Below are 1,050,991 nucleotides of genomic sequence, written 5' to 3'. Positions count from 1 at the left end.
CAGGCCCAGATAAAAAAGTTGCAAAAAGTTATCTTTACTTTTTTCTTCGCAATTCCGATCAATTGTATTTTTTTCAAAAAATTCTTACGCGTCATCTGGCAAGCTTGATCTTCTAATTTTTCAAAAAGACCGTTTGGCCCAATTTTAAAAAAGTTATTCCGTTTTTGAGAAATGCGTCCGAAGGTATATTAATGCGGGCCACTATATTCACTTTCACTTTTCTAGGAGAAAATTCCATCGCATAAGTTTTTATAACTATTTAACTAAATTATACGACTCTCATTATTACGTTCGATTTAAAAGCACTAAAACAAATTTAAGAACATTCGTTTTTCACAACGTGTCTATTTAATTAAACGTTGGTGATCATATGGATACTCGACCTACTCCCAGTAGTTTAATTTTTTGCCACTAGTTCGCATATTGAAATTCTCAGTTTATCAATACGAGTGGCTGTCAAGTGGCTGCAAACGAACGCGTTCGGCACACTACGATACTTCAGGCGACTATTTTTGGAAATCAGCGCAGAATTAAATACCAAGATAATAAATCGTTACAATCTCAAAACTTCAATCCTTCTTTTCTTTTTACACGATATTTTTCTTCGCGGTCAACGAAGAACATTAAGATCTGCTAACCTTGTCGCCAGATAACCTCGCGCTCGCCAACTTGTTCGCGAAGGCACGATTAGAAGGGCGATTAATGGCACAGAAAAAAGAATAGTCAGAGGCGACAAAAAGCCAGCCGTAATCTGGCCTGGAACGTTCGCGTAAAATTAAAATTGAAATTCTTCGAAGAAAGTTCGGAATGCCATTTCGATTACATATAGCCAATTAATCGACGCATTCCTGTAGTCGGGATTGTACCGTGGCTGCAATTATTAGGACCATTAATGGCGAGTATATAGATGTTGGTTCGCTTCGCGCTCCGGAGGACGCGTGTTTTTGCTCGAACATCGTGAACGCTGTGGCTTTTGATGGTAATTTTATAGTTAAATGCAAATTAAGCTTATACGCGCGAGCGTTGCCACTTTGATGCATTTCCAAACGATATTTCACTAATACGATCGACAAGACATATTAGATAGTAATATTAGGTTGTTAGATTTCTATCTTAATTAGTTGGGAAATTAATTTTTATCTCGTTCAATATTGAAAATTAATATAATAATCATTTCAACCTTTGTACCACGAATATCTTACATTAAAATACATCTTCTATTCTTCGTGTTATAATTTTCACGTATCTTCTGTTAACGTAAGCTGGCGCTAACGTTATATAGATTTCTTCGATAATTGTTTTAAGAATATTATTTATACGGTAGTGTAACACCATGAACACGATTTTCTTACAATAATTGCCTGCGGCTTCCTGCACGTATAATGGCCCTTTTGTTTCGATCGATTCAACCGAACATGTGAATTACTTGAGCTTGAGCATGGAACCTGTAGTTTGTTATGACGTGACAATCGATATTTCATAGGAAGCTGCACTAGTGGTCTTGTTTTGTGACTGTAGGGATGTTCCTACGCTACTTGCTCGAAGGCATAGAAAAAAAACTAAAAATATACAAAACGATCATAAAACCAATTTGGACGTACGGAATACCACTTTGGGGAACAACAGCAATGAGCCATATAAGCAAAATAGAGACAATCCAAGCTAAAATTCTTTGATCAATTATAAACGCCCCATGGTACGTTAGAAACGAGGACATACGGAAAGATCTTGGAATACCAACGGTCAAGGAAGAGATTAGCAGATTCGCAAGAAGGTACAGAGAAAGAATAGCAACGCACCCGAACCGGCTGGCAGCGGAAACGTTCAACACAACCATAGAAAGAAGACTAAAAAGGAAACACCCAGCAGATCTCACAAAGGATACAAAGGATACAAGTACAAAGGATATATCTTAACAAACACGAAGATGGTACCCCATTGGGGGTAGCCACCCACATAATAATCAAACAGATAACAAATTCTACCAAATGTCCAAATTGGACAAATTGTGAACGTGAAATTTTAAATAAAAAAGAAAGAAAAAAAAACTTGCTCGAAGAAGTTTGTGCTTCTTAACAGGCGTAATGCCATGAATTGTAAACGGATGCTTTGAACGAAGTATCGCGGAACATATGCACCTGTTATTGTATCTTCGTTTTATGATAAGGAAAATATTATCGAAAGAGACGAGGAATTTTCTTCTTTATAAAATATGGTCAATTTGCAAGAAAGAAACAAACGATCTAATTTTAATATTAATTCTTTGGTTCCTGAAACATATATCTATGTGTTAACTTTTATACATTTTTATGGATAGAAATATCTTCCTTTGTGTTACGACCGTTCGCGGAGAGACGCGGTCGCTACGAAAACGCATCAGCGAGAGGCGTAAATTCTCGCTACGATTCTGTTAATCGACGCCGCGAAATAGTCGTTCCCCTGTTTCGGTTAAGATAACAGAGGTGATTTAATGAATGTAACACTGTATTAACAGGTTAACATAAAATAATATATTTCACAATAATATGATGAATATATTACAGAAAGTTGACTCGACTTTACGATATCTCTAGATGAATTCGTTAGACTATTTGATTTTGCTCGTCAGACCTCTCGATGTGTAACGTTTGACTCGTCAGAAGGAACTGATTGCCTTTCGATCATTTCTTTGTCTTGTTTGGAAGACGACCCCCACTATGCTCGGGTCACGCCACCGCTCGCGCCTATGATCACGTATGCCCCTTCTTGTGTGGGAAACGTAACGGACAAAAATCGACGTTTCTAGAGCTCGCTGCTTGGCGACAACTATGCGCTCGTCGATACATTGTATATGATCCGGCGGGCAGATAAGACGATCTGCCTGCGACACTGTAGGACCGTGAGCGACGGTTAGAAAATACAGCCTGTGGTAAGCCTCGTGGCGTAACACTTTGTCTCTTTCTATAAAACATATGAAACTTCGGTAGAGGAAAATATAGATTTGTCAACTTTTGCGTAACTAATTTTCTTTCCTCTGTAGTCATATGCTTCTGCTGAATATTTTAACATCCAGAGTAAATTAAAATTGCCAGTTAGAAACGAAAGTTTGTCAATTATCTTACAGCGCGAATACCAGAAGCTTCGTATCGCGTGTAATTGTTTGCTCCTTCTTATTTCCTGCTCGCATTAAAGTTTCAACGACGTAAACAGATAACCAAGAGCGATTAGCCGCGTGATCGATTGGAAATCTTTCGACTCCAATCTTCATACTCCGCTTCGACAAACGTGAAATAGCTCACAGAGAAGGTCGTACAGCGCAGTTATCGACCATACATAAATACAAAACGATAAAGTATACGCGATGCGCGCTGGTCGTTTCCAATCTTCATCAGTTACAGAGAAAATTATATGCACCTCGTAGTCGCTTCTCAGGACAGCACGCGTTCAACGTAACTTCGCGATATAAATTTTGAATGACGAGTATATCCGGCCGAGACAATTAACCTTGCTACTATATATCAAGCTAGCACAGCTTCATCTTAGCATATTTCTTTCTAGAGCCATTTGTGACGATCGAATGAGAATGACAGAAAGAATACCTGGAATAGATATCAATAAACAGTATTACAGTACATTTGTACAAAGGCTATAGACAATTTTTTTATAACACACGATCGTCGTCTTTTAATTATCTTCGTCTCGCATACTGTCCTTGTCTCCTCTGTTCAAGTTTCTTCTACTATTTTTGTGCCAAGAATTATACAGTATGTACAACGTAAATGTACGTATGTACAATGTAAACTGGGACAATGCTGTGATATTAAAAGTACCAATTTGTAATTTGTAGTTAAATTCAGATTAGTGACGATATTCTAATTAAACCATTTTCCTATTAATTGTAAATAGAAGAGGTGTACATTCGCTGTTATATCCATACTCGTTTAATAAAGATCGTATCACTCGTTCTTCAATCCCATTCCTGCAAACTATCATGCATTAATGTAATGATATGTATTGCGAATGTCACAAATATATTGTTGTTGATATTACGATAAATTCATTCTGATTAATTTAATAATTGGTACTTCTTAATATTACTCTAACTAATTTGTCAGGTACTAAAGTACGATAATTTAGACTTACAAGATCACTTTCCACGTATCATTGGAACGAATAAATTCTACTTTGTTGCTTTTTTTCATAAAAAGCGTTATTCTAGTGGAGAAACTTTACAACTTACAACGACACATTTCCCTTTTTCTCACTCATAATTCCTGCAAACAAAACCACAAATGAACACATTCTAACTATCCGCATCAATGATCACAATCACATACGTATATCGATATATTCGCGGCAAAGCGACCGGAAACCGAAAATGCCGAAGAAACGAATGCTAAAAGAGATCGATGGAGATGAAATGCGACGAATCGTAAGATGAAACGAAGTTAATTCCTGGAGATGTCAAGGATGCTCTAAGATCTTGGAATATTTTCTTTCCGCGGAACGTAACCCATCTTGGTTCGGGACAGAGGAAAACAAAATTAAAAGTGATCGCAATAGAAACCAGGCCCTCAGCCTCTATTGTAAATCCACCCCTCGAACGGAACAGAGACAGAGGTCAGGTTCTTGGTAAGTCTTTCGATGCCCCTCAGCTAAAATCGAAGGCTGTCTGCATCGTGGCCAAGTGATTTCGTCTTGTCTCGGGGGCACTAACGTCTTGGAACATTATTCAAATGTTTCGAGTTCCTTGCAAATTGCAAGCGACAAAATAAATGGATAGACGAAACGTTCAGAGGAGGGGTGAAAAATTTCCTTTATTCGTATCTGGATGTATCGATTTGCATACGAACCAGTCATGTTCGCCGGTCAGTTTCGCAACATTTCATCTTCGCGTTAAAGCTAGCCATATCAAGCTATTCCTATAAACCATTCTATCGCTTTTCTTCCTCGCAGTTGATGAGAGAACAAACAAAAAGTTCCGTGGCTTGGCTACGAAATCGATGCTCGTGCTCGGTGCATGGATCGACAGAGCGGAAAAACGGGGACTCGATAAAAAATTCAGCGAGCTGTTGCGACGGCCAGTTTGAGTCGATCCTTAAGCCAGAGGAGCAGTGCGGATATTAAGCCACGAAGGATTTTTCGAGCGGCTTTTCAGATCGAATTGAAGGTTGCAACCTTCCTTCCTTTCTTCCTTAGAGTTTCTTGTCTTCTTCTTTGAAATGCCACGTGTTCGACGACATCGTCTCGGTTTTCAAGATGCCGTCTTTCCACGAGACGTTATTCGAATACTCCGGTGAAATATTAGCTACTTATTCCGTGACGGCAGCAAGGGCGAGCTTCCGACTTTCCATCGACCCCACCCCTATCGATCCTGGTTCCGTGTGTTTCAGCCGTTTCCCGCCTACGTGCAACCCCTTTGCCAATATATCGGTTCTCAGGGATCCCGTGGGATCTTTCTCCCCGAGGCCAAGGTTACCCCCTTAATCGTCTTCCTTTGAAGCCAGTCGACACCTCGTCGCGATCCTGTTAAGCGTTCCGTAATTCGATTCGTTTCGATCCGATCGACCGGTTAAAACTCATTTCCTCCGAAGCATCGAGACGGAAATCGCGACGAGCGGTAAACCACGTGTCCGATGAAGAGACACCGAGACGTCTTGCGGTCAAACTTTCCATTGATATCTGAAGCGTGAGAGTGAGAATTCGCTTATACCGAAACATTAGTAACAACTGATGAGAAATTCAAAGAATGTTAAAGTAATCTGGTATGTGTGATATCGCGTGGAAATTTGATTCTTCAAGAAGAATGTACCGATGGATACGAGGTCTTCGAGAGTGCCATATGATTCGAAAATGAAATAATTTTGTGTGATTGATCCACGAATTATTATCGTTATTTCATTTTTATTTAATATTGAAATAATATTGAAACGTTATTTATTTTATCTCTCGCATTTCTATATGTATAGGGGAATGTAGGGTAACATGGAACACAAATCTTTTCCTTAGATAAGATTTGACTATTGTGTGATATAATATATCTTACAAAAGAAATCATGTTCTCTTTCGTATAACAAATTCCTTATAATTTTCATGATTCGCTATGGATCCTACGTACTCTCTATAATAAAATAATTCGTCCAAAACAACTCTACGCGTATACAAAAAATCTATGATTGATCGACATTTGTAAAAGGATATGCCAATTCCAACAATAGTCAGAATGCCAAATCTAAATCGCAAATGCAATCCTATGGAGCCAGAGAATATAGCAATCAACGCCACGAGGCGTTGTCCATCGCATAGAAGCGTTCTCACATCGATACTTGCTTCTGTGGAACATACCTGATACGCTCGAAACACGCATCCGATGCATCAGCTATGATGAGATTCGAGCTTATTGTCCGATCACGTTAATGCTGTGCTTGAACCAATATCGAAGGAGCAAGGTTTCGATTGGTATTGAACACGACTATGATCAACGACGCGTGGTGTTAATCCTTGATGCCTTGTGCATACCATTTTGCATTCGTTTAATTAAAATTAAATCCACTAACTAAGTCTAACGAAGAGAGAATATTGAAATCTGATCGTTCGTTCGAAGAGAATATATTTTATTTCGTTCGATTAACGCGGAGGTCAATGTTGATCCGATCAATGTAACGTAATATACTGATTATAATTATAATTTATACGTGTAATATAATTTACCAATGCGTAAATTACTTCAATCGTCAATTGTGAAAATTTGCGCGAATATCGCGTGAGAGCGCTGTATCTTTTTTTTAAAACGTTTGTTTCACCAGTTTGACTATGGTCACAGTGACACAGGAACTTTACGTAAAACCAAACATTTTGGTAGAAATTTTCACGATTAATAGAAGAAATGCTTAGAAATATATTACTCTTACGTCGAAGTATTCTTTAACGATTGATACAGGATGAGGCAAGAAACGATTAATCTTTATGTCAGTTTGAAACTTTATTTCCTAGTTTTTTAACCCTGGAAGGTTTGATCGCGTTCAATAAATCAAGCTACCGACAAATTTCTACGCAATTTTCACTCGAGCCGCAATATTCCACTCAGAAAGCACCGCGAGCTCTTCGTCCTCGCGTCCTTCGGGAATGATTTACGATCCGAAACAGGGTAATCCCAAAGGGGCCAGCTTTTTCCGGCTGACTGCAAACTCGTCTCGTGACTTTTCACTTGCTCGCAACTATCCCTTTGCTTTTTGCACGTGTTTTTTTCGTCTCCGGCGCCGGGTTAACGTATAGGGATGATTTGGTTAAAGGAACGCCGAAGGAACGCGTCTCCATACGATTAAAGGTAACATTTGAACTTTCTTGACATATATTGCTCTTCCAGTCCATGATTTATGCAGTCCGCATCTCTTTTACTTTCTGAAATACTATTTATTCCGTGTTATAGGTTACGTAGATATGATTTTACTTCTTACGAAAATCTGGCCGAGGAAGTGTTAATATATTAGTTTTACAAGCACACCTGCCTCTAAAATCTCATCCTTGCCAATTACACTCACGATCCTCCAACAAATACCCACACAGTCTTTCCTAATTACCGAAAGAAAAAGAAAAGAACTTCCTAAGTACGATCGTTTATCACTGCAACAACTGCGAGTATCCACTCTCTGTTTTTGAAACTCTCTGCACGAACGTACAACCCCATTCTTCTCGCCAACTGTATCCAACCTAACCTGTGTACGTAATTTATTTTCCAAAAATATTGTTATTCAAATAATATTACTTGCTATTATGTTTCTCGTGTTATAAAGCAACACAGCAAATAATAAATAAAACGAAAGTTTTATTTGAATTATTATCCGCATAAAAGTTTATTTCGATAACATTCATTGCGCTTTAAGTAAGCCACGAGTAATACGTCGAGGGTCGGTCGGTCGAATCCCGAAGAAGTTAAGTAAGAGAAAGGGTAAAATAAGTAGAAAAGACTCTACGATGGTACTGCTGAAAGTACGGGTCCTTCAAGTGCTAATTCCTAGAAAGGCTCTAACAAGAGATCGAGTAAATCATCCGCAAATGAGATAGGACTAGTTCTAATTGTTCCATCCACGCGTCGAGCCGAATCAAAGGATGTCAAGGACGATTGTCACGTGAACCGAAGGACAGCACGACCACATTGTGTAAAACAAGTGTTTCGTGCTTTCTATTACACCCGATAGGTAATCGTCGCAATTTCCATATAAGTCGCGATAATCAGAATTTGGGAATTTGCTATCACGCGTGAGCACAATTTGCTTTGGTAACAAGGAAAATTGATTTCAATGCCACGACTCACGAGTGGTTTCGCGATAGTTTGCCATTCTTTCAACTCGATCAATTTCCAAATATTCAAATATTCTATAAATCTGCCGAATCTAAGAATCTTATATCTATTAAGAATATTTATTTTGATCGAAACAAATATCTATCCATAGTTCTTCCAGATTCGTTCTCTTACGAAATCCACATCTGCTGCACACAATAGCAAAATAGTTCGTAAAAGCTGATCGGTTTTCGCGATTGCTCGTAAAAAGTTATAATATAATAGACGTTGGTAGGATAGCGAACGATTTCGTGAAAGACTTTTCTTTCTTCTCGTTACCGATTCGCCTTCATCCGTAGTACGACTGTAGAATTCGCGAAGCTCTCTCAATGCCAGTGTCGCAAAGTCTATACCTCCTTTGCATCCTTCGCGTTCGGAAGGAGACCTAGAACGCGGCTGCAAATGAGCCGCGTTGCGATGGACTCAAGGCCCATTGAACAGCGATATATCGATGACACCGAACACCAGGAATCTACGCGTTCGACTCATTTGCCCGTAATTAAAACACCCACGCTGCTTTGATCTCGCGGTCTAAGAGATTCCTGAGGTGCCAAAGTCCTATCCTATCGCTGATTACGCTCTACCACCGTGAAGGTCACTTTCTTTGGTACGTACGTAAGAACGTGTGACAAGATCGTCACGATGAAAATTCCGCCTGGCCGGTGTGAAATTAATCCTGAGATTTTAGCGTTTTTAAGATTAACGACGTGTCCGAAGATTGGACCGCACATATCGATGCAAAATTTGTGCAAGAAAAATCCAGAGAAAAGGAATCTCGGCAGAGATTTGTTTCGTTCGATAAATGTTATAATTGGATATATTTTTGCGTGTTACGAACATTATTTGCATCGTTGCACCTTTACGCTTCCCATAAATACATACACATTCTTAGCCTAGCGATAACTATAGCCGGTACCATTACTTAGAACCTATTTCTAGACTGCGTCTAAAGTCGGCATTGAGAACGAAAGGGTTAACAAATGACATTTAAAGATATCGAGGGCTGTTCCGCAGTTCAGTTTGGAAGGAGGGGAGAGGACAGGACTGAATGAAAGAAAAATCGACTGGAAAATGGATGTTAGGCCAAAATAATGGTATAAGAACCAAAGGTGAAGGTAAAGGTATGCTTTTTGTCACGAGTCATGCCTAGATAAGGCTATCTAGTACAGCCTTGTCCGAAAACCGGAGATATTAGATATTAGATGGATGGACTTTGACGAACGATACCGCTAAATAACTGAATAACATACCTGTTAGTTACGTTCGCTTACTTACTGCTTAAGCAGTACTTCTCTAAAAAATATAGGCTTGTATTTTTCTTTTTACGATTGCATACGGCATAATGTAATCGAGATAAGAACGATCGATGTACCGATCTTAATCTTAACCATAACTTCACTGCGATTTGTAGTTTCATAAATATTCCAAAACTTGCTTGCCGTGTACTTGACCGTACTACTAATAAGCGAATCGCTTAAAAACCGTACTGGTCGATTCCGTAAATTAAAAAACAATGGACGTGATCGTTAAGATCAACAAGATTAACAAGATTAAGAATTTTAGAAAAAGCTGGGCGCAAATATCAATTTCTAGTACAATTCCAATTATAAAAAAGGATTCTGTTTCTAAAAAATCCAAGTGTAAATTATCGAAGAAAACGAAACGTCTTCTTGTCGATCAATGATAAACAGTAGACAAATGATAACTGTAAAAAGCAGGTTTCTCTCGCAACACGAGAGGCTATCGATTCTATATAAAATCCGTATTTCCGATCGGATAATCGGCCAAAGTAAAAAAACTATAATTTGTGGCGGAAAACATTTCCGACGAAAGAAGATCGAAGTTCGAACATCGTTTTAATGTAATTGCCTTTATTAACGATTTATAACAGAGTTATTTTCCCTAACTTGGGCCGCGATATAAATTATACATTATTATTACATACATACATATGTTACATCTTCTTACAATCACGTTAACTATGGGGAATGCACTTGATGATAGTAACTAACGGACGTTGGAAAGTTCGCGTATTCACAAGGCACAGCTACGTCAAAATGAGAAGCTGATTATTTACTTGAAAAACGGAGAAACACTATGTACATATAAGAACAATTTAATTTTTCATTGGAAATTCGGGATTTGTCAGACCTAAGGAAGATTAAAGCTAACCATAGAAATTTAGTATAAATTTCCTATTAAACGAAATTTTTTGATTATCTAATAATATTTATATCGAAAATCTGTTTTTCTCATTTTGCTTACGAATCTATATGTACAAAATAGAAAGTTTCTTTATATACATAACTAATAATAATTTTTTAAATCACCACACTTTCTTCGACTGAAATATTTTCCATGTGTTTCTGAAATAAATATTCCGCCATAAGATGATCATGACAAAATACAATTACACACACAATCTCTTTCTAACAAGAAAGACAAACTATACAAGTTTTTGATACACGATATTCGCATTTCCAACGTAAAACATATAGCGTACTGTACATAAAAGATTTACATATAAAAAGAACACGATAAATAGCAGGAAGAACGTAGAAAAAATAGAAGCAAGAAACGATAATAACGATAATAAAGTAATAAAGGATCTCAAAGTACCGACAGAGCTTCTAGCGTATTTACATAAATGAACGATTTTCGAATCAACGACGAGTACTTTGGTAACGAGATGACACAATTTCACGCGCAAGAGAAAAGTAGCTCGCTAATTGGAAATGCTTTTTTCCTATCTAGGCGTTTCGTTAATTGGTAACTTCTTGAAGATACAACTCTTCTCAGTCGTACGAAATCCCTGTTCCGAAATAACTGCAACGCGGTAGTGACAGTTAAAGGGAATTAATCTTATTGCTCGTTAAACCGGAGACACCTAACAAAACCGTGGACCAGTCACGAACAACGGTATGGACAGTAAGAAAAACTCATGGCCAGGAAGGCTACAATCTTGCTCCTCGTTGGAAGTCCTCCCTTCGTAAAGTCTCGTTTGTCGTTAATACAACATGTGGGTAGATCTTGACAGGCCTGTGAATAAACGTGACGAATTTTAAAATTTTATTTTATCCTCTTTTATCGTATAGAATCGCTAATTACGAGATAGCCTATGTAATGTATTATTATTATTATGTAATTATGTATGTAATATATTATAATGTATTATGTAAACTCGTTTCGAAATAGTAAAACTTAATTCCCTTCTACGTTTCTCAGAAATCTGTCACTTAGGGAAAAAACGCTAACGACTGTTTTATAATCGCTGTTAAAATATATAATGTTACTAATAGTCTATAATAATAATAATTTTTAAATTACCACTTTCCAAAATTTCAAAAGACGAAATAGGTCTGTTGAAGGCCATCGAAAGGAACTTACCACCGTGAAGGGTGGACGTATTTTGCAAAGAGCTAGACAGCGAGATCTCGGTTCCGGGATGTTCGTGTATCACCGTCTCGGTGATATTGTTTTCCGCCTCGGAATGTGCACGCCGATGTTCGCGAGTCATCCCGTCGTTCTTTCGCCTCTTCTCCGTTCCGACGCAGCAACGCTGCTCTCTCTGCAACGTCATCTCCTGCGAGTAAACGGATTCCCCGTTCGAGAACGAGTTGAACCGTTGCCGTCTCTTCGAGGTGGCTTGATTCCCACGTCTTCCAATCACGTTCGAGATCTCGTGATTACTACGGGACATGTCGTTGCCCCTTTCGCGACGCTGCAGAGATTTCAGAGAGTCCTCGTACCCGCTGTGAAGAGGAAACATCCGGGAATGCAAGTGGAAAAAATTAATTAAAGTACCGATGTTGCGTTTCTTTGTTTCTTTAAGCGTTCAGATCACAAATGAACCGATCATAGCCATCGAGAGTTAAAATATACGTTGTTATTTTCTTCCTTCGCGTTTTATTAACCGATCAAGCATGAAATTGAAACCACCACGAAAAAATAATAGAAAGCTGATCTTGCGATACTTATTATGTATTAATACTTACAACGTATTATTGAATTTATCCGTAGAAGATGAAATGGTGTGTGTGGGTGTATGTTTGATGGGATGTTAGAATTTATATGAACAGGGTTTTAGAAGCGAGAATCGTGGGATCGACAAGGATCGCTGCATCAGGTTAACCGTTTCGTTCCTAGTTGGCTTTAAGAAGTTTTATAAAGCTGAATAGATTTGATAGATAAATAATAGACAGAACATAAGAGAAACGATCCTAAACGCTGTTAGAATTATTAGAACTACGATATTAATATTTGCATATGTTACACGCATGGAATTAACTATTATATTTAACAGAAGCTTCGCAAGATTACAAGCGTAAGGAGAAAATTATAAGTATAAAGGGATTTGAATTTCTTCTTTTCTAATAGCAGGATAAAAGTTTGAAAAATCAGTTTTAGAATATTAGGATGATCGATGAAATTAGTAAGATACATTGAGCGATGAAATTATTTACACTCGCCTAAGCAAATATACGATGTGAATCACCTAAACCTAAATAAATAACGAATACAAAATGCCTGTTAAAATCCTTTTTAGTCATTTTAATTTAGATCTGTTCGCGTAACAACAGTTTCGAACTAGAAATATCGTGCAACTTTTACAAATTTTAACCATTTGCTTGCACGTCCTTTTAGTCGCAAGAACTTCGCAAAAACCCAAAAGAACAGATTTCACGGATAAAAGATTTGCCTGTAGCTCGACGCTCCTACTACACCACGAAATCGAAAGGAACAGTAAACAGCCTTCTCATCTCATCGAAAATTTTGCGCAGCAGCCCACCTCCGGTGATCATTTATTTCACTTCGATAAGAATAGCGACCAAACGGTTGAATCGATCCGTTCGAAACCTCTTTTCGATTTAGATAGCACAAATAGCCCCGTAAGTAATTCGACTTACTTGCTGCTCTCGCCGCTGGAGGGGCTCGACGAGTGACTGCAGTGGCAGGAGGCGCGCGCCACGATCCCAGAATCCTGACCACTGGAATGCAAGGACGTCGCGGATGCCTCGAGTCCTTTCGGGGTCCCTGTCGTCCTTCCGGCGTGCTTACTACAACCGCCCATCCTGCAACCACCCCCTTGCCTCTCTAGCATCGACATCGCGAAACATATGGGAATTCCCTGATACAGTATTCCCTATATTCGCTGACCAACCTTGCCGACCAGCTTTTCAGGCTGGAATTTCGTTTTCATAATAAATGCATACCTTTCTGTCGCGGCTTTGTTCGATTCCACGGCGAGCCGTGTGTTGTTCGCGTTCACTGAAATTTCAGGCCACGTTCAAATGGATGCGAGGTTAAGGATCGAACCTGTGGTTGTCGCTACTTGATTGAAAACGGCGTTGCGAGGAAATCGCTGATTGGTTTTGGTGTTTAATTTGGGATCATGGTTCTTCTGATTGGATCGTTTGTTAGTTGCGAACGATAGGGCAGGTATCGGGTTAGTTGGTAAGGTTTGAAAGATAATTGCGAGTACTGGGGATAGCGTGTCGTGATCGAAACGTGTTGCGGTATTTGTTTGTGCTTGTTGAATTTTGATCCTGTCGCGTAGAAAGGATTTTGTTAGTTAGATTTTATAGAAAGATTTTAATATCTTGATACGCGTAGCAAATGGAACTTTTTGACTTTTTCCTTTTTTCCTTCTTTTTTCGTTTCGTTTTATACGATAGTTGCGTAAAGATGGAATTGAAATTACTTCGGAAACTTATCTTTTGCTCTCTGCGTTTTATAAAAACTACTTATACGTTTAATGCACTGTCGCGCAAGTTTCACACCTTTATAAAACATGCTTCAAGGAATTTGATCGGTAAATATGGCAGGCAGCACTGTATGATACTTTAATTGCATATTTAAATCGCTTGAGCGCCACGTTTATAGTTTAAAATGAAATATACGTTGAAAGCTAATATTATTTTCTTTTCAATAATTTAGTAACTAATATAGCAACTATAGCATCCTTTATTGCGCGGTATCGATCCATACGGACATATGTTTATAGCACGCTTGTAGTTAACCGAGCGATCAGAAGCGGTCTGGCCATAAACGGGCTATACTACATGCTACGACTACTGTCGCATAAAGTCAATACTACGCTTATTTTTTTACGCCTTCTGCACCAAATTTCACATTTATTCGTGTCAACGATTCTTTCGTTATACCCTTTTCCATCCAGATTCTATTTAAAAAATCAAAAGAATTGAATTGTCTCTGTTTAAAAAGTATTTTGTTGCTATTTTTTCTACGTGTCCTCCCGATTCATTTCTTCAATTCGATACAACGCAACGAGGATGCACTAACATAAATTGAGAGTAAAAAGCTCGCAGGCGTGAAATACGAGGCAGCATGGCGTATCCAGCTTCGACGAAGAATCGCAAGGTCTGGACGAGTCGTCCAGAAACGCGACGCGATTCTGCTCAGCCGCGCTCAAACGATTTAATACGGTTGGCGATAAAGTATCGCGGAGTCCCTCGCGACGAGAAACGGTTTACGTCGATTAATAGACTTACGCGTGGAAGCGGGCACAATTGGCTCCGTGCTCACAGATGCTCTGTCGCCTCGGCATGTCAGTGCAGAACGGTTCAGGGTCGTAATGAAGGCCATCGACGAAGGTCGGGAACAAAGGCGGCTTCTGTAGCGTGGCGGCCGGATCTGCCAAAGCGAATCCAATCGGACTGGTGGTCGAGAACATCGCTTTCTCCCGACGTCTGCGACTAACCAATGAATTTCGGATAACTACGTTTCCAGGATTGACTGCTACTCGATTGCCCGGTATTCGGGTAGCGGATGTAGCAAGTTAAGATCGATAAACATGTTTTTCTAGGAAATTCGGTGTAACAATCAACGATAAAACTATCAAATTTATAAAAATGACGCGTTTCAGACCTTTTGTTTTAGTAGTCGTCAAACGTATACACAGATACTCCTGGCAAGACTGATATAGATTTGTAAAATGGATCCGTTTAAAAAATGAGTAATATTTCTCTTAAATTTGAATTCTCTACTCTAGCTTGCCCTGACGGTAATAAATAATATATCGTTTCACGTTAAAAGTATCGAAACGTTATCGCACGCGTGTCAATAATTCACCGCCCCTGTCTCTTTTGCATACAGTTCCCATTTCTGTTCTGTGTATCGCTGTGCTAAATCATGTTTTAAAACTAAAATCGCTGGTCTTTAATGAAAACAATTCCTCGATGCTATTTTTACGAAATATACTTTAACGCCTAAACCGGAGTTAAATTTTGTACGCCGTACCGTTTATTTCTGCGAACGCATGTAACGCAGAGTGCAGTAACAAGGGCACCGACAAAGACGACACAGCCAAGCACTACCGCACCCACTTCCAGGGTAGATAGAAGGTAACGATGATTACCCCGACGCGGAGAGCTTCCGGCAATGTCCAGGACGCCGTACTCGTCCAACTCGCGCTTGATCTCCGTTTTCTTCGTGTTGAACACGCTGAAAGAACATGTCCGTGCGCGGCATGTAATTAATTAACAACAAAATCACCGCTTGACAGTTTCCTTGGGAATTGTGCTTTCGCGCACATCTCACGTATTTCCATTATTCGTTTACGAATCTATATACTTCTTTAGATATCTTTACGTTATCATGGTAGCAAAACACGATATAATTTTGTTTCGTAATTATCTTTGTTACCATGATTTTGGTTTTATCAATGGTAAAACGATTCGTTAAAATTTAAGGTTTACTTACTCGTGCAGTGTATCCATATCTATCATGACATTTAAATGAGGATCGATCGCATAAAGGTAAACATCGGTGCTACAAATAAAAAATATAGATTAATACATAGAGCGAAGTTTCACGTTTAATTTTAAGATTGAATAATGTTCGAATCGCTTACGACGTAGCATCGATCAGATTCCTTTCGATGTGTGGCTCTAGCTTCCTCACTCGAACGTCCAAACCAGTCACATTTTGTAGTATTCTAAATTAAATTAAAGATAGCCTAACGTTGTATCGGTATCGAAGAAACATACTTTGTATGAAAAATTTACAAATATAATCGGTGTAACACTCGCTTAAATTCCAATACAATCGTCTCGCTTAAATTTTAGCGATCTACCGAAACTAACTTCTCGCTATTCAGTTTCTTGAGCGTAACGTAAATTCATCGACAAAGACGGTAACATACAACATCTTTCCTACTTGCTCTCCTTAAATCTGTTCCTTTTCTCCGAGTTTCTTTATCAAATTCCTGGAATACGATTACTGCGTGTTTCATGATCAATTACAATCGGTATCCTGATTTATTAGAATTTAAGCAAACGTTACTGCAGCAGTGGCCATTCCTCCTACTCTTCTCGGGACACCCTCGTTTTCGGAAATACGATAAATCACAAGAAAATCGTTATCCGATAACAAACGCTTCAACTCTCTTACAGTAAATACATGTATAAATACTCACGAGGTGATGTTCTCCAATTGCGGCTCGATATCAATGGGTCTCCGACCAACAACCATCACGACTTGTTTCTGATCATCCAACACGTACACCTTGGAACAAACCATACGGTTAGATAACGCGACAAGAGACAGACGAGTTTTGAACAATTCGAGACAGGGAAACCCCGTCTTCTTCACGGGGAAATTAACTTTTGCTGTACCTCGAATTCCAACGACGGATAATTAAGAGAGTCGGATGGAACGCAATGCCAAAGCACAAGAGAGAGAGAAAGAGCAAGACTTACAAAGACATTGGCGATACTGCTGCGACCATTTTCGGCGCCCCTTCTGTCGGTGGCCTTCACGTCGAAGCCGAAAACGCGTCCAGTGTCACGGCCAAAGCTCGCCACGGATCGTACTTGACCGCTCAGTGGGTCAATGGCAAATCGTGGCGCGTCCTCCCGTCCGAGAATTTGATACCGGATCTCGGCGTTTGCTCCCTCGTCCGGGTCTTCTGCCTGGCCGAGTGATTAATCGGTTTATTCGACTTTTCTTATGCATCTGTTATTCGAATGTTCCTGATGGCGTGAGAGCTTACGGAGGGAGGAATAGAAGGACACTGTCGTTCCGAAAATGATATTATTTTGTAAAGCATCGCAAAAAGGATCGGACATATGTAGTCGAATTAATTTGGAACATCAGAATGTCGTCGATCGTTGGAAAAAAGATGTATATCGACATTGTCAAATGCACTATCTAAATTCGGGAACTTTCTTATCACCGAGACCCTCTTCTGTGTTCAATGCCTTACAAAATGATCTTTCAAAAGAAGCATAAATAAGAAGAGAAAAATTAACGAAACGACCTGAGAACAAAAGAAAGCGTGATACGCTAAAGGACAAGAAAGCGGCGTCTTCCGCGACGTGTATGAAAAGCAAAGTAGAGAGAGAAGCGAAATGAAGTCAAAAGCGACGGAGGCTCACAGCGGAACCACACACAATGGGACACAACACACGTGTAGACGTACCTCCACTTTGACAACCTCATACCCATAATGGGCAGTGGTAGGTATCGCGGCGAGGATGGGTCGACCCTTTGATTTGAATCTGGGCGCATTGTCGTTAACATCCTTCACCCTGACAACGACCCTGGCCTCGTTAGGTGCTAGACCATTCAGTCTTTCGCCAACAACCGGGTAAATCATCACGGACATCCCGCGACCTATCTTCACCCTGTCGACCCTGACCTTCGCCTCGTATCGATCGTTCACCTCTCTGTCCACGTCTGTCATCAGGTACAACGAGCCGTTCTTTGGGTCGATCGAGAAGTGTTCTCGCGCCTTCGTGTCATCTGCGACGATGCTGTATCTGTTGGAAATTTTAATAATCGGCTGTAATGGAATACTACGTGGTCGAATCGCTCGACCTAGCACGTGATTTTGAAGCTTTAGGGTAGATAGGGGTCTGTTCCTTACAGCCTTCTCGCTGGAAGGTAGCCTTGCATTATTCACTTCGCGAGTACCTGACGCTTAAAAATACGCTGTTGTGTTCTACTAGCATACCTTATATGTTCACTTTGCTGACCATCGGCTAGATCCAATTGTGCGACCAAAATCGGCACCGGAACGTTCTCCTCGACTTCTACTTCGTAATACCGATGTCTAAAAGAGGGTGTTTTCTGCACCTCGTTCTCCGCATCTTCCTCGTCGTCGTCCACATTCAACACGGTAACGATCACGACTGCGGTGGATGTCAGACTGACCGGAGACCCTAAATCACTAGCAGTGACCAGTAATCTATGACTCTTCCTAGTCTCGTAATCCAGATTAGCAATCGTCGTGATGACACCTTCTTTACTATCGATAGCAAAATACTGCTTCTCAGGCTGTCCTTGATGACTCAAGTCGAAGAGGATCAACCCATTTCCATTTCCAGCAAAATCCGAATCATTAGCGTATACCTTGATCACTTGACTGCCAATAGGACTGTTTTCAAAGATCGATGCGTGGTAGACCGGTACGAGATCTCCATTCTCATTCTTCTCGATTTCGTGATAATTGTAGAACATAGGTGGATTGTCATTGACATCCAACACGTTCACTTCTACCTCCACGGTAGAACTTAATCTTGGAGAGCCATTATCACGAGCCATGACCACGAAACGATGAGTAGCTGCAGTCTCCCTGTCCAAAACTCCAGTGACTCTAATTATTCCTTCGTAAGGAGCAACGTTAAAGATCCTAGACACGTTCGCAGGATCCTCCAGGTTCTCATTACCGGAGACAGCTTCGTAACTGACGTTTGCATTGACTCCAAAGTCTGCATCAATGGCTCGAACAGCGCCCAAATTGTAGCCAGTGTAACTTCCTTCTGGCACGTCAAAAGTATACCAAGACTTGTCAAAGATCGGCGCATGATCGTTCACGTCTACCACGTGGATCCTTATGGTGATATTGTCAGATAGTTGTCCAGAATCTTTCGCTAGGACGAACAAACGAATGCTCTTCTCAGCTGGAAGTCCTCTGGCTACTGATATTTCAGCCGACCTTAGATCCAAATGAAAGTATCTACGGTTGGTGGTGTCGAATCGTCGTGACTTTACGTCGTCTCCGGAAGTCGTCTCGTTCCCCAGGCTGTACGTTATCGCGGCGTTTGTTCCCTCGTCCTTGTCCTCCGCGAGCAGGCGTATTATCGGCGCGCCGATGGTCGCATTCTCTGGCACGAGAAGAAGAGGCGAACGACGGCTGTTCGGTGGCTGACTTCCGGCACCGGGCTCGCTCGTATCAAGCACGTCGTTCCCCTCGAACGATGCCTCGGTATCGGGTTCGCTCGACACGCGAACACCTTGATCGGGGAGCACGATCATTCGGATAAAACTCGGAGGATTGTCGTTCACGTCGGTTACTATTATCTTCAGCTGCGCTTCGGATGTTAAACCGCCTGCAAAAATCAAATGAATAGGCAGGAAGAATGGAATATTATTCTCACGATCTTTTTTGAATGTTCGATAAGTATTATTTCTGCATGAAAGTTTCAGAGAAATTCGCTATTCTTTTCGTTTGTTAATTACGTGATCTTCATAAAGTTTGAAAAATGTTTGTAAGTGAAAGTTCTTTTACTTTTTGCGAATTTTGACGACCGACGATACTGACGTCTTCGATTATGCGAAGATTGTAGGATCGAATGTAAATTTCTGTGGAACACGGTTTGCCAATTTTAGTCTAAAACTTTAACTAAATACCATACACGTTCCTAAAAGAAGTTTCTAAAACTATTATTAGATTTCTACGATTTACAATCTTAAAAGTTCGAGTAGCGCAAGAATTTCCTTCTACGTTAAAAACATATTTAGAATTCTCGTTTGTATCTCTTTGAATTTTCCTAAGCTCTAAGTTCTGCGTTCACTATTAGCAGAAAAGAAAACTTACCACTGTCTTTAGCAACGATCGTGAAACTATAGTTTGCTTTCACTTCCCTGTCTAGCGTGCGGTCATCGATTCCTTCGAAGTACACTAAACCCGTAGTTGGATGGATTCTAAACAGTTCGCTTCCCTCGCCGTGAAGGCTAAAGACAAAGTTCCGATTGACGCCTTCGTCTTTGTCAGTAGCCGCGATAGGTATCGATAAGTTCACTTTTGTTCCGGCTGGACTGTTCTCCAGAATTCGACCCTCGTACAGTGGCATTGTGAATTCTGGCGCATGATCGTTCTCGTCGAGGACGATCACGCTGACCTGCAGTAAAATTCGCTATGTTAAACATTTCCATATAACAAATTTCTTCGAAAGATATTCTTCTTCTTACATTTTTCAAAGAATTATAAAGTTCCACGAATTCGCACAAAGTTCGCTTGTAAAAGTCACAAAGAGATTAATAACACATTGTTAATAGCCTTGCTACTACCTTACTTGCGAATATTAAATAATCTAAGAATACGATTGAATCGATTTATCAAGATTAATCGGAAACTGCAAATAATTCTGTTTCAGCCGTATTTGATATTTCCTACGATTTCACATCAGCAAAATTAGAAACTCCGCATTTACGGAATTCTTGTTGAAAATGTACAAACCGTAATTTATATGTTCGACAAACAGGCGTTATAAACGTTATCCTTGGAAGCGATTTTAATTTATGTGTCAGAAACACGGGACAATAGCGAAGCAAGTAGTACTTTGAATTTAAATACTCGTACAGCATGCGTCGCGCTAACTGAATAAATGTTAATATTCGTACTAAACATAAAAGAGGTCGCGCAAATAAGTGCTTAAATTTTATTTGTCTCCCGTTGCGTTAAATATTTGGAAGGTCCTCGATGGTGTATGAAACGAAACACCAAATATATCTGCAACAAAATGATCCTTGGACCAAGCGCATAAACGCGACCTTCGTTCGAATTTTTAAATTAAAAATTGTTGAACATCATCTCCACGTCCTTGGAACTTCTATTAACTTTCACGAGCGAATATTCCAAAAGTTGAATCCGCAAACATATTACGGTTCGAGGGTGACATTCTGAGCACCTGCCGGAGAGTAGACGAGAATCGATTTTATAGCCTCGCCAGGTATGGAACGAGGTAAGGATAAACCCCTGCAAATTCGTTTTTTCACCCTCCTAAATATCGTAATATGTATTTTACTTTTGACATTTTAAATATTTTTTGATGTTATACATTCTATGCGCTCTTCGTACGTTTCAATTTCCCATAAATGCATAAAAATCTATAATATTCTATGCTGTTTGAGACTAAACTCTATAAAAATTGCTATGTTACTATCATAACTGTAAAGAATGTCTACTTGCCAAAAATTCCTCGCTAAAACACCCAAAAAACTCGCTGACCCTATAGAAATGTTCAGCCAAACCAATCATCCTACGCAAACATTTCTAACTAAACTACCAAAGACACTTTCTTCCCTTTCACATTCTCTATCCACAAGAAATCTCGCTAAGTGCCATTTGCCGACAACCACGCGCCACTGCCATACAATCTCACTTCTACGCCATATTAAACATCCACGGAACTTGGAACGTAAAATTAATTACTAAGAGGGAACTTACTTGGAAGACGCCGACGCCGCGTGGACTCTCTGCAATCACAGTGATGCTGTAATTCTGCCTCGTCTCGCGATCGAGACCCTTGGGCGCGTACAGGGCGCCATCCTCCGTGATCGAGATGTCGGGTACATCCTGCTGATTGACGATAAAGAACCGAGTGCCAGCAGTGGCCGCGCCGGTTCCATTCTGGGGAAGCACTTGCCCGATGTACGCACCAGCTACGTTCTCCTTCGCGTGGAACACCAAAGGAGCGGTGGTCGTTCCCCTGCAATCAACGGTCGACGACTTTTCGACAAGCAAACAGAAATCCACGGAGCCAACGACTTTTGCCCTTTTAAACTTGGAAATGGAACGAGTAAAATCGAAAGACGACACTTTTTTCGTCTATCGGTTGAAATTCGTTGATGATTTTTAAAGGGGTGCACCATTCTGATACGTATAAATGCTTGAGAATTTTGTTTTTAATAATTAGAAGATAGAAAATTTAGATTCTTTAGGGTGATAGTGATTTTAACTTTATTTTGGAATTTTTGTGAAGGCAAATGTTGCGAAACGGCAAAGTTGGAATATCGATAGTTTGCCACTGTTCCTGGCGAGGACAGGAACGTTTAAAATGAAAAATTCTTTCGTTTCGTAATGTCCTAGTATCCAAAACATAGCGTAGAAGTTCCCAATAAATTTGAACGATTCAGTTTAAATCGTAGGACTAGCGCGAGACAGATGTCTGGTCGTGAATGCAGACAAGACTGGAGTTAAAAGCTAAATAAATCTAATTAATTTTTCTAAATCCACAGCTTTCAAGTATCGGAATTACGTTTTATATTTCTATTGAGACTCTTCGCTTCCGATACTTTACCGTACTGACTGCTCGGTTCTAAAAAACTGTCTGCCAATAGGTTACGAACAACGAATGCAAGTTTGTACGTATATCCGCTATCAACACTGCAAATCTCCGTTCCTCCTCGTGGAAACAAAACCAAATTCCAACCTACATTTCGTTCGAGGCTCGTTAAAAAGTCGTCCGTATATACCAGAAGAATTTTACTTACTTCGTAAAGATGCCTCGTTCGTCGTTAGGGTCTACCACGTGGATGGACACGTTAGTAATCAACATGAGGTCTCTCTCGTCCGTGACGATCGCTTCGAAGTCGTAGGTCAATCTATCGAATCGTTCGATCTCCTCGACCACGGTGATCGTTCCCGAACGCTCCTCCACGGCAAACGGGACTAAAATTCCATGAATGTATGCGCTATGTGTCACGTATTAGGCTGAGAGGAACAGTCCTCTTTCGTTTCGTGTTAGGCGAAGCTTATTGGATCGTTAGGCGTTAGGCGAGATCAAAGTTATCGGCTTTAACTCTTCGTAACGCGAATTTTATACCGCCTCTGGATATTCTAGAAGGAAGTTTGCAGATACTCTCGGTATATTGGAAATATTCGGGGGAAGGTATTGATTCGAGATGGGCTATTAAGTGCTGGTTGATGTCGAATGCAAAAGCGGAGAATTAATGGACACAGAGCGGTGGCTAAGTGGTTAGTAATGTATTTTTGGTTGAATCGATGTATCGATATTCCTACTGATATTTCATTATTTTTGTTGAAAGGATTATATCGTAATGGGAAGAAGATCTTTTTCGGATACGAACTGAAAAAACGTATATAAATAATATCGAAATTCAATTATTTCTCGTCATTTAATTTTAACACTTTAAAAGCCAAAAAATGTATCCGTTTAACAGAGTAAAAAGAAGGATAAGGACAAGAGTGAAAATCTAATTTTACAAATATAAAATGCGAGAGAACCATCGAATAACGCACCTGTTGATTAATTAATTTCTTCGAAATACGTACCACCCTCCTCGTAGCTGTGTAAAAGATCGTAGATCAGGTCGTTGGTCTTTACGGCGTCGTTCAAACGTATCTGACCGACGCTAGTACCGACTGCCACATTGGCACCGACCCAAAATTCATAAGGAGCCCCCACGAAGTCCGGCTCGAGCGATTCCGGCCCTAAGACGAAGAAGAAACGTGTAAGAGGACTTTGTATTTTTTGACAAAACGCGCTGAAAACGTGCAACGATCGGCGGGACGCGTGTTTGCGCTGGAAATTGACGCCAATCGTTTCGGCCGCGATAAAAGTTTCCTGAAACCTTGGAAGCATAGCGTGGAACGGTCCGCACGAAAATATTTCGTGATTTCCTTTGTCACGCGTGGCAAAAGTATGATCGATTGTGACGTATGGGAAATATTTGTGTGATATTTGGAGAATATTCTTCTAATACGAAGCGTAGCTTTTCTACGATCGATGAAGCGCGTTTCTTGAAATATTGGTAGATTTTCGTGATTTGGATAAAAAGTAAAAGATCTAAAATAAAGTCCAAGTGTGTATACGGTTAGTTGCGAGAATCAGTTTAATTTGTTCGATTAGGAGCGTTCGTTTAAGGAAATACGTTAAAATTTTGATTAATAATTTCATTTAGCTCCTAGTCTCGTTTCGATTAGTCGATACTCGCCCAGTCGATGATGCCCAAGTTTGCTACACGTTACGAACAAATAAAGCTCACCATTCGATCTGAAAACATCCACAGTAACCACAGCTAGGGAGAATCTCCTCTCGCTCGGATTCGCCGGTTGATCCGCCGCCTCGACGAAGATCGCGTGCCTTCCCTCGAGGATCGGACTCTCGGCGACCGTAATCATACCGGTGATTTCATCCACCATAAACGGTGGTGTGCGAGTCGTCGAGTTCCCCGGTTTCTGCAATCTGTATCTTACCATGCCATTGGGACCCAGGTCGTCATCGACCGCGTACACCTGGCCAAGCACCGTGCCCACTTTATAGTCCGTTTTAGCAACCAGCTCGTAGAGATTGCCAGGCACGAAGATCGGATTGTTGTCATTGGCGTCGAGCAATGTCACCTCGACGTCCACGGAAGAACCATCCATTTTCCGCGACCCGTTGCGTAAAACGACGCTAGGTTTTCTCTCGATCGCCACGACCTTCATTCGTAGATGATCGCGCTTCTCTCGATCGAGAACCGACTGGTCCTTCACCGTTAACCAACCGGATTTAGCGTCGACTGAGAACGCACCGGATGGATCTCGAAGTTCGTAATCGAACTGTCCATTCTCGTCTTGGTCCTTGTCACGCGCAATCACTTGCAACACACTGAAGCCATTCGGCAGATTCTCTACGATGCTGATATTATACAGGTCCACCTCGAATTCGGGAAGATTGTCGTTTAGGTCTAGAACTTCCACCTCGACGCGAGCACCCGCTGTCTTCAGGGGGTTGTCCACTTGGGAAGCATGAATTTGTAGAACGAAAGTGTTGGATGGTAGATTTCGTTCGGCGTCCAGATCGATCGGACGTTTGAGGTACAAGGTAGCGTTCTTTGGATCCAAGTGAAAGAAACCGCGTTCGTTGCCAGATATTATGTCATACCGTACAGACATGTTTATGTTCCTGTCGCAGTCGGTAGCTTGGATCGGTGTGGAGAAGTTGATCTGTTTGAAGATCGGGTATTCCTAGAAATATATAGACTATTGAAGAATGAAAGACTTTGCGCGTAAAACAATTATTTAGCAAATTCATCGTTTTGCAGAAAAATACCAAGACAGCCTGTATGTGACTTCGCCCATCCAAAAATTCACGTTAGAAATTCTCGGAAGTAAGCTCGATAACTTATTGTATAAACCTTCTCAGCCCGCGATTAACCTTTAGCCACTTGTCTACCAGCTTCTTCGTATACCGATCGTCGTACGTGCATCGATCATACGCGTAGAGAATTATTATTAGAAACTTCCGAGAAGCTACGTAATATAGAGACGAGTTTGACCAACTAACTCGAAACGCGTCGATGTAATATATATGCATAAATCGGGAAGGAAAGGTAATATACCGATCGAACGCGCTTTCGCGAGTCTGATACTCTACGTCATCAAGCCTGAGAGTTGAAATCGCGCCGAATGAATCTCGGCAAACGACTCGCAGCAGCGCGCATTGCTCGAAAGTCGAACAAGTCGCGATAAATATCGCGGCGTACGTTGCTGCACGATCGTGTTTCCCTTCGCAACGAAATTTATACCTCAAGGTTCCCCGTGCAGAAAACTGTTAACCTCTGACATTCCCGCAATGTGGCACAGCCTAGATTGCGAGCGTCGCGTGTAACACAAACGATAAACGGGTCCATTCGTCGCGACGAACAGCGTCGTTAAACACCCGCCATATCGATAGCCAACGATATTTCTAAACAAAGGTTTTCCGAACGAATTGCCATCACAATCACATCTGTTGTACGCTGTCTGCTGGCGAAGGAATTGATTTTTAAGAGTTCGCTGCAGGTTTCGGTAGGCATGGATGCAGGTTGCGATATAATAACACTTTCTGAGAGATTTTCTTTCAAACCGGTATTTACAATCCGCATTTCGAATAAAATCTGCTCGATTCAAGAGAGTAGTAAATACTGCTTGGAATTATTAACTTGTTATTAATCCGTACACTTTGATAAAAAGTGGAAGCGACTTGATTTTTATGAACAGTGGTATAAACACACAGTAACGCCATTTTACGATTGCGTAACAAAATAATTCCCGTCACTGGTTAATTATGATTGGTTTTATATAGTTACACCGTGATGCTTTCTACCGCGAAATTACACACTGTTCCATACAATTACGCCATACCGGCGCAATCAGCTGATTACCGTTTTTCAATACTTTTACGAATTTTCGATTTCGTGACGCGTTAGATAACTCGCTTGGATACTGGACAAGAGTTGTTTTAAGAACGTTAGATTCTTTAGGTGAAAGAAACTGATTAACTCTTGGACGACGAAGAGATTTCACGATTTTAGATGACTATCAGTGATTGTGAGAGTGTAATAATTAGATGTTATATATAGAGTGTAGAGAGTGTAATAGTTATATGTTCTTTGTATCGTGCAGTTACATACATTTGAAACATTTCTTATCCTATAGCAATTACTCTAATAAGTAGAATGATTTACACATGTAATTCGCAGAACATATATTAACGTCTTCCACGAATATAGAGAATCGTAGGCATATGTATTAATTGAATATTTTGCTGTTTGAGAAATCTAATTATTATTATCGTATAATTTAAAGATTTATAACTGTCACATGACCAATGTCAATGCCTTCATACTTTCGTCGATGGTTATAATATAATATACGTCGAAATATTAGTCTCGTTACGTTTGACTACAGTCTACTTTATTCATAGAGGATTGAAAATTTATAAGCGAATTCTTTATCTTATATGTCATTTTTTACGCTTACTTCGTATTCGAATAAGAAAAACGCTCGTACCACACGCCCTTTGTAATAACAATAAATCCACAAAATACTTACGGGCATCGGATAGAACTCGTAAATCTTTGCTTTGTACACGTCCCTGGTGAACTTAGGATCCAGATCATCGTTGTCCAATATCGTGATTTTGACGGTCGTGTTGGTACTCCTAGCTGGCACTCCTCGATCCTGAAACAAACGGGGCAGACGAGCCGGCAATGAGACTGGTAATTATCTCAGTAATATCAACGTCGGACGACTTTCACCACGAACACAACATTCACGCGCTAACGTGTTTAGTCTATGGACGGGATATATTCGCTGCATATGATATCGCGCACCGTACTCACCGTAGCCGCGATAACCAACGTGAACTCGCGGTCACCGTTGTCGTAGTCTACCGGTTTACGGAGTATGAGAGCGGTTCTGTGGCCGGATTCTAGTGAAAATTTGCCCTGCTCGTTGCCTTTCACTATCGCGTAGTGCACGTCGCTGTTCGGCGTGTTCGGCTTGTCCCCGTCGACTGCGTGAATCCCACGAAATATCGTCACGCCTGTAATTAAACGACAGAAATTTCGTTCGTTAAAATAATCTGACGACTAAACTACCAATTTCTATGCATTCGTGCGAAATTTAAAGGCGCAAAAACGCATAGAATATGGATCATACGTAAAAATACACGGAATATTCGATATTCGTTATAATATATATCGGGTGACATAAATGTCTGTTTAGCTTCCATTTCTTTGACCGTGTTCGTGAAGATATAATCCGTATAAAAATCTGCGGTCTACTGACGATGCTTCGCGAGTTTTGACAAAACACCGTGAAAGTTGTTGATTAATAACGATTTTGTAATTATGTTTTTTTCGCGTGAAACGTTTAGAAATTTGTATTAAGATTTCAGGAAAGTTTCCCATTGAAATACACTTTTTTGGTTACTTCTTTTACTCGGTGAGATTTTGATATGAAAGTTTAATAACGAGTTTACACAAAAGTGACAGTCTCCAAAAGTACGAGTGTTTTAGAAAGGACATTTTACTTTCCCCGTAGTATTACACCGCGTTTACGACTATTACGGTATAAATTACATAGTATCGTAGCTGCGTGAAATTTATCTAAATCTAGGTCTTTAAAATATTTCAAGTAACTCTTACAAACAAACAAGGTGTACCAATTCTATGCTATATATTATAAAAAAACGCTCTAAAAGATCCTTTCTCTTTCTTACGGTAACTAAGACTAAGAGGTTTAAATTTGGATTAAAAAGGGAAACGATATTTTCATAAAACAGAAAAGCTCCGAATTTTTTTCGGAACTCATTTTCTTACAAAATTGAATTTCCATGCGACAGTCTTCGTGCAGCAATTTCTTATATGCTAGTTCGTATACGATATATCTCACCAACTGGAGTAAGCTCGTCCACGGTTACGTGATAAGGCGCATCGACAAATTGTGGAGCATGATCGTTTATGTCTTCCACGTAGACCGTCACTGACAGGTGCGACGTCACCTACAAGCACAAACGTTAAATGTATCGATGTTATTTGCCGGGTACAGGTTGTGCCGGGAAAACGTTATATCTTGAAAGAGGATCCGGTAAGGTAAGGAATTTCTTTCAATTTTAACTTTTCATATTCCGTTGTTCCTGTTGGTACGTGTAATATTCTCGAACTAATTGAGACAGGAATGAATTAATTAGCGAACGTTGGGTGCGAAAATAACATTGTATGTGCAAACGTATTGGTATCCTTAATTGATATCGTTGCATCCTGTGTAATTACCATTTATATCAGGATATTTAATTTCACTTTATATTCTAAATTTTCTTAGACTTGTACGATAAAACGTAAAATTTATAATTCTATCGCGGAGTGGAATAGATTTTACTGGATTAAATATCTTAATATCCATAGGTATACGTATACATCCAGATTCAATGTTAAAACAAGCGCTTTAAAAAATTAGTTTAAAATTATTTTTACAGATTTTGTCAATCTTCGTAATTTTGCTTCAAACGATTCGCAAAATAATTATTAAATACATAGTGCATATCGCATAGCGTTGTATCGATTGGGCACTGCGTCTGAATACAGACTGTCTGATTCTCCTTACACTCGCTTTCTTACAAACTTCTCGCTCAAATATTTGTACGCCAATGTCGCTCTACCTTTTTTATTATATTTAATAATATACATTTCATTTCGACTGAGTTCTGTTTCTCGTATTTCCGTCATATTGCCCGAATCGAAGAGAATAGAAAAAGAGTAAAAAAACAGGCTTGGAAAACCATACAAATGGAAGAAGTTATCAAGTAGATATATCATTCCTTACAAAATGGAAGAAACGTAAGAGATGAATAACAGATAGATAGTTAGGAGATAGGAGAAAAACTGTTCTCGACTTTATGGTATCCTTTAGTGCTGTACGTTGGATCGATTTTCATATTCCCCTTTCTGTTCTCTCTGGCACTCGCTTCCCTTTTCCTGTCCGATTCTCTTCGATATTTAATATCACCAACCAGGAGGAGACATATTTCCCGAAATTGCATTAACGCATGAAAACGTCCCATCTGATCGTTGGCGAATAACGAAAAAGAAAAAGAAGATCGTTCAATTTTGCATAACAACGGTACAATATTCCGATGTGCGTACTTCCAGTTTTATTGCATACTCGAAAACGGCGAACTCGCGAAGTACAAAGACCGTTTTCAAAATTAGCGGATCAATTTCGAGGGGAAACGCTGCGCGACCGTGTTACCTCGATGAAACACGTTTACGTGTAATCACCGACGGGCAAACGCAAAGTTTCGAAGTTGGTTAAAAGTCTAGTTGGAGATTCGCGACACAGGCGAAGATGGCAAACGAAACTCGCATCTAAGGATTAAGAAGAGCAGCAAAATGTTTCCCTTTCCTCTATCTTTAACTTTAACAGTACGCGAAGTTCTTCATTAATAAGGAATAATTATCACTTTTCTAGTGTTGTACCTTCGTACCAAACGTGACTATAATTTTCTGATCTTATCTTTATCTAAAAAGATCTAATCTAAAGAATTCTAAAGACGTTACGTTTCCACGCCTCGTTGACAGCAGTAATAATAATCTACTACTCTAAATTATAAAGCTAAAGGCATAGGATTCTTCCTTATACATACGTAGATATTTCGACGAATTTCATACAACTACGTTATTGAAATTAAGGAAAACAAACAGCGGAATTTTGTTAAAAAGAAGCGACCGTGAAGGTTCTGTTTTGCGGAACGATCGCGAAACAAACGCTAACAGTATACACCTCGAGAATAATTAAATTTCGCGGCTCGGTAAAAATCGTAATCAATATCGTAACGGTTTCTCCGATTGGCGGTATTTCGACGAAATAGTTACATAAACGCTTATTAGCACGTGACAGAACTACAAAACCGGTAGCAAGGGTCCGTCCGTCGTATCGAGACCGGTACCTGCACGCTCTAGTTACTCTTGCATGCACCGCGCGTTAGGCGAAAGAACTAGATCCGTAGAGAAAAAGTAGAATATGTCTAGGGACTTTTGAATTAGTTAAGAGAACCAGAAGCCACTTGTATTTTTCAGTGATTTATTATTAACCCAGAACCGGTACCGTTAGTTCACAGATAATGACAGTAGTTAGATTAGACTCTAATTATTACGTCACTTTATTTTAGGATACTTAATTTAAATTTGCATTTTGTATTTTATACGGTAAAGCTTGTTTTGGTAATATTTATTACGTAGAATATATAGTAAAAAATGAAATTGAATAGAAAAGAATGTATAGGTGATGATTACAGGGAAAAAATTGTTGCAATAATCTTAATTTTTTCTCTTTTCGATACATAGAAAATTATGTTTCCTTCTTGGTAAAAAATACGAGATGCATAAAACCCATCTTTCGAAACTCAAACTCTCTTATATCACCTGCGATCAAACGATACCGATCAAGGATTAATACGCGGCTCGTCCGATGATTTCATTACAGTCTAATTACATTCGTGAAGAAAACGAACCGTGAAACGGTAATAAAGATGTTTCCATAATATTCTAAGAGCAGCTAAATTAATCGGACGTTCGTAGAATACTTTCCACAATTTACCAAGGAATCGCCGCCATCGGAGTAATCGCAGACGACGCGGAACTTGAGCAGATTTCTAGGCATCTCCGCGTCCACCAGGTCTTCCAAAGACTGGGCCAGCACTAGAGAGACGTGCGTCCTATTGGTCTCCCTGTGCGTGAAGAAACGAGCGTCTTCGTCCTGTAACAGTTACGACTCATATTACGCGATAGCACATGCTCGTCCAACGGTAAACACAGCATTTGGGTATAATTATTCCATTCGTGGTTCATTTAGCAGCGATGTTCAACGGTAAACGCGACACTGAAGCATCATCGCTTCCTTCGTTACTGAAACTATACCTTACGATCGTTCTTCGCACTTTTACGTTTCTAAACGCAGGCGGAAGTTTTCGTCTTAGACATTGACAAAGTGGTACATAATTCGAAAAAGTGTACATGTCAATATCTGTATTTTTAAGGAATTATTCCCGAAGTAACTGTTTAAACAAAATACGCAGTATCGAATCAAGAAACGAAGTTAGAATATAGCGTATATTATGTCGTAAGTAGTTTACTTCTTCAGAAATAGTGTCACACCAATGTGCCACGATTACGAAGACAATTACAATTATACGACATATTATACAATCAAGAAGTTGATACGATCGATGAATTAAACAAAAGGTAAAAATGAAATGCTTACTTTATCGACTGGCATTATTGAAATATGATTTCTCGGATGAGCTTCTAGCGATAGAATTTCCGTGCCTTTAGCCAGATTTTCCGGTACTCTGACAAACTTCAGATACTCTCCTATTGGGTAAAACTGGCACCCTGTAAACATACGTAACAGGCAATGAATAAATTATTGATAATTCGATTTGAAATAAATGATTTTCATGATTCTTTCAATGAAGTTTTATTGGAAATCATTAGGATTTCAGATTTTTCTATTTACTTGTAGCTATAAATACGATTATGCTTCGCTAATATGCGGAGTGTAATAAAATTATTAACACTGATGTCGATTGAATTTCAATTGCAAGTAGAAAGCAACGGTAATTTTAAAAATAAATAAGAGACAGAACAGGAAATTTTATAGATACAATATTTAACAGAATTTTACGTAAATTGTAATATTTTGATACACATTATATACATACATATTATAACAATTTTTGATGTTCATTTACCACGATAGATGTTATCTTCTATAGTTTACTATTGGACGATAATTTAGTGAAACCATCAACAGTCTTGCCGAGATTAGGAAATATTTTATAAACCACGAATATCTTAACCCAATTCGCGACAATGTGTAGAGTAATATTTAAGTATCCGTTTTCACGGTTTAAAATAGGAACCCAGAACTAATCAAATACTTTCTAACAGTAATTCCCAATCGTACTTTCCCATTTCCTGCGACTGATTCCTATAAATGTTTTACTTTTTCCTTGCCTATCCGTTACGATTCTTTTTACTTCCAATAAACCAAATGTTCACGTCGAAAATGTTAATCGCCGAACACGAAATGACGCCGTTTGTACCTATCTATATTAGTAATAGTAACACGTTTCGTACGAAAACTCTGGAAAATATAAAGTCCATTTGAGCAAGTGAAAGGACGTCGACGGAATTTGCATGTTGATACGGTTAATTTGGCTATCGATCATTATCATGATTAAAGCTCATGGACCGTGGCGGACAGGTTTGACGCGTTACACCTTACAACTTGATCTAATTTTTCCATTTTTTAGAAGTACATACGCTGCTGGAAAAGGGACTTTCGTATACCCAAGGTAATTCTAATTTTATCACTTCTAAGACGTTCATTACAAATTTTATAGGTTTACGTATAAGTAACTTTATATATTAACGAACAAACTGAAATAAATGAACGGTTTGAAAAATAATTATCGTTCTTTAGTTGATAATTGCTATTAATTTGTTATAAGATCGAAATGTCGAGCTTTGAAAATTATGTTACGCTATAAGAAACCGAAGTAACAAGTTTCACGTTGCATATGCTTTACAGTATTTGCTTATTTATACATAATGCTTGATTATATAATGCTTCATTAAGAACTAGAAACACGTGATGCATAGTAAATGCAGCGAGAAAGTAATTAAATAGAGCTTGCTCGTTAATGTAAAACTCGTGCATAAATATGTTTACGTGCTAATAAGTTTACTCGTCGAAACAATAAAACAATCTGTACAGAAATCGTGTCTGAGGCTTAATATGAATTTGAAAACTTGGTGTTTCAGTTACTAGGATTCTAAAGGTTTATCAAAGATTATGAATAAACCAAATTCGTTGAGTTTCTAATATTTATCCTAGCGTTTATATTCGCATGTTAAATATAAATGAAATTTCCTCGCGTTAATACTTTCGCAACCTGATTTCTCGAAAACGAAACCTAATCTGAGAATATTTGATTCCATAAATATTGAATTCTTTAGAAATACATTATCCATTCCCAGTTTCTCCTCCAATATATTCTAAGTTTCATCCCGTAAGCCTGCCTTTGTTTGCGTGTTTTTCGTATTTTCATTTTCATATCAATCCATAAATCAATAAATAGATAAATTATTATACAACGATCCAACACAGTTGTAAAAAAGATATTACGCGGTTCAGAGGGTTCGTACTCTGAATACAAATTTACGTTCTAAAACAAGTTAGATTGCCCATTGGTATCATTTACATATCTCGAAACGACATTTATTATGCAACAATTTAACACAGTAACCGCAAGAACAAATCATCCTAAAAAAACGAACAAACCAAAATTACAAAAAATACGAAGAATCCAAATTCAAAGTTACCCTGGAACAGCTCTACTTTTACGATACTATCAACGTTACGAAACTCGCCACCAACGCATGTTACAAGCGTTGCGCAGTTGCAATTAAATGGCACGCGTTTCCTTCAAATCGGCGCCTGCATTTTGTTGCAAATGTCGGCGACTGTCGAGCACGAGCGAGAACAAGTCCACGACATTTTTCCATCGAGGAAAAAAATCGCGCCTTGTTCGATAACGTGGTTTTTGCCGCCTTTCTCGACAAAATCGAATGTGCTACGGCCGTCATTTCTCGAGGATAGGTTCAATGTACCATAACGCGAGGCAACGTAATCAAGTTTTCTTGCCGTCCAGGAAGCGTCCGAAAGGTCGTCGGTTATCCGTGTAGATTCTAAACTGTAGACTCTAGAAACTCATCCAGTCTTTCGTCTTCGTAGAATGTCTCGAGAAGATCATTGAAGTTTTTCTTACGAGGGTAAAAGGTAATGACACGCTTCTTGCCCGATGTTTGACAGAGAATTGATAACTTAATCCTGTGTAACTGGATTTTTCTTCTCTTCCTCCTTCCATCCTTTTTTCTTTTTTTCTATGAAACAAATATCGAATCTAGTCGAAAATAGCGAATCTAGTCGAGTTAATCTATCAATTAGTTAATATAACAATTTTTTATTTTGATGAACATTCTATCCTTGCCAAGAATTAAGGATATTAACGTGAAATGCACTGTGTGTTATGATTTCGATCACACAGGTATCTCTTTATTTCCTTGAAGAAGGAATTCTTTATATTTAAAATATAGATTTATTTAAATTTTATGCTTTAATCGCGTGTTATATTACGCCTCAATTCCATTCTTTGAAACGCAAGAAAGAAAACGTGGAACACTTTACGATCTATTCAATACTTATCGTGAATAAAATATTCTTATATCTAATCTTATATTGAAAAGTTAAATGTGGTAATTACTTGCAACCGTATTAATTATGTTAATAGGCTCTTCTATCTTTCTTACATGCCTCGTTGTTTATGCTCTAGCGTTCAACGGTGACTATAGTTATTCAATAATAATTGTGTAAGTCGTTATCTCATCGATTGAGTGCAAATCAATTACATACGAAGTGTGAAACTTGTACGAACGTGGCACAAGGTGAAAAGAAAAGGAGTAAAAAATGTATGCTCGTCAGTCTTGGAAAGAGGGTCAAGTTCTTTTCTACAAGAAACTAAGTCTCGTGCAAATCTGCGTACAAAAATTGGTTACAAATTTTTCTCCAAACGAGAAGATTAGTTTTTGGACAAATGGCGAGGAGCCGAATTTTTCTTTAATTTATTACGAATATACTTATACACGTATCGTTAGCAATATTTTCAGAGCTACTCATGGTCGAAAGATAAATATCAATTTATTATTAAATAAACTTCTTTTATTAAGTAAGCTGCATTTCTATGTAACTAATTGATGAAGTAGAATGATTGAAATTTTTCAACAAAATTATGTTTAAAAGAATAAAAAGTAGAGTATCAAAACAGAAGCATTAAATATGCCACGCTTTACAAGTGAATATCTAGGCTCCCTAATTGGATATTATTTACATTAATACAACTTAAAAACCATAATATACGGATTAATTTCTATCGTTCGTTTTCTCCGATTACAAACTGCAGAAATGTTTAACTGCGTGAAACCCTGGCGGCGGTATCGCGCTTTCGTTCACGTGGACGTACAAAGCGCGGTATTTATATTTCAAGTGGATGCGTTGAATCCAGTTCGCCAGCAAGCCGACTAATTAGCTCGCTCCAGACTGGACGCCAGCGTAAAACATTGTTTCCGACTGCGAAAGGGGAAAGATCGGAGGGACGATACACTGGCAAGCAGGAGGAAGTTCGCGTCCCACCGTGCCAGATTTTATCTTAATTTATTCGGGGCTGCGATCATCGCGTCAATCTAGCCATCTTACACGATATTGTCCGGTGTCTTCCGCAGTTTTTTCAGTCAGTCCCGGATAATATCAACCTGAGAACTCGGAATTATATTTCTTTGGAAATAAATAATGAAAATGCGACGAAAATGTGAAACGATCTGACAGAACTGGAAATGAAAATTATAACCGAAAAGTCACTTTTTTTATTTTCAGCGCAAATAAACGAGCCAGGTTCGACCATTATTATTTGCATGTTTCTCGAGCTAAAGGTTCGTTATTCGCGTTGTCGGCGTTTCTATATCTTCGCAGGTGTTCCCCGAGAATATATGTATTGCAAAGTACTTTCACCCGATCACATGCTCCATTCGAAGCTAATACTCGCATTCGGACACGCATCGCGGTACACGGTCGATCAATTCTTTTCAGGTTTTTCCAGTCACGATTATCGATCGTACGTCACAAACGTCTTGTACTGTTATTGCGTTATTGTACAGGTACGTTTGATTCGATTGAAAATTCCAGTCGAAACAAATTACCAATATAATATAAATGAATTTCTTTTAGATCAGAAAATCGAATTAAAAAGTACTCCAATCACAAATTTGAAAATACTCCTTCGGTCAGATTGGGGATTCGTTCCCAGAAACGAAAGCCAGAAGCGATCGAACTGACGAAAACGCGCGGCTAAGCTCGGCGAAAGCCGAATTAGGTTCGTTAGTGGAAGCAATCGTTACTCGATTCTTTTCATCGATCATCCGGAAAAAGTTTCGAACCGTGCATAATCCGCAAAATTCCGCCCGTAGGAACCGTCAAATCACTTGGAAGCGCGCTCTTTAAGGACCTCAAATAGACAGAGGAACTATCTTTCTGTTCCAAAGGTTCTCTCTACTTCTATCTTGTTCAACCGTCGTCCGTTTTCCTTCCACTCTTTTCCTGTTTTCTTCCTTTCCTTGTTCTCGCGATCTCTTTCTTTCCGCGTTTGTCTCTTCCCTTCTCTTTCTTCTCTTTCTAGAACCACGCTTTTGTCTTCCTGCCACGAGTCGATTCGGGCAGAATTACTTTTCAGAGGCGGCAAGATGGAACGTCGGAGGCGCGTTCTCCACTGGATACCGCAATATATGCACAGCCATATCGTGTATTTATATATTTTCATGTATATGATACGCTTGTATAGAGTGGTTCAAACGTTTAGATTGTAACTTTGAGTACTTTTAGGAAGACAGAAAAATGTTACGATATTATTACTATTCAGAGATCTGAAATTACGTATGTACTTATACGAACTACTCGGAAGTTACATTTGTCAACTGCAAAATTGGGAGGTAAAGAAAAGGAGCAATGTTATCAACATTACTTTTTAAAGTCTATCTTGGAATTATAAATTATATTTCATTAATTATGTTATTTCTTTGTGGTAAATGAACTTGTAAAATTAAATCATTCGTCTTTTTTTAAATTGATCGTTAATCGTGTACTTAAGTATTATAGTACTGTTTATAAAAATCCGGACATTTTAAATTGACTCGATGCAATAAACTATGTTAAAGTTACAAAAATATTTCACGATATTTGTGTATTGATGTAAGTGCTGTAAAATTCATAGCAAAATATGTACTCTATGACATACATATATACTTAGATATATTTAAATCACGCATTATTAAAAGCATATTGAAGTTTGAAAATTCGATTCCATTTTTAGGAAACTGTTTAATTAATCAGAAGATCGGATATGTAAAATTTCGCATAAATATTCCTAAGTGCTTAAGATATTTCCTTTCTCGGTAACTTCTTTTCGTACATCCTAATTTTGCTTCAACATAGATCGAGATAAGTAGTTGACGTATCGTTTTTAAATATTTATTTGTGCCAGCTAAATTTATATTTTCTTCATACCTGAGAAAATGTCCAGGCTAATAATACAATTATTACCTAGAATTATCTTCTTGGTAAGTTCATAGAAAAGTGAATAGGATAAAAGATTAAATATATTCTAATTTGTTGATATAAAATTAAAGATTTATAGAGTCATTATTTTTCCATTATCAGCGTCATTATTATTTCCACCATTATATTTATATAATGATACTCAGGCTTCAGATATTCTATAGATAGATGTGTCCCCATTAAAAGAAATGTTGCTCCAATTCTCTATAAGAATGAACTTTGAATCACGTACCATCGAAATGTCAGTTCTTCGTAAAGTAGAATTTTCGTCTGAAGACTTGTCTATTATTAGTGATCGGATTACTTATCAATTAATTTTATTATTATATAATAAATAATTGATTTTATTATTATATACTTTTTGATACGATCCAAAGAATCTGAAGAGTTCAAACAGATATTTCATATAGAATTTAACGTTTCAAAAATCCCATCCGACGTTTTTTAAAGTAAACCAAAATCCATTAGAAGATCTAAAAAGACACCTCCTTTAAAAACATCTGCGAAAGAGGAGAATCTGTGTATGAGAATTAAAATCCAAAATCGTGTCTCTAGCGTCAATTAAGTTGCACGTAACAGGGAACAGATTGTCCCTTACCGGTGGTAACATCGAAACACTTCAACTACAAACGGCGACAATTCTGAAACGGCCGGTACACATAACGAAACGATTACATAACGAAATGACTCGGTTGTGCGCTACCGGCCGCGGCTGGTGCATATGTTGTGTAGCATTTACACAAGTAAGCTCGTTCCCTAAAGCTTCCCAGGAAGTGGGACAAGGTCGGCCAGCTTTTTGCACGTTTCCGCACTTCCATCGCTTCGACGTCGCGGACACCAGCGAATATCGCTGGACATGCTCATTGCTCATACATCACCGTCCATATGTCCCAGAAGTTCTTCATCGTCGTCGTTATGTTTTAGGGTGCTCCTGCCCGAGCTAAACTCTACTAAAAATTCGCTCTACTAAACTCTGCTTAAAAATTCGCCATCTCGATTATCCTTCTATACGAACGCTCGGACCATAAAATAATGTACTGGAGAATGTGTGTTGGCGGATTACGTTTGCTTGTTTCCAGAATAAATTGATTTCGTTTGGCTCGCTGGGAAGAAGATTAGGTCGAGAATCTTCTTTGTGGACGATAAAGATCTTTAATGATTGGCGTTTGATCGTTTGGAAAAATGAAATATATTTATTTTTGCGAAATATGTATTCAAAATCTCTTTATGGATTGTATTTGAAGCGAAGTGAAGATTTTAAAAACGAAATGATAATCGAAGGCAGTGATATAACGTGAAATCAGAAATTCGTCCAAACTCGGGAAGGAAAGTCTATGTAAAGGTAAATAGCGAATAAATATTTGAAGTCGATTATCGTATGATTATTTAAAGGAACGAATATCTGTTTCATATCTATTTCAGTGAAATATGTCGGGTAATTATTTTTGTAAAATTATCGATTTAATATTTATTCTTCTAGCTTCTTGAAGTGCGACTGAATCGAAAGTAATATTTCAGGTGTATATTATTATTAATTTTCCTTCATCTGTTGTATATAAACGGGTACTGAGAAATCATATTTCACTTCATCATTCGTACCTTTCTATAAAATGAAAAGTGTGTTAAGTAATACCTCGATCTTCGCGATGCGTGTAACCCGTCGTTTTATAGTCTGTCATAGCAAATGCATAGTTTGAGGAGGTCAAGGAACGATGAAGAAAATGTAATTACTTCGAAAATTAATGATCGGGTTAAATACCAGATACTACATACTAGAAGACCAAATACTAGATAACGATCTTTTTAATCATAGTCAAGTTTATTTTAACGATACGATGTTTTATATTAAAAATAAAACCTAACCATTAAACGAAACATTTGACGAGAAAGTTTCTTAACACACTAATACGCTTCTATGGAAAAAGTTATTACATTAATATTTTCGTCATCGCAAAGTTTCATCCGCTTGTTTTAATTAAAAATGTGTTTTGCCTAATTGCCTTAAGTGCTGTATAAAACAGCCATTGAAGAAAATGCATGGATATAAACTGTAGGGTTCCGCCCACGCTGTAATACTTTCTGTTGGACTAATAAAGCTGGTTGCATAGAATCGTGTTATTGTAATTTAAAAGCTACTATTTTGACAAAGCGAGAAGAAATACAAAGTTTAATATACCTGCTTATAATATACCTCTACGTATGTACATAAAAAATCATAGAATTTGACAATTTCTTGTTTAACGAGGAACGATTAGATACAATCCAAAAATTGATAGAAACTAAGAAAATGAAAATGTAGAATTATTCCCTTCTGGAAGAGACACAGTAGTAAACTAGTGTAATATACGGTACATAGTATTTCAGAATATTTGACCTAGCAAACAACTAACGAGAGACGTTATCCAAGTGTCTAGAATCGATTTTGGATTTCCTTGAACTACACTGCCAAGCACTAAAATCCAATGGATAGATATTTTCAGATTTCTATTCGATCAGTGTTCCTGTATCCTCGCCATACTTCTTTGATTACGAAAATTTATATACGTGTAATATACATACATATTTAGGTACACACACACATTGCAGAACTATAGTTGTTCCATTTACAAAAATCATTAGGGTAGTCAAACTTTCTCGAGAATTTTGTTTCTAAATGGACGCAGTATAAAACTTAAAGTCACAACGAGAAAACGGTCCGTCTCGAATTTTCCGAAAGCTGATCTCAAAGTTGCGCCAGTGTACGTATATTTAAATAGATCCGTCAGTTTATGCAACAGTATATTGTCAGTTGAATTCCAGCCCTTCCCGACTCCTTCCCTTCGAGAATGTCCCCGTTAATCCGAGGATGAAAAAGGACAGCTCGAAATTCCGGAGCCGAAGGCGGAACTAAACACTCGTTACGCTCGCGACTGAAGATCCGTTGCGGCCTCGATCATCTACATTTAAAATACGACATCTAAGAGGATTTGCGGATAATTTTCTCGGGGTAAATGTTTTTAAAAGAAGAATCAATCGATCGATGTAACTTTTATCTGGTTATTTTATAACGAATGCTTGTCCTAACTTAATCCTGAAACGTTAAAATTTTATCTTAATCTGTAAATCTTGAATCCCATAAAAACTTTGTTTTCTAATAGATAAGACATGATCCGACGTAATTCTGATTTGGGAAATTATTGATATAAATTCGTATAATACTTTTCGTTAAATTAACGTATAAATTCATGATACAAAAAAGTACAATTTTATTTCTCGCGTTATTGGGGAAAAAGAATTTTTATCAAAATACTTTTCGTTCCCGCGCTCTTACAAATATCTTGTAAACATCTCTATAAAACCTTGAATTTTTTCCGACACTGTATATATGAGTAGGCATGACCTCAGCATTCGTATGTATGTACGAATACATGAATACGCCGTGAAAATAATTAAAAGCGCCGAGGTGAAGAGCATGAACACACGAACACTAAGAAAGTAGGAAACTTTTACTTTTGGAGTGCTGTCAAAGAGATTATTTCTATAGAGCGCAGGAAGGAATAATATATCAAACAAAAATACGTCTCACTGAACCAAAACTTGGAACAGAATGACATTGAAAAAGACACGTTATTAAAAAAAAATTTACAAAGAGAAAATATAGCAACATTACAAGACAAAAAGAAGTGAAATCCCAGAAAACTAATCTGTAGTGTAATTTACCTAAATAATCGAAACGAATAATTGGAATAGACGGCGCAAAATGGCAACGATATCTAGCAACTAGCTAAATACCCAACAATTCACTTTTCTTCCGTATTTTTCATTTTCGATCCTAAAATCGACTAGGCTAATATGCCAAATCCAACCAAGCACCGATTTAATTAATTCATTTGCACACTATCAAAGCATAGGTAAAGGTTCATTAACGAGCATCAAATTGCAGTTTCAATACGAACGAGACCTCGATCTCACGATCTGAAATGGTAACGATGAGAATCAACGATCCATTTTAGCGAAGGAACAGCGTTTCTCAAAGTGTCGCGGGCGATAGTAGGTCAGGAATAGATTTATCTAGGTGCATTCGCCTTGCACTTTACGCGTGAAAAAAATCATACACCGCACAGAATATTTTTATTATTTTCTCTTCCTCTCTCTCTCTCTCTCTCTCTCTCTCTCTCTTCCTCCTCATGTTATGCGTGAACAAGGAATCGACGTTACGAACAGTTGTTATTTTTCGTTTTCTTTATTGGAGAGCAAGAACGGTTGCCAAGTTACGAACTGTTCTTTCCGCTTTAATAACTCGGTTGGTTGGAGAGAGTCTCAGATGAATGAAAAGTTGCGATATGTTTGATCAAGTCTGCTTCGTTTTGGTTTAAATTCCAGCGCCTCTCGAAGGCCAAGTTCAAAGCGTAACAAAATTTGGTTATTTCATATGTGAGAACACTATTTATTCAAAACTACTTTGCACGATAAAAAGTTCGGTATGTTAAAAAGAAACGTGCAATCTTGCTATAAACTTATTCTTCTATTAGCAAATTTTGTATTCAGCTATTTTATAAATCTTCGGATAATTATTTAAACAGTAACGACGCGTTAAATTTTCATTAGTAATAGATATTTATTTAAAAACGAATATTTCTTAAAAGTGCATAATAATTCAATAATATGAAATATCATCGACCAGTTAAATCGTATTAAAGAGCAACATCGGCGTCCATCGATACTATAATATATCGTAGAAATAATATTACATTCGAGAGAAATAACGGGGTTGTTTGTTATCCGCAGTGACAGAATATTACGTGATAAAAGCTTGCACGTAGATTTCTACAGAAACTTGGTCGTACAGCGTTCAAGAGTACAGATAAAATCCCATCCCCGAGAACTAAATTATATCGGTCAGAATGGTGCGGCGAATCTGTTGAATTAAATATCGTGTGCCGAATACAATATGACTTTTATTTGGCGATTCTACGCTGTCTTATCGTTGCACCGATATTCTCAAGTTTCGGAACATTTCAAGCACAAATGACTATTGTAATTTTATATCTGGTTTAATAGGATACTTCTGGATAATTTCGAGAAAGTTCGATTTTGTTAAATATTAGTCTATTAAATCTTTGTAACACTTTGAATTATTATACAATCCTACACTACTATAATTCTCAACATTGTGGCGTGACACAACATACTGTTTGAGAACCACCGTTCTAAAACACACGCAGCCATGAAATATTGTTTAACATACCTGTCGCAAGATCAAGACGGTCGACGACCACCAGGAACGTCGCTAAGGTAAACCAGCGGAGTACCGACGAAATCGAAGGAAGCTTTTCCCCTGATCGCATCATGTTTGGTCCTCTTCTTCTTCAGCTTGGTCACAGCTTACCCTCGTGCATGTCTGCAAATTATTCACGATGATTCGTCACCTGGCACACACTGTCGAGCTCTATGACGTTGCATCTTCGCCGATCACACTAAAGATGCAACGTTCGCTCGATGTACACGATCACGATTGCTCGCTTGGAAAAGACGGCTGCACCTGAATTATCTTGGCGTCTTTTGTTGCGACCGGGGGAATCGGACGTTCCGTAGAGCAATTAGGCTTGTGATCGCTGGTGGAAGGGAGTCTTCTTCGCATTTATAACGAAAGGTGTAGCCTTTTCAACGATGCAGCGGGGAAATAAGGAAAAGAGAATGATCAGTATCGTGGCATTTATCTTTTATATATCGCTTATATCGCTTATATATTGCTGTGTATTTTGGGCGGTTATGCGTTGCGAATGACTGCGTTTCAAGTGCTATAGATGTGTGGATAGGGCGAATGTTAGGAATGCTTGAATGGGTCAAGTTTTAGAGACACGTGGCGAGATATCGTTGGATGGACTATGCTGGTCAGATAGCTAGAAAACGATGTAACCTAGACTAGGAGCGTATCAACGTCGAGAGGGAAGCGACCAGGTTCTCGGTGTTCACCGTGCAATTAAGTTCAAGTTAAAGAGAAAGCACCGGCGTAATACATTCGCGCGGTAGGATCGTGTAATTGTTCCTGCGGTGAAATTGTGTAAATTGGACACGGACTACGGTGTGAAACGCACGATGTCGGGGAAAATTCGATGGAACGAGTGAGAATGAAATCGAGAATGATGACAAATTGACGTAACGGGAGGGTGACACTGGTGCAAGGTTCATTTGGATTTCAATCGATTGGGAAGAAGATACGATTATTTGGTTGAGGAAGAATTCGAATATCGAAATGTTTCTCCCACGTACCTACGATGCATCGTTTCGAGTTACTTGCAAAGTTAAATCATGGTTGAACACAATTAATCCGAAAAATATTAATTACCGAGCTCGTTTGACAGTTTTCCAACGATTACTGTGAATTGCATTATATGCAAAGAAGAAAATGCTTCGAGTAACGAATGAATCGGTAAATAATTCAATTAGAACGTTTAAACGATAAACATACAAATTTGAATTTATATATCATAATGTATTAAATAAGTCAGACAGACAGGTTTCGACTGGTAAGGTTACAATGACAATGACATAGGAAGAATGTTAAGAAGTCGACGACAAATTATCACGAAGATCTGTGTCGGCGTTTTTGCACGCCACGATTTCACTTTCGACGATGTTAGTGACCGTAACTCGAACAAATTGGCATTACGCGAATCGAGGCTGTCAATCAACTCGACATACTCCGGGGGATCTTAGGATGAATAGAGTAGTTCGCGACGATCGTTACCGCTTTGAAAAAGAAATCTGATTTCTTTTTTCATCGTTGCTTTTATCAGATTGTAATCCGACAGTTCAATTTTACTATTTTACTTCGTGCAAACGGTAAGCTCTTTTTCTTTTACTAAAATAATTAAGAGAATGATTTATAAAATATTTACATAACAAAATACGTGCATGTATCATATGTATATAGAGAGAACTATACCTCTGTCATAATTTCATATACGAAGGAAAGAATCTGGAAGTGTATTTCCTACAACGAGTAATCACAATAATTAAACTTGTTACTTTGATATTAGGAAACGCTCTTATAATTATAACGTCTGTCGTCTGGACATACCAGCAATTTGAGAATCACTAAACGATATATTACTGTGTACTTAGCTACTTCCTTCCACGATAAAAGTAACTAAAATAAAGTTTCTCTTGGATAAGTCATATTCATATGGGATCTAAAATCACATATACGTAAATAATTATTATGTACGTAATGTAATAAACTTCTTAATCCTTTCATAACTAAAACAACTCTGCCAAATTTCACAAGTTTCTCAGATCTCAAACTGATAACTCTACTCTTCGTAAATATTCAATTTTATCGACTACGAACGTGCTTAGAGTCGACTTTTAAAGAAGAAATTAATTTATTTCCATAAGATTATTCGTCGTAAATAAATATCAATTCCAAGTAATTTGTAGTTTTCAAAAGAAAAGGATATTTCTCGCGCCTTTTGCTACGAAAAAAAAAATTGTTGCGTCGCTATATTTTCCTACTTTCCTGACCGACTCGCTAACGGAATCAGCATACTACGTCTATGCCGAAGAAAGGAACGGTATACCCATAAACAGCCTGCGTGTTGCCTTACCGATGCACAAACTAACTGCACAGCTATGCAAATGCGTATACACTCACGGATCACGAAGTTCGACCTTGATGAAGCGTAAGTCTAGAAGAATTCGTGGAAGAGCGAAACGCTAAGACAGTGCTCGAGAGGAACGGAAGCACGAGCCGAGAGTTAAACTCGAGCACAAGTGAAACAGTGAACCTACTTTAAAGTAGCGAACGGATGAAAGCCGTATAAATTTCCAGGCGTTCCAAGTGCAAGGACGCAGCGCACCGTTTTCTCGTAGAAGGACGATCCGATTAGAGGGATCGTGGAAGTGGCCGGGCGATCGGATGCACCGTTTTAACCGAATTCTCGGCATTATTATCCCTGCTATCGCTGTTTGTTCCGGGATAGAAACGATAAAAGTTTTAACGTGATCCCGGAGACATTTATCTTACACCGACCGTTTCGAACATTTTAAATATACTAAATAATATATATAAATAATTCTACGAGTCGTATTCAGATTCTGTCCTTTTAATGGTTTCTCCGGTAATGTACAAAGAATTAATTATAACATTTCCTACGAGATCAACAGCAATTTAAGAAATTAACGTGTCCGTAATTATAATGCTTCAGTTTATCAGCGAAAGATCAAAAGTTCTAACTCGCCCGACCATACTTGTCTCTTTCTACTTAACGTCGCATGGCTGAAAAATCCTCGCTGATACGTAGAAGCGACCGATCTCGATCAGTCGCAAACTTCCGTCATTTCGACAACAGCCTCGAACTTGGTCGAGCAACATGCAAATGATCCGTGGTTCCCTGTGACCCGACGCGCCGCAGTAACTCGACGATCCGAAGAAAACCACGGCGCAGACAAAGAAGCGCTTAATAAGAAGCTCGTAAACGGCGTAATGATACTTCCGGTCCGTGTACCCCACAACCGCGCAGCAAAACTTTCGCTCAATTACGTGTTTCGTGTTGCGCGAGTGAACGGTATCTGTCTTAATGGTGCAAGCACGCACCTTCAGCGTTATCATCCAGAACCGGACCGCGTTCTACTCTGCAATCTTATCAGAAATAAATCGTCTATTGAGGTACGAAGGTATTTAGGTTAGGGTGGTGGTCGTTTCGTCTGAAAAATTTATCGATTAGTGATTGAGATTTTGCAACGTGGATCTTTAACCTTTCCAGAGATGTAAATGCATCCATGAGTTCAGAAACATCGATCTATTAAATATATACTGTCAACTACGTACTGCGTATTTGAAATGCTATAAAAATCGACTTTCATCGCTTCCGTAATTCTATTCGCCCCGCTTATTCTCTAATTCGTTATCTGAATTACATATATTTACGTTAGAGCTGGTACGAGTAAATTCCCGAGCAATTACTCAAATGAAGTTCTCCTCCAATGAATCACTCGAAACTTTTTACTCGCTACGACCGCGTAGAAAATGTATGAAAACAACAGTGGTTTATTTTCCCTGACATCGTTTTCCACTCTGTTTCTATTTATTAAAGCGTAGAAGAATTTATCGAAATTGAACGAAGATCGAGCTCTTTTTCGTAGGATCTTAATTTCGAAGAAATACCTTGAGCGAGAAATAACACAATTTTGCTCGACTAATTAGGTTTCACTTGGTAAAAATATAAAAACAGAAGTTCTGAAACATCTTCCATTCGATCTTCTACCATCCCGATTCATATTTCCGGAATATTCATATTTCAAAATCTCATACGCAACCTTAAGTCCTGTTGCATTTATAGTTACCAACGCTAGATCGCCTAACTATGTAATCGCACGATATCGTTTAATCAAACATACCATTACTGGAAGAAACAAAACGAGTCTTCGGTTACTAAGCGTATCCTGCATCTTAAACCGAGTAATTCGACTGAAAACTAGCGTCTTAAATCTGGTTCAGAATTATGCGAGGTGATCAACCTGACCGTACGAACTGCATCCACAACCATTCAACATGCCATCAAACTTATCACTCATCGCTCGCATCTTGCTTCATCGATACCCGACACTACCAAACAATCCCATCAGTTGTCTGGTATACCAACCTTCCTTCGACCACGACTGCACTTCCTCTTCCACGATCAAAGTACTCTAAACAAATAACAGAGTACTGTAACCGAACAAGGTATGCGAACACAACAGGTGCGAGGACAGCACGCGACACTCGTTACCCGAATGAACTGTCCGGATGGTGTGGACGAGCTCTAATAAAGAATCGGTACGAATTCGCGACAAATCGTGGTCTCCCTCCTCGACCAGCGATCAGGACAAAACTTTCGCCCAGTTTCGCGTTTCACGTTTCACTGGTGACTGGCATTGGCCGCGGTCGGACGGCGGCCGTGCGTCCACCACTTTCGGTCCACGAGGTTCCCCACGAGTAATACTTTCGACTTTGCCTACGAGTCGGATACGCGCGACTAGTCGGATCGCTCGTGTCCTGTTCGCTCGCGCTACCGACTTCGTTCACGTTGTCCCGGCCAAGGAACGGGCAAGTGGTTCGCGCGCGTACACCGCCGTTCGTATATCCAGCATTCACCCCTCTTTTACGCGCGAACCACGCTCGTCCTTTCGCTTTCAGCGGCCACTGACCATCGCAGCGACCATCGCGCACTACGCTGACAAGCAAATGCCTCACCTGTGCTCCGTTACTCGTCTTTGATAAGATTAATCCTGGGTCTTGGGTTGAAATGAAACATGATCGTAAAAATGAGAAATGGTCCAAGTTTTCCAGCGATGGATGAATACAGAATGACGGAAACGTACTGACAGACAAAAAGTTTGGAAGTAGAACGAGGGTCGAAAGGCACTCTATGCCAGAGATGAAAACAATAGATATCTTTGGTGCTAACGATAAATGATAATTTTATAAACTTGCGTATGGTGAAATATATTATTCGTTTATGTTAACTATAGCCAACGTTGAAGGATCGTTTTATAGATACCAACGATAGCAAATTTTGAAAGTAAAATGGTTGAAAGCGATCATCGATATCGATCGCGTGTATTATACGTTTTACTAAAATATAATTTAACAAGAAGTACTCCACTTATTCGTACATTTAGACAAAAGGCGGAAGCCATAATGTACAATAAGACGCAGTTCCTTATTGGTTATCAACTTTCAAGTGAAACTGTAATATCATTGGACTCCTTTCATTCATCTTCGGTTGAAAGGCTTGTTTCAAGAAAGTTTTTGTGTAATAGCGTTCATTACGTCTAATCGTGATAACGATCACACCGTTCCTCGTAAAACGCTGTTCCTGCATCTCTTTAATATTCAGTTTCTGGAAGTTAAATGCTTAAAACGTTTCAAACTCGTGAGATTTCATAAAAAATTACTCGCAATTGCAAAGATCATGCAACAAAAATTATGTTAGTAAACCTCGTGCTTGCTGTAAAGATCGCTTTCCTTTCTATTTGCTATGCCACACACGTTCGTTTCAAGCTTTGCTCTCAGAATTTTCCATTCTTTACTTTTCTTCGTTGAAAGTAAGTATGTACGTTCGTTTCAATCGAGGTTTCTATCGTTTACAATCAAAAATATTCTCTAACTATCGCAAGGACACGCGTGCAGGCTCACAGCGATGGCGTTACGCGAGGAAAATTTCAAGCCCGCGCTGTAATCCTATGCGACGAATAAGATTTCTCAGACTTTCAGGGCCAAGGTTGTTACGGTTGATACTACGCTCGGTTCCTAACAGATCCTTGTCGAAATCTATTCCGAGATCTCCACAGTATTCCAGCTAACGTTATTAAAACTCGCAGGATGCATCGACGCGCATTAATGCAATTAAGATTCGTGCGGAGTTTGGCTTCTTAATGGAATTACACGCAATACTGACGAAACACCAGAACTCTGAATCGCGTTTCAACGCATCGGTACTTTACTTGAAATATTCGATTCGTTTAACATATTGTTACGATAAAAAGATTTTTTTACACTTTCGATAGCGAATGCTTTCTATAGAAAATATTTCATTGAATTAATCGTAAATACTTTTTTAACGCTAATCGAAATCTTACATCTAATCTTGATCTCTATATTTTACAGACTTACCACACTTTCGTTCGTCATCGTATATAGCTCTTCTCAGTTTGTACCACGTTTGGTGAATGTATCCTATTAATACGAACCGCGTGATTACTATATCGATTTTCGATAAATATAGTTAGGCGAATTGCGTCGATCCGGAAGAATTTCAGACAGAACGATAGTTGGGATTGCAATCTATACATCAGTTTGTCGGTAAGCAAGAACCTTCCAAGGTAATTGGTCAAATTAAGCGAGGAAAAGTGAATGTACCACGGACAGAATCATGCAAATAAGCGAAGAACAGCAAGGCGCGATTGTTTTTGTGGCAAGCAATAAAGCCACGTTAACAAAGAGAAAATGTGTGTTTCCACAATCGACGTAAAAACAACTTATTGACCGCAACATTGAAGAAAAACAGGTGTTACCCTATCAAATTAGCGTCGAAAGCGCTGATTATTGTTGAGCAATAGCATAAGATCGATTTCTTCGTACTTTTGTTCTTTCAGTTTCACGATACTCGGCCGTTTTATGCTGATTTGAGACATTGATGAGCTATTTTTTTAGTTGGAAGATGGAAAGTTTAATCCGATAGTTATATTATAGTTGCTTGATTGTTCTCTGAAAAATGTAAAAAGAAATTGTTTCCTGCGATAATGTAAGAAATTAGGCTTCTTTCGATAGTCTGTTGTAATTTTTCAAATTTTCAAATTAAGATAGTATCGTGGAAGATCTTTAACGCATTCCATAAATCCTGCGATAAATCAACATTCCAAATTCATTCATCTTCACCGCAGAGCAAATACGTGGGAACGATTTCGTATTTAAAATTTATTGTTTACACGAAGCACACACATCTCCTTCGAGCCGACTTCGTTTTGATTTATCCGAGGAGCACTATGTGCATTTCTCCCCTTTCTCCAGCGTTTCGATTACTTGAAAGCATATTTCGAACATTCCTCTTATACGAGAAAGGCAATTTTTCAAACTGTTACTTCTTTAACAACTTCTTCCGAAGATTTAAGAGGTCAAAGTTAAGAGGTTCGTTCCAAAGAAATTAATTAGTGATATAGTTAATCTTCCCGATAATGGTGTCTTTGGTGCCTGAACAAAGATTATTCAGGAAGTTTCTTAAAATATTGAACAATGTGTCATAATCTGATCGAATAATCGTAATTGAATACGGGTTTCATCGAACTGTCGTGGAATTTATTCATCGGCGGAGCGAGCTTTTCGCGATTGATGCAAAGCAGTTTCATCATTAACATTTACGCGGCATTAGATATTCCGCCTGGAGATAACGAATGATTTATAGCGTCCTCGTTTACTTTTCAATCGTAATTCGTTCTTAACGAACCTTCGAGTGAAAAATTCCTCACAAAATTAATCGTTTCTCGAACAATTTTTCGTAGACCAGATACATTAAATAATTGCTATTCTTTTTAATATTTAACAGCGCTTTAAAACATTAAAATTTTGTTTTTTCGTATTTGGGCTTCGTTCGTGTGTGTTGAGGACTCAAGAAACTCGCAAAGATTTTAATTAATTGGTGCACGCTGGTCAATAACTCGAGCGAAATCAATTTGGTTCAAGGCCCACTCGAATCTCTGTTCATGTTACAACCTGATCAATGATACTCATTCTTTGAAGCGTCTTATATTTCGCATGCTTATCAAGTATTCCGTCAAATATTCCGAAAGACTCCATGAACGTTATTACGAACGATAAAGGGCCATCACGCGGCGAAGGAATAGCTACGATCGGTGCCATCTTGTCTAAAGACAAGCGCGTCTTCCTTTTTATTCACGACCTCCATGCAATGAAATCGTAAAGAGACTGGAATCGTAGGGACGTACTGATAAACAATGTTTTTAACACGACGCGTGTCTATCTACGAATATACGAATATACGAATAATATATTGGAAATGGCAAAAGGAAAGGACACACGCAGAGAAAGAGGTTCGACGCTAAATAGAAAAGCGAATAGAAAAGAAACAGTTCGAACGAGAATTAAAACACTGGGAAATAGCGTTAATGGGTTAAACGAACTGTGTACGTTGGAATTTGTAACATTTACTTCATTGTTTTACTTAATGACGCAGCTTTGTGTAATTTCTCGCGTAATTGTGACAGGAAGTTTTTATGTAATAAACGTAAGATTTAGTTTCTACGTTTGTTTTTATTACTATGGAAAGAAAGTGAGATTCTTGAGATTCATTAAGAAATTATTCTTACGAAATTATTACTGCAAGGATAAATGTTATGAATATTATCTTTCTATTCTTTTCCTTAGACTTTCGTCTTTGATGAAATACATACCAATTTTTTTGCAATGAAAATTCCATGAATCGAACCTTGACCACTTTTAATTGTGATGCAGAAATTATATAGCAAAAAACGGGAAACTGTCGATTTCATAATCGTAATTAAAGTGTAGCTTCAGCTAAGAAATATAGGGTAGATAGGAGTAAGTCATGGTTGAATAGATCAAAATGTAATGTATCGACTACTACTAACTTGTTTGTACGTACTTGTTTGTACGTACAGTAATTGCATAAATTTGTAGCACGTCGTAGGATTATTTGAACAATAATTGCAAAAGCACGATATTGAGCAGGATACGTAAATTCCGTGGAATAAATATTTTTACGTGTTTGACAAGTCCCGTGGGAATTTTATTATTACGTTATATCTTTAATACTGTAAGTTCAAGGAAACGTGTACACGATTACAAAGAACTCGTATCAAGAAAATAAAACAGACTCCTTATAGAATACAAGTCGAATATACATCTATGCAAATATATTTTATATATCGACTGCGGAATGATTTTAATCAATCCCAGGTACCAAACAACATCACTTCGACCACCCAACACAAAAGCACCCTCGCGAAAACCTGTTTCCTCGGCGACGTTCCGCAGCTTGAAGAAAAACAATCGGCGCATCGTATCCCTGGTGGTTCGCCTCCTTCTTCGGCCCGTTTCGAAATGAAAATTTCCATTGTGTTCGCATCAGTCGTGTCGCGTTATCAAAGGGGTTGCTCGAGCTCGGTGTATTCCTCGTCGACGTAGCGCGTGCAGACAGGCGCGGTACTCGCGAAGAAATGCACAGGAACTCGTTAAAAGCATCTGTCCTTTCGTGTCTGCCGATTATTACGTGGAAACGTAAAGCGTGAAGTACGACACTGCCACGGTGGAAGGAGGTCAAGAATCTTTTACATCCTCGTTACGGTTCCTCGCGTCTGTGTTTCGGCTTTCAATATTAGATTCCCCTGCCGACGACGACCTCGGTTCGACACACCTGCCACGATGGACGTTGAGGAACGAGTCGATAAAGGAAACAGAGCCCCACGCCTCGAATCGAAATAAAACACGTTAATTAAAAAGAAAAATACTGACCCTAAGCAGGAAGTTTGGCGAAAATTTAACGTATTATTACGTTTTAACACTTTATTGAGTAGTAGAGTATTAATTTCTTTCTCTAGGAAGCTGTCATAGTAGCGTAATCGCGTACTTTACGTACTTACAACTTGCTGTCCTGCTTGATTTCAACATTTTTATCAAGCTACGCGTGTAAACGATAACGATTCTTCGAATTACAAAAAAAGACACGGACGATGAAAACAATAGCGCATTCATATCTGTAGCCAACGACCATCAAAGATGGAAATTACTTTTACCCAAGCTCACCCTGCCGGAATAACTTCCCGTTTTGCGGTCACTTTTTCCGACCCATTAAATTCTCCGTGCGTCCTCTACGAGATGAGCATACATTTTGCACTCGGCCACTATTTTGCATTCGATACGCGCGAAGCGTGTTTACTCTCACGATCAAGAGATCCTTTTCGATTTTGATCGAGCATGGAAATCGTTACTATTCTCGTGGACGTTCCTTCGAACGGAACTACAAAGGAAAATTATTCCTTTAAGTCTATAAGCGTCAAGAAATAAAATTTTGAACCTTTTGCACATGACTCTTGTCATTTGGCTTCGAATTTGTACTTGTACCGTTCTATGTTGAACAGAAGATGTCTTTGCGAATATAACGGCGAATTTATTCGAGAAACGGAAGGTACAGGACATGAGATCGATGGCACGGTATCAACTAGATCGCTGGATAAAAAGGGAAAAGCCAAAGAATAAACATCGATTTCGATACACTTTCCATGGAATCTTCGCCACGGGAATACTTATGAACCACTTTTTCCTTCGCTATTTCTCTTTCTTAGTTTTTCATGTTGTATTATGTACATAAGACACGCGCTTCGTGTGTTCCAATGCAACGACCGACATTTTCATCGTTGAAAGTTGTTCGGTTTCATATACATATGTACATAAATGAAACATGTTTGGTTTCTTTCTTCTTTTTCGTACGATGGTGAGAGTTTGAAATTGATTTGTAAAATAGTGTCTGTTCTTTCCAGGAATTTTCCTTACTAGCGAAATTCATTTCTCTATTTAATGAGAAAAACATCTCCGAAAATATCATCGTATTAAACAATGTTCTTTCACAGAGAATATCTTCGAAGAATCACAATCGTCGGTGAATATCCTCAAAGAGTCAGCATCCTCAAAGAATTGCTATTCTAAAAGAATATCCATAGAATATACCCGAAGAGCCGTCCCTAAAGAATTACCATCCTCAAAGAATCACCATCCCTCGCATTCTACAGTCCAGGCTCGCACACTCGTAGGAGCATCGTGTATCACAAATAACCAGCAGATGAATTTTAGCATTTCTAGTCTATTGTATCGAACACACGGACCGCGAAGCTTTAATGTTAATAATAGACTCTAACGGTACATCAGCATAGAAAACCGTATGGTCGTCCGTGTTGCACTCGCCTCAGCTAACCGATAAATCGCTTCAGATTGCGAAGAGGCGCGTAATAACATCGGTTACAGCGAAACTTCCGCCCCGTGTCGCGTGCGCGTTCTGTAACTTTCGTTCTCGCGCGCGCCAGCGTGTGCAGTCGAGAATTATCGCTTATTAAGGTCGACGCGGATTGCGTTAATCGCGGGCTACGCGCTGCAAACGCCGGGGAAATATCGCCCTAGCGATGTTTCGTTCGAGGAAAAATCCACCGGAAGAATAAACCGCGGTCCTTCTTCACACGATTTGTATTTCTTCGTAAGATTTGATAAATCTTTCTGCTCCGCGTACGATATAGTATAGATATACACGTATAGAATATAAATCCTAATTAAACAACTTAATCCAGATCTGTCTTAAGTTATTCTGATAATCTGCGATCAACTAATCGGAGATTAACCTGACAAGCTAGATTTATAGCTATGTGTAACGATTATCATCGCGTGTTATTTAGAAGCTTGAAAAATAGAGAGAATTTTAGTTATCCGAGGAGAAGATAAATACCCTGATTAAATACAGAGTCTAATTTTTAAATTAAAAGATTGAAAATCAATCTAAATGGTATTCATTAAGGACAAAAGTCGAAAAATTGGAGAGTATTCCGTTTTATGGGGGAAAGAAGCGCGCTAAGTATGTACATCGAATCGCTTTTCGGATGATAAGCGCTGGAAACTGGCCGTGTTCGAGTGGAAAAGTGAAAAACCGGCTGGAATTAGCGGTCGGTCGCTCTCTTCGCAGATTCCGATAGATTTTAAAGTGCATGAAGCGTCACATCGCCAGGGAAAAAGCAGATGGCCGACTTCACCGGATACGCAGACCGCTCACGACCTCCGCTAAATCGCCGCTGAGGAAAGTGCTTTGCCCTCTGGTTTCTTTCGCGTTTCCGCGGGCTTCCGTCCTGCATAGCAACTAGAGACGTCGCTTGACACAGAATACAGCGAATGTAATGTACAGTTTCAAATTCGAAGAAATGAAAGTGCAGGAAGAGGCCTTTGGCTTTAAGCTGATAAAAGAAGCAAAGTTTATGGACTGGCAAGGAATGTTTATAAAATATTTGTCGACATTGGAAACTCTGATTAGTAGATAATAGAATAATAAATAGATATATGATACAATGGATACCATTGCGAAACGCTATATCGAATAATATCAGTAAAATCTACTTATCTATTTTCAATGACGAAATAATTAGAAAAAGCATCATTTCAGATCGATTTATTTCTTCGAACAGTTCCATTTCCTTGACCTATGAACGAACAGTCCCTCGGCTAGGCTCGTAGGTAGAAAGAGCCTTTTCCTCGATCGTGCCTCTCCGTTGTCGTCTCCTTATACTTTAATCCGGCATTATCCAAGATTCATCTCAGTTTACCCCCTCGAAAACGGAACTAAAACGGCAACTGGCCGGAAACTCTTGGTAATTACGAATTTACTTTTCTCCTTTACGTCCGCTGTTCCTTGCTTTCCGAGCAGCATAGCCGCGTCTAAGTGGACATTATACGTATTATAACGGCGTCCAACACGGAACGAGTGTACGAACCTTGTATTGTGCAAGCTAAAGCCTCGTCGAGTTGGGAATCGCAAAGAAGGGCAAGGTCGACACGCGAAAGAGCATCGTGCATCGACGACATGCTCGTTGCTGGACGATCGAACTACTAGGATAATTCGGAAGACGACGCAGTGAAAAATTAACCTTGCCCCGCGAAATTGAACAGCTTTTGTCGCTTTCGTGGATTTACGCACGATCGAAGCGATGCAATTGTAACGTATCTTATGCTGGCACAGTTACGAATCGCTGTTAATTTATAATTAAGATCGCTTTGAAAAGTACGCTTTCATCTAAATCACGCTGCATTCTTTCCATCGAATAAATTAAAGTTTCACGCGCAAAGTCTCTAAATCACTCAGAATATTCTTCGATGTGAATTTACGAGCTAGAAAACGAAAATCAACCAATCGACGCAACCGTCGAGCAATTACTTGTTGTTGAACGTCGCCTGGTTGGCATCTGTCCCTGTCGCAAAGCTGTCTACACCACTCACCGTCCAAGTAATAAATCGTATGGTGCTCGTGCTCGCGTTTGTATCACGTTCATATTCGTCCAATAAAGAAGAATATTCGTCTGGAAAACACCGTGAAGCGGATATCGAACCTTCTCGGGATCGAGCAATCGATGATAGTTCGAGCGTTGCGCAAACGTAGCACGGTCGAGCGACGATCGTCGAGCAGATCATCGCTCCGGTAATCATTGTTTTGTCAGCCGTAGCAGGACGTCGCATCGCGTCTCGTGCCGTACCTGGTAAAACGAATCTGACGATCGTATTCGATAATCGAACATTCGATTCAGATACCTCGAAAAATAAATTTATTCCGAAATAACGCGTATCTGTGGAATATTTGTGGCAAAACGTTAAAGCTCGTAGTAATTTCTAATTCTAGGGAATGAATATTGAAAAAAGCGAAATAGTTAAACAAATTACGTTAAGAATTATTCAGTTCACGTGCATTTAATTCGAAGTAAAGATATATATGAAACCGACGATAAACAGGTATATTTGATCATTGTAATACTGTAGTATTGTGATATATTAAAATAATTTAAATGTATAATCTGTTAACTTCCTCAAAAGACGATAATATTATTTTCGGTCATTAATTTGTCGTTAATTTACGTAGTTTAGTACCACTGTACCAGAAATAGGCCAAAGTATCTGGACATTTAATAATTAATGTACGTCATTAAATATTTCGCAAGAAATAGAACACATAATTATTTTCTTCGCCACAAAAAAACATAAGAAATTTCTTAAATTCCACGCAACGAAAATCCATCAAGTTTTCCTCATACCTAGCACAATCGACTAACATGCTGAACGCATCAACCCCTTCTCAAATAAAAACCAATAACTACATAACAGTAACCAATCCACTGACCATAAAATCTCCAACTTACACACGATTATCTTCCACCGTGCTACATATTAACCGTCTTACTCATAACCAAGTTCTTGCTCAAACTCATAAAAGAACAAGGCAATCTGGTAATTTTCCGAAACGATTTATGGTCCACCTTATAGACACCTTTCTTGCAACATTTCAATGGCCAACGTTTAAACGGAAACTCTGCAATCGATTCGATCGCTTATCGTGTTTTCTCAGCCTTCTCGTCGTGGTCTCGTTGTTCTCGATGTAACAGAATCGATCAGGCCGCCGAGAAATCGTATTAATCCATTCGTTGAGGATCACCGAATTTCGTAATTTTACATGATCGTTATTAGTTTCATAATTTCGCGGACACGATCGTTTAATCGTCGTTGATAGACGCAGTTTCGTGGAATATTAGAGAAAGTTGCTCCGATAGGCCAGCCTAAAGTGTATAAATCGTGTTAACTATATTCGTTTCACCGCCATAAAATCAACCGTATCGATCAACGTTTATGGGCTTTATGGTGTACGATCAGAGCGTCGATCTATGGCAGAGGAGGATCGTCGACCGAGAAATCTTCGAATATTCGAGGTTTGACCGAATGACACGGAATCGTATCAATGTTGCCGGGAATGGTCAAGAGAATTCAAAGTAAGTAGGTCCTGGGATCTGTTCGTTCATGAAAACTGTTCCCCTTTTCTTTCTACGGAGTTTTATTGCATGAAATACTCGCAAATATGGCTACAATGCCGGAATGCTCGCTATTGAAATCTGCTCCTAGGGACGTAAAAACAAAATTATTGTGATACGAATGCACGACAACTGTTTCCTGCTGTAGTAGAAGGTATGACACGGTTGAAAGATCGTACATAGTTGAAACAGAGTCTTTCGATCTAAAATTGATCGTAACAAATTTAATAAAAATAAGTATAATTGTACATTTATAAACATAAATGTTATTAAATATACATATTGGATTCTATGTATTTTTTTTCTTTTTTCAACTATACAAAATTCTCACGATAAAAAATAAAAGAAGCATTAGGAACGAGAAAAGTGTTAATCGGTATTAATTTGAAATTCGTAATTAGAAAAGAAAAATTCATGTTTTTTAATGTGGCAAGATACGCCGTTAATGCAATAATAAAAATATTTTACGCTTAATGTCGCGCCATTATCAAAAGAAACACGATAGATACGAGTGCCTCAAGTTCTATAAAATTGAAGGACTCGAAGCACAAGTGGGTCAAGTCCAAAATTTAATGCCGGCAAACGACATACTCCGTCAGGAATTAAGACCATAGACAACATTATGCGCAAGGTGATTTCTGAAAGTGTGTCACACCCTAAATTAATTCATTTTAAATATCAACGTATTCCCTCGTGTTCTCATCCCCCACTTGTTGAAACTTTTTATCCTGAAAATGACGTTTATTACATTTCTTACAAATACTACTAACGTATATTAATATCTTAGAATATAATTATACAGCATGCGATCTCCAAGAAGATTTTACAGAAATTGAAGTTTATCAAAAAAATCTTTCTTCGATCGTTGAATAATCTTATACATGTACATGTATACGCTAACTTGGAAATAGAAAAAAGAAATTTTAGAAATATGGAACGATTAATATTTTACCATATTTTTCAAGCTTTCTGCAAACTAATGCATCAATCGTAATATACTTTAAAACGTAATTAATAGCACCTTGGATGAAAAAGTCTCGTTAGTTCATCTTGCTTCGGATCTTTAATTTCCAGTTTATAAACCCGAAGAGGTATTATAATTTCCTAATACATGTATACCACATTTTTCTATCGCGATAAAACGAGCGAATCTCGATTACTCGTCTAAAAAAATGTTCGCACGAATATATCTCGAGCAGTTTTATTCAACGATTTTTACTACGCTACAAACGTGCAACGCTCCTTTAGTATTCAGGATATGATCCATACGAGCCAAACGAAACGTTCTGGCAAAAGTTCCAAACTATTTCGTGTTTCCGTTCTGCGAGTCAAGCGCCAAACGAAGAGAGAGTTTTTTCACTTATCCGTTGTTCAACTTGCGAGTCGCTAATTATGAGTAGGATCCATTTTATTGTACTCGGTGCGTATACATTGCTATTTGTATTTTTTATTATTACTATTATTTATTATTGTACTATTTATTCTAAAGTCCGCTATAGAAAACGCCTGTCAGCTGTTGCAGTTATCCTTTATTTCCCCGTGATCATCATCTTTGTCTAAGATACAATGATACAAATAATACAGTGTATATTTCTACGATACAATTTCCATTTACATGTAATTTACATGAAACCGTGTTCCCGCGTAACATGGTTTCACGATGTACGACATTAAGCAGGAACCGAGCTACAAACGTAACACGTTATGCGATGGTTACCAGTACGCTAACACCATTCGTTTAACCGCCACCAGTCTCAGATCCCATGACTGAAAAAATGCAGCGCGCACACGTGGCCTTTCGCGAGGAATGCGTCTGTTAAAGCGGTTCTTAACGCACCGCAGAACTGGTTACGCGTTGCAATTAATTCTCAGGCTAGTTCCGCCAGTTATTCGAGCGTTGCTCGACTCCGGAACGGTCATAACGCTGTTAACAAGTTCGACAATGCGTTTAATCAAAACAACGAAAGACCTGTTGAATATTAAAAATTAAAAAAACCTTCTTTAATCTCGGTTTAAATTTATATCTTTAAAAATACTAACAACCAAGTCGTTAGATACATTTATTCGTCCGAAGAATATGAAACTTGTAAAAACTTCCGGTGCGCGTTAAGTGTAGAATGTCGAAGATCAACTGCGCGTGATGAATACCAGAGTCCTTATTCCACTGTGACTTCATATTCTACTGTACGCGCCTAATCCAACTGTGAATTTGTATTCTACCGTAAGGCTTTGCTGATATTTTTTTACAAACAATCTATACGATATTTTGCAACCATTTTCCTGTTAATACATTCGTCTATGTACGCAATAACGCACATGTTTCGATAAGCAAGGTATTTTGATGATCTTTTAATTGCATAACGAACTTCTATCTACACATAGCTGTAGATTTCATTTTTTTATTTACTAACCTAGCTGTCAGAGACGGGCAATACTCTACAGTGATAGCGAATGTAATCGAACCGAAGCAAAGTGGAGGTGGAGAGCAAAGTAGCAAGTTGCTGTGAGCGATTGTTCACGGCCGATGGTACTTTTTCACGAATGATTCGCTGTGTTTCCCCTTTACGTAACGATGCCTTGCAATCGAGTACAAAATTACGTAATTTTCGATGGTCGCAGCTGATTTTGCGGGAAACGGGAGTCTGAAATTGAGAACAGGAGACCGTTTCATGTGTGACAGCATGATTAATGAGAAACTGCTCCTATCGTAAATGTAAATGACACTTGTGACTGATCGTGGGATGTTCACACAACTCGAACGTTAGGGACTTTTGCTTTTGACGTCTTGTACATTCGACGGAGTCATTGTCTGATCGTTCAGTACTAATTTAACTGTTTCAAACACGACTTTACGCCTCTTTATGTCCATGTACGTGTACTTTTGCAATTGCCTTTTATTTTTTTCCATTATATTCTGTTAACGGTGCATTCTGTTAATAACAAACGGTCATTTTGTAGTAATTATCACTAAATTATCATATTTCAGACTAAAATATCGCATTGCTGATTGAATTCCATTATGCACGTTACCTTCCGACGTATACTCGTACAATTTACGTGCAAAATCTGTTTTTAATTATATACCCGCTTACTCTCACCAGATGCTGATTTCCATTTCTTGTTCCAATAATCCTGCATTTTCAATTTTATCGCAATATTTCTTACCCATTGGAGCAATACAACGCCAGAATAATATGTTTTCGAAACCGAGTTCATCAATCAAATTTCGCGCGTCCTTGCTCGCGTACAACCGAGAGCCTCTAATTGTCCACATATTTCAATCTCTCATAATCAATATTAATCCTACGTCTGGCCAGAGTTACTCGCAATCGTTGCTCGCATAAATTTCTCGATTCACATGCATACGCGTGTAAGTAATTACTCGATGCGTTCCGTGACATTATGCCCCTTTAAACATGTAGCCGATGCAGCATGAACTAGCTAGCACGCCGAATAAACAGATTAAACGGTACTACTAGTGCCATCGCTGACCCCTTGCACCACGCTTCAGTCATAGGGAGACGATGCAATACTTGTTACCCGGTACGATTATTTCGTATCCGCCAGAAACACCGGAATTCGAGGCGATTATCCGCTTGCGGATCGACTACGAACGTTACGAAAATTGCGTGTAACTCGTGCGCGCGTTACGCGCTCGCCCGTCTGCTGAAAAGCCGAGATTTCACTGGAGATTCCCACGAGCGTCCCTTTTTATTCTTTTTTCATATTTCTTAAGGATAGTTTTGCGGATGATATTTTCTCTAAAGACAAGAGATAAAATACTTTTCCGAGGAAAGGTCAGATCGCGATTTCAAGGATCGCGATAGAAGGCAAAAAGTTGATAAAAAATCATTTCATTGGAAGATACGGGCATGTGCAAATATTTCTTATAGCCACTGTATATTTGTGTGTGAACAGCATCTCTACTAAAATTCTTCGTCCTTTTACATTCGATACTTTGTATTTAAAGTACAAATTAATGAAACAAATATTCTAATAATTAAGACGTGAGAGTTAGAGTTCAAAGTTATCACAGATCCTGAGAAGATCGTACAACGTAAAGCTGAAAGAAAGATACGCATATATACATATATGCACGGATGTCTACTATAAGCGATATTAATACATCCAAGGATGACTGTGATTTTTCGCAAGTGAGATTCTGATTGTACGGTTTCATGAAAAGCAACGCATCGGTTACTTCCTGTGGCGTGAAACGTACTTGAGATATTTCGCAATGTACATCGCCTACCATTAAAACAGCTCGAGAATTGCACACAAGAAAACTCGTAATCTCTCTAAACATATTAACTCGATCCGCGCTCGACGCCGTGCGTTATAATTATAAACATCCGCTTAAACAAACATTCTCAACCGTGTCTGATTGATACTCTACGAAATCTTTTAAACGCTTAATCGTCTTACGATAACGAGATTTATTTGCGTAATCCAGGTGAGCATACCGGGGAAAAAAGCAGCCTATTTTTGCGCGAATAATTAGAGCGAAATGAGGCGCGATTACGTTCTGTTAATCGACGCCGAAAGAAGCGAGTCGATCGAATAGATCGTGTCGATCGGCCACGAGTTCGCAGCCACCTCCGATCAGCTTTCGTTCCTTTCGCAATGCTACGGAAGCGTTCTCACGATCCTAAGGTGATTTGCGTTTCACGAATGCCATTTCGAGGCAACGATTCAGCCTACATGGAAAATTCTTTTCACTGAGAACCTAACTACGTTCCACCCACTCGACGTAAAGCCTAAACTGATCGAACCACGTTTTCGCGCAGCGTGATTTCGTGGAAACAGCAGGTTGGATTTTTAAAGAACCATAACGCGAATTTCATCAAACCCTAACAAACTCCTCTTCTACTTCACCGATCGATTCAACCTAAAAATTAGCAAATCCTGTTTGAACGATCGTCAAAACAGCCATCGTCCTTTCCAACAACAAGACGTCGGCTCACGAGCGAATCTCGATTTGAAATTCAAGCGGCGTTTGCACGCTCGATCGCTCGCGGAATAAATATCCCCGTGGCCGTTCCTTTACCCGTCTTTTCGCCGATGATCGTGCTTCGTAAACTATCGATAACCTGGTAACCCGCTTTCCGAGTCTGTCGAATAATTTCGATCGTCGCCTCGACGGTCCTTCCACCGTTCGCGTAAAATAAACTATTTCGCGGGCCGACGAGGATCGTCCGATCTCTGCCGAGTGGAACAGCAGGAAGACGACTTAAGAAGGATCGTATGGGTGCACGTACCGACAGGAAGCGTCCTCCGGCAGGATCGTCCCGGTCACATGGCTACGATAATGGCTTCCCCACGGGTAGATCTCGCGGTGTCAAGGCCGACCGGCGTGGATCACGCGCGATCCACGGGTTGAACGCACTCGATCCTTCTTCCCCGTCTGCCGAAGCACCAACTACCTACCGAGTCGACGGCCAGCCGTGCACTGGACCGGGTGTATTTACCTGTGCTCACCTGACCAGCGTAAATCCACCGCACAAGACAGATGAGATGACCTGTTCCTTCCGGGTTCTTCGCGATCGACGCGGCTCTTCTTCCTTCAACCACGCTCTGTCCTTTCGCGTATCGCTTTTTCCTTTGCGTCGAGTCGCTGTGAAATTCCGTTCCTCTATGGAGTTTCGGTTCGACAGGCCAGTGTTACGCCTTATATTCTCTTTGTTTTTTTTTTTTTTACCTCGCGTCCATAAAAATAAGAGCGAAATTTCATTTTTCGAATAGCAAGATAATTTTGAACGAATGAGTTGTTTCAAAATAAACGAATACTCTGAATCGCGGATTAACAATCTATAGAAATTTACTTATAATCCGAGGAAAATTTCATTGACGATACCATATGAAATATTTGTCTGTTTTATGCTCATTTTTCGAAACAATCGGCTCTTAGAATTTATACGACAAGTAGAAGAAATTATCACGGTATCGTAGTTTCGTAACATTCTATAGATTACATGGATACCTGCTACACCAGATCTCGTGACAAATCGAGTTCTTTCGCTCATTGATTGACGACATTCGAGATAACTTTATGTTATTTTTCTCGTCTCGCGAGATTCCTAGCACGCTATAATCCGTTACACCGATGTTTTTCTGCAAAACTAGCTTGACGTGGAAGGATTGATGATAATTAAATTACGTTAGCCTTTAAACTCGGTACGATTCAGTCACGTACTAATAATATCGTTGTTTAGCTGCCATAAAATATACATCAATTGCCTGTGTGAGAATCATCGTTATTCGAAAAATATATTTCAAAACTTTCGTTAAACTACGTATCACGATATCCTTAAACGTACTTCTTAGATCTCTATCGTACAATAATTGGCGTGTACAAAATGCGTGTACAGAAATTAACGACTCCCTAACTGAACGATAATTATTATTTCTATAGCATGAAAGTGTTCCAACCAATTAAAATCGTTTGTATTCCTGTAAAATAACTTGAAGGATTGCTACGTATAACGAAACATTACGAGCACGATATGTATAATATTATTTCGTAAGGACGAAAGCAACATTTGAATCTACAATGTGTACGTTTTCATAATCCTATCGCATAACGCGTTAAATAGACGCTTTGATTAATCGTCGAGAAGACGATCGTTTTCCCTAAAAATCGTATGCTGTTTTCCATCGTTTCCGGTTCGCGGAAGCTTTAACGCGCCGCTTTACGCGCTTTTTAAACCGCCTGTAGTTCAAATATTAACACGATTACTTAAATTCCTTTTCGTACGCGAGAAAATCCACTTCTTTTCCCATAACTAGTCGGTGGATACAATTAGCGAAGCGAATCTTTTCCTCAACACCGATTAATAGCGTAATAGATGCATTTTGCTTAAATATGGCAATCAACGACGCTTTAATCGCCGAGAACCGGAGGATAATGGATTAATCGACCGACTGGATCATACGTAACTATTCTGGGTCGTTACACGCGTCGTAACGAACGCTTTTGGAAAGTGTTTATATCGTTTCTTTTCTCTTTTTCCTTCTTTTTTACGTTCACCGGCGACCTATGAGAAAAGTTATTCCCGATCGATACGTATCGTAGGAATTACACGTGACGAAGTAATTTACTCTGCTGAAAAATGAACAAATTAAAATGTTTCTTGTTAGTCGACGCAACACGGTGGCTGCGTATAAAGCGGATAAGTGAAAGCAAAACGTGTCCTGCCCGTTGCTTATCATTTTTTTAACCGGAAGAGCGGAAAGTGTAGGAAAAAGTATGGAAAAGCATTACTGGCCCGTAGACTATGAAGAAATGGTTCCAGTAAATGTAGATAAAATGATCTTATCGTGCAAATTAATTAATGTCGGTTAGGAGGGAATGGAGTACAATCTCCGGTCAGTCAAATATCCGATATATGGCTTTGTCTTATACCGGTTGTTTTTTGCGCTGCTCTCTAATTTCAATCGAATTAAGTAACCCGTGCCGATTCGTAGTTCTCTGGTGAAACGTTTAACGAAGATACGTGAGTGAAAATTTTGCGCGTTTCCCTGATGATTCTACCTTTTGCTGAAATTTCTATGAAACGGATGCTGTTGAAAAAAGATTTAATATTGTGCTTTACGTTCCTTTACGAACGATTCAAATGATCGTCTTAATTATATCGTTCGTTTCGGTTTAATTAGGCAGAAAGAGATCGCAAGAACTTTAATGCACGTTAATGTATTCTTGAAATAATTGCCACGATTATATTTAACATTTCGCAGGTCGGGTTCTACCGGACCGGATATGCTACAACCTGAAATCTTGCAATCCCCTTTAATCTGCAGCGCAACCGCGCAACTAAATGAAATTCAGAGATAACAAGCAACTAGTCACCCAGTTGCTTTCTAAGACAGCGATCTGAGAAGCAGGAACTTTCAAAAACTGAAAAGGGAAAGGATAAAGACAGTGGAAATGTTCAGGATAACATGGGAAGAAACTTTTGGCACGACAAAGACATACTCGCGGAGACTTGACATCGACTTGGTCCTTCTTTTTTTCAAAACGATAAATTCGGGCCACCGGCTTCTGCCTCTCCGAATGTATTCCGGAATATTGTGATTTATCGGCGTCGCAAAGGAGACGACGCGCACCGAATGGATTAACGTTTCGGATGTTATAGCTCGTTCTATCCGGCATCGGCCTATACGCGGCATAACAATGCGAGTTTTACGTGGAAACGAGGTTAAAGAAAGGAGAATGCAAGTCGAATACCGAAGGGAATAAGCAATTTCTCTTAAAAATCTTGTTAGTTACGAAAAAAGAAAATTAAATTGTATTTATTCTTAGTTGGTAAAACATTAAACTTGTACAAATTAATGTAAATTACCGTGTAAAGGTAATTCAACTATTTGATCATTTACCTTGAAAGAAGCGTGCAGACAGTCGATATCACTGTCAATATTTAAGCTTCTCAACGTTGTATTGACAATATTATGTTGATCGTCTAGAGGATCTCTTACGTGCCATAATGTCGAGAACTTTTAATATTGACAATAATATTGATCGGCCGAACGCTCCTTAACTCTTCCCCCTCCAATTTTTCTTCCTAGTCATTTGTGAACTTTGAAAAATTACATCGGAAATATAGATAGATTTTGAAGACCAAAACAAACAGGCGGAAGAACGAAAAATCAATCGAAAATTTTTCTTTGTTTACATTCCGAATATAAATAAAATATTAGTGAACAAATTAAACTGTAAATTGTATGTGAACGAGTGTCGGACGAGTCACGTACTGCCATCTATTAAAGATGTAAGGAACAGCAACTTAGAGTATGCGAGGATAGATGGCAGTACATGGCTTATCCGAAATGTATAGAGTGTCGATATTCATAGCATACCACGCATGCACAGAAAGAAAAACTTTCTACCTTCCATGTTGATTTTTCATGACTCAATTTTTTGTACGGTTGCTTCTATGCTTTCGATAGGGAGGAAATTTTCTCTCTGTTTTCGGTGCAGAAGTGTCGAGAAACGAGACTAGTTTGTTTTATTAGGATACCATTATGTATCTAATATCGCGAGTGTTACAATGGTTTCATGAATTAGTTCTTACCAATTATTCATTTACATAGATATCTAAAAGTTATACTTTTTGAAACTGTCAACTGTTTTACTAACATTTTTAGACTCGTTAGCCCAGTTATATTACAGTAATTTGTATTTCATAGTGTTACAAGAGAAGGAAAAATAAACAGAGATTTTTTGTAAAATGAATATTTTATTCCAATGAAAATTCATACACAGCTTTTCATTCCGTTTAAGAATAAATTTCACAAATGTTTACCACAAAATAAGTGTAAGCGCGTTTAAACTGATTATGTACGATAAATACAAATAATTGAAAACGAATCTCTTTACGTTAAAACCAGTTTCTCCTCATTTTTCTTTTTTTTTAAAATATATTACAGCGGAGATTTCCCATGATGATAAAAAAATGTTCCTCGGATGACTAACATTTTCTGGAATTGTTAATTTCAATCTTATACTAGTTTCTTTGCTTCGAAGAAACTCTTCAAATGTCTGATTTGCCATGCACCCATGATCAATAAAATAACAGATTGCGCGAGGGACCACCAGAATACCCGATGGTGTGTACTTTCAGATGTTTGTCTGAAACGTTCTTCACGATACTGCAAATACATAATATAAGGACATAGTTCAAATCCTAAGCAAAGCAATTCGGAGCTAAACGTAAGATAAATACCCTTTGGTAATTTTGTTCTTTTGTTATTTGTTCCACTTGATCGAGAAGCTGACGTATCTTCAACTGCAACTCGCTGAACTTTTCCTTCTGAGCTGTATTGGCATAATCGATAGTATGTTCTCCAACTTGAATGTCCAAGTGTACTCTCTATATAATAAAATGAATTTAGTTACGTCAAACGCTATAAACAATTATTATTTTGTTTACAATTAAATATGTTACCAGTTGAGCACCACTGAACCAAGAACTGCTATTAGAGTACAAACAAATCACATGTTCACCAGGCGTATGAGAAGTAAATGAAATTCTTCCCTCTGAACTATACACTCTGGAGAGAATCATTTTATCATCTGGATCCCTAACTTCCACGTGCATTCCCATCCCGACACTGCTCGGAGCAAATCCACCAGTTCTCGGATCATACAACTCAACTTTGTAATGTACTATAGGAAAAAAAATGAAAAGTTTCAATGAGAGTCACAGAGAAATCGAATTATTAACTGTAAAAATAATTCACTTTATTAACATACATTTCACGTACCTAAAACGGTCGTTTCATCTGGAATTTCCTCGATGAAACACTTTCTTTCAGTCTCGGCGATGTGAAAATAAAGTCCAGTACCATATTCGAAAACGCATAAGAATATAAAGAATATACCACTGTGTCTTAACATGATTTTTGATATGCAGTGCTTTTAGTAGCACGACGGAGCTTAAATTACGAATAAAATTCTACGTAATACAGAATGAAGCACACGTCACCTTCGAAAACAACAGTGAAGTTCACGTACGTGGCGCTAGTGAGCATTATCGATATCTACTTTCTCGATAATCGGAAACTAAACTCACCTAGGAAAATAACAGAAACAAAAAATGGACGTTACGTTGTTAGCTTCTTTCGCTGTTTTAATTATTGCATTGATTATCGGCATTACGGTATTTTCCAGTAAAAAATCAGGTATGTTTCTATGCAAAATATTTTTTGTGTTATTATTAGAGTATCTTCTGTAAGATAACCAAATACATCCCTAACCTATTTGTTTGTTTGTTTTGAAACAGATGTTTTGACAATTTTCATGAACATTGAATTAATCTTTCCTTGCGTTTGATAGAAACTGGTACTTAAATCAGTCACTTAGATCCCTTGAATGTTTGAAATTTCGAAAAACCGTCGAATGTTTGTTTTACGAATGTTATAGCAAAGAAAAAACAAGCAAATGTAGCCGAAAGAATTGCACAAGGTAGACCAATAAGGCGAGCAGCGGGTCAAAGAATTGCTAGACGTCGTATGCAAGCGACTGCCAGTCAGCAAATTGAGGAAGATGACGATGGATCTGGAAATGAAGCTAACGACGAAGCAGATGAGAAGCCAGCCACGCCTGATTTCAAAATGGGTGCAAAGAAAAGGGCCAAGTTGGCAGCTAAATCAGAGAAAAGGGCACAAAGAGAAGTTATTGAAAGAGAAAGAGAAGAACGTAAGAAAAGAGAACAACTTCTTCAAGAAGAAAGAGATAAACAATCTGAAAAAGAGAAGGCAGAAGAATTAAGACAAGAGGAGGCAGAAAGGAAAGCCAGGGAGGAGAAAGAAAAGAGAGAATACGAAGAATATTTAAAAATGAAACAAGCATTTAGCGTAGAAGAGGAGGGCTATGATCAGGATGACAAAGAAGACGAAGAAAATTTATTAGAAGAATTTGTTCTATACATTAAGCAAAACAAAGTAGTAATTCTAGAAGATTTGGCAGCACGCTTTGGTTTAAAAACATCAAGCGTAGTAGAAAGAATTCAGGATCTGCAGGCGCATGAAAATTTGACTGGAGTTATCGACGATAGAGGGAAATTTATTTACATATCTCAGGAGGAGCTGGAAGCTGTGGCAAAATTTGTCAGACAACGCGGTAGAGTCAGCATTACCGAACTAGTAGAAAATTCAAATCGTTTGATTAATTTGAATCCAGGAAAACAACCTAGCGTAGTGGAAGCTAGATAGATTATGTAAAATAAGAATAATTTTAATTTTAACAAAATTTATACATTGTTCACATTCAGAAAATAGGATTATTATATATAGAGTAAAAAATATCCTACTTATGTCGTATAAATTGTATATTTGCTGTAAATAACACATCTATATATAAAATGGAATTTTTATTGCCGTTAAGATGTACTTGATAAATTAATTTAACATTATTAAATCAGAACGTGATCAGAAAATAGGTTTGATACTTTGTCGATTTCAGACACGCGTTAACGATTCCTTCCCTAAGATCTGTTAGAAAGATATTTATTAATCACAGCTCGTATTTACATATTATTAAAAATCTACTCAAAGCGAAAACACCCGGAATTTCCAAGCTTTTTCTCGTTGATATTTGCTTTTGAAAAGTTTCGGTGGTTTCGAATCAACAATATGATGACACCAAGGATCGATGTTGCATCAGATTCTAGTTTTTATGTAGATGCAAATTGTTTGCGTTATTTTTTATTTTTCCCTGAATGTATAATTTATGTCGTCGAAATGCGTGTTGACGATGATTCTATTTCTAAATTGCACAGCGGTAGTTAATCATTAACTGGAAGAATTAGAAGAATTTTCCGTAATTAAATTTATTCTTTGAGAACACCTTCATCGAAGAATTAACTTTGGCCTGAAAAAGATCGATGCGCTGATCAATACGTTGATTTACGAGAAAACGACTAGCGGCACTTTACAATCAGTAACGTATCCCGTTCTTCAGCCTAAAGTTAGTTCAGCAGCTACGAGGCCTCGTCCATCGAATCTTTTTAGCTCCAAGAGCAACGTGCGATTTGTTTTAAGACGAATGATAATAGTTCCATATTTATAATAATACGAATAATAATACTTCTACGATCAAAAAGAATTATCACCTTAAAACTGTATGCTTCAAACGTACTTTCTTGAATTTGTCCTACATTATGCGATAAAATATCATTTTCATAAAATTTAGGTACTTTTTCTTACAAAATAATGACGTCATCTAAAAGTTAAAGATATCATACGTCTGATTCACGGTCGCGTATAACTCAGGAAATTTTTCACAGTTTTTCCTGTATGAATAGTAATTTGATCTCCATTAATTCATGCACATTATCAACAAGCTTACTGGTAATGTAAAATGCCGATCTATTAAAAATTCTGTCATTGATGGTTCGAAGGAATCAAGATCAATCCCCACTCGATATCAAAGCTGAATATGCGAAGAAGGGGACACTCGCAGGCTATGTAAGAGGCGACAGAATCGCCAGAGAACCTGCAGTCTTTCTAGCGACCTCGAGTTTACGTCCATTTAAAAATTCCTTGCTCATTCAGCTCATTAGAGAAAGAACAAAAAGAGCGAATAATTATCGGTCCGAGTGGATGCGAGGAAAGTTGGAATCAACGGGAATCACAATAGTATTTCGTGGCAATCGAGAAGACCTATGTGTCGATGAGGTGCAAAGTCTTGGACTGTCAAGGCAACTCCCCAACGTTCTTACCCAGTGTTAGGTAAGTGCAGAAATACGAAAACAGGTTTTCTACTTGCACTTCGATCCTAGTGTGCCATTTTGATACCAAAAACCGCGTCAAATAAATTTATTGTGTACAGTAAAACCTTGTTACTGTATGTTAGCTTCTAATACTAGAACTACCAGTGTATAAAACTTGTATCAAGAGAAAAGTGTAGGAAAAGATACATAATACGAGGGAAATCCCTTTATTTATATACTTTATCAAAGACTTAATGGAAAAATGTTGAAAACTACAGTACAATTGATCGTTCTATCAATCGATGTTTCGATAATCGTAGTTCTACGATAATTTAGCGATGTATGATACAAAACTACTAATGTAAGATGGACGGGAAAAATTTCGAAAATATTTGCATTTCCTTCACACGACCATAAATAACTTTCTAGACCTGTATTTTAAAATATTAAATAATAGTTTGAAGGTTAAACCAACAATAGTGTAAAAGGAAGATTATAAAGGGTTTTGTAGCTATGAATTGTTATTATATTTTTATATATTATATATATTTATGCAGGCTCGCTAAAAATCTTCGAACTCGCAAGGGGAGTCGACGTGCTAATGTTGGAAATCGTTTAGAACTGCTAGTTCTGGTTCATTTGCATCACGTGCCATAAAGTAAGTATCCTCTATAACTAAAAAGCTGAAAAAAGATAAGAAAACTTAAATCAGACCCAATTATTACGAATTAATTATTGTTTTCGTAAGTAGAAAAAGAAGAAAATACTCTACTATTGGCGGTGAGAACGTTATCTGATAGATCTGGAAAATCGATCGACATATTGGTTTTGATTGGGTTAAACCGATAGAAAGAGGCGGAAGAAAAGAGTATAATTATATTCGAGGAGAGGCAAAAGGATTAAAATGGTGTACGCTAATATCAATGATACTACCATCAAAGGACCTTTCGAGGGTGTTAAGTATGTTTGCAATTTACATTTTTTAGTCTTTTAATATTATATTATTATATTATTATATTTTATGAATACTATTCATATCTAAACAGCTAATAACTTTTCATTTTTTCTTTTAACTTTGCACATCTAGGAAAGATAAAAATGCATCGTCAGAGCATCAGCAACAGTCGGCGAACAAGAACGACAAGTACGGTTCCTGGGGACCGGTATACAAAAACAAACAGAATTTCATTGACATGCATATTTGCTAAATATAATTCTTCAAAATGATCTCGAAAACGTACTTTCAAGAAGTTACACTGAAAATCACAACTTTTCTATAATTAATCGTATCATTTTTTTAGCAGCAATGAAACAAATAAAGGAATAATTCTACTCAAACATTTTGTTCTTCGTTACACTGACGTAATAGCAAAAGAAAAAATAATAATTAAAAGACTCAAAATGTGTTCTTTTGTCGTTTCGGAACGATTTTCCTTTGAAGAGAAAAGAGTAGTAATCCAAGGCTCAACGACAGATGAAACTGAAAAAAGTACACCGCTAGTTCCGGCGGATATGCAAAACACGAGGAGACAAAGACAAAGAACTCGAAAAATACAGCTGGCGGTATTCGTCGGCCAAGCTGAAGGTCTGAACATATATTACATCAAACTGCCTCATCTTTTTTAGACGCTAATAGCTGATCAAATTTCGAATTGATCCGTATTTTCACAAAACATACCTCTGTACCTTTCTCTGTCCGTACCTCTCGAAGCGTTTAAGTGAATTCTTCCGTTATGGGCAGACTTATCGCTCATTGCCAGTACGATCTTCCTCTACTTCATCTCAATTCCCTGCAATTTCACAAAGAAAAAGAATTCCATACCGTGAAATTAAGAATGAGGAGACTTTGAAAAGTTTATCTCGGTTACTATATTATTCATCTAAATTAAATACAAATTAAATTGGACTGGAAATTAGGTAAATGTTCAAAAATTTGAAATATACGGGGAAATCAATTAGAGATTGGATGAATGACGTTCGAAAAGGTCACGAAGAGCGCTATCGAAATACCCTCCGTCAGCTTCCACCCTGGAGCAAGGAAATAGTAGGGGAAAGACGCGAAGCGACTGGTGGGGAAAGCGAAGAAGAAAAAAGCTTCTGGACAAATGAGAGCTTTGCCGTGACTCGGGGAGAACGAGGGCAACGTGGTGCAGTCGTCGAAAACGCGTCGGCTGGTTCGGTGTTCCTCTGAATGGAGGATCGGGGGCGGAACAGGGTTCACGTCGACGCTCGAATTGACGTTCTACCTACCTTGTAATTTATTTATAATATTTATTTGAATCCTCAAACACATATCGTGCATATAGGACCTCTTAACTAATCGAAAAGAAAATTGAATAAGTATATTTATATTTGAATTAACACGCGAGAAAAAGATTCTTCGCAAGGATCGTTTCGCGAGGATCGAGTGAAAGCTTGAGGAGAAGACGAAGAAGAAGAGCAGAAAGAAGGAAAAGTGTCGTTGCTCCGTGGAACGCGAGATAGCTGAGAGTCGACGTCCCGACGCTGCTATTTCGAGGCTGAAACACATCGGTAAGCTTTTGTTCGATAGTCTCACCGCCGACTAGTTTCTTTTCCCGAATTTACAGTGCATAACTGGCGGGTTTCCGGCCGTTTGATCGACAGTTCGCACGAAAAAAGGGAGATGCGTTTGAGAGTCCCTTTCGCGAGATTCCAAGCTCGACCGCGTTCTCAGCATCTTTACGAAGGAGACGTTTATCTCTATTCTCTAAAATTGCACCTTCTATAGAAAAAGCGAAAACTTAGTCATCTTACACATTCAATCTTTTTATATCAGAATGAAATGATGCCACGAAATCTATTGCTCTTCCTGTTATGCGTTGACTCGTTGTTAAACATCAAAGACACATGTACGATCGTTCGTTAGTTTGTTTTCATTGAAGGCATGACTCGACCGATCGTTATTCCCAAAATGTATCATTCTCAAGGAAGTCTCGATCAGCTTCCACTTTCGATCAGCTGACCGCTCGACCGATGTTGATTTATTATAGCTATCGCGTATTTTTATTATAGCTCCATGGAAAATCCCGGGAAATTCACGGTTACGAGTTTTTGTTTATTAAGAGTTTCCCACTGTGTTTACTAGAAAAGTAGACAAATTCTTGCAGACGTTTTATCGACGACACGCGAACGTGAAGATATCGTAGAGCTATCGTAGAACGATCACAGTGCCACCGGGGCATCGAATGCAGACCGGAAATAGAGCTTCCTCTACGAGGCGCGATGATCCCTCGTTCGAACGTGGAACAACGTCCCTTTTGCGTGCCGAAGGGCAACCGTCACGTCTAAATCCCGGCATCTCCCTTCTTCCCTCACGCTGTCGATGGTAATGCTCGTTGCATCCGTAGGTACAACGGCATCGGGGCGCTATTTTTGTCGGCGCCCAACAGTTACTAGTAGGCACCCTCTTGCGAGCAGCCGGAGGCTGGCGACTCGCGTCTCGATACCCTCGATTCTTCTTGCGGGCGCGTGCCTGGGCTCGCTCCAGTCATTAGACCTGCCTGTTCTCAAGAAAAAATGACGAACGGCTCGATAAGAATACCCGTGAACGCGACGAAAAGTCAACGGGTAAGAATTACGACACGAAATGTGGGACGACTACTCGGAATGCTTTTCTTCTGGGTCAAAAACCTAATGGTATTGCAGGTGTAATTTCTTTTATTATCGTGCAATAATACGTAGGCTTATTGAGTTCTTTGACGATAGAAGCGGTAGATATGTTATGAAACGTTCGCTTCTTGACATCTATAACACATTCGTCTATATTTCGTCCTTTTGCGACGTTCATATATGACGTATATATATATATATATAAAATAGTATTCTGAACGTCGCAAAAGGACGAAATATAGACGAATGTGTTATGGATGTCAAGACGCGAACGTTATATATATCGGAGCCTTCTTTTTATTCAGAAATAGAATATAAAATATAGTTAATTTGGATCTTGGATTGGTTAATTGAACAGTAGTGATATTGTCGCTAACGAGTCACAAGATTATTAAAATTACGTAAGTTATTTTATACTTTTGACAATACAAACGAAGGATGCGTTATAGAAATTTCGTGTGTTTGTTCCATAACATAGCTACATACGTTTCATTTTTATACAACCTTCGAACTCGTATTAATCACGCCAACAAGTATCAAACGGCTGCCCGATGTTGTCCGACGCAAGTAGGTTTGACAATTCATACACAGACGCGCACGTGTCCGTCGTCTCGCAGGCGCGCGTGCCCCACATTAACGTGTACCATAGGGAAGTCTTGAAAATAAGGAGAAGCAACCATTTTAGGGAATGCATTAAGTAAAAAAGAGTAGATGAGACGATTGGGAGGAACTGCTGAAAATAGGGGATACCTGAACATTCGGTCTATATTTATTCTCTGTTCGAAATTCGGGCGGTTGGTCGATCAAAATGCATCGATCAATTACGACTCGTAAACACCCTAATTCGGTGTTTCTTGTTGCAACTTTAATTATTTAACATTAATTTTAGGTAAATTAATACATACGTATCAGGTGAAGAAGCCACGTTAAAAATCGGTATTTGAGAATATAATTCCGATTTTTGTATTAATTAAAAATATTACACATCTTTACTGCAGCACTACGATCTTAGTAGTGACCGCCCATAAACTCTGAACTTGAGTTCTAATTGAACCATTCCAGCCAGTTTATCGCGGATTCTTCGTGGGGTCGTCCCCATAAGAAATTCGATCTTGGAGTTAGGAGAGCCTAAATATAACCAGGAAGTAATGTCGGTAGGCAATTTACGTATGTTCTCGTCACCTTCTAGGCTCAGCACGCGCATAAACCACGTGGTAGCAAGGCTAAGCCCCTGACAGAAAGTTCCGACCGCGTTATTGCATTAGCCTGCAGGCACGTGCGTGCGTGGGTGCAAAGGGCAGAGAATTAGTAAGTGGCGTCTGAGGCGTCAAGGGTGTCGTTGAAGTCCGTGCACAGGCTGCGCAAGTTCGTTCAACTCGAGAGAGTCGAGAGCTGCAGAGAGATGCTCCGCTGTTGAAAAGCTTTGAGATCTATTGGACTTTATATATCAGACCATGGACTTTACGAATCCAGTATTCTTCAGATTCCAAATGATATATGAGCATTTCGACTAAAAGGAAATATTATATTGGAAATCATCGTTAATGTACGACAATAAACAATACAATTTCCAAGAGGAATAAAACGAACACATTTCGTGAGAACTCATTGACAGGATCTAGAGTGAAACGAATGCAAACGGACGCATCCTGTCGTTAGCATGGTTGCACATCAATTACAACAATCGCGTGCGATCGCACGAATTAGTTCGTTTCCACACCGACTGAATTATTCCACCGTCTCGTGTTTACACTGTGTATCAGATAATTGTCGCGTCTCTTTCAAGAATGGATGACGTTAGCCAGGCATTGTCTCGTCAATTTAATTTTAGCAGCAAATCTCACGCTAAAATTGTTTTCCTCTGAAAAGTGTATGTCTGCGATTTATCGTAATTTCTTCGATCGCTTGCAGCGCGATTTCATTTTACCCGAGGGTCCGTCGTCTAGTTAATGCAACTGTAGCAAAGAAAGAAACTTAAAAGGAGATAGAGCAAAGAAGAAAGATAAAATCGATGATTTCCTTTGGCCTCGGCATGAAACGGAAGAAGAAGAAAGAGCGTAGTTTCGAGTGGGGAGAATATCTCCTAAGAATAGAAAAATTCTTTTTCCTCGCCTTGTCCTTCCCTCGTGCAATTATCGAGGGAGTTTCTATGTCTTTAAGTATACACCTGAGGAAAACAATTCGCGGAAACTGATCCATAATTCTGACTGCGTCGAAACTTCCATGTTACTTTTGAACCAGACGCTTCAGTGACGTCGAGGTCACAGACGGTCCTAAATGCAACGGTTTAAAAATATCAATTCCTGGAACGGTTCGCAGAAATCGAGCAGCGAGATATTTAGTCCTCTCTTCCTTTTCTTTGTTCCATGTATACCGCGGCAGCCAGACCCCCCGCGAACCTAAAGGCGTGGTTACAACCACCGATCTGTGTTCGTGTATACACGTGCATCCGCTGTTCCGCCATACAAAGAAGGAAAGAGAAATTATGCGCTTAAATTAACCATCAAAAGGAAATACGGTAGAACTTTGTCCGAGTTACGTCCATTGGAGCGATATTTTAGTTGACTCTCGCCTAATTCAATTTTTAGCTATCGAATTAATTTGTTTGAGCGCGAATTCCTATTATTTAACGGGATAACGAGAAGAGTCAACGACTCATTATGTTACAATATGAGCAAAGAATCAAAATTATAAATCGTAGGACGAATTAGAATTACCAGTGGAGTACTTCCGGTTTTTAAATTGCATAGCAAAGGGATATGATGTATCTTTTGTAATTTATGTAGATAATATGCAGAACCTTGACGAGTTATGATATTTGCATTTCACAGCGGCGCAAAGTTGTTTGAACTTGTTTGCAATGAAGTCATGTACCGACAGCTGGTACATTCTTAGACATAACGACGGCGTTCGTTGGTACGTGGTGATCGCATCTCGGAAGAATGACGTCTACTGGTGCGTCGAGACGACGGCGGTCGTCTTACCCGAAATAGATCCCGTATACGAAGACGACTCGTGAACACAACCACGAGGAAACCGGTTGCTAGGGGAAAAACGAATCGCTCGTTTCGATAGGTTTATTAATGAAGAAAATTCCAAGCCGGTCGAACTCGACGCATTTTACGGTGTAACGTGAAACATACAAGCGAAAGGATCCAGAAACGCATCTAGAAAGAAATATTAATCTTCCAATTCCTATAGCTCAGAGATTCAGTTGCGTACTAGTGCAGTATTGGAGATTTTTCTAAATTCCGTCTTTACCGATCGACAAAACTACTGAAAGATTTCATACCATATTTCGTTTTTAATAACCGTTGACAATGTTTATTAGAAAAATTGCAATAAATTGATAACTTTTCAAGGACGATTCAGTTGGCCAACGCATCCCTGATAATGATAACGAAATGTTTTCCCGAAAACTATTTTAAATACACAAAATGTGAAACAGAAGTCGGGTTATTTGACTTCTATCGAGGAGGGGTTGCCATTTTTGGTACAAGGACGCACATGTCGGTCGAAGGAGTGCACGAGTAACATATGGGACAACGCACGATGTTTGCACGGCCATCGAAGGGGCTAACAGATAAATAAACCAGACCATTATTACCTGAAGAAACTTCCTAGTAACCTCTGAATTATTCTTCCGGTTTCTTTAAATTCACCCCTAAACATGCGTAAAAAATATCGAATTGGTTACGGTCGACGAGTGAAAAACATAATTTTAATTCCAAGAATGTCATCGGACGTGCAAATGGCGAACGGTTACATGCTCCAAGAGGTTTCTCGCGGATAAAATATCGCTACGCGCGTTCGAATTTTTTCTGTTTTGATAACGCAATGCTTACACGCACTCGTAATGCATCGAGTAACGGTATTAACGAGTTCCTGCCGTGTTATTTATAATTTCCATAAAACGGATAGTAGGTTTATGGTTGACGGGAGTTATGTTCGATTTCAATTTCACCGTGCTTTGCTTACTCGCTATCGATACAGCTATGCAATGGAAATTGTTGCCTTCTAACAGAAATGTTAGAAATTGTGAAATTTGTCAATTTTGTAGCTAATAGTATGTTCTGGTTGTCAGAAACCAGCTACGTGGTGAAATCAGTGTTACGAAAAATAATCTACGGTCTGACCTGAGATCGTTCGTCGTTTTTATACGTCATGATTATTTAATAAAATAGTAAGTACTATCTAATAAGAACAATATCACGTTTTCAACAATATTCGATAACAATTCGAAATATAACTTTAATAGTAAACGCTAAATGTAAGGTATTTAGCGATCCAATATGGCGACCAGAATCACTCTAACAAGAGCAACTTTTACTGATTGCAATTTGTCAGTTTTTGTTAATTTAATTGGCTGAATGGAATAAGTTTGAAGAGTAGGAATTTATTTTCGTCAAAAATGTAAAGAAATTCGAACAAACACTATATTTGGGATTCTGAGTCACTGCGTAGTTGCGCAGCCGCCTGGCAAGCTTTGAATTCTACCGCGTAAGTCAGTGTATCGTTATTTCTTCTTTTACTTCGTCAAATTCTTTGAACTTTTGCATCTTTTTTCTTTATCTATCTCGTGCATCTTTTACACACCTAGAAAGTAAGCTTTAAAATAACTAAAACAAACCTCTGACACGCCCATGTAGCACACTAAGCATTCAGCTTTATTTCCTTAAAATTTGTTTGATTTTTGTTTCAGCTCGTTCGCGAATGTATCATAAAGAAGAAGCATCGTTTATTTAAAATTGAACACGATGAGAGCGCGAGACTCGATCGTGTACACTCCAGTGTCTCTCGGACCGGATACAGATGACGAGGAAACGCTGGTTAACGCGGAAGTCTACAACAATGGTGAGTTTTTATCAAAATGTTTCATACGTGTCTGCTTTCTTTAGTTAAGATAATCTTATCTTACATTCTTTTTAGTTTTCAATATACGTGAATATACTCGAAGTTCTTCGTATCTTTTAAGCAGAGTTATATTTAGATTGCGGATGTTTATGCATTTCTGAAGTTACAAAAATGTACATGGCAAAGTATACATAGTATTATAAATATAATATTTTATGGGTGAATGAAATCTACGGCTAAATCTAATTCCTTTCCTTTAATTTATGAAAACATGAGTTTGTATAAACATCCAGCATAATTACCTATATCATAGACTGTATAAAGTCTGTTACGAAATAATCACTGAATATTTTAAGTTGCACAAAGAAAAATATGATAGCAGAAAAATAATAAAACTAAAAATGACAGATACGAGTTTTTAATTAAGCAGGAGCTTATATTTCGTAAAACGTTTATGAAATACACCGGTAGAATAATCGATATTTTTACCAACGATCGGTAAGCGAAATCCTCGAATATCTCGGTAGAGTTCTTTATGATATAACGAGGGGAGGTTAGTGGCCTCCTCGAACATGCTTATGCAGCGAATCTCATTAACACAGACAAAAGAATCCTCTTATCTAGACTGCGATGTTTAACGTTGCCTGATGGTGTTTAGTAGCGTTTTACGACAAATTTTTATGCGTTCCGGTTCATCTCGCATCATGAATCAATCGGTAACATTGAATGCCGTGTATCTCCGTAAACAATTCAAGTTTGTCATACTCGATGATTACTTGTATCAAATGAAAAATGGAATAAAAATTGAACATTCGTCTCATCAACACCGATAAAACGATTCTCTTATTCAATTTCCGATGTTTCGTATTGTCTGATGATGTTTAAAAGCGTTTTACGACGAACTTTTACGCGTTTCGGTTCATCTCGCGTCATGAATCAATCGGTAACATTGAATCGCGCGTATCTACGATTCGAGTTTACCATAGTCAACTTTATTTACGTCAAATGGAAAGTCGAATAAAAACTAAAGATTCATTACGTTGTGAATTAATCTCCATAATGTTTTTTTATTTAATTCTAAGTTAAACGACAACCATTCCACCGAACGTGTTTTCCACTGATTGTGAATTTTTCCTTATCGTGTGCTTCCATGTAATCTTCATACGCGAAAATCAAAACGACAATGATAAAGAAAGAACGATTAAACCGATTAGAAAAAGGAGATTCGATACGTTTCAAGGTGTCGTTTCGTGTCACTCGGAACCACCACCATATAAAATGTAAGGCACATTCCACGGCGTACCAGAATGCCGCTAACTAGATGGGACATTTTTCCTTATTAAAATTCCACGCTAACCGAACACGGATATTCCTGACCAAGTCAAGCCGGATGCGATTGGAAAACGAAGCGAGAGCGAAGACTCAACCGCTCTGAGTCAGAGCACACCTACACGACTTCCGAATTCGAACTTCGCGGTTATAATGCACGTAGGATAGACGGGGGCGTACCGCATGTACGCAATATACCGGAGAGTCAGACGCGTCAGCCTCCGTTTTTGGCAATTATAACACGTTCACCTGAAACAATATCGTTTAATCGTCGATTCTTATCTTCTTCGAAACTCAAGAAATTAACACGAGCGCCAAACTCGAGTATCGAATAATCTGCCTCTTTCTCTGAAAACAAATTTCTTTGAATAGATAGAAATTGTTGGAGAAGGGATGACTCGATATTATATACCTAATATTATATACCTATATATATATGTACAGGGTGGTTGGTAACTGGTGATATAAGCGGAAAGGAGGTGATTCTACGCGAAAAAAGAAGTCGAAAATATAGAATAAAAATTTTTCGTTTGAGGTTTTGTTTTCGAGAAAATCGACTTTGAATTTTCTCTCGGTACGCGTGCACTTTATCGCGTCTCGTTATAACGGAAAATGGAAAAATTAAAAAAAAAAAAAGAAAAAATTAAAAAAAAGAAAAATTTTTATTCTATATTTTCGACTTCTTTTTTCGCGTAGAATCACCCCCTTTCGCTTGTACCACCAGTTACCAACCACCCTGTATATATATGACTATATAATAATAGCAAATCTATATGTCTAGCAATGTGTGTGTTAATTAACGTTATCGAGAATGTATATCTCTCCGATATTATTTCAAGGATCTAAGATACCCGTTTCTATTTCTTAGACGACGTCGCGATTTTATCGCAATCGATGACACAGTGCTGTATTTACAGTAAATTAGTATCAATAGGCGTCGAAAGAGTATCTCTGGAATTATATACGTTTATTGTTGCCGCAGGAATATGTATCGTTTTGCGCTGATAATCGGTATTTGTCCGACGAGTTTGATAAGAGGCGTTAACGGAGTTATAGGTATAGACACCAGAAGCTGGTGCACACCCTAAGGAAAGATCGTCCGCGACTATTCAATACTCGTCGATAACCATTATCTGAAACTGGCGCCGTCTAGCGATCTTATTAATTTCACAATTTTATTATTGCCTTTTAGTAGAAAAGTAAGAAATGAAACGTTATAGCAAGAGGTAAAGAATCAAAGATACAGTAGCATTTTTCTATCATAGTTGCGTATCAACCTTTTGATCGAATTACGCTAATTGCAAGTATTCAAATGCTTATGGACGGTAGTGTACATACGCGAGAAGGAAGCATAAATTGGCTCTGTTAGATGAGTGCAAAAGGCCGAGTTTTACGATCGATTTCCTGCACGATGGAGAAAGTAACCGCACCAAGGCGCGAGGAAACGTCGGTTTAGTTTAATTACGATCCCACTGGCAGTTACAGCCGTGCTTTCTCTGTAGCGTCTTCCTCCCTCTTCGCGAGTACGAGTATATCTCGGCTCGTGCGTCACAATGTTCTTTTCACTGGTTATTGAGTAAAAGATTTCTTCTTCGTCTCTGGGTAATCCGAATCTGCACGGCATCCGGATGCAGATAAGAAGTTTAATAAACTTACTTCCTGACTCCTAAATGATCGTAATTTACCCATGCGATGGAGAGAATCCATCTGTTATCGTCAGGACAAAACATTTTTCGTGTTTTAATTTGAATAGTTGCGTGCAATTATTTGTACCGTCGATTGTTAAACTGATTGATCGTTAATGCGATGTTTCATTATTCTGAACAGTAGAACAAGAACTGTTTAATATCTCATATATCGCCATATCGTAAACTATCGCTTTAACAAATAACATGCAAAATTCGTCTCCCACTTAAGGGTTTAACCCACGATTTTCTCGCTCGACGCTTCCAGTTTTCTCTCCTCGTGCTATCATTCTACTAGATTCAGCCTCCATTGAATTAACTCGGAGATCGAGAACAGAAATGCATCATCGTCCTCTCGAACAATACGTATTCATACATACGTACATACATACTGTCTCCACGGTCGCACGACGTAATTCCCCAACGGACGCTTTCCACATCGTGGATCGTAACCGGTGGTTGCGTAAGCGATATAAATCGTATCGTGGCAGAAACGCGTGAAACAGGGCCGTGTTACTCAATGAACGAGATCTCAAAGAGCCGAAAACGAGACAAGCGGCTCGTGTATACGCCAAAGGCTCGTACAGACAGGTCCAGTTCAGTCAAGTGACGAGTATCCGTACTAATAAACCCTAGCCGAACGGTAAAATCTGATGAAACGGAACTAAACTACTCGACTGGATTTCAGTATCCACGCGGTAACATACTGAGTTATTTGCCACTCGACTAAATTACTAGCCGTGTCTGAGCGAAGCTTTAAGGGCGCGCGACAGTGGCGAACAATTTCGCGAGCAACGTTCGCGATTTGCGACAAGAATATCTTACCAATCGCGTATTATCTCGACCGATTTCATGCTGGACACGTAGCGGACGCATGCCACGTACGTATTGTGGCGGCATAAAACTCCGTGGGGCCGTGGCTTTCAGCGCCCTCGTCAGGTCCACGATCTCGAGCACGTAGAATCCCCTCGGCGAAAAAACGCCTAGGAGCGGCTTAGTGCGTGTAGAGCGATCGACTTTGAACGTGTACGAGTTGGAGAGATGGTAATCGCGTAGAATGATGGTCGTTCGTGACGTTGGTCGTCGTGGTGCACCGACGACCGCCGATCGTAACGAGCCGATCCCAGGGGTTTTTCTTTTTTCGTGGGAATCTACAGCGATACGCCTAGCATTTCGAGCTTACTGCATTTCTGTGGTAAACTGAGAACTCGTCGCGGAATAGGCAGGTTAAAGTTTTGATTTCGTGGTAAGCACGCAAAAATTTAAATCTAATCGTCGAATATAGGTGTGTTTAAATATACGCTGTAAATTTGTGGTAAAGATGGATTTTCATCTTATTTCGAGCTACGAAATTGAGCTTTGATTTCAATTGTACCAGGAATTTAGGACCACGGAATAGAACCAATATCGGAATTGTAGCCGGATTTGATATCGGCCAGAACCTTTTTAACTGTTTCACTGGCTCTTCGTAACTGTTTCACTCAGAAGCATTATATAGCAGTTATTAACAATTAGTTCTGGAACCTTCCCGACCCCCTGAGTTTAATGGTGGTTTTCGGTAGAAAAGTAATTTTGGAAGTTGATATAGTTGATATATGAAGTGGCTCGTGGGGTTAATCGGAAAGATTTCTCTTCTTCGTTAATTAGGTCGCCGCGAGCGCGACGAAAATCGTGAAAGTAACTTCATACTGTTTCAAGGCGAACGATATTTCGTCTCTTTCAAGCCAGAAGATCGCGCCTGGGTAAAATGGACTGTACGTATTGTACGTACGTAATGTATCGTAAACAGTTTCGAGCACTTCTTCCTTTAGATCATAAAAGTCTGTAAAACCTTCAAACGTTAATTCTGAAATTCAAATATTTAATAGGGATGAAATGTCGCAATATCGAAGAAAGTTGTACCATCTAACAAGAATAACGTTGTAACATAAAATAAAGTCGTAATCTTTCGTCGAATAGTAAGCAATGGAATAGTAAGAATGGATGAACGATATCTTACTAGCTATCCTCGAAGCCTAAAGCGAACCGACAATATGTAAGTACATATATAATAAAGTCGCACTTAGAAAAGCAAACATATATAGTATAGTGGGCCCGATACACCTGGCACAATATTCGAGCAAGTTCATATAATTTAAAAGTTTCCCCATTAATTTGACATCGTTGAGTTGTGTTCCTTCGAGCAATATATAGTATAGTACTTAAAAAACGCAGAACTACTTACGATCAATAACAATTATTTCGAAATCCTCGAAGAGTGTACCCATGCCTCGTCATCTACTCTTAGCGAACATTCTTGGACGTCAGTGCCCTATGTTGCTGCGAGGTCGAGCGATTGTAAAATTTAATTAACGAGCAAGTGGACTATGACGAGTGTTCCGTAATGGATAGCCGCGGGGCCACTAATTATCTGAAAATTATATATCATTTGCACGGTTAATTCGCGTCAATAGCGTTAACGTCTCGCCTCGATCCTCTCTTCGACTCTCGCTTTTCTACTTGTTACTCTTCGCGAACAGTTGCACCAATCTCGCCCCAGGCCGATCCAGCAGTGTATTGCCCAACCTGTGTTGTCGGTGCATTTATCGGTCGGTCCCTGTGTCTGTACCGACACCTCGTCGCGCGATAAAGCCACCATACACGTGTTGTAAAACGTAATCGAAACCGTTATTGTTATAGATCTTTCAACCGATACGAAACAGCGATCAATTTGCTCGGCAGCTTGTGCGTGACACGCTTCTGAATTTTTTACGCGCGCTGTACTGGCCCGATTTTTCTCTCCTCTGGTATTGCCCTCGTGACGCGTGTAACTCGCTGCAATTTCATTTTTATTCGCAATTCTCTAATTAAAATACATCGTGTCAGAAGTAAACAGCGAGTTCGGATACTGCTGAACGGTAGCATAAGCGCCTACGTGCGTGTAGAATGCATGTAGATCTAAAGTTACGATTAAAGATCAATTGGTGACCCTACTTAACTTTGCGTTATATTGCAAGCTCGCAGTATCGATTCCATCAAGTAGTATACTCGCGACCGATTGAGAGAACGAACCGTTCGGCACAGCCGTAAGCTGGTACGTGCCGTACGTACCTAGATGTTATCGTTGGCAAAAAATCCGCAATTACGTCGAACGGTTTCTCGTTTAAACGAACAAGCAAACAGCAAAGGAAGGAACGCGTAATCCTGATAATCGTCGAACGAAAACTAGATCACTGGACTAAGCGTATGGACGAAACGTAATTGGCAGGAATTTCTTGGAAATTTCATGTTCCGCGCGGTGTTAATTAATTACACGGCAACTATTACTATCACCCCTCTTAATTGCATGGTAATTACCCGAGCTAATTTATACGAAAGGAATTCCTTTCGTAAGAACTGCCGTGAACCGAGCGGTGTAACACAACGCTTCCGAGGTTCGTTCGTTCTTTATCACGACATAGTTCAATAAACCTAGCAATAACTTATTATCGTGGGAGTGATAGTTTCGCGTGGAACAATGATCGCGGACGAGTGAATATTTATGGAAAAGTATCGATAGCGAGCGATGAACGGTGAAGAGAATTTTTATGGAGGTTTGACATTCTTGGTGTCTCGCGGAGATTTGGACGCACGTGGCAGGAACGTGTTTTGTGCGTTTGAAATCTGTTATTATCTATCTCTATCTACCTCCATGAAATCTATTATCGAGAATTTACTAATAGTTATCAGTACGTCGATGTTATCGTGATGATTTTAATGTATTTTATTTTAGATATAAATTTGTATCTAAATAAATAAACTAATTGAATGTTATTTCTAAATTCATGTTCAATCCGTGTGTCATTTTCTTCGATGCCGCTTCTAATATTCTTCCGAGAATGGTACCTGTACAAGGTATAAATATTGCCCACGATTTTATACAGAGAAACTAGCTGAAAGACGAAAATGAATAGATGCAAAAAATGTTCAATTAAAAATCACCTCGACATATGCTAGAAAAAGTACTTCGCAACATCTTTGAGGATCAAAACTTTAGACAAATTCGCGCAACCGTACGAACAAGTACTGGTTCGCTACTTCGCTAGTACTCGCGTCTACTGGCTCACTCTTCCACGAGTGCACGTGCACACACGTGCCTATCCACATCCACGAACCGCCTGCTGAATGTGGCGCGATCGAAGTATATCGGGCCTTGAATGAAAGAAGGATTCGAACGACTGAATGAACCGAGGCATACAGCCGAGTGTATCGGACCAGCGTGCGTGGAAAGAGCGTCGTTGCGGCGTGTAGGAGCTGGCGTGGGCGAACGCACGCGTATCTGCGAGCGGTTTTTGCGTACGTTGCACGAATACACCGCAAGTTCGAGTATCTGCACGCTACACTGCCACGTCCTCTGGCTTTTCGTTACTCCGAGCAGTAAACTCGTCGAATAATTTACGCTTTTGGTGGTCTGTGGATACATTTTTTTAAGATCTTTCAACGCTGTAATTAATTCGAAATCGAGGCTGTTAAGTCGATATCTAATGGGAGATACAAAAAGTATACGCGTGTATGTCATACAAGCGACTGGAGTCAATCTGTCTCCGATCCGGAAGACAATAGGCGTATATCTGTGTTCTAAAACTGTATCGGTCGATTAAAATTCATTTGGTCATTGGAAATTGGTAACGTTTGGTGTATGAAGACAATATCGAGATCTTGGAAATGACACGGATTTCTATGCAGGAAGTTTACAGTTTACATATATATATCAGTTGTTTATATATGACATATGATATAAAAATATACATCAATTTCATTTTCCAAGTAGATAAGAGTAGATCCTTATCATCTTCGACGACCCATCTTATCGCTATAGAACAAATACTCGACAGTCCTGTAAACATCCAGCTTCCACTCGATTTAAGACATCGTGTGCTATCTGGATTCCTTGTCTCTTATAACCAAAAACTGTTCTCTGAAGTCGCCAAAAGTTAAACAGGGATCTGATGTCGATTGTAGATGCTTGACGCGCGTATCGCAGTCAGGGCCATTGAAAAGCGGGCACGCACTTCCTCGTGTATTGTGTTTCGGATGAGACTTGTCGGTAGAGCAGCCGTGAAAGTCTCATTTTCAAGGACCGATCAACGAACAAGTTTTCACGGGTTCGTGCACGAGGAACCAAAGTAAACTCGAAGAAACGAAGGCCAATTATTCTCCTGGTTACATCGTTTCGGTGCGTGTAAAATATTTTTACAAATTGATATTTATTGCATACCATCTGCAACATACAGCAACAATATGCAACAAAATGTCGCTTGTTGTTGCTTCAGTGAGAATCTTACGAGCAGTTCATGAGCGTTGTTGCGTGAAACTGGATCCGAGCGAGGGCATCTTCCACGAGTCTCTTCTCCTTAATTCGTTGCGACCGACGTGTATCGACGTTTACGCGATTGCACCCACGTGAAAGGTGCCATGCAGTGTAAATCGCGAGCAGACATGTTGGTCTCATGTAGTCGTAGCAGCATGCTTACGCTCGGGGACAAGCTTAATTCGTGTTCGCGTGTGCACGGCCGTTCGTTCATTCGACTTCATGAATGCAGCCCGCTGGAAAACCGGTGTCTCGTTTCCTTCTTCGTTCCTGCCCCTCCTCGCCGCTTTCTTGATTTCAACCGTGGACCACGATTACACGGACGCGCGAAATTACGCTCATACTCGTTCCATCGAATTCTATGTGTTCGAGTACGTCTGCGTTTGCGTTTGGCCTGTAGAAGTGGACACGTGGGCGGACTAGGTATCCGCGATATTGGTCTGCCGATTCGACGGTATGTATTTCACGAGGTCCTCGCGATAAGTAACCGTGTTCGATGCTGGTAGCCGCATTCGACGAGACTTTTTCATCTACGAATGTAGAAAACTATAGAAAACTACAGAAAAATATACAAGATATGTCAGGCATAACGAGATCAACCGACAATAAAGTTATTGCCTCTTTCACGATCGTAAAGAAACAGGGCTTCCCGACGTGATACGAGGATACTTTTATCGATCGTAACCTCGCATCGGAGGAGAGTTTAACGATCGTAGCCCGCGAGGGCCTAAATAAATTTGGCGCATCGTGTCACGTCGGTCGAACATGTTTTCTTCTCTCTTCGAAACAAGCTCTTCGTAGGACTTGTTCTGGTTCAATCGGTTCCAACGAACCATCCTCCTAGCATGCACAACGCCAGAGGTATAATTCAAGCCGCGCGAACAGAGCGTATCCGTTCGCGCGGCTGACGTTAAGAACGATGAGGTGTTATTTCTTAGCGAAAGACGCGCGCACGAGCGTATAATGATCGAGTCGAACTCGCGTTTAGTCTCGTGCCTTAGGCCTCGCGTTTGGCAATCGTAATTAGTATTTAACAGCCGAAGGGATATATTAATGCGACACACGTAGAAACGATACGTTCCGCTGGAGATTACCGCTGCCAGTTGCCTCGTATTTTCGACTGGCTTTTCACGCCTTTTACGCTCCACAAAAAGTACGCTTATCTACACAGAGTGCTTCAATGAAAATAAATTGAAAATGTAGAATAAAGCTTTTTCACGCGGCGCTTCGTTTCCTTCGCGTTAAAACTTTTTGTTCTTTACTTTCTTTCTATTTTTGCTTCGACCGTACGTCGTGGTTCCTTAAGTGGTTCCTTGTTAAGAAAGACCGTTGTGTGTATCTTTTGATCTCACATCCTGGGACGGTTTCGTAATTTCGTATTTAGAGAAGAATTGCGAAAATTTGCCAATACGTTTGGCAGGTCAGAAAAGAGTCAGATCGATGCGAAATTCACGAAGGCTGTTTCCAGGCTTGATTGTTTTTTATATTAGCGCGTTAATATCTTAGTCCGACAGGTTGGAAATTTGATTTATTCGAAACATTCTTCAAAGTATTAAATCTGGATTTTAACAGTATTCATGGATATCTATATATTCAAATAAATAGGTCGAAATTAAATAATGCGAATCGATTAAAAAGAAACTCCAAGTGAAACGTTGCGTTAACGGAACGTTGGTGCTTAACGGGTTAAACGAAAAGTCGCGTGAACGTGGCACAACACGTGAATACATATGTTGAACGAGCACGGTACGATGCCGAGCGTGTTTCCTCGGTGGTGTTACAGTACCGAGAACGGAGATAATATTTCGGGGCACGAAATTTACAGAAATTTACGACCGGTTCTTTTCTCTCTCCCGACCTCAGCTCTATCTTCCGAAATGAATCTTCGCAGCGTGGCGGGTTGCAACGGTCCGCTGACCTTAAGCTCTCTCATGAAACCGATTCGATGAATTCTGGTGGGGAGAAAACGCCAGAGTAAAGGAGTCTCTATGCTCCTACAGAAAAGATTCCTCGGCGTCTACGATCTTCCCAGGGCAACTACCTGTCGAATGACGTGGCTGAGCCGCATTTTTTCGTTCCCCTTTTCTCGTCATTAACCCCCTCGCACGACGGAATCGACCCCTCCGTCGAGCGAATTCCTTCGAGGAATCCGCACCATTCTACGCAGCCACTGAAATTCCACGACGAGTGGAATCTTTGTCTTTCTTGCTCGCGAGACTTCGCTGCTCGAAAATGGTCCACTGGTTCTCGAGCCGCAGCGTTCGACTTTCACGTATATTAACAGCTTCAAGACGATAAAAAGAAAAAAATAAGGTAAGTAAGTACCTACGCAAGGAGAAATCTTTGGACTGGAGATCCTCTAAGACGTTTATTAGTAGACGGCGGATTTTTTTTTTATATATTGCATTTTTATTAGCGGTCAGCTAAAATAGCGTATTTTATAGGCTAATATGGTATTTTAAAGAACTGCTATTCCTAAATCCAATAACAAGACCTCTTTATCTTCTCTTCGAGTCTGCTGGCAAATTTCTTTCGAGTCTTTTATCGTTTTGTAATATTTTGCGTAATATATTTCATGGATACAAGTAATAATACTTAAGTAGAGGCATGCTTTATCCATTAGAAATTCTGACGAACAGTCTACTTTCACATTCTACATTCTGTACGTTACTGCATCTTCAAATTTTCCATAAATTCGTAAAAATCCGCGACGTAACGATCGGCGATAAAGATGCATGAAAAGTAGTTTAAGTTGAAACGAGGCACACTTTCCACTACCATTTAATCGCGGCCATTGAGAGATTCTGGTACCTAGACCCGAATAAAGTACACCGCAACGGTGCCGCAGGAAATTCGTACGTGGGCGAACAATCTCGTCGCATCGTCTCCTATCGTAACGAACGATTTAACGTTTAACATTGCCCACGCACCCAATTGTACCTAATGCGTCGGTAGAGCTTGAAGTAACGCGAATAATTTCCTCTCATCGGCCCTTCGGCATGCCGTTCGACATCGTGCCAACCATGCTATAAATAGTTTTGACACTTTTGCGTTCGATGTGTAATTACACCTTGTTTTCACTCGAACCTCTTGCTACCGTTACTTTGATTACAATTGACAATTTAACACTTTAATTATTTTAAGTATTAAATAAACTGCATTGAATCATATTCCCAAATGACTATATCGCTAAATATATAATCCATTTCTAATTACGTACATCAAACATCAGGAAACAATATCGCAATTTTAATTAATTAATTGTAAAACTCTAAGTTTTGCCTGTACGAGTGACGAATAGAGGAGATCCCTACAAAAGCAATAGCAGTCTTCAAAAAGATCGATGGTTCTTGAATATTCTTTATAAAATTTTGTACATCCGTGCAATTTTCGTATTTTTCCACAAAAAAATTTACATACGAGTGGTTGACGAAAAAACGCGAAACTAAAGAGCGGATCGATGGACGACGGCTCGGTTATGTACTACGTACGAGCATAAAGGTGTGTATATCGCACCTTTCCACGTAGGCCAGTGTGGCGGATGCGGGTGGGCGGACCGGGATCTGACTTGTGGCGGTGCAACGAAGCCGGAGAGCCCACGCTGAAACGAGCATCGGTAATTAAACGAGCACTTCGCCACGAACCCGTCGTTTTTAACGGAGAATCGGTCTGCCCGACACGACGCGCGACGATTTGTTCCCTGATGGCAGAAGTTGCGCCATTTTTGCGCGGTTGGTGCATTCAGAATCGACATCCTCGATACTTTATCGCGTCCCATCGAACGCACAACTATAATTAACCGGCTGCAACCACTTACCGTTGCTCTCCTCTCTCTCTCTCTCTCCTTCGCACTATTTACCTGTTGTTATTAAGAAGTTACTTTAAATTACCTACATTCTCAGTTGTATCTACATACATATCATATATAGGATCTTTAACTAATTCTATTATTAATTCGAGATTCTTAGATTTGCTGGAACACGTGGTAATTCCAAACTTTTCAATTACGAATACGTTTTGTAAAAATTACCTATTACATTTTTAACTTAAAACTCCGTAACTCGAGATTCAGTTTAGAAGTTTTATTATACATCTGCGAGACGATGAGAATATTCAATCGCCCATGGATTTTCGACGAAAACGCACGATGTACGGTATCATGCGTATTCGACGGGCCACCGAAACCATGCTACAGAGTGTGCCACGTCGCAGAGGGTTCTTTTTGCTCGAGGGAGAGCGTACCTCGTGTCGAGACCCGTATAAGGACCGACTTGCACGGTACAACACACCGGGTTCTCGGCCTCCTGCCTTCCAGTACACAGGATCCGCTATACTCCGGTATCGATACCAGCTATCTCATCGCAGGATCATGCGTAGTTAATTTGTCGTAGCTCCCTCTTCGACTACCGGCCTTTTTTCCTTCGATAATGCCTGCTAAGAAGTACCTAAATCAGAGGTAGTTATGGTCAATTATATACCTCACTCTTTTTAAACCTTGGTCTTTTATCGACTTGGCTTCGTCAACGTCAGTTATGTGCGCAGCGTTGCCCTTATATTACGGTAAGAATATATACGGTATAGTAATAAGTTATGGTAACGATAGGAAGTAAGTCTTAAGTTAAGTGGGTTTTTATTCGTTAAGGGCAGTTTCATGAATAGCCTCGGTAAAGTATCGAAAGAGCGTAGAAATATTTTCGCACGTGGATCGTGAAATTGGTATATACATGATGCTTTATTCTTCTGGTTATATGTTTTCGCCGAAAAAAAGAATAACCTGAAATATCTAAAATATACAACGTGCTTTATAAGTTCACGTGATTCACAACGAAAGGGTGGTTCACGCAATCAACATGTATGTCCTAATCCTCACCCTATATTTTTTCTACAAAATCCAACCTCTTTTCCCCTTATATGTCATTTGGGTTTAAAGTCTGATCATGTATACAGTGGCTTCTCTCCCATTTTTCCCCGGGAGGGATCGACCATTGCGTGCGACTGGAACCTGTTACATGCGCGCACACGGGAGTCGTAAGACCCGCAAAGCGACACGTAATAATACGGCTGGTAGGCTGAGTGGTGGGCTGCTCGTACTTACGTACGCAATATACGACACATACACGCTCCACGTACGTGGAGGAGCTACTTTAACCTGTTCGTCGTGGCGCACGAGAGATCGGGTCACCCTGGGAGAGGGGCATCGCTCGAAGGAACGAACGCGGCGCGGCGGCGGCGAGAAAGGATCGACGAAGGCTCTCTCGTGATCGCCGACTAGAGCAAGGATAAAGAAGAATTCTGAATGCAACCAAGACGACGATTCGTTTCCTGGAACACCTTTTTATCCTCTTCTCCGCGGCGTCGGCAGGATCACTCTTCGAAACCTCCTCGATTCGACATCAAACGTGTACTATGCAGATATTGTGCATATCGAACAGACGAGAAAGTAGAAAGTGGCGTGGTAGAGGGAGGACGACGATGTAAGATTGAATCCTAGACCAGCTTCACCTGCTTCGTAAATCGAGCTGCGGCGTGTCTGCTTTAAGATTCGTTCTGATTAATCAACTCGCTTGAATTCAAGCTTGGGTTCGTACAAGATACTCGAATCGAGCAACTTGCATTTAAATGAACTGACGTCGTGAAATAGATAAGTACTTAAAATGACGTCAAAGGAGATTGTATATATTTACATGATCGTATATAAGTATAAAATTCGGTCTAACAGAAATTCACGCTTAAATCCGTGTAATTTGAGTTCATGCTGTTTGGTTAAGGTTTAAGGAAATAACTGAAAGAACTTCGAAATTAGTATGTTCGCGATCGGATCCTTGATTTTATTTGAGCTTCAGATTTGTTTGAGTTCTGATCCTCGAGTTGTTTTGAATTTTGACCAGGCTGTTACATGACGTGGTGGTGGGCGTACGAGCATTGAACGCGTGGAGAACGCGAGTACGCGTCCTTTCAACGCTACTTCCGTTAAACGTCGCGCAGTTAGCACCTTCTGGTGGGCGAACGAGAGTATCCGCGGTTGCGTGATCACATATCATCCTTCTCCTTGGACTAGAGTTTCTACTGCTACTACAACCTTTTTTAATAATTTATTTATGTATTTATTTATAAGCATTTATGTATATTCCTGTTTATAAGTCATTGGGTAGTTGCCGATAGTAATTTTGTACGTAATGAGAGTATTTTTTGGCGTTATATTTTAGCGTTTTGCTATTTATTTCCATTCGTGTGTGTGTTTAACTCGTATTATTCCTTCGTGTTTTGCATCTAGTAAACTAACACAGAAACGGCACAAATATTGTAGTAATATATTTCTTAAAACAGTTAGAAGATTGTTTCTCGCACTACACCGATTTTTCTGTATCTAATTTTTATGTATATACCTACAATTTCTTTTTTATGATTGTCTTAAGGACTATCTACGAAATATAAGAAAATCAATATTCCACTAGTTTGTATGTTCGTTCGGGAACAAGTTATATAGGTTCGTTTAGAACCAATCAGACCTAAGTAAGTCTCCTTTAGCTGAGGAATAGTTGGACCAAAAATGGATCAAATAACAGCAACTGTCTCGTAATTGTCCGATGTGCATAGACTACTGATCTTTAGGTGTCCTGGTTTTCGATGCGTACCGTGCAAGGACTTCGAGGGACTTTGCAATCTTTGCATACACGTGCTAGATCTGAATGCGTTCACGCCTGCTGGATAAACGAGCGGCCGCGGCCGTGTCAACTTCTCGGCATTGGACGGTTGAACAACAGTAGCATTCCCTGCAGCGTGCTATTACCACTCGATACTAGCCGTAACTTTGTTTTATTAAATAAACCAGTGGTTGCGCAATCGTCTTGCGTGCGCGCTTTCTGCGCCGTGAATTCGAGCCGAGTGATCGAGCTTCGGGAAAAGAACGGCAGCAACGCAATTTTCTTGCCGTGTTAGATGTTTAATGATACAAAGTGTGAGGTATGAACTCGTTTTGAATCAGTTTGTAGAGTTGCACCATCGAATTTTAAGGAAGGAAACGCACAAACTTTCTTCTCGTTCAACAAGAAGCAATATAAAGAACGAAGTACATCTTTTTCCTTTTAAGAAAATACTTTTGATCGATCTTGGAGAATTGAATTTGCTTTGAGCCAATCTGCATTGCATAATTAACACTTTCTATATTCGATGGCTATGTTACTTCAGTCGGATGATTCAGCTTCAGGAAAAGAACTGCTGAAACATAGTTTGTCTGCCGTGTTCGATGTTTGATGGTATAAAGTATGAAATAGCTCTGTTAAATCTCCGGGATTCAATCTCTGTATGTACAATTAACATTCGCTCGAGTGGTTATAACATAATATTTAAATTACGTGAGCAAGTTTCATGAATACGACGGAATGGAGTATCTTTGTCGGACTTTTAGAGATAAAATTTATTTTCCATTAATTTGTATTGTATCGCGCAATTAAGAATCTAGATATTAAGAAGTGTGATTTTTGGAATGTATACTTGGATATGGAAATTTCTCTTACAACGAAAAGACTCCGAAAGACAGCGAAAAAAAATATAAACAGCAAAATTCTGAACAGTCCTAAAGAAACATCGTCTTATGCAATGACAGGAAGAGGCACGATCTTGTCCTTGACCAGGCCGAGCCTCGAAACCATTCTCATCTCCCGCAGACTCCGATATCCCTATTTGAATCGACCTATATGTTCAGTGGCACAATTAAAATTCCCTCCAAAGTAAAAAAGGAGCAGACCCAAAAGAAAAACGTAGACCAAGAAGAAAAAGATCGTGTGGAGCTACGGGAGCGCAGGCTGGCCTGCTTGAAGAAGCAGAAGACTCGATAGAATTGAAGGAAACGCGCATGCGCGCACGCTAAGACCAGACATCGGAGCAGCTCGATGGAAGAACGACCGTGAGGATCGGGACAAGTCGTCGGGTATAACCAGCGTCTATCCAGTCAAGCCAGTCGACCGGTCGACCAATCAGCCAATCAGGCGTCATGCGAGTCGACCGGCGCTCGAGGTGGAGTGCTCGTGTCTACCAGTCGGTGCTCGACCAGCGTTCTCGGAGCATGTACTCGCGTTAATAACGTTTGTCCTCGAGCGTTTTCCAGTACGTTTGTTGCTTTGGCGTGGTCGCGCGGGAACTGTTTCAGTTACAGTGCGTTGATCGATCGTATTAAATAAGAAATAAAATGAGAAATTCGTGTCAAGGAAAAGAACATCCTTGTGATCCGTCGTTTCTCTCGATTGAGGAATCTTCAAAGAATTGCTGAAGGAATAGCCAGTCGTGTATAATTGTTAGCGTTAATATTTCGAGAATTCTCGTTCTAGTGTCGAGGAACGAACCGAGTGACTGTGTTTGTGACTTTACGATGAAAGAAACGAGTTTACCAGTGGATTAAGGCGCCTCATAAACCCGCTCGAAGCAACGCCATGGCGCCCCCAGACAGGCACAGATCCCCGAGACCAGGCTCGGGGCTCAGCCTCTCCGTGCTCGGTGAGTTTACACCCGAGATTCTTCAGTTTCTCTATTCTTCGTTGATTCGGTCCGTGGTTCTTTGGAAGCTATTGGTAGCAACCTTTCACAAAGGCGTCGGCCCTGGTTCCCAGGACTTTTCAAGCGAGACCTGGAATCGATGGGAGAAACGATTCGTCCGTGGAATAAGTATCTAAAGACGTTTCACGAGAGATCGGCCGTAGATGAAGCTGTGTTCAACAAAGTGTCGCTGATTTGATCTAGAAACGGTCTCGGGTTTACCGCTAACTGCAAACAAGGGATTACAGTTTCCCGAAGTTAACGGGAAATAGGATAAACTTGTTACGCTCTGTTCGAGATAATTTTGTAACCCTTGACCAGTAAAATCCAATAAGTTTTTAAGTAAGCTTTACACTTTGAAGCTTTCATATATAAAATGTTTTCATTAACGAATTTTCTAGTAAAATGCTGTGATTATTCGATAAGTATACAAATAGTTTTCTTTTGTTTTATTATAAATTTCGATGTAAAAATACCAATACTCAATGTGATTTTATAATATCTTCGACGGAAAATAGTTACGTACAAAAGTGTATAAATAAAAGGAAGAATAATCATGTATAATTAAAAGAAATATAAAAATAAGATTGCATATACTTAAGTTAAGAAACATACATTATACATACATAGATGTATCTTCTTCGCTTAAATTTCTATATTCAAGCTAAAAATAAGGGTTTGCAAACCAACGGCAGACCCGTATAAGGAATTAACGTGCGATTACAAGGCAAGAAGCCGAGCTGGCGTTAACGATTAGAGCAGGTGTAGGACTTTTTATTTTACCAACGTACACGCACCCTTATCTTCTATACGATCGTCTGCAAACGACGTGAAATTAACCATCGAGCGAGTCGCGACGCCACAAAGCGAGCTTTACGTGCGTCCTTGATTTCTCGATGTTAGACTAAGTGCTTCGCGACACGAAAACTTCGTTAACGCGCGGGATGGTTTTAATTAGAGTGGAATGCAACCAGATTCGTGGGATTCGCGAAGAATGCCGACACTGACGAGCTCGAATGGCGCTTAGATTGCGCGCCGTCTCTTATCATCGACGACACGATTGCGGTCTCCGTGAGTTTCTTTAAATCACCCGTTACAAGGTCGCCAATAGCGTGTCTCGCGTTCCTGATAATCCTCCTTGGAGTGTTTTCAGCTAATCTCACGACTTTTTTATGTTCTCTCTTTGATTCGTGCCTTTTCTCCTTTTGTTTCTCTTTCGAGCAAGTTTAGAACGGACGAAGATTCTGAATTTGCGAGCGTATAACACGAAATGAAGGAGAGTCTACGTCGCTCGTAATGAAGGGTTGCCAGGAACAGCTCGACTTCCAGCGAGATCACTGTAATTTTTTCGTCCGAAGGCTCGAAACCGACGCGATACAATTTTTTTCTCAGACGCCTTGATGTTTTTGAATTCGTTGAATCTTCCGTATGACTAAAGGGAAAACTACGTATCTACAGAATCAAAGACATGCAGATTTATTTTTTCCAATGACTGAAATTTCGCTTAGAAGGTTTTCCCTCGAAATTCCTCTTGGAAAACCTTGACAATTTTCGCTATTTTCTGCATCAATAATAGAACTTTTTCTTTTCTCTAAATCGATGATTGCTATTCATCGATCACGGTGCATCCTCGTTACGTCATAATGTACACCGCCTCAGGGACGTTATCGTTGGTGCATCGCGATAAATGACTCATTGGTCGCATCAGTCGCCGAGAAGATGTTAACATTGCCCCTGGACGGTCACCGTCTTCTGCGAACGGAAAACTGGTCGTGTAGACGAGCGATGGAGTAGTCGCGCTTCTGCAACGGAGTGGAACCGGCCACTTCCGTTTTCGGTACGCGCGTCCGACTGGTTCCCAGGAAACTTATTATTTCGAAAAAGGGGCAACCGACCGACGTTGCTTGCCATCAGCTCGGTCAACAGCCACCTGTTGCACCCAATTAAATGGCGTAATTGACGCTTGCTTTTTGGAGCGTGACAGAACGCTTACGTTTCTACGGACAGTCTGTTATTATTTTCATTTACCGATTCACTTTTCGCTTTTCTTTCTTTACTCCTCGCACCTCCGTTTTGATTTTTCTACCTTTCCTTTTCACTTTTATTCTTGATTCTTTGTACTTGGCTCATTCTACCTCTAAATTTATATAAAAATACAACAGTTGAATTTCGATATTTGAAAAAGAACGCCTAATGATAAGATAAAAAGAATTTAATTTCCTGAACTCAGATATGCCTATTATTTTCGTAGAAAAATAATTGGAAGATGATTTCTCTCACTATTCTGCCATTTTTAGTGACATCGTTCATATTTCCTTTTATTCTTATATTTACATAGGTGGAATAATATAGATGTATGATCAACAGTAGAATTTAATTAACGTGTCCAACTATTGAAATTTTACATATGAATGACACCATTTTGAAAAGCGTAAAAGAAAATTCTAGATTAATTTAAGTTGATTGAAAATTCTGCTTAATTTCCTACGACGGTAAGCTATCTCGAAGCTATCACCTCGAAGATTTACTTTCTTCCTAACATATTTGTACAGTGTATTTTATCTCTAAGATTCAATTTCGTTCGCTTTTATTTATCTTATACTTTCTCGTCCCACAAAAAGCAAACATACGCTATCGTCAATTTTCTGCTAAGTGAAACGATTTTCCAGCCCTTGCTGTTTTGTACTTCCTCGTTGCTCAACTGGACTGAAAATCGTAATGGTGTAAGCGAACATTTTAAGAATTTCAAATCATTTATTTCCCTTCATCGTTCCTTTAGTTTCATAATTAAGCTGTAACTTTATTCCCTGCCACGATACATTTTCACACGGCTTCCAGAAATATAATCAACTCTTTCTAATGATAAACGGTAAATAATGTGTTGAAAATTGAAATGAAAATTGGCAGTGGACTGACTTAGATCGCTACGATTTTTAACTTTATAATTCTCTTTAATTCTATGTTGTTTCACGTGGTAATTAACAATGTAGTCTGTTTATGTAGACAAGAACGTGAAGAAAATTGTAAAGAGAGAAAGAATTACGTCTTCGATATCGATCCCTTGGACAGGCGTTGAGTCGTCGACTGACAATTGACCTCATACGGCGTTGTATTTGCAATGGACGCGTTCGTGGTTGCACGTCATCGACAGGAACTACCAGCTTCATTGAAAATACACACCGTACAGTACTGGTCGGTCCGGTGCCAGTCGATGAATCAGACTTCACGCGACACCGATCGTCACGCGTCTCTTTCGATCGAAAAAGAATTCCATCGCGTGTGTGAAATTCACGCGCGCCGTCTTGTGTAACAATAAACTTTGAACGAGACGCGACGAACCTTCTCCATCTTTATTTCAAACGTCTTTACGCCATTCCACCTCATTTGCATAACCAAGATCCATTTCGTTAAGTCAAAATTTTCTATTCTTTTTTACGTTAGGTATTTACCTTTTTCTGGAAATGAATCGTTATAAATTGATATTTTGATAATGAACACAAGAATAGAAAGTGGGACTAAGGCTCATCTAAAAGTGTCTTGATGTGTATGAAGTACTTCAGTTTGTATAATTTGAATGTTTACCATTGATTGAATATTGCTTCCTATATCAAGTACTTGATTCCAGATATGTTATACAGGGTGGTTGGTAACTGGTGGTACAAGCGGAAAGGAGGCGATTCTGCGCGAAAAAAGAAGTCGAAAATATAGAATAAGGATTTTTCGTTTGAGGCTTTGTTTTCGAGAAAATCGACTTTGAATTTTTGCTCGGTACGCGTGCGGTACGTTATAACGGATCTCACTGTAGATCGTTGTCTCGATGGAAAAGTTAAAAAAAAAAAAATAAAAAAAATTTATTCTATATTTTCGACTTCTTTTTTCGCGTAGAATCACCCCCTTTCCGCTTGTACCATCAGTTACCAACCTCCCTGTATATTTTTGTATCGTTACATTTCTCATAAATGATCAAACACATATAGTCTAACAATAATTATAGTTGACACGAAAACGACCACTAATCGACGTGAATAAGCAGACAAATGTCAAAAGCCTTAGGATTCATTCAGATAAATCGTTATCCAACATAGAAAACCTGTCGTTTCAGCTAAAACGCTTTTCGCCCCGAGATTTATGTTGCAATCGATGAAACGAGACAGCGTGCGACAGATTGCAAACCGGGTAAAGCCGGCATGCACAAATTAAATCATTCGCTTGATTCTTTCTCCAGTCAGCTTGTCCTGTCCTTTACCCCTCGCCATTTGTAGCGGCCATTCTTTCGCTCGAGGCTGCTTAACCGCGAACAAGATCCAGTTTCCGCGACTTCCTGTTCCACGTATTCGTATATTCTCTTCCCTCTTTCGTTTTTCCAACGACCGCGACCGTCGTCGTTTAATTGGCCGCGTAGATTATGAATGAATCCTACTATACGGAAACGTTGATCGTATTTCGTAAGGTGTTCTCTTTTTTCTGTTTCTACGTTTCTCTTTCTAAAGTTTCATCGATTGACAAGTTGAAACACGTTCGACGTGTTTCACAAAGATTACGCAACCGTCACGGGCATTTGGAAGTTCGATTCCGGCCAATGATCACAGGTCCCACGCGATTTCAACCGCGATACCGACACTTCGCGCCCGTTATTATAGGTCACCGTTATCTTTCTATGAATCTCGATAAGTTACGACCGATAAACCCAGCCGGTTACAGAGAACGAGTCGCGCGAATCGCCTTCAAACGATAATTGCACCCCCGCTTTCCTCTCTTTCGATGAAATCCTACTCTACTCGACGTTATCCAATTTTTTCCTGGAATTTGTAGAAAAATGTTGATGTCTGATAAAGACTTCAAGATTCTCGGAGAATTTAGAAATTTGCAAAACTCGACAAAGATCTAGAGGTTCTTAGAGAATTGTAGAAAGCTTTAGAATCCTAGATCTTTCGTAGCAAGACAAGTTTCTGCCTTTTTTCTCACTGCAACTTTAAAACACAAAAAATGAGGCCCATGGGAAAAAGATGAAATCGGAAGATAAACAAGTAAAAATTATCTTCCTTCCATTCCAATCTCGAAAGATAAAAATAGGGCACTTTTGAAGTGATATAAAAACTTTAAATGTCCATGCCGATGAAACTGGTTTAATTTTAAACCTGTGGCTCAGACGAGGATCCAATGATCGCGGATTAGTGAGGTCGCGGCGATTCATCGCGTTGCCAGACGTCGAGAGGCCAACGGACTTCCTACTCGGCTACATCGGCTATTAACTTGGCAGGTTTCTGAGAATGGACGTCCCAGACGCGACTGGTAGGACTGGTGTGTCCGCTCTCGACCCTTCGCCTCTATTCTTGCCCCATCACCGACCAGACGGAGACCCATGAGCTCGCATATACACACGTTTGGTATCCTATGCCTCCGAACAGGTCAGGGAAAGGCTGTAAAGCACGGCAGAGTATGACACTTTCCAGCAGCGGCTGCTATTGTTAGCGGATATATTTTCTGGACGACGCGACGGGGAATGCACCGACTGCGCGGACAACGGGTCTCGAAGGACGTGTTCGTTCGTCTGAATCGACTAAAGGCAAATAAAATCGTTGTCGAAGAGAAAGAAGATTTCTGCGACGCAGATGGTGGAAGATCTTTGGAATATTAAGGTCTGCCGGGAAAATCAATGGAATGTCGAGGAAATTGGGGAAAGTGATAAAAGTTCATTGAAGTGAAAAATTCAGTGGAGTAAAGAATTAAATAAAGAGAGAAACGAAGGAAGAGATAGAAATATATTGTAAAGATTAGGGTGGTGGAGAGGAATTTATGACATGGAGGATGGAATTCGATTGGGGATAGAATTTAATGGAAAAAGATAATTTCTTTTGCGCGAGGAGAAATAAAATATTCGAAAAGTGTTATCGGGTTTTAATTATCGGAATTTTTCTAGTTATTGCTGTGTATTAATTTAGGGACAGATATTTGGATTGGGATAATTAACCTAATCAAAATATCTAGCTGAACGTTGTCCTAAATATTACACTGCGAACTTTTTTTTTCTTTTTTTTATTTATTAAAATTTACAATCCATTCTCGCATTGAGAATTTTCAGTAATTAACACTGCGAACTTAATGCGCAAACTGATATTTCTTTAACTCAGTTTGAGTCACCGACCCAGTCATATTTTTCTATGGTTAACAAATTTCTTAAACTCGAACAATGACTATGAAATCCTGAACAAAAGATCATAAGACAGAAGCGATTCAAGAATAATCGTGCTTATTTTCGGGATCGTTAAATTTTCCAAATTTATTTGACTAAGAATCCTCAAATTTCCTCAGTGAAACGAAGCATTAAGAGTTTCATTCTCAAGTAACTTTCATATTCAGAAATCATTCCCAGACGGCATACAACCAAGATCCCGAGCCAGTCAATATATTCGAAATCGGTAACAACCGAACGACAGGGACTAACAATCACGCAGAAAGATCGTGAAAGGAAAAAACCAATTTCCCGTACGTCACCGCCGTACCTCTTTTCTTTTCTGGTTCACGAAACACGCGTGGGATTGCGATGGAATAAAATTCTCATTAACTCGGAGCGAGAACGAACAGGAGTTTTCGGATGCACGAGAAAGTGAGTCACAGCTGACGGTTCTGAGATCAGCGCTGTTTCGAGGTCAGGATACGCGTGTTTAAAATGCATCGTGCGCCTTACTCCATCCTTTCTTCCCGCAATCGTTTCTTTCTGCTTTCGTTCGTACGTAAGAAGGAGAGGATGAAAAAAAAGGGTTTGACGAGTCCTCTCGCGTGTCCGTTCTTCTTTGATCGTGTTGCTTCGAAGAAGACGGGTTCACGGCGCTACCCTCGACGCTTTTGTGCGATGCGAGCCTCCTCCTCGAAGTGCAGGATACGAACGCTTACGGTCACGCAGCGGGATACACACAGGTGCGTGTGTTTCGCAAGCATCCACTCGTAAAGCCCAAGACTCGTAAAGATATCGACAAACTAAACTAAGTTACGATAAGCAAAGCTAAGTTTGAAAACATTTGCTTCGATGCATCTATACTGAAACGTTCCCATCGCTCCTGATTAAAAATACGCGATGCTTTGCTTAGTATAGCTTAATTTGACTTGCTGATGGATCTCCGGCTTAATCCACCCAAAATTCAAGCTTTTACGATTCCATCGAAACGAGTGGATTTTCGAAACATGGAGTCAGCCATGAATACAAAAGATAGGTAGCTCGAACAAGTAAATTGTTTTGAGATTTTTCGTTAGAGTTAAGGTGAAAGGGTATAAGATATCTTTAATTATTGATAGATTATTTCAATAAAAATACAAATTCAAGAATGAAATTTTGTTTGCAACTTACCTAAGGATTAATTTATATTTTTCTTTGCCAAACATCGACATTTAACGTTACATAATTTTGGTATCATTCTATGTAGCTGGTCTAACTGTATAATTAATTTACTATACAGTTACCTGCAGCAAAGTAAAAATAGATCATTTCGGAGCGAACAGATAAAGCGTGACTAGTAAACGAGGGAGATTGAATAATCTAACAAGTTCAATGCGAGTCGATACCCTCGTCTGCAAAGATCGAACGGTGAAACAGAGTGTTCTAACGAACGATTGCTTCTTTATTACTTCTTTTCTGAAAGATAGATCGGTTAATTCCAAAGGGGACAGGAGGTGACCAGACGAAATCGAAAGAAGTTCCGTGGCGACGAGTCTTTTCTTAGCTCGTCCCCATAGTTAATTCCATCCGCTGATAGACGTACCTTCTTATCAGTATCTTTGACCGACGACTGGCGGGTCTGTGCGGTCCAGCTAATCGACTAAATACCACAAACAGGCTACATCAGGGAAATTAGAACCTCCCATTCATATACTGCATGGGAACTTAAATTTAACACTTCCGGAGTTGCTGATGTAATATTACGTTTTCTTTTTCAGATATGATTAGTTATGGTTGTGTTGTTCATGTTCGTAAAAATGCGTCATAGAGACCGTAAAGAAAGTCATAAAAGTCTCTGCGTCTATTCAGTATCATAGTTTTCAGTTGAGATAATATACGTTGAACTAGGTTGATACGTATCGATAAACGTACGTGCCGTTTTCAGTTTCAACAGCAACAATTTTTTTAAAATTCTGCCGAATAACTTTTTGATAAACTCCCTTCACATTTTCTGCGATTCTTTCTTCGATTTATGTTTCAATGTGTTTCACATGTGTTCTGCAAGATTTAGGCCAGGACTCCATTTATCGCAGTACTATTCAGCGAATTAATGTCCGAAGAATTAGATCCCATTCTATGTAACAACATCTAGAAGCAGTCTGCACGTTCATATCGAATTGACGTTACAGGATCAATAACGTACTTGATCTAACACTTTTGCCCAACGAATATATTCAATCTTGCTCGATTTTATCTCGCAACTAGCTCTAAATTATCAAAAAGAAAGAAAAAGAAATTCGAGCAATGAAACTATTAGAAGAATTAAACGATAGATCGAAGTGTGCCGAGAACAATGAATCCCATAGCGTTCGATCACTGTCATCCTCCTCGTGTCCGGGGATGAAATTACGATGATCGTCGATGAATAGTCGCGAGCAATAAAACCAACGAAACGTTCAGTTACGCGCGATTGAATCGAGAGCTCTCTCTTGCGGCTTCCACGCATCGAACCTCTTTAACCGTAGAATGTACATATGTATAAACACAAGCGGTTTCCATGTACGCGACCGACTAAAAAGAAATCGACATCCAAGTAGACTTTTAATCGCGATCGCGATTAAACTCTGAACAATCTCTTGCAACGGTTCTGTTAGGCGCTCGTTTAATTAGACGCGCACTATTTCTGTAGCATAATCGACGCTATGAATTCCAAAACTACGCAAGTTCACTAATCGATATTTCGCAAAAATCAGTTCTTATTTATCTTCTTTAATTCGTTGTTATACTGCGGACATTTATGGAAATTCATATTTTTACGAATTTCATTAGAAATATGGAATCTCTTTTATCTAGTAAATATTATGATAGATGTTATACTTTATATACGTTCAATTATGTATTTTTGTATTTTATGTAATTTTCCCATAAATGCGACAAAATTTGAAGTTTATTCATTATTAATCTTGTTTATTTTTTCTTATGACGAAATTTCAATTTCTTCTTGTAAATAATTTTTATGACACTCTTCGAAACGCATATACCAGTGAGAGAGAAACGATCGAACTTTATTACTTGACACAATAGATTATTTAAAAATACAAACGGGAAAAAGCGAGAAGAGCACGGTCAAGGGATGAGATTTCTGTATTATTTTAAACGTTATTAGATAGTTAAATAGCGTAAGCAAACTGAAAACAATTATATCGGTCGTAATCTAGCGTCAAAAATGGAATCGTGCTGTTTTAGAATTCGTGGCTTCAATTTTCTGTACGAGTCCGGGTTGGAGAAATGTTTCTCGAAGCGGACATGAACTCGGCCGGTTTTTAGATTTTAATCCGGGAAACGGTCCACCACGATAAACGACAGATAACCCATGGCGGTAGAAAAGTTTTCCCCGCTCGTCTACGATTTAATCTGGCGAGGTAGAGCAGCGCTTATCTATCGGCCGTTATCGCGCGGCCCAGAGCCTGAACCTTATCTCGTGGAAACGGACAGGTAAACCTATGCTCCACACAGCGTTGCCCGTGAGAGAGCGACGATTAGAAACCGGAGTCAAGAAACTTGGCTGAGAGGCACGAGAATTGTCTGACTTGATTTTGAGTACGGTATTAGGTTATGACTAGATTAGATATTTATGCGTTGAGATATGCAACATTTGAAAGTGTGCGAATGGCCAGAATGCACGTAATGCGCGATAATATACGTAGTATTTAAAGGAAAGGCCTTGCCTTACTATAATATTTGGTGAATGAAATAAATTTCTATTTAGGTTCGACTTTTTTTACAAACTTATAAAGTTTCTATTAAAAATGTATAAATTGTTCAGTTTGATTACTCTGGTAGTTGTTACGGTATTGAAATGGAGCTACATGTGTATAAGCTTGAATTCTCATCGAGCAATGCAGTATATGAAATATTACATGTAAATATTCAATAGTGCTTGTCACGCGAACGTGAGATAAATTCATCATAGTGTTATAAACGGTATTAAAGACGTCAAAACAAGCCTCGATCATTTGCTTACCAACGAATCGTCCAAGCAATTAAAGGATGATCGAGCAATTAAAGTTAGAAAAGAACTAGTCGTAACCACACGCTTTCCACACAATGTAAACTGCGATTAACATATCTAATAGAATCGCGGTTTCGACACTCATCGGCCACGGAGCAACGACACTTTGGATTATTAATCGCACTCGCGTCGTTTGGAACACGTTGCATGCTCGTCACAGGAGAATTATCGAGGCCTCTTCACTACTATTCTATATACCAGAGTGAACTTTTCATGGAGAACGGTGCAACGATGGGATTCTATTGGAAGGATGCAGTTGAAAATGTCTCGTTTCTCTTAGTGGAACAGAGATACACGAGAGTAAAACCAAAGATGATCTCGAAATTTAAATCGGTGGACAAATAATATAAGCGTATTTTTGTTGGAAGAAAATATCTCGTGCCACTTTTCTACAGATTTCCACGGTCGCAAATATTACAGTATAGTATCTGTAATAGCACCGAATTTAGATTTACATTTTCTATCTTCAAAAGAAAGATGCAAATTACACGGTACATCAGTCTCCATGGCTAATTGATTTCCAGATAAATTACAGTGTTCGAATCCGTGTCGATTCTTCTTCTTTCAGTTAGGTTCGTGTTAATCGAGCAAACCCTACTTTCCCGGTTTTCCAATTAGCCCGTTTCAGTGGTGGTTCTTTTTACTCTACATTCCCTGACGAAGAAGTCGAGCGATCGATATTCCAGGAATTCCTTTTGGCATCCAATCTGAATCTCGTGAAAGTCGCTTGTTTTTAATCGTTTCGACGTCTTTCCTCGTCTCGACCGATTTTATCCCGATTTGTTCTTCTTTTTCTGCTCGTACCACGAACGAGAGGCATGATCGAGGCGTCACACGGTGCACCGTTTGTCATTTCGTAGCCTCCCGGTATAGCGGAAGGCGTCGCGTCGCGTCGCGTCGATGTAAATACTGCAGCCGTAGGCGAGACTCGGTAGGGTAACTTTCTCTCATTCTTCAGGGTACAAAATAACGATTATTGCGCGTGACTCGTCGAAACCAAAACGGTCACATGTACTCTCTCTGCGTTATCTTTTTCCCTTTTTTCCTCGGCCTCTTCTTTCGCTACTCGTTCTTGCGAGACCAGACTCTACACGCGGCCGTTCCTTTTCATCGATCGCGACAACCTTAAGATTCATTTAACTTTAATTAAAGCGTGTTATGAAACATTTTATAAGAAAATATTGCGTAACGCTTAAAAAAAAGAAATTCTTCCCATAAATATAATTCTACGGCAATTTTGTTTTCACGATTAAATGTATCTTCGATATTATCAAAATATCGATGGTAAACCTGTCGTACGAAGGAACTTGGTGTCAGAACGAGAACGAAAGCGGCGTAAATGAAAAACGGTGTTTCCCCGGCCAGTATCTCGATTCGGGTCAGCCAGTCGGCGACGGGGTACCAATTTACGAGGACGCAGCATGGCCCAGGAGCAAGAGAGCGCAACGGAGAACGGAAACAGCGACTGGGGAGACCAGGACAGGTGGCCCCTGGTGCGGACGTCGCGTCGTTCTGCTCCGTTCCCTCGGCTCGTGAGCGGGCTTTAATCGCGCTCGTTCTCGCTCTGTTGCTCGGCTACGTCGTATTTTATCGCCGTCCCGTTGATACTGTTCGAACACCAACGTACCAACGAAGCCAGAAAGAGAGGAAGAGCTTGGTTCGTAAGCAGAGGGGAAGGTAGAACGGGGACAGGCTGGATTTAACGATTTGCGATGGTTCCAGTGGAAGAATCAATCGAGAATGAATTTAAATATCACGGAGATATTCTATATTTATTCGTTTGTGCAGAATTTTTCTCTTCTTTTCCCTTCTTAACGATGAACGGTTCTATCGAATTGCTTTGAGCCACGAAGCTTTTTCAGTCAAAATTGTCAAAGTCCAAAAAGAATTGTTCGATATACTTTAATATATTATTCGATAATGTTGCAGAAAGACGAATGGCAAGAAATCATCATTCTCAATTACTTATTTATTAAAATAAGAATTAGTATTCTTAGATCGTAAGTCATTTGATCATTTAACTTGGAAAAGACAGGGACGCAATCGATTAGAACCTCTATGACGAAACAGCGCCGACGTGCCGATACTTGACAGATAGTTTGAGAAATACCTGCTTTACCTCTAACCGTGTTACCCTGTATCTATAACACCACGAGTCGTTCTTTCGATTCTATTTGCCGCTATAAAATCAAAACGCAAAAGTACGACGCTGCGACTGGTTCGGCACTGCAGAGTTCGCCAAAGGGTGAGGAATGCGGAACCGTTTGCCGATATCGACACGCGTCAATGGCTGCATGCGTAACCACACTGTAACTAAACGATTAAAATTGGATTGAAAAGAATCGTAAGGAATAAAACGACGTTAGACTTCCATGATCAAAGTGTATGTACGGTTTCCTGGTTGCTGTCGATAAGAAATCAGGTCATTTTCCACGAAAGCGTCGACGATGCGGCATCGTAATTCTCGCGGTTTGCGGAATAATTGGAGAAAGTTGAAAAGCGGCTGGAGGCCTGCCCTATGATCCTGCAAGAGAAAAATTCGAATACTAGAAAAAGGAAAAAAAAAAAAAAACAAGAAGCATTCACAAAGCTCCGAGAGAACTCCTACTCGATCGAGCCTTTTGATGTTTCGAAGAACCGTCACGGTCTAGGAAACGTGGGAATAATAGATGCCGGATTTATACGGGTCGCGGCGCACCGAGTTCTCTCCTATGTTCAACCACGATGCTCGTTCTCACCTTGTTAGATCGAGCGGGTGCAGGGGCGAGTAAAAAATCGACGAGCCGAAGAAGACCATTAAATTACAATACAAAATGTCAGCAAGTAAAACGTGTCTAGATCGTGACTATCGTCGCTAAACGGAAAAAACGTGGACTTAATATACCCGAGAGCGCCTCCGTCGATCGAGTTTCTTCTTCGAGCACCGACAAAAACTGCTGTTCTCGCTTAATCTGCGATAGCAGAAGCGAATGAAAAAAAAGGATCACGGAACGAATCTGTGTCGTTCGTCTCGTAAACGTCCAGGAAAAACGTGTTTAGTCGTCCTTGTTCGACTAATCGACGTGTCTTCGTTGGAGAAAAAAGTCGCTAGGATGTTTTATTTATCGAGTTGTTTTCGATCGGTGCACAAAAGCGTTGGGAGATATACTGTTCGTAAAGAAGAAACGACAGATTTCAAATCAGTTTATTTGTCAAAACAACATGATATGGAATAGTAGTAAATTTTAACGTAAATAAAAAATTAGCGTTTGTAATCCGCAGTTTATATATAAATTTCAAATAACGTAACGTGGTATATTATTGAGAAAGTGTATTGAATCATCTGCAAATTATCGATTAAATATATAATATTTCAAATAAACCAAGTGGTGTTAAAACGAAGTTTAATATGCGCCAATCTAATGGGTATAACTTGTACGCCAAGACAGCCAGCGCAATTAACGAGACACTAGATCACCATTAATTAAATATACATAGCCAGAAACGGAGAAGAAATCGCCAGACGGAAGAAAGGAAAAAGTGTACATCTTATGGACGTTTCCTCGACCTTCGACTTCTCCTCGGCTCTCGGAACTCCTCTCTTTCTGTCTATAAATCTCGCGAGAACTGCCGATGCGGAGAGGATGGAAACTGGATATACACGCGGCGGAAACGCGTGAGTCAGTGATGCCTCCGGAGAAAACGACATCGTTGTACGAGTTTACCGTGGAAGCGACTGTGCGATCCTCTCTCTCTCTTTCTCTTTCTCTCTCTCTCTTTCTGCGTCTCTGCTGGGTGCGTTGACCCAGCTTACGGTAACCCAGGCGGTGTGTTGCACCTGCCTCGACGTGGACTTACCGGGATAAAGGGTCGTGCGACCCGAATTACTTCCTTCTTTCAACGTTCGCCGCGTCATTCCATCTGTGTAACCCGCGAAATCACGCTTCGACTCGAGCTACTCGGTCAACTGCCAGAGGTTGCCTTTAGATTGGCAAGAGGTTGTCCTGGATTACGGTATATGTGAATGAACCGTCGTACCACCAACATGACTGGGGAAACGTCGTTTATAGGTTTGGTTCTCTTGGGAGAGACTTTAACGGGCGCTGGAATCTATAGACAGCCATCAGTTGCTGTTTCTCCATAATATGTTCTTTTAATATTGGTACCGTGACATTTTCAATACTTCTCAAAAGAACTCTATTAACTCTTTCCAAGTAACAAGTAGGTTCTTGTAATATGTAGCGAGCGTAGTTCGCTCAGGCGCTAAAAGGTCATAGGACGAGAGGTTAAGCAAAAAATCTTCATGTTTCTCGGAACATAGACCATTGTGCCATTTAATGGACCTAGATTCGCTGCATTCTCGCCCCTAACTGTTCAATTACACAGAGTGATCGCAACAGTACCGCCCACGTATTAACTGCCTCAACTGCTCACCATGATCGTATTAATCTACAATTTGCATAGCTTGACCCGTTCAACGCATCCTGAGTTTTCTACCTCTTCTTCGTGAACGTCGAATCGCCACTAAAATCCTTATGGTCCTCTTGGTACTCCTGATAGTAAGTATATAATAAGATTGTGAATCAAAGGATTAGGAAGACACGCCGATTGATTTACGGTAGCTGTAAAAAGTAGCAAAAATTTTGTTTCAATATACATACTAGGAAGAGACATACATACCAAGAAAGAGACAATTTTAAATTAACGCTGTACAGTCTCCCGAATCAGATCGAATTCTTATATTCCGAATTACTGTTTCAATTCTTAAAGTACAAAAACATTAACGCTCGATCAATCTTACAATCTCGCTATAACTCTTGCACTAAGAGTACCAACGAGCCGATCGAGAAGAACAAACTTCGATACGAACATAAACATAATTTTGCCTGTCGTGGAAAGGATCCATCGGAACCATTAACCTGGCGCTGCCATAAATTTCATGGTATATGACGTACGGTACAAGGTACGGCACACGAGCCAATGCTACATGGAATCGATCGAGGATCAGGAATAGAAGCGCCAGCAGGTTCCGCGTGTGCTTCGTGTACACACGCAGCAAGAATGAAAAAGACGAAGGAGAGGGCACGCGAGGAGGTCTTCTTCTCTTGACCTCACTTTCTAGAATCCTTTAAGTATATGGCGCCTTCCCGGCCACGGCTCGTTTATCCATTATCGATGAACGAACCGCACCGCTTCCCTGACACACGACGTGTCTCTACTAACCGAGATACCGGTATGCCCTGTGCAGATTCTTCGTGACAGATGGTCTCTCTGGCTGTCAAACTCGCGAACTCGTTGTTAAGTGGAACATCGATCTGCGTCTCACAAGGAAGTCGCGGCCTCTTCGACGTACCGTTTTTTTCCGTTTCGCTTCCCCTTCCTCCTATTCTCGAACCACGCACGAAAATGGTTAACAAGCGTTTTTACTGTTATTACAGTTCTTCTTAGGGAACGTCTGCGTCTTCTTGGGGGAAACGTTTCACTCCCAGGATCATATCGTAGACGATAACGTGAGAATTTAGATTTGATGGAGATAGGATACAGTTTGCATTCCGGTTACACGATTTGTTGCTGATTTTAGAGTTCTAGATTCCACCTAGCGTTAAAGCAATAGTAACGCATGATTGTTTCGATATTATTTATACTATGATAAAATTTCATCCCTTATAAAATTGATTCGATCTCTTTGGATATGTATAGTAATACACATGTAACATATTTAGTAGTAATGTACGCGTTGTACCAAATGAGTAAATTTTCTTACAGATCTGGCCCAGATTCGAGCACTGGTGGAGTCCACGGGTATGTTAGGTGGATCAACCTGTCCATCCTGCGAGATGCCATTCGACAAAGGGAAGAAACGTCGATTGATCGATTCTTGCGGTCACGAACGTTGCTATTCCTGCTTGTTTCGCAGCGAAGCTTGTCCACTTTGCCTTCGAGCCGACTTCAACGACGACGACGAGGGACCCTTCAGGGAGGGGTTTACCGACTTCTCGGGGCCCATGTCCATCCTCGCGCCCACGGATGGCTGGATCGATGAGTCATCAACGGTGAACTCTCTCTGTGGTAGCCCCAGACCTCGTACGAAAGTCACCACGAGAGCCAATCTTCCTTCAAGAATCATGCACGTAAGCATATTGTCATCGTCCCCTTGGAATCGAGTCGAGTAACACTTTCTTACGCGGATGCTCGATTCCTTGAAACATACCTCTCTACCATTGGAATGTCTAGGTCATTTGCTCGCTATTGTTCGATGTTGTTCCCTCTGGTTGATTGCATTCGAGTAAATTCTAGAAAGAAACGACGTCGATTAGAATGTTGTTTAGAAACTATCTTCTTCCAATACGCAACGTTTTCAGACAAGTTTTTAACGAATGGATCGTTCGTTTCATAGTTGTAGAAAACTTTATGTATAGTCACAAAATGTAAAGCGTTCGGTATTCAGAAAAAATTGGAATTAGAACTCTAGTTTTGGATTGGTCGAAGAAAAAGTGAAGATTAATTAGTGGTCCTTTCGTTTGGTTCGTTTTGTTCAGCAAGAAGAGAGGGATGAAAGTGTCTCTTCTATGGCGATGGCTAAGGGTTTGAAGAACAAGCCGCCGGCACTTCCGGAGTCTTCGTCGCAAGGTCGACAGAAGCTTCAGATGATGACGCAGAGTATGTAGATCAATATATTTTGAATTAATATTAATGCATATTAAAATATATTACGTTCTGATTTCTTCGATTTCTTTCAAGGAACAAAACCAACAGAATTTTTCAATTCAGTCGGTCTAATAAATCGATAAACACAAGATATAATGAAAGATCTTCATTACAGGTTGTCCAACCCCACCGAATCAAAGAAAGAGGTTCTTTCTAAACCCAAAGGTCCTCAGGAGCTCGTTCGTTCCCCAAAGATCATCCAGACGAGGAACATCGTCGCCAGAACCAGTCGCAAACGACAATCCTTCCGCCTTGTCAGGTAACATTCGACTTTAAATCATACTTAACAACTACTAATAAAATGGATAACCGTGTAACACAATAGGGAGGAAGCTTCCTTTATTATTAATGATAAACCAACATGGGTGTAGCTTGGATGGCCTCTTCTTGGGAGGGGAAGTCTCGATGGCCGGGTGTAGTGCTGGGGAAAATCAAATCGTTGTGGAGCAACAGTCAAGGGACGGCAAACGATGGGCTGAACCAGCTCATCGACCCGAGGATCAAAGTCACAGGCAGGGAGAACGCTTTAGAAACCGAGTGTGCATCTTCTCGCGCGTTTAGAATCGATGAAACGTATATGCACAGGCTGCTCGATTGACACTCGTTTCACTATCCAGTAATTTCTTGGTACCCACTGGCACTTTCCTATCCTCCCTCACACTTCCGGTAGAACACTAGCAGAGTTTGAAGCATGCACGAAACGTCGATTTAGTTCGACAACATCGCGTGGTGTGTTTGTAGCACGAATTGCTCCCCTTTCAGATTGGACACGTTTAGTGCGACAAAAACAGAAAAAAAGTAAACAAATCTTCGCAGAGGAGTGGTCGAGATTTTTTATGGGTGTGACGTAGATTAAATTATCGATACATATAATTAGACATAATTAAGCTATTTAAAGAACTTATTATTTATTTTTATTATTTACCATCGCCAATTTGATTCTGCGTCACACTAATTGAGAATTAACTGCGATAAAATTCAATACGGAGATGAAACCAGTATCTAGTGGATTCTGCATCTTGAAAACACGTGTTCCCATGTGGTTTTTATTTATGCATCGTTCTTCCTACTCAACCATCATTCACTCCATCTAACAACCAAATGTTTCTTTCTTTCCTCAGACGATGAAGGAGGTTGCGTGAAACCGTTGTCCTCCAAGACGAGAAAGTCATCCCAATCGGACCTCCACATGAGGCTAGGTCTCCTTCTTGGCTCAAATCACACTCGAGCAAGCAGCAGTGTAGACACAACAGATCTACCTGGTGTTTCCAATCGTTCCAGTACAGGTGCATGCCAATCCAGGATCCCTATTCAGGGTCATGATAGTTCAGCAGCTTCGTTTAGCAGTCTGACCAGCTTCGAAACTCAAACTCTAGCCTCTACGAATACGAGTCCAGTCTCTACTTTGACTGGAACGTCCAGCGAAGCTGAAGCTGCTGCAGCCTTGAGGTGTCCAATTAAGCCTAAGACAAAGGTCAAAGGGAAGAGCAAGTCCAGAGACTGTGACAGTGCTGGAAGCTTGGCTTCCATTTCTACGTCGATTTCTGCATCTACGTCTATGTCGATGTCCATGTCTGTCTCCGTTTCGGGCTTGTCAAATGGCAGCTCAAGCCCCCTTACCCCTAGAAGACATTCCGTGAACGCCTCGCAACCTGGCCAGAGTGATGAACTTGGCCAATTTAAGAATAGACGTTCCTGCGCCAGGAGATCGGCCAGGGCTGGGAACATTAAGGGCGCCGTCGACACGAAACGTAAGTTTTGGAAGCACGAATTGGAACTTTGAAGCAGAGATAAGAATAAATTCTTTGAACGAGCCTCGAATAAAACTTGGGAATAAAACAAAGTTATTTCTTTTTTAGTACGCTTCATACAACACCACGCAACGCAATTGACGCTGAAGCCCTTATTCTTCGAAGTACCTCTATTAGAAGCTGATCCACTGTTCACCGGTCGCCAATGGCTACTGCAAGAACTAGAATCGGTGGTGAACGGGTCCAGTCCTGGAGTTTTGATTTCTGGATCCCCTGGAACGGGAAAGACTGCGCTAGTTTTACAATTGGTGGAACATAGTTGCTTTGGAAGGAGACGCGAGCAGCCTCTTCCCTCGGAGATCAGCGAAGAAGCCGATGAAAAAGAGAGAATTGGATGTACCTCAACTTTACACGCTAGTATTCGTTATACTAATGAGAAGGTACATGAAAATTTGTAATTTCCTTTCTTTTTATGGATAGCAAACAAACAATTGGTAGAACTCGATAAATAATTGGTAAAAATTCTGTTCTTCAGGTTCGAGAATTAGCGTCACACGTAGTAGCGTATCATTTCTGTCAAGCGGATAATAACAGTACCTGTTTGGTACCAGACCTGATCCATTCTTTGGCTGCACAATTATGCCAAGCTCCCCAACTCATATCCTATAGGGAGTATTTGCTCTCCGAACCCCATATACAGGGGTCTTTGTCACAAAGGGAGTGCACTGTCGATCCAGATCTCGCGCTGTCAAGGGGTATTATCGAACCTTTGTTGACGTTGAAGAAAACTAATAGACTGCCTGACACCAATATGGTAAGCAAAAGACTTTTTTTATGAGGCTAGTTGTAGAACAGTTTTAATCGCAAAGCGATGTATGTTTTCTTTGATGAAAAAGAAGATAGTATTTTTAACATGTAAAAGGTATAACGTTGTGTTATCAGGTGATATTAATCGACGCCGTGTGCGAAGCAGAATACCACAGACCAGACCGAGGCGACACAATAGCGTCTTTTCTAACGAGGCACGCTCCCAATTTTCCTAGCTGGTTAAAAATCGTCTGCACAGTAAGAACGCAACTACTTGAATGCGCCAAACAGCTACCTTACACCAGAGTGTCCCTAGACAGAGGTGCCAATGATAACACCGGAAGCAACGTAACCAGGGATCTATCCGACTATATTGGATACAGATTAGCTCAAAGTCCTGCGATCCAGACGAACGTCACAGCATCGGTGAATGGAAAGGCAGAATCGTCGTGCAGCGCGAATCAAACGAGATTTGCCTCGCATCTGCTCGCGTTAGCCAGAGGCAGCTTTCTCTTCGCAAAACTGACGCTTGATCTTATCGAGAGTGGTCACTTGGTGGCAAAGTCTGCCAGCTACAAGGTGAATAAAATCTTATCTGCCGATGTATCTCAATTTTATCTTCTTCTTTTTTTCTTTTTTTTATTGATCAAGAACAACATTGGAACATAAGTTTGGAATTTGTGTTTCAGGTACTGCCAGTTTCTTTAGCGCAGATTTTCCAACTACACTTCAACCTCAGGTTCCCTACAGCGACATCTTTTGACAAGGTTCAACCTCTATTAGGCGTCTGTTTGGCTGCTTTATATCCTCTGACTTTACCAGAAATCTTCTACTCGGTGAACTCTCTGAACACGAACCACTTCGTTTCATGGGAGGATTTTCTGCAGAGATTCAAAGTAAGTTTCTCTTATAAACGAGATAAATTTTGTAACAACCGGAAAACGAATTCTATAATAAAATTATTCGTCATTTGCTGTTGCTGCCTTTGAGTGGACCACGTAAGTCTCTTCTTCGTCATAACGAGACAAATCTCTTATAATATACTCTTTGTATACTTGTGCAATTACTTTTTGCTGTGTCGCAAAGGATATATTATACGAGTTAAATACCTTTTCAAATAATCAACTGAGCAACTTTCAACCAGAGTACCTTAATATTTTTTTGTAAAAAATGGAAAGATATGTAAGTAAAATAATCATATCGAACATTGATCGTCACTCTTTTGTAAGAATTACTTAATTGTACGGGAGAATGTTTATTCTCTACAACGATCCAATGCTCTCTTACTGAATCACAACCCGCCCATTCGTTATACGACAACCTCTCCATCTCTTGCTATCAGATGCTCTCTGGATTCCTCGTGAAACGTCTGGATAACACCTACATGTTCTTCCATCCGTCGTTCAGAGAATGGTTGATGAGAAGAGATGAGGGCGAATCGACCAAGTTCCTCTGCGATCTGAGGCTCGGCCATGCAGCCATTGCATACAGGTTGTCCCGCCTTCAGGCACCGCTAGACGGTGATAAAGCCCTCGAATTAGGTCATCACATACTCAAGGCGCACGTTTACAGAGGCGTTGCTCCGTGTTGGCCTTCGCGCGATCTACAGGTAACCACCTGTTCTCACATTTGCATTTGTTACAACGATCCGTTACGATAGAATCGATTAAGAAATCTGCCACTTTTGTACCTTTGATTAGGCCATCTGGTTAGCATCGTCCACGGAATGCGTCTCTTCGGCGTTGTGTACGCTGAGGAATATTTACAGCCCGAACGTTAAGGTGTCGAGGTTGCTTTTGCTGGCAGGAGCATCTCCGAATCATGTCACCGAATACCTGGGCAACGCTCCAGCCCTTTGTATGTACGCCCATGAGGGTTCAGTGGAAATGGTTTCTTTGCTGTTGGAGTTTGGAGCTGATGTTGAATTAACAAACAGCCAGGGCTGCACGGCACTCTCGTTGGCCGCTGCTCGTGGTCATTGCGATGTTGTCAGAAGGTAAGCTAAGTGCGAATAATTTAGTATGATTTTCGATCACGTATAGGATGGTACGAATGTAATAATAGTTATACAAAAATTCATACTAAAGATCCGTACAGAGAGTACAATAAAAGATCCAAACCCTGATTTAGGTTAGCCGCTGCTGGAGCTTCGCTAGGCCACACGGACATGGCAGGACAGTGTCCTTTGGTTCACGCGGCGAGATACGGAAGATTATCAGTGGTTGGTTATCTCTTAGCCTGCGATTGGGTAATTCCAACCAACGTAAGCGAAATCGAAGGTTCGCAAGAAATAGGCAGAGAGGAAGCTGCTCAACAAGCTGTGGTTGCTGCAGCGGCTCAAGGCCACGAGTCCATTGTCGAATATTTATTAGACATGGCCGAAGTGATCGTGGATCGGCCTGACACTTTGATAGGAGAGACTGCTTTAACTATTGCTGCTGCAAATGGTTCTACCATTACTGTATCGGCGTTACTGGCTCGAGGAGCAAGTCCAACTGCTGTGAACGCGAAGGGATTGTCACCTCTGATGCTGGCTGCGAGAGAAGGACACTGGGGTACAGCTGAAAGACTTCTGCAAGGTTAATATCAAAAATTATTCTTAATTCTGTTACGTTTTTCTTCAGCCATATTCGACTCGATTGAATGTTTGTAACATCGAAGGATATAATAACGCGCGGAAGTTTCTGGCCAGATAGATTTTTCACTCGAAGGAAATAATTTTGATGATACGATTACAGGGACGCTCTCAAGTAGCACCGATGCCATTCTGGATGATGCGGCATCTCTTCTGGACCAACGGGATCCAGCTGGTCGCACCGCGTTAATGTTAGCTGCCTCGGAAGGTCACACAAATTTAATCGAATTATTTTTGGACAAGGGTTCCGTGTTGGAAAGCAGAGATAAGGAAGGTCTGACTGCTCTCTGCTGGGCTTGCGTAAGAGGAAGACTAGCTGCTGTACAGAATCTGATTGATCATGGCGCTGATGTGAACACTAATGATAATACTGGGAGAACTCCTCTGGACTTGGCTGCTTTCCAGGTAAGATTATTTCACATTTATCTGTTATCTACGTTTATACATTTGTGGGAATGGTATTTCAAAGTGTACAGATATTGCAACGTCGCGCGGATAATATCTAATATATGTAAAATATCGAATGCAAAGAATCCGAAGAAAAATGGAATATCGAAAAAAAGACGTAAAATTTGTTAAACTGCCGATCTATTAGCTACATTGCGATTTATTATTATCGGATAGGGATTTGAAAACTCACAATTCCGTAATGTCGCGATCAATATTTTCCCAGGGCAATCCAAAGCTCGTGCAATTGTTGCTCGAGAAAGGAGCAGCGGTCGAGCACGTCGATCTGCACGGAATGCGACCTTTGGACCGAGCGATCGGATGTCGAAACATACCGGTGGTGCAGTGTTTCCTCCGCCGCGGGGCAAAATTGGGCCCCGCCACTTGGGCAATGGCCGCTGGAAAACCCGACGTCCTATTAATTTTATTGAACAAACTTCTCGAGGATGGAAACGTGCTGTATCGAAAGAATAGATTGAAAGAAGCATCGCACAGATACGCGTACGCTCTTCGAAAGTTCCCAGCATCGCCGGAAGAGGACTGCCAGGGGCAGGAGCAGGGTCACATGATGCTGCAACTGCAGACGTTTGCGCAACTTCGGCTGAATTTCTTGCTCAACCTCAGTCGATGCAAGCGCAAGATGAATGTGAGTAGTTGCGTATATTGAACGAACTAGGTTTCCTAATACTTTCATTCATAGTACAGCTGAGCTATTTATAGATATACGTATAATGTTACGCAACTTTGTTTCCCTTTTTTTCCTATCGTAACAAAGCAGCTTTTGAATGGAGTTGTTCCAAGATTATGATATATGTAGAGTAGAATCTTTAGAGAATTTAGAGAATGGAATTAAGTAATTTATGATCAAATTGTTTTCGTCTTTTATCCAAACAGGAATATGCGGAAGCAATCGAGCTCGCTGACGAAGCTCTGAAAGTTCGCCCAGTATCATACGAAGCATTCTACGCGAGAGCAAAGGCACGAGTCGATTCAGACCTCTTGGAAGACGCATTATCGGACGTTCAAGAGGCACTACAGATTGCACCGCCACAAAATCGACAGGATAGACGCGTCCTTGTGGCTCTGAGAGAAGAAATAGTCTCCAGACTAGACGGGGTAGGGACCAGCAAAGGATCGATTGATTCCGCCAACAGATCTCGTCTTCGAGCTTCGGTCGACACACTCACAGAGTTGTAATATTACTGTTTCTGTCGTAAAAGACTTCCGGTTTGTTAAAAAGAATGCTCCTTTAGTGAGGAGAATGACTATAGTGCAAATTCAAGAAGCTTTGCATGCGTATTTAAGTTACGAACTGATCTTTCCTCAACTGAACTCGCGATTCCTCGAAGATTTTTTAAACGAAAGATATACGATGACCATTGTGGTTTAAGATTTGTTCTTGAAATGTTCGAAAGCAATTCGAAGTAAGTAAAAAGTATTTAAAGTATTTAAGTTATGAGTTGATATTTTCTCAAGTAAACTCACGATTCCTGCAAGATTTTTTTAACGAAAGATATATACGATGACTGTCGTAACTTAAGATTTGCTTTCGAAATGTTTGCAAGCAATTCGAAATAAATAAAGTATCTCGTTTTCTTTCCTTTTTTTTTTTTTTAATTTATACGACTCGTTGCGTACGTTATACGTATTCGAAGAAATATTCCTCCACCTTGCGTTTTCTTGGTTAATCTCGAAAATCTGCAAGGATTTACAAGCTCTTCGTCTTTATTCTCTGTGCAATTGTATTGCATGACCGTGTTAGGGTTTTTATACGATGTTCAATTCGATGTTGAATCGAATACAGAGTTTAATATATATATTATATATACACATTTTTCTATATATATAGTAAATATATATATAAATATTTGTATTATATTACGCATATGAGAAATTGGTTTTTAGTGTCGTTGTAATTTAAATCAAAGTTATTTAATTATTTCCTCCTCTCTGTTTCTTTCAGTATTTTCTTTTTAATATACTATATCAGAAAGTATACGTAAACGGAAAAAAAAGAAATGCGCCCATGAAAGAGAATTCTGATATTCCAGCGTTTTAAATATGTTACACAGCCATTAAATTCAAAATGGCTATTTTTTTCCACGCGTACGAAACGCAACGATCTCGCTGACGTATTTATAATGCACTCGCTTGCCAAGCATTTAATTTACACCTATTCCTCTGTAACCGGTTATAATCCAAACGAAAGATCGATAGTGTCCGAATTTATATTAGACGAAGTCTGCGACAATGTTACACGGACTCAAAACTACGATATTATTCGTCTCCGCCTTGGAGCACAGAGGTTCGAAATAAATCAACTTTTTATTGAAAGACACTCGTTCGTTATTTCGTCCCCCTCGTACGTCGATAAGACAGCAGCGTTGTTTGAGTCAACCAAACTTCGACATCTTAACATTCAAACTCGAATCGCAAGACAAATTTCACAGCTTGACTCGAACGTTCTATCGACTTAAATAATCCTACTTTATTCTAAGAATATTAGGAAAGAGTGGCTAACAGCATGAAAAATTCCTTCAACTTGCCTTTATTATATCGAATGATCAGAAGTCTTCTAAAATTAGAAGAGCATCCATCGAGGTACGTTGTCCCTTAAATGGCTTAAATAAGTGTACAGTGTACATTCATCGATTAAAGAGAACTCGTAAAGTGCTTTACAGATACGACGATGGCACTCTTGTGAAAGCGAGATGATTTTCTAAATTGAAAACAAAATTGCAAAGAATTTTTCAAGATAAATTTCATATAAAGAATACAAAGAACAAATATATTACAGTATTAAATCAACGATAATCTTTTCAGTATTTTTCTGAGGATGTAACATAGAATAAATAATATTTTTGTTCCAATATTCTTTAAATACCCGTTAATAAAAAAAAGTACCTTTTCGCTTCCACAGTCGTACCTCCAAATTGAAAACGGTGACTTTCATTTAAATATCTCGGAGAATTAGTACCAAGAGAGAGTTACGGATTTTGGTCTTACCGCCATTGCGCGCCAGGCGGTCATCTTTTAAGTACACTTTAATTCGATTAATGTGTATGTAACCATAAATATCTCGAAATTCGCATAATCACATTAATGCAATCACGATTCCATCGTATACTCCAACCTTTCGTGTCGACCATATACACGTTGTACATATGCGGTTTCACAATCTGACACACTTGAACCAATGTTATTAGTCAAATTATACAAATTACTCTGCCATATTACACGAATTGCGAATTTCTATACAAATTTCTGTTCGTCTGAACACATTTAAAGAAATAGAATTTATATAGGGATTTGTTTCGCCTATTACAAATTGTAACAAGTGCTCTACTTAATAAAAAATCGCAGTCTAATAAATATCATTGCAAGTATAATATTAATAAATTTGCTGATAAAAGAAACGAAAGCTTTTATAGGTGAATTTTTTATCTTATTTGACGTTTGAAAAATTATGAAGCTGTAGAAAAGGAAATTTATGGCGTATAACTTGAAACTTGTAACTAGTCGATTTACGAATATTATTATTTAGTAAATTATTATGTAAGAGGGCCCTAAAAAAGTAGCTTTGCACCAAAAACCCGCGCGATGACCCTCGAAAAGGATAGCAGAGAGTATACATGCGCACGTACGAGTACTTAAGCGTTGAGTTTGGTAATAAGTTCGTTCGCCTCTGCCTAGCGTATGCATTTTAGAACGTTTCGGAGAATATCACAAAAATGTTCGCAGAATGTAAAGATACGCGTATTTGAATTCTTTTTATGAAAGATATATATCTTTATATAGAGAAACAGGATAAAAAAGTTATTCCTTGATTGTAGATAAATGTTATACGAATGTAGTAACGCTCAACGTAAGCTCATTACTCAACCTAATAGAAGAAATTAGAATTGTTTGCTCTGCAACTTCGATTTCGTCGTTCCAGTAATTTTCGTAAATTCTCGATAAACTTCGACTAATTCTGACTAGCATTAGCGTAAATCTACACTGTTATAGTTTCCATGCTGTGTCATATACTATCTACGATCGAGAACAGCGTAGAAAAGAAATTTCGAAGTTTGAGTATCTGCCAACTAATGCCTTGACGAGTAGCTTTTCAACTTTCGATCGAACACGCGCTTGATAAACGAAGGAAAACCGAGCGATAGTATTTGTACTTGCGACCCTGTCGAACTGTTGTACAATATGTACAAGAAAAAAGAAACGCGAGTCAGGTATATTAAATCGGAACCATGCGAAACGTAACTACGATAGTATGAAAATAGGATAGAATTTATATCGTTCTCATATCGTCCCAACTGGATGATCGATTTAAACGAACCTATTGCGATAAAATCGCACGCTCTTTGGATTCACTGAGAATCGTACAGAGAAGCAATGATAGAAACGCGACGATTAGTCGCATTGAAATTGCATCACGACCGGGCGATAAATGGTCCTGTGAAAAGCGAAAAAGCTCCGACCGACGAGCCGGCTGACGTGAAATAAAGTACAAAGCAAATGAGGCACATAACGTTAAACTATGTTCACAGCGTAGCATCAAAAATTCGAACAGTACGATCTATGAATATCCTAATATCTTCGGAATTGCATTCAGAAGATTAGCAACGAAAAAGTATGTTCGTTAAAATAGCTCAACTCGCAGATGTTTCATAAACTATCCTGCAAAATTGCATTATCATCTATGATAACATAATCGTCCAAATAAACCATCACCAGCTTCCCGAGTCGCTGTTCGTCGCGAAGGAAATCGATCTTGAGCGAAATTCTTGAAATTCCTCGTTGGGTCGCCCGAAAGGTATCATCGAGGAAAGCTCTCAACGCGTTTGCCGATCATCGTCGTTCCTTATGTCGATTGTCTGCGTGTCAACAGGTTGCAACGGAAGATCCTTGTGCCAGTCGAGGAACGTGAAGAGGCAAGAACGCGACATGTAGCGTTTCGTATGAAGTGCGTGGACGGGACAACAGAGTGTCAAAGACATCGCAGAAGCGCGCGAATCTGAAGCTAGTGGGCTTTGTAGGTGTCTTTATTCTGGTAGCCCTGCACATAGCCGGACTGATCGGGCAGGTCCTTCCGACCAGCGATTCCTTTGCCTTTACCACTCTCGTCGAAACGTTGTTTATGAGAGCCTGTGTATTTACTGACGTCTGTGAGTCTGTCCACTGTAGAAGCCGCTTTGCCCGCCTGAAAAATGGTTAGTTATATAGATAGTGTAAAAATAAAGCAACATAAAGCAATATGATAAAGCAACATATGGTACATATATCGCAAACCTATTTTTACTGTCTCTGATATGGAAATTTCACTTTTATAACTGCAACTACGTGGTATCGAAGGATATAACAAGTCGTTAAATTACTTACGTATTCATCTACGTTACTCAATTTGAGAATAAAAACTTGGAATGAAAAATCTAGCTCTAACAAAATCGCTATATGGATTTTTCCAGCATATTCTCGAGACGTTTAACACAGATGGACCTAATTAAGAAGAAGGTTACTCGACGATTATATGATACGTAGGCGAGAATTTAAGACACATCGCTGACAAATTATATTCAGAGGTCAGGTGTAGCAATATCGTAAATCTTCAATGTCGATATCGTGACGAACAAGGTCGCGATAAGTAAATGGACAAACTACCGCTGCTTTAGATTCATTTATGAAACCATCGAAGAAACTTGTTCTCATCGATTAAATTATAAACTATGAACCTGACCGTGTTCGATGTTAGTCGTTTCTCTAGAAGTAGACTATAGAATGAAGAAATTTCTGAAGCGTATTTATGTACGAGACTTACTACAGCACCACCGGTAACTCCGGGTGGCCCACAGTTGGCCATTTTCTTCTTCATCTCTGCTAAGTCAACCTTCTTATTTTTAGCCAGTTCTTCCAAAAACGCTTTGTACTGTTCAATACCCAATTTCATTGATCTAAAAGCAGAATCAATTCCTCGTCAACATTTCGGACACTGATCCGTTTATTATTTTGTTGAAATCTACGATACCATTGAAGAAGATGAATATCTTTTCGTAATTATCTTTTCAAATAATCATTTAGACGATTGCTTCGTAAGATAAATTACTTTAAAACATCATACATACGTATGTAAAACCTAAATGTACATTAACGTACACATACTGGAAGACTAATATTTCTGAATAACAAATATATAATACATATAGAAAATACATAAAATATATAAAATAAGAATAGCAAATTCTTCCTCAGAAATCTGACTTTTAATCTGAAAAAATGCTTCGAAAGGTAAATAATCGATGAATTATTATTATTCCCATCATCGGTATTCTCGTACTTGTGTTTCTTAAAGTAAATGCCCGTATCAGTGGTAGTGATCTTCTTTCCATCGATCACCTTCGCTTGTTTCATCCATTTGTCGCTCTGACTCAACGTGATCAGTTTCCCGTCGCTTTTTGGGTCACCGAATTTCGAAAACGCCTTAAAGCTTGCCAAAAAGCTTGCAGGCTGCGTGGCACTGGGACTGCTAGGCGCCGAACTTCCACTTTCGTCTTCGATCTTCAAATTTGCTGCCTTGTTAGTCACTGCTTCTTCGGCTGACTTCTTACTCGCATCGTTCGTCTCCGCTTTCGTTTCAACTTCAGCGTCGCTTTTCTCCGCCTGAGCATCGTTCTGCTCTATCTTCGTGTCGTTTTTCTCAGTTTCATTGTCCGTCTTCTCGGCTTGCATATTTGCGCCTAAAATATCATGAAGAAATTAGGGGATGCATGATTTGAAACAGTTGACGCTAGAACGAAGATCCACCGATTTGGTAGACTCAGCGTGAGAAATGCATCGTGTAATGGAAAGCGAGCGAATCAGGGTCAAGTTTGAGCAAAAAACAGCGGCTCTAAATGTATCTACACGCTATTAACATCTAGGTAGACATATCGGCGACGTTTTGAGGTCAAGTAACGCGAGCTATCGGTTTAACATAATTCTCGTAGGCGGCTCGGTGAAATTGACACTTATGAGCTAATCAGCGATCAAACAGCGTTCCTTAATCCACGCAAATTACGCACGATTACATAAACTTCTTTCTGAAATCTGTTCTATTAATTTCGTTATTTAATATCTATCCAATACAATTTCGTTGATAGAATCGATACCAGTTGCGCCTCTTGGAATAATCCATTAGCCGATCTTATCGACGTGTTGCAAACAATGATTCTCGATTGAGTTAATCAATACAGAATTTCTGTGACGAAACAGGTTTTTGAGACTCGATCGGCTATCGGGAATAGTTGTACTCTTCCATATTGGTTTGCTTTACGTAGACAGTATTGTGTCTCGAGGCATTGTTGCGAATAAAGGAGGCAAAACTACAATAGAACGACTGCAGCTCTTATTTGACTTTCTATATTCCGAGGGAAGCAGCATTCTCTGATAAATCATTCGGTTTTATCGTCATTTCAGTTAAGACACCTCGTTGTGTAAATGACAGGAATGAAACACTTTGTCTTTTGGAAAATGATATCTTGGTAGCCCATTTCTTTGATTACCGATCAAACTTTTCCTATACACCTCGTATACAGTGGTATAAATAGGGAAACATTTCTAAATATAAAACATTATGGACATTTTTATCTGTATCTTTTTCTAAATATAACAAGATCTAGAAGATATACTTTGAGGCTCCATAAATATAGAGTAACTTTAAATGGTGTAGCTAGACAAAATGATCGGAGCTGTCCTTAAGTTGAATTTATTTAACGATGAATCGTCGATCGATCAATAACTTATCGATAGAAAATTTCTTACGTAAAAATTTTGAAAAGTTTCTGATACATTGTACACCTTTTATTACACGATGTTCCTTTCTATGGAAATATCGAGTTAATAAAAACCTTCACGTGCTTCTCTCAAACCGTAAAGTATCGAAAAACGAAGCTAATATTAGCGAGGCTAATAGAATCGTAATTTATCTGAAGCTATCCGCAAACATTCTCGCGTTCATAACAGTTTGTTAACGGTTTATTATTAACAACTACACACACCGTGCAATTCAGGAAACAACCTTACCCGTACGTTAATCTAATTGAATCCATCGTTCATTTTCCATTTGTTCAAAGGCGACGAATTATTTCGCTGATTTCATGCTCGTCGATATCGTCGACAGTTTATTTACAATGAAACTTCGTTTATATTTCAGCGAAATGTTAATTACTGCTTGGTTAATGGTCAGGTAAATTCGTCTTTGCCCGCATGGGAACGGTACAAACGGCAGAAGGTCAACAACAAGCTGGAGAAACGTTGTTATTTCACGACTATAAATAGAGATTACGACGACATTCGTGTTAGCGCAATTAGCAAGGAACAGGAAGCGGGGAGCGATTGAGTAATACCGATCAGGTGTCGAATGAGCGCATTTTGTGTACTAAGGTGAGGAACAGACACGAATCTCTATGACACTGGCCTTTGTTCTCGTCGATTTTTCTGCCAAATAAACAATTTTTAACGATTAGACTGCTTAAACTGTAATAAAAGTACGAGAACGTACAAAATGTCTATGATACGCAAACGTACAGAAAATATTCAAAATACAAGATCCAAAGAAAAATCTAATGTCCAAAGTAAGCGATCCTAAATAAAATATATCCAATCCAAGTCCATGATCCAAAGAAAAATCGAATATTCAAAGTAAACTCGTATTAATATTTAGAAATTTATCGCATATGAAATAAATCGCTATTTAAAATCCATTTCTTTACCTATAATTATAAAAACACGATTTACTATAAAAATCCAGTCTATCAAGAACTACGAAGACATTCTACGATAAAAGATAGATAATAATATTAATATTGCATTATGAACTCACCGTATCAATTAGTACCCGAAGTAGAAGTCGAAGGAGCGAACCTAATTACGCGCAATGGCACCGGACGAAGAAGAACAAAAATGTAATCACTGCTGCATCATTCTGCAGACTAAACGAATTGTCACGATTAATGAAAATGATCGATCTATACGACTGATAAGACGTTGATTTGCTCGAAAGGATTTATCGCGAGAGAGGAACGAGCCGACTGGCGACGGAAGGGAACAGAGAATACAGAACACTGGAGCCGCGGTTTGTGTACAAGCTGAAATGCTGTTGAACGCAGGTTTCAGCTAGGAATCTGTGCCGTAGGGCGCATGTGTTATATCGATCTCCTCGTTCAACGGAGCACGCAGTCACCCTTCTCGATATATCTTTGAAACTGCGTTTCACCCTTGGCTGCAGCCGAAATGAGACCCGCGGGGGTCCCATTCTAACAAAACGCCTCGTCGAACGATCAGACTATTAAAATCCTCGTGAGTGATATTTTCAGCCTGTCTAAAGTTTAGCGATAAACTCGATGTCTGATAAAATTGAGAAATAGATGGGAAATTTCACGAAGCTGGTAATAATAATTATTGACTCGTTAACGTTGACGAAAGTCGACCATTATAACAGCCTTCTAAATTGTTTCGTTATTTGGTAATTCAGTATTTGTTAAATAAAATTGCCAAAGAATTTTATAAGAATAAAAGCATAGATAGGAAATCGCTTCTTTCGCTAGGAGTTCCCTAAATTGTTTCTTTATTATTCATTTTCTATATACAGTAATTGTATATTTTGTTAATAAATAGAAACTAGTTGCAACTTGGACGAGACTCTTGGCAAGCGAATTTCCTATGTGACTGCATCGTTATATTTGATAACAGACTAAACACGCGATTCCGACATATACAACGAAACGAACTCGTTTCTCTTTATCTGTAGCCAGTAAACGTTCGTCGATGTCGTTCTCGTTCGTATTCTGGAAAAGCTGTGCGATGCTCGTTATCTCTGCTCGGGATGCCTTATTCGCTTTTATATTTGGTCATTACGTCAACGATATTACGACAAGCATCGAAATAGCCGAGTCGCCGCTCGACTAAGGGAAGCAAACCGAACGAATGAAATTCGTGTCGATATTATTTAAAAGGGCCTGAGTGGTTTAGAGAAAAATTGGTCGAGACACACTTTGATATTTTATCTATCCTCATTACCAATGTACAATCGAACCATTTGGCGTTAAAAATGCTAATAATTACAACGTTGTGCTGTTGTACGTCGCTAAATATATGAATAAAATGATTATAATTGGAATAACTGATTATAAATTGAATTCCGTTTCTTTACTTGATGATGATAATGCGTTAGGGCGATTAGTAGAAGTGGTCACCTTTTCAGCTAATTTATTGCCACACACCACCGTGCAACCCCTTCAGAGTATTCACGCACTGTATTGATTCTTGAACTTCGTCGGGTTGAACACCGGATTTCTAGTGTATTTTAGTCGCGTTCATCGCCGCAATTCCAGCCTGGATGAGACTGAAAACGAAACTGAACTTCCTCCACTACTGCCGCCAACATCATCCCCACCTACACCAGTAACACCTTCAACTATACTCGCCACTTCTATCACCTACTTTCTTCTTCTACGCATAAAAATCTTTATTATTCATTGTCCATTAATCATTCATTTTATACAATATATTACTTGTTTCTCTGTTTGCAATGGCAAATTATCGCGATATAATCTATAACCTCGAGTGTTTGCTTAATGTACGCGATGTATGTACTCATTCAGCGATATGATTAGCGATATTCAGCGATAATATCGAAGAAATATACAAATAATAGATAATATTAACGTCTATCTGTATAGGTTTCTACAAATGTTGGAACTTTTATTATGCAACATGAAGCAATACGGATGTAGTGTAGGCATAGTAGGCTTAACCATTCGTCGGTTTTATTCCATCAATCTATTCCACGATTACAAACCCAAAGTTTAATATTAAGGTTCCATCAATCACAGCGGATAAATGCTTCCGTCTAAAAACTCCTGTGTATACACGAAATCGACTTCTGGCAATATCCTTGACCTGTTCCCATGGGTCCCAGAGAAGTCTGAAGTTGACTTTTGTACATTCAAGTAGTATGACTCAATGACGCGGTCATACGACTTGCTGTGGCTATCCCCACCATCCATAGGATTCTACGAAACATACAGGTATAGAAAACGTACGCATAAATGTTTGATCGCGAAATGACAGATCGTTAACTAGTTACGCGTTATGACCCTCGAGTCGCTATGAAAATTATGGATTACCCCTCTCTATATCGAAGCGTGCACTTACATATAGTTGTCGATAAATAAGTAGCTGCGCTAGGGGCTCTAGAAGCGGATTTTTCCAGTCAGCGACCACTTATCTGTTAGCTAATGATTTACACACTTCGCCAGTTGTTCATTTACTCGATTCCTCGTTGCATCCATGTAGAAGATGATTCTCTAATTTTGATTTTCTTAATCATCGAGTAAAAAAATAAATGAGAAGTTATAATGCAAAACCATATGCATTTCGCTTGTCAACTTACTAAACGACAGACTGCGCTGGGTACGCGTGTGTGAGAAGCGCGCGTGAGCGAAGGGCGTTCCTATCGGTTACTTATCTGGCGGCTACTTAACTGTACTAACGACTATACTGACTTACAGCTATACAACATCAATTGGGCATAGGTTAAGCGTCGGTAAAGTGGGTGAATTATTAATTATGATAATTTACTATCATTATACGATTTATGAAACGAATTTTCATTATTACCTCGTGTCAAATGTCACGGGAGAATCTTGAAATAAATATGTATAGCACTTGAAATGCATGTCGTAATAAGATTCTTTGCGGAGTGAAATTCGTGACAATGTGACAATTCTAAATTTGATCGAAGGTCTTGTTGCACGATGCATATAAACGATGTCGCTTGTTGCTTCATTGTAGGCAGATTACAAACGAAACAAACTTGTTCGATTTACGGATGAATTACGTAAGTACGTAAGATGGAGAAAATAGGCATAATCGATAATAGAATAGATTTTTTTAGGGAATGACAGATCGAGCACTTTTTTTTATTGTGTTAATAATTCTTTAATTTTTTTATCTTTAAATACAAGTTGCATCACAGTCGAGATATTCGTTTGTGGTTGCATTACGCTAAAATTCTAAAAGTTCCAATACCGTATATATTTTCGAGGTGGACAATTTCTCTTAAACTTTGAATTTACAAGTTATTTTCAACTTCAAAAAATTAAAACTGTTTTCAATTTGAGATTGATCGAAAAATACTTACACTGACGAAGTATGGAATGAACGTGACATTGACTGGGACTTTGCGTCTCAAGTTCTGAAATACCGACCTGGAAAAAGATCAGAGTGTTTCTTACGGCCTCTGCGATTTGCTACGGCAAACATAGGAGCTACATTGAATTCAATCTTCACGGATAATAAAGTTAGTTGCTACAAGAAGATCTTCATTTGTTAATAAATACCTTATCAAGTTAGGCAGATAGGAAAATCCTTCTCTGATAGAGAACGTTAAAATCAGTGTTAAATTTCTAAGCCGGTATGCCAGCCACGAAATAACCTCGCCGTGACAAAATGCTATACCGACAATAGGTATAGCACAATACTGTCATCCCCTGGTGAAATGCGAAATTACAGTGTACATCTAATAACAATTTGTTATTGCAAAAATATAACCTATTTATGCACATTATCTAATTTAATGATTATAAAATATATGATAATTATACTTAACAGTATCATATTGACACCACTTGATATTTTAAAACATATTAAATTTGTATGTTTATACTACAGAGAATGCTACATATTAGTCCACGTAACGTTTCACAGATTATAGTAAACATAACCAAAAAATCGCCTCGTTTAGTATATTGTTTAATGTTTAGACACACATGTTAAAAGAATATTTTATAATAAATTAATATATTCGTAGGTAAAATTTTAGTAACCATATTAAGATATTAGATAGAAAATACAACTATTTTTATACTTTCAATTATATGAAATTCTTAATTCAATATTTTTGAGGTCTAAGAATTGTGTATTTTTATAACATGGAACAGTGCGTAAAAAAACCAAAATTAGATACAAGTATAAAGGAAGGAGAGGCAGAAATTTTAGTTGACAATACAAACGTATTTTATAATCCTGTTCAAGAATTTAACAGGGATCTTAGCGTAGCTGTGTTAACAACTTACATAAAAGGCATAAAGAAGCAACCAACAGAGACAGGCACGGAAAAACAAGACGGAATTGTCATATTGGAAGCTTTATCTGCTACTGGTTTACGTAGCATTCGGTATGCCAAAGAAGTGAAAGGCATAAAACAAATCGTAGCCAATGATATTTCTGCCAAGGCAGTTGAAAGCATTAAAAATAATATACAACACAATGGAGTCGAAAATCTTATAAAACCGAGTCACGAAGATGCAACATTGCTCATGTATCAAAGTAGAAAGGATAAGTTTGACGTAATAGATTTAGACCCATATGGTTGTCCTACAACGTTTCTAGATGGTGCGGTACAATGTGTATCAGACGATGGATTGCTTATGATCACAGCTACAGATATGGCAGTATTAGCTGGTAACTCTCCTGAAACTTGTTATCTTAAATATGGAGCTATCTCTTTAAAATCTAAAGCATGCCATGAAATGGCACTAAGAATATTATTGCAAAGTATTGCTTCACATGCAGGGCGATATGGTAGATACATAGTACCAGTACTTTCTATAAGTGCTGATTTTTATATAAGAGTATTTGTTAAAGTATTTTCCAGTCAAATTAAATGTAAAGAGAATGCAACTAAAATTGGAATGGTGTACCAATGCACAGGTTGCGAAAGCATCAACACTCAACCATTATGTTATAAGAAGCCTAGTGGAGGCTACAAATTAGCATCTTTACCTTATGTGGATCAACTTTGTAAAATCTGTCAGCATAGGCAACATGAAGGGGGACCGATATGGTTAGGTCCTTTGCATGACCAACATTTTGTATCTAATCTTCTATGTAATTTAGACGAAATGAAGTTGGCAACATTAAAAAGAATAGAAGGAGTTTTAAATGTTATTCGCGAAGAATTAGACGTTCCATTATATTATACTCTTAGTCGTTTAATGTCTACAATCAAATGTATTACACCGTCGATGTTAACATTTCGATCAGCATTATTAAACGCAGGATATTGTGTATCGTATTCACATGCCTGCAAAACATCTGTAAAGACGGATGCTCCAAATGAAGTTATATGGGATATTGTACGTGCATGGGAAAAAAATAATTCCGTGAAAAGAGATAAACTATCAAATGATAGCCCCGCGATAAGAATATTAAAGACACCAACGACAACAAACGTTTCGTTTGATATACATCCTCTGGCCAATCCATTATCTAGGCAAAACAAGCTAACGCGATTTCAACAAAATCCTACGATCAACTGGGGCCCTGGTACGCGTGCAAGAACAAGAATAGACTTAGAAAATGGAGTAGAAAATTCGAAAAAGATAAGAAATCAAAATAAAAATTCCAGAAAAGAAAAACCACGATCAACAAACGACATTGAGAAAATAAAGCCTTTATAAAGATGTTCATATCTATTCTTGTACCTATACCGTAAATTTTCATGAAAAATACAAGTGTATATAAACGAATACTCAGTCATTAAATTTTTTCATTCATAAAACATACATTGTACGTGTTTTGTAACACATAAAATTGTATATAGGGATATATTGATAATTTGGAATTCAATATTGTTTTTCTCTTCACATTCTGTAATGAAAGTGTTTCAGTGTTTACATTTGAAATCTTTAACGAAGTAAAATATGAAATTAACAGCAATGCTAATGGAAAAACACTTACATGTTTGTAAAGCAAAATTAAAATTCTAAAGACTGAAGTAATGATTAACAATCTAATGCTAAAGTATACTTACAAATTAAGTAACTTTCTTAATAGAACTACAAAGCATCAACTACAAACACTACAAGTAAACAAAGTCTATCGAAAGAAAACAGAATCCGTATACATTAATCTCAAAACTTTCAAAAATGGAAATTGTAAAAATATTTGGGAAACTTACGAGAAAATGTTTTTCAATATATGTAAAATAGTAAGAGAAAACCATTAATAAGACAAACAAAAGAAAGAAATTACATTTTGCAAAAGAATATTATTAATAAAAATGGTATATTGTTATATTTCTGAATGATAGCAGAAACATCTTTAGTTTGGATGGACATACTTAATTATATCTGTACTAAAGTGAAAAACAAAACTTACGTCCATCAGTAAAATACTATCGTTTAAGATAAATAAATATGTTTATACTCGTGATATATATTTTTAAAGAATCTAAAATAAGTCACAAAAAGTTTAACTTTGAAGACGTAAATTTTATCGAATATTTATAAGCGAGAATTAATAGAAGATCAAATAATTATAATAATGATTAATGAAATTGATAATGCTATGACAAACTATATTTCTTCTATTGACATAAAGAAATAAATTAACTCATATTTATTTATTGTGAAATTAACTTGATTTGACTATTGATGATTGATTATTTTAAATTGTGTGTGTATGTAAAGACATACTAATGTTAATACAAGGTACATAGGATACACCATATCGGGCAAAAAAGCCATAGTGAACATACTATGTAAGATACATGTATGTAAACATTTTTTTATGTAGCATCATGATAAATAATATTAGATCATTACTACATTTCATTATAAGGATGGATTCTCATGAAAAGAGTGTCATTAGGGTATTGTACATGCATGCATGGGCATGCATTCATTACAGAAATGCAACGACACTAATGGTTTTGTGCAAAAACCACAGGAAACTTGAAAACGACCACCATATTGGTGAACTTGCCGAAAAGCTCGATTTCGATGATTTTGAAATATGTTCTGAACATTCTCTATGAGGTATATATAAAATAACATATAAAATATATGCATGTGTCCGTATTTTATATACTGTTGAATTATTTTCTAGCTTTGCCAATATTCCTAATTCTTCGTTTACAACCTTATTTTTGCTAATGTCGTTTGCATACTGAATCATTTAAGTTTATGCATAACCTTTTTACGTTTCTGTGTATATCTTATCTTAAACTGTTTAAACAAAACGAAATTGAAACAAAGATATAGACAAAATGAAAAGCCTGAAATTACTGGTTGGGAACGACCCAGTATGCCGATTAATACTGTATTATCTTACAATTAATACCTTTGTTATATAATATCATATGATATTCATTTGCAATAATTTTTATAAAATCAATTTGCATATTCATAAAGGAAGATACATTATACATTATATACCAAATCAACCAACAGTATAATTTTAATTATATAATAATTTGCTTCATATCAGAAGACTAACATACATATGATATGTAAGTTGTTAAGTGGGGGGAACTTATCTTAACATTTATAAATTCAGTTCATTCTAATATGTGAATTTTAGAGTGATTGATATAGCATGTTGCAGTAACAACTGTTAAAGGATGGCTGTACCTATGCATACTTTAAGTAATGGACAAAAAATCCCTGTCTTAGGACTTGGTACTTGGCAAGCTGGAGTGAGTATTTTGTTTAAAACTAATATATGATAATGCACAGATGTACGAAAGTATCGGCCAAATCTTTTACTTTATATTCTAAAAGAGACGTTTGACAGATTTCTAGTTAATATAAAGTATAATAATAGATAGATATAAAGTATATAAAGTATAGATAGATATAAAGATAAAGTATAATAAGATATTTGAAATAAAAGAAAACAATGTAAAAAATAGTTATTATTTGTCATTTACTGACAAATTTACTTACAAAATTATTAAACTGGTATGTTTGAAAGTTCTTTATCGTATTGTAAATTATTACATATCACTATATTATAGTCAGGTTCTCTCCATTAATAATGGAGAATGATGAAAATGGAGAAAAACACAATAACATTATATGACACGACAAAATAGTGGTTTTAAAGCTTTGAATTATTCATAGATCTCACGATTTCAGCAATTAAAGTATTTCTTTTAACAGGAAGGACCTTACAAAATTTTCTTCACAAATCTCAAATGTAAATTTTTTAAGATCGGACAGAGTATGATAATATATATACCACTGAATGATAATTTTTTCATGTAAATTTTTTAAGGACAATCCAGGTGTTGTTGAACAAGCAGTGCGAGACGCGGTGGATGCCGGTTACAGGCATTTTGATTGTGCTTATATCTACTGCAATGAAAAGGAAATTGGCAAAGCTCTACGCGATAAAATTGCCGAGGGTGTGGTAAAACGAGAAGATTTATTTATCACGACAAAGGTAATTTTCTGCCTAATGACAAAGTTTCTAGGCATTAATTTTGCTACTAACTGTTGAAGTAATTACTTCAAGAAAAACTCTACACCTATTCTTTTACCACTGTTACGAAGAGAATAGAATTTAGTGATACAAAAAATTTGATCTATATTATTGTGCCCTTGTATATAAATTATGTTTTGGATTACAAGATCTAGAAACAAAAGAGCTATATGTAGATTTCTATTGTTGTTTCTTGTAGCCTTCAGCTAGAGCTACAAGGTTAACTTTTTGGTAATATACTTTGCTATAAATATATGAAAGTGCTCCCTATCATAGCTGCTTCTATCGTATTATAACACTGTAAGAGTGAGGATCTGGATCAGCATACACTATACTTATACTTATACCTCTATTTATTTCAATATATTTTTCTATTACAAATTCATCCACTCGTTATTCTATCAATCAACCTCAACACTAACTTTTTTGTACTTTCAGTTATGGAATTCGATGCACAGGAAAGAATTGGTAGTACCAGCGTGCAAAAAATCACTTGAAAATTTCGGATTTGATTATGTTGATCTTTATCTTGTTCATTGGCCCATGGGATTTGATGTAAGATTTCATAACTTGACTATGCATTCCAAATCTGTTGACCGGATTGTCTCTTAATCAGAGCTTTTTACTATTAGGAAATTAAGACCAATCAATTTCAGTTAGAACATTCTTTATTCCAAGCTGTAAATACGATATAATTTAATTTTAGTTTTAAAATGTGATATAACAAAAATAAAACTGTATATAAGAATCTGTATATAGATCTGTAAAAAGAATTATCATCCGAATGACTTTATTAATTCGTTTTTCCGTTCAACAAGTTGGTATCGACATAATAAGCTTGAAAAATAATTGAAAGAAATGATTGCATTATTTATGTAGAAACATTATAATCCTAGGAAAATTCTGAAGGTCTGTGGCCAGTCGATGAGAAAGGTAATCCCATGTATGGAGACGTGGATTATCTTGATACGTGGCGAGCTATGGAAGAATGTGTAAAGCTGGGATTAACTAAAAGTATAGGTCTTAGCAACTTTAACTCCCAACAGATCGATCGTGTTTTATCGATCGCCCAAATCAAACCTGTCATGTGTCAAGTGGAGTGCCATCCAAACTTAAATCAGAAAAAACTACGTGATTTCTGCACGCAACGTAACATATCTATCACGGCTTACAGCCCATTCGGTTCTCCTAAGCGTACTTGGGCGAAACCTGGCGATCCAGAAGTTACCATTGAAGCAGCAGAAATAATCGCGATTAGCGAAAAGTATGGGAAGACTCCGGCGCAAGTTGTTTTACGATACTTGGTAATGTGTAAATATATAAAAAGATGTTTATGAAACGAGCATTTTTTTAAAAGTAATTAATGCGCTGCAATGGACTTCAAACGTTTAATTGAAATAATTATTCTATCAATAGATCGACATTGGTACCATTCCTATACCTAAGTCTAGTTCGAAGGAACGTATTAAGGAAAACATCAATATCTTCGACTTTAAGTTAACATCACAGGAAATTGCAACCATCAATACACTTGACCGTGGAATTCGTATTTGTCCTGCTGCAGAGTAAGTAATATGCGGATATAGCGATTAAACGTGCATATTTCTTGTTTTTACATTTTAATTACAACAAAGTTTTACATTTAGGTTTAAGGGACACAAGGACTATCCGTTCACTATAGAATTCTAAAAGAGAAAATAGATTCACTATTTTACATAACTGTCTTATTCTATGAAATATTTCGTTAAGCATTTTGTTTTATTAAACGTATATTATATATATAAGAATATATATTCTATGTAATTTTCGTTCATGCTTGTAATTACTTCTATTTTTAATAAATCATTGTTATAAAAAGAACTACTGCTTAAAAAAATATATATATCTACCACCTTTCTTCAATATTCATAAACTAAGAATTCGAAATATATATCGTCATATTTCGTATATCGGCATAGGGTAACAAGTTATATACATAAGATTTATATTATTATTATCAAAATAAATGCTGTCTTCTTCGTTAACGAAAACAAAAAATAACCATTTGATAACATTTTGAAATATCATAATAATATTGAGCAATTATCTAATCTTGGCTAGAATTGTTTCGCGTCATCTTTATCGTTATATAATGATTTACTTAGAGTAGAATAGTATGAATAGAAGATTCAACGATACAGTTCAATCAGTTAGTTTCTAGAATATTGTGCACTTTACATCTGATTACAAGTGGCAGCGGAATTTTCTGACAAAAATTCACCAACGAGATCTACTGTTTTGACGACTTACTTAAAATCTATAATTAGTAATGGCTGAAATACCGTCTCTTGCGCTTTCCAATGGATATAAAATGCCTGCTTTTGGTCTTGGTACGTATCAGGTACGTATTTATACATATCTAAAGATAAGACGCAATAATCGAAGCAGATATCGATCGTACATTATGATTACATCTACGTGAAAAGTTTCAACAAATTCTTTTGAAAGCACCACTTGACCACGTTGCGTCGTTTATTCAAAATACTCGCACCTTAATTCTGACTCATTTTCGACGCAGTCGCATTGTACTATCGTTAAAAAGTTCCTTAAATTTGAGAAAAATATGATGGAATTGTTATTGATAAACTAAGAATGTCTACACGTTTATAGAAAATGTTAAGGCATAAAAATACATATAATGCATATAATGTATAAAGTAATATAATTGATTTATTTATATATATATATATATACACTATACTATACTATACTATATATATATACTATATACTTAACCTGAATATAATATATATATATATATATATACATAATTTTATATATATATTATATATATATATATAATATATTATATATATATATATAATAATATATATATATATAATAATTGCTTTATATAAATAAAGCATAATAGCAAAATATTCGTTATAACATTTAGCGAAGTAAAGTAATAATTTAAGTAAATCTCTAATGAAATTTCATGCTTTTAATTATAATTATATTAACAAAATGCAAATTTGCATAAATATCCGCAGCTCGGGTATTGATATATGTGATTTATACTTTTGATTCTATTCATAAAGATGTTCTAAACACGTTGTAACGGTTTACTTTTTAGATGTTCACTTAAAATGAGAGTGAGATATAAAATTTCGAGAGTAATAGCAGTAATAAAGTGGATTAAATTTTGTACCTTTCCAGTCCCGTGCTGGAGAGGTGGAAGCAGCTGTAATAGAGGCAATAAACCTAGGATACCGTCACATAGACACAGCGTTCTTCTATCAAAATGAGAAAGAAATTGGTCAGGCAATTCAAGCGAAGATCAAGGATGGAACTGTGAAAAGGGAAGATCTTTTCGTTACAACTAAAGTAATTAAATTTATTTAAAACTTTTAAATTTTATTTTTTATCAGAGATGAAGACATTTCATATAACATTTCTTACAGCTCTGGAATAACTTCCACAAAGAGTCAAGCGTAGTTCCAACATGTAAGAAATCTTTGGAAAATCTTGGATTAACTTATGTAGATCTTTATCTGGTTCATTGGCCATTTGCCTTCAAGGTTCGTTCTAATTCAATACGTTTTAATTACCTGTTTAATGGGCATTTTAAAAAATGTACTAAGTATTTTTTAGGAAGGAGACGATTTAATGCCCAGAGACGCAAATGGGGCACTTTTGATGTCGGATACTGACTACCTCGAAACATGGAAAGGGATGGAAGAGTGCGTGCGATTAGGATTAACTCGTAGTATCGGAATTAGTAATTTCAATCAGGAACAGATCACTCGTTTACTTGCTGTAGCCAAGATACTGCCTGTAAATAACCAGGTACAAATTGTTCTCTGCACTACTTGTGTAATTAATTCGCAATTAATTTAAAATTTATTACTTCCATTAGGTCGAAGTGAACATAAATATGGATCAAAAACCATTGATACAGTTCTGCCAAAAACATAATATCACGATAACCGGATATTCACCGCTAGGACAACCAGGTAATAGAGCGGGAATACCAACTTTCTTGGACAATCCAGTGTTAGTAGAGCTTTCTAAAAAGTATAACAAGACGACAGCACAAATTGCTCTAAGATATGTCGTAAGTAAATAATATCTAGTTATAATATTTTTTATCATTTTAGAGATAACTATCTTATTTAAATACTGTGTGGAGAGTACTATTTCATGTTCTGCGGTTATAGCTACTTTTGTATATATTTCGATATTTCGTTTAACGATAATGCAACCTACCATTCGGGCCATTTCCACCAGTAAAGATAAGTTTAGTAATAGACATACACATACGATTACACATATGAATACATTATACGATTACATACGTATGTATATGTGAATCGATCCTTTGCTCGTTAACACAGGCTATATCGCTAAAATGGAATTTACTAAAACATCGATCCGTTTATCTACAGACATAAAATTTAATTTTTTTCCATCGAAATATTCCAGTTGCAACAAGGAATCGCTATCATTCCGAAAACAGTAACACCGAGTCGATTGAAAGAAAATATGAATATATTTGATTTTTCCTTAACGGATGAGGAAATGGCCTCTATAGCAAAACTTGGCACGCATCAACGTGTTGCACGATTTGGAGAGTAAGCATCCCAATGGTCCATTAAATTGTAAATTAATTATTCTTGTTATTCTGCAAAGAGATAGTAATGTTATTTCTACTCCTTTTTACAGTGCAAAGGGGCATAAGTACTACCCGTTCGAATAATAAAAGTTTCATTGCAAACAAGTAAAATGACAGGAAATAGCTCATCAGATTCAGTATAAATTAATAGTAAGGTATATCCCCTTTGAACTTACATAATCCCACGGTGTAATTCGGTACTTGTTTGACCCTTATTTAGTCAATTAGATTTATTGAATGCCATGGAAAATTTCGATGCTCCGGACGACATGACATCATACGCTGTAATAATGTGGACACTGTCACGGACAAGACTAATCGCATTCAGCCAATGTTAACCTTCATTAAAGAGTGTATATACTGCGAGTAAATAAAATTGCATCAAAAGAAGAAATTGTCAAGCAGAAAGTATTTCATTCTCTTTTTTCCTTGTAGAATCGTTACAAAATGCGAATCGCTAATAACTTATTTAAATGGTTAGGACAACATTGAATAACAGAAATAAAAAAATAAGGTAGTTTCTGACTCTCGCAACGCAAATACATTTTTGCACTGCAGCGAAGCACGTACAATCAATATGAGAACAATTCTCGAAACTATAAAAGGAAACTCCTGTTTCAAGGATAGATGACGCAGTGATGATTATTGTTTCTGTAATCGTTCAAAATACTGTAAGCGGAAATACAATCAACGGGCTAGAACGAAGTTGAAGGTTGTTTGGAAAGATGTATTTTGAATGAAAATAGTATCTAACGAAATGAGAATGCAAATCCTATAGTATTATACATTTCATTTTCATAGTACCAACTTTTTATAGTCATATGAAAGTACTACTAATTGCTATGAAATCTAATATGCTTAGAACTCTAACATAGCTAATTAATTATAATATGTAAATTAATTCATATGCATAATAAATACAATCGTGTATACTTTCTGTAAGCACTGTAAATATACCTTTTTTTGTTCTCCATTGATTGCTTCGCATCTTTAAATAAGAGAACTTCGTAATATAGACTATAGAATTCTACAGTAGTGCTAGCCTAGATTAACAAAGATTCCATTCAAAAAAAAGACCATGTCTTATACTCATTAGGAATTCCGGAGCAGATTTCTTCAAGGCCAATAAACAACAGAGGCTCTTGTGGACGAGAGCCCTTTTTCAGCATAATTCACTTCACCAATAAGCAAAATTGCTTATTCTATATCTGCTCAACGCATCACATAAACAGAGTCTTTTACGCGCAAACATAATATTACCCAATAATTTTGCGCTGACATTTTGTCCACTATCGGTTCGCTAATCGGTTTCAACGATTTTTCGTTTCAAAAAATTTGAAAAATTTACCTGACAAGATATACCACATACGTAGGTACATGCTCTAACTCGAATTTCGTATCGCAATGTTTGGTAAATTCAAGCACGACCTTCGAGCGATCATTGTTACGGTAAAAGCGACACCTCGAAATTATTTGTTATTAGCCCATTGCCGGTCACGTATTCATTATATTGCCATTAAATGAACGAAGAAATTACACCATGAATCATATCGCCCAAGCGTAAGTTTCATAAACTACCGTGTTTGAAATGTTGTCTTTTTTCTTTGCAATACCAGTTTTCTCGGTGAAATAAACGCTACGAACATTGAACGCGATCATTAAATGGCTTTTATAGGTGGAACGCGAAATTTTCCAACAAAAGCAGTTCGCCAACTTGCAATAGATTGCTATCGTCATCAAACATCGCGTCATCCACGATGGTTCAGTGCGGTTCCTGGAGATCTAGAATGCTCGATAAGGTGAAAGAATGCCGCGATGCGATTAAGAACATGGTAGCCTTCGATAAGTCGCCAAACAGCATTAAAACTACGCGAACAGCCGGCAAACGCCCAAGCAATTCCTCCTTCCACACGAGAGCAACGACTTCTCTGTCCTCGATACCGGATGTCATTACGTTCAGCAGCATCGCGTTGAAGCATAAAGAATACGAAGACGTGCCGATTCTAATGAGAGACTCCATATTCAATTCGGATGAATCAGAGAAAGTGAACACGTCCGTGGAACCGATCGACCAAACTAACAATGCAAACGATTCGTTTAACCGCTTCGTTTCGATGGATAACATGATCAGTAATTCGTTGAAATCGTTCCTGGCGCTCGAGGAGCAGGTAAAAGAGGAATTTTTGGAACAGCACGTTTCCTCGATCAAAAAGAAAATTTCAGCGGAACCGTTTCTTTCTTATGCGGAAGGCAACGCAGAATTCATTTGGACAGATGACACAACGGAGGAGAGTTTTTTTGGTAAGGCATGGAATTCTCTAGAACACTTGGACACGGTCGATATCGGAAATCCACGTAGGAACTCTACATTTTATGAAGATCTTTGCCTGCACAATAATCGTACTTCTTCCCCGATTCGAAGTCATCCGTTTCAAGATTCTGGCTTTGAAAATAATTTCTCCATATAAGTTCTCACTTATGATTATTTATTGAATATTTCTTTTTTTTTATGTTTTTTATGTATTGAACCTTTTGTAAGTTTAGTTCGTATTTAGATCAATAAAGTTTATTACAATGAATATGATCACTTATATCAGTCTGATATACTCACATATACTGTGTCCATTCCTAACATTCCACTGACTGAACGTAAACAAAAATATCGTCAGAGTAATAACACCATTACTTGTTGATGACATTTTGGAATCGCGCACAATCAACGATACTTTCATTTAAATTATCCTTTAAGTAATTCTTTTGAACGTGAATTGTGAATCGATTACGTAACCAACCGTCGATTAATATTCATATGGGAAAAAAGTGTTAAAAATAACTTGAACGAGCGGAATTACAGTTTGAAACAAAAGCAGAATAATAATATCGAAATTTTTGAAATTATCGATTTCGTGAACGACCATGATGCTGGAATATACGAACGAATACAACGGTTCGTTTCTATCCTACGGGAAGCTTAAAGAAATATCAACCGTCTTAAAAGAAGGACAAACTATTCAAAGCAGGGTAATGAATTTTATTCTGACGATAATCAGCTATATAGTCCTAAAAATCAACGATCGAAGTCACCTCCATGAATTTACGGACATATTCGACGACAAATGTTTGCAAATCTTAAAAAACGACCTAGAAAACCTTATGCATTTCAAGACCAAATTTTTCAACTTGTTAATCTTGGAATTGTTATTGGAAACTGTCAAGAAAGAGAACAATTATCGAAACAGACGTCTTAAACTGAATGCGGTCGTGGATACGACAAATAAAGGATATAGCAAAGTGGTTCTTCAGAAAAAAATCAAGGTTATTGTAAAATTCTTAATTTTCCGAAAGGTAAAGACGTCTTCTTATCTCTACGATGAAAACAATACGTTCAATTGGTTTTCATACAAACAAAAAATTAACGTTGTACTTAACAACGAGATCAACCCAAAAGACAATTTTTTAATGATTAAAAATAATTTAAAGGATTATTGTAAAAAAGATATTATGAATTGTATTCTTTATAAAAGAAAAAATGAATGTACAAATAATGTGACGAATTTGACAAACTATACAAGTAAGGAACCTAAGTTTTACGAAACGTCTGTGTACTATACTTGTATCAGCGATCTCTGTACCAAATTCTATTGGTTGCTCTGGTATGGATGGCTGGCGATTTGTATGTATTATTGCTGTAAGCATTTTTTACCTGACGTTCTTAGATGTCGTACATCAATTAATCAGTAGAAAATAACACTGTGATAGTTTTATTTGCATATATTTATAAGTTAAGCGCGAATTCTGTATTATTCTGTTCAAATTGTTATCTACTTTTCCACATACATGCATGAATGCCACATACATGATATTAATCTAATCGATACATTTATCAATTATAAGATCGGTAAATCTATTTAACTTGGCCGATTATTTGATAGAAAAATGTATTCCGTAATGCGTTGCAATAATATAATCTATATGTTGCGTGATTTATTTAACAGAAGCATTTTATTCTATTTATTTCTACTTATAAATTTTTATTTCTATTTATAAAATGTGAAATATTTATCGAAGCAATAACGTAGCTGAATTCAGCTGGCACTGTTTTCAATACTGTGATATCAAATGTTCTGTATTTTTTATTTCTGCGATAGACCCAGAAAAACTATGTATAATCGAGCTTGAGCGCTCTCTCAGTTTAGTAATTATGTACGTCTCCTAAATATAAGCACGTATGTTTAATTATAGTAGTATATATATAGAATATAAGATATTTCTATTAATAAATTTTTCAATGCTAGATATGAGTTTAAACGTGTTCAACTGAGAAGTGTTCCTGCTGAAGTATTTGAACACTTATTGTTCATTCATATGCTCTCATAATAAGCTTATTCACGTGAGCTCATGCGTATTGTTCAACAAAACAGAAAATATCGATAATGTTTTTGTTTGTACCATTACTGCACATTTGAATAAGAATGAAAAACAAGTGTAAAAGGACCACGATGATCGATTTTAAATTAAATTAAATGTTATGAACACCTGAAGTATTTCAGTGTTCACATACTGAAAAAATATATATTCATACGTAAGTAAATATACAACATGCTATTCTTTCCTATTTATTGGTCCAGTCTTTGAATATAAACATTTTAAAAATACAATCATTGATCGTGATTAGATATATGTACTTGGAAATTATAAAAGTTTTAGAAAGTTGTCCACTTACCGACAAGTGCAATGATATTTTAAATTTTATTTAATATTCGAGAACGATCCATTTCTGTTATAAGAGTAACTCATTCATTCATCCTTAGTGATCAAGGGATTGTGAACTGTCCCTTGCTGCTCATAACGGACTCTGTAATTTTCCATAAGGCCCGTTTCTCGTAACGAATTTACCGGAGTCGCAACACTACGCTTCAAATTACAAATACATAGAAAACTTCCTCTATACAACACATAAGTTTTATTATGCAAGGTCGCGCACATATCAGAGGCTGCGAAACGCATGCGCAGAAAAATCTCGTAGAACAGGACAGTACACTTTTAGGGGTCCACAAGATAAAATTCTTCTTTGTATTTATATTTATGTATTTCTAGCTATAAAATTTATAACCTTTGCGTGAATTGCGTGAATTGCGTGAATACCTCAAATGCAACAAAATATTAGCATCTGAAAAATAGAATGCAGATTAAGATACATTAATTTCATACATATTTACACACATATTTTAAAATTCAGGTGTAAACATTCGCAGTCAAAGTATACATTTACAAATCAAATACAGCATAGAAGGATGAGATATTTTATTAATATTAGAAGAAAAAATTTTATGCTGGCTATTAGCTAGTAACGTGTAAGTTGTAACAAGAAATATATGATATTAAGAAAAGTATATTCTGTTTTCAACAGGGGTTTTCTAATCATTTAACCACGATCTATTTTTAAAATATATAAAACAAAACATAAACAAAACAGTAAATTACGCTTCATCCTCCGATATACGAGTATACGGGTCTGCCTCCGGTGAAGGGGACAGGGTACAAGGGTTAATGTAGGATATTTATAAAAGGAGCTGAGCGAATTTACCGGCATTGTGCTGCCGGCGCTACTTTGCGACAGTGTATCGAATATCAAAATATAATACCAGTGTTAAATACGTACCCTGTGTTTCAAGTAAGAAAGTTCGTATAAAACGTAAAAAATAATCAAAATGGTTCTAAACGTACCGATGACAAAATTCTACAACGGCAACGAAGTGCCGTCATTTGGACTTGGTACATGGAAGGTCAGTACTATTATCGATATAGTAATTAAACATCAAAGAATTAATCCTTTATTTTCAAGAAGAATATAGATAAAGTTGTTTACGATATATATGACGAATTTCTTCTTGCGCAACTGATTAATGAATTTCATTCGCAATGTTTTTATAATTTTCTATTTGAAATCTGCAGTATAAGATATCTGCAACATTGACATATCAATAAGATGTAATATGTTTCTATGATGTTCTCGAATTTTCCAAATGGATGAACGGTTTGCCCTTGTATCTAGAATGTAGTGGTTCTCTTAGTTGTTTTTATGACAACAGCATTATAACGTTTTCTATGTCTACATCTTCTGACATTTAATGAATTAAAATTTCAAATATGAGAATAGCAAACAAAATATTCTGAAAAACCAATCTTTCATCACATTAATATTTATAGAACTATTAGATCTTTCTATATTTTTTTATATTTGTGTTAACTAGATTTTATATGCTACCTTCATTATCTTTATACTTTGTACTTTCAACTTCATATGTATTTGTATCGATTATTTCCAATCAATAGAAGTGCACATTTAAACACATTTTAAGATAAGTTTATCAAAAATAATACACATAAATGATATCATATCAATTAAGACTTTAAGTGGAAAATAAGATTATATAACATGATTTTTATTTTTACTACAAATATATTTCTACTTTGTATATCTATTGCACAAGTTGTTGTAATTTATCTTTTTCAATTAAATAATAACTTATACATTTTTTAGTCCAAACCTGGAGAAGTTACTCAGGCTGTTAAGGATGCAATTGATATCGGATATAGACATATCGATTGTGCCCATGTTTATGGCAATGAAAAAGAAGTAGGTACTGCTATTAAAGCAAAGCTGACCGAGGGTATTGTGAAAAGGCAGGACCTTTTTATCACCAGCAAATTATGGAATACTTTCCATAGACCAGACTTAGTTGAACCTGCTATTAAAAAAACTTTATCAGATTTGGGTCTTGAATATTTGGATCTTTACTTAATTCATTGGCCAATGGCATACAAAGAGGGAGATGATCTTTTCCCAAAGAATGCTGATGATAGTCCTGCTCTTAGCAATGTAGACTATGTAGATACGTGGAAAGCTATGGAAGCTTTGGTATCTAAAGGACTTGCTAAAAATATTGGTGTTAGCAACTTTAATTCTGAACAAATAGACAGGCTACTTAAAAACTGCAGCATCAAACCAGTTACAAACCAAGTAAATATAAGTTTCATTCAATTTATAGTGATGTATAATGAATGCATTTTTATATTGAATAGTACATTTATAATGTATATAATTGTACATTTATAGATTGAATGCCACCCATATCTTACTCAAAAAAAACTTTCTGATTTCTGCAAACAAAAGGATATTCTTATTACTGCCTACAGTCCCCTTGGATCACCTGATAGACCATGGGCTAAGCCAGATGATCCAAAATTGTTAGATGATAAAAAATTAGGTGAACTTGCGAAGAAATATAATAAAACACCTGCTCAAGTTCTTATTAGATACCAGGTATATGCTAATATTTCATTCATGAACTATATTCACAGGTAAACATTATAATACAATTTTTATTTTTCTTTCAGTTGGATCGTGGTCACATAGTTATCCCTAAATCAGTTACAAAATCAAGAATTGCTCAAAATAGTGAAGTCTTCGACTTTAAACTTTCCGCAGAAGACATTGCATACATTGATACCTTTGACTGCAATGGCAGGATCTGTCCAATGTTTGGGTAAATATTTTTATATTTTTTACTCATGAATGTAATTCTTATAAAATTTGCTTTTGATATTGTCATTTGTATTTTTTTCAGCACGGAGCCCAGCCCTTACTATCCCTTCCACATTCCATTCTAAGCAATCGAATTAAGTTAAAAACCAATATGTACAAACTACTTTCATTGTAATCTTTACAATACTTTTTTCTTCTGTACATTTTCTAAGTGAAATTCGTATAAAATAAACTATACTCTAATAAATATATGTATACATTTATTTCCCATGCATCATATACTCAAAATTTTTTCCCATAAGGGAAAGGTGGAAAAGGGTATAACAGCTTGAAGTAATGGTATATATGACGAAGCAACTTCAAATTGTCAGAATCATTCTGATAAACTGATAAAGCCAGATAAAGAATTACACCACAGAGCTGAGAAATTGCCTAAAAAGACAGCACAGGGGAAAGGGAAGTATCGCTCACCGTCATGCATTGTTACACGGTCTTAGTTGTATATATGCAACACTCTTAGTCATATCCATATCTTTTACCATTTTATTGTAAGTGTGGAAAATAATAAATGTGTGGTACCATATAAAATAAATAGGAGCTTCGATTAACGCTGCGCGTCAATTCATTAATGTATTATTTCGAATGCACATGTGACGATGGCACAACAAATCGTGAAATTTAATAATGGCAATACTTGTCCCATTCTTGGTTTGGGTACTTGGCAGGTACGTTACAATTTAAAAAGACAATATTTTTTATAACATAATACTTGCTTAAGTTTTACTAAATATGTTTTTGGATTTGTCAGTATAACTTTAATAATGTTAAATCAAGATTATTTAAAAAATTCGAAATTTGAACCATTTTTTAATTACGTTCATCTGTAGTAATTTATTTCACACTTTTATGTCAAATAGTCCAAGCCGAATGAAGTGATTCAAGCAGTAAAAGATGCCATTGACATCGGCTACAGGCATCTAGATTGTGCCCCCGTTTATGGAAACGAACCAGAGGTCGGTACAGCAGTTGCCGCAAAAATTAAAGAAGGCGTTATTAAACGGGAAGATATTTTTATCACGAGTAAATTGTGGAACACGAACCATCAACCTGATCTAGTCGAACCTGCATTAAAGAAAACTTTGAATAATCTTGGGCTTGAATATCTCGATCTTTACCTGATGCATACACCAATGGGGTTCAAGCGTAAGTTTTAATCTTTGCTTTTGCTTAATTAATAAATAAAATATATTTCTTTTTACAGCTGGTGATGATCCATTCCCTAAAGATGCTGATGGTAAATCTATAAATGATGATACCGATTATGTCGATACTTGGCATGCAATGGAGAATCTTGTAAAGAAAGGTCTTGTAAAGAACATTGGAGTAAGCAACTTCAATTATCAACAAATGGAACGAATACTTTCTAACTGTACAATAAAACCAGTGACAAATCAGATTGAATGCCATCCATATTTAATTGAGAAGAAAGTGTGTGACTTTTGCAATTCTAAAGGAGTCCTTATTACTGCTTACTGTCCTTTTGCTAAGCCAGGTCTTAGTGTTGATGAGCCTGTACTGTTAGAAGACTCAACAATTACAGCGCTAGCTACCAAATGCAAAAAAACTCCTGCTCAAGTAGTACTGCGATATCAAGTATGTATTTTAATGACAAAATTCTCTTTAATCACATTCATAAGTCAAATTAAAAAAGAAGAAATTTATTAAATAGATACAGCGTGGACACATAGTGATTCCTAAATCAGTAACAAAATCGAGAATACAAGAAAACTTTAATATCTTTGATTTTGAATTAAGTTCAGAGGATATGGATACAATAAATAGTATGAATTGTAATAAAAGAGTTGGCTTAAGACCTGAAAAGTATGTATTAAAAAATTGCTTAATATAAAAAATAATGTTTGAAACTTCCTCATTTCATAATTATTTGTTTGACTTAGTTTCAGATTTAGTCACCACAAATACTTCCCCTACAACACAGAATTTTAATATTATTCTATAAACCAACACTAATAAACAGAATTTTAATATTATATTATAAACCATGAATAATGAAATATATTTCTTTTTAAATTATTAAGCTTTTTTTCATGAAATCCCTTTAGTCTAACTTTACGTCATAACAAATGGAACACTAAATAACTCTTACGGTTAGGTGCACTGGCACAATGATTCATCACTGTCTTCACAACCGCATGAGCAACATTCGCAAAATTCATCCTCACTGTCCTCTTCAGCCAACTGTTTTGAATCAATTGGTTGATACTCCCCGGAAGGACCTAGCGGATCATCGCTACAGTTACATGCTGCGTTGGATAACCCACGGGCACATTTGCCCCTGCAATTACACCTGCAGCTTCCAACTAGACGTGGACAGGGCGTCGATGGACAAATTTCACAAGGATCTCTAATATCGCAGGGATTTCTGAGATCACAAGGTAGTACGTATGGTTTGCACCCTGTTCGAATACCTGTATTTTATTTTCATATTAGTTTCTGTCCTTCTCATTAAAGAACTTACTACATTGTACATACACATACCATGATCTGCCATTGTATAACGTGGTAGCTCGTAGAAAGGTTTCCTTGAAGATGTAGCATAACTTCTGATAGGTTTGTTACAAGGGATTTTGCAAGGAGGAATATGTTTTCCTACACAAGTTTTTTTCAAAACATATTCAAGATCCTGAGGAGTAAAACAAGGGCGATGACACTGCGCTGACTTTGAGTTGGGCTTTGACAATTTGATTTGCTCATCATCGCTTGTTTTCTCACCGTTCGATTTTTTTTGGGTAGTGGGCGACTGAATTCTGGGTTTAACTGTAGCAGTAGTTAATTTTTCAGTTAGTACCTATAAAATATCAAAAAATGAATGATAGTGAAGAATTTGTTATAACGATGAAATAAATTTTTGTACATTATTCGCAACAAACGATGTGCGAGTATCTGCACTTCTCATTTGAGATGCAACTTCCGATTTTTCGTTATTTGACCACCAATTCGATATCCAGGAAGACATTTTCCCGATCTCTCCCTTAGGCTGTTCAGGCTCAGTTTCTTGATCCAATTTTTCAATATTCTGCTTCGATGTAGAAATTATTGCGTCACTTTGTGGCTGTAAGAATATGGAAATAAAAAATATATCAATTCATCACATTATTCTACTTTAAATATATAATTTTCACTAACGATGACAGCTTTCCCTTCCTGTTTTTTCTTTGATTCATTTTGTTTATGCAATAAACATTTTTTTGGCACGTAACACATTCCTTTCCCGCTACCATTTAAATCTGGAATGCAGCTAACGACTTTCTTTCGAGTGCAAACATTTTGATACTCCTTAGACGTTAATAATCGATCCATATGTTCCTTGAAAAGCGTCTCCTTCTTTTCCAATTGTTTAATACAATTCTTCAGATTTAATTCTTCCTCAGCCAGTTGACGAATCTTCGTTAAGCAAAGTAAATCCTCGGAATGTATCGAGTGAAGACTCGGACTAGTGTGACACCGTACTTCTTTCTCCAAATCTTTCAACTTGTTGTTCATCTCCTTATTTATAAGCTCCAAAGATTCTAATTCCATTTCTGTCTCTTCCAATTTAACATCCGCTTGAATGATCTTCTCCTGGGATTAAATTGACTTTTATTATTATACGTTTAAAATAAGAAGATATAATGCAAAAGAGCAGGTACATTTAGGAAACGACAAATTTTTTAGCGATAATTCAAGCACGCTGGTAAGATTTACCCGAATTAAACGCTGAATTTCAATCGTTCCGTACATGCAACTCCTCGGTCTCATTGTTCAGATCCTTCACAGTATTCTTCAGACTTTCGAGAAGTTTTTCAGTTTGGTCCGGATAAGGAGCGAACATCTTCATAATCTTGCGAATTTTACAGTACGGCGCGTCGTCGCAATTTTTCGACATCCACATATTGTACGCTATTAACGCAGGAATCGATCGTTCCATCGTCGTAATCTTTTCTTTTAAATATTTCTGTCTACCGAGAAGATCGCAACGTCGCTCCTTTATCTTCATTGTGATATCTTCTAAATAGGGTGAGGAATGTTCGCTCGCCTTCGTGTCTGATTTCGGACCTAGAAATAAAAAAAAAGAAAGTCGAACGACGCTTTATCAAACGTATATTTTGTCTGCATAATTTATGAAGTAATTATTTTAAGTATCACCTACATTTACATCGGGACGTCATGATTCTTAAGGCGTAGTTTCTGTCCAAAATAAAATTTTTCATTCAAGGCCAAAATTGAATGACAATATGTACATTAGATCCGTAGTCACAAGTAAAATATTATCATTTTTTATGCAAAACTTTTTAAACGTTTCTGACGTTATTTGTATGCTACGTAGCGTTTAAACTAATAAATTACAACGACGTATCTTTGATGATATTATCTTTGAAATTTTGATATTACATGTGAACATTAATTTGTTATATATTTGTTATTGACAGTTTCAAGTTGAATAACATATTTCCGTATTAATTACCATTCTCGCCGATAACACATAGATTGAAATTAGCAATGATAGTATTTTTTAAAAAAACTATCGAACAAGGACGTATGTTTTCTCTGATATCTTCAATCATTTTTGACAATCTTACGCGCAACGAAAATCAACATGCATTAACGTAACGTCCCTGCGTATTGTACAAAATGTATTAGATCTGTTTAATTTACTTATTGGGGAAAAGATATAAAATATATTGCGCTGTTTGAAATCTGGAGCAAATCGAAGTGGATAGCAATGTTGCTTCTCGACTTAATCAAGAGTTAATAAAATTAAGAAATTAAACTAAATTTAATTTATGGTAAATTTGATAGTTAGCTTGCAAATGAATTTTTATTTAATAGAAGAACGGAGGATTTGACTAGTCGTGACACGGATGACGATAAATATTCTTTGTTGACTGGAACCAGCACATCTCTTCAGGATAGCACCGGAAGTACAATTACAGGCTCTATTAGAGCCAACTACGAACGCAATTTCGAAGATCGTATCTTGTATGGACAAAGTGGTGCTCGCAGATTTAGTTATAAAAAAAGAAAGACTTGCAGCGGAAATGGAATATTTAGTGCTCCTCCCGGCGTCAGTCCCCATCATGTTAAATCATCTATTATCCGTCGCAACACAAGTAGAGCTTCTGAACTCCATGCATATTCTACCACACATATCTATTATTTTCTAAATCCACTAGTACACAAAGTTATATAAAACTAAATACACGAATTATATAATTGTATAAATTATATAAAAATTCAAACTTTTTCTTCTTTTTGTGATAGATGGATCTCGATTAATTTTTGTGTGGCCACAAAAACCGCCAAGAAGTAGATTGTTAAGAATATTAGCTCCTCTTATGCATGGAATCCTCATTGGATTTCTGTTCATGGATGCCGTTCATCTTTGGCCAGGAGAATTTTTACCTACGTCGTTGCCTTCCATGATACCCGTCCCTTTACCACCCGTGAAATGTAATGTAATTGAACCACGATGGTTCGACAATAGTTAAATATCATGATCTTTCCTTTGATACTAAAGTCGCGTAGGTTAAATTCGCTTTCGACGGAAACATTTAAAAATTTATGAGAAATTTGAATAAATGTAGAAAAAACATATTAAAACACAAAATGAAAAATAGTCTTATTTTAATATACATATATAACACTAGAAGTTTCTCAATTTGTTTCCTAAAAGATTAGCCTGTAGGTAAGTATGTCTGTATATGTGTATGTATGTATATGTTTATCGAAACACGATACTGTGTGGAATCAGTGAAGGTGAAGAGTACTTTCATCTGCAAATATGTCAAATAAACATTTATTTCAAAAATTTGGATTTTTGCGTGCACCTTTTGGCATTGGTGTCGGACGTTATGTGTGTCAGTTACAAAGAATAACTATAAAATTTTGTAAAAGTCACGGTGGTAGTCGTGGAATGAGGTAAGAGAATTCCTTCTCCAACTTCTTCGTTAAAATTAAATTTTTATATTACATATGTATCGAGGCAATGGCAGGCGAAAATTCTGAATTTGTCTCTTTTGAGTCATAATTGTTGCATTAATACACATTGTTTATATCTTTTTTTTTGGAACATAACCTGCAATATCCCATGCCGGTTGTATGTACATAGATATGTACCTACATAAAAATATTTATTACATTTTTATCATATGCAGAAGTTTTTTGGAACATGATTTAATTGATTATGCAAAACACAATCCTGGAGTCGTAGTATATGTTAAACCAAGAAGGCACAGAAATCCAGTTATAAAAGCAGAATATTGTAAGTTTATTTATTACTTATTGTATTAAGAAAAACTTTAAATGGTAAAAGATAATATTAAAATATTTATGTAAATTATAGTGAATGGAGAAACACATTGGATATGTGTTGCTGATTATAGTAGGCAGGATATTATACAATGGATGGAATTATTGAAGACTCAATATCATAATGGCCCAGATTACAGATTACTTAAATTATGGCATACAGATTTTCCTTCTATTCAAGGACCTTGGACACCATTCACTTTTAAAGATCCATCTTTGAATCAAGTCAAATTTCCAGATGTAAATATGAAAGCTTCTCCCACTTATATGTTTTGTTATTATACATATATGTATATTTTATTCATTTTTAGAAAAAGATTGGTGAAGCTATTAAATTGAAACCAACAGCAACAGAAAAATTAATTAAATTATTTGAAGAACAGCAAGAAGCTGAAAAGCTTAGCGAAGAAATTCCAGTTCAAAAAAGTGTTAATTAAATGATAGTTTCAGCCATTTTTAGTCATTACAAATTTTTAATCAAATATACTGGACATTAAATCAATATTGCCATAACTTTTTAAAATGACATTTGGTTTGTTCATATTTATGTGATAGTACAAGAAATCTAATAAACATATTTGTTTAATATCTAAATAGAAACCTTTATGTACATATGTCAAATGATCATGCAAATCATTTAATCGTTGTAAGATTATGGCTATTGTAAAATAAATATATATAGCTTACAAATATACTTGTGTTATTTACTGGTATATATAAACTTTGCATGCATATGGTATCATATTTTGCATGAAACTAACGTACTTATTTAAATTATCAAATATACATTCTCTATATATAATTCAGATTGCACGATGACATAACAATTTCATTTGTGCTTTATATTCGTTTGATGGAAGTATATTATTGACTAGCATATATATACATATACATATATATACACAATACTTTTGATATGTGATAGGAGGAGAGTTATAATAAAGCATTCATACTGTTGTTGACTATGTTTATGTTACTGTCAAAATTACAGTGACAGCCACATATTCCTTTTGTTGTTTTGTTTATGTATATCCCTTTATATATTCATTACTACATAAAAATATATCTTAACATTTTTTGTATAAAAATTGAATAGTGATATTATACATAGCGCCATAACTTGTTGAGTAGATGAATCTATAAACTCATATCCAATTTAAGTGACCCCTTTACCTTGCACGTGTGACCAATAGTTTTACATTCTAAATAAGTTATGTTATTATTGTTACAATATTTAATTTCTACAACAACCTAAGAATGTAGTTCGTTTTTTAGAGCAATTAATTGCGTTCTTATTAACACGTGCAAACTTTGTATATCAAACATAAAAATATATTCTATACATTCTATGAGACATACAATTATCAATTATTTTAATTAATCTTTACTATTTGAATTAAAAAATATTAAATACAAGACATTAAATTATTATTGTATTAAACATATACAAAATATTAAAATGTTATTAGAATATAACTTCTAATTTAATTAAAATCCAAACGTCAATTAGAATATGAATAAAATATTCTCAATATTTTGAGAACAGTAGATAAAGATTATAACTTTTCTTCATAAAAATACAATAAGCATGTATTTTTTTTTAATTGTATAGTAATTTACGAACGTTTTTTCAAAATTTTGATGATATTATTTACAAAAATAGGAAATATTTCAATTATGCTCAATTATGCTATGTAATGAATGTCATTTCAAATAATTTTCAGGGGATGGGTACAGTAGCATAACCCTGATATATGCTAATTTCTTTCTATGAGAAATATGAATAAATACTTTATTTTTTACACTACAATAAAGAGTAATATTTTTCCCTATCATTTTTACAAAAAAAAAAAAAAGAAAGAAAAGAATTTGTAACTTCTCCTGTATAATATCAGATGGGCTTAGATATCCATAACCATGTATCAAATTAATGAGATAATGAGGTGAAGTACATTTCTAAAAATGTAACAATATAAATAGGATGAGTTTGATGCTACATTCAATCATACGCACAAAAAGTCACACACCATCGGCCATTCCATATTAAACACTTCATTATGTATAAATAATAAATTTGTAATGCCTCGTTATATAATATTGGTATTAAAAATTGACAAATGTGGTACCTGCGATATTTCATATTTAAATTCAATCATAATATTAAGATAAATTGTTTATACTAATCGTCTTGTAATGAATTTAAATGTTACTATAGAAATTTATCAATTTTTCATTGCATAAAAGTAATCTAACATAACGCAATGTATCACATTTGTAAAATTAAACAAATTAAATCATGCATACGCTCTATCATCCCCTTTTAGCACAGATAAATGTCCACGAAGAAGATAAAACAGCACATCAGGTAAAATATTCTCGTTTAAGCAAAATATCACACATTATATCGATCGTGAAAGAGGGACTAGAGACGATTCATATTCGACTTTATTCGTCTTTAAGTCGTTTACTAAGTTCTTCTTGTTGCTTCTCTCGCAATTCCTTTTTTGGCTTTATTCGTTTAAGCTGACCATCCCTAAAAATGTAATTAAAAAAACTTAATTGTTTCTCTTTATATATAATGATGAATAATATCTTTTTTTATCTAAAAAATTTTACCATTGTAAATCGACCAAGCCACCCTGTCTTGCTATCACAGACTTTACTCTATTCGCAAAATCAATGGCGCTCTCTCCCTCGTTTCTATACATCGGAGGAAGATACCAAACATCACATACTATGGCCCAACTTGACATAGTCATATATAAGTATTGTATCATTGAATATCGACTACTATTCCAAAATGCATCCCCAAATCTTGGATCATACTATAAGAAAAAGAATAAAATTGGTTACCTAAGGTAATCAATACCATTTTACATGAATACGTACACAATTACCTTTATTGCAACAGGATAAATTACTCCACCAACTTCAAAGCTTCCTTTCTTAAATTGCATAACTGATGTATTATTTATACAAGTGCCTTCAGGAAAGATAAGTATCGGTGGATTTGTAGGATCAGACACGTGTTTTTTTAATCTATAAAGTATGTAAGAACATTTTAATGTTATAAAGAAGCTATGCTAACAGCACAGCGATTAACATTTACCGTCTTGTAACTGCTTCTCTATCTTTAACTTCACACCGTTCAAACCAAATATGTGGTGAAGCACGTGCTAAAGCTCTTTGTAGAATACCTAAAAATCCACCATGTCTCTGACCTATCTAAAATATAAAATTTGAATAATATAAATCATCTATCACATAATATTAAAGTAATACATTTTTATGCAATGCAAACAAAAATAACATCACAATAATAATAATAACTAGAAAAAAATAAATATATAGCAAATTTCAAGCAACATTCATTTAAAGCAAATTTCACCTAAAATAATATTTTCTATGGAATAATATTAATCGCGTTGCACATGATACTAAAATAAAGCAAATTTTAAGCAAAATTCGTTTAAAGCAAACTTTATTTAGAATAATATTTCCTATTGAATATTTTAAATCGCTTTTTGCATAATATTAGAGTAATATATTTTCATGCACACATCCCAGAACTGCAATATCACAATAACAGAATAAGATCAATATAAAGCAAATTTCAAAAAAACCCAAAAAAGCTGACAAAGGATGAATTATCATATCGATAAATATATAATGCTGGAACTATTAGCTTACTAGACGAAGAACGACAAAAACGTACCAAGGAATAGCAATTATCGCACATGAGTATCAGAACATCTATAGGTGAAGTATGATTTGCCACACAAATACCCCTAACAGGACGATTCTCCGGATTATGATACGTAATTACTGATGATAGAGCACTCGACAACACACCGAAGCACATTATGGAGACTTTGTAATTCAGCCATCGCTTGAAACTACCCTCTGGAACATAGCCGACTACCGCTGTACATGCAGTCAGCCACATCACCTGTAAATCACAAGCTTTATATCTAAGAAAGGATCTTTCTTTTAGTATCAATGCTGACTAGCTTTACTTGCAAAGCAAAGTTACGGGATACCGTTTTACCTGTAACATTTAACAATGTACTTTAATTCTGTCAGTGGGCAGTTATAAATCATATTAATGTAGGGGATTAATACATCAGAATTTCCGAATTTATTTTAACGATATTGTCATATTATGCAGAGATTAGTTAGTTACAAACAACAAGACATCATCACAAATTCCCAACAGCAAATTTTGAAAACAAAAAATTGATATCTTCGTAATGCCTCATTACCAAGGAGAATGTTGTCTGTGTGGATAAGATAGGCACATCGATTGCGGAAGTGTGATTTGCCACACACATTCCTCCTGGTTTTGGTTTGTTCTCTGGATTATGAATTGTAATTGTCGCTGATAAAGATTGTGACATTATCCTGAATGCTATGAGACTAGCCTTGTTGTATGTCCATTTCTTAATAAAACCATTTGGTAGGAAGCCAATAAGAAATGTTGCAATTACAATGTACAGTACCTAGGAACCTTTGATATTAGTCGAGTTGCAAATACTAAATTTATATTTGGTATTGAAACAGACAATTTCAAAACAGATTCGTGACAAACATATAACAGAATCTTAAAATAAAAATAAATGTGGAAATAAGAAATTAATCGAGTGTATATGCATCCTACCAATTTGTTTCAACTTTTTTAAATACTATTAATTTATTATTAAAAGAGAATCAATGAACTTACCCCTATAAAACAAATGAATATCCTCAAGGGAAGAAGGAAACAATATCGCATAACAAATCCACATATCCATATCACTGTTAACTTCCAGGAGATGAACTCGTAATGTCTATTTGTTCTAGTTAACAAATTCCAATTCTGGAAAAAATATATCATTATACTATATAACAATTCATATATATCTATAGGTCTAGAGAAATAGAAATTACCTTCAATTCTTCTGCTTCAAAACGAGATGTCACCTCATCTTCTATAATAGCTTCTACACCAGCTTTAATGTAATCCAAACAGATTGCAGGTTTGAACTCCCTTTTCAGGGTTTCAAATGAATCTCTACGTATGAGTGTCTGCAACAAAAATATATTCTCAATCCATTGTACAATTAATCATAGATATGTATATATATTTTCTTGATATATATTAAACACATAGAATTAAAATTACCTCGCTTTTGCTCGCACTTGTTGCAGGTGTCTGTGAATTCTCCGTTTTCGTTTCCTCCAAATGATTTTTATGATTCTGCATTTCTGGCTCGGGTACCAAAATCAAATCCGTCGATCTGGCTATAACGGTGCTGCTCACTCCATTCTGCATACTCTCCGTTTTCCAATTTTGCACATTCTGCTTTTCGACGTGCCTCGATTCGTACTCCTCATCTGTGTCTTCGTCATTTTGCTTCCAAGTACCATTCTTCTTTTTCACGTTTTCTATGTTTTGTCTGCCATACTGAAGTATAAAAACAATACATACGCTATAATTATTTAAGTTTAAACATCCCTAAGGAATGCGTTTCTTATTATGAAGCACTTTGTTGTAAAGTGGTCTTTATACAACACAAGAAAGACAATCGGATTAGTCAATCTGATTATAATTTGCAAGAAACAAGTACTTAAAACGCTAAGTACTATAGGCTAAAATACGGATATTTTTAATAACAATAATTTTACTCCGGTCTTGATCCTTTAATAGTTATCGGTGATAAGAATAAAGATAAACAATGCTTCTTTTCTTTATTTATGAAATTTATGTAAAGTTGAATACTTTGTTATGCTTGTTCCTTTTTTAAAATTGTTTTACAATTGGAAAAGATTGTTACAATAAGTTATAAAATATAAAAAAATGTTCGTAGTTTGGAATTAAATATTTTTTTCTAACAGAAATTTTCGGACAGAATTTTTTCTAAAAAATTCATATTATAGCGTGGAGACGTAATTAAAATATTTAGTGCTCAATCTATATACAAAGTGTTTGAAATATACTATATGATTATACTACTATGCTATATAATATAGCTATATAATATAACATATATAATATATGTATCATGTAAAAAAATTATGTAAACAGGCAGGCTAATGTCCTTCTAGTTGATAAAACCGAATAATTTCATCAATTTTTTGAAGATTAAACTTACCAAGTTTATCAATCAAATTTATAATAAATCATAAACATTAAGTTCAATGAAACTAATTCAATACAGCTACTGATCATTCACAAGTTCGAACGAAAACGACAGGTTTCATCAAATATGTAACATAATTATTAATTACACGCTTCGTATATCTTTGTCGGCATAGACGCAAATAAACAAGTGTTGTAAGAAATTTATTCAAATATCAACGAGAAGAGAATTTATTTGATATTTGCATAAAAAGGGAACTTTTAAGATACGACGAAAGCATTTATCGTTTGTTTCAAGTCATCCGAATTATTTATTAGATAACATTACTAATTACTTCCACACGAGTAATAGTTTTTTTATATAAAAAAAAAGCACTGTCGTCTGACGATATCTGTACACTTTGTACTTAACTAATCCATCTTTCTTCTTTTGGTAAAAGATAGGCATATATCGTAAATGGAAAGTTCATCAAGGACAAGATACATTTTCCATTGAGCTAAACTTGTAGTATCTCTGATAAAGGTACCTCTCTACCAATATTATCGCGTTAATCATATCTGAAAACGAAATTTTGGTGCTATATCTGTAGTAAAATGTAGAGTTTCGAAAGAAATGGATATCTCGATAAATCGTATTTGCTTCTTGCACTAACACGTGCTTTCTTGAAATTCATGTGGTTAATTGCAGGATTACGATATTCGATAACGTTGATGAGAAAAGAATCGATAAGGAATATGTTTCAACAAAAGACAAATTTCTTGAACTTTGTACCTGATGTCGATGATTTTAAACAGTATAGAAAAGAGATTTTTATGCGTATTTTACACAGCATTCCGCATAATAATGTAATGTACTTATCAAGTTATTTGATTATTCGTGAAGATAAAATACTCTTTTATCATAACACACATACAAAATGTTTGAACAATCGCTTTTTAATACGTTCTCTTGGTCTTTTTATACGATAATTTTATTATAATTACGCTGGAATATGCGTCGCATATAGGCTCGAGATCGTAGATGTTTCATCTTGTTCGTGTAAAGTTTTTTTCAAATTGATTATAATTCAATTCTTATTGAACGTAGTTTTTCCATAACCGCAAACTACTCAATAAAATATACCTACGATATAAAACTTTTATGTACGTATATATGCACATATGTACTGTATGTGTTATATAAAACATTCTAAATTTTCATCAGCACAGTAAAGAAACATGACTGATCATATTGGAAAACTGAAACAAATCTAAAAATGTATGTAGAAATTATAAGTTATTTATTGCAAACACATATTTAGTAAAACATTTATATTATCTTAAGCGTATATTAAGTGTTAAAGATAATTCCATATTTTATGATTTCTATATACCTTTCTAAATTTGTATCAAGCTTTTCCAATATGGCTATGACAGTCAAATCTCATTACTATGCTAATAAGATTTTGAACTGTTGCTCGTACCATACATAACATATTCATGACAGATATCTACGAGTATTCAAATATTTTCATATGCCGTCTTCTTTTCATGCGTCTTTAAGCTTTAGACGAAATTCTTCCGATAAAATGATGGAGCGTCATTCTTCAATCTTTGCACCATATTCAAGGAACTACAAACATATCATTGTCGCAATTCACGATCTTTGTCTTGTAATCATGTTAAAAATATGCGATCAAAGAAACGTTGACGAGTTTGTACGCATCTTGCACAACCTTTCAATTAGGACGTCGCGTCTTCAGTCTATCGCCTGTAATTACATAATCATCGTTATCATTATATTGGGATCTATTCCATTAATTAATTCGCGATCAAGATTGAGAAGATCGTGAATAATGAAAATTAATATGCATACACATCACACCTATATATAAAGAAATAAGGTGAAACGTCATCGTTCTCATTAATGCATTAATAATGCATATTCCAGCATATATAATCACAGTAAGATTATTGTAAAAGAAACTAAAAGAACATCTTGGAAAGCATTCATCGCACATTTTATAAATAGTATACGTATTGCGATAAATTTTTATCTTTGCGAGTATTCAAATAGTGTAGGGAATGCATAAGATTATCCATTGAGATGTTTCGTAAAATGCCTCTATATTTTATTATTTATAGCTTGATCTGACGATTATATAACACATAAAGAATGTTTGTTTTTCGTTTGCTAATGATATGTACTTCATTTAATACAACAGTTTAACCACTTTTATTAGCAAACTTGTTATCAAATACTTTTGTATGGGATATTGCTTAATATTCACTTTTAAAAATATTTTGGTAACGTCATTCGAGCCATGTCAAAAAATCTAGACGATGTGACCGACAATTGAATAGTATTTCATGTTATTCATTCGGTGTGTTCGTTATGCGAAACTGTAGAGCCACCGATTTGTCTGTTCTCCAAACAAAGGAGATCCACGTATTATCGTGACATGCGTACGGTGAACGGCCTCCGATAGGCTAGGATGATTAGTTTTCTAAAGAAGGAAAATTTCAATGAAGAATAATTACACATGTTTATGCAAAAATCTTTGCCTTACTAACGAAATAAACTATATAATATAAATAAATAACATAATAAAATATAAAAATGCATTTCTATATAACACTGTATGGAAATATTTTCTAAAAAATATGATTTTCCTTATAAAATCATAAATCATTAAGATTTTTGCACAATACATCGTTTCTAATTAAATAAGATATTGACATACAGAATATAGATAATCTACGTTATCAATCGGCATATCCATATGATCTTCACTTCGATTGATTATTTTATTCCTAACACATGTTAGTACGAGTTTCGTGTTATATTGAACATATCTCCTCGAACAGGCTATTAACTGCAAATAGAATAGTTTGATATCTAGCGCGCAGTGGAACAAAATGCTCATTTTTGTGTCAAGATCGTGGAAATTCCTATTCGAATGAGGTAGAGTGATGAGTTTTGTTTCAGATTAAAGCTAAGAGTAAATAAGAGAACGAGAAAATAGAATAAGAGACAAATATAGAGAAAACATCGTTAACAAGTTTTGACCTTGAAAACTTACGTTCAAGTTGACATTTTATAAAAACAATTGGAATTTATCCATTACTATCTATGTATGATTGAATATTTCCCTGAACTTGTTATGCATTATTCCCTGTAGATTTTAACACTGTATTCAAATCCGGTCACAGAACTTGTCTAAACTAGACCTTCAGGACACTGAGAAAAATGCGATTAAAGTGAGAAAATATAATTATGGTTTTGCTAGTTTACATTTTTTGATAGCACACAAATTTCAATTTCACACATTGTATTTGTTCAAATAAAGTACGTAGAAATAATAAATACTCGAATACGTTGAATTATACGTTGAATCGTATTCAACACGATTAATATTCAAATGGCATCGAAGAAAAATTGAGAAAATCGACTTTTTTAACTTCGAAGCTACCAGAATAACGATCACGTATTTCTGACTAGCGAGACAAATATTTGAACGTACGTCGCAAAATTCCTCCTTTCAAAAATCTAATATGCACAAGTATACTAAAAAGCAAACTTGGAAATGCTGGATTTTATTCTTCAGTCGCACAAATCGTTTCAACATTAGGATTTCGCTATTTGACGGTTTTAAATCGATACAAATTCGTTACGTACGATATAACATCGTAAGAGATTCGCCAAAGCACGCTTCGATTAATTTTAATTGAATACCTTAATAATATATATATATTAAATGTAAATATTATAATTATATATAATATATCTAATATGTATATTAAATTATATATAACATAATTAATCAATATAATATATATAATTTATATGAAATATGAATAAAAGAATCATGTTAACATGTAAATTTAAAAGTGATTCAGAAATAAAATATTCTTTGAATTGCACTGATGTTCTACCAGTCGATAATTTGGGAGCTTGACTAATAATTTATACAAACCGAAATAAAAACATATTTTATTTACTAAAGATAAAAATTAGAAATTAAAATACACGATTTGAAAATATATTATATATATGATAAAGAATATTTATGTAGTAACAATATATTTAATTAGAGTTTTGCATATTTTATTAATATATTTTATTTGCGTTTTTTATTGATTATGGAATTAAATTTTAGAAATTTATGATCGATCGAATAAACTTGATACCATAGTTTTTATAATTAAGTATAATTACCTTGCGTAACTTACGTTTACTTTAACTGTCAAAAAAACGTGGTAGCTCGGAATACAATTCTAACTACCAAATTTTATATATCTTATGAAATCGGAGTTTTCATTGTATCGAAAATAAATTAGGGAAAAACTAAAAAATGAAATTAAATATTGAATTGCTGCTACTTGTTGATTGTTAGGTAAACAATGCATGAAACACACTTGGTTTAATAGTAGTCACATATTTCATTGACCATCACTTTGAAACGATACATAAACCTTTAAGTATTTTATCTGTAAATTAGTGCAAATTTTAACAATCAAACTAAATCGGGTATTTATGAATGAATAAAATTCAAAATGTCTACCTCAAAGTTAATTGCAATTTTTCATATTTACAAAACAATTTTGTTACGTTTAATACGTATTTCGTTCTAGAAATTTCATTGTGAATTTGATATCAAAAGATCATGTAATCTTTCGTACCTTTTCTATAAAAAAAAAAAGGAGGAAAAAAAATCATAAAATGTTTATCATGTTTTCAATTTATAGGATCATGATGTGTCTCTAACCGGAGAAGTATTGTAAATTGAATTCACTCATTCGCTTACCTCAAATAGTGTTAGCAGCAATTTTATATATAATCTTCTAACGCCGAGTGACTTTCCGATAGATGCCAAAAAGATTATGGCAAGCAAAAACATAAGAAAAGGTGTTAAAAGTAAAGAAACCGCTAACGACATAACCATCCATAGCGGCGCCATTTTGCTTACTGCCAAGGAATATCCGAGAAGGCGAAACGGTTAAACGATCCCTTCCACAAACAGTTTAAAACCACCGTGCTTGAAACCTATATATACAAATACTATAGAGAGAAACATATTAAAGTGTAACGATCTGCGTTATCGACACTAGTCAAGAAGTTGTCGGCAGATGCGTTTCGATGAAATTGCAGTCACACAGTCACATTTCTTATCGTCCGCAAGAAGGCGAAATGATCGACCAATAGAAGACGAGTGAAAAAAGGTATTTCAACCAATCAAATACGAGATGAATTTAGATTAAAATTTTTAATTTCTATCATGTTTCTATAGGTCTTTATAACGATAAGAAACATTAGAGCGCGTTCTTTTCAATGCTAGTTTATTAATTCAAACATAAATTGTTATTTTTTTGTTCCATTAATTATTTTGGTTATTTGCTGCTATAAAGATTCCCTCAGTTATTCCTGTGAATTGTTTAAAAAGAAACGAAGAAGAACAGAGAACGTGAGAAATTATAATACATATAAAATTAAAAACGATGAAATAGCAAATTATAGTACATAGCAAAATAAAATAAAATTTAAAACTATTAATAAATATATAAAGTATAATATAATGTAATGATTGATATAAGGCTAAACTTCATTATGATCAAATTCGCGACGATAAGAATATTCTAATTTAATCTTCATCAAATTGCTACATTTGTATCCTTCAATTTCTAATCCAAAGCATGTGAAAGATAAAAAAATATGTAGAAAGTATCATAACAAAGCTTTTTCAAATCTATATTATATTTGTAATATTATATTATTCTTCAGAATAATGGTAACTCTCATGTTCATATTCAAAAATATACAGGAATGTTTTAAACGTCCGCTCAAATAGTGATGTTATCTGGAGTTTCATAGCATTAGCAATCCAGTGACAAAATGTCGTCTGCCGAAGTAGCACCCCGACCACTGCAGGTGTCCCCTTTAATTAAAGTGAGTACAATTTGCTACAATGAATTTTTTTGAAACAATCTACATTCAACTATTGTATTGCAAATTACTGTTTATTTAACAAATGCCTTATTAAGATTTCTTATTGTTATAAAAATGAATATGCTTCGGAACAAATGTTTTAAAATTGATTATATTATATAATTTTTGTGTAACTTCAAGTAATGCTTTCTTTTTTTTTTTTAAGTTTTAAAGAAATATAGAACAGTTATATATATCATTTATTCTACATTAGAATGAAATTTAAAAATATATTAGCTCTTAATTTGTATTTTATTTTCTAACCTTCTTAATAGATATAATAAGCATTAGTCAAGTAATATATTCTGCATGAATTAAATAATAATATAAATTAGATATCTCTTTCTCTTTTTAAAGCATTAATAATATATATATTTATATATATGCATTTAAACATAAATTTAAAAATACTTTGTAAAACTTTAATATTGGATTTTGTGTAGTTTTCCCGATGGACTCTTCTGTTAACTGGGATAGTTTACGGTGCTTACCATCAAAGAAGACTGAGTAAAAAAGAAAATGCCCGCCGTGAACAAGAACTTAGGGAAAAACCCATGAAAGATGCAAAATTAGCAGCAGAGAAAAAGAAGCTTGCTGAAGGTAAAAAATGATAAATTTGACTATGGGCAAGCTGTAGGTTCTTTTAATGATATAATATTGACTTGTAATTTCCATTTTTCTGTTTCAGCTGAAATACAAATGCTGAATGAGTTGTTCATACCATCATCAAAATAAAAAATATCACTTATAGTAGTATACATAAGTATTTCTGTTAAGTTAATATTAAATTACCCTTTAAAAAATGTCCATTATGTCAATTTCTGTTCAGGTTTACAATAGATATAAACTTCTTATTGTGTATATTAAATAAAATGATTTATAATATACTAAATTATGATTTTATCCAGTAGGATCCCATTTACCTGAACTCCGTTTATCCGAACTGATGTCATCACAATGTCCAATTTACGATTTTAATACTGAATATGTTTCTAAATTCTTATAATTCAATTCTAGGCCACATGACGCATGGCTTATAGGAATAAAAGTTTTTGCCCTAGTATTTACAAATTTCAGTTTAGTAAAATCCAGTTATATAAAAATTAATTCCGACTATATGAATGATTAAGAATGGAAGAAGGAAGAAGTAGTAGAGTGCTAATATCTGATACGTCTTGTCCTCTGACCCTGACGGATAAAAGAAGTTTTATTATATCTTTCACGGCATATTTAGAATTTTCCAATATTCATTAGTACATGCAAAATTAGATATCGAATTGTTCCTAAGTAGAAAAAAATATTCGCCCGAACAGGGACTCGAACCCTGGACCCTCAGATTAAAAGTCTGATGCTCTACCGACTGAGCTATCCGGGCAACTGAAGTAACATTTTTCAAAATATATAGTTACTGTTATAAAGAATATTAAATTATATAAATGTCAATTATATTTAAATGAAGTCGATAACACTTAATACAGCTTAATAAACACTTTTATAAAATCATTGTTTTAACTTTTTGCGTATATAATTTATTGGGCATATATGTCACAATCTTGAACAATAGAAGTTCTATTACGCATAGTACACACAACATTCTAATAAAAACTAAAATTATGCTGTATATTGTATTTTATTTTTTCCAATTTGTAATATCAGAGATTATTAACAAACAGTACTTTTGTTTATACTTTCATATTTACTTTTAGTTTAAGAGATAAACTGCTAAAGGATAACACAATTATAATATTTCAGAATATAAAATATATAACATTTATATAAAAATAAATATTGAAAACGTTATAAAATATGTTACAATATATTTGCAAATAATTTCACTTAATTATATAATTTTATTGTTGTAATATTATTTAAATGGAATGAATTTATGTTGCTATATGAACTTATAGCTCTCGCGTTTAAAGGTACAGAGAAAAATATTTTTACATATATACAAATATATCTTCATATTCCTTTTTCAAATGCATTAAGATGGAACAATATTAATTGATTGGGGACACCATTTGATATAAAGTATTTATAATGGGTATACATATGTGTATATATTGTCATGGGAGCACCATAAATGCTTTCGATTCAAAAAACTCTTTTCCTCTTAAGCTGTAATTAATTCTGTTTTATTATCATTGGTAATCAATTGTAGGAGACTTCCATTAGCTGGACGTTCTTGATTTTGCGACCATTTCCAGAAGAGGCTATAAAATAAAATGTTATTAGTAAGAAATCAAATATAAAAACATGAAATAAGGAAAAAAGAAAGATTTTATTTACTCTGCAACAAATTCAAGTGGAGTCCATTTAGTTGTATCAGCATTTGGCATCCATTTTCTATTCATAGGTGTATCTAAAGTAACAGGCAAGATAGAAACAACCAAAGAATTCTTTGGAAGACCACTATCTTTAGCTGCTAAAGATTTAGTAAGTTGATGAACAGCAGCTTTAGCCATTCCATATCCAATCATTCCTGGTGTTTCTGCTAAAGCTGCTTTAGCACCAGTTAATGATAAAAATCCTCCTTCTTTCAAATGATGGGCAGCAATACTAGCAGCAATACTTGAACTGTACACACTCTGCTTCCACATAAGTTCACTGTTTTTAATAAAATCTTTATTGGCTGCATTTCCACCAGCCCATCCACCAGCCACACAAATAATTGCATCTAGTTTATTCCCATTTAAAATATTTCCAATTTGTTGCATAATATCAACTTCCTAATAAACAGATAAAAATGATTAGTTTTATAAAAAGATATATATATTATTATAATATATATTTAATATTATATATATAATATATATATATATATATAAACATATGTATATACTTGTTTATAAAACATATATATATATATATATACATATTCTTATTTAGTTGAATATAACAACTTAAAAAATTACCTGCTCTTGCCAATTGCTGTTTGGTTTTACAATCACATTTGCATCAGCTTGGTCATTTGCCTTCATATCAATACAGCCAACCCACTATGATTATGAAGTTAATGTAGTTTTATAAAAATATATTATTTTTTTTAAATATAATAATTTGTTTAGTAATTTCCCTATAAGCTATATATGTAATGTGTAGAATAATAAATATTTTAGTATCATAAAATTGATATAATTGCAAATTTCTTAAGGTTATTTAACAAAGATATTATAGAGGTATATGTATTATGTGAAAGGTTCTGATTCATTAACTATGGCCTTGATGTATTTTTCCTCTATACTTGAGATTGCTAAATAGAATTATATCTGTAAATCTATATCCTTTTTGTTGAAATCATATCTTTATAGGGAAAGTGCCTTATTAAATTTATATAAAATTTATTTTATATGTTTGCATTTAATAATGTAAATGATTCATGTTATTTATTTTATTTTTCGACCTAACGACCTCGTAGAAGGAATTTGGTTGTTTTAGCTTATAGAATACTAAAACTAAAACTGAAACTAAACTTAAACTAAAATTAGTAAATGATTAATATTTAATTACATTAAAAAATATATTTATATATTAATAAGGGCTATAAAAAATATATTTATACGCATATATACACATAGATAATAATTATTATAGATACATAAATAAAATACTATACTTCGTAGCATTCAAAACAGTGCGCGAATAATTACTTCGCCGTTTGAATATGTACACCGGTCACGAATTCTATGAAATTCATTATGTATAAAAAAAACATTATATAAATTTTGTATTAAATTTCTAGAAGGACGTACATGAAATAATTCTCGAATATTACCTTTTTAATTAATTATTTTTAAATATAAATGATTTCATCGTTCAGAAATTTCTGCCTAACAGTTGTTTAGAATTAATTTTTAATCAATGTCCAGATCGAATAAGTTATCGATGTATAATTGACCGATAATTTGTTTTTTTTTTTAATGAAACTAATTAATAACATTTACAAATGTATTACTCTTGGAAACAACAATAAAAAGTTGTAACTTCTGTGGGAAAATAAGTCAGTCCCATTGATAACAAAATCAACATCTACATTTTTATTATATATTGTTGACATTTATTGTTACTATTATTACTCACCCACTTTTTCGACTTGAATTTTGAAACGCAAGTAGAACCTAAAGCACCTTTGCCACCATATATAAAAACCCGTCCGATTATTGCCTCCATTGTTCAATAAAAGAAACAACTTCTTCGTGAAATATGTTTCGGGAGTCGCGATTATATACGGAAGAGTACGAAGTCATACGAAAATCTTTCGGAAAAGTTCGTAAAAGGAGTGCTAGATTGCCAGATTTTCGGCACAAAGTATAAAGACAGATTGTCAACTGAGTAATTGATATTATTTCGATGGAAGTATTTCGAGTGACTTTAAATAGAATATGCGTATAAATCTTTAATTTCTACATAATGATTAGTATTTAGTGAATTAAAACAACTAATAATTCAATATAGCATCATATAGATCATTTATATATGATCTACCTGACATCAATAATATTCTATTGCTAATGAAAGAACCTTGAAATGTTTAATCAACTTTTTTATTGTATATATACCTTGTTAATACTATGTCATGTATTCCAGAATGTTTTCTGCGCGTATAATTAAATGAAATCGATTTAGTTTGTACAAAATGAAGTGATCAGATTTGTCATATTTGAATTTCCCACGCATGTTTATTGGAAATGTGGCAATGCCGCAATGACGGAGACCCTGCCCGCAACGTTCTCCGGGAGCGTAGGTCTAGTGTGACGTCACGGTAGTCTAGTTGGGTTAGGTTTTACGCTGGAAATTCTAACGAAAAATTTTTTGTTTGACGATTAATGTTTTCCTCATTGTATCTGCTGCATTGAGGGACGTGAAGAGTTAACGCAGTGGCGAGCAGCAATCATATTTCGTAAACCGTTCGATCGCGAGACTTCGCGCTATCGGCGTATATGAGATTTTAAACGGAAAATGAATCGACATGACGGTACGTACGTGTGCGCTGTTTCTGTCTAGCAAGTCAGCCTTTACTTCACATGCTAAATTTGTTTTATATTGATGACAAAATTTTTTAATCATGGGGTATTCGGGGATATGCATAAAAAGTTTGTGTAGACTCATCGTCGAGGTTACGAAATCGAGAATGTATGAGATTTTTCCTAAGACATTTCTTGTAAGCTCTGTACCAAAGGGTCTAATGTCAGAGGCCAGATGGCAGCACTTATAAAAAATTTACTCCAATTTCTTTGGGTTTATAATGCTCTTTGATGATTGTGCTCAACTTTTTTGCCATGTCATCATTTTTTCTTATTTTAATTATATAAAATGAATAAAATTCACGGGGAAATTTAACGACCCATTGTCAAGATGAGCTTTGCCAAATGGTTTCTTTGATATTGCTTTTCTTGTACAATCCCTTTCTCTTTCTTACAATGTTAAATCTCTAAAACATATTGAAACATATTTTTCTTATCTGATATCTTTGAATTAGTTTTTTTTCTCACTTTTTTCAACTTTCAAGTTTGTATTTTCTAAATAATACGTTGTTTATTACATTCTAATGGTATAATTTTAACATCACAGAAATGCAATTATATTGGATTTTTAAGTTAATGTGTCATAATGAAATTAGCAGAGTAAAGAGTAGTTATTGTTTGCATAAATAAAGTTAGTACATATATTCTTTCTTATTTGTTTAACATCTATGCATGTTACATAATTGAAATTAGAAATATTGTGTTGAAGTTCAAAAATGTTATTGCTGACTATTAATACACATATATGTAGGTCTTAACTTTTATGATACTATTACAATAAAAGTGACATCATACTTAGATTATTGTACTTTTTAAGATATGTATATGTATATATGTATATAATTTGTAAAAATTAAGAGGTAACTGGGAAAACACATGAAATTAAAAACTCATCGTGTATCTGTTATTACAGTTATAAAGATTGTTTTATTAAACAAGAAACTAAATTTTTAAATGCATTTAATTATAAGAAAATTACATGTGTAGTGTCTCTATATAATGCACATTGTCTCAATGTTATTTTGTTATTTTACTTATTTACAGTTATGCTGAAGTTACTTTATTGTTGTATTCAATAAATTATTAAATTGTAGTTGTTTGTTTTAATAAGAATATACAGCTGAACTTTTTATGTCAAAAACTATATATATTTGAAACAGACTTAAATAATCTATCTGTAATAGATCTAGTTCAAGGTTATTGTATGTATATGTAGATATGAAAGATATATAAATATCTTTTGTAGAGACAATAGTACTTTTTATTAAAGTTCTTTATGTAAATGTACTTTACTTACATACATGTAATATCCTTTACTTATATCCTATGTATCTAATACTAATAATAAATTTAATTTGATTTTATTACTATAAAATGCTAATCCTTATATGTACAAATATATAGTAATTATTTATTTTAGGGGTAAGTTGTGACGCCTGCTTAAAGGGGAACTTTCGGGGTCGCAGATATAAGTGCCTCATATGCTACGATTATGATTTGTGTGCCAACTGTTACGAAGGAGGTGCCAGTACTACGCGTCACCACAGTGATCATCCTATGCAGTGTATACTTACTAGATCTGAGTTTGGTAAGTTAATTATTAAATTCTATGTATATAATAATTGTCTTTTAAGTATAGCCTAATCATACAAACTAATTTTGATTTATTATCTTGTAGAATTATATTATGGTGGAGAGGCAGTAAGTGTAGAACAGCCGCAATCTTTAACTTGTCCTTACTGTACAAGAATGGGTTTCACTGAGGCTACACTGCAAGAACATGTTGCTGCAGATCACTCAGACACTTCTTTTGAAGTTGTATGTATAGTATAATATATATAAGTGTTTATCATACATTACCTTTTTTATTAGAGAGAGATTTCTAGGTTTCCAATTTTATTATAGGTTTGCCCAGTATGTGCATCTGTCCCAGGGGGAGATCCTAATAATGTGACTGATGATTTTGGTGGTCATTTAAGTTTGGAGCATCGTAGTGGACCAAGAGATTTGATCTCTTTTCTAGACGAACCAGCTTCAAGTAGATATACTGGTAGACGGATAACACATTCATCTAGAGTTGTTGGTGGACCACGGCCTCGCAGGTATGTATATTTGATATACGCGCTATATTAAATGATTATGAAAAGGTATTATAATATTTGTTATAAATATTTTAAGTATTATATTCAAGAAAATGTGGAAACAATTATCTCCCACTAAAAGTAAATATCAAATGTGTTTGAGTGCTAGTTTATTAATCTATTTTTAAAAAATTCTATCGACACTGATTATGAATTACAGTAGTGTACAAATTCTGTGATGTTTGACTGCATGTATTTTGTTAAGTATCATTTTTTGCTTGTTCTATAACATTAACATTATAATTTATCAGTCATTACCATCATCTTTTTAGTGAAACATAGTTCAATAATCATGATAGTATATTGTAAGATAAAAGATGCATTCTCTTTTTGAAATGCCTAAAAAGAACGCTAAACCGGATTTCAGCTTCAGTTTATCATCATCTCATCTTAGATAATGTTCATTGGCGTGTCATTGGACCTTCAGGTCCAATATGCATTTCAGTTCGTCCGGAGGATTGAGTCCGAGTAGTCGAGAAGGTATAGATCCAATTACAGAATTACTTTCTCAATTATCCGGTGTTCGTAGAAGTGGTGGAGGAACTGGTCAAAGTTCGTCAGCACCATCGCAATTACAACAATTGCAAATGCAGCTACAATTGGAACGACAACAAGTTAGAGTATGTATGATTTAATAACAAAAAAGATTTTAGTAAGAGGATTAAGTTATAATAAAAATAAATTAATCAAGTGCTGAATTCCTAAAATACGAATATAAAAGTTATTGAATTAAAAATACACGATACAATAGAAACATCTTTTCAGGCTGCTAGACAACAATTGGAGCGATTACCTAGGAGGCAAACTCAGGTCCTTGGCTCTGCAAGTTGTGGAGGGATTATTAGTGGAAGTGGTCATTCTACTACTATGACTAGCGTGGTAGTAAATAGTACGACTAGTAACAATAATACAACTAATGTGGCGAACCCGTCCGGCGTATCATCTACTAGTTCACAGAACTATATGTTTTTATTGCCAAAGTATGTGTTATGTGTAAATATTGGAATATACACATCTAAAAGTATCTAAAATATGGTCAAAATACTAATTTTTATGCGCTAGTATTTGAGTATTTTTATAAATATATTTTCGACACACACGTGCATGCATGCAGTCTTTTGTCTGAAACATGCAAAACTGCATGTCATGATCAGTGCGTAAGATGCCAAAAGTTATATTTTAAGATGATTCCATGAAACGGACATATGCCTTTTTTTAGTTCCCAGAGGACCAGTAACCTTGTGTTTATACATAGATGTTCTTAATTGCTATATTTATTTTAATTAATATTACATGTGTGCTCTTCTCCGTTTATAGATGTATTACCAGTTCTCTCTCCGACTCACAGTTGCAAAATATTGAACGTGAAAGTGCAAATAGAAGTCTCTTTACGTGCGAACTTATTCTTGGAACACTTTCTCAAACATTGCCGGAGTTAACACAGGAACAATCTGTAGCGCAAACACCAGTATCAAGTGCAACTACTGCTACAAGCAGTCCCGATACACCAAATGCTAACTCTTCCTCAGTTTCTACAAAGAAATTAAATATAACTCAAGAAGCGAAAAGGGAACAAACAATGAGTAAACATGTAACGCAAACGTCTATGCAACAGTCACATACTGTTCAAACTACTACTGCTGGGAGTGTGGGGACTGGTCTTCAGAATCAAGGATTGCCACCAAATTCTAATAACCTCGCGATACAAAATTCACCTATGGTTCAAACACTGATGCACAGTGTATTGCCTGAGTCATTGGTAAGTGTATATGAAAATTTAAGTTCGCAATTTCGAAAATTTAAACTTTATGTTAAAGAATCGTGACAAAAATAATTTAGTATTTGTAACTTCGTTATACAGGTATTGCAGGAATCACTGTCGCTACCATATAGTAGAACTATCAGAGAACCGATAGTAACCCCAGCACCAGCGTACCTTAGAGGTGGGGTCGGTCCAGTTGGCGTAACAGGTCCTTCACGTAGGAAGCCAGTTAGGGCTGTAGATGGCAGAAACCAATCTACGGAACCTCCGCCCCCACACTAACCCTTCCTTACCCCGTACCCACCCACCCTGATTCCTCACAGGACCCTCTAGCACTAGTCCTAGCACTGTTTAGAACACCTCATCATTATTGTTATTATTATAATATTATATATTAATAATTATTCAAATGCCCTCCTCCTCACCCTCCCTATCTTATCACTTTTCAAAACTCTAATGTCGCCATCTTTTGTCGTTACGTGACATGGAACAAGGGCAAGGGCTGATTCGCCGACACATGCAAATAATGTAAATAACTCACTTCTTGCAGTCATATACACTCCTCGTACACGCTCCTCAGCGAGTCTTGCCACGTTCTACATCGATATTATTATATCCATTTACAATAACTTGATCGAGGATAGAGACGGGCAGGTAAAAATAATAACAATATAATTATATCTTTTAGCGTTTCATGTTTGGTGGCTGTATGGGTTTGTTAGAACAGAGTTAGATTGATAAAATACTCAGTTTTATTTAACACATAAAATCTTGGAAATGTAGAAACTCTAACAATTCACAAGACGCACTGCCCGTCATACGCACCAGTTTAGTTGTGCTTAATTTAAACTGGTTAAATTTTTTTGGTCATCGTATGTTTGATATATATATTTTTTAAAATTAGTTTAATGTCATGTGTATCATTGAATTACAAATATGTTTTATGGGGAAAAGTTTATAAATCTGCTTGGGTTGGTCCGTTTGTATTTGAAAAATCTTAATCATCGGACAAATATTTTAAAGCGAGCAACTAACGATTTTTAATCTACATGCTTTATGAAATCATCAAAGTGCATGTGCATTAACGTTTTGTTAGATGAACATAAGTTTTAAATAGTCATACGAGGTTTGAATCATTTCAGAAAGATAATCCAGAACCACTGATTCTAAATATTAAGTTGGCGGGCCATCCCTTAATGTTATATATTATTCAGGAATCAGTACTTTAAAATGGAGGGATTAAGTTGGGTTTTACATGCCAAACAAACAGAAATCTGAATCATTTTCTCTTTCAAAATTAATCGTATTTATTTAAAATATTTGTTGGAAAGTTTATTTTCGCTGTTGTTTTGAATTTTTGCGTATATTGCGCCAGTACTACGTTTTAAAAATATCACGTGGTCCCTTTTCTTTTTTTTAATCATTCATTTATGAATTTATAATCGCTCCATTTTACAATGTGAAATGAAATAATATTTGTATGTGTGTTCGTTTTTTTTCTCAATAACAGAGGCTTTACTGATTTGATATATGTAAAAATTATACGCGATATGTCAAAGTAAAACTGGGAATTTCTGTGTTCCATTTCTTTGAAATTAGTTGAATTGAAGCTTACGATATAATTAATGTTTATTTTATGCAGAAAGCGTCGGAAACAAGTACGTGCGTATGGCGCACGCAAATGCATTCGAAACTTGTGAAGGTTCTACTGAGAGTAGAATTTGAAGGTGCTCGTAGAAACGAGCAATAATTATTTTTCAATTGTCTTTAACTCCTACTCAATTTTCTTTGATTTTTGCCTAGACTTCCTTGTTAATCACTTTATGTATATTGCATATTGTAATTAATTTTCCCTTGTATTACATTCAGATCCTATGTTAATTGATTTGTGGGTGTATCTGCAAGATGTGGATGAAAATGAAGTAAAATTATACATATACATATATACATATAAACTTGTAAAAAGTTATACAAAATATGTAGCGCGTGATTTCATTTTTTTTTTTGACTTATGTTCTCGCGTGTTCTGGCATTCTCGGTCGAAATCGGATTACTTATAACATTACAAAATAACCAAAGGTGTTGAAAAAATCATACATTTCGTTCTTTTTTATTTTCCTGGATCTTTCAGTGTTGATAGTAATTTAATATCTTCTTTTAAATGCACTATTTGCTTTATGCACCTATTTTTCGAACACTTCTAATAATTTCTCGTATTCCACTGTGATGTGTGAATTGGAAACAAGATATATAAAGTAGTGAAGCAACGATGTAAAGAAAGAAAATGAAAAGTGTACTAATTGCCTTAACGCGAAATGCCTGAAAGGGAAAAAGTTCAGCCTTTTGTGGAATGCGTGGTTAATCAAAAGAATCCTTTACACGTGATATACTTCATACAAAAGTGATGCTGTATACTTATCTAAACTAAATAAATATGTGCATATCCCAAAAAAAAAGAAAAGAAAAAAAAACTATAAGATGCAGATATTGAGAGAGAAATAATGAACTTCGCATATATTAATGTGCACATCTCGATGACTGATAAGCTAGTTATTTTTCAAATTTTACACGAATTCATAAGCGTATAATCTCAGAACGAAGCAAGACTCCAACAAGCACGTTTAATACAAAAACCAATTACATTAATTAAAAGGAAGGAAAGGAAGAAATAAATAACATGATTTGCTATGTACTAAAATAACTTCGTATAAAGTCGAAAATTACAACTGGGTGTTTTTTTTTCTTCTATTCTTGATACTTGCGAACTTATGTTCCCCTTGTTTCCACGTCACTTCGGGATTATAAAATTTTTGGATTTTTACACTTCTATTTTACTATTAATATTATTTTATTACATTTATTGTCATTATGTACTATACGATGTAGCAGGAAAAATAATTTCTATACATTTCCTTGTCAGAAGAAAGATTTCGAGGGATAGTGTAACGCCTTTTCCAACAGTTGAACGCTGTATCAATATCGTTATATTTTTATTGTTAGGATTTTTGTCATGGTTCATTTTGAAATTTCAGTATAATCTTAACAAACAGCTTTTTACATTATATATAAATATAATATATAAATATATATATATTTATTTATTTATATATATATATATATATATATATATATAATATACATTTATTCATAAGGACGAAAAGGTGCCTCGGAGTATCGTCGTAATTCTCACGTTTCTTCTATTTTCTTTTTTCTTTTATGTGATTAACATCTACGTAATTAAATACTTCTCCTTTTCTTCATTCATACATATATAGAAAAAAAGGAAAAAAACTTAGGTAATTCGAGGATCTCGGTCTATATAGTAGAAAGTTTTGAGATTGGGCGTCTTTGAAAGAAAGTTTCGATGCTTTGTAAAGATATCGACGATTCTCCCGGATATCCTTTGTAGGAGAAAAACAAAATAACATGATTAAAGAATTATTCTTGTGAACGGAGTAACGAACAGAAAAAAAATATTCTTGGGTGGATTAAACGGTTGTTTTTATCACGTCCTTCATCCGTATGTTATTTCGAGTGTCAGGAAAGAGGAATTTTCTGTGAATTTTCGAATTTTAATCGAAACCATTACGCCCGACGAATTAACAAAAAAGAAAAGAAAGAAAGGGGATGAGAAGACTTCGCTAGAACAGGTCTTTTGTCAGTCCGAACGTAGCCATTGTCTACAACGAATTTCATGAAAATCAGAAATGAATGATGGAATTGAAATTCAAAAATAAGAAAAAAAAAACAAAAAAAGAAAGAAATATGATGGAAAAACTGTGAAACGCGTACGACATTTTCCCCTTTTCTATTCGACGAAGAGATTCTCCTTCTAACGAATTGAAATTTCGATTTATATTTATCTATATTTTACGTATTATTGCCTACTGTATGCATATAAATAAATAATATATATTATACATGCTTATATATAAATATATATATACATGTGTGTATACACACAAATATACATTTACGTAAATGTGTGTATACACTTACGCACATGTACAACAGCGACTAGTTGCGTTTGTGCGTAGATCTGTATTGTTTTAATTGTAATCAATCGTGCGTGTGCGAAGAAAAAGTTATGTAGACGAAGAAATTGCTGTAAGCCGGGGACAAAAGTGATTGGGAACGCGAACATACGCAACTTATCGTAGCGAAGAAAAATAAAAAAGTTTTAAATTTAATTAAAAATCTCGATAATTTATCGTATTACGCTCTCATTGCGATACCGTTTCTTATCGTTATAATCGATTATTAGCGACTAATAATAATAATAGGGCTTCTATGTAGATAATGGCCCAATAACGCAGGAGGAGTCTGACTGTGTGTATATATATATATATATTATTAATATGATAATTTTAATGAAGGGGATGTGTCGTTGAGATTAATAATGCTGTATTATTAACGACGCGTGAATCAATTAAAAATCACTCTCAGAAAACTGTACTTTATCGCTAAAAAGCTATCTGATAAAAAAAGGAAAAAAATTACAAAAAAAAAAGAAATAATGATAAACGTGAGAAAGGAACTTTCTTTTCTTTTTTATTAAAAATATTTATTATGCTATATTTTCCACAGTATTTTTGTACTGTGATATAATACGGATATGCACGATCAAGAACAGTCGCAACGTTGCCTTCCTCACGTTAGAGTTTTCGTTCCCTTGAAAAAATGTCGCATTAACTATCAGTCAGCGAAAAGAATATGATATGAGTAGAAAGGAAACAAAAGATATATATATATGTCTTTAATATTGAATAAAGTCAAACCAGAACTAGTTACAAGGTAACTTTGAAATACTAGTTTCAATATTAACAATATTTTCAATATTAATTCAATATTAAAAATATCAATTCATCTGCTATACGCAAATACGACTAACGTCATCAGTAAGTGCGAGTAAAATCTTTAATTCATCACTAATTTGATTAAAAAGGAAAAAAAGAATCATGTCGTGTTCAAGACTCCCGTCTTGATCCAAAGATAAGTAAAAGAAATTTGAGCGCATTATTTTCTTCGAAGCATATTACGATATCGTAAGATTAATCGGTACATATTTTTCACGAAACTCTGACGAGTTTTGATTGTAATCCTAGCCAAAGGAAGAAGTGAGTGGTGTACGGAGGAGAGCACGATAGAAAAAAATTTGTAGGAGTTAGCAAAGCGCATATATATGTATGTAACACTAGAAAGAAAAGTGGGTTAAAACACAATGTAGCGGCTTCTGTGGCCCATCTAAAGATCTAAACAATTTTTCTTTCTGCATTATTTTGTTTTACGTGATCGAGGGTGGTGTACGGGATAGGAGGGTAGAATCAAAACAGAAAGTTGATGTCATGAAGCCTCCCACACAAAGTCCTTTCTAGTTCGTCGGGCAAACAGAAACAGTATAAGAATGAACGAGAGAAAAAGCTGTATGTATACATACGCGTGTATGTGTGTGCCTGTACATGAAGAACAGAAGGAGAAAATACGTTTTAACTTTTTCTTCCTTTCTTTATTTTTCTTTTTTTATTTCCTTGAATGTAATTTTCACTTTACGAATTTCTCGGTTGAAGAAAAAATAGACGCCGATTTTATCGTTTTAGAAATAGACACCCACAGCCAGGCTGAAGCGAAATAGAAGAAGAAAGAGAGAAATAGAAAGTACATCTTCGAACACACAGACACTGACCTGCGTTGCAATTAGTATTATTGCAAACTTACTGGAGTTATGAACTTATTGGCACGGCCGCATTAACCGTGATCCACTGCCTGAGCTAAAGAAATTAAAAAATAAATCATAATAAGCATTCAGCGGCTTTATGTATGTAAGCTTCGAAATAATGTTCACTCTTCGTTGCGAAAAAAGAAACAGACTTTCGTGTGTAAATCTTGGAAGGACAAGATTGTGGTAGATGTCCTAGTTGTATCATGCAAGGCTGATTTCTTTGCGATCGGTATAGTATTAGGTATCACACAGTCGTTGTGCATTTCACAAGATTACCTTAATTCGGCCTTGCTCGTCGGTACATGCAGTCAAGCAGCAGCTATTTTGTCGAGGAAATCTAGAGCTTTTGATTCTCTTATTTTCGACAAAGTTGCTACTAAAGGCATCGTGTATCAACGTACTTGAATTTTTGCTAAACGATCTTTTCCTAAGCCTGCTCGAATACATACATAATAAAATTACAGCGCGAAAGATTGTTCGCGGATTTTTACCTGATTTTTAAAAAAAGATAAAGAAATCGACCGATACACATAAAAATGTACGGACGTAATGAACGAAAGTGAGAAAGAAAAGAGAGAAAGAACGAGAGCACGAACGAAAGAAATTACGATGATAAAACAGAAATATTGTGCGTGACATGTTGAAGTGGAATGTGTTGACGAATATTACTACTGAAGTAATAATAGAGAATTAAAGTGAAATCTTATACATAATAATTATTGAAATGTAAATTGTGTTTGGTTGTATTTTGTGTTATTCGCCTCTGATGCTAAATATAATGGAAATTCGATTAAATTGCATCGTTTATGTTTATTCTATATAACGAAAAATTATAATTTTTACATTCCCGATTGTTGGAATTTTGAATTTTGAATTTTGAATCATTTGAATTTTGCGCCGGACCTGCGTACAAGTGCACTTTTGTGATTCGCTGACCTAACGATTGTAACGATAGTGTAGAACCATTTTGAAATGCACAATTTATTCAGTAATACACAGTATGCACGCATAGTACTTAACGAAGGTTTACAACTTTGCTCGTTAGCAAATATTTTCAGTTTTTCAAGAATCTTGCCAAAAATGGGACCGTTGGAGTGTGCTAAGAAAATTGCTGCTTACAAAGCAGTTGATGAATATGTGAAGGTAATTTCTATTTTAAATAAATTGAATTAAATAAATAAATAAATAAATACTAATTTAAATAACTCACTGGTGTTTCATCGTTTGAATTTTGCGCACAATTATTTTGCAGAATAATAGCGTTATTGGAATTGGTAGTGGATCTACTATAATATATGCTGTTCACAGGATTGGTAAGAACAGTATTTTTTACTTAATTATAATCGTTCATAACCAAATTTCCTGTACTATTGCTACAGTTTATATCTAATTAATTTTGTTATAAAATCGTCATAGTGCACCTTTGACCCCATCAGGAGATAAGATTGTACTTGATTCAAATGTAATTGCAACAAGAATATTTTAATTCACAGACAGGAAATTTTATCAAGCTAAATAATTAAATATTGTAATCTTGAATATATATGTGAATGATGGAGAAAACTGTGTTTTTCAGTTGAACGTGTAAAGGAAGAGAATCTTAATGTCGTTTGTGTTCCAACTTCGTTCCAAGCTCGTCAGTTAATATTGAATAACCACCTTCGCCTAGGTGATTTGGAGAGTTATCCTCAAGTAATGAACAATTTTTTATCTATATTATTTACAAAAATATTTTCTATATTATTGCTCGAATATTAACAGTTGGATTGTGCAATTGACGGAGCAGATGAAGTTGACTCTGATATGAATATCATCAAAGGTGGAGGAGGTTGTTTACTTCAAGAAAAGATCGTTGCATCCTGTGCTAGTCAATTTGTTATAATAGCTGATTATACGTAAGTGTTGTATTTTTGTAGACAAAATATGTGTATTTTTACTTATAATACTTAATGATTTTAGGAAAAATTCTCAGAAACTTGGTGAAAACTATAAGAAAGGTATTCCTATTGAAGTAGTTCCAATGGCATACACTGTCATTAAAAAAAGAATAGAAGATAATTATGGAGGATTTGTAAAAGTTAGGATGGCTTTGGCTAAAGCTGTAAATATTTTTCTTAATAAATTATTTTCTATGTTTATGAATATTACATGAATTACGTTATTTATCTTTTTTTAGGGTCCAGTTATAACAGACAATGGTAATTTCATTCTTGATTGGCATTTCCCACAACATTTGAGTAATTGGAATAAAATTAACATAGATATCTCGATGATGCCTGGAGTTGTGGAAACAGGACTTTTTATAAAAATGGCGGAAAAAGTGTTCTTTGGAATGCCTGATGGTAGTGTTAAAGAACAGTTTTGAAATGTAGTTTAAATGTTAGGTATATTTTTCATGATATTAGTACTATTGACTAAGACTTAATTTAAATTTTGACGAAAGGGTTTGGAGGTTTTTTCCTAGAGTGATAATGCATTATCATACTCATTCATGACTCGCATTTCCATTACATTCATGTATTTTTACGTTACTCTCTTTATAAGTGAATCTTAAAAGAGATTGTGTTCTATAGACTGAACTTTTATCTATTTATATTGTAATTTATCAAAAAACAGAACACTTGGGATAATATCGAGTTTTCTGTTTTTGTGATGATTTTTATTCTATGTGTTCTGTAAATGATATTGAAACTATCTTACACATTATTTGTGTACAGTCATCTAATGTAAAATGAAAAGTTAAAGAGATATAAAAATGGAAATTTTTATACTATATGGTGTTTCGTTTCTGCCCTGAAAGTTACTGCATATTCCCACATTAAAATTTCAGAAACAATTGTTGTGTTAAAGTGCAATATATATTTATTCTTTTGTTTTCGAAGTGTTTCAACAAACTGCTGATATATTTTATGTATCATTGGTATCGCTATATAGTATCATTATAGATAAAATAAAAAATTGCAAAAAGCTATAACGCCCGAACAGGGACTCGAACCCTGGACCCTCAGATTAAAAGTCTGATGCTCTACCGACTGAGCTATCCAGGCATCTGTGAATTGCGTCTTTATAATATTTTAAGCATTGTATCTATATTAAAAATCATTCATATATTTAATTAATTATTCCCATTATTTAAATAATATATCATATATATGTCGGAGATGAAAGGATACCGGAGCCTTCCCCTGGAACTTCGGGAAAATCCGTAAAATCGTAACTAAAGTTTACAGTTGTAATTAAACAATTTGCCGTCATTCTGCTCAATTGTACTTGTTTGCGATTTGTGATAATAAACTTGGGCTCAAGGCGACCATCAGTCGCCGAACGTAGCCGTGGTCAACGGGACGGACGTTCCGTCTAACAAAGGTGCGGAGTTATGACCCTCATTAAAGGAAATACCCATAGAGTTACCTGACAATAAAACATGCCAACGGTTCCTTCGGACAATGAATACCTGATGTTGAGGCACGTACACAGCATAAGTAAAGTTAGACCGAGGACCCGCTATAAAACCTGGGTTTTTCGGCAATTAAGATTTGTGCAAACGGACAGGCAGCTTTTGTCCCAAATCGACCAATCGACAGCGACGTCGATCCGAGGATCTTGTGTACTTAGACACCCCATCATAGTTTGGCCTCGGTAGCGTCATTGGGACGAAAATTCATTCTTTCTTGAGATCTCATCGACGAAGGGAGTAGCGCCTTACGATGAGTGAGTAGTACACGTTTGAGTTAGAGCAAATATAGCTATCCTCCCATTGACCGTGGATTCGTTATGGAACCTAAGACCACTATCACTAGTGTCGCAAGTGCCTAATCGCCGCTGTTGATTGTCGAATCGGTAGTGTTCATACTCGTAGTATCAGGCCGTATCTTCGTTATAACACAACGATGGCCAACTCCAAGGGAGGTCTATCAAACGCCCACAACCCTGTTCCTGACTCTTCTCCGACATATATAAGAAAATTATTTCACTTATTTTATTGTATTTTAATAAAGAATATCTTGCATAGCTTTAATAATTCCTTTTTATTAACATTTATTTATTTTTATTGAATGTTGATAGATTTATTTTCATATAGACATTTTTAACGAAGAGAATATAACGCGCACACAAGTAATATTCACTCGTTTTATACACGAAGAGAGTCATATATCAAGAGTAATATAGTTCTGTACGCATCTCTTATTCATAAGCTGCGAACCCGTCGTGATTTACAATATTAAGACGATTATGATCAACATATATTTGACACATTATTAAAATGTTGAAAAAAGATAAAGAGAGGACAACAAGGCTAACATACGTGATAGTTTAGAAAGGACCAAGTATCAAGAACGTAAAAACTGTACAAATTTAACATCAGATTTTATTTATAGATACTTTTGCATGTCATAATAAAATATACTCAAATCAGAGAGAAAATTAAGAATTCACTAGCACAGCGCGTGTATTTTATGTCACATATTTCATTTCTTAAAAGTGTTTTGATTCCAAGAATACTATTTTACAAAACGAAATATTATGTTCTTAATCCTTACATCTCCTGACATTCAGTATTAATTTATGTTCGATATACAACAGACTAAACAATGAAAAAAAAAGGATGTTAAAAATTTGAATGGACGGAGGCGGACAAGGGGCAGTTGCCAAGGGTTGAACAACTTTAATGTAACTCAGCGGGTACTGATGCGCGAACGTTGTTAGTACTTAGCCCCGGCTGCTTTCCTTTGATTTACACGGAATTTCTTGTCGATCAGTCTTCCATAAGCTGCTTCTTGCCTTGATCGTTCTACTATGTTTCGATCTTTTGTTGTCAGCCTTTGCATATTTATCAAATATAGTTTGCTACTTCTCTCGATGGACATAAGTGGGATAACGTCGCAGGGGGTACAGAATCATTTAAACGGCTGAGAACTTACATTTGATGATACTCTTTCCGGGAAAATATTACTTAAGATTAAAATTATATAGAAAAAATCTGCTGTTTCTTTACTCGCTCCTTAGAACTTCATTATGTTTTGCAAAATATATGAATGAAATTATTAATATAACTTTTGAATTGTTTTGATATATCTAAGAAGTTTCTGTTTTAACATATTGCACATTTAATAGCATAGCTATTGTGTATTATATATGTATCGTATATACAGTGTCTTGTGAAAGTATTTGAGCACTTGTAGAAATTTCGAAATGTTTCGTATAACTCATATGTTTGATAAAAATTTTCTACGCTGAGTATTTGAATACTTTGGTGTACCACGGTGTATATAGTTTTTGAGTACATTATATTGTGTATTATGTAAGCAAACTTTAATTTTTAACGCATCGGTAGTTACAACAAACGAAGTGCATGATACGAATAAGACACGAACAAATGCATAATTTCTGTGTTTCTTGCACCATTCAGACTGCGAAATATACGTAAGACTAACCACATTCTGTGTAAAGAACGTTAAATGTACCGTTCCATGAGCCATTATGAACGGTCATGCGTTCCTCTGGCGCATGTATTTACGCCCTCGAATGCTACTAAAGGAGGGGGTGGTATTTGAAGAGCTGAGGCGCGACTTCATCCCTCATACGCAGACTTGACTCTTTCCGCGAGTAACCTTTTATCCTTTTATCAAAAGACGTAGCCGAACCAAAGGAAGAAAGTTCAACCAAGACAGTGTTTCTTCGTGCGCCTCTAAGGATAATCCTTTGTATTGCCGATCTTCAAGCTATAAAGATTCGACATGAAGGTAACTGTTGCGAATTCTCGACTAAAGACCAACCGGTCAGGTCAAACCGATCGGTCGATATCGCGTACCTCGAATGACTTAACGCTCAAGGTGGAGAAAGTTAAATAGATCGAGTGTTAGATTAATCTAAAACTGTATTTGCACTTGTATAAAAGTAACGTGTGATGTTATGAACATGGCGGTGGTAGGATCTTGTTGGGAGTGAAGTATTTTACCGGCACGATATCTTTACGGTTACGATATCTGATGATGAACTTTCCTCCTACGTTGCTGATTCTCCCTACTAGTCGTTGAGTTTCGTCTGCCCATTCTGCCCTTCCGGTTGGTCTTTCCCGGGGATTTTTACCTGACTTCGTAGTCATTAGATTTACAGCTCGGGGAGGACATGTAATTTGGAATTTCCTAAAGAAGGGAATGGGCCTGTCCGTGCCATAAACGGACGGTCACTCAAAATTCCGAACAATAACTCTTGTAACATATTTTTGTCATTCAGCCATTTGAATTTTCAAATTCGGAAAAAATACTTTTTTATTAAAATATAGTGTTGCGTAGAATAATTTTTAACTGTATCGCTATATACACTTACATTGATAAAATCCACTGTACGTAAGAAGACTTTTACGTGTATTATATTCTATGCATACCTTGAACAATATTCTCTTACGTGTTATGATTTACTATTATGTCTTAACCATTATGAATTACGTACACGTTAATTTCCTGACGCCTTATAATATAAATTTCTAGTTACTAGTTGACAGCCTCTGAAGAGGTCGCGTTACTATTTTCCAATTTCCCTTCCTGATCAAAAATGTAATTACATTCGATATTGCCTATTACGATTTTCAATAGAGAAACTTTGAAAAAGGTATTAAAAGTAACGAGGAGCATTAACCTAGAAGCGATTATTAAAATATAATGAAACTTGTAATTTACTTGTAATTACATTATTGAACTGTTGCAGTCCACTTGGTCGGCATATTACGTTATACGCGAAGTTAAAAAGCTTTTATTTGCATGGATGACGAACGTATTGCTCGAAGGAACGATCGACCGGCTAGTATCGTTTGACATTAATTAACCGCAGTACAAACCTGATTAAAGTCATAAGCAGATTACAACAGTTAACATGTTTGAAAGGTTCACGTGCGATAGTTATATAATCGATATGATTATTAGAAATTACGCGTAGCCTCAGTAATTATTGAGATCTTGTTCTGGGTTTTAATCGGTTCATTAACGAATACAACGTTATACGGTTTAACCAATAACGAGGACAACTTTCATTTTATTGGAAATATTCAAAATTTTTTTCAATATTCCCTGCAACTTAACATTTTTCGATCACCTCTAGGCAATCAACCACGTTTGCTGTATTTTCATATTCGTATGCTTAGTGAACCTGACACAGTCTGAGAACCCGCAGGATAAGGTAAATTATTATCTTAACAAGCAAACCATGTTCATAATTATAGCGATAATTAATTGATCAAATCAACTGTTAGATCGAGCAACAATTGTTAGACGCCTTCTTAACAGACGAATCGCTGAAGATGAAGAGACCTTTCTGCAATGCGTTCACCGGTAAGAAAAACCTAATTTCCAGTCCGCAATCAGATACAATTGAAGGGCTCGTAACAAAAATCACCCTTGTGCATGTTTATCTTCTTTCAAGAAAAACGGAAGAATGTTCTTGTATTCTTTCTTTATATTCCTAGTCTAGGTCTAGTTTTTTAATTTCTGTTTCAATTCTTTTTAACAAAATGTTCATCGTAATATAAGTATATCTAAGATTATATCATAAAATACCTGTGTTTAATTAAATCACGCGGTTGTCGAACCTAGGTAAATGTTTTTATAGAAGCATTTAATTTTCATTCGACGATAAATTAGAACATAATCATTTTTTAGAATTCCACCATGTCATGAGTCCTGCTTTTGACTATTAGAATGCCATATTATCTAAAAGATTGAAAAAAATTGGCAAAGATCATTTTTTTTATGAAACCCTTTATCATTCTAAAATAATCGATTGGTTCCAGGATGCGGAAGAAAGAGGAATTTTCATGAAAATTCAATAGAATCTCAGGGCATGGAAACAAATGGCAGTATTCGACTCCCGATTTCTGTTTACAAGGCATTGCTGAGGGCAGCAACTCAAAATACTCGAAATACAATTCAACGTAATACAAATGATTATCAATTATCAGGAATTCCACAGGTTTATTTATCCGGTAGAATGCCTCTTCATAAGAGGTTCGATATTTCATCAACATCCCTGAATTAACTCAGTCGTTTAAATCTACAAATGACGCGAATTATTCGCGAAGAAGAATATTAAAAAATATGTCACTTTATTATTCATTCTTCATTCTCGTTCCTTTCTATTTGCATATGGAATTTATTTAAACGATAGAAGATACAGTTTAATCCATTGACAATTAAATTTTACTTTTATAAATTTTTCTTTTATACAATTACTTGTACGTTTAATGAAACTCGAATAAAGTTAATTACAGAATATTATAATCTAGTAGAATTACTACGTACACTACTATGCATAATGTATAAATTTTAGTATAAAAGTTATTTAAAGATAAACAGTCAACTTGATCGTGATACTTCCATTCCAAAGATATTTAGTGCTTCTCGACGGACGATCGATCGAAACGGGCAACTTGACAAAAAAAATCTGTCGTGGGACGCTCAGTCCAACGCATTCTGCATTATCTGGTTCTCCAGTTAATTTTGGACGGCCCCAAAAATATTCCGAGCAAAGTGTGGACGGATCCCAAATCCGTGATCTTCGATCTTGTCGCGATTGCTCCGATGAATGATCTAAAATCTGAAAACACGATCATTTTAAAGCTCCAACGGGATTAAGAGTAAAAATGTTGATTTTACCTCGAGGCGGATCTTATGGGGAAATGGCCACTTCAGAATAGAATCATGACGACCACGGGTCAATCCGACGCCTATGAAAACTGTACCGTCCGGAAAATATCGCGGTGTTACTTTGATGAACATGGCATACCCATTCTGGCCCACGTAAAATGTCGAACTGCGTAGGCAACGAGCAGTTTTCCAATTGGTAAGCTTCTCGTCAAAATGCTTTATCTGCCAGTAGTAAAAGAAGAGGTTCGCGGGCCCTGGGACATATTCAGATACCGTATTAACTCTATATTTTATTTGTAATTCTATTTAGTCCAATATTCGACTATAATTCAGCGATTTAATCAATTCCCAAGTCTCAGTCAAACCTCTTAATAATGTTACAACATAATGGTACAAACCATTTAATAATGAAGTTCTTTGGATCGTATTGTTAAAGTTATCGATTTCAGACTGTCTTGGAGAGAGTGTATCGCCTTTGCCTTCGTGATAATCGTCGTATAATTTCGCCAGTTTTGGTACTTCCTTTTTCCCCTCCAAAACAGTGTTTAGCAATGCCTTGATTTCTTCCAGTTCTTTGATCAGGCCTTTTTCTAAAGCTCGCAACTTTTCATCGATCATTTCTGGATATTTAAGAATAAAATTAGATAATAGAAAATAACGTGAACAATTGAAAAAAGATTAGAAGTTATTTCCTACTAGTATTACAAACTCCAGTAAGTATTCTCGTGACACTGGTACGTGCGCTTGCAACCAATTCTTCTGTAGCGATTTTACAACTTGCATGTTGCGTTTCCGTGACACCTTCGTCACTCGTTAAATTCGTGTCTGTAACAGCTGAAATTTTTTTTCTTTTTTCATAAAACTTTTCTACATTTTTTAATCTTTTATTCGTCGATACATAAATAATTTTATAACATCATATAGAAACCTTTATCCATTAATACTTACATAGTTGCAAGTCGTTTGCATCGCTTGCATCACAGCGAGTTAAGTGGAGCGTATTCAGATACAAGAACAGCAAAACCATCGATGACATCTTGGGGAGTAACTCGTTCTAAGATCATTCGAATTTATACTCACTTAAATAAGAATGTCGCAATTTCCGGAAACTTGTAAAAATAGATTTAACAGCATTCTCAGATGATCATATTAGAGCTCTTCGAAACTTCTTCAATCGTGAGATAGTGTTTCGTTTGAAATAATTTACGTTTCGGTAGGTAAGATATACATCTAGTTCACAACCTGATCACTGCGTAACTGTCCTCTGTATCTCCCGTGAATTATAAAATATAGGTAAATCCCTACCCTTCCTGTAATCAACTTAGATATAAAAATTATAGAAATACTTTTTTTCAAATAAACGATGTAATTTATACATATGTAAGAATTATTTAACACTTGTCACTAATTTTCCTTTTTAAATAATTTTAATTTTTAAATTCTAAGAATTTTTATATATACACACACATTCAAACTGCTTATAAATTAAGCAAGTACCCAATGTTTTTAAATGATGAAATTTTTAATAAAAGTAAAACGACCGTTTTTAATTGTGTAAAATAAATAAAACAATTAAAATTATTAAAACAATTTTTTCTGTATATTTATTACATAAGGGAATAAAATATAATAGTAGGCAGATTTCGTTTCAAAAGTTTTGTTTAACATATTTGGCGGTCTTTTTCACAGTCGCGTGGAAACGCGCGTGCATGTAAACGGAGGTCCTAGTTTTTGTCATTTCTACTCTAAATTAGATCGTATTTCGTAGCAAAATGAGCGAAAATGTACAAGGAACATTTGTATCGGAAAAAATTTCTAAAATCAGATGGAAACACGCAGATTTTGAAGATGCTACTAATTTTATAACCGGTAGTTGGGATGATCCGGTAGGGTTATCTTCAGTAAACTTAACCTAATGCATTCTCATGTACATATGAATTATTTACGATTATTGTATTAAATAATGTTAATCATTTGTAATATTGTAATTTTCTATCATGTAATAGGTAAATAAAGTAACACATTGGACATTTCAAATGAATGACGATGGTGAATCCTATCCGGCAGTCGTATCATCTTATGCAATTCTCGGAGACGTAACTGAAATAAAGGTTTTTACTTTATAATATATAAAAAATATCATGGATAATTTTTTCATCAACGTTTTATTATTTTTACAGTTTATTTCAAAAGATTTCTTCGTGGTGTCAACATCTATAGGTACTGTTAGGTTGTTACAGATTCATGAAAATCCATACTCTCAATTTAAAGAGCACATGTCATGGGAATTTATACACAAATTTGAGTAAGTTTCATTTATAGATTAATATTATAAATTAATTATATATTAATTAAGATTTATTTCTTTTTAAACACAGTTTATGCTTCATTAATCTTTTTTTAATAGTAATACAAGCGATTATGCATCTTGTACTGGACTTTCTACGTTTGAACAAGACATAGTTTCAGTGGGTGAAGATGGGAGAATTAATCTTTTAACAGCTGGGCAGAAGCAGCCAATTAGATCTATTAGTACTATAAAATTTTATTTTGTACATAAAATATTTATTTTATATGTTGATTTTACACATAAATAGCTGAATTTATGTTTTAGATGATGCGGATAGTTGCTCTATATATTGTATTGATTTCTTAAGACATAATGAGATACTTACAGGAAATTTAAGGGGACATATGAAAGTGTGGGATTTAAGAAATGATCAAGATCTTCCTGCTACAACATTCATGCTTTCTGATCAATCAAAAGTACAATCTCTTTAATATTATCTCTAGGAAATTATTTATATACCTCCAAGTAAAGAGAAACTTTTGCAGACAGAAGCTACGAGTATTGCTCATCATCCTACTCAGAGACATATTGTCGTGGCTGGTGGTGGAGATGGCAGCTTAACAGTTTGGGACTTGAGACATAATACATACCCAATGTCTCAACTCAATGCCCATGCCAAGGCTGTTAGCGAAATACTTTTTCACCCTGATAGACCAGAAAATCTATTTACGTGTTCAACAAGTGGTGAATTGTGGCATTGGAATAATGCCCAACATTCGAAACTAAGTTTAGGTAAGTTTTGTAATAAACAAATCTCACTGTATATTAGTAAATTATTCCTTTTTTAGACCCTACAAATACACATTGGTTAAACACGATTGGTACAAACGGTAAAGTTAATGTAACATCGCTTTGTAGTGCTATGCATAAGCCAATAAACAGTATTGACATCGATAGATCAACATTACTTTTTGGATGTGATAATGAAGCAATGTATATTGTTAGGAATATAACTGTTTAATAACTATCCTAATTATATATTTTTCTAATTGTAACATACGGAGAAATAAATATCTTTTTTATCTTATGTCTGTTTATTTCAAGATAATGCACAAATTTGTTCATCTGTACATAAATTTAAAATTGACCGCTTTCGAAATGAATTACTTGTTTCGTAGTTATTTTACGGTACTTGTAGCTCCATCTATCGTTGCTTTTTGTGGCACTTGTAGCTCCATCTATCGTTGCTTTTTCTGGTATTTGTAGCTCCATCTATCGTTGCTTTTTGTGATTACGTTTACAGGAAGCTTTGGCCTGTTAGTTTGCCATTTTGTGACGCCTTGTGTGGAAGTTCGTAAACAGATTTTGCTTTGCTTGCCTGCGGAGGGACAAGAATTATGTCCAAACGAAGGATCGAGGTTGTGGATCCGTATATTAAACGGAAAGCGTGAGTGTTTTAAAGCATTTTTAATTGTAAAAATTAAAGAGTTCGATGAGATATTTTGCCATGTGCATCGTTACAAGTTTTTGTGATCCTATCGCGCATCTCATTGAACGAACCCCGCTTCCTGAAAATAATCTATGTAAAATATGATTAATCCGTTGAACAATAATGTAATAAAATGATCTAACATTTTAAATTCATAGAACAATTCTTTTCTATTGCTGTTGACTGACTTGATCAACTCAACTATAAAGGTTCTCAACTAAATTTCTTTCTTCAATAGTATGTTGTATATTAATATATATGGGAAATTAATGCATAATTTTACAATACGCTGAAAACATACGCGTTATAGATAATTATAGATACACGAGAGAAATTTCGGATGAACTTAAATATCATTTGTTTTCCGTCTGATTAGTTTTCATAACAATGAAGTGTTCTCAACTTTCATTACTTTATGTCATTGTCACTCATGTATTATTTCGTTGTTATGTGATTAAAATAATTTTCAAATAATAAATTGGACCAGCTTCATATACTCTATAGTTTATCTGTTGTTTTATAGAGATGGCTCGGCTACATCCAATAGCACAACTATACCTTCGACAGCACCAAAAAATCAAGTTCAGCTAAATCCTTATACTAGTCTACCTTTTACACCAAGATATCATGAACTTTATAAAAAGAGAATCACTTTACCAGTATTTGAATACCGTACTGATTTTATGAGATTATTGGCACAACATCAATGTATTGTACTCGTTGGAGAAACAGGTTCTGGAAAAACTACACAAATACCACAATGGTGTGTAGAATATTCAAGGCGTATTGACAACAAGGGTGTTGCTTGCACTCAGCCAAGAAGAGTAGCAGCTATGTCTGTTGCACAAAGAGTTTCAGAAGAAATGGATGTTCCATTAGGTATGTATTATGTCCTTTTAACTCTGAAGACGTTTTTATATTTCTGAACTAAAAACTGAGGTATATTTATATAATGTCTTCACAACAATTTTTAAAACAGGTGTGGAAGTAGGATACAGTATTCGTTTTGAAGATTGTAGTTCTCCGAAAACTATATTGAAGTATATGACTGATGGTATGCTGTTACGTGAAGGAATGTCAGATCCCATGCTTGATGCTTACCAAGTGATATTATTAGATGAAGCTCATGAAAGAACTTTAGCTACAGATTTGCTTATGGGTGTGTTAAAAGAAGTGATTAAACAAAGACCGGATTTGAAACTTGTGATTATGAGTGCAACTTTAGATGCTGGAAAATTTCAGCAGTATTTTGATAATGCACCCTTAATGAACGTACCTGGCCGAACTCACCCTGTTGAAATTTTTTATACACCTGAGCCTGAAAGGGATTACTTAGAGGCTGCTATCAGGACAGTTATTCAAATTCATATGTGTGAAGAAGTAGCAGGAGATTTGCTCCTCTTTTTAACTGGTCAAGAGGAAATTGAAGAAGCTTGTAAAAGAATCAAAAGGGAGATGGATAATTTAGGTCCAGAAGTAGGTGAACTTAAATGTATACCACTCTATTCTACACTGCCTCCAAACCTTCAACAAAGAATCTTTGAACCAGCACCACCTACAAAGCCTAACGGTGCTATTGGTAGAAAAGTAGTAGTTTCTACGAATATTGCGGAAACGTCGTTAACTATCGACGGTGTCGTCTTTGTGATAGATCCTGGATTTGCAAAGCAGAAGGTACTGTGAAGGTTGTCTTAGTGAACAGACTATAGATCATTATTATTTTTTATTCTTGTACTGCATTAAATCAGTTTTTTAAATTCCCGTTACATTATTTAACAGGTATACAATCCCAGAATTCGTGTAGAATCTCTCCTTGTATCACCCATTAGTAAAGCATCTGCGCAGCAAAGAGCTGGTAGAGCTGGACGCACAAGGCCCGGAAAATGTTTCAGATTGTATACTGAGAAGGCATATAAAAACGAGATGCAAGATAATACTTATCCTGAAATTTTAAGATCTAATCTTGGCAGTGTCGTATTGCAACTGAAAAAGCTTGGCATTGACGACTTGGTATATTGCATTTCTCATGAATATAATTTATTTCCAATTGAATATGTTATTAAATAATTATTTCCATAAACTGTTTTTACTGTAGGTTCATTTCGATTTTATGGACCCTCCTGCACCAGAAACTCTTATGAGGGCTTTAGAACTTCTTAATTATTTGGCTGCTTTAGACGATGATGGAAATCTCACAGATTTGGGTGCTGTGATGGCAGAATTTCCATTAGATCCTCAATTGGCAAAAATGCTCATTGCATCTTGTAATCATAACTGCAGTAATGAGATATTGAGCATTACTGCTATGTTGTCAGGTACAGTATTATTAAGAACATCTTTTCTATCACATCATTAGGTTCATACTTCTCTTGCGAATAAAGTAATTTTAATACGATAAAAGCAAAAGTCTAAGTCAGGATCATGGTAAGGTAACGTGGTTTTAAATTGATGATTGATGTTGTATTAGTCCCGCAGTGTTTTGTGAGGCCAAATGAATCAAAAAAAGCTGCGGATGATGCTAAAATGCGATTTGCACATATCGACGGAGATCATTTAACGTTACTGAATGTTTACCACGCCTTTAAACAAAGTAAGTACCTGCAACTTTTTTAAGACTGCGTTTGTGACATTACAAATTTTAATTCATGTCTTTTTATAGATTTCGAAGATCCACAATGGTGTTACGATAATTTTGTCAATTATCGATCTTTAAAAAGTGGGGATAATGTTAGACAACAACTAAGTAGAATAATGGATAGATTTTGTTTAAAACGTACCTCTACAGACTTCACATCAAAAGATTATTATATCAACATTAGAAAAGCCCTTGTGAACGGTTTCTTTATGCAGGTAGATGTAACTAAAAATAAGTTTTATAACAAAAAAATGTTTCTTGTATACGTAATACTACCTCTTTTTTATGTATATTAGGTTGCTCATTTAGAAAGGACTGGTCATTATTTGACTATTAAAGATAATCAAATTGTACAACTTCATCCAAGCAGTTGTTTGGATCATAAACCCGAATGGGTAATTTATAACGAGTTCGTGCTTACGACCAAAAATTATATCAGAACAGTCACAGATATTAAGCGTAAGTTACATTTTTATTAAATAATATGAGAGAAACTCATCTCTATAAACATATGTTATAAATATTATATTTTTTATAGCTGATTGGTTGCTTAAAATAGCACCACAATATTATGATTTACAAAACTTCCCACAATGTGAAGCAAAGAGACAATTGGAAGTGATCCAAGCGAAGTTAGATTCCAAACAGTATCAGGAAGGATTCTAACCTCTATATATTTTAGTTATCTTTAAAAATGGTGTCACATACACATACACACACAAAATCATTGATAATGTGTGGTTGATCTGTTTTCGGCATTGCGTCGAACACACAGTTTTTCCAAACATAAAGAAAAAAAAAATATATTAAATATCGTGAGGCGCGGCCGAAAGGATAGTTGTCTGCTCTGTATTTTCACTTAAAAAATATGTAAAGAAAAAGACAAATTTTAATGACATTTATAATTTTGTACAAGCTTTAGCGAAACTTGTACGTTTTTTAGGCTGATGTACCGTCAAAAATTTGAATGTTTGTAGATTTTGTTCTGTCCTAATATGAAATTTGACCTTTAATCTGTTAGAAGGCATGTGGAAAGCATAGTTTATTGATAAATGGTTTATTTATGTACATTAAAGAAAAATTTAGTAACTAAGTAATTTTACCAATAGAATTTGTTGATCGACGTTTGCACATTCGGAATGTACTACTAGATAAAAAATAGATTAATTTTTGTATTAAATGTTGAACAAGTATGTCAGATAAGATGTATACAATGCTTGCTATCGATAAGAGCACTTTACATAATCTTCAGCATAAATTATATGTTTGCTGTTTTTTCTTAAGATCAAGTAGTACCGTTTTATGTGTTATATATTTCACTTTTTCCAAGTACACACAGCTGAAAATATTACATATTTATTATAATTTTATTATGACTGAAATGTGCATATAACTTATGCAAAGTTTTTCCTGTTTATAATCAACACAGAACTGCATTGTAACAATTTTACACAAAGATAAATGAAAAAAGCAATCATAAAGAATTGGAAATACGACCGTAAATTATAGTATGAAAAATCTTTCTAAGAATCTATGTGATACATTTAAAAAGAATCAAATTATTCTTATTTATGAATGCTAGCATAATATAAATTGCAACCCTTTTTCGCGGTGAAGAATTAACTTACAATGTTACAAGCTATCTCAACAAGGCGAAAAACAAATTAAACTTAATTATTATTCAAATAATAAATCTTCAATGCTGTCTGAAATAGGCTGTATGCAGACGAGCGATTTTTATCCATGCGATATTGTTATGGTCATATGTTATTTTTTTTTGTTTTTCCTGTTTGAAACAGCGGAAACAGACATATGGTCACAGCGATATCATGCGGACAAAACTCGCTCGTCTGCATCGGGTCTTAGGATAATCGTATACGTTAAGAATCGTGAAATGTTTTCGCTTGTTTTAGAATTGAAAATTTTTAAATAGCTCGAGATATTATTATACTACAAAATACTTTTTTCTAAATAAGATATAATGTCACCAGATCTAAAAACGTTTTGCGTGTTTAACATGTTCAATAATAGTTTGTTTTTGTAAATAAAAGATACGCAGGTATTAAAAGAACATAGAATCACGAAAGATGATCGCGAACAGTTTTCATTGTATTGTACCACTTCATTCCAATAAAATATTAAAAATATGATTCAATCGTAATAATTGTTATAACGAACGAATTTAATTTCTAATCTTAAAAACTGTGTGAACTTATTGAGCATTTATAATTGGAATTTTGATACATAGTACATTACGTTTTACGTAATACACTAAAATATTTGATGGTTACAGTTTATAGTTCCTTATCGCGATTCTTATATATTGCAAGAAATGTTTGAGAACCACTGAGAAAGCACGAGGATCGTTGTATTTCATCATTTACCAATTTTCGTGAAATTGAGAATTATGGCATCGTTCATGGTACCGGTTGCAGCGAGATTTACTCGTGTCACGATTGATAGTTTGCACAATTTAAATAAAAACATTTTACTTAGGTAAGATTCCGAATATTATAGTTCGTTATGTTAAAATATGCGACTCATTGAACTTATATTTCAACGTACATATAGAGGTTAGATTGCTACATAGTGTTTATCCATTACTTTATTATTATACAATTTTTTTAAAGTAAAATTGTAATATATTTAATAAAGATGATCATATATTTTTTAAAGCTGTTATATATTTAAATGAAACCTTACGTAGTTAATTGGTTATGTTACTAGTAAGAGATTTGAATAATTCTTTATAATAAAGAATATGTTAATAAATAAGTGTTATAAGTATTAATAATACCTTATGCTAAGTTATTCTTTTTGAAGAAGAAAGTATTGATGTCTTAAAGATTTTGTTCATGATTTGAAGGTTAACTCAACCATCACAAGTTTCTTGGCAAAGGCAAGAGTATAGTACTATTACAGAAGAGCAACAATCAGAAAGGGGAGAACCACAATCTTCACAATTGGAACTTACAGAAACTGAAAAGAAATTGAAAGCAGATATTGATCTCATTAATAAGGAATTATTGGATCTTAAAGCTCATAAAAATGAATTAGAAGATAAATACAAACGAGCGCTTGCTGATGGAGAAAATCTTAGAACTAGACTAACTAGACAAATTGAAGATGCAAAAATATTTGGCATCCAAGGATTTTGTAAGGATCTCTTAGAAGTAGCTGATATTTTAGGCAAGGCTACAGAAAGTGTACCAAAGGATGAACTTACAGAAAAAAATCCACATTTAAAAACATTATATGAAGGTTTAAAGATGACAGAGGCACAGTTACATAAAGTAAATAAGAAAATATAATTCAACTACATTTTCATATACTAAATAATGCACTAAATTATTCCTTTGAAATGTATTTGTATAGGTATTTAAAAAACATGGTTTAATATCACTAAATCCACTGAATGAAAAGTTTGATCCTAATCAACATGAAGCACTATTTCAACAGGTAAAATTTTTTTGTTTTATTTATATAGATTATTGTGTATTAAATTAATAAGGATTATATTTTTTTCACATAGGAAGTTGAAGGCAAAGAACCAGGAACAATAGTAGTTGTATCTAAATTGGGCTATAAATTACATGAACGAGTAGTAAGACCAGCATTAGTTGGTGTTGCCAAAGGATAATTCATGATTGTTAATTAAATGGAAATTAGATATAATCTCATAAGAGCGATCCGTGAATAAAGTGTTGGCACGTATATATTGTAATTAAAATTAAAATGTAACACATCAAAACATGAATGTCATACAACTGATATAAAAAAAAACTGGAACTAATTTTATGAAAAATAAACTTGTTCTTATTCTGTTAGATTTAAGAGAGAGTGTAATATGAATCTAAATTTTTATGTTTTTTGATTGCCAAATAGATAAACGTATTTAAATATCATTTCTTTTATTATACTATATTGCATTCTATTATAGCATAGAAGAATAATATTTAATTTAGTGGGAAATTTATTATAAAATCTATAAAAATAAATAGAGCATTGTAGTATAAATATAAAAAATATTACAATATTGAATTTTTAATGAAATAAAAGACCTTTACTTTTTATAATACTTCAGTTTTATCCTGAACATCTAACATCTTTCAAAAACTTTATACAAGTCAGGCAAATTGGCTATTTGTAATATTGTTGAATCATGTGCAAAATGTTTAGGAGGAAGAAAACTCTCCTTAATTGCACCATATAGAACATGTTCTGTAATGTACTTCCATTCATGAGTATCATGTATAGGACTCATTTGACTATAATATTTTGCTGTTTCCCTACAAATGGTTCGAAAGCATGGTTGTTCCGACGACCACTCTACTTCAGTAGCTAAACGTAATATATAGAGAGGAAGACCACTCACAGATGGAAAATATTTTTCTGAAAAGAAAACAAAAGATAATCTTGTATTGGATTCTAAAGGTAGTTTATTAAAATGTATTTACCTAATAATACTGGTAAAGATTTTAAATTCCCCTTTTTATCTATAACAATAGAATAATACTCTTTTAACATATCAGCTTTCTCCAATAACAATTCTTTAACACTTGTAGCTAATTCCTCTTTTGGTCCATCTTCCTCTGACCATCCAGCTTCTTTAGTCTCTAATCCTAACATAGCTATATCATATAAAGGAAGTGCCTCCTGCAAATAAGTGTAACTTGCAATATAATAATAATGTTCTTTGTCGATGTACATACCGAAAATTTGATGACTCCGTAATTTGCAAAATCATAGAGCATAATTTCATAAAATAGTTCCTCCCTAGATGTAACAAAAATGTTCTTAATCAAGCTTGATTTTTTATATATATTATGAATGTTTTATGGACACTTACGCTAATTTTTGCGTATTGCAAAGATACAAATTGACTCCACTTTGAACTAAAGCGGAAGACTGATCGATACAACCAACAAAAGTTAATTCTGATAAAATATGTTTCAAACCATCGTGACATGCGTCTTCTACTTCTTTACGTAATTTCAATACACTCGTTAATTTTACTTCTCTTCTAAAATTGTTTATTGAATAGGATTTAAATTCATATGAACTTTCTTTGTCACCATTCTTATTGTCATCGGTTTCTTTTAGTATTTGTTCAGTAATAATTTTCGTCTCGTTGGGTTTATTGCACTCTTCAGGTTCGTCGTTTCTTATTTCTTTATCTATACTATTTTTATCTGTCTTTTGTTCTTCTAATTTGATACTTTTATTTCCAAAGTATTTATACACTTGTTTACGTGCTTTATCTGCAATAACGTCGATACATTTTTCTTTCGTAGAGTCATCTGCTATATTTTGATCAATTTCTTCATTTGTCATTTCTAAAATATCTTGCACGCCATTTGATCCATACTGTTCTTTGTTAATATTTGCAGTAGATGAATCTAAATTAGATTCATCAAATACTGCAGAATCTGACGCAAGTGGACTTGTATCATCTATGATATTACTCCACGGAGTATCCGATTTTTCTGTTGCTTTTGGTATAACATGCGTGGAGATATCCTTTTCTTTAGTATCATTTACATCTGATATCGGGCGCTGTATTTTATTTACATCTTTCTCGTCATTACTATTAGTATCTTCAACTTTAGTATCTTTGAAATCAATATCATCATTGTTTCTAGCATATTCCATTGCGGTATGAATGGTAAAATTGAATTTGTCCAATTTTTGATCAGATGCATCAGTTCTGATCATTTCTTGAGGACGAATTTTTTTTGTTCTATCATCTTTATCTTTCTCATATTCTGGCAAAATCTCTTTCAAAACTTCTTTTGTGATATCTGTTTTTGGCAACCGCGCTTGTACATAAAATGTTTTAGAAGCACTATTCCCAGACAGTTTCTCATCTAAAGCGAGTTTCATTCTTTCAATAATAGAATTTTCATGGAGAAATTTAACTTCATGTTTTGTTGGATGTACATTAACATCAACATTTTGCGGATCAATTTCTAAAGATATATAACACCATGGGTGGGTCTTTTTTGGAATATAAAATGTATAGATTTCTTCTAACATTTTTCGAATAGCTGAAATAAGGTAATTGTAAAATATCATTTTTATGTATAAAATCTTCTTGCTCTAATACTTTAAAACTTACAGGATGATTCTACTAATCTGTTATTAATGAATAAAAGAAATATCATCCTCTTGCTTGTGTAATTTGGATTTGTTACCAAAGCATGCATTTTAAATCTATAAGTATCATCTGTAAGTTCCACTTCTAATAATTCACGAAAAACAGGATTGCCATAAAGTATTCTTATATTGTTCATCTTACTTGAATTATGTGGTGTTCGAATCTAAATGTTAGAAACATGTTTATATATTTATAAATAATAGCTTCAATTGTGTGACTATTTTTACATAGTAAAATACCTGAGGTGTGACTTCACCATGTTTCTTTAATGTGAACCCTACAGTAGGATTATGTATTGCATATTTTGTAACTACATCTGAAATTTTATTGAATTCTTCGTTTGGATTAGAAAAAGCCTTTCTTCTTGTTGAAACATTATAAAACAAATTCTCAATTAATATTGTAGTACCTTGGTTTCCAGCGCATAATTTAGGTGGTGCTTTTAGCTTACTATCAACATATGATGCTCTAATATGAAAATGATATTGTTAAAAATATTTGCTCAGATTTCATAACACTTTATATAATTAAACATACTTATAAGCACATTTCTCATCTGCAGTTTTTGTTGTAATTGTTAAAAGTGATATATGACTAATGCTCGCCAAAGCTTCACCACGAAATCCAAAAGTCGATATTCCCTGAAGATCTTCAAATGCTTGTAATTTACTTGTTGTAAATCTTTCACAAACAATTTCCATGTCTTCTTTTCTAATACCTGTTCCATTGTCTTGAATCTGTGATTAATAATGAATATTTAGTTGTAATAATAACTTTCCTACTTGAATAGTTGGAGAAAATACCTGTAATAATTTTAATCCGCCTTCTTTAGCAATAATTTGTATATTAGTTGCTTTTGCATCAAGACTGAAACATTTGTAATATAAAGTGTGCAGTGTAAAAGACATACATACAACAATTGTGATTCAAATATCTAACCTGTTTTCCATTAATTCTTTTAATGCATTTGCTGGTCTTTGTATTACTTCACCAGCTGCGATTCTATTCACTACAGTTTTGTCTAATTTCTTTATCTTTCCCGCTCCATCCATTTTTAATCACGCTGTTTTTAGATTTGTATCAAAACCTCGAGAAACAGGAGTCAAGTATTACTCTAATTTACACCATAGTATATGCATAATAATTATGTTATGTATTATACAATATAACTATATTTCTAATAATAAGAAATGAAAATACAAGTCTAGTCTCAGAAAGCATGTATTTTTTACTTATAATAAGAATGTATTGTACATATTACACGATTTGTGTAAGTCGGTCTTCGTGCCGAACTTTTGAATTTAAATTAGCAAGTATATCAGTACTTTCTCCCGCTACTTTATGCCTCGTTTTGATATATTTATAGGTGTTTTGGATGCGTACAGAATTCGGAGCCAATGGATGTGCGCAATTGATCATCTATGGAAACTTATTGAAACGCGAGATTGAGTGTATTAAAAGTCCGCTATGCATGCTGAGCTGTTTAGCAAGCGAACAGTGAATATTGCGCTCAGTGCAAATGATCATACAACTATGATTTATTGTTATATACACGAAATGAATGACACGAAAGGTAAGTGTCTGAATACATGGTGACAGTGTGTTTATTTATTTAGTGTTTGTCTAGTGAATTTTTCGTAACAATCAATCGCGTAAATTTATGTTCGAAACATGTTGAAAATGGCTAACGACAGAAACATCACGTTGAAGTTTCACCATGTCTATGAAGTATCGATATATCTCAAAATTCCTTGGATTGTTTTTTTTGCGAATATAACCCTAAAAACTAAAACTTTATTCAAATACAACAAAATTTTTTGTCAAGATCCAAGAAAACATATTTAGTTTTGCTATGTTTATTTATGACATATTTTATATTCTTGCAGGGTATGATAGTATCTTTCGAAGCAGTCGCCTATATGCAAGGCCAGTTTAGCTGAATAAGTAGTACAGTAGTATCTTGATTCTTTTATTCCATCTTTAATTTTCTGGTTGGAACATTCCAGAAGTTCATGAAGTATTCTCGGGATAATGTCACGAAAATCTCCAACTAATTGATTTAGCAAGCGACGTTCGTATTGCAAATGCGTTATTTTGTTTTTATTCTGTTTCTCCTAGTTTGCGTTATATTAATAAGTAAGAATTTATGGTTGATATTCTCAAGCCCAAAAAAAATAATTTTTGCAATCATTTCTAGGACTTTCGCATAAAATAGTATGTTTGTCTGCTTTGGTCTGCTTTGCCGACCCCGTCCAAATATTCATTGATGTCATTCATCATCATTACTATCATGTAATCATCACTACGAACATGTCCTCTCTGGATCTTTTAGGCATCGTGTATAAGGTGTTTATATAAAATGTAGGACTTTCGGTTTGTTTCGGGGCAAGGGTAACACGCGGACCCTGTGGAAAAAGGGAAATGTGAAGGAACGAAGAAGGGAAAATAAAGGGTGAGCATACGAGGAGAAAGTGAAAGAAAAGCGAAAAGAAGTCAGGAACGAGAGAGAGATACAAATTAGAAAAACTAGAGGAGAAGAGGTTAGGAAGTCAAAAGCGCGGCAAATAAAGTAAGGTAGGGAAACGACAGATGGCGTCAAACAGAGGAAGACCAAGGAATGCGGGTAATGCGGGAGATAAGGCAGATTTCAAAAACACATTGGATAAATACAGCTTCTCAGAAAAAGAGACATCAACCAGGTAGAGAGAAATGGAAGTAATGATGAAAAAAATAGAGAAAATGGAAAGAGGATTTGAGGCAATGATAAAGGAAATAAAACGGATATTCGAAAAACAAGTGGAGGAGATGAAGAGGGAAATGAAAGAGGAAAGGGGAAGAAGTGAGAGAGAGAGAGAGAGAGAGAGAGAGAGAGAGAAGAGCGGGAAAGGGAAAAGAAGGACCTATTGGGCAGAATTAGAAGAATCGAGGAGGAGAGGGACAGAGCAGAGGGAGAGAAACGAAGAAGGAACATAGTAATCAAAGGAGTAAACTGGAACGAAGAAATCAATGAAGGGACAGTAAAGGAGTTCATAAGGGAAAAAATGAAAATAGGGGCAGAAGTAGAAAGAACACATATGATAAGGGTGGGGGACAAAAACACAATAATAGTAGCGATGATGAAATCAATGGAGGAAAAAATAAGGGTAATGAAGGAGAAAAGCAAATTGGAAAAGGGAATATACATAGATGACGACCTGACAAGAAAAGGAAGGGAGATACAGCAACAAATAAGAAGAATAGCCAGAGTAAGAAGGGAAAAGGGCGAATATGTAAGGATTGGATATAAGAAGCTAAAGATAGAAAACAGATGGTACAGGTGGAATGAAAATGAAGAGAGGCTGGAGGAAGAAAGAAAGAGAGGGGAAGAAAAATGAAAAAAGTGGAAAAAGGGGGGAGACTACAAAGGCGATGAAAATGTGCTTCTGGAATGTAGCAAGGTTAATAAGTAAGGACAAGGAGGTGAGGGAATATTTGAAGACATTCGACATGATTGGATTCACGGAAACATGGATAGAGGATGACAATTGGGAAAAACTAAAATATAGACTACCCAAAGAATTCAACTGGAAATGCAGAGCAGCAATGAGAGTAAGGAAAAAAGGAAGATTAAAGGGGAGAATAATAACGGGTATAAATAAGGAACTGAGAGAAATAGAATACAAAGAAATAAGTGATAGTATAGTGGAAAGAAAAATAGTATACAATGATAAGATATATAGGGTAATAGTAGTTTATAATCAAGACACAAAAGGGACAAGGAAAGAAATAGAAGAAAGAGTAGAAGGAAGAGAAGAGGAAGTGATGATCATCAGCGGAGACTGGAATGCAAGAACGGGAGAAGGGGGAGGGCTGATAAACGAGGATTTGAGGAAAGAAAAAAACAAGCGATCAAAGGACAAGACAATACACATGGAAGGAAGAACTCTGCTAAAGTACCTGGAAGAAAGAGGCTGGATGATAGTCAATGGAAGAGATAAAGAAGGAAAGGAGTGGACATATAGGAAAAGAGGAAACTCTGTGATAGATTATGTGATTGACAACCAGGAGGCGACAGAAGAGATAATTGGCATGATGAATTGGCAGAGTCAGACCACATGCTGTTAGAAATAGAAATAGGGGGGCCGGAACTACAAGCAAATGAGGAAAAAGAAGAAGAAGAGAAGGAGAAAAGGGAATGGACAAACGAAAGTGTGGAAAAATACTTGGAGGAATGTAAAGACTGGACATGCAATGGAAGAACAGTAGAGGAAATGTAGTCAGAAATCAAAAAGAAGATAAACGAAGCAGTGCCAAAGAAGAAAGTGAAGATAAGGAAATGGGGCATGGGAGAGAAAGCATGGTGCGACAAGGAGTGGAAAGAAAGGAAAAGAGAGATGAGAAGGAAGATGACAAAGTTTATGAAAGGAAAATGCAGCAGAGAAGCGCTCATAGAGGAAAAAAAGGCATTCAAACAGCGGAGCAAACAAAGAAAGGAAAGACACGAAGAAGAAGAAATGGAGAAAATAAAGAAGATAAAAACAGAACAAGAAGCGTGGAAATACATAAATAGATACAGAAGAAGTAGAGAAGGTATAGATGAGGAAATAAGCGAAGAAGAGTAGAGAAATCACTTTATGGAAATTTTAGAAGGGACAGAGCACAAAGAGGGCAGAAAAACGGGGGGGGGGGGGGCAGGGGGGGGAAGAGAAAATAATGGAGGAGAGAGAAGATAATATAGAGAAGGAAGAGGCGATATACCAGCTAAGAAATTTGAAGAAAAAGAAAGCAATGGGGGAAAACGGGTTAGAAAATGAAGCATGCACCGAAGGAAATGGGGGAGGCGTTATGGGAGTTATTAAGGAAAATATGCAATGGGGAGGGGATGCCAGAAGATTGGAAAAAGGAAGTAATATGTCCGATATATAAGAATGGGGACAAGAGAGTAGCGAAGAGCTACAGAAGAGTAACGCTAATGGATACAGCTGAGGCGTATAATAGGTGATGGCCGTGATACTTGTAGCTGCTGGCTGTAGATGTCACTGATGGGGGTACTGCTGTTTTTCTTCCATTTTTGATGCGTAGAAGAAAAATCGGACTCCGGTTGCCGGGATTCGAACCCGGGCCCCGAACGTTCGTAACCTAAGGCGCTAATCACTGCGCGCTGTCGTCCGACACTAGTTAGTGTCGAATGGTGGTATTTACTGTTGAGTGCCGCCACAGTACCCCCTTACCAGTGATAACGTTTCTTCTTTGCGTGGCAAAGCGTCAGCCGATTGCTGTCAAGCCCGTGTAGATGTTGCGCGTTGTTCTCGATGTGGCGGTGGATACCTGTTGGTACGATGCGGAGCATTCCGCGTACGGTCGTAGGCCTCTGTTCCTCTTTTTAGTATGACGTGCTGGTGGTGATGCCCATGAACTTTGCAATGGCTACATCACTCCTGACTTGGTCATCGTCTCGTATCTAGTCATCTGCTTGTGTGGGTCGGCGGTGAGGCGTCGAGTTTTGCTGAAGAGGAGAGCCGTTCCGTGTGCGTCGTAGCGGTAGATCCAGATTGCCACAGTCTTAGATTCGCGATGATCGAAGTCTCGGGTAGCGCTATCACGGTCACACACACCTCTTTTTCGCTGTCGATCACGTCGGGGTCACCAATTTGAGGTGTAAGTGTTGTCCGTGATAATTGTAGGATGCTGGCCATAGATGTCGCTGCTGATGGGGTACTACTAATTTTCTTACGTTTTTGATGCGTAGAAGAAAAATCGGACTCCGGTCGCCGGGATTTGAACCGGGTCCCGAACGTTCGTAACCTAAGGCGCTAACCACTGCGCTGCCTACTAGTTAGTGTCGAATGGTGGTATTTGCTGTTGAGTGCCGCCACAAATATATACGTGGCAGGACTGGAAGAAAAACTGATAGGAGAAAGAAAGGTATGGTCACTAACATATGCAGACGATATTGTGCTGATGGCGGATAGGGAAGAGGAGCTAAAAAAAATGTTAAAGAAGTTCAAACAATTTTTAAAGGAAGTCGAATTAGAACTGAGCACGGAAAAGATCAAAATAGTAGTCTTTGAAAAAAGAAGGAACAAAAGGAGACAAAGAAAGTGGAAATGGGGAGAACAAGAATTAGAAGAAGTGGACGAGATAAGATACCTAGGGTACATACTACAGAAAAACGGCAGTGATGAGAAGCACATACAAGACAGGAAAAAGAGAGCAGCAATAGCAATGAAGAAAACATGGAGTGTGGGAGAAAGAATATTCAAACAGGACTACAAAAGGAGAATGAAGATGTTTGGAGCACTGGTAGAGAGCATGGCGCTGTTTGGAGCAGAGGTATGGGGTTGGAACATGGAAGAAAGACTGGATAGAGTACAAAGAAGATATGTGAAATGGATATTAGGCTTAGATATGTCAACACCAAATTATATATTGTTAGAGGAATGCAAGATAATAGAAATAAAGGAAAAAGCATTAAAAAGAGCAGTAAGGTATGAAGAGAAAGTCCTAGAATCAAAAAAGGAATTAGTAAGGGAGTGTATAAAGGAAAAAGAGAGAAACTGGGGAAATGGTCATGAAGGGAAAAGGGCAAGAAAGAGAAAGAAGGGATTGGAAGAGGTGAGAAAGGGAAGGACACAGATAGAAGCAGAAGAGGAACAAGAAAGGATGACGGCAGATCAAATTATAGAAGAAAGAAGAAAGAAAGACGCAGAAGAGAGGGGGAAAATGATAAGGGAATCCAAGTATAATATACACTACAGAAATATAGTCAAAGAAAAATTACCAAAATACTTGGAAGGAAGGATGAAGTGGAAGAACAGAAGAATACTGGCAAGATTCAGATGTGGAAACGAGACCAAAGCAAGGGAATACTGGAAAAAAGAGGGAGAAAAAAGATGCAGTCTATGTAGAAGGAAAGAAGACCTGAGACATGTAATAGAAGAATGTGAAATAACGGGAGGACCAAAGGACATAGGAAAACGCTAAATGAGACTGGAGAAGGTTTAACAGAACTGAAAGCAATAATAGAGAAGAGAAGGGCAAACGACAGGAAGGATGTACAGCAAGGAGGCTAAAGACCAAAGTTGCAATAGTTTTTAATCATTAGTTGCTAATTTGTAGTTTCTAGTTTTAGTTTTTAGAGATAGAATAAGTAAGGTAGTGCAATAGAATAGAGTGGAAAAGAGGGGAGGTAGACATATAAGAAGAGAAATAGACATAAGAGACGTAAAACCGAAAGTTCGCCCAAAGCCGAAAGGCACGGACTAAGCAATAATAAATAAATAATAATAATATATAAAATGTATAAAATATATAAAAGACTATTCATCTGATAGTGCCATTGAGAGACTGAAATTCGTTCTGATTCTGCCATCATCACAGATCGTGAGTTACATTAAACGGAAGATAAGACTTCATCGCTAAGATCTCTAATTTTCTTTTCACAAGAAACGTAATACTGTTTAGTTTAGTATACCTTTGCATAGATACGCGTATTATGTGTAAATACGCATAAGATTATCGCTTAGAAAAATAGACTTGCGCGAGCCACTTTATAAGTGAATTTATTCTACTTATATTATACTTATACTACTATTTATACTACTGTGAATAGGCCGGGTAGCTATTTGCCGACACTCGTACCCAAAGGGATAATCTAGTTTTTAAATTTTATTTTTTGCAGTGATAAAATATGTCGGAAGTTCCCGCAATTGGAATTGACTTGGGCACCACATATTCCTGCGTCAGTGTCTTCCAACATGGAGAAGTCAAGATCATTCCAAATGATCAGGGAAATCGAACGACACCGAGTTGTGTCGCCTTTACAAACGAAAAAATACTGATCGGCGAAGCAGCCGAAGATCAGATCGAGACGAACCCGTTTAGCACTATCTTTGGTAAATAAAACCAATCCAGAATTTACTACATCAATTTCTTCTAATCCTCGTCTCTTAATTGTGTAGTTTTCATTTTTGAATTCTCATATGTATTTTTTCATTTAATCATAATAATTGTCGAGTTTCAATGGCAAACGACGTAAGTGTCAAAAAAGAAGGAATGACCTTTTAAATGAAAGAAGATACAAATTTCACACTTGATATCATGGTGGATGTAAATGCTAGAAAAATTTAGTTTATGTTTTTAGAGTTATCGTAGGATGGGATGAAAGACATAATTTTGTTTTTCCTTGCCTATTTGTATTGAGAGCTATGAATAATTTCCGGAATTTGCATTATTTCCTATTTTAACTCTTTGATCTGTATTACCGTATTATAGGATTATTTATTCAGAAATATTAGAAATTAGGATTTCAAATGATTTCTATCCTATATGATAAGTTTATTGATAGATGGATCTATTTACAATGGATTAAACAGGAAACGATGGTTATTTAGCGTGAAATAAATACAGTAATGTGATATAACTAATACAACTAAATTGATAATTCACAACTTACAACAACTCGGAAACTCTCTCTTGACTCAACTCTCTCGACACAACTTTTGACTCGCAACTAACTAACTTTTCACAACTCGACTCTCAGTTAACGACTGCCTATTAATTCGTCTTTCTCCCTTAACCTCTTAGGTACGATGCGCCACTATAGTGGCCTTCGCGGATGTCATCTTACATTACGACGCGTCACTATTGTGGTTCACTCTACTGACTCATTCGCTCACTGTTTGAACTAAATGATCTTTTTCATTTGTCTTGCTTCATACTTCTTTTGCCCTTACAACGTCTTATAACAGCGTTAACAATATACAGACAGAATATCTTTGTTTCTGTAGTTCTTGTTTTTGATACGCCAGTGTCAGATATTAATTGTTGTTTTTCGTTAATATAAATATATCATTATTAGGTGCACTACATTCATTACTTTTTCATCATTAGACGTACTACATTCATTCATATCTGTATTTGTTTTCTTTTTACCATACGAAATGTAATACCAAATACCTTTGCGCACTGCACTATCGCGTGACTGAAACTACATTACTACTTTATGCTTTTATTTTACATATATCTGAAATATTATTTCTTTTTTGTGTTCATAAAATATTTCGTGAGTGTTGATTCTGTTTAATGGGAATGATCATCACGAAGAAGTATAGATACTAACAGAAATAACATGTAATTATATACCTTATTATTTCTATAAATTGTTCACATTCCTTACCTTTATTAACATATCATTTAAACATTTCTATAATCCATCTTTATTTGTAATATATTATTAAGTTGTAATATGTTCTATTAAACAGACACGAAGAGACTGATCGGCCGTGGCTACTATGATAAGACGGTACAGACAGACAGCAGATACTGGCCCTTTGTGGTGGTAAGTGATAAAGGTAAAGCAAAGATTAGGGCTTTATACAAGGGTACAATAAAGACATTCTTCCCTGAAGAAATATCTTCGATGGTGCTTAAGAAGATGAAGCAGACAGCAGAAGCGTACTTAGGGAAGACTGTTACCGACGCTGTTGTTACTGTTCCAGCAAACTTCAGTATTTCTCAGAGACAAGCCACCAAAGATGCAGCAGTAATTGCAGGTCTAAACGTTTTGAGACTAATGAACGAATCAACAGCGGTGGCGATAGCTCATGGTTTATACAGACAGGACACAGAAAAGAGGTTCGCGTTGATCATTGACTTAGGAGGTAGCACCTTCGATGCTTCCGTTGTTACCATTATGAATGGTAATTTCCAAGTCATAAATACAGTAGGCGATAGTCATCTCGGCGGAGAAGACTTCAATGACAGAATGGTGAATTATTTCGTTAAAACTATCAGGATGAACTACAGGAGAGACTTAAGAATAAGGACAGACGAGAATATCAAGGTTCTTAATCGATTAAGAATCGCGTGTGAGAAGGCGAAGAGAATTTTGAGTTCATCAACGGAAGCCAGGATCGAAATAGATTCTCTCTTCGAGGGCATTGATTTCTACGTAGACATCACCAGAGAGCAATTCGAAGAACTTTGCGAGGATCTATTCACAAGGATATTGAATATAGCTACGTTAGCTGTGAAGAATCTATACCATCTCGACCAGTTTGTTCTAGTCGGCGGATCTAGCAGAATACCAAAGATTCAGAAATTACTTCAAGATCACATATGTTGTGATTACACAGAAATCAACAAATCGATCAATCCTGACGAAGCTGTTGCTTATGGCGCAGCTGTACAGGCTGCTATTTTGCTCGGCGATAAGTCGGAAGTACTTCAACGTTTATCGCTAGTGGATATCATTAACCTACCTTTGGGTATAGAAGGAGCTTGTGGTGTCATGATACCCGTGATCGAGAAGTACAAGAGGATACCAATAAAAGAAACGAAAACCTACACAACGTATTCCGATAATCAACCTGATGTCCTGATCCATGTATGCGATGGAGACAGAGCTATGACTATAGATAATAATAGTGTCGGCAAGTTTGAGCTTACTGGCATTCCACTTGCACCTAGGGGCGTACCCCAGATTCAAATAATATTTGACATCGATGCAAGTGGTATTCTGACCATCTCTGCCATTGAGAAATCAACTGGAAAGGAGCACAAAATTGCCGTCAGGAAACAAGAACGATCGGAGGACGCCATCAACAGTATGGTGGAGAAAATGGAAATGTACTGTAAGGTAGATCGAGATCAATAGGATTGCTGCCAAGAATTCCTTGACGTTCTACTGTTTGAACATGAAGAGTACAATAATGGAGGATAAGAAGATCAAAGATAAGAGCGATTCGTCTAACAAGCAGGAGGTTATCAATAAATGGAACGAAGTAATTTTATGGTTGTATGCGAATCAATCGGCAAAGGAAAAATTCGCCGATAAACAAAAAGAATTGGAAGCCATCTGCAATTCTATTGTTATATTACTTAGTAGTTAATTCTTTTTATAGTTACTTATAGTTAATTGCATTAAGGTGGGGCCGCACCTGATGGATGGGTTCCCTAGCGCGGGTGCTCGAGAACCAGCCATCGAAAAAGTTGACTAAATGCAACACACTGTCTACTGAACTGAACATCTTTCTATGTTTCATCTTATTTATTTCAATATCGCTTTGTACATCGATTCTCATATTTATTTATCATAGAAATATTTATGTTTTGAAATCAGAGACTATATTTTGTTGTAAGAAAAGTATTGAAAACTCGTAATGTATTTCGTTGTGTGTACTTATTTGTATCACATCACATCTTACCTATTTGCTTGCTTTTCTCCCTCTCCCCATTTCTCTCCCTCTCTCTCTCTCTCTTTCTCTCTCTCTCTCTCTCTTTACTTACACACATTTACTTTACTTATCTCTGTGAGTATCTAGAGGATTTATTTCGACAGATTTATCAATGTTTTTCATTCTTGATATTCAGAAACCTTCTGGCTTATAGAACTGTACCAGAATGATCAAGTACGTGGTGATAACGCTGATAAACTGAAAGTAAATATACACGAATATAATTAACAACATCATATAAATATCAAATATTATGGTACTCACTCTTGTTAGCAAAGAATTATTCATTTCAAAGAAATCACACGCAGTAAACGTAATTCTATATTGTTTCAGTTGCAATGAGAAATCATTGATTTCGTTTCGAACACAGTCTTGTTCGAAAGTTGATCGCAGAAGACTTTCCATTCCGAATCCATTCAGGTTCAAGGCGACATTACCACGGCATTCATTATTGAAGATTCCTAACTGCTCCGGCTCTTTGTTACCGAAGCAAGACAATTTGTTAAATTTCGTCGAGTGTTGTGTGTTCAGTATAAATTTACTGATATATAGCCCAATTTTATCTATCTCTCGGTGGGTCAATGTACACAGCCAACACATCAAAATAAATTGAAACACATAAATTATCCAGATCACGTTGTTCAGAAATATGAAACCACTTTTCTGTTCCGCGGCGCTCATGTAGATTCTAAACAGTTTCGCGACCACCATTATAAAAGCGTTCGTAGAACACAATAGCAGATCAATGCCATAAATTTCGTTCACTGTCATTATTATGGAACATATCTCTGCAAGAAATCGATTGATTACAAAGATGAAGTGCACAGAATTATGAGAAAATTGTTTTATAGTGGTATAGTGGTGAGGGACGAGGAAGAAAAGTCGTATGTTTTAATTCGAAGAGAGAAGATAAATTTTGCCCTTGATTTTAAACTATGCCCTTCGGAGATTTTTGCCTTCAAACAGAAAAATTCTGTTCCACTTACGTCACTCACTCTGAATTTATACGCTTAGAAACAAGCCACCATTCTCTACGTACCATTATGCAGTCTTCTAATTCTTCTGATCTTCAAGGCGATCCAATAGGATGTTAGTTTTTCATCTAACTGTTTGATCATCTCGTTGATGGCTCTAAATTTGTGGCAGATCATGTATACGATGACATCGAACACGAAGCTGTTTACTAAAGTTTGCGCGATCGTGTAATAGAGAAACAGATCGGAAACAAAGATCTGATCAGGTGCAATGAAATAATAATAAAGGATATGAACAGCTAGCGACACTGGACCACATAATAACGCTATTATAATGGCCAAGATTTGGCTGATTTTCACGCATTCATCATTGATCGACAACCCTTTGCTAATATTTTGATTCAACGATTCCAACATCTTCATCAATTCAGGCCATTTATCGTAATGTCTTATTATATGACAAACGTAGTAATAGGCTGCGAGATGGCACACAGTTTCGTTCATGCAGTACATAATTTCGAATAACTTGCTGGTGAATTGTTTGCCAAAATTTGCAAAGTCCATTGCACTGAACGCGATGATCACCGAGCACACGCTGAAATGGATCACTCGCAGGATGACGGTGATCCATTTTGGACAATTCTTCGGCCTAGCCACTCCGACTCCTAACAACCAAGAAATATACATTATTGGACGTAATGTATTTTCTGGTTTCGTCGGATTACTCTCCACTCGGAAGTTTATCTCTTCCTCCATGGCGGTTAATTCTTTTTACTAATATTTCTAAAAGTCTCCTACTAAAAGTTTCTACTTTACGAGAGAAATATCAAAGAACGAGGTTTCCTCGAAACGATACGTTTTCTTAGGGACAACACGGAATATTGAGCTTTCAATTCGAGAATTCGTGGCTCGCGCAGTTTGCTAATTGATCTGATAATATGGGGGTTCATACATGATTTAATGTTTCAGCGTGACTTATGCGTGACACTGTAAAGCACTTTCATTCGATAGAAGCAGGATTGGCATGAAATTAAAAGCAAGGAGAAAAAATAAAACAAACTTTTATGGATGGGGGGCGAAAGGTGCAACACTGGTTCCGTGACATGTGTGTATATGTATATCGAAAAACGAGCTTTATTCGCCCAACGACTATATTACAATTTTATTATACAGTAAACATTTAAAATAGAATAAAACGATAACGTTGAACATCGACCGTTTTTTGAATCTCTCTGTTCGTTTCTTCGGTTTTTAGAAATCAGGCAGCGGGTCGAATCGAATCATCTCGTAATAATAATAATCATAATAATCACGATAATAATAATGATAATAATATGCGGGGTTGTGGCGATATAATTCATTAGAATTTAAATCCCTTCGGTGTGTTTTAATAGAGACTGGCAATCGTTCGAATACGATCGATTTCGATAAATTGGGTGTGCAATCGTCGCCATACCGCGCGCCTTTATATGCTCTGTTTTTTTTATCCTTTTTTTTATCGTATCTTTTGTTTGCTGGGGAGGATCATGTATGTGTGTTTTGTTTTTTTTTGTGTGTGCGCGTGTGTATGTGTGTAACAATGATTCAATGACTTCGTTCACGCAAACACTTACAACGTAGAATCGCGTAGTCGCAAGAACGTTCTTAAGACTCTTGTTTCTACGTCTTTTTTCTTCTTCTTCTTCTTCTTCTTCTCTCTCTCTCTCTCTCTGTATTTTTGTTACTGTGTTTCTTTTCCTATTCTTCTTTTAGATTTATTTAGTTATTATTTGATCGGGAAAGGCAGCGTAATTATTCGAACACGAGATGTTGATACACGTTTTTTCATATTTTTCTCTTTTGTTTAATTGTTCTCTCGTTCTATATAGACAAGGGATGTTGCTCTCTCTCTCTCTCTTTCTTTTTATGGTTATCAGTTTCGCTTTTGGTGAAATTCCACACAGCCCCTCGTGCATGTTTGCTTTCTTACGTATATACATGTATATATAGAATATGTATATATAGAATATATATAATTTGCTTTTAACGATTGTTTTTATCTCTACAATTTACATTGGCGAGTCGAGCGACTCGAGAAAATCGTATGCACCGATGCAACGAGACGGTTTACATTGGCATTTAAACAAACAATTACAAAGAAAAAAGAAAGAAAGAAAAAAGACTCAACGACGGTTAATTTAACAAACGGGAACAGAAACGTACTCAAATTATGTCGTTCATTTTTCATTCGTTTCTTCGCCGCAGAAATTACTCTTTCGTAATATTTCGTGATCGTATGCCATAAAGCAGCGGTTCGTCACGGATCGTCAAACGGGAACGAGAAATATTTAATCGTCTAATTTGCACAATGTACCTAGAACGAGTTGTTCGATAAATAATTTCGTATCTCTGAGGGAGAAACGCACGACGAAACGAGTTTTCTTTCATTCTGATTTTCGTAACGCGTGTGTTCAAATTGGATTTTTGGTCAAAGTGCGTTCACCGGAGAAAAAGCGAGGGAAAAGAGAGAAACCGCTCGTGCTTCACGCAGTTTCGGTCGCAGAGAAGCGAGATTACGAGATCGCAATAGTGGTAGCACAATTTTTTGCATATTTTCTTATTTTTTGTAGCTTTTTTTTTGCACGATTCTTGCTGGTGCCACATCGTTGTGTGCGTCCAAGCACCAGCCCGATATCTTTCACGTTTTTCTATTTAGTTGTCACAGAGTAATTTACCTAAGATTAGAGGTATATTTAGCCTCGACCCACTCGAGAATGCCCTGCCAATTGTTTTTTCTTATCGCAGCTAAGTCGGTTCGAGCAAACGAAACGATCGAACGTATCGGTATATCAATATCGTTTTACACAAAACGAAATATGTATATGGACATAGCATGTTCCTTTCTTTGTGCTTTCTAAATACATGATAATACAAAGTTTGAGTTAATTTTCAGGCAAAACATTTATGGCAATTATCGTTCTCTTCTACCGAATATAACCATGTGATTTGGCGTATTGCCGTAAATAGTTATAGAAATAATATGATAATTATTTTTCCATCTTTCTCTCTAGTATCTCGAACAATTCGTTTAAAACTGGCATCATTTTCTTCCATTGTTGATATGTGATTAAATGCATAGTAAGAAGTTATTGGTAAGGTACAAAGAAACAACGAGTAAGAACTATGTAGTTTAACGTTGCGCTTCTTAAATCGGTAAAATCTTCGTTTGTAACCTAATCTCGTTCCTACTTGGAAAAACGATTAGACTGATACGTAAGTAAATCGTAGTAAACAGAGTATCGTGGTACCGAAGAGTTAATACACAAAGCATCGAACTGTTGACTCGAAGCTCGATTTTTTTTCTGTGTTAGATCACCCGCTTTTGCTCGTAATAATCGTTCGAATCATTGTAAAAAATTCTATCGTCGAACCAATGATCCGTAAATGCTTAAAAAATTTAAGCCGTAAAAAATCATCTGGAATACCAACTCCACTCTTCCTCTTGTCCGTAAAGGGACAAAAATTCGAAACGAGTTACAGCTATTATAAAACCTCGTGCCTTGCTGTTTTAATATCGTTTTACAAAAAAGGATAAAGAAACAGTTGAAAAAGTTTTAAAAGATTACAAGTTTCGCAAAAGTTTCGTAATTAGGAAATTCTATTTAGAAGTAGCATTCGATCGAAGAATTTCTCGTCGTTTAGAAATTATACTCTCGGGATTTATAACGCACGTAAATTATCCGAAAGATGTCATCTGAATTTTGTAACCATTACGGACAAAGAACCCTCCGCTACCGGGTCAGAATTCTGCTGAAAATTTCTGAACCCTTAAATACACGGCACGTACCACCTCTGTATTCAGGTACAACTTCGTATTCCCCCGCACCTACGTCCAGGATTCACATATACTCCCGAATCTTACGTATTTTAGCACTGAACGATTTTAACTTCGATTCGATCTCGCGTTTTTATACTCATTTTTTAAATACTCAGAGCTGGCTTAACGTCCAGGTACATATCATTTTGCACCTAGCTTTAATAAAAACGTATCATTTTAGAGTAAATTCTAGGCCTTCGCGCGTGGCACAAGCAAAACTTCAACTTTAACAACTTAGCGACCTTCTTTGTACCTTTTGTCTACAATTTCTTCTCATTCGAGCACCGCGTCCGTGACAGAGCATCTTACACGTGCACTTCCCTTTGTTTTAGCCGTTTATCTCTTAGGCGCGTGACGTTTTCAGCCATGTTATTTATTTATTTATTTTCTCTTTGTTCTTAAACTCGGGACATTATCTTCTTGTTTTTGTTATATACGATTCGGAACTGTGCTGCTACGTGTTCATGTATTGAATTTACTAACGTCTCTTCACTGGCTTGTAACCATTCGATTCGAGTCACGTGTGAGTTACGAGTTCGTCGATATTTCTAGTCCTTAACTACACTTGAAAGATGTCACCGGTGGCACGGGGTGCGATGTTCGTTTCGAAGATGGACGTTGTCGAGGTCGTGACGGGAGTCATTTCACCGAATCTGGTCGCGTTCACGTTGGTTGTCGTAATGGCTGTCGTTTTCGCTGGTGTTTCTTCGGTCATGTCCGTTGCGGTCGGCACCTGCTAGTGTACCCCAACGTTTCAATGCGGGACTGAGAATTATTTGGGATTTAAGTAGCTTTAGGGTAGCTTTAAAATTCAGATCGCTAAATACAGGGGGATAAATCGCGGAAGAAGAATTATAATTGTCAGACGTCTAAATTAATTTAGCTTCAGCTTGAAACACTTTTTTCAATACCGAATAGCTTGGCAGGCAATTGCGTTATAATCGGTAAATTATAAATTCTTACGTTATAAGTTGTAATGTAAGTTAGCGTCGAAAGGATCAACTAGGTACTGAACGAATCGACGCACCTAATGTTCCTATAAAATACCTCGTTATAAAACACTTCCTTTCCTTCCTCCACGGATGGCAACAGCTCGTCCATAGAGTGCGGAGTTCTAGGACTAGGCGTAGGGGCGATCTGTTGCTGTTGTTGCTGCTGTTGTTCCCGCTGTTTGGCCAGCCTGAGTTCCTGCAACGCCTGTCGTTGCTCCTTCTCGTTTCTCTCCTTTTCGAGTCGTCGAGCGCTATAACTACGGGCCGAGGACGTCGAACTGTGAACCGACGTTAAGCTAGGGCGACGAGAACCTATCGAGGAAACAATGGGTAAAATTTTATTCTAGAAGTCGGGACAGAGAATTATATTTCCAATCCCAACCCGCCCCCTGCCGTCACCCGGCTGTTCCCTTCCGCTACGCTAAGAGTCAATTAGCTAGGCTTAGAGATCAATCAGAAATACGAAATCTAATTGCGACTGCTCGGCTAATACCAGCGTGACTCTCGGCCTCTGTAAAACGTTTCTATCAATATTCGGCTATACATATAGGAGCAGTACGTAGTTACTGGTGCTGGTCGTCGAATCAACGAGATCCCTCGGTCGCTAGCTAATTATTCGTACATGGGAGTATGCAAGCTCGATGGTCGCATCAGCTGATTTCTTTAATTTTACAGGTTCGTCGAACGTAGAAGCTTTTGACGCTCTGTGCTGTGATTATTTTCGGGGAAGCCGATAGGGAAAAGAGACTCGAAATTAGGATTCCGCGCGAGACAGGCGAATTTCAAAGAGAGTTGCGAACAGGAATTAAGTTTGTAGAAAGTGGATAAGGATCAGAAGGAAAACGAACGGATGCGAAATGTTTTTTGCCTGTTGATCGAAGAACTTTGGGATTTTGACTTTTCGGTGTTCGAGTGACTGTGCAAATTGTCATCGTGTAGATATTGTCCATCGACAGCGAGCATTGCATGGTGTTATGTAACGTAAGAGGAATAACAAGCGGCCTTTTTCAGCATGAAGCAAGCACGTACGAAAGCGAACGCTCACAATCTTTCCTCCACGTTTGCGTTTTTGAATTGCTAACACGGTGAACATTTTCTGCACTGTACGATGTTTTGATCGTGTAGTTTCGTGTAGTTTCGTGTAGTTTCGTGTAATTTCGAGTGGATGTCGAAGCAAACAAAATATACGCAGCGCGTTATTAATAATTCCAAACAAATTCTTGATCCTCGTTAGGAATTTAATTTCGCGAAATTATTACGTGAACGTAAGAGCCGTATGTACGTGTACGTGTACACAGGGATGCGAATATGCTTGTGAGCTGTTTAAGTGTTTTTAATTCACGGAGCTTGTTAGCGGTTCTTATTGATTGACGACGCGTACAAAAGGCGACAGAAAATGCAGCCAGACAGAGAAAGAGTAACAGTTATACGCGTGCATCCTGTTGCATATAGAGAAGCTTCGTTCGAGATGTGTACGTCTGTCCTTCGATTTCTAGCAAGCGCATTCAGCATTTATAAAATCCGTGCACAATTATTTCCACTTTTTTTTCAAAACACATAGATCATTCTTTTAATGTAATCGATCCTTTATCGAAGCAACTTTTGATCGTCGTCGAAACTTGTAAAATCGATCTTTAAAAACACACATAGAAGCGAGAAAGCAACGAACAGGCAAATAGAAGACGAATATACTATATATTTTTTTCATTTTATTCCTTAGCGTTCGTTCTCGTTACAGCTGTTGACAAAAAAAGAAAAGAAAAATAAGCGGCGACTTTTTTAAAGCTCAGCAAATAAAATGAAGCAGCGGAAAAACGTAGCAGCGGAAGAACGTAGCAGCGGTAAAACGTAGCAGATGAAAAACGTAGCAGGCTTAATTAGAAAATTTAATCTTTTCCCGTTTCCCCACCACTCGATTGTGCGTAGTGAAAAAAAAGTAGATGCGTTCGTTAAAAATTCGGCGCGTTTAAGTCAAAATTGGTAGAAGAAGCTGACCCCTCGCATGCGAACCGGTACTGTACTTCTTTTTTTATTTTGCGTGCGTGTGCGGCGAGCTAGCTAGTGCGTAAAGATTTCGTGTCTCTCTATGTCTTACCAGAGAACGTTCGTTCGTTAACGAGCAACGAAATCGGCCGCTGCCATCTTGCTATCTCGTAACACACTCGTGCAGCGCTTTATATTATATTGGATACACATTAGAATCACATTTCACGTGACAATGTAGCATTTGTGTTTGATTCACGATATAAATATGCCACACGTATGTGTACGTGGTTTTTCTTATCGGTAAATTATTCTTTTTTATCTATTCGGGATGAGTGTGTAAGATACGACTTAGGAGGAGTGATACATATACGCAAATATTGTTCTTTTGTTTTTTTTTTTTGCTTTTGTAATTTTGGGATTATCCGGATCGGTTGTACTGTCACGGCCATTGTTTGGCGAACAGAACGCAATTCGAATAAAAATTCCAACATTCTAACCGTGGGAAAACAACAGAGAAAGAAGGGTGAGTTGTTCGTGTCCAGGAGGATAAAACGTGATCGGAGTTCGCGTTTCCCTCGTTCCTTTAAGCCTCGTCGTAATATCGATTTCGCTTCGGTGTAATCAAAGATCGTTACATAAGAGTCAATATAGGACAACGAGACGAATAATGGAACGCAGTGAACGCGAGAGGGAAGCTGGATAATCAGGGTGCTAAATATCAATAACAACGACTACGACACAACAGCGACAACGGTATGGCACGACTCAAAGCACCACCACCATCTTCTTCTTCGTCATCGTTGTCGCCCGCTTGAGAGGCGACTCGTGCAGAATAGAATGCGAAAAAATGGTGAGAGAAGGACAAGAAATAAAATGACGATAGATTCGTGTAGAAAACAGACAAAAGAAATTAGAATTAAGAAGGTGATCGTTATAGAATTAGGAAAGATATTCGTGATTACACGTGGTCAATCGCTTTAGCTTCTTTCCAAAGCTAAATTTTTTATGTCTACGTCAAAATTCGCGAAACACTCTACGATCAACACTTTGAGGTCGTATCGAGCTCAGACGTGGGTGTCTTGTAATCGGAATTAATTTTCATCGAAGAAATATTAATAATATAATCAAACGGAATGTCCAAATAATCAAAATAAAATTCAACCATACTACTATTTGGTACACTGACTCGTATCAATAATTGAATATTACGATGCATTAGACATTGTCGTTGGATATATTCGTTCTTAAAAGTTAAACGCTCGAGTGTTCTTTACTAACGTACTTGGCAGAGATGTACATCTTATTTACCTATATAACGCGCATATTTTTTCTAGATAAGAAATAATACACTATAATGCGCGAACAAAATGTTCGTTAGTTCAATATGATATAAAATCAGAAATGTTCTTTAGTGTCTGAGAATTGTCGTATGATTGAAACGATAAAAGAGCAGACATACAACCGCAAAGGGTTAAACCTTAAACGAATGACGAAAGAAAGAGGACGGGGCGATTCGAACGAGTCGAAGAAGAAGAAGAAGAAGTAGAAGAAGAAAAAGAAAAAGAAGAAGAAGAAGAAGAGGAAGAGGAAGAAAAATACGTAGAAATAGAAGACACACAGATGGTGTAGAGAATGTGAGAGACGCGGACAGATAAAAGTGAGAATAGAAGACAGAAAAGGATAGTTAGAAAGAGATCGTTGATCGTCTACCGAGGCCGTCGGACGATCCCTCAGCTACGTCGCTAAGGGTACGTCGATGCTTGTTTCCGCCTTTGGTCGCCTGCAGGTGACACGATATAAGCAAGATGGCGGCGGCACGTGCCGCACCTGCTCTCGACGCTGGTACCAGTGGACCACGGCTACCACCACTACTTGGCCTCCTCGAGAACGCGTAGGTCAAAGGTCCCCCTGTGCTGCTCCTCTGACTGGAGCGCGAGGATGGTCGGCCACCGTGAAGCGTCAGTGGGATACCTGTTGGGTCGTTTTCGTTAAGAATAATATTTCCTATGGGAATTTGGACTCTTCTGTCGTTCTGAATTTGAATCTTAATCGCCTAACTCCTTTGATATACAATTTTTTTCGGCCTAATGAAAATTGTTTCGCTATGGAGTAAAGAGCCCGTATGTTCGACATTATGATACTATACAGAATACAACTACATGTTTTCGTAGGTATTCAAATATTTTATTTGAGCGAGTGACTGTTTGTATCTTGATCGTCGATCCTCTAAACGAGTACTCACCTGTGTCGCTAGAAAACAACATGGGCGGCGCGTGATTGGCGTTGGCATAGTGCCGTGGCCTTGAGTATCTCGCACGACTGAATAACTTGAGCACGAAGCATATCATCGCTGTGAATACCGCTATTCCCGATGCTATGCAGAGCAGGGTAGGAATATCGGTCGTTATCAGCACAAGATCTGCCAACAGATTACAACGCTATGTTTCAATTCTGAACTTGGGTTCTTTAGAAGTGTGTGCACGCTTACAAAAACCATTCTACGCGACGTTGATTCGTATCTCGGCTGTATCAGTGCATACAACGATTGGTCACCGAATTAGAACTAAGTGCATGCAGAAAATTCACTTTTCGAACTACGATGCTATAATTTGTCATAAATAGCAAATTGTCCTTGATAGCATATAAATCGTTACCGTTTAAATTGTAATACGAATATGAAAGAGAACAGGAAACTAGAATCTATGTCGTATATGTATGTAATGAAGATTCTTTTCCTCGTAATAAGATATTTCACGCATGAAAATCGGGTCCGGTTCACTTTGGCAATGATGTAATCAGTGTGACAATAAGTTGGCACGGTGTACCTTCGGCGCAGAACACTTTCTTGTTAGGCCTGGATAGGGCGACCCTATGGTAACCTTGTTCGCAGTCGCACACAGCATTGTGCTGCACCTGGGTGCAGGTCGAGTGTTGATCCGCAAAAGTGCAAGTCGCGCGATAGAAACATTGCTCCCCGAGTCTTTTAGCTGGAAAACCGGTTACTTGTTACTTGTTTCGTCGTTGTTTTTATGAAAACGCGATACGTTTTCGATCTTCCACGTGCGATGATAATACCAATATGTCGAAATTATTCCACGCGATACAGTGTTCTTAGATAAAAACAAAATCAAATATGCTATTTAACGAACGAGAAAGAAGTACACGAATAAATGGTCAACGATTGATTTTCTTTAAATTCGAAGAAATAAGTATCGAAGCGACGAGTTTAGAATTAACCGCACTATTCAAAAATAGAAGGAAAATTACACAAGAAAAATAGGCATCCAATTGATTGTCATCAAACTTAAAGAAACGCGTCGAAGCAACGAATCGAGTTGTCGAATAATCGTCGCGAGATGAAGACGAGAACCACGTAAAATATTGTCGTTCGGATTAGACAGAATAATCCACGTTTATTTTCTCCACTTTAGCGGCCTGCGTTACCGCGGTAATTCTCGCTATCGGAACGATCTACTTGAAGGAGAAAATAACATGGAATCGGGTGTGAAACGAGCTACGTACGTTTGGCACATCCTTTGGTAGGCCCAAGACGAACTGGATAGAATTTTTCGCACTCGCAGAAACCAGTGACTGTGTCGCAGAACACGTGCTGCAGTTCCGGATTGCACGAGACATCGCACGGCGAGCCCAGGTACTGCCCCTTCGCTGAAAACAGACGAAATCGATAGCATACCGGATTATCTACGACGTTTCTCAATAGTAGATGAAATATGTAGGTTGTTTCCTTAAATAGCGTGCGCTATTGTTCCAGACGACTATCGCATCGTGCTTTTCTCCGTCCAAACTTCAGAATCCCATTGATCGCACGGTAGAATTCAGTTTTATTCAATTTCAATCATCTTGCGACCAAGTCGTGTTTTCCTATCGCCACAAAATTTGTTTGATTCGAAAAGGATGTGAAACGATCGTCGTTACTTGTAAAAGATCGCCTTCTTTTTCTCTTTACTTGAAACTAGCGCGAGATCGACACATAGAACATTCAATTGTCACAAAAATTGAGACACGCGACTTTGCAGCAGGGATAACAATCATTTTTCACAGATAGCTACGTGCCACGGCTACCTTAGTGGTAACATTTTTGCAGAAGAAGGTCCATTCATTCCGAAGAGTGCTCTCAGTTATTTTCGTTATTGTCACTGTTGCTTCGGTCTCCAATGGAGGTATCGTTCTTCTTTCAACTATTATTCCCGGTTTCGATACGCGTCTTTGTTCTGCTTTTGACGTGCAGCCTAAGCGTGTTGTCACAGGCGTCTGTTTGTCGAGCCACGAATGCGCATACATTCTGAACGATTAACGAAGCAAAGAAGCCATTGTTACACACTCTATCCAGGCCACTTTCTCGCATCAAAAGATGTTTGATATCTGGTGCGCTTTTGTAAACGATGTCGGGACTGCGTCGATTTTCCAATGATTCTATATATCGTGGTTCTAAATTCGTGGCGCAAGAAAAGTCAAGGAGATTTTGTGGCTCGAAATATGACGAGAATCAAGAACGACGAAATCGCGTCGAAGGCCTCATTTTTTAAAATTGTGTTTCAAACTTGTGAATTTAGGGTCATCACGGTGTGTAATTCTAACACGAAACGGTGAAATATTCGGCTATAAATTCACGATAATTTTATGCATGGATGAATTATATTATTCTATTAGCCGTTAACCGAATGATTAATAAAACTTGTTTTCATGCAAGAAAAACTGACGGGGAAAATTAGCAGGGCATATTTCCTTGGGATAATTGCGCCGTTTGTGTCAGGTTACCAGGCGCGGGCACTGAGCCAGACAAGTATCGATTTCCCCTTAATTATCGCGTTATATCATTATTAAATGTATCATGGCATGGGTCAGGTTTAAGGAGGAAACATAACGATGATCAGCTACGTTGGCAAACGTTCAGAAACACACGCTAAACCGCGGGATATCGTGTCACGTTCTCGCGTGTACCCTAATTAACTTTCCATCGAGGGCGCACGGGATGGTGCAACGGAGAACATCTTACGTACGAGTTTTCGCCTAGAAATAGGTTTCTTCGTTCCTAGTCCAGAGCTCGCGTTTGCCCTGATCGATCGATCGTTCGAACTGCAGATGAATGGGAGGAGGTCGAGCCCGGCTGTGTCGCGTAAATAACGGAGCACGCAGAATTATGCTTTTTGACCTGATTCAGGAAGTTCACGACGCGCGATCATTAGGCTAGGATTCGCCAATGTGTGTGTGAGTGTTTTTACCGCTCATCGAGCTCTACTCCAGAGCGGAGATTTCCTGCGAATGTCGTCGAGGAAACAAGAGCGAGTGACGCACCATACTTCTCCTTCTTTAACGTCTTTCCCCTTCTGTCGTTCCTCCTTCTCTGCGTTACGTGTCACGGGCTGAAGGGAGCGGAGAAGAAGGAGAAACAGAGATCTTTTTGAAATCTCACGCAGCTGCAGGCAGTGTGCAAACTCCCACATGCAGACATTGAGAGAGCTTGCAGCATCCATTAAAATCAATACCGGCAGAGTGGTTGGCGCGAAAATCAAGAGGGACTAGTTTCTTCTTGCCCTTGCATCTATGCGCAGGCGCACTCGCGAATTTCCACGCGAAATATTTTGTTTTCCTTTATTTTTATTACTCTCTTCGACTTTGATGCTTTCCCACGATTATCAATGCGATTTCTACGAGATGCGTCACAACTTGGGATTCGATGAATACGAGAAAACATTGACACGATCTTACGATCAGTTAGAATATCGTCTGTCGTATCAGAAGATTTGTACACGATCGCAAGTTCGGTGATTGGATTCGGAGAAGAACGAGGAAAGTATCGCTGAACTTAGCAGTTTGTAACACTTACCATCTGCCTTCTCGTTAGATTTAACGAGGTAGAATTTAGAGGTAGACAAGGGTTACTTATCGTCTGACAAAGGCAAAACGTCTAGATGACGATAACAATGACAGTAACAAGTGTTTGCACCCTGGCTGAAGATTCTGGAGCAAAGTGTTTGCACGCTCGTACAGAGCATGCGCGAAGAAGGCGAGGCAAGAATCCCGTGGCACACGCGTTTCTTCGATCGTCCTTGTTTCATGAGAAAAGTAACGTAACGATCCTTCAATGAGAACCATCATATCGATCCGAAGAAGGACTAAATATCGAAACACATACCGATCGATTTGAGACGAAACGTAACAGGATCGGTGGGAATCATTTTCTAAGTAGTATATGATTATCTAATAGTAACTTTTGTACCGATCAACGATCGATGCATCGAATCGTGAGACTGTTCGCGTTATTAAGTCTCTCGCTAATTCCTGTTGCTCGTCCTCTCTCCCGTTCCACTACACCACTTGTCGTCAAAGACTCGTTACGAACATCGTCCTCCATATCGCCTATCAACGTATCAAACTGCAAAATCCAAGCAGAAGTCCCTAACTCGATATCTCGTAATATCACCAGTCTCAGAGAACTCGACGTTCTCACCAGTCTTACCAGTTTCGTTAGAATCGTAACACCGTGCCGCGTCGAATTAACGATATCGAGCATTCACGGTTTCTGGTCCACGGGTGGAACACTCACCCGCAGTGATGTTGTGCTCGAAGTAGTCCTGGTCGTCGTCATACACGTCGTCGTCGTCGTCGTCGTCGTCGTAGCTGGATCCGCGCACGTCATCACCTGCCAGTAATCTGCGGGTCAGGCGATCCGGGCGCGTGTCGCAGCTGCAGCCGGATACCAGGAAAACGAAGCAGATGAGAAGCAGGAGCCAGGAACGGCAGCAGGTCAGTCTCAGGGCGGAGGGAAGTGCGCTCATCGCCCCCGCGGCGCGAGTCAACCCCCGAAACCGACCACCGGCGGCGCATCGACATCCTTCCCCGTCGCCTGCCCTCCCCCTCCCCCCTCCCACCCTCCTGCACGCCCTCTCGCCCTCGACGCCTCTGACAAGCGCCTTATATCGCGTCGAACCGTCTGTAAAACACCTTGGTCACGACAACACCAGCGGCTCACCTCGACTCCGACACACGTACTATTCGAACACGCGTCGTTTTTCTCGTTATCTTTGCCTCTGTCTTCGGCAGCGGTAACTCGTAGGCAGCAGCAGCACGACCGACGACGGCGACTGTCTGACTGTCGGCAGAGTACCACCGCGGTTTTCGGTTCCGTGCTCCCCCGTTCACTGACGCCTTCCTTCCGCTAGCCGGTCGACCACCGCGACTGCAGCTGCGCGATGCCACCCGTTGACCCCTTCCTTTCTCCTCCCTTTGTGCCGCGTCGATCGAGATCAGGGCTGCTCCGTCCTCTCGTCGTCGCCCAACCTCCAGCTATCAGGGGGTGAAGGATTATTGGTTTGTTACCTTTCCAGCCGGCTACCTTGAAACCAACGCGATTTGAATTATACGTATGCGATCGTGCGCGCCGATACTTCGGTTAGTCCACTGCCGTCCGGCTACCTAGTTCTCAGCATTGTGCATCGTATTGGTTTTGGAGGGTGGTCGCTCTTTGCAGGTCAGGATCTGAAAGAATGTCGATCTCGATTGCTTCGATTATGTACAGTGTGTATGTACGTTTCGCGATCGTTTTCGTTCGACGATGTTTTCCACGTTGACGTTGACGGTATATCTACATGATCATATGGAAGGCGTAATGGAGGATCGTGGATCGTATTGGGAATCATTTGGCTTCGTTCGACGTCGCTGTAGGATATTGGTATGGTTAATCGAGTACAGCTTTCTTCTTTTCTTTTGTAGAACGTTTTCGTATATTTAATACAAAAGGTAGCGTTTCAAGTATTAATACTATCGTCATAGGTGTTCCGTTTTTCACGCGATGATATCGTACACCTCCTGAAGATTGTACATCGCCTGTATATCTTCTTATCCTCCGAGAACTTACTAGGAGAAAATTCTCGTTCAAATACCGATTCGTACTTTGTTCGTTCTAATTTATCCCAGTGTCGTTCACGATTGCATCGTGACTTTCATCTTCCGAAATGAGACATTCGTTTGCTTCGTGTGTGATAGTTTCTTGATACAAATCATTTTGCACGATGGCTGAAGAAAACAGAAACAAAAAGATTAAACAAAGAAATCACGTTGCTTATCGCGTTATTACTTTATTATTAATTCTTATCGTAATACCTGCGCGCGTCTTCATTTTCCGTTGTCTACGAATGAAGAAATACGCTGCCGTTGTTGCGATCGCTATTATTACGATCGTAATTGCTGTTAATGTTCCAACCATCCTGGACACTGTGTTAGTGCTGCTGTGATACATAGATAGGTAGCACGGCGATTCTTGAAATAGAACATACAACTATGCAATAGAGAATTTTCGATATAAAATTAGAGTTTCCTACGAAAGTGTTTGAATCTCTATAGAAACTTCGTATGAATTACGTGTATCATATAAGTTTGTATATTTGTTTCTGTGTTTCACGTTATATAATTTGTATAGTCTTTGTGTTATATAAAATATTTCCAAGTACGATCAGTATTGCTATAAGACGCAATTATCGTGATTATATTAGCAAAATATGAAACAAATCTCGAATTAGATTATTCGACGCAAGTTACAGCGTGTGACAGTGGACAGTGGATTCACGTAATTGTGAAAGATATAAAGCTTTTCTACTATAGGGGAACAGTCATATTTTGGCAATAGCGAATATATTAAGAAAATACCTCTTTCGACAAAGCAACCAATCGTCGATGGACCATGGTCGGAGGTTATAGTAAAGCAGAAACTTTTGTTGCCCTCTGTGTCGTTGCATTGGTAGCAATACGGTGCGTAATGTCTGGCATCCATTTGCGTGCTATTCGTCTCATTGTGGACCGTGAGTCTATGAACATTTTTCTTTTAAAAGTTCATTAAATCTGTACTTCAATGCAAAACAAATTCGTATTACCATTATACTCACCGATTGACGGTCTTATCGTCGAAATCCATTACTAAAATGCACACAGTGGGTTGGTCACAATCCCACCCTGTCCATCCGTAAGAACATTCACACGGTTCCTCGTCCTTCACGCATACTCCATGACCTTTGCAAACGCGTGTACACGGCTTAACGCAGGTACCATTCGCACTCAATTCAAAGCCAACATCGCATCGACACTCGTTTGGCGCCACGCATTTTCCGTTCTCGCAGCTATTTTCGCAAAATGCTACGCACGAGCCTTCGGATTCCTTGACGAAACCTTCTAAACACTGGCATACATGTGGCGCAACGCAGATACCGTTTTCACAGGAGGAACAGATTGGCATGCACCGATTATCCGACGATCGTGTGTAGTTGTCATTGCAAGTGCAGAAATTCGGCGCCGTGCATTTACCATGTTTGCAACTTGGTTCGCAGATAGGTTCACAGGCTGATATATAACCATCTGTGATTTTGTCTAGGACCTATATATATAGAAAGGATATGACAAAACAGTGAAAAACTTTTATGCGCACAAATGTCGGATAAGTCTTATTTTCCAAGCTAGGAACAATTTAATTTCGCACTAGAGATGCCTGTACACACGCAACCCACTGTACATCAGCGTATGCATTTGAGCAACCGGCAGGGACCAAAATCTGGATTCTAAAGCTCCTAGTTAAAAAGACACGAATCGAAAGATTACAGTTGTACTCACTTCGTTTTCCTTCACGTTCGTATCGATCGTTCGATATCCATCGAAGCAACTGCAAGTGTCCGGTGCCACGCATGTTCCGCCAGGTTCACAAGGAATCTTGCAAAACGGTACGCACGTTCGTTCCTCTTCCTCGAACCAGTAACCCTCCGTGCAGTTGCAAACTCCTGGCGCGGTGCACGTTCCGTTTCCGCAAGGTTTCTCGCAAATTGGCTCGCACACGTGCTTCATCGTGTCATCTCCGCTAACTTGATAGCCGTCGTGGCAAGAACAGGTGTCAGGTGCTGTGCAGGTTCCATTTACGCAAGCCTTTTCGCACATGGGCTCGCAAACATACTTGGAATCGTTCAATAATCCGTAACCTGGGTCGCAGCTGCAGACTTCCGGGGCGATACAAGTTCCATTCACGCAGGATTCGCTACAGATTGGTTCACAGTCCTTGGCCTCGTTCTGTTGGTATCCTGGGTTGCATGTACAATTGTTTGGTGCCGTGCAATTGCCGTATTTACAAGGTTGCTCGCACTTGGGCGTGCAGGTGAACATATCCATAAGTTCGTAACCATCGTTGCAAGTGCAAACGTCCGGCGCTGTGCACTTGCCATTTTCACATGGCATTTTACAAATCGGCTTGCACAGTAAATCGGATAGCTCGTAGCCTGGATTGCAGACGCAATGGTTCGGCCCCACGCAACGAGCATTTAGCTGTTCGCAATTTTGCTGGCAAATTGGTTGACAGTGCAAATTGTCAGCGGACAATTCGTAGCCAGTGTTGCACATGCATTTATTAGGAGATTGGCAAACGCCGTTCTTGCAGTTCCCCTCGCATACTGGCTCGCACGCGAACGATACATACTGCTGTCTAAATCCTTCTTCGCATTCGCACGTATTTGGTTTTACGCATTTTGCGTTGATGCAAGGAACCGAGCATACTGGCACGCAGACGTTGTCGTTTTTCACGTAGCCGTTGCAGCACGTTTTCTCAGTCACCCAAGTGGTTCTGTACTGAAAACCAGAAGAGATTGATGCTAAGCTGTAATAGCGATTCTCATCGATAGACTGTGCATATTTATGCATTTGTGACATGTAGATAATATCTTTATTGCTTCGCTTACGGATTACAAGGCATTGTGCGTCTTTGGTTTGTTTCGGTCTCAATTACTATCTAATACTTGGTTATTACTATATTACATATCGCACATCCGCTTCCTATTAGCGATTTAATAGGAAACAGCCATCTTCTATTATCCACATTACAACACATCCTTAATAGGCATTAATATATATATATATATATATAAAAGTAAAGTGCATATTATTATATTTGAAGACAACAGGAAAACAACATGATCGCAGCTTCTACTTTTTACAAGTAGTTTTGAGATTCATCGTGCTATCGATCAATCTTATATTACCAAAATTTTTCGTACAATTGGTTTTAGAGCTAAGCATATTTTCCCCTTATTAGGAGTAATTGTTTCATCCCCTCAAAATTTTGATTGACTGGCAAATTAGGAATTAAAAGAATTAAAGATACAGAGTGTATCACAGGTAAGGAAACAGTCACTGGACGTTCGTGACTTTGAACCTTCCCTGTTCCATACCTCGCTCCTGTAGTTTGTTCGAGTCTTAATCACATAAAAAAGTCCCCATTTCCGAGCCTTGTACGTTTCCGTATACGGCACGAATCGTTCTTCCCTCCGACTGAAACAAAAAAGTTCCTTTGCCATTCGTTTGCAATCTTGTACGATCTTCTTGTACGGCAGATCTCCATTCATCTGAATTTCATTTATTGGAATGAAATCTTGGTTAATGCCCGATCAATTGAACTTTTGCCACTTAAAATCAATCATTTCTATCGTGTGAACGAAAAATGATAGATAGGTTATATGAATTGCAATTATACAAACTGTTTGTCCAATAAGTTTCAATAAACGCAGTTCAACCGTACACCGAAGAATATGGTAGTTTCTATGTTACCTGAATCTCACGATGCACTCATGGTCCGAATCATCCAACTCGTTTTTAGGTTGCCTGGTCGACCACGACGACATCATTACACCTGTTATAAGGATAGAGTTTATAAAGATTATACCACCAATGTATCTCATATTTCTCGTCTTTTCGTTCATACGAGCAATTTGCTACTGAAACTGATGCTAAATGCTGCAATTGATGGGCTCGACTTCTTTTATCTGTTTCGCGTTATCGACAGGATGCTCGATATCGCGGAGGTTCAGACAATTTTGTCGTCAGAGTTGATCGAGTTACACAGAGGATCCTTCGTCACAAATGTTAACCAACCGTGGGCAACCTGGCTTGTTTATGTCTGAAGTGAAATTTCATTTTTAAATATCTTGGAAAAAGGGGGAGGGTGGGAAGGAGATCCAGGTTCCATTGCCTAAAGAAGTAGGCACTAATTCTTCGAATCAACGAGAATTTGGTTCAAGTAAGTTTGTTCTAGAACAGCAAGCAATAAAAATTTCTCTTGTGCTGTAAACAACTCAGGTTGCCTACGAAAGGTGCAAAAGATATGCTTTCCCACGGAAGGTTAATAGAATTTTTGCTTTATCTCTTCGTTGATATGTATAAACATGGGGGAAAGTAATAATACACATATGTATCTTATAGATTTGCGGAATTACCACTTCTTAGCTGACTATATCTTTGTATAAAAATAATAAGCATATATATTTCTGCTCGTTTACTTTATCGGTAGTTACAACGATAATATCAGGTCGTTAAACGAAAAATAAATTTAGTATATAAAGGCGATTAAACGCATTCTGCATTCCGTTTAACACTAGAACTACCACACCAGCCAAATTGACTGGTTTTACAATTTTATTTTAAAATTCCTACTTCGTGTTATATTTTTTTCCGCAATGATGTAATGACTTTCGCAACGATAACTAAAAGAATAATACAATGAATTTTATTTTGCTTTTATGTATTAAAATTGAAAATAATTTTGTATCAAGGCTATTTATACCAAAACCAGTCAAAATGACTGGTACGTGTCGAAGTGTAAAAGGGTCCTGCAGTCTGTTTATCGAACCCCAATTAACTCGTCTCGTACAATTTCCCACACGTTTTTAAAATTTTTACTGCGTATCATTCAATATGACGACATCAGTTATCAGGAAAATTCCGGATCGATCGCTAGATCGCTAGATGCTAACATTAGAAATACCACACCAGTCAAAACGACTGGTTCTACAATTTTATAAATATGTCAACTCTCGTTTAGGGATCATGGTCTCAGCTGGATTAATAATACCAAAAATATACTACATAACATGGAATTCCTTCTGTAAGAACGTAATAAATCGAAAAATATAAAATATTCTATTATTACGTATTTTTTAAAGACATGTCATTTTGACTGGTTGTGATAGAAATAGCGTCGTGTTAACTATCGGTAGTTCTAGTGTTAGAAAACTTTTTAATGCACGAATTTTCTCAAAAGAGGTTACGAATGAAGTTTCTAAATTCTAGATCTGGTAGCCTTTATAAATTTTAAGCAACGAAACAAATTATTATTTCGAAAAGTGAGAGGGATTGAGTTAGGTTGAAACTTAGCCTAATGGAATGTGACAAACGTTTTATTTATAAAATATATTTTAGATGCATCGATGTAGTAGCTTAACAAAGAGGTGAAACGATGAATACAGTTCGTCTTCCAGTTACAGGCTGCTATTCTCTTCAGGAATTAAAGATGTTTGTCCCCGGGACGACGTTGCTGGCGTATTATCTGCGTTTGCAAACGACAATTCAAAAGTTGCGTTTTTAGAGACTCTTATTTGGAAACTTTGATGACGTAGCGATACATTAATTACCAGAAGAAATTTTCTTTTTCAAGCTCGTTCGTATCAACGCGTAGATTATAGCGGCGCTACCAGTAATCACCGTAGCACCCACGATTCCAGATATCGATGCGTAACTTAGGCCTTTTGTGCGTGTTGCGTACACTCGATAACAGCTGGAATCTACAATGTAGTGTCCCAATTAAAAAAATGTAAGAGATAGAATTGGCACGAAAGATTCGTGTAAAGCGATAACGAATCGACAAAGAAGATTATTTAATTGATTAATTCGTAACAAAGTTAATTATCATTACTGATATTCGTAACGAAATTTGTAATCTCTGAAAAGTAATTAGAAGCTTGTTCTGTAGAAGCTTGTAATTAGAAGCTTGTGTGTAGAAGAAAGTTGTTCATTTATAGTTGTACCGATCAGACAGGAGATCGTATCATCCTCTGTGTTGTTCTCGTACTTTCCAAAGCACAAAGTCTTGTTATTGATTTTGTCTAAACAATCGTGGTGACACATTGGACTATTTTCAACTACGTAAGCGATCGTGTTGTTTACATCGTACTCGATGTTCGATCTGCAATGAAAAGAACATAAAAATATACAAAATGCACATAATGTACAAAAATATTATGTAAAAGTTTTCAATACTTACGCGTTTAAGCGTTCGCTTGTGTGGTTCATCGTCGCGATACAAAATCGTGTTTCCCCACAGTCTATCCCATCCCATCCGTAATAACAGTGGCAGTTTCTGTTATTGACATCGCAAACTCCATGGTCGTTGCAATTATTCTTACACGCGCTGACACAGTCGTTACCATCGTTTGAATTATCAGTATCTGTTTTCACAAAACCAGCGTTGCATCGACAATCACCGGGTGCTACGCATACTCCATTGAAACAACTCTTGCAGTACGGTTCGCAGACGCTCCGATTTTCTCTTTCCATTAAAACGAAACCTTCGTCACATTCGCAGACTTCAGGCTGCACGCAGGTTCCATTGTTGCAAAATTCGCAGAATGGCTGACAGTGACCTTCTGCGTCTTCCGCGTAACCCGCGTAGCAAGTGCACTCGTTCGGAGATGCGCAGGTACCGTTCCCGCAGTCAAAGTCGCAAACAGGTTCACAGGTAAACGCAGTCTCGTTACCCATCGATTCATAACCTTCTTTGCATTTGCAGCTATCTGGTGCAACGCAGATCCCATTAACACCGCACGATACCGTGCATACAGGTTCGCAAACGTTCGGAACGTCCCACGATAGACTGTAACCTTCTTTGCAATTGCATTTCTCTGGTGCGCTGCAGAACCCATTCTCACAAGGTTGTGTACAAACAGGTTCGCAAACATTTGAATTATTCTTCGAGGGTCGATAGCCTGGTTCGCACGTGCACTCGTTTGGACGAGTACAATATCCGTTGACACAGTCTTCCTTGCAGATCGGTCCACAAGCATTGAAGTTATTTTCCAGTTGCTGGTACCCTACTAGACACTTGCATTTGTTGGGTTCGCTGCAGAATCCATTGAAGCACAAGCGGTCGCAAACAGGTTCGCAGATGGTACTAGAATTGTGTGAGAATTTGTAACCAGAATTGCAGGCGCATATCCCAGGAGCACCGCAGTACCCGTTGATACACGGCTCTGTACACACAGGCTCGCACACGGTCCGGTTTTTTTTCGAGTATCCATCGTTGCAAGCGCATTCGTTAGGTCTAACGCAAGTTCCAAAGTGACATTCTTCTTCGCACGTCGGTTCACAGACGAAGGGGTCGTCTGCGGTTAGATGGTAGCCGTCTACGCAAGCACATATGTTGTGGCCGATACAGTGTCCGTATTGGCAAGGCTTTTCGCAGATAGGTACACAATGATTCGCTGTGTGAGGTTTATAGCCTGGGTTACATTTGCATGTATCTGGATAACTGCAGTACCCATTCACGCAACCTCCTTCGCAGACAGGCTCACAAACGTTCCCCTTAGTTTTTGATTTTGCGTAACCAGGATGACAGTTACATTCATTTGGCGCACTGCAGTATCCGTTTACGCAGGTCTGCTCGCAGATAGGTATACAGGCCGATTTATTGGCGAAGAATTCCGTATGCTAAAAACAGAAGCACTTCTTCTGTCGTATTTCTTCACACTTTGAATATTTTCGTTTGATTTATTTCATTAAAATATTTGTTCCTTTTTACCGATATTGAATAAATTTCAAAAATCAACATTCTACTGTAATTATCAACGTAGATTCAGAATTTTCTTCGAACTTTCACGTAACAATTCAAGAATTTATTTTACACTTACCATTATGTAACTCCTATTATCAAATCGATAGCCCTCGAGGCAAGTGCAGATGTTAGGAGCGGTGCACTCTCCGTACGGTGCGCAAGGAATTTCGCAAAATGGCACGCACAGGTGTTTCGAGTTCTCGTCTGTTTGTACGTAGCCATCGTGACAAGTGCAGGTATTAGGACCCGTACACTTGCCGTTCACGCAAATTTTCTCGCAGACTGGCTCGCAGGTGTAGGTCGAATTATCCAGTAACTTGTAACCTTTGTTACAAGTGCAACGTTCCGGTGCTCCACAAAAGCCATTTACGCACGGCTTACTGCAGATCGGCTGGCAGTCCTTAATACCCTGGTGTTGGTATCCCGGATTGCACTCGCACTTGTACGGAGTCATGCATTTTCCATTTTCACAGTCAGGACAAAATGGTTCGCAAACATGTTTGTTTGCTGTAGACAAAACGTAGTCCGTGTAACACTGACAAAAGTGATTGTTACCGTACGCATCCTCGACGCAATAGCCATTCGTGCATTCAGGAGAGCAGATAGGGTAGCATTCGTCGAGTTTCATTTCATACGTAGGGCAGCACATTTTCTCAATACGATAGTCGGTGTAATACTAGAAATATTTTTTAAGCGTGTACATTTTTGTCTTATCAGTTTGTAATACGTACATAGATGGGGCGTTTTTATGCAGGTAGAATCTTACGATCATGATCATCTCTTATGAGAGAATTTAAAGATGTAGAAATACACAGAGCGTTCCAAATTGTTTCATTAACGAGGTATTGGCTATGAGATATAAATATTCCAAGCACATACTATACTCGTTATAATCTATATACTACGTGAAATAAATCTTTGCTTACTCGTATACACAAAAATATGAATTCGCATAAATATCGCCAGTCTACTAATTTCGACGAAAATGGAAATTCTTCGCGTAGAATCAAATGGTTTACCTCTTTTCTGTATTTCCATCGGTATTTTGTTTCGTAAAAAATTGCCCATTTATTGACTCGATAACTCTCTCTGTATGAGACGTTCCGTGTCGCTCTGAAACTAAGAAGTACAATGACGATTAAATCGATTTGTTCGTTATTTCAAAGACAAGGCGAATATACCTGACTAATTTGTCACAACGTGAATGGCTTCTACTGTATAGATCCGGCTCGACTTCGCTTACTTGGAGAAAAATAGCGAGAAGTATGACGTAAAGAAATGTCATTTTCAGATTTGTCTCGTTCTGACGCGTTCTGTATTAATGAATGAACGATACTAAAGCATTCGTTCTCTGCAGTGTTTCATATCCTATACAATATGAAACGAAACAGGATGTTCAGAGATATCTCTCTCTCTAACTAATCACCAAGAATTCGCAAAGCTATATGTCACTCCGTTTCCGTATATATCTGTTTTATTCACAAATAATCGTACAAAGATTAAAAGACACTGTACAATCGAAGGCTAGTGCCGAGGACATTCTCGAATCGCTGCTTCGTATCAACTACGACACATGCATACATTTGCAATCATACAGTTCGGTATACAGTAAGATTTACTACGCGTTTGTTATCGAGGTAGATACTCTATAAGCGAGCAAATGGTCGACTGTTATTTCGCTCGAGTCCGCTTATTTCTTAGATACCTCAAAGATACGAGTGAGAAACATTGAGTGTGAGCGAAATGGTCTCGCCTAATGACCATCTTCTAATCGCCCATCATCCGTGTAACTCGGATTTATTCAAATATGGTCATATTTGGTATGACCTTCGTTGGAAAAGTCTTCGATGGTTGCTACAATAATTCCACTATTATAATATAAATTAAACAATTAGAAAATTTTATTTCTCATAGCTTGATAATTGGTATAGAAAATCTGCGCGAATGAAAAAACGCTTCTATTAACCGAGGATCGTACATACTTTACTCGGATATATCTGTGACTATACGGCACACAACGAAGAAATAGAACGAAGAAACAAATTAAACGGGGACGCATCTCTGCCTGCCCTTGACGCCAGCTTCTTTTCTGTAACCAGGATTGCAGATGCACATGTTTGGCGCCGTACAAACGCCATTATGGCATCCACCCATGCATACTGGTACGCATCTTGTTCGAGTGACGTCGGAAGGACTCAAGGTGTAGCCACGTCTGCACGTGCACTGATTAATGCCGGTGCAATCTCCGTTCAGGCACGGCAGTTCGCACATAGCCTCTCCCGTGGTGCCCCTTTGGGGAATGCATCTTCCAGTGTCGGGATCGACTATGTATCCAAAGTTGCAGACGCAACGATTGGGACCAACGCAACTACCGTTTGGCCCACAGTCGGGTTGGCACTGTGACTGGGTTGGCTGTAAGTCAGGACACCTTCCGGTGACAGGATCGACGGGCATTCCGTAGTTGCAGATGCACATGTCAGGACCGGCGCAAAAGCCGTTGATGCCACAACCGTTTCTGCATTCGAAGGAATTGGACAACGGAATGCATCTCCTGGTATCTGGGTCCAAGCGGTATCCTAGGTTACACGAGCATCTGTTGCGACCTACGCACCTGGCGTTTGGACCGCAATCGAACTGACAATCAGAGACTTTCGACTCGGACTGCGTGTTGACGCATCTGCCATTGGAATCGTGGGAATAGCCAAGGTTACACTTGCAAACGCCTGGTGTAACGCATACGCCATTCGCACAGTCTTGTGGACAATCCGGGACACAGTTCCTATTGCTATCTAGTACGTAACCTGGACTACAATTACAGATTCCAGGGGCTACACATTCGCCATTGATGCAACCTTGAACACACTCCGGAACGCATTTGTTGGTTGAGTCGAGGGTAAAGCCTGGTATACATTTACAGACACCTGGAGATACGCATTCGCCGTTGGTGCAACCCTGAGGACACTCCGGAACGCATTTGTTGGTTAAGTCGAGGGTAAAGCCTTGTATACATTTACAGACACCTGGAGATACGCATTCGCCATTGGTGCAACCCTGAGGACAGTCTGGAACGCATCTGTTGGTGGAATCGAGGGTAAAGCCTGGTTTACATCTACAGACACTGGGTGCGATGCATTCTCCGTTGATGCAGCCTTGAGGACACTCTGGAACGCATCTGTTGGTCGAATCGAGCGTAAAGCCTGGTTTACATTTACAGACATTGGGCGCGATGCATTCGCCATTGGAGCAACCAGAAGGACAGCTGGGCACACAGGACTCCGTATCACCCGAAGGATTAATGTACCTGTAAAGAAACAATTCGCTGGTTTACGAGTCTCGCACACGCTAGCCTTGGCAATACGTTTGCTAATAACATTCAACCATTTGAAATCTTCAAGTTTGTTAATTTACCCTTCGTGACAAGTGCACACTCCAGGAGCAGTGCATTCTCCGTTGCGACAACCATTTTCGCAAACGGGTACGCACTCTTTGCCCTCGATCCCAGTGAAACCTTCGGGCGAGGGTTGAATCACGTATCCTTCTCTACATCTGCATACTCGAGGTGCCACACACTCGCCATTTTTACAGCCACCGGGACAGATAGGCTTGCAGTTGCCGTTTTCTTCTTCGTAGCCCAATTTACAAGTGCACACGTTCGGCGAGAAGCAATAAGCGTCCTTTTGGCATGGTTGTTCGCAAGAGGGCACGCAGACGCCCTTCTGTGCAATCCAGCCTGGAGAACAGGTGCATACGTTTGGTCCGGTGCATTCTCCACCTAAACATCCATCGATGCAGCTAGGATTGCAATCGCCGGAAGTGGAGCTACGTTCGTAGCCGTCGCAACAATCCAGAATCGTGATCCATCCACCTTTCTAATGGTAAAAAGGAAAGGAATATACAATGAGAGTATTTGAACGCTTATCATAGAAGATTTTTATATCCATATTGTGTGTGTGTGTGTGTGTGTGTGTGTGTGCGTGTGTGTGAATCGAAAACTCATTGAGGAATATACTATGATATAGTTTACTCTAACGTTAAGAAATATCTCAAGTTCGAACAAAATATCAAAAAATTGTTACTGGTACGCACGATCTTTTATCTCGATTTTATACTACGCGTATTTCAAAATATTACAAATCTTTTTTATCTGGTAAAATACGAAGGGTCGCAGCAGGATTAAGTATTTTTGGAATATTTCTATTGCCTACAGAGATATAAACTATGAGATATAATAAGAGACGTTCGAAAGATCAAAGTTCTACCGTGCTATGGCTGAAGATGAAAGGATAGAATTTCATAAAAAAGAAAAAAAAAAGAAACGTGTCACTGGGAAATATGGATATGTGTTAAACTTTTGGAGCTACTGTGAGGTATATTTACCGTGCCTTCTTGCGGCGTCGAAGGAAGTGTGTTGTGAGGGAACTGACCCGTGGCGTTCAATGCTAACGCATCCGCGTAGCTGAAAAGAAGCAAAGAAAATGAACGAATTCAGTGGGCGTCGTGGCGATAACCAGGGTTAAACGTCGCGTCGTGCTTGTTGCATATTTGCATCGTTGCGATTCAACGCGGAAAAGCATCCGTCGTTTTCGTTATCGAATTTTCTCGTTCCACTCACCGTATCCTCTTGTAGCAAAGTCCAGCCTGCACGGTGCTGTTCAAGACAGAATTCGGTCGATCGTGGTGAACGTGACGGCCCTTGACACCTTCGATCGCCAAGGTGTCAGATACCAACAATGTCCAAAGAACCGAACTGACGAACAACGTTTTGTACATGTTGAATGCGCGAGCACCAATGGATTACTGGTTTCTTATTTTCTCGATGCGCAGGATTACATCTCTTCTGATAACGTTTCGGGGTCACCGCGGTGCCACGGCGTCTCTTTCGATTGCGTAGCTGTTCGTAGAAGTGTTTATGAACTGACAGCATTCGTGTGTCGAAATTCAGCGAATTATACGCCCCTCCTCCCGCTCATCGAGATTTTTAAAAATCATCGAAGGTAGTGGAAAGCCAGCTATACAAAGTGTAAAAATAGGTGTGTATTTATAAGCGAACTGCGGATATTTACGCGTCTATAGAAAATTTAAAGATGCAAGAATGCACAGAATACACGTAACATCAAAAACATACATGAGATGATCAAAGTAGAATAGTCGCTGCAATATTTAGCGGGTGAAATAAATCTTTGTATACTCGTGTTCGTAAAAATACGGATCTGCATAAATATTTGCAGTTTATTTAAAAGAAAGTTACAAGTTAGAAATAATCCAAGTTCACCCTAACGATACGCTGACATAGGCCAGTGAGTTAACTGACGAACCTTTTTCTTTGTTTCGCCCGCATTTCCAGTTTTTCACTCTGAGGAAGCAAACGATAATAGAATTTCGATCGTTATATTTAATTTTCCACTAGAGTGAGAATAATGAAATGTGAGTAAAATAGAGAAAAAGATTCGTCAGCTGATTCATTGGTACACGCAGATATATTTTTTAGCGTGTAAAACTAAATGACTTAGAACTTGAGAAATAGACCAGGAAGTTTCTTCACTGTCTTGATATCTAAAATAATGTTTCATAAATATCGTTCACTCGCTCTTTTTGTGCACCCTGTATATCGTTCCGATTTATCATAATTATTTCCATTTTTTTATCGCATTTAAAAAAACATTTCCGGACTCTAATTAAAAATTCATTCGTAGAAATTGGTAACCGTTTCCTTTAATTATTATTATGAATAACGAGATTCGTTTCTATCGATTAAAAAGGTCAATAGTAGAACGGAGTGAAAAAATCGGAAACACGTGAGAGTGAAAACCAGATTCGTTTGGATTTCCGTATACGGATTCTCCGAATTATACATATTTTTGAAACTCGCTTTTTAAAATCACATAGCCCAGCCTCGTTATAATGTTAATCAAATTTTCAAGTTGTACGCTTTTTATTATCATTATGTTTTTCGTATAACAAGCATAATATATTCATAAAAGGTGTCTATAAGTACTTGATTACTTTCGTCAGCCACTGTATACGAACAACGCGCGAAGCTTGTATATTGCCAGTTTATATAATCCATCGATACTGTTGCTTCAAAGAGGATGCAGTGCACGAACGAGATAAAACGAGTAAGCGGGAGAGACGGTATGATGCTGTCCTATTTAAAGTACGATAAAATGGATGTTATGACTCGTGTTGTGATAATTCGTAAACGATCCACCGTAATTGACCAGGAGCAAGGATAGTAATTATATAAAAAAGAGCACACTTTATTAATCCGATATCAATTATCCATGCAGCAGAATTTTTATTTCGTCTGCGATAGTTTCGTCATAGCCTTACAATTGAATTTTTCGGTATTACGTAATCTAAACTCGATGCAAACCTAAAAAATATTTTTGTGTACATGTTTATACTAAAATCGAAACAAAAGATGCGCGATGACTATATGTACAAACGAAGTTAATGAGAAAGTTGACCTTGACAACATATGTCAAGGTCAATAAAACCATAAAACTCCCGGGAATTTAATGAGAAATCGGCCAGATTACGACGAATGCAAAGATTACGAGAATATTGTTTTATCGTGGTAACGCGTGGTTGAAGAATTGGACACGCTGATACAAATACGATTACGCAAGCTCTACCCTAATTACGACTTATCTGTTTCGATATTTTCTCTTTTTACCGAACGTCACTACGACGTTCGTTAAACGCATGACACGGATTTGAAATGAATCTATTATTATCGATGATGTCAGTGCATAAACGAAGATATAAATGTAATCGAGATGTTGCTAGACAAATCTTAAACGCAAACTTTGGATTACGTTTAAAGCAAGCTCTTTGGTTGAATCTCGAAATCTTTGGATTTACACTTGGCCTTAACACTTACAAAACACCTATCTACATATACGATAATGTTCGTTTCGTCTAAGTCGATAACATATCCTTGAGAAACGCGGGTTAAATTACTTCGTACATTTTGAAGCCTCCAATGGCAAAAGTTGAATCAGTTCTGACACGCGCAGATATTTTACGTTTTCTTATTTTCTAAGTTACATTTACGCGGCATAGATATATGCACATCTTATATACGTTGCAATATAGATTTCTTCTGCTTTTCTATTTATTGTACGAAATAAGAAAACGAGAAAATTTCATATAATAAATATACTTAATCGTTCGTATAATAAATATAAAAACTTTGCAATCCGCACGATATGTTACATGTTATGTTACAAGATATATCGTTTCGCTTAAAAATTATTTAAAAGCAAATTATTTAACGTTTCGATTAATTGAATTGCATGCAAGTGCGTTCGTGGCCGACGTAAACGCGTCCAAAGGGTTTTAGATGGTCGCCGATTGACGCGAACGAGTTTGAGGAAAAGTCTCCTTGTGGGTACACGCCCCGTAGCGAATAGTTTAATCGATGCCACGAACGGTTTTCTGCCTGATCGAGAACCGATTGCAATCACGTTCAGCCTTGCTCACGTTCAGACGAGGCTGCGTAAGGTCGGAAACCAGTCCAGTTGGATTTTTCTTCGTCCCGTAGACGCGCTGACTAGCTCACATCCGCCTCCGGAATCGCACGTGAGCGTGACTCTTAAACAACTGCACATAAACGTCCCTGACACTTTATTCACTTTCTTTCCGTTTTCGTTCCTCAAATATTTAAGAATTTTTCTAACTAAATGCGACACTAGTCGAACTACTGGTTGTTCATAGATTTCTTCTTTGATATTCGGAATAATAGAGAAATTCTTAACCAGACGTTTGGGATTTTCTATTCAGAGTGCGGCCTATTGTTAGTTCTACTTTGGGTCGCGCGTTCATCACACTTAATTCGCTTTCTTCCGTCTTGTTTCTACGAATAGAGATCTTTTTGATTAAACGTGTCACTAATTGGGCTATTCGATCCCCCGTAAATTTCTCCTTTACTCTTTCACGCATCAGAGTGATTTCTAATTACAGTTTTCTATCCAAAGCGTTGTTTTTTTCTAATTCGACGTTATTTTCCAATCACGTGTTTTTACGGAAATTCAAGGGACTCGATTGCAAAGGAATTTCGTCGTAAACGTGCTCCGTGTTCGAGTCGAAATCGCTTTGGAGGTGAATCCGCGTCGCTGATGGTCGATCGTAATGATCCTCTTGCAGAAGAGCTAGAACATGTAAAATAAAAACAAAGAATTATAAAATAAAGGAAATAGTAATATAGCGAATAGTAATAGGATGAATAGTAGATTCTGGAGAAGGAATGGCGAATAAATCTTCGTAGAAGGAAACGTATATATGCTCACCATGCAAATTGCCAGATATACGAAGACCGATCGTGGCAGCTCCATTGGCATAATTGTTCGTGAGATCGTTGTTAGTCATCGATGGAATCGCTATAGACTCTGGAGTAAACAGTGGCACCAGGCGAATTGGGGTTTCTACGATAGAATCATACATAAAATATCTATGGTTAAATAGTTTTTAATTTAAGTAGAAGCTTGTTTATCGAGTAAATTTGTTTTCTAGAAGACGAATGAAAAAAGAAGCTAAAGCTTTCGAAGTGTTTACTCGATTACTTGGTGTTACGTCGCGTAACACTCTACCGAGCCGAGACCACACACCGCGGGCAAGATGGCAACCAGATATCTTCGGATACTCACTGCGTACCCTCAATAGCCTCAAGTACCTTCCATAAATCTCATAGATTTCCTAGTAAAGGTCCTTCAAACCAAACAAACGTCTATTTCCGAAGAATTTCTAAAGACTATTGTCTACCACGGCGGGACAAGGGAAAGTTAGTTTTTCTCACGTACGCTGCAACTTTCCTCCCACTAACCACTTTCTCTCGAGGGCGGTTAAGACCCTTCGTTTAACTAATTAACAACGAAGCCTATTTCCCTCACTCTCTTAACTAACATCGGCACCAACAAATCCGATGGTCCCGTGCGCTAGACACACCCATCCTTAGCTTCCCTCCGACACAGCATCGTCTCCCAAGACAGTACTGATTTTACATCCTTCGAACGGTCAACATCCTTTAACCGGGTATACACACCCGCAGACACTCATTCATCTCGTACATACGCACCAGCGTAATTGCCTTCGTTATAAGTTGTTGGAATAAACGGTGAAATATAACTTACTCTACTGTGTCATATTCATTTAACCACCTCTGTTATCTTAACCGAAACAGGGGAACGACTACTTCGCGGCGTCGATTCACCGAATGGTAGCGAGAATTTACGCCTCTCGCTGACGCGTTTTCCTCGCGACCGCGTCTCTCCGCGAACGGTCGTAACACTTGGTTCACCCTTTAGTCTTACGGTATTTCCTTTTATAAAATTGCCCTTTTATAAAATTTGATTTTTCCGACCATCGAAGTAACAGCGTGTGTTACACCACCATGGGCGAGGAATCGAATGCAGTAGCCTTGGAGAAAAAGGGAAAACGCGTTACCGGATACCGTTTTAATTCTCCTCGAATAATCCACGCTCGAAGAGTGTTTCAAGATGGTCATCGAAGTAAAATTACGTGGACGAAATCGAGGTCAAGCACACGTAGACTTCACTCAGATATGAAAAAGTAGGATTTTTCGAAACGTATAGCACTCACGGGGAAGAGTACCGGTGACTATCGATGAGATTTTCGTTGTGCTCGAATTTTCTTGGTTCTTCGTCTTCCCTTCTTCGTAGATCGAGATTCTTGTTGCTTCCAATAGCTTCGAACGCATGTGGAGAACCATCACCACTGTTACCGAGGTCAGACCCAGTGATACGATCGACGCTATCACGATTAGGGCGATGTCCATGGAAATTGGGGCCGGTTGAACGTCTGTTCGAAGTTATTATTCCTATTAGACTGCGGATGTCTGCGTAAATTTATATTTTTCACAATGACGATTAATAAAAGACAGTGATCGCGAGCTTAGATACCAGATGAAACTCTTGAGAATTATATAATCGCAATTGTGGTTAGCATTTAATATTCAAAATTAAAATATATCCCACACTAAGGAGTGTTTGACATAAATTATTCGATATGTTCTCATACAGAATGGCGGGCTGCATCGACTAATTTAGTGAAAAATATGAGATTCCACTTAAAATCTGTATGTATATTACCTTTATGTATATTTTTAACGTAATCGATTTTAGGCGGACCGATATCTTGCAGATTGATGTTATCATCGACGTGTCTCGCAAACGAGTTTTTCATCGCGAATTTCCCTCGATCCCTGTCCAGGTTGCCCCTCCGTTCCGGTACGGAAACCCAAACGATGACAGGCTTGGCGGTGCTCGAGTTTCCGTCCTCGCGAGCTTGTGCCCTAATTTTCTTCTCATCCGTAGTCGAGACGTTGGTAGTTTCCGGGCTCGTTGTTTTACTAGGATTATCCGTCGTGGCTAGTATTTCGTGCATATCGTCAAACAATTCGTCAAATGGAACAACGATTATTATATTAATTACATAAATCTATTTGCCATCAATCTCCTCTTATTTAAAGTCAAGATATTTGCTCGACGTGCTGTGTATTTAGGATCGCGACTTTCGACTAACGGTTGCATCACGTAAATAAATATCTAACACGTCGTCTTATTTACTACTACACTGCGAAACTTTTTGGTAAATTTCGAGGTACAAAAATGCACGGAAAACACGTATACAATATTCGAAAGATATTAAAATATTTAGTAAGTAGAACGATTTCCTGACTAAATATCATCTTTAAATATTCTTATAATTAATTCTTATACAATTAACTGTATATTATTCTTACAATATTTTTATGTTTATAAAAACATGAATTTGCATAAATATTCGCAATCTATTTACTACTATACCACGAATGTTTCTGTAAACAGTAGTATACTTTTAGTTTGAATGTAATATACAGGGTGGTTGGTAACTGATGGTACAAGCGGAAAGGAGGTGATTCTACGCGAAAAAAAAAGTCTAAAATATAGAATAAAAATTTTTCGTTTGAGGCTTTGTTTTCGAGAAAATCGACTTTGAATTTTCGCTCGGTACGCGTGCACTTTATCACGTCTCGTTATAACGGATCTCACTGTAGATCGTTGTCTCGATGGAAAAATTAAAAAAAAATAAAAAAAAGGATTTTTATTCTATATTTTCGACTTGTTTTTTCGCGTAGAATCACCCCCTTTCCGCTTGTAGCACCAGTTACCAACCACCCTGTATATATATATATATATATCTGTGTATATGTGTTTTGTGCTTTCTTGCAGGTATAACATTTCCATAAACGCATAAACTGTCATTTATTACCTTCCGTGGTAGTTTCAGCCGTTTCCCAAATTCGCGAAGTTTCTCTATCAAGTTGAACGATCGTGAAATTCACGGTAATGCTGTTTTCCTCGTCCGTGTTTCGGGAATAGCTGCTGTTCTCCACGGAGACCGTGTTATCCAGATCATCGTGAATGCATCGACCTGTTTCTGGATGACATTCGCCGGTCGAATCCTTGCAGTCGCATAGAAACGCGCATCCAGGTCCCCAGCGACCGCTTGGACACGGCTCATTGCACCTGGAGGTGAAAACCGCAATTACGTATGCCACGCGAAGCAAGCGTGTGTCACGGTATGCATTATTGGAGCACTTATTAGGCTGTGTTTCAATCAACAGGTTGTACAGCGTGTTCGTGTAATTCTACGATAAACACGACGCGTAGAAACCGATAGAACTTGTTGAGTCAACCTAGTCACCATGAATCATAATCTTTTTTCTTCTTCGCTTTTTAACGTCGCTATTCTTTGAAGAATCTATTTTAGTTCTTATTAATCGCGCGATTGTTACACGAAGCGTGCAGTAACTGTAGCAACGCCAATTATCGAGAGGAATCTAACTAAGCAACGTTGTTCCTTTAACCCAGATTACATTCCACTGTCAGTCTGTGCTCTTTCTTTGATCACGTATTTCACACGGACAAATTTTTCTGTCGTTTGTTTGCTAAAAGAGTGACACAATTACCAAAAATACATTTTCGTATGGATCGAGCGAAGGGATCGACCAGGATGTACCTCCTCACGTCGAAAATTTATGCAGTTTAGTGGGCAAAAGAACGTACGGTTCTTAGATATTAAAACAAACTGAGAATCTCGTCGATCTCTATTTGAAGAAATAAAAAATCATGGGAAAGTTCCATTGTTCGAAAATTTCTGCCTCTCTATTTGGATATGACAGATTCTAGCGTAATTCACAATCAACGACTTTCGAATGCTGTCACTGTTCTAGCAAAGCGATGACGTATGTATATTTATAGATGATCTTACATTTCAGCACGTAATCCTGGCGGGCAAATACAGTGTCCATTTACGGGATTGCAAGGTACACTCTCGGTACAGTTGCATTTCTCTTTGCACTCCAAGCCCCACGTGCCCGGAGGACATACTGCGAATAAAACAGAGCGGATTTTCTCGCGGATCGTGATGTAATTATCGATTAAATTGTGAAGTTTGCGCATTTTTTCTTACATTTTCTCCCGATAGCTCCAACTAATGGTACAACGAATGAATCAACCACCTGGTCGTTACTTTTCCGTTTTCTCGAGTAACCGATACCTGGACGCGTGTACGACGTGAAAGAGAGCGGGGAGAACACGGCCGAGTATCGAATCACCGATTTCAGAATCGTAACAACGGCTAGGTGAAAATTATTTGCTGCTCGCACGCGTTCTTACGACTACGGAAGGTCGGCCTGTTTCATCGAGCGTGAAATATATCCGCCCTATTGCGGACTTTCGTAGTTTGCTCATTTCGAGTTCCGCGAAGCGACCGCTTGTCCGTGTTAACAAGAAATAGTCTTTTTTTCCACGGAAGCAAAGGAATATTTTAATATCTTTAAATTCTTTAATATCTTAATACACGATATACCAAATATGTAGATTTGAAATAACAGAGCAACAAAATAGATTCACCGGTATTGCAGTTGTCATCCTCATAGCCGGGAATACAGTGACATTGATTTGGCGAGGTGCAAATCCCCGACGGGCATTTTTCACAAACAGGCACGCATTTGATGCCTGAAGGCGATGTCTCCTCGTTATTGGATGAGATCGTTTTGTAGCCTTCACAGCATTCCTTTATAATCCTGGTCTTTGACTCAGTCTGCGAACAAAATCTTTGTTAACCATCTATAATGCTACATGACTTAAACAACGACATATTTTGTGTTTATTTTATTATTGCGCTATTATTCCATCGCTGAGTAATTCGTTTATAACAGTTATTAGCTATCCATGGTTTTTCCATTAGAATGGCGAAGCGTGAGTGATAAGAACTCTTTTTCTCGCACGCAAAGAGAAATCAGGTTATAAACAGTTCGTTAATCTTAATACTTATTAGAACATACGCGATACATCGTTATACAAATATAGTGGCATGTAGTCATCGGCCAAAGTCTTTTAATAAAGTTGAAAGCAGTACAAACTTTACGAATACGTAGTTTCTTTAATTCAGATACTTTAACTCATCGTGACATTATCGGTAACCCTTGGGAGCATCTGCTTCGGTTTTCCTAATTACTACTGCAGATAAACATGCGATTTATTCAAATGGAGTAATAGAATAGTAGATTCAATAAACGTCTAGCTCCGAATGATATTGTAGTTGGAAAAACGATAAAAGAACGAAAACCAGGCCGCCTAAGCCATCGAACGAAGCTGTTCTGGCAACGTGGCTACTGGATCTTTGGAAAAGATCCCATTTTTCCCAGCCAGTCCCTGAAACGAGATCCCAATCGTCGATAAGGAAAGCAGAGCAATTGCAGAACAAAGGCAAGAGGAAAATGTTGGACGCGTGCAAGCGTGTATAGGTTTCGTTCGTAATACATTGTAAGTGGATACGCGCGAGAAAACCAAAGTCCACGTCTGTAAATTACACGCTTCTCTTTCTCTTTACCTTTCCTTCTTACTTTGCCATACCGACGAATGAAAGTAATAGCTCCGAGCATGAAACTAATTTCCACGAATACTTCATTTGGAGACTTCATTACGCGGTGAGGAATGATCGGTCTATTTTTGTTAAATTTCTGACTTCTGAAATAATTGAAGGGACTAACCTGGTAGCATGGTATATCTTCTATATAGATTTTCCGATTGGTTTCAAATTTGACCAATCTACTCACGATAGTCGTGTCACATTGCAGTGTTAATGTGTCAGAATGTTTAATTTAACGTATACAATTAATTTATTTATTTTTATTAATTTAACGTATAAAAGTTTTCTATGGTAAATGTATGCAAATACTTTCGCGAGCCAATCTCTAGATATAATTACAGAGACACATAGTTTGTCTAAGAAAGATGGAAATGTATCAAACCTTAGTTATATTTTTCAATTAACAATTATTTAATTTAATCATGGAACTAGAGAAAGTCAAACATGGTTTAAGATCGTTTTTGTTACATGTCCGTCAATTTTAATAGCCAAATTTCCTTTCTTCGTTAAGTGCTCACGATTTATATACGACTGGTCAGACTGGTGGATCGACCAGTTTCAAATGTCAGTGTATTTTTTAATCGGGATGTTCATTTGCAAACGAAGAAAACATCGCTTCTTGTCCAAGCTCCGATGAAGCAACGAAGCGGTAGATTGCTCGTTTGATATTTTTGCATGTCAGACGTTATCGTTCGAAGTCAATTTATGCTTATTACATTTCTTCCGGGAGGGAATTCACGCGATTCGCATTCAATGAAACCATCGATGGTTTTGCAGATCGTTGTGAAAGATAAAGTCGTTTAATGTCCATAAATGACGCCATCGATTCGATACAATGTTGTAATTAGTATCTGTTTGTTCAAACTCGAGATTCGTTACGCAAAAGAACGTTTTACAGCTTCTTAACATCGGTTATTGCGCGTTAATAAGTTGAGGAAAACTCGATAATGTTTACCGTTCATGTTGCATCGAATCTACATATTTTATGAAATATCGTTTCCTAATATGTTTCGAAACATGTCATTTCTTGTTACGTTAACCACAACGTATAAAGATTGCAAATTTTAGGATAGTTTTACTATTACGAAGCGTAGCGTATGGATTTAAAAAATATACAAAATTTTTAAATCGTATAATATTCATCGAATGAAACGAGTCCCTGTTTAAGTTTCATTTCTTTTAGTCGTATTAATAAAAACCTGAATCTGCATAATCGTCCGTAACCTGATTATTATAGCATTCTGCACATCCGAAACGAGTTTCGTTTCGACGAGACTAGATAGAGTCGGAAAGATTGGATTAAGTATTAGTCGTAAGAAGTGACCAGAAGTCATCCTCGATCGAATAATAAATAACTAATGATAGCGCCAGAAAGATATACTGGACGTTAATGAAGTCACGCTATTACGGTAAAATGTGTAATTTGAAATTCTACCAGGAAACAGCTCTTAATGTGTCAATTAACGACGTCATTTTACGATTCCGATGAGTCTTTCGACATCGATCAAAGTTCGTTACACGTAAATACTCCGTCCAGACCGTGGCTCGGCGTTTTAACGTTCGGAATAGATTTAATCCGGCAATTCCACGAATCGATAAATAATCAGTCGGTTTTCATAGACTGACATAGATCATTCGTACGAGTCGATCTCATGCATAAAGTCAATGCACGTAATCCTCGTTGCGCGATTTCCGTCTTTCTTGAAAGTTTTACGTACTTACTAAGATATCGCGTGTTTCGTTCCTTCTAATTCGTGTCTTTTCACGAAGCTAGTTGCAAAAACCATAAACAGGCGTTCTAGGCCTCTTAAGTTTCTCTGTACAGAGATTTATAAAAGTATTTGATTCGATGCTTGCATTAAACTTGGATCTGAAGTCTATAATTATATATAATTACTTAAATAAATATATTTACTTGCCTTATTTTTCTGTCATTTGATAGCTATCAATTAATGGCTCCAAAAGTATTTATACGTTAGCTATAGAATGATTTTACGAATACGCGTATCATATATTGTGGAACTAAAGTTTTTGACGCGACTTATTTCATTCTCTGCATTTAAAGTCTCTAAATCGCATATTTTAGAAACTGAATGTGAAATATTTAGTCGACAGAATACTTTTGTCACTGACTGTATTTCCTTTAATATCACTTAAAGTATATCCTGCGCACATAATTCAAATCCTGAGAAATTCTATTAACGTTTTACTGTATTCCATTATGTAAGACATATATTATTAAATTATACCGTGTGGATTAGTTAATTGAGGGTTTTGGGTATGTTCTCTTCTTTACAGCGGACAACCCGCAGAAAACGTTTTGCTTAATTGTGTTGCGCAACAAGTTGACAGGTTCGATCGATGGAAAGAATTAATTACGACAAGATAGGATTAGCGTGATTAATAATCACGACACGGTAATTGTGACAATATTTACGATGTGGTAGTTGTAACAGAAAGTAGCACGGATGGATCTGTTTACGTAACACCTGCCTCTTCTTCTTTATAATCCTACCAAATAATTGCTTTCGACTATTTTCTACGATCTTACATGTTTTCCATTGTCATTGTTACGTTAAACATTCCGAATTTTTGTTATCGGCATTTTGTAAATCGGATAATGCATTTAATATGACGATGAACGCACAGGTGGTTTAATTAAACTCTAGATATTTTCACTGGTATTCAAGTTGAGCGAATTGTCTGGCTGTGAAATAATCGACGATAATTGATATAAATAAATGAAATAATTGCTATATATACCCGATTGTTTACATATCTCGTTTAATAATATAGAAAATATATTTTTCTCTTTCCTTCTATAACAAATCATACTTTTGTCTTTCACTATATGATATGTCGTAGTTAGAAAAGTGAATTTTCCAACTACGATAGACGTGATTCTAATTCGATGCCTAGCAATTGTAGACGCACCGTAAGAAGTAGATTTAAATTCCAACTAACAAACGTTCCATGTAATGGTTTAAAAATTGTGTAATTAACGGGATCGTTGTTTTTCTTTTTCTTGCTTTGCTGTTCGTCAAAAAACATCGAACGACCTCGAGATGTCGAACGTGAGCTCCGTGTCCGTTTTCTTTACACCAATCCTATCTCGCGTTTCTCCCCTTCCTTTTGAACCTCGTTTTCACATCCGATCCTTTATATCGCTCCATTTTTCTAGGACATCCTAGTCACTTTCGAAAAATGCTACTGAAGTTTCTTGTTATATATTTACACGTCACTCGTATCATAGTACACCGTTTACGAACGTCCAGATCTACTTTGAAACGCGTTCAAGGCCTACCCGCATTGTCTTACCAATGCTTCCCATTACTACTATCTCCGAGGTTACCTAACTGCTATCATTCTGATTAATATCCGCGTGTTTCAATGCTAAACTCGGCGCTCTTTCTCCTTGCTTTATTTCTTCCTATCGTTATTGTTAAATATTATTATTAACTTGATACGTGTCAAATATTTCTTCCGCAATAAAATTTTAATCATCGTATATTCAATCAAATGAATTTGATCAATTGCACTTGATACGATCGAATATACTTTCACAAGATTTTTAATTTCTCTCGTTATCTTAGATTTACAAGGATTATCAAATCTAGAAACGAACAATTTTTGAAATGAATTACTCGCAGCTGAAATACTTACAGAATGAAATACTCACAGCTGTCTCGCTTACAACCTCTTTTAACATATGTATTTAATAGCTTCTTCCTAAACAGATTTCCAAAAATACGCCTACCACGTATTTATATATACTGCTTGATCGGATTACATTTCATCGCATTTATTTAGCAAAATGTGAACGAGCCTACGACTCGACCTAATAATTCTACGAGCCGCTGTATCTTTCTCTACGCTTCTGTTATGCAACCGTTCGTGTAGTACGGAGTAAAACGCTGCTCGATGTTCCTACGTAATAAATATTAAACGCTACTCTAACCGTGAGAGACTTGGGTAACGTGCTATATATACCGAACGTTCGATGCTTCATCCTTTTCTCATGGGGATACGCTCTCATTGTTGGCATCGCACCGCGACTGCGTGTCTCTCGTCTACGCTACTATACACGTTTCGCGTTTCTGTGGACGTTCTATAAAAATGATATCTTTTCTTCCGTTTTCGATACAAGTTCCATAAAGTCGTTATTTGTCCGTAGTTTCTACGGAACTTCTACGAACTGTCATTTTTTCTTGGTTTTGTATCGGTTTCAGAACGACGCCGTAGTCGATTTTCATTTTGATTTGACAAGAATATTCTTAAGCGTTTCGACCCTTCTCCTCTGTCATTTTACTTAAAACAACTCAACTACGAAGATTTCTCCGGAGCTGCGTTTAGATTCGAATTGAGTAACATCAACGACAAATATAGAACAACGATTTGGAAGAGTGGGTTGGATATCAAGGCGTCGCAGCGATCTGTTTATCGGACAAAAAAGTTGAACAACTACGTACACCTACGCATGAAATCCGCCGTACGAAAGTGTTCTCGTGGGCGCGTGTTCTTCACGATTTTCCATTCCAGAGCAGCTGTTCTTGAGTTTAATGCGCTTGGTCGATTGCGAAACCGAGGAATTTAGACGAGGCCCCTTTTCTCTTCCGGAAATTTGTTATCTCGATCATCGGCTAACTGCGTGTACACGCACGAGCTGAGCTCGAAACAGTTGCTCGGTTCTCGATCGATCGAGAAGTTACCCCTTATTCGTGTCTTTCGATTCTCTTTGGAGAAAGTTTCGGACGTAAGTTAGAAGGGTACCGTGTGTCCAAGTTTATTCGACATCGATAGGAAACAATCGGAACACCGACGTTTCCTTGCGAAAGAGTTACGCTGTCGGATCATTTTGTTGTAGGTACTGTTGGTAGAAGAGATATTGTGAGATCGTACAATTGGTCATGGTCGAAAAAATAATTTCACTTCGATAGATTTGTAGCGATAGCACACTGATATAACAAATTAAAGACGAATTAATAATTAGCAATAAATAAATCGATGAAACGAATTATGTATTGAGAAACTTGACAATAGTATACGTCTTCTCTTTTGACAATCATATTGATGTACCGCCCTATTTTAAATACGATTTCTTTTGCTCTTGTCTTTACAAGTAAAAAGGCTTATAACGTTTCGAGAAAAATTTTCTTTAGCATAAAATTGAAACAAAAATTCCTTCATGTTTTCCTTAAACTGAAGAATCTTTTTAACAAAAAAGAAAAGAAAAAGAGCACTGGATCGAGAAGAAAATGGCAAGAAGAATGCAGCAGAGTTCATTTATGTTCTCAGAGTGTCTCTTTCAGCAAATATACATCTCCGATTGATGCAGAGAAACAGAGAAGTGCTTTTTTTCTATGGTTCGACCACATTTGCATTAACCACCGCGCTCACTTTCTTCCGGCAGCAGTTGCTCCACATGTGGACGCAAATTGTTGCGTAAGATCGTGTAACGGGTTTCGATCGAGGATATTAGCTGGCTACCGAAATCATTGTCGGAATCTTGATCCATTGAGAGATAAGTAGGAAACACCGCGTGGATCACAGTTTAATTGATTAATCGTGGCTCGATGGTAATTAGTTTGCTGGTATATGGTAATTATCGACCGGAGTATGGCGAGTATGGTATAAAATGGCCAGGAATGGCACTTCATCCGCAAGAAATTGTACGAGTAATCACGACCGGTGTCTTTTTGTTCGGATCCCAACGTGGACACGTGTCGCGTGTTGCAAAATCCATCGAATCGTTCCACTTAACGTAACGCTGATATACTTTCTACTCAATTCCTTTAATAATGTTAAATCCATCGCTCAGAAGCCATAATGATCAATGTGAATTGAAAAGGATAAAATAATGATAACTAGAATGCGGATATTTATGTAAATTCATATTTTTATAAATGCAAGTAAAAGGGTAAGACATAAATTGTTTCACTCTCTAAGTCAATTTTAGTGATTCGTACAAATACATCGGTACCTATGGCAAGATTGAATAGCGAGACCCGAGGATAAAAAGATGCAGTTGATAATTTATCTTCCAAGACTCGTACACTGCCATAAAATGTTATTTAATTAAGAAAGGCGAAAAGAGATTTAAGGAAGCAAAGGAAACAATTTAAATAAACGAGAGAAGGAAGGAAGGAATAAACTGCACGGTAGAACACGAGGTGTGAATGTAAAATAGCGCGAAGACATAACACGATGTTAATTACGCCAGAAAAATACCTGATTCTTCAACAATCGCTACGTCCCAGAGAGAAATAAGGAAAGCGATATCATTTTCACAAGATCGAAGTTAGATATCACTAATTTTAGAAACTTTTTACTTTAACGATAATTAACGTCTTGCATTGTAAGAGATAAGCGTGAAACTGTTTGATTGGTTGTGCAACTGCGCGTTCTTTCTTGTAACTCTTCGCGTATAAAAATCCTACGATGTATTTTAATAAATCGCACGCAACACTACACGTTCGTTAACGATTTCTAATTTCCACGTTAGCTCGTCGGTGTACGTTTCAATCGTTAAACAGGAAACGGTTAAACGACTTGGTTAAATGAACGCTATTTCTACGTAACGACGCTCGAAACAATATATTTCACGTTCTAAGCGCTACTTGGAAAAACGAACGTCGGTGAACGTTTCTTAGAGAACACCTTACAGGAAATCTTCGTCGTGCTTTGGTCAATCGTGTGAAGACGCATCGGAAGAACGTTCCTTGCATTTCGCTGTGATTCGTTATTGCGCCAATATGTAAATTCTTTCTTATTTTCGTCTGCAATGGCAAGTTCCTCTTTTCACGCAACTCGAACGACACATCTTTCGATTTTTGTGCTCACAATGCCATCACGAGACACTCGCTTTCCCTGTAATTAACTCGCACGGTCTTATCCACCGTGAGAGCAAGAGAGGAATCGAAACGAGAGAGGCGAAAGACTTGCCACTGTGCTTTTATTGCTCCGTGTAACGGGCAACGTTACATACTCATTGGTGGATTTATTGCAAATTTCTCGGGTCATTCTGGTCTTTCCTCTCCTCGTTCTCGAATGGAGGAGGAATGCTTTTTCGTAAGAGTTTCCGGTGAGATACGAGCTGACGAAACTTGCAATCTCTTTGCTAAAAAGGTGCTACTGATATTAGCAGACTACGGATGTTTCTCATTAAGTGGCACGCGCTTAATTAAAATCTTTTATAAAATTAGCAATTTTATCGTAGTTAATTATTTTCTATCTAACTCAAGTACTCGAAATCATTTTATGGTGTTAAACGGGCGAATAAATCAATAAACGTACAATAAAACACTCTAAGTCTGACAAGTTAGAAGAAGTACAGCGGTTATCGAGAAATCCGAACGAAACAAAAATTAAGGAAAAAAATCTGCTTACCTTCACGCGGTATCGTTGCCTCATCTCTGTTCGTGTCTTCGGACATCTGGGTGGAATCTGCAGACACCAAGTGAACGTGTTCACGACAACCGGTTCCGTGTACGTTTCCATCGAAGTGATCGTATAGCTGCAATGTTTGATCAATTAAGTATCCGTCTATCGCGTGATTTCCTTATCGGGAGAACACTGGTAGCGTGTCACGGGACCGAGTGACCGCGTGTTAAATTACGAACTCTGGGTTACTGTCAAGGCTCGTCTACGAAGGTGCTTAACCTCCGCATTCAGAATATTTCGTTTATCGAATATTTCGATTATTATATATCAGAGAATTAGAAAATACTTACTTTTCCATCCTCGAACACACGTTGTCCGCTGAGAATACCCTCGAAGAAGATACAATCAGGAACAGGACCAACTGCCAGACCCTGGAACCGCTCATTTCAACTGCTAACAAATTCCCCTCCACTACAATTCTCAGCCGTTATTCTTTCGCTAAATGTTGCTCGATTTTGCATTACATTTCATTGCATATTCTTGGCGTATAAAATCAATTGTTTTCAATAAAAATTTGATTCAATAGAAAATAAAATTTTGTTGTAACAAAAATCTAGATCTTGAATATATATCTTTATAATTATAAGCAAATCACGAATGGCCTTCGAATGTAATCAAAGTATTAGCAAAAGTAAAATACAACGAGTATGCACTAACCGTGATAAAACGTTCAATGTATGTAACTCGGAACGCAAAGAGTTAACATTCCAAATTTTGGCAGTTTACCGTACTCACTTTTGTCGAAGATTGTCTGCAGTGAAAGCCTGGATACCAAGGTGAACGTTCAATTAGCCATTTCAGAAAGATTCGTCGGTATATGATGTGGCTGGACGTCGGCGTAAATCGAACGAACATAGCGTATTCATCGTCTTGCGTGTCATTCCTTCGCCGGAAATGGATCGACGTATCGAGTGGTGTAAATGGCTGGTCTTTAAACGCAAAAGTGTCTCGTTACTATCGGTAACAAGAGACGTTACGTGCGTCGATGTCTCTGACGATCTGAGAAAACCGTTTTGCGACACTCCTTGCGCTTGTTTGCAATTTCTATCGATCCAATTACATATATCCATCGAGACGCTCAATGAGTGTCCATAAATAATTCCCAATTATGGTTTCCATTTTGTGCAAAATGCAAATTATACAAGGAGTTGCGAAAAACGTGTAAAATATTTTAAGAATTAATTCAGCATTCATAAATAACGAAAAAAGGTCACCGGATTCAAGTTCTTGTCATTGGACATCCTATATTTTTGCGTAATAAATTGGTTTCTTATATAGAGAGATCGAGAATGGGAAATGGAAGATTGGCTAGTGGAAAGAAACAGACGGCGTGGCGCGGCGTTGCGTTCAGACGTTGCTAGCGGAAATTGCGTCGCCCATATTTGACGTAAGAGGGACGAACGATCTCTTTCAAAGGACGTTCTTCTCGACAGGAAATGTTAAGTTGCTCCAATTGGCCGATTTACTGGGCGGTAATCAACCGAGTAACGTATTCGATAAACATATGCCTCTACGTAAATAATGAGACTCTGACGAAATATTTAAGCCATTTAGGGTCAAACGAAATAACGCGTAAAAGTTTCACAAACACTGATAGGAAATTTAAATAACTAACATATCGTGTACACGGTATAACATCCGCAGAAAACAAGAAACAACGGAATTAATTTTACTCAATTACACTTTCGACGTCGAGGACTGGTAATGAAAAATAGATTCAGATTTCATTCATAGACTCGTCCACACTAGGGTTAGTATCGGTACAACGTCAATGGAATATAAAGACTTAATTTTGCTTAATTAATTATAGTTTTAAAGACAAGAATTTGGCAATAAAGAGTAGATTTAAAATTCGTTCACAGAATCTTCCATACCAAGGCTAATATTCTCGCAAATTGTACGTATGTTTTCTGTTACGAGCACACCGTGAAATCAATAATGGTGGCCATAGACCGCAACAAGCGACGAGCTTACACTTTCGACCGCGTCTAATGTCACCGACTGACGCTCTATCGTTCTTGGTTGGGTGGCTTCGAAACGTGGCGGTCGCCACATGTGGTTTATAATTCAATCTCTTGTCATTTTTTCCACGCTCGAGTGCTGGAACATCAGATAGGAAGATCGCAGGAGAAATATTTTCGATGCTAGTTCTGCTGTCATCGCCGTGAAAAATTCCTCGCTGATACTTTGCCCAACGCCGCTCTTGATGTATCATCGCGTCGAAAGAGAAGGCGATTGCATCGCTGAATGAATCAAGTAGGCTTACAATTCAGCCGAAAACGAGATATCATCTCGCTTGTAAAGAATTTACCTAGATTTCAGATCAGTGTGGAGGATTACCGTGAAAGATCTTAATTATCCGATGATTATCTCCGTTACATTCTCAACCTTGGCTTTAAAGAAGAAACTCAAACTACTCAAAGCCAATTAGTCCGTTTCGTCCAAATGGAAATGAGATCTCGCACGGTGAAATCTTACGATTTTGTTCGTTTACGAAGATGTCATAATCGACCAAATTCTATTTTTAACTCACCACCACCGATATCTTTTTGAACTCTCTCTTTCTGCTTGCTAATATATATTTTACCAAATATATAGTACGTTTGCAGTAAATATCTTATAACAATGGTATATATTTTCAGATTAGTTTCAAATTTTATTAATACAATTATGGCAGTCGCGTTTTTCTATAGAGCTAATGATATTTCAAAATATTTTATATAACACACGTACTATATGCATAAGTTTTGTGCCAGAAAGGAAACGTCATTTCATATGCATCAATCTTACGCATATTGCAATCGCCATCAACAACCGCACGATTAACTTCAACGACTTTCCATTTCTCCGTCTCGTCGTCAATAAAAATCATAGAAAGTGGATCGTCGTTACAACAGAGAACACGGGTACAACGCGGTTCGTTGTACCGTGGAATGTAAATTCCAAAGCGGTTGTCCTTATCCCGCTGCATACGCGGCAAATTGCCCCAACGACGTGGAATAACTTTATTCCGATGTTTCGTTTGGATTCGTCGCGAAGGTACAGAGGCACGCGTTACGTGATCGACGATTTCGTTGGCGAAACGTATCGAAGGCGTGGCGAATCACTGCCCGAAACAGTCGTGCAAACTAAACTCTGTGCTCCCAAATCAATTCGTTTTCTTCGTGCGGAATAATTTCATGTTGCGATCGAAAGAGAGAATGCGTCACACGATCCACGACAACCGCTGCACGGTGCGATTTTATGGTGTTACGTCTGTGGATTCGAGTTGTAAAACGCCGTTTTTATAAAGGTCAGATTCGCCCACCTAGACGTATATTTTGTCGTTAGTAGAGGCGATACGGTGAGATTGTAAAATTGGTCAGTGATTGAAATTTACGCTTTCCAACGACCATAATTAATATTAGATTAATATTAGAGATATATCGAGGGTCTTGTACAGAGTAGGATATAAATTCGTAAAGTTCATTACAAAAATCAGTGCATTTTTTAAGATTACGCTATTGACGCATCTGCTTGATGGAAATCGTTCTCACGGCTTTCCGTATACGGTCGATGGGAAAACAACGATTCCTCGCTCTACACCATGCACAGTCGCGTTAATTTTCATCAAAGAATTCACAATTATGCCGCCTTGGGAGTTCTCCCTTCTTCACGCTCCAGTACGTAATTTCGAACGAGATCCAAAGAATTCCAAAGAGGTCTTACACAATCTAACATCACACGGTTTCCCATGGGAAATCCCACCCCATCAGCAGGGCACAGGACACGCGAACATCCATTGAATCAATCGCACGTGGGACTCGACAGTGTGACGAAAAATCGGTTAATGATGTAATCGTTGCTCGTCTTTCATCGTGCAGGAGTTTTTATCAAGCGCTCACCGGCGTTAATTAAAATCTCACACAGTCGAGGCGGTGCTAGAGCGAACGAATTAATTGGAAAAGCTCTCACAAGTTTTCAGGTTGAGTCGAGAAACTTGCTTTCCATCTAATAGTTTCCGCCATGAATCTACATCCGTGGAACGAGAATCAAACGTTAACGCGATTTATCAAGCACAAAGGAACGATTCCACGAAGGCACTTCAATTCGGAACTCCAATCAACAACAAACTACACGGGCAACTATATATTGTTAATCAAAAGTTTAGTATCGGTAAATGTTCCATAGAAACTAAAAATTTAAGAAAAGCCAGAATACATAGAATATCCAAGGTAAGCCTTTTATACCTAAATATTTAAACCAATGTTTACTATATTTATATCTTCTTGCAATATCTAACGGGTAAAATGTATCTCTACTTATACAGTGTTCGTAAAACTATGAATTTGCATAAACATCCGGAGTTTAATTCGTACTAAAAGCACCCCACCGATGAAGCATTGATACAAAACTCGTCGTAAAATTCGACATAGCTCCGGTGGAAAGAGCGATTCTAAATTTTTGATACGTGAAAAACATACGTAAAGACAGTCTGATCCTTTGTCACATCACAACTCGTGCACTATCTTCCTTGTCGTATGATAAACTGATTAAGAATCGAAATGTAGCGTGCAGTGTAAGAACGAGGAAGGACGCACCAGGTTGAATCCTGGAGACTTTGTAAAGAGGTCGAAGGCGTTGGGAGACGTCAGTGGCTCTTTCACAGACCGATTCACAACTGGCTACGTAACGAGCAATTGGCGTCGCTGGCACTCGGAATGTACTTGTGGCACAATGAACTCCGACCCTAGCGACCGACAACGACAACTATACAACCGGTCAGAAGGTGGGGTCAGAAGATCCCAGAGGGGGCGGTGTTCGTGTTCTGGATCCTTTTTCCTCGTGGAAGACAGAGAACGAGCGATGGCCGGCCACTCGAGTCTTTGAAGCACCGAGGATATCCTGTCCGGAGACATTGACACTGTCCCGGGAAACTTTCATCGAAGCGTAACGAAGTTCACGACCTACGTTCGTGTCTCTGCTATTAGCGTTCCCTTCGAAAGGGTGTCGACGTTTAACGAAAAGAATGAAGGAGGATTCGCTGGATGGAGGTACACCATCGTTCATAAGTATCTGAATACTGCGGTTGAATCGAAGCAAGAATATCAGGATTTGACCAAAGTGCGTAAATCAACGACGAGTTAATAATTAGTAAATCACGACTTTAAATTGTCTGCTAAGGGACATAGAAATAACGTATTACGAGATGTCCGGTCACTTTTGAACAATACTATAATTCTATGTGAGAGGTTCGTTTGCACAAAGGTCTGGATTTAACGAGGCATTTTTCGTGTCGAAGATAACGACTGTCATTACGGAGAAGGTTGCGTGAGTAAGACCACGAAAACTTTCTGATTGCTTGTCAAGAGCGCGTGAGATATTTGGTCAAAGAAATGAGATAGTTTTTGCGTGAAATATCATTATTATTATTACATATTACATATTATTATACATTTTGTAAATAATACTGTGTTACCATATATGATAAGCCAGTTTTTAAAATTATAGAATTTAAGTCTTAAAAAGTAGACCAAGATCTAAATAAACTATGGTAAGATACTTTGGACACGAACTTTGTCGAAAGTCATCGAAGAATTCGTAAAGTGTCTCGGCGATCTAGCAATTGACGACACTGGCCAGAAGGCCTGCGATTAATACGCGAGCAATTGGAGCTCTCAATATCAGAAAGAGAATTTAAGATCTCGACTGCATTGTTTTCGATCATTCGCCTGCCACGATTATACGGAACTATTTCTAAGTTAGCCGCATTTCTTGAATTCGCGAAATTCTCGCTCGTTCGTAGCAGGGGCCGACGGCAGATTGCAAGTTTTAGTGAAATTCTCGTAAATGAAACGGAGGATGGGTTCTTGGACTGGTTCGATGCGACTAGAACTAAGCAGACCCCGCGTAATGAGATGATTGGAAGAGCAATTCATCGCGCTCCCTTTTACTCTCCCGACACACAGTGGAGTCAGACTTCGTTAGCTCGAACATTGGCCGTTTAATTTCGCGACGGACAACATCCGATGAAATGGAATAATTAACAGTCGTTAAGGAAAAATCGGGTTGCAGTACCAGTACTAGAATTTAATCGAAATGCAGGAACTAGCGATAAAATAATAATTAAAAACAGTGCTTCTTATTTATCCATAAAAGCAAATTGTAAATTGAAATTCTGGTAGAACCTCGATTTTCTCAACACTTGTCCCAATAGATCTTATTCAAATGCTCCTTTTTCCGAAGAATATCGGGTAAACTAAAGAAAACAGAATATTCTACGTATACACAATTACAATATATAATAATCCCGTGTATGTAACGCTGCCCAATCAGATTATCATTCACAAATCGTCGTTAGATGTGTATGCGAAGTTTGTGGCACCCTGTACACATGTACTGGTGACTTTAAAGTGATTCGTGAAAAAGTCAAGTTAAAACGTAGGATAAAATATTCGTTTGCGTTCGAGGCGCGAGTAAACGACCTTTCGGATGCACCGAAACGACTAGAGACTGCGTGTCTAAAGATAGTTCTCATGAAATATCCTGTTACTAGCGGCAACGTAATAGGATAATTAATGCAAATGCTTTTAACGATCGCACGGTACCAGTGTCGCGGCACGACACTGGTCAAGCCACAGCGATTAAAGCGCGTCATGGTTTCGCATGGAATCGCGCACGAGACAGGTAACTCGGATTGCAGAGAAATTCAACACAGAAATTCTGGTATTTCCAGTTTAAATTAACTCGCTATGAGCATAATGATATCGCTAATAATTATAATTACATACGTAGATTCGCTGTTGCCTTTTACACGGTCGACATTTATGACATTTCATGCTTGCGTCTCGATTACAAAATAATCTGAGTCAAGAAATATTAAATGTTTCACGAAAAAATTAAATGTTACGAGTTTAACTAATTTACGCTATACATCATTAAAATTCAATGGGATAAAATGATAAACCGATATAATTTCACATCGCTATTTATAAACATCGGAACATCTTCTGATTTCATATTCCATGCGATAATTAATTTAAATTATCAAAAAGATTGTTAACTGATTATAATTTTCTATTGACGCAATTGTGTTGAAACTATTTATAAGAGAACAGATTTATTAGAAAGGGGACGATTCATCGGTCTGAATTTCAGATGAAAAGTTCTAAACTTCGCGTCAGATTTTAATTATTTCTAAGATTCTAATTATTTCTAATTATTTCTAAGATTCGTCTTAGTCTCCGTATGTATCGTGATATTTTTGAGTCAGGACCAATATTTCAAAATATTTTCCCTGATTGGTGCTTCTTCGAATATTGATCTGAAGGTCTATCAACTGGTTATTGATACAGTCGATGAACAAGAGCCTCGTTTCGAAGATAGCCTAATTGCCACGATTTGTCGGCATCCAAAGTAACTGGGACAAGAGGCGAGTACCATACGAACCTCGTGATTTCGCTGTCCCCCGCAAGATTCAACGGTGACAAACAATCTACTTTGCTCATCGTGTCCTTGTTTCAGCTTTCTGGCTAGTTTCTTTCGATAGACTCGTTTTATGGAGATAAAGTCGATCGCTTCGATGTTCTAGTCAACTGTAGAGTCGGCAACTTTTTAAATTGACCCACGTCGATCTCTCGTCAGATTTATCGATCGAGCAAAAGTTGCAATGGCTCGTGAAAATTTTCAATTATCGCCTTCGATTTTCAATAACCAATAAATTCTTTGCAAGATCGAATTTGGTCTCTTTGGAAAATTCAATACCGTGCATAAGATCTTACATTTTCTAAACTTCCTTAGTGTTACGATATGGATATTATCTTTTGATCCTTATCGTTTTAAAGTTTCACCTGTCGGCCAGCCAGCCGATTTATTTACCCACGAAACAATTTCCCACCGATTTGTTCGCCTATTCCACGACAGCAAACAGGATAGGGAAATGCATGGTAATGTTGTCCGACGTTATTAACTTCTGTAAGCAACGGTCACTTATACGAGTACACGGTCTATTGTTCTCGACCGGTAGAGAGCTTGGTTATGCCTGCTAAGCGTTAATCGATACCACAGTCGATGCTTGTACACGTTTTACAAAAGGAAATGCCTGAACCGGGGTGAAAAAGTGTCTGGAAATATCTGTATGAGAGTGAGAATTCACGAGAATAATAGATTTCGTGATACTTATGACCAGTAGCGTATAACGTTGCAAATGGTGACTGGACTTCTGGAAAGAGGAACGCAAAAATGATGGAGATGACGAATACGCGCGATCAGGCTTATTAGTATGCCAGACCCGTCGATGTTTGTGCTTCCACGGTGACAGAAACTGCCCTAAATAGCTACACGCAACCAACGCATCGTTGAAACCGGCTCCATACCATCTGATCGGGGAGACCCGCGTTCTTTCATAAATTTTCCGCGACAAGAGGACAAACACGCGTGAAAGTTTCCGCGTATCGTTTCTATCTGATTTCCTGTATTTTTCTTTCGATACAGAAAAATTCTCGTATAAGGAAACTCGAGAAGCTTTCTGGAGAAAGGATTCGTAAGATATAGTGGTAAAATCGAGCAAGTTGTGTCGGAAATTGTAATCCTAGTTCTGTAACATTAGTCACGTTCGGGTTGATAATTATAATAGCTCTTAAAGAACTATATATTTTTAATATATAAGATACGAATAAAAATATCATGATACTTTTGAACGTATGTTAAGAAAAGTAGAATTCCATTTCTCGGAACGAATCAACTGATACTAGCTATTCAAACTTCCGTTGTACGAACGAAATATCATAAGTACGGTAGAACTTGGAATACTTTCGTGAGGTGAACTCACTGTAGGTGAACTCTCGTTCTTTTTTTTTCTCAAAATGACGTAAGATCCTTGTAATTCTTGCTGTCGGATCGTACGATTATCAGCCACGAATCAACGGAACGTGGAAGTACCAGGGACATTGCATAACGATTGCGTTAATATACGTCGCCGTTGTTTACTGTCCCCATGAACATCAGTCCGGGAAACGTTCAATTAACATCCCCGTTCTGTCACGGGGACGTACGATTTGTACATAGTGGATAGAAAGTGAATAGATTGCATAAATTCGACACATTTTTTTTCTGTTATATCGTCGTGTCTAACTCTGAAGAATTTTGTTGGAATCTCACGGGAATTTTTATTAACTTTTTGCTCTGTAGACGCAGGATTATGGTCTAAGGTATCGCGATAAGAAGTTGCGTTAGCAAGCAAGTTTGGTTCCGCTTTAATACGGACTTTGATCGATAAAATTGACGAATACATGCCGTACCGATCTTGTGAATGGCTAATTCTCACGAAATTGTTTTTTACAAAACTGTTTAGTATCTTGTTAGTACAAGTTTGTTAATTCCGATTTGCAACGACTTACAAAGGTATTTGAACGCTTGCTATATGTATATACTACATATATATATGTATATTTCGCACCTGTCCGTTAGTCAGCCGATTTATTTATCTAAGAAACAATTTCTCACTGATTCTTCGCCATTTTTCGCGCCAGCAAGCACGATAGAGAAATGTAACAAATTTCAAACAACATATATATGTCGGGTTATCGTTAGAATTTAGGGCGCGTAACAATTCTTCGTTTCAATTAGCCATCGTTTTGTACAACAGAGATTATATTTACAGGTACAAAAAAATAACTTTTACAAAGTTTAACGAACAACCGTGGTGTTTACGCACGCGCAAGATGCAATTGACAATGTTCTTGAGTTAGATAACGAATCCACGGTTAACGGGATAACTTTTTACTAAGCGTAAAGTACTTTTTAAGCACAAAATACCATTGCTGGGACGCTCGGTATAAACTGCTCGATGTGTAACTTCCCAAGGCGATCGCACGAATAACAGACTGATGAAAATTTTCCTTGCTTTAAAATTGCGTTCGTTTGTTAAATACTCGTTAGAAGCATCGAGAAAGTTCCAATCGCCGTTGCTAGGTAGTTTCTGCCTGGAGTTTGATTATTAATACAACGTGTGTCCCATTATATTGGCACCTCCGAGGTAAAATCACACGTGGCTAGGCCCGTTCTTGAAGCCGTATGCCGCCACAACCACATTTCTAGGGAGAACCATACAATCAATCCACACCTCAGTCAGGCAAAACGTTCATCCCGTGACCGTGACTACGTTCGGTGTCCAGTTGTGTCACCTCGAGCCCAATCTCACTATTACAAATCTCGAACAATTACAATCAGATGGAATGACAACAATTGCTTAATTACGGCTATGATAGAATCTAGGCTAAAGTATTAGAGGATTTTCCCAAAATTTCAAAGGGAAGGCTCTGGTTTCCTTTCATCTCCGACATATACATATTTATATATAATATAATATAACACAATTTTTGATATTGTATACGTATACGTATACGTATGTGTGTGTTGTTTCAAATTTGTCCAATATAATCATGATATATAAACGTGTCTTATTATAATGTTGACGAAGCTGTGAAATGTTTATAAATGTTTCTTATAATACATCTAATATATAAAAAACTTTTATATTGAGTGTTTAAACACTTTAGCGATTCTCTGTACAATAGTTAGAAAAATTCGTGGAAAAATAGATAGAAGAACTGGCACAGAATTCCAAGCTTGCGAAACTCTACTGTAAAACGAGATTCCTTTTTCTCAAGATCTTCTTGTTTTTCGTCGAAAAACAGTCATCGCGATTAGTTTTTTTATCATAGACTAGACGAACTAGCTCAAGGAAATTTCTATCGAGGTTTACGACGTTAAACGTGAGATAGCAAAGACGAATTTTTCTACGCCGGGGAAGCGGAACTTTCATGCGCCCTCTTCTTCCGACCGCGGAATTCCGCGTTTCCGGTTCATAAATCAACGCGTGTTTTCCGAATATATAATTTCCCTTGCTTTCTTTCCTTTTTCCCCTTCCGTATAGTACATGTCCTCGTTTTTTTAATCCGCAACAAGCTACGATCAATTGACACAAGGAAATTTGCTAAAAGTAGAAAATATTATTGAAAAAGTCTGAGTAAAAAATAAAACATGATTTTTTTTTAGTGAGAAAGAATGGAATGTAGATTCTTTGTGGTGTGCTGTATGATGAAAAATATTATATATATTATTGTAAAATGGAATCGTCATTATATGTGCCAATTGGACCGTGAATGAAAAAGCGAAGATATTAAGTCATCCAATAAGATTGTACCATTAATTGTCATTAATTTAATAAAGTGCCATTTATTTAAACACTTGAGATATCTGTTTAAGCGTTAAAAAGATACAATCGCTTATTATATATTTTATTTTTCAATGTTTCTTAGAAAATTGGTATTATCAAATGTTTTGTTCAATAATAAGTAACGTGCGCCTAAAAAAACACCGATGAAAGTTGCACGTTATAGCCTATAGTTTTAATTGTGCAATACGTTTGTTTCTCTTTTTTGAAATTTTCTGTAGTCGTAGAAAAACGATCTTCAATTTACCATCTTACGTAAGTTCATGGTGCTCTCATTCATGAGATCCAATCCGATGGATACCTGGTTCTTTGCTACTTTCGAATGGAATTCATTAGTCTGAAGCAAATTGAATAGCAATGATTTCTTCTTCTAAACACACCGAATGCTTCATTCAGAAGATTGACGGAAATTAATCGAATAAAGAGCAGTGGATTGCAGGTTTAAGATAGTTGCACAAGCTAGTGACATTGTGCTCCGTTTCACCTTCTGAATTGCGCAAGAGAGGCATTGTTCTCCGTTAATAGTAATTACGCTCATTACGATCTAACCAGATATTAGTCTCGAGTATCGTTGACCACCCGTCTCATTTTCTCTGGCGCCATTCGTTCTGCGATCTCATGATAAACATTATACAAAGTTCTCTGCCAAATTATTCTAGATAGTATTAGTATTAAATTTCGTTTCACGGCTAATCATCGATTATATTAAAGAATACATTTGCTATAAGTAACGTATAACATGTTCGATTTTAAAAATATCAAAAATTTTTTTCTTCATCATTATGAACAATCACATAGGTATGCAAGTTTTGATGTGGAACTTGCTGGAAACAAATTTATTATTTGGAGAAAACCACCTAGAAAGAATCTTTTAACGTATAAATTATTTCACAAGAAACTGTAATGGTCCCATTTCAAGAATTATTAAATTATTAAATTTTAATTTTAGACTTATTAAATTATTAACATATACATTTTAATTTTCTAGTCTATTCATAAAACTAGAACAATAAAGTTAATTAATCTCTGAGAAAATGCATTGAATCGCATATACGAAAATCTTATGTAAAAGGTGCCATTACATAAGTAACAAGCTACTAAGTGAATCGTGTCCTTGAAACCTGAAAATCAGTGACCTTGAAAAAAATGTCTCCATCTGGATTATCCATTCTTCGAGCTTTTTCGACTACGACCTTCCGCCGTAATCCTCCTTACATCATAAAAAAAACCATACCACAAACGTATGTTCCTGTCAACGAATCGAGGTCGTGGAATTTTCACGGTGTTTTCTCGAACGAATTTCAAAGGCGTGTGTATTGGAGGTCGTGCGTGCGTGGACGACGCGACGGTGAAAGTGGACGAGAGGCATTCGCCGAGTCATTGTGCAGACATTTCGCGGAAAGATAAGACTTCCCGGTCTTCAGATTACGCAACCGGACGGACAAGTTTTTGGTCAGCAGACACACAAGCAACGGATGAAGTCGAAAGCGAAAGGGGCGGCCGATCGGATCGGTTCTCGGATCACTGGCTGTCCTGCGGCTCGATCGGAGAAAAACGACCTCTTAACCCTGTGTGTCATGGCCCGAGGCCACGAAATCCGTGCTTGAATCGAGATTGACGACCGGGGCGTGACTTCTCCTCTCGTATCTCATTCTCTGTCCCAATTTTTCTTTTCCTTTTTTATCTCCAAGTCTACCGGCGCTGAGAAACGCTCCAGGCTTTGAACGGTCTGGATAAATTCGCTTCTGATCATCGTCGATCCGAGCAAATTTACACTGGCGATTTATAATGATACGAAGATACGATGGTTGGTCGATCGATCGCTGCTAATCAATGATTCAATATAAAAATTCCACAGGATTAGTGTCACGTTGTTAGAAAGTTTATATGCATTATACAGTGTTCTACCTATTCTGTCTATTATGTTCGTATAAATACGAATTTGCATAAATATCTGCAGTTCAAAAGGAACGCTAACTTGTTACGAATCGTAAACTTTTGATTTACTATTCTTCTTTTAGGATGATTATTTTATGTGATTTTCTCTATTGCGTATAAGCAAGTTAGGGGAGAAATCTAACGAATTTCTGCGAATCGCCCGATCGTAAATAATTTATAGAAATAATTTATAGAAATGTGTGAGGAAATATCGTTTCCATTTCGATTTCGCTTTCTCGTTAGGTGTAATAACAACGGTTTGCCACCGTCACAGGACAGATTGATCGAAACGTTATCACCTACCGTAGGTATAATTGTACTTGAACGTTAAGACGGTGTCGATCGTAGTAACATTCGAGACGCATCGAAAGGTGTAGATGATAAGATCTAGACACGTTCAAGACGAGTGGAATAAAAGCATCGGGGCACGTTTGATGCCGCAATCGAGCGTCGGCTCTTTCGAACTCGGTTTCCGCATCTTCGCGTTACGCAAGTGGGTGAACCAGTTTCTGGACAAACCACCTTTGTGTAATTATGTCTGAACAGCTGTCCCTGTAAGAACAATAACGTCTCCTATTGCGGTTCTCGTGAAAGCTGTCGGTCCTGCACGTATCAAGCAAAGATCCAGGAAGAGACCGGTATCTTTGTTAAATTTCACAAATCATTGGATTACCTGTTAGAGGCCGACGTTCTTGATTAAAATTATACACGATTTATGTTGCAATATTCAATCTAAGAGTTGAAATCATAGACGAGAGAAATGAAAAGATTGTCAAAGCAGATTAAGAGAATATACAAGTGTGTACAATAGCGATTTTGAGATCTACTCGGAGACTGAAACAAAGGGATTCGTTAAACAAAGACGTGCCCCATGGAATTACAATTTTTATGGGTTTCGTAATAACGCGATTATCCGCGATACAGCGAATGGATATGCGATCCTTTAATTACGTAACCCGAGAAACCAATTTCGGTTCTTCGCCGTCAAACGGTTTTTATTCGATGGTCGAGGCTCGTTTCTACTCCTGTGAGAGCCACGAAAGTCGGGAATAATGGGTTGCGGACAGCAGGCTCCCTTTGTGGGCTGGTGAACAATAAAAAAAGTATCTTCTTTGTGATTTGAAATCTTAAATTTCAAACGCGGCACTGCCATTATCACGTTATTACTATCATCGTTACTAGACTGCTATTAATTAATTAATTAATTTCTATTTATTAATACATATCAATAATCGTTTATACGTGTTCAAATTATCTATTAAAGATTTTTGCATGTTTAAATCACCCATAAAGGTGTAAAGTCTGCAGCTTAATTATCGCTATAGACCTGGAAATACTTAGCGCTAAAAATTTATTTCAATCTTTGTTCATTTCGATTTCCGTGTTTACACGTTCCAGTTTCTCCTACGAGAATATATTATGGTAAAAATAATTCGCTCTAACGGTACGGTTGACGTTTAATGGTACAAAATGCATATACCAATAATACTACGGAATATTGATTTTCTCCTCATGAAAATTGCAAAGATACCGAGCGAACGATATAATTCGTACGATCGTTACGGGCCGAGCTCGTTCCCATTTGCGATCGAAATATCTTCCAATTACGATACACGATTGTGGAATTGTCTGAGACGTGGCTTACGAACCGTGTCGCGAAGGCAATTACGAAACAAGCTTATTTTTTCGTTAATTCTGTTTCTCACGATATTCCACGATCTACAGAGCTGTGAACGATTTATATACGTAGGTACATATATTTACAACTAGGTATAGTCGAGTTAATATTAGAATTACCGATAACTGGGGCGTAAAATATGCATCGAAAAAGCCAAAATGAAAAGTATGGTAGAATTTTGATTATCTATACCAAAATGATCTTTGAGTAAAGTCCAAGCGTTCGTTTTTAAATTTTCTACTAAACGATAATTTCATTGATCGACGTTTTGTTAAAGTTTCCAGCGAATATGAAAAAAGATATCCAATACAGAGGAAAAAGCAAGTTCGTACTTTCTAAGAGATTGTAAGAAATTGCCAAGAATGTATCGTTGCGAGTTTATAAAATTTCAAACGATATTTTACGAATTGATCGTGGCCACTATCGTGGTGGGTCTACGACTAAGCTGAAGTTCTAGAGAAGAAAAGCACGACTCGTGTCTGTCTGGAAAGCGCGCTGGCACCGTTTAACGATGGAGGACGTAAATCTCTTTGTCTTTATTAAACGTCGGGACCGAGACGTTTCAAGGTACGCGACACGAGAGTGGCCCTCGACATGCTGAAACGATTTATGCGCTCACACGAGTGCTGCTCGCACGCGAGCTTAATTGCACGCGCGTACCATTGCCACGTTGCGGATCGCTGTTAAATTAGTAGTGAATACTTACAACAATAACAATAATTACTGGGTACACGCGACGTTTCCAATTCGACGCGTCTTATTTTATGTAAAAAACGCTCGTTCACGATCGAGCATATACTTTATACTACCATACGAAAACAATTATCTAGAAACATTTTGGTCATTTGTTTGGTTTTCGATTGCTTGACAGATCGAGAAGCATTGATCGTCTCTGCTAAAAAATATCCTAAAGAATGCTTGAACATCTGGCTCGCTGTTCCACTAAATTTCTTCTTTATTAACGAAGTATCGAAACTGTTAAGAGAATCGCTGGTAAAATTGTCGTCACACGCGTTCTTGTGGCTTCGTTGTAGAATCCGCTTCCGTAGACCTGCAGACCAGCAGTCTCGATGCTGCGCTTGCAGTAATCTCCGTCTGCAATTGTAGTAATCCATGGTTAGGCTATCGTGAAATGTACAGTGGTATTACTATTTCAATACGATTTACGATACGGTTACTGTTATTACGGTCGATGAATGACTTTACGGTGATAGCTATCTGTTTCGTGGGAGGAATTACTGGTCGATGTGATTTGGTGTAAATAGCAGGGATCGGGAAATAAGGTAATAAAAGGATCGGAAGAGATAGGTAGAAGCAATGGAAGTTGCTTGAATTGAGAACTCGTAACGAAAACGACCTTCGTTCGATTTTTTAATTTTCGATATAGGCAATGTACTTTATCGCGATACTATAAAAATCTTCTACAATTTGATCGATAATTTGAACTGTCGAATGAAAATTGTCTTTCGAGCAATAATATAACTTTGCACTAACCCCAATGTATTAATTTAATTCCGAGATCATCTGATTCGATCAAAATTATCCGCACGACCAATTGTTTCTTTGTTCTGGGCAACAAGAAATAATCGCAACAGTTGATCATATCACGAACCTTTCAAAATCTAACGACTGTGTATATATATGTAGATGATAGAAAAAAATATATCATTTGGTTCTTTACGAATCGTGAAGCTCGTAAAGCGTAAGGAGAATGTGTCTCAAAAAGATCGACAGATCGTTTACGACTGCAGGGCTCTGTAAACGTACCGTTCTAAAATTCCATAATCAAGATCAATAGTAGCAAAAAGGCCATCTTGTCGATCGAGCAACTAGAACAGGAATCGTTTTCCCTTTCGACCGGTGACGTGTCTCGTCGCCATAAAACACCTTTTTCAAGCTGCAAGTCATCGGTACTTGAAATTACGCGATCATCACGCCACGATCTCTCTTTACGCGTATCGACGCGTAACTTGTATACCAGCTTAACCACTTAGCCAATTAGCTAGCCTAGCTTTATATCGCGATAACTCGTTTGTTTTTGCAAAAATCCTAAATTTAATATTCCATTACTTGCGTCTAAATAGTCAATTACCGCGACTACGATCATCGAGAAAAAGAAGGGGGGCGGCGAAAAAGCACGACGCGAAATGCTTTCTCCATCGAGACGTCGTAAAAGCAGCGTACGGTATCGAAAGGGTGATTAAAGGCGCCCGTTTTTAAAGGAAATCGTGAGGCAGAGAGTAAAAGAAGGAAAGAGGAACGGTAACGGCGGTATAGCGATCGACAGAGAAATTATACAACCGGCGTTCTTTCTCCTCGTAACGCACGAGTCACGTACATCTGCGCTTTCCATCGCGATCGCTTCTCAGAAGCGGCTCATTTTTCCTTCTGTGTGTCGCCGAACCTGCCACAATCTTCCTTCTTTTTATTCGGCTTGTATTATTTAGCACGGAACAATTGATCAAACGTCATAATCTTTTTCTATCGTACGATGTACGGAATTGATCAACGTGATTCCTGAATGGCTTGTGTATCGATTTGTTAATTGCGACGTCAGTTGGTGGTTGAGGCAGTTGGACTAATTTTTGGGTTGCAAGATATAAATCTCCTGAATATGTCGAAAGAGTGAACGGGCTGCGAAATACGTATTCGACTGATTGATAGTTCGTCGAATTTTCAAATTACTTATGTTCTTTCCTTTTCGTCTTCGTTAATATTGTTGTAATAGTGGTGGCCATTTACGATTATGTCGTAATCGTTGTAACGATCTTATTACTTTGGTAAGACGATATGAAAGTTACAATATTTACATTTTTCGATCATACGTTTTCTCAATTTTTACGCGCCATTTCACAGCTTCGATCTTAATGGCCTAAGAAACCGTGTTACACGCGTGTTCGCGAGGTAAATCGACGGGTTACGATGTGCAACGTGCAATGGAAACGAGAGTAGAATCGTCGAACGTCTCTCGCGATTCAACTCTTTCTCCTCCAATGGCATAAGCTATTTTCTTACGGTCCATGCTCGCGTTCTTTCCTCGTTCTACTCCGATTTCGCAATCCACCAGTCCCACGGAGAGAGAGAACTTGGCGATCCGTGGTCTGATCGGACCCTGCTCTACGTTTAACGTGAAAACAATTGTGACGTTTCCTGTATGCAAATTTCACGGACGACGTCTTTACGACGGCCCATCAAAGATCTAATACAGTTCCGTATGAAAGTAAAACATTTTTGTATAGTACATCGATCAATATTATGGACGTTGAAGCAATTAAAATAAGGAAACGACAGAGGAATAAATAGCGTTTCAGATGCTTTCACGGTTTAATGGTCGCTATGATCAGCCAGAAGAACGACCGTCGGTCAGCGTGTTACGATCCTCGTTAGATAATCATCCAGATAATTAATTACCATCCATTATCGAAAGTATCTCAGCTAGCTTTTCCTTTCCTTTTTCTGTTATTTCTCTATGCTCGAGCATAGGAGCGATTACACGTGCGCTACGTAACGTAACTTGTGAATTTGGCAAGAGCTCCAGCTCGGGAAGATGTAACGTGGCAATCCTAATAATTTCGCCGCGCGCTGTATCGTAATTCAGTCGAATGTCGTCACACGATGAATATTTGTAGCGCTCCCCGATGGTAACTGGCACGTGGGAACTGCAACCTTCAATCTGTTACGGTAGGAAATTGCATAATTTGTAACAAGTTACGATGAAAGGCGCGCTAGCGTACGCTGTGTCGATCGTGTCTCGTCGCGTGAATCGGATCCTTGTTTCTGACCTGTTCACGTTGGGCCAGGATGCAAGAATAAAATTCACGTACGGAGCAAATACAGCGAAACTCTGATTACCTGAACTATAATTGCTTACGAATTTAATCGATAATATCTAGATTCGAGATGTAATAAAATCAAAGCGCGTAATTCGATATTGCTTCTGCTTAATTATTTTTATCGCTTGGTTCGCTAATTAACGTCTAAATTGATTTAGCCTCGTTTCGTTTACCAAATATCGGCTCTGTCTAATCTATTTCTACTTCTGATTTTATTACGTAACGCGTAACTATTTCCTGCATTGAAATCCAATCGTTCGATCATCCAATGGGTTCTGCAATTAGTTTATACGATTCGACGCTGCGAAGTATGACGGTTATGATGCGCGAATGGTGGATCGAAATAAATTGGTGAAAGGGTTGGTTGGTGTAGTAGCCGAGGAAAAATGAAGGCATCTCACGGAATTCGAATCGTGGTAAGTGGATTGGCCGTGTCACGTGAATGACCGTGAGTCAAAATTGGGATTTCAAAGATAAGTGTTAGGTATCAGGTTGGTTCGTGTAAAGCCAAGTTGTTCGATTTGTCGAACTTAAAACAATCAATTAACGATAGAACAAATGTATCGCTTACGAACAATCTATACCGTGGATATAGCGCAGGGCAACGACAGGTGAGTTTCTTACCGTAAGACCAGCCGACGATGTCCCCGGTTCTCAGGTTTTCCGTTCTCAGCCAGTCTTCGAGAGGCCTGAAGTACTCTCTGAGCGCAGACGCGTCCAATTTGTCGTCCCCTATAGCTTCTCGAAGCGTCTCTTGCCACGGTACCGACGAGCCTCTTTCCATAATTTTCCTGCAACAACAGAACGAGACAAAGGTTGCAGTTTTCCGTGGAGCGGAACGCGGGAAAATCGTGGACGAAGGATCGCAACGCAACGCGCAGGCAGAAAGCATCGGCCATTGAAATTACCGCGAGCGAAGCTCGTAATTCGTGCGTTGTTAGGCTTTAACGAGATCACCGGCGGCGCTTTCTCGACGAAACGATTGCGACAACGCGCGGAACGGCGCAACAATGAAAAACCCTTCGGCGAGGAAAATTCACGGGGAGAATTGGAACGAGAGAAAAATAAAGACGCGTAACGAGCCTTTTCTTCCAACGTTCCGCGCCACTAATTAGCCTATCTTTGGCAACTTGGCGTGCTTGAAACACGTTCGAGCGTGTTCGAACGACGCTCGTAATTTACGGCGGGTGTGTCACAACATTCAGCCACATGCATGAGTTACGAGGTGAAATTAATTCTGCTCCGTAAGAGCTTGCAGGGCAGTGGAGAGAAACCTTCGCGAGTCGACAAAATCGAATGTCAGTAGCTACGTAAGATGCGTTTTATGGCGTTCAGAAATTCTTTCCCTTTACGTGCTTGCTTGACGCGTAATCCATCATAGACGCTTATAACCAGTTGTCCTTTCCAGCGCTAATTTGCACGTTGATTGAGCTCGTGATTTTAACGAAATCGATCGTGACGTGACCGTAATAGTTTCGAGAAATAGTGCCGTTCCCTTCGACGATAATGCATGGTTGATCTCAGCTAAGTAGCTACTCCTACCTCAACACGGTGGTTTCTGGTCATTGGTATAATCATCGTCTTCGTCATCGTAGGAGCTTTATGTCATTTTCAACGTATTAAACGTTTGAACACTTCGCGTGTTAAGTATTCTGTCAGAGACTTGAATTCCAGATTCGTAACAGTTCCATTCCAATCAGGTTCCATAATTATTCTGCTTCAAGACTAAGGAACCTTTATTTATACAAATTTTCCTTGGTTATATTTTTAAGCACTACAGCGATTTTCAAACAACGACGATCTTCTTTCGCTGCTCGTATCATTTCTGGTAAATAGTTTTCTTCCTAGGGAATTTTTTCTTCAATCTAGATACAATTTCAATTTTAACCGCTTTCATTGAAATTTGTGAACGATATATAATCGCGGAAGAAACTATCCTTCGCATTGAATCGATCGCGAGTGAACGTCGCTGAGAGGTCGTCGACACGATATCCGATCGAGAACGATCATTATGAATCGAAAAAGACAATCCTACGAGACACGGTGTGTCAGTGAGACGGTCATTTAAATACAATGACCTGGAAGTAGCGTAACGAAGAAATTCGTTACGAGGTATCGATCGATGAAATCATTCGTTCCTTTCTCGCGACGTTGGTCATAAACCAGCGAAAAGTTGCAGCTTAAATATTTCGTTGTAAATGGCACCGTAAGAAAAATCAGTCAATCAGCCTCGTTACGCGATTTGAAGAGAGTTTCTTTGTTATTCGAGCTTCTTTTACATCTTATATACATCTCTACGCAATCGTGATTGCGTCGCGTTGCGTTCTTTCCTCCTGTTTTCCTGTTTCCTTTTGTCGATCATCGATTTCGCGACAAACGATACTTGGAGTCGCGCGTAATCCTGGTTATTCCGATACGACAGCGCATTACGTAAAGAGAACTCAATCCCCCATGGGAATATGTTCTTTTATGACGGTGAAGTTTCTACGAAGAATCGTCGATATGAGACATTTTGACGAGCAACATTCGCGAATCTTGCGTAACAGGGTGTCCGAGTATCGAGGATTCTCGTGGACGAAGGGCGGTAACCAGTGGCCATAGACTTTTGAAAATTTGTTTACACGTTACCAGCTTCGAGTTTCAGGTGCCTGCACCGCAGACCAATGTTGTTAAGAAAGTATAATTAACACGGAAAACTAGATACAGTGGATTTTAATTTAAATGTAAATTGAAATCTTGATAAAGGTAATTTAACCAGCTTGTAAATTTTGGCTGTTATTAGTATTTCTATTATTTCATTTTCTTTATAGTTCCGGTCGTTCGCTCGATCTTTTATATCGCGAAACCGATTAGGTACTTTAAAAACATTCCTGCTTTCTAAATTGATTTCGTTAAATCAATTTAGTAAAGTAGAGAAATTCTTCGTTGCTGTTGCATCTTGATGGATAAACACGTCATTCTGCGTATTAAACAAACAAAGACACGAGCCATTTCGTCGAAGTGAACGTCGGAGAAGCATAAGAAAGCAGAGGGTCGATTTCACGAAAGTGAAAAGTGTTCGTAGTCGACATCGAGCGGCATGATATAACGACTTTTTGAAAAGTCATTTGGATGCAGGCCACGGTGCAGCCCGCTTCCGGTTCCTTCGAGAACGGGCCACGCCTCTCGTGGGAATCGACCGGACGAGCAAAAATATTTCGGTATGCCCTCGTTGCAATTTATATCGGTCTCACAATTTCCGGTGTCAGCGAAATCGCCACTTTCCTGCACCAGCCGATGATATTTCACAACGCGGGATGCTGGTTGCTCGATTCCGCGTATTTAACATCTTGTCCTACTCCCACCGATCACATGCACGTCATACTCCTCTGAGAAAATTTATGCGCAAATAAAGCGTAAACAACAAATTACGGTAGGACTTGGAAGAAAAGAGGAACTTTGCAAAATTTTGCTAAACTTGGAAGTCTTTCCGCGTCAAGAATCTTCGCAGCTATGTTACCATAGAGATCCTTCGAATCCTTCATTTTTCTTTTAAATCTCGATCAAGCTACGCTTCTCCGTTTTTCTCCAATTTAACATCGGACTCTCGGTAGCTCCATTATCTTGCGAGTTATCGCGGATTCGTGCGGTTCCACACGCAAACCGTGTCGAATAATTTCCAGTCTCTTTTGCACGGTAGAATCGAGTCACGAGTGTACTACCGTGGTTCTGCGTTTTAAGGTGATCTTTGACACCGGTGTGGGAAACGCGTGTCATTTGACTAAAGAGGTTATCGGTTTTGCACGATAGGCGACCGCTGTTATTTGCTCGTTGCCTGATAGAGACCTTGACAGGCCCACAATGGGGTATCGAGTGCGCCAACACTTGACCGAGTGCGGTCGAAACAGTTCGTGGCAATTGTTTCCATTATTATCGGAAAATGCCGCGATTTTTTTCGTGAACACTAAGATCGATTGCTTAATACTTTCATACGTACGACTGACCGTTTTTTCAACGTAAAGGTGATCAGAACCATCGATGTTTCAATTATTTGTCAGATTAACCTCTTTATTTGCAAGAGAAGCTAATATTCTTAATTTTATTACTCCTTAATTTCTATATCGAATATCTCTGATTCGATCTACTAAGTATGAGATTATTATTTAGTATAAATTATTATGTTCGTTTAACAGAGGAGAAGGTTAGTTATTTAAAAGCGTATTAAAAGCGTATTTTAAGAGCAAAATTACTGTTAAGAAATTTGTGCCACGAGTGTGACTCGATTCCTCAAAACAAAGGATTGATCCGACGCAGGTTGCTTTTGAAACGCGAAAATTAGTCGATGCACCGGCCCCAAGGCCGGGCTATCCATTTCCATGAATTTTAATCGATTTCTACTCAATCAGATTCATAAACTGTACATCGAGTATACCACAGGCTTATGCAACTTGGACGAATTGGTCAATCGTACAAAGTGCAGTAGAGATCGTATCGTCTGTAATCCTTGAATTTCAATAATCGAAAATGTAATTGCGATTTCGAGGCACGTTTTATAACACATTCTCCATTACACGTGTTTACGTATAAATTATCCGCGATTTTCAAATTGTGCGGTTACTGTTTTCCGTTCGCTTATACAGACTACAATTTTTTATCCGTTGATCAGTAATTATAGCTGTCGCGATCGTTTTTAAGTGCTTGTAATCACAGAGTAAGAATCAATGTCCCATTAAGTGCATCCTATGTAACGGCAAGATGGTTATTTCGATGAGATCGTTTAAAGTTCAAAATACCTGTCCCACTAAAATTCATCTTGCATGAATAACAAAGACCAATTTCCTCGTTCTGTACGATTCGGTTGTCGTAGTCTGTGAAAAACTGGTGTTCTCCCAATCGACTACTCGAGCGATGCTCAAAAATAGAGGAAAATGAGAAACAACATTTCTATAAGTATACTCCGTGGAAAATAGAAATTAATACGCTCTCTCTCAAACATATTTCGACAAGCAACAAAATGCACTATTTGCTCATGTTTGTCGGGAAAAGCAACTTATTCGATAAATTAATACCTGTTATGCTAATTATGCTACCGATACTTCTCATATAGCACATCTTCTCACAGTGTCGCTATTAATTCTCTGGATAATGCGACATTAAACTAGAAAAAAAAATATAAAAATGGAAAAGGAGAGAAATATTTGCCAATGGTGAAGAATAACTTTCAGGAAGTGACGGTTACATCGAGAAATCTTTTCCCTGAAATATATCGCTTCCTTCTTCTTACTTCTCCTGCTTTTCCTTCCTGCGTCTTTCATTTTGGTTCTCTCTCGGTCGAGAGTAATGTTACACGGCTTGTAAAACGGAAGTGCAACGCGTAACAAGCCGAGTTTCTTCATGTAACTGCGTGTACGCGACACACGCGCGTTTTTACGCGGCGCAATCGGTTTCGTAACAGCGTCTACAGACGCGAGAGCCGGAGATCGTCCTTCGATTACAGGAAGTCGGGCCTTTGGACGGTTACTCGGCTGTTTTTGATCTATCGATCGCCCGGACGCGGCGCCAGCGTCCGTTTTGCGAAAGATAACTGTTTTTCCGCTCGTGAAACGTTCTATTATCAGACGTTTTCCTTTCGATAAAAAAAAATTAATTATCGGTTGCACGAATTAAACAGAGAAAATGACTGTAATATCGGCAACGTGTGTAGCGAGAGAAAATTTGCCAGTACGGGTCGTTTGACACCAAATTGAGCAATCGTCGCGTGAATAATTTAATGAATTTCGTTGACTGATTCACCAGCTGCGACGAACGAAATTAAATTTCGAAAATAATTTACGAATGCAACGGTAGAGTATTCATGAATCTAGACGAAACGATCGTCGCTAGAAACGGAAAAGTATCTTAGCTGTCTACTTGCGCAATTGAACGTTACAATGGCCGGTGAACGCGCATTACGCTCCTCCTAAACAGATAATTTCACTGCAGCAGAAAATCAGTTGCAGATCCTCCCAAGCGATAGAAACGATTTATTACCGCGAGCTGCACGTTCCGACCGCTGTATCGCTTTTAATTGCTCGTTTCTCGAGATTTCTTCATTCGCTACTTAGGGAGAAACGAAAGCAGCTACGCATCGCCGCGTGCCATCGTTTAACCCTTTGTAACCACAGGTTCATTTGATCAGAAAGTAAAACTATACAATTAATCCAGACGTTTCATTTCATCTTTCTTTGCTTCTTCTTCATGTACGATCTCTTTACATATTTTCTTCCCAAATTTTGAAATACTTTGCTCGTGAATGTTCCAAGTAAGTAAATTTTCAAACATGACGTCTGTAATTCCCATTTTCTCCGCGTTCTTCCTTCTTTCCAAGTGACTGAATCGTCCAATATTTTCTGATCGAATCGCGAATTTTTGTTAAATCGATGGTCGCACGTGTCGAGCTAAATTCGCTAACGCGGAATTCAGAATCAAGATACAAATACCAAATTGGCAACCGAAGTTGCGCAGCTGAACAAAGGTTCCTCTCTCGTTGACCCAGATCACGCAGCCTACCAGAGATTGTCAAGGGACGCGATCGGATCGCTACGAGATCGATATAGTAGATCTCTTCCGATATGTTCCATCTCTATGTACGCCCACGTGCATTATATTCTGCTCGCTTATACAATATATACGTCAAGGGGTAACTCTATCCGAAGACCTTTCCAAGATTGTCCATTACGTCTCTTCGGCGGACCTTGAAAGTATCGTTCGTTCCTTTCAATCTCAGCCAATAATCCGGGGTTTCCTCATGTTCCTACTCTTATTAGGAATCTCAATCTGTCCGAGATAGCAGACACGGATAACGCCAAGTTCGGTGATCATCCGCGACGAGATGCAAATAAAAGATTTTCGATGAGGATTCCTCGCGTTGGAAAATAAAAGAAATATAATACAATAAAATAAAACAAACTCGACGATACGATAAATTATTACAGTCAGAGCACCATAACTCGAAACTCTGTAAGTCGAAAATCTCTACAAGATCACAGCTTTGCTCATTTCCTTTTGCCCTGCCGCGAAGACGTCTGGAAATCGAAATAAAACCGACATTAACTCGAATTATTTGTCACGCGTTCGGATGCATTATGTTACCTCTGTAACTGGAATTTACAATAGCCAGATCTCTGACAAGTGGAACTTGTATCGCAACTGGACATAACATAACATAAGACGACACAAGTCGTATCTCTACTTCATCGCACTTCGACCACGTGCATATCTTTAACTTATGCATTTATATATATCAAATAATAACATCTTCCGAGAAGGTGAAAGTAATTGTACCTTCGTACAAAGCTTCTTTATGTCGAATACTTTTCGAGTAAAAATTCCACATACAATCGAAGCTTCTAGAACTTGAAAATTTTGATTCTTCCATTAAGGTTCGAGTTAGCGAGCTTCGTCTGTGTACAATATCCTTCCATAATTGCCGATTTTGTAATTTGTTTTCTATCGTTAAACGCTTAGGAGTTTATGTATCATGGGTTTCTTCTAAATCCTAGACAATTTATGGTCAATTAACTCTGACTGTTTATGTGTTCTTTTTTAATGTTACTCATCATAATCTCTGCGATAGCTCAAGAAATTAGTTGCCATTTGATAAATGTTCCGCGTTTGAAAGTGTTTGAACGCATAATTGATCAGCGATTACAAACTAGAAAAAGAAGTGCGTATTTTGTTATTATTTTCTTTCCATCTTGTTTATTATTAATTATTACATCGTGCAATTTTTATCGTACATTATATTATTTCTTTATTCAATTTCGTTTTCTTATAGATAATCGAACATTCGTGTATCTGGATAATGAAAGTGAGAAATTTATAAAGATGGAATTGATCAGTTTAATGGAAGCAGAAGACATCACTCGTTATTAGCGAAGCGACAGAATCAAATAATTTAAACGTGCAAACATGTTATTTCAATTTTATACGTGTTTCATGCAGATACTTTTCGATATAAAAAGAGAAGAACAACGTTCCTATAGGTCAGACTAAATATCAAAATGTTTTATTTGATTACACCGACGACAGCATCGAAGGAAGAAGCCGTTGATTTGCTGAAATAAAATTTCGCAAATTCTCAAGTTCCTCGAATCCAAGGTGAATAATTTTCATTCTGTGACAAAGTATCGCAAGGAACATCTCAAACTAGCATATATTAAGTCAAGGTCTAGCAGATCGTCCAAATACCAATTATCTCTGTCATTTTTTTACGAAGCCAAAAAATTTTTATTTCTCTAATTTAGATTCTCTGACGTCTTTTTACGATCATCTTAAACTCATAAGGAAACTTGATTATTTTCAAGGAGCAAAAACTCGAAGATAGAATCCTTGAGAGATTCGATGATTTCAGTTTACAGCTTATTAGGTGTCTGTTAATTTTTCTTGCATTAGAACGATATTTTATTTGCAACCTTTTTTACAATCGATCTACTATATTTACTGGCGTCTTTGTAACGTATCTGTTACGTTTTTCTATATTTCTATACGTTGTTTTCTACATGTCTGCGTCATTCCTCTCTGTCACAAAAGTAACGATAGAACTTTCTTGTTTACGTAATACTTAACTTTACTTTCTCGATAATGTGGAATTCACGCAACTCTTACATGTTATTTCGTCGTTTGTCTTTTAATCAATTAAGTAAACTAGTCGTTCAAGTTAGTCGACATTTTATTCAGGGTTAATGCGTCGTTCACAGCTTACGACACAAAGAATTCGAGCATCGTTTCTGTACAAGCGTAATCTTGCTGCAATGCACGAGAAATTGGAGAACTAACTAACGTTACAGTGGACTACTTGATTTTTCGACTCTGATATATGGTTTTTTGCAATCGTTCGTCACGTAACCGATCGATGACACGGTTTTGTAAAAGTATAGCGTGTACTTTCGATCGTCGCATAAGACGCTGTTCTATCCGCTCATCAACGCTATTAACGTTAGCCTCGACTAAATGATATAATATGTATTCATCAAGCGAGGACTTATTACAAAAGGAACACCAGATATCTTTTTTTCTGTACAATCTAACACGCGTGTTTCGTTATCGTTAAATAATCTCAGGGAATGGAAGTATTTTGTAATGTTTATTAAATATATATGTCATGAATGAAAGACTGCAGTTATTTCGAGGAACACGTCTGAACTATTATTAAAGCGATATCGTAGAAGGAACAGGCCAGTCGAGTATCCATGCAAATATGTAAGTAGGAAACTCGGCGTTAGCCTTGAATTTTAATCAGGTCAAAAAATCGGAACCCTTACGGCAAAAAATTTTTCGGATGTCCCAAACCAATCCACGTGTTCGCCGTCTGGCTTAACCGATAAAATTGAAATTCCTGTTTTCGTAGTCCGTTGACATTTATGAAAAATTATGGAAATCAAATTAGTTTTGGATGTCGATAACCAGCACGTTTTATTTAAAAGCGAGGAACACATTCCTTACGCCTGTGGTATCTTGGAATATGTTAATCGCAAAATCTTACACAGAGTCCCATCTTTTTATCGATTTCATTTCATTCTTATTCATCGTTCGAGAGATTCCTTCTTTTCGCGATCTTTCGTTAGAGATATCCAAGAAGGTGAACTAAGTGCTTCCAATTTTTTTAAATATTCCTCTTACTTTCTCGAGAAGCGTGAATTTTTAACCGGACTCGTTATTAAATCGGCGTATAAATATTCGAAAGTGCCCTCTTTCGAAATTCTGCCGAGAGAAAAATCCATGTTCCTACAGCTGTAAAATACGAAAATCTATGTTCTATCAGGTGGAACAAAGTTCAGACGCGTTTCAAGTTGCTACCGGGTTAGAGAAATATGTAATTTCGTATTGGACGACGAAGGAAGTTGAGGAACGCAGACGATGTCTTTGTATCATCACGAGATAGATGGTAATGCGTAAAAACCTTAGACCACCTACGCTGATTTTATGCTAGGTCACGAGTATTGGAACACCTACTCGTTGCACGCTTGTTGGAAAGAAATAATAATATAATTAAAATACTGCATTACTTCGAATCATATCTTTATGTGCAAAAGTTAAAAGATAAAAACTTTGTATAAAGAAGAAAATTTCCATTTCCGCAATAGAACGATATATAGAATGAATTTTAAAAACGAAAGATAACGATAATTGTTAAAAAAAAAAAGATGGATATAGAAAAGAATCAGAAACTTCGCATATCGTAGTCTAATAACACGAAGTAACATGTACAACAACGTTTCTAAAAGTAGAACATTTCTATGATAAATGATCGACAATTTTTGCACGATGTTGCGAATGTAGTGAAAACGACTTGCTATATATCTTCTGCATTCTCGAGCATTCCTTCCGTAAAATGATCCAACGATGATGGCCAGGGCATATGGCAGATGAAAAGGGAAAGTATGCTGTGTTTCGTAAAGCGGAACTTTTTCTATCGGTTAGTTAATCGTTATACTTCGACCTTATGGACTTTCTATGAACGAGGCAGTGTTAAAACTAATACGATTAGTCGGATCCTCACGAAATCGTTCAAACATCTTCTGTGCTGTGTTCCTTTGTCAATCTTGTTAGCCCGAGTTACGTTACGCGTTCACGCTTCATGACGGTTTAACGCGGCCTTTGGCTGCCAAAGCGGCGCTCCTGCGCTCCGTTTCGCTTTTTTTCTTTCCCACCTGCTCCCTTTTTTTCTGTCTTTTCCGCGCGGCCGTTCAATCAGACGTAAAACTGTTTCGCTAACAGCAGACTACGCTACTCGCGAGCAGGCACAAGAAGAAACGGACAGCGGTTACGTTCAATCTATTTATCATGTCGTTGAGAAAGTCGTTCGCTTTGTTGAGAATATTTCTGGCAAACGGTGACGTTAAGTTCGCCTTTTACGACAGGCTATCGTTGTTTTTTTCTCGTTACCTAATACTCGCGCAACTGGTGCCGAATGTCTCAATATTGAATTTTGGTTCAACCCTTTATGGACTTGCGGTGCTTCGCAGTACCACCTGCGCTAAGATACTTCCATGAACCAAACGTGCTTACAGATAGATTACAATTTACAAGTACTGTTCGACGGCATGCGCTATCCGTTATACTACTTGGTTTTACTTAAAAAAAAATCGTCGTTTAGCTTAAAACGACACACGTAATTAATATTAATATTATATTCGACGTTCTTGTCTCATAAACTCATGGTTAATATTGCATCAAAATACTCACCCCAAGATCCTACCAGCTTCCGGGCTTCTGTAGAAGTCGCATCTGTGCAGAGGTCTCCTGGGATCGTCTACGTTCCTCTGTCCAGCCGCTTCGCACAACGCGCGATAGAGTTGAAATTGAAGGACTCCTGCCACAAAGTTCCTGCGAAACATGGGAGAAAGCGAACTTAACGAGCGTCGTGCAATCTCCTTGTGATAAATTTCATATTTAAACTCGCATCGGCGTATCGATACCGATCGACCGAGAAAAATCCCTCAGAGAACTCCCGCCAACAATAAATCCACGGTACGGCGGAGACGAATCAAAAATTATCAAGCAGATATTCAGAACTAGGTAAGAATTGGGAGGTGATCGTGGGCTGATTAATTGGCGAAGCGTTTAACGACCTCAACCGAGGCGACTTTTTGCGAACCACGAAGAAACCGCGACGTCTCCTTCAAGGTCAGTGTCAACGAGGTCGATCCGCCGCTTAGGATTCCTTTCAACTATTCCACGGAAGGTCGTGCTTGTTCTTTCTCGGATGGCTCTTCTCTCGGAGAAGTAACGCGATGAAAGTGAAAAAGAAGGAAGATGGAAAGAAGACAGAGGGAGAGAGAGAGAGAGAAAAAGAGAGAGACTCGTCTCACAGAGATTCTTCATCGACGACGACCTTTACGTAATAAACGCGAGGACTATCCTTCGCGGATCGTTGTTACGCTCTTGTTCGTTTACTTTCCATCGAAAAGAGGCTGCGTCGTGGCCACTCGGAGGAAATTATTACGACCGCGATCGCGAAAGTAAGGAATGTCTCCAGGCCGATCCTCGACTGGAGCGTCGATAGTTTCATAACGACCCGTAATTACGCCGTGGCTGTTTGATGACCGAGATTTTTGGTTTCACTTTCGCGCGACGAATTCTTACTTTCGTCAGTGCGCACGTTAAATGCTTTTTTCGCCGATAACCTACTTGTTTTTTTTTTTTGTAGAAACAAGGTTTTGTAGAAATGAGTCGGAAGCGAGCGCGTCGCAAGTTAAACTGCTCAAAACCTGTACGCTTTTTGTTTTTATTCAAGCACATAGTTAACGTTGGAATTTTCAAAGAACATTTCATAAGAAAATGTATTTCTCACCGATGTAATCACGCGACATATTCTAACGGTTTAAATCACTGTCCGCCTTCGTTCGTCTCTCGTGATTATACATGCGAGCGGCAGTATCAATCTGAATAATCAGGTAACAAGGATAACAGGGAGTCGATGGCAAAGGATGATGCTAATCTTGAATTCTACATGGTATAGCGAGCGAGATATCGATTTTCCAGCGAATCACGAAGGTTAGGCCATATCTTCGAAGTCCAAGGTTTCTCCGAAAGTTTCTTTCGCCTAAATTTCATTTTTGATCGTCGATTCGTTAGTGAAAGAGGCAAAAAAAAAAAAAAAAAAAGAAATCCAAGGTGGCTATTACGATTGATACCATCGAACGTAACCAAGAGAGGTGAAATTGAACGGGATAAAAAAGTCTGTCAGACGATTACGCAGCAGCGAAAATACGCGTATTCTGGCGAATTTTTATCCGTTAACATTTGAGTTCCTGCCCACGTGCTTGGTTCAAGATAGAAATCGACGATAGGCCGTAAGGATCGAAGCTTCCATCTCGAGGCGAGGAAAACGACGGTAATTGAATTCAAGGAGAAGCCGTCGTTGTGAATGGCAGGGCTTGTGATTTATAAGCGACAGTTCGTTTCCATCGTTTTAGTCAAATCGATCCAAAGTTTTTCAGATATTCCAAATCCATCCAATAACCGCTGGGAACGTCGATCTCTGATATTTCCATCTAACGGTAGATAATAATTCGAATGCCGTCAAATGGATTCGACTTTCAAATCCTGCTTTTCGTAGATTCGTCTCAAGGTTTTATTCTTCTAATGGTCGAACGGCCAAATGAAATCTCGCGTTAACTCATATTCTTCATATTGAAACACCTCGATTTAACGCACGTGATTTATTATAAACGTATCCTTTATAAATAAAGCCAGTTCTCCATCGTTTCATATACTGCCCACATTTCGACCATCAATTTCCCTTCGATCGAATGTAAATCGTGCGCACGGTAATCGCGAGCATCTCGCCGTGTACAGTCGTTACGTAACGTTCTTACGATCTCGCGAGTGGTCAGCATAAACATTGTATATTATACATTCCTACGACCATCGTGCGAGTAGGCGTTGTGTGTGTATGTGTACGTTACAAAACATTTGGTGAGAAGAGAACTTGCAAATTTTAATGGCAACGTGAGACGTTTTATAAGGTATAACACGTGTATATTCGTAATTTAGGGATTAAAACGTTTCAAGGATTCGATTTCTTGTTTTCGTGTCCGATCTTACGTAAAAATGTATTCCTATCGATCGATCGTATGTATATAAAATTGCCAATACTATGGAGAGTTAATTATCTCATGAAATATCGTATCAAGTACCTTACAGTGTATCAAGGTATACAGCTTTTAATTGAGAAATCCTACGTAGAACTTCTATTTTCTCAAGACGTACACTTTCGATACGCAACTGAACGTTTGCATGGAAATTGTCGGTGAATTTCAGCTATCCGAACGTCGCCCGTCGGCTCCTATTATCGCAATTAATAAGAGCAGCTGATAGGAATAAAGCTGACGAACTTCTATTATCGGAACTTCTCTATCTATAAGACTGTTCGGGGCATATGAATTAAAGAAGGAAACAAAAATGAAACATCGTTAATTACGAGAATAAAAGTGAAAAATGAATCACGTTATTTCTTACTTTCTTCTTCCTCTAATGAGAAAACGCTAGGAACGGTTTCAGATTTTTAATCGGTAGCGGCAGAAAACGGAACCGGGGACAAACTAGGAAAAGAGAGGGAAATCGTGACGTAGAACCGCGTGTCTCATGAAAGAGAGCAATGGTTGCACCCACGAGATTGGCAGCGGATAAATCCTTACGGGTGAGCACCTACGGCTTGGTGCACACGTAACCGTCGAGGTTGCCGTCGAGAGAGGAAGGACGAAAACGGAACGGTAAAACAGGGAGAAAGGGAAGAGGAGTTGGAACGTGTTGCACCGATTCGATTATCGTCTACCGGCGACGATCATGTCCGGTTGGAGAAAAGAGGATAATATTCGTCGAATTGGGCCAGTTGCGCAAATTTCATGTACCGCAATAGTATCGAGTTCTATGTAGCGACTTAAAAAATAGTATTGAAACGTCGATCGAAATGGAAAGAACCCTTTGTGTTCGATACTTCGTCGATTCATTGCGTTCTATGGAGATTACAAATGAGGTTGAGGTTTAGAATAAGAGAAGAAATACATAGGAGATGCGACTATTAAAGAGAGATATTTTCGACGCGTCAACAGTTTGGTATGCGAATTATGCACAGTCGGAAGTTGGGGCGAAACTACGGAGAAAGGAACGAGTGCGGATGCAACGTGACAGAGAGATTTTTGTATACGAGACATTTGACACGTTACGTCAGATGCACGAGTATTACGTTTAAAATTTTCTCCTTATGTTTCTCTTTCGAATATAAACGTCGCTAATGAAGCAATTAGGATTTCACAGGCAAGGCGAAACGTATAAATCGGGAACTAATTTTCTTTCTTTGTGCAAAATATTATTGCGACTAAGATATTGTTACGAGAGAAGGTTGAACGGAGGAAGAATTTAGCACAAGAATTTCGATTCATCGAGGATACCACGATGACCCAATGGAGACAGAATAGAAATAATATGTATAAAGTAATCAAGATATTACTACCTTTGAAAACTATAACACAGAATTGTAGGCAAAGAATCAATTCTGTTAATCCAAATATGTATTCCGGTGATCGAGAATCGTATTAAAAACGAAAGTAGAAAAAATTAGCTTTTCGTTCTAAAGCAGCGTGATGTCAGGATCGATATCAGAAATCCACCGATCTACTTCTGTTCAAACTCACCAAGAATAAAGTAATTACGATATCGGAGAAATTCAGCTGTCACGTAATTCACATATAATAGATCGGCCTTAAAGCGCTTAAACAGCAGCCTGTCCCAACCTGTCCAACCAACAATTCAAACTCACCGGGAATTCCGCGAGACTCCATCTCAGAAAAAAAGTCTAAAATAAACGTCACAGCTACGTCAGGTGTCTAGCACTGGAAACGACTCATACGCATATCGGGGTACCGATGTCGGGTATCCGCATAACAGTGGAATCCACGGTGGTCAACAGTGGGGATGACTTGGACGACGAAGAAAACGAAACTGTTGCCTAAGGAGAGGGACGTTTCGGAGTGGCGTGGGGAGGTGAGTCGTGTGTCTCCCAAAGGGGAGTGGTAGCCGATCGTGGTCGTTCTACGCGAACAAAGAGGTGTAACGAGGGGGGTACGGTGTGTTGGGCCCGGGTGGCGAAGGCGAAAGTATGCCGCGTATATAAGGCGACGAACCAACGGCAATCAGCATCCAGTTCACTTCTGGACGCACCTGGAATATCTCGAGAGCAAAAATGAGAATCCTGGTACGTGAGTGACACGACGAAGGGGAACGACTGTCGGCCCCTGTCCGAGAAACCGGCGACCGGAACAACGGGGTCGAGTAGTGACCAGAAAGATACGTTTACGCGTTCACGTCGCGCAGTGAATGATTTCTATTTCGAGCTGGTTCTGTAGTTTCTGTATCGGGACGTTGCTTTCCAGCAAATCGATCGTAACTTATTTGTACTTCCAAGAACCGTAACGTCGATTCGTAGATTCGCGCACAGTGATCTCGTCGCGATAGAATCCGATCCAGCTTTTGGGGATTCCCTGAAAATCCCAGTAATCGCGACTCAGCCGGTGTCTTTTGGTCTAGAAACTCGAAATCGTCCGTACGATCCGTCTACAACCGGTCTCTCGAATCGCTTTCGTTTTCATAGCCGGTCTAGTCGACTATGTGATCCGGTCTTCGACCAAATACTAACGTTCAGATGTGGTTTTCTAGGTTTACACGACAGCGATCGCCCTGTTGGTTTCGTCCACGTGGGCCGAGGAGAAGACGTCTGAGAAAGCAGAAGCTTCGGTGGAAGACAATTCCACGAAAAAACAAGAGAAACGCGGCCTGTTGGGTCTCGGTTACGGTTACAGCTACGACGGTGGTTATGACATCGGATCTGGTGGACACGGTGGTCTGGAATTAAGCGGCAGCGGCTATGGCGGTGGCTATGGTAGCTATGGTGGCTACGACGGTGGACACGAACACGTCAAGACCGTGACCGTTGTTAAGAACGTAGCTGTTCCATATCCCGTGGAGAAACACGTGCCTTACCCCGTGGAGAAACCCTACCCAGTCCCTGTGAAGGTTCCAGTACCGCAACCGTACCCAGTGGAAAAGCCTTATCCAGTCAAGGTCCTCGTCAAGGTTCCAGTACACGTACCCCAACCGTACCCCGTGGAGAAGAAGGTTCCATATCCGGTTCACGTACCCGTCGATCGCCCATACCCCGTCAAAGTTTTGGTTCCACAGCCTTACCCCGTGGAGAAACACGTACCATATCCGGTAAAGGTACCAGTGCCACAACCGTATCCAGTCGAGAAACCAGTCCCAGTGCCGGTCAAAGTTCCGGTCCATGTACCAGCCCCCTATCCAGTGGAAAGATTGGTTCCGGTGAAGGTTCCTGTTGATCGTCCGATCCACGTGCCAGTACTCAAACCCTACCCCGTGCACATCGACAGGCCAGTACCCTATCCAGTGGAAAAACCAGTGCCAGTCGCAGTCAAAGTACCAGTCGACAGACCGTATCCAGTTCCGGTGGAGAAGCCAGTCGCTGTCCCGGTAAAGGTGCCGGTACCACAGCCGTATCCGGTCGAGAAGCCAGTACCTTACCCCGTGGAAAGGCCAGTGCCGGTGGAAGTTAAGGTTCCAGTAGACAGACCGTATCCAGTTCACATCGAGAAACCGGTGCCCTACCCGGTCGAGAAACCTGTTCCGTACCCAGTTAAAGTACCAGTAGCAGTTCCGGTACATGACGCTGGTTACAGCAGCGAGTGGGCGGGTGGCCACGGTTATCATTAACTTCGTTCCAGTCGCGTTTGTTCCGGTTTGATTACCATTCGAGCGATCTTTCGGATGGTAATCACGTGCCGGCGACATCGAGCAATCGACGAGCAGCTTTAGGAAAACAGAGGAGAGAAAAGAAGAAACGAAATTGACGAGAGTCGGAAGGGGACGGTACTCGATGGCACGCGTCTATTCACGTATTTCTTCTTGTACCTGGATCGTGACAGGGGTGAGCCGCGAGTCTAACGAACACATCGCGCTGCTCCAGAGACCGGTTCTTCCGAGATCGATCGTAATGAACCCCGCAAACATGGCGACGCGAGTCATGGATACGAAGAAATCGAGAGATTCGTAGTTGGAGCCCGTCTTTAGCGATCTTCGCCCAACAGCTCGCTTATCTCACCTTCTCTTTTTTTTCTACCGAAATAGCAGAATACATGTATTTTTGTACGAATTATAAACATTAATAACCTAAAGAATATCGAACGGTGTATTGTTTCACGCTCGATACGACCTTCCCTCGGATTCCTTCGACCGACGCGACGTCACGACTAGTTTAACAATTTCCACTTTCGTTTTCCGCGTGCTCGACTCACCGACGTCCCTCGGCCGTTCCTATTCATTAACTATTCTACAACGATATTTATCATCGACGATCTCAGAAACAATTTCACGTTCTCTGTCGATCGACAGTCCTCGAATCGTCGATATTATTACAAGGCTGTGGGAGAATCCGTGTCACGATCGGATGCTCGCTTTCCACGTGCTTCGATCGAAGGGACAGAGTTCGCGAATTCGCGAGTTTCACTTTCTACTTGAAACTTTCTTCCAATAGTCCGACCGACCATGCGTGCAGGTGCACGGAAGATTCGCGTGCTCTATCGACGACACGCTAAACCGGATGGCAGAACCACGACCCAATTCTCTCGCTGCCAACACGGGCTTGCCAAATCGATGCTCTTGATCGCCCCTTACCGTCAACGTGTCCTCGTAATTTGCACCGATATACAGCTCGTTGTTCTTTGACCCATATCCACTTTCCACGGAATTACCGGAATACTCGGGAAAAGATTCGTGAAAACGCGATCTTATCGATTTTCACCTTTCTTTCGTCTTATATCGAACGTATTATTTTTCCCTCTTTTTATTAGTAATTCCCAGTGGCTCTGAATTTTCGAGCGAGTCTGACGATTTCTGCGCGTATGCCAGTCTCGAACAATACCGCCAAAGGGAAAGCGATTATCGACAAGGCGTACAAGTTCGATGGAAGCACCGGAAACTTTAGCAACGATTCAACAGCAACCTTCAATTATCTTCGTTGCGCGTTCGTTAAGCAACCCCGATGGATTCTTCGGCTATATACGATTTCAATGTACGCGTGCCTTGTGCGAACTCCTCGAAAAAGCAGCAGCTTTATTTTAATTAAAGAGACTCGCGCACGTGGCTCTCTGTTCGTTGGAATCGTTAATTGACGTCGCGTCGTTGGCTCGGGCTTGAAGTAGCCGAGTATGCCGACGGATCACGCCCACGACTTATTTCATTCTCCCACGTTGACGTTTGCAATTTAGTAGCAAGCAGAAAAATAAAAAAGCAAGAGAGAAAATTTAAACGAACAAACCGAAAGTGGAAATGAACAAAAAAAAGAAAAACGTATCGAGAATGTAAATAAAGAAATATTTTCTCCTTGCAAGGTCACGGTAAACGAAAGTCGAATTTCCTTGTTCAATTTTTGCGTGTAACGATATTCATGATATACAATGAGTTTGACTTTTGCGCTTCGACCCACTTCGACCGTGCCCAAGCACAGTCACTTGACTCACGAATCACACGCTTCGTGCTCGTCCGTCGAACAAGCCGGCAACTCTTATGCAATCGAACCGCACGCGACTTCCACCGAGGCTGAAAGTGAGAGAGGCCTCCCCTTCGTACGAAAGATAGTCATGGGAGAGAAACTCGCCGATTCGTGTCCGACCGGAACGGTCCTAATTCCCCTTCGCGACTTTTGACTGGGCGAGGAGCGTTTCTACTTGCATCTAGGTCTTTGTACCTTGGTTCCTGTGGTGTTCTCTTTCATTTCTTTTTTTAATTAGTGAAATTTTGGACAACTGGCATGTGCGTAACTTTTTCATTTTATTTCTTCCTTTATTTTATTTTATTATCGTAAGTATATATCGATATAAATTTATACGTTAATTTTTCTTGATATTTCTAATTATTGATTTCTAATTACGAACTGAATTTTCATTCCTGCAACACTACTTGCGCGTAACTCGGTAGTTTATTCAACTTTTACTCGTAGCGAGCGTCGGTAAAGAAGCCGTACGAATTTTACAATGATCGGTATATTCACTTTTGCGTGTTGGGAACCTGAGTAGTTAAAGAAAAAAGTTAAATTCGAGACTGAATCGCTAAATGAAAATAATATCGTGTTTTAAGTTCGCAGAGACGATTGAATCGTTATATAAGAAAATTAAAATTAAGCAACTGTGGGAAACGATATCGACTGCAGTTACAGCAGTTCATTCGAAATGAGACTACCAGCGACAGGATCGAATAAATCGATAAATCGTATAATGACTAGATTTCAATTCGAGATAAATGGCGCTGTGACCGGAAATTTAAATTGAAATCTTTCTAAATCGCTGATCGTAATAGAACTTTAAAAGAGTGGAACATCCGATAAATCATTTCTAACGCGCGACATACAATTGCTATAAATAATAGTTCGTTAGCATACACCGTGCACGCATCGAAAGCGAAAACGGCCAATTATGCTAATGACGCGCTCTATGTAACGAAGCTGGATTCTTTTAATTAATCGAGATGGTTTTTCTCCATCAAGAGGTCTCGTTTGTAATCGGTCGCGTGACTCCACCTCGTTATTCAATGGCTTATCTATTAAATAATCGTAATTAATACAATAAGGCTGATTTTACATATCGTTAGAGGGACTTCAATTTAATTATAGACATCGCAATGATTTCAATAATTAATCAATTACAGGATACCTAAATTCGCAAATGCGCTGCATGAATGGAGTTTTCTCACGCTTAATAATTTTGATGGTAATGACCACATCATTAACGATAAAAAGAAAGTTATTTGCATATTGACTCCAGAATTTAGTTCTAGTAGTGTGCGCTTTAAAAATTCAAATATCTGAAAGAGAAATTTTTATTTCTTAATTTCGAACGATTTCTTAATGACTTTTTCTTACAATTTTAACCTGTAATGGCTCATGAGAGTATTCGAATATTTTGACCTTTTTCACGAATATGTTATGCGTGTACGCAAAGAAGTGACGTAACGATGCAAAAATACGAATAAAAATTTCCTGGACACTAAAAAGTAATATAAAAATAAAAAATTACGAAACGAACAATTTCGAAACATTCTGATAACGATTTGCAGATTTCTCGAAATATTTTAAAACACGGTTCCTCCATAATTCACATATATGTCTAAAAATTCTCTGAAACGTGTTTCGTGTCCGCACGAAAGAAGAAAACTATACTCTCTGCTGAGCGATACCAGTTGTTAGTAACAATGTGCATGGAAAAAATTTGCATGGTGTATTGAGCATGACAGAAACGCTACCAAAAAGCAGAAAAGGATCAGAATTCGTTCACGGTCCTGTGATCATCGCGTGTCCGCCGTGAAACCCCCTTAAAACGGTCCCAGTTAACGCGATTCCATATTTTCTCCTTTTCCCCTTCTTCGATTACGTGTATCTTTGCGAAGGACTGTCCACCGTTTGCTCGATTATGGCTACAACCGCGGCACAGTTTCCATCGACATAGTCCATGACCGTGAATGTCTTGCACGATTTGTCGCTTACATCTTTCCGGTTGGTATCCGGAAGGCCATAAACGTTAGAACTTGATTCGTTTAATTTCTCTGCTTACATATGCTGGATCTAACATTTGTTAGCAGTCAGTGTCTTCTATTAGCGTTACAGAATAATAAGACATTTGGAAAATTTTAGCACCGCGTGTAAAACAAATTTCAATCTGTTTAGATTATTCGAGATAAAGTTGTGTATATGTAATCTCTGCAATTTTATTATTTGTATTATTTAGAATTATTGTTTCTTGAAATTACGATCTCAGTTTCAATTTTCCACTCTTTATTATCTTTAACTCGATATCTTCTGCTAGAAGCGAAGAACCTAAAAGAAATATGCTAAATTTATTAAGCACCGGTTTCGACTAGAAATCCCAAGCATATCACCCGAAGACTGCGAGAGTCAGGCGATCTTTCGCTTTCGTTCCATGCGTGACTCGCATCGAGATCGCTTGCGGCCAGCATTCTCGATGGAATGCATTTCAAGGTCGCCGCAACAGGGAAAAACGTTGTCGCAAAAGGCGTGAAAACACCGACTGAACTTGACTGAAACTCATTCACCAACATTCAGTGTCGCTCCATTTCTAGATGTTTGATTCTGTTCGTTCCAATTGAACAAGAGTTAGGTTCTTCGAATCGATAGCTTCTGACCGGGACGTTATCTGGATGAGTTTCACTCTCGACAAAAGACGCGAAAGCGAAGACGCGTCCCCTCTTGGTGAATCCATCAACTTGTGCACAGGCTCTGGATGGAGGAACGACTATATAAAAGATAGTAAATCGACAGAACTGATTTACTTCTGTCCAGTTTGGAACGTGCATCGCAAATTTTTCAAAATCTAGTAGAATCACGTAATTTACCTAGTAATTGTCTAGTTTGTAATTTTTTAGTTAGAATTTTCAATCCTACAGACACCAGGATCTTAATCTATACGATGGATTACATGGTACGTTCTGAAACAAGAGAGGAACGAGAAGAATGTCCAAATTTGCATTCGAGTGTCTGAATATCGTGTGATTATGTTCAAAGTGAATTTCGAGAATGTTACAATTTTTGTAAAAAAATTCATCTGTTCCACTTGTAGAGAAATACGGCAATCTTGTTGATATTCGCCGTGGCAACATCGTCTGGTCATCGTATTAATCGGAAACAAATCGGAAATTTTCCTGTTACTGAAGAGAAAACGAGCGGTGCTTTGCAGAAGACAGATCGGGGAGCAAGATCTACAAAGTTGGTAGATGAAACGTGTACGTAAATTTATCAGTTATAATATCTTCTTATAGTAAGCGCTTTGTAAAAAGTCCATTTTCATTAAAATAAAAACCTATAGCCGTGAGACTGCAAATTTCTCTTTTCCTCGTCTAGTATTTTTGCAGAACACATTTTTTTTCATATAATATAGCGATCGTTATACTATTTATATTTACAACAACGGTACATAAATATTAATTAAACGAGATCGTTACAGACGACTCCTACAATGAGCCCTTGGACGACCAGCAAGCAGAAGCGGAAAATCTCAAAGAAATGGCAGTCAACAGCAATGATTTCGGCATCCCAGAATCCAACGATATACCAGCCGGAGTACCCCGAGAGGGTCAAGTTCTAGGCCGCCACGTGCACGAGGACGTGCACAAGATGGTAACCGTGATAAAAAAAGTTGCAATGCCCTATCCAGTCGAAAAAACGATACGATATCCCATCGTCAAGAACATACCGTACCCCGTCAAAGTACCTGTACCACAACCTTACCCAGTCGTAAAGAAAATACCATACCCGGTAGAAGTCTTCGTCAAAGTTCCACTGAAGATACCTAAACCGGTACCAGTGATCAAGGAAGTACCTTATCCGGTCCAAGTACCGGTCAATCGTCCGGTACCTTTCAAGGTTTACATACCTGACCCCTTTCCAGTAGAGAAGAAAGTTCAGTATGAAGTTAAGGTACCAATACCCGAACCAATCCCTATCGAACGAAAAATTCCAGTAGCAATAAAAGTACCGGTACACGTGCCTCAACCGTATCCTGTCGAAAAAGTGGTACATTATCCTGTAAAAATCGAGGTGGAACAACCGATACCGATACCGGTACCTAAACCATATCCTGTGCTAGTTTCCAAGCCTGTCCCTTATCCCGTTGATAAACCAGTACCTGTACCTGTGACAGTTAAGGTACCAAGACCTGTACCTGTAACTGTTGATAAACCTATCCCTGTGAAAGTGAAGATTCCGGTACCAGCACCATATCCTGTGGAAAAGGAGGTACCTTATACCGTGGAAAAACCGGTGCCTGTGCTGGTGAAGGTACCAATTCATAGACCTATACCTGTCCACGTGACGAAACCTGTGCCTTACTCTGTTGAGAAGCCTGTTCCCTATGCTGTTAAAGTACCCGTTTCTGTACCAGTAGAAGAGGAAAAGGACGTGGACGAGGTTAAATATCACGATTGAAAGCGACGAATGTGAATAGCGAACGTTAGAGTAATTTTGTTTTGTCTGGGCGTCTCTTAATGCGAAATTTGGAATCAATGTTAATTGTTGAGTGGCTCTCTCCGTTTATTTTTGTGCGTACAAATACCGTAAGTGGAATCGAAGGCGTTTCGCTGTTTAGAGTTATTAGAGTTATTTAGGAGTTAGATTGTGGATTTGTACTCATTTGTAGGAAATGTAAACGTATATTATATGTAAAAATATATAAAATATCTAAAGTGTAGGCTCCTAAAGTGAGAGAAGGAGGGTCAGAAGGAAATTAATTTCTGTTTAGGTTCTCTATCTTCTATTTGTAGCCACAAGGATATGAAATTGTAGAAATATTCGCAGTTTAACCAGTATTAGCAATTTCAGAGGAATTTCAGGAGAATTGGTTTTATTAAAAAGAATTCAAAGGTAGCGAATTTCAAAATTTCTATGTCATCGATTATTAAACTTGAACTGCAACCTACATTCCGTGGAATGCATTTTCTGGTTCTGCATTGGCGTATCGACAGAATAGTTTCTACCGTAGTACATGCGCATCGATGCCATTAGTAATTATCGTTCTTTAAATAATTTCTATTTATGTAACGGAAATATCGATATTACGATTCTTAGTTAATTTATTTCTATAAGTTTCCAATAAGATAACGTTCGAATATAAATTTGCAAACATGTATAAGGGCCGAAAACAACATTCGAATAATTTAGATAAAAGATACGATGTATTTTTTACATAAATGCAACGAAATCCAAGATATCGATTTCCTTCCGGTCACGTTTGCCTTCGTTCCGATTAACTGCATTGATGTTCCTTGTTGATTCGTATGGAACTTCCACGACATAACTTCCGACCATGATCGACACTTTCCTCGTAACTAATAATAACGTCAATAATAATCGACAGAAAATTACACGATTCTAACATGATTAAAATAAACGTAATAATCGACCAAAGAATAATCGTAATCTCTTCTATTTGCTCGCAAAATGTTTTTCAAATTTTATTCCTAGAAAGAAGCTTCGAAATTATGTGATTTTTATTTAAGAAAATTTAATATCGCTATACGTACCATAACATGATAATTGTAATCGTAGTACGCTCGTCTCAATTTCAGTAATTCAATTCGGGGACAACAGAATCAAGTTTCGTGACTTTCGTCCAAACTTTCTACGTTTCCTGTTTAGCTAAGAATCTGTTTGATTGGAAAATTTTTCAACGTAAGACACGCAAAGTTGCGAACCAGAGAATATATTTAATCTGATTGTCGAGCTAGAGGAAGAAAGCGGCGCGATTTAAAATGGCAAGATCGCCACGAAGAACTTTTATACCGGTTTTCGTTTCACTTGTTCCAGACACGAGAAACTCAATGGCTCGTGTGATCGATGAAGATCTACGGTAAGAAGGAAACTTAAGGATGCGAGGAGGCTGACTGAGCGTACAAATGGAATATTACGAAAGGGACGACTAATAACAAATGATAGATTACTATAGTTGCAATTTTTGTTTGTAGCGAGTTCCGCGGTAGAAATTCTGGAACGTTCGCTCCAGAGAATAGAAAAACGTGGCTTCGTAGTAGTTCAGGGTTCGCGTAGTTTTACGATTGCTTATAGAAAGTGGTCATTCGCTTTCATCCGACGAAAGCAAATAGCGTTGCCTTCCTGGCGAGCTTTTCATCAGATTAATGAACTAGAACCTTTGCGTTGGTGCATCGTAAATAGATTTTCATGGTTTTTGAAGTTGTGTAAATTTGCTATTTTCTTCCCACTTTAAAATTTTTTAAATTTAGGATCAGGTGTCGGAAAGTTTAAATCGTTTTAGATAACGCCGTTGAATAATTTACTGACATGGGAAATAACTATTTCTGATACGTTACTCAAAGAAATATATCGAATGATTGAAAGATTCCTGGTATTTTTGAAACCGATCAAATGTCCAATTTTTAACGATTTATAGCTGCTGCAATGAATTCTAAAGAAATATATGTTTTATATACGCGTATATATTGAAAAATCATATCGTATATGTAAAAGAAAATTCTCATCTTCAACGTGATATGCAATGATACATCGACAAAGATGAAAATATTTATTAGAAAAAATTTTAGAAAATCGATGCAGCAGATTTATATGTTACGTTCTGAAAATATGAATATTTTCTAATGCTAGTTCGAATTCTAGTTGACATCACAAATTTTTACGTTTAATTATACAATTAAAAATTAAAAGATAGAAATTTCACGCTTATTCGATTACAATTTAAGTATCTGTGAGTAATTAAAAAGGTATTCAAGCGATTGGTTATAGAAAATTCTTCCCTTCGATCGTAATTGCTTCCGTGAAAATAATATCCGGCAAAACTGTTCTAAAATTATTTCTCGGAGAATAAAACAGTTTTACGAGTCGAATAATAAATGCCTGTACGTTTCCGCTGGACCATTCCCATGAAAAACAGTGACCGTTTAACAGGGGATAATTGTCACAAGCTGGATATCGCGAAGTCTATAAAGATTTAGCTGGTCGAACAGGCGAAAGTTGTCCACCGTGTATAAATAATACTGGAGCAGCATTCGTTTGGATTCAGTGCACCTTGATCTATCTCCGCGGCTAGGAAAAATCATGGGACGACTGGTTGGTATTTCGAATTTTCAACCTTTGAGTTTCACTAAGTAGATTCTTCCTTTTCCTCCTTTCGCGAATATTGTAACGGATCAAAGGTGAACTATATCATTTTATTTCTTTTTTGAAATTTTAATCGACATTTCAATTGCAAGTAGTACTAGAAAATACTAAATTCCAATTATTTTGATACTTTTTTCATGGAAATCGATGTATCCATCGAATCTCCTACTCATCTTGTATAAAACAATGATACACCTTGATTCGACAACATTTTCCAAAAATACGTTTTAAAAATGTTTTAAAAATGTTTTACTCTTTCTCGTATTCCATAAAAATTCAACGTTTTCAACTAATAATTATGGAATTTCTACACAGCAGCAAAGCATCGTCGCGTTATTATGCTTCTCTATCATCCTAACTTGTTCCGCCACCCGAAAAGAGGATCTTGAAAGGGCAGCGGAGCTCGCGGTAGAAAAGGCTGCGGAAAGGGCAGCCGAAAGAGCAGTGGAAAAAGCGTTGGAAAGCGGAAATGTCACCACTGAATCAAAGAAAATTCGGGAATCTTACTCCAACACGCGAAAAGTTCCTTATCGCGAGGAGTTCACTTACGAGAGTCATTCCTCGTCTTTAGAAGACGAAGGAGAACCAGAGGACGACACGGAGGACTGGGTGTACTCCAGAGGATTCAGATCAAAGTCGTTTAAAGAATGGCCAAGTAGAATCAGAAACGAAGGTTGGAAAAGATTTCCAAGGAGCGATTTGTCTCTGCAAGAGGTTTCAGCTTGGGAAAGGCCAAAAGTGCTAACAGTTGAGAAGAAGATTCCAGTACCTGTAACTGTAGAGAAAAAAGTACCATATTCTGTGTATAAACATATACCTTACGAGGTGAAGGTGCCGGTACCACACCCTTACACAATTGAGAAAAAGGTACCATACCCTGTCAAAGTGTTCGTAAATGTACCTGTCGAGGTACCGGAGCCGTACACAGTGGAGAAAAAGGTACCATACGGAGTGAAGGTGGATCGGCCGGTACCGTACAAAGTGGAAATTCCAGTTCCCCAGCCGTACACCGTCGAGAAAAAGATACCGGTGGAGGTAAAGGTGCCGGTACCACAGCCGTACACCGTCGATAAGACAGTGCCCTACGAGGTCAAAGTACCAGTTAAGATACCACAACCCTACGAAGTGGAGAAGAAGGTACCAGTACCAGTCAAGGTCGTCGTAAATCGACCTTATCCAGTCCCAATACCGAAACCGTACCCTGTGGAGGTCGCTAAACCGTATCCAGTGCCTGTGGCCAAACCGTATCCTGTTGAGGTTAAGGTACCAGTCGATGCACCTTTCCCTGTATCTGTGGAAAGACCGGTACTGATACCGATAAAGGTACCAGTGCCAAAACCGTATACTGTGGAGAGACCAATTAAAGTGGAGGTAAAGAAACCTTATCCAGTAGCGATCAAAGTACCGGTGGACAGACCGTACAAAGTGTATGTGACAAAGCCGGTACCAGTACCAGTAGAGAAACCATTCCCTTATTGGGTTCAAGTGCCAGTACCAGTGAATCTTGATTGGGACCAAGGTAGTTCTCATGGACGGAAGGACCGAGGAGAAGATGAGAAGAATATAGAAGCTAATGATGGACGTAAGAAGAGAAATATTCGATCGAGACAGTAGAAGATCGAATTGTAGATCGGGTGTATTGGATTTGTGATGAGTGATAAGTTAGGGATGACAAGGATCGTATGTATTATTATATATTGTTTAAAACAAATAGAGGATCGTTTTTCGTGTCACTTTGATTTTTCTATTTATTAAGGTAACGTTTTACACTGTATAAAGATTATCCTCTTTGATAATCACTTGAATTGAATTGATAATCACTGAAATTGAATCGCTTTTTGAGGAAATATTTAATTTATCAAATTTTACTAACATTACTTAAAGAATTCAAATGTATACCATGCAAGGAAAAATGTACATATTTTAATGCTGTTTAATTCAATAAAACTGTTCATAGTAACGATCTTCTAGTTGTTTCGTGTAATGTAAAATGTATATTTTGACTGATTTCCAGCATCGTTGATTCTCCAAAAGCAAAGATGTTCAGGATTCTTATTTTTAGAAATAATTCTCATTTATAAGTTGATTTTCTGTTTAATGTAAATAAATTTGCTTCTAATACTATACACTCTGGAGACCTTGTTTTCTTATCGGTCTTCGCGTGTTTCTCTTCCATTAGATTAATTTCTCGCGAATAATTAAACGCATGACTGCAATTACGTGAGTTTCTCACGGAAAACTCGTTAACGCTTCAATCGATATGCATATTTCTCGAACTGTTCTGTTCCTCAAGAGTAGATTTTTTTGGGGGAAGTACTCATAAAATTTCAATTACAAAGGATTAAAAATCATTCTTTTCTGAATTCATATTTTTATGTATTAAATTAAAGTTTAGATCAATCTTCTGAACTTGTAAAATTACTATCTAAACTGCCACTTCGCGAAAAGTAATGATTATCACGAAGAAATTACCTAATGATCGAGTAATATAAGATCGTGTTTAACTCTTCTCTTAAATCCAGTAATTTAACTTCCGGCTGTAGTAAAATATTCCTAGACGTCAATAACGATGTATAATTCATATATCTTTAATTGATGATGGTAATTTAGAAACTCACGATACTTTCACGCATCAAAAATCAGCAAATGTTTCATCTGATCTATCAATGATATCACCGTATTTATTCCTTGGTATTTATTACTTCTCCCTCATGCTATTTTACTTTTAAGGCCGCACAATTACTATGTAAACTGGCGATTAAAAAGCAACGGCGCGTATAGTTTTCCATCTAAATATTCCAATCATTACCTTTCCAGTTTTAGGATTAACAGTCTAGCATACAGCAAATACAAAATGTGTGGTTTGACTTCCTCCATTTCGTAACCGTACAGCGTATACATTTTCAATTTACGTTTACCAAATGACCAACGAATTATATGCGAGAACGTATAATATTATATTATAACATACGAAATGTTCGGTAGTATACGTTACGGAAACGAATAGAATTCGGTAAGACTCTCTCGTCTTACTCTCTCCAAGCGTAACGTGATTATCGTTTATCGAGGCGATCGCGTTGCAGCGAGCTCAGGATCTACACGATCGATCTCTCGAGTCGGACGTAGCTTTATCCGCTACCGACACGAACCGTAGGTATATCTGTGGATCCCACCCGTCATACGTTCCGTATGTTCGGTGCTCCCTCCACCATCGCTTTTCATTTTTTTGTTAATTCTCCCACCGCGAGCCTTCTTCCTTCCTCACGCTCTCTTCGTTCGACGAAAGAGGATTTCGCCGCAGACCAGAGGATCTACAACAGGTGATGGAAATGTCGCGCGTCCTCTTACGGGGACCGGAAACAGAGGGGGCAATCGCCTTGGCGAGAAACTTTGAAGTATGACAGAGAGAAGGAGAAAGAGAGGAGCATTGGACTAAATATGAATTCGCCAGTCCACTGGCGTAAAATAACAAGATCTTTTAGAATAGGCGAGCTTTTAGAATTACGTGGTTAATACAATTATTACAGCAAAGGTTGTCAACAATAAGTGGCGTTGTATATCTTCCAAAACACGATTTACATCCTAAAGCTCCAATTTTCCTCAAATATCTAATTTCTAGATTTAACTGTGAAATTCTCAGGTACCAGCATTCGGGTCAAAACTAACGATAAGTAAGTATACTTGACAATCGTTGAAATTTTCCGTAAAAAGAGAAGCTGAATTACTTGCTGCGGGTTCGTCTTAATGGAAATCAATCGATGATGAAAACCAAGGAAAAACAAGGAAATCTAACAGAACTGTTAGGCAAACTGCATTTAGGATTCTGATCAGTCTACCGTGAACATTCTCTTTGTACGATAAAATTCAGCAAATATGTCAGTTAGTTATCGTATTCCTCCCTAATGTGTCGTCGATCGTCTCTATAATCTCTACCATATTTGCACCACTGGTTTCACGTATTTTCCTACTGTTGATTCTCTGTGATAGTCTGTGTAAGATGCAAATACAGTTGCAATCTACGTTAAACTCGGTATCGTTTCGATGTAATCGATCGATTTAGAGATAGAGGCGCGAATCGAGGCAGGAGGGGAACTTGATAAACACTCGTACGTCTTCCGCGCAGTGAGCGTTTCCTTTCACCCTGGAAGAGAATCCGTGGTCGTAGCTACGCCAGTGCAACGGGTTATGGAAGCAAAGTTGCGGCCGGTTGAGATTTGAAAAAATGCTATAACGTCGCGCGCGTCGAACAAGCGGCCGGTCGCTCGCTCGCGCGCCACACGCGTGTGTTTCACTTTTCCGCGAACGTAGCGCGAACAGGGGGGCTCGCGATCGATCCATGGTCGGGGGAAAGCGGACTATAAAGTCGGTGGCATCTTGGGGGGAAGTATCCAGTAAAGTCTGGACTTCGCCCAGATATCGGAGTGCCTGTAAGACATGAAATTTTTGGTGAGTACCGACAATCAACTATCCTTGAGAACCAGAGAATCAACGTTGAACAGAATTATAACATAGAGTCCTTTAAAAGCGAAGCAACATCGAATAAAATACTTGAATAGAATCCTTTAAAGGCGGATAACTTTGAAATTTTTTAATTCTTCTAGACGATTCTATTTATACGATATGATAAAGTTTCGAACTGTTTCGAACACAAAATTTATGAAAGAGATAGGATAGGAGTAACTATTTTATTTCAGATTCCTACGATATTGTTTGGCCTACTGGCCACAGCGGTGTGCGAGAAGGAAACCACGAAGAACGTGGCAGCTCAAGAATCTAACGTAGAAAAGAAGCAAGAGAAACGAGGACTCAGTCATCTCGAGGGAGGCATCGAAGGCGGTGACTACGGTGGAGGTCATGAGATCGCTCTGTCGGGAGGCCATGGCGGTGGATACGAAGGAGGTGACTATGGTGGTGGCTACGGCGGTGGTTCTGGTGGAGGCTATGGTGGTGGCTACGACGAAGGTGGCAAAGTAAAGGAAGTCACGATCGTAAAGAGCGTGAAGGTACCCTATCCGGTCGAGAAGAAGGTCCACTATCCAGTAGAGAAAGAAATACCATACCCAGTCAAGGTCCCCGTGCCACAACCGTACCCAGTGGAAAAGAAGATTCCGGTACCAGTAAAGGTTCTGGTCAAAGTACCAGTCCATATTCCACAACCCTATCCCGTGGAGAAGAAGATACCGTATCCTGTCCAAATACCCGTAGAAAGACCAGTACCGTACAAAGTTTACGTGCCACAACCGTATCCAGTGGAGAAGAATGTACCTTACCCCGTGAAGGTACCTGTACCACAGCCGTACCCCGTCGAGAAGCCTGTACCATACCCCGTGAAAGTCGTGGAACACGTTCCCCAGCCATTCCCTGTTGACAAACCTGTACCGTACCCTGTGAATATACCTATTGACCGACCTTATCCCGTTCACATCTCGAAACCGTACCCAGTTCCGGTTGAGAAGCCGGTACCAGTGCCTGTCGAGAAGGCTGTACCTTATCCAGTCAAGGTACCCGTAGAGAGACCAGTCGGAGTTCCCGTAGAAAAGCCAGTACCTGTCGAAGTTAAGGTACCCATACCAGCGCCATACCCAGTGGAGAAACATGTGCCGGTTCCTGTTGAAAAGCCTGTACCCTACGCGGTTAAAGTACCAGTCGAACGACCAGTAGCAGTTCAAGTTACGAAGCCAGTACCAGTGCCTGTCGCCAAACCTGTGCCCTATCCAGTTAAGGTACCTGTACCTGTGTCAGTGCACAGCCACGGAGGAGGTTATGAGTCTGGAGGTTACGAATCTGGAGGTTACGAATCTGGAGGTTATGAATCTGGTGGTGGCTATGAGTCTAGTTATGGAGGGCATTAGAAGAATTAAGATCGAAAGGTCGCCATTGATACCTGGTAATATCGGCTCGACCGCCAAAATTGTCGCGTCGCCTTGATTTCCCCCTTTTGGAAATTCCTTAGAATTCATTTTCGACGCGACGAGGGGATATTTATTTTAATTATTTCTCAAAAAATAATGATTTTCGCTGGGTTGAAGAACGATTTATAGAAAGAATGAGTTGCGAAGTGGACGCTAGTTTTTGGGAGAAAGCGTTCTTCAGCCAGTGATTCATTCTATTTAGATCCTAGTGTTTTGATATCCTTTGATACCTGAGTACCTAAGAATACACAAATTGTACATGTACGATGTATTGTATAAAGATTCACGCGGCGTCCGTCGGCAGAGTGACTGATTTGAGCTCAGCTCGTCGGACGCCCATATACCATGTCTTTCGCTTCTTTCTAATAAAACCAAAGAACAAAAATTGAATTTCTTTCTATTGGTTGCTTCGTCTCCTAACCAAATCTCCAAAATACCATAAAAGTTAAACAAATTCTATGAGAATCCGTTTCAAAATTTCTCAAACATTCGCCAAAAAGTAATTCTGAATTGAATCAAGGCCGTTAATTACATTTTTATTCGGCGGTTTCGTAACTGCCTTTTCCTTCTTAAGGAGAGCGTCCAACTCGGAAAATGCGATAGCATCACCGAATCGACTTTCGCGATGCGCGGTAACGCAACGTTACGTCCGTAACAAATGGTTCCTGGAAAAGTTGGAAAGTAACCGGTCGGTGGGCAAGAACGATTGCTCGCGAATGCGTTAACACGGAAGCGATCTGATGATTAACGCAACAAAAAACTGGCCAACAATTAAGCTGGCCGTGGTCGAAGTAAGAGAAACTTTCATCGAACATGCATACGTAACGATGCCGATGGACGAGCCGAAAAGTTTCAATAACTGTTTAAACAAAACCACGTGCTCCTTTGCAGAGGATCGTTAACACGGAGAAAGCCTCTTTCTCCCAATGTATCGATGATACTACGAGACGAAACGCAGTTGGCAATGAATTAAGAATGATCAGAAGTGAAATCGCTCCTTATGGTTTTCATAAAAGGAGAAATCTAATTGGCGTCGATGTACTTGCGCGTTTCGTTGATAAAATATTATTACGTTTGAGATATTTGACTCTTATTGTAGTATGAGGTATGGATCATGGAGTTCGGTGATTAGATTTATCGGGAGCCACCAGAAGAGATCACTGATACTCTGATAATATTATCGATATATCTGTATATTTCGTTGATTTCGAATAAAATTTGATAAAATTCCACGATATTCGTATTTCTCTCCAACAATAAAAAACTTCCAATGGAGAAACTAAAAGGAATTAATATTATATTATTAGATACCTTGTCAATGCACGGTGTGCGTTGTCGCTTTAAACTTGGCGGGACTCCAGTAACTCGATCTTAGAAACTCAAAAATTAAAAACTTACCGAATGTAAGGGATGTTCGCAGGAATGTGATATTTGGCGCCAGGATCGAAGTCATCCTCAGTTCTCAAAACAGGCGGCTTGATTCCAGCGTACTGTTCCATCAATCGATGCCAATGACAATTGTAGTCTTCCTTAGTGATGTAACCGCGGAAGATGTCCCACCGCCATCTCTCCATCGCAATGCTGAATGGCAATATCACCAATTTGTCCATCGCCAAAGAGAACAGGTAATTAATATCCGCTGTAGGTTCATCGATAAACTTGGTACCCAAACCGAGGGTTTGTAGATGACGAGGAGTGGCGACACTGAGGGCAACGGCTTCACCCACTGTTTCGTGGAATCCTGTATAAACAAGCACGTTTTGCTTCTAGCGATAACCATGAGGGAAAGCGACAGGTGCATTAGACAGACAAATTGTCAACCAGTAAGTATCTTCCAGTCTCTTTCACTCCTCAACGATGAACGACGAGAGATTGTTCTTATTGAATCGTAACTTTCTTACAGCTCAATAACAATTTTATCCTGTGAGCAGGATTTTATCTGGCTTTCCAGTCGATCATTAGTAATTTTCTCATTAAACTACAGAGATAGGATTATTTGAGTCATCTAAGCTTCAAATTACAACTGAAAGTATTAATATTGAACAAAGTTATTTCCTTTTTATCAGTACAAGTTATCATATCCTCATAGAAAATGATGGTTATCGAGTTGTCAATGTAAGTATACGATACGTTTTACTATTCATCACGCTGCTACTAACAAGTCAAATAATCTCAAATGTAGATTGATTAAGAATGTTTCATAACCAAGTTTGATAAATTACAAGATTACTGAAAAATTTCTTTGACTCGACTCAAATATCTGACCGACTCGAAATAGCCTATTTTACTCTATCCTAAATCTATTTCAGGAATTGCCCGTGACCGTCAAATTTTCCATAATATCTATCCACTTAACATAGTCCGGTTATTCCAACCGACTTTCCAGGCCCCATAAAGCGACTCCGCAAGGTCACAGGCATCGTTCAAGATTTATTTTCATAGTATCTAGTCGGCGGTTAGGCGAACGACCGACTGGCGGAACGGTGAAAGCGCGATTATACCATAATAAAAATATTTTAACGATCTGGCGTACGGATTAGAGAGTACTCGCACATCCATTCGGACACACCGGGCCGGTACTCGCGCGAATCCGCCTCGACCGTATCGTTCTCGCTCTCGCTTTCGCGCTATTAGCCGTAAAAGTTCCGAGTGGACCGCCTACCGGAAGTCGAGGAGCGGACCAGACTTATGTAACGACAGCGACTTATGTCCATCGTGCTATCGCGTGTTGTTCCATCGTTTCTCGTTCATGAACCTACCGTCCGTTTTTATAGGCTTCACTATCGTGTGTATTCCTCGTTTGTTCCATTTTCAGAACATCGAAACGCTTGTATTTCATTTAATGACGCACGATTTCCGGGTGGTCGATATTCGATCGTTTGAAAGATCTTTGCGAAAGGAAGGAAAGTAAGTCTGTACGTTTGATTACCTTCTTTCAGTAGTTCGCGATGGACTTTTTAAAAATGTTGATTTTACTTCGCAACATAAAAAATAACTGATTTGCAAGTTTAAAAGGAAACATCTACGTTACCTGGATTGGCGCCGTCTCTGAATTCTCGAGCCAATCCGCTGTAACGTAAGAAGTATTGAATGTGAGCCATTTCGTGATGTACTGTGATTAGATCTTTCATGGTAACCTTAGTACACATCTTGATTCTGAAAAAAATGAAATTAATTAGCTAATCTGTTTTTTATAATTAGATTGCGGATATTTATTTTATAACAAGCGTAAACACGCAAATATATACAGTGATGTGTATAAATGATTGAAATAGAATTCTCTAAATAACGTGCATATTATTGCAATTGAAAAATAAAATATTCTTTCATTTAAGTTTTAATATTTTAGTCGTTTTTAAACATAACTAATCTAATTGTTGATTTATTTAATTTATCTAATTGTTGATTATCTGCAAAATATAAATGTTCACATATATAAACATTCGTAGTCTTTTTATAAGCATAAAACTCGATGAAGTTACCTGTAATCTAAACGATTGCAAAAGTCCCAAGCAGAAGCCTGGCAAATTAAAGGTCGATTTCCAGGGTCCGCGATTATGCTACCAGCCCAGAATTCAGGAGGCATGGCGCTCAGGTTGAGGGACAGATAAAATTCCTCCGCAATCCTGAACATCTCGATAGGCGTGTAACCCTAAATCAATTGCCAAAACAATTTCAATTTCAATTCCGACTAACCAAAACATGATACGAGAGCTAATTACAACTAATTAGTTTCAATGAATGTGTTCCTACGGAACCTTATCTCACATAAAACATAAATTCATGTAAACACGCAGTGTGAAAGTCTTTCGGCATAATTGAAAATGGATAAACGCAAGAAATAGTAAGAACGATTGTAATCGGATATTCGAAGCATAAACAAGACTCAGTCGTGAAATTTAAAACATTGAATCCTGTGGTATTATTTGTAAGAGGGCGAATTCAATATTTTTCGTGCGTAATCAATGACTGAAGGTTTCAAAGTTTCATGTATTACGTAACGAACAATGAAGACAACAGAGAAAAAGGAACAGAGAATTCCAATGGAAATAGGTGAGCGAAACATTGCATTTCTCGAATCTTCACTTACTTCACCGTCGCTTTCGAATCGTAACAGGTTACTTTCGATTCTACTAGGAAACAATGGTCGGTCTGGACTGAATTCATTAGCTTGTCCAACTTAATTCTTCTGATAAGAATTACGTAATGTGTAACTTTTACCTGGGCCTGCATTTCCTGCGTCACGTCCAGATAATTTTTCCCTGGATACGGTACCGTGATATCGATGATGTTGGTCCACGATTGTGCCCAAATATTACCTGTTAATTTTCGTTATATTTTAAAATACCTGCACACCTTACGCGGGGTTTTATAATAGCATTAATTCATTCAAGATATCAATAATTCAAACGTTGGTAGATATTTGTATTGTTAATAGTTATCGCTTACAAACGGATGTTTTTTCAACGAAAGAAATCAGTTTAGTTTGAAAAATTAATTATACAAAAATATTATTGATTTAAGAATTCGATAAAAAGAGAATATTTCACGACCAGGGCCGTGAATTTGTCAAGGTGTAAGTCATAACTACAAAAGCTAACCTAATTAGGAACAACGTTGTCAAAATACATTGATATTGAATGTATTAAAAACCATGTTAGTACCAAGAATATGAGCTGGAAGAGGAGCATGAGTGCCGATCTTTTCAGGTCCATACAGGTCCCTCAATTTTCTTCGAACGTACGCGTGTAATTCTTCGTAAAGAGGACGTATCATTTCCCATACTTCATCGATGTCTTGTTGTAGGTTTGGAGATTCATAGGGGAACATCCAATATTCGGCTGCATCAGTGAAATCTGCGCAGCGATACATTCTTTTATAGTTACCGATTATTTCTGCCGGATATCTTTAATTCTTCGCGTTCAGCTTCTAAATTTTAGTGCAAAACCTATCCGAAAAAATGTATTCTACTACGCTTAAAAAAAGAAAAACAATTTTCCTTACAAGCTAGGAAATTCAACTTTAAAAAAGTTAAAAGTAGCGTTTATTTTCGAACATACTATTCAATCTAGCAGCTTCATTGTTTAACGTGACGAGTTGTTGATAGAGGTCCTTGATCCTCATCCCACTTCGTCTTCTCCATTCTGCCCAGACATACTGCAACTCGTCCCAATTGCGGCTTTTCGCCATGATCTGCGATATATCTGCGAAACAACATTATTTCAGAATAAACGGCCAAGCATCTTTATCCGACGATGAATAAGTAAACCGTCTATTTATAGAAGCGTCTCTCTGTTCGATTACGATTTTCACCTCGAGTAGCTTTCACGATGATCGTGTGACAGATTCGATTCTGATGGTTTGTTGCAACACATGTGATCTAAGCTCCATGCAAAGCTGATTACCGCAATGGTTAAAGAAATGTAAGATGGAGTTGATCTGCATAATTTTAATGCAAATGACGAACGAGATCCAGCTTCGCGGTCTTATTCATAAGCTTGCAGTTATCTTTTAATAGGATCGTGTTACGTATTCGTCATTAAACAGCAATTTTACACGAGCAACGATTTTCTAAAACTATGGGGAAGTTCTATAAAACGATTGGCTGAACGACAGAGCGCTTGCCGATGAAATCGTTGGAGACTTAAGAACTATTACGCATTTTTCTCTTTCCGCGTGTTACGCGCACGCTCGTTGTTACAGACTGAATCCTGATCGAGTAAATGAACCGCGAAGCAAGTAGAATCGCAAGGAGGATCGTAAACTTCCGTGTTTCTAAATACATTGCTCTTTGGGCGTTGATTGCCTCGTGCGGTTTACGAGGCGTCATTTAGTATAACTAGACGCTTGAAAAACATATTTCTTAATCATGTAACGCGAGAAGAAATCGTTTCTACAAGATCCCAGATATAAATTAATTTATTAATCCTTTGAGAGACCTTTCAAACATCATTGGCACATTCTATAGGAAATTGCACTTTCCGTCGATACGAAAGCTGCATGAAAATGGCTTCCGCTAGAAAAAGAGAAAATTTAAAGGAAGGACGTAAGTAATTCAACAAGAAAAAAAAATTAAAGTGCATCACTGTATGAAGATCTATAGAATATATGTAGATTCTGTGGGAGATCTCTGATATGAATTAATTTATTAATCCTTTAAGGAGAGAAACGATTTGCCAGACAATATAAACATTTTCTATAAAAAAATTACTTGCTGAAAAGGAAAATTTCTAGAAAAGCTTCACATGAATAATTCAACCAAGAAGAACAAAGAAAATTAAAGAAGAGTATCGTGCAGAGAAAAAATTGCAAATTAAATCGCGATGAATTTTCATGAAACCCTCTGCGAATCTCTTTGTGATGCCGCCTCGATGTAGTATGTTGAAATATTCATCGTTTAGCCGTTTTACGATTAGAGAGGCACTTTCTTGCGCGTAACAGTGGCCGCTTACGCATACCGTGGAAATTTCGCTGGCTGCAAGCCGTGAAAATCGTATCGCCATCTATTTTCCCCCGATTCGGACGACTCTCGAGTTCTCAGATGTTATTCATTACCTGGATATAGCCGCAGCCCGCACCGGAAGGGATCGTTGTAAGCGCAAATGCTAGCATCGTTATACACTGCCAGCATATCGTTGATCACGCTATTGTACTGAAAAAAAAGGGAACAATAGGCATGAGAAGAGCTCCATGTGGAAGCTTAACTATCGCGAATTATGAGCAAAAGATTTTAATATATAATAAAAAAAATACGTTTCGGTTTATTCGATCTTTTGTTTAAAATACAAGAAAGACTAAGCTTTGATTTATTCTATTGATTAAAAATGATAATCGGAAAATGTACTGATGAATGAAGCTATTTCGATTCATCAGAAGTAACAGAGAATTCTTCAAAATTCTCGATACGAAATGGAGGAAACAAGAAGGTTGTAATTCACTAAAAAGAAGAGAGGAATAAAAGAAGAGAGAAAAGTAATAGAGAGAAAACTTTAGAGAGGAAAGCGAGAGAAAAAAAATTGAGGAGACGTTATTTCCTGTGTCTCGATGGATAGAACGTCCTGTAGCTTATTTTTCGTTCCGTCTTGTTTCCGTAATCATTTATTTTTAGAAAATGTAATCTATTATGGACAGATACTTCCTATTTCTTTGACCGAGCCTGTTATGCGACGAAAGGAAGTGCGTGATAGAATAGATTTGCTTGTTTTTCGTTTATTGCTTTGGGTTTCCTTTCTTGCACGATAGTTGAACGCCTTCCTTTAGCGTGAATTGAATCGATTACGAGGGAGCAACTGTTTTATTTTTTGTTTGCGTATTATTAATGTTTCTTGTATGGGAAACTAGTTAGTAAAATGAAGTTACGTCGAGTAACACAATCTGGTTAATTCTTTCACGCGTGATATCGCGTATATGAAACGTTATATTTTAATGTGTTATTGTACAAATAGGTTTGTAAGTTGTGCAATTTTAACGCAAACTATATAAATGATAAGTATAATTTGTTTACGGTGAAACTAGCCTCAAACTTTTGTGTATTATATCTTCTTTACAAAACAAATTTTTCAAATTACAAAACCATACGCTAAACAATTATTACGCTAAACAAAAATTGGGCCTTGATGGGATTAGCAGTACATATTAAGTAGTTATTTACTCTGTCCAATTGATCCGGTGGTAACGCCGATGGTCCAACCACAGATAAATATCTGAGACGTCTTCTGACTACGGGATCTCTAATGTTATCCTTATCGATCTTCGAAATCAAGAACCAGGCTCGATTTTGAAAGTCTGCGTATATTCTCTGAGCTTCCAGCTGCGAAGAAATATTTCTATTTTAATAAACATTGTTAAAATAAATATCTTAATATCATTAATCTTTTAATGTATTTATTCATTCGATCACAGGCGTAATTTGTGTTAGAATATCCAAGTCTTGTGTCGAAGAACAAGGTAGTAATCGGTACGAAGGTGATCGTCCGAGCGAAACTGGTTCGATGTGCAAATCAACCAACGCCAGGTTTACCGTTAGAGATAAACGTTGCTATCTTTACTCTTCCTGGGATCAGAGATAGACGAAGGCGCTGGAGGAAAGGAAAATGCTCGAGAAAGTGTATACGAGTTTCTTTATGGGTCACTGGGAGTCGTTCAGATAGTGTAAAGCGTAGAGGAACTCTAAATAAAAGTAAAAGTAGAAGAGTGCTACGTTTCCTTTTCACTTTAGATGTATCGATAACGAACGGCAGAAACGAAGAAAATTCTTAAACGAGTTTTTCTAGAATGTTCAATTAACATTTATGCTTTATGCCAAATAAAATTGATACTTATTTTTGAACTAAATATTTTTTACCGCGTTGGTAACAGTCACCTGTTCTCACCGAACATAGGATAATTCTATTTCGAAAATTAATTACGTAATATAAAATTATGGTGTGACAAAATTATGCTAGTTTTAGAATATATAAATATCCAAAGGACAATGCACATTGTAATGCTTGATAGATGAAACAAATCACTGCTATAGTTGCAGTTTTTTAGTTATGTTCGTAAGAATTTAATTTGCATATATTTATTATACGATATACGGCCTAATTATAACGGAAGCGTCACTTCGGATATTTTGTAAATTCATTCACATTATACGCGCTCTGTGCATCTTTGAACGCTTAAATTTCATACAAATACATTAAAATTCCCAGTCTCATGAGAGGCATATCAGTATTAAGCAACGTCGAAGAATCCCATGCACGTGTTTCACAGTAGGTCGCATACTGACGATACACGGGTTTCCCTAAGCTTCCAAGAATAACAAAAAATAATATGAAGAAACGAGGCAAGGATAGCCGACGATTATCATTAGCATCACGCGAATGTCTAGCGGATTTCGCGTTGAAGGCTGAAGATTTCCGTTCTAAGTTCGTTTGGACTGATGTTCCGTTGCGAAATCATTCAGGACACACCGATCGCACAATGGCAACGACTGGGAACGTTTCCCGCGGAGGTGTTCGGCCCCTCAGCGGACAATAAAGGCCGGCTACCGTCGAGGAAATCCCCGCGTACACGCGAAATCGCGATTCTCCGCGTCCTGACAGCCACGATGACGTTCCACGGTCTCACGAGCCAAATCATAGAGCAGGTCGAGGTCTCAGTGCCATCGAGTAACGTCGAACGGTTGTCTAGTGTAGAATATCACATAACCAGGATTATGAAAGCATCTGTTTTAGCGTCTTTTTATCTTAAGTAAAGGACAAGTATTGCATAAAAAATAGAAAAATTATTGCACTATTCCAAATAGATATTCTGTAGAATCTATTTCTTGAAGTAAATAGAAAATGAGTGGACCGAGAGCTATAGTGTACCTCGCTTATTTCTTTTTTACTCTAAATGTCTTATGGAAGATAAAAATAAAGAAACTCGGTTTTCTCCTAGGACATTTTGTTCATCTATACACTATTAGGCTTGGATTAATCTCGGAGTAGCATATTAGTCATGGAACGTGTAAACTTGAAGTCCTAAAGTTAGTTGGCTTGTTTGATTTGAACGTTACTTTAATTAAGCCGCAGGCTCGTGGGGAGACTGGTCATTAGTCCGGTTGAAATTAATCAAGGTCGGTTGCATTAACTCGAACAGAATTCATGGCCGTAGGTTGGTGACATTAACGAAGAATGAAAAGGTTGAACAATAAGGTGAAACTAACTCTTTTGAACGATACTTTCACGAGGTCCAAAAGTTTTTATCGTATGCGGGTATTTTGACCACGAATTCATAGAAATTGTTATTTAAATTATACATGCTGGTGGATAATTTGTATTTACCGCCTGCAGCTGCGTGTACTCGCTCACGTCGGTTTCGTAGGCCCACTGCGCCGCCACATTGGCGTTACATCTTTCGGTACCAAGGAAATCTAATCTGGCTAAAATATCTTGTAGCTGTGCTTCGGTAGGTGGAATACCTCTCCCGAGATTGTTTCGAGAGTCGTCGTTCAGAGAGGGTAGATCTAGCTGGCCAGAGACCAGGGAGAGTAAACCAAAAAGAATCCAAGCGCACATTATCTGGAAGAAAATTGTAATAATTGAATGAAAATGACAAGAAGGGTTTAAAGTGCATTTAGCACATTTTGGGGAAAAAGCGGTTTTTAAGCGGTTTATACTGTCTCATAAGTTACAAACACCTAACGTGTTAAATATCTAATAATAAACGACGAAATATCTTCAATCTGTGTGTACTAAAACGACCGATGAGAACTGTAGAACCATACTTCGCGGTTAATTTAACTGTTACCACAATGTGCTATAGATCCTTGTTCGAGGTTTCCATTTGATTAATAAGATACAACTAAAAACATTATAATATGATAGTTAATAAGAAACTGCTTATAATGTACTGCTATCAATCACTATTGCGCCGATAGTAGATACTTATGGCATCGACTGAAACTATATTGCTATTAATAAATAGAATCGATAAAAGAGATGAAGAATTCCTTTCTATGTCGTACATCTGTTCGTTCTCTTTTGGGTCAAATATTGAGAATAGCGAACTTTAGAGGAACCTTGGTGAATTTTGGAGAAATTCCGTGAAATTTCGTGAAATTCAATTGCTACCTAGTTCTATGCTAAATTCGAATAATTAATGTTGGAAAAATTTCTTTATCTTCTTCTGGAAAATTGTTTCAAATTACACGAATGACGACAGAGAATGTAAATGAAACCTATTGTTAGCATGATTTGAGATAACGACTACGTTGATTAATTTAATGAGAGCCATTGACTCGTGGTAGATAGTACATTGTTTTCGTAAATCATACCGCGAGCTGTATTACAACTAGGACGTTTACGTGTAATTCATTTCTTGACTTCACGGTCACGTGTTATGTCTTCGCGTTACCTACTTCCTTTAGCATGAAAGGGTATTCATGCAGAGTAGTGGGTCATCTACGATCGCATGCCGATCCTGCCACCTTGGACGTTCGATATTCGAGCACGATCACGCGGCGCTATTAACCGACACGTGAGATACTTGCTATATCTAAGTCACGGATTGGATTTTTTATACAGCATCCTCCATCTCATTCATTTAGTACCTAATATTTATGCACTACTGTTACTGTAAAAATAGAAGCTCTTGGAAATTTCCATTATCCTCTTGAAACGAGAAATATTCTTCCAATATCTTGCATAAGAAGTATTCTTGGATCAAACCTTTTAAATATGTACCTGCGCATTCCAAGATTCACACACTTCTATCACCAAATTAAAAAAAAGCTCGAGGGCTTTATCGATCTAAATTAAAGGAACTTCAATTTAGCAATTCTTGCGATCCGATCGATCAAACTTTCGAACCATTATTTTTAATTCCGCGCACTTTTTCGACAACAATGAACTCGTGAAACTCTCTAATTAACAGATTCGCCGATTTATACATTGATCCTTCTAAATTTTTATCCCATTCACGTTGTACACTTTCACCCTTTTTCCTTCTTCATCGTCTGAACATTCTGCAGTCCCTTCTCTTGCGAGTGAATCGCCAAGCGAAGTCGTAGCGCACCTCAAAGAGGGAGAGACTTACGAGTCCTTTCATCCCCCGATGATGGAGCGTCGCTCCTCCGTTGAGACGCTGTTCGATCTTTGATCGAGCAGCAGGCATATGAATCTCGCGGTCTTGGAAGATGCACGATGAGACGCGACGACGATTGTTGACGAGCGGCCGTTTCGTTCTGGCGTCGCTAAAAGCTTCGTAGCCGACGCCAAGTGTACATTTATCCCTGCGAAGCAGTTCGAACGCGACCATAGGGAGGTCATCCGTAGCGAGAAGTGGGGATCCGCATGTACACCATGGTGTCGTCGTCGCATCGACAACGTCTCGAATCGTGAATAAGCGTGGGAGGATCCGAGGGAGGAAGGGACATGCTAAGAAGATGAAAGAAAAAGACTTAAAGACTTACCTCTGAGAAATTGATGATGTGTGATGTCGTTTTTATTAAAAAATAAAAAAGACTGTCTGTATAGTCTTTGCTATAATCTGGCTTTAACGCTATATGAGTATTCAAGGTACTATATAAATATGGCTGGATATTTTATGTAACTTTGTGTTTATGGTAAATCCTATTTCTACTTGAAACGACTAAGTGACTTTTTGTGGTACTAGATTATTGATCACTGTAATCTCAACGTCAAACAATCCAGTTTTTACTGTGTTTTTTGCTCTATATGATACGGCGGTTCTGTGAAAACATTTTTACCTCATCCACAAAATTACTATTACTTTCAATTCATATCAACATCCATTTATGGTATCATGTTTTTCAAGTAATCGCGATATCATGAGAAAAAGTTATTGTTTCTATTGAAATAGGTAAGAATCACATTAATCGTAATTAAATGAGGACATTCGAAGGAGATAAAGGTATGTTCGCGGACGAAAACAGGTCAGAGAGAAGGTTATAGAATCGAGGGCCAACCTGTGCTGGTCGATTACGAAAGTTCGAAGCTCTCACGTTGACACTCGTCGACCTCTTTCAATGAGCCTCATTGTCTTCGAATTGAGTACGCGTCTCTTTTGCATCTCGCAACTGTTTTCCATTTATTCTTCAATTCTATCAAACCAATATTTCAATTACCTACTTATGTTAGTTTCAAAGGACAATTTTGAATTCAAGAAACTTCACCAATTTGTCGATTTCTCCAAAGAATGAAGGTCCTCCAAAGTTTCTGGAAATCTGCTAATGTTTGTAGATGATCCATTTGTGACGAAAGGGCTCAACTACGTGGTTCAGCGGTAATCGATCAAAATTGAGATGGATGGAAGACAGATGGAGACTTTGTGGAGGATTGATTACGGTAGGATATCAGACGACATTTAGCAGAGCGAGAAGAATTATGTATTATGTGGCCCTTTCAAGAACCATTCAACATAGAATTCTCAAAAGTCCTTCTTTAGCCTAATACGGTTCATCGTCTGAACCTACATTAAAGAATATTCGAAACTGAGTATTAAACGAATGTTTTACGACGTTCGAAAGAATAATACGATTTACATATGAAACATCGACGAATTCCTCGAAAATATAAAAAATGACTCGATCGGACAAGATGATTCATCGCAGTTAATGTGTCTAATTATGTAATTATCTCTGAATCTCATCGATGCCGTTTCCTGCTTCGACTACCTGTGCTTCCTCCTGAGAATTCTTAAGCGTCATTGTGTCACCACTGCATCAACCTTTAATTGAAACTGTGATTCATAATTTTGCAAGTTTTAATAACACTATGCGGCCGTGGGAAGACAGTGGGGTTTAAATTGCACGTTTAATACGCATTGTTCGACAGTCGGTTTTCGACTCGCGACTAATCGCGATTTTCCATCATTTCTGCCTTTTCATCGAAGCGTCGAAACGCAGCTATGAATTAAAATTAACACTAAAGATTGTAGTTCCTTATATGTTTAACAATAATCCAGTACACAATTGTATAATTGCTACCTCAGTCTTATAACAGACATCATTAAGAATTGAGTTAGCATTATACATTAGTAACTTGCGAAGATTTATCCAAATTTGCTATATATCATAAGAAGAGTTCTTTCCTGGATACGCTATACATGTATATGGACAAACCAATGAAACACATGAGCAAAATATGATAACTCAATTTCGTTTTAATCGATATTTTTATTTGCGTAAGAATGGATAAAGATCCACAGTCTAGTAACTAACAACCACTCTCTATCTCACTCCAGTTAACTGTCTTCCAATTCCAATTGCGATTTGCAATTTTGCAAGCAGAGTGATAAGATTGCGAACCGTGGGAAAGAATGAGGAGAAAATGGGTGATTAGTATTCATTACGTACGCTGTTCAAGGCGATCGTTATGCATTTGTTTTCATTGATCAAGGAAAAAGCGTCCACCTGCGTGACGCATCGACCTGACGGCGACTAAACTCATCGATCGACAAGAAAACGTCGAACAGCCGCACCCTGCCGCGGATCACGAGGATAGTCTCACGATGATGGTGGAACTGTATATACGGTATTTCAGTCATCGTGTTACAATCAACAAGGATGTAATATTAAATGGAAAAATAAATTGAAATAAATTGAAGTCGTGTGTAAATGCACTGCTGGATCATTTTATATAGATATCATGACACGTAATATTTAAAAAAAATTTTTAGAAATAGATTCTATGACTCTAAATGAGTACATTAATCCTTTGTTTTAGGGGAAAGACTATACTTCGAAAACTGCTATTACCTCTCTTAGAATTCAAGATTACGTATTACGCGCACGTAGTTAATTACCGGGGTCTTCACGGTCGAAATTGAATTAACGCGCAGAAGGGCACGCACGGAACGCGAATTCAGGTTTCAATGCCATGAGCTAGCTCACGTCACAGGCAATAACGTGTAGCATAGCGCGCAGGTGGTTTTTACTTTAAAAGCGCGCCTCGTGTTCTTCCAGCGAGCAACTTTGACAATGCTAATCCTGTCGAGAGATAATGGGTGCACCAATCCCACGTACTGACCGCAATTCTAGGTTCAAGTACGCAAAGCGCAGCCGTGCGTTTCTTCAGCCTTTTTGTTGGTAGCTGATAGGTCTTTACGCTCATTATCTCTCTCCCAAGTCAAAGAAGATACTGTATGTTTTACGAATGCTTACAGTGACACACGAAAATATTCGAATGCTCGTAAGAACCTTTTATAAATATAATATGCAGGGTCAGGCCAGGTAATATGTAAAAGCGGAATAACATTTTTTCATTTTCGGCTTAGTCTTCGAGAAAATCGAGTTTGGAAATGTATCGAGTATACTTGAACATGGCTAATTCCGGACTGGTACGTCTAAATGATCGCTTTTACATGTTATTCAGCCGGATCTTGTATATTATGCGTGATATAGAAAAAGATCTTCAATTATTTCTGATGTAATGAAACTTCTTTTATCACTTTTTTTCACAATCACTTTTTTACTACTGCATGTTTACTTCTTCATTTGTTAATCGTGGAAGTTGTATGACATAAGATGATAAAACACGTTTATTTGCAAAGCAAATGGAGGGTAATTTAATGCAACAAGAGGAGATCCCGAGATTAATTGACATCTTAAGGTTCCTAATTTAAATACAATAACAAAGTAAACATGTGATTTGACGCCGAGAAGAAAGATTGAAATAATTGTCGAATTGAATAATATATAATGCTATCTACGCTTCTCGACTAATGCAATAAGTGTGATTTGATACGTCAAGGAAACATACGAGCGATTAAGTAAGAGAAACTCCTTTAGAGTGGAATTGCATAAGCAATTTGGCGAAGAAAGTAAATCTGTAAGATATTTCCTCACATCCACGTTACGTTTCGGTACACTTTCACTAAATCTATATCTAAACTTAATTCATCATGTTCACATTTTCTAACATACGCAGGGATGCAAAACTTTGTCCATCTTCCGCGCAAACTGACAATTCCATTGTAGCTATATAACACAAAACGGCAATTGTCAGCGTTATTACAAGGTAACCGATGAAACGTGGGAAAACAGTGATACGTGTTACCGGTATTACGCGAGCACGCTCAAGAATTATTCAAAATGCAACGCTACGACGATGGCAAGGTCGATCGGCTAAATGATTGAATTCTTTTCATCGATCGGTCCGTCAGACTCCTGGGTGAAGGTTAACGACGCGTTTCGCGAGAAAAGACAAGCGAAAAATAGCAAATCAGGTGTAAAAATCGTCGCAAAGAATCTAAAACGTGACATCGATACGCTTGTTGCATTGGAGACAAATTGGACTATTTTCATAGGTGAGAAGCTAATCCTAAAAAAGAAGTTATTTCATCGATTCATCAATCTTGTTACATAAAGTCCCGTTCATAGGTATTAGAATATGTCCTGGTTTCAAACAAGACGATTGAGATCTATATATTATAGTAAGTGAATATATTATTAAGATATATTTTCAAACGATAAATAATAATTTATGAAGTTAGTCTCGCTTTTTATAAGTATCCTATAAAAGAAAGTGTATGTATAAAAATTCATTGAATCGTAATACGAGGTTGACGTAAAATTTAACGACTCAATTCTCGTTGATGTCTCGTTAATGAAAAATATCGAAAGATATCTCTGTTCTTTTATTTTACCTTATTCCACCTTTGGAATCGTAGAGTGAATTTTATAAATAAAGAAGATCGTTACACGACGTCGACTTTTTTTGTGTCAACTTCGTTACGAAGAGCATTAACAGCGTGAACCGGAAATGGAGGACACGCGACACATCTTCGCAATTCTATTACGCAGTCATTAACGTGATTGCGTATTGTCGTTCACACATAGACATGTACTGGAAATTCCCGCCCGACCTATGACGATTAGGCAACGTCAAATGTTATAAATATACGATTGAAAAAGCCTAAATGACCCAAATAATAGAAATTTTTATTTCTTGTGTAAATATAAAAGATATAATGTTCATTAAGAGCTATTACAATTACCAGTTCAAATTTAACTAGTATCAAAAAATTAAAACTGAATCTTTCGGCGCAATTTACTCAATTCACCATTTTGTTTTATGCATCCTCTTCCCTGAACAAATTTTTCAATCACATTAACAGGTTTCAATGAATTTTAACACACATTTAGAAAAATGAAATTACAATGTAAGTCATGAATAGCACCATAATTATTGTTATCGTTGATCTAAGGCCGATGATACGAAGATAGTACATGCAATTAGAGTAATTATTTATCGTCGATAGAATCGACAAGAGAGGAAGCAGCGTCATTTACGATTTCTGTGCGAAATCGTGAATGTGAAACATTGCATAAGAAACTGACTCACAAAGCGATTTTAATAAAAAATAAAAAAGCGGAAGACGCAAGAAGTCGCTGAAATTTCATTGAAAACTCTTGAATCAACTACTGCCCCCTTTTCTTATCGTGTCATTGTTTGCACGTTGCTTAAAAAAATCATTGTCGCCGAAGACTGAAACAGCTGTGTTTTTTCAATTCAATTCAATGTAGGTTTACATCAGGCAATCTATTTATAATACATTCTATAGAACTTCTTCCTGTCCATATATCTTTCTTTCTTCATTCGAGATTGTTTTCGATGTAGGTTGTACAACTTCTGACGTACAAATCACAATAGAATAGCGTGTTTCTGAATGTGGATTATTCAAGCCATCTGCTACAAGGATACCGATTCCTTGACTTTTGATTACGCGGTAATTAGAAATTCTTCCGTTGATGATATGGAAACAGTTTTCCCGGAGCAAACGTGCGTGTGTGCAATTATTTCATTACCGTATGCATAACAAATGAATCGCTACCAAGAACACGAACATAATACTAAAAATATAAGAATGATCAAATTATTATAATTATACGCTTATAATCAATTTATTTGCATTACGATATCCATTAATTTGATTCACTATGAAATAATCGTACGACAATTGGTGTCGTCACTTTTTCCCGCGCATGGAACTAAATGCGTAACTATAGCGCCATTGTGAGCGTGAAGGACGCTGGTGGAATAATTTTCGTCCTGTGATCGTTCCAGAATTAACGAGGCCATAACTCGTAAGCTTGGTATTGCAACAGGAAACGAAAGTACGCCTCGCAGAATCTTGAATCTAGTGGTTTTACGTTATTGTTTGTACGCTTGTACTTTTGAAAATCCCTAGAATTTAGAGCCATGACAGTTCTCTAATATTCCACGAAAAATCACCGGCTACCATCAGAAAATAACTTTGTCAAATTTGGAGAAACTGTAAAATATGTGTTCCTTCGTTTATCGATCACAGTTTGGGTATTATTCGTTACATGAGATCATGCTGTTGCACAAAGAAGTTTGATTTGGAGCTGCACGTGACACCGGAGAAGGAAAATTATTGAATTAAAGATTATTAAAAAATTAAATTAAATTAAAAGAAACTTAAAAGAGGTAAATTATTAAATTTAGTATTCTTACAATTAAAATAATGAAAAATATAACAAGTTTCTATTATTAATGTAACGAATATTATAGAGAGTGTTCGGCTACAGATGTCAGAAAATTTAAGGAGTGATTCTTGAAGCCAAAATAAGACGAGAATCAAAAATAAAAAAATTGCATTTGCGGCTTTGTTTTTTAGATATTGGCAATTAAAAATCGGCCACAATATTCCTGCATGCGAGTAAATCTCTTTACATGAACGAAAAGAAGTCAGCCTAATTAGTGGAGCACACAGTAATCCTCAAATCGAACGACACATAGGTGGCAGCTTACTTCGTAAAGAAGAAGATGATATTCGGAGACGTAAACCACCCCGCTTTATGTTTTGCAAAAGAAATGGTAGATTGAACATTAAACCTGTTTACTCATGGAAATCCATAAGAGTATATCGAAAACCACCTTATGAAATTTCCGAGTAGGGAGGATTAATGTTTCCTCTAACCTTTACCTTTATAATTCATAAATAAAAAAGCGTGTTGTTAATATTCATAAAAGACTTACATAGGCATCGTGATTGTCCCGATCGTAGGTGTCCACAACAAAATCACACACGCACTGCGATTGTCCCTGCCGCGAATGTCCACAAAAATCGGTTTTCTTGTAAAGACAGCCTGTGTCGTTATAGGCCTATGTGCTAGATTCACGGCTGGATTACCAGTGGATCACTGAGATGCATCATCGGTGGTGCCATCGACCGTGATTTGTGTAAATTTCGAATGGCGAAACAGGAATCGAGTGACGGTCAATTCTTGGGCTTTCCACTGAACCTTACGGTTATTTCGTGCACGGCGATTTTTCAGGCTTCTTGCTTTCCCATTAAGCTTGCTCGTGAAGCTTCTTGCGGTCACGTTAGAGTTTATAACTTTTCGATATCTTCAAAAGTTTAGTGTCGCGAAAATAGAATGCTAAACAGTTTAGTACAGCCACTCATATGTCCCTTTTGCAAGACATGAAATTGTATATACAGCGTCAGCAGCTTCATTTTCTTTCTCGCGGTCCGAGTTAGACAGACGTGTCTTTGATACTGAACGCTGCCAGTAAGTATACGAATTATTGTACGATGTTTGTAAAGATCGATGTAATCATTGTGTAGATATATGTAAATATAGCGTAATGTGTGCTTCGTTTGAAATTTGGAAAGGTTTGTGTAGCGCTACGTAGAAGATGAATGTTTTTGTAGATGTATACATTTATTTTGTTTACAATCGTTCAACTGCGTACCTGCCACCGGTTCGTGGGTCCCCCCCTGCCCCCACCACTTTGGTAGTTGCTCTGCGAAACTAAGGCGTCATTTAGACGTCTCTTCTCGTATCGATAACGTGGATCGTATTGCGTCAGGTTTGCAACGCATTTTAACCTATTGGTGGGGTCGCTTCCTCATTACTATTCATTATTATACCTTTTATTATCGTATACATATCGTTATTATTATCGTTTAATTAATACACATTTATTTAACAATTCATTGAACATTAAGATAATGAAATTAAGTGATTTTCTGAAATCTTTTGTTTTAATTTTTCTTCGGTCGTCTATTTATTAAATGTTACTGTTATCGGTAGCTTTTATCGTAAGCTTTCGTTATAAAATTGAGTTTGATTGTTTTCATTTAATTATTTTATACATTTGTTTTAACTTGTAGTTATTTTTTGTGCAGGTTACTGATCGATGGCAGGGATAATATAGAAGTAACTGGAATATTGATATATGGACGCAACGACGATTAATGATCAATCCGATGAATTTTCATGGAAATTTGGTAATGTTTAATTTATTTTGACTACATAAGATAGTTGTGTATGAACAATTCTATTCTTGTTATTCGAGCATAGGTAACGTTTGATATACAATTTATATTTACTTTAAAATATATTTGATACATATTTCATAATAGATAATTTCGTAATTATTTGGAATACTAAGACGAAAGTAAATAAGATTAAATAAATCATTGTTCTTGATCGAATATACCAAATCATTCTCGTTTCAAACGAATTTCTAACAAATTATTTTACTTTTTCAATGTGATTTGAGATATAGAATTCTTGATAATTTAACGATAGCTTCGTATAGACGCTTTTGAAACATAGAAATCTTAATAAAAATAGTTTTAACTTATTTCGATAGGCATGGTTATATTCACATATCGAATTCAAATTATTTTGCTATATTATGTGAATTTGCTTACAGTTAACGTCATATACTTGCAAATTCGTAGCTTATATCTTTTTAATAGAGGTGGCGCGCTAGTAGGCTCAAATGCTTCACAGCAAGGTTTCGCGCGCGTTTCTGTAGTATTCTTTTTTTGGATTCTTGCAAATATTTTGAAATATTTATAACACGCGATTATAGTGTATTAGTGGAGTGTATATTTCATATTCTAGTAACGAACATTCACAGTATAATTCTTGCAAACGATTGCACTGCATTCACGGTATTCGTAAACATTTGTTCGATATCGAGAAATATCTCATAATTTTTAACTATTTTTCATACTTGTTCCAATCTTTTAATAATAATTTTTTTAATGTAAAGAAGATAGCAGTATTTTCTAAATAAACGTTCGATAGAGAAAAGAAGAAAAATATCGAAACGATATTTCGATTCTTTTACACCAGTCCGCCATTACACAACTCTATTTTCAGAGAATATTTGGGACTGCGCGCAATGGGGTTTGTATAGTCAGTGTTTGCTACGCAAAAGTATTTTTCAATATTTTCAAACGATAGTTTTTATTAAATTCAATCGCATAATCATACGCGAAAGTAATAAAGTTTTTGTTCGCCGGTTGTAATTTAAGCGGTCGCGGTAATGTAGTCTTTTATTTTTCTTTTTATATATATATATTTTTTTGAACATTCGTTTCGATATTAGAGTCTCAAGAGGATAAAGCCTCCCCGGGAGCTCAAAAACGTAAATACTTTTACGCATTGTATTTCAATTTGTTCAATTTTCTATATTTTGTTTGAATTATTGCTAATTAGAAAATAAAAACGATTGGTAATTTAAAAAGCTATAAATGCTCCAAAAGTTCCAAGTTTGTTATTACTCATTAACGATGTTAACTGTATTTTATGTTTTGTTACAGATACACCTTCAACTTGTTCATCTTCTTTGGGACCGATTGAACGGTGGCTCAAAAGCCAAGAATGTAAGTATCTTCACATATCGTATTTCGATTGTCTATTCTGTATATTTTGCTTTGAATACTATCGATTAAGAAGAAAATTTGGAAGGTTAGGGTCTTCTCAGGTTGTTCTTTCATTAAGATTAAAAGATTGTTAATGTTTCAGCATGGCATTATAAAACAAACGTCTAACATATTTTAGAAATCATTAAATTCTTAATGTGTAGATTTGAAAATTTTGTATTAGAGTTTTAGTTTATATATTTATCGAATTTTATTAGAATTTCAATCTTTATTATTACTAAAGTTACGAATTTAATAAACTTCCATTTTTCTTTATCTTCAACTTTTCAAATAATCAGCAATCACTCATCGTGTTTTGTTTTGTAACAGGCTTTTCAGAACCTCTATTTCCACCGTTGGATTTTCAACGGTTCCTGCATGATATTAGTTTCCCTGATAATATCCGCTGGGATAGCGGAGCATCCATGGTAACGTCCTCTGGTTCTTCGCTTCGAACGGCGAGTCGCATGCATTTCTGTTCCTCCGGTCACTCAATCATGTCGTAGGATGAAAGGTCCGAATCGGCACACATGACTGGTTGTATTACGTAGAATTTTTTGCGAGCATAGTGATCGCGGGTATTTTTTATACCCGTGAGTAGTAACATTCTTTTTTTAAATTTATTAGGATAGGTCTTCTTGCACATCGCGATTATAATAATTAGTTTTTTAATAGTTGATTTAAGCATACACATTTGAAAATAAATTCATGGTACTTATAAATATGTATATTAGTATTGAGTGAGAATATTTGAAAAGGCAAATATCTACACGAATATGTCTGTATGACACAAGTATAGTCGATCTTAAGCAGTGAATTTTAGTATAAACAAGAGATATCGAAGTGATCTCGTTTGAGCATTTTGTAGTGGAGAAATCGGTTACCCTCCGATTTCGTTGCTATGAAAGCTGCAATTGTCACTCAAGGATAATGACGATACAGGCAATACACGATACAATAAATAATGTTGAATTTAATTTTCTCTTTCGTGACAATATTAAGTCACATTCGTTTATTTGACTTCAGATAGAGTTTAAAATATGAGTTAAAATTCATTTTTTTCGTGCAAGAATGTGTAAAGTTTTATGTGCAAGAAGAAACTTCACGTTAGGCAGATTTTTGACTCGAAGCAATAATTTTGAACGCTACTTCTGTATTTTTGAAAAAGTGCTTTGAGGAAGAGATCGCCTGAGATTATTTCTATCTTAGTAATACATTTAGATTTAACCATTTTAACAATTATTCCATTTTATCGAGTCTTGGTCTTTTTTCAATTAATGCTACTTTTTTTGTAATATTAAAATTTCAGTGATTTATTAAATTAACAAAGTAGGATTATTATAATCTGAAACAAAGTAATAAAATATAAAAGCAGAGAGTATTAGTCCGTTAAATATAAATTAGACAAACTAATCATATTTTTAGATCAGGATTTTCAGATTTAACTCTTTTTGTGCCCATTGTCAGGATCTTATTCACGTGCCCAGGTGCTACTTGAATGGGAGAAAGACATTGGGCACGATGACCATAATTAATGTAAAAATTTCTCAGCGACTGACGATATGTTACTGTATCGAGCACGACGTATATTCCACATTGTGTGTGTACGTGTGCGTGATTAGGCTGTGGAATTGCGTCGTTTTTTTCATTCGCTACAACAATCAATAAAATCACAATTTGTGATAATATCACGTACACGACTAAGTATAATCACTGTGTTAATATTTCTGTCAATTACAATCATAATTCCAAGTCTACTTACATTTATTTTAACGATATAATTTCTTTAGACGTATCTTATCACGTTTTGCGCAATGGTCACTAGCCTTCGTCAGTCGATTTCAGGCAAATGGTACGTAAATTAGAGTGTGCATGTTGTATGTCAAGCTCTGGTGTCGGAGGCGTTCTGGGACGTTCTCTCTAGTGTAGGCTCTTGCGCCTGGATGTTATGTGTGAGAAGCGTGGAGCGAGTGTGTTGATGTGCTTGTTTTACCATTTTTTAAATATAGGGCTGGGTGGGATAGGTAGTATACTGTCTGGTGTGTCCGCTAATTATAAGTAGGTAGGGCCGGACGGGTTGGCACAGTCTCTGGTCGGGTAGGCGCGTTTTCGTGTGACCAACCTGTTTTTGGAGACCTAATTTGAAAATTCGACGATGAAACTGGTACGAATAGAGCATGCTCTCGTCTCTGATTTTGTCTATTGATTTTTCGCGGACACGGACGCGAGTAAGCTCGAAGCGGACGTTTATATTGCTCGAGCACGCACATGCTCAACAACAACAAGTGATCGTTGGTCAGTCCATGTGCACTTAAATCAGCTTCCTCGGTTTATATTTTTAGTTTACCATTATAAGTCTTATTTTTGTTTGCGATTATAAAGACGAGCTTAGATTTAAGTTTCAGCGGGCATTGCACCCAAAGAATGAAGAGGCTATAAGCCGAAGAGGCCCGGCAAACTGCCATAGAAGAGGGCAACTACCAATGACTCCCCATCCTCTGGATCATCCACAGCATGGAAGTCATTCTTGTTACTACTTTGTCACTATGCTCGCTTTTAGTATTTGTAGTAGTAGTAGTAGTATTTTTTTTCTTTGGCCGATGTATATACCGTCTCATCATCCCATTGGACAAATCGCGATATTTTTTATTAGTGTCGCGAGAGAATGATTACGGTTTGAATTAGAGTTGCGATAAAATGATAATCGTGCTTGCTTTAGAGTTGCGAATTATGATATCGCGATTGTCTTTTGCAATTTTTATTATGAATTCTTAGATCTTCTTTGAGAATTATACGTATAAGAATTTATCCAGCTTTATATTGTTTAAAATTAGATTATAAAAATGTTAGTTCTTAATTAATTATATAGTATTATAAGTTGGAATATCATAATATTTGAAGTAGTTTTTTTATATAATAAATGGTAATTTCCATAGAATTCAGTTTAAGAATTAGCGTTGCGACAATGAATGATCGCGTTTTATTAAGTAATAGAGTTGCGCTTGCAAAATGCCCAAAATCCTTCTGGTTTTACTTAACGATTTTTTGAATTTCGCGGTCGTGGTCGCGGTCGCGAATGGGCTCGGAACGAACGTTTATTACTCGAGCACGCACGTGCGAATGGGCAACGGTCACTGCTGTTTGAGTAACGAATGGACTGACTGTCCATGTGCACTTCAAATTAATTAATTAATTAACAGTAAGTACTTTTGGTACTTAGTAAAGTATGAATAAGAATGGACTATTCTAGAACTAAATAACTTCATCCAAACTTCTATATTTTCGACTTCTTTTTTCGCGTAGAATCACATCCTTTCCGCTTGTACCACCAGTTACCAACCACCCTGTATATGATACAATTATGAATCGGGTAAGAAATAATAAGAGCTGATTGATTGCAATCGCGATTATAGTTTTGTTGATTAGTTAGTGTTAATTTATTAGGTCGCTTGCCGTAGAAAATGACAGAGGGCGTAAGAAACACTGATTTTTTCCATGTCGGTACTCCAGAATCTGTGTCACAAATCAAGCGAAGGATCGATGAGATACAGAATTTCTGTATATATCTACATATTTAGTCAATGCCTGTAGTTAATCGATGGCCTAAGTCTGTAGCCTAAGTTTACGATTAGTCCTAACCTTTGTTAGCGTTGAAATCTTATTCTCTGCCGAATCAGTAACGTTGGAAATGAATTATAGTTCTTCTTTACCTTCAAAACATAAAGAAATATTCAAGTTAAGAGAGGCATCTGCTTTACCAGCGCTTACTAACTAAATACCAGCATTCGTGTTGCTACTTTCAAAGCATCTACATTGCCATTTTGAAAGTACTCGGAATTCAACTTCGCGCCGTTTATGTAAATTTCTATTACAATTGCATCCATACCGCAAATCGATTAAACGAAGCCGTGAAGTCGTTGGTTCTGACAGGGTATTCATTAGACGAAGGCGAAATTGCAGATAATCGCTCGTAGGCTTTTATTGCAACGATCTGCGTGTGCATTTCGCAATGGTTCAATCAAAGTTAGAACACATACCTAATGGAATTTGCGGTTACGCAAATTTTTGACGACTGCGTTAGTCTCTCAATTTTCTCGAGCAGATTATTTCATCGACCGGAACGACTCGACGTGTAAAAGTTTCTGCAATACGAAGCGTCAGCGTGTAACGCTTTGGCCGTTTTTGTTATTGCAATATTCTATTTTCGTTTTCAGTTGTGGGCTATTACTAGTTCTTTAATAACGTTCTGGCGAAAGTTTTATTTCATATTTATTACGAAAACAATTAAAAAATGTCAAAATACAGTAAATCGTAAAATATTGTAATCAAAGAAAACGAAATAATATAAAGGCAACATATTCGTAATTGATGAAAATTTCCTACACTATGCATGCAAGTTTGTAATATATTATATGTGGGAATTAAAAGGCTCGTACGATAAATCAAATAAACTCAACGAGATAGCTCCCTTTCCAAAGTGGACTTTGATTTAATGCTTATAGTAAATTAAGCCGCGTCATTTTTCACCGTCCTTTACGGCTTGTTCCGCAATTTGTATGCCATAAACCTTCCTCGTCTGATGAAAATTTGCGAACTATTTTTCATTGATATGTTCTATAGACCTCGGGAAGATCATGTTTGTTCAACAGAACACCCATGGATTCTTCGTTTGATTTACGGATAAAGATCGAGGATCTGGTTGCTTAGAAAGTCAATGGGTTACTGTGGATGCACGTGTTTCGTACGGTATGAAAACACGGTCGTATAACAGCTGAGAATCAGGTTAACTCAATTTAGATTGTAGCTAACTCGACCTACCCGTGGGCTCATAGTCGATGTTATTATTTAAAAGTAATATTCTTCAGTAGTAAACTGTGAGTGTTAATGTATTTAAAGAAATCTAAGAAATGCGTTTAATGTGTAGCAATGTACAAAATATTTAAAGTAAAGTATTTACGTAGTTATAATATTCAGAGTCTTTCAGAGGGTGGAACAGATCTTTATTTTTTTACTTTACTTTATTTTTTTACTTTACTTTACTTTATTTTTTTACTTTACTTTAGTTTTTGTTCCTTTAGTTGTATTCGGAAGATCTGAATATGTGCCATTTACATTCTGTTTATCTTAGGTGCCTAAAAATTTCTATTTTCTATTCAATATCTAGTATCGTTGCTCCTGGATACGAAGTAGTTTTTTCTCGATGTCGTTCCGAGCGACTAACGAGTAGGAAATTAGTTTGTTACACTGGAACGACGTCCTTGCGCCAGGACCAGCTCCCTCGTGTTCCAACTCTCCGAGTAATAAAATTCCATCATGTATAATATCTAAGCTTGCAGAATAATTTAAATATAACCGGTAAATCCAGTATCGAATTGTATTGATCCTTCGTTTTTTCACCTTTGGTGAATTATTATTTTTTTGATAATTTCATGTAAGGCTTTTTCTTTTCGAAAGAAGGCAGCAGTCGGTATTCCTACAAGGCTTCTTATTGCAATAAAATTATTGTAGCGAACGAAAAGTCGAGCTTCAGTCCAGGATAATCTAAATATAACTATAGGTATACTAAATCTAATATCCAATTTTCTCGATCTCTCACTTTTCCATCTTCCATTCTTCTTCAAATGTATGTTATTTTCTGTTAATCTTTCCTGCACGAAGTCTGCTAGTCTTGAAAGGAGGAAGCAATGAATATTCCAATGAGATCTGTTGTCGCAGTAAAATCATTATAGTAGATGAAAAAAGTCAGCGTTGAAGGTTAAGGAGACCGAAAGCTTCCCTGGAAGAGGCACGAAGGAAAAGGAAAAATGGACTAACGAGCCCGTCGCGCGAAGGCAACGCGGCGACCTCATAAAAGGTGCATTCGTATTGCTAATTGCGTCTTCGGTGGGTTGCACCGCCTTCCGAGTAACAGACCGGTAATTTATTCGCTGCGTCACGCGCATCGAATGTCCATGAGCTGAATTCGTCTGCAACGGATGCCCACGAAACGGTCACTTCCGGTTACTATACGAGAAGTCGGTGAATTTCGCGAACTTAATGTCGCGTCTTGATCCGTTAAGATAAGAGAGATCTGTGCGAAACTGTCTGTACACCTACATACTTAAGATTCCAAGGATCTATAACAATTTAGTTTCTGCAATAAATTGCGTAACCAACGTAAACTAACGAAAATAGAATGCAACAGTTCAAAGACGACGCTAAGATTATTTTTTTATGGTCCGAGCACTATACGCTTCAGCATTTTATTACATTCAGTAGGTAAAATTGGAAATTTGTTCATAATTTGGTTATGGTTATAGATGTAAATGGATATTATCTCTGTAAATATGTTCCTTTATGTAATTTATCTGCTGATTAACAAGAACATTATAGTACGTCTACGTACACTATGGTACATTATGGAAAGAAGGACGTTTCAAGCTAAATTCGATAATTCGGTGAAGCGTAATGTGTCTTGTAATTAATCTTTATTGACAGGCACTTCAAGAGGGTAATAATAGTCATCCAATTTTTTGAACTAGTTATGAAAGTAAGTATAACCTGATCGTACATTCGAAATTCTACGAAATACTTTATTTTTTCTGCATTTCCTGACGCAAATACGAAGGTGTTGCCGTTTCTGATTCATCGTACTATTCGTAACTGGTACAGAAGGTTTATTCATGTACAAGTACTGGACGTGACGCGTCACGGTTCCGGAACACGAGCGAACGTTTCTATAAATTACAACGAGACGAATTTGACGGATCAAGGACCAGCAGAGCCAGTACAGTTCATGGCCGGTAGAGGTTCAGTTGTATTTTCGATCTTAAATCCATTCCACATCACTTTCTTTCGATTCGAACATTCGTACAGTGAATGGACCTCCGCAAGTTGGTTTAATTCGAAATCAAAGTTGAAAATTTGATTCGATTTTTGCATCGGTGAAAGACGAACGAGTGTTTAAGGAGAACCTACGAGAATATTATTCCGAGCGATCTCCAATTCTCGACTAATTAGATCGTTTGAAATCCGAAGTTTGCATTTAAAGTCGAGACATATAGAGTACCTTGCTGTCGTATGAAATTAGAGTACAAGGTGTCCCTGCTCGCCTTCTGCATGGCCTGGAAATTTCAAGTCACTCTTCCGCGTGACTATCAGACGCAAATGATGTTTGCTTCGTGGAGGTCTTGATCCAATTAATTGTAATTACACGATTAATCGATCCTCGTTTCTGTACCTTCGATCGATGATGATTTAATGCCGTGGAAAAAACATTTGGTCAATGATAGCGTGTTTTAAGTGAATCAGTCTATCGACGATGTCACCGCGAGGACGACTGCACGGTTAAAACTCCACTGCTATGAATATTATTCTGTACTGTGGATAATTGCTTCAATTTGACACGACAACTTAAGGCTGTACGTAAATAGAAAGGTTAGATACACGAGATCGGCTAAATTACTTGAGTTAGCCGAGCTAATTAATCTTTCGTTGCTGTTTTTTTTTATTAATTAATGTTTCTTTCTATGCTAAAACAACAGCGAGATTAAGAAATAAAAATTCAAGGACTGCAGATAAGCAGTGGCATAAGTTAATAAAATAAAAGAGAAGTTTCCTTTCCTCACACTAATCGTGAAATCTGGTAAATTAAAGACTTGCGACAACAAAATCAGAAAAGAGAAAGGAAACGTGGTTTCTCGAAACATTAAAAATATTCAACTGCGTATCCATCAGCATAATTAAGTACAATGTAAATGATGTCGCGTGGCGCTGACGAGTCGATTAGATTGAGCATCAGCAGGGCATTAATTAAGGCCACGGGATCATTGTCGTAACATCGCGCTGTCGGCGGTTGGTTTTCCTCGTTCGTCCAATGACTAAACGTTCGTTAGACTTTCATAAGGATCCTTAGCGACAGTCTATACAATTAGTTTTCCAATTTTACGACGATACGTTTCACATTAATTGCACAGTCCATCGCCGGCCTTTGTTCTTTTATTTTTTCCTCCTTTTTTCCTTCCTCCTTGCTCGATTTCTCTCTCCTTCTATTTCTGTCTCTTCCGCTCGATTAAATAAGCCAGTTTAATAACTGGGAAACGAAACGAGATCGAATATCGAAATGCAACGAAGGACAGCGGGCTATTTAGGGTCCATCAAGGTCCGCTGCCTCTGAATCGAGCGCTTACAACGCTTCGTTAACGATATTGACCATCGAAAATAACACAATCATGCTGATTACACGCTATACTATTCAATGACTCGTGTAATATACTTTTGATTATACCTTTACCAATATGTGGCACGTGTTTCATAGAAAAAGTCGGGAACTTGAAGCGCTCGCGTGCAATTTCTCCCACAATCGACTTTCAATTCTGGCTTGATATTACATGGTGTAACACGTAATCGATATAACTCGATCAATTTGGGTCGTGTAGCCGGTAATTGCACTCAAGAAGGCATACTCTTTCGGTGCAGTAGTTTCAACATTGGCAAAAAGATAGAGATAAGATTGATTAAATATAATGAAAAGGTTCGGTAGGCTATTTATTTTGGATTATTATCAATTGCTCATAAATTCTCGTTTTATGGTCGTTGAAGTACGTTGTGCAATTTATTGAGATTTTGAGAGTAATCGAATTTGATAATAACGGAAAAGTTTGGCTACTTAACTGTTGTAAGTGAAAACAAGTTTGCGAGCTGAAATGGTACAGGTAATGGGGAGTGTGCGTGGTGAAAAGAGTGAACGGTATGCGTGCAATTACCGGGAAACAGGTTCGAGAGACTAAATTACTCACGTGATCCTACTGATCCCTCGGTTGATCTAAATTCCTGTTGAATGTAATAACAAACCGTTTCCTTCGATGTTACAAGATTCCATCGTAGCCTCGTAGAAATACACGTCGTATTCGCGCTGCAAAATAAATCACACAAAAAAGAGAATCTTTACCCTTTTTATCGTTTTCTGGAAGATTAATCGCCTTGAATGGCAAACTTTCCCCCAATACGTTTTGTTGCAAAACTGCTCTGCTGTAGAACAAAAAATGTCTACCTCGATCGAGAATTTTTGAAGATCAATGACCGTGAAAAACGTTGGAACAAACGTGAGAAAATACACTGAACGACACGTTTCATGGTGTGGTATTTTTTGACCTCGAGAGGTGAACCAATTTTAGGAGATTCTGGCTGGTTAATCTCAAGGACTAACCTTCCTCCAGTGCCCATGGTATTGGAAAGCACTGACCGTTTCCTTGCTTTGTGTCTCGGCTCAAAGCCCACTAATTATCGGGTTAAGGTTAACGGTTCCATTTTTGACGAAGGTTAAGAAACCATCCACGCGACCAGTTGCACGTAGCACGATTATTAACCCTTCCTGGTGAAACTTTAGTCAAAATTGTGTTAAGTCTTGATAAACCAAGAAATTACTGTTATATGGTTTCTGCAAGATCAAGTTAGTAATTTCGAGGTAAAATAGAAAAGACATAACTCCTCTGTTGGATAATATCTAATAGAAAAATATCGATACAAATTCAAGCGTTATTTTGAGATACCAAGTCCGAGATAATCCTGCGCTGTCAAGGATAATTATAGTTAATACCCAGCAGTTGCCAGGATAATGATACAACCCTACCTTGATCACATGATTACGGTCCACTATCTTTCTTCGACATGTTCCTTAGTAAATCAGTACAGTTGAAAAACCTTGCCCCACTTTACATATGTTCCTTATTTTACGAAGAAACATTTCTTCTCGTGGTAAAACTCGAATACTTTCAAAAGTAACCTCATCGTACCAAAAGGGAAATGATTCCCTTGAATCGACGCGACGATTGAATTTTCACATAGAGACACGCACGCAGATGCTCGGCCTTGCTTCGAAGCGCGTTGTTACGCGCGGGAAAGAAGCGAAATAGCTTCTTGCGGAATCCTCGAGCATCTTTGATAATCGCCCGCGGATGACACCGATTTATTCCCCGCCCGAGATTCATCGCCGGAAATTATGCGAACTTCTGGGAACTTTGCGGACTCCTTTCGACCAGATTGTCGAGGCTAATTATCTTCTTTGCGTTATTCGTTTGTTTGATAAAAACTGAGGTCATCGAGGATGTTGGGGAATGATCTTGTATAAGAAAATGACAGACGATTTATCTAAATACATTTTCGGTCATGAATAATCGGAGATTTGCTTAATTTTGGCAGAATGAAATTAAATCACAAAATGAGGGACAAAAGATCTACAATGGGCTTATTCTTTAGTTTCGTTTCAATTTATTATTTTATTCTAATCATTATATTGGATATCCTGAAACATTTTAAGTAATATTTGTTTTATAAATCTATCAAATCAATCTACTGTGAGAATAAACAATGTGTTTTAACGAGCAGTAGGATGTAAATATACAAAGTGGTATCGGCAAATAACGATACTTCCAAGAAACATGAAATTCAAATAATCCATATAGTTTTTGTTTCTATCGTTTACCTCACTCGTATAGAATGTATAAAACAATTGCTAAGAAAAAGAAACGGCAAACGCATGCATACGAGGAAACTTCCTCTTTACGTAATTAAATATGATGTCTTTGACTGCTGACACCATTTTATAGTACTTCAAAGAATTAGAAAAAAACTAATAATTATATGTCTTGGTCGGGTTCTAAGTATATTATCATAAGTGGAACTACAGAATGTCAAGACATAAGGGTTAAAAACATATTTGTTTCAGATTATTGAATTTTTTAACTGTGAGTTAGATAAAGAAGATTCTTCTAAAGTGACACGAAAAAAGAAACATAAGTTTTTTAATAAACAATTTAAATGTAACTTTATATCGATAATAATAAGTAATTGTTAATTTATTATTAATTTGCAAAGGAAGGTGTTAAAAAATGGCCATTTTTTAACCTCCTTGCTGATGAAACATTCTTGTATTAAAATCATATATATGTATAATTCGGGTACACGCGTTATTCATTTTTTAATCACTTATTTAACAAAAGATCGTCTGAAACGTTCTGTATAATATAATGGGACGATTTTTCGAAATGAGTCGAAAAAAGATTTCTCTTAGAATACTCTGCCAGATCCCAGACGCGATCGGGGGAAGAAAAAAAAGGACACGTTCCCCATTGAAGAGGCCTCTATTCTTCACTTTTATCACGCGGATTGTCGCGTCAGCACGAATCTCGGAGGTTTTTTTTCAACGGCTGTGACGAACCACATTGAAGAAGAGCGACATCGTGATAAATCGGTCCGTCTAGACCGAGAAAACGCCATCGTGAATGCAAGCATAATTTTTGCCGCGATTCCATGCTACTTTCGGCTGGAACAACGTCGATTGCGATTAAAATCTCGTTGCAGACAAGACCATGCGGCTCTTGCAACGACGCGTGACGTCATTAAGCGGGTGCACGGATCCGGATTCCGATCACGACGCTGTAATCGTATAGAATCGTCATCGGGATATGTCGCGGATGACGCTTTAATTGAGATCGCGTAGGTAATCGACGGTAATTTTGCAACGGCAGTCGTCTGCCCTCGAGGCTCGAAGACGTTACAGGCAGCTTTTTTTGTGCTGGATGCTTGACGGCACGTGGAATTCATTAGGCGGATGAATGCGCGACAATGGAGATTTATTTGATAATTGGAAGGTATCAGAGGAATTGCAAAGGATGTAGTATCGATCTAGCAGAAGAATGAATAACTGCGTTGTTCTTTTTAGAATGATTCACAAGTTTTAACACCTTCAGGAATCCTGTATAAAGTGGTGCTTCTATAATACCACCAAAAAATAATTACCGCCCTTGTATAACGCGATTAATTCGGTGACCCACAACATTTTATGATTTCGAAGATTTCTTTAAGTTAACAAAATGTTCAACATAAAATCGAGTCTAGCTAGATCGTGCTTAAGAAATTGTTTTATATTTTGTCGAGGAGTAGGGAAGAACTATATAATCGAATTATCTGATCATACATGACCGAAAGAACGTGGCACAGTTAAAACTTTATACACATGTATAGCTATGTAAAGAGATTTCTAAAATTGTTGCAAAACAGTTTGAAACTGAATAACTTTTTTAATATCGAAGCAAGCGAATGACCGGAATCGCGAAGAAAAAAGCAAAGGTCGCACTTTTCGACCTTTTTTTCTTGGTTTGTAATGAAAATTAGCACAACGCATTTTAAATCTATACCATTGCGTTAAACGTACTACAATAGTTCTAAAACTGAAAACGATCGATGCCCAAGACTCTACGAGTAACCGTTGCCAAAGATAAAGCAAGAAGCACGCGCAAGATGTAGAATCGATGAGGAGTCGCGCGTCGCGTCGTTTCCCCCCAAGCGATTGCGAGCGGTGGAGCTTGGCGATCGGTCACGTAGTGTCCCCCGAGGCAGGGGTCACCTTGACCATCGTCAAGGGTCCGTTTAGAGGGGCTCGGACCCAAGGGGGGCAGGGATTAAAGAGGCACGGTGGCCTCCAGCGGCGACATATAAGTCCCAGGAACAGCCCCCACTTCGTGTCAAACGTTCCCGGTACGGCAAGCGCGCGGTATACACCTACGATCCACCTTTTATCGGCACCGTTTCCTCTGCTCAGGCTCGCGAGTCTAGCTTTATCGAGCTTCCAACAAGGTAGGAAGGCTCTGGAACAAGCGTACTGTTCTCTTCCAGCTATCGAGCAACGAACGTGCCCTGCAGTGGAAGCTGGTGAATATCAGCGTGCCTGTAGAATCGACGAGTCAACGCAAGCTTGAGACTACAGTTGCTTTCTGGCTCGTCCAGCGTGTAGTCCATTTAGCGACAACCCAGTCGCCACGTGACCGCTCCGAGCAGACCTATTCTTCTACACAAAATCGAAGGATTGTGAACAAAATCGAAGAACCATGAGGATCGTAAGTAATATTCGCGCTCGTGGGCGTAAGCTTAAGGAGTGGAAGAGAGTCGTGTACAGTGTACACGCGCACGGAAGAGATTCGTGGCAATGGGAAAGGGAAGTTTTCCTCAGAGTTGGCCCGTGTGCCGCGATTAATTGGAGGGGGCGGTAGTACCGGTGGGAGAGACTTTCGCGGGACTAGATCGCGCGCTTTTATAGTGAACTAACTCGCGCTCCCTGTGCTCGTTCGTTCGTTCGATCGATCATTGTTACTCTCGCGATCGGACAGAAAAGCTTTCGTGATTGTGTCCAGTTTGGCACATGACTCGTTTGATTGGTTAACGCGAACGTGATTCAGTCCTCTTTCCGGTTCCTGGGGAAATGAGGTGTTTGGCTGGGTACCATCGAGCACGGTAGTCGGACGGATTGAGGATCGACGAGGGGTTCACGCAGGATGACGGTGTTGCAAGTGAGAACAGATATTTACGATCAGACTCTTCTTTCAATAATAGTATGAATTTTATCGTGGAATATCGATCGGTTTATGTTAAAGCAGAATTTTGGTAGGCCATCAATCTCGCCTGTACGATATTGATATGGTTTTTGCGCGGCGTTTTCAAACTTTTCGTAAATATTGTCTTACCAGAAGTGGCTCAGCATCTTGGCGAACCTTTCACGTACAAACTTTCTACGGTTGTTTAGTGATTTGAAATCATTGACCGTGCAGAAATCGTATTTCTGCGTCGAAGGATCAATTTAAAATTCAAGTAGGTCAACTATTGCCTCGAATATCCAGCTCGTGATAAGATAAGATCCGCTATTAGAAAGGCGAGAGAGCGAGAAGACACCCTGATCGTCTTCGTCGTAACCGCGTGTAAAGATGCACACCACGAGATTCGCTTGTTGTGGCCGAACTTTCTACATCCTCTTTTTCTGGAACTGCGACTCGTCTCGCGAACTACTGCTTAGAATCCTCGTAAACCTGATTATCAGCATGCTTATTTATCGTCTCTATATAATTAGAACATGTAGAAGAAATCGCGGTAGCATTAACAGCACATCCTAATTGAGGTCAGCTGAATCACTTTTATGACACTTATAATGACTTATAGTAGTTGCAAGGAATTTACTGCAATCGCGAGCCCTCGTTGCCTTGGATGATCCCATTGGAGTCACATATCGTGAAAGTAGGTTGTACATTTATTCAAATACTTTGCACACGTTCTTCTTCACCGCGTTATTATCGCTTTCGTCACTCTGCTCTTCGAAGAGAAAGTAATCATCCGTCTCATACGAGTGGATTATGCTTGGTTAATTAGCGCCTCCCAGTTTGGAACCGAATAGACGTTTTATTCGTCGAGACAAGAGTGAATAGGAAGAAGTTGAACGAACATGGAGACGCGAGTAAAGGAAATCCGTAAACCCGACTTGGGTTCATTCACGAGATCGTAGCCGTCGGCGAGACAGGTCCACGTCCTTGCCCCGGGCTGATGTAACGTTTGCCTCAACTAACGTCTGCTTCTTGCCGGGTTGCTCTGTCATTGCGTAACGAATCACCAGTCTGTGTGTCAGGAGTACGATTAACATCCGATCGATCCAATCGTACGATTACTATCCGAAAGATATTTGATAGAAATTTGATAGAAATTCTAATAATCGTTTTAAAACTATAATTTATGGGCAAAGTCTTAGACTTCATCGATTGTTGCGTAACGTAATGAATAATATCGATCGAAGAAACTAAGAGAAAACTTTTAAGATCAGACCAGAACAATAAGAGTAATTCGTTTCAGCCGCGGAAATCGCTTAAGTGCGCTCGAAAATTCAAACAAGCATTGTAAAATAACACTGCAAACGACATCGCTTAATTTCTCTTTTATGCACTTTTTGCATAAGAGCCCTGTCCAATGCAGTCACGCACGAAAAACGTCATTAACCCTTGTCTGAAATGAAAACGGTTACTGATCCTAGTCACGCGATCGGAATTAGATAGCGACTTGCGAAATCATTGGTGGGGATATTAATCCTTACTTGGCGAACAACTAACAAGAAATTATCGCGACACTTGACTCTCTAGATGTTTTCGATTTCGTATAAATATCTCGCTATCACGAGACTCTGATTTCTAAAGAACTTATTACACGTTAATTGCCCTAAGACGAGAAGTACTGGTTATGCAAAACGCATTAGTGAACGTATATTACGTTTAGCAACGTGAAAATGGGAGGTTCTTAGTGGCATTAACTGATCTCCAGCTATATTTCAACTAACAACTGGAGTTTGAATTCATTGGATAACTAGTGAACGCGATTAACGATTCGAAATCAGTTTCCCTGATCGCGGTGAATCGGTTGCCCTCTTAACACCGGTCATAGGTGTGCGTTCTCGCTTTCTAATCTAACCGTCAAGTAATCGACAGCGACATTGACGTTTCCACGAGCGTTCGGCTCGAGTATCGAATAAGAATTGCAACGAATGCAAAAGGTTTTCTCAGGGTATATTTTTTTTTCTTATGTACGTATGTCGAAAGTAGTTGGTGAGAGTAACGCAGCTAGTCGGATACGGAGATATTTTTGATCAATTTCGGGGGATCTAGTGCGTGAACAAGAAACGATTCGTACAATTATGGTATCTTAAATTGATTTTAGACGTGTTGCGATAGAAAATGTTTTTACATACACATTCCGCGGTTTGCGTTCCTCAGAGACATGGTTTTTCTTTTTTTGATATTCGATCGTGATAATATTTCCATATTATCAAGGAATATTACTTATGCGTGAATTGATTGCTCGAGGAAGTAGAAACGTTGGAAAATCAACGTTACGTCGTGTCGTTACGAGGTGTGACGAAAAAGCTCTATAAATCATTTTCGAGCCGCCAGAAGAAATATTGGTCACGTCGACGTATGAGATTAATGTGAAACAGGTTGCACGAATGTGCTATTTCCGAGCAGCCTCTTTGACGCAAAGAGTTTTGAAATCCTTTCTCGTCCTAAACGATGTCATTTCTCCTATTTTTCTGATTTCCAATACCGTTTAAAAACAGCAACAAATAAATCGACGGCCATTAATATTCGAAAAAAAAAAAAAAAAACGGAATCCATCGATTGCACGTAAACGATTCATGGGTCGAAATAAATCGCGCTCGGTATATCGTGGTCGATTAGTCATACGGCTGAAAGGTCGATTTCATCGTTTTATTGTATTAGGCTTTTGTTTTTCCTCGTCGCCAAGCGGTAACTGCGATCGTGGCCGCTTGTAAATCACTAAATTCGATTCAGGAACTGCGTACATAGCTTTCGATATCGTGAGTAGGATTGTTTCCCGATTTTGTACGCTTTTTGTATAGTATCCATGGCAAAATACAAAAAAGAAAAACGCTATTTCTGCGTAAACGATTAAAAAATGTAAAATCTCCTTGATCTTTAGTTTCTCGAGCATTTGATATTTAATTATATCGGAAGAATAAATAACTTTTATAGATATTAAATTCTTAGATTACGTTCAGGAATATTATTACATAGATTTCGATTTCGATTTCATAAAATTGATTCCTGATTTCTACACTTCTCTCATAATATCTATAACATAATACAAACAAAACACTACTTCCTGCACGAATGACTGAAAACATGAAACTTTTCCGATACTCAATTTTTCAATAATTTGATAATTAGTTGCACAGAAAGAATAAATAACTTTCAAGTCAGAAACATTTAGCTCGTTATATATTTCCTGCAGGGCGAAAGTGGTCCGGGGAACGGATTGGAAAGGAGAGAAGAGCTATCATTTCGCTGGTGGTCTTTTATTTTTTAAAAACCCCCTGGTGAATGGTGGCGATTTTTCCGCCTTGGAAAGGTGCGGAACCGATGGAGAAACGTTTCTTCGTGCTTTTCACCGGTAACTGTCGAACCGTAACCGCGTACGCGGTCGGAAGTATCCCTTCCTTTCTTGTTCTCTGCGAACTAGTTCACCCTTTTCACGCGCTGCCTCCGTTGCTACTGACGTAATATTATCATGTAACCGAACTCTAAACGAAAATCGAAATTGCCAGTAGCCAGCAAATCTTCTCGCGTTATACGAGATGAAGGTAAATAGATGTTGCCGGATGCTAGACTGCCCTACAATGGAGCGGCTCGACCAGTCACGATAAGATAACATCGATATGAAAGGGAAAGTGTACGTTGGAATATATAGTAAGATATTTGAGTAACTAAGCTACTCGAGTCTCTCACTCGGCTAAGTCAACTAAGTTTCAACATCTTAACGTTTGACTTTGAATTTTGCGCAGAATTACGAAAATTGTTGCGTATACGAGACTGTTAACGTTTAATACAATAGCAGCGATCGAATTTAGCAAATTACAAAGCAAATTGCTTAGCCTTATCCTATTAACTGAAATAACGTTATCTTAGTCTATATCGACCAACTATTGGAGGATTTGGGAGCACAGAGATAGAAATTCAATAGGTAGGACGAGGCAATCGTTCCACTTTCTAATTACGAAGACGTTCGTTGTCCAACAGCTTTGGCCCTCATTTCGCGCAATAATTGGCCCGGCGCCAAGGACGAAGTCCAACACGAGGATTGCACGAGCGACACACGCAGGATGAAAACGCAATCGGGGATGTTCGCTTTCACTCGATCGCACAATTCTATAAGAGCCTCTGAATCAGAACGATGCCTCTGTCGTAATATTGGCACACGAAAGATTTGAACACTTAGCGTATATGCAACATACTAGTAGTACAATAGTGGCTACATTACAATAGCTCCTATATCCATATTTAACGTGTTAAATAAAACATTTTGAAGTTTTATTAATGGTGATACAAGTCACTACCATTAGCCATCGAGGGAACGTTTCCGTTACCTATATTTTGTTCCGTTAGAAATACACGTTGCAACAGTTGCACGAGCAACGAATAAATAATTTACCGTGAATCTGAGAGAATATCGTTCGAGGTCAAGAATATCATCTTAAATCTGATCCTCGCAATAATTATTCCCTGTTATCAAGAGGCGATCTGCAGATTTCTGCCAAGATGTTTGCGTGCCGAACAATGCTTCGAGACATCGCAATAGTCTTTTCTCTTGCAGCACGTGCATATTTTTCTGATACTCTCTGAAATCGTAACACGTGCATTATACAGTTTTCTCCGGGTACACGAATCAAATTTATATTACTCTCAGTTGTTCTCTCTTCTTCGTTGGCCACGAACAACAACGAATTCCGTAACGCCGATAGAAGGTTTCTCCTCGTTCCGGTGCACGCGGTGGCGTCGTTTCGCTCTCAGAGAACGCATTCCGTCGAATTTTCTGAACAGTCGACCTCGATTATCGCGCTACACGTTTCACAATTGCACCGTCGCCACCTTTCTGAAAGGACTCCCGGTTCACGTTCCACAAGTCGACACGATGTTTCCTATTTCTTTCGTCTTTTCGCTTCACAAAACCAGGCTGATGAATTTTCTATTGTAATAAACCGGTCGCGTGTATTACCAATAGCGTTCCTAGAAGCAATTTACACTGACTGCAAGAAGTATGTATATACCATTGTTCTTATTACAGCGCAATACATACCAAATAATCAGGACTGAGTATATTAAATTTCATTTAGTAGTACTTTCACACGATTGAAAACGTCTGATATTACGACGAACAGTACAAGTATCTTTTATAGCCACTGTACTTTTCACGGTTTGTGTAAGATTAGCATATAAGCTAAAAGGAATTTTCTATCAAAATTTCAACGATGTAGATTTCGATGCCATAGAAGAATGTCGAACGTTGAATTTTAGGCGAATGGATGTTGTGTAAGCAGTAGTAGCTACATTGCAATGAACGCATTGCGTTCCCGAGTGTGCATCATATCTTCGCCGATGTCGAAATTAGGCGCCTGCGGCGTTTGCAACACGCGAACCGAAAACTCACAGAAACATAACCTGTTTGCACAAATCTGTTCACTTGGGTTCGTGTTAATTGAATTTCATTGCGTTGCACACGCTATTAGTAAAAACTCTTAACCCATCGACTTAGTTTGTTGCAATTTTTCCTTCCGTATATCTTGCGAAGGATTCAATTTTCTATCGGAAAATTAGAAAATGTGTAACATAGCCTTTCAAAATCCTTTCTAAATATGCGATACAATAGAAGCTTTGTTTTCATTGCCAATTAAGAAACGCTTGCAGGGAAATTTCTCTGCATCGTGTAATTACCGTTGCTCGCTTCAATTTTCTAATTGTCTGGAGGCACTAACGCGGAGAGAAAAAATAGTTTTACGAGAAAACGACGGGTTTACGGTGGTACTAATACACGAGTAGCACATGACAGAAAAGTAAAAGCGAGAAGATAATATTTTGCATGGGCACGATGTGGGCGTGTTGTAACAATAGCTATCTGAAGTGCAGTCGTGTGTACATGTAAGATAGGAGCATTCCACTGTACGGTGACAAAAATACTCGTGTAAATTAACCGTTTGACTCCCGTGCTTTATTACGAGCGTACAAACTTCGGTTTACTTTATGGTGGCATAAAAAATTAGATTTGCAACCTATAGATATAGTTAAGAACAACTTACGAGAACAAGATCATTGGAGCGTAAATGCACACATGGAAGTACACAGAAATAATACTTCTAACTAATATCGAAGATGTTGTTATTTGCAACTAGTATTATAAGATTCGAACAAATATTTATTTCTTAGCAATATTTTAATGTCAGTGATACCTTGAAGTGTCTTCGCAACGTAAGAAATTAAGAAAGTGAAAAGACGAGGAAGAGACAAGGAAGAGACAAGGAAGAGAAATTTCATTGCTGTTATCTACATGAGCGTCGCTAATGCCAGAAATGCTAGACAATTCCGCGACACGCCTAATTTACCTAACGTGTAACTAGTCAATTTTGCGTGAATATTTCCCGAAACGATAATTCCAACGATCCTCTGTATTAGAACCGTCTACCAAACGAGCTGAAACGAGTAATTGCCTGAGAAGAGCGTTCTCCATTGGCGAAACGACGGAAAACTCCACGTACTTTCGTTCGTAGACGTATGTTTCTTCACGTTATGCAACGAACGCATCCGGCTTCCACAGATGCGACCGAATAGCATCGTCATTAATGATGTAAACGTTGGAAAAAAGCGACTGCAGAGGAACAAATCGTTTCTCTGAATATTAAACGCGGAAGCACTCGTCGGAACACTCGAGCGTACGCTTTAAGCGTTTCGCTACGCGATCTCTGCTAATGGATCCAAAACGCTATGCACTCGAGATACATCTCGTATGCTCACTTGACGCACGGAGAAACTCGAGACGCGGTCTGTTTGTGTTTGTGACAATCGAGAGATCATTGTTTTGACAAGAGACTGGTTTTCACTCGAAGCATCGTCCCTTTCGCCTCGTGTTCAATTCGATATCGATTGCGATCGAATGATCGTGAAATTTGTTGGTAGATAATGTTACGGAATGAATTAAGGAGCTTTCTGAAAAATGGCTTATAAAATCTATCGTAAATACTCTTCGGGTCTAGTCAGTTTGGATAAAATACAGCTATTTTGTCAGTCAAAGTCGTTTGATCCGACACGTAACATCGTATCAAAACGGTAGATATCAGGGAAAGTAACCATTACATTGATTTAATGATACGCTCAGTTAGATCTACATCGATGCTTATCGATCAGGCAACGCGAGAACAAATCGTGTTCGACATTTTGTGATGAATCGCGCTCTGTACGAAGGATGTCGTAAGGTGTGAGATATCGGAGAACGAGCAAAACTCGCAGACCGCGGGCGAATTAGAGAGAAAATAATGAAACGGGTCGACCCGGTCTTTTATTGATCATCGAGGAGAAAGGAAACTGTTATTCTTCCTGGAAATAGTCGCAGGTTGATAAATCTATTGCTTCAAGAGTTGGAGAGAAGTCGTGTAAGTGTACATTGGTACATTGTGTAGTAAAGCACTAGTATTTCACAAACTTTCAAATTGCGTATAAAAAATGTCAAACTAATTACAAGATTAGGTGAATTACACCCACGAAAATATTTGTAGAGTCAGTGGAATAATTTCCCTGAAAGGCTAGTACTATCACCCATAAGTCATACATTTTTCATTCCAGGATACGTATTTAAAGCTTTGTGCTTGACGCGTGAACCGAATTCTGTTTAACAACGAAACAGCTAACTCAATTCTACGGTTAAATTTCCACCACTTTGCGAAAATGATTTCAGATTATCGTACTGTAAATAGATGCAGCGCAAAATTAAGTCTTCGATTTAGGCCGCTTATACAATCAGCGGCACGAATGTTGATTAATTCACGCGTGGAAAACTCGACGCAGATTTTCTGATTACCTCCGATTCCTGGTTTTCCTCTGCATTTCGTGCGCCGCTTCACCCCGACAAATATGCAATATGTTTACGATTATTTCGCAACGAATGCAAAGCATAAATTACATCGCCCCGCGCTCGTTCGAGTAGCCACCGTGCGCTACGTGCAGTTCTCGTGATCATCGACGCGCGTTGCCTTAGATATCACAGCGGCGTGATCTATCGTCACGGTGTACGAACATGTGTGCCGTGGTTTGTGGGCGACCTCGTGCCTCTGTACCTACGATAGAACGCGCGTGACTTTTCCAGCAGAATTCCTTTAAAATCGCTCTCTTCCATGTTTAAGGTGCCTCTTCAATGTCGTTTCTCTCGCCTGAAGAACAAATTGGGTTAACTTGTCTGTCTAAGAGTTGCAAAAGTTAGATTATATAAAAGTATTTTAGTTCAAAGAGAACCAGGAAAATCTCTTGAGTCATAAATTTTTGTTTCCATCTTACACTGCAATTTGTCTTAATATATTACAAGATATTTTGTTTGTTGAAACAAGAGTGAGATTCGGAAATAAAAGTTCGAGGATCGTAGCAGGCTTAAAGTATGTAGGCGTTCTGTATTCTTCGTCGTTTAATTGCACTTCCAAGGTGTTACGTTTGAATAAAATCATATTTTGAAACATTCTGTAGTAGCCACTCGATAATCAGATACGTGTAGGTATTCGCGTTCGCCGTGTTACCTCGACCTTGCTTTTCTATTCCTCTCGTTCTTCTGAACGAACATACATAACGATCTTCATACACCTTGAGATTTTCATACCTTCATCGACATATGAAGCATTTTATGTGATTTCTCGTTTTAAAATGGGATTTTTTCACTTTTTGACAGAAGAAGATGGGCTTGAAGAAAACTGGAGGTAGTATCGGTATTTGAGAAACGACTTGTCGCATTTTTCTCACCGTTCGGTTTCAGCAGCGTAATTATGGCGGATTTATTCATGCAGGCAGCTATGGCTAATTAGAACCGATGCCAATCAACTCGACTTCTGGCAGTTTGCGAGACTATATCATTAAACTGTCTTTCTCTTTTCTCGTTTCAATCAACCCCGTTGAAAGTTGTGACAAGAAAACCCAGCGTGGCGTAACACTATCCTCGTCATAGAGTATCTCGTTGGTAAATCAACGTAACGTCTCACCAGATTATGTTAGATCGAGCGATTCCATCTAAGCGACATTTTGCAATCGCTGGTTTTAGGATTTGAAGTATCGGATTAGTAGGAAAATGATAACACAAAATAAAATACGAGCCATTCGAGGCTTTTCTTACTACGATCAAACACCGACGTTATTTTCTCACCAGTCTAATACATTGGGAATTCTCAGTTGGAAACTATTTACTGTGATGTATCGTAGACCGGAGTTCTCATAACGGAGCAACAATTAATCGCCTTGACATTGTGCTAGACGTTAAGAAAGAAATCGCGAGGCAATGACGTGTCACGCTGCTCACCTTGCTTTCGATACAGAAAGTCGATAGAAGAATGAGCGTGCTCACGTTCATTTAAACTTTAAATAATCAGCCATGATCGAGTGAGCAATTGTTCGATAGCATTAACCGACGTTCCCAAGCCCGTAACGTCGATGGAATCCTCATCGAGCGAACTGTAAAATCGCGTAATGATTTCGTCAGATTTTACGTAAGACTCGATGAAAAGCGAGAAGATCGTCATTTGTCAGATGATACAAAACAGCTTCCTCCACGCTTGTTTTCAAGAGAGAAGGTGTTTCTTCTATTTCCGAATCGGCGATTCACAGAGAGTTTACGTCACTTTCACGACTCTGTGTATTTCCTTTTTAAGACTTCTTTCGGGCACACGATTCCTCGTTAAGTGATAACACCTTGGGAATATTTATGGCTTTTTGCGAGAACCACGATCGAGAAGCAGAAACCTGTTGCGAGATTGAAATGTTCTGTCGAAAGAGTAATTAACATCTCACTTGTGTTACATAGTCGATGGAAACGGAAGTGCTATTGCTGCTGTTTTTTAAGGGAGTACTGTAGTCTAGAACGTCGTTTTAACCGTTTCGATAACCTATACTCTCATAAAGTGCCAACAGAAATCGATTTTTTGCAAATTCCATGCTAGAACAATACCTTAATTGAGATAGGAGTCTAAATTTACGATGTTCCATAAGTCTCGAACATAATCTATTTCTGGAATCCTTTCCACTCTAAATGCCATAAATACCTACGAGCACGTAACAGAAATAGTTATCTACGAGGCAAACAAATCAATTAAAAATAAAACCATTGCAATTCATCAGAGTCGAATGGAACAGTTTGCGGTAAAGTGGCACCGTATTGCCATTTGCCCTCAACATTCTCCATAATTTGTCCTAGTTAATTTATCAAGTAACACTTTAGTCATACCTTATCGTTTAATGGCGAATGCTAAGGAAGTCGGGTGACTTTAGATCGGATGGAAACGTTGAATAGGCAACCTGTATACAATCTGTCAGGATGGTGATTTTATTCCGCGGCTATTGTCCCATAAATTCTGCTGCATTGTTAACGCTCGTAAAAATTGTCATGTGCTTTCAACTCTATATAAGACTTTTCTCGATCGTAAATCATCCGAACGAGGTTACCATTCTGCGGTTAGGCGCGTTTTCAGATCGTTTAACGAAACTTTCGAGTCTCGTTGACCGTTCTCCGTTGTATAGTAGAATTCGCGACGTTAATAGCGACGCAGCTTCCGATATTGGAACCAGCTTAGAGCCAATATTCTCGTCGAATCGTTGCAATCGCCTCTAGAGACTTGATTAAAACTGATTGCGAGAATTTCCATTTTTATTTATGGCGTATTTTTTTTCGTGAGACTTTCAACTTTTTACACGAAGATTGAGAAACGGTGAAAGCAGATTCAAGAATGTAATAATTTGTCCGCGATGCTGGATACGTTAGTTAGTTTGTCGAACGTTTTATAAGCATAAAAAGGATAGCTAAGAACAGAGGGACATACGTGTTGATCTACTGGCAGTGAAAAAATTCAAATAAAAAATAAAGCACGTATTGAATCAATCTGTTTATTTCAGACAATTCTGGTGACCTTGGTTTTAATGAGCCTGGCAGTGGCTTCGTCCCAGGACTACAGTCAGCTGTTCGCAGGATTCGGGCCTTACCTGAGGCAATCAGCGGTAATGCGAGATCCACGATCGAACAGAGGTAAGTATGTTAATTCTTTATCCTCGGAACCCTTCTCATGTTCTCGATATACTACCTTTCAATCAATTCGATCAATTCGACGCGGGTCTTGATTCCAATTCCAACTCGAACCCTGTCGATCATAATTTTCGCCACGAGTACGAAGCATCGATTCGTGAATTCGCGGTTAATTCCATATCCGCTGTCCATGTTCCCGACGAAGCGTGACGCTGCTACTAAACGAGATTATCTTTGCATTCCGAAGGTTCGAAAGCAAGCACAGAAATTACGATCAATAGCGGAAGAGGGAACTAATCGCAATAGTCTGATCGATATCGAGCGCGTTGCGTTTACCAGTTCAGGTTTATGGACGTTCAGTTAAACTATCAATGGCTCGTGATTAGAATAATTCGTTTCGGGTAAAAGGAAAGTGGTCGTATATGTTCCAGTCAGTTTCTCGATCGATTTCTACAAGCTGTCGTGAATCATCGTGTTATTTCAAACTTGGTCAATCAATTTTAGAAACTTTATGGTATCTCACGTCCATCAGCGTGAAATCTTGCAATTTACGATTGACGGATAGAGCGTCGTTCGTCGCGATAATGAGGCCTCTCGTCGCCTATTCGTATTCTAAGGTCAACATTGCAGCTGTGACATTTGCCTACGCCATGTGTGTGAGCCCAATGCACGCTTAACCAGGATACGCGATCCTTGCAATCGAATGGAACGCGGCGCGTTTACGCACGGAATGGGTGCCAAGTTCAGTCTCGCCAAAGTGTTGCTAACAGTGCGCTGAATCGTATTGAAACTGGTCGTTTTATAGCGACCGAGTATTAGATAACAATTTTTTCTTCCTTCCAGAATTCTTCAAACACAAGTCTACGTTATTGTGCATGGAGACTGGAACTAACTAGATTATGAGAAAAAGTAAGCCGACTGCGTAAAGAGCTCGGCTCATTAGCGAAGCATAGATAGAAGTATGGCGAGTACATAGTAGCTTTGATCAGTTCGTTAGCCTCTCTTAATTAACCGGAACAATTGATCAGGTGTTTGCCACTGAGCGTCGCAATTTCGTAACAGTTTCTCGCGGCGCGATAAGCATCGCAGAGTTTGTTGCACGCTATTTCCACGCTGTACATTAGCAGAAACCATTATCTCGTATTGGCATCGATTAATAATCATTCACGCAAATTACTTCCTCATTCAGGCAGATTTCCACTGGCTTTCCTTGATAACTTGTTACCGAGAAAATAACGAAGTTTATAGATGACAATATACATACTGTATACTATAATTTAAATTCCCGTGATGCCATCATTCATCAAAAAGGTCGCGGAGAATTATTGTACATGAACATTGTGAAACGTGATTCATATTTCTGCTTCTGATCGTGATCGAACAATCGATTTAAACTAGACCAAATGCCGTCAAAGAAACGAAATATCATAGCGATACAAGAGAAAGACTTACAGAAGCCGTGAAGGCCGGATCACAAATTACGCAAAGAATTCCGTAGTCTCGAAACGATTCCTTAAGTGGTTTTCGACTTGTTTATTCTCAATAAATACAGCCATTTCTGTATTTTATAATTGAATTTGTAGTTCTTCTAATTTCTAACTGTGAACTTCGGCAGTCATCTTAAAAATTTTAAATGTGAGATAAAAACCTACATGTAGACGATTACAGATAAAAAATATATAGATCAAATATCTTTCAGAATATATTCTAAAAGTTTCACCAAAATCAGAGATTGATAGTTCAAAAATTTCATTGAAAATATACAGCTGTGTAATTTCATTGACTGGTAGCTCGAATAATCGCGAGTCACGGTTTGACAGGCATCTAACGAGCTCACTTAAAGCGTGTTTATGATTTTTCATAATCGCTGCATTCGTGGGAATGGAATTGAAACTAAGATATCGTATCTCATTGAAATTCCTGTGGATTCGAGCCGACGGACATGGAAACGGCGAGCGTCGAAATGATTGAACGTACAGTTTGATGAGTGACGGCCTCAGGCTTCGCGCAGTAGTCAGTTTTGCATACTGTGAAACGTGCAAGAGGTAGATTAATAATCAGTCGAGGATAATTGAAAAGCTGTAGAAATTGACACTGCGTTGGAGATAAGACACGTTAGTGGATCGGACAGTTCTTGTAGAAGTTATAGTTTACTGTAATGTAATAATTTGTTGCCAACTTTCCTCTTAACAGTGTTACGTTCTTTGGATAATTTCCGATCGTATCGTATTTTTCTATCGTTGGAAAATGTTTTGAATTTGAGGAAAATATACAAGAATTAATGCGCGATTTTTTGTTGCAATTGTATGGCAATAACTTTCTAAAAACGTTAGAAATTTCTTTCGCGATTGAAACTAACGCGAGTTTGAGATAGAACACGTTCGAAAACCGGATCAGGGTTAAATAATTGAGAGTTTGCAACTACTTTCAACATTTTTAACAAGGATGATTTTTCGTTCAGGTCCAGTGCTGTTCCCTCCGGGTCCCCCGCCAAATAGCGCGGACACAAGCGGAGTGATAGTAGGCGCGAGCGGATACGGATTCGTGCCACCCAACCAAGGTAAATCGTCGATTGGATTCTGAAGGGAAAATGAAACCGCTTTCGTGACGCAGAAGCAGAGAATGGCAACGAATCTGCTCTTAAAATTCAGACCTTCACCAAAGACCCCCCTCGCGGCGAGCAGTAACTTTTGGGGGTGAAACTAACCCCGAGCACTTGTCGCCGTCCTTGTGCACCTAACTTGTGAATAAAACACTATTTATTTGTTGTCACACACGTCGGATAACCCAGCCTTTTCCTTCGTTTACTTCAACATGTCCTCATGCTGCATGAAGATCTCTTTCATTGAGTATGAATGATCGATTACATCATGTAATTAGGGTGTGACTGAAGGGACACACGATGATGCTTGTGTTCATTGACACGTGCCGACTGTGTCAATTCATTGGAATCGTTTCATCATGCTGTTCATTAAACGACTCACATTCATTACGGTAACAATACTGTAATCTCTAGATTGCGGTTGTTTATTCTAGTTCACATTTCTTTTGAGCGCCACTAAAGAAATTGAACTTGGACGGAGTACTGTTTTCTCGGTTCTTACTTATTTCTGCTGCGATCGTCGAGTTTTTATATTGTACACTTGCGCTTACTTTGCCAAACAAAAAAGTTTGTAACATTTTAAGAACACGTTCGATGTAATATTAAAACAAGAATTTTCTCATATTTTGTTCAAACTTGTCATATAACGTTGGACAAAAAAAAATGGATTGAAAATGGCAGAAAGTATGTAGCAGGGTTAAATTTTTGATAAGTGCAGAAACATCCGCAATCTAGTAATCTTCGTAACACTTACCTACTCTACTTCGTCACTTTTAAATAACCTACGTGATGTTGAAGAGTTCGAAAGTTACACCGAATATCATTGAATATTCTCAATTCAACATATAGAGGATACGTTTGCAATCCTTGGCCGCTTCCGTGAAAGGCGTTCCATCTCGTTCGTGATCGTGAACTACTCAAAGGTCGACGTCCCTCCTCCCTGACCTTTCTTAAATGTTAAACACTGCGTTAAAATGCGGAAGATGGTAATATATAAACGAACATCTAACCTTCGAAGCATCAATTCCAATATTATGCAAATTTCTCGAGTCACACGAAACTTGTAAATATAGAAACACAAGACTCTTCTTCCTGCACTAACCCAAGAGTTTCTCATGCAGTCATATATTACTAATACAATAGATATTGTTTGTGCTAGTTGGTACTAATTAGTACACCCGACACTTGTCCAATTTGAAAGTGCGTCTTAACGTACGAAATTCTACTAACATTTTGTAAATAAGACATAGAAGTTGGCACGTAGAATGGTGACGTACAGGTAAGCTTAGTCTAGCATTAATTTTAGAATCTGAAGATAGATAGAGTTTGAGAATTGTTTTAGGTAAGTATTGGGTTGTAACGTAAATCCGTGTCCCGTTTTTGTATTTACTATAGCAACTGAGAAAACGGTACGAACGTATGTTACGGTCTGATAATTACGGAATGATAAATCCAGATCTTTTTCAGATAATATTCATGTAACATTTTGTTTCACTTTCGATCGTCTTAAAGGAAAAGTGTTACAAAACGAAAAAGTTATTTCCTATATTCAGAAGATCGATTATTAGGTTATTTAATAGGCCGCGTCGATAAAATATTTTACGCACTTGGAATTTAAAAAGAATTAATAAATATAAAAACTCGGTATTTTGAACTTGTCAGGGTTTTGCACCCTCTTAAGGAAAGGAAAAAAATCTTCCTCTTTATGAATCGAACCTGGGAAACAAACAAGCCACCCCTAAAATCCCCGAGGCTGACGGCGATATTTTCGCAGAAAATACCGATTCGGTTCTCGCATAAATCACATCACGGAGTAATCCACGCGCAAATGGAAGCACCGAGGGCTGCCTCTTCCGGGATTAAGTCGCCGGGATTCCTCCCCGTCCCCCTCTCTCTCTCTCTCTCTCTCTCTCGCTGTTTCTCTGGTTGATTCTCCCGGCAGAAGTTACGTGAACGAATAAAAATCTCCTCTCGTCCTTCATTATCGAAATCGTGCCGCGCCCGCCATTGGCGATCTTCGTCGTTGGGCAGAGAACAAGAGAAAGAGTAAGAGAGAGAGAGAGGAAGAGGAAGAGAATACCGGTTTCCTCGAAGAGGAGTCAGGCCTTGGGATTCACTTAAAGAACAGCGTGACGGGGAGTCAGTGAAAGTGGTTTCGTTGGCCTCGTGACTTAAACTCGTTTACGCGTAACCTCGGCTGAGGTACTTCGCGAGGCGTAACAGGTGTTACGAGGTCAGCCGGGTCAACGACAAGGTCGTCGCTTTTAGTGTCACGCTGGAAATTGTACCTCCACTCGGATCAATGTTCCTCGACTTCCCGATTCTTCGTCTCACGGTCAAGTTCGCGGTTTTAAGCTTTCTTTTCTTAACACTACGACGGCTATAAAGTTTCAAACGTAGCTGTCTTTAGCGGCTGCCGTATTTTCATCAAGAATTGATAAATTACGGTTTCGCTTTCATGCGATAGATTGTAAAATATTTTTCCGCATCTGTAAATTTAACAACCGTGTCGATGAATTTAACAGTAGAATTGAAACGTTCTTCGGGGATTTCAAAGATCAGAAAGTTTCTCCTGTAACAATGGAAATCGTATAACTTGGGTTGTTAAAAAAAAAGCCAATTTAGAAAAAAGCAAATTGTTTTGATTATATGAGAGAATAGCATCGTTCTTCGGAATAGAAAATCGATTTGCATTTTTCAGTGGTCGAACGCAACCCTGAAAGTGTTAACCAGTCGCGTAACGAAGGCAATTTTGAATTTTATAATCGTAAACAGGCGCAATTGGTCGTTGCTAGGCTTTCGCCGTTTTCTTTATCGCGACTCAACGCTGCGAACGAAGATGATATTTAATTCGTTCATTAAAGTAGACTCGTAATACGATTTCAAGTAATCGTAACGAGTTGTTATTTAATCCGTTATGAATGTGTAATGGGTACAATTTTACGAGCATGCAGTCTACTCGCGAGACAGGTTCGATCGGTGTGCAAACAGTTTCACGAATCGTTGCGCGACTTTCATACGCTGTCATTATGAGCAATAACAGTTAATCGAATTACCGAACGGACCACTTAAAGAACTATGCGCACTTTTGCCTGCAATATAATCGCAAATATTTACTCGGTTAATGAAAGTTTATTGAAAAGTGTGGTAGTGTAAACTACCTACCTTACATAATTGCAGATATATAAAATATACTCGTACTTCTCTCTAATGGAACTCCAGAATTTAATTACCGATCTTATCTCAGACAGCAATACGCAGTTAGTATTAGAACATTTAACGAGTTCGTGCCGTCCGTTTAGACGCTTTCAGCTTTGGTTTCATTCTCCTATTTATTTAATACCGAAGGGTAATTGATTTTGTACATTCAAGGTTTCAGACACCTGTTGTACCAATAGACTTTCGATTTCATCCAACAAACCACGAATTCTGTCCGCGGCTACGTAAGATTGTCACAAAGAAAGTGGTTGATTTACAAGATTAGAACTTTTTTTCGAAACCTATCAAATTATCTTCTACGATGCCAAAACGTCTGTTCTGAAGCTGGCGACGATTACCGTCGTGGCGCTTTAATGTCAAGAAAACGTGTTAAAAGTTTCGAACCATGATTGCCTGGAGATTCGTCGTGCGGCATCGAGATAACTCGAAAGATTCGCTAGCAGTGAGATAAGTAGGGCAAAGCATAATTTAATTCAGCCGCGCGAAACAGCCAGGCCAGGCCTCGTTTTCGTTAATGCTTAGCGACGAAGGTGGGTCGTTAATATGGAGATCGTCCATTCCGATGTTGTCTGCGCGTTATTCTGCAAAGTTCTAACGATGCTACCGTCTCTCGTCGAGCTTTTAACGGGCCGCGATATCGGCCTGGTCCGCCTTTTCGCGCGGAATAATCGTGCGGAAAGGAGGTAATTACGGGGTGGAAATCGGGGACAAATTCCTGGGACACAGGGAGCTACTTGAGTCGAGCGCGATTTAGGTGTTAATGATATAGTTTCGCGAACGACCGGCTGCCAGTGAAAGTTCGATCGACTTCCCTCTGCCCTCTGAACGTCTGTGATCGAGAATTGATGGTGTCGTCGTGTCGGAAAGAGAAAGGGAAACGAGACTCTTCGGTGCACGTGTTGCCCCGTAACTCGAATCGATCGTTAAACTTGAACCGCAGACACGACTTCTACGATTTCTCCACTATTCTCCAGACGCAATGCATCAAGCACCACTGCGAAGTTAAAATCTTTTCAAAATTCAATCAATGCGAACCGGAAAAAGACCGCATCGTCGAAAAGCAACCCTTGCTTGGTACGAGTACTCTTCTCTAGTCTGTTCCACTCTGAGGGGGCCTAAATTTACGCGTAGCATGACGCCCCTTCGACTGCCTAATGGATCCCACTGCCGTCTCCCTCTTGGTTAACTTTATTGTCAGCGCCGCGGTCGGCCCAGTACTGGAGCCAACGGACAGAAAAGCGAGCACTTAACAGTCAAAGGGAGAGAGAATATCGGATGTGGATGAGGTAGGGTGACTTGGGTGACGAGGGTCTTGTAATTAGCAGCTTTGAAGTGGTCCCGGGCCTGACTTCTCATTACCGGTGGTCAGGTGTCCCAGCGATTACTCGCGGAAACGAGGCTCTGCCGATTAGCCGCGCGATCCTTCGTGAAAATCGCAGCATCTCGAACTTTACCGCCTCGACGATAAGCACCCTGTTTCGCAGGAATTGCAGGAATATGCAGGATTGAACGACTGTTGAAAGAGCGATGTTGAACTAGAAAACCAAGAACGTAACACCTTTGCTACATAATGAGATTTGTCTCGTGATGCCTATTCATAACTGGTAGCATGCATTGTTTAAAGCAATGAAATATCGTCTCAATGTCTATCTATGGAAAGAAAGTTTACAAATATGTAGAACGAATATTTAGTGAAGCATGAAGTTAAATTTGAGAAAAGAGAAAGCGAAGAATTTTGTCCGGAAAGATCGAGTCTGATATGGTGAATTTAATTTGAAAGGAGAGAAAATGAATTTGAAAATTTCACGGGGTTTAAAAACGTATGTTTGAAAGGATAATGTATGGTTATGGTGATTGGTAGCGGTTCAGTATTTCCAGAAGCTGAGTAAGATTATTTTTTATATTTTGTTGCAGCTTTCTACAGGTACTTTTACTATTAACGATGGATAAAGGAGGTAATGGAGGTAAAAATATCGAGAGATTCGTGATTACTGTGTCATCATCAACGAGGAAGTGGTATGGCAAGGAGTTCTCAAGAAATTGACGAATCCGTGGCAAGGAATAATTTAGGAACAAATAATCCTGCGTCCAATTTTGTATTATATTGTATGCTTTAATTATTTTTATACTGCCTGAAGAGTTTCTAAACGTGTTTCCAACGACACTCAGGAGTATCCTTAGCAGTATTTGTACAAAGAAGTACATATCTTAAACTAATGTATCGTTATACAAACAGCGTCACTGTAGCAATTCACAACAGTGGAATCTCAATTATTTAATTCAAAATTTTGCTTTGTGTTAAAAGCTCATAGAGTATTAACTGCGGTCAAATTTATATATTGTCAGAACAGAATTCATTGCTAGAAGGGTGACATAAAAGTAAAGTATTTAATAGAATAGGAATATTACAATAATTCGATGAAATTACGTTTAAAGTAAATTTACTTTAACCTCCTTCTTAATATGTAATGGAGATTCCCCGGTTGTTAATATAACAAAAGTATAATATCTAGAATCGTTCGCTAAAAGTCGCGTATCTTTATCGATGTAGAAACGCAGTTTACGCTTCAAACATTTATCGTTCGTCGTCGTCGAGATTGCAGCCCCTACTCAATTTCCTGTACATAAACAAAGCAGATAGAAATCGAGAAGGCAAACATCAATCATTCCACGAGCGCATGCAAAGTAGCCCCTTAAAAGACGCGTGAAATTAGCGTCGTAAATATACGTAACTTCCTTGTAAAGCTGTTCCGTATCGATTTTAATACACGATACACAACGCGATCGAGTTGTTTCCAGGATTTGGCCTACGCGATTTCTCAAACGTGCTGTCGCGGTGCACGCATGCCTGCCTCGCTTTATTACGTCACATCTCGATCGATCGACCGATTGTCGGCCGTACAGCTCGGCTTAGTCATAGGCTGCACTTGAAATCGAAATGCGCGAGGCATGTAACCGGCACGCGATGCATGGGCGGGAAAATTGCGGATTGTTCCGTCGACTCGGAATACCGTTCATCGATCACAGGCCAATCTGGTTCGACCACCAGTCACGGTTAATAAGCATAATCTTATGTACATAGAACTGTACATAATTCTTGGTCCAATAAAATTATTTTGTTGTTAACAAGAACGTATCCTGGTGAATATTATGCCGTAACAATGAGAATATACAGTGGTTTGCGAAAGTATTTGAACGCTTCTGATAGAAAATTTCGATGTCAATATCATGTGTGTTGTATAAAACGCTTTGAAATCTTATTAACATTAGCTTAACTTTGAGAGCGACTACTTATCCCAGTAGAATAGTAAGCGAGTACTACTTATCTGTATACAACGTGTATAAAAATTAAGAAAAGTTATAATAAGAAGTAGGCTGAGAAGACGGTCGACACTCATAACACGGTTCCCGGTCGATTCGCGGTGAAACGGCATCTGACGATAACGAGACACGTGCAACGAGAATTCCTTTACCACGGAGTAATTAGCTCTGATTATCGAGTCCGATTCGCAAAGATGGTCTCGTTAACGTAATTACGCGCAACACGGCCACTATCTTCGTAGCTCGGCGCAGCGATGGATGAAGCATGCATGGGAAATTAAGCCGCGAAATCGTGCGATCTCGTACCGCTTCAGCGCCTGTTCGTATACCGACGTGATGAAAAGTTTGTTACGAGATCGTAGGAGTGCACTATAAACACGATACTATGCGTGTAATTGACTCTTATAACGGTGATACGGAAGATTTCAAGAAATCGACAAAGTTTATATAAAACTGCAGAGAAGCTCGCGCTTCGACATGTCGGTGGTTTCCTGCTTAATTTATGATCTGGTAACATCGACGACACCCGCTCGATGAAATCGTAAAACAAGATTGATTCTCGACGAGTATATCCAAGTTTGTCGACAAGGTGAGCATCTAGTCAAGAATTAGACGGCTTAGCAGGATATGCAAAAGCGTGCGGAGAACGTTAATGCGTCGTTCCATCCCGCGGGGAACGAAGAATCAACGGCATTCTGCACGCCTCCCAGGAAGCTAATGGCTGAGTCAGCGCAGTTAATCTCCCCTTTTCCTTCTTTTTCCCCCATGAATGATTAACGAGGCGTCCATTAGATCATTAAGATTTGCCGTGGTTCCAATTTACTTGCCTAGACACGCCACAGTCTTAATTACGAATGTCTTCTCTCTCTCGGAGAAACACGCGGAATTTTCCTGTCTGACCAACGCTGTCCTTATCTACTTACCGACTAAGAGCGACTGGATGGAACTTGCACGATAAAGATCGCAGTTTCTACCGACGTATAACATTATATCGATGAAAGTAGAGAAGAAATTTACATTGTACACGAATCATGGTTACCTAAGTTTCTTTCATCGAATATCCGTCTATATCCGTTTCTGTTGTTCGATTCTACCGTAACGATTTTTACGATTGTATTTCTTCATTGAACATTCTCTACATATTCTTACGTCACAATGAGCATGCACGTAATGATCGATGCGAAGGCAATCACACGGAAGAAAGCGTGTGTAGTAAACCGGAAGCAAAATCGATACAATTACATGGAATTAAAGCAATTGCATTAGGTAGCGGTGAGCACGAGGATACGAAGGAAAAGAGAAGGTAATAATAGAAGATACGTGCGCGGACCATGAGGGAAAGCAACAATTCCCAATCACAGTCGGCGATTCGTGTCTCGACTATAAACCCACATAATTCGACGAGCTGTTGGAGCTGTTCGAACACGAAACATAGGCGGCCTAGACTTTCCATGGATCGCAGTCACGTTATGTCACCAAAGAACTACTTTTGCCCTGTTCGTCAATCGGTATCGCGAGCTTCCAGCCCGTCGAGCAAACAGCCTATCGATTATCGTGGCCAGCCTGCATTTCACTGGTTTCCCATGAAACGAATTTATCGGAAGCCCAGCGAATAAGTAAACTGTAAACCGGCTGTTTGGCCCGGCTGAAACTTCGATGATCGGATTATTCGCCGGTTCTCGGGACATCACGCCGCGGTTCGCCACACGAAATTACGTTTAGAGTTTGGGTCGACTTGCTCCGTCACATCTACCTCGCAAAGCCACGGGAGCATAAAGTTATTTCCAACTAACATACAAGGTACAATAGCTCTTTGAACATTTATCGAAACATTTTACGAGTGTACTATACAAAACATTTTGAAATTTCATTAGCATTACGGTAAGATACGACTATACGATTGTATTCGCCAAGATCCTATCGACAAAGTTTCGAACGAATTTGAAAGCGTCTGCGAACGAACAAGCAGAAAAGTTTTCTACAGCGTGTATAGTAAGAGTTCAAGTAACACTTTGTGTGCCATTAGTAAGGTGAAAACGAGAGACATAATTTTTTTCACGGTATACTACTCTAGTTTTTGCGCTAGTTTTGCTGTTTACGCCTCCATAAGAAGGAAATCTAGCGTCAAGGAAAGAAAAAGTAAACATTCTATTACGTAAAGGATTATGAATATTTATTCAACTGACTATTAACTAGATTTTACTCACGCTGTTGCGCCATACTTCCCTGCCTATGTAAACTGGTTTCCTTGTAAAATAAACAAGCGAAACTTTCTTCCCGACCTGGTAGCGATTCTTAAGGAAAAATGTGCTCATATTGCGAGATATATATGTATGCCGGGGAAGGAGAAGCTGGTTCGACCACTTTTAAGATATCAGCGAACGAGACCACTTTCGGGACACCCTCGTGAGGAATGGTCACGGATTATCGCGTCCAACTCGTTGACTGATTAATAACTTGTCTGTTATTACATAACGAAGTTGCACGTGGCTCGGCGAATCGATATCGCATACAGTTAGCAGACCGTGGAAAGCGTCGCGCCGCGGGAAATATCATGCGGCTAAGGAAATTATTGATGTACCACTACGATGGAATGCCTCTGTGACAATGTTCTCGCGATTTTTTGGCAGACTTCTGCTAATGTTTCTCTTTTTAGCGAAACCTGCAGATTTTCCATTATCCTCCAGATCAAAATAGAATTTTCTTCGTTATGACTTTGTGTTTTTTGAAGAGTTAAGTGGATTATTATTTGCGAAAGAATATCGTTTGAGAGACAATAGGTAATTGATCGAAGGATTAGTGAAGTGTGACGAGGCAGATCGTGAAAATAGGCTCTGGCGATTTGGAAATAATGTACCCATTCCATTGATTTTTTTTTTATCGATGAATCTAATTGTTAAGTAACATGAAAGACAATGTAGTATGGAGACAAAGACAATGTTAAATACGATCAATAGCTTAGAACTTAAATACTACGATATACAGTGTAGAACGGAGTTGAATGTAACGTGAGATACAATGTAAAATGGAATTAGCTGAAACGAAGAGTTTCAAGTTTGAATAGCATAAAATATAGAATAGAATCGTGTTAACTGATGGTTAGATCTTGCAAATCTAAGTAATACGAAATACGGACCAGAAGCTAGCTTCAAACTTACATAATTTGAAATACTGTACAGAATGGAATTAGCTGAGACTAGAACCAAGAGGCACCTACCTTTCTCTTACCATCGAGGTGCAGTATCGATCCAACCGATCTCGAGGAACACTGTAGTATTCGCTAACAGGTGCCGCTTCAAGTATAAACTGGCGAAAGTATGTAGCTTCGCGAAACACTTTTGGCGGCAAGAGATCGAGACAAATTATATTAACTGAATATTATCAAACAGATCCCCGTTCGATAGATCCCCGATAGAATATTCGTGTAATTACATTGGCGTCTGAAAATTAGAGAAATTGGATCTAATAGGTAGTTCTCGCGCAAATGATTAGTCTGAATCGAAGTAAAGTCCGCTCACCAGTTCGGAAGACCGTCAGTTAGCAGGTATCGTCAGGTCGACGACATGAAATCACGTTAGCGAAACGACGAAGCCTATCAGTCAGTTCTGGGGTTCGTAGCGCGGTTCTAGGGTCAGCCTTTTAAGCCCTTGACGCGATTACGTCCATTTTAGGAAAGCATTAGGCGTCTCCCTATGCTTCTCGTCATTTTTTTTACCTCGTTGATTCGTGCAAGCTACGAATTCAATATATCATATGTATAGTATGTATAAATCACAATTTCACAAATCGCGAAGTATAAATTTCAAGATACCTTGAGAATTCTCAAAATTCGACGTAGACGAATCTTCGATCGTTCAAACTCAAAGTCTCTGTTCGAGTATGCTTCATCGATTCCATTGGAATCGCAAGAGTAACCAATCCTTTTTTACGCCCTCGTGTTCAAAGGCTACAGAAGGAAGGGGAAATGTTGAAGCGGTTGGGAGAAAATCCGCGAGGCAGAAGGGCCGAATTCATTATTAAAAAGCCGAAGCGAAGGCTGTGCCGCCCCTTTCATCTTCCCTTCGGAAGCCAGTGCATCAATATTCAAGCAGCGATGCGCCTCTTCGTATCGCGACAATGTCAGGTAGTTTACTTTATATTTCACAACACCCCGCCATCAATCCAGCCCCCCCTTCTGCATGGTTATAAGATCCTTATCGCGTCTATTCAAAGGCCGAGCCGCGCGAGCCTGCGAAAATAGAGATTCGGTTCACCTTCCCTTCCGCCTTTTCTCCCTCTTTTTCGTTTTTTCTTCTCTCATTGCCCGCTCTCGAACAGATTCTGACGGGGATCGTTTGAAAGGGACGCCCTTCCGGTCCCCGCTGGTCCGCGGTCTCCGCTCGATCTCGCGTCTTGAATAGAAAGATCGAACTACTCTAATCAGAAGATTACGAATAGCCGAGCAGATTTAGATTTTTGCGACCATAAATGAAAAAATGCAACTTAAATACCAAAGATATCTTTCGCCCACTAAATATTACAACGAATAGCGTACTTTGCATATTTCATATATGTATGTAAACTCTCTAAGAGTTCAAATGCGGATAAACAAGGGATCTTTCTCTGTTTTAAGGACAGCACGACTTCTTTTGTTTCACGGACAGAGCGGCTTTCTTTGTTTTACGGAGAGCCATTTTGAGAGACACGCATTTCCCAAACGGACGGACAGAGATTAACATCGGAGATAGACAAGATCACAGAAGAAAGAGTAATTGTTTAAAACATGCTAAAACGGAGAAAGATCGGTAGCTCAGGACGTTGAAAATCGATTCTCGATTTTCAGGTAGACATTACACAGAACTTGCTATTTATTGTTTACTGTTATTAATTGGTTGTTGTTTATTTAATTATTACTGTTATTAATTGTTGTTAATTATTAATTGCTGTTTACTCCTGTATTTTATTTAAGGATTTTCACAATAAACTCGATTTTCAGAATCGATCCCTGAATTATCCTAGAATTGAATCTTTATATGTATGTTTGCATTTTATATACTTTTATGCGCTTATACACACAGTTTACGAATAAGACACGAATAAATTTTCCGATCCTAACACGTTTTGTAAAATGGTTTAATTTTCATTGGACTGTAATGCAGAACATACGGTGGCCCGTTCTTCCTTCCTGTCATCATGTTACTACTTTTTCAATTCAGCAATTATTCGCACCGAGAGCTGTGGGTGTATTAATTATTCGACCGATTAAACTTTGATCCGCGACAGCGAACGATGGCGAAACTCAAAGCGAGAATATTTTATAGGCACTTGTCGGATACAGAGTGTAAAGCCGAGAGTATAAGAGAAGCACTCGGATGATTGAACGTCAAAACGTCGTGCCGACAGTGACGACGACGACGCGGAATCCGCTTTGCGATCTAACCTAATTGAATGTTCGTAAAGCGGAATACTTAAAAGGGAACTGGAGGATGAATAATCGGGATTATTCGTGAAAGGTAGCATGCTGATTTACGTCATATTTACGCGGCCTTTCTTTCTTTTCGTTGAATTATGCTCAACAGGCGAAACTACGATTTCTTTATAAGATCTCTGTGAAAATTTTAAGATACGGTTTCCATAAGTTAGACGAAAGAATCGATCCGCAAATCCTCGAAGGAGCACTTTGGTAAATTTGCCAGAGAGTCTCAGAACCATTGGGAGGAGTCGCATTGCCTCGTGAATCGAGCGGAGAAACGATCGTTTCGGGGCCTATTTGAAAGCCGAAACGAGGCAATGTAATGTCAAAGGAATTAAGCATTGAGAAGGTGGAATATTCTCGAGTATACTTGAAGCAGAACCGAAAATTGTAAAAATTTCAGTACATTCTCATCTTTATGTGGTAACATTGTTGAAATTGTCTAAAGTCTGCAGATAATAACGAATATATACTTAGAAGCAGTACTTCGTACCATTTCATGGAGAGTTAGATGATATATTGGAATTATTTATTAAAAGAGAGCAGTAACTTGTATTAACGTCGGAAGTTCTTCGACCAGTTTAACATTCTTCTTTATCTTCTTCGCCTGCGGTCGACAATTATCAAAACTGAAATTATTGGAGTATAATTTATCCGTAATTTCGTAATTAAAATACTGTTGGTTTAAAATAAGCAAGTATTTGAATACTTTTGAACAGAAACGTATTTGTCGTTGGTTCAATCAAACTAAAGCGTCTGAAAGAATCCGATTTTTACAAAGCTTGGGCTTTGAGACACGATCTTCGTATCAAAAGCTCTTCCCGTCGATCGAAGAAAAAGAAATTTACGATGGCAATTAGCGCGGCAACGTCCCGCGAGCGTTTAGTTGAATTTTAGTAGCCATTATCGTAGTTCCCGCGACGTGAGCCTCGTCCTCTCCCTCGACGAATTTTTACTGCGAGCCGCGGCCCGCGTATTACTTTCCTTCCCCTCCTTGGGTTTTTACGAGGACTTGTATGGACTAGGCGAACACGAGGGGAGGGAAAAAGGAAGAACCCCAACGAAGAAAACCACGGAGAGCAATTAGTCGTAAATGTCCCTTTGCTGCGCGCCATTGCCGCGACTGCACCGTTGATTGCTCTGGCGTTCGGTGATCGAACATGAAACTGAGAAACGCCTACGTTTCCTGCAAATGAAAATTCCTGCTTTTATACTTTGTGGGGCGGAGACGAATTCTTTAGGCGTTGCACCGATTTGTCCGATAACTCGCTGAAACAATTTCATCGCGAATAGAATTAAATCTCGGCGTATCTTTATTATTTTAGCCGTGCTTCGAAGAACCAGCGATTACGATTAAACTAAGACGGTTACCCCTTGACTCTCCCTAAACGAAACCAAGGAACACCGATCACCCCATTATTAGAATCTTAGAACGTGGTAACTCGCACGAAACTGGCACCCTCCTGCACGCGAGTGCTCGTTGGTCCTGGGTATCGCGTCGTTTAACGATATTCTGAGAACGAGGCATGGAACGCAACCCTTTTCCGGTGGCAGTGGCGCGCGGTTAGTCGCGACAGGCTGCCTCGAACAATAAACTCGTTTATTATTGGCTGAACAGCGTAGCCAAAGCTGTGGAACGCGATATTACGGCATTATGGTGGTACGATTGACTAAATCGTCGCTGGGTCCTCGTAACTCGGGATTAGGGCGAACGGCCGGGCTTAAATCGGTTATTACGTCGCGTTGCCTAACCGTAAATCGTGTCTAACGTTATTCCACAAGCACGAAAACTAGAGAAGAAAGAAGGATGAAGAGGGCCGAATACCGTTTTCTGGTCTCTTCTTTTCTCTCGTCGTGGACGTCTTTCTCTCGATGTAGATCGTTGCCGGAGCCACCCCAAACTCTCAGCCGCTTTCTCCCTCCGCGAGAGTAAGCAAACAATAATAACATCGTCGCCGAACGTGGCCGGGGAAAAAGCGAAAGAAAATACACCCCTCCGGGGACAATTTATTAATATCACTGGAAGTGATTAGAGCTGAGTACACTGGGCTGCGCCACGATAAGGGTGCCGTTCTATCTCGTTTGTTCTGGATATACTTATTGAAGACCTGACACAGACGTTTTTATTACACTCGTTTCCCGAGATCTAGATAAATGCTATATACCGGTAAAAAATCTTCATGTAATATACATAAATTGATATTTTTTAACGGTATTTTTTAACGTTCGCGTTACATAATTCACTTTCATTATTCCTCAGGAACTTGAGTTTTATAAGAAAAGTTCTTTAACGCTGGAATTAGTGGCGATTAAAATATGGAACTTGCACCAGAACACCATAATGAACAAATATGCAAGAAATACAATGTCGTTTACACGTTTAGCTGGCAACAAATTTTTTCTATAAATAACGCAGAACCGCGACTCCTCCGACCGTGTATTCCTACATGAAGTAGATTCAGAAGTTCGTAGTCCGGCCACCGACCACTGCCATAACGCTGAAAATTGTCCCGGGCGGTCCGTGGCTAAATATAAGCGACGGCGCGCCGGGGAACGGTTATTGCACGCGGCCAAGTAAATATTATTAAAATATTCATGACAAGTGCAAGATGAAAACCGCGGGACTGGATTCTAAACAGAGGCGGGATACTCAGACGAAAGCGAGCACCGTCCGGTCTGGCCGGCTGGAATTCTACTTCTGGCCATTTCCCCTTTTGTTTCCCCACGTCCCTCCGCTTATTCCGTCTTCTTTCTGCTTCCGTTTTCCTTCCAGCACGTCGATGTTCCTTGTATCATGCAACCAACTTCTTTATATCCCGTGCAGCGTATCCTGTACGCAGCGCTTTATACAGCTGGTGCAACTACGTTTTATCTGCACCACTTTTACGGCCGGCTTTACGATACTTCTTTGTTTCGCTGAGCGTTTTCCCCCAGAGCTATGCAATAAAAAAAGAAAAGAGACGAAAAAGCAAACGAAGTAAGACAATGAGCATCGAGGTGGAAAAAGCGTGGCAGATAAAAATTGGGCACTTCGACCAGGAATCACGAGGTATCTCGTGCCGCCTCTGCACGATTTCCGCCCGATGCGTTAGGCGATGATCGATGTGTTAATGGGTTAACGACCACGGGAACACCGTCTGGAGAGAAATTATTTTCTCATTTCGCGGCCTCTGCTCCCTTGCTTTTTGTCCGTGTCCCGTGAACTCGGGTTTCGACAGCTCCAGACGCGTGATGGAGAATTAATGGCTAACTTTTGAACTATCAACGGTATACTTGAATGATCTTGCGCGATCTATGTGTTTTATAATTGTTTATTTACAACTATTCCTTATACAGTCCGTAGTATAAGGGTTTAAAATTTGTACGTTCCAGAATCGTCCGACTGTTTTCTCACATTCGATCAATATCCGGGATATCCACGTATAACGATCGCGTTCATAATTTTCTACCGCGGGATTCGTTTCCATTGTCATTCCACATTGCAGTTATTTGCAACACTGATCACGCATAGAATTAGCTGACTTCCTTCTGAACACCTACCCTTCGTTCGATAAACGGGGAGGAGTAGCAGAGGAATAGAAGAAAAGGATGAAGCGTCGTTTCATTTTGTTACGCCAGGAGATTAATGATACGGCAAGATAATTCGTTCGACTAAGCTGGCGTAAAAAAAAAAGAAACGAAGAAAACGACCGATATCAATTTCTCTGCTTTCAACCCCACTTTCCTCTTTCTGTCTGCCTCTGTCGAAGCAACGGGGGCGGAGCAGACGGCATCGTTGAATATGGGCGAAAAAAGAGAGTAAACTTAATTCACGAGACAAATGGCGTGCCCCGGATTTGCCAGAGAAATTGTCTCGGGATCCCTGGAGATGCGCGGGAATAAGCGGACGATCTTGGATCGAAAGCCGATTGTTGGCGAAGCGCGCGGCGCGGCTTCCTGGCAGGTGCAACAGGGAACGTTCTTTCCCCCTAAGGTGGATTCGGTCGATGAACGTTCAACGAACGCTATAATTAAGCACTAACGAAGATCGAAACGAACGAGCTGCGTTCACGGAAAACCGTTCCAGAGAGGAGAACAGCCGGTACGAGCTTATTTATGCAAATTGGATCCACGGGAAATTTTGTAAAGGCCACCCCCTTAGCCATCCCTGCCTTGATATACAACGGTCCAATGGAAGTGGGATGATATTGAGTTTCACCAAGATTTATTAATCGTCGATGGAGAGAAGACTTACTCTCGTGTGGAAGACGATGGAGGAATGCGTTATTTAAGGGTTTGGAGTTTTTCGAGCGTCTACGGAAGAAAAAATATACTACGCTAGAGAAAAATTACATTCGTTAAGAAAATGTTGAATGTGTTAAGCGGAAAGTTAAGTCCAAAATGTAAATCTAAATCTGATCTGTCGAATCATTTACGGTATTCGTGGAAGCAAACACTATCAAATACATTCAGCCGATCGATGATGTCATCCAAATCGGTTCATCTAGATGTTGAATTGGTATGTATTATAATATGGTATTATGCATGATAATTCTTCACGCGAAAGTGAGATGATATTGAGTTTCTCGAGAATCATCGAAAGAGTGAAAATTCATTTTACTGTGCACGATGAGGAGGAAATGGAGACAAGGACTATGAGTTCTTTGAGAATGTTGTTCAGGGAAAAAAGAAGTTCCATTGAAACTATTTTTACGTGGTCGAGCATCTGCAGAATCGAAAAGATCCAAGAAAGACGGGAAAAGTAATCAATTTGGACGAGCGAGCCGTTCAGAGTCAAGATAGAGTCTACTTTGCGCGAGGAAGAAGTTCGAAAAGAGAGCGATCCACCCGGAATCGTAACAATATGTGTCTCGCGATTTCGACCGATTCGAGAAAGAAGGACGAAAAAAAACCAAGGCAATTCTACCCGTCGTAATGGTATGTATTATTCACATCGATAGACCAAATCGAACTTCCTGCAGGTTCGCGATGCCGCCATTCCTTTCCACCCCAGTAGCTCGATCCATCCCCCTTCCTCCCCCATAAAGAAGTCGAGTGCTCTCTGCTGGCAATGGCGAAACTTTGATCGTATCGTTCTCTATATTCTCGCGTATCTCGCAACGCGATACTCTGCGTGGGAAGGTACTAGTTACACAGCATCCCCTGGTGACTCCTCGTGTTCATCCATCACCAGGAACGTTCCATAATTTATAATTATGTCCGACCCATTCCCGCTGCTCGTTCATATACGGGAAAATCAAAATATTGCCACACGAGCATTTGCGATCGATACGACATTTTGAGGTGGAAAAACCGCGACGAATCGTAGAAAGTAACTCGCTATCGCTATACATCTCTGCTTAAACTGTCTGGGAACAGTTATTACACGTATACTTCGACGTTAAAAGATGATCGATCACAATTAAAAGATACGAAGACACGTGGCTTAACTTGACACTTCGTATGACACGGAAATTGACGAATATGCGACGAAATTAGTTATTTTTATCAAATAATGCGTGTAATTTGAAGTTCATTTCAAGTACAAATCTGCATTATATATTAAATATAAATGTTTTGTTCAATACTTTTGAACAAAAATATAGCTTTTTTGCCAACGTTGGCGACAGCAAACAAGGAAACACCGCTAGAGAATTCGAGTAAAGAGAGCAGACTGTTACTGCACGGTGTACAAAGTGTAGAAAGTGTACAAAACACATCGCGCAAGGGGGTTATCCCGAGAGGTGAAGAGAAACTTGTAGAGAAAGAGAGGAGGTACACATAGGCGAGACTTTGTTCGCGACGGTGACAAACGCCTGGCAAACAGAGCAGCGCGAAGGCGTACGAGGTCGCTGCCACTTGGCTGCGCCGGGTTAAACAGCGGCTACGGAGTCGGGGTGAAAGAGAAACTCCGCGAGGTAGGTGAGCGGGGGAGAAACGGCGAGGTAAGAAACGAGAGCGAAAGGAAGGTCGAGACTGAAGAGAAATCGACGGGAGGAAAGCCCGGAGGAGAGAGAAAGCGATCGGTTGAAGGGTTGAGGCACGAGGTTAGAGACCTAAACGAAGGAAAGCAGGCAAAACTGCGAAGAAAAATGATCCTCGAGCAATAATCCAATGGGCTGTTACAGACGGCCTGAGAAAGAAGAAACGCGAGATATTTCGATGGCAAGATGATCGTAAGTAACGATACAAGCGTGGACGTTGATTACGCGGATGAAAATATTACCGTACATTTTCATACGAGCTGACAATGTATCGCGTAACCCAGACTCGATTCATTGGAAACGTGAAAAGAATAATCCTCTCGAAGGTTGAACGAGAACAAACATCCTCGTCGGGGTATTCCTAAACCCCTAAACCAACCTGCCGTCTACCGAAAACACCTAGCCGAAAATTACCCACCTCGGTGTGCATCGTCTAATACTACATTCCAGCGTGCTATTATTCCACGGAGCCAGCACAAACACAGACGCATTAATTTTTTTCCAGCTGGCCGGCGGGACGTGGGGAAACAAAAGGCCATGGAACCGCGCCCGAAAGGTAGACGGAACGCGCTCCGGTACGGGAGCGAGCGAGAGACGCTTGTGAGCAGGGGGTGAGTGGGTGGCTGGAGGTGAGGGTTGGGCGCCGTCCGACGGCCACGGCCACGACCGCGGGGGCTACGGCCGGCCCGGGCGAGACATTGAACTCGTTGCAAGGGAGGACGGGCAACGAGCATCGATTCGTCTGCTCCAGAAACGAACGCTCTCTCTGCCCACCCCGCCACACGCTCTACCGCCCCCTGTGCTACCCCCTGCACCACCGCCGCGTGGCGCCCCCACGAGTCTACCTAGCCGCGCGCTTTCACCGTTACCGGGCGAACCGAGGGAAACCGAGAGCTCAGAGAGAGAGAGAAAGGATGAGAAAGAGCTGGCTGAGGGGGGTGGCTGGGTGGCTGGCTCGACGGGGCTGCAGCCTCGTGACACGACCGGGCAACGTGACACGCTCGTTTATTCGATCAGCCCCTCTCGCGTGCACACCCGGTTCCCGAGGGCGATAATTCGCGCGGCTACGCGATAACGATCGATATCGCGACACGAGGTGTGTCTTTCTGCTGTTTCCCCGTGCTTCTTCGCGAAGCCACTACCTCCTGTACAGAGCAGCAGTGCGAGGCTTTGTGTGTCAGTAACTCTTGCATGGTTGGCGAAGTTGCCGGCAGAGTTGGTCGAAAGTTGTTAACGAAAGAGGATCGCGTACGTAGATGCGCGCGTAGTTAAATCTCGCCGTGGTGTTTATGCATGTTTTGCACGGTGGTTTTAGCGAAATTCGTGGGAAACACGCGAACCGCTCTACTTTGGGAGATTCGGGTAAAGGTAGTTTCGCCTTTCCCAGTTTCCTTTTCTCCCTTCCTTGTTCGACTTAAGTAATTTTAACTACGTATCCCCGGAACTTTTTCATATCTCGATATGGCGTTTCAGTTCGACCGGAGGGGTAGGAGAAAGGAGCGGTGATGGCCAAGCAAAGAGGAAAACATGGAAGATAATCTGGATCGAATTTCCTGTAGAGAGTCTCGGGGATACAGCCGGGTAATAGATATTCGACGTTTCGACCGGGATAAACGAGACTCCGTCTCCGTTTGCAAGGGACGGGCGGGGGAGGCGTAACAAGTGGGCCAGCTTTATCCAGTCCATCTTATCGAATGGTCGATTTAGTTATGGTTATGTTAAGGGGATGTATCTGCATAAACGCCGCGGAGTCGGCCCCGTATCCCCGCGTAAACAATAAATAAACTCCACCCTCGTAAGCAACCCCCTGCTGAACTTGCCAGGCGGCATCGTCGACGTCTCCGCGGCGCGGCGTCGCCGTTCTTTAGAAAGTTCTCGGCCACGTTTTCTCGTTACCGCGTGGCCCCGTATCTCTCGTGTCCCTTTTGCGGCAGCTACAGCGGCTACATAAACGTTATGGTCTTAAGGGACTGACACAACCCCTCCTTGAAGCCGCGCAGAATTCCCGAAACGTGCCGTCTTTCACGCGATAAGGGCTGCTATGCGATAAGATTTTTTTTATGGCCACGCTTTTGTCGGTCCGATCGTATATATTCACGGCTCCGGAACAAATCAGCCCTCGATCGTGGCGCCGTGTAACCACATGCGGGCCGAAAGGTGGGGATTTAATTGCGTTACCATCGAACGTTTCTTTTTCACGACCCTCCGTAATGAATCCTTTAATGGGAATACCCGAATTCAGTCGATACCAGGAAAGAAACTACCGTTGATCTTCTTCGTTCCATTCACGTAACCTCCCACCCGTATAACAATTTCGTCAATCCGAAGGGAGGAACGAACAAGAAATTTCCCTTCTACGCCACGTTCCACCCGAGTCGAACTAAACGATTACAAGAAGGGGTCCTCTCAGCGTCATCAAAACTTAAAAGCGATAACGAGCAAGTCAGAAGGGGGCGAAAAGGAGCACGTAACAGGGGTTGGGCCGATTCAATTTCCCCGAGTCGATTTCTATTGAAACAAGCAGCCTGCGAGAAGCCTACGACACGTTTTATCGCAGAGAGATGACCGTAGCCCAGTGATCTCGCGCTTTCGATCCTATTAAATATAAATTTACCGGACGTCGCGAAGTGGCAGCCTGTTTTCCAGCCCTGAGAAGGGATAAAGATATTGCGGTTGTGTCCCTCCATCTGCGTCACGTACCTCTAGGGGGTCAACGCGGTGATATAAAGAGACGGTCGGAGGATCACCGAGTCGGACGGGGTATCCTCTGCGTCCGTTACAACGTCTTCTTGGTCTCTCTGCCGGGGTTCACCCATGGGAGATGACCGGGAGACTCTGCCACGCACCATCGAACCAACGTTACGTCGACATATCCAGTCATGCGGGAATTATGGGCCGATGGTCATTTGTACCGTGCTGGGAGTGGAACGAACGAAAAGGAAACGCCAGGATAATCGTGCTACCATTCCAACTTGATCGTTTGCGAGTAATTTATTGGTCGCTTCTTTATAGACCGCAGTGATCGGCTGCCACCCTGACCGAACAACTTCTCTCCTTGCGGATCATATTGTTTCCGTAATAGGATGCTTGGACTTTTCCACGAACGATAACGAGAAATGGTCAAGAATTTGATCAAATGGTTTTAAACGATTCAAATGGAAAGAGGGATTTCCTATACGTGTCTGTCGTCTCACATTCGATCAACCCTCTTTAACGTTTTGTTCCAGTTACCACGTTATCGAGCTTCCTATACCGACTCGAATTGTTTCAATAATTCTACCGATATTTTCATTAATTCTTTGTCTTACAATTTATTTTGTGGCTATGTCTGTTAAAGTTAGCTCTTTGCTTCTAAAGCATCGGTCAAAATCATCGAAGTATTGCATATAATTTAATATAACTGTACGTATTGATTTTCAATTTCAAGAATCGAAAAGTAATTTAAAACTAAATATTAATTTTTGGGAACTCTTGGACATCGTTGTAATTACTTGTCGACTTTTGACAATTAGTTCGCCCAAAGAGCGATTGATAACGAAACCAATTAGAAGCATATCGTTTCCGAAGTGAAAAATTCAAATATTAGGAACAGTGAAAATGTTACACAAAATCTGCATAATCTTCCTTTCGATAAGGCGTAAAACTACCGTTACGCTATTCCAGTGACTCGATAAGCCGTCGGGGCTAATTGCAAGTTCCCACGTCGGGCTCGCTTCGGCCGCTTAATAATCCCAGCAACAATGGTTTCAGATTAAAATTCAATGGAATCCGTATATTACATACGTAACCCAGCTATCGGCAAATAAAACGCGTCGAACGGACGAGTTCATTCGCGGAGTGTTAATAATCGCCTTAACCGCGTCGATCCACGCGTTCCATTCACGGATTTACGATTTTGATGTCGTCCGAGCGCATCGATTGCAGGCTGATCATAAACGATCACCTGGAGGGGTGAGGCAACGGGAACAGACCGGTTTATTAATGCAAACTCTTGTTACCCTCGTGTAAAGTCGTAAAGTGTACGGCTTCTGCAGCTACGCAGGCTACGACGCCCTGTTGTAACGATCAATACCTCCTCGGCTTTACAATCGCGCGAATCCTGCTCTGTTCAACAGCCTCTACTCTTTCCTTGCCCACCGTGTCATTGTGTAACGCACTGTCACACGATATTTCCTTAATTCTCTTATTTACGAGCAACCTCAAGATCGAGACACTCGACCGTTTCCAATAATCGACCCAGCCACGTCCCAAAGATTCTTTACGGCTGTTTGGACTCGTTCTTCCTCGTTTCGTTTCTCTGCTCAACCCTACTGTGTTCTTTCGCTCGAACAGGATCGTATCTTCCTATCGTTCGAGAATCTCCTAAATTGGAGAAAATGCCTAATTTCAATCAACCCTGTTGTATTCTTTGCTATCTTGGGCCGAACATTTTTGGCGGTAGAAAATTTCTAAAATTCCAGAAGAATTATGAAATACACTAAAAAATTATACAATAATTCGTTATAATATTTTGGGGTTGAAACGAGTTTCCATTTAGATTCCGTTTCTTTCGGTACGTTCATAAAAATATGAATTTGCATAACGTCCGGAGCGTAACAACGAAAATGGAATCTCTAACGAATGCGTCGAGCTACCAGTTTTGTTTCCACTTTCCCTCTCCAGGATTTCGCTCGTTTACGAATGGCAATCAAAAGGCGAAGATTTTTACGATCGTTTAATCTCGTCGACCAAGTCTATTGCATGCAACGAGCAACGAGTACGAGGAAAATAAATCGCGAGGCAAGAGCCCGAGAGAATGACGTTAAGGTAATGGGTTAAACAGATTTAAAAAGGCTGAATGGGGACCCGTTTCGGATCCCCGCGGGAACCTCCGCGACGGTTGATAAGAAGGAGCATAATAGACGTCGAAACGAACCTTTGCCGGATTTTCCACGGGGCGTTCTCGTTCTCCTCGACCACCCTCGGTGGGCCAGAACTACGGGGAAGCTCTTGGACCCTAAATCCTGGCGGAACCCCCGCCGAGATCTCGACGACGTTCGTACTCCGACCTTCCATCCGGCTCTTCCGGTGGCTGGCTTCGCCGGATGTTTCGTCGAACGGTTATCGATCATTCTGGAAACAGGAATGGGGCCATGCACTCGAGCTTGCGAATTTTGTGTTATCGTCGAAGCTATACTTCTATTTCCCTCTGATTTTTTGTCACCATGCTATCGATCATCCCTTCGTATCGCGATTTTATCCAATAAAAGGCAGCAAACCGTTCACGGAGGAAGAAGAAAGAAGAACAGTGAATTTGACACTAAAGTAGTCTTCTTTAATTTGAATTCCTGCGTCGAAGGAAAAAAATGAAGACGAGCTGGCAAGTAGCAATCAACCGGCTGGAATTTCGCCGAAGGAGCCCAGCCGACGATTTTCCAGTTTCTAGGGGTCGGTTTTACGTCCCCGCTGGTGGGGTAAGGATGGAGGAGAGGAGGATCGCGTTACACAAAGTGTATAAAATTCCACGGAGAACGGAGCCGGGACCGGCAGAACGTTAAAACGGCGAGGAGCGGCTCGCTTCATTCTTTTTTTTTCTTCATCTTCTTGGTTGATCGTAAAGAAACGAAGTGGCAAGCGTCTGGTCGTATAGGAGGATTTTCTTCGCGCGAGTAGAATCTCTCTCCTCGATAAAACGTGTAACATTAATGGGGCTGTAAAAATAAATCCAACGCTATCGTCGGCTCGACCACGCCAGTTGCTCCGGACTCTAGGCTAACCGTCTTGCACCACCGCCCAAAAATATCCGAATACTCGCTTACTTTTTCCAAAATATCCTATTTAAATTATGAATCGGGTGGAGAAAAATCGCCTAAAATAATAGAGAAACGAATGTAAAGTGAGAAAGAAACTGGCGAGATAGAAAAGTAAGAACAAGGGAAAGAATAAAGAGTGTGTGTAACGAATCTCGAATTTTTTCCCTGGCAACTATAACGATGGATCTGTATCGCACCTGTCGCTTGGTTTTCCATTCTCGAATGATAATAGAGAAACGTCTGACATTGATACAAGCAGTAATACTTAAATAGTCGATATATGTAGCAGCATATATAGTAAATAATCAGGTATGTTTTTTGTATTTCGTAATGAATTTGAATTTGGTTTTCTGATTCCATGAAAAGGTAATAAGTTGCTCTTAAGTACAGATTCATCGTTAATTTTTCTCGCATTTTACTAAAATCCACACGCTGTTATTGTTAAATGGATCGAAGTGTCCAAGTATTTATGGACAGTAGCCTGCTTCGTCAACCAATAATGGCGATTTGGCGATCTCCCTTCGATCGCCGAAACTGCGAACCCTCGCGGGGGTGAGAAACATTTAAAACTCACGCAGAGACCGTCGTTAAACTGGATAATTCAATTTCCCGTCGGCCTAGAAAGTCCGCGGCGCGCCGAGTATCGGGAATAAAATCAACCTTGAAAGCTTTTCCCGATGAATCGAAGGAATCGGGAACAGCCTCTGATAGCCGAACGACTACTTTCGTTTCTCAATTACCGCTGATTGGATTTGTCTTTTCGTTCGTTCGCGAAAAATCCACGCCACCCCCGCGTCCACGTATTTATTTATCGGCTCAATCGAGAAACGCTCTACCCCGAAGAGAGAAACGAATACTTCAGCAGGAGAATCGGCGAAAGCTTAATTGGAGAGGCAGCGCAGAGACCAATGGGCGTCATTAATGAAAGGTTTGAATCGTCTGAGAAGAACTGGAAACCAAGGTTTAAGATTAACGTCGCTTTCAGATAATAGTTACCTACGAATTAAAATCTGCGATTCAGTGGCAACTGGCGAAAAGGCAATTTTGTGAAAATGGCAATTTCAAGCAAATTCGAGAAACGTACGCTATCGTGCGTAAGTATTTGGATGATTAATTTTCTTATTACATCTTCAACGATCGAACAGAATTTAAAACGTTTCATTCGAGAAGTGTTCTTTACAGGTTAGAATCAGGTGGGTAGTAAAGTTGGCAGAAAGCGTTGGAACAGCTGCAAACCGAGATAATTATTTGCGAAAAATTAAAGCCGAAAGCGTTCGAAGGAACGTAAGGTGGAATTCTAAAGAGCTTCGCTCCTCGGAATGATAATTTAAACGAGGTGGCAGGAAAGGAGCAGTAGGACGAGAGGGAACAAAAGGAAATAAAGGAAACGAAGAGTGCAACGCGACGCGCGTAAACGCCGTCCTTAAACAAAAGGGCCCTTCTCCCTTTGCCTTTTTGCGCCCGTTCCTTCGGGAACGGGGCGTCCTCGAGCAAGGTCATAGGATTATATTAGCTTCATCTTCGTTACCGACGGATTCGCGTCGAGTCAGTGTCGGTCGAACGAAATCTTAATTAAGCGTCGGAGAATTTTGTGCAGGCGCGCGGTTCTGACGAGCAACTTTATTCAAATAAATTTCGCGGTTGTCCTAACGAAATGGGGAAAGTTGGCTAAAAAATAACTAAGGGATAAAATGAGTAGAGACTGGAAGTTTTAAGAGCTTTAGGAAACGTACAAGTTTCCACAATAACGATGATAGATTCGTCAGGTTGAGTTTTTAACTCGTCGCGTCACGAATCGTGTCAGAGGACTCGATGGTGACGCAGATTATCCTTTCGATCCAGTCTGTTGATCTATTAACCCACTGACTCCTGGTTCCATCGAATCCATTAATTTTCCAACCCCGGTCAAGGTTCTCTGTCTTAATACGGTTCGACGTTCTAATAACCCCGTCGCTTCGTAGTTCTGCGATTCGACGAATTCGCCATCTGTGAATCTTCGGATATGATGCGAAGAGCCGTTGAGAAAACTCGAAATGGCTGGAGGGCTGCTACGAGAACTGGTACGAGAACTCATAAGCGATGAATCACAGCCGCGAAGGCGAAAATAATACACGCAAGGCAAAAGGAGTGTGTGCAAAGTTGCAACGATGGGTAACGTATCATCAGACTGATGTGTCGGAGATTGCGGATCATTCGAGTGGCATACATCATCGTTGTCTCTCATAGAAATCTTGGCGTGTAAGGAGCTACAGTTTCATGTACGCGCAATTTCCTCGTCGATGAAATCATCCTCGTGTAACAAGATGCAAGGGAATGTCGCATCGAGATTTTTAATCTACGTTGTTTCGTTAATTGATTTCAACTTACTCCGAGAAGAAGCGAGAAGAAGGAGGATGAGAATTTATCAAGGAACTTTTGTCAAAAATGTTTTGGATATTTTCTTTTGTCCTCTTTTTTCGTATCAACAAGGTTGCACAGAAGGATGAATGATACGTTCTTTACACGTGTGTTACTCGAATCCTCATACCTTGAGTGATAAAAATTGAAACTGCAAATGTGCAAAGTGTTAAATCCAATTCAGATTTGGCACGCGGCGTGAATCTGAATTCCGGCTGATGGAAAGTTATTTCGCTGCCGAGACTCTAGAGTTATTTAATACCGTACAAACGTACGCGTTCACGTTGTATCGACGATATAACAAAATTATAAAATGTGTTCTTTGATTAAATGTAACTACCCTCTATAATAATGAATAATTCAAGAGTTATTTTTAATTAAAAGTTCATCTTTGGGAACTGACATTCCTAAATATTTTATAACGTTGAGAAGTTAATTTTAAAGATGCTATACATATGCATTTACATATTATATGCGATCTGCATATTTTTATGCATTTAAATATCCTATAAATGTATACAAATCTACGGTCTACTCGTAACAATAGCACGAACACTTTTGTATAGGAAATTTGTACAAGCTTCGCCGATTTCGAATCTTTTAACGAACGAACGCAATGTCGAGTTTCTTAAAACGTTTTCCACTCATAGATTCTTTCGAACACTGTTTCCAAGAACGAAGAAGAAAGGAAGATTTCCAGGTAACAAAGGAATCGGTGATTTCACGAGATCGCTCGATTCGATGCAAATCTAATTCGATTCCACTCCGATCCTTTTTTCCTGTGGAAACGCAACGGAAGCAATTTTGGCGTAATTTCCGCGGCTGAATAATTCATGGCCACGGGAAACTAGTAGACTCGGACATTTTCATGTAAATTGTTCAACGACCTCGAGAATCAGTCGGCTCTTTTATATATTTTTTAACGAGAGCGTCGAAAACTCTCTTGGATACGAGGTTTCACTGTGTCTATCTCTCTTTTCCTTTCCACGTTCGATCCTGCTGATTCGAATAATTAAATTCGCTCACGCGAACCGCGGTGAACCGTCGTGCAAATTTGACGAAACTATTTTCGTTGGACCGTCAACGGTTAACACGTTTAGTCGTCGTGATGCAGCGAGTTTGCATAACGTTGCTGTCTTTGAACAATCGATGCAACGTGTTCGTTCTGTGATACGGATGAAAAATGGATCAATAATTCGGAATTATAGCTTTTTACGTAATGTTAGAATACTTGAAATATCGACGAATTTTGTCATTTGGGGCATTCAAAAATATGTCAAATGTGCCTCGAAAATATGTCAAATATCGAAAGTGAAATACATCTTACTTACATTTAGAGTGTATTTTTAAACATACTTTCGTTCGAGGTTCGATTCTTTACCTTGAAAATACAAATTTGCACAAATATACACGACCTATTTACATATCAACGACTACGAAAATAGCATAGCATCTGGAATTCCCATCGGAAAGCAGCAGCTTCGACTCACAAGCAACATGGTAACTAATTCGAAGATACCTTGGAAAACGCTCGAAGGCAAATTACAAGGAGAAACAGTGACTGTTTCTCGAATAATCTCGACCGTCTGAGTCGTTATGACAGTCGAAAGATCCTCGCGAGTAGATTGGTGTTCCGACGGAACCTGCTCGCGGATGAGTCAAGGTATGCTCGGCTAATCATGGATTCCGTTGTTTCGGCGACATGAGGTAATTAGCAGGCGCAATTAATTGTAGAGCGGTTAGGGATTGGCCGTGGAGCTATCCGAAGGGGGCGAGAATGCGGTTGCGCGCCGCGTCTACAGTTGCACTGCTATCCGTGTTTAACCACCCCTTGGGCGCTCTGATTGTCTGAACCGACCCTCGATTCAGCTGTTCGCTTCTTACCTGTCCGCCTTGCTCACCCTGTCGCTTAATTACCACGCCAGAGATGGATCGTTCTACCCTTTCGCCGGTGATGCTTCCAATGGAGTGCAATTTCACTTCTGGAAGAGAAGACGTTAGGGTAAAGGTGTGAATATACAACAGCTGACGAAAATATACTCGTAGAAACTTTGGACGAATATGTTATAGTCCTAAATACGCGACATACGCAAAATCAGGAAAATCATGCTTTGACAGCTTCATTTTTTAGCAATTTGACTAATTCTCGATTAAACAGAAGATTATTCAATGCGTGAAAATAAGTCGAAAATGCAGGATAAAATTTTGTCAATTTCGCAAAATAACATACGGTGTGAGTGTTATGTACGTACTTTATACGAAACATTTTGAAATTTAATTGCACTATAACAGCGTTATAACGAAACACGACTGTCGTGATCATGTTACGAACGGGCTTGGTCTTTAATGGATTAAACAAAATCTAATCGATCCGTCAATCTCCCACATAATTACTTACGAGTCGCGTACTCAACGTCTATTTTACCGACACAGCTTGCCGATTTCACTATAATGAAGTCATAATTGTAATCTCGAGGTACAATAAAGGGTTGGCGAGCGAAACGAAGCCAGCACACTTGTTCCATGGAAGGGAGGAAAAATCGAGAGATAGAGAGAGAAAGTTGGCGGAAAACAGGCGCTTTGTTCCTGGCTAATAATTCGTCTGCTCCTTGCTGGAAGTTCGCCTCGTCTGGGCAAATATGGCTGAATTATCGTAGAGCAAACACGGGTAAGAGAACTGCCAGGTTAAACCTGCCTTATGATCCGGCTCGGCTCGACGACATTCTTCGAGCAAACAGCGGCAAAAAAGAGCGAAAATCCGGCAGACTGTTAGACCGCCGCGAACTCTCGTATAATCAGCCGAAATCCTGAAATCGATGAACTCAACGGATAGCAGAAGAGCGTGCCAAATCGAGCGCCGCCATTTATACGATAACTTTCATCCCCCAGACAGAGTTAAAGGGTACTCGTCGATATTTTTAAATAAAACATTCCCATTCCTTATCACTGGTTCGCTTTTTCCTCCATTTCTGTCTGTCTGTTTGTCGGTCTCTCTCTCTCTCTCTCTCTCTCTCTCCCCCTCCCTCTCTCTCTCTCCTTCTTTTCTTTTCGTTGACTTTGACTGAAAGCAAGGACTCATTTTTGTCTGGCAAGAAGGATACTCCAACTTTCACGAGTTCCTTCGAAGCAATTTTCTTTTTAATCTGACGACGGTGATCGATGGCGCGGCGATTAAATGGTTTTTGCGCGTTTACCTCACCCAGACGTCGCTGATAACGCGCTGCCTTGATCTTCGCTGACTGCCTTATTCTCCCGTCCCCTCGATTCTTTCGCTTACTCGTTCGCGCGGCTCGTTGAATTTTCGTTGCTATTTCGGAGAACAGAAATGGAGATGTTGTGGAATTTTTATGAATTAAATTGCAGTTGATTTTAGCGAAAACTTTAAAATTATCGATATCGTATAGTATATCCGTTACACGTACAATATAAAAACAACACGAGTAAGACAGCGAGTAGAATTATTCAGGACGATGGTCTTTAAAAATTGCAACAGATCACGGAGCTTGAACAATACTAGAATCGATAGAATTGAGCGAATTTTTTTCCGGGGGATGCAATCAATTACGAACGCGCCGGATGCATGAGATCAATCGTCATTTGTAAAATATTCTCGAGCGGGCACGCGCGTCGAACGCCACGTAAATTTCATTCCGGCCAAGCGAGCCGTAAATCGCGATTCCTTTTGTATAACGTCGAATCGACGCGCGACGGATCGTATGATTTATAAATTGATTTACGTGCACTCTATGCATCTCGTAAATTCGGTCGAAAACGACGGACGCGTTAAGAAAAGCGTCCTCCGTGAATTTTACGATATTAATATTAAACATCCTATTCATCGATCACCTGTTTTCACTGAAACGAGCATCCAATTTACTAAAAAAAAAAAAAAAAAGCAGAAAAGAGCAGACAAGATGCAAGTAACAGATAGCCTCGAAGTATCGATCCCTTCAAAAATTTCACCAACTCGCCTTTCCACTCCATACCTGTCGTATCCTCTGCTTCCGTTCCGATAAAACCACACCGATCACGTTTCCGCCAGAAAGCAAACTTTCCAACCTCTTCTAGTTTCTACTCGTCGAAACGCAAAAACGAAAGGGTAAAAGAGGAAAGAAAGTAATGGGAAGGGTGTTGCTTGGACATTTTGGTAACGCGAACATACCTTTTCTACTATCGATGCGTCTCATTCTGCGGTGCAAACAGCATCGTCCGTGTCTATTTTTTGTCGGCGAGCCAGACTGAATGTCGGGCACCCGTTCTTTCGAATCCATCGCGTGTACGGCCCTGGGCTTCTCTTCTGTATCGATCACGGGGTCGGTCCTTTGCTGTATGCTAACTATACAGAATGCGTCTAGACTATTTTTTATGCTTATCCCAATTTATAGGAAATAAGGGGAAATAAAGGATAGCCACCAACGCATCGATGTCCTCGACCCCGACCGGCGCATTTTAGAGTCAACCGGGTTCGCTTCTCCTTTCGATTCTTCTCCTTTTTCGTTACCATGAGCCAACTAATACCGTCTGCCTCCGTTTTGCTTCCTCTGCTTATCAATGAAGCAATCCCAAGCGGGTGTTTACTACTTTCCTGTAAATTCAGGGATACCGATGAGCAAAAGACTTCATTTTCGGGGAGTACTTCGGTTTTCTCATTATTTCTGTAGCGTCGCGTAGCTTATAGATGATTAACTTGTCCTATAATTTTGTTTGGTGATCTTAGCCTGTTCTTAGCCATCTTATGTCGAAATACAAGGTGTTTCTTTCGATCGATACTGGATCTTCTTCTGATAGTCAACTAATAGCAGTATATCGTAAAAGTACATACATCGCTATGAAATTTTTAAATAATCCAATACGATATCCCCTCGATAAGATCGTAGTCATTCAAGAAAGGTAATCTACACGTCACGTGTGACTCGATGTTCTAAAGCAAGACGTCGAAGAGCACGAAATTTCAAGCTGAAAAAGAATCGAGGAATCGACTGGAAGGTCACCGCGTTAAACGGGAATTAACTTTCGCTAGGAAAGGGCCGACAGCTTGACGAATGAAAGTAATTCTGGTCGCTGTGTACGTAACCCTGGCCATTCCACAACAGATAACAAACCCTTCCCCCGTGCTCCATCGCCCCTGCGTTTCATTTCTGCCCTGCCGAGGTTCGAATGAATTCGAACGTATTCAAAGCGCAGAGGGTTGCCCGTGATCGATATGTAAAATTCACTCTTGCGACCCGGACGTCGATAAATCCCGACAGCGGCCAACCGTTTGGGGGTGAAAGCGGGTCGCGGCTATACCGCGGTCAAGATTTATGCTAGATCTCACCTCCTCCGAGCTGATTTACGCGAGATTTTCGGCGCGATCTTGGGACCGCGACGCGCTAAGGCGCGTGTGAGACAAGAGGGTGACTTTTCTCGTCTATCCACCAAGCACCGCCATTATTTCTGCCAGATCGAAGTGTTTTCTCGAGCCTTCGAACGCTACCACCAATGTATTTTCTTTGTGTGAAGACACGCTATCGTGAATCGTTTTTAGAGTATTTTTTGTGTATAGAGAAGGATTTATGAGATTGTTCTCGATGCCGTCATAGTTTTGAGTTATTTAAAATTCAACACCGAAACTGATGCCGATATATGATGTGTTATAATAAATATACAACACGTAGAGAATCGTAACGAGAATTAACTAAAAATCAACTAGAACTCCCCATAGAAGTCAACGTTAATCGTGCCAAAGATACAACAAAATTTGGAATTCACCATCCTGGCGAGTTTGGTAATTCTAGTGCTAGTCTTTTCACTACCAAACTGCTCAAAGACGCCTCAAAAAATTTTTTAATTTTGTGTTTAAGTAGTGAAAACGATGGAAATGATAGTATGGAAGCGAGAACGTGGAAGATCAATTGAGATCAGACAAAGGTGATTCAAAGTCGTAGGAAGATCTTCAAAAAACATTAAAAGATCCTCAATATCGTCGTCTTAAGATTGCTTCTAAGATATACGTCGCAACTTTGTCGTTCTTGGCCAAAGTGCCATAGTATTCTTGCGTATGTACGATCCGAAGTGCAGCAAAGTTGGAGAATGGCTGGGACATTTCAGGTACAATTTTAATTAAGTTTTTAATTAAAAGCAACTCGGTGTCTTTTAAAGGCCATTTTCCGTATCCACGGTGCATTGCTTCTTTCTCCTCGAGAATCGAGACGAAATCTTTTCCTTCCTCTTTCCTCCAGCTTTTTCCTCTTGGCCAAAAAAAACACACCCCTTCCCGCCAGTATCACCCTACTAGTTCGCGATTCGCTCGTAAAACCGACTGTCTCGATGGTCGACGAAAGCTCAGAGACCGTTCTTCTGGACCTTTGTTCGCCTTTTCGACCCAGTGCCAGCGGCATCCACGCAAGAACCACCCCCGGGGCTCTTCTAATTATTTACCCCGGTCGCTCCTGAATCACGCCGACTGTCGGCCGCACGCAACTGATAAATTCTCCTGTCACGATACACTTAGCTTTGTCTCGACCTCGTGTTTTCCACGGACCAGTCAGCTTTCTCCCTTTATCGTTGCAACTCTAGAAACGCCATCCTTTTAATCCTTGTGTTAAGGACACATTGTATAGTCCACGATGACGTTATGATAGCGCGATGCTATGTATATACAGTGACTACAACAAGTATTTGTACATACCCTTATTTTCCAATGAAGCGCGTTTTATTAGATTGTACGTTTCATTTCCACAGCATAAAATTTTTGTAAATTTTGTAAAAAACCGTAATAATCGTGATATTCGAGTGCCATACTTGCGATAAGTATCATGTAATTTTTACATATAAATGTACATACAAAATGTTACATACAGCATACACGATATGTTTCCAAGGGTGTTCACGATTGTTCGATCATTTTTGTGATCCTGTGTAATATCTGTTTTACGAGTTATCGTGAACGTTGTTCCGTGAAAAGATTCTATTTAGCCAGGTAGTTTTACCTGTCGCTGACGATTGACACAATCATCGGCTCGCTTGATGCCTGTGTTTATTCCCAGCGGCGATCCAGCAGGGTTTAATTGCTGTTTAAGCTTGAAGCAGGATAGACGTTGAACGGTCGCCGAGATTTCTGGGCGGAGCTCGTTCAATTAAACTTGGAGCATCCTCTCTCGCGCGCCATGGCTGTTCGTAATTATAATTAAAGGGAAGAAAATATCTCATTGACCTCGTGTCACCAGCACCCACGAAAGAACCGTTCGCCCCCTCGAGGGACTTCCTTAATTACTTGGCCTGTCAACCCCGAAATCGCGCAAACTGTCGGCCGCACGCGACTAATAAATTTCGTTTCCGCGAAACGTTTAGTCTTCTAATTCCCCGTTGATATCGCGATAACAAAACTGCTTTTCTACTCGTGCACGATTATTCTCGCATTTTTAACGCTGGCAAAACCATCCTTCTACGAGGCAACAATTCCTTTAAATTTGTACATTATGCTAATTATGCTCAAGCTTTATTCCTTCGAAACATCATTGGCATATCAATTGAAGAGCGTAACTCTACAGAATTACTCGCCATCGGATGACGTCGTTGCCACCTTCGGGTATATTTCCAACATAATCGACAAATACTTCGATCGCGCTATTCCCATATATTTCGAAAAACCTTTTCCAATTCCCTCCGCTCTATGAGTGTCGTCTGAAACTTCTTCGGAGAGCATCCGAGGGCGGAAGTCGGAAAGAAAGTGCGTGTCAGTCTAACGAGAAACCGTTGTCACGAGACCGTATATCTTCGCGGGGATGGAGAGGCGAACAGAAGTTGAAAGATACGCCGGAGAGCATCCAGTTGCCTGGCAGCGGCCCGTGAAAGTGGGTGACGCCACTTTCACCGGCTAGATATCCACGGATATCCGCGTGGGAAAGGGCCGGCACCCTCTCGTGATTTCCGGCCGACCTCTTTCGCGGAAAGTCGTAATGCGACGTTGACTACACGACAAGCCGATTGGACAGACCCTCCACCCTCGCCGAATTTATTGCCACGGGAAAACTCTTAGCGCTGTGCCCGGCTTAAACATCACCGATACACCGGCGATATATCTCCAGACGTGGATCACCGCGGGGTTATTATATTTTTCGGGGTAACGGTGATTTTATTGGGATACCTAACCGTGAGGTCTTCCTCTTGGTTATTTATTAGGCAACCTTCCTTCGTTTTATCAGGAACCCTTGGTTTTCGCAGAAATAAAGGAAAAAGGGGAGAATAAAACGTAACACGCGATATTAATACCGTGGAATCAGTCACGAGATTGATTACTGAGCGGATTTCTTGGGCGTCCAGGAACGCCGACACGGCGATGAAATTCCTGGTCGTTGTATCTTCTCTGTTGCGTCAGTAGATATTCCATGGAGATTCTTCGGAAATGACGACCGGTCTGCTCATCCTTTCGATTCTTACAAATTGTCATTTGTATTCTTGTATCGATCGTAGGGATAAATAGGCTATGTTACGAGTCTCTGTCTGGCGGAAGTCCTTCGAATTGCAGTGTGTGCACAGAGTAGCAATGTTTGCTGAAATGTTTCCACTCGCTGAATATAAAATAAAATAAGGATTTTTGTTACAACGTAGCTGCATAAGCTCTACCCACCCATCGATATCAGCTACCCACTCTATTCGAGAATTAAAAATTCCGACGTGGCATACACGTTTCTACTTCCCTTCTTCCTTTCAGTCTCTCTATAGATTTAATATCAAAGAGATCCTTTAACAATCACCCCTCGCTGAAAACTTGCCAAGTAGAACGCCCCATCGTCGGGACACTTTCTTCCAATTAACAAAAAAGTTTCAGGCTCGTCCGTAACTCGATGGACCGGTGAAAAAGAGGGTAGTACACGGTGGTGCCAGGGAATGGACACATTTTTATCAGTTCCGGGCCATTTCACCGATTCGCCCTTGATTTTTCCTTAATCGTGTATCGATCCAGATGCTCGATGCTGTTAACCGAAATTACAAACAGAAACAAAGATCGTATCTTTCTCCGCGAAATCCACGATACACGAAACAATTCACCACAAATATCGTGTTTTACGAGAAGAAGAATCGTCGATTGCTAACTTGCACGCGCATATTCTTTAACACAGTAGACATTAATGACTCTTGTGTGCTCGTTACTGCATTTAAATAATATTCATAGATGAGTAGCATTCGGATTAAAAATCTCGAAGAAAAGCAAGAATTGAGAATAAAATTGAAAATTACGATCTCTTCACAGACAGCCGTTTTTAAACACTGTGCGTCACAGCGCTGGGCATCACGCGTTATTCCGGTCCAAGGGCGGACTAAGACGGAGGTACCCAGCGGTTCTCGAGTTACGTCTTTGAATTTACGAAGCTATAATTCAAACTGGCACCCCAACGACTCTCCAACCGGGTCGAGACGAGCGTATCTCGATTCTGTCTCGCTTCGAGGGATTCGCCCGATGTTCTCGAAGGAGATCGGTCGGAACAAAGAGGCGGTTGCGCGCATTTACCCTCGTTTCTGGCAACGAACGACACGCAGGAATTGATCCCGCGGCCACGACGCGCGCGTACGCCTCGCTGATCCCCGGAGATTGAATTCCTCTCTCCCTCATCTTTCTCGTTCTTTCTCTCGGTTTTTTAATTTTCACTGTCGGAAACGTCAGCCCCGAGAATTACCCCCGAGGTTAGATTTTCGACAGGAAGAATAAGATCGTGTTACCACCATTCCTTTCTTCGTTGGCTCCTTCTCTGCCTCGTTCGTCGGGGCAGAGAAAGTCGCAGCTGGCGAATTTAAGCTTCGATATTATCTCGAGAGTCTAAACAAACGTAGCTTGGATCGCGTGAAGCGGTCGGAAGCGGCTGTTTGGTTTCCTAACCTAGAGCAAGCAACAGAGATACTCGAGGCTATAAATTAGATTCTTCTCTGTATCGTTTCGGTAAGGTGAGACTCACGGCTTTGCAATCACGATTCACACAATAGACGTTAGCTATATCCGAATTTTTAATATAAAATTTTCATTTTCAAGGCATTATTGTAATAAGGAATGGACCAAATATGGGATGAACGTATATCGCACAACGCTTACTTAACTATTTTAAACACGTAACTACATTCACGGTCGACGGTAGATAGTGGACTTTATAGAATTCTCGAGGCAGACGAATACCTAAAAGAAGTAAAACACATCGATTTGAAAGACCTTAGAGACTATGATACAAATTCACGTTATACCGAAAAACTTTCGCAGTATAATTTTAACGATGGTTATTTCGCCTCGAGAACGTAAGACGTAAGTGAAATGAACGACACGGTTCGTTAAAGTAGTGACAGATCGATGAAGAGAATGGAGACTCGCGTTCGCCGAAAATTGGCACCGTTCGTTCGTTTCGGCCGAGACAATGGAGGACTCGTAAAAACGTCGTGGGCAAACCACCGAGGGCGCGAGAGCAAAGACAATCTCCTGCTCTTTTACGGCGCCATAAATTAATGCGGAGAGGCGAAAGGGGGCCACCGAATGTTCTCTGCTCGTAACCCGAGGCGACCTCCTAGGCGGCGGGAAGTTGTACAGAACCGGGAACAAAGGGACTCTGATCACGGGGCTGGAATGTGCTGATTTCGATAAGTCGACCGAGCGCGGCTAACGTCGGCTACGACGATTAAACGTTCGTATAAATTTACCATTACTCGGTGATGTACGACATGCCTCGACGGAAGTATCACTTTCTTACACTTAGTCTTTTTTTCTCTTCTATGAACGGAGATAAAATCAGAAGAAAGAGAGATTACTCGGATAAATAATCCTCTCGGAAGCCGAAATTCATATTTTATGAATTTTTCAACTTTACGACCAAGGCACACAATTAACGGATTTATGGTTCCTAGGCTTTTGTGATGTTTCTAAGGATGAGAAAGCCACGGGATGCATACAACACGCATACACCTTAAGATATTTAGTATACAATGAACAAAACGATATAAGCGGGTAGACTATCGAGTTTCGAGTTACGTATCATTCGTTCTCTAGAGCTTCCTGCGTGATTCTTCCTTTCTAGAGAACCACTACGTCTCAAAATCCTCGTACGACTTCTACGCAAAAGAGACGCCAAAGTCTCTGTTTCTCTGAATGCACTTGGAACGTTCTAAATCCTCTTGTCTCCAAACACGAATCTTCGTATAGCCGAGGTCGGTGCATCCGAAAATCCTAGGAAAAAATACTCGAAAAAATCAGCTCTTCCGGGAAACGGTAAGATTCAAAGAAAACTGGAATAAAAGCTGAATCCTCGAGAGTAAAGGCCAGAAACGACTCACCTTTCCGAATCCCTTTGTACACAAGCTGGATGAAAGGACGCGGTGGACCGGTGGCCGAGGAGAAAACGGATCTCGGGGCTGCCCCAAAAAGGAATTGAATCGACGCGGGCGCCGTGCCCCGCATAAACACCCGCGGTGGAAAGAAAGAAACGCGCGCGATGGCTACAGGGTGCGCCGATTCAAAGACGAACAGACGACAGATAAAACGGTATTGACCCAGTGAGCAAGGGGATTGGACGTAAGAAAGCAAAGGGAAGAAGAGGGCAAAGGGAACATGCACGCGGCGTTTCGTTTACTTTGACTCTGTCGCGGTATCGAAGGACAGAGTCCCTTCGAAGTTTCCTCTTCCGCGGTGAATTTACTTCCGTGCCGCGTCTCTTATTCGGTTGTATCGCTCAACTCAAAGGGATGTCGATAACAGGGACTCCCATTCCCATTCTTCCACATCGCTGCCAACCTTGGTAAAACTGTTTCTGCGATAAGTAGGACCTCTGGGATGGTACCACGTAGTAGGAAACGAGTTTAGAGAAAGTTCGCTTCTCCCTTTTTGGCGTTTTCAATTTGAACAAGAAGACGAATGTTGCCAAACTTCTAATCTTTCGTAGTAGCGCTTGATACATAAACCGCGATTAAGAATAAATAAGACGACTCTTATGTACATACATATAAATACACCCGATATGGATCGCATAAATTTGCGTAGTTTCGAGAATAAATTGGAATATTGTTTGCGTTTCGACAAATATTTGCAGCCATGCTTTATGAATATAACGTTCCAACTCGCGAATCGTTCGCTGCTCCCCTAGTTTCGGGTTAGGTTTAGCGTGCTCGACATCAAACGAAGACCTTTGGTAGACCTTCGAAGGTCGAGGGTCCGGGGAACCTGCTAGCTCCTTCGCAACACGCTCATCTCGTATGTCCGTCACGCGCGCGTTACGAGGCTTCCGTCTTGTTTACGCTGTCATTCGGCCAACGACGACCGATTTAAATTCGCACGGCAAATCGTGCAGCTTCTCCACGAGAAGTTGTTTCCTCCTTCCCTCTTCGAGAATAGTCGGGACGAAATTGCCTGGGGAGAAGAAAACGGGACGCCTTTAATTCCGGTTGTTTCATTCGACTTGCGAAACGAACCTCTCCAAATTAATTCGATCCCGTACGAAACCTATTGGATTCCGTTTCATTCGAAATTCTGGCCAGCTGGTGCCGCTAGGATAATAGCGCATGATCGGCAAATGGATGACAACGTGTACATTTGTATTAAATCGATAGTAGTTGTTCGAGATGGAAAAGAATTGTTTTTTAAACGGACGAAATATAATTCGTTGAGGGAACGTGGTTCCCCTCGCAAATCGTCGTAGCTGGCGATGGTCCAACCACTCCTTAGTATGCCCAAATTCACCAGAGATCTCCATTCTTCCGTGTTCGAGTTCCGACTGCCTGTCACTCTGGCCGGCTAACTCGGAAAATCAACTTCCGCCCTTTGAAACGAGGCCGCTTCTGAATTCAATTTTACGAGCCAGAGGGTGGACGTCGCGTCGTCGTGGGAACGACGAGGACAGTCTAAAACTTTATCGTATTATAATCGTTTCCTCTTTTCCTATTTTAAACGTAGACTCGAGTCCCTCTGCACACACGCGGTGCTTTGGCTGGAGAATTTGTATCGAGCAATTGGGACGGTCTGAAATTAAATTTCTTACGGTACCTTTGAGAGATGGAATTTTATTCGGCAGGGAAGTACATTTTTCAACGCTGTTTTGAATACTTGGAGACTTATTCATAAAAAAAAAAAAAGAAAAAATAAACTTGCACGCATCCTTTTCAAAATATTCTTCGCGAAATTTCATCGCTGATACATCGGATTCTGCTACTGGATGAACAAAATTCGGACAGCAACCTCGAGACAAACGTCAAGTAGCTTCTAAAAATCTCAGAATCGTGCATTATAGTACTGCAATTTAATTTACAATATAATAAGCAACTTGTAAAAGACCGCAAGAAACGTTTTTAGCTCGACGTTTTGTCGATATGGGTTGAAATCGAATGGGATGAAATCGCGAGCCAGATTAAACAACGAAACGACGAGCAGGTTCGTAAACGGCGTTTATATAAGCGGCTCACTTTTGTTTCGCAAATGACTCGCTCCCCCGATCTCGTAACTGCCCCCATATCCGGCCTCTAACGTCGACCTTCCTCCCCCTGGAATTGATTTCATTTTACGAGGCTGCCCACCCCACGCTGCGGGGTGGCCTTTACCTCGCAACGAGTTCACGAGTGCCGCAGACTTCACTCGACTTCACTTGGGGATAGATACGTTCTCGGTCATAAAGTCGTTGCCGAGGATCGCACGAACGCTGCCAAATTTACTGTTAACACTCCTAACTTTGTAAAAGTGGACGAGCCAGAGGGGATGGTTTATCTACGACTTTTGCACGAACGAGTTGTAGCTACTTCCCTTTTGTTCCATTTTACAAAGCACGGTACGCTCCTGTTCATGTAAGTGGCAGGGTACTGTGGAAATTCACTTACGGAAAATCGAATAAGTCTAAGAAATTGTCGACACACTTAGAAATTGTTACCTCTTGGATCACTATGTGTTGGGCGAGATGTTATATATTTTTAGATTGTGTGAGCCCAAGGATCACGATTATCAGAAATCGTTAGGTATTTGTAGATAGATATTTATAAAATAAGGAATATTTTCTCGAATCTTTTATCGACGATATTAACAATCTCCAAGGGCTATTTTATGGTGATATAGAAACGTGTATATTTATTTTTTTGTAAAGGGACTCTGAGATACTTCGATGAATTTAAGTTTCATTTTATAGCTTACCATACGAAAGCTCGATGTAATCGTAGATTAACGATACGCTGCGTCTTATGAAGTGTCTCTGATAATACTAATTTCATCGTACAAGATACGTGGGCGTATTCTAAGAATACATCTACATATTTTCTAGAGTTTTATGAGATTCCATTTGTTATTTTCAAATGCTTATTGATGGAAACAGCGAAACAGAATTTTCAATGTTACCCTCGTCGTGCTGAGAGAGGTATTGTTTCGATATATCGGGTTTCGAGTTCATTATATCCCTTTCCGACGCGAGACTCCGTTCGAATCCGATCGTTAACGATGCGCGTCGTTACCGCCACGCAGCCACGCAGCCACGCAGCCACGCAGCTTCTTCTCGGTTCGATGGCACTCGAACTCTCTGCTTGGGACTCGCTAACGAACAGCAACTTTTCTCGTTTAACGATGACGAGAGAAAGAGAGAGAGAAAGAGAAGGAAAAAGAGATTACTGTAATCTCATCCTCAAACCGATCCAGCCCTTGACTCGCGGATAATTAAGCTTTCGGCTTTGCTCGATGCGTCTTTAATTGTAACGCCGCAGCGTCATGAATATGCAAGCTATCCTTTTTAAATACTGTCTCCCTATCTCGTGCTCCAACTTGGCCAACGGAAACGCCATCGTCACAGGAAGTCGTTGCGCGAACCGGCCGGGGATCCCTCGGAAGATAACGCATTCCGTTATCCATTCATCTCCGTAATCTCTTTTTATGGTTTTTTAAAGGAACGCCAGGTATTTCGGAGCGTCTGAAACTTTCGTACTTTGTACGGAGGAAAAAGAATTATTAACCCTCGACTGCTACTGACCGAGGTATCTCGATGAAATGCTTAAAGCTGAAGGTGTAGGGTGTTGTTAGAAAGTTTGAAGCAATAGAAGGTTATTGAGATTCGACGGAGAAGTTCGGACGAAGATACTTGTAACGTCCAGAATAATTGAGAATTTTAGAGGATCAGTTGAAGGAATTTTTATCGTAACGTCTCCGGAACGGCACATAGTGGTTTCGCCACCGCCAAATATCGATTTGTCGCTAATTGACTTTCCGACAGAAACGACCACTTTCTTTCTGCAGAGTCGCGCACTATAGTGCATTACCATACAGTAATTCCTCCATTTCTGAGAACCTATGCTCGCTGTGTTCGTATACGCGTTTCTCTGAGAAAGTCGGGCTAATCCTCAGAAAAGAGAGAACCGGAAGGGAAATCCAAATTCGACAGCTCTCTCTCGTTGCCTTCCTCGCTCAAGTCGAGAATGTTTCCCGGTGGCACTTGGAGGGGTCTTCATTTTGCTATTCGCTCGAATACCGCCTAATGAATCCAGTCAGAGACGATGAACAGCCTCTTCTAGAGCAGCCGCCGGCATTGTGCGTCGGGACAATTTCATTACGGGCCTCGTAGCCAGCTTTTTCCGTGACGCTGTCGCTGCTGATTAATTCAGACCCATAGCCAAAGCGCTGTAAACGCAGTCGAGTTCCTTCTTCGACGAACAGTCGAGGAATTCGTCCACGACCGACCTTGGTGACCCAGGGGCTAGATGACGAACCGGAATACCATCCGCCGTTTCCTCTTTCGGAATAGATCATGACGTCGTCGCTAAGGATTTCGCGGAATGCGCGCGTATTGGATTCAGAGAGCAAGATGGAAGTTTCTTCGCGAGGGTGGCGATCGCAGGAAAACATTCCACCGGGGTAAGACGAATCGGGAGTGTTTTTAAAGAAACTCGGAATTGATAAGTAGACTGCGGATTTTTTGCGTTTATAGGAAATTTGAAACTGTAAACTTACACGGAATGCACGTAATATAAAAAGTTATGTAAAATATGGAAAGTATAGTGCTTTTTGTAATACTCGATAAGTAAAACAATTTTTGCACCGAGCTTTTATTTTTTCAATTTCATTCTCACAAATACCAATATGCATAAAAATCCGGCTTCTACGGATAAGCTAACGGGTGTATAGTATTCTTATGGACAGTGATTTCTTGTTAAAGTTTGAACATTGACACGCCTTTATTCATGATTCATCGGGAAGATTTAAAAAATAACGAAACACGTACAAATTTCTCCCCTCGTTCCTAAATTTTTGTTTAATTTTAGAAATTTGGGGTTGAACCCTGTTAATAATCGTTACTCCACAAGGGTTGGTTGGGGTGGATTAAGGAGACTGGTCCGACAGTACGTTCGTTAGAAATTTTCTTAAGTCTTTCTATTTACTTTTCAACCCTCGACAAGACGAATCTCACACGTTACCGCGCGAAGAGGCCGATTAATTAATCCAAGAGGATCTCGTGCCCTACGGAGAAGCAGTTGACAAATACGAGGGCGAGACAGTTACGCCCTAGTATGATTTGTCTCGTACTTTCCACAATTTTGCCGAATTAATGGCCACACCTGTAGAAGCGACTCCTTGGCTGGCACTTCTCTCGGAGGATCGCCTCGAGAGGGGTCAAAAGGAGCCCCGTGCCTCTTCCAAAATAAATCACCGCCGGTTCTCACCCTCTGTTTCTTCCCCTCTTCTTCTTCCTTACGGTTTTCTTTTCGTCTGCGTTCCCTTTTGTCCCCGGCGAAACGCGGCACGAGTAAATATTCAGTGCGTCTGCGTGTAACATTTATGATAAAGCTCGGCCGACGTTTTATTTATTATTCATGGACGGGAGGATAAAGAGAAAGAGAGAAAGAGAGAGAGAGAGAGTCTGCCAGTTTTTCGGGGGCCACTCACGCGGCGGTCGAGTTAAAAAAGTTTCCCTTTAATTAATACCGTTGTCAGTTTCGAGTCCATTTGGGACTTTCCACGCGAGAGAAGGGTCAATCGATAGCGAAATTTCCTTCCTTCCGGTTTACTAATTTTTCAAGGAATCTCCCTTTCAATTAGATCGATCGAATCGATTAGAATCACTACCGGGATATCGATCATTGAATAGACAGGTTGGTTCGAGAAGGATCATCGATTGACTCGTCTGTAATTGAATTCTTTGATGGAAGCATGCGCCATTGATTTTCTTTTAAAAGTTCGAGGAGATCTCCTTTTTAATTTTCGTTTTTTAACGGTGATGGAGATTCACGATCATTTTTAGACAACGTTGAAACGTTAAATACGAAATGGAATTAAATATCCGCGTTGATAGAAGCATCGCTTAGCGCAAAAATCAAGGCTAACAAAGACCGAGATGCGTCGGACGGTGTCATAAACATGCAATAACGCTTACCTCGGCCCTCGAGGACTTTCATAAAAACTAATTCTCTCGTTTAATTTCGCCGCTTTATATCACGACGTCGCCGCCTTTTATTACGACGCATATCAGCTTCCGACTCTCTTTTATTTCTATCTGCCTCGGAAATATTATATATCATAGAATCGGCTGCAACAATCAACAAGAAATTAACTTGCTAGATAAAATCGCATATTCGCTGATTAAACATCTGAAATATTTAGAATTATTCTATTCGTCTTTTAATCCTTTCAGCGTTAAATAGTTTGCTTCTCTAATTTTGTACAAGATGAGAAAATACGTATCATCGTACCGAATACTGAAACCGTTCCCCTGTAAATGACAGGAAATGTGACTTATATTCTTCCCCCTATACTCTTGCGAATGGAATCCTGCTTCCACTTTCTTGTAATAGTCCTCTTACGAAATAGAAACTCATTTCTCAAAGAATTTCACAATTTCACGCTTTCCCATCTGTTTTCTTAGCCCCGACACCGGTGTTTGTCACTTGGTTTATCGCTCGTGTCCCTCCTCAGCAGACGCTCGCCATATGAGTTACTTCGGACCGTAGAAAAACTTAATAAAAATAACGGTATTACGGAGGAGAAGAGCGAGGTTTAGGTCTGGTCGCGCTCAGTCTCGGCAATTACCTTCATCCCCGGTGGCAGTCTGGTAAATATAATGGCCGGTCAGGCCGCGAAGAGACAGCCACGGCCCATGGCCAGATATATCGTGGTAGATATTGTGCCAGCACGCTTCCGGAACCTCTCCAGATCCGCGTCCCGTGCTTGTTACGGGATATATTCTCGAACGAGACGATTCTTGTAAGCGGTGTCTCGCTGACAGAGGGGACCGATCGTTCGACCATGGAATTATGCGGCAAATTTACTTCGCTTCCTGCCACCCTTCGGAGAATTCCAGGAATATCGGCACCGTTAATTAAAGGATTACGTCATGAGTCTCGTTACACCAACGAATATTCCAAATACTTTGCCGGGTAGTTCGCTTTTTTTCTTTTTTTTTTGTTTTTTTTTTTTTTTTTAGGACTTCACGGAACCCCACATTCTGCCAGAACTGCATTCCATGAAAATACGGTGGGTCGATCACGATGGTTACGCATCGGTAATCTCTTATTAAATAATAAATAATGGCTAAATCAATTTCGTTTTTATTTTATCTTTAACTGGCCTTGAATTGCAGTAGATGAACGGTGCCGGTATCCTGCTCGATCTTTAAATAGACTTGAAAAGCTATAACCACTTTAAGTACCTTTAGGTGATGTTATATGGTCCTATCCCAATATTTCAGAATGTTTTCTACGTGTTTCTTTTTGGGTGATTTCCATTGGGAGAAATACTCGCGAGGGCTGACCTCCGGGAAAGCTTTCTTGTTCTCTTAAAACGAGAACCCGCAAGAATTTTCAATGTGACCTAGTTTACTTTTTAAAATGCTATCATTCCGCACAATTTCCTTACAATCGTAGGAACTGAACTTGTCGCGACCGAAACTAATTTATTCTAACTAATCTTTTTTACTTTGTAGTCACGGATGTTTATAGTAATTAAATCGGTTAACAGGTCGATTATTTTCTGAATCCATGGCTCTGAATCCTTCGTCGTTTTATTACACCGTCAAGGAGTTAGATGTTATCAGCGTAGAAGATTTAAGAATATCGGCAGTAACGTTGTCTCGAACTGGAAATAACGAGAGGAAAAAAGGGAAAGTAGAGTACGATCTTCCCATCGATATCGTGGCTCTGTGGAAAGATAATCGAATCGGTTCCCTGGAGGGCCAGTTAAACCGACTGTCGGACCATGCATCCCCATCGCGGACGAGACCGGAAGCGAGGATAATCACCGGTGTTCGCGACCAGTAATTTTCGGCGGAGGAATTTACGGTAGCGATAAATCGAGCAATTATCGCGATAAAACGCCGCGGGGAACGAACTGGCGCGAACTACCACGGGAAAAAAGAGCACGAGACCGAATATACGACCAACGAAAGGGAACTACGAAATTAGAGGGTACAACGGAATGAACAAAATGGTATTATCACGCGAGATAAAAGGAAAAATGGACCATATTGTCGCTAATTATCAGGAAGTCGGTCAACGGTCGGGCATGGCTATTTAGATAGACATCTGCACTGTGTGTATCTAGCGTGGTTAGTTGGAAAAACGACAAATATCCTTTTTTGTGGAAACTCGGACCAGTTACAGTGTGGGCCTCGGGTAAAGTACTTACAAGTGACCGTATTTTAGAATCACGGCTGCGAGGATCGTTGACAAATATTTGCTGTCCTTTCGGGTCGGAACAAAGGTGACGTTGTCGCGTGTAATTCTCGGATTTATGGGGGATGGCCAAAGAGAAGGAAAGGGTGTGACACGATACGCGCCTGGAGGTTCTTTCGAACGGACCAAAAGTAGTTTTGAAAGTATCTAGAAAAATGCGAGTCCGCTGAGTCGGTTAAATTCTAAGAACATAAATTTTTATGTGACACGTTGCGTGATCCATTTTTAAGAAGAAGTAAAGCAACAGGAATTACGAAGGAAGCAGAAGGAAGGGCGAGGAAACGAGAAAGGATATACAGGGTGGTTGGTAACTGGTGGTACAAGCGGAAAGGGGGTGATTCTACGCGAAAAAAGAAGTCGAAAATATAGAATAAAAATTTTTCGTTCGAGGCTTTGTTTTCGAGAAAATCGACTTTGAATTTTCGCTCGGTACGCGTGCACTTTATCATGTCTCGTTATAACGGATCTCACTGTAGATGTCTTGTCTCGATAGAAAAATTAAAAAAAAAAAGAATTTTTATTCTATATTTTCGACTTCTTTTTTCGCGTAGCATCACCCTCTTTCCGTTTATACCACCAGTTACCAACCACCCTGTATAATATTAAGTCCAGTCGGAATATTTTGCTTCTTATAATTTGCAGATGAATGAACAAAATAGAATTTTTAATTCACAATCGATGCTACTCTTTCAGAAAATGCTCGTACAACGATGAAACATATCTCATCGGATATTGGTAACAGCGATGTGCTGCACCCTATTACGAATAAAAATCATATCCGTGGAACGAATTCATTCGCTGCCGCGATTCATCAAACGTCGATTAATATCCGGCGCGATTTTCATTAGCAAGCAAAGAATTTTTCGAATCGACCACGGTATTGTGATTTGATTGATCCGGAAGTCGGCTTCGTTTTATCGAAAAAACGTAGATTAATTTCAACCAAATGCCGGACGACTAAATGTACGAAGCTCGCGTTGTTTTTCCACTCGTATTGCGCAGTTCCAATTTTGGGTGGACAGGAATTTCGCGGTCTCAAGCGTTCTCCCTTTCCCAAGGCGAGGTCTAAAATCACTCGCGGCTGCCTCCACCAGATAAAGAATTGTATTTTTAACTGTTACTCGCTGCTACACCTTTAGATCTTTCTGTGCAAAATTTTGCTCGTCGGGAGGAAACATTTGAGAGAAATACGAAACGATTTAAATTTCCATCTCTTTTTAACGGATAGACAAACGTTTAATGGAAATAGTATCGATTAATAACTAACATTGGCGTCCTGAACGTCGTTGATCGAATCAAGGAATTAAGATTTGCTCGAAATTTCCCCTTGAAAACTTCATTCTTGTAAGTTTTACTCCTCGCAAATATTTTCGACGATTCCAATAGAAATTGCTTTAACTTTTGCAATTTTATTTTGCCAAAGTCGATAAGTAATAAGAGGAAGAGGAGAAAGGAAGCAGATAATGCTGAATCCATGATTTATTTGGAGCATGCGAGAGAAGAGCGCTCGACGAATCAGCGCCATGGCCACGGCCACAAATCAGTCGAGAAACAACGAAACTTTCAACCAGAAATTGCTCGCTAAGAGCCATCGTAAATTCATTTCGAGCGCGCCACGTAATTTTGCCTCTTGGCTCTACCCTCGGTCGTACTCCAAAATATTTTTCCGGCTCTCTGCACCCTAAAGTCGGCAATTTAAACCTCTAGCACACGGCTGGTTACGCCAACGCTAATTGTCAAGCTCGATGATCCGCGATCCTGCCCGTGGCCGATAATCGAATTTCGCGATTACGCCTCCGATGCGTGTCTCTCTACGTTGTCGTTCGAATCGTACGACGATTCGTTTTCCACTGAATTATGCCTCCGTGTTCGCTATCAAATGGAAACGAAATGCTGTCGCATCGGCATCGTCGTTATTCCAATGAGACGAACATGAAACAGTTTAACCCTTCTGTGGCCAGACAAAATATTTACGGTTGATGTTTCGATGCGTTAAATGCCCGACGATAATTTGATTTTCGTAAGTTCCCTAAATTTTCAATTTTCTCTTGTAGCGTAACAAATACGGTTTTAAACGATTTCAGCGAAAGGACTGCTTCGAATTATGCGTACGTACAATACCGTGTCAGATCGAATTCTTAATAAAACCTTTAACACTTCTGCCTTTCTCGCAAATAATATTCATGAAATCGTGATTTAAATTTCAATACATTTTAAGTACTATAAAGTGAAGTTGTAATGATTACAATGGATATTTTTAGTCGATTATCGTCGATAACTTTTTTATCCATTTTAGAAGCTTATTCCTAAATTTAACGTTATCTTTGCGCATTTTTACTAGGAATCGTAAAAGAACAATTCCTAAAGAAATTTAGAAATGAAATTGCACACACAAAGGCTAGTCCGCGAAATTCTAGTTGGAAATCATATTACAGGACAGTGGGAGCAGCTGTTATGGAGAGCTCAAGTTACTTTGAAATAAGCATCAAAGAAGCGACTAACGAAGGGAAGTTTCTTCGGAAGACACAGAAAACTTTGTCTCTCGGTGAAAATAGGCTATGTGAAACTCGGCTGGTGAGAGGAGAAGAATCAAAGATCGAGCTACAAAGGACCATTCTCTGGAAGGGCGTGGAATAAAACTATGCGTTTGAGTGTAACACAATCGTCTAAAACTGGACTGAAGAGGGAGCAAGTTTCGCGGCAAAGAGTAGCCAGAAGAAGGAAAAAGTTTCTTTGCTTCGATTTCGATCGAGAAGCTTGAAACTCGTGGTGAGTTTGCGCGGGGCAACAATTAAACCTGTGCAGAAAGTTGGCGGGGCTTCACGACCAACTATTTGTACGGTGTCACCAACGATCAGTTTGCAAATTTCCAACTTTTCGCAGAATTCGAGCAAGTCTCGCCTCGACTGTAAATAACGCGACGACGACGCAGCGAAATTTATCTGCGGGTTTCTCCAAGTCGACGATATCCTTTTCACAAAGAAGACTACTATTTTTCAAAGTTCAGCGACACGCTGGAAGCTCATGCCAACGTCGAACACTTTGGATATGTTGCTCGATGTCAGTGGCGCATTCGTGTCGGCGCCACTTCGTCTTCGCGTGAATCATCTTCACTTTTCGGTTTCCGTTTCTTCCAATTCTCCTCTTCCCTTGCGCCGTTCTGAGATAGAAAATATCGAATATTTCAAGTTAAATAGATACCATGATTAAGAGGTTTGTAAGTAAATGTCAGTAGCTAATACTGGGACCATTTAACACGTTATAATGGCAAATTATATCAATTATGTTAAGATAAACAGGTATAAAATTCTAACTACTTTATTACTTCATTATTCGAATCAATTATTCATCCACGAGATCATCGTTTGGCCTAGTATATATAAAAGAAACTATAGGCAAATATCTTCATGCCTAGAAATATTTATTTCTCTATAATACTTCTGTATAGTCTTATCAAGAACAACTTGAAAATTCGGATGTCTCAATACCTATGAAACAGAGTGTACGTGCAAATCTTAACTTGCACAAATATGTAATATCCCGCAGAATATCTCTGTCTGACCAACAACGATTCAATCTACTTCCACTCGCAATTGCGCTTTTTCGTTTCAATTCGATTTTCATCGAATTCTCCCCAATTCCAGAATTTTACTTCTCTCTATGGACAACGACGTGATTTCACTGCAAAATCCCTCTCGTGACGGTTCCTGCAAGTGAAGCACGAGGGACGAATTGGTCGAGTGACCCTTCGCGTTGTGCACGCTGCGCCCGCAGATCTGCGTTTCCTCGGAATCGGAAGGCCAAGGGGACGCACGAAGATGTCGGGGACTTGGTCTCGTCGATCTACGACGACCCTCGACGAAAGGGAGGCAAATTGGGTTATCCTGGCAGAAACGTCGTGCTGGCAACTGAGTTTCGAGCGACACACGCGTCTGTCGGATAGTCCCTTCACGTTGTCACCGGGACAAAACTAACCTCTGGTCAATTATGTAACACGTTGGCTAAAGGGAACCGGACAGCCTTCTCGACAACGTTGATTCACCAACGAGTTTCAATTTTATTTCGGCTAATGCAGAGTTGATCGTTAAATCAGAAATGCGTAGTCAGTTGTCAAAATCCAATCACAAAATTATTACATGGAAAATATCTATTCAAAAATGTTTTCAAGAATATTTCGAAATGATCGATTCGTATAGACATTTTAGACGTCATATTCAAAAGGAAATAAGACGTCGAATATATGAAAACAACAAGGACTTAAAGAATCAGCGGCTATGTTGACTTTTTCAATAAGAAATTCATGAAATATCGATATTAACGAGTGAAGTTACACAAAGCTTGGGATTAACTTTGACGATATACATCAAATCGAATGAAATAGATGAGGTGTGTGCCCTTTTCTATATATGTAACTACCAGACCGCCTATCGGATGATTTATACCTTTCATTTCTGGACAGCAGCTGGAAATCTCCGCATCGTCGAACGTCCTCGGCGGTCCTCGAGAAATCCCCACGAAGTTACGGGAGTGAGAGACGGTCGGCGACCTTTCCGCGTTCTCGGGGATGCAGAAGCAAAAAAGGCCGACCAGTGGCCAAGGGCGAGCTGACAAATGGATAGGATTTAAGCGGCGCAACCACCAGGGAGAACGCGTTTTTCATCGGCCGAGGCAGAGGGTGGCATTCCTCTGCTTTAAGTAATTGCATCGCAGAGACACCGGTCGGAAAGGGGGGCAAGGAGAATCCGAAAGCATCGTGAGCGCAAACGTCCTCGACTTCGACATGGACTGTGGAAATCTTTATCGATGACTTTCATCGATGTATAAACTCGCCCCTGCCCGAGGTTCGATGTCGGCCAAGCATGCAGAGAGGGGATGAGACACGAGAAACATGCTGAAGGAAGTTGTGCTCGGTCAGGTCGCCAGAGTCGTAGAAAAAGACACGTAAGGCAAAATGTTTTTGGTGAACGAAGGGTGGTGACCTTTCTTACCCACAGGATGCGGCGCACCCCTCCGCTGAGACCATTAGAAAGACACGAGGAAAATAATGATGGGACAGCCTGTTCTTTTTCTATAGGCTTTCTCGACATCGTCTTAGATTTCGCGTTTAACGAGGGCATTCCGCGAGATAAGCACACAGATTTTAATGATACTTGTTCCTGCTGAGTGAAAATTTCGTAAAGGAAACGTTAATGCGTTGCACCCGATCTCTGCTGACGAGAGGTTCTGACTTGCAATGCTAAGCGTGAAATGATCGAAACAACGTATCGTTAAACACGGAAGATAGTTGTATCCATATGCAACGCTTTCTATGCTTCTGCTAATCAACAACGAATAACATCAGTGTCCCTCTAACTGGAATTCCAACTAATCGACGAAACTGCTTCGGCGCAACATCATCGGAAATAAGTGATTCTCCGCCACAGAGCTGTAAGGTCCTGTTAGCGAAAGAGCGGACGTAGTCGACCACGAATAATCCCTAATAATTCCGCGTGATTTACCTTCGATGGTATCCGTGGCAGGCTCGATTCACCGCGAAATTGTTATCTCACGGTGCATGTCTGTCCGCGTCACAGGGACGACTCGAGAAAAGGACAAAGAACATCCGGAAGACAAAACGTTTCGGCCACGGCCGTGACTGACCCTTCGCCATGCTGGATCCATTAGGGACCAACGAGACACGACACGGGGAAAATAACGACAGACCGATCTCATCGGTTTCCATAGCCGCAAAGCTCAGTGGGAAAGTTCTTAACGACCCTGCCGTTCGAATCACGAGGAGGAAAGGTCGGCGAATAAGGACAGAGAGAGAGAGAGAGAAAGAGGGAGAGAGGAAAGGAAACGGAGAACAGCTTAAACGCAAGGTAATGCGAATTTCGTAAGGAGCATTAACTTCGGCAATAAACGCCGCGAAGAAATTAACGGCAAATCGCGGGAAACTTCTTGCGGAAGTACTACTAAACAAACGGGAATATCGGTGTTCGCGCGATATAGCCATCCGTTTCCAAGAAACGAAACCCTGTGACCCTTGCTACCTTCGACGATTATTCTAGTGGCTTTATTCATGGTATGACTGTTTCGCGGAAAGAAGACACAAGGGACTATTCTACCGTTTCAACGACATAGTCTCAGTTGGTTTTATCTTTCCGCGGTTATTCTTTCCGTTACACTCGTAAAACACTTCGTTGCATAGTGTATCGCTCGATTTACCATACTTAATACCACTGAAATAATTTAATTTCGATGTTCGGTAATTAAAAACAATCCTATTTCGTCGTTTAAAAGACAGTTCGGAGAGCGACGATACAATACGAAGAACCGGTTAAATCTTCGAAAAGCCAGTATTTTCGTTACAAGCGCACAAAACCCCGTATTTCAAAGTCCAACTTTCGGTCTGGTAGACTTTTAACAACAGTTTCCGACGAACAGACTAAAGGACAATCCAGTGCCTGAAATCCCGCGATAATTATTTAAGCGCGGGTACTCGTCGTTTCGACGAAGTGCAAGCGGATCGTCGAAAAAGCTAGACCGAATTACGACGTCGGGGCTTGCAGGGGTTGGACCGCGGACATACGTCAAAAACGAGCAGCGTTGCCGACCGAACCACGAAAATTAGCAACTTTCATTACTGGTCGCGTATAGCCACACGCGTTCTTTCACGCGAACATGTTTCCAACCCGCGAACGAGCGGTCAGCTTGTCTCTGGCATACCGAAGAGATGAAAGAAACGTGTTTAAACCGCGTTTCACTGTCAGCTTCCTCCCCCCGATGTTCCCTCGTTTTTCCTTTCAGCGGTGCTCGCCGGCTGTCTAATTAATTAAATGTAAACCCAACTCGCCGTTTCTCCTCTTCCACCCAGCGGTAGTCGCGTCTGCTAGCCTCTTTAGCCTCGTCTTCTTCCTTCTGACGTCGTTCGCCTCTCCGCTTCGTCAAATGCCTTCATCTCGGATTCGAGACGAGTCGAGCTTCGGAAATTCCTCGAGTCACTTATTTGCGTTTACCCCAGGATCGTGTCTTCGCCAACGCAGACGGTTAATTGGCCTGCGTTGCATCCCTTATCCTTCTTCCTTTTCTACGGATTACACCACTAACGGCTATTCCGTTCGATATTCCGCAGTTCTGCTCGCCAGTTAGCTAACATTTTACTATGCCTGGCGCTCTTCTAAGATTCGGTTCTATCGTGCAGATATTCTTTTCAGCAAATCCATATTCGTCGTATTCGCAGATCGTAAGTGTTACAATTTAATCTTGGAATTAGGATTAATATTCTGTGGAAGACACAATGTTTATGTTGAAATAATACAATGTGATATCTATTAAACAATTATTTCGAGAGTTATAAATGTGCGTTCTGGAATGTAGACAGTTGGCTAGTTATTCACAGACTGGCTTAGTGACCCATGGCCCTTGAAAAGGTTTAGAGCCCCACTCTCTATGCAGTAATGAGTGTGACCTGTGTGGGTGTCTGTGTGGCGTCACATGTGCCACAGAACCTTCTAGTAGCTTCTCGACGTGCTCGTCTAGAATGTTCCATCCATATCCTCACGCTTCTTCCGGCGTCCTTTTGAAAAAGCATGCACGTGCTAACTGCCGTGGTGCATCTCACGAACGCACGCTGGTGGGGATGGCGCTGGGCAACGAATGGAAGAATCTGTACGATCAAACACTCTATCCGCATGCGACTGATGTCGTTGTATTTCAACAGTAAGAGATAATCAGTTCAGTTTACGGTCTCGGTATATCGTAACCACAACTGCGCCGACTACACCCTTAAATTTATATCTTCGTAGTGTAAGTACTGTGCGTTTGCTGAAGAGGAGACTAGCGCGATGGCATACGGGCAGAAGTGCTGTTGCTTTGTATTGTTCGCCGCCACACGTTGCTGTATTGTATATTCGACATATTCGGTCAATACGCGTGCTTATCCCTACGATTATATCGAGTCTACACGAAACAGCCAATCTGACTCGCATTTTCCACGCTAGCCTTCTTTTCATCCCCTGAGTGTTGAGAAGTATTTTGGGCGGATTCTTTTTTATTCTCTAAACTGCGTGTTTGGACGCTACCTTGGACTCTCGCAGACGACTGACTCCCCAAGCCAACTTGTGATATTTTCTAAAAACTAAGGAAAGTTGACCGAATAATTTTTTTCGACTTCTTCTCTAACACGTTGTTTTAGATACGATGCCTATGTCTCCTAGAGAGAACAATTTGTCCCATGTAAGTTTTCCACTGCGTCCTCGACATTTTCCAGACTCGGAAAATTGGATTTGTACCTCGCTATTGTTCTCCTTTGGCCCAGACGGTTGGCGCCAATAGTACTTGACTCGAGAAACAAACGTTTTCGTCTACCAACGGAATTACAACCATACATCATTCAACAAGACGTAACAAACTCGCTAAAACTAAGCTCGTATCCAGTAACCTGAACCAGGCCTCGAACCGAAAAATTACATATTCAGACTGCACACCGCTTGACCGTTTTATCTCTGTCCGCAGCAGGCAATTACTTACTTTGGAGCGCCTGCAGACTTTGTCCCCGCCTCATAAAGCGAGAGCATCAGTGGCATCTCTTAATCCCATAAAGGGGTTGAATCGCGAGTTATAGTCGGGCAAGCCCAGGCCGCGCCTCGGGCCTGCGTTTTAAGCCAGCCAACGACAAAATGCGAAACCGTCCGCTCATTATCATAAACGTTGCTCGCCGACTGCTATTAGCCGGTTCTTCAGATTTTGCAACGGGGTCAGTGTGAAGGGAAAGACAGTACTATACGAACTCCTGTAACATCGCAGAATACAGATTCCGTTATAGTATTGTGTTGTACGGGACTCAGAACGCTAAAAGCGTTTAAAATTTGGACTAAGTTAGCTAATTCTGAAGTCTTCTATTTTTATTGATATATTTTTTATATTTACGCGATAGAAATTATTTATAAGATTTATCGTGCAAAGATTAAACAACGAAAGATCTAGAACGCTTCTCAAAAATAGCAATCGGTGTCGTAAACCCAATCAGTCGAAGCAAGATCGAACATCTACTGTACTTTGAAACGTCAGCCATGGTCAGCCATAAGATAGATAAGATGGAAGTGGTAATGAGATGCGCGTTGTTGCGTCACCTTGCTCGCAGGAAGTCGAGAACGAAGAACAGGGAAAGGGAACAGGCAGTCGTTTAGATCACCACGAAGGATCCGGACTTTTCGGATCTCTTTCGGGGTGAATTTGAAACGATGGATCAACAAGATTGGGGGTGGAATCTTCGTATATCTTTTTTTCATACGGTCTGGTGAATTGATGTCTCGTCTGTGGGTCAGTTTCAAGGGGGCGAGCCAGCATTGGAAACGAATATTGTCGAAATTTACCTTCCCAGGTAGGTGGTTACTTTTCTGCAGAAATATAATTTTTGGAATACGTTCAATATTTGAAAGTATCGTTAAATACAATTTTAATACAGAGGCGCATTCGTGTTAAGAAACTTCCGTTCTGAAGTAATATCGCACGAATTTCCGGTCGCATCGGGGATCAACGACTTTTTCTCGAGGCAATCTCCGCCATTAAAGCGTAACTCGGTCATTAAACGAAGCTCGTTCAGCTGATCGCTACGCTACGAACTTGACGCATTCTCCCTCTCTCTTTCTTTCTTCCTGCCTTAAACGCGCCATCAAAGCATCCTCGATCACGAAAGCGATCTTCCATGACGCTCCTCTCTCGATTCCTTCCTCCACCGATCGTTGACCTTAATTGACCTATTCCACGAAGAGGTCGACGTGACGCGAGCCCTCATCGAACTTGATTCTTTCACGAAATCTCTGGCTTCCAGGGCTACGCATAATTGAATGCTTAATACGAAGTTTTTAAGCTTCGAGTCTTTAATACTAGGGCATAATGCGAGGGATATCGAAGTTACTAATTAACTAGTTAAATTTTCACACTGTTTAACGAACTTTGTCCGTTTAGTTATTTTAATATGAATACCTCTTTATTTTTTAACATCCACTCTTTATTAATTGGCTCGCTCGGTCTTCGTCAATTTTTTCGTAAGGAGCTCGACGTCGACATATCTTGTTGCTATGACACTGTTTTGAAAACCGTGGAACCGTAGGATTGAAATCTTTGAAAACGCGAGAAACCTAATAAGTCACCGTGATATTAATACGTGTGATACAATAGAGTTCTATCGACAAACACTTTGATATAGCGAAAAGCAATTACCAGACGAACGCCGTTCTTCGTTAAATAATTTACGGAGACAAGCATGATGTACGGTTTCGTACCGGTTTCTCCGATATCGAAATTCATTTCAATTTTTGCGGTCACGAAAGGCATCGTTTTTAGTTAAGAGATTGACTCCCAATATCATCTTCGATCTTTTGTCGAACAAGTTCGAGCCCATCGCGTGTCTCGTTGCTTGGTTCGTGTCCCGGCACGACCGCTAAGATTTCCCCTTGTATCGCAAAGGAAACGTCTACCGTCTGACTAAATACCTCTGAGGACGAAATTTTCCGTAATTAGAGAGAAAGCGGCCCCTTTGATCTCCCCTCCGTTACAGAGGAGTACCGCGAACGAGCAAAGAGATTGCCCTCGCAACGATCGATCGAAATAATTGCGCGGCCCGAAATTTCCATAACGCGATGGAACGGCTGTCTGTTGGTTTTCCTGTCGGCTCGTAATTTGCCACAATTTAAGCACCGACCCGACCCCACGTGTAACGAGTATCTCTCCGATAAATGCTTGATATTAACGATTAAGTTTCGTTGGATAGCTTCTTAGCATATAAACTCGATTATTTTGTTGAATTATTGTATGAATAAGGGGAAATTCGACTTTGCTTCCTCGAGATATCGAAGTTTACTCTTTGAACGCAAACGTTCGTAATTTTTACCATTGACTGAGCTTTCAGTTGTTTATTTACTTATTTATTTACGGGATAGAATCGCTGTCATATAAAAGATAGCGTGTAAGTGAAAGAGATACGTCATCGTGCATGAATAAGTTAAGGACGAATTATTCTGGATTTTTCCCTATTTTGCTGAGAAGAAGAGAGAGAGTGTGAGAGAAGCTGTGCGATATTCGAAGCTAATAATCCGCGAAAATTTCATTAAGTCCAACTTGAACCGCGCACTGCGAGAATATTGAGAAATATAAATAGCAATATTCCTCCAGGAAAATATCAGTCGAAACCCCATCCACCTGTTCAAAGTCTGAAAACTCCCGGAAAATTTCCACTTCTGGTAGAGTTTGACTTCTCCGAGACGACATGGTTGGCCGACGAATAGATTTCTGAAAGTTCCAGTTTGCACCTCTCTGTTTCTTCGTTTCCGGGAGCTGTAATTAGGGAAATGAAAGGGGCTTGGAGTTCGATTTCTCCCTTGAAACCACTTCGTCTTCAACAATGGCCAAAGTAACGGCGAAAAGAAGTAAACTTTTAATTTATTTAAAATCCCCGTGATGTTGGGGGCGAAGCGGGGAAGATTACGTCCTATAATGAATTCTTATTCGATCCCGAAATTAAAGAGGTCGCGAGTAGGGTGCTGAAAATCCAGGGAAGGTAACATCATGAAAAACTCGTGGGTAAACTCGAAGGAAAGAAGATGAAGGAGGCACGCAGGATATCCTGTATTAGAAGTTACGTTTATCACGCGAAATGCGCAGTTTTCGAGGCTGTACATTCACCCTTGTACACCTTCCTTCGCCACTCCCCGCCCTCCCTGTTTCTTTCGCACGCCTCTTTACGATTGTTTCCGTCGTCGTGTCGATCGATCCGCGATGCCCTTACCGCAACATTTCCGAACAATCTTTCCATCTTTCGGGTTTCGACGTGGATTAACTTTCGGAAACGGAAGCCTCCTTCCGGAAATTGCGATCACGCGACAAGAGCCGAAACAATGCAGTCGAATCCAATTATACGTGGAAGAATCGAACTCTCTCTCTTAAAGACTAGAATGATTAACGATGCTTTCACCGTATTTGCACCGAAGCTTATACATTCTGGTTAAAATATATTTTATTTTAATCGTTATAGACGAAAACAAAGATTTAATAATCCACTGTATATCCGTCACCAGAAATTATGCCGAACGAACGATACAATTAAAATTAGATATTAAATCTTATCGTATCTTATATAAGATAAAAGATATATTTTAATTCAATGGAATCGACTGTTTCATTGAAGACCAAAAAACGATCAATGATTCCACCCGATAAACTATCGGTATAAATTATCGTGTCGCGTCGTAATTTATTTTGCCCCAAGAAAATAACCATGATTATACAGAAACCATGCAACCGATCGAACGAAAACATACCCTATTCGCATTCCGCGGTTCATTCCATCGAGATCCTATTACATCGACATTTCTATCCCGTAATTGGCTCGATTCGTACATCCATCAACTTTCTGCCCCGCGCCGTCGAGCATGGATAAATATTTTCTTCTAATATCTCAAGACGAACGTTCCTTTGAGGAGCGTGAAATTCAGTAGAAACGGCCGGGAATCGTCAGACGCGGCGAGATATCGTTCAACGCTGCCATCGGCAATACCACTGATACCTTTCGTTATCGTTCTCCCTGAAGCTTCGTATTAAATAGCCAGGAGCTTTTTACGTGTCTACCACGTCGAAGCTTTTCGTTCCACATCAAAGCAAATGGATACACCAGCCAGATGTGTATTTTTCTGCTGATCCCTTCGTTTTCGTTTTCCAAGCTAACCTTTGCCCGTTAACGCGAGCCAACCGCCAAAAAGTCATACACCGTGACTCGCCTGGCTCGTCTAAGTGATCAAACCGTGGAATTCCGAAGGTTCCTACTTTACCAGAGTTGGAAACGTGACATTTCGATCGATACGGGTTTCCATAAATGGAAACGAGAGATTCGATCATTGAGAAATGAAATTGCCACTTATCTGTTAGTCGTTTATTACTTCGTCTGCAAATAGTGATCTCACTCCGAGCAATCTGCGGATCTTTACGCGTAGTATATGGCGAATGTAAAAATGCAAATATTTCTTAAACGTATATGACACACAGGATTATGTAAAATGTTCTAATTGAAATACTCGATATAATGTTTACTGAGTGAAACAAATTTTCATGTAGGTTCTGTTTTTTTGATCAGATTGATATAAACGTGAAATTGCATAAACATTTGCAGCCTCGTTATGAGATAATACACAAAACTTGATCTCGTCGAAACTATAGTAGTGTCCACTTAGCTTGGGCTTCGTCGTATTCCTATCAGTCGTTAAATTATAGGATTTAATCATACTTGTGATGATATGTTCAGTAAGCTGTTTCTGTATTTTGGGCTTGGTGTTACTCAGTTTAATGTATTTTCTCTGGTAACTTAAGCGATAAAATATTGAACTTACCGCAGTTAAGAGGACGCTACTGTAGTATTTCGAAATGAACAAAGCAACCATCTTTTTCATATCAAATATGAAACAGTACTGACAGTAGAACCGAGGGTAGCAACGTTGTGGTCACTACCTGTTCCGAGCCAGAATTATTTTTTTTACGTGAATATTGCGAGGTTGGGTTTGTGTCTAAATGCGAGGCGATCCAAAGTCTGTAGAAGTAGACGTCCGTGTAGACACCAGGCGTACGTGGCCGTGCACAACCATCTCCACCGGAAACCACACCCGTTAGAAATCCATTGCAGATCATACCGCCTCCAGAATCGCCCTATGAAACATTTAAGAAAATCAAAAGAACTACTTTCAACTCTTTTTAACGTTTTACGATTAAATGTTTCGCTCTGAAGCCTGTACGAGGTACGAACAAGTCGAAAATTATAAATTGTTAAGATTTATGATTGCGACGACAATACACGAGTCGTTATGTATTTCCCATCTTAAAATCTACCATACAGGAACTATACGATAAGCAATAGTTAAATAATTACATCCAAACCTCACGTGAAACGATCGTTTCTTAAATGTGCAATACAATATAGTTATTGTAATACATCACCATTTTCATCACAGTGAAAGAGTTAATTTATCTCTAAGTACATAATCGAGAATAACGAACCTAACTTTACTATAGTCAGCGTTGCTCGAATTCTTTTTCGTTAAGAGTTGCTTGACGTTTTAATAGAATGTGTGCTTTACCTGGCAAGCATCCCTTTGGCCCTCCATGTATCCAGCACAAAGCATCCCAGCTGGGAAATCAGTTATGTTCTCCAAAAGTTTCTTGCACGTGGTATGGCTCAACAGTGGCAAATCTATGTACATGAGGTTCTCGCTGGTAATTGGATAATCCTAAACGAAAGAATATCCGATATAAATTTAGATCTGTCTAAATAGATATATATATGATAGCAGATGCAAACCGACAGACTTACTTCCGCTGGATAACCCCATCCTGCTACCTGACAAATCGTTTCTGGAACAGCGGTATGAGTCGCGAGAGGGGCAACGTTAACTTCCGGCGTTAATGTAAATGGCACTTTGAGCTGAAAACGTAAATATTCGAATGAAAAAATTTGTGAAAATTGACGATACTTGTTAAAGCTACGAAAAATAATATCGTACAGCGAGAAGAGCTACGTCATTCTCCAAGGTTTCCATATTGAACTTGGGATGAACATAAATCTTGTCTACGCCCCTTCTTTGACCAGTCTGGCTTTGTTGACTGAGTTTAATGTCTCCGGCAACTACTATGATTGTCCAAGGCTGTATCTGCGAGTCATATCTATGAAAGTGACACCATGTTGAAAATGATTACTCGGAAATAGACTATGCGTGTTTATGTGTTACGAGAAATTTAAATATACATGCAAGTATATACAGAATATAACGCAATGTTCAAAACCGTATAAATTATTCAAATTGAGGTCGTAGTAATATTTGATAAGTGAAACTGTCCCAGTTGCGTCTCCTCTGTCACGCTTATAGATAGATGAAATTGCATCGTTGTCTGCAATTTACTCGTAACTGACATTTACGCGCTTATGGCGAGTTTAAATAAGTAGAAACGCACGAAATGCACATTTTGAATCACTCACTCCTCAAACATGCAATGCGCTGCTGTGAGCACATATTGTTCGTCTATCAGTGATCCTCCGCAGAAGTGTGCATTGCTGTAACTTTCTCTTAAAGATACCTGCGAAAAACATTTTCTAGGAAATAATTAACTTACTCTTCAAATCACATTATCGCGATACATAGAATCGACTGATATATAGAGCAACTAAACATTCGCGACACGAAAATATCTTATAAAAATACGACGCATACCTGATAAGGAAATTGCCTTAGTGCAGCTTTTGTCCCGTTAACTATACGTCCGTGCAAGTTATGCGTCCATTCTACCTGCGAATTGGGATTTACGGTAGTCTCGGTTGTTTCAGTAGTAGTCGACTGTGGAAGCAGGCCTCCTATAACATTTGTTTAAATAAGTTCACGCGTCACGCTTATGCTCTCCATTTTTTCACAACTTAATACAAAAGAATTATATTGACACGATGAATTGCGCCATAATTAATAGATAAAGGTTGAAGAAATAGGAAATTCCTAGTCAATTGCTTATCTTTGTACTCGTACTTAATAAATGTAAGTACTGTGCACTTACATTTCTATTACATACAAATTTTGTTATTATACTTAATTAAGTATTTAATAAATACTTTAAGCGTGTATGTAGTGTTTTCTGGAACTCCGTGAATTAAAGCAACTACATCGACGTAAAATAAACGAACATAGGAAGAGCAGAAAATTTCATTGAACTATATGTATATTATTGCACAATCGTAAACCAATGTACACTGTTATACTAGATACAATGATGCTTATCAAAAGGTATTCATTTATTGTTCACTTACCATCGACGAAGCTATTCACGATGAACGCTACTGCCAAAACGAGACGTATTATCCGCATTTTCATTGCGCTGTTAATTATTTCTTTATTTATCCACCTCTATTGTATTATATTTTATTTCTATGTCAGTGTTGAATTCTGCTTCTCCTTCGCCACTCACCGCCAGCGACTGATCACGATACGATGAAAATGGATAAAGAATCTCGTTATCGCGGTAGAATGGATTTATCTTCAAACGATATCTATCAGTTATCACATACGTCAATTAGAATTGGAATAATTGGTAATGTTCATCTTCAAAAAAGATAATATTGAGTCTCGCGTTTCTCAAAGGTATTAGTTCTAGAAAATTTTTGAGGAAAACTTTTATTTGACCATTACGTTATCTATTACGAAAATAATAATCATATCTGGTACGAGCCATTCGCTATTAATCATGTAAATTCCCTTGACGTTCTTAATGATCGAAGTGGTGGATATATCTGACTGTTTGATCCACTTTGACGATGCTATCGACCTAGCTTCAATGACTTGCGGACTCTCACGTACATCGATTTACCAGAACACCGAGATAACGAGCAGTATCGACAGTAGCTTGATCTAAGTAAGATTTGTTGCACACAATTACCAATTTAATTCGTTATCATCGTTGTTGAGAAATTGAGGTTTCAGTGAGGACCAGATATATCTTTCTGATAAACGAATAATAGCATCGGTTATTTCCATGCCTGTTATTATTAGCTTCTTATCGTTGCACATGAAACGGCCAATTTCATAAAAGCGTTGTTAAATAATGCCAATTAGGTCACGTTGCTCGAACTCGATTTCTTATTCATTCGGGTAGCTATCTAGTGGCATATGATATCTACAGAGTCACACGTATATGAAATGTTAATTACGATGATAATTATATTTATATGGCATTTACGTTTATAATTATACTTATCAACACGATGCAAATATCCTACATAAACGAAAATTCGTAAAGGTACGAATACCTGAGTGAATCACAGTGATCGATCTTCCTAATCAAAATTTCTAACATGTTCGAACTTGTGATTTCGTGAACGTGTCGAGGAACGAACAGCGATTCTCTTAGGGATTCAAAGGTCTTCTCTGTTTGTACAAAGAAAAACAGTCTAACCGGATTATAATTTCCTCTGGCATCGGAAGGCTCCCTTTCGAGCCAGTTTCATCCAAGACCTTCATCCCTAGGGTTTGTCGGCGTGCGTTCGCGAATCGATAAACAAAACACGCGAAGCGTAAACAACCCCCCGCGTAATATTTCCTCGGTACCCAGTTACGTTCCCTGACGCAAACATCAATCCCGACGAGTAAATTCTCTTCGACGGGTCCTCAAACATTCCGCGGCAGGCTCGTCGTGGAATCTGGTCTTCGTGCAATGAAACCTTCCAAGGAGACGGTACGAAGGGCGAGAAAAGAATGAAATTGATATCTTTCAGATTAGTTTGTTCGCGTTTACAGATAGCCGAAAGAAAATAAAATCACCGAGGAAAGTAGCATATTATGTAATCGTACATTTGTTAAGAAACTTTGACAAATTTATTTTATATACCAGTGGTTCGCGAAAGTATATGAACGCTTATAGAAAGTTATATTAATCATATCGATAGATTTCGATAATCGGCAATGCCACTTTTAACATTTTTTATCTGTTTAAGATTATCTATACTGTATACGTTTATAGCGTATACTGTATACGTGTCGGAATTTCTCTGTACATTTCCGGATTTTCAGATTTGATCGATATAATCGCGATAAAAGTTTGAAATGTTTTAACATATACATGCAAGTTTTTTATGGCAAGCCTTGAAATACCTTTTCTCAGCCAGTGTACAAGTTAGATCACTTTGTACGAAGTTCAAGATCGAGTTTTAAGATCTTGTAGCGCAATTAACTCGAACAACCTTATCTCACGCTGTCTCTTGAAACGTCGTCGTGGCAAAAGTTTCAATGAAGTAGATCGCCAAACGATATGTATGTGATAATGCAATTCTAATGAAATCCTTGAACAGAATGGCGTGAAGTCGACTGGTTCGATCAGGTCGAACAGTTAATTAGCATCTGGCGGAAGCTTTGGAAGGGTAGTCCGATCGAACGCGACCGGTACGCTAGACAACGAATGGCCCGGAGCTCTCGACCGGCCTGTTGGCCACGCGGAGATTGTATACAGGGGTTGTACGGGCTTGTACACGGGGTTGCTTGAATACGGGGATGGGTAATGGTGGCTCCTATCAGCTCTGTACACTCTCTCTTGCGCGACGCCTCTCACTCGCGCCCTCGAAAAGCCCGTCACGAGCAACGATATTCCGGTGAGTTACGCCGATGGTACCTGAAACGCGCGCTCACCGACCGACCACTTTGCATATTGGATACTCGTTCTACTAGCTGTTCAATGGCGTCTTCGGTGGACGTGTTGAAAAATCCTTGCGAATCTTCGCGTCAGAATTCATAGAAATTTTCTTCTCTTCGATTACGGTGAAGCGTGCTGGAATCAAAGGCAAAAACTAAATTTTTTACGAAAGAATGCAAGCGAGAAAAAGTTAATTTTCGTAAGTATCGTCGTTAGAAATATTCGGAGAAAATAGAAACGTGTATCCACAGCTATATATAACGCATATACTAAGAGAAATCAATGTTTTGTTAAATGAAATTTTATCACGAAGATCTCGTTAGGTAATCGATAATAGTTGCAAAGATTACGATCAATAAATTCATAATGTGATAACGAATAGCGTAGATGGAGTATAAAATATCGAATGGAAAATTTCTATTCGAACAGCGAAATTTCAAGTCTGGTTTGTTTTCTTCTACTGGAACCGTTTACGGCCACCTTCCAAGTCTCTCTCTTCGTCTTCTTTCCTCCAGAGTTCCTCCTTCGACGTACCTCTTCGTCCTTCCCACAGGTCGGTTACGTGCTACCTCCGCTCGATTCCTTGTACCCGGGTCGAGGAATCATTCTCGATGGAACCGAGGATAATGTTTATGGGACGTAATGATAAGGAATGCTGTCTCGGGTCGATCTACCCTTGAACCAGCTCGCTGTATATGTTGAACGTTATTTGGTTACATTCGTTGTCAGACACGGAGCTATACGATTCGTGCGTAGATACATCACACAACATCCAGTCATCGATTACGCTTTCTCGTCACTTTGCGTTCGTGTCTGGATCTTCTTGTAATTCCGCATGGACATTTTTTCTCTTCTTCGATACGCGGTTTATAGAAATAGAAATATAATGATCGCTTTCGAGACAGAACAACGACGTTAATAATATATCACTACATAATGTAACTATACACGTGGTAAAATCAAAGTCTTCGTAAGTCCTTTTCACTGTCCACTTCAATCTGAAACTCTATAGAAAGGCAATTATCATTTAATAACGTCCTTTTACCTTCGTGGCAACTTCCATGTCCTTTCAATCAACCGAAACCAAAAAATCACCCGACTAAAAGGCTTCGAGTATGATTTTTATCGGTCTATGAAATACATTACGTCGCTGACTGGCTACGACCTTGACAAAGTGGCGAACTCACGACCCTATTCATCCGGTCCCTTGCGCCGCGGGCGCAACAGCGGCGTGGAAAGAGGAAGAAGGCAACCTTGACTGGAGTGCAACCAGTTAAAGGGCCGTTCAAGGTCTACCAGACGGTTCCCAGTCCATCGTCTGGCCGACTGGCTGGCTGACTGGCTGGCTGGCTGGCTGGTTGGTTGGTTGGCTGGCTGGCTTGGTTGGTCGTTACGCTTCGCCAAGTGGACGACGGATGGAAACAGCCAGAACGGAACCTCTTCCGTTCCCCATGCAAACACCGTTTTACTTCGGGAACTGCAATAACGAGCAGTGTGTTTCTTTTCTCCCTTCGATTCCACTGATTGGTCGTTCCATCGAGGCCAGAGTTAATTATCGGAACCTTTCGGAAATCGATTTCCATTCACCGGTTACGTTTCATAGCGTTTCGTAGTTGAATAAATTTAAAAACGACTATTATTATCGTTATGTTAACTATTTATTATATTATACGAACATAGTTCGGCGTACAACAGCGAAATAGAGATGATCTTTGGACGAGTAGCAGACGACGAGCAGAATGAAAGCGCAGCAGAGGAAAGAAAATAGAAAATGAAAAAGCGTGAAGACAGAATCCGTGAAAAAATCGATAATCAAAGACGAGCCAAAGATTTAACGATCGACGTTGTCGCATTTATTCGAAATTTCGAAGCAACGAAATTTTCTATACACCTAAAACTAATATTAACGAATATGAAATTAATTTGATGTATATGAAATTTATTTTGCAGGAGAAATTAAGGTAGAGGATGGTCGGTGAAATGGTTGAATTTCAAAGTTAAAACTCCGATGATGGAGAAGGTTTCGCGAAGGTTGAATATTGTATGGGTTTCGTCACACTTTCATCTAGATGGGACGGGCTGTCGTCGCTCGACGAGCTTTCCCCCCCGCAGCTTTTCCCTCTCGGTGGAAGTGTTCGTGACGGCTGCCAGTATGTGGCAATCGAAGCTCTTTCCTCCGCGGTGAAATTGGGTTGCGCCTCTTTCCATTTGCCACCGCTGATGGCTGCCGTTAACACGCGATTCTTTATCCTCTTTGACTTATGACGTGCCTTAAAATCGAACGTTCTGCAACAATCGATTTGGAAAGTAAAGAAAACAAACATGTGCAAAGGATACGATAAATTAAACGAGACTCTTGGAGAGGCGAGAAAGACGTACAACGTGCCAATTATAATATTTTAAAGATTTAAGAATCCCCGTTGCAAAGCCTGTATTCTGCGAGAGAAAACATTGATAGCGTGCAAATTTAACGACGCATAATGTCGAAAATAAGAGGGAAAAGTGTCGTCCGCTTTCGAATTCCGCCTCTACTCGCTCGTAAATAACGCTTCGATTTTAACCAACAACCCCAGCTCGCTCGTAACATCCGACATTTACATAATTCTCGATATTACGGGGAAATGCGTTAACGCGACGGTTGCTTATTCTGACGTGGTCGTCCATTTTCTCTAGATTTTTGTTCGTAACACGTAGGATTAAATCGATATTAGGAGTCTCGATGGATTTAATCTTTCCTCATGCTCGTACGTTTCACTAATGATTTTCCGATGAACGTCCAACGATCGAGGATGCTTCTTAGTCTTTGCTCAGATGAAATTTGCTCGAACCAGACGAAATTAAACGTTTACTTGCTACGTTATTAATCACCAAATACCGTGTTGCGTTTGCCGATGTAGCACATCGATCAATAGCTTGTTACCAGGAATTCAAAAAGTCGCACGATGCAAATGACATCGAGATTGCATCTCTACTCCCTGCTGAATTAATCACAGTTATCTGAAGGTCCATGCCTGCGACAGAGGCAACTCCGATAATTTTCAGATGCCCGATCAATGTCTCGAAACTGTAATTTCAATTACGGACGCGAGTAAACGCCAAATTTCACGACTTCCATTTCCAACTAACTGTAATAATCATGAATCGAACAATACGAAGATATGCTATGACTGTTATCACGAATAATTACCAAACAATTGGTAATATTTATTTATAATTCCATATATCGGAATCTTTTTCAAGGCCAATCCTGAATGTACCATTTGCACGAACTTCCACCGTCCTGTTGTAATTCATCCGAACAAACGAGCAAATCAAAGAAGACACGAATCGTTTGCTTCCCCACAGAGTCGCACAATTTTTTCACTGGTTTTGGGGAACCTCGTGTGCCAAGTCGCAAGCAATCGTTGTCTGCTTGACGCGGTCCTAAGGGAATGAGATCGGGATACACCCTCCGCGTGTTCTCCTTGACGAACAGGAGGGCTGGGACGGAAATACTAGAAGACCCCGTTCGACTTCTCGTGCCATTAGGCGGTGCAGGAAGTTTTTCAAAGCCTCGCTTCACCTCCGGGGCCATTTCCCTCCGAGACGTTGAATTTTCCCGCCGAAGTGATTCGCTGGTAATATCTTACATCCTCCATTCCGATGAAATATTTAATCGTTAACCTCTTAACCCATTCACATACACAGTAAAATGAGCGAAATACACGAGCAACATTTTGTTACACTATCCATGACATCCAATAGCAAACGAAAGTTGTGGTATTTAAGCTGTTAAACTCTGAACTGGAACGATACATTTCGTCGAGGCGTTGTAAACCATTCGAGAACTATCGCTATTCCTTTTCTGAATTTTGGGACATTACGATAACCAACCTTTTTCCTCTCAACAAATTATCTTCGTGCATCAATATTTGTGGGTAAGAATTTGCAAGCGAATTAATAAAAGCTATTATTTCGTGAGAACATTGCGTCTGCTCGTTGTATCGCGGACGTTGTTCCCGTGTGAGGCGACGACCCGTGATGCAACGGACGTTCACGGTGCTATAAATCGTGGATTGGAAAAGATGAATTTTGCGACCATGATGAAGCGTTATGGCGTCGGGATACGGTGAAAGCGTTACAGGTGCGTCGAGAAATCGCACGTAGATGGTATCGGGCGCGTAGATTCGATCGGGACGAGTAACAAAGAGGAGAAAGTTCGTTTCAGGGGTGAACGAACCGGGCGTCGTGGTGTTTTTCGAACGTTTTCGGGGCCCTCGATTATGCACGCAACCATACAGTCGCGTGCAATAACGCGGCGTGCTTCCTACCGCCTCCTCGCCGATATTCCCCTTTCCACGCTTCTTTCATTCCACCCTGGTACATTCGTTCTTGTTTTTCGCTTCTTTTTTTCACTTTGCTTCCTTTTCGGGTTCGCGGCTGGTACGCTTCAGGGGAATCAGAGTGTGACGGACGCGCGGAACTTCATCCGGTGCCGGTTGAGGAACGAGCGTGGTACGAATTAATGGCGAACACCCATAAGAAAGTCATCGTTAACTATCGCTCTCTGTCACTCGCTTCTTCGGACCCTCTTCCAGAAAGAAGAAACTTTAAAAACAGAACTCGTGATCTATCGAAGGAAATAAAAAAAGTTTATCGTCTCCGGGTGTGTCTGAAGTTCCGAATATTCCAAAATCAACGGCCCGTTTCAAGGAAATAAAAACGATAATGAAAATGGGACCTCCTAGATGGTAGAAATAAACAGGAAAGCTGCGCAAACTCACGAACTCATTGAACTTTTGTTCATAGTGATTTCTTGTTCCATTTCGTAATAACGATTGACAATTAATGACGATGATCAAGAACGGAATAGAGCTCGTATACCGCATTTGTAAGTCGACAAAATTCGAAGGAGTAGTTAAAAATGATTCACGCGGAATCAAAACTGTTTTTCGCCTAATCTCAACACTGTCTAAAAGCAACAAAAATTGACAACTCAAAGAGATAGCTCGAACGATTATCAAACATGGGCAAACGACTGAAAGAAGTGCAGAGTAGGCAGGGACATCCAGTTGAGACGCATTCGAACGCAGACACGTGGATGACCGGTGTTTTAAAAAGGAGAAAGACTTTTAAACCTGTCCACGATTGTTCTTTTCTCACCTTGATGGGCCAGCTGCATCCGGCAGAAGGTGTTCGCATACACGATATACGAGGACGAGCGACGACGAGTCGGTGCGGTCAGCTACAATGTGAACCGCGGCTTGGAATCGCAACGGTGTGCAGGTGCAGCCGCAATGCAGGCTGGTCGCGTTTACAGGCGGACCGTAGCACATGCCATTAACGTCCAGACCACATCCATGGTGATCCCTTTCCCCTTGGTAAACGACAATGCAGCCCGTTCGTCGGCCCCTGCACAATAACGCGAAATACCGGACGCTCACGGCCGTCTTCTATATAATGCAACCAGCCGGAGGACCGTTTATTAGGGGAGAGCATTGCGGCTGGCTTGCGTAATCGACCGGGATTATGAAATTACGACGATCTTTTAACAAGACTCGGGTTATGCACCTACAGTGATTCACAGAAGCACTTTGTACGCTCACGATAGGAAACTTTTACGAATATAGCTGAGTCACGAGAAAGTGGACGCCTAAATCTGGAAGCACCTCGCTGCAACAGAAACGAGCAACTTCCGCAATTATTTAGAATTAAATAGATCAAACTGTCTTCTCTTTATTATAATGATTCACGATAGTCAAGCTTCGACATTCTGTCGTCTTTTGATATATTTTTAAACGCTTGTTCTAGTTAGTCGAGACGTCGATTTAATTCGTTTTCATGCGCATAGTATTTGGAAAATATAATGTCAGAAAACAGCAGATGTATAATACACTATTCAACGATAAGTACCATTGATTTTCGACGGTTGCATAGATCAGTACGACGTTACTTATGAAACGATTTAATATTTCGAGTTTCCTCGTTTCAAGAAAATAAACGACATGGTATAAAACGTGTTTTAACCGCATCCTTTCGTTTCAATACGCATAGACGATCGAATGGGAACAAATCTGTAGGAATTGCATCGTCGACTATCGGCCCATTTTCCGTAGAGAATTTATCGAGAAAATCGGTAGCAACGTGCAGGTAACCATATCGGAAGGATTCGTCTTAATTCGCGCGGAGAAGGCCGATCCTCGTTGAGCTTCGGGACCAGCTTTAGCCTCGGCAATGGGATTACCCCGTGTGGAAAAGCTTCGGCGAATTTATCGTCGAAGACTTCGTTAGCGGGTCGGTGCAAATGAAAACTTATGCCAACGTTGGGAATCCACAGCCAGTCGCTATTGCCAGGGTTACGATGATCGGACTCTGTACCGGTTTAAATTGCTTTTCGCGCTGATTTATCGGCGCCGCCGATGCCATCCAGGATACCACCAGCTCTAAATCAATTTCGCCGGTCCGTGGACCGTTATCAACCGGTGTCTTAGCGGTGTGCGAACGGTAATTGTATTGAATTCTACGCATATTCCTCCTTCTTCGTGTTGTATCGTATCTTCGTAGAGAGATTTATGTAATTGTAAGGCATCTATCCTGACACACGTAGTTAAGCCTAACGTTTCCAATAATTTTACTTTCACATATGCTTTTATATACATGTAAAATCCTTGCCGACCTAACTGCCGAAAGTTATTAACGAAAAAATAAAAGCAAAAGCGATGATCAAACGAATGGACGAAAGTCGAGAAGATAAGAAAAATCGGTATCGAATTACCACGGAATTTCCATCGTCCTATAGAAGTAGAATAAGTAGGGATTCCATGGATACGGAATCCTAACAAGTGTCTCCCCCAAAATAATAATATATCCCTGGAGCACGAGGGGTAAATATAATTTCGCTCAGACTACTGCCTATCTTCTCCCCGGTGAAAGTTTTCTGATTTACCAGCTCTATTTCTTCTCGATGGTATTCATATTCCGCGAATTACGCTCGTTCCAATGACATTCTGCCTTCCGAGCTATTTTATCGCCAATTCTGGATAACTCGCCGTTCTTTCGATAATCTGCCGATGGATCTCGTCGATAGATCTCGCCGATTAAAACAACTCTTATGTTATAAGAAGACGCTGCGCGCTATAGGAATTTAAACCTTTCCAGATGGATTTTTCCTTCCTCGAGTATACGATAAAACCTTTCCTGCGATTACAATTCGGGATAGTTATGCTTTAACATTCTGAAGCTCCTTCTCGTACGTAGCGATTAACACCATGTCCCATGAAAACCCGTGATGGAGTGCAATTTGTCTGTGAAGACATTTAACAGGTTATTGTAGCCGTTGGCATTTGTAGCAAGGAATGCAGGGTGTCTTCGAAATCACTTCGAAATGTTGAAGTGGTCACCACTTCTAAGAAAACTCTACATCCGGTCTTTTTAGTTTTCTCAAGCACCGAAGCCATCGACAGCGTGTAGACAAAAGACTGCGACGAAGACAGACCATAAACATTAGACAGGCGACGTTGGCTTCGGGGTTTTCAGTTATTGGATAACACAGCTAGCGTGCGGATCTGGATCAGCTCAAATTGTATTCTTACTTATAATTACGCTTCTATTTAAATATATTTTCTACCTTACAATTTATCCACGAGTTTCTCTGTTTACACATCGAATAACCTCAACACGAAATAACACTTTTTCGAAAGGAAACGAGCTTGAATATGCGTCAGGTGCACGTGTACTATTTGTAAATTTCGAGTCGTCCCACTTGTCTTTCTGCTGTAGAATCATCATCCGACCGCTTGTACCGTCATTTCGAAGATAACCTGTATATTTGTACACATTGTCACACATTGTCGGTATGTACCAATCATATATGTTGAAATTAGGTCAAGTGCGTGTTTCCTCTTTAATCTTTCAGCGATGTGGATCCGCTGTTAGCTGATTTGGATGCATTGCGACTCTATCATCGTATCTTTCGTATAAGTAATGATACACGCGGTTACGATTTTATTTGAGAAAAGAACGATTCAGACGGAGCAATTTCATATTAATCTTCTTCGACGAAAGTTTTGGCCAAGAGTGTACCGCCCTCGGCCTTGGTGGCCGCGTTAATTACTGGCCTCAGCCTCGCTATTGAGATTAATGACATCGGTTCGTATTTTATGCGAGGATGGGTTTATTGGTAGCGCGAGCTGCCCGTTAGGTGTGCTCGTGAGCGCGGTCGGTGTTAATTGGTACAGACGATCTGGGGAACGTTGCTGTGCGAGGCCATTCGGTTAACCAGGATCGAGAGCGGAGATTGAGCACCGTGTTCGGTGCAGTCGTTCTCTCTCCGACGTTCAGAGAAGGAAGATCGCTGCCCTCGAACCATCCTACTCAGACGATTGAACTATCCATGCGGTCTTTACCCGTCGATAGGTGGTTCCTTCCTTCAATCTAGAGCTTATTAGCGTGTAATCGATATCTGAATGATGCGTTTAGAAAAATGATATTATCATACTGATAATGGTACAAGTATATGGATAATATTAATACGATGGAATCGTCTGGCTATGGTTCCAAGAATCAACGTGTATATACGCTATACATCATCCGGACGTAATGACAAACAAAATAAAAACGTAATGGCAAACAGGGAAAGAGAGTTTCAGAGTATAACGTCACTCCGTTATAAGCACTCTTCCAATCAGGATTACGTTACACGTTTTTATCGGTTTATATCGAATGACCACGTCGCGAAAATTGCACGCCTCGTATGTACTTGCCGTAACCAATTTCGTTTCGTGTTACTTACGTGTCCGATTCCCGCCATCAAGTGTTTTGGCAAAGCTTATCACGATAATCGATTAGACGCGCAAACTATAACAGCTGTACTCGAAAACAGTGCTCGCGAAAACGTAACGCGTAAATAAAATACTCGTCATCTATGAGCTGTTGCTAGAAGTATAATTAGGCGAAAATACAGAGCAGTTTTAGTTGTCGTCGAAAGACTTTAAATTTGCCTTCGCGATAAAGAAAAGACGATCGCTGAGAAAGCGATTTCACGTACCTCTATGCTCCTTTCTCAGCTTCGAAGCAAACAAGGGCACCAGGTTCTGTACCCACGTATAACTTGAAATATTCTATAGCGTTAGAAATGTACAATTAGTTAAGAAAATACAAGACTGAAAATATCTGTTATTTTTTTTTGTAAATATTTGTAATTTATTTGTTGTCTATCGAGACATCCAAACCAAGTTATAAAGAAAGTAGTCGCGTTACTTTTTGATAAGATCACGTATGTACGTCGAAGAGAGAGATTCGAGGAAATCGAATTGCTTCTACCAAAAGCTTCTCACCGGGAATAACGTCGAAAATAACGTATTCGTGCCTCTCGGGAATAGCCATCGCAAACAATGACTTTGTAACTCGTCGAGGATAGCGACGGACACGAGGCCCATCCCTGCTCACGGTTGCCAATACCTCCGGGGCGAAGTTAGCCGCGCGACCCTCGCCTCTGCCCGGATGGACAATGGATCCCCCTAGTCATTATGAAGCGAACTCACCTCCGTCCTCCACCGATGGTTAAATCTAATCCGACGCTCGTGCCAAAAGGGTCCACGGCCACGAAGGGTTAGACCAGGTTAGAACTATCGCCAAGGGACACCGAAGGTGGATCTCGATGCGTTCGCGTGAAATTTCCAACTGGTTGCTTTGGGAAACGGTGACCAGTGCTATTTGGAATTGGTTAATTTACACGTGGAAGTATTTGCCTCTGATGAAATGAAATTGTAATGGAACGAGGGTTTCAAACACGTTACTTGGTATTTAATTGAAAAATAGATACCGATTGGACAGGGTGTTAAGAAACACATAGATGTATCGAACGATACGTGTAGAATATATTCTAGACACGAAGATAACAAAAAAAAAAGGGTTCACATACGAAAATGTTTTTTTTGAGGATTATTTTACGAAATGGAATTCTCGCGGACTCGAAAGTTGTAGAAATGGAAGCCATCGTCAGGCTTTGATTAAAAATTCGCTACAAGCCCACTTGACGAAGTTGCTGGAACGAGGCAACGCGATTATCGAGGTCCAAAACAATGCGGAAACAAACCGAAAGACGCAATTAAAGCGTCCCATTTTCGCTTTGACGCAGCCTCTGTCGCTACTCGAGCCACGGTTGGCTCCTTTCGAACCTCTCTGCCTCTCTTCGTTGACAGCAGAATTAATTCCTCGGTAAATTGACTCCGTATGCCGAGAGGAAAGCCTCTCTTGCGAGCGTCGCGACATCGATTCGTCGCGGAACACCCGAGCCGACGAGACAATAGACCGAAACGACTACGGGAGCAGGGAAAAATATGTTTCGTCCCGTTGGATGGTGCGGTTTCAGGTAATTCGAACGATAACCGGCCAGTCCGTGGCCGAGCCTTGTCAAACAAGGGAACTCGAGACAATGAGAAAGTTTCACGAGCGACGTGAAACTTTTTCCTGTCAATGATAGACAGAGAGGGAGTAAGAGACGAAGTAGTAGCTGGCCTGCTATAGAGAGAGAAAAAAAAGGAATTGACGGGGACAGAATCGAAACTTCAGCGTGAGTCGTCGGTCCATTGTCGGGGCGTACAATCGTCGGAACGAAAACGCGACGTCCACGAGACCGGGGAATAAGTGTACGTCGCGGGAATAATGAAGAAAAAAAGAGACTACGCCGCTCTCTTCCCGCGAACGACGATCCACAGGAGCGTGTATCCTTTCGTTCCTTTTCTTTCTTTTTTTTTTTTTGTTTCCCTCCTGCTATCTACTCTCGTCGGTCTGGGTCTGTCGACACCGGGGGGTGAAGTAATAAAGCAGGAAATTCCGCGCGACGCCACCGTCGAAAATTTGCATTTTCTGCTTCTGCAGTTTTTGTCGTGCCACTCCGATTTGTGAAAATCGCGGTTGCCCTTGCGGTTCCGGGAATGGCAAATTTTTTACGATTTCACGGCGTCAGTGGCACGAAAACAGCTACGAAACACGCTGGAAAGTACCAGACCGGCGTCGACTCTGTCGTGATTACAAAATTCACCCTACACGAAGTCACGAATCTACGCTCGTATCTCCATGTGCATTTTTAAGAATGCTACTCAAAGTTGCGACGTCGTATCACGAGTTTTTAATATAGATCAATATATTTATTAGTATTGTTCGTCGCTCGGTATTTGAGGCAGCATAGGGACAAAAGTATTCCACTCGTTCGCACACCATCACGTGATATGGATATTCGACGATTTGTGATACAGCCGACCAAGGAATTATTTCCTCATAAAAAGAAATCAGTCGAAAATGTAGAATAAAGTTCTGCATAGGAGCCTTCGTTTCCGGAAAAACGATTTTGAAAAACTGCTCGAAATACGTATACCAATTCTAAGTTTCGTCCCAGTGAACTTGTGTGTATAAAGTTTTATTAAACAAAAGGCACGTTTTAATGATGACAGGAACAGATAAAAGCAATCAGAAGTTATGATTGTATTGGATTTATCGAAAATAACAACTCAGAACCTTCCAAGTATACACGACGAACAATTCTTTTCTGATAGATAAGAGTAATAGATAAAAACGCGTAATGGAAACTAATAGATAAGACTACTTAAGGTTTTTAAGGAATAATAATAAATAATATTATATATAATTGATAATATAAGAAATATTAATAAATAATAATGATAATAATAAATAAATGCACGATAAATGATTGTTAAAGCTGTAGATCACATAACAACTGTGTTTGCTACCTGTTCTTTTTCCAACTTTATAAATCCTTTGAAACAGCATCGAGATACGTAACATCAGTACACTTAGAAATCCAAGAGATGTGACATTAATTTAAAAATATTTTAATAGATACTACTTTCACTGTCGATTTCTTTAATCTCGTTTAAACGCTTTATATCCATCCTGGTCTTCGTCACTTCATTCCATAATTTCTAAGAAAACACTTTTTAATTTTTATCACTTTTAACATTTTCAACTGGTCTTTATCCAGCAAGAATAGATACATTTTCAAAACGCAAACAATATAGTTACCGTATCTCGCAATGCGCTCGAACAGATACTTGTTCTATCTCGTAAAGAATTTATTTTGCTTGTACGATAAGTTTTGAAAAAAAAAAATGATATCAATACGATACCCATTGGTTAAGATAACAGCATATCGACTGAAACACCGAAAATCCAATTGCAACATATCAAGATAGTAATTAGCACTGAAAATAGTAGCCAACATACGACCTACTTTTATTTAAATCAGCCTTCAAGATCTTCTTTCTAACGACTAGGCTGCAGAGTTTAACGTATTTATAGGGGAAAGAATTGAAAAGAATTTTATAGAATTTGGAGGTTTTGGAAATAACATTGAATAATTCGCAAAAGTGTATGAAATATTCAGAACATAGTATTTGTTATGATATTTACAAACTTCTGCCCAAGTTCCATTTCTTAAATTATACTCGTAAGTATACTTGCGTAAATACGTTTATTAAGATTTTTACTTATTTTCATAAATGTTGCAGAGGTTTGACACCAATTTTCTGAAACGCTTTATGTAACGATCTTGCTCTATAGCGATCGGACCCTCAGAGGAAGCTTCATAGTCAAACAGAGGCGTCGACCTACCGGTCAAAGCGTATTGATCGCAATGTAGGCGGTCATACGGCGAATCTGCAAATAGATTTGAGAATGTACATCCGACCGATTATGCCAACGATAGGCTAAACGTCGAGAAGGCACTTCAATTCGCTTAATCTCGGCAAGCTCTACCTGAAATGCACGCTATTATCGTGACGTGCAAAAGGCAACCATCTACTAGTCGATCAAACACGCTCTCTATCATACGGATCGATATTGAAACCGGTGGATGCAGCACCCCCTGTCGGCCGAGGTTTGGCAAACATCGTTCACCTGGGAGGAATTCGCTTTCCATCGCGAGGAAAGTGGGAAAAGAGCCCATTACCCACGCTCCGTTGAAACTTGGCACGCAAAGTAGCGAGAGGAGTTGAACACGAAAAGGAAACGTTCGTCTTTAGGTCCCCCGAGTATCTGCTCCTCCAACCCCTTAACTCGTCGTGGGAATATTACCAGCTAGACTGGCTCGTTACCGAAACTTCGACGCCGATTACTTCGGGAGACTTGTATCGATGGTTAATCGAAGAGGGTGACCGAGGCAGGAGCGAAATGGTTCATTGGAAAAGACATTAGCTACTTTTTCTCGGAATAGAGCTCTGATTGCTAGCGATTTCAACGCCGTGAATATAAAAACACGAACTGGAGATAATTTATGGCATACTACGACGATTTCATCGGATGTTGGGGGAACGTTACAAAGTAACGACGCAGCGGTGCTTTGAAAGCTCGTTGCAACGTTAATTTTAGAAATACCGTTTTTACGAAAAAGGATTGTTTCACGTACATCGTATACGTCGTATTGCACTGAGAAATTTTGCGTGAGATGAATTGCAAAATTATAGAGAAGGGAGATAGAGCTTCGTTAAAGGGCAAGAATATTAGGATTGAGTGGGACCCGTGGAGAGATAGTACCAGACGCGGCTCGTATTTGTTAATCTATCGCGGAAGAGCAAGGTCTTGACGAGCGGCAGGCAACAAAGGCGCGTCTGGAGCCGCCTGATTAATTTCGCAATGCGGAGAGGCCGACTGTTGGAATACTGGAAGATAAATTAGATCGTTCCAAGACAATCGCGCATCAAGCTGATTGCGGGACACGCAACGGCCTTGTTCAGAAGTCCGCCTAAATTTCTATCAATACACGCGAACGAACGACAGCCAACCGAGGGTGGATATGATACGGCTCCTATAAATCGTTGGATAACGTGCATGCATCTAGGCCGAAGAAAATGTTTCATAAATTAAGACGCGAACGATAAAGCTTACGGGATGAATCACTGTCTTCGTTCTGCGAAGATTACGATAAATTTAGTACGACAGGAAAGCGCAAAAGTTTGATCCTTTTTGCAGGGGAAATAATATTAACTATTCAACAGTGACTCTTATCTATCACCTTCGTATCTTCTTCGGACCGCAACTATTTTTTATTCAATAAAAACACCAGTTACTAGATCCAGTATGATTCATTGACCCAAATTAGGAACAGAGCTTCGCGCTCGTACAATATAGCGGCTAGAGTCTTAAAAATTATGTAACAAGTGCGAATCTTTCTGTCGATATGTACTACTGAAACGATCGTCGGTTCTTCGATTTCTCCATTCTCGAGCAATACATCTAGCCACCATGGCCAGCCATTAACCGTCACGATAAGAATCCATTTTGCAAGCCATCCAATTTTACACCCTCCAGCTGACTGCCGGGACGAAGGAAAAACAAATTCGCCAGCATTCCCGTCACGTTTCAGGAGGACGAGTTCGTACGCGAAATTGCCGACGGATTCCCATTAACCATGGTCCTCCCCCTGTTGTCTCCCGATCTAAAGACCGATTCGTCCGGTCGACTCGCGAGCGTAATTCCGCACTGGACCACGAGCACAATGCAGGCTCCACGTCGCAGACGAAGTAACGGATCGCGCTTCGTCCGGTGAATACGGATGGGGCTCGGTAACCGAACGGTTCAGCCATTGTCCATGGTAAATTACCCCTGTGAACGCGAGAAACTCGTTTCAGTCTGATCGAGCTCTGTTCGCTTGTTTACTTACGATACCGTGACATTCTCCACGGGATTTGTAAATGGGGGCGATAAATGTGGTAATGATAATAACGAGGGCACGTGGGAGAAAACGCGTGAGGTGGAAAATCGTTCGTTGCTACGTGGATGACGCAGTTCTTCTTTATCTTCCTGGTTTTGTAACAATTCAGAACTCAAAGATACAGAAACGAGGAGAATACGGATAACACGAAAGGATATGTAAAATATCCTAAAGGGAATTTTCACGAGAAAACGTATTATTCCATCGTGTTAATAATTTTTAATTATCCAAGATATTAAAATGACGTTTGTTTCAATAGTCGTTACTTTTGATTTTTAACTTATATGCTAACTATACTATATCGTTTATTCTTCGATCGCGAAATGACATTAAATTCTGAAAAACATATAAATCGACGGGTAAACATATAAATCGGGTACTGTTTCTTCTCTAGCAGACCCGACCGATGACTCTCGATGCAAAGCTGAACTAAGACCGTTTCAGAGTCTCGGGTCCAGGATAATTGCACGCATGGGGGTGAAGTAATCGGCCAGGTCGGTCGGTTAAAGGGACCAGGGTTAATATTCATAGAAGACGGCGCTGATCTCTCTGAAGTTCGGATCGTAAAACTACTGTTAACGGGAATCCGGAACTTGTACTCCCAGAGGCGCCCATCCCCTTTATAGAACTCACCTCCTTCATGGCGTCCTGCGATACGAGTCGACCGCAAGGGCGGCGGAATATCTTGCGGCGGCAACGGACAAGCGGAGAACAGAGAAATTGGGTACAAGCAGCCGTAATACGTCCGGAATGCCGAACGTGTAGACGGAAACACCTGGAAAATGTCCATGATTTTTGCGAGCTCAAACAGGTGCAGCTTGTTGGTTTCCAGATGACGCACCCTTCAGGGAAATCAAACGTAAACCAAAAGTTACGACGTTTCTATCGTAAAAAAAGGAATAGTTCGTAAGCATTTGCAAGCATTTCCCGAATTTTCAACAAATTTTCCGATAACATTTTTATTTTGTCATGAAAATAATACACGAAAATTATCTGTCGATAGGTCTGGAATATAAGATGAATATTCCTATTTTATCTTACACGATAAAATTTGCCAACAATCTGATATCCAAAGGCTCTATGTTTAACACACCGTAGCACTATACACATACTCCTACAACAAAATTGACACAATTTGTACTCTAGACTAGCTTCAGTGTCAAACATGAGAGAAACGTCTTGATTTTTGTCCAAAAATCCTGGGTACTTAAAATTCTACTGAAAAATATATTCAAAGGAGAATAACTCCTACTTTGTAAGCCAGATATCGTAAGAGTGGCACGTAGTTCATTTCATACTTGAAGTGGCTCACGCACCACGGCTGGCGAAACTTATGGCAACTACGACATCCTCGACGAAGCAAGAAATAAGCCGACGAAAAAGGTCGAAAGAGCGAAGAAGGGTGGAGTCAAAGCGGCTTTCTCCATCGGACTGTCTGCGAATTATTAAACATAACGGTGAAATATCGCAGCGGCCAATACCAGCCAGGAGAAGGGAACAACGTGAGCTGCTTTCGCAACGGCCTTTTCGCTTTGTATATTCGGCCGGAACGGAAAGGCGCGAAAGAAGAGCGGCGTAGCTGCATCGATGCATTGGCCACCGCGCCGCGCCGCTACGCCACGATTATTCGATCCTCGAAAGAGCGTTTGATCGATGCGACCGACGTTGCGTGCCTGAAACCGACGAGCCCGCCTCCTTTCGAATACACCAGCAACGCTAATGCGTTTGTGAATTTGTTGGAAGGAAGGTTCGAGGTGACTTCTCGCTTGAAATTCTCCTTCCTCTTCTGCATCTTGGAAATTGAGTAGTTTTTCGCAATTATATCGTTCGCCATTGAATCGGTGAGAAAGAGAAAGATGAAATTAACTGGTGAAACTACCTGCATAAACGATCTAAGAAATCAGGAACGCGATATAATTGCTTGCCTTTAAATGTTTAAACTGTTACATAGGCAAAGTGTATTTACGCTCCTGTAATACATGGTTAAAAAATTGTGAACGGTACATTATAGAAATAATTGCACGCAAAAATATTCAATTTTAGAGAAATGTTTCTATAATATGAACGACTTCAAACTCCAAGGATCTTATTGCATACGCAGTATAAGTTAGATTCTTGACAGGAACAAGATAGAGATATTAACACCCGTCGACTTTTCTTTCTCGGCTGATTTCCAGCGAGAGTAGCTCGTTTAACACGGAAACTCCCCATGGAACGGAAGCGTCGTTTCCGCGGAAGGCAACTGCAGTTACGATTATGGGAGTTGCGTTCCCCCGTTGACGGTCCTACTTACGGCATATTAGCGACTCCTGAGACGGCCATTAGTCGAGCTCTTACAAGATAGACCGTAACATTAGTTGACGCGACAATTGCCGACCTCCGACTCGCCTCTTTCCTTCTCTCTTCTCGAGAAAAGGCTTCTCGCGCCACGATAATAGCTACGCTTACACATCACTCGTTTAGATAGCGTTCAATCCTCGAATGGATGAATTGCATTGCGTATCTCCAGGAGACGACGCCGTTTAATTGTTATTAATCAGCCCCCTCGTTCTTGGCTCTATTCTCGTGTTCTCCGACGATCAACTAATTGTGGAAATGTCGATCGAGAAACATGACTCTAATGGAGTTCATCGTGCTGTGTGATATTAATTGTTAACTGTTGCAGTCTGATCACTACGGGATTTTATTTATAGACGAGCAAAGACTGTCCGCGTAATACTACATTGCATGAACGACGTCGGCTTAGTATCGATTTATTTACGTTATTATATGTATATATATTGACGGTAGTACTACACTGCACTAACTGTAAGTAGTATACTTGCTGTTTCGTATCGTCTCGATAATATGAGTACATTGCAAAGCTTAACGAGGTGTCGTAGAAATACGATTCTTCTTCACTGACTCGATTTATTAACAAGTAACCCATCGGCTTTGAGCGACAGGTCTGACTGGTCAAATTTTGCGAGTTTCCTAGACACAGGTGTTGACTAGGAGTTATGAGCTATTTAATTGCCATAGTTTCCTGGTTTCAACGTTTAACTGCGCTGCCTAACGAATTGTTATTTTATTATCCTGCTGTTGAATTGGACATATCAATGTCGTTGATACGTTGCTGGACGAGCAAGGACCTAAAACCTTGGTCGAAGCAGCATTCCAAATACGATTCGGTCAAACCGTCAACCCCCGTATTCTATTTTCTTTGCGAAAGAGGATCTTTACTCCTGGACTACCTGAAAGGGGATTGCTATGTCTCGGTGGGACTGCACGCTCTACGTGGGTCATATCGAAAGCTCATAAAAATTAATGTTCCACGATAACGTGGACGCGTCTCGGGCTACACGCTAGCAATCCGATTACGGTCCACGATGTCCAGGGATCCAGAGCAACCCGAGGGTTTACGCGAGTATTATCCGTTTCGATATCCTCCGTGTGTTAGCCTCGTTACAGGGATTGGCCAAAATCCAGCGGCGCTAATGGCATTTAATTGACCCTCGTCCATCGGACGTACTATCCACGCGGAACTTGTTTCTTCTTGGTTTCGTCGTCGATATCTGTTCGCGATTGATGCTAACCTCTTCCACGCAGTAGATTTCTACCAAATATCAACTTTTATTTGATATAAAAATTGGAGAAGATACCTAGTTAATTGCCAAGCACGTGTTATTTGTTACAATTCGTTGATCTATTTCTGATGGTTTCAAGAATGATACAAGTATTTTCCTTGAAGATTTTGTATATTCCTACGTGTTATGCGTATTCCGTACATTTCTACACGTTTGATCAACTCCGCTTTTGGCAAATATCAGTCTCATCGGATATCGTAATTATGCAATTAATTTCTAACAAATAAGTGTCTCGATTCGACGATCAAAATTTACTTATTCGAACAACGTAACATAAATAGTATTAGACAAATTAGAAAAGTTATTGTTAATTAGTAGAGTTAATCGATATGACTTCTGAACGATTCAATTATTAATCGATCACCGCTTCGGAGAATGAAATTCTTGTTATTCTTAGCCCTTCTTCCTGTTCTTAATCCTTTCCCCTATACTCCACTCTGAACGTTGGAGACAAAGATCGTGTCGATCTATCGAACCCAGATAGAGTTAATTGATCAACGGTACGTTCGAGCGATCCCAAAATAAACGAGACCAAGGATGGGGTCTAACGTCCGATCTTGCAGATATTAGAGTGTTTATCCGGGCTTTACGAATCCACTCGACGCATTGTCTGTTTGTCTGAGAACACGCCACGACTCCCGTAGGACCAGCTAACAACATTAGCTCGGGATTTGTCTTTAGGGCTGGATCTGGCTATGTTGGGCGACCGGAAGGGGCGGGAATGAGTATACCCTATTAATATTGCGGCTGTATCACAGTTTCACCAGACTTCGCGTCGTTAAGGGAGATATACGCGGAGATAGGCAAACAGCCGGTCGCCAGGACAGATGAGGGAGAATGTTGCGCCGCATCCTTTGCGTTCTCCAACTTTATTACGCTCGACTCTAATGTAAAACGATGATTTAGTCTCGCGACAGAAACAGAGCATTTGATCGCCACGGATATTCATCCGATGGATTTCCTTGTTTTACTTACGATTTGCACTCGGGCGATCTTAGAAGCCCTAAAAAATATCATTAATTTAAATGTAAACTGAAAAAGTATGAAACCACTAGTTATCTTCGAATCGTAGTTTCCTATCATTGGAAACTCTCTAAAATCGTTGCAAAGTTTAAACATTAAAAATCTTTTTCTCGACTTCTGCTCTGATCGCAGCAGAGTTATCCAGCGTGAATACCCGATACGGTATCTCTTTGCATCGCAATCGCGAGTCTCAACGAAACTGTGGTGATACGTATTTAACATAAACGAACGTTGTCGCGTTTGATTCTATGTATATAAAATAAAAAAAAATTTCTCGTGCAAGTTATTGATCGCAGTCGGTAGGACTCGAACCTACGCTCCCAGAGGGAATCTGATTTCTAGTCAGACGCCTTAACCACTCGGCCACGACTGCTCGGTTGCACATTCACCGACAAGATTCAGATGTTTATTCTGATTTTTGCGAACATTTTATTCCAAGCAACGATGGCAGTGAACGTATTAATAAAAAAGACATCTGTCTAAAATGCAACTTCTTCCAATTATAATATCGAAAATCATCGAATAGAATGTCATTGATTGTCAAAGACGCGCAAGATTAGAATTCGAAGAATCGAACGAAACTATAATATCATTTATTCGCGAAATCTCTGGAATAATCATTAACGCACAAATAAAACAAGCCGATCCGAGACGACGAGCTCGATCAGTTTACCTAGTCAACCAGAGACTTGTATCTCTGGAGAACGAAACGTAATTGTATAAACAGTGACGTCAGTCTGCACCGTAATAACGATGGAAACGGCAAGACCTTTCTCCCCCTGGGAACGACCCATATAAGGGTTGCTTCATTAAATACTCGGATCCCGACGAGGGCTCACCCTCCTCCACGAAATTGGTGCAGAGAAAAGCCAACGATTGTAATAATAATTACGCGATATTAATAATCGTCGAAGTTATGCGCGTAACGACGCTTCTGCACGATTTTGACGTGCCTCCATCGCCGAGATAGTTCCCAATTATAGTCGTAAAGACTATATAGGGTTACCAGACAACGAAGAATTAAAATGTCCTCTTAGCGGGGAATTTTCAATGGTCAGAATCAGAGATGCGTGAAAGATTGCAGAAAGATCACAGAACTTTCTGATATTCGGATGAACGAACGAATCGTAAGAAGAATGACGAGAGAGACGAATCGAAGAGAAAAAAGGAGACAAAGGAGTACGATCACGATTGATCTTCTTCCGCGTTTCCAGCAATCTTTAGGGACCAAGCTTCATCGGCAACAAGTTTGGTCGGTTGGAATCGAAGCCAATCACGACTTTGACTTTGCTTCGATTCTCGAATCCACTCCCCCGTTTAAGATCTCACGGAAAGAGCGAATGAAAATCAAACGGCGACGGATTAAAAGTCTTCAAAAGTCGATGGAGTCGAAGGTAGGTTTCAGATCGGGCGTCTCTCGCGAGAGGGAAGCGTTATTAATGACAAGAGGGTGGCAGCAGCACCGTTCTACGGCTGACACCGCATTCAGTCGACCCGGGACGCCTAATGACGATTAATTCAATGTCTTGGTGGCACGGGACTGCCAGCAAACTGTCTCACAGCGCGACAGCTCTCAGGACTTCCGTTCGCTACCATGTTCCGTCCTCTTGCCCTTTCTCTCTCTGCTTGCTCTGAATCCGCTTCAGCTGTTTCGAGCGAGAGGCGTCGCCCATTAATCAACGCAAACGAACACGAATAATAATCGATCTTGAACCCTCGAACTGGCCACTGGCCCTTGGCTACGTCGCCCAGTTACGACCCTCTTCAGAGCTATTAGGACGCTCGCGAAAGCTTGAATAAATGCGAATAATTACGGCGAATTTATCGAAAGCTTCAAAGATTATGAAAAATATCCATCGTCTCGTATAACGCGTGTAATATGCTTGTAAATGGTATCTACGAGCGTTAACGCTCACCTCGATCCTTAATCTGGTTTTACAAATGTTGCAACAATCGAAAATCCGTGTCACCCGCGGCAATTAACGAGACTCGTGCGGCCTCCCCGTAATAGCGTGAAAATATGCATAGTCTATTAATCACAGCGAAGTTCGAACCGATATCCCCCGAATAATAACCGATTTCAGAATGGATTTTTGCCCTGAAGGCGAATCGCCACCCCCTGGTGCTTGCCTCTCGAAGGGCAGTAACGACACCCTTACAGCCGCCGGCTGCATAATCACAGAATTTGAAATTCCACTCTTCCACCGTGCTGTCTCATGCAACTTTTATAAAACGAGAAACGATTGCGTGGCGGTCGTAAAAAATCCTTTGAATCTAACTCGGGCTTCCGGAACGGAATTCCAAATTTTTTGCTTTCTTTTCAGCAAACCAGAATCTTCTAGAAACAACTGATAGAAACCTTCGAGACGTGGATTCCATCGAGCCATCTCTTTGGCCAGTCACCGTGGTCGTTGCGTGTATTTCAAGCAGCCGTTATTCACCCGCTCGCCCTTTGGCGATGTTACATATTTTACTCTGCATTATTCATCCTTTGACCCTGGAGCAACCCTATATTACACGTCAAGGAGAGCTTCTTCCTCTAACCGCTCGCGCTGCAACACGGCATTCCCTTTAAGAAGCGGACGTACACTGACCGATGAAATTAACGCGTTCAACTTAGTTAACTTTATCTGTGGAAAAGTAAAAATGCAGAAGGAACCGGAAATATTTTTGTAAAATAATGTCGCAGTGACAACTCTGGGGAAGATAAGAAACGGCGGAGGGTTTGTAAAAGGAAAAGGCATTGACAAACCGAAAATGGACCATCTACCTCCTTTTTATTTTTCTGCGATCGTTAACTAGGATCGTTAAACGGCAACCCTCGATAGGTTATACCTTTTTCGAAGTGGAAGGCTCGAGTTTTCGTTCGTCAAAGTCACGACGACGTTACGCGCGATAAACCATCCCGAGATTTCGCTGATCCCGCACGAAGAACAAAGAAACGATGGGAATATCAATGGGAGAGCGTGGATTTCAAGGGGTCCATTCCCGGAGACGAATCGCGGCCCATTCGACTCTTTCTGATCTTCTCAGAACAGTCTCTGCTTTATGGAACGCGATAAAACTTGCTCGAGAATCTTCTTCTTCTTCTTTGTATTTTAGTAATCTATCCTTAGCGCGAATCTGTTTGAAAGACAGAGATAAAAGTTTCCGTTGCATCTGCAACTAAGCTGCAAGTTCGAAGAAACTTGAATTATTCCACAGTGGCGATGCATCGTGTGTCGATAAAATTTACGGATAGATAAAAGGTACATTTCAAGGAATTCGACTTGAGTGCATTCGTTAAAAGATACGATTTACTGTACTCAAAATTAACAGTGCAGAGACAGTCTAGCAGATGACGTGGCACGTGCATCATCGTGAAGAAGTTTATGTTATTGTGCTAAAAAAGAATACTTAAAAAATAATCAGTTTCAAAATAAAAAGATTAATATTCCAGTTGTTAGGTATCGATGGCACTCAGTGGATCAGTAACGTATCGTCGATACTTTTTGATATTAAAGATATCATCGATCTTCCACGGATCCTTCAAATTCCTCGATGGAAGTTAGCAACAACGAGCAAGTTTACGAGCGAACGAACACGTTCGTTGTTTAACGATCAAAAACAATCGAGCGTCCGCGCGAGCGGAACGATATCGCGTGCAAGGGAGTCGACATAAAAATTTGTAGCCCATCCCTGCCGGAAGCAAAGAGCCAGTGATGGGCTCCAGACGCTTCGAATCACGTTCAGAATGTACGGAAACTTTCCAATTCGCGTAACGCTCGAAATTATAGCTGTTGGAAAACTTTAAAGATCTGAAATGGTCCGACAGGACTCGAACAATCTTAAGTGTTCGAGTGGGTGATAAAAGTGGAACGATCAGTGTTCTGATACGTTTCTACGATTTTTTAACATCTTCTTTGCTTCGTAACTCATTCGTAACGACAAATCTACGCCGAGATACCGGATAGATAATATATCAGAGAATGTAACGAATTTAAACACACGATCGGTCGAGTACCTATAGTTCAAAGCACATACATTTTGGCAGGAATTCAACGCCGTTTGTCTGTCATGATCGATGTATTCACTGCAACTAAGAAATGCGAACATTATTAGCGAATTCTCAACATACTGTTAGGGAAAAATAAACGAAAGGGAATGGTTATTTTAAACAACGAAGGAAACAGACCGTTTACTTGGAAGAATAAGGGGAGAATGGAAAGGAAGAAGGGGCGAGTGAAATATCTCTAAAGAGCTGTCGTAAAACTAGCCGCCATGAAACTCGTATCTTTGCACCCCCTTACAGGGGGTGGTTATGCAGGAAAAGGGCACAGTGTGTCGCGAAACGACGCGTCGTCAAACGAAATCGTCTATACACGACGTTCGTCATAAGTATTTACATGTTTCCGTTGGAATCGGGTCGTGGGTGGGGCATGTCGTAAAAATCCGCACTGAAACGAGGAGCGGGGCGAGACCGAGGAGAGAATAAAACGTTGCGAAATTTATAAGGGTGGATCATTCTCGCAGAAGGAACGACGCCTTCGGGAACACGGGGCAAACGCGGGAAATTTGTTAAGACCCTTTCAAACTGTGTTACGCGGATCGCTGCGACCAGCAAAATATGTTGCGGTTGTGTTTTTTTAATATTTCATCAGCGTTTCTTCTGAAAAAAGAAGAGTTTCTCTTTTAAAGCGTCTGGGCGCGACTCCAGAAAATTCCACGAAATACGCTGCCGTTTATACGACTCCGCTTTCTAAATTCTTACGACGTAACAGTGACTAGCGAAAGTATTTGAACATTTATAGAAACTTTACTATGTTTGATCTTCTCGATATTAATGGTAGTCAACCATCGTCGAGCGCTTCCTGTACACTGACGTTGACTTTAGTCAACAATATGAACATCGGTGAAACAATAATGTTTCAAAAGAATGGAACAAACATTGCGTTCGCATCACCTTACAGAGTTACAGAGTTACAGAGTTACAGAAAGAAGAGAAAAGACAGACGTTGCGGAGGATAGTAATAATTAAATAAGCAAGAATAATTATGTTGGAGGAAGAATATTCGTATAGATTTTCTATGATAATTGTCCAAAGGGACAAGTTCAAATTACTTTCACCAATCATACTGCTCGTGCATTTCGATATTCGGATTTCGTTTGTCAGACCAACGATCCGTGAGAAAACACACTGTAATCACGTCCTTACATGTGCTCCACTTGCGTGCGTCGAGCACGGTCAATTCGCGACAAAAAGAAGATGTCGGTGGATCCTCGACGGTAATACGTGACATCTCGGTGTCCCTCGCGGGGAACGGGAACAAATAAAGTGGCCGTGTCAACGAGATGCTAGCAGAGAGACAGCCGTAACGCTTTATCGGTGGTCCATCGATCATCCTCGCGTTTATTCTCCGAGCTGAATATGTTATCGGCATAATCCCGCTATAACGAGCCAGTTAGATCGGGAAGAAAGCGTACAAGTTGAATGGCGAAGAGGGCTGTGTGAATAGAGAGAGCGAGAAGGAAGAGGAGATGGGCGTGGAACGAGGCTAAAGGGATTCTAAATCGCATTTACATGTTTCGATAGGTGCCGTCCGATCGTAAAAGCAGCACTCGACTCGGGGTAAGGAAGAAAGATCAAATAGACGAACATTGAAAGAGGGGGACACACGGTCAGCAACGGGAAGGCCAACGGGGCTCTGTTCTGTCTTTGATGCTGTAGACCGAGAAAGGGACAAGGGGCGCGTCTATCCAAACCAACGGCGACGTTCAATCGAATTTTCGGTTTGCTGCTACAAAAGAGACGTCCCACGGGAACGGGCCGATCGCCGATGGACCAGCTTTTTTAATCAATTTCCAACACGTGGCATTGGCTTCCGGCAGGCTCGCCCTTTTTTGCCAAACCGTGTCGGTTCTTAATTCTTCCCTCTGTTCTTTCCCTTTTTGCTTCGCTGAGAAAGGGGCAGTGTGTAATCTTGACGTATTCGGAGCGATATGGTTACTCGCTATCGGAGTTAATTTTCTTACACACGTAAGTAATACAGAGGTCTTCGTATATTTTATAAAAGAAGAGGATCTTTTTATTAAAATCAAGCGTTGGTAAGTTTCGCTGTAAATATAATTTTACTTTTGCGCTAACATGGATAAAGACGATCTTATTATCCCTTTATGTGCTAGAAATATACGTCTCCTTCTTTACATTCGTCGGTAGTATACATAATTGTACATCATACAAATGCTTCGTATCGTATCTCTTCTATTCTATTACTATAATAGATACATCAGGAAATTAAACTTCTATCGATATCCTTTCAACGAATTTTAGTCTTTCGAATCACGCACTTTGAAGTTAAGTGCACGCGAGTTATCTGAAAGAACGGAAAGAACGAAAGCCGGATGAGGGATGAAATGGACGAGAGTAGCCAGGGATACGTCGTGGGATCGAACCCGAGGAAGAAGATAGAAGGCAAAATGGATTGCTTGGACAAACTACAATTACCAGTTACACAATGCGCTTCCACCCAGCGAAGGTTGTTCAAGGTGAGAGACGAGCTCTCGCCCGAAACGATGAAATTCGAACCGCTTTGAAGATGTTTCTGCGCGCGTTAGGGTTGCCCCGAACGAAACGCTGCCGCCTCGTGCCAAATCTAATTTCGACCTCTACTCTCCAACCTCTCCCTTCTTCCTCCACCCTGCAGTCTAAAGCCACTTTCCAAGAGAAACTCTCCCTTTCGTTGTCGAAACTTCGCACTTCATCGACGGGTGGCTTGGATTTAAATCGCTTAGAAAATCGTTCCACGATTAAACTAACTATTCAACCTTCGACGATTAATAGACAATTTCGTCAAAAGAAACATCGCGCTTCCTTCCGTGAATTCAAAACACCAAAAAGTATACAGTGGTTTAGAAAAAGGTATGAGATCCTCTAAAAATGTTGCGCTATTTTGCGTTGTACGAAACGTTTTGAGACTTCACATACGGATACAGAAAACCCTCGATTTAAGGTGCAAGCGTAGACCAAGCAATCCCTCCGACGACTCTATCCACCTTGTCGAGCCTTGACAAACACGATTCAACAAACATTCCTGTCACCCCTTAGCGAAATGGAGGGGAGAAGAGGCCTCGTTGAATCATTGAATCGGGCCACGATTCCAGGAATCGTTCGCGGAGACTCACTTTTCCTCGATAAATAATACAGTCGCTCCCTTGGCTCATAAGCCAGCGATGCCTTCGATGGTTCCCTTTTCAAACGAAAGTAACAAGGAGGACGGGTGCACTGAAAGAAACGCCGAGAGGAAAGGCTCGAGGTAAAATCGAACCAGGCATTGCATTGTCCGAGCTTCGAGTGGGAGCTCGCGTGTTCCAGCCTTGTGGCACTCGACTGACAACAACCTCCATGGCACGGGGGTTGCCTCGAGTGTTCGATGGAAAACGTCGAGCGAAAACTCGATACACGCGGCTAACGAGAGGAGGAAGTAATGGGGCTAGAGGGGAGAGCCAGTGGCAACCAAGGGGAAAGTGCAAGTGGAATTAAAGTCGAAGAGAGTCACGGGAAATTCTATTTCCCGGTGGAAGGTCTTTCGAAAATTCAGGCCGTTTCTTAGATTTGTCTAACGATTTGGAAAGACGACGACGTAAAAGACGAAGGAAACAGGATGATACGTTCAAAAAAATGGGAATATTCAATGCGACGGGGAAAGATTAGCAAAATTGAGACAACGAAAACATTCGTAACGCGTAACAACCTAATATTTGGATTTTCCTGAGATATAATATTTCCGTAAGAAACGAACAGAAGTCCGGGCATCGTGTTCCCAAGAACTGCGGAAGTTTTATCCCGAAACTTTTCGCGAGTTAACGGATTTCACCCAGAAGGGAAATGCGAGTTTTCCAACGGGCTGGTTCTTCCAGACGGCAGTTCTCCCACGTTGACAGTCTGTAAAACTGTAATTGATAGCCAGAAGTAACATCCAACTCGTCCAGTGAACCATCTTCTATAGCGAAACGGTTCAACTTCTCTCAACTTCAACTTCTATTCGACACTTTCCTCTGGAACGCGCGCGACCCACAGTTACAAGTCCTCCTTTTCATCATCCCACGTAAATTAGTTTCCAGCTGTAATTATTGGAATAGGAACGAAGTCGACAGGATCGATGAAATTGCCCTGATCCTAGAAAAAGTCAAATAATAAGAGAGCGGCGTTCGAAGGTATTCGTTGCGGTGACTGCCAGAACGAATTCGAAAAGAGACGATTGTAGCCCACGGGAAGTCTAGCTGTGCCAGGGTCGATAAGCAATTAGCGATCCTCGAGACAAGGGTCGGAATAGCGCGTAAACAGCGCGGACGAGGTAGCTAGGGCAACGAGTTTCCAGGCCAGCGTGACGACCATCTTAAATTTTCCAACCCCTCTGTGTCTCTCGCTACAGTTTAATCCGTCTAGTTCCCTTGGCAGATTAACGAGTGCATTTCCCGGGGAAACGAGGTCCGATCGGCACAAGGATCGATCGTGTTCGGCTTATTAGTCGTCGTGTACGATTCTTCGGTGAGTTAATAAAAAGTTGCTCGAGTATCCCGTTGAAAGGAACGAACACAAAGGTGGCACTCGATGGAACCTCGAATCTCGTTACGATATTAATTTGAAATGCAGAAGCAAAGCAGTTCTTTACGATTAATTGATCGCTAATAAATCTATATGCAATGTTTATGATCCGTTGAATTTTAAAAAAACGTACGTATGTATACAACGATTAAAATTATGTATAAAATCGTGTCATATATAGGAAGTAAATACTTTGTCACCGCGTCATATGTGCAAAGAAATTCGTATTATCGACATCGATCAGATAGATAAAACGCTATTGATTTCAAGCGTTAGGTTAGGCGATAAACATTAAAAAAAATTCCGATAACGGCTGTACACCTGTTGTACTTATTTATTATTTATCGTTGACTGATTCACAGTTAACGGTACCGCGTATGGATCGTACAATCGGCGATACGATGTCCCTCTCCAAATGATCGATCGACTGCACGACCTTGAAGGGAAATCGTAGCGGAATAAAGGGAGGAGACTCGTTAAAAAACTTGACTGTGTCTCGGGGATGGATCGAAGAAGCGCGGAATATTTCACGTGAACGCGGCGAAAAGGAGAGCTGACGCACGACGTACGTCACGCACACGCGAACCTCGGCTCAGCCTTGCATGGCCGATGGACCGAACGAGGGATGCATATCAAGCAGGCTTTTTGCCCGCTGGCAAATTTGTCAATGGACCCTGGGGCGCCGCCGAGGAGAATCCACCCTCCCTGGCATGTCTCTTCCCTTATATTCTCCGCGACCCGTCGATCATCCTTCGCGCCTAGACGCGCTTCACCGTTTCCAAGTGCCAAGGCGCGAGCTGTCGACGTGAAAAAATCACCAGGGAGACATTTCGCTCGATCGACTTTCAGTAGGAAGATCTTAATAGAGGGAGCAGAATAGCCGTAGAGTAGAATTATTCGAAGTGAGAATCTATTCGGTTGCTTATTAACGGGAAAGATCCATCGACAGAAAAATGGAAGAAAGAAAATTATACATGCACGAGGTACAAGGTAATGTACGAAATAGCACGGTAAGGTGGAAATACCAGCTCGTAAATGTTTAAAATAAGTAGAGTAACCGACGAGTGTTGATCGTTTTAAATGAGAATTGGCGTGAAACTACGTTGACTGGCGACAAAACACCAAGTGATACTTTTGAAGGCAACGTCGTATCACGTAGACGTCGAGTAAATTTAAAACATATATTTAATGGTAAACTACCCCACGATAATCAAGTACGTCCTTGATGAAATTCAATTTTGCAAAATTACGACCGTCGTCCGACTAAACTAGGCTCCATTGACGAAAGTTCGAGGACAGAAAAGTGACCACAGTGAATGTAGAACAGCACCCTAACCCAGATACATTTGTGACACCCCATTCGACTTAAATTTAGGGGACAGCCGTCCGGATGGCTGCGGTCCAAGCAGAGTTTGACCTTGCGCTGCCATAAATATTCAAGAAGGCCAGGAAATCGGGTGAAATCGCTTGCCACCTGCGACCGATAACCTAAGGAGAGCATTCCTGACACATTTACCGCTGACTGTGGCGCGAGTATTGGTAACGAGGGTAGTCAACAGAGGATCCAATAACGTCCTCGTGCTACCCTTAGAACGATCTTTTGGTGCCATTAAAAAAAAAAAAAAAAACCCCTCGGACCGTTCGAACAACCATCCGGAGACGATAAATCCTAAAAGTGCTGAAGTTTCTGAATACCCGGTGAATCTCGAAGGTGGAACGATTTAAAAGTATTATCCATCGAGATTGTTCGGTGGTTTAGGGGTGTCTTCTTGGCTAAAAATCGCAGTTCCTAACAAAGTTTCCGGCCCGTTAACGACATGGAGGAAAACAGGGATGAAGGAAAAAGGGCAAAAACTGGGAACGATCTGAAACGACGAGACAGGACCAAGCCAGACCCAGACGAGACGAGACGAGAGACGGCGAGGTCCAGGAAATGGATGGATGGTCGTTCGCAATTTGGCCCCCCAATAACCGCGGCACAAAGTAGCCAATTTATAATCCCCTGCCCCTCTTCCCAACGCTGGATACTTTTATCAACGTACCTGCCCCCTCTGCCTTCTCGATGCAAGCCGTTCGTGTATCCTTTCCTCTGGCGCGTTTCGACCCAACGAACAGACGGCAGTGCGCGCCGATAACGGCCACGACTCGCGAGCAATGGCCCGAGAAATTAAACTTGTCCATTAACTTTTGATCGAACCGCGATCAAGCTCTTCCGCTACTTTCACTGGTTTCTTCGATTTCTACTTCGGAAGTCGATGCAGTTTGCAACTTTCCTTTGGTATAATTATGAAAAACGTTGCGAAAAGATGGAAATATAGGTAAGGGAGAAAATTACAGGATCGTTAAATTTGTATGGAAAGTTTGTCAATGTTTGAATTGTTGTAAATTCTCGAAAAGTGGTTGTACAATAAAGTAAATTTGGGCTTGCAATAGTCGTAAAGTTAAAAAGTATTGAAACATTGAATATTTAAATTTTCCAATCTTGGTTAACACGAACGAATAAAATGTACGTGCTTTTCTTCTATCTTGCGGCCAAAATTCACCGATTCTCCATGAATGGCAATTTCGAAGATTACGTGAAACCCAGAAAGGTTTTCCATCTTCCTACGAAGAATGCTCCGAAATTAATTGGACCGCTGTAAGCACCACGAGGGTTCGTACATGGAGGAAGAAAGACTCGCTCGATCGACACGAGGCCTAAGAAAGCCCATGCATCAAGGATCGATCGAAGCAGTCATTCACGAGCGAACGTTTTACGAGCGTAATAGTCCACCCTTAATGGACGATGGATCAAAAAATTTATCGCGCGCGAAAGCTCGGTAACCGACTGGCAATTAGCGACCGGTCGTTCCGGTGAAATACAAGCGAGTCGTTCATGGGAATGTCCAGGGTGGCAACACCCGAGAATCTTCTCTCGCAACAAAGTAACATTATAGGTATTAATGTTACTTTGTAATTAAAGAGAAATATTTGGATGTAAAATAGAATGAATCTATTAGATTCAAAGATACAGATATAATCGATCAAGTTAACTTAACAAGTTAATAATCAAGTAAAATAATATCTTAACCTGTTAATTAATATATTTCAACCAGAAGGTCCTACTTCGTTTCGCAGAAGTAAAACTGGATAAAAATAAGGCAATTTCAAGGTTAGATCAATTTTTATTTCTGTATGAAAGAAAAGCAATTCGTTTTCTTTTAAATCGTCATGCACATTAAAGAAATATCCAAAGATACCGATCGAAACTAGATTCAATTTCACTTGGACGTTTTTCAAGAGTTTGTCATCTCCTCTGGGAAAAAAGTCGACACCTAAAAAGGATCCAAAGTTTGCGTCCCTCCGCGACGCACAGAGCTCTGATGCCCATCAAGGATTAGAACGAACTGCGAAATTCCCAAGGGTGGGAAGGGGAGATGGGTTCTACGAAGCATTCTACGAAGTTTCTACGTCAACCATCGACGGATGGATCTCCGATTACGACACGCGGCGTACTGTATAATTGAGCAGGTGTTGTGAACAGACCAGACATGGGTAACGAGAAGCGCACCCCTTGTGCTTGGCTCTCGGGAGATGATCGACAAGCAGTTTTTCCTTGCTTTCCTGTGAAAGCGGACGCTTCTGTTGACTTAGGTCCGTTGCACACGAGCATCATTTTTGCAGTCACGTCAATTTGACGCCGTGCTTTTCCCTTCAATTATTTTTGCATGTTACAAAAACTACGAACGTCAATTTATAGTTCAGGATTCGGTACACAGTCTTTTTATTATCTACACGACTTTTTATTACCTGCTATAAACTGAACGAGGAAGAAAACATTGCGTTCATTCATAATGGTGTTAGGTGCTTTCTTAAAAGAACGTTCAGTACATTTAAGAGAGGACGAATTCGTAAATATCTATCGGTATAATTCAACGAACTGTAACAAAGATAGGGATGATATAAAAATTTGCAACGGTATGATAAAATTAGTTGTATCATGGCTTGATATATTCACAGCTTATTTTTGTCTCGTTAGTAACGAATTGCTGCATAAAGATTATACTCGTATCAGAAATCTGCACGCCTGATAAAAAGATTACTTCGTCTTAATTGATTTTGGACGAAGCAATGTATTTTATAAGCTTACGAAAAAGTTATTTATGCAACAGACTTTGACAACTAATGATCGAATATAATTTTCGGAATTTTCCGTTCTTAAGCTTTTACGTTCTCTTCTGACACAGCACTGAATTATTTCGAGTTACGATATTTTTAACATACTTGTACGATACCGTAGCAGAACGCAACTTAATACGATTTCATAAGCAGCGATCCTTAAAATAGCTAAATCACCCTCTCGTAGCTTTCTATCGCGTTCAATTTTCTTTTATATATTGGTCCTTAATACTTCACGAATCATTATTTGATCGACTCTACTTGGGTTACCCAGTTTCCTTGCAATTTCCTTTCAGAACCAGTCGCCTCGAGATAAATGTATAATCTCTCCTAATCCAATTTACCCTATCTCCACATCCGTCCTCTCTTCCAGCTTGTCTCTCTATCTGCCAAGCGAAAACTCTCCGCCCTCTAGAGCAGTCTCTGCGACGTCATTCTGGACCGTTTAATTATTATCAACCCCCGTTGGCTGGCAGGCCGAGTGACGGATGGATTTTCGTTTATATGACGCGCGACGTGGCGTGTAATTAACTGGCGGCCAATTATAGACACCGGGCACCGCGGTTTTTAACGTGATCTCGTGACGGCCGTCGGTTGCTTGTCGCGATATTCCTCCATCCCTCCTTCTGTCTCGCTCCACTGCTGCTGCTGCTGCTGCTGCTGCTGCTGCTGCTGCTGCTGCTGCTACTGCCGTTGCTAAGGTTAGACGAGCCAGTTGAGAAGAGTACAAGGTGGATCGAATTCACGCCCGTCGAAAATGTCGATAACATGTTGGCTTAAGATTCAAAGACAGAGAAATAGACCTTCAGGATCGAAATTAACGCGTAAGATGACACGTTCGGATTCGCGAAGAGAGGATTGGAAATATCGGAGATTGGAATTAAAGTGGATGTGATGGAACAGAGAAATAATGCAACACGAGAAATTTCAATGAATTTTTTTTCTTTTTTTTTTCATTTCGCTTCATTTCACCATTATCTTTAGGATAATGGCATTAAAAAATGTTTATTAATATAATATGTATACTTTCCTTAAAATCATTCATACTCGTATTCTCATAGCGTAATAATCATAATAATATATATAATCATTATAATAATATATATATATCTATATTTATTTATATATATATATTATGTATATGTATTTCGCATATAGAGAATAGTCAATTACATAGTAAGTTTCCGTAGGTTCTTTTCCTGTTGTATTACCATTATCATTATCATTATTATTATTTTTTTTGTTCATTTACTCTTTAATGTAAGGTATTTCATTACTAAACATATAAAAGCGGTATAAAGCTCGATCCACACACGCTAATTAATATTTCTTCTTTTCTCCGTCGTTTTTTTTTTCTCATCTTCTTCCTTTGTTTGTCCGTTCTCACCCAAATTCTGATTAATAATTACAAATTGTCGCGTCTCACCACCAGTGTGTTTCTTTTTTATTTTATTTTATGTGTGCTTCTGCCTTCTCCTTTTCTTTCTAAAACACTTTGTTTCTTTTTCTAATAAATTGCCGTTTTGCGATAATTTCCGTTTATTCTGTTCTCTTCGCGTCTCGCATAACCCATAATCTCATCGCTTAAATATTTCTCGCTTCTCTCCTCTCGCGCATCCCTCATAATACTCTCTCACTCTCACGTTTCTTATTCTTCCGACATTTTGCTTTCCGTTTATTTATTTCCATTAAACCTAGGCGCGCGCGCGACGTAATTCCGCGATGCGTTTTGTCTTAATGCTTACGAACGCACTCGTTTAGAGCGTACTTCGTCGACATCCCTCTCGCTGGTTTCCACCACTTCGCGACTCGTCGATCGAAAATACAATGTACGGATACGTTAGAAGGAGAGAAATAATAATAATAATACAAGGACAGACAGGAGAGGGGAGAAGAAAAGAATACGAAAAGGTTGGAAGGGAAAGAAGAAAGGAAAAGCAATATCCCAATGCTCGATCGAACCACGAAGGGGATGAAACGCGAGACGGACAACGCGTAAGCCCGAAAATAAAATTGCCAGGACCATATTGACCGTGTCCTCCGCTCTGTTTAAGAGCATCGATTAATTAACGCGAACTCGTATTTAGCGCGACGATGACGACGGTATTAAAAAGTAAAGGAGGTTCCTTTCCTCTCTCTCTCTCTCTCTTTCTCTCACTCTCTCTCGCGTTCTCTCTCTCTCTCTCTCTCTCTCTCTCTCTGGTGATCGTGACCCTCGATCTGTCCCTGAAAATTCGGGTCAATGGCCAGTCTAACCGTCGGCAACGTCCTCGAGTAAAATATTAAAAGACTAAAGGCGAGTCGTTTCTTCGAGAAACCTCTCTCTCGCCGTTACTACACGTTCCAACCATTCAACGCATCCAATAGGCCTTCGCTTATATTTTATTTTGTACGTCCCCGATACGCTTAAGTTTCCACGACACTTTTTATTCTCGAATTTGTAATCTCCTCCTCCGCTCCCCCCTCCCTCACATTCTCACGTTACTTCTCTTCTTTTATTCTATTTTGTATATTTTTGTCACTTTAAACGATTCTCTCCCGGTTTACTCTTCCTCTCTTTCTCGAAGAAACGACCCTAACACGTGTTAAGCACTACCTCTCGATCGACACAGTTTATCGATAATATATCTTTTTCAACCGTAAATCATCCTTCGTTACTTTCCGCTTCTTCGTGCGTCTATCTTCCCCCTCGAAATCGCTGGCGGGCGCACCGGTTTGATTCGCTACCTTTTTTCTTTTTTCATACAATCTTTTCTCTTTTCTTTTCATTCTCACTCGACGACCCACGATATTCAACCGCCGTGGATCAACCCGTTCGCCCTCTTCCTGTTGGAGAGAACGTATCCTCGACGGTTTCCAGTAATGTGAATCGTGTTCGACCGTGGCTGCTGCTTTCTTAATCCCTCGGTTTTACACGACCCTTTCCCGTTTCTTTAATCGCGAGCGAATTCTTCGCGAACGATCCCAACGCCCAGCGTCGAGAATGCACTATCGACGAAGCAATTCCTCTCGAGAACCCTTTTTTCGCGTCGCGTCGAGAGCACGTTCGTCCCCTTTACAAGTTTCCAGCTACGATTCGATACTCGTCATCGATATTTCACACCATATTCCGTTACGCCAGCTGAGCTTTACACGCTTCATAGACGAAGATCTTAGTCGTCCCTGATACGACGATTGGTCTCGCGATATTTGTTAATTACACAAGGTTAGTTGAACATAATTTCTCTGTAAATGTAAAATTTCTTTATTTAAAGTTTAATCTTTTTGCATCCGAAATAACAAATTTTTTTGGTTAACGTAACCGATGCATACAATTATTAAGCATGAATTTTGTATTCGAACATATTTCTGTATGTTCTATTCTTCGAAAGAAATCAAACGTTGTACAACCAAGCAAACAAATATGCAGTGCGGCTCGAAGGATTTCTCGTAATTTTGCTTGTTCAAGTAATCACTTGAACGATTCTTTCTGAGAAGATATCACACTTGAAAATATTATAAAGTATAAGTATATATTAATACACTGATATAAATGTACATACGTAGATGATAGAAACTACTATTTCTTGAGCATAATTTCCCTTATGCAAAGTGTTTATTTCCACCCTAAAAGTAACATAGAAATCATTGTTTTTGTTCGAATTAAAATTTAAATCAAATAAGCTGCGAGTTTCTTTACAAAATTTACAAAAGAAGCTGGAAATTTTTTTAAAATACAAGTAACGCAGAAATCGTTGTCTGTTGTTGTTTCGCGAGATCGAAAATCATCGTTCTTCTTCCGAAGATAGTAAAAGTTCGAAATATCTAGTAACCGGTCATCGACCGCCCGCCAGCTAAAGGTACAGCGTAGTATCTAATAACACCCGAGTTAGACTCTCGCCCTCAAGCCAACCAAACAAATATAGTTCGCATACAATTATTACAATACGAATTCTTAAATATCAACTCTTATACTCTAACGATAGAATGATAATAATAGGGTTGTGTCTCGGCTGAGAGAGACGGCCGAGGCTCTCGAAGCGCCCCGGAAACCGTCGCCGGCTATGCATGTGTGTACGTTTTTCACTGTGTACGCTACATAATAGTTTTCTTTCTTTCTAACATATACCGCTTTGTTTTGCTCTCCTTTTACTTCACGCTTTTCTTTGCTATTTCTTTTTTCTCGTCTTCAGCGCTATCGACGGATGTTCATCGCTGTGAAAACGAAAGTACGTGTTTCACAGGCAGGATAACGATCACTGTTATCCGGATGTTGTGCGATAACCGTCGAATATTCGCGGTGAATGAGAACAGAGCATTCTCACAATTGTCGATAGTGATTTGATCGAAACATTGACAGACTATGACCGTTTGCAACTACTATGAAGCTGTCGAGATCGGTAAAGATGATTTTACGACACCGTCCGGTGTGTTTTAATTGCTAATTATTTAGTGAAACATTTCGTTAATCGAGTCATTCAGAAGCTATACTGATCGACCAACATGATAAAAGTTCGTGGACTTTTACGTCGCAAATACTTTTTAAAAATTATTTTAGAATTTACTCTGTTCTATCAAGTAAAATGATGAAAGATAGCACGGTGTTGCTCTTTTATCTCTCTTTTCTTCCTTTTAAAGTGGCACTTGATAAAGTTGACGAATTTGTTAAAGGTGTAGTCAATCAGTTTATCTTCTGAGAAATTCAATTCCGAATAAGTTGAAATTACGATGCGATTAATATCAGTATGAAAGAATGTTGTGGTAAAATCGTTTGTTATAAATTCCTCTGTATCGAGGTAAAGGGGGTAATTGGACTGTGATAAGGATAAATATTGCTGAATGTAGATAAATAGGATTCGTTGCAAATTCCATTATTAGTGGAAGTTGTCTATCTTAAGTGTTTATCTAGAAAATATGTATCTGAATAGGATTCAAAGCGGAAGTTCCATTAGCGCTGCTACCTGAACTCTCAATAAGATCGATTCCAGGAGCAGACAAAAGAAAAGACACTTTGAAAATTTTTCCAAGATCTCGAGCCTAAAGAAGTTTTCTATCTGCTGGTTTTAGCGTTGTGTACCGATGCTTTTCCGAAAAATGGCCAACGTGGATACCACGTGTAGTAAAGTTAATACCTGAATATTCCCTTTATCGAAAGCTCAGTCGACTTTTTAGACAGAATATATATCGAACTGGATTTACACGAAGTGATCGTCGATCAAGAACGCTGCGCGCAAAATGTTCCAATCGAAGTTCCAATTTCTTTGTATAGAAAATTTTACAAATTTCCCTCTTCGGGATATTATGCTCGACAGACGACGCGATTCCTAACGCTAATTACATCTATTTCTGCCATATTTTCTACCACTACGCTTCTACTTCTACCGTTCCTATCTTCTACCATCGAAATTCTCCTTTGTTATTCTATTCTTTTCTCCTCAATCCTTTTTTTTTTTTTGGTTGTTTTTTGGAGCACTTTTGAATAGATTTTTATCAAAAATATATTTCGTATACGAGTGTATACGTAGTCTCTTTACACGCGACGTCGATCGTCCACCCGACTCTCGAGTAAATTCTTACGGATATTCGAACTATCAAGGAATTCTTGAACGTTCGGATATGGAGTGGTCGGGCCAACGTTGTTCGCCGCAATTCGTCAATTTTCTTCGTCGTAATTTTGTTTCTCTTTAATTAATAAATACATCGTCGGTCGAGCAAGCATATTTTCCGCGTATTATTAGAATTCTGTAATTTGACTTCCACACGATTCTTGATCCAAACGACCTGCCCTTCGACATATTTTTCTACGATTATTTAGCTCATCTACTAAAGATCAGTCTGATAAATCGGAGATATAAAAAGGCGTCGAAAAAACGCGGCGAAATGCGTCATAAAAATCGAAGGCTGGAACAATTATGTTTCTCGAGTCTTATTGGTCGGCAGTTGGGCGCGTGGACCACCGCAAGCTGTCCCTCGAGTCTTCGTGCCCGCTCACGAGGTTAGAGTTTATTCGCCACATTGTGATCAAAGCATCCTCCTTCGTGTTTCTCATTTTATTTGACCAAGAGCCGCGATTTCGTCGAAATAAAATGCAGCAAGAGTACACATTCACATCGTCGACTATCTTGCTGCTCCAACGAAAACAATTATACGAAAAATTTTGCGTTTTCGGAGTTTGATCAGGCCAGACAGCTTAATCGCTCTGCTTCCTCGATACAGCGAGAATTTGCTCGAAAGACAAACTACATGTCCACGTTTGTTTCTTTTGCTTCCATTCGTTTTATTGCTAAATTGGTAGAAAATACGACCGAGCAAGTCGCACGGGATTACTCGTGATTCTGCAACTGTATCGGTGTGAAAAGGGAATCGCAATTGGTTAAAAATTGTCGGTCAGTAAAGTAGACGTTGACTGATGCGTATATGAACAACTGGTGCATGAATTTACGTGTACGTGTGTTGTTTGCTTGTTGATTAATCGTATATCGTTAAAGTTCGTACGATTACGTGTGTAGTTAAGAACTATTTACAGACTCTCGTGAGAATAATATGCCCCGAGCAGGCGAAAAGGAGACACACCTATAGAAAAACGCTCACCTATAGAGAACAGAGCGTTCTTCTCCGAATAGATAGAGCAAGATTAAAAATCGGAAACGTTCGTGTTTTTATATCCCTACGGAGCGGAGCTGCATGCAAATAGACACACCGAATTCTAGCTACGATTATCGAGTTCGTCATCCTCGAAGCTTGCTTTCCCTATACACACGACTATAGACCATCCTGTCGTTTCGATGCACACTGTCCTTCCTTCTATCCGCGGCGACATTACCGTGTACCAATCTCACTTAAGACACAAGCCTGGTAGATCGTTCCGAGAGAATTTCGCGAAACCGGCTACCATCGTATCTCTTCCCCCGTGGTTGTGTTGCCTGTTTTTTCTTTTTTTCTTTCTTTCTATCTTCCTTTTTTTCGTTTCCCAAACCGTGGGGGACGAAGACGTTCGAAACTTGCTTCGTACGTCACAGGGATTGAGAATTACGTTGGCCCTGGAAACCTTCGAGTTGGGTTCAAGTTTTCGATATTTCCAGCCGCTTGACCTCTCTCCTCGCTTTCTCGAGAGCGTCGTCGCTAGACTTTTTACTTCGTCTCGGGACATCGTCGTGGGATTCTTTTTCAAGTTTGAATTGTGACGAGGGAAATCCCAATTTCTCGGTATTCTAATGTCCTCGCGGTCTGATACATCGGTTTCGATAAAACGTTATAGATCGAACAATTTCTGATATTTTGGATCATTTTGCAGTCTTTGGTTTCGGATAGATCGCCGTATGCAAGTTGGAAGAAACTCGGTTCCCATGGCGCGCGTAACGAGCAATCCCTGGGACGCCATACCTGAGAGAATTCGGGCTAAATCGAGATAAATCGGGCGAAGCCGCGCCTTAAGTGCTAATGGCAGTCTAGATCGTTAACGTACAGGTATGCGTATGCTCGTTAAGTGTATACAATAATATATGATATACGTATCATATCTCGTTTAATACGTAACACGTTTGAAATAAGACCTAACTCTAGATAAGTATACGGTACATACACCATATAATATAATAGATCATTTGTTAATTTTAGATCGTCGTAATATACTCATACCACCAGGGGAAAACATCGTTAAACGTTTACTCTCTTCCTCTTAATATTACCTTTTCCTTTTCTCGTTACGCATTCTCACATTTCTTTCGCTCTCTCACGCCGTATTATTTTTCACTCGACCAAGCATACCGATTTCCTCCGCCCTTTCTCGTAAACTCACACACGCAAATTCTCATTTACACTAATCTACGATCGATCTGACGGTCACTCGTTTCTCTTCTGTCTCGCGTCGTCTTCCTTGTTGCTGCTTCCTTGCGTCAATATTCCATTCGTCGCTCGAATATAATTACTTTTGTTAGAAAAATTTGTACTCTCATAGGGGAGGTATAGAGAAGACCTCGGACTCTGTCTCTCGCCGAATCGAATTCCGAGCAATTTTCACTGTGAATCCTCTCATCGATAAACGATTATCGATCGACGCGGTAGCTCTGCCAGATTTTTCAACTCGTCGATATCCACTTCAAACCGCTCGAATATCGGTAAATTAGCTCCGAATTCATTGAGCGGGAGACAGCCAGGTCGACCAAACGAAACGCTCCTCCGTTGCCACGGCCGACCACGAAGAACGAGGACCATCATTGCAAGAACGTGGCGTTCAATTAAAGCTCACAATCGCGGACCAGCATATTCTTTTATTCATTGTCCTGCCGTATAAACGGACGAATCCCTTTTTTCGCTTCTCCGTTTCCGTTCTTCGCGATAAAAAGGAAAACAGCTAGTCTTTGTTCCCTGTGCTCGCGAGTCCAGGCTTTTCCTTTTCTCTTTTATTTCTTTTTTTTTTTTTTCTTTTTTCCTCCATTTGCACAGCACTCGAGACGTCTGCCAATTAAATTAAATAGTGTCGAGGAAGGATGGACGAATGCTCCTCGAAGCAACGATTCAAAATAAAAGTATATGTCCCTTCTGTTTTCCGGCTCACAGCTTCCGTCCTTGCGACTCGTGTCTCTTTCTCCGGCGTTCTTCATTTGTAATGCAATGATCGTCACTCTTGAACCAGAGGGAGCGTTTTACACAAAGTGGCTCGAGTCGATGTTTCTCCTCGTGGTCGGCGACCAACGGGCATCAGATTTCGTTTCCCTTCACTCTTTCGCTCGCCATCGTCTCTATATCTTTTCTTTCTCCTCTCTTTCTCCCTCTTTGTTCTCCCGTGTCGAAAAAAAGGTGTAGAACGCGGTGGAACGGAAAGGAAAGCTATAGCGTTGGTCTGTTGGCCAACGAGAATTCGTTCGGACAAGGGCTTCCGGAATACGATTTCGTCAACGGAGCTTTCTATACATATACACAGGTACACGAAAGAATTCGAATACTAATTTTCCACGAAACGTACGTTTGTAATAAATATCTCGTAATTTCTATATACATTGTTCAAATTGGTCTCCAACTTTGCCAATATCGTCGCAGCAATAGCAATGATATTTTAAAATGTCGTGTACAACACACGCGATATAGACGTAAAAAGTTTTGCGGTGAATGATCAAAGACTTTCGTGGGCCAGTGTATACCATTTTTCTCCTTTGTATTTTATTCTTGGCGGGCTGCAAATTCACCGATGGGTTAAGATCCTTTCGTTTTTCACACTCATTCGCCACTCATTCGAGATCGCTGATCACCGCGACGGCGCATTCAAGTCGTTCTCGTCTTTCACTGCTCCTTTCAAGAATAAAATCTTTTCGCTCGATTAAATCGCTTCGACTCGTTCTTTAATTCCAAGCAACGATCGATCGGCCGATTTACAGGATCTTTCTTTCTCTTTTCATCGCTGATTGATTTATCGCGACGTGAACGCGCCGACGTTTTTCAGCTATTCGCAAGCTACACGAAGAAATGGGGGATAGCTTCGATCGAGTATTTAATTACTACGAGCAAAGGGTAACCTACGAGTTATGTATACACGAGTCTCGCCGCTTAAAAGCGCCAGGGCTTTTCTCTTCCTCTTCGAGAAAGGATTATCATCTTCGCGAAGGTTGCGCGTGCGATACAGGGAGGTGGGATATCTCGTCTAACCTCTACGATCGAAACAGCAAATAGCGATTATAGTTACGTACGTCTTAATACAATTAACTGCGTGTATATATTGCATTATATATCGAACGCGCGTTAGTTCGAAGGATAATCGATCGAAACGTCGTTACGATTGCTTCTTCCTTCGTCGAAGATTTCCTTGGGAAAGTCTCGCGTAAATTTCATCTTTCTTTCTTATATATCCGATCATTTATCGTGTTTAAACCAACGAGATTCGATCAAATTTCTCGTTTACGAATACTAGAAACTGTTTATTCCATTTTTCTCCTTAACGAGAAACTAAAAGAAAGAAACGAACCGCGATTAATCCTTTCGGCACTGTTTCATCGTTTATCACCGTCTTAAGCACATTATAAATAAAAGGCGATCTGTTCTAAAGAGTCTGACGATTGAATGTAACAAACAAAATTAAAAATGACAAACGTTTAAAAGACACGACGATAACGACGAATACCAGAAAGACCTTGATACGCGAGACATCATAATCTCTGGAGGTAGAAGTTTCGTACGACGCATGACCGCGCTCTTCCTTATACATTTCACGTACATCGATACAGAAATATTCCCGTCAACGAGACAGCGAGCTTACCCTGACAGACAAACGCACTGAGTCCGATAGAAGAATTTCGTACAAGCCTTAAACGTTAAGAATGGTGTATCGCTTTCGAATACCACGTAGCCAATCATGGATCTCCGAAGCGTCTTTTTCTCTCGAGTCACTTCACCCCGTTTAAAAATCGAAATCTCTACTCGATACTTGAATATGTCGATAGTATAAAAAAGTTTAGCGACGAAAGAAAGAGGACAGTAGAGGCAACAGGACTAAATTGAAACGACTCGTTAGAATATTTTCGTGAAAATCGCTCGAGAGAAACACACGCTTCGTGGAAAAATGTTTTCTTTTTTTAACCACTACGAACGAGTCTTCTAGACGTTGATTTCCGATGGAGCGGCAATTTTACGAATCTCGTATCTCTCTTTCTTTCCCTCCTCTTCTCAATTTCCTCAATTTTCCATGCCTCGACAAGTCTTCGTCCCATTTTATCCCTTTTCTCCTTCACTTTCTTTCCTCTTCGTTATCCTTGCTTTGAAGCACCCTCTGTCAGTTGTCCCGTTTGGTCCGCACTACCAGCATTGATTATTTTGTTGCTTTCGCAATGCACAAGAATGCTTGTGTTTTACTATGATTTCTTATTACTCGTTTTTTTTTAAACATTTTTTCCTCCTTCGCCATACTTCCTTTTTCCTGATTTTAGATCCGTCTTTCCATTCCTTTCTATATGCCCTCCGATCGGTCACTCCCCTCCTTCCGGCCTTCACGTTACTTTACAATCGACATTAATTAACGAATTAATTAGTACAAGCTAAACACGCGTTAGAAGAATTATACAACTAGAAGAAAACGCGGGCTTCGCGATTGGTACTCGTTTTTCCACAGAATTCGTTCAACTTCATTCTTCTTTCTCCCTCACTCTCTCTCTCTCTCTTTTTCTCGCCACGAAATACGCATTGTGCTTGTTTTCGTATTATCCTTCGTTCAATTTCAGAATGAATTCGGTGAGTTATTCGACTCGAGGAGCATAAGCGTGTTAACTGTTTCTAATTTCTTGAAGAAATACGCGAATTCGATGGTCGTTTCTCCTCTTCGCCACCCTTTTCCGTTTCAAAGGGAACCTCCTCCTCCTCATCACGCGGACGAATTGAAAAGTTCGATCGCACGTGTGAAAGGGCTAAACAGAGGCGAACACCTCGATCAAAGTTTTTCTCAAAAGATCTCGAAAGCATCTTTCTCGTCTTCTTCTTCTTCTTTCCTGTGGCGTGTCTTTTAACTTCTTTTTAAGAAGATGTTTATCTTTTTTCCTCCCTCCTTGTCAAGTTTCCAACCTTCTTTTTCATTCGTATCTTTTCCTTTCTCCTCTTGTCAACAGCTACTAATTTATGTTACGCGACGCGGTTATACGCTTAAACTAAACTTAACACGAGCTATAAATCCTAGCGCGTTTTAAAAAACGTACGACCCTTTTTGCCCGATCTCGTTTCCTGATCGCCTCGGCGATCGCTTAAAAAAATAGGGTACAAAAATTATTCATCTAAATTTCGAAAGCCTTATCCGAATACTACGCGAAGTTTTTTCGTTTCTTTTTTTTTTTTCTTTTTTACTTTTCTCTCAGAATTTCCTTTTCTTAACCCCCCGCCTAATAAACACAGCCGAATAAAAATGCCCCGACTTCGAATTACGATTCACTGTAACCAAAAATCGTTACGAGATCCTCGATCACACGCGATGACATTTATCGATTATTCGATTTGACGAATCTTGTTTCTTTTCGAAATACGTATAAAAAAGACTACCCTAAACACGACACGTAGATTATGGTAATTATTACAATTTTTTCTCACCGATATAAAAAAAGGAGATTGCTTATCGTTTTCACGCGGAAGACTCTCCGCCCTCTCGCTACTCTCTTTTTTTCTGTCCATCGTCGTATTCTTTTAAATGACTTTCCTCAATGACCGATAGAAAAACGCCGAGTATCCTATGAAACGAGCTCGCTCTTCGGATCCACGCGACTATCCGCGCGCGTAAAAACGGAACGACTGAAAGGAAACAAAAAATACACGTCGCTGAATTGGTGTCGATATTCCACGGTGATATTTCCGCACTGTCGCCTCTCTTTCTCTCTCTTCTTCTTACAACCGAGTGCAAAATGTATGTCGCAGTCTTACACACGCAAGGTGTCGTGACGTATACGCTGGAAAAACCGTATTACAAATACACACGTGCAAGCTTACGCTTGGTGTTTCGTGTCACTCTGAAAATTTCACTCGTGTCAGCTTCACGCTTAAAATCTTCAATTGCCGATTTGAAGAAAAAGCGATGTTCTCTTCGATATTTATTCTCTCCGCCTCGACTCTGCTACTTTATTGCGATTCTACGGCTCTACGATTAAGAACAAATTACGAATTATCATCGAAAACATCGATCACGATCGAGGAGAGAATTTTCAGAGTATTTCTCTACGTTGGTGCGAAGAACTCTGCCGAGAGGACTATACTTAGAGACACGGCAGAAGAAAGTACTACTAACAAGGGAATTGGTTAGCGATACACACGATTACATACATGTATATACGTAAGACTATATGTATACACACACAGAGTAAAACGCGATTAAATGTACGTAGGGGAAGGGAGTAGTAGGTGATTATAGCACATCCACACGCCATTCAGACACATTGGTTTACCCCTTGAGGAAATTGCCTGTAAACGGGTTTCGATACTTCGGGGCGGCCTACCAACTAACGATTAATTACGCGTCTCCACTGTGAAAGCTTAATTACGATCGTTGCACGCGCGTATCCATTATCTTGCTTCATCCAAATATCTCTTCACCTTTCTTGCTCGTGCTTTTCCGCACCTTCGTCTCGTTCCTCGAGTGTCCATTGGAGAAAAGCAAACATTCAAAAAAAAAAAGCGAGAATATCCTTGCGTCGTTGTATCCGTGTAATAGAATACAAGAACCGTTGTAGTTAGAGTCTTGGAGTCGTGGATTTCAAAGAAATCTCATTCTCGATGCAAGAGTTTGTATTCGAAGATTTTCTCCCTTTTTAAATACACCCAGCTTCCAGAAGACACTCGAGGGGGACATTAGCGCGGAATGGTGGCACGAGGGTAAAAATTGAACGCCAGTCACTAGTCCTGAATCGAGAGGATCTAGATGAAGACGCCATAACGCAAAGAATGGAAAACGAAAACGAAGCGAAAATTGAACCGTCGTTCGCGACGAGTAATAGAAGCCGTGTACGAGTTTATGTATCTGTACGTGTATATGTATTTTCTGTGTTCTTTCGTTCTCTCTTCTCTATGGAATTTTTCGTTGCTTTCATTCCCACCATAACGAGACTCATTCACTCTCTTGCTCTCTCTTTGCGATCGATTGGATCACGGCTCGTAAAAACCGGGCCATCCGCGCGCGGTGGCTGAAACAAAACGAAAACACCGGTGAAAGGGAATAAATGGAAACTGGGAGGACCAACGACGATTCGAACGAACGAACGAACGAACGGAACGAAGGTGAAACGCGAAGAGCCGTGAACCAATTGTCTACGCAGCTACACGTCGATTAACTCATCGATCCTCCATCCGCGATATCGATTTGCATATCCACCTTTCTCTCTCTCTCTCTTTCTGTCTCTCTTTTTTCTGTTTTGCGTTTTCATTCGTTTGCTCCATCTCGTTCTTAGAAGAAACCGCGAAATGTCGAAACCTCTGTCCTCTGAATTTTTAAGCTTTTTAATTATTTCCTTTATTTTTATTTTATTTCGTTCTCTTCGTGTAAAAGGTATATTGTACAATATGTCGATACCTTTGATCATTTTTTTCAAAGTTATAGCTTATATGATCTCTTTCATTCCTTTTTCTTTTCCTTTTTTTTTTTTTAATTTTAAAACAAGAGGAAGCAAACGAGAAGCAGGTGTTATAGGTTAAATAACAACATTATGTTCCTATGTACATTTGTACCTTAGCCAACCTATCTCCAATCGACTCGATAATGGCCGGGCTCCCAGGATTAGTGAACTTTCAGGTCTTTCCGAGCTCCTTCCGAGATTCGTCTACAGAGGGGAAACACCAGCTTCTTGAGAAATTACCTTCACGATATACATATATATTCGTTACAGGGCCAAAGAAGAGAATGCTCGATATACGTTTTTCCTTTTTGTGGTTGAGCAAATTTGGACTGTAGGTTCAAGAAGTTGTTCGCAAAAGCTTTGAAAAGTGATATTTCCAACAGCAACCCGTTCAACGTGATTTGGCACCCGATATACACGCTTCCACCATCGTATGACATATTCCGTCGGTTCACCGTGAAAAATCGTAGATCCCGCTCGATTCGCTGGGAGCCCGGTTCTTTCTTAGAGTGTGAAAGACAGCCGGTGTGTGTATTATTTGCGTGGTCGGCGATCGTCGGCCTTGCCTCCCGATCAACCTCTCGATATAAAAATCTTTCTCTAAAAAACGCGCCAAAGAATTCTTTTCACTGGGACACGTCCGTGACTGGACGAAAGAGGGGGTGTGTGGGTTGTTTCAAATAGGTACGTCGTGTAATCTCTCGAGAAGTAAAAAAACCTTCCTCTTTTCATCTTTCGATCTCTCCTCTCTGTCTTCCCACATTCTTTTTTTAATCCTCTCTTCTTTCTACTTTTCCTAAGCCCTCGATATTTCGATAATAAACTTTCTTTCTCTCTCGCTTTTTTTCTCTTTTTTTCTTTTTCTTTTTTCTTTTTTTTTTTTTTTTTTTGTAAGGATCAACGGTAGGATTATTATAATCGCGTCGAGAGACAAGGCGCGAAGAACAGGGTCAACGTAAACGCCGTCCGCGAGAAAAAACAAAATCGCTCTCCAGTAGCGCACTCGATAAAATTTCTTCGTCGTCCGTAACACGTTTCAGTATTATAACAACACCATATTTTTGGGCAATGTACATTTTAAATTACACGCATCAATTACAGGAGATCTCCATGGCATAATCAATCTTTTTTTATCTTCTTCATTTTCCCTAATACGCGCTCTCTCTTCCTCTCTCTCTCTCTCTCTCTCGCTCAATCGCTCTCTCTCTCTCTCTTTCTCTTTCTTTCACTCTCGCTCATCGTTCTCTTCTCATCATCGTGTTGGGCGTGGAAAAAACAGTGGCCTCTGAATCAGCGTTTGCAAAAAGGGAGGGAGTGAGATTTATAATCTGTCAAACTTAATCGGGGCTCGACACACGCGAAACCGAAAGGATTTTTTCCACAGGGGGAGGATTATGTATAACCAATCGCGTCTTCCTTGCTTGTCTTTCTCATCTCGATTCGGTTTCCCCGGATCATGGAACGACGCCCTTCCGGTTCCACGTTCGCGTTAATATTATCTTTTTTTCCTCTCTATCTTTCTCACTTTGTACGTCTTTCGATAAGGTCGCGTTCTGTCGATAGACAAGTGGCGCGATTCGGTTAAATGCTTCTTTTTCTTCTCCTCTTTCCAGTTTTCTTTTTTTTTTTTTTTATTTTCTTTATCTCTCCATTTAATGTTCAACCCTCTCTCACACTGCATTCTCGTCGTGCATCGAATCGCTCAACGTCTTTCGCTCTCGTTCGTTCTGCTCTCATTCATACCTTCGCTCTTTCCACGTTTCTGCGCCTGAAAATAACCGGGTTGGAAAACGAGAAAAACGCTCGACCCCGCGGGCACGTCGATCAAACTTTGACCAACATCTTTTACAACCCGATGGACGATACACAACGCGCCTTCTAATAATTTAATTAATAACTTGAGGTAATTAAGGTATCCGCAGTTTTTCATCAATCTCGCCGCCTTACTTCGATCAATTTCGAAGAAAAACCTTCAGAGACGTACCCGCGACTCTCGCGACTAAAACTAGACGCCAGACGAATGTTCATAGTCGATGGAACCTAATTTAGAAACACGTGTTAAATGGTACCTAAATGTCGAACAATCACGATCGAGCCGTGGCGCGTTCGGCTCAATGGACAACAGGATCGCCAAACGAAAATCAAAGAGAAAAAATAAGATAGAAAGGAGAATCGTATTATTCTCTGCACAATGGACTCATCGATCTGTCGTTCGCGAACGGAGCGGCAAAGTAAAGAAAAATCAATCACCGTACAGATTCGAGATGCTGAACGACCTTGAAATTCTCGCGACAGCTGCCGCGTCGTTCGTTCGTCGCTATGATTGGAAACTAATTAAAAATATCTCTAAGAAACCTACGATGCGATAGCGATAAATCGTACTCGACTACGAGCGATCATCGACGCCGGGGAAACGGACGTCGTCGTACGATGAGTCGAGGAATAAATCAAAGGAGTAGTACATCTCGTTGTAGACCTACATATTATTCTATGCAGAAGCGAAAATTAAATGAAATCTGCTCGGAAGAAAACTAAAGCGATACGGCTACGATCTTTAAACGATTGGAAAAAAGTGTTCAAAGATGTGTCGATGGATCGTCGTTCACTGTTTTATTCCAATCGTTCGGTACAATAAATCAAGCGTTCTATTTAATCGCGACTCGACGCTGGAGGGCGTCGATTTCTTGTATCGATCACAAAAAAGTATCACCATTTCGCGTGCACCCCTTTCTACCCCGTGTGTCTTCCGTACGACTTCGCACAATATTCCTTCCTAACTTAAAAGCAACTCGTACCCATCGGTGGTAAAAAAATAAAATTGTTAATTTAAAAGGACTTTCGCGAGGACCACTGAATCGGGCAACTAACAGTTGCAACGAAACGTCAATTAATTGGTTGCCCGTTTAAACGAAGAACGGGAGTGTGAAACGTAGGGATTTCAAGGAATCGAAAATATCTCGACGGATTAAAAAAAAAAAAGGGGTGGTCGCACGGAAGGACTCTCGACGTCGCGTCGGCAGAAAGGGGAATGAAATTAAAAATGGACTAACGAGCGAGCCGGTGTGCTCGATGAAACGTTAACGAGGAGGCGCTGTAAGAAAAGCTCGAACGCGTTTCTGATCACGATCCACGCGGCTCGGCGATTTATAATTGCGACTACTGAAAGAACATCACCTGTGTACATTTGTATAAATGTGTATGTACGTGTACTTATGCGTTGGTATATCTGCTGTCCTTGTATATATATTAGGTGTGTCGTATTGGTTCGCGCGGCGCGCGTGTTTGTCTAGTGTATCGGTATACCTATGTATGCACGTGTGTGCGTGTATGTGTGAGTGGGTGCGTGTATGTCACAGACGTAAAAAAAACCGACTACAGTGAAAGATCGTGTGACGATTTTCTCCTATCAAACACGCACGTTGTTCCCCTATGTGATTCTCTTTAATTTCGATTAAATATCGCGACGTTTCATCTTTCTCAGAACTTTCAATTGTTTCCGTTTCTCTCATCTACTTCTTAGTTTATTATTTCATGTTTTAGAATTTGTATATTATTTCTTTTTCTTTTCTTATTAATTCTCCTTCAGCCGAACCATGGACGATTACAGAGGTACTCTTATTGTCTCTCGTACTTCGTATTCTTCCTGTCGTCTCGTTTGAAAGTACACCGAGAAGATTAAAAAACAGAAAAAGGAAGAGAAAAACGAAGGATCATCGTGCGTATTTGGTAAATCGCCACTCGATCGTTTCACACGTCCACCTCTCGTTTCCATATGAAACGTTGTACGTATTTTAATCACTAAATAGATATACAAGATGTGTTTTTTTTTCCTTTATATTCCTAAGGAGAGCCGTACGAGCGCCTCGTACGAGCGATTCCCGCACGCAGACCTCGTACCGTGTTTATTCTGCGTCTTTATACATTTAATATGCGTGAATTCTGTTACCGTAGTGTAATGTCGTTTATGTATATATAATATATCGTCGTTTATGTATACCTATAGTTGTCTAGCACAGCTGTAAAGAGAACCTTACACACTAAGAGACAAAAAACCGATCCTTAAACGTAGAATTCATATATAATATTTCATATTTATTTTCATATATAATATATATATATATATACTTCATCTTCTTATTAGATTATTTTAAATCGCGTGAATGTCCGCGTGAAAAAGAACGTCTCGAAGAACAACCGATATATAAATTGCAGGATAAAATTCTTTTTTCTTCTCGTTTCTTTCTCACCACCATTCTTTCTTCTATTCCTCTGTCGAGCTTCCACAAATACGACACAGTAGCCTATCACTAGAACGATTCTCGATCGCTCGACAATACGATTTCTCTTCGCCTTCCGTTTCTTTCGCGTTTCTCTTCTTTTCCTTTTCGCGGAAAATTCGTTCTTCTTCGGTTTCTCTGTTCGATAGAAGACGATACAACGATCTTCTTAATTCCGCTGTTAGAAACGATCGAGAAGAAGAATTCGCGGCATCGAGCGTCGAGCGATAACCGAGTTAGAGCCGAGTCTCTAAAATATTCAACGAAATTCAAGAATATCTCTTTGGGCGTCGACCGGCTGGCCAGCCGACGGGCGAAACGAAGAAAGTTCTCTTAACTAGAATCTGAAAACCGTCGTTTTCCAATAAACTTACATATTTATCGATGATTTCAAAACCTCTCCTTCTTTGTTACATCACCTCTTACCCTTCATAATGACTATATGCTAAACTCTATTCATAGTTCAACCATTCATAACCTCTCTCCTTTAATTCCCATCCTCGAGACCTTCGCAAAAAGAATTTCTTTTCTCGCGTTTGCTTCATTGTTAGCCCCCCCTCCCCCCTTTGTTGTGTATAATTCCCCAACCACATACAACCCTTAATCCCATCCCCTCAACGTGCCATATAGATGTGCTATTCGATTAATTATCATTAGAAGAATCCACGGACACGATTACGACAATCGACAAGACTCAGAGAAACCCGTGAACACGAGCGAAAAACGTTTCTTCTTTCTTCACACTTTGAGACACCTTTGCGGATGGTCTTTCGTTTCGAATAGTCTCGACCGTGTTCACGGACACGTTTCTCTGTTTCACTCGTCGTACTCTTTCTATAAAAACACCGACATAGAAAATCGTTCGCTCGATGGACGTCGCTGTACGAACGGATCGCGGGGGAAGATTCGAATCGTCGCGGCGAAGAACGCTTCATCAGCAGGCAACCGGATTTTCTTTCCTCGATCTTCCAACGATTATTGCATCGGCTAGCCGCGAGAGAAAGAAACAAGTTCCCGGCACGACCAAAGAATTCTCTGCTCCCGGGGTCGCGTGGATCGAGGTAGATTCGTCAACGGGAGAAAAATTGCGTGTAGTTTCGTGTAGTCGAGGAGAAGGCGATCGTCGCGAACGTGCGTCGTTTCCTCCCTACCTGAAACCGCCCTCCGTTCGTCGACGAGCGTCACCGAGCATCGTGCGAAAGTAGAAGATCGTTACAGCGACTTTTACTTGGGGAATAAAAAAGGTTTAGCCTAGCTTTAATGTTTAGCCTTAAGCAACTACAGAGCGAGTGCGTCATTATGCGTCGACGCACCATAGAGAAACTAATCGCGCTCTTACTACCGTCCGTTCCTTTTCTCTATTTATCGTTCTTCCTCCTGTTGCAAGTTGCAGAATATTTTCTCCAAGTTGCTTGCTACGATTCCTCGATGCAGTTTCTTCCCTTAAACATTCTAGATATAGGTACGTCGACGCGTCGAAACTGACGAAATCTTTTTTACAAATCGAATCAGGTGCCTCGAACGGCGCGGTCCTTTCCACGATCGATCGATGCCGACTTTCTTTCAGAGATCGCGTGTAGTTGAACGAGATAGATCGCGAATCGAGTCACATTATTTCGAACGTGGGTTCGTAGCGTTTGTTTCTTCCAATAATTCGTACGAATCGTATAAACGCGGTAGAATTTGTTTCTTTTAAATTAGTTCCACGTGATAACATATCGTAGCCAATTAGTTGTGCCGACTACTACTTTTATCATTAGATAGCGAGTTACTCAGTTTGTTGAATATCGAGGTTAGTTTACTTTAATTACGTTCTTCGCCTATGGATCTGCGTATCTAAAGTTGAGAATCATAATGCTGTATCACTGCATTTGCTAGTTGTCATAAAACAACGTTCTGCGTTTATCGTTGTAAAAAGTTCATTATATGTTTCTCGAGTCATGAAACTACACCGTCGCAAGGATGTAAAATTTCGATCGAATTAATTACGAAACTAAAGGAATGACACGTTTAAAAATTGTAACACAAATAATTTTCGACAAACTTACACGTTTCAGCATTTTGTTTTCAATACCCGTACATAGGTACTGAGTGTATTACCTCGTCAAATAATTGAATTACTATGGAACTTTTTATTCGTTTCGTAAGTATAAAAAGAAACAAAAGCATAGCGTGGAATCTTAACCTACGCTACTATGATTCTCGGTTCGACATTTTAAAAAATTCATCACGAACCAAGAGAAAAGAGATCTCGGTTGATCTTGCGATCTCGATGAAATCTCGAAGACGACGATCGATCGAAGGGACACGCGTTGCGATCGGCTTCTCGCGAAGAGGAATTCCACCACTGTTTCCTTCGTTCCTCCGTCGATCGAGTCGCGATAGGAACTAAAAGTGAGCCGATGAATCTCCCGGTATACGTATCGCAGGGCACCTATGGTGTTCAACGACGCGAACCACGTAGCGAAAATTGAAAACGGTAGGGAGTACAAAAAGTAGGCGCGCTCGCGCGCTTCGTGGCGCGAAGAGAAGTTTCATATTTCTTTCGTTTCGCGCTTTCTACGCTCGAAAGACGTGCGCGGAAAACACGCAGGAACAGAAGGTTCCTAGAACGTGTGCGCGCAGGATCGTCGCACACGCGAGCATGACGCGAGCTTCTCGCGTTTGAACCGAAACGAGGAACGAATCGCACACACGTGTAGCATTTTATTATTTAGTTATACGTCTAGAATCACTGGGTATAAACAAAGAAGTAATAAAAACGAATATATCAACCACCACAGCTCCGAGATTATTTCTAATTGCTAAAATCGAGCACGAAATTTCTATGTGTGTTTGGGCTATGCTTCGATGTAGCTTTTACGACCATACATGCGTATATCGGTACTTATAAGTCACGGAATATTTGATATATTCGTAGAATACGCGATGAAATCACACAATAAACGCGAATGAACGAAGAACTTTCGGGCAAAATATTTACGAAAAATATTTTGTTTTTTACAAACGAATGTATCAAGAAGATACTTGAACTTGCTATCTAAAATTCGTTCTTATTCGTCTAGGATTTATTAAGAAAGAAACATCGATTGATTTGAAATCATTCGGAGTATTTTCAAATCAAATTACTAAATTACGAAATTTTAGTTAGTTTCGAATAATGCAAAAAAGAAATTCTTCTTTAGGAACCGTTATAATTACCGATCCAAACGTGACTACCATTTAAAAAATTGGAACTAAAGCTTCCAAAACATAGTTCGCCACGTTTACCTGCGGCTCGTTTCTAAAAAAAAATTCCTCGATTACAAGGTGAAGTTGATGCGTTATCGATGTGTGTAATCCGTGTGTTTTACACGGAAAGCTATAAATTATACTATTTTTTTGAAGATTTTACATCGAATTTACTTTATCAGAATTGTTTAAAATTAACAAATATCCTGCGACTTATAAACGAAAGTGTACCCTTGATAACCAGATGAAAAGCGAGGAAGCTAAGAAAATCGGGTTTCGAACAACCGAAAAACATCTATAGGAAAGATTCACAGACTCGCAGTTACTTGTTTTCCTGTTTCCCTTCCATTCTCTCACAATCTTTCTTCCCGCTATTTGGCACTCTGAGAAAAACGTAACGAGAGACGATCCTCCAACAACTCCATCTTCTGCTCTGTTCGTTCCCGTCTGTGTGTGTTTGTCTGTGTCTCTCGACTGCTTAGACGCAAAGAGGCTTGCTCGCGACACGACAAAAGCGAACGATAAAAAGGAAACGAAGAAAACTGAACGAGAAACGCGGTTTCGTTGCGTGGCAAAATCGGACGACGTTGATGATAACGCACTCTTCGGCTCGTCGTATTCGGCTACCCAAAAAAGAAGTGTTCCACGCGGACATAATGTACTTCTTTTCATCCCTGAATACACGTGTGCATTCAGAGAATTAGCGCGTCCTCTTGTACAAATATTCTTATTCCATTCTTCTCTTTTTTTTTCCTTTTTTTCTTTTTTTACTTTTTCCCCTTTTAATCCCTCTACGTCTCTCGTTCTTTCTCGCCCCTTCCACTCGTACACAGAAAACGTTTTCAGCAATTTGTGCACCCCTTTCTCTCCCCCTTCTGGTTCGTTCGCTCTGATCCCACGTCTTACTCTCACTCGCTGATATTCTCATAGATTAAATCGTCGTATAGTGTGTGCTCGGTTAAATGAAGCCCGCCACCGTAACAGCCTCGAACATTTCTCGAACGAACGAAGAAAAGTGAAAGAAAAGCACGTAAAAGACGAAACAACCTTCTTCTCCTTCTTTTTCTCCTTCTTCGTATATATTCTCGCGCTATTAGACGAAGAGAAAAGAATCTCGTGGCGAGATCGAGCAACGAAGACGAGAAAATGGTTCGTGAAAGGCGTCAGGCAACGGGGTTCACGGGGTCCTCGCTAAAAACCTGTACGGGACAATATAGAAATCTCCTAAATATACTTCCCGGCGTACGAATGGATTAAGTATACTTTTAAATCGAAATAACGTAAAGAAGGTACACGATCGACTATACTACCTTGGGAAAACGGTGGGCGGTCTTCTGTTTGTGGGACGGCCGCTATTGATGGACAGCAACGACCAGCATCGCCAGAAAAACGAAGATTTTATTTCTTCTTCTTTTTTTTTCTTCGCTCCCTTCTTTCACGCTGTCATCCATTCTCGTATTCTCTCTCTCTCTCTCGCTCTCTTACAAACGCTTCGTCCTTTCTCGCTTACGTTCTGTACCATTCTTTCACAGGCTTTCACGAACGAACCTGCATATGGCTCGCTCTTCTCTTTTTTCTCTCTCCCTCTCGTTCTCTCCCACTTAATTACGTATTTACACTGGCTACTTCGGGCGCCCATGGCTTTCGACCACCCTTCGGGAGTATTTCCAACGTTGTAAAATTGAAACAAAAGAGGGAGGGAAAAGTATTAGGGGATCGAGGAGAGTAAACGAGGCTGTGTTTTCATCTGTGGTAAACCAGTCGTATGTTTCGAGTTATCGAAAAAGGGAGCGAAATATATAAGGATGAAGTTAAAGGATCGAAATTTAGGGAGAGAGAATTAGGGGTCTCGAGGGCGGAAGATCGCTGGGCGCCCGGCCGTTCAACGTGAAAACCCATCGAATGAGTCGTAGATCCTTAAACAAAATCAACATGGCCGCCATAAACGTATAAACTAATAAAATGTAAAAAAAACAACGTTCTCGATTATCTAAGTAACAAACGATAGTTCATTATCTCTTCCCCCTTTTCGTTTCGAAGTGACCATTTTCTTCTTTTTTCTTTTTTTCTTATTTTTTTTCTTTTTTATGTTTGTTTCTTATACATACCTACGTAATATACAGGAAAGTTAGACCATTTTTTTTTCTTTTTCTTTTTAGCGTTCTGCGTATCTCGATCTATACTTATCTGCAATTCGTAATTTTTGTTTCTTCATTTTCTTCTTCTATCCCTCCAGTTAACGCAATTCAACTATGGGACGCGAGGGACGAATCTTATAAAAAAATCGCTGCTCGATTCGAAACGCGTCAACTGACGATAATCGACGACGTATCGATCTCGTTCGACATTTTTAAACCTAATTGTTCGACTTCCCTAAAGCTAACAAGATTTCCTCGAACGGCTAATTTCCTTTATACACACGCCTATTCTATTCGCTATGATATTTGACTCGCATTTAAATTCGACTAATCGTATCTCTGCCAATAGAACACGAAGAATCATGTAAAGACACGTAAAGACGAACGAAAGAAAAGGAAAATGAAGGAACTTCCCGCGCGTTTTACTAAACGTTGTTTCCTACGCAAACTTTTGCTAACTTAAAGATCAATTCCACCAGAAACGTACTCCAGTTCTGGGATTTGTTGATTAATCTTACCAATAATACTGACGATAATCCTTGGCTCGAATTCTCGCCAAGAGTTGAAGCTCCGCCGAATCGATCGATACGCCGTCGAGATGCGTTGGTTCCCATGTCGATCGATGGGATGAACTCGTCGTTGTGGCCCAAGTACACGGATTCCCTCGTCCCTCGCATTGAATTAACATAGATAAACCCTACTATATCGACATTGAGAAAGAAAAAAACCTTAAACGTTATCGCTGCTACGGGAACTCGCCGGTAATGACCTTACACGTCCGCTTTATACTCTCGATCTCAGGTTAATCGACATTTCGGCAAGATCCTGACACGTTCGTACGCAACATAAGAGAAAATCATTTTCTTGACTCGCTCGATTGATAACTGGAAACATATTGGCAATGTTCCAGAAAATCGGAACGCTCGAATGAAAAACTAAAAATTGATCGTTTCTTGTAAAAACAGAAAAGAAAACTCGTTCTTGCCGAGAAAAAATGAATAAAAGAGCGTAGAAAAAGCGAAGTGCCGAGCCTGAGATTTTTCACGCTCTTGTTGCTTTCTTCTCGCATTTTTCGTCTTCTTCTCCTTCTTCTTCTTCTTTTCTTCTTCGTCGTCGTTATCTTCTTCAGGTGGATGATAATCGTTTACAGGAAAGAATTAAAACGATCTGACGAGCGTGGGGGATGATCTAGAGCAAGGTCGCCCGGAGCAGGGAGATCAGTGGATCGAAGAAGAGGGGACACGGGTCAGTCGCGATGCTTCGACGCCGGTTAGCTAAGTTCCCTAATGGTTACGGCCACTGGCTATAAAGCTGAAACTGCTCGCGGGTGAAGCAGATCGAGAGCGGTTTTACGAAGTGGGCGTCCACGGCTCGGCAATGCGGACACGCGAATACGCGGCTGTAGTCCGAGTAGAAATTGAGCCGCTGGTGCGGATAGATCAGTGGCTTCTGGCAGCTGTTGCACTGTAACAGACATTAGTATTTTTCCAACGTTTACTTGTGTAGATATATCCAAGTACCTACGTTAAAAGATCGTGAATACTTTTGTGCGCCGAAGTGTTTATCGGTTGAGTACCTGTTCACTGGCAGATTGAGTACCGGTGAGAGAAACTCGAGAGTCAGATAACATATTTAAAGATACGATATTTAACACGATGGTGTCCCGAGTACTTGTTCGTTGGAGAATCGAATATCGGCACTCGTAAGAAGATGAATTTCAGCTTTTCACGACAGCTACAGATAAAATAATTAATATTTTCACTTCTTCGATAGCAGCGTCCACCGTAGTCGATGCACGCGAAATACGTAAGTCGTCATCTGCTTATCTTTTCCAGAACGTCGTTGATTTTAAGAACACATCGTTGCGAATAACAAAGACGCCGAACGAACAACTTACCTTGAGTCGCTCGGTGCAACAAGGCATGGCAGCGAAAATATCGTAGCTGTACATTGTACCAAGGACTAAGCTAGATCCGTCCCACGGCTGAGTACAGCAACGACAACGTACGGGTTGGCCACCGCTGCCTTCCAGGCAGCTCATACACACAGCGGACAAAAATTGCGTGCGACCTTCGACCTTAACCTGAAACAGGAATCACGTCATGGTCATAGGTTCACATTCCAGCTAACTGTAGAATATGAAAAATATGCAAAATGTGAAAGAATTGTTTCAATTCGATGTTAAACGCTTTATTAAAACGTTTAGAGTGCTTTGATTTATCGAGATAAGAGCAAGATTAAGAACATAAGAATCGGAAGATCGTAGACGCAGTGAATTCGACGCGACTGAAGATTATTTAAAATCGTGCGGACTACACGAACATCGATTGAAACTTCGAATTACCTCCGCGCAGGCGGACGAATGTTGCCTGGGTGACAAGAAGAAGGTACCATCCACCAAGGGATACCTGTCGAAGACTAGCATGGGTGCTCGACAAAGGACGCAGGAAACTCTGGACCATTGTAGCGCGGCCAGCGTCGACAAAATGAAGCATCTGGTATCATCGTTGCCATGATTGCCCTCGTCTTCCATCTGTAACAAGAGAAAAATAAATCGTGAGCGAGTTTCGACAACATACTCGAAAGAAGCACCGTAAAGGAGAGTACAGTCGATTAAATCCGTTCGTCGTAAAGGAAAAAAAGGGGATGAAGGCATAAAACGCGAAGGCTCTCTCGATAAACTAAATAAAAAGCATTTTCGTGCGCAATCTCGTTCACAGTTCGCTCAACAGCGACATATCGTACGGGATCGATAATTTAAACGCGGAATTATCCATTTCGCGAGTCGTGCGAACGCTGCGATAACGTTGGAATAGCGAAACAAAGAGCAAATATTCGTTTGGATTCGAGTTAAAGCGGAATTACGATCGAGAAGACTGCACAGGTGATTGGGAGAGAGAGAGAGAGAGAGAGAGAGAAAGAGAGAGAGAGAGAAAGGGAGAGGATCGGATATGGGCGAAAATATGGTAAGGGGCGTTTTGAACGGAAGAGAGGTGTTCGATAAGAAAAGGATGAGTTAAGAACGAGCAAAATGTCACGTCCTTAATGACGAAAGAAGGAGGAGGAAAAAGAGAAAAAAAAGAACCACGGTCTACGCAGACAGGAAATGAGAAGAAAGGGATTGGTAAGGTGTTGTAGCGCACCGGTGACTGAATAAACGAGAAGGTTAGTGGGCAGAGAAGTTTAAGATCCAGATAGAAAGAGGATTTTCTGCCTGTGACAGGATAACGCTTTTGACGAGTATTCATACATTTTCGACGCTTTAAAACCGTATGATAAATATAGCTCGCGTTTCGAAAAATATCTTGTTTAACATGCTTTGAATGTATCAGGGGTTTGATCTAAAATTTATAAATTTTCAAATAGTCCTCGTTTAAAATGACGCTGTCTTTAACTTTCTTCTTGTAACTATCACGTAACCTAAATAATTTGTAAATTCCATTTTCACCACAAGTAAACGATTATTACGTTGCTTAAGCAATTTAATGTTAATACAAATTATACAATTACAATGCGAATATGTGACGAAGAAAAGTTCTCGTTTAATTAAATTCCTCAGATACTCGCATATTCGAAAACTATTAAAGGGGTTAATATTTCAAGGTACAAGGATGAAACGATTCGAAATTATCGGGGAGATAAGCTCGCGCCAGTGTTCTATTCCTAGATTATTCCCAAATTGAGATCGAACCAGATAGCTCGAAGAATCCCGTCTACGAAGTTCGCTATTAGATCCTTTAGATCCTCCGCTCGATACCCGTAGAAGCTAACCCGACGAAGGATGGTTAGGATCACCACGTCCTTCGTCCGATCCCTTATTATACTCCCGTGATCCTTATCTCCGAAAACTTGATTCCCAGGAGCCCCTATTATAGCTCCTTAGAAATTCCTGCAAAGTAGAGCTTAGCTTCGCGCCGCCGCCCTCACGATCAGCCCCCGATTAAAAATCTATTTGCACGCTCGCGAACCTCGCGTGTTCTATGTGTCTTTTATCGTCTTTCGAGCCAACTGAATTGCTTCGAAGGATAAAGGCTTTTAACTTTGCTCCATCGATTCAACACGGTTTATCGATACGATCGAAGCAAGACAAAGTGTTATCGACTATTTGCTACTGACACTCAATGATGCATTCGTAATATCCCTTAGCCCTTAACTGCTACCGTGGTATTATAGAATACTCGAGTCACAATTTTACTCCGACATTGCATTGTTATAATATCATTATATTAATTATATACACATAATTAAGCTATTGCAATTATAATTATATACAGGGTGGTTGGTAACTGGTGGTACAAGCGGAAAGGGGATGATTCTACGCGAAAAAAGAAGTCGAAAATATAGAATAAAAATGTTTCGTTTGAGGCTTTGTTTTCGAGAAAATCGACTTTGAATTTTCGCTCGGTACGCGAGCACTTTATCACGTTGTCTCGTAGACAACGTAGATCGTTGTCTCGATGGAAAAATTATTAAAAAAAAAATTTTATTCTATATTTTCGACTTCTTTTTTCGCATAGAATCACCCCCTTTCCGCTTGTACCACTAGTTACCAACCACCCTGTATATATAAATATACTTACAATCATAACCTATAAGTTAAGGTCAAGATCCTTCTTGACGTGTTTTAGAATCCCTTCGGAAAATTAATATATTTCATGTCCTTCCAAATATATGTCGAAGAAGTCGTCGACAGCAGTATGTTCACGAACTAATATATTATTTCGAGCAGACTGTTGAAGAAAGATCATTCAGGAAAGTGGAATATCCATTCTAGAACAAAGAGAACGAGCAGAAATAATCTAACGAATCGCGAAGAAGCAGCTGAAAAAAAAACGATCGTTCACGAACTTTGCGCTGCTCGACAACGAGAAGAAGGAAGATCCTCCTTTTCTATCCTGACCATCCGGGCTGAATAGAACGAGTCACACTAACGTCGTACATTCATCCGTCCATCCACCCATCCATCCATCCATTCAGCTAACCATGGAGAACCATGGAAAAAGAGAGCGGGTCGAATAAATAAATTGGCTTGGTCTGGTAACTTTACCAGTCGGTGCAACTGGAAACCGATCGCGCGTGGGTCGATCTGTGAGAGAAGTGCTTCAACTTTTTACGAGTTCGATTAGAGGCTTGAGAACCAAGAGAGAGAGAGAGAGAGAGAGAGAATGGTAAAAGTGGTATTGTGCCTTCGTCGGCGCGATTCTTTTTTACTACCCTCCGACGGGAAACGTTCGGTTGTTTGCCGAGAGACAATTTCCTGAGATACGTAATTAATGTCCCTGAACCGGATTTTAATCGAGCCACCTCAGCATTCTATGATTGCAAAGAAAAAGGGATGGTTCCTCGCAAAGGACTGAAATTGCAGTAAAGGTAAAAGCCTCCGACGTGTTTAGCCGTAATCTCTGTCGAGTTCTTCACAGTAACACACAAGAGAAAATAGTGGATATGCCCCGTAAAAGTATCCCAACTAGGTAAACATCTTTTACGATTATATTATGCGTGTTTTCATCTTCCGTGCAATCGTCGACATGATCGCTACGCTGTCTAATTCGAAGTCAAATATTCAGAGTGTTTGGCAAAACGACGAGAACGTAAAATATCAACGTCACAACAGCGTTACGAGACTACAACACTTCAGTAATTGATAAATAAGCGTTGTTATTAAGTTTCGACTTTACCATAATACTGAAAAATACTACGAATGTTGAATGACCCTATCTAATTCGATAGCCAGCAAGTGTAGGAGAAAGAAAGAGCAACTGCTTTGGGAGTATCGTTAAATAAACGCCCGACACGAGTGGAAAAAGCTGACGATTGGAAGCGATTTCTCACCCCCAAATTGGAGGTCGGCGACTATTCCGGAAGAGCAAAGTCGAAGGTCGCCGCCCCTGCGGATAATTTTGTCGCCGCAGCTAAAAGGCTAAGGGTGAAAAGAAAGTGAAAAAAAAGAGCAGAGGAAGAGCGAGAAGAGAGGCGTGGAGGAGGCATAAATCGCGGCGTATCGTCTGTGGGGTGGACCGTCACCGGGGGAGGATTACGATGTCGGCGTAGCAGATTATCGGAATTCAATAATACCGGTCGGTACAAATAAATATAAAAATCAGCCGAAGGCACACGCGCGAGCGCGCGACCCAAAATAATAAAGTCGAGGAGAAACGAGCGGCTAGAAAGAAAGTCAACGAACTCGTAAACGACCCAAAAGGCTTCCGAGCTTTTCTGTAAATTTTACAACGCAATAAAGCGAGAACAGCGTTCGATAAATATGGTATTCCCTTCGTGGTCTTCTAATCTTCTTTCTCTGAAGACGTTCCACGATGGTAGAAATATTCCAGATCGTAAGAGAACTCGATCCGAATCCGGAGGACAGCGTGTCGATCTTTCACGACAATTCGTACGCTTTTGGATAAAATTCCTTTTTCGTTCAACTTCATTTTCATACCCATCGAATTTCTGGTCCATTTTTTCACAATACGGATAAACTTCGTACCTGATTAAACAAGTACCTGCGTACGATATACAGTCATATCGTAGTTGAGTATATTTGCTAATACAGCGAATACGTATCTCTCTTTTCACTTCCGTAATAAACCAACCATACGGAAACCCTCGTCTCTCGCTGTACATTATAAGAAAGATCAGATATCCCGTGCGTCACACAACGAAGTTGAGCCCTTTTTTCATTTCGCCATGGAAGATGGTGACGAAGGACGTTATTGAAAATACCGAAAGTGGGTTTTTTACGCCCGTGATCGACCGAGGCAATTTCGAAACGTAGAAGAAACGAAGCGGAAAGGGACGAGCGTAAAAGGGAAAGGGAGGAAGGAGATCCGGGGAGAAACGATGGAAAGTAAAACGTACTACCCAGGGATTTGTCAAGACTCTTCTGCAAGGACGTTCTTATTTAGACCTTAACGGCGCAGTCGAGCGGCCATAGGTCCCGCGACGATAAAGCTCGGTTATATAGACGAGCATAAAATTCGTTACGATCGGCCTCGGTTTGCTTCCGCTTTTGTCCCTCCAGCGAGAATGCAACTATAACCGTCGAAGGGCGCGTGGTAGAAGAAGAAAATCGACCCTATTAATCTTTCGTTTCCTGTCCGACTCTTTCGAGCATCACGACGTGTACTTGGTATTGTAAATTGTTTGAGTTTAACTTCTCGCTACAAAACTAGAACGTTCAATGGACGGGAATGTAGAATGGGCGAAGCATACAAGTTCACTGGAGCAAAACTGCCAGCCAGAAACCTTACGTTTATCGGTTCACTGGTACAAGCTATCCAGCTCTATGGGATTTTCGAGGATTCCACGACCCTAATCCTCTTTCATAATGGTTCGTGGATTTATTTTGCCGATCGTAATACGTTTGGTTCACCGAAGAAGCAATTCGTTGCGTTTTCTTTACGCGAAACTTTCAAAGTGATATCGCGTTATGGATCGTTGCGCATGAACAGCATACGTCAAATACGTTTATCACAATTTATTAATAACCTATCGAAGTATCGCGAAAGTCGAACTGTTGCAAGATCTCGGTGTTTCTCAATTTCCCTCTCCAAGCAATCGCCGCGAAAACTACCTCTTCCATCGTAGAAGTTTCTTTACAGATCTTCAGAACGACCCGCCGGTTCACCAACAGTCATCAAACTTTCACGCGACACCAGTCGATAATTCTTCCCTGTGACGACACAAAGACAGCCCCGAGTAACTCGCAAACGTTTCGTGCAGCTACAAAACACTACATAGTACGGTACAAAGAAAGATTATTAAGAAAGCTTGCCCTCTCTTGCAGCATTTCGTCGACGAAAGTCTTGCTCTGTCTCGAGAACTTCATCCCGCCGGCAACACTCCGCTCGCATCCTCGTAAATACAGAAACGAACGAGTGGGTGGATCGTTGCGCCAACAGTGAACGCGTGTGCCAAGGGTTCGCGAGAGTCTTCGAGCGACTAGCTTCGTTCGAGGGATTTACGAGCGCCGCGACGAAGGATGCAAACACCCAACATCGCTGGCGCGTGTCTTCTCGGCTGGAAGAAGGAGCAGGAAGATCCGAACCGAAGACGCGATAACCAACTTCCCTCGTTTTTACTGATTTTCTATCCTCCTTCTGTGCTTCGTTCTATCCCCCCCCCCCCTTCGAAAGCTTTCTCGTTTTTCCCTCGTCGGAGGGAGAATCCGTCTGCTTCTGTTGGCGGGCTGAGTATCAGTCTGACTGACCTACTGTCGAGCTTCGAAGGAAGAAAGCTCTTTTCACTCCCTGTCGTGTTCGTTCGCGCGCGAAAATAATCGATGCCGATTCTCTACGACCAGAAGCTAAAGACGTCCCTCTTTCCGACAGAGCTTAACGCGCCCGTTCACGACTCAGTGGAGACCCGCCTTCGCTTTCTAGACGACAGATTGTAGCTTTAGCTTTTCAATGGACGACCAGTTGTCGCGTATATTTGGTCACGAACGATTTGCGGGGCAAACTGGTCCACTGTGGATCGAAAATGTCAATTTTTGCATTTGACCGAATCCAATGTCGTCGAAGGAACTATCGTTTTTAAGCTATTTGCGGACTGACAGATATAATTGTCCGCAATCGTTTCTATTTCGTAGTTTCCACGCGATCTAATACGACGTTTGATAAGAATTGTTTGGGTGTCTCGAAAGTACGATTAAACAAATGCTAAACTAGATTAAAAATTAAAGACTATCGACAGGCATCGTAGGTGGATTGTTGTCTACAGACAATACCTATCGATTCGAACGCGTTTTATACGCACCCCTAAGTTCAACTATATTTCATTGGAACAAAGGCAGCCAAGTTCTTTCGATCTTCTAGGCCAAAGTATTAATTAATACCGTATTATGCCCGATATTTTCCCCCTCTCGAACGCAAACAATAAGACGTTCCTTTAGAAGGAAGGTAAGGGGAGGTCTTCTTTCCCTATGACGACGTTCCCCTGTTCGCCTGGGGAATCCAGACGACGTACTCCGTCGATGCAAGTGACCCACTGTCTGCTCAACGGCGACGAATCGAACAAAGAAACCCTCTTTACGGTGCTCCTCCTCGCGTGAAAATAATCGATGCCGCTCCTCTTCCATGGAACTTCTTCTCTTCCTGCTTGCCAAGTTCCACCCTCCGTATTTCATTCCCTTGGCGTATTCGAATGCAGATGGACAGTAGGGTAGAAGGAAAGAATCGAAATTATACGATTTTCATTTTCCAGCAGCGAACAAACTTTTTCTACGTCGATTTTTCCAAAAATTCACCTTATCCGTCCTGGCTAAGTATGCCTGGAAAATTTGTTTTTTATCGAGTGAATTCTCGAGGTGCTGCGAGGATCTCTTCTAAAACGAAGAAATAGATTCATCTAAAAATTTGTCGATCAGAACCGATTTTGTCAACTTAAACGTCGCTATAGAGAGGGCAACTTTTCTTCGCTATTGGAAGTCATGAATAGCACAACAAAATTCCCCTCCCCCATATTTCTTTTCACCCTAATACACAGCATCGTTGGCAGTATAGGGAGAACAGAAAAGAGGGAACGAACGGATATCGGACGAACAACGCCTGACGGGACTTCTCCGAAGTGAAATTGCGATCCCTAATATTACTGACAAGCGATAGAAAAGACAACGCGGTATCGTTGGCTGCTGGAATTTTATCGAGGGTGCCCCGGAAAAACTATTCTGCCCGAGCGATAACGCGAGATGCGCCCAATTCACGGAGAAATTTTAAACGGGGCGAATGAGAGTTCTTTGTCGTTCGATTGAACTCAATTTGAACGAGGTAGTTCGATCGACGCGCACATTCCCTTTCGCAAGTATCAGAACATGTGCTGTTTTGGCGACAGTTGGATGACGTGTTTGTGGGTTTTCGAATTTCGAATGTGTCGTTGTTGATTCAATCTTTTTATTAATCTCTCTACTAATCCACCAAGATTCTACTTTTTCGTATAAATTTGTATAAAAGTGCGCAGTTTAGTTGGAAGGAAGAGCAGATAAAAATTCGATTCGTTCCTGTTTCTCTGGCATATAATTTAGCCGTGTATTTCGGGGATACGTAGCGACTCGACGTATTTGGTCCTCGAAGAAGTCCGATAAATCAACAGGACAAAGAGACCAACCGCCGGAGCACGGGGAAATTAAAATCCACCCCCGAGCTCTCTAAAGAAGGCGACTTTTTCGAGGTTTATCGCGCGTCAAATGCATTCCACGCCGGGGGAACAAAGGAGAGAAAGGTGAATTAAAAGCGGGAAGAAAGAAACCAGGTAGTCATTCGCAGACTAGAGAGGGTGGCGTTCCGACGCTTTACAAGATTTTCCCCTGTAATCCCCCAGCTAAGCGGCTTACTCTCGATTCCCGCGTCGAAAGACTATATCTAATCGCGATTGGAAAAAGAAAAATTAAAATTTAGTTGCGTTCGACTTCGAAGAGCCGCCTTCTCTAATTTTGAAATACGCGTGGTGCACGGTATTTTTTTCTACGTAATATGACAACGACTCGCGTTATGACAACGAAGAAATGTAACGATAGGATAGAACAAGAAAGACGAACAAGCCTCTCAATCACCGTCAGAAGGATGTTACAATTATTTTCTATAATTGACAATTTTTCAAAATACGATATTGCGTCTGGGAAAATCACGCAACGACAGCCATCTTTTTTAAATCGTTTTCAAATATTCTCGAGTCATCTGAATCTGCTCGTTGATTTGGTTACGCGAGATGACTATTTCCTATAAAATATGAACATGAAGAAGCGTTCGAAATTTGAAAGTCAAATCTGCAAGTTACCGTACATGAACTTTCTCGTTATTTAAATTATAATTTTACAAAGTGTATTCGTTATAATTTTAGAAGAACACTCGGTATAAAGCGAAAGGCGTCGCTGGAATTAATTACGAGCGTTTCTAGCGATGCGACACGTGAACGCCAGATAAAGGAATGCATTTTTCATGCACGCGAAAGGGTGGCCTCGCGTATCGCGGGACGATCGCGAAACACGCGACGAAGAGGAGGCGAAGGGAATTCCTGGCAACAGCCTCGTCGGCAACCCTCCGCGATTCGAGCCAGGATAACCGCGCGTGTGACTGTCGTCATTGAAACAGTCCCCTAGATATGTACGCGTCGAGGATCACTGGAGCCAAGAAAGGAAGTACCGCCCATCTGAAAGATTGCTTCCCTATTTTATGCATCTTATTGACTCACAGTGACTCACGAACGTACTCGAACATTTGTAGATACCTTTCATGATACCTTTTACGTGCGCGAATCGGGCGAAACAGCGACGGCGAGTGTAAGTCAACCATGTGGAACGAACAAAAGCTACATGTAATAATAGTTCACTGAAGTATTTGAACGCTTACGTGTGTGATACAGATGAAACATTTTCAAATTTCACTAGCATCGTCATGATTTTATATCGGTAAAATCTGAAAACAGTGTAAAAATACATGTAGACATTACGAGATATTTGATAAAAGAATTAGAAGCTATACGAAAAATGCGAAAGTAGCGATATGACGTGTAACGTTAAACGTTGCAATTTTACATCGAACGAACGTTTCAAGGGGTGAAAATTGTATGGATTCGACGAGCAGACAACCAGACGAAGCAGTAGATCAAAATTAGAGTTAAGCACGGCTCATTTTCGATTTTATTATCTCGATTGCCGGTTCACTGGTCCGCATGAACGGCAGAGAGGGTAGATTTCGTTCGACGACAAAGAGAGGCTCGATTTCGGTCGACGATAAAAGAGAGACTCGCTTCGAAAAGCTATCGCACGCTGTGTATTAATCGAAGAATCGAAATTAGTTTGGCGTTCGAGCCAACTCAACGTATCGCGGCTCTTCGGTCAGGAAGAGAACCTGGAACACGCGGAACTCTGTTCGAAGACGTCGAGTTTCTTTCTTATGGATCCTCGAACTTCCCTAAAAGGGAAAGAAGTTAAACGAGGAAAAGAGCAAGAGCGATCGAGGGGTAAAAATGAATGTTCTCTATCGGAACGCAGATGTTCGCGGCCGGGATATCGCGATCGATCCATCAAACGATGAAAATCATTTGTCGCAACCAGCAGGGGAACGCGTCGCTATAAATTGCAACAAAAACGCGCGAGACGGCCACTTGGAGAGTCGCGTTTCGAACGAGCGGCTCGACAGCGTTGATTGATACATAACATCGGGTCGGTGAAAGCGTCGTAGAAATTAAAAACCGGCTTCTGGCGCTATTTTCCGACAGGGGTGTGACTTTCTATCCCGTACTGCGACTCTCGGAGCGTTCAAAGAACAATCACGAGGTGCGTTTCGCTACCGTGTAAGATTATTCGTGAAATATTTCCGAGTTAGGTATAAAAAGTACCCAGTATGTCAAGGTGAACAGAAGAATAACGAGATTTCACCAATATAAGAGATTTTGCACGATAGAACTATAAGGTACTATTGCGAAGCGAGTAAAATTTTACAAGTTGCAAGATAGTTAGAATTGGTATTAATAAATTTCCTTATGCAGCAACGAGAAGCGTGGTAATTGAGTAAAACAAATTTTATACGTTGATAAGGAGACAATACAAATTCAAGTATTTCGATGACAAAAAGAAATAATTTTTGAGGAACCAAAATATAGATCTAGAGAACAAAAAAGAAAGAAAAGATTGGTGTCCCAAAGAAATATCAGCAGCGAGAAACAAGGGAAAAAGTAAGAATAAAGAATAATACAAAAAGTTCAGAAAACGGAACCACAGACAGGCCGTACTTTATTCTGTGGTTTCAGATCTTCTCAGGTTTCGACAGACACCTGGAACACGTAAACCCGGATGTTTGACCGATTTTACAACCACGTTTTGTCGTGGATACTACTACATCGTGTACGAATAACAGAGCTGGGTGTAACTTTCGTGCACTCGGTGTTGCTCGGACAACCTGATCTGCCTTGTAAAAATATTCACTGGAGAATTACGCATAATTCTGCCCCTCTGTAGACGTATAGCAGTTTCTATTAGGGATACAAAGCGTTTCTAGCCCGTTCTCCGCTTTATCGCTATAAAATAAGACATTCAACGTGACAATGATCCACCCTTCCTAAGCGAGGGTTAAATTTCCCATAAACGCACAAACATCCATAGTCTACCTCTAATCCCAAAGTACATGTAAACCACGTTCTACCAAGTGCCAGCGATTAATAACCTTCGGTATCCCGAAACATCGTTTAACAGTTTCGAGTCAGTTGAACAAAAGCCACCGACGTTACCTGTGCGCTTGCTCCGCTACCCTTACCGCTAAACCCTCCAGAATTACGCAACGTTGCCTCGAAGGGAAAGCAGGATTTACGGGAAGAACACTTTGGACACCGAGTGTACACGCGTACGGCTGGCTTTCGCCATCGGAGTCCTTTCCCGTTGAGTACGCGGGAGGAAGAGCCAAGGGTTAGGGGCCTCCTCTTGTCCTTATAAATCAGCCACGCGTCGCCGAAGAGGTTAAGGATGGCCTCTCGCTCCGGGTGCGTTTGCAAAAGGTCGAATACACGGAATGCCGGATCGGTGGGATGCGTACCGCCTCCTACTTACACACGCACGCACAAGCGCACACACATGTACATAAGCTTATCCTTGACGAAGGGTTGCTCGTGGAAAGTAGGCCCCCTCGTTAAATTTATCGCGCCACGTCGTCGACGGAGTTATGTGCAGCTTCTCGCGGCGGGGAGTCCGCTTTCTTGCACAGAATACGCCACCCTCGTGGCACTACCCCCGAGTGGATGAGCTGCTCTCTTCGGGATCTAGTAGACTATCGTCACGATTCCTTGTGGAATATTTGGGGTTTCATATACAGTTTGTCGAAACGATACAGCGATCTCGTTATATCCCTTCTTGCAGACAGAATATTCTTCGATCATCGTTTCTTCAAGAGATAGATAGATAACGCACTGTATTCGGAGAATTTCAGAGGTCTTGGATCCAAAAGAAACGACAGATCGATCGACAACAAACGTCTTCCACCGTAAAGAAAGCTGTGTGCGAAGAGAACCACGCGTTAGGACGTGACGCACTCGCTCTAATTGCCGGACCGCACACCTCGAGTACGAAGTTAATCATTGCCGACATGCATACGCCGAGCGACCAACAGAAATCGGAAGAGAAATTGCCTGCTCTCTCCGCCGCTAATTTCTCCTGCTGTCGCTTGGAACGAAGTCTCGAGTCCTGCTGGGACTAATTTCTCGAAAAATATCGCTAACAAGATACGTAATTTTACGACTCCTCCAACGTGAAAAAAGGTTGCAAGATGAGTTATAACTTTATACTCGATACTTTCACGCAACGATGGAGCTGATCTCTTAATTATCACGTTACACGCTATCTTTGATTCCACGGTTGGACTTTTTGTTAATCTCGGCGACCGTCCCCTTTTAGCAAACAAATGGACACCAACCGACCCCTCGATTAGAGGCTGGAATTAGAAGGCGGTCAACGTTCGACGAGACAAATTACCATTCGGCAGGTTTGATTAACGCGTGGACGTATCACACATCACGCGATAAAGAAGAAAATTATATCTAAGTAAAGCTGCGTTTTCACTGAACCAACAACGAGAAACTTTTTATTGATGTTACGTGTTTCTCGAAGAATTTGCTGATGCATTAACTATTTTCAGTAACGTACCAATTACTATAGCGTGAATCTGAAAGCGATAGAGGATTAATCCACTAGGGAGCAAACGATAATTTATCGAAGTGTCATAAGTGCTTCGATTTTTCCGCATTTCGTGAAATTTACTCGCAAAACACAGCGACGAAAGATAATAAGAAAATATTTGGAGCAACAAAAAGCTGCTCGTCGTTGCTTCAGTGAGAACGCAGCTTAAAGAATCGCGTGCCTCTCGATAATGCAAGGAGGCGTGGAAACGCTATATTTATGCTCTAGTGTGTCCCACGCGCCGCGAGAGAGCCACGAGGCCGTCTAATTAGCCGTTTAAGATAAGATTTTCATCGGACCTTTACCAGTTGTGATTAACGGCGCGCTTAAACGACCAGCCATCGCCTCTAAAAGAATCGATCTCGCTATTCACTCGGACAAGCCTGAAATATTCCTTACCCCTGAGAAAATTCCGCGTTTAAATCGAAGTAAAACCCCTCGGGAAAATTAATTTTCATGGGAGTCGCGATCTGAAAACTCGCTGGCGTTACAGGATCTCCGGTTTCATGACAAATTTTCTAATTTCGAGGCAATTAATTATCAGAGATCTGAGAAACGAGGTGGAAGCTAGGCGTGAACGAGGAGTAATCGCGGCCGATAGAAGGGGGGAAAAAGAGGAAATCAACCCCCGCGCGCGAACGTTCCGAACCCTCGGACGAACAGCGATAAATCCAAATTCAAGATTATTAATAATGCACGCCGACGAATTGTCGGTGGCCCGGTTTTCCGGCGTAAACCAGTTATTGCTCTCTGGTCGTTTATTTCCTACGGGAGAGCCAGAAGGGAGAGAAACAAATCCGCGGCGTACCAGGGGTTGTTACCTTCCTGTCTGTCAAAAATCGCGAACGAGCCCCGGCGGCTGAATAAATAAATTAACGCCGAGACGCGCTGCCTTCCTTACCTGTCAGGGATCCTTCCCTTTTACCCATGAAATTCCCATACTTTCATGTATAAAGTATCAAGCTTCGAAAGTAACAAACCTCCCTTTGCAAATTATCAAATATATCTGAAAATGCGGCAAAGTATGTACATACACGCTTTTGCACCGTTCTAGTATATACTATTCTATCCTCGTTCTTATAATATTCTTATTTCCAATTTATACGCCATAAACTTTCACCAATAGTAAAAACACCCCTGCTACGAGTATCACGTTACACGTCCAATATGTCCAACACGGGAGACGAAGTACAGTTGGGAATTGCAGGGGAGCCATAGGAAACCAGCGTCGTGTAACAGCGGGCGATTAAACCACGCACGTGGCCAACAACGCGAGCAACACTCGCGCGAGTGCATACTTAACCTAACCGCGTTCGTAATCTGACGCGAATCTCCCGAAAACCGCGAAAGCCATCCGGAGCGGATTAGAATCGGGAGCGGACCAAGCAGAAACGAATTTACGCTTCTTTAAAGGGGCAGAGAGAATGCATCGGCTAGCTACGCGATAGATCTGCTTAAGAAGGCGCATTACAGTCGCGAGTTCATCTTCTTAAAGCCAGGTCCGGAATTATTCTGTAGATGGAATGGATGATGGTCGGGGAAGGGGGTGGCTTTGCACGATCGCAGCCACCCTGAAAATCCGGTAATGACGCGAGAACGGCCGGATTTGCGCGAAAACGCTGCCTTCGAAATGAGTTTAAGAGAGTCACTCCTGCGTAAGAGGCTTTGCCAGCACTTCCACCCGATATTTTATTAATTACGTTTCGTCCAAGACCGCCTCCACTTCCGCTTCGAACGATATTTCTCGTAGCAAGGTTATACCGATATTCCTGTCGTTCAAAAAAACATACGACTATGATATAAGTAGTTACGAAACCATTTGCGTATTTTCTTGTTCTCCGGCGAAGCACTTTTTTCTTTATCAGAATCAAGTTCCTGTAGCTTCTATAATTTTTTTCAGATGAACGAACCGTTAGACGATTCGAATTTTTAATCTCACTATACTAATTCCGTGACGAATACTTTTTCTCGAGAAACTGGTGAACCAGCTGAAAAAAGGAGAACGTAATTTTTACATTTCTCGTGAAATATCGGTCTGTAGGCACCGATTAAACGGCAAGGCGAAACGGTTGCCCTTGATGGAGATGTAAATTCCATCGGGTCCAAAAGACGGTAGGGCGCAGCTGCCCGAGCCGGGGAAAGTTTTACCGAACAAGGGAACTTAATCTCGACTTGTCTTACCAGAAAACAAGAGAACCCGACAGCGGATATGTTTTAATACTTAATAAGACTCTCGGGTATCCGCGAGCGACTTTGTACCCGTTTCAAACCTCCGATGTATGCGAGGATGAAATTTTCTATAATTACCTTCCGATGCCTCTATCCTCTATTCCCTAGATACGATTTTTTCATCCCCAAACCGGAACAGGTACAAAAAAAAAAAAAAAAAGAAAAAGGGAAAAGAACAGAAAATTTTTTCAGGAAGAATACTTCTGTTATAGTAAAAGTTCCCTTTCGATTCAAACTTCAAACATCCTTTCAAAGTTCCTCCTTCAGATGCACAATAATATAAACCAGCACGTATGGTGAGCACAATTATACGTATTATATCCAATCAGTTCTTTACAACAAAGTCGTACTCGAACACGTCGAAAGGCTTCTTCCTTTTATACGATACGGGTTTCAGAAAATTCGTTTCGAATACACTGTGCATTTTCAAACGAGGGTAAAACGTAATACGTACAAGTCTTCTGAAAAGAGAGGGTAAGCAGTCCCTTTTCATGATCTGGGAAGAGAATTCCAATGGAAGGTCCAACCCCTTTTACCCCTATTATATACAAGGGAATGTAGGGTAACGAGATTCGCGTTCAGGTGGCCCAGACACAATAATTTCCTCGAGAGATCGGTTTCTGATTGCTGGGCGTGTCTCACGAATCCGCGGAACGACCCTTCATCGTGTTCCACGATTTTGCATTCAGTCGATACTACGACCGAGAAATATCGTAATCGCAGCCGGAGCTTCTCGTTTCTTCGTTTCTCACGTCGAATACGTTTGCCTCGGGCGAGAAAATGAGAAAGTAACACGCATCCACGCTCTATACGTATTGTAGTTTGTAAAAGATTTCGGTATCGATGAACCATACCATCTTCTCGATAATTGAACTTTGAACTACATGATTAGACCTGATAATTTAATCGTCGTAATATAAGCAATAAAAGACCGATCACTTTAGACATGAGAAGGATAAGTTAACAACGAGGCAGGTTGCGACGAAAGTATTTGAGTTTCTCGCGTGTACGAAGCACAAAGAGCGAGATTTCTCGTTCACGAGCTGTTAAATCAACAGAGTCGCGGAGATCAGAATCTACGTTGACATTTAAGCGCCGTCTCCATTGTCGCGAATCCTGAACTATGCTTCTCTGTCACAACGTCGATGCTGCGACCTGGTCGTACACCGATAATGCGCAATTATCTCCTTCAGTGTAGTTCGAGCGGCGCGAATCGATTCTTCTACGATCGATTAGAAACGGCTCGATTCCCGTTACGCAACTTTCACCTCTCTTTCGCTCGAAGAAACCGATACTACGAACAAAATTCCGTCGCTGAATATCAGCACTATCGGAAACTTTATTCCTTCGTTCTTCGAATCTTCTCTTCTCACACACTACCAACATTTTAACACAAACGTTCGATCATTTTTCTATTCCTTATCGTTAGGCTACAGATATTTATGCAAAACTAATACTTTAACAAACACTATTAAGAAAATGGGACATATTGAACATAAGAATACTCTCTATTCTGAGTGTCATATAAATATATTAGCTTTCTATGTGTATTTCGTTGAAATTTTTCACAAATGCATAAAAATCTGCGGTCTACTTGTCATCCATGTAAATTCTCTCCTATATGATTCCAATCTTAAAAGACGTATGGATCTCGAAATCTAGAAAGATCTTGCGCAATAAACTCTATAACGTAATTAGAAAATTCCAAAGATACCAGGTCGTATAGATCGAGTTTGAAAAACGAGATCTAGACGTTCAACCGATTCAATAGAAATCTTAACGAGGTAAAAATTCCCAAAGATATTTGCACCGATTATCAGCCTCGATAAGTGGCGGAGGGGGTGTGCAAAGCGCAAGAACGCGCGACGCGGTTATAAATATAGCCGGTAGTGGCGGTGCGTGTACGCAAAACAGAGCGAAAGATATCTCCATCGGAGTCGCGGCGAGGCTAATGCACTCTAATCTAGCCTCTATAGATAGAGACTTCTCAATGCCATTCACTGCACGTACGCATGCAACGGGCTGCACACAGAGCGCCAAGAAGCGATCCTCGCACGATCGTAGACATTCGTCGCGACGAACCAACAAGTTATTCGTTCGAGACGTGGTCGAGCATTTGCGAAAATCCTTTGTACTTCCTGTTCCGTAAGGTAAGAGAAACGAGCGAACGAGACAGGATGGAAGAGGAGATGCTACGATTTTATCACAGAACGTTAGCTCGTTAATAGATGAGAATTCAAGGACTGTTACTTATTAATTTCGCGCTCGATACTGCATATAGGCTCCTTTCTTTACGAAATCATTTCATATGGAACATCTAGAGAAGCAAACACTTATTTCCATGAATTTTTAAATCACTATCAGTGCGTCCTTCGGTATTCGTTTAAATGTATCAGAGACGACGGTGGAAAGTATAAAAAGAAAAAGAAAAGATTCGTCAGCTGTTTCAACCGTGTGGTATATCTGTATTTATCTAAGAGATATTTCTAAAGTCACGTTTATTTGTTTGTTTTTACGTTTATTCATTTGATTTTTTAGTTTACATTTGTCTTATTACTCTGTCAAGCTATATAAACAATTTTATTCCTTGAGTAAATTTCATTATCGTATAGCTGTTCGCTTTATCGGTATAAGACAAAGCCAAGCCCCCACGAGACGCGCGTTAAACATCCAGGGGATCTCAAACGATCCTTTATATCCCATTAATCAAAATAATAATAAAATAACTCTAAAGAAAAGGATAAAAATTTGAATGACTCATTATCCGAGATAACGTTGATCACAGTCAGACATGACACCAACCAGACACACTCGTTTCATCGATGTTCTTTATCGTTAATAATTCTCCGGCTATCGACGAAGCAAGAAACGTATCATTTTTGAAAAGTAACACTGTCTTACGAAATCGAATGCGACAAAATCGAAGGATTTTCAATGAATGCGAAACTAACCAAGAGTACCAACTAGGAGGAAGTGCGAGGCATGGCGCAGATGTCGTCTACGGATTACCATTAAGAAACATCCTCCTCGCGTTGTTCCCCGGCTTATTTATTCGCGCTTACGCCGTCCTCCTTACGGATAAGTAAGAATTAAATATTCATTCGAACAGACAAGCACGGCGAAGTGCTAGAGAGAAGGAGAGACGTACTAAACAGAAGAGATTAAGAGGGTGAACACGCGAGTGAAAGAGGTGGAAGGAGAAGAAGCACGTCGAAAAAGGGAAGAAAAATGAGATAAAACAGATGGAGATCAGAGAAGAAGGGAAGAAAGGGAAAGAAGAAAGTCCACGGGGAAAAACCGAATGAAAGACGACAGAAGGCAAAGGGAGAAAGGACAGAAAGATTTGTCGCACTCAACCGGATTAAACGAAAGGTACTCCACGAGGGAAAGGAGAAGGGATCCCTCTCGCTTTTTATACACCCTGCACCACCCCTTCCCTCCTTTTTCGACGCTGTTGCCGTCTGTTTTCCTCTCGCGTCATTCGGCAAATAAGACGCGAAGCAGTTTCTCGCAGCGGTGTGTCGTCGTGCATTATTCACGGCTAATCTGCACAAAGCCACGAGAACTTCTGACGTCTTTTTCTTTTCCACAAAAGTCCTGTCAACGTTAAGAAACACCCTCAAACGTAACAAATTTCCGAACCTTAACCTCCAGTTTCAGGTTTGGTAGGTGAAAACGGCTAGACGAAATCGTTCCAGGATTTTTATTCCTTCTTTTGCATTAGCAAACTTCTTGCTCTAAAAAAAACCAATCTCCAAAATCCATCGCATGTTTCCTGCAGGAAATGTTTATACCGCTGTAAAAATAGCGCAAAACTACTCTAGGTGCACATCCTTTGAACGTTTTTACGTCGATATTACGCTCTGAAAATAAAACTTGCGAAAAATATATTTAATTTTTCATACTTTAATAGCGTAGTTTAAAAAATTTCACGTATAAAAGCAAGCAAAAAGAAGTAGCGGATACATACATAGCAAATAACCAGCGAGCTATATGAACTAAACCAGCTGAATTCTTCAAGAGACTCGCGCAAACTGGTGTACGTACATACTAGGTATATAAAAAGTTGCTGTAAGTTTCAGGAAATACTGACGAGCCCGTTACGAGTAACGTTCGCGAAAAAATCATATCAAGCGAGCATAAAATGTTTATAAACGCCTTCAAAGTACTAATCACGAGCAGTTGAGATAGACTGAGAATTATGCGTAACATTATCATCGATCGACGAAACTCGACACGAGCAACGGTATGTCCAGGCGAAAAACAAACGACCTAAATAATTCGGCGTTGCGTAATGGCGCAATGCGCCGTATCCTTTCATCGAGCAAAAGAAAAGGAAAAAATAAAAACGGTGTCGGACTAGGACGATAAAGCGCACGGAACGAGCTGCAGAATCCTCAGCTTCCTCTCGTTCCACCGTTCTTTCCACTTTTCTCCTCGCAAAATTGAGAAAAATAACGATCTTCGAAGGGATGAGAAAACGCTCGCGTTTCCTGCAACACGGTCCTGACAGCCGGTGCTCTCGCATTATTGCGCGCATAAAAGCCAATGTCGTACGTTTCCTTGCGAAATGGCGCTCCTTCGTCGTTTGTACCTTCTTTATCATCCCTGTACTAGCTCCGGCACGCGATCACCACCATACCCCTTGCCTTGTTCGTGTTTTTGCAGATGCTCACACTTTCTTCTTCTTTGAGAGAAAAGAGAGAGAGAGAGAGAGAGAAGGAGGGAGAATGAATTATGAAAATTTTTTATAGTAATTTTTTTAGAAGATTTTTCTCGGGTCGCATCTTGCCGCTTCTCGAGAAAACAAAGACAGAGAAAGAGGAGGAGGGAGGAAAAAGAAAGTGTAAAAAACATGAGGCGAGAAAACACGACTCGGGAAAAATACTTGAGTTGAAATTCGAATGCCAACGACTAGACACGCTGTCTACGCCTGTCGTTCGCAGACATCGTGGGATTACAACGGAGACAAGAAATCTCAATGAGAAATCGTATCTCCGTCAGTTTTATCGCCCTGTCTGCTTACAAAATTGTGTGAGAGCGGAAAGAAGTTTCGTCGATTGGTAAATTCTTAGGAATTTTTAGGAACTTGTCGTAGGAAAAATAGAAATATTTCTAAATATTTTCGATACTAAATGGTACGAATTACATTTTGTTGAATTTTTCGTTTGAAATGTAGCGTCAAGTCGAAAACGACGAATAGTTAACACCGACCTACAGATACGTAAATCCTCTGTAATTTAAAAATAGACTCCTCGACTGAATCTCCAAAACGCATTAAGCGCATCAAATAACCGTTTACCCTAAGAACAACCTTCCTCTGTCGAATTAACGTTCTTTCTTGTACTTGTAATATAAATCTCGTCTCTAACAATTTAACGTCATCAATCAACCGCGAACCAATGCTTCTTCCCCCTTTCATGACTCATAGAGAAGTTCCCTTTTCTCTTGCTGGAAGGTTCTGTAACCACGGCGCGAGGCGACGCACATAAATATCGCGGTAGAAACACAGGAGGTTCCTTCGGGCATATTACCATAATGGCTGCTCGTTCCCCTAGCTCTAGTCGAAGGATAATAGATCCCGTGGCGTCCGTATCCAAGCGCTAGCGCGCGTCATGGTGCCGCGAACTCGAACGCGAATCCACAATTTTTCCAAGGCACGTATTGCTCCGAGATAGGAAAATGGAGCGCTAGGCGAAGGAATGCCGGTCCGATTGGTTATTTCTGATCGACCTACTACAATCGTACAGAGAAGCAGGCGTGTTGGCGGAAAATGTCACCTATATGCATAAATAAGACCGTATGGCGACGTATGACGGCGACCGATAGTTATACACACGTGTGCGTTTCTTCACGCTCGATAGGCTTTTCCTCCGGAGCGATATTACGCGTTCTCCGTGTTGTCTGCGGACGATGCATGGCTGACTGGATTTAGCTTCAACGATAACCCTGACCAGTCAAAATCTGAGTAACGACGAACCGCTAGTAATAGCGGTAATTTTCTTGCCGCTTGTCGCTAAAACTCGCTGAGTTATCGCTTTCCCGGATCGTGTTTTCAATTCCACCCCGCGTTGCTGGTATTAATCACGAAGAACGTGTATCGAACGTATGATCTCTTCCACGCAACGGTTACGGTCCTCTTTTTACACAAATAACAGGATCCGAGTTAAATTACGCTCGAAGAGATTCGTTTCGACACGAGACGTTCGGATATTTATTTAAAAAAAAGTTAAAATTACGCGCATTGGCATAGAAACTCCACAAAGGCTTGGTCGTAATCTTATTTCAGGTGGATTTTTCACAGCGTCGTACGTGTGTGCACTTAAGAGCGCTATTTAGAACGAGCCACGGGGTAAAAGTCATACGGGTTCAACCTTGCCGGCCGCATTTCCTCCCTGGGGGAGAGCCTTCGGAGATCCTTGAGAATATTTTTACGGCGAGTCGTTCTAAAGATAGGCAGCTCCGCCTCGCCGCTCTTGTTCTTCGTGGGTTGCGGTTACACGGCGATCTCTCCCGGCGAGTCGACTCCGTCCTCTCGGTGCGAACAACACCCCTCATCTTTTAGATAAGTTACACAAAGCTCGATCTACGTCGACTCCATCATTCAGACATCCCTCGGAACCCGTGAAACGACACTTTTAAACAATTTTCCTTATGGTTCGGATCGCTGGAGCGTTCTATTTTTCTCTGTCTTCGCTTTCGATTTTATTGACGATATTTTACAAAATGCTATAACCAGACTATGAATGTGCATTGGATGTGACGAAACTAAAGAAACGAAATTAAGCAGAGATTCGTTGCATGCACCGAATATCGAGTAGTCTACTTTGGATATTTTAAGACGTCCGATAATAAATTACCAAAACCACGGACGATAAACGATTCGTTTTTCAAGCGTCAATATTCGTCTCCTCGTTTCTAAATCATAAATTTGCAGATGAATAGTGGAGAAGGTGGAAGTGAAAGGTTAAAATATAACCGAGAAAGAGCACAACGTTCGACTACGACAAGTAGTAGTAATGTACTTGAATACCAAAAATCGTGTCACGGAAATTCACGAATTTAAACCACGTTCGAAGATCGTTTGCGGTTTACGATGCACCTCCACGGCTGATGATTGTTTATAACGCTCCTAAATCGAGGACCGCGAACTGCGTCCTCCCGATATACGACGTATAAATACGTATACGGCGTATAAATTCGCCGAACAGGAAGACAAGCGGCTGTTTTTTATCGTTATCGAAGTCGACGCTGCTCGACCGAGGTTTATTGGAAGCTGTACCGAACCATAGTTATCGCCGAAGGGAAATTTACGATCAAGACGGATTACTTTTCATACAGAAGCAATTGCACCGATTGTTAAGAGCAGCTATGTCGACTGGAAACTGAAACTTACGTACGATTTTACCGATAATAATATAGCGAGATTTCGCAGAAAAAGAATACTAAATTTAAGTGAGTGAAATGTAAGATACATAATAATCCTCGGTCTACTTGTAATAAAGCGGGAATGTTTCGAAATAAACACACTGGCTCGAGACTCGAGTCAATTTTCCAGAGGTGTGCATACACCGGAAGCAGAGGCGAGCAACGCGCGAACTCGGAATTCCTTTGAAATTGCTCGCAACACTCGGCTGCTACTGTAATATAGCGGAGCACGCGGGTCTGCAATCCACCTTTCGCTTCTCCCAATGCAGTCGGGAACTTTGGTATTAATTAAAACTTGACGGAAGCCGAGAGAGAAGTTTCGATTGTTTCACTGAAAACGGCGAGCAAGATCGTTCATCGAACCAGTGTCGAGTGTTTCCGCGCGAAAGTCCAACAGACAACCTCATCTTCTTTTCCTGTCTTTCAACAGCCCCGACGATCCTCGCGCCAGGCCTCGATCGCTATTTAAAGTTTCCCTCCATGGCGCCTGGCCACATTCCGCCTATCTGCTTTCCCTCGATCCGAAGAACACGAAGAGATACCACCACAATCAGAGAAGGAACGTGATTTCACCGGTTCCTCTCTGCTAATGAAACCTTCCTCGATAGGATCTTTTCGAGTTGAACGAATAGAAATCGCTGTCCATCAATTTGATAAATTTTCCTCGATGTGTAGGGACCAGCGGTATTGTACTAAAAATGGACATTTTGAAAAATTGAATCCTCGTTCAGGATTTATAAGAGAAGATCATTTCGAGGATAAGTATCGTTTATAAAATATCTTGCGTCGCTATTTTCATCGAAATATGAAAATTCTCAAATTCAACCCTGCATATAAAATAAAATAAGAAAGCAGTAAAAACAATAATAACGATTCCTTTACTATTTTGAAGAACGAAAAAGTACAGTTCCAAAGGAACTTCTTCCTTTCTTTTTGGATAACGTCAAGAGTTTTTACGGATGTAGTTCATTTTCCCTACTCTTTCGTACGGGTTTCAGAAGTCACGACTCGTTTTCGTCAGAGGCTTGATACGAGTTCCTCGAAGTCATCACGAGAAACGTCGACCAGAGGCGGGTACAAAGGTGTCGACAAACGTCGCAGGGTTGCCGGTTATTTTTAAACCGACACGGAGGAAAGATCCGATGCAACAGCATGCTACGCCCCCGGTGCGCTTAAAGGAATCATCGTCCATTAAAAATTTCACGGAACCGTTACGCTCGCTTTTGATCCCTCTTCTAATGACCGACTGCTCCGCCGAATGCAATTGAAGTTGTTACGATGTCGGAACGAACAACCAGACTTTTGCCCTTTGAAACTCCGTCTTTGAATGTTTTTAATTTTCTGCGCTCGTCGATTCTCCTATTTTTGGTCTTTAATTCCGGACAAAGATTTTCATCAATTTCAATTTACGTAGATGTTCGACTAGATTCGTATCTTTGGGATGTGAAATTGCATAGACGTTAATGAAATAAAACATAACCTAAGTAGAAAGCAATCATAGCTGTTAGATATTATAAGAAATATTATACTTTGAACGTCATACATATTTTCGCATATTACGCGCATTCTGTGCACTGTTGGAACTTCAGATTTCCCGTAAGTGGATAAAATCCGCGCTCTAGAAAAAATTACGCCAAGGCAAGGAATAAAATCCTTCGTACACTGTTATTCCGAATTAGAAATATTTTCAATTTACCAAGATTTTCAGCGCCAAACGCAAAATTCGCTATGAAGCATAATTTTATCCATCGAAAGCCAAGTTGCGATGTTCGAGGCGCGTTGTCGTGTCGCGTAGGCGGCGTGATTCACTGTCCACGCGACACGTCCCGGCACGCATCGCGACTTTTCCTTTTTTAAACGCGAAGGAAATTCGCGACAGCCACCGGTTGTCAATTATCCTTCCGCGCGCATTTACCATGCAAACGAGGGGACGTGGCGACTGGATGAAAGCCGAACGAAGCGGATATAACGCGGCGGAACACCGCTCTCGACAACGAACCACAACGTACGTCGTACGCAACGATGTACAACACGGAGACTATACCACGAAGACGAAGCTCCTCTCGGTGTGCCGTAATAGCCAAACGGCAGAAAAACCCATTGTTCTCGCAATAATTGGCCCCCGGTGAGTTATGACGCGGGAAAGTCGTAAAGTCTGTGGCGACCAGCCGCGCTCCTTTAACGATTGTCCGCCTTTATGTATCGCATCCCTCGAAATATCGCTGCTGGTTCGCCAACCCGCTTATACACTGCCCACCGCCCGGCGACAAGGTCCCTGTCGTAGCCACAGCTAATACTAGTTACAGTGAGTATGCACCTTAGAAAAATAAAGTTCCTGTAATATTGACTTACCTACGGACTCGCAGTGGAACTCTATTTGAGTTCCGAATCGAAGAACGAGTCACTTATGTAATTGAAGTTCGTATTAATAGAAGCTCGTCAATTTTTCATCGATCGTTTTTCGTTCACGCGATAAAAGCTCATGTTCAGACGAGCGAATTCAAAGCAGCAGAAATTCAGTGATTCGGGCATCAACCAAAATTTCGTTCCGATGAATGGAATTTAGGTAAATAGAGTTATGCTTTTTTGCTATTAACTCGTACTCCCACGCACTTTATATCTTTTCAAGCGATTTTTAACTAAGGCGACATACGTGCAATAATTTGTTAATAAAGTCGGCCGATTTTTTTAACACAGGACAATCTTTTATAACGTTACAGCCACGCGTAATTTCAGCTTTATACGAGTAAAACGTTTAGTATGTTGACTCCACTTTAAAAATTCCAAATTTATATTTAGTCAAAGTCATATTTCTCTCCCTTGAGTGTCTTTTTTCCTCATCCATCAAAAAACGGACAGGGAACTTTTTCCTTCGTCGAAGTACTAGTCTTGCAGCACCCTAGGCGAACAGTTGGAGCGACATCGTTGAAAAAACTGGTCGTAGACCGAAGCCAATCTCTTCTATCGCGTTCGATCGTACTTCCGCATAGAAACGTCACCTTTTCCACGCTCCTCAGACGCATTCGGTTTATCGGGCAGCTGCGCGAAGATTGCACCTCCACTTCCGCCCGCAGATGCCGGTCACGAATAATCGTTTCGAGCGGTTTTACACGTGACCGCTTCTTGTCTGTCTCAGGTTGTCGCGATTACGTCTTCGTACGATGTCATAATTTTCCCGAAAAATACGTTGTTGCGTGCTTTCACGATTTACACGCCGCGAACCAACGGCTCGCGCTTATCCCTGTCACTCCTACGCATTTCTATCGCTAGCAACGGATTCGTGCCTTGTTACAGGATAAATCGGCTGAAACTTTTCCTTCAGGGATCTATTATAAAAGAACAATCGTTGAATTCAATACGCTGTCGATCAATTCCACGTCAAAACTTACTTACAGAAAATTAAAAACTTGCAGAAAGTTGGAAGAACGTATTCCAAAATACATATATAGCGATCGTTAGTACTCTTATACGACTATAAAAATCGAATAATATGAACATAAAATGTCGAGCCTGCTAAAAAGATCGCTCGGTTGAATAATAAGGGTATGTACAAATATACTTTTTACAGCCACTGTATCTTTGTATCCGAGAACTAAGACTCTTTTCCGCGTATCTCGACATATCCGACAATCCTCGTTTCTCCTTTAAACCATTTTAAAGCACGTTACCGATGCTCTACAATCTCCTATATCACCGTGAGTGAACGATCGATCGCGACAAAACGAAGTCGAACACGACACGACACACGGCGCGGCGAGGCGGTGCTCGTAAAAAGTAGTCGTTGTTGGAAGTCGGCTACGGAGGTGGATAGAAATGCCGGGCGCTTTTCCGCGAGCCACGCCGGGCATTCCATTAGCCGAGAGATCGGGTCCGGATAATAAATTAAAACGGGCCTACGTGGTCGCAGAAAACCGGTACTCATCGCCAATGTCTCCCTTTCTCTCTTGTAACCGTGTCTCTTTTCCCGTAGGTGGTTCAATTAAACGAGCGAGCAAGCGTGCAAACGATCTGGAAATCAATGCCGATCGAGACTCTGCGCCACGTTCGTTCTGCAACGTGTTCTCTGACGAAGAAACAAGCGTCCGGTGTCGTGTTCGCTTCCGTTGGAAAAAGGAAAAACACGCGGCGGTCCTTCGAGGTACATTCAGCTCCCTTTCAGCTTCTCTGAAACGTATATCGCTATCGTGATAGAAGATGATGCTTGTAAACGCGTCGAGAGCGTGATAAAGTCGAGATAAGCACCGTGTATCGCTTATATTTTATTTAGACAGTTGGCTGGAAGATGTCACGGCACCAAACGCGGCGGTAAACTACCCCAAGGAAAATATACAGAATGGAGGATTCATCGTTAAGTTTCGAGAGTAATGGGACAACCCGAGGTAAGATAAGTTTTCTTAAGATTACCGAGTCGTTGCGAATATCTTTGATGTTACTGATATTGGAGCACTTTACATGCCCGTTCGCACATGTTGCGTCAAAATATGGTGGTAATTGATCAGATAATAAAGAAAAAGTAATTATCGATATCTCATCCGCTTCGCAGATTTCGATGGTTTTTAAATATATCGTAGAAATCGTTTCTTAATTTTTAAATATATCATAGAATTCCTTTTAAACAACTTTCTTGCTATACATGTAACCACCGGTAAAAAGTAATTAATTGATTAAAAATCAATCTTAATCTATTGAAAGAAAATGTCGTAAGGCTGAAACTTTTCTATAAGCGTTCTAATATTTATGAACGGACGCTCGTGGTTAAAAGAAGGCGGACTTGGATCGGTTTCAGTACTAGTGCGTATTGAAATTCATCGCGAATTCAATTTGGAATTCAATTTTCGTAGACGCGAATGTTTTCGTATGCGGCAGTCGTACTCTCCGTGTCGCGCGAAATTTTCTACATCCTCCACGGTACACGCGCGTCTTCCCAGCGGAAAACCGATATCGATCACTGGATTGACAGCGTTTTCCGCTGGTAAGGGACGATTACGAAACAAAATCAACATTTTTTAACACCTGTTTTTCAGATTGGACACAGGGCGATTGTTTGGTGAACGTTCTTTCCAAATTCTCACCTTTATATTTTCGTGACCTATCGAGTGCTGTTTCATATAATTCAAACTTTAACTAAATTGCTAACAAAATACCAAGCTATCGTAAGTTACGTGAATTGAATCGTATTAAAATTCTTAAAAGAAAAGTAGGAATGCTTCGCTAACGTAAGAAGGTTAGAAACGAGTCTGTACGAGCAACGGGTTCGTGACGTTGGACGGAAAAAAGGAAACGCGACCGGTCAGCTTTTTCGTCCGACATCGTCCCCCGGAGAGCTAGAAACCTGAAGAACCGGCGAAAAGCTGGGATCGGAAATCGAGATCGTCGCGACGCGAAGGGAGAGACTGCGTGGCTGCGTCTGACCAGACTAGTCTTCTCTCTCCTCTTCATTCCTCTTCGCTGGTCTTCGCCATCTCTTTTTTCTCGCGGAGATCCATCACGGAACCAGATCGCGATCCAGTTCGCGCGACCATCTCTCGTTACCTGGTTCGAGATCGGGAAAAATTGGTTGGCCTCGTAGAAGAGGTTATTAGCAGTAGGAGAACGTTTTCTTTGCTAATCAGTAAGATAATCTTACGCTGAAAGTATTCGTGCATTCCTGCTGGTACGTAATGTGTAATTTATATTTTTATTATTATTATTTTATAATAAAAGCTTGTACGAACGTTCAAATACTGTCACCAGCTTTCTGCATGGAAGATTCAAACGGCGATATACAAGGATTGGAAAGCTACAATTATTGAATTATCAATAAAGTACACGCTTGAATGGAGATCTCTCGGTCGCGTGGGCATTGTGCAACTTCGCAATTTCCATTTCCTGTTTGATACGCGTCCCTGACGATAGTACAAATGCGTAACGTATGTTCGATAGGAATGTACTCCACCCAATTAATAGAAACGCATAGATGTACCATAACCCCGTTCGCCTTACTGTATCTATTTCAAATCTGTGACTGTACAATGCGTGGAATGAAATTGGCAACTCTCCTGGTCGTATCGATTAATTGGAATGCATAATTCTACCTTATACATAGGTTTACTTGGCGATATCACGTTTCGTTCTTGTACTGGACAACGTGTATAAGAAAAGCCAACGTTCTTGCTCCTAATTATATACCAGTTGTCATATAAATCTTATAAATGTGTGCACTTTCCAAAAAAATTACGATACTAGATAACGAGTTTGCGCGTATTGTCAAAAATATTTTTCTAATTTCTTTCCGAAGATATTCTTACGTGATCGATTCAAATAAATACTGCTACATACGTATGTAGCAACTTTCTTGCGCCCGACCATCGATGCAAAGCTATAGTATTTCAATTGCAAGCGATATATCGGTAGCTTGTAGAAAATTGGCAGATCGTTGTAACCACGTACGAGCCACGGCTACCGGCAAATAGAATATCGACTAATTTGGCGGTAGTTACGTAGATCTGCGATCTGCGGCGCGTGCTGCAAGTGTTCCGAAGCTGGCGGAGAACTCTTGCTACAGATTTATCTGACAATCCTCTGCAAAGGCTCGGCGTAGCCCGTAAATTATACTCAGACTTAAACCATGCTCAGGCTGAGATTTAGATACTCCGCAGGATCGCGTGACGAAGAAATCTCGCGGCCAAGGATAATAAATACAATTGTGCACTAAGATTCGAATTCGAGATCCTTTTCGACTACCCAATTTGAATATCGTGAAAGCGTCGCAAATTGTAGAGCAAATAGAGTATCTTTGTAGAATTTTTATTACGACGTAAAGAAACGATTTGTATATAAGAACGATGACGAGATACACTCTGTGTATGTGTGTAGAACATGACAGAAATGATCCTTTCCTGAACGAGAATCAATTTAACGCGAAAACACCATAGTCAATGGTCATTTACATATCTGTCGATACAGGTACTGATCAAATTATCGAAGATATTGTGCAACCCTTATCGCAGCTGACCGAGTACATTTTCAAAAGCGGTGTTAGCAGGCTCAATATATCGACAGTCTACGTTCGCTACGACTTTCCATGGGTAGATTGCCAACCAACTGCTACAAGCGATCGTAAAGCTGTAACGAGCGATCGTCGTTAACTTCGCGAATTAGCGCGCTGACGTTTATTAGCTGTATCCTCTGCAACATTTACAGCGACGACCCTCTTAAATGAAGCGATTTTCGCCATGCTCACTGTAATTCTACATCCCATTTTACATCCGATACTATGGGTCTCGGATGCTAACATAACACTTATTGTTAGATGATCTAGTCCTTTGTATCCTCGATTTCTCTTTCTCCAATTTCTAAGCTTTCCAATCTCCAACATCCTGAATTCGCAATTCTACTCTCAAAACCCTTGAGATCTCACGAAATCTTCGGGTCCGTCTAATGGTTCATCCCTCAAGTTCCTGACACATTCCGCTCCCTATGGAACCTTCCTTAATTCCGAAGAATTCGAAATAACCTCCCCCCTTCAAACTTGTTCAACCCTTGGCGAACACACAACCTAGCGATATAATCATTTCACCGTTGAAACGTTAGTCACCGGTTATGAATGATCACCTACGAGGTAATATATTGAATATCACGTTTGATCTCTTGATTCTGTTTCGATTACTTTAGGTCCATTGCGAAGGCATTTGATAAATACAACTCTGATTATGCAACTTGTTTCATAAAATAAAACGTTATAGACCTATAACATTAAGTATACGGTTTTATACGAGTTTTCCATAGAATTGTAGGAAAAAGACAGAGGGAGAAGCAATGTCAAAGGACATAGGAAAGACAGAGAGGGCATGAAGAGAAACAGGCCAGCAAGAGCACAGAGAAAGAGGAGAGAAGGCGAGACGCGGTTTGAAGTGGCACTCCCTGTCTGTCGACCCACGCCAGCTATCTTGCGGCCTGTCACACGATATTATTATGTGCACATGCCCATGTATCACGGACTACCTGACAGATCGGACTCGTATCTATACGAGGCGGCTCTGCTCGGCTAGGTGTGGTTACTCGGTACTCGCGGCTGCTCGTCTGCGTCTCGTTGTATTGCCTCCCTCTTGCTCACCTGACCGATCCGCCCCCTCCTTCAGGTACAAGGTGTCATAGAAGAAGGCTTACTACTTTCTTTTCTAAAAAAAAATAAAAAAAAAAGCTCCGCTCCCCAGCGGCTTAAACCCAAAAATTGTATTATACAACGAAAAATGTAAAGCGCCGACACATAATACAGCATGGCTACGTCGTACCGCCGCGTATCGGTACCTTGCCTAACATATAATTACAAAAATTAACCGTTTATTGTGAATATGTACCTAAAACTGTATTCTTGGGCTCAATAAACAATTTTAAATCGCTAAAAAAAAACTACTTTCTTTTCTAAATAATTAAAAAAAAAAGTTGAAAAACCAAAATATTCTACAGAACTACTATACGTAAAATATTTTGTAACGGTAAGAAACAATTCATTGTTAAAATCGCGAAAGAAGAAACGAACTCTTATTTATTTTTACTAGAAGAGCGTTCTAAAAATGGTACGAAACGGAGATAAGCTGCCAGTAAGCTCCTAATCCACCTAATTCTCTGAATGACGACAAAGCAAAAAGATAACGTTCCTTTTATTACACACTGTATAAGCGACGCGGCTGCTCACCGGAGTAACTTTTAAGGTCACAGACCTCCGCGAGAGCCGTGTTCCTCCCGTGCAAGCGAAACGAGGGCGAGACCTCGACAGAGTCCACCGAGTAAACCTTCCCTTGCGTCTCAGCCTCTCCTCGTTTGGTTCGTCTCTCTCGCCTTTCTTCTCTGCAAAGCGATCGGTGTTCCCGATGCGTATCTCGAATTACAGTTGGTTACCGATCCTCTGCATCGAGGCGGTGCCCTTCTTTCCGCGACGTGGCTGTGGATCCACGAAACCGCGAAGAGTTTTGGCGGTACGGTCAAGGAAATTCGGTGAAGTAAGTTTGGCAGATTTCGTGGAGAAAGTGGGTTAGGTTTGGAAAGGAAGAGCAGGTAAGAGGGAGATTCGAGGGGTCTCGGAATAGAAGTAGGACAACAGGGATAAGAAAGAAACGAGAGGATACACAGTCTCGATATTCTATGAGAGGTTAACGACCCGATGACGAGGGTCGTGGACTGATTAGTCACGTAGTCGGCGCCCACGTTGACTAGAAACGAGATACGCGACGCGTTGAAGACCTGCCAGAAGAGAGGAACATAGACATTGGAATTACGTTCTCTATCGGGGATTTAGTATTCTCGATTACGGCTATGATGTAAGGAAAAATGACAGAGTAATTGAACGTTTCGGGTTGGATCGCGGTAGAACAATTCTTTTTCTTGTTCTAACGTCGCTTAGAAAGTCGCCGATTAATATGACACGATTAAGAAACGAAAAGAAGCAGTTAGTAAGCCTTTTGAAAATGGCTGACAGAGTTTTGTAGAAAGTCAAATAACTGTTAAGAGGCAACATCTTCGATATCGTAACACCCAATGTTTCTGTAATTATAAACAGGATTGAAAAATATACGTTTTAAAATCGATGACGCGTATCGCCATTTTGCGTACAGGATTCGCGTCGTAGAAAAATTTATTCCCTTTGGTGGAAAAATAAAAGGATGAAGAAGCGGGAACTCGAAAGGATGGACCCAAGTCTCCTTGGACTCCCTTCCTCGTGACTGATTGCAGGTGCGTGCAGCTACAAGCCTGGTTCGGCGAGTGTGACGTAACGATAATTGCATAAATCCTAGGCCGAAGTTGGGTCGCAGCTGCGCGAAATCGCCGGGCAATCATCGTAGCGAATCTCGCGACGCGACTCGTAAATCACCGGTCGATTAAGAGGAGATCGTCTTGCAACACCCACTGTTGGAACGCGATATGCGGAGGCGCGCCCCCGCCTTCAACTCCTCTAGGGACACAATGTCGTTCGCCCTTGCACGAAAATCTATTTTTCTTGCTTTACCACTCCCTCGTAATTCCTACCGAGACTTTTGAATCTACATTTACTTGAGTCGCTCCGGCTGCGACCGAGAATTTCCTATAGATTTGCGAAACGAATTAATACGTTTAATAAAAACATCCACGTGGAATTAAAGTACAGATTCTATAAAAACGTAACAATTTTACGAATATACAGGCTGATCCAGGAGAAATTTTTAATCATACGACTTTTCGCATCCTACGTTTAATATTTCCATACAATCGATGTACGAAGAATATAATTAAAGGTAAAAGGAGTTTCGAGTATTCCCCTCTCCAGGGTGTCACGCCTTAATCACGTCCACAAAGGCCATGAGAAACATTCGGAGTGGTAATATGGTACAAGGACGACAACCACCCCCTGGGACTTAACCGGACCGCATTCGTCTCTGTTCTTTTTCTCCAGTGAACCTTTTCTCCCACCAAGCGAACTTCTCTGCAGCTCTCGACGTTCATATTGCACAACCAGTAACCGGTCCTCGGTGCGGATTTCGATGCGAACGCGTCTCTGTCGAAACTCGCACGCGCGTCAGGAGATCACCGAAATATCCACTGTCTCGTTAAGTCTCTTGAAATATAATATTCCGTTAATATATGCGCGATTTCATATTTCTTGCTCCTACATATTTCTATTTCCATATCTGAGTCGCATTAATTCTCCGCTTCGTATTACCAACTCAAAATCTACGACAAACTTTCCAATCTAGCGACTCGTTTAGTGACACAAATGAAAGAAACTCTATCCGTCTTATCACCGCCGAATCTACTTATCCAAATCCGAGACATCCTCGTGGCGTTATTATCCTAAGAATTACCCAAACAATATTCGATCCAGCAACGCGTACCGTGTCCCCTAATCGGATAAGCAACGAGGAGAAGCGCACGTGGGTTCGTCGAAGCGTTTCTGACAGCACAAAGGGACTCTGGAAGCATCCGTGGATGATTTACTTGCAACGATGCGACACGCGCTGATACCCGTGAAGCAACTGCGCGCTAATAAAAGCTGGCATATCCCGATTCAGCGACCCTGGACGACGGACCGAATGCAATACGGTTCTCGTTTCGCGGCGACAACCGCGGCGATGATCCACGAGGACCTACGATCTTCTCTCTCTTCGTTTGGCTGAGAACAGGGCGCGCGCATCAAATCGCGCATTCGCGTGTCGCCTCCAACAACACGGTCATATTTCCAAGGGTTTACTGCTAGGTATAAATTCCTTGGCCCGAGGGCGAAATTACGATTATAGGCTAATCCGTAAAGGCACGGCCGCTTTCGCCGCGAGAATCTATTGGACGACAGGCGGTTCTTCCGCTCGATAAATTTAAGATGCTCGGAAGAGCTCGCGTTAAGCGCGTGATGGAATAAATTTTTAGTTGTTAGTAAGAAGAATCGTGTGTTTTAGGAATTGTATAAATTTTCGGGTAACGGGGAAAGTATGGCTTGATCGAGAAAGTAATATATCGTTGTTAGTATATAACGAGATTCTTTTACCCATAAAGTTTATCCTGACGAGTTATCTGTTTTACGTATTCCTCGAGAATCACAGCTTACCTGAAACAAAAATAACGACAAACGTAAGAATACCTCCGATGTATTTCGACGTTTAATTTTAAATAATTTACTTTCGATGTTACGTAAGAGGCAATGTATGAAAGTAGAAAAATAAAAGTATCGGCCAAGTAATATTCCAGCAATCTCTGAAACAATAAAATCAAATCCATTACCGCCTCGATCCGACCCAAGAACACGAAACTTGCCTTATCAAACCCACCCTCTAGGCTACAACGAAACGGTCGAATAGTCCAAAATAATACACTCTCGGGCTACCATTCGAAATTTCCTTTGTTCCCAATGGACTACCCCTTTCGAGGAATCGAAATAGCCAGGGCAACTGCTAAGACATTTGCGCGTTCGAGCGTAAGGGAAATATATCTTGGGTTAGCGACGTTCCCGAGCCATGTTTGCCCACGCGCTTTCATCCCGAGAGAAACTGGTGAAGGGGTGGTGCGTAATGAAAATGGTCCCTCTGTCCGTGTCTCCCGTAATTCGACGCAACCCCTGACCGCAAGCGAGCGAGAGAGCTTCGCCTTATCTAAAAATGGCTCCGATGCCTGTTCGTTCGTCCACCCTCTCATTATAGCTCGGTAATAACCGTCGTACCTCATGCCACCCCCGGAGAGCACGATACATCCCACACGATCGTCATGTGCGCTTTATCAGATGGATATCCCTTTGTCCATGCCCGGGGAAACCGGTCCGTTTATTGCGCGACGCTGGATTATTGGCCTGTTTGCTCAGAGACACTGTACCCTGTCTAGGTTTCTACCAGAGTCGCGAATAATTCTGACCATTTCGATGGTATTCTCCGTTGGTTATCTTCGGGAATTCCTGTCGGTCCACGCGGGACCAAGATGATGGATATTCCCTTTATCTTTACGATAATAAGAGGAATTCCTTTGTGAAAGCGGGATAAGACGCGGGGAGATTGTAAATTAGATTATTGCGGGGATTCTAAGGAGAGTATTATCTGCTTGCGCTTTTGTTTCCTCGATGCTTTATCGCTGGTCAAGAATAGCCGAACTCTCTTTATATAAATAATATAATGGACGATGAGCGTTTCTTAATCCGTTCCTTCCGATAAACGGAATTCTATTGTTTTAAATAGCGGAATAATTTTATGCCCAAATACTTCTGTCCTAACGAGACATTCTTTTTCTTTTTTTTTTTTTAAAGTAATTTCGAAGGCAACAGTATCGGCGATAGCGATGATTTTGATTTCTCTTTATCACGGAAGAACCGTATTCCACGTGAAAAGAATTCTAGAGATTTGAATTAGCTTTCAATCGATAATAATCGAAAATGAGAAACCAAGTGCGAAATCTTAATGTATCTAAATTACATAACTCGTCTTCATCGTAGTGAATACTAAGTAAATGCAGCACGAACGAATTAACGCAGTGTGACGTAAGATATAACTACATTATATCCAGGAATAATTTGGATGGCGGGACTGGAACCTTTCATTACGGCCTGGTAATAACCAGCGTCGCATCCATGCTTCGACCGGCAGGCCGCGAACACGCGTGTACGTGTCCAGAAGATCCTACCAGCAGATAGGATGCCTCCTCTCTTCGACGGGTCGTGCGGAGAAACGTGCGCGAACCAAGAAAAGGAGGGGTGAAAAGGAGGAAAGAAACACACGAGGGACCAACAACGGCAGCATATACGTCCGTCGTTTCTCGTGTCGTTTATCACGAATCTCGTCCCATGGCCAGGGCCACAGAAACAATGGTTGGATACACGCCTTCTTTGCCTCCTCCTGGTACACGACGTCGTACACGATACCATCGTACAGGAATTGAAGAGTCCACGCGCGGCTGTGCAATGACTAGCAACTCTGTTTTAGCCACCGTATGCGACTTGACGAATTGGACTATTTGATAGAAATCGAGTACAATCGAAGACTACGGGTGAACAGAACTGTACGACTCTTTGAACACGCCGATAGAACTCTCGAGGAAAAATTTGTTTAATCTTTAAACAAACTCCATAGAATTCGTCCTATCTAATAGTTACGCAATAATCAGTAATCGCATAATTTTTTATGATTGAAAGATACAGATGCAGAAAGACACGGAACGAGTGATATATAAAAATGCGTGAAATATACCACGTAGAATATTCGTTATATCTTTTCACAGCTAGGAAAGAACGAATCTCTGTTTAAGTTCTATTTCTTTAGTTACAATAAAGATTGCGTAAAACAATAAATTTCCACAAAAGTCCGCAGTCTAATGATCAAAGTTGCGTCGATTCGATACACGATCAATTCCGATCGAAGCATTCGCGTCACGTAAAGAGAGAGCTGAATGTGTAAAGCCGGACTACGTAACAGGCAACGCAACCAAGTCCATAAAGCCTCGAGAAACAGCGCAATCCGGGCAAATCCTTGGTCCTTTATCACCAGCAGCGAGTGATCCACAGCCTGCAGCGTGGACCAGGACTCGCCTCGCGTCGGATTCATTGCTACTGGAATGAATAGACTCCATTTCCTGAATGTTCCTCACCCGAACGTAGCTTTGTCTCGTATCGCTAATCCTAGCCAGCTCCCTAATTTTCCTTTACGACCGTTAACCACCTCGTCTCCCGTCCTTGCATCGTTCTTATCCCGCCGCGTGAATCACGTGCCAGAGAAAGGTCGACACGTCGGAAGCGAACGCGTGGATGTCTCGTCTGCCTATTTGACGATGGAGCTTAATTCCGGACTCTTATCAGTCGCAACCTCCGACCTCGAGGGTGAAGAACACGCTATTCCCTGGACGAACACTGCTTTAGCCAGATGAGAGAGCATTCTGTTATCTCTGTACGCTGAACTACGGAGGAACGAAGGAGGCAACGTGATATTTCCGCGAGTATTAGCACCTACTTCAGAGTATCTGCGTAAAGCGTGATACGCCAGCTCTGATGTAGCGAAATTCAATTCTTCCAGAAGTGTTAGCGTGCGTTTAAAATAGTCGTCGCATATTCAAGACCGATGTATTTTGCGCGAACGTTGACGATAGGGTAGCCAGCTTCGTTGACCTTAACCTTGGCGGATGTGTCAAGGACACTCTGCCGAGTAACCTTCGGAAGGTTTTAACCGCCGCTCGTTACTCTTTACAATGTTATTAACAAAAGAAAGATTTGTAAAGTGCAAGCTATGGTAAAGAAACACCGCACGCGTTGCTCGCTGGCTTCGCTCGCTCGTAAAAACTTGGTCCGACGCGATAATACCAATCCTACGCGTGAGCGAAGCGCGCAAGCGAGGAATGTTTAGGCAAAAAGCTTTTGCTGAAAATCGCACCTCCCTGGCTAGCGCTATAGCGACGTGGAATCGGTATCGAGTCGAAATAAATTTTTACGAACGAATGGAGCCAGCGAGCAACGTTGTTGTAAAAATTGTTCGTTAAGATTGCTCTCGGTAACTGATGTTTCTCCTGTTACAATTTGCATTTTAAGATCGACCTACTTTATGCTTCAGATAGAACGCCTTTTTTTACTGTAATCAATTATCCGATGATAATTGATCAATGACGTAAGCACACGTTGTTGGTAGTAGAGATTCGCGTTAATCGTGTACTTATGTAACGAAGTTAAGAAACTAATAAGATTCGGCTTGTAGGATGTAGCCAATCTAAATTTCTGCGTTAGATTCATTAGTCTTTCGCAAGATTCTCGCGAACCTTTTCGTAATTCGTTCCAGCAGCGGAACATCGTCCCAACAACTTGGACGAACGACGTCGAAGAGGTGCAAACGAAGCCAAAAGCTTCTGCTCCCCTCCGTCGGAAAGGAAAGGGTTCGAACGACGGATACGGAAGATGGAAGAGAATCAAGGAAGGAATTAGAGGGGGCACCGAGGAACCGTGTAATCCCGTCGCTACCAGTAATTAGCGATATTTGCATATCTCCGGCAGCGAAAGCCGTGGCGGCGATGGAAAAAGCGATTTACATGCGAATGGGCTCGCTTCGAGTCTCGCGAAACTGACGGTTCCCGTAAATAAAAACTGTTTATGGACGATGCAGATGCCTGAAGGGAGAAAAAGGAGGATGGATCGTGAGGAGGTTACAAAGTAGTAGCAGCTGATCGAAGAATAATTTTTGCATATTTTTAACGAGTTTAAGGTAGAAGGGAGGAAACACGCGTAATGCGTTCTCCATCTTTTATAAAGTTCAGAATCAGTAATACCGGATTATTCTGAAGTTTCTCCGGCTTTTATATAACGTGCGTAATTACAAATTAGTAATTTAAACGATAAGATAAAACGTTAAAGTTGCGTATCAAATTTGCATATTACGTTTATACGTACGTTCGATCTCAAAGCTATTACATTCTTACAATATGAGATTACGAGACCAATCGTTATAACTAGACAGATAAGACAAATTCTCGATCGACGAACGTTTCGGCGATAGACGTGTCCCGTTCTAGTATTTTGCATAATCGAGGCATAATTCGCCGGGTTTATCGTTCGTTCGTGTCCCTAATGTCTCGGAAAGTTTCGCGGCCCCGTTCATGGAGGAAGGGAGTCGACAATGCTTCGTTAGTCGTTAATGGTCCCGTGAAAGAACTAGGATTAAGAGTTGTAAACCACCTTGCAAATTACTCGCCTCCCTACCTTTTCTTCCTCTCTCTCTCTCTCTCTCTCTCTCTTTCTTTTCGTCCAATTCCGAACAGAGCTCGTAATACCAGAACGGTACCTTGCGAAAAAGCAAAGATCCTATCGAGAGGACGATTTTCTGACGAACAACTTTTTCGATCGACTCGTTCCACGAGCCTTTCACCCTCCTATTTACTTGCCACGAAATTTACACGATAATCGTATGGTACGGAATTGAGCGTAAAGGATAAATATTGGCAAATTATCGGAGTTCGATGGAACGTGTTTTATAGGGTGGAGAACGACGAGGCTCGGTTAATTTTGAGAGAGCAAGAGAAGGGATATTACAGAGTCTGTAAAGTTTCCTCGAGCGACAGGGGGTGGCGAGCGAGGCCACTAAAATTTTACTGCCAAACGCCCGTCCAATGAATTTGCATGGAAATTCGCAGTCGACTCGAGACGTACACGTCGTGAGAATTAACTCGGTTACGTCTAATGAGCAGCGAAGGCTGAAGCGAGCAGTTGCGCCTTCAAAAAGACGACTCGTAACATCGATCCGTGCTACTCTCCGTGGGAGCGTTATGAAAGATGCGATTCTCCGAATTCCCGTTGCCAAATGTCCGATCGTTGCATCTTTGATTTTGTTGTACTTCGTTACGTCTTGTTCTCGTAGTCTTCTAATTTTATTCTAATGTCGAAATTGCTCGATAGCCTACTTTTTCCATCCTTTCAACGATGTGTACGACAAATAAAACACCACGATACGACAACCGAAACGAAGAACGAGAATGTGACTTATTAAAGCGAAGAACTGCGGTGAGCATGTCACGTTGCACGTCGACGGACGGAACAAAAATACATCGGCAGCTGCATTTACATAACAAGCTCGCAACACCACCCTCGTACTTTTGCAAAGAATCCTGCGTATTCTCTGCGCGAATATTTCGAACAAAATGATTCTGCGTTTGAAAGGTTCTTGGCGAAAGAAAGGGAAAACAAGGTGAGTGGAGATTAAAAAGAAGAACGAATAAGAGGCGGAAAAGGAGAAAGAACGCTTTCGTCTGCGGCCGAGTAACGTCGGTAGAGGGAGAGCTCGTTTAAATTATGAAATTACCAAGTCCGTGTAAAAGCCTCGTCCTGTAAGCTTCTTATAGGAGTTAACTAACCTCGTAAAATTAGCAGGTAGGTGTAAACTTCCTTCTCCCCATGAAGAACGCCCGCCCTTAGCGTCCTAACCCTCTCCTTCCGTTTCCACCCCTTCTGTTACCTCCTCGACCCAGTATGTCTCTCTTGTTTCCCTTTCCATGTTTCGTCCTCTCGTCAGTTTCCGTCACCTCGTAAAACCCAGCCGAGACAATGCCGAAACCCGGCTTGGGCCCGATGGAGCCTCCCTCCAAGTACTCTCAACCCCTTTTGCAGGCAACATCCAACCGAGTGTCTGGTATAAAGCCTCGAACTGCGGTTTACCTTCGTTCCGAGACGTCATGGGCGTCCAGGAGGAACGAGCTTCCTGATGAAATTTCGTGAAACGCCGCCACCGTAGTACGCTCCTCCCTTGTATACCTGATCCGTCGCGTCGTTTAGATAAGTTACGTACAACCATGGATACTCGGCGTGATGCTTGGTAATCGAGGACGAGATCTAGCAGAGAAAGCTACTCGCACAGGAGAAATTCGACGTGTTGGTTTGCTTTGGAAATGATTTATAAATGGAGCTGCGCTTACGGCAGTTTCTGGATATCCATCGGAGAATATTCCAAGTGAATCTTTCGTACAGGAAGCAGCTGCATCAGGCAAATGACGCAAAGAGAAAAAATTGAGTATAATTTTCGGATCGCTGTTCGTTCTTTAAAAATATTTTGAAGTAGAAATTTACTCGATTCTACGTCGCTCTTCGTCCACGTATACGAAACACGAAATATACGAAATTATGTTGAACAGAGTGCCACCCCTTGTTAGACTGTTAGACCGACGAACGAACAAGGTATGAAAAACACGATTATCGCGGTACACTGTCGCGATATCGATTTCCATTCAAAGAGAAGAGAGAAAGAGAGGAGAGTAGACACCCCTTGTGTCGGGAATTGGCTGCTCGAATACGTGACTCAATTTTACACGAGGACCGGGGCTGATTTTCACCCTCGGATCGCGAAACATGCATATTTAGAACAAACAGAGCCTGGACAACGAGCAGGCCTAGTGCTCTCCCTTCTGGCGCCTCTCCTCTCCTTTCTTATTCGCGAGTCTCGCTTTGCATTTAAACACGTAGTTTGCTTAATTTATGCGAGCCAGCGACGGTGGATACAGAGGGTGAAAGGGTGGTCACGGTAGAAAGGGCCATTCAACCAGGTCGAGGTATGAATAGCGCCAGCAACCGCCGAAACTTTGTACATTGAGAGGAAGAGAAACGTCTTGCGAGCCAGCTTTCTTCCCGAGAAACCGGAAATTCAACAAGGACGCAACGGTAATTAGGAATTCAACGTACCTCGCGGCCTTTGTCGATGGATTGGAAAACTTCTCTTTGTTGCTCGTTAACCGGTTACCCTATTCTACTCGAGACTTCGGGACTCGCAAATTATTCTACTCCGTTACGATTGCCACCTGCCAGTTGTATTATACGATAAGGAGAATATACGGGGTGGTGCTGTTTAAAAAATTCTTCGTTTAGCGGTCGAAGCAAGAGAGAATTTCAACGCGAAATTGACTCGTCTGCGTGTCACGTTCGAACGAAACCGAGCTACGTGTTTACTCTTCCGAGTTCCCCTTTCAGAATGGCGGAAAGGGTGCACTTGAGTTGCTGGATCGGGGATAATGAAATTAATTGGGACGTAGGCCGAGACGCTGGTGTGCTTCTTAAACGAGGGGCCCATCTGCATTTTAAATTTTGCGCGAAGGAAACGTTCGTGCCGCGTTACGAATATAAATATCGAAAGAGGGAGAAGAAAGGGTTGGAATGGATGTTTGGAGAGATTTCGCGTTCGAGGAACGGGTGAATAAAATTTCAGCATGCACGGCTTACGGACGATGGAGATTTGCTGGGAAATTAAGTGCGTAGGATATAAAATTAAGGGGAAGGCCAACCCCTATCGGAAACAAGCTTACCGAATAATAAAAAAGAAACGGGTAAGAGAGAGATAACTCTCGACGAATCTCGGTCTTCGTAATTATTTTCGATCAATTAATCCGTTCCGGTTGGCACGCGTAACGAGATAGAAGCGCGGATGCGCGAAAGCGGGAAACAGAACTCGAAACAATCGCATCTGGTTGGTTGAAAACGAGGCAGCCGCGAATTAATTGCGACATTAATATATTCAGCATCAACAGCAGGACGCGACAACGTTCGCGCGTCGAAGGTTCGTTAGGCAGAGCCGTGGAAAAGCTAGAGGAGAGAGAAGAGGAAATTGCTGACCGCAAATGCGGTTACGTTGCGTCGAATTCGAAGCGCGACGTGGAATGCGCGTCAGTAGAATGGGAAAGAAGGTGGTCAGACGTGCTTGGTCGGAAGAATCGACAAAAATTTCGCCCGCCAAATCGAAAGAGGGAGGGAAACAGTGGGGGAGAGGGAGAACCAAAGAGAGCGCACGATGCAACGCCACACCCCGCTATTGTTAACGAGAGCACAATGTCACGTATAATGCACAATGAGCTGTTCCGAGTCGACGCATTAATGCGACGTACAATGATGCGTGCGCGAGCCCCGGAACATCCAGCAAAAGGTGGGTGGTGACAGCGAGAAAGCAGCCTGTTTCCTCTCTCTTCCAACCTTTTTTTCACCTACTACAATTAGAACACGATTATCATATCAGGCAGGTATCGATTATTTGGCGTTAAAGTTTCTGTTAGATCGACCAAATATAATGGTTATTTTTAACACTTTTAGGGAAAAATGTATTCTTGCTTAAATGAGAGACACCGATCGTTGAATCCGAAGAATTTCCGAAACATCAATTTTTACGTGTTCTCGTCTTGTGCTATAGAGACAAAAATAGATATGATACTTCTCACGGTATAATTAGATGAATTTACAAGAAAACGTTTTGAAATTGAATAGTAGAGATATACGGTTGATGTAAAGAAAGAATTTCTGCTACAATAAAAAAGACAAATAAGTGAGAATGCATTTTGCGAGCGCTTTGAGTGTTCGTTAAAAAATACGTCGGAATTGTCAGATTGCCAATGTCAGAAAGAACGGAACGGTTCGTTGCTCGTTAGCAGAGACGAGCGCGATAAAACGACGAGATGCAAGTTCGCAAATAATCGAACAATTTCATCGGGAAAACACGCGAACTGGCAGTTAGGATGAAAAAAGGGGCGAGAAAACGACGAGAGGAGAAAGAGACGAGACGAACGAGATTGACGCGTTTATCCGTCGCGCGGACCCGTCACAGTGTCGACGTCTCGTTACAATTTTATCGAAACAAAGCTGTCGCCGGTTGATATTCAATTTCCTGACCGCGGAACCAAGTTCCCCGCGTTGGTTCCGCCGCGGGAACAATTCCGACTGTGCTTGGACAGGCCAGACGGAGAAAGAGAGAAGAGAAAAAGAGAGAGAAAACGGAACCACTGCGTCGAATCGAAACGAGAACCGTTGGCCGTCGCCAACGTCAACGACTGAACGTGACAGTATCTCCAGACGTCGACGCCGGTCGCCGTTTCCTTGGCGAGTACGCGCGCGAGACACTAAACTCGCGTATTGTAAACGCGCGACATTCTCGCCGAGACCCGATACGAGACGACGTCGCGTCGTCGTCGTCTCGCACAACTTTCTCTGACACGGCCGATAACGCGAGGCATGAGCAAAATGGGAGAAAGAATGAACTTGAGTTCCCTCTGGATCGAGGGTTCTTCCCTCGCTCATTTCGCTGGCTGATACTTAGGACGAGCTGGGATTGGAGGAAGATGAGCATTGCGGTAGTAAGATGATGATATAAAATAGAAGGAATGAGAACGGAATAGAGTAGAACCTTGATTATCCGAACTAATCGTGACACACGTTCATCGAATAATCGACGTCGATATCGTTCGTTACGCATTGAATGGAAACCGTCGATCCACGTACATATACGTAAGACATCCGCGAAATAAGAAACAGCATACGAGTCGACGTACTCGAAAGCAAAAATGTGGCCGGACGTGTGTTTCCTGTCGGACTTGACAGTGAAATCTTTGCCGCGCCGGAGGGAACCGCAAAAGGAGGAATATCTCGCGTCACGGTCGTCGTTCCTTGCGAGCAATGCGGTTTTGGGCCCAGACACCGTGACGCCGAAAACGCATTGCAATTCGTGGGTTCCCCCCGTCTTCTCGAGCTTCTTTTCGTTTCTATCAACATCGACGAGTCGCCTCGAGGGTTCGAAACTTTGTTGCAGTTTCAGGACTGCGAACAAAAGGGCCCTCGATTTAATGGCGAAGACGAGCGTGCGCGGATGTGCGTGTTACCAGCTTTCGTTCGTACAATAGTTTCTGTTCCCTGCCTTTTGTTTGGACAACGAATGCTCCTCGCATCGCGAGCATCCGTCACGAAAGCAGAAGAATCGGTTACAGTCGTTGAAGACTGCTTTATATTCACAAACTTTGGAGATATCATCCTACGCGATAAGGCGAAGAAATATCTTCCTTTTACTGAAAACGATACAATTTAGATATGAAAGAATGACGAGAGAAAAATTAAACTTTAAAGTTAGGTTCGTTCAGGTTGCACGATGGCGAAAGCACGTTAAAGGGCGAAGAAAGGAAAAATCTGAAATGGGTAGTTTGCAAGATTTATCGCGATATTCTTGAAGAGAACGCGTATCCTTTATCGAGCTACATAAAGCTACATTCGTAAACGGTAGCTTCTGGAAAGCTCTCCAGCCGTGGCTTAATTAAAGCAGTTTTCGAGCAACCGCTTCTAAAGGGTTTCCTCTCCACTCGTGACGAGAATCGTTTCTTTGATGCCCGATTGTTTTTAACGAGATCCACTTTCATCAAAATATACGAAACCAAATTTCGTCGAAAGTGACTCGCTGGAAAATATCTATCTCTTCTTACAACACCGCGATTCACGATTCGTAATTTGAATTTTAAATACACCCAAATCCAACTGCCAATGAGAAAAAGATTATTCACCGTTAAAACATTATGATTGCCAATCTTAATTTTAGATACAACTCCCAGTAGAAAAACAGAAATGAAAAGTAAAAGAACAATGCAACACATGCTAGAGTATCAGGTATTAAATGTCAACGTTTTATTCGGCCAATAAAATCCACCCTCTGCGGAAACCTCCGAAGCAAGACAGAAAAAAGACATAAAAAAGGGCTGAGCACGCAGAGAAAGAGAGGGGGTGGAATGGAGGGAGGAAGAGAGAGTGAGAATCTGTGGCCTGAGCGCGTCACGCGAAGAAAGGGAAAGGGAAAAAGGCAAAAGAGAATCCAGACGCGTAAAAAAATGGCGATTGTTAATTAAATCCGCTAAGCCGGAGGGGGACGACCGAAACCACTCGCCATTATCCACTATTCTATTCTCGTATTTGTCTTGCGGCTCTTCCTCGCGAGATATTTATTCACGCGGCCACCATCACCGCATAACGTCGTTCCTTCCATCCTCCTCTACGATCCAATTAATCGACTATCTCCAGCCGCAACCCTTTAAATGAATTGATCTCCAATTTTTTTACCATCCAAATTCTCAATCGTGAAAATAGGACGATCTGCGTCGGACTATAGAAAGATGTCAATTTCGAGGTACAGTGGCTCACAAAATTATTGGAACCTCCTACGAAGTGTGTCGCGGTACAAACACAATGAAATAATAGATTTATAATAAAATAACTAGGAAATGGAACTTCTAGGGAATAACATGAATATATAATGAGGTGTACGTGCTGTCTGTGATAATTGTAGCTGCTGGCTGTACTGCTGTATTTTCTTCTCATTTAAGAATCGTGGAAGGAAAATCGGACTCCGGTCGCCGGGATTTGAACCAGGGGGTCCCGAACGTTTGTAACCCAAGGCGCTAACCACCGCGCTACCGTCGTCCGACGCTAGTTAGTGTCGGGTGGTGCTATTTGCTGTCCAGTGCCGCCACAATAACTTAACCTAACTAAATGTTTCTCGTTAGATTTTCAGCTTTCTTCCCTCGTAAATTATTCGACGCCGATTTTAACGTCGTAGCTACAATTCGGAGTCCTGGAGCTATTATCGAAAATACGCTTATCTTTGACGCTCGCGTTGCAAACATTATAGCCACTTCATCCAGAACGCAGTTTGAAAGGCAGCTGCAGTGAATTCAAAGACCAGAGAATCGTAATCCTTCTTTACAAGTCCGCTCGTCCTTCCTCATATGGAATGTTCCTCGCTAATCTGGCAACCTCGGTTAGTCAAATATTATTGTAGCCGGCTTGACAAGAATCCGGTATCAGTTTCTACGGTATAAAACTGGTCAACCATTAGATGTTAAAGATCACGACCATAAACCAGTTACGACTAAATTTCACTTCCAACCACTCACAATCGGAAGATCTCTCGCAGATGTAATTTTTCTGTAGAGAATTTTAAATAGTCGTATTAATCGCATTGAGCTCATGAATCTCGTCAACTTCCATATAATGCTGTCTTTTTTTTTTTTTTTTTTTTTGCATATCATCAAAGTTTTCTCACGTAAACACTCTTAATTCCAGTTTCGACCACATCAATAACGTAAATAGAATTTGCGAAGTAGACAATAGTTTGGTAGTTTAAACTAATAAGTTTTTTCCAAGCTATGTATTCACATATGTTTTTGCACAATCTCAATATTAAAGCAACTTCTCCGTTTATGTTGGCAAATTAAATTGAATTAAATTAAAAACAATGAGAATTTTTTTACCAAATATCAATAGGTATCCCAATAATCATGGTCGACCAAGCATATATGGTTTCCAATTCAAATACTTGAACCACTATAGATCACCGAATAACGGGTGCAAATCCTCGAAAAGCTACCTATCTGAAAATTTCCATGCCTGTAGAGCCAGTATTCAAAGGGTCAACGAAAGATCCGCGTTTGGAGGATTCGGCAAGCGTCCATCCCTGGCCTGGACTGGACTGGATTGCGATTAGCCGCGTATCTCGCGGCGAGAGCCGAGCAAAGCCGTCGAAAATGGGACGAAGAAGAGAGAGACGAGGATTCGAGGCATCCCCATAGTCCATCGGATTGAATTACCCTTATGTATCCCTCTTGCGTTGCTCGGTCCATTCGAGTGGCTCGGAAACCGTGGAAGAACCAGGAGAAGAGCTACGTTAATTGGACGGATGATACCGTCAAATCCTGAGAACCTTGAAAACCGAGGGAAGCATCCGGCGTCGCTTTGTCAGAAATTAGAGGGAAAATGGCCCTGATGCCACGCGTTTCGAACTAAGGAAAAACCTCGAGAGTCCCCTAGGCGGAATGAAGATGTTAGAGTATAGGATGAAAGTCGTCGATCGACCCTCTGAAGAGACTCGAAGAAGAAAGAATCGCGCCGATGCTCGTTAATCCTGGGCGTGGTTGTTCGTGGATAGAATTTTCACGATATATCCGTGCTGTCTCTCCGCTAGGTTTACGTTTAAGAAAATTATTATTTTGATAAAAATTAATGTTCTGATTATGACGCGGCGGCTAAAAGCTAATTCAGTGTACGTCGTTTCTGGCAAGTTTCTTCCTTAATACGATTGCGCGATAATAATTGACCGAATAAAACGTAATAGGTTATATTCGTTTCTCAAATTCAAACTTTGTATAAGCGATATTTTATATTCACTAACCCAGTAGGACAGAAAACTCAAAGAAAATTTAAGGCGTTTCCTGAGGATCTTGGCATACGAGAAGACAGTCAACGTAGAGAACACAGGGTATGGGAAATGAGACCTTTTTAGTTCGTAACCAACCGATCGAGCATTTACTTTGACACTCGAAGCGATAACCCTCTGACACTTGCCAAACGGTCGAACAATAAACATTTTGTCGTAACGTTAATCGGACGATAAGAGAGGGGGGGCAATAAAGTTCCCCAACTGGTGTGCTCGTAAAACGCTCAGCAATGACCTGGTCCACCTTCGTGGATCTCCATCTACGGTAGCTTCTTTGGTGTCCCCTTTTTCTACACGCGAGTCACGGAACGTTTTTCTTCTTTCCTAGATAAGAGCATCTGGAGCACCTCGCGAGGAGAATTAAAGCGATTCCATAAGTATAATCTATATCGACGATACACACCTCCGTTCAAAACTCGCGACAGCTATATTACGTTAACTTCGAAATTGGAAAAACATCGAAGGCGAAGCCTCGATGATAAGAAGAGCATATGGTAAGTCGCAAGTATAAAGCTCCGATGTTATCCATTTTTCCAAAGAAGATATTCATTAAACAACGTGTGTTTCTTAAGTACGGATTGCCACCTTAGGCACCGTATCAGGTTATCTACCTTGCGAATATTTGTATTTAAGTCCTGGACGCGTATATCTCATACGCGTATCTAATACACGTATCTGCACGTGTACCGAGCCTTAATTCTTCAAACAAAGAATTACGCGATAAAGCAGCGCACGTTTCTCGACGAGCGCCAAAAGAAGAAGCTTCCTCGGTGATCCGGACCCTCGTACGTGGACCACACGCGTCGTTCACGCTCGGGAGTGTTAAGGCGCCGGTTTCCCGCGGAATTCGAGCGTTTCCTCGCCGCTGGAAGACGTTCGAGCGGGAAACAGCATCGCGACCGGTGAAACTAAGAGAGAAAGAGAGAGTGTGTCTCTACCCTGACAGGGGTTCGGCGAGGAAAAGGGAGGAACGGATCTGACTAAGTGCCAAGCGGGCAAAAATAGCCATGGTACCAAGCCACGATGCTAAATTCACTAGGCAATAACGGGCAACGAGGGGATCCAGCTCGTTGCTTGTCTCTCTGTTCGCCTCTCTCGACTACGACACAAACGTGAGAAGCTTGTCCCTCTCGCGCCATCTCCTCTCCTCTCCTCTCTCCTTCTCTCCCGCTGAATGGCCGTAATCAGCGACACGAGCGCTGGCTGCGCGAATTTTCGACCGACAGAAACGCGCCTTTAGCCGTGATGCGTCCGCCGCGAATGAAATTAGCTCCACTGCGCGAGATTAACCGTTCCTTTCTACCAGGCTCTCTTTCTCTCTCTCTTTTTGCGTTTCAGACAAAGATAATGCCTCGCAAGAGAAAGAAATTGGATTTTCCGATTAAATGAAAAGCAAATTAAAAGTACCTGTTAAGAGGCACCGTTGGATTAATATAATATTTCATTTGCAGTTTTTTTCAAACAAAGTTCCAGGCTCACGACCGATTTCTACAATTTTTCGAAATTTAAAAGAACTAGAACATTTGTAAAGTTACTACTAATTGTTACCTCGTCCGTAATAGGATAAGGGCTTTGGGGTTTGCTTCATTCTTCACGATGATCGATATTATATCGACGAGTGGTACACAGACAGCAGTATCGAAAAAGAGAACACGCGACGTTTTGTCGTTTATTTAACCATTCCTGGCATTCCGGTTGACGGGAATTTTAATTGGTCGAGATTGCAGGTTACAACGCGTCAAATTCCACGCTTCATCGACCGAGATGCTCGCGTGATCTCAGGGTCTATTTCAGCTTCCCTTGTCGCGCGATACTTGGCTATCTTCTAACATCCTTTTTCCCAAAGAAATTGAAAGATAATATTATCCAAAAGGATTTGAACTCTTCGTTCTGCAATTACTTCAGCAACAACAAGAAAAAGATGTCGCGACTTTATTTATTTTTTAAATACGTACCTCGAAACATTACATCTCCTTAGATTTTTACAACGATCTTTTATCTCTCGTTGCGTTACTTTCGTATTATCCTGCGCGTTCTCCAAACAGTGCCGCGCAAATAAATCGAAGAGCCGTACTCGAGAAGACCTTACGCTACGGCCTGAAGACCGCGACTGACGCGGTATTTTCTGGAAGGAAAGCTACCCGACTAGGTGAGAAGCGGCAGGTTTAACGATCGATGCTTCGAGACTCGCCATGGACAGCCGGCCGACGGAATATGCACTTCACGCGTCTCGTCGAGTACACACTCGAGAGCCTCGTCCGTTTTCTCCCTGCCCTTTCCTCTCTAAGCTAAACCGAAAGACAAGGAAAGAAAGAAAGAGGGAACAGCTCGTGCAAAGACTGAAACGTGTTGGTCTAGCTGTGCAAACACACCGGCGTGCAAATGCCCGTTCGTAGTCGATCGAATCGTGCCTATCGAACGCAAGCCAACCATCCATGACCAACTCGCAATTACGCCGGATGAATGAAGGCTTCTAGGCATAAATTAAAACCGCGAGCCTCGAGTGTTACGCTTCGCGTTTCATCGAGAATTGCTCAGCGCCTGCCTTCCAAGTCCTTTCTCTTCGATCGCTTGAACGAGACCATCGTCGGCTATTTCCAGGCTGTGTGTCCAAGGTTTTTACCAGGAATATATGCATATTCGAAGACGATGAGTAGACGCGCAGGGTCAAGTGTTCGACGAAGGACGATTTTTTAGAGTTCTTGAGTGACGCGTGTTGATTTAGTTAATGCGAGGGGAATCAGACCGACGGTCAGACAAAAAAGTGGTCCTTTCGGTAAATAGTTGTAATAACGGTGATTCGTTAATTGGTCACGGATTGGGTCCTTACCTGCATAATTATCTGATCAAAAATTGGAATCGCTATTATTAATTACCTTCTCGTTATAGTCAAATTTATTTAAGTTTTCGTGACTGTCCTAGTACTTATGAATGGGACTGTACATAGGGTATATCAATTTCTAACGGTATCCTGCGTTTCGATACATCTCGATATCGGAAAAATTCTACCCAGAAAATTGACTCGGCAATCTGCTGGTAAAAGTTGCCTTGGTCTACCATTTTCTCATTACTCTGGCAAAGGTTTAATCGTGGAAGGAAGAAAAGCTGTAGGAACGTTTTAGGCTTGTAAAAGCGTACATCGAACAACTGGAGAGACTGATATTTTTTCTCCGCTCAAAGGTCGTCTCGAGGCGAGTCGACGCAGCGAATTAACGCGATCGTCGTGCGCGCAATTGCGGGGGTGTTTCGAGCAGTTGACTCGGTTCATTGCCGCAACGAGAGAGTCAGCCTAGCTGGCGGACGAGGCGGCGGCGGCGACGACGACGAGGTCGAGGAGGAGAGAAAGAGGAACGAGGGACACGAGGAACGCGAGTCGCGATTATTGCAAGATTTATTGCTCTCCTTCGTTTCGTCCGCTTGGTGGAAAAGAAACCAGAGAAGAGAGAAAAGACGCGACGCGACGGTGCGTGGTCCTTCGAGAACTCGACTGAAACGTTTTGCGTGTATTTTCTTCCTTTCCTGTCTTCGCTCTTTTTCGCGTTATCGTTTCAACTTTCTCTTTCTCGAATCGCTCGTCTCTACGTTCGCTGATACTCTCGTCTAGACGATTCTTCGTCGCCTTCTCGTCTCGTGGAATCGTTAACGATTCGTAGAAAAGACAACGCTCGTCGTCGATCAACCGACCAAGAAGCATACTGTATAATGTATGGGAAAAAGATTGGCAACTTTTTGTTTCTCTTCGTTTTTACGATTCAGAGATGGTGATTCTTCGCCAGAGACGTTGGAAGTATAAATGATGGCACAGGGGTGGATACCGGTGGCAACGATAATGGTTCTCTAAAGTAGATCTTGGTGATTCATCGAATCATGGAGTTGAAAATAGCGAAAAATATCTCGGACGTCAGACGACGGCATCGACGTAATTTCGGAGAAACACGCTACTTGTATTTTGCTATTTTCTACCTGTCCTCTCTATCAATTTCTTTGTTCCTGGGGATCTGGAGACCGGCGACCGATAAAACGAAATCTTCTCTCAGAAAATACTATTTCCAATCTTTCTTAGAAATCTCAAAATATAAATTCGGCCTTGAAAAGATCGAAGACTTCCTGTCGATCGTTAAAACTTGGAGCAGCTACGCTTTCTAAAACAATTTTTTAACGAATTTTCTAAAAAAAAAACGAAGCAGATCGAAGAATTCACGTGGCAGACGAAACGTTCGCCTCGATTCTTTAACGATCGGCGGGGGTCTACGTTGCTATGCTTCCAGTGACGCGTGTTGCGGCTTCGTGGCGCTATCACAAGGCTGTCTTGTTTGCTCGCTGGGCGCACAATGAAACCCATTGTGCACCTCGTTTCTCCGGGCAAACGAGTCGTCGAGCGCGTACTCTCCCGCGCGACTTGTTCCCGTTATCACGCGGCTCCGCTCCGACTATCGTCGCTCGCTCGAGCGTACGTCTCCGACGACCCTCGCCTAACGTGCCACGGAAGCGTCCACGCTGTTTTCGCGTCTTCCTCGAAATATCTTGTTTACCTTCGAAAACTCGTTCGATGAACGCGATGTCGGAAAAGGGGTTAGAGAAAAAACGGTCGTAGAACGATAATGCGTTTATGGGATGACGTGGAAAACGAGAAGGGGTTCTGACGTCCTCGTGGATTAAGAATGGAATTGGAGGGTCGGTTTTATGAAATCCGATTAACAACTGCGATCTCTACGAATCGATGTTTGTCAAGAGTAAAGCGAGATTGGCACGTAAAAATTCCAAGGCAGTAGAAATAACAGGATTAAGTAGACTCCTACATAAAATTCTACTTTTCTCGACAAGGACTATGTCTACTAATCGTAAATAATTATGCAAGGCGCGCTATTTGCAATTATAATTAGTTGGTTTTCTCAAACGTACCTCGAGTTCATAAACGTTAAAATACTTGGTCATTGCCGTACCTTGGAAACCGCTATACGATATCTGAGATACGGATGATTTGTTAAACTCGGTCCAGGGGACACGTTTCTAGCACAAATCTCTCATCGACTTAGAATGGGTCGAACTTTTCGACGAAAGTGCAATGTGTGCGCACACACCACCCTCTCCATTCGGTCATCGCGATTACATATTAGGTATGCATCGCACGACCGGGCCAAAGAGCGACCGAGCGTGTACAGGCGAGAAAAAAAGAGAAAGAGAGAGAGAGAGAGGAGAAGAACACGATCGAAGGAACGCGATACAGCAGTAATGACCCAGACGAGTTGCATCCTTGTGCCACATAAAGCGTTACGCACGTTCGCGTGTTTACGCGCGGCATCGACGATCACGCTCGTCACGGACTCTTTATCACCGACTCTGACCCTCTCTCTTCCTTCTTCAGCGTGTTCTCTGCAAGCTAGAAAGGAACGAACGACGATTTATGGCTGCGTTTTCGGTGATACGCAGGATAAGTTTTAAATTTGGAAGCGGACTCTTCGATTTAGTCTTTTTCGGATTGACTATAACTAACCACTATCTTTTATTGCCGTCAGAATTTTGCAGCACTTCGAGGTCCGAATATCAGAATATTCGTCAGGTTTAGCTCTGAAATAAATATATATCAAAAAATTGGATCGAATAAATCACGATGATCGAAAATAAGCAAAAAGAATTCCACGATCGAACGGCAAAAAGAATTTCAACATGGACGATGGTTATTAGTGAAATTAACAAAAAGAAACGTTGGTCATTTATTATGGTTATTATCGAGAAAAATCGTTTAAAGCAAGATACGAATTTACATACATCCCGTAACCTCTTTAATTTGTGTTATAACTACGTATGTATTTACTTGCTATCTCTCCGCATACGGTACATTTCCATTAATCAGACTAATGTCAAGCGACGAGACGTTACGACTCCTACGAAGATGTTTCCATCTGCAACGAAATGGAATCTCGCGGAGGAGCAAAAGACTATTCGCTCGACCGAGCAAGGAGAAGTATCATGCCACTTTTATCCGGCGTTTCTTTCATTTTCTTCTTCCCGCGAAAATCCGGGGACGTATCTATGGGACCGTGAGTCCCGAAGGAAGTCAGCTGAGCGCGAAACGCTAGTCGCCGATTAGACATTTGCCGGGCGAGGAAGACGCACGTCTTTCCCTCGGGCGTGCGATTCGACGAGGGGAGCCAAGAAAGCGGAGACGACACGCGGCGAAGAAAGGCAAAAACGAGCGGACGGTGGAGCGAGGGTCTGTCGTTCCATATCCATAAAGGCAGAAAGGCATAAATAACGCGCGTCTCCGTTTCTTTCCACGAGTCGAACAGCTTTTGACACAACCCTCTACGGGGTGTCTCCAACTTTGTTAATCTCGAAATATTTTCCCTGCGAATCTCGACAAGCTCGCGCAAAAATATTAGACGCTTTTTAGAAATTTTAACGCGCAAGGATTCCAAATTCCGGAATAATTACAGAATACGAAATATATAAAAGTCTTCGTATGGAAACTGGTGGTTGTTTACCGTGATTGGTGAACAGTCGTTTAAAAATATATAAAATACGCGTAACTTAGCGCTCCTTCCAATATCCAAAGCACGAAACGAATCTCTTCTCCGATTATATCCATAATACACATAGAAAGTGTAGCGCAATACCAGGAAAGGTCCTAGAAATATAAGCCGAGTTCGTTTATACGCCCACCGTTGCACCGATCTCGTGCGAAACATTTCAAAGACACGGTATATAAATACCGTTGAAATAAAAGGGAAGAAACATTCTACGGTCGAGCTGGCTGGTTTCTTTGGTCTCCGTTCGGCGCGCTCGAATTGCACGAGCGCGACGATAAATCAATCGCGAGATGGCTAAACGCTCTCGCGTGTAACCCTCTTTTTCTTCCACTTCTCCCTTGGCAGCTCGTTTCCACGCAGCACCGAGATTAACTTCTTCGTTCGTCGTGGCGGAAGAATTGAAGCTCGCGTAGAAGAATTGCACCCTCGTGTCCCTGAATATCGCCGCATCTCGACATTATACAAATAATTATTCCGTCGACACCGGTATTCTTTCAGCGGTCTGAGGAACAAATATTTGTTCCACTTGCCATCCCCGCCGCTCCATATCCCGTCGATGAAACACGATGTTTTGTTCGGTATCTGATATCCCCGCGAATGCGAAGAATTTACATTTTAATTGCAACGAACGCACGAGAGCTGGAGAGATAGCAGGGAAGGGAACCACCATGCCTGTTATTCTTCACCCTTCAAAAAATCAGGGGTGCAAATGCTCCCTCTCTCTCGTTTACTCGTCAATACGAAATATCATATCTTTGGTTCCTCGTCGAGATAATTATTCTAAAAGACGATAAGAGTATGCTAAAGAACGAGTGTACTCGCGGTGTTTTAATCGCTCGTCAAAGTTTAATAGAATCGTGGGAAAACAAAGTTTCGTGAAGATCTTCTCAGAGGATTGCTAGAGGGTTGTACTCTCAAGATACGATTCGAACAAGAACTCGTCTGCCTATTCTTTTCTACGGATACGCTCCTCTACTTTAAGGAGAATGTATAATTTCTAAATAATAAATTATGAAACACGCTCTCTCATCCAACAGACAACATTACCAAAGAAAGGGAGAAAATGGTTGTCTAGGGACATACAAAGTGAATCGCGTCAGACGGATAATGCGTGTGTTTCATGGAATGATAATGCGATAACTTACGAATTCTATTTTCAGCGTTCTAATCGCGACAAAGACTCGTTAGGGATTTCAAGGTCTTATCTATATTCTCAAACTAATCTATAAAAATCATTCTTCTTATCGTAAAGCTCTTGTTCGCGTTTAACATATATTTTTTATACCTCGATGGAACAACACGCAACTTACTTCGCGTTTCGAAATAACGTTGCGTTTGTGCAACTTCTGCTTGTTCAGTGTTTTTTCTGCTTGGTTCATAATAAATTAAGAAAAGAACGATTGGTCTCAGTGTTCCCCTTCTTCCGAAGGCTCGAGAAAGTTGGTCCCCTTTGCATCGATCAAGCGGTGGTCCTCTTTTTACAAATCGCGGCTCGTTATTATTTTCCTCGGGCAGCTACACGCCGCGCAACGCGGCGCCGCGAGATTTACGAGCGCGTAAATTAGCCGAAACGAAGTTTCCGCGTGGCCCCGCTGCTTCGTCCCTCTTCTACAGGACCCGCGAGATTTCTACCCTTCCGCGGGCCGACGAGCGAGAGACGAGAAGGAAAAGAGAGACCGACCGAGGTTAAACTTTCTCCCCTCTCTTTTCGCTTCTCTCTTTTTCGCGTCGCTGGTATCGCGCGTCCACGTCGGTGAGAAACCAGGCAATTTGTCCTTCGACAAATTAATTTCTTAAAATATGTTGCCTGCCCGTTGTTGCAGGCAGCTTTATTGCACGGATGCTTTATGATCCTGTATTTTTTTCTGTCTTCCCCTCGGCTGACAGCGGCTTTACGGTAGACTCTCGTTTTCCCTCCATTCGCGAAGAACACCGCGTAATTAAAAGTTGCCTGGGCCCTTCGACGCCGCGAAAATATGTCGATAACGATCTCCGGAATAAATTTCCCTGAATACGGGTATTTTCATAATCGTTGTTAATACCCGATCAATTCGCTTGAAACTTCTCAGGGAAATCCGCAAATTAGAAATTTCATACATTTTCGTTGTTTCTTCGCTTTATGTTCATTCGCAATCATCGATGTTCGTATCCTCTCCAAACCTGATTCAACGCTGATGCTTCGAATCGCGTAGTTTGGACCTCTCCGAAAGACAATTTTCGCTTGTTATTTTGAACATATTCGTCGATCTTTTATTCGCGCTGATTAATTATTCTCTTCGTCGAATTCTTGTTAGCTAAAATTATTCTTTTAAAATTAATGTTGCATTACCTAATACGAATTCAATTCAAAAACGTTACTTGGAAGAGAACTATATTTTGTATATTTCCAATGATTTCATATATTTCAAAAATATACTCGCCAACGATAGTATATCTTTTACAAGCGTTGACAGTTCTGGTATTAATCGCATACAACAGAGTTACCGTTTCCAGTCGTAAGTCAATTATTTTCCAAACAGCTAAGTAAGAACCGTCACGCGAGCTTCCAATCCAGGCCAGAGCACAACGGAGGATTCCGAATGCCATCGATACTGCCAGCGATGCGCCATTAATCGTGTCTTTTTGTTGCGCACTATCGGCTTAGAAAACCGGTCCCCGTTAGCAAAGAGAGGCAAACCTGTCTGTAAAACGTCCGAGCAATTTAAAACGCGTCCCAGTCGTGGGTCACTGTTAATGATCGTCTCGTTATCGGGACAAAAATGCCTTAATTTCGAGGCTGCTCTCCGATCCATCGAACCGGCAGAGATAAGGCACGTTGAAAAGACTCGAACAAGGCGCACAGACCGTTCGTTTTAATCAAGAAACGAACTGCTCGCATGAAGAAGAAACGGAGAAAGCTTGATACGTGTCGCGACGACAACGGTACCCGCGCGTGATGAAACTAGCGATGGAGCTGATACAATACGTACCGATTACGTTCGAACAATTTGATACTTAACCCTTTTGATACGAATTAAGCGTGTATTTAGTTTACATTGATATACATTTCTATCGTTTAATTTACGTTGGCTATATATTTATGCAAGTACGCGACTAAGAATATATTTTCATGAATTATTTCCTTCAAACGTAGTTGTCTGTTAACAAGCGTACCTCCACGCGCAAATACAAAGACTTTTATCGTTTTAAAATACCGCTTATCTTTTAGTGATGTAATAAAGAGCATATTTGGTTTCTCGAGCTCTCTCGATCGATTCCTCGTTTCAAAAATGGAATATTAAAAAAGGAACAAAAATAGAGTGGAGTAGTGGAAATTGTGAGAATTGACGTGGATAATTACAATATGATATAGGATCGGGAAATTCGTATGTTGATATCGACAAGCATCGATGCTGTATCAGTCCCAACGCTAGTCTACAGCCTACGACCGGTTGCTGCTGCATTCGCTATGCAACTGGGTCGCTCGGAAATATACGCACCGTAACGTTAGCCGATCTCTTTTAACGATCCACGATTGACCGGGAACACCTCGAGAAACGAGGCGATTTCACGCCTCGTCCTTCGCGTCGCGCTGCATTTGGATACGCTGCTGATTACACCTTGGATTAAGGATGATCGCTGACACGGATTAACACGCGTAATACATCGACAGTTGAGCAAGAGAATCGTAATTTTCGAATTCCTTGAATCGCATGAGAGTAATTTTCGCGAACGCGGGAGACCTAGAAAACAGAACAAAGAAGATTAAAAAAGCAAAACGCTTGTTTACTTTGCTGTGTATTACCGTCCAATATTGAAATTGCTATATTATGTTGGAAAACAGGAAACGCGTAGTTATTGCGACATATTGCAGTGGGGAACAGGAAACACGTAGTTATACGATATTTACATAGCAGAAAAACAGTAAACGTAAAATTAGCATCAGCGACTTGAAATCGGAGTACACGCATGAAAATGACGGCAAGTGTCAAACCGAATTCATTGATTTTTATTATACTGTTGTAATATCGTGGAAATTAAGATTAAATTTTTCCCCGATTACTTACAATTTATTAATATTGAATTAAATATACAAATATAAATTGGACAGAAAACGATGTTTGTTTAACTGAAATTAAATGCGATACTCGTTATCTATATCAAACAACTTTACAGTTATTTGGCAACTCTCGTCACAACGAATCTAACACTCTCTCTCTCTCTCTCTCTCTCTCTCTCTCTCTCTCTCTCTCTCTCTAGACTCGATCAATTCTCTCAAATCTACTCTTCGGTGCCTCGATCAACTCTGACTCTCTCAACACACACACACTTTTTGACTCGCACACTCTGACCTCTCGGTCGTCCCTCCTTGAAACACGAAACCGTCCTTCTGTTCTAACGTTATTTGTTGTTTTTCTCATATCTATATAAGAACTAGGCGACTTTACTCACATAGGCGCTCTTAAATAAGAATGGTAAACGAACCACAGAAAGACGACGTACATGGTTTTTTCTAATTTCAACCGACCTCCAACTTAAATTACTTTACGATATTACACTGTATAAAGAATCTTACATTTCATTTTTTATTTATGTTTTATCGCCTGTGGCAGACGGAAGTTAATCCTTCGATAATTTCTAAACGTTCTAATTTTCACATTGGAAGAAAATCCCAGATTTTTTTAAAAATTACTACTTACGAATAAAAAGAGAATGGATTCCTTATGATCTAGTAAAAATACAGGAGGAAAGCGACGAAGAAAAAGCAAGAGGCTGATATTACTATCGCTGATAAAACGGTACGCTGGAACGCGACCATTGACGCACGTGCACAGTAGTTTCTTTCAGGGCGGGCACGCGGACTGGTGATAAAAGGATTCCGTGTAGAACATTCGAAACAGCGATCTCCATTGACGTCGATCCTCCTACGAATTCAGCCCTCTCCCGCGTGTACCGAGAAAGAGCCAGCGGCAGTAAGTAGATAGTGGACAGACTGACGATACTAGTCAGACGCGGCAAAGATAGAGATACAGGCGAGAGAGAAGCTTGAGCGCGTGTACAAGCTAATGCATAATCGAGAGACGAGCGAGACTGGCCCGATACCGCGTTTATTTCTGCGTTCGCGTTATTTATGGTAGGCCGATAGCGCGCACAGGAAACGAGAATCTCGCGATTCGGACAGACCAAGATCGGAGCAGATAGAAATTAATTAATCGCCTACGGGGCACCCTGCTTCCTCGTTTTCGCTAAATTTGGAGGCTCGAGGGTCTAGGCAGAGTTTCGACTCCATTAGCGGCGGCTTCATTCCTGGGACACCGTTACAAGGTACGTGATGGAAGATTGATTAACGGTGAAACTACGGAGCAATTAATCGGCGCGCTTGCTCGTTGGAGAATCGTGAAAGCTTTGCAATAGGACAGAATATTTGTATTTTCCTTGGAGATGTATGATTCCTGGAAATTCATATAATTCGACGAATTCGAGGAATTCCATGCAAGATATTTTAGAAGACACGCGTAAGCAGTGCTATGCGAGTGGACATGATATTTGTGTATTTTGACAGGGAGAACCGTGAAAATTCACGTGTCCGTATAAATTGTAGTAATCTAATGAAATATTTTGTAGCAGAGAAGCAATGCTACGCATAATGCTAGAGTTTCTCACGTAGAACCTCACGTATTTGAGTAATTTTATAAAAAGTCTCGCAAAGAGTAGAATCGTCAAATAACACACGGAGAACCTTAAAGTCTCGTAAAGGACACGATACTTGTATTTTTTACACGGAGTCGGCAAAGATCATGCAGCATCGGAAATTCGAGCAAAAGTCCGTTAGAAATTCTACGTTCTTCGAATAATTGTCGCGCCGCTAATACGAAATGCAGCAAGAAATAAAACTGGTCCCAAGATGGCTTGAACGTGGTAGCTGCACGAAAGAAGCAACTCTTATCTCTTCGGTATTCGTGCGAAAGCCACAATTCCAACCGATCGTACGAACATGCACTTAGGAAAAATCGGCTCGCGACACGGTGACCCGTCCTCGTTTCGCGCGTGACGCAGGCGAGCATGCCGTGCGGAGTCAATACGAGGTACGAGCATGGCCTCGCGATAAATCGCGGAGGAGAGAGGTGCAGAAAAAAGCGCGCTCTCGCAGCACGGTGCTTTTCGGCTTCGAGCTGTGTGTCGCCGAGAAACGAGCGAGCACGCGTGACGATACCGAGCGGAGAGAGGCCAATGGCCCCGCGGTGCAATGGTGCAGTGTGCAATCGACGCGGAGCAAACGGGAGAAGAAGAGAGTAAAAGAGGGGACGACACACGTGTGTGCGCGCGCGCGTTCGCACCGTCTGCCAAGTGATCCGCGAGCGAAACCTTGAAGCGCGGATCGTGTGTGGGTCGACTCAGCCAGCTGAAGAGGAGACAGGTAAACAGGCTTGGAGAACGATAGGGTGACATCAAGAGAGGCAAATGGAATCTATCTGATGAGAAGAGAGGCAAAGGGTGAAAGTCGGGTCGCTGCGAACCCCTTTGTGCTGGAAACCGTGGCATACGAAAACCGCGACTTTTCGATATCGATTTTTGTCGTGAAAACCGAAACTTGAAACAGTAATTATACGGTAATTTAATTTGTATAATTATTCGGGTGAGCAGACGTCGTTTGGAGATGAACTTTCATTACGGAATATAGAAAAGTTGCTAACAAAATTCTTTAAAAGAAATTAAAAAAAAAACGATGCTGAGGCGAAGGGAAGGATAAAAGGTTGCAAAGGTAGCAGAAGGTTTGTAGCGTTCGTAAACACGAGATGCGGCGTAATCATCCCTATCGCGTGGCGTAAAGCTTATGTGAAAAAACGCAATTTTCCGCAGACGCGAGCGTTACGTATAATAAAACGGTGCGACGATGGCATCGTGCGTGGTTCGTACCACGTCAGCGACGCGCTCCAGTTTGTCCTTCTCTCCCGATACACCGACGAGGATGGAAACTCACCGTTCATGAAATATACAACAGACTGCCTCGAACCAACGACTTCGAACTGGCTCTCTTGGCGTATCGGTCCAGCGTTCGGAGAGAAACCGGAGAAAGAGTCGGGTTTTGTCGGTGAACATGTTCTTCGATCATCCTTTAACCCTTTCACGCTGGATCTTGCGACATTGTTGTTTTACACTTTTGTACTTAAATGTAGAGATATATTTCTGCTTTCATAATTGGATAAAGTAGATACAAATTCCGCGTACTTTGATAAAAAGAAAAGTCTATAGACACGTACGAGATGTATTCGATGCTATTTTTCTGTATTTTTTGACTGGAAAATGAATCTAGCGAAAACCAACTCGCCAGAAGGGAAGTAGAAACGGACGAGAGAGTCTGGCAAACATTCTATAACACCGAGCCATTTTTCCACCAGTCGCTTCCAGAAGTCAGCTTCTTCCCACGAAGAAAGAACCTACGAGCGATTCTTGGCGGAACGCGCGAAAAACTCGTCTGGTCTCTCCTGACCTCCCGTCGGGGCTGTTTCTTGCATGAGAGCGTGCCTTTCTCCTCCAATACTTTCGGTTTCGCCGGCAAATTTATTCGGCGACGAAGGGATCCAACACTGTTGTAGAATGGTCACTCGCCTCTACTTGATCAGCAGCTCGTGGCTTCCGTTCGCCTAGCGTGTCAACGCTCACGGCGATCGCCACGAATAACGATTAACTCTTAGAGTATCGTAGGAACATATAATTTCCTATAAAAGAATTGCGAATTTAGACCACTTTGGTAGTCCTAGCGTTAACCTAGAACGTCGACCAACAGGTCAAATTCGCCTAATTCCTAATCTTTCCTCGTTCCGTAAATTTTGTTCCTCTGTTATAAACAACAAATTAAATTCACTTAACGAATATCAAGGATTAATCATATGATCCGATTTCCACGTAAAGATCATTTTATTCGATTCGAAACGAACGATGTCGGTTCGATCGTTGCGTGGATCTCCTAGACATCCTCCTGCTCGAGAACGTTTCTCTCCTTTCCTTCTGTCCCTCGAGGAATCGAGGCGCGCGTAAACATCCGGCCACGTGGGGAAACAGCGTTTGTTGGACGGTCCGCCGATGGAGGATCCGCAAAACGCACGACAACATGGAGGGAAAAATCTGCGAAGCTGAGACAACGCGTGGCTCGATACAGAGAGTAGGCAGCGTACGTCGACATGCAACGGCCGACCCTGACGAGAGGTTTATAGCAGCATCCATTATTAGAACGCTGATACGAGAAGCTACTACGCTTCATAAATATAAATTCGAATGCATAATCGATGAAAGCGAACGCCTACCGAGCGATGGCAACTGCATGACAAATGCATCGAACAGCAGAAAGGGAAGGGTAGGGAGAGCAGATATTTCATCTTCGACATTCCCGTATTTATTAAGACGAATACTAGAAACGTTTGATCTCCGATCGAATAGTTCCTCGGCAAACGTTTATTTCGGAAACGTTAAATTGTTCGTTGATCTCATACTTTAAGATTGTTCCACGAACAAAACAATCTAACAGATGGAATTGAACGGAGTGAGGGGCTCATGATCGGAGAAGTAAAAGACAGTTGTTCTTTAAATTTCTACGCATAGTTATTAAAAAACAGTTAGTTGCTAATTTTTTTTCTTTTTTAGTAAGAGAGAGCAAATGTTAAATTTCACGCACAAAATCGAATTAAGTTTCTGTATAGCAGTGTTAAAATATAATTATGAATATACCATGTTCTCGGCGTTTCCTATTAAAGAAATGCGAATAAAGAGAGGTAGGTGGTGTTTGCTATCGACGAGCAATTACCAATCAGGCTCTCATTGCTCGGTGATCGATCGATGCTCCCCGATTAACCCGTTAGGTCAACGTCCATGAAAGAACGCGTTCAGGCTTTTTCGTTCAAACGGGGCCAACCTTCTCTCGTAATATAAATAACTCTCATCACACACTAATCTCAACGATTTTTCATTTTACATGGGCGGAGCCAACCACAGGCGCATCATTGTTGACTCGAGAATCGCACCAAGGGCAGGCAAGCTGCAACGCAGCTACGCATTGTACGTGCCTCTGCATATGTGCGTGCACGAACCGTATAGTCCTCGAGAGTTCAAGTTTAGCTTGCATCTCCTTCCTTCGTCGGAAAAGAATTTTGTCCGCTTGGAAAATGAGACTCTCTGAGTATTTCTCTTGGTAGGAAATTTATAATTTTAAATCCAGCGTTATACCGCGTGAGAGTTAAGGAATTAATTATTAATTATTCGATGTTTCTACATACGTGCATATTCGTTCAAGTCGAGCTACATTTATTTTGCAGAATTTACTTACAAAGCTTCTACGATCCACGCACCGGCATTTCACATTCATCTCGCCGTTATCGTACGATGACAAATTTATACTGCTATCGGTGCCCTCAGCGATAGATCCGCAGAAATATCTGTCTATGTATTTCTCGTGATCGAATGCTATCATCGTTCGTTGACGTCGTAGGTGCCGAACTCCCTTTGAATGTCGGCAAAAGTCTTCCCCTTGGTCTCGACCATGCAGAATGTCACGAAAACCACGCTCAATAGGCAGATCATTGCGAAGAAAAAGAACACAGCTGCGTTCCCAACAGCATCGACCACGGAGGAAAACGATACGGTCACGATGAACGCCAGCATCCAGTTCAAACACGCCGCGCTGGAGGAAGCTGTCCCCTTTAGTTTCGCTGGGAAGATTTCGCCCATGTAGGCCCATGGTATGGGACCTGGTTTTTCGGAAAAGCAGTTTAAAACGCGATTGTGCGGCAAAAGAGTGTCATGTGAAATTGAAAAATGACTTTCGAGAGTTTACAGACGAAAACGAGTCTTTATCCACATCCAGTACCATCGAGATTTCAAATTCTCTCATTGATTTCTCGAATTCCCAAACGGTTCCGAATGGGTTAAGTAGAGATGGATTTGCGTTAAAAGCGAGGCGATGATGCTACTTTGTTACTAACCGGCACCCAGGCAGAAAGCCAGGATATATAGGCAAGCAGAAACGAGCGGTAACCAAAATAGACGGTCGGCTTGGTCGGGATTGTTGGTCCTCAAAACGAAGAAGATGCCTAGAGCCATCAGACAGAGACACATCACGCCGCAGGATATCATCATGAGGATCTTTCGACCCAGCTATAACAATTTTCCAAACGTTGCTACGCTTTTTGTCCTTTGTGAGTTGGAGATTCGAAGAACGAACGCTGCATTCGGTACGTCGATAAATTTGTGTACTTTGCAAGAAACATTCTCAACCCTTTCACGCTCGATGTCGCGTATAAATAATCGATAGGAAAGATATTTTTATCAAAAATATTTCGATTTTAAAAGGGTTAAAAGCCTGTCAGAAATTCTTCAACGACGAAACGCAGCGTCCGCTCGTCGCAATTGCGAAAGATACGAGCGACAACCTGATCGATCAACGAGGCCGATATAGCGCAGGCGATCACCTGGACGACTGCGAAGATCAACATCTGGAGCAGGGGATCCATGTCAACGCCAGTTTGCCTGAAGATCGTCTCGCAGTAGAAAATAATAGCGTTGATGCCGCTGAATTGTTGCGCGAACATCAACCCATATGCCACTCCCATGGTCTTCAACACTGGTTTCTTCAAGAACGCAGAGAACGTCACCTTCTCGCGCCTGCTTTTGTCTATTTGGTCCTATTTTCAAGTACCAAAAGCTGCTTCAAAACGCGATACTCAGTTCATACTTGCCTTAAAATAAACCTTTGATGTACAGTAGAGTTCCATTTATTTCCATTTGTCATCGGATGGAAAGCAGATCATAAACCAGAGGTCCAGATAAATGGATTCAAGCGACAGAAATTCATTTAACCCCTCGGTAGCCTCGAAAAGTCAAATCCATCTAAAAATACCTCTAACTGTTCTTTCTTATCATAAATTGACTCGATGTCTAAGATACGTGGTCGTAATCGTCACGGATCGATAACTAAAGTTTGTAACAACTAAAATTTTGTTCCAACAAATGGAGTTCTACCGTACTGTTTCTCGATTAAAAAGTATTTCTTCCTGGCTGGATATTTCGCTGCTCGCAAGTGTTCACACTGCCAGCGAACATAATTCGCGAATTGCTTGCGAGCAACGTAAGAATCTCGCAAATACTTCGGTATTTGTAGCAAGTGTAACACTGACTTTAAACGCGCTGATCTCAGGGTCGATATCGTACTCCGATCCACGGAAGAATCGCATCGACTTCTTGGCGGCTTCTTCGTTGTCTTTCGCCATGTAAAACAGCGGACTCTCCGGCATGAAGGTCATGATGCTGGCGAATAAGAGAGGAGCGATACCACATAGAATCGATATCACAACGATGTTCCTAGCGTAGCCGCAGCAGTAAGCATACAGAATCCCGATCACGAGTAACAATTGGAAGAAGACTCCCAAGGTACCTAATCATACAATAGAGTCAAGCTTTTTATTAAATCGTACTATAGTATTTAGAGTAATGCCTACTGAAGAGGATGGTACAACGTTTGAAAGCTTACGAATAGGAAGGTTTTCGTTACCATAATTTACATCGTTGATTATAGATCTGCTGTGTTAAAGATCGGTTATCGATTGCCGTTATTATTGCCTGGCATTGCTTCTTCTTCGGAGCATCTTTTTGCCAGCAACTCTAAATATTCGCGATCCTATCATAAACTTTCTAACGTACCTCGTTCCCAGTAGACACTGATATAAATACTATGGCGCAAGAATCTTAATATTCTTTGAAACCGATCGAAAACAACTATATTTTTCCTTCGGTAAAGCGCAGTCCTGCTGCAGTTTCCTTTTTCTCTCGTACCTCTGATCTCTTTTTCGGAAATCTCGGCCGAGTACATCGGCGCGACGACGCAGAACATTCCGCCACAGGCGCCGGTTATCAATCTGCCCATGACTAAAAGCACGAACGTAGTCACCCCAATTGTGATGAACATCCAACCGAGAAGGAACGCGGGTACCAGCGACATCATCGTCCACTTTCGACCGATCTTGTCGACCAGGAAAGGCACCACTGGCATCCCAAGTGCTGCACCCAGCGGAAAAACCGAAGCGATCACGTTCGTCGAGAATGTATCATACTCGTGCTTCTCTTTCAGCACTTCCACGCACGGCGCGCTCCAACCAATTCCGCAGCCCAAAGAGAATCCGCCCATGCATGCTACAAAATTTACGCCATGTATCTACAGTCGATCGTTTCTCTTACCGATTTCACACCAGTGAATCATTAAAACACGTTCACAGTCCAAGGCAAGAGCATACATATTACGACATCGTACGTCCAAAGAACCGATATATCGCGAATTAAAATCTCGTATAATTACGTGTACTAACACGTTGATCGCTACAATGGTTATCGGCGACTGTTAAATTTTTTACGATGCTTAAAACAAGGCAAATTTCACGGACTATTTCACGGAATTTTCAAGGATACGAACGAGCCTGAGTCTTTTCAAGCTAGTCCGAGTCCGTAATCTCGGATACCCGCATACGTCTAATCTACGCGACTATAGACCAATCACACCATAGGGGTTAGGGAACTGTGAACGTGTCAAAAAGATTGCAATTATCAGGCGAATAGGTTAAATCGTTTACATCGAACGAAATAATATTGAAAAACCGTCTATAGGAAGAAATTTCGGGAAGTAAGAAAAGAACCTGCGCAAGCAGCGATGTACTGTGGAAGCCTTCTCCGGAAGAGATTTTTGTAGTCCTCCTTGCCTCTATCCGCCATTTTTTGCTAGATACTGTTACCCGATCTCGATTTGCGATTATATTCGCTCGTTTTCCCTCTATGAAAATTGAATGTTTCTCGCCGTCACGTATAGGTACAGTCTGTGTGTTCTCTCATCGATGCTCGAGTACGATGATCATCCTTTTTTATGTGGCTATACGTCTTGAACAAAAGAGCACGTGGAAAATGGGGAGAACGTAGGAAAACGACGAGATGAAACGTTCGAAAGGAGGAAAGAAAACGATCCTCGGACCCGACACGTTTCCCTGTTCCAATAAACTCGTCGACCAGACTATGGTTCTCAAGGACGATACCTGCGGCGGCCGTATTCCCCGTCGACTGCGGGGACGACGCGGTGGTAATAGGGATAAGGTCCCTTCCTCACGCCCGGTTACTTCGGCTAACGACATTCAAATTCCATTAGGACAGCGCGCGATGTGCGGCTGACAACTTTCAGATTACAGATCGGCTCGTTCTCCTCGGTTTTGGCGAGAGAAGAACTCTTGTCGGAATAATGGCGGGGAGAGAAAGGGGAAGAACGGCAAGGAAAAGAGCTCGAAGAAACGGGAACGATTAAATCGCGAATACGGACCGGGTATTTAAATGAGTGCATCTACATTTTAAATATCTTCTTCGGTGCCACTGTGACTCCGGGTTGACTCGAATTCTTACGAATCCATTCATAACTTTATAGTATAAAGTCTTTTTAATATAAAATCTATATATACATGTATATAATAACGATATATTTAGCAATATATATATTTTTTCACGAGAATCGATGTACATTCTTTTTTTCCTTTTTCTTTTTGTTACAGTTAGTTTGGTCCAAAAATAGTAAAGCGAGTCTTGGAAATATTTTTGTTTGGATTTCTAGGAATCGAAGGTACCTCCTTTCTTAAGAAGCTTTGAAGATTCTAGATACTTTCGAATATTATACCTATGCGTTCTGTGCATTTATGCATCTTGAAATTTTGTATACAAATTCTCGGTTTACTTGCCAACCAAACCAAGTATTTTGACTTTCATAATTTTCTATACCTACAAAACTTCGCGTCCGACACCGAGTAAGATCGCAAGCTGAAATCGCCTCGATGAGTTCTCGCTGATTTGCAGGGTGAACGACCTATGAACGAAGCTTTCCTCTACAACAGTGCATTGACGGGAGGAAGGAAATCGGAGGAAAGATAAAGAACGCGGCTGTTCTAGCTTCTATCTACATATACACCACGAGGCTGCTTCCGACGAGGAACGTCCGCGGAGGGAATTCTAGATAACCGATAACGATACGTACTCGACTGGTGATCGAGCTCTGAGAAACGCCGTGTCGTTGTACGATCGTAAGAGAGGATGCACTGTTCTTCCAGCAAAATCCGCCGCCCTTGGGGCCACGATAAGAAAAATAACGCACGAATCAACCGCCTCGTTATCCGTTTGCTAAAATTTGAGACGTCGAAGATGACTTTACTTCAGGCAAACGTCGGTCCAAAGGCTGAAAAGAACTCTTTTGCAAATCGAAGCGCTCGAACGAAAGTTTCCACAGTGCCGTGAACAGACACTGTCCTCCTAAGTTTAACCGCCTCATCTAGCGTTTCTTCGGTTTTCAGAATATACCTCTTGATCGAACGTCCGACTATCCGAATAATATCGAACTGTAACAGGAACCAAATACGCGAAATATACTCAGCTATGTCATACTCTCTATATATTCGATTAGGTTAGCGATCTCGTTAGAAGTCCATCGTTATACACGTGTGCAATGAAGAAATTACTGAACGAATTAAGGAGAAATTTAGTAGCAATAGAAGCAAGCAACAGATGACGTGAAAATGTGTAATTTGTCAGTTGCGAAGGATTTGAAAAACAAATTAGAAGAGCGAGAGAAAAATAATCGTTCGCGACAAATTGTACCGCTTTTCATATAAACCGCGTTGACGAGTTTAGTCGTTCGATTGTTTAAAAAATTCGTGCGTTCAGTCCTTCTGTAACCAATTAATTCGAATAATCGAGGTCCTACTGCGTAAATTCGCCAAAGATAATTGCAAAGCCGCACAAGACGTAATTGCAACGTATCACGAACTCATTGCCTTTTTCTCGCCTTTCAAGCACACCGTTTCCATTCGCGTCGTGTCTCGGCTCTCCAGGTCCGCCGGGAGCACCCCGCATTTACATATAAATATAAGTAAAAAGCGTATTTGCATTCAAATGTCTGGCGGCAGGGTCGAGGTACAAAAGTTCGACGGCATTCTCGATCGAAAGTTCGCGGGAAGACTAACCGCGAGTGGAGCAGGTAAATGAAAGACACGTCGATGACGGAGAATTCGAGGGGTCGAACGGAAGATCGATCGAGCCACAAGTTCGACTGCCGATAATAATTCGGAAAATTTGTCCGATCAAACGTATCTTGGGAAATTACATTCCAATGGATATTATTAAAATCCATGTAGATAACATTTAAGTATTTGACTTTAGTACGCGATATATACATGTTTGCTACTTTTTATTATTTCACACTTTTCAGGAATAAAATATTCCAGATATCGGCAAGATGTTAAAAGAAACCGAAATCTTAAGAATATGCGAGAATAGTTGGACATTTGGCAATAAAATTAAAAAACAAATTATCGAGCTTTCAATCGAATCGCATTAGGTGTTCCGATACTTATGGACGATAGTAGTGTAGGTGGGCTGTGCATTGCTGCCACCTTAGCTTTCGAATTCAATTCGTCACGGAAGTTGCTGCAACGCAAAACGATAGAGTCCGGTTTGGATGTCGATGGACATTAGCGGACTTGTTTTCCAACGACTAGACTAGTTATCGAAACATTGTGATTTCCGTGAAAAATTCGCTAACACATTGGCTATCGATCGTGGGATTAAAGTTGGTTACGGGCATCGAGGTAATGGAGCTGGATAATTGATCAAAATCCGAGTATTATATCTACCGTTCTATCTCTCGCGAGTTAATAGAATGTTATATCGAGTTCCATTCATCGAGGCTCATTCAAGAATAGGAATGAACTACGATTGCTCGTCATGGCTCGACGGCTTCCCCCTTACCAGATGAATATTCCATCTATCCAACGGTTATTTATCGTAGCGACGCTTAATCGTGCAACACTCGCGTCATTTGCCAGCAGTGAAACGCTTTGTCGTCGCTTAATTTACACCGAACCCTCGGAGTTCATCGATTCCGACTCAACGACTGTCTGTTGGCCGTTAATCAAAGATACGAGTTGGTTGTACTTAGGGTCCAAAGATGTACGAACTTGGTCGTTTAATCTTCAGAGACCGGAGAAGAAGATACGCGGTTAATTATCGCAACAGTGTCAGAGATCGCGACGACTCGAGTGCAGCATTCAACGGTAAAAATTTCCTCGTTTTCCACGTCTCTTGGAAACTTGCCTCGTTCGATATCCAACGTTGGCCATCGATATACGAAAAACGCTACAATAGTCGGTAGTCGTCTAAACTCGATCCTCTCCCGCGTCGTCCGCGAGCGCATAGAACGCAAGCAGACCTCCAAACGGCTTACATAAGCCGTCGACTGGCTTTGCTACCTTGAAGTCGGTCGTTGCCGCTGTCTCTTGCAATCGCTGCATGCCGGCGTATGCATCGAACGTTCTTTACAACCGACTGGCAATCAAGACTCACAACGACGCGTGCACGGGAACACACGGTGAAACGAGAGAGGAGAATGCACGCGGCAACGAATAGATTTCAATTTCAACGTGGGAATGCGCCTCTATGCCGGTGCTGGTATTGATCCTCGCGGGACGGATAATAAATTGTCGATTCGAGACCGTGCGTCCGGAGGAGACGTCGTTAAGAAGACGATACACGTCGCCTCTCTCTTCCCTCTAGTCCAACCAAACAATCTAACCCCCTTCGTACGTATTATTATTCCCGTGGCGGATTCCGGAGCTGAACGCGCCACTAACGAGCCAATCTCTGCGCGATGGAACGTTTAATGATCACGGTGTGTGATCTTTGTACCAATCGTCGGGGCAGACCTCGTCGATACCCTCTCGAACATCGGACGTGATATCAGGATGCGATCTCGAAAATTTTCCAGAGCTGGGAATCGCGAAACGAAGGGGCAATTGTTCATCGCGAATGGTCGAGAAGGTGGCTGGCAAAAGCGAGAGATGTATAGAAGCAATAATTATCGAGCGACAAGTGACGGGGAATTAATATCGTATCATTTTAATGAGAGATTGTAAATAGAATATTAATTTGTAAGTAACTTTTGCAATCCAAGCTGTAGATCACCTCTACAAAAAATGGAAAGTACGTATTTTTTGTACATGATGTCAATGATATAAGAAAATCTAAATGGTCTAATCTATATTCTTCGTTATTTTGTTACGCTATCGGAAGGCTCGTTTGCATCGTTTCTAGCACCTACGTGTACTCTGTTCGTTTCTCCTCGGATCTCGATATAGATCGTGAGAAATTCGTAGATACGACCATCTCGGCTATCGAAGAAAATGCTGTGTTTCGCGTCTAAGATCGTGTCAAAGAAGGACGATCCTATTACGAATATATGTCCAGCTGAATTTCCTGCAAAATTTCACAGTTCGAAACTGTCGAAAATATACGTGACGCGCGAAGCTGTACAAAATTTGCAAAATAAAACGTGCGTGACGATGTTTCATAGAGAATGAGTTTTTCTACGTTCAAAAGAGACATAAAAGTTAGAAAACAATCTAAACCTGTATCTATGCCACTAGCCACCTTTCTCAACCACGGAACGGTACTTCACCGAACGCCTGTTTTGTCGCAGAACTTGCAGGAAACTTGCACGTAACTCACGGGGAAGCGACAAATTCGTTGGAACAAGTTTGCGACAACTTACAACGCGACGGACCAATTGTTTCGAGAAATCAGATCGAAACGTCGAGACGACCTAATTCCGAGGGGACATGGCCAGGGGATGAGAGAAAGAGAGTCGCCCACCCTCGCGCAATCGATTCTAACGAGAGAGGCTTAGGATGGCCGATCAAGCTCGTATAAATCACGGCTCCTTCCCCACAGGGTGTTAAGGCGGACGGGAATGGTGTTCCCGATAAAAGTCACCGGACCACAGGAAATTCCTTTCCCGTCGCTACGAATCGAACTTCGGGACATTGGTTTCTCGCTTAGCGGATTACGTACCACGTCGAGCGAGAGTGTATTTCGCTGCGAACTAAGAATACATAGGGGATCGGCCAGTGGATTTACCTGGAACAGAAAAAGGTAAAAGCGAACCATTAGATACGTGTAAATGCCAAATTCCATCGGGGTAAATGCGTAAGAGTTGAATAACGCGTCGAATACATCACGCGCCGACTGCGAGAAAACTTATAAGAGCTAGAACGTCGGTTCGATGTATAACTAATGGAAATAATAACAACACAATGGCCTCGTACAGAGAACGTGCTCGCGTTGATTTACTTTTCACGGTCTGCTACACCGTTATGGAACACCCACGCGTGTGTGTGCGTGTTCAAATACTCGTGCGAGTCTGAATAGCCGTGTGTGTCGTGGAATACGTGCGCGATCAAATCAGACACCAAAATTAACATTCTTTCTAAAATTTTTACGAAAAAAAGTTTATTTCCGATTATACGGAAGATAATGATGGCTCTAAAATTCGAAAGGAATTCTTTGAAAAATTAAACGATTAAAAAATAATGGTCGCGATGATTACCGGTAACGAAAGAAATTTTCCTCGTCTGCAATGATTTTTCTTTATTAAAATCGTTTAAATCGAGATAATTACTAATTCTTATACCGCAACTCTTTTGATGTCGATTAGAACCGTCACGATGTCGATGGCGCGTGAACGATATATCGCGACTCGATCCTAGAGAATCGGGGATCGGAGAGAACACACACGATTGCGCGACAAAAACCGCTCGCGCGACCGTTCGTAAATTATCGCGATCGCGCTTCACGCTCGATTTCAGAGAACCTCGTGTTGGCTTTATCGAAGCCGACGTCGACGAAAACGCTAGGGGATAATTGGTAATTTCGATCCATTTGTCAAACGGAACGCGGCAGCCTCGTTGGAACGTGTCACCACGAGCTACTTTTGCAAACGAGCCACCATACCGTCCACCCACCCATAAATCTTGGCGAATGCCGGCCGTTAATTTTTTGTCCCGCTCAGACTGACCTACAATGTAAGCTCGAAGCACCGGGATCGAAATAACTCGAGTATTCTCATTTTCAAGTTTGGCCTTTCGTCGTTTCAGCGTTGAAACTTAGCAACGGTATTAATATTTTCTTCTTGCCCAGTTGACAGACAATCGTACGAGATACAGTTACTTGCATTAATATTCGCACACGGTACTATCTGCGTACCTGTTGCTTTATATAAAAAGGGGTTGATTTAAATATCACGTTGCTTATTTCTCGAGAATACAAACCAATTCATCTTCGAAATGAGGTGTAAAAGTGTTGTCCGTGATAATTGTGACTGCAGGCTGTAGATGTCGCTGCTAGGATACTGCTGTATTTTCTTCTCATTTAAGAATCGTGGAAGGAAAATCGGACTCCGGTCGCCAGGATTTGAACCAGGGGGTCCCGAACGTTCGTAACCTAAGGCGCTGTCGTCGTCCGACATTAGTTAGTGTCGAGTGGTGGTATTTGTGCTATCGAGTGCCTCCACAGAAATATCGTGTCGATCTGCTTCTCCCTTTTATCGAAGGAAAAACCGAACCTCGATCGTTCGATAAGTTTGTCGTGATTTTTTAGTAAAACGTTCATAAGCCTAGATCTTTCGAACAAAAACTAGAACACATTCTGCACTCGGATTCTTTAGAATTTAGAATTGTTTCTCTTTTGACGTGTTTGTTTCAAAGATCGAAAACTTGTCGGTCGTGGTGCATTGCATCACATCCAATTACAAGTACGAACCAATACCGGCAAATCGAAGGCTCGAAAAGCAAATGCAAAAATAGCTGCCGCATTCCGACGCTTTACGAGCCGATAAGATACAAGTATTGTTTCTAAACTAGTTCTACGATGGAAAACCAAGTTTTGCGTATCAGGCTTCGAAACGTGTTATTACTCGATAAGATAGGAAAACTGGTCGGTGCTTCATTGTTGTCCTGTCCTAATCGGCATATCGTTCGAGCAACTCGCTTTTCAAACTCGCACTGGCACTGCCTCGGTGATTCATTGAACAACTTTAACACGATATACGTAAAGTAGAACGCAACGACGTTTTAAGAATCGATAGCTACCAAACCACGAGTTTCGTTAAATACTCGTTCCGGTTTGAAACATATAGTTGGAATAAACTTATCGCATAGTAAACTTATCTACGTATCAGCAGTTGGAATAAACAGAAAATAACGTTTGGAGAGTTATAAAGGAATCAACTTTGTTTGATTTATCTCGAGGCGATATGACGCTGACGCGATAGATCAGTGATTCCCAAGTTCAAAATCAGAATTCAACAAGATCTTTCTTCTTTTCTTTTTCCTTTCTTCCTTTTTGTAATCGCGTGGCTGCATCTGCTGTTGTAAATTTTAGAATTTGAATACAAAGTGTGCGTAAACACTTGTACATTTTCTAACGTGCGCTGTGACTACAAAGAGTTTGGGAACCACTGCTGCAGATGTATAGAGTGTCGCAACTCAAAATAATGCGGTTTTGTATTCCATTACTCGCCTGAAGAATCGCAAGTGTGTCAGCTAATGGTCGTGAAAATTTCAAGTTTCGAATTAGTCGATAATTTTAGAAATTTTAACAATATTCTGATCGTTTCTGTGAGCGTCCTAACATTTCTGACTGTTGGTGCACATTAGAGAGTTATTAAACCGTCGTTGCACGCTTGCACGTTTTATTTCCATACAAATGCGTAGATGATTCTTTGCAACAGGAAGATGAGACAAAGAGCTTTAATCGAATTCATCAACAATCAGGCAAGAATTTCTAGTTTTCTATTTGCAACTTATTTCTCAAAGTTTGGGCGTCCGTTTGTGCCACGCAATTTGATTTCGCGTTTCCTTTGGCGGTTTACGCGCAGCTGGCCGAAACAAATCGATCGATTGTTCGTTGCAGGGCTGCGGGTTGAATTCCACAAAACGACTAAGAAAAATAACCAGAGAGAGAGAGAGAAAGAGAGAGAGAGAGAGAGAGAGAGGGAGAGGAGGAGAAGGAGGGAAAGAAAATGTGTTTTCCCATCTTGCGCGCTCCTGTTCTCTTCTCCCCGCCGTTATTTCTCGGCGATTCACCGTTATTGACGACGCGGTCGCGTTAGAAAACTCGTACGAATTTAATGTACCATAACAGAAATATTGCGAGCTCTTTTGTGACGGTGGTAGAGCCGACTCCGCGGGAAACTTCTTTCTTTTTCGCGCGTGCTACTCTTTTACCTTTCCAGCCCGTTAACCACAATTCGCGCCAACGGTGTACACCCTTCCTTGCCTTTTAGGTACCGCAAAAGTACAAGCGATCTAAATAACAATTTAATATTCGATATATAGGAATATGTCGCCAGACACCGATTCTTCTTTTATAGTATTAGATCGTTTCGAAGCTTGGGGTATTTGAATTGTATATTTTGAAAAAAATATGGGTTTGGGATACACAGTGGGTCACGAAAGTATTCGTCGATACTGGTAGATTCAGACTGCTTTTATGAACGTATCGTGCGCGTTATGCGAGATATGTGTATTTTGAAATTTCATTGCCATTCTACAGGATCGCGACTCTACATACTGAATATGTCCTGAAACGTTTGCGGCGAAATTGTACGTAGAGATTCGAAATGAATCGAACAGTTCAAAATCGAAACTCTTGGAGAGATTTTTTGTTCGACTCGCGAGCCAAGATAATTTCCGAAGCAAAGGCGGTGAAAGCTGGATTTCCTCTCTTAACGATTGCGAGAGAAACGCTGAGGAAGCAACAGCAGCCTGGGCTAAATCTACATTCTGCTGCATCCGAATCTCTTTCTTTTTCGCACAGACACGCAGAAGAGGGTGAAAATGTCCCCGGGAGGCTTCTCTCCCGCGAGTTGCGCAAAAAAACGTCCGCCTCTAGCCGCGCGAAGCACCATCGTCCAAAGTGTCCTCGTCTTCTTTCAGATTTATCATATTGCTCGCGTGTGGTGCGTGCATGAGAACCGGCGTAGGTTTTTCACGAACCGTGAAACCTGCTTGAAACGCGTTTTCCAGTTCCAACTGGAACTTTTTCCACTAGCCGACTCGTCCCAGCTTTCCTTCGCTCTTTCGATTTTCTTTTCCGACGATTAATCGACTCCGGATGGGGTTTCGTTCGGTCGAAACTCCAAGGGGATTCCTTGGTAGCTCGCAAACATCCCAGACAAAATCGACGGGACGAAAACCAAATGGATCCAAAGACCTTTTCTTCAAAGTTTAGCAGCTTCTTTCGCGAGAAAGCGGGATTTTCATTGGGACGAGACGACGATGGTCGGGGATCCTCGGCGTGTGAATCCGGCCAGTGGCCCTTGTATGCTCGTTTTTTGCGTGGAAAAGGAAACGAGGAAGCAAAGAAGGAAGAGGCGAGTCGCTGGAAAAAAGAACTAAGGGGGGCCGGCCCTCTTAATGCCTCGCGGCAAAATTCGCTAAACGCTCGAAAGCAGCTGCTCCTGGCGTTACCAGTCATTTCCTCCTTTCTCTCTTTTTCTCGCTTCCCTTCAAAGTTTTTCTCCCTCTGAACCACGGTGTTTGTCATCTCTTCCACCTTGCTCCCATTACCACCCTATTTCCGCGCCTTCAAGATCCGCACTCTGAACTTCCGGCGTCCTGGCCTCGTGTCTACGCCTTCGGAATTATTCCACGACAAAGGAGGCGAAGCGCTCGAAAAATAAATACGCGCAAGACCGAAAGACAACTGCCACGGAACGTGGCTGAGTCATTGCCGTGTTTCGATCAGCGATTATTTTCCCGCAACCCTCGTTGCTCTTGTTCGGTTCTCGTTGATAGAACGGTCGGAATGTTGGAGAAATAAATGAGAAAAAACGAGTTGTACCTATTGTATTAGAAATGTTTGTGTCGTTATAAAATTACAAATTTTACAATGGGAACATAGTCGCCAAGTCCTATCGATGACTCCTTCCCACGTGTTCTAATTCATCGAGCAAATGTAAAATCATCGACTCTTTTATTCTTAATGATAAAATGCTTATTACAAATTCCAGTCGGTTGATTTCACGTAAATAAATTTATTTCAAACTTTTTCATCCATTTGAAAGTCTTTGCTTTGACAATACACTTCAAGATTTGCCATCGATCTAAAAAGATAATGTTCAAATGGCCCGATACAAAATACATTGAAAAAGTATCCGTGTCGAATTTATTTGCCCAACTGGAGCTGGTCTTTGATCGTTTTTCCACTTTCACGCCGTAAGGTACATTAGCGAACCTTCGATCGTTCTTGGAACGAGCTCGTCGCGCTTTTCCAATTTCGCAAGCGAAGGTAAGAAGGGAGAGGGCAGGCGACGGCAGACTAGTTTCCCAAGTCCCAGCAGGGAAGCTCGACTCGAATTACCTTTAAGCAAGGGAGGCAAAAAACCGAACAGCTCGAGGGTCTCGGACAACGCAGCGTTCAAAATCGAACGCGCCCTTTCCTCCGTACAATTTGCATACCTTTCCTCCGAGAACTGAAATGACCCTGTGAAACGAGCATAAGGGTCCTTTCTGCGACGTCTAATGGTCTACGTCCCGTCGCATCTGCTCCAAATGGCACGGTACTAGCGTGGTTACGTAATTTTGTAACCGAGAATGGTTCTCCTCCCGCCCTTACCTGGCAAGAGAAACAACGATGACCGAAAATTGGGACTTTTCCGTGCCTCAAATATTCCTTAAAGCTTCGTAATATCGTTGCAAAGTAATTTATAGTCGTATATTATTATATGAGTCATATCGACGTAATGACTTAGATTTGTCATAGTAGGATTAAGAAAATGATCGATGTTTAGCGGTTAATTCTACATCGGTAATCGTCGATGTTATTATCTGGCCATAGGCAACCCAAAAAGTTTGTATCTCGAGCAAAATTTATCTCGTCAATTTCTTCGAAGCAAGTTTTTATCTTTCAAGGGTCTCTGAACGTTTCACTTAAAAAGTGAAAATATCCCCAAAATGTTGTCTAAGTTTAAAACAGTAAGAGAAAAAATTACAGTACAAAACTATGCTTGCCCACGAAGAGCTAAAAATTAGATAAGGCAACGTGTTCCTCTTCCGATATCGCTTTCTAAATCGTGGCCGAAGGTCACAACCATCCACGGAACTTTCCATCTATCTTCACTAGCGCGTAACACTATCACAGCGGGGAATTATCAACGAGTCTGGGAATGCGGACAATTTTCCTCGTTGCTTGGTCGAAACGTGACAAAACGAGAGAATAGTGGAGAGAGAGATAGAGGCGTCAAAGGGAGAGCCGGGGACACGATACTTCGCCGGGCGTTAATAATGAGCCAGCCATTCCAGCGGCATCGGTGTCACGTCGCTTTGTTCCTCCGCGTATTATTCGGTCGCGCGCGTATCTGGAATAATCAGTCGCGTTTTACCGAAATAGCGACGCGCATTGTCCCGCAGGGTCTAGACGACGTCGGACGAAACGCGTTGGAATCGCAATGGAGAACAAAGACCGCGTCGAGGACGAGAGAAAGGATTGTCAGAAAAGTTTCACCAGTTTCTAGACAACTAAAGGGAGCCAAGGAAAGTTCCTTTTCTAGATCGTGTCTGCGCATTCGCTTTCCATCGAGTTCATTTTGCTCTTCTTCTTCTTCTTTTTCTTCTTCGTCTTTTATCGACCTTCTTTTTCACGGACTAGTTCGAATTCTAGAGAAAACTTTCCTATTAATCGAACGGTTCCTTCGCGTCCTCCACGTTCTGCAGTAACATGGCGAACTAGTCGGCGGAAATACGATTTTAATCGCTTCTATGAAGTTTAGAAAACTTTCTCCGCGATAGTAACCTATATCTGGTGAAACCTACTAGAGAAAAACACCATATTCTATTACTTTTCACCTCGATACATGGTAGCAATACACGGCGAGCCTAAATTCGTAGCGCAACCAAAGTCAGCAAGATTCTATGGCTGGAAATAGGAGAAAGATGAAAATTCCGCTTCTCGGGAAACCAAGTTTCGACGCTTGTCACGAGACAAAAGAGTAACAGATTCCGATATGACACATTCACGCGTGTCCAAAGCACTTCCGAGACAATGATGCAGGAAAACAGCGGGAAAAAAGGTGCAGAGGGAAAAGAAACGTCAACAAGAGAGACAAAAGGAATCGATATTAGCCGCACCAATTCCATTCGAGCGATACAAAGCGTGAAGAAGGTTTGGGGCGCATTATGATCGATGAAATACCGTATTAAGGGTCCCCATCCTAGAAACAGACGCACCTGCCACTCGTTTGTCCTCGATCCAGTACCTTTTCCGACCCCCCGGAAAGGCGCAAGCCTACAATGAGATTGTTTTGCCCCGTGTTCTCTCTCTCTCTCTCTCTCTCTTCTCGCGGACGCCTTTGGTCAGGAGTTTCGTCTCTCCGGAGAATAGACAAGCGTATCCGATAGCCGTGCTTATTGGATCCAACGTTGGAGACGCATCTTTCCCTTTCCACCGGCAGCGCAAGGGACGATTCTTCGTTAAGAAGATTACTCGATCCGGGGACCCCGAGATATCGAGATCTAACGTTACCTGACCGGCGATTATTATTTCACGAACACGAAGAGAATTTCGTTTGGGGCTTGCGCGACCCCACGACCGAAGTAATAAATCGTGCACCGGCCTCCTGGTCCCGTGACAGCAGAATCGAAGCGTTTTAGATTAGATAAGGCAACGTTTCCTACGAGGAATGTATTAACGAAGGACTCTTGTAAATTAGAAGTCGATAGCCACTACTCTTCCTCGTAAGTTACGAGGTACGTGAGTTTTCTAGCGAATGCGTATAAGTAGGAAGTTTTACGGGGATTAAAGCAACGTTGGATATCGATGATGGCAATGTGAAAGCCAGGTAGTTTCGATATCGTAAAGAAGGAATATTTTCTGCGTCGCAGTTGACCTATCAACAGAAAATGCATGTTACTTCTAAACGTAATAAAACACGGTTTAGATGTCAGTTTGTGTGACATGATATTATAGGAAAGTAATTAGGAAAACGTTAGTCTCGATTTTCTGTATTTTTTAATGTAGAAAGTATTTCGATAGAAATTTTTAAAAGAAGTTAATTGGCAGATGCGCGGAAATTAACTGCTTGGCGTATAAATTGATTTCAAGACAATTGCTGAAAATATATATACAATGGTTACAAAAACGATTTGCATATGCCTATCATTTCCAACGAAACGCTTTTTTATCAGGTTTTATACGTATCCCATTTTCCTAACATCAAATGTTTCTAATCATATGTAAATATACACCTGCTACTAGATGATACGAAATTTAATATACCTAAATCTAATTGATTAGGTTTACCGGTATATAAATGCTATCACACAATGACGTGCGAATACTTGTTGAGGCGACTGCATATATACGAGACACGAGTAATAAGCATGAAATTCAAAATGACACGAAGAATGATGTACGTAATTGTTTCGAGCAGTCTACTTGATTTAATAGCCTCTTTCAATCCTCTGTTAATTAAAAATATCTCCTACGTCATGCCAGGCTTTGAAACAACTTACACATTTTGACACGATGCGTGTATCACTTCACGTTGAAGTAATAAATGTTATCTCTACGTTGAAGAAACGAGGAAATTGGCATAACTGAGTAGCAGATACATGTTATCTGCAAAGAACACACGTTTGTGCGAGTACGTGTTTCTCCAGGAAAACTAAAATATAAAAATCAAGACGTCGATTGCTTCGAATTGTAAAGGAAAACAAGTCCGAAAGATGAAAAATCATATGAACATTCTCGATAAAAGCCATCGGTACCTTTTATACTTTTTCCTTATAAACTGAGAGAAACTGATTGCTCATACGGAAACGGTAATCCCGCGCTGGGAATGTCCCCGACGTTTTTAATTCTTTCCTGTTAAAATAAACAGCGAACGCTGAAAAGATCCAACGAATAGTCAATGTATAATATTTTAATATAAAATAGAAAAGACTCATCGAACGAACGTATCGTTTTCTCGTGGCTGTCACGATCTTGCACAAAAATGACGTGTCGCTATACACTATATATCAACGATTATATTAGAATTTCGAGATCTCGAGTTTGTACACACGTTCCGTAGAAACCGCGAATTTCAAAAACAATATCAGTTTAACGTTCTACTAGCTTAGAAAATTCTTTGGCGAAAGATCGTATCGTTTAATGAAAATCGACTTAGAATTCCGCTATCTTGGAAAATTCTTTGGCAAAAGTTTCGACGAACTAAAAAATGGGAAACTTCAATTTCGAATTCACGATAGAATTAACAGATGATCCGATTTAATTACAAATAGAAGAATGATTCGAAATTTTTGCTCGCCAATTGACAAACCTCGTGAACCAACAAAGATAAATTCATATCCAGCGGTTAATACTTATTAAACGATGAATAACACAGCCGAAAAGAAACTTCTTAACCACTCACCTGTAAAATCTCATCGCAAAGAAATCACTTATTCTTGTACTTTTATCGACAGTGACAGACTCGTAGCAGAAGTGGAACAATTTTTTCTGGACGCTTCGAGTCCCAAGCAACGATAGGATTCGACTGTTCGGGACGAGTTACCGCGACTAAATATGTTCCAGCGTCCCCTGCTTACGTAAGCCGTTACTTTTTCCTCCTATCGCCTACCACTAACCAATCTGGCCCGAGCATTCGCTTGATTAATACCGACACGTGAGGTGACGCCTGGAAGAACCCGTGTGTGGGCCCACCTTCGGTCGAACGTCACGTAGAATCAACCGCGAATCCAATCGGTATTGTTTCGCTTCCACGGGTAGCTGTAACAGGTGCCGTTTTATGGTCTTGCGGCCGTGTGACTTTATCGATGATATTCGAGTAGCAACGTAATCGAATAAACTGATTTTGTCGACAGAACTGCGCGAGAACTTTATCTGTAATCATCGTATAACAGACAAGGGGCTGATTTTAGGCGCAAAAGTGAATGGAAAATGTAAAACAAAATTTGTTTATACGACAATTTTTACAAATCGTCCACACAGAGAAAAAATTTATACCAATCGTTTGCGTATGAGTTTAGAAAATTTAATCTCTTCGTAGAGTTTAATGTCTTGACGGAGGAAAGGTGGGAAAAGGCAGTGTACGATCAAAGAAACAATTTGTTCGGCAAAAAAGAGAGATTTCAAGGGTCGGTGGGAATACAACGAGGGGGGAGAGATTCGCGAAAAAATCCCTCTTTTCCGAATAGAATCACGCCGAAGAAGGAACAGGTATACGGAAGCGTTGTCCGGTCGCGTATCCTCAAAAGCTCTCGTTCCTATCATATTTATGAGATGCCTCGAACCAACTGACTGCGACACCACATATATTTTATATACATATACATATACATACATATATATATATATATATATATATATATATATATATATATATATATATATATATATATATATAGGGACGGGGTAAATCAGCGTGGTCAAAAAGTGGCTCTCTGTCCGTGTGGAAATCTATGTATTCGGTCGCGCAATAAGACGTGACCTGCACGGGTGGGAAATTGGCTGAAAGCTCACGTCGCACGGTCTTCAAACGAGAAAAATCCGGAGCCCTCCCTTTGAACCTGTCGATTCTGCGAAGGGGAAAAGGAAAAAAGGCGTTTTCCGCGATTCTATTGCCCCCTTCTCCGCTCCCGGTTTCTCTTTTGCTTCGTTCGTTTTATCCTCCCTTGTAGAGATCGACAGAATTTCGATCCGTCGGCACCCTTCGATCCATCCGAAAAGTCGCAGCACATTGGCACGCAATCAAGCGGTAGTTTGAGCCGACCGACGCCTTCCGAAATGGTGGCGCGTACAACTCACCCCCATTCTTCTAACCCAATCGAATTCATCGCGCCGCATTAGCAGCTGTCGAAGCCGATCAAGGTCGTTATTCGATGCGAGCTGAAATCTGGCCACGGAAACGGCAGCGAAACGCGGCAAGAGCCTGCACGATCTCGTCCGCCTTTTCCTTTGTCCGACGACAATGCGACGAAATAGCAGGGCCATCGGCCTGCTATTTCTCTTCCCGGTCCCCTGGATCAATGGGACAAATTGGCACGAAATAACGATTAGCAGGGGCATCCAATGGCGAACCCTTCAAAAAAAAAAAAAAAAAGATAAAAAGAAAAACGCGAAACCTGCATCCGCTGACAGTTTTTGATCGGAATACGGACATGGCAAGGGATCGATTGAAAACCAAATCCTCTATTGTTGGCTGAATCTGTAGAAGCCGTGACAGCAGCTTGGGAACGTTTCGAGCTGTCGCAGGGTGTCGTGACAATGACGTCGTGAAGACGGAAGGCAACCTTTGATCTCTTTGGTGCCTGATCACGTTGCAGTCTCGATCGGTCTATCTCTATTGAAATCTCGGTTGTTGGATACATTTACAGAGTTTCCGACAGTAACTGGAGATTGCTCGGATTTGTCGCAAGACAACGGAACAGAGATGATACTATGTATCTACGAATGAAACAATTTTCGATACTTCTAGTTCCGATTACTCTAATTATATCGCAATCTCGAACAGCAACTCGGGACCACTTCGAGTTATCGTAAGACGGCGCAACAAAGACACCGTTTTGACGAATGGAAGAAAGCCTTTGATCGTCTTTGGCGTGTGATCATTGTGTTCTAATTCTACTGCAATCTCAAACATTCAATGGATTACAGAACGTCCGACAATAGCTTGAGATCACGTGAAATTGTCATAAAACGATATAACAAAGACGCCATTTCGACGTGCGAAACTTCGATGTGTTTGGTCGTCGCGTTCTGATTCTACTATAATTTTGACTATTCTAATTCCATCGCTGTTGGATCATCGCGTACGAATTCTGCTCGAATCTCATTACTCAGGAGCGCCCGAACTTCTACGCCATTCGAAGTGCAACCACGATCGACACCGTCTTCTCCGTTACGTAACTCCGTCGCGTATACACGGCAGGTTCCATGACGGAAAAAACGACCGAGGTAAGAATGCCAATGCGATTTTCCGAAACGTGTCCAGCTGCACGATGTAACGTTACAAGATCGTGGAAGTTTCTTGACGAATTTCCCCGCGGCCGACACGTAGGTAGAGGAATCGCGGAGAAGTCATCGGATCGCGTCAGACTGCTGATTGTTACGCAACACGCTCGCGCGCGAAGCCGGTTACAGATCCGCACACGCTGTGTTCCTCGATTCCGCGCGTATTCTCTCTTTCTCTCTCTCTCTCTCTCTCTCTCTCTCCTCTCGTTCTCTGGCTCACAGCAAACAACTTATATAATACCGTATATTTATCCACAGGCACGAGTTTACTGCACTACCGACACCGTTCCCTCTTGTCTGCGGTTCCGCCATACGCGCTAGAGAAAAGCGTAAGCTTGGCCGAGCGATACCTGTTCATTACGTAGCCCCGGGGCGGTCTATCCGAGAGAACACGTGACGCGTCGCTGTCTCATTAAGAAACGACGCTGGTTCCTTTCGGACCGGCGAGTTATTGTCGCGACAGGCGGTGATTACTTATCGACGTGTGTCGCCGTGGAAACACAGGCCTTTTCTAATTATCGCGCGAATAACATCCTTCGTGAATCCAGCGTATTTCGCTGTACGCGTAATCGAAGAATCAACAAAAGTTTATGTAATCTGCTAACTATTGGTAAATATTTTTTTTTCAAAAATGCACGGAAGAGAAATATGATTGATTTATCGTGAGACTTTCGTTTGTAAATCTATCGTGTATCTTTCTTCGCGTATTGACTCTTGGAACATAATTGTACACGTTAATACGTTCTCGACTACTTTTCTAAGATAAAGTACCGATAGCGATCGAAGAAAATTAGATCAATGAAAAACCACGAATCGCACACGTATTTGAAACGAAGCATTTACACCTCGCATTCAACATCGTATCGTCGGTTACATATTCAAAAACATTTATCAACGAGGTTAAAGATCTCTAAAAATCATCGCTAAAAGGGACGTATGTTCCTGTACGTAGAAAAATCCCGATCGAAGTAGCGTTAAACGCGTCCCAACTAGTTTCTCGTCCACGATACGCAGCGACTACTCTGTTATTCCGAGCACGCGGAGGAACGATGTTCGTTTGGAACGGAGTGAAATTCCAGTCGCGGATATCCAGTGGATCTCAAGTCTCGCCTATTCGCTGATTCTTCCTCGTCGAACAGATGAAATACGTAGCAGCTGAATGCGTGTACGAAGGAAAAGATAAATGCTCGTCGAGTTGGAGAGACATCCGGGGACGCAAGAGTTACGCTATCGGTTGGTGTGAGCTTGCACGCGCTTCGAGCGCGCACGAGAGTCGGAGACACGCGCGCACAGGTAACTGTGACTGTTTGAAGAACACGAGAATAGACACGAGACGGTAAACAGCGTCGATCCCAGACGATAGCGCGTAACCTAGCCCAAGAAAAACCTGATTGCCGAGCAGCTATAACATTCCGATACGTAAACATACGATCCGAGTGTTTGCCTATTGCGTCGCGAATGTTTCCAATCTCGTACGTGCGCGAGTCGCGCGAAAGAGAACCGGCAGGTGCGAGTGAGATGCGTGGAAGGAAGAGAAGCTACGGTGTGGCTATAAAAGGGTATTTGCACGCGCCTTTATTTTTCAATGAAACCTTTTTTTATCAGCTTCTACATTTCATTCTCGTAATATTCAATCTTTATCCTCGCATGGTAATATCATCAAACGGTGAGAAATTTAACACGCTTGGTGTCAGGTATTACGCGCACAAATGCGATAACGAATAGAGTACCGTGCAATTACTTTTCGTAGCCACTGCAGGTATAGTCACGGATAGTATCGCAACACTTATCATGGGAAATTTGTATACTGTGCGTTTTATATATTTTGAAATTTTATTAGACACGATCGCGTGTTTGGACATACTCGTTGAAAACTTCACTTTTGCTCGGTGAAGCAGTACGAAGTCGAATTGATTTGTCTTCCACAGGAGGCGATGTGGCACTCCGGTACGAAGCGGCCAATTATTCTACGCGAAAGACTCGTTATCCAATTTGGCTAACAAGGAGAACGATTGAACCGTCCGCCTCCGATTTTAACGAGCTTCTGGATGTTCGCGCTACGAATACCATGTTATCTTTAACCCCCTTCGACGTATGCGACACTCTCAATCTTCCACGTTATTCGTAATTGCGCTAAAACTCGCGGTCTAACTATAATAATCGTGATTACAGGAAAGTGCAGCTCCCGGCTATCGAGTCAGGCCCGTGCGCAGAAATTTCACTTTTCTACGCGGAATATATAATTTTACCGAAAAAGGTGAAAAAGGTTGGAAATTTCTAATGGTCTTGATTCGACGCGTATCCTCCAATTCATCCTCAAAGATTCACTTTATATTCGATTTTAAACGGTTGCGAATCGAAAATAACGCCATACGTAGTACTCTGAATATAATTTATAAGACTTGGATTTAATTTTACGAAGCGGATACAAAGATATATTTAACTGCAGCGTGGGTGATACGACGCGCAATACACGGTATACATAGTCTTGATAACTGACTACTGTTTTATCACACTACTCTCGTTATCGCAATTCGAAATAAGTCCTTGTCTTTAATGCGTTTCAACGATTCCGATTCTAACCGCGCATTCGATCATTTTTGTGGTTCATCGCTATTTAACGTCCACTTGGACCAGCGTAATCGTTGCGTGTCACGGCGCAGTAGGTCCTTAGGTAGCTTCGTGATTCACGAGAGGAGAACAGAAAGAACGTAGAAGGTAAGCACACGGTCCATCACGTAGAAGCGCATGGCCACGTAGCCAGTTTATTGCGCGCGAGCGTGCAAGTTCATAAGAACGTGACGTAACAGATAACGTGACACGACGCCCATCTCTCGACTGGATCGCGAGGCAATTTCTGCTGACAAGCTCGCTGGAATAATGCAACCTCGCCGAAGGGAATTACGCTAACCTGCTGTGTAGAAAAAACAGATTCTTTGATCGGCCTCGGCGCGCTGAGAGAAGGCGAACAAACGTGTTCAACGAGAACGCATTCTAACGACATAATTACGTCTGTTTTTTTTACGAAACAGCACGCTTCTTGGCTACGTTGAACCGTGAACTTTACTCTGCGAGATTACGACTCGTTTGACGACTATATAGATATAGTTATCTGAATGTTCGTTGGCCATCGAACTGTCGTTATGGAAAAATGGTTCTCAATTCCAAATTTCACTCTTTTCTATCGTATAGATACCGTAGTAGTCTAATACCTCGATCGTCGTCCAACTCGCAGATGCCTCAACGCAACGGTGTTACGCGTTGAAGCTTCGAGCCTTAATACGTTGAGGTTCTAAAAGGTTTCCCAAGCGAGGATCTAGCCATACCGATTCCTTTTGGCGAAGTACGGTGAAGATCCGTTTTATTTCGTCCTACGTTTCGGATTGCCGTGGTTAAGATGGCTGGCTGATCTCTTCTACACTATTTTTGAAAGCTAGAAATTGGACCCGCCAGCCAATTAAGGTTTGACCAGCCAACGAAGTGTAGCTATAGCAGGTATACAGGTAAATTTACAGCGTATAAACCACGTGCTTGGCAAAAACGTACAAGTACAGCACGATGCCAAAATAAAAATAGATACAGAATTAGTTATTAACCCTATAACGTAGAATACTTTTCGAGCTACCCGAATAGAAACGTACAGTTTTGTTTTCAGCAGAATTGTTTCCTGGAACTGGAACTACTTCCCTCTAACATATAGCCACATATATCACGCACAAATTCGTCTATCTAATCAAGGTAAAAAGGAAAAAAAAAGAGAGAAAGTACACGTAATCGTGTTTTTATCTGCATAAAAGTAGGTTATTATCCAATATTACCTAAAGCATTCGCATGTTTTTAGTAATCTAAAGAGTTATACGCGCGATACCAGCCGTATTTACCGGTTTGGTAGTTCCAGAGCCAACTTGTTATTAGATTATTTGTATCACGAAGCGCAACACACGCCGACGCTCGTATTGACGAGGTCGGGGTCGACATTGAAATCCGTCGACGAATCGGGATCTACGCTAACCTAACTCGAGCCGACAACGATAGCTCGTGTGCGATAACTGCTTTTATCAGAGTCGTTCGCTAAGCTGTGGCACACGCACACGCTTCTAGAAACTTAGAGAAGAGAGGGAAACGGATCCTCGCGTGTATGTGTCGGTGAGCAGACGCGTGCTGGTTGGCTGGTGCGTAAGAATAGAGCTAGTAAATAGCTCCGGCTGCTCGACGATATTACTAACCTAGCCCAACGCGTTACGACACCGAGTTGTGCCGAGTCGACCCTGACGCAAAAGTAGCAGCGTGCACGCGCGCACCGGCCTAGCCTAGCTTAGCGCTTAGCGGTCGTTGACTGAATTTTATGCACTCGATGCAAGTGCGCCGTGCTGACTCTCTCTTTCTTTCTCTCTGTCTCTCCCTCTCTCTCTCTCTTTCTCTTTCTCTCTCTCCCTCCTCTCTGTTGCCACCAACTCGAGTCGATTCGTGGTGCACAGTGTTTCGAAACGAGCGCCTGTGACTACGAAAAAGTCACTAACCTCGCACTATTGAATTACGATAATTACCATTTCCTTCCAACGAGTAGAAATTACATAGAAAACTGTAGCGTAGCTGTCTAACTGTAATGTAAATACAATATCTTCGCTTTACCAACGTAACAAAATGTCAATTCTACACGTTTTTTTTTTTTCTACAAAAGTATCCTCTGTCACCCAGTTCTCTCGCAAATATTCTTCCCATGAAATCCAATTACGGACTATCGCATTTTCCATGCAATATCCCACGATTGGCAACAATGCTCTTAAAAAACCATCGTCCTGTTTCAGAGAGGCTGGTCTGTCGGTCATCGTTCGACCCAGTGTGCTCGCGTTTGAAAAAAGATTACCAGTCGGAAAAGAGAAGTTCCGTAATCCTATTGTTTGCCGCGTTTCACCACGGAGGAAAGGGGAACAATAGAGGCATTAGCCGCGTGTTCGGTTGGTCGGTCGATCGTAGCCGCGACTAAAAACCATGTGCCTTTATAAACACAGCAGCAGATAACGAAGCTGACGGCGTTGGCTCATCGAACAACAGATATCTAACTTGCTCGTAAACAGCGCATAGTGTTCGAGAACGAGCATCTGTCCGAGAAAAGTCGTAATTTTGATCATTTTCTATTATCTAAATCGTGTTTCTTTTTGTACGGTTTCTATACGTATAATATATACAATATATGTAATTAGCACATAGATGTCTTTTATCTCTATCGTCTTATAACGAAGGAAATTTTAATCGATACAATTATTTCCACGCGATAATCGAAGAAGAAGAGTCTCGTTTGAAGAGAGAAGATAGCCGACGAATTCCTGTGTTTGCGTTCCTCTAGAATAAATTAGCAAGCGCCACGGCTTCCTGGCGTGCGGCTGCCGAACGTTAAACGCCGATCTCGAATTAGAGTTCCCGTTTCGGTGCCAGCCAAAAAGGTGTTCGTGGGCGGTGATGCGCTCGCCTTACCGCTCGTCGAATCTGACGTTTCTTCATCCTCTTTGCCAATACCAAACTAACCGACAAACACAGTCGAACAGCCAAATAGAAGAACGCATTGTTACGCGAGCTTGGGAATTTTTCCATTGGGTAGATCGTTCGTACACACGCGGTGATTCGCCGAAGTATTCAAACGTTCGCAGAAACCTTTCATCAGATTGTTATAGAATTCTGTAACAAATTCTCTCCCAAGAGACTACGACCGATAGTACGAAATTCATAGAAATTTCTTTTTCCGATCCCCAAATGAGAACGCATAATATCAACGTGAATTTCATCTCGTATAACGCACAACGTCCATTTATACCAATCTCAAATATACCGAGTGTCCCATGATTTATGGACAAGTATAACTTTTATATTTCGGTCGTCGGTAATTCGGATATTAAATACGAAAGTTCGATCGCCGAGGATCGTAACTTTCGGTTCGAAGTTCACGTACGTAAAGGACGAAGGGGAGGGCACGGGTCGCTGAAAAGTAGCGAGTTTCGTAAGAAATATGCGCGGATCAAACGGGAGATGGCGCCATAAAACGGTTACAGCGTCTCTGGTGGCCGGATGCACGTGGCTAGGTTGAAATAAATTCCAGCCTAAGTACGCGAAAAGTTTTAATGGGGCCGCGGTATTTACGCCGGGACAGCCCTTCTTTATTCCGTGGAATTTATGGCGCGGCCATGTTCCGCATTAACGGAGTGTCCCTCTCTGTTTTCGCAAGAATACGCAAAGTCCGACGTCATAGCCTCGAAACGCGGTATGCAAATGCGAACCGGAGTTCTTAATGGTCACCTTAAAATTCGGAACGACCTCGGGGAGCAGGTAGGAGAAATATTGAAGCTTCGACTCGTAATGCGAAGCGCTTTGTCCTCCAATGTTCGAAGAAATAACGAAACAATGTGACTTCGAAGATTTCCTCTGGCATAAGAAACGTGCGGAGAATCTTCTACCGATAGAAGAATGAATCCAACGGACGTAATCGAGCGGCCACGAGGCACGCAGTTGAGTAACGTCTCGTGCATCGCGATTATCCCGAGCAACGTGTCCGAAATTCAACAGGACATTCGGGGCTAATCCTGTAAATAAGAAACACCGGATTCGTTCTACCGCCTCGTACACGTTTATTCGAGCCGTAAAAAGCTTTCAACCCTTTGCGGTTGGATTATTCTCATTATAAACGGCCACTCGCTTAATTCGCCCCTACGGTGAATTACCGGAGACCAAGCAAAAGAACAATTTTTCGGCCGATCGTGCCACGGATCTTAACGGATTAATTGTATCGGTAGATCGTGGATTTTTGCGCACTTGTGGGAAATTAATATAGAAAAATACGAAGAATATCCGTCCTAAGTAGAGTGGCTGGTGAGAAAAATAAGCACTTGTTAAATTTCGTCATTTTTTAAGTACTTCTACTTTGCTTGATTTGCATGGCGTCATTCGTTAACGCGCAAGATGCGCGCTATTATTTTATTTCAAGCTGTGCACGACCTCGTGGTCCGTACGATACCGAGGTAGGCACTAGGCGGATATTACACGGATAGGTACTCATACACGGCACGTTCTCACGCATTTACAAGTATATTTTGAAATCGCGTGTCCGATGCGGAAACATTGTCGCAGGTCAGTTGAACGTGACGCGAATCACGCTGTCGCGCCGCTTGCCAAGAAATTCCTCGCAAGCACCGGACTCGTTTAGTAGCCAAGCTTCCTCGATATTGAATGGACCAGAGTTGTTTTCCTGCTCGTTTGAAACGTCTCATTTACTATTTTTCTCCTGCCATCTCGTTTCCTCGGTTCGATTTGACAGGTTTAGTCGTTACGTGTTTCTTAAACGCAAAGAGGATACACGAACGCCGCCAATTTTTTCAACGAAACAGCGAAGCGACTTTGTAAAAAGTCTGGGTCGTTCGAAGAAATTCTCTGCGCGAGATCGAGCTTTGTTTTTCTGTCGTGAAACCTTGGTAAGAACTCTGCAAATATTTTGTATCGAATAATAATCTCGTTTCGTGAGCGCGTCGTCGTTCGCTCGAGCTAGGTTCGGTGGCGAATACACGCGAGGCCCGCGAGCATTCTTCTCTTGCTTTGGAATCGTTTCACGAAAAACGCGACACATTGCAGAAACAGAAAACACGGTTTGCCTTTGGTACGAACCACCCACGTTTAGCTCGCGGCATTGCGGTAAACCCTTCGTTTTACTTGTCAAACGTAATTCACAAGAATATATCGCTGAGATTTTATACGTAAAAACGTGAATCGATCAAAACGTAGCTTAGAAAGTGTTAAAACATGGTAACATATAACTGTAGCTTTGAATGTAACTAACGTTGGAACATCAGTGTGTCTCGGAATTAATCCAATCTCCGCAGCCCAAGGATTAAAACGTACATAAATGGAGAAATAAATGGTTAGCACGATAAAACTCTAGTGCTTGTTTTTCCATCTCCTTGCCAGGTCTCCCGCAACCCTTTTCTTTGTGTAAAGGTGACAAAACGCCACGATTAAGAACAGCCAGTCCAGCGAGGGTCCAACCGGATGGCTGATGACACGCCCGAGACCTCTTTCGAATTAACCAGCGGAGCAGAGGGTCGTTTTTCAGCTTGACCGTACACGCATCGTGTAACGTATCCCGCTTTTTTTCGCGTTTTCTCTTTGACGGGTGTCACATTCGGCGCCTCTTTCGGAATTTCTTTCACCCACGGCCGAAGAAGCCGTGTTTCGTGTTCGTTTGCCACCCCTTTCGTGTCACACCAACGTCATTAAAGCACACTAAATGACGGTGGCACTCGCGTAACGACGATTCTACGTGCGTTAGAAACGCGCAGTCTGTAGAAAAGAAGAAAGGGAAGACTTGTACCAACCTCAGATGAGCGAACTATCAAATTTTTGCTAAATCTATCTTTTATCCAGCTTGCGAGATCGAATAAACAATCGAACAAATTCGCGAAAGAAACGTGTCGCTGTAGTACGTAAATTCAGTTAAGAATTAAACGCTAAGAAAATGGACGAAACGTCTGACAACGTTAATTCGGTAGATCCATAGCGATCTTAAGCTGAATCTCGCTCTTGATTCCATGCGCGATAACCGTGTCTAATGAAAAGCTAACAACCAGATTCGTAATCCACTGAAAACCACGAAAATCACATGCTCGAGTCGGCGACCCCATAACTTCGAGTGATTCGATCCCCGAGAGAAAATAGAGGAAGACAGGATTATCCGAGTCACCTAAGTTTCAAATTCTATCTCGAAACTCGATCGTTGTTGTAATACCGTACCGTATTATTATCTCGAACCAAGTTTTGGTAATTTCCTAATTTTCAGTAGAACGTTCTTCCGACTCGAATAACCCTATCTCACCCTATACTTTTATTCTTTGCGCGAGCTTTCAAGACCACGTTACACCGGTGATTTCTCTGATCGTGATAACCCATATCCGGGATCACTCGCGGCAATTACGAAACGCCTTAAGACCGTCGAGACTCGCCTCGTTCCTGCAATTTGCATGTAAAGCAGCCGTAACAGCCCTCCTCGCTCCGTTACCCCGTAAGATGGCCAACAACCAGAGTTTAGAATCTCTCTGTTACGTGTCAGGACATCCCCCTTTCGACTTACCGTGAGAGAGCTCGATTAAAAGCGACTTAAAGCGCGACTTACGCTCGCAGGCGCGCCGATGTACGCGGCGGATTATCTTCGAGCTGATAGCGAACGCGTTGGCGCGCGTCCCGCCGGGACAAAGCGGCGCGATCGCTATCTCGATCGACCACCAACAGGCAGGCAACGTCACGAAACGCGGCGCTCGCTCGATACACGCTAGAGCTCTGCCTCCGATATCGATCGCGATCTAACGCGGATTCGCGCCACAGTTCCACCAACGAGACACGGCCAGTGTGTGTTTTATTTGCAAAGCCGATATACGCGCCGCTTCGAAGCCGGATTTCTTTCTGCTGGTACAGCATCTCTCTCGTTCGTTGCAGATTACGCGGCTCGCTGGTTTTTAATCGAATTTTCCGTCGAATCGATTACCGCGCCGATAATCCTGTCTCGAGCGCGACATCAGCGCGACACTGAATCACAAAAGTATTTCAACGTTTACAGAAACTCGACGAATTTGTCGCTAAATGTACTACTATTGCTACTACTACTGGCTATATCGGCATCAGTTTGGAACATCCTCTTTAATGCTTCTTACGATTCACAAATTAGAGAATTTAAAGAAGAGAAGAGAGTTTGTTACGAAAGAGACTGGCGCTATGAGCCGGTTTTGTTGTCGCGTATTGGCTTATTTGCTTACAGTTTTGGCTTACTGTGTACTATTTTAAAGATGCATAGATTTTTGGAGTCGGTACGGCATAAAAAAAATGGAGGCAACTTGACAAAGTCGGTGGATGCTACGAACGAAGAGAGGTCGGATAAGCTGCGAGCCATCCGATAGTGGAAATTTATGTCGGTCGTGAGCGAAAGGCAGAGGAAAGAGAGGGAAGGTGAAATTCAATGGCGAGATAGATCTAATCGTCGAGGAACACGGCTCCCGCGACTCGCGTTTCACCGCTCGAACCGACAATAAAGCTCGTGTCGCGAGACACCCTCGTAAATTTCTGGTTTTCTTTTAGAACTCGCTTTTTCGCCGAGATCGAGATCCGCTACTACGACTACACGTTTAGACGTGAAAATCTACGATCGACCGTAATACATCTGTAACCGTAGAAACGCGAAGAAAATATAAGATCCTGCGGCGGAAACCAGTCAAAGACCTTCATAACCCATTTTATCGGTGAAAGCTCGCATTCTTCCATGGTTGGCAATAACAGCGAGCTACGGGCGGACGACGCGCTCGTTTCGCAACCTTCCGGAGGGTTATCGAGACTCGAGGAGAGGCCCAGGTGAAAGAGAGCAGAGGCCCGTATCCTCTCGAAAGACTCCAAGACGAGCATTTTAATATGACAGAATCCTCTTACCGCCGGTCCCCTCCCACTCTTTCTCTTTATAAAAAGTTTAATATACCGGTGTTGTCCTGCAGCCCCTATCCCCCGTTTCGCATCCCTCCTCTCTCTCTCTTTATCCCCTAAGAATGTTCACTGTCCTCGAAGTGGAGAGGAAAGGGAAAAGAAGAAGACGCGGGTGCTTAAACCTGGAAAACTTGCCGGAGGACGGCAATAAGCCATCTCTCGATGATCCCATCCCCGTTTTAGGCAAGCTCCCTATAAATCTTCATTATAGTATGCCACGGAATCGCGATAGCGTCGTGGAGCCGCGCAGAAAGATCGGATAAAGTCGACCGTGTGGAGAGAGCTTCCTCTTGCCTGGCAATGCCGATGATAGATCGAGAGCACGAAGAGATTTCGAGGAGAAGGGAAAAGGAGGTGGGAAACAGGGTCGTCGATGTACCGAGAGTCTGCGATGAAACGCGGCAAGCTGGATCGAAACGTCGAGACGAAGAGCGAAGCAACGTCTCGCGACTTCGACACAAAGCCGAAATCCAGTCGAGGATGAGATTTCGTCGAGAGGCCGAGAAAGGCCGCAAAAACGCACCCTTCTTGCGCTGTTTCTCCTCTCCTCTCTCTCGGTCGTTCTCCGTCTCTTCCACCTCGTCTGCACACCTTTTCTTCTTCCTATGTAGCGACCGTGCCAAGTTGGCATCCGAAGTTCGCGTTACGCAATCCCGGAGCGAAATCCCGAGACTAGCTGTTCTTTGCTCCAAGAAAAGCCAACGATCTCCTCTCGGCCGAAGCAATATCTCTTCTCTTCTTGGACGACCGGATGATATATACGCGTCAGTTGAATCACGTTGCACCGTGTACTTTATTCGTGGAGTACCCCCTCTTCCACGTTTGCCATGTTCTTCCTTAGCCTCGTCGTGTTTTTCTCAGCTGCTCTCTCTTTTCTAAGATCGTTACTTGGCATACGAACGTACGCGTGATATCGTTCGAAGACTATGAAGCGATCGATCTTAGAACGAACTTGAAACGTTACGGTGGTTAGGCAGAAGAGTGGTGGCATCGCGTCCAGCGTTGGACTTGCAATCTCCCACGATATGGTTGGGTTAGGTACACGTAGTTGTTTGTTCTTATTTCTTAAGGAATAACGATAAATTATAGTAAAATTCTTGTAACTAAAAGACTAACTGGAAGGTTACAAACTTCACAGTGTGATCCTTACAACGATATATCAAGAACAGTGTGTGTATCACGCGCTGTTTGCAAAACTACCTAAGCCGCAGTCGTACCTTGGCACTCGTCTCTCGCCTCGGGAACACGATACAGCCTCTCTTCCAGCTGAAATAGCGCACAATACCGCGCGTTACAGCGCCACATGGAGAATTCGAAAGGAGGACGCAGCGGCCAAGGTCGCTTTATCCCCGTTCAACTTTACGACCGACAGAAATTCGATTTCTCGTGTTCGCTACCCACCATTCCACGTGTCCTTTATACCTCTACAAGCCTCTGAAAACACCTTCCTGTCATAGATACAAAAGCTCGAAAAGCTTCAAAGAAGCCTGATATCTTCCGAAGAAAATAGATTCGACCCAAGAAAAAACAGACTACGACGGATTTCACGCGATCCCGATGTACGTGCACGGACAAAGATCGCGAGGGAACGTGGAAACGGTGAGAATCGTCATTTGCAGCAGGCTCGCTCCTGGACGCGTCAAAGGGCCGCCGGCTAATCAGCTCCCCAAACAGAGACCGAGGCTAATCTTCCTCGTCTCATCAGGGTTGGACGACGTCAGGGGAAAGCACGGAGAAGGCGGAGGATGAAACACCCCTTGATGTACTAGCATGTTTGACGCGGCAGACTATCGGAGAATATTGTAAATCGCTCGATAATCAGCCCCGATCTTCTTCCAATATTTCCACCAATTACCGTAAAACCTCTACTGCCTTGTCTTCGAATCCGTTTGGAAAAATCTCTTCGACTGTGTGTTAAATTCGCACGACGAGCAACATTGCCACAAAAGTTGAACTATTTCTCGCCGTAACCTTTGGTCAGTTCGGCTTCAAAGAGTCTCAGTTAAGGATTCGAGATTCGTTTTACTTTATTACGCTGCGCGAACGTCGATATGTTCGAATGCATAAAAGTATGTACGCAGAAATATAAACGGTTCGACGTGAAAAAGTTACAGATCTGGAAATCCGAAGGTCCCAGTTTAAAGACTACGCGCAACTCGCTCATCCTCGACGTCTATGCGAGACACGATCAGCCGGACGAAAGAGAAGTTGTTTCGGTGTGCGTGCGTAGGAAAAGGACATTAGCCCTGCGGGGGTGTGGTACTCGAAGAAGGAGCGGCGCGAGAAGTTGCTGCAGGTTCTCCCCCGATGATGGCCGAAGCCCGTAAACGGGAGCCATCGGGCAGACAGCGTCGTGGGTCTGGAGGAGCTCGTACATCAACTTAATGCGCGGTTGACATCCCGCAGGCGTGCGCCGCAACGCTCCCTTCGGTGCACGACGACGACGACAAACCTGAGAGACAGAGTCGGAGAGCGAGCTCGGTTGGCCGTCATACACAATGGCTTCCGGTTCTCTGGAGAGAAAGCAGAGGAGAGCCGCCGCGTGACGTTAGGGTATGCTGGTGTGCGGTGGAGCGGCGTGTCCTTTTGTGGCCGCGTGCACGAGCGAGCTGATGCGCCGAGCGAAGAGAAACATAGAAAGAGATATAGCCCGGTAGCAATCGTGAAACGAAGGGCGAAGGGAGAGGAGAGAGAAAGGGGGCAGAGAGAGAGAGAGAGAGAGAGAGAGAGAGAGCGCATTGTGCCCTAATCACGCTATTGTCTGGCCGCTGATAGTTGACAGTCCGCCGGCAGGCCGCGTCGAGGATGACGGAAACGACGAAACCCATCGTTAAGCTGCCTAGACGGGGGAGGAAACGGAGGAAAGGAACGCGTGGACGAGGAGGAACCAAGAACGAGGGGACAGGAAGGGGTTGTCGCTTGATTTTCGACCGGACTCGGCCGTTTACCAACAAAGGGGTAAAATTGCTTCGGAGGGCTGCGTCTCTGATTACGACGATGTTCGTGGAAGGGAGGATAAGACGGCCACGGAGACGAACAACAGGGCGAAAAGGAAATTTGAAACTCGCTCGTGGAAAACGAGCACCGTTCCGAGAGAGATCCGATCGATGATACTTCGTTAGCGTCGGCGTAGCTGACGATTCGTTTCAACGGTCTCTTTAACACGGAGAGAAGAAAGGAAAGCAGGAAACGAGGAGCGGCATAAAAAACCATCCCCCTGAAACGACGAAGGCGTTCCGCCGAAAAAATCCAGTCGGATAAAAAGCCGAGGAAAATCGAGTCGTTAGATCCTGTTGCTTCCGACAAGGCGTAAAAAGAGCAACGATACCGTCGCGCCTCGGTGGGCAATGTCGCGCGAAACGCGATAGCTATGCTTCGGCACCGAAGGCATACAGGGGGTGGAGTTTCTCCTTCGCCCGTGAAAGTCATTACTTAAGATACGACCACGCGGAAAAAAAGATCCGCCGCAAAACACACCTTGGCTCGCAGCTCTAGCGTGCCACACCCCTCGATTACGGTAGTTGCGTGGGTTGAGAATGTCGGGTGCGCGGCCAACAGCCACGAAGAGCATACAACGTCGGGCGAACTGCCGCTGAAACCACCTAGGGAAACAGGGATCTTAAAGTCGGCCGTCCATATCCGAGTAGGCTTTAAACTTTCTCTGGTAGATTTCTGCTGATCCCTCGTCGCGGAAGTAAACACTTCGGACAGACTACGGTGGTGGTGTCCGAATAAATGAACAGCCCTGGGGAGGGATCACGATCGTACATCCGGACAGATATGTTTCGACGAATTAGTCGTCGTTGCTAGTAGATCGCGGATCATTACGTATCTAAAGGTACGGAAATGTACGAAGTGTACGTAATATGCGAAAAAGTATATATATAATATCGTTATGATATTTAATAAACGAAGCAAATGTCCACTTAGCTTCGATCTCTCCAAAGACGTATTTCATCTTTAATCCCATTTGCTTTTTTTTTAGTCAGAAATTTACGATCTCTCGATACAATTTTCTATCCACTCCAAATATCAACCTCTATGATGGAAAGCTGGCTGTTTCGATTAAGTCGCGTCGAAAACAGGCGAATAAAGCGATTTGTTACGTAGAACGCGCAGGGTGGTACACGGAGTCAGCAGTCGATAAACTCTTTTGCCAGCCGGAGGGAAGGCGAGGCTTACCGGCTCTAAGTACCCGACGTAATATTAATACCCGAGGGATGCATGCATAATGCAGCACGCGAGGATAGGCAACGCGTGGCGTACAACGTATACGGAGAGAAGGCGTGTCGGTATCGGGCTGATCGGACACACACCGGTTAAGATCTCGGCTGTTACGAGAGAACTTCTCTTATAAGGCTGTTCCGTGGTGTGACTCAATTCCAGCGAATATGGTAATCGACGTGTTTCTTCTGCGCGCCTACCATACACGCCAAGAACCGGTATACGAGACGTAGAACGCATCGTGTCGCTCGCATTCGAGTCAATAACGTCGCGTACGACCGATAATCGTGGTTAAAGACGACGTTCTGGTAAACGGCGCTCGAAGCAAAGACAAGACAGGATAGACGATCTTTCTTTCATTTTCGAAATTACCATCCCCAGGCATCGGCGTAAACGTTGGAGACGATCGCTCGATCGACCGACTTCCGAACGCCATTCCCCGTGCTTCTTTCAACTTTCTCTCTTTCTGTGTGAAATGGGTTATGAGGGCCGAGCAATCCCATGGTACGAGGGCGTCGACGCTGCATTCTCGGCCAGCGAGGAAAGAATTCGGGGGAGAAGAGACACGCAGAAGAGACGCATCACGGGGTTAGCACGGCAATACGGAAGGGTGGGAGTAGCAGGGTGGCGGCTTAGATCCGCTCGCGTCGCCTGGGTGTCTGCCGCGCCGGCTGGATCATCGGGGAAAGTTGGCGACGTCAGCGGAGTCAAGGCCGCGAAGCGTTGCAGCGCCGTCGCAGCCGGTGCTCCAGAGCCTCTCACCCCTTCCAGCCCTTCTTTTCTTCCTAGCTTTCCACCACGCACACGCGCGCATACACACATACACACACAGAGTCGTCCGTACGATGGCCGTATCTTCGAGAAACAAGCCACTCTCGGCCCTCTTCGTCCCTCTACCACTCTGCTAGGGATCAGCCTGTCCCGGAGGGGATGGAAGGGGTAGGCCGTGTCTGTGCTGCAGTGACGGTCGATAGAATTGTCTGCGCACATGCGCAGCCAAACGCTCGTCAGCTGCGCCATTGATTCCCGCCTCCACCCCCTCGAGCCACCCTCTAACCCGTCACTGTGTAGACTTAAAGGGGAGAGGGCGGAATAAAGGTAGCTAATTTGTATAACGTCAGCTCGGAAACACCTCGTGGATGTGTCAGCGAACTCGCTACCAGATTTTCCAAACGATCCGAGAACGTACGCGAGACCCTTCTGCCACTTCTGCCGTTTCATTCTCCGCGCGAAATCTTTCCTGCCGAGGGTGACCTCCTTCGCGCCGATGTCTCGTCCTGTCCCGTTAAGAGGGATGACGCTAGGGTACTCTGACGATAGGACCCTTTCGTCCAGGAGGATCATAGTCCGGAGAAAGGAAACGTTTCCTGGAGAACGACCATGAAAACGAAGTCTAGCCGTGACGCTCTTTGTTGAAACTTCGCGAGATACGGTGTGTACTGCATGGCAACGCTAGTCTGACGAGAATCGATTCGATGCAGTCTCGCGCGATCGCGTGACGTCTAGCGCAAGTAACGAGATTCATATACATGCGCTATCCGTATGCTATACCGATATCCGGAAAATTACAATATATGCTATCGTTGTACGAAACGCGACGATCGATCTAGATCGATCGAGGAATATAACTGATTTGGCCTTGGAAAAATGGTAACGAAAAAACTAGCGATACGAATCGGTTGAAAAGGTTGTCGTAAGATTTGGCGAACGCGGACGACGAAAAATTAACTTTTTGCGCTTAATCCGGAAGAATTTAGCTATAAGAATATAGTCACGTAATTTTAATTTTTTCATTCCGCTTTAACGTACGTGGACCACTCGCTCTTCTCCACTGCCAATTCTCTCTCGTTGTTTCACTAGGAGAACGTTGGCGATTTAACGGTGTTCGCGAAAGAATGGGAAAGAGCCCGTACACATCTGGACGAATGGAACGGACAGGCGATAAAGACGGACACCGAAAAATGGAGGCGGAAAGAAAACGGTGGCAGCCGAGTACGAGGAAACAGGATATTCCCCGGGTACTCCAGGGAAATTGAGATTGGATCCTGGAGGAGAGAAACCGAGCGAATCTACTGGCAACGCGAACTACGTGAAACGAGGGAGAAGCCTCTTGCGGATAGTCTGGCACGTGTCGAATCGAAATCGGGCGAAGAGAGGGAATGTCGTAGACAAGGGACAGATTTTCCGATCGTTGTATTATCGATCTCCGTTCCAGAGATCCGGCAACATCTGTGGTTCCTCCTCTTTCGTGTTCGCTCGAATTTCGACTTCTTCATGCACCACTCTTTCCATACTTTCGTTATCCAGTTCTACGCCGGTCGTACAAAAGAGAAACTTTCTGGATCCTGTCGCAACGACGAGGTCAGAAATAAGTAGAATCTGCAACGAGAATCGAGACAAGGGGCGTGTTAACGTTCCTCCAACTGAAACGAAGCTTCTACCTGCTAGTCAGTCACTTTGTTCGACGTTACGCCTTCATTGGCTTCCGAAGTACGTCGTCAGGTAACAATGGCGCCGAAGAACCATTTCCTACCCTGTGAAACTCTAAAAGTTCGCCAACGAGGTCCTCGCCCATAAGACGATGGCGGTGAAGATCAAACTCTCGGTGGTGCGCCAGCAGGAACGTACGAGAAACAATACGTCGAAGATTTCTGGTTAATAATATTCTTCTTATGGCGGGCCATGTCCCTGTTCGCGACCAATTGATAGTTTAACTATATTACTATTCGTAGACAAGTCGAGATGCATGCGATGGTACGTCTAGGACGATATAAACGAGTAAAACTCTAGTTATAATATTTGAAAGCTATTCGTGATCAGAATTTCCATAACTACTCGTCCCACTCGTAAATTATTTCAAAGCTCTACCGTAAATACGATGCCTCTTCCATCCTCCAACAATTTTGGCTAATGCGGATGCAAAATTATAGACTCCCTAATCCATCGTTAATTCCAAAGATCTACGATTCGAGTACCGTTCATCCATACGAAACACCCTTTAGCGACAATCCTAAACCAAGCTTATACTTGATATTCCGCGCGAATCCGCTCGATCAATTAGAATCTTCGACGATCTCTGGTGCAGGCAGCAATAACAAAGCTCAGATATATCCTATTCCACTCGTCATCCCCGATAGAGCCACGGTTTTGGCATTCCAACGCCGTTCTCGCCCATCAACTTGCCAGGGGTTGCGGCTAATGTCGTTGATATTCAAGACTCAAAGTGCCAAGGGTTGCGTTAATGTCACCAGGGGTTCGGTGTCCGAAGCGACGCTGTTATCCGTCCGTGTAGCCGATGTCGTGGTCCACCAAGGGAGAGAGAAGCCTGGGACAGAGGCCAGAGAGGATCGTCGTGCCATCGTCCCAACCCTCGATCCGCGCGGATAACCAAAAGGGTTAGTCCGTACAGCCGTTCCAGAGATCCTTACGACGAGTCCAACTATTCTGGACATTCTCACCGCGACGAAAAACGTCCTGCCGACCCGAAACCCTTCTTTTGGGGCCGGCCGATATCTCGTTGATAAACGAGTCGGAAGACTCGCCGAGAGATTCGCTCGCAACTTTTCACCCCGATATCGTATCACTATTTTGGGGAAAAAATACCATCGTTCGAGGGTTAACAAAAAGTAATACCAAAGGATGGCTTGCTCGGAGCTTATCGATGATTCTAAATACGCGATACACGATGGTACGTAATTTAGTAGCGGAAATTTAATAGCAGCTCGATGGTTTGAGAAACGAGACTCGAAATTTGAGAAGATGCCGGGGTGTGTATTCCCTCGTAAGTTCTTCTCACTTATTTTCCAAAGGGTTTCCATAGTTTAATACTTCCGAAAATATTTCTGAAAATCGATCCAACCTAGTACCGTAACATCTATCGGTTCTTCGAAAATGATACACATTTAGCCGAATTCTAGATATTTACCATCCATAGACAGCCACCGCTCTCTTAGCAGCTATTACAACTCCCCACTATTCATCGCGGCGGCGCCACCCTTTGCCCTTGACATTCATCGACCGATAACGAGCCCGAACTTTCCTCCGCAACCTTGCACGGTCATCGCCCAAACCGATATCCATTACCACCTTCGACGAGTGACAAACAATTAACAAAATTGCGCGGAGCCCAACGGCACTACGTATATTTACTTGGAAACTTAACCGAATATGTCGTTACTGCGAGATAACGATATTTTCGTGAGAATGATCGATCGAGACAAGCTGTTGCATCAATTCCTTCCCTTTCCTTTACACTGATCGTGAAATTAAAAACTTATCGATGATTCTGGCTAATAAAATCTACAAATTTGCAAGTTGAATAGAGGATTTTCTATTCGAGGCTCGTTGTAATTTAACGGTTAGAATCTAATTTTGCGAGTGACGGTAATTTAAGACCCGTTGGTCTTTCGGAAGGGACGAATATCGGCTTCCGAGAATACGAGTAAAGCCCGAGACTGAGAAACGGTACCTGAGACGACGCATCGAGACTATCTCAGGCACTCGGTGAGGGTGGAGAGAATGGGCCATCTTCATCTTGGGGAAGACTTTAATAGGATGCCATTCCCCACTTCCGGACAATGCATTCAGTACAAACGGAACTTCTAAGCTCGCTATTGCCGTTCACAAACAGCCCCTGGTTCGTGAAAATAGCGAAAATTCGTGGCTCCGTCGTGCATCCGTTTTCATCTTTCTTTTCTAGCAATCGCATACCTTGGAAAACTCGAAATTGCGCGGTCGTCCACTCGCGTGTTATCCTCGAATTCACTACCCGGTCGAGAATTTAACTCGTGAGTTCCCGAATTTGCTCGTTAGATGTAATTTTCTTTTTTGCTTGCAATCTAAAAATTAGAATTTGCCCACGAGTCAAATGTGGCTTTTCAAAAATAGTATGTTACACGATGCGAATGGAAGTGCGAGGGTCTTAAAGTGAAATTAGGTACCGTGCGATCATCCTTGAGGAATAATTATAGGAAAATTTAGACTCTACCGATCGATACCTATCGAATACCTATCGAACCATCAATTTTCGCTAAGATGTTTCAATTAACCTGCGTAAAAAATAAGCTCTGTAATTGAGGATAAGTAAATCTCACAACGATAGATCATGCGAGCGAAGACAGATCGAAAAGGCCAGAGCCTTTAGCCACTTTCTCGCCGCTTCAAGCCATTTATTTATGAATTTACACGTGCATGCGTCGAAATGTTAACTCAATAGAGAGGGAACATCGAAAAAACACAGTCGACCGGTAAAACAACGTGACCGTTCTCTCCAACGGCTATCTCTCTTTTGTCGATTTAACGCGAGGATCGAAAGGTCGTCGTTCCGACGCGTATGGGGTTCGCAGAAGTTCAGAGACGCGGTCTGTCTGGCTGCCATCGTGGGAACGTTTATCAAAAGGCGCTTTTCTCTCGCTGACAGTGTATCCAGGAGGGAAAACCAGGGTGTTTCTTCTCTCGCTGCGTCGACCGGGAACGTTATATCGACCTCCCGCAGGCAAATTTCGGCGTTCGTAGCCATAAACGTTCCTTACCAGCCGCCTATCGGCCGAAATAATAGCGTAATAAATCTAGTAACTTTTCGCGAGCCACCGTCCCGAAACGGTCCGAATGGAGAGCACGGGGCGTCTCGCTTCACCGAATCCCTCCGATGGGAACACGGTATCTCCACGCTATCAAACAATCAATCTATTCCTGCTGCCGTGGGCGATTACGTTTGCAGTTAATAATTCAGGCCGGTGTTAATGAAACCTCGAAAAACGGGGGTTGAAAGTAGTCGGGATGCTTATGAAAGGATCCCAGACAGCCATAAGAAAATATAGCCATTTCTGAACAGGTTAGGAAGCATTCGAGATTATGTCACAAAAATATTTATATATTTATAATAGGAATTTGCAGAAATTTCCGCAAACTAGTCAATACCATTGTCGTCCTATGAATTCTTTGACGAGTTAGACAACTACTTTATTTATCGTATGTAAAGATCGTAAGCGTTAAAGTCAATGACAGATTGACAGCGCATAAAAAATATTGCCTGCAGGTAGCACCGAGAGTCGATCAGCTCGTAAATCTCGTTTCAAATTTATTTAAAGTGGAAATACCGATCACTGATTTACAGCGTATATTCGTTATAGCGATGTACGTAATATGTTTAAAGGTGATGTTCGAACCTACAAACAGCGTAAAAAGAATATGGCAAATCGATGGCAACGCTGAGCTGTGTTATACGGTATTTCTTATTGGCACGTGGCATGAATCGAGGCAAACGATGGCGCAAAAACTCGAGACAAATCGATCGATCGAGAGGAAAGAAGCAAATCACCGCGTAACGTCTCGTATTCCAACTATTTCTCTATCGAGACTCTTTCCCTCGGAGTTCCTGGGGGACGAGAGAGCCAGACGATGGTAAGGAAAAAGCCGACGGGTACAGACGACGAGTCTGGACAAAGACGGCGGGACAAAAGCGGAGAGAAGATGAAGGGAAGAAAAGGAGGGAGAAGAAAGGGAAAGTAATAGGACCGACTGGGAAACGTGTGTCTCGTGATAATACGTTTCTGCTCGCTCTTCGTTCCTCGATAATTACTCGGAATACCAACAGCGGGTGGGGAAACTCGAAACGCTACAGCGTACAGACACTACCACAGAGGATATCTTCCCTTGGTCCACACCAATTACGATCTTTCGTGGTGTAGCTTTCCACGGGAAAGACCAAACACGGGATATTCCGGATCGAAACGAAATCCAATAGAATCTATTTGTCAACGAATAAAACTTCACCGTTTAATTTGGGAGAGAAAAAAACGCGTCGTTATATCGGCGGTAACTGAACCTTGTTACGATAGCAGAAATTCTAGAGAGTCGTTTCCCTTGTTGGGAAGATACTTATACGCGTGGTACGCACTGCACACATTTTACTTTGCTTCGTTTCTTCCATAGAAGCTAAACAAGGTGGACGACGCTTGAGACTTTCTAGTGTATTTATTATAATACATAATATGTACCAAATTGGTAGAATTGTGTTCGTACGTATCTATTAATACACTGGCCGCTACAAACGAGTCCCGACTTAACCAACTTGATTTTATCGGACTAAACGCGCAATAATCCTGTTAGCTAACCGAATAGCTCTCCGAATCCTGTTATCTAATCAAATACGCTGTTACTGGTCGAAAAAAGAAGCGAGATTCGACGTACTGGAGAAACGATCAACATCATTGAGAGCAATCGTACCGCAGAAAAGGGTATCGTAACGGGCATCGAGCAAGCCAATGTCTTGGCAGTTGCCATTTCCATAACGGGATTTTATTTCCATTTTCTCGCTGGCAGCAGGCTGAGGTCGGAACCGCGCAGGAAAATAGAGACGAAGAGACGACGTGAGGTGGCACGCGAAAAAAAATGGAGAATTTATGCGTCGCCAGGAATCGAAAGAGGTGGAGAAGTTGGTCGCCGGATCCCCGGGATATGCAGGCGACCGGAAGGTACCTTCCGCTGAATATCCGCGCAACTTTCAACGGGAAAGCTGACATAATGCGATCGAACGCTTTCTCCTTCTGACGCAAGAAACCCGCGAGGCGAGCGCCGGAAAATTGAAAACTCGTAATTGAAAATAATCGCGATTTTACGACTCTCATACCGATCAAGCAGCGTACGATCTGTGCTGTGTCTTCGAGACTGTGTAGAAAAGAAGAAGCGTGCCATAATTTGTTGTTTCGCTCTTATTATTATCGACATTATTCGGTATCTATTTCATCGAATTGATTATATTTAACGAGTAAAAACCTGTGTACGAACCAATGGTTTTATATTTGAGATAGAAGGGCGACTTCCTGTTCCGCGAATCTGATTATATTCTAGTAATATCCTGATCATATCCTTGTGAAACGATGTAGCTGTTTCGATCGAGGTGTTTCTCTCGACACTCGATACATTGTTCGGTCACACAATCTACCTGTTCTCGAGGCACACCGGATATTGAAACTCGCGAAACATATCGCCACATATCGAGCGGTTTCGCTTAATGGCTTCTTGGATTGCAGGAAGAAAACTGCCCTATTTTTCCAGAAAGCTGACGCGGAATCGATATATTATTCGTTGGTGGTCTGCTTTCGCGTAATGGATCTCGACAGGATTTATCGCGGATTTCGTCCAACTATATCTTTCGTCTTTCGCTGAAACTTGCTTGCAATCGATGACAAGCGAGTCCTCGTCTTCGATTTAGACAAGAAACGAACCGTGTGAACGCGAACTCGACCAAAGCGTTGCTAAATCGCGTTACAAAATCGCGTTCAGGCGCGCCAACGCTGCAGCATATATCACCGCCCAAGAGTACACGCACTTCCTTTCTTTTTTAGTACGTACGATAATTTAATTAGAAAATCGCAAACAAAAATTATCCATCGACACGCATACAGGATGATTATATACTGCGTATCATTTTCGATTGTATCTTTCTAAGTGTCTTTTTAACGTTAAAAGATATCTCAAGTTCGAGCAAGCTATGGAAACGTTATCCTCGGTATGCATGATGTCGCGTTTCAACTTTACGCTAAATTTCTTCCGAACACGTCCCGAATCTTATTTGTTTTACGAAAAGCAGAAGATTAAGATATAAAAATTGGAGGATCGAAACTTTCTACTCTTCCTTTTACGAAACGCAATGGTTTATAAACCAAGCGATTAAAATCCAACATTGATCGTTATCTCTGTCGCACGAAAAAAGAATTAGCTTTCTTCGTTACATCCTACGCACCAAACAGTGGGAGCAGCAATCGTCGAAAGAAATAATTAACAGAGTGGGTGGTTGTTCCGTGGCCCAGTGCCATAGAAACGATTCATCGAAAGGGGCCAGAGAAAAATTTAATGAAAAGAACCAGCGGAGGCTGGCTAAGTGGTACGTGGATCTCGACTCTTCGTAGGAGCGAGAGAAAGGGCAGCTTTTCCGTTTAAGGAGAGAAGAAAGCCGGCCGAGCAAGAAGGGAAGCCCGTAAAAGGCGGTCCGAGACGTCGGCAACCGATATAATGCGAGTCCGCGAAAACGGAAGCGAGCGTCCACGGCCAACCGCGTCCGTTACTTTCGTCCAGAGCCACCACCAACTCCCCTTTTCTTTTTCGTTCGCACTGGCCCGCCTCGATTCCACTCCCCGACGTTCGTCGAGTTTCTCTTTGCTGCTCGGCCAGCCCTGGGCCGAACGATGGCTGCGGAAAGAGCGACATTTGTCTCGCCGATTATGACGTGGCTCCTACAGCTCCTTCTCTTTCAGTTTTCATCGTCTCCGCGTTGTTTCTTTTCGTCGCCTTCTGCTCGTTTATCGTTTCTGCCGCTGGAAGAGCCCGCGTGCCGTTTTGTCGGTCGTTAAAACCATTTGTCAGGATTCACGAGGAAATGGAATTCGGGAAACGACGATCTCGGTGCAGGATGATTCGTGGTATCGATCTTTGTAGCGATGCATGAGAGATTTGGCGACTCTTGGGCAATTCTTGGACGAAAATCGAGGGAAATTCGAAGCAAGGATACAAAGGACGCGATAAAAGTTCGTTTACGTGAACTTTTATCCGAATGAAATGGTAGTTAGGTTGTTCCGTAACCGGGATACCTTGAGGGATTTCAAACGCGACGAATATATCAGAAACAGGAGCACGATAAATTTCAAACGTAGTAGAAAATCGTAAAAGGAGGAAAGAATAGAGGAACTCCTACCGTACAAATTTCAGTAATCAGGCAAAAATGACTTGACGCCCAACAGCTTCTGCAAACGCATCTCTTCTACGCTAAAAGGAAGCCAAAGAGTCTGAGAGACCGATTCCACGCGCGATATCTTTGCGATTTCGTTTCATTCGTAGATTAATGACCGCACGAAGGAAGGAGAAAATCGTTTCAAATTATCGTTCATAATTCCGAGGGAGGATGAAAGGTCACATGGACGCTGTAACGATGATGACGACGACGACGAGGAGAAAGTACGCATCTGTCGTTCATCACTCCCCCTGCGATTATTGGCCCAACCAGTATCGTCACAAAGGACCCACATTATCTTCGGCGACATTAAAGCATCGCGTGGGTCAAGAATGATTCGTGCCATTTCCGAACGAAACAAATTACGTTACGAAAATAAGCGTGTACCCTCGGACCAAGTTTGACTTCTGTTGGAGCAGGAAGGATCAAAATGAAACGATGGTCGTGGCTTGTTCCCTAAGCGGCCACGAAAAGGAACGACCACGCTGCGGGTTTACGTATATCAAGTTCAGGGCCAAAAATAGTTGTGTGCGTGACGTGGGACGAGAAAAGCACGGGGCTATCTTGCATCGATCCGGTTGAGGTAGGTCTCGGTCTCAAGGGAGCCACGAGACTTATCCCAGTTCAGGGAGAAATTTCAAGGATATTCCAGCTCACGCGCGGGTTCCTCGCTTGGAACCAGATTTCTCACGTCATTACCATAAAATTCTCATTAGGAATCGCCCTCGTAAATCGATCATCCGTTAAACCAACGTCGATCCTCAAGCATCAGATTGTACCATAAGGTAGCGTGTGTTTTGTACCACGTTAACCATAAATCGTAACGTTCGTCTATAAGTTACATTTTGTACATCGTTTTATAGCATTTGTTCGTTTCTTTCGCGCGTATCTATTTTAAGGCGTAGAATTATATTCTGACGTTTAGAAAAGTATATAATGCGAGGGGAGAAATAAAATATGTATCCACGTGTCTTTCAAAATACGCAGTATCGTATTCTCCTTGTTTCAATTTCGAGGAAAGCGACTCGAAGCGCCGAGCGAAGAACCTGGTAAAATGAGAGGCAAGGCGGAAATAAAGGGGAAACTGAACGAGTAACGAGAATGCGTTCGTGGAAAAAAGGGTAGTCGAACGAAAAAATCGGCACAATTATTTCTCTCTGAAATACGCTCGCTCGCGAGCAACGAGTCGGTGAATTGCGCGGGTTGCGCAACAGGAAGGCGAACGTTTAAGCTAATGACCTTTAATGCAAAGCTCTATTGTGTGCGTCGCGAGACGAGCTTGGAACGAGGGTTAACGCACAAAATGTACCCATCGGAAAACAAAAAAGGAAAAAAGGAATAAAGCCGGAGGGACGAGGGGAAAAGAGAGAGGGGCTAAAAGAAAACGAGAGGAACAGGCCGCACTCTCGAATAATAACCAGCGATTCTCGTTTCAATCTGCGACTGTTCCCAATTCGAATATACGCGGTCTGATCTAAAACTAACGGAACTACTTTTATAAGCATTTTTGTAAAAAAAAGAAAAGAAAAAAATAGTTCCCTTGGGAAGCGATACGTCGATGGTGATGTTTTTTTCCTATTCGTTGAAGCAATAGGAAAGTTTAACCCACAGATGGGGTGAAGGCTCGATCGAGTTTGACTCTCGCAAATATCCAAGTTGTAACACGGAAAAGCAAAGAAAGTGGTCCCATCGTTTCTGAGCCCGACAACGTATGCAACTGTGCGACAATACGTTAAATATACAAAAAACAATAACGTTCGGTTCTCTAACAACTAAGAAGCGCAAAAGGAAAACCTAATAATAAAACAAAAAACTAGAAATTGGTGGTATAAAATTCCTATGTCTGCGTGATATATGAAAAACATAACTTTGTCCATTCTTCTCCCCGCGATCTGAAATTTACTTTAACTTCGATTCAAACGAGCGACCGACGATCTCGCGAGGAAACAAGTTCGTGAAAAATTCCAGAATCTGATAAAAGTTGGACCGTTGCGTATGAAACGGTTTGAGAAGTATGGGTATACACACTGCGGGGGTAGTTTCTCCGTTTCGACATAACGAAATTAGGAAAGCCAGATCCCTGGAACTGCTGGCGGAAAACTCAACCGACCGAACTTCTGCGTCCATCGTTTCCTGCTACCTCTGAATTTAATCAGCGCCGACAAGCAAGGGGCTAGACGCGCGCCTCGAGATTATATTACTTAGAAACTATCTTAGGAATAACACGGTTCTTGCAACGTCCATGGAGAAATTCGCCGGCTTAAAGAGCCACCCTCTCCTTGCGTTCGATGCGGCGCCAGACCAATGTGGTTTAATCCTCGAGGATCGCAAGAGCCACTTCCGGTACCAACGACGCGACGCGTCGACTGTTATCAATTCTCTTAACTACATTCGTTCGTGGAATTGCATCGTTAACTTCGCTATCGGCTATAGTATGCCAGGTGAAACGATGAGGTAAACGCGAAGCGGTAAATCAAAAGGAAGAATGCAAATTTTAAGCACGAAACAAATTATACGACGCTTCGAGATGGAATTAATTATCAGCGTTATACGAAACATTGACAATTTCCTAAAGTATCTTCGAATCGACTGAATCTTTGTATCATGAACGACGGTGTATATAATATTTGTCGTCCTACCGCCTACTCTATCGTCTATCATTTTACATTTCCTCTTCTATTTATTCATCGCTTTATGGCTTCTTGTATTCGTATGAAACGAACGAATAAAAAAACAAAATATATAGTTCTCCATATCTCTGATGTTCTCCATATAAAAAGAAAGGAAACACGTTCAAAGATATCCTAAAATTCCCAAGCGATGTTCCATCGTGCAAAGTTACCCGAGGAGCCGTTCGAAACCCTATAAAACTCGAAACAGCAATTAGCCTGGCACGGAATCGATTTCCTTTACGACGTTTGCAAAAAAGAAGTCGATATACGGTCGATCTCTCGATATCTCTCCTTACTTGCCGCCGAGAGTCTCTGTTTGGCCGACGACATGGACAAGGAACAAGACGAGCAGGAATCGGTGACATCGATATCTACCGGTACACACACGGTGCACGATAAATTCCGGCTGGCGTTTCCTATTAGCTCCAACCGGTTAAGCCCGCTGTCGTACATCAGCGTCAGTTCATCGGGAATCAATGTCCATCGAATCGACGGAACGAGAAATCACAGACAGACAGACAGACAGACAGAGAAAGAGTTAAACTCGGAATAGGGATAGAGATTCTCGAGTACTGGAAGAAGCGACTGAACCGCAGGCAAAAGGTTTTCAACGTCGTGCTTTTAATTAATCTCTGCTCCCCCGGTCGCGAGTGCCATTCAGAGAGAACTCTCGCAGTCGCTACTCTTCGCAAAGCGAAGGAGGCTCATGCCTTCGTAACCGCCAACAAAATATCGCGCCTGGTATACACACACACCGTCCAAAGAGTTTTGGCCAAGGCACTTACCCAAATTTTCCCGTCTTCGTTTTCCGACCGTACTTCGTTGGACGAGTCTCTTTCTCTTTCGAGTATACCGCATAATATCGGGATAAAATCGAACGTCACGCTTATCTGCGAAACTAGTTTTTAAAAAAAATGGCGGTTTGTAGCAACTTGTTACAAAATTTCGTCATCCTATTGGGTATTTTTAAAAAGAAATCGCCTTTCATCCCAACAAATTCTTTTCGCTTTCGGCAATGTATTTAAAATTCATCCTACTGAAACGTGAAATCGTTTTTAAATCTTCGAACACGGTTTACGTTCGAGCGAGGTTTAATCTGAGCAGAGATTACGACTCTTCCCAACGCGCTACGCGATTGCTTTGCAATCCAAACATTTGCATTTCGCAGATAGAAGGGTTGTAGACGAGTTTTAACGATGCATCGAAGAGAGAGTATAGAGAGAAACGCGTGCGAAACAAGGATCCGAATTACTGGCTCGTCAACGTTCGATGAATCTGTGTGCTGATAGAATACCGATGATGGCAGAGTGCAGAGATCTAAAAGTACATAGTAACCTAGCCACACCCTAATTTAAAAGTACACCGGATAACAAAGTAATTGCACCGTAACACGCTACCTTTACGTTTTCATCGCTCTGTTTACTATCTGCTCTAACCGCGTCTTGTATCGGGTATAAACGAGTATATCTTTTAGATAAACGGAATTTTTATGGTATATTTGAATGGATCGATAATATAGGGAACTCAAATTATCTAGAAGCTCTGTAGGAGTGTGGGGGTTAAAACCTGGACACGGTTCGTTATAATACAAGAGGGAGGAACAGGAGAAATACACACAGAAACGGTCCTGTCGTGATTTCCAATTCGCGCCAGCAATCCCTGGTTTTAAAAGCGACGTGACCGCGGGGCAAAGGGTGCGCCAGTGCCGTCTCCATATTGGTATTCAACGCTCAAAAGGCAAACCTTGCATTCTGCAGTTCGACAGCAAAGGGTTGTGTTCTGATCAACCCCCGATACTGACGAATATACTAGGGTTGATTCCACGGATCGCGGCTATCAAGCGTGGCTGAAAATATTTCGAATCGTTGGGAAAATTTGATTTTTTTACAGTAGATTCGCTGCAAGTATGACACGGTGTTTGGAAATATTTCGCTGCTACTTGTTATCCCTGTCGGCTTTCTTACAAGTGGCTTTATACCGTAGTTCCGAATCAACGATGAAGCATCTTCGGCTATTACAAAATTGTGGTTGCTTAGTTACAACATCTTTGACGCCATATACCGACGTATTACCCGTTTACAAGAATCGAAATTATTCTACGTGTTAGCTTCGAAATACACTTAGCTACACAGTAATAGTATAGCGTTAATAACGGCCCTGGTTGTTACGGCTACGTGTGGACGTGCTCTGTTGTGCAACGAACCAATTCATCTCAAACATGCGACGTTAAATATTTCGATCGAATTGCACGAAGACTATCCCTAAGCGTGCGTTGTTAGGTGATGCGTTGCCATGGGAGGACCTCAAACAGAGGGTGAGTCGTGCAGTTTGGAGGGTCGGTTCCTCTTCGATCCACCTAGAATTACTGCATATGCAAAGCCGTGTATCCGCTACAAAACATCGATCGTTCCTCGCCTATTCGAATCTCTGTCCAACGATCAACGAAGCGAACATCGAAAGAGAGAAAAGCGAGCGATAGCGCTCGAAAGCAACCGACAAAAGGGGCCTATTGCGCAATAGGTCGCGGAACGATGGGAGAGCTCTCGGCAAGATAACGCCGCACACGCTAGAAACTGGCTCGCTTTTATTTCCCGCGAACCTTAAAGCACGGAAACGCGCGACTTTTTCGCGCGGACGTTGGAGAATCCCTCGCGTGATTCGTCTCGCGCGGCTCGAACGAAAGGAATTCGCGCCGTAAACTCGCGTTACGCCATGTTGCATTCATTGTTGCTTCTAATAAAGCATGCGCCTTTTCTGCGTTTGCAAAAGGAATAAATAACGCCCGGAGCACCGTGGACGAAGGAAAGGCGAACAGGCAGGTCCCTTTTATGGCCTATCTTCCTGGAGAGCTGAAACGCAGCTTCGCGATGAAAGGTTATACGAGAGAGCCAGACGTGAAAAGAGCACACGCTGCCTTCCCCATTCTGTTATGCCCGTGCGTATTTCACAAAACGCGAGCGTAGTCCGCGAGCTAACGATATCGTAGAATTTGCGCTCAGGATACTAACGACCGGCTATGTAAGTCGCAAATTAACCCTCGCCGATGTTTTTCGGCGGTAACCCTCGTGGACCAACCGTGCATTGGTCCTGGCAATGAAAATGCGAGAGGGTGGCTACTTCTGTACGCGTACAGTGGCTCGCAAAAGTATTCGAACGCTTACGACGAATTGCTAACTGAAAGTAATATCTTCTGACCTCTTTGTCGAATCATCAGAATATAAATCTAAGTTACTCATTAAGAGTAGTAATAATATTTTAATATCTACTATAAATTTTCTATGGCGATTGTTTACAGTTCGCGTAGATAATTTTGTGAGCCACTGTATACTTCGTTATGGTTGCTCGTTTCGGAACGTTTCACCGCCGTTTAGCGGAGTTCAGAGGGGAAGACACGCCGGCTATTTTACTAGTTATTCTCTTTTTTCAACTCGTGCCAGTCGGCGCTCGAAATGGTGGGTAATTTGAAAGTCGAAACGAAGGTGCAACAACACGCTTTCAAACTGGCTATTACATACGGGGCTATTACACGGACACGTATAATACAGGGTGGTCCGACGAGAGTAAAGTATCTTTGGATCGAGCTGTTTTTCTGCTACATAAATCACGTGCTCGACGATTACTAAATTGACTTTCCTCGTACATATTAATTTCATTCGCCCAGCCCTATCGATCCGTCGGTGTATAATCGCTTGTTACCGGGCGAATTTATACCACTGTGTAACCATGTCGTTTAATCAATTTGTAATCCATCGATTCATCGCCACCGCGTGCGTTGCAAATGCGCAAACGGAAATACGAACTACGAACCACCGGTGTGACGCCACTGAAATCATTGTGGAAATGAAAGCATATTGTTCCCTTTCGTTGCACCTTTAAATTTCCCATGCACGTAAACACTCGCGCTTTAGTTACAAATCATCGGAATTTAAAAGTATCGTTTCCACCTTTTTTCGAGAATCAACGAACCGTCGAATTAATCGCATTACAATCGTTCTACGACCTTAAATTTCTAACGAAAGATTTCGAATTTAAGAGCAGATACGCGTATTTCACGCACTAAACGAATAAAACGAATCCCATGCTTTAGATAATTTACACAGCCCCGAATATCACGCATATTCGATACATTTTTCCTTTAAATTTTCCAAAAATGCGCAAACACGAGCAGCATCGCTATAGATCGTCAGAATTTAAAATACGATCTTTAAAAATGCAACGCATAATTTTGGATATCCCGTGCATTCTCATCAAATTTTTCACAAACCCATAAATATCCACCATCTACTCCGAAAATCGTCAAAAAATTCTCTGCACGATCGCGTGAAACGTACGATGCCGTATCAAACAGGCCCGTATCTTCTTCATCGATCGACCTACCGCAACGCGTACGCGTCTCGTCGCCAGAGGGACGATTAAACGCCAGACCAAGAGCTTCGACAGGCTCTCCCTCTGAAATATATATCTATAATATTCGCGTGTGTGCATACACGGCTGAATGCGATGGAATCGAGATTCCGGTGTAATAACGAGTCACGTGAACGTGCATCACACACGAACAGGGGGTGTAAGTGCACGAACCACCGCGTGGGAAATGGTATTGATTTTGCCTCGTATTTGGGGTAGGACGACAGTGTTACGGCGTAGTCCGGCAAGCCAAAGGATTCGTTACAGGGTGAACGCAGACGAAAAGCGAAGCGGACTTCGCGTGAGAGATTATTTCGACGAGATCTCAGGGTGGAGAATTCATACGCGACGCGCATGGCGTTCTCAAGAGCTACGTTTAAGGATTGTGAGTTCCAGCGCGATACGTTTCTTGAATAATTTGTTAACAAATTCTGAGCCACGGATGGACAAAACTGAACGTAGAATAGCTCTTTTTCTTTACAATAACGAAACGAACGTACGACGCAGAATTGAGGAAGTTGAAATTTCAGCGATCAATTACCAAATTATCGGAATTATCAGGGTTGAGATAACTGCCTGAATAATATACACATACTACGTGTTAAATGGAAACGAAAGGATACGATAGCATCAAGTTCTCGTAATTTATGTACTATGCATGTATGTACTAAAAGATACGACAAATTTCGCGTACTTGCAGTTAATTGATATACAAACGCGTACAATAAATACAATGGCGTACGAATGCTTCTTGTATCTACTGTATAAGAGTAAAAGGGAGAAGAATGGAAGCGGAGAATTTCTTAGACGGACTTAAAGCAAGAGGATCTGCCGGCAGTCACCGTGACCTTGCTCTATCGCGTACCTTCCGCTTTAAGGAATCCCGTATAGCTCCTCTTCGCTTTTCCCGCAGCTCTAGCGAGGTTACTATTTCAAACTTTCCCCAGTCGTGGTTAACGTGTACAGCGTGAGATCGAGTCTCGAACACGATCCGACAAAGTGTACGATACACGAGATATTAATTTAAATAACGCAATGCAAGATTAGTTGTTCTTTTACCTTAATGTGATAGGAGTTGAGTTTAGTGCGTGGCAGGCTGTTGAAAGCGCTGAAATCCAGTCGACGGGAGAAGATTCCATTCGCACCGCAACTTTGCCTGCAACGGAACATAGAAATATATATTGTACTTTATACTTTCTCTTTAACGATTATATATTAGTTCTAACAATTACAACGACTATAAATTGCATAAATATTACGATGGTACCTAATACACTTTTCCTATACGCTATATTGTTCGACGAAATTTTTGGGGTTAAAAAAATACAGCAGAAAAAATCGGGGATCCTGCGTTTCATGATACGTAATAATTCCGTTCCTCCCTTCGCTTGATAACCCTCGACGTGTCGCATAACGGGAGGGTCGCTTTTTGAACTCGTACGTTTATCCTCGCAAGCCGATGAAAACGAGCTCGCTGAAGATACGTAGCCTGCGTTCTACCACTCGTCATTGAGTTTCGCGTGCGTGCCAGCCAGGGAATACGCGTGGATACGCGTGTGCCTACCTTCCCCGGCTCATATGCCAGAAAGAAAAAGAGTCGCGGAATATAAACCCAGCCGAATGGAAGAATTTGCAGCCGGACGAACGCGAAGCGTACCTCCGCCCTCGATCGACGCGTAAAACTTTGAAATCTCGCAGAAGGGAAACTGAATTCTCGAAATTGCTCTCGGCTAGATAATGTCTACAACGTCGGAAGGGACGTGGAACTCGACGGTGGTAGACGAGGATTCGGTTCGAGGCGACGCGAGGAACGCGCATCGTTGGAACACGGGAGAGCACGTATCTGCGTTTCACACTCGGCTGACCCTGATGTCTGATTCTGCAAGCGCCTGCGACTGACGTCTATCCCAACGACAAGTAACTTCTGTCGACTAGATTCCACGACGAAACGAGTACGCTCCCTGGTAGAGCATGTTTTGTTACTTCGAAGAGGAAATCGATGCTGAGGAAACTCTGCAAAGTTCCTGGACGAGAATATCGTTGTAGCGATATGCGTGTACCGTTCTATCTACCTCCGGTTCGTTTACGTTCTACGTTGTTGGATCTCCATGCATATCGCGGTCAGAGATACGTTAATATGAATATTTTTATTGTGATTCGCGACGTCTAAACTTGACACACGCGATTCCCGGAAGTCGGCCGGATTAACTTCGCTCTTTGCAAATTTTGTCGATTTTGTTTGTCTCGATACAATGTTTAGAACTGCGAACGATAAACCGGAAGAATTTTCGTCCAACTTGATGTTCGTAAAATCGAGGTGCTACTCTGACTTAAGCTTTTGTGACATTTATTTATTAAGACATCGAAAAAACGAGAACTCTTACGAGAAATTCATAAAGAATAATTGTGAAATCATTACAAAATCGACTGGCTCAACTTTTCAACGATTCGCACGTGACACACGCTCCGATGGAAAAATACAGATCGTATTTTTTCAGGCTCGTAGAGCGGATGCGAAAAAATCGTGGCGATGACCGTGGAGATCGCGCCTGTGGACGGAAGTTACGTCAGAACAACAGCAGGAAGACACGAGCAAACGAAACAGGCGCGCAACAGAAAGGTAGGCAGAGAGTCAGCAGGCAAGAGAGCCGGATGAACGACTGGCATTGTGTACGGTGGGGGCCGACCTTAACCTTGGCCTCCACTCCAACGAATCCATCCTCTATCGTCGCCCGTATTCGTAACTTTCGGCAATGTCAACTCGGGGTCACGAAAATATTGCGCGCTATCGTCGCATGCATCATGCATACCGCAGATGCGTAGAAAAAAAAACATCGCACACAACTGTATTATGCAACGCGACAGTCGGTGCATTCTTTTTAGCTTCTTCGAGCGTTGTTGTTCGTGCATTGACCGAATTCGCGAACCGTGGAAGAACGCAGAGGAAGAAATATATTCTCCTTGGAATAGCGAAGATACTCGATCGACGGATAGTTGAGATCGTCCGATCGTTCTCGCGATTAATTCAGAAAAGGGGGAGCGGAATTATAAGAGGAATTTTCGTTACGCTCGGATATATTGTTGCAATTAAATAAAGTTGTGACCTTGGAAACAAATGATTTATTACATCGTTGCACACGAAGGTCACGGCAGAAACCACAACGTAAGTACGTTTTTGCTGATTTTCCTCGATAGACGTTTATTTCGCATACTAAATATCATAACGTATACTTTCAATATTTCATATATTTTATCGCGAACTTTAAATTTAGAGTGTCGTTAATCGAACGAAGTAATCGGAACGTTTGAAACGTCGAGAGAACGAGGCTCGTCGAATTCGTCGCTCCAAAAAAGGATCGTACTCGGTGCTGGTTGCATTTGCATGCAAGCAGAGCGTAACGAAGCCGCGTAATCATTGCTCGAAAATCGATATTTACGTTCGATCGCGAAAGACCGAGCTTGCACCGGCGTCGTACAAATATAGGGGGCCGTGATATCTCTGTGTGTCGTTAATTTATATGATGCTAGAACCGACCAAAGCGACCGGTTATTTTCAATCACTGCCACTTACACGTTACTCGTCTCGCCGCCGATCGTGTGTGTTCGCCATTCGATGACTAACGCACAGCATGGGTTACGCAACCTCCACGAGAAAGGAGAATCGATAAAGTCGTTATTTCGTCGGGACACGAATACCGTCGTCGCGTGACGATTTCTCATGAAATCGCATTAACGCGATTACCGACGGTACATGGGTTCGAAACTGGGCAACGAGAGTCGAGCATTAAGCCGGTGAGAGATGGAAGAACGCGGAGTTTCTGTCTTCGAAAGCGTCAGCATTCTGTATTTATGGCGCGCGAAAGTATTTGAACGCGTGTAGCAAGAGAGAATTTGGGAAACTTTTTCAAATATATTACGCGCGTTGCACAAAAGTTTTTACGATGTCATTAAAATTTGGAAGCAATTTGAAAATTTATAAAGAAGAATAGCGAAATAGACACGTGTACGTATGGTATTAGTCGTATGTATTAGTACGTATGGTTTAAAAGTCCAGTTCGATTTATTTTAAATTACTCTTCGTAGATTCGCTGGAATTAGTGTAAGATGGAATCACCTCCTTATATTTTTATCTTCCTAAATCATGAGCGCGGTGTATCTAGAATCCCAAAGATCCATTAGCATAGACCGCCATTTCAGCGATTGCAACAAAATCGCGATGTCCGTACTCGTCGACAGTCTCTCCGTTACTTTCTCTTTAATTGCCATCGGTGAAACATAATCCACGTAAAAAGAGAATCAGCCTCCTCTCTATTCTAACCGGGAGAATTCTTAAAAAAAAAACTATACTTACTAGCCATTAAAAGACCACGATGCAGTGGCGTGCGTACGTGACGATCGCTAAAAAAAAAAAAAAGGGTTGTCCCGCGGTTCAATTTATTCCACTAAAGAAACCGGTTTTCAAAGCTAGGTCGTGCGTATTATCGTGAAAACGGCTGGGACAGAAGCGACACCGTGTTTCTCTTGATCAGAAAAAAATTATTATCTAACCTTGACGCCGTCAGTAGGCCGCGCATGTCACTTCCGAATTGATGGGCGACCTGGAAAGGAAACTGGCTTATCGCGAATTCCTTTGGATTGTGCACGCCTGTGTGTTTCGTCAAACGTTCACGCATTGTTCTTCGAACGTGAAAAACCGCTCCGTCGTTGTCGATATGCGTCGACGTATCTCGGCTTTTAAAACAACACTAGTTTCTTTAAATAGCCGCCTCTAGCGGATAGGAAAATCGAGCCGAAGAGATATCTATTTATAGACAAGTCGTCGGTACGATTAAACACGGCCATTTGAAATTGTAATCGACCAATTAGCAATCCTTGTCGCCACGAATATGCAGATTCTATGGTCGCGGTATGATTAGGAAAAGTTCCATGACGTTGCACGTTACTTACGTCACATTCTTCAACATTGTGGAAATTTGGAACGTCCGTTGCACGATTGGAAACTTTTATCTTCTCCGGGATTTAACTGGAATCGAACAACCCTGTCTTGTATCCATATACATGTTTATCGTGTATACGTAATAAAACGAAGTAGAAAAAAGAAAATCTGTACGATCCGTTTAATTTGTAATCGTAGATCTCGAACCAGATTCACGACCACCTGCAATCCATTAGAAATAGCGGAGAATTTTTGAACGACAAGCTCGAGATTCGTTAAAAAATGCAAATACGTGTAACTAAAATAACGTGGTTGGATACGTTTCATTGGGTCAACCGTAGTGCAAAACGATCTATGCGGGTTTCTTTCGTTGACCTGGTATGTGGGAAGTCTAGAGTGGACAACCCTTCTCCATTGACACCATCTCCTCGACGATCTCGTAACACGAGCCACGGTTACGGGAGTATTTGCGAGTGAATCAGTTTTTGCAATTCGACACCATACGATAATACGTCCGTCACGAACGCACGGATCAGTCCATCGTAATCGAGGTTTGTATTTCTAGGAAGTGTTTCGCAATCGATGATTCGTTCGAAAGCCGGCGTATGAATGACGCCCGGCGTCGAGACGACGTCTTACAAACTTACACGACGAGCATCGAACTCTGGCATTGCGTGCACAGACGGATCGTGGGGCTTATCCGTTTATCAAACCGAATATTTTCTCGTAATTTATCGCGTGGACGACGATTAGTCGGTTAATTACACGCCGGTTCTTCGAAACGTGCCGAGCATTCCTCGGAAAAAGTTCGATAAAATATCGTATTTCCTAGGCGTTCATCCCCTTCTTCCCGATTCTACGCGCTATATACAATTTTTGAAATTTTAATTTATGCCATTAACTTATCGTATTTCAGCTACATTTATCTTTCATTTCTTTAAATAAATTACGCGGTGTATTAAAAATCGCAATTACATCGCTTTAGCTTTCGACGTCTGACAACGTATAAAAGTTCACATGCACCGTGTCACTGAATATTACGTTCCTCACGAGTCAAACGACAATCTTGAAATGAGCATCTCGAGGAACGCGTATCTAGGAACTCTCAGAGTAGCGAAGCAATCTTCGATAACAGGCGTGAAGTTGGACGAAGAAAATGTTTTCTCACGAAGATGGGGGGATCTGAAATTCAACGTGACCAGGTGGCACGGTACGAGTGGTGGGACGAACCAAGGACGCGTACGCGTCTTGCAAAATGATTTGCGAACTCGGTGCGGCCATTGCAAGGTCGTGAGCGTTACGCGCATCCGGGCCGCAGCTTGTTAAGCTTTTGAAGGCCAAGCGAGCACATCCTTGGAATTTTAATCAATCTATTTGCCTATCGCGTCGCTTTCGGCATCGGCAATTCTCGTCCGAAATTCGACCCACTGTTGCGTTTAGCACAGAAGGACGTCACAGTGTGCCACTGTATGCCAGCGTATGCAAATTGCCAGGACGAAAAGTGTCAAACCACCACAACTTTTAATTAAGTTTCTCGAAATAGTGGTAGTTTAGCAGAATAAATGGAATCATAAAAAATGTGGTATATCAGGTAGAGACTACGTGGCACGGTTCTAAAGTCAATAAGGAGCTGGTTTTCGAAGAAATCGACACGAGAACGAAGGAATTCAAAAGCAGCAGGGAGCCAGGAAGCGTCGACTCGAAATTGTTTTTTTCTGTTTCTTCTATAAGATATAGGGGACCGACAGTAGGAAAAAAAATTTGAAAGTGAAATATCTGTAAATATACGCAGATAACTTTCACATGCCAAAATTATACGCGCTCGTACAAAACACGTCTAAGCGCGGCAACATCAATGGGTATCGCTTCGTAATACCTTAAATTTACGACCAAGCTATATCATAGCGTTCCTATTTAGCGAACGAAGAATCAGCCACCGTCATTTTCGCGCTGAAGAAACACGCGACAGCTTGCTACTCCTGGTTGGGGCACGCGTGACCCACGAGACACCTGCGTACACATGTCCAACTCGTTCGTATTTATAGTCGATAAACGACTTGTTTACACAGGTATAGTTTCATACGCAGACTCGGTTTTACAAAAAGGGGTCGGATGAAGATGGTGGCGGAGAAAGAAGAAAAAAAAGGTGTAGAAGTGTTCGTGTTGTTGCGAAGAAGAGAACGAGAGCTGACTATGCTGACCGAAGTATTAACGATGTTTTTCACTTGGAGCATTTTTGCGCAGTTAAACACAAGCGATAAGAAGTTCCCTGACTCAGATGTCGTTCCGTTCCTATTCTCCATGACAGTATCTCGTTCCTCCGTTCTTTTTCGTTCTTTCTTCTCGTCGTTCTTCATCGAGTCGCGTATTTAACTGTTAAGTGTTAACATCGGTACATTGCTCAAGCGACGACAGAACATCGTGAGGGCAATTTGAGATGCTTACGACGATTAGTTTACTTATTGTAGATATAAATAAGATAACATATTCCAATACATTGACTCACGAAAATATTTCACCGCTTATCTTATCGTATGTTTATCCCATATCGTACATGTTATGTAAAACATATTGAAATTTTATAAACAGTTCGATCGTCTTCGAAGAAGACTACGAGTTTTGATAATTTTAGCGAGCACTCGCAGGGTTGATATTACGTAGAATGATACGAAACTGACGTCGATGACGGCGGATAATGATGGTTGGTGTTCGCGCGTGAGACGACCCTCGACACGCGTATCTCTGACGCAACACGCGCGATGGGTAAAAGAGGAATCACGCTGAAACGCGCATCACGACAATGTCACGAGTTCGCATTAGGTACCGAGCTGTGTACTGTCAGATAGCGGCACCGATTATCGGCCTCTACAGCCTGATAATACTTCTACGTCAATAAGGTCGAGGCAATGTATTTTCACAGACAGAATAGCGTCAGAACAAATTTCTATCGACGAATCTGTTAAACTTAAAACAAGTATATCTATAGTATACAAGTGAAAGTTCGAAAGATAAGTAGAATAAGAAACAACGTCATTTTTAATACCAAAGTATCAAAGTATTTCACGTATTATCTCGTCTGTCGTTCGCATAACGACTTTGTCGTTCTTCAAATAACCGTGAAAATTATTATTCCGAAAGTTTCTGTCTTTCTGCAGTGGTCGACCAAAGCGATCAACAGACTAAACGAAAATGCGTATAAGCTGCAACGTATTGTTTCGATCGACAAGTTGTCACAAAGTTGCAAAGCGAATAATCCTGAAGAGTTCTGCAGTCACAACGTCCTCGCTAGCTAGCTAGGAGGATGAGACTGGCGGGATTCGCTTCACGAATTACTTACGAAGGACGTGAGGATCTTACTAAGGAGGCTGTGGAGCAGCTGCCAGCTACAATTTCCTCCGAGCACCGCACTCACTCTCTTTAGACAGTTAAGATGGGTAGAGGTGAGTAACCAACGGCTTCGAATTCTTCCAAAGCAACTCGCAGGTGTGCGCTAATGAGTCGAACGACGATAATGGAAAGTCCATTCTCAAGAAGGAACTCTGACACAATGAACCATCGTCCTGATTGTCCTGAGGTGCTTTTACAAGCTTTTCATAACAGATCCGTATACAGAAAACTCTTTCGCTCCTGTACCGTGTGAACGGTGGAAAGTGTTGGTTGCCCCACGTGGCCAGAAAACATCGATCGATAATTTCCACTAGACTGGAAACGAGACCCTGACCCTTTGGTCTGTATATCACACCAAACTATCGATGTTCGTAACGGTTTCCTACGCGTAATCGAATCTTTTTCAATTTCAACTTTTTTTACAGTGTACAACACTTTGATACAACGAGAAATAATTTTCAAATTACGAAGTGGCTGGAAAAGTACACGTTTGTCCCTAAGATCGATTAAAGGGACAATTCTGATATAACTGTTGCGCTGTAAAAAACGAAACACACGAGTTGTATTCTCGATTTAATAACGTAGTCAGGATTCACGAACCTCGTCTATGAGAAAGATCGTCGACGGAAGAACAAGCAAGATTCCCTATTTACGCAAGACCAGAAAGAGATGCGTTTAGCTACTTCTTTACAGGCCATTTTCGCCACATCAGTTTCATACGCTGAAAGGCAATCAGATGGCCCGCCGATTAGGTCAAGCTTTCGCGTTCAAACGGAAAACTATGCGTATTAATCTGTGTATACGCGCACTGAATAGTCGCATAACACGTTCGAAGAGTGGACGAGAATGGAGCATTCGGAGGAGTCGCTACAAGAATGGATAAGATATACGGAGGAATCGCGAAGACCGGTTCTTCCGGTCGGTTTGAGGCTTCCTATTAATAGGAAGACATACATATGTAAGTATGCGGAATGGAGAGGCGCGAGCAAAGAAAAAAACTAACTTTCACGACTGTCAATGCGAGAGAGAAGAATCGTGGGCCGACACCGGTCACTGATACGTGCACCGAATCGACAATCCTGATCTTCTCGAGTCCGCTTCACCACGTGAGTTGTACGACGGCTATAAAAAGTATTTGCACGCTATTGTATTTGAAGACTACAGGGGAAGAACGATCAGTTACATACCAAGATGGTCGCAATTATCGCGTCTCGTCGTAGTATTAATGAAATTTCAGAGTCCTTTGTATAATACACGTACAAATTTTCTATGCGTGCACGGAGATACTTTCGTGAATCACTGTAGCTATCTTCGATTCGGAGTGTACACAGTGTACATATTTACAGACACGCGTTTCTCCCTCGATATACAAACGGTCACTCTTCCCGAGAAATATCCTTCGGCTTTTCCACTGGACACGGATACTTGGTCCGATAGAGGGGGAAGGGTTCGCCATGGAACCTGAATACACGAATGATACTAAGCTGGGGACAATTCTTTCACAGAAGAAAACATGGGATAATAATTTGGACGTTAGGAAGAGTCAGAGTAGTTTTGTCGTAGGGTAAACTAAAAGTTGGACGCCTCCGATGGAGTTTTCCTAGTTGTTTAGGATCATTCGCACTTGATCGCTTCCTTAAGTTGTAGCTGTGGTATAATCTGGTCGGTTCGTGGAAGGACAAACTCTTGTTTGGAAATAGAATTATCCTTCGATTTTTCGGAAGCTTCGGGAAAATCTGGTTGATCCGAGATGAATATTTTAACAAGATATCGCCGGCAGCGTCTATTTTGTAATTATTATTAGTTGCCATCGTCGATCTTTTGCATTTAAACGTTCGAGAAGAAGATTTCGTTGGAAATCGCGAAAGAAATTTTTATGAAAGGTCGTATGGAACGTAAAAAATCGTAACTTGCATACCGAGTGCAAAGGATTACCGTAGCAAAATTCCGCTAACCACTTAACGCCATAATACTGCTGTATTCTGCTGTGATTTAATCGCGTAGCTTGTAGAAAGCCATCTATCGTTCCCTCGGATTTAAAATAGAACCGCGAGAGCGTGTCGCGTTTAAAAGCCAGCGTGTTTGATTCAGCCGATCGAAATTTGTTTGCTCGGCTAATATTATGCCAGATCCTTATCATTTATAGCGGTGAGTTGTTTTCGCGGCTTGTCGTCGTTTTATGAAATCGTTCGCACAATCGAACAACCTTTTCTTTCTCTCACTCTCTCCACCTTTGCAGTTCGTTTACCTTTATTTTCTTTTTCTGCCTTGGCCTTTAATTAGTAGTTCGACGCTTCGATCGAAATTACCATACAATTAGTCATGGGATCCGAAACGCTTCGAGTCCTTTCGAATCCGTATAGCTGACGAAAGATTCGAATCGCTTGAAACATGGCTCGAAGCGTAGAAAACTTTTGGCCTTTGTATTACGTTACGGACGTTTGCTTATCGTGAAAGTTTTGATAAATTTAGAAGTCGAAAGTTTCCATAGGTTTTGGAAGCTCGACGAACGTTCACAAGTATCTTACAAGAATTTTCAATATCTGTATATTTTTGTATTCGTTTCGGGGTTTACCGACGTACTCGCGATTGTCGTTTGTCATTAAAGTACCGATAGAATTACAAAATCGTCCATATAGCGCACGTAATATACCCGTCAAAATTTTCGACGGCGAGTGTCCGATTACTTTCGCGAGCCGACGTAGAAAGGGACAAAAAGGTCTTCCTCGGCGAGCATTTCGTCAAGTCCTGTCCACGCTGCGCACCCTTTGTCGCGAGCTGCCTTTGACACTATGTCGCTACCGACATGAAGCAACGGGGCCGTGTAGCTTGAAAGCGTGCGATTTTACGTGTCAGATTCAGGAGTCGCCCTCTCGGAAGCAGAGCAGAGAAGAGCAGAGCAGAGCGGAGCAAAAGGGGGACAACAACACAGGCATCGCGTCGTCCAAATCGTTACACGCTTTGTGCAACTCGAGTGACTTGTCACCGATGCCAGGAACCGGCCAAATCGAGAGGGTAAAGCAAAGTAAACCGAGCCACCATGCGCGTTCCTGGGAGAATCAGTCGATAATCGCAATAGAACGTTTATTTGCCTCCAGAGACTGCAATGACGACGAGGTTTTTGCGTCGATACACCCGTCAGGGCAAACACGCCTCGGGAGAGGAAAGCACTGTGGGGAAAACACAAGTATTTCGGGGAATATAATGGCGAGTTTACAAATAATTATCCCGAAGGAGACGTACCTCTGTTTGCTCGATTCCTCCCTTTAGTATATACCCTACGTCTTCTCGATACGCTTCCCAAAATGTTTATATCCGTCTGTACAAACCTCTCGTCCTTTGATATTAAAACCGAGCTAGCAAACAGATACAGAAATATATAGGAAAGATATTATTTCATTGTCTCTGTTGTACATTACGAATACTACGAGTCCTATTAATATAATTATACAGAAAGTATAAAATACACGAATAAAACGTGTAAAGAGACGAAGCACGTACAAGAAGTATGCAGTTTGTAGCAACAATGTCTAGCGCCAAAGAACAATCTAGTTTTCATATTCGTATTTCCCAATCCAAATTTTCACATCTGTCAACTTGTAAGAATCTCGATGATTGTAACTTTCAGGTAAGATCCTTTGTTGCGTAGCGAGAAGAAAATTCATACGTCAAAGTTCTCATCGTAGTTTGTCATCGGCAGAAAAGAGAAAAGGCAAGCGCCTTGATTACCAGAAATTAAGCGATCCGCGAGCGTTTCTTCCAACCTCTCGCGATAACGATCCGTGGTTTACGCACGCGAGTGGGTCCCAAGCGACCAAAGGAGACGTTACTGTGTTCGAGAAACGATGAAACTGGTTTCTAAAACTCGGTCCACGGTCACGTTCGACCGAAAGAGAAACTGGGAAGCGACGCAGGTACAACACGAGCACGCAGAGAACGCCACGGACGAGGTTGACACGGATCCCAACGTCCAATAAACCGAAATGGAGTCCGGTCGTGTGTCACGGAAGAACCGTAAGGACCAGGTATAAGGCGCTCCTTGTACAGGGACTTATCCCCGTTGTGATAACGGGTCGAACGAATCTAAGGGTCGAAGAGAGCGAGAGGATTACGCGAATACTCGTCCACTGGTTAATCCGCCCCGAGTTTGCTCGTACGCAGTTATACGCGCAACGAATCTCTGGATTACGCGTCTGACACGTTCAAACGACCGGAGAGAACGCGAATCCACGGACAGAGTTTCAGAAAATGGCTTCAAACTTATTCCCTGGCGCGGCTCCGCTTTAGAGTATTCGCTCGTTTAAAGGAAGTTTCCGCGAGCAACCAGTTGGTTATGAGCCAGATTTCATATCCTGCTAGGCGAGTCTCCATTCGGTTATCTACCTCTGGGCGAGTCGGAGAATCTTTGCAGGTAACGATAGAAACGATTTCTAGATTTAGTTCGATGGTCTATGGAGCTGATTGCCTACCTGCGAGTGGTCTTTGCTGAGAATCTTTTTGGGTTCTGTAAATTCCTAAAATGCTTTCGATTTCTGGCATACGCGTAAAGCTCTTAGGCGTCAATCCTATTATCGTTGACGATAATTTTGTAACGTAAAAATACAATAAAAATTTATCGCGGTATTTGAAGTTTCTTTACGATCTTCTTACCTTGCAATCTACCTACGTATCTTTCAATAACAAGTGTTTAAGCGTTTAAATAACAAGAATTTTCGTTACGTTCTCGTAGTAACGAAAAGATCAGTCGAGATTATTTTCTGATAAACGTTTCTCATTTTACTGTACGACAATGATCCGATCTAGGTCTCTCTATTATCTACGCTCGAGTAAGAATCTTCGAGGATAATAACAGAAATGCTTGCAATTCCCGAATCCTACTTCAACCGTCTAGAAGTTAATTATCTACCGACAAATACTCTTAGTAGAGAATGTTTTGGGATTTTGTAGATTCCTACGATAGTTTCTGTCCCAAGTACGGTCGAAGAAGCGGGCTGAAAATTAGAAATGACTGGAAGAAAGCAGTGCGGAACGAAAAAAGAAAAGAAAAAAATGACGTCGTGAGGATTCCAGCTTGTTCGGTGTAATTCGTCGAAAGGGCATGGGCTATTATGAGACTCTCGCACAACGGTGCAGGCAACCTTTGTCCGTCGTCTCTAATTAAAAAATTCCTTCTAGTGGTGCGATAGGGACCCACAGAAGTTGCGAACGGGTTAACCCATTCGAAATCCACTGCGGCGCCATCCAGTCGTCGAGACCAATCGGTTTCGTAATGGTCCGCGTGTATGTTTTGCGAATTCTCGCATAATCGTGTTACGTAAGTCGAAACGAATTTTGTATTTAAAGTCGAGATACACCGGCTGGCGTCATTGTTCCAGGTATATAATTCGAACGATCCCTACCGACCACGATTCGTTCCCAGTAAACACAGCGCTGCTCTATTAACCTTGCTGTTGTTCTCCTCGTTTTTCTTTCGCGTTTCAGTCTCCGTTAAATAGAGGGACTAGCTATATCGGTCGAATTTAATCGAGACTATTCTATTGGAATTTAAGCGAGTATCGCATCATACTCTTAAATAACGTGGAAATTTGCGATACTAGAGTCCATGCGCAATTTTTGACTTCTCGCAGACTCGAGTACGATATCGGTGCCGCTGGTTGAAAATTCTATTTTGTACGCTATGCATATGTATATGTATCGTATATTGTTCTTATGTTTCTATGGTAAGACGAAGCAAATAAAGCGATTTGAAATTTGTCAAGAGAAAAATCCACGTTAATTGAGATCGCGTATCTTTTATTTTCCTGTTCTCGAAGAAGGAATCAAAGTATGTGGAAAATAATAATAACCGGTAAATTAGAATCGAGAAAAATAGCCGGCTGAGCTGTTTTCCAGTAAATCGACCATCTTTTAGTCGTTTGATGTTTCGAGAAATGAGCACGAAAAAGAAGCTCGGGTAGCTATTCACTCGCAATAGAGGCCAATTCTCCTCTTAACTCGAAGGAAGGAACAGGACGAGGAAAGGAAGAAAAATCGGCGTCTCGAGAGAGGTAAACACGACGTTAACAAACCAATTAGCAGTAAACCACCCTCAGGCCCGTAATAATTTACACTTGACTACGCGCGATATACAGCACACGATGCTGTTAAAGAAATAAGCGAAGGAGAGCGAAAAAATTTCTCTCCATCTTCTCGATTCTTTTTGTTTTCTTTCGCTGAGCCAGCTTCTAACCTTAGCGAACGTACAAGAGAGAAAAAGACGCGAGGAAGCTCGGAAAAGCGTAGAAAGGCGAGCAACGTAGGAAACGAAAGATAGCGGGTTCCCGTAAATATGGATTCACAGTGCACCTCCAAGGTATACATAAAGCACGAGTGAACGGTCTTTGTTCCTGCGGAAGTAGCTGCAAATGCTATTCCTTTTTTCCTTTTATCCGTTTCCTTCCCTATCTCTTGTGCCTTCCCTTTCCTCGGTCGTTTGGTCGAGGAAAAAGTTGGTAATTCGTAGAGAAAGAGAAATGTAGCAGCGAGTCGACGTCCAAAGAATAGAAGAAATCTACTCCTCCATTCGTAAGTATCGAAACGCTTAAGAAAATTGAAATAAACCCTTCAGAATTATTGTCCCGTTTGAAATATTCGCATATGTAATACGATGATCGTAACAACTATGTCATCAATTTCATATAATAGAATTCTCTTCTTGTCTATATCCGTCGTGTCTTCCCACTGCTACTTTCACTTTCTATATTCAACGTTGACATTTTATTATTCTATGCACGCTATAAACAATTTCAGGTTCCGAGCAAACTTCTTCCAGTCTCCCTCGCTTCCAAGTTCAAGATTGAATTTTAAAATAGCCAAGTTTAGGTGACTCGAATAATCCTACGTTACTATATTTATGGACGAGAGTACACATCGAGATTCTGTCAAGACTGTGCGTCACTGAAAAGTGGTCCCCTACGGGAGAACGGTCCTTTCTTTCTTACAATGGAAAAATCACGTTCACGTCCGAACGGATTTTTAATACGACCCTTAATATGCCGCAAAAAGTTAATGGAGGTTTAATTAACATAGCAGCGGATAAGGGGAATCGGGAGAGAATTATTCGCGAAATCTTTGACGGGCTTTTCAAATTAAATCTCGCTGCTCACTGTCACGGCTACCCAGCAGCTCTTGTTATCCATGGTAGACGGCCGCATTATACATTTATACGCTTGACATTGTTCGCTTCTGACGCTGTTAGAATATTCCTAGACTCGTCTCTTCGTCTCTATGAACACTAATGCAATAGTTGGATCTCCGTCTGCACGTATGAATACGTTCAGAAAGAGATGGACTCGCCGAGCGGTAGAATTTAAAGGAAAAACGCTTCGCGACCCCGACAAGCCCCCTCGGGATCACACGTCAATTTACCAAATCCTCCGACAGATTCTCCGACGACCTATTCTTGACGAATATATACGTCAGTACATTCCTCCTCGTAAGTATAAGGCCACTTATGTGAAACGGTTAACGATTAAAAAATCGTTCAAACGCTTGAAAATTATTATCTCATTTGCAATCTTACTTTGTAAAGAAATCAGATACTTGGCATTACAATAATCTCGTTAATTACGTATAATTAAATTCCTTTTCCACTGATTTTTTTTTTATTACTTCTATTATTATTTGTAGAGTACGACCATTTACGCGACATCATACTTTGACATTTATATTTTTATAAACGCGTCGTATTCTCGTTACTATTTCTTTTACTACTTATTATCTTCGTTTTTATGGATTTTGATAATTACGTTCACCTTCCTACTCTTTCGTGAATGCGTCGTTACTATTTATAATGAAGTCATTTATAGGGAAGAAACGCAACTCCAGAATGGAATAGTCGTAATTTAAGAAGCAGCGAATATATTAAAAGGAACGATAAGAACATACTACGTAACCGCGATAAGCCATTAAGTCGCTTGGTATTTCGCTTTATCGTGAGCATTAGAAATTCCGATGGATCAGATATTAAACGTCAAACGAGACTCGTTTCGGTGGTTTTATAATCATTCACGTGAATCGCAAATCCGACTAGGTAAACCGTTTCCCATGGGCTACACAGCCGGTTCTCGGACCGGGCGAAACTTATTATCGGCCAGATTTCTATATCGGTCGACATTTGTTTCCGATTCCCGAAAGTGGTCGGCAATGGAACCGGTCGAACCGGTTCCCTCGTAACATTTCGTGTCGGCCAGATAAACATTTTTGCAATAAAACACTCGGTTGCGTATCGTGAACGTCGAAACAGCCGTGGGTTCGACCCGTATTTATCGCGTTGCCTCGACAGAGTCGATCTGTCGTAATTTGTCGTCGTTGAAATTTCAGTTCGATCCCGACAGGAAGAAAAAATATGTAAAAGAAAAGAGCGGAAAAACACGATGAAACGATATTTCGTTCGTTCGATGGAAATGGGCAACGAGGAAAGGGGGAAAAAGGAAGAAAGACGCGAGAAGAAAGAGCGAGTTTCGGCGTTCATGAATGTTAATAACGTTCGGGGAGGCACGTTGTTTTATACCGGCTTTATGAGATTCGAATCTCATTTGCATAAATTTGACAAACACCTCGTTACGAATGCGTCTGCACTCGATCGCATTCGCGTTGCGTGAGTTCCTTCGAAAAGAGCGGAACGAAACAGGCCACTGGTTACGAACCTCGTTTTTCTTGGTCCCTTTGGTAATGAAAGTTCTGAATTAAGTTTCTTTATTACCACGCTCGCGTTAATTGTCAAGAGAAACAATTCGCGTTCCCAGTACCGAACTTGGATTTCGCACGGTTAATTTTAACACGCTCGACATCGGCTGCAATCCATTTATTTTTAAACACCTAACCGTACCACGCGCTGATTACTCGATGAATCATGCGAGTGTTTCGCCGTTAAACTCGTAATCTTCGTGTACATACCCTGCTTCGTGAAAGTATGTGAACACTTGCCATGAAAATCTTTTACGTCCTAATCTGTACGGTGTTATACAAAAAGATTTTGTAGTTTCATTAGCATCCTAATAACGCACGTCTACCGTCATTATGTTGACAAAATTTATTAAACCATTGCAAAATCATATATAAAAATTACAAGACATTTATTGCAACGTTTAATGAAAAACTAGTATACCGCGTGAATAGTTATCATACGTATATTATAATTGCTACTAAAGATGGTCTCACAGAATGCACTTTCAAATTTCTTTCAAAATTTACCGATACGATCATGATAAATCTGTCCCATTACAACGCTAACGATGCGTGAAAATGTTTCGTATAACACATAGAATGTATTCATAAAAGGTACCTACCTGTGTTTGAATATATTCGCGAACCTGTATACTTCCCTCCTTTTTCTGTTACGAGAAAAGGAGAGGGGAAAAAGAACTTGGCTAAATTGACTGGTTAAAAATGCGCCGATAATAAAGTCGCCCTGTTATTATTAACCGCGATATACCATGAACGAAGAGCAACACCAGGGAATCAGAGGTGAACTCGGGGGTGAAAATTTGAAGTTCACGGTAACCCTGCTGAGCAGCCTGATATAATAAAGTTTAATCCCTTTATAAACTTTCCCGCTCACCGCGACGATATAACCGCGCGTTTCGTTCGAGAAAAACCGTCAGCCTTAACTAGACGCGTTGAAATTACGCATCAGCGTAGAAGAATAGAGGCATAATGGAGCGTAGAGAAACCAGAGAATATAGGGAGAGTTTTCCTTAACCCTGCTGTTTTTATTAAGTTTATACAACTCGAAATAAAAATTATCTCGGTAGATATTAATATATTGGGAATAATATACATATAACAATATATAGATGTTTGGCTTTGGAATTCGATACGAAGCATCTCGTTCATTTTACTTGAAATATTTTACAACGACCAAAGAAGGAAGAGAAAGAGAAACAAAGCGAACGACGAAAATTAAATACACGCAGAAAGGGGCAATTTATTTCAATAAAGTTACACTAACGGTACGTTTGAAAAAATGTCCTGTTGTACAATTAGAAGGTATCGATCGTACGAACCTTGATGGCATTTCACTCCGATTTACCCAAAAGAAATCACTAAACGAGAACAAATATTTATGGAACAATTATTTCGAATTCGTATTCTGTTCCATAAGAAGGAACACGTAAATCGTGCTCTTATGGCCAGTAAATGTCACGATTACAATTAAGAAGCAACAAAACCAACGTTTACGAGATTTTCATTCTTTCGGTTAGCTTCGTTTTCGGCTCTTTTATCGTCCCCCGAAGTATAGGCTCGGTATTATTCTTTAATTGCACGAGACCGTTCGAGAGCAGAATGCAAACGCGTAACGAGGTAAATTGTAGCCGCTGGCTTTCGAATTATACTCGCATGATCGTATTTAATCGTACGATAATTGCCAACGAGAAGCGAAGCTACGTATTAATGTCGGCGCCCCTTTCGAAACGCATACGTTTCGCTTCGTAGCAAGGGTAGACTGTACATTACCACCTTCCATAAGTATTTAGCCATCTAATGGAATTGTGCGAAAAGGCTGATATTTTTATTATATATTACATATAAATTTTACGTTTTTCTATCGTTAGTGCCGTGCCCTTTTGCCATAACTGAGATCAAATGTTCTGTTTAACCGAAATTGAGACTGCATTTCTATCTGAGTACATCTGACTACATATTTATCTGTAACAAATAGCTGACGCTTCATAAAATCTATATAAACTACATCGTCGAGTACACGTATTTCAATTGCTTTAAGATGCTAACTTTACACATTGCCTGCAGTCTCTTAACTCGAGTGTCTTTTCAGAATCAATTTTCATCTTCTTCAATTATTTGTCATGTTTCGACCACTTAATTTACGCCACTTAATACTAACCTCCCGACGTACGATTTAATTGAAATAAGCTCGTCGCTAACTCTATACGCTTGCCCGAGATAAAATCAGAGATCAAAATTAGATTAACTAGTTTTATTTTGGAAGTATATTTTATACAATTAGATTAACTACTAGGATTACAAGGAATAACAGGAAATCATTCTTGGCTCGCATGGCAACGGAATTACAAATAACAAATAGATATTTTATATATTTGCAATAATTTGGGAATGTCGAAATACTCGATACAAGTACTGTTCTTATTCCTGAAACGAGTGCACACGGTGGCTAGGCGGTGGAATAAAAAACTATATTAAATGGAAAAACAAACAGCGTCGGTTGTTTGGTGGACGAGCGGTGAAATTTCCGATAGCAGTCGATCCGTAAAAATTCTATTTTCAGTTATCGACGACTCGATTAACCTCAGTCCCGCCCCCCTCTCTCTCTCTTTCTTTCGCTCCTCTGTACCACCGCTTTGTAAATCGAATCGAACAATTACGAAATGAATAACTCGTAACCGATACGACCCCATTCGATTGCGACTGCATAATAATAGAGTTGAAATGTCAGGGTTGTTGCCATCGTGTATGCATGTATGTATATATTATATACGGTGTGCCAGGCCTGATTTTACAGCCAAACTTTGTAATTATACTTTGGACATGATTACAAAAAATAATACATAAGCATAGACGGCTTAAAGCTTCGTTAGTGCTGGAGTGATGCACTTTCGTTGCCCCAGCAAAACACTGATTTTGGTTGCTATATTAAAAGATAATTGCAAATAAAGCAATTATTTAACTTCCGTCAAACCTTTGAATTTTATCAGCTTAAGCTACATACTTGGAAGCATTGCTGTAAAAGCTGTAAGGCAAAAATAATCTTACCGATCGACAAAATCATTAACTATTAATACCTACTACGTATTAAAATGTCCCTTGATCTTATCCGTACCCAATCCTTAATTGTTTTAGACACGTTGTGTATCTTAAGCACCGGGAACAAGATCTAAAACAGCTTTTCTATCCGCGAAATTCAATTCCTGGTTACGATAAGTGGTACACATTGTCGTGTTTAAGTGGTAGATAAATAACTATGAATATTTAAGGAATAATTAATGTCGATGCTCACGAGATGTGCCAAGTAATCATGTAGTCGAACATCAACGTAGTTGCTTATGTCTGTACTAGGAGTAGAAGCAATTATTCATCGTCGGAGGGGATCGTCGCGTGCTGCTCACCGAGCGGAAGCGTTTCTGTCGCGTGGTTCTGCGGTGGAAAACGGTCATTACGTGGAATCGCGAAGTAATAGTGGAAATAAGCCGAAAGAAAAGGGATCCGGGATAGGAAGGACGAGTTCGGGGATTGACCCTGAACCCCGACCCTTCGGGCCGACGAACCGCCCCAAGGATATCTTAAAGACGACGGGGCGAGATGTTTCACTCGTTCTCACTTTTCGCGCTGAGATTCACCTGAATCGTACGTGTTACGTATCACAAAACGTAAACATTGTATAGTCTCGATCGACCATTTGCAGTCTGACCAACATTTGTCACTTCGTTTTAACAGGTTTGTAATAAACTACTCTTCAAACTTACTCGTAATTTGAATGAATTTTCGTATCTTTGTAATGCATAATTTAGTGGATGCAAAGAGTACTTGGTCACGGCGTCCTTTTCCAGCGAAGTGCTTTTGTATAAAATTCTATACTTCGTATTATCAAATTTTTGTAGTCGTGTAAAAGTATTAGGAAACGAGACGAAATTTAATATACTCAGACCTAACAATTAATCGGTATGAAAATATTTGTCATACCATTAAAGCGTTAGTGAAATTTCAAAATATTTTATACCGCGTATACGATAAAAACAGATGAGTGTTCTAGTACTTTCGTAAGCCGGTGTACGTAGTTCCAAACGCTTTAACCCTTTCGTCTTCGCGATTTCCATTTACCTGACGCAGCCGCGAACTCGAGCTTCCCCGTCCAGGTAGTAGTAGTATACACGTTATCGCTATCTGGTAAGCTTACACGCACGCGTCGATCTCGAGGAATCGTGCAACTTTAGATCGCGAAACGAAACGAAGAATTCACAGGTGCCCCCCTCGAGTTTATGCGAAGCAGAATTCCTCTCTCCGACCTCGGCAGAAAGTCGCCGAATTATACGAACGAGCGTGTTTTCCCGTCGAGTAAACGAAATGCTCGAAAGAATTTGAGAAATTCCACTCGAAAACGGTTCCTCCCCCATGGACGATATTGCCCCTCAACTGCGAATTAAACTAGAAAGCGCGCATGGAATTTTACCGCATCGCCAAAAATTCAATGATTCTTCCCGCCGAGTGCCATTCTCTTTCCGGGTGCCCTAACCGTAAATCTACATCGAACAATCGGGATATCCGAACCTTGGCATCCTTCAAAAGCATGAAATTTATTGAAACAGCAGCCTGATTGGATCAACCGACGAGAAATTTGTAGAAAGACGAATGGATCTTGTGTTCGGTCTCTGCTAGTTTTTAATTACCATTAGGCTAACAGCCGCGATCTCGAAGCTGAAGATTGATTCCCATTAGCTCCGTGCATCCCTTATTTACCGTTAGGCAGTTCCCCCAGCGATCCACTCTTGTTCGCCAGTCCCTTTGAAGCGAGGTACCGTGGTCGATCCCTCAAAGCGATAATTCGTAGGCGGCAGTAAAGCATCAAAGTTCTTCGTCGACGAATGCTTTGATACGTCTACATATATATTATATATATATACATATATATGTATATCGTATTCCGCCTCTTACGAACAGCCTAATGAGATCGTAAAACGCGTGCAAAATAAGGATCCACGAGTTTCCACCCCTCGTACGAATTATTCGATACAAAGGATGGGACGAGGAGACGAAGAGGGGATGAAAATCGCGTAGGAAGAACGAATTCAAATGAAAGAGAGAAACGAGTGATCGTGGAGACGGCTGTGTAACACTACCAACCACCTCCTCTCTACTGTCGTTATTTATTTTTGCTTAAAACGCGAGTAACGCGACGAGGGAGGAACAAACCCCTTGGCTCGTCGCACTTCAGCGAAAGCGGGATTTATAGGTCGCGTTGCGGCGCCAAAATGTCTCTATATGCGTGGCATAACGCGAGGGTGATCGCGAAGCAGTCTGGATGAAAAAAGAATCACGACCGGCATAAATTCGAATCGCCTCCCTGGAAAAATGTCGACGAAATATCAACGAGAGAGCTCCGAACACACCCCTTCTTCCGCTCGTGCGTTTTCTTTACAGTGGAGAACCATTCGCAATTTGCAATTCGATGGTGTGTTCGAGATAATGGATCGCTCGAAGTTGGTCCTTTTAATCGAAGCATAAAGGATTACAACACGATGGAGTTCCTTGCTTCGGTAGTGTTCTTTGAAATAGAAAACCATGCATAATTCGTAATTCGATAATACATTCGAGATTACGGATCATATAATATCGATGGTTTTAATCGATCTTTTTCCTATGCAACCATTGACAAATTTGCGATAGCGAATCATTTGGAATTGGTCGTTTTAGTATTACGACGATTGGCTAGTTGCGAGCGTAATTTCAACACCAAAAATTAACAAAATACAGTTTTCGTTATACTTGTGGGGATGCTCGATATCTTCGATCGTTTGACGTTTGAAATATACGCGGAAAAGTCGCAAAACGATGGGCGGAGACTTTTCGATACGAACGTGAATAATCATGTTTAGCCTTACGTACAAAGGAACGATGCAACGAAATAAAGTTGCGAGATTTTTAAATTCCTAGGAAAAGAAATTGACGAAAGTTGAAAAGGATGGAAAATAACAAGACGAAGGATAGAGTTCCAGAAGATTAAGCTCGCGGTGCCCATCTTCCGAGGATGGAAGAACCCGAAGAGCTACAAAGGGGGACTTTTTAACAACATTCCCGGCGTTCGGCCCGTTTAAATACATCGCGGTGGCGTGATTCCATGCAGTTGGCCTTGGAGGCTGTTAGAGCGTCAAGCTCCTCTCTTCGCTCGCTGGCCCTGAGGAGGTGGCCACGGTCAAGGCTACGAGCACTCTCTCTCCTCTCTTTCTTTCCCTCTCTCCTTCTTTCTTCAACCATCCTATGCCATTCCTCTCTTCCTCCATCGCTTTACCATCCTCGTCGCATTACCCCCAATGGTAACCAATACCAGCTCGTATCTCTTGTTCGACACGTGTACATATACAGGGTGTTCCAAAGAGTTCGTATCAAACTTGAGAAATATGTAGCGGTCTTTCTTTCTCTTCCGGCAGACACAATTTAGATATTCTACGCTTAATATAACAGTTTCTTTTTGAAATTCTGACACGAATAAAACTCCAACTCACCCCTCTATTACAACGCTCCCGAAGTTTGATCCAATTTTTTAAAACACTCTGCATATTTCCATCTTACATGTACATCTATAGGTGAGAAAGCAAAGAGAGGGAGAAAGGGGAGGAAGAGCCGCAAGTCGACCGGTGCATTTCACTGCGCGTGAACCACGAACTGCGAAATATCTGCCAGTGCGATTCGCATCGGCGCGTTCGAAACGAAAAAGGAGATAGTCGCCTCCCTGTTGCTTGGTTCGATCACGATAAAGGTGATGGGACGCCTGGATCCAACGATGCACGAATTTCAGGACTCGCTCCTTGTGTACACCCTGATGGAACCAAGTGAGATTTCGCGTCGATAACAAGGAAAATAAATAATTTGCACCTTGGAGAAACACCAAGATAAAGGGCTTATCAGATTGCCGAGTATCCGTACCGTGAACCGTTGCAACAATTTACGTTAAGCACGGTTTCGTGCACGACGTAGAAATAACATTGTCGAAAACGGAGAAAGTACGAGGAATTATTAAACGTCATGCTCGCTGGTTGACGACGAAGATTAAAGAGAAAAGTTTTCAGATACGAATCCAACGTCGTCAACGGGATCCAGTCAAAATAAAGAATCGCGTAACCGATGAATACAGAGATAGATACATACATTGTACGATGTGTTTAGCGAAAAGAGATTTCAGTGAGGACTACCCATCGAACCCGATGGAAAATAAACAGAAATAGGACAAGTTCCAAGACTGGATCTAAATATAGGATATACCCAGTGTGCGTACTATGGGTGGGGCATCCTCGTAATCGTCTCTGTTTGCCACTTTTCCTCTCCTTGCTCTCTTCGCCAGGAGAACTCTAAAAGACGACCTATAACCGTACGCCCATAGAATCCATACTCCAACGACTTACGCGTCCGAGAAAACAGGCCTCCGCGTTCATTCATATCCTACGATACGCGCGTCTAGAGACACTTTCCTCGCCACGATATGCGACTTGGACGATTGATTTCTTGCTCTCTTTCGTTCTCAACCCCCCTGTTTTCGCGCTGGTTTAGTAGTTTCCTAAGAATGCATCGGTTTGCACGGGCTCAATTTGCTTTTGTCGATGTAGTAAAGCAATTCGTGAAAGTCGTGGTATCGTATAATCTATGAAAAACCTATTATCACTGAAATATATAGCGCTATATGCTTCGTGAGTTTCGCTCTGTGCTATTACCGTATCTACTCTTACGTGCGAAGACGTAACAGCAACGAATATATTCGGTGGAATTATAAAATTCATAAGCTAACGATTGGAGAATGCAGACCTCTCAGTAAGACAGTCAGATTTAATGTTCTGAAGGTCTCTAAAGGGACAGGGTCTAAGAAAAGTTTCAAGAAATTCTAAGATTATAAAATTCATAAGCTAACGATATTCGGTGGAAATAAGAACGCGACAGTTTCGTCGGTAGAATAGTCAATAACAAGTCCATGTGCAGTAACATAAAAAGACTTTCCCGATCGTGCACACGGCTCGTTTGATTTTTAACGCTTCGTCCAACGTTCCAATTCGAATAAATAACTCTGAAAGTTTGAATATCAAAAGATCGCGGATAAAAAGACCGATTGAACATTGTGTTTACGATTTCTTAAAAGACCGGCAGCGACAAAGGCAGTGTAACGTCGCCTGAGAAGAAACGCCTGGAGGCATAGTAGGCTATCTACGATTTAGATCATCGGCCGGTCCTTTCAAAGATGCGAGCGAGGATCGAATTACCAGCTCAATTCATCCATGAACTTCTGCGTAGCCGAATATATCGCGCGTTTGCGAAGAGCCGCCGGTATTGTACGCTCGAACGAACCTACCGAAAACGTCGCCGATACGCGTTATATTTCTCGATCCGACACCCTTCCTTTCACTTCGCAAAGATTCCGTGCGTTTTCTTCTTTCTATCGGTTTCTGAAGCACAAGAGAGACCGCTTTTCCCGTCATTTGGCCACCATCTGGCTCCTTCGACCAAAGTATTTCGCGAAACACCGTTCTTTCTCTCTCTCTTTCTCTATCTCTCCTTTCTCCACAGCGATTATTTATAGCCGTATATATATACGCCGCAAACGCGAAACAACTCCAACGCCCAAGAGATGAAAATATTCCCGGCCGCGTTTTTTATACGAGCTTCGAAATCGCGCTATAAAAGGAGGAACGACGGAAGCGTGTGCTTTCCATACGGAATACGTTCGTACGTTTTAACCCCCTGAAATACGCGATTCCATCGTCCCCGCGCTGCTTCTCGCGAGGCTGAACTTTAACACGACACATTCAAGGGCGTGACAAAAGCTCTATATCGAAAATCCTTCGAAATCCTTCGCCCTTCTTACCCTCGCGTTTATCATTTTTGTCTTTCTTCCAAGGTATGAGAATCATAAGAGGAAACTAGAGATACATATACGACGTTCCGGTTTAATCTTTATACCACGATATTCAAATATATACGCATAGGCGAACATTATTGTATATTTTTCCACTGTGAGATTCGCCTACCGTTAAAATTTATTCTTCTTCGTAATAGGAATAGACAGTCGCAAAATTCTAAGATGAATTTTTCAAAATCGCGCTTGCAACATTTTTCCGTATCGTTTCTTTCTACTTTTTAATTTATCAGGTTGTCCACTGTAAATAATTCGTACAGTTTGGTCAGAAAATTATCTGGTCATCTGAGTATTTTACGTTCAATTTATAAAGCATAGTTGCTTCTCATTGTACGAACCTAACTTATTTTCAAACTACTGACCCATTAGTGTACACTGATAAATATTTATCGGGATTAGATTATTTCTAAATATTCGTTCTTACTGTTTCATAATTGTCGATAAGATATGCTAAATTATGCGTGAGCAATCGGATATTCTTAAGACTATCCTTGCGTATTAAAAACTGTGCAATTAATCGGAGAATAATGAATTTCTTTTAGCAAAGATTAAAAGAAACTTCTTTATAGCGGAATAAATCAAATACGGTATATAGGTTGAGATATCCTGATTAAGTGTGTCAAGGTCACTCAATTTTTTTTTCTGTTCGCTCTAGTATCAACATATATTCCGCGTGATAGTTCTATCGAAGTTACCTTGCCAATTTAACCAAATGACTAATGGCGTGGGATGAAAATGACGCGAAGGAGAGAACGAGTAACTAGTAGTGACTACATATTAAGCCTGCGATTCGAAAGAAACGTTCCTCTTATCGACGTCACTGAAAGTAAACCAGCGGGGCCAGAAGAGCTTGCGTGGGAGAGAAACGTGACCACTTTGATAAGGGATCGCGATAATTGTATTCTTACACGTTGTGGACCTCACAGGAAGCCATCAGTATCGTGACCGCCGGGCCAATTATTGTTTGTAACAAGCCAACCACTTTTTCTCCCTTCCACTTTCAATTCAAAAAACCTCGGTTAATTTCTGCCGCGTAAATTCACGTAATTGCAAAGGGTCACCACCGACTTAAAAAACTTTTCGCCTATCTTCATCTCGCATCGCGTAAGCAGGATATTAATTTTCTACTTCAGTGACGTTCATCGTGACAAACAAATTGTACGTTACGATTTGCATATACGTGGGTTATGCGTTTCAAATTTGGGCATTAAGCTTGGATATGCATACAAATATGGAAATTAAACTTTGAATCCTATCGTAGATGAAATTTCATCCCACGCGAATTGTTCTGACTTTCCTAAAAAAAAACAACTTGTTTCGATCGTCGTTATCGAATTACACGTGCGATGTGTCTTTCGGAAACCACGTTGATCGACTTTACAAATTGAAGTCGTTTGAGTAACAATAACTTTTTATAAGATGTACAAGTTTTACGAGTGACCATATATCATATGCATATCCAGCTTAATTGCACAAGATAATATTAATTACCCTGTTTTAAGAATCAGATTGTAAATAAACCGATAAAGAGAGCTGTATCAATGTAGGTTCGATTTAGTACTTTATACAGCACAAAAAAATAAAAGATAAGAAGAAGATAAGTAATAAAAAAGAAAGCAGAAAAAGGTTAAAAACTCACCGAGCTCGATCACTGAAGAAATCAACCTTGCTCTTCTTCTTCATAATGACCTGGGGCTGATGAAGGGGGCTAACGCTGGGTTCGCTGGTGGCCGGTGGTGAACTGGAACCAGTGCTGGACGAGAGCGAGCCAGCCCTTCCACGACCGGATTCGATCAACTGTGCCTCGGTTGGACCGCGACCATTCGTCGAAACGTGATTGCCGTGGCTCGGTGGTCCAGCCGAAACGGCTAAAGTAGGTCTGGTATTCTGACGATTGCGTCGTTTCTTCTTCTTCGCCTCGTTCTCGTCTTGCCTGTTACCAGTAACGTTCCCGGTTCCCGGTGGCATCCAATCGAGATCTTTCTTCAGATGTCCACGTCCGCAACGACAGCCGCACGCTTTAAAAGCCAGATCGTAACCCTTTTTCGTCCAAAGATTCTGATGGCGCTGTCGCTCGGACCAGCTACGGGCGCGTCCGCAACTCTTCAAATACGTAAGCACGGTTTGCTCCCAGGCGTCGAAACACTCGCGATGCATGAACTGACCGATCGGGCAGTTATCGTTGTTGCACATCACCTTGACCGCGTCGTGTAGAGCGTTTAAGCGAATTAAAGCGTCACCCCGGAGGCACTCGCCGGTAGGCGTGCAGCAACGGGTCGTCTGATTCTGTGTTAGCAGGTTGTTCTCCATCGTGTCGTTCATACCACCGCCACCGGCTCCTCCACCGCCGTTCTCCATCAGTACACCAGCGTGGCCGTTCGCGTGACGCCGCGGTGCCATCACTTCCTCCTCACGGATCGATGTCAAACCCGCCCTTACGAACCGGCCCGTCTCTTCCAACTGGTTGTACACCGTTGTGAACCACAAACCGACGCTTCGTATCGTGTTTTCTCGATTCTAGGGAAACTAGGTAAGTGACACTCCGGTCGTAGACAAAATAGCTAATCAGAGGTAAACTTCTGCACGGCTAAGCGTTATACAACTTCGTTTCTTTCACGTTACCCCTCGGTTATTCTATTCTTTCATCTTCACGCATTTCCCGCGTCTCGGTTGCGTCGTCACACGCACATCCATTCAATGAGTGGCTTCTTGATGGTTTGCCAAGTGGCGCGCAGTAAATTGCAGAGACACGCAGCGGATGTATCTGGTACTGAAAGAAAAAAAGGCGGGCACCACAACGAGAAAAATCGCGCCGGTTCGATCGGTGATCAGGGACAGAACGAACACACGCTGGAACTAAGTGTCATTCGCTGATGTTCTTTCCTCTCGACACGGAGAATTTGTGAAAAAGAGAAGTAATGGTCACTCCAAACACGATTACAAGAAATATCACTGTAAGAAACGAGCGCGACTCGGTTTTGAAAAGAATCTGTCTTTCGGTCGTGGCGTCGCAATGTGTTTCGTGCAACAAAGTCAAGGTCAGCGTGGTTCCGCGACGCCACGTCGCGGTAGTTTCGACAAAGTCCAAGTCTCTCGATGACTGTTCGTACTCGAAACTGCGTATATTGTCGACGAAGGCCTCGGATACTCGGTGTCCAACGATATCGTACGAAAGATGATTCTCTAACCGGCACGGTCGGGCAAATGTGTCGGTTCGCTCTCGTCCGTCGAATGTCAGGGTCACCGGCGCAGAGCGCGCGCAGCGTGGAACGCAATTTTCGATCGAAGTTCCGTGACGCGTTCCCCGGTTCGCTCAAACGAAAGAGGAGACGACGACGACGACGACGACGACGACACAACGGATCCAACAAAACCTACACGAGGCACACCGAGGCTCCGCTTCCTTCTCTTTTCTTTTTCTCTCGTGCCACACGGAGAGTCCACGACGAAAAACACTTGCTCGCACGTAGGGTGCACCAGTCACTGAGCGCCGGCGACGACAGCGTGCCGGCTGCCGTGGCTCGGCGCGCGGGCGAGCGCGAAAGTGAGGCCCCATTGGGTGAAAGCGAAAGCATGGTGGGGGTCACGGCTAGCGCGCCAATCGATGCGCGCCGTTGTCGTCCCTCCGACGGGCGCACGCTACCTCTCTATATTTCTGTCCTTCTCCTACTTATACGTCTGTCCTTCTCGCACTCGCAGCCGGCGCTGCAACACGAGCGCGCGTTTTACTTTTCGAAGCCGGCGAGGAGGCCTACGAATATGTAATCCTGGATACGGGTGTACGCGTACGTGCAAGGGGACGTGTTTGCGCCACGAATACTATCGCGAGTCGACGTATCTCTCGAACTTACGCAGAAATCGTAACGAGATAATGCTCTGTAAATTGAAAATTCACTTCTACCGGATCCCGAATCTCGTTTGCGAAGGGAAAGCGGGTTGAACGACTCGGAAGGAAACACCCAGAGACAGAGTTGAATTAACGCAGTCAGAAATGGCGTTCGTGGATCGGCACGAAGGAAACTGAACTCTTGTCTATTTTTTTATGCTTCGATGCTTCGTACTGGCTGATGTCCACGGAAACATCACAATCTCGTACCCCGTATCACGTGGAAAACCTTTTCGATGTTCGATTATATGCACGATACGTTGTTGAAAATTTTCGTGAGTCTCTCTATCGCTTTGACGTAGTAGTTGGCAGCGTAATACGTAATACAGTGAGTGTACGTGCCCGATTCCACGTCTCTATTTCTAATTAGCAATGACTCAACTCGAGACGTATGGTCGCATGCCAATGATAAGCGGATGTACAATATTTTGCGCGTATTCTAGTTGTCGTAGAAGTACGTCCAAGTATTTACTTGTAGTCCTATATACAATTTCGAACAAGGACACGAAACATTCTAAAAACCGAGCACGAATTCCCTTCGAAGCGTTATATGTCGCGTATTCTTGCGGTCAGTAAATACGCTGCTCTGGTGACAGTGTATACATGCTCGCTACACTCTGTTTTTCCCGAATGTAACTTCTCTCGTGTGTACTCTCGCTTCCAGGGATCACCGGTATGAAACACAACCGTATGCGTTTCACGAGGTGTAAATATTTACGCCGCTGGCCCTTGGATATATTACATCGAAATTCTAGAGAGAACGGTCGCGGTTCTTTTTGCGTCGCGAACTTAACCTCTTCTGTACGCGCCGTATTTTCGCGACACGAGTTTTTTTTACGCTGTTCGCGCCTTAATATCGTACTCGTTATAAATTTCGATGACACATCGAGCGTAATGTTCGTTCCTGCCGCGATCGCGAATCTCTTTCGAATATACGTGGACGTGAACTCGTGTGTACTGTTCGTGAGAATGAAAATTCGTGGACAACGATCCCGCAATAGGTATGTAAGCAAGCTTAGAGGTTAATTTGACAATCTTTAAATTTAACCAAGGTCGCGGTCGTCCCGTCTTTGTAACATATCTGACATTTAGTTTTATTTTCAGCGTTATTTTCAATGTCGCAGTCGTACCAACTGTTCGAGAAAGAATGCAGTCACACGATGAAATTTATTTGGAATCGAAACGCTATTCTGGACTTGTGACGCGATGACGTGAATACGTAGTCCGCAGCTGGTAAGTAAATACATATATACTTCCATACTTATTGGAACCACTCTAAGATTCAAGATTATTACGTGTAACGAGAGAAATCGCTTGGATGTTCGTAACGAACGTCGAGAGCGCATCAAAGCCATCTTTCGACCAGCACGAAAACAGCATTATGTTTACTTCGTTCTGTCCGCGATCTGAAAATATCGTGAATGCGTTTATTGATAAATAAATCCCAGCCCCCGGTATCTATATCGTTGCCCGCGATTTATTCCGTTGCTTTCTGTCTCACTCTCACGGTGTTTATCGAAATTCTTGACAAGCGAATTGCACAAACAACGCACAGATACATAACAGGCAAAAGTGTTGCGCTCGCTTCTTATCGTATGCGTCCCGCTTATCTACAACGAAGGTCATTAATGGCAGAGATTTCAGTCGTTGGTGGGCGAAATAAGAATTCATCGGTACAAAAATAAACCGTATGAAAAATCCGTGGCGTAAATCGTTGCCCCGCTTCTCTACGTGGTTACCGAACTTTCTGCCCGGTTCCCTTTTATCGACGACGTCGCGGTTCCTACAAAAAAGTATATTGGTCACAGGCGAGAAATAAAGAGAAAAGAAAGAAAGAGGAGAGGCACAGTTATCGAGAATGCCAACGGCTGCGAATTTTTATCACCCATGTGCACGTGTTTGCGTGTGCACGCATATTGCGAGCGATTATCGACACCTACGCACACGTGTCTCCTGGGAAAGATCGCCGCCGCGGTCGAAAGTTCCTGATATTGATATTAACTAGAGATGGATGGCAACGTGATTTCTAGATTCGCGAAATTCGAATCCAGAGCTTCCCGAGGTCTTAATTTGTTTTTTTTTCTTTAGATAATGTAAACAGTTTTAGTGACATGAAATCGTTCCAATTGTGGTAAATCGTAACAATTGAAGGGAGTATAAAATTTAAATACAAACTCGATTGGATCATTATTAGTTAGAAAGGATATGCCACGATATTCTCGTAAATTAGCGGTACAAATTATTATTTACTTCGATTTCTAGAGTTCCAAATTATAAAAGTAGCACAAAGTTTTGCGTAAATAAACGTAACGTTAATACGTAAACGTGATGTTATTACAAAATAATAAATTTGGTAATATATACATCAATCGTTCACATAAATATTATCGAGTGTTGACAAATCATGACCTCGATGCCATCGATGGGATGTAGGAAATTTTGTCGTAATTTTTCGAGCATTCCCACGGGCGTCGACGTCACGTCAAGAGAGGAACACACTCTATCTGGAACACAATAACAAAGAGTCGATTTTGCCCGGCTGTCAGCTCGCGTGTGCTCGTGTGAGCGAAAAGCACGCGGCAGCGAGCTGGCTCCTGGGACACCAGCGAAACGAGATACGTATTAGATTACGTTGCATAATTTTATCGGCGATCGTAAAGCTGTTACGAAACGTGAGACTCCCAATTCTCTAACGACATGAGCCATAAATAACGCGTGTTGATCAAAATAACGTCAAGCAATCCTTAACTGCAGCTCCACGCTACCGTACTCGTATCAATCAATGTTCGGAAGATGCGTAATTTAATTTTTATTAGTCATAGGTTTATCAATAATTTAGCAAAAAATGCAGTACGATTGTTTTCACAAATTACTAATTATCTGCGTAGAGATATACGTGTTACGGATATAATAGCTCATAAAAACGATTACGAAGCCTGTTAGCACGACCTTCGAGGTAAACACAGCAGATACAAAAGATCGTTTCGTTCCTTTACTTCGTTTTTTTTTTCTTTTTTGTCGAAACATTCCATGAGCGTGACGAGGAGGACAGGCCGATGTTTTACGACTATTCTCACATGACGAACACTCAACCGTGGCATTAAATAAAGCGTAATTCTAAAGCAGGAAGAATTACGACGTCTTCTCTTCTGTGAATCTCGAGAGCATACATAAATATTCACACGATACCAGAGAGGTGAATTCAGTTCGTTTGTGACAATGCATTTCCGCTGTTTAGACGGAAACCGTGTAAATATTGTAGCGCGGTGGTAAGGGGCATAGAATAACGGGGAATCCAGGTCAGTCGGTGGTTGAATTTCGCCATGGCTTTACGCAAACTGCGTAGGGTAAACGGGGGACCATAACCGAGGGGGGTGCCACCCCGGTAACACGAGGTCGAGGCATCCGAAAAAGGATAATCCAGCATCCTCGAGAGGACCCCGCATGAAAAAGTTGTTTTGATCGTTTCGGGTTTCTAGGACGGTGACCGTGAATGAGGCTTTAGCTGGTATACGACTCGTTTGAGGGGGTCTTTCGGATGCAGGGAGAACCAGATGTCACTGAAAGGAACACGGCCTATCCCGTTGGGTTCGCGCGCTCGAGGAGTGCCAGGGTGCGCGATTAAAAAATTCGAACGGCGCGCGTGAAGGGGATAGGAACGGAACTAAGGCAGAGACAATTGGACGGAAGAAAAATTCCTTTTGTTCGAAAACGAACCGGCCCCCCTGGCATTGTGTCGCCTTTCCTTTCTTCCGAGAAAGGAGTAACGAAGATTAATAATTTCCTCGTCGACTCCGGTGCCTTCCTTAACTAGCTTAACGTCGCCGTATAGACGTCTGTTACTCGTTGGCAAAGAAACAGCAATGAAATAGAAACGATATTGTAGGTTTCTGTTTTGCAATTCAGTGCGCTTCGTATCATTCGCTTGAACATTTAAAAAATACCAACAACATTAATTATATATCTAGATTATCGTTAATTAATTTATAGCCAACGTTAAAATTAAACTGATATCGTTTGTTTCTTACAAAACATTACTAGACTTAAAAATATCTATTAGCTTATTCGACTATGTCATGTTTCTTTAAGCGCAAAGTAGAATAATCAAGGCAACGGGGCCTCTAAAATGTTTTATAATAGAGGATATGTACATAAAATATTTCTATGAGTAACTGTTCAAATTCTTGCACGAGTCAGCGTACTTATTCATTCCTTGTAAATACGTGTAACGGTACGAGTATAGAAGAGCGCGATGGTGACGAAAGGGTGACTCGCTGGCACAGGCAAAGATTCAAAGTCCCGGGTGCACACACACATACACACGCAGAGAGTTTCATGCGGCGCTAGGTGAACGGGTGGAGGTGGTGGCGGCTGTTCGCGCGGTGGCTGGGGTTTTGAAGGTTGGGGGCACCAGGTTGACCGTGGGGTGCTGGAAAGCGGGGGTGTAGGTCTAGGTTCAGGGGCGGCATTGCCCGGGTGGGCGTGCACTTTCGGTTTCAAGCTGCGCATGCTCGTTGCATACTCGTTCTCTCCCTCTGCAGTCGTAGTCCGTATTCGCTCATAAAGTTTCTAGCCACGTAAAATTCACTACCACCACGTCACGCGCCGCTGCTCGTTGTTCCTGTACGAGGAATGAACGTGTTCTCGATGGAGCCGGCACGGCGCCTCCGTCTGGATCCGTCCTTGTCTTGTCAGAATCGAAAATTATAGAGTGTGGACGAATAAGTTCGAACTACCAACGCATCCTTGCCGATATCTCCACTCTCGAATTTCCTCTGGTTCACCCCGTTTCTCGAACTTGTTACGCACCCTTCGTGCCTTTCCTGCGCCGCTAGCTCGAATAGTAAACGCGCCCCTTTAGGTTCCGCGAATTCAGGCTCGCGATGCTGCCGCGAGAAACTTCTCTTTGGGAGAATGAAATTATTTTTCGCCAGTTTGTCTAAAAATGGACGGCGGTAGTCGATACGTGGCTTACATAATTTTTTCAATACTTAGAATAAGAATAATTTGATCGGAAACAAAGGCTTTCCGTACGTTTCTCTTCCATTTGTGATCAACCACGCCCTGTCTGAATAAACGTGGCCAGAGGACGGTTCTCGACCTTGGGCTCCTAAATATCAAGGGTTACGCGATAATTAATTTCATTCCATAATTCAAGTTGGTCCATGCAGACAATTAGTTTGCCGTTAGAAGGCAGTTACAAATGTTCCACGAGATGCCTTGTTGTCTGAGTTTACCGGGAAAATTTCGTTACTCGCGCGAAGATGCAATTTTCAACGCGAGTTTCCACTGTGCTTGATAGAACGCTGCAATTCGTAATCTCATTGACTACCAGAATACGTGTAAAACTATTATTGCATTGGTCGTGTTTTCACCAAGTATACAAATTCTTATGAGTATATTGCGAAGTTTCGTGTAAACTTGAAAATTGCAAAAAATAATAACGTATACACGCGGAAATATACATAAATATTGGTATAAAATATCCAAAATACAGTACTCGTTATAATATTTCATAGGTGAAACAGATAACAGGCATACGTTCAATTTTTCCATTCATGAAAGAACAACAACTCGTCAGAACACGCATCCACTGTAACCGTAGCTTAATGGGCAGACTACGGATGTTCATGCAAATGCATGTTTTTACACAGCACTAGTAGGGAAATGAAACCTTGATAAAAATTTGTCACGCGACACAGAAGATTATAAAAACATGTTTTTTTATTTTACATCTTTGCATATGCTTTGCATATTTATGTTAAAGAACCTATACAGGAACGTATTACGTTATTTACTTATATAACTAATTGATATAATTCATCGGGACTGTGTAAAATGCTAATGCCAATAACATAACGTACATTTCGACTAATTTGAAGAACTTTGAAAATCAGATAACAATTGCAAATTTATACAAAGCGTTTGCAATTTATTATAACCATTACTATAGCCCCAATTATGCCAGAATAATTGCAAAAGTACAGTTAAATATCTATTATTAAATATCGTAGATAGTATTAGATATATTAAATTAATATCAACCATATTGCTCACATATTCTCTATGTTTCTCGTGCCCATATGTTTGCATACTTTTTACGCACAAATATCATATCTTTTTGTATATTTAACACGCATAAACGCTCACGTTCTACTAATGGGTACTAGCGGGTATAACACGATGAATCGTTAGAGAAATACGATGTTCGTGATTTATGAATCCCGCGTGCAAAGAGAACAAGGACCGTACACCATTGTCGTGCGGTGCGCTTCAAGACGAAACCTTTCCACGACACATTCAATTTCTGTTAAACGCGATTCACAATAGCCTGGTAAGCTGCTATTACGCAATTTTGCTCGTCCCAACGGCGCGCTTCTCTCACCGCCTCTTGATTTTTGCGATTACAACTAGCCGCACAAGCGAAGAATGATAACGAAGTTAGCACAGGATTTATCCCGCTATTTTATTTCATCGCGAGAATTTGCTTTTACGTATGAAGACTACGCGGAAAGGTCACTGTAAGTCGTATTTCGTATCTTCTGGGGGAAAATAGGAAAGCCCTTTTAAAATTCAACACATTGTCAACCAATCTCGCGTTACCAAAATTGTCTTCTTATTCGGGTTTAGAGCAAGACATGGACAAAAGTATACTTTTCGTGTTTTCCTTCTGGGATCTTCGTACGCTTTTGTAGAATTAAAATGTCGCGGCAACGGTTGTACTTTTTATGAGCGCGTTCTCCGCGAACGAGATATAACAACAACGGACATATCCAGTTTCGTAATTTTTTCGCGGGATTCAATTCCGCGGCCAGTCGTGTAACTATAAACGAGTTCGGTGCAATGAACGGAAATTGATATATTATTCGAGCATGTAGCGGAAACAGGTTCAATTAAGAGGCTTCGATAAACGAGCTGTTCTTGACGATAGCCAATGTTATAGGATCGGCAACAGCGATCAAAGATAAAGTATTTACTCGCTTTGAATAATCTTCGTTCGCGTTACGGCACACTAACTTATATGAAAACTAAATTTTCCAAATGTCGAGTAATTCGATTATCCCATTTGACGTAAGAATTATCAAGTTGTTCCAAAAGTAACTGTTAGAATTTAATCTTAAAGTTAAGATAAATAATCTGTGGAAGACACAATGTTTATGTTGAAATAATATTAGGTGATATTTATTAAACAGAATTACAGAACCGAATGTATTTAAAATACAAAAGTGAGTGATATGGTATAATTAACAAAGTGTGCAGGTGAAGGATTTATGGGTCGTTGACAGTTGGCCAGTTACTCTCAGACGTAGTGACCCATGGTCCCTTAAAAGATTTTGAACCCCACTCTCTATACAGTAGTAAGTATGACCTGTGTGAGTGTCCTGTTCGAATGGCTGTGTAGGTGTCTGTATAAGATTAATATCGTTGTATTCCAACAGTAACATAATATAATATCGAAATAGTCTGTATAAAGTAAAATTTGCGACTTATCGATTTACTGACATTATTAGCCGATAAGTTATCGCGCAAAAGAGCCATGGAATGTATACAGTTTTTTGAGGTTAGAATTTGTTCATGATAGACTGGACTTATTTCCGTCGCTAGGCAAAGAGCTATTCATAGCGTACCGACATGCAATTGCATAAAGCTAGTGGATACGTTGACCCTAAGTGTTACGTAACTCGCGTCTAGTGGCAGCTATCAGCACAACGATAACACAACGACTCGATACGCCGTGGTCGTTGTGCCGTCGTATATCTATGAGTGCATTTCTGCCTAGATCGTTGTATTATTCGCAATCTACCCATGCTGTTATCTTTCGGTAACGTCCATCGACTTTCGAAACAAGCGTTCCATTCGTATGCCGTTACCGAACGACCGCGACGAGCAGAGAGACTCGCACGTTCTTCCATCGGAAACCTGGTACGTTTCTGCGTGTACGTGAGAACGGTACGAGTAAATGACCTAGGAAGGATATCGATGCTTGCAGTAATATGGGATTGTCTTCGATAAACGAATAGGTACAGTAAGTCTGTAAGGAATAAAAAATTCTGAGGCGGGCGTATGCAGTTGGATTAAAGCCTCGATGTGGGTCACGCGATAAGAATAAGACTGTCAGATAATTTGGACGTATTTGTCGATTATGATATATCAGAAAGATATAACTTTTACGTGGAATGGTCACCGTTAAACGTAGATGATGTTTCATTATGGGGATTCGTCTTCTTTAATCTCCAGGGAGAGATATTTGTAGATGTACAAAGTTGATGATTCCTATTAGGATTTATATTATTATATATTATATTTATAGGATTTATTAGGATTTATATATTTCATCTACTTCGACAATTCTAGGAAGGAAATTCTGCTACTTAAATTAAAAAGAAAAATCCTTGTTAACTTGGTCATGTCGTGTGTAACGTATCTCTTGGTGATCGCGATTCTCGTATTCTGGCGTCTGACAGCGCGTCGTAGGATTACAGAACGTTCAGTCGGATTGTAAAGTTTGCCTGCAGCGAATGGTAGAAACTGTCAGGCGTCGAGCAAAGTTTCCAACAAAGCCAACGACGGTTCGATGGCTTCGGTACGCTCGCCAAGATCGAAACTGGGTTACGTGCGATGCGCTCCCGGCTTCGAAATAAGCGGACAGAGATCCTCGCGACGATCACGCGACAAAGCCACGGTCAACCCGCTTCTGTCGATGCTGCTGTTGCATCTTCCGTACGTGTGCACGTGTTTTATTTGAAAACTGGTCGCACGAAAAGATACGTGTCCAATCTGGATCCTTTTGTGAGCATCTGCAGGCTCACGCGCTGCCGCTATTCAGTCAGCTGAACCGGGATATCTCTGACCGCGAACCTCTTTTCAGGGATCTCCTCGGATAAAATCCGATTCAAACGGGACGACTCACTCTGACTGGTTCGCGGACACGTTTCTAAGGGTGTGTGTGTGTGTGTTTTTGAGGTTCGTACTGTTCGAAGAGACACGTGCCTTCGTTAAAAATTTTCCACTGAATTTTTTTTCCTCCTGATCTCTGTTTTACTCAAAGTCAGCGTATATCTTATTCTAACATAATATACAAACGCGCAAATTTATGAAACAAATAAGAACAAATATGCGAAAGAAAGTACGTACTTGTTACGACATTTAGAAGGTGAGATATAAATTCCTACCTAAATTCCATTTGCTCGGACATATTCGTAACGTAAATTTGCATAAACATTCGCAGTCTGGTAATTCAGACAGCTCCGTATCTTACTCGCGATCAAATGGAAGGAATCGCGTGCTTTTCTGCACGGTTCTTGAACGAAATCGCATCCTTTAGCTGTCTGTCGAATAGATTCGCGTGCACGTACACGCCGGCAGCTATAACCGCGGTGTGTACACGCTAATTGCGCAACGGTGATTCACGGCACACATTTGTTTCGCCAGTCCGAAGAAAACGGTCGCCTTAATTGCTAAGCGAACGGATTTATGCTAACGTCCGTGCACCTTGCCTCGCCGGGTAAATTTAATTACGTTCATATCCAGACACCGTGAGCGAGGGTAATTAAAATATTCGGCCGTAACGCGCGGTCGCTTCTTTGGTAACGAGCCTCTTACGCGGTTAGAGAAAAGTTCAAATCTTCTCTGTTTCTGCCTTTCTTAGTTAAAATATTCTCTCTGATATATTTTTTATCTTTGATAAAAATTGTTTAATTTTCTCTGATGTTTCGATATGCTAGATTCCAAATAATCACGGTAGATTTTTGTCTAACAGAAAGAAAAATCTTCTAGAATTTGCTAGACCTACTTTGCCCGAGGAATACGTATCTTATCGATCTCTAGGATCAATCTGCACACGTTAATTTCAGCGTCAAACACATAAGTTTAGTGTCAATTTACGACACTGGATAGTGTACGTGATCTCGATAAAACTTCGTCAAAGGGTTGCAATTACCGTACGATATAGCGTAGCTCGAAGCCATCGACTCAATTCGACTCGCAAGCCAAAGCCTTGACTCGATCTCCGCTAAATTCGAAAACGTGATCTTCCATCTTATCTAGCGGCACCGATGATTTACGATACGCTCGTATACACAATTCGACCGATAACTGGATAGTCCGAACACCGTGTTCTTCGTGTTACGAGAGACAGACAGACAGACAGACAGAGAGAAAGAGAGAGCCAAGTGTCGGCCGATCACCGATAACATCGGCCATCAAACTGCTTTCTAAGATCTCTCCGTGGGGTCAGAAGTGGGGCCAGCGACGATTTACGACGCTTATTATTGATAGAGCTATTCGACCCTCGGTACGAAGTTTGCGATCTTCTCGCGAGGTGTTATTGTTAGTTATCTCGTCTTTTGTATCGCGTGACACGAACGTGTCGTCGCATAAAAAGTTCCATAGAAGTTTGAAATTTCGAGTTTCCTCTATTAGATTCGATGTAGACCAGCACATTCGGAATAATACGCTCTTTTATGAGGTGTACAGAGACTTTTACGAGCCAGTATATACATTTATCTGCACTTATAGGATTCTCACACATCTGACAATGAGCGTTATTCCGTTGTTACGTACATGTATTATTCGCTGCTTTCTAACAGTGCGATAGCACGCGAAACACAGAATCGCACGTCTATATCTGGTCTTCTAACGGAATTCTGGATAAAAGAGAGTATCATACGTTTCACAGAGCTTGTTGTCTCGGCGATTCGACCAGGTCGATGTTCTAGGAACATTCCTTACAGTGAACCGGCATTACTTTTCTCGAGTGGTTTCCAGACTTACGTAAGCCACGTGTTCGCCGCGACTGATAGACCTCGTTCGCGATAATCGTTCGCACAGCGAACGAGAAGGTACCATTAAGCCCTAATTAACGCGTCAGACAGGATGGCGGAGAGTTTCTGCGAACAGAAACCGCGGCATTCGAGCTGCGACGAGGAATCGCTGCAATCACTTTCTCTCCCACGTATCGAGCCGCGAGCTTTCGCGATTAGATATCGGGAATCGGCCGACGACCATTTCTAGCTACTAACACCGATTAGATAGGGGCAATAATTGCGGAACAATGACCGACCGTCGGCCGTTACCACCGGCACGTTGCGTCGCCCGCGAGAGAACGTTCGCGAATTCTCGTTCAGAGAATCGATACCAAGTTCGGTCTACCCCGCGCCAAGCATAATTTCCACGCTGCACAAACAGCAATTACGGACGTATACCTGTCTGCTACGTGGCTGCGAACGTGAAATTTACAATCATGACTTTAATACTAGTTACATTTCCCATTTTTTCTCGTCTCCTTCGCGGTACTCTTGTTCCTTGCAACTGTTTGCTTTTCTTTATTATGCGAACTACGATTAACTTGTAACTGACATGGTAATCGTTTAATTACGCGAACGGAAATGTTAAAAATTTTATGAAAAGTGGTACTGTGCGTGGAACAGGATAATCGGCTATTCGTAATTGACTTATTAAATAAAATTCACTTGTATACTTGCCACGGTAAGTTATATATTTTCTTTGCAAACAAGATACATTGGTTTAAGCCTTTTTTTATTTCTTCGTTTATTTTCTTCGTACGCGTATTAACGAGAGTAACGAGTGTTGCTTGTCCAGCGGTAATTTCAATTTCACGGAGACTGCCCTGGAAGCTAGAATGAAATACTCTTCTACCCCTTTACAGCACTTAACGCTGTATTCAGCGTAGAATTTACTTTTCGCCAAAGTCGTTTACCATTTAAGTTTCTCGATTAGGGTCGATTCGTAGCAAGCTGTACGCGTCGGTCTATTGAAATTTCTACGGGATACTTTCCCGATATCGACGCATGCTAGAGACGTTGGTTTCGATATGGTAAAGAAATTCCGCTCGTAAACGAAGCTCTACGGCCTATAGAAAGAGGCTGGTTTGTGTACGGAACAGACGGTATTCAGTATCGATCAGGCTTCACGGGGAACGGATTGAAAGGCGAAGCAGACAGGTACACACGGTGTGTCGGCAGAACGCGTACGTAACAGTCGTTACGTTAATGACCAGCCGCAGCAAAGTACGTAACCGTGCTTTCGGCCAATAATGAGTGCTACGTTAGCAAACGAGAGGCCCGGGTCGTCCCGAAGCTAATCAATGTTGCTGCCCGGTGAATCGATTCTTTTTTCCCCCGCCATTCGCGGGGATATGAACCCTCGTAGAAAAATTGATGCGCCTCTAACCCTTCCGACCAATTTCTCACTCGACACACTTAACCAACCGTCGTTCTGGCATCGTTCACCAGCGTTCGAATCGATACCTATGTACATCGTACCTATAGTAGAAAAAAGAATATCCTATATCCTCATCGAGTGTCCTTATTATATAAAAGAAGTTAGAACAATCTATAACTTGTAAGTTGTCATTTTGCTAATATTATTGATAAATTATTAGCGTTAAAGGGTGCAGGTGTATAAGAAAGTATAATTTCGTTTCGACATCGATTGATGGAAACCTTATATTTGGGCGCCGCGCCGGTGAAATTCGAGTGGCTTGTGAACGTTGTGCACGCCGCCGTCACGCTATGGCTTTCTTCCTTCTATGAATTAGTGAAAAGGAAACTCTTCGGAGACAGAGACGATTCCAGGTTGACCGATGGTTTCGTGCTGCTATTCCAGGAACGCGAATACGTCCCGTCATTACGTGGGAACGGCCAGTATGATTTCAACCGAACCAGTAATTTTTGGAAACGAGTATCGTACATGATTCTTTGGGGTTATCGTTCTCCAAGCTTCGCGACCCGATTCTCTTACAATTTTCTTAACGTCTTCACTGCCACGCCAATTTCATATATTATACATGTATATATAATTTTATCGAAACACGGCAACGTTTAATTTTTGCGAGATATTCTATCGTATTTGCGCGCTTCTTCTGTGAAACTCGTCTTATTCCAATCACGCTACAAAAATTTAGTAACGCGGCTTACCACTGGCCACAGTGGTGATCAACGTTAAGAATCCGCGATGCGCGAATGGATACGTGCTCGTTCTTTGCGAGTCGGATGAAAACAGTGACGTCATAACTTACGAAGTTATAGCGCTATTTTCGGTTTATGGCTACCGGCTGCTTCGACGATATCCAAGTTATTACGGCTACCCAGGAATCACGCCCGGAATTGAAAAGAAAGGGAAAATTATTGATAACTCTGCCGTGTTTGACCAGACTTTGTAACTTGTTAAATGAGAAAGACAAATCACGTAATATTTTCGTTCGAATTTTCAATCTATCAGACATAATAATTAGTCAAGACGTAATAAAAATGTTAGTTTAGACGGTAATCTATGTTTGCTTTTTTTTCTTCTTTTTTTCCAATAAAATGAAGGAACAGTCGAGTGCCTTCTATCTCTGCTCAGTACGTTTCAATTTTTTTAACATAACATTTATTTATAGCGTATACACAATTGCTGCCTCTCATTGCGTCATGGGCGAATTATGTTTAATTAAATCGTAAATATTATTCAAGAGTTAGAAGCGCTTGTGTTCGTTGAGACAAGAGCGGGATTGAGACACGAAACTTCGAGAACTGCGAAGTTGAAGCGAACGATCGTGACGTGAACGGCGAATCGTCGAATGACGCGTGCACACGCGGCTTCCTTCGAAATTCTTGCCAAAAATTACACGAATACGTTACGGTTACTCGTGTATTTTTACGCGCGCCGTAAAGGCCCGTTATAAATTTTCTGAAACAGAAGGCAGCGACAGACGACGTAACCGTGTTTCTTCTCGTTTCCATGAAAAGGAAGAGGAAGGCGAGAAAAAAAATAAGGAGAACAAAGATCATCGGCGCAACGTGTGCTGTTCCAGCTACGCTCGTTAAATCGCGCGGCGATTTTTCAATCGCACGCGTATCGTTCGAACGACTTCTCGGTGCCGCGTAGATAAAGGAAACGCCAACATTTACGAGCTCGTAAAAAGCGCGCGCGTTTCGTATTGCCAATGTAGAGAAGGAAAAAGAGAGAAAGACAGAACTCGCGGTAGGGTTCCCTCGTTGAGGAACTTTGTCGTTTACTCGCCCGTGCGCACGCGCACTATGGTTCGCACGGAAACTGAGCTCACTAGACCATTGACGCCGGCCACCAGGTTTGTTTTGGATTTTAAAACTAGGCCGATGGGTCGTTGCCCTCCGACAAATCCTTTCTGCCTTCGTCCCCTTCTTTTCCTCGGCCCCTCTATTTCTTTTCTTAGGCTAGCTTACCGCGAACACATGCTACCTACTGTAGCGTCGATTAGTTATGCTACACAGCATCTATAGCTCTACCAATGGCACCAATTTGTGCATCAATACTGGCAAACGTGTTCACACGCAATCTCGCATTTGATTGATTTCGTTGCTGTGATTTATCTATTACACCTGTTTGCGTTAACGTTGTTGCAACAAATAATCGTATATATCGATAATAGCAAGGATTTCTTATTTCGATTTCGTATTGGCAATAAAGTTAAGTATAAAAACGTTTGAATAATTATCAGGTGCACTTGTGAGAAAGCAGATGCTATTCCAGGTTAAGTAACGATCATCGAAATTGATAGAATATACTCGAACAGTCTGGCTGTTTTTCGCGATCGTTCGAACCCTCGTGATGTTCGAGTCTCCGATTGTTCTATAATCGTCGAAACGTCAATACCATCGAAAACTATAGGATGATCAGTTGTAGATCGTAAACAAAATCTCCAATGATATAATCCGAATCATACGATTACAGCAGAATGGGCTAGACGCTATTATAATGCCAGATGGATCAATATTTATCCTCGGGAGAGTTTATCGATAGACTACACTTTCAACAAAGATTCGACTGTTAAATGTAAACAGTGATTCAGAAATCAGCGTAGAATTTATTTATGAATGGTAATAGGATTTCATTGTTTGTAGGAGAAGAGAACTAGAGCCGGAGGTAGTCTGATTATGTAAATTACCCGACATTCATTGGACCGTATTGTTAAATATCGTTGGAAATGTAGTTTCAAAAAGGTTCGATCGATGAATCGGAACGCGTGTCGCCGATTTAACGAAACAATTTTGGCCGATTCGAGGGTGCTGGTCTTGCGTTTTTGTTGTTCCAACAAAAGGCGACTATGGGCCCCCCCAATGTGGGGCGATCAGGCCTGTGCTATCTCAGCTATAGGCTGATTTACCTCCAGGCGTGACACGCATTGACATACATCGCTTAAGGCTGACATTTATAAACAGTGTGCCGTGAAGACGTACACAGAAGTCTCCATTCAACTTTCGTTTGATTACGCGGAACCCAACTTATCACAGAACCAGCTTGCGAAATAGAATGCGTTCGTTTCTCGCGAACGTGTCGTAAAAATAAAGAAAAAGCTACGTTTAACGCGAGTAAGCAGTTAGAAATCTCCTCGGAGGTTTTGCTCTTGGTCTTGCTTGTTTAATATTTGGTGAAATAAATCTTTCATCCCCTACTGAAATGAAACTTTTCGTTCGAGGGCTGTTTTCACTTGTAAATGTGAATTAGAGTATCGAAAAAACGATACGGTCGTGCCAAAAAGCATAAAGTGTTGGGTTTCGTAACATTTTATTATTTTTCGTTGTAACAAAGCATAATATTCAATTTTGCTGCGTAGTTGTTACAGTACATCGTCGTTTCAATAAACAGTAAAATGGTTAAGATCTGCAACTACAAATTATCGATGTTCCTTATTAATTTTTCCCTTTCACGACGTTTGAATGAATTCGAAGCTCGATACGGTTGATCAAGAATAATTATGTCGTTACGTGGTAAAAATATAAAATTCTTTTTATTTGTTTGGAAGAATTTTGCAATCAATTCTCATTGAGAATTATAAGTAAATTATTCTGGCATGGTACTATAACTTGGATAATAAGTGTTTATCGTATGTTTGATTCTAGTTGAATCTAATGTTTAAATCTAGAGGGTAATGTCTTTTTAGCCTGCGGATCTGATCCCTCGTGTCAAGTAATTGAGTAACTAGTGGGTTTTGATGGTTGTTAACTCTTATGTTATATCTATTACTGAATTTGGATATTTTTTCTTTAACTGTGGGTATCTTAAGGTCGCGATGTATTGTTTCGTTGGTAACAAACTAAGGTGTATCTGTTAAGGATCTTAGAATTTTTATGTTGGAATTACTTGCTGTTCCCCATAGTTGGATCCCATAGGTCAAAACAGGTTTTAGTATGGTCTTATGTAGCATTATTTTACTCTGCACGTTTAAGTTGGAACGTCTGCCAATGAACCAGTAGAATTTTTTTAATTTTGATTTGCGTTGTTTGGATTTATCAACGATGTGTCGTTTACGTGTCATTCTTCTGTCCAGAATCATGCCCAGATGTCTGACTATATCTTTGTTTGGAATTGGAATATTATATATGGTCACCTGTGGGCAAGTAAAATATAAAATAGGATAGGAAATATCGATACACAAAATCTATTTGGACGACCATGCACGGTACACCGTTCTGTCATAAATTACACAGGATAGGCAACAATTATCGCAGTGGCCCCGATCAATTATCGCCTGACGTCGCGTCAGGTACGTCGCGTTCTCACGATGCGAGCACAACTCTTAGAAAGAAAGTACCGTTTACCCTATAACCTCATTCTTGTACTTATAATCCGATTTTCGAATCGTCGCGTTGCGTCGGTATTTTTTATCCGCTCATAAACGATTCAGTTTTATCCGTAATAATACCACCACGGAAGTTGTTCCTAGAAATATTCGTTTACATCGACCGAAACTTCGCTATCACTGTTGTTCGCCTCTTTTATCGAGCTGACTCCTCCAACCAACGAGTGCGTCCGGCTGTTGGGACCGTTTTCTGAGAAACTTTACGATCACGACAAGCTGCTAACGACTCTCGTTTCATGGTCTCGAATCGTTTTATATGGAAACATCTGCCGACTTGAACGACAGTGTTTGGTACAACCTCGAAAAATTGTTAACGAGGAAGACGGGTGATGGGTGACCAAAATGTATCTCCTTCGATTCACAGATATTATTTCGAACTCTTATCAAACTGTTTGATCTTATATATCTTTGTAAACATCTGATCGTATAGACAGCATGTTGATAGACAAGACACGATCAAAGTGCGAAACGCGACACAACCGAGTAACGCAAACATACTTCGAAGCTTCATCTGGCGAACATTGAAAGATAGAATCATTATCACGTTCAGGCTGAAACTTTAAATAATTCAGAATCAGTCGATACTCTGCTGATAGTCCTATATATTAAAGATTCTATCGGCACTACGACTTCGGCAAATACATTCTCTTTATATAAACTATTCCTGCAAACGTTGCAGACATTTGATCGACAGTTTCGAAGCATAAAACCAGAAACCTCGTAACAGTCGGCTATTCTAGTTGTCGTAGATTTTGTCGACGCGTATTTTCTTTGTCCCCCGAAGACGAGTGTACCTTTTTACACCACTGGACAGCGTTTCAAGCTCTCGTGTACTCTCAGACGGGACGGTAAAAGCACGCTAATCGCATTAGCGACTACGGTGTATGCAGCGTCGTCATCGGCCTTGAAAAACGTTCTGGAGGGTGCTCCAGAGAAAAGACTCGCCGTCTCCTCGAGTTGCGGAGACAAACGTGAAACGCTTAGTGGGACTTTGGCGGTTGGCGCGCCTTCTTTCGTGCAGGCCCTTCTTCGTGGTCCCTTTTTTCAGTATTGACGTCATCGTATGTGGAATGTAAATAACGGTCGGCCCACCTACCAGGCCCTCTCGACGTCTCTTGTGTTTTAATGTGGCAAAGGGTGCGACAGATGCGACTGCGCGCGACAAACGCACGCTGGTCCCATCCGCGTCCTCCTTCGACCACGTGCTTTTTCTTCCAGACATTGTTCGATATCTTCGAGCGTACTGCCTTTGTCCACCAGCCAAGTTCCTGGAGATTCTCTCCTTAGTTTGCTTTTTATTTTGGTCCTTGTTGTTTCGGGGGGATAGCCGGTGAAAACCGTCATTTTTAACTCATGCGAGACCAGTGACTCAGACGTTGAGTCACTGAATATATCGTTTCAGCGAACAAAAATCCTGTGGTTGACCCGCGCAGAGAGGGTCTTGCGCTTTACTCGTAAAACTTCGTTTACTTTATCGCGAGAAACTTGTTACTATTATGCAAAGATGTTGATATAATCGATAAGTTGAGGTTTAGTACTTGTAGGATTTTGTCAATGATATCACTGGAATCGTGCGGGAGGCCCAGAACGGCCAATTTATTAAAATACAAATTACGATCGTACAAAGCACTCGGCCGTTAAGAAAATCTTCCGGATTTCGAAATACACAAGTCTGGAATGTTTCAAGTAAAGTAACTAGCGCCGTCAAGCTGCGGCTTTTACGATCGAAATTTTAAGGGTCTGATTAGTAAGTCTCGAAGAGTTAAGAACCATCCTGGCGGACCAATTAACTCGAATTAAGGGTACTAATTAATCGAGAACTCGTACGGTCGAAAAGAAACTGGTAGTCGTCGGCATCAATGAATCATAAGAAAGAAAAATTTCAGCGGCGCGGTAATTAACAACGAGTCGGTTTTAATCGATCGGTAGGATTATTCTCGTTGGTACACGAGAGCTACCGGTTTCGGAGATCGCGATCTAGTGCCGTTTTAATCGCAGACGGGCTCCAGCCGGGCGCAGAATCCAGTTCAAGCACCATGAAAACCAGTCATTGACGTTGAATGGAAGCCAAGATCTAGTCTCATCGCTCAAACTCGATCCCAGCAGATGCGTTCCTCCGACGCGTTTTACTCTGGTACAACCAAACGAAAAAAGAAATCCGGAACGTTAGACCCGCTTCTACCGTTAGGCAATGTTCAGTTCTCCACTTTGCGACCAAAACGAGTGTGACTCCTGTTTTAAAGCCTTCCTTACCTGCATCCTAATGAATAACCACTCCTTCTATCGCCTTTTTCGTATTCCGATGTAGATGAGAACTCTCCGCGCCTTATCTCCGAGTCTGACAATCGATCTAACGCGTGCGCGTCGAAATTGTTTTCTTCGATTTTCGTTACAGTGACTGGCGAAAGTGTTCCAACACTCGTAGACAGTTTTTATTTTATTTTTCTTTTATATTAGATATTAGATATTAGGTGCGTTATACATTTGAAACCATTTTGAAATTTTATTAGTTATGAGACTCGATTATTATGTCGTTCATTGCGTCGGTAACCGAGTCTCGTAACGTAGCTAATAGAATGTACTTTTATGTAAAGCAAATGTACTTATGTAATGAAACTGAGAGATCAACATAAAGTGGAGTTGATCAGTTTGGTTTGTGAGAATATTTTACCTTCTGTCGTCCAATGGTTAATCCCGATACAGATTAATCCCCTTATTCTACTTTTCCTCTGTCTTCAAATTAATGAAACGATGATCCAACGTTTTCTTTCGAGAGGTACATAGATTATTGGGTAAATCGATGAGGGTAACAAAGACGGCTTAATCGAGAGCGACTGGACGTGGGAGAAAGCGGGTGAAAAGAAGGCTGGTCGATCGAAATGTCGGCGTGACTAACGATCCACATGAAGTGTAGGTCATCGAATAGAGCAGTCCCGCGTAAGAAAGGACAGGATCCATTCATACATCCCAAATTCGGTGAATCTTGGCTGTGCGATCGCATCTCGGCATTTCCTTGTACGGAACGGAAGATTGCGTAACGTAACGAAAGCGGGTTCGTGTGTTGCGCGAACGTGGATCGGCGAACGTGTCGCTGAAGAGACAGAGAGGGAGCGAAGGGGATCACGAAAACGCCGTTTCGAGTATATCGAACGATCGCGCATTTTTTTTCTCTCCTCTCTTTTATGGTCTCCGCTCTGGCAGTTCGCCGGTGGAATAAAACGGCGGGGCCATTACCGTAGCTCCAGGTACATGGATTTCGGATCGTTTCGTGCACGGACGTAGGAAATGAATCGCTTCGAAGCTGCTCGTAAATCGAATTTCGAAAGCGTCCACCGACACTCTGCTCCGTATTCTGAGGGAAAATTAAATTTCCGCAGACTTCGTTGTTCAAATACCTTTGTTTCGTTAATATCGCGTATCTCTTGTATGTCTCGTAATATCTTGTATATCTTTTACGTAGGAATACATAGATGTACAATGTATGTATGCGACAGCAATTGGAGCGCGCGTTATGAAGTAAAAAATTAATTAAAAAAGATCATGGGCTGAAAACGTTGTAATAATTCGCATCAAATACGTATAGTCGATTAAAACAAGGCTATATACTCGAATCTGAATTTTGTACGTAGAATTTTACGATATAGGAAACTAGGAAACTATAATACAAATGTAAAAAAGGTAAAAGAAGCGGCATCGTTCCCCGTCGCTAAGAATTTCATCAGCCACATGCGACGAAGCTCGTCGCAACAGTAAGAAAAGCTCCGCGCCTGGCCGTCGCACAGGCGATACTCGAAAAAAGCGATCCGCTTTCGTGAGAAGAGTATCTTCGCGCCACATGCTGTAACGAAACGAATTCCAGCCTGTCATGCACAGGTCCGCGTTCGTCCGTCGAAATCATTTTCATTGAATCCCACTAGACGCTGTACGATCGTTATGGCGAATTAAGAGACATTAAACAGATGCGTTATTACTGGAATCCCGCGATATTATCTTAATTACATAATGATTAACGACCCAACACGAAACGATGATTTTCGTTTCGCCTGCCACGAGAAACGAGCAACGTATTATATGCTTTCGCATCATTTATTACGTCCGATGGTAGTCGGTATTACGATTTACGATTATTATCGCGAACGAGCTTTTCGACCCGATGCAAAAATACAAAGGAGGTACTGTATGCGCGAGTTATTTATAGCGCCAGCCTCGACGAGAAAGCGGATTTTTAAATATCTAATTCAGTCGGTTATGTTAAACAAGATATACGATTACCCACCTACACTGGCTCACGAAAGTACTCCGACATCGCATAAAAATTATATAAAATATTTGAAACTAACCCGAAAATGTATACAGGAAGTTTAAAAGTGCAAGATTGCACAGAACGCGCGTAATATTTTTTTTTATTTAATTCGTACTTTACAATTTGTCCAGCTGGACATTCGGTAAATTTTTCTAGCTTAATTGCTAAATAACACGTGGATGGCTACTCCCAGCGGGATACCATCTTCGAGTGCACGTAATATGAAAAAATATATAAATATCCAAGCTATGGTGCTCCCAATAATATTATACTCGTTGGATAAACTAATTTTTCGGTCGGCTTCCGTTTTCCCAAGTATATCCTCGAAGATACGAATCTGCGTTAATATCCGCGATTAACGGTGCTAATAAAATTTCAAAATGTTTCCCATAGCACGCATGGTATGTATATTCGTAAAAGATGTCTACAAGCGTTGGATTTTCGCGAGCCTGTGTAGACGTTCCCCTCGATTATCTCGAGAGCGTTACGTTGCGAAGGGCGGTTCGGGGCGGAACCGATATAAAATATTTTCTTTGCCGCGGCGATTGTTCGTCGAAGCGTAATCCAAAGTCGCGATAAACCACGTTTCTCTGTGTTCCTCCCGCAGCATTCGCGTTATCGATCGCGTAGAAAGAGGACACAATCGTCAGCTATGATCTACTACGGTCCCGGACGATTTTCCTTTTTCCCCAACAAAATACATGCGTATTCGTATACGTATACGTTTTCCCCGATACGCACGACAAACACTGTAATTTCTTCCGAGCACGTTCTTATCGTAGCACCGTGTCGCGCAATGCCGGACGTGACGTCATACCGACTCGAACATTCTGTCAGTCACGATTAGGAAGCCCTTGTTGAAGCTATCGACCTTCGTCGACGACGTTCGAGATCCCGTTCCATCGAAACCCCGACATCTCGTAACCTTTTATTGGAGTGGTGGGGAAGTAACGTCGGCTTTCCATCGTACTAAGAAAAACAATTTCAAATGGCTCGTACGTTACAGTTCGCGATAAAATCATTTTATTAGAAAGACGTTCTGCGTTTGTGAAACACTTGTCCCTCGTATAATCTTCAAGATCGGTGTAAAACGGTGTAATTTCAACAATTGGACGTGAAACGCGAAAAAGTCTGTATTTGATCAATTGCGTTAGGAATTCGTACTACGAGTTCCAGTGAATTTAAAGTAATTTCAATTATATAAATGTTATGGGTTTATAACAGGAGTAAACGCAGTTTACTTAAAGCTTTTCTTCGTTCTGCTTTCTAACGTTCAGCACCATCGGACTATCGCTATTTCAGGTCATAGGAAATGTGACCTATCGTGTTCTTCTCTTATAGTCCTCGTATATAGACTCGATCGTTGTGCTCCAAGAAGGACAGCCATTTTCATTTCCGGAGGGGCACGAGCTGGCTTGGAAGTTACGCCACTGGGGCGCAACTCGCTTGAACGCATGCTCTTTTTTACATCCTCCACCTCTTTTATTTGAATCCCTTCCACGTGCTAGCACAGCCTGTCCCCTTCCATTGTGCGCTGTAGCTTGTTTCGACTATGCCAGCCTCTCTCCACGTCATTCTCTTTCCTTCTTTCCTCCCTACCTTTTCTTTTTTCGTCCTACCATGCTTCGCTCCTCTTTTCTCCCTTTTAGTATATACATACCTCTGGCTTGCACTGCAGCGGACTGCATCATCCAGAGACGCAGTATATACGAGTTTGACCTTCGCTTTGTCCTCCCTGCCGTGACCGCACCCACACAGTAGAAGGCCGATTATAAAGGCCGCTCGATACTCGATACACGACGCCCTTCGTTCCACGCTGCTCTCGATACGTCGAAACTACGTCGATTCGATTCAAAAACCCTTTAACACTCAGGTTCCCAAATGAGAATTGCTTCGTCAACTCCAAAGCATTTCTTTCTTTTAGTCTTTTTCGGTAGAATACGTTTCTCTATTATTAACCGACTTCGGGTCGAAGAAAAGACAGAGTAATTTTTACCACGTAGTAGGCCTCTAAAATCCATACGTCGTTGAAAGTTTCTTAGTCAAAGAGTCTCGGTCCGTTGAAAAGGTTGGGACGTAAAATTCGACAACTGCGGTCGAATTAAATAATTGCATCGGTGCATCGCATGCGCTAACGAGGGTGAACACGTCGACCAGCTCCCAACATTTCTTTGATGTCGCGTTATCTCGCTTCGAGAAGCAGCGTCTCGCGTTCGAAAGCGTTAACAACGTCGGATCTGAGCTTCGTTCGATCGTCGATTATCATCGTCACCGTTCCTTCGACGAACGTGTCAGGAACGGAACGTAGTTCGAAGAAATTCAATTCGATCGTGCAGCGTGACGTTTGGTTGAAAGGGCGACTCAATCGCGAAGAACGCTCGTCAAGAGGGAAGCTTTGAATCTATCGAGCACTCGAAGCTACGAACGTCGTCCGCGTGAGTGCAGTTAAATGTGACTCGAAGCATTGCTCAAGGTCGCTCCGAGGAGGTATGCAACGTTAATGGCGTCTAGAGCAAACTCGTTCCGTGGAGAGTAATGGCTTTGACCAGGCAGCCTTAATATGCAGACTTCGATTGAAAGATGGTTACGAGAGCCTATAATTCCTGGTGTACCAAACGCAGCAGTCTTTTTACCACCGTGGCTCGTGCATTTAATTAAATCGTTCGACCATCGTGGATGTCCGTGTCTGTGTTTTACATCGTTTTCAGCTTCAACGTTTTAATTCCAACGTTGTCCGATTAATTTCTTCGATTATTTTCCGGTAGTTTCGATCTCGACTCTTAAACGCACGATCTTTTCGACTCTTGCGTAATTTCTCAATTTTCAATTCTTTTTCTTTTTTTTTGCTCTTCTTACGTTACTAACGTGTGATACGGTTTCTCTAGTAACATTCTTTTCGCGTATAAATAGAAAGTCCTCCAGTTACTAATTTGCTTATCTTCGAGTAGAAAACAAATTCGTTCTGATAAAACGACGAGTCGAAGGCGCCGCGGCGAAGAAAATAAACGAGCTTCTGGAACATTCGTCATTTTGATCGGTGATCGTCAAAGGGGTGACAACGTTTGTTTTCTTTGCGCCGATATCAACGTATTCATGTACATTTTTTTCGTGTACTCGTTTATAAATACTTTAAGTATTCGACGTATCGACGATAAACTCGAGTAGGCAATACAAGGAGAAATTAGATTAGTGCTCGCAGATGAGTTACGAGAATCGTCGATTGTTTCGCATAGTACTAACAATGACGTGTCGTATTTGCTATTTTCCTTTCATGGAACGATAGTAAGTTTCCTATTGTATTTATATTTATTACTATGACTCGAATCTTAGTATCCTTTAGTAAGCCACTAGGAAGAATAACAAGGCAGAATAATTATACAGATACGAATATTATGTCCGAGAGTAAGAAATTCTCGAAGCTACTGTCAAATAAATATACAATTCGAGAATATTCCCCACGGTAACTATCGTGTAAGATTCTCAAATTGAAACCTACATTTACATACAGCTATGTAACATCGCGAAACACCGTGACAAATGTTGCAACGATACTCGGAAAACGAATTTAGAAGAAGAAAAGAAACTGGCGCCTGTGAATCACTCTCGCATACTGAATGACTAAAATGACTCTAAATCCGGAATGGGTGTGTCCGTGTGAAACAGCAACGAAAGAGAGATAGTTAAGTCTTCCGTTCCTTTTTTCTCCCCAGAGAGTACACTGTCTCGTGAAAATACGTTTATATTTGAATACTTAAAATATTCCAAAATTTCATTGAAATTATAATCAGAACGAGCGACACGATTATATCGAAGAAATCTCAAATCAGCACACGCGCAACGTGTTTATTTATATTTTTCAGTTCTTACGGATGAGTTTAAATACTTTCGTGAGCCACTGCGTGATCGTGATTCACGAGCTGACTAAAAGTGGCGCAGAAGAACGAATTCGCGTAACGCGTGTGGTATCCCTCCGTGTGTTCCCCTTTCGAAATGTACGTAAGCAAGCGCTTACGCGGAATCGAAGAAATTCCAGACTGGAACATGGCGCGTTACGCGTTCCACGACCATGTCATTAATAACCGATGTCGAGGGAACAAAGGTCAATCGAGTCAGCGATCATAGAAATAGACGGGATGATTTACACGTCGCGTGAATCTAACGGCGATCCGCGAGCGGAAAAGTTGCTCGACGCGTGAGCAACGTGAACGGTAACTTGCTGTTAAGTTGTAACTAATTGTAACTGTAATTATAGACTAGAAGTGGTATACTTATAATGCGAATGAAAAGTAGTACAATCCAGAAACAAAGAGAAAATTCAAAAGTGTCTGGATTAACTGATCAAAAATATTGACATTGTCGATTTGAAATTTTGTTGTCAAACTTTCGAGTATATTATTTTTCTATCGTTCTATGTCGATCGGAAAGTAATCGCACAGGTGATCAAATTTTAGTTACACAAGTAACCCCATAAAGTATGGCGGGCGGGAAATCGTTTAAAGCGGCGTAAATAAAATTAACGACCATCTACCAATCAAATTTTCGTTCTCAGATAATAGATATCGCGCCGACTGGGTTTCCTTCTCCAGAAAGATACGAAAAGGGTCTCCATTCGACGTCACGCACGGGAAACAAAAGGAGGAGAGGCTCCAGGATCCGGTCTCTCTGATTAACATTCACTCGGTAGCATGGCGGTGTTAATTATCTTGGTTATACGTTATAACCGATTTTAGCGACTACCGCCGAAAAGTGCAGGGCCGCGTGCAGCCGAGCGTGTTTCAGAGAGTATACATCGGCTTGTGTAAATTAACTGCCGTTACAATGGCCAACAGACGTGTCCCTGTCCGTTCTTTCCGCTTTTCTCCCTTCGTTTAATCGAACAGAGCATAGAGAACGTCGGCTCGCGTGATCGGCAGACGCGAAACATGCAAATTCAGGGGATTCACGTTCGATTGGAAACGAAGAGGTTAAAAGTGCATCGATGTTTGCAAGATCCGGCGGAAAACATCAGGATTTCACGGTCCGATCGTTCGGGAAACGCCGAAACAACGAACGAACGAACTCTGATGGTTTATCGATGTTAGGTTAGCACGGTGCAGTGATACGATGATGCGATCGGAGAGAAAAATGGTTGGGGAATGATGATTCTCGAAGCTTCGTGAAACTTATCTTGCGCCACGTTGAGAACGGATGTCTCGTTTCTCCACGATGAGCTCCATAATTCCGATAATCCAAGGATCACTGGTTCCATGGAACTTACTCACTTTGATCGTTCCATTAGTCGCAAATCGCTAGATCTCGCAGATATCGCGACGTAATTGGTAGATTACGGCTATGAAGCAAATAAAAAAGATTTTACCTAAAGAATGGAAAAAAGAATTGCGATTGGATAGCTTAACAGGCGGCAAAAAATGTATCACAAAAGTAAGGTGGGATGTATACATAGCTGCAAAATTAAGAGGAAATGGGACAACTTTATCAAAGTTCGGGTATGAACGGGAATCTCTTAGCAATGCGTTAAAGGAAGGATAGAAATTGGGCGTGCATAGTGAAACGACGATTGGAAGGGATTTAGGAAAAACGCAAAAGCATGACGACGAAGCTGTAGAAACGCTCAATAAGGGAGGGGTTAATGCGCAGTTGTTTGATGTTGCTGACAGAAGTTCAAATCACAGTTTACATAACAAACATTAATCATATCTATTTTTTTCAACTGAATTTTTATCCCGAACGTGTGGGTATTGGTAACGGCGTCGCGTCGATAGTTGTACCAACTGGACACCCGTGTATTTTTCTCTTTTTATTGCAGCACCGTATTTTTTCCTTCAGCCAAACCGACGATAGCCGATTATCACGAAATCTCCGATAAACGCGATGGATTCTGTTCACAACGGCTCGTTTCACAGGTTACTGCGTGAAACACGATTTTCGCGAGAATGCAGAAAATTGCAAGGCGTCGCGGATACCGAGGTAGCTGAGCGAATCGCAGATGGCTGCCGGAGACCCACTGGCCCAGTTCCGCCCAGTTCGCTTCATCCCCTTGCATCGCTGCACCCTGCTGCATCTTGCGTGACGTCATTGCCCACCCTCGACCCTCCGTCACTGCAGAGGCTACCCCTTCTGCAGTGCTACCACCTCCACCCTCAATCCCTCTCGCCTCTCGAGCTCGTTGCTCGAGTCTGCTCGGCTCTATTCGGATCCGCGCCCCTCTCTATTCTTCCTCTTCGTTCCTTTCGCTGGAAAAACGCACTCTTTTGAATCAATGTTTTCGCCGATCGATTTTATTTCATTTGAATTACGTTATCTGCGCCGTCGTGTTACGATTTCTCAATCTTCCGTCGCATTTATGGCGATGCCGAAGCCAGGATGCTTGCGTTTTTAACTCATCGCCGACAGGAGACGTTGTAAGGCTCAATTCTACCAAGTATAATGGAAAATATATTGATTGTCAGAAACGCTGCGACTTTTTCTGGCGCGTGTACAGAGTATAAAACAGTATGCGATAGAATAGCTGGTTTTAATTTCTCGATTTTCAATATTTTTTGCCGCACTCTCTAAAATCGCAAAACTTCCAAAACTCACGCAAATGGTTTTCGCAAAGGGTTTCCTTCGTACGATTATTTAATTCTAATCGTTTCCACAGTATGGTAATTTAGGAGTTAGGGTAAAAAAGGTGATGATAAAACGTGTTTGTCTCTGTAGCTCGGGATCGTCCTAATTTACATACATATATAGCAATAAGGACGTAACTGCGCAACTACGATACGTGCAGCTGGCGCGGAAGCGAGTATTTGAGTTGTGATAATGCGCGCGCGCCGTGATAAGAGCAACGACGAAGGTTCGACGAAGTATCGCACGGAGGCGCCACCGAACAGGAATCCATCACGGTCCTGTGGTAGTAGTTCGTAGCCGTTTCGCGATCAGCACAAAACAGAAATCGCGTTCTAGCAGTCAGCTCGATTTCACGCTACCTTTGATCGAACCTTTTCCAGGGGTCGAGTCAGCTTGTTTTAATAAAATGTAGATCATTGGGCCGCTCATTGTGATTTAAGTCGCTTCCCTGAGGGAAATTATACCGTCAACGATATTTCAAGCGCACGACCTTTCCGCCATCGTTATTTATACGTTCCCTAGTCAGCCACTTGGGACTTGCCCGGTTCCTCCCACGGTAACTCAGACAGCGTCCCGATCGACGTCCCTCGAAAACCGTTTCCCCATTAACTGCACGCCCGTGATTCCCACACGGTTCACGACTCGTGAATAAGTTCCTCTAATGTACTCTAAAATTTCCATGCTAGAGCTAATCAAACACCGTTAGGAATTAGCCGGAATACGCGTTTACGGCGCGAGGTTTCAGGAACGTCTGACTGTATTCTTCTATTTGATCGATATGCTAGCTAACAGGGAAAAAAGAAAAAATAACAGAGATTCGCTGTCTTTTTAGCTTTCTGCTGCGATCGTTAACTTGCCACGTTCCAAATCGCGCGAAACAGCTTTAACGTCGCAGCCTGACTAATTTTCTAGCTGTCGAATACTCCCAATAGTATTCTCTGCGCTTAACCGGTTGAAAAATCGCAAACGTCGCGAGAAGCTGGTTCCTCCGACTATCCTCGTTCTCGCTATTATTTTTCGATTTTCACGCGCTCGGCTTACCTACGTGTTTCAACCGGACCCGATATATACGCGTGCATTCGTGCACACGGAGCAAAATACACGAAGGGAGAAAGATAGCAGAGGGACGCGTTACACCAACGTTGCTCCTAATGAAACTGACAGGCTACGAGCCCGATATAGAGAGGCGAGTACTGCGTGCAAGGGAGGTGATTTACGATGGGACGCGTGTGTTTTAAGCTGGTTGCATACGGGAGAGCGGAATGTGCGCTTTTTATGGCCAGAAAAGAATAGGCCAAGTATAAAGGCATCGCGCAAGACCCATTGAAATTCAGCGGGCCTTTATGCGTTGCACGCCACTGGTCGAGTTCGTGGACTAGCTGGTTGCCTGCTACCGGTTCCTCGTACCACGCGGCCCTTTCGTGGGACTATCGGGGCCCATTGCGCATCACCGTAACCATAGTCCAACCAGGGGAAACCGGTACGCAACCTGGTACGAGGTAGATATACACGCGTGTGCATCGGTGCAAGCATGTGGACAGGTCGAAGTGCAGCCCCCGGCTGCACCGGAGCAAGCACTGTGAATACGAACAGGAACCCATTCCCAGGATGCCTCTTTGGATCGTTTGATTTAAAGTTTCGCGTGCCTCCAGGTGGAATTCCGTCACTTTTCGCTAACGGGGTTGAAATGTTTTTAGATGGAATTATTCTAAGATGAATTTGCCTTCGAGATGCGGTAGATTAGGTTCTGGACTAGTCGGCTCGGTGTCTAGAAAGTTTCTGACGTTTTGACAAGTTTATAAGGAAAAGGAAAATACTTCGCGATACCTGCGTTATATACCTGCGCTCTCCGGTATTAGGAAACCTTAAGATAAATCGAGAATATTATTAGGAATTTATTAAGGATTAAAAAAATTTTATTTTTAATTTTGTCTTCTCGTACGTATATCTTTTTCTCTCCGTTGCTGTTCATCGTATTTGCTAATTTCTCCGTTCCATGTATTTTATAAACTGTTCCACGAGCCAAATTCAAACTTTTCGTCGAGTCGACGCTGAAATTTGCCAGGTGTCTGAATATTTATGAATAGAACGGAATATGCGGTAAATTTTGAATTAAAAACCCGCGAGATATTTTTGTTATAGCGCTGTCGAGTGGTATTACCTTCGACTGATAATCTACAGGAAAGAAACGATGTCGTAAAAAGATCCTGCACTGATGGAAACGATCGAAGTTAATACGACCAGGGAATGGCATCTGCGTGCACCATACGCATTAATACGCACACGAACCTGGCAGAGTTATGGCTGGGCGCCGGTGCAGCATGTGGCACAGAGTTACTACCTATATTTTATAGCCATGAATGGTTAAGCTCCTTTCAGCGGAAGGAGATGCACCGGGTCTATCTTTATTTCTCGGGCTCGAGCTATAAAGGGGCGACGCGATTTCGCAAAGCTCAGGGACAAAATTTAGGCCAACAAGGTCGATGGTACATCTGTGGCCCCGACTACTCGTCCTATAGATTACAGAGGGTAATACTTGTCTCTACAACTGTGTACTCTTAGCTTCGTGTACTCAGGTTCCTTCCATTCGATCGATGAGAGTGGGGTGTAGAGATCTACAACCGCGTAGATAATGCACGATATTCTGGGTAAGAAGCGGGGAAAGTGTCTGATTTCATCTTATTTCAAGTTATTTAACCCATTTTGGGCACAGCACAGGTAAATTTTTCACTATAGAAAATATCCAAATATTTGAAGAAATTGTAGCGGCACATGAGTCGCAGGACGATTCGAATCGAGAGTGACTCTGTTGTTGTTCTGTCTCGGGGTATTGACACCCTCACGATCTACGAAATTTAAAAGTAAACAAACTCCGGACAAAACAATATCGCCGCTATGTGCAACTATCAGCCGGAGTCGAATTCAAACTTCCCCATACTCCGACCAGTATAAATAAACGGCCATGCTCTCTAGGAATTCAGTATTCAGTAATCGGTAATCAGTATTCAGCATTCAGTAATCATTGTCTAGTATCCTTATATCGAGTAGCATTGAGCAAGCAGCGAATACGACGTACTGTACTAACTCTGTATTCTGTACTCAGAACGATTTTAAATACATCCGACTATATCAAGTATTAACTCGTTTCGCCATTTGGAACACATTTAATATCCACAAAATTAACTCTAAAAGTGGAATATTCTTTAACGGAATTCTATTAATCCGTAAAACGTCGATCATACAAAAACACAGTGGATCGGTGGACGCGCAAGCCGCATGATTGAGAAATCAACGAGTACAAGTTGACCCACATCCTATCAACAGATGCGCGTCCCCCCTATTCCAAGCTCGTTTCGTGTAATTTAAATTTTAAAAGCCTCCACTTTGTTAAATTATTCGAATAGCCTGTTACGTTGGCGTTTTCTTCGCGATTCACGAAACGTTACGCTCCAGTAAATACGTTGCCGCTCATAATTTCGACTTTAATAGAATAACAAAACGAATCAGAAGCGTCGTCGGTCGAAGAGCTTGAGAAAGCGGGAGAGCAAGGGAGAGAAGAAACTCCTTCGCGATGGAATGCGACGAAAAAAGCCGTCCCAAGAGGCCAGCCTTCTTACTTATAGTCCCGTCGATCGGGAATTTCATCCGTCGTTACTTACGATCGCGCGCCATCGTTTCGACGTCGGCGCCTTCCTCTTCTCCTTTTTTCTTCCCTCACTCGAAATTCCCTTCTTTCCAGAGTTGCTGGAAGGTACGCGAGCCAAGAGAAACGCGCCGCGCCCGAACAAAGAACGGACATAAATAATCCGGAGTTTCCAGCGAACGTACTAATAATTAGATTCCAAGGACCGCCTATTTTGGCCGGCAGTTACGCTAGAAAAAGAATCTTCGACTGCGTTCAGAGTCGGTCGCCCTTCTGCCTCTCTCTGCGTTCTCTTCGCCCTCGCTCTTCACCCTCGCTCTTCGCCCTCACTGTCACTACGTCACGACCCACTTTCATCCGACCGTCCTTTTTTCCATCTCCGGTGTCGTCCTCCATTTTCGCCGCTCGTTTCCTCTTTTCGTGTTCCCTTCTCTGGCCGCGAACTTTGCCAGCGGAAGCAAACAAAGAACAGACTCCCACCCCTTGCAGTGCGCGTAGCATATTTATGGTTAAAAAGCATGGTACACGCTTATAGCGACGAACAGGGAGAGTTGGAGCCCCGACGACCGCAAATGGGGCACGAGAAGTGCCATGAAAAAGTATACGATAAACGTCCGTTCTATCGTCCGCACAATTGGCCACTGGTCACCGAAAGGCGAACCCAAGGAACGCTATATAGCCGGTGGATTTCTGGTCGAGAATTGGCACGATTTTATGACACTCACCTGTCCCTCGTTTTTACGAGCCCGAAAAATTTGTGAACACGAGACGAATCGTGTTTCTCTTCGCGCCGGAAAGAGACACGTCCCTTCGTCGTTTGAGAAACTTTTCCATGCACGAACTCCACCGTGAATTCTGTGATGAATTTTGCGATCGAATTTCCACCCAGAGTGGAAATAAGGACGAAAAAGGAGATGACGGTGAGGCAGGGTTTAACGATATAATTCCGCGCCACTATCGCTATTTTTAACTGCGTATTTCTCAATAGACAGCGGGGTCAGAGGGCCATACAAAACGTTATAGAACGACCTTTGCGGTACTCCATTGAACGAGGAAGAAATAAAGTGGAGGAACTCGAGAACTGCTCCACTTCTGCACAATGGGGCGCAGGTAGCCCGAATCCTATTTCTATGCTGTTGTCTCCCTCCGTTTCAAGAAACGTCTCTTTCTTTTATTCCGCGCGACAGTTGTAAAAAGATGCGTCCGTAAAAATTGTTGTGGCATAATGGCGCAGTAGCTTGGCTTGGCAGGGACCGCTACCGGTGTTCCGGTTGTGGCGCGGAACGCAATCGTCATAAATCCAACGTGTGAACAGTGGCACAATGCGCGTTAAATCATCTCCGATCGCTTTTAAAACGGGCCCTGAATTATTGCTCCAGCGAAACGCGGCCGTTTTTCAACCGATTGTGAGAACACTCGTCTTTCGGTCATCTTCTTCCGGAAACTTCTGTTTGATCCATCACACGACTAAACGAAATCGCGTAGAAGGAAATTAAAAATAAAACGCGTGGTAGTGGAAGTTGTCTGATTTCTTCTCGGAGCGATTCGCTGTTCGCAAAGGAAGCTTCCGGATCTTCGAGTGGAAGCTTCGGAATCTGTAACAGACGCGTGGAGAATAAAATGCCCGTAGATAAACCGAATGGCGGATTAAACGGCACGTCTCTCGTAGCCGGGTATTGATTTTCCTTTCTCTGGCACGAGCCAGCCGGGTGTAATAAAGGGCCATTAAAATCGGTGATTCTTCACTCCGGGTCCCTTCGAGTCTCGTTTCTGTTCCGCGGATGCTATCTCCCGCGCGCATCTACGCGAGTCGAGTATTGTTATCGTAATAGAAAAACTTTCTCCGCGAGTATATCGGTCGTGAAAGACAGGACCCTTAGCAGAGCGAGACGACGATGGCACGCATACACGTACACTTGTTCACGACTCTATTCGAATACTTTTTTATGTATATATTACGTATCTTATACAAAACATTCTGAGATATCATTAGCTTTGTCGCGAGACACGACTATGATAATTGTATCGATAAAATTTGAAGATGTAATATCGTATATAGAAATGCTTTACGATAACAACGTACGGATAGGAAGATATCCATAACAATTTGTTTTAAGTATTCGAATACTTTGATGAACCGTTACACGCAATTACGTACGTAATTAACGTGTAAACGCATTAACACCTTTAACCTACAACCACGGGCATAGCCCGTAGTACGATGATCGGGTCAAACGTAAATATTACGGGCATTCTCGAACGTAAATCGTAGGTTAAGGGATTAAGCAACTGCTATGTGCATTTTAGCAACGTCAGTCGTGCCTCGTTACAATAATAATGAAATTTCAAATTGTTTTATATATAAAGCACACGATACATACGTAAGAGTTTTGGAACATTTTGACAAGCCACTGTAGCTAAAACGAATATCGGCAAACTGATCAGGAACGTTTCACTCGTGCCGGAAATTTCCTTCGTCTGCCATCCGAGGCGCGAGTATTGGAGAATACACGGTGGAGACGGAAGAGCGAAAATATGAAAGGTGCCTGGAAAGTCAGAAAGAACGACATCCGACGAGAACGAAAGTGATTTAGCCATAAACATACGTGACACTCGGAGCTAGGGGTGGCTACAGGGGTGAGGAGGGGTTTGAGTTACACGACACGTCGCGCTTCTCGGGGGTTGCGCGCGATATTTCGCCGTTGGAACTCACCCGGGCCACATTTCTCTTGATTTAGCGAAACAATCCGAGCATCTGAATTTCAAATATGGCGTCTACGACCTTACGCCGTCTATGCAGAGACCTCATCCTCTGGATGACCCGCGACAGACTGCACGAGACGCTCGCGAATTAGTTCGCGGAAGAATTTACCCCTGCCGAACCTCCATTTATCCCGACCTCCCCTGTAAGCCTGGAATCGGGCAATTTCCACGGGGAAACATCTTTCTTGCCAGATCTCCTTTTGACGCCCTCTTTCTTTACCTTTTTCCACGCGATCCTCCAGGATTTTTAGGTTCATCTTGCGGCTGATGATCTTAGATGTTGGGATCTTCTGAAGGGGAGAAAGTGTAGGCGGCTTTACGGAATCATCAAGGGAAAAAGTGGGTATATAGTAAAGGGAGCTGAAGCATAGTTCTTCTTTTTTACGTGGTGTTTACAGGAAAGGTACCAACTTGTCTGGAATTTCGTTTAAATGCGCTGTTTCTTGTTGTACGAGATATAACGCGTGATTTTGAATGCACTCTTTATGCCGAATACAAGTACGTAACGAGATTCTATCTACCTTACAAGATTCTTTAGCGATACGCTGTTTAACATTTAGCGCGTATAATCGCACATAACATAAATCGCAAATTGTGAAACGTTATCTGCTGTAAGAAGAGATAATTGATAATTTTCTGAAATGTTTGACTTGGCTAACATCCTGTTTAAGGTTCTAACAGTACGAAACCAGCACATTAGCATACCACTCGTCCTCGTGTTGCTATTTCATGCTCGAAATATTCCGATGAAATCGCTCACCGTGTTCGTCCTTCACAATTACCTTTTCCAACAAAACGTTCGCGTGTAAAATTAGAATTCAGTATGGGAAAACAACGTTCGGTACGAATATTCACCGCGACAAAATCTTCGTTAACCGATATCATCCCAACGCAAACGTAATTGTTGTATATCTCTCGGATCGAACAGAATCACGATATCTTACATTTTCCCGGCACGTATCTCGTTCGAGCGTCTACTATCGAACGAACCATACAGCTGCTAATAGACATCGATGCGTGCGGCATACGCACGTGCTCGTTCCTGGTTATCCGCGATATTTGATCGGTCGCCATCGTGGTTTTGACTCTGTCATATATTCGTAGCTCGCAGGGGGTTTACGAGCCAGCCGCGATTCTCGCTTACTCATGCTTTTTTTCCCGGTGTCCAGCGATTTGTCGAGCGAACCGTTGTATCCCGAAGAGCTGTCCCGATTAAGGGCAGATTCGTAATATCGTCGATCGCCGCGTGAGGGATTGCGGCCCATTGAGCAGCCGCCTCCCGTGAAAATAATGATCCAACGCCCCCGGGGTCCTTTCGAGGACCGTTCGTCGTCCCATAATTCCCGTATACCCTCGATCTCTCGGACTATCTTCGTCCATCGCCTAGCCCGAGGGGCCTCTAAGACGCATCGAAAACACTTTAGCAAGCGGGGACGTCGCCAACCCTTCGTACTTTCCTTTTAATTAATTCCCTAGTAGCACGAGGTAAGCGTGCTCTCGCAAAAATTAAAGCGATCCTTTCAGATATTTCTTTTGTCACCTTTCAACGATTTCTTATTCAGAAAAGATTTGAAACACGTTGCAAAAGAATCGCGATGCGTAGGAGCGCCGTGGTTATCCAGCATGTCCATCGACAAAAAAAACCACGCGATTCTTTTTTTATCCTTTGCCGTTTCAGATTCTACGCTTTTATTTGCTGTTTCCGGGAGGTCGCGCCTTGTTACCAGCGAACGACGATATAGCTGAGAAACGAAACGTTACGGCGTAAATAAAAATTTGCGGGAACGAAACGTTATGGCGTAGTATATTTGAATCTATCGCGGCTATCAGGAGAAAATATATAAAATTCGCGTGACAGTGTGTGTGTTAAATAAGCTACAAAGTTCATCCAGCTAATGTGCAACACGTTTACAAGCTTTTACTCGCAGTCGATCTTCGGATTAAACCCTGAAAGCGGGGATTTAAAATTCCACGCAGTTGGAACACGTTCTGGCATACAGAAAAGACCGCACGTGCAGTTCCTGGTCGGCCGTGGAGGATCCAAGGTCGCGATAATTTGCAAGGGAGAGGCAGAGTTGCGGTGCGTGTTATGCGCGAACGGCAGCTGGAAGGCAGAGCCAGTTAGGTTGGTTATGCGGGGCCCAAGGTCTCTCTCGCTCGCTAAGGGCCCCTATTACGTATCGAGTCTCTCTCACACGCACACTTACACGCGCTTGCACCAACAATTTACATTCGTGCCTGCTTGGATAAAAAGGGAAGACGCGCGTTCCGCCTCGACCTTCCCGCGCGGATTCGCACACGTGCGCGTATGTGGGTCAAACCGCGCGGCGGAAACTAGTCTGCTCTTGGGCAGCCGGAATCGAAGGCGTAGAACAGGTCGTTCTTCTCGTTTTTTCGCTATCCTCGTTCTCTTCCTCCTTCTCTTTCTCCAGCGTCCTTGGTCGTTCCTCGTTTTTGGTTCCACCAAAGAGAGGTGGTGGAAGAGAGGTGGAACCGAGCAGAGACAACAAGCGCCGCTCTGCTGAATTTCACCACGTGTTCGATCTCTCTCTTTTTAGTCCACGAAGATCGTAAAAGAGCTGGGAACCACGCGACGATTTCGCTGAAATATTTTACTCTCGGTCCCAAAGCGGAACACGTTCTTCGAAACAGATGCCTATTTACGATTCCCTTGACACGAGGCTTCCTTCGCTTATTATCTTCCAGTTCCAGGAATTATTATTTAACATGGATCTTGTTACGTAGTGGTCGTATACGAGCCGTTCTACGTATCTTTGCGCATTTAAATGACCCACGAATGCGCAAACATCCGCACAACTATCCGTCATGATATTCCATTTACGAATACCAAGATCCAAGAAATAAACTCTTCGTTTGAAAATGTTCGTAGTTTCCAAAATTTTCTCCTTTTTCTTCTTTAAGATTCTACGTTCGACGCGATAATCGATTTACGAATATAAATGTCCGAGAAACAAATCGCCTGATCGAAGATTCTCGTAATTTTACAAAATTTCTCGTCCGTGATTCTATTCGATCGACGAACACCAAAATGAAATAAATTATTCCTCCGTAGACTTTCATAGGCTTCCAAAATTTCTGTCATTTTCCGCCGCGTATTCCTCGGCTCCCTGATACGCTCTTGATAAATTCACGAGCCAGAAATCCCGGATCGGTTGCTCTACTTGATAAATGTCGGGATCCGCATAACGCGGGCAGATGCCTAATTTACCAGTCGTGATTTTTGCTCGCACCCTACGAGAAAGCGAGTCCCGTGGAGAACGATGGCGGAATATAGAGAGGCTCGCCGATGAATCTGTATATCCAAATCCCCTCGTTCCATCCGTGTACGTGCACACGTGTGTATAAGCTTTTTCCATATGACGTATCGTCGTGATTACCTTGATGTAGATCCGTCGCTGCGTTTCGAAGCCGATAACGCATCGAGAATATACGGGTCCCTTTTCTCTGTTCTCTCCTCGGTCCTGTATCGGCGAACGCATCGATCATCGTTGCGCCCGTGATTTTTCATCGGCATTCCCGAGCACAAAAAAAAATCAGTCCGACGAGATTGAAAAGCCATTCCGTCGTCTGGGAACACAAAACGGAACCTCTTTCTATCCTACCGCTGCCCGTCATCGTCCACTTCCCCTTTGAAACTTGTTTTCTATGTCTGGACTCACAGTAGAATACCATGTACCAACTATTCTACTACTGGGAGAGGAAGAAAGTCTATTGTCGAAATGGAGATCGTTTCTTCGTGCGAGTAATATCGCGTCAGTTTGAAAATTTCTACGGTTTTCCGTTTTCACTTGGCTTTAATACTGTTTCAAGTACTGTATAAATATGGTTAGGTATATTTGTACTTGTTTCGTTTAAAGTAACAATTAGCTGATTTTCGTCGTTCAAGCGGACATTAAATTTAAAGCTAGAAACATCAGTACTCCTGTGATATCGTACATATCGAAGATTTTATATTTGAGAATAGGATGTTCAATTGTAAAATAGTCGTGTACGTGTCTTCGAAATAAACGTTTTAAAATTACGAATTCTCTCGGGATGACCTAGTTTCGGCGCAAGTATTTCACTATTGCAATATCCCTTATTTCGCCAATGATTTACTCCACGTGCTCGATTTTATAGAAGACTGTTCCTGTTTCTGGTTGAGGGATTCCACGTTCCGGAAGCACGCGTCGATTCTCCTCAAATCGTCCGTGTCCAGAAATTATTGCCGAAAATTATACGTTTCGCGTGACGTTCCGTGCTACCTAGAAAAACGTACGTCACCCCCAATCACGATTCCACTCCCAGCAATCCCTTTTTCGATCATTGTACACCCTCTGCCGATTCGATGATCGAGCACGCGATTTTGCTCGTGAAGAAAGAACCCGCAGGAAACTCGAGAGCGCTCCTTCGCCTCCTTTCCCATCGTGGAAACCAACGAATCGCTGTTCATCGATGGAAGAGCGACAAACATCTGTCGTTTCTAAATACTTCAAAAATCAACGCGGCTAAACTTTGTTTCAGAGCTCCTTCGGTAAGCTCCTATTGTACGAACTTCGATTGTGTAAACTGTTTGTCCACAACAAATTCAAGGAAACGCAGTTCTACCGTATAATCGGCAACATAGCGATTGACAAAAAAGTCTATGGTGCTAGAACGAAGTTCAATCGTCAGACACGATTAGATCTTATCAAGCTGGCTTGACTCGTAATTTCGTGATCTCATTTGCGAGTACGCCAGCTGCTGGTACTTCGGTACGCCTCTGTTGCGATATCAATCTTAGAAATTGAAAGCGTACGCTGCTCAAGTATTCGGTGTAAGTACATCTCGTTGAAAATCGTGTCCGCTCTAATGATTTCGCAGCGGCACTAGAAGGAAAGGAGAGAGACGAGTGAGTGATGCGAAAATTCAAAGGGAATTTGTTTCCCAACGCGTTCGAATCGCGATCGCAGCACGTCGTTTCGGGTTATGACGTCGCTTTACGGTTCTCCATATTTCACTTTTTCGAACGGTCGATTTGAACCGAAGAATGCCAAGGTATCCGGGTTCATTTGGCGCGCGGTAAAAAACGACTTCGCTTACGGGACCAGCTTTGATATATTCACTTCTTCCGAAGAGAAATACTCCAAGTTCACGCGAGCCGAAAGCTGCGTCCTCGTCGAAGCGACAATAAGGAACTTCTTATCGATGTCTCGTGTTTCTTGAGAAGGTTGCTGCTTGCTGACTCTTTCTCGCCTCACGACACACGTAAATTAGCTACTAAACAACAATCACCAAGGACAGGGCGTTTACGCTGAATGGCTATACGCTGCGAAAATATACGTAACTAAACGCGTAGTCAAGTATTGCATGTTTTAGTAGCATTGCGCGTTTCGCAGCACACCGATCAAAAATAGCAACGAAATTTCTTGCCTTCTGCGTGCTTTCGCTTGGGGCGTTACAGAGATCAGAAAGAAATAAGAAACACGTGACTTAAATAGCTACACTTTACGCTGCTTCCAATATGCAGCAACAACAGGCAGCTAAAAGTTGCTCGAGCGAGAACGCCGCTGAAGCTTTCGCGATCCCCGTGTCACATTACTGCGATCGGAGCATTTTCACGCGTTATCCGAATGTTACATATAACAAGAAGGAAAAGGGATGCGCAGCGCGCGAGTTACTGGATGGAACGCGTCATAAACGTGGTTTCTCCCCTTGCAAAGAGATTCAAGATGGAGTCATCTGTGTCGTCGCTCGTCAAAGAGACAGGAGAGAAGCCGTCAACGTCTGGAGAGATTGATGCCCCGGGCTTTGAATCCGACGGAAGATCAAGGGAATCGCGCGACCAGAGGGATCTCGAGCGAAGAATAGAAAATTTAAACAAACTAAAGAACGAAGCTAGCGAATAAGAACGGATGAGCTATTCGATCGGCGCGAAGCTAGTCAACGGTTAGACCATGATGCAGACAAATCGTTACGATCCTCTGAATCGTCGAGCCTCGATTTATCTCCGGCGGGCAATTCCATAAAGTGCTGCTGGCACGGCAGCCGGAAGAAAGACAACCACAAATTACAATGGTGCCCGGTAATGGAGGGTTACACGTCGCAGTTGCCTCCATTAAATTCATTTCGCCATTAGCTTCGATCGAGCGTTGCGTATGGCACGTTAGACGCCGAGGATGCTACACGGGTTATCGAAAATCGCTTCCGCGCGAGTTATAAGAAGAAAGGGAAAAGGTACGTACGAGTTCGTGTATTAGGATATTTATGAAAACTTGCAAAAGTTATCTACCATCTTTCTTCAACGTTGCTACGCTGGTTTGAGAGTTTAATGCGTAAAGGAATGAAATCTCTCTTCTATTCGTATCTAGTCTCTCGGTAACTGTTTCCAGTAGTACCTTTTTATTTATCGTTGTTGGGTTCTGCGTATATTTATATTATTTATATATACGTTCTTCCGAACGTGGGTGTACTTACATGTACGAATGAAATCGATTTCCGGGACAGATGGTTTCCTACTACCCGGTTCCACCGGTGACTCATTGTTCTTGTCCCCGGTTTCTTAGGCGGGCCGTTTTCCAAGGAAGCGCGCCATTAATTTCTGTATTACGTAGCGATCGGTGAACGCGGGCGTTATTATCGAGAAGCCGGTCCTCGTAATTACAGGGCTTTCGCGTGCCGACAAATTTTTATTACAACGCGTATGGATCGCCACGTGGCACGACTTTATTTATATTGGCGATGGCGTTCACTCGTGGAACGATCGTCCGTGAATTTTCGTGACTCAATGCCGTACGTTTCGCGAAGCTGCCAAGTCGTTTGCTATCCTGTCCATCTACCCCTGTTGTTTAGGCCAATCTATTCCTCCAGCGACCTCGTTTAACCGCCGCAGTTCATCGCCGCGAAGAACGGCTCTGCATTCTTTACCACGTGTTCACCCTGCGTGTTAACTTTGCTGTCGGCGTTAAGTATCGCTTTTTACCCTTAAATGCACAGCATTGCTGTTTGCAGTATATATTCTTGACCACTGCTACCAGGACATTTACTTCTTATACCTATATTTTATTAGAAAATTCTAACACATTTTACTTTGTTTTACTATCTTACGTTATAAAAAACACGTGTTACTCTCTTTCGACAATTTACGCTGTAAAAAGTATATAGCGCGAGCGAAAGAGTCAACAGGCAATCTTCTCCGGTACGTAGATGCGTACGGGAGAACACAACATCGCGATTTCGATTAGGAGAATTACTGGACAGGAATCGAAGTAGGTCGTAATTTCTTTGGATTCTTCCCTTCGTTTCCACATGCACGCTCGAATCGCCACCTGCGTAAACGGTTCTTCTTTTCGGGTGATCACGTGGTCGCCCAAGGGCGAAAGTTTCCAGCAACAGGAAATGGAGAGGCGAAACGAGGCAGAGGCCGGCCCTTTCGCTCCCTTCGGGCGCCGACTTAATGGCGACCGATCGGCCATACCGTTGTTTACGATTAGGATCGTAACTGCTAGTCGAGACAGATAGGATCCAGAGGCCCTAACTTGACACTGGGGAGGCAGGCAGACAGGTGGAACGCTTCCTGGAATCTAGAATAGCCGCGTAACCCGTTTTATGGATTTCGTTATCGTCGATTCGGCCGGTTATTATACGCCGTTAGGACGAAACCGCGATAGCTCCAACCGATTGCGTTCCAACGATTTACGAGTCTAATAGAGGAGGCGACACGTGAAAATGGCGGCCCGGTGCCCCTCCATTTTTGTTTCCATATCAGCCTTTCAGACAATTTTCCCTGAAAAGGATTCCCCTCCAATTTTCTTCCATTAATTTCTCTCCGCTTTATTCGCCTTTTATTCCAAACGAAGAAAAATACTGAAACGTATCGGCGTAGCAAATTACGGCTTCGAACAAAGCGCGCCATTAAAATTAAACGACACTCTGTACAGGCTGTTCGTTGCAACGGTGAATTTTTTTACATCGGCATGTTTCAGGCTCTTTCGTCGATCTGACGAGAAAGTCTTTCGAGCAAAAGTCAGCATTCGGTTGGAAACAAATCGAAGAACTCGCGAGAAGAACCGCGACAAGCAGGTTTTCGTTAATTTACCGATGTCCAGCAATTTGTTAGATTCAGAAATATAAATGTTCAACTTTCAATCGAGACGATCATCGAAGAGTCGACAGAGAGAAAAATCAATGCAAGACTGTGCATCCAGCTCGCGCAGGCCGAAGCGGAGCGTCTCTTGGAAATTTCCATGCAAATGGAGCCGAGTTTCGAGGCGGTGATTTTATTTCTCGAAAGCCAATGCCGTTCCCCTGGCCTCTGGCCATGATTGACACGGGCCTCCTGGTACACGCGTGTGTCGTCCAGCCCCACGTAGAGCTCTATTGGGGTGGCAAGTAGAGGAGAAGGGGTGTGCTAGCAACGGTGGCAATGGCGACTCGTCGAGGGTTCTTCAACGTTGCCACCCTAGTCATTACTTCGGCATTAACGGGGGATGATTCTCCCTCTCTTCTTGGCGGATTCACTGGTTCATCGGGACAATCGGACAGAGAACGGACGAGTTGAGGGATAAAGAGTAAAAGAGTAAGGGTGACAAGAGGAAGGAAGGAGTTCTCCAGGGAACGAGCGTCGGCCGAAGTTAAATCGTTGGATTTACGAGCATGGTCGTCGTTTTCCAGTTTCTCGCGTTTCTCTGTGTTTTGCGCTTGTATCGCCGATCTTCGGCCGTCGAGCAGGAACTTTGAAGCATCGAGCAACGCTTAATTACACAGTGTCGAACCGTAGTGATTTTCGCTTATTACCGTGCTAATAAGTAGATCGCTTTTTACGTTTTTATATACTTCTGCGCAATGCGAGTGGTCTACAGTCGCTCGTCGATTCAACATGTTTGAAAGTAAACAAATCGAAAGTGTAAACAAACGTATCGGAAAATGCGAGTATACAGATGGGCAATGTAAATAACCAAACGAAAAGTAACAAAGATAGCGGGAAATTAGGTCAGCGAGACGCGTCATAACCGAATAAACAATATGAAAGACGATTATTTGGCAAGCAACCTACTTTTTCTGCTTCTAGATAGAAATTGCAGAACAAAGAAAGCCGCGGTTGTGTTGGAGTTTGTCCTTCGATTAATTTTCTCCGAAGGCGGCATTAAAGCGGCGCCTGGGAGACGCGTGACGCATCGTTCATCCAGGAACCTTTAATCCGACACGCCGTGCTCGTTCTCTAATTCCGTCCGTGTCCATTGTTTCGCAAGAGTCTACGAGCTGTCGCCACCAAATCGAAGGATTCGTGGACGCATATTGCGTACCGGATCGCCGCAGCTGCTGCGGTTTCCGGATCCGATTGCCAGTTGGCCGAATCGTTGCCAAAATTATGTTCTTCTTTTCTTCCCTACGCTATACTTCCTTGCAACACTCCCACAGCGCATCTTTGATATATTCGCGTTCTAAATATTCGCGCAGCTTCGTTACTATCGTGCAAAGTTTGGAAATCTTGTTTATCTCCATATCGTGTGCATAGTTCTCGAAGACACAGATCGAATAAGAAACGTTCCTCCATATTTATTAACGCGTTATCGTGATTCATTCGAGCAGTTATCCCAGCAAGATATTTCAAACCAGTAGGTTATCGATCGAAGGAAATGCGTAATGAATTTTAATATACCGTTGGTCAATGTTTATACGAGTAATTAAAATTTATTAGCCGCTGATTCTACAAAAAGCTCATGAATATTGCTTTTAGCCGTTGGTTTATTCATAGATTTTTATTCACAGTTTATTCATAGACTGGTTAATTCATAGATATATTTCACTACTCGCAGAGTCTTGCTATAAATTGTAGAGAATCCATTGGTCTCGCCACTTTTTCGCGCTTTCATGATCGCGATTCTGTAAAATTCGTTCTTGAATCGCGTTTTGCATCCTTCTGATCTGTCCGTCTGCCAGCTACAAACAAGGATACATCAGCGTCCGTGGGTATTCGAACGTGTTCCCGTGGCTTGTTCCCTCGAAAAAAACGATTCAAGGGATCGTTCTCCTTTCACGAGCCTCTTCTCTTCGCTTCGCGCTCGCTCCTTCGCCGACTTGGAGAAGAGGCGATGGATTATTGACCGGTACGGTAATACGACGCTAGACACGCGCACTATTGCGAAATACAACGAACCGAGCGGTCCTTGGACTCCATTCTGGATAGAAATGTTTGCGCTCCTTGGACGGTAGCTACTGCTGCTACTGGCTACTACAGCGACCCGGTGAAAGGCTGCGAAAATGTCAGATCGCGAGTCGGTGGACACGATCGACGCCGACTTCCTTGTTTAGAGATAAATCGATCGCGATTTGTGTAACTTTGGCCCAATCCTGCGCATCTCGCGTCCCAATTGTCTTAGCGTTTTCGGTGCCTTTACTTTTAATGTGCCGTATATAGCGCCTTTAGTCTTCGGTATTTCACGAATTATTACGCGTTAAGTGTAAATATTCCTCGCAATTTGCTTAGAAGGTCATAGAAATCATATTTTTAAGAATCGCGTGATTCTTAGCTTACCTCGGTCAGAGTAGGATCGCAGTAAACATGATACAAAAGTATCCAAAGCAACGAACGAACGGAGATAATGCTGCGTCAGAATATTAATGCGAGTAACAGTACACGATATTACAATGTAGTAGTCTTGTTACGAAGAATTTAATAAATCCTCGAAGCAGTTTAAAGCCTTGCGTTTACTAGATATCGATCAAACGATTACGCGGGCATTTGACACGCGTGTAAGTACCGTGCTAAAGATCCGTATCGTATTTACCATTAGCCTTGTTACAAACACGGAACACCGATAAGCGAATATAGAAACAGAGATCTGATTTTTCGGTGAGAAACTAAATCTGCAATTGTCAACATATTTTTTTTCGTCGACCTACGTACGTAAATTATTTATACGACGTTGTATCTATCTTCTCGCGATTGCCTTATCTTTCCCCATTTTTTTCCATTCGAAAACAAATATGCTCTACCTTTTTCCAATATAAGCGTCAAGATCGTAAATAACGAACCTTCTTTGGAGGATATATCGTTCCCGGTCATCGAATTAGCACGACATCAGTTTCAGTTTCCCAATTACGATACGAAGACTACAGAAAAAAGACACGACGAGTCAGATTTTTCGGATTCTTTTGGGGGGCGGGGCCACAATTTTAAAATCCGCTACGCGGATTAAACGATTTTACATTTCTGATTGCATGAGTACGTATTTTCATATACCTTGATCACTCTTCTGAACATTTCGAAACGTATCGAAGGTTCTGAGCAGCCGCTAATTCGTCGACTGTATTACACCGTATTTTCCTTCGATGCATAAAAGGCTCGCGACTGATCTGACGTCGATCCGCGTGTCCATCGGCTCGCGAGAGGCAGGTTCACGAACCTCGAAGCGGCTCAAGGATGCACGTGGTTCTCGTCGCCTGGAAATACGTGCTGGTACGCGCTCGCGCGATTGCATCGCGAGAGGATCGAGCTGCGCGAGTGTAAGCGACGGTGAACGCTTCTATTCCGATACTTTATGCCAAGTGGGACGGTTCGCCTGGCGAATTCGCACGCGAACGTACGTTCGTAACTAGGTGTATCGTCCAAGGGAAGCCGAACCTACTCCTGAGAGAGAAAGGCCAACGTATCGCGAGGAAGTGTAAATGAATTGCGAGTTTTTCCGCCAATCCGTGTTTTAGTCTTTTTTATAAATCAGACATTAAGAGCAAACGCAGACCAAGCCACGTTTTTCTGAATGCGACTTTGTAGCGTTAACTTATTCCAATAAGCTGTATGTTCATTGTATAAAAGGACAAACTCGTATTTTTTAAGTTAAATCCAGATAATATAACGAAATCGTTGTACCGGATATTTTGTGCTTACGTTTGCTTCGGGTAGCGAATTAGGTACGTTTCGATTTTGCTTTATAGATCTAAATACGTTATTTGCTTTGCGGAAGACACTTTTATCGGTGATTATCTCCTAGTCTGGAAATCGACCTCCGCTTCCATAAATCACAGAACTGTTTGCAGAAACAAATTGGCTAGAAACCGTTCGAGCAGATGTAGTACGTATCTTGACGAGTTGAACCTGTTACCCGAGGCGAATTCGTCAAGCTTATGATCTCTCATTGAACGAGGAGATTGGCAATAATAAAGCAAACGAGATGGGTGGTCTCAATTTTAATTTTAGCAAAAGTCACGCTTCGGGGCTTCGTCCCGTAGAACTTGAATATAGAAGCGGTTAAGTTGAACAGTTGTTAGCGAATAATTAACGTTCCACGAGGTACGCGAATAGTCCCTCTCCCTTCTTCGTGTTCCATCGGCCGTGTACAGGTAGAATCGCGTGTCGCGAGTCGGAGAATGGCGCGTGCAACATTTTACAAACGTCTGGAAACGCGTTCAAAATTAACGAAGGAGAAACTGCACCCGTTAAGAGCGTAACTGTTTGGTGTTATTAGCCGGATCTAACGGTGCGAAGCGACGTTGAAAATATACGTCGACTGCCTCCAAGCGGAAAGAACGATCGGACTTCCGAGCCAGTAATTTTCGCACTTGGCGAACGTCTGCAGTTTTCCTCCCTGTACCTTCAAAGTATCCGGATAGTTGCTTATCTTTAACGAGATGAATCGTAATTATATAATAATCTTTTTCCTCTTTTAGAACGTTCACCGTACACCGAAAAAGATTTCGATGAACATTCGCCGAATTGATCTTAGTCCGCATCGTGAATTTCGGTACACGCGTATTACCAACAACGATTCTCTCGTCCCTCGACTCGTGTGCCGTCAGGAAAATACGACGACAGTTATCGTGGTTGCCGGACTCGCGAAAGGGGTTTTCACGTTCCCCTCGTAAAATTGTGCACATGTTTCCTTGGCAACCATAAATAGGTGCCTTGAAATTTGGCCCAGCATCGTCGCAGGTGGAGCGTTTATTCTGAACCAGCAACGAGTATAACAGCGGGTGCGTATTCTGACGAACCGTCGTTCCGATGAATACGACGGAGCAATCAAACGTGGTAGGCTGTTGGTTTTTCAGTCCCGCTGAGATCACATTTTTGTTCAGATGAAAACAATAATTGCGCAGCAGAAAAATCGTTGACACGTTCTATCATCGTTTCTTTTTCTGCAAATAAATCGTGCAAGTTATCTAATTGTTCTATGTAACTAAGAAAGAAGTCTGTTACTTACTACCCGTGTAACCAGTTTATTAATGCTGTTACTCGATAAATTACACCGCAAGAAAGTCTGGATATCTAATTGCTTGGAACGATAGTTCTAAGTAATCCACTGTAATCGTAGCCTAATGGTAAAGTTCGCGATCTCGCGGATTTTTGTCACAGCTTTGTCCTTTTCGCTCTTCGCGCAGTGAAAGAGAGCCTGCTCGTGATCTTCCTAGGATCTCTGCGAAAGAAACTAGAAAGCTTTTCCGTACGGTTGAAAGCATCCCCTTCGCAGTCCATCGTGAGAAGCGTCGAGAGGACATTCGCTGAAAGCAGAGAGACGCGAAAGGCAATCGGCAAATCTACACCCTGCATTCCCGCGCCGCCCCAGCGAGGAATCCAATTTGCCAAATGCTTTAATTCGTTCAAAGGAAACGCATGGGCCAGTATACGCGAAGCCGCCGCGTCCAAGGCTCGGCTGAAAGCGCGTCACGGATGGACACGCGAGAGAATCCCCTTGTCGATGCGGGCGCGTGCACCGGTGTTTCCCTGGCAACCGTAAACAGGCGTGCGTGATATTCTAACGGATACGGTGGCCAGGTGAGGCAACCCTTTCGCGTACACGAAATACAACCACCTCGTCTCTCATTTTTCACGGTCGCGTCGATTCGGATTAATTCGCAATGTAGCCGGTCGTATTCTCCATGCGAAAGCTTTTGAGGATACTCCGTATCGTCGGGAACGTAATCTTCTTGATCGACCGTGCTCGTCGAGGTTTTACTACATTTGCTATGTTACTTTCGCGCAGAACAAGCGCAATCTTCGTAATGGAAAGGAATCTGTCCCGCGACGACATGGACACCGTCTTCTTCTCCGGAATGGGGATTGGGGATCGATCACGAATAGGGGACGATTAAACGACGATCAGAGCAGAGTGAACGAAAAGTCGTGGAAAATGGCCATTTAGAGTATTGGGTAGAGGGTTGTCTTTTTGGCGTTCAACTAAATGTGGTTCGAGAATTTCTTCTTTACGTACCGTGCGATACAAGAGCAACGAGTAAACCGTACGTGTTTATGCAAATTTATACTTTTACTAATACGAGTAACAGATATTTGTTTCATCCTCTAAGCATCGTGACGAGTATACTTTATTCTCAATACTTTTCGTATTTTTACATATTGCGTGTGTGTTTTTAGACGTTTTAATTTTCTGTAAATGCATAAGCATTCACGGACTAGTAAGGAGACTATGTTTATAAACGTCGATGGAACGATCTCTTTTAAAGTAATTCTCTTGAGAAGTAATACCATGGAGATTTTTGAACTGGATTAGAGACAGATAGAATCTACGAAGTACAAACCAATCGTGGCCTTTTTTTTGTACAATTAGTCCGGTGTCTCATCGACGATAATCGTCGCGTTTGCTCGAAGAACACTGGCAGGTAATCAAAGCGCACCGACCAGACGATAAAACGGACCCCTAACAGTTAGGTCGATTCACAGAGTTCACGATAATCCTATTAGAGCGTTAACGCGAATAGACATTCGCAAACTGGAATACATTTCACAGTGTTTGAAGCGAAAGTTCGAGAAAGCTAGGAGCTTCAATGGATGATCCAAAGACAACGCGATTTTACGGCCGCGTTTTAATTGAGATATAAATCGCCGGTTCTGCGACCCGAACCACGGTCCAGTTTTATTACGGAATTTAATGGTAGCCATCTACCTAACGACCTCCGCCTCTTTCTCCGCTAAATTTTACGTTTAATTCTCCTTTGATCCCTCTAGTCTCAAGAATAGCTAATTAGTCACAGGTGGTAATCAATGATTGTTAAAAATTTTATTGGTATCAATTTTTCCTTAAGCTTCTTTCTATTTTCCTTTATCGGCTTTTGCTTCTTGTACGGAATTAACTTGTCGATATTGCACGGATTTATGTATTAATACTGTTAATGCGCGAGGTTATCTTATCGTTTATTCAAGCCTATTAAAAAAATTTATTGCTTCGTGACACAAGTCATGTAATCTGGACCACGATGTTTACATTTAGGTGTTATTTGCTCGTATCGATTATTTCGGTAGATAACGAGTTGGGTATCACGTATTTGTACATCCTTCCCTTTTGCTCATATTGGGTATTCTGAAACATTCTTTCAAATGATTCCTCTTAAAGTTCCTTTCGCTTTTAAAATCTATTTTAACGACGAATGCAACGATGTAATAGTACAGTTTGTAATATATTAGAAAATTACAAAATATTTTCCTAAAAATTACTTATGGTATTCGTAAAAGTTAAACAAGAAATAAAGCGTCGGAAAAGTTCCTGGCGACTGGCAACCAGCCTAACACAGTCGTACACCGCGTCGTATTCGATAAGGCGTATACCTTTTACCGACAGTGGTAGTTAAACGCTACATAGGACAATTAGACAACATTTTCTGATAACCAAAAAATGCTCTCCTATCTAATCGCTTATTTTCTAATTCGTTATATTGTTTGTGCTCGAGCACCTGTATTCGATCATTGCATAAATTTCCACCGATTATTTATTAACTATAATATTCGTCAATCGTTTATTCGTTAATTAACGTTATGGACGAAATTCATGCGTAAAACGAAATAAAACGAAATTCGATACTTGCCATTCAGTGCTTAAGAAACGTTACACTTTTGGCGAGAAAGATGTCTGGACGCGAAATAGACGATGATCCAGTGAAAGATTTGTAACAACTTCGCTATAGAGATCTTCAATTTCCATAAATCTCATCGCGCCAGAGCCTCGTTCGTTGAGATTTTATGTGCTGCCGGTGCACTAAATTTTCGACCGTAAATGGACCGTTTGAGGCAAGGATTCTTTATATCGCGAGACTAAATCTCGCAATAGAAGGAGCGCTATGAATATTTTTCAAATTTTCAACGATATATCCTTTTTCTCCTAATCTTAATCTCTTCTCCTGTATTTATCATTGGCTAATCGATCGTTGATTCAACGTGCTTGGTAGTATTAACGACTGCCCGATAAACATGCTCAATATCATTAATAATTGAGCATGCAAAGATGTTTAAATAGAGAACAGTCGTGCTTCGCTGCTAACTTGAGTCACAGTCGGTAAAATTCCAGTTTTGAGAAAATGATTTGCAATATAAATAAAAGACTAGAAGTTTGGTAAATAGAATTTGTAGGTTCAAACGATCGATAATACTAGGAAAAATCGCTAATATTCTTCCCAATAGAAATTATTGTATCCCTCGTTTTCAATACGTTTTAACATCTTCTGCATGAACACACGAAGAAATAGAAAACACACGATCATCTTTCTTTATCTTCTTAATCTCGAAATCTCGTTCATCGAACACGGAACAGAATTTGGCTATATCTTGGCCGCTCCATTCCGCGGGATCGTCGATCGAGATATTCCATTCGCGTTCATGGAACCACGGGATTCATTCGGAAAAGTGTATTGTCCATAGCCTGGCTGGAGTTCCGTTTTACCCGGATGGAACATATTGAATCAACCAGCCGGAAGGAAACTCGGTTTCAGCGAAATATGGCAGGAATTTCGGTTGCCTTCGATTCACCCTCGACCGCTTCTCCTGCTGCTTCGTCTGACGATTTCGCTTCGTCCCGAGGGTCCTCGAAACACGTTTCGAGAAATTCGTGCTGATGAAACCGTTTGGATCCAGATGCAAAAAGTAAAATCCAAGTATACTGCTTAAAACTGTATCATACATGTGACGTGTTTGTGCTTCTTCGGATTTCAATCGCGTTTTATCAGTAGTTGCGCTTTGTTCCGACGTTTTGTAAACCCGGCTCGTTTCTGAAAGAACGTTCAGTCTGCTCTGAAGCCAGTCCGAAGAAAATACCATCTAAGAAGAATTGAGATATCTGGAGTATAACTATTTTTACAATATTTAGGAAACAAGCCTTTGCGTACGTTCTATTTGTTAGTCGTATTCGTAAAAATATAAATTTGGATCAACATGCCGAGTCTACTGATCGGTGTACGCGAATTCAGCGATTCAACAGTGTTTCCTCGTTGATGGAAATTGCTCATCCATTAAAACCAATGTCTCGCGCTTTGAGAATATTCAAGATATTCGAAACGTTCAAGAAGATTTTCCTTAATCACTAATCAAAGTTATTTATCGCGAGATTGCGATTTTACGCCAAGGGAGCGGCTGAGTTGTTAAAAAGTTGTAACGAGCTGAACGAAGCAAGACTTTTCGATTGTTCCAAAGGGTAAGCAAGTTTTAATTGGACCGGCATGTTTTCACGGGCGGCCGGTTATACCTGGGGAATCGGTAATCGAGGCGATTCGAGAGCTTATTTGCCGAAGGCGTTAGTTACGCGAGAAAAGTCACGTTTGCGGGAATTCAATGCGATTGCGATTAAACGCGGCCTGTTTGCCCGTGTACACGGCGAATAGACAAGCTGCCTGCTGCACAGCCACCGACCACTGTACGCAACATTAGCCCGCCCCTGTACCCCGATAATTTACCATCCGGCCCCCTTGATAGACGCGACTGCATCAGAATGAACTTGCTTGTTATACAGCCGTTCCCGTAGTTTCCCGTTCCAGACGATATATTAACAGCCAATTAACCGTTCGACCTCTCACGCAGACGACTTATTGTCGATAACTTAATGTTCTTTCGATTTGCTCGAATGGTTCTCAACATCTTCTGACTACTCTTTGGTCCATTAATGTGATAAATTGCTTTTGAATATGGGTTGCTCGTTGGAAGGTGCAAGATCGACGATTTAATATGCTTCAAGATGGAGATGGTGGATAAGAGATTAGCAGATCGAGATACGAATACACCGTTCCAAATAATTAGGGAACCTTTTAACGTGTTGCTTTTTATCTCATTCTCGTTGCTTGCCTCTATACATCTTTTTACATGATCCTTATGAATTTTTACTACGTTATCGTGCGAACGATAGACACGTCGATTTATCAAGCTCGTTTTACGATCTTGACAAATATTTTTTAAATTATTTTAAGTCAGATTAAGATTATTTTTCTAGATGAGTATACGTATAATCTTAAGTGATTATTTATGGAAGGCGAATCGAAAGTAAAAGCGATAAGGTAATAGTAAGCGGTTTTATCAGTTTTGAAGGATGAAGGTGTTGCTATAAATAAGCTTCTTTGAAAGATTACCTTTCATTTGAAACTACCGTCGAGGAAAGACATAAAACATGTCTCGTGTTATTGTTCTTCTCTTATTCATTGTCGTTGTTTATGTCAGCTGTAAGTATTTGACGATCAAATAGATTTCTTCCCGATTCTCTTTAGTTCTAGCAGTAGATCCCTTACAAAGAAATGTCTTAATTTCATATTATAATCGCTTAGCGATCAACGCTGGCATAATCTGTCCACCTAACCAAGTGTTCAAACTTTGTGGCACTGCGTGCGAGCCTCGATGTGGAATACCCCAACAACCAAACTGTATCAGCGTTAGTGTCTTCAAAGAAATTTCCTTATAGAGAAATTTTCTGTAACCGTGAATTAAAATTCGTTTGTTTCTTTTAGAAATGCGTGACGGATTGTCAATGCATAGACGGATACTTAAGGAATTCGCTGAACGAATGCGTCTTGCCGGACGAATGTTGAGGTCGTATAATTTATTGATTTATTAAATTATTGCCGGCCAACGAAAAAGAAGTTGTGTAACTTTCCACGAGAGAAAATAAACGATCGCCTTTCTCGATAACCTACTGTTTGACTTTACTCACCCATTCTGCTAAAATCGACTAACCTCGCGGCTGCTTTGTTTGAGAATGAACTAACATTTGCTCGATTAAACGCAAGGTGTGTGACGCGTTATCAATGAACCTACATTATCGATGAGTCATTCGGTACGTATCAGAGACTAAAAGCAAATTAGACGTATAGACTCAATCGCGATGATTCAACCCTGTATCTTTAATTTTGGAGTGGAAATATATCGAAAGTATGAAAAGGTAGAAAATATAAAACATCTTCAGCTTGGCATTGATCAATCGATTCAAAAATTGACGTTTAATTCTTTAATTTTGTAATTGCGAAACATTTTTCTGTTTGGTCGCAGTAACGTCTGTGATTATGAATGATCGATACGATACGGTTGCTTTTTAGATATCACGTTATTGTACAAAGTATTGGTAAAGATACCTTTCGTAAAAGACTTTTATCCAGAGAAATAAAATAATAAGTGGAAATCTCTATCTACGAGCGTTAAAAAAATTAATTGACGATAAGACTGATATCCGATATATGTATAGGTGTGTAATCAAATATTTGTATGTAGCAGTTTTTGTTCTCAGTTAACATCTCGATGCTTCTGTTGACACTGAATTGCGTCAGGCAATCTTTATTTTTGACCCTTTCGTTTCCAACGTCGACTATAGTCTGTGATTATAAGTGTTTACTATAGTCGGAGCGCAGTGTTCCGATCGGCTCTAATTATAAGATTGTAGGTATTGTTTTGATTCCGGCTTCGATTACATGCTACAAATACGGCTTTTTGGGAAAAATTAAAGGAGAGGTTAAATTAATTGTAATTAAAATTAAAAATTAAAGAAGCTATTTGCAGTACAGTGACTTCCAACACTGTTGCAACACCCTTTGAAATTGATTAACTTTTTTAAAATTGGGCCAAACGGCTTGGGTTTTTTTGAGAAGTCAAGAGCATTAGTTCACTAGATGATTTATGAAAAAATTAAAAAAAAATTGCATTTGAAACAGCGAAGAAAGAAGCAAAGGTGACACTTTTCGATTTTCATTTGGGCTTGTAAAGAAAATTTAAACAATACATCGTGAACATGTCTATCATAACGTTGATGCAGAAACAGACGATAGATTTCGTTGACTAGGTAAGAGATGTAGTTTTTAGGCCGAAAGTTACGTGATTTTTCGCTATTCTTAACCGTTTATAGCTTATAGTAACGTTAACCGAGGTTTGAGGGCTAAACATTGATCGACCATGAATCAGTCAATAATTAGACTTTCGTTTAACATATTCTCAGTGAGTTCTCCGTATAACGTGCAGAGGGAGCATAAGAAAGCGTTAATAACAACATTGATAAGTATCTCAGAAATATTTCAGATTTTTTTAAGAGACGTAGAATAGTCAAAGAATTAGGTTCGTACATAAACAATTCAGCTAATCTACGTAATATAAAAAAATACATTTGTTCATGGTGTGTTAATTGTCCTCAGTAATATGAAAAGTTCAGGCTCAAATTTTAATTAATTAAATACTATTAATGGATTTGCTTGTTTCAAGCTAAATATAACTCAAACGTTTGTAGTTACGATTTTACCTAATATAATAAACACAATATTCCTTCTTGAAAATTCTTTTCATTCGTCGTTTGCACTATTTGGTTGACTTATATTTTCGAGTATAAAAATTTATCGTTGGAACTCCATTCGTGTTAAAAAGAAAAATACGGGATTAATTAAGAAGAAGAAGAAGAAGTAAATATCTTTATGTGTATTTCACTAAAAATGTAACAAAGCTTAACAAAAGTAAGCAGTACAATAATTGTAGTCGTTCAGTGGCTACCACTAACAATAAGTAATGATACAACAAATTACGCAGGAAGCATTCTACCGTGCATAATTATTGCGAGCGTTATGTTGATCTTTCAATCAGAAAAATATTTCACAGAAAAGTATTTCGTTAAAATTTAACAATTGCGTGTGAGCACACACTTGTTCTCCTTGTTCCTTACGAAACCTTGTTTACACTGGCAACCGATCACGCACATCTGTAACAGAAAATTCGTGGAATCGTCAAGACATTGGTCGCTTTTTGAAGCAATCGATGATATAAATCGAAGAATTAAAATTTTATTCAAATTTATACATCACGAGACACTAACCATAGGGCAGATAGGTGATGCTGGTTTCTCACAGGTGTCCACACACGCGGATCCACAAGAATTGAATTCCTCGTTTGGACCACATTCTTGATTAACCTCTGACGCCTGAGGATATGCACCTGTAATTAATCGTTGAATGGATAGATTCGTTATTCGATAATGTTTGATAAATAATCGCGGTGTAATCGTGAAGCGAAATATTAATTAAAAACTAAAGAAAATTCTTTTTATACTTTTTTTATATATTTGAGATACTTTATTTCTCAATTTCTATTCTTTACATTTTATATTAATTATATTATTAGATTATATTAATGACACTAGTTTATTCATAATATTCATGTAAAATATAATATTATTTTTAATAAAAAAAATTAAGAAACAAAGGTAAAAGGAAAGGTAATAAGCCTCGCGTTGAACAAAAACATAACATAATTTCTGTTTACTTACTGCTGTACACAATAGCCACGACGAGTAAGAGAAGAACTGCTACACGAGTCATGGCGATTAAAGTCGTCGAAATAACGTTGAGATTTGAGACTACTGTCAATCTATGTTGCGTCTGTTACGATTGAGTTGTACTTTCTGCCGCTCGCGCTTTTATACAATCCGACGCATGACTTTCACACTCCACTCCCCCTTTTCGCTTACCGTGCTTCCAAAATTTTTTGTCGCAACCGACTCATCCTACTCTCTCGATTCATCGTTTAACTACTTCGTCATATCCAGATTAGCGATAGCTCGTGGCAATCTTTTTGTTGTTTATCGCTGCCGATATCTCGTCTATCGATGGGATATACGCGTAGCAAACAACAAACGAGGTGATGCAAATCTCACAGTGATATTTTTTGCGCTTAATTGCCGAATCCAAACAATTGGAATCTGTGCAATCAGCTGTTTGACAAGAAAATCAAATCCTCTCGCAATTAAATTCTTGTTCCATGCAACAAGTTTTTTTTATTCTTTAAAATTTGAAACCATTTCGAAAATGTATATAGAAGACACAAGAAATTTATTGCAAACATATAATTGGTAAAAGATTAGTATACGGTAGCGAGCCGAAAAATATAATTAGCGCTAAAGATGGTCTCATTAATTATTCCAGTTTATTAATGTAACGAATAATTGACTGTCCACACTTTGCTAATTTCCACAAGTGTGATATTCTTTCGTGATCCGCTGCAATTATTCAGATACTTTTGTCCGTTACTGTACCTATCGTTCTCGTGTATCTTATTAGCACGTTATTTCACGTTTCATTAGATCACCTGAGCGAGGTCCAGGAAAAATTTCAATACTTTAAGGAAATAACCGATGTCGTTTCCTACGTAATGTTATCGTTTATTTATCGAAGAGTCGAGTGCCTATTCGTTTCTAATCTTTGCCTGTACCATTAGTCGTTGCTCATTGATATGAACACGCCTCTCTTTCACCATATCGTCTCCGTCATGATCTCGAAGGAAAGTTGGCGTCGTTTCGGTGAACGAAACCATTGGGAAAACCGAATACATATTCGAAATCTGTAAAACGAGGTTACGGATAACGACCTTTGCCATCCAATTCTGGCTACTTCGACTCGTGTTTACCGTACAATCTCGTTTCTTCCAAGAAGTCGCCTGTGGCTGTCGCGTCTTTCCACGGTTCCCGTCGTTTCGCAAGTTTCGTCGCGAATTTGTTTCGCCTAAGCGTAACAAAAGCGATTGACAATCGCGCGCACCGAAATTTAGCAGGCAATATTTCGTCGAGTTTCGGTGTTAATATTCTTTCTAGTTCTTTTTTTCTCTCCTCTTTTAGTAGAATTCTTTTTGGTCAAACAAGCAAGGGACGTTTCGCGATCGTCGTAGCTCATTTCATAGCACAAATATCACCATTCACCGTGGCTACACATTCTTATTTTTTATGCAACGTTTCTTTGTCAAACACCTAATTTCATTTCCGCAGTATTAAATTTTTGTAGCCATACGAAAGTGGCGTACAAATACTTATCGTGGTCGCTAATTTGACCATTTTTGTGCATCTTCATGCATCTTTATGCATCAGGGCAAAAAGCTGTGAATTTAGTAGGTTGTTTGGTCCTCGAACGATCGCGATAGTATCGAGAGAGACAGATCGCGCCTTTGATAGCAGTGGAAGTGCTTATCTTCGGCAAATGTCCTCGTATCCGTAGCCCGTAGTTGGTTGACTTTACGCTATTTGATCTTTGCCGAGATCTTCTTAGAAACGAACAGAGTATATTCGAGAAAGATGGCTGTTTTCTCTAAGCCATTTGAATTTTTCAAGCTTCTGGAATATTTAGAGAAGTCGCAGCAGTTTGGTCAAGACTTAGCTGCGCCGCAGAAAAATAATATTTAATATTTAAAAAAGTTTTTGTCTCGTCATTTCGAAGTCACGATCTTTTTTAATTCTCCTCGAATTTAAGAAATATCCTAACGATAGAAATGTAGGAAAGATAAAATCTGTCTTTGAAACAGCTCCAATCGGTCGGAGGATGCTTCTAGAAGCGTACGTTAGATGTTAATTGATAAATCGACAGTACTTGACCTGGAGTACCATTCGAAGTAAATACACTGTTGGTTAGGAATATTGTCACATGATTAGATAATTGTACAATAATCTTTAATCGGTAGCAGATGCACCTTGTTTTGGCAATTTCCTCGATAAATTTAAGTACTACGATTCCATAGTAAATATTTTCCTCGAATTATTCTTTAATGCAACATATGTTTTGAAAAAGTAAGTATCGTGAGATAATATCGGTATCATTCAAGACGAGTAATTAACAAAATTATAATCTGGAGAGGTCGTGGTCTTTGACATCCGTCAAGATTTGCAGAAATTCATACGACTGACCGCACTTCGCTTGAAGTATGTAAATATGGGAACATTTATTTCATAATTCTTGATATTTATACACAAATATCAAGAAATATACTGCGACAGACGTTATTAAAATTGAGTAAGTAACAGCAGATTAATATATCTATTTTTTTCCCCGAATATCGTACACAATACGCGTAATTCTCGTTCTACTTGTACTCTTTAAACTTCCTTCTTCCAAACATGGATAAACACCTGTTCAATTTTAGCACCTTGGCTATGACGTATTTGCCGAAGAAGAATCGCTTCGCTCTGTTACCTGTGGAACTACGAGAAGAATAATTATTTCAGGAGATTTCTCATTTCTTGTTTTTTCTAACGATTAGAAACGTTCTTAGTAAACTGTGGAACCTTGTCTTTATCCATATCTTTCCATATTTTTATAAATAGGAATACAAAAGTGGAATCTTGTTTTTCATTTACCAAATATAACGAGAACCGTATCTTGGACATTTGACACATTTCTGTATATTCTGCGTATTTCGATGATTACTCACTTCGATTTCTGATATTATCGACGATGCAAGCTATGATAGACACGCACACGCCCTCACTGTCCTTGTAGTATCCCGATTTACATTTACAAGCCTTTATGCAAGGCTGAAACAAAGACGACAAATCTTCATTTTAATTAATTCTTGCGTAATAAAACGTTGATTTTCCAATAACTTTGTCTTTTTCCTCTAATCGGCGTTCCGATAATCAAGATCCTGCTATATTTTATTCTTCTTGCTTACCCCTGGCGAGCAAATTTCTTGAAAGGGATTTTCGCAATTTTTTGGACAAAGATTGCACGTCGTGTACTCTTCATTTTCGCCACATTTCGTCGGTTCTTCTAAACAAAAACTAACGTTAACGTTGTAAATCGAGAAGCGAAAGATACATATGAAGGTTTAATAATTATTTAACGCATTTACCAGACTCGGTGGTTTCGTCAGCAGCAGTGAAAATTCTGTTGGTGGCGACTGAAAGAGTAATAACTCTAATTCCGGTTTCGTTGCAATTTTTGAAAATACCAGTGTTTCACGTCGAATAGTTAATCATCTTTCCATACTAATATTTTAATCATCCTTTTATGGTAATGAGAGAGTGATAGCGCGCGGAAGTCAAAGAGAATAAATAATTATGTTTTATCATTTGACAGCGAAGATAGACGAATAAAGATTTAGAACGAAGGTTTGGAATGAAATTTCACGACGAAAGAACTGGAAATTCCGACTTGTTGAAGATTTTTCAGTGAAAGAGCAAATTTGTAGATATGTAGATGCTCGATGAATTTTCCAGTCAAATAGGTGAATTACTTTTTATTTAGTTTATAAATATGAAAAAGATAATGTTTCTTAAGAGCAGTTATAATTATCAGGTGAAACTTAGCTAATATTAAATACCTAGAACCAAAACTTAATTCGCTTAAATCACCATTTTCTCTTATGGGCACTTTTTTCAGAAAGCTGCTCGATTTCACAAAACAGATGTACTTACGTATGAGATAAAGTGTTAATGTGGCAAAAGTTGTTGTTATTAGGTCCATTTTGTCGATTAAATTTCTAGAAACGAAGATTAAGTAGAATAAAACATTGTGTATGTGCACTGTGCAACGATCGTCTCTCAGTCCTTTTATATATCAACACCTTGGCTTAGTCAAAGAGAGCGTAATTCATCTGCGACGTTTATAATCGTTGTTTAAGCGAGTTTATGCTTATCTGTAAGTTTATTCTTCACATGTATATTTGTATCTTAAGTAGATTTCAACGACTTTAAATTATAATGCAATTATATTTTATAAATATTTGATATTTATAATAACGAAATAACGTAACATGGTGACTTTTGGTATAGTTAATGATATGACACGTAAGACAAATTATACGAGCTTCGAATAATTTGTAAAATATTCATAACGTGTAAATTTCCTCGTAACTTACAATTAGTAACGCGATCGAATTAGCGTACGGTGAATATACTGACAAACACATAACAGATGAAGATAGCGATTTTTAGAAGGACGAATTATCGAGTATAAAAACAGACTGCTCACGAATTTTAATCAGAAGCGCACGAAAATTTTTACAATTGTAGTCAAACTGTGATCGAAGATTTCGTTCCAATATGTCTCGTACCGCTGTTATTTTTCTCTTCGTTGTCGTTGCTTATATTTGTAGTAAGTACAATATATTCATTGTCTGTATAATTTCACTGTCTTCAATATGTACAACTATAGCGACACGTGTATAAACAGAAAATTATATTTTATACCAAACTGAACATACACTTGATTTGGAATAATTACTCGAAAATAAAAATTTGAATAAACGAATCGAACAACAGTAGAAAACCAAAATTCACCGTTTCTAAATAGTTTTAAAATTGAAATAGATTTGAAAATAGAAACAAAACTTTGTGAAATTTAGAAATGAAATTTGTAGAAGTAATACGATTACATAGTTGAGTAAGCATTTTCTATTTATTTATATCGTCGTCATTACACGTATCGTTGATTGTTCATTATTCGATCGCTGTTTTATTTCAAGATGTATCATTATTCTATGTGCATGTAGTAAGTAGCGTCAGCTCTTCTTGTGGTCCGAACGAAGAATTCAAGGCGTGTGGACCTTCTCCTTCTTGCGAACCTACGTGTGCTAAGCCTCGCGTAAATTGTCCTGAGGTCAGTATTACATATATACACTTCTCTCGATCATGAAAATTATCTTGTCTCCGTTACTCTCCGTTTAATTGTAACGCGTTACTCGTTTATTCCCATCAGGAATGCGTTCGTGGCTGCCACTGTGTTAAAGGACATGTGAGAAACGCAGCTAAACGCTGTGTCCCAGTTAGCCAATGTAAAGGACAATAATTGGATTGGATGAATGGGTAGGCTATTCTTAGAAAATGGTAGTTTTTAAATGAAATAATAAAGTATCACAGATGTATGCATATATTCTTCTTTATTCATTTCCTCCTACATAATTATTATTATTATGTGTAATTTGTGGTATTAAAACAACTGTTCAAATGTAAACAACGAATGTCAATAGAAACTTAGCGAAATGACTCGTTATGAGACTATACTGATATTAGTATTAATAGTAGTGATAATAGTATCAACATAATAATACTAAGCATAGGACAAATTCACATTGTTGACCGAAAAAAGTTTTAACGATACAAATTCATCACCGTGTTTTTCACTGTATTCCCGCTCGTTTCAGTATCTAATAATCGCGTGCTTTTATGAATAATTAATTACCTTTTTTTGTAATCGATTCGACCATGAGTTTGAATAGTTTACAAAATCGTAGGCTGATGATAATTTTAAATAGGTCTATTAAATTTAAATAAGTGAAAGATTAGACCGATAAATACGTAACAAGCAAAGATAGCGGCCTTTAAAAGGACGAATTATCGAGCATAAAAGCAGACAATTACAATTATAATTGCAGTCAAACTATAATCGCAGGTTTCTTCGTTCAAACATGTCTCGTACCGCTGTTATTTTTCTCTTTATCGTCGTTGCTTATCTTTATGGTAAGTACGTTCACTTTTTCTAGAATTTCGCTATCTTTAATATGGAGAATTATAGCGACGAGCGCATAAATAGAGAATCGAACTTTTTACTAAAAATTGAACTTAATTTAATTTGAAATTATTACTGGAAATAAAAATTTGAATCTATGCAAATTTAAAGCGATTCATTGTGTGACTCTATATGTGTGTTTATTTCCAAAAGATATTAACCTGTGTTTGTAACTTTAACCTTGCGTCACGAGTACTCACACCTAACACGACATTGGTAACGACACTGAAATCTTAATTTCTTTTTTCTAAACGTTGAATTTGCTTACTGAGAACGATCGATGCAGTTTAAGTAGGTATTTAAGACACCAGTTTGATAGTATTGTTATAGTCTTTATTTAGGTAAACTTATGACTAATACTAATCCATGAACAGATAGTGTAATACATTTCCATTTTGAGTTTTCATTAAAAACTGGTAAAGTAAAAAAGAAAGAAAAGAAAAAAGTAGCAGCGAAGAGATTGCAAACGCCAGCGAGAAAGTGAAGAATGGGTTTCAAATAAGTTAAACGAAGAAGTTAACACCTTTCTGGAAGAACGCAAGTTCCTTCGCCATTTCTCAAGTATCCGTCCTTACATTGACAACCGATCTTACATTCCTAAAAAAATGAGAGAACAAAAATTAGTATACACGTCGAACAGAGAAAACCATAAAAATGAAAGCAAATAAATGTAACGTAATTAAATTTATATAAATACAAATGAAAACCACAAGCAAGAAACATGGTAAACATTGAGTTTTAGAACTCAACAATCAATTCTACCTTACAGAAACTTTATTGGCTTTGGAATTTATTAAGTATGTATTTTCGTAATCCTATTGAATATTCCGAGAATGATTCTCTACTCGATTGTTTACAAAATTCCATAGATTTATTACTTGCTTTTAAGGAGCTTGCATTTATAAATCTATCGAATTAAGAAAAATCGATTCATCGTGTCCTTCTAACGTGCTTTTCACGTGTTAATACTAACCATGGTACAGACGGTGACACGTGGCTTGGCACAAGTGGGCTCGCACGATCCACAGGATTTAAACTCTTCGTTCAGTCCACATTGCTGACCAAACGAAGCTGTAGCAATACGATATCACTGTATTATTTTTCGCTGTATCTCTAATCGATCTGCTAACGATTAGATTTTTATATAAATTCGTATTTTTATGAAAACAATTAAAAGAGTAAAATCTAAGCGGGCGCCTGTCAATGATTCAGCGCCTCGTGCTTTTGTTAATGGTACAGTTCGTACAAATAAAGCAAGTATGCTGTTACAGAAATAAATAATTGAGTGAAGAAGTGAACGGATTCGTATTGTGAATTAGCTATTCATACGTTTTGTGAATTGAAAATACAGAAATATGTGACTGTACCCGGTGGAAGGCGAAACAAAAAGAGTTTTTCTTTACAGTTTGAATAGATTCTATGTTTTGTTTTTAATGACATAAAATTATATGAAATATCGCGTTAATCTTTAAGAGAAGTTACTTACTGGAGAAGATAGCCATAACGGCGAGGAAGACAAAGAGGATGCGAGACATTATCGATTCCTTTACGAGACAGCTTACAACTGACACTACTGACAAACTTATCGAAATACTTGGCTTTATATACTACTGTTACGAAACCTAGATACGGCTTCTCGTTTCTTTCATCTGATCATGTCGATGATCTTTGTTCATCCTCTCGCATCTCCGTTTCTCTTTACGTCATTTTCCTCTTCTTCGCCAACTAATACACCAGCAAAAATTCTTCGTCCGCTCATTTGCTCCACGACGTTCGTAGATGACCCACAGATGCAGAGACGTCGTCTCTTTGCGAACTATTTTAACAGTATCTCGATTCGATTTAACCTGATAAGTATTTATTTATTTATTTATTTTATTATCCGCGACCCAATGTTACGTAAAAATTATTGAAACGAGGACTGTCGCGACGGGTCAGATATTAAGCTCTTAACTAGTATTAAGTTACGCAACTATAAGAATAATTACCATCGTAATATTAACCGGATCCAATTACCAAGTATGCATTAGAACGAGGAAAATATCTCTAAGACGAAGTATACGTGTGGAAAATCTCCGATCCCGCTGCGTAAAATACCAAGTTTCGCGAAATACGATAACCGTAAACTGCACTAATCGCTCGTTTCCGGATGTTCATGCAAATTCGTATCTTTATATTTACAGTTGGTCACGAGAATATTCGGACACTAACATAAACTTTGACTTTATCAGGGGCACCCTTTTATTCAACAACGTGTTTTAAACAGTTTACTACGCAGTTTACGGTTGAAGATTATATTTGTTAACACTAGGTTTACGGGCGTTTCTTATGTACCTATCTCTACGAGGACTCGTCAAATTGATGGGTAAACGAAAATACTCATTTTCTTTAAAAAGTCGATTTATTCAAATTAAGTCTGAATTGAATAATATTAGGCTTCACGTTTAAATAAATTATTAATAAGTAAAAAGTCTTTTTTTTTTTAATTATCACGGAAATGATAATAATATTAACGCTATAGGGTAATCATATTTATTGAGCACATTTTTTTACGAATATACTGAATTTTGTTTGTGCATTTTCCGCATACAATCTTTTTGCAATATATACGACAATTATTGCTTCTATTTTTTTTTTTTTTTGCAGTAACTCACTTGGTAACTGTTTCGCATTTTTGACAGTTGAAAGTGACAGAAATGAAGCGTCTGATCTTTGGCAAAATATGAACTCCTTTCCACGCGTTTATTTTGCAAAATCTGAAATATTGAGAAAAAACTTGAAGGGACCATCGAAAACTCCCTGCTTTCACACTATATTTGCGTGCCATCTGGTCAACGACGTCCACACCAAACTTTGTTTTATTATAAAAAGCGATGGTTTCTGGAACACCTTTATAATTGTCTTCTAATTGTATACCTGTATGTTTAGTGCTTAGAAGGAGGACTTTTACGTTAGGTTTACTTTTATACACAGCAAGCGTGCAGTTTTCTGATTTATATAAATTTGAGGAAACCAAAGTCATCTTGTTCTTTTTCCCTTGAGCATCGAGTTTCATCTTTCTCCATATAAGGGAAACCATCCAAAATATATTTTGTTTGCACGTCAACTGCAAACCAAAACTTAATGCCAAATTTATGAGGCTTATCCGACATATATTGCGTAAATCTGCATCGGGCTTTCGTTGGAAATAATTGTTCATCTATCGAGATATTTTCATATGGCTGGTAACAAGCCTGGCTATTACTTATAAATCTGTTCCATATTTCGGATATCAGCGCAAATTTATCTGTTTGTAATCTTTCGGAGGCTTTCGATGATCTCGCTTCATATGCGCCCCGGGCATATAGAATTCCTAGAAAACTACGTAACTCAGCAACTGTGATTATCCGTCTTTTTTCAAAACTCGATGCGCCTCGATTTCAGTGCAATCTTTTATGTGTTCCATTATGTGTCTGTCAATTATCAATTCGAAAGCACTGGTTATACAACCCAACATAGTATTTCTTTTAGCATAGCCAGTAGGTCCTGTAATATCCTTGAATATCATACGAAGGGGCGTCTTACCCCTAGATCCATCTGCTTTCAGTTTTATCCACTGTATCCCGTCAATTACAATTTTAATTTTACCCATTACATTTTGGGATGTGCTTGGAATGCTCGTCCTTTTATCCGCGGAGTCAGAACTAGAAAAAATACGCATCCTTTTCTTGTTGCGACACACATTCAAGAAGTTTTCCTCTTCACTATTCGAAGATTCTTCTGTCTTTCTACTTTCAGTGTATTCAGAACTTTTATTGTCAGCTTCGTTTTGGCCTAATTCATATTGATCTTCTTCAGCGGTATCCTCAGAACAATCTTCATTGATGTTGACAATTTTATTCAATATCTTATTATATCTTCTGGATTTACTCATAATTGCTAAAAAAAGGGGGGATTGGTGAAAGAAAGAAAATACTGTGCCCAAATTCAATTATCCTATTGTAAATACATACAATAAGCGGAGACAATAATGGAAAATGTCTACAATAACTGAAACTTTTGCACACTGTCTTTGGAAAACGATTTGTTTATGAAATCAGCTAGCTCGTCAATTTGATTTCATAGAGGTAGGTATACTACGTACAGATTTCAAAAATTAGAAAGCCTAGGAAAAAATAATTGTGAGTATAAATTCTTTAGATGAAATGATTAATTTACGATGCGAAATGGTTAAAATTGATGGTTTTTGAGATATTTCATTTCGAAGTTTGAAATTGACGGATCCCGTACAGCTAGTGTTAATAATCGATCGCGTACTTTATTTCTCTGTTAGACGAATCTATCAGTCTCCTTTAGCGTTTACTATTGTTTTATAGTGATTCTATTGTCTAATTCATTGCATACGGATGGTCATACTTGTGTAAAAAGCTGACAGTTTGTTTTAGGCCAAAAGTTTTTTACTTTCTGACATCTATATACATGGGAAAACATTTTTGTTAATTTTCCTGTATTTATTTCAAATTATAACTACCAATTATAATGAATTTACTTTAACTTTATGGCCGTATATTATCTGCCATATAAAATCGGAAAGTTAAATAAATACGCACAAAAGAGGAGCTATCGGAAAAGCTGCTAGGACAAACGTTTTCTTTCGCGTAATCTCGATCTCGATGGGAATCGCTGCGTCGACTCGACGATTGTTGCCGTATCGATCCGTCAATCGCGAGGTATTGCGAGAACTCTGCAATTAGCGACGATTCGAACGGGTGAAAAGGGTCGAGCTTCGTTCGATTCGACTGGCAAATTTTAGAGTCGCGAGTTCACTTTGTCAAGCGCAGCGATCAATCCAGCCGAGCTTCTCCTATCGACGTTTGCTTTTACCTTAAATGCCATTACGTTGTCGGCCGAGACAACGAGCCAGGAATTCGAAGTTTCCTCTCTGTCGCGCTCGAGGGTCGAGTTCCTCTTTTCCCGCGTTTTATTCAGCGAAACCCAGCGCTTACAATCGAATATCCGACAGTCAAAATGCTATTTATTATTGAGCACTCAGCACCGACTTTCTCCATTTCGCTTCCTTTCTACGCTCACCCCTCCTGTCCAATAATTCGTTTCTCTAGAATCGAACTCCCTTTTATGAAATTTATTACCTCGTTTCTTTCTTTTTCTTACCGATAATTCCTTTCTTTTTTTTTTTTCGTATTTCATTCAGCAAGAAAGCGATGGTACACCAAATGTACGTATTAATCGCAGTTCCTTGCAACGTTTAACTTTAATCGCTCGAAGAGAACCATCGATAAACCCTGCCATTTTTCGATATCGATCCGTTCCATGTACTTAGCGTTTTCATTGGACGCTTCCAAGCTGAAAGAAAGTCTGGTTTCTCGTCAGCAAGGACCAGTAGTCACTGACAGCGGAAAACTTGATTGAAATTGCTCGAGTTACCCTCCTCGGCTAGTGTTTCCCCTCTTCCTTGCACGCCGACCTCCCTTCGTTCTTTACTCCACTTCGCACCCCTCTGTAATGTCACGTCACAGGAGGCAGGCATAGTTCCTTTGTACCAAATCAAGGGCCACCATTTTGCCCCCCATGAAACGCCCGCTCTGACACACTGACCTGGTATTAACGCGTCCAATCAGCGTCTCTCTGCTTTCAACAATACTAAACGTTTTCTATTCATTCAAACAAGTTTTTCTAAACAACTTCATACGCGAGGCGTTTCTATTCCCACTGGATAGATCAACATCTGCAACATATACATGTACACGATTTTCGTTGAGAAAATAGCCTTGGCAGAGATGATCTCTGAACTTAGTGCGATAACGTTAGAAAAATTTTAATGACTCGCTCAGATTGAATTTATACGCATAATATATGAATTTTCTACGTCATCTCGGTTTTTTTTTTTTTTATTCTCCGTTTCATTGTTCTTGGTTCCTCTGCACGACAATTTACCGGTTACATTTTATAAATATGATAATAACAAATTTCAAAGTAAATATTAAAACATAATCGGTACGCTCATAGGTGCGTGCGAATTGCTGTTTATCTGCAAACTTGCATGTTGGATCTACCGTGATTGCTCATAATCATTTAACAAGATTCCCATTTTTTACGGCTTGAACTGTCATTGAGTCGTGATGTCCTCCATGATATGACGCGTAAATCCTGATAATTTATATATAATATAATAGATATTTATACGTAAAATAGAGATTGTTCTGGTAGTGGTATTATTATGTCGTAACATTAGCGATTTTTTACAAATATAAATCATCAACTTTAACGCGTTTACATCTATAGAAAGCCGTATCATAGAGGACATCGCGATTCAAGCCACGAAAAAGCGAGTCTCCCTAAATAGTCATGCACGATAAATATGACAGAGAATTTTTTAGATAAAGAATAATTCGCGTGCATGCACGAACGTAGGAATACCCGACGTTGAGTTAAGCGGAACAATATTCGTGAAAACGGTAAACAAAATTCTCTGGTATTTTTACATCCTTACGTCTTCTCACAGTGGAAGGTAATGCCATTTTCATGACCACTTTGGACGTGTTATCTCGTTCATTTGGAACAGAAAATGAGTCACTTTTAATTCTTAAAACACGACGGATTGCGAATAGACAGCAACGTAAAATACCACTTCAAAATACCAAAAAAGGAAAGAGTTACGATAGTAGAAAGATAGAAGCGACGAAATGATAACAGGAAAGAAATACCAACAAAAAAAAGAAACGCGAGGTTTCGTAATATATTTAGGGGATTTAAGGGAAATTTATTCGCGCAGTCAATTCGATGATTAATTGATTATCGCCTACTTATCTGTATACGTGCATCAACTATTGCGACTGTATTTAATAGGAGGAAAGAGGAAAATCACGCACACAAAAACGTGAAGTCTTACTATATTGCCGTAGTTACTTTCTGTTTATGTAGATTGAATACAATATGTGGGGAAAAACATATATACAACGTGTATTATATTACGTATATAAGCTGCCATTGTCGCCTGTATTCGCCAGTTCTGACAAGACCACTAACAAACTAACGGTACATATTTCGCTAACATGTTTCGATTCGTTTGTGTATTGTTCATCGCTTTGATGGTGCTTTGTACCGGTAAGTCTTGCGATGTCTATTTATTTGCTCAGGTGTAGCTGTGTTTAGTATTTTAAATTTTCAATCTACAGTGCTTGCAATAAAAAATAAACGAACGAATCTATCAGCTGAGAATTTTAAGAATTATTTTTAAGAATTTTATTTTAAGAATAATATTAGATCGTTAAATAGTTGATATTTAATAACGATAATTAATTTAATAATTAATAAATAAATTTTGTTAGCTACATCGGCTGCAAGACTAGTCTGTAACAGGCCAAACGAGGAATATAGTTGTGGATCGGCCTGTCAAACAACTTGCGCTACTTTAGGTCAACGTTGTCGTATTATCAATATCGTGAGTTGAAATTAATCGAGAAATCAGTTTTGTTCAATGAGTTTAGAAAAATGGACGTCATTGATGTTATGTTTCTAGAGATGTAACGATGCCTGTTATTGCAAAGAAGGATACGCCAGATATGGCGGTGATAGTGGCATGTGTGTTCCCATAAGCCAGTGTAATAGCAAACGTTCGACGATCGCTCAGATTTTACGATCGAGACAACTCTAAAAATCCTGGCTTTTAATAGTGGCACTTACAGGGACACATACAGGAACCATCATCGTTGATTTTCTATCTAGTAAAAATGTAGATAACACGGTGCTGAACTTTCCTCTACATATTTTCTTGTTGTTCGAGTGTGAAGTTCGATTTGTTATAAAAATGAGAAAGCGTCATCGTGCGATAGACGTAAAGTATTGAATTAGAGTACAAATTTTGCCTCCTTTCGCGAAACTCTTTTCGTCACGAAAAATTCTTAATTTCTTGCTTACATATATTATTTTAATAGTTCTGTCTTCCAATTAACGGATATTCGAATTATTGTCATTTTATTTGTATTAAAATAAAAAATGGATTGAAAAATCAAACGCTAGAAATTTCATTTCAAACGATTCAGCTTTTGTGAAAACAATGTTGCGTTGCAGAAACCCTAATCAGGAGCGTAGGTACCGAAAACGATACAAATTATCGTGCATTATTGCCTGCCGTGGAACTCTCAACTTCCTCTATAGATTGTAAAACGTCGCAACTCGTTCCATCGTCCGGAACCTGACAAAAACATTTGCTTTGAGCCGTTTTCGGGATTAGCGGGAGCAGCCATTGTCCGACTGCTGACAAGCCAGACGTTACGGTACGAAAGCGAGTTCCGTGCGCAAGAACAAGTTGCAAAGTCAAACAGTTTGACCCGTCTCGAGAAGCGAAGAGGCGCTCCAATATTTGGACGCGTAATGTAATTTACGCACAAGTTGAAAACGCTCGGGCCTTGCAACATTTCCCTCCGCTGTCTCCCACTCTTTCCTTCCTTTTCCTCGTTCCGTGTCCAATAAAACGGGACGCGAGATCACGATAAACTAAGAAAGGTCCACCGATAATGTCAATTGAAATAAAAGTTTATCGCATCGTAGCGTTCGAGTCTCTGTCGTCTTCGAATGCTTCTAATTACAAGTAGAAGGGTTATCTGCGTCAGAGACCGCTGTTTGCGTTTCGCTTTCTCGAACTCGACGAGAGATCTATTTACCATACCGCCATGGCGTTTTGTTTGCGGAGAAATCTTCGTTTAGGAGCGTCTGCCATTAACCATCTTTGTTCTATGAGCAGGTATCACGCGACTTACACACGATGAGATAGATGAAATACGTTACCATATGTGAATCGAATCCTACGTTTTACACAAAAACATATATTTTAAAATGTCCGATTATCTCGTAACGTTAGTGTCGTTATCGATATTGGGTTCAGAGCTTCACATTTTCTTATACGAAGCACGTACCAAAAAAAGCTAGAGGGAATACCTCCTACCAAGCTACTGTTATCGGAACTGCTTGGCTATCGGAACTAATTTGACCCTCGTTCTCTTCTGATAATAAACCAAGTTCTACTTGCTGCATTCGATTCTTTCGAAATATTTGGAAAATGCATTTGCCGTAGCTGTATCCAAACGATTACAAAACATCGATAAACGAAACGATATCGTATCAATAGCAAGCTTCTTTCCAATAAGACGGCAGTCTGTAAACGATGGCTAATTAGAAATTCCATGCACGTGCAGGCGATTGCACGCGTGTGGCAACACTCGCGAGGGACCCGCAGCGATTCGCGCGCGTGTAACGCACTCGAGAGATGAAAGGTAGAGCGTATGTAAACGCATACACCGGCGAGCAACCAACCTCGATTCGAATTTCGCATGCTGCTCGACACGTGCGCTCCGCCGATTCCCCTTCTGCGGTTGAACGAAGAACGACAGACCGTCTGCCAGAGAGACAGAGAGAGAGAGAGAGAGGGGGAGAGAGAGAGACGAAGCAAGCCTGGCTCGAGGGGTTGCTCGAGTTTCCAGCGGGCATTTGTTTAATTGGGAACCGACATGGCCGCTGGAGCTCACCCCTACGTTCGACCGCCCCATCTGTACGATCACATCGTTGTGAAAATGCGTCGCGTGCCACGTGCGCTCCGTTTTTCGCCCTGTGACCTTGATTCCCTCGTTGCATACTCAACGACGACGCGTTGCACCGCATTCCGTCGATTACGTACGTGTTTGCGTAAGATTGATGCGATCTACGAGGCTTGGTAAACGAGCGAGGGGAGTTTTGCGATTTTACAAATTTCATGCGTCGTGCGTAGATTTTTCTGGAGAAATTATTAATAATTATTAAGGAAATTTAGAGATGCAAAAGTACAAAGGATGCATGAATAAAATTTCGCTAACGATCACGCTGAGAGAATTTATGCGATTTCATGTTTTTGCGAAGATCTGTCGGTTCTTCGGCGAAAGAACTGTATAGCGGTTTAGCACCGCTCTTGTCCCACAAAGCTGCAAAAAAGTTTCAACAGAGAGCTTACGTAGATTTCCGAAAGACCGTGGGCAGAAATTCCGCAGGCGAATTTCCAGGACGCAGATTACTCCCCTTTGTTAGTTCACTTGTCGTGCAAGCTGTTATCGGGAGAGGACCGACAAGGGGGTGACTGCGAAATTTCCGCAGCGAACAACATGGCCGCGGCCGGATCAACTACGCCGTGCCAAGTTTCTCGTATCTTTGTTAGGGAGACGAAACAGAAAGAGGACGAGATATAGAGTCATATTCCGGTCGCGTTTTACGCACTGCGTATATTATTATCGCGGGCTTATTCCTGCCTCTTAGCCAACGCACCATTTGCTCGAACGAACACTGGATCAAAGCGACATTCCGCTATGAAATTCCACCACCTATAATTCGGTCTTTGCGGGATTTCCTACCAGATCTACAAGGGGAACTGTCTCTTTGTTCCTTCTATTGTAAAGTATATACGGTTTTTGGGTGCGACATGCGTACAATTACGAACCTATGATTTGAAACACGGACTTTTCGTTCGAGGCTACTATTTCGTTACGCGTAGATTGACGGTTCAAATAACAGACAGCAGGTAACGGGGGAACTTGCAGCTGGACCGCGGATATTCGGCAAATTTATAATTTTATAAGCACGAGTAAAGAAACGTAATCTAATTCGATTCATCCGCTGAAAGTTGTACTCGCCTGTTTTTTTTTAGAAAACATTGGTATTTTTACCGGTGGAAATGCGGAAATTAAAGACGTTAGTTAAAATATTCTTTGCCGAGAGAAGACAAACATAGACAAGGACCGTTTTTGTCGCGAGCCCTTCAATTGGAACGCGATTTTTTATCGAACTGTAAAGAAATCCGAAGCGTGTGTTTTACGTGCTTAACACGGAACACGAGGGGATGTAGTTGGAATATAGTAGAGCCGGCCTAAAAAAGCTTCACCCCTAATGTTAGGGGTATTATGAAGCGTACGAGGATACTTTCTAGGCAAATGCTTGACGGTGGTTCCGGTGGATTAGAAAATACTGCCTGAAGGACTTTGCCGTGGCTTCTTGGCTGAACGAGAAGGGGCTAGCGCGTGTAGAAAGAAGCAGGCTGTTCAATCGGCTCGTATTTATCCTGGGCTAATTAATGAAAAGGAGGGTAGATGGGAAAAAAGCCGGGTAAACAGAGGTAAGCAAACTCTCGCGAGGCCATTCGATCCAATACCATTTTGACCCGTGAAAACCAAGACTCTTCCTCTCCTTTCGATCTTACTTTCGCGTGTTCGCGCAGGGTAATACTTACGAATTTCCTCGAACGACCTGAGTTAGAATTTCGTGATGGAATTCGGAATAACACGCGTGTTTTAGGAAAATCCGCCGAAACGATAATCCTGAAAAAAAAACTTTTTTCAAACGGCGGACTTTGTACGAATATTCGATGCGAGTGAAACGAGTATGCTTGTTTATTCGCGTTAACCGACCGTGTTAAATTATATAAAAATGTAATTATAGAACCTCTAAAAAGGTAAATTTATGGTTACATGGCGCGTTAAATATATTTGTATTCCGATTCGTGTAACTTTCAGTACACACGTGTTAATGAATATACTTCATATTCGCAAAAACGCGTTAACGAATATGTTTCGTATGTGTAGCACGTATTTTCAAGAAATATATTAAAATATATTAAAAATTCCCGTCTATCTCCAAATGTAGATTTTTCCAACACGCGTGTCCATTACGAGACTTTTCACTCGCTCTGCATGCTGCAGTAGATACAATGACACGATTATTCACGCGGAAGGATCAGCAGTGGCTGCGTTTACAGGTAACCAACACAGGATCAGCGAGGATATATTCCGCTGGATGTCCATCATCGTTCGTGACTCGATCGTGGCGAATACGCGAAAGTACCAGCGGAATCGATCGTTGCTCGATTTCTTAGCTGGCCTGTTACGCTGATCGAAGAATGAAAACCGAGAAGTTTGTCGAGCATAGAGATCCTTGTCGAGGCTAATAGAAATCTCTGTCGTTTCTTTATCATTCCCCCTCTGCCGAGGAACGTATTTATCTTGCTCACGGCCGTTATTTCGTTCGTCTCGCTCGACGGATCCGACGATTCTGTCCGACATGCCACCCAATCATTTTTCCAATCGATTTCCCGATCATTCGTACGAACGAACGCCCATTTCGGGAAATAGTCGATGGGGGTTCGTTCGGAGGAAAAAAGGGGAGGAAAAAAGAAGGCCCGAGTAACGAGCCACTTGTGGGCTCAATGAAAATTTCTGTCCCAACTCGAGGAACTCGACGAACGATCTTTCCTCGTGTTCTCCACCATCTCTCGAATTCTAAGGACACTCTGGAAATTCTAGGAATAGAGTCGAAAGTAAGTTTGTTCCATGGATTCGCACGTATGCAAATTTTAGGCGTAAAAAAGATGAACGCTTCTGTCCAGCAAGTTTGATAACTTTAGCGATCGTTCGAACTTTAGAACACGTACGTATATGGTTTTATTTTATACGCTCTTTTATACGCTCGACAGCAAAGATTATTATCGAAAATTTCTATCTCATAAAATTAAATTACCAACACCGCGTTTGTTTGTAATCTTCTATAACTATGAGATCGATCGCAAATAAACTTCGTATACGTACAAAGAATAAAAAGTAAGATTAGATATCTCAAAATTAAATTTCTTAACCCAGCGATATCGGTCGAAGGTTACACTTGACCTAAATCCTCTTTTAACCTGAATCGAAAGCCGTCAAAGAGAACTCGGTTAAGAAGAACGATTCCTTGGACGTGAGCGAGAAGAAACGGATTCCGTTTCGATGGAAATCGATCGACTGGAAAGTACTTTTGCTCGACCCCGAAGCGCTAAGAGGATTCAAAGGGGATGGAAGCAGAGAACGTTAAGAGAATTCACCCTCTGTAAAGTGGACCTCGTCCGCGAGGATCGGCTGACGCGGGCGTTTGTTTGCGCTGGTATAGCGGAAGTCTGCGAATGATATCGATAGCTCGGGGCATCGACTAACCCGTGAGAAAAATGACATTCGCCGTGTCGGTCAAAGAAACCATCTCCGCTGGCGGAGATTTAACGGGTTCACGGCCCCTTTCGCCATCGAGATTCAACGCTGAAGAATTCCGGAAACAGCGCTAGCACCGAAAGAGCCTGTGAGTGGATATATATCACGGATGCTAACAAATTCGAACGAAAAGGAAGCGCGTGAAATAACTTCGTGTTTCTCATGGATATTTGCCGTGAAAAAATACGCCGCGATATTTTACGACAGGTACTTTCCGCGATTTATCGCCACTGTTTGCGCTTTGTTTAATGGCCGCACTTGCGTAAATTATTACCGCGCGTGTACGTAACTTATTATCGTTCGATTTTCCCGCTTCGTTTTTTATGCAATCTTCCCTTCTATTTGTTTTTCCGATATAACGCAGCTTGGTAAATCGTAATCCTAGAATCGATGAGTCTGCCGTTTCGAATCGCCGATTCCCCTACAGTATTCGAACTTTTACTCGATATCGAACTTTCAACGATTTGACAACGTTTTTTTTTTATCTTTATTTGGCCGATCGTTAAAACTGTAAATATCAATCGTACAAATAACAAAATCGAAACACTTGGCCGTAAATGACAATTTCTGGCTTTCCATTGTCTCTATACTTTACCAGTTACGAGGTAGATTTGTTTTTCATTAACATCGTATCGAGTCTCGAGCGATGTATCCTATGTTCAAGCGTCGAGATCCTGTTGGCCCTTCCTTATCCATCAATTTCAGGAAAATCCGTAGAATCGATCGGCCTTGGACCTTTGCCCGTCCTCCATAGAGGATTGTTCGCTCGTGCACGCTCGAAATCCCCGCGAGATCCATTCGCGGAGTCACGCATGCCGCTAACTACGAAGGGAGTCGGGATCGAGAGGAACAGAGGCGCATCGAGCGGGCCGAAAATCCCGGCATTGTCTCGACACCGCGTGCTTCGCTCCCCAATACGGATAATCTCGGGAGGCCGGTCGCGTTCCCTGCGGGAGACGCGATAACGTCCTGAAACAGAGAGAATGGCCTGCCGAAGGGTTGCCACCGCTTTTCGCCGCTCCATCCATGGAATTTACAGTCCTCCATCCTCTCGTTTGGTATTAAACACTGGCTATAAATCGACGAATTTCGGGTCGCGTCGCGTGCACAGGTATATTCATGATCGATCATCGCTACGCTCTTCATTTCCATACATAGACCATAGTATGGTATATTTATCGTAAAAACATTGCTGTATACTTGTACGAACTATCGACGACTCGTACCAAAGACGTTTTATGTTATTTCATATACGTATAATGTGGTACATGAATTTTAATATCAGCAGGTAGGGGAAATGTACGTTCTTGTTGTTGTCAAAAAGTCAAGGAGCGAGAAACACTTTCGACGCTGCTAGGAATCCCAAGTGCACCTTACGGATGCGCTACACCGATCGGAAGATGATCATCTTTTTCAAAAATTATTTCCGCTATTTACAGCAATAGCGTTAAATAAAATAAAAGCAGCGTCGAAGAATAAAAATTAACACGTGAGAATCTTTATTATATTTCCGTTCGGTGGAATGTTATTCGTGCAAATATTTAAAAAACGATAATTCCCGAGTTATCTCAAGATCAAGAACAGAGGGTAAAGAAGACGAACGATTTGCCTGTGTATTTCGAAAATTCGATAATTCTCGGCTCACGTTCGCCAACGTTATTGTCAACGTTATTAACGTCTACTTTGAAGTGAATCACGCGTCTGCTTAATCGCATTAACGATAAACGATTCGCGGTAAGAATGCTCCTTCGCAATCGTAGTGCTGTCGGTGGGTAAATATTAGCCAACGATATTTTTCCTTCGTACGTTAGACTCGGCTGAGCAAGAACTCGCGTTTACGCCGGTATTCCCAGCTTCTCTGCGAACGATCCTCGAGGAACAGGCCTTTGTCTCTTTCCTCGAGCGACGATAAGAGAGAAAGAGACAGAGGTATGTAGCACATTAGCGAACGATTTGCCTGGCGAAAGTTGCGTCACCGGCTATTTCCAAGCCACTCCGAAATCAGCGAATTTTACGATCAAACAGTACGTTGTTTTTCAAGGAAAATCGTCATCTTATTTTACGATGTTTGACTTAGGTTTCGGTGTAAATAATTTCCAAGGAGACGCTGACATTAAATCTTCTGTTGAATTATTATTATCATAGAAGTATTGGGTTATAGGAAAGTTCCACGTAGAGTACACAAAAAGTAGACAAACTTCTAGCGAAGCTACATTGACCGCTAGAATAGACTCGGGGGGAGCAGCGGACGAATTTTTAAATATTTACAAATTACATCGTTTTACTCGTACGGTTTGTCTCACCAACGTACTTTTTCAGTTTCACAAAATTCATCCGACAAAATAAGAAATAATTACGCTTGGTCAAAGCATCGTTTTCCTTGTCGTTACGGTTGGTTGGAAACCGATAGTATTTCGATGGCAATTCGAACGATAACGCGACCTGGCCGCGACAGATCGGACAACGCCGTGTCGATAATCGCAACGAACCATCTAATTGCGACAATAGATAGGCCTTGGAAATCCCGCAATCCTCTGGCTTAGAGAGAACAGGGAAAACGCAGAATCGGAGATGTTTGGTCACGCTCGAACCTATCGAATAACTCGAACTTCATCCCGAGATTATTTCCGTGGTAGAAGAGAGCAACGCGTGTGGATTATCGTAGCAAAAATTTAGTCGCCGTTCTTACGTATACTGTCTTCACCGTGTTCCCCTTCCAACCTCCCGAGGACCACACCGATCCACGTGTACGCGTTTTATTTCTAACCTAACGCGAACGACTACGGTGACTATATTACGTGCGTTGTTTTTCTTAAAAAATCGAAATTTAAGCAGTCAAAGTGGTAAAAAAAATCCTCCTGAAAAGGAAAGTAAATAAAGAACAACGTTTAGGGGAGGTTGGAACGAGAAAAATCAATGTCGAAGAAACGTGTCCTAAATGTCAGCGCCGAATCCATCGTCAATGGACCGATCTACGTGATCGGAATGTAGGGGTTGGTACCACCTTGACACAGACGAGCGGCCACGGGGCGCTAACTAACGCCATAATCAAGTAAGCAGTTTAGTCGAGCGATCCGGTTACGCCGACTTAGCCTTACGTATCGACGAGGCGTCACTGATTGGTTTACAGATCTGCTGAGCCGAACTCAGACGCTCAAAGGCCTCTCTAGTTAGCCAGAGACTCCCAGAACGAACCACCTTTACCCCATCCCTTTTATTCTCTTTCTCTCTCTCTCTCTCTCTCTCTCCCTCTCTCTCTCTTACGCTCTCTGTCGCGCGCGCGCGACCCTTTCCTCGATGTTTCATTAATTTTCCTCCGATTCCGCTTCGTCTGCGAAGGCTTTGCACCTTTGATTTCGCAAAGCGGACCTCGACAGCTTGGTCTATAAATAAGTTACGCTTAATTGCAAAGATTCTCCCCCTATCTTTTTCAATTTTTCTCCCTCTTGTAACTCGATTCCCATGGAGAATCGGAAGGGAAGTGGCTCGCTCGATGAATCGCGGCCTGCAATGCGGCAAATTCGAGACAAAAAGCTATCGCGTGGAACCGTTGCATCCGCGACGATTAATATGCGCCACCGGAGAGGGTGGCGCTCGAAAACGTAGGATAGGCGGTGACGAAGGGCGACGAATTTATCGGTGGCGGGTGCTCGCGACGAAAGAGAGAGAGGAAAAAAATTCTCGCTGTTGGCACAACATTAGCGAGGAAATTCACGGGAGTAAGGATAAGAGTTATGGCGGACATGCCTGGATACCTGACTATTATTCTTCAGGTATCCACCGGCGTTTAGACATCAGGCAGAATGTAACGCATATAAAGAGAATTAACGGTCGTCGTCCATGTAATAACGAGGCTAGATACGTACTGGTATCTTTTTACATATTTTAGTTTGCAACGTTAACCTACGTAATTTCACGACAGTATTTGGACGCTTAGCGTAGAACTGTCCACATTGTATGCGTTGTATAACAAATTTTGGAATTTTACTGACGCTTTAGCGAGACATCGCTGTTGCGTTTCAACGAATAGAACAAAATGTTTATCGAACGTACGATGGGTCGAAGTCGAGTCAAGAAACCTACTGTACTTTTATGTTTTTCACGTGGAAGGGAAAGGTAAGAGAGATTTTTAACGAAAGGTACCGAGTTATTGGTCTCGCGATTTACGTATACCTTCGCGCTTGCGCGTAAGTGTCGAACTTTCTGAACCTCGAGAAGCGTAACCAGGACACCGGGAAGATTTCGTTGATTTGTCAAGTGGAGCCTAACCCCCTTGAATAAAGTAAAGGAAAAAATGCAGGAGCGCGCACTGTTGGCGTTTTTCACAGTGGAAGCGGGTTTGGAGGGCGGTAATCGGTGGCATGGATCGCGAGAGACGCTTCTCTAATTTCGGATAGGGGAGCACCGGGTCGCGTCAGATTCTTGACAGACGTGAAAAATGTCACTCGTATGCAAAGCAAGTTGTGCCAGCCCGTTCGTTTCATTATTTCGCTGCTGCTTGTCTCTACGCAGGGGATTTCCCTCTCTCGCGGAAAATTTAATTCTCAGTCGGAAACCACCTCGCTCGTATGCCTACGAAATTCGAACCCTTCGTCGTTCCTTTCTTTTCTTTTCTCCGTCCCTCTCTTTGTTTAATATAAGATCACGAGAAGGGACACCTGCGGTCGGCTCTTTAAAAATGATTAACCTGACTGAAGAAACGAGTCGCAGGCCCATAGTGACGTCCTCGATGAAAAATGAACGTAGCTCGGCTTTTACGATGGCTAAAGGCGTCGTTAACTCTTCCTAACCGCTCATTTTTAATGATTTCAACCGTGGCTAGAATTACCCTTCTTAGACAGGCTGCTGGGGTACATACGTAAGCAGCGTCGTTGCGCTCTAAATATGGTAAATTAGGATTCCTGTGCCACAGCAAGATGGTTTTATTACGATCTACATTTTCCGCTATTTAAGCCTATGACTCCTGCGTTTAAAATGTACTTTCCACATAAATTATAGTCACTGAGAAGTCCCTTAATGTATTTTACTTTTAATTTATTCAGAGGCACATCACTACAGTAGTTTAGAAAGGATGAAATCTTTCTTTAATTTTCATGAAGCACTAGGCGCGAGAAACGTTATGGTTTATCCTCGTTTTCTAACATACGTTGAGATATCTTCAAATACGTTGAAGGTTCCACGTGTTTCCTATCTTTCGAGTAAAATCACATTATACGCGAAATAGTATTTTTCGGAACGATAGATAGAGGACGTGTTCGCCAAGAACGACGGCGTATCCCGTAATCTTTTAGAGGCTGATGTTCTATTTATTAAACTCATCAATACGTGTCAACATATCAAATTGTGATTTCACTTGGGTGTAGTAAAATGTATGTATCTAAAACCCGATCGTCGAAGGTCGATCAATAGAATCACGGAGACGAGGACAAAGGTTAATCCAAAGCATAGGAGGCAGAGAGGCGCGACACGTCGTCTTGACAAGCGATTTGTCACGTTAACGAGCAACCACCGTTAACGATCGCGTTCTAAGCGGATGCGAAATACACGAAACAGCCACGTGCGTGTACACTACGAAATCCGTTCGAAGGCAGGAATTTCCTGCGAATTAAATTCGAAAGTCGCGAGGGCGAGAGCCTCGACGATCCAACCACGCCAGCCAAATTAGCATTCCGAGGGGAAGATTACCGGTTGGCAAGAATTCTTTGACAAAGAGGAACTCCCGGTTCTTGCAGGCTTCTCGACTTCTGCGTCCTTATTATATTCTCCGAATATCGATCGCTCATTATACGCGAGATACCCTCCGAAATGCGTTCCGATGCTCGTGTGTAGCGTAATCGTTCGACTCGATGTTAAATTGCCTCGTTAAGCTGTCGTCGGGATACGTTTTAGCCGGAAATTAATCGCGGTTTTACGGCCAGACCGATATCCCACGCCTAATCAATTTCCCAACGATATTCCGTTTTAAAATCCAGCAGCAACAATCGGTGAAAATTTTCCTCTCGTTCCTCGAAAATTGTCGACTTCGTTTTATTCCTCCGTTTCTTTATTACACGCGGAAATTAACCGAAGAATTAACTCGAAAAAAGATCGCGTACGCGTATCTTCGCCTTCCTTCGAGAATTTCTACAACATTCTCCGAAATGTATACGTTAATGAAAAACGAATGAACTCATCGTTCGACTCGATATGCGGAAGTTAATTGAGCGCTGTTCCCTCCTCCTTCTCCTTCTCGCCATTTTAAGATTTTAAAAGTGCTTATCTTTGAACGAGGAAATTGTACAGGTGATAGGACGAATGCTAGATAGGAGAAGATCGATCGCAACGAGTGGTTGATCTTTAATCGGTCGAAGTTTCTCCCGTGATCGATGTCGAAAGTGGAAACGCCACGAAAGCAGCTTCCTCCGGTTGACGCACGGAACGCCGGACATTCGATCTCGGTTTCTCTCTTTCTCTTTTAGCCGCCGTTGTCCGGCGAGGCTTAATGAAAAGCGTGATTGAAGCCGATGCAGTGGGGCCAATCGATCGACAGGAATCACGAAGAGGGTGTTTGGCAGCCAATCACCGACCTCTCTGCAAGGGACCGACACTTTTTTCCTCTCTCCCTTTGGTTCGATGGGATTCGTGAGTTGACTCTGCGCGGGACACGCACCATCGGACTTCAACTTTACTTTTGTATCGGGTTAAACAAACCTTTATAACGTTGATACGTCCTACAAGTAGAATTTATTCTCGGTGCACTCGTATAAAATTTATTGTAGCATAGATCGAAACACGAGTACAACTACTTGAATTTATATCTTTCGAGAAATAGTACGACGTATATCGTGCAACCGGTGTAAACTAATTTTGCTTTTCTTAATTAGAGCGTACTGTCTCTTATTTCGAAAGAATTTCCTGTTCGAAGAAACTACGTATTTCTTTTCATTCGATCAAAGATATTCAACCGTTTCTTAAGAACCTATATACGGGACCGTGTCTCAAGTTACGTCGTCGTTAGAAAGTGCTGGAAATAAATAATCGACGATTCGAGTTGTACTCGTTAAACGCTTTGAGACACAAATAATTTCTACGAACAAGAAAGCTAAATTAACATACGAGGGACTATTACCGAGGGAACCTTAGTTTCTGATCAGCCCTTATAAAAAGTTTATGAGGCGGGACTGTGAAGCGGATGAAAATTTGGTACTTTAAACAGGAACTTTAAAACGTAGCTCGTTATCTTCGAAAGAGCAGACTTTCAAAGGAAACTTGCCGCATTAAAGAATCCACAGTTCCCGGAGAAAGAAACGGTTGGAGACAAGCGACGCGCCTGCATTAGTTAACAAGTTGATCAACAAGAGTTTATCGTCCCTGTGTTTTAAAGGGAGACTTGACGAAAGGCTGGATAAAATCCAGCCAGAAACGGTGGAACCTGGGGAAAGTTGGAGGGTAAACATTTTTCCGTTCTCCTTCGAGAGCTAATAACCTCTGCATATTTGATAGGATTCCATTCTCCGCTCGCGGAAGAAAGAGATCGTTTCTGCTTGCGCGCGGTTCGACGTTCCCGCGGAAAGGAAATCTAATTTCTCTCGCTAACACGATACAATTTTGATCCCGTGCCGCAATCTGAAAGCTTTTATGTCCCCGAGGTGGGCAAACCTTGTATCCTCTATGCGTTTTCACCTTTACAAGGCTCGCTCCATGCCGTTTTCCCTTCCTTTTTCTTTCTCCGACCCTTCGCTCCCTCTTTTCTGCCTCGTATATTAAATTGACCAACGTTTCGTACACGGTCCTGTTTTGTCTCTGGAGCCGCTAGTATCGATCCTTTCGAAGGGCAAACCTTCGAGGGACCTTTTGTTTCGCCGAATAACGGATAATTTCTTCCTCTTCCACGGATCACGGAATACTTTGTCCCTCGAACGAAACGGAAACCGAACGATCCACCGCGTCGATTTTCTATCGTCTTACGGTTTATTAACTCTCGGCCGATTAGCCCATCCCGTGATATCCTGCTTCGTTCGATAGGTCCTTCGAGATTCACGCTCGAATTATTCTCTCCTTTCTTCGCCGCAATTGCCCGGCCTGGTATTTATGGGAATGAATCGCTGTTTGGGGTTCCCTTTTTACGCGCCTCTATTAAAATCTTCTACTAAAATCTACATCGTAAATTTTATTCACTCTCTACTGTTCTAATTATTTATTCGTAGAAACTCTCGTCATCGGTATCTTACAAGTATTCAGGTTTGAAGCAACAACGCTACACCTGCCAACGTCCACTTTGCAGCCTTATCTTTGGTCTTCAAATTGAAAGTCCACACGTAGGTAGGTCCTCGAGTTCTCGTTTTATAAACAGGGCACTCGTACATATTCCTCAAGTCCTGTTTATCTTGTGTAATCGCTCTTACGTTGATCACCGGCATCACAGGAAACAGTTCTTTCGGTTTCGAATCGACTAAAATGCCAGACTGCACGTCCCATCGTGCTCCCTCCATAAATATCCCATGAATATATGCACCGTCTCTGGGAGCTGCCCTGATATATAAAAAAGACAACAGTCAATGTTGACCCTTCGGAAGGGTGGTAAAATGACGAAAAACTTGAAATAAGCAATTTTAAACATAATTGCCCGTGCAACGATCTCGTTCAATTTCCGTTCCTTTTTTCTTCAGTCGTTTTTTACGAAGAACGGTTAAATAATTTAATGTATTAAAAATTTGTGCCTTGAAACGATCAGATCAACCAACTTAATTCATTGGTAATTCTAAATTCCAAATAAATAAGATGAAATTCACGCACGTGAACTCCTCCTTGTTCTTCTTCGTCACGTCGCATTGCAAGCACATTTTATCAAGCGGAAGTTCCTGTCTCCTGGCTGTCGATTGCATGATGGCCGTGAGCAACGACTGAGGATTGAAGAATCCGGCCAACCAGACCGATGGTGGCAACTGAAACGATAATTCACTCGTAATAACGGTAACTTTAACGTATCGGTTATCCTTTTATTTCCCTATCTTACGACAAAGTCAGTGGACCACGTTTCCAATTCTCTGATCCGTAGTAGCAGGTCGACGAACCAAGCTGCCAGTCCTAATAAAGACGGATAAGCCCTTTGAGCCCAAACAGGTGGCACTTGGTCAAGGAACAACGCGTTTTCCAAGTCCTCCATATCTGAAGTGATCGTTAGCTCTCCCTTCAGGCCTAAATCCAGTTCGCGCAACGACCGTTTTATTTCCGTGGTCAGATGATTCATTCGTTCGCACTCTTGGAATGCTACGATCACGTACGGAGTCCTTTCTTCCACTTTGCCCATTATTTCGGCCATGTTGAACTCCTCTGGAAGTTTCTCCATTATTTCGTCCAGTATTTGCTTCACCTTTCAACACAGCGAAGTTATCGTCTGATGGTTAATATGGAACAGATTAAACGACTACCTTTTCTTCCCTGGTCACTGTTTGTCCTCCAGAGCTACCCGCGTCCCTCGGTTGCATCTCAAAGACGGTTTTAAAGAGATTCTCCGCAGTCATCGTTAAGAAACCTATTTCAGCATTTGGGTGTAGACCGTACAAATAGGGTGATTCCGCAGGCATCGCTTCGTCGATGTAGGCATGGTAACCGGCTAAATCTGTATTCGGTGGCGCTGGGAATCCTTTGTAATATTTAAATCGTTAATTGCTCTCCAATTACGAGAAGAACCATCGATAAAAATGCTCGAACTCTAACGAGAAACTTGTTACCTGGCGCTAAGTGCAACTCTCCGTCGACCAATTCGGGTTGCATTAATTCCTCGAGATAGGAGACACACAGCCTTCTGTCCCAGTCGTCGGTTATATGTCCGCCGTACATAATTTCGCCGAAAAGATACCTTTACGAATGTGCACGAGTGTGTTGTGAAAAGAATGTGACAAACGACCGGTTAGAATTGTTCAATCTGCTGAAAAATAACTAAAGAAATCGAGACGGACCTCAAATCCTCCCAAGGCACCTTCGACGTAGCTTCCAAATAATTGTACAACACGCTGACACTGATGTGAAGATCGCCTACGTTGAAGGGATAGATTTTATTCCAGCCCTGTGGGCCGAATTTCCGGCGCTCCGCGACCACCGCGTGGAAGTAACAGAGGGAAAATAGAATGGCCTTGAACTCTGCCTCCTTGCTGCACATCTCCAACGTCTCTTGGGTGAAATTGTCCAGAGCTTTGTGCAGATTCGCCTGCATCCCCGTGGGTGGTTCGTTCGTAATCTTAATGGACGACTCGAGGATCCCCTAATTAATCTTTCATTAACCTCTTAGTGTTTTACAGCATCAAATTCCATATCGTTGTGTCTCGAGCCGAAAACTCGGTGAACTTGCAACTTTTTATACGCTCTCGAACTTTATCTCCTACGACCATATGTTCGTGCTCGAGGACACAACGATATTAAGCATAAAATGTTACTTGAGGAATGATGTGTCCTGCTGGTGTACTAGCTGGTTCCGCGCTCATGAACACCCTGTAATTCTCGTGCGAGCCCTCTGCGGCCATTTCTAATTTCTTTTCCAACAATGGCAGCCATTTTTTCACCAAATGAATATTCTGCAAAATCACCCAATGGCCGTTCTTCGCGGCCACGTCCATAGCTTCTTCTGCAACGGATTCCTGTCCCTGACCCAGCGACACGTTGTGGAAATTTTGATTATCCAACGTGTAACCCAAGCGACGACCCAGGTCCTCTACATCCTGATTAAATGAAAATTCATAGGTTTGCCAGGTGAAAGTTGTGGGACAAGGTGAATGCTTTTGTTCATTCCGGAAATGTTCCGTTACCTTCAAAGGATTCACGCCAGGAGAAAGGATAAAGAAGATGGGCGTAGAAGGGCTGGTTTCTTCGTAAGATTTTGCGAACTCGACGGTTCTACCTTCGATATACCTTGGACCAAGCTTCTCTTCGATGAATGCTGCGATTGCGTAGGTCATTCTATCGGGTCGCAGTGCCCTGAGCATGCACAGACGCTGAATAGTCGTTTTGTTCTTCCATTCTTGCGGGAATTTCTCTCGTTCCGGACATTCGCATTCCACCAATTTTTTCCATCTCTTTGCCGAAGTCTCTATGTCTCTGTCTAAATTGCTGCGCAAAAGAAACATCACCGTACGCAACCAGTAACGATATTTCCAAATTCTCAATATTTTGACTTTCGTTTATTATTACGCTATCGTATTACTTTATTACAAAATAAAAATAAAAATAAAGCTATAACGCCATCAATCAAATGGAACTAAATCGCTAACACTGCTCGTTCAAAAGTTGGAATTTCCGATGAAGTCTAAATTCTCCTAATTTTTACTTGCATCATTACGATTTTTAACCTGTTACGGACGATTTAAGATAAAAGAGTACGTGAAATTTCGATTACCGAAATTCTTCTCTGCTAGCGAGACTCCTAATTCCACCCCAGCTGATATTGGAAAGGAAATCAACGGGGGATGTAACGTGCGGCGTGATGGGGAACCGTAAGAGGAAGTCCAACTCTGCTGCAGTCACCTCGTTCCTAGCGAGTAGTATCTGAAACGCCATCTGCGACGCGAAGATCAGTTTGTCGCACTCGAACAACCCTCTGCTAGTGTACATGAACACGGAATAGGTGATGCACTCGATCAGATTCTTCACTCTCGCGGACACGTCTGGGGCGGGATCGGCCTTCGAGATGGCTTTTTGAAACACCACGCTGAAAGCTTTCAAGGAAAATTGATAGATTGGATTGATGGTGTTCAGATCGTTCAGGATGAAGTAGAGGAGAGAAGCTCTGGCTGCCGCTGGTCGATACAATTCTCTCGCGGCGTCGATCTCACGGCTTGTGCCGCGGGCTTCCGTCACCTTCGACTCGATTTCTGCCGCGGTCCTCTTCGTCGTCTCCAGATTTTCCACCAACGACGTGTCCTCTAAAACGTTGCTGCCCGCTGAAGACAATCTGTCCACGAAATTGTTATTTTATCGTATCAAATCGAATTGTATTTCCATCGCTATAAATCCTTTGAAATTCGCTGAGAAACAAGACAAAAACAAGAGGATAGAGGGGCTAACTATAGAATTCGAGTTCCCAACCTGTGTACCACTTTCTATAAGAAGATCAGAAGGGGGGAATAGACGATAATGTTTCCTTTTTAATCGTAAAACGACAGTGAAACAAAGTAATCGATAAAAATATACTTATCGCGTTTTTATCGGTAATCTTGGTACATAATTACATAGAAGGGAGGGTCTCGGGTTATCTGGGTAATACGAAAGGGAGTGATGACTGAGAAAAGGTTGGGAAACACTGACGCTGAGAGCAAAGGAAATGGAAATTGTTGTGAAAGGTCGAACGAGCAACGTACCTCGATAAAAGGGAATCTTCCAAACTGTTGAGCGTAATCTTGAAATCGTTCTGCTGTCTGGTGAGCTCAGCCTTCAGCTCCTCGAGATCCGGTCGCTCGGCTTTCACTACCTCCGCTAGTAATTGATCCTCGAGACCGTCCCTCGTTACCGTGAAATTAATTAGAGTAGTTTGAGCCTGCATCTCGGGCTTGTAATGGGGATTAGCCAGCTTCGTGTGCAATAATAATCTGAACAGCGGATTGTATTCGACCTCCTTGTCGCCGATCTTAATCGCCCGACCCTTCTTAATCAAGTTTCTGCCTAACAGTGGATCCAACACCGGATCGACCGTTTCGCCGATGTTCTCGACGAGCACGGTCGACCCGGTTGCTAGACATTGCTCGATGACATCCAAGTAACCCTTCTGCCCGAGCCTAATGACACGAAGTTCCTCCCCGTATTTCTGCTTGATCCATTTAATTCCCTGCAGCTAAGGAAAAATAATGATGGAGATCCGAGTGACGTTAGGCGACCTCGTGACAGATAGACCTATACCTGAGGGTCGATCATTAAGGGCCATCGGTCGGAACTCGTCAGAATAGTTGCGTTTTCCGTCGACATTCTATCGTTTGGAAGTCCTTCGTTGTTCCACTTAGCTATCTGTGTGTCGTTCGTCAGTAACGACAGAGGGTCCAGCCCCTCCGTGATTGGAACCGTCGGTTCTACGTTACGTAAAAACGGTAGCCATTGCTTGTGTAGCAGATCCTGGCGAAATTGTTTCGTGAAACATCCCACGTAAGATATGAACGATGTCACCAGGAGAACGTCACCGGGTAGGGTAGACGTTTGTTGCATGAAACTTTAGAATTTTTTCTTTAAAGGATCTGTATAATAGTGTTCGTAAGTGTTAAGACGTCTACAGAAAATTAGACATACGCCTTGGGTATTACCAAGCGCTTGGAACTTTTAGAATTTGTTAAATTAGCCATATATGGCTATAATTTTGCACATACTTGGCTACGGAATCCGCCCATCGTATATTTTCCGAGGCCAACCCACCGACCAATCTGTTAGCCAGAGCAATCGTAGCGTTGGTCGCGTCCGCCTCTTGTTGACACTTGAGCTTCTCGGACGTTGCCTGCTCGAAGTCCGCCGTCAGCTTCGCCAATTGCTCTTCCAACGACTGTTCCAGAAACAGCACTCTAACTAAACTTGTTCGGAATCACGTTTAACAGAGTTTACGTACAACAACTTTGCGTTTGATCACGCTTAACTTCTCCTGAGCAGCGGCCAAATCTGCGTTCGCCTGTGCCAACGCTTTCCTCTTTGGCTCCACGTCGCAGAACACCTCGTAAAACTTGATAATGTTGATCACCCAGGCACAGAGACCCGCAGCTGCCGCTGATTTCGATCTCACGAATTCTGGCTCGAATTCGGAGTCTTTTAGATACGGTTGGATCGCCTTGATTACTTCCGGATGTATATTTTCTTTGTCGTAGTTGATTAGGGAGTCCAAGAACGTGTCGACCTTCGCCATCATGATCTGAAGAAACAACGCGGATGAAATAATCTCACGTAGAGTGGTATAATTCGCTAAAATTCGCAGTGATTTTTTTCCTTCGTGATCTTCTCACATATTTCTGAACTTCTCTCGAGGCAAATTAGCTCGGAAAGTAAGTTTTCAAAGGAATATGCAAAAATAATACAGAAAAAGACAGCGGTGATGGTGGACTAAAGATTTCCGGCCAAAAGATTTTGAGAAATCTTGATACTATAGTCCGTTCTATGCGTTTATAACTATCCAGCTTAGGTGTACGGTCGAGCACGGACTAGCGATGACCTTGTTCCAAGTACCTTGGCAGCCTTCCAGCTCCTGTCCTTGGGTATTTTCCCAGCTGGAGCCAAGAGAACCATCACAGCGGCAGTTACGTTCGTTACAGCACCTGGTGGCGAACCAAACGACTTCAATTCCGTCAGATTCGCCTTGTTCAGTGTATTCAGAGCCTCTTGGGCAGCCAAGAGAGCCGGTTCTGCCTTCATCAAGTCCACTTCGCAGTCCCTCTGTTTCTTCGATACCTCTTCAGCTATTATAGCAACCTTCGACTCTTCCTCGTCCGCTATACGAAACACAAAACGTGAAATACGAGCAAAAGGTACTGGTTTACCTAAAGGATTTACCTATAGCCTTCTCCTTTTGTACTTTGTCCGTCTCGATACCAACAATGGCGATCAGAGCATCGGCTGCGTCGTTCTTCTGTTGCAATTCTACCTCTTGCATCGCCAGTTTCTCTTTCAATTTATCCACCTGTACCGCAGTCGAACGAAGCTTTTCCAAACCGTTCTCCAGCCTAGCTACTCGACCACGAAGCTCGCAAGCCTTCGTTTTCAACAATCTAGTGTACAAACTGATCTGCTCGAGAAAGGACTTTGGTGTGGTATAGTTGTATCGGCGCTCGCTGGCCAAATAATGTCTGCTGGCTGCGTTGACGGTCGTGTGAGCGTGGGCCATAAATTTCGCCGCAGCCTCCCTGCATCGAAAGCATCCGTATATTTATTGCTCAGCATCCTCTCCGCTATTGAAGGCGCGTACCACGCGTTTCAGGGGCGTCCCGATCGATATTCTCCGCTCTACCTGTAATTTTCCGGAAGTTCGTCTAACTCCTGCAGAAACCTCTTCGACACAGACATCAAAGCTTCTTGCGGCCATTCGTGGAACCAGTTTATCGCCGTGCAATTTATTATGGCCGGGAATTTCCTCGAGCGAATCCTTAAAGTGGATCCGACAGGGGAGAAGCAGAGAACTATCCGAAGCTGGCGGCGCACCCGGTCGATGAAGAACTTCCAACAATTCTCGCGGGTATCTAACATACCAGCGCCCTTCACCTCGTTACGAACTCCTGCGACCGAGTATATCGATCGTCGAAAAATACTTTAGCGAATTAAATCGTACGAATTTTATGTACGTGATAATCCTTATTGTAAAAAGATAAAAGTAAACGAATGACTTAGGCATCGTGTTTCGAATAGAAATTAATTTGGAGTGGTTTAAAGAAAAAAAAAAAGAAAAAAAAGGAACGAGTTGAATCACAGGGATTTTGAAGTTGATGATCCTTGTTCCGGAAGAAAAAACAAACAACCTGAAATATTCATCAACCTGCTATTATGTTCTCCACTTCGTCCTCGGCGAAGAGATCTGGAACCTCGCCAGAAGCAAGCATGTCGTTGATCAGCACGAGGAATTGTTCGTTCGCCACTTGAGCGTCGGTCATCAAAAACACGATGCCCAGATTCTTCAAACCCGACTTGTTATACAGAACAGCGAGCTCCAATTTCAGATCGACGATTCCATAACCCTTCTTCAACTGAATTTGGAATACCTCCAGCGAGCTTATGAAAGCAGCCAATCGTGACAAGCTTTGTTTGCCAGAACCTCCCACACCGACGAGGAGAGCGCTGCCTCGAGGCGACTCCAAGATCCTGTTTATCCGGCACACGTGCATCATGGCGTCCTCGAACAGCACCAGATTCATAGCAGCTACCAGATCGTTGTAGCTGACCATTGCTTCCGATAGCAATCGATGCAGAGTTGCCCAGTCCTTCACCGGCATGTACTTTGGCTCTCCGACTCCACCTTGCAATATAACAAATTTATTCAACTTTTTCTTTCTCGTGGCGTGTTTGAGATCCAAGTGGTACGCGATTTTTAGCGAAATATTTCCAAGCATTTGCGCACCTGCAAAATGACAGTAGATATTAGGCTTCTCCAAAATGGCACCCTCGTCAATTTCCTCCACGTTCTTCTTCAAAATATCCAATTGTAGTTTAGAAAAGCTCTCTATGTCCTTTTCATCTGTAAGCTTATCTCCGTAAACGCGATGCGTCTCGTGGAGCCATAATCTGATTAAGTCTATAGAAGACTGTAGACACTCGTTCCCACTGAATAATAATCCTTGAAAGCAGTTTGACAAGTCACGAAGATTGAAGATATAATGGAATTTCACTGCTGTTGGGAGGAACATTTGAGCGCAACGATGATGGAGCTGAATCGACGCTTGAACAATGCTGTTACACATTTCGACGACAGAAATGGGAAACCTATGAAATGCATTAATTATCATACAATGATCGAACAACGAAGATACTTAGGTGTTTCATTTTGTTGTACTGCTTCGCTTCATACAATAATTTATTTTCGAAGCTTACCTGTGTTCGATGTTGGACAAATGCTGCCTCAAGATAGACGAATAAATAGTCGTCAACGAATCGCTGTTAGGAAAACTGACCGCAAACACGGAAAAGTGTCTCTGCAGTCTAGGATTGACGGTGAAAGATCCAGCCGTAGGATTCATACAGCTAACGTATTGACAGTTGTGAATATCTTTCAGAGTTAGCTTCGTTCTATCGTACCAGTGACCGTAATCCAAATGCTGACGGATCAAAGTATGCGGTTGGACGGTTCCATAAGCGTCAACTTCTGGCATATTCAAATCATCGATGAAATACACCAAGGCTTTATTCCCAGGTGGGCCGTAATTTCTACCAGCTTTCTTCTCCAGAGACTTCTCCAGAATCTTCTGCAGCATCTCCGAAGAAGTGTAAAAATTAAAGGGTACATTGGATACTGTGTAATTTTCAGGTAACTGTAGAAGTTTCTCTGCTACAAGAACAGTCTTCCCGCAACCAGCTGTTCCAACTAACATCACTGGATGTTTCTCGGCCATTAATAAATCTAAGAAGTACCTAATTCGAATAGACTCCGCAGTGTATACCAAAACAGCTTGCAGAGGCAGTTCAGGGTCCAATTCGAACTTTGGCAAACGCTGAGACCACGGAACGAAGTTCTTTGTCTCAGAGTCTATATAATAATCAAACACGGTGCCTTGCGAGGGAAACTTAATCTGTTTAAATTCATTTATCCACCACTTACTAAATTCCACGCGATAATCTATCGTTTGATCTTGGAACATCGAGGAACCAAAAGCCCAAACGGCAGCGAAAACAAAGTAGAGTTCATAATGTTCCTTCAAAAAATCAGCGGAGGTTAATTCTGGCTTGAGAAGACAGTGAAGAAGATGACATAGCATCTGTACGTGCGCCATATCTGCGATCGGTGTTATCTTTTTGAATCTTGTTCTTAACGTTTCCAAGCAAGCAGGGATGTACTTGTCAAATAACATAACCAAATTGGATTTTTCAATTGGCGACGTTCTTTTCTCCACCCAGCTCGTGACGTAAGGATTCCAGCCTAGATCCTGAGGATTGATATACAAAATCCCCGCTCTGGATACGGTAGCTGGAGTAGCAGTTCTCAAATTAGAGATCTCAAAGAGCAGCCTCATCACAGGAGTCAAAGCTATTCTCTCGTTACTAGCTAAAGTCAGAACCTTGTTATCGTCCATGACAGTGTTCAATGACTCGATCCACATGGGATCGATATCGCCATCTAAAACTATCCACTTAGGATTCTCTCCGCCTAAGTTAGCCTGTTCTCTCATAATAACCGAGAACAAGCCATCCTTCCATTCTCTGGTCGCTGGATTAATTATTCCAAATAATTCGTCATTCGTCACAGCTTTCGGATTCAAATCGTTGTATACAGGCTTCCTCTTCATGTTCTGATATGTTCTAAACAACGACTTCCAAACTTGAGTCTTTCCGGATCCTGCAGTTCCCACGATGAAAACCGAGTGCCGTACTTCTAATAGTTCCTCCAACTGAACGACTTTCAGGATGAAGCCGTCTTCTGGTTGCAGCATCAGATCAGCTGCTGCCTGTTTAACCATCTTCTCGAATTCCACGTCGCGTTTTCTGGGAACGTCCAAGGCGGGGAACAGGTCGGCTATCAAACCCATAAACACAGGCAGATCGTCGGAAACCACTTTGGGAATGTTGAAGTCTCGAAGAGCTCTCATGAGCACTTCTTCCTCCGGTCTGCCAGGGTCTCCCCTCTTCAGACTTCCGGCGACCACGAGGACCGACTTTATCGCGCGCAGTCCCCAGTCATAATGGTCCTGCTTTGATAACAACTCCTTGCATAGAGTATATAGCGTAATGAACTTTCTCGCTAGAACTCTCGCATCCTGTAATTTCGAGAACCCTATTTCGTATGTTTTTAATATTATAGAAAGATTAGAGGATGAGAGGTGAGACGGTAGAAGGACAGGGGAAGTATATGCAGATTTGGAAAGATAAACATTTAAAAATTCTCCTTCGTGTAAGAAATATCTTCTAAGAGACCTTTCAAAGATTTTTAAAACTTTTGAAGTAGACCACGTTAATGTACGTGTACACGTGTATTCGAATAAATTTTGTTAATGGGAGCGGTACTAATATTTATTTTTGTATCTGTAACATGGAGATGTTGCATAATCGTATTTTCCTTGCGCAAATTCGTAGCTTAACCAAAGTTCGTAGTTGTAGGAATCACACGAATCAAAATACACGTGAAATAATACAAAAGGTGCATAGATCAAAGTATAGACGTAGCTTTGATACACGCGTACACGAATTTATTTAATATAACATACAAAACCATGATTCCTACCTGGAATCCCTCTGCCACTAACATAATCTCGCAGATGAGTTCAAAATCGGGGACTACCATGGCACACGGTCGAAACAAGGCTTTTAAATTCTCCGGTAATTCTGTTCGTCCTGCGTAACCTGGATTCATCGTGATGAATATACCAACCGTTGGTTCGAGGCCGATTATTTCTCCCATGAAGTTGAATTTCTCTTTCTTATCTCGAATGGCGTCCTGAATCGATTTCACTTGGACAGCTACTACGGAGAGTACTTCGACCGTGATTCGGTTGAACTCGTCGAAACAACCCCAGGCGCCAGTTTGAGCTAATCCTTTATAGATGTTACCGCAGGATTTGTAGTCCATCTGCTCGGAACAGTTGAACACGTAGACCATTATGCCGAGAGCTCTGCCTAGATCTTTGGTGGTTTCGGTTTTTCCAGTGCCCGCTGGGCCTGCTGGTCCACCACCCATTATTAAATGAAGAGATTGGGTCAGGGTTATGTAACATCTATCCGTCAACGGTGTTATGACCAATCTGCATAGAAGAGAAATGATTTAGTGAGAATTAGGAAACTTTCAAGGAATCCTGTCTAATTATAACTATTAATTCTCATGTTATTACAGTCCGGTTACTATTTGGACTGTTGAGAAGCCACGTCGATCTTCTCCGTAAATTGAAAAGTATAGATACTAATCGTACACTTATGTATCTAATTAAAAGATTAAAAAAGAAATGTGGAGACGATCAAGTCGAGCTTCTCAGGCACCGTTGTTTTTTTTTTTTTTTTTTTTTAATCATTTATTCATTCATTTTTAATCATTTTAATCATACTTTTCGTAGCGTTTATGGGAAAATATTAGCCTATTAACTGAATCGATCTTTGACGAGACACTTCTATGATTACTCAGTTAAAGATGAATAAAGAAAAATCGATTTTATCCAAGGAATTGAAAATTCAAACGACGAGTAAAACATGAAGCGTATAAAGAACAGTAACGAGCAATATTTTAACGCAAGTATCAATGAACCAGTTGCTAGATTCCATAATCCCTACTGCGAAAATTAACAGAGATGCAAAGGAGAGGAGACGAAGAACCATCGGACCTGGGAGTATTTCCCAAGTATTCGTGAGAGTATTTAAACTGCGCGTCGCAAATATTAGCAAAGCAATCCTTCTCCTTTTCGTCCCAACGATGGCGAAGTTGACTCTGCCATTGGAACGCCTGCGACGTCTCCACCTTGGACTGCACTAGCTTCGCCACCACGTCTCGAGAATGTACATCGATAGTGCAGATCGTCATCACCTTTTGTCTCTCCTGTTTCGTTAGCTCTCCGATCAATAGCGTGATTAGTGTACTTAATTGAGAGATCTGTTTCTTTAGATAGTCTTTCAGAGAATTATCGTAACCCTCTTCCAGTCTGGCGAACGCGATGTTCACCTCAGTCGTCCACCAAATTTGCGTTCCACAGAGAGAAACTTGAGCTGGATAGTCGAACAGCCATTGTTCTCGGGACTTCTCCTCGTAAGTTATCACAGCCTCGCTGAAATAGTATCTTATTGTGACTCTCATCGCTTGTTGCAGACGATTTAACCATGCCTCCACTGCGCCCTCGCAGCTCATCTCGCAGTTTGCGAATTCCACGTACTCTCCATCTTTCGCGAACATACCTTGAAACAGGAGTATTTCATTGCATAAAATGTATGAAAAATTAAACGTTTTGGCGTAGTATATTTTAATTTGTCACGGCTCCCAGGGCGAATATATAATATATATATAATATAATATATAATATAATATTATATATAATGAAATATATAATAGTTGCGTGGCAGTCCATGTGTTCGAAAGATACGAGACTTTTACACAGCACAAACTAATAAAGGTTTGTTACTATAAAAATATTTAGTCGCACGTGATACGTGCAGAGAAGATCAGTGGTACGCTTAGAGTTACAGACGAAATTTCTTGAGGCAAAAAGCTTCACGGGTATCGTTCTATGGTAATAGTATCTCCCAACATATGGATCTATGAAGGAACGTGGAGTTGAATGAATATGTACTTAAAGTCTCTTTACAATTTATAATATAATTTGTATTACAGTACGTTTCTCAGACAAAGAATTTCCGAAAAATAAACTTTTATTCCTTGCAGAGGTCGACTTACCCAATACGCGTTTTGGCGAGCCAGCAGCCGCGTCATCGAATTTCAATCGAGCCATGGAGTCGAATAGTTTTGTCAGATGCTTGGCCACGATCTCCGGCTGATTTCCATTCGACAAAATATCCAACAGATCGCTGGACGAAACGAAGTAGAATCTCGGGAACGCGAGACGCTTCGTTTCCAAATATTCTGCCAAGGCTTTCTCGCAGAGAACCAATTCCTTTTGGAGGATATCGAGAGAAGACACCAGGCCTTCTCTGTTCGTTGCTTGCACAACGTTTGGCGTCTTCGCTAGTTCCTCTGTCATTTGCTTGAATTCCTTGTCGATTCGATCGAACCTCTCGGCATCCACTGGCAATTGTCTTCTTATATCTTCCGAGGAGGTGAAGATGCTCTCGAGGTGCATCCAGGTTCGTTGCACCTCGAACCAGATTGTAGTAACTTGATCGGCGATGCTCAGCTTTCGTTGCCAGCTGGAGACTTCTTCTAGGAAGTGGGCGATGAACTTCGAAGTGATAAGGTTTTGTAGCTGGACCTATGAAAAGCAAACAAGGTGGCCCTAATCGAGTCGATTTTCTCCAAAATCGATCGCACTGTGCCTTGACTCGCTATAATATCTTTCCAAACTCTCATCGTCGAATCGCTTGAGTCTCTTTAAATTTTCACCAAGTACGATTTCTGCTGGTTTAATCTACATAAAACGAATCACATTGTGCAAATCTAACTGACGAGTGCGATAAAAATCGGTTCTGTAATTTGTTCAAAAGTCACTAAATTTCTGCGATTCTTGCAACATTCGTGCTCGAGTGCGTAACAAGCGATCCGTGTAGAAAGTACCTGGTTCTCTTCCAACGTTTCGATCAATTCCTCGCTGGCTCTTATTAGGGTAGCGCCAGTTCTAGCGTGAATTTCTTTCTCGAATTCCATTTTCGACCAGGTGGTGTTCAATTCTCTCATGTACTTTTCCATAGACATTTCTTTCACGGCTTTGTCCACGATGTTCTTCACTTCTTCCTCGCACTCGTGAAGATTTAGCTCCAGAAGATCGGCCAACGTGGTAGACTCGTCCATAACGAATCGTACCTAAACGCATTCGTCTTTACCGGCTATGTCTCTAAATACGTAGCATTATAATTATGAATATCGTGTATCATTATGAATCATGTATGGTTTAACATTATATATTATAGCGAATGTATTTGAAATTTATGCAATGTGAGCATTGACGAACAATTTGAAGAAATAAACGTAAAGCCAGGTGTACGAAGAATTAAACGTTTCGAATGCAAAATCAATTTATTCGATGAAATATATACAGTGACTGGTACATAGAACGAACGAAAAACGATGATAAAAATATGGTACAAATTATTTGATCACATACATACGTGATACATGCACTGATGAGTAACTAATAATGCATTTATTGATGAATCGTGACGGTGGTTTAAATATTCGTGCTTAAAAATTTTGGAAATAATTATTTAGAGAACAAAGTGCCAGTATTTACAGTGGACTTACGGTCATTTCTGGAGTCATGTCGCCCAGTTTCTGCAACACCGATAGCGTATATACAGCGGTGCAACTAACTCTAAACATCTTGGTGAACTTTTGTAAAAATATGCTAAACTGAATCCTTATGTATAACTATTTTTCGTATAAAATTCATCAAAAACTTTTTCATGTACAATGATATAAAAAATTCTTACAAAAAATATATATATGTAAAGTCTTTCATAAAAATTGGATATCATGTAAAACGTAATATAAAACGTATCTAAATCATTTTCTATCCTTTTCGTAAACCTATTCTTCGTTTTTTAACCTCCGCCGATACCTTGGTGCTATTCATTAATTGCCTCCAATGTCTTTCCCTTATAGCTGGATTCTGGAGTTCTGCTACGGCCCTCAAGGACGTCAACATATTCTTCACGGTTGCCTCCAATGATACGAAAGTGTCCCACGATCTCATTTCCTTGTCCAGGGCTAATTGCAATTAGTATATTAAAAACACGTTTGAAGACAGCTTACTCGTTTTAGTAACAAACGACACGGGTTTCTAATATTTCGAGAGAACGTTCAACGCAAAATAGAAATAAAAAAATCAGGCGTGCCGACAACAATTTTTCCATATTTTGCACAAACACGAGATATCTTTTAACGTGGTAAAAATGCAACTGAAAGAACACGGTAGAGTTAATATCGTGTCACCAACCTCGTATCTCCTTGGAAAATTTCTTGCACTCGATGTCCATGTTCTCTACGTCGATTTTTCTCCAAGGCGTAGTCTTCCATCCTTCTATACAGCTTCTAACGATATTCACGTAGTCCCATAGTTGCTTCAACATCTTCAACTCTCTTCTGCATTGCTTCAACACTTTGAATTCTGGCACCATAACTTCGAACAACGATGCAGACTCTTGGATGTCTTTCATTTGACGTTCCAACATCAGAATCTCCTTGTGTCCTTCGTCTAACAGTTCGTAAGGATTCGAACAATCGTGTTTGAAGAAGCTGTAGCGCCGAAAAGCTTCGCGGTAGTGAGTTATGGTCGTGTCGAACGCGGAGATTCGTCCTCGTATTCTGGACACTTCACCTGTTTTATTTCGTACAAAATTAGCAGCTGTCCTAATATCTACGAATGTAGATGTATGTACCTGCTTGCAGGGGTGCCACTTGTTGTTTAACCATAAGCGCCAGTTTCTTCGTATTGGACCATTGCTCGGGCAGTTCTTGAAGCAGAACGTTTACTTCCTCTGGGATATCCTGATCGTAAAATTTCAACAATTCGATCGTCTCTTCCAACGGCTGGAACATTTCATCCGTAGTCGGTTGCCTTTCTTTCACTTGCAAGAGATAACCCATCACGCTAACGAGTCCGACGTAGTCACCTGGTTGTATTGGTTGGAGCAAACCCTCGTCTGCTCGTCTATGAATAAAATATACATTGAAGAATCCATCGAAAAGCAGCTCCTTCCTTTTTCCTTATATTGGCTCTCTAGGTAACCATTTTTACTCTTTCGGGAAATTTTTCAATATCAGAAAAATATGAAAGCCAGACGTTCCTTCTACGTCTGATCGAAGGAAAGAGGACGATCTATAGAGACAAATCAAAGTAGCCAAGTGCGCAAGTAGACCGAGATTATCGAACGTGCAACGAATATCGTGATTGCCAACATAGCTATCGATCTACAAAACAGTTGAAATCGTTCTTCGTTTGCTCGTATAAAGAATGGTAACTCGTAAGAGAAAACACCTTATAAACGATCCCAAATCCGAGAGGCTGCTGGTAACGCGATCGACCAGATGTCTCTTGAACATGCTGGACCATTTGCAGACCATGTTCAGCACCGACTGTCTGAAGGGTCTGAGGTTTACCCTGAACCAGCCACAAAACACTTTCGATGGTTCCATTTCCTCGATCTCGAGATAGAGGCCCTCGTAAAGGTCGATTTGCTCGCGGAATTGCTCCATTTTCGGCGGTGACCGTGTCGGCCCCTTGGGATCCTGCACGGCCACCATCTCCATTTCCTCCATCGTCAATTGTCGGCTATACTCGAGAAACTGTTGCATCACCATGTCTCTATCGTCCAACCAGAGATAGGCGTATCCTGATAAAATAAGACGACAAAGAACGAGGGTGGATCATAGAGTAGACCAAGCGTAGAAACATCCTCTGATGTTCGTTGATTCTATTATAATTCGTAGGCAGTAGATTTTTATACGTTTGTGGAAGGTTTGAAGATGTACAACGCGTATTGCTATTAGTAAATTATCGTTATTAACTATTAGCCTGCATTTTACTATATCTTATGTATTTTTTCCACATTACGCGAATTCTATGCATTTAGATTAGTATTTCGTGGTATTTATACCTTCGAAGTTGCTGCAGAATTCGGTAGCTTCCTCCACCGCGGTCGAAACGTTATTCATAATTTCATTTTTCATCCCCTTTATATCTGGATCTTCCTCTAGTTCCTCGCTGTATCCTATGGCATCTCTTTTTAATCGTGGCACCAGTGCAGCCATCCCTATGATATCGTTCAATAGTGCCAAGATTAATTGGTCCAATCCATCCGGATCGTCGGGTTCCAATGAAGGCACGTAATAGAGATCTGGTTCCCTGAGTTCTAACTTCGCTTCTAACAGCGGCTCAGTTTCTTCATTGGAATCCATATTGTCTACCAAATACCCTGGTACGAATAAAAGGGAAAAAGAAATCTCTTTTATGGTTAACAGAATCAGAAGCAACGTACTTAAATAGAATCATCACAATACAGAAGAAACGATTATAAAAAAATCTGTACGTAAAAGTTTATTTAGCTCTAAGAATTGCAGACCATTGATTCGCCGATTGCCATTAATCGACTAAAACAGGAAATTTGAAGAGATTTCATAATTTGAGAATTTAAAGAAACCACAACGAAAGCCTGAAACAATAATTGTACGAAAAATATGGAGAGGCCCATTCACCTAACGAACACCCTACAGCCCTTCGAAGGGACTCCATCACGATCCTATCGATGTAATCTACGTATTTTTGCCACGGTTCCTCCATTTCGTCGGAAACTTGAAAAAGCAGCCTGTTCTCTTCCAACAACGAATGAATCTGTTCGGCAGCCCTCTCGACCTCGCCGTAACGTCTTGATACTTTTTCTGGCCGCTCGTCGAACGACAATAAAGCGTCCTTACGACGATCCTTCCTCTCGATGAGAGGCGTCCTCGTCCAGGCGTCCAACACCGCTTTGATCTTCTCGGCGTTCGTCTGGGTCGATTTGATTCGCTTCCAGAGCCCCTCCACGAGTTCACCCAATTCCACGATGTACTCCAGAACGCCGTCCGACTTCCAGCATAATTCTGTTTCTCCTCGAGAAACCAACGAATCGATCCTAGTTATCTCCTTCTCGATCAGCTGCAACTCCACTCGCCTGGTCGTCTTGCACACGTTGTTGTACGAACACACTGTGGCTGCTAGCAGCGTGCGGAACTTTCGGAACGTTTCGACGTTTTCCGACACCTACATATCGAAGACTATTAAACCACCTTAACTTGTCACACTTATTGGCGAATTTTATTTGTAGTATTATCAATTAATTGCACGGTTCGTCCAAATGTTTATCGATTTCAATTATTATCGCAAGAATGAATTACTAATTAACAGTCTCTCTTATCTATACATTGACAGCGAAAAGAGCTGAATGACAAAACTGCTCCCAAATGTTTCTCTTTTACACGTGCCAATTCTTTAATTTTTCCAAATAGCAATTTTATTATGCCACGTTACACTGCGTTACACGCAACGGCTGTAACAATATCATTGTGCAGTTAAGTCAGGTTTTGCCTAAATTTTGCTGTGGTGCTATACGTGTAGGGATACATAGGAAAAACGTCAAGTGGATAGATACCTTTATTGCCTCTTCGGGAATGTCTGATCGAGACATTTGCTTCAGATAGTTCACTTCCTTTAAAACACACAAAAGCTGGGGATCAAAGTTGAGCAGTAACGTGGAATCCTTCTCGCGATAGAGAATATTGCGATTCAGTCCAATATCGACTGCGTCAGGTACGGTTCGTGCCCATTCCGTGAACAATTCAGTCTCCTTATCCTTAAAGATCTGGATAAGCCTTTCATAACGTTTTTCTATATTCTGGCCCTCTTCGCTGTTCACTATTCTATGATCGGTATAATTATTTTGTAATTAAATTGTTCTATCAAATATAAATCTCTATTTAAACAACTTACGGATGTTGAATAGCTTTGAAAGATTGAACGGGAAGATCGATGCGTTGTCTGAGCATGGTGATAAATGTCAGAGCCGCGGCTAAAGGTGGAAGATTAATTAGAGCGCCTCTAGTGCCACGATTAAACAGAACTTCGACTACAGTCAGCTCGACGTTCAATAGATCCAAAATTCTGGTGTAGCGATTTGCGAACTGTTTGCTTATCATTGGCCTATCTAGCACCGTTCCAACGATATTTATCAACTGAAACGAAGAACTTGTAAGAATTTTAGTTGTTAAAATTATCGTACAAAAATTAATTTTTATTTGTTATAAAATATATTTGTTTTTATGTTTATGTTGAAGTTATGCGTCTGTCGCATCTAGAAACTGAGGAAATTTCGAAGATCGTTATTTTTGGAATTTGTTTATTTCGAATTCTTCGTTTTATTACACTGTGAAAGCAGATCGATAGAAGAATTGTAGTTTTTTGAAAAATGGCCCGTTTTTCCGCCACTTATCCTACCACAGTTGTCCAAGTCTACCAGATACGGTACCTTGAAAACGCTCTCGAGGTTGCCGCAATCGTCGAAAGCCTGGCAAAGAATGGCCGCCAATTTACAATCGAGATCGGTGATGGACTCGTTGAACTTGGCACAGTCTACGGTGAAAGATTCGTCGTCTGGCTCGAGCGCGTCGTTTGCCCGCACCGTGAAAGAAACGAACAGCTGCTGGAACTCTTTGTACACGTTGACGATCCTGGTGCTGAGGGATCGGCCGAGAATGCCGCCGATTTCTATCTTTTCCAGCTTGGAAAATTCCATCACGGTGTTAAATAGCCACTCGATGTCGCTCAGTCGTTTCAAGAAAGTATCCAGGCGAGCGAAAACGGCGCTGGAATTGAAGGTCCACGGTGGTGCATCGGGTTTCATCGCTGGCATGTCTTTCCTAAGTTCGAATTGTCGTTTGAACTCTTCCAAGACGCCTGCAAGAAAGAGCGTGTAATGCTTTTGATCTACAAAGTCTCCGAAAGAGACGAGAAATTAATTAGGAACAACGTTAGAAGTAAAATTAAAAGAGGCTTAGAAGTTGAAGAAATGGTATCGCCATAGAAAGATAGTGCTCGAATGATGAGAACGATCTTCTGATCGATTCTAACCTCGAGATATTTGCACACGCTGTAAAGCCTCGTCAACGTCGCTTTGGAAGATGGAGGTTGGGTCGAGGAATCGACGAGCCTCCTGTATCAACAGGTTGGAAATCTGTCGAAACATGATGATCACCTTGGTGGAGCTCTGATAGTAGCTAGATTTCGACCAGGCTAATCCGACCGAGTGTATCAGCGTGGCCATTAGCGGCTTAGCCTCGGAGAAGTCGACCTCTTCGACCGCTTTGAAACACTTGGCCAATGGAGATAGATACAGAGATATCTCTTTCGCCTCTGCCATCGAGGATACCACGTTATCGAAAAGGGTGCGAAAGCAGGGGAAATAGGCGCTGTCTGTCGTTTCCAAAATGCTCGCCATTTTCTTCACGCGATCCTCTCGCAATTGATCGTAGATATATCTGGAAAACGATCCTTCTTCTATAATAATTAACCTTTGGATACTGTAATTTGTTAGACTTGGAGAATATTGTTACCCTACCGCTCAGCTTTCTTACATTTTTCGTGTCTGATAGGAAAAATACTTATTTTCGACGTTTTTATCAGAAATAAATAAATGCCGGAACGACGAAAACGTTGCCATAGATGGATACTCGGTATCCTCTACCTTAAATTAGCTAGTCTCGTGGACCAATAGTCAAGCTCGACATAGGGGGTGGGATTTTGACCATTCTCAAAAGCTGCGCCAGATTCCTGAGTGACAACGTCGTTCACCAAGTAGGCCCACTTTATCACGACACCCTCGATGGCGCTCTTCAAATACAGATCGACAGCTTGGGGGCCTTCTGTTCTCACCAGCTTCTCCACTTCCGTTGCCCTCTCCATTCCGGCTGGCATTGGGAGCACCGTTCTGCCGTTTACCTGGCCTTTCACCTGTATTTCGACGGAAAACATTCGTACAATTTCGTACTGCCAACACCATTGTTGAATCTACCATTTCGAATCTAAATATACAGCATGTCCCTTGTTCTTTCTTCCTGATTTTCTCCAAAATGAAACAGAAATAAATTAATCTTATCGATATTCTGCACGCTCCCGAATCTCTGATCTTTAAATCGGGGACACCCTGTATAAACTGAGAACACGCGTATGAAAACTATAATAAATCTTTACAAAAGAGAAGGAAAGTTTACTTGGTACAGAGTACCACGAAGAGAATGAACGTGTCTACAGATGTCCTGAATCGCGACGTCAGGCAAATCCTTGTGATTCTCTGCTTTGCTCAACAGGGGCGCGAATAAATTGTCCACCAAAGTAGCTAATTGATCGACAACTCGAGACGACAGATCCCCTAATATCAGCATCGATGAACAAACTTCTTTCTCCTTGGGTAATGGCGCCTGTTCTATCTTCACGGCGTAAATACCTGAATATGAATGTAAATATAACATGATGAATATGAATATAACGTGAATACAATTTTCAAAATTTTGCCTTAGGCGGATATTTTGGAAAGTTTTCATTATCGTACTCACCTTTGGTTCTCTGATATGGTATAGGGAACGAGGTTGAAGCCACCAATTGCGCGTTCGGTGTCAAAGCTACAAAAAGAGCAGCTGGCAGAGGATTATCAACAAAATCCAGCACAGCGTTTCTGTATTCCTCCGTGAGGAGTAATCTGGCCCACTTCTCCGGCTTCAGTTTCAGCGACTTCTGCACGAAACCACCGATGTAATCCAAACGAAAATCCGCCGGTCCATCGGGAGTAGCCATTTCTGCTTATACAAATTTCGCATAAGTTATTTAGATTCTCAGTTTATACGTTTAGATTCGAGATTTTAGATCTCAACGTAAGATGTTATTTTTATATTTATTGCATTTACTATTTTCTCAATTGATATACTTAGGTCAAAAATTTTTAATCCGATTGGAATTCAGCTGTAGATTTGAAATCTTGACGTAAGATATTACTCTTTTATTCGCTAGTTCGCGTCTTCATCATCGAGAAATTAATTTACGAAAGACATTAAATCGTACGAAACGTGAGAATTTGAAAAAAACGTTGGCTTAACTTCCAACAACAGGCAACCAGGATTTCCTCTTCAAAGAACTACGCTAGGACTCTCGTGACGCGACCAAGCAAGCGTAACACAATGCTGGCGTATCTCAAAGGATGGAAAATATGTAAAAGGCTGACGTGACCACGAAAGGGGGAGTGGTGGACGCGGGGTAAAAATGCCAATCGTTTGGTGGCCGTCGTGCAAGCAGGTCAAGAGACCAGGCACCGACTGAACCGAACGGAACTACATTCTGGCATTGGAGGCTCGTGTCTTTTAGGCGACCCTATGCCTTCGTTGCCTGCCTATTGTCACGGGACGCACGGAATATTCTCGAGAACGACTGACATAGCACGCGATACCGCCTTTCGCGTACTGGCAGGTACCATTTTACTCTTTCGTACTCGCTGGGGACGTTAGTCAGAGTTTCGCGTCCACGGATTACGTTCGTTGTAAACTTTCGATCGAGCACTTTGACGCGAGATCGTTTCACTTTCGACGTGGCTTACTGTGGAGAATATGCAGGTGATAAAATACGACAAATAGCTTTTTAAGTATGTCGACGATCAGTGATACTGATTTGGGATGTTGAAGCTCCTCGTCCACGGATGAATCGATCGAACGTTTCCTTGTGTGACATAATACAGTTTAGAAAAATTTTTCGAGCGATTGTGGTATTTAATTATCGTTTGAAGATTTAGTATTTTTCTTGCGAATTTTGTTTCTTCGAAGTTTTCGACATTACCTCTAGTTTTTTGTACGTTAACTCGATTCTTTTATCGAACGTTTTATATTTGTTTCCGACGTTGGTAGGTTGACGAGCGTGTGTAAAATTATGGACAAAAGTGATGAATGCGATTGATTGGAAGACGAATCTACGTGCAACCTGTTCTTCGATCGAACAAGCGGATTGTGAGTGAAATCGTAGATTGTAATTGCCAGAGAGGCTTACGATTAGAAAATAGCAGCGTAGGATGTCGCTTTCTACATCACGGTGGTGAGTTTCGATGAAGTAAAAGATGTCGTCGATTGATCGCGTCGCTTACAATGCAAGAGACAAATTGGCCCGATCAGTTCGATCGATCGGTCGTAAAAACGAGGAAATTGCGCCGACGTAAAAATAGGAAGGCGCAGAAAGGCACTGCAGCTGTTTGTCCTTGGATTTCAGCCAGTAAAAGCGGTGCCATTTGCTGGCAGGGGGATTTAGAACGCAACGTTGATAACGCGAGTTCTTGGAAAAGGGACGTTCGTTTCGTCCTCTAATCGGCTTATCGATCAAGTACACGTAATATACGTATACGTATTGCTGCCATTGTTCAGTTGCACCCTGCACAATACGATCGAAAACTGCCAAAAAGCTATAGAAAAATGGAAAAAATGGAGCAGCTTGCGAGAACATCTGGCCATCGAACGTACAAGAGGCTCGACAAGAGTCTCGAGTATCCCCGATCAAACGTCAGAACTAATTTCTCTCGACGGATTAGCCGTCTGCCGTTTCCCGAAAGCCAGCAGATTTTCCGCTGCTCGAGCATCTCCGGAACGGCTTCCACATGCACCAACGAACCGCGCGTATAACTTGAAAAATTTGACCCATGCACGCTGCTCGCAAAGAGGAGGGTGTGCCTTTCATTTCGTGAACGCTCACCCTTCGTTCGAATGAGCGGAGAGAAGAGATGAAAATTTTCGTAGCTGTACGAATTTCATCTTCGTTGAATACTCTATTATAGGGTGTAAATTAGATGTGACGCGAGAGGGGCGGAGTTTCTTCGATCTCTCAGTTTCTTCAATAAGAGCTGATTAGTCGACGTTCGGAACGTCGAAGTTACATGCAAGTTAACGAAGTTAAATAAATTCTCTCGTATACACACGCTCGTCACAGTATTCGTACGCTTGTAGACACCTTTTACGAATATATCGCGTGCGTTGTACGAAACATTTCGAGATTTCATCGTCCTTGCGAGACTCGACTATCGCGATTACGTTAATCAACAAGTCTGAAACCAATCTGAAAGTACGTGTTTAAAAAAATTTCTCGAAAAAGTATTCGAGCACTTAGTTACCTGGATTACGATTTGACGATATATCGTTCTATCGTATGGATAGCGATACGGATACGAAAGTTCAGTGGCACCAGAAATGTCGACTCGTTAAAACTCATTCGAAACGTTTATCATGCCTAATTCGTTCACCAGACTCGTAATCCCTCAACAGGTGATCCAAGAATCGCTTGCTCCTTAATACATAATCAAACCGTGTCACCCTTCGTTCGAACGATCAATCCACAGCCGCGTTTCGGAGAATCAACAGCATTCTCTTAATCAATTCATACTCTCTAGAAGACTACCCCTTGCATAGCGTGGTATTCGGTCGATCATCAATCACTTTTCCTTCGAACATCCGTCCCCAAATTGAAACGGTAGGGCGTAGGCGGAAAAAAAAGAGACTGCCTTCGAGCTGCGTCGGCCAAACAATTTGCACGGGGTGTCGGTAATGATTTCGGACGTTATCTACCCCAGGGCGAAATTTGTCCTGGTTGCTCGCCATTCGTCATCCACTGCACGGCTTCTTTTATCGCGGTGCAAAACGCGGAGAATCGCGAGCGAGCAACTGCGAGCCGGAAGTCGAGGATTCCGGACTCTCGAGACGCCCTTTTTGCTGCGCGCTGACACGCTGAAAATTGATGATCGGCCGCGAGTCCCGCGGCTATTTTCGCTCTCACTTCGAAGGGTTCCAGCGGACGCGGCCACGATTTCTTATTTAGGGAGCTTTTCAAGCCCGTGTCATTTTTCACGCATGCCTCGTTTCACGATATACGCGTCTGGCGTCCAAAGTCACACCGACGTTCTTTCTTCTTCGAATGGCGCAACGTTTCATAATATTTTTATATAGAATGCTTCAAGAAGTTGGGGTTAAGCTTTAAGGGTGCGCAATAATCGTCAAGTTTTTGCAGCCGGCGTATTTTTCTGCTGACACTGCCAGCTAGTCGAAACAATAAATATTTAACGTCGCCATAGTGGCACCATTCGACTTTCAAGTATCTTGCCGCTTTATCGTTACAGCATTCGTGTACGTATAGAGTTATTCCACTGAGTTTTACTTTTAACATTGTTTAAATAACGATTCTACGAAGAAATGTGGCAAAGTGCTTTCTGCTCTTTCCACGAGTGTACAGAGTATGCCACTGAAGTTTAATTCCAACTTTTCATAACACCCTGTATAGAAAAAGGTGAGCAGAAGTCGAAGGTAACGGAAACGATTTCGAAGGTGGAGAGAGCCCGAGTTTCTTAGGGGATCCGATGAACTTTTGACTCGGAAAAATTGATAATCCTGTCGGTTCCACGACGCTCCGATCGTTCGTCATTCTTATCCGAGGCTCGCTGTACATCGAGATAAACGATCCACATACTGAAAACGATTTGATATCCATCTCCGCTGAAGTTTACGTTCTTCGGTAACCTCCCTCGTTTCCGAGAAATTTCAATTTGTTAGATTATTTTCAATACGAGAAGCTTTCGAACGTACGGTCCATTTTCATTTCTCAGAATACGTGTGATTCGAATCCCAAATTTAAACGTATCTTGTATTATTCGTAAAGATGCTTTTATTGCATTTTCCGATCCAAGACAGTTAGGACGGAGCCAGGAAAACTGGTTTCGATCAGAAGGCCATTCGGCGACTCTCTTCTGGAAATCCAAGCGTCGCGGGAACGCTTTTCGTAAATCTAATAGCGCAATTCCGAAAACGAGGCAGACCGTGAGATCGAATTGGCTGGTAGCCAGAGACGACGCAGAGCATAGGCTCCGTTAAAATCTCTCATCCTCCGTACTCGCACAAGAATTTCCTTACATCGAAGCGAATGGCAACGCCCTCGTTGCCATTTATAATTCAAAGTATCGTCGTTTGCGGGCCGAGAAACGGCCAGTGTCGCGGCCTTCCGGCCGATGTGCCGCTAATTTCCAGCGAAAACGCGAGCTGGCAATTTATTATTTTAATCATGCGCGCGAGTCTGACACCATCGCGCCGGAAATTGCACGGAATGCACGTTCGAAGGCGCGCCGGAACGTTTCCGCGGGGGACGTTTAATTAAAGTTTGTATTAATCGATGCTGTGGCTACGGGGTTCTAACTAAACGGGGGCGCTGTCTAAACCAGATTCCAAGCTTTAAGAAGTTCTCAACTATCCCTGATCGAAAGCCAAAATACAAAAGTGTTGCGACGCTTGTCGTACAAAACTTTTGTGTTCATATCGCTTTTACTATATTATATATAAAACATTTTGAAATTTCGTTAAAACTATAATAATACGCGATTATACTACGATCAGAATGGAATTATATTGTAGTTTCGTGTAACATAATTGCACAAACATAATTGTTTGAAATAAAATTATAGATTTCGTATAATTGCCTAGCAATAGCAAAGGTATGGTTACTTTAGTTTCTTTTATCGTTTTGTCACGTTATTCTACGACCTTGATGTTACTTTCGGTTAATATCGAGCGATATTTAAACCAAACAAATTAACCAGGCAAATTAAACGAAACTTGAGAACAAGTTTTTCAAGTAGGAAAGAATCGCTCGTAAGTAACTAAACCATGATTAAATACAGTGTCTGCGTGTTCCAAGGTAGCCACGGAATCATGTTTCCAAGATTTACGTTGATATCGCGTCGTATAATTCCGGGACCGGGTTCCGAACGTTCGTGTCGGACCCGGACGTTTTATGAGTTTAATTTGGAACACCACGCGGGACAACGGCGTTTCGGTTTCCACGGAAATTCAGCAGGAAATTTAGGACTGGGCCATCGAGAGGCCAAGAACTCGCCGCGACGACTCGAATTTGGCAACAGCTGCGGTTCCCTCGGAAAACATTCGCATCGCACCGTTACCTTCCTCCTGTTAAATCTACTCGGTGTATCGTAATTAAACAGGTTATCGTTAGCCTTGCACATCGTCGTGACGTTGTTCGAAGAAAGCTCTCGCATTACCATTACGACTTCATTACCAAGTATACGAATATTATGACAAGTACAATAGTGTGCGAATACATTTTCTAGCCACTATGCATGTGTACGTGTTGCAGAGACGAACCACTCTGCATAAGCGACAATGATCTTGCCCATACGCTTTTTCGTTTAACGTACGAATCCTAACGAGCTTCTTGGTATAACAAGAACATGCTGGTATCGCTAGTGTGTTAAAAAGCGGGAGCCACAAAAATTCCCACTTGTGTAGAATCACTCAGATACAGATACAAAAACAAAAATATAAAGATTCTTATATATTTATTATATTAAATATTATATAGAGTCGTTTGTTATCAGCTTCGTTTTGTAAAGAATAAAGAGACTCTCCTGTTAGTAAAAGTATATCGATACATGGAGTTTAGAGAAAGAGAAAGAATGACGCGCGAAATATTCGAAACTGAACGATGTCTGATCAAGCGCGTCCCATTCTACTGCGGCACCGGAGGGCGACCGCTGTCACGTCCAGTTAATATTTCGATTTCCGCGGCGATCGTTAATTCTGCTCGCGTACGCCACGGCCAGACTGCCCGCGGCTTTCTTCCGTGGAATAATTTTTCTACCCCTGATGGAGTTAATGTTTCGTCCGGCCGCTTCGAGCGATCTCCAGAGACCATCGTGCTTTCCCCAAATCGACGATTCGGCGAGCAAGATTAACAGGAAAGAAAAACAACGGATTCTCGTTCGAACTATCTACCAAGAATCCACGGAACGTTAGAGAAAAACATTGCCAAGTAATTCCACTCCCTTAAGAGCCTCTCGAATAAAACCGAAGAGATTATTACAATAAGAATCTCGTCAATTTGATATAATAAAATCTATACTTTTCTCGACTGTATCTGTCGTATCGTTTCGTTATCGTTTACATCAGTTTTGATAATAATATTACTATCGTATTTATCGTTATTCGGTATCATGCACGCTACAAACAAATTTATAACGTAGCTGATGGTACGTTAAAGTGGAAAAACTGACAAAGATCGTCGTCTAATATTCTTGTGTCTTTCTCCGGTGATATTGGAACGCGAACGCGGACGAGTAAGAGTTGGGAAAAATATCTTTCTGTCCATTTTCCTCCGAGTCGTTGGAGTTCACGACGACGTCGACAACGATTACGACGAGAAAAGAATACAAAAGCGAAGAGCTCCCGGCGAGCGAGTTCTACCGGTCGCTAATTTCCGGCGGCTCTGTCCGGCCACGAAAAAGATCATTAAAGTTCGCGTTACCATCCAGTTGCCGCGTGCTCGCCGTGAAAGCGGCCGAATAAGAATAGAAACCGTGGGCTGGGGAGATAAAAGACGAAAGCTGGTGAGACGTTTCAGCCGCGAGGCGGAACTTAATCCCCGGGGCCGGAGAAATTTCTTCGCTGTCGGAAAGCGCCCCGACTGCCAACCAACCAGCCAGCCAGCCACTTTCCCTGCAAATGCCCTTGGCGAGCGTCTGGGAAATTCTCCAAGTTAAGCTGCATCAAGCTCTCCATTTTCGCCTACTCCAGGCCCTCTCAACAGGTTACCTGAGTTTCCACTGCGAAACTGCATCCCTTGGCCCTCGCCCTTTTTCTTCGTCCCTTCTCATCGTTCTACCTTTTAAAAGAACGAGCCAGTGTTCCTCGGAACAAGGGGGATCCAGCATAGACGAACCTCCCTTCTTTCTCTTCGCGTATCTTCTAAAACCCGACTACGTCAAGAGTCGTCGTCATAACGTCAGCCCATCTCCGGCTATATAACGAACCTAAGCCCAACCTAACCCCTACCTATGCACAACCTAAATATCCCTCTTGGATTTCTATTCTAAGCAGTATTCCAGGTGCAGGAAAAATGGTCAGGATGCTTGCTGGAAAGTGATACGATAAGAGGAGGCTCTTTTTTAGCGCTACGTTGCTTTAATCCTGAATCTTATCGCTTTAGCGAATCCTAAGAAGCGCAAATACGTGCACAAGTCTCGAAACTTTTGCCTTTTAGTTACAAACCGCTGTACTTTTTGTAATCGTAAATTCTGGTAGGTTTTACGCTAAAGGGTGGGAAGTAAGAAGGGTTGGATGCTCGCGCAGAAAGACTTTTTTCAGAACGAACTTGGCGTTTTGTGGCTTACTCGGAAGCTTTCTCGAGGAAAAAAAAATGAAACGATAATTGGAGCGGGACGGCTTTGTTTTAGCCCCTGTCGGCATTAAGGGGTCAGAGTTAGCCCTCGGCAGAGTCCTCTGTGCATTACGATGCCCTTTCTCAGCCTTTTTCAGTCTCTTTCGAGCAAAAACGCCAAATTAAACGTATCTTGTTCTACGCACCGGCAACGAATTTTTACCAAACATCCTGCAAAATACGCAAATTACATTTAAGTTTATATCCGGATATTCCATTCGTTGACTTTATTTCGTAATCTTTTCTTTTTCTCTGAGACAGTTAAGCTTCGTTTAGATTAGTCAGATTACCTGACTCGGAGCAATTTGTACTGAAACTTCGTTCGTTCTTTCACGTTTCTACGCCTATTATACGTATTGTGCGAGTATTAGAATATCGCTTGGCCTGTAAATAAGTTTCGGCGTGTACCAAAATCGGCACACGTTGCAGACACCGTAGCGAACAAGGACGAACCTATCTTCTTCTCGATCTCGTTCTCTTCCGTTTCCTCCTCCTCCTGCGACGGTGTGCGAGAAGGTAAAATCGTTTGAAGCAGCTTCTCGAATTCCTCGAGCTTGTCACCGTCCGCATTCTGCCGATTCGGCAGCGTGACGATCGTTTCCTCGCGCGCCGTCGAATTCTCCGAACCGCGGACGCTCTCCGCGCTACCCTCCGAATCCAACATCCTCCCCGGGTCGCTGGGACAGTTGATGGAAGTCTCAGGACACGGCAGACCCCTGGAAAATATCCACCGGTACAATGCGACACGCACCAACTACTCCGAAAGAGAATCGAGAGGAGAGAAGCTTCTCTTGCGGATACTTTTCTCTTTTAGGGTGCAGGGATCGATGAGAGGGTATATGGAATATTCCGCCACTGTGATTCGTCGTTCTAGAAGGTCTTTCGTGAAGATTCCGGTAATAATGTTTCACGGAGTTTGTTAAGAGAAATGGAAAGACATCTTCTTATATGTCAAGGTATAGAATGACTCGGCTTGTTTCTGTATACAGCGACTCGCGGACGTATCCGAACGCCCTTCAAAAGAAAATAACTTTTTTTAAAATTGGACCAAACGACTTAAGTTTGTCTGACTAGATGACACGTACAAAAATTTACCGGAATCGCGAAGGAGAAAGGAATTTTTTATACCAACCACGCCCATTCTGCCGTCTAAATTCGCAAAATCTATCAATAGTAAGACAAACGACGCGGATTATAGTAATTCCGTCCCCGACTATGTTACCGCGAAACCATCTAATCATCCGTAGACCGTGTTCTCGTAAAAGCGTATCAACTACCTCGTGCCCTACGTTGCTTGGCGTAATAATTTTCAGCTCGTTTTCCAAGACACCGCGTTCTCAGGGAACGAACTGTAGAAAAACAGAGGAGGAAAAAGTTGGTCGACAAAGCCGTCACGTCTTGGATGTTAGCGCGGCAGCCACGGAAAATTGAGCCATCCGCATTCATATCCACGTGGGTTTACGAGCGCGCCGGTGTTCGCGTTCCGCCTTCAATATTCGAATATTATTCGAGGCTTGTATGCAGCCGAATCGTTCGTTCCCCGTTCTTTTTCCTCTCGGCCTTTTCTAATACCCGCAGCCGTCGCAGGAGAACGGAACCTTCGATCTGCTGACGTCGAATCTCTCTCTCTCTCTCTTTCGTTTTCGTTTTCTTCGCTTTTCTTCGACCTCCGCGAGCTTCCCTCTCGTGTCTGCAGCCCCTTCGACTCGAGAAACACTTTGCCTACGACGTCCTCTTATCGCGTGTCACGACGACTTCTCGTCATGCGAGAACGTTCGAGAAACAAGCCGAGGCACATCGACGGGATCGAAGATCCCTGCCTGATGGAAGTTTGCAGTTCGCTTGAGTTTAAGGCAAGAAACAGAGGGAGACACGCGTGGGAGGATCGAAAAGCGAAAGTTCGCGTAGCTAGGTACTTTCTTCCGTGTTACCGTGTATTTCTTTCGAAGCAACAATTTATCTTTTTACGGAGACTGCCTTAACTCGGCGCCTTATCACTCTTTCGCAAAGCTTCGGCTATTTACTATCATCGCACCATGTCGGAGAAACGTCGAAACACACTGCATAATTTCTATATCTGATACCGATGAACAATTTGTTTTTACGTAGCTCTGTTTTCTGATAGAGAAATTGCGGCATATTTGGAATATCGGTTTGTTTAAATTGCTCGAAGTGTGCATATGAAACTTCAAACCTGTTTTCCAAATGCGATTCTTTTATCAGTTTACTCGCGAGAACATCGCGATTTCGAAAAATCAAACAAGTACGAAATCTTCGTCAGAATGGAGTCTTCAAAAATTCTGGTATCCCTCTACCCTTAGAATTAATTATTGTGGTTTTCAGCCGCCAATCGACGAACCATCGAGAATACGTACGTCGTCTTGATAAACAATCCCTAGCAACCAGGTGTTGCCTCGCGATGGCATAAACATTTTCCAACCCTTGTCCGCGAGGGTCTCGTCCATCGAGAAAGAAAAATAAGAATCGCTGTACTCGTATCGAGCTCCGGGTAATAAATACAAACTGGAAGCGGAAAACGGCCGATCTTGTGCCACTTTATCCCTCGTTCCAGTGTCTGACTGTCGTTTCTCCCCGTGTTGTTTACGTTCCATAAACCACGAGGAAGCTCGTTCGTCGAATTCACGAGAAGACTGCTCGTTCAATTTTTACCCGAGTTTTTCCAACTTTGGTCGTTTCGTAAAAACTCACCCCCGGTATGTTGCTGTGTTTTTCTGTTTGCGGATAGTAGCTGCGCTGGACACCTGCTCCGCGAAACACTGACAAAACAGCGAATGTCCCTCGTGGCGCCACTTGCCAACCCCTTTTCCAAACAGAAGGTAAAAAATGTTACGCGGTACTACGCCAACGTTTGCGCCCCGATGAAATTAGCTACGATTATCTTGAAATACGAATCTCCATAATATCGTAGGCTTTTTTATTACGTTACGAAACAGTTTCGATTGTTTCAAACTAAAAGCCACTGTGATTCAGCCGATAATGGGAGCACGAAATTTAACGAAGTACGTAACGTAATAATTATATTTTTATTAATTTTTACAATGATTGATTTAAATAATAATAGGTTAATTATTCAGATTAGAATTATGGATAATAAAAGCGATACATAAAATCGAGTGTAGAGCCACTTAGAAACCGACTCAAAGCTAAAATTATAATTTAGAAACGATATAAGAGCGACGTGGAAACTACAAACGAGATAAAAACTTCGATTTCGTATAACAATCATCGAGAACAACGAATTTACACTTTTTAAGAGCTGAAATCGATATCACAACCGTTTCCAACCGTCGGTTATCATAATTTACAAATAGATTAAACGAAGAGTGGTACGTTTCACAAATTCACGCAGCATTTTCGATGAAAAGCATATAAAACCGTATCCTTCGGCGAGGAGGAAAAGAGTACAGTGGCGAGTCGATAAAATACCGCCTAATTAAAATCTGTCTAATGGAATCTCAGGGATTTCCACGAGGTCGTAGTATATATACGTCGTAAAGTTTCGCCAGTCGAGCCCCATGCATAATTCATAGCCATCGCGAGGATGCTGTTCGCTTTCCGTCGAGTTTTTCGCCATGGTTTCCGCGCGACATGCTCGAGATAACGCGGACGTCTCTCTTCCTGTCATCTTCCATTCTTTCTCCGTTCCCTTTCCGCGAAGAGTTTCCGTAGAGGGGTGTCTTGGTGGAACGATTCCCGTCGTCACGCTGCGTAATTTCTCGGTGGAATCGCATTACGAGGGCTGGTTTCTGATACAGAGACAATAATTCAGCCGCAGCCGTGAGCCAGCAACGAGGGAACGCTAATTCTCAGTTGGTGTTCCATGCACGGGGCAATAGATCGCACAGATTAAAGGATTAAAGTGATGTTACGTGCGTGGTGCCACTCGGTATTTATCTTTTGTTTATCTTCAACGCGTCGGGATTAATCGAGTATGGTTTTACCGATTGCCAGAGAACAAAGATTTGCTTTAAATTAATTCCGAGTTTGGTCGAACGGTTGTTTGAACCTTCGATATTCCCTAAACCATCGAGGACGACCATGCGGTGAAATAATTGATAAAGTAGAACAGTTTCAAGACTGCGGTGTAAGGATGCAGAATTCTACCGAAGCTGAATTAACCGAACGCGTATCGCAAATGCTGCTTTTGCGCAAAATTATGCTTCGAGGCGAGTAACTCGTCTTTTCAGCCGAGAATTTTCACCAAGTATTTCTCTGTGTCCTTGATGAAAATCGCTGGCCGCCTCGTTATCGTCGCCGTCGTTAGATTCGCTAAAGACGGCAGCAGCAAGGTTCTCGCAGCTCTTATCGTCATTCTGCCTCGATCATCCACTTCTAATCATTTTCTACTTGTTCTTGTCTCAAACGTTTCGGCTGTCTGTCCATCGTTACGTATATCGTGTTATGCTGATACGTCGTTAAACGCGTGACGATATCTGATACGTTCGCTGTGGCGAAAACTTGCAGAAACAACCGTGTACATGGTCCTTTATCGCATACTGATGCGGCTGATACATAAGAAACGCGAGTGTCCGAGATACCGAGGAGGTCGTCGAGGGTTCAAATGAGTTAACTCTGTCATGCTACGCCTTTACCGTAAGAAAGAATTCGGTCCAAGCAGAGTTTAAACGAAAACAAATGGATATAAAAAAACTACCCCACTAAGGACAAGTTTAAATAGTAACAAAGTAAAAATAGGGTAAGGTAGGTTAGATAAATAAGCGATTAGTCGATCAAGGAACGATAGGTATGATAAGTATGGAAGAACGAATGAAAGGAATTGCAAGCCAAATCCATTTCCAGGCAGATGAGACCGAAATTGAATAAATAACAAGCGATACTATCTCGCTGTATCTCTTTGATATAATATACCTATAAAAAGAAGAAAATATATAGAATATCGTATTAGGGTTATCGGAAAATATCGTCGACGCAGTCTGACGTTGAATCGATGCTGCGTTACGGACGACGAAAAATGAATTATGTACGACAATCCAACCAAACCACGGTGATTACCCTCAAATGAAACACCGAGAGCAACTCGAAAATAGGATATTGTTCATGGAAATAAAACGCTGTCGTGTGTATGATCGAATTTGCAAGGAGTTATTCGTTTTGAACTTTCAAACGTCAAAGCCCGAAAATACCGTCGATGATGTCGTTTATCGTCAACAACTGACGCGGCTTGGGTGGTGCAGCTGGGCAAAAACATCGTGCAGTTGCAAAGAAAAAGTAAAAGAATCGGAGAACTTGACAGGGGAACTTTAGCATATCCGCCGTACTCTCCAAATTACCTACGGTACAACTTAAATGGCGAAGAATTTTCAAATTACGAGAATGAAAGAAATGAAAGAACTGAAGGTTTCTAAAAAGACGCCGTATCGAAATTAGTTTCCAGACGGCGAGGACTCGCAGAAAATGATTCCCGTCTCAGCGATTAGGTGTATCGCGTTTACAATTGGAAAAATTTCAAGAAACTTCGAAAAACGATTTTACCATCCTTGTTACACACCGCTACCACGTAATTGTCCATTTTTCCAATGAAATTGCAGGACCAGCTGAAGAGGCAGAAGAAAGGAACAACGAAAAAGCATCGCAGAGGTGCAGAATCCGAAGAATGCTTCGTCATCTTGAAGAACCGCTCCAGAGATTCATGCCGGACGTAGACAAATGCGCGGTTACCGATCCTGATTCCACGATATAGCTGGCGAAGTCAGAAAGTCAGGGACGTCGATTACAAAAGGAATCCGAAGGATGGAGTGACGACGAGCCTCGCGGTAATTGGATTTTTTCCCGCTTTCGAATAGCAAGCAATTCATTAGGGGTCTGTTTGCGCGGCGTGGTTCAAGAACCCTCGATCAAACCTCTTTCTCTCTCGCTCCGTCTCGGCCGAAAACGAGAGTGGAAATTTACACGTGCTCCTGGTCGCGAACTGGCTACTCAAATAGGCCTTTGTGTACAGCCGGCCGGTAAACACGGATGCCATTAATTGCCATTAATTCGGCCGCGTTATGGAGAAGTTTCGACGAACCCGCCCACTGAAAATTCAGACTTCTCCAACCCCTTGCACGCCCTTTCGTAGCCGACGTTTAGATTGGGTCGGTTCCAGATACTCCGGGGTCTGTCGAGAGGCTACGTCGCGCTTGCCCTTCGACCGACTTTGCCGAAACGTGCTTCTCGAGTTTTGCAGCTGGAAATTTACGTTAGACAATCGCGCGACCTCCAAATTTTCTAAACTCAAATTAGATTTGAGAATTCTCTGGATTTGTGAAATACAGTTAGAGAAACTGGGACATGAACGCCGAGGATCCCTAGAGATCGTAGATTTTGTAATTTGACGGTATTGCGAGCTGTATCGAGTTTACGCGAGAAATTTCCAAGTGTCCGTTTAATTTACAAAGTTGCTACTAACGCTGTGAAAGAAGCTCTGATAGCGCTAAAGTCTGAGAAAATAAGAAGGCGAAACGGTGATGCAGTCTACCGAGATAACCATAATCGGCGAAGGGCATGAAATTAAGCACGGTCAAAGTCTTCCATCCCTAGCTCGTACGTTCTTTTTCGAGCTATTACGACGAACTGGCTCCGACCCTGACAATAATAACAGTAACAATAACACGAAATCGTGGAGCGGTCTGATATGAATATGTATCAGGTACATCTGTTGCCTCGTAGACCTTTCGCCGTTATGAGACGAGAAAGGGTGCAGACGCGATTCAATATCGGTCCGGCATCTTCGCCAGAAGTTGCCAACGCGGGACTAATTTCCTACCAGCGCCGTTTTATCTCCGACTCGTCCAACCTGCATGAACAGCCATGTCCCACGACCAACGCTTCGATCGACGTTTGAATCCTGCGATCGAAGGGACGATATATAGTATTTAATTAAGTGATTTCGATAAATAATCACGGTGGGGTAAGCGCAAAGGGTGCATGGGGTTCGTACTTTGTCTTTTATGTTTCATACTTGGAGGGTGAAAACGAGGGCAATTTTGTCTTGCTGATATGCAAATCGAGTTTATGCAGATGCGCGTCAGCGGCTATAATCGTTGTCAATTTGTTTTCGCACGTTTCAACGATTCTACTCGTGTTCGAGCTACCAAGTGATAAAGCAAATTTAACGAAACAGAAAGTAAAATTTGACTCCTGGTTGACTATTTTTAAGATTCGTCGGATCGAACAGGCCACGTCCATCGACTTTTCCCCTCCGAAAAATTATCTTTTTAAACGTCTTTCGACAAGGACGGAAGGCACATCGCGGAAAGATTTTATCGAAGCGGGGATAGAAGGCTTCGTCGCCGGCCTTTCGGCAACAAATTAAGGATTTTAAGCCGAAAGTAATTAGTCCCGGCGAACAAGGTGTCACTCCGTGAAAACGAGGAGACGGCGAGTCAGCCTTCATTGTTCTCGCCATAATCCCCGGGGAGGACGTTCATAAGTTCCTTCTTCTCTTAGTCCTCGGTGAAGAAAACGGCTGGAAAGGATGATTTCGCTTTCCGGCCAGATTAATCGCCCTATCGACCGTCTCCTCTTTTTTCCCCTTTTTCTCGTCTGCTTCCTGAACAAAGTGGACGTATCTCGGCACGTTGGCTCGAAAACGACTTCTTATTAACCTTCTTAGTTACAGTGGCTCCCGCGTTGCATTGGTCTTAACAGACGTAAATAACGCGTACCGTACCGACTTTAGTATTTAAGACTTTGATCGTTACACGATTAACGAAAAAATACCGACCGGTCGATAGTATCGAAGCTTTTGAAGATTCGTCGATATCTTGAACGAGCAATTAGACGCTCGAGTAGCACAGACGAATTTACTTTCCTCCGCCGACTCGACGCAAAAGAGATAAGAATCGCGGAGAACAAGAGGATTCTGGAGAATCGTGCGATCGGTTACGCGTGGAAGGATCACGATCGATTACCGTGAAACTGGAAATTGAATCACCGGATACGATCTTTCCCTCTCTATTGTTCTCTCTTGTAGAGCGGCGGAACTTGACGCGATAATCTTATTTAGCCTTTCTACTCGGCCAAATGGATTATTTCGGCCGGCGATGAAAGCCTCCCGTTCGAAAATCGCGGATCCTCTTTAGTTACTCCGTCGACGCAGTTAGTTAATTAAAAGGTAAAGAGAGAGAGAGGGAGGAGAAGGAGAAAACCGGCAACGATAGAGAGAAGAGGAACGAAGAGGTAAAAGGCTGGTCAGACAGCTTGGAATTTGTATCCCGATCGCGGCGTACGACCCTTTCTGCTTCGAACCGCTGCCATTGCATCGGGACGGCGAGTGTTTGCACCGGTTTATTTGCGATTTCGACGTGTCCGAAGTTAATTCGAAATGTGCTCGTCTATCCTGCGCAGTTATTACCACCGCCTTTCTCTTTAAAGCCGATGGCATCTAATTTAAAGGGCGACATACGCGCAGAGATTAATGTATCGCCCTCGTACGTTAATATACGTGTTTTTAAACGAATTTTTGTATATACGAGAGGTCGACGAGAAAAAGGGGGAACGTCAGTTTTGACGAATTTCCAGCTTAATATTTTTTTCGCACGCTCTTGCCTGCGCTCTTTGCCACTGGTTACGTCGCATTAATTTCAATCAACATTTTCAGGCTTTTTTACTGCGGTTATAAGAAATTGAGGTGTACAACGTGCTTCTCATATTTTGCAGTTTAACGCGTATACATGTAATATGATAATAATAAAATTAAAAATGGTACAGAATAAAATGTTAATATATCTACGAGGAAATACGAGGTCGTGATTATTTTCGAAATTATGTATCGAAAAGTAAATTTTCGTTCTTCGAGAAATGCTAAAATATGAAACCGTTCCCTCTCTCTCACTGCGATGAAAATGAAAATCAAATCGATTCGTCGAATGACTCTTCTTAAACAGATTCTCAACAAAGTGACCTTTCCAACGAGCTCAAAAACATATCCTTCTTTAACGTTGGCCGAACTTCATTTTATTTTTTCCCATTTTACTCAACAATGCAGTATCATTGTACGATCAAAAAAAATATTAATAATTTTACAGGAGAGGAATCGATAGAATTCGCGAGGAATATGACGAGCTATCGCGAGGCAACCCTTCGAGGAGGGCACCCTTTCAAATGCTACAGTCGAGCCGCTTAACTATGTATTTCACCCTCCCTAAAACTCAACAAATTTTACGAAGAATCCGCCAACTGTGCCTCCCAGTAATATATGCGGAAGCCTGACAAAGGCACATTAACATTTATATTTGCGAAGACGCGGCCGATCGCGAGTCCCCGATACCGCTACGACTTCCGTTATGGAATTGCTAATGATAAGCACCGTGGAAGGGCTGAAAAACGTTTATTTCATGGGTGTAACAACACGAGTCGCTCTATTGCCCAAACAGCGCGAGCAAAATATTCGACGCTTGGAATGCGAACTTTTTCGTGAGGGAATAAAAACAGGTATGAGAGTATAGTAACGTAGCGATTTGGAGGACTGTAATCGAATTCCATTCGGTATTTTCGCGGCTACGCTCGGTTACATGGTCGGTAATGGCTTCGGCAAAAAGCTTGTCCAACGAAAAGCAGTCTGAAATTAAATTATCTCGTGTCGAGACGCTAACGATGATAAACTCTGAGGGAATGAAAACTTTGCAGACATGACAAATTTTTTACGTATTTCATATGGATTAATAGACGAGAATGTAGATTATAAAATGAACAATACAAAAAAGAAAATGACAAACCAAAATATAAATAAATAAATAATAGGAATCTCCTGTAAGAAAAATGAAGAAGAACGAGAGTATTCCGTGTCGTGATCGGCTCTTTAAATATTACATGCGAGAATCGGTTGGATCGCAGGCGCGTGCAAATGCATCGGAACGAGAGTCGACGAGAGAAAAGAGAATGGCCAAAAAGGAATAGTAGGGCTCCGACGTTGAAAATAAGCGGCTGGTTCAAGGGGTTGCGTTTATAAGCCACGGGCTTTTTTGTAGTGCAAATGAATAGGTCCGACCCTCGTTCGTCGTAGGGAGCCGAGTGTCCGAAACTTTTGCAATTTTACGCGGCGGCTGCTCGGTGCATTTATTTTCCTGAAAAATTTAAACTCCCTCTCTGCTGCTCCTACATATGTGTGCGAGGTACTCTGCTTTTTTTCTCTTCCAATTACGAAACGAACGGGACGAAAAGGATCTTGAAAGCAGATCGCGCGCGATGAAAGCTCGATGACGCTCGCTACGCTACGTTTTGTTCCCTCTGGAAAAGCCAGATCGTATCGCCAAGGATAATCCCAACGGAGGCGGATAAGACAGCGGGAAGACACGAAGGCTGCTTCTACATCGATGAGTTGCGAATCTATTTGGCTTATCTTTTAAACGGAGTATCGCATCCAGATAAAGAAAGAACGCCTCATCCATATCAATGCAGAGAAGTTGGATAGACGATGAAAAAGGAACGCCGACCCCTCGAACCGATCACGTATACTCGTCTCCCCCGGGTTTCGACCCTTTCGCCTTTGGGAATCGTTCTGACTCTTCGTTTACTTTCGATTTCAATTAAACGTCGCTATTTTTTTACTATCCAAAAGCTCCTCGTCGTTCTCTGACTAGAGGCAGGGTTGAAAAATGAAGAACAACGTGCCTTCTTCTTGCCGGAATCTTTATTACAAATTTCAGCTTGCTAGAATAACAAGAATAATTAGTCTTATCAAATACAGCGAATGAAAACAGTCATGTGAAACCGTCTTAACAATTAAGCTGATGTATCTCGTTCGAGACGATATCTTTTATTATTCACGATCGTTCGAACATTTCGGTGACAATATTCGGTGAATAGTATTCTCCTATTAATTATGCTATGTAATAGTTGCTCAACAATTTGTAGAATATTCCTCAAAATAATTAGAGGATTAAATTTCAGGTATCAACTACAAAAAGTTAAAATTCTATTCTATTTAAAATAGTAATAATTATTTTAAATAAAAGAATATGCAACATGTAATATGTGGAGCAAAATTTTATATTCTTCCAATATATGTGTATCCATTAATTCGTAATAGCTATAATCCCCCAATTATTTTGACCCTAATTGTAACGATAAATATGAAACGAAACATCACGTGTATCCCTGATGCGATTAGGCACTTATTTCAATTGACTGGCATAATTATGCTGCATTATTGCAATGGAAGTCAAAATGGAAGTATCAGAAAACGCGATTCATTCGTATTCTATACAATGTGTATAAAGGAAGCATAAATTTTCAAAGAAAAAAGTCACATACAAAGCGTGAAATTTGCGATTATATAAAAATTTGTATCTACAAAAGTCTAGTAAATTCAAGGCGCTTGATTAATAGTGGATATCCGTTATAAACTATAAGAAGCACTTTATGAAACTACGCAAGAACTCTTCGCATAAAATAAATGTTTTCGTATATACCTAGGAAGACAATCATTGCTCGAGAAATATAGAATTAGCAACAACAAAAACGTTTTCTCATTTGCGAATAATAAATATTTTCTCTTGTACTACTACACTGGTTTGTAAGGCACTACGATCGTTTGTTTCTCTGTTCGTTATCGTCTAAGACTCTTCTTTCAATGCTTAATTATACAGAACAAAGAAGAAACCAGTCAACACTTCGCAGAACACGAAAGCACAAAACAACTTCCTACATGTACATATTTCTTTTCAGTAATATCAGTTTTACTGTGGCAGTAATGTCAAATTTGTGAGAACATAAATATTACTTTGAATTCTCGAATCTACAAACTTTTAGTTTAAGTAACAATCGGAATATCATTTTCGTAAACTTGGCAAGATTAATATTATAGATTAACAAGTCGAGTGAAATTGATGATTTCCGAATATACAAATTTTGCATATTATCATAGTACATATAGTTACTCGACATAGCAATACTGATTTCTGTACAATATAGTTGTTAAATGTACTTCCAAGAGGTTGTAAAGTTCCGCATGTAACGAATTCATCTTGAAACAAGTCAATATATGCAAAATTTGTTATATATACACACCTATCTCTTATATATAACTAGTAAATACTCTACATTTAGGAACTACAGAACTAATAATATCATTGTGCATTTAAAACCTTCCGTGTAAATTCATTTTACGGATAATATTGTAACAAACGACACAGGTATTTCATTCGACATTAAGAATTAATTATTCCGCTCTCCTTGGTCGCTGCTATATGTACTAGCAGTTTAACCAGTCCTTTACCCTGCATGAAGTTAACCATTCGCAAGCAAACCAATTTCAATGTGGTACACAATTTAACTACTCGTTCTTTTCCATTTCATTATTGCTTTGTCGATATTTTAATATAGCTTGCCATATCCTCAATTCAATTCCTCCTCTGAAAAGTTATAATATTTATTAAATACTCTCTATATGTAGTCTAAAGAAACCTTCTTATCTACCTGAGATTAAGTCTGCGAATGTCCTCACGTGTAACGTGATTTAAGACATCATCCAGTGTGTACTGCTCGTATAGGAACTGTAAAAGGTGATATCAATTAGTACAATCCTTTATTCGCTAGGAGACAAATATCAATATAAATTGTAATATTCACCCTTTCGATCGACATTTCATCCACTTGAAGACTTTGTAACCACTCGATAAGAGCTTGATCACTGCATGAAGTTGTACTAGAAGGTGCATCGCTAATAACCAATGAAATTGGTTGTTGCACTATGTTTCCAGATATTGATGAATTATATCTATAACAGGGACGCAAGTTAATTGCAACATATCGTATTATGCATTCCAAATTAAAATTACGAGCACAATTAAATCTTACCCTGATTCTTGTCTCATAGTTCGTCTATTTATACCTTCGCAAAGTCGTGTTAAAGCATTAACCTGAGTTCTTTGTTCCTCAAGAACCTGTTGCAATAAAGCTTGATACGATTTCTGACTTTCGATCAGTTCTTGCAGCAATCTCAAATTCTCCATTTTTAAAGCCCCCATTTGATCTCGATATTCTTTCCAGTACTTGTTATCCAAAGAGTCACCGGTTTTCTGCGATTTTACAGAATTTACAGTCGATACACCGGATGTAGATCCTTCTTCTGGACCTTGATCACCGGATTGTACGCGTTCTTGACCAAGTAAATTGGCGCCGAGTTCTGTAAATAATGTATTAAGAATTTCTGTAAATAATATATTAGTGTATAAAATGGTGTTAGAAATATTACTTTACACAAAAAATGACCATAATATTACCAGGGGAAAGTACAGTGATGGCAGCTTGTACAGCATTTCTCACTAAATTATCCAGTGCAAACATCCAATGAGGCTTTATACTATGCATTCGTAGAACCTCGTTCACCGCCGTTTGAAATAGATAAATTGCTAAGTTGAGATGATTAATGGCGATAGAATCAAAATCCAATTCTTCTTTCAATGTTCTAATGGCTGTCACAATCACTCCTTGATTTTGTTCCACGATGTAATCTCTCAAAGCTCGCATTAATAATATTAGATGATTCTGAAAACATAAAAACTCGGTATTAATTAAAATACGCAGTTCACATTCATGGAAATTTAGAAATAATTACCATTTGAAGAACAGTTTGACCCTCCGCCTGACATATACCTCTCATCCATACTTCACAAATTTTTGCCTCATCTTGATTAAGAACTCTAGTTAATGTCATTCTTCTTTGACTATCTTTTTTCAGCAGATAGAAACCCTCTTGTTCTTCGCCAGTCTTCTGACCGGGTTGACCTATTAGTAATATAAGAACACGTTAAAGTTAAATGATTCTCAAACACATCACAAAATTAATTATAATTATTCACCTCCTAATTCAACTTCTGGTGATAATAAACCACCAGAAGAACTTCTCCTAGTCATGGAGGCTCCTGCTGTGTCACTTTCACTTGTCTCTATAGAAGGTGTATTTCCTATTGTACTGAAAATACGTTAAATCGATGTTATATCTAAATGTTAAATCTCTAAAAAATGTTAAATATCTAAATTTACATTTGCATCATTGTGCTTTGAATTTAAAGTTTGCATTATACACGTGTCACAAGGGCAAGAATATTTCCTGGAAGATATTTTGATTGAAAATAAACCTGAATACATAGGGCAATCACTGAAGCCATGAGTATATTCTACAAGCACTATCTCAAAAATAATCTTAAGAACTTAAAGTTGAAAAGCATATGAATAGTGTTACATAAATCAAGTTTGTAATAAATTTCCATTGAACTTGTTTAGGACATCAAACTTTAGTTCACAGTATCATTAGCTTAAGACTAGTACAAGGAAGATTAAAATGACATAGGGGTCTTAGTCTTCCTCCTTACTACATAGAAAAATATACCGAATTACACATATTACAATTAAACAGGAAGCTCCATTGCCCACAACACATGAACGTTTAGCAACATAAAGCAACACAAATATTAATAAATTATATGGCCTAACTACTATTAATCATAATTAATTCCTTGCTTGTATGAAGATAGATTTTTCTGTTTTTTGTCAATAACATGTATCACTATTATTTGTTATATTTTTGACAAACAGCTATAACCATCTATAGCGTTAGTACCATACCTGTTAAAAGAAAGGGTTGCAGTGGGCATTCTAATGGGGGACAGAAGGTGTGCTGGACTGCGCTCCCTCAGTGGGCTTGACTTTGTTAGCCCTCCACTGTATGTGACACTTTTCGATTATATTTCATCACAAGAAAATGGGATTTAATGACAAATAGAAAATAAAGAAGAAAAAAAGTTAAACCGCTAACCACGTATTCAAATACATTGCGTGCAATGTATTCAGATTTATTACCCGAAAAAACCTATTTACTAACTGCTATATATTTCTTTGAAACAGAAAATGTATCTCTATATAAAAATTGCTTTCAGCAGCAAAACAACAAAAACCGGACGATTCATAAATAAATTAGAACATGAATATTTGCATATAATTACATTAATATAAATGACATATTTACGTTACCTATCATCTGATTGTGAAGTTTGAATAGAAGAAGCGGAAACAATATGATTATTATTGGTTTTATCAGATTTCCCTAAGCGTTCTAATCTGTCAGCAGGTACTGAAATGCTTCTACTAAAATCAGGTACTGCGGCCAATCGATTGGTTTTCTTTTTTCTACGCACATAAAAAACAATATTATTGTATCTATTTACTTATGTAATATGGAGTTTGTATGTACGTGCGTGTGTGTATGTGTAAATATGTATATATCACGTACTCATTTAAAAATGGATCCTCTAATAATTCAGCTGCAGTTGCTCTTATGTCAGGATTGGGTTCAAAACAGCGTAATATAAAATTCTTTGCCCTTTCAGATAATTCTGATGGAATTTCAGGATGTATTTTGTAATACCCAACCTGTTAGAATGAATTTTTTAAATATATATAAGATTATCTTTAGTAGAAATTAACTAATATTTTACCTTAAATACTGCAGCTTGAGGGGAACCTAATTCAATGAACGGTGGTTTACCAGTCGCCATTTCAACTATTGTGCAACCCAAGGACCAAATATCTGCCTACATCACATATCATAATATAATAATTTTCCTTTCGTAAATAAAGAATATGTATAACTTACAGGAGCACCATATCCACGCTGTCCCTTATCAATAACTTCCGGTGCCATATATTGCAAAGTTCCAGTAAATGTTTCTGTACTTGGACATAAACCAGCTAATCGTTTCGACATACCGAAGTCTGAAATCTTTACTACGCCACTATATGTATTGACTAAAACATTATCGCCTAAAAGCAATAACTAAATAAAAATACTGAAGACTTCATAAATAAAATATTTCGTACATTATACTTTACCCTTAATATCTCTGTGGACGATTTTTTGATCATGTAGATATTTGAGACCTTCTAAGATTTGTTTAGTGTAATAAGCAATTGTAGATTCATTTTCTTTCAGAGGACCCCATTTTGACCTTAGTAAGGCTGATAAACTACCTAAAAGAATTAAAAAAAAGAATAAAAATAAATATAGTAAATATATACTATTCCTCTTTATACCCTTTCATTCCATTTATTTACCTCCAGGGACTTGCTCCATGAAAATTTTAAAGTATCCTTCTTCACTTACAGAACCTAAGTATTGCACAATATTTCTATGCCTCAATTGGCTATGTAATTTAATTTCCTCGTGTAAGGGTTGCACATCTCCCAAATTCCGTTCTCGAATTTCTTTGACGGCAATTCTAACTTGCGTATTTAAATCTCGAGCAGCATAGACAATCCCGTATGTACCTTTACCCAGCATTATTCGTTTGTTTTGATCATCCAATTCATATTCAAACTGTGAAGAAATAAATGTTAATGAAATAAATTTATTTAAAAACTGATATTAACTAACAATAATTTACAAACCTTCATCCTATCATCAGTCATATATGCATCCAAATCTGTAACCATACCCTCCTGATCCCTGGTCATTTCCAAGATTAAATCATAAAATCTTTGTCTGCATTGAACAGACGGGAAATACATTTGGAAATCATCAGAGTTTTGGTGGACATATAAAAAAAGACAGCGTTCGTCTCTTTTGTACAAGCTTACACTGCGTATCATGTTCGCGGTAAATAACCAATCGTGAACTTGTTTACAACTATTCTTCATATTGTCCAAGCAAAGATTCCAAATTTGCACTGATTTCTCTTCTGCCCCAAGGTTTACGTTTACATAGCTCGGCATCAAGATCTTCGTTGGCTCCAACACTAAGAGCTAAAATAGAAAGGTTAGTGACTAATCCCTCTTTTCACTGCAGAAAATCGTAATAGAATCTTGATTCATTAAAGTCAGTCTAAGAACCTGCACTAAGAGCAGTTTTATATTGTTCTTACTTTGACCCAAAATGTACAGAAGTAAGCTGGATTGGTAACACAATATTATAAGCCATAGTCTCCCGAATTGGAAACTGGATCCTTTGTAGAACGATTCCATTTATCAACTTACTGGAAACCGTATACTATCTCCAACTTCCGATTTTGTAGCTTCAACAAAGTAGTCCATCCAAAAACTAAATATTTGCTCCTCTGGCGAAACCTCGGCTTCCTCATTCTTTTTACGAAACCTATCTATCAGCGATATGTTCCCTATTGTTGATTTCAGGTACCTAATTAAGAAACAATACAATTAATATTCTAACACTTTCTATTTTAACATACATATAGCTTCAATGATAACAAGTGCATACCAGTTTGGCGGCTTCAGTTTAAACATGCACTCGGCAGCTTGGATAGCTTTCGAATAGTCTTCAGCAAGTACACTGATTTCAAAAAACGTTGCCACATCCCAATAATCCTTTAGGCTGGATAAGCTACCTTTCTTGCCAATGAGATTATTCAATACCATGCCTATGTGTTGTAATTCTTCACTTTTGGAAAATTCGTTCCCTGCTATAACGAGTAACGTAGCAAGATTGATACCGGCATATTCATTTGGTTGCACCTGAATATAGAAGTTGTACTTAGAAGAAGTTGTGTGGTTCAAGTGTTTATTATACTACAAAATGAAGAAAATAACATACCTCGAAACCTTTTCTATACCAATGAATAGCATTTTTTAAACTTTCTTCGTCAGTGTGTCTACTTTCTACGAATTTATCTTTATATATTCTTCCACACAAACATAACATATCAGGAACATGGTTTTCTTTCTTCTCTAGTGCTTTTTCTATAACTTTTAATGCTCTCTCTCTATCACCTTCTTTATTTCGTCGATTTAACGCAAATGCGTATAGATACCGAATAGCTGGCGTGTTGATGTAATTCTTATGAGTCGGTATCGTTCTTAAATCATCAACTAATTGTACCATTGCATCGTAATCCTACACATACGTAACTTTAATTAGTAAAGGAATATTTTTCGAAACAAAAATCATTGCTGCATTACCTGTATTTCACGGAAGGAAATCAGAACGTTTAAAACAACCTCTCCAGATAAAACGTTTGGGTCATCTAAGCGTTTACGCATATTGTTCAAAGCTTTCGATAGTTCTTCTCCAGAGTATGTTTCACGAGCTTTCCGCAAATCCGCGAGGAACTTTTCTTTCATATGTGCTCTAAAAATTGTATAATTTATTGTGAAAATCGATAATGAAAATGACATTATTGTCACACTATTGCAATAAATTCAAGTTCGTTACAAACTGTTAGCAAGATTCTCAAATTATAAATATGCTCGAATGCTATAACTCAATTTTATGTACAAAATGATAAGATAAGAAAATATTCACTTTGTTACTATGACATAATTTGGGTAAAAGAATGATGTACTTTGCTTTCTTATCTATAAAAATAACATATGATAACAATGTAGTGAAAACTCAAAACATACTTAGATTGTACTTCGACATCTTGAAATAACTTTTTGAGCTTCAATGTAAGATGTTGCTTTGGGTCTATGACTTCTTCTCCAGTGATCCTGGTAGTAGCTGGATTAGTTGCCACACATGAACCACATTCCACCACACGGTAGGATACAAATGTATAGTTACCACATGATAACTGCACATTGTGAAATTATATGTTAAAAGATAATTTTTAAATATAATATGTTAAAACAATATAAATGTACCTTAATTCTGATTGTTGTTTCTGTATCTACGTCATTATGTAATAGAATATTTTCTTTCATGCCGAAACTTTCTCTGACACCAAGGTGATAAAACAAGGCAGACTGTTGTAGTTGAATACTTAAATCTACAACAGCTACATCTGCATTATAGAATGTGTCAAGTACATTTGTTTCGCCGAAATCCAACTTTTCAAACTAGAAAAATAATAATCAAAAATATTTAGAGATTGTAACTTTTAGCAATAAAAAATATTTATACCTGAATATGATGCATGTTGGCATTAACTAGATTGCAGGCTTGTCTAACTTCCTCTAAGGCTCTCCTTCTCTGAGCCAAATGTTCTGGTTGTTGTAAGTCTAAAACACAAGCTACATCCATTCTGGGTCTTCCTGAAATGGTGGTGTGCCCGGAAATATCACTATATGTACCAATGCTATCAGTACTAGAAATACCTTCTGCGATAGTTGATTGTGCAGCCACTGTAAAATGTTATTAATGATTAACAATACCAAATACTTCCTCAATGAATTGAATATAACAAGAAATTACCAGTCATGTCAACTGCATCGCCACAAATCGATGGCATGTTGTATAATTGTTGAATGGAAATGGTATTCTTAATTCTTACTTAATAAGTGTTTGGAAGTATCAACGAACAAAAGACTTGTAAATTCACCTGTTTGAAAAAATAAAATACATAGCATAGTAATAAATTATAAATTTGTATTATTATACCATTAAACATATTTTAATTACCATAAAATATAAATTTATAACTTTTCAGAACATTACGAATTATATGTAAAAACTAAAACATATGAAGTTTTAAGAAAGTTGTACAATTCATACAACTTTCAAAGAATGTTTTAAACAATTGTCGTAAAGAAACATTACTATTCTACAGAAGACTTTGAACTACAACGAAACAACAAAACGTAATAAAATCTTGAACAAAATTTCGCTTGTAACATTGGCTCGCAAAAAACTAATGCATAGTGAAAATAATGCACGTCGCTTCACGAACGCTACCATGGGATTCTCGTAGGGGAATTATTGTTTAATTGGACCAGGATACGCGAAATACCTTTTACACTGCACATTATAGATACAATCTTCCATTTCTTCTAGAACACACAAATCCGGAGTCGAGGTCGTGCTCGCGCTGTACAACTCACATAAAGAAGTTTCTTGTTAGTTCACAGATGGCAGAAAGATCAGTCGCTCTGCCGGTATAAAAATAGAAGCTCTTAAGATAGAACGCATTATAATAAGAATGAAATGATAATTGCGATTAGAATCGTAGAAGTAAAAATCACAACCACGCAAATCATTTAATAATCCTCGAGCGCAATAGTGGAAATAAATAATAGAAGCACACAATAATTAGATTGACTTTAAGTTATTAGAAAGATGATTTAATTCGTGGAATACATGATATTTATAAAAAAATGTGTACAAAAAAAAGAATTTAATTAATTTGTATGTCAACTATAAAACATCTTCCAGCATGGTTTCCAACGTGATATTAAATAAATTAATCTTCAAATGCATATCTTCGATAATAAAGCGTGGTATTGTTCACGAGATTTATACTCTGTAGAGTTAAAACATCCGACACAAGATAGCCCGAATGCTACTACCGCAAAACACTTTTGTCGATCGACTAGAATCGACCATTTATTCGGAGAACATACTAGCTGAAGAGGTTCGGCAACACGTAAATGCGAATAATGAGTTTGTAGGTCATTCGGATTCGATTGGACTGAATGTTACAGTACAGAGCATCGTGGAAACGTACCAATGAACTCCACACGAGCAGGATGTTAGGAACAGGAAGAGCGATCATAGTTACGTAGATTGTCGGAAGCCACGACTTTTCTACTCGCGTGCTTATGACTGTTAACTGCTGTTAAATAGAATAAGAGATCTCAATTTCGCTCCTTTATTCATCAGAGCAACTTTGCCCATCAGATTTAATATCTGGGTTAATATGTAAAGTCTACTTCTACTTGTTAAATACAAACTGTTTTATTCTTTACTTAATCACATAGAATATTATGCAATTGGATAGGCCACAAATATGATCGCAATGCAAATAGTAAATGCGTAAATGCATTCTTTATTTGCTCTATATGTATATTGTTATATTCTGTCTTAATTTATTTCTGACAAAATTTATAAATAAACTTCGTCTAACTTTGTTACTTAGTAAAAAAATGTTATATAATAAATGAAATAAAATTAATATCTAGAAATTTAAAAAGTAAGTAATTATTACTGTCACATCGTAAGTTTCTCAGTGTATAATCAATATCAACTTACTTGATTGACAGGAAATCAATATCCCCCGATAAACAGCAAAGTTGTAGAAACTACGTGATCCTACCGCTGAATAGTCGATTACGTGATCCGTATTGAAAACCAAGAGTAACTACAATAACAGCAGAAAGGGTCCAAAAGGTGATCATGATTCGTATGTACGCGGTTTACGAGTGCGTGAAGAATAGTGGGGTGCAGTGATGCGCGGAGCGGCCACTCCGCAGCGCTCCCCTTTCATTAGGAACACAGCAGAAGCAAGAAGCTATTGTCATCTTAACTTAGAAGTATACATACCCCTTCTTTTTATTCAATCCGCGTAATAAACCGTATTTTGTAACTAGCAGCGTAGAATGCAAGAAGGCCGCACGATGACAGTAGACAGTATATGTATAACAGTATTATTATACTTCTTTGTAACTTATGTTATTCTATCACAGGGGGACCCCAAGAACTGGCCTGCCCCACGATCGCGATCGACCGACAAGACAAATACGTCATTTCTCGCGATCAAGAAGCGCTGAGATTTTCTCTCTTCGTTCCATTTTAATTGCTCTTTACTACACAGGAATTCTCAGAAATAGAAATACAGAAAGAATAACAAATGTTCTTATTCAATATTATTATAATTATGACGTATAAATATATATATTCATGATTATAGATTAAGAAAATGAACTATCTTATAACATTTAATAATAATAACCTAATGTGTATGAGTATACCTATTACAAGCTATATATACAAGTACATATAAATGTATAAATTTTATATAGTATATAGTACCTAATTTTATGTAGTACTAATTGAACAGTATAGATATATAAAACGTTTATGTGTATTGATATCCAAGTTTTCTATCAGCAAGTTCTCTTCAATAACCAACGGAGCCGCATGCGAATGAAACAAAGAAGGATAGGTAATGGTCCATAGATATCCTAACTCGAGATACTTGCCTGATCATTGGGGAGCCTCGCGGTGTAGAAACCGCTCGAAGAATGCGTGTAATGCGTGTACATACACGTCACGTCCACTTATCGTCGCTGTCACGTACAAGGCTCATCGTCATGTATGTGCCTCTCTACCTGCATACGTACGCCAGTAAGTACAAGTACACTGTATGCGACTTTACGTGTCGATCTTAAAAATGTATTCGTTCTCGGACATAACTACATTGATGTCTTGTACCAATATATGTAAGTACTTACTTGCGTATACAAATTCGTGCAAAACTGTGAAAAAAGATGTCGGATATGTAGCTTCAGAGTATTAACACACTCAGATGAATTTATTGAATTAGCTTGTTACAATGAAAAATTGTTGTTATTTTATATTACATCCATGAATCTTATTAATAACAATTATTCGTATCAAATAATTAATCTCCGCCATTTATGCGCTATAATCGATTACAGTACACGACAAATTAAGGAGTCCAACGTAATTCTTTGTTAATACGATTAATTATAATTTGACATCTGTTCTAAGACATCGATGAATATTCTGTTTAAAATTAATTTTGAACTATTTCTGAAGAAATCTTAAGAGTATTAGGAAATACTATGTAGAAATATTATTTTCCGAGGAGAATCTTTCTTGTTGCTCCAAAGTTTTGACCAGCTTGAGTCGCGCCCTTATTGGTACCAGCTTGAAGACCAATATAACCTTCGCCAGCTCTTAGTTGCTCCTCCGTGAAATTCCGCTTATTCTCTTCCGCCGGTCTTGGTCCTAGCCATGGTCCGCGCCATTCTGGATGTCTATAAGTCTGCAAATTCATATCGTTTTATTATTTTTCCTGCAATTATATACATTTAATGATAATGGAAAATAAGCGTATTTGATCAAAATTATTACAGTGCGGCCAATGGCAAAAATGGTGTTGGTCACTTGCGCGATATTTTTTCTTTCCATAAGATCAACTGCTTGGAACAAGTCTACATCAGGTACTCCGTATTTCACGCAGGCCTTTTGGAATCTGAAATGACGATACATTATAATAACATTGCTTGAATAAAGTATGTATATGTCTATTTTCTCAGAATACCTAGGAAATAACACGTCTCGTGTCTTTGATTAACAGGACAGCAGGATAGCTTGATCGACTTTTGAATAATTGGTCTAGACATGCACGATGATCATTGAAATCTCGTTAATCGGTAAATAACCGTGGTACATCAAGCAATAATAGGTAACAGTTTTCAATGAAATTTACAGTTAAACAATTAGAATGCTGAAGTTAATAATGCAAAACAAAATAACCATATTTTTATTTGATTAAATATCATAAATTTCAAGCATGAATTTAGCCCTATGGCAAACAATAAACATATGTTCAAGAGCCGCCATTTCGTTGGCTGTGATGCAACGTGCCACGTAACGCAAGAAACGTGAGGCAGGCCAGTATTAATGAACTCTCTGGGTATTAGGAATGTAAGAACGAAAGAAGCACATACGATAAATATTATTAACCTCTACGTTACTCCTGTTTTCCGCATAAAAAGGGAGTAATGCGGAGTGGCCGCGCTGCGCATCGTTCACCCCACTACTGAGGAAAGCGCTCTTAAACATTGAAAACGCGCCAATTGTCGACATGCGCACGCGATATCGCGGTCAGATTGTCAGATGCCGCAAATGTCATACATGGTTACTGTACTTTGCAGAAAGCCTCTTACTAAATATCTTCTTTATACATTTCGTCTCGAATGACATTTTGTTTGGACATAATCTCGTTCGGCTCAAACAATAATTTCCAATGATAATAATGTTCAATTTTTATAATTTGTTCTATTATCTACGAAATATAACATATACATATAAGTACACATGATAGACGCAAAATTTGTTCTATTATCTACGAAATATAACATATACATATAATATAAGTACACATGATAAACACAAGGTATTCTTATCAGAGTGTATTTGATTAATCGCGTTTATCATTAGTATAAACTATATATCGTTATGTCGTCAAAGATTTTTTGTAAGATGTTGAGTTTAGGTAAAAGATAAGGTTCTTCTTTTTATTGTTATGAAATAATTGTGACGATCCCGACTTGGGACTTTCTTGATACTTATTTATCAGGCTTTCAGGTAACACGAGGAACAGTGACGCAATCGAAATTTGGCGGCAGTTGCGCCGGCGATTCCAAGTCAATAATCGCGTATCGTTTGATCTCTCGATCTCAACGACTCCGTGACTCTTCGACTTCGATAGATTCGAGTCGAGAGTCGTTCCGTAGTAAAACACTGTCGATTGCGTAAACTTGACTGAATAACAGGAAAGCATGAGGTGAAAGAAAGCTTGATAGTAGGTAACAAAAATTAGCGAGTTTGCCTTCTCTACAAGCATTTACGTTTTGTTCCATTCTTGTTTTATACGCGGATATCATAATATGGGGTGTATTTACTAAATATTATTATTGCATATGCAATAAATGATATAATGATATTTAGTCAATGAAATAATACAGTTTACACGCAATTCACGCATAATGTTGTTATTTACAACTTACACACTAATTATGTATTCATGCGATATAAAAGCATTTCTTGCGATACATACTGATTAAGATTGTCCATCATCTTATAATCACCACCAGACGTATTAATTTTGGTGATGAGTCCCGGCTGCAGTTTGTTCATAAGTTTACAAAGCAATACACCATCCCGCAAAGCATCTTCATAACTCACACCTAAAGACATATCATTTCCCTTGTGTTAATAAGCGTAACAAAAATGGGAACCTGTAATAAATATAATATTTATTTTGATTATAAATCTTTTGATATAAAAAATACATTTGTGTAGGTGTTACACGAGGCATTAAAAAGTTAATTATTATGCAATTCCTTAATCCATCGAACCCAACTAATCATTCACCTAAGACCTAAATATCCCAAAAAATTTCTGACAAAAAGGAGAGCTAGTGAGCGAGCAATGAAAAGAATGCCAAGTACCACAGTGGCATCAGGATAGCAGAAAAATAAATCTGGCTTCCCTCGGGATAAAGCGTTGCTTTGAAAGTTCCGCGGTCGAACGACATGCGCACTCCATGTCGGCCATTGATTTTCATTGTCAGGTGGACTATTATCGGTTCAAATGAATGGCAGCTGTCGTTTCTCTTGTTTTATCCTCCTCCTCCCTGTTCATCGCTGCGGACGAGATTGCCGCGAAATAATAACAGAGGCTGCGTGCACCAGCACTCGTTTATGGCGCCCCATTATGCCAAGAGGCGCGCCAAGGGGGCATGGCATTTTTTGTCAGTCGGTCGAAGGATCAGAAAAGACCGCCTCCGTCTTCCGTTGCTCGCTTTTTTTTCTACTCTTCAACTCTGGTGTTTCTCGATCAGCGCCATCATTGTCTTGCAGTCGTCGTGACTCGCGGCGTAGAAGCAATCCCGTCGCCATTCGAAAGACACGCTGCATCTCAAATTGTCAGGAGGCCAGCAACCGACAGGAGTTCAACATTGATGTCGAGCATGTATCGTTTATTGTCAAGTTCCTCTCCCGGTTAACGTTTCGATATATTGAACGTATTGACATGCCACGCACTCTGGTGAGCGACTTTATAAATTGTATCGATACGTGAGCCATGAGCGGAAGCGCTGCGGTCGACGTACGGTGATGTGCGCAACAACTGGCGCTCTTCCTATATGCGTATATTACTTACATATTTAATCATATACATATAGATATTTTCAAAGCATCAAATTATCAAAATGATTTATATATTGGATAAAAGGTATCTTGAAAGAAGATAGAAGTAGGAATGCCAGCAATGGATGTTTAAATAGATAAGTGATTTATCAAGGGTTTCTCAGCCAAGTACAACTCAACGATTAATATATCATTCTATAGGATATGTTACGGTTACGCGTGGTTGTACCAATGGATAATATATGCAGCATCTATGAATATGAAAGTTACAGAGTTACTAAGAAAACATACTAAGCTTCAAGTAGTTCTCCAGTTGTGTCTTTTATATGGAACTATATAATTTGTGAAACTCTACGTACCAGGCTGAAATAGGCCATTACAAAAAATTATGAATAATGATAATGAACTTATTTTCTAACTCTCGTTTTGTAGTAAACATTACAATATAAATGCGTACTGTTTGTAACTATACATCTATTTATAATTTGTTACATATTTGTTATAAAAGCTACTAGTTATTTTGAAACATTTTTAGATGAAGAGACACGGACTAACCGTTCAAAGGACTACTATCCTGATCCTGCAAGGACGATATGTCACGTGGTTTTGCAATAGAGGGAATACTATTACATGCTTACCCCAAAATCTGCTCGCCTAATACAAAACTGGTCGTCTGCTTGAATTTTCGATTGACGAGTATTCGACAGCCGATCAACAGCAACTAATATATTCTTCAAGTAATTCTTTATTGATTCCTAACTTTCAAGCAAAAACGACAACTATCAATTATATGATTAAGAGAATAAGTACTATTTAGAACAATCATAAATGTTACGAAATTACAATCAAGCAAAAAGACATTTCTAATAAATAGTTTGCATTCAGCATTTAAAAACTTGACCTAATTTATTTAAGAAAAGATATAATTTTCTGTGGCCTTGATTATTAACAAAGTCACTAAAGAACTAATTAACTTATTAAATACTTTCCTTGGAGGAAATGAAAGTAATATTTCTGTTTTGAAAAATATAGAAGAAACTTGTTTTTTACAGAAATAATTATATGACAGAGAACGATACTGGTATACGTGACTCAGCTACGCATGTCAAACGAATCGAGCGAACCAGTTGCTTTTCCACAATATCCAGGCAACAGGCCGGAGGCCACAGGTTCCAGCATCCACCTCTGGATCAACGCGGGCATATGGAGTAAACAAGCATGACATGGTATACATTCCTGGTAGCATCGAAACACAATGAGATGTCGTAAACGCAAGAAGATGACAGAAAATCAATAGAACGCCTTCCAGATCTAAACCGTCTTGCTCCTTACGATTCTTCGCTGCTTTATTTCATGCTCGAATAAACATAGTAACGTGATGCTGACCTGATATTTTTCAGACGTTGCGTGTCTTACTGCTCTCTTCCTTCATACTCGATACTATGCGTCAAAAAAATATTGAGTTGCAATAATATGTATTGGTGAATTGGAAACTATTACTACCCTCGATACTATCCTGTTACGGTGACACGTCATAGCCGTCATGTCTCGACAATTTGATGTGAAATCGATAAATTCCTTCAGACCTGTCTTTTATCCGTAATTCTGTGAAAGAATATATTATAACATTTATCAGACAGGTGGATATAACCCATGCGATTGAAACAGTAATATTTAAATAATAAAGTGCAAAGAACGCATATCTTAGTGTGTAATTTTTTAAAATAAATATCTTGATTAGCATGTACAGAAGAAATTAAAGATTAAACAAATAATTTTTTAGAGTGGGAAAGTATATAACATTATATAGTACAACGATAAGAAGAAAAGAAATCTTGAGACGGAATGGTTCACCCTAGCTTCGACAAACACGCTTGCGTGCTTAGTATCGATTTCACGTCAGTTTCATGTCATAAAGACGTCAAACACACGGTTTTCATCAGGACAACATCCTCGGCTTGAATTTACGACCAGTGGCAAGCAACAGGTCCCGCGGGAACGAGTCCTCTCACATGCAAAGAGAATCCAATTTCCCTCCACTTTTATCAAACTAAGACTACATCAACAATTTCTTTTCATACAATGCACTTGTTTGTTAATGAACCAACACTCTGTTCCATAATTAAACTCCTAGAATTTAAACAACACCAATGAAAAATAGAAATTAACAAATACGCGATAGAATTGATATTTAAAATAAAATTTCATTTTTAAATGTGTAAATATATTATAATTTTGTGTGTCCCTGTAAATCTGTTCTATTTTAAGCAACAAGGAACTTACATGAAATTACGGGATTAATAGAAACAAAGAACACACCCTTTATGGGCATCCGAAATGAAACACGACCCGAGGCAACAACTTGTTGCTTTCGGTCGTAAATCTACCCTCGGGCTGTAATCCTGATAAGCTCTTCTCAGAATGACGTCATTGACGATCTTTTGATGGACAACTGGCACCCGTTGACATATCTCCAGAACCTTTCGATCGTACGAATATCCAATACGCGATTTCTTCCGAAGGAAATGCCCTTATTCTTCAAACGAACACATCGAAGTCTACGCGAATAATAGGTGCTGCCCTTCGTCGGCAAGAAAGCCATAAATTCATCTACTGCCCCTCTTTGCTACCCTAGTAACTGCGAGCTTTCGTGACGTCACGCAACGTTTCGTGACGAGCAGTTCGACATATCGACATTCTATCACCTGAAGGCTACTCCTCGGGAAGGAGAGAAGAAGACTGCGAACTGTGAAAAGCTTAGGGTTCAAAGTGTACAAGGATCGATACGTCGACGTTGACGTCAACGTGGCGGGCAAGCCATAAATCCCTCAAACGTCTGCTAGTACCCTGGTGCAAGCAAGCTAGTTGTGCCACCGTGACGAACAGATGACTGACACTTGCCTCCCTCGTAACTCATAACCCTTCTTCCTGACGAGCTTTAAGGAGCGTTCACAATAGCATACGGCGATATCATAAAATTTCTGCAATTAAAGCAGAAAATTAATTGCGCTATGATTTGTTTAATAAATTCTAGCGAAGATCATTTATGTGTAGAATAAATTGTTTAAAAAAATATAAAAAATATGAATATTATAAAAATTGTAATTAAAGTACGTACGGAGAATGAATAACACGGTGTTAGATATGTACAACTTTGTATAAATTGATAAGTATGATATTCAACATTTTGTTGTAATAAATCAGTCGAAACAAGAAAAACTTAGTTGGATGACTTCTTAATGTAATTCATTTCATGAGAAGGAAACCGGAAGGTGTGCAAGAAAGATGAAACAAGAAATGACATAATGCGATATTTCACTTGACTATCCAGGCTCTCGTATGCGGCCCTGATACGTTGGCGTCCTTACGACGTAACATGATGAACAGATGACGCTAAATCAATACGTGTCGTCGGCAAAAGATTGCTAAAGACCGTTTGACGATTTTCTCAGCGGAGTTTTTCCCTTCCAACGGTATCAACAACAGAACACTTCATTTTCACTCATGTAAATATTTCTAATCTTATAAAGAAACTACTTTTGTCATCATTTTAATATTTTACAATCTCATCTTTCACTAATTAATTCCCAATTTTTTTTTTTTATCAAATAACAAACTAATCAAGTTTCTCTAAAAAAATTTGTCACTTAAATATTCAGTATCTTTTACTCAAACAGTCATGAACGTTTCTAGAAATTGTATGTGAATGCGAATATTTAAATAAAATACAATTTCCTACCCTTGTTTAAGAAATATTTGGTAGTATGCAAACTGGTATACAAAGGTCCGTGTCCAGCATGCCACGCGAGCTTCCAGGAACAGGCTAACATCTAGAATGGAAAGATTCGAGGATCCTGAAACGCATCGAATTCCAATTGCGCGTCATCGTGAAGGTGAGCGACGTTAAGGGCGAATCGGAAAAATAGGAAAGTGGGCGGTAGCGATCGAACGAGGCGGTAGCTCAAGTTCAATTTTAAATGAGTCAATAACATCAAAAGCTTCGTATACCCGGATCGCATCATCGTGTAGAGCTGCTGCTTGCTGTGGGTGGAACTAACACTGTGTAACGCTCAAGGGATAGTCTGTTATATGACATAAAGTCTAACTATATGATGCTCGAAGTTTAAACACCCTCCACTTATTCTAACATGAAAATCTATCATAGACATCAAAATCGCTCAATAAAAATTTCGACCGAGAGAATATAATTTTTTAACTTTGATAGTGTTTTAATAGGGTGCTAGAGTAGCGTGATGGATCTTTTAAAAATATTAGTTTGTCTTAATTCGAGCACTGTTCTGTGTCGTTATACGATCGTTCGTTCAGCACAGCGATTGCGTCGACGCCTGGCGTATTTCACCAATCAGGGGTACACGTTGGACGTAGGGGTCGCTACCCACTTTTCGTTCAATAGGGTGACTCGAATGACGCAACAAAGCGCGCGTTTTATTAGGAGAACATCGGCAGCAAGAGGATATAGCTACCCCTAACAAGCACCTGCAACCATTCACCCTCCGCACTCTACTCAGGATCTTACGTGCTTCAGTATCAGTTTCTCACAACCAATGACCTTTCACTAACATTTAGATTTATAGATATTAGGTATAACCAGTAAATTTATTAATTAAGTCATCAAATATTAAACGTATCATTTTTATTATAAGCGACAATATATCTAGTTGTCCGTCTTCTTCGCTCTATTAAATTTTCCTCAAATTTCCAATTATCCTTTCCTTTTACTCGTCGACTTCTCGCCTCTCATTAGACATTCCAATAACTGACCTAGTCAACAAGCTTAACCTTTGCGACATCACGCGGCCTGACATTCGTACCCGGGAATTATAGGATCGCAGCTAGCTTTTGGACGCGTTGCACTGGTCCTGAACGGGGGTGGTGATATTGACACGCTTTTCGAACTGCACCACCTCCGTAGAACAGGAGTTCATATACGAGAGCACGTGTATCAAAGGAGTAGTAGTATCATTGATAAACTTTAATCAATTGTACTTATGGCTGTCACAGCCAAATTACACATTTATAATACGTAAATCAATGAAAGTCAAAGTTAGATATTGCGAGCTTCATGATCATACCTGAAGGAAATCTCTCTCCGACCACTTGCTCGATCCATTGCTGAGCCTCGGCTTCCTGACTTGGTTCTCGTTTCCCAGCAACCTACGATCAAAGAACTATTTTAATACGTGTTTTTTATGTTATCAGCAAACTTCACATATGGCGCGCTAATAGCTGCTGAAAGTGATTAATGTCGATCAATATTTTTTGTGGAAGATGAGGTCTGGAAATAGCTATTACACATGTGCTCCGTATTCATTAAATTCTATCTTGAAAGCTCAAGTCATAATCACTACACTTGAAGCACTCATAAAGTTCAGTTCATATATCAAGCCCGATCGTGCTTATAACGTCATACTTTCTCGCTAAAGTTTAAAAATGAAGTTGAAAGTCTCAAAACTACTTTTCGTTACACATAATAAAAGCTCTCTACCGTCTAACGATGCCCCTAGTGAAAAGCTTAATTCTGTCCCAAACAGAACATCTGAAGCGTATTACTAAAAAATTCTTTGTTTTCGAGAAAACTTATCAGTTTCCGCAGAAACTTTCAAAAATTGCCGTAGCCGATGGTATTTCACATCGTCATGGCGGGGTATTGGTAAAAGTTTTCAACTAGCAATAATCGCACCTCGGTAGAACCTCATTGGTTACGATATCGCCACTGCGCAAAGCTAACGATACTATGTTCCGCAGCCCTACTAATAACACTCGCGTCATCTTTCGACAGTGAGAATCCTTCCTTCTTCGACACCACCTAGTGGCGAGTCGACGCACTAACGCATCCAGTGCGCGTAGGTAGGTACAAAATAAAGTAAACTATCTTAAAAGTGAAATATAGTTAAATAAACGTATTAAAATCATATAAAATAAATAAAAATGTGTTAAACGTTAAGAAATTAATAAAAGTGCTTTTTATAATATACTACTATTGCAAATATCCGTCAGATAAATCTACGAATCGCCTAGAAAGCGATGCTTTCTGGGAATTCAGTTTTCTTTTAGATACCACCTACGTGTGAACAACATTTTCAATTGAATGCAAATAGAGATGCATTAAGTATTTGCTGGAAATGCATTATCGCAGGAAAACAGAAAAATAAGAGATGATACGTTAAGTACACGTGGAAGAACACCACGTAATGAAGTCTTACTCCAGTCAGTCCTCCTCTGCAGACAAGTATGTAAATACTTTTTCTATCTACTTGTCGTTCTCAAGCCCTGCGAACGAAGGGATTTAAACATCGATTAGCTAATTTCTAAAATTTCAGAATCGACGATATTTGGGTCGCCAAAAATAATTACGTTTCAAATGAAAATGAGATACACAACCTGATAAAAGATCGCTTCATCGATCGATCATCGACTAACGATTGCGTAAAGAGACAACCTCGTCGTTAACGCGATTAATCTAATTTTTGTTACGTAATTCGATCTCGATGTATCAGATGCGAATACGTATTCGCTCCAGCCGTCTACGCAATTCCGTAGTGTTACGGTTACGATAAACTTGGAAACAGCGTCAATTGACGGAATCTAAACTCGGCGGTGGCCTCACCCTTCGAAGTGGCCAGCATCCAGAAATTACGAGCGTCTTGCTTATCGGTTTCTTTCATCTGGCGCCCGTCCACAGACCGGCTAACCATCGTTCGTTGGGAAACACACCCACTTGTTCGAACTTTTCCACTTCGTCTACGGATTTCCCCCGTTTATTTGCAACGTCAGCATTCAACAATAAAAGACACATAGCTGCGGCCAACGATACGTACATCCGCTTCTAACGTAACTGATCCGTGACCTATTTTTGACATCTTTCGTCAAAAGCAAAACGAAACAGCTGAAAGATACCTCTCCCTAGAGACATCGGAGCTTTAATTCGAGTTCCAGACGATCCCCTCTCGTATTCACAAAATTGCACATGCTATTTTCGATGCTTAGTCACGTATTTTCGGAATTCTGTAATTAATTGCCTTGGGGATGTACGTAATGTTGCTCGTGGCTACGAAGGATTGTGAAGCTTCAAAGAGGGACTGTTTGTAAGAAAGTCAGGAGGTGAAGGAAGAGGAAGAAGAAGGTGCAAAAATAAGCAGTCTGCTCTTATGCACGAGCAAAATTGAGAAGCAGTTATCATGTATGGCGAAACGGTCTTCGAACCTGAGGTAGAGGCCATTAGACGAATTATTATAGCTGGATCGCGAATATTTACGGAAATTCCAATTTTTCTAAACACGACTAAAAAGACAGAGAACCTCGACGAAAATTTCTTTCGTCTACTAAATATTGTTACACTAACGTGTTTCCAGAGAGAATTAAAGTAGCGTAAACATTTAACCGTCGATAGTTTTGAAACGCAATTACATCAGAAATGAGAAAATCTTTAATTTTATCAATGGCAAGAAGATCGCAAGCTATTATTAATTCTGATGACGAATTAACAAGATATTACTCTGATATTAAACCTATTTCTCTTTACTTGAACTAGATTTACTTAAACACGATCATGAAAATCGGATCGGCGATGAATCTACATATTAAACCTGTTGATCGTACTTTATAAACAAATTATAACTTACAATCTTATAAATATTCTATTTAAGCCAAAAGATCGCGAAACACGCTAAATCTGCGATCCCAAAAAACATTCACGATAGCATAGAAGAAATTTTGCTCATTTACTAAGAACGTTACAAGCACATTCCTTGTTTCTTCTTGTAAATAGGGCTGCAGTGTCAAGATCTGGTTACGGGCGGGGGTGTGGGAATACCCACTGGGCACTCAGCCAAAAAATATTCGTTCGTGAATGTCGGGAAATGATACGGCGGAGGGGAGACCGGCATATAGCGTCGCGACGCACGGCGTCCGACTTAGTCTCTAGTCAGCGTCATCGTTCAAAAGTCGCTACCCTAAACTACGGTAAAACTCAGTCTCCGTGGCAACGTCTACAGTGTCGAAGGGAAGAAAAGAAGAAGAAAGATGCCGGTACGTGTTCATTATTCCGTGGGAAATCAAGTGTTCGTTGAAAATAACGATTAAAGGACGCTTAATCGCGTATACATTGATCATACCATGCCAATTAACGATAAGCGAAGCTATACTGATTATAAATCTGATATACGAATAATTTCTTATTGCTACGTTAGCGGGCGAAAACCGTGGTTATTCGTAGAATCCTAATTACGATAGACCTTGGGCTATTTCGTTTTGGCGATTTTCCCAGATTGCTGGATTAATCTTGACACGTAGCAGTAACGTTCGAAGTTGCAAAAGAAAAAACAAATATTGGAAATAAGAAGAAGAAGAAGGATTTTGTAAGACACGTAGCATATTCGTTCTTAGTTTTATTTAACGAATGTCGGCCGGATTATTGACACGATGGAACTGGTAACTACGAAATGGCAATTTGTACCGCTGATCGGCTTTGACGCGCATCTCCTCCCCCGTCTCATCCGGTGTCGGAGTATTTATACCCTAAGATAAATATCCTTACGTAATATATCTTGACGATATTTTCGAGAGGAAATGCCAATTCGAAAAATTAATAGATCGATTTCTGCGACAAGATTAATGTTGTGCTATTGGATCTTCTTTCGAAAAGATTGAACTGTCGACTTTATTACAACACTCTGCTAATTTCCCAATCATCGTCATCTATTATATTCGCATAACATTGTTTGCTCGTCAATTCCATTTCAAACCTTCGACACGACTGAATATCAAATGTATTAGCGAAAAGATTATGTCATTTATGAATTTCCAAAAGCAAAATCTTCAGCGTAGGCGTTCGACGATCGAGTGGCCGAATCACTGGAGGAAAGATTCGAGAGGATTCGATCAATTTAACTTTTAACTTGGTGAATCGTTGCACCAGGTGTCACGTTCACGAAACGTCCTCGAAAGTTGGATCTGATCTGAACGAAAACGCCACGTCCCTTGAGAATAGGTAGCTTAAAATACATCTCGAGAGTATTCGAGGAGGAACACATTGCTTCAAAAGGCTTGACATTTCGCAGATATGTTGAAAATTTCTCTTCGGCACTATCATTGATCCTTCACGAACGTTTCTCAACCAGACATAAGATAATGCACTCGTTGAAATATCTGAGGCAAAACTGTATATAAATCGTGAAGTAAGAATTTAACGAAGCTTTGAAATTTGTTTACGAACATAGAGTCAGATTTCATTTACGTCAATTGTTCGTTGGCATTTTAAATCATCGTAAAAGGATTTTATAAATTACTTATACTTATTACGAGGCAACATGTTCGAAACATGTTACGTGTTGATGCTCAATATTCGTCCACTTGTAAGTCGTATAATGCACTCGTTGAAATATTTGAGGCAAAACTGTATATAAATCGGCAACCGTAAAATAACAACTTGATAAAGAAAGCTTTTTGTTACTATAAATACTAATTTATCGAGAACATAGTGCCAGATTTCATCTACGTCAATCGTTCGTTGGCATTGTAAATTATTCTAAAAGGATTTTATAAATTACTTATATTTACTACGAGGCAACACGTTCGAAATATGTTACGTGTTGATTGTCGGCATTCGCCCATTTGTAAGTCGATTCAAAGGAGAAAGATGTCGAATGAAATAGAATTACCTTTGCGATGAAAAGTAACTGTTCAACGATCCAGTCGCGATAAAAATTAAAATATGAGAATAGTTTACATGTTCATTGGGAGAATTTTACTCGTCGAAAATCATCGGACGAATAATTCCAAGTTGACTCGGTTAAAGATCACAGTTAAAGGTCACAGAACTACTATTTTCTAGTCGCCCTGTTTCTCTCGACTAAAATCTATGAATTGTTTATCGATCAATTGTCGACGGCAGTTACGTCTCGTATAACCTTCGACTAGGTCGCGAAAATGGGTCTCTCGGTTCATAAAAGTTTGGGAAGCCCTACCCTAAAAGACAAAAGACGTGTTTCGTCGATACAGACGCCGCGAGAAGGGACTCACGGAGGTGAAAGAATTGTCAGCATGCCAGAAGCATAATTTCGTCTTATTGACGATTTTACTAGAAATCAGTAAAATTCGGGATTCACACGGCACGGAAACAGGTGGCCGAAACGTTGCTGCTTCTTGCCAGTTTTAATAAAAGCCAACAGATTGGTCGTCGTATTTTATTTTCGACGTCCGTTTTACGCCCGCGGTAACATAACACCGTCGCGGTCTATTTTCGTTCCCGGCATTTTTAAATTCCCCGGCAACACTTTGCTGGACCATCCCTGACTCTCGAGACGACATCGAGTGTCGTAGCATCCACCATCCTACGATTCTAATTCCGCACTATGCAATTGACGAAGAGACTTCCGGTTTCTAGGCCCGAAACAAGGAACAAGAGACTGAAGTTATGGTCTGGATCGAGGCTGTTTTAGGAGAAAAACTTCCACCTGGAAATTACGAGGATATTCTCAAAGATGGGGTCATCCTGTGCAAGCTTATCAATAAATTGGCGCCTGGCTCGGTGAAGAAGATTCAGGCCAAGGGAACCAACTTCCAGCTTATGGAAAACGTTCAAAGGTATTTTATAAATATAAAAAAGAAACAAAGTTTCTTCAAGAGATATTATAATTATCAATTAAAACGTAGCTAATTCTAAGAAACTAGAATTGCGACAGATCTTCGGAATTTACTCATGAAATTTACTCATCGTTTTATCCTATGGCTGTCCCTATATATTTTTTTTCCAAAAAGGAATATACTTATATATATATAAATATATTTATATATATATATAAATTTGTAATCAGTGGATACTATTGTGGATTCTTTTCCGGACAGATTTCAAGCAGCCATTAAAGAATACGGTGTCCCACAAGAAGAAATCTTTCAGACAGCTGACCTCTTCGAAAGACGCAATATCCCACAAGTTACATTATGTCTCTATGCCCTTGGAAGAATTGTACGTATCTTAAAATCAAGCAGAGATTTTGAAGTTTAAAGAAAGAATTAACAGACTTGTCGTATGTATCTCTTTTCTTCTACACAGACGCAGAAGCATCCGGAATATAATGGACCGCGTCTAGGACCAAAAATGGCTGAAGAAAATAAGAGAATATTCACGGAAGACCAGCTTCGAGCCAGCGAGGGTCAGCTCAATTTACAGATGGGTTACAACAAAGGTGCCAGTCAAGCTGGTCACGGTGGATTCGGCAACACTCGACACATGTAAACATCCTACGACACGTAAAACACGTGACATCGAAACTTTATATAGATCTACATAATAATATACTAAAGATCTGCTACCAAATTGTCGATTTCGAAGTACTCAAAAAACGCAACTATCGACCAATTCGAGGTATTCTAATCACGAGTCTATGACGCTGAATTCGACCAAGCTATAAAATTGCTTTCTCATCGAATGTCTGCGAAAATGTATCCTAGATACACTGCGATAATGTAGTGACCTTTTTTCCCCTAGGATATGATACTGAAACGTCGTTGTACTCTTGTATACGTAAATGCGAAATCCTATCGATAAACCATAACTATTAGTCAAAAACAAACACTTAAATACACTACACGCTACGTTATAATCACACATAACGTATTACGTACACACGTTACATTCACTGTTTACCTACACACCTAGCATACACACGAAAACACTAAACAATTTTGTAAGATAATGACACGTACACCTACACTATACATGACACGACAAACATATACCTACCTATATAAATAAAATGTCAAAAATACGTTTCTTAACATATCGAATATTAATCTATCTTTCACGAGAATTTAGTAAAGAAAACAGAGAACATGATATAGAATGCCGACAAAAGCTCATCAATTATATCATATCGCGTAACACGGGAAAGATTTATATATATTACAAGCAGGACTTCCTAGTTATTTTAACATGTAAATGTAAGATTTTATCCGAATCTCTACATCAAAGATTATTTTATCAATTCGAACGAATAGTCTAATGCCTTTTCTAAGATTTGTAATTGTCCTCGCACAATTTACTAACATAATGTACAAATTAATAATGTATAAATAACAAATGTACAAAATAAAAAGGCAACGCTGCTATTTTCTATTATCTGTATTATTGTACATTGCTGACATCTGTAGTCAGAATTATTAAGAAACATGTACCTTAAATTGATTACAAGAATGGGACCTTTTGACCATCAATTGTTACTATTTTCTCTAAAATGTTAAAAGCAGAATGGTCGAGGTAATTTGAAAATTCTAGTGATGTCAAGTTCTTGGCAAACGTTAGCACAAATAATAAAACAATAGTGAGTGTGTCTCTGAAATATGACATATGATGGTAAAGTCGATTGCGAATGTTTATGCAACTAAAGAAATAAGTCCTAAATAAAAATTTATTTCACTTACTAAATATTATGGGTAGTAGTATTACTATTATTACTGGTAGCAGTTTCAAATTTCATTCTGATAAAATTTTCCTATTAGTAGGTATTTATCTTTTATATATTTGTGTACATATGTATGTGTATATTATGTGCATTCTGTATTTACCTGTCATGGATTTTTATCATTTCATCCTAATCGAAATTTGTTTTAGTATTATCGTCCTCTAACAATGTTATCGAATATTATTATTTGTAACCTGTGCAAACAATAATTTTTTTTATTTCTCATTTAGTATTAGGCAGTAACAAAACGTATATGTCTCCACTTTGTTAACTGTATTAATATTTTAATTTAGAAAAAATATGTTGCAGTGAACTTTCATCTGTAATAGTCCCTAAGGATAAATGTTGATTATTCTTGTTCTTAATTTTTAAAAACAGATAATTTATTCTGACTGCTGAAACTGTTATTTAATTTGGAAAATCATTCGACTTTCCAGAAATCTTTTGGTGAAAATCATCTGAATCCGTTTGGTTTTAAAGAACTTAAACATGAAATTAATTTCAGATCAGATGCTAGAATATTCACGACTTGTTTGTAAATAAAGTTTGCACCATACTTGATGTCGTCGTCATGACACAAATTTCTTTCTTTTATTTTTTCCTCCTTTTAATATGACCATACCGTAGTATTCGATTGAAACTTTCGCTTAGCTTGGCAAGCCTTTGCGTTATTTTTGGAAGTCCGTGGTATACCAGCAGACAGCCAATACTGGACTCGTGTTATGATATTGCATTAACATACCAAAACATTTATACTTCACGTTAAGATATCATACGAAATATTCTATATCGTCTAATTACTAAAAAATCCTATGAAAAGTTTTCTAGATATCCAAAATTTGTTTTATTTAACACGAATGATATAACGTGGAAATGTAATCTCGTTTACATGAAAGAGATATGAGTCAAATGTAAATTAAATTAGTGTAGATGACGGTGCATCGAATGATTCATAGTTTATAACCTGTACAGAATTAGAAGCACTTCAACGAAAATTTGGAAAAAGTATTGCAAAAATGTATCCTGAGTCAGACGTTTGAAATAGATGGATTTTCAGTATATAAAGCAGTCAACATTTCTCCTACGTCTGTAAAGATCATCGTCTATCAAGAATATTCCATTTTTCGAAAAAAAATTATTTTTTTGTTACCTATTGATCTATAATGTCTTACAATTATAATTCATGGTGTAAACAAATATATGATATTGAACAAATACTATGAATCGCATTATCGCATGGCGCAGCATATACAATGATTTCGAAATGCAGGTTAATATGGAGAATATGCAGTTAAAAGAAGATTACTTTGAAAACTTTTTTTATAACATAAGATATAAAATCACTTGATCATTAAAAATCAATAGCCTAATGTGGATTACAATTTACAGATTATACCAACTGGTGCGAGCAGCTCCATAACGTCCATACTTGAATGGCGCGAATCTATATAAGTATGTTAAATGCGCGACAACGTCAGTAGGTAAAAATGAAAATTTTTCAAACGCAATTTACCTGCCAAAGCGGACGTCCAGGCATGATGAACGCTGATTGTGACTGTTATTTTGCAATACCCAAAACGTAGAAACGTGAAGCCGGCAGAGCTTAAGCAACTCAAGCTCAAAAAGTGTGCGCCTCGGCCCTCGTGCTGCGTATATATGCGTGACAGGTGTGCGCTCGTGTTGGTAAATGTGGGGGCGCTTCTATATATGGACCACTTACTCACCACCCACCCTAGTTTACCCGCGAGCACCTCCGCCGGTATCTTTTGGAAAGCGTTCTTAAAAGAATCACGTGAACACGATGTTTCTACTAACTGAAAGCAATTCAACAGGCTTTTCTAATTCTCCATAGAAATACTTCCCTTTGGAGATACTTTTCATACATCTTTGTAAGACAATGATAATTGATCATTAAACAAATAATGAGAAGGGTTGAAGTTTGATTTGTGACACATCGAATTTGTAACCTATTTCTTTCTCATATGATAGTTTTTGACAAATAGAGTGGAAAAATTCCAGTTTTAAAACACGAAGATCATTATTTTAGACGCATATAAAGTTTACGCATAGTGTATTTGGATACTACAATATATCATAATATAAATTAAACCTAACCTAAACCAAAATCCATTCTGCTAATCGAACTCCTGGCGATGCATATAAATCATAAAACATGTATGTCTAAGATAATTGTATAATATACACCAACTTTAAAAGTAATTTAAAAGTAAAAAGTAAGGCACGTATAACCTTTGAAATAATGGTCTCCTTAGAATTAGTATTTATGAATTCTTCTTGTTAAAGACTGTCATGTGTTATAACAAAAATTAACAAATTTAGAGTGCCGAATGAAGACTAGCCACGGAAACATGACAATAACATGATATTGTATGTAAAACATGACTTTGTTTTGAGAAGGTTATTAAGGATGTTTATGATATCCACGTGAAAAATAGTTATCACTGGTAGCGTGGCCGAGCGGTCTAAGGCGCTGGTTTAAGGCACCAGTCTCTTCGGAGGCGTGGGTTCGAATCCCACCGCTGCCATTTCTTTTTGCCTTCTTTTGTAATACTTTAACATGTAATAAGTTTATGAATTGTATTTCGACCAACCTTCATAAATCAACGACACGTAATTAATGAAGAAGACGGTGGTAGCAACTCCCTTGAAGGTCCAATGGGTTGCGTCGGCACGCGGCGCCGTGGTTCACACCTATTAGGAAACTATGTATTAGAAGGAAGTTATCTCCTCTTCATCACAGTTAGCGACACCTATGCTTTCTCTCATGTACTTTCTTATTCTGGATGGAAAGATGGCCGCTTATCTTTTATGTCATACGGAGTCCATTTTACCGATGTAACTAGAATGTGACAATGCTTCTGAATAATATGTTAGCCTAATAGATGTTTCATTCTGAAGATGCCACCACAAGCCACACCCAATGAATAGATACAAAAGATTCAATACCATTCGTTGTATTTATGCGTGTAGAATATAATTTAACAGAAGCTATATACATAAACCCTCTATACTTTTCCTAAAAATGGCAGCCCTCATCTATATTTATTATATTTAATTATTGCATTATATATTGTTTAACATTTTGTAAGGCTGTTTCTTACTGAAATATTTATTAATCAAGACATCATTTATTAAGAACTAATATTCTAATGATTCTCACAGTAATTGTATATAAAAGACTATGTTATTCAAAAATTTACATAAATAAGTAAAATTTCCCTATAAAACACTTACTAGGTCAATGTTAATATACGTTGGTGATTCTTCCTACCAGCCGTTGGGTTTCGTCTGTCCATCATGCATTCCCGGCTGGGGTTTTCCCAGGAGTTTGTTATCTGACCTCGGAGTCATTAAGTTTACAGCTCGGGAAGGACATATAATTCGGAATTTTCTAAAGAAGGGATAAGGGCCGTACGAGCCATAAACGGAGCCACTCAAAATTCCGAACAATATATTAATGCCAAGTATAATCAATAAAAATGCACAAAAGATTTTTTCTGCGTGATTAGATAAACAGGGATTTACCAAATTTTATAACATAATTTAATTATTTATGCTGAAGTTAATTAAAGATTACTCGATCAACATTTAATTTTAAGTCATCGAGATCAGTTTAGCCTGGCGCTATTCAGCTGTAGAACACTTTTATTACAGATGCATATGTATTACATGTGATCTGTGAAAGTGTAAGTGAGGATGAGTTTGCCTAAAAAAATTTTTAACAAACAGAATAACCATTAATATCACAATCTTGTATATTTACTTTGAAAATATCAAATAAGTTAAATGTTTAAGATTTGAAACTATATCTCTCCCGAATCCTCTGTTTACTTGAATAGTAAAGATCTTCGTAAAATCGTTTATATATGAAAAATTTTATGCCTAGCAGCATGAAAAATTTTGATATAATACAAAAAAATGTTGATCTTTGTTATATACATATTTTACTTCTTAGTTTAGTAAATAAAAGTGAGGCAAAATAAAGACTCCGTGGCGCAACGGTAGCGCGTCTGACTCCAGATCAGAAGGTTGCGTGTTCAAATCACGTCGGGGTCAATAAATCGTTTATCTTTTCCTTTTTTGAATTTAAATATAAATTTATCTACCTTTATCTTCCCAACAATTTTCTTGAAATATTTAAAAAGTAGGCGCACGGTTATGTCAATATATTAAAATCCTTATAAAACAACTATTCGTAGAAATAAAATGAAATTTTTGGTTACAATAAAGTCCCTTAAAAATTTCTATTCATACTCCCTTTTTATGTTCTTTAGACAATTTTGCTCTATTAAATTAGAAATATATACGTGTACTACTATTTATATGAATTCCATAACGTATATGTAAGTATTTACGCATTTTCTTTACATCAAAATGCGGTGCGTACTCACATCCCGCACACAAGACGTGAAATATTAGGATAACATGAATGAATCACCTTTCTCCTCTCTCGTACAGTTGAGCGACATTCGCGCGGGCTGTCTCATTTAGCCCCTCCTAAGATTAGGCTAACATGTTAGTCAAGGAAGCTACTTTAGTGAGACTAACCCGTTTCCTCTTTCAATATATTACATACTGCATTCCGTCCTCGAGTTTGATTTTTGGGTTTCCAAAATAATAATCAATAACTATTTTTATACGTTACTACATTTATTGTTGTACAAACTAATTGTGTAAAAGTTGATAAATTATTTTTGCTATTGATAGCAATAGTTTACTCCTCCATGATTATATGCAGTGGCGATCGCTCCATGAGGCCACCTCGAGTTCATTTGTCACGCAAGTACTTATCGTATCGAACATTAGTTACACATGTATGTAGAGTTGTATGAATGTTAAATTATTTACATTCATACTTATAATCCTCCAGTAAATCTGTAGTTAGTAGGTAGAATGGACATAATCAACAATTTAACCGATTCATGAACAGGAACGCATGATCTTCGGTAGATGTCAAACGCAGTGGATGATACCTCTATGCGTGTTATATTAGCCGCGGATTGGAAAGACACAATTTTGAGAAAGAGCCGAGCGGGCCTTAAGCACCTCTGTGACGTAGCAGTACTTCATTGGGTCACACAGCTTCTTTTCATTGTTTATTGATTCGTTAACCCTGTATGGTTAGAAATTTTGGCAAATTTGTGGTTCCAATATGTCTCCAATATCGATACGCATCTTACCGCTTTAGAATTTTGCTTGATAATGCATTGTGCCAATGTCCTAACCTTACCTGAACGATATAAAGTGCAATCACGGGACAGTGACACCGTTTTTCCCCAAAATTGGAATTAATAATGTGTTTCTTACGTGTGCGTGTACGTACAGACAAAATTCTTCTGTAAATCTTAATCATTTCTTCGTTATATTTCATAAGAGTAATACGTAGCAATACTCTTCCAGCAGGTATTCGCGAATGGATCAAATCTTATTACGCTTTCCCCTAAAATTAACATGTGATTCGGAACACTGGTGGGGGATTTGCCTCTACATACATAGTTAAAGCTTTCAGTATGTATATAGGAACCTGCGTATACACATATACAATTCAATGCTTACACTAGCGCTTCTATCGGTGGCGTCATGAAATTACTGTTGGCTGCATGCGTTCCTGTTGAAAAAATTCCTCACGGGCGAAAGTCAAGGTATGACGGAATATCGTAACAGCATATGCGCCGGTAACGTTGCAATCACTGCATGATATCCTGATGCTAGGAGGGGCTTTGTGAGACAACCCGCGCGAAACTCTTTTCAACGTAGGGAGAATGGTAGCTTCCTGGTAGATATGTTTCTCGGGTAATTCGAGGCTTGCATGCGGGATGTGAGCACAAATCACGTGCTTATTAAGAATTAATACGTGCATATTAAGAAGACAACATCAGAAACGGTTGAGTTGTTTGAAGATATTTTTAATAGAATTTTTTTCTTTGCACTAAAGACATAAATACATCTTCATAAATACATAAGAAAAACTATATTTCGTTCCCATGTTTCGTTTTCATGTTTTCATTCATGTCTTAATTAATGATAATCTTCAAATCTGTTCTGTACAAAGCGTGCATACTAGATCATATTCTATTTGATGCATGATACGTATAATATACTATCCAAGCGTCCTGTTTTGCGACCCAGTTTTCAGGACAGTAAAAACAAATAAAAACAAAATCACATAGAAGCTCCGCTCCTCCAGCGGCTTAAACCAAAAAATTATATTAAACACGAAAAATGTAAAGCGCCGACACATATTATAGCATGGCTACGTCGTACCGTTGCGTATCGGTACCTTTGTCTAAGATATCATTACATAAATTCACCGTTTATTGTGAATACCAAAATGTATTTAAAATTGTATCTTGGGTTTAATAAACATCTTAAAAAAAAAAAGCATGATACGTATAAATAAATAAATTATTATGTCATATGCAATATTAATTGTTCAAAAAATGACGTATTCAATTTCATTTATATTTCAATATCAATTTTATATGAAAATTCAATGTTCTGTATATATATCATAAAAGATAATCCATTATATTATATATTAAAGCAATCGATGACACCAACGACTCCGTGGCGCAACGGTAGCGCGTCTGACTCCAGATCAGAAGGTTGCGTGTTCAAATCACGTCGGGGTCAAAAATTTTTTTCATTTTTTAGCAATTGTAATATAATAATTTATATTATTAACAATATTTAAACAAATTTCGGTGTTGTAAGAAAAATGCGATATATAGAACATATAGCTTTTATATAGAATTAATTTTACAATATTCTTCATCGACGGTAGTCTTCGGCCCCTCAAAGTCAGCACACAGCTGAAGGCAATGTCCCAAAAGAGAACCATGCGTCGCGTTGTTTCATTTTCCAAATCTCAACCAATGCTTTCAAATATCCGGAATTTGGTTATTGTTATGAGACTCGTTATAAAACTGTCGTTGGATCTGAACTAAGACCAATCTGACTGTCCATGCTATTCCGCATATTTATGCTTTTCCGAAGATATCTGATAAGTATTCGCTACGCTAAAGCATCCTAGAAGAGAAAGACATAGAATAACAGATAAAGAAAGTCGAAGGAATTTGCGAGACCCAAAACATTTTTGTAACAAAGTCATTCTTTCTCATGGTGGAGAATGGATTATATCGTATTATAGCCAAAGATTAGCTGAGCGTCTTAAAATAGCATCAGGAAGCGTAGTTGTAATTATACGTACTAAATATAGTACTTCGTAAAGCGCATATCTCTTACTCTTTAAATGTAAAATTTGAAATTTAATTTTGAATCCGAAGAGGCACTACCCGCTAGACCTAAACGTCAGATTCATTTAATTATCCAAATTAAGCATATGCACTTACTTATAATACTTATAAATTATACCTATCTATAATAAGTATTAACTTATTGTAAATAAACAGCCATGTCACTGCGCCACGCCAGAAAAATTACTGAAAATTCTCAACGCGAGAATTGATTGTAATTTCAACAAATAAATAAAAAAAAAAAAAAAAAATTTTGAATCCTGAATATTGACTTCTATAATAAGTTTAAACCGAGGCAGTCGTGGCCGAGTGGTTAAGGCGTCTGACTAGAAATCAGATTCCCTCTGGGAGCGTAGGTTCGAGTCCTACCGACTGCGGTTATGTTGTCTCAAAAGAGAGAAAGAGTAAATACTCTTTTGCTTTTACATGAAATGAAATATAATAGTAACAAATAATAAAAATAAGCTTTTTCTATGTAAATTTTATATTTGAACGTAACATGATATTATTTTGTTATGCCTTTTATTCTATTTATATTATAATTTTATTATATTCCTACACTTAAGCGGAAAATATAATTCGTAGAAAACAATATAGAAATATATTTCATTATATTAAAAAAGAAACGAGATCAGTGTTTATGATAGAAATTCCATCAAGCGTGGCGCCGTGGCTTAGCTGGTTAAAGCGCCTGTCTAGTAAACAGGAGATCGGGGGTTCGAATCCCCCCGGGGCCTTTGCAAGTCTACTAATTTTTCTTTTGCGATTCACTGAAGTTATTATAATTCTATAAAATACACAAGACCTATATAAAGTTAATAAGATAAAGAACAGGGAGTAAAAATGATTTGAATATTTGCAGATCAATTTATTTAGTTGCTGTAACGTACAAAAATATTCATATTTGCACTGTAAATAAATAAATAAAATATGAAGATATAAAATATGGAACTTTTATCATACAATGCACTTAAGCTTTATTCAGATTAATCAAGTTATATGAATTAAGCAACTTGAAATCAAGTAACTAATAAGGAAGACTATAGAAACTTAAAGAAATGTTTCAAGTTGCTTCACTTCACGTAATTTGACTAATATGAAATGATTTTATATATCTTAGAAATCGAATTTATAACCATTTCCGGCAACTTTTACCCGCGCTACCGAAGGTGCTGCGGAATAAGAAATTCCTAATAAATTCTGAGCTTGGTGTTGTTGTTCTTGCTGTAACTGAATCTGTTCAGGTACCTGTAGATGATTACTATTAAACAAAAATCATATTTAAATTTTATACAATGCAGGACTCGATGTAGCTTTAGTATATCATTCTTACTTGTTGTGCTTGTGCTTGCACATGTTCTTGAACTTGAACTTGAGCTTGAGCTTGAGCTTGAGCTTGAGCTTGCCGTAATGCAAGTAATTGCGCTAATTGTGCTTGATACGCATTAGATGCAGAATATCCATGTAACTGGGCTTGCTGATATTGCTGTAACTGTTGATAATAAGCTAGTGCAGAAGTTGGATCAATTGAGGTTTGATAGGGTAGCGGTGCAGGTGCAGGAGAAACAAAAGTGGGTGCAACTGGTGCAGTTGCATAACCATGTGTGACAGGACCAACCGGAAATATACCTGATATGATAAATGTATGCCAGTTACAACTAGTTCCTAAAAGTATCTAATATTTTGAATGTACTACAAACCTAAGCCAGGATTTTTGTAAGCAAGTGCATTAGCAACATTTGGAAGAACCTTTTGTGCTAAATGAGGATTTCCAATACTGGAACTAAACGATTGATGAGAGCTAGGGCCACTAAAAGCGAAGGCTGTTTGTGTTAAACCCGGTCTGATAAAGCTGAAAGATGCATGCTGATCAGAAGTGCCAAGTACATTTGTTGGTTTTACACCTTGAATGGGTGGTTCGGCATATACCGAAAGAAGCATAATACAAAAAAGTACTATGTATTTCTGAAAATAATAACTTTCATTAAAACATGCAATGAAAATAGTAACATAGCGGTACTTACCAACATTTTGCAGTTTTATAAGAACTTTCAAAGTTTTTCACTAGAATAAACGATAGTATTATCACCGACGAAAATCAAGCAGCTATTCTGACGCTAAGATACTCTGTGGGGAGTTATATATCGCGGAAGCAACCTGGTTGATACGTGAGTAGCATAGCATCGGCACATTTCGAATACGTTGAATCACACTTTCTCCAAAATACCGAGATGGCACAGTCCATGAATAACAATTACTCGATATAGTTTTCCCTTTTATAGAACATCGTGATTTTATGCACTATACAATAATTAGGTTTGTAAAGAACAAAAGAGACAGGGAGAAAAACTTCGTTCAAATTTACGCAATGGTCATTAGAGATCACAAAACATCGACGATAAAATTATCAATTCTTGTACATAAAATTTTAATGAGCACTTTGTACAGAAATATATACAAGATTTTAATTAAATACTATTAAAGCGAATACGTACAAGGCAGTGAAATATCTCTGTTTGATCCGCTTATGATCGTAACATTATTGATGAAAGTTACTTTCATCTACCCTAACGTCGAACTGATACGCAAACGATTTATTAATTGTAATCAGTTAATCGTTCGTCGAATATTAAATAGATTATTTTACTGGCAGTGATTCGATTCATTTATGTCTCGTACTCATTCAGAAGCCTCACTTATTTTTAATTGTAAAACACTTTTAAATTCCTTTTCATTTCTTTTAATTTATAATACTTAGTATGATAAAATGTTCTAAATTTTTATATAAGTATTATATATTATATACAGTATCCAATAAAAAGATCGCAATGCAAAGACGTAGTTATCTTAAATTTTATAATTTCGATATAGCATTTATACATATTATAATTGTAAGATTTTTATTGCTATGCATATTATAAAATTTTTCAAATTAGCATTAACATTTCCATTAGACAGCCAGTATTGTGCGTACCTTAATGTAGGTACAATTTTCAAAATAAGCCATTTTTAAGATACATTTATTAAATAATCCAATGGTCTTAGCATTGATAAACCAACTAACGACACAAATTTGTGCGAAGTGACAACAAATGCTGCCTACCATAGCTTTGTTTTACATATTAGAGAAGTATGATTGGTAAAACATACCCATAGCGGTAGTTGCAAACAATGCAAAACAACTCCACCATGTTGCTAAACCTAATAACCCTCTATATACGTCCACAGTGAATATCTGTTGTACAAGAAATATTCTTAGTATATATATTAACATTATTAACGTTATTATTAACGTTAAGTATATATTAACATTATTAACACAAGAACTACAGTGCAACTGTTACCTGCTTTAAGGAACTCAGAGCAAGTTGAAAATCTTGCGCCGTTTGCGCAACAGTTTTTTCATTATCATGGGCATTTATTATGTTTGATAAAGACTTTGGTGGCTCATCAGCTGGACATTCTTCAAGTGACGGTCCTTTTAATATCCCTTCCCATGTATAACCACCTGATATATAAAAGTAATTAGAAAATCATAATTGTAATTAATATAATATTCTAGTGATATCTGTATTACCTAGAGTTTTATACATGAATGTAAAAAATAAACATATGATCATCGGCACAATAAACTGCAAAGCCACAACGCACAAATAGTAGAATACCGCCGCAATCTGAAATTAAATATAAGAAAGGTATTTCGTATCGAGTAATTAATTATATTTTCTCTTACTTAATACTTAGCCAACCGAATAAGTAGATCTCCCCCCTGTAAAGTACATCGCTGCGTGACCGAACGGAGAGATCTCCCTTTTTGACTTTTGTAACGCGTTTTCCTTTCTTTTTTATTTTGTTATTATCAGTTATTATTTACCTGGAATTGTTCCCAATTAATTGCGCCACTTTTTCTGCTTTTATAAAGTACAGTATATAATAAAATACACCGATTTAGTGGTGTTAAAATTAATTAAAAAGTTACACTATCAGTTATAACTAAATAGAGTTATAATCAAACGACACCACATTGTAAAAAAATATTAAAATGCATTATAAATTTTTAATTTCACGTTCAAGTCGTGTTATTTATCTTTAGTCACCTTTAATGTTTTTAATTTTACCTATATTTTTTTATACTTTTAATATATACTCTTAATTTGATGTTTTGTATAAACAATATGTGAAGTCGTTAAATAAAATCATTACCGCAAAATATAATTGACCATTTAAGTAATTTTTAGACTTCTTTGTTTTTTAAGTAGTGAATATTAGTCCTCGATACTTGGAAAAATGCGAGGTGGACAGCATATAGGTTGGCTTGTTCGAACAGGGTGGAAAATGTATACTTCACTGTGGCGTGCGCGGTTGGCTAAGTGTTAATATTATATATCACTTAATTTTGATACCTTTTTCTGCAAATCAACATTTGTAATTCTACCAGCTTCTTTCTTTTGATTCTCTAAACGTTGCATAGCTAGATTGAGATACGATTGCAAGTACATTGGCATTAATACAAATTTTAACAGAACTGCAACTATAATTGCAATTAATCTCATACTCTCAAAAGCCGAAGTTGTCATCCTGCAAAAATACATCTAGAAAGAGAAACTTGTATGGATAAGTGTATTGTAGTAATCATTATTTCTTAACTTACAATGGTCCATTCATACCACTAAATATTCTGACTGTAAGGTAATCTCTGCTTACAGGCTTAATCCATAAACTTACTAATAAAAGTGGAGAGGCATAACTGATGTTTGCTATTAACAATAACAACTTTTGATCTTTATAATATCTGAAATATATAATTTTTTTTAAATTGCATAATTTAAAGATTTATTTAATTTTAATACCTCAATGCATCCCAATGCATTCTTGACACTCTTAATCCTGGGAAAGTAAACAAAGAACCAAGTAAACCACACCATAAAGCAAGGAAGAACTTTACTACAATTTTTGATGCTGGCCCTCTATGAAAGAAAAGTTATTTCATGACTTTATTTGAATAAAATAAAAATGCGATAATTTACAAACATTCTTGCATGAATTTTATAAACTTACGTAGAAGAAAGACCTTGATTATCTAGAAAAAGAGATGCACTATGATTGAAACTTGCATAAGCTTTATCCAATCCAATTTCAAGGTTGTTTTCATCAACAATAAGAACCATCATAGCTATGAGAAGATAAGCAAATCCAGTTACAATACATGTAGACCTTTCACCTATACTCTCCTCTCCCTTAAAGTATTGCACCCAAAGAGAAAGTAACACTTTACTAAATATTAAATAAGGAACATACTTTTTGAAGAGATCTATGTGCTATTATAATAATATAAATCAACTATAAAAAGGATACAATGCAAAACCCAGAACTAGTGAGCACCAAAGCATACTTAGATTAATTTCATCTTTGATTGGATATAAATAATTATATATCTGTGAAATGGCAAATAAATACAACTACAAAGTATCAATGGAAATACAGATATGAAGGAAAAGAAGGTATAATTACCAACCTCTGTCATGATATAAACTGCAGTAGCATAGATAGAAAAGTCCAATAACCACTGACACTCTGTATAATATTTTAAATGCACTACATCTAACGTAGTTATCTTAGCACTCTCAAGCGTGATATCCAAATTTCTAGGAACATGAAAAACATCTCCAACCTTCCCATTTTCAGTATGTTTACCTTTCTTGGGTTTCTCTTTAGGCACACCAGCAAGAGTTCTAAGCTGTTGATCAGTTGGATACAAGTAACGTGTCAACCTATTAGTTATAATATCTTTTGTTAATTCTAGATATCATATATAGTCAATATTCTCATTATTTAAAGAATTACCCAGTAGAACATAAAATCCATCTTGCCAAAGAAAAATGAGGAGTTACTTTTTGGATAACACTGACCATAATCAGTGTTATAACTAATTGAGCACCTAAGAGAGCCTAAAACATTTAATTATTTTGAATATAAAATCTTTACATATTTCTTAAATGTTGTATAATTACATATAAATTACCATGATTGAATAGATGAAAATTGAAAATAAAGGTGGAATCACCGATCTCACAAAAGTATTTGTTCCATCACGGAATTAGTAATTTCTTGGTAAATTGTTAATTAATGCTGAAAGACACAGCAATGAATTATCTTGTGTTTAACGGCGTTAATGTGTATTCGACCATTTTAAATGGCACATAATGGAATAGCTCATTTTATAAATAGTTGTAACCCCAAAAAACCGAAAACATCATAATCCCTTGCATATGATATGAGGTTATTTCCAGCTTCACCTATTCTATCTATAGAAAGAGACAGTTTTGGTCTGTGTTCGACAGTAGTAAGAACATCTAGCGGAGAAGCACCGAAATATATTAACGTTACCAAATCGGTCAGAACCGAATCGAACTTGTGCAATTACTAATACCCGCAGGTGAATACAAATTATGTAAATTGTTTGGAGGAAATGCTGGTCCCATGATAACATAAACTAGAAAATGAGTAATCAAAAATGAGGAAATACTTAATAGCAGTTTTATATATCAATACCAATGTACAAATAACAATTTTATGTGCAAGTACCTGACATGTTTCACGTATCTCTATTTAACTAAAAAAACATCAAATTAAACGCTAATTGAATGACTAATTTTGTGTATTTTTTTACGAAACTTGATTTTTTTTTTAGCAAATGTAAATTAGATTGTTATATTGTCAATATTTATGCACTTCTGCTGATCGACATCATCGTATTAATGCGAAACAATAACATCAATTATCGATCTACGTATGTTTTCAGAATCTGATGCGATCTCACATCTTGGAATTTCCATTCAATTGATTACGTAATAACATAATTATAAATAGACGATCTTTTGTTGAATTTATCATTTACATACGTCGAATATATGATTCACATCGCATTAAATTTATTAAAAGAAGATCGCAGAAATTAATTACGTATTGCGTATTTTTTTATGATGTCAAGTATAAATTACTTTGATCGATAAGTTACCGTTTCTTTATATTAAAATAAAATACTCTGTATCACTCAATTACTTTTAAAAATACATTTTCACAGTATAATGCAATTAATTTGACAGATACAGAGGCGCGTCAAACGGAAGTCTTATTTTGATCAAAAATACGCGCGAACCGTTTGTTTGGAGGAATAAAAGAAGCGGAGAAGCTGCCGATATAAAGAGAGGCCATCGATTTGTGCGATCAAATGTGAACAAGTGTTTGCCGACTGCAGACTGTGTATAAGATTCGTAAGTGTTCGCGCATATGTACGTACATACAGTTTTATGTTTTCAATTCTTTTTTTAAACGAAAAAGCGAACAGGAAAAACTGGTGTTTGCGATTAAAAAGTATTTCAGATTAATTAAACGTGATTACGAATGATTGTATTTATAAACGTAACACTATAGACTTGCTATCTTTGAAGTTTGTAAAAAATACTTTGTCCATTGCTGCTTTGTTCACTACTTTTGTAAAAACACTGTGGTCCACTGAAATTTTAAACACAACCATTTAACTAAATTAATTTTCTTATTAAAATTTTCTATTATAATTATATACAATTTTTGTACAGTAGTATTTGTAGTAAATGTTTACTCTATATGAAATTTGTACGATATTGTCGATATTTTTATATGATATTTTAATTGTCTCGAATGCAATTTAACGAATTCCAATTCCATTATTATTCTGATTTCTAATTTCAAATCATTCACAACTGCATGATTCGAGTCTTGACACATCACGATAGCTATGGACTATCTCCTCAAAACAATTTAGTTTATTACACTATTCACGGAAATTGTGTAATTTATAGTGACATATTATCACGAATGAAAGAAAGTTGAAGGTCGCGGTAATCAAATAGTATAATGCGATATCTCTGGAACATCGAAATTAAGACAAGTATTAAATACAGTTTTGAATACTGCATCCTCTATCTATATTTTAACTTTACGATCAACGCGTGACTATCGTGACTAATCGTGAAATTCTGACAAAGATAGCTCCATATAAGACGATCCTATGTAACGTTATTTATATACCTCCTAAGATATATCATTTAAGACAATATCTATAATTGTAAAATTAAATCGTGCATGAAGAATGAAAAAAGATATCGCGTTAAAATAATAGGTACAGTCGATCCTACAGATAATTATTTTTATTAAATCATATGTGGCTTGTATATAATGTTGAAATTATTGTGAATAATAAAAAAAAAAGGAGATGCATTTTCGTTGCAGGAGTCAGCGAGCAAAAATAACAATGATGACGCCAATTTTTGTGATTTCTGTTTTTTTATTCGCATTGACATGTCCCTGCAACGCGCAAGCTGATCAATCGGATTATATACGTTGTCAGAGCAACACAGAATGTCAACCAGGCTATTGTTGTACCATAGGTATTTATTGTTTTTCAATAAGATGTTAATAAATTAATCAAAGGTAATTATTAGTTTAAGAAAAAGAAATGTCGTCAACGTGTAATTCTAGGGGCAATGCGGTATAGTATACCACAATGTAAAGCTATGCAAAAAGAGGGAGAAGTTTGTAGACCAGGTAACGTTTCAACGCTTAACGTGACCCTTGGATATCCAGATGGTTCTGTATTGACATTAAAGGATGTCTATTACATCCTTTGTCCTTGCGCCGACGGACTATCATGCGATATCAAAGAAGGTGTTTGCAACAAATTAAGCGGAAAACGTGATCCAAATCGATTATCCAATGAAAATAAGAAACAAGATGGCTAATACAAAACTAAAAGGAAATATGTAATCGTTTATTATGAAGAATGACTGCAAAGAGTTGACTATAGTGAATGGTGATAACAAACAACCAAATCGTGGGAAAACCCGACTCGTAGATTGTCATAAATTGTATAATTAAATTATGTACCAAAGGACTAAATTATTTTTCTAATTAAAACTTATTGATAATTTGAAATTTCTTTAATAAGTGTAATCATAAAAAAAATAATTTTAAACAATTTAAATAATAGTATTATTAGTACAACTGAAATTGTTTTAAGTACTTTAATGTAAGAATGTTGAATAAAAATAAAATATGTATGCATTTTAGTAAATTTTGATACATAATACCAGAGAGGAATATCCTCTCTGATAATACTACTTATTTCTTGATCGTGAAATCTTCTTAATCGACGGTAGCAGACGATAGCAACATTTAGTGTACGATCTTAGACATAGAGTTGGTTATCTTTATTACGCTATGACAGTGACAAAGATTTTTCAATGTTATTAAATTTATTATAATTGATAATCGAATATATTATTTTGTTAGTTTGTTTTTATATAAATAGAAGAAAATATTGAAAAAATATTATATTTTGAGGTATGGACAGTCAAGTGTGCAGAGATGGTAGATTATTAGATTTAATTGACGAGATCTGGCATAAAGAGCGTTTGCCTATTGACGATATTGTAGTGCCAAATCAAGAATTACCTGATCCCGAAAGTGACAACGGTGATTCTCATATGACACTAAAGGAATTAGAACAAAAGTGGAATAACCTAGCTTTAGGAACTCTCAGTGAGAACCATTTACATTCACCAACGCCGTCTCATAATTAAATATAGGTAATAACTTATTATATACATATAACGACTGGACACAAGTGACACATTAATAATTTATTTAAATTATGTTTCTACTATAGTGTACGTATTGTACGTATCTTATATTATAGATTTAAAAATGGAGTTTCCAAATGTTGGGGAGAGATGTTCAATCAAAGATTGCAAACAATTAAATTTTTTACCATTTGAATGCAATCATTGCCATGACTTATTTTGCAAGGAACATTTTCATATAGGTTCTCATAAGTGTCTAGGTTTGAAAGATAAGATCACATATACCAAAATAAGAGCACCAAATTATACATGTTCAGATGAATTGTGCAAAGAAACTTCACCCATTGAAATGCAATGCATCAAATGTAAGAAACACTTTTGTCTACAACATAGATATCATGGCTGCCTGGAATATACTAATGAAGAAAAAACAACAAAGTTGAAAAAATGGCAAATTCCAAAAAAACAATTTGCTGAAGCAAAAGCTATAGTAGATCAAGAAATTTCAGATACTTTGAAGAAATCCAAAAATACTACAATGGCCAATAAAGTATGTTATATCATTTAAATAGTTAACAAAAAATGTTACATATTTGTATATTTAATTATTATTTAATTAGGTAAGACTTATGCGTGTAAAGGGTTCTGCTGTTGGTTCAAAAAATGTACCAGTAAATGAAAGATGTTATTTTCTTGTATATCCCCCAACTACAATATCTAACAAACATATAGGACCATCTAAAGGTATTTATGTGAATATGAACTGGACAATTGGGAAAGCCATAGACTCAATAGCTGATATATTAAAAGTATCCAACAATAATAATGTAGCAGGAGCATCTAAACTGCAATTATTTCATCATATAACTGGTGCACTAATATGTAATGAAATGGATACACCATTAATAAAATTGCTTGAAAATTCGGAACTTATAGATGGACAAAGTGTTATTTTAGAATATTCAGATAGTATGTTTGTAGATACTACTTTATATAAATAAATATTTACAAGAAGTAATAACAATTTCTTTCCTTTTGATCTATACATTCTTAAAATATGATTTATAAGTATACAACAATTTATTGATAGTGGTAAGAACACAGTTTTAGAATAATATTTGTTTATTACAAACTAGATGGTTTTATATATATCAGTTTTACATTTACTCTTGATAAAAAGACACGCAGATGTACTATGTATGTACTTAATAAACAAATCATTTACACCAGATTATTGTCAAGTTTGCTTCAAATAAAACAATGATGATACTTTGACTTTGGCACTGGACGTTCTTTCCTTTTTTGACTTACTTCAATTACACTAATATAGCATAATAAAAGAATCAACAATATCGATTTAGAAACAACTATATACTTACTAATATCTTGTAATGTGCTTATATAAATGTTAAAAAAGATAAATATAGATAGCAAGAGAGATATTGAATAATATTTTTAACCATGTGCGTGTTTTAACCGTATCATTATTTTATTACATTTTGGCGAATTGAGTAATTGATACGTTATGAAATTATAAAAGTTTCACGTAGTGACACACACGGTGAAATTTTTCACAAATAATTATGTGAATATATAAAAAAAATATTAATATAAAAATCATGTATCTCTTATGAATTGAATCTACTTCTTAAACTATTTAATGTAAGTCTTTCGTAGGATATTTAAAGGCTTAATGTTTTAATACTTATAATATTATTACATATAATGTGCGAATAATGGTTTAAAGTTTTGATGCAAAAATTACCAACATATGAACTTTGTATTATAAATACATATATATAATAAATTATGTATAACGAAAGAATTAATATTTTTATAAAATCAATTCCGTCTTATACATGATTAATAGCATTAATTTAATTAATCTTATGTCAATTAAAAATTCTTCATATGTGAATAAGTTTTGCAACAAATTTTATATGTAACTAAATGTGTAGATTGAATAATATTCACTTTCAGATATCCTACTTTAGGTTGAATTACTGTACTTTAAAAGTAATCAGCCTATGATTATGCGAGTTATATAAAATTTCGAGAAAGAAAATATATAATTATCACTTAACAATTTATCGATATAGATTCGATAAAGATATAAGATAAGTTAGTAATGGAGATAAAAGGAAATAGTTATAAAAATAGAATAATATATAAAAGAAAATAAAAGCTAGCCTTTGCTTAAATATACATGAAAATAATTTCTGAAGTAAAGTACAAGTCTGATCAAAGAAAGAATACAAAGTATGTATACAGAGATTGCAAAAAGAACAAGTAAAGTCATCCGGACATTTACATTTGTTTCATTGTCTTGGCCTCTTATTCGGCCACTGGCCACCTGCCTGCTGGGAGGAGAATGAATCTGATAGCGGTAGGTGGCCTGAAGTCAAGCTCAGGAATGCCAACGAGACTTTTGCAATTCAATTTGACCTTCCAATGTCTTGGCAAGATATATGACAAAAAGTTGACTAAGAGCTATACCTAAAGCAATACCAGCTATTGTGTACAAATTGCGTTCTGCCCAACTTCGTACAATTTCAATGCAACCGCTAGTCCATACTTTCTTGCCTGCTTCAGATACTGGTAACATTTGCACTTTATAGCCACACATTATATTCACAAGACCACTCTAAACATTTCAATAATGTTTTAAATTCCAATATGATCTCATTAACAAAATGTAAAAATTTGTACTTACTGATATGTCTGTAGCATTAATGCAACATGAAAATGGTGCACCACAACGTTCAACACTAGGACTGGAGCAATTAAAATATTCATTCTTTCCCCAATCCAAGTATCCTTCTTGACTTAAACCACAACATCTAAACTGTTCATGAAAATATAGATTTTTTAAATATTATTAATTATAATAATATACCTTAATAAATGTTTGTTTATAAGAGTCTTTACTTTTTGTTGCCCAAAATCAATAAAATTTTGTAGATCAGGATCTTCCCTATATGTTTGTATGATTTTATCTGTAAATGACTCCTCCAATAATGATTGCAATGTATGTGGGAATACAAAACCAACAATTGCAATACCCATCTCAAGCAAGAAGAATACCAATAGACATAGTGAATACTGCAATAAATAAGTATTACTTGTGTGTTAATAAACTGCTTAATATAACGATATGTCTGATAATACTAACAAATTTAAGAAGACAAGTATTTTCGCGTAATGCTCCAACACATCCTGCAAAACTAACAACAAAGACTACTCCTCCAGCGATAACCATCACAAGTGAAATATTAAGGATCACATCATATACATTTTCTACTCTAACGGAACCAGTTGCTTGCCATTTATCCACAAATGCATATAAACCTACTCCAATTAAAAGGCCTCCAAATAACTGTACAACAAAATAAAACATTTAAAATTTCATTCTCATAAGATTTCTCTACATATAATAAGATTTTTTCATAAGATTTATCTATAAATAACAAATACATGTAATACATAATTTTCTGCTTACTGTCTGCTTATATTTTATTTATTAGTGATAATAATGATAAGATAATTAATAGGATGAGAAATATAAAACATTTACTAACCCAAAAAACAAAATTGAGCATAAATATCATATACTTCACACAAGAACTAACATAAGTGAAGTTATTTGTTCGCCGCCGATTATTCATCATGGTAAAGTAGAAATTGTTTTAAGAGTTATTAATTGGTATATACAAGAAATTCTCACTTTTAGTTATATATACAAATTACATAGATTGCATTACTTATTTCATAATTTCACTTATTCAACGCATATTTGCTACCTTCTTACTTAATCTTCGATGAACTATATTTAATCGTTCATGAAAAGGAAAAATATAATGCACCATACTTTGACAGCTTACTTTGCATCCGCCATTACACTTCTGTTTCTCGTATTCCTCGCATTCAAGTTTGAAATCAGCTGTCCGCGCATTCCACGTTTCAGTAATCTACATGCAGAATAGACAGAATTCATTTTTGTATAGATCACGTATAAACTGTCAAACGTAAAAAATTCTAAACGAGACAAAATTTCTAATGTTTGATTTGTTTAGAATTTTTTGATATTTATACTATACATATTCGAAAATATAAGATACTCGCTTTAAAAGGATGACATCAGTGCAAGACAGTAAGTTTGTGTTGTGTACTATAGTTCATAATTTAGAGGTTAACAGGACTATATTATTACATTCTTTTATATTTAATTAATAATAGATTACCGTAGTATCACATTATAAATATTTTATCATAATGATAAATGATGTAGTATATTACTATTCATTTTTATATGATTACATAAAAAATAAATCGTTGTTTCTTAACCTATATAATGTAAACAACCAATTAATACCTGAAAACATAAATATTATATGCTTACAATAGTATTGAAAGTGCCAATTATATAAAATTTAATTTATTAAATAATTTATATTTATTAAATATTATAATATTTGCAGGATTAAAATTAAGAAGATCATATGATACTTGGAGTACTCGTGAACAACTATGTTTAGCTTCTAGTGTATTGAAGTCAGGAGATCAAAATTGGATGAGTGTATCACGATCATTAAAAGCATTTGTTGAAAAAGAAACATTGAGACCACCTGATTGGTTTTCTCAAAAATCTTGTGCCAGTCAATATGCATATTTATTGGAAAATGCAGATACCCCCAAGAGGAAGAAAAGGGAAAGTGGAGAAACTACTGGTGAATCAATAGTTAGAAGGTTAACGCAAGAAAGATTAGTTGAACTAAGGCAAATATTAGCTTTCCAAAAGGATGAATACCAACAGCTTAAAGCTGAAATAAATATGTTAAAATCTGGATCAATATCAGAGGACAAGTTACAAAAAATGTGGCTTGCAATGGAGCAAGAAGAACGGGAACAAGAACAAAAAGCAAGAGCACATTCTGCATGGTTAGCAAAACGACAACAAAAGCAAGAATTAAATTCATCACAAACAGGAACTACTATAATTCAACGTAAATCTACTGAAACTACAATAGAAATTCAAGAAACAATAGAAAATACAGATGAAGATGAAAAGAAAGCCAGGGGGGGAAGGTCACCATTGTTAACAAGTCTATTAAAATCACCAAGTCCAACAACACAAACCCAAACCACAACTACTACAGCACAAGTAAGCTCTCCTACGATCACAAGCCTACTTAGTTCTAGTCCTAAAGTACCAAATTCTCAATTGACACAAAATGTATCTCCACAATTGCACCAGTTAGTTACTTCTGCAATTTCAAATATATCATCAGAAAGACCATCAGTTGGTGCACCAACCTTATCTATGTTATTAGAAATGCCTGCTAATGCACACAGGGGTCCTCTACCTAATTTACAATCAACTCCAGGTATGGTATCTCAACAAAATGTTCCTACTGAAGTTCACAGTCTTCAACCGCAATCTATGCATCAAGTTACAATACAAAATGAAACATCTGTATCTGCTCAGCCTCTTACAATTAGCACTCCAAATATGCCATCTACAGAAAGTATGGTACAGATTATAGATCATATAGATGATGTAATACGTAAAGATATAATGGCAGATGTAATAGACAAAGATGAAATCAATGAAATTATTGGAGATATAGAAGAGTTGATAAAAGAAGAAATTACTGGTAGTCCACAAACTATAGATACAACTACATCAACAATTAATACCCTTACTGTACCTCAAATTCAAGAAGTACCAGTGGTAACAGAACGGCCAGAACCCAGAGATGTAGATGAAGTTGTATCACTTTCTAATTCACCAGAAAGTGAAATGGCTATTGAAGAAATTGATTCCAGTACATCAAATATTGCAGAAATTATAGGGACAGTTGCTATTGAACCACAAGAACATAAAGTTATTGTTGCGGAAGTATCTGAAACCATACCAAGTGCATCAGAAGAAATAAAATCTGAAGAAAGTACATGTTATGAAAGAGTAACACTGAATGAAGAGCTGAATTGTCCTGAATTAGACACTCAGGATGGTGAAAATAGCAAAGATATTCCAATAGAAGAGAAACAAATCATTGAGGAATTTGATACTATGGATTCTACTTCAAATGTAGAAACTGAAGAAAATGATTCAAAAATACCTACAAAAGAGTTAATAGAAGAAATAGCAGAAGATGAAGTTGAAGAAGAAGAAGAAACTGAAGTAATTGTACCAGAAATTAAAGAGTCACCTACTAGTAAACTACAAAGAGTATCCTCTGAAGAGTTAGAAAATAAAGGCAATATGGAATTGGATCAATTAGAAATGCATCTTGCTAAAATTACAGGTGAACAGCAAGATGTTCCATCAGCAGAAGTTGTTAGTGTTTCATCTGAAGTAACAAATGATCTTCCTAGTACCGAGGATACAGAAAAATCACAAGATATTAGTTTAATTTTAGAAGATGATGAAAGTAGCTCTGATGATAAAAAGAAGATAACAGAAGAACAAATAATAGAAAATACAATTGAGAGCACAGAATCTATTGATCTATCATTCAAAGAAGACCCTATAATTGTAGTCAAAGAAAAGACTATTATAGAAGTAAGTGAAGAATCTCCAGAAAAATCTCAAGAGGAACAAACAGAAGAAACTTTAGAAATTTATACAGATGAATTTAAAAAAGAAGATACAAAAGATTCTTCTGAAGATACAACAAGCTCTATTCTGCAAGATATAGAAATAAAAGAAGAGGAAATAGAGGAAACAGCAATTGTGGAAGATTGGTCAATCAAGGTCAAGGAAGATCAACTGGTATCTTCAGAAGATATAGAAACTTCAAAAACAGAACCCGCAGATCCTATTAAATCTGAGTTCGACATTTCCATTGTAAAGAAAGAAGAAAATACATATGAAGACTCAAAAGTCGAAGAGGAGACAAAAATTCAATTGGAAAATGCTGTAATATCAGAAGTTCAAAAAGAAGTTCAAATAAAAGAAGAGAAAGAAGAGAAAAAAGGTATAGATACTGAACAAAATGTAAAAAAAGAGCTAGAATCTATAATAAGTGCTGGAGAAGATACTGCTGAATTAGATGAAGAAGAATCATCATTAAGCAAGTTAAGTGGAGGACGTGCTATGAAAACTTATTCAAAAAAACAAAATGTTTGTATCGATAGTGAACCTGAAAATGAAGGTACTGGAGAAGGTGCAGATTATAGGGCATGGAAGAAGGCAGTCATGTTGGTTTATAATCGACTTGCTACACATAAGTATGCATCTGTATTTTTGAGACCTATTACAGAAGATCAAGCACCTGGATATCATTCAGTTATCTTTAGACCTATGGACTTATCCACTATTAAAAAAAATATAGACAATGGAACAATTAGATCTACGATGCATTTTCAACGTGATGTCATGTTAATGTTTCAAAATGCCATTATGTATAATAAACATGATACATTTATTTACAAAATGGCAGTTTCAATGCAGGAAGAATGTCTACAGCATATGCAGGTAAATATATAAATGTAATATTATTTTCTATGCATAATTACTATTTTCAAGAAATCTAACATCGTTTAATTTTGTTTAGATATTAGTACAAGTTACAGGGGAGGGAACACTCAGGAGAGAAACAAGAACTGCAGCAAGTAGTAGTAGTGAGGCTAGTGAAAGTAGTATAAAAAGAAAAAGAAGTCACATCACTCCAAGTCCTCATGATACAGACAGTCCACGTTCAAAAAAGCGTAGAAAATCAGAGAATGATTAAGGACATTTTTATATTTATGTATATACATATGTATAATGTGATACGCATTAAAGTTCTAAAGAACTTTACTGGGAAGGATGAAAGAAATGATAAATTTATCCTATCAGCATTAAAGAATGATACTGGACATTTAAGATGTTTGAGATGTATGAAAAGAAATACAGTGATTTGAAATTCTATCTGTTAGAATTATTTTTAAATTATAATAAAAAATACAAAAATAGATTTTGTATTAATAATTACAAGGTTCATTCAATTTATCTTTTAAGACTTTATTACAACTATGTACTATAGTATAATGAATAACAAAAATAATTATTTGCAATATATATGTCGGAGATGGAAAGACAGCGGCATTTCCCATCCGGAATGTTGGGAAAAACCCCAACACACTAGTCCAGATTTTTACTATAGCTGCCCTTAAGTAATAAAAATAAGAAATAGTCTTAATGTTCCTAATCTGACTTTATGACGATGGGTTTGGGCTCGAAGTGACATGGTAGGTCACCGGACGTAGCCACGGTCACGGGAGGGACATGTACCTGACAGAGGTATGAAATGATTATATGGCTCTCCTTAAAAACAAAGATTAACCCGAGAAGCGGAGACAGGAGTATATAAGGGCAGCCTCTTTTGGATTACGAGAGTTAGAGTGTTAGAGTCGTTGGACGAATTGCCGATTGAGTGATCCGAATCGAGTAGTACGTTGATACTTGTCCTCCCGTGGATCGTGGATTCGTATCGAACCTGAATTCGTTGTCACCATCATCTCGACCATCCTATTACCATTACTCATAGCCTCTTGTAGTGTCCACATTCGTACTGATAAATATTGGCTACATCCGCGACGGTAAAGTAAGTAAAGGTTCATCGAACGCCCCAAAATGCCAACCTATCTCCGACATATATATTATTTTAAAGAAAATGTAACATTTTTATTTTAAGGAAGATATAATAAAGACATTTTATAAAGCATAACTTTCTCTTAATATTAAAAAACCAAAAAATGTATTAAATAAATATTCCAAATTATAGCTTATAATGCAACTTGTTCTACCATAATAAAAAAAGCCTGCTATTTATTTTCAATGGCTCTTCTAAACATTAAAATTTTAAACACAAAGTACAAAAAATCATCAGTGTAATCAAACATATGTAGAAAATTTAAATTTTATAATTGTATAACTTATCAAAATTTAAACAAAATTCATAATGGGCTATTATGCTAGCGGTGATACTCGTAAAACGATACAAAATTCCGAGGATGAAGGTTATGAAAATCAATCATCTTGTACCACAATATCTGTTGGGGTATTAAATCAATTAAATGTTAATGACAAACAATATTTTACATTTAGAATTTCTCAAGATATTGTAAGTTACTATTATCAAAAATATGCCTTTATTTAAAGAGAAATATCTTTATTTTTAAGTCACCGGCATCAACAACTCCACCAATATCCGATGACACTGATCGACCGTTTTGGGCCGAAGATGAATTAAGTAGTTCAGAATCAAAGCAGCAGTTAAACGAAAAACAGAAACGTAGGCGTAGTTTGTCTTATCGTAATCGTGTTGCGATACACAGAAGCCGGTCTTTACTTTTTCAATCATCAAGTTCTAGTTTAGATTCGCTATCTGAACAAATTTCATCTGGAGGTACTTATTAATATAAATATTATACAAGAAACACAAGAATCGTAGGTTCTTTGTAATTTTAACATAATTATCATAGTTCTCAAGCAGGAACAATTTACAAGCCAATTCAGTATAGAACTACACAGCTACAATAATAGAAAGAAAAAATATGCACGTAAAAGAGGAGCTCCTTTTTTAAATAACGATAAAATTATTTATACAAAATGTAAAACTTCCAATCGAAAATAAATGCAGAAACATCACTCATTTTTAATAGATAAAATGTTTCACTAGTAAATTGTTTATCATCGTTTATATTGTTTAAATTACAGCATATCATAATTCTGATAAATCTGTTTGCTTCCTATCACAAACTAATAAGAATTCTATGTATAAAATTATTTTGGAATACATATATAGATAATTAAGAACCTGAACAAATTATGAGCTACTTTATAACCAACGAGCAAGAAAAAAATGAGTATAGGAAGTTTGGCAAACTTCGACTCCGTAAGTTCTTTCATTGAAATTAATAGAATTTATTTTTAATAAATATTCGTATTAATAAATACTCCTTGCATAAATTATTTCTATACGCAATTAATATTGTTAAAATACACATGCATATATATAGTATATATACAATATTATCGCCATATTGCATGTTCTATTACGCATGGTATATTTAAAATTTGAACTTCAAATACGCCCAATGGATTACTTATACAATTATAATATCTACACGTTCATATTCTTCTTTAAATTTCAGAATCAACAATACATCCCGCTTTTAGTTTAACCCTTCTGGGTTTTTGTATGTTAGTTTTAATATTATTAGCATGGAATTTCAATAATATGATAAACCAGGATATTGATAATCACATCCTTCACTTATATTCGAGACAATCACTTTTACACACAGTGTCAGACAAATTTTTGTCATTCGGTCTTGATACATCATTACTTCGTGATATGAAAAGTCTTCCAATAAAGGATAGCAAATTTATAAATTTAGCTCGACTTCTTGGGCCAGCCTATGTTCGGGTAGGCGGTACGTCTGCAGATTGTCTATACTTTAATCAAGTTGGTATATTATTTTATCATTTATGAAATTATCATATATATAATATATATATATATATAGTGTGTATATATATATATATATATATATATATATATATACATATTTATTTAAAAACACTTAGATAATAATTTATATGAATTATATTGTATAGACAAAAATAGTTTCCGAAAAAGTAATTAATCCGGTAGACGGCCAAGATATAAGTAATTTTACTATTAATGAGACAGACTTTGAGAATTTATACAATTTTGCGACAGAATCAAAATTGCGAATGATATTCGATTTAAATGTATTAATTAGAAATGTTAATGACTCTTGGAATGATGTTAATGCTAAAAATATAATCTCATTTGCCAAAAATAAGGGCATGACTCTAGACTGGCAATTAGGAAATGGTAAATGTTTTATTTACTATTTTTTTTTAATATCATATTTTATTATTCAATCTGCTTATCTTTTAAATAGATTTGATACGTAATAATAATAAAATTTCAGAACCAAATTCTTTTCATCATGTATTTAATAGAAATGTTAATGCAACTCAACTTGCACATGATTATTGTCACTTGAGGGAATTATTAGATGAAATGGGATATAATAAAAGTCTTCTTGTGGGACCAGAAGTAAATCATGTAGAAGATACAGTTCATATGGGAGAGCAATATGCGAAAACATTTTTAGAAAATGATAAAAATAGTGTAAACTATGTTACTTGGCATCAATATTACCTTAATGGAAGAGAAGCTCAACTAACTGATTTTATAAATATTTCAACTTTTAATTATTTGCCAAAGCAAATTAAATCCATGCAAAAAGCAATTATATCATCAGGAGGACTTATTCCTATGTGGTTATGTATGTAATCATATTAGATTCTTTGAAATAAAATTTCAAATTTAAGTGATGGAAAAGAATCTTTTTGTAGCAGAAACAAGTACAGCTTATGGTGGAGGTGCACCAAACCTATCAGATAGATTTGTAGCTGGATTTTTATGGCTCGACAAATTGGGATACAGTGCCAGTACAGGAGTAAATGTTGTTACTAGGCAATCATTATTTGGTGGAAACTATGCTATGATTGGATCTGATCTTATACCAAATCCTGACTGGTGGGTTAGTGTAGTGTATAAGAAATTTGTTTCAGAAAAAGTTTTAAAGTTATCACCAATACCTCTTGAGTATTTACGATTGTATGCACATTGCACTCCAAAAAAAGCATGGACTGGCAGAGTTCCAGCAATTACAATATATGGAATTAATCTAGCTAACTTCCCTATTCGTATTACTATTCAAGGAATTCCTGTATTTCACAGAAATGCTAAAGTTTATTTATATGCACTTACTTCTGACAAACTACAATCAAGGTATGTAATAATTATTTTACATGAAAATAGATTATGTAACATTTTATTTCAAATTTTTTTAGGACTATAAAAATAAATGGAGAATTATTGAAATTGGAATCTAATGGAAATTTACCACCATTCCGACCTATAGTATTAGAATCTACAGAACAAATTACTTTACCACCCTATTCCATGATATTTATTATAATACATAATGCAAAGGTTCCAGCATGTTATACATAGATAATATGCAACAATTTCAATTAAATTATATCATATATTATGTATACGTGTTCTATACATTAAAAATTTATATTATAGAATCTCATAAAACATTTTTACAATCATCACTAACTAGAATAAAGAAAAATTAATAAAAGAATTAAACAATTAAATAATTTTTTATAAGATATTACTATATCTTATATATACGCATTTATGGATTTGTGTGAGCTCGCGTGTGCGTATTATATATATGCAAACAACTATATTATTCAATATATGCATCTTATTACGATTAATGCATAATATTATTATAATACAAAGCATGATATATAAGATTTTTTTATAAACCTTATGCATGTTTCAATCAACTATCAATATATCACAACACTGTTCTATTGTTGAAAGATACATATTTAAAGTAGTTACTTATTTATTCACTAATACATGGTATTGTGTCCTTTGATAATTATAAAACAAAATTTTCTTAGAAATTATATATTGCAAATACTACAGAAAGAAATACTATAATACACAAAAAATATATAAATACTGAAAGTAGTATAATATTAGATAAATGGAATGATTAAATTCACTATTATCTAATAGCAAAATGTTATTGCATCAATGTTATAATTGTTAAATGAAAAATTGATAGCATTAACAGCATTAATAAATTTTAATGCACATACATTCTACATGTACAAATTACCAACATGACATTGAAAATTTATTTGACAATTGATTAGATTACGAGATACTATGGTATGTATGTACACAATATCTTTAATTATTTAATATTATTATATTATTCCTGAGCTGAAATAGTAATTGTTTTTCCTTTGGGGTCATCAAATCTATCCATTGTACGAATATCTATAATCATAGTAAGAGCCCAAATCATAATTAAAGCTAATATAGCGGTAACAAATATTCCTGTCCAAATTGGAATTGTAGTAAAACCGACACAGTCATATGCATCATTAAATGCAAATATTTTTGTGCCATTAGTCTTTTTGTCTGGTTGTGGATCAAGTTGCACTTGTAAACCTGTTATATTTAAGGCTGTATCGCCATTTTTGAATGTAATAATTTGTGAACAATGATAAGAGAAATTAAATGGAAAAACAATATCTGTATCTGTTGTTAAAATTTGTGGATTACCAGTAGAATTTGCATTAATATAATGTGAGTAATTAATTGTTTTGAGTGTATAATATCCTGCAGTTCTAACTTTAAATATAAAAACAAGTTCATTTTTGATGATAGCACCAGATCCTGTAAATGTCATAGTTAAATTATATGCAGATGTTTTTGGATCCGATTCTTCAGTAATTGTAGGCTTAAGTGGAAGATTTATTATAGCTTTGTCTTTTTCAGGCTATCAAATAAAAGAATTATTACTCACAAAGATGGATTAATTATGGTCATAAAGATCATTAGGTAAAATACTAATAATTAAAATTACCTGCAATGATAATGGTCGATTAGCATATAATAACACTCTTGCTCCTGAAATGACAAAAGATGTAGTAGTATTGTCTGCATCAATGTCCCTTTTTACTCGTTCAGAACGTCTATAACTACAGGCTTTCCCTGTGAGCATAGCTATCAAATTAGGGCTAGAATCCTTTATCGTCTTGTATGTATCTGGGATAACATCCAAATTACTAATTGGCACAATCAGTAATTGTCCATCAGATACAGAATCCACATAATCATTATAAGTTTGGTTGTACAAAGGTAAGTCTTCAACAGTATTCACTGCTTTCTCAACAGCAGGAAAATAACGTAAAGAATCACCACTAATAACTTCCTGAAGATGCTAAGAGATTGTACAAATTATATTAATATTCAAGTCAACAAGTAAATGAGTTCAACTATATAACATTATAAAGTATATTACAATAACCTGTTTGTATTTCACTAAATCTTCAATACACAGATTATCTTTTATATAAAGAAGAACTGGAGGTGAATTTTCTAATTTTTTACGCAGGTAAAGACCAAATTCCTCGCTGGTAGTCTTTAAAAAGGGGTTCACTGCATTTGTTAAATCAGAATTAACTGACTCACCCCATAGCAATACAGGTACTGCATTATCGGCGCGTGAAGGTAAAATTTGAAATGCAACGTTTAAGATAAAAACGAAACAGAAAACATTACAAAATTGTGTCATGATAGTTTTAGTCAAACACAACTGGGCGAGTCAGATAAGTACTGATCGACTGCGATCGAGCAGAATGTAAGGTAACAGAGCACCTGACTAGGCTAGAATCATATGACAGACGTCACGTGATAGCTTTGTTTCCGGTTTTCAAATAAACCTTCATTCCAAATTAAGCCATTTCATTTTAAGAAGTTATTCATCAAGCTAAGTGAAATGTGAAAAATTATTTCGTAGAGATAACATTTTTGTCAGTATTAGTTCCTTTTAATATAAATTTGAACAATGGAGAGTACCAAAATTGAGGGACAACAAGAAACTGTTATGTACTCGGTTTGTACTCATGTGAATTTAAATAACAAATTATGCTACTAATTTACTATTTTAATATTAGCAACTTCAACCATGGACTACGGTGGGTGTTCTACCATGTATGGAACAAATTATTGGTCCACCGATTCCGGTTAGAGTTGGAGAATTTCATAAAACTCCAAAACCACATCCATGGCGTCCTACTTTAGGATATGAAATCATAGAAACATCTCCGCTGTAACATTCTTATTAAAATCCATTCAATCGCTTGTATCTTATTGTTAGTTTATCTTAAAAAATTATTTATCTTTTTGTGATTATTTCAGACCTGCACAACCTATGACAAATTTACTTGCTAATACCTGTTATATGCCAAAAGGAATGACTACGGAACCGTTACGATTTCCTAATCTGGTAACTGGTTTCGATAGAAATCCTGCACACGCCGCACGAGCTGCACTTTTTACAAGATATGGTCCATACGAATGGGTGGAGAATCAGCTAAAACTTTATAATGAATCTGATAGCAACAGAAATTTCTCTGAAAATTTAAGAGCGGATACTGTTCGAATGATGCGGTAAAGTGATTATGATATTTTGTTATATATATATTTTTGTTACAATACATTACAAATAATAATTAATCTAATTTTAGAGAGGCCGATGAGAAAGTACAGAACGGCCAAACTGAAAGCGGTCGTAAATTGGGAGAAAGAATTACGGATACTACTTTTTGGAGGAATGAAGTGGCTTCAGAACTGGAAAGATTAATAATAGAAAATACAAGAATGCAAGAGTGCCGTCGAAACTTACAAACAACGATACAAAGTTTAGAGGGTCAACTGCACATAGCGCAGGAATGTTTATATTATCGTGAAGCTAGGACAGGTTTATAATATTTATCTCCATAAATTAATAAATCTCACCAATGTTCATAAAATATATCCTTATGTCCTTTAAAATACAGGTTCTGATTTGGTACATGACCAAGCTGAGCACGTTCTTTTAAAAGAGGTTGAAGTAGTCAGAAATTGTCAAAATAAGTTAGAACACTTTACGGACAAATGTGTTAATCAGGTAAGTACAAAATCATAATTTCATACTAATTATTGCAATCTCTTGCTTTATACTCAGCTTACAAACAGTAGAGCAGTACAAAATCAGTTAGAAATTGATATAAAAAATAAAGAAACTGCACTTGGAATTGATGTTACTTGTCACCAAATGAATAATTTCAGTCGTGGATTAAAATATTACGGTGGTATTGAAAAATATGATCCAAGGTAAGTTCATATTAAACTGTGATTTACGATCGCAATTTATGTCGTATATCTTAAGTGTTACAGAAGCCGAATCATGGGCTGAAGCTTCCAATAATGTAGTAAAAAAATCACAAAAAGAACGGGAGAAATCTAATCAATTACGAAGCGATATAGAAGTCGCGATAGATGCAGTTGGTCATGAGATGTGGGAAGCATGGGGAAATACAAATAATGCATTAGCCAGGAGAGCTGCAGAAATGCTTGAAGCAAAAGAAAAATTACAAATACATTTACATAAAGTAATTAAAAATATCTTGATCTTTAAACTTTTGTTGTATAATTGATGTATGTAACTACAGATCCAACAAGAAATTTTTGCAATTGAAAAAAATCTACAATTAATGCAAAAAGCCATCACAGATAAAAGTTCTGCTCTTAAAGTCGCACACACTCGATTAGAAAGCAGAATACATCGACCAGCTGCAGAATTATGTAAAGATCATGCTCAACTTAGGTATAGTCAAGAAATTTATGTAAAATTTAATGATAGTAATCGTAAACATCTTTAAATTTTCAAACAAATTTTCACTTACGTAGGATGATTGAGGAAGTAGAAACAATAAATACAATGATACATGATATGAATTTAAAATTACAAAGATTTGAAGCACAACATCAACAACTTTTACGCACTAGGTCTAATTTAGAAAGTGATTTAAAATCCAAAGTTGATTCATTATTTATTGATAGGGAAAAGTGTATGGGCATGCGAAGAAGTTATCCGATTGCATCAGTTATAAAGTTTTGAATCATATATGCAACACGTTTCTAACTGTAAATATATTAAAAACGATGTCATTTATTTGTTCTGTTTATTCTTTTTTATAATATCATACATAAAAAACTTATTTTATCGTTCGACTGTTTTGTAAAAGTGTAATAAAAATAGCTTTTTACTCTTTTAAGTATGTCTCTGTTTTTAACAATAACAAAAAAGTTATTAGCACTGAATTTAATAGTACGTAAGATTACTTTATTAACGAAATAAATCTAATATGTTTAATATATTGTAATATCACATTAGCCATTCTGCTATTGTATTCTTACATACAGTTAATGACCCAAATCTAAACTTTCTGTATTTCTGCTATGAATTTTAGAACTATTCATGCAGAGCAATAAATATTTAATCTACATATTTTAATGTATAAAGAGATTAACACGTTTGCTGTCAGTATCATATATGTATGTGTTAATTTAGATATAATCTTAATGTGTGAGATAAATATTAGCTTGTCCGAAAAGTTTCTTTCGTTTTATAAAGAAATAATAGACGCACAATGTTTTCTGTTTTATATTAGTTTATTGAATTATTCACAAACATAATAGAAATAGAACGAAATGGATCATACCTAATTCAATAAAATAATATAAAACAGAAATTGTTACTCATCTATTATCACCTTATGAAACGAAAGAAACTTTTCGGACAACCTAATAGATATATCATATTTAGCATGCTTGGATGAAAAAAATCGCAATTATTGACCAGTGATGGATGTTTTGTTCTAATGCACTATAGTAACAAACGTGTTAGGTGATACTTCTTATCTGTAAACCACTATTTACAAAGTTTTTCATATCAAGTTATTCGTTGATGTAAACAAGTAGTACATTATAGAAATTCATTCAAAATCATCTTTTTTTTTTTCATTTATATTTTTAGTCCATCTGAAAGCTGCTATTTTATCATAGATTTTCATTACAGCTGAGTCTGTATCATATTGATCTTTCAGGTAGAAAATTTTAACATTCTCTTGTGGATAACATTCTAAGATATTCCATTTTTCAAATAATTTTAGGGCATTCTTTATTGAATCAATAGATAAACATTCACCTATATCAAAATAAAATTAATGATACATTACTTTATAATGCAATATATGTACATATATTTATATATTATAAAAATATAGTTATTTGCCATTACTTACTGTATTTTATTATGTCATGATCTATATTTGTCTTTATGTCATTTAAAATTTTTTGAATTAAATCTTTCTCGCTTAGCGATTGACCTACTAAATCTTTAAGAGACAAAATGGTAAAAGTATAAACATCTACTAAAGGTTGTAACATTATGTGAAGATATTCCACACGTTTTGCATATTCCGATAGTAAGTTTAACTAGAAGAAACGATTAAATTAGATCACAATTCCGTTATTAGAAAATATGTCTAAATTAAAGAATAACTTACTTTGTACCGAATACTTTTAGATCTATTCTTATTATGATATTCTTCATCTGAACTATCATCAAAATTTTTTGCGAATCTTTTACTCCATAGTTCCTCTTCTAAATAAGATTCCTATCAAATAATTTATATGAGTAACCTATTAGTAATAATGATTAATAATAATAAACCTATTAGAATAACTTTATGTTAAGTATACACTACCTCTTGTAAAATAATAATCTCTTTATGTGAGAGATTTACCACAGTGTCTATAATGACGCGTTCTAATTCCTCACATGGCTTGCAGAAAATAAATTCGTATTTAAAAATATCACAAAGTTTAAGTGATTTTTCTACCAAAAGATCTTGAGACACTATAATATTGTTTTGATCAAAACCTATAGGATCATTGATTTGTGACTGTAATTCAGCATACAAAGCTGTTACTGCAAATGTAGTAAACAAATTATTAAATTGAATAAATTAATATAATTTACGAAACAATATGTTCTCTTACCCACTATGCTATCCATAGCAAAACATGTTACCACTGTATTACTATAATAAGATAGTTCGATTACATTTGGTAGAAACGACATAGGACGGATTACGGTAACGAAATTTGATTGAGTTAACTGACTATCAGCTGTTTCTATAATCTCGTGATTTTTTAGTTTTACTAAATCTGGACCTAAGATGTCTAACTAAAAGAATGAGTCAACATATATTCTTTTATCATAATAAAATATTTATAACATAATTATCTTACTAACAGCATGTTTTATGATATCAATATTTTCTCCACAAAATGCAATGTTTTTAGTACGACTTTTTAACTGGTGTCTTATGAAATCAAATGCTTCAACTAATTCATCCAAGGTACAACCATCTCGAAATATATATAGAAGGATGAACGCAACAACGTTAGTCGACATTATTGGCATTGCATTACTACAATCTAAAAAATATTGTACATTAACATTGAACAAAGAAACAAATTAATGCTTTTAGAGGTGTTTTGTCCTTACTATATACAACGTGCCGTGCAAGACTGTCAACTAGTTGACGGTATTCTTCTGCAACTACATCTGTACCATACAGCGATGAGCTAGATACTGTCGACCTTAAAGGCTTTTCAGCAGGAGATATTTTTACTCCATTCAATTTTGATTGATTTTGGAAAGACTTTAACATTTCCTTTTCAGAAAGCAATAAAATTATGAAATTTAGTGATAAATGTCATCCATGACATTAAAAAGAATTTAAATAACTTACCTTGAGTGAAAAGGGTTGACAAATATCAATTTTCATAATTCCATAATTTGTTAATAAAGTAGAAAACATGGCTTTCATTGTAGATATAAATGTTTCTTTCTTCTTTGGTTGACCTAGATGCTCTTGAACAAAATTTCCATCAATAAGACGTTCATAATTTGGTACAACAGGTACTATCATTGCATCTTCAATAATTCCCTCCATGTATGCATCAAGAATGACACTCAAAATGCCACCTTTTGGCATGCATGGTTTACCAGTTCTTGTACGTGTACCTTCTAAAAAGAATTCTATAATATGACCCTCTTTTAATTTTTGCAGTATGTATGTTTGAAGAATGGCACGATAAAGAATATCTTTGCGGCCTATGACAGGATCAATTCGACGTTTTATAAAGAATGCGCCCAAACCTTGCAAAAGCTTCCTGTTTGACACATAAAATTTCGATAATAATAACATGGTATTGTAATAAGATACTCTATATATATTTATAACATACCCAAAAAATGGCATTTTTAGATTATCCCCAGCTGCAATTAATGGACATTTAATACCATACATTACATGAAGGAAGGTAATTATAGAATAATCCATATGACTACGATGTAAAGGAAGTAATATCACAGGAAGACCAGTCTCATTTGCTTTTTTTAACATTTCTATTTGAGATGGTAATATTATAACAGACTGCATAAAACATGGTAACAGTACATAAGTAATCCATGATGTAATTCTAATGAAAAGATTGTTTGGTTTGCTTTCCATTTGTGCTAGTATGGTCTTGGCTCTCTCTTTTGCTTTTTCCAGGGCAACTGTTTCACTACAACCCTCATCCTTCATTATTTCAGAAGCAACCAACTTTGTTGCTTCTTTTAAATTATCACTTTCTAGGATCTATAAAAGAGAAAAGTTATGTACAAAATCGACAAAGAATTAAATTTTTACTTCAATAAATGTAATTATTTTAAGATTTATATCTTACTGATTCCCTTGAATAATCGTGTTCTTTAAAAGAACAAACGCGTATCGCACGAGGTAATATTCTATGGAATAGCGATTGATGTGACTCCATTAATAGGACATTTGTACCAAAAGGCGCATATTGCTTACTAGCAATATTTACTAATGAATTCTGTAAGAAATAAAATTAAATGAAAAAAATATATTTAGTAAAAGCTTATACTCTAATTATTTACGGATATGCTTTAATTGTATGCATTTTATATATTACATTTCTTCAATATTCATGTTGCCACCACAATAATAGTTGCTTAATTAATAATTTAATAAACATTGTTTTTAATTATTACGCATTTGTGAAATTTATTTAACAGTGATAATCATTTATATATTAGCGATTACATTTGAACTTCGTTGATGTTTAGTACATAGATATCAAAATAATAAAATGATTAATTTAACTGTGAGGAAGATCAATTTTTATCATCAGAGATACATATGTGGCCTTCATTAATAACAACCATTATTCGATAAATGTATCGTATAATATCGCAATTCACTTTATATGACTTCTTTTATCTAATTATATTAAAGAGAAACCAGAAACCAGTAGAGATAAAGAGAAAGAGAGAAACCAGTACCGCTACGTGCAATATTTTCATAATTATATTAAACGGTATGCAAAAATCATGTGGTATGTGCAACAATATGCAATAACTAAATTACGCATCGAAACTTTTGCATGGTGGATAATATATCAATATCAATAAACTTGTTATATAACTACATTAGTTATGTAAGTAATTAGTTTTATAGTTTCGCGTCTGTTTGCACAATATTTAATATTTAAAATATACTACTAGAAGATTTTATTCAAGATCACATAAAGATATAGATATTTTTTGTAGCCACAGATAATACTCTTCTTTTAGTACTATCAAATTCAGGGTGAAATATATTGATTATCAAAAATATTACGAATTTTCTGAACAACACTATATATAAATCAAGCTATTATTACCACTGAAAAATACTTACTACAAATGGTTCTAGATAATGATCTAAAATCTATACTAAATAAAAAGATGGTTACGCGACCATCTTATGACAAAGTTATAGCACATTAAAGATACACTAGATATAAGCGGTACGTCGAATATCTTTGTTAAAGAACGAACAACAAAATCATTTTATTTTTCATTTACATCAACGTTAAAGAATATGTAATATATGCAGAACCTACTCTAGATGATGGAGTGCAACTGTTGCAGCAATAGTGTAGAAATAAAGAGCTTTCTGTGACAGTAGGGATTAATGGTTCAGTCTCTTTGATTTGAAATAAAGAACTTTCCCGAACTTTTCTTGCTTGTTCCTTATCTTGTAACTTTTTTTTATGCATTTGTTGACCAGTTCGCCGAAGTTCTAAACCATGTGAATATTCGATTAAAATTCTTTCTTAATCAGTTTTCTACCTTTGATAAAAATTCATGTATTTTACATCCTTTATGCATTGAATGAAAGTCTTACCCTTTATCGAAAATCGAACTGTATTCAATTCTGGGTTTCGCTTTATTTCCGTTCTGCGATTCCATTTTGCATACACTTCTTGCAAACGTGTTGAAACTATATCGATCATACTGGAAGCCCTGTTAGTACAGATACTATTTAAAAATATTATCTTTATGAAGTGCAAAGAAATTTTCTTCCATAGAATTTATTACATTTTACTGCATGGTAATTAAAGGTCGCAGTACAATTTTTTGTAGAATCTATATTAAAACAAGTAAATTCTATGGAAAATAGTATAACGTAGAACATAGCTCGAAGCTTTGGAAAAGAGATTGATCAAACATCAGTCAACATTATGGTTTCAATCAAAATAATTCAATGTAAACTTGTGTAAATATTACTGAATGAAATCATAATAGAAATGTAATTCATAATGTTGGTAATCACGAACATAATTTCAGGGTTGTTGGTTTTTAATGCAATCATTCACTATTTACGCTCCATCTCCGACGCTTTTAACGGGTCGATGCAGTCGAGTGAAATTGCAACTAACGGATGAGATTTCCTTTTTTACAAACGTGTCGCCTTAAGTTCAATAAAGTTAAGTTCAGTACATTCATACATGATTCAGAGATAGATAAATAAAAATATATTGATAATAAAAGAATTTCTCAGCTTATCACAAAACAGATAATTACAAACGTCAGTAATAATTAGATTAACAATAATTAATACTAACAAAGTTTCTCAATAATACGTAAAAAATAACAAAACAAAAACGACGACCAAAGCAGCTAAGTGAAGTTAAGAAATTACAGCCGTTTATTCATCTTTCAGCTTATTATAATCACCATTCAGCTTATTAATGTATTATTCATTCATAATTTTTGGTATAATGGTTTTATTTCTTTAAATACGTTTACAAGAAATAAAAAAATACATCCATATGTATATGAACATACATTCTTTAAAAAAATGTTTTAAGCTTTAATTTGTACAGTAACTGGAAGTGAAACAAACTGATGATAAAACCAGTCCAGTTACAAATTATAAATTTATATATTTAGAAATATGTGACTTAATCAATCACGAACCAACGTTAGGTTGGCGCAAAATTTTACTTGCAATTTTCTTTTTACATTGTCGAATTATGTTTATTAAAATCGTAACTAAAAAAAGGAATTCCAAGGATTCGCTTAATATTTCCTTTCATTTGGATTCTACAATTTTATGAAATTTAAAGAAACGAAACTATTTATAACATTATGATAAACTATTGAGCGGTCTTTAATGGATTAAGAAATTTTGACGCAGATAAGGGAACAGCATCACAATGCTGATGTCACATCGGTTATCGCCTCTTGATATGATAATTTACGATCTTACCATTTCATCATCAAGAACTTACATTCAATCGGAAAAAATTCAAAGACGCTCTTCATAATTACATATAAAGGGTAAGCCATCTAAATTGTATCACCTACATATTTGGCTTATTTGTTGCAATAGGAAAAATTTTCTCAAGACGAAATTTCATTTCATCTCAAGACACATGTGTAAGGGTAATATTTTTCATGGTTATTATTTGTTATACGAGATTTCAGACCCATTAGTATTTTTATTTATATTCGTCTTCGATATCCTTGTAGAACGCGAAAAAAACAAATTCAACGACTTTAACAATCATATTATTCAGATCACTTAATCTTAAAATATTTGTTTCTGAGAATAATTAAAGATCCACAGGACACCCGGGCACCAATATTGACATATTGTTATCCAAAGATAAGCATTGGCTGTTATTTAAAATAGATACGATAGCAGAAGATACGTTTCTCATACAATTCATTGACAATTCCTAAGGCTGCAGATGCTCAAAATGATGGCCCTTACAATACATAGTTGGAATCTTTGAACCTCGGCTAACGGATGCAGGTTCATTTTAACCCAACGGTATTCGTTGCCCTGTTTTTTGTTTTAATCAATTCTTCATGCACATTTTCTATTTCCTGCGATTTTATGGATGTACATGCAGCTACAATTCTCTGCTTGATATTCTCCGGCGTTGTTGGTTTGCTATGATACGCTGTATATTTTAGTTTATTCTATAGATAAAAATTTAACGAAAAGAGGTCAAACAGCCAACGGTCTCACAATCTTCTGTATAATCACTGTCCTTATACATATCCAATAATGTGCTGAATAGTCATCATGTTGATACTACATACATAGATAGCAACAATCGAGCAAGATTGCAGTATATCATATATTTTCTAATACATCATCCATCCACCTCAGCATTCCTTATACAAAAGTATTAACCTAATTACATCGATAATTTATTAGTCTAGCAGATACTTTAATTCTAACATGTCTGTAATGTCGTACGAAAGGCAAGGAAAGATGCGAAGAAATACCCTTATCTTTACGTTTTAACGTATGAAAGACAAAGACAACATTCTTCATACGACAAATTAAAACCAAAATATCTGCAGACTAATAGTTTTTCGACATAAATAGATTAATACCTTTTTATAGAGAATTCCAAGATGTATGGCTAATGTATTACAAAATATATGATTCCATTTAACAAAATAAAGTTGACCTTAAAATCCCTGCACTACTCTAATCTGTAAGAAATAATTTCAACCAGAAGATGTCATCTTTCGAATCAAGCAACTTTTGTCAAAACATTTTTTTAATAACCAATCCCTTATGAGATATTCCACTGTTCTTACTTAAACGGAACGCCCTGTATACCTGTTCTTACAAGTCTGTAGAATAATTTTCAGAAAAGGAAAAAAATTGCGATACTCGTTTCTGTTCTGAAAGTATGAATAAATATCTAACAAATGGCAAAACTATACAATCCGACCGAATAATATGTAAAATTCTTTCATAAGGAGCTTTGTCTCCGAGAAAAAATGATTTGGAAATTTATCATACGCAAATTGATACATTTTATTCTACATTTTCGAGTTATTTTCACACGTGGAACGAGCTGCTGTCGATTATTTAGTCTTGTCCAGTCCGGAATAAGCCATGTTCAAGAATACTTGATAAATCTTCAAACTTAATTTTCTCAAAAACTAAGCTGAAACACACATTGTGCTCGTTTTTACATGTTATTCGGTCTGACTCTGTAAGCGCAATAAGTATCCGTACAGTTATCGTTTCATAGGATAAAATATACATCGTAGATGTTTTAAAAAATAATCTGCATTAAAGCGCAGAAAAAATGGCTCTGAACAACAATTTCATCATGATGTAAGATAACGATCCAAAGCATAATGTTACTAATACGCGAGCGTGAATCTTATATAATGTTCGGAAACTGTTAAAAGTAGCTTCACAGTCTCCAAATACAAATATTATAGAAAATGTATGGGACCACCTGACAGAAAAGAATCGGAATCGTCGTATTTCATCAAGAAATTATTGAAAGGGAACTCTTTTAGAAGAATGGAAAAATTTTTCAAGTAGACAACTCATCAATTTGATAAATTCGATTCCACAACGGTTTCAAACCATAATAAAATCGAAAGAAAGCTCCATTAGGTATTAATATAATTAAACCTAGTGATTTCCTCTCCAGGATATTGGTTGTCTTATTAGTTTTTCCTATTAAACCGTGACTGTACGAATACTTATTACACATATATTTTTAGATATCCATCATTTCATCGCATCCTCTAGGTATTTGTTAATATTTTCCCAAAGGATATAGATATCCCATCTTTTTTTTTATGAAAATTATTTTGTGAATTTATAAGAACATATTTCTTATTTTCTTGTTTAAATTTTGTTAGTAAACGATCTATAATATTTTCGTTTAAATTAATTATTGTACAAACACTTTTTACACTGATTGTATTTGCAATTTTCACAGTTATATGTATCGCCTGAGATAATATAACCTTGTCCTGAGAAGATTTTTCATACAGCAGATATTCAAGTCCATTTAGCTAGTCCACTCTGTATAAAAATGGTCTTGAATAAAACAAATCTAAAGTAACAAAGCTAAATAAATCATAACGTGCAACGCAACGCAGAACTTATTGTCCAGAAGGTTGAGTATTATAAGCTTACGAAACAATCAAATCTATACCACTCGAGAAAAGAGATACTTGCCATATGATCTAAACTGCACCTATAGCCACACATGAACGTATCATATGTCAGTTATATAAATAAATATTGAACGTTATGTTTCACGTTTAATATAAGCAATTTATTTTGAATATTACGAGCACTATTACAATAGTGCATAGGTTTTCAGAATAAATAATTAATTCTATGTTGATAATGGACTATATTATCGAATAGTAATTCAACAATGGCACAGTTTTGGCCACTTTTCCCCGGTAATGTCGCACATTGGTCAGCGAGTTTCGCATTATATTGTAAATATTATATCGATAGATGTATATAAGAAGATCCAGTAATAATAATTCGGTTAGGTTATTTCAATTTCTTTTTACTATAATTGTCAAAGTCCATGATGATAAGACAGAAGATTCGGAAACATACAGATTAATAAATCATTAATTCATCACGAACTACGCACAAATGATTACACATTTTATCTTTTCTGTACTTTTTAATTTGCCTCGTGTAATTTACTAATGAAATTTCAAATAAACAGCATATATACGTATTTCGCAACTGTGCTTTTGAATTAAAAATATTAGGAGGAAAAGATGGGAGATAAATCACACTAAAAATCTAAAAAATAACTCAGAGTATCTTCACAAAAATACGTATTGCGGAATTGTACGACTTTTACATTATCCATACTGTTTTAATATGATCGCGAAAATTTGATTAAGTAATTAGATTACATATATTACATGTCGTTATTAGATTATACATTTTTATGCATTTATAGAAAATTTGAAAGTGAAGAAATGGATGTAAGTAATATACAAAAATATATAAAACACTTAAATACTTTTTATGATTTTCAATAGACATTAAAATCTTATCTTTTTAATTATATTACTGAGAAATACAAGCACATGATTGATTGAATTATACAACGCGTACTACTGTAACGATAATTTACTTTTGTTACTCTTTCTTCGTAATGAAATTTTAAACAACTTTGCACATCCATCATGGTTCACTATATTATTGTTAATATGCCGAATTCTACAATTTATTCAATGACCATTCTATGATAAAATAATTCTAAAAATATTTCTACTAAGATGTCAATCATAGTTTCAAGATTAACGATAAAATTAATTAGATTTAGTAGATTATTATATTTATTAGATTTAGTCGATTTTATTTAGTCGATAGATCTATTTTTTTTATATCGTTAAACTTACATACGTATGGATAACATAACATAGGTTTGCAAGAACAAACACGGAAGAAAATAATTTGCAGGATGAAACAGTTCCGTAGCGTGCATGTCAGTAACGAAGAAAATATACGTTACCCAAAGTTGAAGAAATAGAAGAGGACTCCGAAGAAAAGGAAAATTTCAATAAGACCACCCATTTTCCGTGTGAAGGGAGACCGCGTGGCTCTTTTTCTCACCGAACGAAGACTTCAAAACAATGCTAGAATTCTCGTTTAGATTGTTCCTAAAAGCGTAAATGATCAACTGCTCGTTTTCATGCTTTTAATCACCATTTATCTACTTCGCTTGATCACGAATGTTAATGTCGTGCAAACTTTGATCCAACACGTCAATTACTGTGAGAGAAAATTCACAGATCACTTCATCGAGATCCATAAATTCGATTAATTCGATGATTATTATTTTGGCGCCGTTTGTGCTTGTTGCGCTTTGTCACAATTTGTCGATTAGAATTTTTGTCAAACCTTATTATAATAAAAAGCGATGTATATGGAAAAGCTGCACTCTTGCCGCGGCAAACGCCGATTTTCTACTGCAACACGTTAAGTAACCACGGGCAATATACGACGCTGACGACGGTTCAATGACTCGCTTAGTTAATGATGTAGTACGTCGGGATGTTCAGTGTGTTATAACAACAGGAATATGTTTTTAAGACCAAATTTAAACATCCAGTATTGCATAAACTTCTAGATTATCCGGAGCGTTTACCTTTTTTGCAAACGACTTCAAACGGTATACGTGTTTGAAGGCAACATGGCAATCATTCATTTGATTTTCTTTTCTTTTTTCTTTTTTCTTTTTTCTTTCGTACTTGAAAATGCAAATTCTATATTGTACTAAAATAATAATTTAATAGTTTTCTTTCGAATTTTTCGCTTGCGATCGCGATCCACTGAAGTAACAGTAGCTTCTAACTGCCTGCTTAAGATTCCTGATGTTCCAGAACTATATTAGGATAATTAAACTGACCGGTGAGCGAAAGAGAAATGATAATACCTGAAACGAACATCACGCAATGAAATTTTAACATCGATTACAATCTATAATATCTGTTTCCACGAATTTATGAGAACGGCAAAGAATAATACAATGAGCTGCGAAAATATTTAGATACATACAGAAAACTTTTATGAATATGTTATACATGCCATACGAAACATTTTAAAATTTCATTAACGCCGTAGCGAGACATACTATCGTGATTATATTAGCAAATTTGAAACAACGTTGAAAATGTACACAAAAGCTACAAGATATTCTGTACAACTGACCATCCACTACGTCAATAAGCTTCAATATTTAGAGATATGGAACATCTTCGACACTAATTATGCGCTTAGATCGACTATTCATGCCATTACGTACATATGTATATTAATTTTTTGCTAAATACATACTTGTTCATAACAAATATCTTGTAATTTCTATTTCAGTTTTACTTTTACTTTGGTATAATCATGATGATCTGAGATTTGAAAATATTTTATATAATACATAAAATATACGTAAAAATTTCCTATGACAAGTATCCAAATACTTTTCTGAGCCACTGCAAATGAACAGACACTTATAAGGACATATGTCGTATTTTATGAGATGTAATCAACCTCGACATCTTCGTGTATATTTTTTCTTTTTGTAATTAAGATTCGAGTTAAAAGTGGAAAATTAACTCGTTAATGCGTGTAGGAAGAGATACCTTAATTCCAATGACGTTGACTTCGTCAATTTTAATCGAAACAATTCGAATTTTACGAAGAGGAGTATAATTCCACTTGTTGTGAAAAAACGTAATGACGAAGATCGTATTAATTATCTCTTATGAAATCAGATAAATGTTCATGTACAGAAAAATATTACAAAGAAAACAATGAAAATATATATCCACTTCCAGTTTAATCACTGGATTATCAACATAGTTACTGCAAAGGTCAAAACATAATTACATACATATACAGAACAAACACAGAATAATCAGTTTGACAGTACCGATTTTCTTTTTGCCATAAAACATGGTTGTTGATTAATGTTAATTTAGAAATGATAAGATTAAAGTTTGAAAATATTACATAACGCCTATTATAATCCTTCATAAAATTGCAGACATAGTATACGATAGCCAGGGCATCTGTGGCGTTACTCTACAGCAGCCAATAGCATCTTCGCGGTAATTTTACTATTCAAATTACGACATTATTAAAATGTCGTTTACAAACCCGTCACTCGAGCTTTCTTTATTACGTAAATAAAACATATACCATAATCACTTGGGATGACTCCATGCACACTGATTTATTATAATCACATATTAATTCGGTGAAAAATTTTGGAAATTTAACAATTACATGTTTTAAATGCTGATGTAATTTATAAAAAAAAGACATCTGATATTGTTTTATATGTATTCGGTACGTTTACACGATGCACTATATGACAAACAGCATCTTGAGCTGCAAAATCGGTGTGACCTGAGGCCCGGTTAGTTCCATGCAACTCATAAATTAATCCTATTGAAAGCCATTAACGTTTAGTGTTGGATTTTATTGTACATCAATTTGTAAGAGTGCATTAAGATTCTCTGTCTGTATATTCAGGGAGTTTCATTGGTAGTTCAAGTCCTTACGAAAGAATGATTTCATGCGTGACTTATTGTTACACACTTTCTTTTTTGTAATGCGCGCTACTTTCACAAGATGGAAATAGCACATGAAAGGAATGACAGTTTTTATCAACATTTAATTATAAGCATTGTCTCTTTTCCTATGTATTATTTTTGTGCTTTTTCGTGTTCTTTTTTTTTTCTTTTATTGTGTATTATGGTTATAGTTAAGGTATTTTTAACTATTTAATAACATATTGTTAAGTATGCGTACATGTGCGCACGCGCGCTTACATGTATGTGTTTATATATAATTATGTAATTTAATATATAATAATAATTATGTAATATATTGCTAAATATTACTTGTTGTAAATCTTTTTTTATATATGTATAAAGTTGTATGAAGGCTAACATACATACATATATGAATGTATAACCTGGTATAACCATATATGATTTATAGATGGAGCGAAAAATTGTTAACTTTATTTTACGATTATAATAATAATTACAATAAATTATTAAAAAATTCAGAGTTCATTCGGTAGTCTACTTCACCTAATCTTTACAACGACCTTAATAGAATTTACAAAACATAAGCTTAATTTGTTAAATACGTTGAGTTTAATTGATAACTATAACAATCATAACTTACCCGGTATCGATATATAAAGAAAGTTTTTATATTAACACAGAATATTACAGTAATTACTTAATATACTAAAATACAATATGCACGATATCGAACGCCATTACGCTATGACACATTTGTATACATATTAACCTATTTTTTGAACTATACGTATGTGATAAAATCATTGTATATAAAAATATAATGTTAGATATTTAAAGGTTCACTACTATAATAAAAACGTAATTTGCATTATTAATTTGTATTAAAATTTCTTTAATAAAATATTTGAATTATGAACGCTCCATGTTCCTGACATGCTTTGTAACCACATGTATATTTGATGTTGAAGATCATAAATGTATCGTAATAAAATAGATCGTAAAAGTTACATAAAGACAAAGTCATTTATTTAAAATTAATTTAATATCTATCATATAGAAAAGATTATTATTTCTAATGCAAAACGATATATATATATATATATATCGTTTCGCATTAGAAATATAAATATATATATATATACATGCAATTGTGTTAAAAGGAATATGGTGCGTGTGCGTGCGTAATGTGTATAATACAACACGTGTAACTTAAGAGGTTATCTTAGAATATCTTACAGGAATGATTTTTTGGTTGTAAGGAAACAATAATTGTTTAATTAGTTTGATAAATACTTTCATTTGAAGTAGCCTAAAGTAATCAAAACTACAGCGAAATGGTGGTAAGTAAATATAGTTTTAATTAATCTGGAACTAATAAAATTGTTAAATTATGAACATGTATATGTCATATAGTATCATCTGTTTTAAATACAATAAAAAATATTTCTTTAATTATGTAATTCTTCTATTACTTTTAATTATCAATATATGTATTTTTTAAATTCTTAATCAAATAGAAAAAACTAAAGATCAGTGCAGTTAAAAGAAGTAATCAAAAAAGAACGAAACTTACACGGCAAGGAAAACTTAAAACAAAGAGGCATAAACCAAGGAATGAACATATTAAAAAAAAAGTAATTCCACATGCAGAAACTGTGGAAGAAGAAGAAAGTGATCAGGGTGAAGACCTCATGGACATGGTCGAAGAAGATGATTTAAACTTTTTAGGAGAAGCCATTTCTAACAAATCATATAATTTGTTGAAACAAATACATCTAAATGAGTATGAATATTGTAATAGGTAATGAATATATTTTAATTCAAAATAATTTAAATGATATTCATACTTTTTAGAACAGGTGATGATAAAATAAAAAATAGTAAGAAGGAAAAGAAAAGAACATTAGAGGATAGATATGAAAATAGTATGTCAAAAATAGTTGGGATAGAGGGTACGAAAAAGGTTCGTATGTTACTTCCTATAAAAACTCAAAATGGAATTATAGAGAAAAGGATAATTCAAGAAACTCATGCAGAAGATAATGAAAACATGTCTCATGAAGAACATAATATAGAGAAAAGTAACATGGAAATAAAATTCAATTTTCATGTAAGATTTCATTGAAATTTATGAAACACTATCGTAAAAAACCTTTTTTTCATGTATTAATTGATTTTTTAGAATGAAGATAAAGATAAGAAACCTGTGTCTATGATAGAACTTTTAGCATTTCGTGAAGAAGTATTAAGATCTAAACGTTTAAAAATTGGATTATTATCTAGCAGTCTTCTGGAAACACCAGAAACTAAATGTGATAATTTTAAAATACTATTAGAATTAATGGAAGAAACCAATCCAGAAGTATATATTACCGTGAGAAAATTGGCAACTATTTCTTTGTTAGAAATTTTCAAAGATTTGTTGCCATCTTATCAAATTCTTCAAATTCAACAAGAAGGTGTAAGATGTATGTACCTATAATAATATGTAAATATCATGATTATTGTAGAAATTATAGGCTTTTTACTTTCTTTTTAGTAAAGAAAGAAACACTTGCATTACAAAATTATGAAGCTACATTATTAAGGTATTATAAGCATTATTTACAAAAGTTAGAAAAAATGACTAATATATTAAGAAGAAAAAAGGGAGATACACGACAAATAAAAGAACAAGAAATTGAACTAGGAAAAGTTGCATTAACATGCATGTGTGATCTTCTAACAACTCATCCCTACTTTAACTATTCTATTAATATAGCAAATTTTCTTATACCATTGTTAGATAATAAACATGAACTTATAAGGCAGGAAGTCTTAAAATGCATTTCCCAAGTATTTAAGGAAGACAAACGTGCTGAATTATCTTTAAAAGTAAGAGATTTAAGTGATTGTATTTCATTTAACCTGTATTCTAGGAATATAATGTTTATTAATAAATATTTCAGATAGTACGCAAATTAAACCAATACATAAAATTAAAAGCTCATTCCGTTCATTCTGAGGTTCTATCAGTACTTTTATCACTTCGTATAAAAGATATAAATTTAGATAAAGAAAAAGAAGAAGAGACTAAACAAAGAAAGCTTATGTCTCATAAACAAAGAATTCTTGCCTTAAGTAAGCGTGAAAGGAAGAAAAATAAGAAGCTTGAAGAAGTAGAGAAAGAATTACTTGAAACTAAAGCAGAAGAGAATAAGCAAACTAAACAAAAATTGCTCACTGAAATAACAAGTGTAGTATTTACAATTTATTTTAGAATTTTAAAACAAGCTCCAAATAGTAAGATTTTATCTATTTGCTTGGAAGGATTAGCAAAGTATGACAGATTTTTACTAAATTTAATTATATATAAAATTATATGATATCTGATAACATCCAATTACAGATTTGCACAATGCATAAACTTAGATTTTTATCAAGATTTAGTAACTGCCATAGATAAACTAATGGAAGAGGGTAATTTAAATTTGAAAGATCAATTACATTGTATTCAGTGTGTATTTACAATATTATCAGGACAAGGTTCAGCATTGAATCTTGATCCTTACAGGTTTGTATTGAAAAAGAATAAATATCGTAAATAAAAAAACTAAAATTAAATTTATAATCACATGTTATATTTATACAGGTTTTATGCACATTTATACAAAAATTTACTAAATATTCATTGCGGTAAAACTCATATAGAAATGGAAGTTCTTATAAAGATTTTAGTTCAAGCTCTAATTCATCGAAGAAAAAGAATTACACAAAGGCGTTTTGTAGCATTTATCAAAAGAATAGCTATTCTAGCCTTGCAATTGCAACATAATTCAGTACTTGGCATTCTCGGTATTATAAAGCAAAGTATGCAACTTGGAAAAATGCTAGATATTTTGTTGGATACTGATAGTACGACTGGAGATGGTTTCTATCAAGCAGAGCTAGAGGAACCTGAGTATTGCAATGCACACTGTTCAGCATTATGGGAACTTACAGCTTTACAGGTACATATTCACATATTAAGTTATATGATCTTAATATACATAATTATTATTAAACATACTTTTATCTTTCGTTACTAGCGACATTATCACAGTACTGTACAAAAGATGGCAAAAAACGTAGCTTGGAATGTACCACCAATAGGTGAAGGCAGTTTATCTCCAGAAATTGCTAAGCTGTAGGTTTCAATTTTTGTAATATTTAATACAATCATACTTCTATATTGGTGATTTACTGCTATCCGATGAGCTTCATTGTAGAATATCTTGCAATGCACATTTTTTCATTGCTCGCAAGCAATAAATGAGCTATGCTAGAATATATTTCTTTATTTGTTCCAGTTCTCCAGAAGAACTTTATACTGAATTTGATCCTACTGGTGTCGTATTTAAACCAGCAGTACCAGTTCCAAAAAATACAAATACTAAGAGAATAACAACAACTCATCATCTTATAAATAGTGAATTCAAAGAATATATTAATACTATATATAATACTGAATTATTTGCAGATGGATACATAGATTTTTATAAAGCTTGTAATAGTTAATACTGTATGTAGCACGAACTATAGAATGGATTGTAAGAAAAAAAGGAAATTTAATATAAAACATTAAACACTGTACGTATTTTCTAAATAGTAACAATTATTTCTTATAACCATTTTGTTATTTTAAATAACATATTAGATTTGCAACGCCAAGTATCTTAACTATTAAACAGCTATTATTCTCAAATGAGATGATTAGAAAACGAAATGTTAGGGTAATTACGATTTTTAACCAGAAAATGGATATCTGTATCTACAATATTTATCATTTGTTTTGCATTTACAATGCCAGAAAGATTGTTTTTTAGTACAGGTATACATCTTCTGTTGAGATGAAACATTTTATATTTGTAAATTTATTACATCATCGATTGCAGTACATTCTGAATTATCTTCTTTTGTTACATTTAATTTAGCTTCAGTCAAACTTTCTTTTGCCTTGTCACTTGTCTGTAATGATAAGTCAACTCTTTGCAAAGGTACATGTTTACGTTCTATAATATTCATTTTTATAGCATCTTCTATTTCTAATGCCTCATCTACTATATTATCTTCATTATTTGCCGTTTGCTTTATCGCGATTTGTGCATATCGATGCTCATTTTTATCGAAATTTAGCAACTTAGATGCATTAATTTTGTCAACTGTCTTTGTTACAATGACTTGTTCATTTTTATCATTTTGATGTACTGATTGAGAATTTCTCTTTGCAAGAATTATCTTGGTGTATTTAACAGTGGGTTGATTTGAACGAGTTTGTATTGGAATTGTAGTTTTAGTTTTAGACAAAGTGGAAGTTTGAGGGTTTGTCTGTAGTATCACATGATTTAAATTTTGTACAGCTACATTAGGACATAGAACAGCTTGAGTACAAGGTGTTACAAATTTATTACTTTGCTGTAACTTATCTTGCTTGTTACTTATGAGAACAACTTTGGTATTACTGTTCAATTTAGGTATAGTCTTTTCATGAATATCTACAGCCATTGTCTGAGATAAAGATGAACTTTTCTCAATAGAGTTTAAATTATCATCATCTTTTGCAAAAATTATTGGTATATCTAATATATTTCCCAATTCATCGTCAATCTCGTTTACAAAAGAATTCTTCTGTACCGTTTGCGACTTATGAATTCTTTGTAAATTAGATGCGTTGACTGTTATCTTTGGCATAGATTTGGTCGATTTTTGAGTAACTTTTAGTTTATTAGACAGTGGTAAAATAGTTCCTGAATTATGATTGTTTAATGGTACTATTACGGATGAACAACTGGGTTTAGTACTAAGGGAACTTTCAACCATGATTATATTCCCACATACTGCATTATGAGAGATATCGTTGTTATTACAAGTTGTTACTTGTCGAGGTATTTGTGACATCTTGAATGTGTCCAAGGAATGAGTAGAACTGAGCATCAAATGTGAAGAGCTACTGGTTGTTGCCATGTCGTCCATCACTATAAAACACATATACATGTTTGAACAATTTTCTGAGATATAAATAAATTCAAATAATATTCATTGCATTGTTATGAACATGAACATCATGTAAAAATAAGCATCTTTTTTTCTACATGAGTTATGTAAATATATCTTTAAAACTGGTTATAATTATAACAAAAACCATGCATAAATCTATTATATGTGATAAAAAAATTTGGTTTTTAAATTTCACTTTATCTATGTTGTTAAAAATAACATAGGTAATTTATTAAGTAATTACATAATAAAAATTATAATAATTTATGTACTTTAAACCAAAAAGATTTTCAGACTATATTAATAATATTTAAATAATATTTTGTTTGACAACGTAAAAGATGTGATAAAAAAACATTAGATGATAAATGTAAGAAACAAAAGTTATAATATCTTTAATTTAATTCCAAATTGCTTGGACACAGTTAATATCAAACAGGATTGGGGCAAGGAAACAAATAAATTCAAATCACATGGAAAAATATTTATTTAACACAAAATAAAAGATAGTAGTGATATATTTACAACATATTATTTTAGATGCTTCTAAATATAAACTTATATTAATTGTAAAATAATATAAATACATGCTACATTTGGACACATGTTACATCACATGCTAAACAAATACATACATTTACTGGTGACTTAGTCTAATGACTTTTATATATAACAAAAATAATATATAAAGAATATTTTATATATATACAATTGCAAAAGAGAATACAAACAAGCTAGAAATAAGAAAAAAGTTTTATGGCTAGAAAACATAAAATTTATTAAGTTTATTAGACTATTTTAATTATTCTACAATAAAAAACATAATTAAAATTAAGTTTAAAATCCATTATTATTGATCTACACAATCTCAAAAATATAAATAAAATGAATTTTTTACTTAGTGGATATATTTTCTATAAGAAACTTATTTTATCATATTAATGATATTCATGCACAATACATTTTGTTTTTGCATGTATGAATATGATCCACATGGTTCCATACCAAGATGCATGTATATTTTGAAATCAAAAAATATGCTAAATACTAAGAAATTTATTTTGTTACTTAGCATGTTATGCTTTGTTATTGTATTTATGTGTAATATCCTAATCTTTTTCGATCGTGTTTATCTTGAGATTTTAACAATCCAATATTGTTTCCACTTTTCACATTTTTATGTATGAATATATTAAATATATTTCAATTTCAACAGCTGTATAATTTTTATATACATATTTATATACAAATATATTATATACAAATTGTGTTACAAAATTTGGAAAGTAGAATTAAGGCTTGTTCTAAGTTTAAAAAGTTATTTTACAAAATACGAGATTTCTACTATTCAGAATAACTTCCCGAAATAATAATAATTTGGATCAACTTAATAATTTCCTTTTTATTGATGATGTACCTTTCATTCGTAAAAATCATATACATTCGATCAAGAAGTAGAAAATGATTATGGTGTAGGTAAATTATTTAATAGCTGATTAGATAATAATATTCTACCTTTTGGTATTATCGATGTGGTTGATGCTGTATTAGTTGCCACAGAATTATTTGGTGTTAGTAAAATGCTGGAAGCTGCCGATATACGCGCAGACGATGAGCTAGTAGTGAGTGTAAGAGAAGTTTTACCATTTTGTAAAATATTTGATAAAGTTCCATTTGGTGTACCAATCGTAGGTTTATTGTGCATTGCTATAAAACAAGGGAAAATGTATATTATACAAAATATGTGAGAATAAAAAGAAATAAAAAGTAATTTTTCATGTAAAATGTACCTGCTGCAGTTGAAGTATTCACTCTAATCTGATTTCCTGATGATGTTAAAACGTTAACAAGTTTTGTATCTCCATTCTTGTCAGGAATATTGAGATGCCTATAATTGTTTGATATTACTTTAGAAAAGCCTTTACCTGATGATACAATGGCTTTCATTTTTGGCATGTTCTGTAACTGTACATTCGTTGATACAATTTTAGGCACTTTAGTTGACGCAATCGAAGATTTAGGAATATTTTTTATTGTTGTAGATACACTTTGACCTGATGATGCTGGAGCTAAACGTATTGGTCCAATTGGTGCTAAACTTGCCAATGAGCCAATGTTTAATGTTATACCACCATTATCTGAACCCGAGTTTGGCTAAAAAATGCATATATTATTAGATGCTTCCTCTTTAATAAAAATTAAGGTTGTAACTTACTTGTCCGGAAAGTCTAGATGTTATCAAGTGTTCCACAAAATGACTTTTCTGGTTACTAACAACTCGAGGTTTCCGTTTCACACTCTGCACATGATTTGTATGTATTCCACTCACTGCAATTATATTCTGTTGAGTACTAAATGTTCCTACTCGGGAAATCGTAGCTGATTGTGTATTTTGTCCAATAGATATTACTGAAGAGATTGGTGTATTTGGTCGAGACTTTTTTATTGTAGGAGAATTTGGTTCACTTTCAACAGAACTACTTGTTGAATTTCTTCGCTTCCGTGATTCTTTTCTGTTATTTTTATTTTCATAATTTGACAATGATGTTGATCTCAATGGTAGTGGATGTGGTTGCAAAAGAATAGTTCCCACAAAATCTCCAATTTCATCCAAGATACATCTATCTACCATGTTTTGTGTAATACCCTCTGATATCTTTTTAGCAGTAGAAATTCTTAAATGGTCATCAGCAGTTCCAACCACTACCAAACTTGTTTCAACCATCATCCTTTCTCTGAGATCCTCTATATCATCAGGTCTTACAAGTGTAGCATTTTGTCCAATAACAAACATAACTGGGCATCGAATATCCATTAATGTATCATCAGGTGTACCCCTTTTTCCTTCAACTGTAAGAAATGAAAACCCAAGACAAATAACTGCAGTTACATGCTCCATTTGTGCTACCTATAAATATCAAAAGATAATGTGTGAATATCTCAAATCACATTAAAGTTTTCTAACTACTTCAAATTATACTGATGCGTTACACATTATGTGTATATATGTACATATAAATGCTATACCTGACATGCAAGAGCAGCACCAGTATTAAATCCAACAAGAATAATTGGTCTACCAGGACAATCACTTCTAATATCTTGTATCTTAGTTCTAGTGGCTTGAAGTAATTGATCAATGCATACCATCATGGTCATTCTATTAGCTGCTAAACCTAAGTGTGTGTGAACTGTAACAACCATTCCTAAAGCTCCTAATTGTGAAATCCATTTATGTTGCCTTGTAGACATACTAGATCCCACTCCAGAAGGAACTATTATTAAGATTGGATTTCCTGGTAATTTTTTCTGTAATAACAATAATTATCTATAAATAAATATATATATGTAAAATATATTATAATAAAATATGCAATAAAATATGCTTACAAGTCTATTACTATTTAAACTAGGAGTAATTGGATCCCATGTACGTTTAAGGAGTGATCCAAGTGTTTCCCATGTTATAGAACCTGTTTTTGCATTAATATTTGGTTGTATAGCAATCATTTTATCAATAAGTTGAGGAATTTTCAGTCTTAAAGATTGTAATATATCAAGATAAATCCCAAGATACTCTTGAGGAAGATGGTCAAACAATAAATTATGTAACCATTGTGCAAGTCTCCAATCCCACCCAACTGAAGCTAATGTTTCTCGAAACCTCCTTGCTGCTGTGTCAACTGATGTTCTTCGATAAATTGGTTCTATTGAACTGCTTACTTTAGCTAATCTTGTAAGTCTCTCTGAATTTAATATTTTAAGAACTTTGGTGAATATTCGATTTTGAACTGGTGTCCATAAAATTTTATCAAGCTTTTCTTCCCAATCTTCATTTTCATCAGGTCTAGCAAAATTTGCTAACCTTTGTAATTCATCCATTTGATGTCGAACTCTAGTAAAATCTATTGGTGGTACTAATGGCTCATTATTAATTTCTTCTATATTAATTTCTTCATCCTGAGTGACTTTTTCCCTAATATATGAAAAGTTGCAATGTAATTGTAATTGTTTTATGTTTAATAATTACATTTATAATTTACATTTATTTACATATATAATTTATTTTTATTACTTACGTTAATAAATTTTTCTTTGAGAAAAACAACTTTTTTATTGGCTTTACATAAACATTCTCTGGTTTCCAATTCCATGGACGTGCATAACAATGATCTTTTGCAAGCACATTAATTTCAGTTTCATAGCACCCAGCAAGTTGATGTAAATATGTAGTTAATCTACTAGGATTATCATCAAATGTATCACTGATGGGACTTGGAATTCTAGAAGAGTTTATCGATGTGGATGGCATTGTTAATGTTGTAGTTAACATTACTTATACTCAATATATTTATAATTATAAATAATTCTTTCAACAAATAACACTGTAATCATTTACAGTTTTCCTCACATATCTTGAATCTGTATCACAGAAATTAATAAGATTATTATATAATTAACAAATATGAATTATTTATAAGAGTCGAAACTACTTAACATTTCACAAAACTATTTCTAACCCTTTGCGCTCGAGAGGCTATTCTCAGTCGCCACGGTGTTTTGTGTGGCAACTCCATTGGCAAGTGAGAGACAACAGTCCCCACTTATGCTAGATTTTAACATCTCCAATTGATGAAGCAGCAGTATTGGTTTGTAAATAGGTTCCTTAGTTCTTTATGGTCTTTGTTAGAAGGTGTAAAGTGTTACACTTTAAAATGGAAATAAAATATTTAATCCCAAATCCCTCTGTAACTATGGTTCTGACGTCTCTGATGTTAGTTTGGATTTGACAATCATGGCAAAAGTATTATAGTTTAGAAGCCCCAAAAAAATGGCTTTTGTAAGTGAAATTAGCTCAAATGAAGATGAACTTGATTTTGAACTGTTGAATAATAAGATCAATTGTATTCAAGAGCCATATAAGCAAAATGGAGACAATGCAAGCTAAAATTCTCAGAACAATAGTAAACGCCCTATGGTATGTTAAAAACGAGGACATTCAGAAAGACCTAGGAATACCAACGGTCAAAGAGGAGATTAGCAGATGTGCAAGAAGGTACAGGGAAAGAATAGCAACGCACCCGAACCGACTGGCAGCGGAAACGATCAACACATCAAGCATAGAAAGAAGACTAAAAAGGAAACACCCAAAAGATCTCATAAAGGATATAACCTAACAAACACGAAGATGGTACCCCGCTGGGGGTAGCCACCCACATGATAATCAAACAGCCAAAAAATTCTACTCTATGTCCAAATTGGACAAATTGTGAATGTAAACAACTAAATAAAAAAAGAATTGTATTTAAGAATGCATCTTGGTAAATGCTTTATAAATTATTAAACAAAAAAATACGGAAATTAATATTACAAAATCATATTTTAAAAGATGTAAGTATAGATTAATTATTAGAATATAATGTTTTTGTATGTTAATTTGTATATAAAATCATTTTACGCTACCTGTAAGACGCGCATCACATATACGCTAAATAATCTGGAGTTGCTACTTCGCCCGATTAAAAAAGTCCTCGAACGCAAAGAGCTAATTTATAACAATATGAAAAAATTGCTAAATGATATATATAAAAATTAAACTTCTGAATGTAAAATTTATACATATATGTATAAATAATTGTTCCTATTACATAAATTATTTCTATGATGAAACTAGCCTTTAAACTATTCCAGGTTGTAATATCACAATAGTAATTATCTTGCAATGACATACAGCTCTACTCCAAACAACAAAAAGCGATGTATTGCGATTTAATGCAAGCTAATGGAAGAACACATGTGGAGCAAGGACATTGTAAATATATAGATAGATACATACAGATGTATATTACATCAATTTTAGAATAATTATTTTATCGATACAATATGTTATTATGTATTGATTTCCATGATATGTAATGTAACAAAATGCAAGAAATAAAAGAAATAAAATTTTAAGATTAAATGTAGATAGGTAAATACATAGAATTCCAGTTTATGTAATACATAATATTCAAAACAATGAATGTCCAGTAACATCTATGATGCGCTAACCAATCAATCTACAATTGTAAGGTTAAGCTAAATTTTTACGTTTTCTTAAAATTTCTTCGATAATTACAAAAATAATTTTACAAACAGCCTATAGGAAAATAACATAGTTTACATGGAAAATATTTTGAAAAATTCAAGCATTCAATGTATAGTATAATATATTTTACAATAAAGTCCAATTTTCAAGAAACTTTCAATTTATAGCTACGTTACTATCATTACAAAATAAATGAATATACCATAATATACATAGTACATGTACTACACAGTACTACAGTGATATCAAATTGAATGTTAGTATTCAAATCGAAATAGTGTAGTTAAAGTTTAATGTTTTATATATTGGGATTGAAATGTTATACAGCGTTAACATATAATTTAAAAAAATTAATTAATGTTTTAAATTATCTGTAAACGATCGATTAATATTTACTTTTTAGAAAGAAGTGTCTCAGCTTCAATCCAATGTTGAAGGAGGTTGGCGATGAAACTGAATTGCTCATATATTTCCAGTGGAATTTCTGTAATAATTAAAAACATACACTTTTTTAGATAATTTTAAAACCAATGGGTATATAATAACAATTAATAATTTATTCTATTCAAATATACAACTGTATACATACACATTTGCATACTTGTATAATGAGTCATCTGAATTTGTGTAATGTACTATTTGTTTGTATATATTTGTACAATATTTATACTGCATTCACTTTGAATTCATAATGGCCATAACACGTGGTAAAGATTTCTTAACAGAATATTGGTTTGACATATTATTGCGAATTGTCTTAGTGGGATTATTTATGTAAGTTAAATTTAGTCTACCATAGCAATATAGCGGATATACATATAAATGTACTACTTTTTTATATGAACAGTGAATTAGAAAATGCAGAACCATTTACTAGGAAAATTCATGAAGATGAATTATGGTTGTATAAAAATCCAAGGACTGAATCATATGTTCCAACCACCATATTATGGGTAATATATTCCATATGAAACAACATTATTATACATATTTTGAAATTACAGTTATATTTTATATAAATTAATTTATATATTTATTTTTAGCCTCTGGTTTTTATAATGCCTGCTATAGTAATCTTATTTGTCTTTTTGGTTTACAAGGATAAAACTGACATTTATCAAGCAGTATTATCTGTAACTTTAGCATTAGGATTTAATGGTGTCATTACAGATATTATAAAACTTGTTGTTGGTAAGAATTGTGAAATGTTGATTCTGTTTTGGAAGTATCATTATTCTTATAGATAATACCTTTTGCTAGGTCGCCCCAGACCAGATTTCTTTTGGAGATGCTTTCCTGATGGACAAACAAATCCAGATTTTAAATGTAATGGAAATCCAGTTCTTATAAAAGATGGAAAGAAATCATTTCCAAGTGGTCATTCCTCATGTATGTTAAAAGATAAAGTATAAACTATCAAGTTATATAAATTATATAGAAAACCTTAAATTTTATTGAAAAATCTATTTATCTTTCAGTTGCATTTGCAAGTTTTGGTTTCATTGCGCTGTATATAGCTGGTAAATTACATACATTTAGTTTAATGGGTAAAGGACAATCATGGAAATTATGTGCATTTGTATTACCAATTTGTATTGCTCTCTTAATTGCATTGAGTAGAACTTGTGATTATCATCATCACTGGCAAGGTAAGCATATTTATTTATTGCATCAATAAATAAATATTTTAATTTCAAAAATATTAGACGTGGTTGCAGGCTCAATAATAGGATACATTTTGGCATATATGTGTTATAGACACTATTATCCACCATTAGATTCACAGGTATGCCATAAACCATATGCTGCCCTTACTCATCAAATTCAGTTGGAAAATGTAAGAAACAAAAATGAACAAATCAAATGGATTTAATACATAAGAGAATCCAAAGTATTAACATTATTACAATAATTTAAATCACATAATAATTCCATGATTTAATTTTTTACTTGTTGATTTTTCTCTTTTATGAGTTATTTATAAATACGATAAGTAATATAAATATATACATTTATATTGTAAATATACACCTTGTATTATTTAAAAATTTCAATTTAATCAATAAAAAAGGACTTGTTCTAATGGAAATGAGGTTTATTTAAAACAGTTCGAAATATTGTTTTTGAAATATGCGCGGGTACAACAGGGATGGATATATTGTTCATATACGCCATTTTGGAAATTTTGCGTATGGTGCGCCATCAAGTTGATTTTAAGTTAAACAGAAGCAGTGATGAAGTCGGTGGTGTAAAATGGTGTTAGTGCTTCTCGCGAGCTTCTTATCTTGATGGTTGGCCGTGCATATATCTTGATGAATTTTGGAATTCATTTGGATATTTCGTACGTTTCTGAAGAAGATTAACATTAAATTTCTCATATTGTTCACGCATAGGATTTTAATACACATTTTCCATATAAATTAATCGTTATATCAGGTTTCTTGGATTTGTGAAGTGACATAGTTATTTACGAGCTGTTGTGTTGGTGAAATGTTGTTTCAACTTCCTGTACATGGCGAAGACTCATGAGCGTCGTCAGTCGTGTTGAATAGTCAAACGCTAGTGTTCAAAAGGTGTTTTATCCTTTTTACAAGAACTTTTTCCAGCCAAATTGATCCGGTTGTATCATCTGAATCAATTATATTGTGCCAGTTGTGTGTGAAAATGATGAACATGGAAACGGATGAGATTATCGAAGACACAAACACGAATCTTCAGGTACGCAACACATAGTAGTATTTTTGACCTGAAACCTACCGCCATCTTATGTTTCCTTATGATGGAGAAATTCACTAATATTTTATGATCGACCGTTATTTTCTGCAAAGCTTATATCTGTTAATATGCACTTCCCAAAGAAAATTATTAATTGTAGAAATATCTTATGTATACGAGAGGTTATAGAATACAATTGTGTGCTGTCATATATGATCGTGGTCATTTCTCTAAACTCTTTTATATCAAGATATTTATGTACATCTAATGACAGTTACCTTATTATCTTGACGGAAATTAAGATTGCATCACTTTTAATTTCTTTTATTTGATCAAATCAATACTAGTATATATTATGTTATATGCAGAATATTACAAATATTTAGATTTGATTAGAATCACAGGTATATCTTAAACAATATGACTCGAAATATTTATATATTCTTACAAGAATCATAACAAAGTATAAATTATACTTACTATGCCATCGCATAATTATTATTAAATTTTTACTATAAATATTTCAATATTTATTCGTATATTCGATTCATATTACTACTTTTTTTTGAACATACCTTTTCTTAAATTTTTTATTTTTGTCAATTTTTAACATAAAGTAAGAATATTTACAGTATAAAATGTAATGATTTTATTTTCAGATTGCTAGAAAATCGTAATATTAACTTGTTATTTACTAATTTATTTTTTAATTTGTTACGTTATTGTACAGTTGCTACATATATTTGATCGAAAAATTATTAGTTAGTTACTATTGAACTAGCATAAACTTGACCGGACACGATTGTCTTCGTTGTCAGAACAAAGGATAGATCGTTTAAACATAATCCAAGCTTTGCAGAGTGGAAACAATTTACTACATGATCAATGTTTTAACTCCCTTTTTACCTTTTCTCTTTTGTTTCTCCTCTTTTACAATCTTTACTTTTTTTAGCTCCCCTTTTTAAATTTTGTGCTAAGTTGCATTACACTTATCGTAACAGTATTGTAAATAATTGAGTAGAATCTATAGTTTAATTCCCTTAAATTTATTTCTTTATACGAGTTTACAATCGTTATAAAAATTAATGATTAATCTTTATTGTCCATTTTTGTCGTTTAATGTTACAGTGATATTGATTTATACGTACAATTGGATATGAGCCAAAACTGTCCAGGAATGAATAATTTGCACTTTTTTATTTTCAACTGCTGGAGTAATTTAAAAAAAATTTGTTGCTTTAGAATTTGTATAGGGATCATATAGAAATTCTGTTTGATACGCGTTATTTGTTACAATAATGATTAATTATCTTCAAGATAAAATATAGAATGATTAGTCTGTAGACAATACAAAGATTTAACGATCTATCCGTGTATTGTGTTTAACTTAAACTATACACGTGTATTTCGAGGAGACCGCCAGAGAGAAAGAGGAATCGATTACAATCCTTGCGTCAGATCTTGTGAATTTATGTAGTATCGTTTTTATCAATATATCTTTTATTCTGTATATAGATACAAATATAAGGCTGTATACAAATGTATATATATACAAAAATATATAATTTTTTCCTACATATTTCACATTTACATAATCTTTAATAGAGTTTATATTGATAGAAAAAAACATATGTGACTATATTTGTATTATAATTAGAGTTATATCTATCAATATCTTATTAAAGTATGTCTGCCGTTGGCCAATGTAAATGAACTTTATATTGTGTTGTCAAGTTATAAGTACGTGACTTGCCGAAAAAAAGTATTGCTCTTCTATTTAGTGCTAGTGACTCATCATTCCGGTTTCAGTCGTTACTACATTACCATGCGCATTTTTAATTTTCTTTATCGTTTTATTTATATCCAAATGTGTATAAAAAAATAAAAGGTAATAACTACTTAAGAATAACGAGAAAGTGATGCATCGCGATTATCAATTTGCGATCTTTATAAAATTTTATAAACTCAAAGAGACGTGAATTTTTATACATTTTATTCTAGAAACTTATTGTTCTTAGAACTTTCCTTTGTTTTATATTTATGGAGACAAAAAAGTGTTCTGAAATTTAATGCCGTAAGTATTCATAATCAAGGACGACAGGACATTTCGAAACGTTCCCGTGGTTCATTGTTACATGCTTCGAAATGTACATTATTTTTCATGGGTTTTTTCCACTAATAAACTTTATGTTTCTATTGATAGATGCGTCTCACTTTCACGTTTAAGAATATTTTTCTAATCATATGTGCATACACGTAAATCTGTATCATGCATCGATTTCAACATGCCTATGATATTTATTATTGATAAACGATAAAAAACAAAGCACTAAAAACCACAAGGTATACGAACATCTTTTCCCACAATTCGTTCTTGATTGTCTTTTATTTATAATCTGGCGCATATGCGAATGCCAGTGATAATAAGTTAGATAGTATTTCGAAGAACTACCGACCAATATGATTTGCTGTTATCGATATCAGAATATTATTTTTTTATCCTACATACGACCGTATTAATCTGTAAAAACCAATAAAGAATGCTTTATCAGCATTCCAGTACATGTAGGTGATATTAGTATTAATTTCTTTATGAAAATTTTAAATTTATTATAATATTTGTATTATACATTTACTTGGAAGTTTTCGCGTTTTGCGTGACTACTTGCTAAAATGGAGAGAACACGTAAGGGGTACGAAGACAAAGAGATACAAAGAGCATAGATTCGACACGAGTTCGCGATCCCGTTATACTGGAACACCGTACTGAGAAACATTTTCAGATGATCGAGGTGTACTCCTCGGTCGCCAGGACTCTTCAATGTTGCTATGCTACCTTTTACAGTCGAGTGATCATGAGATCTCAAATCGAAGAATCATACTATGCACAATACACACATGTATATATATGTATATGATATGATATATATATCATATACATATCTAGTTGATATATATATATATAATCATACATTTTATAGAGTTTCGTGTGTTAATCTTCATAAAAAGACACATTGATGGATGTTTTATTTTTATCATTGAAGAAATGCGAAAAATCAAACTTGAGTTTCTGGTGAATGATATTACGGGAATATATCATCTTGAGGCATCTAAAAATAACTTAAAATTGCAAATTCTTTTTATAAGTAATTAAAAAGTGAAAAATTCAGATTTTTGTGGATGATACAAATTCAGTCTTTAATTTTAGTTTGTAATTTTTTTTTAAGAAATCTGTTGCAAAATGGTGGTTATTTGTCATATTCGAGACCTCTTCTTCTGCTAGAACGTCGATGGCTACCCATCACTTCGGGGGAAACAAGAACATTTAAAATAAAAAATAATAAAGATAAATTTTTTAATTTTTTCAGTCAGCTATTGATTCATATTGGTTTGAATTATATTTTCTTGTGGGAGACAAAAGATTGCCTTGATTATCTTATTTCTTTTGCTTTGTGAAACTATTTTGCATGACAGGATTTGCCTATTCATCTCTGTAACTTCATCAGGAGCTTTAATTTTGATAAATCGTTTTGGCACAATATTTTATGTGCTTAAACTTTACTATTGCCATTACGATGTTGCAAACGTGTTTCAATCGTTTGAATTTTGAAGTATAAATGTTTAACTTCTATTACGAAATATTTAATAAGATATGCGTCTATTATGAGTTTTCGCTTCCAGAAGTAAATGGCAAGCGCTAACAAGTAGGCCGCACACGAAATATTGGATTAGTGCAGGTCACGGTCCGTTGATGCAATTTTCTTTATACAAATCGTTCGCTAATACGAATTAAGTAGCAAGCTATTTTCTTTTCTCCTCGTTTCTTTTAATTATAAATTTTATTACAAATTTCAAATATTGCAATTAATTTTTTAAATAAAAAAAAATAACAGTATTACTGTTTTGTATTTTGCTACAAATGATTGTGTATTTAGTTAATAATTTTTAAATATTTTATTTGCGATTTTATTTTAAAGCATGATCATCAATAAATTATATTTATAGACAGTACCATAATTCAAAAAGGACAAATTGCATGTTCGAACGTCAATTTCTGTGAGCGTTTAATATTGTTTTGTATAGTATAGTCTATCTGAGGTCAAGAACCTGATACCACACTCTATCTTAAAATACATGTGTCACCTAATAGTTTTGCTGCTGTTTTATATAATACTTATAACTATTATGATTTAATTGTATAATGTATTAAACAGTTTTTAAATATACAATAAAAAATATATCTGAGTATCTTTATATGCATCCCTTAAAGTATATAATATTTACAGTATAATTGATCAAGGTATATCTTTGCATTCTTATCAAATCTGAATTAAATTTAAATAAAATAATGTTTTAAAAGTATACTTTTTCAATTAGGAAAATCTTTATAATGTGTACAATTTTTATAATGTTTTTACAGTATCCAATAACAATACTTTATGATCCTACTCGCAAGAAAGAACTGCCATCTGGGGTATCTGCGCAATATAGGCAAGAAAAGGAAACTTGTATGAAACTCTTTGAGAAGTGGAGTGAACCCGAACAAGTTAACTTTGTTGAACAATTGTTGACAAGAATGTGCCACTATCAGCATGGTCACATCAATGCATATCTGAAACCAATGTTGCAGAGAGATTTTATTTCTCTACTACCAAGTGAGTATTTCTGTCGAGATATTTTTATTTAAATGTTGGAATATATATATATATATATAAATTAGATCTTTTATAACTTATATTTCGGTTATCAGAAAAAGGATTGGACCATGTGGCAGAAAGTATTCTTTCCTATCTAGATGCTGATTCATTAATTGCTGCTGAATTAGTATGTAAAGAATGGCTCAGAGTAATTAGTGAAGGAATGCTTTGGAAGAAATTAATTGAATGTAAAGTTCGGACTGATTCAATATGGAGAGGTCTTGCAGAAAGGAGAGGATGGTTAGTTAATACATTCTATGAAATCTCATTCTGTGGTATCTGTTTATTTATTAATGTTTTTAGGATTCAGTATTTGTTCAAGCCAAGGCCGGGGGAAAGCCACCCAAATCACAATTTCTATAGATCTCTTTATCCCAAAATAGTTAAAGATATTGATAGTATAGATAACAATTGGAGAATGGGAAGATTTAATCTTCAACGAATAAATTGTAGAAGTGAAAATTCAAAAGGTGTTTACTGTTTACAATATGATGACCAAAAAATTGTCTCTGGTCTTAGAGACAATACAATTAAAATCTGGGACAGAAGTACACTACAGTGCATTAAAGTCTTAACAGGACACACTGGTTCTGTTTTATGTTTACAGTATGATGACAAAGCAATAATATCTGGTTCCTCTGATAGCACTGTAAGAGTTTGGGATGCTAATACTGGAGAAATGGTTAATACATTGATACACCATTGTGAGGCAGTTCTACATCTCAGATTTAATAATGGCATGATGGTCACTTGTTCAAAGGTCAATAAACTTTTTATATATTTAGCTTATATTTTAATACATCATATTTCTATATTAAATTAATATATTTTTACATCTCATAAATTGTAAAAAATAACTATTTGTTAATTGTATTTAGGATCGTTCAATTGCTGTATGGGATATGACATCACAAACGGAAATTGCATTAAGAAGGGTATTAGTGGGGCATAGGGCAGCAGTAAATGTTGTTGATTTTGATGAAAAATATATTGTTTCTGCTAGTGGTGATAGGACTATTAAAGTATGGAAAACATCTACTTGCGAATTTGTGCGAACATTAAATGGACATAAACGGGGTATAGCGTGTTTGCAATATAAGGACTGCTTAGTAGTTAGTGGTAGCAGTGATAATACAATCAGATTATGGGATATTGAATGTGGTGCGTGCTTACGCGTCCTAGAAGGACATGATGAATTGGTCAGATGTATTAGATTTGATAGCAAGCATATAGTTAGTGGAGCTTATGATGGGTGAGTAAAAAATTTTTTAAATTGTATGTTATATTGTCTTTTACAGTATTGTTTGTTTACATGTTTACAACATGTTTATTGCTTTATGTTATAGAAAAATTAAAGTATGGGATTTGGTGGCTGCACTAGATCCACGTGCTCTAACTAACTCGCTTTGTATACGTACATTAGTGGTGAGATATTTTACATACTTTATTTTATTCTGTTCTATAAAAAGGCTTTAATAGTAATAAGTTATATCTGCAATATAGGAACACACAGGTCGTGTATTTCGTCTTCAGTTCGATGAGTTCCAGATAGTATCGTCGTCACACGATGATACAATATTAATATGGGATTTTCTCAATTTTAATCCATCAAATGGATCTGTATCATCCTGTGGGCCTGCAGCAATAAATGCATCAGGTGTGAATCAATCTGATACTAGATCTCCATCTCGTAAGTACGATGAGAAAGATCTTTGTTCCATGTACTTGATATTTTCTAACGTTATGAATTATTTTTATAGCATTTGAGTGACGCATCCCTATGAATATTCCTTCATTGTGATATAATTGTAAGTTTAATATACTGTTTAAGATAGAAGATAAACTCATATATGCTTATAAATTTGCGTTCCTTTCTTTTTCGTAATTATAAAATATTTGTTGCTTGTTACTATACTTTCTAGAGATATGTTATATTCGTATGTTTGTTTCAGACAAGTGATTAGTGAGTGAGTTCAATGTGTTCACGGTAGTGTACGCAGGAAATGAAGAATCAGTGTCCAGTGTGAACAGCGCCTAGAAAAAAAAAGAAAATCTCAGCAAAACACGGTCATTGATTTTGGTTTATTATTTGCTGTGAAAAGCAAAAGAAATTCTCTCAATAATAGGATATATATGGGGTGACAGATAAAACTACGAATTAATTTATATGCGCTTGACGCACTGCGTTTAGTAACGAACAGTATAATTAAAAATCACATAAATACATCCCATGGATGTAAACAATTGTTTGCTTTGGCCATATTTGGAATTCTTCTACGCTCTATGACATGATAGAAGTTGACCACTTTCCTACTACTATGAAAAAAAGACTTACGATACATAAAGGAAATGAAAACGTTTTTAGGCTGGATACACTTAATAAGATGGTAGCTGTATTATAGTAAATTAATAATTTCTTTTTTTTTTTTTAATGTAATTAATTTATAGTAAGGAGATTGTAAAATGCCGTTTGATTGGAGTACTTATCTGGTGTGAATGTGGACATTCAAGTCTTGATATGTGGAAGAATTATAACTATCATATTTCATTACCTTTTAAATCTAGCTAATGTGAATTACTATACCCATGTTTAGTATTATAAATGTACAGCCGTTAATCGAAGACATAGTAGTTTCCATGGACATTAATTTTATGAAATTTATATTATATAATGAAAAGTAAATGGAAAGATAATAACCTCTGCACAGTCATTGATATAAAATACCATTTGCATTTAAAATATAAAGTTTCATTATACCGAGATGTAAATATTGATTCATAAAAAAGCAATATAGTGACTCTGAGGTAATCTTAGCTGCTGTGAAGAAATTATTGTGTTTTGACTAATGATCTCGGATCATATGTTTCAACTTTTGTTTAAGCTACATCACATTTTCAATTATAAGTTATAAGTGTGCTCTGAACAATATTATATGAGTTAAAATATAATTGTCATTTTCGAGATTTTATAAATGCTATCAACGACATTATTTTTATTCCTATGGTAGTAGTAGCACTAAGAGAAATATGTTTACTTATTGATATATTGAATAATAGAATAAAAATATCTTCTCAAATTTTTCACGAAATAGTAATATATATATAAATATATATACATATATATTTCAGTAAATATTGCGACAGTAATTCGATATTTTGACCACATTGAAAAATTCAAAGCCAAGCTTACAAATATGTAATCCTTGATATTGATTTCAATACATATATTTTAAATTTTATACAACATAGATTTTGCATGAGAATTAAATTGTGAATATGTGCTTAAAAAAAGAAAAAAGAAAAGAATTAAATATTACAGATAAAATATGTCAAGTTACTTGACTTTTGCATTACATAAGTAACAGATAGTGTATTTAGTAGTACTTGTACATTATTCTAATATTATACAAATTTTTACATTAAAAGTAAAACATATTATGCAAAATTATGAACTGCATGTAGTCAAATCGGGTACAAAGAATTGTGATTTTTAAGCTAGAATGGTGGCATGAAAAATTTTCTATAACTTTGTGGTATGTATATATGGGACTCCAGTGCAAACATTACTTTTGTAGTATGCAGCATGTTCTCAATTCATAAAATTTAATGAAAAACATAGAGCACAATAGAGAAAAATAGTGTAGCTGTGACAGTTATTAAGATAATCTCTTTATAAGCACATACTTCATTATATTGCAGCTATCTAAATACGTACATATATAGGTAGTATTAATTATATATTGCTGTTTCTTGGATTCCACTTTGGAATGTAAAAATATAAGTATATATATTTTTTATTTAGATTGGGGTCTTAAAATACTTTGGTGAATCCAATATGTAAAATTTCTTTATACAAAAAATTGTTTATTTCATAGTAATTATGATAATTATTTAAAGATAGAAAATACAAAACCCTGAGATATTTCATTTCTAAAAGTTTCGTAAAGAGCGACAATGTGTCTTATACATAATTTAGTTTTGATCATAACATGAATGTTACATTTGTTCAAAATAATATTATGACAAGAAGTATCTTTAAGAAAACATTGTGATGTTTATTGTTAATATTAACATAAAGTTTCATGTATGAAATTAATTACACAAGAATAATATGAAGGCTGTGGAAAAGCTATACTTGAAATACAATACCTATTCAAAAAGATGCAATTTTAATGGAAACAATATCCATCACTATCCCTTAAATTTAACATACTTTCGTCAAAATCAGATTGTGATTAATAGAAAATTTATTTTGAAATGTCATATTTTTTATAAACATAGTGAAGCTGTAATCTTTTTGAATTTAAATGTACAAAGTTTACTGGAAAAATATGTACTATGCTAGTATTAATGATCAAAGCTATTATATACTGATAAAATTAATATTTGCATTACAAATTAGGTAACATTTTCAATATTTATGGTCGATCTGTTACCTGCATTTAATTATTTTCCGTTAAAACTAACTAGTATTTCACGATACAGTTCCTGATAAATTTTGTCAGATTATTATGACTTACATTATTCCAGATTTGAATACATTATATATATATATATATATATATATATATATATATAATATTACAAGATTTTACCTACAAAATTACGAGAGAAGGTATTTCATATATATTTGAAGTTAATATATTAATTTTGTATGTAACAGCACGAAATAACGCATCGCTTTACAATAACTCGCTTTACAGAGATAAAATTTTACAAAATTTTGTGAACATTTAGAAATTACTTTGGCAAGAAAAGGCCCCAATCTGAATATTATATTTTCATTTTATTATTTATGCATTATATATCGTCATAACACAATGCTACATAGTATACAAAAATTAGATGCATAGTCAATCATAAATCATCATTAAGTCACTTTTTATCCAATCCCAATTGTTTCTTATTTCATGTCATTATACTATTGCAAAAAACTCAAACTAAAACAAAAAATATATAACACAATTATCAAATTATTTATGTATAATTTTGTTAAAAAAGGAACAACGATATCTATTTTATTATATATTTTTCTATTATTTGAAATATTGGAAAGTTGTTCAAAAAATCATTTAGTTTCAAGGAGTGCATTGTCTCATTTAATATGTTTCATGTTTTGTCATTTTTAATTTTATAATAATTCTTGCAAATTGTAAATTTTTATTTTTGTAATGAACGTTTTATAAAAATTATTCAAAAAATTATTTATGAGATACATATATCCAAAAAATAAAACACTAGAAATCTTTTATAACTACATATTAAAAAGCTCCATAAAATTATTGTTTATCACAGCATCTTTCATTTGAAAAAATATACGCTTGTATTTTGTTTTTCATCGAAAATTTTGTTTAGATTTCGCGCGAAATAACTACAAATTGTTGACTTTTTATCCTACTTTTTTTTTATTATATCGAAGAATACTATACTGTCTATTATAAAATTTTATTCTTTATTATTTTATACAATATAAATACATTATAAATATCAAATTTTTATTGTTTATAATAAATACTAGACAAAGATAATGATCAACGACAGAACTAGTTACCAAAGTAGTTTCTTCGATTGAATTACGAAACATAATTAAATATATTCTAACGTAATATAATCGGTAATTTATTTGTAATTTCTACAATGAAAATAGTGAAGATTTGGCTTAAGTTTTCTTCCATCTTTGTAAGGTAGGCGGGTATGAATTTTGTTTCTTTTGTTAATAAAGGTGGCGTTGTTGATGCTTCCGATGTAGGAAAACGTCGCTTCTACATAACATGTTGTGGCAGTCGAGTTTAAAGCATGTGATCCTGCCTTCATTGTAGATAATACAAAGCTGCGAAAATGGCGGACGAACAGGTGAGTTACCTATCAAAATAACGTGCAAACCTCAACCAAAAAAGTGGAGTTATTTATGATGAAGTGATTTCAAAAATCGTGTGGTAAGCCAGCCGGTGGTAAATCTGTTGCAAGTTATGTGGTGTCGACGTGTGTCCCAAACATTTTGCTGCTGGGAAACTTAAGTATTTCTTGGAAGCTACGTTGTTTGTTGCCGGACCATAGTGATAATTTTATCGCACTGTCAATAAAAATGCAATCATAAATTAATAGATTTTCCCGCTTTAGCTTTATTGACATCTTGTTGTACGAACAAAATCATGTAGCCGATATGTAAAACTTTAACCTTGTTTTCGTAAATACTATTTTGTGTAGATATAGTTCTGAAGTTTCAAAAGATAATTAATGGATGAGAATATCATCTAAATCTTGAATTTTAAGTTTGAATATTATTATTTAAGAGAAATTTTGTTTGTTTACATCGTAATGATATCAAACTATTATTTGAAATTACTTACAAAAATATGGCATAACCTATCCACTTTAATTTTATAACATAAACTAAGATGTTTTTTCTGTTACTTTATACTTAGCTCGTACTGTTTATCTCACGTTAGTTATAAATGTCTTTTTTATTAATCATAATCTTTTGATTAAATAAAAAATAATATGAAAATACGTTGGTATACGTTTGTAATTTTTTTAAGCAAGTGGCGGTTTGGAATTCCGATAATTAATATGTGCTGTACATTTATAAAATTTAAATAAATGTGTAACCTCTAAAATGCCTAAAAGTTAAAAACACTAATTATCACATTGATTTTATAATATAGAATAAAACTGTGATTGTTATAATCCTATCTAATTTCTATTTATGTATTTAAAAAGTGAAAATATCTATAGGTTTATAATTATTATATTTACTTGTATTGTTTTAGTTCTAAAAAATGTTAATAGATAATAATTAGTTTAATATTTTTATGCATCTTTTTAAAATTTTAATTTGATACATTTTTTAAAATATTAATCATGTTTGTTGATATTAATAAGAAAAATATATTATAAATAAATTACATGATTTTAAAGTATTGCCTATTTGTTATAATGTATTTGAGAAATATTTAAATGACAGTTTTTATATATCCAAAATAAGTGATTAAATTTATTAAAGAACTTGGGAAGTAAAATAATATTTTTGAAGTATATAAAATAAAAATAACTACACAGAAATATTGTTTATTTGGGATGAATTATATCATTAAGAATGGATCACATACAGGAAGTACGGCAGCTGGAGTTGCTATGCAAGCAGTTGTATGAATCACAAGATTCTACACATCGTGCAGAGGCTGAAAAAGCACTTGTTGCTTTTCAAAATACTCCTGATACGCTTACAAAGTGTCAGCTTCTACTTGATCGAGGAGATTCTCCATATGCTCAATTATTGGCAGCCACTACCTTGACAAAATTGGCTTCCCGTTCATCAGGACTTAGTTTACGACAGAGGCTTGACATACGTAAGTCTATTTATTCTATCATAAAGCAACACAATTAAACATACTTGGGTCTAATATCTATAATTTTATTTTAGGAAATTATATTCTCAATTATTTAGCAACTCAGCCAAAGTTACCAAACTTTGTAATACAAGCTCTGGTTACACTGTTTGCCAGGATATCAAAGTTTGGGTGGTTTGATATTGATAAAGAAAGAAATGTGGTCAGTGATGTAACAAAGTTTCTTCAGGTTAGTTATTATCTTCTTTGTTCCAAAATGTTTATTTTTCATAATTATACCATATTTTGATATAATATACAGGGATCGGTAGAACACTGTATGATAGGAGTCCAATTACTTTCTCAACTAACGTGTGAAATGAATCAAGTGTCGGATGCAGATGCAACCAGATCTATTACAAAACATAGAAAAATTGCTAGCCACTTCAGAGATACACAACTTTTTGAAATATTTAGGTTATCGTATACTTTATTAAGTACAGCTCGAGAAAATTGTAAAAACTTAAATTTTAATGATGAAGCACAGGTATATATCTTGCTACTTTTTTCTGTATTTGTAATAATATCCTAAATTAATATTATTATTGTTTTGTTTTTTTTAGCATGGTTTGATCAGACAACTTTTAAAACTAGCACAAAATTGTTTGACATTTGACTTTATTGGGACTTCAACAGATGAAAGTTCTGATGATCTTAGTACAGTACAAATTCCGACCTGTTGGAGACCTGTATTTTTGGACTTTACATCACTGAAACTTTTCTTTGATTTATATCATAGTTTACCTAACTCACTGTCATCTTTGGCTCTTTCATGTTTGGTCCAAATAGCATCTGTTAGAAGGAGTTTATTTTCAAATCCAGAAAGGGCACAATTTTTAACACACTTAGTTAGCGGTATAAAACACATACTACAAAACCCTCAAGGTCTCAGTGATCCTGAAAATTACCATGAATTTTGTAGACTATTATCAAGGCTAAAGAGCAATTTTCAGCTTGGGGAGTTGGTCTTAGTCAAAGACTACCCAGAAGCTATACAATTAATTGCAAAATTTACAATACAAAGTTTACAGATGTGGCAGTTTGCACCAAATAGTTTACATTATTTACTAACATTGTGGCAAAGAATGGTATCATCCATGCCATATGTAAAAGCAGGTGATCCACACCTGTTAAATACATATACTCCAGAAATTGTAAATGCATATATTACTTCAAGACTTGAATCAGTTGCAATAGTAGTTAGAGAGGGTTTAGAAGACCCACTTGATGATTTAGGAATAGTTCATCAGCAATTGGAGCAAATATCTGTAATTGTAAGGTGTGAATATCAAAAGACATGTACTTTGTTAGTACAACTTTTTGATCAGGCTGCTAGGACATACCAAGAATTAATGACACAAACAGCATCTCCAACACAACGAATGGATATTACTATACAAGAGGGTCAACTCACTTGGCTTGTATATATCATAGGTAAGTAAATTTGTAAATCATATAGAAAAGTAAACATGTTTAATAGTGAATTATTACATTGATATTTAAAAAATAGGTGGTGTTATTGGCGGAAAAGTAACATTTAACAGCAATGAAGAGTATGATGCAATGGATGGTGAATTAGTTTGCAGAGTACTCCAATTGATGAATTTGACTGATTCAAGACTTGCACAAGGTGGCTGTGAGAAATTGGAATTAGCAATGTTGAGCTTCTTTGAACAATTTCGTAAAGTATATGTAGGTGATCAAGTTCAAAAAAATTCTAAAGTATATAGAAGACTGTCAGATGTTTTAGGAGTTAATGACGAATCCATGGTACTTGGTATTCTTATCCGGAAAATGTAAGTAGGAAGTTACTTTCAGGAATATTATTTATACTATTTCAAGATTTATGATCTTAATTTTGCATTTACAGAATAACAAATTTGAAGTATTGGGGTCGTAGTAAACAAATTATTTCAAAAACATTACAATTATTAAATGATTTATCTGTAGGATATAGTTGTGTCCGTAAACTTGTAAAATTAGAGGAAGTACAATTTATGCTCAATAATCACACGGTGTGTATATATAAAAATATGTAAAATTTACTTACAAAAAATTAAGAATAAAATTGTATATATTCTTTTTTTTTTACTAACAGAGAGAGCATTTTCCATTTTTGGGAAATAATGTTGCTGTAACAGAAATGCGTTGTAGATCAATGTTTTACACATCCTTGGGAAGATTATTGATGGTAGATCTAGGAGAAGATGAGGAAAGGTTTCATACATTTATGTTACCTTTAACAAGTATGGAAAGCTTTTTTGTATCCAAAATTGTACTACATGCTTATTTAATATTTACACTTACGTTTTCCACCTATAGATGCATTTGAAAGTTTAGGACAGTTAATTGGGCCAGCTGACCCTTCACTTTTTACAGCAGAAGAAGCAAAAAAGGCATTGATTGGTTTAGCAAGAGATTTAAGAGGTTTAGCTTATGCATTCAACACAAAAACATCCTATATGATGCTCTTTGATTGGATGTATCCTTCTTTTAAATATAATTTGATAAATGATTAAGAGTCATTAATAATAATTTGCCTTAATTTTTGATAAATGTAAAGTACCTTAATTTACACATAGTTATCCTAATTATACACCGATTTTATTACATGCTGTGGAATTGTGGCATTATGAGCCACAAGTTACTACACCCGTCCTAAAATTATTTGCTGAATTAGTACAAAATAGGAGTCAACGATTACAGTTTGATGCATCTTCTCCAAATGGAATTTTATTATTTCGTGAAGCTAGTAAAGTAATATGTAGTTATGGTAATCGTATATTAAACGTTGAAGTTCCAAAGGATCAAATATACCCCTTAAAGCTTAAAGGAATAAGTATATGCTTCAGTATGTTAAAAGCAGCTTTATGTGGAAGTTACGTAAATTTTGGTGTGTTCAGATTATATGGTGACGAGGCATTGGATAATGCACTCAACACATTTGTAAAATTACTTCTTAGTATACCACAAAGTGATTTATTGGTATGCATCAATTAACTTATGTTCATATTCAAAAGATGTAAAGATAGATATCTTACAACTTAATATTGTTGTTTTTTTTTGTAGGATTATCCGAAATTATCTACAACATATTTTGTGTTACTTGAGTGTTTAGCTCAAGATCACATGGTGTTCCTTTCTACTTTGGAACCGAGAGTATTCTTATACATTCTATCAAGCATCAGTGAAGGGCTTACAGCACTAGGTGCGCAAAAAGACTACTATACAGGTCTGTGCGGCTGATTCTATTTTATTATCATTCTCTTATCCTCTATGCCATGCCACAGGATTATAAGACCCAAATCATTTAAAATTCCTTTTTTATAAGAAAAATGTTTGTTAAATATTTTATATTCTATTTCAGTAAAATATTAGTAAATTATGAATAATTACTTATAATTGAAGTATAGTAGAGATTTCAATCGCAATTAAACAAAATTTAATAGTATATATATCAGATTTGTTTTTAATGAAAAAATATATATATACATAAGTAATCTTGTATCATGCATGTTCGAATTCTTATTTGGCGATATTAATACAATTTTATGATTTTAAATATGAAGCATAAAAAAATCGGGAGAAATATTAGTTAATAAGAATGTTTAATTTTGTTTATGTTTATTTGCTTTTTGCATTGTTGCTTGGAATGTAAACCTGCATTTAGGTATATTAGTTACTGCTATAGTTTCGAAATTACAGAAACAAATGTATGCTGAGTAATATTTATGCATATAAGGAGAATGATTGAATCACCATAATCATATAGGCAATGAGAGGATTGGAGTTTGTAGAATCTAGACCCTAATTGCTATTGTTCTATTGCCTTTTTCTTTTTCTTCCTTTTTCAAATTTTTATTCCTATTTTTAATGTTGTATTAAACAACTTATAAATTCTTCATTTCTTTAAAATTAAATTACATAGCACAGATAGGGTCTAGCACACATAGTCAGCCGCACAGCTGGCATGCTACTAAAATATATTACTATTCATAGTCATAAGTTCTTAAGTTACTAATTTACTAATCTTTATGTGTTGTTTTTACATTTTATGCTTTGTTTTCCATTCAATATATAACATGCAAAATTATGAACAACAAACAAATACTTCAAATATGAATGATTATTGTTTGTTCATTTACTTTTTCAAAATTGATAAAAATTATGTTTTGATTCAATAAGTCATCATTTATAATGACAGATTCTTTTAACTCTTTTTATATATAAGTAAAATTGTGTTTTGATAAATTAACTAGCCAACATAATAAGTGAACAAATAATTTTACAGAATTTATATTATTTTCAAGGTAGGTTTCTATATTAAATTCCACGATAGACACAGATTATATTTATATATTTTTTATATTATTATTCTTTTAATGGTTACTTTTATTTAACAGTTCCTATTTTACTTCAGATAAATATAAAATATGAAATATAAATAACAAAACTTTATTGCAGATACAATGGTCTGTACTGGTTGTTGCGCAACACTTGATCATATTGTGACTTACATATTTAAACAATTATATCAAAAAGGTATTTATCTCATGTATCTACTACTATTTACTAGTATTTAGCTTATGTATCTACATTAATATTTGAATACATGTACCCTTTTTGTTAGGGGGTTACCCGGGCAGGAAAAATACAGTAGTTCCAGGAGGTGGAGACTTATTCTTACAAGTTCTAAAGCAACATCCTGAAATTCTTCAACAAATGTTAAGTACTGTTTTAAATGTGATAATGTTTGAAGATTGTAGAAATCAATGGAGTATGTCACGTCCTCTCTTGGGATTAATTCTTTTAAATGAAGAAGTAAGTATTTTTCATTTATTATAAAAATTATGTTAAGAGATCACAAAAATTTTCTAATTTTACGCCGAAACTAAATATTTATTGTTGCAGTATTTTAATCAGTTACGAGAAAATATTATTAGAAGTCAACCAGTTGATAAACAAACAACAATGGCACACTGGTTTGAACATTTAATGGAAGGAATCGAAAGAAACTTACTCACGAAAAATAGAGATAGGTAAGAGGAATACGAGATACGAAATTATATATAGACATTTATCCATGTTTATGTATGTATTTTTCTTTTCTCAGGTTTACACAAAATTTATCATTGTTTAGAAGAGATATAAATGATATTTTAAAAGGACCTAATACAACTTCAAATCCTATCGGTGATATGATGACCTTAACCTTCAATTAGATTCTCCTAGGTTCTTGCCTGCCAAATGCTTGAATGTGTGTGCGAGTGAATTATAAATTATGGTGGAATTAAAATTGATTTTAGCTGAGTATAAAGATAATAAATTACATACTGTTATTTTACAAAAGCATTATTGTTTGGCTTCCTATTCTTTTATACTTTTAACTTTTGTTTTTTCAATTTTGTTGAACATAATTGTTTCCAAATTTAAGATATTGAAACCTATACAGAGTGTATACAATTCATTCTAAAAATTCATAAACAGAAAAGACTAAATCCTTCTTATTACCTTTATACTCCAGTTGCTTTGATTTAAAATAATATTGGAACATAAAAATTCGTACACATATATTTTAAGTATAAAAATTCATTGGTAATAAATATATTAAATTTCATAAATCAACGATTATTCGATATCAAGCAACTTTGTATGGATAAAAAATTTGATTTATTTCAATTGCCTTTTGCAAACGTTTATAATGTTATCAATTTAAGATTACAATATTTTTTATCTTATGTTAATATTAAAGCATGTATTTCAGACATGAATGATTTGTTTCGTACTATATTATAGTAAAAATTTAAGTTTCAGTAATAAGAATTATCTTTTTCGACATATTATTCAATATATATATATATCCACATTTTATTTTAAATAAACAACAAATTATTATTTTGATTGCTAAATAGTATGTTAAAGATATAGTGTAGAATAGGAAGCCAACTTCATAAACTATTATCGTAGTTTTTATTCCATTATTTTTACACGCAACCGACTTCCATTTATATGTTAAAATGTTTCATTATCAACATTTTTTATTGTAACAAATTATAATTTTAAGATCGTTTTATAAAGTTGAAAAAAATTGATGAGGCATGAAAAAAATATCAATCTTCAATTATTAGTATTCTTTAACTAAAAAGTTAAATTGTTCATCAAAATCAGTAAATCAATATTATTGAATAAATCATTCATAATGTTAATGATATTAGAAAGAACATCAAGCTAATAATGCATAATTTACTTACAATAATATCTCATTATTATTATCATCATCATCATCATCGTCGTCGTCGTCGTCGTCGTCGTCGTCGTCGTCGTCGTCGTCGTCATCGTCGTCGTTATCATCATCATCGGCATCATCATCATCATCATCATCATAATTATGAAATTATAATTTTCATTAATGGTTCACTGAAACAAGATTGAAAACTGTCAACATGCATTTTTAATATTTATTATAGTTTATATGTTTTTAAATTGGAATGAAAAAGTTTCTAACAAATTTTTGTATTGTGTTCATAAAAAAAATATATGTGTGTTATTAGCACATACATATAGTAAAAAATATTCATCAGTCAACATTATATCATTCATTTAATAGAATGCATGTTAACAGAAGAAGAGATTAAAAGGTATCAATATTCTTAACTAATGTTAAATGTACTACACTTAAACTTTATTAATTTAGAATCTAAATTTTCAACCCGAACGTTTTAATCACTTCGCGCATGCAGTATTTTATATTTTATTACGATTTATCTTGTAATATTTACAATATATGACACTTTCAAAAGAGAGTTTGAAAACAAAAAATTAACTTTCCTTTTTTTATTCAATTTTTAAAGTTATTTCAAATTTCAAAAAATTTAGTAATAATAACAATTATAATATATCTTGATATGCATATATATATATATACACGTAAATGTGTGAAGTTTTTATCAAAGCATCTGAAGTTTACACTCCCGATTAAACCAATCGTCAAACAAACATATATCATATTTTTTTTTTCTAAAAACTATTTGTAACATTAAACAGTGAGAATCAAATGTATGAGGAATGCGTGTAAAAAATTTCATGTGAGAGTTATGTAATATTAGTCTGTATACAGTTAATAATAATTTAGTGGAAGTTATATTGAATATTTACAAACAATTTCGTTTAGATTGCATTTAATCATTTATATATTTTTTACTGTAAGATAGTAGAAAAAGTTGATATCAGGTGGTTTGAATCTTTTTTCTTTTTATAACAAATTTTTAGATATCTTATGTTTAATAAATACTTGTAAAAATGTTAGAAAATTACTTTTATTAACCGACTATCATAGTTGAATTTGCCGTAAACAAATGTATTGTATATACCTTTGGTATAGTAAAAATGTTATATTTCATATCATATAAGATATCCAAAAATATCTAGCGCAAAATTGGACTAAATAAATAAATTTAAGGAATGTATCTGTATAACTATAAAACAGTTTTTATCGTTCAGTTGTGTTTTTGCATTCAGTCAAATTGTGCGCTAGATTTTTAAATAATTAATACCTAAAAAGTTATTAAAGCTTTTATATGTACTTAATATTATTCATTTGTACAATATATAGGTATGAATAATTTTCTAGCTTTTATTATTCATGAAATAAGTAGAAAACTATATTATTATAAAATAGTTAATTTATTATTATTTTTCAGTTGTACATTAGATGAATGAAAATAGAATAACAAAGAGCCATCTGCTAACTATAATATTTCTATTTGTACACTTATTGAACTTTGTTAAAAATATAATTCAACTTAATACATTTTCACCATTTTTAGATGAGAACATTAAATAGACTTTTTTACTTAATTCTGGGCCAACTTTACGTACAGTTGTAAGAGGTCCAGCTGCTCTTCTAATCTGTAAAGTGTTAAAAATATATTTATGAAGTGTAAGTAAAAATAACAGTATTAAACTATAACCATTCTTTAATTTATTGTATACATAAATTATTTTTTTAAAAGCTCATCTTATTGAAACATTGTAATGAATGTTTTTTATTTACCGGAATATCTTTCAACAAATTTACTCCTTCAGTATCTGTACAGTTCATATAAGCCTGGAAAAAAGGAAAAGAAAGATAGGAAAAGGAAATAATTCATATATTTGATATATATCAATATTTACTTCTATCAAATTTGCAGGGCTTGGATACACAGAACAAATTGCTTCTGCAATTTCAAGACTGCTCAAATTAAATTGACAAAGCTGCTGTTGCCATAATCTTTTCAATCCATTTCCACTTTTATCTACTTTAACAGTGTTTCTATTATCTCCCATTACATACCAATCAAATTTATTTGTTAAATTTTTATTCTTTTCTGATTTATATGGTATCTCTGCTATAGCTTTCGTATATTGATATATCATTAATGCTAAATCTTGAGAGTTGTTAATTAATCTACTGCTACAATCTGAAATAATTTGTATTTCATTGAGACATGTTTCAAGATGTTTCCTTGATATTTTATGAGGATATGTAGACATTTGATGATACTTTTCGATGTAGGTTTTCTTTTTTGTTCTACTTTCCTTTAAATTTCTTCTTTGTTCTCTACATGCAAAATAATCCTCTATTCCAAAAATTACGAGTGTTATTTTGTAATCTGGTAATGAAGATTTAATGCTAGAGATAGATGTACAAAAGCTACCATCTGTTACTTTTATTACTGCCTCATCCCAATTCCAAATTATCAATATTTGACTAATTTGTTCAACATCAGTTACTGTACATATTTTATTGGTGTCATCAATATAGCTATTTTCAATGCTTCTTTTCCATGTAATGCTATTTGAAATAAATTCTGTTTTAACAGTATATGTTACACCAGCATTTCTCAATGTATCTATTATATCTGTAATAGGAGCAACATTTTTAATATCGTTGTCAAGAACAACTTCTATAAATTTCATACATTCACCAGGTTTTATATCTTTTGATTTTTTAACTGCAATTGCTTTCAGTGCTTTTTCTCTCATTAAGCACTCTTGTTTTTTTAATTTTTCTTCATTTAGTTCAATTCTACTTTTCTTTCTTACAGTACCTTTACCTTTCCTTTGTCTTTCTGTATTGCTACTCTTTTCATCTGAGTCAGATGAATTAGAAACATTGTACGAAAACTTTCTAACATTATATTGTTTGAAATTTTTGCTATTAGCAGTATGTTTATCATCAGTCTGATATGATGATCTATTTGTGTTAAAATTAGATGAACAGCTTGCAATATCAATATTCCGTGATTTACTTACATCGTCTTCGTTAATAATATGATGAAAATTTATTGCAGGAAATTCAAGATCACTTGAATTATAATTATGAGATAAAGATCTATTATTCGAATTCGATTGAACGGATAAAGAAGATTCGTTTGAATCGCTTAAAACAACAACATCTGTAATCATTTCATTAAAGTATCTATAAGAAAATTATACAAAATTTCTATAAGAATCAATTCACCTTTCTAATTAAGATTCAAATATCTGTATTTCAGAGTGTATATCACACAATCACACATAACAGAAACGACAAAAGCTTATAGGAATATACAGTGAATGTGATAAGGATAGATACAATAACCAATGAAATAATCTGACGATATATAACTTTGTGAAACATTAAAAAAGATATTCTTTGATTGGCTGCTGCATTCTTACGGCAAGTTGCATGCACACATACATATATGTATGTATATGTACATATAAGCTTCGCTTTAGCATTCGTGTTTCGAGCTTCGGGCGTAGACCGGTTCTCTGGAGGTGTCGTTCATTTTCTAACTTCAGCGGAAATAATGACGTCATGAATGAAGAGTAGATGGCAAATAGGTGATACATCGAAGTGATATGGGATTGTTTGTGTTGAAATTTTGATTTCCAATGTGACTGATTTTTCAAACAAACGTGTTGTTTTACGTGGATTTTATTAACGATCTATACATTTTCTTTTCAACTGTAAATTTTTCATGAAGGTAAGAAAATTGTTATAGTTAATGCATTGTATCGTGAGCAGGAATTCTGCCCTGTATTGTACACTATCTTCACCATTACTTAAAACTGCTTTCGTAGAGTGAGAGTTCTTGTGATATGTATCTAATATAAACAAATGTAACCGCCAGTACCGCCACTGACTCACTCTCACTCTATCCATCTATTTCACGCCGAGGCAGAATTCCTGGTATAGACCCTCCCTTGCATTCTGGCCAGATTCGGCCCCGAACTGTGGCCAGAACACAAAGCAGTAGTGTATCTCATACTAAATATTTTCTATGTGTGAATCTTTCGTGAATAATCAGACCTGACGCACCCTGATTTTTTCAAATATTCATATCTTCTAATCAAAGTTATATCGTCTAGTCGCTTTCGTTTTATAGATAAGTAAGTGGAAAAATGGAATTTTATTCTGCTAGTATTACATGTTATTTAAATAAATGTTACAAATATAATGATAATAAAAAAATAATTGATAAGGAAAAAGGTTTAATTTACTTTAGTTTGATAAATTATCTGTACTATATTATAAGAGCACAGGTAATGTTGTATTATACTATAGAAATTTATTAATTATGTATTTGTGTATTATTATTTTGATTTACAGAATTAATTTGTTTGAAATAACAAAAATGTCTGATCACTTTGGTCCAATAACTTTGAAATGGGATCCCAAGAATTTGGAGATCCGTACCATGTCTGTAGAAAAAACATTGGAACCCTTGGTTTTACAAGTTACTACGCTTGTAAATACAAAGGGTCCTAGCAAGAAAAAGAAAGGAAAATCAAAAAGGGCTAGTGCTTTAGTTGGAACTGTTGAGAAAGCAACTAGCAATTTTATTGAGAAAGGTGAACAAATAGCTTATGAAAATCCTGACATTACTGCAGAAATGTTAAGTGCTGTTGAGGAAGTAAAAAAGACAGGTGCTGCAATGAGCATTGCTGCTAGGTACTATATTTGTTTTATATTTTTCTAAAATATACAGAGAATGTTAAGTAAATTTTAACGTTATTGTTAATTAATTACAGAGAGTTTTCTGAAGATCCTTGTTCTTCTTTAAAAAGAGGGAACATGGTTCGTGCAGCAAGGAACTTGTTATCTGCAGTAACACGTTTGCTTATTTTAGCAGATATGGTTGATGTGCATTTGTTGCTGAAATCACTTCATGTGGTAGAAGATGATTTAAAAAAATTGAAGAATGCATCTTCACAAGGAGAATTATTAGAAAACATAAAACAATTTGGAAGAAATGCATCAGAACTTATGAATCAAGCTGCAAAACGTCAGCAAGAGTTAAAAGATCCTCAATTAAGAGATGACTTAGCTGCAGCAAGAGCTGTTCTTAAAAAGCATTCTACTATGCTTCTTACTGCCTCCAAAGTTTATGTTCGACATCCTGAACTAGCTGCAGCAAAAGCAAACCGTGATTATGTTCTGAAGCAAGTATGTGAAGCTGTAAATACCATTAATGACGTAGCACAAGGAAAGACTCCAGTTGATAGCCAACATCCTTATGAAGGACCTGGAGAACTAGCTGCTGCATTAGATGATTTTGATGAAAGAATGGTAATGTCTCCACTTGCATATAATGAAGTACGTACAAGACCTAGTCTTGAGGAAAGGTTGGAAAGTATCATCAGTGGTGCTGCATTGATGGCGGATTCTTCATGCACTCGAGATGAACGCAGAGAACGCATTGTTGCAGAATGTAATGCAGTTAGGCAAGCACTTCAGGATTTGTTGAGTGAATATATGAATAATGTAAGTACTTTGTGGATTTTTGTACTTCCATGACTTAAACATATACTTTGTATGTATATAAGTTATGTATACATACAATAACACATATTTAACACGTTGACGCTGGCACGACCCATCGGCGGGTCGCTCGTGTATTTCACAAAATAGGTAGTGACCCAGCGCCGCTCCACGAATCAGACAGTGAATTCGGGCGCCGCCCCACGGAGAAAACCTTGAATATCGGCACCGGCGTCAATATGTTAAATAAACTTTATTAATAATTGCAGCGATGTAGAGAAATTTAATATTATATTTATTTTATATAATTTATTTTAGTTTGTATCTTACTCTGTAACATATAGCATTTAAACGTACAATATGTAATGATACATTCGTTATATGATGCATTTATAAGTAAATATATACAAAAACAAATATATCCAGAAACACATTTAAAACACAAATAATTATATTATTATTTATCACAATTGATTTATGTATGATTGGTATGTTCATTTTACTCATTTGTTTTTTATTTTTGATGACTGCAGTTACAGCTTGCTCGGGGTGGGAAACGGGTAAATATGAAAATCTTGTGTTTTCTTATTATTCTTGCATATAATTTACAAATTAAGCAAGAAGTTTTTATATTATTAAAATATTGTACTTTTCCACACATGATCTATATATTATTTAACAACAAGCACTAATCAAATAATTTTTAATAACTCAGTGTACATTTTGCAGTTATCCTCTAAATTGCACTATTGTATATACTATGTAGATATATAAAATAGAAGAAAAGCACCAAATGTAATATAATTACATATTCATAGAAATTAAATAAATAAAATAGCGTAGACAAATAGTTTATAGTTCAAACATAACTTAAGATTTGCAATGTAAAATTAAATAGACATAAAATTATTTTTAAGTTTATTTTAACTGTATACATATATATTTTTTATTTACAAGATTCTTTTCACAATGAAGCAAATCATTGCTTTCTTTATATCATACTACAATGTGCTATGGTATATTACTATACTATATTATTTTTTTATGTTTGCTTATGTACATAGCTTCTTTTGAGAAAGGTTTATTTTCATTAAGTTAAATAGAAGTATAATTTTCATAACTAGTATGTTAATTTGTAAGATATATATATATATATATTAAAATACTTGCATTGAAAAAATATAGATACATCTAGATTAGAATACATCTTCCAAATAATAAAATAAAATAATCTCTTAGCTAATTATCATTTATCCTTTTAACAATTAGTAAAAAAAAGAATTCTATCTTACACTTTAATGCTATTAGTAAAGAAATAGCTTAGATCTTACTTGAATGCTCATAAAACATTTGTTTTTATTGTTTCTATTTTTAATTGTACATGTATTTTAACAGATGGGTGTCAAGGAACAATCCGAAGGTTTAGAAAGAGCAATTGATCATATGTGCAGAAAAACTCGTGATCTTCGTAGACAATTACGAAAAGCCGTAGTAGATCATGTATCTGATAGTTTTTTGGAAACAAGTGTACCTTTATTGGTCCTCATTGAAGCTGCAAGAAATGGTCGTGATAAAGAAGTGGAAGAATATGCACTTGTTTTTACAGAGCATGCCAATAAGCTAGTTGAGGTATGTTATTAAACTACATATATCTGAAATATTAATTTTATTGTAATAACTTTAATTTGATATTGACTATTCAGGTTGCCAATTTAGTATGTAGTATGTCCGGAAACGAAGATGGTGTAAAAATGGTTCGATATGCGGCAGCACAAATTGGAAACCTGTGTCCACAAGTAATCAATGCAGCCCGTGTTCTTGCAGCTCGTAATCGATCTAAAGTAGCGTTAGATAACATGGAAGTATTTCGACAAGCATGGGAGAATCAAGTAAGAGTATTAACAGAAGCTGTCGATGATATTACTACCATTGATGATTTCTTAGCTGTATCTGAAAATCATATCTTGGAAGACGTAAATAAATGTGTATTGGCATTACAAGAAGGTGATGCTGATACTTTAGATAGAACCGCGGGTGCAATCCGTGGACGATCTGCCAGAGTGTGTAACGTTGTTCAAGCAGAAATGGATAATTATGAGCCTTGTATCTATACGAAACGAGTTTTAGAAGCCGTGAAAGTTTTAAGGGAACAAGTGATGCCAAAATTTGCACAGAGAGTAGAAGTCGCGGTAGATGCATTGGGTAGTAATCCTGCTAAAGATGTGGATGAAAATGATTTTATAGATGCTTCGAGATTGGTTTATGACGGTGTTCGTGAAATTAGGCGAGCCGTACTGATGAACAGAGTAAGTAAATGCAGTATAAGCTTCTAGTTTGTATCTTTATTACTATATTTGCTTTATTTATATATACTATATTTTAGGCGGATGAAGATTTGGATCCAGAAGACGTGGAACTTGATGAACATTATACATTAGAAACTCGTAGTAAATCGAGTGCTCAAACTGGTGAACATGGTGTTGATGAATATCCAGAAATTAGCGGAATTACTACGGCTCGTGAAGCTATGCGTAAAATGCCAGAAGAAGATAAACAAAAAATCTTACAGCAAGTAGAATACTTCAAGAGTGAGAAACTAAAGTTCGATAAAGAAGTTGCCAAGTGGGACGATGCAGGAAACGATATTATTGTTCTTGCTAAGCACATGTGTATGATCATGATGGAAATGACTGATTTCACTAGAGGTCGTGGACCTTTAAAGACAACTATGGATGTCATCAACGCTGCAAAGAAAATTTCTGAAGCTGGGACTAAATTAGATAAATTAACGAGACAAATAGCAGATCAGTGTCCAGAAAGTTCTACTAAAAAAGATCTGTTAGCATACTTACAACGTATAGCATTATATTGTCATCAAATGAATATTACAAGCAAAGTTAAAGCAGACGTACAAAATATCAGTGGAGAATTAATTGTATCTGGACTTGATAGTGCAACTTCTCTCATTCAGGCAGCTAAAAATTTAATGAATGCAGTTGTACTAACTGTTAAGGCTTCGTATGTTGCTTCAACCAAATATCCTCGACAATCTACAGTAACTGTAAGTACCTTTCATATATTAAAATGACTTCCTTGATTTCTGTATTTTAAGCTCTAAACAAGTGAATTACATATATACGATTCGTATACTTAATTAATATTAATGTTAAAACTTTCTTACTGACTAACTATTGGATTTTGTAGTATGTAAGTATCTATGTAACAAATATATATTTACAGTTTTAAACATCGGAGAAACTATAATTATTATCTTCCTTATACATTCGTAATTGATATTTGTTCTGTTTATACAGTCTCCAATTGTTGTATGGAAAATGAAAGCACCAGAAAAGAAACCATTGGTACGTCCTGAAAGACCAGAAGAAGTCAGGGCAAAAGTACGTAAAGGTTCACAGAAAAAGGTGCAAAACCCGATACATGCACTTTCCGAATTTCAGAGTCCTACAGAAAGTGTTTAAGACCTTATGTGTAAGTAATTTAATAAAGATAGAGTCTAGTATACAGCATCACCTTTAAAAAATTGTATGAATAAAATGTTTTATTTTCTACTAAGTATAAAATTAAAACACAGAATCTATGTTTATTGTTAATTTATTGTCATGAAGTACAGGGTGCTCCAGCAATCGTGGTATAACCGAGCAGGAAGTAATTTCTCATATAAAAATAAATTAAAAGAACAGAATAAGATTTTTGCATGTAAGGCTTCATTTTCAAGAAAAATGACCTAATTGTACTACCATTGTTGGAATATTTTGTATTTTTTTGCAAACGAAATTTACAATTTGAACATTTCTATAATATTTAAATGTACAATAAAATTTTTATTATTGATTAAGTATCAATTCTAAAGAAATGCTATCCTTTTTATCATTATTTATAAAAGATAAAAATTTAAATTAAACGCATAACAATTTTTTAATAAAATTTTATTAAGTGGTATTAAATGTTGAGCAACGTATATATACTTACGTACATACATACATAAACTTATCAAAGATCTCATATTTTTGTTGTAATATCAAACATTTGTATTGGACTGAAATTGGTAATTATTTTTCTGTTTTGTTAATATATAGATCACCCTATTCAACGATTTTATAACCAGCACACATTCTTATACATATCCAGCAATAAGGTCTCTAACAATAAAAAGATGTATAAGGCTGTTATTTTAAGTAATGTTAATAACAATTACAGGCCTTGAATTTTTGCTACTATGTTACACGGAGGTCAGTTTCTTACTATAATGAATTTTTTGACAATAATATTGATAAATACTTTGCTATGATTTTACAAAAAGAAAAAAACAACTAAGATACAAATAATAATGTTAGCATTCTTCCAAGTGGTAATTATATTAATAATTCCAAGTAATCAATATGAAAGTATAAGAATTCATTTGTATAAATATATTTGATGTAACAAATTATATTTTTTCTATACATAAATCTTTTACTTATATAATTTAACTTTATATATCTGTCTTGCATACATGTTTTAATGTATTTTACGATTTCCTAGAGAATTTGATTAAAAATTGGACTTTTTGTTATTCAATATCATATTCGTAATTAGGTGGAAGACGTGTTACTGTGTGTCAACAAAACTTGCATAAAAGCAATATAAATAAGACAGTATTGCATTGGAATAAAGAGACTGCAGATCAAAGTATTTAATGATTGTATATAAGTAAATATGATTACAATTATACATTTAAAAAAAACCTTCTTTATGATTTTATATTACCTATAGCATATAAGAAATAATTGTAAAAAAACTGATACCAATTTCATACTTTATATAATGAGTGAAATATTATATTCGAAAAACAATTGAAATTTATTACATTTACAAATTTTGTAGCAAATATTAAATTATGATTCTCTGGTTATTACAAAAATAACATGTTGTACGTGTGGCAAATACATAATAGAAATATATAATTGTGCTTAACATTATAATATGTATTGTTTTATTTATATTAGTATAGTTATTGTAGTAAATGTTGCATTGGAATATATTAAAGAATTTGCAGAATATATGGAATAAAAACATTTCACATTTCATAACTTTTAATGCAATATGTATTGGTATCAATTTTTTACTATTGTAAAACTGATACTAATTTATATAGAAATAATTGTAAGATTTAATTGTAGTTATATATATACTGATATGCTGCCAAATACAAGGTGATGCTTTTAACAAATGTTTCTTTTTTACTATTACTAATATTTTATGCATTATATTCACAAATAAATTGTTTATTCCACATGAAAAATTATAATAATCACTATTATAAATCAATAGGAAAGGACATCATAAATACAATACATAAATTTATATTTTATATAATTCATTTATATACTAAATATTACAGAAATAATAATACAATACAGGAAATTGCAAATGCAAATGATTAATGGCAATGATATAATTATAATAATACACACTTGCTTAAACAATATAATTATTTTTATCTTAATCCTCTACACATTACTTTTATAGTGGCACTTAAAAAAAGATTTATTGCTACAAAAAGTTTATCTGTATTTTTTACATTTTCAATTTTTTGTTTTTTTTCGTTTTATATTAACATAAAATTGAAAAAAATATATGTATATCCTGCACAACCACATAAATTAAATAAAAGCAAAATAGTATTTGTGCTTGTTGATCTAGATTTAAGTTATGAGTACTACTGAATAATAATTTTTTTTCATGACTTTTAAAGTATTTTTCATCGTACATAATATGAAACGGTTATAATTGCTCACTTCTTAAAATTTAAATTATCTTATTATTATTAGTATGAATATAATGAAACACCAAATAAATACAGGTACTATTGAAATAACTCATAAAAAACGTGATATTTATTTTCAGACATTATTTAAATTTGAGATAATTTAAGTGTTGGAAAACATGAAGTATTATGCAGTAATACATTATATGGTGTTTATATAGTTATATAGCATAACCAGATGAATTTTGTTATATTTTTCTACTGATAAAATACAGCTTTTATTGATATACATGACATGCTACTAAAAATGTTAATAATATGATTGATATAAACATTGCATGTCATTTGAATTGACACATATTTAATGACTACAAGATATATATTTATATGACTATTAGTAATGTTTCATACTTACATTCTTTTTTTAAATTTTATCGCAGAAAGTAAAATTATATAAACTAAATAGGTGCTTTTAATTGATATATTTTACCGATATTATTTAACAAATTGGTAAAGAATTAAATATACATCAGATCCTGTTAAAGAAATAAGCTTAAATCTAGAAAACAGTCTCTTTTCATACTAAAATAAATTTAAAAGTTAAAAGAAATTGCTGTTTCATATGATTAATGCACCACTAAATTTGAATCTTTTAAATAAATCTATAAATATCTGTTTCTTCACTCTACTTTTAACTAAATATGTTATTTTGTTTTTCTTCTATTTTTTTTACTTTTATTTTTTTATGAGGATCCATAAGTAGGAGAGACACATAGAAAAAGAATTAAAAGCAGAATAATGTGAAACATCATGAAATCGATGCAAGGTTCTTTAACTGTGAACAATCTATATGATAAATCTATTTAATTTGCTTCATAATCACAGTTGCTGCATTTATAGTAAAGTATGTTGTGACTAAAGTAATACAAATTTAGTTCATGCAATCTTATAAAATCCTGACGGTATGTATCTATCACAATGCAAAAAATATTAATAGAATTTGTACATAAATACGTGTATCCAAAGAGCACATATAAGTGGCGTGTATAATTAACATTATTAAAATATAATTTTATTCCTTAAAAGTTTCATTATTATAGAATTTATAAGGTGGTTCACAAAATGTAAACAGATAACACGGTAATGAAAAGGGTTGAAAAATTTATACTTGTACCATTTGTATCAGCTGAATTTTGGTTAACAATTGAAAATACAATCACCACTTATAGTATTTTTCAATAATATTACATTTCATATACATATCCTAATCAATTTCAAAATATTATATTTTATAGAAATTTTATTACTTAATTAAAGTAAGTAATACATTGACTCTCAACATTATAAAAGAGAGTCAGAAAAACTGTCCTTCACAGCCCGTGTAAGACTTTCACTTGAGATCTTCAAGTCTTTCAAGACATATGCTGATAGAGGACGAGAATTATGACATAGGTATTTTTAAATAAAAGAATTGACAATAAAAATAAAGATTAAAACTGTTCTCGTATAATTAGATGCGTTAAGTATTGTTTTATCAACGAAATATGTATTGGATGCAATACAATTTTTAATGCAACATTTTACTTACATCAGTCTTAACGACTTCAGTATATATTCTTAATTCATGTTAATGATTACAGAAGATGTATACCAGTATAAAATAAGTGTTACAAAAGGAACTCTTAGAAAAGTGTTTCATTCAGAAACGCATACTATAGTATATAAAAACTCTTAGATCAGAATAAAAGGAGTATTCTGAAAGTATTAAAAAAAAAGTAGTGTTCACTTGAATGCAACAATTCATTGTTGAATATGTATACATATAACTTATGAAACTTCGTATATGTATTCTTTTCTTCCAACCAAATGTATAAATTATATAGATCACATTTGAATATATTTTTCTTCAGTTAAAAATAAAAACAATAAATTGGAAATTTTCATAACAAGTGATTTTGGTATGTCACGTTGTTCAGTATATGGCCGAAAAATATATATGTAAAATTAAATGTTTATAATATTATGCAATATCTCACGACTATAAAAATTTGAATATATATTTTTCAATTTTATGGTTATGCAACTGACTTCATTACTCGTAAATATCATATAACAGCATTATGTATTATCTGCTTTGATGATCATTATACCTTTGTACGTGTAGGGACAGTCATTTAACTTTTAATGCAATTCAGTTAATACAACTGTGTTACTGAAGTTGGTAAACATTAGCCATATATATAGCCTATGTTTTATTCAGTTAAACAAATGAATATATGGCTTCTATGATGATTCTGCAGTAACTTCTGGTGGTGTACTTACAGATGTTACTGCTGATTTGAATGCTGGAACAAATTCAGCTGCATTTGGATTCAATGTACTCTGAAAACAAATTACCTGTATGAAATTCTGTATATATAAAATATAATATGATATTCTTTATCTATACAGTATTCGTATGTAATTAAATTTCTATTGAAAGATAAATTGAGATATACCTGCTTAGCAAGGTCATCATGCATTTTTAGATTGTTAAGTTGCTGACAAAGTTCTGCACCATTCTCAGGCATGCTAGTAGCAGTGGACCAAGCAATAGAATTTGTATTTCGTTCATGTTGTCTTTCATCTTCCCACATTGCTTTTAAACATTCCTCTGTCAACTCCTCTTCCATTAATTGTTGGATCACCTATGATTTTTAATTACTATCATGTTATCAAAATCTTATAAAAAAGAGTTTCATGTTTGAATACTTCAATCATTATTGAAACAATAGTTACAAAACCTCTTTATCAAATTCTTCCTCATTTTCCATCCAAAGGTATTCAGAAAAATCGCTCTCTTCCGTTCCTTGTACATCGATTTCAGATTCAAAACTATTATCCATATAGGAAATAATCCCTGTTTCATTTCCATAATCGTTCCCCGAACGATTGTTTGGAATCTTCATTTTCATTCCAGATATGTGTTTAGCAATACAGTGAATAATCTATAAAAATATCTATTTACTTTTTAATTTTTTATGAAGATTCCATATCTATATAGTTATATTTACATTTTTTTCATAAATAATTCTTACATATTAGTTTTTAATAATGAAGTTATTTAGGTAATTTTATTAGCTATTATTAGCATTAGCGCAATATTTAAGAATTATAAAATTCTGTTACATGAACGAAGCTTGTGAACGAAATAAATATACAATAGCTTCGTTTACGCATATGGCAGCATCAACTACGAAATTACATTTTATATCATAGAAACTAGTTAGCTCTTGCATTTACTTTAAATTTATCGTCGAACACGCTGACAACTAAAAATTTAGAGTTATAGTATTTACTGCATCGTAACGATCGGATATGGTAAAATATTGCTTGACAGATCTGTTACAAGGCGACCATTTTTAACTGTCTACTTTTAGTATCGACAAAGCAATATTTATTAATCTTTATTCATAATTATACCGCCTATCCGTTGTTATTACAGGAAGAGATGATAATTTCACAAATGTAAAGTATAGATATACCTTTTAATGGTGTAGTTTCGAACAATTTGTGATAGAAAATACGATTTACGCAGTTCATGGATAAAATACGTGTCGTGCAACACAAATTAACCCTTGAAGTAAAACTGGGATGGTGCTGCCACCACATATAAAAGGAGCAATGTGCTTTGTGCTCCAAAACTTGATAAATATATATAATTTTCATAATCTAGTCTGATCTAAATGTTATAATGATTAAATATACTTAATCAGATCTTAAACCTTTTACTAATCTATGTTCTTACATTTTAGGTAATTTAGATGATTTATTATGATTTTATAATAAATTTCTAGCAGACAGACTAGATATAAGAGAATAATTTTATTTCATCAACAAATAAAACATCAATCGGATAAACTTTATTCTACAATTCATTTGTTATTTTTTGTTGGCATATGTTTGTATTGTATCCTATGAGAAAAAGTAAGCTATGCTACCATATAATATATGTAACCTTTAGTGAATGCGTAAATAGAAAGATTATAAAAATTTAAATTTTCCATTATAGGAGGAAATGCGTACTATGAATCCTACATAGCTAAATTCAATGTTTTTTAAATTCAAATTTTAAAACAAATAACTCGGTTAATTTTTGTTTCAGATTTTTGAGATATTTGTTCAGAGTTTCAGCAGCAAACCAAGTGGTAAGAACGTGTAATGAGTCACGTAGTGGTTGCTTTGACTCACATAGTTGTATTTACATTGAAGCCGCACATCGCGTGATTGGTCGGCTTGGTTGACGTACGTGTGTTGATGTTCCATCAAAACAAAGCACAGTCGCGCGTCTCACCGAGCATTCTATCACGGTGATTCGTTGTGAGTGCGTCGTCCTTCGTTAACGTGTTCCTCGCGAAAGTGTTGGTCGACCACTCGTGTTTGTTTCAATCGTATTCTAAGTGAGTTAATGTGTGGATCCCAATGTCGTCCACAGGAAAATTCAGCTCAGACGAGATCCTGGGCGGTAAGTAAATATTCGTTTCTTCGAACGACGCGAGCAGCTGTCTATCGAACGTTGCGGCCATTTCGCATGCCGCGGCTGACGCATAAACAAATGCGATCTTCCTTCCTTTTACGCTGTAGGCATATTTTTCTTTGCAAGGATACCTTACCTCAGATATTTTCTATAACAATAGCCGTTTCCTTTAAAATGAATGCGAGCGTATTATTGCATCATTATCAATATAAAATAATGTAAATTTCAAAGATTTTGGCGCCATCATCTATTTGACTTTAAACTGGTCGTGCCGGTGTTTTATTACAGAGCATTATTTGTGCCTAAAAATTTCACGCGAGTCAATTATTTGCATTTATTTATCATATGCTATTGTTTTTTTATGATCGTAACTATTGTTTTTTATGATCGTATGTAACAATTTCGTCATCTGTAATTTTATTTTTATTTTGTTTAAAAAATTATACATAGTTAAGACATTAACTGATGTTATATTATGGTATAAGTACTTGTACCTACATAACTAAGGATATGGGACAGACAGAACAATTGTGCCTCTTAGCTTAACTGAGTTAACAAATTATTGGACTCCAATGCGTTAAACGATACAAATTTGACATTTGTGAGGTTTGTTTATGTTTTCATAATAAAGAAAGATAACTTCTGATCAATTTTATTTGCTTTGTATGTGTACACAATTTTATTCTAATCTTCAATAAAATTGGGGCGATCGATTTTCAATTCAAATGGCTTAAAGTGAAATTTCGTTCGTAAGAAAAAGCCACATATGTAAATTCTATTCTTCGGTGGATATCCATTGAAAGTCCTTGGAAAATGAATCGCTTTGTAACATCTGGTTGGTTGCTCACTTTGTGGTATAAGGGGGAAACACAAAGGGGAAAGAACGCATCAAGAAACATATTTATGTTTCACCGACGCTTGTGAAGCTTTTGAACTCGATTTGGCCATATTTTAAACTTACTTTCAGAAGATATAATAAATTTTTTTTAGCAATAAATTATAACAATTTAATTATATCAAACAATTTTGTAACAAATTAGAAGTCGTTAAGAATTTTGGTTTAGGTTAGAAAAATCATGACTATTCTAACACGGTGTAAAATTCAAAATCGCGTTTCCATCAGCTCCGCTTAGAAAGTGAGTCTCCTTGGTAATTCTCCAACGTCGAATCGCGTGGCAAACAATTGGGTCAGTGATCTATAAAACGGTCGAGTCGTTTAAATCAGTTCAAAAAGATTCAAACGAATATGACAGGCGGTTAAGTTCAAGAACATCTTTTGACTACGTATTTTCTTCCTATTCAAGGTCGTCCATATATTATAAATCCAAACAGGTTGCTTTCATATAATTAAAGAAACGTGAATGTGATCGATGTTAGGAAAGCGTCGTCAACTTATTATCGTGACGTAACCTCTTTTTCCCCGTTGCACATTCGTACGCTCAACAGGTATCTTTGTGTATAATTGAAAAGAAATAGGAATAGTTGAGACAAATATAGCGGATGTAAGTTAAAAGAGTTCATGGGACGATTAGACACAAACCGAATGGCCGATACGGTATCCCGTTAGTGATTATCGCATCCTAATAAAACAGTCTTTTCCAAGAACATCGAATGGCTTCAGACTTGATGTTTTAGTTACGTGATATTCCTCAGGAACGCAGCTAAGTGACGTCAGCCGTTCGATGCCACTTTCCTTGAAGAAGGTTGACCTGCGTTAAAAGCTAACCTAACATTAACAGTAACGTTCTGGAACGCGACTCAGCTCACGAGCGCATTGTCCCTACAGTGGTGAGCGTGACTGAAGGTCCTAGGTAGGGCTGTCAGATAGGATCGTTTAGGTAGGACATCTGTCGATTAGTTTGTCTCTTATTTTAACTCGTACATTGTTAGAAATATGATTCTTACGCTTTTTTAACGTTATTGTGGAATTTTTTTTATTTTTTTACTATCGAATTAAATTTCGTTTTAGATTACTATGAAAAATATTATTCTAACAGATATCTGTAAATCTAATAGATATCATTTTATGTGAAATTTAGAGTCAAACAATAATTCAACAAAAGAGTATTTGAGACAATCTAATGCAAATTTATTCATTCACGAATAAACGTGCTTACAAATGGATCTTTTATTCATCCATATATAAAGGTTCATTGTTAATTGTGAAAATAATAAGCATTATTGCACCCCGTGCATCAAGTTTTCTTTCGAACACAGCCTGAAGGAGATATGTAGTCGAAACTAAGGGTCTGTTCGTATGTAGCGTCGTTTGACTTTGGACGTTTGATTAAAATGACGGACCGATGAAAGGGGGTCACGTTCGGTTCTATTTTTAACCATAACGCTCGTTGGTGGACTTTAATTCAATTCATTAAGGCCACCTACCCGCCGTGATTTCGTGGCACGTGACGCTTCCTGGCCATTTTCGTGCGTTCGTCTGGTTACTATCGGAACCCTTTTGTCGTTTATGTTTCATATAAATTGACACGTTGTCGACATATTAATTCACTCTATACTAGTCGATTTTATTCTGTGATTTTCTTACTAGAATAACAGTCTTTACTTTTAATACGAGTTCACCAGACGTTAAAGGGAGAGCTGTCATGAAATATTGGAATATGGAATATTCATGGAAATCCTCTTAATTACAGAGCTTAAAACTTAAATGAATATCTTATTGTGTATATATATACATTTGTTTATTTATTTTGTTATATTACACAATAAATATTACATATAACTTTAATTTCAGTGAAATTTGATATTAATTTGACAAAAGTATCAAATGTCCATAGACAAAGAAAGAGAAACTGAAACCCGTCATTTTGAAAGGTTCATGTCGCGGCTTTGTCATTAGTGTTCAGTGTTAAGTTGAAATTGCTTTATTATAGCTATGTACACGATGCGAACAACAATTTTATACCTCGATATACAAAAAATGCATTTTTTAATTTCAATAATGATATCAGATTAAATAACAAATCAAAATTGTCATTCTTTATATATTTCTATTTCTATATTAGTTCTTTACCATTGTCTCAATCTAATAGGGAGAAACAAATTAAGTTGGTAGAATGAGTAGGCAGATAAGGCACAAGTCGGAAGCCATCAGCTACTCTTAATTAAACGTTCACTCGTCTTACGGAAGTCGAAGAACGATATTAAACACCAGTCGTCCCGGAATCGAATGAGCCTTTTTAAACGATATTTCTCAAGTTGAATATTACCGCGTCGAGTGGGTTGCGCGCTAACAAACATTAAGCTGCGCGCGCACCATTTGATGACTAATGCGGCTGCCCGTGCAGATCCATCCGGAAAAGAATTAATTCACTATCTCACCTAATTATCTTATCTTTATTTTTTTAACATTATTTGAAGAAAATAGCATGACTGATTGTTTTATGACGTGAATGTATAGAGCTTAAGAATAAAACGTCGGGGTATAAAGTCGATAATCGAATGCATAAGTAAACGACTACGTCAAAGAGTTGCATTTGCTTATCGTGCTTTAACTTCAAGCAGCAGCTTGTAAACCTTATCGTCGACGTTTGTTGACAAAAAATATCCCAGTGTTTTGTAAATTGGTCGCTCGGAGTACGTTAACAGGCGTCTTCTTTCGGTCATTCATGCATCTTTTGCCATCGTTACTATACAATAGCGAGCATACAGATAGGGAAAGACCTTACACTCGATTCTGTTTAATTCAATTTGTAATTATTCCCCGAGATACAAATTTGAAAGGTTTTTTATATTTATGATACTTTAAACTATTGTGAAATTTACAACAAATGTATTTTTAAATTAAATTAAATAAATTTAAATATTATTATATTATAGAAATGAAATTTTTTATAAAGCAATTTGTTGGATTTACAAGAAATATATCTTTAAGTTTTATGTATATAAATATATAAAATACAATAGAAATAAAACCTTTCGTAATACAATACAATACAAACACGCTCGTTGCTGCATTTTTCAACCATTTTTGGTACATGAAATTGCAGAAATTTCATTCCTTTCCGATATCAAAATTATCAAACAGCAAAAGATACAGGGTAATAAACGCATTGAAATTACCAGATGTCTGAAAACGTAGATACGAAGAATTATATAACCATATTGAGAATTTTTTTTGAGAGTTTTGTCCAACGATTACGTTGTTCGAACACTTGAGTAACGTTTCTAGAAAAAGTTATTCAGAGTTATTGTAACATAGTCAGATGATTTACATGTTTTATCACATATTATGATTACTATTAATATTCTTCGTAAGTGAATGTATTTGCGCAGGAAAATATCGAGAAGAGAGGCGGAGCAGAACCACGTTATTCTTTTTTGCGCGGTACATTCTGTAAAATCATCGCGATGCATTCGCTAAGTCAACACGTGTGACCTTGCTTTGCACGTGCTTATTTATTTCGATTAAACAGAGGAGCTCCTTTATGATACGTCTTGTAAAACGAATTTGATCGTTTCACCGCCTTCGTTGCTGTTTCTATATCTGATACTTGTCCCTTAAAGGGAAGCTTTCCAAAGTTTTCCAAAAGTTCTGCATGAAACTATTCTCTCAATTGAAGCGTTTGCGGTAATAAGCAGTTGGCTACAATATTTAAATGTATTTATTGAAAGAAAAAGAAAGATGTAGATTTGATATTCAAAAGTGCAGAAGTTTATCTCTAATATTACTTGACTATGAATTTGTAATGCGTTAAAATGTAGTTTGATTTTGAATTTGTTCTTGTTGGTTCCCACTTCTCACCTAAATTTGTGAGAAACAAAGTTTGCAGCAGTCCCTTTAATCACGTTCAGTATGGTAGAAATTCTTGATGAAACTATCGATCGTTCTCAATCGCATTGGTAACTGAATTGCAGTATCAGAGGTTGAAAAAAATAAGTTAATCATATTCTGCGACAGCCGAGCGACGCTTCTTATCCAATTTTTTCTTCTTTTTTGCTCGTAGTCCACTCAACTTGCCATATTTCGCTCGAATCTGGTGTCTAATGAAGTTTGATAACTCGACCAGCTGCCACAATCTGCTCATATTTATTCGGACCAGATCACGAGTATATACATAACGACAGTTCTTTATTTCTTCCAAATCCACCTTATTCTTATAACACGGTTTAATCGTCATTTCCTCCCTCCCCCCCTCTCTCTTTCTCTCTGTTTACACATAAAAATTTAATTCCAATTAATTACAATCGTATTGACGTTTCAAGCGAACGAGAACGTGTGAACGTTGCGGAATAAAAGACGATAAGAGAAGCCATCGTCGGTTAAATTTGGTGTATATACCGAATGCAAAAGCTTTCGTTGTACACAAAGTTATCGTTATGCATATTTGACATTGATGATAAAACGGATTATGCTTACATTGGGTTTATACTTGTACGCGTTTATGTATGCCACGATTTATCGCGTTACCACACACGCCTGGCGCAAAGTTAACAAAACAGAGTAGTAAATGATGTCATTCGATGACCGCCAGCTTGCCGCACTTTTTTAACCTGATAATTAAATCAGCTGTTTAAAAATCTGAGTCCATTTACCGTCGTTTTGATTTACACGTTGATTGAAAAATTAAATTTTGTGGATGATTTTTCTATAGCAAACCCACATTCAGGTAAGACGAACAAATGAGAACGGATGAGCAAGATTTTGCTGTATGATTTATATTTTTACTTCTCGTATTGATTTAACAGATATTTGAGTTTTAAGAGTTCATTAATACAATGCAAATGAACGTTCAGTTTCTCCTTTCTAATTTCCGATTTACAACTAATTGGATGAAAGTTTTACGCCATATGATAGAGAACATAAGATTCTACTATTCTACTATCTTTGCTATTCATTTTTAGAACGTTCATAGTGTAATAATAATTTATTGAAAGCCTTTTTTTTATGTTATGTAGAAACATAATTTAGTAGAAATAAGAGGTTCCTCGTTATTGTGAATTCTGGTTCACATAGAGCAATGTTGTAATTTGAAGCGTATAGAATTTCTCTTGTTTTCACACAAGATTTGCAATGCGTTATATTTCATTGGAGATAATGACTTAGAATACTCTATATCGTGCAACTTTGCTAAATTTCAGCAATTTCCTTGATAATTTCAACGAAACATCAATTATACCTATATGAAAATCGTTCAATATATGATTTATTTCGACGATCAATTGAATCGGTATTTCACTGTAATTGTCTACCATTACGTGAAGCGGTTGCGTTATTCAAGAGGCGTTCCTGTAATTCGCTTAATTGGCGTATGCGGAAATGCGGATGCTGAGGAGAATTCACTGTTCCTTGAAATTCAAATAGACGACCCGTTAAGCTGTTTTAAAGCGGATGCATAGCGAAGAACAAAAATGTTGGCCAAATATCGACTTACTAAATTCGACGCGTTAATATTAGGTTGGCAACTAAGTAATTGCGGACAAAATGACAAAATTTGGTGGTATTGACAAAATCCGCAATCACTTAGTTGCCAACCCAATACGTATTCTCGTTCATCGCTGTATGTTTGAAAAAGAAGACGAATAAAAAAATAGGACAGAGACGCTTGGCGTTACGAGATCTATCAAACGATCGAACGTAGATTTCACTTTTGTGAAAACTGCGATTCTCGGATCAAGAAACTTTTATCTTGTATCGAATATCGCGATTCGATAATTTTCTTTGAATACATAGAAGCGTCTCGAAATTGCATTGTCTAAGAATTGGAACGCTGCATATCGTATCGACGTTTATATATAATTCATGTGTAAATATAATTCCTGTTTTTATTTCTTATTTTCTTATTTGAGTCATAGATAAGGAGCAAAGGAGTGATGATGATTCACTAATTCGAAAATGTACAGACCACACGAGAATATTTCTTTATTCCATCGTGCACGTAACATTGTCAGCTAATCGCGTAGAAACTAAATGGGAAACGTGGAAGAGGAAACGTATTTCTAATGACTCACGAAAGTGTCCAGCCACTTAGCATAGAAAATCTTTATCTGCATATTTAGTTATATAAAACATTTTGAAATGTTAATAGCATTCTAATGAAACGCGACTATCATGATTATATCGATAAGGTTCTGTTTTATCGTTCGTTTAATTACCGTGCTTGAACTTTCGAATTCTACGATTCTTATCCTATGTTCGTTACGAAGGTATTTAATAAATACAATTTTGATTGCAGAATTTGTGTCGAAGATAAGTTAAAGTGTTAAAATTGCAAACGTGAAGGAAAAGTCTAACATTGCCAACTTCAAAAGCGAGAGAAAGATAACGTGCAGTCTTTCCATGCGTTTAAAAATATTTTGCGTTTTAAAAATATATTTCATCGTTTATTTGCGTTCAGTCACGTTCGCTGGAGTAGGTGCACATCTACGTTATTACTCGTAAAATGTTCTTCGTAATAGAAATTGGTAATAAAATTAAGTTAAATAAAAAGATTCCAAAATCAAATAATCCAGTTTTGGTATCGTCATGGTCTTTAATGGTCCAATGAGTAAAAGTTAAATTACGCACATATCCTGTCGAAGAGAAACGAGCATCTAAATACTTTCGAACGATAGTCCACACACGATCCTAGAACTTGTCCGTGGCTTTCTATCACGGAATCACTGTTAGATTTGCAAACAAAGAAATTGCACCCGGAAGATATCAAAGACTCGTCGATATCCAGAATAATTGATAATAAATTCCACGTTTTTCTCCGGAAATACAAGATAAATTTTGTATTATGACTGTGTTAAGTCATTCATGTATCGTGTTCTGTAATGACGCAAAACGCTCTATATATGTATATACATGCGTATACGTAGGGAACGTCAAAGCTAACGAACCTTGGCCGTCAACCTCCTTGGTAATCGAGTCGATGATTCTTCGACAAATATTATCGCTTCATCGCGTTTTACGTTTCTATAAACACTGTATCAACTAGGATATGTTAGTCTTGTTCCCACTTTTACCAGGAAATCCTGTTTCCTTTGTTTTTACTGTTAGCGTGCGGGTTTCGATCGAAACATACGATTCAACGCTAAGTATCCTGTTTTCAGACTTTGATACTGTTTCAACGAATGTATCGTGTATCGTGCAAACGAACGTTATTATGTCAACAAATAACTACGCAACAAGGAAATATCGTCTTTTAAGATCGATATAGAGGCACGACTGTTCGTATGTTTAGTAGGCAAGAATGCTTTACCGGCAAAAATATATGAAACAAACTCAATATTTCAAATAGAAAAGAGATCTTTTTATTTAATTTAAGATTAATCGGGAATATTTGAAATTCAACTCGTTGTCTTTCTATCATTTTTATTTTTATGCAATTTGGTATCGTTTTTGAAAAATAATTTAGCTCATTTGGTAAAGCGATTTGGTATATAATATGGTAAAGCGAAGTGCCATCAAAATTTTCATACCTGTCATACGGATTTATTTCATGATTTTTATTTGTCCTTTTACAGAGTCATGGGTGGAATTGACTCCCGTGCCCGACAGGGTAACACCGTTACCGTTCAGTAGTGGCGGAGAAGAATATTTGCGACTTCTTAGGGAAGCGCAAAGGGATTCTCTGCCTTCGTCCGCTAGGCATTCTTTGGCATCTTCCCGCAAAGGCACGCCGAGAGATAGGTAAAATTATTTACTTTATTACTAGATTGCGGATATTTCTGCCTATTTATATTTTATAATCGCCAGACGCAATGTAATGTAAATTAGAACTGAAGCAAAAATTTCTGTTACAATTTATCGCGAGGCGGTTGAAAGCAACTTTCGAAAATTGATTATTCAAATTTTTCCACTCCAGCCATCAATATCTAATCTAATCTGATGAATACCATTCGATATAGGAATCAAGCAAATTTGTAATTCGATTAAATTTAATCTAAAAACTCCGAAACGTTGCTCAAGATGTCTAAAATTCGTGTTGTTCCTAATATGCTCCGAAACTCTATCGTGTTACGAATCTCTTTTTCTGAGACGACAAATCCCAACAGCCTGCGCTTGGATCCTCGAAAAGGGTCATTAGAACAAGTCTGGTTTATCTTGTTCCTCGTGTACAAGTACGATGCAGCCGAGGAAGAAAGGAAAAAAGAAAAACATGAGTCAGATGCCGGTTCCGAAGAAAGCGAGGGAGAAATCTTTTTCTGGCCAGTTTCTTTGTGCTCGTAGGCGTTGGAACGTCTCAAGGACTATAGGCTGAAAGAGGAAAAGGCAAACAGCCGCGCTTTCATCGTGACTCTGACCTGGCGTACAAACGAATTTTCCAAATCTTTTGTACGATTTTTCTCTGATGTCTGCGACGTCAGAAATTTCCACGTTAAGACTTTTTAAATGATTTAACAGTATTTTTAGGCTCAGAATGAATACGCGGTGGATTTATATCCGCTTTATAGCCGCGATACAAATAAAATCAGGAAGTTTCTAATCAAATCATATCTTTGTTAGAAATAAACATACGTTCAAATACGTTCAAACGTTAGCGTGTTGCTTGTATTCTTAATCTTTACTATTTGCGACGTTTAATTTGAAGCGTGTCGCAAATATTCGATAAGCTCATCTATTATCATTTGTAGTTCCGTGTGAAATATAGAAAAAAAAAACATGATACGATGCGGAGGTCGTATAATCGAGTGTTTTACATTAGTGTACATCGAGTTATATTACCGATAAGAAAATCGAAGTCGAAATGAGCCAAGAAGTTTCTTATTATTTCTCTAATTTTTTATCTGAATAACGCTGTTTGTTGTATTTAATTTTTTCACGTTCAATATTGCGAATACACGACATCAGTAACTTTCATAAAAATAATGAAATAAATTTTTAGTAACATCTCTACTTTAATACTTTAGTAAATCATTAATCAATTAAGCAAAAATATATGTCCATTTTCGGGAAATTTGCTCTAAAATGTTAATCTATTTCACATAAAAATCTATTTTTCGTAACTGATAAAGAAACAATTTTTTTCACGGACTAAACAAAAATTTAATTCTGCAAATTTATGGATCTGGTTTGCTGTTAAAACTTCTTAACCGAAATCTGTTCAATCAAAATCTCGGAGCGCAACAATATTTTGAATGCTCCATAAATAATAAAAAAATGTGTAAAATTTGTGAAATCTTTTCTTACAGCCCAAAGAGTCCTCCGAACAGTCCGAACACAGAATTATCTACCGAAGATGAGCTCAAAGGAGTCTATATAAATTACTGCTGTAACAAGGTCAGTTTCATAATCGATTTCTAATACCGTGTGCCTGTGTGGTTCACCATCACATAGGATTTTACGTATTCGTATTTCGTTCGTTCAATTTATCAAACTACATTCATCGTGGAATCGACTCGAGTAATCTTTATTCAACAGCCAATTATACATCTAAACCTTGTTACGTAATATTCAATATATATCGTTTTAAGAATAATATAGCACGAGCGAAAAGTCACGTAAAAGAGATCGTGTAATTGTTACACCATTTTCTCTATGGCGCATGCCTAAGTGAAGTACGTACGTCGAAATGGAGACCTGTGCAACTGGTTTTATCGAACGAAACAAAACAGGGGCTACACTTTCCATATAAGGTCTACGGATCAACGACTCTTTTAGCGTGCATTGTGGGTCATAGAACACGCGAGGTGCTTTATGCGAGTTCGTGGAAAACCGCGATGTCTTCGTGTGCGGTGAATACCGAGCCTGTTTCGCATCGACGAAACTGCGAGACGTAATTGAAGAGTTTAACGAGAAAGTGCTAAAGCCGATGGTTTTGAGAAAACTTACCTCATCGTCGAAAAAGATATATTTATTTTTCACTGAATTTCTCAACTATAGAACGCAATATGTATAGACAATTTCAAGCCATTTACATGTTTATTATTTTGTTCGTTCAAATTCTATGTATCTACCCGATATGAAAACCAATAAAGCTCTATCTAGCGATTAGACAAGTCTATATTCAAATCAGCACGATAACTGCAGCGAAGCTCTTTTATTGATGGTTTGTGTGCCGACGACTTATTTATTCACGTCGGTAAGGAGTCCTCGTGAAAGAACAGCTAACTACACCTTATCTTTGCTATATTTTTCGAACTACGCGCAACTCGTTGGAAAAACATTGTTAATTGACAGGTATGCTCGCTAATTCGTCCTTGAGGAGGGAAGTCAGTGAGGTTATCAGTGAAGTAAGATGGTGGAAAAATACGGCGTCGACGATGAGAATAATGACAAAAACAATCGGTACGAGACAAGGGCAAAATGAGTTAGGTCGATAACGAGTCGCGAGAGGCGAGGATTTTTCATGAGTCAGTTGCCCGACCGTGTTTTTAACGCAAGCTCTCCTCCTTTATGTTCCACCGTCTCTCTTTGTAGAGACAAGGTCTTGAAAAGCTAAGCTGTGTTCTCGAGTCTTCTTTGAGAATCCTCGGTTTCTCGATTCAACCGTTTAGATAACGCATTAAAAATAGAATATCTTCAGAAGCTTCTGTTTTCCAGGCTCTGTACGTCTTATCTCCGATGCGACAGTCTTTTTCGTCTCCTGTTGTTCTCCTCGCCGAGTTTCACGATCTCTCAGCGTGTTGATTCGTTCATCTTCGTTTTATTTCTATCAACGATCGTGTTGGCAAGCGATAAAATCAAGGTGAAAGAACGACCTTGATATTCGCAGCGACGAGAAAAATAATAGAAGGAAAGGAAATTGAAGAAAACATACCTCTGTTGATTGATACTGAGTCGCTGAATCGAGACTCGACAAATTGCGCATTATTCGTAATCATAGGCAAGCGTTTTGCACCTAGTATCGTAATCCACTTACAGATACCCCCAAGGATACCCGGATTCGAGGCACCGGTTATAGTTTCGTACTTTCGCAATTACGTATGTTTCTATGTGCCTCCGTTGGGAACCTTGGCAAACTTTTCATCGTGTCGTTATCGATCCTACTTTGCTTTTAAAGGAGAGACACGACGAGCGCATAGAAAGCATATCGCCAGTTTAACTGGAAGAGTGACGCACGTAAAAAATCGTTGCTTTTGAAATATTCTAAAATAGTTCTAAAAGCTGTTCTGCCATTTTTGTAGCTATTATTTGCTGCGTAGATCGAATATGATTTAGGCTGTTATTTCTTTTTTATCTAAATGCTATAATTTCATGAAATTTGTGGGAATTGAAATACGTTATAACACCGTGCTAACTATTTCTTTTTTTTATTTTTAAATTATATAATTTCTTTTTGTGTCTTCAGTTTGAATAGCGAGCTTCTGCAATGCACGCGTTGCTTTTGTATCCATTACTCTTTCGTATCGTGATAGAACAGTAATTATATGTTTATTCAATGATTCAGCGTCTATACAAAGATCGAGTAATTCATAATTTCCTGTTTTGAAATTTTTGTTGTAAGCGTTCAAACAATTTAATGAGATATTACACGAAACTCTAATATGGAGCGAAGTCAAGTGGAATCAGTCCGATGAACTAAACGCGTAAAAAGTTCCACGGTTTTACCAAAGAAAGAACGCAGAAGTATACCGCTTTGCTGTGCTAGTTCGTTCACCTGAGTTTGTGTTTATTGATGTAACGCGCGTGTTCCGCTGTTACCGCGGACAGATCACGCGATCACGAACGAGCGAATCGGCGGCGTTCTCTACGGTTACGCTTACGTGTCTCATCTTGGGCAGAAACCGGTCCTCTCACGCGGTGTGTATTGCATTCGAGAAACGGGTTCCACTTCACGGTGAGTTAGCGAACGAGAAAAACACGAGGAGTAAGAAGAGAGACACTCGATATACGTAGCCGATGTACGATGCATTACGCTTCTATTGGATTAAGTCGAACAGCCGTTATACTCATTCCAACCGAGCGCATTCGCGCTGTTCCGTGGAATGCGATAAATACAGGTATATAAGCGAACGATTACGTATTAGAGAAATGCTCAATGATGATCTATCGTATGTAGCGTCGAACAGGTTTCAGCATATTTGACTTGCAATCGAAATAAACGAATAGAAATTTTAAATGACGAATACTTCCAATTATTACGTTATTTTCGTTTTAGAAACAACGTAGGAAAAATTACTTTGTTACAAAGTTAAAAGATATTGGTTTCAAATAATTAGGCATAATAATTAGGTTAGGTTAGGTTTCAAATATTGGGTTCAAATCCTTTTAGTTGATTTATTAATTTTATTTTAGATATAACATAGGGAAAAAATAGTATTTACATATGAGGTAAATTCTGACTGTCTCTCTTAAATTACATAACTGCCCATTAAGTAAAATTTCTGAACTCTTTTCGACAAAAATAAAAATTCCTAGAGGATGAAGTTCGATGTTGAAATTCTGTTGCAGAGAATTTATGTTATAATGAAAGCGCTTCGAAAGATTAAAAGTCCCAAGTTTCTTATTAGCATTTCGTTAAGTAAGCTTCCATATATATACATATATTCGATTGTTCGCAAAATAATTGCGTAGAAAGTTAGCATTCGCGAATTCTCAGGAAATATAATACGGAAACTTGACGCGAAAAGGAGAACATGCGATAAAAACTTCTCTAGAATCTGTTACACTTGTGCCTTGTCGGTGTGTCGATGTGTTTTACTTGCAAGTCATTTCCAAGAGAAATTACATTTCCGAACAGTACGATTTTTATCTAACTCTGTCAATCGTTTTTAAAATGAAATTCTGAAAAGTGTAAAATTTCTGTGTATGTAAGTCCATAAAATGGAACAGTATTGTAAGTATTTGTTTAGATATTAATGCCTAACATAAAATAGCAAGTGTTATTTCAACATACCAATCCGGCTGCTGAACCACGCATGTTCCACAGCCGTAGTTTATTTATATTTCTACTCTCGTTTATCGTGCGCGAGCAGTATATCCGTTTCGCTTGCTAATAAAAACCATCTTTCTATCCAGTCACCCTGTTTCGCGAAATAACTCTTCTCATGCTATGTTGGAATACCAACAATTTCGTCATGGTTAAACCGAGAATGCAAATTCAAATCTTTATAGTTATAACCAGACATGATAATCATTTTAAGCCAAATTAAACAAGTTGTATCTACCGTAAGAATTCATTTTTCTAGTTTAAATAACCGTAGTCCTTCTCAATGACATTTTACGTAAGAAATTTAAAAATAATTTATTCTTGGTTTCATTCTCTAAATATTATAATTCTTGCATTCGTTATGTATTCTGCACGATCTTGAATATTTAAATTTCCAACAAATGCACAAGTATCCGCAGTCTGATGGCACCGCATGATATTCGATCGTTCTCCATCGACTTCCAAGGTTTTCGCAGGATAATTTTTAATGGAGGACGAATTAGATTCCGGTTTGATTCCCAAGAGATTGCCCCGGTTGTCACGATTAATTTCAAGAGAACCATTCCCAAGCTCCGTAAGTCGTTGATCGACTATTTCAATGATGTTCTTTCTCCAACATTTTCTTGAAATATTGGCAAAAAAACTAATATCGTGTGAGACGAGCTTAGACGAGAGAAGTTTTCTATGTGGTATTCGATACTAAATAAAAAAAAAAAAAAAAAAAAAGAGAAATAGAAGAAAACATCGTTAGTGTTAAGGTCGCGAGACTTGAACGGTAGTTATCGAATTCAGGATTGTGTTTCTCGGATTCTACTACCATTTTGCACGTTCTGTTGGCACGATATATGTACATTAGAAAAAAAGGTAATAAAGTAGATGTTTGATTTCGACGTTCGAAATAAAGCGACTTTCATCGTGTATCTAAAAAAAAGTAGGACGCTCTGTTTTTTTCACGCTGTCGAGGATGAGCCGGATTTTACTCCTCTTAACAATGTTTTAATCGACAGTGACAAATTAATCCAGATTGCGATATACAGCAGATTAGTCAGCACAAAGGCGATCAATTATAAGAAGGCGATTGGAGAGGAGGGATAAGGACCGTGCCAACTGTCACGTATGCCATCTTGCACGATCGCATAAAATATTGCCACGTATGTGATCCCCGTCACGTTCGCGACAATGCATCGGTTATATATATCAATGCAAATTATTTCTGATATCTTTTGTGTTTAACGACAAAGAAAAAATTGATTTCGATAAACATGCAGCGTTCATTTTGACACCTTGCAAAGATATATGTTCTCGTTGCTGATAAGATCAAATATATACGTTGCCAATAGATGTAAACATCGACTTTCTAAATTTTCTATGGGCCAATATCCACTCGAAGATTATTCAAAGTGATTTGCTGTCGAGAGTTGATTGATAAGCACTTTAAGCTTCATTTGATGTAGACTACGAGCTGGGAGAAGTTAAACGGAAACAGTAATCCTCTCGTGATTTTCAGCTGAATCGACGTTGAATCATTCATCCGAAGATTCACGATAAGTAAATATTTTAATATTTAACGCGATCCACCCAAAATCAACTTGTTAGTGGAATTAATCTGTAAAATACACATTGAACTTTTTTCCATGACTACCTGTTGTGTTACATTTAAACGAAGAACTGCTAGCTCGTTCTTATTAGACTCTGAAATTGCACGTAGCATAGTCTCGAGACAGAATAGAATAATGGAGCTATATACAGAAAGCGTAGCTCGTCATTGACCCTCTCGAGCCAGCATTGCAAAGCTACACAGTGAAATGTCGTCGGTAGCTAGGGGTTTCCTCGTTGAATGAATCCGAAACACGCCAGTAGTGGACGTAATTCCCTGTTATTACGTCCGCCAAAGGGAAGTAAGGGACACGCCGAAGAAACTTATGGGCAATTGCAACTAGAAAAGACCGAGATAAAGCGTAGATCGCTTTTCAACGTCGCTGGTCAGTGGTTAGTGGTCTGTCTGTAAACCAATCCGAAACCGTTCCGACATAACGTTGCTGCGTAATATCGAATGAATTCCTCGAATTTGGCCGAGCCAACTGCCATACAAAGAGGACACGAAGCACGCATGGCCTGCTTTTTCTTCGACCGTATCGTACGTTCGTATTGATCCTTTTACCGTCTCGAACTTGTACATCAATTGTAGTGTCGAATGAAGTTTGATGCGCAGTTGCTTGAATTTTTTTTTTGTTAAGTTTGTCTTCATTGTAGATTGAAATTATCAGAAGCTTTACGAGTGGCTACTTGATTAATTTAAATGTAGAAAAAATTAATTTAATTTAATTTTTTTAAATTAAAAAATAAAATTGTTTGCGTTTTATAGTAGTTTACATTATTACTGCGACGTTAAAAATATTACAAACTATTATTTAATTTATATATTTCGATTAATTCGCTCGTGGTCAGCCATGTTTTCCCTTACTTCATAGCTTCAGTAACAAGTCTAATGCCAGTCGCCAATAAAACCCCCATAATATTCAACGTGTTACAGCAGGGGGATCGAAATACATTAATTTACACTCGATATAGTAAGACGTTGAGGATTCTACAAATGCCGGAACAATGAAACGGGGTTTTCCGCTTGAATCATGTTCTTAATTTTTAGCGATTAAGTATTTATGTATGCGAGAATGAAATTGGAGAAGCGATGCTCAGCAGGAATATCTTTCGTTGCCACTTCTTTACGAATGACCTGAATACCAAAGAGTATAGCGGCTCATATTCGTCTAAGCAGCACGGGGGCTGCCAGCCACTTATGGATGTAAATAAAATGAAATTTACTTTGGTTCAGTTTATTTTCATATGTATATTATCGTTCATAAATATTTAGGTACCTGATGTAATTTAATAACAAAATTCATTATTATTACACTTTCAAAGCTATGGATTGAAGAACGTTTCCCTACTGTTATTTTTTTTATTACCTTTATTGTACGTTAAGACAAATATAATACAGTTAGTAAAAATACATATCACATACACATTGAAATAAGAAACAATGCATTGTATATGCCCAAATTTTCAAATTAATGTGTCACCGTATATACCGTAAGTATATGCAACTACTATAAAAATACATGTAGTCTTTTATTACGCAAAATCGTTGTCCTGAAGCCCTGAAGTATTATTAGCTATTGGTTGATTCGTCGATCTAGCTCAAGTCATGCGTGGGAAGATAAACAGTTCCGATTGCTTGTGCCATGCGATTATTTCTCGATGAAATCACCCGACGAAGACCCTTTTAAGGTCGTTCCTCGTGAGTCGTAACCTAGTTATAAGTCCTTGGTTCGCTTGCACATTGTAATGTTTATTCCAAGTGCGTTGAACTCGCCAGTTAACCTCGTATTTAATCATTTCTCTATCTGGATTCTATTTTAATCTCTAAAATAGAGTCACTGCGTCGTTTACTAAATTTGGCCCGGTTCACGATAGTTTTATGTCTTGTGAAGTAAATTGTGTTTTTTTTGTGAGGCAATAAAAAGATCAACGCGAAGATTCTACGAATAATTCTGCGTTCTAAATTAGTCCAATAGAAGGACAGAACACTAATAAAAGTGATTTAAAAGTATGCTACGTGTTCTTAGATTTTTCTGTTAGCACGTTCACGAGAATTCAAAACTATGTGTCTTCAAAAAACAATGTCTTTGAGCGTAAATCTGGTTAGGATGAGTCGCGCTTATTCACATTCAAGATTTATTACGCATTACCTAAAACACTATTTCGAGAAATAGAATAGACGATGCTTAGCGAACTCGTTGACGAACTTGGCAAAACATTTGGATAATTTGGAGTTTGGATCATGGATAACAAACGCAAAATATCTATTATTATCTAGTATTGAAATATCTAGTTTTCGTCGTTGCTGTATGTCACAATATTTTGTAATTTCATATGACACGCATGCATAAAAAATTTGTGTAGTAAGTGTTTAAATATTTTCATGAGTCACTCTATGTTCGAACAAATTGTGACAATATTTGTCCGACGTTTATTCGAGCGAGCAAATATGGATGTAGATATGGGATGAGCATCTCTGAATTTCAGAAGTCGCATATGTATTTAAATTATTGTATTATATGGGTTAGGTTAGGATATACTATCAAACCGATTGCCGTTAGTCTTGAATTAAAGTACTCGTTTTTAACTCGAACTGAAGCTAATCTAAACCTAACCTAAATCTATTCCAAACATTAGAAACCTAGTATACATTTGTACATGACTTGTCATGTAAAGACGAGCGGGGGACATATGTACATAGATATACGAAAAGATTACTGAAAAGAGTATCGTTAATAATATACTTCAAGTCCATAAAAATTCGCGAGGCCACTTTTTTACATAATTACCGTAACTTATTGCCACAATGAATCATATATAATTATATATTTTGCCACAACATAATTATATCGATAGTAATTCAAGTGTCATCCACTTTATTGCATGATTCATTCGAATGAATGCGCAAATCACTTTCCTTTTTAAAGTAGCTGAATTGTTTACAAACAGTCGCACGCCTTGTTTGATACGCATTATAGTATACATATGTATATCGTAATATAGCGATACGACAGTTGCGCTCGTGACGTGATTGGCTGATTGCCTGGCAAGTTATCCTTGGCTATTCTTCGAGTCATTCACAGATAAGAGATGTATAAGTATTTCACTGAAATGTGAATCGTGACACAAGTACTTCTTCCACTTTGATTTCCCCTTATATGTTTCAGTAATTCTATAATTTTATTTACTCTTGGATAAACATTTTTAATTGAAGCTAAAATTATTCAAGTCCCCGAGTTTTACGATAAGACGACACTTTTGTGCCTTTTTTTTACATTGATATTTAATATCGTATCAACTACCAAGTTATTTACGACACTCTGGGAAAAACCGAACATTATATTTAGTAATTTATCGAGCAATTTGGTATTCTTTGGAGGTCTTTTTGTCTTCTAAATTATCTTCGACGTTGTATTTCGGGTAATTTAAAATTAGGTCATATTGTTAGCAGTAAGTCGTATTTTATGAAACAGGTTCTCTCGGCGACAGATACGAATGTATGAATCTGAGAATGTTCTATCCTGTAATATGCGTATGCAGATGATAGTTACTTGATCCCTCAAGGTCTTCTGTCATTCCCGAAAAGGTTCTTATCTTCAAATAAAAATCATCGATAATAGGCAACCATACTTTAACGCTTGTCGCTGTTTATCCCTTGTTGTTTATTTTCTCGTAGGGTCATTGACAACGATCGTTCGATAAATATAATCTACTTTTTCATTTCTGCGATAATGATTCACTGCGACTGTGAAGCAAAAGTATTTTGATCCGCTTGTGCAAGGAAAGCGTGATTGATTTACAGCGGTTAACGAGTTCTCATACACAGATACAAGTCTGATCTTGGTGATTTTTGAGTTAGACACGTTGCGTAGTGGAAAACTAAACATCTGGCATTATGTTGCTCGTGTGAAGATTCTCGTTTAGTAAACTGATCCTCGGCTTCAATTGACGGTCAACGTAGAAGCCGCGAGTATCTTCAATTTCATCATACGATAGAGGATTCATTTGTCTGTATTGCTTAAACACTTCTAAATCGGATTACCAGGGATTACTGGGACAACTCGTAGCGAAGCCAGATAATGACGCTCTTTTTTCGTACGACCAAAAGATTTAGCAAATCTTTTAAATATCGTTCGTTCCTTTTTCTCTGCGCAGGAAGCCGCTGAGCTTTTGGAGAAGAACACCGATTGGATTTACGAATGGAGCTCGCGTCCAGATCAAGCACCACCGAAGTAAGAAAATATTCTACTTTTAACTCTTTGACAGTGTAATGAAATAGCGAAGAATTCAGAATGAACGATTTATCTGTTTATCTTTGAGGTTTCCTGCATTTAAGAGTATGATAAGAAGAATATACGGTTATAAATAATTTCATAAGAAATAAATAATAAATAAAAGTATTAATAAATTAAATAATTTCATAGGAAATACATAGTTTAGATATAGTGATGTTTAAGATGTAAAGCTTGTAGTATTATATTTGATTGCTGACTCGAGTCATTCTCGGGTTACATTGTTAAAGCTACATTGTTAATTAATACTTGAGTGACACGGGACATTCGATCATGCAGCAGGTTGCTTATTGATTCTTTTTTTTTTTACTACAGAGATTGGAAGTTCAAGCATCCTCAGGGAGTGAATAAAAAGAAATCTTACAGCATTCGTACGACAAAAGTGGGCAAGGTTGGGTTGTTCTCAAAAGAGGTCCTTTATACTCTTTTTATCACAAACATTCTTTCTGTCTTGGTTGGAGCTGGCCTGGGGTAAGAGAAACTTTCTAAAGCATATATCTAGATCTTTTCCCTAAAAGTAAGGATAGATAAATGGAACACTTTTAAAACGATGTACCGTTATTTCAGGGTTTGGTTGTCCAGGCGAGGATCGATAACGTCCAGCGTAACCATTGAATGAAAGAAAAGAACAGTCAGGGGCGCAAGAGTCAGGATTGCTGCGCTAGAGTTTGCAAGAAAACGGAGTAATGGATTGTCGTTTATGTGGAGCCGCTAGAAAGACTGAAATGCCAAGAGATAAAGGGTCGATTGAGCCTAACGAAACACGCAACATATTGTTTCGATTACCACAATTTAATATTAGCACTTTTTATTCTATTCTTCCTTGTCCGAAAAAAACTTAACGGTATACTTATTGAAACGCCGTATTATTGTGCAAAGTGTAAGTCATATGCGATTATATAATTAAACAAGAGAACGATAAAAAAAAGAAAAAGATACAAAGAAAAGAAAAAAAAATTATAATATGATTTATATATTTAGTGTTGTTGAGAAGGCGATGAATGTCCATTTTATACCGTTTGTAATGCGTTTCTATCAGTGATAGTCTATAGGTATAGCCTGGGTAGTATTTATCGATAATAATAATTATTAGTCGTTAATTGAACAAAAAATAAAGGTTTGAAAGAGAGAGAGAGAGAGAAAGAGAGAAGAACATAATACAGAATGTTTGCGCAAGAAGAGATTTATCGTTTTATGTATAAAAATGATCCAAGAAAATTAATCTATGAAACAAAAGAAAAAGCAGGGAGGCTTTTTGCAGCGAGAGAACAATGTACACATAGTAACAGTTACACCTCCGTTTAGATTACGAATGCCCTACTGTATTGAGTTTTGTGTTGATACATCGAATACCTTTATTGTTGGGATGAATTCGAAAAAGTGTCTTTTGCCATTTATTTCGGAGTGCAATGTGATAGAAAAAGTAGGCGTTGCATTTAATTAATGGAAATTCATTTTTTTACAAAATTGCAAGCAGCGACTTATAAGTTTTAATAACGTATGATAAGTTGCTTAAGTAATTGAGAAAAGTTAATAATTATCGTCCGATTCTCATACCTTTTGATTTTGTAAAGTTAAGATTCTAAAGATGGTGTATAGGAAAGAGTATAATACAACATATTCTTAGTTTTTAATTATCGATTCGTTACCAATTAAATGCCGAATTGATTATTTGAATACAATCACTTGTTGATTGGTATTTCTTTGATTTTAGGTATGTATAATGTGTGTTTTGAATACCTGACGGAAATTTTACACGGCATAAATAATTTGATATTTAACAATGGATAAGGATTTTTGAAAAATGATAATTAGTAAAAATGATAAAAAAAAAAAGAATACAAAAATAAGGTAAAGTGTAATATTGTATGATTCGATAAATTCATTTGTAATCGAAGAACTCGTCTGTAACTTTTGTACTCCAAGGTCTTTAGGAGGTTTTGAGTTTTTATTTCATTGAAAGATAAGCATATTATTAATTTATAATTTTATGTGTTAAAGAAAGTTACAATTTTTTCGTATAGTTAATATACGAGTCGCTTTGCGCAATAGCACAATGTGTGATTTGTATTCGACTATTACGAAATAAAAGACTCGATATTAATCGTATCACGTTGACGATTTTCCGATATAACGTTTTTCACAGAATATGATATAAATATACATATATACATATGTATTAAGTGTAAGATGCTGTATATTATAAGAATAATACGTAATCAATGTAAGTAGAAATTAGAATTGCAGGTCTTTTGTATTTTCAATATAATTCTATATATTCTACATGCAAATTATTGTTTTCGAAAACCCACGAAACTAAAATTACACAAGCATATGTTATTATCGGGGGTTTTTTTTTTTAAGTATCTGTCACAATATGTCATCAATTACCCTCCATTCGTTAGGGATACACCAATCGACTCTACAAAATGTTACGGCAACAAAAAAAAAAAAAAATAGAAATTCCCCGAAAAAATGAATGTCCAGAAGAAAGCCTTTAATCATTCATAACTTCGCACCATCAACAAAATAATCGTAACGCAATAGCCTCAAACGAATAGCTTTCTCTTGAGTATGACGGATTACGATGATGCGAATGTTAACGAGAAAAACATGAAGATTTTCATCAGAATTCTTCCAGTTGAGAGACCGTGTAAATCGTGCGTGAGAATCGACATGGGACGCAAGGTAATGAAATTTCTCTTCCACCTGAGATATGACTATTCTCTTCGATAATTGGATATTAGAAAGGAACAATTTCTTCCTGACTCGATGCAGAAGGTCTACGTACGGTGTCTACAAGAAATGCAACCAAATAGAATAGCCGTTTCGAAGAAACCAACTTACTGGTGCTTTCAAACAGATGGAATATTTTGTGACTCTTCGCAAGAAGAGGTTTACCATGTTACAACCGAAGACCTCGCGCCAAAGTAAAGAAAGATGTACAGCGGCTCATGAAAGTATTTAGACACTTATCATAGAATCATTTTGTGAATATATTACGTGTGTTTCATAAAAACGCATAAAAGGTAAAATCCTTATAATATTTGTCGGAGTCAAGTTGACATTTTGGGGAGTTCGATGAACCTTTACTTACTTTACCGTCGCGGATACAACTAATATTTATCGGTACAAATGGGGGCACTACAAGAGGCTATGAGTAATGGCGATAGGATGGTCGAGATGATGGTAACAACGAATTCAGGTTCGATGACAAATCCATGGTCCACGGGAGGACAAGTATCAACGTAATACTCGATTCGGGTAATTTCTCGATAACTCAATCAGCAATTCGTCCTTACGCAACTTACTAAAGAAAACAATGATATATTATTTCGAGTCACTTTTACTGCTTAGTTTGCCCGTTAGGTCCACGTGAACTGTATGCCAAGGTATGGTATGCTGGCCTTAGGAATAGGATGTAGTTCAGCTGGTATTTTACCTAAACTAGCCTTCGAAACTCGACAAGCATGACAGTTTTCAACGAATTTACGAACATATTTCGCCATTCCTTCGAACCAATAATACTTGTACAGTTTCCCAACCTAAGTGCATAATTGACTGTTGCGCATGGTTAATAACGGACCACATAAAATCTCTTGGGACGATGGGCAAGGAGAGAGTCCTGCCTTTTCTTTGTATTTTACGATAAAGGGTACCAGATCGTAATTCATACGCATCTGCGACATCTTCCGCGAGCTCATCATTTTGCAATTTAGTGACGATTTCTGAAATTTGTGGATCCCGACGTTATTCTGTTAAAAGCCCAGCTTCTGAGATTTCAGTCAGATTAATTTCTTTTCCTTGACTTCGTTAATTATATTATGATCAATGTCTATGGGATTCCGCGGAAAGAAATCTACGTAAGCCATTCGTTTACCTTCTCGATACACAATGTCAAAATTAAAAGTTTGTAAGTAAGTAAGTTTCACCTTATTATTAGATGCCTTCAAGGAATTGCAACCAGTGACAACAAGAAATTCTCTTTCATGTAATTAGTGGCGAAAATGTTTAGCAGCGTTTAACAACTGCTACCGTCTTCAGTCCACATGAATGATACTTAGATTCCGCAGGGCTAGTCCTTATACTGTAATATTCTATTACTCTATTTTTTTCTTCCGTCTTATGCATTAAAATAGCCTCATATCCATCCGAACTAGCGTCTGTATGAAGTTCTATCGGATAGGTCGGGTCAAATACCATTAACACCGGCGCGTCGGTCTGGACGGAAATTACCTTTTGCCTTATTTTTTTCATGCCTATCCGTCCAAGTTATGTTTTTATTATCGGAAATAAGTGCGTACAAGGGTTTCATTACCTGCGAAGATTTAGGGACGAATTTTCGAAAATAAAAGGCTAAACCTATGAACTGTCTATGCTGTGTGACGGTCGTTGGTTCAGGTAAAGGACTCAAGGTTTGTATTTTACCTGGATTGGGGCGGGCTTTTCCGTTATGAATTACATGTCCCAAATAGAGTACCGACGTGTTTGGAAAAGAGCATTTAGAAAAATTAGAAGAAAATTCGGCATTTACGAGAATATTTAATACGGTGTACAATGTTTCTAGAGCTTGATCCATGGAGTAGGCAATGATTAGAACATCGTCCAAATAAACAACAACGTACGAATGACACGTTGGCTGCCATACGTGTTTTCAAAGAAATCTCAAGAATGATCTCTCGTTTCGTTTGCTCGCAACATTAAAATCACCAGCCGCTGTTGAATACAATGAAGAAAAGTGTGGTACAGATCACTCCTACCAAATGGTTTCTTATGTCACCACAACCAGAAAAAGGATCAAATGGCACAGAAGACCTGGCATGCGACTACCTCTGGGGATCTCTGTGGCAAACGCTTTGACGATTTTAAAAAGAATTGTAGCAAGGAAGAAATTAGAATATTCAGAATTATTTGTCTTACACATAGCGAGGCTATTTTGTGTAATATTATGTCAAAACCTTGCCTTAAAATTTCACGATCAATCGCGATATCATATTTTAAAATAACTATCAGTGAGGACATGACGAATTTATTTCTAATGTAAAACCACTAACACCGGCAACGGACAAAAGTTGAGATGTACAAATATTTCTCATTCCTCGCATTACGACTATATCAATCGTTCTTTTCCCAGAAAATCTCAAGACTACGGATTCTTTAATTAGTGAACACTCGGCTCCAAAATCGGAGTAAAATGGACTCACCTGGATGACTTGATCCACCAGTTGATGCTTCCACTATGTAGAAATCGACACTTTTTAGTATTTAGACACTTATCATAGAATCATTTCGTGAATATATTACGTGTGTTTCACAAAAACGCATAAAAGGTAAAATCCTTATAATATTTGCCGGAGTCAAGTTGGCATTATGGGGCGTTCGATGAATTTTACTTACTTTACCGTCGCGGATGTAGCTAATGTTTATCGGTACAAATGAGGGCACTACAAGAGGCTATGAGTAATGGCGATAGGATGGTCGAGATGATGGTAACAACGAATTCAGGTTCGATGACAAATCCATGGTCCACGGGAGGACAAGTATCAACGTAATACTCGATTCGGGTAACTTCTCGATAACTCACTCAATCAGCAATTCGTCCAACTAAGAAACTAACTCCCCCGTAGTCCAAAAGAAACTGCCCTTATATACTCCTGTCCCCACTTCTCGGGTCAACCTTTGCGTTACGTCGAGCGACCGTATACCTAGACCAGGCCATACACTGCGGGCCAGCCGGACACCAGATGTCCGCTTACGTACCCTCAATAGTCTTAAGGGCCCATCGTAAATCCCAGTAATTTGCTAGCTAAGGTCCTTCAGACCCAAGAAATATCTTCTTGCGAATCATTTCTAAAGACTACGGTCTACTACGGTTTGACAAGGGAAAGTTAGTTTTTCTCACGTACGATGCTTCCTACTTTTTTTTTTTTTTTATTTATTTGTTGAAATTACAATCAATTCTCGCGTTGAGAATTTTCAGTAATTTTTCTGGCGTGGCGCAGTGACATGGCTGTTTATTTACAATAAGTTAATACTTATTATAGATAGGTATAATTTATAAGTATTATAAGTAAGTGCATATGCTTAATTTGGATAACTAAATGAATCTAGCGTTTAGGTCTAGCGGGTAGTGCCTCTTCAGCCTGCGAATCTGGTCCGTCGTGTCAAGTAGTCCAGTGATTAGGGGGTTTCGGTGTTTGTTGACTCTTTTGCTATATCTGTCGCTATATTTTGCTATTTCCTCTTTGACTGTGGGTATCTTGAGGTCGCGATGGATGGTTTCGTTGGTAACATACCAAGGTGCGTCTATTAAGGATCTTAGCGTTTTCGATTGGAAGCGTTGTAGTATTTCGATGTTGGAGTTACTTGCTGTTCCCCATAGTTGGATTCCGTAGGTCCAGACAGGTTTTATTACGGTCTTGTAGAGGGTAATTTTATTCTGTATGTTTAGTTTGGAGCGTCGGCCCGTGAGCCAATAGAGTTTTTTTAGTTTGTCCCTTAGTTGCTTCGTTTTATCTGAGATGTGTTTCTTCCACGTTAGTCTCCTGTCCAGGGTCATGTCCAGGTATCGGACTGAGTCCCTACTAGGAACTGTTGCATTGTTGATGGTGACCTGGGGGCAGGTTTGGATGCTTCCTACTACCAACTTTCTATCGAGGGCGGCCAAGACCTTCCTAATCCACCAACCCTCGTTTATTCAATCAGAAGCAATGTATACTGCCCTCACTTCCTGATCAAAAATGTCATGATCAAATCCGATGGTCCCGTGCGATAGACACACCCATCGCTAGCTTTCCTCCGACACAGCATCGTTACTCAACTTTAATTCTTCTACACCGCTAGAAAAGTCAACAACTAAGTACAAATCTAACGCCTGACGTCTAAGTCTAAGCACGAACACTCACTTCCTCTATTAAGTGTCCTCTAGTGCTACATACGAAGTTAAATTATAAGAGCCTTGCTCTAGCGTGCATATCTATCTTACCTTCGGGCGACAAGTTGTCATCTAGGAATTATATCTACTCAACAGTGTAAATTGACTGTTGGAAATAAAAACTTATAATTCTGTGAATCACAGTGTTATACTAACTGAATCACCCCTATTATCTTAACCGAAATCAGGGGATCGATCAACTCGTGGTGTCGATTGCTATAATCGTAACGGGAATTTACGACTCCCGTTGACGTCTCTCCTCGCGAAAATGCACTTTGTTTTCAAGGAGAGCCGTATAATCATTTCATACCTCTGTCAGTTACACGTCCCTCCCGTGACCGTGGCTACGTCTAGTGACCCGCTATGTCACTTCGAGCCCAAACCCATCGTCATAAAGTCAGATTGGAACATTAAAACTATTTCTTATTTTTATTACTTAAGTGCAGCTATAGTAAAAGTCTGGACTAGAGTATTGGGGTATTTTCCAATATTCCGGACGGGAAATCCCGATGTTCTTTCATCTCCGACATATTTAATAAGCAAAACAACCTTCTACTTAAACACCATTTTTGTAATTATCTTTTAAAAAAAAGTATGAAATTGCATATAAATTACTAGTTTGATGATCATGATAGTCGTATCATGTATACGTGTCATAAAAGTCTTTTATATAAGATACATTTTTTTTTTATTTATTTATTTACATTTTACAATTTGTCCAGTAGGACATTTGGTAAAATATTATAGCTTAGTGATATAGTAATATAACATATGGATGGCTACCCCCAGTGGGATACCATCTTCGAATTTGATTGACATATAAGATACATGATACGTTAAAATAATGTTTCTGTTAGTGTTCCAACACTTTCACGAGTCACTGTGTTACCTTCTGGTTAGTGCTGTTCGAGACTTCCGTTATAGATCATCGAGTTAATAATTTTTCAAACAACGGAAGTCTTAAACGGTATCGATTATAAATAGGAAGTATATATAATATATAGTCGAAGAACCGCAATTTCAGAATTTTAGACGGAGTGAGCTGTATTTTGATGGGCTACGGACAAAGTGGTTCAGGAAAGAGTTTCACCATGAGCGGTCTGAGAAACAATTGGGAAGTACGATTATGTCGAATATTTTGTATTTTCGATTTTAAGGAGCTCTTAACAAAAACAATTCTTCTCAAAGTTCATGACTTTTTACGTAATTTTAAATATGACGAATTTAAAAGAAAGAAATTAAAGATCCTAGAATATTCTTTCTCTTTCCCGAAGAAGAGAAATCTAGACGAGGATCGTTTTTGCTATGAGTTCATCAATTGTGCAAACACAGTGATGACATTCGTTTTCTCAGCACAGAGGCCTGGTCACTCGACTTCTGTCCCGAATGTTCGCTGAAAAAGCGAACAGAACGGAAGTCAGCAAGATAGAGTACCGTGTCAGCTTTGTCGAGTTGTACGGGAAAGAGGCGAGAGATTTACTGGTCTCTGACACGGATAACAATAAAGTCAAGATAAACGATCGAGAACCCTTCAAGGTGTTATAAAATATTTTACGAAAAAATGCGACGAGACGTCCGATAGAATTTTAGTGAGAAAAATTCCAGGATATCTCCGTGGTGTGCATGGATAACGAAAAAGAAGGTTTGAAGAGAATTTTCGAAGGGGAAGTCAGAAGATCGATTGCGAAAGAATCGGCTTATCCGGCGTCTCATTTAGCCACGTCTGTCATTACCTTTCACGTGTCTAACACGAGCCTAATTACATCCTGGGGCATTGTAACCACGGCCAAAGTAATTGTTCGATTCGTGATCCGTCTACAAACTTTACGAATTGAGGCATTGAGAATCGTAGAACTTGAAGCGTTTGCTCGTTAATCTCGCTTTAAGCTTCGAAAGTCATTTGTAGAAGGAAATCGCGATATTATCGATGAAATTTCACTGCATTTGCATTTTTTCATTTTAGATATCAATAAGTTCGATCGAATCCAATTATCCTGTAGTATTGAGATAAAATTTTCGACGTCGACGACGTAAACTTTTAATCTGACGATAGTCTTTAATGATTAATTAGGAATTTAATTAAAACGTTAGGTACATATCGTGGAAGCAGCTGGCACAGGAACAGTGGGAAGAAATAATTGTGGGAAACCGGCCGTGGATATAGGTGTGGCGAATTTAATGAAGACTGAGCTCGAGCAATTCTTTTCGTATGTAGGAAGATCAAGATCATCCGTCGTTAACGTAATACGCTCCAGTAATTTGCTGAAGATTTTGGGAAATACTCTTTTGGTCTCTTCCATAATTCGGTAATGAAAATTTCATTTGTATCATAAATTTCAAGCCGCGGTATATAATGTAATTAAAATAGGTTGATATCTCACATTCGGATCACAAGAGAAGATCTTGACATCACATTGTCGACTTTAAAATTCACTGCTAAAATTGCAAGATTAAAACCGGTCAGGATAAAAGAAGATATTAAACATCGATCAGATTTGATAGTGCATAGGCTCCGAGAGGACGTTAATGCGTTGAAGAAGGAACTGATGTTGAACGATATGCTTCTGCATCAAGAAGCATTCATGAATATCTCGAAGGCCCGGATGGAACAGATCAATCGGAGTATTCTTCTATTTTTAAACGGCAAGATTTCGGATTTTACGTTGTTTAGTGTGTCTCAGGCTCAAGTATTGCTAAAGAATATCAAGGATCTATATAACAGGTTGCATGATCTGTGTTATCTATGGGATAATTTTCGGTTCGATTTCTAAATGATTGAATTGTTAGATTAAGCGTCAAGGAAGTTGAAGTTGACAAGTTAAAGGAGATGTACGAGGGTTTAGTGAAAAGTATAGCGGAAGCTACCTCAGCAGAAAGTCTACTTAAGGTTTGATTATGAGATTAATGAGATTGCGAATATTTATGCAACAATTTATAGTTTTTAAATATAACTAAAAAAATGAAAACACACGACACGACAAACACACAAAAACATGATGTGCTCATCTTCACACTTTTTCAAATTTCAAATCCGTAGTCTATTAATAAATTTTTTTTTATAGCTCATCCGTGATATGTATATTGAAATACTTACAGGAAATTGAATTATCCGAAGATGAAGTCAGTAAACGGAAACGAGTTAGGAGTTCCGCAGAAGATTTTAAAACTGAAGAAGATACGAAAAAGTTAGAAGAAAGAGTTGGTAGTTTAGATAAATCTAGTAAGCCAACACTTACTCGGATAATATAATTTTAAAGAATATTCATAAGAAAACTAAAATTTAACGTTGAATAGCGATAGGCGTGACTTTAGGCCCCTACGCAGATGTACTCTCTCCCGACAAAAGTCTGGAATACAAACATTCAGCAATGTCTAAACAAATTCTGAAAATTAATAGCGAGAATATTATGACGGTTAGACTTTATTATACTACATTTCTTCGAACCATTTGAATCTGTCACTAATTTACATATATTGAAAAAAGGTTCGACGTTTATTTGACTCTTTCTTAAAAGAGGAACTAAAATATGCAAAAATGAAGGAAATATTTGACAGAAACGAAAGGACTCTTGCCGTTGTTCGACAAAGATTTACAAACATGGTTGATAAATATTTCCAGGTATATTGCAGTTTACTATCAATGTTTAAACAAATTTTCTCCAAAGATTTGAAATGGTTAATTCTTCGAAATTATTCGTTAGGCAAAGAGAAATTTAGACGATGCACGTGATAAACTTAGCAAACATCAGCAAATTCGACAGATAATGAAATTAGAAAGTCCAGAGGAGATCAAAACAATATATGAAATCGAAAGAACGATCGAGCGAGATATTTCGTGTTATCAAAAAGTGTTAATCAATTTAGAAGAAGAAGTCGATCAAGCTCGTCGTGAAATTGTCACGTTATCCAATCAACATCTTGAAATGAAATCGAAATTGGAATCCGGTTTTCGAGACTATAGTGAAAGAAATGCCTATTTATTGCATTATACTGATAAATCGATGAAAGCATTACTAAAATCTGAGAAAAAATCGTTCGATATGATTCGGCGCAAGTTTAACAAGTTTCAACGAGAAATATTGCGTAAAACAGAGGTAAATTTTTCATTCTAAATTCAAATATTTTGTAATTAATATTGTTATTATTTTCAAAAATTTATCTTTTTGAATATTTTATAAATTTTTTAAACTTCCATATTAGGAAACAGAGAAAAGGAAGAAAGCACGACTTGACAATAAAGGGACGTGCACTAGTACTAATCTGTAGCTAACAAAAATATTATCTTCTTAGCAATAAGTACTAATATTTAATAAATCAATAAACGCATTTTTTTAGTAAATTTAAACTTTACTTCGAATTTAAAACGAAAGCGGTAATTTACCGCCAAAATGAACGAATACCATCTATCGATATCATATTGAACTACGTCAGTGATACATACCGACAGGAACAAACTCATTTTTGTCGGTTAAAAGTCACTGTTTACGGTAATCATCAGATTTTCATCGATATTGTGAAAATTACACCATATTAGGAAATTTTCCGTACAGAAGGTAATTTATAATCATTTACTTTAATGGCACATTACGCATAATTTAACAAGTACTACTAAAATCAATTTAATATCTATTTGTCTTCGACTTGATCTATAAGTTTTATTTTTTATATACAGATTATATCAATTAAAACTATCATAATCAATTCAGTACATAGTCTAAAACTTAATAATCACGTGTATATTAACCGTTTCGATACATTTCTATTCAAATACAATTGATTACACGTTGTTATGTACATATAATCACTAGGCATCACAATGTTTCTTAAGATTATAAATTCTAAGATTAATCTGATCATATAAATTAACCAATTTCTATACAACAGAAAAATTTACTATGTTTAGAGGATTAACTTACGAGTAATAGGAAAAGGAACTAAGACACTTTACTAACATCGGTTTGATCTTCATATTCGTGGACCGTTGTTGGCCAAATCGTCTTATCCGACTGTTAATGTCACGTTACAAAATTGTAAACAGAAATTCAGTTAACCGTTCGACAGCAGACGAAGATAGATTTTGTTAGCTGTCAATTGTTTCAGTTGTGAATAGTGTATGAAACATTCTGAGAAAATCGAAATCTTGTTTTGTATATGTTTAAGTTACTTTCAGTTCAAGTGTAATTTAAAAAGCTTACAATGGAATTTGGGTTTTGTTTAGTTTTATAAAATATTTGACTCTAGGATAAAAACTGTGTGCACTTAGCGCTGGTGTCTAAGAATATTAACGAAAGTTGCCATATCTTACTTGTTAGAATGACAAGTAAAAAGGTAGTAAGTACGCTATATACAGACTGTCACAGTATATCATGGTATAATAGGCGAGAGAGTAATTTTATGTGGAAAACACGTCGGAAATATAGGATAAGTTATCTTCACGGCCCACCGTTTTTAAGAAAATCGAATTTGAAAATTTATCAAGTATACTCGGATTTGACCTGTTCTTCGTTGGACAAGAATAAATAATCGACATGAGGTTATTCTGTGTGAGGTGTGAGAATTTGAAAAAATCAAATCAAAATCAACTTTGAAAATTTATCAAGTACACGTGTACCAGATAAATTCTTAACTTCTTTTTTCATTATTGTAATTTGCGTGCGTACAATCTATCATGCAATGATAATTAGCTCAGATGATAACTTAAGTTATAATATAATAATATTATGTATCACTATGATATTATTTAATTTATGTATTCTTAACTAAACCTGTTCAAATGTAGTTTTTTAAAAACGATATCTTAGATGGAAAAATTTTATTCTACATTTCTTACTTGTTTCTGCATAATAGAATAATCTTTTGTTAATTGTTTACTAGTATCCAGTAATTAATTAACCAAATTTACATATGCTACAAGCGAATATTATACACTATTATAAATAAATTTTCAAATTCGATTTTAATGAAAATGAAGTGCCACATAAACAAATTTTATTCTATATTTTCTACTTATTTTGCCATGCAGTATCGTTTGTCGATTGTATCATGATTATTACTAGGATACCCTATATAAAATCTTTTTCTATCGATTCTTCTACATCGAAAATCAATTTGCGTGTCTGTAGTTATTACGTAAGGAAACATTTCTTGAGAGATTATTAAAGGAAGGAAAAGGATATATCTTTACAATGGAAGAATTGCACGTATGTTTGAAAAGACATTCGTGCGAATACAAGAAGATGCTATTCGTTATAGATCGCTACTCTCGAGTAAGTTTAAGATATAAAATAACGTGCATTCGTGTTACTGGTTTATGATGTCCTTTGAAATAAAATGTATTAATAGTATTAATGAATTGCGAATTTTTGTACATTTGTAGAAGATTAAAAAATATAAAAGATGGTATCTGTTATAATATTTACTATAAATAAGATAAGAATAATATAATAAAATGAATAAGCCATTCTTTAACTAAATTCCATTTTTTTAATTCCATTCATGAAAACATGAATTTTTAATTATATTCATAAAAATATTCGCAGTTATTCTAGTTATACTCTAGTTATTAAATAATCCTTGAATACTTCTTAAATTTAGTATAAGACACAATTAAAGGAGAATATGGAGGATTTGATAGTGTACGATAGTGACGTTCTGGATGATAATGATGATGAAGATATAGAAGATGCCGATGAAATGGAATATTTGGACATAGAGATGGGAGGATATGAAAATGACGAAGATTTTGTAGTCTTCGAAGAATATTTTCACAATTTTGATAGTATTGCATATCGAAGGAATATTCTCGCTAATATGGAAATGTTAATTTTGCGCATGTTAATAATGGATGGATCTCTCATAAATATTTTGTTTTCGATATATTCGAAGTTGAAGATCCTTTTGAAAGATTATTATCAAAGAGTTGAAAAGTTTTTGGAACGAAACAAGACGCTCGTAGAATTCCAGAATAATTCTGAAAAAAAACAACCAATCAAGAGCTTTGAAAAGAAATACAACCAACTGCAGCAGCTTTTACTTAAGATTACCGAGGTATGGTTAAACTATTACAATTTCATCTGTGCTACTACCATAGGTGCTAATCGAACTTTATGATTGTTAAAAATAATTTTTTTGTAATATAGAAAGAAATATTTCTTGTGGAAACTATGGTGCAACCGCGTATGGTTCAGAATAACGGGGAAAACAAAAATAATTAAAATTCGTGACGTGATGTCAGTATATGTATACACATGAAAAACATTTACATTTATATCAGTTCGATGTGTCAAAAATAAATACATTTTGATTAGAACGTAAATTACGTTCTTCATTTTGATTAGTATATATTTTAGACATTTAGAATGTATTTAAAAATTTATTAGGACTGAGTCAACAAGCAAAGTTCTGTTACAGATGAGTTGCAAAATAGGCGTGATATATAATGCTTTTTCGTGTCTCATGAATCTCCATTATCATTACTATTTTCACTTCACCATTTTCGTGTCAAATGCAATGTTACCGATTCAGTATGGTACATACCGAATCTTATCTGTGTTACTGGCACAGACGAGTTTGCTTCGTCTGTGATGTCAATTTATCCTGTCCTTGGCCAATGGTCAATAATCAGTGATTCAGTGCACAAACATATTTTCAATCGTACGTGCAGATATCGCAAACACTCCGATAGATGTCTCCAATTTATTTTGTACTTGCGCTATAGATCGTTTAGATCTCTACCGACGTTCGATGTCGGCAGATCGCGCATTTGCGATATTTGTTCTCTCTTGCTTCTATTTGTGACATATATGTTAATATTGAAGATGTTTGTTTAAATGCGAAAAAGAGTATTAAACAAAATCTAATTCTTGGTGTCTTTACTGGCGAATGACAAATAATTGATGTAATATTATGTCGACGTTAAATGAATATACTTGTCAACTATCTACGGAGGAGAAAGCGTATATGGCGGCTAATTTGAATGAAACAGACGAAATCAGACCAATTAAAATTGCTGAAATAAGGCAATGGATAACGGAGAATGAAGATTTACACGCACCTACTGGTATTCACCATTCGTTTTAAACATTCACCATTAACTTCTCTTTCTTTTTATTACTTTGCTATTAAGGAAATATGCATTTTATATTTTCATAGATGATTTTTTCATTCTACGTTTCTTGAGGGCATGCAAATTTAATATCGAGAAGACAAAATCTAAATTATGGAATTATTATAAGCAGAGGGCGAATCTTCCAGAATGGTATAACAACAGGGATCCATTTCTACCAGAGTTGCAAGAACTCTTTGATTTGGGGTAATGTCTATAAAAATATTTAAATATATTTTTATATATCTTCATTAATGATTTTTACATACTTTTAAATAATATCTAGGAAATTAATATATTTCAATAGCGTCTCGACTTTCTTGAATATTGCTATTTCTAAAAATTAAATATAGTGAAAACAATGCTTAATATTTATGTTATCGATATCTCTAGCCTTTTTGGTCACATTTAGCGCTATAAATTGTGAGTATCTTTTCGTAAGCTCGAGGTTGGGTATAATGCCGATGTTGATACCTTATCTGAGTATGATAAATCGTAACAGTATGATAAATCGACTATTGTTTCAGTTTCAATTCTGCATGTCAGCCATACTTACTTCAAACATTACTAACAATGTAATATGTATGTACTTCTAAAATCGTTTCTTTGCAATATTTTTTACACGTACATGTTTAACGTGCGATTTCCATAATATAATTAAAAAATGCACTTTGTATGTAAGAAAAATTGTTCCTTTTTAAGCTTAATTTTTCAGGGTGTTTTTGCCTTTAAGAAAATTAGATAACGAGGGCAGAATGGTTGTGATAATACGTGCTGCAGCACATTCTCCTAATAGACACAAAATGTCAGACATGTTGAAGGTATAAAAGTATTGAATATTAGTGATCGTAGAGCGGAATTGCAGCTTGCAAATGAAATAACGAAATAGTTGCATTTGATAATTTTGCTAAATTCGTAGGTATAATCGCGAACGAAATTTTTGCTTTGTATACAGGAACGAAATCCAAAATTAATTTATTTTGTGAAACAATAAAATAACTTTTCTTTTTTCAGGCATCGTTAATGATTTTGGATCTAGCTTTACGAGACCACGAATCCGTAACGATTCACGGTATAACGGCTATCTTGGATATAAGTGGAATTACATATGAGCATGTATTTCAATTACCACCGAGTGTTATTAAAAATCTAGTTCACGCATGGCAGGGCTGCTATCCTGTTAGAATTTACTCGTTGGATTTTATCAATACTCACAAATTCATAAATACAGTCTTAAACGTTTTCAGAAGCTTTATGACTACAAAGTTGAAACAAAGAGTACATGTTCATGCACGTGATAAATTAAAGTTATACGAAACTTTGCCAGTGAATATGTTGCCAAAGGAATATGGCGGTATGAATGGAACAGTGAAGGAACTAAGTGGTATACTTTTATTTGATAAGGTCTTCGTATGTAGGTAGATAAGGTGAATGATAATTGTGCCAGTTTAATTACATTTCAGAGTATTGGAAGCGTACGGTTATAGAGAACGGAGAATGGTTCGCCGAGCAAGAAAAATACAAATTGACGTTGATTAAGTAACTAGATTGAGACTAATTTGCAATAACGAGGGATTGCACATGCAATTGTTCAGATGGTTAATAAAGAACTACGTGATAGACATCTTGAGATATTTTTTATTTTTTTTGTAAATGATTTTTAAACAGAAAATAGAGAACGGAAAACGGAAATATACAGTGCTTCTGTTCTTTTGTTCTAAAACATGCTTCCTATGTATTCCTTGCAGAATAATTTTATTCAAAGTAACCGTTTCTCTAAAACACGAATAATCAAGAAGATCGATAAAGTATAAAATATAATTGCTATAATTTACATTCTACAATATGGTACATATTTCGTATCTTAGAACCACTAAGCACACTAGCGCATATTAATTATTCTAATTATATATATATCCATCCGGTAATTATCTCGGTCAAAGTTTGCTTTTATACATTATTTCATATATTCCTCTCGTGATATACGAAACGTATTTCCATTCCACGCTTAGAGAAACGCTTTCTCCGTTTCCCGTTTAACTACACAATTCCTCTTGACGTCAGAAGATAAATAAAACATACATTTAAGTCATGGGCAAGTAAAACTGTCCTATATCTAATTTGCTATTTGTTAACTTAACCACTTACAACAAATTTACGACAAATACCAGGGCACATTGTATTGGATTTAAGTAAAGATCGTCTCATTCATCGCCAAGCAATCTGTACAGCATATTTTCTCTTAATAGGTGAATTTAAACGAGACGATGAATACTTGTGGATATCCATAGTAAAATGCATCGTCGTGCGAATAAATGTTATATTACAGACGTTGAATTAAAAAAAGAAGGATAAAAAGAGAGGATAAAAGAGAAGAAATCCCTAAGGATCAGATATACAGTCATTCGTTCCTGATTCACACGTAAAAGATACCAAGCGCACAAATAGCATCACATATATCTGAAGATTCACGCACAGAGGGTACTACGAGATCGTCTCGAGGAAGCTGTTGAAGTGATCTTTCCTCGCTTCGAGTTTCCACCGACGCGATGGCTGACTGTGGTTGCTCGAGTCGAACCAACGTGTCGTTAGCTTGATTTCTCTCTTTCACGTGGTAATAACGATATGAAAATGCTACGATCAAGTCTTATCCGCGCTTGAGCCTCAGTACCACTATGCTTATCGTGAGGAAGAGGACTATCCAGACGATGGTTGCGATGAAGCCGAAATAAACATCCGATTCCGACATGGACCAGCCACGTGTCAGCATTGCACGTAGTGATGTCGTTGCCATTGTCAGTGGAAGACACTGAGCTAGGACTCGAAGAAACTTCGGCATACCTTCTATCGGCCAAATTACACCTAAAATTTGGCAAATAAATCAACATTACATATTGGATGTAAATTAATTGATACGATGGTAAATATAAGGGAAGTAGTTTCTTGGAATGAATAAACTGTGGATGTTTATGTATGGAAATTTCGAAGTTTCAAATACAAACAGAATGCATGAAGATGTATAAATATTTAAATTATAGTGCTCGCAATATTTAGTAGGTATATCAATTTTCTAGCAAGGATCTATTTTCTATTATATAACATAAAAATATGAATTTGCACAAATATTCGCAGTCTAGTAACGGTGAATTAATCTTTAATTATTGGACAGTCAAAGTCCAACATACGTTGATTATTCTTATATATTACAATAATATTCTCAGTTGGGTTAATGTCGCGCAACTGTATGTTTCTTAAATGTACGAACCGAGCATCTTCAAGTGGAACATAATTAAGAATGCGAATAACTTTCACTTTTACTAGCTGACACTTGATCACAATGATCGTTGCTAAATTCGTGTGTTTTTTACATTAAGAAATTTTCTAACGGAAATGTTGTGCTTTTCACTGTGACAAGAGGTTCCGCAGTTCGAAAAAAACATTTCATTGCATCATTGACTATATCTTTTTACTTTACTTGTTTTTATCTTGTGCATTACATGCTTTCAATTTATATAACATACGTACCGCTTAATAGAAGCGTTGGATAGAAACTACCCAAAGCCAGCTGGATTGCATTCCTTTCAAGTTCGCAAATCGCTGAAATTACAAACCCTAGAAACAAGAAGAAAAACATAAATGAGTCTTTCCTCTAATTTGTTCCGTTAACTTATCTTAAGGAAAAGTCGATCAATATGTTTCGTCAGACAGACGATGTTGAAATAGAAAATGAAATACAAGAACGATTTTAGGATGTGAATAATCCTCTCAGATTAGGTTGTATAAACTTACTTTTATTTGAGCAAATAGCGAACAAAATTTGTACAAATCCATCTTTAATCCTCGTCTAGTAGAGGTTGAATCATTGTCATAAATATCGAATATTTTATTTTAATAATATAATACTTGTAGAAAGTAATAAATCTTGGAATGAAATGTCTGCACGAGTCAGCATTAATTCAGCATTTGTTACCTAATGGTTGATCGTTGTACACAGAAATTTCAAGAATCAAGTATGGATTTTGAACTTACCGAAGCACATGCCACAAAGGCCCTGAAGAATCGTCAATACGATCACCCAGCCGAGTTGTCCTTGACATTCAACATCAAAGACAGCGAGCATGAAGATGAGTACCAATGCAGTTTGTCCGCACATCACCACGAATTGTGTAATCACATGAGAGAAAAGAACCTCTGCCGGTGTAACTCCAGCTACCCAGCTTCTATCCAAAAGACCCTCCATTCTCTCGATGATCAAAACAGAAGAAGTGAGAGCCACAGCCAAGAAGAAGACAATACTGCAAGAAAAGCATTCTGACGATGATCTTCATGATAAAATTAACAACGAGGTATATTGATTTTTACTTACGTTAAAATTACTCCTGGTGCTACGAAATCGGTGAAACTGGGCTCTTTAGAGCCATAAATTGGATCCTTAAACTGAATCGGTACGTCGCCTAGCTTTGTGTTCTGTTTGCAGGCTGATAGAAGATCTTGGGCAAAGTCTCTGTACGAATATTGAAATTCTCTGGCTAACATCAAACCTATTTGTTGATCTGCAATAATAAATCGTAGTAATTGGTTACGTCTTAAAATTTGGGGAAACAGAGCGATATGCAAAAGTTTCTGGCTAGCTATATTTTTCATTTTGTATTTCAGAAGCGATATATTCAAGAGAATTGTGATTAATACTAAATTCACATTGATATAAAATATAGCTCTTGAAACACGAATAGTGCTGCATATTGTTCTAATGACTCGAAAACTTACTGGACATATCCAGCCAGACTCTGATCTCGCTTTGATCTAACGTCTCCTCATCAGCTTCTCTTCCCAAGGCCATTCTCGCAACAAGAGCGTCGGTGAAGTTCTCTGTAAAATACAGAGTTCCCCAAGCGTCTCCATCGCGAACTGCATCTCTGGCTGATTCCGGATCAGGATAATATTTCTAAAACATAAATGTTCCTTTTAGTAACTGCAAATTAAAACTACAAAGTCACTCTCTATTATATATATATCTTACTATAGTTATCATATCTTCGTCCAGAAATTTTAGATATCGACAACTAAGATGCGAAAAGTTACAATCCTCCGTTGTCGGACAAGATTCGTTTCCATAGACCATTTCGTGATTGACTATCGCTATTTTCAAATCTTTTGGATCCCTACCAATTGCTAAACAAAATAGGACTACTTGCATTACTGGCAGCGCAAAAATGAACAGCATCACTCTGTGAATATAAAAGACAGTTTTATTATCTTCATCTAACAAAGAGCAGAATATAGCGTTGTCTTTATCCCATGTAACGCAAGAAAAACTTACCCCACATTTCTCCACATACGCAAAAAGTTCTTCTGCAATAACGCTTTCATTTTGCCACTGTTCGTTATACCGTAGCACTCCCTTATGTCAGAGCAATCGTTAATAAACGACGAGTTCTTCATTGCGGATAGCGGCCTTCCGTTTATCTATTTCATAGAAAAAAAGAAGACACGCGATTCAAGGAAGTCCTAGAAATTTGCTTCAAATATCGTAGATACTGCAGACAAGCAGAAGTGCTCTTACATCGTAGTGGTTTCCGATACCATTCGTCGAGTCATGAATGAGGACCTCTTTACTTTGGTGGAAGTTTAAGCCAACGACGCCTGACTCTTCCGTCACGTACACCGGCTCGTTCTTCTTGCCCCAGTTCAGAGATGCCTGCAAATACGTGGTCAAGATTAATTCTTTGCGTTTTCCGTGAAATTTTAAGGTCTTTGTTTTAAGAAATATAATATCTTTTTTCGCATAGCAAATATTTTAGGTGATGTCATGAATAATATTTTAGTAACGTACGATCTCGTTTTTCTTACCAGACTAATATTATTCGTGATATTTAATTCTGCTGGTGGTTGGCTGTTCTGTCCTTCCTGTCGCGATAGTTTCAGGAAAGCTTCTTCGAGAGAAGTGCAGTTGAACATTGTGAGGAGAGCCCTGGGTGATTCCTCGGCTAGCAAGCGACCGCTCCTCATCAATCCGATCTGTTGACAGAGAATTTTTACAGATACTTGTATGACTTTGCCTCCTCTTCGAACAAAGTCGAATTTCCTCGAAATGCATAAGTCCTTTGCAATTTTTAATAACAGAGTCTGTGCATTCTCAGAAAATTCGAATATGCAAAAATGTACAAAATTTGTAACCTACGATTTATCAACCGATCATTGTTATTTTTATTTATTATCCAATGTGTTTCTGAAATCTGCCTTATCTCCCGCTTTACCTGCGTTCCTTGGTCTTACTCTGTTTAACGCCATCTGTCTTTTCCTTACTTTATTTGCCGCGCTTTTGCCTTCCCAACCTCTTCTCCTCTAGTTTTTCTAATTCTTACCTCTCTCTCGTTCCTGACTTCTTTTCGCTTTTCTTTCACTTTTTCCTCGTATTCTCATCCTTTATTTTCCCTTCTTCGCGTCACTTTGTGCTTCCTTCTCCTTTTTCCCTTCGCACTTCCCTTTTTCCACAAAGCTCTCCGTCCGCGTGTTACCCTCGCCCCGAACCAAACCGAAAGTCTATTTTTATTTATTATATTTTATACTTGGTAATCGCAGCGTTTCGATTGAATCTTATTTTAAGGTGAAGCCAAAGAGAGTTACGTAAAACAGCGACAAAAGTCTTAGGACTTGCTATAATTATCATTGCAAATGATTTCATTGAAATTCTTTATTCGAACAGTGGGAATAGGATATTTTATATTGAACTTTGACAAATCTTGATGGATATTTCTTCTTTGCATAAATTATAAACGAAGTGATGTAGCTATCTGTTTGAAAATGTAATACGAGATTTTTTAACGATGCCGAGAATTAGCGATCAAAGGATGTCAAAAGCAAATAGGCTTGTAATTTACATAATGTTCAAACAAATCGGCTATTAATTAAGCTATTAATTAAGTAGCCATTGGATAGACATCGTACCACGTCAGTCTTTTCTTTATCCTTATAGAAATAATTGCGGAATTTTTTAAGAATACACGAGCTATACAATACACTCTCAAGTTTCCAAAGCATCTTTCCCGCTTTCCGCGAGTTTCTTCTTTCCCTTCAATTTGTTGAGAAATGTTAGGTTGGTATGATCGCTAGTTACTACAAGCTAAGTTGGTACGACTTCTAACGACGCTCTTTTGTCTTAGAAGTCGACCACGTGTTAATTGACCGAGTGTATTCTGTGTGTTAAGACGTGTTGTACGAGGCGGAAAAATATATTGGAGAAAATCGAATCTGCGTGGATCGATTAATTGATAACCTCAAACCCATATCAATTAACATAATTTGCTCGATTTCTAATAATTTGTAGCAGAAATTTATAAAATTTTACTAGTTTAGGTTTTTGCAAAATTTTCCTCTCTCCTTTTTTTCACTTAAAAATGTCGTCACTTAAAGATCGTCGAAAGGAAACCAGAAGATTGCGCAATTTTAATATGCGATCATTATCGTAATCGTCGGACGATTTTGTTTGGCAACGACTCCAGTTGCATTGCGATTTGTATTCCCACGTATGCACCGATATTGTGCTCCGAATATTTTTATTACGTATCAATGATCGTATTACGTAAGTTTTGACGTACAGTGTGTGCCTGTCGGGCCTCCTCGATGTAGTGTGTGGTTATGATGACGGTCTTGAAACCATCCTTCGTGATTTGGACCAAGTGGTTCCAGATGCTGTAACAGAGAACACGTAGTAGTCGCAAGAATCATAATACGCGACATGAATACAAAGGAATTAGCGATCGATTCGTTTTATAGGATCTTAATGGCGGAAGCTATTTTCTAAAAACCAACTTCTGCGCTCTTCTGCTATCAGAAGAATATCAATTACTTAACACTTAACGCTCCAAGTGTGTCTCTCAAGTACCACCGATGTGCAACGCTCTACTCCAAATATATTTTTGGCTCGTTATCGGTAATTGTTTACGAATAAAAAATAATAATACTAATAAAATAATAATAATAATACTCCTCAGTGAGTACTGTGAGACCTGTGAACGCAGAAATTCGGTTTACACCCCCAATGAATGTTCTCAAAAATTGCACACATTACTCAAATATAATTAACATAAATATCGCGATCAAAATTATATTACTTCTGAGATGAATAAATAAGATCGTCTCGAATGACTTTAATATTATTATTTACACGTCATTGCAGTATTTCAAATCGGACACTTAAGAACTTGCAAGTCGAAGTACGATGAGAATAAGTTGGAGTTGCCGGAGGATATTCGCAATTAAAAATCAGAGCGTTAATTAATTATCTGATAATTAGTTTATCCATTTACAAATACAAGCAATTATCCGATAGTTTATTTAATTACGACTATAAGCAATCGTTTGATAATTACTTTATCTAATCGCAGTTACATCGTTATTCTCTTTTCTTCGTTCCATTATGTTACGTTAGAAAATGATCGACGTTCGCTTCATCGGAGAAGGAAAGGAAACTTTCGGTGAGTTGGACTAAATTTCAGCGTACGTTTTAGCAAGCCACCAGAGAGAGAACTAATTCGCCGATTAATCAAGCTATTACGTTCCTATGAGAAAGCGCGGAAGAGGATCTCTTCTCTGTCGTTCGTTACACACAAGCGCTTGAATTTCGAGAAACGATCGCGAAGAGCTCGTAAATGCCAGTGATGACGAGTATTCCTGTTGATCCAGGGAAACGACATTCGCCTTGCAGCCGAGCATAATCGCTTTGCGAACTTTCTCGCCGCTAATTAGTCCTTCTATTTGTCGTCGTTTGCTGTTCTACTGGAAAAAGAACAGGCAGGTTGGACGGAACTATCGGAAGATGCGAGCAACGCCAACGTTCACGGTAGTTGGCCGAGGTCTTTTTCTCTAAACGAGGTAGTTGAACGACGCATCTGCTGGAAATTTACGAGGATCTTGGTCGAACTTTAAGCTTCCGCGAAAGATTTGCTCGCACAGGGACGAGGTACGATAAATTGTGACGACAGCAGAGAAGATTTAGTCGATGTGGTGCGTCGATAAGTTTCAGTTTCTATCAACAGACCAATCATCTGCTCTTTGTTTAAATAAATGCTCTACCTTAAACGTTGGCTCTTCGAAATAAAACTACGTATTTTTGTTAATCGTTGTAGATACGTAGTTTCGTTTGTCCAAATTCGTAAGAGTTCGAAGTTGGCTGTAGAATACAAATTTTCCATTAAGATTAGAAATTCGTATCTACGATCGTCTCTATCTTTCTGAGCAGAACGAATCACTCGTAAATCTTCGATGCTATTATGCATGAAAAATTCCATGTAATCTGTGTCGTCGCAATGTGCAGGAAAGCGGTCGATTATGCTTCGTTTCAATTTCCTATTTTTTTAAACAGATTATTAAGCAGCGTTATTAAGTTGATTATGCTCGTATGTGCATAGATTGCGAAATTTTTGGAGTTACGACACGTGAAAGCCTCGAAGTAGATTAACACGTTCCCCGCGTTTCAGCGCTTTCATCGTAAATAAATTCTATCTGGTGTAAATAAATTGTCTCTTATAAGTATTTGGACACTGCGGACAATTTATATCAACGATATGTAAATTTACCAGTGCTCAAACGAGTGATGAATTATTAATTAGAAGCAATATTTTACACTCTTCCGAGAAAGAAAAGTTTCTCGAATAAGAAAACATTTCCATAAGCTATGGCAATTACGACTCTAATTTTGTTATAGCATTTTGACTTTCGACAATAAATTTAATCAACTGTCGTATAACGTTGCACCTAGCTACGATCACTCGGACGAAGAAGATCGTTGCGCTACGACTTATCCGCGATTTTCTAATTAAAATTCATCTTGTCAGAGACAACTAATTGCCTGGATACGTTCGATTCTTAAAGATATCGGCTCTTAAAACTACGTACGTAGCTGTGACGATTATGAAAAATAAACGCATTATCGTTTCACTGGATCGTAATGTCATAACCAGAGCAAAGTTTGTGAGAAGCGTTCGGCTACGTCCGAACGATAGCGTAATTTTACAGCGAAATTTTACAACGAAAGTGAGAATCCTTTCAGCCCGGGGCTAACAAGATCATGCAATATAGTTTCACGTATATGAAAGTATATCGAGCATCGTAAAATATCGCTGAGAATGTAAATTACGAATATGGTCGATGTTGGTGAGAGTGGTGGTCGGTAGTAAAACGGAGCCAGTGTACTTTTCCACGTTCTTAGCGATGGTAATTGAAAAGTGGCCTGTCACCGCCATTTCATAACGCGAACGAAATTCGTTTGCCTGGATGGAATCGTTTCTCTGCTCTTTAATGTTCCTTTCTGGATATTTATCGCTACAGCCGACGGCTTCTTGGCAGACCATGACGCGCCGTGAATTTTCCTCGTTAGCTCAGCGAGGACTTGAGCAGCGAGACAACGTATAAAAGTTGCTTGAACGTAACATTGTGCGAGAAACATAAGTGCGATGCTTTATACGTTAGTTTATCGAGACAGAAAAATATATTAGAATAGTAGATATTTTATGGAAGTAGACTGGACGAATCGGAATCGATTAAAAAATTGTTTAAAATCTATTTATATATTTATCAATTGACTATGATTCTAATTATTTGCTGTTGTTTAATAACAATTATTACCACGAATTAGTTTATCACAGTGACAGAAACGCTTAAATTTCTTTAACCCATTAATGCAACATTTTATTTGTCATCTCTTTTAGTCGGTTAACATTGTCGAATTGTATCGAATTCACATTGCACTCACGAGAGAGAATGTCGAGAACGCGTGGAATATATTTCGCGTTGCCACTTCTTCTTCCAGCCAAGTCGAACAATTTTACGAAATTCGAAGAAATTGAATCTGCATGGCTGTGAGAAACTATCTTTTTCGAATTACACGAACCCATTTTGTACGTCCAATTTGCGTAACGAGCTTCTCTGACGCAACAATCGTTCTATATTAAATTTAAACTCCAAAGCGGAGAATTATCCTAGAAAACGGTACAGAAAAATTCACGCGTATTTAGATTAATCCTTTTAAATTAATCCTTTGCAAATCGTTACGCGTTAATAGAAATTTTCGTTTGGCTGAATATTGTACGCGGTTTAAGAAGCGTAATCTCCCGAGAGAACAGATATTTAAGGAGATTGCGTGGAAATTAGTTCCAGGGGCGTTCATGTTTCCCGTGGCAATTGGCACGTGGAAACAAAAGATCGTTCAGATGCAAAAGTCTGCGTTCAGTCACCTCTGCTTCTAATTTCGGCCAGGCAAATGGTACTTTCACTTAAAAGTGAATCTTAGAAGCGTATCTGGCAACGTTATAGCTCTCCTGTTACGTTCTATTTACTCTTGCTATTTTATCCTAATCGACGAGGATAACATTCCTGTTTATTCCCTGGTCTTTCCACGCATTTCGACCTTCCAAGACCTTTTACGTTCGGAGAATTCCCAGACACGCGAATCTGGTTTTACCGCGTATCGCCTGACTTTTATTCGTCATTGGGTCTTTGGCCTCGGATATCTTTCGGTTGAAAGCTCGATTTAGCGATTGGCAGATTTTTACGGATTCACTTTCACGGAACTGAATACGCACTGTGTGCAAAAATATTTTTAACATGAATTTGATATATCTGAATATAATATTATACATTTTTACGTATTTAAATATATATGTCGGATTAGGGTTGGAATTTTGGGGGCGTTCGATGAACCTTTACTCAATTTACCATCGCGGATGTAGCTAATGTTTATTGGTACGAATGTGAACGCTACAAGAGGCTATGAGTAATAGCGGCGATAGGATGATCGAGATGCTGGTGACAACGAATTCAGGTTCGACGACGAATCCACGGGAGGACGAGTGCCAACGTAATACACGATTCGGGTAACTTCTCGATAACTCAATCAGCAATTCGTCCAACAACTAACTAACTAACTAACTCGTAATCCAAATGAAACTGCCTTTATATATTCCTGTCCCCACCTCTCGGGTCAATCTTTGTTTTTAAGGAGAGCCATGTAATCATTCCATACCTCTGTCAGGTACACGTCCCTCTCGTGACCGTGGCTACGTCCAGTGACCTCGCTATGTCACTTCGAGCCCGAACCCGTCGTCATAAAGCCAGATTGGAACATTAAAACTATTTCTTATTTTTATTACTGAAGTGTAGCTATAGTAAAAGTCTGGACTAGGGTATTGGGGTTTTTTCCAACATTCCAGACGGGAAATCCCGATGTTCTTTCATCTCCGACATATAAATATTTAAAACTCTCTATAATCTCTATCTGGTAGGTAAAACGATTTTCTATGGAAGTTGTACCTTTTGAATTACATTCTCAAAAATATGAACTTGTACAAAAATCAGTAGTGCGTAGATTATGCGCAATCACCTCAACGACCTCCTACTGTACCTTATGGTAGTGATTACTATAGCAGTACTCAGAATGGATATATTAGGTCATCCCATAAGTTCGTGCCGACTTTTGTGTATACACTTCATGTGTCGATTTATAAACATACGGCGATAAGGGACCAATGCGCTTGAGCTTAGCTGATCGAGAACAGGCTAGAGCAGATTTTCGTGGGTGTAAGATCGTAATATAGTGAACACAGTGACTTCTAACGGTAAAAAATCATGAGTGAAATGCGTATCCATTTTCGACATCTCATGTTATATGAATTTCGGAAAGGAAGTTCTGTAACAATTGCCACGAAAAACATATGTGCTGTTTACGGAGAAAATGCGCTTTCATCTCGCACCTGTAGGAAGTGGTTCCAACGTTTTAGAGCTGGGAATTTCTGTTTAGAAGACGAGGAACGCTCCGGGCGTCCTCCTCGGACAGACGAAGATAAAATTCGGGATCTTGTTGAAAAATCACAAAGTTTGACAGTTCAAGAGATGTCAAATGTTCTGAAAATACCTAAAACAACGATTCATAGGTGTTTAAAAAAAATAACATATATAACCGCTCGAAAAACGGCACGAACTTATGGGATCACCTAATACAAAACCTGTGAAGCGAACCTTGGCTATTGGATTTGATTGGAATTCACAAATACGCGATGTACTTGATCCCGTTACTGATACAGATTATAAAATAATCGCCTAAGTATAGTAGCACTATAACGGTATTCGGAACGAGCGTTCAAATCCTGCGAAGCGAACCTCGATTGACGGATTCTTGTTCCCGCTACTGATATAAATTATGGACTTGCGAAAGCTCTGTCGTTCGAGCGAACAGAACCACTCAAATACAACATACTTTCTCGATATAAGCTGAGAGGAACGAGTTTTTGATGGACGTCTTCTTCCGATTTAGCTTGTACGTCGTCAGACACTCACCTTTGTCGTAAAAGTGGATCCACACCTACTGTTGGCTCATCGAGGATCAAGAGCTCCGGGTCGTGCATCAGAGCAACCGCGAAGGATACTCGACGCTGTTGGCCACCGCTGCAATCAGAAAACAATTCCGTCGTTGGCAAATGGAAAGTTGGACGATTTCACAAGTGTCCACTTTGGACGTAAGGAAAATGAAAGAACTCGTTGAACCGATCCGAAACTGACGACGCATCGTGTGCGTCGTGTACAGGAATTATTCGTATTTGCGTTGTTATTATCGGCAAGCAAGTCGTAGAAGCAGCCGGAGAAACGAGAGTATGAAACGTCGAGGAGATGGTGTCAGCATCCAGGCGAAGAGAAAAGAATCGGTAGTTTACAAGGAGGATGACACACGATAATGCGGTTCTATTGAATAAATTCATTACAAGCTTCTTCCAAATTGATAGATTACCTCGATCGACTCTAGTCAAGTTTTTTTTATTCAAATCGACGATATTTAGAAACGATTAACGTTTCTATTAAGCATCGTCGATCAGGTGCTTTGGCGCCAAAATTTCAAAGATTCCAGAAAACCAAGCTAGTCGGTTAGATAATCGTTTCTATCCGTGAACAGCCGATGTATCGATTGAAATTAATTACACTTACCTGAGATTCTTCACCAATCGGTTCTGCGTGGGTAGATCCAGAAATTGCAAAAGGAATCGAAGTCTCTCTTGAATCTCCTCGGTGCACATGCCGAATATCCAACCAAAGTACATCATGGTTTCTCGAATACTGAATTCACCGTAGAGAGCAATCTCCTGTGGCATATAGCCGACTCTTCTTCCAGGAACTCCTGATCCTTTGGTGCCCGGTTTACCACCGAGAACCCATATCTCTCCGGCGTTCAATTTTCTTCGACCAACGATGCAAGAGAGCAGCGTGGTTTTCCCGCATCCACTGGCACCGAGGAGTCCGTAACTGATTCGGAGAAACAGGACAACGAAAGGTATAAATTAGGACCAGATCAAAGGAAAAATCCATATCAAGACTTCAAAACGAAAAATTCTGTTATATCGCGTTACACAGTGACGAGTTCGATAAGTTTTTTCGTACAGGTCTATAGGAAGCTTGAAAATGGAAACGTGCGTGAGATGTATATAATACGAAGAAATATGTAATATACGCAAATTATAGTTCATTGCGTAAACATCCGCATTCTAATTACGATAAAAAAACGCGTTTTATTTGTTTTTTAGTTCTTTACACGAGTTCAGCCAATAGCAAAGTCATTCGAAGATTCTCGTTTCTTGGAATCACCACAAAAACCTGCGCTTATCTGTTTCGCAAACAGATCGATTTGCTATGAGCAGGCGTGTCATTGGAAGAGTCGCTAACGCGTATAGTACGGCTCTGTCTAACGGCGAGATCGGCGTGACGATTTCTTAGGCGAGTTGGTTCGCGTAATCGGCCGCCAGTTACATGCTTCCTTGGCATAAAGGCCGATATTCGTAATAGTAGCAAAGATAATGGCCAGCGTGCGTAATGAAATTACGCAACGACGATTTCGCGAATTTGTTTTATCCCGGAAACTTTGAACTCGATTAGAAATTCTCGCCCGAGTTTCCGTATACAAATAGAATTCTCTACTGGAGCGGAACCAATTTTACACCGAAGAGAACGGCACGAGGAACGTCGAACGTTAACGAGAGATGGTCACGTTCCGTTGATTATCTTTGGCCGTTGCTTTCTAAGAAAGCTGCCTTTCGTTTAAGATTCTTCTCTAACAAATTCGTTCTTCGTTATTGTGCTGTCAGAATTTTTGCGAAAAAATTTGCTCTGTCGATCGTCCAACTTTTCTTCATCGATCTGGAGAAGAAAATGTAGAAAATAGCCAGATGCAACTGGGTTTATCGTTCGATAACTCAGTCAATAACTCGTAAACTGTGTATAGTGGCGCGAACTGCGAATAAAAGCAATTTTATAGTTTATATATTCATAGATCGCGACATGAAATTCTATGAGTCGAGGTTGCACCGATTTCGTCACGGTTGCAGCAATTAACGCAATCAAGGATTACCTGTTACTAGTCTTTTTTTGCAGAGTTTCTCAGCTCGATGAATAAATAATTCAATATCATATGGTACGTCGAGTGTGGAAAAGATTTTCTAATATCGATAAGTTCTAGCTATTGGTCGTAGTATCCCGATCGCTTTCACCGACAATTCAAACCGACAATTACGCCTTTAGGAAATCAGATCGACTTTGAATGCGTAGGCAGATAAGAACGAAAGCTTATTGTTCGATGAAATTATTTGTAAAATTGCCACGATCGTTTACAGGTGTACGCTGTAATTTCGAGGAAGCGATCCAAGTTCCAAGTGAATTTTTTAAAAGATCAGATACTTTTTTTTTACTCTTACTTACATGGATCCCTTGGGTACGGTCATGTTGAGATTTTGCAGGATGTGATTTGGATTTTTACTGTTTCCGTAACTTTTGAAGGCGTTTCTTACGCTCACTGCTTGCTGTCGGTTCCACGCCGGATTGTTCAAGCCTGGCGTGGCCAATGCCGGATTCGGTGGTATCGTCATGTCCACGCCGGTGTCTGTATTGTTCTGCATATTGTTCGCGTTTATTAGACCACCGTCACCTCCCGCTGTTGCGTCACTGAAATAAAAAGAAGACAAAATTTTTGATAATTTACATATTGCAGCATACATTTTTTTTGATTTATTTATTTTATTATTTATTTATCGTACTCTCACTTTCCAGTTTGACCAATGACATATAATTGAGACTAACGTAACGATAAATTAAACATAATACAAAGTTTCACTTTGCTTGGACAAACATAAACGATAAATCAAAAATATCTTTCGGCAAACCAAAGTTCCTTCAACTTTCTATTCTCAACATTTCTTGTATTTCTATATCGTATTTCTGTATATCTTCTAAATTTACGGTAACGATTCCTTGATTATTTTCAATATTTTCATGTCCGTTTAGATTTTCTGCATTCGAAGAAACAAATTAATCGTTCATAATGATGCAAGTAACGCAGGTGAAAAAGTATGTATTTTAAAGGCGATAGCACGCAAATCGGATCATTTATGACGCAAATCATACTAATTGTGCATGACAGATGAAACCTCGAATTGTTAGCTTATGCGATGACGTGCACTTCAACTTCCGAGCAAAGAAACGTACGAACCAGGGTCCAAAGTTTTTCCACTCAACGTTCTACGTAAATGTATCCACATTTTTGCAAATTATTGCCACTATATAATAGTTACTCAATCGAGTTCGAGAAGCAAATTTTCAAACGCTTGATATTTGTACGATTTGCGTCTAACGTCATGAATATTCCAAAATCAATTTCAAGGAAGTTGCGTTCAAAGGAACAGCAACGACGAAGTTTAAAGAACATTGGAACGATACCGAAGTTAGAAGCTTTTGTCGCAGATAACGCAACAATCAACTGCACGAACTTGATTAATATAGTTACGTTCGTCTGTTCTTCAAAGAAACATGAAAAATTAAAGAAGAGATAGCCGCAACAAGGAGCCAACTCTATTTTCCAGTGATTTGAGTAAAGCGATGAAAACCGACTCAAAATCCATCAAAATCAAATCGCTTTTTAAAACTCGCCACAAATTGGTATTCGACTAACATTCGTAGTATCAAAGTTTTGCACCTCTGAATGCAATTTAAATGCCGTAGCTGCCTCCTTAACCCTTTGAGCTCTGAATTTTATTTCAATTTCGTTAGTAGCAGCTCCCTACGCTTTTAAGCGTTTTATTTGAAATTTACTTTAACTAAAAAATAAGACGATTTAAATAAACAAAGGAAGAAAGAAATTCACTTAAATACCAGTTTTATTCACACTATTGTTGTATTTTCTAATTCTTAAGCGTATGATATACCGTGAAACAATTTCCAAGATGCAATTCTGCTTTTCTTTCGCACGTTTCGCGAAAAAAGATGGACATGAAAGAACGTCGAGTGTGACTCGACAAAGTTAGTGCTGCAGACCCTTCGATGGAAAACGATCGATTTTCTCGTTGGTCTTTTGGCTTCCGAGCAAAAGTTTTCGATTTACGAAAGATCGTGTCGGCAAGATTCGTTCGAGATAAAAATGACGCATCGATCGAGCCGCTGTTGTGCGAGAAAAGGAATCTGGACGATTCGAAATTACGTAAATTTGGGATAGATTCGTAATCGAGTCACGGACAGTGCAGGGTCGAGTCACGGTCGTGTCGTAAAAGCGTCTGCTCGAAGGTGTTCTCGAGGATCGTCTGGGTAATTTATAAAGAAATCATTGAATGCAGAGAAAAGAATGGAACGAGTCACAGGAATGTCTCGAAGCAAAGAAAAGCCGACTATGTGGCGATTAGTAGGCTCGTGTGCAGGTTAATCGGCCATCGAATTACGCGTCTCATTAGTCCCACATTCTATCGCGACGTTCCTCTCCAGCTCGCGATTCTCCTAGGAAAATCCGATGTTCTTTTCAAACAAATTATTCCGCTAGACTGGCCGAGGTTCCGTAATTCATCGTTCGCAAAAAAAGCGTGTTACACGCGAGTTACAACTTGAAACTACACTTCTCGTCAAAAAGATAAATCAGGTGTACTATCTTTAATTTCTCAATGACGCGTGCAAAGTTTTTCGTCTGTAACGTATGATATGAAGCTCAGGATATGCGGTTCGTTTAAAATAATTAAAAATATTATAAGGTTTAGTGTGTAACAAAAAAAAATTGTTTTATTTTAAGAACGAAATGATAACACATGTACAATAAGAAAATAATAATCAACATAATAATTGTAACTAACAATAATTACTTATCAAACATATATACTTGTTTGATAATGGGTACATCCTCCTTTATTTTCTATCACTTCTATTGTACGATTTGGTATCGATTTATATAGTTTCTCGATATAATGTTGACTTAACGTATCCTATTCGCGTACAATTGCATTTTTTAATTCTTCTACGTGTTGATACTGCTTTCCATTCGCGTATACGCCGTGAACAAGTTCTGCCCAGCAATTTTCAATAATATTAAGTTCCGGAGAGCGTGCAGACCACGGCAAAATAGATATATTATTTTCATTAAAATATGATTGGACCAATCTTGATGTGTGTACAGGTGCATTATCTCGTTGAAAGATTTAATCAGATCCAGAAATGCATTCTGCATGATTATTTATTTGTTCTTTGATTAAATTTATCTATCGGACACTATTCATTCTCCCAACGATGAATTTGATACTTGTCCTGCCGAAATAACCGACGCCTGCTCAAACCATCCCATTTGTCGTCGAATTGCTGACATTGTCTCTTTTCTTGTGTCATGAAAATAATATTTTAAACCATCAGGACCATCCAAGTTGAATCTTTTTCATCTGAAAATAGTATCCTTCTCCGTTTCTTTTTTCAATGCATTCTTTCTTTTGCAAAGCGTAAACGTTCTACTTTGTGTTTCGTTGTTAACGAAAGTTTCTTTTTCAATTTTAGCCTCTTAATATGTTTGCAGGATAGCAGAACTCGACGAACACTTGAAACACTGGCACTAACATTAGATTTTTCCATTATTTGCTTCGTTGTTAATTGCGAGTTGGAAGCTATACGCAAAATTGCTCGCTTATCACGATCGGATAACGATGACGGTCGACCAGTACTTTTCTTCTTGCCATGATCTTCGACATTTTTTAAAAAATTGTGTATTACTTTACGACTTCTTATTATTACTTTCGATATTTTTGTTACTGATAACTGTTGCTGTTTAGGTCAAGAATTTGCTCTTTTTCAGACTCGTTTAATTTTTTTCCGCGTCTCACATACTTACAAATTTATATAATACTGTACTGTAATCTTTACTCGTTGATAGGTCATAAACTACTGAGCAATTTCTAAACATATTAACAGAGCGTGTTATCATTTCGATCTTAGTATCGATTAGTTTTTCTTTGCTACACGCTAAATCTCATAATATTTTTAATTACTTTCAACGAACCGCATATTCTCAGCTCATAATGTTTTGATATTGTACGTTACAGACGAAAAACTTTACACGCGTCATTGAGAAATTAAAGATAACACACCTGGGTTATCTTTTTGACGAGGAGTGTAATTCAAAATTGCGAGCTCCGTTTCTTCAACGCTCTGCTCCGACATTTTCGCGCTTCGAGTTCACGGTCTCTGGTCCCTTTCGAACGTTATTCATTTTCCAACAGATTTTAAACAGATGTTAAAATATTCCATCTACCATTTCGAAACATTCTACACAATGAAAAAAGTCTTCCGTGTATTTCTGTCATTTCTTTTTCTCATTCGATTTAAAATATTTCTTCCGTGACAGTTTGTACAACGTAATTTCGCTTGAGAGACAAGAAACAACGCGGGAATCTTTGGTATTTAAATATATTGAAATATGTATAATTTTGTGTGCTAGACTAGATTGACCGCGTAGTAGTGGCGCACGTACGTGAATATGTGTGCGTGGAAGCATGTGTGTGCGCGGTGTCTCGAAAAACAGATGAATGTAACTGTTTCGTTGACAGTATGGTATGGAAGATGACGAGACAAAGAGAGTGCCGAGACGCGTGCAAATGTATATCGACGAAGATCCTGGAAATCGTTTATTAAATAAATCTAAAACTATTTTAATATGAATTCTAAGTGTAACCTTAGTGTTCCTTTACTTTTATTTCGGCGATTAAGATCCACAAATCTCAACAAAATACGTCTCGAAAAATGGGAAAGTACCAAGTTGAACATATTGTCTAAGGTTTATTACGTGCAAGTTGCCTTAATAGCAATTCCAAATTACGCGTACCATTCTCTCTTTCGGCAATTCCCTCCGCTTCCAGATTCTCCAAGGAAACTTTTAACGGGAAACGCATTTTCCCGTTAAAATAAAATTCTATTATAAAATTGAAACTAAGAGGAATAGGCAGCTGGAAGAAGCCCTAAGATGCGAGATCCGCGTTAGACGGCTTACGTGCGTAGCGACGGACTTGGGTCAGTCAGGATCGTTTAGAAAGAGCGAGTAAACCGGCTTACGTAAGAAAGCGGCTTTCTTTTCGCTTACGCTCGCCGGTTCATTGGGCAACGAGTATCGACGTAGATACCTGTTCACCGGCATGCGGCGATAATATGTCGTTTACACCGGCGAAATGTATATAACCCGTTTCTCTGAAACGTATCGCCGACCAAGGCCGTGCAAACATTTCTCCACGATTCCGTTGACGTTTTCTCCGGATTTGCGAGAGATGCTTGCTTCGCGAACCGAGTGCTCGCACAATTTTTCTTCCTTTTGCGGTTAAAATCGGTTAAGACAGATTCGCACGGACAAAGTTATTCGTCGTTAAAACAGTGAAATTTTGGATCTTAAAATAGACCAGAGTAAGTTCCATCAGATAGTCACGCTTAGAGACAAAGCGTTCTTTCATGGCGTAATAAACTGACGAGAAATTCAAATTGCACGATCTTGCTTTTTTCATACAGAGTAATCGAGCTGTTGCACGTTATTCGATGAAATTTTGCATTTGAAGATAGAAAATAGAAATGAAATAGAAAATAGAAATAGAAAATAGTTACATCTGGGCGCAAAATATTCTTCGATGATGTAACAAACTGAGGAATAATTCGGACTGAACGATCTTGTTTCTTACGGGATATGGAATAATTGATTTGTTCGTCGTTATTCCATGAAATTTTAGATCTCACGACGGATTAAAACGATCTGGAATTACACGATTGTATTTAGGGACGCGTGCATATACACACATATACCTATACGTTATCAATCCTTTAAGATCGAAGATGAAGGAATATTTAGATACCTTGAGATACAAGTAATCATCGCGAGTTATATTATCGGTTAATAAACGACGAATATGTTGGCGCTGATAGGAATCGCGTATCGACACGAGAATCACCGAAGCGAAGGAAGAATTGAAAATTCCATTCAAATATTATCGCGAGTTATATACACGTGCTTTAAGAAAATTGATGCAAGACACTGAGATTCAAGGACTTGTTATTCGGATACATTCGACAAATCTTTGATCGACGATTTCAATCGACGATTGACAAGATCGTGGAGATCGTAGGAAACAAGATCGTATTGCGCACCACCGCATGCACGAAGATTATGTTGAAGATATTTTTATTATTTGCAAGAGTACGAGCTGGCGCACACGATACGTTCATTTGTGCGTTTACATAAAGCGTCATGAAAAAAAGTGTTTGTTGAACCACACGATGAAAAAAAGTATTTACGCATAAATACACGATGAGTCGTAGAATAATAAAGCGATATGTAGTCTACGTTGATCGTTGCGTAACGTTGTTCAATCATGTTTTCTTTAATCTGTAAAACTGTAAATGTGTGATCGTAAAACGATGCCAATCTACTTAGAAACGATCGGCCGTCGAACGGCCAATAAATAAATCAGCGATACGGCTTTCTCGCGAATTTAGTCGATTTCCAATGTGGTTAAATTACGAGAGACGGCCAGCTCGAGGAATTGCACGTGCTGGCGAACGAGGAAAAGCCAACAAACCGTTTCGTAACGTCTCTCGTGAGTAGACATCGACCCGAAGAAGAAAGCAACTGACGCGAAGACGTTTCTATGACTTTTAGTAGCCTATCTTCGACAGTGTCCGATGATCGTCGAAGCAGGCAATGCCGAACGTGCCACTGAAATGTCATCGAACGACAAACAGTGGATATGACACAAGGTAACACAAAGATGATCGTTCGATGAATACATGTCGCGATGCTTATAATTCTTCGTAATTATCGTAGCATTCCTCACGTTTCTCCAAGTGTCCAGACGTGACTTTGTTACCTCCGCTCTTGAATCGTCCAGTTCATTAACGCACAATCTTCGTTCTGTCGATGAACATTTTTTACGATAAAAATCTTTTACGTTCACGACGTACGTGCAGAATACGTAAAACGTATTCTTAATAAGATACGCAGATACTTTGGTATGTAAAACTGGCCGTATTTTTTCAACTCGTATAAGGATCGAAGCGACATAATCGCGGATGCGCTTGCAAGAGTTCTGCGATATAGCGGATACGTTGTTTTAGAAGGTTGGAACGCAATAAACGGAAACGAGAAGTAAAAGTCTCTCGAGAGACATAGACGAATATAGATAGGTCGCTGAAATCGCTCAAATTTCATAATTTGTCTTTCCTTTGTAAACAAATTGCCTCGTTATCCGAACGACCAACATCGTGAAATTTCTTGTCGGACAGCTACTTCAAGTGACGCAATACAAGATAACCGTGGATGATTATTCCAAGAATGCACTCGAGGAATATCACGATACACATGATCGTACGCAATTATCGTAGCGTACCTTTTGTCGGGATGTCGAGACGTGACTTTATTATCTGCATTTTGCGCATTGATTGGAATCGCGCAGGTACACGAACGCTTTCGACGTTTCACGTAACTTCCTTCGAGACGAGAGGAAGTCGACGAGGCGATCCATCGAGGAAACGGTTATCGACACGCGTGTGCATACAGTAGCTCACGAAAGTATTTGAACACTTACCATAGAAACCTTTTATGTACATATTATGTTATATAAAGCATTTTCAGATTTTATTAACGCCATAATAGGATACGACTATGTACGTAAAACTTGAGGCCAATTTAAGAATATACGTACAAGCTAAGATACGTAAACGGCGAACATATATTTAGAAAGAAATTAATATATAGCGTCTTAAACACATAATAAGTGTCAACGATGTTTCACCGAGCATATTTATTCGTACGTTACATTTATTTCAATGTAATGGATAATCGACGGTCTGTCTGTGTGATCTGTGTAAAATATATAATAATATTAGGTTGTCCGAAAAGTTTCTTTCGTTTTATAAGGAAATAATAGACGCACAATCTTTTTTGTTTTATATTAGTTTATAGAATTATGCACGAGCATAATAATAGAAATACGACGGAATGGATCATACCTAGTTCAATAAAACAATATAAAACAGAAATTGTTGTTCATCTATTATCACCTTATGAAACGAAAGAAAGAAAAATGAATATCAAGACTGATAATTGCGTCTTATTACGGTGCTAGTGAAATTGAAAAATATATAATATATCGATAGAAGATTTCCATAAGCATCGAAGAGCCGCTGCATATCGCACACGCTGCCAGCGAGTAGCGTTTTAAAGCACGGTAACGCTGGGCGAACGTGCGATAATTAGCAGCCAGGAATTTACCAAGAGGGAAGACAGAGAATCGGAGGCTCTGGCAGAAATTAAATAGAAAGGAGAAATGTTTCGCGGCTGGGAAAATGTTACTCAAGCCGTAAAAGTGTACGGCTCGTTGTTATTCAATTTCTTGGGAGGGTTAAGCAACGAGATAAGTATCGGACTTTTCGCTAATATTCGCGTGTTTAATGGTCTGTTGTTCGATTACGAACTATCTCAGATACGCTTCACTTTTTTACTAAAAATACTTAATCCTTGTACGATCGTAAAAGCTCGATCGTTATCGTTACGAACGTTGACTATTTTGTTTTATAGCGGTAAAGTAGAACGAAAAAGGCTCTCTATCTCTGCGTAACGTAACGATCGTGACGATTAAGCGTGAAATATCAAGATCGACCCAGTCTTCTTTATTCGAGAGTCGATAAAAAGGATTATTACGTTAATACGCAATTGTTGATTTTAGAGGACGATACGTGCGCGTCGATCAACGAGGCAGGAACGTGACATTCGGCGAAGCAGACACGCAAGTAGATAATGGCCGTAGTAGTCAGACCGAGCAGCCTGAACTAATTTACGGTTAGATTACTTGATCTACCGTCGTTCCGAGGTGACGCGCGCATCGCTGTCGCGTCACGTATTCTCTTCGTCTTCGAATGTGTCAAAGTCTAACAACCACGACGAACGGTAGTTGTAGCCGCTGTGCATCTCATTAACGCTATGAACATTATATGCAACTTTCTAGCACTCGAGATGTTGCATTTAGCTTCTCGAGGCTCGTCGTTCGTTCCACTTCGTTAATCGCATAGAACGAATCGTTGCAGCGACCGGACAGATTCGTATTACGATCAACGGCCAAGCGCTATCGTATATAGATAATGGCGTTTAGTATTCGAAAATCGAAGAGATGTCTCGACGCGAGCAATTGCGTAAACTGGCATTCCAAGGGACGACGTACCGCGAGGACGCGTGTGGAAAGACCTGGCCACGTGAGTCTTCGTGTTCTGGGCCATGGTCGATGATCCAAGCGTCGATTCTGCGCTCCTCCCATTTCTCTGTTCGTGCTTTCTCGAAAGCTTTCGCTCGCTTCTTCTTTCACCGATCGTCTTTGTCGTCGTCATCGATGCGGTTTCGCGATATCGTAGACATTTACGGACGTTTTAAGACTCGAACTTTCGCACAATTTCCGAATAGTTTTGATAATTTCGTATTCAAATTTCTAGGATAGAAGGCACGATGTCGGGTCTTGTTTTTATCCTCTCGCTCGCGTGTGTGCTTTGAGTATCGCGAACCTACGGATCGAAGGTACGCGAGAAGATCGTCAGGGTAAAAGTCGCTATTATCCCAGGACTAATCCCTGCTTGCGACGGTCTTTGAGCATCGACGTACACTTCGAGATGCTGTCTCGTCAGTGACAGATGTTTTATATGGTTATATCTATTTTATATAGATTACTTTTTAAATATACAGTATACTTACATTCACGTATCTCGTTAGAGAGTTAATAAACTTACAAAGTGTTTCACGTGACTCTACGGTAAGGGTTGGGGTACGTTCGCGGTCACTGTATATCCGGTAATTTAAAAGTGTGTAAACGCTTATACGCGGTAGCGTATTATCATCGTGACCTGTTTTCATGGCAAAATGCGAATTATTAATTACCGTTAATTTAATGTTGGACGTGTTTCCTAATCGTCATTGTTACAGCAGCGTCTCTAATGGTATTACCGCACACCCGGTTATTTCATAACTGTATTCGAAGCCGTGCATCGTCATGCAATAGTCGTTCCGGCGATACCATCTAATCGGCATTAATAATAGGAAAAAAAAAGAAAAATTATTATCACGTATGCGAATTTGCACACGCGTTTCTATCTTGTTACGGCCTTTTGTTTCGCTTCGTGTCTTTAGGGGTGATAAATTCTTAATTACACGTACTTGGATAATATCTATGGCAAATTATTCAATTTGAAAAATTGATATTTGACGTGTGAAATACGACGAATTTGATCGCGGCTGTTTATGCGTTTGTAGGAAATTTCAAAGTTTGCGAGCGTATAGTACGAAAAATATCAAAAGGAAAATACCTTAGTCGTTATGATATCGAGTCGATATGAATCTTTATCTTTAGTCGTAAAAATATAGGTGTGTACAGAGATTCATTTCTTACTAACGAGAATAATTAATTTCTAAGGATTACGGCCATTCGTTTCCTTAAACTTTTAGGAATAGTGAGAATAGAGATATCTTTTCTCGTAAAAATGTCACAACACTTGTATAAACAAGCGTAATAATCTGGATTTATTCGAGATGACTGGAGTTCGTGCTTAACATGTGCATAATTTTAATGAGAATACGATCGGGTAAATAGATAATTTAGCGAATTAATAACAAGTAGACGTAACAAGCACTGCGAAATCTCCAACGAGTCGGCTGTACGTACGTTCGATGATTTAAGTTGATGGTAAAATAATCCTCAAAAGGATTTCTTTGACAAGTCTTTTTTTATTATTATTATTATTATTGTTTAGTCCATGCCTTTCGGTTTTGGACGAACTTTCGGTTTTACATATCTTACATTTAATTCTCTTCTTATATGTCTACCTCCCCTCTTTTCCGCTCTATTCTATCGCACTACCTTGCTTATTCTACCTCTAAAAACTAAGCATTAAGAACTATAAATTATCAACTAATGACTAAAAACTATTGCAACTTTGGTCTTTAGCCTCCTTGTTGTGCCTCCTTCTTGTCGTTTGCCCTTCTTTTCTCTATTATTGCTTTCAGTTCTGCTAAACATTCTCCAGTCTCGTTTAGCGTCTTTCCTATGTCTTTTGGTCCTCCCGTTATTTCACATTCTTCTATTACATGTCTTATTCTGCATCTTTTTCCCCCCTCTTCTTTCCAGTATTTCCTTGCTTTGGTCGACGAGTCTTTTTTTATATTTCACTTTATAAATTGTTTTAACATTGACGTAATGTATTTTTTTCATATTAAAGTTCTACAATTTATTTCATTAAATCTTTGATTATTCTTAATTATCATCCTTCGTATTTTTATAATTTTACGGGGGAAAATTGCAGTAAAAACATTTAAAGCGTAAAAAATGACCGCACCAAGAACAATTTTTCGATTAATTTTTCGAAAATAAAGTGCCATGCATCCAAGCGTCATTCGAGGCATCGAATGCACGTACATTCAAATTGCTCGAGATTTTGTACTTTTTGCTATATCCTTGCAAGTAACGACGGTAATAATAAATTTACCGCAAGCAATTCGCCGTACCTTCGTTACCAGACAGTGCTTCAACTTAATCATCGTAGTATATTTATGGCAAGGATAAGAAGCAGCGCTGGAAGACTGCGTAAGTCAGCGAAAATCGAGACAGATCAACGAGCTCCAGTGATTTCTCAACGACGCGTTAAATCGTATGAAACGACACGAAGCAACGTGTAGAATATGATCGCGATTCAAATTGGAATTTTATTTCCTCTTTGAACTTTATTATTAACACTTTCACGCCCTTTAGTTTCTTTTCCGAATTCTTCGTGAAATTTACCGATTAATTTTTAAAATTTTTATTCTTTCCGGCCCGAATCCCTTTCCCTTTTTACTTTCTGTTATTCCCTTTTTCGATTATGTCGCATCAAATACGGCAGATGCTGCGTTATCCGAACTAACAAGGAGACAAAATCGTTCGAATAATGGAATTTTCGGATAATAGAAGAATCAGTTTCTTATGTGGAATTTCATTTATTCAAATACAGATTACGATTATCCAATTGACAGATTCTTTAAGTACTTATAGATCTTCTTGGTTACTAAGTCACACAATTTTTTCAACCTAAGTAATTGCGTAGTTACATTCTTTTCGTACTTTGAATCGTCGAAACTTTTTTTCGAATGGCACGAATACTTTGACGCGAGAACACGCATGCCTATTACCACTTACGTGTGTATAAATTGTTGTACGCTGTTTCCATTAATATAATTTCCACATATAATATCCTCATTATCACCTTTACGTCAGTACATTTACAGTTTTTCTATTGTTGCCAGCGTCCGAGCAATCTACGCGCTTTAGATAATTTTCGATATGACATTTTCCGATGTCTCTGATCGTCACACTTTTTCCACGTTATGTATCTTTGCTAAATTTTGCTCCATTTACACAGCTTTCGAGCTTTTTTAATTATGTCGTATGTTGTTTCGATAGTTGTTAATTTCATACCAAATTGTTATAATCAGGATCCACTCGATCGAACAAAGAAAATTATACAACGTGCACGAGCTTACATATCCAAAAAAGGGAAATTTGTTGGGAAATGCTATGTTCGGATAATAGAACATTCGAATAACGAGTGTTCGGACAAGAGAGACTCTACTTTATTTTCTCTTGCACGTATTAAAGTCAGAAAAATATCAAATATGGTGTTGCCATGTTGATTGTCCGACCTTCGAGCGTTGCAATTTACCGAATAAATATCAAAAAAGTTACAACATAAAATCAGCAAATGTAAGATGTTGGAATAAAGAAACCCAGATTTCTTAATCAATGGAAATACTGGAATATTAAAAACGGATTTTGCTTGTTTATCTATGCGACAAATAAACTTCATCTTAATCACGACATCTTACGATTGTCTATTACGCGTCTAATGCAACAGTAGCGTATAAAAATGTTAGTTATCTAATACGACGATAACACGTGGCATATGCGTGTGGCAACGCGCGTATATTATCGATTGGTCGCGACATTCGCGCACGTACGTCCCATATATCGATCGGCCTTGTGAGTCGAACGCATCGTACGCTTCGCCATTTCGAGGTTCCAACCCCTTTCTTGTTCTTTCCTTTTTTTTCATAATCGAACCGTCAGCCTTCACCTTGACTCAATTTCGAAGTGACATCTGGCCGATCCGTCATCGACGTCGATTTCGAGCGTGACTCTCATGATAAGCGCGAGTCGTCGACAAACAATTCGCTGTTCGTTAAATACCTGACCTTCGTCGCTTCTCTTTCGCAATCGAGTTTCCCTTCGATCTGATTTTCGTGTCTTGCAACTGCAGTTCCGTGCTACTGGATCTTTCGGAACGCATGATTCGTTAAACGAATCTTGGACGAAAGTAGAGATTTCCAACATAAGCAGTTGAATATTTTGACCAATGTAAATTCCAATTTTTACGATTTTTATCCGATCGTTATCCGATGAATTCCGTGATTCGGGAAGAAAACTGAGAATTTTCAATTGTTACGGTACCGTTGAAATAAAAACGTCTCGTTGAAAGTAAAAATAGCTTCTTTGATATTTTTCTTGAAACGTCTTCTCGAGAGACTCGTCGAACGATAGAAAAGAATGCGATAGAGTAAAAAATATTTGAATCGACGAATACAAAGTACAAGGTTGCTTTTTACGCTATCGTTATAGTTAACCAAAATTTTCCTCTGTTTCTCGCTTATTGAATGCCAATCGTCCACATTTTATTAGTTATACAACGCTATTTTTCATAAAGCCTTCTACGAGACATGACTATCAAGCAAACATGTTTTTGCCCGAGTTTTTCTTGTCTCCGTACGTAGTAAAACGCGCAAATCACGTAAGAAAGGCAAGATGTTACGCGATAAGACTGCAGCAACAGTGTTTCAACTTCCTTCGCGAACTCGTCGATTTATCGTTTGAGAGGCAGATGTACTTTGATCCTCGTTATAAGAATACGACGAGTAGAAACTCAACCAAACCGAATGACACCTAGTTTGCGTTATTCCACGGGAATGAAATCAACAACACGGAAGAAATTTTTCGAATGGCCATCGATATCGTCAAAGTTGAGTGTACATAATTAAATACAAAAATTATATAAACAATCGATGAACATAGCCCAAGTATTTCTTACTAAAAATGTAAAAAACCAACGATAATTAACTTGAAACACGCGTCCAAAATACCACGTAACTTTTTTTGTTCAAGTTCAAACGTTTTCAAATAATTTAGTATGCTGCGAGAAATATTCGATTCTATGCTAATTCGTAAAGAAGCTTGTGATGCGACTAACGTCTTCTTAAGAAAAGCGTAGAAAGAAACGAGACAGTAGAGTGTTTCTATCGAAAGAGCGGTCAAAGGGTGTCGATGAATAAATCGTGACTTATCACGAAACAATCTGCAGCCGTGGTAACAGGTTGAACCGCGTCGTTCAAACCAGTCCGATTATGGAGAACAATTGCACTTTAGAACCCGACGACTGCCACTGTTCGTCGATCAGCGCGATTATAGCGACCATGATTCATGTGGCTCGTGACGATTGTCGTTAATAAATCGTATATCAGCGATCTGATTAGCCGTAACGTGATTTGTAGATTGATACTTGAAGAGTATCGCTAGTAATTTAATAATGTTAAAAACAAGGCAACGGAACTCCTTATTGGTTTAACTAGATTTTAGACCGAGATATTCATTTTATGGATCATTGAAGTTCTTCGATAGATATTAAGATGTCGCTTAACGAAATTATGTCGCGTAAAAGATCGAATACGTTTGAATAAAAATCAGGTTAAGAAATTAAACGATCGATCTTCGGGTTATTCGATTTTCCGCTAATTCGATCAATTCTAATATAAATTTTAAGCGACATTGCATTAATATAGCAACTATCGAACTAGTTAAAATCGCTGGTTATTCGGGCTTCTTATTTTTACAATTATTCGAAATATGCAAGTGTTTGTTTCTCTTCTTTGCGACATTAATATGTGTACGCACTTTCGTTGAGACAAAAAGTGCTTGCGCCAATTTGCCGCCACTTTAAGGTAGTTAAATGGCAAGATCGAATCGCTATAAATAAAAGTCGCTTTAAGAAATTTGATCTCCTGATTTGATTAACGACAATAGAAATCTCGAATTCATCGGTGCCTGGTTTAGAAACAAAATGACGAAAAGTTTCGTGATCAAAAGCGATGCAACGTTAAATTCGTCGCAACTTTTGCGTAGCTTTTACAGCGATAAGTAATATTACGCGCAACTTTGACGTTCTTCGAACGTACCAAAAGACACTTTAAAGAATGGAATGGTTCGATCTTCAAGGTTACTTGACTTTCTGTTCGCCACAGTTCATCAACCTGAGATTACGCGATTTTGAAATCGTGTACATCACGCGGAGAGATGAGAAAATCAGTGGACCTACGATCGAGAAAATGAGAAGAGAAAGCATCGGACGGCTGCGGGGCAAGTAAAAGTTAATAATGTTATAGGAATCGTGCGGCAGATTGGTTTTCGTGACTGCCTATGGGAAAACAAAGAAAAAGGGAGCAAGGAAACGAAGATCATCGATTTCACCGCGGTTCATTGTTATTAATCGTACGAAATATTCGGGTTGATTTTGTTATTTGTAACGCAAGCTTACCATGTTAGGGGAACGTAGCCGAACGACTGCGTAACCACTTTATGATGACGTTTCGATTTGCTTCTCCAGTAGCCGGCCGACATACTTAGTAAAATCGTTGGAATAAGCATTTCTTTTTTTCGCGGCCTCGTACCTAATTGTAATTGGTGCTCTGTCGAGGAAAGTCGACTGCCCGCCGCGGATTTACGCTTTTACTCGCTGCTCTATTGTGCGCAGTGCATTAACTTTCGTTGAAACACGAATTTCTTCTTCGATTACGAGCAACGAACGTTTAGTTTCTATTTTTTCCCAATTTCAATCATTCGTGGAAATATACTCTGTTTTATTTGCAATACTATGGCCGTATCGTTACACGCATCTCTCGATTACGAGGAACAAGAGCGCTGACATCTTCTCAATTTTATTTATTTGCATACTATACAGTACTTGGATATACCTACCTACCTACCGTGTATCATACTATTTGCTACATGTTATACGTATATTTGTTTCACCACGAAGAATAAGAACGCCGATGAGGATTGCCTCGAGGTGGCAAGAAATATAGTTTCTTCGTAAAGACGATAGACTGAAAGAAGTTCAGATTTATCAATGGGATAATTAAGAAGCGGCAAGGCGGAGTAATAGAGATTAGTACGATCAAGATTTCTACAGAGAAAAGAACAATGCCCCACAAAATTCTTGCGCATGGAAACCTGGATAGCCAAGCCACGCTTTTTAATAACAAGCAAGAAGACTTTCATCCGCCGAGAGGGGAGATTCGATCTGCTCCGATACGCGACTACGTAGAATTGATAACACTGGTGGCTAAGCCAAGAGAAATTTCGAATTTCAATTTGTAGAAACCGAATGAAATTAGAACAGAAGTTGAACAAGACTATAAAGATCGGGTAGTCTTCGACGAACCTAGCAGACACGTATAACAGTCTTTGTTACACGGAACCTTTGTACAGTTTCGCGGAGCTGTTTAATCTTGCTATTCGAATGCAGCCCGCGGGAATGCCAGTCAATTATCGACACGACGTGAAAATCCGCAGCAGGCGTCTATCGGTGATTTCGATGCTTCGATCGACGAAACGATAACCCGATATAACCCGTGGAGTTATCGCGATACTGAAAAATTGTCCAATGAAATTCGCACGAGAATTAATCGATAGCAAATCGACGCATCGTCGTTCATCGACCTTGTTCAGACAACGAAACATCAAAATAATGGAAGAATACGAAGAGAATTTATTACTTTCACTGACAGTACTGTCCTTTGGATTTATTAATTAGAATATTAGAAGAAATTCGATTCGAGCCTCTTCGTCTTCAAAAATGAAACTGCACAGCGAAGATCGGCGACTTTAAAGAAAACGACACTTTCACTCGTTATTAGACTGCGAATCTTCATGCAAATTCACATTTTACGAACACGGTCAATGAAATGAGACCTGAATAAAGATTTGTTTCGCTCTTTGAATATTATAACGAGCGTACTATACTTTGAATGTTTTTTATATGTTTGAAAGATAGACGAAAGATACGGAAAGACAGATGTGAAAATACACTTAATATCCGTACGTACAATATGGAAAATTCTGTAAAATGGTAATAGTTATAATATTTTATATTCTAGACAAACACCACCTGCTTGGTATTCACAAATACTTGAATTTGAATAAACATCCGCAGTCTACTCATTACTACCGTCCACTTTCCGACGATTTTAAAGAAAATGACACTCTCGCTCATTACCGACGTAACGTCGCGCTTACTTACTGATCGTGAGTGACTTCGACGCCCGCACAGCAGCTACAATTTCGCTTATGAGACGAAACGCGTCGCGCAATCGGAATCGTCACGGGAAAACATACGTACGTCTCGATTCGCTGATCTTTTCGTTCCTTCGTTACACAATATTCGTCGGTCCTTCGTAAAATTATGCGATTGCGCAAGCGAGTAGGACGGTTTTCCATCGGGCGGGGATTACGTTTACGATAACACGAAATTACACAACGATGGCGTGCGCGTCACGATGCCGAACGTGGCCCGAAAAGTAACGAGGTTGTCCATCCATGCTGTTTCATCCATCTGTGAGTAGCGATGGGACCGATAAATTCCAATTGAATTTAATACCCAAAACTCATCGTATAAGGTTCGCATACCGTTATAAGAAACGATGACTCACGCGAGGATTTGAATACTCGTCGTAGAATATGTTTGAAATATAACTATAAAATTACGTATTACTAAAATATTCGTGAATAAAATCTTACGATGTAACTTGATTTTAAACGGAACTGCGATGCTGTTATTTTTCGTAATCGTCGTACGGTGGCTCGGGAAATTATTCGAACGCTTATCACAGAAAATTTGTACGATTGTATCGTTACGTGTCGTGTGATACTTTCACGTACCGAAGTGCGTAATTTTTCGTCTTCTTTTTTTTTTTTCTTGTCATCTTCGAGATATTCGTAGAAGATTTAAATTTGTTTGGTCAACGTTCGAATCTACTTATCGCATACTCGAAGCTATCGCTCGGAGATTTTCAACAGCTCCTTGCCTGTTTCTCGTTGACTTTTAGTCGGACTTTGTCGCGTTGCTGCTGTTTGGCTACGCGTTTGACCAACTCGTTTTACTTTCTAGAATCGTTCCGGATAGCGATTAATCGTTCCATCGAACGCACGAAATTCGTTCTCCCGCGGAATTTATCGTCATTTGGCGAGAGAGCCGGCGCTCGATCGTGTATTTCACGAGTTTCGTTTTCTCTTCGATTCGACAAACCGCCGAGATTTCAGGTCACCGATCTACTCTCGATTTCACGTTGCATGGGATTACGAGGAACCTAGATTTATACGATCTAGTTAACTGGCGCTTCAATCCGATTCGAATCATAGGCATCAGGCGAATGTGAGAGGAATTTTCTCTCGAAGAAGATGAACAACGAAAGATTAGTAATCTTAAGAGCAAAAACACACATATGGTATCAAACGTCATAATTTTCATTCTTAAGGCAAATTCATAGCGACGACGATTCTTCGATCACGACAGCCGCATCGTTTTAGACATTTTATAGTCAACAAGTATACAAGTCGACAAGTATATCTCTCTAGCTACTATTCTGCATTTTCTTTCTACAACGAAACGATAATTAACTTTTCCCACACACCATTTGTCTTTTATCTGACAATGAGAACATCGTCGTTGAACTTGTTCGCGTTACACGGCGAAAGATTCATCTTGCGTGAACCTCGTGTATGAATCATAAAGAGAACAAAAGACGCTGCACCTTCTGCGTTCTACGCATTCCTTCCTCGATCTTGATCGACAGATACCGCGAAATTCCTATTTAGCATTCGATCGTCAACTTTGATACGAAAAATTCTCTTTTTTCTGGAATTTTAAATTAGTCGAGATCGAAATTCGATTCGCCTCGACGAAGGTACATTTGCCGCATTCTTTGTCGATTAAAGCAGCAAGAAGTCGCTTGCAGACAATCGCGTGATAGGTTTTATACGCTGAGATACGAGTTTCCGACGCTGATTCTTCTACGCTGGTCCGTAGAACACGCAGGATTTGTGAGTTCGAAGATATCCGAGGCGAAGAAAGAAAATTGTAGGAAAATACGCGTGCGAAGTAACGTGGGAATGCGTTCGATTTCACTGCGTGTGCATTCCAGGATTGTCAAAATGCTGCAATTCTTCCATATAACTTTCTATTTCGTGCGTACGAGGAAACCGCTGAGTCACTTTGAATGCTAGTAAAATTATGAGAAACGATCATTTCTGACGGTGTAATAAAACGAGGAAGGACTAAGAACGAATAATTTGGAAACTACGTAATTGTTTTTTTATTCTTACGATGTCTTCGATTTCTAATAGTATCGGATACGCACTCTATATTCAGGTTTTCAGAACAGATGAATATTAATGAACGAAGACTGTAGATAAGAATTTACATTTCTCGGTTTTTATAGTAACGGGATAAAATACGATATGTTGGAAAAATTGTTTCCTTATTCGATGTTGGAGTTAAAAATGTTTTTTCAAAACTCATTATTTGAAGTATTAAAGATTGCTTTGTCGTAACATTAAAATATTTTTTGTCTCGATAGTTGTCTTTTTCTTTTCTATAGAACTTCGTCAACCATACCTTTGGACCTATCAAGACTTTGCATTTTCAGCTCTTTTATTTTGAAATTTGTTTCTTTGGTTGCAAAATCATATTCACATGAAATATCAGGATGGTCGTTTTGCGAATATTTTAAAAATATCATTAATATTAAAAAAAAATTTCGTACGCATAGATGTATATGTAACAGATTGTTTCATCTCTGGATTTCAAGCAACGGATAATAATAAATTTGCCATTTCTTCCTCCTCTATCAGCTTCGATGTGTATACATACGTAATAACGTATATTTCAATAATTCACGATGTTTAAAACATAAATTTCATAACACCATATTCGATATTCTTGTGCTACGCTGTGAAAAAGTAAACTACGGTGATCGGCTAATCGTGGATCTCGATCAATTCGATAATTGAACGTTGGTTTACGCGATTGTTCGAACGAGCAGGATGTGAACACGGCTGTATACTTGTAATTACAGAGAAAACAGTAGAATGAAATTTCTCAGAGCCGAAACGTAGAAAATAACGTTGCTCCACGGGTGATAATTTCATGATCGTGGAAAAACGAATCAGTCGCCGATCTCGCCGCTTTTTACTTTTCCTCTACCTTCGTAACTAGCGTGAAAGTAAGGATTATCGGATAAGTCGATGATCTATCGTTTTTTCATCGTATCATACAACGATGGATACGTAACAGTCGAATAATAGAAGAAACTTAGAAGAAACGTATGCACGTGAAATCGAATCACCGAACAATCCATGAAATTCACTATGGTTTATGTGGGGATCGATCGTGATTGGTTAAGATCGCGATTTTGCCATCATCGCTTTCGAATTTCCTGCGGCGAATCCGGCTTTGCCAAAGTCCACGCGTTTTCTCACTTTTCAACGGAAGCGAAGGGGCGCCGGACGTTCGACTAATGGTCACCTTACGCGACCTCGAATTCGTTCATTTTTTGCCAAACGAGCTCGACGCGACGCGATCGTGTCGCGGGAAAGCTCACGGTTAATTTCGTTGTTCCGTGATAGATCAAATTTGTTCGAGTTCCAATCGAATAAACTTGTGAGACGCGAAAAATCCAAATGTCATACCTTGGATCGAACTTGGCCACGATCTCGTAGTGCCTTCTTCTCTCGATGTATTATTTCTTGGCGTATCTCGGGCAGAGTATCCTGTAGGTGTAATCCTGGCCAGATGTCACCGACGTTTTACAACTAGGTATTATCAGGCGCGCATAAGCGAATTCGTATGGTAGATCTTTGCGACCATGTATAAGAAGAAGGTAGGAAAATCGGAGAAAAATTGAAGAAAAAGTCACCAACACACAACACAACGAAGTTGTATCAAGACTGAGAGGCACATATATAATTGCACGTTCTACACTGGACGTTGATCTATGAGATCGATTTGAGCCGCGAGGACGTGTCAGCTGGAGAGGATGCCTAGTACTGTGGCAGGATCGTCGTGCCCTCCGCACCTTTCGAGTCCTGACGCGAGACTGAAGCGGTCAGAAGCGAGTAAAATCGAGCTCACTCGCCACTTAACGAGCCGACCTGCGTCCTTCTCTCCCTCTCTCTCGCTCTCACACACCGTTGTCGTGCTCCTCCACTCCAACATCCAATCACGAGGTCTGTCCTCGTTCGACTGATCGGCTTTCTTTCTTCCGTCGCGAGCTCACCTTCCCTCTACCTGTCGTCCTTCGACCGTCCCGCATTTTCGTTCACGCGTGCTCCTGCCAATTAATCTACGCCGATGGTATCCGTCACTAGCCCCTTTCTTGGATCGCTTGATCGTTCAATTTCTCTGACTACTTCCATGCTAATTCTCCTTTTCTTCTTTTTGTTTTTTCCCTTACACCGCAGCAAATGCTATTCTTGTAGACAAGAATAAGGTGCACTTTGAAGGAAAATCTAGACTAAGAAACGATACAAAAACAATACGAAGAAATATGCCACGGTATACAATGGTATATCGTGCTTGTCCCTGCGATCGATGAAGAAGATCTGTCGATTTGGCAATTACTATTCTCCGTATCGAATCGCTCGTCGATATTTCCAGCAACCTACGTATCACCTTTCCAAATATAATCTCGCGTGTATTGATATTTTTATTTAATTTAATCAATGATATTTGTGAAGTAAAATCTTCGGAGAAACGATATTTCGTACCGATTTAATTTTTTGTTTTTGTTTTTTTTCTTTTTCACAGAGAATATTTTCGACGAAGATGTTGGACGAATTGGTATACTATATATATAGCGAAAATATCATTACCAGAATCTTGGGCCGATCGTTTTGCAGATTCATCTACCAATTTACAATCTACTAATTTTCGTGCACTTTAAGCTTTTTGTACGAGCAAGCTTGCTTGTACGTAAGCATCGTACAGCTTCCAAGTATACGTATGTGTTTCGGGAAGAAACGCATGTTGCAGTTGGTGATACTTGCAGACGGTGAAGAAGTTGATCGTCTAAGTACTTCTAGGTTACTACATTCTTTCTCTGTACTTGTCCTATCACTATCAGACGAATCTTATACAATTAGGCGAAAAAATCACTGGCTGGTTAATAGACCAGATACCTTCGTGAGTCAGGACGTAATAGACACGATGATTTCCACTAATTAATCGAGACAAACCTATTATTGTTCGATTGTCATCGTTGTGATATAAAATACAATAGTAATTATACTAATGAATTATCGATTGAAAGTATAATAGTCACGTTGAACTCTCGTGTCACGTTTCTAAAAATAAGTTCTTGTTCGTCGAATACCATTAACCCTTTGCACTCCTATGTCAAGTATGACTCGATATCAATTTTTATCTCAGGAGCTCCTTTGTCGAGTTCCACTTGAAATTCTTCCATGTCCACCTATTTTTGTGAAACGTGCGAAAGAAAAGCAGGATTGCATCCTGGAAATTGTTTCAAGATATATAACACGCTTAAAAATGACAAGATACAACAATAGTGTGAATAAAACTTGGAATTTAAGTGAATTTCTTTCTTCCTTTATTTATTTAAATTGTCTTGTTTCTTAGTTAAAGTAAATTTCAATTAATTTAATTAATTAAAAATTTCAAGCGTTGGGAGCTGTTACTAACGAAATTGAAATAAAATTCGGAGTGCAAAGGGTTAATTTTTGTCTACAACGATTTAATACATCATGCATTCGTCGAAAAGTCGATTTAAATGTTTAATTTACGCAAACGAAAATCGCGACAGCATATGTTTTACAATTGTGGATGAACCGTAGAGTTTCGCGAAACAGAGTCATCGCGGAGGCGAGGCAATTGAGAGCAATTTTTCATGCAAAACGTCTCCTCGCGTCAACGCGTTTAAACGTCTGGCAAAATACGGAATCATCTTGTCGCGTATTACGAACAAAGACGCTTGTAACGATTCCAGACATTATACTTGCAAAATTCTCGACGATTCTTTATCGCGTTCATACGATTTTATGCTATTTCTTGCGTCGGCAAATAGACAAAAATTAATTACGACAAACAAACTACCATATAATAGCGTCACAAGTCTTTCAGTTAATGTTGATTCAACTTTGTACTTAGTCGTTGTCGATTATCCATTGTGGTGTTATTCACGTGCAGCCTTTTCCATTACTCAATACAATTTTTTTTCACTTTCGCGCTATTGTAAATGTCCTCAGTTATTCGTTCTTTTAGTATCCAAAGGAATTTTTCAGATATCTTTTTATAAAAGTGCGCAGAGCACAGGAGAAAAACAAGTTACAGGCGTAACATTGTCGTTTTGTTTGCTTTCCAGGGTAAACGTTTGCGTTGCCACCTTGTTTGTAATTTCAAAAATATTGCCTTCTATAACGTGAAATTTCGAATAATAGAATAGTCGAATCATCGTTATTTTCACCGATAAATTACCACATGATCGTTTTCGCGAATACGTGCGAGTGATTTACGGTGAATTCACTATTTCATCGCATATTTATTTTCTTTGCTTGTAATCTCATTTTTCAGCTAAGCAAAAACGCTCAACGATCTGATATCGAGATAAATATAAATACGACATTTGTCTCTAAAGAAGCCAAGAAACTCTACTTGAAACGAATATCATCAACGATCGATCTCTCAAGCGTTTCAATTTATTCTTCGACAAGCCGCGAAACTCGATGAAAAATGTTCTACTCTTTGCAGATCACATTTTCTTCTTTTTGTTTTCATCGATTCAATGAAATGTCTTGCGTCACGATTTCATGAGACGGTAATTCACTTTGCTCGCAATTACGTTCAGCACAATCATGTAAATGTATTCATGAGACACTACGTTCTATCGTACCATATTAGAGTCTGTATTTTCATTAACCAGAAATTACATAGTCAAGGCAATCGGTTCACATTCGATTCACTGTGTTTGACAGGGAAATTATTCGAACCTCTGCCACCTAACGATTTTCGAATTGAATTCTTCGTTAGAGAATTCTTTCCCTAGAAATTTCGTGCGACATAATCGTCGACCATTCGAAAGGCGATCGGAACCGTCACGCTCCATCGAACAACGTTTCGTTTTGTTAGTATAAACTATAGGATAGCGAATAAATCGTTTAATTAGTCGGCAAAGTTTAGCCGAGATTGCCAATGGCGATCAACAAACAATTTCTTTCCATATCGAGAAATAGCAAGCGTAATAGTGGTCAAGACGGTTTGCACTTTCCCCAGCATTGCGTAACACGGCTACAGTTCCTGACGTAATGTAGGCCTGATTAAATAACAGGAAATTATGCATCTTTTTTCTCTCGAAAATTGCTGCCATGATTCTACGAATTGCCGACACCTTTGAACATACGCAGCAAGCCTCGTTGCATTGTATTTATCCGATGAGACTATAAAATGCCAGTCTAACGTATGTTTATATTATACATTTATACATAAATTAGGAATATTGTAATGTTATAGCGTAATGCTCGTCGCATCGATTTTCCTTTCGACTTAAGGCATTTAAGGCTTTAGTTTCAAATTTTTACACTCGGGATCGGTTGACATAAATTGCTCTAAATGTCACGAAATTTCGTATTCACTTGCAAGTACTGAGAAATCGTGAGGCCAGAGATCGACGATCGTACGATGAAAATGTTGTCGTTAACGTTAGGAAAACTTCAATAATAGAAGAAAAATAATAACAATAATAAAAATTTAACAATAGGGAACGTTCTTTGGTACCGCGAGTCAGATCGCGAGCTTTCAGTTTGTGTTATTTAAGGAATTTACGCTGTTGAAATGCCGCCCACGAAATTCGTGATATTTTTAGAATATATCGGTAGGGAAAAGTACAGAGTAACGATTGTTCCTTCTTCTTTACTCGTATTTTTGCATACACATTTTCTTAAAGACCCACTGACTGAGAAAATATTCCAGCAATTTCTGATAGAAACTATGCTACAGAAATTACACGTTACAGAATATTCTACAAATTTTCATGAAATAAGAAACCTTTTTGGTTCCTCTTGGTTGGTTTCTTTCTCTCTTTGTTGCAACCGTCGTTTACAAATTTTAGCCTGTTTATGTGGTTCGAGGGATTGTCGAATATGCTTAGGACTCAGCGATTTAGATTTAGGACTAATCTTTTAGATTTAGGATTGAGATTAAAGATTTATTTCAAATTTCAGCCCAGAGGAGAATGTATTCGATGTGTTCTTTGCAAAAAAAAAAAAAAATGGGCTCGTGCTAAACGCATAAGAAACAAAAATAAAAAAAAATCTCCTACGTTGTGATTCTGACAAGTCGTACGATGATATTTTATTTCGTCTCTCTCGAAGGCTAATTAATTAATTAGGTTTAAAATATTAAATCGATGATTCATGTACCTAATTATTAGACCATCATTAGCTTATTAGATTACTGTTTGTAGAATGTAGAAAGCTGATTAATAGTTCGTCGTTGGATGACACAATTTTTCGCGATAAAAGTTGTCGAAGGTAAAACTTTGTCGATTCGAATCTTCAAAGATAAAGATTATTCGTAAAATGGCGTTTCATTTTATTGAAAGATGTATCTTTTATCTAGCCCAAGATGCCAGAAATAAATGGCTTGTTACGAGAAACCTATCGGGATGTATCAAATATAAAGCTTAAGATTCTGTAACATAACAAGTTTAACATTAAATTAGTCAATAGCGAAAAGAACAGCTGCGGCGTTTTCCAGTTGTTTCTTATGTTTTCTCAAAGTAGCAGCCTTTAGCCCCGATCTTCCACGCTAATTACCATAATTACCCAAGTGTACCGATGTTAAAGGCTATAAGAGTAATCGCATAAAAGCAAAAACGATCTGTCATTTTCCCGTGTCGACTCAGCTACCCCGAAAAGTGAAAGCGATTTACCGTTCTTCGATCCGTCGGCCATCAGATGCGAGAATTCGTCGGTTTCCATCATCGACCGAGAATCGAGTTGATAAAAATACCTACCGACTGGAAAAAGGGAGACGATAATCAGACAGCATTATTTTACATAACTGTCATTACTAGCAGGAACCGGGCCATTTGGCCAAAAGTAGATGAAATACGATTCTGTCCGATCCATTAAGTTATCGAAATATCAGTTTGATAACTTTCTACATTTTTTACTCGACTAGCGTCATTACTCTTCGATCGTTTTCACCAGAGACTGTCTTAAATTTCCCATTCATCTGTTCTTTAATAATCGATTCTTTCGATAACGAGATTTTACTAATAAAATCGGTAATTACCGATATCGTCTATCGTAAGTCGATATTACCTAGAGAAATTTTCTGTTTATTCGCTAAATAAGTTAAGTAGACGCGTAAATGAGTATCCTACGATGTACATAATCAGTGTGACGTAACAGATATGTGGAAAAGTGTATCCGTTAATGTCACGGTTCGATGCAAAGTGGACAAGGCAGTTGCAGTTTATTCGGTATGCGTAGTTCGTTCAACGCAGACACATCTTCTTCTTATCGATGGCAGGTTAATCCAAGATGGAGGGGAAGGTCTTTGCAAGGTCTCGTGTCGAGTTAGTGTCAGCCACCTTCGCGGGCTTCTTCGAGTAAAAGCGAAAGTGTGGATCGGTGCGCGTGCACTCGTCGATCGCCGTTGTCGCGTTTCGTGTGTACAACGAGGTCGAATTTTATCTATTTTTCTTTTCTATTTCCTAGACGCCTTACGTAAGATCGAATCAGGTGCTCGATTTTCCATAAATTTGCTCCTATTAATCGACGTTAGATGAGAAGTAGAAGCGCTATCCTTTGCTAACTTACAAACAGTGCTTGCAAATAATAGAAACAGAAAATAATGATACAGAGAAAATAAAAACAGAGAATAATAGGAAAATAGAAAAACAGAATTCCCGTGCAGTGAAATTTCACCTATAGCAGCCTTTATGAGGTAGAATTCGACCCACCTGTATTCGTTTTCGTGGCGTCAAATATCTCGTTTCTGATTCCTTGTAAATAGGCAACGTTTCGTACAGTTGAATTTTATCGGATTCAGAGGGATCACGCGATCCATGTGCGTACGTAGGCTGCTGTTAGACGCACTAGAATTGAATAAACACGATAATGATACCCTCAGAGACTGAAAACAGCGTGCGTGGAATTTGTTTACTGTAATCGCGAGAAGCAAATACGATTCTCAGTCGTGAGAAATGTAAATGTGCCAAAATGTACGTAACACGTAAAAATGGTAATTTAGACGTATTCGCGAAGAATAGGAATTTGTAGAAAAGTCCTGAATCCGTTCGTCGGATACCATTTGCAAATTGGAAAGATTAATTACAAAACGCTACGAACCACGTGTAACGATGGAACGATTTTCAATGTTAAGGGACTAGCGAGCCACAGTTCGAAGGCCGAAGACGACGCGACAAGTCAAAAGTCTATTGGGTAAGCAGATCGGTGAATTTAACCCTGAAATAACCGTTCTGGGAAAGAAGGACGGGCCAGACTTGAGAAACCGCTACGGGACATTATCGAAGCGGGTCGCTAAATGCGGCCAAAGGTATGGTATAGATGTGAAAGCGGTCAGTCCGGCTGCTGTGTTACGTAAACGCCAGGAAGAGCGTTCAAACGTTGATACATCGATGATCGTGCATCAGCCACTGAAAGACAGGGGTTTTCCCTTTGTACGAGCCTCTTCGTTTCGTAGCCTTGTGCTACTTTTCGGTGGCCTAACTGCAATTCCGTCGATAGAACTCGGTGATTTTCAATTAACCGCTCGCGTGTCTTGTCTCGATGAATCCAAACGATCATCGTATCGAGGAGAAACAAATAGCTAGATTGCACCGTTTGCTTGACGAAGCTCGTATCGTTACATATCGTTGGATCGCTGGAAGAGTGATACGTATGTCTGAGAAACTGACAATTTCGAGATATTTATAAAAATGGACTGGAAGTTTGAATTATTTTTTATAAGGCAGGTGTCGTTTCATTTATCATTATCGTGATATTTAACAGGAAGAATGTCGTAACTTAAAAATCCTCGTAATCCTTTCTTTAACGCTAAAACTATTAAATTGGTCAGAACGACTAGTTTATAACTCTTAATAGTAATTTTATTCGTTTACAACAATACATCGTATCGTTGATGAATCGAACGATGTTTGATAAACAATGTTCGATAAGTTACATAAACGGTATTTCGTTAGAAATTCTTGAAACTTAAATGAAATAAAGTATCGCGATATCATATATATGTACATACATATAACGCACGTGTGTGTGGAATAAAACGAATAAGAAAATATTTCAGTGGCAAATTCTACTTTAAACTTTCTGTTTATGCGAATCGATTTCGCCAAAAATTTACTTCTTTTTAGTTCCCTGTTACGTTCCTAGCGAACCAACGTACATTCGCTCTTCGCAATGATAGACGAGGTATAGAAATATCAAACGTTTGTTAACTTTGAACGAAAAGATTTAAGAATTGTTGGAAAAATATCACGTAGATTTTGAGAATCGATTATTAGAGAAAGTGACTACGTTAGGATTCGTCGGATAACGTCAGGCATCAGCTGGAACTTTCGTAGGAAGTGTAACAAATAACATGTTTATCAGATTTCAATACGATTAAATATAATCGTGACAGGTCCAGTATATTACAGTATATTTTGACGATAAATTGTTTTTATCAAATTCCACAAAACTTATATAACGTTGTCAAGTTGTGTTAAAAAAGTGCAAGCGTGATATCATTCGCGATAAATATCCATAGAATTCCATAATATAAAGAACGTCGTCGTTTTTCAATCTTTCTCCTTACTATAATTTATTTCGAGAATCTTCTCGCGACAACTTTGTGGCGATTAAAATTCCACAAACGAACGTGACGTTGAATATTTTACTGAATCAATATCATAAAGAAGAATTTGCATTAAAAAGGAAGACGAGCGAAGGAAAGATGTTTGAGTGTGAAGAAGCAAGAAGATTTCGTATTTTAATTGCGCTATCGATAAATGCATTCAACGAGCGTTCGTTCGTTTTGAAACGAACGTCGAAGCGTGGCACGCGTCGCGCGTGTTTATCGCGTTAACAATTATTGCGATAATATTTTACGAGATGCGCGAATGGCAATCGTTTCGTCGAGTTATCAGTTTTAGACGAGCTTACTAATTTTTCTTTTCTTTATTCCTCGATAGAGACATTTTATTCCTCGTTTTCCTTCTCGATTTTCTAATAAACAGTTTTATCGTTATACCATTTATCGTTGCTACATTTGCCATTCTAAAAAAAAAAAATAATTACACGCTATGACTTCAATGACGCTTCTTTGTTAACGTCCTTTGTTTTTTTTTTACTATTTAATAGCACCTACTTTACGTATTTATCGTTAAACATGTTGTTGGTGTTGTTCTCGTTTTATTTTCAATAAAAAGGAGGGTGAAAAAATTGTCGCAGCTATAATAATTGATCGCGTAAAAAATGAAATTATACTTATGTAATGCGCCGATGCCGAGTCATCGGGCAACGTATATTGTCTCTTTAATAATTATTAGTCGATGCTCGTTTTCATGCAAACGAGACGCCCGTGTCTCGTTGAATTATGCTAATTTTCCCTTGTCTTTCGTCACGTAACACAAATGGTAAGCGTGGTGCCATCTCTCGAGGTGTCTTCAGACTTCCTTTCCTTCTGATTCTCGCAACAAGAATCGGTACGTAAGGGAACAGCAAAACGTAATTTGCATTTAACAGTTTTTTAAATAAATGAATCATCCGATTTAAAATGATTACGCACTTTGAAATTTAATGACGCAATATACCGCGTAAGTGATTCATTTATTTCCACCATCATTAACGAATCCAATTCTTTCTCAATAATAACTGAGTCAGCTTGTTGATCTACATATAACCCTTTTCTTTTACTTTTTTAGCGCGAGCACTTGAATCTGATAATTTTCAATGTGAAAGACGTTTCGTACCAGCGCAGACTATATCTAGTTCAAAATATATTACACAACGACCTGCCGCTAATTGCGATTCATCGTACAAGCGTAACTCGTCAATTTACTTTTACTTAACGATGCTACTGTTGCTCGTTAGAACGATAATTCTATTTGATAATAAATCAAATAACAAAGTCGAGCAGCTCACGGTAAAAACGGTGTTCGTCGAACTTTTGAATCGAACTCATTATCTTTATCATCGAATGAAAATGAAATGCCTCTAATCAAAACGAATCTTATCAAGATTTTCACAATTTCACAATTGAACCAAGCATAGTTCTTCTAATTACGCTTACAGCGATCGTATGACGCGATCAATATTTTATTACGAGACAAAACTATCAGTATCAGAGTATTATTTCGTTTTCTCGGACAAAAAAGAAAAACGCGTACAAAGATTATCTTCGTTACGAGCCTCTCGTTTCTTCCAGGAAAATAGGTCGAAAGAATGGATTTCGTGGAAAATAATTCCGTTGAAGAGTTCACGATGGAAGATTCTCTACGAAGGAGAGATCGGTGTCAGGTCGATCTGACACAGCGTCGTATCGAGGATGCGTCGGTCGCGATCGTTCGTGTGTTTTGCCTACATTTTACCCTTTCACTGTGTAACGATAAAACGAACGAACCACGAGCGGACAGGTCTATTCACCGATACTTGCAGCTACTCGTCAGCCACTTTCACGCGCGATTGCGAACTCCGTCGCGAAGCGAAGTGGTCTCGTACCAGCGCGCAGTGGCTCTTGCAAAATTTGCCTCGCGCCTGCTGCGTCGTTCGTTGGCCGACTTTTCCGAATCGTTCCATCGCTTTTCTCTCTCGTTGAATATTTCTGGAAAACGGTATCCTCTTTCTCTCTTCCTTTGTCTTTTCGTTACACTTTTCTACATCGTTCCGCCGATTTATGAGGAAAAATTTCCAATCGATTCGGAAGATTAAAAGTACATAAAAGTACACGACCAAGTTTTCGAACACATAGAAATAGATCGTACTTTGTCTTCCATTTTCTTTAGAATTCTTTCAATTACCATGAGAATTAGAATTAGAGTTAGAATACAACGAATAGATGAATGATCTTTTCGAGAAAAAGCATACGTCGAAAGAAAGGGATTGTGGTTTTTGGGTTATTACCTTTTATATTTTCTTGGGGAATTTTTATTAGATTCAGAAATACCTGTTGTTTTTGGTCTCTGGCTGCTTTAGCTTGTACCTGCTCGGTATTCTTCGTATAATATAAGTTTGCGTAAATATAACTATCTGTAAGCTAATGATTCACAAAGAAAAACCTGATTCGTCCGTATTAGGATCAACAGAAAACTGGAATGTAAGTTACCATAAAATAGCTATATGTATTCAGTCGAATTGGTGGATTTCATGCAACGCTCACGTTCTTGCAACAGATTACAAAACCATGATCATGGCTTTATCGTAGAAACACGTGTGCTTTTTATGATGTCTAAATTACGATACTAACGAGCATTACCTTCTATTATTCTTGAAGATATCTCGTTATACTTTTAATGCTGTGCTATTGTATGGAAATACTAAACATTTACTTTGCAATTCATCCTAGTTAATTGATTTAACACGACTTTCTTTAAATTCACTTTAATTAATACCTACATTTCCAGCTTTTTATTCCTGACTATACTCTTCGTGTTAAGATAACTTCAGCTTTGAATCTTGACATAACGATGAGTTTATCCCATTGCTGTTTAATTTCTATCTCTTAGTATATTATTTAGTATTATTCGTTTATACAAAACACGTAATGTAATATCGCACAAAACGGATACGAAAAATAGCGGGGTAATTGTAATCTACGTTTCTTTTGAATTTGAATTTATATCGTGTTGTACACTCCAGTGAACTTTCACCTATGTCAGTTTTTAAGGATTAAGAACGCCAGTATGTTACTCTGTACATTGTTCGTCGTAGCAATATCAAATATAATTTGCATAATTGTTACGGTGACCAATATAATCGCAGGAGAGTCGAGTACAGAGTGAAGCCGTGGCTGGTTTCTCCGATAGACGAAAGCAAAGTAAAAGTGGAAGCAAGTGCAAACAAATTTCAAACGTGCTACTCACGGGGTCAGTCCGTCGCTCCAGCTGAACATCTTCTTGATCTTTTCTCTCGCTTTTGGGTCGCTTTTATCCTCCATCTTGATCAGCGTTCTTTTTGTGACTTCCGTACAAATTGGTTGAAGACCTTGCAAAAGGTATCTCTTGCTAAGATTTTTCAATGACGACGCATCCTCTTTGTCACACGCTTTAACGGCACACTGAAAACAATTGAATATGTTTGATTAATACGGGAGAATGATATTAATATGGACTTTGTACTTGGAGATTTCCTTTTTTAGAGAATAGGTCTAACCTTTGTTTTTTCAATTCTCGTTAAAAATAAGAATGATAATAACATAAAAATAGATTGACGTCACAGTACGTGCTTTGCAAGCATACGCCAACGCCTTTTCAAATATTTCCGTGTAATTTGCAATGCAAAGCTGTTAATAGGGTAGTAATGTATACTTATTTTGATTTTTGACTATAAGAATGATTTATCCAAATCCTTAAGAATCCTTTTCATGAACTACGAATACACAATTTAAATGCAAATGAACGCGCAATATTTCTTGAATTAAGAACCATGCGCAATTATGCGCCAATATGTACAATTTTATTATCGAACGGCGAGGACGATTTACTAAGCATTTTTAAAACATTTTCATAAACTTCTAATTACAATTTAAACGAAAATATATTCGACGACGTTTGATATTTCGTGAGATCAAAATCAAGAGTATACACATCGCGATTATCGAATGACGATTATGACTCGCCAATAATCTTTACAACATTTTCACATTCATCGAGTTGATAATTTCAACGTAAATGAATCTTTCGCGAGATTTATCTCCACCGTCAGGATGGTTACCACATTTACGACATCTTTTTCAAGAATAAGTTCCAACCGGATGGAAAGATTTTTCCCCAGCGAGAGAAACCTAAACGCCTAAACTCTAAATTGTGTTTAGAAACCAATACTATTTCTCCACGCTTTCGCAGACCCAGAAAAGCGATCCGTTTCTTCGAAGGATGCATAGGCCCCGTGGAACGAGTCGCGTGCCCATTCGTGACAATGGCGGAAAGTGAAACTGTTTTACAGCGACTACGTATCCTGCGAGCAACGTCGTGTGCCTTAGATCATTACGAAGAAAGCGTGCTGTATAATAATTTGTCAATGGGATAGAAAATATGACGATCTAAGAATAGTATATGCATTTTCCTTGGCGCGCTACTGTCACGGAATCTTTTCTTCGTCGCTCCTCAACGAATAACTTGTAACTTCGTTCCAACAATGACGTTGCTGTTTGAATTATTAATCAAACTAAATATTGTTTCTCCTCGTGAACGAGTATCGGCCAGGCCATTAATTATGAGATTGATGTCAAGGTTAAGAAAAAAAGGAGATGATCTCTTATGCAAGGATCGGCAAATGTCGACCTCCGAGGTCACTGGAATGGAAAAATCGGCATTCGAATGAAAGATAGCAAAAGAGAATTGCAAGATCTTTGATTGGATCGAAAATATTCCAAAAATTCATCGAGCAAATCTTTCGAGGTAGGAATTTCGTTATGCTGTTGGACGATCGAGATCGTTATCACTCAATCGTGAAACCCCAGACGGATCTTCGATCTAAAAACGACGGAAATTATGAATCAAGACCTCAGTCTGATATTTTTTCAACATGCGATTCATTTAATTGGTACCGTACGGAGATTTGAACATTAATTCTGTTGTTATTTATCGATATGCAAGTAGCTGTACCGAGATTGTGTATAATTATTCATGGAAATTCATGGAGATTTAATAAATACCGGATAGGTACAGCAATTCCATTGACATCTTCTTCGAAATTAAAGCAGAAGGATTGTCTTCGAGTTCTACTTCTTCTCGTGCAACTGGATTGTCTAACTGTTCAGATAATCATCCTATTGTGTCCACGAGCGGCGTTCGCGTCGTTGACCGCGCAAGAAAGTGGAGCTCCGTCGATCTAAGCGGAAGTGCCACCAAAATGATCGCTGGATGCGGTCGATGTTAATTTCATTTGGTATTCAACGTGTTGCATCCACCTACTCCATTAATTAGTTTCATTTCATCGAGATTTCGTTCACTCTATGCAGTCACGATTTTATTCTCAAAACTATGCAAAGTAAGAAGATCGTATTCTACTATTTTTCGTATTTTAATATTTGTAATTTACGTTTTAAAATCTTTAACACGTAATCCTAACGAGAAACCAATAACGATTCTAGAACGTAGCAGGATTAATAGCAGTATTATAATATAAAATAGCAGATTAATGGCAGAGCGATTAAAAGACAATTTACAGACAAAAAATGGGAGATAAGAAGTTGGAAGATAATTTAAGGAAACAAAAAGTATCTGTCCATTGAAATGGCTCATAAAATAACCGGATTATTTGCACTTGTTGCGATTTGAATACAAATCTTCTGTTTAATGTTCTAAGTTTGCTAATTCGTTGCAATAATTCATTGTTAGAATAATGGTAAATTGCGATGACGCGAATACTGTGGATAATTAAGGAGGTTTTTATCCGATGGAACGGAGACATGTAAATAGGGGAACGAATTCTCGAAACGATTCGACTTCCTGTATAATAAATTCGTCTGAATCTTTTTTAAATCGCGAACGCAGCTGCGGAACCCGGTCTTCTCGGGACGACGATGCGTGTTCGCAATATAAAGAGAGTAATTGGCTATCGAGTCAGGTTAACAACTTCTGTTTTCAGGACAAAGAGTAGCTGTATGAACGATGGGAGTTGAAATAAAACTGCGTAAGGTTAACAAGTTCGTTTTAATAAAATATGATATTTAATAAAATATAACGTTAATAATTTAATAAAATATAATGTTTGCTGCGGTTTACGAGTTATACTTAAGTATCTAGATTACGAAAATCTAGAAAAGATGTCGCTCCAGTTACGCGTGGACCATGTGATGCGGCGTTTTTCTACAGTTTACGTGTTCGTGTTATGTGAAAGTGTTGCGCGTGCGTCATTCGACGAGTTCTAATTGCTATTCCGTACCGTTCGGCAAATTCCCTTCCGTTACTTCTTACGTCTTATGTAAAACTGGTAAAAGTCGAGATTTCGTCAAAGTCGAAACCATGATCCGTTCTCTCTGTTGATCTGTGCGATCATTGACCAGTTATTCGCAAAGAAAAAAATAGTACCGTTAGAGACCGTGAACGGTTCCGAGGGATTTGCTATCGCCTCTCTTGGTTTGTCCAGCGCAACGTGGATAAACGATACGAATGACTAAAATACTCGATAGAAATGCACCTCTCGTGCTACACACGTAACTTGGGTTATTCAAGTCTTATTTGGGTTGCTCGTGTCGTATGTAAAAAAATCGAAAGTACACATCGAGATACTCTCATCGAGATTAAACCTTTGTCTTATGATCTTTCTTAGCAGCTAAAGTAATCGTTAATATCCCGCTATTTTTGTACTTTATTAAGTCCAAAATATCGAGATATCATATGAAAGTGTTATTTGATAATTTTTAATTAAGGGATCGAAAAATCTTTCTCTAGCTAAGATAGTAGTTCGAATTAAAAATGACATTTACGAATATAACCTACTTTCGTTGAATCAAAGCCATAATGCGTGTCACGAATGCCAGGCAATATTATAAGAGGCTTTCGCATCTTTTAAAAATATTTTTCTAGGCCATCCAAAAAATTCAACTGACCACGTGTGATCATGTGGCAGGTGATTTTCACACTTTTGAAATACACTGTATATGTACTAAGCTGAGAAATATAATAATAATAATAAATAAAAAGGTCAATTCGAATAGACACCTGGTTTGTATTTTCAAATTAAATCAAATGGTAGTTGCTGATTTGCTTTCCATTAATATCGAAGATAGATATCTATATATATAATGTATTATTGTACCAGATATACAACTTGTACATATATACGACAGACACGTGCAACATATAACTTGGCTCATAGAGAAGTGTATCATACAGTTTGATATAAGCGATGGTTTTATTTGGAGCAGAAAGAACGTATTTTTAAAAGAACGTATGCTTTCATTTACTAGCCTCGAATGAAAGTAGGTCAACTATAAAGGGTTTTGTGAAATATTATGTAAATTTCTACATTTCAAACTGTCAGATATATACATACAACTAACGAGATTGCACATATGGTGAATTGAGAATTTAATACCCGTACAGCTTTTCCATTGCTTCCTCGTTACACTTCCCCGACTTCACTCGTCACCTCTTTGATTTCATAAGACCGAGCACGCGTCTACATCGTAACACGCATGAAATCGGTGATACATTGCAACCACTGGCTTTTTTACATGTTAAAGAGGAAGTACTATATACAATACAGGAAGTGCATATATACATTTTGTCAGAAACTTCGAGAATCGAAATATAATACATGGTTACTCTTGCAACTGGATGCTTTCATAGAATCGAACGGATGACATGAGTTTCTCGCGCGATTTCTGCAGCACAGTATTACATTGTGTGATGCACCTATTTTAAAATGTTGGCAAAGTTACCTTGGCGATATCGTGTCTCCGCGCCTGATTTATATCTTGACAAATACTTTAACGTACGTCGAATAAGTATAATTGTGTGTGTATTTCAGGTCCTTGCCAATTCTTGATAACACATATACGATAAAACGATGTTGTTACTTTTGAACATGTCTGTTCACAACGTGAATCAAATCAGGTGTCTTCGCACGTAAGTGAGAAAATTGATATTGATGCAAAGTTGCAGTATATTTTTCACACTTGTCACACATTCAGTGATACGAAAATAACCTTGCATTCCAATGCAAGTTGCGAAAATGCGTCTGCGGACCGTGTTCGGATATTCCTCCGTGTATTTCTAGGTTACATGAGGGGAACGGATGGACCGTCGCGAGATGAGACAAAGGGAATCAAAACGAGATATGCACCGTGGCAGTTCACGGAGAAGGAAGGACGAGGTTTGAATGCACGGATGAGGACGCCCGAACGGTTTGAACGTCTTTCTCGCACTGAGAGACGAGTCCAGTTGAGCAATAACGCACAGCCACCGGCAGTCGAGCGTTCACGTACCAACACACATTCTCTAGGCCGACGCACCTTACAGGGGTATGCGCGCGCGTCTGCCACTTGCCGGTAAATACATACGCTCCCCACTGGTCAACTTATGGGCGACGAAGCAGTTGGCAACATTGCTAAAAAATCTCGACCCCTTGATCCTTCGTGCCAGATTCCAATGATCGTGTTTTTCTTTATCGCTTCCGCAGGTAAGAAACTTGTATATCAACTTTAAACGATCGATTACTTGATTATTCATTTGCATAGGACTTTCGGATCGACGGTGATCCTGTCTGTAAGTGAACAATACTGGAGATTATTCGAAAGGCAGATTGAATGGCTGATTTGTCATTGCGCGCCATTTGGTTTTCGGTAAGTGACAAAGTTTAATTGTTTCTTTTATAGTGGAACTATCAGAGCGGTTGATTATATAACCTTCGTAGGAATTTTGTGAATTTAGAGCGGTACAGTTTTTATAAATCATTATTTGCACTATGTAGTTTTTGTGTACAATGGTTCGTGAAAGTGTAATATTCGAATACTCATCATAGAAAACTTTTATCGATAACATCATGTTATACACTTGTTCGTTTTATACATGTAACGAGACATTGGTATCATGATTATATTGATAAAATTTGAGGCCAATCTGAAAATGTATATAAGTAATTAGTAAAAAATTATAAATATCCTCGCTGAATATTGAGGCTAACTAATATATTGAATAATGGATAGTTTAAATACTTTTATGATCTCTGAAAAATATGTATTTGCACTAAATATCTTGTAGCTTCTATATACATTTTTACATCTGTTTCAGACTTTATCAATGTAACCCCATATATATAATGTAACAATGATGGGTGTGTCTTATCAAAGAATGAAAGAAAAGTGAAAAGCGTTTTATAGAATACACATAGTATATATACTCATAACAAGTTCTACAAGTTATACTCATAACAAGATCGTAATATCTTTTTCGATACAAGTTTTATACTTTAAGAAGTATGGTAGTTTTAGTATTAGCCAATCTCGTAGCATTGATAAATTATTCGATTAATAATTAATCTTACATTTAGTCTCGTATTTCTTTTATGTCGATAAATTTCGAAGAATTCATGGAAATCTGCATAAAAAGGAAATCCTATTTTCTATTGTCGACACATTATCCAGTTAATAATCAATTTTGTGACATTTCTCTATATCGATGAGCATTGAAAGATGGTTAGTAATGTACATAAAAAACAGAAATTTCTTGCGAAACTGGACATTAACGTTAGGTTTTGAAATAAGTGTTTCCCTCTCGATCGTTTCTACCTTCCGAGGTTATTTTCAAATTCCCGTTCACTGATGGCAACGCGCGCGCGCGTACACACAATCAAGTATGTTTGTGATTGCACCACGAAACCGTAAATGCGTTACAAACGTATACATCGATTCTGTGCTCGTGTGTGTTTTTTTACACGTATATACGTGTCAAGTAGCTTTCGATTCCACAGACCTAATGCAAGTGTGCGTGCATGTACGCACTATTCTTCACGTTGCCCCGTAAATCGAAAGTGCACGGTCTGCAGTTGGTCGCTAGTGCCGTCATCTTCCGCATGCGAGGACCCCTTATGCACCGACCTGTTGCGCAAATCTTTGCAATTCGAAATTAGTCGCAAAGATATTCGTCGCGAAATTATTGCATCGCTTGCAACACTCGTGTCTCTTGAGCGATCTATGAAAACCCGCCATTATGATACTATGCAAGTGGCCACTTCAAGTCGAACGCATAATTTTTGTTGAGACCGATCGAAATGTTAACTCATTAAGGATTAAACGATAAAATAAGGTAAAAGTTGTAATATTATAGGATATTAATTGGACATTACCATATCAATGGGAAATGTAATATTTTTGGAAAATATAAATAAAGTAATTTACGTACAGCGAAGGACAAGGGTATTCGTACAATTGGAACGTAAAAATAAAAATGGCTGATATAGAACAATCAGATGACTTGTAATTGTGATGTACAATTTCGTTTATTTTATCACCAAGCTTATTGTGATTATGCAAGGGAATTTAATAGTGTCGGTAACATGTGACCTGTAACTTGTAATATCTTACTAATGATACTAATTCAATTATGCAAGAGGACCTTGATAGTGTTTATGGGGTTTGGAGGATTCAAATTTCATGTTTAATGGTATACTAACAATTAATATCAATGTGCATACGTACAGTTTATAGTAGAGCATATATTATTGAAATACTAGACTGATATTAGAGTAATGATTATTTAAAAATTAATTTTTAAAGAAAAACTATGATGAAATGTAGACTCCGAGTTAACTTTCTGCATGCATAAAGAAGGACGTCGAGATAATTTCAAAGGTTCTGAATCATCGAATGATTGTTCTCTATTCTTCGCGACAGAATAAGGTAATCCTTTCTCATACATAATTTCCAACGCGTAACATAGATTCTACTTATTCTATGTACTGTGAAACCATTACGATTTAAACGCTGACATCTGCTGAACTTATTGTGCAGAAGAATACGTTTGCATTTTAAGGATATTTGTGTTGATATTACAGTGTCTAATCGAGATAGGAAATTATATTTTTATAAAATCACAATACTAGCATTCCAATCATTTTTTCATACAAGTATTTATTTATATAACTTACATTATTAATTTAATTTTGCTATTGCGCGCACTTTTTCGTGCCTTTTATGCCGCTTTAAAGTTAGTGTATCTGCGTAACTCATATCGTCGTATTTTTTCTCGATTTCGTACTTTACGGAACAATAGATATTGCAATTTACGTTCAAACATGATTCAACATTTTATCAATTTTTATTGAGATCGAAATTCAGACAATTTGAAACATCTTTTTGTCTAATATAAAGTTGTAAAAATTTTTTGATAAATATTCGTTTATTATGAACTATTATTTATTAGTGTTTTTGACAAGTAGAATTGTTGAAAGTGTTGATAAAATCATGGAAATCATCAAAATCATATTCAAGAAACAACTGAAATAGTTCGAATCATTTCTTCTACCATTTCCTTGTCAGTCACCATGATACAAGTTTCTTTATTAGCGCCAATTTTAACTCTATTTGTACCATGCGAAGTTATCATCTTTCTAGCAGATGCATGAAACTCTTCCGCTCCAGATGCCACTTTTATTTTTAAGATATTATCTTTAGTAATACCAGAACCTGGCATCACAATAATTTTATTTTGAGCCTCTTGAACGAGCTTCTGTATCAATTCTAACCCCTCCTCGGCAGTATCCTTCTGGCCAGAAGTCAGAACCCTTTTAAAACCGAGGTTTATTAAAATTTGCAAGGATTTTAAGGGGTCGTTGACTTCGTCGAAGGCTCGATGAAAGGTTACTGGTAATGGTCGAGCAGCAGAAAGAATGTCCTGACAAGATTTTACATCAATTTCGTTGTCTGGTGTCAATGCACCAAAAACGAATCCACTAGCACCGTGTTCTTTCAATAGTTCTAAATCCAGTAGCATAACATCCATTTCTTCCTTCGTGTATATAAAGTTTCCAGAACGTGTTCGAAGCATAGCGTAGAGTGGTAACGGTGAAATGGTTTTGAGTAATTGAATAAAGCCAGGAGTGGGCGTTAAACCACCCTCGGAAAGGGCAGAGCAAACTTCGAGTCTCGTTGCACCACCTCTGATCGCGTTTTTCGCCGATTCTATAGAATCGATGCAGATTTCCATCTGAAACGTCGATTGTGTTGCAAAAGGATACGTAGAAAGAGCTGTTATTTAATCCATCAACGACCAAGCAATGAAATAATATGTGAAAATACAATATTACTGCACAATAACAAATGAAAAAATTTGAGAACTTAAAAATTTGATAATTAGAAAATCTGAGCACGTGAGAATTCGTAAATTTTAAATTTAGGAACTTTAAAAATTAAGAAGTTGGAAATATAATGTGAAGAAATAATTAATGAGTCTTGAATGGATTAAACAATCATGGTGCATGCTTACTGTTCCTGTTTGAAAGCGTTGCCAATTTCCCGCTAGAGGTTACGACGAAGAAAGTAACTAGCTGATTGTACTTTGGTACTCTCTGTTCGAAATAAACAATGATAACAACCGAGAGAAAATTAGAATGCTCACGCTTATTGTTCTAGTAGTTCCACGGTATAGGTGCTGCCATTACCACGCAGCCAAGTGTTGAAAGTGTTCGCGCTAGCATATACAAGAACCTATTCAATTCCACCATAAACGAGGTATACTTAGCTGTGTGGCTCCACGCTACAAGAACCTATTTCGTTGTACGGTTCTATGGAACTGTTCATACTTTTCTATCCAAGATAGATAGGTATGAGAATAACAAAATCACGCGATAATTAAGGAATGCCTGAGAAAGAGAAATTGTTTATTATAATCTTTTTAAACAAGAAACGAAAATCTCTCTTTTTAAACAAGAATGAAAGAGATGGAGGGACTGAGAGTCGAAACATTCGGCAACATGTAAAGATCTGCGACAAGCTGAGATTTTTTACTCAAAACTCAAACTTTCTTTTGTCTTATTTATTATGGAAATGCAATGCGGTAACTTTAGAATACAGCGAAGCGTCTTTACGTTAATCGCCATCGTTGGTAGTTGCTAGTTGTCATCTTTGAGGTCGGTTCCCACTGGTCGAACACTGGAGTTTGTGAACTGTTCCCGTACAAATTCTCCAGTGGAAATCCTCTGTTCGTTTCCAGTTCGCGAACAGCTCTCAGGACTGTTGAGATTACAGAGCACGTTCCCACTGGCGGATATTTCCATTGTGGACATTGTGGATTTATCTTTCCGGACACTATTACGATGTTGATTGGGGTTCGGAAATTTTAACTACCAGTGTTCGCGAGTAGCAGTCATAAAAGTTTACTTAAATGTGCAAGAGCATGTTCATAAACAGCGTTCTTGAATGTCACTCATCACCGAGCTGTACTCGTGATACGTAGTCGTAACAAAGCAAATACTTGCTTGTCATCTCTAGTTGATTCTCATTATTGCTAGTTTACTTGTTATTTCTAGTTGTTAGCACTTGTTTCAATAGCTTTTTCCCACAATAGTGGATGGTTCTTCGAGTTAACTGGTTTTATTAGTCTGCGGAACACTTGCAAATGCCAAACAACCCCAAACGATCACAACATTCGATCAACTCAGTGATGATGACGACTATGCAATTACCGAGAGGTTCTTTTTCTGCAGATACGTCACCTCAGATATATTATTCGTAGCCTATCAACTACTGAAATTACTTTTAAAATGAAATTTATTTTTAATTATAACAACAACATTATCGCGAGGGAAATAAATTTAATATTAAACCTAAAAACTTATCCTGTATAGAGAATATATTAAAGTTATTGCGTCATTCCTCTGATTTATTATCGTTTGGCAGGAAATATTATCTTTTTTCCCTAAAAAAAGATGTAATAAACAATTAATTTCTCTTTCTGAGGTAACTAAGTGTAATTATTGCGCCATTTTATTATTCTCATACTTGTCTATCTCGGATGGAAAAGTATGAACTTTTCCGTAGAATCATACAATGAAATAGGCTCTTGTAGCGTGGAATCACAGCGAGTATACTTTGTAGTAGAACTAAGTAGGTTCTTGTATATGCTACCGTGGAACACTTCCAACATCTGACCGCTGAGGGCAGTACCAGTCTGGGAACAACCAGAATCATAAACACGAGCACTCACATTTCCTCTCTGATATCACTGTGACAGTTGTCTTATTTTGAAAATAACATCGTATTATTTATCACGAAAGATTGATATTGGAATTACACAGATTCTCTGATCATCTGCTTTAAGAAGCGCGATACTTAATAAATTGAGATAAACGAAAGAAAAACACAAAGATGCGAATAATTAATACACGTGGATGGTAACGATTGCTAGCGATGCGTCATTGATACGACTATTACGCCATCTGCAGAGATGCACCGCATTATTTGCAACGTTACGTAATCGTGAAAGATAATGAATAGAGTATTTCTCTTCCTGTCAGCTCGGGAGAATAGACGGAAATAAAAGGAGACATACGATAAGTAATTAATGTTAAGATGTAAAAGTACGTAAAAGAAAAAGGTGCCTCAGGGCATTTCCAGGAAATGAAATGAGATAAAAGGCGGGTAAGCTCGTGGGGCAATATATTTATTGGCCATTCGCCTGTCTGTCCAATGACCTCTGAAACGCCTTCTCCTAAAAGGATAGCTGCGTGCAATGCCGTGGAATATTTCTAAAAATTCTTATCCCAATATAGTATTGATTTATTTACTAGAACGTAGTTAAGAATGCGGCAAGGATTTCTGCGATTAATAAAATACATCAGTTTGAAACAAAAATACTGAACGTACTAATTTAAATGATTAATAGTATGTACTATTAAAATAATACTAATTCCTGTCTTAGATACGTAATATTAGGAATTATGTTCTACTTAAGGAGGTACTTTTTGATTTTTCACGTGGAATATTAATACCAGATTGCTTGGGTTCTGGAGGATTCGTTCTTCGTGCTTCTTCAGTAGTTGCAATATTCTATCGCTTGTCAAAATTAAAGAAATTTTCCAAAATCTTGGGCAATAATTTCTCCAATATATCAATTTGTTATACAAAATACTTACCTTCGCTATATATATGAAAGGAGCACGATGTATGAAAAACCGTTTCAAAAATCTTCAAAAGGTGAATGAATGATCGCGATATTTTATAAAGCGCAATGAAATTCTGTATTATACAACATATATAATAAAATAATACCAAGAGTTATACAAGTAAAAAATAATAATAATATTAATAATAATAATAATAATAATTTTAATAAATGTAACAAATATTTAAGCGGAATTTAAAATAGGGCATTGGCAAATAGGGGAGTCTACAAGTCTAAAAAATAAAATACTTAAAAATGACAGCAAGGAAATAGGGAGGACGATAGACGAAATGAAATCTTCGTCGCGAGTCTTGTCGATTAATAACGTGATTAGGGCGCGATTAGTTACATAATTCGAAAGGAATCTAAAAACGATTCGCGGTCAGTTTGATCGACTCGCAAGTTGATGCGGCAGTTGTCTTTGGAAAATTCAAGTATCCACGGATCTTTCTCTGCTGCTGCCCGACCAATTCGGATCTTGCTTCGTTCGCATAAACAGCAGTTTCATAGCCGCCGAGGGCTTTTATTTCATCGTTTTCTCCCTTCTTCTTTTAATTACAACATGCGAGAATCCGCGAGAAATCAAAGATCGCCGTTCGAAACGGCGATCGGCGATGGACTCGTCGGATTGTTCGAGCTGGTCGTCCATTTATTCTTGTGTGGATCCACGCCGAAACCTTCGTCGTAGTTTCCTCGTGTGATGAACAGCTGCTTGAAGTGCGGGATGCAGTAGAGTTTACCATTATTTAAGGTGAACGTGTCCATCCTGTATGGAAAAAACGATCGTTTATTTTCCTTGTTCCAGCTATACAGGGTGTTAAAAAAAAATGGGCGATATTTATAAGATACGATTCTAGAAATCATATCTTGCAAATATAGCCTCTTGTTTTTTTAACGTCTTACAGATGATATAATGGCATTTGTAATATATCGGTTGGTGCTGAAGGAAGAGAGAACAGAGACGGTGGAGGGGGGGTTAGGTTGGTTACAGGGAGAAAAGGGAATAAGTTTCAGCGAAGATTGCAAACGTTACCTTAGCACACAATTGCACTGCTGACACCGGAAGCACTGTTTGTGAAATATTTTGTTATTTGTCTCCACTTTTTCTAGGGGGTACACTTTCTTTTCGCAGCTCTCGCACACGTCCGTACAGCTCGCTTGAATCTCCTGCGTCGATTTTAGATTGGAAGAAAGCAAAATGAGTGGTGAACAAAAAAGTGCTGGATGAGAAGTGTGTGATGGATTAATGAGGAAAAGAGATGAACATGTGCATGTGATCGTTATTACGTTTTCGAAAGAGATCTTCGATAAGAAGAATTCCAAAGGCCGACTGTCGTTGATAGATGAAACTGAAAGAACTTAGGTATACATTGCACTGCGCCTTTTCTATAGAATATCTGTGAAAGTGTTCCGATTTCTATCACGCAATTCACACCATACGTATTTTCATTTCAGGATGTGCCTTTTTTATTTATCATTTGTAATATGGTCGTAATAAATTGTTACACGTGAAAGGTAAAGAACAAGAATATGATACCTCGCTAAAAATTATACAATCCAAAGACGCAACGAAAGTCTACACGTGAAAATCATCGCATAGTAGGCCGTGAAAGAATTAAGCGATCGATCGATTAACTAATTGCTTACATAAATATTTCTCTCGCCGATTAACAACAAACAATTGCGTGTTTTCGTTCTCGACAACCCTTAAAATTATTGCACTTAAATTTCATCGTCGATTAAGAGAATCCCTCGATCGATATATCATCAACGAAGGATAGGAGATACCAAGTCGCGTAGAGAATATATATACCTTTTCGATCTTGTTCTCTCTATTATAATACTTAAGTTTGTTTTTGATTTAAAAAAAGTTCGCTAATGCCTCTAAAACATTGCACCTCCTTCGACATCCTCTGATTGACGTAGGAAGAAAAAGGAATAGGTTTCGAGAGAACCCCGAAATTGTACTTCGATTCGGTTTTCACTGTTAATTCACCGTTTTCTCTCTCGCATTCTCTCTCGCGCTTTCATTCTCTCTCGTTGCAATTCCTGTGGCGTACGTGCGAACCAAGAATTAGAAAATTAAGCCCTGTTTCCACCGTCATTTCTCGCCAGTCTACCGAGATCGATAACCTGTTAACCGAGGAAGACGAATTAATTCGTCGTTTGAATCAACAATCTTTCCTTACGTTTTTACTTGTTACTTCGTTTTTGTTCAAAATAAAATGTATAATATTTACATTCGTGCAAAGATTAAAGCCGATCCTATTGCAATTGATTCGTATTTGTTAACGTTTAATTATACGAGTTACTGGTCAAAGAATGGCCTGGTTAACAGACTAACTTAAACGCAATTTCATCCAGAAAATACCATTAGAATATCGACGAATGAAACGCCATGTGCCAACGTCTCGTTCCCAACGCGATCGAAATCAATTTCAGGGGCTGTTCCCTTTCTCCTTCTGAATGGGGTGCGCTCGTCTAAATAGATCATGGGGGATTCGATACACGTCGTTCTTCTATGATAAACATATATATATTTATATGTATACGTATATGAATGCGTACTGTGCGCCCGCGTTGGCAATGGTGAAGGAATTAATATTTGCCCTCTCTTTCCTTCTTTCTTTCTTTCTTTTTTCTTTCTTCTCTTTCTTTTTTACCTTCGTCGCGTAATGCCATCGTAGAAGACCCTAACCCTAACGGCTACGACGAGGCTCCCTAGTATCGTTCATCGACCGAACATTATAAAAATTATATAAAAAGCCTATTCGATAACGTTCGTGTGAGACTCGAGGTCGGTTTATCTCTTACGTAAGGAACGAAGCTCTGACGTTCGATTTTTCAGATTCTCTCGTTGCACTGGAAAATCTGGAAAATTCTTCACCAATTTTGGAACCTTCGCAATAGTACGTGAACCCTTTGAATGCAAGCGTTCGATCATTAGAGTCCCTTTGCACAACACTTTTTTATTTAACCAATAGCATCGATGGATAAGAGAAGAGAGTCGTAGATCGTGGATTTTTTTTTACGATTTGACTATTTTCTGATAATCGGATGATTTCTAGCTAGCGAAATTCACCTGTAATATTTCATTTAGTTTATTACGAAACGTAATACTACTATATTATGTATATGCGTATGAAATGTTTCTTCGATGATCGAATTTGGTGGAATAACGTCATCGATTTAAGAAAATTTATTCATATTGGAAATTTATTACTTGTAGCTCGACAAATTGTAAGAATAACGTTGGTTCGATTATGCAAAAGGACTCGCAGGCAGCTAATCGTATTATACTAAACTTTTGTCGCATAAATACGTACAAATGTATATATAATTGTAAATTTATCTTTGTAAAAACGATATTATGATTTTTTGGGACGTATCAGTGAGAAGATCCGTCGAGTTCCAGGCAACGATGAGTCGGTGATTAGTTTTTTCGTTCTCTGATCATTTCTATCGGTAGATAGCGATGACAATCTACCGCGCGACATGCTGTAAAAAGACTCGAAACTCTGTAAAGCAGTCGAAAAGCTCGTAGATTCTAAATAAGTCTAGCTCGGATCTTGATTCTACGGTGCAATCTTAATCTCTCGATTCGATGCTTCGAATTTGTATTTGCAGGTTTCCTGTTGCGAATTGGCTGCTTACCGCGTTTCATTCGAAACTTAGATCGCACTGATACAGTACACGCGATGAAACGGCACAGATATCTTTCCCAAAATGTCATGAAAAGTGTTCGTTACGATTCTCAAAGGCCCTCTTTCCTAAGGTCTTCGACTTTCTTATCCTATCGCCTCTGATTTTCTCTTGGCACTGGCAAAAAATGAGAATGTCGGTTAAGCGTGGAAAATCTAAACGATGCAGGTAGACAAGATAGAAATAGCCGTCGTTTGAATAAATTTGGCACCCATTTGTGATTTCCTAAAACAACGTTGAAACAAAGTTCCTTACGACACGTAAGCTATCGCTCACAACTGTACATGAACATCGGCAAAGTGCAAAATCAATGAGAAACTAGCGGCTAAAATCGATACTTATCGTTTCCTTATAAGATCAATAAATGCTACGCTTCGATCATTCGTTTAAAAATGGACTAGCAACAACTGATCTAACGATGCAATTCCAACCTCCGTTTGGCACGCGATACGAAATATATAAATGTTTCGTTGCTATTGTTCTCGCCTCTACCTGCATCGAAGATAGAATATCACTGGCCACGTACATCTGTCGTACAAACTTTCGTATATCCGTCGAAAAGTATATCGTTTCGTGTAAAAGGTTGACTGGAAGAATGCCACTTGGTAACCGAGTGGCAACGACACGTTCATGCGGCGGGGAAACGAGTTAGCGAGAGCGTTAAAACGATCGTGAATTATTTCATGGACACGTCGAGCACATGGATCGGAGCGCACAGGTAACTACGGAACACAGGCGACGCTTAAAATAATTACGAGTTTCAATTCCATCGATTGATCCGCTTAAATTACTTCGCCAGGCCTAGGTTTTTCTTTTAACGCACGCGGTGTGCTCGACGTATCCGATATCTTTCGTTCGTTGCCTCTCGCGATAATACGATACAATATGATACAATCTACGCTAGATTCACTAACAGAACGCTTTGTTAGAAAAAGACTTCTAAAAAAACGTAAAAATCGCACAATGATCCGAACAACGAAGCTGTCGACTGTCATTTTTCCATTGCAGCGCAAGATTTCTACGAATTCGTGATCCACATTGTGTGTGTAATCGTGTGCTTGTTTCGCGTATCCTTTAATTCTATTCGCTCCATTTTTCTCAGGCTCCTCGGTCCATCCTCTTGGGCCGTATCGATCCTCCACTTCCGCTCCACCATTTACTGTTCGCGTTCAACAGAGAATAGTATCACTAGATCATAGTCGAATGAAAGCTTGGTCAACACTTTGCAGGCGGCAATCTCAAGACCAAAATTACCAGACACATCGGCACACTTCACAGGTATCACGCTAACTAGTCATGCTGTGTAGAATTTGTTTTGTTTAGTGCGGTTACCATTCTTGCGAGGAATAATTATTATGCTCTTTTTTTTTTTTTTTTGGCTTGCCGAGGTCCAGTTTCTATGTTTCCTCTTTTAGATGCTTTTGTCAGCGGCTCGCGTTAGTTCGTGTAACTACTGATAACGAAACTGAAATTCGTGATACACTGCTCAAGCTGATTAGAGGATATTACGAACAGTTTTACTATATCGATTAATAGAATACAGATGGATAATTGGATACAGATGGAGAATTTCCCTGAACGAACGCTTCATCGATACGATCTCTGTAGACAGAGATTGATTTTAAGCTATTAACGGAAGACGAGTTGCTTTCGAATCGTTACGTACGTTTCAATCTCGTTCTTTGCTCAGTTTTATCAATTTCTAATTTTACGATCATAGAAGTTTTTGATTAACGATGTGATTAATAGATTTAGTTAGTCGATAAAAAAGATGTATAAATGAGCGAGAGGAAAAACGATCCTCTAACTGTTTTTGAACAGTGTACGGTATATCTTGCGTACGCTCAAAGAATCATCAAATATTTCACGAGATATAAAACGAAACAGGTTATTTCTATCGCTGGACATTTCAGTAATTACTATAGTTGATAAATTCGTTGAGCGTACAGTTATATTACAACGACCCATACAAAGTTACTCGTCGTAGGAAGAAATTAAAAATAAAAATATCGTAACTAAACATAAATAGCATTATGTTGCTGTCGTCGCAGGGCAAGTAGATCGTGCTTTGATAGAAAATTCACACATTTTGCGCATACATTGGCAAGAGAAAATAAAAAATATACCAAGGTTTTGTACAAAATTGAGAGAATCGACCCTTAAGAGCTATCATCGAAGAAACTAGCGTCTACAGCTACATTTGTATAAAACTTGGCAGTCTAATAATTACAAACAGAATAACGTCGTGACGTTTTTATTGCGTGGCGATAATATTTTCAAACAAACTTCCTACCGGCTGTAAAATTTTACCTATGATAGCTTCCAAGGGTTAAACAACGATTATCAAGGCACACCATGCGATAAACGAGCCACGCTTCACACTCAAAAGATAATGAAAAAAAAAAAAAAAAAAGAAAATTATACATCGAACACACAGGAGAAGAAGAAAAATAAAGTGGTTTCTATTATATGCAGTGCGATTGGAAATCAAATGGATATTTTTGATACACCAAAAGAGAGAAAAAAATTCCAGAGCTGTCATTCGAGTCTCGATCAATGAGCTGCTCGGATGAGGATGAATGGATATGAACGAAGTAGTTGCTACGAAAGAGTACTCACCACGAATCGATTGACTTTGACCTTCGGTGTGCGCGGCGACTCGTTCGTTTGCGAGCCGAGCGACTCGAAACGGGCTCTCAGACTGCTGGCAGACTCTATGCTCTGCTGTTCTCCGGTGGTGTTTTGAGCAATTTCCATCTCTGCGATATGTTGATTACTCGACGTCGTCTTTCCGTCCGTTTCTTCCCAATGCTCGAATTTCGCGCACAAGGTTTTTGCGCGGGCTGCGTTCTGTGCTTGCTTCAGAAACTCGTCTTCTACCTGAAATACGTGTTTCCATAATTTCTACGTATAACGATGCCTGTGGTATTTCGTTAATTACTTTAGCTCGATATATTTATCTTTCTTTTAGATTTTTGCAAGTTTTTCTTTTTTCTTTTTAAAGACGCTTTTAAACGTCCGAACACAATCCGACGATAACTTGTCGATTAATCTAACAGAAAATCCTTTCTCGTTTTTGCGTCTCTATTAAGATTTTCTAGACGACATTCTTTAGAAATGGGCAAGATTCTCGCGATAGATTCACGATGCCTCTGTTAATGTAATTTCACGTTATTCGGAAGGCAGCGACAGGTGTCCTTCATCTGCATATCTGCGTCGCTATCAGACACCTTACAGCCACTCTTCCCACGATTCTTCGTGCATATTCATAACGCAGGAATCTCAAGGACCGGGTACCTTGACTTCGTGTTAATAAACGCTACCATTTATTGCGTTCGAGAACAATGACACCTATCCGCGTATACCGTATACGAACCTTGTCGGAAGCTCGTACGTAGTTTGGATCCCTTTCCTCGGTGCTGTCTTCGCCTTCAGACTCGTCACCATCTTCGTCCTCTACCTCTTCGGAGTCTGAGGCTGTTGGTTTTGCGTATTTGTCCTCTGGTGGTGGTGTGAAACGCTTCAAAGGTTTGGGTCCATTTGGAAGCTCTTTCTTGCACGCGTTCTCTTCCATTTGCCGGAAGATCGACAGCATCTTTCTGGCGGTGTCCGTGTGCACCACTTCGTTTACCCTGTCTTCAGCTCTGACTACGTCCGGGTCACGATAGATCTCACGTTCCGGGGAGTCCATCTGTCGAAACGAATCTTTTATAAACGTTGAGAAAACACAAAGATCTTAAGTTTCTGTGGTTCTGTGGTTCCATGTTGAACCGAACTCGACGCTATATTTTTTACCTTGCAATTCGATTCGATAAAAATATGTTAACGCACAGTAGCGTGCAAAAGTGCTGGATCACGAACAACGACCATTTGATAGTAGCAACTAATCGTAGGTGTAGCTATTCTTCCTCAGAAGATTTCACGTTGAAGTTTATATTAAAAAAAAAAACTGCGAATTATCTAAAGAATGCGTAGAAAACTGGTTCATCGATTATAAGCGAAATAAGGGAAAATTCCAAAAATGCAATTCAAACCACAAAGGGTTAATACACCGATGGTTAATTCTTGTCTAACTTTAGAAATCAACAGAAAGAAACGTGTCGCCCATGAATAAACACGAGATGCGACTGCAATTGCTATTACTTGCGTTCGATTGTTATTGGCTATTCAAGTGGTTGGTTAAAGCGAGAACACGCGAGGCTAGGCAGGAAATCAAGGGAATAAAGGTATTTCTTTCCACGAATCGCAGCACCTCTGAGTCAGCTCGAATGGTTTTATACGTGTACAGCGTCTCCGTTGGATTTCTACCTGAGCAGCAGGTAAGCTGAAGACGCGATGACAATGCAGAATCGACTGGGTTCTGTTGGCCGTCCCTACGATGCACACGATTCGCGGAGGAACGTGTTTCACGGGATATTACCTGCCAGACACGTCGACCAGGAAAATACCAGAGTTGCGAGATAGAATGTTGCGAGAATAAAGAAAGAAAAAAAAAGAAGAGAATAGTCGCACCGACCACGTATCTTTCGTTGTAGTTACAACCGATGCAAAACGTGAACAAGAGTAAGGTTTCACCGTGCAACGATCGCAGATTTATAGGTTTACGCCGGGAGAAAGCTAATTAGTTCGAGTTGCCCCGTACGAATCTTTATTAATGACGTTTCGCTACTTTTTATTTAAAACAAGATGGAGCATCGCGTTGAGAAGGTGATTTATTTCGCCTTTCGTTCCATTCATTTATTGCCTCACGCGAGATAACACGGACAATGACGACAATTAAAGAGCAACATTTTTATCGCTTCGTACGGGAAGATTCAATAACACGGTGTGTAATTAAGGAGACATTTCGCTTTAAACGATCTCGTTTGTTTTCACACTGATTCGACCGAGATATACAATGTCTACGAGTGTTTTCTATAGATTCTTTGACGCGCTCCTTTGTATTCTACCAGTGGCCGACTAAAAGCGCAGGCCACGAGGCGAACGAAAAAGAAGAAAGTCTTTCTTTCGCAAACCGATCGATAGTTCTGTTCAAAAGGAAAGCGTATGCATTTGCATTGCACGTTAACTATATCGACAGTGTTTGTACCGTTATTGCGGATAAGTGGATTCGAGAAAGCGGGCAATTTTCTACACCGATCATGTATTTTTTCAATATTTCATGCTATCGGTCAACGAACACCGGCAATTTGGCTACCACCGATCGCACACGCTTCGTTCAACTCAACGTTTGTCTCAACTTTTCCCAAGATCCATAGGAAAACTCGATGATTGATATCGCCATTCCACAAACAGCCTTCTTCCGCGAGTTCTTCTTAATCACTTCCCGTTCCATTACCAAGTTCCAACAACAAATCCCATTACCATTTATAAAACAGCGCAAAAACGAGAGTCGGACGACGAACGAATATACCCGGTGACCAGCGTTTCTTAGCTCCGAAAAACGATTTTTCAGAAATTCTTCTTGATCGCGCTGTGTCGCGTTACGAGATACTAGCGACGAGTAAGTTGTAACACGTATAAAACAGCGCAAAACGAGAGCCGGAGAATATTTAACCGCCTCTTCCTGTTCGCTTGCCTATCCCGAGTGGCCTTGGACCACGGGACGTCGAAACATAAAAACTAACCGTGTAAAAAGCGGGTTTAACAGAGTTGAAGCACGAGAGACGTATAGCGGCTCGTAAAAATATACGAGAACGCTTAGCACAGGAAACTTTTACGGGTATAATACGCGCGTTATGCAAAACATTTAACAATTTCATCGGCTAATTTCAACAGCCATGGTAAATGCATAGCTCTAAGAAGTCTAATTACCGAATATCGTGGATCGTTAATACGGTAGATAATCGACCATTTAGATAATTTCACTACGTTAAACGCGTATTTACGCCAGATATCTCGTAACCTGCGAGATACATTTTCAAATTTCTTTGCTAACGTAATCGCGATAACGGTACCTTCTTACAGCTCACAGAGTTCCAAAATGTTTCGTAAAACACACACGATGCATTCGTATAAAATCTTTCTAGAAGCATTCGAATATCTCCGTGCGCCACAGCGTATCCATCCGTTCACGCGTACGTTCTACAAGTCGTGCAGCAATATTTCGTCGTTCTATCGGACGTAACGCGATGATTTTACTCACTTTTAATTTTCGTTGTCCCTGGGACGGCGGAGCAATACCGGGAAAATGCAGCTTCCACGGCGACGGCGACGCGAACGAGGGAAAAAATGGGAAATCGAAACGAAGAGACGAAGAGAAAGACGTCACGAGGGAACCTTTTGTTTCGTTGGCCCCGGCAAACTCCGAACTGGCAGCAGCGTGTCGGCGGTTGCTATGCCGTTCACACGAAGAGGACGCACGGCTCTTACTGTGTTCCCCCTTCGTGAGTTACTGGGAGGGCCACACGGTGGTGTGCTCGCCTCTACATCGGTCTGTTCTCTCTCTTCACGAATGGAAGGATGTAGGAATACTAACGGTAAAAGTATGGCTGCTGACCACTCGAGGGGGTTCAAGGACAGCCATGGAATCAAGTGGCACTGTACGTTGTATTCGCGGGCTCCGAGCTTTCACGAGCTTCCTCGGCCTCTTTTATCAAGGACCGATCTCCTTAACTACGATTCCGCCGTTAATAGTTGGAAGAAAGATCGATAAGCTCGGGAAAGTGAAATATTTTTCACGCGAGATACGTTGCGTGAACGCGGACGAATACGCCAGGTAATTCTCGTCGCGATTTTACATCGACAAGTGGGAAGCGATTGGTCGAGTGACTACGGTTCGATGATTTAAGGAATTCGGAGATATAGACGGTGATTACGTCGGTGATTATCCATGCAACGCGATTTTTATCGAGGTGGAGACATTTCATGCGATAAGCTGTTGAGTTACGTTACGGGGATTATTAGTCTTCGAATGGAAAAAATCACACGCTAGAATTATGTTAACCCTTTCACTGTGAGTTAAAACGTCGTGGCAAACGCGTTGCGATAACAGCGTCGAACGATTTGGAACAAAAGTAACGCGTATTCCTCGTATGTCAGCTTTTAAAACGGTGAACACGTAATCGTTAAAAAATGTGTGTCATCGCGGTAATTATACGGTAGAACTCGATCAGCTTTTTACGCGAACCTGTCCGGGGACAAGCAGTTTATACAACTGCAGTTCGCGAATAAACGCTCTCTGATCTTCTACCTGTGGCTTTTCGTTTATACGATACGATATAATTTCACGTAGATGAATTCGAGCGGCGATAGTTAATTTAAACGTTTCAAATAATCGAAATGTTTCTACAGAGAAAATTTTGCCGCAAGCCTCGACATTCGACGAATAAATAAAATTCGTATGTAACGACGTATGAGCTCAGCGTTGAAAGGGTTGATAAGAATTAGAGTTACTTTTCACTCAACGCAATCTTCGTTAGAACATTAAGACACACTCTTCGATCAAGAACACTTTGCACTCGAGAATAGCCTCGAACCTTAACTTGACCATCGCGCGGAGGGGTAATTCGGAACTGCTTGCGTTGTTTTTCCGGTTCCTTGTAGGACTCGAAAAATTTGAATTTATTCGAAATGTCCGAGGTCTCCACCTGAACTTCCTCGGTGGTGTCCGAGCTGCGCACCACGTCATCCGAGACTTGTCGTCCCATGAATGCCTTCGTTCGGAGATTTCAAACCGTTAACCTTGTCGATCACAAATTCAAAATGCGCGCTCCTCCCCACCACCGGCAAACGTACAACATCGAAAATCGATTACGCTACTTAACGCTCTTGCAAAGTTGGAGAAACATTTTCCGACTTACCACGTAAGGATAAGATGTTTCAAATTGACGAACATCTCTACGATTATGAGAAAACATATTCTGTTCTACGGAAATAGCCGGCCTTCGTAACGTTAAAAGTTTTCTTGTTCGTCGAAACAAGAGCGAGATAAAAATTTGGGAATTTTAACACATTCGAGACCGATATGACTTTGAGCGATACTCTCCCGAATGACCGAAAGCTTTTCTACGTTTGTGATAAAAAAAATACGCGAAGTTGATCGATATAAGAATACAAAAATCACGTTTTAGACAATTTTTATTTAGAAATACGTCGTGACACACACTGTACAGGTATGTCGTCGGGTTTCCGCAATAATTTTGACGTCGAACGTTCATTGGACGTACCATGCGTATCATCCGAGCGAAATAGCGTTTCTCGGTTAAAATTCTAAAAAGACAGACGTGCAATAACTAAGGATATTTATTTCAAAAATGAGAAAGTTATATAACACGCGCGTTATAGGTATGAACGTTATCTACGCTCGTAATTGTCCGAGAATTAACTGAAGACGCGAAGAATACAGATAACGCGCGTACGTACGTTGTCGTCGGTCATTGCGACGAGATATTGCATGGCATATGTATAATACTATACCATCGGTCTCGAACGTGTTAACACAGTTGATCGACGTATAGAAACAAATAAAAGGAGAACTTACGTCTCTGGCACGTCGTGGGGCTTCGGCCGGTGTCTTCGGATTCACCGGAGTCACCGGTCGCCCAGTCTTCGCCGCCGTGGCGTCCAGTTCGAGGAACAGCGACCGAGACTTCCTGCTGATCCCTGTGTAACATCGATCGATTTATCTCGAAACAGTGTTCGCAAAGTATCGGTTTGCAAGAGCAAATAACAGATACAGAGTAAAGAAGATGCCTAGAGCTAGTGCACTTCCACTTATACGACCTATACGATATCTATCTTGAGAGCACGCTCTAGGTACGATCTTTCTAGCGCACATGGTAGCAAATTCAGCGGTCAGTCGCCGCTGGCAGTTTTCGACCGCCGATCCATGTGGCTAATTACATTTAACGGGTTCTAAATATACGTTGGTTCGCGGGGCAAAATGCACCTGCTGCGATCACTTCCTCGTCAGCCTTCTCCGGTTTCGGTTTGCTGTCCGTCTCGTCGTCGGACGCAGCGATGGGCTCGCCTCGTTCGAATCGTTCTTTGATGGAACGAGCGTGGGTCGAGTGTTGGATCTCTTCGGCCGCATTGATCTTCGTCACGCGTTCGCTTCCGGCTACCGCTTGCTGATACATCTCCTTCATTTTACCCTGTTTGCCCTGCAACAGAAATCGAGTCTTCCGTTAGCTACACGAAATACCCTTTGATCTCGTTTCTCCGAGACGATGATAAATCTTTCCACAAAGATATATTATAGTACTGTTCAAAATTGTCCGGACACTTGCGTATTTTTGGCAACACGTAACGCAATTACAGGATCGCGAGTGGGAATTACGCGTTGATAAACGATTTTCTCGCGCGTTTAGAAATAGATAGTAACAATTTACGCGTTTCGATTCGTACGTTTCACCAACGATTCGTACAACGTTGTTACAAACCTATCAAAGCGTTCGATTACTTACGAGCGATACCTTCTTTCCTTATATGGAAAAAAATTGTCAATTTTCACTTTCTACCTTCTTTCTATCAGTTCCTCGTTAACTTGTCCTTTCTACGTTTTTCTCGTTGTTCGATCGATTATTATTCCCACTTTATTATTATCATTTTTACGTTTTCTTTATCAACCGACCACCAAATCGTTATTTCCATGTTCTCTTTCTCCATCGATCGCTAGTTTCCTGTTCCTTTTCCTACCTCGCTGTTATATCTTTCCGATCCTCTCGTTAATTAATTACCAGCTTCTACGACTTCTCGTCAATCGATCGTCAGGTTGCCAGGTTAAGTCGTTGCGCTTTGTCTCGAAAATATCGGATCTACGATGGTTGATCGAGCAACCGACCAAACGAGCAAAATCATTCGCAGTCGCGATGCGTTCCTCCGTAATCGTTACAGTGCACATGTTACTCGGCGTCAAAGCTCGTTGTAAAGAGAGAATGCGTGCGCTACATTTCCTTCTCTCCAAGTTTTTCTGCGTCTACGTCTAATGGGCTCGATGCCATTACCCCCGCACTATATCGCCGGCGATTTAGATGCTCTGGAAACGATGTCGAACGCCCCGCGCTCATCGTTTCTTCCTCGAAACGCGGAATTAAACGAATGCTAACGGTTCAACGAGCCCGAAAACGAACGCGATTTTACCATGAACAATCTCGAACGAATTCCAGCGATCTCCTCCTTCCTCGCCTCTCGCTGAACTTCGCGTCTCCCTTGCTGACTGGTCGTCTCCCAGCGATTCTTTATGTCGTCCATTTTTGTGAAGCTGATGGGACGCTCGCGGGTCGCGCGTTTCGCCTTCACGATCTCGTTGTCCAGCTCTGTGAAACACGAATAATTTGAGAAGTTACGCTTCCATTTGGAATTAATCGCACGCTATTGTTCGACGTTACAACTCCAAGGTATACTTTGATGTCGTCATTCGAAGATTGCGATCGAAAGTTGTAGTTCGTTGTTTTAACATTGCAATGGTACAATAAATGATAATTCAGTGTTATGATTGAAACTTGTACGTTTGAGGTTGTAACTCGTAGTTATAATTCGATGTTATAATTTGATGTTATAATTCCAAGTTACAATTCGACGTTCTAATTCGAAATTATAATTTCTAGTTATAATTCTCTGTTACGATTCCAACTTATAATTCGAAGTTGTAATTCGTCGTCGTAGTTGGAACTTTTCATTCAAGGGAAAAGATTATTCGTTATACTTTCAGGATTGTTCGACGTTGTTTGACTAATTTGGATTCGTTAAATTCGTTCAAGCGATTGGAAATTTCCAAATACCGGAGCAATTAATAATTCTGACGTTAATAGCGCGGTAAATATTCCAATATCGTGGACACGAACAGAAACGTTTTTCAAATTCGATAAAGAGTTTAGCAAAGGTCGTATTATCGAGCAAAGAACAAGACGATGAAGGAAGGAAAGATCGTATAAAGAAAATAATTCCATCAGCTAAGGAATTCTTCCACGGACCGAATTTAATTCGCTCGATCTTACGGAAAATCGCTTATAGCACTTGACGATAAAACGTTATTTCGTAGCTGTCAAACCGCTACGCGAAGCTTTTCCGATGACGCTATTCCCATCGAGTACAAGGAGAAAGCTTGCAAAAAGAGCTGCCTCTCTCGCGGAAATACGGCAGCCTTCAATCGGAGCAAAGGGAACGCAGTGAGAGAGGGGAAAAGCCTGAGAGAAGAGCTGGAAACATCGGACTACGTAAAGTCTCGATTTCAATTAAATGTTTCTTCGTTTCCTCACCCTCCGTTTCCTCTGCTTCTTCATCCTCCTCGCTCTCGCTCGACTCTTCGTAAGGGATCCCATTCAGAGATTCGTCCGCTACTCCGATATCCATGCCCTTGGCTTGGAATCTGGACAAAAAGACGTACAAAGTAGTCACAAACATTCTGACGAATTTTAATTGCCTGGCGCACGAGCAACGCCGACACACGTGCCTGTTCACGATGTTCTTTTATGCACTGGCTTATGGCCACGAGAAAAGATCGCTGATCGATCAAACACGATCTTGTCGCAATCACGGGTGCGTTAGCAAATTCATCGTTCGCCCTACTATTTTATGTTCGTAAAGTCTGCGCTTGCACATTCTCCAGCGATGCAGATATTTAGCAGATATTTAGTACGTTTGATATTTCATCGCGTTACTTAATCGCCAGTCTTTCGTGTTTGCGATACTTTCTTCGGTTAACGAGCTACGTTGTTTCTTTCTTCTTAGTCTATTGGAACATCGAGTCGCATTTACGATACGGATGGCACGCGTTTCCAGTATCAGCTTTAATTTTTTAATCAGTTTCGATTCTTTAGCGAGGGACAAATTGCATGGAGAAATTCTTTCCGACTGTTGCTTCTAAACGAGAATGAGAAAGGCCATGTTAAAGGATATTTAAAAAGCTGCAACGCTGCACGTATTTTCATCGTTGAACCATCGATCCTTCAAGCTACGGGTAATATTTTTACGTACTTTATATCCGACGCAATGCTACGGTTGTAAATAGCCTCGTCTACCAACTTGCTATCGAAACGAATCGTAAAGTAAAAAGTTGGAAACGCGAAATAAATGAAAAAGAAGAATTCGATTAAAAAGAAGGATGATAAGTTAAAAGATTATCAGCGTTCCGAGAAAAACGTCGAGTGGCTGGAGTCACAGAGTCCTCGTTGTGTCCAACTGGTGGAAACGAATCTGTGTCACGGCTGAGAACCATCTCCTCGACCCACGATGCCATCGTATATGGCCGTTGGAACAAGAGAGGAGAGAGTGAGGCCAGGAGAACGATACGACGAGCTGAATAACGTAGGTGACTCTACCGAAACGATGGATTACTCACTTGGCGAGCTTGCTTAAGATACTGGGAGACCTCTTGACAGCGATCTGCGACGGCGACCTTTCGATCTCGTTGGTCTCCGTACCGGCCTTCTCGAACACTTGAAACCGGGACTTCACGTTCAGGCTCGACAACTCCTCGAGACCCAGGTCCGGTTTGTCTGAGGCTGTAACGGAGATTAAATAATATTTTTCTTTCGTCCGATATTCTCGTAAGACGGTAATCCCGCCACTATATATCGCGTACATCGATGATACGCTGTTGTCGATGCGATAGTTATGATTTCTAATGGCCCGGTAGGCGACTCTGTTCTCTGAATGCGTTCGGGAGTCTAGTCAAGCTGTGATAAAATCGTTGAGTTCGCTCTAAAGAGGTTTTACCGAGCGAGTTAGTCGTTTGGGAACGGAGTGAATCGGTTCACGACGATCTCGTGTCCGCTGTGCTTGAGAAACAACTCTTATTTCTCGATCATACGTGTCTCGTAACGCATTCGCAGCTAATAATTTAAATCTTAATAGTTTCAATGTTAAGGAATTCTCGTATGGAAAGGCAACGTTTCTGTTATTAAGATAAAGACGCGATAAGAGAGATACGAGAACGTATCCTAATTACGAATTCGCTTGATACTCGCATTAAGTATTTTTTACGATTGTTCCACCGCGGACTCGAGATCGTCGTCATGCAACGATGATTTTGTCTCGCTACTCGACGTTACAGCATCCTCGCACTCCACAACGAAATGAAGAATTAATCAAACCAAAAAACCGATTAGGGTATGAAAGAAGAAAAACAAAATAAAAAATTATGATAATACAAATGCGTATGTCGTTGTTAACGATAAATCAGCGGTATTAAAATGGGTGCAATCTGCAAAACGGTTAGGCAACTGTTAGAAAATCCACTCTTGGACGACTTTAGTCGTCGCTTGGTCGCACACTACCACCAGTCAGAACTATTACCTCTGACCACATCAGGCGGCAGCTCTTTCGGCTCGTTCTCCCGTATGATCAGCTCCGGCTTTCGAGGTCGCACTACGAAGTTCACAAGACATCTCTTTGTTGCATTAACGATCTCTCTGCATTTACGTGTAATTATATAGAGGGAGGAAACGACTGGAGGAACGGGAGAATAGAGGGGAAGGAGAGCAATTTTCAGTGACTACGTTAAAGAGGGGGACCTGAGCGTTGGGTGCCGCGCACGATATACGAGAGTTTATTTCACCCATTCGTCCGTAACGTCGATCGTATTTCCTTCGACCAAAGGCAAACCCTCCATTTTTTTCTCATTGTTATTTATTTTACGACGCGTAATCTATCGCTTCGTTATTCTCTATGGAAAATTGGAAAAACAGATCTCGTTCGTTTCTGTTCTTTCAATCCTTTGACAGCGCGATAACAAAGTAACCAAGAATTTAGAACGAACCACTTGGAAATAAATAACTGTTAATAATAACTATAATTTAATAATAATAATAACTATTAATAATAATAATTGTTCCCGTGAGATTTTCCTACGATATGAAATTTTTTTTTATTTGGAAGTAATTTACAATCAATTCTCATTGGGAATTATAAGTAAATTATTCTAGCGTGGTACTATAAATGATTATCGTATGTTTGATTCTAGTTGAATCTAATGTTTAAAAATCTAGAGGGTAATGTCTTTTTAGCCTGCGGATCTGATCCGTCGTGTCACATAATTGAGTAACTAGTGGGTTTTGGTGGTTGTTAATTCTTATGTTATATCTATTACTGGATTTGGATATTTCTTCTTTAACTATAGGTATCTATATATATATATATATATATATATATATATATATATAGCGGTGGTATTTGTAGCACCGTATCGTATATTTACTTGCTGTTGAAGGGTTAACCTCGCGAATCTTTAAAGTCTACAGCGTCGACACATCGTAAGAATCTGTCTGTTACGATTTTTAAATCCAACGTTTGTGTCACGAGTGCAGCGAAAAAAAAGAGGTACGTATTAAGAAGAAAGAAGAAAGAAATTGTCACGTAGTGGTGATTTCCAGCGAGAGAAGGCGGTGATATCAAAGCGACGAGAAAGATTCGCGGAGATTAGATCGGAGGCTATTTTAAGGCGAGTTCCGCCTACGACTAGCAGAGCTTGAGGTGAACGTGGCGTAAACGGTGTGGTGTGATCGACTTACCAGGCTCGTCGGACTCTTCAACCGGTTTCGGTTGGAAGAGTTCCTTGAAGTGTGGCTTACAGTAAAGCGTGCTCTCGTGGCTCTCGTAATTGTCCACGTTAAGCTGCTTGCTACACTGCACGCACCGGAAGCAATTCTTGTGCCAAACTAGACCCTCGGCCTTTGTCTGTTCCATTTGGAAGACGACCTTGCCGCAGCTACGGCAATTGGGATTCGTGTCGCCGTTTTGACCCACCTGCCGTCAAATTCCATTATTCCTTTACCGATCCTCCACTTTTTCCTCGCTCTTTTATTTTTCACCCGTATCATCATCTCGTTCCCTTTAACCGGCCTGTTTTCCTTGTCCCAATTACTCCGATCGGATCCGAGCAAACTGGCAGATTGCGGGAACGAGTTGACAACTCGAACGCGATACCACAGTCTTTAAAGAGGATATTTACATCTTTATGCTCTGCGTTATATCATTTCTGAGAAGCGTATCGCGTCATTACGCGTTATTAAAGCAACAATTTTGCAATAATTCGAGTAAACCAACAGAGACTAAACAAAGATCAAGTACTTGTTCGGACTTATCGTAAACTGAACCACAGATATTCGCGGTAAGAAACTTTTGTACTTTTCGATACGAGATCGATAAATTTTCACCTCTTCTAGCAAGTACGATCTAAATATTATCCCTCGATTATCTACACTTTGGTTAAGCCGACGATAAAGATCTTCCTTTAAGACGAAGATGAAAGAAAGATGTAGCCAGTGTGTACTCGTATATTAATAGCACCGGATGCCGTAACTTCCTGTGACAAACTAATATTTCGAAGAAGACAGTGGTAGCTTTTTATAATTAAAAGGTTAATCCTTCAGCCGGGATTTTCTTTTCGACCGATCAGCTCCTTTGTGTTTGCTCGGCTATGAGAGGAAAAGTGGACGAGCTGAAACGATCGATTCCACGCCAACAGCTCGAAACAGGAAGGCTATTTACGCGCTCTTCGCGGCTGAAGGGTTAAGTACGTCAATGTTAAAGTATCCAGAGGAGGAGAGAGAGAGAGAGAGAGAGAGAGAGTGCGGGAGCTTACGGCGTTCAGCTGCTGTTGCACTTTGCCCGCGTCGATCGAACGCACATGCAGCACCGTCTTCTTGCTGAGGGCGTCGAATTTATTGAAGCTCGACTTCTGTAAACACAAACAGTGCACGCGTCAAACGAGAAGTGCTCGAAAGCCTTCAGCCCTGGTCTTGTCGTCGAGGGAGAACACCTCGTGAATGTGTGCGCGCTTCGATCTAGTCCGAAGCTTGTTCAGCGTGAGCATGAAAGCGTGTCTCGCTGATCGGAGGAAAGTATAAGCGGAGTTTCCTTTATTTCATTTGCTTTATGCGAATAGTTTCAGTTTTCTGCGAATTTAAAGGATATGCGAATTTTCAAAGATAAATCGTGCCCACGGTGAACGCTCTTATTACGTGGTAAAACTAGGACGCTTCGTGCGAGTGTTGGGTGCGCTCCAAAAAGCTTCCCAAACGGTACAGAACGAGAGGACTAAAGGTAGTTTCACACGGAGATAAGCTACGACGCGAAAGTAAAATACGAGAGGCTGCTACAGTTACCGTCAGAAATATTCGAACAATAAAAAAATTGAACTACGACAGCGTCGAATCGTGTTCTTTTTCCGCGCAACGTTATTTGTCACGTTTATTTATACAGCATACAGCGTGACATAGATTAACCGAAATCGCATTCCGTTGTTCGACGCCTCCAAAGCTAATACACGTGCCATCTGTATCATACGCGTATCACGATCCACGTATCTCCGTGTGGAAGTAGCCTAAGGAATCGTCCAATCGTTTGCAGATCCAGCAGATTGAAACGAAAATCACAGAAACATCTAATTTTTACAATGTCTACTACGTATTAGCGCTACGTCGAATAACAAACTGATATAAAATGATAAACCGAACGAAACAAAACTTTCGTTTCAATCGAATTACCAGATAGACTCGAGCAATTTGTAAGGGGCACTACGATCTTGTTCAACGAAGTGATCAAAAGTAGAAGCAAAACTTGTTTGTCAAACATTTGGCGGAGAAATAATAATAGATGGATGCTGAGAAATGAAGCTGCGTTCGAAGAACGGCGTGGCAGGCGAGAAGCGTTGGAGAATAAGAAGAAAAGTGAGGATAGATAAAACCTTGGTGCGAATCGACCGTATTTGTGGTTATGTGTTTCGGGGGTCTTACCTCGAGCTTCGGTCGATCCGTGTCCTTACCCTCGCTCGTTAAGTTTGCCAAACTACAGTAGGAAGCCCTCTGTCCCGAGGTCGGTTTCGTAAGTTTTCGATTAAGGTTTCATGCATTCCGGGGCCGGGGAAGGCACCGAACAAAAAGAAAGAAACAGCACGGGCTGCGGGTTAGTGTCGTGTGGTAAATATTCGAAGCGCTACCTTCGTTCTAGAGTTGGAGAGATTCAGCGGTTGGCGGTCTCTGGAATTCCCTCTCCCCTTTCTTTTTTTGCTTGCCAGACGCAAGGCGAATTACTTGAGCTAATATTCTACAGCTGTTTACCTTCCACCACGCTTCCTATTGTTATCTCTTTCAATTCTTTACTTTTCGAGATATTTTCTGTTTTTCTTTCTGCTTCTTTCTTTGCTCTTCGCGACGTCTCCTTCTTTTATCTTTTACATTGTATTTGCTTTCGAAGATTTTATTCTTGAAGCGTGGTAGGAAGCAGGTAAGTATACACACATCGATACAAAAGTAGCGCAGATGTAGATTTTCGCGTTTGAAAAATGTTGTTAGAAAAGACGCGAGAATTTTATAACATACTCAGCTGATTGTCAACTTATAGAGACAGTTCTGATTTACGTTTACACCGCGGACTTTTATGCGTTCACGGGAAACGCGAAAGCGCAGAAACGCACGCGTCGCAGGTGATATTCGCAGATCGCGTGTAATGTTCCAGTGTAATACCTTTTGCAGCGTTTATCGCGTGAAACGATTCTCCAACTGTGTTTTCGTATTTTTAATCGTCTTCGCGAAAATATAAAAGCGCGCGAAACGACCGCGATCTACCAAGCTCCATCGAAACTGGTAGATTTTAAACTTGTATCGGATCTTCGCCTTTTCTTTTACCTTTACCGTTGCATCGTTCGGTACATAGAAGATCCATAGAATATTCTCCTATTGGAGAAAAAGCGTTAACCGAAGGAATTAGACTGAGCCAGCTCGCAGGCGAAATCTTAGCGTACCACAGGCCTGTGTTAACTAAATTTCCAGTCGAGCAAGAGAATCGTTAACTGATAAACAAACCACAGCGCTGGGTACGCGCTAACGTGACCGAATTGGCAGAGAAGCGCCTTAAAAGGTTGTCGGTCGCCAATTGGTCGATACAAAATCGTCGCCAACCGCTGCATCGCCAAAGAGAAAGAAAAGAGGACGAAGGAGAGAGAAGAAGAAAAGAAACGAGAGGGGCGAACCACGGAGACAGCTGGAATTGTTTCCCGGGCTTGAGCTTCGCTCGAATAGCCTTTCTTTTTGGCACGGACCCGGCCCGATGCTTTCTCCGACACGACGCGAATACGTCTTTTTCATCCGTTCTCCGGCCGGATCTATGCAAATTGAAATTTCAAAGTTTCTCCGCCAATTGTGTCGATACGCACTGTTACGTAGCTGATAATTGTAAATTATTGAAAAAAAAAAAAAAAAAAGAAAAGATGATAGAGATCGATGAAAAAATTAAAAAACAGGCTTCTTCGTGCTCGTTAAAAAAAAAAGAAGAAAAAAGGAAAGAGCGATAGAACGAGTCGGAACTGAGACGATTTCACTGAGTATGTGCAGCGGAGGCTACGATGCCAAGGAATTATGTCACTCGTCTCGAAATCCGTAACCGGATAACCGATAAACGACGGATACACGCGGCGAAAAACTCGTAAGACCTCGATTCTCGGCCATTGCTGGCTGCACAAAGTGGGGCAAATGAGTAGTAGGTTATTATCAAAGCCGGCCCTCCCTTAAATGGAGAGACAGCATTCGCGGCGTTACGGCGACCGACTGCACGGCAAAACGCTTCGGCATCTTCGACGACGGCGCGGCGCGGCGCGGCGTACTCGAGCGAATCGCTCACGTGCACTCGGGAAATTCTTCGATCCATCCTTTCTACGAGTTGCTTATTTTTGGCACAAGACGAGTATACGATGATTCTACGATAAGATTATAATTACGAAATCGTAAAAAAGAAAATTAAACGTCGGACTGTAGCGACTGTAGTTATTCTTTGTACTCGTCGTATAGAGGCACATGAAAATATTTGAACGTTTATCGCAGAGGATTTTCATAGATCGAAGATTTTAACAATTGAAGATAATTGTTCTATATGTGTACGCGGTATCAGGCCGTTTTTCTACTTTTTCTCCTTTGTGTTCTTTTTGTTCGACGAGAATAGCAAAGATGAAACATTCCAGCAGTCCCCGATGTCGTCCAACAGGTTCACGAAAGGTACTTACGAGGGCCTTGACCGACACCCCGGTGAAGACTAGCGCGTCTTTGGTGAACTTCGAGTAACCCTTCTCGCATACTCGCAGATCACCCAGCGACCTTGCTTTCTACGATCGTTGGGAGCGTCAATGGGAAGTCAGATTAGCAGCGAGTTGCGGATAGTTTCGCGGAGTGGCGAGCTTCGTGAACTTATTTATCTCGGAAGACCTTCTGGTCCGTGTATTTTCCAATTTTTATAAATTCAACTTCGAAACGTTATCACGCGACAGAGTTTTGCTTCGATATTGCCATCTTGTAACGATAACATCGCAATATTATTTGCGGTGTTAACCAAACGATAACCTTTCCATTTTTCTTCTAACAAAACGTGTTATAACATCTGTTCGACGTTATTACATTCCGAAAGAGATACAAACGTACAAAGGCGAAATATCATCCACGATAACGATATGTTACGAAAGTTTTTCAGGATTAAAGAGACAGAGAGATTTTAACGAACGTCACAAAGCTCGCACTCGTTATGCGATTAGTATGCTGTTACGATAATCAGGATAAATTATTTGTTTGTCGTTCGGTTAATCCTATTGCCACACATCGCGAAGCGAAATAACGGAAGTTCGAAGTAGCTCATGCAGTAATAACTGTTAATAGGGCTGTCATTCCTCTGTCGTACCACGAAACATCGAATGCCGAGCAACATGCTCGCGAACAACTCCAATTAGCTCGAGAGCGAATTGAACCGATTCAACGTTTCTACTTTTCCATCGACGCGGCCAGCAAAAAAAAAACGAACTCAAAAATTAGGACTTATGCTATATAGCGATTTTTCAGGGAAGACAAAAAAAAAAAAACATGAAGAACTTTGTCGATCTATCGTTGCGAAATTGACCATGGGTTCTCGTTACATGCTCGTTAACCCTCGACTACGAAGGTTCTTCTCTCGGATACCGAATCATCTTTTCAAATTACCCACACCATCTCGTTCAGGCTCGCCTTCCGTCGTTCCGTTAGTCGGAGGTTAACAAAGCGAAGGAAACACCTGACAAGTGGCAACGGGTTATTTTCCATACGTGCCGCGAATATTTTTAGGCAATTAGAGTCTGTGTCGAGGGTTAATGCTGCTCTCTTCCAAGTGTATTACTTAAGGGAGTAGTTCACACAGAATACGCGAGATGATACGCGAAGCGAGTCGAAAATTTATTTGAAATTGTTCATCGCGCATATCGAATTCGACTTAGTTTGCGAATATTTACGCATTCGTGAGAATTTCGATCGATATAATATTTAATCGTCTGTGGTATCCAACAGATTCTACGGTTTTCTACATAGATGCCGCCGTCTTAATTCTGTAAATGAGATTTGCATAGAAATTTACGCGATAAATACCCGCGATCTAACTACAATTTCCACTCGCCAGGGATGAACTACCCTCTTAAAATAGTCGCTTACGGATCATTTATAACATCTTAGCTAGAAATAACGAAAATTGAAACGCGAAAATGGGTGGCAAGATGATTAAATATACAAACCTCTTCGGTGTCCATGGCGTGATTGGTTTTCCCGTACGCAGTCTGATCGCCGTCGCTCATGTTCGAGATGTCGCCAAAGCTACGACACTGTTAGTGACAAAATAACAACTGACAAAGTGTAATTCGACAGCCATTAAAGCGGTTTTCTTTTGTCGTTTCAGCCGCGCGAACAAGCGTTCGTTATATAAGAAGACGGCCGTTAAAAGAGTGACAACGAGTAAATCTGATAAACGACGCTAATTGTCAATCACGCGACATAAAATAGTCGATTAGAAGATACGTACGAAAAATTAGAAAGACTAAAAGTAAGTGGCTTAATTATGGTTTTTTTCCCATACTTACCAACTGTTTGATCGACACGCCAGTCGCGATCTTTTCCTTCGTACATCGATCTTGCTCGTTTCGAGTCGCCTCCGATACATAATTCTGTGTCTGCATGCACAAAATACAATGCACAGGGTACAAAGCTAATCACATGCGACTGGATATACGGTGATTCATAGTCTACTTGGGCTATTTCGATCGGACTTCTACTATCGTCATTGCAGAGAAACCTCGATATATCACGATACTCGTGGGTGATTACATCGTTACATTCGCTATACATGCAGGATAATTTACGAGTAACAATTTAACAAAGGAATTGATTAGCAATTTCTCTACCTCTGCTGTTTCTATATCAGAGAACGCCCGAAGCGTTCTCTTTGTACTTTTCGATAGGATCAATAAATCAATGCTACTATTATGCGAATAAATACTTATCGACAAATTTATACAAGATTAATCTTTGTTGCTCCTCGACTATGTATCGGCAATAAATTAAACTACGAATTTTCATATTTCAACTTTCTTAATTTGATCGACAGTTACGGTCTCCGTTTCTAAGACCGGTTCTAAAAACAGACAGTTCTTCGTCGCTATACGTCGATCTCGATCTCGAAGAAATCGTAAAAGTACCTCGTCCAGTTTACGGTTTTTCCACTTGGGACCGCGTTTCCTCGCTCGGACGATCACCGGACGAAGGAGAAAAAAAGATACGAAGAAAGAGTGGACGCACGCGAGACGAATTCCTCTTTGGCCGGTCGCGTGAACGGGACACGCGAGCCACGTGGCGAATTTACGTCGATCGTGCCTCGTGTAACGGGCAACCACGGGTTGAATCGAATCCGATCACGGACGATTTATCGGATCGCGATCGACTGTGCGACGAGGAAAAATTGCAGCCACTTTACGCGCTCGCGTGGAAAGTATTTGAGACTTCACGGTCTTAAGTTTCTGGCCGACGAAACTTACCAGAGATTTCACGTTCACGTTCGATAGATCGTCTTCGTCGGAGAAATCAAAGGTTTCCGGGTTCGTCTGCCGGGGACCGGGGTGCATGCTCGGCTCTTGCAAGTTAGAATTCTAACAAACAGACAAACACGCGCACACTGTACATGCAACACGGTTATACATTATCGTATCGTAGATAGAAACGATACAACGTATTTATTAGATTGTTCGAAAAGTTTCTTTCATTTCATAAGATGATAAAACAATTTCTGTTTTATATTATTTTATCGAATTAGGTATGATCTATTTCGTTATATTTCTATTATTATGTTAATGCATAATTCAATAAACAAAAAACATTGTGCGTCTATTATTTCCTTATAAAACGAAAGAAACTTTTCCGACAACCTAATACTACCGCGATAAGTAGTTCAGATATTTGTAGATAGGTCAATTTTCCAAAGCGTAGCACCTTTCACGATTACGAATTCATTTTTACTAATGCGAGTATTGTTATTAAATCAAAATATAGCATATACACGTACGAATAACAACTACGATATACAGGGTGGTTGGTAACTGGTGGTACAAGCGGAAAGGGGGTGATTTTACGCGAAAAAAGAAGTCGAAAATATATAATAAAAATTTTTCGTTTGAGGCTTTGTTTTCGAGAAAATAGACTTTGAATTTTCGTTCGGTCGCGTGCACTTTATCACGTCTCGTTATAACGGATCTCACTGTAGATTTTTAAAAAAATTAAAAAAAAAATGTTTATTCTATATTTTCGACTTCTTTTTTCGCGTAGAATCACCCGCTTTCCGCTTGTACCACCAGTTACCAACCACCCTGTATAAGTAACAAGATATAACGTATATACGGTGTGATATAAATTATCAGTCGGTCAAAGCTTTCGTTTAAAACTACGTTATATCGTTTCCATCTGCTGTACGTAGACGGTTAGGAGGATCAGGCATGGTATTCCCCTTTCGGCATTCCATAGTTGGAGAAGTTCTCGTCAGCGTTGAGAACTATTGGAAAAAATGCAGACTTTATCAGAAAGCAAAGAAGAGGCGGAACTTTAAATATCGATCTCCGGAAATGTTCAACTTCCGAGGAGCTTTCCTTTTAGAAGGAACTTCTACCGAAACTTCTTTCCAGACAGTCCATGTTCTTTGTCCGTGGACAACTAGCAAGTTGTTTTTCGACTTGGAGGGGAACTTTTCCGTGGACGAATCAAATTACTCAGAAACTTGCGACAAAAGGATACTGAAAAGGCTGCTCTTACGGGAAAATTCTTACCGAATGCTCGAAAAAGAAATTCGTCTCTTAAGAATGCCGTTGCGTGGAAAGATAGACCGATGCAAGCGAGAAATGTAAATGGAAAACGTAAATAGAAAACGTAAATGAAGAAGTAGAGGTACCGTTCTCGGTGTCGGTTAAAGTGAAAAGCCTGGAAACTATTGCTCGGAATCGGAAGCATGCAAATAAGGATTAAACAGGCTCTTCCGGTTTCTGCCAAGACCATCGTCTATCGACGTGGATGCTTCTTCGACGTCGCTAATTAACACGACATAACGGTTCATGCACATAATGTGTTTCTACCGGGTTTCTTCGTCAGTCGCGGGTTCCTCGATTCGATCGTCTCGACATCCGGCTGGCACCTTTTCTTGTCCGCAGGAAGAACATGCTCGCGAGCGCACGACTCTTCTCGTTTGCGATTCGCGAACACGAGGTGTTAACAAAAAGAAAAAAAAAAAAAAGAAAGAAAGCTGAACGAGACGAATGAAAGAAACGAAATTCAATGGCCGAAATTCTATCGTTATTTGCTTCCTCGGTACGTGAGAAATATAAAGTACGAGCGAGATATAGAACCGACTCGCTGATCCACGACAACTGCTAGTTTATTGGATTGTCGGAAAAGTTCGCGTAGAGTTCGCGTTATAAATTTCTATCAAACGTTCACTCTTTTTTAACACTTTGTAGATGGCTGTACGGTGTTGTAGAAAATTTAAGGAACACGCTTCGGTGCGTTCACTCACCACAGAGATGTTCTCCTTTTCAAGCTCGTTCTTCTTGCTCTTTTTGGTCTTCTTTGTGCGAGGAGTGAGATTCGGCGAGGCATCGTTACCGGCGACGCCCTCGATCTTCTTCTTCTTCGTCTTGGTGCCAACCTTCGTGCCCGGCGAGGTTACCACGCTCGTGCTCGTTGTTATCGTTTCCTCTCGGCTTTCGCTCTGTGTTAACAGGCAGAAACAGATTTTTATTGCTTTATCGGCAGGGTTATCGATGAAATTCCTATTGGCTGCGTTCACAATCGTACGCGTATCGAAATTCATATCGAGATCTACGTCTGTATCCGTATTCGAGTAGAACGATCGTGTTAACTATAGTAACTTCTTCTGCCTCTATCCGCGCATCGTCTTGGTTTTCTCTTAATACGCGTCCTCCAGCGGATAAAAACCTCGCGTAATCTGTAATCTCGGCTAAATTAGAGGATGTCGCTCCAACAGTCCCCTTAATGATATCCTGCGTGTTCCTTCGTGCGTCTTCCATCGACGCGCATCCGGAGGGAGAAACTCGAAAGTTACGAAATATCGAAAGTAGTATCGTTAATAACGATGTTCCGACGATACTGATATATACTCGCGCGGTAATTCGATCCTGTTATTCTTTCGAAAGTTTATAAATAAACGAATTTCTGATCAATAGTCGTAAACCGAGCAGCGATCGAGGAGCTTCTCTTTTTTTTTTCTAAAAATCGAGCAAATTGCATCGGATTTTAATCGGTAGTCTGATGGCCTACTAATTTGCATAGCGGAAAAGCGGCACCCGGTATAATTTCGAGGCTCGAAAAATAGCTAATCTTGGAAAGTGGATCGAGCGTAAGTGTAACAGCACGCACATTCGTGGAAACCGCTTTCCTTCGATTTCAGATAGTTTATCATGATCGACGATAGTATCGACGCTCCTGCCGATATCTCTGGAATTTTGAATATTATTACGAATCGTAACGAGGATATATGGAGACATATCGTGGTAGATTTTTTTCCCCGTAAAATTCTTAATGTATTCTCTTAGACGTATACGACGCGCAGCAATGCGCGTTGCATCGCGATCAATGAGCAAACTCGTCGAGGAAGAGCGAATGGTCGAGTTAACTAGATATTAACGATCGGCTAGATACGAATCGCGCAACAGAGCGATTTTACTGTCTAACAAGCGAATCGTGAAACAGGTGCACGAACCTTAGGAAACGCTGGAACTGACAAAATCTTCTCTGCGAGAAACATTCTGTAGAAACTCGTTGGAACGTCAAATTTATTTCGTACGCGATTTGACGATATTTTGGTTAGAAAGAGATGTTAAAATTAACGTGACAACGAGGTAGGTGTATTAGAATGGAAAGAAAGGATTGTCGGATAGCCATATTTTATCAAAAGCGGATCGCATTTGCGTCTTGAAGTTTACGTTTACGCTTCGCGCTATTACGTGGCAAATATTCTTCTCTCGGGACGTACGCTTATCGAATAACGTAATTGAAATAGAGTGAACTCGATGGAAAGATTCTATAAACTGTGACTGCCATAGTTTCGAAGATAAGTAAACGACACATTTACTAACGTTTTAAATGCAACGCTGATCTTCTCACGGCGATTTGTGTTCGCGGTCGTTGTGTCTAATGAATTTCCGGTTCTCGCGCCCGTAGCTCGCCACTGTCCTCTCGGTAAATCGATAAGGAAATCGTCCGAGTCCAACCATGCAATTTACGAAGACTACGTTTTATGGTGATTTTAAGGAACCCTGTTTTAATTGACGCGACTGGCGGTACAGCAATTAAATCGCTGATAAATATTCATAGATGGAGCCGAGCGGATCAGATCAGAACGCGATCTTAAACAAGATGTTAGTAAACATCGCACACTTTCCACACGATTAACATCTGCTGCGTAAGATTTGTCCGGCGTTCTCTTCTTCTGTTTTTTAAATCTACTACAAATCTTTTTTAAACAGATATTCGAATTGCGAACTGCTAATTGAAAGAAAGATATATAGGAGTATAATTTAACAACTTTTCAAACATCCTGATTAATCGATTCATGCCGCTTGAAACGTTCCCACGGTTCCTTTTCATCGATCCTTTAATCGGAAAGACAAAATCACTTCAATTTTTATGAGAGAAACCGATTCTACGTTTGATGGTCTCTCGTATGTAGTTGTTTCTCTGTCGAACTGTCAGAACCGATTTAAATATGGAAATTCGTCCGCGAAGCGTTGCGTTTTACTTTCAAAAACGATATCTAAACAGATGGAAACTAATATTCGAAACCAAGATAACAAATAAACACTGTTACGTATGCGAGATTAGTTAAAATTAAAATCGTACGATCTATTAACCTCACTCGACGTACAAATTTCTCGCGATCATTTCTCCAACTGTCCGTTCCGATTCGATAAAATCTCTGTGAAATCTTCATCTTCTGTCTCGTCGAACATCCCATAAATAATTCTTAAAGAGGCTGTAGCATCTCGATTTGTAAATTAAGAACGATCCAGACTTGCGAAGAACTGGCCATATACAAATTCCTCGCGATAATACTCCGTTCCACGCAAACCGCTCCTTCGAATCTCAATCTCGATCAACGCAGCGTTTAATCGCGCACGATTGTTAATTACGCGAACAGCGAAAGTAGCAAGGCGAACCTCGACGATTCCTTTTGCTCTGGTTGCTCCCGGTGAGCTTAATGAAGAGATCCTGACGTGAAATTAGTTACGACGATCGTGGCGCGTTCTCCGCTGCCCCGGTGATAACTTTATCGCGATCCTCTTATTAGACGACGCTGATCGACGCGATGCTTCGTTGAGAGCGTCGCTTCGACACGACACACGTAATTACACGGTCACGTAACTCTCGCAAACTCGATTCCGCCGACGATTACGCGGCGTTCACGCCGAACGCAACTGCCAAAGATCTTTGGAAAATCGCGCGCCAACGTTTCCCGGACACTGACTGTATCTCTTAATTAGCACTGTGATGACTGATGACGATGCGGTAACGTCACGCGAGTGTTAATGATTCACATACATATATACATAGAAATATAAATAGAAAGATCACGGGTGAAAAACATGATCGAATTTCTTGTCGTCTATGGGAAAGCAATTTTAAAATTCGATACATGAAATAATTCCTCGTCGGAACTATCTCTACGTTTAATTCTGAAAGTGCACGTAAAGTGCACGAAAATATTTTTATTAAGCAGGGAAATATTTTGCGACGACGAAGACATTGGATGTGCCAAGTCGTTGAACGATCGAGTTACGTACGACGATGATTTAAAAAGTGAAATGTATAATGTTGTATTCGCGACGATACGCTTAAATCTTCCTGCAGCTACAGGTTAATATCTTCCTCGTTTTCTCGAGGATCGAACGCCGAGAATAAAAATGGAAAAAAGGCAAGCCTCGCGTGATCGGCAAATTCGATGAATAATAAGATGGTCACGGTGAGCGGGAACAGCGACGGACTTTCGTAAACCTCGAGACTTTCTAATTCGGAGACTTCCGATTCACTTTCACAATTTTTGGCTGGAATCTCTCGATCTTCGGTCCCTTCCGATCGTCCCAGCACGCGATCATTCGACCAACACACCGGCTATTTTCTCGTTAAGAGTAGCGAAGATGCGAGGTAATTTTCAGAAGGAAAAAAACGTTCGCACGTACCGTGGAAAATCGTTGCTTCCTTCGCGCGAGTTTCTTTCACGCCGATCCTAATCTGCCTCACTTTCTCGCCACCACCGAGCAATTCAAATTCGTTCGATTTAGAAAGTAAAAGATAAACGTTCGTTAAACGAGCTTCAAAGATCACCACAAACACCAGTAGTAACAATTTCGATAATTTTTGTCAAAAACTTTGGAAAATTTCGAAGAAATCGGACGATTCTTCCTGGACGAAGACCGGCTAGTCGCTGAGGACGACGACGCGCGTCTACCTTGGTAACGAGGTCGACGAAAGCTGACGGAAGAACCACAAGGAACAGACGAGAGGGAAGAAGAGAGTGCAAGGGAATGCAAAGAGAAGGGGAACGTGTTCGTGGAGCGCCCTGGGGCCGGGGCTCCCTTAGCGCTAGCTCGGGCAGACAGACGTCGCGATACCGATCAGAAAAATTCTATGCAAACGGGAAACGTTCAGGAAGAGCGTGGTCGCGCCTGATAAAACAGTAACCGCGGGATAAATCACTCGAGGATGCAATTAAACCAACGATAGATCTCTCCTTTCGGTAACAAAAGTCCGGCTAAGTATTGGCAGATTGGATTTGTGCGAGGATCAAGCGTACTTTTTGCCAGAACAAAATTCAAACAGATAAGAGAGACAGAAAAAGAATACGTAATTGTGGGATGAGGAAATTGCAGGACTTCGAGTTGCGCTTAAATCGAGATTGAATTTACAAGAAGAGAATGTCGAAGATCGAAAAAGTTGAAAAAGACGAAGAGACAAAAAAGTAGATACACGATTACATGTTCTATTATACAGCTATATGAAACTATCTGAACAAGTTTCGCGCGTATTGGTCCGTGAATGGCAAGTTCTATCCGACGATAGATCGAATTTATGCGATAAGCAAAGGTAGTGTAAAAATACTTGAACAGACAAGAGAGACGCTTAAAAGATGTTAAAGAGATTGAAATAGACGAAGAAGTGGAAAAGTATAGCCAGTGATTTTCGTTGGATGACCTCGTAGCGAGTTGACCCAAGTCCTACCTGACCGAAGATCATCCTCGTGGAGATTCGCACCGAGGATCGAGACGTTTGAGTAACCGCTAGATCCACAACTCTAAAGCTGTCTGGCAACGTTTGGAAGAACCTGACCAGGTTCAGAAAACTCGGTGCTCTCCAAAGCGTGGATAGCGAGGAGGAAACCGTGGGGATACGTTGGATTTCCGCGATTGGCCGTTTCCACCGGACACGGGGAGACGGTTGGCCGCGTATGGGTGGCCAGGTGAAACACGAGGGGAGCAGACGGTGTTCAGAATAGCAGAACGAAAGGTAGCAAGCCGATCCAACAGTAAACAGAGTCTCAGGATTGGCCGGCGGTTCTTCGTCCAAGATCGACCTCGATCTACTCTTCATCGTGCTTTTGATGTAACGCGTTCGTTTGGTTTTTTGAACGTCACTCGGCTACGTTTCACGCGTATCTACGCGTATGTCAGTGTGTGTGTGGGGGAGTCGTTTCGTGACACGTGATCGAGGAAACCGGTATTCGAATAGCGATAACTGGAAGCTTTGGTCGCCTGACATATAGGAAGTAAATCGTGATCTTGATCGAGTGTGGAAATCATGGAAGTTGTGCGAATGGAAAAGATCCGACCTTGGTAGCTCGGTGTCTGAGAGTTGCGACCTTGAAAGTTCAACGTACGAGAGCCGCGGTCTTTAAATTTCGATGTAGCAACTTTTAAGCGAAGATTTTCGTTTAAATTTAATTCGGACACTCGCAACGACGAATTATCGAAAGTTTGACGTTGGAAAATCCCAAAAAGTTACGCAGAGAATTTACCTTCGAAAATAACGTCGAAACGCTCGTTGCCCTAATTTAAGTACTCCAAGTTTGAAAGTTCAAAGACGTTAAAAAAAAACTGAGATTTCTAAATTTCAGCTCTAAAACTATTCAACTGTCGAACATTTTCATCTAAATTCGATTTCAGAGTTTATTACGAGCTTCGAAATTTCGCGGCCACTGTCACGGAATTTTCACGCAAAACATGAAAAAAGCTCCACTTTATAAAACTCGGTCGAAACTTTTAACTGGAATTTGTCTGAATTCGATTTAAAAGTTTGTCACGACCTCGATCTCGGTCGAGCTCGTTCCTAGCGGAATAGGTTACACGGCATGGGCGGTAGTCGTTGAACCGGCTGTCTGATAACTCGGTTTCGTAGCGTCGTCTTGATAAACGAGCGGATTGCTTCCGGTACGCGTTCATCTGTTCACGTGAAGCCCGTGAATTATCGTTGTCGCTTCTATTCGTGTCGTCGAGGTACATTCAACTCGTTGTTTCTCGTTCCACCAACACGCAACGTTATTTCCGGAGCCCTGCACTCGCTAATTAATTTCGGACATACAACGAGTTTGGTCGAAACACGGCTGTACGCTTTCTTCTTCGGTACAGTCGATGCTCTTTCGAAAGTAAAAGCCCCGATAATTTTTATCTCGCTGTTCGTAAAAGTGAATCGTAAAAGCGAAATTTATGATTGCAAGCAAGAAATATCCTGATATTTCAGATCTAACGAAAGTAGCATAGGTTTGTTGACAGTTGTCGTCCGAGAATCTAAAAATCAAATCTGAAAAGTCGATTCTGATTTATCTGCGAGCCAGTCAAACGCTAGATACGAATAAAATTACGCTACTTGGCGAGGATAATCTCACAACTGGAAATGGCACTGTTTTTGAAAATTAGCAAGCGATGTCCACGAAGATACCCAGCTCTGTTGACGAGCGGATAGCAAGATGGAATTGTTATAATTATTCTGTTTAACTAGGATTACGTGTTACCAAATTCGTTGCACGATTGCTCGTCTTCACTAGGTAGGCCGCGAGTTTCGATACTTGTCAGGAACCTGATTTATGCCGCGTATCAAACGCGATTTAATTGCCGGCTTGTGGAGTTTCGGTTCGCGTTACCAGCTAGTCGTAATTCCGTTCATAGCCGTGAACTACATTCGTCCATACTCTCACTGGACCACGTCGTGGAATAAAGGAGCGCAGGCTCGCGTGTCGTATTCTTCGCCGGTGTCAATGAAGAGAAATAACGGAGAATGAAAGTGGTTACGCATCGTTGCTCCGTGTCAACGAGCCAATTAGGCCTTTGTTATTTAATTAAACGCGCCAACGTTTACGCTACAACGCCTTGCCGCTTCAACGTTTCCTTTTCATTTCTGTATTTGTTTTTCCTTTAGCTTTCAGGAAAAAAGTAAAACAAAAAAGAAGAAAAAAAAAAAGAAGAATAAAGAAGTCAAGAGCGAAGAGTTTTATGGTGAATCGAACGGAACGTCAGCTTACCTGGTTAACGAGATTAATTATCACCGCCACGAAATATGCGTGGGAGCAGAAGCAACGGTGTAATTAGTGCCGCGGTGTACCGACAGGAAAAGCGGAATGGCTCGTTTGCAAGAATTACTCAACACTCGGCAGGAACGCGAATAACACTGCCTCTTTGCAAAGCGACGCGTTGGTACCATCGGTTCGCTACGATATAGCTTTGCCGGAAACAACGTAGTCGGCCAATTACTCTCAAGCTGTGTCTACCGATTTTCTACCTTAAATTCGACCTAATAAAATGTTCTCTCTCAACATTCCGCGTCATTTATCCGACGAAAAAAGACTAAATATCAATTACTCTCAAGCTGCATGCTGACCTTTTGCTCGAAATTCAATCCAACTTTTACTTCTGCTAAAATTCTTCGCGTAATCGTATCGGCCACGTTATTTGGTCAGTGAAACACGACACACATCACTCAACGTCAAATAACAACGGAATCATTCCTTCTAATGTATTATATAATATAATATAGGAGATACCATTTAGTTGACGATAAAATCGCATAGATTTTTCGATATGAACCGAAAGAGTGTGTGCTACAAAGGTGAGAAAAATATTTGAAAAAAAAACATCTTTCTAAGCTTTATAGCGTAACCATTGGAATTATATGAAACGAATCTCTGCAATCTCATCGTCGATTAAACAACATCCTCCGTACGAACGAGTATCAAGCGTTTTGTCAGAAAAGTTAGAAGGGTTGATAGAACTCTCAACGTTTCAAACTGTCAAGCGCGTCCTACCTTTAATGTAGCTCGCTCTTACGTCTTAACAAAGATCCGTGTGGTTGATTAGTCGCAAACGAAGCAACACTTACGTCACCCACGTTAGAAACGTCGCTGGTCTCGTCGTCGGGGGTTGCAAGAGGTGCGCGAACCGGTGACTCGAGCTCGTGGTTCCGAAGTTGTTCCTCGTTGACTGGTTCCGCGTCGTTGTCGATCTCGAGGCACTGCGTCTCGGAGACTATCTTCACGCTGCTTTCGGATATCACCACTTCTGTTTTCTCGATGAAAGTGGGTTCCGATACGGACAGTTCGCTGGACGATTCCGTTATCGCGTTTTGCTCGTCCATGTTATCGTTTGCTTCCTCTTTCGTTTCTTCCTCCTTAATTTGCCCTTCCCCCTCCTCCTCCTCCTCCTCCTCCTCCAGCAAATTCCCAATCGGAGGATCGATCTTTTCAGTCGACAGGGTCTCGCGAGCCTGAATATCTTCTGGAAGATATTGGTCGCAATTTTCTTCGCTTAGCACTCGACGTTCCGTGTCCAGGAACTCCTGAGTACTAGCTGCATCTGCCGAGCTTTCCGAGTGACTCAATGTTACGTCGTCGAAGCTTCTGAACTGCATCGTCGGCGTGCCACGGGCCTCTTCTTCCGATTCCTCGATCAGCTTCCCTGGAACGGATAGTTCCTCGACATCTTCGGGAATTTTCTCCTCCATCGAGGAGGAAGATTTATCGTTCGCCGATACCTTCGACTCCTTGTCCACCGAGAACTCTTTCACCTCCTCCCTTTCCTTGTCACGCTCAGTGTCTGCAAGCTCGAAAGTATCAGCTAGTTTCTTACTCTCCGGTACGGTTTCTTTGGCGAATTCTTCGGTGGTACGAGGCTCTACGTCCTCCTGACACAAGGACTGATCGAAATTATCAGAAAACTGACCAGTTTGTCGATCCTCCGTATCGATCGTCTGCTCTGACCACGTGTCTGTCGTGTCTCTCTTCCGCGAACGGCTCTCTTCCATCGTTACAGCGTCTTTCACGATATCTGCTTCCATGGATTCGAAGATCATACCCTGAACCTCTTGCTCCTGTTGGTACTTGTCCACGTAACTCGCAGACACGGTTCTGGTTACCTGGTCTTGCTCGTGTTCGTAAGGTGACTCGAAGGATTCCTGGGTCGTAGTCGTCACTTCCGATAGCCTCTCGGTGGCCTCCGTGGGTCGAAGGACGGGATAATTTGGACGCGGGTCTTCGTCGTCCTCGTTTTGCGGGAATTTGCCATCGTTGGACGTGTCACGCGCCAGCTGATCGATCTCACGAGTCGTTGTTTCTTCGACCAATATCGTGCTGCCAACTTCCGACTGCTCGTCGAACGCCTGTTCCTCCTGCTGCTGCTGCTCCTCCTCGTCCCGGAAACCTACCGTGATCGGTTCTGGCTTCGCGTTTTCCTCGTACGAAGAATTCGAAATTTTAGTCTCCGGTGACATGTGACCGTTTTGATAACTGTACGACTTGTCCACCAACGCGGAATGTTCCGTTTCCGCCACGATGAATTTCGCGTTTACGTCGAGGACGTCCTCCTCCTGATGTATATCCAAGACGATCCTCTTGACCGCTTCTGGCTGGTTCATCGTTTCTTGTTGCTCGTCCGATTCGATACCGGCCTCCTCTTCGGTGCTGGAGCAAATTCTCAAGGCTAGCTCGCTCTCGATTAATTCTTGAAGACTCTTGTCGTCGGTGTCCAACTCGTTACGCGTGTTGTTAGTCAGGATTAGGTCGTCCTCGTCGTCGTTGTTGTCACACAACGAGATTAGTTGCTTGTTACTCGCGGTTAAATTATCCAACTGGATCAAACCGTTGTTAGATTGAACACTACACACCTCGCTCTTTTTGCTACTTACGACATTGATCGACTTCTTGGTCGCCACCTCCGCCATTATGGTGCGCCTGGATCGTCGGACAGTCGCACCGTGGACACCTGCAATCACAAAATTGTATTATCGCTATTATTACGCCACGCATGTTTATGGAAATTTACAATTCAACAAAATTGGCTACGAATTTGAAGATAAGCAAAGATACACGTCATTTCTGTCCTTTATGAAATATCACACGTCGAATACGCACGCAGTGTTTTATGGCGACTAGAAAAATTATTAAACGCACCGTTACATTTCTCATAATATTTAATTAATTAATTAATTAGCTCTGCGTATATTAAATTTCGTATCGTTCACTGGTACTTTCGTGCGAGTATGAGAATCGCACGTAGAATCAATGGAAGATAAAGATACGTATAAATATTTTTCGTAGCTACTGTGCGCGGACGAAATAGAGAACGAGATAAAGGGGGATCGCGAAGGAAATCGCGAGTAACCTGTGAACGCTGAATATGCCGGTCGAAGCAACCGGCAGCGGTGGTTTTATGGTTATGCGAAGGCAAAGCTTGCTTTAGTAGCCCCATAAAGTGAACGGCCGAAGAAACGCGTTCGTTGTTCGTCGACTTCACGACGGGACAACGAGTTCGACCTCGGTCAGGAAATTAACGACGAGAATTCGAGAGAAACTCCGCGCCCTCGCATCGTGACTCGCCATTGATTTACGCGACGTAAATAACAGATTAATGTTCTGTTTGGTAATTCGCGCGCTCTTTCTCGTCGAATTACCTCCTGTCCGTACAACTGGATAACCGATCGACGTTGCGCAGTTTCGTGCCTCCTTTGCGAGCCATTCGGAAGAAGGTCACTGGGTATTTCTGGACCAACGATTTTCCTGGTCTTATTCCAGGGACGACTAGGAAGAGAGATTCGTTTAATTCCACGACAGAGTTAGATTACACGACGATCGTTTTTATTTTGGACGCGAAAGCAGACGCGCCAAAATTTGTTGCACATCGCTAAAAAATTGCGTCGTACGTACAATGCCGCGGAAAAGTAACAAGACAAATTTCCTTTCTCGAAACAGTTACTCGAAATATCGTAATTATGAAAGACCGAATTGATTTGCACACCTTTTCTCAAAGGCTGTGTTTTTGTTTATCATTCGTGTAATCGTTCTGAAGTAATCTCTTCCGGCACTGTGTATGATTTCTTACGCGTTGGATCGTCCTTTAAAAGCCAGTGAAGGTTATTAATATATCCGTGGATTTGGATGTGTTCCTCTTGGTATAAACATTCGCGATCTGACGATTACGAAAATATGCGAGGGCAAACCGGAGATGGTAGGTCGTAGCAGAGAAGAGAAGGCACGCTCTATTCTTAGATTGCTCCGAATTCGGTGAACAACGAGATCCGCTGTCCTTCTGGGAGAGACGCCGCGTAATTCGCGCCACTTCGTACGACCGCAGGGATGCTAACTAGAGAGACCACTCCTCCCTTTGGCTTTAATTTCCGTGGTGTCCTCTCGGTGCGCGTGCATCGAAATTAACGGAAGATGCGGCCGTATGGAACTCAGGAAGCAGTTGCAGCGCTGCCGCGTTGGCTGCCAAGTTGAATCCTCCTATTATTAGCTATTCCGTGCGTTCGCGTATTTATGCCATAGCGACCGAACTTATTTCGAAAATGAAATCTGAAACTGCTCAAGGATACCACGCTGGCTGCTTCCTGGAATCGTGTTGTTTCGCAAATTGAAAGACTTTTGCGAGCCATCGTGAAACAACAAATATCGCACTAGCCGCGCCAGTTTGCTAGAGCTTTCGGTTTGCTACATTTCAAGCTTCGATTTTGAAATTTTCGCAAAAATTGATACTAAAAGTAAATGACGCGCTAGGTACCAGTAGAATTAGATCGCTGAAAGAAAAGAATTTTTTACAACTCAAAATATAATAGGACTGTTTCAGTCCTTTGTTAAATATCGCTAAACGATACGTACAAGTACTGTACAGCGAGCTATTTCCTAGGATGGTAAGATACGTTCTCGAATTTTAAATTCATCTTGGGACGACGTTAGGTCGTTGGTATACGTATCGGTACACGTTAAAGTTATTAACGCTTTAATGACTTTGTATCTACTAGACCATACTCGAAAGAACTTTAGACGCTTCAAAGAATCACGTTCCACGAACATATCCTTGAACAGTATGCAAACACATGACAAACTGGCAACAGATTGTTCATCGGTGAGAACGCACCTTTAAAGGCTCTGAAAGACTCTGTTTGCGTCACGTCTTCTTGTTGCACACGTTTCTAAATTCGTCACGTGCAGTTTATTCCGGGAGTATTTCGCGCAAAAATTTATGGCCACCGAAACGAGCGTTAATCGATGTTCTTTGGCTCGTTAAAGTTGCCGTGGGTCAGGCTTGTGGTTGGAATTAGAAAGAATAAAACGCGAGTCGTAAGAATAAGATACGGTAAATTATATCAACTACGAATTAGTCGAGTGTGATGATCGGACGAAGTATAATGAAACAGCTTCTAAACGTCTTTTTAATAGCCACAATTATTATTCCGGTTGGTGGCTGCGTCGCGTGGATGTTTTTAGCGAATCACGCAGCGAAACGACGCGGAACTATATGTATATTGATTTAAAGTGGTCGTTAAGGAATTCCTAACTGTCTCTTCCACGTCGATATATCGTAACATTGGCGTGTATCATTGCACGATTTTATCGATGCCGCACACGGGTCTGTATTTATAAGCAAATGTTTCAGTGCGATTCGCTTATACGAACGCGAACTCTTACTCGCTAAACGAAATTCGTAAATAGCGAACAGAATTGAAAAGTGGACTCTCGTTATACGATCGACTTATTCGTACGCGCGAACCTGCTTCTTCTTCGACAAATCCGTACAAATTCGCGCAATTTCTACTCTATGGTACAATATATGTACTTTTAAGAAAGGTGTAACGTCGCGTAAGAAGATGGGGAATATTTCAAGAAAGTCGTATTCGAGAGACTAGCAATGATTCGATCGAGTTGATTTATGTTCACCGATTAACGGATTAATTTTATCCTTTATCCCTACCGAGAAAACAATCCAAGCAAACTACCGTCAAAAATTGCTTGACAAATTCCAGCATATCGTGGCCCGAGCAGAGCACGATTTATAAACAGAGAAAGAGAACGGTCGGGCTGACTCTAACATAAACTAAGTCGCGCCGCAGTAAAATTAGAAAGTGGTTCGAAGCGCGCATGCGCCCGTGCTTCGGCGTCCCTGTAGCGCGCATGCGCGTTCACCAGTTTTTCCATGCTCCACGGCACAACGTGATATTTAAAAGCGCGCAGAACGTTTTCAAGTCCGTGGTCGTCGTGCTTCTCAAATCTTTCGCGCGCTGTCTCTTTAATTCGATCTTTCTCCCTCTCCTCCTCCTCCTCCTCCTCCTCCTCCACCTCCTCCTCCTCCTCCTCCTCCTCTTCTTCTTTCTCTTCGTTTTCGTTTTCTCCTTCTAGGTTCGCTCGTATTCTCTTTCTTCCCTACCCTTTCTATCCGTTCGTCGATCTTTTTCTCCCGCTTTCTCGATCTCTTTCGCTCGATCCAGTCTCTTCTTTTCTCTCTCGTCCCTCTCGTTGGCCGGCGTTTCTCCGAGGTCGTTCTTCGGGTTCACGACCGGGACTATAGGAGATCCCTTCTCTCTTTCTCCCGGATCGTGGCTAACTCTCTCGTTTCAACCTATCCTCTATTTTTAGAATGACACACTACCGCGATTCAACGACGCTCGCACGCCACGAGACTCGTCGCCGCAGCCGGGAAATCCTCTGCCCAAAAGCGGTCGCGAACGAAAGCGACAGCGCCACTTTTCGTTTCGATTCACGCGACGTTCCCGTGTCGTTCCACCTTCGTCGATTCCTTTTCAACCACGTCCGCCGTGCACCATGATAAACCAGACTCGTTCGCGATGAAATCGTCGCGTCTATCTATGTTTCATAAATTCTACATCATCGAGCTACTAATCTACGAATTTCAATAAATTAAAGTGAACTTTAAATACTGCTAAACAATGAATAATACCAAAAGCGAATAATTTTATGATCGTTAGTCTGTAGCAAACCGAAGGAGAAATAAACGAACAAACGAATATTCTAAAACTCTGTCTGTATTTTGATACTATTCGTTTTGCTTCCTATAGACTCGACTCGCTTGATGCGAGTAAATGATTTTCCCTTTGTGTGAGAAGCGATTTACGAAAGGTTTCCCAGAGAATAAAATCCGAAGAAAATTGATGGCAACGTTCACGCAGCAAGGGTTGTTCTCCTTCGTTCCTTAGTCACGATTTCTTGAATTCAGAAAGGGAAGAGGTTTCCAGCGTCTCGTAATTAAACCACGACTTTACGACGATGATTCGCGAGACGGCGAGAGCACCGGAGCCCGTCCAAACGAAAGCGCAAGGTTCACCCGTAAATTGCAGTATCATGTAGTATTTGCACAATCATTCCGGACGCGTAGTACGTGCCGAAGCCAACGGCGAGTGAACGTACGCGAGGGTGTGCTTTTGTCTCGTGCACCCACTTGCACTGTTGCAACAGCCTCGATAATTGCGTCAATTTGCGTATCCTGTGCGTTTATCGATTTTCCACCGTGATATCATTTTCACCCAATTCGTGTCTATCCCTTTAGACTTGCGTAAGAATTTCTATTTTACAAAGTATCTGTTTTTTTACGAATTCCTAAACATTTCCGTCTCGGTGATGAAACGATCGCCGTATCGGTTATCCATTAAGAAATCTTATGACGATAAAAGAATACAATTCGATCGAGAGTGAAACAAAAGACGCGACAGAGTTCAATTTTTGATAAACGTGTGAACGCTGTCAGGCAGCTATCGTAATTACGGTAAAAGATAAATAAAATATTATTCGAAGAAAGTTCGGTAAACGAGGTCCGATTAATGCGTGTTAATCGTTGAATTTATGTAACGCGAATTGATGTGACAAGTGAAAGGGATCGATTACCGGTGTCGTCGAATAACCGTGTGTCGTTCCATGGGTTATAACCGCACATGGACCGCGCTCGAGACCGGCAAAGACGTAATCGATAATGGAAACTTTGCTTCCTCGATTCGCGTCCACGCCTCTTGTCCACGATCCCTTCTTCTGGATTTCTGAAACTATCGGTCGAAATAGAATCGTACGATAGTTCGAGTCGAGGACCATGTAAATCTCTTTCCGGGTATTACACCAAATTCGAATCGAATCGTTGCAATTGCGGATGAGACAGCGGGGCGCTCGTAAGTCCTCGACGGATATACACTGGCGAAATTGTTGCGCCATGACCGCTCTATTGACCCTAAATGATGGTTTATAGTGTTCGGAAATATAGCCAATTGAAATCTCTCTGTACGATTGCTTTCAGGAATAGTAGACCTAGTTGGTTAATGCCAGGCATTAATCAACGTCGAATCTTTTAGAGCTACGATTGAAATGGTTGGATTCGTGCATTCTTGGCGAAGATTAGATTCTAAACAATGTAAGTGGCTGGTAAGTGTAACGAGGTTCGATCGAGCCTGATCGAATGCCTCCGCTGCAGTTCGTAATACTTTTTCAATGTTCGACAGGGACGAATCCTACCGACGTACATTGTATAATACTTGAAAATCGAACGAAGTGATATCTCTGAGAGAGAATCGTTAAGAAACGTATGGAACTTGAAAATCGATCTTCCATGAAAGACATCGAACGTAATTTATAAACATCCGTGCTTCGTATATGCGATTATTTGAAAAAGAACGATTGGCGTTCCTCGTCATCGAAAAGCTGAGATTAGCGAAACAGATCTTTCATTTGCGAGAGGAAAAAGGAGAAAAGAATTGGTCGGAAAATAAAGGAAAATACTGGGAACGGGAGTCTCGAGGTTTATCCGGAAGTTGCGGCGGCGCACGCACGCAAGCGTGCACGCAAAGAATCTTCCGCGTGCGTGCGTGCGCGCGGGCGTCTGTTGCACGTTTTCACTGCAACCCGAGTTGCTGAAGGCGCGGCCCGATCTGTCGCGGTGTCCCCTTACAGATTTCTATGCAACTATAATTAGGTAACTGACACCAGTCCCCGTAGGAATGCCTGTTAGCTGCGAAGCTATGCCGGCGCGGAAAGTGGCGCGAATATTTTCGGCGCGAGGAAAGCCGAAATTAAACGCGGCGTCGTACTTTTACAAGCGCGCTCACAGCCTCGTATACTTAACCGGTGTTACTCACGGGTGCTTCCTCCTCTCGTCTATTCTCCTAGTAGTTACGGTTTGTTCCTGTCTTATTCTTTTCTTCTGGCCAGCCAGAGAGGTGTTTCTTCGTTTTACGCTCGCGCGAACCAGAGGTCACGCCTGGCTTTCTGTCACTGATGGGCCCCACTCTTTCCTGTGCTCTTTCAACGAATCTTTCTTCCAACTCTTCTTCCACACACGATCGTTAAAATCGATTTGTCACGGTACGAACCATTCAGACAGAGTCACGTTGATTAAGAAATTATAAAGTGGAGCGGTGACAATGTTAGAATTATTATTTATATCTATTAAATTTACCTTCCGATTTACTATTATTTATATCGCGTCTTTTAAGAATTAAATATCAACTTGACTTGCATCTGCTAAAATATGGAAGTCATGGTTGACGTTTTATTTACAACGCGATAATCGATTAAGGCGGAACTCTGCTGCACACTCGTTCCGCGTGTGGCTAAAATTAATTCTTCATTGTGAGGGTCGATGACTAACAAGGTACAGTCTTCCTCTTTTCCCCTTTTACGATTGCAAAATCTCGAGCATATGAGATAATATAGTGAGCAACGAACAACCGTATCGATCGCTTACAATTTTGATTTAAGATCAATAGAAATGCGCGCAGGTAACAGAGAAATTAGAAATGTAACGTTGCAATGCTGGTGCAATAGTATTTCACCAACGGTGCGTTAATAATATCAAGATGAAACGTGGAATCTGTGAATAATAAAACGAATGATTTCATAGTTATTTACACCTGTCGTCGAGTGATGTTTATTCGAGCGCGTGCATGGAAAATATGGCCGTTTACATTCCTGCGCCATTTTTACCACGACCCTAAGCGTTTCTTCATTCTCCAAATACTTGACTCAACGCCAAACGGTTTTCGTTAGTCCCGCTGCTGCCGTGCGAGCTTTCCATTGGTTTTATATAAATCTGGGCGCAGGTTGCGCTTCGTCTCGCCCTTTCGAATAATTAATTTGTTCCTTTGCGACGCGAACAAAATTCCAGCGACGAATCGGCGACGAGAAAATGACACTTGTTATCGAAACGCGCCTATCTTTCATTCGATAGTTGTTAGACAAATCTTGAATATGTTCGCTGGTGATATTTTATCGATGGCATAGTATCGAGTGAAAATGAGAAAGAACGTGGGAAGCGAAGGAAACGCGCGGTAGAAAACATCGAACCGATGGAAATGTGCCAAAGAGCGTGGTTTCAAAGGCACCATTTGTCATCCTAGTAAGCCGCAGGAAAGTGACTCTTTCCATCTGTTTCCCCCGGGCAAAAGTCATTCGAAACCCGTAACGTTGCATTCGACACGTTCTTACGATGGTCGTCTGTTCATTGTGTGGAAAACGAGAACAAGGGACGCAAGAAAGGGCGGAAATTATTTCGGTACAGTTTAACGATAAACGATTGATTCCTTGTGTCAGGAATTTTCAGGCAACTCGGTTAAACGTTTCTAAAGAGGCAAAGCTTCCGTAGTTTCTTCTACCATTACTTTCCAACGAAGCATTTCTTTTATCAAGCGCTACACACTTCACTTACGTAGCATCAAACTTTTGCGATCCTTCGAAACATTAGTAAATGATACGACATTTAACGCGTTTAAACTTAATTAACACGTTGTATGCCACGGGGGTCACCGGCACTCGACTTGGCCGTGGCGCCGTGGGGGTCACCGATGACCGGCGCACCAAGATTAGTAGAAATACATAATTTGAACAAATGTCAATAGTTATACATTTTTTATTATTACCATCGTTACTGCAATGGTGTGACGAAATTAATGCGGTGTAGAACATATAAAAATAGGTTTATTTATACATGAAATATAGATCTATTATGTGCACCCCCCCCCCCACCAGTGGCTTTCGAACATGGGAAAAACCCGCTTTTTCCGTGTTTTATCTTAACGAACAATAATGCTTGACAGCAAAAAAAAATTGCTAAATCTTGTGACGGTTCTTTAGGATTATTGTCCGAATAAGTATAACCAAGGGATGGATTATGATTTATGGCAGGTCCCGGACGTAACAACATAGAACACTTATTTAGCAACGCGAAGAAACAATATGAGATAATTGATAATCGCAAAAAATAAGTGAATCGAGCGAAATTGCACTACAGCGCCATGGGGGTTACCGATGACCTCATTGAGATAAATTCATTAATGATGATTATACACCGTAACATATCTCTTGTGTAATGTTTCAACGTTATATATATCGCTTAATAAAAAATTCATCGTTGTGCCATGGCCAAACCTTGTAAAACTGGCGTGCCATTCATAGCGTGTTAACTATAATTGGTATTATAAGTAGTATTAATTATAATTAATTATAATAAGTACAACGATGCGCCGATACTTTCTCCAACCATTGCATGTAAATTGACCGCTTGCTGCTCATATAATTAATTCGAGTGAAGCGATTTTGACAAATTTTCAACCGTCCAAAATTTCCATTTTCCCGTCTTCCCAAAGCTACAGTAGCCAAGTACTGTACATTGTTTGTTGGCAAGTTACGGTCGAGAGAGCAGTAGGACGAGGCGGGAGGCTTAATGAAGACGGAACGTTGTTTCGCAGAAGCGTGACAAATTTATCCTACGGCCACGCTGTTCGTTATCGTGATTAATAATCGCGCAACAATGATCGCGAACTGTCGCGCGAGCTACCAAGAAAGCAGACGGGGCCTTGTCGTTCGACAATTGTCTTGGCAGACGGCAGACGTCAGCGTGTACGCCTTCCCCGATTCCTCCGTATGCCTGCGTCAGGTCAGCAAATTGTTCTTAACGAGAACGAAGCGGAGAAACTCCCGCGAGACTCTGCTTTCGCATCCATCGATTTCATCCAGCTTCTTTGTTTTCTCGAGGGGGATGTTGACGAGAGCGAAAGGATTTTACGATTTTTGTCCAGAATTAGGCGCTGGAATGCCGACTGTTACTTCCAGGTCGTGGAACTATCGATTTCTTTCGCTGAAAAGCTACCGTTCCAGCATTCAAATTTAGACCAGAATTTGTCGCAGGCTAAATCGATTAAAAATTTATACCACAATTCGAATTTATATTAAAAATAATGTTCAATTAATTCGATATTATACCGGAAAATTATGTTGTGTATATCGAAGTTAGTAAAGTTTAATATATACGCGTATACAATTTTCTGTAGCCTGTTTTGTGTACAATATTATAGTTGAAACGTGGGTTTCATGGATACCACGAAAATAACGTTTGGCAAATTTTACTTTACATTGTAAATTTGTATTATGTACGGTAAATTTAACGAAATTCGATGCGTACATACAATATCGAATCGCTATCTCGTTTTAATCCACCAAGCATCGAGCGAGGAGATTATATATCCGTCAGTATCGAAAAAGGTCTGATCGTTGCTATCGTGGGTGGAGATTTACACGGATAATTGAGAAACTTTCAGATATTTCTCGCCTCTGAAAAAGGTGGCTAATCTCGAACCGTCCTGTTTCTCTTTCTCACCAAACTACCGAATCGACCTGTTCTTCCTCTTTTGATACGTAAATTTCGTGGGCCACCGCTTGCTGGAATCGCTGTATTTGCATTTAATGGACTCTCGTATTTTTCGACGAGAGAGTGGCTTCCCCGTGGGTTCTCTTCCAACTACCATAACCTACAGCTAGCAGGCCAATAAACGTGCAAATATCTGCCGCTAATGCTGCGATTACAATTAAAAACAAGCTTTTTCGATCGCGATATCGATGTTAATTTCGTTTCACAATGAGAGACCTCCGATCCCCGTCTCGAAACCGAGATTCACCGGGAACCGCAAGGGAACCAGGTAACCGCAATTAAAACAGGCCGATGGACTCGATTTCGCTTTCCACGCCTTCCTTCCCTACTCTCGTTGTTTTCTCATAATCCTGAAAAACACGAGGATCACCATGATCTACCGGTTCTTTTCAAAATCTCAGACCTGAAAATCCTCATCGCACGATCCTCTGCGACGCCTCTCGCATTTCGATCGATATCGAAGCCGAAGAAAATTATAATCAATGGAATAATCGCTTAAATTATTATTTCTATTCCTTTGTAAAGTATCGTCCAATGAACTTCTGGCTTTATTTTATAACATCGCGTGGTTATACACGAATGTACATATCCGCGAGGAGGATGATAAATCAAACGGCTAAACGCATCAGTTAACATTTTGCAAAAAGAACCTGGTAATTTATCCAAAGACGTGGGGTGAATTTTTGGAAAGGAACACGATTATAGAACGAGTTCTCGGTTTTCTACGAGGCTGAGGCGAGCAAACAGGGACGAGGAGAGAGTGGAGTCGCGGAGGGCGGGTGAACGACCTGCGGGGAATCGGTATTTGCGGCATTCCGGCGAGAACGATGAGGATGACCGAGTGCTCGCTCCCCCGATTATCCTCTTCGCTACCCTGCAACACAATGAATGAGAGAGTTTGCCTCTCGGTTTCTTTCTTCGTAAGTGCACCGGTAGCCAAGGTCACCGGAAGCCCCGGGAAAATTAACCTGCTTCTCCGGCTTCGACCGAGAACCCCGGGAACACGCGATCCTCGGATTCCTTCGTCTCTTTTTACACGCTCCTCATCCACCTTTTACGACTCCGACAACTGCTCTCCCTCGAACTCGTTCCACTCGATGAAAACTTCGCCTTGCAAAACGGTGATTCCGATCTCTCTACAATATAGGCAATCCGTACGAAACTGTATATTCAAGGCTGTTGGTCTATGATCGATGAAATTTTGAATTTCATCTGCGATTATTTCGAATTTATGAAAGAAATCGCGAAATGAAAATTTCGCTTAGCCAAACAAACGCGTTTTCGTAGTGAAGGTAAAATAAACGAAATAGAATTCGATGAACACGATATACGTTTAACCTTGCAATACGATCTTGTACAGGTTTCTACGATATAGAGTACGGTGTCATTGGCGTTTGAAACACGGTTATTTCGTAGTTGGAAGGCGTGAAAGTATCGTCGACCGTTTCGTTGGATCGCGTAATTTCGCCTGGCACGTTTGCCGCAACCTTTGTCGGCCCGTTGCTTTTTCAGTCGTGCAAAATGGCAATTTACGCAGGAAAGATCGGTTCTTTGCGCTGTGTTATCAGATGTTGCAACGTACTCTCTGTTCGGTGGCTAGCCTGCGCCAGGACTAGAAGGAATATTTATTTTCATCGGCGAGATCCGCATGGAGAGAGAACACAACGGGTGACCACGTGTTCCGTTCTGCAGCTGCAGTTCACATGGTCGACGAGAAAGTCAGCGTTGCGTTGCATTTGTGCGTGACGCTCGATTATCCTCCTACTGGCTGCAACACGTTGCCTTGTCAGTCCTTTCTTGTTCGTTCTTCCATCAAACTTGGTATTTTCTGTCGTTTGACAAAACTTCCTAACAAATCAGCTGTTCAAAAACAACATCCATCAATTTCATATATTGGAAAGTAGAGAAAGAAGATGGTACTATAAATATTATTGTTTTTGATTTACGCCATTTCTCCAATCTATCCTTCGTATTCCGAATTCTTATTTCGTACGAAAAAATAATTTTAACCAATTAATCGTAACTCTAACAATCTGGATCGCGTATCAGGGGCTGTACATTGTCACAAAATGTTTTAATCTCGCGCTTTGTGTCAGCTTGTGTCTTTTTACGACGTTTCAACTGAAAACGTCGCGAATTTTTCTATCATTTTCTATCAGTCTTCTCAATGGGATCCGATCAATTTCAATTTCTCAGAATGTTCAATGTTTTATTAAGCTTCATCGAAACTCCTGGAACTTTTCGGGGATTGCGGTTGGTTTGGCTCATAGTCGCACGATTATGCAAATCAGCGCTACGTTTGTTTCTCCAAATCGAGCAAATTACTTTCTTCGCGGGCTGAAAAAGGCGAATCGACTAAACCGCCGGAACTCGGAGGACTAGGAAACGCCAGGCCGGAACTCATTTCCCCGGAACACTGGCGAAGAATGCGCGCACGATCGTAACTACGTCCATCCAAGCAAAACGCGATCGTTACACCGCTAGGGGATTTAATGAAGCGAGATATTCGGACTAGCGTTGCACTTAAGAATCCGTCGTAAAGTGTTTCACGATAAGTGCACTTGAAACTAAAACATTTCGCGTCACAGCAAGCTGTTCCGTAAAGTTCAAGTTCTCAGATGGAAGAATATCCGATCTAAAATATGCAAATGTCTTTATTACCTTAAGTTTGTAAAATAAATTCGTTTGGTCGTTATAGGTGCCGTTTAATCGGCAAATTAATTATTATAGGTCACTATGTAACTGCAATTTTTTCAAATAGTTTTACGTACAGCGATTAGGATGTTCGAGCACTATTTCAAAATTCTAAAATTAAATAATTAAATAATTAAATAAGTTTCTAGCAGCTTCAATAGTTGTGATAATAGTAATTTAGCTTTAATATACTAAAACAAATATCGTAGTTAGACGCACGTATTTTTCTCAAGCAAGAAATAATAAACCAAACGATTTCGAAATTTCACTAAATGTCCGAATAAGTCCAAATCGAATCACGATTTGGTTAATCGTTTTCGACGTACATTATTCTTACAACGTTTCAAGCTATGAAATTGACAGATGTCCTAATACATATGAAAAGCAGTGTACCCTACATGGAATTCCATAGAACTCTTCATTCTTCCAAGCTTCGTTTACTCTTCAATTTCTATGGAAACGTCTAAACCGTTAAGCGATTCTCCGTGAAATCTCACGAATTCTATTCAATTCCGAAACAGGATACCTGCGTTTACTCGCACTTAAAATTCTCCAGCGTTTCAGCGAGACGACGAAGGGAAGTGGCATTAGCGGTTCTCGCGAAAAAAGGGCCGCGAAGGCGGACGGTTGATACGCGCGCGAAATCGATGCAAAAAGAGCTCGACGAAAGCTTTGTATGGAAAGCGAGGCGACGCTGAGAATTTTCCCGCGGCTGCCAACTCTTGCCAGCCGGCCGATTTCAGCGTTCGGCTAAATAGCTGCCCATATAAATATAAATAGCCGCCTGTCCTCGATTTCTCGATGGCCAGAACCAGCCGGATGCCGAGTACTACTCGACGTTCTCGCAGATGCCTTCTGTATACAACAGTTCGATTCAGTATCGAGGCGAAAAACTTCGCGGCGTTCACCCACTTGTCTTTCGGCCTCTTCATCGTCCTTCGTTTCGCGCGACTTGACAACTTGTTTGTCTGGCGAATCTCGTCGATCGAAACCGCGATACGATCGAACGAAATCAATGCAGGACTTTGTGGAGAAGCCGTTTTTTTTGTTTGCGTAAATATAATAATTTAAAAGGGATACAACGCGATACTCGATAACTGTCACGCACGAGCGATTTGTATTACTCGAAAAGTGCCATGAAACTAAAACATTTCGCGTCGTACCAAGCTGTTCCGCAAAATTCAACTCCTCAGATGGGAGAATATCCGATCTGAAATATGCAAATGTGTCTATTACTTTAAGCTTGTAGAATAGATTCGTTTGATCGTAATAGGTGCCGTTTAATCGGCAAATTAATTATTATAAAATATTCGATAAAATATTCATACGACTGGAAGAAAAAGCAAGATGATATGGAAATATTGCACGCGATGCCCGTGTACTTTGAAGATGGAGATGAAACAAGTTCCGGTTAATCGTGAAGCATCTAGAAAGAACTCTAAAAGCGGATACGGAGGATTTTCCGCGCAAAGATCATTAACCTTGCATTTTCCTTCGGCTAGTGGCCGAGTTACAGGACATGGCAGGAAGGATTATTAATATCGGAGCGGGTTAATGATCGCGCGACTCGTTTGTCGAGACGGTGATTTATCAACGACGTAAACACTGCGCTGGAATTTCCCTGTTTGCTCCGCCGTCTCTCATTAGGCTTGTAATGCGTGGAAATCGTAGCTTGGTGTAAAATTAGATTTGCGAGGACGAGTCGTGAGCGTTCTGCAATTCGGCTGACGGAGGAAAGAGAACATCGGTGCAAGGCAACCCGATATGTCAGGATCTTCGAATTTCGTTACTTCCAAACTCGGAGTCATTGTAAGAAATTGTAACTCTTCAGATACGTTGTTCGTGGTATCGATTCTTGATGATTCGTTCACACCGAGAGGATCGAACGGAAGCGATTTTGTCATGCTAACAATATCGATTTAGTTGCGCGATAATGACCGTGTTTAAAGTTAATCGCAAAGAACGTTGTGTCGATAACGTTACGACAGAATCACAAGATTATACAAACACAGATATAACAATATAATGTGGCAGGATTAATCAAAGAACGTAAAAAGTTTGCAGCGTTGGAAATAACTGGGATACGCCACCCTTATGGGTCTTGCAATTACTCGGGACGATAGAATCAGCTTCGTATAGGGTAGAAATTTGACGCGTTCGTATCATCGTAAGATCCCACGCGGTTATTTAAGAATCATAAAAACGAATCGCGCGCGCGTGGGACGATACACCGGAAACGTTTCGCTCGCCGTCCTCACCGTCTATCGTTCCGATGAATCTGCAAATTCTCCGAGCTCGTCTCGATGGAACAGGTTCGCGGTCTTCTCTCGCCTACATTCCTCTCGTTACGACAATCGCATCATTTGACGTAACTTTTCCATTCACGGTATGTTACACGAGGGCCGAAGGTTACAGAATCCATCGGAAGAAAATAAAACGATCGTACAACGCGACCGAGCAGAACTGTAACACGCACGTCGAGGAGAAAACGGAGCGTAGTAAAAAGTCGGCGACGTGAATTACGAACTGGTCATGCGGTGTAAATCGATTTGTTCTAATACGAATATCGAAAGTTGTTGCTAATTGCCTTGCCTCTGTTCCTCGTCTTTTTCTGTCTTTTCCATTTGATTTCGCTCTGTAGGAAATTTCAATCTCGCAAGTGCAAAGTACGAGAATTGTTGATTCGATGAATCGATATATCCATGTGAAGTCAATGACGTTTTAAAATTAGAAGAGCATTCAAGTTAGAGCTAATTGGAGACCGGCTAATAATAAAGTCGTCGAACGACGACCGAGGTTGTATCAAGTGATGCAAAACCAGCGTAATCCCATATTTCGACACGTGAACGACACAAAAACATATTTTTAGAGAACAAGAGTCGTTTAATCGATATATCGTAAATACTTGTTCGGAGAATTTTCTTCTTTTAATCAGTTTCTAAAGATTTCTAGAGCATCGACTTCACCGTAACGAAATTATTTCATATCCGGTGAATAGCACGCACGACATTTGGCATTTTAGCTTCTAAATCTGAAGACGTATGCGGTGTACGAGGTTTTTTGTTTTTTATTTAATTCTTTACATTCATAATTTTTCCAGTTTGGACATTTGGTAGAATTTTTTTAGCTGTTTGATTATTATGTGGGTGGCTACCTCCAGCGGGATACCATCTTCGTGTTTGTTAGGTTGTGTCCTTCGTGAGGTCTGCTGGGTGTTTCCTTTTCAGTCTTCTATCCATGTTTGAGGTGTTGACCGTTTCCACAGCTAGCCGGTTTGGGCGTGTTCCTATTCTTTCTTTATATTTTCCTGCGTATCTGCTAATTTCCTCTTTGATCGTTGGTATTCCCAGGTCCTTCCGTATATCCTCGTTTCTAACGTACCATGGGACGTTTACTATTGTTCTAAGAATTCTAGCTTGTACTGTCTCTATTTTGTTTATATGGCTCATTGCTGCTGTCCCCCATAGTGATATTCCGTACGTCCAGAATGGTTTTATGATCGTTTTGTATATTTTTAATTTATTTTCTATGCTTAATTTGGATTTTCGACCTGTTAGCCAATGCATTTGTCTCCTTGTTTGTATTTTGTCTATTATTGATTTAGTATGCTGTTTCCATGTGAGTTATGTTTCTAGGTGAAGTCCTAGGTATTTGACTTACCTTGTTTGCGGTATGTGTGTGCCGTTTAGTATAATGTTTGGTGATTTCTGTTTTCGCAGTGTGAATGTAATATGGTTGCATTTATCGGGGTTTGCTTTCATTTGTTTACCTTGCAGCCACTTTTCTATTTTTGTGATACGTTCTTGTAGTAATTTGACTGCTGTTGTGTACGAGGTTAACGTATTGTGCTCTTGCGTAGTGTACTCTTCTACGATGTTTCTACGTGAAATGAAACGATACACGAGACAAGAAAAAAACGGAAGGTAACGTGGAACGCGACTCGATCGAAACGCGGCAGCGTTCTTTGTGAATCAATTGCGATCGACGACGCTGATTGTAACAGTAAAACGATGAATTGCGCGCGTATCGCGTGCACGCAGCTTGGAATCGTTTGAAAGGCGGCGATTCGCAATCGCCACACCAATTAAACCGGCATCTTCTCTTCGCCATTCCACATCGCTACCAACTTTATCCCGTTTGAAATTCGCACCCGCCTCGATTCCGTTAGAAAAAGAGATTCGCGAAATACCGTTCTATGATATTTTCCTGATTTAATAAATTTCAGCTCCGCGGTGTAATAAGTTGTATCAAAATCAACGCTCCAATTAGATGAGTAATTACGGTCTAGTATTTAGTTATAGCGCAGTGAATGAGTTCGTTACGTTTTCTCTGTTTAGCCAGCCATTGCTCTCCGAATTCCTTCGGTTTTTGCCATGTAAAAATATCTTATTTCTTACGCACTTGCGGTAGAATCGGGCGAACTGGAATTAATTGCATCGAAAGAAGAAATTTTTATTTATAAGGAAACTTTCTATCGAATCTTTCCGTTTAAATTCCAAGTAATTTCAGCCGCGTTACTTCCAATCGTCTTTCATAAGCGTCGATATTGCACGCGAATCAGAGAAGAAGACCACTGCAGGAAGTGAAACGACACACCGGTGGATTACTTCGTTGCAACTTCGCGGGGTTATCGTCGATAAGACGCGCGCTGACCCACGCGACACGATAATTTCAAGATCCCGCTTCGCGTCCAGTTAGTTTCCGTGAAATTTTAATCGTACACGTTTAAAATTGATTTATACCCCTTTGTTCCGCGAGAACGAAGCGAAATCTGGGTCGAGCCGCGTAACTTTTTACGAGCGTTCTGCTTTCGATTCTTTTGCCTCCCTTAATGCTACATTTACTTCGAACAGAGAGCACGCTATTAACTATGAGAATTTTCAAAGACACGAGTCATCTAGTCGTTTAACTGGCGGACGTTGGCGCAAACGGTTCAGACAATTCAATATTCTTGCTTTAACGCTTGCGTAACGCACGTAATCGCCGTCGAGAACGATCGTAAATCAACGGTGTGAACGAACTTCGATCTCTAGCGATCAACGTCTATGATGCATAGATTGATTTCACGGTCATATTCCGATTAATATCATCGTGTTTTCTTTAATAGAATTTGTTCATCGTCCGGTTCGAAGAATACGGACCGAACCGTACTGCTTTCAGCCAAAGTAAACCTGCAACGGAAGTCTCTCGTTTCCTCCGCCCAACTCGTTTAAGTCTCCTTGTTTTCAACATGGAACGCAGTTCGCTGGCCGTGTCTTGACACCCGAACATGCTCGTAAACGCATGATTCGTGTGGCCGATGAACGACAATGCCGCCAGCGCGTTAAGCAAAACTGCTCGTCAACTACTCGCGCAACGATCGTCAACAAAAGTAAATAACATCGCGTCTGTACTCGAACGCTTGAACCTTGCGAACGGAACACTGGCACTGGTTACGTTAAACAGGTCTTCGATGTGCTGGGTGTTCGATGAAACGACGTGCACGATTTTTGAAGTATTTCTAATAAAGTAACTAGAAAACGTTTCGAACGAAAGTTCACCTGTTTCGAATCAGCTACAAATTGCTTCGTTCGAAGATCATAGTATTACAGATGGTTGAATTCTACTTGGTATTGGCTATGATTCTATAAAATCAATGATACGCCGTGCCGTTTAAAAAAGATAAGATGACTGTGAATTTTTTGTTTTTGTTTTAGTTGTTTACATTCACAATTTGTCCAATTTGGACATTTGGCAGAATTTTTTGGCTGTGTGACTGTGAATTGTTAGAGAAAGGAGAACTTTTTGGAAATTGTAACTGGTTCAATTTGTAGGTGGTTCAGAAAAGGGTAACTTTCGTTTGAAATATTTTTTTGTTAATTATTATTAAAAGTGCTTTAAAAATTGTGCATACTATCTCGGTGTACGGTATGAGATAGGATGCAACGAGGTCTAAATTAAATCATTAAAACGTAATATAAGCCTGTAGGTCCGCTTGGAAAAGTATATTCTGTTTTAAGATTCTGCACGATGTAAAAGATAATAATTTACAACTAGACTGTGAATCTTTATGCATGGATGAGGAATTTAAAGCGCTGCAATTTTTCTGTTATTAGCGTTGTTGTCATAATTTATTATTATAAAAATTATCTAAAACGCTTCGAATGCGATAAATTTCTACTTCTGCTGCGTTTCTAGATTGTGTTTGTAAAAGTAGGAGTTTGCACTAACATTCATAGCCTACTTATGATTAACAGTATTTCATTCGCAAGTAGAAAAGCTGGAAATATTAATCGCTATCTCACTATGTTGGAAACGGCAAAGTATAAACTCTTCTTTCCATATTTCGCACATGGAAAATTTCATTCTATGTTCATAGCTTCGGCTCTATAGCTCGTTAACTCTATTATCTTTGTACCAATCGATGTTTCGTGATTTGGACGATATCGTGACTACGCTTGGGCCTGTTCTTCAGCTATTAAAAATTTAAAGGTGCAGATATATACAGAACGCACGTGACGTAGAAAAATATACGAAATTTTTAGGGAATAATACTCGTTCTAATTAATATTCGTAAAATAATTCCCCAGCTGAATTCCATTTTTCTAATTATCTTCGTAATTTTATTATTTCATCTCACGAATATCCGCAGTCTCCTGAGACCGACCGGCCTCGCTGTCAACGAAGGAACTCTGCGACCTATTCGTACGCATAGTAACGTTGGCAAAGTATAAAACAGAACCATCGATCTCTTTTGAAACTCGATCGATTCCCACGAGGTGAATCATCGACGTGGCTCTAAATAAATATGAGTTAATCGGAATCGATAGTAACGTTAGTTTGCGGCATCCAACCGATTGCAGGGGACCGTGGAACGGGAAGCTTGTTAAAAATGTTGCTGATCGACCGCGAGGGAACCGAGGCGACGCAAATTCCTGGGAAAAAGACGAGTCGAACGAAGCATCTTGCCGCGCCGGGATTAATTGAGAGACCGGAGGAGAACAATCCGTTGGATGAATATCCTGATTGTTGAGCGGAGCCACAGCCGCGGAAAATGATATTCCCCGGGTAATGAGACGAGCCAACGAGTGATTTAAGTAAATCTTCGGTGTATCCTGAAGGAGGAGAGGTTTGATTATCCATGAAGAATAGTTCCTTTGAATTTTGCTATGGATCTGATGCACGACACGACGAATATAATTTGATAATTCTCTAGAAAACTAGGAAATTAACGAAATAAAATAATGACTCATCGAGGGAAATCAAGCGTTTAAAAGTGAACAGTGTAAAGAGGATGACTCATATGCCAAGCACGATACGATAAAATAATTCGATAATTCTCGATAAACGTTGAGAAGTTAGCGGAAGGGAATAAAGATCCAAAGATAAGATCGATAAATCAGCAAGTATTTTAAAATTGACACGCTGCACTGATAAAATTTAATCGCGAAGAATTTCTACCAATTTTGATATCGACCTGCTACAAGATACGACCAAATAATATGTACGATAATTCACGATAGAAATAAAAAATTAGCCGAAGAGAGTGAAGATCGAAGGATAAAATCGATAAATCGTCGAGATACGTGCGAGCCGTTCTATCGGAAAAGGAAACTTCTACTCTAGAAAATTTCTATTCATCGACCGCTCGTGAAATTCCATGCGAGAAGTTCTCCATTGAATTTAGGTCGTATCTTTCTGAGGAATCGCGTTAAACAAGGCTGATTATTCGCTGGGACCAGCATTCTTCGAGGCTGCTTCCGCGGTCTCGTAATCGCTTGATGGAGCACATGCGCGAGCGCGTGCATACGTATGCGCAACGGATTCTCCGGACAGCCACGTACTTGCGCTCTATCGAAACGCAGCCCGAGGAATCGGGCGGCCGTGAACGAGGCAACGATCTCCGAGGCTGGTGAATCGAACCGAGGAATGCGAGGGAGCTGCTCGATTCGAGAGTGTCGCCTGCCGAAGAAAGAAACGGATGAAAAAAGAAATTATCTTTCGGCCGCGGTGCAACTCGATCGATCGACTGAAAAGCGTCTTTGTGGCCAGCTTTATGATCTTGCCTCGATTTATGATCTCGATCGTTGCTTTTCACTCAGAAGTACTTGCTCGAGATAAGACTTGAAACGTGCAAGTTGCGATGTTTATACGACGATTTATTATTCGCGCTTTGACGCTTTGAGTTCTGGATCGCGTTAAGTATCGTCGTTCTTTTACAGACATCTTACTTTACGTTATTTCGTGATAGCAGAAGTTTTTCGTGCGATTACGCGGATTAACGACTTTTCTCAACTCGAGCTTTTTCAGCTTTCCAGCATCTCTTTTACGAAATAGGGATACATTTTAGAAACGTAATATTTTTCCAGATTAATCTTGACTCGATGTCCAAAATTTGCCAGAAGAGATCAAGTTAGATCGGATTATGTTTGGGTGAACAAGCTCTTGAAGGGAAATACCACTAAAGCGATTGCAGTTTCTCGTTAAGGTGTGACCCAATTAGCAGTTTAAACGCTTAGATCTGAGGTAAGAATTTGCAGTAAGCTCTTAAATATCGTATCAATTAGAAAGTGGATATTAAGCAGTCGGGAAAATGTTACGAGCAGCGCGCATAAAGGCAAACGTTGGCCAGGTATGTAATTAGCGGTGCGTCCGGATGTCTTTAAGAAACGCTTTAGGTCGCAGGAATTTTAAGTACACGAAGTAATAAAGCGTACGTAAAAGACGCATAATGAACGAACGATAGTGACTGGAATATTTTGAATGGATGTGGGCTTGGTTCGCCACGAAAATAAAGAATAAGCGATTGAACGAGTCGAACATGATTTTGGAAAATCCATACACGTAGACTTCGACCCGAAGACAACGTCGTTATAAATTAACTCGTTGCTCCCTAACGATATTTCTTTTTGTACGAGTTTATTTTAAAGTGGTCACGTTAACAATGGAGTCATTAGCGACCACTTATCCCCATACAGTGGTTACATACATGGATATTTGGTTACTAAGCGTTCATAATCTTACGAACATCTAACCTATGCGCATAATTTGATACTCGTTATCGTTTATAAGGAGATTTCGTGTTACCATCTATATAAAAATGTTACTCTTGGTAAACACGTTTTATCTCTTTTAAATCCTGTAAAGATTCGTGGAAAACAATGCACGCTACCCACTAAAATAGTTATCGAGCGTTAAAAATAGAGCATAAATTTAAAATACACGTGGAGAAGAAAGTATAATAGAATTTTTAATAAAATTAGAGTTTCGAATTAAATTACAAGCGATAGCTAATTCTTGGAGAGAAGTCGGTACGCGTTTAGCCAAGTGGTTAATGGGTTAAAGCGTGGCGAACCGAGACGCGTAGCAGCCTCGTGATTCCGTGTGCCTAAATTTACGCACAGCAGATGTAATAAAGCGTGTGCACGCCGTTTTACGGTATCCTCTATCCGGGATTCCGAATAAGCAGCGACGCAACCGGCCGATTACGTCGCTTTGAACCGATGCCAGCCACCTTTCTGCGATTCTCCGAACGCACCAAGGTGCGACCGCGCCGTGGAGGAACGTTCCTGGGACAACGTTTCTCGAATCGAGGAATTCGCCTCCCCGTCGTTCGATTCTCTGCATTTTTTCCCCATGAACCGATGATCCATGAATGATCCGAATACTTTAATGTCTATACTCTGATATACAGTTTGTATCGCGTAATACGATTCTTCGATTCGTTTCAACGACCACCTCGACGTAACAAGAACAGAAATACGTCGGTATATCCTGAAGAAAGTAATTATTGCTATCGAGAGATTTGGAACTCGAACGACGAATGAACGCATTGGTCTTGGTTTCTTTCCTTTGTTCTGTTGTTAGATGTTGAGTATCCTTTATGAGTGACGAACAAGATGCAGACGTAAACTTTTACGAAGTGAAATAACAAGCGAAAATGTTGATTACGCTGAACTGTTGGAGGTATTTCAGGCACAAAGAGAATGTAACGCTAGAGGTTTATTTGAGTTAAAAAACTTAGCTAATTCAGCGGTAAGAAATATATAGAACTCTGGAGTACTAAAACAAACTGACAATACGCTACATCTCTATTTAAATAAATGAAATTTAATACCAAAGTACCAGACATTTTATTCTCCTATTTTAGCTCTACCGTATTTTGAGAAGACTCTGTCGGTGGTTAACTTAGGCTACGTAACCCGGTCGTTTCATTCGCACATAAAAAAAAAATTCCACATTCGCAATGTAGAATCCTTTCTCGTTCGGCTTTCACTGGGTATCGTCGTTTCGAGTGTCTGAAATTATACCCTGGGACGAAGATTGCTTGTAAATCGAATAGAAATTGAGACAACTGGGTGTTCTAGTCTTCTTCCACGGGATAGAAAGCCGGACGAATGTATCCATAACTCACCACCGTATCAATTCCAATGGAACTTGTTTCGCCACTTTTAATTTTCCTTAAACTTCTTATCGGCCACCGTATCGTTAAAACGTAGAAAAAATTTAATTAAATTTCCTGCTGAAAATAATTATCTTCAAAGTCATCATACGTCCTCTCGTCGAAGATCGAGAAAGCGATGGATCGTGTACGATGCGTCAGGATGTACACTATCGTCCATAAGTATTTAGACGTCGAATAACTAGAGAATTCTATTATTCGAAAACCCTAATATCGAGGAAACGTAGTGTTCGTCAAGACTATCCGACTTGTCGTTAAGTTGATTATTATCACGATCATCAAACATTAGCAGACAAACTGCAAGAATACGAAATAACACATCCAAAGGAATCAGAAACATTCGTTTGAACGTATACTGCCATAATTATTTGGCTACCTGACGTTGAAGATGTTTTCTATAATATTTTTCTATAATATTTTCTATAGTATTTACAGTAAGTGCGCGAGTATTCAAAAGTCTGGAATACTTATGAACGGTAGTGTATCACGAGTATGTGGCGGAGCACGTCGTTGCTTTCGCGGCAGATCGAGCCTCGTTCAAGGCTACCAGCTTCTAACTTCGCGTGTTTACCGACGTCAAGTCAGGACCAGGCATCTCCGCAAGTAGGCTCCATCGGGTGAAATTCGAGAGAGGAGATCACGAACGGGTGAACGGTTATTCTCGATGAATGATCGCAACTCGATGTGACTTATTGCCAGCAGATTCTCGCATTCGACGAACCAGTCAACATACAAACAGAGTAATCCTGCCGATTCATACGTTATCGACGACCATTAACGATTCGTCCTCGTCCAACGAGAATTAATGACGCTTTTAGACCGCCAGGTGTTTTTTTAGTTTCGTTTATTCTTCGCTTATTTCCTTTGGTTTACTCAACGAAACGTCGCTCCGCTAACGTCGTCGTTAGTCACGTACATTGACACTCGTAAGTAACTAGACACTTTGGTAAATTCGTGGCGATAGCGTAGAATTCAACGAATCTCCAAAGTAACGACGAGTTAACGACTAGAAGCGATCATACGCTTATTAGCTGCAGACAGAGTTAGCGATTTATACGTTTAAATTTCGTTAAAGAGGATTAGGAATATGCGTATAGAACGTTTCAGACAATTTGTTCGAAGGTTCGAAACGGTAGAGGATGGAAGAAAGTTTCATCAGATAAGAACCGAAGAACGTTTCTTTTTATCGATATTAGTCAGAAATAGTTGGAAGGATTAATTGCTATAGCGTGAAAGTATGATGTTGCCGAGAGACAAGTAGTAACACGTTTCGAACCAACGGATTTCCATAAACGTCAACCTGCACAATTTTTCGTGATTCGTTGGCAGGTCGCGTCACGTTTCCGGCCGGTCGCTTCGATGGATTCTGCGGAATGCTCGCGTGACTCACGAGGAATACTAGTTGGGCTTCTGGTAGTCGGATTTCTGGCTCAGCAGACTACACAGTGTCTCGAAATCGAAGGTTATGCGGTTCTTCATTCATTCTGGGTCAATCTGTTCCACAAGAAATAGTTAATAAAGACCCGAACGCGTATTCAATTGGCTTCAAGCTTGAAATTAACGCGTAATAAATATCATTGGACGAAAAACTTTACACATTCGTAATTTATATATTTCCACGTTACCAATACACTCTGACTTTCACGCACGGAAGAAAGCAATTCTTAGCGTCCATGAAAAGATTTAAAGGACGATCGAACGGTGCTGATCTCACGAAATCGACGTTCGATGATTTACCTACACGCGGACAACGCACAAATTGTCGTACGTTTTAAATTAGCTACTATTCCGCGGTTGGTCGAGAAGAAAAAAGGCTGCAAAGTGTCTTCCCTTATGAATAATGCAGCATCCATGAATCTCCGCTCGGCTAATAGGTGATCCCAGCCAAGAGCCGCCTTTCTACTCTTCGAGAAGCTGGTGTCGTGACGAGAAACCGTATCTTCCTGCGATTTTATCTGGATGGTGGATCTTTCCACGCGAACAGACGCTTTCGATCTATGCGGGCATGCAAAACGACCGGCATCCCGTCGCTCGCTGCCTACGAATCTACCGAAGAGGATCGTTCCGAGCTTAACGAACGTTCGAAATAACCTTAAATTTCAGTAACCGGCCGCCTCCCGCGGTTCTTACGTCGTTTTTCAACCGAGCAAAGGCAAAGAAAACAGACAACCTTCGCGTGGGTGTACTTTTAATTCCCTTTGAGTCTTTCTGGAAATACAGAATTTCTTAATTTCCCGATATAGAATCTACAGGGTCGAAACGTTCGTGAAGTTGAAGCGTACGGTCGAATGGATGCGAGTAAATTAACTTTCGGGTAAATAAATTCTTTCCATCGTTGAAAAGCATTTTTAAGCGTCGTACGGGGCAGTTAAAATCAACTGTTTACACGATCCAACCGGTTCCAATTATTTTGCGTGAAATTACAATCTTAGAACGTGTCGGTTCAAATCCATCGGAACGTGCACGTCGCAGTTTTTGAAATTTTACGAGCATAGCTCGAGCTACGAGAACATCAAGCGACGACAGAAATTGGACCTGTTCCTGTTTTGGAACGATCCAAGCTTAGAATAGATCGTCACGGAACAGCTTTTGGTTGCCTGCCACTGGCGAACAAGCGATTACGTTTTCCTCTTTCTCCGCTATTCTCGTTGGAACGCGATCCTTCGCGAGTTTACACCGTCGTTCGTTAATCCTGCTCGTCCGTAGCCTACAGCGGCAAAGGCTTGCGCTTCAATGCTATGACATTTCAATGCTACGACGACTATGATCGGCTCCGTGCTTTCTTAAGTTTCATCGCTGATCGACGATTTTCGTCGACCACTAACGACAGACATTCATACAAGAAAAATTCCGTGATCTCAAACTATAATATATAAAGCGATGAGAAAGACTAAATTATAACGTTAAGATCCTCGCAGAATTGGATCACGACGAATTTCAAACGTATGTTGCAACACGATGAGAACGTGTTCTCACAATGTTTGGCCAACACCAAGATCCTACAGACATAACCGCGAGACTAACTGTAATTAATTGATTAAATTCGTTTTCCTAGATTGTACGGCTCTGTTCTATTCTATTCATTTTCGAGCAGACGGCGATAAAATCTCGGACAACCGTTGACGAAACGAGGGCTCTGAGCTGCGACGACCACCCGGTGCATGCAGTTTCGGGATTTCGTGGTTGACTCAGCGCGAAATACTTCCTTCTGACGAGAACCACTCGACCCGCCGAAATATATACGAGCTGAGTCACCCCGTGCCGTGAGCACAGGTACCCTCTCCTTTAGCTGGTCGAACAAATATATCGAGTGAACATTGGGTGGCACTATGCACCCAAGGAAAATAGACCGACTGTCAGCCGGAAGAGACCACGGGATGATCCATTCGGAATGCGTTATTCGTGCTTCTAAAACGAAAAGTCTTTTTTTTCTTAGGCATTTTTGTTCTCGTTGTTCGTCTTTCCGTTTTCAAAGTGACCCTGTTAAAAATGTGGTCGTCGAAATGGAGAACGAGTTCAGCGGTTTTAAATAGTTTAAGGTATCCAGTTGGTATCTGGGCAGCTCAGAAGCCATACGAAACTATAATGTGATTAGGGGAACTCCGATATCTTCGTTTCGCCACCTACCAATATTGGATTCGTTCGTTTCATTGTGTCGTAGTTGAGTAAGACTGGTCCTATGTTTCTGGAAGCTCTTTGCAGCTACGTCCAAGTATGTTGTTCTTCTTACGTTGATATCACGAGTGTGCGATTCGTTGGATTATTACGAAAAATCAGAATTAAGTTTGGAATAATCGGATAATTCTGACGACGAGCGAAGCTCGCAGTATTAGGCAATATATTTCCATCTAAAAATAATCGAACTCTTTTACTGAAAAAGTTAAAATTTACAGGTTTATGGTTTTGCCTCGTACCTTCCTTCATTCATCCACGAAATCTCCGTAACATTACTCGCGCCACAAAATTTGTTCTACATGTTGTTCCAATTTCAAGCTAATTTGAATCCTACGAAATAGATCGTATAGCGCGTAAAGACGTCAACGAAAGTTTTCCAGAATATTCGCTTTCCAATAAAAATCCATACGTTGAATATCATAAGACGAATAAACGACGAGGGCCGTTAACGATGGCCAATGTTCTAAACTCAATCGATTCGTTTATCGATAGTTGCAAACGATTAAATAACACGATCGCTTCGTCATCGCGAGAATGCAACTACAGAGACACGTGTAGCTTAAGAACAGGAAGTCAGAATTGTCAGTGTCGTCCCGTCAATTGACAGCTCTCTGCACAACATTGGCGCCATGCGCAACTTGTCTCGCCTATTTTATCGAACAACCGTACGTTTGCCAAACGACTTAACGATTTAAAGCACGTTTGTCTTTCCTTTAAACATTCAACGCTATTTCTCTTTAAAGCGCTTCCACGAACTTGCGAATCTTTCATCGTGGAAAATCAACGATAAGAAATGTGAAGATTATTGAGATCGAAACGAGAGTTTCTCTCTTCGGACGTTATTTCTTTTATTACGTTATCTATTTTAGACTTTATTTATCTTATATATGTTTACGAAAAGGAGCGAGTCTTTCGTTGTGAAAAATCGACGTTGGGAATTCGAAAGGAATTTCGAAGAGAAGATAATCGAGATTGAAACGAGCCACAGAAGGATACGAGGCACATGGCGCGCCTCTGCCCGCAGCATGTGCTTCAATAAGCTTTTGAAAAAAGATCAAGCCGCCCTCGAACAGCTGTCTGATCCACAGCACACACTATATACGATATAGTGTACAGTATATATTATAGTACGTATAGTAAGTAGGAAAACCTACGAAACTTGGACATTGAATTTTATTCGGACTTGGAGTTCGCAAATCCATATGAATTCATATAAATTCGTGTTTCCAGAGAACGATATTTCTACCGATTCGTGCAACGACTCATGGAACGGTAGATCTAATGGAGGACAGAGATAAGGCAAGGCGCTTGGCTCGGTGACCACCTAAACCACAAATTCCTTCTAGCTTTCGTCGACGCACAAGACACAAAACCATATTTCTGCTACTAACAAGGAAACCAGGAATATGGATTTTTATAAATTGTCGGCTTGTTTGGTCTCCTTGCTTCGTGCTTTGCTTCCTCGATTCCACGAACGCGCTGATTAATTCTAATCTTAATCAACACGCCATCATTTCTCTCTTTACTTAACACTCCACTTTTGTCTCAACACGTACCGATGTTATTAGCGGAAGAAAAGCGTTGCAAGAATCTCGACAAAGTTGTATTTCGAACAGTTTCGCCGAAAAATTCGACCAGTTAGTATCGTTGATTATCTCTTAGTTGTATCTGTCAAACTCCTAGCTTAAATTAATCCTTGATCAATATATGAAATCGTAAGCTAATACGATCTATCGTGAAACGAGATCTTCGTTCGATCGTTTCTAATCCTTGCTCAGCTGTCGATGTAGGCCAGTAGGCTCTTCTCGAGGATTTTCTTAAAAATCCAGCTTCTCTGTAGTACGCGAGGCTTTTTATCAGCGACGATCAGAGCCGTGTTTAGTCGGATGCAAGCATGTCACGAGCAGTGTACGGCTTTGACGTGATAATTTGCATAAATCTTTGATATCCATCCATGGGATCGACCGGGGATCTGGAGGAAGAATACCGTGTCAACCAGTCACTTTCTCCGCTTGCAGCATCCATCTCTGCGTATGGGTTCGTTGATTCCAACCGATCGATGATTACAATAGCGAGCGATCGTGAACGATTAAAAGGATAACGTTAACGTGTACTGAGGTACGAACGTTCGTGTCGATGCATCGATAGCTGAGACATAGATTTATCTCGTTCCTCGAACCGGGGATAATTTTAAGAAGTCGACGAGCATCTATGAATGATTTCACTTCCATGACAGCTATGCAGTAGTGTTCGTTTAACGATCGAAAACGTTACGAAAGCAGCTTCGAATTATGGCACTGTGAGACAGAAATATCGCATTGAGATAAAAGTAATTGCAATTCTGTGAGAAACTGTCTCTTACATATTATTATAACGCGTGCATATCTCAAATTTATAAAAAAAAATATATATATATATATCCGAATACAAACGCGAAGAACAAGGTGAAAGAACAACAGGATTAAATAAAAATAAATTTCGCCAGTTATCGTATAACGAATTATATAATAAAAGGACATTGCTAGCAAAAGAAAATTAGAGGAAACACTGCTCTATCGTATCTTTGAATTCGTGTTAACAGAGAATCGCGTATAACAACAGGTTATAGAGAATTCCTCGGAAAGAGTTGAGAAAGATACGAACCGAGTCGACGAGAGTAACACTTGGAGAATAATTGCAGGGCGAGACGCGGTACTCTTCCAGTCGTTTCGTCGGCAGTAATTTAAATGGTCTCGCGCGTGCATGTGGGCGGTACATTAACGCTTCCGTGGCAAATTACACGAAAGAAAAAAAGAAAAAGAAAATAAGACAAATAGAAAGAAGACGCGAGCTAAGAGGAAACAGTAAGAGCGAAGTAATTTATTAAGAATCAACATCGTGCCGTCCTTCCTTCGTGGAAAATTCCAATTTATCCCTCGAAGAATATCACCGTTGGTTTTTACCTTTCCCTTTTCTTTCGAATCGCCGATCGTTTATAAGAATAATAAAAATCCTTCTTGTCCAGTAATTGGATACAGGGATCGCGTGAATCGAGGCAGATCTTGTCGGTAACGTTGTTGCTCCACCTTCTACATATGTCTGACCTTTTCCGCGAATGTACCGTTCTGAACACAAGAAGAAAAGGCGATTCCACAACCAACTGGTAGACTTTCCTTCCTCGAGTCGCGATTACGTTCCCATCGATATATTAACTCTTAAGTAGCACCGTTTGCCTCAGCTTTCAAGCATATATAATACTTCAAGAGATAAGTCGCGATCCTGGGCCACGCCCATTCGCTATCCTCTTACTTCCTTACGTCGAATAGGATCATTAACAATAGTATTTTTCACGAAATATTTCCCATCTAGTGGAATTACTCCGCGTTTGGCTCGTTTAGTAATCTAGAAAGGGCTAATTTTCGTAAAGGTTGTTTCCTCTTAGCAATGGTAAAACTGTCGCAGTGAATAGAACAGATTAATTCGTATTTTTTACAGACGATATTCTTTTATCAAATGAAATTACTCTACTCGAGTTTTAACAAGCTATCGGTATATAAATATTTTATCGAACAAGCTATCATTCACTGGAACGTTTACTCTTTCTCTGATACCGATAAAACCATCAGAGTATCGAAACGATCGTAATTTCTCATTGAGATTCTATAGAATTCTCGTAGAATATAAATTTTCATAGAAATTTCATAGATCTTTTAACGGTGTAGTTTTACCGGTTTAGGTGGCTTCTCTGTAAAGTACATACATAGATAAGGGTGTGTTTCTCCCTTGCATTATACAGGGCGTGGCAGCGCTCGTGGTGTAACTCAATAGAGGAGGTTATTCTATACGCGAAAATAAGTCGGATATGTAGAAAGAATTTTATTTTTTAATAAAGAATCGTTTTAAAAAATTTATTCTTTTAAATACGAGGGCTTAAGCTTTGCAAGAACAAATCTACCAGAGTCGGAAGTAGATAATTATGTCGTATTGCTTTAAAAGTAAGAGAAATAATGTACACGCATGTAGTCATTGATTGAAAACTACCTCTGAAACCATTTTTTGCCTCGATATCTCTCAGGAGATTAAACGTCAAATTTTTGTTGTACGTTTTTGATTGATTCTCGCAAGTAGAACAACTTTCTGTCAGTCATCCATTCGTAGAAAGTGAATCAAATTCACGTGTACTTTACAAGTTTTTAAACCCAATTCTCTCGAAAACGAAGCTTCATTTTTAAAATCAAAGTTTTAGAAGTATCGTTGATGGTTCTAACATTAACATTATCAGCAAGCAATCTTTCAACAACTCGCGGTCGATACCCGATGGATCGAAGTTTTCCATGGAAACGCAATTATAACTCTCACGATCAGAGGAAACCCTGGTTTGCGGTATAAGCGTTTCGGTCACAGATGGTTTGTCGTTTCACTCGTCACATTTTCCTCCAAACATTCCATTCTTATCGACCGTCGAAATCTATGGGCCATGGTCGTGAACATAATGCGACGCATATACGTGTCAGTCTCACATTTTTTCCTCCCTGGAAGGTTCCAATGCGTGTTCATCGCAGCGAGGTATCTAGCGCGGATACTACGGCAACGTAAAGTGCAGATAACGCTCAATTATTTCGTGGCTGATTCCTCGAGGTCGTTTCGTAATTTCCGCAAATTACACGACCCTCGGACTTTGCTCTGAAAAATGGAAATTATTGCCGCAGTGATCGTTATTCGTTATGTTCGTTATCATATTATATTCGTTATATATATTATATTCGTATGTTCGTTAATCGTCGTTCGGGAAAGCCAGGTTTAACGCGCAAGTTGCTACCAACGCATATATAATCGATTACTTAATTAATTAATTACGTACGTGTAGCTTAGTTACTAGACTCTCAACGATAATGTAATTACCGAGAAATTGTTCGGTTTTTGCCCTCACGCGTTTGAAAAAGTAAAAGTCTGCTTTTGTGTGTTCGTTAGAAATCCTTTTTAAATATACAATTACGTTCTGCAGATCACGGAATCGAGAATAAAGGAGCGCTAAGAAGCTTGGATCGCGGAACGGCTGATCTCACGAAGGAAAGTGTATCGTGGTAGCCTTTTACTGTTACCTAGGAGCACCATGTCCCTTCTTCCCGTTCGTTCGTTCGACTCGCTATCGACGCGTTACTTTCACGGACGTAAGCAGTCGAGCAATCCGCATCGATGCCAATAGCCCAGGCATTGTTGTTGAAGCTTTTTATCGGGCTGATTTCAGTGCTGGCTCCGCGTCGTTCTATTTTAGCGTCGATGATTCACAACCTCCGTTCGTCACGACACGCTGCATTTTTATTTCCATTTCTCGCCGCAACGTAAGACGACCTGGCTCGGGGCCGCGGTTCCGATGATTCGCGCGAAAGTGATTCAATATTCGAGAAACGTCATCGTACAGAGTTATTTCACCAGCAGAGATCTTCTGTTCTTCTTCTTTTTCTTCTTAGCTTCTACTTGGATTTCCTCGTTCGAACATAAGACGTAACAGCGTCGCGTTAATTGATTGGAGTTTCGTCTTTTTAACCGACAATTGCTATCGCTATCAGCATTTTTGCAGTTGATTTTCCGGTGTGTCGCTTCCAAATTTTAGAAAATCAACGAAATTTATTTGCACCGATAACTTGCACCTTGCGAATCATAAAATTTCTTATTTAACGAAGAATAAAGGTATCCAGCATCTCGTAAAAATATAAATACACGCTCTTCTGACCAACCTGCCACCGTAATAGAATCCTTCTCGATATTCTTCTCTGGAAGAACGCCGGTTTCGTATAAATCCTCCTACACACGCCAGGAACAAGAGGCAATCTTCTGGGCTAGATTCCTGGGAAAGATCATCGCGATTGCTCGGATCGTTTCCTTGTAATCTGCAACGTTGCGTTTCTTCCACATCCTCGTGTCTGTCTGTTTACAATTAACATCGAACAGTCTAATGCAAGATAATGGTCCGATCGGATGAAAGTCTGGTTCGCAGAAACCGGAGGATGCCTTATTATACTTTCATGATTCCGCTGGGAACCGACGAGTTCGAGTTGCACGCTCGCGCCTTGTCTAGCTTCCTCGCGACATGCATAAGCGTACGTACATCCATAATTCGTCGGCGAAAATGAACGCAGTTGTCGTTTATTTATCGCAATTTAAGCACGCAAGCCAGACGAATATCCGATTCGCTAGCCGGACTCTCTAGCGAAATTAAACTAATATCAATAGCGAAATTTACGAGATACGAATCCACAAATTGCCGGTACTAATAGGTTTTCTCGTGTAACTGTGAGAAATTTTACTCGACAGACGCGATTATTAGAGAATACCATGAAATATCCGAGAAAGATAACTTTCTAATTAATTAATTTGTAAGATCCCCTCGAACAACAATCTATCGAATAATATATCTACTTATTTAAGTTAGCGCGCTGAAGAAGGCTTAAAAAATCCAACAATGTTGTTTTTCACCCTCTTTCACCCTGTTTTTATGGGAGTCGACGTCGACTACGAACAAAGGCAGCACTGTCTTTCTCTCGGTCTCTTTGACATTTCAATTCTTTCGGAGAAACGAGTCTCGTGGAAAATGAAAGTCGAAAACGAACGAGTTGTTTTGGGCTCCCTCTCGCTTTTCACCAGGCATAATCGCCCACGCAAGGCTCTCCTTCGTGAAAATTCCCCTTTGCAAGACGACGCGAGACGACTTCCGCGATTAGGATGTTTATCCGTATGACTCTCCACGCTCTTACGTTCGCTGAAAGCTAACAGAAGAGTGCTTCACAGAGACGATAGGACGATCGCCTGTTTCTACTTACACGCGTTGCAAATTACATCTTTCGTTGATCGATTACGTTGTTCCAGCTTAGTTCATCGACCGATGAAGGAACTTTCGAATCATTATGATTGAAACTCTGACTAAACTGTCTTCTATGATCGAGGTAAGTCGACTTAAAGAGTAATTATCATTGTGATTGCGATTCTCGTATCTATTCGATGATGATCGATAATTACATCAACACGATATAATCGCCATAGCACTCGAGAGCAAACGTTTCAAATTCTTGCTCTTTTAATTGCAGAACCTTATTATTTCGTATTTCGATAAAGGACAGCGTGTCCTAACATCAACCGCGTTAACAGACACTCCACCAATTTTAAGAATACGCTTTTACGTTGAAAAGTGCCAGAAGGAAAATCAGTTCTCAACTACGGAGCAACCATCAGCCTCGATCGAAATTCTTGCCTTATCTTAATCGCAAAACCTCGTCATTTTATACTTGCAGCTTGCGATCGAATCTAACCGCACCTGTCCAAACCTAAGCAAACTTAATCCAACGGCGAAAGAATACACCAGTAGCCCTAAAACTGCCACACAGCCTCTTAAAGCACGTTCGAACCCATCCGATATCGACAAGAAAAATCAGTTGCCTGCTGCAATAGCTGACTCGACCGAGAGGGCCTCGACCGTGTTCGATAGGTTCGAGTGCGCTCCAGGTGATCGTCCGCGACGCGAAAGTGGCTAGATCGGCCGGGGACGTTCTCTCGACGGGTTCCCTCGATCGCTTTGGAGAACTCGACGTTCCAGCCGCGAGCGTTCAATAATTCATATTCAATCTATCGATAGCAGCTGCTCCCGCGGTGAATCCGATAATTCAGCCTCTATCTAGTCCCTGGTGTACTTTCATCTGTCGCGAGCATCCTAGGGAAAATTTGCGACCAAACCAGCCAGAGAAAAGGAAGGGAAGAGAGAGAGGGGACGACCGTCGTTCGGGTCTTGGGTCTTGGACGAGTCACGAGCGCGTTATAACGTGGCGAAGGACACGGAGAGAGCAGAAGAAACGGAAGGATCGCGAATGCATCGGGCCAGGACTCGACCGGCTACACCCTTGTCTGCCACCTACCAGTCGAGGAGCTACGTTTTCAGCACGCGCAGTATCCAATAGGAGCCATAAATTCAACGATCCTGTTTCGGACGTGTACGAAAATATTTCACGAGCACGCGGCTACGCTATTGATCAAAATTCTGGAATCGGTACGTGTTTTACCAAGTTTACGGAGTTTGAAGAAAAACGTTGGCTTGGAATTCCGTTACCTTGGAAAAGTTGCATCTCTTCGATGAGCGAGCGCAGGATAAATTAGCGTATTAATGCAAGGAAACTCGATCAAGAAGCGTCGAAGAGTGCCGATGTTTCTAAATTTGACGGGTTGCATTTAAACAAAGTTGATCGACTGTTAGAATTTACAATATCTATTAAAGTAGAAATATCGTAAAATAATTTACTTTGATACATCGTAGTGGAAGGATAAAATATTCCCTTATTCAATTTTTCCCTGATATCGATACGGAAAATTATTCGATCGGTAGACACTTTGTCAAAGCAAAGAATTTGATCGGTGTCTTTCAACAAAGTATTTCTACTTCTGGTTTAGCATACAGTAACTCTAGATAGCGATACGATATTCAATCGTTCGCGAAACACATTTGCAATGCTAACGCGTGGTAATCGTCACTCGGTAAGAACAATGAACGCAGTTGGTGAAAATTCGTCACCGCCAATCCTTCTTAATAGGATTCTCGATAAAATAAAATAGAAAGAATAGGAAGAAACACGTTGATGGTTAATCTCTTCGTTAATGGATTCGTGAAGATGAAAGAAAGCCAATGAGCCAGGCGAAAATCGAATTTTTCCGCGATGTTTTTACACGACACGTTGCTTTCTCCGACGACTGGCTCGTTAAGTTGTAACAGAAGCCATTTGACAGCAACTGGGACAATAGTTCGAGGTGACTCCCGGCTTCGAAGCAGGAAAAGTGTCCGACTCGAGTGAAATCGATGCGGGTGCAGTCGCTAGAACCGCCATGGATCACCGTGTCTCGTTATTCTGCCTACCGAGAGGATATCGCGGGATTAGAGGCGGCGTTTCGCAACGAAAAAGCGACACGCGGAATGCGTGTTTGCATGGGCAAACGGTGTTTGCAGGCTGTAACGTTGAAATATTCATCGGCCGACTACGTGTGACTAATACCGTATGAAAGCATGGCCGTTCGAGGTCGACGATTCGTGCTTCTCGATTTCCAGGCTCGCGTTCGAGCCAAACGATAAGCGCGGACACGTATTATACCTGAACGAGTGGTCGAGTTAAACGAAACGTATCGGATCGAGCAAATGCATCCGAGCGATATTTGTTATCGCTGTACGTGAACAAACAAGCCTTCGAGTACGTGATCGAATGGGTCTTCCCACGAAAATATCGGAAAGTGCGAAGGAAATTTCGAGTTTCGTGGTCGAGCACCAGTTTTGGAGCAGCAAAGTATCGCTTTAACGTCTACGTATGGGAGAAAAAATTGCAGTTGTTAGGTAAAGTAGCAGCTACACTCGTTGATCACTGAATCAGGACGATGAAAACCTTCTATTCGACTATGGGATTAGATACTTACTTTTGCAGCAGACTGAACGTCTCGAAAACGTCAATTGTCGTAACTCAATTCTCTGCGCCGAAGAAACGCATCTGGACTAGAAGCAGCATTTATATTATTCGGTGGGATTTCACAGCAAAAACACTATCAACTTTCCGAACAACCGAATGAAATTTTATCTCTACGACCCACAAATACAGAGAACGTCTACCTATTAGGAGAACATTTTCCCAAAAGGCACGATTTCCTGCGAAATCCGAAATTTTATCCGAGACTTTTGCTCCTTTCGGATCCACCGTGTCTTCTCTTTCTATTTAAACGCTCGTTCAAAGCAAACACTCTTGCTTTTACAGCACTGGTAAACAGAGACGCGTGCGAGAAGACGGAACAACCATGGTTTCTAACCGTGTAAATAAACGGTGATCTGTTTATAAATAGAGATATCTTAATCACGTCGCTTCTCGTACGGAAACTACGTTATTACAAACGAGTCGACAATGGAGCTGCGACCCGAACAAGGAACATGGTGGTTTTTTGGTCGCTCGATACCGGAATTCGACGTTTCGAGGTACACCGCGATTCGTGATCGTACTCTTAAAACCTCTGGCCGCGTTTCGACGCCCCTGAACACTGTCGGGACCAGCCTCGAACCGACAGTTCCAGCAGCGTTCAAGGTTGCCAGAGTTTCGCGTGAAATTACGCTGCAGCGTGCCGGAGAAACTCGTTCCTCCGCTTGCGCGCTTTTCGTCCCGGCCACGCCACAAACGCGAAGAATCGACGAGTCCTTCTTGAACTGTGCAAACAAACGTTCTTCGACCTCCGGCAACGTTTCGTGCACCAAAACGCGCACCCTGCGTTCCTTTTCGAGCCAAATGTTCGGGGTTCGGAGAATAACGACAGCCTCCCCACCCACCCATCCTTCTACGTACACGATGCTCTTCTTTTTCTTTCTTCGACTTTTGGTTTGGACTTTCGACAGCCACGACATACCACATACGCATCGATCGATTTACGAGAATCTGCGAGTACGCATTCGCTTGAATTTCGTTCGATTTTAAGGGCTGAGAGATTGCGATCGTGCGTACACGTTGGGAAGGGAAGGGCGAGCGGCCGGCGCGAGAGAACGGGAGGAGGAAATCAATGCCACCGTCTGCCGCGGGAGAAGAGAAACTCGTCGCGTATCGGTGAATTTTCGCCGGTGTCTGTTGCGCGTGACACAAGACACAGGTCAAGCAGAAAGATACACGCGACACGCGTTTTCCTCGTATGGTCGATCGTACGACAGAGATTATGGACGCGCGCAAGAGAACCGATAAAGAAGAGCTGATCGAACCGGAACGAGAGGACAGGGGCAAAGAGAAGAGGGCAGAGTGAAGGCTCCGCGAGCTGTAATACTCACTCGACCGCTAGCGTAGCGTATCCGCCACTATCTTCGCTTCTTTCTAGGGGATTCTTGGCCGGTCTTATCGGCAGAAACTCCTCCGATTCCTTCCTGCGGCAACTCCTGCTTTCCTTTCACGCTGTTTCGATCGTTGGCCGGTCTCTCTGGTACGTAGCTCCACCGATGAATTTGGTTCGTACGTGGCACAAATCGAAACACGGTGGGGGTGGGGGGTTGCGAATAGAAAATACGAAACACCGGTCTGCGAAGAAGGGATGCGAACAGGCGGACCAATATACTCCTCGTACGACACTCTGCGCGACACTGCCTCGATAGACGAGACTCCTGTTAGGTAGGCAGGGGGTGATGGAGGGGACACATTGAATGTACGTACCGAATAAGGGAGGCAACCACCGCTCCGTTCTCGCGGGTGTCTCGAGCCTGACTGACGCACCAGCCAAGCCTGCCGACCGACCGAATCCCCTACTATTCTCTCCTTCTCTTTCTCGATGCACCACCACTCGTTCCTTCTTTCTTTATCGCTCTCTTTACTCCTCGTTTCTCGCGACGTCCCACCAAAGCCTCGCTTCGTTCCTCCTTCGATCACTCGGTGCTTCTCGTCGCGTTGCCTAGCCTCTCTATATCTCTCTCTCTTCTCTTTCTTTGCTCCGTTTCCACGTTTCTCCTTCTTGCCTGCCTTCGTCTTCTCTGTTCTCGCTGCGCGACACTCTGCCGTTCGTTTTCGTTCTTCTTCGATTTTCACTCTCTCCCCTTTTCGCCGTCCCTCCATTTTTCTAGCCTCTCTTTCTAATTTTATCTGCTCGCCGTCTCTCTCGATCGTCGATGCCCTCCCTCTCCGTGTAACCTCCGTCTCGAGTAGCTTTATCTCTTTTATGCGAAAGGTTCGGGTTAGGTTCGCGTTTCTCAGTCGATAGCTGGCTCTCTGCTCCTCCAACGCCCACCACGCACCTATACACAGGGTGGCATCGCCGAGACGGCGCTCTGCCCTTCGCCAGGACCTTCCACCGCGAGAATCGTAGGATCGCGAGAGTCGTGCCTTTCGATTTGTCGCGGCCAGCTATACCTGCAACCTTCCACCCAAAATACACTCCCTTCGTCCTCCTTCCAACTTTTTTCTTCCTCACCTTTGTTCTCCGTAGTACGCTCTGTCTTTCTCTATGTAACCATCTCGACGCGACCGAAATTGCGGATAATTCTTCGGGTGTGCCGATCGATCGTGGTCGCGTTTCCAGACGCAGAACACGCCAACCGTATTATTTTTCCAGGCCAAACCTTCCTCTTCGTTGCGTCATCTAACATACTCGACCTTGTCTTCCGCTATATTTTCGCGATAACCAACGATTGCATAACGACATACCGATTCTATCGATTCGTATTCCCTTCGCGTTATTCTCTCTGCATCCAGTCCACCGACGCGACGTCAATTTTTCGAAACGATCGCAGAAGAAACAACGAAGTACTTGTTGAATGGAATACGCGTTTTTACGCCGATGAAGTCATAAGCTCTAACGAATAGATAGGCCCGTGAAAGCTGCTCGTACGCGTCTTTTACGAATATGTTACGCGCGTTATACGAGACACAGCGAAAAGTTTCGTTATCGTTGTTACGAGACGCGTCTAAAAGTAAAAGTTTTCTACGACGAACGATCAAATTATTTCGCGAGACTCTGCACGTCGGTGGTTGCTACGAATAACAACGAATAGCGTTATCTATCGTTAACGTGGCTGATTGATCGTGGCTGCGAGATATTAACGAGAGGCTATTCGATAATGATAAGGATACGACGCATTGTTGCCTGATATCGCGGCACCGATCCTCTTGGCGGAGAAAGAAAACGCGGAAAAGCAGGCGCGAAAAACTGTCTACGTCTCGCGGCTTGACTCTTTATTACTCTCGTAAGAAGCTGACTGACCAAGATAAACTTTGAAATTCACCGGGCTTTCTCTATTTTATCTCTGTTACTCCGCTACGATGATACTTGACAGCATTACGATAACGCCGTTGCCAGTTACTTCTTGCAAGGCGGTATTTAACTGCGTGTATTTTATTTGCCGAAGATCGTAAGTTAAATCTGCGAGTTTGCTACTTATACGACTAATTACTGATTCGTTTTGCTCCAGCTGCTACACGTTCCTATATGTTGGCTTTTACTTTTATGGACTCGGCTTGTTATTCCCTTTTCTACAGTTATCGAATGACATTAAAAGTATAAAATGTAGCGCCGAAGGAAGCTGGGAAAGAGACGGAACGCTGGTTTTGTCGCATATATTCTTTATTTCATAGAATTGGATAATTATAGGACGCTATTGTACAAACGATGGCTACGGGTGAGATCTGCATGCAATTTTGCTAGAAACGAGTTTCTCGTCGGACGATTCGCTTTCGTTTAGCTCACAGTGGTGATCGATAGCATCGGATTCCTAGAATCATTAACCTACTTCAAGTATGTCGGACCGTTCGTTTTAACACTTGCCAAGATATCATCGTTAATCAGACTATCATCCTCCGATCGTTCTTTCACCCTAAAAAAAAAAAAAAAAAAAAAAAAAGAAAGCCTCGTCGTGCCTCGAATATACTCCGTCCCTGATCTCTAGTTCAATTATATATGATAACTTATTGCTTCCAATGACGGTAATTAGTACCCTCTAGAAACCTCTCGAGCGTCTAAATACGACATCGGACTATAGAAACAATTGAATTCTGATATTTGGTAAAACAATACAAAGAACAGAACATGTTAGTATCTCAGGATTAAGTGGTTCCACCGTGCAAGTTGAGATTCTCTGGTTGAACGTTAGCCAGCGAGTGTCTGATGCACCCACTGCTCCTCGGTCACGTGTATCGTTTTTCTAACTGCTGATCGGCTTCACCTTCTCCTCCGTAGTGTCCTCCACCTCCAAGTTGTCCGCATTTACCACCTTGATCCGGTCCACGGGCTTCGGTCGCATCAGAATGAACGGCAGCTCCGCGGAGAGCTCTCCGCTCAGTGCACCTAAATACAGCTTCACCTTGACAGCGTAAGAAACTACAATGCCAAAGGAATCGCGGACATCGGGTGAAACGAGCAAAGTGCTTGATGCGAGTTCGCTTTCTTCCTTCTTCAACCCTCCATCCAAAGCGATGCCTCTACGATGCTTGTTGTTCTCCAATTCTGGTTTCAGATATAGAACTTTGGTTAAATTGGAGCCAGGGCTAATGGGACAGCCGTCCTGCGTCTCTATCGCGTCAATCACCGTTCTGAACTGGCCATTTTGGAAAATCACCACGTCGATACCCTGCTGTACCAGCGCTTTGATCTTCTTCACCACCTTGTTGCTGTTGTTCCTCACACATACGTTCACGGCTATTCTCTCTCCGTGATGGTACAGCTGTTTGTCCAGGGTCACCTCGAGTTCTAGATCGCCAGGGCTGAGTAAGAAATCCTTTCGTACCACGGTGCAAGGCTGTCGACCTTGTTTCGTCGGTGCGTACTGAATCTTCCTGATGCCCATAGTTATCGTGCTTCTCTTATGAGTAATATCGGTCTCCGTGTCCCCAGAGTAGATCTTGACATAGTATGTCACTCCACAAGGTTCACCTGTTTCATCTTCTCCTGATTGCAGAATTACGCTAGACGGAGCCGTCTGGGGGAACTTGAAGGTAAACGGAATTGCGTTTGGTCCTAGTTTTCGGAGCAGTCGATCCTGTAGCCTGGTCAGGCTATCCTCCGTTTTCTTGGTCGTTGGGAACACCTGTTCCGAGACCAGATACAGATCCTTTTGGAAGTTCAAGCCCATCACCTCGTCCTCTTCCCGACCGTAGCGAAAGCTGCACACCAGCTGTCCCCATATTTTCCTACCGGTGTCCACGTAGTTTTGGTCCAGAAGAATCACGCCGTCTACTGGCTCGATTCCGGATAGATAGTCGATGTAGTCTCGTTTGCCCAGGTACAATGAAATTTTGCCGTTTGGCGAGCATTTCTTGAACACCTTGAAGTTCACCACCATGTCTGCGTGAGCGCAACGAAGTATCCTCCGATCTTATCACCACCGTTGTCGACTGATTTGAAAGGGTAGTGGTCGTCGGTCTTATATAGGAACGCGGTACCAGTGACGTCAAGATTTTTCAGGGCTTCCCAATCCGCTCAGCGTCGCGGATAAACCGTGCCTTTTTGCACGCGTCGATCCTAACCGTTTCGCGATATTTTTTTCCCAGTTCTATGCCAGAGGGGATAGGGGTGCGTTGTTTCTTCGACGTAGGAACGCGCCATGCTTCTGACACGCTGATTTTCGCGGGCTTCGTTTTGTCGTTACGTATAATCTGCCTATTGTGTCTTGCTGCTTAAAACCCTTCTTTACGTACGAGAATCGGAAATAAATGTTGTGGTATAAACCACTTATGAGAAAAGACGATGGATGGATGCACGTGTTTTGCGAATTATTAGATTCTTTTATCGCTTCATATTTCTCATATTTTTTGTATTTGTGTTACTCACTTTTTCTTGCTTTTAACTTTCAAATCCTTCTTTATTTTCGCAAAAGAGATGGGAAAATTTATTTTATGATTTGAATATCCCATTCTATGCTTTTATCGTGCGGAAAAATTTAATGATTGTAGTTGTATAATTATATCAGTTGATTTACTATTTATCAATACATAATTTTCATTTTTAATGCTAATACATTACCATGGGAACATAGAAAATATTAATCATTTCTTGATCCACTCTTTTTTAGCCGGTAATGCAGAACAAAATTGATAAAGTAGAAAGCTGTTTCTAAATCGTCGTGACGTCCCTGCATATACCGCATACTCAGTGGTTGTACGTTAGGCGAGTGATCGAGGTTTCGATCTGATACACTCTGGTTCCTTCTAGAAATTTTAGAACAGAGCGACAAGTTTTGAGAGACGCGAGTGACACTATTCGAAATTAAAAATGTCAGAAAGTACGAATACCAAGCTTGATACGGTAAGTGATATCTCGTTCCATCAGTAACGTTAACTACTTTATTTTGGTTTAGTTATTTTATTACGAGTTTTCTTTTATCCTATACTAAAGAGACTTCGTAACGATACTATTCGCAAACAACACAGAATACGTTAGCAATGTTGTCTATCGTAGAATCAAGTTGCCGATAAATTCATTAAGTACAAATGTGATATTGGAATTTTAATGTAACGTATTCGTCAAACATTTAATTGTAGGTCGAGCCTATGCCTGTGGCCATACCATCTGATTCATCCAAGAAACCAGTCAAGTCAACTGCCGTTGTAAAATACTCGGTCGTCCAAACACCAGCAACTTATGCTCAATTACAATGCAACACAGACTTAAATTTGCCACCGAGCAACTGGCTCAGCAGTTCTGCAGAAAGTTACGGCCTGCAGAGTGTATGGTCTCAGACCTCTGGATTTTCCAGTTTTCGTATGGCACACATGTTCCCTGATTGTGTAGGGGAAGTTGATGTTGTGTCGGACGCGGAGAATATAAAGAAACTGCTGAAATTGCCTTACAACCATGGAGTCATATCGATGGTGGTACACAGAATAGAGAACACTTTGTTGCTAGATGACTTTGATATTCACAAGTACTTACTTAGACAAGCGGAAAACGACTGGGAATGGTTAAAGAAATTTTTTTACGAGCATATTTTCCAGAATCTGGGAGATAAAGAAAAGCGTCTGTTTCATAAGACAAACAGTAGAAATACTTTGCAACAGAGGAACCTAGTATCCAAATTTTTGTATCGCTCGATAGTAGTAGCAGACAGCAAAGAGCAACATACTAAGCCACAGTTACCTGTGAAAACATTGAAGCCATGCTTGCCAGAACCTTCTCAGGAAGAAAAAGTCCCAGATCCGAATTATAATCATAATTTTGCGAGAAATATCGTCTGGACCTTCGAGAATATACAGATGCTAATTGGTACTGATATGCCGATATTTGGAGGGCAAACTCACCCATGTATAAGCCTCAGATTAAGAGATATGACTAAACCTATTAATGTATTAACTGGTATAGATTATTGGCTGGACAATTTGATGTGTAATGTACCAGAAGTGGTAATGTGTTATCATTTGGATGGTATTGTACAAAAGTATGAATTAATTAAAACAGAAGATCTTCCTAATTTAGACCACTCTAAGTTCAGTCCTAAAGTTATCCGAGATGTAGCGCAGAATATTTTAAGTTTCTTAAAGAACAATTCAACCAAGGCTGGGCATACTTACTGGTTGTTCAAAGGCAAAGACGACGATGTTGTAAAGTTGTATGACTTAACTTCTTTGTGTAATGATGTGTCGGATGAAAAGGGTCAGAATCCATTTACTGTACCTGTTGCTATGTTACTATATAGAGTAGCCCGTAACATGAAATACTCTTCTGATTATCGTAGGCAGCAGGGTACTATTAGAATGTTATTAAGAAATTGCATACAACTATTGACTAAAGAAAAGTACCCACAGATTGTAACATCTGCACATTTTATGCTATCTGATTTGTATATACCATCTGATACCGATCCTGCTAGTCCTGCGTTGTCAGATCAGAGTGATGAAGAGGATACGCAAAGTGAATCCAGTATAAACAACGAGAACGAGAAGGATTTAACGGACGAAATCGAAGAAGCTGCAATTAAGTCTTTAACATTAGCTAATAGTAAGTCAAAAATATATTTTAAGTACTTCGATATCTTTAATATATAAATAAGTCAACTAAATAATATATATATATATATATATCCTTTTAGTTAAAGAGCATGCAGAATGCGAAGAACCGAAATATAAACCACCACCAATTTCGGGCACCATCGAAGAAAGATGTTTAGCCGCTCTAGATCACGTTTATCACGGACTCGAATGTCTACAGTATTTTCCCATCGAAGATAATTCTGAAGATGAACGGAAGAAAGAGGAGGAAGAAGAAAAGAAGAAAAGAGTATACGAAGAGAATCATTTAAATATGGCTAAACCTTTCCAGGCAATTCCTATGCCTTATATTTCCTTGAAAGAAGATAAGAAAGAAGTTGACGTCGAAGTGAGTTCAGTAAACAATAGTCCTATGCATAAAAAGAAATCCAAGCAAAAGAAGGTGAGGAAACTTGAAAAAATTATTGCAAAAATGGACTCTCACGAGAACGGACCAAAAGCACTGTTATGTAAGCTTAAAAATGAAACCTTACCTACATGGCAGGCACCTCAAAAAAGTGATAATATAAGTTGGAACGTTCATTTAAAGACATTATTATACGAAAAGGCTTCGTTGATTTTTGCCGTGCTCGCTGAAAATGAATATGCCAATAGAAATTACGGAGCATCGTTAAGATATATGTTAGCAGTCCTACGTTGTCAGAAGATGTTGGAAATATTTTGTGATATACGGAACGATAAATCAATAAGCTATTTATTGGGACGTGCTGGAGACTGTTGTTTTATGGCTGTACAAGACTGGTGTAATGTCGAGAAACACAGGAGAGATTACGAGATGAAGAACGAAATTGAAGAAAGCATTGTCGAGGAGATATATAGAATGGAAGATGTAGATATGAGTATGTTCATAGCTAAAAAATATACAAAAGACTATCTTGTTATAAGTTCTCTATTTAAAATACTTTGATTTATAGATATTGAATTATTGCCACAACGTTTAGAAAGTTTAGAGTCTACCTTAGTAGCATCTTATAAGTGCTACGAGAAAGCATTGTCATTAGAACTGATGGATATGGATAGAAACAATCTCTTAAGGCGATTAGGAAACATTCATAATGAGTTAGGTGTACTTTACATGAATCAAGCTGGAAGTAAGTATTTTTTGCATGATATTGTATTTGTTGAAGGTACTTGCTTGGATGTTAAACCATGATACACCTTTCCAGCGCGGTACCAACAAGAGAATTTAGCGGACGAAACATCAACCTCTTCGGAAGGGGTAACAACGCTACTTACACGGTCGCTAACTCATTTGGAAGCAGGCGTGAAAGCGTTCGAAACTGTCCATGACGAAGCAAATTTAGCACTTTTACATTCAAATACCGGAAGACTTATGCGACTTTGCGCACATATGCACGTTAAACAGAACACTCAAGAACGTCACTTTTATAATAAAGCGCTTGCAAGTTATCAGAAAGCCTTGCAAGTTTTAGGTTCGAAGAAGTCAAACCCTGTAATTTGGGATACTATTACATGGGATCTGTCCACTACTTTGTTCACTATGGCTACATTATTACAGGATTATCCTACAACTGGATGCAAAGTATGTTCATTTATATCATTAATAGAAACATTTTATTACATATATTTGATCGCAATTTTAGACTGAAGAAGAATTAGAACGGGAGGTCGTCGATGTCCTACAGAAAGCTCTGAAGCATTGCGATATTGAAACTGCCGGTCCAAGGCAACCAGTATATCAATTTCGCGCTGCAATAATTCAACATCGACTTGCATCGTTATATCATCGTGTGTACAGAGAATATGAACCGGATGCGGACAATATTAAAAGAAAAACAAGCTTGCAACTTTGCAAGCTGTATTACGATAAAGCTGCGAAGCTTTTATTAGCTTTGGAGCAAACTACGGAGTTTCTGACGGTGCAGATGGAAAGAGTTGCTTTAGCTGAACATCAAGCGCGTTGTACGCATTTATCTTCAATTTAATTTAATAGATAGTTTTTAATTTCTCTTTTCATTAATTAACATCATATTTCAGGTGCCACAACCTTTAACAATAAATTAAAAGCATATCAGAATGGTCTTCAGTTAATTCTACAATGTAGACCCATTATCGATATATTATGCGATAGAAACAATTCTCAGAAGCAGAATGCTATTAGCAATAAGATAGAGAAAGAAAGTATCGAGGAAGGAAAACCGACTGATGAACAGAAATTGATAGAGGATGAAGAAAGTCTAGTGGTATTGTTGGAACAGCGATTACAATTTATCTTGCGATCTTTGACGAAATTATTCGTTACTAAGAATAGCAATAGTAGCAAAAAAGAGTACGTTTGCTTAGATACATATTGCTTTAATATATTTTTCATATTGACATAAAATATACCTTATTTATCTATACGTTTCAGGTCAGAAACATTTACCAATTTGTACAAACAGTGTTACAGTAAAACATTACGGCCGGTCACGATGTCTGGTTTCAAGTTAATACAGCATATTGTACAACTTTTACGGGAGCTGGAAAAGATGTTACCACCTATAGAAACTTGAATGGTTAATTGTATATATTGTTTGTGTGCCAGTTTAAAAATAATTTATACAGTTTCAACCAACGAACTTCCCCGAGATCGATGGAATTTGGTCGACATTGAATTATCGATTCTCCTGGCCCTCTAAAAGGTCCTTCGTAATTTGGTCATTGACGCTGGTCGTTATTTCATTTGCGAGATAAAGCCTTAATGAGGGTAACGTTCTTTAACTCATGTATAAGATAGAGACTTTTTTTATTCTAGTGTGTACATAGTAAGATGGAAGCTTTTATTTATATATGATTTATAAGCGAGAAATAAAAAGCTTATACGAATCATATTTTCGACTGATTTTCAGTGAACCTCCGTACACACTATAATGATGAAAAAATAGTGGCACCTTCATTTCTCAATAAAGAATATTTTTGTGAGGTTGCACATTTGATTTTTATAATTTGACACATCGATTGAATCAGTTTTAAGAATTTTCATAAACTGAAAATGCTACTAAATGATACGAAGTTTAATATATTCGAACCTAATTATTTAGTACGTAAATGTAACCTATAATGACGCGTTAATACTTTTTATAGCCATTATAAAATATATTCTCATTCCCAATTTGAATTTGAGACACACTTCTAGTTCAATAAATCGCTCACAGATGGCGCATAACTTCGTTTTAGCACGTCCATAGATCGAACGACGTGACGTTTTAAACAATTACATGCTTATCTATTAATTTTGAGGAAGTCGCAGAAACATTTGACCCTGTTGTTTCTTCGAGAATCGAACAGTATTCAGCTGTTGGCGTATAACAATTCCACCTGTCACTTGCACCTCACGTTCGACCGGATTTGTACCCTCTTAAGGAGATGGGGTAAGAAGATGTGTCAAAGACAAAACAAAGAAGCGTAAAGAAAGGTTGTCTCGATTCCTTCCTCTTTATCTTTTTTCCTGTCCAATTCCCCAGTGTTGCATCGTCCCCTCCGGATATCCGTGGTCTGACCTTTTCATTTTATCCTCCAGACCTTCCGCTACGGCGCCGGACGTTTCTCGACAACTGCTTCCTCTTACAACGTCCCAAGGATGTCATTTGACGTTTTACATCTACCCTGCTTCATTTGCCGTCCACCATTTTGGACCAGAAATTTCAATAAGTCTAAAGTTAATAAACATTAATATATAATATTTTGGTTAGTAGAAGATTATCTTGAAACTGAGATAAAAGTTCTTCAATTTTATGCTCGCAACTTTTAGACTCTTATATATATAGGGTGACCGTTAAGTTAAATTTTAAACACCAACATATTTATAAGAAATACGTAAAAATGAAATTTGATCAAAGGTAGGCAAAGTAATACTATATTATTTAACAAATAACTACCAAATAACCAATTTACCAAATAACTTTTACAGATATAATATATTTAAAGTTGAAACTAATGTCTGTTACGAACACAATTTGCCTTTGTTAAATCGTAGCCAAAATCTGTATCGCGAGTATAATACAATAATATGAGGTAAGAGGTTAACTTTTATGCGCGTTGACTTCCATATTCTACACTGTGATTATCAAATACATGCAAGGGTACGATTTGAAAGGATCACCCTATACACCTGAGGTTGGCAACGTATCACTAAATAACCAGCTTCTACCGGGGAGGAAGTTCGGGCACGCCTTTAATAAACAATCTGAAAAGTAGCCCGGGGCGGCATTGAAAAATTTCAAAATCAAGGGTCGGCTCGCTTCCCCACGGTTGTATCCGCATTTTTCCCTGGACGTATCCAATATCCACGCTCGTATTTCCAGCCGAGTTGCAAGACGGTCGGGTCTGACTCCGCTGCGGAAGCATTTTCTTTTTTTCAACAACTGTCGCCGAACCGCGTTTCCGCGGAGATGTCGCGTTTCTCGGGATTAAATTCACACCGTGTGTTTGCAACTTGGTCCGTTATTTGCTCTGCTCCATCGAGTAGTTCGCCATGGATTCTTTCGATGGTGCAAATATTAATTCGTGAAAAAATTCGCCAAAGGATAATCGAACGTTCTATATACCATCGTTCTTCTCTTCTATATCTGCCTATGATCTTCCTTCGGTCGAGGACTTTCCGACTACCCGGAAGTCGATAGTCCACTTCTAGAACCACTTGCTGAAGTCCTTGATCGATGAGTATGAAGTTTCCATCTGAAGAAGTAGCTAAGTGTACTATTGGTTGTTTTTGCGTTTTTAACTTTGAACACAGACTATTCGTGACCAAGTGAAGATGAAGCAATCTGATGATGGGGAGAAGACAGGATAAAAGAAGAAAGAAGTAGAATCTTCCTCTCTCGTTGTCAACGAAGAACAAGTTACTAAATAAACAACTAAGTAGAAATAGTTAACAATTCCATATGATTATTTCTACATCTTGAACTTCAAATTGGCCACGCTTTACTATCAATGGAGCAAAGATGCAGCAACGTGGTGAAAGAAAACTACAGAACATAGCAGCAAAGGACTACGATTTTTCTCTCTCAATGGAGAATGCGTCATTAAATAAACAAAAAGGGCTTGAATGCGCGAACAGTGATCGTAGAAAGTCGGATTTAATAAACCGTGAGCGTAGACAAGTTACAAAGCCAAGAAAGGCCAAACTTGGAAAAACGAGGGAAAGCAAAGAAAAAAGAAAGAGGATAGTTCTTTCCGGATTTAACCACGGCGATACGCAGTCTCTTGCAAACTACGCAATAAACGAAATTGCCAAGTAGAGTAGCCGCTTTGAAAGGTCGCCGTGGGAGAGAGGTCTGGGTATTATTTTCTCTGGTCGCTGGCTCTCGTATAGCTTGGTCTCTGCCATAGACGGCATCTTTTGCGCCAGTTTGAACACTCACTTGCGGAGGGCGCACTTACACACGTGAAACGCTCACACATGCAGGGTGTTAAAAGAAGAAGGTAATATTTGCTTGCAGGTGTTCGGACGCTCGATTTATAGCGACGGTATGTAAATTTGGTCAAAGTGTACAAATTAACGATTAGGTAATCGTTAGAAGCAACGTTAGCCTTTTATGGAATCATCCGACTATACGTTTAAATTATCCATCAAAAAACATAGTACTAATACATTTTAGCGCGATATTAGTCAGCACCAACTTGTTCGTACAAACGAGGTTCCACAAATTAGGTTCTAATTTCGTTCATTCGTCTGAGACTGAGATACGAGTAAAATAGAGAGGAAGGTTTGTCAGCTGATTTATTGATCAGTTATCAACGTATGTATTCCTAAAACTAAGTTATTTATAGTTCTTCATAGTCT

At 39.1% G+C, this 1,050,991-nt stretch overlaps 77 protein-coding genes, 6 long non-coding RNA genes, 9 other non-coding genes and 2 pseudogenes across 181 annotated transcripts; 51 read left to right on the top strand and 43 right to left on the bottom strand.

Moving 5' to 3' along the window:
* Positions 1 to 10,902: 10,902 nt before the first annotated feature.
* On the bottom strand, positions 10,903 to 47,854 carry LOC117240235 (cadherin-89D). 3 transcript variants are annotated; one of them, XM_033506206.1, is made up of 25 exons: positions 47,471 to 47,854; positions 43,366 to 43,483; positions 43,072 to 43,224; positions 31,878 to 32,008; positions 31,215 to 31,373; positions 28,512 to 28,620; positions 27,458 to 27,660; positions 27,168 to 27,296; positions 24,356 to 25,319; positions 23,643 to 23,801; positions 22,841 to 23,018; positions 21,795 to 22,056; positions 20,163 to 20,466; positions 18,297 to 19,674; positions 17,763 to 18,102; positions 17,041 to 17,253; positions 16,758 to 16,846; positions 16,194 to 16,277; positions 16,043 to 16,111; positions 15,581 to 15,784; positions 14,833 to 15,036; positions 13,534 to 13,588; positions 13,228 to 13,448; positions 11,708 to 12,072; positions 10,903 to 11,359 (listed from the first exon to the last, which is right to left on the bottom strand). In XM_033506206.1, the coding sequence occupies exons 3-25, from the start codon at positions 43,172 to 43,174 to the stop codon at positions 11,328 to 11,330; spliced, it is 5,955 nt and encodes a 1,984-aa protein (XP_033362097.1). In that variant the 5' UTR covers positions 43,175 to 43,224; positions 43,366 to 43,483; positions 47,471 to 47,854; the 3' UTR covers positions 10,903 to 11,327. The 3 variants fall into 3 exon arrangements, with proteins under 3 accessions (XP_033362097.1, XP_033362099.1, XP_033362098.1); XM_033506208.1 differs by lacking the exon at positions 13,534 to 13,588 and having other exon boundaries at positions 13,228 to 13,392; XM_033506207.1 differs by lacking the exon at positions 43,366 to 43,483.
* Positions 47,855 to 67,157: 19,303 nt separating this feature from the next.
* Positions 67,158 to 68,472, bottom strand: LOC117240161 (transmembrane emp24 domain-containing protein eca). The gene is made up of 4 exons (XM_033506063.1): positions 68,205 to 68,472; positions 67,886 to 68,106; positions 67,664 to 67,810; positions 67,158 to 67,589 (listed from the first exon to the last, which is right to left on the bottom strand). Exons 1-4 carry the CDS (start codon positions 68,335 to 68,337, stop codon positions 67,440 to 67,442), a joined length of 651 nt encoding a protein of 216 aa, XP_033361954.1. The 5' UTR covers positions 68,338 to 68,472; the 3' UTR covers positions 67,158 to 67,439.
* Positions 68,473 to 68,475: 3 nt separating this feature from the next.
* LOC117240157 (DDRGK domain-containing protein 1) lies at positions 68,476 to 69,879 on the top strand. Its single transcript, XM_033506058.1, has 2 exons — positions 68,476 to 68,621; positions 68,863 to 69,879. Exons 1-2 carry the CDS (start codon positions 68,537 to 68,539, stop codon positions 69,651 to 69,653), a joined length of 876 nt encoding a protein of 291 aa, XP_033361949.1. The 5' UTR covers positions 68,476 to 68,536; the 3' UTR covers positions 69,654 to 69,879.
* A 3,648-nt stretch (positions 69,880 to 73,527) lies between these two features.
* LOC117240150 (protein TANC2-like) lies at positions 73,528 to 121,064 on the top strand. Of its 3 annotated transcripts, XM_033506041.1 has the most exons (17): positions 73,528 to 73,684; positions 79,485 to 79,636; positions 112,483 to 112,847; positions 113,256 to 113,376; positions 113,540 to 113,683; positions 113,796 to 113,936; positions 114,546 to 115,175; positions 115,284 to 115,615; positions 115,711 to 115,989; positions 116,118 to 116,561; positions 116,672 to 116,878; positions 117,325 to 117,591; positions 117,683 to 117,978; positions 118,113 to 118,561; positions 118,721 to 119,022; positions 119,291 to 119,710; positions 119,959 to 121,064. In XM_033506041.1, the coding sequence occupies exons 2-17, from the start codon at positions 79,540 to 79,542 to the stop codon at positions 120,259 to 120,261; spliced, it is 4,797 nt and encodes a 1,598-aa protein (XP_033361932.1). In that variant the 5' UTR covers positions 73,528 to 73,684; positions 79,485 to 79,539; the 3' UTR covers positions 120,262 to 121,064. The 3 variants fall into 3 exon arrangements, with proteins under 3 accessions (XP_033361932.1, XP_033361934.1, XP_033361933.1); XM_033506043.1 differs by lacking the exon at positions 113,796 to 113,936 and having other exon boundaries at positions 73,546 to 73,684; XM_033506042.1 differs by lacking the exons at positions 73,528 to 73,684; positions 79,485 to 79,636 and adding an exon at positions 95,886 to 96,472.
* Positions 111,321 to 112,605, bottom strand: LOC117240165. The gene is made up of 3 exons (XR_004494636.1): positions 112,481 to 112,605; positions 111,940 to 112,312; positions 111,321 to 111,338 (listed from the first exon to the last, which is right to left on the bottom strand). It is a non-coding gene; the product is annotated as an uncharacterized LOC117240165 (long non-coding RNA).
* A 532-nt stretch (positions 121,065 to 121,596) lies between the features above and the next one.
* On the bottom strand, positions 121,597 to 129,487 carry LOC117240160 (tubulin polymerization-promoting protein homolog). Of its 2 annotated transcripts, XM_033506062.1 has the most exons (5): positions 129,288 to 129,487; positions 127,916 to 128,024; positions 125,393 to 125,792; positions 124,877 to 125,009; positions 121,597 to 124,261 (listed from the first exon to the last, which is right to left on the bottom strand). In XM_033506062.1, the coding sequence occupies exons 3-5, from the start codon at positions 125,782 to 125,784 to the stop codon at positions 124,082 to 124,084; spliced, it is 705 nt and encodes a 234-aa protein (XP_033361953.1). In that variant the 5' UTR covers positions 125,785 to 125,792; positions 127,916 to 128,024; positions 129,288 to 129,487; the 3' UTR covers positions 121,597 to 124,081. The 2 variants fall into 2 exon arrangements, with proteins under 2 accessions (XP_033361953.1, XP_033361952.1); XM_033506061.1 differs by lacking the exon at positions 127,916 to 128,024 and having other exon boundaries at positions 129,288 to 129,480.
* Positions 129,488 to 132,011: 2,524 nt separating this feature from the next.
* LOC117240164 (probable tRNA (guanine(26)-N(2))-dimethyltransferase) lies at positions 132,012 to 141,411 on the top strand. The gene is made up of 9 exons (XM_033506066.1): positions 132,012 to 133,532; positions 135,019 to 135,058; positions 138,669 to 138,742; positions 139,561 to 139,728; positions 139,806 to 139,922; positions 139,996 to 140,190; positions 140,261 to 140,458; positions 140,827 to 140,975; positions 141,067 to 141,411. Exons 1-9 carry the CDS (start codon positions 132,027 to 132,029, stop codon positions 141,098 to 141,100), a joined length of 2,481 nt encoding a protein of 826 aa, XP_033361957.1. The 5' UTR covers positions 132,012 to 132,026; the 3' UTR covers positions 141,101 to 141,411.
* On the top strand, positions 134,734 to 138,222 carry LOC117240154 (aldo-keto reductase family 1 member B1-like). 5 transcript variants are annotated; one of them, XM_033506052.1, is made up of 7 exons: positions 134,734 to 134,915; positions 135,484 to 135,574; positions 136,156 to 136,323; positions 136,801 to 136,917; positions 137,259 to 137,666; positions 137,779 to 137,927; positions 138,009 to 138,222. In XM_033506052.1, exons 2-7 carry the CDS (start codon positions 135,500 to 135,502, stop codon positions 138,049 to 138,051), a joined length of 960 nt encoding a protein of 319 aa, XP_033361943.1. In that variant the 5' UTR covers positions 134,734 to 134,915; positions 135,484 to 135,499; the 3' UTR covers positions 138,052 to 138,222. The 5 variants fall into 5 exon arrangements, with proteins under 5 accessions (XP_033361943.1, XP_033361942.1, XP_033361941.1 ...); XM_033506051.1 differs by having other exon boundaries at positions 134,735 to 134,915; positions 135,474 to 135,574; XM_033506050.1 differs by having other exon boundaries at positions 134,735 to 134,915; positions 135,460 to 135,574.
* A 108-nt stretch (positions 141,412 to 141,519) lies between the features above and the next one.
* LOC117240159 lies at positions 141,520 to 143,595 on the top strand. The gene is made up of 2 exons (XM_033506059.1): positions 141,520 to 142,576; positions 142,692 to 143,595. Exons 1-2 carry the CDS (start codon positions 142,557 to 142,559, stop codon positions 143,482 to 143,484), a joined length of 813 nt encoding a protein of 270 aa, XP_033361950.1. The 5' UTR covers positions 141,520 to 142,556; the 3' UTR covers positions 143,485 to 143,595.
* A 103-nt stretch (positions 143,596 to 143,698) lies between these two features.
* Positions 143,699 to 146,710, top strand: LOC117240158 (annotated as a pseudogene).
* LOC117240166 lies at positions 145,617 to 146,541 on the bottom strand. Its single transcript, XR_004494637.1, has 2 exons — positions 146,501 to 146,541; positions 145,617 to 146,186 (listed from the first exon to the last, which is right to left on the bottom strand). It is a non-coding gene; the product is annotated as an uncharacterized LOC117240166 (long non-coding RNA).
* On the top strand, positions 146,595 to 148,812 carry LOC117240155 (aldo-keto reductase family 1 member B1-like). The gene is made up of 5 exons (XM_033506055.1): positions 146,595 to 146,802; positions 147,561 to 148,040; positions 148,137 to 148,343; positions 148,418 to 148,566; positions 148,648 to 148,812. The coding sequence occupies exons 1-5, from the start codon at positions 146,728 to 146,730 to the stop codon at positions 148,688 to 148,690; spliced, it is 954 nt and encodes a 317-aa protein (XP_033361946.1). The 5' UTR covers positions 146,595 to 146,727; the 3' UTR covers positions 148,691 to 148,812.
* A 281-nt stretch (positions 148,813 to 149,093) lies between these two features.
* On the top strand, positions 149,094 to 150,659 carry LOC117240156 (aldo-keto reductase family 1 member B1-like). 2 transcript variants are annotated; one of them, XM_033506056.1, is made up of 6 exons: positions 149,094 to 149,112; positions 149,221 to 149,290; positions 149,483 to 149,768; positions 149,827 to 150,218; positions 150,295 to 150,446; positions 150,524 to 150,659. In XM_033506056.1, coding segments are annotated over exons 1-6 (951 nt in total). In that variant the 5' UTR covers positions 149,094 to 149,110; the 3' UTR covers positions 150,573 to 150,659. The 2 variants fall into 2 exon arrangements, with proteins under 2 accessions (XP_033361947.1, XP_033361948.1); XM_033506057.1 differs by lacking the exon at positions 149,094 to 149,112 and having other exon boundaries at positions 149,133 to 149,290.
* LOC117240152 lies at positions 150,268 to 153,447 on the bottom strand. 2 transcript variants are annotated; one of them, XM_033506048.1, is made up of 6 exons: positions 152,776 to 153,447; positions 152,365 to 152,681; positions 151,773 to 152,207; positions 151,501 to 151,698; positions 151,125 to 151,434; positions 150,268 to 151,054 (listed from the first exon to the last, which is right to left on the bottom strand). In XM_033506048.1, the coding sequence occupies exons 1-6, from the start codon at positions 152,834 to 152,836 to the stop codon at positions 150,735 to 150,737; spliced, it is 1,641 nt and encodes a 546-aa protein (XP_033361939.1). In that variant the 5' UTR covers positions 152,837 to 153,447; the 3' UTR covers positions 150,268 to 150,734. The 2 variants fall into 2 exon arrangements, with proteins under 2 accessions (XP_033361939.1, XP_033361938.1); XM_033506047.1 differs by lacking the exon at positions 152,776 to 153,447 and having other exon boundaries at positions 152,331 to 152,522.
* LOC117240170 lies at positions 153,126 to 154,406 on the top strand. Its single transcript, XM_033506069.1, has 3 exons — positions 153,126 to 153,131; positions 153,430 to 153,736; positions 153,888 to 154,406. Exons 1-3 carry the CDS (start codon positions 153,126 to 153,128, stop codon positions 154,112 to 154,114), a joined length of 540 nt encoding a protein of 179 aa, XP_033361960.1. The 3' UTR covers positions 154,115 to 154,406.
* LOC117240162 (39S ribosomal protein L43, mitochondrial) lies at positions 154,324 to 155,628 on the top strand. Its single transcript, XM_033506064.1, has 4 exons — positions 154,324 to 154,544; positions 154,781 to 154,887; positions 154,969 to 155,174; positions 155,246 to 155,628. The coding sequence occupies exons 1-4, from the start codon at positions 154,408 to 154,410 to the stop codon at positions 155,369 to 155,371; spliced, it is 576 nt and encodes a 191-aa protein (XP_033361955.1). The 5' UTR covers positions 154,324 to 154,407; the 3' UTR covers positions 155,372 to 155,628.
* A 1,067-nt stretch (positions 155,629 to 156,695) lies between these two features.
* LOC117240151 (glycerol-3-phosphate acyltransferase 3) lies at positions 156,696 to 166,116 on the bottom strand. 3 transcript variants are annotated; one of them, XM_033506044.1, is made up of 9 exons: positions 165,840 to 166,116; positions 160,096 to 160,377; positions 159,861 to 159,998; positions 159,655 to 159,789; positions 159,197 to 159,433; positions 158,044 to 158,159; positions 157,832 to 157,973; positions 157,551 to 157,759; positions 156,696 to 157,467 (listed from the first exon to the last, which is right to left on the bottom strand). In XM_033506044.1, the coding sequence occupies exons 1-9, from the start codon at positions 165,990 to 165,992 to the stop codon at positions 157,380 to 157,382; spliced, it is 1,500 nt and encodes a 499-aa protein (XP_033361935.1). In that variant the 5' UTR covers positions 165,993 to 166,116; the 3' UTR covers positions 156,696 to 157,379. The 3 variants fall into 3 exon arrangements, with proteins under 3 accessions (XP_033361935.1, XP_033361936.1, XP_033361937.1); XM_033506045.1 differs by lacking the exon at positions 159,197 to 159,433 and adding an exon at positions 158,650 to 158,883 and having other exon boundaries at positions 156,997 to 157,467; XM_033506046.1 differs by lacking the exon at positions 159,197 to 159,433 and having other exon boundaries at positions 156,997 to 157,467.
* A 718-nt stretch (positions 166,117 to 166,834) lies between these two features.
* On the top strand, positions 166,835 to 167,909 carry LOC117240163 (ATP synthase subunit e, mitochondrial). Its single transcript, XM_033506065.1, has 3 exons — positions 166,835 to 166,978; positions 167,461 to 167,617; positions 167,706 to 167,909. The coding sequence occupies exons 1-3, from the start codon at positions 166,925 to 166,927 to the stop codon at positions 167,750 to 167,752; spliced, it is 258 nt and encodes an 85-aa protein (XP_033361956.1). The 5' UTR covers positions 166,835 to 166,924; the 3' UTR covers positions 167,753 to 167,909.
* Positions 167,910 to 168,319: 410 nt separating this feature from the next.
* On the bottom strand, positions 168,320 to 168,392 carry Trnak-uuu. Its single transcript has one exon. It is a non-coding gene; the product is annotated as a tRNA-Lys (tRNA).
* Positions 168,393 to 169,127: 735 nt separating this feature from the next.
* LOC117240234 (dihydropteridine reductase) lies at positions 169,128 to 171,273 on the bottom strand. Its single transcript, XM_033506205.1, has 4 exons — positions 171,098 to 171,273; positions 169,933 to 170,016; positions 169,307 to 169,746; positions 169,128 to 169,230 (listed from the first exon to the last, which is right to left on the bottom strand). The coding sequence occupies exons 1-4, from the start codon at positions 171,185 to 171,187 to the stop codon at positions 169,131 to 169,133; spliced, it is 714 nt and encodes a 237-aa protein (XP_033362096.1). The 5' UTR covers positions 171,188 to 171,273; the 3' UTR covers positions 169,128 to 169,130.
* A 477-nt stretch (positions 171,274 to 171,750) lies between these two features.
* LOC117240139 (E3 ubiquitin-protein ligase KCMF1-like) lies at positions 171,751 to 176,892 on the top strand. Of its 2 annotated transcripts, none has more exons than XM_033506020.1 (8): positions 171,751 to 171,992; positions 173,462 to 173,629; positions 173,720 to 173,859; positions 173,947 to 174,143; positions 174,628 to 174,802; positions 174,948 to 175,162; positions 175,500 to 175,941; positions 176,044 to 176,892. In XM_033506020.1, the coding sequence occupies exons 1-8, from the start codon at positions 171,977 to 171,979 to the stop codon at positions 176,224 to 176,226; spliced, it is 1,536 nt and encodes a 511-aa protein (XP_033361911.1). In that variant the 5' UTR covers positions 171,751 to 171,976; the 3' UTR covers positions 176,227 to 176,892. The 2 variants fall into 2 exon arrangements, with proteins under 2 accessions (XP_033361911.1, XP_033361910.1); XM_033506019.1 differs by having other exon boundaries at positions 174,610 to 174,802.
* A 5,728-nt stretch (positions 176,893 to 182,620) lies between these two features.
* On the top strand, positions 182,621 to 184,088 carry LOC117240140 (ribose-5-phosphate isomerase). The gene is made up of 6 exons (XM_033506021.1): positions 182,621 to 182,806; positions 182,916 to 182,976; positions 183,240 to 183,355; positions 183,425 to 183,558; positions 183,623 to 183,764; positions 183,840 to 184,088. The coding sequence occupies exons 1-6, from the start codon at positions 182,636 to 182,638 to the stop codon at positions 184,026 to 184,028; spliced, it is 813 nt and encodes a 270-aa protein (XP_033361912.1). The 5' UTR covers positions 182,621 to 182,635; the 3' UTR covers positions 184,029 to 184,088.
* Positions 184,089 to 184,637: 549 nt separating this feature from the next.
* Positions 184,638 to 184,710, bottom strand: Trnak-uuu. The gene has a single exon. It is a non-coding gene; the product is annotated as a tRNA-Lys (tRNA).
* Positions 184,711 to 187,215: 2,505 nt separating this feature from the next.
* LOC117240257 lies at positions 187,216 to 189,848 on the top strand. The gene is made up of 4 exons (XM_033506232.1): positions 187,216 to 187,407; positions 188,762 to 188,839; positions 188,913 to 188,991; positions 189,450 to 189,848. Exons 1-4 carry the CDS (start codon positions 187,402 to 187,404, stop codon positions 189,692 to 189,694), a joined length of 408 nt encoding a protein of 135 aa, XP_033362123.1. The 5' UTR covers positions 187,216 to 187,401; the 3' UTR covers positions 189,695 to 189,848.
* A 27-nt stretch (positions 189,849 to 189,875) lies between these two features.
* LOC117240256 (TNF receptor-associated factor 6-like) lies at positions 189,876 to 191,617 on the bottom strand. The gene is made up of 5 exons (XM_033506231.1): positions 191,251 to 191,617; positions 190,999 to 191,136; positions 190,701 to 190,922; positions 190,312 to 190,556; positions 189,876 to 190,252 (listed from the first exon to the last, which is right to left on the bottom strand). Exons 1-5 carry the CDS (start codon positions 191,336 to 191,338, stop codon positions 189,998 to 190,000), a joined length of 948 nt encoding a protein of 315 aa, XP_033362122.1. The 5' UTR covers positions 191,339 to 191,617; the 3' UTR covers positions 189,876 to 189,997.
* A 366-nt stretch (positions 191,618 to 191,983) lies between these two features.
* Positions 191,984 to 198,866, top strand: LOC117240224 (putative pre-mRNA-splicing factor ATP-dependent RNA helicase PRP1). 2 transcript variants are annotated; one of them, XM_033506189.1, is made up of 15 exons: positions 191,984 to 192,188; positions 192,309 to 192,413; positions 192,483 to 192,607; positions 192,710 to 192,834; positions 192,917 to 193,068; positions 193,138 to 193,384; positions 193,441 to 193,585; positions 194,605 to 194,960; positions 195,061 to 195,755; positions 195,861 to 196,091; positions 196,177 to 196,396; positions 196,549 to 196,671; positions 196,741 to 196,931; positions 197,013 to 197,175; positions 197,255 to 198,866. In XM_033506189.1, the coding sequence occupies exons 1-15, from the start codon at positions 192,075 to 192,077 to the stop codon at positions 197,380 to 197,382; spliced, it is 3,120 nt and encodes a 1,039-aa protein (XP_033362080.1). In that variant the 5' UTR covers positions 191,984 to 192,074; the 3' UTR covers positions 197,383 to 198,866. The 2 variants fall into 2 exon arrangements, with proteins under 2 accessions (XP_033362080.1, XP_033362079.1); XM_033506188.1 differs by lacking the exons at positions 191,984 to 192,188; positions 192,309 to 192,413; positions 192,483 to 192,607; ... (2 more) ...; positions 193,138 to 193,384; positions 193,441 to 193,585 and adding an exon at positions 193,885 to 194,039.
* A 114-nt stretch (positions 198,867 to 198,980) lies between these two features.
* On the top strand, positions 198,981 to 200,621 carry LOC117240233 (grpE protein homolog, mitochondrial). The gene is made up of 4 exons (XM_033506204.1): positions 198,981 to 199,212; positions 199,583 to 200,009; positions 200,092 to 200,175; positions 200,249 to 200,621. Exons 1-4 carry the CDS (start codon positions 199,124 to 199,126, stop codon positions 200,354 to 200,356), a joined length of 708 nt encoding a protein of 235 aa, XP_033362095.1. The 5' UTR covers positions 198,981 to 199,123; the 3' UTR covers positions 200,357 to 200,621.
* A 162-nt stretch (positions 200,622 to 200,783) lies between these two features.
* On the bottom strand, positions 200,784 to 211,429 carry LOC117240223 (DNA mismatch repair protein Mlh1). Of its 3 annotated transcripts, XM_033506184.1 has the most exons (10): positions 211,308 to 211,429; positions 203,813 to 203,960; positions 203,677 to 203,740; positions 203,411 to 203,610; positions 203,113 to 203,341; positions 202,835 to 203,036; positions 201,566 to 202,763; positions 201,429 to 201,492; positions 201,174 to 201,372; positions 200,784 to 201,108 (listed from the first exon to the last, which is right to left on the bottom strand). In XM_033506184.1, exons 2-10 carry the CDS (start codon positions 203,923 to 203,925, stop codon positions 200,816 to 200,818), a joined length of 2,562 nt encoding a protein of 853 aa, XP_033362075.1. In that variant the 5' UTR covers positions 203,926 to 203,960; positions 211,308 to 211,429; the 3' UTR covers positions 200,784 to 200,815. The 3 variants fall into 3 exon arrangements, with proteins under 3 accessions (XP_033362075.1, XP_033362076.1, XP_033362077.1); XM_033506185.1 differs by lacking the exons at positions 203,677 to 203,740; positions 211,308 to 211,429 and having other exon boundaries at positions 203,813 to 203,931; XM_033506186.1 differs by lacking the exons at positions 200,784 to 201,108; positions 211,308 to 211,429 and having other exon boundaries at positions 201,202 to 201,338; positions 203,813 to 204,163.
* On the top strand, positions 204,210 to 214,019 carry LOC117240226 (heat shock 70 kDa protein cognate 4-like). The gene is given in 4 exon segments (XM_033506191.1): positions 204,210 to 204,446; positions 210,534 to 210,747; positions 212,116 to 213,505; positions 213,507 to 214,019. Coding segments are annotated over 3 exon segments (1,833 nt in total). The 5' UTR covers positions 204,210 to 204,446; positions 210,534 to 210,542; the 3' UTR covers positions 213,745 to 214,019.
* LOC117240232 lies at positions 205,212 to 206,998 on the top strand. The gene has a single exon (XM_033506203.1). The coding sequence runs from the start codon at positions 206,195 to 206,197 to the stop codon at positions 206,975 to 206,977; it is 783 nt and encodes a 260-aa protein (XP_033362094.1). The 5' UTR covers positions 205,212 to 206,194; the 3' UTR covers positions 206,978 to 206,998.
* LOC117240231 (uncharacterized protein PFB0765w-like) lies at positions 207,559 to 209,859 on the top strand. The gene has a single exon (XM_033506202.1). It carries the CDS (start codon positions 208,814 to 208,816, stop codon positions 209,834 to 209,836), a length of 1,023 nt encoding a protein of 340 aa, XP_033362093.1. The 5' UTR covers positions 207,559 to 208,813; the 3' UTR covers positions 209,837 to 209,859.
* A 97-nt stretch (positions 214,020 to 214,116) lies between the features above and the next one.
* Positions 214,117 to 216,108, bottom strand: LOC117240230. Its single transcript, XM_033506201.1, has 3 exons — positions 215,129 to 216,108; positions 214,354 to 214,877; positions 214,117 to 214,287 (listed from the first exon to the last, which is right to left on the bottom strand). The coding sequence occupies exons 1-3, from the start codon at positions 215,817 to 215,819 to the stop codon at positions 214,222 to 214,224; spliced, it is 1,281 nt and encodes a 426-aa protein (XP_033362092.1). The 5' UTR covers positions 215,820 to 216,108; the 3' UTR covers positions 214,117 to 214,221.
* Positions 216,109 to 216,175: 67 nt separating this feature from the next.
* On the bottom strand, positions 216,176 to 229,088 carry LOC117240229. 4 transcript variants are annotated; one of them, XM_033506196.1, is made up of 7 exons: positions 228,466 to 229,087; positions 225,420 to 225,563; positions 224,723 to 224,884; positions 224,140 to 224,316; positions 223,608 to 223,868; positions 219,967 to 220,223; positions 216,176 to 219,655 (listed from the first exon to the last, which is right to left on the bottom strand). In XM_033506196.1, the coding sequence occupies exons 1-7, from the start codon at positions 228,695 to 228,697 to the stop codon at positions 219,479 to 219,481; spliced, it is 1,410 nt and encodes a 469-aa protein (XP_033362087.1). In that variant the 5' UTR covers positions 228,698 to 229,087; the 3' UTR covers positions 216,176 to 219,478. The 4 variants fall into 4 exon arrangements, with proteins under 4 accessions (XP_033362087.1, XP_033362088.1, XP_033362089.1 ...); XM_033506197.1 differs by having other exon boundaries at positions 216,176 to 219,652; XM_033506198.1 differs by having other exon boundaries at positions 223,725 to 223,868.
* A 458-nt stretch (positions 229,089 to 229,546) lies between these two features.
* LOC117240169 lies at positions 229,547 to 238,895 on the bottom strand. Its single transcript, XM_033506068.1, has 13 exons — positions 238,728 to 238,895; positions 238,566 to 238,665; positions 237,623 to 238,222; positions 235,981 to 237,422; positions 235,745 to 235,902; positions 235,347 to 235,501; positions 233,493 to 233,656; positions 233,117 to 233,216; positions 231,519 to 232,517; positions 230,801 to 231,285; positions 230,565 to 230,722; positions 230,022 to 230,177; positions 229,547 to 229,934 (listed from the first exon to the last, which is right to left on the bottom strand). Exons 1-13 carry the CDS (start codon positions 238,829 to 238,831, stop codon positions 229,822 to 229,824), a joined length of 4,734 nt encoding a protein of 1,577 aa, XP_033361959.1. The 5' UTR covers positions 238,832 to 238,895; the 3' UTR covers positions 229,547 to 229,821.
* A 107-nt stretch (positions 238,896 to 239,002) lies between these two features.
* On the bottom strand, positions 239,003 to 242,378 carry LOC117240225 (tenascin-like). Its single transcript, XM_033506190.1, has 4 exons — positions 242,159 to 242,378; positions 241,924 to 242,002; positions 240,955 to 241,415; positions 239,003 to 240,847 (listed from the first exon to the last, which is right to left on the bottom strand). The coding sequence occupies exons 1-4, from the start codon at positions 242,314 to 242,316 to the stop codon at positions 239,590 to 239,592; spliced, it is 1,956 nt and encodes a 651-aa protein (XP_033362081.1). The 5' UTR covers positions 242,317 to 242,378; the 3' UTR covers positions 239,003 to 239,589.
* A 2,711-nt stretch (positions 242,379 to 245,089) lies between these two features.
* On the bottom strand, positions 245,090 to 263,661 carry LOC117240227. 4 transcript variants are annotated; one of them, XM_033506192.1, is made up of 11 exons: positions 263,505 to 263,661; positions 259,660 to 259,853; positions 259,215 to 259,317; positions 258,871 to 258,997; positions 250,464 to 250,653; positions 249,820 to 249,937; positions 248,818 to 249,074; positions 247,656 to 247,934; positions 247,147 to 247,365; positions 245,838 to 245,972; positions 245,090 to 245,699 (listed from the first exon to the last, which is right to left on the bottom strand). In XM_033506192.1, the coding sequence occupies exons 3-11, from the start codon at positions 259,307 to 259,309 to the stop codon at positions 245,560 to 245,562; spliced, it is 1,560 nt and encodes a 519-aa protein (XP_033362083.1). In that variant the 5' UTR covers positions 259,310 to 259,317; positions 259,660 to 259,853; positions 263,505 to 263,661; the 3' UTR covers positions 245,090 to 245,559. The 4 variants fall into 4 exon arrangements, with proteins under 4 accessions (XP_033362083.1, XP_033362084.1, XP_033362085.1 ...); XM_033506193.1 differs by having other exon boundaries at positions 259,215 to 259,314; XM_033506194.1 differs by having other exon boundaries at positions 259,660 to 259,688; positions 263,505 to 263,644.
* A 9,750-nt stretch (positions 263,662 to 273,411) lies between these two features.
* On the bottom strand, positions 273,412 to 328,960 carry LOC117240133 (angiotensin-converting enzyme). Of its 5 annotated transcripts, none has more exons than XM_033506011.1 (13): positions 328,942 to 328,960; positions 319,540 to 319,776; positions 317,382 to 317,540; positions 316,286 to 316,382; positions 314,791 to 314,934; positions 314,395 to 314,586; positions 313,952 to 314,049; positions 313,213 to 313,382; positions 312,762 to 312,886; positions 311,129 to 311,471; positions 288,794 to 288,934; positions 278,213 to 278,379; positions 273,412 to 274,850 (listed from the first exon to the last, which is right to left on the bottom strand). In XM_033506011.1, exons 2-13 carry the CDS (start codon positions 319,771 to 319,773, stop codon positions 274,714 to 274,716), a joined length of 2,007 nt encoding a protein of 668 aa, XP_033361902.1. In that variant the 5' UTR covers positions 319,774 to 319,776; positions 328,942 to 328,960; the 3' UTR covers positions 273,412 to 274,713. The 5 variants fall into 5 exon arrangements, with proteins under 5 accessions (XP_033361902.1, XP_033361898.1, XP_033361900.1 ...); XM_033506007.1 differs by lacking the exon at positions 328,942 to 328,960 and adding an exon at positions 321,293 to 321,529; XM_033506009.1 differs by lacking the exon at positions 328,942 to 328,960 and adding an exon at positions 321,298 to 321,431.
* Positions 292,915 to 301,129, top strand: LOC117240138 (proline-rich protein 4-like). Its single transcript, XM_033506018.1, has 3 exons — positions 292,915 to 293,306; positions 293,768 to 294,736; positions 300,729 to 301,129. Exons 1-3 carry the CDS (start codon positions 293,295 to 293,297, stop codon positions 301,113 to 301,115), a joined length of 1,368 nt encoding a protein of 455 aa, XP_033361909.1. The 5' UTR covers positions 292,915 to 293,294; the 3' UTR covers positions 301,116 to 301,129.
* On the top strand, positions 299,257 to 300,061 carry LOC117240137. Its single transcript, XM_033506017.1, has 2 exons — positions 299,257 to 299,613; positions 299,752 to 300,061. Exons 1-2 carry the CDS (start codon positions 299,602 to 299,604, stop codon positions 299,920 to 299,922), a joined length of 183 nt encoding a protein of 60 aa, XP_033361908.1. The 5' UTR covers positions 299,257 to 299,601; the 3' UTR covers positions 299,923 to 300,061.
* LOC117240263 lies at positions 302,523 to 305,558 on the top strand (annotated as a pseudogene).
* Positions 307,975 to 309,809, top strand: LOC117240135 (skin secretory protein xP2-like). The gene is made up of 2 exons (XM_033506012.1): positions 307,975 to 308,264; positions 308,513 to 309,809. The coding sequence occupies exons 1-2, from the start codon at positions 308,253 to 308,255 to the stop codon at positions 309,668 to 309,670; spliced, it is 1,170 nt and encodes a 389-aa protein (XP_033361903.1). The 5' UTR covers positions 307,975 to 308,252; the 3' UTR covers positions 309,671 to 309,809.
* On the top strand, positions 328,552 to 364,385 carry LOC117240136. 3 transcript variants are annotated; one of them, XM_033506016.1, is made up of 7 exons: positions 328,552 to 328,757; positions 329,378 to 329,479; positions 330,809 to 330,871; positions 331,241 to 331,338; positions 355,180 to 355,309; positions 357,768 to 357,866; positions 363,042 to 364,385. In XM_033506016.1, exons 2-7 carry the CDS (start codon positions 329,428 to 329,430, stop codon positions 363,065 to 363,067), a joined length of 468 nt encoding a protein of 155 aa, XP_033361907.1. In that variant the 5' UTR covers positions 328,552 to 328,757; positions 329,378 to 329,427; the 3' UTR covers positions 363,068 to 364,385. The 3 variants fall into 3 exon arrangements, with proteins under 3 accessions (XP_033361907.1, XP_033361905.1, XP_033361906.1); XM_033506014.1 differs by lacking the exon at positions 328,552 to 328,757 and adding an exon at positions 328,978 to 329,058; XM_033506015.1 differs by lacking the exon at positions 328,552 to 328,757 and adding an exon at positions 329,025 to 329,083.
* Positions 364,386 to 416,582: 52,197 nt separating this feature from the next.
* LOC117240239 (trypsin-3-like) lies at positions 416,583 to 419,689 on the bottom strand. Its single transcript, XM_033506212.1, has 7 exons — positions 419,505 to 419,689; positions 418,921 to 419,060; positions 418,689 to 418,786; positions 418,216 to 418,375; positions 418,026 to 418,136; positions 417,793 to 417,942; positions 416,583 to 417,364 (listed from the first exon to the last, which is right to left on the bottom strand). Exons 1-7 carry the CDS (start codon positions 419,566 to 419,568, stop codon positions 417,113 to 417,115), a joined length of 975 nt encoding a protein of 324 aa, XP_033362103.1. The 5' UTR covers positions 419,569 to 419,689; the 3' UTR covers positions 416,583 to 417,112.
* A 21,834-nt stretch (positions 419,690 to 441,523) lies between these two features.
* On the bottom strand, positions 441,524 to 441,605 carry Trnas-aga. Its single transcript has one exon. It is a non-coding gene; the product is annotated as a tRNA-Ser (tRNA).
* Positions 441,606 to 465,763: 24,158 nt separating this feature from the next.
* LOC117240273 (headcase protein) lies at positions 465,764 to 624,321 on the bottom strand. Of its 4 annotated transcripts, XR_004494646.1 has the most exons (6): positions 622,481 to 624,321; positions 595,946 to 596,042; positions 480,013 to 480,201; positions 479,566 to 479,751; positions 476,841 to 479,132; positions 468,028 to 476,729 (listed from the first exon to the last, which is right to left on the bottom strand). XR_004494646.1 is itself a non-coding variant. In XM_033506261.1 (5 exons), coding segments are annotated over exons 1-5 (648 nt in total). In that variant the 5' UTR covers positions 600,800 to 600,858; the 3' UTR covers positions 465,764 to 478,958. The 4 variants fall into 4 exon arrangements, 3 of the variants coding, with proteins under 3 accessions (XP_033362152.1, XP_033362151.1, XP_033362150.1); XM_033506261.1 differs by lacking the exon at positions 622,481 to 624,321 and adding an exon at positions 600,798 to 600,858 and having other exon boundaries at positions 465,764 to 479,132; XM_033506260.1 differs by lacking the exon at positions 622,481 to 624,321 and adding an exon at positions 599,435 to 599,636 and having other exon boundaries at positions 465,764 to 479,132.
* Positions 542,622 to 560,909, bottom strand: LOC117240274 (facilitated trehalose transporter Tret1-like). Of its 4 annotated transcripts, XM_033506266.1 has the most exons (8): positions 560,754 to 560,908; positions 551,354 to 551,419; positions 546,121 to 546,358; positions 545,267 to 545,623; positions 544,612 to 544,868; positions 543,868 to 544,119; positions 543,421 to 543,592; positions 542,622 to 543,186 (listed from the first exon to the last, which is right to left on the bottom strand). In XM_033506266.1, the coding sequence occupies exons 3-8, from the start codon at positions 546,194 to 546,196 to the stop codon at positions 542,906 to 542,908; spliced, it is 1,395 nt and encodes a 464-aa protein (XP_033362157.1). In that variant the 5' UTR covers positions 546,197 to 546,358; positions 551,354 to 551,419; positions 560,754 to 560,908; the 3' UTR covers positions 542,622 to 542,905. The 4 variants fall into 4 exon arrangements, with proteins under 4 accessions (XP_033362157.1, XP_033362154.1, XP_033362155.1 ...); XM_033506263.1 differs by lacking the exon at positions 551,354 to 551,419 and having other exon boundaries at positions 542,906 to 543,186; positions 560,754 to 560,909; XM_033506264.1 differs by lacking the exons at positions 551,354 to 551,419; positions 560,754 to 560,908 and adding an exon at positions 556,801 to 556,949 and having other exon boundaries at positions 542,906 to 543,186.
* A 724-nt stretch (positions 624,322 to 625,045) lies between the features above and the next one.
* Positions 625,046 to 747,134, top strand: LOC117240286. Its single transcript, XR_004494648.1, has 4 exons — positions 625,046 to 625,728; positions 625,832 to 625,960; positions 741,788 to 742,012; positions 745,268 to 747,134. It is a non-coding gene; the product is annotated as an uncharacterized LOC117240286 (long non-coding RNA).
* Positions 676,990 to 677,443, top strand: LOC117240282 (chymotrypsin inhibitor-like). Its single transcript, XM_033506276.1, has 3 exons — positions 676,990 to 677,074; positions 677,177 to 677,280; positions 677,357 to 677,443. The coding sequence occupies exons 1-3, from the start codon at positions 677,023 to 677,025 to the stop codon at positions 677,435 to 677,437; spliced, it is 237 nt and encodes a 78-aa protein (XP_033362167.1). The 5' UTR covers positions 676,990 to 677,022; the 3' UTR covers positions 677,438 to 677,443.
* LOC117240280 (chymotrypsin inhibitor-like) lies at positions 679,283 to 680,327 on the bottom strand. Its single transcript, XM_033506274.1, has 3 exons — positions 680,143 to 680,327; positions 679,693 to 679,811; positions 679,283 to 679,578 (listed from the first exon to the last, which is right to left on the bottom strand). The coding sequence occupies exons 1-3, from the start codon at positions 680,192 to 680,194 to the stop codon at positions 679,498 to 679,500; spliced, it is 252 nt and encodes an 83-aa protein (XP_033362165.1). The 5' UTR covers positions 680,195 to 680,327; the 3' UTR covers positions 679,283 to 679,497.
* Positions 681,714 to 684,291, bottom strand: LOC117240278. 3 transcript variants are annotated; one of them, XR_004494647.1, is made up of 5 exons: positions 684,052 to 684,286; positions 683,487 to 683,534; positions 683,307 to 683,404; positions 682,993 to 683,169; positions 681,714 to 682,836 (listed from the first exon to the last, which is right to left on the bottom strand). XR_004494647.1 is itself a non-coding variant. In XM_033506272.1 (5 exons), the coding sequence occupies exons 1-5, from the start codon at positions 684,098 to 684,100 to the stop codon at positions 682,787 to 682,789; spliced, it is 345 nt and encodes a 114-aa protein (XP_033362163.1). In that variant the 5' UTR covers positions 684,101 to 684,291; the 3' UTR covers positions 681,714 to 682,786. The 3 variants fall into 3 exon arrangements, 2 of the variants coding, with proteins under 2 accessions (XP_033362163.1, XP_033362161.1); XM_033506272.1 differs by having other exon boundaries at positions 683,067 to 683,169; positions 683,307 to 683,401; positions 684,052 to 684,291; XM_033506270.1 differs by having other exon boundaries at positions 683,067 to 683,169; positions 684,052 to 684,283.
* On the top strand, positions 684,596 to 685,507 carry LOC117240281 (chymotrypsin inhibitor-like). Its single transcript, XM_033506275.1, has 3 exons — positions 684,596 to 684,730; positions 685,128 to 685,234; positions 685,334 to 685,507. Exons 1-3 carry the CDS (start codon positions 684,679 to 684,681, stop codon positions 685,421 to 685,423), a joined length of 249 nt encoding a protein of 82 aa, XP_033362166.1. The 5' UTR covers positions 684,596 to 684,678; the 3' UTR covers positions 685,424 to 685,507.
* Positions 686,460 to 687,786, bottom strand: LOC117240283 (chymotrypsin inhibitor-like). Its single transcript, XM_033506277.1, has 3 exons — positions 687,630 to 687,786; positions 687,117 to 687,214; positions 686,460 to 686,740 (listed from the first exon to the last, which is right to left on the bottom strand). Exons 1-3 carry the CDS (start codon positions 687,676 to 687,678, stop codon positions 686,660 to 686,662), a joined length of 228 nt encoding a protein of 75 aa, XP_033362168.1. The 5' UTR covers positions 687,679 to 687,786; the 3' UTR covers positions 686,460 to 686,659.
* Positions 689,500 to 690,215, bottom strand: LOC117240276. Its single transcript, XM_033506268.1, has 2 exons — positions 690,136 to 690,215; positions 689,500 to 690,061 (listed from the first exon to the last, which is right to left on the bottom strand). The coding sequence occupies exon 2, from the start codon at positions 690,054 to 690,056 to the stop codon at positions 689,526 to 689,528; it is 531 nt and encodes a 176-aa protein (XP_033362159.1). The 5' UTR covers positions 690,057 to 690,061; positions 690,136 to 690,215; the 3' UTR covers positions 689,500 to 689,525.
* LOC117240279 (inducible metalloproteinase inhibitor protein-like) lies at positions 693,104 to 694,145 on the top strand. The gene is made up of 3 exons (XM_033506273.1): positions 693,104 to 693,247; positions 693,472 to 693,584; positions 693,663 to 694,145. The coding sequence occupies exons 1-3, from the start codon at positions 693,196 to 693,198 to the stop codon at positions 693,795 to 693,797; spliced, it is 300 nt and encodes a 99-aa protein (XP_033362164.1). The 5' UTR covers positions 693,104 to 693,195; the 3' UTR covers positions 693,798 to 694,145.
* LOC117240284 (dynein beta chain, ciliary) lies at positions 707,366 to 728,774 on the bottom strand. Its single transcript, XM_033506278.1, has 36 exons — positions 728,537 to 728,774; positions 728,195 to 728,427; positions 727,669 to 727,934; positions 727,056 to 727,462; positions 726,454 to 726,881; positions 725,919 to 726,160; positions 725,581 to 725,848; positions 724,649 to 725,192; positions 724,051 to 724,368; positions 723,432 to 723,786; positions 722,833 to 723,104; positions 722,391 to 722,771; positions 722,013 to 722,161; positions 721,013 to 721,258; positions 720,179 to 720,710; positions 719,118 to 719,682; positions 718,031 to 718,547; positions 715,690 to 717,566; positions 715,220 to 715,581; positions 714,641 to 715,117; positions 714,119 to 714,383; positions 713,665 to 714,014; positions 713,341 to 713,603; positions 712,733 to 713,029; positions 712,500 to 712,669; positions 712,042 to 712,345; positions 711,507 to 711,976; positions 710,546 to 711,100; positions 709,959 to 710,259; positions 709,590 to 709,871; positions 709,116 to 709,417; positions 708,888 to 709,015; positions 708,585 to 708,799; positions 708,170 to 708,526; positions 707,950 to 708,098; positions 707,366 to 707,685 (listed from the first exon to the last, which is right to left on the bottom strand). Exons 1-36 carry the CDS (start codon positions 728,772 to 728,774, stop codon positions 707,391 to 707,393), a joined length of 13,380 nt encoding a protein of 4,459 aa, XP_033362169.1. The 3' UTR covers positions 707,366 to 707,390.
* LOC117240271 (mitogen-activated protein kinase kinase kinase 15) lies at positions 746,854 to 756,718 on the bottom strand. Of its 5 annotated transcripts, XM_033506255.1 has the most exons (25): positions 756,635 to 756,718; positions 755,921 to 756,059; positions 755,386 to 755,512; positions 755,095 to 755,315; positions 754,836 to 755,030; positions 754,596 to 754,765; positions 754,152 to 754,320; positions 753,787 to 754,086; positions 753,454 to 753,707; positions 753,213 to 753,372; positions 752,628 to 752,981; positions 752,295 to 752,556; positions 752,073 to 752,210; positions 751,837 to 752,003; positions 751,679 to 751,774; positions 751,474 to 751,613; positions 751,215 to 751,370; positions 750,810 to 750,917; positions 750,044 to 750,156; positions 749,800 to 749,969; positions 749,465 to 749,729; positions 749,040 to 749,367; positions 748,812 to 748,959; positions 748,659 to 748,735; positions 748,516 to 748,594 (listed from the first exon to the last, which is right to left on the bottom strand). In XM_033506255.1, exons 3-25 carry the CDS (start codon positions 755,420 to 755,422, stop codon positions 748,516 to 748,518), a joined length of 4,107 nt encoding a protein of 1,368 aa, XP_033362146.1. In that variant the 5' UTR covers positions 755,423 to 755,512; positions 755,921 to 756,059; positions 756,635 to 756,718. The 5 variants fall into 5 exon arrangements, with proteins under 5 accessions (XP_033362148.1, XP_033362149.1, XP_033362145.1 ...); XM_033506257.1 differs by lacking the exon at positions 756,635 to 756,718 and having other exon boundaries at positions 746,854 to 748,594; positions 750,810 to 750,905; positions 755,921 to 756,081; XM_033506256.1 differs by lacking the exons at positions 755,921 to 756,059; positions 756,635 to 756,718 and adding an exon at positions 755,593 to 755,914.
* Positions 756,719 to 758,421: 1,703 nt separating this feature from the next.
* LOC117240275 (muscle-specific protein 20-like) lies at positions 758,422 to 775,961 on the bottom strand. Its single transcript, XM_033506267.1, has 5 exons — positions 775,806 to 775,961; positions 766,904 to 766,985; positions 760,718 to 760,847; positions 759,007 to 759,127; positions 758,422 to 758,917 (listed from the first exon to the last, which is right to left on the bottom strand). The coding sequence occupies exons 1-5, from the start codon at positions 775,827 to 775,829 to the stop codon at positions 758,726 to 758,728; spliced, it is 549 nt and encodes a 182-aa protein (XP_033362158.1). The 5' UTR covers positions 775,830 to 775,961; the 3' UTR covers positions 758,422 to 758,725.
* On the bottom strand, positions 767,416 to 767,556 carry LOC117240287. Its single transcript, XR_004494649.1, has one exon. It is a non-coding gene; the product is annotated as a U4 spliceosomal RNA (small nuclear RNA).
* Positions 769,704 to 773,972, top strand: LOC117240277 (myophilin). Its single transcript, XM_033506269.1, has 4 exons — positions 769,704 to 769,859; positions 772,216 to 772,415; positions 772,677 to 772,797; positions 772,885 to 773,972. The coding sequence occupies exons 1-4, from the start codon at positions 769,854 to 769,856 to the stop codon at positions 773,065 to 773,067; spliced, it is 510 nt and encodes a 169-aa protein (XP_033362160.1). The 5' UTR covers positions 769,704 to 769,853; the 3' UTR covers positions 773,068 to 773,972.
* A 795-nt stretch (positions 775,962 to 776,756) lies between the features above and the next one.
* Positions 776,757 to 776,838, top strand: Trnal-aag. The gene has a single exon. It is a non-coding gene; the product is annotated as a tRNA-Leu (tRNA).
* Positions 776,839 to 778,297: 1,459 nt separating this feature from the next.
* Trnaw-cca lies at positions 778,298 to 778,369 on the top strand. Its single transcript has one exon. It is a non-coding gene; the product is annotated as a tRNA-Trp (tRNA).
* Positions 778,370 to 778,942: 573 nt separating this feature from the next.
* LOC117240241 lies at positions 778,943 to 779,777 on the bottom strand. The gene is made up of 2 exons (XR_004494641.1): positions 779,544 to 779,777; positions 778,943 to 779,426 (listed from the first exon to the last, which is right to left on the bottom strand). It is a non-coding gene; the product is annotated as an uncharacterized LOC117240241 (long non-coding RNA).
* LOC117240242 lies at positions 779,424 to 780,260 on the top strand. The gene is made up of 3 exons (XR_004494642.1): positions 779,424 to 779,628; positions 779,714 to 779,955; positions 780,026 to 780,260. It is a non-coding gene; the product is annotated as an uncharacterized LOC117240242 (long non-coding RNA).
* A 614-nt stretch (positions 780,261 to 780,874) lies between these two features.
* Trnaw-cca lies at positions 780,875 to 780,946 on the top strand. The gene has a single exon. It is a non-coding gene; the product is annotated as a tRNA-Trp (tRNA).
* Positions 780,947 to 781,864: 918 nt separating this feature from the next.
* Positions 781,865 to 781,946, top strand: Trnas-aga. Its single transcript has one exon. It is a non-coding gene; the product is annotated as a tRNA-Ser (tRNA).
* Positions 781,947 to 782,232: 286 nt separating this feature from the next.
* On the top strand, positions 782,233 to 782,306 carry Trnat-agu. Its single transcript has one exon. It is a non-coding gene; the product is annotated as a tRNA-Thr (tRNA).
* A 116-nt stretch (positions 782,307 to 782,422) lies between these two features.
* On the bottom strand, positions 782,423 to 783,697 carry LOC117240203. 2 transcript variants are annotated; one of them, XM_033506160.1, is made up of 4 exons: positions 783,594 to 783,697; positions 783,270 to 783,534; positions 782,903 to 783,198; positions 782,423 to 782,817 (listed from the first exon to the last, which is right to left on the bottom strand). In XM_033506160.1, exons 1-4 carry the CDS (start codon positions 783,597 to 783,599, stop codon positions 782,686 to 782,688), a joined length of 699 nt encoding a protein of 232 aa, XP_033362051.1. In that variant the 5' UTR covers positions 783,600 to 783,697; the 3' UTR covers positions 782,423 to 782,685. The 2 variants fall into 2 exon arrangements, with proteins under 2 accessions (XP_033362051.1, XP_033362052.1); XM_033506161.1 differs by having other exon boundaries at positions 782,718 to 782,830.
* A 283-nt stretch (positions 783,698 to 783,980) lies between these two features.
* On the bottom strand, positions 783,981 to 788,090 carry LOC117240193 (transmembrane protein 161B). The gene is made up of 11 exons (XM_033506142.1): positions 787,592 to 788,090; positions 787,414 to 787,517; positions 787,085 to 787,340; positions 786,925 to 787,004; positions 786,628 to 786,843; positions 786,420 to 786,536; positions 786,221 to 786,361; positions 785,973 to 786,147; positions 785,147 to 785,243; positions 784,914 to 785,077; positions 783,981 to 784,804 (listed from the first exon to the last, which is right to left on the bottom strand). Exons 1-11 carry the CDS (start codon positions 787,592 to 787,594, stop codon positions 784,685 to 784,687), a joined length of 1,473 nt encoding a protein of 490 aa, XP_033362033.1. The 5' UTR covers positions 787,595 to 788,090; the 3' UTR covers positions 783,981 to 784,684.
* Positions 788,091 to 788,649: 559 nt separating this feature from the next.
* LOC117240206 (astakine-like) lies at positions 788,650 to 790,676 on the top strand. 3 transcript variants are annotated; one of them, XM_033506165.1, is made up of 3 exons: positions 788,650 to 788,861; positions 789,841 to 789,998; positions 790,090 to 790,676. In XM_033506165.1, coding segments are annotated over exons 1-3 (420 nt in total). In that variant the 5' UTR covers positions 788,650 to 788,859; the 3' UTR covers positions 790,350 to 790,676. The 3 variants fall into 3 exon arrangements, with proteins under 3 accessions (XP_033362056.1, XP_033362057.1, XP_033362058.1); XM_033506166.1 differs by having other exon boundaries at positions 788,656 to 788,843; XM_033506167.1 differs by lacking the exon at positions 788,650 to 788,861 and adding an exon at positions 789,577 to 789,730.
* Positions 790,677 to 790,799: 123 nt separating this feature from the next.
* Positions 790,800 to 792,213, top strand: LOC117240199 (AN1-type zinc finger protein 1-like). 2 transcript variants are annotated; one of them, XM_033506153.1, is made up of 3 exons: positions 790,800 to 791,195; positions 791,306 to 791,739; positions 791,810 to 792,213. In XM_033506153.1, the coding sequence occupies exons 2-3, from the start codon at positions 791,314 to 791,316 to the stop codon at positions 792,188 to 792,190; spliced, it is 807 nt and encodes a 268-aa protein (XP_033362044.1). In that variant the 5' UTR covers positions 790,800 to 791,195; positions 791,306 to 791,313; the 3' UTR covers positions 792,191 to 792,213. The 2 variants fall into 2 exon arrangements, with proteins under 2 accessions (XP_033362044.1, XP_033362043.1); XM_033506152.1 differs by having other exon boundaries at positions 790,805 to 791,195; positions 791,276 to 791,739.
* Positions 792,214 to 793,358: 1,145 nt separating this feature from the next.
* LOC117240197 (tetraspanin-33-like) lies at positions 793,359 to 800,575 on the bottom strand. 2 transcript variants are annotated; one of them, XM_033506150.1, is made up of 5 exons: positions 794,768 to 795,144; positions 794,362 to 794,565; positions 794,118 to 794,291; positions 793,903 to 794,034; positions 793,359 to 793,833 (listed from the first exon to the last, which is right to left on the bottom strand). In XM_033506150.1, exons 1-5 carry the CDS (start codon positions 794,855 to 794,857, stop codon positions 793,597 to 793,599), a joined length of 837 nt encoding a protein of 278 aa, XP_033362041.1. In that variant the 5' UTR covers positions 794,858 to 795,144; the 3' UTR covers positions 793,359 to 793,596. The 2 variants fall into 2 exon arrangements, with proteins under 2 accessions (XP_033362041.1, XP_033362040.1); XM_033506149.1 differs by lacking the exon at positions 794,768 to 795,144 and adding an exon at positions 800,381 to 800,575 and having other exon boundaries at positions 793,412 to 793,833.
* Positions 795,321 to 799,104, top strand: LOC117240186 (bromodomain-containing protein 8). The gene is made up of 3 exons (XM_033506114.1): positions 795,321 to 795,339; positions 795,668 to 798,669; positions 798,749 to 799,104. Exons 1-3 carry the CDS (start codon positions 795,321 to 795,323, stop codon positions 798,923 to 798,925), a joined length of 3,198 nt encoding a protein of 1,065 aa, XP_033362005.1. The 3' UTR covers positions 798,926 to 799,104.
* LOC117240191 (heparanase-like) lies at positions 800,454 to 803,316 on the top strand. Its single transcript, XM_033506139.1, has 7 exons — positions 800,454 to 800,584; positions 800,984 to 801,073; positions 801,333 to 801,646; positions 801,799 to 802,042; positions 802,143 to 802,502; positions 802,573 to 803,011; positions 803,074 to 803,316. The coding sequence occupies exons 2-7, from the start codon at positions 801,007 to 801,009 to the stop codon at positions 803,234 to 803,236; spliced, it is 1,587 nt and encodes a 528-aa protein (XP_033362030.1). The 5' UTR covers positions 800,454 to 800,584; positions 800,984 to 801,006; the 3' UTR covers positions 803,237 to 803,316.
* Positions 803,317 to 803,624: 308 nt separating this feature from the next.
* LOC117240195 (V-type proton ATPase subunit S1-like) lies at positions 803,625 to 805,512 on the bottom strand. Its single transcript, XM_033506147.1, has 3 exons — positions 805,128 to 805,512; positions 804,684 to 805,040; positions 803,625 to 804,596 (listed from the first exon to the last, which is right to left on the bottom strand). The coding sequence occupies exons 1-3, from the start codon at positions 805,392 to 805,394 to the stop codon at positions 804,024 to 804,026; spliced, it is 1,197 nt and encodes a 398-aa protein (XP_033362038.1). The 5' UTR covers positions 805,395 to 805,512; the 3' UTR covers positions 803,625 to 804,023.
* A 268-nt stretch (positions 805,513 to 805,780) lies between these two features.
* Positions 805,781 to 807,794, top strand: LOC117240209 (tektin-3-like). The gene is made up of 8 exons (XM_033506170.1): positions 805,781 to 805,931; positions 806,021 to 806,272; positions 806,350 to 806,582; positions 806,662 to 806,771; positions 806,829 to 806,977; positions 807,033 to 807,255; positions 807,316 to 807,470; positions 807,554 to 807,794. The coding sequence occupies exons 1-8, from the start codon at positions 805,816 to 805,818 to the stop codon at positions 807,762 to 807,764; spliced, it is 1,449 nt and encodes a 482-aa protein (XP_033362061.1). The 5' UTR covers positions 805,781 to 805,815; the 3' UTR covers positions 807,765 to 807,794.
* A 24-nt stretch (positions 807,795 to 807,818) lies between these two features.
* LOC117240188 (glycerol-3-phosphate acyltransferase 1, mitochondrial) lies at positions 807,819 to 821,816 on the bottom strand. Of its 6 annotated transcripts, none has more exons than XM_033506127.1 (13): positions 821,569 to 821,816; positions 818,384 to 818,531; positions 812,956 to 813,074; positions 812,672 to 812,850; positions 811,451 to 811,600; positions 810,469 to 811,362; positions 810,222 to 810,390; positions 809,967 to 810,151; positions 809,711 to 809,897; positions 809,416 to 809,639; positions 809,215 to 809,325; positions 808,951 to 809,143; positions 807,819 to 808,853 (listed from the first exon to the last, which is right to left on the bottom strand). In XM_033506127.1, the coding sequence occupies exons 2-13, from the start codon at positions 818,443 to 818,445 to the stop codon at positions 808,642 to 808,644; spliced, it is 2,685 nt and encodes an 894-aa protein (XP_033362018.1). In that variant the 5' UTR covers positions 818,446 to 818,531; positions 821,569 to 821,816; the 3' UTR covers positions 807,819 to 808,641. The 6 variants fall into 6 exon arrangements, with proteins under 6 accessions (XP_033362018.1, XP_033362022.1, XP_033362021.1 ...); XM_033506131.1 differs by lacking the exon at positions 818,384 to 818,531 and having other exon boundaries at positions 810,469 to 810,892; positions 810,968 to 811,362; positions 821,569 to 821,808; XM_033506130.1 differs by lacking the exons at positions 818,384 to 818,531; positions 821,569 to 821,816 and adding an exon at positions 820,657 to 820,678 and having other exon boundaries at positions 810,469 to 810,892; positions 810,968 to 811,362.
* Positions 821,817 to 822,083: 267 nt separating this feature from the next.
* Positions 822,084 to 825,552, top strand: LOC117240190 (nucleolar complex protein 3 homolog). Of its 2 annotated transcripts, XM_033506137.1 has the most exons (10): positions 822,084 to 822,268; positions 822,446 to 822,711; positions 822,783 to 823,038; positions 823,111 to 823,396; positions 823,468 to 823,802; positions 823,877 to 824,247; positions 824,317 to 824,481; positions 824,560 to 824,917; positions 824,996 to 825,093; positions 825,257 to 825,552. In XM_033506137.1, the coding sequence occupies exons 1-10, from the start codon at positions 822,263 to 822,265 to the stop codon at positions 825,462 to 825,464; spliced, it is 2,349 nt and encodes a 782-aa protein (XP_033362028.1). In that variant the 5' UTR covers positions 822,084 to 822,262; the 3' UTR covers positions 825,465 to 825,552. The 2 variants fall into 2 exon arrangements, with proteins under 2 accessions (XP_033362028.1, XP_033362029.1); XM_033506138.1 differs by lacking the exon at positions 822,084 to 822,268 and having other exon boundaries at positions 822,592 to 822,711; positions 822,788 to 823,038.
* Positions 825,553 to 825,674: 122 nt separating this feature from the next.
* Positions 825,675 to 831,365, bottom strand: LOC117240184 (KAT8 regulatory NSL complex subunit 3). Its single transcript, XM_033506110.1, has 7 exons — positions 831,023 to 831,365; positions 830,334 to 830,919; positions 829,971 to 830,252; positions 829,159 to 829,851; positions 828,734 to 829,097; positions 828,459 to 828,650; positions 825,675 to 826,921 (listed from the first exon to the last, which is right to left on the bottom strand). Exons 1-7 carry the CDS (start codon positions 831,274 to 831,276, stop codon positions 825,807 to 825,809), a joined length of 3,486 nt encoding a protein of 1,161 aa, XP_033362001.1. The 5' UTR covers positions 831,277 to 831,365; the 3' UTR covers positions 825,675 to 825,806.
* Positions 831,366 to 832,625: 1,260 nt separating this feature from the next.
* LOC117240201 (phospholipid phosphatase 5) lies at positions 832,626 to 835,120 on the top strand. 3 transcript variants are annotated; one of them, XM_033506154.1, is made up of 7 exons: positions 833,238 to 833,287; positions 833,435 to 833,805; positions 833,879 to 833,984; positions 834,075 to 834,222; positions 834,292 to 834,420; positions 834,510 to 834,680; positions 834,738 to 835,120. In XM_033506154.1, the coding sequence occupies exons 2-7, from the start codon at positions 833,723 to 833,725 to the stop codon at positions 834,902 to 834,904; spliced, it is 804 nt and encodes a 267-aa protein (XP_033362045.1). In that variant the 5' UTR covers positions 833,238 to 833,287; positions 833,435 to 833,722; the 3' UTR covers positions 834,905 to 835,120. The 3 variants fall into 3 exon arrangements, with proteins under 3 accessions (XP_033362046.1, XP_033362045.1, XP_033362047.1); XM_033506155.1 differs by lacking the exons at positions 833,238 to 833,287; positions 833,435 to 833,805 and adding an exon at positions 832,626 to 832,771; XM_033506156.1 differs by having other exon boundaries at positions 833,251 to 833,805; positions 834,750 to 835,120.
* Positions 835,121 to 835,254: 134 nt separating this feature from the next.
* Positions 835,255 to 844,605, top strand: LOC117240192 (beta-TrCP). Of its 2 annotated transcripts, none has more exons than XM_033506141.1 (9): positions 835,255 to 835,749; positions 840,167 to 840,401; positions 840,497 to 840,683; positions 840,747 to 841,203; positions 841,322 to 841,695; positions 841,790 to 841,868; positions 841,947 to 842,100; positions 842,204 to 842,251; positions 842,396 to 844,605. In XM_033506141.1, the coding sequence occupies exons 1-8, from the start codon at positions 835,696 to 835,698 to the stop codon at positions 842,212 to 842,214; spliced, it is 1,551 nt and encodes a 516-aa protein (XP_033362032.1). In that variant the 5' UTR covers positions 835,255 to 835,695; the 3' UTR covers positions 842,215 to 842,251; positions 842,396 to 844,605. The 2 variants fall into 2 exon arrangements, with proteins under 2 accessions (XP_033362032.1, XP_033362031.1); XM_033506140.1 differs by having other exon boundaries at positions 841,947 to 842,133.
* Positions 844,606 to 846,099: 1,494 nt separating this feature from the next.
* On the top strand, positions 846,100 to 853,170 carry LOC117240185 (exportin-7). Of its 3 annotated transcripts, none has more exons than XM_033506111.1 (15): positions 846,100 to 846,296; positions 847,555 to 847,792; positions 847,867 to 848,021; positions 848,094 to 848,318; positions 848,395 to 849,265; positions 849,342 to 849,627; positions 849,702 to 849,846; positions 849,930 to 850,077; positions 850,154 to 850,313; positions 850,414 to 850,816; positions 850,901 to 851,063; positions 852,296 to 852,373; positions 852,462 to 852,652; positions 852,743 to 852,870; positions 852,945 to 853,170. In XM_033506111.1, the coding sequence occupies exons 1-15, from the start codon at positions 846,282 to 846,284 to the stop codon at positions 853,051 to 853,053; spliced, it is 3,315 nt and encodes a 1,104-aa protein (XP_033362002.1). In that variant the 5' UTR covers positions 846,100 to 846,281; the 3' UTR covers positions 853,054 to 853,170. The 3 variants fall into 3 exon arrangements, with proteins under 3 accessions (XP_033362002.1, XP_033362003.1, XP_033362004.1); XM_033506112.1 differs by having other exon boundaries at positions 846,103 to 846,296; positions 850,901 to 851,039; XM_033506113.1 differs by lacking the exon at positions 846,100 to 846,296 and adding an exon at positions 846,356 to 846,379.
* A 2,325-nt stretch (positions 853,171 to 855,495) lies between these two features.
* LOC117240194 (crossover junction endonuclease EME1) lies at positions 855,496 to 857,528 on the bottom strand. 3 transcript variants are annotated; one of them, XM_033506145.1, is made up of 4 exons: positions 856,795 to 857,528; positions 856,007 to 856,734; positions 855,885 to 855,938; positions 855,496 to 855,739 (listed from the first exon to the last, which is right to left on the bottom strand). In XM_033506145.1, exons 1-4 carry the CDS (start codon positions 857,279 to 857,281, stop codon positions 855,629 to 855,631), a joined length of 1,380 nt encoding a protein of 459 aa, XP_033362036.1. In that variant the 5' UTR covers positions 857,282 to 857,528; the 3' UTR covers positions 855,496 to 855,628. The 3 variants fall into 3 exon arrangements, with proteins under 3 accessions (XP_033362036.1, XP_033362037.1, XP_033362034.1); XM_033506146.1 differs by having other exon boundaries at positions 856,007 to 857,056; positions 857,129 to 857,528; XM_033506143.1 differs by having other exon boundaries at positions 856,007 to 857,528.
* Positions 857,529 to 857,621: 93 nt separating this feature from the next.
* LOC117240187 (catenin alpha) lies at positions 857,622 to 864,852 on the top strand. Of its 9 annotated transcripts, none has more exons than XM_033506119.1 (10): positions 857,622 to 857,844; positions 858,471 to 858,812; positions 858,893 to 859,625; positions 860,156 to 860,182; positions 861,018 to 861,251; positions 861,326 to 861,928; positions 862,006 to 862,683; positions 862,827 to 862,829; positions 862,937 to 863,111; positions 863,254 to 864,852. In XM_033506119.1, the coding sequence occupies exons 2-9, from the start codon at positions 858,496 to 858,498 to the stop codon at positions 863,099 to 863,101; spliced, it is 2,760 nt and encodes a 919-aa protein (XP_033362010.1). In that variant the 5' UTR covers positions 857,622 to 857,844; positions 858,471 to 858,495; the 3' UTR covers positions 863,102 to 863,111; positions 863,254 to 864,852. The 9 variants fall into 9 exon arrangements, with proteins under 9 accessions (XP_033362010.1, XP_033362009.1, XP_033362011.1 ...); XM_033506118.1 differs by having other exon boundaries at positions 863,249 to 864,852; XM_033506120.1 differs by having other exon boundaries at positions 857,623 to 857,844; positions 863,720 to 864,852.
* Positions 864,853 to 866,236: 1,384 nt separating this feature from the next.
* Positions 866,237 to 869,056, bottom strand: LOC117240205 (polyadenylate-binding protein-interacting protein 2). Of its 2 annotated transcripts, none has more exons than XM_033506163.1 (4): positions 868,914 to 869,056; positions 868,173 to 868,376; positions 867,888 to 868,076; positions 866,237 to 867,771 (listed from the first exon to the last, which is right to left on the bottom strand). In XM_033506163.1, exons 2-4 carry the CDS (start codon positions 868,341 to 868,343, stop codon positions 867,673 to 867,675), a joined length of 459 nt encoding a protein of 152 aa, XP_033362054.1. In that variant the 5' UTR covers positions 868,344 to 868,376; positions 868,914 to 869,056; the 3' UTR covers positions 866,237 to 867,672. The 2 variants fall into 2 exon arrangements, with proteins under 2 accessions (XP_033362054.1, XP_033362055.1); XM_033506164.1 differs by lacking the exon at positions 868,914 to 869,056 and adding an exon at positions 868,672 to 868,808.
* A 640-nt stretch (positions 869,057 to 869,696) lies between these two features.
* LOC117240204 (BCL2/adenovirus E1B 19 kDa protein-interacting protein 3) lies at positions 869,697 to 891,896 on the top strand. The gene is made up of 6 exons (XM_033506162.1): positions 869,697 to 869,893; positions 878,375 to 878,540; positions 880,043 to 880,130; positions 889,477 to 889,553; positions 889,929 to 890,084; positions 890,181 to 891,896. Exons 1-6 carry the CDS (start codon positions 869,851 to 869,853, stop codon positions 890,230 to 890,232), a joined length of 582 nt encoding a protein of 193 aa, XP_033362053.1. The 5' UTR covers positions 869,697 to 869,850; the 3' UTR covers positions 890,233 to 891,896.
* A 59-nt stretch (positions 891,897 to 891,955) lies between these two features.
* On the top strand, positions 891,956 to 901,946 carry LOC117240208 (kinesin-like protein KIF9). The gene is made up of 14 exons (XM_033506168.1): positions 891,956 to 892,301; positions 892,392 to 892,543; positions 897,572 to 897,665; positions 897,901 to 898,083; positions 898,153 to 898,338; positions 898,639 to 898,853; positions 898,916 to 899,269; positions 899,335 to 899,434; positions 899,644 to 899,767; positions 899,842 to 899,960; positions 900,032 to 900,166; positions 900,249 to 900,641; positions 900,748 to 901,100; positions 901,789 to 901,946. The coding sequence occupies exons 1-13, from the start codon at positions 892,188 to 892,190 to the stop codon at positions 900,811 to 900,813; spliced, it is 2,235 nt and encodes a 744-aa protein (XP_033362059.1). The 5' UTR covers positions 891,956 to 892,187; the 3' UTR covers positions 900,814 to 901,100; positions 901,789 to 901,946.
* On the top strand, positions 901,861 to 903,816 carry LOC117240168. Its single transcript, XM_033506067.1, has 4 exons — positions 901,861 to 901,878; positions 902,670 to 902,813; positions 903,142 to 903,594; positions 903,687 to 903,816. The coding sequence occupies exons 1-4, from the start codon at positions 901,861 to 901,863 to the stop codon at positions 903,759 to 903,761; spliced, it is 690 nt and encodes a 229-aa protein (XP_033361958.1). The 3' UTR covers positions 903,762 to 903,816.
* A 367-nt stretch (positions 903,817 to 904,183) lies between these two features.
* On the top strand, positions 904,184 to 906,281 carry LOC117240198 (retinol-binding protein pinta-like). Its single transcript, XM_033506151.1, has 5 exons — positions 904,184 to 904,606; positions 904,699 to 904,858; positions 905,367 to 905,472; positions 905,666 to 906,035; positions 906,115 to 906,281. Exons 1-5 carry the CDS (start codon positions 904,453 to 904,455, stop codon positions 906,192 to 906,194), a joined length of 870 nt encoding a protein of 289 aa, XP_033362042.1. The 5' UTR covers positions 904,184 to 904,452; the 3' UTR covers positions 906,195 to 906,281.
* On the bottom strand, positions 906,272 to 957,218 carry LOC117240189 (ABC transporter G family member 20). 4 transcript variants are annotated; one of them, XM_033506134.1, is made up of 15 exons: positions 956,756 to 957,218; positions 952,230 to 952,423; positions 920,387 to 920,629; positions 918,626 to 918,940; positions 917,984 to 918,091; positions 912,250 to 912,343; positions 910,502 to 910,669; positions 910,215 to 910,349; positions 909,972 to 910,117; positions 909,672 to 909,879; positions 909,419 to 909,596; positions 909,018 to 909,204; positions 908,681 to 908,946; positions 908,177 to 908,263; positions 906,272 to 907,513 (listed from the first exon to the last, which is right to left on the bottom strand). In XM_033506134.1, the coding sequence occupies exons 2-15, from the start codon at positions 952,301 to 952,303 to the stop codon at positions 907,299 to 907,301; spliced, it is 2,424 nt and encodes an 807-aa protein (XP_033362025.1). In that variant the 5' UTR covers positions 952,304 to 952,423; positions 956,756 to 957,218; the 3' UTR covers positions 906,272 to 907,298. The 4 variants fall into 4 exon arrangements, with proteins under 4 accessions (XP_033362025.1, XP_033362026.1, XP_033362023.1 ...); XM_033506135.1 differs by lacking the exons at positions 952,230 to 952,423; positions 956,756 to 957,218 and adding an exon at positions 940,816 to 941,330; XM_033506132.1 differs by lacking the exons at positions 952,230 to 952,423; positions 956,756 to 957,218 and adding an exon at positions 937,370 to 937,581.
* Positions 957,219 to 957,289: 71 nt separating this feature from the next.
* LOC117240210 lies at positions 957,290 to 1,023,797 on the top strand. Its single transcript, XR_004494639.1, has 4 exons — positions 957,290 to 957,495; positions 957,554 to 957,658; positions 1,021,947 to 1,022,103; positions 1,023,445 to 1,023,797. It is a non-coding gene; the product is annotated as an uncharacterized LOC117240210 (long non-coding RNA).
* Positions 959,922 to 963,198, bottom strand: LOC117240202 (copper homeostasis protein cutC homolog). Of its 2 annotated transcripts, none has more exons than XM_033506158.1 (3): positions 963,018 to 963,198; positions 961,299 to 961,380; positions 959,922 to 961,019 (listed from the first exon to the last, which is right to left on the bottom strand). In XM_033506158.1, the coding sequence occupies exon 3, from the start codon at positions 961,017 to 961,019 to the stop codon at positions 960,300 to 960,302; it is 720 nt and encodes a 239-aa protein (XP_033362049.1). In that variant the 5' UTR covers positions 961,299 to 961,380; positions 963,018 to 963,198; the 3' UTR covers positions 959,922 to 960,299. The 2 variants fall into 2 exon arrangements, with proteins under 2 accessions (XP_033362049.1, XP_033362050.1); XM_033506159.1 differs by lacking the exon at positions 963,018 to 963,198 and adding an exon at positions 962,813 to 962,941 and having other exon boundaries at positions 961,299 to 962,729.
* Positions 964,284 to 1,039,215, bottom strand: LOC117240183. Of its 18 annotated transcripts, XM_033506091.1 has the most exons (22): positions 1,038,516 to 1,038,950; positions 1,001,117 to 1,001,193; positions 999,317 to 1,001,059; positions 991,449 to 991,643; positions 989,431 to 989,541; positions 988,480 to 988,569; positions 988,138 to 988,224; positions 986,617 to 986,715; positions 984,356 to 984,424; positions 983,203 to 983,298; positions 982,130 to 982,364; positions 980,916 to 980,987; positions 979,960 to 980,122; positions 978,878 to 978,987; positions 977,760 to 977,935; positions 976,567 to 976,780; positions 976,159 to 976,280; positions 975,155 to 975,331; positions 971,053 to 971,367; positions 970,296 to 970,556; positions 965,008 to 965,141; positions 964,284 to 964,740 (listed from the first exon to the last, which is right to left on the bottom strand). In XM_033506091.1, exons 2-22 carry the CDS (start codon positions 1,001,150 to 1,001,152, stop codon positions 964,557 to 964,559), a joined length of 4,689 nt encoding a protein of 1,562 aa, XP_033361982.1. In that variant the 5' UTR covers positions 1,001,153 to 1,001,193; positions 1,038,516 to 1,038,950; the 3' UTR covers positions 964,284 to 964,556. The 18 variants fall into 18 exon arrangements, with proteins under 18 accessions (XP_033361982.1, XP_033361981.1, XP_033361989.1 ...); XM_033506090.1 differs by having other exon boundaries at positions 999,317 to 1,001,193; XM_033506098.1 differs by lacking the exon at positions 975,155 to 975,331 and having other exon boundaries at positions 999,317 to 1,001,193.
* A 1,558-nt stretch (positions 1,039,216 to 1,040,773) lies between these two features.
* On the bottom strand, positions 1,040,774 to 1,042,561 carry LOC117240196 (arrestin homolog). The gene has a single exon (XM_033506148.1). The coding sequence runs from the start codon at positions 1,042,503 to 1,042,505 to the stop codon at positions 1,041,369 to 1,041,371; it is 1,137 nt and encodes a 378-aa protein (XP_033362039.1). The 5' UTR covers positions 1,042,506 to 1,042,561; the 3' UTR covers positions 1,040,774 to 1,041,368.
* Positions 1,042,562 to 1,043,295: 734 nt separating this feature from the next.
* Positions 1,043,296 to 1,048,037, top strand: LOC117240215 (erythroid differentiation-related factor 1). The gene is made up of 8 exons (XM_033506174.1): positions 1,043,296 to 1,043,467; positions 1,043,704 to 1,045,156; positions 1,045,248 to 1,046,045; positions 1,046,121 to 1,046,297; positions 1,046,373 to 1,046,749; positions 1,046,811 to 1,047,129; positions 1,047,205 to 1,047,496; positions 1,047,578 to 1,048,037. The coding sequence occupies exons 1-8, from the start codon at positions 1,043,435 to 1,043,437 to the stop codon at positions 1,047,717 to 1,047,719; spliced, it is 3,591 nt and encodes a 1,196-aa protein (XP_033362065.1). The 5' UTR covers positions 1,043,296 to 1,043,434; the 3' UTR covers positions 1,047,720 to 1,048,037.
* The last annotated feature ends 2,954 nt before the right edge of the window (positions 1,048,038 to 1,050,991 follow it).

Source organism: Bombus vosnesenskii, unplaced genomic scaffold (assembly GCF_011952255.1).
Source record: "Bombus vosnesenskii isolate JDL3184/JDL3185 unplaced genomic scaffold, Bvos_JDL3184-5_v1.1 scf7180000014579, whole genome shotgun sequence".
NCBI classification, from domain to species: domain Eukaryota; kingdom Metazoa; phylum Arthropoda; class Insecta; order Hymenoptera; family Apidae; genus Bombus; species Bombus vosnesenskii.
This window is presented reverse-complemented; position numbering and strand designations above follow the sequence as displayed.

Coding starts and splice junctions, on each gene's coding strand:
- LOC117240235 (XM_033506206.1), bottom strand. CDS start 43,174: ATGATGCGATCAGGGGAAAAGCTTCCTTCGATTTCGTCGGTACTCCGC. Junction 16,847..17,040: donor GCAGTATCGCCAATGTCTTT/GTAAGTCTTGCT, acceptor GTTTGTTCCAAG/GTGTACGTGTTGGATGATCA. Junction 15,785..16,042: donor GATATGGATACACTGCACGA/GTAAGTAAACCT, acceptor ATGTTCTTTCAG/CGTGTTCAACACGAAGAAAA.
- LOC117240161 (XM_033506063.1), bottom strand. CDS start 68,337: ATGTTAAGACACAGTGGTATATTCTTTATATTCTTATGCGTTTTCGAA. Junction 67,811..67,885: donor GGTTCAGTGGTGCTCAACTG/GTAACATATTTA, acceptor TTTATTATATAG/AGAGTACACTTGGACATTCA. Junction 67,590..67,663: donor AAGAACAAAATTACCAAAGG/GTATTTATCTTA, acceptor ATGTATTTGCAG/TATCGTGAAGAACGTTTCAG.
- LOC117240157 (XM_033506058.1), top strand. CDS start 68,537: ATGGACGTTACGTTGTTAGCTTCTTTCGCTGTTTTAATTATTGCATTG. Junction 68,622..68,862: donor ATTTTCCAGTAAAAAATCAG/GTATGTTTCTAT, acceptor CGAATGTTATAG/CAAAGAAAAAACAAGCAAAT.
- LOC117240150 (XM_033506041.1), top strand. CDS start 79,540: ATGAGAGCGCGAGACTCGATCGTGTACACTCCAGTGTCTCTCGGACCG. Junction 113,937..114,545: donor CCCGAGGATCAAAGTCACAG/GCAGGGAGAACG, acceptor TTCTTTCCTCAG/ACGATGAAGGAGGTTGCGTG. Junction 118,562..118,720: donor AGCTGAAAGACTTCTGCAAG/GTTAATATCAAA, acceptor ATACGATTACAG/GGACGCTCTCAAGTAGCACC.
- LOC117240160 (XM_033506062.1), bottom strand. CDS start 125,784: ATGCAAGCCGAGAAGACGGACAATGAAACTGAGAAAAACGACACGAAG. Junction 125,010..125,392: donor ATTTACTTTAAGAAACACAA/GTACGAGAATAC, acceptor TTCTGCTTTTAG/ATCAATGAAATTGGGTATTG. Junction 124,262..124,876: donor GAGTTACCGGTGGTGCTGTA/GTAAGTCTCGTA, acceptor ACCATTTTTCAG/GCGGGCAAAGCGGCTTCTAC.
- LOC117240164 (XM_033506066.1), top strand. CDS start 132,027: ATGGAACAGTGCGTAAAAAAACCAAAATTAGATACAAGTATAAAGGAA. Junction 140,191..140,260: donor TACTGCCTGTAAATAACCAG/GTACAAATTGTT, acceptor TACTTCCATTAG/GTCGAAGTGAACATAAATAT. Junction 140,976..141,066: donor CGTGTTGCACGATTTGGAGA/GTAAGCATCCCA, acceptor TCCTTTTTACAG/TGCAAAGGGGCATAAGTACT.
- LOC117240154 (XM_033506052.1), top strand. CDS start 135,500: ATGGCTGTACCTATGCATACTTTAAGTAATGGACAAAAAATCCCTGTC. Junction 136,324..136,800: donor ATTTATTTATCACGACAAAG/GTAATTTTCTGC, acceptor TTGTACTTTCAG/TTATGGAATTCGATGCACAG. Junction 136,918..137,258: donor ATTGGCCCATGGGATTTGAT/GTAAGATTTCAT, acceptor TTATAATCCTAG/GAAAATTCTGAAGGTCTGTG.
- LOC117240159 (XM_033506059.1), top strand. CDS start 142,557: ATGAATCATATCGCCCAAGC. Junction 142,577..142,691: donor ATGAATCATATCGCCCAAGC/GTAAGTTTCATA, acceptor TGGCTTTTATAG/GTGGAACGCGAAATTTTCCA.
- LOC117240155 (XM_033506055.1), top strand. CDS start 146,728: ATGGTTCTAAACGTACCGATGACAAAATTCTACAACGGCAACGAAGTG. Junction 148,041..148,136: donor TCAAACCAGTTACAAACCAA/GTAAATATAAGT, acceptor GTACATTTATAG/ATTGAATGCCACCCATATCT. Junction 148,567..148,647: donor AGGATCTGTCCAATGTTTGG/GTAAATATTTTT, acceptor TATTTTTTTCAG/CACGGAGCCCAGCCCTTACT.
- LOC117240156 (XM_033506056.1), top strand. Junction 149,769..149,826: donor TACACCAATGGGGTTCAAGC/GTAAGTTTTAAT, acceptor TTCTTTTTACAG/CTGGTGATGATCCATTCCCT. Junction 150,219..150,294: donor AAGTAGTACTGCGATATCAA/GTATGTATTTTA, acceptor TTTATTAAATAG/ATACAGCGTGGACACATAGT.
- LOC117240152 (XM_033506048.1), bottom strand. CDS start 152,836: ATGAAAAATTTTATTTTGGACAGAAACTACGCCTTAAGAATCATGACG. Junction 151,699..151,772: donor AGGAAGGGAAAGCTGTCATC/GTTAGTGAAAAT, acceptor ATATTCTTACAG/CCACAAAGTGACGCAATAAT. Junction 151,435..151,500: donor CATCGTTTGTTGCGAATAAT/GTACAAAAATTT, acceptor GATATTTTATAG/GTACTAACTGAAAAATTAAC.
- LOC117240170 (XM_033506069.1), top strand. Junction 153,737..153,887: donor TATTATCCGTCGCAACACAA/GTAGAGCTTCTG, acceptor TTTTTGTGATAG/ATGGATCTCGATTAATTTTT.
- LOC117240162 (XM_033506064.1), top strand. CDS start 154,408: ATGTCAAATAAACATTTATTTCAAAAATTTGGATTTTTGCGTGCACCT. Junction 154,545..154,780: donor GGTGGTAGTCGTGGAATGAG/GTAAGAGAATTC, acceptor TATCATATGCAG/AAGTTTTTTGGAACATGATT. Junction 155,175..155,245: donor ATCAAGTCAAATTTCCAGAT/GTAAATATGAAA, acceptor ATTCATTTTTAG/AAAAAGATTGGTGAAGCTAT.
- LOC117240151 (XM_033506044.1), bottom strand. CDS start 165,992: ATGGCGCCGCTATGGATGGTTATGTCGTTAGCGGTTTCTTTACTTTTA. Junction 158,160..159,196: donor CACAGACAACATTCTCCTTG/GTAATGAGGCAT, acceptor TTTATATTTTAG/ATAGGTCAGAGACATGGTGG. Junction 157,468..157,550: donor GGCTTGGTCGATTTACAATG/GTAAAATTTTTT, acceptor TTACATTTTTAG/GGATGGTCAGCTTAAACGAA.
- LOC117240163 (XM_033506065.1), top strand. CDS start 166,925: ATGTCGTCTGCCGAAGTAGCACCCCGACCACTGCAGGTGTCCCCTTTA. Junction 166,979..167,460: donor AGGTGTCCCCTTTAATTAAA/GTGAGTACAATT, acceptor GATTTTGTGTAG/TTTTCCCGATGGACTCTTCT. Junction 167,618..167,705: donor GAAAAAGAAGCTTGCTGAAG/GTAAAAAATGAT, acceptor TTTCTGTTTCAG/CTGAAATACAAATGCTGAAT.
- LOC117240234 (XM_033506205.1), bottom strand. CDS start 171,187: ATGGAGGCAATAATCGGACGGGTTTTTATATATGGTGGCAAAGGTGCT. Junction 170,017..171,097: donor AATTCAAGTCGAAAAAGTGG/GTGAGTAATAAT, acceptor TCATAATCATAG/TGGGTTGGCTGTATTGATAT. Junction 169,231..169,306: donor CCACTTGAATTTGTTGCAGA/GTAAATAAAATC, acceptor TTTATTTTATAG/CCTCTTCTGGAAATGGTCGC.
- LOC117240139 (XM_033506019.1), top strand. Junction 174,144..174,609: donor GGTGGACCACGGCCTCGCAG/GTATGTATATTT, acceptor TTGGACCTTCAG/GTCCAATATGCATTTCAGTT. Junction 175,163..175,499: donor TATATGTTTTTATTGCCAAA/GTATGTGTTATG, acceptor CTCCGTTTATAG/ATGTATTACCAGTTCTCTCT.
- LOC117240140 (XM_033506021.1), top strand. CDS start 182,636: ATGCACAATTTATTCAGTAATACACAGTATGCACGCATAGTACTTAAC. Junction 182,977..183,239: donor ATATGCTGTTCACAGGATTG/GTAAGAACAGTA, acceptor TGTGTTTTTCAG/TTGAACGTGTAAAGGAAGAG. Junction 183,765..183,839: donor GGATGGCTTTGGCTAAAGCT/GTAAATATTTTT, acceptor ATCTTTTTTTAG/GGTCCAGTTATAACAGACAA.
- LOC117240257 (XM_033506232.1), top strand. Junction 188,840..188,912: donor CTGAGAACCCGCAGGATAAG/GTAAATTATTAT, acceptor ATCAACTGTTAG/ATCGAGCAACAATTGTTAGA. Junction 188,992..189,449: donor TTTCTGCAATGCGTTCACCG/GTAAGAAAAACC, acceptor GATTGGTTCCAG/GATGCGGAAGAAAGAGGAAT.
- LOC117240256 (XM_033506231.1), bottom strand. CDS start 191,338: ATGTCATCGATGGTTTTGCTGTTCTTGTATCTGAATACGCTCCACTTA. Junction 190,923..190,998: donor TACTGGAGTTTGTAATACTA/GTAGGAAATAAC, acceptor TTAAATATCCAG/AAATGATCGATGAAAAGTTG. Junction 190,557..190,700: donor AAGAACTTCATTATTAAATG/GTTTGTACCATT, acceptor AATATGTCCCAG/GGCCCGCGAACCTCTTCTTT.
- LOC117240224 (XM_033506189.1), top strand. CDS start 192,075: ATGAGCGAAAATGTACAAGGAACATTTGTATCGGAAAAAATTTCTAAA. Junction 192,414..192,482: donor GAGACGTAACTGAAATAAAG/GTTTTTACTTTA, acceptor TTATTTTTACAG/TTTATTTCAAAAGATTTCTT. Junction 193,385..193,440: donor ACATTCGAAACTAAGTTTAG/GTAAGTTTTGTA, acceptor TTCCTTTTTTAG/ACCCTACAAATACACATTGG.
- LOC117240233 (XM_033506204.1), top strand. CDS start 199,124: ATGGCATCGTTCATGGTACCGGTTGCAGCGAGATTTACTCGTGTCACG. Junction 199,213..199,582: donor AATAAAAACATTTTACTTAG/GTAAGATTCCGA, acceptor CATGATTTGAAG/GTTAACTCAACCATCACAAG. Junction 200,010..200,091: donor CAGAGGCACAGTTACATAAA/GTAAATAAGAAA, acceptor GTATTTGTATAG/GTATTTAAAAAACATGGTTT.
- LOC117240223 (XM_033506184.1), bottom strand. CDS start 203,925: ATGGATGGAGCGGGAAAGATAAAGAAATTAGACAAAACTGTAGTGAAT. Junction 203,342..203,410: donor GATGAGAAATGTGCTTATAA/GTATGTTTAATT, acceptor TTTTCATATTAG/AGCATCATATGTTGATAGTA. Junction 201,373..201,428: donor ACGGAGTCATCAAATTTTCG/GTATGTACATCG, acceptor ACTTATTTGCAG/GAGGCACTTCCTTTATATGA.
- LOC117240232 (XM_033506203.1), top strand. CDS start 206,195: ATGAAAATGAAGAGAGGCTGGAGGAAGAAAGAAAGAGAGGGGAAGAAA.
- LOC117240231 (XM_033506202.1), top strand. CDS start 208,814: ATGGCGGATAGGGAAGAGGAGCTAAAAAAAATGTTAAAGAAGTTCAAA.
- LOC117240230 (XM_033506201.1), bottom strand. CDS start 215,819: ATGGAGGAAGAGATAAACTTCCGAGTGGAGAGTAATCCGACGAAACCA. Junction 214,878..215,128: donor AATTAGAAGACTGCATAATG/GTACGTAGAGAA, acceptor GATTTCTTGCAG/AGATATGTTCCATAATAATG. Junction 214,288..214,353: donor ATAATTCTTTGCTAACAAGA/GTGAGTACCATA, acceptor ATTTACTTTCAG/TTTATCAGCGTTATCACCAC.
- LOC117240229 (XM_033506196.1), bottom strand. CDS start 228,697: ATGAGCGCACTTCCCTCCGCCCTGAGACTGACCTGCTGCCGTTCCTGG. Junction 225,564..228,465: donor CGAGCACAACATCACTGCGG/GTGAGTGTTCCA, acceptor GTCTGTTTTCAG/CGAAGGGGCAGTACCTGGGC. Junction 220,224..223,607: donor GGGATCGTCCGACGGCCTCG/GTAGACGATCAA, acceptor TTTCCTCGATAG/GTTCTCGTCGCCCTAGCTTA.
- LOC117240169 (XM_033506068.1), bottom strand. CDS start 238,831: ATGACATTTCTTTACGTCATACTTCTCGCTATTTTTCTCCAAGTAAGC. Junction 233,657..235,346: donor AGAAAATTTCTTCTGGTAAT/TAATGTATCGCT, acceptor CAGTTTCAGTAG/CAAATTGCTCGTATGAACGA. Junction 232,518..233,116: donor GAACAAACTACAGGAGCGAG/GTATGGAACAGG, acceptor TCTGGTTTTCAG/TACAGAACCACTTGGGTGAC.
- LOC117240225 (XM_033506190.1), bottom strand. CDS start 242,316: ATGTACAAAACGTTGTTCGTCAGTTCGGTTCTTTGGACATTGTTGGTA. Junction 242,003..242,158: donor CTTTGCTACAAGAGGATACG/GTGAGTGGAACG, acceptor GCTTCTTTTCAG/CTACGCGGATGCGTTAGCAT. Junction 241,416..241,923: donor CGACGCCGCAAGAAGGCACG/GTAAATATACCT, acceptor TTTTACCATTAG/AAAGGTGGATGGATCACGAT.
- LOC117240227 (XM_033506192.1), bottom strand. CDS start 259,309: ATGAGCGGTTCCAGGGTCTGGCAGTTGGTCCTGTTCCTGATTGTATCT. Junction 249,075..249,819: donor CCAGGATTACGTGCTGAAAT/GTAAGATCATCT, acceptor TTTCACCTCCAG/GTGCAATGAGCCGTGTCCAA. Junction 245,973..247,146: donor AGTCACCGGTACTCTTCCCC/GTGAGTGCTATA, acceptor ATTCTATCGTAG/AAACCCCAATTCGCCTGGTG.
- LOC117240138 (XM_033506018.1), top strand. Junction 294,737..300,728: donor AGAAACCGGTGCCCTACCCG/GTCGAGAAACCT, acceptor GTAAAAATCGAG/GTGGAACAACCGATACCGAT.
- LOC117240133 (XM_033506007.1), bottom strand. CDS start 321,514: ATGGTCGCGTTCGAACTGCTTCGCAGGGATAAATGTACACTTGGCGTC. Junction 311,472..312,761: donor CAGAGACGGCGCCAATCCAG/GTAACGTAGATG, acceptor TTGTTTATACAG/GATTCCACGAAACAGTGGGT. Junction 274,851..278,212: donor CATCGTCGGCTGGTCTTACG/GTAAGAAACTCA, acceptor CTACAATTGCAG/ACGGAGATTACTGCAAGCGC.
- LOC117240136 (XM_033506016.1), top strand. CDS start 329,428: ATGGACGCAACGACGATTAATGATCAATCCGATGAATTTTCATGGAAA. Junction 330,872..331,240: donor GTGGCTCAAAAGCCAAGAAT/GTAAGTATCTTC, acceptor GTTTTGTAACAG/GCTTTTCAGAACCTCTATTT. Junction 357,867..363,041: donor ATTCGTGCCACCCAACCAAG/GTAAATCGTCGA, acceptor ATTTTGTTGCAG/CTTTCTACAGGTACTTTTAC.
- LOC117240239 (XM_033506212.1), bottom strand. CDS start 419,568: ATGAAAATGCGGATAATACGTCTCGTTTTGGCAGTAGCGTTCATCGTG. Junction 418,376..418,688: donor GCGCATTGCATGTTTGAGGA/GTGAGTGATTCA, acceptor TCACTTTCATAG/ATATGACTCGCAGATACAGC. Junction 417,943..418,025: donor GATGGGGTTATCCAGCGGAA/GTAAGTCTGTCG, acceptor TCTTTCGTTTAG/GATTATCCAATTACCAGCGA.
- LOC117240274 (XM_033506263.1), bottom strand. CDS start 546,196: ATGGCGGATAGAGGCAAGGAGGACTACAAAAATCTCTTCCGGAGAAGG. Junction 545,624..546,120: donor GTACATCGCTGCTTGCGCAG/GTTCTTTTCTTA, acceptor TAAATTTTGTAG/CATGCATGGGCGGATTCTCT. Junction 543,593..543,867: donor CGGCCTCGTTGATCGATCAG/GTTGTCGCTCGT, acceptor AAATTGTTATAG/CTGGGTCGAAAGATCCTCAT.
- LOC117240273 (XM_033506259.1), bottom strand. CDS start 623,241: ATGGCACCGCGGCGTCACGCGAACGGCCACGCTGGTGTACTGATGGAG. Junction 596,043..622,480: donor TTCTTCAGTGATCGAGCTCG/GTGAGTTTTTAA, acceptor GTTCCGTTGCAG/GCAAAGTTGCGGTGCGAATG. Junction 480,202..595,945: donor TCAACTCCTATCACATTAAG/GTAAAAGAACAA, acceptor CTCTTGTTACAG/ATGGAAGACGAGGGCAATCA.
- LOC117240282 (XM_033506276.1), top strand. CDS start 677,023: ATGTCTCGTGTTATTGTTCTTCTCTTATTCATTGTCGTTGTTTATGTC. Junction 677,075..677,176: donor TGTCGTTGTTTATGTCAGCT/GTAAGTATTTGA, acceptor ATAATCGCTTAG/CGATCAACGCTGGCATAATC. Junction 677,281..677,356: donor AACAACCAAACTGTATCAGC/GTTAGTGTCTTC, acceptor TGTTTCTTTTAG/AAATGCGTGACGGATTGTCA.
- LOC117240280 (XM_033506274.1), bottom strand. CDS start 680,194: ATGACTCGTGTAGCAGTTCTTCTCTTACTCGTCGTGGCTATTGTGTAC. Junction 679,812..680,142: donor CGTGGCTATTGTGTACAGCA/GTAAGTAAACAG, acceptor GATTAATTACAG/GTGCATATCCTCAGGCGTCA. Junction 679,579..679,692: donor CATCACCTATCTGCCCTATG/GTTAGTGTCTCG, acceptor TTTCTGTTACAG/ATGTGCGTGATCGGTTGCCA.
- LOC117240278 (XM_033506270.1), bottom strand. CDS start 684,100: ATGGACCTAATAACAACAACTTTTGCCACATTAACACTTTATCTCATA. Junction 683,405..683,486: donor TGACGAAACCACCGAGTCTG/GTAAATGCGTTA, acceptor GTTTTTGTTTAG/AAGAACCGACGAAATGTGGC. Junction 683,170..683,306: donor AAGAAATTTGCTCGCCAGGG/GTAAGCAAGAAG, acceptor TCTTTGTTTCAG/CCTTGCATAAAGGCTTGTAA.
- LOC117240281 (XM_033506275.1), top strand. CDS start 684,679: ATGTCTCGTACCGCTGTTATTTTTCTCTTCGTTGTCGTTGCTTATATT. Junction 684,731..685,127: donor TGTCGTTGCTTATATTTGTA/GTAAGTACAATA, acceptor ATGTGCATGTAG/TAAGTAGCGTCAGCTCTTCT. Junction 685,235..685,333: donor CTCGCGTAAATTGTCCTGAG/GTCAGTATTACA, acceptor TATTCCCATCAG/GAATGCGTTCGTGGCTGCCA.
- LOC117240283 (XM_033506277.1), bottom strand. CDS start 687,678: ATGTCTCGCATCCTCTTTGTCTTCCTCGCCGTTATGGCTATCTTCTCC. Junction 687,215..687,629: donor CGTTATGGCTATCTTCTCCA/GTAAGTAACTTC, acceptor GTATTGCTACAG/CTTCGTTTGGTCAGCAATGT. Junction 686,741..687,116: donor GTGTCACCGTCTGTACCATG/GTTAGTATTAAC, acceptor TCATTTTTTTAG/GAATGTAAGATCGGTTGTCA.
- LOC117240276 (XM_033506268.1), bottom strand. CDS start 690,056: ATGAGTAAATCCAGAAGATATAATAAGATATTGAATAAAATTGTCAAC.
- LOC117240279 (XM_033506273.1), top strand. CDS start 693,196: ATGTTTCGATTCGTTTGTGTATTGTTCATCGCTTTGATGGTGCTTTGT. Junction 693,248..693,471: donor TTTGATGGTGCTTTGTACCG/GTAAGTCTTGCG, acceptor AAATTTTGTTAG/CTACATCGGCTGCAAGACTA. Junction 693,585..693,662: donor GTTGTCGTATTATCAATATC/GTGAGTTGAAAT, acceptor TTATGTTTCTAG/AGATGTAACGATGCCTGTTA.
- LOC117240284 (XM_033506278.1), bottom strand. CDS start 728,774: ATGGCTACTCCCGATGGACCGGCGGATTTTCGTTTGGATTACATCGGT. Junction 712,670..712,732: donor TGATCAAACGCAAAGTTGTT/GTACGTAAACTC, acceptor TTTCTGGAACAG/TCGTTGGAAGAGCAATTGGC. Junction 710,260..710,545: donor GCTAGCAGAGAAGAATTTCG/GTAATCGAAATT, acceptor TCTTTTGCGCAG/CAATTTAGACAGAGACATAG.
- LOC117240271 (XM_033506255.1), bottom strand. CDS start 755,422: ATGCCATCGATTTGTGGCGATGCAGTTGACATGACTG. Junction 750,918..751,214: donor ACTTCACAATCAGATGATAG/GTAACGTAAATA, acceptor ATAATCGAAAAG/TGTCACATACAGTGGAGGGC. Junction 749,368..749,464: donor CATCACTGTACTTTCCCCTG/GTAATATTATGG, acceptor CATTATTTACAG/AACTCGGCGCCAATTTACTT.
- LOC117240277 (XM_033506269.1), top strand. Junction 772,416..772,676: donor CTTATGGAAAACGTTCAAAG/GTATTTTATAAA, acceptor TTTTCCGGACAG/ATTTCAAGCAGCCATTAAAG. Junction 772,798..772,884: donor TCTATGCCCTTGGAAGAATT/GTACGTATCTTA, acceptor TCTTCTACACAG/ACGCAGAAGCATCCGGAATA.
- LOC117240275 (XM_033506267.1), bottom strand. CDS start 775,829: ATGCCTGGACGTCCGCTTTGGCAG. Junction 760,848..766,903: donor CGGAGAGAGATTTCCTTCAG/GTATGATCATGA, acceptor ATATGTCTTTAG/GTGTGAGTTATGAAGATGCT. Junction 759,128..760,717: donor ATGATGGACAATCTTAATCA/GTATGTATCGCA, acceptor TCGTCATTTCAG/ATTCCAAAAGGCCTGCGTGA.
- LOC117240203 (XM_033506160.1), bottom strand. Junction 783,199..783,269: donor TTACAAAAATCCTGGCTTAG/GTTTGTAGTACA, acceptor TTATCATATCAG/GTATATTTCCGGTTGGTCCT. Junction 782,818..782,902: donor TGCAAGCACAAGCACAACAA/GTAAGAATGATA, acceptor AATCATCTACAG/GTACCTGAACAGATTCAGTT.
- LOC117240193 (XM_033506142.1), bottom strand. Junction 787,341..787,413: donor TGGATTTTATGTTCTACTGG/GTAATTCTTTAA, acceptor TATAACTAATAG/GTTGACACGTTACTTGTATC. Junction 786,844..786,924: donor CTAGTTCTGGGTTTTGCATT/GTATCCTTTTTA, acceptor TTTAATATTTAG/TAAAGTGTTACTTTCTCTTT.
- LOC117240206 (XM_033506165.1), top strand. Junction 789,999..790,089: donor AGGCTATTGTTGTACCATAG/GTATTTATTGTT, acceptor GTGTAATTCTAG/GGGCAATGCGGTATAGTATA.
- LOC117240199 (XM_033506153.1), top strand. CDS start 791,314: ATGGAGTTTCCAAATGTTGGGGAGAGATGTTCAATCAAAGATTGCAAA. Junction 791,740..791,809: donor ATACTACAATGGCCAATAAA/GTATGTTATATC, acceptor TTATTTAATTAG/GTAAGACTTATGCGTGTAAA.
- LOC117240186 (XM_033506114.1), top strand. Junction 798,670..798,748: donor AATGTCTACAGCATATGCAG/GTAAATATATAA, acceptor AATTTTGTTTAG/ATATTAGTACAAGTTACAGG.
- LOC117240197 (XM_033506149.1), bottom strand. CDS start 800,539: ATGATTGAAAAAGTAAAGACCGGCTTCTGTGTATCGCAACACGATTAC. Junction 794,566..800,380: donor ATCAGTGTCATCGGATATTG/GTGGAGTTGTTG, acceptor TTTGTTGTACAG/TTATTTGGAGGCCTTTTAAT. Junction 794,292..794,361: donor ATACTTGTCTTCTTAAATTT/GTTAGTATTATC, acceptor TATTTATTGCAG/TATTCACTATGTCTATTGGT.
- LOC117240191 (XM_033506139.1), top strand. CDS start 801,007: ATGAGCTACTTTATAACCAACGAGCAAGAAAAAAATGAGTATAGGAAG. Junction 801,647..801,798: donor ATTGTCTATACTTTAATCAA/GTTGGTATATTA, acceptor TATATTGTATAG/ACAAAAATAGTTTCCGAAAA. Junction 802,503..802,572: donor ACTTATTCCTATGTGGTTAT/GTATGTAATCAT, acceptor ATCTTTTTGTAG/CAGAAACAAGTACAGCTTAT.
- LOC117240195 (XM_033506147.1), bottom strand. CDS start 805,394: ATGACACAATTTTGTAATGTTTTCTGTTTCGTTTTTATCTTAAACGTT. Junction 805,041..805,127: donor ATTTAGTGAAATACAAACAG/GTTATTGTAATA, acceptor ACAATCTCTTAG/CATCTTCAGGAAGTTATTAG. Junction 804,597..804,683: donor ATCGACCATTATCATTGCAG/GTAATTTTAATT, acceptor TTTATTTGATAG/CCTGAAAAAGACAAAGCTAT.
- LOC117240209 (XM_033506170.1), top strand. CDS start 805,816: ATGGAACAAATTATTGGTCCACCGATTCCGGTTAGAGTTGGAGAATTT. Junction 806,583..806,661: donor TTATCGTGAAGCTAGGACAG/GTTTATAATATT, acceptor TTTAAAATACAG/GTTCTGATTTGGTACATGAC. Junction 807,471..807,553: donor AAAGATCATGCTCAACTTAG/GTATAGTCAAGA, acceptor TCACTTACGTAG/GATGATTGAGGAAGTAGAAA.
- LOC117240188 (XM_033506127.1), bottom strand. CDS start 818,445: ATGGGTGGTCTTATTGAAATTTTCCTTTTCTTCGGAGTCCTCTTCTAT. Junction 813,075..818,383: donor TTCTATTTCTTCAACTTTGG/GTAACGTATATT, acceptor CTGTACTAACAG/GGCTTCCAGTATGATCGATA. Junction 811,363..811,450: donor ACGATTATTCAAGGGAATCA/GTAAGATATAAA, acceptor TCTCTTTTATAG/ATCCTAGAAAGTGATAATTT.
- LOC117240190 (XM_033506137.1), top strand. Junction 823,039..823,110: donor AAATAAAATTCAATTTTCAT/GTAAGATTTCAT, acceptor TTGATTTTTTAG/AATGAAGATAAAGATAAGAA. Junction 823,803..823,876: donor GTGCTGAATTATCTTTAAAA/GTAAGAGATTTA, acceptor TAAATATTTCAG/ATAGTACGCAAATTAAACCA.
- LOC117240184 (XM_033506110.1), bottom strand. CDS start 831,276: ATGTTAACTACAACATTAACAATGCCATCCACATCGATAAACTCTTCT. Junction 829,852..829,970: donor GTGCTGCTCTTGCATGTCAG/GTATAGCATTTA, acceptor TGATATTTATAG/GTAGCACAAATGGAGCATGT. Junction 828,651..828,733: donor GAATACTTCAACTGCAGCAG/GTACATTTTACA, acceptor CTTGTTTTATAG/CAATGCACAATAAACCTACG.
- LOC117240201 (XM_033506154.1), top strand. CDS start 833,723: ATGGCCATAACACGTGGTAAAGATTTCTTAACAGAATATTGGTTTGAC. Junction 834,223..834,291: donor TATTATAAAACTTGTTGTTG/GTAAGAATTGTG, acceptor ACCTTTTGCTAG/GTCGCCCCAGACCAGATTTC. Junction 834,681..834,737: donor TTATCATCATCACTGGCAAG/GTAAGCATATTT, acceptor CAAAAATATTAG/ACGTGGTTGCAGGCTCAATA.
- LOC117240192 (XM_033506140.1), top strand. CDS start 835,696: ATGATGAACATGGAAACGGATGAGATTATCGAAGACACAAACACGAAT. Junction 835,750..840,166: donor ACACAAACACGAATCTTCAG/GTACGCAACACA, acceptor ATGTTTTTACAG/TATCCAATAACAATACTTTA. Junction 841,204..841,321: donor TGATGGTCACTTGTTCAAAG/GTCAATAAACTT, acceptor AATTGTATTTAG/GATCGTTCAATTGCTGTATG.
- LOC117240185 (XM_033506111.1), top strand. Junction 848,319..848,394: donor ATTTTAATGATGAAGCACAG/GTATATATCTTG, acceptor TGTTTTTTTTAG/CATGGTTTGATCAGACAACT. Junction 849,847..849,929: donor TTATGCTCAATAATCACACG/GTGTGTATATAT, acceptor TTTTACTAACAG/AGAGAGCATTTTCCATTTTT.
- LOC117240194 (XM_033506143.1), bottom strand. CDS start 857,281: ATGATTACAGATGTTGTTGTTTTAAGCGATTCAAACGAATCTTCTTTA. Junction 855,939..856,006: donor GCCCTGCAAATTTGATAGAA/GTAAATATTGAT, acceptor CCTTTTTTCCAG/GCTTATATGAACTGTACAGA. Junction 855,740..855,884: donor ATTTGTTGAAAGATATTCCG/GTAAATAAAAAA, acceptor AACACTTTACAG/ATTAGAAGAGCAGCTGGACC.
- LOC117240187 (XM_033506119.1), top strand. CDS start 858,496: ATGTCTGATCACTTTGGTCCAATAACTTTGAAATGGGATCCCAAGAAT. Junction 859,626..860,155: donor TGAGTGAATATATGAATAAT/GTAAGTACTTTG, acceptor TGATGACTGCAG/TTACAGCTTGCTCGGGGTGG. Junction 861,252..861,325: donor ATGCCAATAAGCTAGTTGAG/GTATGTTATTAA, acceptor TTGACTATTCAG/GTTGCCAATTTAGTATGTAG.
- LOC117240205 (XM_033506163.1), bottom strand. CDS start 868,343: ATGAAAATGAAGATTCCAAACAATCGTTCGGGGAACGATTATGGAAAT. Junction 868,077..868,172: donor AGGAAGAATTTGATAAAGAG/GTTTTGTAACTA, acceptor TAAAAATCATAG/GTGATCCAACAATTAATGGA. Junction 867,772..867,887: donor ATGATGACCTTGCTAAGCAG/GTATATCTCAAT, acceptor ATTTGTTTTCAG/AGTACATTGAATCCAAATGC.
- LOC117240204 (XM_033506162.1), top strand. CDS start 869,851: ATGTCGTCCACAGGAAAATTCAGCTCAGACGAGATCCTGGGCG. Junction 869,894..878,374: donor CTCAGACGAGATCCTGGGCG/GTAAGTAAATAT, acceptor GTCCTTTTACAG/AGTCATGGGTGGAATTGACT. Junction 889,554..889,928: donor CCAGATCAAGCACCACCGAA/GTAAGAAAATAT, acceptor TTTTTACTACAG/AGATTGGAAGTTCAAGCATC.
- LOC117240208 (XM_033506168.1), top strand. CDS start 892,188: ATGACGGATTACGATGATGCGAATGTTAACGAGAAAAACATGAAGATT. Junction 892,302..892,391: donor GAATCGACATGGGACGCAAG/GTAATGAAATTT, acceptor GACTCGATGCAG/AAGGTCTACGTACGGTGTCT. Junction 900,642..900,747: donor AAATATTGCGTAAAACAGAG/GTAAATTTTTCA, acceptor CTTCCATATTAG/GAAACAGAGAAAAGGAAGAA.
- LOC117240168 (XM_033506067.1), top strand. Junction 902,814..903,141: donor TTATAGATCGCTACTCTCGA/GTAAGTTTAAGA, acceptor TCTTAAATTTAG/TATAAGACACAATTAAAGGA. Junction 903,595..903,686: donor TTTTACTTAAGATTACCGAG/GTATGGTTAAAC, acceptor TTTGTAATATAG/AAAGAAATATTTCTTGTGGA.
- LOC117240198 (XM_033506151.1), top strand. CDS start 904,453: ATGTCGACGTTAAATGAATATACTTGTCAACTATCTACGGAGGAGAAA. Junction 905,473..905,665: donor AAATGTCAGACATGTTGAAG/GTATAAAAGTAT, acceptor TTCTTTTTTCAG/GCATCGTTAATGATTTTGGA. Junction 906,036..906,114: donor AACAGTGAAGGAACTAAGTG/GTATACTTTTAT, acceptor ATTACATTTCAG/AGTATTGGAAGCGTACGGTT.
- LOC117240189 (XM_033506132.1), bottom strand. CDS start 937,566: ATGGAAAACCGTCCTACTCGCTTGCGCAATCGCATAATTTTACGAAGG. Junction 909,880..909,971: donor CGTATGTGGAGAAATGTGGG/GTAAGTTTTTCT, acceptor TTATATTCACAG/AGTGATGCTGTTCATTTTTG. Junction 909,205..909,418: donor AGTCTGGCTGGATATGTCCA/GTAAGTTTTCGA, acceptor TTATTATTGCAG/ATCAACAAATAGGTTTGATG.
- LOC117240202 (XM_033506158.1), bottom strand. CDS start 961,019: ATGGAAATCTGCATCGATTCTATAGAATCGGCGAAAAACGCGATCAGA.
- LOC117240183 (XM_033506090.1), bottom strand. CDS start 1,001,152: ATGGCGGAGGTGGCGACCAAGAAGTCGATCAATGTCGTAAGTAGCAAA. Junction 980,988..982,129: donor TGAAGAGTCCGACGAGCCTG/GTAAGTCGATCA, acceptor TGAACTTCGTAG/TGCGACCTCGAAAGCCGGAG. Junction 976,781..977,759: donor TTCGTTCGAGATTGTTCATG/GTAAAATCGCGT, acceptor TTTCTGTTGCAG/GGCAAACAGGGTAAAATGAA.
- LOC117240196 (XM_033506148.1), bottom strand. CDS start 1,042,505: ATGGTGGTGAACTTCAAGGTGTTCAAGAAATGCTCGCCAAACGGCAAA.
- LOC117240215 (XM_033506174.1), top strand. CDS start 1,043,435: ATGTCAGAAAGTACGAATACCAAGCTTGATACG. Junction 1,047,130..1,047,204: donor AGCTGAACATCAAGCGCGTT/GTACGCATTTAT, acceptor ATCATATTTCAG/GTGCCACAACCTTTAACAAT. Junction 1,047,497..1,047,577: donor AGCAATAGTAGCAAAAAAGA/GTACGTTTGCTT, acceptor TATACGTTTCAG/GTCAGAAACATTTACCAATT.